Source organism: Maniola jurtina, chromosome 3, assembly GCF_905333055.1.
Source record: "Maniola jurtina chromosome 3, ilManJurt1.1, whole genome shotgun sequence".
Lineage (NCBI taxonomy): Eukaryota > Metazoa > Arthropoda > Insecta > Lepidoptera > Nymphalidae > Maniola > Maniola jurtina.
This window is the reverse complement of record NC_060031.1, coordinates 1,677,975-2,831,407: the sequence shown is the minus strand read 5'-3', so window position 1 is coordinate 2,831,407 and position 1,153,433 is coordinate 1,677,975. Positions and strand designations below refer to the sequence as shown.

General features: G+C 36.9%; 46 protein-coding genes, 7 long non-coding RNA genes and 6 other non-coding genes across 113 annotated transcripts in view; 25 read left to right on the top strand and 34 right to left on the bottom strand.

The window, feature by feature from the left end:
* LOC123880322 (leukocyte surface antigen CD53-like) overlaps positions 1–1,020 on the bottom strand; it is a 4,339-nt gene extending 3,319 nt beyond the window's left edge. Inside the window, exons 1-2 of the mRNA XM_045928385.1 lie at positions 758–1,020; positions 1–57 (exon numbers count right to left, since the gene is read on the bottom strand). The exon at positions 1–57 is cut by the window's left edge and continues 132 nt beyond it. Coding sequence (XP_045784341.1) covers positions 1–57; positions 758–898 — 198 coding nt within the window. The 5' untranslated portion in view covers positions 899–1,020. The remainder of the gene's footprint in view (positions 58–757) is intronic.
* Positions 1,021–3,627: 2,607 nt separating this feature from the next.
* On the bottom strand, positions 3,628–7,212 carry LOC123880361 (tetraspanin-9-like). The gene is made up of 5 exons (XM_045928466.1): positions 7,087–7,212; positions 5,913–6,101; positions 5,188–5,364; positions 4,621–4,836; positions 3,628–3,769 (listed from the first exon to the last, which is right to left on the bottom strand). Exons 1-5 carry the CDS (start codon positions 7,150–7,152, stop codon positions 3,698–3,700), a joined length of 720 nt encoding a protein of 239 aa, XP_045784422.1. The 5' UTR covers positions 7,153–7,212; the 3' UTR covers positions 3,628–3,697.
* A 1,103-nt stretch (positions 7,213–8,315) lies between these two features.
* LOC123880353 (CD63 antigen-like) lies at positions 8,316–21,416 on the top strand. The gene is made up of 6 exons (XM_045928453.1): positions 8,316–8,437; positions 8,684–8,791; positions 9,201–9,392; positions 18,360–18,530; positions 19,301–19,528; positions 19,969–21,416. Exons 2-6 carry the CDS (start codon positions 8,726–8,728, stop codon positions 20,032–20,034), a joined length of 723 nt encoding a protein of 240 aa, XP_045784409.1. The 5' UTR covers positions 8,316–8,437; positions 8,684–8,725; the 3' UTR covers positions 20,035–21,416.
* On the bottom strand, positions 19,317–19,741 carry LOC123880415. Its single transcript, XR_006799241.1, has 2 exons — positions 19,633–19,741; positions 19,317–19,422 (listed from the first exon to the last, which is right to left on the bottom strand). It is a non-coding gene; the product is annotated as an uncharacterized LOC123880415 (long non-coding RNA).
* A 7,169-nt stretch (positions 21,417–28,585) lies between the features above and the next one.
* Positions 28,586–34,519, bottom strand: LOC123880389 (ubiquitin-conjugating enzyme E2-24 kDa). 4 transcript variants are annotated; one of them, XM_045928501.1, is made up of 6 exons: positions 34,384–34,519; positions 34,155–34,265; positions 33,872–34,062; positions 32,407–32,724; positions 31,760–31,907; positions 28,586–30,363 (listed from the first exon to the last, which is right to left on the bottom strand). In XM_045928501.1, exons 4-6 carry the CDS (start codon positions 32,719–32,721, stop codon positions 30,266–30,268), a joined length of 561 nt encoding a protein of 186 aa, XP_045784457.1. In that variant the 5' UTR covers positions 32,722–32,724; positions 33,872–34,062; positions 34,155–34,265; positions 34,384–34,519; the 3' UTR covers positions 28,586–30,265. The 4 variants fall into 4 exon arrangements, with proteins under 4 accessions (XP_045784457.1, XP_045784475.1, XP_045784448.1 ...); XM_045928519.1 differs by having other exon boundaries at positions 32,407–32,704; XM_045928492.1 differs by lacking the exon at positions 33,872–34,062.
* Positions 34,520–36,140: 1,621 nt separating this feature from the next.
* Positions 36,141–42,698, top strand: LOC123880259 (RING-type E3 ubiquitin-protein ligase PPIL2). The gene is made up of 9 exons (XM_045928294.1): positions 36,141–36,324; positions 36,412–36,631; positions 37,419–37,728; positions 37,933–38,057; positions 38,492–38,636; positions 39,484–39,632; positions 40,295–40,446; positions 40,987–41,176; positions 42,072–42,698. The coding sequence occupies exons 1-9, from the start codon at positions 36,293–36,295 to the stop codon at positions 42,306–42,308; spliced, it is 1,560 nt and encodes a 519-aa protein (XP_045784250.1). The 5' UTR covers positions 36,141–36,292; the 3' UTR covers positions 42,309–42,698.
* Positions 42,699–43,632: 934 nt separating this feature from the next.
* On the bottom strand, positions 43,633–45,647 carry LOC123880377 (protein lin-7 homolog C). Its single transcript, XM_045928490.1, has 2 exons — positions 43,905–45,647; positions 43,633–43,814 (listed from the first exon to the last, which is right to left on the bottom strand). Exon 1 carries the CDS (start codon positions 45,533–45,535, stop codon positions 44,936–44,938), a length of 600 nt encoding a protein of 199 aa, XP_045784446.1. The 5' UTR covers positions 45,536–45,647; the 3' UTR covers positions 43,633–43,814; positions 43,905–44,935.
* Positions 45,648–45,924: 277 nt separating this feature from the next.
* Positions 45,925–112,439, top strand: LOC123880236 (leupaxin). 6 transcript variants are annotated; one of them, XM_045928265.1, is made up of 9 exons: positions 45,925–46,109; positions 93,035–93,279; positions 96,739–97,108; positions 102,064–102,160; positions 106,471–106,696; positions 107,814–108,032; positions 108,112–108,285; positions 108,357–108,587; positions 111,113–112,437. In XM_045928265.1, exons 1-9 carry the CDS (start codon positions 46,097–46,099, stop codon positions 111,377–111,379), a joined length of 1,842 nt encoding a protein of 613 aa, XP_045784221.1. In that variant the 5' UTR covers positions 45,925–46,096; the 3' UTR covers positions 111,380–112,437. The 6 variants fall into 6 exon arrangements, with proteins under 6 accessions (XP_045784221.1, XP_045784211.1, XP_045784227.1 ...); XM_045928255.1 differs by lacking the exon at positions 45,925–46,109 and adding an exon at positions 53,802–54,260 and having other exon boundaries at positions 111,113–112,438; XM_045928271.1 differs by lacking the exon at positions 45,925–46,109 and adding an exon at positions 71,437–71,552.
* On the top strand, positions 62,342–62,457 carry LOC123881271. The gene has a single exon (XR_006799452.1). It is a non-coding gene; the product is annotated as a U5 spliceosomal RNA (small nuclear RNA).
* Positions 112,440–117,540: 5,101 nt separating the features above from the next.
* On the bottom strand, positions 117,541–127,139 carry LOC123880266 (X-box-binding protein 1). 4 transcript variants are annotated; one of them, XM_045928306.1, is made up of 4 exons: positions 126,770–127,139; positions 120,219–120,458; positions 119,656–119,827; positions 117,541–118,511 (listed from the first exon to the last, which is right to left on the bottom strand). In XM_045928306.1, the coding sequence occupies exons 1-4, from the start codon at positions 126,937–126,939 to the stop codon at positions 117,921–117,923; spliced, it is 1,173 nt and encodes a 390-aa protein (XP_045784262.1). In that variant the 5' UTR covers positions 126,940–127,139; the 3' UTR covers positions 117,541–117,920. The 4 variants fall into 4 exon arrangements, with proteins under 4 accessions (XP_045784262.1, XP_045784271.1, XP_045784280.1 ...); XM_045928315.1 differs by having other exon boundaries at positions 120,219–120,440; positions 126,770–127,131; XM_045928324.1 differs by having other exon boundaries at positions 118,285–118,511; positions 119,656–119,825; positions 120,200–120,458; positions 126,770–127,133.
* A 586-nt stretch (positions 127,140–127,725) lies between these two features.
* Positions 127,726–130,766, top strand: LOC123880292 (COP9 signalosome complex subunit 5). The gene is made up of 6 exons (XM_045928335.1): positions 127,726–128,046; positions 128,135–128,238; positions 128,647–128,777; positions 129,079–129,273; positions 129,619–129,886; positions 130,445–130,766. The coding sequence occupies exons 1-6, from the start codon at positions 127,892–127,894 to the stop codon at positions 130,636–130,638; spliced, it is 1,047 nt and encodes a 348-aa protein (XP_045784291.1). The 5' UTR covers positions 127,726–127,891; the 3' UTR covers positions 130,639–130,766.
* A 1,673-nt stretch (positions 130,767–132,439) lies between these two features.
* LOC123880193 (AP-1 complex subunit gamma-1) lies at positions 132,440–165,136 on the bottom strand. Of its 7 annotated transcripts, none has more exons than XM_045928185.1 (20): positions 164,930–165,136; positions 161,714–161,775; positions 158,218–158,374; positions 157,649–157,837; positions 155,514–155,752; positions 154,598–154,674; positions 150,070–150,087; positions 146,506–146,601; positions 145,565–145,891; positions 144,304–144,522; positions 143,250–143,408; positions 142,472–142,559; positions 141,933–142,080; positions 141,222–141,308; positions 140,490–140,622; positions 139,967–140,065; positions 139,428–139,581; positions 138,931–139,079; positions 138,688–138,780; positions 132,440–138,320 (listed from the first exon to the last, which is right to left on the bottom strand). In XM_045928185.1, the coding sequence occupies exons 1-20, from the start codon at positions 164,986–164,988 to the stop codon at positions 138,219–138,221; spliced, it is 2,655 nt and encodes an 884-aa protein (XP_045784141.1). In that variant the 5' UTR covers positions 164,989–165,136; the 3' UTR covers positions 132,440–138,218. The 7 variants fall into 7 exon arrangements, with proteins under 7 accessions (XP_045784141.1, XP_045784148.1, XP_045784167.1 ...); XM_045928192.1 differs by having other exon boundaries at positions 158,218–158,359; XM_045928211.1 differs by lacking the exon at positions 164,930–165,136 and adding an exon at positions 163,614–164,092.
* On the top strand, positions 153,315–162,154 carry LOC123880419. The gene is made up of 3 exons (XR_006799243.1): positions 153,315–153,458; positions 155,668–155,672; positions 162,145–162,154. It is a non-coding gene; the product is annotated as an uncharacterized LOC123880419 (long non-coding RNA).
* A 58-nt stretch (positions 165,137–165,194) lies between the features above and the next one.
* On the bottom strand, positions 165,195–169,809 carry LOC123880369 (ADP-ribosylation factor-related protein 1). Its single transcript, XM_045928479.1, has 5 exons — positions 169,537–169,809; positions 168,607–168,777; positions 167,603–167,684; positions 166,418–166,589; positions 165,195–165,453 (listed from the first exon to the last, which is right to left on the bottom strand). Exons 1-5 carry the CDS (start codon positions 169,627–169,629, stop codon positions 165,360–165,362), a joined length of 612 nt encoding a protein of 203 aa, XP_045784435.1. The 5' UTR covers positions 169,630–169,809; the 3' UTR covers positions 165,195–165,359.
* A 736-nt stretch (positions 169,810–170,545) lies between these two features.
* LOC123878667 lies at positions 170,546–173,506 on the top strand. Its single transcript, XM_045925982.1, has one exon. The coding sequence runs from the start codon at positions 170,701–170,703 to the stop codon at positions 173,449–173,451; it is 2,751 nt and encodes a 916-aa protein (XP_045781938.1). The 5' UTR covers positions 170,546–170,700; the 3' UTR covers positions 173,452–173,506.
* A 1,211-nt stretch (positions 173,507–174,717) lies between these two features.
* On the top strand, positions 174,718–189,701 carry LOC123880896 (23 kDa integral membrane protein-like). The gene is made up of 5 exons (XM_045929279.1): positions 174,718–175,142; positions 175,703–175,891; positions 176,531–176,710; positions 177,645–177,863; positions 188,999–189,701. Exons 1-5 carry the CDS (start codon positions 175,083–175,085, stop codon positions 189,158–189,160), a joined length of 810 nt encoding a protein of 269 aa, XP_045785235.1. The 5' UTR covers positions 174,718–175,082; the 3' UTR covers positions 189,161–189,701.
* Positions 189,702–193,976: 4,275 nt separating this feature from the next.
* On the top strand, positions 193,977–232,560 carry LOC123880897 (23 kDa integral membrane protein-like). 2 transcript variants are annotated; one of them, XM_045929281.1, is made up of 6 exons: positions 193,977–194,168; positions 223,379–223,567; positions 225,887–226,057; positions 226,439–226,648; positions 227,084–227,142; positions 231,911–232,560. In XM_045929281.1, exons 1-6 carry the CDS (start codon positions 194,109–194,111, stop codon positions 231,918–231,920), a joined length of 699 nt encoding a protein of 232 aa, XP_045785237.1. In that variant the 5' UTR covers positions 193,977–194,108; the 3' UTR covers positions 231,921–232,560. The 2 variants fall into 2 exon arrangements, with proteins under 2 accessions (XP_045785237.1, XP_045785236.1); XM_045929280.1 differs by having other exon boundaries at positions 227,084–227,175.
* Positions 223,392–224,139, bottom strand: LOC123880898. Its single transcript, XR_006799364.1, has 2 exons — positions 223,661–224,139; positions 223,392–223,444 (listed from the first exon to the last, which is right to left on the bottom strand). It is a non-coding gene; the product is annotated as an uncharacterized LOC123880898 (long non-coding RNA).
* A 6,371-nt stretch (positions 232,561–238,931) lies between the features above and the next one.
* On the top strand, positions 238,932–258,512 carry LOC123880894 (ero1-like protein). Of its 4 annotated transcripts, none has more exons than XM_045929276.1 (3): positions 238,932–240,573; positions 255,663–255,735; positions 258,502–258,512. In XM_045929276.1, the coding sequence occupies exons 1-2, from the start codon at positions 239,114–239,116 to the stop codon at positions 255,709–255,711; spliced, it is 1,509 nt and encodes a 502-aa protein (XP_045785232.1). In that variant the 5' UTR covers positions 238,932–239,113; the 3' UTR covers positions 255,712–255,735; positions 258,502–258,512. The 4 variants fall into 4 exon arrangements, with proteins under 4 accessions (XP_045785232.1, XP_045785230.1, XP_045785231.1 ...); XM_045929274.1 differs by lacking the exons at positions 255,663–255,735; positions 258,502–258,512 and adding exons at positions 252,673–252,785; positions 252,926–255,511; XM_045929275.1 differs by lacking the exon at positions 258,502–258,512 and having other exon boundaries at positions 255,663–256,757.
* Positions 258,513–262,243: 3,731 nt separating this feature from the next.
* On the bottom strand, positions 262,244–765,712 carry LOC123880891. Of its 5 annotated transcripts, none has more exons than XM_045929266.1 (13): positions 765,238–765,712; positions 625,363–625,783; positions 602,016–602,126; positions 449,633–449,769; positions 291,868–291,958; positions 274,111–274,275; positions 271,110–271,275; positions 270,371–270,519; positions 269,956–270,085; positions 267,576–269,802; positions 267,346–267,496; positions 266,823–266,958; positions 262,244–263,585 (listed from the first exon to the last, which is right to left on the bottom strand). In XM_045929266.1, exons 1-13 carry the CDS (start codon positions 765,273–765,275, stop codon positions 263,383–263,385), a joined length of 4,125 nt encoding a protein of 1,374 aa, XP_045785222.1. In that variant the 5' UTR covers positions 765,276–765,712; the 3' UTR covers positions 262,244–263,382. The 5 variants fall into 5 exon arrangements, with proteins under 5 accessions (XP_045785222.1, XP_045785223.1, XP_045785226.1 ...); XM_045929267.1 differs by lacking the exon at positions 765,238–765,712 and adding an exon at positions 738,580–738,988; XM_045929268.1 differs by having other exon boundaries at positions 263,442–264,445.
* On the top strand, positions 301,059–320,387 carry LOC123880899. Of its 2 annotated transcripts, XR_006799365.1 has the most exons (3): positions 301,059–301,073; positions 312,940–312,944; positions 320,320–320,387. It is a non-coding gene; the product is annotated as an uncharacterized LOC123880899 (long non-coding RNA). The 2 variants fall into 2 exon arrangements; XR_006799366.1 differs by lacking the exon at positions 312,940–312,944.
* LOC123880893 (sodium-independent sulfate anion transporter-like) lies at positions 489,346–491,317 on the bottom strand. Its single transcript, XM_045929272.1, has one exon. It carries the CDS (start codon positions 491,148–491,150, stop codon positions 489,384–489,386), a length of 1,767 nt encoding a protein of 588 aa, XP_045785228.1. The 5' UTR covers positions 491,151–491,317; the 3' UTR covers positions 489,346–489,383.
* Trnag-gcc lies at positions 745,585–745,655 on the top strand. Its single transcript has one exon. It is a non-coding gene; the product is annotated as a tRNA-Gly (tRNA).
* Positions 747,176–747,247, top strand: Trnae-cuc. Its single transcript has one exon. It is a non-coding gene; the product is annotated as a tRNA-Glu (tRNA).
* LOC123880895 lies at positions 760,799–783,160 on the bottom strand. 2 transcript variants are annotated; one of them, XR_006799363.1, is made up of 9 exons: positions 783,006–783,160; positions 781,319–781,387; positions 780,668–780,843; positions 779,222–779,407; positions 777,740–777,913; positions 776,772–777,029; positions 775,288–775,899; positions 774,563–774,565; positions 760,799–760,809 (listed from the first exon to the last, which is right to left on the bottom strand). XR_006799363.1 is itself a non-coding variant. In XM_045929277.1 (7 exons), exons 1-7 carry the CDS (start codon positions 783,064–783,066, stop codon positions 775,780–775,782), a joined length of 1,044 nt encoding a protein of 347 aa, XP_045785233.1. In that variant the 5' UTR covers positions 783,067–783,160; the 3' UTR covers positions 775,273–775,779. The 2 variants fall into 2 exon arrangements, 1 of the variants encoding a protein (XP_045785233.1); XM_045929277.1 differs by lacking the exons at positions 760,799–760,809; positions 774,563–774,565 and having other exon boundaries at positions 775,273–775,899.
* Positions 770,679–770,749, bottom strand: Trnag-gcc. Its single transcript has one exon. It is a non-coding gene; the product is annotated as a tRNA-Gly (tRNA).
* Trnag-gcc lies at positions 774,240–774,310 on the bottom strand. Its single transcript has one exon. It is a non-coding gene; the product is annotated as a tRNA-Gly (tRNA).
* Positions 783,161–788,773: 5,613 nt separating the features above from the next.
* Positions 788,774–810,405, top strand: LOC123881134 (23 kDa integral membrane protein-like). The gene is made up of 5 exons (XM_045929741.1): positions 788,774–788,995; positions 807,217–807,402; positions 808,055–808,237; positions 808,635–808,871; positions 809,431–810,405. The coding sequence occupies exons 1-5, from the start codon at positions 788,933–788,935 to the stop codon at positions 809,503–809,505; spliced, it is 744 nt and encodes a 247-aa protein (XP_045785697.1). The 5' UTR covers positions 788,774–788,932; the 3' UTR covers positions 809,506–810,405.
* A 2,694-nt stretch (positions 810,406–813,099) lies between these two features.
* Positions 813,100–820,835, bottom strand: LOC123881133 (23 kDa integral membrane protein-like). The gene is made up of 6 exons (XM_045929740.1): positions 820,804–820,835; positions 818,533–818,675; positions 817,449–817,637; positions 816,090–816,266; positions 814,679–814,918; positions 813,100–814,018 (listed from the first exon to the last, which is right to left on the bottom strand). Exons 2-6 carry the CDS (start codon positions 818,593–818,595, stop codon positions 813,923–813,925), a joined length of 765 nt encoding a protein of 254 aa, XP_045785696.1. The 5' UTR covers positions 818,596–818,675; positions 820,804–820,835; the 3' UTR covers positions 813,100–813,922.
* Positions 820,836–822,232: 1,397 nt separating this feature from the next.
* LOC123881132 (23 kDa integral membrane protein-like) lies at positions 822,233–826,003 on the bottom strand. Its single transcript, XM_045929739.1, has 6 exons — positions 825,808–826,003; positions 825,509–825,697; positions 824,507–824,686; positions 823,613–823,746; positions 822,998–823,103; positions 822,233–822,339 (listed from the first exon to the last, which is right to left on the bottom strand). Exons 1-6 carry the CDS (start codon positions 825,880–825,882, stop codon positions 822,256–822,258), a joined length of 768 nt encoding a protein of 255 aa, XP_045785695.1. The 5' UTR covers positions 825,883–826,003; the 3' UTR covers positions 822,233–822,255.
* Positions 826,004–827,835: 1,832 nt separating this feature from the next.
* LOC123881140 (superoxide dismutase [Cu-Zn] 2-like) lies at positions 827,836–844,966 on the bottom strand. 2 transcript variants are annotated; one of them, XM_045929753.1, is made up of 5 exons: positions 844,851–844,966; positions 832,605–832,682; positions 831,540–831,782; positions 830,841–831,091; positions 827,836–828,011 (listed from the first exon to the last, which is right to left on the bottom strand). In XM_045929753.1, exons 2-5 carry the CDS (start codon positions 832,665–832,667, stop codon positions 827,906–827,908), a joined length of 663 nt encoding a protein of 220 aa, XP_045785709.1. In that variant the 5' UTR covers positions 832,668–832,682; positions 844,851–844,966; the 3' UTR covers positions 827,836–827,905. The 2 variants fall into 2 exon arrangements, with proteins under 2 accessions (XP_045785709.1, XP_045785708.1); XM_045929752.1 differs by lacking the exon at positions 844,851–844,966 and adding an exon at positions 839,921–840,028 and having other exon boundaries at positions 827,837–828,011.
* A 128-nt stretch (positions 844,967–845,094) lies between these two features.
* On the top strand, positions 845,095–867,264 carry LOC123881136 (superoxide dismutase [Cu-Zn]-like). 5 transcript variants are annotated; one of them, XM_045929746.1, is made up of 6 exons: positions 845,095–845,156; positions 851,178–851,385; positions 851,726–851,785; positions 864,763–864,990; positions 865,969–866,093; positions 866,960–867,264. In XM_045929746.1, the coding sequence occupies exons 2-6, from the start codon at positions 851,209–851,211 to the stop codon at positions 867,090–867,092; spliced, it is 723 nt and encodes a 240-aa protein (XP_045785702.1). In that variant the 5' UTR covers positions 845,095–845,156; positions 851,178–851,208; the 3' UTR covers positions 867,093–867,264. The 5 variants fall into 5 exon arrangements, with proteins under 5 accessions (XP_045785702.1, XP_045785704.1, XP_045785701.1 ...); XM_045929745.1 differs by lacking the exon at positions 845,095–845,156 and adding an exon at positions 850,435–850,651; XM_045929744.1 differs by lacking the exon at positions 845,095–845,156 and adding an exon at positions 850,435–850,724.
* On the bottom strand, positions 846,333–849,318 carry LOC123881145. Of its 2 annotated transcripts, XM_045929760.1 has the most exons (3): positions 848,875–849,318; positions 846,558–846,741; positions 846,333–846,516 (listed from the first exon to the last, which is right to left on the bottom strand). In XM_045929760.1, exons 1-2 carry the CDS (start codon positions 849,056–849,058, stop codon positions 846,560–846,562), a joined length of 366 nt encoding a protein of 121 aa, XP_045785716.1. In that variant the 5' UTR covers positions 849,059–849,318; the 3' UTR covers positions 846,333–846,516; positions 846,558–846,559. The 2 variants fall into 2 exon arrangements, with proteins under 2 accessions (XP_045785716.1, XP_045785715.1); XM_045929759.1 differs by having other exon boundaries at positions 846,333–846,741.
* An 828-nt stretch (positions 867,265–868,092) lies between the features above and the next one.
* Positions 868,093–876,359, bottom strand: LOC123881149 (acyl-CoA-binding protein homolog). Of its 2 annotated transcripts, XM_045929765.1 has the most exons (4): positions 876,089–876,359; positions 875,786–875,827; positions 871,334–871,451; positions 868,093–869,479 (listed from the first exon to the last, which is right to left on the bottom strand). In XM_045929765.1, exons 2-4 carry the CDS (start codon positions 875,798–875,800, stop codon positions 869,340–869,342), a joined length of 273 nt encoding a protein of 90 aa, XP_045785721.1. In that variant the 5' UTR covers positions 875,801–875,827; positions 876,089–876,359; the 3' UTR covers positions 868,093–869,339. The 2 variants fall into 2 exon arrangements, with proteins under 2 accessions (XP_045785721.1, XP_045785722.1); XM_045929766.1 differs by lacking the exons at positions 875,786–875,827; positions 876,089–876,359 and having other exon boundaries at positions 871,334–871,466.
* Positions 876,360–877,802: 1,443 nt separating this feature from the next.
* LOC123881150 (acyl-CoA-binding protein-like) lies at positions 877,803–888,960 on the bottom strand. The gene is made up of 4 exons (XM_045929767.1): positions 888,865–888,960; positions 887,899–887,932; positions 884,019–884,133; positions 877,803–878,116 (listed from the first exon to the last, which is right to left on the bottom strand). The coding sequence occupies exons 2-4, from the start codon at positions 887,911–887,913 to the stop codon at positions 877,989–877,991; spliced, it is 258 nt and encodes an 85-aa protein (XP_045785723.1). The 5' UTR covers positions 887,914–887,932; positions 888,865–888,960; the 3' UTR covers positions 877,803–877,988.
* A 6,429-nt stretch (positions 888,961–895,389) lies between these two features.
* Positions 895,390–902,958, bottom strand: LOC123881123 (Bardet-Biedl syndrome 1 protein homolog). Its single transcript, XM_045929722.1, has 11 exons — positions 902,676–902,958; positions 902,024–902,242; positions 901,258–901,560; positions 900,652–900,740; positions 899,442–899,595; positions 898,741–898,900; positions 897,996–898,064; positions 897,397–897,561; positions 896,705–896,838; positions 895,954–896,088; positions 895,390–895,666 (listed from the first exon to the last, which is right to left on the bottom strand). The coding sequence occupies exons 1-11, from the start codon at positions 902,835–902,837 to the stop codon at positions 895,403–895,405; spliced, it is 1,854 nt and encodes a 617-aa protein (XP_045785678.1). The 5' UTR covers positions 902,838–902,958; the 3' UTR covers positions 895,390–895,402.
* A 1,265-nt stretch (positions 902,959–904,223) lies between these two features.
* Positions 904,224–1,025,926, top strand: LOC123881112 (rho guanine nucleotide exchange factor 5). 11 transcript variants are annotated; one of them, XM_045929689.1, is made up of 20 exons: positions 904,224–904,495; positions 927,660–927,686; positions 969,773–972,558; positions 973,180–973,277; positions 997,120–997,265; positions 997,644–997,794; positions 998,737–999,082; positions 999,773–1,000,045; positions 1,000,751–1,000,911; positions 1,010,907–1,011,024; positions 1,014,235–1,014,379; positions 1,019,530–1,019,707; positions 1,020,117–1,020,299; positions 1,020,770–1,020,974; positions 1,021,273–1,021,441; positions 1,021,839–1,021,978; positions 1,022,623–1,022,772; positions 1,023,132–1,023,267; positions 1,023,556–1,023,757; positions 1,024,041–1,025,926. In XM_045929689.1, exons 3-20 carry the CDS (start codon positions 969,809–969,811, stop codon positions 1,024,205–1,024,207), a joined length of 5,718 nt encoding a protein of 1,905 aa, XP_045785645.1. In that variant the 5' UTR covers positions 904,224–904,495; positions 927,660–927,686; positions 969,773–969,808; the 3' UTR covers positions 1,024,208–1,025,926. The 11 variants fall into 11 exon arrangements, with proteins under 11 accessions (XP_045785645.1, XP_045785648.1, XP_045785649.1 ...); XM_045929693.1 differs by lacking the exon at positions 904,224–904,495 and adding an exon at positions 918,221–918,394 and having other exon boundaries at positions 1,000,754–1,000,911; XM_045929695.1 differs by lacking the exon at positions 904,224–904,495 and adding an exon at positions 918,222–918,394 and having other exon boundaries at positions 1,000,754–1,000,803.
* Trnae-cuc lies at positions 998,280–998,351 on the bottom strand. Its single transcript has one exon. It is a non-coding gene; the product is annotated as a tRNA-Glu (tRNA).
* LOC123881148 (anthrax toxin receptor-like) lies at positions 1,015,957–1,017,725 on the top strand. Its single transcript, XM_045929764.1, has 2 exons — positions 1,015,957–1,016,340; positions 1,017,253–1,017,725. The coding sequence occupies exons 1-2, from the start codon at positions 1,016,326–1,016,328 to the stop codon at positions 1,017,547–1,017,549; spliced, it is 312 nt and encodes a 103-aa protein (XP_045785720.1). The 5' UTR covers positions 1,015,957–1,016,325; the 3' UTR covers positions 1,017,550–1,017,725.
* Positions 1,025,927–1,027,405: 1,479 nt separating the features above from the next.
* On the top strand, positions 1,027,406–1,029,488 carry LOC123881153. The gene is made up of 2 exons (XR_006799420.1): positions 1,027,406–1,028,214; positions 1,028,652–1,029,488. It is a non-coding gene; the product is annotated as an uncharacterized LOC123881153 (long non-coding RNA).
* LOC123881138 (transmembrane emp24 domain-containing protein 5) lies at positions 1,028,775–1,032,073 on the bottom strand. The gene is made up of 4 exons (XM_045929750.1): positions 1,031,797–1,032,073; positions 1,031,395–1,031,658; positions 1,030,688–1,030,806; positions 1,028,775–1,029,706 (listed from the first exon to the last, which is right to left on the bottom strand). Exons 1-4 carry the CDS (start codon positions 1,032,007–1,032,009, stop codon positions 1,029,598–1,029,600), a joined length of 705 nt encoding a protein of 234 aa, XP_045785706.1. The 5' UTR covers positions 1,032,010–1,032,073; the 3' UTR covers positions 1,028,775–1,029,597.
* Positions 1,032,074–1,032,391: 318 nt separating this feature from the next.
* Positions 1,032,392–1,035,325, top strand: LOC123881131 (tRNA pseudouridine synthase-like 1). Of its 2 annotated transcripts, none has more exons than XM_045929737.1 (6): positions 1,032,392–1,032,527; positions 1,032,613–1,032,741; positions 1,032,930–1,033,139; positions 1,033,813–1,033,908; positions 1,034,367–1,034,607; positions 1,035,090–1,035,325. In XM_045929737.1, the coding sequence occupies exons 2-6, from the start codon at positions 1,032,680–1,032,682 to the stop codon at positions 1,035,318–1,035,320; spliced, it is 840 nt and encodes a 279-aa protein (XP_045785693.1). In that variant the 5' UTR covers positions 1,032,392–1,032,527; positions 1,032,613–1,032,679; the 3' UTR covers positions 1,035,321–1,035,325. The 2 variants fall into 2 exon arrangements, with proteins under 2 accessions (XP_045785693.1, XP_045785692.1); XM_045929736.1 differs by having other exon boundaries at positions 1,032,397–1,032,540.
* Positions 1,035,326–1,035,843: 518 nt separating this feature from the next.
* LOC123881144 (dual specificity protein phosphatase 19) lies at positions 1,035,844–1,036,471 on the top strand. Its single transcript, XM_045929758.1, has one exon. The coding sequence runs from the start codon at positions 1,035,871–1,035,873 to the stop codon at positions 1,036,447–1,036,449; it is 579 nt and encodes a 192-aa protein (XP_045785714.1). The 5' UTR covers positions 1,035,844–1,035,870; the 3' UTR covers positions 1,036,450–1,036,471.
* Positions 1,036,472–1,043,125: 6,654 nt separating this feature from the next.
* Positions 1,043,126–1,053,377, bottom strand: LOC123881117 (protein melted). Of its 2 annotated transcripts, none has more exons than XM_045929712.1 (13): positions 1,053,006–1,053,377; positions 1,050,110–1,050,364; positions 1,049,476–1,049,680; positions 1,048,747–1,049,006; positions 1,048,475–1,048,621; positions 1,048,067–1,048,224; positions 1,047,362–1,047,663; positions 1,047,033–1,047,119; positions 1,046,279–1,046,418; positions 1,045,635–1,046,097; positions 1,044,944–1,045,212; positions 1,044,165–1,044,446; positions 1,043,126–1,043,736 (listed from the first exon to the last, which is right to left on the bottom strand). In XM_045929712.1, the coding sequence occupies exons 1-13, from the start codon at positions 1,053,108–1,053,110 to the stop codon at positions 1,043,488–1,043,490; spliced, it is 2,922 nt and encodes a 973-aa protein (XP_045785668.1). In that variant the 5' UTR covers positions 1,053,111–1,053,377; the 3' UTR covers positions 1,043,126–1,043,487. The 2 variants fall into 2 exon arrangements, with proteins under 2 accessions (XP_045785668.1, XP_045785669.1); XM_045929713.1 differs by having other exon boundaries at positions 1,046,279–1,046,415.
* A 455-nt stretch (positions 1,053,378–1,053,832) lies between these two features.
* LOC123881128 (cytoplasmic tRNA 2-thiolation protein 1) lies at positions 1,053,833–1,057,784 on the top strand. The gene is made up of 5 exons (XM_045929731.1): positions 1,053,833–1,054,077; positions 1,054,695–1,054,917; positions 1,055,065–1,055,381; positions 1,055,935–1,056,139; positions 1,056,647–1,057,784. Exons 1-5 carry the CDS (start codon positions 1,054,030–1,054,032, stop codon positions 1,057,390–1,057,392), a joined length of 1,539 nt encoding a protein of 512 aa, XP_045785687.1. The 5' UTR covers positions 1,053,833–1,054,029; the 3' UTR covers positions 1,057,393–1,057,784.
* LOC123881130 (mitochondrial E3 ubiquitin protein ligase 1) lies at positions 1,056,519–1,062,854 on the bottom strand. 2 transcript variants are annotated; one of them, XM_045929735.1, is made up of 8 exons: positions 1,062,577–1,062,854; positions 1,062,015–1,062,172; positions 1,061,139–1,061,296; positions 1,060,424–1,060,694; positions 1,059,774–1,059,981; positions 1,059,201–1,059,320; positions 1,057,783–1,057,786; positions 1,056,519–1,056,529 (listed from the first exon to the last, which is right to left on the bottom strand). In XM_045929735.1, exons 1-6 carry the CDS (start codon positions 1,062,691–1,062,693, stop codon positions 1,059,201–1,059,203), a joined length of 1,032 nt encoding a protein of 343 aa, XP_045785691.1. In that variant the 5' UTR covers positions 1,062,694–1,062,854; the 3' UTR covers positions 1,056,519–1,056,529; positions 1,057,783–1,057,786. The 2 variants fall into 2 exon arrangements, with proteins under 2 accessions (XP_045785691.1, XP_045785690.1); XM_045929734.1 differs by lacking the exons at positions 1,056,519–1,056,529; positions 1,057,783–1,057,786 and having other exon boundaries at positions 1,058,910–1,059,320.
* Positions 1,062,855–1,063,731: 877 nt separating this feature from the next.
* Positions 1,063,732–1,072,522, bottom strand: LOC123881115 (ATP-dependent RNA helicase DHX8). 4 transcript variants are annotated; one of them, XM_045929704.1, is made up of 16 exons: positions 1,072,269–1,072,522; positions 1,071,398–1,072,163; positions 1,071,151–1,071,358; positions 1,070,787–1,070,948; positions 1,070,398–1,070,502; positions 1,069,975–1,070,121; positions 1,069,397–1,069,648; positions 1,068,707–1,068,967; positions 1,068,067–1,068,314; positions 1,067,314–1,067,980; positions 1,066,781–1,066,921; positions 1,066,063–1,066,215; positions 1,065,475–1,065,655; positions 1,064,681–1,064,825; positions 1,064,303–1,064,482; positions 1,063,732–1,063,992 (listed from the first exon to the last, which is right to left on the bottom strand). In XM_045929704.1, exons 1-16 carry the CDS (start codon positions 1,072,360–1,072,362, stop codon positions 1,063,770–1,063,772), a joined length of 3,933 nt encoding a protein of 1,310 aa, XP_045785660.1. In that variant the 5' UTR covers positions 1,072,363–1,072,522; the 3' UTR covers positions 1,063,732–1,063,769. The 4 variants fall into 4 exon arrangements, with proteins under 4 accessions (XP_045785660.1, XP_045785657.1, XP_045785659.1 ...); XM_045929701.1 differs by having other exon boundaries at positions 1,071,151–1,071,409; positions 1,071,449–1,072,163; XM_045929703.1 differs by having other exon boundaries at positions 1,071,151–1,071,469; positions 1,071,509–1,072,163.
* Positions 1,072,523–1,081,267: 8,745 nt separating this feature from the next.
* LOC123881152 lies at positions 1,081,268–1,082,978 on the bottom strand. The gene is made up of 2 exons (XR_006799419.1): positions 1,082,146–1,082,978; positions 1,081,268–1,081,405 (listed from the first exon to the last, which is right to left on the bottom strand). It is a non-coding gene; the product is annotated as an uncharacterized LOC123881152 (long non-coding RNA).
* Positions 1,082,979–1,083,227: 249 nt separating this feature from the next.
* On the top strand, positions 1,083,228–1,084,261 carry LOC123881146 (mediator of RNA polymerase II transcription subunit 9). Its single transcript, XM_045929761.1, has 3 exons — positions 1,083,228–1,083,492; positions 1,083,576–1,083,681; positions 1,083,878–1,084,261. The coding sequence occupies exons 1-3, from the start codon at positions 1,083,389–1,083,391 to the stop codon at positions 1,084,016–1,084,018; spliced, it is 351 nt and encodes a 116-aa protein (XP_045785717.1). The 5' UTR covers positions 1,083,228–1,083,388; the 3' UTR covers positions 1,084,019–1,084,261.
* A 389-nt stretch (positions 1,084,262–1,084,650) lies between these two features.
* On the bottom strand, positions 1,084,651–1,099,248 carry LOC123881122 (GTP-binding protein 1). 2 transcript variants are annotated; one of them, XM_045929720.1, is made up of 13 exons: positions 1,098,740–1,099,248; positions 1,096,735–1,096,846; positions 1,095,171–1,095,345; positions 1,094,554–1,094,732; positions 1,093,719–1,093,882; positions 1,092,944–1,093,066; positions 1,091,941–1,092,056; positions 1,091,367–1,091,511; positions 1,090,924–1,091,106; positions 1,089,178–1,089,313; positions 1,088,115–1,088,248; positions 1,087,581–1,087,721; positions 1,084,651–1,087,246 (listed from the first exon to the last, which is right to left on the bottom strand). In XM_045929720.1, the coding sequence occupies exons 1-13, from the start codon at positions 1,098,833–1,098,835 to the stop codon at positions 1,087,097–1,087,099; spliced, it is 1,854 nt and encodes a 617-aa protein (XP_045785676.1). In that variant the 5' UTR covers positions 1,098,836–1,099,248; the 3' UTR covers positions 1,084,651–1,087,096. The 2 variants fall into 2 exon arrangements, with proteins under 2 accessions (XP_045785676.1, XP_045785677.1); XM_045929721.1 differs by having other exon boundaries at positions 1,084,651–1,087,243.
* Positions 1,099,249–1,099,614: 366 nt separating this feature from the next.
* On the top strand, positions 1,099,615–1,101,812 carry LOC123881141. The gene has a single exon (XM_045929754.1). The coding sequence runs from the start codon at positions 1,099,784–1,099,786 to the stop codon at positions 1,100,444–1,100,446; it is 663 nt and encodes a 220-aa protein (XP_045785710.1). The 5' UTR covers positions 1,099,615–1,099,783; the 3' UTR covers positions 1,100,447–1,101,812.
* Positions 1,101,813–1,102,843: 1,031 nt separating this feature from the next.
* On the bottom strand, positions 1,102,844–1,115,913 carry LOC123881121 (probable E3 ubiquitin-protein ligase MGRN1). Of its 2 annotated transcripts, XM_045929719.1 has the most exons (15): positions 1,115,892–1,115,913; positions 1,114,203–1,114,358; positions 1,113,472–1,113,590; positions 1,112,923–1,113,191; positions 1,112,225–1,112,412; positions 1,111,246–1,111,400; positions 1,110,247–1,110,489; positions 1,109,717–1,109,854; positions 1,109,237–1,109,338; positions 1,108,191–1,108,304; positions 1,107,675–1,107,824; positions 1,106,802–1,106,907; positions 1,106,172–1,106,284; positions 1,104,894–1,104,966; positions 1,102,844–1,104,624 (listed from the first exon to the last, which is right to left on the bottom strand). In XM_045929719.1, the coding sequence occupies exons 2-15, from the start codon at positions 1,114,288–1,114,290 to the stop codon at positions 1,104,512–1,104,514; spliced, it is 1,971 nt and encodes a 656-aa protein (XP_045785675.1). In that variant the 5' UTR covers positions 1,114,291–1,114,358; positions 1,115,892–1,115,913; the 3' UTR covers positions 1,102,844–1,104,511. The 2 variants fall into 2 exon arrangements, 1 of the variants encoding a protein (XP_045785675.1); XR_006799417.1 differs by lacking the exons at positions 1,106,172–1,106,284; positions 1,115,892–1,115,913 and having other exon boundaries at positions 1,104,558–1,104,624; positions 1,114,203–1,114,402.
* LOC123881142 (60S ribosomal protein L10) lies at positions 1,114,882–1,118,340 on the top strand. Its single transcript, XM_045929756.1, has 5 exons — positions 1,114,882–1,114,999; positions 1,115,124–1,115,152; positions 1,115,235–1,115,540; positions 1,116,551–1,116,713; positions 1,118,137–1,118,340. Exons 2-5 carry the CDS (start codon positions 1,115,130–1,115,132, stop codon positions 1,118,302–1,118,304), a joined length of 660 nt encoding a protein of 219 aa, XP_045785712.1. The 5' UTR covers positions 1,114,882–1,114,999; positions 1,115,124–1,115,129; the 3' UTR covers positions 1,118,305–1,118,340.
* A 969-nt stretch (positions 1,118,341–1,119,309) lies between these two features.
* On the bottom strand, positions 1,119,310–1,125,291 carry LOC123881119 (DNApol-eta). The gene is made up of 8 exons (XM_045929714.1): positions 1,125,027–1,125,291; positions 1,124,497–1,124,631; positions 1,123,703–1,123,805; positions 1,122,970–1,123,186; positions 1,122,195–1,122,312; positions 1,121,706–1,121,846; positions 1,120,937–1,121,301; positions 1,119,310–1,120,596 (listed from the first exon to the last, which is right to left on the bottom strand). Exons 1-8 carry the CDS (start codon positions 1,125,158–1,125,160, stop codon positions 1,119,413–1,119,415), a joined length of 2,397 nt encoding a protein of 798 aa, XP_045785670.1. The 5' UTR covers positions 1,125,161–1,125,291; the 3' UTR covers positions 1,119,310–1,119,412.
* Positions 1,125,292–1,125,916: 625 nt separating this feature from the next.
* Positions 1,125,917–1,131,452, bottom strand: LOC123881124 (fidgetin-like protein 1). Of its 2 annotated transcripts, XM_045929723.1 has the most exons (10): positions 1,131,257–1,131,452; positions 1,131,011–1,131,175; positions 1,130,224–1,130,865; positions 1,129,801–1,129,913; positions 1,128,776–1,128,931; positions 1,128,270–1,128,403; positions 1,127,766–1,127,880; positions 1,127,290–1,127,402; positions 1,126,654–1,126,845; positions 1,125,917–1,126,061 (listed from the first exon to the last, which is right to left on the bottom strand). In XM_045929723.1, the coding sequence occupies exons 1-10, from the start codon at positions 1,131,343–1,131,345 to the stop codon at positions 1,125,942–1,125,944; spliced, it is 1,839 nt and encodes a 612-aa protein (XP_045785679.1). In that variant the 5' UTR covers positions 1,131,346–1,131,452; the 3' UTR covers positions 1,125,917–1,125,941. The 2 variants fall into 2 exon arrangements, with proteins under 2 accessions (XP_045785679.1, XP_045785680.1); XM_045929724.1 differs by lacking the exon at positions 1,131,011–1,131,175.
* Positions 1,131,453–1,131,805: 353 nt separating this feature from the next.
* On the top strand, positions 1,131,806–1,135,749 carry LOC123881139 (josephin-2). Its single transcript, XM_045929751.1, has 4 exons — positions 1,131,806–1,132,081; positions 1,132,547–1,132,719; positions 1,132,873–1,133,053; positions 1,133,266–1,135,749. The coding sequence occupies exons 1-4, from the start codon at positions 1,132,001–1,132,003 to the stop codon at positions 1,133,530–1,133,532; spliced, it is 702 nt and encodes a 233-aa protein (XP_045785707.1). The 5' UTR covers positions 1,131,806–1,132,000; the 3' UTR covers positions 1,133,533–1,135,749.
* A 7,090-nt stretch (positions 1,135,750–1,142,839) lies between these two features.
* LOC123881154 lies at positions 1,142,840–1,145,372 on the bottom strand. Its single transcript, XR_006799421.1, has 2 exons — positions 1,143,608–1,145,372; positions 1,142,840–1,143,400 (listed from the first exon to the last, which is right to left on the bottom strand). It is a non-coding gene; the product is annotated as an uncharacterized LOC123881154 (long non-coding RNA).
* Positions 1,145,373–1,145,707: 335 nt separating this feature from the next.
* Positions 1,145,708–1,150,014, bottom strand: LOC123881143 (apolipoprotein D-like). Its single transcript, XM_045929757.1, has 4 exons — positions 1,149,608–1,150,014; positions 1,147,819–1,147,949; positions 1,146,809–1,147,011; positions 1,145,708–1,145,908 (listed from the first exon to the last, which is right to left on the bottom strand). The coding sequence occupies exons 1-4, from the start codon at positions 1,149,740–1,149,742 to the stop codon at positions 1,145,727–1,145,729; spliced, it is 651 nt and encodes a 216-aa protein (XP_045785713.1). The 5' UTR covers positions 1,149,743–1,150,014; the 3' UTR covers positions 1,145,708–1,145,726.
* A 1,133-nt stretch (positions 1,150,015–1,151,147) lies between these two features.
* The window catches only part of LOC123881129 (probable cytosolic Fe-S cluster assembly factor GL21135), an 8,182-nt gene continuing 5,896 nt past the window's right edge, over positions 1,151,148–1,153,433 (bottom strand). The window contains exons 7-9 of one of the 2 annotated variants that reach the window (XM_045929733.1): positions 1,152,966–1,153,123; positions 1,152,368–1,152,602; positions 1,151,148–1,152,065 (exon numbers count right to left, since the gene is read on the bottom strand). In XM_045929733.1, coding sequence (XP_045785689.1) covers positions 1,152,062–1,152,065; positions 1,152,368–1,152,602; positions 1,152,966–1,153,123 — 397 coding nt within the window. In that variant the 3' untranslated portion in view covers positions 1,151,148–1,152,061. Of the gene's footprint in view, positions 1,152,066–1,152,214; positions 1,152,603–1,152,965; positions 1,153,124–1,153,433 lie in introns of those variants that run through there. The other variant, XM_045929732.1, reaches the window with a different exon arrangement.

The window sequence follows — 1,153,433 nt, the reverse complement described above, 5'->3', positions numbered from 1 at the left end:
ATTGTTGCACATTACTAACACGACGATGCCCACTATCAGAAGCGATAGTCCGGTTATCTGTAAAAGTTTAATTTAGTTATTAAAATTGTTTTGTTAAAACTGAAAATAGTAAGTTAGGTAGGTTTATTAAGTGAACGGGTCTGTCCGCGAAATTCAAATTGAATTTGGTTTTTCGCAATTTTTAAACTAATACGGCAACGTAGGCTTATGGCATTTTAATTACGCCAATGGCAGTATCATCCTCACAGGTTAAATAAAAAAATATCAATAAAAAAACCGGCACTAAGGGTTCCATACGCGGGGTCTGTTTTAGAATATACAGGTAAAGCCCTTACATATTGTTTGTACCCCATTGTACCCCACTTGGTATAGTTATCTTACTTTGAAAATTGAAACAATTTTTTTTTTTAATGATGTAACCACAAATTCGCGGTTTTCAGATTTATTCCTGTACTTGCGGTATAAGACCTACCCACCTACCAAATTTTATGATTCTAGGTCAACGGGAAATACCATATAGGTTTCTTGACAGACACGACGAACGGACAGACAGACAACAAAGTGATCCTATAAGGGTTCCGTTTTTCCTTTTGAGGTACGGAACCCTAAAAAACCAAGATAGCGCATTTCAAAATGGCCGCCATACAAATGACAAAGTGCATAATGTTATATCTTGTACGATGGTACGGAACCCTTCGTGTGTCAGACTCGCACTTGACCGGAACACGATATACAGTACACAAGGATAGGTACTTACAACAAATAATATTGTGATCGTCCATATCAACAATTTTATTGATGTCAAAACCGACCACAACTTTTTGAATTTATTTACTATCCACTGAAATGCTGAAGACAGGAATTCACAGGCCGCTTCAGAATTATAATTTAATGCCATCTTGCGTTTTTCCACGAAGGTACTGTACGGTATCAAGGATAAAATGTTATGCGAATAGCTGGCTAGGTGTATTGTGAATATACAAACACCGATAATAATTTTTTGCCAGCTGAATATAACGATTGCTGATATTTTAGATTAGATAGGTAGGTACTTACTACTTACCTATCTAATCTTATTTAATATGAATCATGCAGAATTTAGATTGTTGAATTGAATGCATTATAATAATTCAAACTAGCTTATGCCCGCGACTCTATTTTAGCCCTTAGGGGTTGAATTGTCATCCTCCTTCTTAGCGGATGTTTACGTCATAATAGGTATTTGCATGCTAAACAACCCAACCCGTCTATTATTATTGCTTTGAGCTGTTCGTTGATAGATCAGTCAGTCAGTCAGTCAACTTTTCCTGTTATATTACGTTTAGATAAAAATAATTTAGCTTCGTGGCCTTCTCCGTCCAAACCATTTTTCTCTTTTGCTTCGAGGAGACCATAAGTCTCCATGTCAGCTTTCAAGACATTCCAGCAACAGTTCCCGAACAGTTAGGGAACTTCTAACAAAACGTCGAGGCTTCGACATCACTGGCAGTACAAATGTTAGTACATTTGAGACAGGTAGCCTCAAAGTAACCCTATTTTTCTTTGACTTTACGTCATCGTAGCCTAATTTTTGACATATTATTATTGTCGATTTAGGATCAAACCGAGAGCTTCTTCACTCTAGTTCACTCTGCTCTAGCTGTGGCCTGTGATGACCTGAGAGATGCCGGCACGACTCCCACCATCTCAGAAAACTCTATACATAAGTATAGTACCTACCCATAAGTATATTAAATATGGATTTAAAACTTTTCAGTGAAGTTAATAAAAAACATTTAAAACTGGGTCCCAATTTTTTAATCGATATAAATTCTTATACAGTAATTAATAATATGTATTTAGGGCTAAAACTAACAGTCTAAATTAATAATAATAAACCTATAGCTACCATTAAATCTACATTAAAACAAGATTACAAAAAGTACATTAACATTTAAATAATATTAAGTATAGTAAATCTAAAACCTCATCGAGTCCAATTTACACTACAGCGAGGCATTGTACCTACTTGTTAAAACCCCCGACCCAAAAAGAGGGGTGTTCTGTGTCTGTGTGTCTGTGTATCTGTCTGTGGCATCGTAGCGCCTAAACGAATGAACCGATTTTAATTTACTTTTTTTTGTTTGAAAGGTGGCTTGATCGAGAGTGTTCTTAGTTATAGTCCAAAAAAATTGGTTCAGCCGTTTAAAAGTTATCAGCTCTTTTCTAGTTTTCTTGTAGAAAAGAAGGTTAGATAACCCTTAGGTTCATAATATTCAAGTGTCAATTGACAAATGTCAAGCTGTCAAGATGGACGTTGCCTAGATATACATAATTATTTATTTGAAAATGATGTTTTGGAAAACTCAGATACTTTGGATCGTAGGCGCGGAATAGTCCAAGAAAATCGGTTCAGCCGTTTGAAAGTTATCAGCTCTTTTCTAGTTACTGTAACCTTCACTTGTTGGGGGTGTTGAAAATTTTTAATTTACACTTGTAGGTACTCAAGATGCTGGCGACATAATAATATAGTCTCTTGCGATGACCAAACTTTGGCCAAGGTAGATATCACTTGGTAGCATTTTAACCCCCGACCCAAAAAGAGGGGTGCTATAAGTTTGACGTGTGTATCTGTGTATCTGTCTGTGGCACCGAAGCTCCTAAACTAATGAACCGATTTTAATTTAGTTTTTTTTAAAGGTGGCTTGATCGAGAGTGTTCTTAGCTATAATCCAAGAAAATCGGTTCAGCCGTTTGAAAGTTATCAGCTCTTTTCTAGTTACTGTAACCTTCACTTGTCGGGGGTGTTATAAATTTTTAATTTACACTTGTGATGATAGCTCTTCAATAAGCGCTCGAGCCGCCAAGCCTCACAGCCAGGGCCTTCAGAACACCCCAAAACGCATGAAAAATAATAATCAAGCTTCGGCGGACGCCCGTCAAAAGCGAAAACAGTATTATAATCGAGGAGAAGCCCAATGGGCATCGCGCAAGAGAGGCGCGGCGGCGGCGGCGCACGTTCTTAGAATTCCAGAAGCTTCTCGGATGGCCGCCGAGGTGGTTTTGGAAACCGTACATAAATAACCACGGATCTTAAGATCTTAAGACCTCCTTATCGACTTCTCGGGTTTAATTTCGGTGATTTATCGATTAACATATTTGGTGTTAAGAGAGCGGTGATAGACGTCGTTTATTCAGGAGGCCGGGGGTTCCTAATTCCTAATTTATGTCCACCAAAAGGAACACTCAGGTCTCTTTCTATCGAGCCAAACCAAAAAGTTCTAATAGGTCTCGCAAGGAAACCGTAGCAAGAGATATTCGGATGATGGCGATGTCGTAGACTCTACGACGTAGAGGGTAGGTACCTATCCATACTTACTAATATTATAAATGCGAAAGTGTGTCTGTCTGTTTGTCTGTCTGCTAGCTTTTCCTGGCTCTGCAGTTTAACCGATTTTGTTGAAATTTAGTACAGAGTTAGCTTACATCCCGGAGACGGTCATAGGCTACTTTTTATCCCGGAAAATCGAAAAGTTTCCACGGGATTCTCAATGACCCATCGGTTAAACCGATTTATATGTTTGGTACAGAGGTAGCTCGCGTCCCGGAAATTGACATAGACAATTTTTTATCCCGCATAAGCAAAGAGTTCCCACGGGATTTCAAAAATCGAACTCCACGCGGACGAAGTCGCGGGTATCATCTAGTTCAAAATATTTTATCGTTCTAGTTCAACTTCCTCATATTTGGATCTATATGCTAGCCAAGCAGCCGCAGCTATAATTAGAACCTGAAACAAAAAAAAAAACATAATTTAAAGTAAATTGTTTGCCATTTGCGGCAAAGTTGTGTGTTCAACTGTTCAGACAATAGAAGCAAAGAGCAAAATTGTCAGTGACTAGTGAGACGCAAGGATCGAATCCTGCTGGTTCCGCAATTTTCGATACGTAAGTATTTATAAAATACTGGATGATGCCCGTTACTTCGTCTGCGTGGATTTAGGTTTTTGAAAAATCCCATGGGAACTCTGTGCTTTTCTTGAATAAAAAGTTGGCGATGTCAATCTCATATGAGGCAAGCTATCTCTATACCTTTCAAAATCGGTTAAACTGTTGGGCCGGGAAAAGGTAGCAGACAGACAGACACACTTTCAAAGTCAAAGTCAAAGTCAAAATTATTTATATCTATTATAGAAGCAGGCGTTATTTTGCGGAAGTCCATGGTATACAAGGATGTTAAAAGTTAAAATTCTTTGCAATTAGCCATTACGTTCTGAGGTCTACATCTCCTGAGGATGCTCCGGTGTCGGGGCGAAACGCGCGTCGAGTGGTGTTGGAATTTGTGTGGTGCTGCGTACCTGCCATACAGATTTCGTTGGTTTGGCGGATTATAGCAAATTAAGCTTTTATATCATCCTTGTAAAATTATTTATTCAAAGTAGGTACAATTGTACTCCTTTTGATGGTCCTAATTGTTTTTGTACGATATAGTGGTAATAATTAATTATGTAACATAAAACTAAAGCTACGAGGGTTCCAAACGCGCCCAAGTCTGAGAAGATCCCACAACAAATTCAGCCGGGCATATTTCGCATTTAGAATATTAGTATGAAATGGATTTTGTTAAAAGTAACAGCCAAACCTGTAAACAAGTGACAAAAGCCGCCGTAACTCCGAGAGCGTACGCATTGTATCCGAGCCACTCGCTCAGTACAGCCTGACAACCGTCTTTATATGTAAGGGCAGTTGTACATTCGTAGGGAGATATAGTCCCGGGTTTCAAGTGACAACAGCTAACAGGCACCACTGCTCTGCTGAGGATCCAATCGGCTACCCCAGTCAATCCGCAGCATTGAAACTGGAAATGAAAACGATTTGTGATTAATATAATTTGTATTTGATAATACACGACTTCCTCCTTTTGAAGTTGGTTAATAAAGGGATAGATGCTCGCGAATTCGTTCGCGTGGATGTAGGTTTTTTAAAATCCCGTGGGAACTCTATGATTTTCCGGGATAAAAGAAGCCTATGTGCTAATCCAGGATGTAATCTATCTCCATTCCAAATTTCAGGCATTTCGTCCAGTAATTTTTACGTGAAGGAGTAACAAACACACACACACACACACACACACACAAACGCACACAAAGATACACACATCCATACACACAAACTTTCCCCTTTATAATAATATTATAGTGTGACTTACCCCCATTTGCAGGTTATCCCAAAACATATTGACTGTCATATGTCCCATTGGTCCATATTCTGTCATACTGTCAGACATCGGGCTTCGTATTTCATCGGAAGTTATGTTTTGCAGTTCGAATCCCAAAACGGTAATTGATATTTCAAATATTAACACCGTTACGAGTAACGCGACATACTACAAACAAACAAAATATTTAACTCTAAGATATGTAGCACTACATGAGATAAGTAACTAAGTATATTATACAAGTAGGTATGTAGGTACAGTCCGCGCAAAACAAATAGTCCTATCTGAACATGAGGCGTAGGTACATGACTGCGCATTGTGCGAAAACAGATCTTAGTCGGGCTTGTCCTAGGTATATTTTGATCTTTAATATATAAACTTCGCAATCCACCATGTTGCATCTTCAGATTGGATTGTACTTGTTTTACGGAAAACTCTAGGTAGAGCCTTTTGTAGCCTTTATGTCTATTAACTGTTTCTGTTCTTCATCATCATTATCAATCGATACACGTCGAATGCAAGACATAGGTCTCTTGTAGGGACTTCCACACCTTTTGCCGCCTGGATCCAGCGGCTCCCTGGGACTCGTTTGTCCATCTAGTTGGAGGTCTGAGGCGCGAGGTCGCCATTCTAGCATCGAGAAGCGCAGCGATCCCCAGGAAAAGAAAAGAGAAGAAATTCCTCATATTTATATATACCTAATAATAATAACTTACGCCAGCTATAAAATAAAATTGTTCCGATATCGCTCCATAGAATCCGAGTAAGGCCGTGAAGAAAATTATAGCTGCAGTCGCAATCGCAAAGTTAGGAACCGTGAAAAATATCTTCGTCACAAATAAATCGTAACTGTTAAATTTAGTTAGAACAATAAGGCCCACTGTGAGAAGAATTAGCCCTGTGACCTGTAATTATCAAAACATTTTTAGTGAATTTAAGAGGGCTCTCTCCGTCACTCGTTTCCACTCGTTTCATACAATCGTAGTTCCAATTTCATTTGAATATTAAGCAACCAAAGTCCATGAAATTTTGCACATATATTCTAGAAACTAATATCTATGTCTGTGGTTTTCCAGATTTTTGTTAAAATATTCGGTTTCAAAGTTACGCGGTCTTAAAATTTTCATACAAATCTTTGAGCCCCTGTAATTTTAAAACTACATATTTTTAGAAAAATCTTAAACACCACAGACACAGATATTAGTTTCTAGAATATGTCTGCAAAATTTCATGGACTTTGGTTGCTTAACATTCAAATGAAATTGGAACTACGATTGTATAAAACGAGTGGAAACGAGTGACGGAGAGAGCCCTGTTAAAACACAAAATAAAATAGCAGCAATCACAAAATCGGGAAGTTCTTAATTATATGGAAATAATGACATCTGAAGTTAAGTAAAACTAATATGGGTGAAGTTTTTCATTTATACCTACCTACCTACCTACCAAATGAATGAATCTAGATCAATGGGAATTACCCTATAGGTTTCCTTGACAGACACGACAGACATACAATAAAGTGATCTCATAAGGGTTCCGTTTTTTCTTTTGAGGTACGAAACCATAATAAGTAATTAATTTTACTACCGACTTGTTTAAGTCCTTCCTATTTTACACAATTCATAGGGCCCCCTACACGATGGAAATAAGTAGGTAATAATTCATGTTTAATATTTAATCAATCATTCAAACATTTTTGTGATTCGTGCATTTAGATACATCGCTGTTTGCGCATGAATTTATTTTATTTTATCTTTATCACAAAAAACAAAGACAACTTCATCTCATTGGATCTATACTTTGGTAGGTAGGTACTTCACTGTAATACTTGATAACTCTATGATCTACTATCTAAGTAGGTAGGTACATGGTTTAAAGCACTTTTCTTACCAAAAACAAACAATTGACTGCAGCCAGTGAGTACTTCACCGATTTCAACACTTTAGGTACTTTCATTATTAGTTTTATATAGGAGTTTGTAAAGACAAAATCAACAGTGGTCGGTTTAAGAAAAGTGTTTAAGATAACTGAAACTCGTAAGGTTTATCAATCTCGAACTGGCCAATATCTCAGGTTATCTTGACGCGTTCATCTAATCTTTATCTTACTCATTTTAGGGTTCTGTAACCCCAGGGCAAAATAGAGCCCTGTAATGATTCCTCTGCTGTCTGTCTGTCTGTCTCGCGTAGGGTTGGAAAAACAGTTTTTGTAAACGAAATGTTTTTGTTTGAAACATTTCACTCTATTATACTTGTAATACTTAGGTGACCGCCTAATTAATATAGGTACCTACGGATGATCAGTATTCAGTACAAAATAAGAAAAGATCCTGTTGCTAACTCAAGCTGCTCAAGCAGCTTGAGTTGGTAAGAGTTAGTAGTTCCTACATCAAGCTACTTGAGCAAGCAAACAAAATTACGGCTGCTTGACGTCTCGGCCCATTACCTGATATTTGAATTTTGCCACTGGCTTTCAAAAACGCGGATCACGCGTATTTAATAATATCTTCGACAATTGAATATACTAATGTTTGCATCTCCTTCTTCTATTTGACATGAATAAAATATCTAATTTCATTATTAATTAATTTTGTGGAAGGGCAGACTTTCATCTAATTTTGTGCAAGAGAGGAAGTTGAGTTGTTTCTAATGTTACCCGTTGCTACTGTTGTTTTTAATTTACGTTTCATTATTTTTTCTTTCCTTCTTAATTTTAATATAAAGTGTATAACTACGCACACAACTATTATAAAGACCATTGTTATTACAATTTGTTAAAAGTAAAATAATATTGCTGGTTTGTGTTTATTTACTCATGAAGATTAGTGTAGTAAAATCATTAGTAGGTACATTTTATTTATGCAGGTATGCGTCAAATGTGTTGTCATTCTAGTTAGCTGGCTGCAGCTGACGTTCAACGTTTTGGCGGCAATTTTCAAAATAAGCATTTTACAATAGGTATCATTGGAACATTAGAGCTTAGAGCTTAAATAAAATTGAATAAATATTATTAATACGATATAAAATAAAAAATACCTCATCTTATATCTAAAATAACGTTTTACTGCATATTTAACATAGCTGCATTTTTTTTGTTAATGGCAGCATTTAAATATTATGATTCATTTTACCGCTTGAATTTCGAAGTTGGCAACACAGCGAAATAAATTAATTTTGTTTCGGATCGCGGTGCTCGGCAGCCGTTTGTGCAATTATTTTATCAAGAAAGATAAAATTTGGCGGTAAGCTCTTGTTTTCTATACAAATTTGGCAGTGCGGTTTGTTAATGAAAGTGTTTTCGTTGCTGCAAAGGTGATTTAAATGATATAAATGGTGATAATCTTGGGAAAACTTTTCCTTATTGACTCAGCGCAACGCAAATCGATGTTTTGACTTTGTTGGCTTGCTAAGTGCGCAGCGAAAGGGAATACCCTGACCCTAAATAAAATACTTTTAATGGTTTTAATGCTTATAATACTTTGTTGCAGGTACAAATTTTAAAAATAGAATAGAAGAAAGAAACATTAAAAATGGCTATCGGTGCAGGGATGTCTTGTGTGAAATACCTTCTATTTTCCTTCAATCTTTTGTTTGCCGTGAGTAATTTTTTACAAGGTTTTTTTCCTTGAAGCTGGTTCGTCGGAAAGTTTCTGTAAGCTAAGTTGTCCTTTGCCATTTTAAAAACATGCAACTCGTTATCAAAGTTGCACTAAAACAGTTAGGATGTAGATTACCTACCTTTAATTTTATGACCAAGATGTGATTGCACAACATTACTAAAATTAAAATTAACAAGGTAAAAATTCCAAAGTCAATGGAGTCCTATTGTTAAGAAATTAACATAAAATATTGGAATATTTTATCTGTCAATTATTTTTATCACAATACCGCCTACTTATGATTTTATTGTTTTACGATTACTCGTAAATCATATAATAGCTACATACCTACTTAACTCTATTTGTACAATAAAGTTGAAAAAATTGACCAAAGTTTTATTTGCAGATAACGGGGTTGATAATCCTGGTAGTGGGTGCCAAATCGGAGATAAATGCACATCCCTATGTGGACCTTACGGATGAGAGCTTCTACACGTCAGCTCCTGTGATCCTGATCATAGTGGGCTTGATTGTGTTTGTGGTGGCATTCTTCGGGTGCTGCGGCGCTGTCAAAGAGAACCACTGCATGATTGTTACTGTAAGTTTATTTTTACCCAACTAATTATATTTTCAAAGTTATCTGCTAAATTATTATAGGTACTTCACTGACAAGCAGATATTTTGTTTGTATGAGAATCTGCTATCAGCACAATATTTAACGTAAATATCGTGTATGTCTATGTGCCATAATTAAAATAATTGAATCGTATACTGTTTAGCTGTAGCTAAACCACGAAATAATCCTACAGTGTTCTATCAGCTTGCTTGAATATAATTATTAATTAAATTATGTTTTGTTGGTAGCAAGATGCTTGCTATTTACAAAATATAAACAACTTAATAAACCAACTATGTCTATGAATAGCATTGGATACCCTACCCTGCCATACAAATAATTTTTTGCAGATGCAACTCACTTTAACTTGATGGCCAGTGTCGTTTTTGAATGGTTCATTAACATCTGTTAAGAAAGGATCTAGGGAGGAACCCCTAAAGGGATAAAATAGGGTTTTGTGGATGAAGTTACGGACATAAGCTTGTCTCCAATAAAGTAATTTAATATTATAGCTACTAATTGCAGATTTTAAGAAAAAGACAGTTTTTAATACAATTATTGATTTATGACATGCAAGTAGGTCAGTCTGTATTTTATCTCATTGTTTTTTATTGCGTCGCAATTGGTAAACAATGAATGATTATAGCATGACATTCCAATACTTGTTTATTTTCTTTCACTGATAGTGATAATAATAACTTGACATGGTCCGACCTCGCTAAGTCAGTGGTGTACGCTGTTGCCCTGTGGAGTGCTAGTACTAGCGTCCCGTTAGCAACATTCGAGTATGGAACCCTAAAAACGAAAATTCTATTGACTAACACAATAATTCATTAATTACATCAGGTTATCACCATTAATTAACATTAAATTGCATTCGAAGGTTATTATTAATGAATAATTAAGGGAAATATTTTAATTTTTAAATCTATGGATTTGTATATAATGAATTTAGGTAGGTAGATAGGTAGGCACATAGATGAATGAATCATTATCAGATATTACTTATAATAACCGGGACAGACAGCTGGACGTGCTCTCTGAGTCTTTCAGACAGCGAAAGTGTCAAATTCGGACCGCTAAAGTCGGTCACCCATCCAGTTACTGACTTGGGTCAACGTTGCTTAACAATCGCAATCGATTGATATGCGTTGTCTTTTTTTTAACCCTGATCAAGTTAGCCCTTGACTGCGATCTCACCTAATGGTAATTGATGATGCACTGGATGGAAGCGGGCTAACTTGGAAGGAGTACGGCAGTTTCATTAAATGTATACCTACCCCTGATCGGTTTCTATATCACTTGGTGGCACGGCATTGAATTAGAAAATATCAGTTCCCAAATTGCTCCTGCCGGGAATCGAACCTGGGAATCCCATTTATAAGACCACAGCGTACACAGTTGTGCCACAGAGGTCGTCACAACTCACAACTAAGCTACAGCCCACACGTCCCAAGATTTAAAAGTGAATCTATACTAATAAATAAAATTGGAGTGTCTGTCTGTAATTTCGAAATAACTACCGCATATATTAAGCTCATATGGTTATTTGAACGATACTATAACTGAATCACACGTTTTTAAAATTTTAGTCTGTCTGTCTGTCTGTTTGAAAAGGCTAATCTTGGGAACGGCTGAACCGATTTTGACGGGATTTTCACAGACAAGTAGAGAATTAACCAGGGAGTAACATAGGCTACTTTTTTAACCGACTTTCAAAAAGGGAGTTGTGTTTTTCTACCTATGTACACTGAAATCTCCGAGATTTCTGAACCGATTTGCGTCATTTCTTTTTTAATCGATAGAGGAACTTTGCGACATTGTTTCATAAAAAATTTGGAGTCCAACTCCTCAATCCTGATGCTGCAGGGGATCTGACCAATCCACGCGGGCGAAGCTGCGGGCATCAGCTAGTATGAGAATAAATTCTTTAAACACAACTTATCATAGGTAGGCAGTAGTCAGTACCACAGTTCATGATTGCTTTCAGCTGTTCAGTGTTCTGTTATCAACTATCATAGCGGAAAACAGATAATATTATGCTATGTTCGTTCAAGGTTCATTCAATTCCAGACGTACAAAGTTTAATAACAATGTTTTGACAATTTGGTGAGGACTACATTTTGTGTCAAACAATTATTACGATTGCCAAATAATTAAATATGTATTTACTATTAAGTCCTATTTATAGATATAAACTTACTGAAAAAACCGGCCAAGTGCGAGTCAGACTCACGCACTGAGGGTTCCGTACTCGGGTATTTTTTCGTCGACGGACGGACGGACATACAGACAGACAACAAAGTGATTCTATAAGGGTTCCGTTATTCCTTTTGAGGTATGGAACCCTAAAAAAGATTCGGTTCGGTTTTACGAGAGGAATTAACGGAGAATTTTTAAAGGCACGTTGCAGTATACTGACGTCGGTTGTAGGTACCATACCTGTATTTTCTTGCACTTTTCGGGCCGTAATTAAAGCGCTTATCACAAATCTAGTATAGTACGCGCAGGTTGAGAGGTCAATCGGAGTATGAGGCGAGGGGACGCTCCGCACACCCCCATGTCACCCATGACCATGTCAGCGGATTAGCGCGGAGGGCGTGCGGGGCGTCCCCATCCCGGTTGTCATTTCAACCTGTCGCGCACTATAGATATGTAGGTGTGTATATACTTTATTGCACCACAAAGCACAACACTACTAATTCTATATCTATCTATATCTATGACAATACATGTAGTAGGTACCTACTAGGTAGATAAATTAAGGTCGCTGCATACGCAACGTGTTTTTTTCCGTCCCGGACGGGACGGGACGATTTCTCGAAGAACTATTGGACAACTAGAAAACGGACGGGGCGGGGCGTTCCAGTTGTCCTATAGTAGTTCGAGAAAAACATGTTACGTATGCAGCGACCTTTAAAGACTTATTTTACGCCTTGGCAACACAGTGCGACATTATGGCATGCAGACAGACAGACACTCTCGCATTTATAATATTTAATATGAATTTCGTTTACGAAAGTTGTAAGCAGTTTTACCTACTTAAAATTTTTATTCTTTCTCAAGACCTTGCAAAAATGATTTGCTATCCTTGAAACAAAGTTTGAGTCAATCTTTCCTCATGACGATCGTAGGTAATACAAACTTATATTTTAATAAGTACCTGTAAAATAATATTATATGCATACATAAATACATAGATACTTAACTATAAAAATAAATAAAAAACCTTGAATTTACTTCATCAACCGTATAACTTCAGTCTTTAGTGTTACAAGTTGTAACTTACAACTCACACTCGAAACTCCATCCATGGAGGATATCCGATTAGTTTATTTAGCTTAATAGTTATTAAGGTTTCCGTCTTCCTAACCGCGGGATATCAAAGTACACTAGTTATAGTGGTACCCACCATACCCGATTTAAAATGTCGGATATTGTACTACTAGGGCTGCCGACTTAACCGAAAAAACGGTTACCTTCTCTGCAGTATATTAGACTAGCGTCATTATCATCAAGATCAACCCATTGCCGGCTCACTACAGAGGACGGATCTCCTCTCAGAGTGAGAAGGGTTTTGACCACGCTGGCCAAGTGCGGATTGGCACTTTGATTTTTTGGGATAAAAACAGCCTATATCACTCTCCAGGTCTTTATCTCTAACTATGCTCACTCACGTGTTTTAAATTTAAATTTAATTAAATTATTATAAGTGGTTATATTATATTGTGCTGTACACTATATTATGGGAAGACACTGCCTCCTGAAACACAGTTTTCACTTCATCAGGAGGCAGGGCCTCACACCAAAGTCTGTAAATAATGTTCTGCTCAGATAATAGAGATTTATTTATTTATTTATTTATGCAAAAATCACGTCTATTCATTGTTCCGTTGTGACGTGATTGAAGGACAAACCAATAAACCAACAAAAACACTTCCGCAATTACAATATTACTAGCTGATGCCCGCAACTTCGTCCGCATGGATTTAGGTTTTTTTTAAATCCCGTGAGAACTATTTGATTTTATGGGATAAAAATTAACCTATGTGTTAATCCAGTTTATAATATATCTCCATTCCCAGAGAAATCCGTTTAGTAGTTTTTGTGTGAAAGGTTAACAAACACGCCTACATTCAAACTTTCGCGTTTACAATATTATTGTGTAACAAGTGTAAATTAAAAATTTTCAACACCCCCGACAAATCATTTTCAAATAAATAATTATGTATATCTAGGCAACGTCCATCTTGACAGCTTGACATTTGTCAATTGACACTTGAATATTATGAACCTAAAGGTTATCTAACCTTCTTTTCTTCAAGAAAACTAGAAAATAGCTGATAACTTTTAAACGGCTGAACCAATTTTTTTGGATTATAGCTAAGGACACTCTCGATCAAGCCACCTTTCAAACAAAAAAAAGTAAATTAAAATCGGTTCATTCGTTTAGGCGCTACGATGCCACAGACAGATACACAGATTCACAGACACACAGATACACAGATACACACGTCAAACTTATAACACCCCCCTTTTTGGGTCGGGGGTTAAAAACGGGTACCTAGTGATATTATTGACGCAGCGGTGTGCACTGTGGAGGGTCATCACATCATCTGGTGGTGATACTGGTATAAAAAATCAACATCCACCGCCAGCCGATAGATCTTCACTTGAATAGTTTATGGAATCAGAGAAAGCTACACAGGAGTCCAATTCGCCAGAGTCAATTGACCGCGACCAGAATCCGTGACCTCTGACACGCTTCTGTCGTTCCATCTTATAAACGGTCACTTCCTTTCCCTTTAATTTACGACGTTAATAGGCCCATTCGAACTTGGTATATACGTGTAATAGCGTTTTTTTTTGTGATGTAATCACAAATTCACGGTTTTCGGATTTTTTTCCTTTACTTGTGCTATAAGAACTACCTACCTGCCAAATTTCATGATTCTAGGTCACGGGAAGTACCCTATAGGTTTTCTTGACAGACGGACAGACAGACAATAAAGTGGTCCTATAAGGGTTCCGTTTTTCCTTTTGAGGTATGGAACCGTAAAAAATAAAATTAAAATAACGATTTAGTTGTGATGTGATAGTGGGTCAATAAATTATTGTCTTTCTTTTAAAAGAATCGTCTTAGCAACATCGTGGTGAAATGGTGGGTTTATTTACGTGTTAAAAATATATAAGAATCAGAACAATTCGTTGGGGAAACGCTAGTCGTAGCATAGTTGGCACCATTCCACAGCTAAGTACATGATTTGTTTAATAATAAGGTTAGGGTTTGTTTTTCTTGAATGTAACATTATTATTGTAAATCGTAATGTCAATGACCTTTCTATTTAATAATGAATATTAAAATCTGTCCATATAAATATATAAAAGGAAAATCTGACTGATCTATCAACGCACAGCTCAAACTACTGGACAGATCGGGCTGAAATATGGAATGCAGATAGGCTATTATACCAGACACCTCAATATCTACATGAAAATAAAGTCCGCGTGATCAGAATGTTACATTTTCAGTAGGCACGTATATGTTATAACATGCACCGGTTAACTTACTAACGTATTGCAAACATAATTGATATAGAATAATTTTAACCTTGGACGTATAGTTTGTCTTTTATGTTGTGTAACCATCAGTATGTAATAATATTATCTAACTGGTTTTTTATTATAATCATAAAAAGTAGGTAGGTAGGTAGGTAGGCGTAGTCCATATACCTACTTAAAAACCTATACACCATACCTAAATCAGAACTGTTTCAAATCAAGAACTTGTCTGTTAATATAACCTCATTTTCTGACCCCTAACTTGATTATCTGTAAGGGAAACTAGACATTAAATCCTTCTCAATATTTTTAATTTTAATCAAATATATAAAAGAAAAAGCTGACTGACTGACTGATCTATCAACGCACAGCTTAAACTACTGGACGGATGGGGCTAAAATTTGGCATGTAGATAGCTATTATGACGTAGACATCCGCTAAGAAAGGTTGCTTGAAAATTCAACCCCTAAGGGTTTTGATCTAGGGGTGCGATATTACCCATATAATGTCTAAGATGCAGCGTTATACCAAATTATTTAATTATTTGCTGATCAATCGGGGAAAAGTCTGAACCCTCCGAAGAAATTCTGTGCATACAGCATATACTTATAGCGATCTGGTAAAAGTCTTGTCTATCGTAGAATAGCGAAAGTTGGAGCTAAGCACCACGCTTCTTTATAAGCTTTTTTTTTTTATTTGCTTGTCTCATGCATAATCAAAAAGGGCCTTTTTCTAACTGACCTAATCCAATCCGGGAACCGAATATGCTTTACTCATAAAAACACAGAAAACCGCATTAATAAATTATTTAAATCACTAATTACTAGTGTAGTCACTTATTGCACAAGGGAAAAATGTTTTGTTAGTAAAAAGTAGGTAAGCTGTGCCGTTGTCGGTCATGCCTCGTGACTCAATCTGTCCGATATGATTCATTTTATAGCATTCATTGACGCAATGTTAAATCCTGAAATGCACATTTTACGCTTTATGCAAATTATGTTTTAATATCTTCAGTGAAGTAGATAATAAATTAATTGAACTATTATGATTAAAGGTTAAATCTAAACCTGAACGTTACTCGATTTAAATTGTAATAAGTACCAATAAAATTGTTTACTTGTATATTATGCCCATGACTCACGACTGATATTTGCATAACAAGTATAGTACGCGATAGATTAAGATGGCAATCGGGGTATGAGGCGGGGGGAGGCCCCGCACACACGCGCCATCCCGCAGCTGGTTAGAGCGGGGGCTGTGCGGGGCGTTCCTCCCCGATTGCCATCTCGATCTGTCGCGTACTATACCTACCTGGATAATACTCCGCCCCATCAATTGAGAGTCAAGTGGTAAATGACTGTTCGCCACTATGATTACCGGAATAGACTGATGCAGAGCCTATCGTCTAATGGACCCCTTAAATTCTAATGTAATTAAATAAACTGTTTAAGGTCGTAAGTACCTATACCCTGATCAAAAAATACCCATGCAAAAATCACGTCGATCGTTTGGATCGTTTCCCCTTAACACCACAATAACTTAACCGATTTGACTATTTGGAACGAAAATAACTTATATCCAGAATGGGCTATTTTGTGAGTTCGCGGGAACTCAAAAAATAGCCCATTTGTTGAGTTTTTTTTATACTCTTTATTTTTAGGAGTTTTTTTTTTCCGTTTGGAATATGCCACTCCGTAAGGCCACATTATACAACCACTTACTTGCGTAAGGCCTTCTTGTACAGCCGTAACAGAGCCCTAGCCTCATTCGACAGAGGTTGGGATAGGGCTCCGTTACAGCCGCCGACCTGGCGAAGAATGGGAAATCCATTTGTTGAGTTCCCGCGTTCCATTTTTAAAAACCTATATCCATGTGTACTAAATCGCAGGCATCATCTTGTCTGATAAATAAATCTGCTAAACGAATAAACTAGCATTTGTCCATGATTTCGTCCGTGTCAATCAATCAATCGCCACCAATATTAACGTTATGTTAATGTGATTACTTGTAAGTAAAACTTGCTCAACGAAGGAATAATTACGTAACATCCAGAGCAACATACTGTATTATGTTAATGAGCTACACCGGACTACTTGTTATGGCGATATCGATGTCGACGACTTTCAATGTTTAATATTGATGTCAGATATTTGCCAATTAAGTCTTTAACAGGGCTCTCTCCGTCACTCGTTTCATACAATCGTAGTTCCAATTTCATTTGAATATTAAGCAACCAAAGTCCATGAAATTTTGCAGACATATTCTAGAAACTAATATCTGTGTCTGTGGTGTTTTAAATTTTTCTAAAAATATGTAGTTTTAAAATTACAGGGGCTCAAAGATTTGTATGTAAATTTGTAAGACCGAATATTTTAACAGAAATCTGGAAAACCACAGACATAGATATTAGTTTCTAGAATATGTCTGCAAAATGCTTGGGTTGCTTGATATTCAAATGAAATTGGAACTACGTTTGTATGAAGCGAGTGACGGAGAGACCCCTCTTAATTTTCTTACTAAAATAACCGATCGTGGTCAGGAAATAGCTTTTTGTTATAAATTCTAAAATCATCCACATTATTTACTTCAGTTTTTTACTGCAATAATGATTAAGGCTTGCACTCTACGAAAATCATGCTCGATCATTGATAAAAATTAATGAAGTCTAAGTTGGAGCATGCTCGCCTAGAAGATATCTATTTAGTTTTGCCTCAAACTTGAGCTACCATTGCCACCATCTTCAACCAATAGACGTTCACTGCTGGATATAGGTAGATCTCTTCCATGCGCCACAATCTTGGTCTTCGATTCATTGGTCTGTTACTAAGGTAACGAACCTCGAAGAAATTAATTCCAGTATCGACTAATTTGTGAGAATAGTCGATACTAGAATTAATTTCTTGAACGGGGCCCTTTCAAGTAAAGATTTTTATATGAACCTGTGAGAGTGATACTGACACTGTCGCAATTAAAATACCATAAGCCTACGTTGTCGTATTAGTTTACAATTTGAAATTCGCGGGTAGGCCCGTCGCTTCAACCTTAAGGAAGTTAATGCCTTGTTAGTGCATGGTGGAACACTCATTTCCTTTATCAGTCTGTTAAACCATTTAACAGTATATAAACAAACATAGTATGATGAAATCGGGCCACCATATCTCCACCTAACGGGGGATCTGCCCACTTTGCAGCACCTCGGGACGTCTATCGGTTTATAGGGTTCCATACCTCAAAAAGAAAAACGGAACCCTTATAGGACCACTTTGTTGTCTGTCTGTCTGTCCGTCCGTCGTCACTTCAGCTTCGCAACCCGCTAAGCTATGTCGGTTACTCTGGTTCTCCTGCAGATCTCCTCATTTGTGACTGTGGAAATGTTTGTATTTGCAGTTCTCGGTGTTCCTCCTGCTGATCTTCATCGCGGAGCTGGCGGTCGGCATCGCGGGCTACATGAAGCACCAGGACCTGGAGACGTCCATGATGCGCTCGCTCAACGACTCGCTCAAGCACTACAACGACGACCCCACCATTCGGCAGAACTTCGACATCATACAAACTGACGTGAGTATATGCTGACATTGCAAACTGAGGGCCATACTCATGTTGAGTATGGCCCTCCCCACTTGCCGGCATCGCGAAATTCTGCAATCAATTTTGGACTTGCCTTTACATAATAAATAAATGATTTGATTCGATTATGATTTAAGTTTAAAAAATCTATCTCCTAAACTATGCTCCTGAAAAAAAAGCATATATAATTATACAATCGAAGATTATGTAAATGGTAAAAGAGCGTGGATTTGACTTGCAGCTCGCTCCAGCAATGCGCGGGACTTCAATTATTACTTTTATATTTGGCATAATATTGTATATCGAATCTTTGAAAAGTGCAATCGCCGAGTTTTATGCTGGTTCTTCTCGGTAGGAAAGGCATTCCGATCCAGTGGTAGATGCATGGGACGATTCAAAAGTACTTGTAAAAGTTAATTTGAATAAAAATATTTTGAGTTTGAATCGAAGATTGATGTAAGTATAGCATAGCCTCCCACTTGCCGGTATCGTGAGCTACCGTAGATGTTGTGTCGCGGGCGCACGGGACCCAGGCGTGAGGTACCGGCCTATATTTTCGTCTATATAACCTTGCAATAGACAATACTAAACTCCTTTTGCCGTCACTCGACGCGCTCGGTCTTTCCTGGGCCTTAGTAGAATTTGAATGAACCATATTTTACTGTTCCATTCATATTTGTTATATGTTTATTTACACTATTGGCCATTGTTAATTTTTTATGTTGAGGGTAGTTTTAAAAAATATGTTATAAATTCTACAGCTGCAATGCTGTGGCATCAGCGGCCCTGGTGATTGGAAGAACAACACTCTGCCCATTCCCGATTCGTGCTGCGCCGCGCGCGAAGTGGTCGCTAACAAGACCATCGCCAGCTGCACCGCTACCTCGCCCACGCTGCACCAGAAGGGATGTTTGGGAGAAATCCTCAACAATTTGAAGGCACTATCTCTGTTGCTTGGTGGAGTTGGACTGGGCATAGCTTTTGTTCAGGTAAATAGCGCATATTCTCTGCAGTACCCTTTAGCTTGGGTATCAAGAAACAGGAAACGTTTCTAGCGAGAGCTAGACAAGACCATCGCTAACTGCACCGCTACCTCGCCCACGCTGCACCAGAAGGGATGTTTGGGAGAAATCTTCAACAATTTGAATGCATTGTCTCTGTTGCTTGGTGGAGTCGGACTGGGCATCGCTTTTGTTCAGGTAACTAGCGCAAACTCTTCTCTTCTTCAAAAACTTCTCGCGGGAGTTTGAACTACTCGTAGAATAGAACTCGATAAGCGCCTGAAGAAAGAAAGAAAGTTGTGTCAGCTGTGTTTGCCGCATACAGACAGGACCATGTTTATTCTTGACACTTCGTTAAAAATTTAATATTTTTAACTTTCTGCGCTTAAAAAAAAAAAAAATTAATATGTATTTATTTTTTGTTTCAGCTTCTGGGTGTCATATTCGCATGCTGTCTCGCTCGCTCCATCCGCAGCCAATACGAAACCGTTTAAACTTTAAACTCGTCTAACCATTTATAATAAAATTGCATCTGTTTAATTTAGCATAAGTACGATTTATTATTTTGTTGTACACTCACGAGCCAAAACATCGACTCAAAGTGTGAATAACACAAAAACAACGTATTGTGTTATTATTTTAAAGCTAAAACTTGGTAGTTTTTATAATTAGAGCAAAAATTTCATTCAAGTTTTAGTTCTGCAATACAAAATGTTATTGCAGCAATATTCTCAGGTGTCAATTTTTTTGCTCGTAAGTATAATTTTTTTTAAGCTAAAGTCGATTATTACTATATTTTGTTATTTTTTTACGATAGATCCTCATCCATATTCGAATTTAATTATAATTTCGTCCATTTTAATGATAATTTAATGTTATTTTTAAATAATATAAATATAGGTATAGAAATATATCTCACGTCACAGATTAATAATTTGTTATCGTATTTACTACATCATAGATTTTCTCATATATAGATTTCATTCATAGTTACATCCAGTGTGAGGGTATTATTGCCAGCAACCCAGATTTCTATTGAACAACCAAAACTATCTAACTTAAGGTCGTTACTTACTTTACCAACGACCCCACCGCCCAAGCACAGCATTTACCAAAAACATAATTTGTAAAAAGAATAAAGAACAAAAAAAGGCCAGCTCTTTTTCTGTATTTTGAATAAATATAGTTATGAATAATTTGAAAAATAAGACACATTCAGTTGAAGAGCTGTGTGGTAATGTGCTTGAGCGGTGCGGGGTAAGTCAGTGATGAGTGTGACCAATGTGCGTAGGTAGATTTAAAAAATAAAATCCAGGAAGTTGGCAACACTTGCGTGAAGGCACAATTCACAGATCACAGAAATGAGGTGTGCTCAGCCTAGAAGACTGATTTTTCGAATAGAATGGTTTCTTAGATGCCAAAATCATTTATCACCATTTGCACTTTTCTTATTGAAATACTTTATAGAGTTTAGGATATTTTGTCGAATATGTGTACCTATTTATAATTGTCTATTTATCTAGAATGGTGCACGTTTGTCTCCGTATTACTTGATACGTTGCAAAGTGGTATGTAAGCGTAAAAATTGTCATTAATTAAATTATTTATAGATGAGATTTTTGTCAACTGTGTTTACCGCATACAGACTGGGGCCATGTTTCTTCTTTGATTCTTTCTTAAAATTGAATATTTCGAACTTTCTGCTCTCACAAAATAAAACTTACCGTGTGCTGTGTAAGTCAATAGGTGACGACCTTTAGCCCGGTATGTATGCGGCAACCTATCAAACTACGATTTTATGGTATTAGTATTTTACGAAGTGTTTCTTGTAGTATTTATATTTACATTTCTAATAAATCTGTATATTATGGTGAAACCGTGTTTTTCTTTGCTTATCATGTTGATAGAGATTAGACGACCCATATTACTGTCGCTCTCCTGAAGCATCCCCACGCCTAAATAATATATTTACAGCATCAGCATTAGACTGCACTGGTTTTGATGATATCGGTCTGGTAATATTACTTATGGTCAATCGACAATGGAATCAATAATAGGCGCTACGCCCACCTCGAGACTTTGTAGGGCCGATGATCGGTCCGCCTACTAACGGGTTTTTAGACCGACTGTAGGATATACCTACTGCGTTTCAAATTTCAATACTGCAATCTGTACCTATGCTTAGTTACCTATCGATAGTTCTTTCGATAGTACAGATGGTATTGCTTTGCTAATAAACAATCGATACTATCAAACTATCGATTTCATCAATAGTATTGCTCTTTTACGCTATCGATATCCTGAATAGTTTTCGAGGTCAAACTAGTTTCTCTATCAAACTACGCTATAAAAATGAAGCAAAGATGCTTAACTTTTAGCCGACAAAAATCGACTACCGATTGTCGGACGTATGCAGAGCGCCTCAATATGATAATCCTTTCAGAAACTGCCAGTCCGCACTGGTTTTGATAAAATCGCTCTGGTATTTTTCCTACCTTTCCAATAATGGCATTCCGAACCAGTGGTAAATTATTTGACGATTCAAAAGCACTTGTAAAAGTTTATTTGAATAAAAATCTTTTCTATTCTATTCTATTCTATTCTAATGATAATGGTTTTCAATAAATAAAACAGCAGTTAGTGTTCTAGATACACACATTTTTATTTTCCTATTTTATACCATGATATAAATTTTAACAAAGGATGATTACAAGGGTTCACTTTATGAACATCGAGTTTAGAGGAACATCAGTCGCGTTGAGTTACAATACAGCTGTTGTCTTGCAAGCAACACATTTCGAGTCACAGTATAAAATAATTTAAAAAATCACATCCACAAAATATATCCCAGTCACAAACACGGGGCGTTTATACACTGTGGCATTCAAATTGACACTTCACAGCGCGCCAGAAATTGTAGCCAGAACCAAATTTTATGAAAATTCGTCGGTACAAGTTCAATGGCTGATCCGATTCGAATGTCACAGGGAATAAGGACCTAGATGCGGTATTCATACTCTTTCATAATTCGTTTTGTATGTCGCAAGCATTTGAATCTCACAGCACCAGTTTCACGTCCGTCGATATTATTTAATTTCTATTTTCTCACATTGGCATCACCAAAACATCCATATACGCGCGACATACACTAATATTACACAGCTAAGTTTTTATACTTTAATAACTAGGGTTAAGACATACATTATACAATACCTAAACAATAAAATAACTTACGCTCTAATAACTGTTTACATCCTAAACGGAATATTTTAGAAAGACGAGTAGGTAAAGGCTGAAACAAACATAACGCGGGACAGAAACTGCAGTGTCACATTGATTGCGCGCGTTTAAACTCGTGCCAATAACGAAACGAAACGAAAATCGTTGTGTTAATCATTCCATCTCTCTTACACACTATACCTGTGTATAGTGTGTGAACGAGACAATCATTTTGCGCTCTTTTCTTTATTGGCACGAATCAAAATACGATTTGTAACTAAAGGGACTGTAGCGTTAGTATGAGATTTTACATATCACCAACATTGATAGAATTCAGAGTAAAATAGACGTAAAGATCCTTGATTTAAAGTCATACATTCGATAATACGGATTTTTATTATATAGATTAGATAGGTACGGTTTCCGCTTGGAACGCTGGCTGGAGATGGACGAACTTGAGGATTAAAATGAGGCAGTTAAGGTCCTTTGACGTTATGCTCGATTTCCTTCAACGTTGGCGGGATGTAAAATCTGATATTGTATGCACGTTATATAGCAGCCGCGACTACGATGCTCCAACCAGCACTTTGCAATATAAACGCCTACAATTCCTTCCTAAAACCGCGTTGGACGCATTCCGTCACGCGTTGTGTGTTTATCAGGCCTAAGTCGGAGCGGAAGCCACCAGTGCCGAGTGAGGTTTGGCACGTGTACCGCGCACACGCAAACTCCGTATCACCAACAGATTGACAATTACTATGAACCGATGCACTTTGATATGTCAATTTCGTATATAACGTACTTTACCCACATCACTGCTATTTCGATTTGATGAATATTGTCAAGTCACTCGATACTAAATCAAATCACTGCAATCGAATTCGACAATCGATTCGGTTCACATTTCACAAGCACTATAAAAATAAATAAGTTTTTATAATATAAAATACTATACTTGGCGAAAATATTTTACATTAAGAAATTGCCACTGGTTGGTATATATCGACTGTGACCTGGCAACCGGGGCTATCTCAATTTTAACAACTTTACAGGATGAAGGAGAAAACTTGTCTCCTTCAGATAAAAAGTGATTGTATACACTTGCTACTGTAGGTGAAGCCTCGCTAGTGTATTTTTTTTTTTATGTTCAAAACTAGATAACTGTTTTGAATTGTGACACTGTGGAGTGGCATGAAGTGAATTCGCCAAAAATATGAAATAGGACATGTTGCCAGTTCACAGTCGAATTATTGTACAAGGCTAGGCACGTACGGTCAATTAAATAACATGGTGTAGTAGCCACCCCGATTTATCATACAAAATTGTACATTAAAATTGCTGCTTGTGCACGCATTCTAAGGCGCACTATAGAGCGCACTTTAACTTTGCTCAGACTTACACACTGTTAAAACGAGACAGCGTTATACGGCTGGTATAAATCTGTCTCGTTTTAACGGAAACTTAAGTCTAAGCAAAGTCAAAGTGGGCTCTATAGATTTCAATCTAAGGCCGTGTTCACGGTGTGCGTTTTCATACGAAATTTGGTCGTGCGAACATGTGCGAACCATCAAGAAATATGCGAGCGCTCACACTGTATTCGAGTAAGTCGTAACGTTTGATTAACTCACATTCAATGAGAGTTCCCCATACTACTCTTGGATCGCGATCATTCATGCCTTTTCGTGACAACGAACGAACGACAACCCATGCAAAGTGAGCGCAGCCTAATACATTAATGATAAGTTGAGGCGGTTAACCACCGTCATTTTAACCGCTCGTGCGCGCCCAGCCTCAACAATTGCATTCCTAAATGTAAGTTCCTTGGTACATATAATCGCAACGCATACACAACCAACACATTAAGGTTGAAATCAATTGAGCGCACTTTGACTTTGCTAAGACTTAAGTTTCCGTTAAAACGAGACAGATTTATGCCAGCGGGATAATGCTGTCTCGTTTTAACAGTGTGTAAGTCTGAGCAAAGTTAAAGTGCGCTCTATAGATTTTAGCCTTTATAGCGTCATACTAAACTCTGCATTTAGCGTACGTAGCGGCGTTCATACGCACTAAGGAATCCTTACCTTAGGGACTGCACAGACGAGGGACACTCAGCGAATGCCAAAGTTCATCTTCTTTTACCACGATTTGTCGACGTACCATTAGTACATCGAGTGCAATGCAATTCTTAGATGATCATTTTTTGTCCTCCGCGGTTCAAAAATTCGTCCAAGAAATAGTCCGTCGTCTGCGCAGACCTTTAAGACTCTTTTTTCATTGATCGATATCTCGGTCTATGATATCCCGCAGGCTAAATAACGTCTAATGGAATCAGCATTTTAGAAATCACTCGCACTCCGAATGCATTCTGTCATGCACTGTCTAATGAAATAGTTTCTCCTATATGGATGGATCTTATGACATGGCGTTTGAATAATCTTCAATCATTCAATTTTTATAGCTTGCAGTTCCGTTGGCTACCGATGTCCTATTTCACGAAGACCGTTTGGCTATGTTTTGTGTGAGTGCACACGTACACATTGTTATAGTGTGTACGTTTCGCACACTAATGCTTTAACGCACTACTACAGCCACACAGTACTACACTCACTACTACAACCAAGGCTGGTGAAATAGAACATCTATGTATTATACCAAACGGGTACAATTTGTTTCGCCAATAACGCGTAGAAACGAAGAGAAACGCCAGAGAATGATTGGTGACCACTGGGAATTTTTCTTATCGACCAATGAAAAATCAACCTTAATATAAAAAAAAAATTGAATTTTACAGTAGTTATACAATTGAAATATGCAGTTCTTTTTTAGAAATTTTAATAATTAATTACACTATCTAAATATGGACCAAAACATTAACTAAATCACAAATTCGACAGCTTAATAAAACAAAACTTGTGGTTTAAATTGTGGATTAAATGTTACATTATTCTGAAGTACCAGATATTGAGTTGAATCAACTTTTGCTTTGCCTGGGTTAAGGTTTAGTATTCACAAAGGAACATGGCATTCCATAAACAACAGCTAGAAGCTTTAAGATATGGGTTCTTTGGTGCGTATGAATCACGAGCAGGGACTGAACCGGTATTTTTTTCGTAACGTTACCAAAGTACCGTTATGTTAACGTGAAAAAGTAACGATACCCATATATCCATTAAGGTTACCTATCGTTACTTTTACCGGTATTAATAATAATGATTACACTGTGTTAAATTATGTTTAATTACCGGTAGAAGTAACAATATTTATACCTGTCATATAACTCCCTGTCTAGCATATTAAACACCTTGTACGCGTTTCGTTTACCAATGAACCCCTACCTTTATACATGTGGAAACTAGTATAAGAGCTTGTTCAATTAATCAGGCTTGACTTCTACAAATTTATCAAGTTCATGCATTGCTTTGTAACAAAAATATTAGAAATACTATAGAAATATTAGAAGTACTATTGAAATCTGATATGAAAATTATTTGATAAACATATAAACCAAAATATAATGTTAGAAACACAAACTTTATCTAAAAATTTCAATGAAAACAAAAACATTCAAAATAGACACTAAAACATAAGGCACAAAGCACATGGCGCAGTTTCAACGACTTTTCTAAAATGTTTCAATGTAAACTGTAATATATATAACTCGACTATGTACATTATGTATCTGTGTGGAACAAATTATCCGTGCATTCACTGTTTTTTTTTTAAATTAGATTCACTCAAAATACATTACATAGTGAGATAAAAGTTCAATACACTATGGAATATTGTAAAAAAGACGCATCGCTTATCTCTCCACCGATGTGCCTTCAACATAATATTAATGAATACAACATTGCATGAACTAAAAATTAAAGTCTAAATAAACAATTTAACATGAGTAGCTTAATACAAAATATATAGACCAAACATTGTGACTTGTAATTAATACTCTTAATATTTCTTTCGAATAGAATGCGATTCTAATAATAAATAGCTTATGTCAACCATTTCCAAGTTTTATTGTTTAAATATTATTAAACTAAAGGTCGAAATTTAGATTCAAAAAATTCCTTTGTACTGAGAAATATACCTAATATTGGTAATCCAATACTTTTCTTGAACACAAATATTGACTTACTATACCAAGCTTTAAAGTCAAAAGTTATTTTGACTGTTTTTTTGTAGTTAAGTTATAGTTTTGACTGGATAAGGATTTCTAACATATATACAAGCAAGACACATACATTTATTAAACAATTGATATACTGTAACAAAATAACGTCGAAATATTAGTGAATTTATTATAATGTAAATAACTGGTTTGTACCACAATTAATTCAATCCCATCAGACAATGGCCACTCAGTCAAAATATCGATAATTTAAAATCATCTTATTAATCGTGGTGTGTACCTGTTATTTACATTATAATATTGTTAAACCACGAAAAAAAACTAAAATCATTAATTCAGTGAATCTGTTATTTTTCTATCTTTGAAGATTTTTTCAGGAATTTCACTTAACTGAGTCTTGCTTGTAAACTAATTCAATGGACATAAAAAATAATCGCTTATCAAGTTGTGTTGTAACAAATTGAGAGACATATTATTGGCAGTCAAGTTTATTCAATAATATTCTTATATAACTAACCATCAAGATCACATCTCTATACGAACCAATCACAAGCAATTTAATACACCCTGCTATAGATGCTTTTACAGTAAGACCAATTGATAGACTTCTTTTTGACAGGTAATATTATCATAGTTCAAAGGCCAATATTTATAATCAACCTGTGTAACCTGTCAACAAGTAAGACAAGTAACAACTTTGCGAAATAACTTATCAACAGGTTAGAAATATGATTACATATTCATTTTGACAATAAGTTAATCAAATCAGTGTTATTAATAGTCTATAGAAACTATTAAATTGACTTAGCCCTTATAATTATTAGCATTTCAGCTACCATCCATGTTGATAACTGTCAAAAAAACAGATCACTCATTGGTCATACTATAATTTTTGATTACGTATGATATCTAAATAGTGATACAGTTTTGGACATTACCATAATAAACAAAAATCAAGTTGCATACACCTCTTTCATTCTAATTAAGTAAGGATATAGTATTTTTAACCCCCGACCCAAAAAGAGGGGTGTTATAAGTTTGACGTGTGTATCTGTCTGTGGCATCGTAGCGCCTAAACGAATGAACCGATTTTAATTTAGTTTTTTTTGTTTGAAAGTTGGGCTGATCGAGAGTGTTCTTAGCTATAATCCAAAAAAATTGGTTCAGCCGTTTAAAAAGGTATCAGCTCTTTTCTAGTTTTCTTGTAGAAAAGAAGGTTATATAACCCTTAGGTTCATAATATTCAAGTGTCAATTGACAAATGTCAATCTGTCAAGATGGACGTTGCCTAGATATACATTATTATTTATTTGAAAATGATGTTTTGGAAAACTCAGATATTTTGGATCGTAGGCGCGGAATAGTCCAAGAAAATCGGTTCAGCCGTTTGAAAGTTATCAGCTCTTTTCTAGTTACTGTAACCTTCACTGGTCGGGGGCGGGGGTGTTGAAAATTTTTAATTTACACTTGTCATATTTAAATATTAAAATACTTAGTACTATTGAATCAGGTTTAGTACTGTCAAATTAGTTTTCAGTTCAGGGAGACAGTTCAACTTAATGTATTTTACTTACTTGTAGTAATGCTAGTCCAATGGCCTGACCCTCAGGTGACACCAAAATAATAATGATACTAACTACTAATATACTAACTACTAGTATATATAGTAATATAAGACTAAAAAACTAAGTTTTGTCACTAAATTAGAAAGAAAAGATGTACTGAACTTAAATTTAGTTTATTTAGGAACACCTCAAAGTTAGTACCAGCACATTTAAGTGTTTGAGATCAACACAACAATTTTAAGTATTATTGTGGAAAAAAATTGACTCAATCACTTTTAGCCTACGTTGATAAATGTTTAATATTTGGGCGAGTCCACGTTAAGTAACATGTTATAAATCTTTTGTTGCATAACTCATACACAGTTTGACATTGTTATATACCATTGTGACAGAACAGTCAAGCCAGATTTCAATGGCAGTGCAATATAACAATGTTATATAACATGACTACAACTAGCTATCTTCTCCAATCTGTTATATAACCTTATAACATGTTAAATCATAGGGTTTGGACCCGCCTTACAATAACCTATCGCCGCGTTTCTATAATATGGCGAGAAACATCAACAGAAAAATTTATAACTAAAAAAACATGGCCTAAAAATTATAATAGTTGTTCTTCAAGCATTAAAGAAATTCACATTAATTGCAACTAAATATCGACAAGCCTGGTGAAAAGTATGCACTTTTGACTACAATTCAAATGGTAGTCTTTTTACTATTGACAGAAACTGTGTATTTAGTAGTAAAACAGAAAAGTATAAAATACATGAACATGTTAAATTGTAGAACAAAGGGCCTGTTTTCCAACTTCCAGATAAACTTTATTTAACTAGCAAAATCTGTTACATAAAGTTTATCTGGCTGTTGTGAAACAGGCCCTTAGAAACAAACAAAAATTTTCATCATCATGTTTGTAATTAAACATACATACTAAACGGTTGTTTAATGAATAAAACAAAAGATACTGTCCTATTCAAAGTTTAAGCAATATTCAAGTTAACGTTAGTATTACTTAATGCACCATTGCCTAGTACAAACTGAATTGTTTGAAGGAATTTAGGCACTCATAGATTGACCTGAGAGCTCTTTAGGTTTGGTTTTGGACTTTTGGACTAAGCATAAAGGACACTGCCGGGGTTCGCCTAGGCCAAACGCGATGTGCCGGCATTTTAGTTTTGGACTGTAACATACATGTATTGTAAAGTGGGAAGAAACTCAAAAAATACTCCTAATTTTTCTAAATTTTAATATCGTAAAGAAATTTTTCATACTCAATAAACAAAAATGTTATAATCTTAGCACTAAAAAGCCCAAATAATTGTAATTTATATGCTAACTCAAAAAATATTGAAAATTTTAGGAACTTGTCAATAATATTTGTAAACTCAATTTATTTATTAACACTTAGGCACATTGACTTTGGTCAGACTTAAGACATTGTTAAAACGAGACAGCGTTATACCATTGGCATAGATTTGTCTCATTTTAACTGAAACTTAAGTCTAAGCAAAAACAAAAAAAAGCTGTAGATTTCAACCAAATTCAAGCTACATATTGTACTATACTATTGTATCTATTTTGGTGAATTATAGAGAATGAAGCTTGGTCCATGTGTATAGAGCTTGTGTATCATGGACTTCCATAAAGTAACACCTGCCTATGCAACATGTTCCTTGTGTATGAGCTATGAACATAGTCAAAAGTGCATAGATTCAGCCGGAGTATACAAGTGTTAGCTTACATTAACGTGAACGGGATGGATTGGAAACAGAATGGTGTTGAGTATGACATTGGTGGGGCGCAGGGCAATCATGTCGCATAGCGCTTGGTCCAGAGGCGCGCGATGCGATCGTGCTCTTCCCTGTTTTGGAGATACTGTGTTGCGATGCTACCCACTAATGGGTCAGCTGGAATGACAAATACCCTCTGTGAATTCATTGCATTCCAATATTGATGTAGTTGTTTTTTTTTTAATTTATTCAGATACATGCCCTTGACCGCAATCTCACCTGGTGGTAAGTGATAATGCAGTCTAAGATGGAAGCAAACTAACCTGGCAGGGGTATGACAGTTTTTACCCATACCCCTTTTGTTTCTACATAGCATCATACCAGAATGCTAAATCGTTTGGTGGCACAGCTTCGCCGGTAGGGTGGTCACTAGCCACGGCCAAAGCCTCCCACCATACCAGACAAGAGATTTAGAAATTATAAAATTCCAAACCCCTGCCGGAAATCAAACCCGGGACCTCCCACTAATAAGACCACAGCGCTATCCACTGTACCAGGGAGGTAGTCAAAATTTTTAGGAGGTTATTTTATTACGCACACTATAACAATGTTTACGTGTGCACTCACACAAACATAACCAAATGGTCATTTTGAAATGGAACAACCTATACTCAATGTTGCAATGATATAATTGTTAGTGATTTGCCTATTTTTTTATTTTATACTTTTCTTGATACTATTTTATTAAATTTCATTCAATGTTACAACAATAATAAGTTAGTGATTTTTCGCTATTCTTGTATTTTTTACTTGTCTTGATACTATTTTATTAATTTTCATTAAGAAATCTTTATACATACATTATCATCATTCATAATCAATCAATTATTATCAGCGCATTACTAAGCATGGTTCTCTTCTCAGAATGAGAAGGGTTTTAGGCCATCCAACACACTGGTAAAGTGCGGATTCACACACCTTTAAGAACATTATGATGAACTCTCAGGCATGCAACTTTCCTCAGAATATTTTCCTTCACTGTTAAAGCAAGTCTCATAAAAAATTCTGGAGCTAACTCCTTAATTCCTGCAGGGTTCCACCCATCTAAGTTATGGAGATTCAACAACTGTTGGTGATAAATTGATAGAGGTACCAAGCAATGCCTCCATGATTGAACTGCAAGTCCCAACTTTTCAACCCTGATGATGCAGGTTACCACCCTCCTAAACCATTGTTGCAGGAACTACTAATGGTGATATTATAGATGCAGAGCAGACTTTATTAGATCACTAGCTAATGCCCGCGATTTTGTCCGCGTGCATTTAGATTTTTCAAAATCCCATGGGAACTCTGTGGTTTTCCAGGATAAAAGGTAGCCTATTCATCTCCAGTTCATTCTCCAGGTCTTTAACTATACCCATGCAAAAAATCACGTTGATCCATTACTCCGTTGCCACGTGATTGGAGGACAAACCAGCGAACTTACACACTTTCGCATTTATAATATGGGTCATGATGCAGCATTAGTGTGAAAAAGGAATTGAAGTCTATTAAAATAGTATATGATATTTACCTGGATTACAATCAGTCAAGAGTGAGCATATGGACAGTAAGACCTTTGAGATGGTCAGTGCGGGTGACCAGTTGTCTTTAAGTATATCCAGACATATCACACCCTGGCTGTTGATATTACAGTGGTATATTCTAGTTCGGAATGTTACCTGGAACATACAAAAATATAACTTTTGAAATATGTTGAATAAGACACCTTCACTTGTAACTTATTACACCACTTATTAACTTTTAACACAATAGTTAGAAAATCCTTTAAAATTTTGTAGAAAATTTTGTAGAAAGAACTTATTCTTAAGAACAGGTTGCCTGGAGAATCACTTTTGTGATAAGATTGCCTTTTGTTTTACAAAATTATTATATTATATGTAATTTTACTCTGTAATATATTATGTTATAGTGGTTTAAATAAATAAAAACAAATTTACAATTATCTGGCAAATAAATTAGATGTTTTGGCAGTTTTTGTACTAGGAGTCTGTCAAAAATTCACATTCATTCATCAGATACTTCATTTGGTGGTAGTGAAACAGGCCCCTAGTTTTAAAAAAGGCATGGTTGCAATGATTACTAAGACTAAAACTTCATAAGAGGCAATAAGGTTCAACAAAATAGAACAAATGAAAATGAAATGACAAAATTAATTACCTTAGGAGGTTTGAAAGGGTATTCTGGTGAAAAGTGTATGTCTAAGAAGAATACTCCACCCTCATACACTGAGCCGGGTGGGCCAAGTATCGTAGACACCCATTCATAGAGGTTATCTCCCTTTGGTCCTGCGCTGCAATTTGGGGGAGGATCCAATGTGATTTCCGCAAGCTCCTTTTGGATGCGTTTAGCTGACGTCCCAAGTGCTTTAGACATTTTTGGATTTGGTTTGTTTTCTTTTGTATCTGGTTTGTTTTCTACGTTTCCGCCTCTGCCTCGTCCCGTGCCGCTCCCTGAACTAGACGCACCGGACATTATCTAAAATGAATCACATAAACACATGCAGGCACTAAACCTAACAGCTAATTGTTAATAAGCTGAAAAAAGCTCATGAACAGATGATTGTTAAGTGATATTACATAAATTATAAATAGTTTCTGAAGCCTTGAGTCTTGTTCTTAAGGGATGGGATCTAAATAAAATATAAACAAACAATGAAATATGTGATGATGAAATGGTATTTAGAGTGAGTGAGACAATGTACAATTCTGCATCTATCAGGTAATCCCTCAACACCTTTCAACTTTTTTCTATTTATTATCAATATTGATTTTTTTTAAAGAATTTAGTGTGAAACTTTGGTAGGAGTGGATACAGCAATACTAGGTACATGATTATGAGTACAATGTTAGTTTGTGGGTAATCTACAACCTATGAGGTGATTATTGACATTTACATTGAGATTTTATGCTCAATATAATTCAGTGTACACTGCTAATGTGACGAGACTTGAGTGATGAGACTGAAAAGTGGATTACAATTTATAATTTTAACAATTGCATTATAAAGAGATTACAGTCTACTGTAATACCATTTAATTAATGAGGTGTAAGCAATAAAAACTAATCAACATCGTTTAGTTGTGTAAAAAGGTTATAATTTATGTAATCTCATGATGAGCATTCAAAAAATAACACAATGACAAGCCAAATTATAGTTTAGGGGAAAAGACACTTTACAGAGACTGGTATTGCTGTTTTATACAACAAAGCATTAACCTTGCAACTCAGAATACAACTCAATAAAAAATAAAATCAATAGGCAAAGGTTAAGCACCTTTTGAAAACACAACTAAAATAAATATAAGCTATGTCACATTGCACAGCAAACAAGGGCTTGGCGTGAATGAAACACTATAATATTCATGAAAACATTAATAGCCGAGTAAAACAAATTGTTTTGATTGGAATACACTACAGAAAGATCGTTTAAACAAAAAAAAAAACAAAGTCTTTCTGTGAAATTGGTCATGACATCTTCAGAACAAAGACTTTGTCACTCTTTACATAAAAATGACTTTGTAGCAGCATTTAAATAAAAATAGACTAAACAACTTTGCACAAACTCGCTAACATAATCAAATAATTACATAAACAGTTATTGAATGGAAAAAATGTATTTATACCTTACGAATAACAGTCGGCCATCTTGTGGGCTGGCGTTATCCGATTCTAAACAATTTTTTTTAGATCACCAAGTTGCGATTCTAAACAAGTATCCCAATATGCAATCAACAGATTGGACTAAGGAAGACATCCAGAATATGTACAATTTGTGTTATGATAAATGAAACTCCGTGTTAGATGCTCCGAAGAACTGCAAAGCGCAAATAGGCAGCCTGTTACTTTCCCATCGATGTAGACAAATATTTCTATCATTAGACGAGATATTACATAACTGTTTTATACCTTAGTAAAATCAAAACTTGATATTTGTTGTTTTCGTAAAATATCTCAGAGCTTCGATCCTCTTCTACCACATTTCGTCCATTTGTACATCACCCTCACTAGCAAAATTTACTGAAAGTCACAAACGCACACACGTTAAGCAAAACAGGATTCTAGTTCTAACTATATGTTTATATTACGGAGAAATAGCTAAACCGTATATAATTAATTAATCTTTAAAAGTTTGTACCTATTATTTGATGTAATATTGCTAGTAAGTTTGCAGTTTTTTTCAGAAATTCACAAAGCACAACCACTTTCCGACATGTTTTTAAAAAACCGGTAACTTGCCATAGTTAAAAAATAATTTATCTATAAATCAGTTTAGGCTGGACACAAACATTGCGATGCTTATGCAACTTTGGAAATTGGATCCTAGAATAGAGGTTTAATTTTTTTTAAGAGATATAAAATTACTTTTACTTCGGATATATAAAGAGAGCAAGCTGAATCAAACGTCTACATTTTTCTAAGAAAAAAGTATGTAATTTTACATGCCTTTCTGAGTCTGACCCACGTCTGACCATAGATATAGATTACGTCCATGACAGAGACATGCTACCTAAACAAGATTGTGCACTGAGACACCAAAAACGAGCCTATTGAGAAAGCGCTAAATTGGAGTGTGTCCCTTTCTATTAGGGTGACAACACGATTTGATAATGTAAGACATTTGACGGATTATATGAGAATAGGAGAGGATGAATCATCATGATAACCCATCGCCGCTCACTACTGAGCACGGGTCTCTTCTCAGAATGATAAAGGTTTAGGCCATAGTCTGCCGCGCTGTAGTTATAAAAGAAGAGAAATTCAATTTTTTTTTTGTTAAATTTCTGCGAAAAAGTACCAGTCATGTTAAGTATGGGTACCTATAATATAGGTAAGTAAACTTATTTTGTATAATCTGGTGCATGTGTTTAGGTCCTAAACAGTTTTAGGAAGTTCGTAAGCAAGGCATACTTTTGGGAAAATTGATGGTACGGCGTTTCTTTTTAAAAAAAGATCAGTGCACACAAATCGTAGCAAAATCTTCCGCTTTTAAATGCATTCCGCAAACTGCCGAATATTTGGTGATATTTCCTGGAACGACAGCGATCCATTTTTGCCTTAAGTCTTCATTTTTGAGAAATCTATCGATAAACAGAAAAAAACACTTCCATTAAACAATCAAATTATGGTTACCTTACTACTTCTGTATAGTATAGTACAGAATGTTCGCCATATTGTTTTGCTTGACACCCAGTGTTGTCATCCTAGTAATTTAAAAAAATATTTATAATACTTTTTAAACTAAATGATATTTTAATGACATTATAAAATAAAGATAACAGTATGAAAATTACTGCGAAAACAAAAGAAAGTAATCTTGTTGTTTGAAATTAAATAAACAATGAATAAGAACTTTGTGAGCTACATCATAATTCGTACCATAGAAAATATTTTTTTATGCTTGCAATCCATTAGACAGTGACACACTCCAATTTATAGACCTCTCGCTCGGCTCGTTTTTCCGCTTAGCATAATTGTATTAGAAATTGGACTTTATGCTAATGCAACAGAATTTATTTTTGCAGGGAATTAAAGCTGAAGTGCACAATCATGTTTAGGTAGCACGTCTCTGGTCCATGAGTCTGACGCCTTTCTGCCTCGCTTCGTATTTCGTCTGTGTTGGTGTTAGCTGGCGGGCGTGCTCTGCCTTTTTGGAGTGTTTTTTTGTTAAAACTGACTGGAAAGCGCTCTAAGGGGGTGCCGTGCGTATGTCGGCGGGCGCCAGCACAGACGGGGTCCATACTTGTATAGTTTAACTAACTTGTTACAAATAACTGCAAACTTGACATTGGCTAATCTTTGTAAAGCCAGACGAGAGAGAGAAAAAAATAAAAAAATATCTGTGTATTAATGTCAAAACATGGAATGTCACATGTCACCACCATGTCACTTTGACTGATATTTTAATTAAAAATAATAATAAATTCGTTTTCGGAATATAAACTTAGGTAAAAACATAAAAACTGTATAAAAAAGAATTACAGGCACTTTAATAAACACAACAAACATAAATTTATTATTTTCTAAGTTTATAATAACCAATAAAAATGGGGAAACGCCAGCACCAGAAAGATAAAATGTGAGTACAATATATTATGACTTGACCACATAAATACCCCTTTATTGGATGGATTTATATTACTCACTCAATGATTTTCATAATCAGGTACCTTACCTACACCGAATGGACTACGTTATACGGTGGAAAAAGATCAGGGACAGCGGTTGAGGAAGACACGTCCTTCAAGAGACTACCCTATGATCATTGTTGCTTATGTTTACAACCATTTGAAGATCCTTATTGCGACGCTGATGGGAATGTGTTTGAATTGCAAGCTTTGATTGAGTTTGTCAAGAAGTTTAAAATCAATCCTGTTACGGGAAAAGTAAGTATAAAATCATGTTCCTGTTGCATACTTTGAACCTAGAATCAAGATGATAACTTTCCTGGTGCAGTCGTCAGTGTTTTTTTTAAAAATAGGAAGTGTTGGGTCCGATTCTTGGCAGAGGCAATATGGAAAAACATTTTTCTAAATCAGCAGTGCCTGATTACCACCCTACTGACAAAAGATGTGGACCTGCCATAAGATAGAACAGAAAGAAGGGATAACTGTCAAGCTCAAATTATCCTGATTCTATCTTAGACTCTTACTGTATTTCTATAAGATTTAATACTATTTGAGATTTCATCCAATGGCTAACTTGTCATCAAATAAAAAATATTAGTGACAGGTACCACAGTCCATAACATAGTAGTGTGAGGTTAAGATTAATTTTAAAATATTTTTGCATTTGGTGATGGTTCTATGGTAAACTATTAATTATCCTTATGCATCATCATAATTTCTCAACCTGAGCATGGCTCTTTTCTCAGAATTAGAAAGTTTAAGGCCATAGTCCACCATACTGGCCTTGACACAGACTTCACACACCTTTGGGAACATTATGAAAAACTCTCAAGCATGGAGGTTTCCTTACAATATTTTCCTTCACTATTAAAACAAGTGACATTTAATTGATTAAAATAAAACAAAGATTGCACATAATTACACTCTGAAAAGTTAGAGATGCACACTGGGAATCAAACCCTGTACTCACCAAATAAGATGCCAAAGTTTTAGCAACTAAACTATCACTGTTCTGTAATATTTCTGTAATTTCTTATGCTTACAGAAAATTGATATCAAAGCTGTGATCAAATTGAACTTCTTCAAAAATGCCTCAGGAGACTACCACTGTCCTGTCTTATTCAAACCATTCACAAAAAACTCTCACATTGTGGCCATACGCACAAGTGGCAATGTCTTCTGCTATGAAGCTATTGAACAACTTAATATTAAAGGGAAGAACTGGAAGGATCTTATTAATGATACACCGTTTGTGAGAAGTGATATAATTACCATACAGGATCCTAACAACTTGGGGAAATTTAATATATCTGTGTTCCATCACATTAAAAATAATTTGAAAGTGGAAACTGAGGGTATGTAGTTTTTATTTGTTAAAGTTAAATAATGAATACATATGAACCTTATCCTCCACCATATTATTCCTATGGCGCTGATACTTTTCTTATTTAAGACTGCATTATCTTTAATTAATCTTAGTTAGTAATTTATAAGATTCCACAGTACTGTAACCCTAAAAATTGAAAAAAAATTAAAAACTTAATATGTTAACTTTGCAGAGGAAATAGCTCTAAGAAAAGATCCACATGCAAGACTAAAGACAGTGTCAGCTGAAACTAGAGACATTCTTAAAGAGCTTGAAAAGGAGTATAAAGCACCTGAAGCTAAAGAAGTTAAGAAAGAGGTTTGTATTCTGTATATGTACACATTCTTTTTTGCAACATTTTCTGTTGATGTTTTAGGGTTCCCAAAGGTTGCCAATGGGGACCCTATTACTACGCCTCTTTTGTTTGTCCTGCCGTTCATCCATCTGTCTGGCTGTCTGTTATCGAGCTGTATATTGTGAACCATAACAGGTAGAGATTCGAAATTTTCACAGAATGTGTATTTCTATTGCTGCTAAACCACAAATAATAAAAATTCAAAATGGCTGCCATGAAAATTAAAGTCTTATTTCTTGTAGGATGGTACAAATCCTACATGTGCGAGTCCGATTCACACTTGACCGATTTCTTGATATTTTTTCACTCTCCACGTTTTTTGGCGATAACACCTCTTTTTGGAGTTCATCACTTTTTGGATATAGGATGGCAGAAATAATAAAACTCTTTTTCACAGGTAGCAGACAAGTTCAATGCAGCACACTACTCAACAGGCATGGTGGCGGCCAGTTTCACTTCCACTGCCATGGTGCCCGAAACCATACATGAGGCAGCTATCATTTGTGAAGATGAAGTCAAATATGAGAGAGTTAAAAAGAAAGGTATGAATTTACATAGCTTCTGTCTGTATGGACTTGAGTTTTTGAGAGAATAATATTTTTTTTATAAGGATTACAAAAAATTACCCTAACCTTCTAGTAAGTCATATTAATGGTATACTGGTATTTTGTTCAGTCTTGGACTGAAATCTATTGAGCGCACTTTGACTTGCTCAGACTCAAGACACTGTTAAAAGGAGACAGATTTGTGCGAGCTATGTATTGCTGTCTCGTTTTAACAGTGTCTTAAGTGTGAGCAAAGTCAAAGTGTGTTTCTATAGATTTCATTCATAGTGTTCCATAAGACGAAGAGAGAATACATAATACGAGTATGATGCAAAATGTTAAACAGATGTAACAGACAGATCCAGACACTTATGTGTTTATAATATTAGTATCAATGAATCACTTATTACACATATTTTAATAATGTGAAAGTGTTTGGTTTATCCGTCAATCACGTCACAATAGAGTTACCGATCTACGTGATTTTTTACATGGGTATAGTTAAAGAAGGGTATCTGTGATGCCCATGTGGCAAGAAATAGAGAGCAATGGAAGAACATCGTAGCAAAGATTACATCTAAGGAGAGCCACTATCATCAAAATTGAGGGAACAACCCAGGGAAAAGTTAAAGACTGAGAGTGACATAATTTTCATGAAATTTTTTGGAGAAAAAATCAAAATCCTCGTGGACGAAATCGTGGTTACAAGGTTGTCTAAATATATATAGATAAAGGTGACTGACTGATTGACTGATCGTAAAATAGGGGTTTGAAATTTGTGTAATCCACGAGGATGAAGGCGCAGGCATAAGATAGTTGGTAATAAACTTTATTTTGGTCTCAGGCTATGTGAGGCTGGTGACGAACTTCGGTCAGCTGAACTTCGAGCTATACTGTGACGTGACGCCGAAGGCCTGTGACAATTTTATAAAGCTCTGCCTCAATGGATACTACAATGGCACCAAGTTCCATAGGTCTATCAGGAATTTTATGGTAAGTTTGATCTTCGTCAACCGATAGACGTCCCACTGCTGGACATAGGTCTCTTGTACAATCCTCGGCAACCTGGGCGGTCTACTTGGCTTCTGGAGCGAGCTTGGATGGCTGGAGTGACGACTTCGGCGGGGAGGGGCAACACACGCACAACAGACGGAAACGTTTAAGTGCGGAAACCAGCCCAGAGAGAAGAAGAAGAAGAAGAAGAAGATAGGTCTCTTGTAGGGTCTTGCATTGTGATTATCCAGCGGCTCCTTGGGAGTCAAAGTATTCTGTATCAAGTGGATACCGCGAGAAAATAATTTAGACCCACAGAAAAATTGTTGCTAGTGGCATATAAAACGAAACGGTAGTTTTTTTTTTCGAAAACTGCCTATCGAACCTCGTAACGATAGATTTAAGATACATTCAACTGTATCACTTGAGGAGGTAAATCAAATTTTTTTTTGGCTCTTGCTTTGTAAAGATTGAAAAAAAAATGCCTCTGTGTAGTGTGTAATGATTTCTATAATTACTATGCTGAATTCAAGTTCACACCACAATTTAGTTAATTTTTAATATGGCTTTGACACACAAACAGGTAGATGGACTGGACAGGTCTATAAAGATTTATTGATAATTTTACTATGGAATTCTAAAAAGTATTATGATTTTTATAGATCCAAGGCGGCGATCCAACAGGCACAGGTTTGGGGGGTGAGTCAATATGGAAGAAGCCATTTGAGGACGAGATCCGGCCAAACTTGCACCACACTGGGCGGGGAGTGTTATCCATGGCCAACTCTGGGCCCAACACCAATGGCTCACAGTTGTAAGTTATAACAGTTTTAAATTTTAATCATAAACATAGGGTAAAATGTAAGGCTGTTTTACGCCGAAACAACTACGGGAACATTAATTTTGCGGTCTTAAGCAGCATGCGGCAGATTTTATGCTGAGACAACATTGATTGTGCTGTAGAATTGGAATATTACAATATGACAGTTTACGAGTGTTTTTTTTTTAAATGATTGTGCCATGCACCTCTGTGGCCGCAATTTTGGATTTTTCCTGTGGCGTAAATGAAGTTTTACATAATAATTTATAACAGATATAGTTATGTATGATTTACCCAGAATCTTGAAAATCCCCATGAAAATAAAGCTGTAGAGACTACAGCTTTATTTTTAACATTTTCAACATTTGTAGATTACCAATCGCTTTTAACACCTCGATAAAAGATATTTAACAGCTGTTCTGTTTGGTGTTCCAATTTAAATACGATCGGAAGTAAAGTCGATGTTACTTTCGTCAGAAAAAAGATCAGAATTAATCTCAAGTTACTCTTAAAGAAGTTTATTTCAATTTCCAGTTTCGTAACATTCCGTTCGTGCAAGCAACTGGACGGCAAGCACACAATATTTGGCAAACTGGTTGGCGGACTCGACACATTGGGCGCCATGGAGCAGATTGAAGTTGACAATAAAGACAGGCCAATTCATGACATAGTTATAGAGGTTGCTCAGGTGTTCGTTGATCCGTTTGCAGAGGCGGAAGAACAAGTAAGTGAACTTGATTTTGAAAATTTGTCGAAAAAAAATCTCAGTGGATGATATTTTTGTTGTATGTTAGTATGACAAAGCTGGGCTCACATATAGTGCATGTACGGCAGGTTCCGTCCCCCTTATGAGTACCAGTATCACACTAATATTATAAAGGCGAAAGTTTGTGAGTATGTGTGTGTGTGTGTGTATGTTTGTTACTCCTTCACGCAAAAACTACTGGACGGATTTGGCTGAAATTTGGAATGGAGATAGATAATATCCAGAATTAGCGCATAGGCTACTTTTTATCCCGGAAAATCAAAGAGTTCCCATGGGATTTAGAAAAAACTAAATCCACGCGGATGAAGTCGCGGGCATCATCTAGTTATAAATGTAAATGAAATATTTGTTGGTTTGTCCTTCAATCAAGCCGCAATGGAGCAACGGATCGACGTTGCATGGATATAGTTAAAAATCTACAGGAGAGTGACATAGACTACTTCATCACAGTTCCCACTGGATTTCTAAAACCTAAATCCAAGTGGACGAAGTCGCGGGCATCAACTGGTGAGATAGAAGAGAGCGTTTACAGGATAGAAAGAAAGGCGCTTGTCTAGATTGCAATACTGCAAGCTGAATTGCACTTTATGACGTCGTGATGAAAGTCACTATTTAAATGCCCGTCTACGGAAATCTATATAGTACTATTAAGTATTCTGTGGTATTACAAACTATTCATGAAATATTTCTAAATTGAATAAGAGATATTACTTTTACTGTAAACCTAAGCATATTTCTTAAACAGGTCCAGTATTCTAAGAAATAACGTTTAAATGATTTTTTTTACCTATTTCAGAATTGGAATTGTATTTGAATATGCTACTTAATATTAATATTTTCAAATTATTTTCAGCTTGCTGTCGAGAGAGCCGAAGAATTAAAAAAGAAAGCTGAAGCAGAAGGGCCAGGTGTCAAACCTAAGAAAGCTTCCAAACAACCACTCAAAGTGTTCAGAGAGGGAGTGGGCAAATACCTCAACTTACAAGAGTTGACTACTAATAGCAAAATTACTAAAAATCAAGAAGTTGTCCCTACTAAGAAACCTAAAAAAGATAGCAACTATAATTTTGGTAGTTTTGATTCATGGTAAACTATTTAATATCATGGAATTACTTCTTGTGAATGGTCTGTTGTTGGTAAAGAATCTGCCACAGGTTTTACTAATAAAATTGTCCTACAGCAAAAGATATAAAAGATACTTGATAGATGTTCTTGTATTTGTACAGTAGATTTAATAAAATATTATGTAGGAAATTCTAAATGATAATATAAACATAATTAACTGTATGTAAAAAATAAAGGGTTACATGTACTACAATGAATACAAAGATTTAAAGCTATCCGTTGCGAGCTGCATGGATTGTGTTCACAATATCTCTTACTAGAGGATGCTCGCGGCTTCGCCCGCCTGGATTTCGGATTTTTAAATCCCGCAGGAACTCTTTGATTTTCCGGGATAAAAAGTAGCCTATGTCCTTCCCCGGGATGTAGCTCCTGTCTGTATCAAATTTCATCAAAATCGGTTCAGCGGTTGGGCCGTGAAATCGTAGCAGACAGACAGACAGACAGACAGACACACTTTCGCATTTATAATATTAGTATGGATTAATCATACCCGCTATTTATTTTGTTTAAACTACGAACTAAGTTTAAAATGAATAAAAACCATTATAAGATTATAGCTTTTTATTTTATACCCTTACCGATAATGAACAAAAAATTCATATCAGTTGCTCAAAGGGAAAAAGATGGAAAACACTACAAGTGAGGATGAACAGTAAAATTAACTAATGCCATAGCCAATAGCCATTTGTGTGGCAGGGATTGTTTTGCTACTGCATGTACTTATATTATATAAAAGATAACAAGGCTTAGTTTTACTAAAAAAGGCTTAGTTTTAGTGTTATGACTATAACTACTGTAAAACATTATTTGTTCATAAGGGGGCTATCTATTTTTACCAAGTCTAACCAAAGATTAATAAGCAATAACGCATAATCTCTTTCCATGTTCAACTGGCGACACTGGTCTCGCGAAAACATGCTTTTGTATTAAAACAAAATTCAACCAACCAGTGCTCAGCTCACATCAACTGAGCGGGCTTTTGTGATCAAGCAATGTTAAGAGGTTTTACAAAACTGCGCAATTGAATTGAAGATAACCTTTACTTTTCGTGAATGTCATCATATAAATATATACAATATACAAGTGTGATGTTTGTCTGTCTGTCATCTAGTAAAATTCCTTGCGACGTGGTACTATCCAACACTAGCACTTCTCTTTTCAGCAAAGGTTGCCTGGTAGAGATTGCTCCAAGCAATAAGGCCACCTTTGCACACAATTGTTTTTCTGTTTTCTTCTTTCTTTGTTGTGATCCTTTATATGTGTTTTTGTGTTCAATAAAGTGTTCTATCTATATAGTAATGTATAAGGGTCAAATGTAGCCGACAGTGAAATCTGATCACCCCAATTCCACACAGTCTTGTCTGTTAAACCTCTAGTGATTTTGTTTAGCGTGAAGCCAGAAGCTAATCTTCTGGTGTAGCCCATTTGAAAAATTCGACTTTTAGTCACTACGATTTATTCTGAACATCTTCTTCTTCTTCTCCTTCTCTCTGGGCTGGTTTCCGCACTTAAACGTTTCCGTCTGTTGTGCGTGCGTTGCCCCTTTATTCTGAACGTGTACGAACATGCTAAATCAGCACAGGTTTATTTAGAACAGACCAATTTAGAAACCGTGTTCAATTGATGCGAGCTGAGCACGGATTCGTTGAATTGTTTAGTAATACACAGTGCAGATTTCGCGACACGGATATTGCTAGTTGAACACAGAAAAGGAAATATGCAGCAATAACATCTAGATTTCTACAATCAATACTAAAAAGTATATCCTAATACAATATTTTATATTAATAGTGTAATACTTAATCAGTACAATATTAAATATACAAGTATTAAATGTATGTGCTGGAAGTATTAATTAACAATTATATTTGATTTTTATTTACATAACATGCATTTTTTATTCATATGATTCATAACCTTATTTTTAACACTAAAATGAATGTATAAATAACACTATTTCACAATTCCATCACATTAATAAAGTAAATGCTAAAGCACTATAATACAAAGTAGGTGTTTATAAACCCTAAAACCTCTTAACTCTTAACTAAGATTAAAATAAACTTTACACATAAATATCTTAAGTACAATAAAATAAAAGATGTGTATAGTTATTCCAATGCCCAATATGCATGTGGAAGGAAAAAAAGAAGAGGAAGACCAAAGAAAGATATGTAGGATACAAACAGGAAGAATTTCTTCCAGGGGTGGTCTGGCCTGTCAAAGGTTAAAGTATAGGATCATCATGTATATCTCTATATGTCTTAGTTATACTGTCTCACAGCTGGGTAGACCTCCTATCTCAAACAAATAAGGGACAAATCTAGTCTAACCCTGCGTCTCTAGTACCTACATTGATAATATTAAATATGAAAACAGAAATAGGTATCATGTAATAATAATTATCTGTGAAGACTTAAAACTATAACACTTGGGTCACATTTGTAGAGCCTTCTCTCTTCTACTTTCGTGCGTTATGTATCTTCTGTCTTTCTCATCACCAAACAGGAATTATATACACCACATAATATGAATGTAACATTTCTTTGTTATGTTACTGGGGTGTAGTAATGATATTATGTGCATATAAATTTAATTATAATTCGGGCGCCGCCTGGCAGTCCTCTGCTTGTCAAACCTCATTTCCATTTCCTCCAACACCTTAGGAGTGTATCGGACCACAAGTTTGACAGACCCAACAGCTTGCTTTAGCAATTCCACAGCCTTCTCGTGGTTCTCGCCTTCTACCGACACACCATTAACGGAAAGTAGCTGATCACCACGCTTTAAACCTCCGTGACGATCGGCGACTCCACCGGGGATTATTCTAGAAATGTAGATAGGAGAATTCTGTTCTTTACCACCCATTACGTTGAATCCGAGTCCTTCTTCCGTCTTAGGCAACTCTACCACTCGAGGATGTGCGTGCCCTTCCGCGGCAGCGAACGCAGCTACCGTTGCTTTAGCAGTCGCCGAAGCGCGGATATCTGCTGAACCCTGGATATCTACGGTCTCATAAACATGCTCGTACACCTCCCTAACAGCGTTTAAAAAATCACTTTGCAGTACTTTCTGTAAAGCAGCCAGTTTCGTAGCAGGAACTTCGCCACTTTGTTGCAGTTTCTCGAGGAGCTCAATAGCTCTTTTTATGTCTCTTGCCAATGTTAGTTGCTCGCCCGTATTGGTACTCATATTGGGATCGGAAATGAAATTTAATGCAAAATTGCAAAACTATTGAAGTAAATCGATACGAAAGCGAAACAATTTTTCACGATTTTTTTTCAAAACTGTCAATGTCAAGTATCTATCAAATGTCGTTTTTTTCCTAAAGGTTTTTAAATCTGAGATTCTAAGAATAAAACTGCATTCAATTTATTACTAGATTTCTGGACTATATTTTGGACTAAATTCCTGCGAAATCATGTTGTTTTTATAATGTTACTTAATTTTACTGTCTCTTAGTGCAATTTTTAAAAAGTTGCATAAAAATATTCAATAATCATGTCATCACAAACTTGAACGTATTAAATATCTAATATTTTGATTTATTGACATTTCGTCACATTTGACATTTAATCAGTTATGCCAACCTAGAGAATTTGCCTTTATTTGGCTAATATTTTCGTGTATATTTTTGGTGTTTTTAGATGCTTACAAGGAGTTTGCTTCTATTGTTAATTGTTTGTTTTATATGAGATTAGTCGAAAAAGTAACGATTTGTTAAATACTTGGTGTTGTGAGCAGTTTATCACTATGGACGACTTAGGTAAGTGAAGCTGTTATTGGTGTTATCATAACCTGTTTTGTTCTGAAACTTAATGACGTGTTTTATTAGTAAATTCAGTCATCTCTTAAAATAAAACATATCTGTGAATGCAACAATTGCACTTACGTAACTATACAACCCATAGCGATTTCATTCGACTGAACTTCGTGTGATTATATGGCACTAAGTCCAAAGCAATTTTAGAATTTAGCTATTTTCCTTAGTTATTGCTGTATTTATAGCTATTTGGAACATGCCCAATACTTTGTGTTCTACTTTAAGTTATAATATTGTCTCTTACAATTTGTTTTAGGCAAACAAAACATCCAATATTTGCTATCAACTTGGTGATAAAAATTATCTAGTACTGCTTGAGCGCATTGAACTTTAATACCTTTTTCTGACATGTTAGAACTTTATGTTAGATACTGATAGTACTGGTAACATAGCCTGATTCTTCCTAAGACCCAATGTGTTGTTAGTACAATCAATAAGATTTCAATTCAAGAGTGAATAGGCATATTCTAGAAAAGCATGGGCTGCATTATAACTTACCATCAGATGTGATTGCAGTCAAGTGCAAGTCTATATATTTAGTTTGTCAATTTAGCCCTTAGCCTGTGATCTCACCTGGTGATAGGTAACAATGCAATCTAGGATACAAGCAAGCTGGCCTAGAAAGGCCCTACATTTCTAAAAAGTTATAAGTTCCAAAACTGATCAAACTGGTAATCTTCAATTTCAAAAATCAGGTTCAAGATGAGAAAACATTTTGCTTCATCAAACTTGAACCTTGTTTTTAATTTCATGATTTTGGTACTCACATTTGGAACTAAGCTGCTGGTACAACAAATAGAAATATCTCCAAAACTTGCCGCAATAAGTGACAGTATTGTTTATAGTCCTTTCTGTTATACCAAAGTGTTATAGGAACAGGGCTGTAGCAGACAGCTGTCTATCTGTCTAGACTTTACTATAGAAACAGATAGTCAGATATAAAAATTACTTTTCCCTTGTCATGCTCATAAAATTCTTCTTCATGCCCAGTATAAGTGGTTGTATGGAAATTTCTATAGTGTCTACACCTAGCCTACCTAAGAAGATAATGGTATTGCTGTGAGACTTGTCGATATCGACGCGTGATCGTGTCCTTGACGGTTATACTCCTCGTATTGCCGCGATAGTATCACCCTGTGGAGATACTTGTAGGAAGATGGAGTTTGTATCAGATTTGGTGGTATGGCGAGACTATTAGATACCTTAGACATCCTTATATACACACTTCAATTGTAAAGATTTTATCACTATTTAAAAAAAATCACTATCTGTTCTCTAAAGTAGGCATCTAGGTAGTTCTGGAAAATAATTGTTTAAAAAATCATTTTCTTTAGATAACTATGCCCTCCTTTATTTTATTTCTTTTTTTTGCGATATAGCACTGCTTAATTTAAAGCCTTTCTATTTCTAAATTTAAAGATTATCCTCGCCTTTTCCATTTTACCATCAGTTAATGGGGCATTTGTAGCCATAAAAGCCCCTTATTAAACAAACAAAACACCCTAAACAGAAACTGAAAGCCATAGGCAAATGCTAGTCTCTTCAATTTTCATTTGGTTACCAAAACATTAATTGGTAGTTTTCTTATTTTTACGACGTTCATTAAAATATTTACGACGTTATCTTTACGCCCGGCGCCGGTCGATGTTGCGTATTTTCTGATTTCTGATCGCCATTACCTGATGGTGTCGGTTATATTGGCATGATTAATGACCACCATCGAGGTCAATCGGCCCACCTAGCAATCTCACAAAAAGCCCATTAGGCCCAACTTAGTCCAAGGACAAAGATGTAACACCACTATAAAATATGTGAAAATCAATAACAACCTATAAACTAGTCCATCTTCAACATATATTCTACTAAAATCTAGATGATCTCCGTGAGGATGTAGGTTATTTTAAAAATCCCTTGGGAACTCCGATTTTATAGGTAAAGTAGGTAGTAGTAGCTACATTCCTCTCTGGCATACAAAACGATACAGGTATAACATAGATGATAGTCGCGATTTTTTTCAATTTGGATTTAGGTTTTTAAATCCCCTGAAAACTAAAAGATTTTCCGGGATAAAAATTTGCGAAAATCAATTAAAATGTACCAGATAGACAGACACTTTCGCATACCTAGGTATAAATTTATATATTTAGCTATTATGGATTTTCATTTTTGTTCCCTTCCCTTCCCTTGGTGTTCCATTTTCAATTATCGTAGTAAGGATTTTCTTGAGATAATAACACGGTACGCTCCCCGATCTTTCCGCATTGTCATGAATATACAATCTAGAAATTGATCGATATAACTCCATCGGCCGTTTTTTAATTAAATAAAACGCATGAAATTACCATTAATGTAATCTAATTACTAACTACCCTATATTCCACAATAGGCCAGTGAATGTAGCATGGTAATGGCTAATTTGTTTGTCCCCCTTCCCTCACAATTAGCTTGATTATCCGCCGCGCGCCGTGGTTCGTTAGGCACGGTGTTGAAATATACGGACACTCCTTTCTCATGTACTGAGCTTTTTAGAAGTAGCTTATATCTTCGAGCTCGCTTGGCTAGGATATTCGTTCCTACCAAACTTCTGACGATCAGATAAATCCTATACATTAAACGCAATCTCTATTTCCAACAGCTTCTAATTCCATTCATTTTGTATTTGTAAATCGCGGCTGTTAGCATTTGCATAGAGCAATATTACTCTCAGCTTGCGATGGTCAACATGCCTCTGCCACCAGTTGCGTCATTCCACGTCACGGGCAATTTTAGGGTTCCATACCTCAAAAGGAAAAACGGAACCCTTATAGGATCACTTTGTTGTTTGTCTGTCCATCTATGTTCCGTCGTGTCTGTCAGAAAACTTATAGGGTACTTCCCGTTGACCTAGAATCATGAAAGGCAGGTAGGCAGGTCTTACATCGCAAGTAGAGGAAAAACTCCGAGAACCGTGAATTTGTGGTTATATCACACAAAAAAGAAATTAAAATGTGTTCACGAAAAATTTAATTCACTAAATCACATATAGATGGCGCAGACCGTTATTAACTTGCAGAGTTCTACATAAAGGTATTAATTAGGTATATTTACCATGGTACGGAACCCTTCGTGTGCGAGTCCGACTCGCACTTGGCCGGTTTGTTTTCGATGAATGGCGTCTTGCGTGCTAGGTCCTCGACGACCACGGCCCATCCGTAGTCAGTACGACGCGTGTCAAACTATCGGCTGTTTGGTCTTTGAATAATACTAGAAATATCACATAAAAGTTTATACCTGTAATCACAGTCTCCACTGACTCCTGCAATTTTAAAGTTTCTATATCTGTGGATGTGGTAAACACTTTTTTAAATTATAAGCAGTTAAGTTTAAAAGTTTTGGGAATCCTAGCAAAGCGCGCTTACGTTCAAACATTTTGTGAGGTCTTATTAATTCGCCGGTTAATAGATTTTTTGGTAGCTTCTATAAAAAAAATTATATACTAACTGATTGGTTCTTATTGTGAGGTTTAATCTTTTTAGGAATCAATATCTTAATTTTAAAATAAGGGACCTATAAGGTTAATTTAGATGAGCTAGTTTTGTAACATGTGCCGATTGTTGACAGTTCTACTATCCGACAGTGATTTCGGCGTCGTTTTACCCTTGGTCGTTGTTTTGGTAATTTCTGGCACAGGCTCAAAGACTAGCTGAAGTCTAGACCGGGTGTTTATTGCATCAATGATCTGTGAGCACCTCGTTAGTAATGTAGGCCAGTATATTTGTTTGTGACTTTATTGGCAATATCACTTTTCAATCGTTTTTATTTAAAAAAAAAAAATTTCGCCAGCACCATCGTAGCCTAAAATACTTACAATCAATTAAATCAACTAATTATAATTAAATATTATAATTAAATTATAAATTACATAATGGAATGAAACAGAAGAGATATTATTACTGCATATGCACTGCAGGAACACAGCTACACTTAGTTAAAATTGATTTAATCGCCTGCTTTTCGGTAGTTGTACCTACATCTCGCCAAACGCCAAGCAACGTTGGTAGAATCCGTGCGTCAAAATACTTTAACGTCAAAGCGAAATGGACCATAATTGCCTTGTTTTAAATTTTAAGTTCAACCATACATTAACAGTCAACGTTTTTAGCCAAAATTTGTAATAAAAATCGCTTGTACTTTAAATCAAAGACCTTTAGGGCCATCTCACTCTAATGTAATTTCATTTCGACGCGACGCTCGAATTGACCAACGTTGGCTAGACGTAACTAACTCGACTCGAATAAAAAAACTTTAACAGCGACTGAAAAGAATGCTTGACATGCTAAAGACATAGCTCGTATAAATAGACACCATGTCAAGTGCCCGACCTTTCTTGTTGACGCATACCTCGTCCGTATCTCGAAAAGGGCGCTTTTCACGGTAATTAACTTGCCATTACCCGAACTTTCCCTTGCCAGAAGTTGGCTGAAAATTTTACGCTTTTCGAAAGCTTTACGAAAAAATTGTAAATTGTGCTCAAAAACCTAAATTTGTCAATTAACTTAAGTGATAAATTCCTTTTAAAGTGGTTTTATGATACAAAATATAATAAAGTTAAGACAAATAAATTCCGCAGAAATAAAGATTAAAGCTCTGACCAACACAACGCGTGGTGGCAGTGATTTCAAAGCGGCTTCTAAAGTAATATCTACAAGAAACCGTATAAAGGCATCCACATTGCGTAACCACACGGTGAGCACTGCTGCTGCTTTTACTGTGCAATGTGAAGTCATGTCGTGCTTCATACATTTTATTGTATTACAAATACCTAGAAAGTTCATCACCCTCCACCATCCAACACCCTGTTGAATGCTCCAGGTATCGCTGGTTTGACGAAGCGAGCAAAGACCTGCAAGTCCTCAGAAGACCTGATTTGCGTGAAGCAGCATGGATATGCCTGGGTGGCGGCAGCGTCTAATGTCAGCAACCTAAATTTTCTTTGACCTGGCTGAACGTATGGCTCGTGTGGATGTTGTAGAGTTTAAAGTATCTACTGCGCCACAACCCGTCGATTTAAACTTCGCGGATTAACTGACCAGAGCTTAAATCCATAAAGAATACCACTTTCACGCAACAAAATTCAGAGAACGCGTAACTGATGAAAACATGTAAAACAACAGATAGAAAATTTACGACGAGGCCATTTTACGATGGCCATTGTTCACAGCACGAGGGCTCTAATAAGGAAGTCAATATTTGTTCTGGACTCGCTAACTCAACCCACAACCCACTTACCTACGTGGCGAATGGGTAAATTGCTACGTGAAAATTACAGACTACGAACATGTACCAGTACCTGTACAATTTTATGACTCTTTGACACCTTTAGACCCGGTCTCCATTTAAGCGGAGCGGAGTGGAGATGTGTCCAGTCAACCAATCAGATTCTTAATAGACGGCATGCAAAAATTATCGCGTCATGCTTTAAAACTCTAATTGTTGTTCAAACACATCTCCTTTCCGCTCTTCTTTCAGAATTCGTCAAGTGCATATCAAACAGGTAGACCCTAAAGTCAAAAAGTATCTTTAAGCATTTTAAAAATGTTTGAAGCCAAACCTACGATCAAAGGCCAACGTAACAGTTTCAGTCAACCAGTAAATAAAGCAATCGATCTTGAAAAGAATTCCAAAAACCAGAAGACACCGCACGCACGGCATACCAGGCAAAGCACTCGATCACAGATTCCCTAGCCGTAAATTCTAATTTAGATGTTTCTGGTATATTTTTAAGTTTGAAATCCGGTCGATGTTGTAATTTTGTCGTGATCGGAAACCTATTTGGCGGAGTGGTTTGGAAATTCACCTGGCAATCGTGAGATCGCAAATTTGGATCCAGCTGGCCTAGTACCAATGTTTGACAGTTGTAGTACAATTGTAGTAGCGGATTATAGCAAATTAAGCTTTTGGTTCCTTGTAGGATGGACTTCCGCAAAGTAACGCCTGCTTCTATACAACAATAATATTATGTAACGTCCTATATTTATTATGTTGTCTATTCAAAACATATCGTTCGGTAAGGCTCTTAATTTCACGGTTCTTTCCAAATGTTTCCATGTCGAACGCGTCCGGTAATACGATGCGCACGAGTCATAAAGCTTCCGCATGTCGCTGTCGCCATGCATTCCTCCGCGATCTCGCTATGCTCATTAGAAGGACCCCTCTTTGATCTATCGCGCGCCTAGATGACTTCTCATAAACGTTGTTAATTACTTCTTTAAGGTGATCGCACACTAGGAGCAAGTCGTCAGGCTCAAATCCAATACGGTTCCTTCCAAATGTTTCCGTGTCGCACGCGTCCGGTAATACTATGCGCACGAGTCATACAGCTTCTGTATGTCCGTGTCGCCATACATTCCTGTGCGATCTCGCTGTGCTCATTAGAAGCCAGAAGGTCCCATGCTACGACTTCTCATAAACGTTGTTAATTACTTCTTTAAGGTGATCAGTGATCACGCACAAAATTCGTGAGCAAAAGGTGCAAATACTTTACGCGCCAATGCAACGCTAGTTTCAACGCAACACTTTAACATGGAACCTCTGCTGACGTCATAATGCGTTGCATTTGCTTTTTGCTGTCCTGTCTTGCATGGGACCGTTGCTCAAGCAAGATTCGGTTTGCTCGAGATATTCCACACACACACACACGCAGGATTCCACACACTCAGACAAAGCACTCAATGGATTTATCTTAGCACTGGCCGATAAAAAGTCTGTTTGTGGGAGCCCTTAGTTTTGCCAGATGAAGTTGGAAACTTGGAACTGAATTAATTACGACCGTAAAATTTTCATATAAAATGTGGCGTTAAAAGTATTCATTAGCGAGATGTTTTGATATAAAATGTTTAACGGTTATAAGTTCAGGATTTTTATATAATTTATTATTAAAGCTGATTGCACATCTATTAGCACGCGCCGTATTTCTAGTGTGATCACAATCACTCGTGACATCATTCACGTTTTGTGTGTAGTATTAGTACTAAGAATTATTATTTTATACTTCCATGGCCTGGCATAATAGTTTGAGAAGCTGACCGCTCTACTAGGTATGTGATCATGAATGATTTGCGACACTCTCTTATTTAACCAATTAGGTACAACCATAAAGGTTATCGCAATATCATAAACACATTTTTGATGCTAGTCTCCCTGAATGACCTAAATATTATGGCCCATATATACCACAAGTACGAAGCCTGGCTCATTTTATGATAGAAAACAATATGTATAGTAGTGAATCTGATTACTGATCAGCTTAGGCAGATATCTTTCGGTGACCTTGGTTTTCAATAGGTTATAAAGTTTTTTTTTTGTTTTTAAAATGAAATAGCGAGCAGGCGGGTCACCAGATGATAAGTGATAACCGCCGCCCATGAGCATTTGCAGCACCAGAGGAACCGCCGATGCGTTGCCGGCCTTGCAGGAATTTGTTGGTCCGCCCCTTGAATAACCCCATGTTGTAAAGTATGAAACTTATTGATTAGTGGGTATAATTTGGTACAAAATAGTACAATCCAGCCATGCCGGCTGGAGTGGCACGCCGCATGCGCCGGCGCCGGCTACGCACACTCTACGACTTTAGTATAATAACAACTTTAGTTGTGACTGGGACGCGTTGACGAATACTCATCTCGTTGCACACCTCGCGACCTCGCCCTCTTGACACTGCGTCCTCGCTTATCACGTATCGCTTATCGATAAATATCGATATTATTACATGTAACGGTATATAAATAACGTTATCACTGATAATTGCGTCAGTCATGCTTGCGTCCTTGAGCTACACAAAAAGATTCTGGCTTATCAGTACCAATTGATAGGGACTTCGGAAGTATCCGTCAGCAGGTGTTAGTTTAGTACGTGTAGAATTGTTTTGTTTACTCGGATTCGGTGTGGGCTGTGATTATGGTGCGCTAACCGCGGTGTTGTTCTTGTGGGTGGATTAATTCAGAAGTCCGCCTCGCGATTGGCCCAACATGGATAGGACAATGTACGGCAAGGTGCTGCCAGGCACTTATTACCCGTTCCGCTGCGCTATGAAGGAGAACGGAATTTCGCCGGGCTGTGAGTACTAAAATTTTAATACTATTAAATTAATTGACGAGCTGGCGAGCAATACGCTCTAATGATCGCTTCTGATCGGAATACTTTTTTAAACCTGATTTTTTGGTCCACTGTAAATATATCAAAACAAAACGGCTTAAAACTGCGCTAAACTTGAGTCTAAAGTTTGTAATTTCGTTCAAATCAATAAAATTACAGTTTTCAACAGCTTTCATTCGGTTTTTTGTTCCTTATGTAATTTCGTGCAATTACACCGTGTTGTTCGTCTACTCCTCGATTTTTAAGCCCCTAGTTTGTGTCTTTAAAAAGCAAGCCAGCCATGTGTGTAAAACTGGTTCAAGGATCTTTGGGTGCTGTGGTCTAGCGTTAATAGGTTACCTAAGAAAAATGGTCCAGATTAATCTAATACTAAATACTAAATATGATAATTAAAAATTACTATGTATATTGCCATAAAGTTTTGCGCAGACCTTCTACCTAATTTTTTCTAAATATGTAATTCTTTGCGTGTTAGTACTATCCAACACTAGCTTCTCTTTTCAGCAAAGGTTGCCTGGTAGAGATTGCTCTAAGCAATAAGGCCGCCTTTCACACAATTGTTTTTTCTGTTTCTTCCTATGGTGTTGTGTTCCTTTTCATGTTTTTGGGTGCAATAAAAATTTCATCTATCTATCTATATTCATCAGGCTGTTTGATGTAGGCCTTCTCTAATGAACGCCAGAAGATCCGCTTCTCGACCACCCATATGTACCTATATCCAGTACCTTCCCTCTTTAATTTGTCGTACAGTAAAATCAAACAGCCTAAATCCAAAAACAAAAATTATAACTTAAAGTGTGCTCATAACGAGTGTTCAGGGGTATGACAAATACCTACCTATTCAATCTTCATATCTTTAATGTATCTTCAAGTCTTGGGCCATACCAAAGTTGGGCCAAAAGTATAGCTGCAGAGCTTAGCTATTTCAATAATATGTACTCTGGTGTTTGTTTACTATCACACCTTAGTGTAAGTAAAGCACATGTGCGTGTTTTAGTTACAAATGACTCCCATTCACTTACGATTTCATCCATCCATCCGGTATGTTACCGGTTTGTTTATTTTTATTTGCGGAAGAGAGCTTGCACTGCGAGCAATTTATCGAATATAGTGCATCGTTGTATTTATTTACTTTATAATCGAGTGGTACTGTAATGCTCTGTGAAGAAATTCTTAAGTGCATCAGTTTTGTATACCTATATGAAAAGGTCAGTGCCCAGTGGCATACCTATTTCACGTAAGCGGTCAAAATTACGCTAAACTTTGAAAGCGAAATGGATACCTAGCACAAATCAAAACCCCCCCCCAAATTCTGTAAGAAACACGTACTCATCTTTATCGTAATCGGTAGCAATTTCCGCCCCTTGATTGGCTGTGAAAAAAGATAAACAGCGAATCAACCAAAAATTCAGCAATTTCTGCGGGAAAACATTTTTTATGTTAAAAAAATTATGTTAATTTAAATGTGACGTTAATAATTTAATTATGTTAAAAATAACGAAAAATCTATTATTTTTTTAAATTATTCTCTTTAATAATTAATTCTTAGTTTAAGCCCCATAAACTACCACTGTACAAATACATCACATCATTTTATTACTACAGTCCAAGACCCTATTGGCCAATAATGAGTTCTCCTAAAGGTTTTTCTAAGATCTCTTGCCAGATCTGAGCATTCACTAGGAAAACCTAGGAGCAACTGAGTTGTGGTTACCACTAACGTATGTTTTACTATAGAATATAGTGCATCTTTGTGTTTATTTACTTCGTAATCGAGTGGTCTGAGAAGAAATACTTCACTTTTATATACAGTTTTGTATACATCGTGATGGTTGCCAGCTTATTTATAGATATTATGTTTTCTGCGAGATGTGATGTAATTGTGTTCCGACTTTGAGACACGGTTGATTTTGTCAGTTGTCAGGAATGTGAATAAATTACAATAACTTTAATTAAACTAATAAATATGTCCATATGTGTTACATATGGCTTTATACCTCCATTGATTCATTACTGCATACCTAACGTAGAAAACACATTTTGTACGTAAGTCCCTACTATAACGAAGATCCCTAAGGGATTTGAAAAATTCCAATGGGACCTTCAAAAACATACGAAGTTGCAGATAAAACCCAGTTTATAATACATTTCGTATACATTTGTTTTTAATTAAGGACCAAGAGCTATCTTAGAGCTATGTAGAGTCATCGCCATATTTGTAGAGTGGTTTAATTCGGATTCATTAGCATTGGTTAGGTAGAGACCGTGGTTTTGTTCTTTGTTTTACGATTCGATTCGTAATTTTTCTATTCTTTGTTAATTTCTACTAAAAATATTGCGATTTTGAATGTATCCTATTTTTAACCCCCGACCCAAAAAGAGGGGTGTTATAAGTTTATTGTGTGTATCTGTGTATCTGTCTGTGGCATCGTAGCTCCTAAACTAATGAACCGATTTTAATTTAGTTTTTTTTTTGTTTGAAAGGTGGCTTGATGAGAGTGTTCTTAGCTATAATCCAAGAAAATCGGTTCAGCCGTTTGAAAGTTATCAGCTCTTTTCTAGTTACTGTAACCTTCACTTGTCGGGGGTGTGATAAATTTTTAATTTAAACTTGCCTTAGTAATAGAAATGGTTGGTAAACTTTAATTTATAAACTGTTGTGTTGTGTGATAAGCTAAGCTAATTTCTTGTTCTATGTTTGTGTTCTATAAAAAGGAATATTATATACGTAGATGGAGAAAAAAAAAGTTTCATAGCTCCCTATCGTCTTTAATTCATTGATATATTACGAAGCGTTCGCTTGTAACATTATTTGTAAATAGCTAGTTACTTGAAGAACTATGATTTGACAAAATATTATATTCTACATTAAAGTTGGAGAATGTTTGGAAACCTCCATAAAATCCTGCAAGATAGGTTCCCTTTACGTTGCATAAAATTTAATAATGTATGGTTTGTTTTCTCAAGCTGTTAATAAGGCGCAGAGGTGAAGTCATCGCAATTGTTATGAGGCAGGTTAATTTGGTTTCATTAACATTAGTTAATGCTCGCGATTTTGTTTTGAGTCTTGGTTTTGTTTGTAGTACCTACTGTGAAATCAGAGGTTGATTTCATTTACTCTTATTACAACAATATTTAGAACGTTATTATATATCTACTTACGCTTTACATATATACATATGTTATACGTTATATATATTACTTATTTATTTCTCTCTATTACCTTATAAGTATGTATGTTTCATTTATTTCTTTTACCTCGTTCACCGCGACCGCGCTGTGCTATCGCCATATCCTCATTAGCAAAGGTTGACTGTCGGTTTACTAGGTAATTCTAGGTATTAAATTCGTCTATATACAGTCTATTTTTCTATTTTTAACCCCTGACTCAAAAAGAGGGGTGTTATAAGTTTGACGTGTGTATCTGTGTATCTGTCTGTGGCATCGTAGCTCCTAAAGTAATGAACCGATTTTAATTTAGTTCTTTTTGTTTAAAAGGTGGCTTGATCAAGAGTGTTCTTAGCTATAATCCAAGAAAATCGGTTTAGCCGTTTGAAAGTTATCAGCTCTTTTCTAGTTACTGTAACCTGCACTTGTCGGGGGTGTTATAAATTTTTAATTTACACTTGTTCTTATGTGCAATTATGTGCAATAAATGACCTGTCGCGAACTATGCGTCAGTTCCAGCAACCCTACCTCACGAGCCATCTCGGTGAAACGGTATACCTATAACCAACCCATCTACTGTTTGTTCATCATGTGCCAACAAGGTGCCAACTGGATGTCACATCATTATTCCGTTAGTCAAACAGATCTAAACACTTCTGTACTGTATTGTTTGCTATTCCACAGCAGTTTTGTTTATTATGTTAAAATAATGTGCTTATAACTGGACTCGTCCACGTATTATAGTTTTTGACGGGAGCAATTCTAAACACGTCTAAACTCTAAAGAACCGCATTACCTATTTGCTATTAAACTAGCGGCACGCTATGATGGCCGGTTTGACGTTTGTCCGCTCATGAAGTTCCGTATTAATTGATAACGACTTTGAAGGAAATAATTGTATTACTTTATTGACGATAGTGATGTGCAGAGATTCATAAATTTTATCGAATGTAGTTTTAGGTTTAGGACTCAAAATTTATTTATTAAATTGATTTCTTAAATGTATACAAGTGTATACATCTGATTAATTATGGCCTTTTGTGGCACCTTTTTTGGTATCTTTTGTATTCATATGTTTCTTGTGTGCATATAAAGTATGTATATTCATTTTCGTTCAAATATTCAGTTCGTTCAAATAAATTAAATAAACATATACATTTTTGTTTTATTAAACCTATTTAATCAGGTACAAAAACAAAACTTAATTGTTTTTTGTTCGAGAATAAATTGACATTCCACATCACTATTGTAATGTGTCAAACCGGCCATCATAGCGTGCCGCTAGTGTAGTAAATCTTGTTTACGTCCCAATAATCCCTTTTGTAATCGTTTTAGATTTTCATGATGCTTTATTTACTAACGTTTGGCAGTTGTTACTTCTGTCATACCTGAACATTTAAATATTTTGAACTATGTTGCTAACAAGTGTAAATTAAAAATTTATAACACCCCCGACGATCCAAAGTATTTGAGTTTTCCAAAACATCATTTTCAAATAAATAATTATGTATCTAGGCAACGTCCATCTTGACAGCTTGACATTTGTCAATTGACATAATATTATGAACCTAACGGTTATCTAACCTTCTTTTCTACAAGAAAACTAGAAAAGAGCTGATAACTCTTAAACGGCTGAACCAATTTTTTTAGATTATAGCTAAGAACACTCTCGATCAAGCCACCTTTCAAACAAAAAAAACTAAATTAAAATCGGTTCATTCGTTTAGGCGCTACGATGCCACAGACAGATACACAGATACACAGATACACAGATACACAGATACACAGATACACAGACACACAGATACACAGATACACACGTCAAACTTATAACACCCCTCTTTTTTGGTCGGGGGTTAAAAAACCATAGGTTCCCCATTCTCCATTAAATATAGCTGTTCTCGTTGCTCGTCTGTTGTCAGCAGATGTAGTAAAATTGTCGCGTAATTGTACGTTTAAGACCTACGATACTGATTACCACCACTTGTACTTTAAATGTAATCATGATTACCTGTCTAGCATCATGATCATCATCATACTTAATCAATCAGACCAATCGTGTAATGTACTTTTTTGCCTTGTCGTATCATTAGCTTAATTGCTAGTTGCTATAGCCAGTTGTTATAGATCGAGTTGATCCATCTGATCCTTTTGACTAGCGGCCGAAATTAATATCCATCTATCTGTAATTTTCGATAAGTCACTTAGAAACGTTTTATATTTTGTCAAAAAAGACTACTTATACAATTTTTGTCAAAATAACGATGTTGCTGAATAACTTGTCGACAGATTAGAGCTAAATTAATTTCGGCCGTAATCTGTCATGTTGTGTTTATTTGAATTAAATAATTATAATTATTAATATCATTTTAATTTTTTTTCATTCATCAAAGTCATTTTTTCTTTTTTTTTCAATGTTTTCATGTATGACGTATGTACCTTGTTATTGACCGTAATACAAGGTTTCCCTGGTTATGAATCATTACTATTTAAGGCCGCTTGCCATATTATGTGTCTTACGCACTTTTGTACTCAATGTTAAATTCTAGGAACTGTATTTTATTCATATTTAAGTATAGCATCTACAAACCAACTCCTAAGTTTAATTTAGAAGGACAGAAGGCTTTATTGCATGCCATTCGACATCTGACTACTATAGCCGACTTAGTTTGATTTACTTATTAATTTATTTTATTTACTTACTAGTTGGAAGTTGGAACGTGTCAGCAGCCAACTTGTTGGATCACTTGTAGAAGCTTTTATAGTTTTAATTCAAAGTATATTGGAGATACAATGTCCTCTCAAGGTTTTGCGGTTAAGACTTTTGTAAGAAAATTATTACTCAGTTCATTGATCATCATTTCGAAGAATATGTAAAGGGACAGGTATGAGATACTTTGTATTTTATTAGCTTTTAGTGAGAATTGTCCGTTTTGAATGTTGGGACTTGGGATTTAGACATGGTCACGGTAATATTATCTATTCAGTATTCTAACTCGGCCGTTTCTTTGAAATAAATACCTACAGCTGCGCGGTACGTAAACATGCGGTAGGGCTGCCCGCCTCCAGCAGTTTAATTACATTTGCCTACTTTGAGTTTCCATCTAATTTTGTGATTGTAAATATACTTTTTTTATATAAACAAATACTTTGTGAATTGCATAGGAAATGTTCAATAAAAATGTTATTGTTAGAAAAACAAAACACCGCCCGTTCGTCACTGCGGCACAGTCGCGACTGTCTGCATGTCGAGCGCCTGCCGACGTCGAGGTGCGTAGGTATAGCTCGCGTTTCGTCCGTTTGTATGAAGTTGGAATACTGTATACATACCATTACCGTGACATGGTGTTAAAACTTTATGGTGTATTTAAAAGTCCAAAAGTACCTATAAAATTAGATATCTGATAGTTTTATTGTTTCTTCGTCTTCACGTTAACGGGACGTTGACGTGCGGTTGTGCGGGGCGTCCCCCCGCCTCATACCCCGATTGCCAGCTTGACTTATCGCGAACTATACTTGAAGAGGTGATACTAGGGCGCCAGTACTTACTCATTGTTTTATGACTTAACTAATGGATTTGGTGTCGAATCCTGGACATGCCACGTGTCAATGGTCACGTTGATCAATTTTAAAAGTTTCAATGAGGCTTCAGTAATTAATAAGACTACACGAAACATTTTGCAATTTCTTTCGCTTGTTCTAATAAAACCGAAAACTTAATGGGCGCTAACCATTTTGATTCACCAACCAATCACAATAGAAACAAATTTTCGAATTGAGTTTCGAATGTTTTTTGAAAACATGTTTGTGATTGGATTTTGGTTTGTGAACGCCCCTGAGTCTTTTGGCTCCATCATTTGTATAGGATTACATAACAGAGAGAGCCCTATACTAACTTTTCTCCATGGATACAGTATAGTAAGTACATATTTTACTTCGATGTTACTTGCGATCACAGATGCTTTGCAAAAAGCTATCTCGTAGTAAAAAATGAAGCGCCGCCTTGACATAATAATCTCGTTCAAGAATGTATATAATTCACATTATTTAAAGGGAACCCGTTTGTATTGAGCCCGTACTCGGTCCAGCACGTTAAACACCACTATATGAGATAAACGGTGACCTTTGCAAGGTTGCGCGCGTGTCTCCGTGACATAATACTTGTATGTTTAAACACTTGCTACCATACAGATGGTTTTACGTTTTATCCTTTTGTGTACTTGTTAATTGTCCAGTGCGATATAGATTACATTACGTGATCTCTTAGATTACATGCTATTTTTAGCTTACCAACTGGGAATGTTTACAAAAAAATTGCTGCTAACTTTCCACAAAATTATATTGTTAAGAGCTTGAAAACGAATTTTTTTGGTGGTCCATGGTGAAAAATTATAAGCATAGCACTTCTTTTAGACCTGTGAAATGTCAATTTAGATTAACGTTACTATCACCAATTAAGTACTTAACATCATTTTCATCATCGTTTATTTGTACTTACCAGTAAGTTGTAACAATAAAGACAAAAAGAATGAAAAAGTGGACAGGGAAGCACTTATCTCTACCAGTGACCCTTGGCAGTGCGAGAGGTTGTAAAGGGAGTAGAATAGGTTCAGCAAAGATAGAAAATATTCAAGTACTTAAGATAAGTTACTTCACCAAAAAATTTAGATTTCTTTACGGCATAATGTTTAAATAATGAATCTCTTCGGCTCAAAAATACGTCTTTTAACTATTATTATCAACTCCATCTATTTGCGATTACACAAAGTAACAAAGCCACCGCTAGATGGCGTTGAACCAAAAACTGCGCATTCTATAATGCGCTAAGGAGATTGTTGGCCAGCACATGATTAGGACAGGAAAATTATGTGTCGTCACTCTGGTTTCCCTTCAAAACGTATAAATCTTTCGCCTTTTACTAAAGATTTCCGTGGAGGGGAACACTCAAATGAGTCTTTAATATTTTTGAAAGCCTTACTGTAGTAAGGCTATATAATCGAAAATAACTACTACAAAACAATATAATATAATTAATATTTAATATATTATATATCTAAAGTATGAACTACGTATAGAGTAGACATTAGACTCCAGTCCAGTCTCCGAGGCCTTATATACAGGGTGGTCAAAAAGTCGTGGATCAAACGAAATAGGGAGATAGAGGAGGTCATTTCCAGCAAAAAATATTTCTACAGCATGGCCTTATTTAAATTGCCCTAAGAGTTATGAATATTTTTGAGATTTTTAACAAAATACCAGATTCTCTTACAATTAGACTAATTTAAAAAAAATGAGATAAAAGATAATAAAACAAACGATGCTGTGTCATTACTAGATAATGTATCAGCACTACAAACCTTCTATTGAGGCTCTGGATGCCAAATTACAAGAGCAATTAATTTTTTTCCAAAACTTTTAAAGCGTTACCAAAAATTTAATGTCACTTTAAAAGCGCACTGTGAAAAAAAAATGTACTACGGAAAAGTGACCCTGTATCAGAAAAACTTGCTGATTTAATGCCAATTTAAATGAGGTATAACACATTACTCTTTGTTTCGTAATTCTGGTATTATAATTGTTTTTTCATATCAAGGTGCAAATTTCAGTAGATTAGTTTAATTCAAAATAATTTTGAAGATTATCATGCTGCTAGTTAAACTGCTAGTTTTTTGTACGTTGGAATGCTAGAAACATCACTGTGCTTGTCACACTTAAAATTTGTGAAAAGAATAGAAACTCTTCACTACCACCTCGTGCCAGAATCACCCAGAACTACCCAGAACGCCCGTCTTGCAAGTAGTTCATCTTTTCTAGGAAACAAAAGGATAAAGAAACTATGCCTCTCGTTCACACTAATCATCATTTCTATTTGCATTGTTAGAATAAGGAAGGATGTGAAAGAGAGGCATAGTTTTTTTATCCTTTTGTTTCCTAGAAAAGAGGGCGTTCTGGGTAGTTCTGGCACGTGGTGGTAGTGAACAGTTTCTGTTCTTTTCACAAATTTTAAGTGTGACAAGCACAGTGATGTTTCTAGCATTCCAACGTACAAAAAACTAGCAGTTTAACTAGCAACATGATAATCTTCAAAATTATTTTGAATTAAACTAATCTACTGAAATTTGCACCTTGATATGAAAAAACAATTATAATACCAGAATTACGAAACAAAGAGTAATGTGTTATACCTCATTTAAATTGGCATTAAATCAGCAAGTTTTTCTGATACAGGGTCACTTTTCCGTAGTACATTTTTTTTTTCACAGTGCGCTTTTAAAGTGACATTAAATTTTTGGTAACGCTTTAAAAGTTTTGGAAAAAAATTAATTGCTCTTGTAATTTGGCACCCAGAGCCTCAATAGAAGGTTTGTAGTGCTGATACATTATCTAGTAATGACACAGCATCGTTTGTTTTATTATCTTTTATCTCATTTTTTTTAAATTAGTCTAATTGTAAGAGAATCTGGTATTTTGTTAAAAATCTCAAAAATATTCATAACTCTTAGGGCAATTTAAATAAGGCCATGCTGTAGAAATATTTTTTGCTGGAAATGTCCTCCTCTATCTCCCTATTGCGTTTGATCCACGACTTTTTGACCACCCTGTATAAAGTTGACGGTTCCATTAATATTCTAGTTTAATTAAACATTCACAGAACATCACCAAGCTATGAGCAGTCGGTCCGTCTTTTGGGATTAGCTTATAATAATTAAATAAATAATAATTAATTCAGTCAATTTATTTATTTATTATTTTAGTAACGTTATAGATTATATATGTATAATGCATACTTATAACGGAGACATAATAACGATATGCCCCTAAAGTAGGACATGCATGAATAGTTACTGAAAGTAGAACATGATTTCCGATTAAAATAATGGGCACCGGAAATAGAAAAAAATCGGCTCTCAATAAATTGATATGAAATGTCTTCGGTTCTTAATTTGCTTTTAGTTCTGCTTTTTCAATAGTCTCAAAATCCTTATAGTTAATATTAGTAATAAAATATTATTCTTGTGTAAATCACATTTTTATCATAAGTAAGTAGGTAGGTACCTACTAGTTATGTAATTATTAAAAGTATTTTGTGTATTTGATGATAAAACTGTTTGGCCTCTCTTTTCTTGGGCTACTGAATTTGGCTCCGCCGTATTATTGGCACAAACTTAAGGTTTTAGAATATTATTTCGTCCTTATTATACCAAAAATCATAAAATAGACACTTATTATTATTTATTATATTTAAGATAACCTTAAGTCTTAACAAATGAATTCAGTAGGTACCTATTTGGCCGTATAGTGTATTAGTTAATGTTTGCTAATTTTCTCATCCTTTAAAATCCTTTGGACATATCGCATATATTACTTTGACAAATTCATTTTTATTGTGTAACTTAATTTAATTAATGTCATTGGACTTAAAAGGTCCGTTCTAATTAAATAATTAATTAAATTAAATTAAATAAATAAATCGCAAGGCGCAAACACATTACCCGTTTTTCTGTAGACTCTAGTGTCTCACACTTGACTTCCATATGCGAATGACAATGTGCCGTAATAAGTGATATCAGAAAAGGCCACGTGACTCACGCCAGAGCGGAAGGTCAGGCCAGTTGAAAGTTTTCCCTAATATGGTGCTCCACAGCCTCATCGCTGGTAAACAAGCTTTACACACCGATATCATATAACGTAGATTACATGTAACATACCGTCAAATAAAAAGCTCTGTCCTTGAACCTGCGCAGTGGGAGATTTATCGATCTATTTCGTCGTCGTTATTATCAACCGATAGACGTCCACTACTGGACACAGCGACTTTTGTAGCGACTTCCACACGCCACTCTATCATCCATCCATCCATCGCTCTATCCATCTTCGATTTGTTATCAACAAATGAGGTGAAGCACCACGAGATGAGGCGGTACCGCCTGATAGCGGCAAGGGTGTAAGTATTGCCACCTTGCCACCCATTGGTTCGTCACTGCAAACTAAGCAAAACTGCTTGGTAAGACTTTTTATCGGAACTTATAGAACTTATAGCTATCGCTTCGCGTTGTATGGTTGGTTGCCTTTAAGGCGATCGATGTCACCTTCATCCCAAGGGAATCATGTTTTATGCCGTTTATATCTGACCTTATTTACCTACTTCGTTTGAATTTGCCTTTAGTACAGTTATTTATCGTTTTATACACATAGGTACAATGCTATTATGCCACTGGTCATCCTTGGCGCTACTTGGAGTTTTCACCCAGTAGTTACCAGGTATATCCATGAGGTCATTATTCCAATTTTTGATGCTCTGTTTATTATGCCTACTAGCTTACCACAGTTCCATGTGGATACAGGTTGCTATGTAGATATTTTTATTTTTGCCATACTCCCATCTCCTGGTAGTCTTAGGAATTAGGAATGAATCAAAGACTTATACCCGAAATTAATAAAAGCAACCCTATCTGTAATCTGTCAATAGATTACGTCTTAGCGGCGTTATCATTTTTGTCAAAAATTGTATGGTCTTTTTTGACAATAATTAACAACGTTGCATAGTAACTTATAGTAAAGTAATATCAATAAAATCGAATAAATGTTTTGAATCGTTCCGGCTGACAATGCCTAGTCTCCTAAAATGTCTAGTATGCTAAAGTGATAAGTGTCCTATTACGTCCAGTCCTTCATGATGACTAGTTTCCACAATGTCTAGTCTCCTCAAATGTCTAGTGCCTAAGTTATGAAATAAAAAACTTAGATGCACTAACATTTAATGATGCACATAATTATCATCTAATGCTCTCAACTAGTTTGAATCTCATGGTTATGGTACCTAACCGGGCGCCTAAATACCAGACATATGTATAAGGTGTTGATTAACGTTTCCAGATAAAAAATTAATTGGCTACAACACACACTTACGAGTTAAGGTACAAGTTCAAATGGGCGATATTGGTATTGGCGACAATGGTACTGATTCTGAGCACAATTAGATTTCAGAGTATTCGCATCCTCTTCTTACTAATGTAATATGAAAACGACAGACACAGTTTGACAGTTTTTTTAAAGCTACCTGTCGCGAACTCGCGAGCCTATTGCTTTAAGTAGCGTGCACTAAAACTTACAGTCTAAAATGTAAAATTCGTTTTCCGTCCTTTTTTAACCCCCGACCCAAAAAGTGGGGGGTTATAAGTTTGACGTGTGTATCTGTGCATCTGTCTGTGACATCGTAGCTCCTAAACTAATGAACCGATTTTAATTAAGTTTTTTTTTTGAAAGGTGGCTTGATCGAGAGTGTTCTAAGCTATAATCCAAGAAAGTTATCAGCTCTTTTCTAGTTACTGTAACCTTCACTTGTCGGGGGTGTTATTTTTTAATTTACACTTGTTAGTAATATTAAGTAACATCTTGAGTAACACTGGCTATATATTTTTCGAAAAAAATACAGTATGGCATGGCAGTCGTGTTTTTATATAATAAGATAATAATTATAGTAATTATAATAAGATTTTTGTTAAAAATGCTGATAAAGTCATCGGAGTTAGTAAAAAGTGTGATTCTAATAAAATGTTTGCGGTTTTTGGCTAACATCCAATACCTACGCAAAAACTAGATGGTCTGTCCATATGACTCAGTGCCATTGACCGCTTTATAACGTACACTTATTATATTTAAAAACATTACCTGGGTCATAAAAATATTATGTAATCATATCGGATATTGAATGATATGTACTTTAAAAACATTACATTCAATTTTAGGCTTCCTACAAACGAAGGACAAGTCATGTCAAACTTATAAGTTGTTTTCATAATATGAGACATTGTTTTTAGTATATACATAGAAATAGTGATATTACATTCAATAATTTGTTGAGTGAATTTCCAGGGCACTTCAAATATTACTTTAAAATTGGAGAGATGCAACGTTTAAAGAAATAAAAAAGAATATGCAGAGTCAATTCTGTCATCATAGAAGTGAATAAAATCTGCTTAGAATATACAGAGACTAGTTAAATGCAGGAAAAAAACTAGTACATACAAAGAAGACAAAACAGGATGAAAATAGAGAAAATTTTCTTATTAACAGTTGTTATGAAATCAACCGGAAAATCAACTTGCTATGATACTAATATTATATCGACTATGCTATAATGATATAAAAAATGTTAACAAAATGACAGTTGCATTGTGTTAGCTTACGTGGGAGTTATAAATAATCTTTGATTTCCTGTTAGAAAGTGACAGAAATGAAACAAAGAAATAACAAGCAAATCATCTGCGACAATTAAGCTGTGAAAAAGATCCCTTTCTGCTATGCATCATCATTCAGCAAAAAGTCATTAGCACATTTATATCGACTATATCTATTGCTGATGCCCGCGACTTATTCCGAGTGGATTTAGGTTATTAGGGTTCCGTATCTCCAGAGAAAAAGGAATACCCTTATAGAATCATTTCGTTGTCTGTCTGTCTATCTGTCCGACTCACGCTTGACCGGTTTTTTTAAATATTCTATGGAAGCTCTATATAAGTTGCTTGGCAATGTTATTTTTGAAAAATGTATGGTCTTTTTGACAAATAACAATTTCGCTAAGTAACCCAGATGTACAGATAGATTGATTTACCTATTACTTTCGGCAGTAAGACAATATGTGTTTAATGATAATATTAAGTTTACTAGCTGATGCCCGCAGCTTCGCCCGCGTGGATTGGTCAGATGCCCTGCAGCATCAGGATTGAGGAGTTGGACTCCAAATTTTTTATGAAACAATGTCGCAAAGTTCCTCTATCGATTAAAAAAGAAATGACGCAAATCGGTTCAGAAATCTCGGAGATTTCGGTGTACATAGGTAGAAAAACACAACTCCCTTTTTGAAAGTCGGTTAAAAAAGTAGCCTATTTTACGCCCTGGTCAATCCTCTACTTGCCTGTGAAAGTCCCGTCAAAATCGGTTCAGCCGTTCCAAAGATTAGCCTTTTCAAACAGACAGACAGACAGACAGACAGACAGACAAAAATTTTAAAAACGTGTGATTCAGTTATGGTATCGTTCAAATAACCATATGAGCTTAATATGAGGTAGTTAATTCGAAATTACAGACAGACACTCCAATTTTATTTATTAGTATAGATTATAAAAGTTGTGGTTCGCGCGTGGTTTCAGCATGATATTGGAAGATAGCCAGACATATTCGAAAGAGTCCCAAGCCAGTGCGCAATGGAAATGTAGGAGAGTATGACAAAGAGACCTTTTAATAAAAACTAATAATAAACTGAGACAGAAATATAAAGGTCGAAAAATTGGTGGAAATAGATGTGTTTGGCGTGAGAGCAGCTCTAATGAGGACGTTCACCGTTGTTTGTGGGAGTAGGAGTAAAATCGCACTATGGATACGGCGAGCGACAAATTGTTGTATGTGTAATTAGACTAAAGTGCAACGCACCTCAACCGAGTAGAGTAGAGCACGCAAGACGCAGCGTCATTGTTGATATCAACTTATACTCGGCTTTAATTACTTTTGCACACGGTGGAAATCGGTACAATGCCAACAAGACACGGAGCAAACACGAAGTGCTTTGGTAGTTGCCGCCCGCACCGCTATACCAAAGCAAATAAGGCCGAGTTTGAGTTGCTATCAAAAAATACGCTGCTCGACGAGTGTTTGGGCCTGCTTTCGCTCCGTAGTGTGTGGGTGTATAGAAATTAGAAAGAGTTAGGTCCCCCTAATGTCCCTAAAATCATTGGATACATAACTATGGGTCTTGAGGTTAAGTCTTATCTCAGAGAACCTACTTTTCTCGTAGTTCATTTTTAACCTTGAAGTGCATTCATGGAATGAGGTCATTATATCATTTAGTGTAGTTATGCACTACCGGGACACGTTAATCCAACGACATAATATTCTACTCTCAATAGTATTGCCGCGACAAAAAGTCGTGTAGTAAGTAGATACCCTACTCTGATCCTATCTACACTAAAGCTGTATTTTCAGAAGATAACTCGTCAGCTAGCACTTCCTGTAGTAGTGGGTGCCAAATGATGGGTTCTTGAGAATCGGTCGGCAAACTTTTATATTATACTGTGAAAACATTGTGAAAATTGAGAATTATCACAATCGGTGGTTCAACTTGAAATTTGAAAGTGTATGAATTTGTTAGTGATTCTCTCAAATTGTTGTAGTTTTAGGTATATACCTAGTTTAATTTTAATATAGATTGTACCGATGGGGCTGGCATATAGGACACCTATAAAAGCCCCTTAAAAATATTAGAATAAAAAAAATAAAAATAAACTTGAAATTGGTTTGATTGATCTGTATTATATACTGTTGCTAATGCTGTAAACTTTTAGCAATATTTAGAAGTATTACATTGTCAAAGGTATTCATTTGTCTTTCAATTATTACGGTGTGACTGGTTTATTTAGAAAATAAATATTTTTTTGAAATAAAAATACCAAGCTGGCGCGTCACCTGATGCTAAGTGATTACCGCCACCCATGAACATTTGCAGCACCAAAGGAACAGTCAATGCGTTGCCGGCCTTTCAGGAATTTATTAGGGAAGGGAGTTGGTTCCACAGATTGCAATATGTAGAAAAAAGGATTTGGCACCCAGGTGGTGTGGGTGAAATTGCTTACAGTGAGTTATGTTAGATATTATTTTCCTGCAAGTGAAAATCGGAAAAGCTCCGCGAAAATGGAGCGTCATGATTGTATTTCGTATTTTGCACTCTCCCATAGCGCCATCTGTCATGAACTTTCCGCCATCACATGAACTTCGGTGCCGTTTAGTAAATAAAACCAGTTAATGAGTTTCTTATGTGGGCAACGTAGTTCCAATGTCAGCACTCGGCTTCATCTAGTTCATGGCATTTTCTTAAGATGGCGCTACCAACATTTTAAAATCTCATTTCAAAGCTGATATATATTTAATTAAAAAAATTATTCAGCTAATTTTAATTAACAGAAGTATTGTACTCAAATAATTTTACCCTCGGTTATTTAGATGGTGTTAAAACTCTAGTAAAGTAAGGTAGTAAGGTTTTGTTTTGTTTTTTAACGCATACCTGGTAACTACCCATAATTAGGTTTGTTCCTAGTATACACAGACATCACTGACCTATCCCAGACTGTGATGTCACAAGTTCATTAGCCTCTACCCTGCAAGGGTGCGCAGTGAAAACCCTGAGTTTTTCCCTCTGGAAAAACTGCGGGGTTTTCACTGCGCACCCTTGCGTCTAGTTTACGCGTCAGTGTTACTTGACAGGTTAGAAAAATAATTTCTAACATCAACCAATTAAGAGACCTTTTGCTACCTTTGGTAAACTGTATTTTAACATTTTTAGCCAATAGCCGAACAGTGCCTGGCAATAGATGAAGGATTTATACAGGTTGAGGTGTCAAATCAAGTTGTGTGTTTGCGTCAAAGTTTGGCAAAAGGCTCCAAACATTACAATTATTCGTTTAAGTCAAAATCAAAATGAATCAATAGAACTTAGGTACCTTATACTGAAATATGAAATACCATTTAATTCTTAAGGGCACCTTAAATATTAAATGAAACTTTTTGGCGTTTGCACTTTGCAGTTACCAAAAATAAAAATAAATTCTTTATTTCACTATTTCTTTATTTATTTAGTCTTTTATTAAATTAGTTAAGTAGGTACAGTGTTTTCTGAATTTTCTGATGTTTGCAGTAATTTGATTGACACCTCAAATATTTAATGCCCGTTTTTGACGGTTCAACTTTGATTAGTAGGAGTTTATTGACGTTAACGACTAACCCAATCCGACGACGATTAACGCAATCCCCAAAACAAAACACATAATTTATTTTATGATTTAAGTAACCTTTCAGTGTTTGGGAATTAGAATGCCAAGTGCCAAGTGCAGTGTAAACTAAAAACCAGATATAGATTTTCCAATCAGTTCGCGATAATCCGGCATGGGAATACAAAACATATGGCGGGAGAACGCATTCCAGTGCGAATGTTCTGGAAACTGGACTCATTCAGTGCTGTAATCCTTTAGGAGAGACTGGTGACTAGTGTTCTATATACAAAGTGATTTTGTAGTTAGAAAATGGCGAGAAATGGTAAGGATCAAACTTTACTTAGCCACAGAGTTCACACAAGATAAAGTTATAAAAATTCTGGTTTTTATTTTATGGTATACTTACAAGCAAATTTTCACTTGTATCATAATTCGTAATAGATGGGCCAAAACCCTTCTCACTCTGAGAGGAGACCCTATGATAAGTATTAACCCGGACTTAGGATGAGTTGAGATATATTATAAAGGTGGTTTCGACATCAATGGATGAAATACGTGATTGTGATGAAATCTGTGAATAACATGATGATGTAAACCTTTATATTCTATTCCATCAGCCTGTATGCATCCACCGCTAGACATAGGCATTTCCAAGAGCACGCCACCAAACACGGTCCTCCGTTTCCTCATCCACCCACTCCCCGCCACCTTCAGGTCTGGAGGTCGTCCCAATGCTTACTCGTACGCGGTCTCCACTCCAGAACACGTCTGCCCCATTGACCGTCGGTTGTGGGACAGACATGACCTGTCCAGACCTTTACAAATGCTTTGACACACAAACCTTTATAAGTGCCTTGCTTATGAAGTACACATTATTTATTTATTTTTCTCTCAAAGAGCATAATATTTACGTACTACCCACACATTACCAGACGCACTCTTACTGTGACTTACTAGTAAACAGGTGCGGCGTACATTCCAACGCGAGTACTATAAAGGAAATGATATAAAAAAGTTTGCGGTGCTTTAGAAAAAGCTGCCCAGACTCCGTGTCACTTGTTATTCCGCTTATTCTAATAAGAGGTTCTGCAAACCTTGCAACTCATTTCATCCTTTAGGCTTCTTGTACATGGAGCCGGAATCCAAATGTGTTTTAGGGATGAAAAAAATCGTTCAATGCGAGTACCGCCATTTCGTGTATATTGTGAGATCCCAGTGTCTGATTTCTAGCCAATATTATTTTCCCGAAAAATTTTGTTAATAATGGAAATACGACCCTCAACAATGAGTAATACGACACAATGAGAGAAATCTCTATTCAGTCTCTACCATCCCCTCTACCTACTCTATGATAAGAACTTCTTATCTTCATTATTATGAGTAAATCTAATAATACCTATTTAGTATTTATGTATACGGCCTAGCTTTTTTTTTTAAATTTGTAGGCTAGAGCTTGGCGCAATCAGACTTGCTGGCAACTGGCAAGACGTGATGAGGCAGCCTAAGACCGAGCGTTTTTGCCTAGAAGATGCCTATTCACTCTTGAAGGCACCCATATTAAAATTGGACCTAAAGCCTAGAACAAAAGACCTGGATTACCTACATCACTTACCATTTATCAGGTTAATTCATCGGCTAGCATTAATGTGACCTTAATGTCGTATTCCCGTTAATTGGAAACGAATTAAGGCCCAATTAGCATCTTCGGCGTATTCCTAAGGTTGCCTGCAATTTACGTACCTATGATAGAGTTAGATAGAGATGTCGTATTCCAACTTAAAATTGCACTAGATACCTGAAACAGTTTTAAAAATCTTTGAAAAGATTAAATAATGATGTAAGGTGTTCGGAAAGGGAGAGGACTAAAAATGTGATTTTATAGGACAAAGTGTTGAGATGTTTGTATGACTCCGCCACCATGGCCGTCCAAGTTCAAGACCAACAAACGAATCCGATCCCTATACGGAGAGATGTGAGGCAAGGAGATGTAATATCTCCCAAACTTTTCACCTGTGCTTTAGAAGACGTGTTTAAGGTATTGGACTGGAATGGTCGAGGCATAAACGTGAATGGCGAAAATATCTCACACTTGCGATTTGCGGATGACATAGTCATACTGGCTGAATCGCTGCAACACCTTGAGGAAATGCTTATCGAGCTTAGCTGTTCTTCCAGACGAGTAGGTCTTGAGATGAATATAGACAAAACGAAAGTCATGTTTAACGAACACGTTACCTCAAGACCCGTCACCGTCGGCAATGTCAGCATCGAAGTTGTTCAGGAATATAACTATCTCGGCCAGATTATAAAATTCGGTAGAAACAACTTCGACAAGGAGGCTGACAGAAGAATCCAGCTGGGCTGGGCAGCATTTTCAAAGTTACGTCAGGTCTTCGAATCGTCGATACCGCAAAGCCTTAAGACTAAGGTCTTTAATGAGTGTGCCCTACCTGTGATGACGTATGGAGCTGAAACGTGGACACTGACAGTTGGCCTCGTCCACAAACTAAAAGTCGCTCAGCGCGCTATGGAGCGAGCTATGTTGGGTATTACTCTCAGGGATAAAATCCGGAACGAGGAAATTCGCAGGAGAACAAAAGCGACCGACATAGCTCAAAGGATTAGCAAGCTGAAGTGGCAATGGGCAGGCCATGTCTGTCGCAGAACCGACGGCCGTTGGGGCAGACGTGTTCTGGAGTGGAGACCGCGTACCGGTAAGCGCAGTGTAGGACGACCTCCAGCCAGCTCCGGAGCGGGTGGATGAGGAAGGCGGAGGACCGTGTTTGGTGGCGCACTCTTGGAAAGGCCTATGTCCAGCAGTGGACGCTTACAGGCTAATGGATATAGGACAAATTAAAAAAAATTTAATCGTCGAATTAATTAGGCGTAGGAATATTAGAGAGAGAAGGTTGATTAATAGCCAGGGTAAGACTTCAGCCTCCTCTTTGGGGGTCTATATACCTACCAAGCAATTAAACAGTATGAAGTATCACATGTTTTAACGATGGAGGAAATCTGAGTTCTCCATAATATTCTCAAATGTGTGTGACGTCTTGGTATCTGCACTTGGCCAGCGTAGTTGGCTTAGTTCTAACCAATATTTAAAAACTTTGCAAAGGTATGGAAATCGATAGTGCAATTTGAAATACATATCTACAATACCTATAGGATTAGGTAATTTATTTAGATAATATCAATTTAAAAATAGGTCAGTATAAGCATCTATACGAAGCAATATCAGTCTTATTCATAAAAATCCCTTATTATAGGTTTAAAACGTTCGTTAGCTAAAATGCTCATTAGGCCTATTAAACGTTTCATAACTTTCTTTATTCATAAAGATTCAATAAACCTCTCACAACTAAATTCTCGCTATAGGCTAGTTTCGCTTTGTTAAGTTGTCGTTCTGATGAATTCATAGACAAAATTGCAAAAAAACTGGGTTCTACACAGAAAAGTGACGCAGGTGTGACATTTGTTTTCGGTCAATTGTCTGAGTTCTGTAGGATAGTTAGGTATTCGTTCGGAGTTTTGTTCCGATTTATTTAATTAAAAATGGAAACAGGATGGAATTTAGAAATTAGCGTTTGATTTTATTATACTATTTAAAAAAAACGTTTATTAGGTAAAAGTATGTATTAGATACAGTACCTGGACATTCATGGAATAAAATCCTTTTTTTTTTTAATTGAAAATATTACAATAAAACTTAAAGCTAGCCTTATCTAATTACTATAAAAATCATGCCCGCGTGGAATGGTGCCAAGAATACTGGCTGCATTTTCACGCTGGACAGCCAGGCTGATCCGTTGCGCAAAAAATGAGCCAGCCCTTTTTTTACCCAAATCCTTCTCGGTTTATGTAGTTAAGTAGGTACTGAGCTGCATCACCGCGCCGCCATATTTCTTACGTTAGAAGAAATCACATATGGTTTATAGTAGGGTTCAGCCTGTTATAAGTTATGGAGCCGTTATTGAACTCTTTTAGCACTATTGAACGTTTATGAATAATGTTTTTGAGAACTTTGCTTATAACAAGCTAATAAAGCTTCTACAAATTTTTATGAATAAGACTTTCATTTTACTATTTCCTCAGTAGGTGGGTGTCCTAATAACTGACTTTCAAGCCAATCTTTTAAATCTTGTAGAAACACATTTAATTAATACGAAATTGTCTTCTAATCAACTCGTCAATCATGACGACGCTAGAGGCACCGTTGGCTAAAAGTCAAGATTCCATAAATGGTCGTCGCCCACTAGCCGTTTATGACCCGGATAAAATTAATTAAATACCAACGCAACGTGTGAGTAGTGAGTACTCGACGACATCGACATAATAATTATTTCAAACATCTATTCTAACATCTATTCTAACATGACGCGTATCACTTTCTCACTTTATTAAGCTTCGTTCTTTCCATTAAATTTTATCGAATGAATGAGATGCTGAATTGAGGATTGGCAGACTTCATACACCTTTGAGAACATTATGGAGAATTCTGCGGTATGCAGGTTTACTCACTATGTTTTCCTTCGTCGTCAAAGATATTTAATAATACAAAATTCCTTTGAATTTTGAACTTTGTACTGCAAAGTTCAAAATTCTAAACTAGTCAAAGTATACGTTTATTTGAACACATCTTATTGTTAGGACGATAACCGCTAATACATTTAATATGCATTTTAGATATCCAAAGAAATATCTGAAATGCATATTTATATGCTCTTCTTTTTCGTAAACTGCTGCCTCATTAGTTGCTTTGAGTTTTGGACAAAGAATATCTACTGGCAAAAGTAGTAGTAGTAGCTAGGAGACAGGTCTACCTCTATTGTAATGTAACAAATGATTTGTATAATTTGGATTACTGATATAAATAAATGATAACGTCATTTTAACTTAACACAATTATTTATACAGTCCAACAAAAAATAACAACAAAAATAACTAAATATGGTAGGCAATAACTTTAAGACTAATCTTGTAGTATCTAACATAGTTAAATCCAAATGCGCCATGTCAGTGGGATGATGGATTAGATAGCAATAATGCTTATAAGTCGTAGATAATTGGTTTGATGTATTCCGCTGATCTCTAACGCAGCGGCAGGGTGAACTAGAGTGAGGAAACTCTCGGTTTGATCGAATGGCATCTTTCAAATATTAGGCACAGCTTCCGTGCTAACCCGGTGCGGGATAGCGCGGGTGACGTGCAGGTGTGCAGGGCATCCAACCACCTCATACTCCGATTGCCATCTCCACCTGTCGCGAACTATAACTTTGAAAAGATAGAGGTGTGTGGTTAAATCCCGGACATCCCCAATAGGAGGCCGAAGTTTTACCCACTAGGCTATCACCGCTTTTTAGATCTATGCCACTCATTCTCATCCATCATTTGAATCTATGCCACTTTTACTGTACTTCAGTAGGTACTTAGTGAACATACAAGTTATCACTTTCGTCACTGGTAGTAAGCAACACCGTGGCTTAGCGGTCAGAGCGTCGGGCACGAATTCAGAAGACGCAGGTTTGAATCCTGCCGGTTCCGCAATTTTTGACATGTATTTTTAAAAAATCTGTTAATTATGTTTGAGCATATATCTGAATTAAAAGCTTACCTTTAAGATTCAACGTTTTGGGAATTGAAATTCAACATTTTGCGAATCTAACATTTTGGGATTCAACATTTTGCAAATTCAAAATTATGAGAATTCAACATTTTAGGAATTCAACATTTTGGACCTGAAGGAGAAATTCCCATGAAGTGTAGGCAAAAACACAATCATAAGAAGTTAATCTATGTCATTTGCTTCTTAGATTAGACGCATTATCCAAAGGTTTCTCCACGCTCGGCTGAGCATGGGAGCGGCAATGACCATGATTCGTTACGGTCTGTTCTCAGTCGCTGTCATTACTACTTTGTTCATTAGTGCGCTTTGTTTTGCCTGTCCTTTTGGTTCCGCGAGCTAAGTGCCTACCTATTGTGGGAACACCTTTGTGACAGATGTTAGAAATTGAACGTTTTATTATTTTTAACCCCCGACCCAAAAAGAGGGGTGTTATAAGTTTGACGTGTGTATCTGTGTGTCTGTGTATCTGTGTATCTGTGTATCTGTCTATGGCATCGTAGCGCCTAAACGAATGAACCGATTTTAATTTGGTTTTTTTTGTTTGAATGGTGGCTTGTTCGAGAGTGTTCTTAGCTATAATCTAAAAAAATTGGTTCAGCCGTTCAAAAGTTATCAGCTCTTTTCTAGTTTTCTTTTAGAAAAGAAGGTTAGATAACCGTTAGGTTCATAATATTATGTCAATTGACAAATGTCAAGCTGTCAAGATGGACGTTGCCTAAATACATAATTATTTATTTGAAAATGATGTTTTGGAAAACTCAAATACCTTGTCAAATACTTTGGATCGTCGGGGGTGTTATAAATTTTTAATTTACACTTGTTGGTACTTTGGAGGTGTATTTGCTGAAGGTTTCAGTTCAACTTTGACATTGATATTTTACAGACTTTGTTTTATAATAGGTACATGATAGAACATAACATGGTACTAAAAAAGGATAGAGAATAGGCACTTTCTAGCGCACTCCATCTTAGGGCACATCATCACCTACTGTTTAGTGTGATTGTAATCAAGCGCAAGCCTATGTAGTTGAAATATCTATTGTCTGTGCGGCATTGGCCATTGTATGATGATGGTTGTAAAAGCTATAGCTTGGCAATTTTTTGTTCTCTGAGATATTTTGTATAAGTAATAATATAAGTGCAGGAAATTAGAAGGTATTTTTAATAACGAATTATACACAATTTTTACCACTATAAGGGACAGGATGATATGTGCATATAAAACCGAATTAGAATCTTTATACAGAGCAACTAGTAGTAAACATGAACTTTTCCACCCAGATAGGAAGCCAAGCATTCCTTGAACTGCACACCGCGTCCCGCATTCCCTTTCGCGATGCCTTCCGAGAATACTGGCTCAAGATCCGCTATTCACTAGGCTGTGACCTTCCTCCAGCCACCACTGTACTTTGTAGACAATATAGTCATATACCACATTCTACTTCAGCAATTGTTCTTATTTGACATTGGTTGGTATGAATTGCATTGTTCCGATTATTACCCATGGGATTTATTAGACTTCATAATAAATGATACTGTAGATAGAAAAGACTTGCCTGTTGCTTGCTCGGTAAAGTAGAAATACCATACGATTTATGTTCGTACATGGCAATTGGCAATTTAGCAACTAAACACTACTACTAATTTCTAGATCTGCACCACTAAATTGTGCTACAACTATGATGTCGATAGCGCAGGTCTCATTATAATTATGTAGCTACCCAAAATAGGCTAAAACTCTAGAATAATACCATACTTCATTGGAGGTTTTGATTTAGTAGATTAGTGACACACAGATCTCAAAACGTTGAAATCGAATAGGAACCCTAAAACGGCAACAAAATAAAAAATTGCACTAGATTTAAGTATCGTTAATCGCATGCTATTTGGAAGACCCTAAGCCTAAATCACTCTGTCAAATTAAAACTAGTACAATGGTCGCAGTATAGTCGCCCACACGTCCCAATTAAACGCAATTCCGTACCAAATCCGATCCGAAGCCCCCTTGAGGCTGTCATCACAGCATGCTGCGCGTGAACGCAGCCTCCGAGCCTTGTCAGTCGTACCGTACCCATCAATCTGCTAGCGCTCGTTGTACGCGCGTGCTACCATTTCCGCACGTTTTGACAGCAGACGTATTTTTTCCGTCAAATTTTAGTGTCATTATTGTGCCGTATTATGAGTTTCAACAATAAATAATCTGTGAGCGCTCACTGTAATGTACGCGCGTGCCATAATTTCCGCACAATTGACGCATGCATTGTTGTAAAATTTTAGTGACGTTTGTGTTCTATTATTGGGGAATTTCGATTATAAAACGTTCGTTCAAAAGTTTGTAAAAGTTGTGCCGTGTGAAACTTTAAATTATTATTTAACGTGAAAGTTTCAATTATTTGGACAGCTGACATTCGAAAAGATTTTGTGAAAAGTGTGCCGCGTAATTTGCGCTATTTTGACAGCTGTCATCCGTAAAAAAAGCGTGAAATCTTTGCGGTGTTATTTGAATACTTTGACAGTAGACGCATACGTCCGTTTACGTTTTAGTGCCGTGTAATTGGTAACACTAAATGGATGTGTGAGACGAATTCGGTAATCTATGTCCAATTCGCGTAAAGTCGAATCCGCAGTCAAGGGTCGAGAATTTTGAGAGAGTTCTTTATTCCATACTCACTGTAATGTATGGCTAATGTATCTTTACATAGACAAAAGACGTAGGTACTCTAAGTGGATGTATGAGAAGATTTGTTTCTTGACATCAGCAGTGAAAACGAAACGAAGAACTCTTCTTAGAACACTGGACCGTTGGCTGTGGGGTTGACGCTAAAATAACTCAAAGCTGAACACCTACGAAGCTGGATGACGACCTGACTAAAAAAGTGCATTAGAGCTGAAAGAGATATTATACGATCGTAAATATACCTAATGTTTTGTTTATAGTAGTGAAAATAGTCCCTTTCATTTTCATTTTATAAACTTTGACACCTAAAAAGTATCATTATTTGGCAGGTATATCAATCATCTTGTTACAATGTATTGCATAGGCTCGTTTAATTTTTCAAGTTAACGTTAATGCGTAAAATCTGTCATTTAACTATCCACGGGATAATCTAGTCGTCACTTCCCGCAGGAAACATTGTAAAAAGAAAAAGTGGAAAAGAAAGAAAATTCAGTTTGCTTTGGGATTTGCGGACAACGAAAAGCAACATAGTTTACAAAATGTGTTAGATACTTTTGAAATTCTAGTTTATTAAGACAACATCGACTTATTATGAAACCGTAACTGACTGCACCAGATAAGAAGGGTTAGGTTTTGTTTATTTAAAATTGTTTCATTTTTAAACGCCCGTGGCGGAACGATTGTTACGCTGGCATTTAAAACTAATTTGTCCTTTAAAAACGTTTAGAATGGACGTTTGCCACTTCGAGCTGCTTTCTTTGCAATTCAGAGTGCAACGTAGTACTTGATTCGTTATGAATGTCAGCAGTCAATCATAAAACTTTATAATGTCAAAGATATCTAAACGTTATATTAGTAACAGACAGGATAAATCCGACGAAAAGCCCAGGCGACATAAGAAGACTATCTTTGGCTCATGTCCTTGTAAAGTGAAAGCTTTAATAAGTGTACTGGAAAGGATTGAACCTTACTTATGAAAACCAAATATTTAAGTTCAAACACAACAACCTATCATATGTCACTAGAGAGTTTCATCGCCCACCTTCTATCTCCATCATCAGGCACTTGTCACAGACTTTTTTGAAAAGTACTCATACAAAAGCAAATAAGTCCAAATTCTACTGTCCTGCAATAACCTATAAGCAATCACAGAGTAACATTTCACAGGGAACTGGTAACAAACGCTTCGACGTCACTAGCAGGCGTCAAATGTTACCTAGGTTTGACGCTAGGTAATCACAGAGTAACATTTCATAGGAACTTGTAACAAAACGTCGAGGCTTCGACGTCACTAGCAGGCGTCAAATGTTACCTACATTTGACGCTAGGTAGCCTATGAAATGCGTACTTTTCTTTGGTCTAACGTCACCCATAGCCTAATATTTACATTTCGTCGATTCAGGATAAAACCGAGAGTTCTCTCAATCTAGTTCACCCTGATAGAGTTCCAATGTATACCTACCTCCCACGGCCCACCTCCATCATCAGAGTCGCTCAATGGAACCATAGTCATCTATTGCCATGTCAAATAACTCAATCGAACAAATGGAAGTAGCCGAAATATGAGTGACCGATTTACACGGAATGACAAAATACGGACAAAAAGACCTAAAAAAAGCTTTTTAAAAGCGCCTTTCACTTTTCAAACTTTTTCGAACAATCAAATATTTCAATATATCCGTACGTTTCAGTTTCTATCCTAGTACTTGTTTACTTATAAGTACGCATAGATCGTGCTAGATGTCTATTTCAATGCTTATCATTTATTAATAGGCACTGCTTGTGCGTTTGTTTATTTGCGGCCGTAACCTTCTCGATACGGTGTGAAACTTGACGCAGATCCCTACTGGCAGCTCCGATGCATAAATGCATTAGAGACGCTTCTTACTTTGAAACATTAAGAGAAGTGTCCTCGGAGCGTGCCCTATACAAACGTTGTTTGATTCTCATTTGAATATTCACCAATAAAACTCGAAATTTTGTAAACACGATTTGGAAATAAACATCTGTGTGTCTGTGGTTTGCCAAATATCCGTAAAAATTTTAGTTTAAAAGTTACACATGTTTAAAAATTCACATTTAAATCTGTGTAACTTCATTACATTTTTGCTGAAATCCGGTAAACTGTAGATACAATTATTTTCTAGAACTTGTCAACAAAATTTCATAGTTTGATTGGTTATACTTAATATTGAAACGAGAATCAGACTACGTTTGTATTCAGCATGTTCCGCAGCGCTCGAGATGTACAAAATTCTTCTTTCCTTCTTAGCTCTGGAGCATGCTGGAAGAATAGACTCTGTCAAGTTAAATATACTAAAATAAACTCTTCTTTGTTATCGTCCCCTCGAAGAGCGGCTGTGTCCTGGTATTCACTGCAATGTTGTTTTATGGTACCATCGGCATACATAATATAATGTTGTGGCACCCTTGGCTAATATTCTTTCTCCTCTCTGACAGCTGCCTTCCTTGTGCACTTATGTAATTCAACTTCCATCGCAACCCTCACTTAGTCTGTCCATCTCACATAGAAAATAAACTCTACCTTTTGCTAATTTGCAGACCAATATTTGAAAACCATTTTGATTTGAATTTTAGCCTAAATATAGGGTGTGCTAACAAAACCAGATGCTAATTCAATTAAAATCATGTTCAGTTTATCTATTTATGATTCTTATGTTTCTGTAGTGTTATGTTATGGACGCTACCATCGACATAGAATATTGTGGCACCCTTGACTAATATTCTTTCTCCTCTCTGAAAGTCTTCATTGTGCACCTATATAATGTAGCTTCTATCGCAACCCTCACTTGTCTGCCCATCTCTCATGGAAAATAAACTCTACCTTTTGCTAATTTGCAGGCCAATATTTGAAAACAATTTTGATTTGGATTTTAGCCTAAATATAGGTTGTGCTAACAAAACCAGATGCTAATTCAATTAAAATCATGTTCATTTTATCTATTTATGATTCTTATGTTTCTGTAGTGGCCTTGGCAGTACATAAAATGCCATAGTGCTGCCTACTTGAACGCCTACATCGGTTTATAATACATAGGCAAATTATAAATAATTAGTGCTATAAATATTTTTCATTGTTGTAGATAATAGTAGGTTGACAAAGAGGTCTGTAAAAAGCTAGATGTTTCTCCCTTACCTGTTTTTCTATTACATAGGATTATGGTATGAAATTGAAATCTAAGAGGTAGTTAAGGCTATGAGTTTAGTTAAAGTTAAGGGTTTTTCCTTTATCTAAACTCACGTCAAAGGGCCACAATTCAGCTACCGGCACCTGTTCAACTTAAATTTATCTTTGGACTACAAAAACGGTTCTAAAACAATCTTTTCTACAAAAAATAAATATATTTTTGCCTAACGACAATTTCCGCTGGGTTTTTAGGGCGCCGGTCGCCCGCCCACCACTCGCCGGAATAGTCTCCTCTCTTATGTAATCAGCGAACGTAAATTACAGGTGTGGGACCGAGCGTGAGCCCTTCACATTTAGCTGTGGTCCCGTATGTTGATAATTACATACAATTTGTATTATGACTTTCTAAACCACTGTTTCACGTAATCTATAATTTTCTGTGGGTATGTTGCACAAAATGGACGGAAGGAGGTAATTTCTAATTTTACAAGGGTAATGCCTAATTGCGATCGTTGGATCGAACTAAATGGTCTTCTTTGCCTCATAATATTTCTATTTTACAGTCGTTTTAAGGGGACTAGGTCTGACTGGTCTTTTCAGACTAGGTCTGCTAGAATTTCGCTTAGGTAACTATTTAATTTGAGCGTATTATCAGAATAAGTACCTTTTAAGCAAAGGAATCTTGTCTAGTAATTAGCATTTAGCAAGTTCCACTATAAGACAGCTTTACTATGTATGTAGTGTAGGTACGCGCGTTAGGTCCAGTATCCACCTAAGCGGAGAGGAGATGTGTTCAGTCGACCAATTATATTCCTAATTTTTAAATTTGATTGGTTGACTACACATATCTCCTCTCCGCTTCGCTTAGGTGGGTACCGGGCCTTACGCGCACCTAATTAAGCCGTTATGAAAACCCAAACACACTGATGAAGTCGGTCCCTTATGTTATGAAATATAACGTCGAAACCATCAATCTGACGGGAATAGAACGTCGCGTAACGCCGTCGTCGCCAGCTGAGTAGTGTGACCGTGCTATCATCCGGCATCGCCCGCGCCTCCGATAACCCTACGTCTCACACACCAAAATAACCAGTCTACTTCAAGCAGCAGTCGCAACACGACTGCAGGAAAATTCTGTTCTGCTCCGCCTTTTATACCCCACACGTGAGGGATGGCGTCCGTGCGCACGCGCTCCGCATCCCCTAAATCCGTCTCGTTTTCCCCCGTGTTGGAGAGGAAGTACAGTGCCGAACGTGCACCTAACGCACCCAAGGAAAACCAAGACCTGAGTGCAACGGATTGGCGAAGATATTTCAGCGATTTCAGTTCATATCTAGGTAAGTGCAGAGCAATCGTAACCTGGTATGAGTCAAGTCGCTTTTATTGTACGGCCTTGTTCTATATCGGTAGCGTGTTACTGGAGCGTTTGGGAGGCCACACCGTAAACAAACTGCGTAATCGCAAATTATATTATGATTATTGCAAATCTTTTGTCTCATTGGCTTGTGCAAACTATAGTAATTTATCTTCAGCACTATTCAAGCAATTAATATAATACAAGCAAATGTTTAACACCCCAGTATGACACATTTTATTTGAATACATATTCGTCTGTAAAGTAGTAAACAAATATGCTTGCAGAAGGTTATCGTTATGGTTCGTAGCAATTATTTAATTGCGGCCTTGTAATTGTTCTTATTGATTTATCTTCCAACAATTCTTTCAAAGTCTTAAATGAATATTGATAAATGTGGTTCGTCTAACATAAACATAAGAATTACCATCTAAAAATTAGAAGATAAAAATTCTTCCATCTTTCTTTAAATTTCTAACTCTACTCGTGGAATCCAACAACTCTTTGAAAGCCCAGTTTCAAATCTCAGATTTTCTCAGTTCTGACTCTTCAACAGGCTTGGACCATCGCTCGCGTCTAGAAAAAACCCAAAAGCAGACCCAAATGTATTATGTAATATGTAATCGAATGTTATATTCCGATTTTCCAAAACGTAAAATGAATTCTCAATTTTGCAGATTTTCCAAAACACTAAGATGTGGTCAAATAATAATAAAGGAAACATTTAAAGTCATCATCAGAAAGCTTGAACTAGATACACAACTGTTGTAACATTGTGATTGTCTCTATATATTGCTAAAGACATCAAACATACTGCAAGCTGCACATTGCATCCCGTTAATGGCATCTGAACTGGACACTTGTTCGATACACTTAAAGTAACTTAGACGCTTGGTAATTGGAAATGTAGGTTGACATCTGTGTTGATACTCGTACAATATACTAACGACTGGTAGCACAGACGCGGCATTGTGACATTTTGAAGTGCCCACGTGCTCTTGTTAATTGGACTACACTTTGTTACTAGTATGACTTGATTGGATATTTTGTAAAACAACTTCTTTTAAATCTTAAATCAGAAGTGGGATAACACTTGATTGTCAAGCAACTCCAAGCAAAAATTAACCACGTAGAGTCTAGAGAACTAGAATCTTTTGTGCCAAACCAAGTGAAATGGAGAAATCACAGACAAAAGTAATTGACTTAATAATTATAACTATTTAATATTATAAATACGAAAGTGTGTCTGTCTGTCTGTCTGTCTACTACCTTTTCACGGCCCAACCGTTTAACCGATTCTGACGAAATTTGGTACAGGGTTAGCTTATATCCCGGGAACGGACATAGGCTACTTTTTATCCCGGAAAATTAAAGAGTTTCCACGGGATTCCTAAAAAGTAAAAACCCATCCTCTTAACCAATTTGTATGAAAGGTACCGAGGTAGCTTGCGTCCGTGTAATTGACAAAGGCATTTTATCCCGGAAAATCATTCAGTGCCCACGGGATCTTTAAAAAAACTGAATCCACGCGAACGAAGTCGCGGGGATCCTCTAGTTAATTATAAAGAAAATATATGATCCTGATTATTACCTACCAATATAGGACATATTGGACATAATGGAGACAATATTAATTTTAAACTATAAAGTCCTCTTAAAGAAAAATATGTCCATATCAAATCGTTTATTTACTGTCGAAAATCCGCATAAAATCTAGCGAGAAGAAAGTTATAATAATTGCTAGTTAAATATTTCTCGCAATTTCTTACTATTTTGCCAATTTCTAAGTGAAATGAAGCCCGACACTAGGTATATCAGGGAGGCAGTGTCAACTTGCAGATAACCTTGCGGTTTGATATCATGCTGCGAAACGGTTCGGGTTTACTGCACTACTGCTCTGTCGGCTATCGATAGAACTATAATAATACTAGGTGATGCCCGCGACTTCGTCCGCCCAAATTCCGTTTTTTTAAATCCTGTGAAAACTTTTTGATTTTCCGGGATAAAAGTAGCCTATGTCCTTCCCCGGGATATAGGCTATCTCTGTACCACGGTTAAATGGATAGGTCGTGAAAACCTAGCAGACAGATGGACACACTTTCGCATTTATAATATTAGTATGGATTAATATGTATTTCCTCTTTTCGACTATTATGAATGTAGTTAGTTTTTAGTATTCCGTACCCAAAGGCTTCCCAAGTCAACGGGACCCTATTGTTAAGCCTCCGCTGTCCGTCCGTCTGTCTGTCAGTGGGCTGTATCTCGTGAACTGTACCTAATAGATAGGGACTAGGGAGTTGAAATTTTCACAGAAGGTGTAAATTGTAATTTTCACATTGCCGCTATAACAACAAATAATAAAAAAATTAAAATGGCCGCCATGAAAATTAAAAAGTGTTGTTTCTTGTACGATGGTACGGAACCCTTCGTATGCAAGTCTGACTCGCACTTGGTCGATTTTTATTAGTGGGTCTAAAACTGCATCCAATTATAGTAGGTATCTACTACTGGCGTAGCATAATTAATATTTTGGTGAATCCTTATTTTCATAAAATTGTGTTGTAAACCTAACATCTACCAAACAGATTTTGTCTCAGTTAGTTTATTGACAACGGTCAATTAAAATGTTTTCAGCGTTTATTTAATCTCGTGTTCGTCAAGTTCAGTTCCATACATTTACTTCATAGTACTGCGGAATATAGTTAGAAAACGCCTGAATTAATTCAATGATAAACTCCTTTGCTGTGTCAATGTAGCCTTTACTATTATCCACAGTGTTTACTCAATGCCGCGATCTTGCTCTCAGTTAGAAATCAGGCGCCAATCGTGTTACAAGTACATAGGTAGGTATATTTATACTTCCAGCCATGTGATCTGTATCATTTGTCATTACGTCGTGTGAATATGGTTTCTTATTACAGTACTCAGCATCAGCAATGAGATTGTATTCATTTCTTTGAATGAATCTTCATTAGGAATGTTTTGTTCGTTATTATAAAGTATTTTTAGACTCAGCTTCACTTGTAGAGTTAAGATTTTATTTTTACAATATCATGGTGTTAATTCATCATTATCTAAACACATCGCTGTCCCACTACTGAACACTTGTCTCAGAATGAAAACGTGTTAATCCGGTTATAGTACAATTTTTTTTCTCTTGGCCAAACTAAAATACTAGATAGCCTAACCTAATAACCCTATATCTACTAACCACATTACTTATTTTGTATTCACTTACTTTTTATTCCTATTTACCGTCCGAAACTTCTGGCTTCACGGAAGACCAGCGCTGTGCCTGCGTTCCCGACACAGGCGCAGCAAATGCTGAGTGGAGTCCATTTTGGCACCACACCACGCGTCCCATTTCATATTTTATTTATTTTAAGTTATATTTTTGTTGGTACCAAATAAACAGTTTTTCTTTATTTCTTTCTTTCTATATCTAAAATAATAAGCAACATTGCCATAATCGTATATATACGATTATGGCAATGTTTATATATAAACATCGTCTCTGAGACACATTTTATGGGTTCCAATTTACTGGGCTCCATTATCATATTAATTCGAGGAATTCCTTGCGCAAACTTAAGAAACTGGTTAGGTATCCTTGAAAAAAAAAAAAAAAAACTTGATACTTTTAATGCTTGGTTTGGGAATTTCGCACAATTCTTGATACAGAGTTTTGTTCAACATAAATAAAACGCCCGACATGCCTTCGACTTAGAATTTAGTCATAAAGACGTTTGAGTCATAGAAGTTGGTTTGTTTGAGGGGACAGAATACACAAGTAGGACCTAGGTACTTTTTGCAACATCCTTTTGATGTCGAAACATTTAGGTTTTTAGCATATTTTTGTCTTTGTCTTGTACCAACCGATACTCGACAAACATATTAATATTGTCGTTAAGAGAAGTCGGGACTGGTCGAGACAAATTCCGTAAAGCACGCGTCATCATATGACGCGTCATTATCAACGCGCTGTGGCGCTGGCTGGCGTCAGCGTGTCCATTGATCGACTTACATCTTTAATCGTATTAAGCGCTGGAATATTTTTTAGGGTTCCGTAACTCCAGAGAAAAAAAAGAGCCCTAATTGGATCACTTCGCTGTCTGTCTGTCGTGTCTGCCCTATAGGGTACTTTCTGTTGACCTAGAGTGAGGTTTGGCTAGTACCAATATTTTTTTAATTTATTTGACCGGTTTGAATTCAAGGCTTGCGTCTTGCGCCTGACTTCAACCATACAGAATGAAAAGCAATGAATTAAGGTTTAAGCTATAGATTTAAGTTGCCCAGATGATGCCCAAACTTCTTGCTTTAATGATACTCAAGTTATTTGTGGACCGATATAAAAACGTGTTTAACTCATTAACTGAAATTATCAGAAACGCGAAAAGGTTTCATACAGGCTGGGTATTCAGGACGGTTACACACATTTTTTGTTAGAATTTTGTAGAAATTGAAGCTAAAATCTTCAGATTGTTTTTGTGATTATTTGGTTTACAATTTACCATGATGGATATAGTCATCTTCTCAAGAGTGTTTCTAGTCTCGATCTGGAACTGGGATCCGATTTGATTGACTACAAATAATGCCATAAAACAATCAGTATTTCAGGGGAGGTTATGGGTAGTTATAATATGTAAGTAGGTATTAGGTTTCTTAGTCGTAAATTGCCTGAGGGAAAAATGAAGACAACTCTTTTCACTAGGACGCTAGTTTATAATTGAAAACACATATTTTATACTGTGACGAAATAGGCGTAAACCATTACCAGTAGCTGTTTGTATTCGTTTGTCTAAAAGAAAAAACCACGGAATCCCAAATATTTACGTGAACAATGTGTTAGACCGTGCGCGATTTTTGCGGTCTGCGCTTGAGGTGAATCAGTACTGCATTAGTCCATAAGACAGCCGCGCGCGCCTTAAACCGTCTAGAGGGCAAAGATATTTAAATTTAGAATCCTTCCGCCGCCCTTTTCGTGTAACTTTTTTTTTAACTTTATGAAAGTTCGCGAATTCTTTGCAACCAGTTTGGGAGATCGTTCTCCTTTAGAAACTGACTGGATAACCGAGCAATTTGAATTTGAATTTTCTTAAAAGCAGATTGAGTGGTGGTGATCGTTCGTAAACTGAGGAATAATTTAGAAAATTGAATTATAGTGACTTAAGAGCTATCATAATGTCCAAAGCGCATTATAATGTTAATGACGATGTTTACGGGAAAATATTGAAAACCCATACAAATCTTCAGCCTCAGACCGACTACGCGGATGTGTTCGAGGCAGTTGAAGGATTAGGTATTGTATCCCTTTTACAGTACATTGGTAGAAAATAGATAGAACAGAAGATATGGAATAATAACAGAAATAAACAAAGAAAGCCCTAAATGCTTCTTCTCTCTATTAATCTCTTACTAAGGTTAATGAAATGATGAATCATAGATAATACAATAGAATTTAAAAAAGGAATGTCGTTTTCTTCTCATATAGCTACAAAAACTATTTTCCCTTGGAATCCTATTATATATAATATCAGTGACTTATTGTTATCATATTCACATAGATAAGGGTCTTTAACCTGAACTTATAAATATTCAATTATTTTTCATTAGTCAAGACATTTGTTTAATATTGCTCAACCACTTTCTTTGCCGACTCTACACTCGATACAGAGACTGTAAATCGAAAATAGTTTTTTTTATTACCACGTTTTAGTGATAAACCCAAATTAACATTGCGTAAAAAGACGGCGATGTTTTAAGTGACGAAAACCATAAAACGTTAAGTATCTCATCTCAGAACTGTAGAGCTCTTTGTCGTATCTCAGTAACAATGCTTCTTTAAGCAATTTGACCGATAAGATAACGTACATTACATGAGTACTTATATGATGATACAGATAACGAATTTTTTGTACTAGCCGACTTAATGCTACTCTACTTAAACTACTTAGCTACTCTACATCATTTATCATCCATCTATCCATCCATTAGCCTGTATGCGTCCACTGCTGCACATAGGCCTTTCCAAGAGCGCGCCACCAAACACGGTCCTCCGCATATATCTCATATGTATACCTAATTAGTCGTGACATTAGGATTATTCCGAATGGATTTCTCGGATTTTTTCCCCCTAATGGCTGATGCAATCAGTGCAAATGAATCAATGTGGTAGTCGCAATACTTATTGGCTTGTATTTGTCCTACTAATGTGTCCCTTTCTTCTTTCCTTCGACATGATGATCATCAGGTCTGACCTAAAGCAGTTCTAGGTCGGTTCTTAGTACTACTTACGAAGTTTTCTCTGAGTGCAGTTTTGGCTAGACCTCAGTTTTGCCAAGAGTACCAATTCTACAAATAATGCTTGAGACGATCGCATCTACTGCCTCAATCAATAGTTAACAGGGCTCTCTCCGTCACTTGCTTCATACAATCGTAGTTCCAATTTCATTTGAATATTAAGCAACCAAAGTCCATGAAATTTTGCAGACATATTCTAGAAACTAATACCTGTGTCTTAGGAAAACCACAGACATAGATATTAGTTTCTAGAATATGTCTGCAAAATTTCATGGACTTTGGTTGCTTAATATTCAAATGAAATTGGAACTACATTTGTATGGAGCGAGTGACGGAGAGACCCCTCTTAAGTCTATCGGTCTATGTAATTATTTGTCTTTCTACCAGGAATGTGCGTGGATGTAACGAAGGACGTGTATGAAAACCTACATTATGATCGCTCCATTTGAATACCTAAGCGCATTGAACGCCTTTCTTCTAAACTTGAAATCGAAAAGAATACATGAATCACCTTTTAGTGCATGATTATCGTTAGTATTATTCATGGTCTATGATTATTTGTTAATTAATAAGTTAATTTTTTTGTCGATAATAATCTACAAAAGTGATTGTTCCTCCTCTGGTTTGTACTTTGTTGAATTTTATTTTGAAAGGGTTTGTGTTGCTAACTGTATTGAAAAAATTATGGGACCGTTGAACTCTCCCAAAATAAAACTCGTTTTTGATCACCATTACTTGAAGGCCGGAGAAGCTTTTTTGTAATGCAAAACAGGCGTATTCGCGAAAACAATAAAATCTTAACATTTTGTTATCTGTATTATATACCTACTGGCTGAAAAAAGTACCGCATAAAATAAAGTTTTGATCGATAGAATATGCGATACATGCATTTCAATTCCATATATATAGAACTTTTCTTTCTTTCTGGGCAGTTAAACGTGTCTGTCTGTTGTGCGTGGCACTTGGTAGACAGATTAGCAAAGAAAGATGGTGGTTCCTTGTAACCACAAATTTTTAAGATGCAACTCAATTATTCATAAGTTCACCTTGTGCTGTATAAGCGCCTCATTATACTTAAAGATTATTGATATTGGCACAAAAGGTTTCTTGTGATATTTACTGTTCACCTTCATATCTGTTGAATGTTAATTTTGTCGTGATTCAAAGTTGAGGATAAAATATTGCGTAAAGTTCACTGAAAGAACCTTCCTATTCTGATGTTCTCCTTCCAAATGTGTGGTCATTATACCTATATGTACATATATTACATAATATACGTGTCGACTTGAGATCCCCTTTTTTCGTCGCTTGAAAAGTTACCTAAATCGAAAGAAAAAGTTCTCCCTTTTGAAAGGAAATTCTTTTCAACTGATGAAAATGGAATTCACAGGTCGATGCGTAATTTTTTTTTATATACTCATGTCTTTTTACTCGCATAACTTTTTACATAATATGTAGTCTGATTTTGATGATGCTTTTTTCATTGGATAGGGTATAAAGTCTAAAGTGGTCTAAAGTAGATTTCGACTCAAAATTAGTTACATTAGTTCAGGAGCTTAGTTACTAAACCTGAGGGCCGATTTTTTCAATCGTCAAATGACTTTTAATAACTGAGGAATAAATATATCGTATTGTCAAATTTCCTATACAAAAACTGTCAAACCAATGTATCCCTCAGATAAAAATTATTCAGATTTATTTTATTTTTCGCTTTTCAGTTTCTAACTTCGTCGGTTTAATTTTTTGTTAAGGAGATAATCAATAAGAACGTCAGGAATTTTCTCTTAGCGTTACGATCCACGCAGGAACAGTTTATGGAGCTATAACTTTTGCCAACGACCAAGTTAATTTGTGAACGCGTCGCGTGTTCATTGGCGCCAATTAGAAGACCGTCGATTTATTTTAACCAACATGACATCACATCCAAATGACCTATTCCACTCGTTTATTTAACGTCTGAGTAAATATGTAAACTATGGATAAATCACGCGTTTACATGCAGTTATGTATTATTTATTTATTCTATTCTATTTTATTCAATACAAGTTAGCCCTAGACTGCAATCTCACCTGGTGGTAAGTGATGATGTAGTCTAAGATGGAAGCGGGCTAACCTGGAAGGAGTATGGCAGTTTTCATTAAACCCATATCCCTTTGGTTTCTACACGGTATCGTACCAGAACGCTAAATCGCTTGGTGGCACGGCTTTGCCGGTATGGTGGTATCTAGCCACGGCCGAAGCCATCAACCAGACCAACTATGCTTCACTACTACTTTTGTACGTAAATGTTTTGAAAAATCATCATTATCAGCCCATCGCCGGCTTACAACTGAGCACTGGTCTCCTCTCAGAAGGGCTTAGGCTTGGGGCATAGTCCACCACGCTGCTAGCCAAGTACGGATTGGAGGACTTCACACACCTTTGAGAACATTATGGAGAACTCTCGGACAGGTTTCCTCACGATGTTTTCTTTGTCTGAAAACATTAGTTTTTGAAAATTCCCATATTCTTAAAGCGGTACTTAACTCAAAAAATATTTTTTTGTACATAACGGCGTTTTAATTAAAGGACGGCAGAATATGTGACTAATATCTTGGTCTGTGATTCATAACTGCCCTTTTGTCTAAGTTATACTTAGGTTAGTTATAAATAGTGTCTTCGTTGCTCGTCAACTCAAAATTCCCTTTTATCAATTCCAGATGCCCTGCTAGCGGACCTCCAGAATTCTATAAATCCGGGACGAGTAAGCAGTCCGGTTGGCAGGACCAGTTCGCCGGGCGGCCGGACTAGTTCCCCGGGCCGGACCGGGTCACCACTCGGCCGGGGCAGCTCTCCTGGCCGGTTAAGTTCACCAGGAGGAAGTCTCAGCTCACCCACCTCGACTGGATACGGCTCCATCAATGGCTCGAGGAACATCAGCTCGGATTACGCTAAACCTTCATCGGTAAGTTCAAAAATTTAGTTGTGTTGAAAAACCTAGTTAAAACGCCATAATTCCCCCGCTTATCAAAACTGTTTCAACTCAAAAAACATTTTTTTTTTCAGAACTAACTAACTAACTAACAGATTTTTGTTAAATTACTGAAAATATTAAATTTCTGAAAAATAATCAAAAGGAATCATCATAATGCACTTCTATATCAAATCTGTTTCAACTTTTTTTTAAACTCCTTTTTTGGAACTAAAAAAACTGAATGTTGTTAATGTGCAGAAGACATTAAAATTCTAAAAAAAGACTTAGAAGGAATTATTGTGTTATGCATTAACACAATATTATTCACACATCGTCGATTTAGTATCAAACCGAGAGTTCCCTTACTCTACTTCACTCTGGTAAAACTAAATAGATCGATAAATAACCCACTTCTCAGGTTCAAGTTCAGAGTTCTTTTTAACTGATGCGAACTTTAAAAGTTCGTAGATCCATAGTCCATTTCTCTGAATCTGAGGTCTGATTTGTTTACGTTAGCAAATATGTGACTGACATGACCGTCACCATGTCACAAATGTGTGTCATGAACAGTCTTAATCTATCCAGTTTCCTCCATATAAATACTAGTATGCAGTCATCGTTTGTTTATCCTATCTATCGCTTAATGCCATGAATTACCTACATAATAATAAAGTTGCAATCAATAGACCTGATATAGTGCTAGTTGACCGATCAGCGCGTCGAGCAATGATTGTTGATGTCACTATTCCACATGATGATAATCTAGTGAAAGCAGAAAAGGAAAAAGTATCGAAATACTTGGACCTGGCCCACGAGATTACCGCCATGTGGAGTGTTGACTCAGCGATTATTGTACCGATAGTTGTATCAGTCCACGGTCTTATTGCGAACAGTTTCGACCAACATCTTAAGAAACTGTCGCTTAACTGTTGGATCAAGGGTAAGATACAGAAGGCAGTGGTTCTTGAGACGGCACGCATTGTGAGGAGGTTCCTCACTCTGGAGCCCTGACCACTGACGGCTTGGGTCCAACCCACCCTGTTGCCAGTGGGAGTCATTTTATCATATTTTTATTCAATGTTTTTTTTTTTTTTTTTTCCGTTTAGTTTTTTGTTGTTTATGTTATTTTATTTTTTGTTGTTTCTGTTATTTTTTCTGTTTCTGTTATTTTTTCTATGTTTCTGTTATTTTTTCTGTTTCTGTTATTTCTTCTGTTGTTTCTGTTATTTTTTCTGTTGTTTCTGTTATTTTTTCTGTGTTTATGTTATTTTTTCTGTTGTTTTTGTTATTTAATTGTTTGTTGTTTAAAAATAAGATAAAATGAGAAAAATAAATAAATGAGAGTAAAAAAGTTGCAATTATTTATATCATAAGTCAAGTTGCATCACCTTCTTTATCTTATATCTATTTATAATCTAGCTTATGCCCGCGACTTCGTCCGCGTGGACTACACATATCTTTAATATGCGCTATTTTACTCCCTTAGCGGGGTGAATTTTCAAAAATAGCTATCTGCATGCCCTCTTTCAGTCCAATCCGTCATGTAGTTTGAGCTGTATAGGTCAGTCACTCAGTCAGCTTTTCCTTTTGTATACCTATAAGATATACTCGTAAAACATTAAATTAACTAACTCACATATACACAGGATACATCGCTGGGTCTAGAGACTTGAGATTATGCAGGTATCTATAACGTAGACAACATTAACATTTTTATAAAAGTCTTTTAAACTAGTTAAAACAAAGCATTTCCAAGATAGAACCAAGAAAATGACTAATTAAATTATTGTAAACATTGCAATCAATGACCAAAGCATTTGTGGATCAATTACTTAGTCATCGGCGTAAGTAATACGGCGACAATATATTAGCTAGTTTCCTATTCATTTTCGTGATTTACTGTGATTGCATACGTATAATGCCAGTGGATGTCCACTGTTGGATATAAGCCTTCCCTAATGAGCGCCACCACGCCCAGTCCTCATTCTTCCTCATCCAGCCACTCCACCTTTATATCGTCGGACAATCATGGTATAGGGCGTCCCACACTATGCTTGTTTATACGCGGTCTCCACAGTAGCCTCTAGGTCTTTTCGGCTCCAACGGCCATTGCCCCTACGACAAGCATGGCTCGCCCACTGCCACTTGAGCTCGCTAATAGTTTAGGCTATTAGCAAGCTAAAATGGCAGTGACCTTAGTTCTCCTGCGGATCTTCTCATTTCCTTAAGATAAAAGGTATAAATAACCAGCCTCGACTCACAGCAAACTCAGGCTACTCAAATAAGATATCTGTTTCAACTCATCGCTCTGACTGAAGCTTCTTTGGGCGCGACAAAAACCCAGAGAAAAAATGCCCATAAAAATTTGCTCATGCTTAAGGCTCAGCAATGTTAACTTACCACTGCCTGCGGCTTCATTCCCGTTGGAATTTCCAGAAATTCGGTTTTGTTTTGTCTGTATTATAAGGGGAACCTCTATGCAAAATTTCAGCCTTCTATATCCAAGGGTTTTGTTTGCCGTTGATGACTCACCAGTAAATGAGTCAAGACATTTCTTTATATTATATTAGATTAGATTGATTAGAAACTTAATAAGCCCGATATGATAGTCAAGCATTATTTTGTTACGGCTGCGTCAGTAAGATATGAATGTTATGCTTATAATCTGCAAATAGCCTCTTCTCCCTAGGCGCAGATTCGCAGAATTCCGTTGCGATGCAATCATTACCATGACTAAAATTCTTAGTAATAAAAATTGGTACCTTTGTTTTTTTGCAGCCTATATGGCAAGTAGGTGGTCCTGACTTTAATATATTTTAGAGACACAAAATAGTACTGAAGTCCTACAAAATGTAGATGTTAGTGGGAGCATATTGCTCAATGCAGTATAGAATTTGTCTCTGGTCTTATCTGGTCTCTGCCTGGAGGCTTTAGCTGTGGCTAATGAACACCCTACCAGCAAAGCCGTGCCGCCAAGCGATTTAGCGTTCGAATGATGCCTCGTAGAAACCAATCAGGGGTATGGGTTAAATGAAATGTTATGCTATACCCCTTCCAAGTTAGGCCGCTTCCATCTTACACTGTATCATCACTTACCACCAGTGGAATCGCAGTCAAGAAAACTAAGTTGTATCGAAATAAAGAATGCTGTAAATTAGTTTTAGTCAGAATAAACTGGCAGGACTAACTCATTTAAAAAAGGATGCCATTAGTTTATTATAAATCTCACATAGCGCCATCTAGTTCATATGAGTTTATTTACCTAGCTGGAAATGATATTGGCGAGTGCTAAGAAAATCGTCTTGGATAAATCTTGGATAGCAGCCAATAAATATCTACGTAGCCCGTCATAAGAAATTAGATGTCGCTGCTTGAGACCTACCTGTTAAAAGTTTGCCGATAATAACTAATTTTCGAAGTTTTGAACACAATTATTTTCTTTGTCCACAGCCCACCTACCAGAACACAACGACAGTCCACGAAAAAATAGCACCAGCAAAATACACGACAAGCTATGGACACTCGCCTGGTTACACCAGCCAGTCACCTGGCTATAACAATCAGTCTCCTGGCTTCAACAACCAGTCCACTGGCTACACGACTAGGAGTGAATATACAAGTCACTCCCCTGGGAACACTAATCAAGGGACAACTCGGACTGAATATACGAGTCAGTCCCCTGGGTACACTAGTCAGTCCCCTGGCTACGGCAGGACCACCGGTCGAGGGAACCTGTCAGAATTAGACACGCTACTTGATGACCTCAGTAACGCTAGATACGGAAACTATGTGGAGAAGAATACGTATACGGATCGAAGTGGTAAGTTTCGTTTTTTTTTATCCTGCCAGGTTTGGGCTTTATGTGGCTCCCTCTGTCATTGGTTGGTGAATATTGCCGCACACAAGGGCTATAACAGACAAGTCAACTGGCTACACAACTCGGGTTGAATATACAAGTCAGTCCTCTGGCTAATTCTACAAAAAATTCAACTCTCTACCTATTATGGTTCACGAGATACAGCCTGCTGACAGACAGACGGACTGACGAACAGCGGAGGCTTAGTATTAGGGTCCCGTTGGCACCCTACGTGTACAGAACCCTATAAAGATCACCTGCACAAGGTCAGACGGAAACGTTTAAGTGAGGAAACCAGCTCAGAGAAAGAAGAAAGATCACCTGGCTCGCAAAGGAGTAACTAGTTCCATAGCTTATTAGGTTCCATGCTAAGTATAGTAAGTAAAATGTTGTCTTTGGCAAGGCCACGATTTCCCAACGAGTACTGAAATAGAGCGAACGTTACAGATTGTTTAGATTTCGGATTAATGAGCGAGCGATGTTTGTCTTTGCGTTGAACTACTTTCAAGTGTTCTATATTCCACTTCATATGGTACTTACCTACTATGTTCAGTAGCACTAGAAATTAGTTGCTTGTTGACTATAACTAGCTATGACTTGATATAAGTAGATCTTGGGCTGACCCTTACATTTGGCCCGTAGTTTTATATGGTCACGAAGCATAAAACTAGTGGAGTTCGGCCTTTTTACTTGAGTAAAAAGGCCGAAGCCTTTGTTGAATTGTAGACATATCGCAGGATGCTCCACATAAGCTGGACGGCTAAGGTGTCTAACGCTGAGGTTCTTACCCGAAAGCAGAAGAAGACCGAGTTAAAACCATCAAGCAGCGTAAGATCTTATACCTGGGCCATATTGTACGACACGATAGATACTGCCTGCTGCAGACAATAGTGATAGGTAGAATCGCAAGAAAAAGAGGAGAAGGAAGAAGTCATGGGTACGAAACATAAGGGCCACTTCATAATATTATGATGGACAAGGATGACTGCTGACCTTTAGTAAAAGAGGGCACATCAAGAAGAAAAGAAAGCAGGCTAATCCTAGGGGGGTTAGCGCGGTCGAGGGAAGTTGCGATTGTTGTATAGAAGTAGGCGATACTTTGCAGAAGTCCATGATATACCTTACCATAACGTCAGATCGACGTTAAGGACTAATTTGCCATTGACTAAAAAAAAAGGTGATTAATTTGATCTTTTGATGTAGTTCACTGTGGTTATGTCTTGAATAATTTTATGAGAACATCCATTAAATCCGATACAATATTTAACCTTTCCGCCACAAATATTATAATGTGGGAACCGTTACGACTCTTGGCACGGAGTTGACAGTGAAATTTCGACACATGACATTGAAAAGCCGTAGTGTTTCCGACGAAAACATGATTGTAGAAATCTATGTCTCAACACAAGAGATAATCTACGCAAAATGTCTGTATTTATATTATTAAGAAATCATATTTTCGGAAATTGCTAGATTTAATTGATACCTATATTTTTTTTAATTTTCACTTTGAATGCTTTTGTTGAAAAAATCGTATTCAATTTTCGAGTAAGTGTAAACTTTTACATTTTCTATTGCATCGTTAATTTTGACTGTCAATATTTAGTAGTAACTTGTGACTCTACCGCCCGATTCAATTTGAAGGTGGTTAAGATTGGATTTTTCTCAATTTGCATTTGCACTTAAAATCCTATATTGCACTAATCACTGCACATTATAAATGCGAAAGTGTGTTTGTTTGGTGTTTTGTTCTTCAATCACGTCGCAACGGATCGATGTGATTCTTTGTGCATCTCAAGCATTTGCTTTAGGTTTAGTTAAAGACCTGAAGAGTGACATAGGCTACTTTTGATCCCGAAACCATGAAAACCTGAACATAAATCTGAAGATTTGGTGATTTTTTCCAGCCACATCGGAAATATTATTTTATTATATCTAACTTGAATATAGAATGTAAGCCTCGTAGTTGGAATATGTTCGCTCAAGTCCGTGGTTTGATTTTTTGCATTTGGATTTCGTTGTCTGTTTCTATTATAATCCCTTTGAACCAAAAATTAACCCGTTCATCATCAGACTATATACACAAAGAACGTATTAATGGCTATTTTAGCGCTCTTGACATTTGGCAATGACTTCAAAAACTTATTTTTCGCTTTTACTAATTACCATTGAAGAACTAGGTAGGTAGACTAACGGTTTACAATCTGCTTTTGGCTCAAGTTCGCACTTCACGCTGAGAAACGATAGTCAAACCAGAGTACAAAAAAAGATCTGTAAAGTAACCCAAATTCGCAATAAAGAAAATTGAATTGAATTGAATACATTATAGAAAAACTCCATACATATTATTTTTCATCTTCATCATAATTACGTCCACTGCTGGACGTCTCTTGTAGGGACTTTCACATGGCACAATCTTGCGCCGCCCGAATCCAGTGGCTCCCTGCGACTTGCTTGATGTCATCCATCCACTTAGTGGAAGGTCTTCCGTCCAGTTTTCCGGTGCGAGGTCGCCATTGTAAAACCTTGGGACTCCAACGTCTATCGGTTTTTTGAGCAATGTGCCCTGCCCATTGCCACTTAAGCTTCGCAACTCGTTGCTATGTCGGTTACTAGTTCTCCAAGTGATTTCCTCATTTCTGATTTGATCACGTAGAGAAACTCCAAACATAGCTCTTCTACATCGCCCGCTGAGTAACTCTGAACTTTCTTATCCGGCCAATAGCTAGCGACCATGGTCTAATAACTCTAAGATTATGTAAAGAAAAATCCAGCAAGAAACTCTTATCGCCATATCTCGAGTGATAAGAGTTTAATAGTAGGTACCTACCTTGTTGTTTTGAAATATATCGAAGAGTTTTAAAGTGAAACGGAAGTTAATGACATGGTAGCGAGCGTGACTGAACGACACCTAAACGATGATATCAGCGATATTACAGTCAGTTCAGACGGACTTATAAATAGACTATTATAAAACTGTCTATACGCCTTATAGGAAATCTAGATATAGATGAATGTGATTAGGCTATCAGCAAGATTGTAGATTACGGCAATCTTAAAGTATGCCGAATTGTGCTATAAGAGTTAAGTAACTCACTACGTGCCTTTTATAACTAGGTCAACGGGAAGTACCTATTTACCCTATAGGTTTGATTCCCTTTTCTTGAAAGAAACGACAGACTTGGCAACGTAATTATCCTATAAGGGTTCCTTTTTCCTTTAGAGGTACAGAACCCTACAAATGAAAAATGTTCAGGTTCTGTAAGTTTGAACTGTACGTTGATTTATATTAGTCAGTCAGTCTTGCCTCAGTTTAGATAGATAGCGTAACTGCAAGAAAGGGACTTTGTCTGTGTTGGTGTTAGCTGGTGGGCATGCTCTGCCTTTTTGGTGTGTTTTTTTTGTTGTTAAAACTGACTGGAAAGCGTTCTAAGGGGGTGCCGTGCGTATTGTCGGCGAGCACCGGCACAGACGGGGTCCATACTTGTTTAGTTTTTAATTAACTTGTTACAAATTACTACAAACTTGACATTGGCTAATCGTTGTAAAGCCAGACGAGAGAGAAAACTGCGAGAAATACGCATTCCATGACGTCAAGAGCTATTCATACAAGAACAATCAAAGTTTACGTCATAAACTGCAGTACGCGAGTACATACGTACGACTTCAAATATGGGCCGAACTCTTAAACGGCACTAAACATATTATATTGATGATAATAAAAACCTACACACAAACTCTTATAGCTCTATACATGTTAAGCAATGTAGATATTAGTACCTACTTGAAATCCTACTAGACTAACCGTAAATTGTAATCCTCATTTTGAGACACATGTAGTACTCGTTAATACGTAATTCTTTAGGCCTCTTACAAATTCACTACAATACTAATAAACAAGTGTAAATTAAAAATTTATAACACCCCCGACGATCCAAAGTATCTGCGTTTTCAAAACATCATTTTCAAATAAATTAAAATCAGTTCGTTCGTTTAGGCGCTACGATGCTACAGACAGATACACAGATACACAGACACACAGATACACAGATACACACGTCAAACTTATAACACCCCTCTTTTTGGGTCGGGGGTTAAAAAATAAAAAATCTAATGAAACAATATTCGATCGAAACAGCTGTTTCAGTTCTCAAGAAGGTATGTTTCAAATGAAAACGTAAAGAATATCGAATGTTTGGTTTATTAATATAAAGCACTTGTGTATTTGATGCGGATTTTATAACGATTTGAAGCTAAAAATACTGGTATAAAATAACATTGTGAATAATGTAATGTTCCAACACCAATGAAAATGTTTAGTGCGAAAATATTTTAGAACATTACGAGGATTTCGGTCAATAATTCAAATTGATCTCACGAAGCGTTCAGACAGATTTACAAGAGGGTTTTCTTTTAAGTTTTTTGTTGGTCATCAATAATATGTTAGAAACAGTTGTTTAATTAATAATAATAAAATTATTATTTTGATTTAAGAAATTCTATTTGTAGGGTTCCGTGTTTCCAGAAAAAAAGGGACGCTTATAGGATAACTTCGTTTTCTGTGTATTTCGTGTCTGTCAAGACCCGTCAAGGGAATAGAAAACCTATAGGGTACTTCCCATTGATCTAGAATCATGAAATTTGGCAGGTAGCAATGTCTTATAGCACAAGTGAAGGGAAAAAACCGAAATTTTTGTGATTTCCTACATCACAAAAAAGTATACTTATATTTTTTGTACGGTGGTACGGAACTTTTCATGTGCAAGTCTGACTCGCACTTGACCGGTTTTTTTAAGGCCGGTATAGGCTTTCAATGCTCAAAATGTAATGGGACCATTTCAATATGATCATCAAATAATCATAATCTCTGTGTAAATAAAAAATACTATGTTCATTTACTAGTTTATCCTTTGCCTCAGATGGATACTCAAGAACAAACGGCGCCACGAGCCCAGCTTCCACGAGGCCCACTGTGGACTCCTTGCTTGACCAGCTTAGCACCGATATTCCTAATGGGTAAGTGATAGAAGAATTTAGACTCTTCTTTAGACTATGAATTTATTGAAAGCTACAAAACTGGATTAAGAGGGGTCTCTCCGTCACTCGCTCCATACAAACGTAGTTCGTCTCTCATTGGATTACTAACCAATCATACTCAATGGAATTTTGTAGAAACGTTCCGGGAACTAATATCTATGCCTGCGGTTTTCCAGATTTCCGTCAAAATATTCGATTTCAAAGTTACGCGGTCTTGAATATTCACATACAATTCTTTGAGCCCCTGTAATTTTAAAACTACATATTTTTAGAGAATCTAAAACACCACAGACACAGATATTAGTTTCTAGAATATGTCTGCAAATATTTCATGGACTTTGGTTGCTTAATATTCAAATGAAATTGGGACTACGATTGTATGGAGTAAGTGACGGAGAGAGCCCTGTTAATATAAATCAAAACAAAAATTTATGATTTCCATGAAGCGTTTGACAGTGTTGCGCAGTAATGAACTAAACTAATTTTAATAGTTCAATAACTGTTTTGACTGCAAACACCGAACGGATGCCAAGCGTTTTGTATGTAAATTAATTTTCATGCGATGTTCTCATTTTCCGTTACATGTATCGGGGACAGGGAAGTTATGAATAAAAACAGGAACACTGAATTTAGTTTCAAGTTCAGTCTGTCAACGGAAGCTGAAACGTACATTCCATATGATGAATGATAGTTTCTACTTATGATTTATTAAAATCGTAGTAGTAGTAGTGCAAGGTTCCGTAGAACTTGCCAACCTCTTAAAAACTATTTGTTAACTATATTTTGGAAATAGCTCGGTCGGTCTGTCGTGCATAATACATATTTCTGCATAAATCAATATTTCCAACGCATCTATAGCTACACACGGCGTTGGCATTACCAACAAGATAATCATTCTTTGGCGCTACTACCTTTCGTACAACTTGAGTTTCTAAAAGTTTTCATCCTTCTTCCAAGTTTTAACTTTCCTGTTTTCTTTTTCCATTATATCTTATCTTTCCCGAGTCTCTCCAGCCCGACTAGCATGGGCAGTAGATAAAAATTATATCCACTGATTTCTATGACATCAGTGGATATAATCGGGGGATACAATTCTTATCTACTTGCCCATGCTAGCCGGGCTGGTGTCTCCTTTCATTTGCTCTCCGCTCAGATTACATTTAATATTTGAAACTGTAGCAGAAACATATTTTTACTTCATTTCAAACATTAAACCACCATTGGTTGTGTGCCTGAAAAGAACTGCAGCTGTTGTATTATAAATTATTTACCCATATTACTTCAAAGTATATAAGTGGGTATAGTAAGTAGTAGTATAAGTATAGTTATTAAAGTATATTTATTACTTCAAAGTGAGAACCATCTTTACGATAACGATTTACTTATTCGTTTTGTTTAAATAATTCTCATGCACAAAATATTCAAGTTAAAAAATATACAACAATTCTTTAAAGGACAGTCTCAAGTATCATACTGTCTGACTCGCATCTCTGGTGCCCCGGCGAGTCAAAATAAAGACAACTACAACCAAAAGATCTAAAAGTCCAGAGACCCTATACCTTCCGGTCAATTACTTTAATCAGAGATAAATAGCTGGAGGAAGAATTACCCAGCTCGAGGAGTAGGTATAAGTACTACTCTTTAATCCAGATATTTGTCATACAAATACCTTGTTCAATCATGTGTTATCTGCATTAGCGAAGATTGACTTTTTTTATAATAATAGATATGTCGGATTACAGAGGGTTTCGGATTAGACTGGGGCCGGATTACCGGGGGTCCATTGTACCATCATTACATTAGGTACACCGTAGATTATGTTATAAGTAATATTGTCTCTGATTTCAACCCGTTATCATTTTCGCCCAAGTCCTATGTAATTATGGTTAAATATATTTTGGCGCATGCAGGGAGCCGTGTGGAAACGTATTTTCGCGTCGGCCACAAATAGATCGATACGTCACGACATCAGTTTGTTCATAGTTGTAATAATCGCTACTGGGTCCGTGTATCCAGGCAGTTGGTTTAACTAGAATTTCTGTATCAGCTTCGTGGTAGAGGGACTCTGTTAACTGCTCACTGCGTTTTCATTTTCTTTTATCGTCTATTAATACCTCCACTGTTCGATAATATAGCGTTGACATGAATTAAGAAAGCGCCAACTCTTCTTGGCCTTTCGAATCGGATCTCCTCTCGGTTGTCATCACTCCACGGTCAGCGAGTGTCCTACAGCGCACTCCGCTGGCCGAGAAGCGATCTCCACTTCGGATCCATTCAACTCCAACGTCCATAGAACCTTCGACAGCTGACGTAACCTGCCCACTGTCACTTCTACTTGCAAGCCTTGAGATCTATGTTAGTCTTGATAGTTTCACTGCCGTATATAAATATCTATAGTAGCATTCACATTTACCTCAACTTAGTTTTTTTTAATTTGAAAAAGTCTAAGAGCAGCATTCATAACATTTGTAATTTTATTCCGAGTTTTTTATGTAGATTAAGTTATTTCTTGTTGCCTCTTGTTTGTACATACGTAAGCCAGGATCCCCAGGCTTCTGGCTTCTTCAACAAGGCTTGAAACTTCACAATAGCGTTAAAGCAAAGTTTCGATATTCAATATTATTTGTATAATGAAGAGCTTCCCCAGCAGGTCTACTTCGCTTACTTAAAAACACTTTTAGCTCACCTTACAGTACTTCTTTCATAAGAGACTTCAGTTTTTTGTTCTGATTGCATGGTTATTTATCCAATGATTTCCATTACAATTACTACGTTATTTGAGTAAGTACAGACGTCAGTAACAATCATCCACTGCACGCTACATTAGCATTGTAATAATATAACAGTAATTGGTTTTGGCACCTCCAACTCCTGCGCACCTCTCTGTATAATTAGTGCTTACACACCGGTTACACCTGGCCCTACGTCTCTGAATGATTTATTGTTTATATCTTAAACTAAAACTGTCTAACTACTGACTATAAACTAAGCCTAAGGTAAAGCCCGACGCGCGGAATAAATAGTAGAATAGTGGAAAGTTCATTAACACGTATCTTTATCTCTTTCGCACTTAACATTTTTGATGATGAATGATTCTTTACAGTACTGGTAACTTTTTCCGTAAACCCATCAAAAAAGTGAAAAAATGGAAAAGATAAACTTAAAATTAATCTGTAAATCGTTTTTAGCGGACAGGTCTAATAATGGCTAGCCTTTCCACTACGTTCTCATCAGAAAAGGACAGTTCTGCCCTTTTAGAATTGTCAATTTATTTTGATTTAGAGAGTTATGCGCCTACAGAAAAAGTTGGCTGAAGGACTAAGGGTTGGTTTAATAAAAACTCAAAGCTGCAGTACCAAATTCCAAGTTGCTAATATGATCACCAACCTTCCATAGACGATGCACAAAAACAAGAAGAAATTAGTACTTACCAATTCAGTTTGTTGCAATTCCTACAAAGCATCTCCAAAATTCACTAGAATAAGACTTAAGAAGTAGGTACGCCTATATATGATACGGGACATTTGAAAGGAAATAAATCTAGACTAGGGAGTGTCTGGCTGTCTGAATAATGTGTAGAAGGTGGTTGCCAAATAGGTACACGTTCCAATTTGGCTTGTTTTGAACTGCTTTATGACTGCTCGCTGCAAACAACGATCTCTGTCTACAAATCAAAATCGTCTGCCTTTCTGTCGATTTGATTGATGTAAAACTATTAAAGATACCATATATAATATTATATAGAACTATAGACTTGATGTAGGAGGTAATCTCCGAAACTACTCATCCGATTTTAAAAATTCTTTCATTGACAGATAGTTACATTATCTCCGAGTGTCCATAGCCTATAAATTAGGTATACATTATGCGGGTATGTCTATGAAGTCGCTGGCAAAAGTTAGTTTTTAATAAAAATGATCTTTGCATCTTCTTTTATTATGCATGGTATGGTAGGTAAGTATTTATGGTATAATAAGTAATAATAAACGCGCCATATCCTTAAAACATGTATCACGCTGGTTCTATTCAGCACTGGATCATCATCAAAAAATACTGTCAACAAAATGTATTTCCAATGCACGCTATACGACTTTTTCTTTTGTAAAATTATACAGAAATATAACTTAGTTATTAGATAAATAATCCGTCCAAAAATATCTTATTTTAAACAACCTTTTACGTCTTGAAGAGTGCTCCATACGAGAAACTAGATTTTGCCGTTTGAACTTGATGTCGAAGTATTTCTTAATATTTCATGTATAGGTTTTATTTATTTCATTTGTCAACAGTCGGGCAGCATCAATATCGCCAGTGCCGCCGGCATCCACAGCCGGCACCCTACCACGGCCCGGGACGAAGCAAGTCACCGTCACCGTACAAGAGACGGTGGTAGAACCTGCGCAACAGCCCCTACCACCGCCGCCGGCCTCCGTGGTCACCACAGTGCGTCAACACCACGCGTCAAGCGCTACTAAGGAGTTGGACGATCTTATGGCGTCGCTATCTGACTTCAAGGTTAGTGTTATCGTCTTCGCCCGAAACGAAGCAAGGCATGCTCAGACTATAAGAAATGATCGTAGCATGTCTACCTCCGCTGTTAGTTACTGGACAGTACGTCAATACTAGGCGTCCATTGTCATTAAAGAGCTGTATGATCTTACGGCATTACTATCGTAGTTACTAGGCTTCAACGTTTTTATGAAATGCAAACAAGTAAATTCAGTGAAGGCTATAATAGGACCCAATCCCAAGTTAAGGCTAGTACATGCCTTACAAGTAAAATCTCTAATGCTAGTGCTACCTTTAGTGAGACTTTTCGTTGGTTTTCAATTTTAACGTTTAACGTTAAAAGGTCCTCGTATACGTGTAAACTTAATTGTATGTTTAAATCCGTAGAAACTAATTATATTATCAGCAATTACAAGAAAATCTTGAGATTTGAGGACAGTGCCAGCTGCCAGGTAGACACTTGACCTGGTATCAAGACTCAAGAGCTCACATGTATCTATGCACGCTATAAATTTGCGCTCCGCTCTATGCTAATCCAAATTTCATTCATGGTTTCAGCGAACAAGTAAACACGGCTTAATAATGATTGTTGTTACCCTACCCTCGATACGTTCGACAATATAAACAATGACGTGATTCATCCGAGAAAGGTTTAATATAGGGCGGCAGCTGTCACGGCCACCTCGGCACACTGCACTACACTTTTCCGTTTATTATAATATTTACTAGTCGCCTTTCTTGGTCCACCGCTATTTCCAGCCGTGCGAACGGCCGCACTCCAGAACTGCCGTCGTCTCCCTCGCGCTCGTCCAAAAGCTCACAGCTAAAGATAGCCCCGGCGTTACATCACAGGCGTAGTGGGGCCGCGAGCTTATAATATTAGAGTACATAGACAAAGATTTCACTCGGATCGCATTCACTCCAGTCCGCTTCGTTCGACCGGTTACCTTCTGTACGTTGCCACGCGAAATGTAAACTTCCACTTGGACGAATTTTAATTTTGACCAAATCGAAGTTTCATTGAAGTCGATTGATTTATTCACTGCTGTCTTTGAGTTACTAGATTTCTTCTTGAGTAACATTGGAGAAGCAGTGGGGAAATTAATTGATTTTAATTTCTTAGGTGAGCGGTGTAGGAGCAGCACCAGGAGGCGAAAGCGGGGTCCACGTCCACCGGGAGAAGCGAGCCTGGCAAGAGCACTACCGCAGCAACCCGCGACAGCCCGAGTCCGCCTCTCTGGAACATATGCTCGGATCCCTCCGAGCAGACATGAGCCGCCAAGGAGTACAAACCCCTCAAAAGGGATGCTGCAACGCTTGCGAGAAACCCATCGTCGGACAGGTGGAATATCCTTCAAGAAAATTTGTGCGTTTAGTGTTCATGTGGATTTTTGTGTGAGAACATGAAACCCTCTGTGCAGGTCATCACAGCTCTGGGCCGCACGTGGCACCCCGAGCACTTCACGTGCGCGCACTGCAACCAGGAATTGGGAACGAGGAATTTCTTCGAGCGCGACGGCCGGCCATACTGCGAGCCAGACTACCACAATCTTTTCTCGCCGAGATGTGCATACTGCAATGGACCAATTCTTGATGTTAGTCATCAAACCTGCTGCGTAAATTTGGACGACGCGTCTTATATCCTAAAGTTATGTTTCCTTTACAGAAATGCGTAACAGCGCTCGAAAAAACTTGGCATACGGAGCACTTCTTCTGTGCCCAATGCGGTCAGCAGTTTGGTGAAGAAGGGTTCCACGAGAGGGACGGCAAGCCATACTGCCGCGCGGACTATTTCGATATGTTCGCGCCAAAATGCGGCGGTTGCAACAAACCGATCATGGAAAACTACATTTCCGCCCTCAACACGCAATGGCATCCAGATTGCTTCGTATGCAAGGTCAGCATCTCTTTAGTAACATTTCTTATCTCCTACAATCAGGTCAAACATTGGAGCATGACAGGTAATGTATGCCTTAATTTGGAAAAAAATCCCCTACGCCAGGTTAAGTATGATACTCCTTAGCAGTTCAAAAATCGTTTGAATCGTTATGGAGTAAAGAGGTTTAAGACAATGTTTTGGTCTCACAGGATTGCCAAAATCCCGTAAAGGGTAAAACATTCTATGCCATGGAAGGAAAGCCGGTATGCCCCGACTGCGTCGGAGTTGATGAAGATGAATAAAGGATGATATCAGCTCTCTCTCTCTCAAATCGGATGCCCTCCCCCAAGTTTCTTTTCAGCTATGCTCGCCACAAGACATGATCTACCGCAAAGTATGACAACAACAAAAACACAGATGCTATACAAATAACACTCGCAAAACACTTCCTAGTCCTAGCGTACCTACTCGATAGGGAAATCTAATTTATGTAATATATTTTTATATAATGCTACTGTAATGTAATGTAATGTTAAGTTTTATAAAATAAATAAAAGAGAAAAAAAATTAAAAAAATATATATTAAAAAACAAAACAATAGCAATAAAAACAGATATAATATGACAGCGGACGTCACTCGCGCCTTGTCCGCAAGTGACCGTCCGTCAAGGTCACGTGCGTCGCCCACGCACGCACGCACGCACGCACGTACAATGGCAATGAACTCTTATCAATGTATTGTTACAATGAAGGACGTCGAAAAACGCAAAGAATCTGTAAAGGGGGTCAAGATCTAGGCGTGTAGGGTTTCCCGCGCTGAAACGGCTTAAAATACGCCGTGACGTCATAGCAGCCACTCGGACTATGTGGAGCAGATTGCTTTGTTTATGGGCCACCCGATGAAGCTATTAATAATTGGGTGCAGTCTATTAATGCACCGTCGCCACGCGGTAAACATGATGTCAAGATTCTCTCTTTATTACGTATTACAAATATTAAATTAGGTTGTACTGAGATTAATTAAGAGACGCCCAACCGTAAATCCCAAAGTTCCTTAAGAGGTATATTTTCCATTATTTCTATATGGATAAATTCTGCCCTTCAGACATCTTGGTGAGAGTTGTCTTATTTTTTGTAAAGAAACTTTCAACAACAAGCTGATTTCAACAGATAACATAACACCCTTAACATCTGGTGAAAGATGTCTTATTTTAGAAAAGAAAAGTTCAAATACAAATTGTGTATTTTTCTCTTGCTTGAAATTGACGGTTGAAACCAAGCATCTTGGGTGGTCATTAATCACTTTATCTATCTTCAGATAGTTTTAGACGGTTCTAAATCAATCCACTTGAATGCGATGGGAATTCTCTAAGCTCAATAAAGCTATTCTTTCTGCAGTAAATGTATAAAATCTTAAATATGGGCCGTGTATTATTTACTCCATGTATTGACTTTCTTTAACTCATACTTAGACTAATTATCAATTATGCTCTTACGCATTCCTCGAGCACACAATTTTGGGTGAACCTATTAACAGCCAAACAAAAGTGAATAAATAAAATCGATGAAATAAGGAGGCACCCATGTTTTCTTAAGAGATCCCGGTGCGTTCCAATATGCGCTGAAGGCGGCCACCGAAGAGATTTTAGTAGGTCAAAATCCTGCATGACCATGTCTTTCCCAGGATGTCGGGTATCTTGAGAACCCCCCCCCCCCCCCCCCGCTGAACACGAAACTGAAACGCTGGAACTGGGAAAGGCGTAAATCCAACAGTGGACGTCTACAGGCTGATGATGATGATGGTGATATTACTTCACTCTGAATAATGGTACTTAGTTTTAGGGTTCCGTGCCTTAAAAGAAAAAGGAACCCTTAAAGGATCACTTCATTTTCTGACCGTCTGTCGTGACATGTTAATATTAATCAAGGGAATCAAAACCTATAGGGTACTGCCCGTTAACCTAGAATCATAAGCAATGACACAAAAAAAACGTGCTATTTTTGTACGATGCTACGGAGCCCTTCGAGTGCGAGTCCGACTCGGACTTGACCTTTTTTTAAGCTGAAAGTCACTAAACGAACACTGGTGTAGGTAATCCAGTGGATTCGTGCCAATGCCGTGTTGAAGCGTTTATATCAAATGGAGTAATTTAACAACGTCGTAACGTTTCACAATAAAACAAATACATTAACGCTACATTATACAGACCGATATTTTTATTCTGGAATCGAGTAAATAGTTTTTTTTTGTCAGGCAAATTAGAAAAAAACGACTCCCACACTTGAGTCAATTTAAAAAGTGTTGTTTAACTAGTATCTCATACAGATATTTGCATGTCACCTGATGTTAAGTGATTACCGCCGCCCATGAACACTTGCTGCACCAGAAGTACTGCCGATGCGTTGCGGCCTTTCAAGAATTTGTTGGTCCGCCCCTTGTTTGTAATCTAGTGATTCCATAGTTAGTCGAAGTGCACCAGGCACCCTTTCCTTTAAACCTGTCCAACTAACTTACTTACCTATTTAATTTGATTTCATTACAGGAATGTCGCGAACCTTTCCATGGCGGATCATTCTTCGAGCACGAAGGTCAGCCATACTGCGAGACCCACTACCATGGAAAACGGGGCTCCTTATGCGCCGGCTGCCATAAACCCATCGCAGGCCGCTGCATAACCGCCATGTTCAGAAAGTTCCATCCCGAACATTTTGTTTGCGCGTTCTGCCTTAGACAACTGAATAAAGGAACTTTCAAGGAACAGAATGATAAGCCCTACTGCCACGCGTGTTTCGACAAACTCTTCGGATAAACGTCAATAGATGGCGCTAATGAATTCTTTATTATCTGTGGTTTTGAAGTTTTTGGACGATATTTCGTCATTCTATTTCTAACACCACGCAAGACACTTTTTTGGCGTTTTTAATATTTCGGAGCCATTATCGCTAGAAAATCGAGAGATTCGTCATTTCGACCAGCCAGAAACAAGAAAACGTCTAACAGAAACTCTTAGGCTAAAACTATCGGACGTGTCCGTAAGATGCAGCTGCTAACAGTGATAGATAGGTGTGCACAGTCGTTTGGGACGCGGCTTGCGAGATATCTATCGGGCGTCCGAGCGCTCAAGATTACGTCCGATAGTTGACATAGTTCAGTATACATTTTAATATCCACCTAGATAATTAGTTTGCGGCTTTAAAGGAATACAAAGCAACTACACAGTATCCATGACAACGACTCACCTCTGGAACCAGAATTTTTTTTCGCTCTCCTGTAAAGTTGCATTCTGACTTACGTGGTGTTAGAACTGTTGCAAGGCGCATGCCGATTTGCAAGAGCATAATTTTCAATTAAAAAATAGCCTTTATTGTAAATTATAAATATAGTTAGCCATTTACCGTCTAAGGAACATGAAACGTATTGTAATACAGCGATGCCTAAATAAAGGAATAATATTATGTAAGGACAATATTATTATAATAAAGCCACATGCTTTGAATATATTCAAGCAAATCTCTTGATAGTCACCAACAGATGGCGCTGCATTATTTGATTATCTATGTTCTGTGAATTAACTAAAATTCGAAAGTTAATCTTTCTTATTTATAAAACACAAAAAATGTGTCTAGCTACTGCCTGCCTATGTCCGTCGTATACTTTAAAACCATCCAATCGATGTGCCCCAAACTGGTTTCATTAGAAAGGCAATAATGCGAATAAGGGTTGAGACCACTAAACATTGCTTTAGGCACATTCTTTTTTAGAGTATCCGGCCGGGTATTCGCTAATAGCCTATAGGTCTCTTACTCTAAATATTAAATTCAAATTCAAATTCAAAATATTTTTATTCAATTAGACTTTTACAAGTTCTTTTGAATCGTCAAAAGCATCTACCACTGGTTCGGAATGCCTTATTATATTTCATTAATTTATATTATGATGTGCTGTTTAAGGAAATATATTTCTTTTTAATATAACTTTTTAAATGTCAACTGTTTAATTGATTTTGAATATTGTCTCTTTATTGAATGTAAATATAATTGTTTTTTTTTTATCAATGCTCACTTGTTATGACATAAATATACGATAAAGGTTATGGGCCCTCTGATGCCTCATTCTATTTCGTACGTTCTTTACATAATATGTATTTCACTGTGTAAAGTATTATAAATTAGTATGACGTTATTTGAATTGGCGGGCCCATATTTATCGGATTATGGTACCAACGCAAATCCTTTGTAATAATTCGACTAAAGTAATGTTGTCCCTTTCCGTCAGTCATAATGTGAAATGGAGTGCGCTACTTTTAGTTGAATAAAAGTTTATTTAAGGCATCTGAGTCGATTGATTATTATTATTAATTAATTATTATTATTAATTAATTATTATTATTAATTAATTATTATTATTAATTAATTATTATTATATAACTATTCCTTAAATAAACCTTGTTATTATGGTAAATATTTATAAGATGAAATTAAAGGTGTTCGTGAAAAAAGGTACTAATTCAAAATTTTATCTCGAGAATAGATTGTGATGTGTGTCTAAATTCTAATTCTAAAATGTCATAGACGTTGCAAATTAGGTAAATACTAAAAAAATATAGTTATTATTGTAAAAATAGATCCGTAAATATTTAGATTTAATTAATATTATACATGTGCCCGTGATTTTGAAGTGAAGCTTCTATAGCGTCAAGCCGGGGAGTAAACTGAGAAAATCTTCTGTGTCTATGTCTAACAGCTCGTGGCAACACTACTATCTTGGACACAGAGCTTTGCGCGTGCTCCTATCCGTGAATATTTTCATACCTATACTTACTTATAACGCTTCCACTGAAAAAGCTTAGCGTGGAAGCGACGGGCCTACCCGCGAAATTTAAATTTGATTTGGTTTTTTGCCATTTGTAAACTAATACGACAACGTAGGCTTATGGTATTTTAATTGCGACAATGGCAGTATCATCCTCACAGCTTTCTATAAAAATCTTTACTTGAAAAGGTCCAGTTTAAGCAATTAATTCTAGTATCGATTAATTTGTGAGAATAGTCGATACAAGAATTCTTAAACTGGACCCTTTCAAGTAAAGATTTTTATTGCTTAAAAGCTTCGCTTCTCTTGGACTTCCTCAGAGGCCATCCGTTTTTTTTTTAAATTTATACTACCACTTCAATACTATAAACTATAGATGGATTTGAGCTTTAATACAAAGTGGTTAAGGTCCATTTTATTTGACATTAAAGTGTTTCGATGTTCGAATCGTATTATTTAGGTAGCGTTAGCGATATGAAAAGTCACATACTTAACTCGACAGGATGGCTGCATTTAAGCATAGTCACTTTTAAAGCTTAAAAACAGTTTTCATATTGGTCTATACCTATTTTATGCGTTATTTTTATTAAGAATTGAAAATCCGTGGTTTTTTTAGACCGATAACACCTATAATCTAATTATAATGTTACGTTGAAAAAACTGTGTAAATTACGATTAAGATAAAAGTAATTTTTTGATTATTTATTATTTATTTACTCTAAGGGTTAGTACACACCAGCATTTAAAATATCTGTTAATAAATCAGCTCACTAATTCTACAATATAATTTCTATTATAGCACAAATTAAATTAGGACATGCTTTACTTATTATCATAGTTTCATGTATGTATTTGTTAAAAACTCAGTGGCATAGTGTGGATTAAATTGTAGGTGTTACTTAGCGCAAATTTTTGGTTCGCCAAATAATGTTTTCTGGAAATTTTCTGGTCATAAAGTGTCAAAATTAACCATGAGTATTAAATTTGTCGAAAATTGACGAAGTTCTGAATATTCTCTTATATTAGAATATAACAAAATACATCGAGAAGATTGTTTTTTTTTTCTAGAACTAATTTGATAAATTAAAAATAAATGCATCAATTTTTAAAAATACGTAAATTATCTACAAGAGAAACGGCGTTTCTCCATGTTATGCCGCAGAAACTGACTTCCGAATCTAAATATTTTCTACACCATCTTATATTTTAAAACATGCTGAATTTTGACAGTTATATTTTCATTTATTACGACTCAATGTGTTGTTAAGTTGACATAATCTTCCATTAGCTGTTAACGATAAGCTGTACAGTTACTTGCTACATTACTTTACTAGTTATTTTTTATTACCCAGATTACGTTATCGCTTGTAGGTTAATAGTTTAGGATTGAGTGCCAAACGTGAAACGTCGGACTGTAAGAGTATATCTCCACGGACCACAGTACGGCACATAATGCGGTAACGACTCACGCCAAATATTTCTATGAACCGTTTGACCTAGGACGAGGGTCCTAATCTCACCATAGATGCAGGCTTTGCGAAGAATATTTTGTATCATAACCAATAGGTGCCGTTATTAAACAAACAAGGTATTCGGTGGTGTAGCAAATGACAAAATGTGACGACGACAAGCCACCAGGTGCGACTATCGTGTCGTTGTCGCTGCTCGTAGAAAAACGTACGAATGACAGGCAGTGTCGCGTGGTGGGTATTGTGACCCAAATCGTGTCTTGTAGTGGCCCGTGTGAAAACGCCCTAATGTTCACGGTGTAACGATAACCTAATTTGATTTGCTGCGTAATATTGTTAAGTTTCTTATCAGTTATTTACAGCAAGATTAAATAAATTAGAAAAGTTGATAATGTACTGTTTTTCAGAAGAGCTCTTAATGAGATTACGCGGACGGTAGTTTTTAATTGTATGTTTTTTATTTGATAGAATTTGGGTAGATTTTGCTTATAAATCGTTAACTTTGCGTAGTAATTAGGTATTTATACCTACATTGAGTAATTTACTAAACAATCGGCCGATCAATTACTGAGGTTGCTAATCAGGCGGTAGTTTTTTGCAAGAACTCTGCATGATTTATCATAGTAATTTATAACTAAAATGCCACTAATTGGTACGAAATCAAGATTAAATAAATTTTAATCGTTAAGTTTGTTAACAAAAAATCAATAGTTAAAATAAAAAGTTACACCGTGAAAACACGTCCTTATTTGGTGGTCGGCTCGATAACATGTGTTGGGTTACGTTAACCAGGAGTCTAACTGATGGTTAGTTTTAATGTATTCGTGTAAGGAACGATTTTATTGAATCTGTAATATTTTAACAAATATATTTAATGTTTTTTGATGAACTTTGTCTTTATTAACGCCATCCCAACCGAAACCATTTCTTATTATACTTATCTTATTATACTTAAAAATCCCGTGGGAACTCTTTGATTTTACTGAACAATACGTACGCTATATCCATCCAACCCCGGAATGCAAACTATCTAGAAAATTTTGTCACAATCGATTAAACGGCTTGTCCGTGAAAAGGTAAGAGACAGGTACACTTTCTCGTTTATATTTATAATATTAGTAGGTATGGCTTAATATGGAGAGGAGAGGTCCCTGTGATTTCAAACAAATAAAATTATTCAATGTCTTTAAAAATCCATAATATACCTACCTGAGTACTTTTATCCAAGTAGGTAAGTATATCGGAAAACAGATAGGTAAGTACCTACCTATTTTTTTCTAAAACAATAATACTAGTAGGTAAATTAAGCTAAGTAGGTGTACTTATCAATTTCCTTTACACAAAATACTTTGTTCAGTTTGGTAAAACCCGATTATTAGTTATTTAAATTCATTGATAAGCTGTTTAATACCTATGTACCTAAGTATTAAATGTGTTCAGCTGCTAAATTATATCTTGACTGAACTATGTAGTAGATACATTGGTGTGAGGAAATCGAGGGAAATTTACTGTAGCATAGTTTACCAGTTACCTACACATCTGGGCGTAAGTAATTAGGTATTCCAAGCTGTATAAATAATAAAGTCATGGTCTTAAATATTAACATGTTAACAGTCCACGTGCCCCAGGTTCAGAGTACATTATATGTGCCACGCGCTTATCAATTACCGATGTACCTATTATAATATCAAATGCTAGTTACCTAGGGTATACCTACCTATTCAAGGCATTCCTGTATTTAATCATTCCGATTTAATAAGAAATCAATGTAATTTTTTTATTGAAAAGAACCTTGAAACTAACAGAGCTAAAGCATATTTGCCACATATTGCTCCAATCGATAACGCCCATCAATTATTCCTTATCGTGTAGCGAGAAAGTAGATACGTACCTACCTACCTAGTTAGTACTTACCTACGCAGTTTGACTAATAAGAGCGAATTGATAAATACGCTCTAATAAACTAAAATTTGATTTATAATTTAATCGAGAATCAATTAGAAAGACCGTATCATATTAAATAGAACACCGAAGAACAGAATAGAAGACCTATTATTTGCGACAGGTCGACATGGCAATCGGGATATGAGGTGAATCGTGCAGAGAACGGGCCCCGTCCTCCCGCCTCATACTCCGATTGCGCTGTCGACCTGTCAAGAACTATATGTTCGTCATTCTATTTTTAACCCCCGACCCAAAAAGAGGGGCGTTATAATTTTGACGTATCTGTCTGTGGCATTGTAGCTCCTAAACTAATGAACCGATTTTAATTTGGTTTTTTTGTTTGAAAGGTGGCTTGATCGAGAGTGTTCTTAGCTTTAATCGAAGAAAATCGGTTCAGCCGTTTGAAAGTTATCAGCTTTTTTCTAGTTACTGTAACCTTCACTTGTCGGGGGTGTTATAAATTTTTAATTTACACTTGTTTTACAAAATTCCAGCCACGAACATGCAAACTACTCACATTTAGACTCATCATCAAGTAACCCATTGTCGGCCCACTATAAACGGGTCACCTCTCCGAATGAGATGGGTTTAAACTATTCAAACACCTTTGGGAACATTGGAGAACTCTCAAACATACAGGTTTCCTCACGTAGGCATTTTACTTTACCGGTAAAGCAAGTGATGTACAAGTTCAATTGATTACTTACTGAACTTTGATGGTTAATAAATTGAAAACAACAAAATTCCAAAAAAAAAACCTTTTTATTTACAGCACTTAAAATATACATCCCTACACTTAACTACATCGTACAAATAACGTAACATTAACTTAAACACCTAATATAATGAACTTTTAAATATATTACCTAATTTGTCATTTAATTGTATTAACTTAAAATATAAATTACTATTTGTAGGTATAGTTTTCGTTACGAAAGATATCGTTATCTGAGGTATGGTGCGAGAGGCGACGCAAGCAAAATCAATTCGCTTCCCACACCCCATCTGCAGGATAACTATTAACTACCCACTTTTCCAACTCTTGTGACGAACATAATCTTACGAACTAGTCAGTCTTTGGTGAGAAAAAAATTCTAGAACATCAGATATGTTCTAGATTTTTCTTTAGGCAAGGCCTGGGAACAATTCTGAGAACGATTCGCACCAAAAATCTGACAAGTCCATAGATTCTGGTTCACTGAGCGGTGACGATAATGATTCATATCCTAGATCCGAACTGAAGTTTGTATGGGACGGTGACAGCCCTAAGAGATTTTCCTCCATAGACTTGGGTGATAGAGTCATAGGGGACAACAACTTCATGTCACATTCGAGAGTGACTTCAGAACAATTGTTGGTCAGTTCATTGAACTCTGTATCGAAATGTGTGTCAATGTTTAATGAAGGTAATGAAGAATCAATTTTGATTGAAGGTAAAGGTGTTTCTTCAACTACTTGGTCTTCACACGGTACTTCGATAGTGACACAGTCGTTTTCTTCGCAGCTCGCATAGAACATGTCACCCTTATCGCCATTTTCTTCTTTTATTTGTACTGTATCTATAGGGTAGGGATGTGCGTAAGAGTGCTGCGCTAGTATCCTCTTGATGTCATGTTTGTTGTCTATGACTCCACTTTGACCGGGTTCCAGTTGCTTTGTTGCGGTCCCCACCACTTCAGCTCCTTGAGGGCACTCTCCAGCGATCCCGACTTTGACCTGGTGACAAGATACCATTGTTTTAGCGGGTCGGTTTACCTGAGTCTAGCAGGTTTTGTTTTTTATAAAGAAAATATTAGCTTAATTTATTTGAGTTAATATTTTTTTCGAATGGTCAAGTGAATTCAACACTGGCTACTGGTTAATATCCCTGAAGTGATAGAAAGTGTTAAAATTTAAACATATTTTCCTATTAATCTAAAATTTTGTACAAGAGCAAGACAGTTTATATAAAATTAATTATTTTCCCTAAAATTGCACAAAAGCAAGAAAGCAATCTAGATTTAAAAAAAAAGAAGCTGTAAGTCTTGGTCAAGGTTACCCAACATCTGCTGATAAATAATATGTTTTAGGTGAATAAGTTATTGCCTTTGTTAATCTACTCAAATATGTAAATAATATGTAAACAACATAACCAGTTGTATAATTAATTGATTCATTCATTTTACATTAAAATTGATATGCAGATTCACTCTCATTATATTTGCATAACTAGTTTCAACTTTAATATTATGTGATGCAATACATGTAACATGGATGTAATTCAATTTAGAAAATAAGTTCAACCAAAAAGGTGACTCATAACAACATGAACTTTAGACGGACGACGTCATAAACCTTACTTGGCTGATGCAATAGCTAAGCTATTATGATGATGATTTAGCTATTGCATCAGCCAAGTACAAGTCAAAAAGTAAATTAAATGTTTAGTACTACTGACCATGTTAGCATTATGTGAGTAGGTTCATAAGTGCAAAATAAATGAAATGATGAATGATTTAAGATTTGTTTAGTTTTTAATCTTCATATTTTGTTTGTTGTTTTCATTTTTATTTGATTTATAGACTGGTAAAATCATAACCCTTCCTTTTGGCTTTGCCGCAGTGGGGTAACAAAAGATAATTTCAATTTGGCTTTTGTAATAAGCAAGTCATTTTAATCTTAGTCCAAGGCTGTCCAGTGTCCATATATCGCAACTTTACACGTATAATAGTAATTTTGATCTCAGTTCAGTTGTCATGACTATTTTATCTTAGTTGGGCTATTGAGGGCAAAATTGGTCTAGAGTAAAATTTTTCGGTAATCAGGGCTAGTTAACTTAAGGGGGTCAGGGGTAACTAATATGAAGTCAAGGGTGACTTACATCTGCAGTCTCTCCCGGAGCAGCTGCACTAATCTCCTTGAGGAGGGAGTCGGCGAGCTGATGCAGCTGGTCGAGGTAGTCGTCGGAGTCGAGGCTTGCGAGGAGGTCTGCGAGAGGAGACACATCGTCAGCAGCAGGCGCGCCGCGCGGATCGCCGTCGGAGGCCCCTCCTGAACCAAACACAAAACACATGAGCAACATGAACACATGAAAATATACAGAAGAGTTGTAAAGTAAAAATTATTTAGGCACAGTAGGAAACACTTTTTTTAACATTTTATCCCAGCTATCACAGACTATTCTCCAGCATGTCTCTTTCAGAACACACATTGGCTAAGTTAATTGTACTCTGGTACAACTGTGTGCCATAAAAACAAAAACTGAACATTCCACATTCATATACTGATATGGTGTCAAAGACATTTGCAAATGCATAATAAGCAGGAAACATCTTTCCCGGTCATTAAGAAACTTGGCATAATATGGGGTTTTCGTCCAGAATATGCTGTGATACAGCTAAAGTATCCTTAAGTAAGCTACTGACCTTCTGCTGAGGTTGAGACTCTGCCGGTCTCGGGGCCTCCGCGACGGTCCGCGCCGCGGCCTCGCTGCGCAGCGCTGCGTTCTCGCTGAGCAACCTTTCGTTCATCGCCTTCAAGTTCTCCACTTCTGCTATCAGCCGCTCGTTGGTCTCCATGAAGTGCTGGATTCGGCTCTCCATTTCATCCATCTTGGCCTTCTTCCTGTCCCGTGAGGTTTGCGCCGCCACACGGTTCTTCAGCTTCCTGCAGCAAAGATGGATGCTATAGAGACAACGTAATAAGGGGAAATCTGTTAACAGGGTAGTTTCTCTCATGAGCTAGGTAGGTAGGTGGGGTAGGGTAGTTGTGGGTGAGTAAATGCTTAAATTTTCTATTTTATCTTTATGATGCAGTCTTAAGATGGAAGCAGGCTAACTTGGAAGATCATAGGAATTTTACTAGCCCATAAAATTCAAAATGGGTATGGTTTTTAATTGTCAATTATTGAATTTGGAAGATAATGATGTAATAGTGATAATTAATTACTTAAACTTAAAGCTACAAGTATTCCAAATGCACCCTGGTCTGAGAAGAAGACACTTACTGCATTATACTGGGATACTAAATCGCTTGGTGATATCTTTACTTCCCACATGTAAGACATCAGAGCTCACCGCTGCACCAGGCTTGACTACATTAATTTTTAGCATGAATAACTACCTACTATAAATCTAGCCTAGTTTATAACAAGAATTATAAAGTAAAATAACAAGAGCAGAGCATCAATAGGGTCCTTGAGATACTGTACTATTATGAAATCCATAATTAGATATTTGGTTTGCAGAACACTTCTGGGTAAAACCAAAACACTATTTTATCTAACCAAGTATACAGGATTGACCTATTAATGGATTTTCCCTGCTGACCTCACAATATTGAATATTGATAGTAATAATACTTTTATCAGCAGTAGATATAGTAATAGATAACTTTATAGAATTAGCCTGTAACTTCATCGGCATGATATAATTTGATGTTGTTTTCTTTACTTACCTACCGGTTTAGAATGATGCAATACATGAAATATTAACATGATTGATTATTATGTTAAATAGATTGTACAGGTATATTTGTACAGGTATTTATTGTACAACGAATGTTGCTGTATATATAGTAGCGCCGTGTTCTCTACCAGGGTAGTAATAAAAACAAAAGAAATGAACACTAAAAAAAATATATATTATAATTCACAATTTTAAGTTACAATTTGTAAACGTCAACATGATACAACGGGCTAGATGCAACTAACGAATTACGCTACGTCGTGGCACGCGTAGCCTCTAAAATGATTACTCGCTAGTGCCTCTACATCACACCACCCCAAATTTTTATCTTAATAAAAATTAAACAAATACAAATTTCCGCAACCTTAATTTTATTTCACAATATTCGTTCTTTATTTTTCGACAACCCTAGCAATGTTTCCGATCCTCTTACCCAACAAATCATAATTTAAACACGTCACCCAGTTAAAGTGTTCCTTTGATTCGATGCATGGTACATCTCTTAACACATCATACTTGAGATGAATCACTACAACTTGAGCGGGTGGCGACGGGGTCGCTGTGGCAAGTCCACTTACAATTGTTGCTATGCCCGCGCCATCCAGCCTACGTTGCACTCAACACTTCGAATGTTGGTTACATTACATTTTACATTTACACACTATCCAATAAATTATAACAATCGTCAACCACTCTAACACTCTCAATAATAAGGTTTAGTTATGACTTCTAATAAAAAATAATACATGAATAAAATAAAAAAAACATATATGCGGATCGGGGCCATTTTACAATACTTATTTCGTAATACTTATTGCTTAATTGCTAGTTGATACTCAAATTATTCTACTGATACCTAACGGGCGTTTTGCTGACTCTCCCACTCCGAGTAGTACGGATTGTATGAGTCGGCAAAACATCATCGTCACTAAATCTACATTTTTTCTTACATGACGTTTCACCCGGCGTTTGTCGTGGATTTTCGATATCCAGGACAAAAGCCGGTTTCAACCTGTCAATAGAAATAAGGGTCTGTCTATTGGGTAACTGTACTAAGTATGCTTTTTCCAACCGCTTTATGACGTCATAGGGACCGTCATACGGTGGTTGTAGACACTTACGCATTACATCGTTTCTAACAAAAACTTTTTTACAGTCTTTTAAGGCAGGGTGCACAAAAATAGTCCGAGAGTCTCTCTGTGTCTCGGGTTTCGGTCTTAAATTACTAATTACCTGTTTCAACTGCTTTAGGTACTCCTCACCGTCCGTTATCTTACTATCCGATGGTTCGAAAAATTCTCCAGGGAGCCTCAGAGTTCGCCCAAAGGTTAATTCCGCGGCACTTACCCCTGTGTCACTGCGTGGTGCTGCACGCAGTCCCATCATAATGGTGTGCATTTCTTCAACCCACGATCTATTGTCCTTTAATCTCGCCATTAAGGCGGCCTTAAAACTACGATGCCATCGTTCGATCATGCCATTACTTTGTGGATGGTACGGAGTCGTCCTTAACTTATGAACCCCTAAATATTTCATTAACTGTCTAAAGAGACTGCTTTCAAATTGCTTTCCTTGATCTGAGCTCAAATTAATAAAACACCCATGTCTAGTAATCCATCCTTCATACACGAGTTTGGCTACTGTCTTCGCACAAATATCTTTAATTGGAAATGCTTCCGGCCAACCCGTTTCTCTATCTATCATTGTAAGACAATACCTGTAGCCTTCCTCTGAAATAGTGAATGGACCTGTAATGTCAATGTGTAAATGACACATTCTATCTACTTTTGCAAATTGCCCTAAAGGTGACATAGTGTGTCTGTGAACCTTTGCTTTTTGACACTCTATGCACGACCTAGCCCAAATACCTATATCTTTATTCATCCCAGGCCAAAAATAATTATTAGTTACCATTTTCCTTGTTGTTCTAATGCCAGGATGACTTAGGTTATGTATTGTTTCGTATGCGATACGCCTAAACTGTTTTGGTAAGTAAGGTCTAGCCTTATCGCCTCGCAAGTTACAAACAATCGGCTTATTTACACTCGGCAAGTCAATTTTTATTAGTCTCGTATTACCGTTTTTTGTTCCTAGCAATTCTGTGAGCTCTGTGTCGTTCGCTTGCGCAATAGCCACTTCTGTGAAGTCAAGTACAGACGGGCACGAAATTGTTTCAACGCGCGATAACGCGTCCGCGGGCGCGTTCTCTTCGCCTTTTGTATAGCGTATATCCGTCGTGAACTCACTAATAAATAATAACTGACGGGTCCTTCGCGGCGTTTCTTTACTACTACTTAGCTTTTTAAACGCAAACGTTAACGGCTTATGATCTGTATACAAAACGAGATCTCTACCTTCGAACATGTTCCTAAAATATTGCACTGACAAATAAAGCGAAAGTAACTCCCTGTCGTAGGTACTGTACTTTTGTTGCGTGTCAGTCAATTTTTTTGAAAAATAACCTAACGGAACCCATTCGTTATTTACTCTTTGTTGTAATGTGCCTCCAACACAACTATTTGACGCGTCTGCCATTATAGCAAGCACTTGACCTGTTATCGGATACGCTAACAAAGCAGCGTTCTGTAAATTCAACTTGCATTGTTCGAAAGCTTGAACAGCACTTTCTGTCCACACTATACTACTTTTATCACGTTTCTTTGCTCCGTGAAGATACTTATTTAATTCAGCTTGATATTCGGCTGCCTGACGCAAATGACTTCTATAGAAATTTACCATGCCTAGAAATCTACGAAGTTCCTCTACCGTTTTCGGTCTGGGAAAGTCTACAATGGCTTGGACCTTGCTTGGCAACGGTCTTAAGCCACTGGCTGAGACCTCATGACCCAGAAACTCAACTTTATCCTGCGAAAATGCACACTTTGCTAAATTAATAGTCAGCCCAACTTGTTGTAATCTTTCAAAAACGGCCTCTAAATGTTTTTCGTGGAGCGAACTATTTTCGCTAGCTATTATTAAATCATCTAAATATGAAAAAACAAATTCTGCTTTATAATTTGCGCAATCCGGGTTATTTTGTTGAAAATTTGCCTCTAAATCCTGTAAAACATAATTATTCATGAAACGTTGAAACGTTTGTGCTGCGTTTCTTAAACCGAAAGACATACATGGCCATTCAAATAAACCAAAAGGTGTAATGATTGCTGTTTTCTCCACGTCATCCTCTGCTATCGGAATAAAATGATACGCTCGGTTAATATCAATCCTGCTAAATACTTTCTTATCGGCTAAAATAAACGTAAAATCCTTTATGTGAGGAATTGGGTATCTATCAGGCTTCGTAATTGCATTCAGCGCTCTATAGTCTCCACACGGCCTTATATTACCATCTTTTTTAGGTACAACGTGTAGAGGACTCGCCCACGCACTCTTTGACGGGCGGCAAATACCCATTTCCTGCATAAGGCGAAATTCTTCTCTTACCTTTTTAAATCGGTCCGGCGGCAGCGGCCTTGGGCGCGCATGCACCGGAGGTCCTGAAGTCTCGATGTGGTGTCTTACGCTGTGACGTGGTGGTTCTTTGAACGTCGCTGGCATTGTCAATTCTGGAAACCTACTTAGAAGAGAATAACATGGATGCGATTCGGCTATAGTAAAAATAGATGAATGCTCCGAGTTTACTATAGTGGAAATTACATACATGTTAGTCTCTTGATCTAACAATCGTCTATTTCTTAAGTCTACTAACAAATTATACTTAGCTAAAAAATCCGCTCCTAAAATGGGTTGTTTAACGTCGGCTATTACAAAAGTCCACTTAAACGCACGACGCAATCTTAAATTTAACACTAGAGTCTTTGTTCCGAAAGTTTGTATTTCACTACCATTCGCGGCATAAAGTTTGTATTCATTATTCATTGCACTGTCACACACTGATTTATAACTTTTAGGCAACACTGAAATGTTCGCACCTGTGTCTATTAAATAACGTATGCCATTTTCCTTATCCGTAATACATAAACGGTGGTTCCCTAATTCGACGCAGGTACCCACCGGTTCCACCTGCATCTCCACTAGTTTTCCTGCTTCGTATTCCAGGTGCACGGCTGTTCGCAGCGATTAGCTCTCTGCCTATATTTAAAATGATGCACGCAGAGCCAGTCCGGGCTATCCGGGGTACGTCTGGACCTGCTGTCCTCTCGTCCTCGGGAACGCGAACGACCACGGAACCTTCCGCGACCTCGCCTACCTCTCCAACTGTGTCTGGACCTGTCCAGCTGGTCCAACCTCGCATGGATCCTGGCTATTTCAGCTGCCATCGACGAATTTCCGGGTACCGCCTCCTTTGCTGCCACTTCTGCTACCGGTTGGGACTTCATAGTTTCCATTACTTTGTCAGCAATCACGGCTAGTCTATCTAGATCTTTAGCTTCTGTCGCAGCCAGAACGCCTCGTGCTGCTGCTGGTAGCAGATTCTGCCATAAAACGCTTAGGGTATCATTACTAATTTTACCCCTGGCCAGATCCTGCATTTTCCGGAGGAGGTGGCTGGGTTTCTGATCACCCAGTTCCATCTCCCCGATGAGCTTCTGTATCTGGCGGTTCTCCGACTCTTCATATATGTTCAGCAACCTTTCTTTAAGTACCTCGTACTTACGCTCTTCCGGAGGATTGATGAGGATGTCCGTCACTTGTTGTATGACATCCTTACCCAGCTTGGATACCACTATATTATACCTGGATGCGTCTCCTTGTTTTTGTGGTGCCAGTATTGCTTCCAGCTGGATAAACCAGACCCTAGGTTGGTCGGTCCAAAACTCCGGGATCTTCGACGTGATAGATATCGACGCTAAATACGTGTCTTCATCCTTCACTACTGTCGTAGGTTGCGCCATTTTTAAAGTTTTTTAGTTTTTCACTTCCTTACACGTGTTAATTTGAGTTGCCCTAGCTTACGTTACGTTACTATTTAAATAAAATTAACACGCGCTACCCTGGTAGTTCAAAGTCCGAGTCACCAATGTACAGGTATATTTGTACAGGTATTTATTGTACAACGAATGTTGCTGTATATATAGTAGCGCCGTGTTCTCTACCAGGGTAGTAATAAAAACAAAAGAAATGAACACTAAAAAAAATATATATTATAATTCACAATTTTAAGTTACAATTTGTAAACGTCAACATGATACAACGGGCTAGATGCAACTAACGAATTACGCTACGTCGTGGCACGCGTAGCCTCTAAAATGATTACTCGCTAGTGCCTCTACATAGATCAAAATTAAAATATATGTACCTGTCTACCATTGTATTTAGAACTATTATCTCAGAAATGCTAGATTTGTCGAGTAGGTAGTTACCTATTACTAAACAGGTAATTTGCCAGAAACCAAGAAACATTGGTGTACTATCTTACATTTAATTACCTATTACAATGTTAATAACTTTATTAATTACGTCTTTGCGTCTTTGTTGCAAGTTTTAAATAACTATTATTAACAATCACATGATGACACGCTGGCACCTCGAGTAATGGACACAAAAAGCAGTAAAAATATGACTCACTTTCTTTGCATCTTCTCCTCCCATGTTAGATGATCCAACCTTCGCTTCCTGGACGGTGGAGCCGGAGCCACGTCGACAACGACCTGCGAGTCCTCGTCCACCGCCAGGTAATTATTAGGCACGGTGATAATTATCGGCGTACTCATCTTTTCCATTGAAACCATAACCATAATAACACAAACACTCCAAACTCTCACATTAAACTTTCAACTTGATCGCATAATCTTATACAGTATATTTCCATACATTTACTAGAAAAAGCTTCTATGATAAGGTTTTGTCCTTAAACTGCAAACACTTGCGTCGTACATACTCGAGCACTTCTTGTGAAATAATGCGGTTTTTTGATTCTCGAAAAACCATACGTGCCGTTTTGTGATTGGTGCTCGCGATCGAGTGGGCGTATCCGATTAATTCATCTTGCATTTTAGATAGAGAAAACTATGTGCAATTGGCCTGTAGAGTGAAGGAAATGACTATATGTGACACTCATTCGCCTACACATTTGCGAAAGGAACCTATGACAGCAATGATTTTTCCCATTTCCTTTTACTTTGAAATTCGTCAAAGTGATGAAAGATTCTGTAAAATATATTAATGTTTAATTCATTATTAGTAGATGTGTGATTCTTACAAATTCTATTAGCAAATATTATGCATAAAAATAGATCACAAAAAACCTTAAACCCTACCATTATGTTATTCATGGAACGGAGTTACAACAATCAGCGAAGACGAATAAGACGTAGAAAGATATGCTGATTATATTGTTAAACAATGAATTCATTATCTAACAATAACATTGGCACTCTACAACGTTTTGCACATTGTATAATTTGAATTATACAAAATATTTTGAACGTGTTTCTACTCTATGGTATATTTTCTGACTTGCTGTCAAGTGTTTCTAGGCTATCTGTGCTAGGCTATCTAGATCTAGTATCTGTGGTGTTAATTGTCAGCTGTCATTTCTGACAAAAAGATTTTAACCGAATCAAAAATAAAAATATAAAAAATCGCATCTTTTCTTTGTAGTTTGTTCTTTACTGCAGGAGGAGAATAAATACTTAATTTTCAAAAAAATTCATACTCTAAAAATAATTTGAAACTAATAGTTGAATTATGGCATCAACAAGTTCAGATCCGCAGTCAACTATAGCTCAGAAAACATGGGTAATGGCAAACAACATAGAATCCGTATCGAGCGTCGACGATATTTATCGCTACGATAAGAAACAACAACAAGACATCTTGGCAGCGAAGCCATGGGAAAAAGAGTATGCGTTTTAAAATGTTACTTTAAAAAGTGTTTGGTCTTGCATAGAATGTGGCAAGTATTTACCCAATCTATCTGTTTTGTTTCAGTCCACATTTCTTCAAAGACATCAAAATTTCAGCCCTTGCTTTGCTAAAAATGGTGATGCATGCAAGGTCTGGAGGCACCTTAGAAGTTATGGGACTGTTGCTAGGTATGTTATACTTCTCTGTTTCAACAAGCAGGAACTTTTTGAGACACTTTACCTACTTGTGTGCTTTCATAAGTTTAAGATTTCCTATTTCAACATTAGCCCCGGTTGTGTGGAAATTATTTTTGAAATCCTGTAAGAATTCTTTGTTTTATGGGATTTAAAGTGTCCTGTATTGTCTAAGCTATGTTATGTCTATCTGTCTGTCATCGGACTGTATCTCATAAACTGTAATAAGTAGAGAGTAGAATTTTTTACAGAGTGTGTATTAAAATCAAGATGGCAAGTTTCATAATGACTGCCATGCAAAAAGTACATAGTGTTATATCTTGAGTGATGGTACAGTACCCTTTATGTGGAGTTGCACCCCCTGCACTTGACCAGTTTTTATATAATGATAATAATTGCTAGGTAAGGTGGATGCAAACACAATGCTAGTGATGGACTCATTTGCACTGCCAGTGGAGGGAACGGAAACCAGAGTGAATGCTCAGGCGCAGGCCTACGAGTACATGACTGCTTACATTGAGGCTGCTAAACAGGTCAGTTTGAAAAGAAAATTTTGTGGAAATTAGCTTGCAGGTTTGCTCAGTGTTGTCTGAAATGACTTTGTTCAAAGCTTATTGCACTATAACTGCCCGGTGGCGCGGCACCTAAGGAAGACAGACTGTCTTAGACAGTTAGGTTTTAGGATTAGATTGTTTAAAATTACTAACATTAGACTAGTTTGTGTGTCTTAGAAAATTTGATTGAAATATGGGTTAAATAAATGTTTTTTTTTTTATAAATAAATAGTTGTTAAAAAATATCAACAATTTCTATAAATCATTTTCTTACCCTAAGGTTGGCAGACATGAGAACGCCATAGGCTGGTATCATAGTCATCCTGGCTACGGCTGCTGGCTGTCAGGTATTGATGTCTCCACTCAGATGCTCAACCAGAACTTCCAGGAGCCTTTTGTAGCTATCGTCATTGATCCGGTCAGAACGATCTCAGCTGGAAAAGTGTGCCTGGGAGCTTTCAGGACTTACCCCAAGGTATGTGTGTTGAAGACATCTGTTGAATTGAGTTTTTTGTGGTCTCTGTTCAGACTTTTCTGTGGTTGATCTAACTTTTTCTTTAAGGTATCAATCCGTACACCCATACATCCATACAAATATTTTCTGTCTGTCTGACTGTTACCTTTTCACGGTCCATCTGCTTAACCAATTTTGAATTTCAACGTTGCATGGTTCATTGATTGTAAAACAAGAATTTTCAAAAACTAATGCTTCTGATAAAGAATGCTTGAATTTTTGCAGTTAACCATTTTATAGAAATAGAATGCTAGTGTTTGTTTTCGTTCTTAGATTGACACAGTCTAATAGATTTTCTTCCCACAGGGCTACAAACCAGCTAATGAAGAACCCTCCGAATACCAAACCATACCTCTAAACAAAATAGAAGACTTCGGAGTACACTGCAAGCAATACTACTCTCTAGAAGTGTCTTACTTCAAATCCTCCCTCGACAGAAGGCTTCTAGACTCCCTGTGGAACAAGTACTGGGTCAACACACTGTCTAGTTCCAGTCTGATCACAAACGCGGAATACACCACCGGCCAGATATTCGATCTGTCAGACAAGTTGGAACAGAGTGAGGTGTGCTTAGGTGAGCAAAGGATGTTTATTAAGGAAATCAGAAATATTCTGCACGGTTAAGTAATATGACTTACTAATATAAGATTTTTTATGAATTTTTTTTTTTTTTTTTCTATTTAAATCACTTTAGGTGGGGTACTAAAGCGAATTTAGAATAATTTAATAAATTTTTTGAAAAATGACTTTTACATGTCCCCTATTTATATATTCCCTTTCCAAAAATTGTGTAATGTATATTTCTTCATTTTTAACCAACAATCTAAATGATAATTCTCATTAATTTACTTTGAAAAATCCCAGACTTTCAAGCTTTCGTCGCCTATTTTAGACCCTTCGGGGTGTCAGAAATCCTTTCTTATAGTACTTATTATAAGCCACGTTATAAAACCTACTTCTATAATTTCAAATTTCTGATCCCAGCTTTTTAGAATGTGAGTTGGTAGATCAGTCAGTCATGACTAGTTTTTTTAGTGTAGTATGTATTGTAGTAGTTTTCTAGTCTTATAGTATTAAGTATAGTCTAGTTTTATAAATGTAGATAGATGAAAGCATGTTAATGTGTTTGTAGGGCGCGGCGGTTTCATAGTGGCGGGGACGGACCACCACGAGAAGCGCACGGAGGACAAGCTCGGCAAAGCGACCAAGGACGCCTGCAAGACCACCATCGAGGTGATCCACGGCCTCATGGCGCAGATGATCAAGGACCGGCTCTTCAACAGCGTCAGCGGCCGCCCCGCGCCCCCCGCACCCATGATCGAGTGAACTAGATCTAGCAACAATTTTTTTCGAAAACGAAAATCTAGCCAGCACCGTCTTCGTGAAATAATCGCTAATACTAAATATAATGTGTATAGGCTTTAAATCAATTAAACGTAAAAAACTTTTTTAAAGAGAGCCTTTTATTTAAATTTCAAATTCCTATAATCATAAATTATTATCTACTAGCTGATGCCCGCGACTTCGTTCGCGTGGATGTAGTTTTTTAAAAATCCCGTGGGAACTCTTTGATTTTCCGGGATAAAAAGTAGCCTATGTGCTAATCCAGAGTATAATCTATCTCCATTCTAAATTTCAGCCCAATCCGTCCAGTAGTTTTTGCGTGAAGGAGTAACAAACACACACACACACACATACAAACTTTCGCCTTTATAATATTAGTGTGATGTGAAGTACATTTGAAAAAACTTGAGGTTGTTTCACATAATGAATAAAAGTTCCTCAACAAGTTTGTAACGTCTAGATTTTAGTAGACGCATGGAAGAACACCATCGCGGTTCAGCTGATTTAAATTCACGGATTTTACTCTTTAGTAGAACATTTGTCGTCAGTGCCCCTAGTTGAAAACCTCAAGTCCTGAATTATAAGCAGCTTTATCCTAAAATTTTAATAATTTCCTGCCTACTTGGTTTCGAGACCATTAGGTAGGTACTAGGTACCTACTCGACTGTTGATCAGTAGTTTCCTAAAAGCTGAACCGATTTTGTCAAAATCACTAATCTGGATTTCATCTTTGTAGAGGGTATATCTGATCATTGCTCAAAAAGGCTTGGAAGAGGTAAAAATAAGTTTAAAGAAAAACAACTCTTGATTATATAAACATTCTCAAATATTTATTAACCAATTTACATAAAATCATTAATCATTATGTACATCTTCATAGCATTAAGTTATACATAAAACCATAACATCTCACATCCTGGAGGGCCTTCTATTCAACCAGATACCACAGTTTGGCAAACATACAGTTCAGAAACAATCGTGCTCATTTCATTTTCATTTTTTCCTTCTTTACACAAAGTAAACGTCGCATGCGCTAATTATAATTGTATTGAGTCTCATAAGAGCTGTGAAGTTTGAAAATCGACCTAAATATCTATTTGTTATTGATCTGACAATTTGCAGTTAGGACCATTTGAATATCACAGCGAATAACCGATCTAGACAAGAACGTGTTTGTATTTTGTATGCAAGCAATAATGGCGCGGGCAGTGAATCGGGCTTTTGAATCACGGCCGTTTCCGAACTGTACGTTTGCTAACCTGTGTAAATACTAAGGTAAAACAAGCACCAAATTGCGATATAATCATTTTGCCAAGCTCTTTATTACATTATGAAAGATAAAGTCCATGATTTGTGAAAATAAAATTCTACGCTATGTAGGAATTCAAATTCAAAATATTTTTATTCAATAAGACTTTTACAAGAATTTATTGTAAATTGAATATGTACTTGAAAAGAGTAACCGCCGAGTTTCTTGCTGGTTCTTCAGTGGTAGATTTTTTTTGACGATTCAAAAGCACTTGTAAAAGTTTAATTGAATAATAACATTTTGAATTTGAATACAAAAGTCGACATTATTGTTTTGCATGTTCCTAAAGAGAAATAACTTCCTATACAATATTGTAAGGCGTTTCTTTATTTCATCTTTGTTTAATTTAAAACAATCGATTTTTAGGATTTTATTGGTTTATTCCTTTTTTATGACAAAGGAATAAAAATTAGATAATGGAACTTTTAAAACATTCTGATCGAATTTAATTTCGATACCTAATACTTTTTGTAAAAATCGATTTAACATACTTTTTTTCGAACGTGACAAACACTAAAATGTGTAAAAGCCTTTAAAATACAAAGAAAAAATAATAATCACACCTTCATGGATTTAACTTATTTCATTAATGTGTAATTTACAATAAGGTTATGTATATTTTTAAAACTGTGCTGGTTAATTATTAACATAAATAAGATTTAAAAATAATGAAAATTAACAGCCTAATTGATAAAACGTCCCAAACAATATTAACTTGGGAATAAAATAAAGTAGTAGTACACACTAAGAACTTCTTGTAAGACAATAGACAAGAAATACTTATGTATTAACAAGCTTATTAAATCGTAAAGACATTTTAAATGTCGCTCAAGTTTGAAGTCTTGAATCGAAGATGTTTTCAATGGACCAATCGCACTGTTAAAACATGACGTGTTAGGCCATCTACAAATAATCTGATTGGTCCGCTGAATATGTCCCACTTTACTCTGCTTCACATGACAAGCACAGTAAAGGCGCGTTTCCAATGAAGCCAAGTAGAGCGGAGACACGTGTTTACGACCAAACAGATTACTATAGTCAAAAGCAAGAGCTCGTTTCGCTCTGCTTCAGATTTTTGTCTTATAAAAAGTTCTTGTAATGTAAAGGAGCTATAATTATAGACTATATGCTTTCATTCTACATTATAATATTATGTTCTTTCACATTTCATATTGTATTTATTTACAATTGTCACTGAATAAAAAATTCTCATTATCTTAAAGGAAGGACTAACCTAAAATACAATATAAAATACCTATTTACCTAGCGTTTGAAGCAGTGAATTCGTAACAAAACTACATTTAACAAAACACCTAAATACTTGTATAATATTCGGGTTTATTTAGCTCAATTGATAACCAAAGACGGGGTTGAAAAAAAAAAATCGTAGACTTTATGAGCCTTTGCATCAGACGAAATTTTCGGCAAGCGTGTTTAAGTTGTGATAAGGCCCGGTATTTACCCAGAACCATCAGATTTATTGACAGATGACGTGATAATTTTTTCAGGATCAATTCAAAGCAATGTTATCGACTGATTCCAATCTTTGAGAGCTAAATATTGCCTTCATTTGTTAAACTATTAAACGGGTGAATAGTTACACATAGATTTCTCTCGTTCTGTCATCCAGCATTTGACACCCGAAAGAAGAAGACAACGCAATATGGCTTATTCTGTTTTACACAGTATCTTAACTAAACTAAAATGACACGTCTAAATCTAATGCTGTCCTTCTCCACAGGGAGAATTATAAAAGGGATAACAATATATATTTTAAACCTATCATTTTAGTTACTAAAATGTGTACAGCAGAATTAGCCACATTGTGTAACTATACAACGTTTATTAGAAAGGGGGTTAGTATTTAGGGTAAAATATCCACTTATTTTTTATAAACACAGTATAACGTATTAAACCAAGATCCAATACACTATTTCTTTACATAATCCAAACGATTCACGAATATACCTATTTAGTGTATCACACGCATTTACTTGATAATTATAGTTTCAAGGTCATTATTGCACACGCAACGGGAGCTTTAAACATTATGAACCTATTCACCTTCACAAGACAAAACGCCTCTAAGGGTGCCTATCCACTGAATCGGAGCAGAGCGGAGACTTGTTCAGCAAACCAATTTGTTAACACAATAATGTAGTGTCGTGAACAGTGTTGCTAGGCACCTTGCGAATGTAAAAGGTATACCACAGTTCACGACAGTTAGGGAACTTCTAACAAAACTTCGAGGCTTCGGCGTCACTGGCAGGCGTCAAATATTAATACATTTGACGCTAGTAGCCATATTTTTCTATGATTTTACGTCACCATAGCCTAATATTTAACATATCGTCGATTCAGGATCACACCGTTCCCTCACTCATTCATTCTGGCTATACTAAACAAGCTGTACCTATATACTACAGTACAGTTCAGTGGAACAGAATGAGTGTTTGAAACCTACATATTAGATCACTGTTTATCAAACCCTTATCCCATATGCCGTTGCGTGTGCAACGACCTTTATATTACATTGTTAATAATAAAATAATCTATTAAGTACATTCCCCACACAATCCAGCTCACTATACATAAGTATGTTACAATTTACCAGCCTACTGATTCGCTAACTCAGTGTCTAACACTGAATGATTACCACCGAACTCATCAGACGTTTATTTTTAATCCATTGAAGGTTTTCTATGAAAAATTGTTTTAATATCATCCAATGAACCAGCAATATAAAACTAACCAAAGTCAAATGAGCTCGGTGGCTATCATGTAGCGTTAGACACTGAGTTAGCGAATCACTTCGTTCAGTTTTATGTACAGCGCAAATCACGAGAATCAGAACGTTTTTATATAAACCGATCTGATATAATACCTCTACATAAGTTGTGCCAATAAAGCAACGAATCGAAAATGGCGGCGTTAATCATTCCATTTCATGTACACACTATGCCTGTGTATAGTGTGCGAGTGAGAGGTAGCGATTAGCGTCGCCATTTTAGATTTTTTTCTTCACTGGCACCAGTTTTATCTCTTTATTGCCTTCAATTGATTCATTCATAAAATATGTCGCCCAAAGCGTAAAATTAGCCGTTTTATATGTATAGAATAACAATGAATAAAAACCTGTATTTGACAAAAAAATTAAATCAATATCACGCATCGATGTATATGGATTAGCCTTTCCCATACAATTCCGTCCGCAAAAATATGCTTGAATCTTACGTCATCGTCATTGACAAAGTCAAGAGACTTTTGCAAATTCTCTTGACTTTTTGAGCGTGTTTTTTATCTTCGAAGGGCCCATCCATATACATCGATGATATCACGTCTCAAGTAGTAAGTAGGAGACACCAACTTGAATTCAAATATAGTGCATAAAATTTAATGTAATAATTTTAATATTACAATGACATAATGACGGTTGCACACAAACTAAACCTTTTGAAGTCTATAAATAGTGCTATCCTTTTTCGCAGGAAACATTGTGAGAGGGATGGCACTATGCTACTATAATTTATTATCGTTAAATCTGTCAATTTAGTTTATTTTAGAGATTGTATATGTTACAGATTAAATAAATGTTTTTCTTTTTCTTTCTTTCTTTTCGAAAGGAAAGACAAATTCGGTTAAAACTGTTTCTCTAAATAGACATTTTGTCCATATTTTTTATTATTAAAAATTTTACGTAACGTTTTTTAGCATGCGTCAATCAAGTAACATTGATTTTTTAAACTAAGATTGAACATAATATTTTGCATAAAATATTATAAATATGAATATATGTAATTACATATTTATATATGTGAGATTATTATTTATAATACAGAAATATTATGATTTCAAAAATATTTTTATTTGCAAAATATTAGAAAAATATTACAGCCGATTTTTTCAAATACAATTTTCCTATTCAATAATAAAAATTATTTATAATGCCAGCAAAGATTTAGAAATACGATTTTTCATGCACGTTACGGACCTTATCATTATAATTTCCCAAAAAAAAAGTAACTATTCTAAAAAGTGGAATGTTTTAAGTGACAGCTAATATTATTATCTCTACATTTCACACACACTAATAGGAAATTCAGTACTTTTAAGTGTTGCCCACAAATAGCGCGCCTATTATTTATTTTTATTAATATGTAATTATTATTAGAGATGAGCATTATTGCTACTTTAAAATCATTTTCATTTGGTAAACTTATTATTCTTCTTCACAGTGATTTCACAGAAGGTGAATTTTTAAATTTGCTCAATTATAATAATCATTTGCTACTTACATTTAAACAATAAAACAGTTTTTAATCTCTGTGAGATTTAAAATTTTACGAAGAATAAAATTCGTGATTTTTGACAGGCCAGAAGGGTAGCAAGGCTTGTTACATAATATGAAAAGGCTTTCCGCGTGATTTTTCACATACGACCTGTGAAATAGTTCATCAGCTATAGTAATTAATTTATGCATTTTAAGAAAAACACAACAATTTATCTTCTTACAAGTATCAAATAAGTATTTAATTATTCATTCATAATTTATAATATTCATTTTCAGTTTTATATTTTAAATTTCTTGACAGAATACATACTGTAAGAAGAGTAGCAAGTGTTACATATGAAAAGGCTTATCACATAATTTTTCACACTTTACCTGTGAAATGGTCCATCTCTAATAATTATGCATTTTCAAAAAAAACAACAATTTATCTTCTTATAAGTATTGCATATGTATATAATTATTCGGGTTTATATTTTAAAATTTTTCAAGGGTTTTTGCTAGATGGATTTTAGTAAATAAAAAGGTTGTAATAATTTTACACACACATACCTACTGTTTTACTAAAAACATCATATAGTCGTCAATCCCACAGCCAACAGTAGACCTTCGAAAAATTGACCGTTAGAACTATAGAGTTCTACGTCAGATACAATTTAGTTCTTGTAGGTAAATGAATAAAAAATTGAGATTGACGCCATTGTATAACTGTTAAAACTTTGTAATATATCATTAAGCAAATATAATAATAGCTGCCGTCGACGATAAAACTACATTTGACTACAACCTTTGAAAGTATTTTCTATGTACACAGGTTTGATAGAATTTATTTCTCCGCTGTCCTTTGTCAAAGTAACTGACTGACAGCATAGTTTAAATTATTGGTTCGTGATTTTATAGATTTCGACGCGCACTTTTTGATTTTTCACTTATCTTTGCCCCTAGATAGTAAAAAAAAAAAAAAAAACTATTTCCAAAAACTAATTTTGGTTTAATATAACTAATAATAAAACGCCGTAATTTGACTTTTTTTCGCCCGTCGCGGCCAACATTGCTTTATTGCCATCTCTTTCTCGGTACACTACAGCGAATAAATCTATCCTTCTCACATTTTTGTTTTGTTAGGCAGGTAATAATAGACTGCCCGTGGCTATGACCAAGATCAAGATCCATTTAACTGGGTCGAAATATCGACATTAATGGTTAACTATTGTGGTTTTAACCATGGTACCCGTTACTTACATGATACACAGTGACTTTATAGTTGTCTAGATAAACTCAACCAGTTAATAAAGTCTGTCTACATCTCAATCTTATACTTCCTCAGTTATCCTGAGGAAGCATCGGGATAACCAACTATTACTATAACTATAAGATATTATTAACTATAAGATGTAATGTGTGGCACAATTTAAGAAATAAACGTTTTATTTTTATTCCTAAACGTTTAGGAATAAAAAAGTTAAATAAAAACATTGTAATTTTAAATAAATTGTTAATTTTGTTCATAGCGAAAGAAACTGGTGGTGGAAACACGGTCCACCGATCATTTACTAAAGCAAAACTCGATTATGTAACATAAATAATACTTACGATCAAATTTTTTTTTGAATATTTTTACTAATGGATAGGTAGATATTGTGGATAATACTGTAATTCTGTTGTACACAATCTACAGAATGTACTAAACAATTGACAGGTTAAATCTAGTGCTATCATTTTCTAAGACAAGCATTATGAAAGGGATAGCAACATATTTAAACATGTCAATTTAGAGTTTGTGTACAACAAAGTTAGCCACACATTAGGTAGAATAAGTGGTCTGCTTTTGTAAGAAGACTAAAAAGTCACCATGTATTATGATTCATCTATGTGTGAATGGATCGGGTCGTAAGTCAGTACCTCTTATCTCAGTTAGTGTAATCATAGATCCGTGCAGCCGCGCGGGTGGTGGTGGCGGGGCCGTCAGTTGAACAGGTCCGGCGGGAAATTGTTCACTTCCGCTTGTTCTAAGATTGGGTTTCCGTCGATGCTGTATGACACTCTTATCCGAAGACGAAGAGGTGTCTGAAAAGAGAAAAAGAAGTTCACAAATTGGATTTGTCTCTATAATATAATAATAGTGACCACACCCACCCACACACACGCACGCACGCATGCACGCACACACACACACACACACACAAGATCTGATATTGGAGCAGGAATGTGGTGGCAACACGACGATAGGTTTTATGAGTATACAGTGTGGCAAATGTCAACTTCAACTGTCATTAATGTCAGTTCAGATCCACACACAAACACACACATTTGTCAAATTATGTAAATTACCTAGTCTAATATTTAATTATTTAAAATCCTTACTAAAAACAATACAAAATAGGTTAATCAAATGGAGAATCTTCACACTTATGCGGGAATAAGCGATTCTTACCTTGGACGGATTGGTAATTTTGAGAACTTGTGTGATTTCTCCCTGGGGCGTCAACACAGTTCCCGATGGTGACATCATGTCTAGCCGGAATGTCTGTGAAAAAACATTAAAAATATTATCACTTTTTCCTATCAAAAACATTATTATGCGGACAGGCCGGTGTTCTAGTGGTAGTAGTAGTAGTTAATTAAATCAATTTGCTTGTATGGAGCGTCTGAGACGTGGTAGTGTATTGACACTCACCCGTGGCACGGCGGCTTGGAACAGAAAGTCCGTGATGGTGTCGGCCGCGTGCGAGCGCGCGCGCATCGTCAGCGTGGCCGTGTCGCCGCCGCGCAGCGCGCACAGCTCCACCAGCACGCCGTTGCGCTCCAACGCGCGTACCACGCACTCTGCAACACACACAATGTCATCCACATACGCTAAAACTACAGATATAATACCCCGGTTTCACTCGAATGGAGTTTTGAAAATCGGTAAAAGGTGGAATTGTCATAAATCCTGACGAATAATACTTCCAATTTCAGAAATTTTCAAAATCGTGAAACCGAATGAGTATTTCACATATAATTTAAAAATACCAATTTATTTCATTGAACTTGTAAAATTTCCCACAAACTTATCTAACTTCATCACCGCGTTCGTTCGTGTTTTACTTTTTGCTGTTTATATCCCCATCCATAGTTTATCAATTATAGAAAAAAAAATCTACTAAGGTATCGAATAATTCAAATATGTACCCTGAGGCTCTGTGACCGTTGGCTCTGGTGCAAAAAGCCCGTCAAGCAGCAGAGAGGGCGACGTCAGATTGTTGTTGGCCACGCTCACCGCCACGCTGGGCGTGGGCATAGTGGGCGAGCTGAGGTCTAGCCCGCTTAGGAGGTCCAAGATATCCTGGAAATAGGAAAAATAACCAGGTTCTACACGATATCGGAGCGCTAAATAGCTTGCTTGCCCGGCGCTTGAGACCTTTAGGACTTAGGTTTTTTATTTGTCTCATGATTTATTTGTCAGTTTGCGATATAGTGCTCGGCAAACAACTTGGACCTGAAGCAGCGTAGTGGGAAAAAGTTGGCGAATCTGGGAAGTGAACGTCGACGTATCAACCAATCTCGTGCACTCGCGCCGGCTAATCAACCAATCGCGTGCACCTGCCATTCGCGTCAATACTCAAGTTGTTTGCCGGGCACTGTAACAAGGTCGTATGCTCTTACGCGTTGCAGCAAGAAGCTACTTATTTATCTTTTAAGTCAGTTAAGGGAAAATAGATTATAGTTACATTGGTATTGGAGTTGTTGTTGGTGGTTGTAGCGGGCGGGTGTTCTACGTCGCCGTTGGAAAGTAGTTCTGAGCCGTTGATCAAGTCCAGAAGAGGGTTCTAGAATACAAATTAATTTTATTTGCAACTAACATTGATAATTATAATAGATGGATAAACATTTTGTGTCGACGAAAAATTTTACATTATGACGCTTATAACTAGATAAATAAATCGTATAACTAATCAGCTTATTGTGAAACAAAGATTCCTACTTCGAATGAAGCTGCAGCATTGGTTTACAGGGGGATCCATTTTTGATAAATTCCTTACTGACAAAACAGGAAGCAACGTGGAAGCAACCGCCTGAGCTTTATGAACAGACTTAGCTTAGGAGATACTAGTTTGTTAATTAGTTAAATTTTATTTTGAACACTCTTACTCTGAGCTTTATACAGGTATTAAACTGGACCTACAAACTACAAGCCTACTTATAGCTTATAGTTTGTAGGTCCAGTTTATATATATACCTGAGACAATTTACCTGTTCAGTTTGTATGTTCGTCTGTGGCTGCTCGCTCTCCGTGTCGCTGTCGTCTCGTTCCCTGTCCGTCGCAGTCGCGGCTTCCATGGGCGGCATTCGCTCCAACAGCGCCGGTCGTAAGTGCGCATATTGCCTATAGCAAATCATGTTTAAATTATATAAGGCCTACCCATGGCCTACTTGTATAATAAGTCTTAGACCGAATTTCGGCAAAAATCTCAAAATCAAAATGAGGTCATTGTATTAATAGCGGTGTCGCGTATTTTCAAAATGCGGTATCAATGGTTTCGGCAAACACCACTTTTTTCATACGTAGAACAAAAATATAAGAATTTGCGTCAAGCAAAAATATAAGATTGCATCAATTATGCATCAAGCACGTAAATGCTTGACTCAAGCATCAAACAAATTTTGTAAACGATAAAAATGCTTGGCTCAAGCAAAAATCTTTTGACCGCAGTGGCAACAGTCCCTTTAGAAAATGAATTGAAAAAAAGTTTATGGGTGTACTAGCTTATGCTTGCGACTTCGTCCGCGTGGACTACACTAATTTGAAACCCCTATTTTATCCCCTTAATGGTTGGATTTTCAAAAATTCTTTCTTAGCGGATGTCTTCGTCATAATAGCTATCTGCGTGCCACATTTCAGCCCGATCTGTCCAGTAGTTTGAGCTGTGCGTTCAAAGATCAATCATCAGTCAACTTTCCTTTTATATATTTAGATGGACTTACTTATAAAGCTGTGATAGCTCCACCCCTCTCTGCTGCAGCTCGATGTGGATATGAGAACCGAACGTGTCAATTATTACGCGGATTTTGCTGAAACAAAACAATCCGTCATTAGAAAGATTTTTTTCTCTCTCTCGTCTGGCTTTACAGAGATTAGCCAATGCCAAGTTTGTAGTTATTTATAAGTTCGGGAAACTTTGTAAGTATGGATTTCGTCTGTGCGTCTTCGTCTGTTCGTCTTTAGAGCGCTTCCCAGTCAGTTCCACCACAAAAAACACCAGTAAAAGACAAAACTGGGCCACTTTTAACAAAAAAAAAAAAAAAAAACACTCCAAAAAGGCAGAGCACGCGCGCCAGCAAACACCAACACAGACGAAGTCCCATTAGAAAGATGCAAAGGCAAAGCTCATACATTCGTATGCTTCTGTGTGACACGCAATCGGTTAACGACATAGGCACTGAAACTTCGACTCCACTTTGGCACCTCATTGGCACTGTCTCCAAAAAACATTATTATAGAACTACATTAACTATAGAACTACATTAACTCTTGTTAGTGTAGTTCTATAACCTATTCTATAATGTAGTAACCTATACATGATATATTCGGTAATAAATGAATATATCTTTTACTTTTTAGCGTTTGTGGTTAATGTCGGTTTTTTTTTTCTTTTTTTTTTTTTTTAGTTTTTTGAACAGGTATTCTCTACTCACTCCTGGCTTGGTCGTGTGGTGAACCGTGTGGACAGTTTGGCCAGGGAAAGTAATAGATATTCCTTGGTGGTTATGGATAGCTGTGTGGACCACAGTAACTTCTGGTATATGTCTATCACATACTCTTCCGTCGGACGGGTGAAGTCATCTGAAACCAGAATATTAATTTCAAAATCAACAAGTTCAAATACCATACCATACCAATACAACCCCTTAGGGGTTGAATTTTCAATAATCCTTTCTTAGTGGATGTCTGCGTCCATAATAGCGGACTGATCCGTCTAGTAGTTTGAGCTGTGCGTTGTTAGATCAGTCAGTCAGTCAGTCAGTCAGTCAGTCAGTCAGTCACTTTTTCCTTTTATTTATTTAGAGAAGTAGTTAACTGCAAAAAAGATTTTGAGTTACAAAATCGGGACACAATTTTCAAAAATTGTGTCCCGATTTCATGGACTATTCTTTTGACATAATATAGTTGTTAACCACATGTCAGCCATTATTTTGTTAATTTTCTTAATAGATACTAATTTAAGTTGTCTCACCGACACCATCGTCATCGACCATGGATATTGCGTTGCTGGCCTCCGATACCAACATGTCCCCGTACTCTCCGATCGTCCACGCGGCCACCTGTAAACATAACAGTAGCCTTAGCACGAGTTCACACATAGAAAACGAAGATTAGACTTCGAGTATCGAAACACTATAACGTCAGAGTAAAATGAGCCTAAAGCTTTTTGTTTTAAAGTTGTATATTCAGTAATATAGTGCGTGCAAAACTACTCCAATACGAGGTGTATGACCTGCGAGATCACTGTCGGGCTTGCGTATTTTATCCTTATAAGATAACTATAGTTGAGCCATTATGAACGTGCGAACTGAGTCAATCAGACCTCTCGCTCGCACTTACAGGCCTTATGTGACGGGAACATGATACTCTGGTGTGATGTGTAACACTAAAAAAAGGATTTGTCGATTGTCAATAAGAAGTGATAAAGAGCGGGGGAGAGTTAGCTACTTGCGTCTGAACGGCATCCCTTTATCGATAACAACTTCTGCAGCATTTTCACAACCCTATGATCGTAATGAACTCACAAACTGTGTTTCCTACCAATTACAGTCCAATCATTAAAACAAGAGCGACTAGGCGCTAACATCATCACTTTCCATTAGGCGTGATTGTAGTCAATCGCTTGCCTACAATGAATTAAAAAAAGATTTATGAACCAGTTCGCATGTTCATAATGGCCCAACTATAGGACAGTTATACCTGCGCAAACCGCCATGTTGCAACTTCAGATCTACTTGTTCTACACTTGCCTGTATGAGCGGCTGCTTCTCAGTGGCATCGGCACACACGGCCGATCGTTCTAGAGACGTCCACAGCCGCATGGAAGCGTACGCCTGTCTCTCCCCCGGCGCCGCCGATACTATCTGTATAGTGTTGGATACTGTGTCGTCCCGCAGGTAGTTGCCTGCCTGAAATATATAAACTTTATTAAAGGTCTATAGTATTAGGCAATTAACAATAAAAGGTATCACACTAATATTATATAGGCGAAAATTTATGTGTATGTGTGTGTTTGTTACTTCTTCACGCAAAAACTATAGATGGATTTAGCTGAAATTTGGCATGGAGATAGAATATAATATCCTGAATACTAATATAGGCTACTTTTTATCCTGGAAAAATCAAAGAGTTCCCACGTGATTTCGAAAAACCTAAATCCACGCGGGCGAAGTCGCGGGCATCGGCTAGTAAACAATAACAAGCATAGCTCGAGATAACCGTGCTATCAAGGCGGCAAATATAAATTTAGAGCCTCGATAGCCTCAACGGTTGAGGAGCGGACTGAATTCCGAAAGGTCGGCGGTTAAAAAAAAAGGCGAGAGAAATCAATGAAGTGATGAACATCTCGCTTACTCTATGTACTTTGATTGGTTGTCAAAATATCCATTAATAAGTACTGGTTGTCATGAGTCTATTTGCAAGACAATAGGTCTGGGACCTTTTATGAGACCTATTTATTACAGCGTATCGCGAATTAACTTGCTCGAGGGTGCGTATACAGTCCGACAAGGCTATTTTGGCGCGTGGTCAAAATTGGAGCTAAAGCCGCCATCTAAGTGCACTTATTGATAGTTCGCTGTGTCGGCATAAAGCGACAACTGCGCCCTCACTCAAGTGCCAAAAGAGCCTTGTCGGACTGCATCTGCAGGTAGCATCATGGCACTGGAGCAGTGAGCTTGAATTCACTTCAGATACATCCAGGAACAAGAGCAGTTCTTATATCATGGTTTACACATTCATGTCGTTAATGAGTACAAGTCGCGAGACCTATTGCGGGACCTGGAGCGGATATCTATATCTTACCTTCAGCAAGACCTGGAACAGCGTATCGAGATGCCATTTGCTGGAGGGCGCGTATCTCTCTGCAGCCAACACCATGGCGCTCGAGCAGTGAGCCTTGAACTCCGCGTCAGATCTCTCTAGGAAGGCCAGCAGTTCCTTCATCATTGCTCGGATGTTCTGTCCGTTGATGAGTGCGAATGACAGTTCCATGGCTCTACGACGTATTGATACGTCTGGGTCCTGTAACAAAGGTGTTGTTGAACTTTTTATTTAGGGTATTTGGCTATAATATGCAAAAACTAGCCCATCTCTTTTGAAGAGATTTTCGTACAACCAACTGCCAAGTTTATGGACATAATTCTGAGTTAAAATTGATGGTCTCTAAGGCATGCATAGATATCTGTTATATTATTTAAGACAAGATTTGTTTTTTATGAGTGACCTATTAATTATGGGAGGCAGTTTTGGGGGCTAGAGGAGATGACAGAATCCTTTTTTTTTTTTGAGAGTATAAAGACTGGGTTATCATAGCAACAGAAACTTTCCAAAACCTGGCTGCCTGATATTTTTAACCAATAAAGATAATAGTTTAGGTATGGTTTTTGTAAATTTTCATAGAAATTAATAACACATTCATTATGTTTTAAACATAAAGATCAACCCAGCCTGTGAGGTTTCAATTTATGCGATATAAATTTATTACATTGGAATAAAATAACCTAAACAACGAAAGTGGAAGACAAGATTTTGTACAAAGCTATATGAAGGTTATCGTTAAGTACTAAGAAATCTAATATAGGTATGAGTCAGAGTAGAAAAGGATCAATTGGCAATGATTGAATTGACATATGATACCTAACGCAAGGTAGCATGTTTGTGCAGATAATATGGCTTTTACTGATCAGGTTTTGGATACCTTTGCTTTTACATAGCACATTTGACGAGAATTATTTATTATTCTACTAGAGTTCAAATATGCGTAAATCTAGAAAAACTCCACAAAGATGTTTAAATAAAAAGCGACTCTAGTTGCGACGCAATAAAGTTCAATTCAGCTCGCACAGCACTGCAGTCTTAAGTTAACAAACACCTCTTTCTATCGCACATATTCTTAGCTCTTATAATATATCTCTCTCACTCTCCCTTATGAAATCGAAAGGGATCGGTAACGCAGTCTGATGGAACTGCTAGCTTTTATATGTCTCTCACTCTCCCTTATGGGTTCGAAGAGGATAAGTAGCCCAGCCTAATGAAACTAAAGGAGATTATAATAGTTCCTTACCTTCAAGCACTCCAATATCGTGGTCCGATGTCTCTGCACGGCCGATGTGTCGACATGCACAGTTCTTAGCAACGTGTTCAAGGCCACGTATCGGATATTCTTGTCATTATTGAGCAGGAATCTTCCCAGGATATTAATAGCTAGTACTCTCAGACTGCTCTCGGATTTGATGTCCATGATGGATAGGACAGTCTCATAGAGGATGGTATTGCCTACATTCTTGCTGGTTTCCGTGTTAGTGGCGACTTGAGCGAGAATGTCGTTCATCGCTTCGGACGCTTCGGCGTCGTTTTTGCCGAGTATTCGCAGTAGACGGAGGATTTTAACCTGAAAAATTTTGTTCATTTATCTATAGCTGCCAGGTCTGTATATTTGGTTACCTATATACTTTTTACTTCAGGTCGCTGTATTTAAAACATAATACTTATAGTAAATTAAAATTACTACAGGTATAACGCATAAGTCAAGTCAAAGTCAAAGTCAAAATCATTTATTCAAAGTAGGTACAATTGTACTCTTTTTGATGGTCGAAATTGTTAAATTTGTACGATATAGTGGTGATAATTAATTACGTAACTTAAAACTAAAGCTACGAGGGTTCCAAACGCGCCCAAGTCTGAGAAGAGCCCACAACAAACTCAGCAAACTGCATAACTGAGTACGTTCCTGCGGTAGTGGAGCGGAGCGGGAGGGATGTGATGACGTGACGCGAGAGCTCAGTGATTCGTCAACTGGTGACAACTGTCATCCTTCCACTCCGCTCCGCTATGCGCTTCACCTATAGAATTCATATTAAAAATATCTAGTCTTATCTTGAAAGGTAAATACACACTTTAGACTAAAAGTTGCTGAATTGTGGGTTTTTGTAAGTCTTTAGTACATTTCAAAGAGTCTAATCTAGCTAGAATTTACATTTTCACGTATTGTATTAAAAATAGTACCTGAAGGAATGGATCCGATACCCCGCTGACGTCATGTTCGGGCGAGTAACCCGCCAAAATTAAGTTCTTCAATATTCTCACCAGATTCGGCACAATCTAGAATTTCACATCACAAGTTAGTCGTCTTATAAATCTTCTCAAGATTAACCCCAAATGCATACAAGACATGAAAAGCTTAAATAATTATAGTTATATTTACACAGGACCAAATACTTCAGGCAAATACGTAGACTAAATACGAAAGGAATAAGAAAATATTAAAGTTGAGGACCACCCATTAATAACGTCATACTAATATCAGTTTATAACCTTTCGCAAGTCTAAAGAACTAAATTTTGATTTGTAATAGCGGTTTGTATCAAAAACGCTCAGCGAAAACATTTTGTGAGAGACATTTGGGTGTCGACCATTTAAGGGTGCCAACGTTCACGGCTTCTTCTGTTCTGTGATAGAAAGGTGAAGAGGGACAAGTTTGTGAAGTTCCTGAGAGACCGACAAAATGGCGACATTGCGTCGATGCTGTAACCTAAGCAATTTCGTAATACAATAGACTTAATATAGCACGTGACATCACAAAGGTTGTTACTATCATACTATACCCCTTTCTTCCTATATAAACGTGAGACGTAATTAATGGATGGTCCACATACACAAAGGCCATACGTCCATCAAATATATACTGAGGGGAAAAACTAAATTACATCAACTTTATTCTATACATACGTATACTATACCCTCCTATATTCACAAATGCATATTAGTCACAACATGGTTTGTGCATATTCAAACTGTGATTTTATGGTTTCTATTTGGTACTAGAATCTGATCAAACAGGGGTTAAAGTGACAGTGTGTTAGTACTTGGTTAAAGTTTATAATAAATTAATATTATAGTAAATTCGAACTACCTAGCTTTATTTATGAAATAAAATACTAAATACGGTAAGAAAATTAAGTTTTAAAATCTAAGATACCTTTTACTTGTGTAATATTATTAGGCCACGGATACATCTATAAGTTTTACTCACGTAAATAGCTTACATGATTAACTTACGACAGAAAATAGTTTTGTTGTCAATTAAATACGGAAGCTTACGTAAGTAAAACTTACAGGTGTAATCGTGGCCTTATACATGTTGTAATACATCCTTAAATAAGATCCATTAAGCTATTTAAAATGCTTCCACCAGAGTTATAACATAACCGGAAAGTCTTACAGTCCATTTTATAACAGTCTATATTCCTGGAAGCCCTTATTCAGGAAAAAATAACTGAAAGGGAGGGACTCCTTTAAAATGTCCGCATTATGCTATCCATTACATTACGTTAAGGTCGCGCTATCAAGATGGTCGGAGGTCATTGTTACATAAAACATAGATATACCTAATGGCCTGAAGTGAAAATGTGCCCAAAGAAACTTTTTTAATCTAAACTTTGGCGCTGGTAATTAATTGATTTTGACAGCCACAATTTGATAGGTAGTAGGTCTGGTAGGTAGTAGTTTAGCTAAAACTCTTCTACATAAATTAAATAGTAATTAATGAATTCAGTCAACATAGCAATATAATAGTGTGTGATCATAATGGAATTTAATTTAGTAACAAACAAGAAAAATGTTTGGATTTTGCTTGCTCGTTTGGGCGATACAGACAGATAATGCTTGGAGTTTCTCTACAAGATCAAATCAGAAATGAGCAGATCTGTAAGAGAACTAGAGTAATCGACATAGCTCCACGGAGTTGCAAAACTGAATTGGTAGTGGGCAGGGCACATAGTTCGAAAAACCGAGAGACGTTGGAAATCCAAGGTGCTAGAATTCTAGTGCTACTCGCACCGGCAAGCGCAGCGCGAACAGAACAGAAGGCCGCTGGATTCAGGCGGCGCAAGTCCATGTCCTTAAGAGGATAGTGGGAAGTGGGTGGATGAGGAAGGCGGAGGATCGTGTGTGGTGGCGTGCTCTCGAGAAGGCTTATGTCGAGCAGTGGACGCAAACAGGCTGATTGATTGATTGATTGAAGTCCATGGCGTGTGTAAGTACCTACAAGCGACCTAGGCCCAGCGTGTACAATAATGCTACCAGTTGTCAATGATGATAGTGAAACAAAATGACTCAGTAAGTAGTAAGTACCTATATGAATACCGGAATCATATTGCATGTCTTTGAGTTTAGGTATATCAATGACGCAGGCTAGGTAGAAGAAAGGCCACGACTCAAAGTTCACCGTTAATGGACTGTAAGACTTCCGAACAGCCTACTGTACATATAATACCGAACATATCAAATATCCAGCACAATAGTTAGACATTCATGCGAGTTTTTGATTTAGCCTGTTGACAATAGTCTAGTATGAACAATGCTCCGCCCACTATACAAGCCTAAGGGTGACTTATCCTACTGAGCTATGCTGTGCTGTGCTGTGGTATGCTCTATCACTCCACTTAGGCAGAGATCTATAGAACGCACTTTGGCTTGGATCAGACTTAAGACACTGTTAAAACGAGACAGCGCTATACCACTGGCATAAATCTGTCTCGTTTTAACTGAAACTTAAGTCTAAGCAAAGTCAAAGTGCGCTCTATAGGTTTCAACCTTAGAGTATACTGAAGATACAAACAAGCCCCGGTATGCTACGCTTTGTACGTCTGTAGCCTTTGATGGGTTTAAACATAGCAAGGATCACACGATACGTGCTCGCTCGTCATCGCATTGCCCATCTCGCTCAGTCTTTTGTCTATCTCGCTTGCACTTGTGCGCATGCATGTCGCACTGTCGCAGTCGCACAGCACACTGCGCAGTTCAATGTTGTTTGTAGAAAAAACATAGCACCAGAAAGTTTAGCTGAGCACAGCATAGCTCAATGTTGATTGGTCACCCTAACAGTTTGACCTTTTGTTCTGATTCTATACTAAACAATGTGTAGCGGTTAATGCCCTGCAGATGCGGTATTACCAACTATAGAGTAGTCGAACCCAGGCAAGCGAAAAACTCTATTAGTGAGGAAAATAAGGCAAGTCTGGTCATTTTATTTTTTATATTTATTCCCTAAAGCCTCTCTAGTTAATTAACTCCCTTCATATCTACATAACATATTGAAATATTTGCAAGGAACTATATTATTATTACCTAACTTTTACTTTTAAATGGATCGAGGCATTTTGTGCCCTTAGACCTCAAACCTTCAAAATTTATGTGCCCATTATAATTTCATCACTGTATGCACTTATGATTTAACCCCACCTAATTGCTTCACATTACCCCCCAATAACTTGAGTTGCAGCCTTGCCTGTGTTACATTTGCCCCACAGCATTTTAGTTGAGGTTAGTTATCCCACATAATATTATCATTGGTTGACTTAGCATTACTATATAGTGGGCGGTGACTTTTATAGTAACCTAGACAAAGTGTTAGAATTCCTTTTAAACAAATATTAGAACTGTAATAGCAAACCTAATACACCACTGTTAAAAGTTATTCTAAAATAACCCTTCTATGTAGGGGATAGAGTTGTAATTTGACAGTCAACAGGCTAAATCATAGTGCAAGGGATCAGCGGTTGTGATTACCTCGCGCTGTCCGCTCTCCTACGGGACAACACAAACAAATAGCATTAGTATTTTTGTACACTATTTCTTACTTCACGGAATTTATGTACACAAAACAATAAAAATGTAACAGTTAATCGGCTTCAATCAACAAAATAAAATTCTTATTTCAAGTACGCAAATACCAAGAAGCTATAAATGCAAAGATTTATGGCTGAAATAATATAATCAATTTTTCTGTAATTTGTCGATAAGTTTCTTAACAACCAATGATATTATGTATATTATAATATATAGGGATATAAATATATTCTCTAAAGTTACATGATAACATCTAAAGTGAAGACTTGACACTTGGGACATATTTTGTAGAGCGCTATTTCTTCTACTCTGGTGAGTTATGTATCTTCTTTCTCATTCATCATCGAGCACGAGTTATATACGCCAAGTAATACATGTAACATAGTATTATAGTTAGCAAAGTTGTTATTTGTCATAAACGACGTTATCGACAGATTACAGATAGATTGATCATTAATTTCGGTCGATAGTGGCAAGCATCTATAGATCGCGACAGGTTGACATGGCAATCGGAGTGGGGACGCCCTGCACACCCGCACAGAGATAGCGCGGGTGTGTGGGGCGTCCCCCCGCTTCTTACCCGGTTGCCATGTCGACCTAGTACAATTTGTAGTTTCTCATAGTATAACTGTCAGCTTTTCGGATAGCGGTCCTGTCATAAAGCGACTATATAGTGACGGCTCCCCTAGAAAGTTTACTAGGAAAACCACGCTATCTTATTCTAATAGACTCTTAACTAGTGAGCTACGACCTCGATGTACTATATACACTGGACGGGTTATTCTGAATAAAATGTTTGCAGGCTGCAACTCACTTTTGCTTAGAGCTTGTCGGTGACATCTTAACTTTGACAGCAAAGAACACTACTTTTGTTCGGAATGGCCCGTCTAATGCGTTATTACAAAGAGGTTATTACTCATATTACTAATAGTAAGCAAACGTTTCCCTAAATTGTGATAGTAGTCCGATGATTTGCCGCATACGTTACGTTTTAAGTTAATTTAGCACCAGAAGTTGTCAAAAAGCCGGTTAACTTTGTTTTTTAACCAAATTTAAAAAACCGTTATAATTAAAACACCCTAAAAATCTTCAAAAGCTAGTTTTGTCTTAGGTACTAAATTGATTTGACTAATACTATGAGAAGGCAAAGGTCATAACACATTTTAGTAATTATAGGAAAGAAAGAGATGGACTTCGTCTGTGTTGGTGTTAGCTGGCGGGCGTGTTCTGTCTTTTTGGAGTGTTTTTTTTTTTTTTGTTAAAACTGACTGGAAAGCGCTCTAAGGGGGTGCCGTGCGTGTGTTGGCGAGCGCCGGCACAGACGGGGTCCATACTTGTATAGTTTAACTAACTTGTTACAAATAACTACAAACTTGACATTGACTAATCTTTGTAAAGCCAGACGCGAGAGAAAAAAAAAAGAAAGAAATAATTTTTCTCCAATAAAAGAAATCAAATCAAACAATGCGTTTCGATAAGCGATCGCTATCAAGCGTGCTCGGGCAAGATAACAACCACCGCGTGACGTACTCGTATTTAACATAGCGTGTTATATTTACATTATGTTATCTTTACCTTTTTTTATCGTACAGACCCTTATTATACGGACATTATCCATACTGATTCCATACTTAATATTATAAATGCGGAAATGTGTCTGTCTGCTAGCTTTTCACGGTCCAATAAAACCGATTTTGATGAAGTTTGGTACAGACTTAGCTTACATCCCAGGGACTACTTTATATCCCGGAAAATCAATGAGCTCCTATAGGATTCTTAAAGGCTTATCCGTTTAAGCGAATAATATGGCTACTAAAACAGCTTGCGTCCCGGAAATTGACAAAGGCAACTTTTTAGATTAGAAAAGCAGAGTTCCAACGGGATTTAAAAAAACTAAAATCCACGCAGACGAAGTCGCGGGTATTATCTAGTAAACAATATTTTATACAGTGACTTTAGTCTTTAGAAATTGTTTTAAAGAGGCAAGTCCATATTTATCAGTATTATCTTGTTCATCGGGGTAGATTTATTATTTTTAATGGTCCCATAGGATAAAAGTAATCTTATTTCCAACCATATTTTCTTTAGACCTCGTTCAAACTACCTCCTATACGGCGTCTACACGGAATGCGCCGTTAAAGCAAGTTATATTTAATTACTTACAAGTAAATATAGCAAGTAAATTATACCAAGTATCCCAAGGGGTCTATTCATTCATTAATTCAAAGGAGATTTATTTCTGCGCAGTGTTTGAGTATGCCAAGCACGCCTGCCTCCATTTAAAACTTGACTGGCAATTTCTTTTGATATAAACCCGTCTAACGAGATCGATCAATATTCGAGTGAGGTTCATTAATTTATTTTTATACGAACAGCTAGGTGCCTACTACATACTTGTTTACGTGTAAAGAACCCATAACTTATTTAACAAGACTGCTTTATGTAATCGTAATTAAACAAATACATATGCTATTAATTTTTTTTAACAGCTTTTGCCGTTTTAGTTTCGAATATTTGTTTTGTTTGTATAAAGTTCTGTTAATTCTGATCCAGATTTTTATAAAAAATTTGGATGATTTCTATAAACGTATGTCTAATTTTTATTATTTTGGTAAATTGGCAAATAAAAAATAAAAATATCCAGATTCCAGAGCTGATTGCATGTTATTCAAATGGGTTTTGATTTGCTTAATGTTAATGGTTAATGTTTGATTAATGATTAATGTTAATTAGGTATTGCCTTGTAGATTACGTCATTAGGTAATAGGTAGGTAGGATTATGTACCTAAAACCTACCTTGTTTAATATTTACATGCAATCAGTGATATTATTGTAAAAAGAAGTGAATTCGTTCCTTTGAAGTGAAGACTTGATACTATGAAACTTGAATCACATTTATAGAGCGTCCTCTCTTCTATTCTCGTGCGTTTCGAATCTTCTGTCTTATTCATCACCGAGCACGAATTCGGTTCCATATTCCAATGGAATGCAAAATGGAACCGAATGAGTAGGCACACTCTAATAATATTCTCGGTAAATTAACGAAAAAATAAAAGCTCTGACTGGACCTCAGATTTTTTACATTTTTAGTATTATTTTGCCTATACAATTCGATAAATCGCAATGTCAGTATGCGATCTAATAAGTGAATGGCGTCGATTCTCTGGTTTTTCTTTAAACTAATTTAGAGTATCTGCATCTAAAGTGAAAAGTCACGAGGTTTGACAGTTCTAAATTAAAAATGTCATACTGTGTCTGTCCTTTTCATATTACATTGGTAAGAAGGGGATGCGAATACTCTTTTAGTTGTAATCAGAATCAGTACCACTGTATATTATAAGCAGTTGATTATATAACAACGTAGCGATGAACTTGTAACTTGTAGCAGTTAACGTTATCATAAATATTCATTCGCGCGACAGGGAATGCGAACAACTAGGGTTTATGTAAAGAGGCCGCAACGACATAGGTACCCTACCGATGTACCTAACATATAACAACGTCAAGTATCTAATTAAATTGATTTTTGCGATACTAAAACGCACGGATTTTTAGTCATATAGCAATGTATAATGACAAAAGAGCACGAACTTCTATCTGCGCGGGTCTGCAATTGCTTGTATAGTATAGAATATTATTGTAAATTGAACAATTGAAAAGAGCAACCGCCCAGTTTCTTGCTGGTTCTTCTCGGTAGGAACGGCATTCCGAACCAGTGGTAAATTATTTGACGATTCAAAAGCACTTGTAAAAGTTTATTTGAATAAAAATCTATTCTATTCTATTCACACCGCTGCTGTACCGACTAATCAGAAAGCCTTACTCGCCTCGACTCTGCGGCAATTTTTTTTTTTTAACAGAATATGTATTAGCCATGTTAAATGACTAATATTCCCCTTTCCTCTCCAACTAAGCGTCAGGCTTGTGCTAGGAGTAGATACGACAATAGTGCAACGGGCGGGGTTTGAACCGTCGACCTTTCGGTTTTCAGTCCACTCCTTTACCGGTTGAGCTATTGAGGCATATAAATATGCCTAGTAGGTACACATTGACCCCAAAGCACTCGGCCAATACATTCGGCAAACGTGTTCAGGCCCACTAGGTGTACATTTGCCACGTGTGCTCAGCGTATGCCGATTTTCCGACATTTGTTAGTTTTCATAAAAACATCAAAGAATATTGGCGCAAGTCTGAAACAGTATTTATTTAAACGGCACTTGGCGAACTAATAAGGCTAATGTGTACTGGAGCCTTTAGCATAAAATGTATGGAAATGACATTTGCTTACGTTCTTCATACAGATTTCAAATTTTTACTATAAAACACGATGATATGATATTTAGCTTATTAATATTAGCTAATCAATCAACAAACACACTTTTATTCAAACATCGTTAATCTACTAACACACTAGTAGCAACACAAAATGAACCATATTACGAAGGTCATATAATTGAATTTGGCTTACCTTTTTGAAGTGGTTGAGCGTGTCGGGACTATTTTCGCACATCTCTGTGATGAGCGTCACCCCGGTGATAAGGACGCCTGTGGACAAGATAATGGAATGTGCTTAACCGGTTCTTGAAGGATTTAACTGCTAATCAAAACTGTAACTTACATATAGTATGCGACAGTAGTTTGTTGTGATAAAAGGTATGATTGTAAAAAAAAAAACTTCCATAGAAAGGATAGGTACTAAACAAAATGTATTTTTCATACAATTTTACTAAGTGAAAGTAAATAAAAATGCACTTCAAGCAAAAATTAGAACAGAGGGAACATACCGAAGTTTGACATAGTTACATGAGTCTCTTTCGAGGTCTGCCTCAAAGCCGTTGTTGGATGGTCGACCAGCGAGTTAATTCGCTAACTCAGTGTCTAACTTTGATTGACGGCCACCAAAGTCCTTTGACATTAGTTGTTTCTCTACATTGCTGCTTCACCGAGTGATATCAAAATAATTGTTCGTAGACACCTTCAATGGATTAAAAATAAATGTCAAATGAGCTCGGTGGCTAATTCATCGCTAGGCACTGGTCACGGACTTCTTTCAACCGACATTCTCATAGGTCTCTCATTCTCAACTGTGTTCCGCCAGATAATACGGAGAATAGCCCAGAGACATTTGCTTTGAAAAAGGAAAGACTGTTAGCTACTCTAAACATCCGCCTCTTTATACCGCTTCTATATTACATACTTCTATATTCTAGTTTAAGGCTGGAAAAAAACTAGAAAGAAAAGCTATCCTCAAACAGTAGAATATGACTGCATATTCTTGATCTTGTGAGAGACGGGAACATGTCTATTGGTCTTGGATCGCATACGTGACCTTATGTTGTATGACGCGGACGTGGGAGACGGGGAAACGCTATTATTGGACTTACCATGATTCTTCTCCGTCAGCAAGCTCCTGGTCGCTGGCAGGAACATCTCCATCAGATCGGGGACACGTCTGATAATCCTGAAGGCGCATAAGGCTGCCTTTTTCTTGATGTATGCGTTGGGGGATTTGATCAGTCTCTCGACCTCTGAGGCGAGGTCTCGTGCCATTTCTGGTGACGCGATCGCTCCGAGCGTACATAGTGCTAGTCCCACCACGAATTGTGTGTTACTGTTGAGGTCACTGTGAACAAATTGTAGATATAAGTAAAAAATACTTCAAATAATGTTTTTTAGGGTTCCCTATCTCCAGAGAAAGACCCTTATACTTTATAGGATCACTTCGTTGTCTGCCTGCCAAGACCCCTCAAGGCAATCATAACATAGGGTACTTTCTGTTGACCTAGAATCATAAAAAAATTCCATGCTACCAAAGGAAATCTCTTGCTCACGTCGCAAAGTGTCTTGCAGATGGGAGAGATAGAATCTATTTTGAGATAGAAATTATCTTATGCGATAGTATGAAAAAAGCGAATAAATTAAGTGTAGAAATAGAATATAGTGAAGATAAATGTTTTAAACCATGTTTATTAGATATCAGTTTTGAGATCAACTTGGGTGTCACCTTAATGCCAGGTAGATGAAACCCAAAGATCCCTTTCCATTGCTATGAGGCAGGTATCTTTATTATAATGAAAGACTATAGCCAACTAGCTGATGTCCGCGACTTCGTCCGCCTAGATTTAGGTTTTAGGTAAAAATCCCGTGGGAACTGTTTGATTTTCCGGGATAAAAAGTCTATGTTAATCTTTAGGTCTTTAACTATACCCATGCAAAACATCACGTCAATCTGGCGCTCAGTATATTTTTTTCACACACTTTCGCATATGGATAGTTAATAAGGCAAGGTAACTAAAGCAGATAGCCCATATAAAATCGAGATCGGATCACGTAATTAAGAGCGCTCAGTCAACAAGACCGCGCCATAACCTCGTTGGATTTAGTCAGAGGTTAATGTACTTAGGTGTCGTGAAGGCACCTCGTAAGTTATACATAATTATATGCGTGACTGTTCGTATTTATAAGGAAAAATATTAGTAACACTTATTAATATTATAAAGTGCGAAAGTTCTGTCTATTTGTTTGTTATCTTTTCACGGCACATCCGTTTAATCAATTTTCACGGGTGGAGAAATAGCTTGCATCCGAAAGCGGAAATAGACTACTTTCATCCCCAAAAAACAAAAGAGTTCCCACGGGATTAATTAATCTTATTCCACGTGGACAAAGTCGTTGACATCTTGTACAGAGATATCTTGCACCTCAGAGACGGGCATAGGCTATCGACGTTCTATCCTGGCAAAGCAAAGAGTTTTAAAAATCCTAAATTATGTATTTGAAACAGAGATATTTCTCATTCTAGAGACGAGAAAAGTCTCCGTTTTACACCGAAAAAAGAAATCAAAGATTTTCCACAAGAGTTTTAAAATATGAATCCACGTGAATGGTCTCGGGCATCATCTAGATGAAAACAATGATTGCGATGCCATATATCATAATAATTGTTAAGAAGTGTGTCAGTTCTTTATTAAATCAATGAATATTTATCTATTGTAATTTTTGTAAACAGATACTAATAAAATGTCAGTAATCCTACACGCAAGGCTTCTTTCCGCTTCGGACGTCCGCAACAAAATTAAGTTTATATACTGTAATGCTGAAAATCATAAACAAGACTTTTCATATAGTTATCACGGGTAAAATCTTATTTTCTGGAAATCCTATCATGTTTTTTCAAAGGCAAGCGATTCCTTGGGTGTGATAAGCTTTCTGCAACTTTTAGCCAAGTAAGTATATTAATTATCTAAGACCCATCAGGGAGTTTGTATGAAATAAATATAGATAGTCATAAACATTTGATGTAATTTGACGTACCTTTTTAGTTAAATCGATAATTTATAATGGTTAGCAAACTTAAAACTAACACCGGACGTGGATTTTACGAAGTTTGGAACACCCTCTATTTAATAACTCCTAAGAAATAATCTATTTTTGACATAAGCATCACGCGATACAATGCCTGTCATTATCCTTTTTAGAGAAATTCGGCTTAAAACTATTGCTGGTGATTACCACTTACTTTTTCAAACAGTTGGTGATGAGAAGGTGTACGTCCTGACGTTCGTCCAGGAGCAGCATGGCCCCTAAGTACCCCACCCGCTTGTCCGTGAACCGCGGACTTGCGATCAATTTCAGGCATTCCAACTGACCGAAGTGCGCTGGGTAGCCCAGCATGTGGATGTACAGGAGTTTCGCTATGTTCCGACATCTGGAAGATTGGGGCACTTTAGTCTGGATAAAAAATAAATTGTTATTGAGAAGAACGAGGTGGTTGGCAGCTGTGATACAGTTATCTCTGGATTCGGACTGCATCCAAAAGCAGTGTGTTTATACAAACACTTACACTGGAACTCATAGTAAAGATAGGGGCTTATGAAGACATGTGTCATATGACACCATGTCGTCTGAATGGTTCCCTTAAACAGTCTCTATCTTGCCTATGATTTCTTGTGTTAAGAGGACGCAGTACGCTCGACCGAAATAATGTAGTGATCACTCTCCTACGTTTGTATGAAGAAAGCGCCGGAATGCGTCACCTTAAACAACAGTTTTCACGTCATAGAACTATGGATTCAGTGTGATACTCGCCTCCAAACGCTGTCCTCCTCTCTGAACGTGGACCTAATGTACGCGCACTCCTTGTTCACAACGCTCCGCTCCTCGGCCGCGGTCCTGGCCGCGCGGATTTGTCGGATCAGATCCCGGAGGCGAGTCGGCGTCTGCATCCGCACTGAAACCGGCGCGACTGTTTACGGACGACACACACACAAAAAAGCGTTCATCAGTGCATTTGTTTTGTTAAATTATATTACAATTTATAGCTAATATAAAGCGTGGGTGGGTGCTTCGTGGAAAACAATAGATAACAATTATAACAACCAAGTATATCTAAAAAAACCCAGCCAAGTGCGAGTCGGACTCACACACCCAGGGTTCCGTATCTTGGAAGGATATGTGTACCTAATAATCTCTACCAGCAAATTTTAGTTTGCAATAGCAAAAATTTTTTTTTATTTGACATAACTACAAAGACCGTATTTTTACAGCTATAGACTAATGTTTGATTAACTTGAATTTGATACCTCCACGCGTTCCTGAGAAAAACAGGATAAACACAAACAGACAGACAGATAGACGGACATAGAAGTGATCCTATAAGGATTCCTATTTTCCTTTTGAGATACGGAACCCTATACATTAAACAATAATAATGAGAAGTTCAATACAAATCGGTGTTGCCAATTAACAACGCCGTAGCGCACATTATTATTTTCTCTCAATAAAAATACAATCAAAATCGTTTAAGGCGATAAGAGCTCAACTGTCTATGGTTTCCACGGAACATCCCAAGTTAGAATTATACAAATAAGAATAATAATTAAATTATGCTTCAAATTTGATTAGGGGCATCCATTAACCACGTCACACTTTATAATTTTTAAGTTTCATCCTTGATCTCATGTTGCATTATTTCGCGTCTTACTACTTAATTATATTACTACTTAATTAATTAAAAATTAAGAATTTTGCTACAAAAGTCCGAATTCTTTAAATCACCACAAACACACACACACACATCATGCACACAGTGACTTTTTCACGTGCAGTTGAATCGCGTCAAACGCAAGTCGTGACTAAGGCGTCATTTACACGAGCGTCAAAAAAGCGCTGTCGTGTGAACAGATACTTGGGAATGCATTTGTTCATTTGAACGCTTTTATAAAGGTCGTTAAAAAAGCTCTCGTATGAATGAGGCCTTAGTTAAACTTGTTTAAAGGTGTGTATGAACTGCGAACTGGCAACAAGTCCTATATCAAATTACCGATTTCACTTTACACAGTTTCACAGTAATTCGAGGCAGATCTAGCTTTCAACCAAAATTTTAAAAGCATGGAGCAAGGCTAGTGAGGTTTCTCCTACACTAGCAGGTTAATCCAATCACTATTTAACTCAAGGAAACAAGTTTTTTCCTTCATCCTGTAAAATTGAGATACATAGTAGTTAGTTTTGGTTGCCAGTCCACAGTTCACACTCGATATTTCGACTCGATAATCCTACTATAATAAGACAATGTTAAAAATGCTCGAAATGCAGTTTGCAGGTTGTTGACGTGCGTTCGTAAAACGCGCGTTAACTGCGCGTGTAAATGTCGCCTTGTGCGCTAAGCCAGCTTACACTTGGGATGCCTTAATTTTGCCGTATGACGTCATTAAAAGATGAACCCTCTAAGGGCCTGGGATGCCTTAATTTTGCCGTATGACGTCATTAAAAGATGAACCCTCTAAGGGCCTACGCAGACGAGGGATTATTGCCCACGGAGAACCAAAGTCCCTCATTTTTAGGGGTCCGTATTTTACTAGTGTTTTTACCGTACTATTAGTTTATCATGTGTGTTATGCGATGCAATTCCTAATAGTAACTCGTAATTTTTACTTCCGTGGATAAAATTCTCTCATCTGCGCAGGCCACTAGGCCAGGATCTATAAAGCGTTAAGTAAGTGTAAAAAAAGTAAAAAAATAGTGTGTGTAACCATAACGCGGAATTGAAGTAAAACTTCTTGAGTTTGCAGCAGATTTTACGATTAAATTATAAGATAAAAATAAATAATTCTTGTTAGACTTTAGTAGTTTGAAGTTGAGCTATAGTAAGTAAACAAGTGTAAATTAAAAATTTATAACACCCCGACAAGTGAAGGTTACAGTAACTAGAAAAGAGCTAATAATAACTTTCAAACGGCTGAACCGATTTTCTTAGATTATAGCTAAGAACACTCTCGATCAAGCCACCTTTCAAACAAAAAAAGGTAAATTAAAATCGGTTCATTAGTTTAGGAGCTACGATGCCACAGACAGATACACAGATACACAGATACACAGACACACAGATACACAGATACACACGTCAAACTTATAACACCCCTCTTTTTGGGTCGGGGGTTAAAAACAGAATGCATAATCTATGTCAGTAACTACTTGGTAGGTAAGTACTTTAAAATAATAATAAAAGAAGGCTACTATAAAATCACACTTAAAGAAGATTTACTTCAAATTAAAAGCTATAAAAGTTTAGAGAACATTAATAAGAGAGAAAATTGTTAGTTGTAAAAACTTGTTAAAAAGGTAACAATCTTTAAAACAAGAGTGAATAGGCACCTTCTAGGTAAACGCGTCCCATCTTAGACCACATCATCACTTTCCATCAGGTGTGATTGTGGTCAAGCGCTTACCTATAGTGAATTAAAAAAAAAATCATTAAGAAAATCTGAAATGCAGATTTATGATAATCTCAAGTCTAGAGCTTTGAGTGTAACTTTTTGCAAGAAAACGGTACAATTTAATTAGGGAGAAATTCAATGTTATGTATCGAAAAAGCGGTAATTCTAAAACTTGCTTGTTTTAAATTATTCTTACTCATTATAACTGAGAAGTTTTTGGAAGGAAGATAAAGCATGGACAATCTTAGTCCATCATCCATCCAGTTTCAGACTTAAGCTACTATACTCTATCCTTAGAAAGAAATTAGCATAGGGTTCTCTCTCCCTTGGCAACCTGGGCAGTCTGCTCGGCTTCTGGAGCGAGCTTGGATGGCTGGAGTGAACTCCGGCAGGGAGGGACAATGCACACACAACAGACGGAAACGTTTAAGTGCGGAAACCAGCCCAGAGAGAAGAAGAAGAAGGGTTCTCTCTGTTACGTAATCCCATACAAATGACAAAGACAAACAACCTTACTGGGGTTTAACAATTTTGAGTCACCAATGAATTACAAATGAAACTATGATTTTGAATTTGGAATGTTTTTAAAAAACATGTCTGTGATTGGTTGACCACTCAAAATGGTGAACACTCTCAGAGTTTTTCGTCTTTGTCATTTGTATGGAATTACTTAACAGAAAGAGCCCTATACTAACCTCTCCCATGGATAGAGTATAGCAGAGTTAATTTTTCCAAAAGCTTACACTCGAAGGATAAGATTTAAGGTCGTTAAAATTGTAAGCCGAGTGCTATTTTGGAAACAAAGTTACTGTTTACCTGACCAATTAGAATGTAAGTAAGTACTGTAAGTGAGCAAGAACTGTACTCACCTCTCTCAATGGCCTCATTTACCACTTGCTTTATGGTGGCAATGTTGAACGCTGGGTTAAACCTGCAACAAAATTAATGTTTAACAAAAGGGTTGGGGCATTTTTTTTTTTTGACTTTTTCTCGATTTTGAAACTTATGTTAGGGTATATGTTTCCAAAATGTCTGCAAGTGAAATTAATCACTGTTAAAGTTATAACCAGTTATAGAGGGTAATTTTCTCATTAGATTGCTAGTTTTATTTTAATCAAAGTCAGGCTATTTTCCAGTTATTAAGTAGTGTCCCACCAAACTTGTGACTTTGACATTGGCCACCTTTAGGCAAACCTTTAGAATCGGCCAAACTGGGCCAAAGTCTTAGTCAAAGCCAGAGGTGTCTAGTAAGAGCCAAAATTGAATGAACTGTTAAAGATGAATCTTTCCACAGTATCAGAAATCCAGTATATAAAGTATTTATCTTCAATAGTAAAACTTTAAAGCACACACAGTTCATTCCCAATTGAAATGAAATTTTGTACAGTTGTTGTTAGCACTTATGTGAAGGTTTCCCTCATAGTACCTCAACATACAATAGGTGGTGCATGAAAAGAAACGCAACACATGATGAACATCAGATAGTTGTAAATTGTAATGTATGAGACTTAATTTGCACAGTTGTTCATAGACACTTTTTATACATATCTACACAGACTTCCACAGAATAACAATATGTTGTTTACTATAATATCTACCTGCATTGTTTTCTTTCCATTAGTATATAAAGTTAGTAGTAGTTGCACAGTTATACCTAGTACTTATAACTATACTATATGTAATAACTTTAAAGTAGACTTTGAACTATACAACCACAACATATAACACTTAGAAGGCAACTCTTGCTCACTGCTTTGTATAGAAACATATAGAGAGCATTTGAAGTGAGCTACCATGATGAGCAACACTTTGTCGATTGGGGCACAATATCGCATGTCACTGTCGTGCATAGTGGTTGTGTCTTTAGATTTATAGACTACCTATGGTCTATGGTATGGTATGGTATTTAGGTCTATGAAAATCCCCAAGGAACTCTTTAATTTTTTATGTCTATATTATAAAGTAGCCTATTTCACTCTCCAAGACTTTAAATATGCCTGTCCAAAAAATCCCATTGATTGTTGTGGGGTGATTGCAAGACAAACTAACAAAGATACACATTTCACTTTTGTAATACTTGTAGCTATGTAACTTAAGTACTTAGTAAGTAGGAAATTAAGTTAATAATGCTATTAAATCTACTTATTGAACCTGATATACAATACATTGTATATACACTACCTCTCACTGTACACTTGTTTAATTTCTCCTTAGTTTTAAGTTGTCTGGAAAAATGTATGTCTTTTTAGCAATATGGGCCCTACTGCTATAGTTTGACATCTAGAGTGTGGCAATTGCAATAACCTTTGATTGGCCAACACTGCACAAACCAACATGCTACCTTAAAAGTTTTCTTTGATGTAATGTCCTTTTGTGTTTTTGTGGTATGCAATATAGTATATACTTACATATACGTAATAGAGGCTAGACCACAACAATTGCCACATTAAACCTTGCTGTCACTTGTATCATGTATCTTAACATAGTGAGGTCTCATTCCTTCTAAATAAGGGTGAAATATACTATAACTTACTTTAAAATGTAAATAGCACAAACAGTGCATGACTTTTTGACAGTCGTTATAGAAAAGTTTGTCTGGAAGTATTTTTACAGAAGAGTAAGCATAATTTCTTCTTAATGTTTCAATGACTAAGAATTGAGGTTAATGTAGGCTTTAGTACTTGTTATCCACAAAGTAAACCAAGTTAATATTTTACTTTAGCAAATTAACAACTTCCTATTTAATTATTATAAGGAAATAATAATTACCCAGAGTCAGAGCCGTTCATCTTGTAGTCTTCAATAAGGTTACTTAAAATAAATCAGATCTTCCTTCGAGATTGTGGGACAGGATAATAATCGTTCTTTGACTGACAGGTGCATTAACTTAGGACACGAAACTAATTTCACCGAAAGGTTATCACTTGTAATCACTTAAAACGATAATGTAAGAAAATGAAACAATAAACTACGAGACTTTAGTCAGGCCTAAAACCATTTTATCTTGTCACAAACCATAAAAATGCAAGAGAAATCGCATGCCACCTCTTATACAATAATATCATATTTTCACTTTAAAACCAAACTAAACCATTGTATCATCTATGAGATTTAACTTTAAAATTTATAGTAAATCACTGAAAACCGTTCAATTTAATCTTCTAGTATAGATTTTTAGAGAAATACTACGGCAAACCGCCAGCTGACATATCCTGCGTTGCAAGAAATTCAACATGGCCGACATGACAATATGACATGACTCGCGCAGTCGATGTTGCCAACTGGTTTCCATCAAAACGCACTCAGCAACTTTAAAAATGTTAGAAATAAACCTCGAAAATAATATTGTCGAAAATGTTTTTTGCATGTTTTTTGATACTTTGAAACCTAAAATATTTAAAAAGTGCAACTGCAGCTGGTCGCTTATATCAATGGCTTATATTATGCACTAAGGCTGCATCATTGCTTGGAGTCGCTGGTTCTTTCGTTCGTAAATCACATAAATATTATAGTCCGACATCGTCCGTTAATCGTAACTTGACGTGTGAGTAATATGTTGGCACCATTACAAATCACACAATAACAAACCCTAAGGTTTAGGAAATGAAGCAATGAAAGCAATAGTGCCAACATATTACTCACGCGTCAAGTTACGATGAACAGACAGTATAGGTACCTACCTATTTAACTTCTACGTTTGATGAATAGTCAAGTTGTTGACTTAATTCATCGATGTATTAATTAAATAAATAACTTATAATATTTTATTAATACGTAACATTTGTAACTTTTAAGCATAGCTTTGAAATGATTATAACTCGGCAGCTGGATAAGACAAAGAACTTGACAACACTTCTTTATTCTCCCATCATGCAAACCACATGAGTAGAATGCATACATCCTTCTCATCTAACGACGTGGAATAAAGTATTACTACTTAGGTATCTCTATTTGAATTCATGTATCCTAATCGTAACGTGGTCGTTTAACTAAATATTATGTTGGCCATGATCTTGACTGTCAGAAGCAAACCATAAACACTTGTAACTTTATAAGGTCGAAATCAAATTCAGTTAATCACCTACCTTCTATTTTGTTCGGGAGGTAGAACACTCCAATCAACTTCGTACATAGGATAAGCCATGGTTATTATAAATTAAATATTGGCACAAACAACAAAACAACCACTAGAACATTTCACAAGTATGTCACGTTAGTTTACGACGCCGCAAACTGTCCTTATCAGTATTTTATCAGGTACAGTACAGGTGCTCCTCAAATATCCAGTAATAACGTATCTCTTATCAAATGTACAATTTATCACTAAAAAAGGACAGCAATACACACACATCAGCACAGTTCGTATGTTTTATTTTCAAACGTCAATAATGTATGTACAAAACAATGGGACGAGTCACAACATTATCTTAATAGGAAAGCTAATTAATATTCATTGTGTTGGTATTGCAGTGGTATAATAAATATTGTGGATGTCGCAACCCGCAGATGTTTGGATTATAAATTGTCGTCGTGATTTCGCGGCGGTCTCTCCACACTGTTTCTCTTTATGCAGTCCACTAGCCACCGTATGCCTTCGTCCACACCATCTCTGGAAAAAAATAGAACAAATATATTGCATTTCCAAAATATTAAATGAAGACAAGTAAAACATTTAATATTACAAAACAGTAGATAACGTAAAGTGTAAATAAGTCTTTTAATACAAATTTAGTATAAACTAGCTGTGCCCGCGACTTCGTTCGCGTGGAATAGTGACTTTTCGGGCAGCATATACTCTACGTTAAAAATGTTCGCCGTGATTCTGATTCTTTAAATTGACATAACTTTTTTATTTATGCACCGATTGACATGAAATAAACACTAAATGTTAAGTGAAGCTTACTACAATATACATATTAGTGAAAACCGTATCTAAATCGAATAAGCCGTTTCTGATATTAGCGTGCACAAACACACAGACAAACAGACAAACAGACAAAAAAAAAATTAATTACAATTTCGGGTTCGGCATCGATATAATAACAACCCCTGCTACTTTTTTTTTAATATATTTCCATTGTACAGACACCACTTTTCTACAATTTTATTATATGTATAGATCACCTAGATCTACCAGATTTTATGATGGGTTAGACAATCTATCGTAATATTGCAAAGTTGTAAATTGCCGTAAGTTAGTAATAGATATAGGGCCGAAATTTATAACCTGTCGACAGGTTACTTAGCAAACTTGTTTTTAATAACGTCGTTAAGTAATTTAACGACAGATTACGGATTGATATATAATTAATTATTATTAGTTTCGGCAGTTAGACGGTATTAGTAGGTACCTAGGTGGATTGAAAGTTCACCGCCTCACGTAATAGTACATTACAGTCTAGGCCGGCGATTACTGGCTGATTAAATTTGGAAGGCCGAGGCGAGGCCCAAAAAACAAATTAAAAAATCAAAAAACAAATTAAAAAATCAAAAAATAATTAAAAAACGAAAAAATCTAAAATAATAATTTAAAGACAAATAAAAAAATATACAATTAGTATAGATAAATTTACCCAGTTAAGGCAGATGTAGCCATCAGCATAATGTCCCTAGCGCCTATCAAGTGTGCATTCTGGTTGAAGATTGGTTTGACTGTGTGCACACCCATGCAGTCTGGAATGTCTTGCTTATTCGCTAGCACCAACAGCGGGACCCCGGACAGGTGCTCTGACGCGATCATCCTGTCTACAACAGAGAAAAATAGTTTTTTTTTGGAAGTAATTTTCATTGCTGTGCGCGCAAAACAAGTGGTCCAATCTGAACATGGAGTGTTGACTGCGCATTGTACAAACAGATATCAGCCGGGCTTGTATATTTAATATCTATTGTTTGATTGGCACAAATATCTTGCTTTAAGTGCACGGGACGGCTCTGCCCGCGAAATTCAAAATAATTTGGGTTTTCGCAAATTTTAAACTAATACAACAACATAGGCTTATGGCATTCTAATTCCAACAATGGCAGTATCATCTTCACAGGATTACATAAAAATTAGTTGAAATAGTGAGTTTGACATGAGTTACTCACTAATTAGTCGATACTATAGCAATTTTTTTTAAACTGGACCGTTTCAAGTAAAGATTTTTATATAAACCTGTGAGGATGATAGCCGCAATTAAAATGCCCTAAGCCTATGTTGTCATATTAGTTTACAAATTGCGAAAAACCAAATTAAATTTGGATTTCGCGGGCAGACCCGTTTCATGCCCCTTAATGGTGACGGAAAACATCGAGCATGCCTGAGAGTTATCTATGTTCTCAAAGATATGTAAAGACTACCAATCTGCATGAGGCCAGTGTGGGAGACTATCACCCGTATTCACAAACGTTACTATGAGGTATCATAGTGCGCTCGAACGCACAGTGTCCGTTCCACCAATCAGATGACTGTATACGTCAATTTACAATGATCTGATTGGTGGAACCTACACTATGCGTTCAAGTGCACTGTCAGACCTCATAGTAACGTTTGTGAATACAGCCGTATGGCTCTTCTCATTCTAAGAGGAGACTCACATTCAGTAGTAGACCAGTAAATGGGTTAAGATCATCATCATTCCATCTTTAAGCTTTAAGTAAAACAAGTTATAATTTTGTCTAGTCCACTTATCACTGTGTCACCATCATTTTATTCAGAAACTGTTAAAACTGTAGAGTTGAAAGTTGAAGAGCAGTTATATAAACCTGTGTATACTTACCAAAAGTTTCTTTTGACTCGGACACCCTTTCTCTATCTGAAGAGTCTACAATATAAATAACACCATGGCATTCTGCATAGTACTGAAAAAAAAGAAAGTCACAAATGTTTTATATTACAGTGAAACTGGGTAACTTTAACATGCAATAAACATGTTAATGGATATAAAAAAATCCAATTACAGTGGACCCCCGGTAATCCGACCCCTGTCTAATCCGGCACCCCCTGTAATCCGACAAGTCTATTTTATTATTGAATGAACTAGCTCATGCCCGCGACTTCGTTCGCGTGGATGTAAGTTTTTTAAAAATCCCGTGGGAACACTTTCATTTTCTGGGATAAAAAGTAGCCTATGTGCTAATCCAGGGTATTATCCATCCCCAGTCTTAATTTCAGCCCAATCCGTTTAGTAGTTTTTGCGTGAAGGAGTAACCGACATACACTCATACACTCATACATATACACATACACACAAACTTTCCCCTTTATAGTTTTAGTGTGATGTGATATGATTTACTTTTGACATACATAGTGAAGTACCTATGACTAGTATTTCAGAGTATGTATGTATAACATATAGAATCTTATCGTTGGATCTTTAATTTGTCGGATTACAAGGTACTCTTATGTAAAAATCGCCAGTCTATAGGGGTACTTACGTAGTACTCTATAATCCGACAAAGGAGAATGATCATATACGGGCCACGCTTGTGTCAGAAGATAATTATTATCATAATTTATGTTTTATTTTATAATTCAGTCCGACACAGCCCTGCAAAACGTTTGTCGGATTACCGGGGGTCCACTGTATAATTGGATCAATTATGGATTTTAGCAGTGTGGCCTACTGTCCTTTCAGATTGTCCTGGCAGTCTACTGGCCTTTTAGCCCAAACTTTGTGAGTATTATGAAGAACTCTCAGGTTTTTCTCCCCATTAAAGCAAGTGATATTTACTTGCTTGGCTCCGACTCAAAACTTTACACGGCCTAAAATTATAAACTTACTTTATCCCATAGTGATTGCAACTCCTGTTGTCCACCAAGGTCCCAGAAATTAAGTCTAACTCCATCTACATCTATTTTACCTATATTTAACCCTACTGTGGTTGTGATTCGGCTGGGATTCATCGCTTTATACTTTTTGTTGTATTTTGTTTTAGCAGCCTCCAGATATGTCTGAAACAAACCATCAACTTTATTTGCTTTATTATAATAAAAATAGTTTATTTCAAATAGCTTAGGTTTGCAGGAACATAAAGAGGTTGATTGCAGCCTTTTTTTAGGATTTGGGAGTCCAGTGTCAGAAGACTCTGCTTTTTCAACAATATCAACATTAGCATGCATATGTGTGTGTTATCCATGTTTTTGTGTGTGTTTATTATATTATTTTATCTATTTTTTGGATCTGTATTGCACACACACATTATAGGAAAATGATTACAGATACAGAAGAAAATATACAAAGGGTGCAAGGGTGGCCTTATTGCTAAAGCAATCACATTTACATTATACAATTATTACAGGTAAACTTTGGTGAAAGCCTGATACCAGGGATGGATATAGGCTACTTTTTACCCAGAAAATCGAAGAGTTTCCACAGGGTTTTCGGTCAACCATTTCTTTGATGATGCCTGCGATTTTGTGTCAAATTCTGTGGATTTTTTTTGATTTTCCAAAATAAAAAGAAGCCTACTCTTCATAATCAAGGTCCTGCGCCAAATTTCGCTAAAATTGGTTAAGCAGATGGACCATGAAATGATAACAGATATAATATACACTTTCGCATACCTAATATACTAAGGATATCGAGATAACCTACATACAAAATCTCATTTCTGGAGTCAGCAGTTTTAGCTCTACGTTGTCAGTCAGTAAGCTTCTCCTTTTATCAGATATAATTGTCAGGATATACTACTTAAAAACTGTAATATTTACCGTTTTCCCCGCATTATCAAGTCCTAATATCAACACAAAGTATTCGTCTTTTTGAACAATATATTTATAAAAACCGTGGAGTAACGTATACATTGCTATACATTTTATTTTTTACAAAACGTGGAGCTACAACAAAGTTTACAGGAAACTTAATAACATTAATGGCTAGTAAATACCGATTACCGACAAAGTCGGAACTCGGAGTAAATAAAATCGAAATTTTCACAAATAAAAATAATAAAATCACAAATCACAATATATTCATTTGACAGATTGACAGATGACAACCGTCAATGATGACAACACAACAATGACATTTTTAGGGTTCCGTACCTCAAAAGGAAAACGGAACACTTTGTTGTCGGTCTGTTTGTCAGTCCGTCTATCCTGTCTGTCAAGAAAACCTATAGGGTACTTCCCGTTGACCTAGAATCATGAAATTTGGCGGGTAGGTAGGTCTTATAGCACAAGTAAAGGAAAAAATCCGAAAACCGTCAAATTGTGATTACATCACAAAAAAAATTAAAATGTTATTTTCAAAGTAAAATAACTATACCAAGTGGGGTATCATATGAAAGGGCTTTATTTGTATATTCTAAAGTAGATATTTATTTATTTTTATGCATAATAGTTTTTGATTTATCGTGCAAAATGTCGAAAAAATACAAATATAACAAAAAATACACAGTACAAAAACAAAATAAATAAAACAGAACTCTTAAATAAAAAATTATTAATAGAATAATTAAATTAATTAATTAATTATAAATAATTTATTATTAATTAATTATTAATAGAAATAGTACAGAACTCTTGGTGCGCGAGTCAGACTCGCACTTGGCCGGTTTTGCACTTTGACTTTGATATTTTTTTAACAAATCTGTGGTCTATGTTCAGTCTTTTGGATCTCTATGATACACAGAAATTGGCACGGGTAACATTGTAAATGGAGTAAAATAAATAATGGTATAAAAATTATGAAAAAAGAAAAAGCTAATACCTGCCTTGCGTCGCGTAGAGTCTTGGAGTTTTCGGCACATCTTCGGTCTTTGGGACGTTAAAAGTCAACGTATTTGACGTACCTTTAATGCTATGACATAAAACAAAAATAAATAATTAGCGTTCAAGAATGGTTCACGAACAATTTTATTTGAAAATCTAAAAATGCCTCCTAAAACACTGAAGCCCATTCCAGTTACAGAGAAATCGAGCGCTGCTAGCGAAAAAGAACTAAGTTTACCATGTTCCTTGAACCTGTCTTTCGTTTTAAAGGGAGATGGTCCTGGAGACTGGAATTTGTTGGTCATATTTAATGGTCAAATTATTCTTGAAACAAAATGGTATAAAAATCACACTCTTTACTATGATAGTCTGCCTGTGGATTTGAAACAATCGTATTATCAGAGCTTATTAGCTGAACAGCCTTTGATTTTTCTTGTTCGTATCGCTGGTGGTAAAGGAGCAAAAGATGCAGATCCTCTACTTAACCCTGACAATTGCGCTGGTGCAAACGTCGATTTGTTTCCATTGGTTTTGGGCGAGAAAGAAATATTTCTAAAAGTGCGGATTATTAATGCAATTACAGGCTTAGCCACAGGTTGTGCAGTAGAAGTGTCTGCTAAAATTCAGGATGAAGTAGAACTCGATAAAATCCCTCTGATGCTTACTATGATTTCCGGCCATTGTTTTCCAGTAGCGAGAGAAGGAACAGTTTATTTAAGTGCGATAGGATTAAATGGTATTTGTAGCTCACAAGCACCTTTTGGCATGTCCTTAAGTACTTCGAACGCCACAAAGGTAGTATGGGCATCTGCTTGTAATGCTGGTTTAATAGGCAATTCAGCATTTTATGTTCCACATGAAGATAAATTTGTACCAGAGGACCTGGAATTAATAGCTACCGATAATAATTGTACGTCAGTTTATTGGAATTCTATGACACGTGTGCTAGTTGACTCTGGAGATCTACGCGAAAGACTCGCGTCTCCGTTTCTAGTTGAAATCGCAGGCATACCTAAAACTGGAAAAATTGACGTAAGAGGTCGATATATGGCATTTGTGGATGCGGGTGTATTGTTGGAACCTGGACAATTTGGCGTTACCGTCTGCGCGAGACTACTATTTTATAATGAATCAAATTTACCAGAAGGCACTGGGGCTTTACTAGATCTACCTGTGACTAGTGCGAAAGTAGTCAGTGCTCGAGATACCGATTTTGTAATGGATGACTTTAGACATGCTGCATACATCGTAATGAGATTTGATTTGTTTGATCCCCTAACTCCTAAAACTAAAATGGTGCACCTTTTTGAAGTGTTAGGTTTTCCGCCTCCAGAAGCTAATGCTGCACCCACGAATGAGTTATATGTTGAGACCGCATCTGATGAAACCCCGCTCGATGTAAGACGTATAAGGAAAGAAGGTGCAGCTTTGGCTGTACATAAAGAATTAATTGGTCTACCTTATAGAGGAAAAGTTCAAACGAATCAAAACTTAAAGCGAACAGCGGCTAGCCGTCTTCTCTCCAGAATGCGGTCTCTAGTAAAACAATTTCCGCCAGGAGAGTGTTCATTCCTGGAATGGCAAGATACCGTCACTGCCCAGCACGCTGCTAGCCGACGTGCACTGACGTCTTCATTTGCACCACAACCGCCGCCGCCACGCACCTCTTCGCGCATTGCGGCCGCGCGAAGTCGTTTAGCTGGAGATATGAGAATCGCAGAGCATCATATTAAAAACAATTTAGCAGCTGCCTCACATCATCCGAGGGTTTTGCATTCAAAGGTTCTTCGTTGTTTGGAAGAAAAAAATAATTCCGAAGCCCGTGATTATCTGCTGCAAGCTTTAAGTGCGCAAACTAGAAATAGATACTTGTTATGGACATTTGGAGGCATACAGTATGACAAAGAAAAATCTTATGAAATTGCAGCTGCGGCTTTTCGCATTGCTATCAAGGGTGATACTTCAGATGGCACTATGGGAGCAGTAGGTTGGGCAGCTTTGCATGCATTGCACCATTACAATCTGAATGCTAGCGCAGCTTTTGTAGCGGCCCGAAATATGCGGAAAGCGTACGAGCTGCCAAGAGAGTGGAAAAAGTTCCTGAAACGATGGGTGGAAATGAGTGGTGAAGAGGAAACATTTTGGTTACCTGCCACACTGAACACGGAAAATCCCATATTGCTCGCTTCAGCATTTTTTCTTTGCTTAAGATGTTACAAATTCAGTGAAAGACTTCTTCAGTGCGTTGAAGAAGGCTGTGTTACCCGAGGATCTCGCTTTGGTCTCAAGAATAAACTTACCGTTGATGTTTTCTATATACGAGCTGCTTCGCTTATATTACAGCGTGAATCGGGAAAAGCATTAGAAGTTACAGAGCAAGGGATAAAGCTGTACGGTCCATCTGCAATAATGTCTCAAATGCGAGCAGTTGCTTTAACTTGCCTCCGAGGGTGGGATGATACATGTAACCGTGCGCTATTAGAAGCTGATCGCGTAGGAGCGGAACCTTGTCCATTATTACTTTATCGAGGTGCCTTAGGGGTGCTCAAAAGCGATCCATCAGAGGCGTTGCAACGGGCTGCACGAGCTCATAAAGTTGCCCCATCGCCTCATACAGCCTTAATCATCAGTCGCGTGTATGCGAAACTTGAGGAGGAGAAGTTAGCCGAGCGATGGGCTGCAGCAGCAGTGAAGACTGAACCACTGCTTGCAGATGGATGGGCCTTTTTAGCAATACTAGCAATGACTGATCGTAATGTTGATAAGGCTAGGACGATGCTCCGTACTGCGAAACAAGCTGGTCCAATTAGTCCGGACTTAGAAGAAGAGTTAAGGAAAATCATGAAGATTGTCCCGATTGAGACGTTGCCAGATGCACTGGTCAAAGATTTATGTCTTTGCGAGTATTATTAAGATGAGATACCTACTTGTTAGTGTGTATTTTTATCTGTAATATCTATCTATCTACTTTAAATATTAAAAAATGCCTAGGTTGTATCTAAATATTATTTTTTATTTCCGTAGATATACCTAATCAACAAAAAGATTTGCAGACGCATAATTGAATTGTCGTTATTATTAATTTTAATTAGCCTAGTTCATTTATGGGCTATCGCCTTGACCAATCGGTGTTTATGTTTATAAAGTTACGTAAGTAGGTATATAGGTAAGTATTTATAATTAGTAATTAGTAAAATTACCTATGTAACGTTTCTTATTGTTTTACGATGCGATTATAGGTAGTGCTGTAAATAAAGGAAATGGAAGAATATTATTATAATGTACCTAGCTACCTACCTACCTACAATTATTATCTACTTAGTTTCTATTGTACGTAAGCGTGGTACAAGAGCAAGCAGTCGGTATGTTAATTGGTTAAACGCTGGTTAAACGTCTTCAATTGCCGGATCAAGTAATTAAATAGAGTTTAAAGTGTTGTATTCCTTATGTATCTATTGTGTAGGTACTTTGTAGACGTACCGGCTAAGTGCGTAGTCCACAAAACTACTACTTTCTACAACAGAAGAGAAAATCGTTTTTTCTGTTACTGGACAGTCTAGAGATAGCTCCTAATTACCTTACCTACCTAAAATTGGAATTGAACCCGATAACTCAAGTACTTATAAAATCATACTCAAGCAATGCACGGGGTTGCGATCAGGTACTTTTATACATGGCATAATATTGTAAATCGAATCTTTGAACAGAGCAACCGCCGAGTTTCTTGCTGGCACTTCTCGGTAGGAAAGGCAATCCGAACTAGTGATAGATGCATTTGACGATTCAAAAGTATGAGCTAGGTTGTTCTAAATTTTTTTGAATAAAAAATTTGTATTTATTTTCTCATCTAGCTATTTTATGTAAGTATAGTGTTTAAATAGTAAGTATCAAGGTATCATCAAAATCAGTACAGTTAAAAGTATCAAAATTGAAACTATAAATTATGTACTACCTAATGTGTCTCCACTTCAGGTAGGTATATTAAGTACATCTACAGTGTTTTGAAAAAGCTTGACTATTCTCAAAGATAAGCTTAGTAGCGAGCGTAAGCAAAAATAGAAATGTCATTAGCTATTAATACATCTTCCGACGGAGAACGCAACTTCTGTCGTATGAAAACTGGGTTAGCTAACGTTGCGCCATACAGAGTACCTTCTATATCTTCTAGTTAACTACTACTAGGTACGTTTTGGTACCTAGCTTAGGTATATGCGGAACACTAATTTTATCAGCGCGATAAACTGATAAGGCACTGCACATATCAAAACGGATAAAACACTCATTTTCTAGGAACGACTGCCCTACATTGTGTTGATTTAAAAAAATATATTGGCAAAGATAAAAGATAGTAGCTATAGTTAAATGTTTAAATGTCGGTTTAATTCTGTTTCGGTATGTAGTTGCAACGTCATTGCGTTTGGAGCAAGCAGTCATACTTGCAAACACTCCCTGAGGTGGAACGAACGGCCGCGAACGCGTTGTTGTTTCATAGTTTCGGCTTGCATGCGATCTCTGACATGTGAACAAAGTGTGCAACCGAAACAATGGCTCTTTCGTCGAATTGCTGGAAATACCTGGTTCTGACCTTCAATATTCTATTCGGTGTAAGTTTCATTCACCTATTTTTATTTAATAATTTGTGTGTCCGGCTTTTATGTTTCCCGTTACACAAAAACACGCTGATAAAGCGTCTTTATACTCTTTGTGTTGTCATAACAACTCGGATTTACACAATATTATTGTTATACGATGCAGTAAACCGGTTATTCATATTAACTATTCGTATACTTAATAAATAGGTAAGCGACTTCCTAAATTTTTTTAAACCAATTCTACCTTAATTTTTTTAAAGCAGTCTTTTCAAATAGAGTTCTAAATGAAAACCCAACATACCTAGGTCCTAACTAATTTATACTTACAATACAATGTTCCCCCACATATTTTACTAGTAAAAGTTCCCAAGTCATCTAAAGTTTAATTAAAAACAATTTTAAACTTTTCACGCTGTTTTTTAATAAAGTTTTCATTATTATAACCTTGCTAATTTATATTGCGAGTTTTCCTCGAAGATTTCCCTTTACATTGGCGCTAGAAAGTTTTTTATACGAACTATAATATTTTAATTTGCCGTATTATACATGTTGTTTTCTTCATGTTTCGACAGATGTCAGCAGTGGTACTTTTCGGCATGAGTGGATATCTTTTATACCGTCTCTTCATATACCGACACTTCATAGGAGTCAGTGTGGAATATCCAGCTATATTGCTATTAATGATGGCAATCATCACTTGTTCTATAGCCTGGATTGGATGGAGAACGGCAAAGTCCATGCATCAGATACATGTCATAATAGTAAGTACCTACCTATCTATATATTTTATTATATTAACTATTATTAAATATTCTACTCGAGACTCAAGACAGAACTGCTGGATATAGAAATTAAAAACAATAAATCGTAATATTCGATGGGCTAGAGTTTTACGGCAGAGACTTTAACGCCATCTATCGAACAGTTTTGAATTAAGCTTTAGTAAGATTTCAAACACACAAGGGTAATCCCTTATGGTTGACTAGTCTGTGGATCCTAAACTATATCCTAAACCATAAAGTCTAGACGTTATAAGTCTCAGCTATAAAAATCTACGCAAATCTGGAACCAGCAGGTAGAAACACATGTTCTTGTCCTATTGGACAAGACGCCCATCAAACCCTTTGATGAGTTTCGATGGCATTTTGTTCTGTTATTTCGAGTTGACTCTCATATATAATTCTTATCCTCATCTGGGGACAGAAGAGCTGGGTCATTTTTTGCGCAACGGATCAGCGCGGCTGTCCAGCGCGGAAATGCAGCTAGTATTCTTGGCACCATTCCACGCAGCTGGGCATTAGTTGTACAGTAATTTATGCAGATAAGGCTAGCTTTAAGATTTATTGCAAAATTTTGCGATAAAAAAAATCTTATTAATTTTATTTTTTATTAACTTTCAGGCAGGCCTCCTTATAATTCTGGTAGTGGTGATCGAGTTCTCGTGTTTCGTGTGGGCCATGGTGGTGTGGGATAACATCGAGATCGACATCAAGACAACCATGACCTCATACTTCCTCCTCACCAAGGAAACCAAGGACGCCAGTGCTGACGTTATCAGATGGGACAGATTACATATGAAGGTACAAAAGATTTCATTCTAGTTCTGGAGACAGCTAGTTTAACACAGTTTAATACAGTACTCCCACAGTCTGGTGGGAGGCTTCGGCCGTGGCTAGTAATCACCCTACCGGCAAAGCCGTGGCGCCAAGCGATTCCGGTACGATGCCGTATACTAACCAAAGGGGTATGGGTTTAATGAAAACTCCTTCCAGGTTAGCCCGCTTGCATCTTAAACTGCATCACCACTTACCACCAGGTGCGATTGCAGTCAAGGGCTAACTTGCATCTGAATAAAAGATAGGACGAGACAACCTAGCTCGCAAAAACAAACGACAGAACGCGGTGATGAAACGCGGTATTGGCTGGGCAGTATTTTTGAACGCTTTATTAGCTTCCGTTACTGTATCTACCTAAGGAATATAAATTCCCCTCAGCTCTTTTAGTAAACAAACTTTTGTTCTTCATAGAAAATAAACACTTGTGATTCGAAAAGTTTGGTAAGCAGGTGTGCTTTAAATGAACATCATCATCATTATCCTCAACTTATCGCCAACTCACTACAAAGCAGGAGGCTCCTCTCAGAATGAAAAAGGTTTGGCCATAATCTACCACGCTGACCGAGTACGGATTGTCAGAATGTAGACCCTTTGAGAAAGAATGTTATGGTTCACTCTCAGGCATGCAGGTTTCCTTACGACGTTTTCCTTTACCTGAACATAACATTAACAACCTATAACTTTTTGACGTGACAACGTCTTATAATTCGATAGAGCCGGCTGCACGCACGAAAAAACATGACTCATGCGGCGTTACCTCGCTCTGAGGCATTCCATGTAAGGCTTGAAGTGCAAGCGAGAGCGCGGAACGAGCGACAAAGAAGCACAATCGGCCTTTGTTGTCACGTTCAACTATCGTCAGTAAACCGACTTTACAGACAACCAATTTTTTTTACAGTTCGAGTGTTGCGGTGTGAGCGGACCGAATGACTACAGCTCATCCGGTCATGTGCCCTTCTCTTGCTGCGGCCAGGGTCCCCTCGACTCCATCCAGAAGCCGTACACTTCAGATTGTACCACCCTCTACCAGAGAGGCTGCGGCAACTTGCTGCACGACTACGCTAAAGAACAGTTGCTGCTGATTGCGATGGTTGCCCTTGCAGCATCACTCTTGCAGGTCAGTATAATACACCTCCGACTGCACTGCCCTTTAACAGCAAGAATGCGGCAACCTGCTGCATGACTACGCTAAAGAACAGCTGCTGCTGATTGCGATGGTTGCCCTTGCAGCATCACTCTTGCAGGTCAGTATAATACACCTCTGACTGCACTGCCCTTTAACAGCAAGAATGCGGCAACCTGCTGCACGACTACGCTAAAGAACAGCTGCTGCTGATTGCGATGGTTGCCCTTGCAGCATCACTCTTGCAGGTCAGTATAATACACCTCTGACTGCACTGCCCTTTAACAGCAAGAATGCGGCAACCTGCTGCACGACTACGCTAAAGAACAGCTGCTGCTGATTGCGATGGTTGCCCTTGCAGCATCACTCTTGCAGGTCAGTATAATACACCTCTGACTGCACTGCCCTTTAACAGCAAGAATGCGGCAACCTGCTGCACGACTACGCTAAAAAACAGCTGCTGCTGATTGCGATGGTTGCCCTTGCAACATCACTCTTGCAGGTCAGTATAATACACCTCCGACTGCACTGCCCTTTAACAGCGAGAATGCGGCAACCTGCTGCATAACTATTCTAAATAACAGCTGCTGCTGATTGCGATGGTTGCCCTTGCAGCATCACTGTTGCAGGTCATTAGATATATCCAGAACAATCTCTTCCGACTGCACGGTGAAAATTTTGCTCGTGTTCCCGAAAATTGATAGTTTACTAAATCATATCAAGATGGCGCTGTCCGCTATATTTGCTTGAGATTTCCTGTACGATGGTGCGGAACCCGTCGTGTGCGAGTCCGGCTCGCACTTGACCGATTTTTTTCGTTTTAGACTAATCAGATTATTGAAAGATGACGTGATAAAATTATCACGACATTTACCAAGATTGGAATAGAACATATTACAATAATATAGTTTTGGAGTGTAGAGTATTATTTAGTGATTTTCAGTACGCTGCAAAGGCCCTATACTGGCCGCTACAGAGTCACCGAAGGAAGGGTAACATGAACGCGAAGGACCGCCTGAGGGTATGCCGTAGGGTTCTAAGAAATAATTCGGAAGATCGGGGATAAAGGTACCTAGCTAAGGGCACCTCCTTCGAGGGTCAGTCCACGTCAGGATGACGTTGGGACGAATGGGTTGGTTGGACTTACAGTACACCTGGCGCTTCCAAAATCAATGGTTGGACTGGATTAATCCGTATGTCCCGAGAACATGGCGTAAATCGGAAGGTGACGCGGACGTTAGAAATCGGGGACGTATTTTAGGGACACTAATTGTTCCCAAAATACGTCCCCGTCACTTTAATCTATGCGCTAACCTATTTAACGATTTTGATGTAACCTATTAGTAAGAATACGGGTCGCCTATCAAGCGAGCAATATATTACCGGCTATCTTGTATTACGTTCCAAACTAGCTCTGTCAAATTTTGCTCAACCAAAAATAAACATTATCCGTATCATTATTTTCGTACCTATAAAGTAGAGTGGCTATTGGCTAATAATAACAACAATGGCGTCATATTTGTCTGTCCCAGGGGCTCTTATTGCCTCGCCTGACGCGGACGTGATAATTATTGACCTACTAAGTAATGTAATTATCTTGATACACTTAGGTAGGTACTTACCTAGTACCAATATTAGTAACAGACGACGATCAATTTTGATAGATATATTATGTATACTAATATCCCGTCCTTTGTATAACATTATACAGCTGCTGGTTTCAGGTAGATAAAGCTGAAGTGAAATTTCAACTGTCTACCTATCTTCATCAAATAGGTTGTAAGTACAGTCCGCTGACGTACAAGCGGACGGACAGTGGAGGCTTAGTATAGTAATAGGGTTCCGTTGGCACCCTTCGGATACGGGACCCTAAAAAAGTTAAAAAACGATACCTACGCATAGGTAGGGATTTAACTTATAAGCGTTAGGCCCTAAAATGCTCAGTGCTGAAGTTAGTCGGTCATTTTGCCCTAAAAGCTGGACTTATCATTTAGGATTTTCTACTTCCCAAACCGGTGGTACCTACTTAGGGGCTTCTTTGAAAAATTCAACCTTTCTAGTTTGTGTTACTCGGCCACTATTAAGCAGAGCGAGAGAGAGAGAAGCAGGGCACATCTTTATTATTTTGTGTGTAGAAATATTTTCTCAGTTCTCGTGGGAGTTCTTTAGCTTATCTCCTAATAAACGTAGGAGAAAACACTTTCGATTGTACCTACCTACTCAAAAAGCAAACGCAGAAATTCGACAGTGTTAATTTCATATGCGACAGCATTTTAGTTCTCACTCGTATATTTACGTAGTGATTTCCGGTAGTACTTACTTACTGTAAACAATGTGATCATACTGCAGTGTGTTCTTAAAATTGGCCTGTTCCACTTGTCCCTACCAAGGTGTTCCCCCTGGTGGAAAAGAGTGGATTTTTTTCCACCTATCCAGCCCTAATTGTAGGGATGAGTGGAAAATTATTAATTTGATATAAAGATTCATCCCATTCGTTCATACGTTTGGTCTCGGAATATGAAAGAGTTCCCACGGGGTTTTATAAAACCTAAATCCACACGGATGAAGTTGCAGGCAGCCTAAACGGTTCGGCACCGCAGTTTGAGAACATTACGAAGAACTCTCAGGAGTGATCAGACAGGTTTCCTCACGATGTTTTCCCTCACCGTAAAAGCAAGTGATATTTAATGGCTTAAAACATACATAACTCCGAAAAGTTAGAGGTGCATATACGGAATCGAACCTCCAACCTTCCGAATACGAGGCGGACGTCTTAACCACTAGGCCATCACCGCTTTTTGATTTGTATGTAGATACAAATCAAAAAGCGGTGATTTGGATACCTACTTGGATATTTTGGATACCTACTTAGAATAGGTATCTAGGTATGCGCCAGAGTTGGGCATCAATCAATTAAAAATTCAATCAAATCGTTGATTGGTTAAAGAACTATTTAAGTTAACTAAGTTAATCTTTGATTTTGCCCAACACTGGTAAGCACTCGTGCAAAGCCGGGGTGAGTCAGCTATCATTTTTATTTCCGTGAAGCGTGATGACTATGATAATATCTATCGTGAACAAAACAATGAAATAGGTATGGCGTGACAACAGTACTTAACATCACCAGTAACCACCTACATCCATTGTTTGTTTATATGCTTATTAATAGGTATGTGACCTTAAAATAATGGTTTTATATTTTCCCGTAGAGGCAAGTACTTACTATATTTTTTAATGTACTAAGTATATTTGCAATATAATATCAGATTAAGCTAAAATGTATTGTAGGCATAAATAATATAATATTCATGCGAATTTTACCGTACCGTACCGTACACATACAGACATACTGCCAGACACCCAAGACATTAAGGGTGTCTGGCAGGGGGTTGCCACGATACGATGTCTGGCAATGCATGACGCGATTTCTATTAGGTACCCTTAGGTCTTACCTAGGTTTAAATTTCTAATAAGTAGAAAGAAAATATAAAAAAAAACCGGCCAAGTGCGAATTTGACTCGCGCACCTTACCTACTACGACTAACAAATTGCTCGTCATTACAAAGATTAAAGTTCTTTTAGTCATTGACTTTTCAGTACTTTGGTAAAATATGAAATTGGAACTACGTTTGTATGAAGCGAGTGACGGAGAGACCCCTCTTAAGTTTCATTTGCTTAGGATTTTTTTTAACAAATGTTTTAATTCCGATGAATTAACCAATCATGCGGAAAATGGGGATATTGCAAAACTCATGCGATTCCGTTAGGTACGTAGGTTCAAATAAAAAACCCAATAAATTATTATGAAAGTATGTGCTTACTTTACACAGTACTTACACAGGTTTTTGCGGTTCTGAATTGTTTTGAAGAAGACTAATAAATAATATTTAGTATCTACCAAATTGTCGAGTAGGTAATTGGTAAAATCACCACCAAAATATCACAGAGTAATAGTAGGTATGCCTAAGCACGGACTCCACACATACTCATATATACTAGTCGATCCGTACAAAATGCCTGTAATCTTGACAAAGCAATGCTACCCGACCTCGATATTTGTAAAAAAACAAGAACAATTGATTAGGTAACAGGAATCGCCGAAAAATTCGTAAATTGTCAACTACTTAATGCTAAAATCATCTGAAGGTCAGCATAAGTGGGTTTCCGTACTAAATTCTTCAGTTTTCCAAAAATCACGCCAATTTCCTATTCGACATTGCCTAGCAACCTTAGCTACCTATGAAGACATCTTCACATTTTGTCACCTTTTGGGTCTAACAGATTTTTAAGACATCCGTTCTTATATAGCTTTATCACAATCACTCACCTGTGACTGACGGATACTTAACCTACCGTTAATGCGGTGACTGTTGTTTGCATGACAAATATCCGGAAGATTCTCTGGTCCATCATTCATTCATCACATATGATGATTGACTGACTTGATTGATGCAAAACTTATCGTCTTGGACTTGGATGCCCAGCATAAACGCTAAGTCATTATACTTATGCTAAGGAGCCGCGAAAATTGACACAATGTCATCCATGACCTCATTGTCAATACTTAGTAGGATGCGACCTCACTATGTAGGTACAGTACAGTATGATGCGTTAATATGGCTCACTGTTCGCACCTGGCTATTTGCGCGTCATTCAAGGCCACTTAACACGAACAATGTCTTGTTTGATTCAATCAACGATCAATGTCATAATCGGATGTTCAAGGGGATACCTGTAGACTCTAAGCTCCATAGAACATTTATTTTCTTAGGTTACTATTTGGTTTTTGGTCCGATCCAAAACCTCTAAAGTGCCACCAGCTATGTGGCATCATAAATCTCCGTTTATTTGACACTGGCCATAATGATCATCTTACCAGATTCAGATCCCAGTGTGGACATTGGAAGATTCTTGCAGGTGTGAATACTGTTTAGGCCCGATTGGTGGCTATCAGGGGGTTGGATGAGACTACAAGCTCTGCTGGTCAAGTCCTAGGGCTCGAAGAGTGCACGTTTTCTTAAGGGCACCTCCTGTGAGGCTGGGACATCGGCTTAGGATGACGGAGGGACGATGGCATGGGTTGGACGTGGGCCTACGTACGCCTGCGAGGCCATGCTGTATCTACGTCTGGGTGACGTAAGAAAGCCCTACTGCCCAAACCCGGACTGTGTGGAAGCATTGTAGGTTGTTGTATGATCTTTTGGATCATGAAGCACGTGCTTCGGATATTGGAAGCGACGAAGAGGACGATGTAAGTAAAGCAATACTTCAGGAATTCATGGATAAGACTAGAGGTCATTTGCCATATATTATATAGCACATAGCTATACCGTACCGTATACGGTACAGTCCATAACTGAGAGGAAAACCGCGCGTAATGAGCTATGTCTCAGTCACGCAGCGATACTAATTATTATTGTCTCTTGCATCAAAATAGTCACTAAAGGAAGTCAGGAACATCTTAGTAACTTTTTATTGGATAGATTCTGTTTTATAATTTCCCGAAGGAGTTCTTGGTATCATTAGTGATTAGATACATACTCATAGGTAGAGATAATGAATGAGACACTTGTTTGTATAGACTTGTAACTGTTTATTTAAGAGGACTGATAAAACCTAACATTCAATATAATAATTAACTTAATAACTGTACCTATCTTTTACGATAACACCGTTTATGACCGAGATTTCCTGTAATGAGTTGATTCATTATTAACTGGGTTTTTTGCGCGCCATCATCATCATCTTTCTTTAATTAGATACCTAACTATCAAAAGGTTCTAAATTCAAATCACAATCTAGACTCTTCTCGAAGGTACATTACTCCTACTATAGTAGGAGAAAGCCACAGAAAGTTTTAAGTGTCAGTAGGTACTTTTGGGAAAAGGAAATTACTCTAAATATATAAAAAACCGGCCAAGTGCGAGTCAGATTCGCGCACTGAGAGTTCCGTTCTCGGGTATTTTTTTCAACATTTTGCACGATGTGTGCACGATAAATCAAAAACTATTATGCATAAAAATATATAAAAATCTGTTTTAGAATGTACAGGTAAAGCCCTTTTATATGATACCCCACTTGGTATAGTTATCTTATTTTGAAAATTGTTTAAATTTTTTAGAATCTGAAAATCGCGAATTTGTGGTTACATCAATTAAAACATGTTTCAATTTTCGAAGTAAGATAACTATACCAAGTGGGGTATCATATAAAAGGGCTTTACCTGTACATCCTAAAACAGATTTTTAATTATTTTTATGTATACTTAATAGTTTTTGATTTATTGTGCAAAATGTTGGAAAAATGCCCGAGTACGGAACCCTCGGTGCGCGAGTCTGACTGATTGTAAAAAACCAGCCAAGTGGTTTTTTTACAATCAAGGACACCTAAAAATTCCTAGCGCAAATCAAACTCAATAAATTGTAACAAAGTTATTTTTGGGATTTACAAACGATCGCCCACTTTTGTCTTTGGCGTTTATGATTTTCGTGGGATCTGTTATATTTTATGACTAAGTGGCAAAACCTTGCTCTGAATCGGCGCGCGCGCAGTGACCTCATCGCTTCCTCCGATGACGTCACAATGAAGCATGAACCCGTAACCTTTGTCCCTTATTAGGACTAAGCTCAACGAAATCTCCCATTTTGAACACCTCCTTGATGCATCATTGTGATATTTCTTGAATCCTTGCATATTATACAATTATTCAAGTTGCTATTGAAATAGAATTACTCAAATGAAAATACACACTTATTGTATTCAGCCCCCTATCCCGTATCATCATCATGAACCAATCAACGGGCCACTACTGAGTCCAGGTTTTCTCCCAGAATGTAAGAGTAATGGTAGAGTTTTGTGAGCAATGTGAAATAAAATAAACCCATGATCTTATGGATTTCAGTTCAGCAGTTAGGTAGGTACTAGGTACCTACTCATCGTGCTATTGAGGGTTAAATAGCTAGAGCAAAGGAAGTTATCAACTCATACTAGAAACAATATCACCTGGCATTCTGCGTGGGAGCAAATGCGTTTATCTCAATTTGTTGTGTCATCTCTGTCTTTGTACCGGTGTTAGACAGAGACGGGGGTTGATTAGAGCAATATAGATAATGGGCGAATGATTGCGGCGGCAAGGTCCTGATGAGTGAGGATGTCGGTTTAGAGAGATCATCTCCGTGGGGGATTGGGAGGACGAGTGATCGTGTATTTGATATGGAAGGGTTACCTATATTATAATATTATGTTCATTTGTATAAAGTGGTTCAATAAATTTTTTAAATAGGTAGGCGATTTATCTGATGGTTCCGTGGTTTTAGAATAATGAAGGACACGTTTTTATGATATAAAATGCTGAGCATATAGAGTGCCTAGTATTCCAAAACAGAACAGAAAAGGTCAATAAGTACGAATCTACCTTTTTTAAGTAAGGAAAATGATGTAGAAATCGAGTTTCTTTATCTTCCGAATTAATTTCCAATTTCCATATTGTTACGTACGTACAGGATTTATAAATAGTGAAAACCATAGAAATATTTTATTACTAGGGTGAAAAACCTCTCCTTGCAAAAGTGTTCTTCTTATACTCCTAAAACATTGTGATTTTGCCTGATCTTAGTAAAGATCAAATGTCCTAGGGTTGTCCCTACTCAGTCAGTTATTGGGTACATTGTCCATACTCCTATATTAGGCCTGCTTTCCACCTAAGCGCCCAGCGGAGCAGAGACGACAGTGCAGTCAACCGTTAGCTCGATTCCATAACACCTGCATCAATCATTATTACAATCGCAATTGTTGTGATTGGCTGAATTTATGCTCTTCTTGTTGCAACAATGCATTGTAGCCAATAGTAAGCGAGCGCCAACCAATCAGAGGTGAATGCGATCGAGCAATCGAGCAGCTGGCTCTGGTTTAGGACCTTGTGTCCAGGTTTTTAAAAGATGACGTTTTTCACGTCATCTTTACCTAATAAGAATGTGATTGGTCGACTGAACTATTTAGGTACATACTACTATTATTATTATAGGTATTAATTTATCTGAACACAGGTCCATGTCCAACCACCATGATATCTCCCACTGCGTTTATGGAAACCGAATAAGCAAACGATAGGGGAAGATCCCTAACTATCAGTAACAAAATTATTAAATTAATATCTAGAATGGACTAGACGTACCTTTACATCTAGAATATCTATTACGACTTACGAGTAGATTAGGCTTAGGCTATTGAATAGGTAATTGCTGTTGACCGGCGACTTGCCCTCGGGAGTCAGGAGGATGTCATTGGCAGTAATGAGATGATTGCCGCCACCAGGCCAAGTGATACACGTTGCGTGCCGTTTCTTATCTAAATAGGTTTAGTCAATAGTGTGGAAATATTATTAGAGATCCTCATTCCAATTTCCATAGGCAGTTTATAAAACCTACTAAGTATATTAAAATGCCTGCGATTTCGTTCGCGTGGATTTTTAAGTTATTTGAAACCCCGTGCGAATACTTTGATTTTCCGGGATAAAAAGTAGCTTATATCCTTCTGTAGCGTGCAAGCTATTTCTATAGCTGTATTTACCTACCAAAAAGAATGATGCCCGTAACTTTGTCCATCGTGGATTTAAGTTTCTTTAAAATTCCCTGAGAACTCTTTGTTTTTCCGCGATAAAATATAGCTAATAGTTTTGTTTACTTATGTAATCTTTTAAGGTCCAGTTGCAAGACAGGCGGTTAAGTTACTTTACGGTTAGTGTTAAACTTAAAATCAAAATTACCGTAATATTATGACTTAAGACTCAAAGTGTTTTTTAAGATCTTACACTATTATATTTTGCAACTTTAAACAACCTGTTGACGACCCCCTTGGCGCAGTAGTGAACACTATGGTCTCATGACTGAGAGGTACCAAGTTCGATTCCCTAAGGCTGAGATCTGTAGAGTGCACTTTGACTGTGCTCAGACTAAAGACACTGTTAAAACGAGACAGCGTTATACGGCTGGCATAAATCTGTCTCGTTTTAACTGAAACTTAAGACTAAGCAAAGTTAAAGTGCGCTCTATAGATTTTCACCTTAGCTATCAACATCCACTTAATTATTTCGGCTTAGTAGTAGCAAGTCACAGCTTATCGTACGGTCTTAGATGTCGTAACAAGAAGCCGCTCTGTTAGCGCTTGGCAGTAAATTATACCAAAGAGTGAGACCTCATTGTTCTTAACCAAGAGGTGACTCATCTGGGCGACGGGATTGCTTCCTCGTGGAGCAATTAACATAGTGCGTTCATAGTAACAATTACATTACAAGTGTTTATAAGTGACTGGTGACACGGTTTCTTTGATGATAAATAATAATCTACTACCTAGCTATGTATTGTGAGAGCGGTGATATAGCCATTGAATTATTATGTAACTAGAGGATGCCCGCGGCTTCGCTCGCGTGGATTTCGGTTCTTTAAAATCCCGTGGGAACTCTTTGATTTTCCGGGATAAAAAGTAGCCTATGTCCTTCCCCGGGATGTATCCCATGTCTGTACATAATTTCATTCAAATCGGTTCAGCGGTTTGGCCGTGAAAACGTAGCAGACAGACAGACAGACAGACACACTTTCGCATTTATAATATTAGTATGGATTAGTATGGATTACTAAGTAGGTACTAAATACTAATCTATTCCTCGAAGGTGATAGCCTAACTTTGATCTCCCATCACGCGCCACTCACTAATAAACTTTCCAAGTTATTTGCGTTTAAATATAATTTGCTGAAAAACATCACGAAGAAACCTGCATGCCTGAGTTTTCCATGTTCTCAAAGATGTGTGAAGTCTGTCAATCCACCTCCGTTGTGGTGCACTTGAACCTTTCTTTATTATGAGAGGAGATCCATCTTCAGTAGTGGGCCGACAATGGGTTAATGATGGGATAAAATCAATGTTTCGACTCGCGACCATTATAGGTACTATAGAACCAACCATATTCTATAATTTGTGATTGTAGTTGCATCTTGAGGTATAGGTAAATGACATCACAAGTTATTACGCTGTGGTTTCCCTTTTGTAAGCACCACTTGTTTGTCAAGCTTCTGATATAAAGGTATGTTCTGACTTCAGTTAAGGAAAATAACATTTTTGACGTCATAATTGAAATAATTTAAGTTTTAGTCATCCGTTACTCAATTAGTAATTCTAACTTGTCATATTCTGTTTTCATGGAAATTCAAGTAGGTACTTGCCAAAATGCTTTGCAATACGGAAGATGTAGGCACTGCAGGGCATATCACAGTGTGTCCCTGTAAAGGCCTGGGCGTATACAAAGCGTAACGGCATCAACGTGCGATCGATTTGTAGTATAAGCCACACAGATTTCTATAAGCCTTGAGCACCGCGCGTCACGAAACCCAGTCCTCAGGCTTCCTCATCTAGTCTTCCTGCCGCCACTTTTTTGTCGTCGGTCCATTTTACACTACGCTCCAACGGCCTTAGCTCCAACGACAAGCATGGCTTGCCCACTCTTACTTCAACTTCAGACGGTTTGGGTTATAAATAAATAAATAAGTAAATAAAATAAGATTTTATTTCAGACCCACATATTATGTTCTAAGATTGTATACAAATAGGCAAATTACGACCACGACAATCTTTCAACTTACTGCCCTGACTACGTTTAGGTAATGCCAGTTCGGGTAACTCCTTTGCCCGCACTTTACGTTATCTGTCTATTACGTCTGTACGTAATATCATAATATCCTTACCCTGGACCTTAGTTCTTTACGGATTTCTTTGTTTCAAATCGTATCCTTTATGAAAATTACATAACCCACCCAGATAAAGCTCTCTGACTTTAAGCGATGTCATTACCCACGTTTACCTACAAGTGAGGATATTATTGTCGTGAGGCGATGGCCGTTGGAGTCGGAAAGTCCTTGAGTGGAGACCGCGTTTAAGCAAGCGTAGTGTGGGACGCTCTCCAACACGATGGACCGACAATACAAAGCGGCTGGCGGGAAGTGGCTGGATGAGGAAGACTGATAACCGGGTGTGGTGGCGCTCTATAGGGAAGGCCTATGTCCAACAGTGGATATCCACAGGCTGATGATGGTGATGAGGATATTATTTGCTCGTATTTATTAGTTGTTTTATTCCAGAGTACGGGTATATTCTGCACCTTCTTCCTCGCCCACGCCATCAAGGAGAAGCGGCGGGCATCTCTCCGGCACTCGATATCAATCCGGGAGAACTTCGCGGCGCCTGACGACTCTCTGCTCTCATCGCCGACTGCTCCTGCCCCCACCTTGCCAAAGTATTGAATTCCTTTAGTTTGTAAGCGTGTATAGCCGAGCTGTCACTATAGCGAGCTGTTAAAAGAGGACTCTTCGTCACTAGCTTTATACAAACGTAGTTTAATTCTCCTTTGAATATTAAGCAACCAAAGTCAATCCGTCAATCCATAGCCGTTAACGCATATTATAGATAGCAGTAGCACCCTACAGCAGCGCACTGCAACGGGCGAACGTGACTGTCGTCGGGGTTCTCATGGCATGTTGCGAAAAAATCCAACTGCTTGTCGCAAATCTTTTTGGGCTCTGGCGAGTGACGTGACATACCTGCACAGTGACTTGGTTTTTGGATTCATAGACGGCGTGTATATTGTACTACGCAAATTTGTCACAGGTTCGTCAGAGCCCAAAAAAATTTGTAACTGTCGCGAGCGAATGTGGTGCATGCTGGTGCCAAGGCCAGGATTAAAAGGACAGGCTGGCTCAAACAATGTTACGATTTATTATATGTATTATAGAAGCAGGCGTTATTTTGCGGAAGTCCATGATATACAAGGATGATATAAAAGCTTAATTTGCTATAATCCGCCAAACCAACGAAATGCAAAGACTTTTGCAATTAGACATTGTGAGGTCTACATCTCCTGAGGATGCTCCGGTGTCGGGGCGAAACGCGCGTTGAGTGGTGTTGGAATTTGTGTGGTGCTGCGTATCATACAGATTTCGTTGGTTTGGCGGATTATAGCAAATTAAGCTTTTATATCATCCTTGAATGTTACGGTTGCCGTAATTGTCGATTTTGCAGTTTGCTTAGGTGCACACAAAAAGCTTGCCGACATTTTAGAATAGCGTAAGGCATAAATTCCTCTTATGGTTGTTATGTCGGTCAGCGCAGGAGGAATCCAGATCCATATGTAATAGTATCGGTTTTATCTCGAATCAAATGTTGCTAGGCCGCTTTTTGGGCCTGCGTCTGTTACATAAGATTACTGTTTATGTAATGAGTAACTTCTCGGCTTAACACAACTTTAACTTAATACATAACATGACTTAAAGTTAGTAAGTAGGTATACAAGAAAAAAAACCACTGTCCAATTAGGTTTAAGCAATAACAAGTATAGGTATTAAGTAAGCAATTTATTAAAAATTCGAATAGATAGGTAATTTATTTCATAAAAATATATTGGAACAAATTATTATAAGAAAATTGTGTAAAGGTGAGATGATAATTATTATCTTGCTAAGAAGATATGTAGACGAAATTGATTTTAAAAAGTCTGAAAGAAATGTCGTCAAAATGACGTCATACTTTTATTACCTTGTGTAACAATTTGTTGATAGACATTTTATTGTAAGGCAACTAAGGTATTAAACCTAAGCTAAATATTTTTGTACCCTGTGAGTGAGATAATATTATGTACCTATATTTTTATTTTCATCAGTATTTTTGTTGGAACCAAAAGAAACTTCTTCTATATAAACTTTGCATTTTCTATTGTATTTGTTAAACCTTATCTTTTTGGAAAATATTATAAGCAAAAACCTAATACTTTTATTTGTATTTGTCTTGCAAATGGTAGTATTATATAATATAGTAGGTATAGCCTATTGAAGTGTCTGGAACAAAAATAATAAACTTTTTACAATTTTTTTCTATTCTTTTATTTATCTACTACATTAGAAAGGTATTGAATATGATATATAAGGTTAAAGATTGCCTGAACAAGTATATAGGAAGGAATTATGTCGGCAATAAATAATGTACAATATAAGTATAGGACATAGGTAATAACTAATAGTCATTTTTCTTGGGCTCTGGAAAGTCACGTGACAATCCTTTGCAAAAGCTTTAAGAATTCTCAATCGAATTATTAATTCATGTAGTAGATACTTCCAGGAACCATTTTGGACAGTAATTAATATCTGCCATCTGTTCCACCGCGCGTTGTGTGTGTACACACCTTTATAATATTATAAAGCTTTAAAAAATTGTGAAAAAAAGTTTGCCTTTGGGAGTTTAATATTAGAACTATTTATTATATACCTTAGCACTAACGTAATGATCACGTATTAGTACCTACGAAATATTATTATGTAGTAAGGTTAAAGTATAATATTCCCTGAAAGCCTTTGGCATAGGTATATCACTCTCTAAAACAGTAAAGCACTACCTAAGTAGGCACTAGGTACCTAATTATAGAACTGCCGAAGTAATTTTAACTATCCAAGCTTCGCTCAATTAATTAGCTAAAATAGTATTACTATTTAGTTATATACTTGCTTATGTAGGAATCATAAAACACAACACAATAGACCATATAAAGAATAATCACAAGATATGGCAGTATTTTCGCAAAGCGTACAAAATCGTTCATTAGATTGTGCTACGGTCGTTGCCATCGAATCATCCAGATTAAGTTAAAAGTCATTAAAATACGTAAAATACAACTTTGTACAATAAAATTGTTCCTGTTGTACATCGATTATATTATCGCACTAGCTGATGCCCGCAGCTTCGCCCGCGTGGATTGGTCAGATCCCCTGCAGCATCAGGATTGAGGAGTTGGACTCCAAATTTTTTATGAAACAATGTCTCAAAGTTCCTCTATCGATTAAAAAAGAAATGACGCAAATCGGTTCAGAAATCTCGGAGATTTTGGTGTACATAGGTAGAAAAACACAACTCCCTTTTTGAAAGTCGGTTAAAAAAGTAGCTTATGTTACTCCCTGGTCAATTCTCTACTTGTCTGTGAAAATCCCGTCAAAATTGGTTCAGCCGTTCCCAAGATTAGCCTTTTCAAACAGACAGACAGACAGACAAAAATTTTATAAACGTGTGATTCAGTTATAGTATCGTTCAAATAACCATATAACCTATGCGGTAGTTATTTCGAAATTACAGACAGACACTCCAATTTTATTTATTAGTATAGATTCGCAGCTCTCATTTAGTTAAAGTAATTAAACAAGAACAAGAAACGAACTAATTAAGGTGTATAAGTAGGTACCTAGTAACAAACATCTGTCGAGACACTTAGGTTTTTTTAATAATAGAAAGTGGCAAATAACATGTGGATTGTAGCCTTCATAAGTCCATACGCGTAGGTAGGTAGGTACCTACCTATGGCTTAACTTTCTCTCGTGGTAAGTGCCTGCAAAGTTGGTTTACGGTAATAATAAGCTTGTTTCTTTTTCCAGTTACTTTACTTGCTTGAAAGTGAATCGGATGTGCTAAGAAAGTTTAGTAAATACAACATGATAAATAGGTATTTATGAGTATTGAGAACTCTGTGCCTTGCCGTCCAGGGTTCTTTTTATTTCAAAAGCCGTTAGTTAACTGCAATTATAATAATTTTTGAGTTATCGCCAAAAAACATGGAATTTTTCAATTTTTCACCACATACTTATAGGCATCAGCTTGACTGCAATTGTACAGTGGTACGGAGCAATAACTTATGCGCTTTGAGTTATCTCAGTTTCAATCAATCAATTTTTCAAATCAAATCAATTTTGATTTCAGGATTTTAGCCATAAAGAGGTAGCAAGTAGAGCATAAAAACTGACTTTTTGACGTGACAACGTCCTATAATTCGATAAAGCCGGTTGCACGCACGAAAAAACATGACTCATGCGGCGTTACCTCGCTCTGAGGCGTTCCATGTAAGGCTTGAAGTGCAAGCGAGAGCGCGGAACGAGCGACAAAGAAGCACAATCGGCTTTTGTTGTCACGTTCAACTATCGTCAGTAAACCGACTTTACAGACAACCAATTTTTTATTGTATTTAGAATATCACGTACAGAGTACAGCTACAGACATATCATAGTGTATTATAGGCATCATATTATACGTAATAGGTACCTAGTACCTACTTATATTTTAATATTAGCTGATTCCCGCGACTTCGTTCGCGTGGATGTAGGTTTTTTAAAATTCCCGTGGAAACTCTTTGATTTTCCGGGATAAAAAGTAGCCTATGTGCTAATCCAGGGTATAATCTATGTCTATTCTAAATTTCAGCCCAATCCGTCCAGTAGTTTTTGCGTGAAGGAGTAACAAACATACACACACACACACACACATACAAACTTTCGCCTTTATAATATTAGTGTGATAATATAGAAGTATGAATAGTCAATACAAGGGGCTTGGGGTGTCTCGACAGGGTCTCTCCTTCGAGAAACGTGCTGTGAGGCGACGCGACGACTCGGAAGCACAGAGTAAGAGGAATCTTTACTCATATCGTGTCTACCTATTAAGATATACCCTATACCTACCTATAGTGCCTATAGATTGGGGCTAATTCTGTTTTACACAATCTCTAAAATGTGGTCTGTATAAATATATTGCTATCCCTTTTATAATGCTTTCTGCAAAAAAGGATAGCACTTGATTTAGACCAATTTAGTCTAGTTTAGAGATTGTCTTCAATAGAATTGTCCACAATCTTTATAAGTATTAACTAAGTAGTTAGTAGGTAGAAGGCAGAAGCTGGCAAAAGCACTCTTTTCAATGATCCCTGCGGAAAAGGATAGCGTGAGCTTTAGACTTTAGTCTCACTGTGTATTAGTTTAGAGTTTGTGTAGGTACAATCATAGTACAATAGAATTAGCTTCCCTACTCAGTGGAATTAGCCAAATTGTATGTTTGTAATTTTATATTTTGTTTGGTTCTGTGATCTGTCGTATCGTATCGTTGAGATGAGTTAAAACGAGACGGGAACAACTTCAAGCACGTCCTTTGGGTCAAGTGTAAAAGAGACAGCGAATAGGTGAATGAGGGGTCACGATTCATGAGTAAACGATGCGGGTCGCGGGAGGGGTAAAGCGTCGCCATCACGATTGTCTCATTTATTTTCTTTTAGTCGCTTTCGATACTACGAGGTGGTCGGTTAGTGTCGCTCCGTGAACCGTAAACGAGAAATAAAACCGTGTGTGTTTGTGTAGTTTTGTGTGAGACTCCGTCAATTGTGAATTCAAAATGGGGTGTGGATCGAGTTTTGTGAAATATGTGCTGTTTTTCTTCAACCTGGTGGTTGCGGTGAGTCTTTATTTGTCGGGTAAAGGGCGGGAGAGCGAAGAACCGGTTTCGCCTTTGGCGGTGGTCAGCCAACAGTGAAACCCGTGCGGGGCGTTTTGTGATCTACAACGTGGCCTGGTGCCCGGTAGGTTGTGACCGGAATGTTATTTTAAACTTCTTTGTAAACGAGCTTTGAACTGTGGGTTTGTATGACCCCGGAAACTTAACACTTTGATTTACAGAGCAACCAAAATAATTTGTATATCGGTATTTTGAAAGAGTTATTCGTTCGTTGGACATAATAAGAAGTTGCTTACCTAGTTTTTTTTAGTATATTTCGGTTGCCAGTACAGTAGGTATGATGAAAATTACAGGCGACGCGCAAATCTTCATTTTAAGCCGCAGGCGAGGGTTTTCAATAGCGTCGAATTTTAAAATTGTTAGGCAAGTACAACTACCTAGTTAGTTGGTAGCAAGTAAAAGTATTTTTTTAATTGAGATACTCCGTAAGTAGTTCATTTTATACTAAGTATACCTTCTTGCTCCTATAGATAAGATGGCAGCGTCGATACAACCGTTCTATTTGGCGACCATTTTGAACATTAGCGCAGTATACTTTATAGACTAACATTGCGGTAATAGGTTTTTTATCGCCCAAAAGTCTACTTTGTCGACTTTTGATAGCGGTGAAATCAGATCTCCATTACGAGCAAAATAAATGTAGGTATTAAAAGATTGGTTTGAATTATTAATTCAAAAAATAAGTTACCTATCTAGTAAAAATTAGGAAAGGTCAAAAAGGAAAATTAGGAAAGTAGAAAAAATCTGCGATTGCACTCAATGCATAAAAACATTAGAAAAAATTGTTTATGCATTATCTTATTACTAAGTAAATGTAAGTAAACAATAAGCTCCTTTGAGAAAAGGGGAAGGTCACGACTTTTCTGAGTCTGACTAGACTTAGGTATAGATACGTTCCTAACTATAGATAAGTATGTATATCGTCCGTCTGCACTCAAGTAGGTAGATAGGTAGGTAGTAGGTACGTACCTCTACCCACCTACCTAGCCCTTTAAAGCCTTCGTTTAGTGTTTAGATACCTATTTGAGAAGTCTTGTAGATAAGTAGTTAGGTATCTATTCTAGAAAACTAGCTAGGTACTTAGGCAGGTATAGGTACCTACCTAGTACATAACAAGTATTTTCCACTCCTTAGTTATTATACATAATATGCATAGTACTTAAATATCTAGTCGTAGCTTACATTCCGAACCAGGCATAAATTCACTTGACGATTCTAAAGTAGGTACCTATACTTGTAAAAGTTTATTCTGAAGTCGAACTAACGCCTATCCCACTTCTGATTCCTACGTAATAGACGCAATTAATTAAATGAAATAAATTTAAATAGACGCGCATCAGAATTCGATATGCGGCAATGATTCAACACAAATATAGGACCAGAGCCATGAAAACATTTTTAATGCAATCGTAATTCGTTACTAACAATGACTCAATGCTGCTCAGCCACTATGAAACTATGACATCATTATGTTTAGTATAATATCTAAGTATAGCATGTTTCTCGCGAGAGGATTGCAATGATCACACGTCACACCTTGATTTGCATATTTGCATGAAACGCGCAAACTTATTGTATGCACGTACTTATTTACCCATGACTTCACTGACGACTTTTTGTTTTAAAGCTTTTTGTCCTTATAGCAAATTAGTTTTCCCGTCCGCGTGGAATTAAATTCTTAAAATCCCATGTGTCATTTTTTGTTTACCTTAACCTTCTAAGTTCTACCTGCCTGTCAAAATCCTTAAATAATAAGTAAAAAAAAGTAAAAAATAAGTACTTAAGTACCTATTTCTTTATTTTTAGTCGTACTACTAACCAATTTTCATAAATATAGCTTGAGAAATGATTTCATGCAAAATGATGGACTTTCATCCAAGCTTTCATTCCCTATTTGATCCCCTTGGGGGTAGAGTTTCCGAAAATCGGGAAACTTTCTTCATTTTCAACCGAAAGCCCGAATATCAATTTTTAGGAATAGGTATAATTACTTTAAAACGGACACACTTCGAAACAAGTTTCATACCCCTGGTTTACCTCCTTTAGGGCTTGAATTTTCAAAAATTCTTTATATTTCTTAAGTAATAGCTAACTATCTGCATGCCAAACAGCCCGATATGGAAAGAGAGGCGTTTGATAAATAGGCCGCAGTGCTGTGCAAGCTGAATTATTGCACTTTATTGCGTTCAATAATCGCTGTCGTGGATATGAACACTGAATAATCCTTCTCAGTTGTCATCCAATTTCAGAGCAAAAAGTATTATGTTGGTACGAGTATCTAGTGTGGTTTTACCCTTATTATAAGCTGTGTGGACGTGCCTTCGTGATGTTTTGCAATCTTTCCGTTCTGTTTAACAACTGTTCTAATTTGAGATTAAGTTTTTACTTTCAAAACTATGAAAAAAAAACTGTTTAGATATTTTACTAACTGCCCTAAGTAGTTATTATTTGCATATTTGTTCTGTTTACATAATATATTAGGAGTTGGGACCTACATAAGTAATTAATCAGAAATCTACAAAAAACAGTCGCTTATTAAGTAAATTGGTGGTGGTAAACATGGTCGCTAACTAAGGTCTTATGGTTCTTATGTGAGGAACTTATGGACCTCACACATTGATTAGCGGGAGATGTAGAGATCTATGCTTGGAGTTTCTCTACTTGATAAAATCAGAAATGAGGAGATCCGCAGGAGAACCAGAGTAACTGACATAGCTAAACAGGTTACGAAGCTAGAGTGGCAATGGGCGGGCACGTAGACAAGACGATTGACGTTGGGGTCCCAAAGTGCTAGATTAGTGACCTCGGACGCGAAAGCGCAGCGTTGGAAGACCCTCACGATGGACAGACAGACATCAAGAGAGTCGCAGGGTACCGCTGGATTCAGGCGGCGTAAGACCGTGGCGTGTGGAAGTCCCTCCAAGAGACCTTCGTCCCGATGTGGACAACTATCAGTTGATAATGATGTTGATGATTATGAGGTAGTTAGTTCTAGTTTAGTATTCCAGCCATAGTAAGTAAAAAATATAAACTTGGTGACAGTTATTTTTTGCTTGTCACCGAGAATTATTATCATATTGTGGTATTTCATCACCCCAAGGCATGAGAATCGATAGGACAATGGGCTTGCGTGTCAAAACCCCGTTATCCTTTGCTCATCGCCCTAAAAACCGGGCAACAGGTGTGTTTCATTGAATAATTAATGATTCAATGGTTTACGTGGCGGTAAAGCCCCGCTGATATCCTGCTATGACTTGAGCTTTGAATTCCTAACCAGTTCGCAGATACACCACATACTCGTACTTATCTACCTATACTGAGTTCTTATAACATAGCTTGCCGAGCCTTATTATAGCAGACAGACCAACGCGCGTCTTACCTGGCCATAACTAGTGATGCTAGTAATTTACTTTCTATTATGTTACTTGTTACTCTAATAGCTCTACTAGGTAGGTACTCAGAATTCAGAATATTTGGCTCATCATTCAGTGAATTCATGATTTTACACACTAGGTATCTTCAGCGTATGGCTTCCGATTCGCGAGCTAGACGCTCCAAAGCCGTGAAGTCATTCTCAGATAACCTATCCTATCTAGTATCTACCTTTTGTAAGTATGTACCAATGTTAAAAGATGGGCGGGTTACCTGGAAGGCTAGAACGAATGTCGGAGAGGTATGGTACAAAGCTGTAAAAATCATGAGGTGGATCCTTCAGCACAAAAGACCGAAGGGCTTCCAAAACAGCATCAGAGGGAATGCGTAGAAGACCTAAAGATAATGGTTAAATGCTCAAACTGGAGAAGCCAGAAGAAGAACCGAGATAAATGTAAGAGTTGAGAAGATTGGAGGAGGTCAGGACCCATAAAGGGTTGTAGTACAGGGTGATGATGATTCCCATTGTTAGTTATCACTTGCGCGGAGGGGAAGGAGTGATTTTACATGCAAAAGAAGATTGGGTGTCAAGTTCTCAACTAAAATACATGACATTGATCTTGTTTTCCATTTTTGTAACTATCAGGCTGTCAAATTACAATTGGCTATTCAATATTCAATATATTAACACACAAAAGAGCGGGTTTATGTCAACTTCAGTAGCGCTGCTCTCTAAATATTTATTACTAGCTGTGCCCGCGACTTCGTTCGCGTGGAATAGTGACTTTTCGCGCTTTATATAGCCACGGACGCTCAGGCGCGAGGCGCCGTGATTCTTTAAATTGACATAACTTTTTTATTTATGAACCGATTGACATGAAATAAACACTAAATCCTAAGTGAAGCTTACTACAATATATTAGTGAAAACCGTATCTAAATCGAATAAGCCGTTTCTGAGATTAGCGTGCACAAACACACAGACAAACAGACAAACAGACAAAAAAAAAATTAATTACAATTTTGGGTTCGGCATCGATATAATAACAACCCCTGCTACTTTTTTTTTATATATTTCCATTGTACAGACACCACTTTTGTACAATTTTATTATATGTATAGATATAGATTAGGTTTATAATACGTGACATCACATTATGTACTTAGTTATAGTTATGACGCTGGGTAGTTATGAGTCGTGACGAATCAAATGACACCTCATTTACCCAAATGTACCGAATGAGTAACTAGTTCCACACAAACGGCACATTAATTGACTATAATTATATTAATGTATGCACATTCATAGACAACTGAATTCATCCACAAACAAATGCAATAGTAGATGTTGCTAAAATAATGATCTCTTTACTTTAAGTATTTAAGAGATTCGAATGCCAAGCCAATGGGACAAAGGTTTTGGAAAAAAAAGTGTTTGGCAGTAGTTAAAATTGGTTTCTCTGCACCAGTAACTATTAGCTTGCAGGATATTAAGAGGACTTAAGTGTCGGCGCCGCCAAGGCGTCGGAGTAACACCGAGGGCTGAGGTCGGGAGACGATGATGTCATCGCCAATCGGTCACGTGTAAAACTAAAGTAGCGAAGCGAACTAGCGCGAGCTCCAACCACTTGAATAACCAGTTAATTTTAAAATTTACAAGTTTCGCGAACACCGAGGCGTATAATCATACTGCCTAGTGTTTGTACGCCCAAGGTCACGTCTTATAAAACATCTGTTACATCATAATTTAACTCAAACGAATCTTATCACACTATCACACTTCACACTAATCACACTATCATACTATCACACAAATAATATTATAAAGGAGAAAGTTTGTATGTGTGTGTGTGCGTGTGTATGTTTGTTACTCCTTCACGCAAAAACTACAGGACAGATTTGGCTGAAATTTGGAATGGAGATAGATAATATCCTGGATTAGCACATAGGCTACTTTTTATCCCGGAAAATCAAAGAGTTCTCACAGGATTTCGAAAAACCTAAATTGCGGGCATCGGCTAGTAATACATAATTTCTTCGATTAAAGATATTCAAATTCTTTCCATTCTAAGTGTTTGGAAAGAGCAATTCATTGCCTTTGCCAGCGACAGAAGCTTATTGTTCACGCAAAGAACCAGCCTAGCTGTGCAGTGCGAATATACAGCCAGTATTATTGGCACAATTTCACAGAACATGACTTCTAGTATATACACGTACTTATCTAGTTATTGAGGTTATATTTGAATTTAGAACGGAGGTACAACTGTCTAACACGGTTAGATAGTCACATAAGACGGTTATGTCTAAGTTATTTAAACTGAAGTAAAAATCTCTAAAAAGGGCCTTTTCCTATAATACTTTGACCTAGTTTATTCTTGGGGAATTTTCTTCATTAGGGAAATGTCCTTCCAATTACTTTAGTAAATGAATTGGGGAGTTGGGAGTATGACCTTTGTTTTGTTTCTATCTACGTTTTGGATGAGTTATATTTACTTAATTTAATCTGTAGATTTCGTGCATTATTATTATCGAAAAATCTCTAACCTGAAGTTAAGTACGTTTTTATCAATATATTTTTTTTAAACTAAGAACACCGATACTTTATCTCAAGTGTAACCAACAAAGAAAAGACACTGAAGTTTCCCCTTAAGCACCCTCGACTTTTCCGTCAGCGAATTCTTAATTGGAAGGAGGATAAAGCACACGAATATCCTGACACGTTTGATTGAGTCACGTATCAGCCATCTTGGATTTTCCTTCCTACTTATAAGGACCTTCCCTTGACCTACTGTATGTAGCAATAGGCGGGCATTTAGTATTGTATGGCTTACATGATAAGTTTGTTGGCCTTTCAATATAAAACTTGTTCCTTAGAAATGAAACTCTTAAGGTCCCCATTTCTATATGAGTAATTGTCTCACAACTTGGTTGAGTAGTTCTCAAACATGCTTCCGATCGAATTGAATTTGAAGAATTCGATCAAGTTGGAATTCCCCAAGGAACTGGTCGAAATGATTAAATAGTTTGTCTGGGTCCAATAACATAATAAACTGTCTCATATTAATTTAAATACAAATTGAGAAAACCTTTACTTCAGTCGAGATTTTTAAAATCAGTACCGAGAATTTGATCATGTTATAATTTCATAAGGGCCTGGTCTATTATGGACAGTCAGGCTGAAGCCAACAATATAGGCGGCAAACTCTCTCATAACTACAAAATGCAAATTGAAAATAGCCTTGAAGATAGTTATACTTGAATGATAGTAATTATAAAGGACAACTAACGAAAGAGGGTAACGTACCAAAACTTTATTGCGTAACTATTCGAAATGAGGAAAAACTAGAATTGCGTCGTCTACTATAAAAATTCAAGGCCTTTCTGTCTGAAGGAGCACTATTAACTCAAGGATCTTTCCTTCCTTACACTACTTCAGTTATGTCGTGACGTCGTGTCGTAATCTTTTAGTTTCTAAATACTTTTAAACCATCCATTACCAAAGATTTATGCTCCATGGGGTCTCTGAGGCAAAGACTGATGACCTCCCTTGGGGGATGCCTGTTTAGCTTTTCCTTAGGTGGTAATAAAACAGAATACCTATCAGTATTGTATTCTTTACCTTTGAAATAAAATTTCGTAACTTCCTCCTACTCGGTATGTGCCAAACCTGTTCTTTAATATTTCGACTAACCAGTTAATGTTCTCTTTTGCAATGCCATTTTTGCAATCGACAAACGTATACCTTCTGTATATACGGATGTTGCGTATGACTTTTGCCAATAATAATTTTCGCGTAGGACCGACAAGGATTTAATTACATGTTTAATCATCTTCACTCTTCAGCTCATCATTTTCTTTGCCAGCATTTTTTTTGCACTGTGTTTTACTAGCACACTTCTCTACATTAAATTTCAAGAAGCAAAGAGACGTGACATATACAGCAAGTTCAGAGAGAGAGCAGCCTAAGAATATTATTGCTTAGTTAGCCATAGAAGAAGTTTAGAAAACTGTTGCTGACTTTTGGTAATAATTAAGGGAGAGATGGGATTAATTATTACGGGCTCGCAAACTCTTCTTTGGTCACATATATCTAGACGCGACGATGTCTCCATTGAACATCTAGTTACTAGTAGTTCAACGAAGAGTAGAGGACACCAGGGCGCGTAGTAGATAGCCCATGAGATGGACAGAATAAGTAAGGGCTGCGATGGACGTCCCCTTACGACGTGGACTGGAATAAAAACAGTCTGCGAACTCTCACTTATTCATGGATAAAGAGAAGTTTAGAAAACTGATTACTGACCTTTGGTAATGGATACATGAAGAAGAAAATGATATAAGCTAAATGTCTGAACATGTTTTGGGTGTACTAGTATCATATAGCCTAATAAGTATTGCGTTATTTGGAAGTTTTAGTATCGGTAGGTATCATCTGATTTGCCCTCCGAAGCGGCGCGGAGGTCAGACTCAGATGGTATCGCTCCTTATAAAAACTAATAGCCTGTCAAATATGAGTTTAGAATAATAGTTAAAGAGACCTTGGTCGATTGCCGGGAACTTATCAGGACAAATAACCATTTGAATTATGAACCAGTTTTTGGTTTACTATCAAAGAACCACGTCGAGAGATGGGACGTCTCATAAATTCCATCGGTTACGATGTTAATTTAGGGCAGGACCTGTCACCGATAAAAGCCAATAAAAGATGTTTTCTATGGTGGATATAAAATTTTCCATAAGCACCGAATGAAGTCAGAACGCCGCCCCTGCGGCGCCAAACCACCCCAAAATGAATATTTACCGTTCGCATTATATTGGCCTTTATTTATGCTTGCAACGACCTTGGACTCGATTGTGTTTAAATAAAAGCGTATTCTTGGGTGAGTAGCGAAATCTTTGGAAATTGGCCTCGTGAAATAACAATGATGCTAATTCGGTCACAGAACTAAAAGTAGGGCTTTTTTTTGGTGTAACTGACTGCCAAGCATTCAAGGGGTGAATCCCAGAGAGGTGGAAGTACTGGTCCTGATTCAGCATTCAAGTTCAAATTCATTCTTCATGTACCTACTCATTATTTTACATTGTTAGAGATGTATTCTTTACTAGATGATGCCCGCGACTTCGTCCGCGTGGATTTAAGTTTTTTTAAATCCCGTGGGAACTCTTTAATTTTCCGAGATAAAAAGTAGCCTATGTGCTAATCCTGGATATTATCTATCTCCATTCCAAACAGCCAAATCCGTCCTGTAGTTTTTGCGTGAAGGAGTAACAAACACACACACACACACACACACACACACACACACACACACACACACACACACACACACACACACACACACACACACACACACACACACACACATACACACACACACACACACACACACACACACACACACACACACACACACACACAAACACACACACACACACAAACTTTCACCTTTATAATATTAGTGTGATGAAGAGCTAAATCAGTGTACCAGTCTCTATACTGATAACTATTGTGGTTCCATTATTCTAAGACTCTATCATCTCTAAGGACAAGGACAACCTTGTCAAAGTGAGTTGGCCCTCTGGCAGACTTGATCTTGAATATTTCTTACAAAGTTTACTGAGTGCAGGAAATGACTCAATGTTATTTAATGCTGGGAGACGAGAACTCAATCTGTTTTCAATTAAGTAAGTACAAAAACTTCCGGGTCTGTTCTTTTATTACATTATAGTTAGCCTGCGGTTTCATATTATATTTTCAATGTCGTAGCATGTACGTCGTAAGTATAAATTAGCCATTTACCAGCCAACCAAGGATATCTAAGTGTTAGAAGCCAACCAACCATTCAGTTTTGATAGGCTACCGGTTTTTATATCGTACCAAGTCAGCCGATATCGTCGCTATATCCGAGTTGATCATGTCCAGCAAGTTGTACAAGTCCATGGGTGACTGAGCATTAGTTTGGTTGTTTCCCCCCTTCATGCCTCTAAGAGCACATAAAAAAATGTTGTTAATACTAAACCCGTGTTTCGCCGTCGTCACCTTGATAACAGAGGTCAGTGCATTTGATAAATCAATTTTTTTTAGATAAAAATAGCGAGCAAACGAACAGGCGGGTCACCTGATGTTAAGTGATTACCGCCGCCCATGAACACTTACAGCACCAGAGGCACCGCCGAGGCGTTGACGGCCTTTCAGGAATTTGTTGGTCCGCCCCTTGAATAACCCAATATTAGCCTGCCAAAACAAAATAAGAGTATAATATGAACTCTGAATAGCAGCAGTTAAAAATGGATTTTAAACTGCTTAGTTACTAATTTCCGTTCCGCTAAATCTAGATACCTGAATGCAATTAGAATTTTCAAGGAAGTTAAATATCGCAATCATCAGCAGGTTTAAAAACATTCCGCCGCTAATCGGATTCGAAGTTTGAACCGAGCTTATTATATCTATTACTAGCTGATGCCCGCAGCTTCGCCCGCGTGGATTGGTCAGATCCCCTGCAGCATCAGGATTAAGGAGTTGGACTCCAAATTTTTTATGAAACAATGTCGCAAAGTTCCTCTATCGATTAAAAAAGAAATGACGCAAATCGGTCAGAAATCTCGGAGATTTCGCTGTACATAGGTAGAAAAACACAACTCCCTTTTTGAAAGTCGGTTAAAAAAGTAGCCTATGTTACTCCCTGGTCAATTCTCTACTTGTCTGTGAAAATCCCGTCAAAATCGGTTCAGCCGTTCCCAAGATTAGCCTTTTCAAACAGACAGACAGACAGACAGACAGACACAAATTTTAAAAACGTGTGATTCAGTTATAGTATCGTTCAAATAACCATATGACCTTAATATGCGGTAGTTATTTCGAAATTACAGACAGACACTCCAATTTTATTTATTAGTATAGATTATATCTACCTACGTCTGGAAGGTTCGGGATTTAAGAGGATCGTCTAGTTGTCTTACAAAAAGCGATAACTTTTTTCTCCCCGTAAATGTAGTCCAATTTTCAATTTTTTTAGAAATGTAGATATAATGAAGAACTATGCTCGTACGTTTTAATTTTAAAGAAATATTGCTTATTGCTAAAAGTTACTAAGCGTCTAAATATCCATATTTCTGACCTAAAATCTTTATTCAGTATTTTTTTTAACGTAACTAAGCTAAAATACTAAAAAAAAAACGTACGAGCCTAGATTAGGCAAGGTGTACTTAATCTAATGAGATCCAAATTTTTTAACGGCCGTTTTCACAATCATTATTAGGTCTCATTACGAGGTCTCACAGTGCGCTCGAACGCATTAGTGTAGGTTCCACCAATCAGATCATTGTAAATTGACGTGATACATCAATCTGATTGGTGGAGTCTACACTGTGTGTTCGAGCGCACTATGAGACCTCATAGTAACGTTGTTGAATACGGTGTAATTTTGTAAATGCTTAGGGGGGATAAAAACGTTGTCTTCCGAAACAATATTTCAAGAAACATACATACATAGACTGCTAAAATCATAACCCTTCCTTTCGGCTTTGCCGTAGTCGGGTAGTAAAATATAGGCCTAATAGACTATGAAAAAAAAAATTTGGAAAAATGTACAACTTAGACTATCCTCTTATGAGTTCCTCTTTGTCTATGATCCGCTCCCCCCTCCCACTAGCTTATTGTCAACCGGCCGTCGACCCATCCCGCAATACACGTGCGACATACACCGGTATGCCTACGTGGACTTGCATAGGAGTTAATTTAGGAAGTTGTTGCATTGTCGGAATTAAAACGAGTGTTTCAATTTATCTTCTTCCTATTGGGTATTGTATTGTTTTATTCTGGTTTGGAATATCTACCTACTTATGCTTCTAAACATCTTCTAAATTATGTTGAAGCTTTGAAACACGTACGAAAAAAATCGCAGTTTGAATAGCTGCGATTTCGATCGAAATGTGAACATTCGTCTATTTTAAGAGAATCTAGGTCGGGACAGGTTGCCGACCCCGTGTCGTAAAGGTTTTATCGCTGCGTCCAACGGGAGCAACCTGCGATTAGTTACTCGTTACTAGTTACCTTCCATTACGAAATTATGCAATTGAGACGAACGGAAAGTCGAAAATTACGTAACTAATAGTAAGCTGTGATAGCCTAGTCGTTAGAACGTCCGGCTTCTAATCGGAAGTCGGGTTCGATCCCGGGCACGCACCTCTAACTTTTCAGTTATGTGCGTTATAAACAAAACCTTGGTTCTCTAATCTCTACACTAAGGATTCAGTCCCTCCGGAAAAAAATTTTCGTCGTAACATGGATGAGTCTGATGACAAAAATATGCCTTCATGAGATTAAGATAACCTTTGCAAAGTCCATTGCTATGTATGTAGGTATCTACTGTTTAAGTATTTATTTAGCGATATAAGTATTAAGTAGGTACGTATATTGATATAATTGTGGGACATAATTAGGTCAACAGGTCAACTGCTGTGTCACGCCAATGAAATCAATCTGTGCTTATCAGCATATATAGAGCTTTATGGAAAATATTCTTATCAATGTATAAGGTAAGGTAGTGGATATTACATAACCTTGTACATTGTAGTTTTTTTCCTCTTTATAATAGCTTTTTTTTAATCCTGACTAACACTCCGTTTTCCCCTCCAATTAAGCGTAAAGCTTGTGCCAGGAGTGTGGGTACGACAATCCGAGAAAGCAAGCGTAGCGATACCGCCTATTCGTGCACTATATTTTATTAAATATCACAATGATGATGATAGATAGAGTTAGAAAGTTCATTGTACCGTCAATATCTATTTAAATTCTCATTCTTAGGGGGATACCTATTCTCAGTAGTGGGCCGGCGCTGGGTTGATCAAATGATGATAGAGTTAGACAGTTCATTGTACCGTCGATATCACTGATCTATTTAAAATCAGTCAATTCTCATTCTGAGAGGATACCTATTCTCAGTAGTGGACCGGCAATGGGTTGATTATGGTGATGATAGAGTTAGAAAGTTCATTGTACCGTCAATAGCTATTTAAAATCAGTAAATACCCTCATTCTGAGAGGAGACTTGTCCTCAGTAGTGGGCCGGCGCTGGGTTGATCAAATGATGATAGAGTTAGAAAGTTCATTGTACCGTCAATAGCTATTTAAAATCAGTAAATACCCTCATTCTGAGAGGAGACTTGTCCTCAGTAGTGGGCCGGCGCTGGGTTGATCAAATGATGATAGAGTTAGAAAGTTCATTGTACCGTCAATAGCTATTTAAAATCAGTAAATACCCTCATTCTGAGAGGAGACTTGTCCTCAGTAGTGGGCCGGCGCTGGGTTGATCAAATGATGATAGAGTTAGAAAGTTCATTGTACCGTCAAAATCTGTTTAAAATTAGTAAATACCCTCATTCTGAGAGGAGACTTATCCTCAGTAGTGGGCCGGCGCTGGGTTGATCAAATGATGATAGAGTTAGAAAGTTCATTGTACCGTCAATATCACTGATCTATTTAAAATCAGTCTGTACCAGTAGCAAGGCGGAAGTTATTAATTTCTTTTTCCTTTTTTTCCGACCTCGCCTTTCCGCTTCGCTCGCTCCACCTCTTGGGTGTCTTTGAACTCTTTATTGCATGTATGATGCACAAGATATGTAAGGTTCTTGACCAGTTTTTAGGGTTCCGTATCTCCAAGAAAAAAAGGAAACCCTTATAGTATAGGATCACTTCGTTCTCTGTCGTCTGGGTGTCTGCCAAGAGCCCGAACTCACCTCTCCGCTTTGCTCGCTGTACCTCTTGAGTGTCTGAACTCTTTATTGCATGTATGATGCACAAGATATGCCTGTCTGTCGAGTCTGTCAAGAGTCAAGACCTGTCAAGGGAATCAAAACGTATCTATGGTATCTAGTATCTACTTCACGTTAACCTAGAATCATTAAAGGCAGATAATAATCTTATGTAGAGGGGAAAAACCGGAAACCGTGAATTCGTAATTACAACATTCAAAAAATATATTAAAAAAGTGTTATTTCTCGTATGATGATACGGAACCCTTCTTGTGCGAGACCGACTCGCACTGGACTGGTTTATTTAATTTACTGAATTTAAAAATCACAAAGCTCCTCGGTTTTCCTTTAATTGTTTTCATAAAATGTTCTTAATGTAACGTTCAATGCCTTAGCAGACAGTTAAAGTTATATTTATGGTTAAACTTTGATCGCCAATGAAATACAATGTGACCCTGACGTGTTGTGCAGCCCGTTTTGTTTTTGATGACAGTTTAACCGAACTTTGGAACGCCTATTATGTATTCCGGACCTTGCGCCATATTCAAGATTACTAACTAAAAAGATAACAAACCTAAACCATAATTTACCTACTTTGTGAATACCAGGAATAATACTGGCGCTCTTTCACTATAAACAATAGCAAAAGCATTCCTAGGGCATATTGCATAACTGGCGGCTAAAATTACGTCAGCGTTACCGATAACTTGGGCAACCCACTTTGCTTTTTATTGGTGGTTAAAGTTTAACGCTTAACCGATAACCGTCCCTTAACTTTAACTATTATTCTTGCAACTGGACCTTAAACGCTATCGTGACGTAAGCACTGCAAAGTTATTGACTTCTCTTATAGTTTACTACAGAGTAGGTACTTTATCGGCGTGTAAAATTGTACTATCGTATACGAACGTGAAATATCGATACGGCTCTGAAGCTATTAAATACTATATGTACATATAGGTGGTAGAAAAATGAGGTATTCGCAAAAATTCGCAAACCTAGACGAAAATTAGAACACTACCGGATATGATAATAATAATTTGACACCCTCTCAAAACCGACAACCACTGAAAATGTTAAGTGACCATGGACAGACGAAGTATAGTTCGCGACAGGTCGAGATGGCAATCGGAGTATGAGAGGGGGGGACGCCTCGCGGGGGCCATCTCGACCTGTCTTGTACTATTGATTCTTTCTAAAGGTCTTTGAGAGTGACAAATCGTTAAGAATCTCGATAAAATTTGGAAAAAAAATTACACCAAGGTTTTGCTCCCTGAGAATTACTCTAGACGATCCTATTTAATTCATCGTCTTGTATAAAGTTTCATGCAGCTAGTGCACTACTTAACCAGATTTCTAGACGTAAACCCACCTACGGGCTACTCCTCGTATGAAAAAGATTAGGATATTATGAAAAGTGAACGTGGCGTGGGCGTCAATACAGTCAATTAAGCTCCATTGAGTGTAATTGTGCGAGTTAGCGAACGCAGTAAAAATAGTTATGGCTGTTGCGATCACATTTTTTGGGGCGATCCAACAGCACTCCAATATTCTTTTCAATAAAATGAAAATTTAAAAAACCCCCGACACAAAAACCTCTATAAGAAAACTAGAAAAGAGCTGATAACTATAGCTAAGAACACTCGATCAAGCCACCTTTCAAACAAAAAAAACTAAATTAAAATCGGTTCATTCGTTTAGGAGCTACGATGCCACAGACAGACACAGATACACACGTCAAACTTATAACACAAAAACAAAATGCTTTTTCTATACTTATTTTGATGAAATTTTGGTTATCATTATTTATTAATTAAACTAACTTGACACCTACCTTGACCTAATTGAACAAGGAACCTTAAGAACTCACAACCATCTTTTTGCTAAGTGCCAAAAAGCTTAGTGAGTAGGTATTATCAGAGCGCTGACATAATATTCTTTACTGGAAATTAGCTGGTAAGTGTGTAATAAGAATAACCTAATGTCTTTATCAGGATGAACTGTCATGAAACACAGCTCGTAAAATACTACATAGATCAAATAATAAAATAAGTGAATACAAACGCAAGAATAGATTCGGGGACTGAAAAATTAAACGTGTTTGAAAAGTTGAGGAAGAGGAAAAATTTAGTAGGTATTAAACAATTTGGGCGAGTAGCTAGATAGGTAGGTTCGTGGTATAAATAGTGTTCGATGTGCGAAACCGCGCACTAAAATGTATTAATACGCACCGATTGCCGACATGCTGAGCCTTTCGACGTGGGATAATAATAATTGGTTGGAAATCTTGACCAGGAGATTGCAATCTGATAGCTACAATGAAGTCTCTATCAAGGTAGTTCCTTTTTTCTCTCTCGTCTGGCTTTACAAAGATTAGCCAATGTCAAGTTTGTAGTTATTTGTAACAAGTTAGTTAAACTATACAAGTATGGACCCCGTCTGTGCCGGCGCTCGCCGACATACGCACGGCACCCCCTTAGAGCGCTTTCCAGTCAGTTTTAACAAAAAAAAAACACTCCAAAAAGGCAGAGCACGTCCGCCAGCTAACACCAATACAGACGAAGTCAGGTAGTTCCTATCAACGAACTATTTTCTCATCAGTCATCATCATCAACAGAAGTTCACTGCTGGACATAGCTCTCTTGTATACGGACTTCCATGCGTCACGGTCTTGCCCGGATTTCTGCGTCTATCCAACTAGTATTCTAGTTCTACTGTTCTCTAGTTCTACTTTGAGGCAATAGGTATATAAGGAACCTACCCAATCTACAAAAATTAATGTATTTGCATGCCAGCTTGGTGTGATACAGCTGGACTATTTCTATAATTACACCTGTAAAACCTGTATCAGCAAATAAATAAATTGATTGATTGATTCAAAAAAATATAGCAATAGTAATAAGACATGTATAAGTGTTTAGACTCAACGATACGATGCACGACAAAATCATGTACGTCCGTGTTGATAGTCCAAAACAAAAATTAAAAAAAAAACCATCATACCGTTTATGGTGTACTCAAGGCCATAATAATATTTAACATATTTATATTATAAGAACTAGAAGGGTGCATAAGAGAAAAAGAACCAAAAAAAATGAGAATGATGGAACTCAAACCGGGCGGTGGTCTCTGTGTAGTTCCAATACAATGTTTGTATCAATATTGGCTGCGGTCCAGGTGCTATTGACCCGTTTGGTCATCATCACAGATAGTGGGCTTAAGACCGTGTTTAACATTAGAACTTATAAACGAATACCTTTTTTTGGTTAACAGGGGTGAAATCTTCTGGAGATTTGACAGTGACAGGTTAATTAATTGCCTAAGTCTGTGAATCTAAGGCATCTTAGGCCCGGTTTCCACCTAAGCGGAGCGCAGAAATGTGTTGTCGGGCCACCTTAAAAAATATAGCAGTCTCCTAATCGCTATGGTACCTCCATATGAAAATACCTTCTATTCAAAGTTCAAATTAATCTCAATGACGCAACAGGTCTGCAAATATGCGCACGGCCTAAATATTATATTTTGAAGATGATTGAAGCTTCGTTTGGTAGTTGGTTACGAAATTGATAACTTCGATAACCTTTATGACTTTTTAATGCAGTAAATCGATTTTAAAATTAGGCAACGGTTAAAAGTATAGTTACTTTTGAATAACTATAGTAGCTGTGATAGCTTAGTGGTTAGGACGTCTGAGCCCTAATTGGAGGTAAGGGGTTCGATCCCGGGCAGCACCTCTAACTTTTCGAAGTTATGAGCGTTTTTAAGTAATTAAATATCACTTGATTTAACGGTGAAGAAAATATCGTGAGGAAACCTGCACCTGCAACCATAAAGGTTCTCAAAGGTATGTGAAGTCTGCAAATCCATATTTGGCCAGCGTGGTAGACTATGGCCAAAACCCTTCTCACTCTGAGAGGAGACCTGTTCTCTGTAGTGAGCCAGCGATGGGCGATGGGTTGATGTCTGATGATTAACAACTTTACTGAAATAATAAAAAATGAAATAATGTTGCCTAAATTATTTTTTAAATTGAACGTTACTATCACTGGGTGTTACAATGGTTAGGTTAACAAACTTGTTAGCATTCTGATAACGCGTCATTGCCATACAAAAATAGTTTTATTATGGTAATTTGTATCCACGAACTAACGACTAAAATATACTATGATGATATAATTAGGTAAAATCTAAATAGAAATCTATCGGCTCGTGAAATTGCGAATGAAAATCGTGAATCCAATCTTGGTCCTGAGGGGTGATTCGCTAGTGTCAGTGTCACACTGAATGATAGCCACCAAGAATAGAATAAGAATTGAAAGGACATTCAGAAATTCTACCAGAGCTCCACCGAACTCTTAGAATAGAAAGGTTAATCAGAAATTCTACCCGAGCTGTACCGAACTCTTAGAACAGAAAGGATAATCAGATAATCTACCAGAGCTCCACCGAACTCTTAGAACAGAAAGGGTAATCAGAAATTCTACCAGAGCTCCACCGAACTCTTAGAACAGAAAGGATAATCAGAAATTCTACCAGAGCTCCACCGAACTCTTAGAACAGAAAGGATAATCAGAACAAAGCCCAGTCAGCATAATGTGCATAATTTAACAAAAAATTATTAGGTATACTTTTTGCGAATAGTTTATGTAGATTGTAGATCATTTGCCTTATAATTTGCCACGTAGGATTAGGTACTCATTCTCATAGCATCAGGGGGTAGTTAAGGCGATAACGAAATTATTGAAATCCGTTAAGGGGACGGTATATTCCAGGTATAATTTCAAATCTAGAGATGGCGATACACATTGTATCGGCATCTCTCTTAGACGCCCCTGAACCGGTTGCGCATCGCCACAGTGTAGATTATTATTTTCACATCGCTCCTGCATTTAATCATTACGTCACCCCACTTCAGTGTTTACGATGGAGTAAAAAGTCAAGTTATGTATAAGTTTAAAATTCAAAGTTATAGTGATAAAAAATATTTATTATGAAATAATTAAAAATTTATTTAAAAAAATTAATCTGTAGGTATCATCAGAATCGATTACATTCGACTTCGCTGGGTTACTTTATTGTAATATATAACATCTATAAAAAATATGTGTACAAGTTAAATATTGTTTTATATACTACTAGAGGATCCCTGCGGCTTCGCCTGCGTTGATTTCGGTTTTTTTGAATCCCGTAGGAACTCTTCATTTTTCCGGGATAAAAAGTAGCCTATGTCCTTCTCCGGGATGTATTCCAAGTCTGTACCAAATTTCATTAAAATCGGTTCAGTGGTTGGGCCGTGAAAACGTAGCAGACAGACAGACACACTTTCGCATTTATAATATTTAATGCACACTGTTGCCAAGTTACTATCATTAGTTAGTAAACAGTCACTGATAAAAAAAAAACAACAATATTATAATGTACTTTTATTGTTTTGTCAACAACGAGAAATAATGAATGAGATCTATTTACAATCATGCTAATAGGTGTCTTTTTCAACCTGTATGCTTATTATAGTAGGAGATTTAACATTTCACCAACTTTCATAGAATAAGATCACACACACACAGTAACATTAAATTAAAATGGGCCTAAATAACCTTGACTTAAGGTCCTAAATTCAATTACACCGATTTTAATTTCTGGTTCTGTCTGACTGGCTATACATGAATGGATTAATTTGAGCTATAAAACAAGGCGGTTAAGGTCTATTTTACGTTAACGTTCTCATTATAAACCCCTATCTGCCAGTTTTGGTCATTACTATGGTGACCATTACATTTGGCCTTGAAAGAAGATACTTCACATGGATAAAAGATTATAGCATGGACAAGTCCAAGTTTCTGAAATTTTCACTTATTGATAATGATAATACTGTCATTCCTAATTACTTACATTTATAGGTAAATCTTATATTTTCTATATCTTATTGCTATTATAGATGCTGAGATTATAGAAATTACACTCAACTGAAATTCAATGAAAATATAGTTAGCACGGACATTACACAAGTAACTATTTATTGCATTTCACTAATTACCGAGATCGTAAAATCCTATTTTTTCATATTATCAAAACGTTTACAGTAAAAAAATATCACACGCGCTAGGCGTGCAAAAACACCTGAAAGAGATTATATGCACCTGCAGCCATAACAGGATAACATTATAATATATTTCGTGTTGTATAAAAAGCTGTTTTGTTTATAATCCTTGTTTTTGTTTATTCAATATGGTTACAGTCAAACCGGCCCGCTCGGAGCTAATAGCCATAAAAGTTAACTAATTAGGTGAAATATTCCAAAAGAGCATAAGTAGGTATGTACACATTCAATACGCTAACTTAACTGTTTACGTTAAGGTTCAAAGTCAAAGCGCTGGAGAAATGTTTTTATATGATACTGAACAAAGTCAAGACAGAGATTAAAATATTTTATAGCTTTTTTGTTATATTCAGATTCGGGCCATTGATTCAAATTTTAAATTTGTAGTAATTATTTTCTCTAATTCAGAAGCTGAGCTCTTTTTCTGGATGCCTCTCATTAGGCATCCAGAAAAAGAGGTCATTACCTTTTCGCTAAAAGACAATTTTACGTTGACTGACATGAAAGCAAAGTGCCTAGTAAGCCAATAGACAATTCAGCTAGATGACATCAAAGCAGATTACCCAGTCAGCAGAGAGTCAACTTAGCTGTACGCCATAAAAACAGAATGCACAAGTAGCAAAACGTCTGGAAATGTGAATAGTCTGTATGATTAGAACACCTCATTAGCCAGACGTCAAATTACATAGTTGGATGACATAAACGCTGAATGAGATAGTATCTAAAACGTCTGGAAAAGTAAATAGTCTAAATGGTCTGTTGCTTGCTCCTTTTTTAATTTTTAACCAACTTCCAAAAAGAAGGTGGTTCTCAATTCAGCCTGTTTTTTTACCCCATTGCGGCAAAGCCTAAAGGAAGAGTTATGATTTTAGCAGTCTGTATATGTATGTGTGTGTGTTTGTATCCAGATTCTGTGTGTTCCACCGTAGCGCCGAAACTACTGGGCTGATTTTGATGAATGAGGTGTAAATCCGGGTAACATAGGCTACATTTTATACGAAAAAAATTGACCTAACGGATGTAATATGAAAAAAAGTGGGGGTGAAAAGGTACTAGCACTAACTAACAATTGTGCCAGGACTGGTCCTGATGGGATTTTGAAGTTTGAAAAGGTGCAGTTGGTTCTCTATATAACGTAGACCCGCACTAAGACAGGATTTTGAGAAATTTGATCTGTAAATTGACCAAATTATCATACAACAATACTACTTCTCACGAACCTATAAAAGCTACAAACAAACGATTTCAGTAGTTACATTTTATTACTGTTCTTACCTTTCGATTCAAAACAAGAAAAATTGATACACTGATTTGGCATTCCAAAACGAAGCAACTCTCGTCCTAATAACAATTTAATGTATACTTTAAGAATAACTACATAAGGTAAGTTTTACAACGAATATTTTAACATCGATATTTTAATGTTAGTATACGTGAGTGAGAACACAAAAGCCACAAAGATCCTTTGTATTGACAAAGGCAAACACAATAGGATCTTTCATTTCTTGTAAATTGAACTAGTTTTATGAGAAAAAGTATTAAGTACGTATGAAATTTTGTTTTGCACATTTTCAACTTTTAAGCTGTGACAATAAGGTCTAAGTTGAAGGAATATTTAATAGTATGATTATTTTTTTGATCTATAAAACATTTATGACACTGCAATTTTTAGTCAAACTTATTATTGACTACTTAGTGACGTATATACATAAAAAAACCAGCCAAGTGCGAGTCAGACTCGCGCACCAAGTTTCCGTATCCGTACTCAGGTATTTTTCCGACATTTTGCAAGATAAATCAAAAACTATTATGCTTAAAAATAAATTAAAATCAGTTTTAGAATGTTCAGGTAAAACCCTTTTATATGATACCCCACTTGGTATAGTTATCTTACTTTGAAAATTGAAACACATTGTTTTTTAATGAACCCATAAATTCATGGTTTTTGCCAATTTTCATGATTCTAGGTCAACGGGAAGTACCCTATAGGTTTTCCTGACAGACACAACACACATGGACAAAACAGACTGACAGGCGGACAGATAGACAGACATACAGTTAGATAGACAGACAAACAGACAGCAAATTGATCCTATAAGCGTTCCGCTTTTCTTTTTGAGGTACGGAACCCTAATAAATGATATCATTGCATAGCAAGTGAAGAAACTAAAAATTATAACACCTTGGATAAACATCTCGGACTTGAAAGTGGATGTCATTTTCATAATAATCATGATCATCATCATCATCATTATGAGCCCGTGGATGTCCACTGTTGGACATGGGCCTTCCCTAAAGAGCGCCAGCCGCTTTATATCATCAGTCCATCGTGCTGGAGGACGTCCTACACTACGCTTGCTTATACGCGGTCTCCTCTCATCCTATTTTCATAATAATTAGTACTTTCCCCTAAAAACCTTTAAATTGATATCAATAAAGTTTTTTTTCCATCTTATCTTCTAATACTTATGCATTTTACAAGTTTGGTTTTTGATCTTTGAGCTACCGGGATAGAGCACTCAGATTAATTAATTTTTATTTTCAAATTATAAGTCCTGGTCTATAATGACCTAATATTAGCTTCACTACACTGCAATGTACTGTTTACTGCATTCTTTTTAAAATAATTACTTTTTTAATGTAATAAATGCACAATATAAACTTATCTTAAAATCTAGAAAAATCCTAAATAAAAATACTTTATAACATAGTACTGAATTTACTACTCTATGGCATTCTGTACAATTACAGTATGACAAAATGCTTATGAAACCCGAAACAGGTCCTGCCGCGCTGAGGCGACGGGTATGACTGACAAGATAACGTAATTACGGCCCATAAGACTCAACAATAGGGTCGAAAATTCTTTGTACTCGCTCTGTACGCGATTTGAAGAGAATAAGCGAGGAAGCGTGAAATCAAATAATTTAGAATATAATTTGAAATATAGCACTTACTGTGAAATGATCGGACCGAATTATTTATTTGATTGTTTTACACCTATGGTGAAAGTTACGTCTTTAAGAGCTTTGTCATTAAAGAGAAAAACCCAAAAGTCTAAGGTTTTAGACCAAACTTCTGATTTTTTTTCTATCGAGGAAAGTTTGTCCAATCATGTTTTAATCGGACCAAATCCAAGGGGATATAATGAAAAATATTATATATTAATTTCAAATTTTTCGATCCATGCGTTCCTAACTTAATTCCATTTTAGTAAACTTTAGTATCGACGAAAACGGAGACCGCCGCGTTAAGGCACTAGGGCGTAACCTCCGGAAATACAGCAGACTGATAAACACATTATCTGTGCCGCACGCTGCCCTATATATGGAAAATATGGCAAAACGATAGGTACTTTAGGTAGGTTAGGTTTGTCCTTATTATCTCATATAATTATTACTGCGTTCTGATTTCATGCTGTTATTAACTCGTCGAATGGCACGAGATCCTAACACTAGATACAATAATGTTGCACATACTAGTTAAACTATTATTATAACAAGCCCTAGATCGCCTCTTTTGCTCCTTACAGCGATCCCAAACCAACCATTAACTACGAATATGTATACCTTCTAATCAACAGTTCTAACCAATAGTAACGACACGTTAAATCACATTCATATCTATACAAATTGGAACGATACAAACTTACTAAATAAACAGCCAACCCACATAACTCCTACTTTAATTATTATTTATTTATGTAGATTACTTATTTATTTAATCCAATTTTAACTTAGTGACACCAATTCTTATTACATACTTATGAGACTGTCGCCATCTTTCTTTTATTTAATAACCCGCGATTAAAAGCAAATAACATACAAGTGTAAATTAAAAATTTATAACACCCCCGACAAGTGAAGGTTACAGTAACTAGAAAAGAGCTGATAACTTTCAAACGGCTGAACCGATTTTCTTGAATTATAGCTAAGAACACTCTCGATCAAGCCACCTTTCAAACAAAAAAAACTAAATTAAAATCGGTTCATGCGTTTAGGGGCGCTACGATGCCACAGACAGATACACAGATACACACGTCAAACTTATAACACCCCTCTTTTTGGGTCTGAGGTTAAAAATAGGATAACTTAAGCTAATACTTAAGTTATCGTCACGTAAAAATGACATTATCATTAATGGCAAAATATTTAAAAGTTGTATAAAAAAATTATAATAACGCCATAATAATAACTCATTCAAAGTTTGACCTCGTTGCCCAGACGCCGCGTTATGCAATGGTTTCCAAACATCTGCTGCTGCGATCCCTCGCAGATAATGTGTTATGTCAGTGATGCGAGTATGTCATGTATTGTCTTCTTACAAGGACGATAATAGTATGCGTTCGCTTTTAGGCCAAGTAATCGGCTGCTTTGTCGTCTAGCGACAGAGCAAATAAGCTCTTGTTGCTTTTGCCATAAAGGCTTCATTGTAATAGAGGTTATTTGCTTATAGTATACGATTTTAACACTTATTAACAAGGCGATAGCTATTACAAATTCTGTGGCGATAGGGTATGTTGCTTTTAGAACTTTTTAGGTAGGAGACGTAGGAGACAAAGACGCGCGCATTTGATTGAAGAATGCAAGCGTCTTTTATAGCTAACTGCGTAGGATTAGGAAGGTAGGTAAGATGTGGAGAAAATTTTAGATTAACCTTTACATATTTGTCTCGTCTATATTACCACGGTAATGGTATGTATACAGTATTCCAATTTCATACAAACGGGCGAAATGCAAGCTATACCTACGCACCTCGATGTCGGCAGGCGCTCGACACGCAGACAGTCGCGACTGTGCCGCAGTGACGAACGGGCGGTGTTTTGTTTTTCTAACAATAACCACGCGATTTTTTCGTTGTATGTGAAACCCGATCAAAGAAGCTACAATTTCAGCTCAGAATGTCGGTATTTAAGGTACCGGGACTACAATAAGATTAATTCGCAAACTTTTTTGATTGTACCCAGCGATGATTTTATGAAATATATGCAAAAAATGGAGAAAATATTCCGAACTTCATTTAAAACCAAATATATAAATTGTAAAGTAACTGCAGGTATCTATAACTAAGGAAAAGATATTCCATTTTCTCCATCTTGTCCATGTCACCCAAAACAATTTTTGATTAAAAGCTTTATACTAGAATGCGGATTTTTTAAACTTTAAAATTTAATAATTCGTAACGTTCGTTTAATTTCCTACATCTCAGTCGAGGCGCAAATATTTTTCGGTCTCGAATGTATAAGACCGATTTGTTATTCAATCATAAACATGATTTTTTAATTAAATCTACCAATCAAAAAACAACACGCATTTTTATTGGACATTTCCTATGCAGTTCACAAAGTATTTTATTTGTTTATATAAAAAAGTATATTTACAATCACAAAACTAGATGGAAACACAAAGTAGGCAAAAATTAAAATGCTGGCGGCAGGCAGCCCTATCGCATGTTTACGTACCGCGCAGCTGTAGGTATTTATTTCAAAGAAACGGCCGAGTTAGAATACTGTATAGATAATATTACCGTGATATTACGTTAGTAATTAGTGTAAACCGATTTTTAGAACTCACCCACTAAGGTCTTATCTGTTAGACGCACTTTAACAGTTATGGGCTACACTAGCGGCACGCTATGATGGCCGGTTTGACACATTACAATAGTGATGTGGAATGTCAATTTATTCTCGAACAAAAAACAATTAAGTTTTGTTTTTGTACCTGATTAAATAGGTTTAATAAAACAAAAATGTATATGTTTATTTAATTTATTTGAACGAACTGAATATTTGAACGAAAATGAATATACATACTTTATATGCACACAAGAAACATATGAATACAAAAGAAGGTGCCACAAAAGGCCATAATTAATCAGATTCGTCCATACTACTATTTTCACTGTCGTCACTGCTATCATCACATACATTAATAATTATATGTTCGTTTTCTATAATATTATCTATTTTCACATCTCTTTCATAATCTTCCCTTATTAATTTAACAGTTCTATTCACAACCTTTTCCCAGTCTCCTTTAGTCACATGTTCACAAGCTTCTTCTAATAATTTTAGCATTTTTTTTGTGGTAAATGGGGGTTCTGTATTGTGTCTTGCAGCATATCCCTTAATTTGAGCCCACACCAACTCAATCGCATTATACTCACAATGGTAAGGCGGTAACCGTATAACTCTGTGCCCATGTTCTAATGCTATTTCGTCAATGACGTATCGGATCTTGGTTGGTTTGTTTTCTTTTAAAAGACGTACTAATTCCGCTTTTAACATATTCATGTTTGCATCTACGCCATTTTTACGAAGCCATGCGACGATATCAGCTTTCTTTTGGGATTGGGCAGGTGGCTTGTCAATTTGCATCGAGTGGTATGGGGCGTTGTCCATAATTATAATAGATGGTTCAGGGAGGCTACACAACATTGAGGTAAACCATTCAGTAAACTTTTCTCCATTCATGTCTTCATGATAGTCTCCAGTGGTTTTTGACGCAAAAGCCATGAGAGAACCTTCGACAAACCCGTTGATGGTTCCGGCGTGACAAATTATAAGTCGCGATCCTTTTCCTACAGGAACTTTGGAAGTAGATGCTGCTGTGTCATCGTTCCAAGAACGGCCTACAGTATGGTTAGCATTAAGCCATGTTTCATCCAAGAACACAACATTTTGCCAATTTTTGATTTCTTTCACTTGCCGTAAAAAAGTATACCTTGCCATCGCTATATCAAATCTTTCCATCAATATTTTGCGTTTGTTACATTTTTTGTATCGAAATCCAATGGTCTTCAAAATCTTCGTTAAAGAACTTTCCCCACCGAAGAATAATCCAGCTTCCTTCAGTGAATGCACCAACTTTTTTCTTGTTGGATACTCCTTCTGTAAATAGTAGCCGTAAACATGTCTTCGGATAGCATCGGCATCAAAGCTATCGATGCCTACGACTGGTTTTGCTCGTTTTCTCTTTTTTGGTGTGTGAAGTTTATTTTCTTCTGTGCCAGTCTCGCCATATTTTTTTTTAGTTATCCGTCTAACAGTTCGTTGTCCAATATTAAGCGCATCAGCTACGCGTTCAACCACTGACGTTATAGGTAAAATTGGCCCTCCATTTTGAGCTTCACGATCGAAATAGTTACGAAGGCGTATTACGAACTCACGTGTCTGACTATTTAGAACAGTTCTCTGCGTACGTTCGGTCATATCGACGAAATCCACAACAAAGGGCTTGAACAGAGTCCAAATTAACGAGCAAGGGTCAACAGTAATGCAGTATCAATATTTGAAATCCAAAGCCAGGTCAAAACTATATCACAATCGCATTGCACTGACAGTTTATACTTTTCGAAGCAACGTCAATTCGAAACTGCTTTGTTTTGCATTGAGCATTGACGCGAGTTTGCCGGAGGTAGTAGTTGTGCTAGCCAGCGATCCTATGTGACGATCGTATTAGATTCCATTTTTAAAAATTTATTGATATTTTTTTGCGATTTCAGAGGTTTGTCCACATAGTGAAAATTGTTCATATTCACAAGTACATTCACCCCTTAAATGGTGCAAACTGATTTTTCTACACTTGTATACATTTAAGAAATCAATTTAATAAATAAATTTTGAGTCCTAAACCTAAAACTACATTCGATAAAATTTATGAATCTCTGCACATCACTATCGTCAATAAAGTAATACAATTATTTCCTTCAAAGTCGTTATCAATTAATACGGAACTTCATGAGCGGACAAACGTCAAACCGGCCATCATAGCGTGCCGCTAGTTTAGGGACTAGGCTTGTTGTGGAAAACACTTACTTTTTATAAATATCTGTGTAAGACGTAGGTACTTACAATTCTTGGTCTTTGCACTGAAATTATGACGTAAGAAGTCATAATTGTCAATTTATTTTATCAGCTAGATCAAGGAGTAAGCTGCCTGGCAGGCTGGCACTATCACAGACAGACCTCTTGATGACATATGACTTTGCTGAAGCAATTTTCTCGAGACAACCGCCCGCAATTTGTACGCGCCTTTATTGTAATTTAAAAATGAAGCCAAATTTTAAATTTCTATCGTGCCCAAATCTTTGCATCGCTTTATGCAACTTACTTTGAGTTAACGATTGCCATTAGATTCTTTTTAAAATCGCCTAAATTGCCTCGTTTAGGCCTGTATATTTTTTCTTATGTGTTCGCGAACCGTCTCAAACCTTGAATATTTTTTGCTCCTTGTAATTTGTTCTAAGAATGTCTATTCTCAACTTGAAGCACAGCTTGAAGTATTGAAATATTTTATTTTATTATAACAATTGACTACACATATCTAGTTTAGTTACCTACTTAACTTGAGGATTGTATTTCATTCACTATTACTAGCGTAGAGTTACTTAATTTATGTCGTCCATAAGTTAACAATAAAACAATGTTAGCTATAAAGCTTTCGAACCCTTTGATAAGTTATTGATTTCAAAGACGTCGCTCGTCAAAAGAATGAATAAAGGACCATTCTTTATTGTGCGTATACCAGGAACACTTAATGAGACTTCTAGCAAAGTGGCACAATAAGGACCTGATAGGTGGCCTATCGATAAAATACAATTAATATTCTAAGGCTGAGACACACAGTAGTTATGCTGAGATCTGCGCACTTTGGCTTTGCTCAGACTTAAGACACTGTTAAAAAGAGACAGCGTACCGCTGGCATAAATCTGTTTCGGTTTAGCTGAAACTTAAGTCTAAGCAAAGTTAAAGTGCGCTCTATAGATTTCAACCTTAGATATATTATACTTCATTGTGTTTTAAATAAATAGGGGGTCTCATAGCTAGGTACGTCCAACACGTTAGCAGAGCACGCCCGCCAGTTAACACCAACACAGACGAAGTCCATCATTATTATTATCAACCAATAGACGTCCACTGCTAAATACCTTACCTATAGCAATAGGTCTCTTGTAGGGACTTTTATACGCCACGGCTGCCTGCGACTCGTTTGATGTCTGTTCACCTAGTCACTAGGTTCAAGTGGGGGGCTCTTCCAACGCTGCGCTGTCCGGTGTGAGGTCCAGTCTAGCATCTTGGGACCCCAACGTCTATCGTTTTTTCGAACTAGTATGCACCCTAAGGTTCTACCCCATTCCTGCCCATTGCCATTCAGCTTAGCGAGCTTAGCAACCTGTTGAACTATGTCAGTTATTCTGGTTACAAAAATTGTAGTAATATGCTATATGTGCAAAGCCGGGGTGGGTAGCTAGTTTGAAAATAAACTAGAAAAACTAATTATTTTTGTTAGTAAGTACCAGCCTAATAACGTTATAACTAATAGAGCATATTATATTACTATGTTAGCTATCGTGCGTAGAACTCCCGAAGTGGAATTTGGGTTATTCTTTTATTAGATAATGTTATTGTATTACATTCACTTATATTCCATTTGAAATTAGGGGCATTACGTGCTCATATTTGGCGGAATCCCTGTGGAAAGCTTTTCGATAATATAACATGCAATCTTGTCTACCTGTAATTGTAATTATTGGACTACTTAGATACATGGCTAGTCTGTCAACAGTAAGCCTATCGAAGGCCGAGATCTACAGTTCCTAATTTTCCCAGAATTAGCTAAAAAATATAGTTAACAAAACTATATTTTATCTGTATCGTATACAGGGTGCATTTTTTTATTATCTTTGTTTATTTCTTTTCTTTATTTTCTTTTAATTATCAGAGAAAGTACAGAGATTATTCTCTTGGCGAATATACCTCCCTCTTTATTTCATAAACACCCAGACTCGATGCAGTGCAAATCGCAGTCGGGGGTTTTTTTGAAAGCTACTAGGAAGGTATGTCTAGCTATAAAAACTTTTACTACGGACTCGATAAGTGCGTCATAGTATAATTTGATTGCTTATGTTAATTTTTTTGGTTCCAGCTTTTCGGCCTGGCTGTGATCGGAGTCGGTGTGGCCGTGCTGCTCAAATGGTCGGTGCTGACTGACCTCCTGCGCGGACACCTGACCGTGGCGCCATGGGTGTTCATCGTGATCGGCGCGATCATGTTCGTGATCGCTTTCTTCGGCTGCTGCGGAGCGATACGCGAGAGCCATTGTATGGTTGTAACGGTTAGTGGTCTCCTATTGAATAAAGATAGGGAGCTGTGTGATTCTTCGTCACATGAGTAAGGGCCCTTTCACAAATGGTCGGTGCTGACTGACCTCCTGCGCGGACACCTGACCGTGGCGCCATGGGTGTTCATCGTGATCGGCGCGATCATGTTCGTGATCGCTTTCTTCGGCTGCTGCGGAGCGATACGCGAGAGCCATTGTATGGTTGTAACGGTTAGTGGTCTCCTATTGAATAAAGATAGGGAGCTGTGTGATTCTTCGTCACATGAGTAAGGGCCCTTTCACAAATGGTCGGTGCTGACTGACCTCCTGCGCGGACACCTGACCGTGGCGCCATGGGTGTTCATCGTGATCGGCGCGATCATGTTCGTGATCGCTTTCTTCGGCTGCTGCGGAGCGATACGCGAGAGCCATTGTATGGTTGTAACGGTTAGTGGTCTCCTATTGAATAAAGATAGGGAGCTGTGTGATTCTTCGTCACATGAGTAAGGGCCCTTTCACAAATGGTCGGTGCTGACTGACCTCCTGCGCGGACACCTGACCGTGGTGCCATGGGTGTTCATCGTGATCGGCGCGATCATGTTCGTGATCGCTTTCTTCGGCTGCTGCGGAGCGATACGCGAGAGCCATTGTATGGTTGTAACGGTTAGTGGTCTCCTATTGAATAAAGATAGGCAGCTGTGTGATTCTTCGTCACATGAGTAAGGGCCCTTTCACAAATGGTCGGTGCTGACTGACCAACTGCGCGGACGCCTGACCATATATTTTTTTTTTTTCCGCTGGTAAAAATGCAATTACGCATGCCGCTCAAAAGCGGGTATGTGGGGCTCACTGGCGGACGCCTGACCAAGGTGCCATGGGTGTTAGTTGTAAGTAACGGTTAAAGTTTGTACATGTAAATTTTTGAGACCGTGTAATTTTAAAACAATATTTTAACAGGAATCTGGAAAACAACAGACATACCTAGATTAGTTCCTAGAATGTAACCATCTACTCATTCAGTTTCATTGGTAGTATTCACATGAGAGCCAAACTACGTTTATTTAGGGTGCACTACGAATAACTCTCTCTTCAAGCGATTTCCATGTAAATTATTCAAGAGGCGGACCAACAAATTCCTGAAAGGCCGACAACGCATCGGTGGTACCTCTGGTGTTACTAATGTTCATAGGCGGCGATAATCACTTAACACCAGGTGACCCGTCTGCTCGTTTGCTAGCTATTTTTTAGAAAAAAAGGATGGTTGTGCGTTATCGTAGAATTTTACGATGCAACTTGCCACCTCGAATATTGTGAAAGGACCTTTAGAGAGAAGTATCAGAGCGTGAGTAGCTCTGGTGGACCGTAACTGTTCTAATTTCTTTAGAACTTGCTTCGAGGTGATACCCAAGAAGAGTGAAAAATCCAGTCAAGTGCGAGTCGGACTCGCACATGAAGGGTTCCGTACCATCTTATATTTTTAATTTGCAAAGCGGCCATTTTGAAATTATTATTTGTTGTTATAGCGGCAATAGAAATACACATTCTGTGAATATTTAGTTTTTCTATCTATTACGGATCATGAGATACAGAACCACATCAAAATTGATTTTGACTGAAATTGTTCTGACCGTTTAGTTAGACATTCTACGGCGGTATGTCATGGTGAAGATGGCACCATTAAATTAGCATGCCGTAACTGAAAGGGAGTCAGCTGTTAGTGGAACGAAAGTGGCTTTCCTTTGTAGAGAGCGGCGCGCCTTTGTTTGAATAACAATCGGATTCCACGTGAGCCTAGAAACGATTGTTAGGCTGTGGTTTGTTTGGAAATCTTTACCGCTGCGGGGAAGTTTTCACAGTAAAGTGATAGCCCTTGAACATAGCCCTTGAAGTATGTAAATTGAGGGGATTTTGCCTGCTAAAATGTTTGTCATTGTTATACCACAGTTCATGACAGGGAACTTCTAACAAAATGTCGAAGCATCGACGTCACTGGCAGGTGTCAAATTTTAGTACATATTTGACGCAGGTAGCCCTAAAGTAGCCCTATTTTTCTGTGATTTTACGTCATTATAGCTTAACACTTCTCATTATAGACTCGATCCCGACTACAATGCAATATTATGGTAACTTTGACCTATCGGAAATGATTTAAATTGATCTAGTACCTATACTTGATCGAATATTTTCATGTCTTGGCTCTTGACAGAACTTTTTCTCATAAATAACTTTAAAAAACTTTACTGGCTTACTGTAGTTATCTAAACTAAGGTTAAAATTATGTAATTTGTATAGCTGTTTGCTTTTCAAATAAAAAAATAAACTTTTTGTTTGCAGTACGCGATCTTCCTGCTGGTGATAATCATCGCGCAGGTGGTGCTGGCGGTGCTGATGTTCACGTACGGGGAGTCCATCAAGAACTCGCTCGTGCAGTCCGTCAACGCGCTGTTCGACAAGCGCGCCCACGACCCCAGCGTTGATGTCGTCTTCAACAACATTGAACAACAGGTAAGCTGACAATTCCTCGGCGCAATAGTGAGATCCTGTTGATTAGGGAAGCTACAGCGTCAGTCGAAGCTCCATCTGGGGGTGAGCTCTAGGACTAGAACAAATAATTGAAGAGATCGGGGGAAACGTCCTCCTAAGGCCGCCTCCTGTGAGGCTCAGACCACGGCTGAGGATGGACGTTGGGATGGATGGATTGGTTGGACTTGATTAGTCTGTTCGACGACTGGCCGTCCGTATTGCTTGGGCATATGCATTTTTCGGACAGCGCCCAAAGTTTCCTATCTTCGGCCTTTTGCATCTAACCAATACTAACCATATACCAACCATATAACCAACTAGTTTACTTTCCAGATGGCTCACTATGTTTTTTTTAATTCTCAGCTCAACTGCTGCGGCAAGAACGGTCCATTTGATTACGGTTTGGCTCTGCCCAAGTCGTGCTGCCCACAGATGGGCGTGGTCGGCTCCACGATTAACCAGTGCACGGCTATCGACGCTAACAAGGACGGATGCGCGGCGGTCGTGGGCAACCTGTACGAGACGTGGAACAAACCCATCGCCGGCATCGCTATTGGCGTCGCTTGCGTCGAGGTGAGTCTTGCTAGACCGGTCCATTCGTGCTGCCCACAAGTGGGCGAGAGCCATGCACGTTTAATTCGACACCAGCAATACAGTATTTTACGTAGGCGTCAATAAATGAAAGTCATGCTAGGCCTGATCAACGTATTTATGAACCAGGAAAAGCGAGAACCCTGGACAGCCAGCCAGCCGTTTACAACATTGCGCTTTAAAAATGGGGGGATTCTTTGAATTTCTGGGTTAAAAAGTAGTCCATATTCGTCCCCGAGATGCAAGTTTTGTTGTACTTTTCGTCAAAATCGATTGAACAGATGAGCGATGACAAGCTAGCAGACAGACAGACATTTAAGCGTTTATAATATTAGTATGGATTACATTACAATTTGGATATTTGGGGTATCCAGACGCTCTCGCTCCAATATTTAATAGTGACCTTTAACTTTCCAGATCGTGGGAGCCCTGTTCGCGCTGTGCCTGGCCAACTCCATAAGGAACATGGATAGAAGGTCTCGCTACTAATATTTTGTACATTAGAGCTGGTACCTATGACACAATTTTTTGGTTTTTTATGGCTATTTGACGGGCTGTGTTCTCACTGCATGGCGGCGGTTTTCATTTTGTCACGTGGTTTTTTGGTATTAATCAAATTTATACTTGCGCTTGCGTTGTTTTATCGTTCGATATGTAATCGATTGTGTTTGACTGTTTGACTGAGCCGCTTTTCAATTGTTGAATTAATTTTATCTTCTGAGGAATAAAGTTGTTTTGTTAAGTTTTTATAAATAAAAAGTTTTTTTCTCCTCATATAAATACAATTGAAACGTTAAAAACTAAATTTTAAAATAGATGAAAAAATATTTAAAAATCAAAGATATCTGAAATTCTAAACCACTGTAACGAGGCAAGGTGCCCAGAACGCTGGCTGCGTTACCTCCCTGATTGGCCAGACTAATATGCTGACCGAGGCAACTGCCAGCCTTATGGACACCCGTGGACTCCGTGAGACAAGATGACAGAGTGCTTTTGACAGTTTTGTATAGGAAATCTGTTAAAATCTCTTTGTTGTCAGTTAAAGTTTATCCGGCTATTGAAAAATTAATCCTAAAGCGGTCGCGTTTGCGTAGGATTCAAATGATTTTAGTTGCGACAACTTTACTGTTACAGATGAATATTTTTTTCAGTACTGCGCCAAAAAGAGCGTTAATTTATCTTAATAAGAAATTACTGCCATATGGTTATATTTCGTTTGATATTATTATATTTTCTGCGCAAGTATAAATTTTTGCTGTTGAATCTCACTAATCACTTTTCGATTGCAATATATTTTGGATGTTTGTATTTTTTAAGAATTTTAATCTGTGCTAATACTTATTTTTACGCCATTTTGTGGCGCATTTGTGGGTTAAAAGTAAGTGGCTTTTGGAAAAGTATTTAATATAGCTTTTAATGCAAATCATCCGTAAAATCAAAGTTACGGGAGAACTTTTATTTTTTAAAGATACCTAAATACCTATTAACTTTTTACAGAAGCATACATTCCACTGCCTAGTAAGTCTTTATTTTATGGCACTTTAAAAATTTTTACAAGATTAAAGTTCGACAAAATTTTGTAAATACAATGTTTTGCATTAAAAGTAATTTTATAATTATAAATGTTGTAATATTATATATAGTGGTATTTAAATATAAATAAGAGAGACAGTCGATATAATTATTTACGCCAAATAAGTAAAGTACGCCTTATATTATAATTTACAATAATTATCGAATATTAATAAAATATAATTATTTGTAGGTATGTTTTCTAAATTTCAATTTTAAAAGAATATGTCTCAGTTGATCCTTGTTAAAAACGCAACAGTTTGACACGCATTTTGTTGACTGTCTCTCAAATAAATGTATGAATCTAAAAAAAATGTTGATAAAATTGTGCTTGTGTGTATTTGGGTAAAGCTTTACTAACAAAATTTGTGGCGCAAAATAACACATTTAGGTGGGTAGCATGAGAATAATTTTATCGCTTTAAAAAATTTGGTATCAATTTTTCCATTAATAATAATTTAAATCATGAATATATAAAAATAAATTAAACTGGTACCAATACAGTTGTATAAAAATCTCTTAACCAATATTCAAATTACAGATCTATAAAAATAACCTTTTCTCAATTTTTCTGGCGAAAAAAGATAGTAACTGCTAATTTTAGTTAAGAGATTTCGAGAAACTGAGTAAGCCCCAAATATTACTTCAAAAAATTAAGTAGCATTTAAGAAAGTAAAGCCTGGCTAAACGGTAAAGTAAAGTAAAGCAAAATCTAATGGCGATAAAATTGTTCTGTAATTGTTGTTCTTATTTAGCATTTAAAATGTATAGTAAAGCAAACCTGCTGGGTTTGCTATTAAAAGTAAAAAAATACATTTCTTATATACTATTAAAAAAACTATTTTGGAATTGATATTCTACTTAATTTGATTCAGAATATTAATATTTAAAAAAATATTTTTTCAATAAGGAAACTAAATGATAAAGTTTTAGCATGTTTTGGAGTGTTATGCATTCCTAGAATTACTAACAGAAAAAGATATACAAGTTACGGTCTGTACTCTATTGAATCTAAATAATGTTTTTATAAATTTTTACAACTAAAACTAGATGTATAAGCAAATTCTGTTTGTATGGATCTGTAATTTTAACTTTACAAAAGAATTTTTTTTTTTTAGAATTACTTAATCAATTAGGATTTGTTTTTAATTACTTTGTAATCAATAAAATACCGTACAAGTTATACAAAATATTTAAGTTTTAAAAGTTTTTATTTTATTATGAAAATTAATTATTTTTTTGGCATAGCAGTAGTAGATATTATGGTAGATTTAAAAGCTATGCCATTAAACTGTAATGGTCATTGAAATAATTGAATTTTATATTATCTACGAAAAAGGAAGGAATCTTATTGCTTAATTATATGACTATAATGTTCGAAAATCGAAATATTAATAAGTAGTAGGTGTAGTTCGAAAAGAAACAAAAAAAAAAAATGAAAAATTATAAGAGATCACTGACTATAAAAATTTTAATGAGTGCCAAAAAGATGCTCATTTTAGTTGGTACATAGTTTTAAAAACTCAAAATTGACAAAGGATTTGTAATAATCTTAATAATAAATGTGCCCTGATAATGATTCAAATAAATCAATATATTTAAAGTTTTGTTATTTATTTTTTCCATTCACTAACCAATCATTACAGCTTATTTAACAAGGTAGCTGCTGCATATGGTAAGTTGATATTTTAATTTTTTTTTTCTAAAAGCATGTGTAATATTAGAATTATTATTTACTGTCAAAAGCTAAAACTAAGAAGAAAATCTGAAGTTTTATTCCAATGCATTTTTTGTCAAATAGCAGTTGACAAAATAACGTGATTAGTATTTCACTGAGATTAAAAAAAAAAAGAAATACTTAGGCGCTCGGTACAGACAATTTAATCTGCAATCTGCGATCAATATCCATTAAAATCAATGATTGTGATCCAGATTGGTCGTTTAAGAAGCAGATTAATGGTCAATCTAGATCGCGACCATTGCTTTTGATCGCAGATCACAGTTTCCTAAAGTTTTAGCTTTTGATCATTTGGGTTGATGTTTTTATGGGTATCCGTGGTAGATAACATAATTATTCGAATTGACTATCTCTATATCAATCATAGACATTTTTAGGGTCTGTTTCACGCCCGCCAGATAAATTTTATCTTACGGATAAAGTAATTTTGACAGATTTACAATACAAAAACTGTCATAACATCGTTTATCTGGATATTTTGAAACAGGACTTTAGTCTTGTAAGATCGGAACTTGTTCGAAGCATACTTATGAAACGTGTTGAGTCGCACTGCTAACACGCGATTGGATACGTTTCTCGACTATGGAGTAATTTTGTGTCGCTTTTTAATAGTATGCTTCCATCCTTCATAACCTTCAACTTACTAGAAAAATTCTGTTATCTACCACAAAAAGGAGTTAGTGTGTTTAGAATTAAAAATAACTTGTAATATCAATCGAACAAAGAAACAGTTTATTCAAGGTAAAGATAAGGATTTGGACTTGGTATTACTAAAAATTGTTCTACGTAATTTTGTGTTGTTAAAGGCATGCAATTGTCAATAATATTTTTTTCAATGGTACCAGTGAATATTGTTAATGGTATATTAGTTGATATGAAATGTTGTTTTATATGGGTTAGCAATATAAGGGGTGATAGTCTGGTGGTCAAATGTCGGTCTCCTATTTCAGGGGGTCCGAGGTTCAACCCGGGCACGTACCTAATATCACTTGCTTTGTCAGAGGTCAGCCTAAGGAAGCGGAGTGGAGCGGAAATGTGCTCAGTGGACTAACCAGACTAATCCTTATTGATTGACATGATAATTTTTTTGCGTCATCTCTGTGTAATTTAATTGAACATGTATCCGCTCCGCTCCGCTTCAATGGACAAGCACCTTTAAGCTGATACAAATTCCGCGAAGTGTTGTGTTTAATACCAAACTGCTGCTAATTTGGCTGAACACAATCTTTAAATTAAATTGATCTGGCTTTAAAATAGTGCAATCATTTTCATGATGTTCCCTGGGGATAAGGACAGCATTACTTTTCTTTTTCCTCCATTTAAGAGGGCTCTCTCCGTCACTCGTTTCATACAATCGTAGTTCCAATTTCATTTGAATATTAAGCAACCAAAGTCCATGAAATTTTGCAGACACATTCTAGAAACTAATATCTATGTCTGTGGTTTTCCAGATTTCTGTTAAAATATTCGGTTTCAAAGTTATGCGGTCTTAAAAAATTTCATACAAATCTTTGAGCCCCTGTAATTTTAAAACTACATATTTTTAGAAAAATATCAAACACCACAGACACAGATATTAGTTTCTAGAATTACGATTGTATGAAACGAGTGACGGAGAGAGCCCTGTTAAGCGTAAAGCTTGTGCTAGGAGTGGGTACGACAATAGTACAACGGGTGGGGTCTGAACCGCCGGCCTTTCGGAATTCAGTCCGCTCCTCGATTATTGAGCTATCGAGGCTCAACTTTAGACAGATTGTGTGACAATAAATCTAGCACTGTTCCTAAACTCTTATCACATATCGCTGAATAATGTAGCAGTCTTAGTTAGCCAAATGCCAACTGAGCTACAGTTTTAGTTGAATTTTTACTGAGACCAATTTTGGATCAAGGTAAATATGAGACCGTGTAATAATGACATTTTTATCAAATTTCAGGTACGCCTAAAACGAAAACATCACGAATATATACGAGAAAGAACAATCACATTGAAAAATAACGACACAACATACCATAATTTGTTTTTTTTTAATTATTATTATGTACCTACAAGTTAAGTTATTGTTAAGTCGATAAATGCAACCCCCACCTCAAATAATTTTGAATTTCGAACTGTTACCACGAAAATGTAGTAAAAGAGAGACGGCTGTACTATTTTTTTAAAAGTACCTTAAACAACTCTTAAAAGACTGAAAATAATTACCTAAATGGAAACATCACAAGATTTAATAAATAAATAAAAATATCAAATCATTTGCCTTTTCGATTAGTATTAAATAACAGATAAAATAAATTCTTGTTGACAGAAGGAAGCGGCCGTCTCTGAAATAGCGGTAACGAAGGATAGTTAAAAATTAACATATTATTATACATATATCGTACCTGAAGTGTTATATTTATTTTCTTTTGCCTTATCAAGCGTGCCCGTAATATTACAAAAAAAAGAAAGTAAAGTTATATATAATGAAAACATTTATAAAATCTTAGAATGTAATTACGCGCAAAGCTCGATTATGCGCACTTATTTTTACGTCATATCTATAATTCTTTTATGAAAAAATGTTATGTACGCCAATGTTTATGATTTTGAAAAAAAGATTTTTTTCAACTGAATTCTAATTTGGGTTCTTCCAAGTATATTTTTCAGATATTTTTCGTTTTAATCTACTTGTTCTCGATTAGTACCGTCCTGGTAAAATTTGCAGTTTTTTTTTATTCTATTAAATGTTAAGCATTATAATTTTGTAAATTTAATTATTTTAACTTTGACATCGCGTTGGCAAATAATAACGTGTTACACAATTTTAATTAACTAGTATTTTAATTAATTGTGCATACATTTTAAGATCGCACTCACCATTATAACTCTTGTGTCAACTGAAATGTCATAATTAAGTACTTGTTCCATACTTTTGATATGGCAGCTGTTGACACATAGCTAAGCTGGTGTTAAGCCAAATTAGTGAAAAAAAAAGAGCTAAGCTGGTGAGTGACATCTCAAAATGTATGCATTGATAATAATCATTTTTGTTACGCGTCATTTTGTGAAATTTATTAAAAATAGGTATTTGTTAAGTAAGTTAAGCGACTGTTTGTAATGTTACACTATATAATATTAACTGATGAAATTATATTAAAAAAAAGTATTTTCTTAATTCAACTTTGTAATTGTAATGGTTATACGTCCAATATTAAATAATTATATTATTAAAGTGTTAATTGAAATTATATTTTATGCATTTCTACTTATATTATATTTTGACATGATCTAATGGGCAAGGGACAAATGTAGCGGGGCGAGCGGAAAACCACGCATTATTCCGCACAAAGTACGTGACAAATCCAAGCGAAAATTCTTTGACTTTTTCACTTCGCTTACATTTAAGCTGAAGCGAGACAGATTTATGTTTCTCACATAAGTCTGTCTCGTTTTAAATCTGTAAGTCCGAGTCAAAGTAGGTACGATCTGTAGATCCGCCTAGTTTCAACCGGGCAGTGCCGCAGACGCAAGGGAAAAAGTGTGCTGACGCGTCTTTTCCGCCTAGATGATATAACATTCTTTGTTTTATGCCTGACCAACATGCGATATTGCGGCATACTACAAATCATCTTGCGTCCTCGAAAAATGCGGCAGTCTATTTTACCCTAAGACAAAGTCGTGTTGTAGAATTGGAATACCTACATATTAAGTACTATTAAACGGTATCACAATTACTATAGTATATGGTCCTGTGGAATGTCTCAATGGCCCTCTGGCGTAAACCAGCCTTAATATTTCCATTATAATTCACTATGGCACATTAAAATGGAATTTTGTGCGTTTTATTGCTCGCGGAATTCCCCTAGATTTGTTCCTGGCCCAAAGCGTTCACTCAATGTATATAGCTATAAATATATCGGGAGCAAATGTCTGTTTTAATGTAATTTGAATCTCTTGTGCATTTCCGATGATACTGCTTTTGTGAATGAATTTACATTGTATGAATAAAATTAATAAATATCTACAAACAATGCTGTTTTATTTCTTAATATTCATATTATTTTAGTACACTCCCTACTCAGGTAAAGATGAAATTGAAATTGAAACCAATAATTTTGCTAGATCGAAAATTGGTTCCATCCACTTTGGTAATTATTCTTGCATAACCAGCTACAAAATAAGATATTTTAATGAGATTAGGTACTCGTCTGTTCGTAACTGGTTATTAATCAAGAATATTTCATAACGGAATAAGATTATACGTCTTTATGTTCGGGGTTACTCATCAAGGGTTCGTAACTGACTATAAAATGAAAACTAGTTCTAATTAGTCAAAGTAATCGAGTTCGTAACTGATTATAAATTATTGAAAACTAGTTTTAATTTGTTAAATTGACGAATTAAGACTAGTTTTCATTAAACTTGATAGTCATTTACAAACCGATTACTATTGATTAATAAGTAGTAGCAAAATAACGTCCAACCAAAAAACCAATTTCATTTCATTTCTGCCGCCATTTTCCAAGAACATGATTGGTGCACGTCAATGTACGTTCGAAAACAAAAAATAAAGGGCTAAATAATTTTCACTCAGTAATTATATGAAAGAAAACAAATCATTCTTTAGTCACTGAACTTTTATTAAAAATACTGTTATATTTTAATATTAATATTATAGTAGTTTTACTCCTTGGATGAAAAATATTTCCGATCAGAAAACCAAAAATCAGTCTTGAAGTTATTTTTCTTTTCTAGAAATTGTCGTGATATTGTCAACATCAGCTGCAGTGTTACCACTCTTAGGAATTTTGCTCTATTTCAGGGTGAAACTACTAATATGCAGCTTAGGGTAGTTTTATACGTGAACAGGGATTCAATGAAATTAGAGCTAAAATTGAACTTCAGATGATAACCCAACTTTTATGCCTACCCAATGTATATTTTGCTGATATTTTGTATTTAAGATTAATATTACCCATGGGGATTAGCTTATAAAAAATTTATTTCTTTTATCATGGAATAATATTATTCGACGAATATCGATATTTTTTTTAGGGTATTTTAGGGCGAAGTCCTTCAGAAACCAAGGTACAACCAAATTCCTAAGTGGAAACACTGGTCGACTGTCAACTGGTGACTGGTGGTCAGCGTTGCCAGAATGTTACTTTTGTAACATTTTACGTTACTTTTGACCCCCTCATGTTTCCTCTATGTTACACGACTCAAAATGTTACTTTACGTTACTTTTAGGACTTCATAAAAATATTCAAATTTTTCCCAGCAAACCAAAAATAATCGTGAAACGGAACGCATCCAAAACAGTTTTCGTTTGTTAGTTTATTTGTTAGTTTATTGTTAGTTTATGTAGCCCATTTGTTAGTTTATTTCACTTTCTCTAAGTTATTGGTCTAAGTTCACTTTGTTTTGTAATTACTCTGTGATTAAAAAAGTGTTTTGTTTGTTTTTCTCTGTGACTCAACTTTGTTTTGGCCAAGTTTTGGCTAATAAAGTTATTCGTGGACTTCGTCTGTGGTGGCGTTTGCTGGCGCGCGTGTTGTGACTTTTTGGAGTGTTTTTTTGTTAGAAGTGGCGGTGTTGGTGGTGGAACTGACCAAGGAACTGACTGGGAAGCACTCTAAAGGGGCGCCGCGTGTATGTTGGCGGGCGCCGGTACAGACGAAGTCCATTCTTATACATATAGTTTTCCTAACTTGTAAATAACTACAAACTTGACATTGGCTAATCAGTATAAAGCCAGTCGAGAGAAAAAAAAAAAAGTTATTCGTTGCGGGGTAGTGATATTGTAGGTAGTTAGGTATCTAAGTACAAAAAAAAATTGTATCTTTATTTCGTCAAAATTCGAAAGTGATTGGTTTGTTCGTTATCCTTATCGACTGTGTATATGTGTTGCTAACACTACTTGCTTGGTAAGTAAATGTTGTATACAATGTAGTTTTAAGTAAATAAGTAAGTAGTTAACTAATTAGGGAATCAGTAATGCAAAAACAAAGTTATAGTATTTGCAACTGAAAGCAGTTCGTTTTTGTATTGACTGTCATCTTATTATTAAGTCACATTAGTTTCCAGAAGTTCATTTAGCTATTTACTACTTAGTTATTGTTGTAGGTAACTTCGGTTTTCTTTACAGGAATGAGAGCGAGCTGAGTAGATACCGGCCGGCGAACCTAAAATTTGAGTTTTGCTATCGAATCTATCGATCTCTTTGCTGAGACCAAGGTAAGTAGTTAGGTACCTACCTAGTATTGTTCAGTTAACAAAACGAATTTGAAATTCCCGCGTAATTTTCTTCACTTCACACACATTATGCAAATAAAGGATTATTATTATTATTATTATTATTATACTGCGTACCTACCTAGTGCGTTTTTTTTTATTCTCTCGTCTGGCTTTACAAAGATTAACCAATGTCAAGTTTGAAGATATTTTTAGGTTAGGGAAACTATATAAGTAAGGACATCGTCTGTGCCGGCGCTCGCCGACATACGCACGGCACCCCTTTAGAGCGCTTCCCAATTAGTTCCAGCATGGTTCTAGCACCAAAAACGCCAGTGAAACACAAAAACCAGCCACTTTTAACAAAAAAAAAAAAAAAAAAACGCTCCAAAAAGGCACCACACGCGCGCCATCAAACGCTACACAGACAAAGTCCACCTAGTGCGTAGCGTCTCAAACTCAAACAGTCCTGTGTTGCCAGATCGCCCGATATAAGACGATTTTAATCTTTTTAACCCCCGATCCAAAAAGAGGGGTGTTATAAGTTTGACGTGTGTATCTGTGTATGGCATCGTAGCTCTCAAACTAATGAACCGATTTTAATTTAGTTGTAATTTAGTGGCTTGATGGAGAGTGTTCTTAGCTATAATCAAAGAAAATCGGTTCAGCCGTTTGAAAGTTATCAGCTCTTTTCTAGTTAATGTAACCTTCACTTGTTGGGGTGATATAAATTTTTAATTTAAGTACACTTGTATTATAAATTGATTAACAAAATAAGTTATAGCTATTCAAAGACATTTCTAAATCCATTGGTATATTATTATTTTACATATTGATTTGTTTTTATTTTTCAGGATCAGCAGTCAATTTATTCAATCAACAATTATTATTACGATTCTTTTTAAGCTTAACTGATGGGACAAGAAAACTGTTTAAATTTTTGTATAATAAAGTGCCATATTAACCTGTGTACCTTATTACTTTTATTTTCCACGAAAAATAAGGAAATGTTACTTTTCTCGTGAAAATGTTACATTTTGAGATGTCTCGTGTTACAATTGACTATCTGCCACTGGCAACACTGATATTTTAGTCTTTAGTCCAGCGTTGCCAGAATGTTACTTTTGTAACATTTTACGTTACTTTTGACCCCCTCATGTTTCCTCCATGTTACACGACTCAAAATGTTACTTTACGTTACTTTTAGGACTTCATAAAAATATTCAAATTTTTCCCAGCAAACCAAAAATAATCGTGAAACGGAACGCATCCAAAACAGTTTTCGTTTGTCGTAATTGGCCCATTTGTTAGTTTATTTCACTTTCTCTAAGTTATTGGTCTAAGTTCACTTTGTTTTGTAATTACTCTGTGATTAAAAAAGTGTTTTGTTTGTTTTTCTCTGTGACTCAACTTTGTTTTGGCCAAGTTTTGGCTAATAAAGTTATTCGTGGACTTCGTCTGTGGTGGCGTTTGCTGGCGCGCGTGTTGTGACTTTTTGGAGTGTTTTTTTGTTAGAAGTGGCCGGTTTTTGTGTTCTGCTAGTGTTTATTGGTGGTGGAACTGACCAAGGAACTGACTGGGAAGCACTCTAAAGGGGCGCCGCGTGTATGTTGGCGGGCGCCGGTACAGACGAAGTCCATTCTTATACATATAGTTTTCCTAACTTGTAAATAACTACAAACTTGACATTGGCTAATCAGTATAAAGCCAGTCGAGAGAAGAAAAAAAAAAAAGTTATTCGTTGCGGGGTAGTGATATTGTAGGTAGTTAGGTATCTAAGTACAAAAAAAAATTTTATCTTTATTTCGTCAAAATTCGAAAGTGATTGGTTTGTTCGTTATCCTTATCGACTGTGTATATGTGTTGCTAACACTACTTGCTTGGTAAGTAAATGTTGTATACAATGTAGTTTTAAGTAAATAAGTAAGTAGTTAACTAATTAGGGAATCAGTAATGCAAAAACAAAGTCATAGTATTTGCAACTGAAAGCAGTTCGTTTTTGTATTGACTGTCATCTTATTATTAAGTCACATTAGTTTCCAGAAGTTCATTTAGCTATTTACTACTTAGTTATTGTTGTAGGTAACTTCGGTTTTCTTTACAGGAATGAGAGCGAGCTGAGTAGATACCGGCCGGCGTAACCTAAAATTTGAGTTTTGCTATCTAATCTATCGATCTCTTTGCTGAGACCAAGGTAAGTAGTTAGGTACCTACCTAGTATTGTTAAGTTAACAAAACGAATTTGAAATTCCCGCGTAATTTTCTTCACTGCGTACCTACCTAGTGCGTTTTTTTTATTCTCTCGTCTGGCTTTACAAAGATTAGCCAATGTCAAGTTTGTAGATATTTTCAAGTTAGGGAAACTATATAAGTAAGGACTTTGTCTGTACCGGCGCTCGCCGACATACGCACGGCGCCCCTTTAGAGCGCTTCCCAGTTAGTTCCAGCATGGTTCTAGCACCAAAAACGCCAGTGAAACACAAAAACCAGCCACTTTAAACAAAAAAAAAAACGCTCCAAAAAGGCACCACACGCGATTCTTTTTAAGCTTAACTAATGGGACAAGAAAATTGTTTAAATTTTTGTATAATAAAGTGCCATATTAACCTGTGTACCTTATTACTTTTATTTTCCACGAAAAATAAGGAAATGTTACTTTTCTCGTGAAAATGTTACATTTTGAGATGTCTCGTGTTACAATTGACTATCTGCCACTGGCAACACTGCTGGTGGTATTGTGTCAAGTGTCAAACAAATATGAGAACGAGATGTGTAGACGTTCGTCTATGCACGTAAATTAGTATTTTCCTATGTACTTTCCAATTTCGAAGTTTTATTTAAATTACACCTGTGTCTGATGTAGCACGAATAGGTTTTCAAATGAACGTTGCAGTGCCGCGAGAGATTTACTCTTTTAATTGATAAAATGCGTTGTAAAAATATTGAACTTTCGAAAATGTCATTTAGGAATTACTGTGTTGTGTTTATAATTTTCGCCCTCGCGATTGTCCAAGCTGTTGGCTACGACACGGAACTGTACGAAACTGCCGCCTGCGACAGCAACGCTTGCTTCGAGGAGCTGCACGGAGCTCTCGGAGATTGCTCCTGTAACGTAGACACGATCGACTATTTCAACAATGTCAAAATATTTCCCAGGATCCAGAGCGTAGTGGCGAAAGACTATTTTCGCTTTTACAAGGTCAATTTAAAAAAGGAATGCCCGTTTTGGGCAGACGACAGCAGATGCGCGATGAAACATTGCCACATAAAAACTTGTGCTAAAGAAAGCGTGCCCGGTTTCGAGAATGGCTATGAAAACGATTACGAGGAGATGTCACCTGCTCTTAAATACTCAGAACACGCTCAGTCACCCTGCAACTCCGATACAGATCACGATCCAGCTTTGGGCTATTTAAACATGACTTTAAGTGCTGCAAGTCAGTATGAAATCGCTAAATGGAAAGAATATGATGACTCAATAGGAAACTTCTGTGAATGTGACGATAAAGATGCAGACGCAGAGTATGTCGATTTGTCCCTAAACCCTGAAAGATACACAGGTTACAAAGGTCCTTCGGCTCACAGAATATGGAGAAGTATCTATCAAGAAAACTGTTTCCGTACTAAAACAAACCCATATGAATCATTCCCCTACGTGTTAAGCTCAGATTTAAGTAACATGTGCTTAGAAAAAAGGGTGTTCTACAGAGCTATATCAGGTCTACACACCAGTATTAATATCCATTTGTGTTCAAAGTATTTGCTGTCTGAAAAGAAATTAGGGTTTGCTGCCCCACCGGAAGGTGAATGGGGACCAAATTTGGAAGAGTTCCAACGCCGTTTTGATCCATCTCTAACATATGGTGAGGGTTCAAATTGGTTGAAGAATCTGTACTTTGTTTACTTGTTAGAAATGCGAGCGCTAGCTAAGGCTGGTCCTTATTTAGAACGTGAGGATTACTTTACTGGCAATCCTGTAGAAGATGAGGAAACGAGAGATGCCATACGTAATATGTTGGGAGTGATTTACAGTTTCCCTGATCACTTTAACGAATCGTCAATGTTCACGGGTGGGCATCAGGCTGCCATGTTGAAACAGGAGTTCCGTGATCACTTCTGGAATATATCACGGATAATGGATTGTGTTGGCTGTGATAAATGCAAGCTTTGGGGGAAGCTGCAGACTCAGGGGCTTGGAACTGCTCTAAAAATTCTCTTCTCAGGACAATGGGACAGTTTTGAAGGAGACTCGGAACAGGGCAAATTGATGTTGAGGCACAAATCCCACAAAAGATTGCAAAGGACAGAGATTGTAGCATTGTTTAATGCTTTTGCCAGATTGTCTAATAGTATACGAGAACTGGAGAACTTCAGAATTATGCTTAGGTAAGGCATTAATACTTATTCCTATAATTTAGTATAAAAAAAGGTAAAATGATAAGTAATTAGAGGTTCTTCCACTGAGTAAAAGGCTCAGCAACTTCTCTGATACAAGTTATGGTTTAGTTATTGAAGAAAATATTTTTTCTAATATGCTCTCGGGTCTGGTTTCAAAATTTGTGTATTTAAAAAAAAAATGAAATCCTTATGAACTTTTCAATTGAATTCAAAATTGTATTGCACCATTGGTAGTAGGAATATTTCAATAATTCCCATTTATCCTGAACTTCTTGAGATTTGCTTTTGTTAGTAAATTTTGTCATCTAGAAAGTATATTTGGTTGCCCAATGTTACATTGCCTATGTGTGCATGCTTGCTTGATGTTACTAACTTTCACTTTTACATCCTATATTAATTTTCTGATGTATGCTGCTTGGTGTGTTTGGCTGCTTTAACTCTAACTGGGAACTGACTAACATACCTACTTAGTAGTTCTGTATGATATTGAAAGTATGTTTATGCTTTGAAAGCTGGGTAGGCAATGTCTTTTTGTCGTATGGAGTGCACTGTGCATGCTACTGGTGATATGTGACATAGTTATATTAATTATGTGATATACCTATTATAGAATTTATAGCAGTTTTAATTTTATGTCATGGGATAAAAAGTAAAATTACATACACTGTGTAAGTAGCTTACAATGTATAAGTCTTAGGGTGAGATTTATAAAGCGCACTTTGACTTTGCTCAGACTTAAGATTGAGTTAAAACGAGACAGATTTATGTGAGAGATATACATCTGTCTCGTTTTAACTCTGGCTTAAGTCTAAGCAAAGTCTGAGTGCGGTTTATAGATCTCACCCTTAGTATGTGCTTATTATGACATAGTTACTTGAGTAACTAACATGGAGTAGAATATACTTATTATTTTACGCTCCAGCGCAAAATAAAGCTCCTTAATAACTAACTAAAATAATGTTGACCCGATCAGACTTCGGCCACAGCAGCCAATCTCCATAAGTCAACATAGCCTGGGCATTATAGTGCCCAATTTTGTGCGCAATACCCATGCATTCTCTATTTCCTTACTCTCACTGTCCGACGGGACGGCAATCCAACACGACCAGAGAGAGATCAGGTTTTAGGTGCTCTCCAAGGCATGATATGATGATGATGATGATAACTGTACTGAGAATTGCTTGACAGAAACACCCAATACCCAAATATTTTTTTGCCCGACCCTGGGATAGGGCCTAGGACGAAGTCCTGGGTATTCAATATCACAATATCGAATACACTATAATGTAATTGGCAAGGTGGGGTTTTAGTCTGGGTTTAAGTTTAGTTAGGGTTTTAGTGTTAGGTCAGAGCACAGAGTTAACAACCTGTTGCTGATAACAATAATAATTGAACGTTTTTTCTTATCACGCGATAAGAAAAAACGTTCAATTATTGTTGTAAAAAACACAGTTTAGATAAGATAATTGGAGCCCATTGAAGCTCTTAAACCATATCAATATCCTGCATTTCTTTCCTTCTTTCATTACTCCTTACTTTTATTTTTAATTCGTACGTTTAAGGAGTCCCACTAGGAAACCTTAAAACCCTTGACTAAAACAAGGAACGCTTAGGTTGAAAACTATAGAGCGCACTTTGACTTTGCTTAGAGACTTAGCTTTTCAGTTAAAACGAGACAGATTTTGCCGGCGGTATAACGCTGTCTCGTTAGATCTAGATCTGTCTCTATAGATCTCAGTCTAAGTCTGCGGCCAAGGTGGAAGCGGGTGCGTCTTGCGGGGCGGCCAGCGGACGCGATGCCATACTTTCCGACCCGCTCTCGATTAGGACGCGTCCGCGTCTTCCTTCCAATTTCTTGGAGCTTGACGCCCCGCTCCCAGACTGCGCTTCGGGGCGGCAGACTTCATAGTTTCACTATGACCGTATGTCTTCCGCCCATCCGTCCGCTGCTTAGGTTAGAGCCTTTTATCAGAAGAAAGCTGAAATTTGGCATGGGTATCATTAATCACGCAGACAAAATAGTAAACTCTTTAGAAAAAAATTTAGGGCACATCTCGTTCACGTAAAGTGGAAAGGTTTTTTTTTTACCCGACTACGGCAATTCCAAAATGAATGTTATGATTTCGGCAGTAGGTATATGTAATTATTATTAGGTTCGGGATAAAACTAGCTGCAGTAAATGATGAGGATTCGTAACTGTATCATGTAATTTGAAACGGATGAGATTTTCTATAGTTACTTATATATTTCTGTAGTTAGCTAAATATAGATGGTCTTAACAATAGGGAGACAAATAGGTCGTTTTATCATAGGGCTGGCAATCGATAGATGCACTACATTGTAGTCAAGTGCAAGTTTGGATGCTATTCAATTCCGCATTCTACCATCTATACATGTTAAAAGACTTGTTCTGTATATTACGACCTTCAATAATAGCATAATAGTATTTTTAAAACACTTGTTAAGGTTACGCTCCACGGCATGATTTTTCTAGATATGTGATGTAGATCCTTATCAGCTATGTCTTGTGTATTACAGATGCCTACCTAATTATTGTACAAAGTAGTTCAAGGGTTTTACCATGAGGGGCCCGTATATTAATTTATTATTAATTAGCTAAGTAGCAAAATTATACCAGTATAGTACCAAAGTAATTACACCTATGATTTTTTCTATAGCTAGTTTATACGAGTAGGTCTAAGAGCTAGTTATAATGATTTATTAATTCAAAAGGTAATTTTTCATTATTAAAAAAAGTTAAAGCAATTAGCGATACATAATTACGGCCGCCGCGCCGCCCGTCATTTTATAAAGCTACATTTTCACGCTATGATTTTTTTTAATGCAGACTTAACGTGCATACCTTAATTACCTACATATTTATTAATAACCATGCACTTTATTTACCTACTTACTAATTATTATTATGTAATGAGTTCTGTGACAAGTGACAACCCTATCAAGAAGAGCCACCCACAATTTAAGTATTTTTATCAATTTCAATAGCACAAAGCTAAAAGTCAAGGTGGATCACTCAGTATTATTCCTCCTCAAATACTAGGTACCTACCTACATAGTCATTAATTTCATATTCGTCTGCTTCTTCAAACAGTAAGCCTAAGAGTAAGAACTCACGGAGCGGTTTTCACCCGTGCCCGCCGCGGTGGCGGAATTATAAAAACTTTTCAAAACTCACGAGACCGGAGTTTTGTGCGGTAACGCAGCCGCCACGGTTGCGATTATCGCCCGCAAGCTTGGCGGGCTATAATCGCCAGACGGGCGGTTGCAAGACGGGCGGTATTTTAGTTGAGTTGGTAATTTAATTGAGTTTGAGTTTAGTTGAGTTGAGTATTCGTTTCTGATGTATTTAGACATACATCAGAAACGAATTTTTGCGTTATACTTACTTCATAGAAAAATGAAAAAAGAAGGCCTAAAAGGTTCTGGGTGCATCCACTGATTAAGGAAAGAGATGGATTATTTGTTACTCTTATTAGTGAGTTGAAGAAGGATGAAGAAAAATTCTTTAATTATTTTCGAATGTCCATATCCAGTTATCTAGAACTTTTGAGAAAAATAGAAAATGCTCCGCCGCCCACCGCGGTCGCCCGCCAAGCGATCGCAGAGTGCGCGGGAGCAAACCGCCGAGGCTGCGGCTACCGCGACCCGCGCGATTCTACAAGTTGCCCGCCAGCGCAGCGGGCGCCGCGAGTAACCGCGCCCGCCGCGGCCGTAAAGTTTACGGCACATTTCACGACGCGGTTTACGGCGTAAACCGCGTCGTGAAATGTGCCACTCAGTTTTACATACATATCAGCATTCTACAGGAGCTGCGGGCCCGCTACCGCGGCGGGCGCGGCTGAAAATCGCTCCGTGAGTTCTATCTCTTAGACTAGCTGATGCCCGCGACTTCGTTCGCGTGGATATAGGTTTTTAAAAATCCCATGGGAACTCTTTAATTTTCCGGGATAAAAGTAGCCTATGTGTTAATCCAGGGTATAATCTATCTCCATTCTAAACTTCAGCCAAATCCGTCCTTTTCGCGTCAAAGATTAAGGGGACGGTATATTCCAGGTATAATTTCAAATCTAGAGATGGCGATACACATTGTATCGGCATCTCTCTTAGACGCCCCTGAACCGGTTGCGCATCGCCACAGTGTAGATTATTATTTTCACATCGCTCCGGCATTTAATCATTACGTCACCCCACTTCAGTGTTTACGATGGAGTAAAAAGTCAAGTTATGTATAAGTTTAAAATTCAAAGTTATAGTGATAAAAAATATTTATTATGAAATAATTAAAAAATTATTTAAAAAAATTAATCTGTAGGTATCATCAGAATCGATTACATTCGACTTCGCTGGGTTACTTTATTGTAATATATAACATTGCGTATCTATAAAAAATATTTGTACAAGTTAAATATTGTTTTATATACTACTAGAGGATCCCTGCGGCTTCGCCTGCGTTGATTTCGGTTTTTTTGAATCCCGTAGGAACTCTTCATTTTTCCGGGCTAAAAAGTAGCCTATGTCCTTCTCCGGGATGTATCCCAAGTCTGTACCAAATTTCATTAAAATCGGTTCAGTGGTTGGGCCGTGAAAACGTAGCAGACAGACAGACACACTTTCGCATTTATAATATTAGTATGGATTTTAATGCACACTGTTGCCAAGTTACTATCATTAGTTAGTAAACAGTCACTGATAAAAAAAAAAACAATATTATAATGTACTTTTATTGTTTTGTCAACAACGAGAAATAATGAATGAGATCTATTTACAATCATGCTAATAGGTGTCTTTTTCAACCTGTATGCTTATTATAGTAGGAGATTTAACATTTCACCAACTTTCATAGAATGAGATCACACACACACAGTAACATTAAATTAAAATGGGCCTAAATAACCTTGACTTAAGGTCCTAAATTCAATTACACCGATTTTAATTTCTGGTTCTGTCTGACTGGCTATACATGAATGGATTAATTTGAGCTATAAAACAAGGCGGTTAAGGTCTATTTTACGTTAACGTTCTCATTATAAACCCCTATCTGCCAGTTTTGGTCATTACTGTGGTGACCATTACATTTGGCCTTGAAAGAAGATACTTCACAAGGATAAAAGATTATAGCATGGACAAGTCCAAGTTTCTGAAATTTTCACTTATTGATAATGATAATACTGTCATTCCTAATTACTTACATTTATAGGTAAATCTTATATTTTCTATATCTTATTGCTATTATAGATGCTGAGATTATAGAAATTACACTCAACTGAAATTAAATGAAAATATAGTTAGCACGGACATTACACAAGTAACTATTTATTGCATTTCACTAATTACCGAGATCGTAAAATCCTAGTTTTTCATATTATCAAAACGTTTACAGTAAAAAAATATCACACGCGCTAGGCGTGCAAAAACACCTGAAAGAGATTATATGCACCTGCAGCCATAACAGGATAACATTATAATATATTTCGTGTTGTATAAAAAGCTGTTTTGTTTATAATCCTTGTTTTTGTTTATTCAATATGGTTACAGTCAAACCGGCCCGCTCGGAGCTAATAGCCATAAAAGTTAACTAATTAGGTGAAATATTCCAAAAGAGCATAAGTAGGTATGTACACATTCAATAAGCTAACTTAACTGTTTACGTTAAGGTTCAAAGTCAAAGCGCTGGAGAAATGTTTTTATATGATACTGAACAAAGTCAAGACAGAGATTAAAATATTTTATAGCTTTTTTGTTAAATTCAGATTCGGGCCATTGATTCAAATTTTAAATTTGTAGTAATTATGTTCTCTAATTCAGAAGCTGAGCTCTTTTTCTGGATGCCTATCATTAGGCATCCAGAAAAAGAGGTCATTACCTTTTTGCTAAAAGACAATTTTACGTTGACTGACATGAAAGCAAAGTGCCTAGTAAGCCAATAGACAATTCAGCTAGATGACATCAAAGCAGATTACCCAGTCAGCAGAGAGTCAACTTAGCTGTACGCCATAAAAACAGAATGCACAAGTAGCAAAGCGTCTGGAATTGTGAATAGTCTGTATGATTAGAACACCTCATTAGCCAGACGTCAAATTACATAGTTGGATGACATAAACGCTGAATGAGATAGTATCTAAAACGTCTGGAAAAGTAAATAGTCTAAATGGTCTGTTGCTTGCTCCCTTTTTAATTTTTAACCAACTTCCAAAAAGAAGGTGGTTCTCAATTCAGCCTGTTTTTTTACCCCATTGCGGCAAAGCCTAAAGGAAGAGTTATGATTTTAGCAGTCTGTATATGTATGTGTGTGTGTTTGTATCCAGATTCTGTGTGTTCCACCGTAGCGCCGAAACTACTGGGCTGATTTTGATGAATGAGGTGTAAATCGATTTGTCGTAAAGATCCGGGTAACATAGGCTACATTTTATACGAAAAAAATTGACCTAACGGATGTAATATGAAAAAAGTGGGGGTGAAAAGGTACTACCACTAACTAACAATTGTGCCAGGACTGGTCCTGATGGGATTTTGAAGTTTGAAAAGGTGCAGTTGGTTCTCTATATAACGTAGACAAGACAGGATTTTGAGAAATTTGATCTGTAAATTGACCATGATAATTTGGTCAATTTACAGATCAAATTACAATACAACAACAATACTACTTCTCACGAACCTATAAAAGCTACGAACAAACGATTTCAGTAGTTACATTTTATTACTGTTCTTACCTTTCGATTCAAAACAAGAAAAATTGATACACTGATTTGGCATTCCAAAACGAAGCAACTCTCGTCCTAATAACAATTTAATGTATACTTTAAGAATAACTGCATAAGGTAAGTTTTACAACGAATATTTTAACATCGATATTTTAATGTTAGTATACGTGAGTGAGAACACAAAAGCCACAAAGATCCTTTGTATTGACAAAGGCAAACACAATAGGATCTTTCATTTCTTGTAAATTGAACTAGTTTTATGAGAAAAAGTATTAAGTACGTATGAAATTTTGTTTTGCACATTTTCAACTTTTAAGCTGTGACAATAAGGTCTAAGTTGAAGGAATATTTAATAGTATGATTATTTTTTTGATCTATAAAACATTTACGACACTGCAATTTTTGGTCAAACTTATTATTGACTACTTAGTGACGTATATACATAAAAAAACCAGCCAAGTGCGAGTCAGACTCGCGCACCAAGTTTCCGTATCCGTACTCAGGTATTTTTCCGACATTTTGCAAGATAAATCAAAAACTATTATGCTTAAAAATAAATTAAAATCAGTTTTAGAATGTTCAGGTAAAACCCTTTTATATGATACCCCACTTGGTAAACTTACTTTGAAAATTGAAACACATTGTTTTTTAATGAACCCATAAATTCATGGTTTTTGCCAAATTTCATGATTCTAGGTCAACGGGAAGTACCCTATAGGTTTTCCTGACAGACACAACACACACGGACAAAACAGACTGACAGGCGGACAGATAGACAGACATACAGTTAGATAGACAGACAAACAGACAACAAATTGATCCTATAAGCGTTCCGCTTTTCTTTTTGAGGTACGGAACCCTAATAAATGATATCATTGCATAGCAAGTGAAGAAACTAAAAATTATAACACCTTAAATAAACATCTCGGACTTGAAAGTGGATGTCATTTTCATAATAATCATGATCATCATCATCATCGTTATGAGCCCGTGGATGTCCACTGTTGGACATGGGCCTTCCCTAAAGAGCGCCAGCCGCTTTATATCATCAGTCCATCGTGCTGGAGGACGTCCTACACTACGCTTGCTTATACGCGGTCTCCTCTCATCCTATTTTCATAATAATTAGTACTTTCCCCTAAAAACCTTTAAATTGATATCAATAAAGTTTTTTTTCCATCTTATCTTCTAATACTTATGCATTTTACAAGTTTGGTTTTTGATCTTTGAGCTACCGGGATAGAGCACTCAGATTAATTAATTTTTATTTTCAAATTATAAGTCCTGGTCTATAATGACCTAATATTAGCTTCACTACACTGGAATGTACTGTTTACTGCATTCTTTTTAAAATAATTACTTTTTTAATGTAATAAATGCACAATATAAACTTATCTTAAAATCTAGAAAAATCCTAAATAAAAATACTTTATAACATAGTACTGAATTTACTACTCTATGGCATTCTGTACAATTACAGTATGACAAAATGCTTATGAAACCCGAAACAGGTCCTGCCGCGCTGAGGCGACGGGAATGACTGACAAGATAACGTAATTACGGCCCATAACACTCAACAATAGGGTCGAAAATTCTTTGTACTCGCTCTGTACGTGATTTGAAGAGAATAAGCGAGGAAGCGTGAAATCAAATAATTTAGAATATAATTTGAAATATAGCACTTACTGTGAAATGATCGGACCGAATTATTTATTTGATTGTTTTACACCTATGGTGAAAGTTACGTCTTTAAGAGCTTTGTCATTAAAGAGAAAAACCCAAAAGTCTAAGGTTTTAGACCAAACTTCTGATTTTTTTTCTATCGAGGAAAGTTTGTCCAATCATGTTTTTATCGGACCAAATCCAAGGGGATATAATGAAAAATATTATATATTAATTTCAAATTTTTCGATCCATGCGTTCCTAACTTATTTCCATTTTAGTAAACTTTAGTATCGACGAAAACGGAGACCGCCGCGTTAACATGCACACGTACACATAAATTTTCACCTTTATAATATACGTATTAGTGCGATGTGATGGAAAAATGATTTTGATAAGAATAAAATACAAAATTAAAGTAGGTATGAAAAGCTCTCAATAAACTTACAAAAAATTGGATTTATTTCTTATCGCCTTGCTATTTTGATAAAATAAATAAATACAAAGCAGTACCTGCAGTCAGTTACCAATAAAAACTAGTCCAACTTACCTTACCTATATGCATTCGTATATAGTTACCTTTACGCCGACATCACTCAGCGATATGCTAATACTAGCTGATGCCCGCGACTTTGTTCGCGTGGATGTGGGTTTTTAAAATTCCCGTGGGAACTCTGATTTTCCGGGATAAAAAGTAGCCTATGTGCTAATCCAGGGTATAATCTATCTCCATTCTAAATTTCAGCCCAATCCGTCCAGTAGTTTTTGCGTGAAGGAGTAACAAACATCCACACACACACACATACAAACTTTCTCCTTAGTAAACTTAACTAACTTAACTTAACTAACTTATAACTTAGTTTAGTTAAACTTTTTATATTAATTAGTGTGATGACAGGAAGCACGTACCAAGCTTAGTCGGTCATTACCACCATTTTATTACGCACTCTACAAGTGCCATCTTATGAAAATTGTTTTATTATGATGCAAATACGTATAATGTATAAATATTACGTCATCAGTTTTGAAAAGTCCACGTAAGTATCAAGCTCAACAATGGACAGATAAGTGGGTATGATTCAAGCCAAGTCTCACCACCTACGTGATATATGAAGCGTAGGCCTCCAACATGGATTTTGTATGGCAGTAGGAGTAATAATTTATTAAAGGTTAGCTTTTTCTTCAGCCCTGTAAAAACAAAAGAGATAAAAAGTGGACAGCGTAGCACTTTTCTCTATAAGAGATCTCTACCAGTGACCCTTGGCAATGAAAGAGGTTGTAATGTACAAAAAAATAAATAAAGGGCAATTTAGCCCAGTAATTTCTTGCTCAAAAAGGGGCTTATCAGGAATGATTTCCGGGAGTTATGCAGTTTTATAGATTTCGATGTGCTCTTTCCGAATTTTCATTTTGCACCTCGTATATGTGCCGCTCGCGCCGCCATATTGGAAAAATGGCGCCCAAAAACAGTTTTTTGACGATAACTTTTTTTCTATAACTATAAAACCACCAATTTGCATAACTCCCGGAAAACTTTCAATCTCAAATTACCAAATGACTGGGCTAATTTTAGTGGGGGTGTAGGTACATCGTTGAGAAAACCTTGATGTAAAATGTTAGTTGTTTGCAAGGGGGTTGATCTTTAGATACGTTGATGTGGCAGTAATTTTCTCGTTTTATTTTATTCGCTATGGGTGTAGCACCTGTGTAGGTTGTTCAATAATATTGTTTTGTGTTATTGACAAAATTCAAAAAATGACATTGATTCCGGGTTCGCAGAAAAAGCTTGGATAAACTAAATTTTCAACTATTTTTTTTTAATTTAGTGCTCGATTGCGATCTTGACTGATATCTTAACTCGAAACATGGTAACAAGCTTACATAGAAGTGGTGTAAGTACAGTGTTAAAATTGGTATATAAGTACTGAAAATGAGGTAAAAATATTTTTAAAGTAGGTAATAATTTTAAGAGTATATAGGGAAGGTACCCAATTTTTTTTTTAAACTTTTGTTTTACTACTTTGCCCACGTGATTGTGTATACCTACCCATGCCAAATTACAGCTATCTAGTAAGTAGGTACTAATAGTCTTTGACGTAAGCCGCGAACGGACGGATGGCGCAATAGGGGTTCCCTGTTTAGTACGGATCCCTAAAAAATTGGTCTCAAATTGAATAAATGAGAAATCGAATCCTCGTTTTTCGTATCGATGTATTAAGAATGAATCCCTTTGTGCTATATTAACAGGGCTCTCTCCGTCACTTACTCCATACAATCGTACTTCCAATTTCATTTGAATATTAAGCAACCAAAGTCCATGAAATTTTGCAGTATGTTATTTTTAGAAAAATCTAAAACACCACAGGCATAGATATTAGTTTCTAGAATATGTCTGCATTTCATGGACTTTGGTTGCTTAATATTCAAATGAAATTGGAACTACGTTTGTATGAAACGAGTGACGAAGAGAGCCCTCTTAAGAATGAATCTCTTTGTGCTATATTAAGAACGAAAGTGCAGTATCTTTAACGCGAATTTGTTAAAACATTGAAGTGCATTATGATTACCTATATTATTGTTAAATAATGTTAATGTTGTTAGTACTTAGAATGAAATTAATTGTTTTTTATTTATTATTGTGATACCGTTAACGACTTTGATAATGAAATTCGCGATAAGTTGATGGCATCATAATAACTCATAAACCGTTGAAGATTTTTTATTTTATTGCATTCCTCGTTAATCGTACTTATCACATACCTACTTCATTATGTTTGACCTAGAATTTCCTGTCGATACAATTTTCATTTTTCTCTCATTATCGGACGTACAATAAGGTAATGAAGGAAAAAATTCCTTCATGATCGGATTTACATTTTGTCAGTCCAATCATGAAGGTACTGACACTTGCTATATGAACTATGTTAATTTACCACTGATGAGTGTGTACAGTTGTTTGGGACGTGGCGTGGCTTGCGAAAAATCTTACGTACGACTGAGTACTTAACAGGGCTCTCTCCGTCACTCGTTTCATACAATCGTAGTTCCAATTTCATTTGAATATTAAGCAACCAAAGTCCATGAAATTTTGCAGACATATTCTAGAAACTAATATCTATGTCTGTGCTGTTTTAGATTTTTCTAAAAATATGTAGTTTTAAAATTACAGGGGCTCAAATATTTGTATGTAAATTTTTAAGACCGCATAACTTTGAAACCGAATATTTTAACAGAAATCTGGAAAACCACAGACATAGATATTAGTTTCTAGAATATGTCTGCAAAATTTCATGGACTTTGGTTGCTTAATATTCAAATGAAATTGGAACTACGTTTGTATGAAACGAGTGATGGAGAGAGCCCTCTTAAGGTTACGTCCGATGATTTGCACAGTTCAGTACCTACAAGTACTATGAGTATTATCCTGATACCTATAAGTTGCGGCTCCTAATTAGGTCTGCAGTTAAGGGTTCATTTTCAATTATGATTTTTATTTGATGGACATTAGACAGTCTACTAAAAATATTGACATACTTTAATGCTTAGTTTAGTGAAGAGTTTTGACGAAAAAAGGTTTATTCAAGACTTCTTCCTGCACGAAAACTTCAATCGGGACTATTCAGTCTTCGGGAATTCATTTTTTACATCAATATTTTGGGCAGATTGTATCGATGTGGTGACTAATTATTCAATATTCCAACAGCTCGCACACAGAATCACCACAGAAGAGCATATTTGGTGGGAGTCAAGACGTAGACCCGAAGAAAGTGCGGTGTTCATCTGCGGCTTCCAAAACAAAGATTTGGAGTTAATTCTCTTAGGGCCGAATTCACCAACGTAAAATAAGTCTTATCCGAGAGTAAATTTAATATTTTGGCAAGTTTTCAATACAAAAATTGTTATTACGCCTAATTTATTCCTAGGTTAAACGTCACTCGACGTTGGTGAAATGGACACTTAAAAGTAGTTCGGAAAGGACTTTTTTTAACTTATACTGAGTGTTCTATTTTGTAAGAAAACACCACAGATTATCGCAATAACTAATATTTCACCTTTTGAGGTGATTATCACACTAATATTATAAAGGCGTATAATATAAGATTTGGGTACCTTCAAGAGTAAATAGGCATATTCTAGGCAAGCGAGTTCCAATTAAGACCTAATGACTAATCACTGCTTTCTTTAAAGCATGATTGTCGTCAAGCGCAAGCCTATATCCTGCAATAAAAGGAAATCAATTTTATTTTTATTACTCAACTCGATTTCAAGTACTAGTAAAAAAATGTAAGTCTATTTAAAGTCTTTTTTCATATTATGCATTTACTATTATTTTAATGATTTTGTTTTCTTACAAAATAGAGTCACGATGTCTTAATTTTAGACCTCTTGATGTTAAGAATTTGACATAATTCTTTTCAATCCAATTTGTGTAAAGTGATATAGGTAGGTAGTTATTTATTTATTTCTTGAATTTTTAAGGTTTTTATTTTTCCTTTACAAATTGGATTAAAACTGAAAATATCTAAGATTTTCTAAAAATGTAAACAAATAAGCTCTTCGAATTTTTATTGATTCACTTTCGAGCATAATCTTTTTTGTAACATTTTTTCACGAAGAATCCAACAGAATTTAGTATTATTTTAGTCACAAATGTTTGTTCATAATGATCATGAAGCGGTGTTAATGCTCATTGCATAATATTATATTATTCTTCATATGTTTTTTTTAACTTTTGAGATTAAATCATGACATATAGGTACTTATACGTACCTCTACGATTCTTCAATCATGTGTGCATAATACTTAATAATATACAAAGTATATCTACCTGTATAACTCAAAATAATGATATGGTAAATACTTAGATAGAACATCACAAAAATTTTAAAAATTGCCCAGTGATTTTTGCGTTATAAACAGATTATATGTAAATGTAATTTTTACTTTACTTTTTCGATGTTGAGTTGTGAGAATTGTAATTTTATCTATCTACTGAAATTACCTTGCTATCTATATATGTTATCAGAATAATATACGCCCTCTTTTACAAAAAATGCTAATAGGTACTTAAAATTATGTGAGTACATATTGTTTGTTACCTATGTTTTCTATCCGATTTTAACTTATATGAACCTTCTTATACAATGGTTGTATTCAATTCTGCCCAATGAAGGTAGACAAAAAATTAAGTATGAAAATTCAGTTTTTATGTTCTGTGTACCTATGGTTTACGATTTTTATTTGACCTACTTATTTAGAATAATAAATAATAATTTATTATTGTTTAGATGTAAAAATTAAGCTTAAATATCAATATTATTTGTACTAGTAATTGTAGCTTTTCTATAGGTAAATTATTATCTTGTGGGAAACATCAAGTAATTTATTATAAATCACTTATTTTTTTAATCTGTCTGGATATTGGGTTTTCAAAAAAAAAAATACTTCTTTCTAGTCATGTAAGTACAATAATTTGAATACCACAAATGAACATTGAAATGCATTAATTTTAAAACTACGTGTTTTAATATTATTGAAACTCTATAGTTTTTACTATCCCACGCTTTTATTGGTTTTTCCAGATTTTTATTTAAAAAAAAAGGCGTAAATTCAATATAGGTACTTACATAAAATATAGGTGTATTACCTGTTTCCTAAAAAACATACAATATTAGAAGAACCAGTATTATCAGTTATGTATTTTAATAAGTAGTTCTGTTTCACAAATTGTACCTGGCGTTCCTATCTTGTTCTTTTTTTTTGTTCTATATTATGCTAGAAGATTCCGTAATTTATTCTTAATTTCTTTTAAAAACGACCTGTCAAAAGTTTTATTTAAAATTTTGATTTAACTTGTAATTATTTACAAAATATATTTAGATTATTTAAAATAGATGTTATTTTGGTCATAGGTACATTACATTACTTTAATCATAATAAGTACCTAATAATTTTTGTGAGATTTTACGAGTTTAGAAATGAAAATAATTAAGATAAGTTTTAAGTAATTACTTAAATGAAATTAAAATATCTGTCACAAAAATACTCTTTCAAATTATGGGATTATTATTCGGTTTCGTACTTTAATTGGTTAATTTTTATTAGCGCACTTGAATTATTAACTTTATTTACCTACTTATTTTTAATTTTTTACATGTCTTTTGTTAAATGTTTTTATTTGTATATATTTGAATGAAGTTAAGAAGTAAAAGTTTTATAAATAAATTTTATTTAAATAAAATTACTGTCATGTTAACATTTAATTACTTAATAAAAATTTACACACTGATTATTTATTATAGAAGACTTTACTATGCTTATTACATTTTAATGCATGTGTCTAAAATTCTGAACATCACTTAATTTACTTTTAAATAAATAAATTAAAAATATTTTAACGTTTATACAAGTGTACGCAGTGTGTAAATTTTTTAGTAAGTCTCTAGTATAATAATTTTATAAGAGTGACTGTGATTTTTTGAGGTCTACCATCATGACAAGATCCATGTTTTTAATTTTAATAAAAATAAAAGTTGTGTGTATTTATGAAGTTTCATTATGTGTGTGCGTGTGTCTTTTGTGTTTGTGTGCGTGTGTCGGTTCGCAGGTACCTACTAACAAATAACATTTTGTGCTGTCTACTTAGTTATGCAAAAAAATATACATTCCAAATAAATTGTTTCATGGTTTCAGGTCTCATGAAGAGAAACAAGCATTTCTTTACTGTGAGAAGTTGGTATAGAACATACTTACGAAGCTTTATTAGGTAAATTACTAATTGTACTATGTAGAACCGTATCGACATAGATCGACTGAGTGCCTAATTACTTATGGTATTATACTTTATCAAACTATACCTACTTAGGTATTTAATCTAGTCACTTTTCCAATCTGTGATTTTTGAATTTCTATGCCCGCTTTATTTTCGCGCGCGAGTCCCGGCGCAGTCCGCAGAAAGTCCGTTTACGCCCGTATTCACGAACGTTATATGAGGTCTTGTAGTGCGCTCGAAGACATAGTGTAGGTTCCACCAATCAGATGACAGTGTCACGTCAATTTACAATGACCTGATTGGTGGAACCTACATTATGTCTTCGAGCGCACTGTGAGACCTCATAGTGATGATTGTGAAAACGGCCACGGCCGTTAGAATTACAGATCATTGGGTCGTAAAACGAGCTTGGTTGACCAACTTCATCGATTCTTCAGAGGTTGAATGTGGCGTACTAAGTTACAAACTACCTAGTTACCAGTTATTTTTCGACATTTTTTGCCAAAAACATAGGTAGATTTTTATAGGCCTCTGATAAAAAAAGATTATAGTCCTATTTTTCTATGATTTCACGTCTCCATATCCTAATATTTGACAGAATCAAACCGAGAGTTCCTTCACTCTGGTACAGTGTCGATGATTGGAGTTCCCGCCGTTTATGGATGGTTCGGACCTTTGCGCGCGAGTGTAGATAAGTGCGTAAGGTCCATAGAGTAAAGTAATACACTCATAAGGTCACAACGAGGTTTCAATATAAATTAAAATGATGAATATAAATCCAGGATGAAGACCATAACATTTTTGCTCACGACAGATTAAAGATAGATTGAATATAGGAATCGGATGTTAGTCTATTTTATGTCGATACTACGTAGATGCTAACTTTTGTAGGCGATACTAAGTTTATTTAATTTATTTCGTTTATCAAAGTTATTTTGCATAGGCGTTTTAATTGTGATACTTTAAAATTCCTATAGTCACACAAAATGATCCATAAACAATTTTAGTCAAATCTATTGAGTGGTTTTATTTATTTTTACCCCAAGTTATATAGGTACCTACCTAAGTGGTAATAGCCTACTGGTTGTCTCCTGGATCCTATAAATTCGGGCGAACTTTTCGGAGTTTTAAGCACTCTTTTTAAAGATGAAGGAAAATATGGCAAGGAAACTTAGCATGCCTGAAAGTTCTCTAAAAAAAGGGAAAGGTATGTGAAGTCTTATAATCCGCACTTGACCAGCGTGATTGATTATGTCCTAGACATTTATCTTTCTGAGAGGAGTTTCGTACTCAATATTTGGGCAGACGACGGGTTGATCATGATGACCTATAAAATATCTCAATCACAAAATTCTTATAGATACCTACGAACTGACAACTCGGATTTATTTTATAACTAAGAAGGATTAAGGAGGGTACAGGTGAATAAGAGATTTAAACAGCTTCTTAAAAAATAAGTATTTTTACATTTTGCTATACCTACCTATCGAACACTAAAAATAATTGGCTTAATGATCCATTACTAATATTATATATGCGAAAGTGAGTCCGTCTGTTTGCTAGCTTTTTACGGCCCAACAGTTTGACCGATTTCGATGACATTTCGTACAGAATTAGCTTATCAAGAGAATTCCCACGGGATTCTTAAAAGTCCACGCGTTTAACCGATTTATATGAAAGGTACTGAGGTAGCTTGCATCCAGGAAATAGATATGGCCAACTTTTTATCCCGGTAAATTAAAAAGTTCCCACGGGATTTTTAAAAAAGCAAATCAACGCGGGTGAAGTCGCGGCCACATCTAGCTTTTAATATTAATATTTTAAGACGCTCTTAAGGATCTTAAGAAGGTTATTACTAAGTAAGTATGGTAGTGAAAATCAAACAAAACTTCATTTGGGAACGGAATCGTTTATTCAACCCATCTGCAATAGTAGACAATTAAAATTATACTGTTACTCTACATATCTTTGTACTGTTCAAAGTACCTACCTATCTCAAATATTTCTATGTCTTATGGTTAGTATGTACTAACAAATGCACCCAATACCGTGAAATACACTTTTTATCTTTTTTTTATAAATAGGGAAGACTACCGTCACTTTCAATTTAGATGGGGCGGGCGCCAAGTCCTTATTTAAATAATAAAAAATGATTAAGCCAATTTGATATTGAATTGAAATTAAAGATATACCTCAAGACTTATTGATATCTACTCTAAAAAAATCAAGTGTGTAAATTAATTGTTATTTACAAACCAAAAATAAAAAGTAAAAGCAAAAAATCGAAAATAAATTTTTATTTACAAAAGTCATGATTTCTGGATAGTTAAAGAAACAGCGCCCTCTACCGGTAAAGTTCTGGGTAGTCTTCCCCATTGCGCTCAGTTCTGCGGTAGTTACAAATCACAGTACTTTCTGGATCCTACATTATGAATACAATGTTTGATATTATAATTCATAGATTTATAAATTATCCACGATAATAACATGCCAATTATTATAGATAGTAGCCATGTTCAATAAAATATCTTAACTGATCAGGAATGAAAGATATTTTATAGGAACATTTTGTTATGAGAGATAATTAATGTAAAAAAAGAAATCAAAAATAAAGTCGCACCTTCATAGCTGTTTTAAATGATGAAGGAATCCAGAGTTTAAATTCTATTAAAAAAAATATTGCTTAGGTACGTTCAGAAACATGATTTTACAAACTTACAATGATTTCGAATACACGCAGTGATGCATCTATAAAAAGAGAGTACTTAATAATATAATAGTTAAATAGTGGAGAAATATAACTATGTTTTTTTAATATAATATAAATGTTATACCTAATAATTTACTTTAACAAGGGTCTACAAATTAATTATTACAAATCAATAACAGAACTTTGGCATGTTAAAAAAATAAAAGTCGTAGCGTGTATCCGAACATCCGAACCTAAGGGATGCACAATATATTTTCCAATAATTACATAAAACATAGATACTATTCATATATAAATACTATTAAGTTCTTTAAGATATCGATTCGAGTCGTTATTCGTTTATATTCATTAATAATAATATAGGTATAAATCTTCCTTATTGTCTTCAATATTTACCATTAAAACAAAGCTGGGTAAAAATAATATTGGTCAAGAAAAAATAGTGTCGCAGCATAACAAGTGGTGGCAAATTCTGTTTTTTATTGTAAAAATCGCTTTGGTTCCGCCATTAGATTAACTACACGTAATAATAAAAGCCGCAAATACCTACTAAATTCATAAGGTTCATAACCGTATTCAATGAAAACACATTATAAGCGAAATTTTAAATTAGTTTCAACAAGTATTGAGTGATACCTACATTAGTTACCTATGTACCTACTTCAGGAAGTACAGTAAAGATACACGCTTCAGGAATTACTGAAAAAAGTGGCAAATTGCATAGTTTTACTTAACAAACGTTAGTAAAACTGTCTACTATCTACTGTCCTGTTTCAACACTTACCACTGTCATTTTGATCGCAACGAAGTGGCATGAGCGTTGATGTCCGTTATCTGCGACCAATGATGCCGACATGCCGTTTTTTACTTCTCTAGTAGCTTGTCTCCATAAACAGGGTAGATGCTATTTATGCTTTTTACAAGGAACATAGTAAAAACGACCTCTACATTCAGACTCCTTAATTTAGTATAGAGGTGTGTGCACATAAAAATATTGAATGAAAGTTGTACCTAGTTATCAATCCTAGTACACAAATCATAAGTAGGTACTCTAAGTAAAACTTAGAGAGCTTTTGCAACACCCGTAGTAGGTAAGTATATTAGTCCAATTTATTGGCGGCTGAGAGGTTAGTCAAATAAGTCGCGTCGCATTACATAGGTCGCAGTGAGATATTTTTTATGACTTTTATATATTTTTCCGTCACTAGGTAGGTACGTTATCGCAGCTCATTCCTCACCTGACAAATAGATTGAATCGAAGCCATAGGTAAATCACTCAATATTTGCGCCTATCCACCGTAACATTATAAAAATAATACAGATTCATGATATGTACCTAAGTATACACAAATAATTGATACACCGCAAATGATACAACACAATAAATAGCATTCAATGACGTCATAACATAGTACCATAATAATAATATATACACTTACATCGTAAAATAGTTTAGTACCCTTCGATTGTATGGATTTTTTAAAGGTTAATCGATTGTTATAGAGTCACTATTCATTATAATTAAGTTATTACTACTCTAGTTCGATACCTAAGTAAATTATTAATATTTACATAAGTACCTAATAATTATTATAATTAACCGTTAAAGGCCGCAGTCGGGCGCCAAACATTGCTTTTCATTATATCATTATACATAGATCTTAACTATTAAACCATCAGCACGACTGGGTCACTAAATACAACTTCACTCTTATACCTAGCATTTCCACATATTCCGATCCGACTTATAGATAATATAAAATATATGAAAAAGGTAATTATATCATAACCAATAATAGTAGCTTGGCTAATACGCACATAATATGAGTTTCGCGCTATCGGATGATGGGATATAGTTACATAATATTAATATTACGAATTAAGTATAACGTTCCGGTACACAACTAATAAATTTAAATATTTAAAACATTAATTGGAAACCAAATAATTTTTTAAGCGATTCCAATGGTAAAGAAGTTGTAATTATTAAAAATAAAAAAAACATGATTGCCTTGCCAAAAAACGTACTAAAAAGTAAAAACTTACGCATTTAAAAATGGCGCCATATTGTTTTTTTTTTTCATAAAGTTCTTTATAGTCAGTGTCACTCGGGATGATGTGAAAATTCCAACGATACCCCATACATCCAAATCTGTTCAGGCATTTAGAAGTTAAAGTGAAATGAAGAAACTAGCGAACTTTGAAAACATTACACTCTTTTTTTGGGCAGTCGAGTCGTGTAAAAAGAAGTGCTGTAAGATCCTCTTAAGGTGGAAGCGACGGGCCTGCCCGCGAAATTCAAATGTAATTTGGTTTTTCGCATTTTTTAAACTAATACGACAACGTAGGCTTATGGCATTTTCAATTGCGAAAATGGCAGTATCATCCTCACAGGTTTATATAAAAATCTTTACTTGAAAGGGTCCAGTTTAAGAAATTAGCTGTAGTATCGAATAATGTGTCAGAATTAGTTAAAAAAATGCGAAAAACCAAATTAAATTTGAATTTCGCGGGCAAGGCCGGTCTCATGCCCCTTAGGAGATCACATGCAAATTGTTTAAGTATTGCAAAGTATAATCTACAGTACAGTAGGTACGTATTTTATTTAGTAATCGGATCGAATAATGTGGAAAAGCTCAATAAATCCAACGTTAACGCTCCGTACGGTTACAAAGGAATCCATTTAAATGTATACGAAAATAAGTGGGACTTACAGTATATACAAAAATATCACATTACTTCGAGGCCGCAGCTTTCATTTACTTAGTCATTACTTAAACCTGTCCTAGACATAGCTATTATTTACATATAAATTATAGCAAGACATACTTACTACTTTAAGTACCTACCTAAGTTTACTTTTTTCCGAATTGTTGCTGCGATTACTTTATCTTTTGAACAAAGTAAGAAAAACTTAAGTATAACTACCAGTATGGCGGTTAAGTCCGAGGCGCCATGGTCTATAATGAAAACATGACATAGATCAAAGACACAGGACGAGTTAGGAAAGTAAAAAAGTGGTCTTGTCGCTTAGTATAGTAGAACAGCGAACTCTCCCAGCTATAGTATATAGTTTATAGGTGGTACTTAACCTGTTAGATTATGATTTTTAGAGGTATTTATCGCGGTCTTTAAAATCAATCCCACTTCTGATGTTGAAGATTGATTATTTGTTATTTTTTCTTCTTAAAATAAGAAAATGCTCGACAAACTTAATAATTTATGTCTTGCTATATTAATATATTACGTTATAGCTTTGTCTACAACTGGCTTTATATCGTCTTCTTACCTAATTCGTAGTTAATGGCTCGAAGCGTAAGCTACACACCGCAGGAAGTAATCAACCGTTTATCGGGTTTGAGCTGTTTTCGCCGTTTCGCTTATCAAGCGCAAATGATGTTGCTTTAAAAACGCATTTTAAGACCCGCGCACACCTCGAATTTTGTCGTAAATTTTTTTTTCTACCTGCCTAGATTGTAATTACTGACAAACTGATTCAGATATTTAACGTACCTTCTACGTCTAAATTCGATATGTCTGGCGGCCATTTATATTTTAAGCATCAGGCAAGTATCTAGCTAGAATTGCCAACCATTTATTCTTGCATTTGCATGTTTAAAATAAAAGTATTCGGAAATTTAACCAATACAAATCATGGAACCAAATAATATTGATACCTAATAAATGGCAGAGATAATAAATTATTACGTTTATCCAATAAGTATTTCACTTTGAATTACAGTGAGTAGGTAATAAAAAAAAATTGTAAAACTTTAACATCTTTTTTTTTAAATTTCTCTAAAGTATATTTTTGGGCAAAAGTTGGCAACCCTAACTATAACGGCAGTAGAACTCGCATATTTCTTTCCAAAAATCGAACAAACAAATCAACCCGAGCGCCAACTCATAAAACCGCATCCACGCCTCAACACTATCTCTGTCCTTCTCCCACTACACGAATCTAAGAAGAACTTTAATACTAGGTGCTCGTAATTAGTACAAATCGATTTACGACTACACCTACGATCTAATCGAATCGAATAATCAAAGGGCGGACACTAAAAAGCTGCAGCCTTGCGCCACTGCCGCGCTACTAGTAACTATTTGGCTCACGTCACATCACTAAAGCAGAGTCGAACGCGGAACGACCGGATATCACAAGCGAGCGACGTAGAAAAATATTCTCTCTTTATCGATTAATTCTCATCCTTTGTGAGCGACACCATTCAACCTAGTACAACAAGACGCGATTCTTAATAATTTTCGTCTTTTAGATACAGTAGATAGGTTCCTTTTGAATAAATATGATTGATTTAATTCAAGATCTAAAATGTGTTTTATCTTACTCTAACTAATTCAAAATAACGCATACCAAAGCAAGACCAAACACATTTTGATACCAATTTTTTCCATGTAATAAGCGGCAGATTTTAATTTATGACACCGCATCTATCGTCGCGTTTTGCGTCTGTTGTGTTGGTTTAGAGGAGAGAACTCAAGAGTGCCCTCCATACAAACGGAGTTTGATTCCTATTTAAATACTAACAAATAAAACTCAATGAAATTTTGTAAACACATTCTACTAATTAATGTTTGTATCTGTGGTTTGTCATATTTCCGTAAAATATATAGGTACACAGTTTCAAAGTTACACTAAACTTGCTCAAAGATTTTCATACAAATATTTGAGCTTATCTGAGATATTTCGTGTAACTTGGAAACTACATATTTTTACGGAAATCTGACAAACTACAAAGAGCGATTTTAAATTATTAGAACATGTTTAAATTTTATTGAATTAGATCCGTTCATATTCAAATAGAAATCAAACTCCGTTCGAAATTAAAAAAACGCGCCTGTTGCACTTCATAACGTGTCAGTCGCGTTGCGCCATGCGTCTGTCGCGTCGCATCACGCGTCAGTCGCGTCGCCTAGGATGAGCGATCGGAACAGTGCCTGGAGGCTTGGTCGGGGGAGGATCCGGCGGAGAGGTCGTCGAGGAAGTCGAAGGTGGCGACGGCGGCGCGCTCCGGCTCGGCGTAGCGCACGAAGAAGCCGTCGCGGCCCAGGATGGAGGGGCGGCGGTGGCGCGGCTGGCGCAGCGCGCCCAGCCCGCGCACGCGCAGCGCCGCCGCTGCACCAACACACGTACAGCTACACGCGACCGCCTGGAGCACCCGCGCCCGCTGGACCGACCGCGCGCCTGAGCCCTGAGCCGAGCCCCGCCCGCTCGCACTCGCGCGCGACCACCGCTCCGTCATACCGAATACACCCAATACTTTGACCGTGTTTTACGAATTTTTCATACAAAGTTTTTGCATGATTCCAAAACCAAACGTATCGTTAAAACACTCTCAAAAGCAACCTTTATTTTAAATATTATATGATGGTTGTTGAAGTATGTCTAGCTAATTAGGCCGTCGTACATTTAATTAATATCACTCACGACAAGATAGTTTAATACACTAAAATAACCTCCATTTTAGGAGTCATTTGATAAGCCCCATGATTAAGGGGGGACTGAGCTGGTTGTTTGTAGAAAAGCTGCAGCAATCATTGCTACTATCCCAATAATTGTCATGATTGACTGAATTTATGGTTGTTACAACGAATCCATCGAATAGTGTCAGCTAATCAGGTGATTGCGACCGTCTCACTGTAGCTATCAAATGACGGCGTTAGCGCTTGACAGAGGGCCTTGATTAGTCTAGTAATCGATAGGAAATAATAAATTTAGCCACAATCTACTATCTACTATAGAGTAAGTAAAGATTGCGATTGAGAGTGATTTTAACGGCCAAAAATATTGTTTGAAACATGGTCAAAGAAATCGAGATTTAATATTTTAAAGTGAGATCTATTTTAATTTTATATCTTTCAATATATCCAATTTGTATTCCCATTTTTCGGAGTGGTGCGTCTTGTATGACATCTACTCGAAATGAGGCGAGAGTGAGATGGTGCGTGAGAGTGAGAGCGGAAACAGTGACGTGGCTTGTGACACAACAACAATTTGACATTTGACACAGATAAAATATAAATATTATGACACTATTTCGTATAAAAATTCAAATTCATGTAAAATTTGAATAAAGTAAGTATTAGTAAGTAAATACTAGGATTATTAATACATTTATTTTCGTTCATAATATTTATATGACACATAAAAGATAAAAAAAGACAATAATAAAAATCACTAGGCAAGCATCAGTATAATAACAATAACCTTCTAAGTAGGTCTACCACCAAACAAAGCCATGACAGAGGGGTCGCCTGTTGCATTAAACTAAGATAATGGTGAACAGTATGCTACTGAAAAAGTAAAAAGGGACCCATTCAATTCAAAGTGACATTATACTCCTAAACGCAATTCGGTCTGAAGACTAGAGGCGAATGTAAAAGATTCAAAGAAAGAAGAATATTTAAACCAGATGTCTGAATTGATGAAAAGAGAAGGAAAAATGTTTTAACTGTTGCAGTAGTATATCGCTGCCGTTACGAGAACTACTAACTATAAGTAGGCTATGAATTTACTACTATATTCGTAAATAGATCTATGCTTCTAACATCTATTTGATATATTTTGAAAAAATAGACTTATTTCAAGTTCTAACGATGTGGTAAATAATTTGGACGTATTTACATTTCTATTGTTTATCTTTAAAGATTAAAATTATGCTTCAAATTCTGATGTACAGATGAGTAAGTGTAGTAAAATCTACAAGATATTAGGAAAAAATATGATTTATTTAAGACGGTAGATTAAAAATATTTGTAACTCCAAATACTGTGCACAATCATGTGAGAATAGATCAAAATAATTTAAAAACGATCTTTCATGCATCAACGATGAAAGAGGGTACTCAGATAAAGGGATAGGAAAAGGTAAAGGTTTCATTTAGGAAGTAGACACCATTGCAATTATTTAATATAGAGAATTTTCAATTTTCCATAGACTAAAGATAATCGAGTTCGTAAGACGAACAGTAAGTAGTTGGAATATTCCGAATTAAGAAATAGATACCGTAAGTCCTAAAAATCCCGTTCCCCTACAAAAAAGTCTTGACAATGCAAAATGAGAACAGATAGTGGACAGATGAGGATACAACACCTATGGGACTAACTTTTGAAGAGACTGCGCTAGGAACTAGAAATAAATCAGATCATTATATTATGGCTACAATAATCTGATATTCAAGTCAGTAGTTGGATACTTTTTTCAATTAAGTAAAACACAAAGTTGGGTAATTTCAAAAGATAAGAAAACCTTACGTCACTGGCGCTGTCTCACAAAAGTGTAAACCTGGATACATAGATATTGCTATTCAGAACTTAAGAATTAACTTAGTTATCAGGGTGGACCAGCTAGATTTTATAGATCGGGTACTCCAGACGGTTATCATATTATTTTCGCTAACGATAGCTTACGGTAACGACCGGTTTAAATTAACTAATAAAATGCTTGTTAAGATACTAAAAATATTTTTTTGAGAGCCAACAGTTTAAGATTTTAATTGGTGAAAATAAAACAATCGTTACCGTGACGCTAATCCTAATTTTATTGACAGTCCACATCGAAGGATAATTTGGCGGTAGTTGAAATCTGACCTACAGAAATTTACCGAAAAAGTAAGTCAAAATACTCTGGAAATCTATTGAGACGTTATCCTTGAGGAGCCGGCTTAAGAGGGCTCTCTCCGTCACTCGCTTCATACAAACGTAGTTCCAATTTCATTTGAATATTAAGCAACCAAAGTCCATGAAATTTTGCAGACATATTCTAGAAACAAATATCTATGTCTGTGGTTTTCCAGATTTATGTTAAAATATTCGATTTCAAAGTTACGCGGTCTTAAAAATTTACATACGAATCTTTGAGCCCCTGTAATTTTAAAACTACATATTTTTAGAAAAATCTATAACACCACAGACACAGATATTAGTATCTAGAATATATCTGCAAAATTTCAATGTATGTTCAAGTATGAAGCGAGTGACGGAGAGAGCCCTGTTAACGGTCGTAGCTCCTCCATACCGAAACGACTGGTACAGTGGTAAGAAATATATTTAAAGTCTAATATACCGACTTCTGCCAGTCGATACATTTCTTCCCACATCTAATATGTTCTTGTTAAACCAACTACCGTCAAATTAGACTTAATTTAATGACGTAACAATACAGCACAATGAGATCCTCGTTCATAAAGAATTGGATGTAATGCAATAAAATGGATTTAACAATAAAAAATTCGGTGATTTTAGAGAAGTATGGGAGAACTTTGGTGTAAAGTTACGCCATTAACCACACAGCTTAGCTAATCCAGCTATGTCCATCACACTAAACACGTAGGTAGCTAAATCCAGTATTTACCGGTCTTCTGTCGCCTGGAGCGATGTAGTCGGTGCAAGCGTGAGTAGGGAGGCGGAGGCTCGGCGGGAGAAGAGCCACACGAAGAAGGCGAGGAATCGCTGGATGCAAGCATTACGTCTAGGAGGTTCGCTCGGGCCTGGAATATGGTTGAATTTTTTTTTAGCTTCTTAAAACATGTTTGGAGTAGAGAAGAAACCTACGACGACGAAGCGCGCCTTATTAGGTAACACGCCATATGAATGAGTGAAACAAGAGTAGGTACACAAGAGAGGATTTATATTCAATACGTCGCTTCTGTCGGTTGTTAAACGACACTTTACGATGTTCTTTAGGTAAACCGTTGAGAGATTTTCTCTTTGAAAACAATATGGGTCCTGCATAGGATTGCCAGTAAGTATAACTAATCTGCCCATTGATTACTTTAGCAAAATGGAAATTTTAAGAATATTTTATTAATATCAGTGTTAAAATTGCTTAACTATTATGGTACTTAGCTAATAAAACATTGAATTGGTTAACCTACCTTAGGATCACTGAAGTCAATATCTTTTTCAACATGCACCCATCCCGTCGGCGCCCATAACGCACTGTCTTTTTGCGTGTAAGGCTTTTCCTGTTGCTCTTCGGTCTTCACTTCCGCTACTGCTGCTCCGCCTTCACTTTGGCGAATCATTCTGCAAAAAATACACAGCACCAAGTAAGTATTATATAGTTAAAAAAAACCTTTTCATTTATTATTTCGTAATGTCATACCTATTAAGTTCTTCGATAACCTCTTTGGAAGTAGCAGCTTCGTGAAAACTTAGTGTGTTTTCTTGTTTAACAATTATTGCTTCTGCATTCTGCGCTACTTGCGCAGATCCAACCCGACCTTTTTCTGCAACTGGAATTTTAGACTTCGTCCTATGAGGTGATGACGGCGGCCTTTTACCTCCCATTAATGTCGGTATGCGACTCTTCTCGCTTCTACGTCTTACGTCTCTATGAGCTCCGTCATTCTTATTACTTATTATCACAGTTTCAGCCGTAGACGTACTTGTTGTATTTGATTCAGTCATTTGAGGAGAACTCGTTTCAGGCGACGAACTTTCCTCTTCCTCTGGTACAGTACCTAAAGCACCCGTTGGTCTTCTACAAGCACTTAACACCTCGTCCACGAGAGACATCTCGCTTTCCGTGGATAGTTGAAAGCTTGTAGATTTCACTAAACCAGTCTCAGTTTCCCTTTCAATTGGAGTTTGCATGTTTAACATAATATTCACAGTATTCTCCTTTAAAGCGGAATTGTGCTCTAAATTGCGACTAGATTCAATATCACCAGATCTATCTTCTTTCATCGAACTTGGCTGGTCTAAATCTGTTGAGTTGCTTATATCGATGTGTTTATTAATTTCGTTCTTTCGTTGCACTTTTAAGAGATGATGGTCATCTATTTCGTTTTCCGCATTTTCGACTCTCGATAGATCATAGTAATCCTCCGACTCTGTGTAGGGATCTTCTCTTTCGATAAATCTAGGAGTCGATCTTGGCTCGGATACACCATCACAATATGGGACTCGTGGTTTGTCAAGAGGAGTGACGTCACAAGAGTCATTTTCAGAAAAGCTACCGAAAGAATCAGGTCTTTGTCTATCTTCAGACACTTCACTACGTGGGTCGACCGAGTCGTCATCGAAATCGGCTGCAGCGTAAGGGGGAGGCAGTTCACGTATTTCAGACGTGGGACGGGATGACATAGAATCTGACTCCTCCCTGTCCCGACAGTATTTCTGCTGCTCTGCGATGAAATGAAGGACATTTTGGAGTGCCTGTTCGCGGTCTTGCAACGCCATATTTTGAACGTCATTAATTCTTAAATGATTGGCAGGATCCTGAGACGTTACTTTAGATGAGTTCGATGCTAAACTTTTTGTGCTTTCGTATTTGACGAGACGATAAAAATCTCGGGTAAAATCTAAACCCACATTAGTGCAGTCACCGTCTTCACTTAAAGCAGCTGAAGAATGTTTTTCGGGGGCATCGGATGCGCTAGACCACGAACCTCCAGGGGAATGTGTTCCAGTGTACTCCCATCTTTTTTCGGAATTATCTGCTTCATCTACTATTCTACACTCATCAATTTCAACCGTCGCAAAGCCACAATCATTCCATAAGCAATCACCCACATCTTCTTCTAATTCTAGCGCATCATCTTCTCTAATACTAGGTAGCGTTGAGAGGGATATTTGACCCGGCGTAGTTATTTCTGCAAAAGGGGATTGCCTATCTCTCAGATCCTCGCATGATAAGGATAAGCTCCAGTCTTCTAATTCGGCTCTGTCGTATTCTAAATCAGCCAGATCTCTATGCCTTTGTTGCAAAGCAGACCTTGCATCATCTAATTCTAACCAATGCTGAACATAATCAGCATCGTATTGTGAACCTTCACCGCGGTCATCAAGTGTACTACCCCACGAAACTCTCTCTGAACTTGTGGTTGAGGCTATGGCTGCTCTTCTCAAAGGTCTCTCTGGTGCCGGTTTTAGGTCTAAAACTAGGACTCCTGAGCTAGGCGTTGGAGTTTCGAGACAGCTAGTTGGACAAGTGGTGCTCGCTACTAGTTTTAAGCAAAGGTGAGAATCGGAGAAACTTCGCACGACGTGCTGAAACGGTAGCACTGGCCTAGAAGGGGGGTAACTGCCTCTAATACCAGCGAATGCTACACCTATAGGAAAATATATATAATCAGCTTCAGCGAGCAGTCGGGCATGGCGACGTGATTCTCTGGGGTTGATGGAGACTATGGTTTGGTTATCTGTTTCATCAGAGGCCTCGTTAAGGTCGGGAAGAGCCCTGTCTGCCGCATGGTCACTCTGTCGAGAGGCATCGGCTTGGACGTCACTTGACATGGTGGAGTAGCCTTCGTCTTTGGCCCCGCTTTCTGGAGATTCCGCCCCCGCTTCACCGTTTTCCTCTTCCGTCCCTTTTTCTTTAGTTGCACCTGGAATTAAACAACGATATTTTTATATTAAGATTTTTATCTATATTCATGGACTTGGACTTATGTCAGGCAAACGATTGCCTGAGTTGAGTCCAACGTAGTTGGAACTATGAATGGTAAAATATACAAAATTTCTTTAAAGAATCAACTTACCAGGTGGCTGATCAGGGCAAGGTTGCGGCACGCTAAGGCTAAGGGTAGCGGGACGTGCGGGGGGCGCCCACAGCGTCGGGTCCACGGCAGACAGTGCCCGCGCCAGGTTTGCTGGTGTTACTTCCAGACCCTGAAAGAGTTTCAGACATCCTTTAAGTGCATGGTAGTAGGTACTTTTAAATTTAATTTACTTGAGGTTGTTTTCGACTTAGAATATAACGGAGACAACAATTTGGACTTGTGCTTTTATTTTTCGGCAGTGAAATTTTTTAAGCTACTTTATGTTCCGGTCAGATACTGCACAGAAATCGATCAGTTCTACCTTTAGGTCAAATAAAAAGCCCTTGGCATTTAGATTATCTTCACTTCATTAGATCTTAAACTAGCGCAACCAAGAAAATAAAGAAAAGGTCACCTTTAGCTCAGTCCAGATGTCAGCCAGGATTTGATGTCGTCGCTTGTCGTCCTGGCTCAGAGGGTGCGGCTGCGGGAGCGGGGGCGCGGGCGGGGGCGAGTCTCGAAACGACACCAGGGAACCACACGACCCCACGTCTACCAGATGCACTGAAAATTCATACAAGCCATTTTCATTGAACTGGTGTCCGGTTAAAGTGATTAAGAACACATTTATACGTCTACTTTTGGTCAAATACTTTTTACTATTGAGATCAAAGTCAAAGTCAAAATCATTTATTCAAAGTAGGTACCATTGTAGGCTTTTGATGGTCGAAATGATTAAATTTGTACGATATAGTGGTGATAATTAATTACGTAACTTAAAATTAAAGCTACGAGGGTTCCAAACGCGCCCAAGTCTGAGATCTGAGTCTCCTTACAAACCCCAACATCGCTACGATTTATGACGGTGAAGGGCAGCAATGCGGACGCCACTTGAGAATTTCTGGTTGATATTAGCCTTTAATACATAACAGTTCAGTGGTACGCACATTGCTGCAGTGTGTTAAGTCCAAACTCTTATTCCTAGTATGAGAGAGGCTTATATTTGAGAGGTCCAGTAAGCAAAATTACAAATCAGACAAAAAGATTTCCTGTCTCATTCTACAGAGAACCAGTAGTTTGAAACTATAAAGCTGAGGAAAGAGCGTTTTCTTGAAAATTGGGTTATAGGTAAACATTTGAGTCAAATAGGTTACCTTGTAGATCCCGTGGTGTGTGCGGTGTGATCGGCGTATGGGGCGTGGCAGGCGACGGCCTCGGCTGTGGTCGGAGCTGTCTCACGAGCAAGGAACTCAACGCTCTGTTCTGTGCTTCCAGTTCGCGTATTCTGGCACGCGCGCATCCCAACTCTTCTCGGACACTCTGAAATGAGACATAAGAGTTTTTTTTTGTTGTTTTAGCTGCAATCAGCCGACAGACTATAAGCAGGTTTGTTGTGTTGTCGGTGACTTTACCAGACTGGAGGGCCACTGTCCTCAAGTCTGTATAGTATCGAGCACATTTGTCCGCTTCAGGCGCTTTAGTTTTTTAGCAGTTAATAGGCTGTTTATCAGTAAATTGGGGTGTCTTTGTCTTTCTTCGATCACAGTTGGCATCTCCAAATATTGGTGTATTTCCGCGTTGCGAGCAAATAAAAGAAATTAGACTAGTTTTACTATTGTTGGACTCAAGTACGTCTTGTCAGTGATAACTTATGGATCTAAAATGTGGTTGTTATTATGGACCTCATGATGAGATTAATTCTTGGAGAAAACTAAGCTTGAAGTCACGTGATTAAATCAGAAATGAGGAGATCCTTAGAAGCTTAGATCCTTAGAATTCTTGAGCCAATTGTTGAGCTATCAACGAGCCACGAAGCTAAAGTGACGATGGGCAGGGTGCATAGTTCGATAGATATGTTGATGTCCAAGATACTTGCATGGTAACCTCACACTGGACGGCGAAGTATTGGGGACCTCCCACTAGGCAGACGAACGATTTCAAGCCAATCTGAAAGCTGATGTTCTGTGACGTCCACTAGTGAAGGTCAATGGGTTGAGACGAAGTTAGCGACTACTTCGGTATACATAGGAGTATACCGAGTCCTTGGGGATCTGATCTGCTGAAGATCACAATCTGAAGATATTCATGGATTTACATGGGTTTCTTTATGAGGAAGGCTGTAAATGGTACATAAACTATATCTTAAATAATACGTTGGCTTACATTGTAAACGTAAGGAAGATGGGTACTTGTCATTTCCATTACTCCCTGTGAGCGTTTGAGCAACACCCCCGTCAGTCTTCGAAATAAACGCGTATATTTTAATTACGCTTCATTAGCCAAATTAAATTCGAGTAAGTAATTGACGGGAGGTAATTAAGGGGAGATGGGAGATACGCGAGACATCATTCTCAGTGATGCCAGAGCTTTTGGATTTTATCCCCAAAAATGATATGCGCTGCTGACGATATTGAGTTGATGAAGATGTTTTCCTTAATTTATTTTAGAATAATTTTCGAGAACTTCATATATTTGACTAGCTGATGCCTGCGACTTCGACCACCTGGCTATAGGTTTTTAAAATCCCGTGGGAACTCATTGATTTTCCGAAATAAAACGTAGCCTATGTGTTAATACGGAACCCTTCGTGTACGAGTCCGACTCGCACTTGACCTAATTTTTAAATTGAAGTCGTATTTTTTTGATAGACAAAATCTGTATCTCTCGCTCGCCAAAGTATTGTTCCATTTAGTAAGAACCAGTTCCGAAGACCAGTTTGTAAGAATGGTTTGGAAGTAAGATTTTCCAAATACATGTTTGGTGATATCGTTCAGTATTATTGTTTACCAAAATACTCCCACACAAATCAGCACACATTGAAATTGTCAAGAACCAGCCGCGCTAACTTTATTCGAAAAGTTTTCACTTTCCCAAACCTCCGGCGCGCGTTCTGACCGGATTTAAACACAAACGTTGCCATTATCGGACAGATTATGCCAAGATTATAGTGGCCCGGAGGCTTGGTGAAATTATTACGGCGCAGCTTAGCCTAAAGTGTCCCATTTCGTACGATTTATGTGCGAATGTGTTGTGCGTAATCCACGAGGCCAGCGACACTCCCATAATTATGAGAAAACAATTTTCGTTTTCCATCTTAATGCTTGGAGGGATTAAGAGATTCGGTAAGCGGCTGTTTTTTGTGGAGGGTATTAATTTATCGGCGTTTTTAAAAATACTTTTCGAAATACATCGCGCTTTGCAGCTTAGGCTGATACTAATGACATTTTTGAATTACCGTGATGAGATTCTGTTTGAGATGTCTAGAGATTTCTGTAATCTTAAAAACAGTCTAAGTTCCCAGAATAAACGTCTACGAAATTCAAATTCAGGCTAACTTTTACTCCTATGGGTGTTGTGAAAAATTCATACTTTAATTTCAAAAGTTGTTTAGTATTCTTCAGACTTTACAGACGATTCCACGACTTGTTGCACGACGTCTTCCAAAGTTTGTATTTTGTTGTTGAAGTCTGCAGTACTTTCGATGTTCAGATAGTAATCGATATTTATTAGACTTGTGCTATTGAATAATACAGTTTCAAGAAGAAAGTGTGTCGTCCTTTCCGCGTTTCTGTCACTTTATTTGTACTGTCTTCATATTATGAGATCAGAGAACAATTGTTTATATTTGGTCCTATAATATGAAAGTCTAGAAAATTTATTTGTAATGTTGTAGTCTCGAAACTTACCCATAACACTGGCTCTCTAACTCTCATTACACTCAAGCACCCTAAATTTGAATTTCACAGGTTACATGATACAGGTTGGATCGTCCGTAAGGTGGATATACAAGGAGAGCTGTACTCAGAATTCCCTAACAAGAGTGTACGGGGAAGACAGATTCTTGAATGTGTCAAATAGTCAAGATTTGAACCATGGTCATTGAGCCAAGAGTGTTGGCGTCGAGACATAGGAAATGAAAAAACATAGAAAAACATGATACAGAAAAAGTCTAACTAGATCTAGAAAATTTCTTTGAGAGCAGAACCGAACGACCTCTTGGTTAACATCGTCCAGACTCCAGTCACTTTCGCTTTGGTGTCGTAAATACAGACTCACAAGGTCGACAGCTCCATAACCCCTCGTTTTTCGCCCACAAGGCCGAAAATGCCAACAATTATAGTCCCTATTTCATTGAAAATGTAGCAAGCTAGTTACCTTCTGTGAGAGCAGGGCTCGAACGACCTGCTGCGCGACATCGTCCAGCCTCTTCTCGTGGTCGCTGTCTTGGACACCAGCCGATAAGGCTGTAAGCTCGCTTCGTAGCCTCTCGTTTTCCGCCGACAAGGCCGAAAGTTGGCTTTGGTAGTGCGCTGCTGATGCCTGCAACAACGGACAAGTAGGTATGTAATTCATCATCATCAGCATCAGCACAGGTCTCCTCTCAGAATGAGAAGGTAATAGTCCGCCACGCTGGCCAAGTGCACATTGGCAAACTTCACACATCTTTGAGAACATTATGGAGAACTCTTAGGCATTCAGGTTTTCAGACGATGTATTTCCTACAGCTCTTTATAATATTACCAGATGCAGTTAAAGATGGAAGCTATGAAAGATAAATATTTTATTTTAAATTGGGCTTACAGCTTTCTATTTGTCATAATATGAAATTTCTTATTATAATTTATAGTAAATTTTCCACGGAACACTAGTACTGGTATAGGTACCTAGTAGGTACAGAACAAAGAAGGATAGATTCGCCCGATTGGACGTCAATTCAATATCTTATATGATTAATTTGAAATAGATATCCTTTATTAGATTTGTGACTACGGATTTTTTGTAAGTGTACGTTTTTCGAACAAAATAAAGTAAATACCTACATCAAATCAGAACTACGAAAAGAATATTGATTCTACCAAAAACATTTCATCATTCACATTCATTTTGAATGCTTTTGTGAAGCTTTGTATCTGTCTACCTTTTCCACCCCTGTCCCACATTTTAAAGAGATCGGTATCAAAATTCAACACTCCTATCAAGATTGTTACATCCATTCATCAAAACATTATTTGTGTATTTTAAATAAAAAAAACCATTCTCTTGAAAAAGACCTATCATTCGCACTCTTAATTGAACGAACGTCCATGGACGGGGAAAATTAAAACAAACCATTTTAAATTGAACTACCTCAATGTTTGTCCTTCCCAATTAAAACTGTAAACCGGACACCTAAACCGTGGAGATCATTTGACATTGGTTGTAAATATGCAGTGTAAAATCAACCAGTCAAATAGGGAATGTCGGTAGTGGGTGTTAGGGTTCAAATTGTTGGGAAGATTCGGTCAAAACGAGCGGGCAGAAGAGGTTTTCATTAGTCATCAAGGGGGATACAAAGGGGTATGAATCTGTTTGTACGTCTGTCTGTAAAAACAGGCGGTTGATACGGCGCGGAAGGGCGACGCATCAATGTGTACGTGCATTTAATTTCGACGTAACCTTGGTTCAGGTGCAGGGACCGCTGAAAAAGCCTTTGTTTCATGTGTCCCTAGTAATTTTGCGCTTTTGCGTTGTTTTTTTAATAAGCAAACAGAGGCACTGGACTGTTGAAAAGGCCTGCTTTTTGATTGTTCTACTCGATGTATTTTTTGAACTTTATTTGAAAAATAAAACTTCGATTTACGAGAGTATAGGAGTAGCTAAGTATATTTTATACTTACACCTACTGTAATTTAAGATGAACGTTTTAGAATAGACACTTTTATTTCTGTATCTACCTATGTGAAGGTATTTTATTAAATTGTAGATTTAGCCTGAACAGTTAGACAATAGTTGATTTGAAAAAATTTACCTAGGTATAGAAGGGTATAGAGTATTATATATAGAATTTTTAAACTTAATTCATCTATTGAAGTCGGTTATAATAAGCGAGATGATTAGAAGAGAATAAAAAAATGGTTTGTATTACTTATATTATGATACCACTCAGAATATATGTGTTGTTGTACAGTGGTTAGTGGAAGGAGGTAGACATTCCCGGAACACCGTTAATTAAGTTTTCAAAGGTTCAAGTAAAGTTTCTTCACACCTAAACCAAACTCAATTATTTATAAACGCGTTGTAAACAAGGCAAAACCACAGATGTTCAAGTTTGCAATCAAATTGGCAATTGGCTTTCCAATAAGTTTCCCATCAAACGACTCAAACGAATCTATTTCATCTTTAAAATAGGTATAACAAGGTATAACACATCCATCGCCGCGCTGTAGCGTCTTGGAGTTTCTTAATTAATTTGGATAAATAATTGGCTGCGAATTATTAATTGCGGAACTCTGTCAATTTGTGTTTGAATAAATTGAATGTCGCTGGTATGCACTTGTAAAAGGAACTAGAAAACATTCGTTTAAGTAAATCGAAGAATATTGGATGAGAAGTTTGGTTGCTAAGTTATTTGACTATATTGTAATTTGTAACAATTTAATGATATCAAAATCATCAAAACTGTCAAAGATTAAAAAAAAAGAAATCTAAGCCAATAAATAAATAAAAATCACACTAATAATATAAAGGCGAAAGTTTGTGTGTATCTATGTGTGTGTGTATGTTTTTTACTCCTTCACGCAAAAACTACTAGACGGATTTGGCTGTTTGGAATGGGGATAGATTATTGCCTGGATTAGCTCATAGGCTACTTTTTTCCCGAAAAATCAAAGAGTTCCCACGAAATTTTTAAAAACTTACATCCACGCGAACGAAGTCGCGGGCAATAGCTAGTAAATAAATAAAAGTTTATTACAAGGAAGCAATAGAAAACACAGCTGTGCTTCCTCAAACAGATCTTAATCTGACCTCAAGACCTGTTTGTAAGGTTATAACCGGATTTCGTCTGTGTTGGTGTTAGCTGGCGGGCATGTTCTGTCTTTTTGGAGTGTTTTTTTTGTTAAAACTGACTGAAAAGCGCTCTAAGGGGGTGCCGTGCGTGTGTCGGCGGGCGCCGGTACAGACGGGGTCCATACTTGTATATTTTCCCTAACTTGTTACAAATAACTACAAACTTGGAGCGCTTGATGTTTCATGAATTACGTAACTTGTCCTACAGGGTGCAAAGAGGGTTCAAAATGATTCCATTTGAGGCAATAACTGGAATTAAACCGCGTGTGGGTTCACCATTAATCATGTAACGTGTACACGGCGCCTTTGCCTGGTGACGCGTGAACTGGGGGCGATCGGTTGGTTTTGTTAAGTCTACGTAAGGGCTGTATTTTGTGCGTAGTACAAATAGGATTCGCATGGAAAGCGCAGCGTTGACAGACCTCAACTAGGTGGACAGACGAGATCAATCGAGTCGCAGGAGCCGCTGAATTCGGGCGGCGCGGCGTAAGACCGTTGCGTTTGGAAGTCTACAAGAGACCTATGTCAAGTGGAGGATGTCTATCGATTGACGATGACGATGAATATCTGCATGCCGAACCGGTTGTAATGTTTTTGATGTAAGAGGCACTAGCTGTCCTACGTGTAACATATAGATAGATTTTTTTTTTAAATTGAAACTAACTGACCTGCAGAGTGATTCAGAACACTTCGATTCGGTAAGTTATCGTACGATAAGATGTAATTCGGCTTCGTTTTTTTTAGAAACTACACCCGATCGAAGTCGGGGTAAATTAGCTAGTCTATACTAATATTATAAACAGGAAACCTTTGTATTTTTGTATGTTTGTATTGAATAGGCTCAAAAACTACTGGACCGATTTTAAAATTTCTTTTACCATTACTTAGAGGGATTCTTCCGAATCCGTATAGGTTATATTTTATCCCGGAAAATAGAAAAAATAAATGTCCACCCGTGCGAAGCCGGGGCGGGTCGCTAGTGTTAAATAAAAAGGAGAAACTGACTGACTGTTGCTACAACGCGACGCGATAGAGCTTTACTAAGAGGATTTTCAAGAAAAAAATCGCAGGGGTGGGCCAGCTAGTTTTGTAATAATAAAACAGTAAAAAGAAACAGTACAAAATATGATAGTGAAAGTAACTCAATTAACCCCATAATGAAACGAGGAGCAAAAGGGATGGTAAAAGGTAACTACTCTGACATTTTCAATTCATTCGCTGTGGATGGCTTGTCTTATTAGAGCGATCACGATAATTGATTCATTATTAACAATGGCCACTGTATGCACGAGTAGCTGCATAAATCTTATCCGATCGACGCCGCCGGGCAGAGCTGCTAGCTTTGAATAATAGCTACGGAGCACGTCTCCATTTCTACATAGAACATAACTCAAAATTAAAAAACCCCCGACACAAAAACCTCTATAAGAAAACTAGAAAAGAGCTGACAACTTTCAAACGGCTGAACCGGTTTTCTTCGATTATAGCTAAGAACACTCTCGATCAAGCCACCTTTCACACAAAAAAATAACTAAATTAAAATCGGTTCATTAGTTTAGGAGCTACGATGCTACAGACAGATACACATATACACAGATACACATGTCAAACTTATAACACCCCTCTTTTTGGGTCGGGGGTTAAAAATGGTGTAGGAATTTAAGTTTCTTATTATTTTTGTAAATAAAAAGACTTTAGATTAATAATAAACTTGGAGTGTATTCACTATGAAAAAAAATACAATTTTTAAGATGACATTTGACACAATAGACAAGGTTGTCGTAGACAAGGTGCGTTCACTTTTTTTGGCTCTGGCTTCCAACATCCTGTCCTGAACGCACACCCATAGCTGAGGAGCAGAAGGTATGCTTGGTGAGAGGCAGCCCTTTGGTTAGTACATCAGCGACCATTGCATCAGTGCCCTTGTAGTTGATGGTAACCTCGCCACTGGACACCTTTTCCCTTATGAAGTGGTACTTCACATCAATATGCTTGCTCCTGGAGTGATAAACATCATTACCTGAAAGTCTAATGGTGCTTTGATTATCACAATAAATTATAAGAGGTTGAATTGCTATGAAGGACCGCAATTCAGCATCCAACTGTTTGAGCCATAGGCCTTCTTGAATGGCTGAGGTCAATGACATGTATTCAGCCTCTGTCGATGACAATGCAACGGTTAGTTGTCTTTTTGAGTTCCAAGTAATCGCTGAACCCTGAAATAAGAAGACATAGCCGGTACAAGATCTTCTGTCTTCTGGGTTCGATGCCCAGTCTGCATCACAGTACCCAGTGATATAATCTTCTTTTGATTTAATGTAATTTAACTTCATGTTTATAGAGCCTTTCAAATATCGCATCACTCTTTTAAGTGCTATCCAGTGTTCTTTAGTAGGCTTATTATTGAAACGACTCAGTGTGTTCACAGCATAACTTATATCTGGTCTTGTACCTTGAGATAAATACAATAAGCACCCCACTGCTTCATGATAAGGTATATTAGTGAGTATTTCACTGTCATCCTTTGCAGGTATCAATTTTGAGCTTGTATCACATGGGGTATTCACTGGTTTGCAGTCCGACATGCCAAATCTTTGTAACATTTTTTCAATGTATAAGGACTGATCTAATTGTAATTTTTGTTTATCTCTATGAATCCTTAAACCAATGCAATGTTTAGCCTCACCTATATCCTTCATGCTGAACGTTTCAGTTAATTTACTTCTTATAAAATGTAGAGTTTCTTCACAATTATAAAAACATAGCAGGTCATCTACATATACTGCTATGTAAAATATATCATTATCTCTTTTTACCAAATAGTAAATGCAAGGATCCACTTTGCTTCTTAAAAGTCCAATATCAATCAACACATTATTCAATTTTTTGTTCCATTGCCTGCTGGCTTGCTTGAGTCCATAAATTGATTTAATTAAATGACATACTTTGTTACCTTCTTGTTCATACAGAGGTGGCTGACACATATAAATTTCCTCTTCTACATCACCTTGCAAAAAGGCTGTAACAGCATCCATTTGATGAATTTTTAGCTCATATTTAACAGCCAGGCTCATTAAATATCGGAGGGAGGAATAGCGAATAACCGGAGCAAATACTTCTTGATAATCTATGTTTTTCCTCTGTTTATAGCCTTTTATAACAAGCCTTGCTTTATATCTTGTTATTTCCCCATTTTCATTAGTTTTAGTTTTAAAAATCCACTTACATGGTATGGCTTTCTTTCCCACTGGAAGGTCCACAAGTGCCCATGTATTATTCTTTATTAAAGATTCATATTCAACGTCCATGGCATTCTTCCATTGTGCAGCCTGGTTGCTCTGCAATGCTTCTTCAGAACTTTGTGGATCACTATCTAAAACACTCATAGCCATTTCATTATTAAAACACATAAGTGATAAGGGGCTGTCATCATTCTGCTTTTGCCTGCGAGTCCGGACTGTTACACGACTCATGGATGGGATGGGTGATATGCTACTATCAGACGTACAGTCAGTAAAGTCAGGGTTGTACTCATCATCTTTGGAGTCATCATAGCTAGTGGATAAGTTGGGCTCTGCAGCTTCTGAGGCAGTTGAAGTGGACGGTAAGTTTGGAGATTCAGATGTAAGTATGATATCAACCTTATTATAATTCTTTTCAATAGGTTTTACAGTCTCAGATACCTTAGCCAAGCTTTCAATAAACACAACATCTCTACTCATTATCACACGCTTAGCTTTAGGATTATATAACCTGTAACCTTTAGTTGTATTGCTGTAGCCGACAAAGATCATTTCACTGGATTTTGAATCCCATTTCAACCTGCGCTCCTTCGGTATATGTACCATTGCCTTGCAACCAAAGACCCGTAAATGGCTAATATCTGGCTTAAATCCTGTCCATTTTTCATAGGGAGTTATGCCTGCAAGTGCACGAGACGGAGAGCGATTTGTTATGTATGCTGCAGTTAAGATTGCTTCTGCCCAGTACTCCTTCTGTAAACATGCGTTAAACAACATACATTTAGCCCTTTCTATAAGTGTTCTATTCATTCGTTCTGCTCTCCCATTTTGCTCTGGTGTATACGGATTACTAGTTTGATGAGTAATACCAGAGTCCTTCAGAAATTTTTCAAATGAACGATTGACATATTCCCTGCCATTATCGGACCGGAGTATCTTAATAGATTTATTTAATTCATTTTCAACACTGTTTTTAAATTCTTGAAACTTTTCTAAGGCTTCGCTTTTGTTGGCTAAAGTATAAACAAACACTTTACCTGAATAATCATCGACAAAAGTTATGAAGTACCTGGCACCTCCCAGCGACAGTGTCTCCATCGGACCGCAAATGTCAGAATGGATCAGTTCTAGCAAATCATTTGCTCGGGAACCAACATGCTTGAAAGGTTGCCTGGTTTGCTTGCCTTGAAGGCACGGTGTACATAATACATCTTCTTTCTGCTTTGTCAAGTTAATACCAAGTGCACAGTCTTGTAATTTGTACAAGTCATTAAAATTCAAATGAGCCAATCTTTGATGCCAAAGAAAATTAGAATTATCTGTGACAGCAGAAAAACCTCTAGATTCACTTGTGTTGAGTTTATAAGTCCCATTAAAACAATTGGCTGTTGCAACAATTACTTCTTTGTTGTTCAAAATCCGGCAGCCATTATTAGAAAACTCAATTTTACAACCATTTTCAATTATTTTGCTCACTGATAATAAATTGGTTGCTAAATCAGGTACATAAAATACATTGTTTACCTTAATCTTGTTGGATGAACCATTAGTTCCCGGGATGGTTATAGTGGTACTTCCACACAATTCGACTTTGAGCACCTTGTCATCTGCTATACGTACATGAGATTGACTCGGCAAACATACATCTGATAGCCATTCCTTATGTTTGGTCATGTGTACCGATGCTCCGGAGTCTATGTACCAACTATGTTCATCATTGACTGAAACGGCTGAAAATGCAGCTACAAAACCACTGTTATTACTCTTATTTTCAGATTTTCTGTCCTTATTTCTACAAAATTTGCTAATATGACCAAATTTATTGCAATTATAGCACCGTGGACCCTTGGATTTGCCTTTATTACTATTGTTCTTAATATTCTGAGATTTAGAGGTATAAAATGCTGCAGATGATGATGGTTTTACATCTTGCAAAATTTTTGTTTTAACAGCATCAGCGGAGATAGCAATGCCTGAGCTTTCTAAGGCCATGAGCATAGGCTTATACGTGTCGGGTAGGCCCGCTAACAGAAGTGTGCCTAGCCATTCGTCATCGATTTTGAAATTAATGCTACGCAGCTTATGCGCAGTCGACATTATTTTATTGACATAATCTTCGATGCTGTTACTATTATCCAATGTAGTAGTTATAAGTGTTTTTAACAATCCAACTTTTCTCGTTAGGCCAGAATCACTAAAAGCTTTAGATAAATTGTCCCATACCTGCTTAGCGGACGTGCATTCTTCGATGTGCACGTAGTTTATGGGGTCGACGAGCAAAATTATTTTTGATCTTGCCTTTTTATCCTTTAATGGGTCCACTTGCTTGCCCGTGATACACTCCCAGAGTTCTTCATGTTCCAAGTAAGTTTGTACAGCGAACTTCCATGTCGAATAATTGTCTCTGCCGCTTAATTTCTCAATGCTAAATGAGTTATTACTTATCAACGACATTTCGAAAAATAATTACTTTGTGCCGTGTACAAAATCACGTTGGGAAAAATTTTTATCTTTTTTAATCTTTGGAATCTTTACACTTCGTGCTGAAAATAATATATATATACGCTCTGCTACCATGTAGGAATTTAAGTTTCTTATTATTTTTGTAAATAAAAAGACTTTAGATTAATAATAAACTTGGAGTGTATTCACTATGAAAAAAAATACAATTTTTAAGATGACATTTGACACAATAGACAAGGTTGTCGTAGACAAGGTGCGTTCACTTTTTTTGGCTCTGGCTTCCAACAAATGGCTTGGCAGATGCTAATATAGATGGCAACATTCCGAACACTTTTGTTCGGAAATGTTGCCATCTCAGTGCATGTTCAGTTTGCACCACGAAAACTAAAGCCAAGTGTAGGCATAACAAGCGCTGTTCATCCCGTGCTGTACATTCTGAACCTGTGTACTAACAACTTTGAGAACTCATACGCTTCTTCGAAAAGGAAACGAAACTGGATTGCCGTACCGTATAATACAATGGAGCCACGTTAATTGGTTTCGTTAGCGCAGTACCCAGTGCAGGCTACCTCGGGAGGGAACGCGGTAACTCAATTACCAAGATACCGCCGCTCGGCGCTCGGCCCGTCGCAAAGCGCAGCGCAAAAACTTACCCATCGAGCAAGTTTGCGGCTCACCATGCGGACAACAACGACTTTATACCACAGCCATGTTACGTAACGTTACATGTCTAAGGTATAAAGTAACATAAACGTAACGTAAGTTCATATTACATGGTTTATGAAATTGGGTAAAAAAGAGATACAAGAAGAAGACGAAAAAAAGAAATAGCGCTTAAGTTTCAAGCAATTAAATATCTTAACTTACGAGAGGATGTAGGTACTTTTAACATAACAGTCACATGAATTTAAAAAAAATTAAATGAGTAGTGCTACTAATTTCATAACTTAAAATTTAAAAACCCCCGACACAAAAACCTCTATAAGAAAACTAGAAAAGAGCTGATAACTTTCAAACGGCTGAACCGATTTTCTTTCAGACTTTTGAAAATTTGGCAACACTCTCGATCAAGCCACCTTTCGAGCAAAAAAAAAATAAATTAAAATCGGTCCATTCGTTTGGGAGCTACGATGCCACAGACAGATACACAGATACACACGTTAAACTTATAACACCCCTCTTTTTGGGTCGGGGGTTAATAAAGTTAAAATGGAGAAACCATCAAAAAAATGGAGAAACAAGTGGAGATTTCACTCAAAAATCTCATTTTGTACGTATTACACTCAGTTTTCAAATCGGTCAAAAAAATATAATCCAATCTCGATATTCAGTTTCAGCGGAAGAAGGTATTTTCAAACGTGCCATTCGGCGTTTCAATTCGAAATTCTATCGTTTAGTCGCCGGGAATTTCGGAGTTCTACGTGTACAAACGTTTGGCGAAATGAAACGAAATTCAGGCAATAAGTCCCTTCTAGTTGTCTACGCGAGCTTTTGTTAAGTGGAGGGAAAAATAGTGCCCACCTGTTTTTTTTTCGTTACCGCATTCAAAAAGCACTTAGGAAAGTCAGGTCTTTACCTTTTTTTTTTTTTGTTTAAATAAATACTTAAAATGAACGATTTTTGAAAAGAGGAAAGTTTTTGAATTAGTCGAGAAGAGATAAGTAATAATAAAATAACCTTTTACTTATTTCCTTCTATTTTTAATGTCACAACATTATTACTTAATTTTCGATTTTTGGTTCTGTTTTCTAACATTTTAGATTTAGGTTTAGTTTAGTTCTAAGGCCATAAGTTCATTATAATATGTATTATTACTGTACACACGTTTTTTGGAGAGTGACTAGTTTGTAGGGTTCCGTACCTTTAATAGGAAAAACGGAACCCTTATAGAATCACTTTGTTGTCTGTCTGTCTGTCTGTCTTTCTGTCTGTCCGTCCGTCCGTCTGTCGTGTCTGTCAAGAAACCTATATGGTACCTAGGTGACCTAGAATCATGAAATTTGGCAGGTAGGTAGGTCTTATAGCACAAGTAAAGGATTTGTGTGTGTCTAATAAACAAAATAAAATAACAACAAAATATCCAGAGTTGGAAGTTGAGTACTCTCTAAATAATAATCTCTAAATATCTGTTTACAAATAACGGAATATGCGGCGAACACAATTAGAGCGCGAGTGTAAATTTGAGTCGCAGCACGCCGCGGGGGCCTACGGACAAAACGATGCAACCCCATGTCCGGTGTAATAGTTACGAGCACCACAATATGTATCGATAAAACAGTATATTGTAGGCCGATATTTTAAGCCACGACCCAAAAATAGGGGTGTTTATAAGTTTGACGTGTGTATCTGTGTATCCGTCTGTGGCATCGTAGCTCTTAAACGAATGAACCGATTTTAATTTAGTTTTTTTGTTTGCAAGGTGGCATGATCGAGAGTGTTGCCAAATTTTACATGATTGCCTACCTACCTGCCAAATTTTATGATTCTAGGTCAACGGTAAGTACCCTATAGGTTTTCTTGACGACACGACGGACGGTCGGACGGACAGACAGACAGATAACGAAGTGATCCTATAAGGGTTCCGTTTTTCCTTTTGAGGTACGGAACCCTAAAAAGAATCATATCGATAAAAACTACAAGCTAGGCTTCCCATGCCTATCGTCGGTGCCCTCAGTGACTGCGCCCTTGCACTTAGGAAGGGTGAAGCTGAATTATTGTTTAGAGGAGGGGCTTTTAAACCGGGAAACCCCAGGCATTGTGCAGCCGATTTCCCGCTTTCCGCCGTTTTAATGTCCTTACATTGGTTATGGCCACTCTATCTGACTCTACGTGTTTAGGCATGGTATTTTTAGGGTTCCGTAAAAGGAAAAAAGGAATCCTCATAGGTACACTTCGTTGTCCGTCTGTCTGTAAAGACCCTTTTAGTAACGCGTGGAGGTATCACGTTATATTATTAGGTCTACGTTTCCTTGGAGCTGTAAAAAATCAAGCTTCTAAGTCAACGTAATCAACTGCGGTCATTTATGGCGTATATTTTGTCACTCTCAAATAAATCAAAACCTAAAGGGTACGTTTTGAACTATTACCGTTGACCTAGAATTAGTAAGTACAACACAAGAAAAGGAAAAAAAAAACGTCATTTTGTAGTTACCTATATCCCATAAAAAATACTTTTTGCGATTAAGAACCTTTATGGTTCGAAAATAAAACACTCCGGCTCATAAATCGGTTTCCAACGCAATATGGAAACGAATTTGTAACGTTCTCAACATCACTCTCCCTTCGCAACCAATCTGTCTGACACTCAATATTCCCTAATATAAGACGAAAACATTCTCGAAAAAAAAAAGAAAACCTCCCAAGCTGCACGAAAATGCTCTTCAAATATCTCATAAAAACTTTCATTCTGAAAATCCGAACCTTCAACGTTATGAAATATTAAGTCTCAAATTGTTCCCCAAATATTCCCGAAGCTGGCAAATTAAAAATTCACAGAGGACCCCGCTCTGGAAGCTTGTCCAGTATAAAATAACCTCCATAGAAATGGCAAAGACGGAGCCTTCCGGCGCTGATGTCTAGTGAAACATCAGCGCGTGTTAGGTATTGTGAAACAGAAGTACTGTTACAGTTTGACTTATGCTAGGATCGATGGAGCCGAAAAGTCCTAGAATGGAGACTATGAAGTAATGATTATAATATGTACATATTATATTGTTGCGAGGTATGATACTTATAATATAAAAACGCCGCTGGCAGGAAGTGGCTGAATGGGAAAGACTGATGACTGGGCGTTCACTAGGGAAGGTCTATGTAGATACCCTCTCAAAAAATCAGGCCGATCCCTTGCTGTATTGGGACATGATTGAATAACAAACCAATAAACAAAAACAGATTCATTTATTTGTAATATTAGATACCTACCATCCTATTTTATTTAAGCCTTTAACTTTGATACAAACATGCCCAATAAAAATACTGCATCAGTTTCCAATCATCGACTTATTGTAAAACTAAGTACAAAATAATAGTACACTTGTCTATAAAACTAAACTAAATCCGTGTGGATCCAAAGGCGGAAGCTAGATTTTAAATATTGGCTATTAAGTTTGTGAAGCTCATGTAAAATTGGCTGCGGGAAGCAGGAATCAAATACAAATATTCAAAATATTTCATTAAACTGGACTGTTTGTCCGCTCCCTCCGTTAAACCTACCCACTTCCTACATTTCCTATACTGTGTGATTGGCATGCAGAAACTTTACATCTCGAATACATTTTCAACTGTAGGTATGTTTTGCCCAAGTCTGAGAGCTTACTAAAGCTCCAGTATTACATTAGCGTCGCAATTTGAATTTCAACGAAAATAACGACGATTATTGTGCTTAGACGATTTCACGAAAAATATGACAAAAACAAATAGACTAAGTACCTAAATACAAACAAAAAAACAATTTCAAAGACAACAACATACAGAATGTGTTTAGGTAAATATCTAAATGGTTTTCACTTGGGCTTACAATTTTATTACCCAAAAAGAAAATCAATCAAAAATTATTTCCTTGTCAGTTACTTCTAAGATTTCTCTTGTGTAACCTAATAGTATTTTTTAACCCCCGACCCAAAAAGAGGGGTGTTATAAGTTTGACGTGTGTATCTGTGTATCTGTGTATCTGTCTGTGGCATCGTAGCGCCTAAACGAATGAACCGATTTTAATTTAGTTTTTTTTGTTTGAAAGGTGGCTTGATCGAGAGTGTTCTTAGCTATAATCTAAAAAAATTGGTTCAGCCGTTTAAGAGTTATGAGCTCTTTTCTAGTTTTCTTGTAGAAAAGAAGGTTAGATAACCGTTAGGTTCATAATATTATGTCAATAGACAAATGTCAAGCTGTCAAGATGGACGTTGCCTAAATACCATGCTAAATACATAATTATTTATTTGAAAATGATGTTTTGGAAAACTCAAATACTTTGGATCGTCGGGGGTTTTATAAATTTTTAATTTACACTTGTATAAACGCTTATATTATGGGGACCTACATGTAAAAAATATAATTAATTCGACGAGATATAACTTGGAAATGTAGAAAAGGTTTTATGATATCAATAACTTCAGTTTATTATAAACCTTAACACTTGAACATAAAGTTGAATAACAATTACAAAATATTTATATTATTTAAGACCTCTTGCCATCGACAGGTTTAAAGCGATTTGAATTTTTTTTAATGAGAACAAAAAGATTTATTCTAAAATAAAACTTAACACCTTAGCAATATAGTGATTTTTTTTTTAAATTAAAATAAGGTCTTTGTCTCAATTTTTCGGGCCGCATTTGAAGAACTTATTTCATACCTTGTACAGAGACTCATATCGCTGGTTGACGACGTACAAAACAATTTTATTGCGAAAAACCCTTTTGTTACAAGTTGGAACTGTATCGAGTGGTACACACCACAACGCGTTAGAAGAATAGACGAAAACGACAAAAAAATGGCATACTTCAATTTTCGTTACAGTGAGCATTTGGTCATTGTTGTTGAGCGAGTCCCACCAAACTCTGAAGAGTCACATTTATCTGTGAATTTCAATGGAATGGGAATGCGAATTTTGATTTTTCCATTTCCTGTCACTTAAACGATCCTACCTCTACCTTTTATTGTGTAGAGGCACCGAGATTCCCCTACTTTTAATATCTCTAGCTCTAAATATTTTCGTATTGTCAGCCATTTTATGTCAGGGGTGTACCGTACCTACTTTGGTTGTTGGAATGTTTGCTTTTTGATATGGACGTCGTGATTACATTTTTAATATCATACGACGTTGTTCAAGTACTCTTGAAAAAATTTTCTAACTTTTTATTACGATGAAATTATCCTACTGACGGAAGTTTAGTTTATTTTATTTATTTAGGAAAACCAACAGTTTTTATAATATTCATAACTAGATTACTAAATAAAGGTGCCTGATAAAATACAGTAAATTGCAGCAAACTATAATCAAATAAAATCCATGTTTTTACAATTACATCCTTACAATATCTTTTGAATCGTGAGAAGGATCCACAACAGTTGAGGGTGTGAAGAGCCCAGTAAGCACCTTCTTTAACCTAAACATAAAATGTACCAGGGAATGAATCATTTAAAACGTGAAAGTCAAAATGAAAGCGAAAGTTTGCAAAGGAGCACTTAATTTCCGAGATATATTAATCAGCTTTGTCGCCAACCAAACATTGCCAAAGCACCACTTACCACAAGAAAGGCCCTCGCGCCACTAATTACGCAAAAAACATCTCATCCCCCTTTCAAACACACTCCGCCGTTCATAATCCCTCAAAGAACGTCCAGTTTATGACCGAACCAAACTTAATAGACCCCCTCACCCCCGACTAAAGTACCTCAACTATTACAAATTGAGGGGTAATCTTGTATTCCCTTAGGTCTGGTTATTCTGGTCCGGGTGCGGTACTTTCGTAAATTAATTCCTCTATCTGCAGGGGCAGCTATAAGCCATAATCCAAAAATGATCGGCTGTCCCCTTGCAGTGCGATAAATGCTCTTTAATGTCGCTAAATGGCCGAAACGAGATGAACCTGATTATAACGATGTTTTTGTTGTATCACTTAATTGAGATCGAGTATATAAGTAAAATTACTAGATTAAATTAGATACTAGAGAAATTATTACAAAGTGGAGCGATGGCATCTGAAAAGACGTGGCTGGTACTGTTTGGATGCACAGTATTGAAGATATAAAGTTGCTTATAACTATGTATATAACTTTAAAGCAGCTTATATTTAACAGTGGTTTATGCATAATGGCTGATAACAATGGATAAAATACAAATCTTATCTTATCCCACTTACGTTTCTAGTTTGTGACGAGCATAAACGTTAAAGCGTAGATGTGTCGCAGTCTGATAAAAGACCGGTAACTTAGAAAGAAAAAGATGGATCTTGATCACTTATTAAAATGAATTGTATAGCGAATTAGCTTTTATACACGTTTATTCAATTGCTAAATCGCTTTGTGGAGTGACGTTGCTAGAAACTTGACCTAGGTTACCCAGAAACAATAAGGTTATAAACTGATCCAGCCTAGAAGCGGACCAGGGAAAGGTTACAGAGAACACCGGTGAGCTAGAGGTCGTCATAATACAAAAACTCTGTTATTTTTCTACTGTTGTACCTAGACCAGACAGATTTAATTCATTAACCGTAGACTGGTGGGGAACTCGGTCTACGTTTGAATCGAAATATTTGTCTTTTTGAACTTTTTCAACTTAAAAATAAATAAAAAGCGCGCAGATTGGCATATTACTTTATTTTCCTGAGAGCAAAAGTGCCGGATGCACAGTTTAGTTGCAATTTCAATTTAACCCGCGCCAGGATTGTGTACCAACCGTGAACAAAGTACCTGCTACACGCTTGCTTAACTAAATGCACAGAGTAGAGGAACAGTTAGACTAAACGGGCAGCTAATAAATGAAGCAGAAATGAAACGAGATAACATGATGAGAGGAAATGAAATCTAGTGTAGTAAAAGTAAGTTAAATCAAGGGATAAATTGTAAGCTGTGATAGCTTAGTGGTTAGAACGTCCGCCTCCTAATCGGAGATCGGGGGTTCGATCCCGGGCACTAACTAACTTTTCAGTTATGTGCGTTTTAAGCAATTAAATATCACTTGTTTTAACGGTGACGGAAAACATCGTAAGGAAACTTGCATGCCTGAGAGTTCTCCATGTTCTCAAAGGTATGTGAAGTCTGCCAATCCGCATTGGGCCAGCGTGGCAGACTATGGCCTCAACCCTTCTCATTCTGAGAAGGAGACCCGTACTCAATAGTGACGCCAAATAAGACGCCAATAACACCTCATTTATCACACTGTGTAGCTGATATAGCTATTTCATATTTTAGGAAGACGTTATAGAACGTTAGTGAAAAAGAAAATATCAAGATGCTGCATAGAAAATGTGGGTCTGATTATTTCATTGTAATTAATTCAAACTGCCATACCCCTTCCAAATTAGCCCACTTCCATCTGTGACTGTACCATCACTTAACAAACCCTGAGTGTTTCAAGTTAACCTTAACAGGGCTCTCTCCGTCACTCGTTTCATACAATCGTAGTTCCAATTTCATTTGAATATTAAGCAACCAAAGTCCATGAAATTTTGCAGACATATTCTTGAAACTAATGTCTGTGTCTGTGGTGTTTTAGATTTTCCTAAAAATATGTAGTTTTAAAATTACAGGGGCTCAAAGATTTGTATGTTTTTTAAGACCGCGTAACTTTGAAACCGAATATTTTAACAGAAATCTGGAAAACCACAGACATAGATATTAGTTTCTAGAATATGTCTGCAAAATTTCATGGACTTTGGTTGCTTAATATTCAAATGAAATTGGAACTACGATTGTATGAAACGAGTGACGGAGAGAGCCCTTTTAACTGTACGTCAGTCGTCAATCAGCTAAAAAATTTGTACTAGAGCCTCCGGATACGATGCTGTTCCTAGCTTGACAATAATATAAAAGTAGGTAATATAAACTTGACGCTGATGGAAGCAATAGTGCTAGGAATAGGTACCTACCTGCTGTTTAAAGTTAAACGAAATAGCAATTTTGTCGGGCGAGTGTTGTGTAGTGACCGTGAACCGTGGACGAGACACACGCTTGGACCGACTACCTACTGATAAAATTTTGCCTTGTAACAACATTTTTGAAGAAAGCAAAGCAAATACATCTGTTATACAAAATATCACATAAGTATTTTCCGACTGCAAAAATTGAGTAAAAATTCTTTTAAGTACTTTAATTCTATCTAATGGGAGGCTGCAGCCTTTACCATCCTACCGGCAAAGCCGTGCCGCCAAAAGCAATTTAGCGTTCCGATGCAATGCCACATACAAACATGAGGGGTATAGGTTTAATGACACTGCCAAACCCCTTCCAAGATAGCCCGCTTCCATCTTAGAATGTATCATCACTTACCACCAGGTGAAATCGCAGTCAAGGGCTAATTTGTAATGGAATAAAAAATCTATCTACTTTGATGAGTATTAGTACAGGAAGTACTTATTAAAACCCTTTGATGGGCTAAAGTTCAGATCGTGGAGGTTTGAACAGGTAGGTTTATTCAAACGACATTAGTTAACTTTTGAGCCACGATTTGAGGAGCGGACTGAATTCCGAAAGGTTGGCGGTTCAAACCCCACCCGTTGCACTATTGTCGTACCCACTCCTGGCACAAGCTTTACGCTTAATTGGAGGGGAAAGGGGAGTATTAGTCATGATTAGCATGGCTAATAGTCTTTTATAAAAAAAAAACTTACTCAAGTAAACTCAGTAAACGGAGAAAACTTGAAGATAGGTAAAAACGTACCTCCAACGCAGAGGAGAGCGAGGCCTTCTCCTGCTTCAGAGTTTCCACGCGGCTTTTGTGTTGTAGCAGCGAGCGCACCGTGTCCTCCATCCTGCAACAAACAGTAAACAGACTTACTGACAATTCACTAGCTTGCATCGTCATCATCATCATCATGATCAACCCATTACCGGCTCACTATTAAGCACGGGTCTCTTCTCACAGTTAGAAGGGTTTATGCCATAACTAGCTGATGCCCGCAGCTTCGCCCGCGTGGATTGGTCAGATCCCCTGCAGCATCAGGATTGAGGAGTTGGACTCCAAATTTTTTATGCAACAATGTCGCAGTTCCTCTATCGATTAAAAAAGAAATGACGCAAATCGGTTCAGAAATCTCGGAGATTTGGGTGTACATAGGGAGAAAAACACAACTCCCTTTTTGAAAGTCGGTTAAAAAAGTAGCCTTTGTTACTCCCTGGTCAATTCTCTACTTGTCTGTGAAAATCCCATCAAAATCGGTTCAGCCGTTCCCAAGATTAGCCTTTTCAAACAGACAGACAGACAGACAGACAAAAATTTTAAAAACGTGTGATTCAGTTATAGTATCGTTCAAATAGCCATATGACTTTAATATGCGGTAGTTATTTCGAAATTACAGACAGACACTCCAATTTTATTTATTAGTATAGATGTGCCACGCTGGCCAAGTGCGGATCGACATTTCACAGACCTTGGAAAACATTATAGACCAACTTTCAAGTATACAGGTTACTTCACGATGTTTTCCTTCATTGTTAAAGCAAGTGGTATTCCGTGGCTGAACTGATCTTGATAAAGTTGGGCACAGATACCTGCATTCAGCAGGCGGACATGCCCTTTAAATTTTGTGAAATCAAAGAGTCCCACGGGGTTTCAAAACATACGCTATTTAATTTACACAAAAGTCAAAAACGCGAATAAGTATGAATGTGTAAAGTAAAAACATTTATTTTTTATTTTGTTTATATTTTAGACAAGCGCTTGGCTATAATCAGACCTGCTGGCAAGTGATGATGCAGTATAAGGTGGGGCACGCTTTCCTAGAATCCTAGTCACAAGTTTCAACAATTTTCAAAAATTAAACAATTTTGCCACAATTTTCTGCCACACAGAACAAAAGCTTTTTATTGTGGCTTTCAGTAATTTTTTGCGAGTAGGTTCAATTCATAATACGTTGTTAATCCCAAGTGATAACAGTAAGCACCTCAAAACAAAACAAAAGGTGATCTCCTAAAGCGTAGTTCATTATGCGAATGGATCCAACTCGCGGCGTATAATCTCCGGAAAAGATTTGCATGGAGACTTTCAGACAGAGAAAGAGCGTTTGACAAAGTGATTTGAGGAAGTAAGACGATTAATAATAAGATTAATTGTTTTTCTTTAAAGTAAGAAAAAAACCGGCCAAGTGCTAGTCAGACTCGCGCACTGAAGGTTCCGTACTCGGGTATTTTTTCCAACATTTTGCACGATAAATCAAAAACTATTATACATAAAAATGTATAAAAATCCGTTTTAGAATGTACAGGTAAAGCCCTTTTATATGATACCACACTTGGTATAGTTATCTTACTTTGAAAATTGAAACACGTTTTATTTTATTTTTAATTATGTAAAAATAAATAAATATATTTATGTTCCACAATCGATTTAATACTCTAACACTTAATTTAATTTAGTATTTTAACGGTAAAGAAAACATCGCGAGGAAACCTGCACGCATAAGAGTTGTTTTATAATGTTCCAACGTGGTGGACTATCGGCTAACTACTGAAAACTGGTGCCCTTTCAGTATGAAAAGGGTTTAGGCCTTAATTCATTATATAAATACATATTTTCACTTCCGTTCTTAGAAAAGTTACGGCTACGCTAAAAGATATTATGTATATCTTTTAGCGTAGCTATAGATAGGTATAAGTAACAATGAAATCGTTATTTGATTGCATCAAGATTCACCATAAAAATTTCTCTTATTACTAAGAAGCTTTCCACTCCACTCTACAAAGGAAGATATTTCTCTGAAACAAAAGCTTCCGAATTATCATTCTACCCTCTTTTAATTATTAATACACCGTTGAAAGGAGATTAAAGTATTAAAGAAAATGTAACGGAGGTTCGAATGGCGGTCAGACGTACTTTGAAGCTGTTATTGCAATTTAGTCCGTAATGAAATGTGGTTTAAGTTAATAATTGCGTGTTTTTCCAACAATGAAGATATTAAATAAGTTAAACGGGTTATATTTCGGATGAGTGCGGGGAAATTACTTTAAAATTTATGAAGTAAAATAAGTCTACCAGTAAATCGTAATGCCAAAGCACGCCAGTACGAGAGTAGGTACATCAAATACGATGAAATGCCATAGATATGTGCGAGTAGAAGTTACGTAATATCTTCGATACGCCCCTTGCGGCTGACTTTTGCTACTGAAGTCTAGAAATGTCTTTTAAATACACTAGCACCTACCCCTCAAATAATTTAAAGTTTTTTTCTATTTTTAACCCCCGACCCAAAAAGAGGGGTGTTATAAGTTTGACGTGTGTATCTGTGTATCTGTGTATCTGTCTGTGGCATCGTAGCGCCTAAACGAATGAACCGATTTTAATTTACTTTTTTTTGTTTGAAAGGTGGCTTGATCGAGAGTGTTCTTAGCTATAATTCAAAAAAGTTGGTTCAGCCGTTTGAAAGTTATCAGCTTTTTTCTAGTTACTGTAACCTTCACTTGTCGGGGGTGTTATAAATTTTTAATTTACACTTGTCTCCAATAAGGCCCCTAATTAAGAACCAATTTACGGGTATTATGAACATCGAATATGTATAAAACCAGGGCAGGTCGAATATAATTTTAACACTTTTTTGATTTAGCCACGATAATATTATTGAAATTAACGCTAACTTTAGCAAGCGAGTGTTAACTTCAAATCTTACATTGGAGGCTTGAAATTGCGCCGCTCAGGCATTCGCACATCACCACGTATTTCCCTTGTGGAAAATCTAGAATAAAATGCTACTCCGGGTCGATCACCGGAGTTTTGGCGTCGGGGCTTATTACAATGTAATTTAATGTTTTTAGAGTTCCTTACCTTAAAAGGGGAAAAAGAACCCTTATATTCAAATTCAAAATATTTTTATTCAATGAGATTTTTACAAGTTCATTTGAATCAATGAAAAGCATCTACCACTGGTCCGGAATGCCTATATGATCACTTCGTTGTCTCTCTGTCTTTCTGTCGGTCTATCATGTCCAAGAAATAGGAATCAAAACCTATAGAGTACTTCCCGTTGACTTACAAATTTTGCAAGTAGGTAGGTCGTATACACGTAGCACAAGTGTCAAGTACAGGAAAAAATCCGAAACAGTGAATTGTGGTTACACCACAAAAAAAAACATGTGTTCACGAAAAAATAATTAGTTTACTAAATCACATTTAGATGGCTCTGTCTATAATTAACTTGCAGTGTTGCACATAAAAAAAAGATTCCGACGAATTGAGAACCTCCTCCTTTTTCGGAAGTCGGTTAAAAAGTTTATCTTGTGCGATAGTACGGAACTCTTCGTGTGCGAGTCGGACTCGCACTTGGCCGGTTTTTATACTAGGAGCGTTTTTTCTACTTTTCTACAGGCAGTGTTTTACGAGCTACAGTCACGGCAAGGTATCGACCGCGCCGCGTTTTTGTTTTGATGATCTGGATTGTTAGCTTATCATTTTCATAAATTAATATTTGAAGCGGAGTTGTTATCAAGTTTATGAATTAACAACTATGACTAAACAGTCTCGAGTTTGTTTGGTCAAAGTTGTTAATTCTTTAACTTTAGCTTTAAACCGTTCGATCCCGAGCACGCAACTAAAACTTTTCGGAGTTATGTGCATTTTAGGCAATTGAATATCACATGCAATTTATATTGTGAGGAATAGAATAGAATATATTTTTATTCAAGTAAATCTGCATGCCTAAGAGTTCTCCATAATGTTCTCAAAGGTGTGTGAAGATGATACTCGTAATATTATACACAGTGCACGATCATTAGGTAGGTATTGTACTTGAGTATGGATATTGAGTATGGATCTCCTCTTAAAATAAAAAACCACCCCGCAGATGTGACTAGAACTTTCAAAACTCATTGCTTGGTACAATGGGTATTCGTGTAAGTTTTCTGGTGCAATTTTCATACGGCCACAGTAATTGCCGGCAACAGTACATTTCCAAATTTCGGCGAACACACGCGAGTCCTTTCACGCAACCCGTAATGACTGCGCTTTGACAGCTCCAAATGAGCTTCCAACTTGCTGCCTGTTCGGTGATTCATGGCTTTATTGATTGCGAGGTACCTAAAAGTTGTTACGAGAACATATTATTATATTGCAAGCATAGTGTGGGACGTCCTCCAGCACCGTGCATGGACCGACGATATAAAGCGGCTGGCGGGAAGTGGCTGGATGAGGAAGGCTGAGGACCGGGTGTGGTGGCGCTCTTTAGGGAAGGCCTATGTCCAGCAGTGGACATCCACAGGCTGTTGATGATGATGATGATGATGATGATGATGATGATTTTAATTATTAGCTGAGGCCAGCAACTTAATTAGCATGGATTTAGTATTTTAAAAATCCCGTGGGAACTCTTTTATTTTCTGGGATAAAGAGTAGCTTATGTCACTTTCCAGATCTTTAACTATAGGTAAACTATGCAAAATATCACGGCAATCCGTTGCTCTATTGATGTGTTATTGAAGGATAAAAAGCTAACTGACAGACAAACTGCACTTTCACATTCATAACATGGGCAGTGATTTAATGAGCTTTAATTTTTTACGCGGAATCTTAATCCTTTTTCTGCAATAAAAGTAGCCTAAACTCCTCATGTAACATCAGCTATTTTCCAGTGAAAGTACCATCAAAATCGGTCTAGCCGTTGCGGAGATTAAGAGAACAAACAAAAATTTAAAAAAAATTGTTTTAAGTATATACATACTTTCTTTTATATGCATTCAGTAAAAAGTTGTTATTTTAACATTACAAACAGACATTTTAATTAAATTTATTTGTATAGATGTTACTTCAAAGTACAATACACCCCTAAAATATCACACTAATTGCACATGCTATTTCTCAAAATCACCGCCCCCTCGACCGTGCCTGTACAAAATGAGTAATGGATCCTAAATTAAGCCTGCCTGTTTATGTCAATGAGTGCACACACCTATCTAAATACGAAGGTAAGATTAGTAAATAACACTCACTATCATTTGGTCTAGAAATAACAGCAAAATACACGCGATCTTCTGTTTTGAAAACGTGAACAGTTCTAATTGAGTCCTAGTTACAAAAAAAGAGGTTTGGAACTATGGAGCATGAAGGTGCTATCTTATGGCGAATGCTACACACTCAATTTAGATCGGCGATATTTGGATCGAACCATAGTCTTACTAAACAGGCAGGCCTGATATGCTTACTTTTTACCGAGCAGAGCATTTGTTTATAGAGCATGAATTACCCACACCCAATAGCAATTAAGTGTAGGTAATGCACGGTAAAAAAGTAGGTATAACAGGTCTAGGTCCCTTTTGGATGCTTCCGAGGGGAAGAGCAGTGTTCGGGCCGGTGCGCCCCGGTAACATGGCTAATAATTTCTCTTCGGAGATATTGTTGGCTATGGCTATAATGACCTGGCAGGGAGGGAGGTTTCTCCGCGTGTCCCTCTGACTAGCAGAGGGCACAGTGGACGAAGCGTAGGATGGGACACGGACGACGTGCGCGTCCCAGGGTCGGGGGACGCACTTCGTTGGTGCATCCCGGAGGTGCGGTGGTGGGGACCGAGCAGGTCCCCGGTGGAGGGTCTGCCTCGGCAGACGTCGCTGGCTGGGTCGCGGTTGTTTGCTTCGGCCGTTCCCGTGACCCAGTCGCCAGGCGACGCGCAGTAGCGCCGCTGGGGTTTAGTGGGTATTCCTCAGCTGGCTGGCTGCCTCACAGCTGGTTGGCTAGCTTCCGGGGGGGATGCGTAAATGCATTCCCCAGCGTCAACAAAAAAAAAAAGCCTATAGTTCGATCCAAATATCGCTGATCTAGATCGAGTGTTTAGCATTCACCTGTAGTGATGCCTAAACCTTCAAATGACTTGACTATTTAAACCAACCTATGTAAGTAACGGGAGATCATTTTTTGAAGGATGCTCGTAGGTGTCAAAAGGTGCGTAAACCTCGCGCTACTAACTATGTAGTCTTTGCGTATCTAGAGCTTTACAATATCTTTGTTTTAAACATATCTAGATAATATTTTAGAGTTGCACGGCGATCGATGCAGGCTTATCACAAATGATCCTAAATCCAGACTGAGGCTCAATGGAGAAGATTTACGACGCTCATCTGGTCAAGGGTGCGCGGTAATTTGTCGCGGCAAAGGGGTATAGGGGTGGGGGGGAGGTGTGGAGGGGGTAACTGTGCCCGGTGTTGCCCGATTCACAATACACGTGTGGTGCAGGATTATGAATGCGAATTTAGATATAATTAATTCGCTTTTGAACGTTGGCAGACGTTGGGTAGTTACCAACTTTTAATAAGTTTTTCATTTTTGTGTTTGAAATGTTTGTATTAGGTATTTTTATTTTGTTTGAGCGTAGGGTGGGTCCAAAACTGAAAAATATATCAATAGTTTTTTTTTTTTTAATACAATGAAAGTTAAAGCTAGCCTTATTTGATTACTGTACAAATCATGCCCGCGTGGAACGGTGCAAAGAATACTGGCTGAATTTCTGCTCTGGACAGCCAGGTTGATCCGTTGCGCAAGAAATGAGCGAGCCAAAAATAAAAAGTTGTTCCCTCGAACAATCATGGACTACTACTACTACTATCATCTTCACAAATCTTTCTGCATCTTTAATAGAGATTAATAGAATTGAAGTAAAACAAATAATAATAAGCCTTTTAGCAAATACTAAGGTAAGCTTTTGCCCACTCTGGTTCCACTGTGTATATTTAACGTTTAACCTTTTAACACACAAGGTATAAACACACATGTTAAGCGGTTTACAACGAAGCTACGCGCGGATGTTATGCGCTTATGCTGTGGTTACTACATAATTTAGCGAAGAGGAAGTGGGTCAAACACAGCTGCGGCTTGCGGTCTAAGCTTTGTGGAATTTGTAAATATCTGCCTAAATTTTTATATTAAACTGGTGAAAATTTTTGGGAGACCGAGAATATCCCTACTACCAGGAAAAAACCGGCCAAGTGTGAGACGAATTCGCGCACCGAGGCTCCGTACCCGTGATTTTTATCCGACATTTTGCACGTTAAGGGGCATGAGACGGGTCTGCCCGCGAAATTCAAATTTAATTTGGTTTTTCGCAATTTGATAAATGATAACTAATACGACAACGTAGGCTTACGGCATTTTAATTGCGACAGTGGCAGTATCATCCTCACAGATAATATATATAAAAATCTTTACTTGAAAGGGTCCAGTTTAAGAAATGAGCTCTAATATCGACTAGTTCTCACAAATTACTAAAGCTAATTTCTTATACCACAAGTAAAGGAATAAATCCGAAAACAGTGAATTTGTGGTAACATCACAGAAAAAAAATATTAAAATGTGTTTCAATTTTCAAAGTAAGAACTATAGGAAGTGGGGTATCATATGAAAGGGTTTTACTTGTACACTCTTAAACAGATTTTTATTTATTTTTATGCATAATAGTATTTGATTTATCGTCCAAAATGTCGGAAAAGATACCCGAGTACGGAACCCTCAGTGCGCGAGTCTGACTCGCACTTGGCCGGTTTTTTTAAATAGTGGTAAGTAGAGTATAGGCATAGCTGCAAGGACAAATATGTAATTTTATATTTCACAAGGTAGTCTTCGCGTACATTTTTAATACTAACGAAGTGGGTCAGGCCACCTGCGTCACGGCACTGGAAAGCCTTCACAGCTAAATGAAGGGTAAGGATGAAATTTCTAATACGCTCAAAAAAGGTTCTTTGTAGATTGTAGAATATAATTTTATAAGCTTTTGCGGTTCGCGTGAGCTTTTGGGTAAAAAGATGAAAATGAATAATAAATTACTAGTCTTAAGCTAATTTTGATAATGAGGGTAGATACTTCTATACAGAATTTATAAGAAAGATGAAAAAAACTCTGACACAGAAAAAGCTAATAAGAAAGATGAAAAAACCTCTGACACAGAAAAAGCCCAATTTGTCATACGCCTTACGATTTATTAAAAAAAAATTGATTGGTTTTGTAAAATCTTTCAGTATCTGTTTTATTTGGCCAGTTTCTGAATTGTCAGACTAATATTATAAAGGAGAAAGTTTGTGTGTATGTCTGTACGTTTGTTACTCTTTCACACAAAAACTACTGGACGGATTTGGTTGAAATTTAGAATGAAGATTGATTATATCTTAGATTAATACATAGGCTACTTTTATCCCGGAAAATTAAAGAGATCCATCGGGATTTTTAAAAACCTATATCCACGCGAACGAAGTCGCGGGCATCAGCTAGTAACAAAATAAAGTTGAGTTTCCGGTAAAGTCTGGGATGGACAAAGGAAATCTTGTTTCGTCTAAATAGAAAACTGTTTTTGTAGTTTGTAGGCATAGACCTACAATACTCGGTATCGGTACAATACATTAAACTCATTTTTTCGAGGTACTTAACAAAAAGATAGCTCTTTTGACACAAAATGACGGCACTTACTCACTTGGGACATTTAGTAAAAGGACTTTCAAGATTTAATAATAAAAGGATCGTTTTAACCGAGTTACATTGTACCTCCTTCACCCAATTAGAGAGAGGGCCGGCGATAACGAGAGGTCAGAGGTCGGAGGGTCGGATTATAAGGACATGCATGCATAGCAGATTATTTAGATACTGTGGTAAGGGCCTAGAAGTAAAACTGGGTTTAATCTTAAGGAACTTGATGAGAATTTCTCGTTCCCAAACATATCTAAAAAAAAATGACTTCTTTACACCTAATTTTGAAATTAGAATGTGTGAATTATGTAAGGATGAATGTTTTTCAATAAACTACGCTTTCGATAGAATAATATGCCAAAATACAATGAAAATAACTTAAGTAATTACTATGTCTTCTTTAATAAACTATATGCGATGCCCGCGACTTAATCCGCGTGGATTTAGATTTTCTAAATATCCCGTGGGATCCGTGGGATCGTGGCTTTTCCGGGATAAAAGTTGCCTATCTCAATTTCTGCGACGCCATCTACCTCTGTACCAAATTTAATAAAAATCGGTTTAACTGATGGGTCTTTGAGAATCCCGTGGTTACTCTTCAATTTTACGTGATAAAAAATAGCCTATGTCCGTCCCCGGGATGTAAGCTAAGTCTGTACCTTTCATCTAAATCGGTTAAACTGTTGGGCCGCGAAAAGCTAGCAGGCAGATAGACAGACAGACACACTTTCGCATTTATAATATTACTAGCTGTGCCCGCGACTTCGTTCGCGTGGAATAGCTCTCAGCGCGCTTTATATAGCCACGGACGCTCAGGCGCGAGGCGTGTAGTACGTACTCTGTACGTTAAAAATGTTCGCCGTGATTCTTTAAATTGACATAACTTTTTTATTTATGAACCGATTGACATGAAATAAACACTAAATGTTAAGTGAAGCTTACTACAATATATTAGTGACAAGTGTAAATTAAAAATTTTCAACACCCCCGACAAATCATTTTCAAATAAATAATTATGTATATCTAGGCAACGTCCATCTTGACAGCTTGACATTTGTCAATTGACATAATATTATGAACCTAACGGTTATGTAACCTTCTTTTCTACAAGAAAACTAGAAAAGAGCTGATAACTCTTAAACGGCTGAACCAATTTTTTTGGATTATAGCTAAGAACACTCTCGATCAAGCCACCTTTCAAACAAAAAAAACTAAATTAAAATCGGTTCATTCGTTTAGGCGCTACGATGCCACAGACAGATACACAGATACACAGATACACAGATACACAGATACACAGACACACAGATACACAGACACACAGATACACACGTCAAACTTATAACACCCCTCTTTTTGGGTCGGGGGTTAAAAACCGTATCTAAATCGAATAAGCCGTTTCTGATATTAGCGTGCACAAACACACAGACAAATAGACAAAATAAAATTAATTACAATTTCGGGTTCGGCATCGATATAATAACAACCCCTGCTACTTTTTTTATATATTTCCACTGTACAGACACCACTTTTCTACAATTTTACTATATGTATGAAGTATGGAAGTATGGATTAATCGATCTCAACCACATTCCGAACTTAGCTGAGTGACCGTAAAAAATACTCATAAGCTGCACGTATATCGAACAACGCGAAGTTAGCTCAGGAATTTTTATGAAAACAGCACATAAAACAGCTATTAAAATGCCCGGACACATACCGCGAGAGCCCTACAGCCTACAGGGTACAGGCTAACAATGGGAGCGCAGCCCATTTTCTTGAGCAGCTTTTAGCCAAGCTATTGCGGGCCCCTTGAACACGGCGAGACCCTTCCCTGAATGGCGACAGGATTGCAGCTGGCAATTAATATCCTCATAGCGACTTTTTGAAGCTTGGGTTTTGGTTTTACAGCTGTATATCTAAAAGTACTAGTTATTACACAAATGTAGCTGTTAGTTTAGAATACATAATAGTTGTTGTTAGATAGTTGTTAGATAAACGGTATCAATTGTAGCTGGCGTTCAAATTATCTCTCTCTGAATCTTAGGTATTACTCATTGCTGAGGGTCGTGATCCTTTCCGATGAATGAATGAATAAACTTTTATTGTGTACACCACAAAGTTATACAGAAAACATTTGCAAAGCAATACAAAAATATAGGCAGGTACAATGTGGCGGCCTAGCGATTTATCTCATAATGGTAGTGGTTTTCTTGAGATAATAATGCGATGGGTTCCCAGGTCCTTCCGTATTTATTTCAACTCTTAAGTTTAACGCTTATTAACAGATCTTAGTGATAATAACCAGCAGTGACGGCTTAACGTGCTCACCGAGGCACGGATGAACCGAAAAGGCCAAATTAAGACTTCTAAATTCGGTCACCCATCCAGTTACCGACATGGGTCAACGTTGCTTAACAATCGCAATCGACTGATATATGTCACAACTGGGCATCACTTTCCTAGGTTTAAATGAATTATTTATAGACTGTTTAAAAATAGTATTTTTATTGAGTCATTTTCCCGTATTCCCTAATTGTAGTTTCCCATTATTATAAAGGAGTGAGTGAGTAAAAGTAGAGTTGTTGAGAATTCAGAACTTTAAAAGGCTGTATTATGTCCCATTAGCCCATTTTCTCTGAAAAATTTAATAATAATTTTGGTGGCGCCACCTTTTGGCTATTTATTGGTTAACGTAATGTGATAAGGTGTTTCACATTTATTTCCAAACTACCCTCCATTCTCCCTTCGTGCACTTTCGCCTATCTTCGTGGTGTTAACTGCAATGCCACGATGTTCGCGTCTTTATGACGCCAGTATGTCATGCACGCTCCGCGAGACGCACGTACGACAATTGAGTCGCGTCCTCGTGTTCATTCAACCCAAGATGGTGGATATGCGATCGCCGCTGTTTGTCTGAGATACGCCCCTGGAGTGTCCCGTGAAGTGAATTGTGCCTGTGCGAGGGACTGCGAGTGCTTGTGCGTGCCTGTTTCTGCCTTCAGACTATCGAGGTTAGTGCACGAGTCCTTGTATCCTTCATGTGCCCTTTGACCCGCGTGGACACCTTCCAAATTCTAAATTAACACCCAATACAGTCCACTAAGTCTCTCGCCGTCGAAGGTGGACAGTGGCCTCGGAATTGACACCATTCTTTTTGTGGTCCTTCGAACCGGATCTTTCGAACTTTGTTTCGTCAACTACGTGGCGACTGCGATCTAAATTGCTGATCCATCCCTCTAGTTTGGCCTAACAAACGCACCCGCTCTTATTAGAATTGCCTAATAAGTCTATTTTATATTATATTTCCTATATATGTATTTTATAGGGCGTGGCATAATATTTGTCACGCATTTACAACGATCATATATCGTATCTACGCCACGATAATTGAGTTGTAGGCATTCCCCATACGTATATAATTATAGATTTGTGTATTTAATAATATATTGCATATTTATTAAATAAATTATACGTAAATTCATAATATTTCGTCTCGCAAGTCGCAACCGACCTAGGTACCTACATCCTTTTGGGTAAGGTCTGACGAAATCACAAACACAATCTTTATGATAAATTATTACACTTTTATTTCATATTTAAATTTATTAACTTTTACATTTGTGTCAAATAAATGTTGTTCCTCTTACGTTAGTATATTTTCGAATGTCGTAGTTTTAAAAACCACTCTTACAGGTAACCTCTCCACGTTTATTAGCCACTCCCCTTTTTATCTTATTGTTATCGGCCAATCCAAATTGTACAATGAATAAACTTAGTGACTAATATACAAATCATCAAGCTCGTTTAACAAATCGTCTAAGTAATAAAGATGTTTTCATCTTATATATTGATTACAAATATTATCCTTTATTATGCTACAATTCATCAACTAAAAACTATAAGAATTTTATATACAGTACGTTTATCGATCAGATGTTGAACAACTTCAGCCAATCAATGACGCCTTCTAATATGATGTTATGATTTGTTATGATTTGAGTGGCGCCAAATATTTAATCAGTAGGTAACTTGTACACGTTTATAGATAATTAATATGGGCCAAGCTTACAGCTCGGCCATCCTGTTTTAAGCGAGTCTCATCGCTTTTAAAAAAAAATTAAAACTTAAGTAACATGTAAACTTCACAACCAAAATGACAAATACTTAGTTCAACAAAACAAAAAAAAATTAAGATAGTCATTAATTAAATTAATATTCTTGCTAACCTTAACTAGAAAGAATATACAGTTTTATTGTTACATTGGTATTGATTATGATTGCAACTTAATTTTAGAGCACTCGCAGCAACCCTTTCCATCCGATATAATTAGAAAATAGCAGACAAACTCAATTCAATTCCAAACTATTTACCCTCGCAACTTTACCTGCCAGTCTACAGTAGCACTCAAATTTAGCCTTTGATCTAAAATTCATTTTTCTGTTCTCTTCCGCTAATATTAAAATAAAAAGATGCAGACACTCTAAATTTATAAATAATTTTTCAAAAATCATAAAGATATCAAAAATTGCGAGACCAGTAGCAACTAAAGGAGGCCTCAATTTAATCAAAGAAGGTAGGTATATGCATAAAGTCCGAAGTATCAATTATAACTCACAAGCCAATATTTTACAGGAACACTCAATAGAGATTTGGGGATGAGCATGTAAAACTAATTACTAAAAACTACTTTAAAGGGTTTCAAGTATCTCAAAATAAATTGTTAAAAGTTCTGTTCCAACTAGACTCTCCTCCCCACTAAAGAATTATATAAGAAAACTGATGAACTATATTATATAAGTCAATTATACAAATTCAAAATATGTCTATTTGTTAGGAAAATACTATTAAAGTCCGTACATACACGCATCACTTTAAAGCTAAATCTCATAAATATGGTACACAAAACGAACATACCTATTATGCTACAATTACATAAAGCTAGGACTAATTATGGTATGAAAACTACCTAGCTCTACTACATAATGTACTTGCCGAAACTCATACTGGAGGAAAAATCTTTTACAAAGTTTAAAGTTTAATCAAACAGTGTCAAACACCATAGATATCTTAGCTAGATGTAGGTATAGTTTGTTAACGAATATAACGTGTTTTGACTTTTTATATTATTGTATAGTCACCATACCTTTAAAGATTATGTTTTCTTCTATATTTATATTTAGAATCGGGAGCGATTCTTAATATGAATACGTGTAAGTGAACTTCTTGTCCTTTTGATAAAATAAACTCTTTAAACTTAAAGTTAATCGCCGCCAGTTCTCGATTTAAATCACAAAACATTTTCATACACTTTCAACGCAATAGTTTTACGCACATATTTTCTTCTTCCCTTCTTATTGGAAAATCGCGGATTCCGAGCCCTGGCGCGTCTCTCTTCTACCGGGATACATATATGATTGTCCTTATTTCCCTCCAGATCCAAATTTTTAATGACCCTTATCCTAGGGTCCACCTCCTTCCTCCTATAGGACTTTTTGTCCATAGCCCGTAACCTCGGGGCTTACTTTTTCGTCCTTTCCTTCCTTGGGACTTTGTGTCCCTGACCCATACCTAGTTTTGGGTCATCCTTTCCCTCATTTGTTCATTTCCAACATCCTTGGATCCTGCAAACATAAAACACTTTGAGTAGACCGTTCATTTAATTTTGTTTCATAAGCATCCATCATAATACAATCCGACCTAAGAGAAGTAATTTTACTTGGTAACCTAAAAAACCTATTATCATTATTATAATTTAGTTTTCTCCAGTTCCGTACCCCTCGAAGGGTGCCTACGAGACCCTATTTTCTAAACCTCTGCTCTCCGTCCGTCTGTCCGTCTGCACGTGCGTCACGGCCTGAACCGTGAACGGCGTATCGTGAACCGTGATAGATAGAGAGTTGAAAGGAACGTGATTACGGATGTATGAAAATCCTATGCCTGGTTGCTTCCAATTCAAACTTTTTCTTTCAATGCAGATTACGCTTCCCATATTTCTTACAATTACCTATTGTTTTTTTTTTTTTTAGCAAAATCCACATTCTGAAGTAGTAATGGACAATGTTAAACAAACGCCAGGGTACAGTAGTTGCGTCACTTGTGCCTCTTAACCATATAATATCTACATGCAAAAAGAATCTTTGATTTATAATTTCACATGATACTTATATATTTTATTTTAGCCATAATATGCACCATATGGCGTACTTTGTCGTTTCGAGTAACATAAGCAGAACTACCAAATTCGACCCTGGGAACGACACAGTCGCGACTCGCCGCCGAATGATACCTATTAGTTTATCATTAATTCCTTTTCATAGAGAAAAGCGATATCAACATAATAGCAGGAAAAAAAATGAAATAAATATTCCGTTCGATACATCTCTATTCTCTACGACATCAAGATCTCTATCACAAGCTGATCGATCATAAAGATTAGAAGAAAGTAGGTACCTTATACATTATTTTATATGTTAACCGTAATGACCTGCATCTGTTCGATTTTCCTTTATTCGTTTCGTAAAAGATTCATCCTCGTACTGTACATAAGGTCACTGTTGAACATAAACCTTCCCTAGTAAGCACCACACGTACTGTCCTCAGCCTTCCTCATTCAACCCCTGGTTCCTATTGATACAAACCACTAAACCCCCCCCCCCATCAAATGTGTACCTATCTACATCCATCCATCATACCCAAATGCCGTGCTGGTTGATGTGGTGAGCGACAAAGTGTTAACCTCTTCAATACGTCATGGAACTGTAGGAATAGCCATGGAAGACTTCCAAACCGAACGTTGATATTTTGTGTAAGTGGTCCCACGAGTCAAAAAAAATATTCTTGTCCATAAAGGAACAAGCCACGATATAGATTCTTCTATCGGAACTTAAATATTCCAATCACTGCATGTATTCCAACTAATCAGTTTGCTACTGTATATTTGAAGTTGATAATAAATAAAAATGTTAGCTTAATTAAATTCCTATGATAATTCGATTTTTGGTGCATCAACCAGCTTCACCTATTATGTAAAATTAAATATATATATATATTTTTTTAAAATTACCGGCTGTACATTTTAAACTAACCTAAGCAAAATATACTTCCTTACTAATAACTTAATCTTAAAAAATTTCAAGAGGATCCTTCCGCCTCAAATTAACTCAATGATAAAAATGAACAGGAAACTTTAAATGTTGTAAAATCCAGCCAATGCTTCGTACCTTGCCTTATTAATCCAATAGGTACTTCTTTGGATTTTGTCAAAACAAAATACTTTTACTTGTTGAGTGTATAATAAATAAATAATGTAATAAATCAATTAACTGTTAAAGCTAATAACTTTTACAGAAAGCGAACCTCATGATATCTCTTATGAGTTTTAAGCGTAAAATTACCACGCCGAAAACAAAACATGAGCTGACAGTATTCTTATTTGATATACGTAATCCAGTAATACTATATCTATTTACATAATTCGTAAATATGTATGTATAGTTTGTAAGTTACTATTTCACTTTATGCTGTTTCAATGCTTTAAGTTATTATTTTTATCTTTGTCTCATTTTTTTTAGTTTAGCCTCATTCTATTTTTAAACTTACTATTTCGCTATAATATTTTCAAGTAACCTCATCGAAGACTACACGGTCTTCTGATAACCCAACAAGCATTTATCCAACAGCTATCGCTTTCACCCGAACGGAGGTTCCCTAAAATATACTGATAACAATACCTAGTTGACACATGGATGTACAAGAGCGGCAACAAGCTATGACCCCCTCTAGTCATAACTATATCTTTATGATTGTAACATTTCAAACAGTGAAAGTATGTATAAACGATTTCGTCCATAGGACATGCGCTCTAAAGAATGTTGATATAATTATCAGCAACTAAAAGCTTGAAGAAACTAATAGGTACAACTTGTCTTTGAAGTATGAAAATATGCACATTTATCAAGTATACCAGTTCATCAAACATTAAAGTACGCATTTATAAAATGATAAGTCACTTATTAATCAAGATAACTACCTGTTTATCAAACCTACCCTACCAAATATAAATAACTACTCACCAAATGTAATACTTTATAACTTAAGTAAAAATATGAAACAAATGTGCATCAACCACATACATACACTCTTCAAATTCATCCATTTATCAAAATGTTATATAATATAACCATTCACCAAATCCATTATATACTTAGTTCATTAAATAGTTTAGTCAAACTTTACTCCACTTGCCACGATTGCAAATTTTCCAAAATAATCAGCCGCAAACATTGCAGCTCATCTCACTTGATAATGCATCCCTCCCTCAGAAAAACAGGCATTAGGAATGTCTTTCCAAGACGCGCGAGAGACAGCCACCGTGGCTTTTCGCGAGATTTAATCCAAATTGAACTAATGCCTAAATAAATGATTTAATTAGAGGGCGATTGCTTTTGCAACCTCTAACCGTCCAATCAAACACCGAAAGTAGTCAATAATCCGAGACGTAAATAAAAACCCGTCAGAACACCGTATTTAAAAAAAAAGGAGACAAGAAAAAGATTCCTCCTCGCAATGAGATCGCGTGACATCCAACAAGTGAATTATCGACTTTATTACACAACTTATCCTCAACATGTTTTACATCATTTCCTACAATTGAAATCTTTCTATTTTAAATACCCTAACTACAACTTCATAATCCAACCAAAAATCACACTAGATTTATCCCTCGGTCCCACATCTTTAATGCTTTTTTTTTCTGTTTGGATAACTAAAACAAAAAAAAATATATACTCATGTTATAAAACGTTGTCAAAGCTTTCCTGAACGCGCTAAATAAGCAAAAACATAAAATCAGGCGAAATGCCAGACCAGCCGAAAAACCTTCAATGCTTAATCAGCCTAAAAAAAATTATGATCAATATTCATATTATTATCATGAGATACTACCGGCGCTCCTAAGCGAAATTTATAAGGCACCGCATTTCGATTTTATCAAATAGACTGATCAATTTCGAGAGCACAACAAACGTGGTTTCCTGAGAGTTTTGTTAACTAAATGCATATCGAAACTGAACTATCGCGAAGCGAGTCAAGCGAGCGTGAATTTTTTTTAAATATATTTCTGGGATAATGTCATGCCACAAACGCGAGCGTAGTGCAAAGATATTTGCCTAAAATTTCTTTCGTACAACAAAGAAAATAGTATTTTGGTAGTAGGTACTTATTATCGCGCCCTGCCCTAAGGGCAGTACTGTAGGTATATTACCATAAAAAAAAACTTACTCTAATTTTAATAGAACATTTGCCAGGAATTTAACCCGCCAAGCGATGTTAATCCAATAAAAACAAAATCATATTGCATTTAAATGCGGCAGTACACAGTTAATTGCGTGAATACAGGTAAAAAAAAAACCCCGCTGCCCATATACTATACCTACCTACTACTCGTAGTACTCAAATTATTGTGCCAGTATTAAAAGTAAATTAGCTGTTATCTAGCGTGGTAGACTACGGCCTAAACCCTTCTCATTCTGTGAGGAGACACTTGTTGCTCAGTAGTGGGCCGGCCATGGGTTGTTCATGGTGAGCTGTTATCAGCAAAGTTATGTTTGAAACTCAAACATTACGCATTTCAAGTGGTAAAAATAGATAAATAAAAACATTTCTCCTCACTTTTGTAAAAAAAAACACTTATTTATGCACCCCGTATTTGAAACTATCTGACTACCAACCTACCATAATTTTAAATTTAGTTAAAGAATAACCAGATAAGATAAACCTACTTTTACACCCATTTTAGGATTTATATTTCTCAAAATGCTCAATTTATTAACCCTGGTCACTATCACTTTATTACAACGGATCACCTTCATTTTTATCAATTAACATTTTATATCCCCAATCACTTAGTAACCATTACAAGTAGAGACGGATTATTTCACTGGCAGGTGTAAAACGAAAAGCTATTTCATGTAACTTTTTCTAACTTATCCCAAAGCGGTTTACAAAAAATAATAATTTCACAAAACAACATTCAAGATGCCCAATGAGTGCTGTGTGATAATATCGCGTCACTGTGTGCTAGAAAAAGGAAAACATCTATCTATACAATGAATGCAGCAAACGATTGAACCTAAATCCAGAAATTCACCTTCCGTAAAACAAAACCACTATGTGAAAATAAATCCCTATCGTAACTCTTAACCAAACTAATTCGGCACACGATTACAAGTGTGAAGATTGAAATACCACGTTCCGTGAGATATTCACCTGTGAAATCATTTAATGAGAAATAAAACCCCGCATACATAGTACAGGCAGGACATAGTAGATACATCCTGAAAACTATTTAAAAGTAACAATAACGCCCATCATTAAGTAAACCACACTTTTTATATTGTTTAACACTACGTTCACTATCTATTCCATTGTACCCACGATACAGGATAACCTAGTGCGGGTACCACCAGACACAGGAAAATTGTACAAGACTGTATTTTGTAAATAAACATTTTTCATTTTTCATTGTAAAATAAGCCTTCTAAATACCTCAATGTTATTTAAACCACAATTTGAAGGTCGATCGCATTTGTATAACCAATATACAAGATGAATTATAAACATGTGGGTAATTCTAGGTATCATAACGTTATATAATTTCCATTCCAACTCGGAGCAAAGCTTTTTAACAAAATGATAACTAAATGTAGAACAAACAAAACGAAAACCCACACAAATAAAAAAAAATTACCATTAATGGGTATCAATAAAAATAAAATCATGGAAAGATCCTACCCGTTTATCCAGAAATCCTTTGATGCCATGACTAGGTACTTTGATATATTGAGGCCCAAATATTGGCCTTGTGCTCCAAAATGTCTGTGGTCTACTAGACCTCCACTTCTTTCTCGTTCCTCTGTATATTTCCACTTGTTTCTCTGAGTCGTGAGCGTGACAAGAAAATATTATATTTTCTTGATATCCCACTTCTGACCTTTTGGGTAAGGTCTGACGAAATCACAAACACAATCTTTATGATAAATTATTACACTTTTATTTCATATTTAAATTTATTAACTTTTACATTTGTGTCAAATAAATGTTGTTCCTCTTACGTTAGTATATTTTCGAATGTCGTAGTTTTAAAAACCACTCTTACAGGTAACCTCTCCACGTTTATTAGCCACTCCCCTTTTTATCTTATTGTTATCGGCCAATCCAAATTGTACAATGAATAAACTTAGTGACTAATATACAAATCATCAAGCTCGTTTAACAAATCGTCTAAGTAATAAAGATGTTTTCATCTTATATATTGATTACAAATATTATCCTTTATTATGCTACAATTCATCAACTAAAAACTATAAGAATTTTATATACAGTACGTTTATCGATCAGATGTTGAACAACTTCAGCCAATCAATGACGCCTTCTAATATGATGTTATGATTTGTTATGATTTGAGTGGCGCCAAATATTTAATCAGTAGGTAACTTGTACACGTTTATAGATAATTAATATGGGCCAAGCTTACAGCTATTATTGGCGTCACTCAGAAAAGCAGGTATTATTTAAATATTTTTATCGAATTATTGGAATGTCCTCTCATTACCAACACAAAAAACACCAGGTTCAATGTGTAGAGGTTATCCGAGAGTTTTAATCTAAAAAAACTAATGCCAAAATAAATTATTTAATTAGAGCGTGATTGCTATCACAACATCTAATTATTCAGTTCACAATCCAAATACCGAAAATATGCGATATCGCTCCGAATCTCAGAAGGAGACTGAACTAAAACCTTCAAAACACCCGTATTTATGCAAGTTCAATCTTGTTGGCCTCCTAGCAACAGATTGTATGACATCGAATGAGCCAAATATCGATTTTATCAAACTACCTGCATTAGATAAATTAATAATTTTATATTATTGTTGACAATTCAAATCAACTTTTTTTAAAAATAACCTTACAGTTCGGCCGTCCTGAATTTAACACGCCCTCGTGTTTCTAATCAATCTTGTTATGTCAGTCGCGGGCTTCCCTGCCCTAAGTCAAATCCAAATCATGGGCTATCCTGCCCTCCGTCAAATCATGGGCGTTGCTGCCCTTAGTCATGTCATCAAAACCTATTCTTGAACAGCCGAACTCTCATTTTTAATAATCAATCAAAAATAAATCCAAACGACCATGCTCTCATTTGATGTACACGAAATCTGAATTACTTACTGCAAGTTACTTTCCACTTCACAAAAGACTAAATTCTTGAAAAAAAACTAAAAATTTTAATCACCAAATCAAACTCAATAAAAATTTTAATCAAATGTGGGTTGTTTACAAAAAGATACCAAAGCGAAATTAAGACAACGTGAGACACATCCCACTTCTGAATTATTGGCGTCACTCAGAAAAGCAGGTATTATTTAAATATTTTTATCGAATTATTGGAATGTCCTCTCATTACCAACACAAAAAACACCAGGTTCAATGTGTAGAGGTTATCCGAGAGTTTTAATCTAAAAAAACTAATGCCAAAATAAATTATTTAATTAGAGCGTGATTGCTATCACAACATCTAATTATTCAGTTCACAATCCAAATACCGAAAATATGCGATATCGCTCCGAATCTCAGAAGGAGACTGAACTAAAACCTTCAAAACACCCGTATTTATGCAAGTTCAATCTTGTTGGCCTCCTAGCAACAGATTGTATGACATCGAATGAGCCAAATATCGATTTTATCAAACTACCTGCATTAGATAAATTAATAATTTTATATTATTGTTGACAATTCAAATCAACTTTTTTTAAAAATAACCTTACAATACTTTACGGTCGGATCGTGCGACGTTGCATTACCGCTTAGTCATTAACAAGCGATATCAACCCGGTTTACGCGTTGAATTATTTTATTCGTGTAAACATGGCGGACAAGAATAAAGGTTTAGGAACCGCTTCCTCAATTCCAAAAGATAGGGAGTTAACATTGTTAGAGGCTAAACGAAACGTTATTTTCCAAAGAATCCAAAATATTTATGATTCTTCAAAAAACGTACATACAAACGCGGATGTAAAGGAAAGTTTTCTTAGCTCGGTTGTCACATTAGATACGCTTCGTACTGAGTTTCAAAAACTTGTAGATCAATATAATGACCGTTTATTAACGATTGATCCTGATGCGACACCTCAATATTATTGCTTAATTTCCTTTGACGAGTTGTATGGTCATATTAAATTAGTGAGTTCGCAGATTAGCCCTCAAACTCAAAGCAAAGAAGCGTCGTTACGCAAAAATAAGCCAACTTTGCCACCTATCGAATTGAGATCATTTGACGGTGATATTCTTTCATGGCCTTTATTTTATGCCAATTTTAAATCGACTATACACGATAATACAACTCTTACTGATTCGGAGAGGATGTATTATCTTCTCGGTAAACTGACGGGGAAGGCGCTTAGCGCATGCTCAGGAATAACACCCTGCGCCGAGAATTATTCTTTGTTGTTGCAAACTCTCATAGACAAATATGACGATAAACGAATGATAGCTGCTACTTATTTAGATCAGTTGTTAGAATTTAAATCTATAAGTGCCTCTGCTGATAACTTTGATTTATTTATAGAAAAGTTTGTGGCGGCCTATAGGGGCCTTAAAAATCTTAAGCTACCTGATTTGACAGATTTTATTGTTTTACATATCGCGCTTAAGAAAATAGATTCAGATTCTATACGTACTTTCGAACGGCTAGGTGATTCGTCTTCGATACCTACCTTCGAAGATTTAGTTAATTTTATTAAGAATCAATCTAAAATAATGCAGCGCTTGTCTCCGGCGTCTCCGAGCAGTGATACAAAGAAGGTTGTCGATCGTGGAAGCACAGCTAATAAGAAAAATGCTTCTACTCAAAAACTAGCCTTTGTAACCACAGTTAACAATAATAAACCCGCTGTTAAATGTTTGTGTGATAATATAACTCATCAACATTTATTCAAATGCCCGCGATTTGTGCAAGCATCTCCAGAAGAACGCTTCCAATTAGTTAAACAATATAACGCGTGCGTAAATTGTCTTTCCAATAAGCACAATCAGGTTTCGCGCTGCAATTCAAATACGAATTGTAAAAAGTGTAACCTAAGGCACTCGACCTGGCTCCACATTACTGCGTCAGATACGAACCCCACTACCTCCAGTGGCATACCCGACACTGTAACCACTGAGCCGCTAGGCACCGCGCCCGCCGCGTCGAGCGATGCGCAGGCGCCGCTGCCGGCCGTCATACAGCCCGTGCGCTCGGCCGCGGTCAATAGAACCGGTCCAACGGTTACTTTGAACGAGAGCGTCGTATTATGTACGAGATCCATTGCCGCGTCGCAAACATCGTGTAATGAAAGTTCCTCTGAACCTCGCGAGCAATGTAATATGCCTACTTCGGTTTTGCTCGCGACGGCTCAAGTGATAGTCTACTATAGTAAGGGAAACACTCATCTATTGCGTTGTTTGTTAGATACCGCGGCTGAAGCTAACTTTATTTCAGCTGATTGTTGTACGCGCTTGAATATTCGCCAAAACGATACCCTACACACAATTGTTAAGGGTTTCGGTGGTTCAGAAAAACCTATAAGTAAGTCGGTGTCCGTGCAATTACATTCTAAGTACAATACGAACATTAAATTCGATATTTCAGCACTGGTCGTAGATCATATAACCGAGAACTTGCCTTCGTCGCTTATCGATAAAGACGCGCTCGCGCATTTAAGTAACTTACACCTCGCCGACAATGCGTTCGCGAGTCCAAGCCCTATTGACATGTTAATAGGGTCTTCACTGTTTCCGCATTTATTGCTTCCAGGCGTCGTACTCGGAAAGCCTTCCGAGCCCTCGGCTATACATACCGTATTCGGCTATGTTCTCATGGGCTCGGCGCCTGCACTGAAGCCTACTAGTATTCAGTCAACTACGACTGCCTGCCTTGCCTTAGTGCGTAGTTCGTCGACTTCCGCTACTGGCAATCTAAATAATCTTCAGGAGCTTACCTGCACGTCCGTTCAAGGTTCCGTTGGCCATGAATGCGAAAGATTATCTAGCACTATCACTGCACGAGTTTCCGTCGGTGACAGTAATTCAGTTGCAATACCTTTCCGCAAAAATATATTTGCGATTCGTAATTCTGCTAAACCTGCTTATGAACACCTGTTGTGTCTACAGCGTAAACCTAAAGCCCCCTCCCAGCTGAGGCTGGCTTATAATGAGGTTTATCGCGAGTACTTACGGAATAATTACATTCCTCTGTCACCTCGCGTTGAGTCTGATCGTTCGCGTATACCTACTTATTTATTCACGCATCATGACGTCATTCGCGAGGACAAATCTAGCGCGACCAAGTTACAGGTCGTCGCCGATGTTGCCGGTATGCTTAGTAGCTCAGTTAACCGTTTCGTGTCGCTCCATGAGCCTCCGCGAGCATTGCTCGCACCATCCCAGCTGCCAATTGAGGAACTGGATGGTATCTCTGTTTCTGAAATACCAGAACAGAAACTTCTATCGGATAAGCTAGCGTCTAAGCATAAAAAACATTCGCACGCTAAACTAGAACTTATTTTGTCTGCTCTCAGACCTAGGTTCCAATTGTTAACCGACCGACGTTTAATATTAACTAGCGTCAAAAATAATTATAACACGCGCGTCAAATTAAAACCGCGTTCTTCTCTTCTAGCAGTTGATCTGCCGAGTAGTAAAGATTCGCGCGCTGTCAAGGTTTTTATGCAAACAAGCTGCAATTACGCAGACCATGTAACCCATAGACCAATAAAATGTCGCGGCGCTCGTAGGCATAAATCTTTCTCCTATAATTTTACCTATCTTACTACTCGCGCAGTTCACACTGGAATAGTTAGAGGTGTGAGTACGAACAGTCTTTGGAACGTTATAGGAACTCGTTCGTGTCGCAATAAACCTTTTAATTTTATATTTAAAAATTATCGCTCGCGCTTTAAGGAGAAGTCGACTGAAATTCATATTTCATACAAGTTGCAACCTCCTGCTTCCCAACGTTGCGTTGAATGTTGGGCAAGCTTAATCATAAAATTTAATTTTCGCCGTTCTTTTATAAAAAAGATTGCCCAATGCATTAAGAAGCGATGGACAGGTGTTGTAGACAGGGTCCATCGTTCTATTAGACGGCGCAGCTCATATAGCTTTCATCAGGCCAGCTAGGAACACTTTCCTACGTCTGGCAGCACTTATCTAATCGTCAAGCCGTTCTTTTACTTTAGTTTAGGTTAGATTAGGTAAGAATAATTAATTAATATTCCATGATTTCTATTTATAAATTTAATATTACCGCCATGTATATTTAGCATATATTTATGTACTATATATTGCCTATTTATACATACAATTTCTACTGCTTGCTGAAAGTAGTCCGCTATTAAAGTAGTAGTATTTCTCTTAAAGGCAACCCTTTAAGGGCGGGGGAATGGTGGCGCCACCTTTTGGCTATTTATTGGTTAACGTAATGTGATAAGGTGTTTCACATTTATTTCCAAACTACCCTCCATTCTCCCTTCGTGCACTTTCGCCTATCTTCGTGGTGTTAACTGCAATGCCACGATGTTCGCGTCTTTATGACGCCAGTATGTCATGCACGCTCCGCGAGACGCACGTACGACAATTGAGTCGCGTCCTCGTGTTCATTCAACCCAAGATGGTGGATATGCGATCGCCGCTGTTTGTCTGAGATACGCCCCTGGAGTGTCCCGTGAAGTGAATTGTGCCTGTGCGAGGGACTGCGAGTGCTTGTGCGTGCCTGTTTCTGCCTTCAGACTATCGAGGTTAGTGCACGAGTCCTTGTATCCTTCATGTGCCCTTTGACCCGCGTGGACACCTTCCAAATTCTAAATTAACACCCAATACAGTCCACTAAGTCTCTCGCCGTCGAAGGTGGACAGTGGCCTCGGAATTGACACCAAATTTTAAGCTGGGTAAAACTGTGAAAGCTTCTAACTTTGTATATAAAAGTGGGACAAAATCGCAAAAGTTTGTAACTTGGCCTCTTAAATCTACTTATGCTGAGTCGGCACCGGAAATTGACGTGACGGCTAAGTGTTTTACAGGCTGCGAACCTGGTTAAGGCTTGGGCAAACAGACCGCATTACTTCAGCATGGAAGGACTTTACACTGACTGGAAGGACTGTACACGGTTAGTGATTCAAGAAACTGTATGAATCACAACATATAAGGACGTAACAGGATGGCAGCAAAAATCGACGTTTCGATAAAGTGTTTTATAGGTTTTGAATCGGGTTAAAACTTGGATAACGTGCGAAAAAGTGCAAAGAGGCTTTTGCATTGCATTTTGATGTAGAAAGCATCTCAAGAACGTTTTTTTCTGATTTTCTCCTTTCAAAAACGTTCTCTTTAAAAAGAGAAAACTGTTCTGCTCTCCTCGAGCGAAAACTACGGAACTCCTATCAAAATTGTGACACATAAGTTCTCCCTTTTGAAAAAGAACGTTTTTGGAAGGTTAAAATCAGTAGCATTCGGAAATTTACGCGTAGCGCTGCAGCGACGATGCGAAAAACAAGACTCTTAAGTGTGTTGTCCAATATGAACGCCTTTATAAAGGTTATTATAGTACCTTGTCTTACAATTACTCTAAGGCCACGCTTCCCCCGCGCGTTTTGTTTGCCCAAACCCTAAGTATTTTACAGGCTGCGAACCCAGTTATGGCTGAACGGCTGAACCGACTTGATAAATCGATATACAATGAGATTTGAGTCTCGGCTGCCAAATGCCAGGTGGGAAGATTGACTTTAATAGATTTACGTCCACAATAAAATATTCTTGTTATATGTCTATGTGATTTTTGTAAGCAACTTTGTAAGGCACTAGTTTATTTCCATGATTTTTGGTTTTTTAATAATCTCATGTGAACCCTATTTTCTATTAGGTAGGTATCTAGGTACCTACTTAATGGGATTCTACGGTATAGAGAAAACCTGCCTGCAAAAGTTTTTCAACGATTTGAACTGAACGTTTATAGTACGTTATATCATTATGTATCCTTATTAATATTATGAATGCTAAAGTGTGTCTGTCTATCTGTCTGTTAACTTTTTACGGCCCATTTTTTAACCGATTTCGACGAGTGCAAAGATAGCTTGTATTCCGATGATAGACATAATAATATTCTACTTTTTATCCCGGAAAATCAAGTTCCCACGGTATTAAAAAAAACCTAAATCCACGCAGACGAAGTAGCGGGCATCGCCTAGTCATTAAACTATAGTCTACGTATAGAAAACACAAAAGAAGTTTTACACAATAAGCTGAGGCAGCGCCCCGTTCGGCCAAGATAGATGCTAAGCTAGTTTTAAGAAGTGGGTGCCTGGGTCTTGGGGAGCCAGGGAGCATGGACACTGGTCGGCTCCTTAGTTCCCCAGGGACTATGGCGCCCTACCTGTTTGTATTTGTAAATTTGGCTGAATAAAATGTTATTATTATTATTATTATTACACGACATTCCCGTCATGTAAACATCTTAACTATCAACCGCACACTATCTCAATAGAAAATACTGCTGGGGTCACACTTAACATTGGAGTTGCCACCACCTGCGCGCTATTACCCACGATCAGCCGCAACTGCCGGTACAAGGAGCTATTCCACTGACACTGCAGATAATTTATTGCACGACTAAGGGTCTTTACGCACTGCATATTCTTCTTTTTGAAGGGTCGTCTCCTACCGGAGGTTGGCAACCAGGCTATCTGCACCTTGGACGCTGCTGCGCGGAAAAGATCGGATACTCTTCCCGTACCATTGGCGTAAATTCTTGAGCTACGATGTTCTTTTTGAACCATGTGGTCTTCTGCCGGCTATTTACGCACTGCATCCAAGAATTGTAATACTATTTGTAGGAGTGACTCCACACTAGACCCGATTTTTTTTCCGAAGCCGAGAATATCTCCAATTCGAAACATTGTTCACGGACCGAATTAATCACAATCCGTTTTTTTACGATCTATATTTTTTTTTAACGAACGATTGCACGCTACGTCCGATCCGATTTGCATGGGATGCAGTGCGTAAAGAGCCTTAAGTCCAGTCGCAAAGGCAGCTAAAGCTATGTTTCCTGTTAATTTTTTATTTTATTAAGTTGGCCGTTCACTACGATCTCACCTGATGGTAAGTGACGATGCAGTCACTTATTGGGAACCCAACCCGGGACCTCCCACTTATAAAACCACAGGGCTAACCACAGTGCCAGGGAAGTCGATATCAATGTGACTCCTATAATTAAAATCCCTAGAGACCAATTAAACTTGACCTATTATCAACACGGGTGCCTTAGAAACCTCCACTGAATGGGAAACGCTGAATAGCGCGGCGGAGCTCAAAGGAGAATGGCCACCTGCGTAATCGGACTTCCTGGCTTCGGGCGATAAGTCTTTAAGTTATTTTAGTTAAGCGTGTTGACTGTGCGGTCGCGTAAAAGACTTCAAAGGTGTTTTGTGAGACATTTTTCAAAGGGACGATTTACTATCTCGCACAATTGAAAAGCAAAGAGATGTAAATTCAGCAATAATGCTTATCTGGAACTAGCAGGCGCTATTCACCTACATTTATAGTAATTATATTGTATTAGATTAATTATTATTGTATTATTTTTAAGACTTATATTGTCTTGTACTAGTAGGAGTTATTCACCTACATTTATAACCTACTAGATAAGATGAAAGCTACCCTATATGTTAACCCGGAGTATCAGCTACCACTGTATCAAATTTCATTTAAATCCGTTCAGTAGTTTTCACGTGACGCGCATAAAGACAGACAGACAGACAACAAAAATTCAAAAAAAAATTGTTTTGGGATCTATATTGATAACAAAATGTTTTCTCCGACAACAATTATTGTACTTATGTTTTCTAGTCTATGCGTCCTTATTTAAAACCTAGGTTTTTTAACCTAAAATTTTGTGAACGCTGTTGATTACGATTAAATAAATTAAAACGATCATCCAGTTACAGTTTTATTAAAGGTATAGATTGGCAGATATGGATAAAAACCAACTCGCACGTACAAAAAATATCGCTCGAGGTCACAGCTATCACAGAACAAGTAATTAACTTATTACTGGGTACATATACCTGGTTACCCCATCTGGTCGCAGATGGCCGCGATTAGTCGTAATCGCTGTACCAAGCTTTGTGTCCGGCACTTGGGATAATTTATTGTACCTCTATTATTGCTGATCGGCAGTGGTACTATACACCGGCGAACTATAAAGTATAAGATGTATACCTAATAGCTACACATTTTGTGGCTAGTAATTAGGTACCACGCCCTGAGCAACGAGGAAAGCCGTGCCACCAAGCGATATTTTAGCAGGTTTTTTTATTGAAAAGGGCTTAAGCCATAGTCCACCACACTGGCCAAGTGAAGATTAGAACTTTACACACCTTTGAGAACCTTATGGATAACTCTCAGGCATACAGGTTTCCTTACGATGTTTTCTGTTATCGTTAAAGCAAGTGATATTTAGGTACTGGTTTAATACCAGGATCGAACTCTGGTGCCCCCAATAGGAGGACGAAGTCTTCGCCACCAGAATATCACTGTTCTAATAAAGTAGAACTCTAAACTGCTAATACCTTTAACTGAAGTAGGTAAGCACAAAACTTAAAGAACCGCTTAAAATTCTGCACATTAGTAACAAGATTTGCGCCGTGCGTTGTCGCACGTACACCTTCGCTTAATATGTTTTATTACTAAATACAGAGTTATTTACGCGAATTAAAACAAAGACGCCATGTTCCCTCGAAAGTTCTCGAAGATTCTCATAATGAGAGCGACGTGTGATGGCGTGATTATACCCAAGCGCAGTCATTAGACAAGACGGGCTTAAGGCAATGAGATTTATTAAGTTTCTGATCCTAATATTCGTATGGTTTTATTACACGACTGCTAAAAAAAGGAGTGTATTTTTTTCAGGATTCAGGTATGTATGTGATTTTCTTTATTCCACCATAACTTCTAAACGTTCGAAAAGATTTGAATGTATCGTTAGAATTCTTACATCACCCCAAAAAGAAAATGACAATAAATTTTTTGAAAAATATTCAATATGTTTTTTTAACAATTTTTTTTACACTTACTATTTCCACCCTCTGCTAGAATGAGATTTTAAGTTCAAGCGCAATAGTTAGGTAAGTAATTTGAAACGGAATATTTAATGCAAACGAATTCAAAAATTCTAATAAAATTACTATTTATTTTATTATTGTATAGGATTTTGTTGAACTAATACTCGTTCGTTTACACTAATACTATCAGTAGAATTTCATGAAAATAAAAACATTTATTATTCTTTGATATTATTTAAGCATCATTTCTACTATGCACTACTAGAGTATGGAATCCCTTCCAACTTTCGTTTGCCCAGCCAACTTTAATATTGGTACCTTAAAAAAATAGTGATGAGGCATCAGATAAGCAGGTGAACTCTACCTTAGTCTGCATCATCACCTATTGTGATTTCAGTCAAGCGCAAGCAATACAGTCAAAGAAAACTTCTTTAAATTCTTTTAAGACCAACTCTATATTGAAATGAAACTTTCTCAGTAAATATGTCTAAAGTTTGCGCCACCCAAACTAAATACGTACCCATCCAAGAAAATTCTCTCACATACATCGTCGGGTACAAATGAACCTTTTAAGGTAAAGATTGTTTGAAACATTTCATTACACAGAGCGTTCAGTTCAAAGCTTAAAGTACTAATATGGTGGCTCAACCCACCTGAAAACGCCTTTTAAATTAAAATTGTGGCTCTTATGCTACGTGAAATCTCTAGTTTTTTAATTTATAGATTTGCCTTTGGCTGCAATCAAACCTGGTGACAAGTGATGGTGCAACCTAAGATGCACCTTTGACATGAAGGTATCCACATTAAAATTGGAGGCACTTGTGATATACCATAAACCAACCAACATTCTGGAGGTTCCCACGTTGATTTACTTTATACTGGCAGAAAAATAATGTACGTATGTATGGCTACGACACAATATATAGTAAACTAAAGCAACACATTAAAATTTTTAGATAAATAAAAATAAATCAAAAATGATTTATTTCACGAAGGTCTACTATTCTATAAGTTAATAAAGACTAAAAAGACTATTATACTGGTGTCTCTTATGCCCTTTCAGGCAAGAACCTCAGCAGTTGAAAAATACAATCATATTATCAATGCAGCAATACACTACACCATTTTGTGAACAACTGAAAGCTCAGCGTGTTGCTTTCACGCATCTTTGTCATTACTTGATCACTTGATCAATTGCGCTACGACTGGACTCGTTCTATAGAACGACCGTGTCGGTCTACGCGCGGAGCATTCAGTTCAAAGGGAAATTGAAGAATTCTATGAATATCCTCTCACGTGAAACGGCGCAATTTTGTTAAACACGCTTTGATGAAATGAGTTTAATGACGTTTTAAGTTAAATTACTGGGCACATCCCTTTGTATGGAGGATCATAGAATGTTATTCACCATGAACTTGCAAATGTATGGTTTGAATTGCATTAAGAAATTAAGAGACCGTGTTTTTTTGTTTAAAACGTTTATTTTGTAGACTTTCAAGGATATTAGTGTGCGTATTATAGACCAAGGTGCGAAATAATAGATTTTATTTTTATTTATAAATAAATTAATAATAAATAAAAAATTAAGTAAATTAAACTATTTAGGATAAATACTTAAAAAAGAATGAGTTTATTGAAATGTCTACATTTTCTCTTAGTACCTACTGTGACTCTACTACCAATTTTATCAATAGAAAACCTTTTTAAAACACCAATCTCTGGTTGAGTTTGACTGAAATTCAAAAGAAATGCAATACTTGTTTTAAAATTCAGCGTAAATAGGCGTAAACTGTTTAAACTCTTCATAACTTACCATCAAAATAGCATGATCTGTGTCGTAGCCAACTACGACACGTAGCTTATGTCACGTGTTCGTAGACTATCTACGCCGTAGTACATGCTACGTGGCTACAACGTAGCCTTTTCTTTAAAAATTCCAAGGATCGTGAGGTTTTTTTACCATCAGGCGAAGTTAACGCTCCTTCAGCTTGAAGTGAGGGAACAAAAGCCCGCATTGCTATTGTAAGGAAGCCTTTGACCTCGATCTATTGTGTCGAAGCTAAAAGACTTTATTATAAGGCGATATCTTTTGAAGGATGCTCTTTTAAAAGTAACTAGCCCGGACGATGATTGGTAGTTTTTATTGTGCTTAAGAAATAACAATGTAGACGTAAATTGGGGGAAAAAGTCTTTGCAATGGCACACGATTTTAAAAAGTCAGTGTTGTGTGATATATCTTCAAGATTAGCATTTTTTGTAAATGCGTATTTTTTAGAGACAAATCAACATTTAGTTTCTCTAAGGCTCAGCTCTAATCTGGGGAAGGCTTCGGGAGTGGCTAGTTATCATCGCACTTAATCCTGCCGCTAAGCGATTTAGTAGATTCCAGTAATATGACGTGTAGAAACCGTTTAGAGTAGGGATTTGATTTCTTCCGTTAATTTAAAAGAAATACAGTAATTTTAAAGAAATACAGAGAATGAAAAATCTCGCTACAAGATGGTATTAATAGTCGCTTACACTGGCTGAATATAATACATATGTGAAATTTCGACACTTAGGATAATTTTAAACCGTGGCCTAATGGTTAGGCGCACCGGGCGCATACCTAGAGAGGCTCGAACTCCGAAAGTTCTGTAATTTTTTCTATGTATTCAAAATTATTAAGAAATTTTCTTAAAGTGTAGGTAAAACAGATGGGTTGATAAATAAATAATATGTTACTGCGTCTATCTACAATATTTACATACTCGTATATGTAAAATTTCCATGTGAGCAATATTAATAGATAGTCTCCATGCAAGTTGAGACGTTTGATGGGCACGTGATAAATGGCATCTTCGAAGATGTTCAGTAGGTAAGAGGGGGAGAGGGGGGATACAATTTGCATAAACGACACTTAATGGGCCTCCGCGGTGCATTTACTATAAGGTAATCCAATCCTGTAGAACGATGAGCGATGGGCTTATAATTACTCGTGTCTTGGAGATTAAGGACTGCTTAATTGATGTAGAGTTTATTATAAGAGTAACATCTTAGAAGTTTCATCCGTCTAAAGAAGCAAGTAAAATTTTTACTGGTTGAATTTTTTAAAAGGAAAATAAATGTAATCACACTTACATTATAAAGGCGAAAGTTTGTATGTATGTTTGTTACTCCTTCACGCAAAAACTACTAAACGGATTCGGCTGAAATTTGAAATGAAGGTAGATATTTTCCTGGAGTAGCACATAAGCTATTTTTCATTTCGGAAAATCAAAGAGTTTCCACGGGATTTTGAAAAACCTAAATTCACGCGGACGAAGTCGCGGGCATCAACTAGTGATTACATAATTAGCTTCATGGCATCCTGGCCCCCAAACTAAAAAAGCCCGTACCTATGTTAAGGGTCAGTGCCTTCCGAAACATTGGATTTATTGGATTGTGGATGATGGAACATTGGTTGGTGACTTCCTTGTAAATCGCCCGTTATCTGGCTTAAACATGTATACATCTTTATCGCTATAAATACAGGTAAGATAATCAAAACATCATTTAGAAATCTCAAAAAGAACAACAGTAATTTTTCATCCGCAAAATCATCCGGCAATAAATCCTTGCCAATCATGCTGAGACATCAGTTTCCATCTGCCACCCCCCTCCGCTCCTGTGACTTAGATAATATATCACTGCCTTCAATAACCTGCGAACATGCCGTACGTGGATGTACCTACGGAGACGAGTTAAATGGATATGAAATTTTTTTCATTGGTTGGCTTACGCTTGATAATAACTTCATTTGATTGTACGGTCGGCCTCAGAATTTGAGTAGCAATTCCACGAAATTATTACATCAAAACATGTCGCACTTATGACCACACCTAACGGATGTGCGTAACCGTGCCACGCGAATTTGATCATTAAGGTGCAAAGCGACTCACGGTCTTTGACTGTACCTAGATTGCAATCTGAGATGCACATCCATTTTATGCAGATGATGCCCATGACTTAGGTATTACCCAGGACGATTAGGTATTCTAAGACGGTTAGCCTTAGAATACCTAATATTCTAAGACGGTTAGCCTTAGAATACCTAATATTCTAAGACGGTTAGCCTTAGAATACCGAATCGTCCGAGAAGGTTAGTCTCAACCAGCGGCAGATTCATTTGACGACTCAAAATCCCTTGAAAGTTTATTTAACTAAAGCATCTTTGGTCTTCATTTCTATGTGTCTCTCTACTAAATCCATTTTCGCTAACACCTGATCCTTGTTTAGTATATCCTCGTTGTAACAAATATACGCGCGTTGTGGGAGCTCGTAAACTTGTAGAAAGCGTCTCGCATCAGGTGAGACGTTTATTTCCGTAATGTATTATACTATTATATGACAGCGACTCTGTTTTTGTGCAAATCTATCTCAAAATAAGATGAAAATTGTTATTCGTGGGGTGAAAAGTACAAATATCTGTCAACAAAGCCTCGAAAGTTAGTTTAGTCAGTTTATTAATTGAAATTACACTTAAGTTTTCATGAGAGTTGACGTTAACTCTGTGAATATGTGAGCGTATTTTCCATAATTTTCCCACACAATATTCAATATTGTCATTTTTCACTAACTTAATTGAGATTTCACGCAAAAAGCTATGGATTTGAAGCAGAGCTTAAACGGCCGCTCAAATATTTGCGTGAATTTAGGTATCTAAAATCCTTTGATTTCCGGGATAAAAGTACCTAGCTATGTCACTCTCCGGGTCTTTGACTATATCCATACAAAAAATCACGCTGACGTTGTCCCACTTGCTACGTGATTGGAGGACAAATCAAACAAACACACTTTTGCATCTATAATATGGGTAGTGATTGCTAAGGGCGTAGATTTAGTTATGCGAACTGAGCGAGAAAGTTTTCTTTTAGCAATAACCTACAACCAAAGATCAAAAGCCTAGCTTAGAGCCTCAATAATTCCGAAAACGGAGTCCGGAGCGGACTGAATTCCGAAAGGTCGGCGGTTCAAACCCCACCCGTTGCACTATTGTCGTACCTACTCCTAACACAGCTTTGCGCTTAGTTGGAGGGGAAAGGCGAATATTAGTCATGATTAGCATGGCTGATAATCTTTTTAAAGAAAAAAAAAATAACGAAATACCACAATTGTTATTCGTAGCACAATATGTATTCTGACACGTAAACGCAAACGTTCAAACGTGACGAGTCAGCTTATTTTAATCAAAGTACAAAAAAAAACACGTCCATAAGTCCATAATCCACCAATAAAAACGAAAACAAAGGAGCTCTGCAGGCCGTAAATAATACGCCGGGATGGCGTGCCGAAGCCTCTTAACTGACTGTAATTCAGAGGGATGCAATATCCCAAACGAGTTTTATGAGTTAATCACAACGTTTGAAGTTTGACGAATGGGGGCATATTTATTGGTTCCATCACGATACTAGGCGTGCCTTCCTTTGATTTTGCAGGTTGGAAAGTTCTATTATACAAACCGACTAGGTGATGCCCGCGATTCCACCCGCGTGGATAAAGGTTTTCTTGAATCCCACGGGAACTCTTTGATTTTCGAAGATAAAAGTAGCCTATGTGTCAAATTCAGGGTATAAGTTATCTCCATTCCTCAGCCAAATCGGTTCAGTTAATGTGGCGAAAAGGAGTAACAAACATCCAAACTATTACATTTATTAGGATTTAAAATGAAGGATGTTATTGAATTAAACAAGTGTAAATTAAAAATTTATAACACTCCCGACAAGTGAAGGTTACAGTAACTAGAAAAGAGCTGATAACTTTCAAACGGCTGAACCGATTTTCTTAGATAATAGCTAAGAACACTCGATCAAGCCACCTTTCAAACAAAAAAAAAAAACAAAATTGAAATCGGTTCATAAGTTTAGGAGCAACGATGCCACAGACAGATACTCAAATACTGTGTGTATCTGCATACACAGACAGATACACACGTCAAACTTATATTTTTGGGTCAGGGGTTAAAAAAATATTATATCGACCCGACATATCTATTGTTTTTAACTTTATTCATACTGAATATAAAATCTGTAGAACCCTTCATACTATCTCATCGATCGAATCTTGGTACTTATACATAAAATAAATCTGTTCATACCTATAAAACCTTGCGAGATTTTATGTAGGTCCCTGTATAACCCTAAAAAGGGGCAGTTTAAGACAAAATGACTTACTTATTCGTCATAAAATTCAATATGACACCAAACGTCGCGTTTCAGTTTACGATCACATCGATCGTTAGGAATATCGTGCCGGGTGGCGACTGCAGGCGAAGGAGGAATAAAACGTGTAAAGGAACGCAACGCATTGTATGGAATCGTAAAGAATTTACATAAATGTCGGTGTTCCCTCTGGCGTTCTGTGAAAATAGGGTGAAGAAAGCATGAAGAAGGAAGCGATTTGAATTTGGCGATGTTCCATATTCGATTCCTTGACAGTCTTTTTGCATGAAAATTCGTCATTAGTATTAAGATGTTAGAAGACTTCGTCTGTGTTGGTGTTTGCTGGTGTGCGTGCTCTGCCTGTTTGGAAGTGGCCAGGTTTTGTGGTTTACTGGTGTTTTTGGTGGTGGAACTGACTGGGCTCTAAAGGGGCGCCGCGCGTGTATCGGCGAGCGCCGGCACAGACGAAGTCCATACTTATATAGTTTCCTTACCTTGTAAATAACTACAAACTTGAAATTGACTAATCTGTGTTAAGCCAGACGAGAGAAAAAAAAACTACAAACTTGATATGAGCACGCTAGGGAAACTTGGTGTAACTCTACTGCATTCTGTATTGTTAGCCCGCAAATATACCTGTAAGTTTTACTCTAGTAAGTAGATTAAATTACGACAAATTTACTAATGCAAACACTATAATAAGTACATTTCCTGTCAATTTATTACATAATCTACTTAGGTGAGTAAAACTTACAGGTGTAATCACAGCCTAAAAGTAACTTCTAAACCATGTACCTACCTATAGAAGTAGGCGTTGCTTTGCAGAAGTCAAAATATACAAGGACCCAAAAACTTAATTTGCTATAATCAGTTGAAACAGACAAATCTGTATAGTGCAACACGCAGCATGCGATATACACATCCTGTCCTTCCACTGCTAAACATGCAGGAAAAGCCAGCCACCAAGCAAAAATCTTTTAGCAAAAGTAAATTTAGCTACACTTCATCCAATTTTCTTCTTTTTTCAGTCTTCTTGTTTTAATGCTCACTGTTGTTATAAAAGTGATTTAAACTTCATTGAAACAATCTAAGTTAGTGCGTTTATCTTTATGAAGTAGGTACAAAGAGCGACAAAAGACGTCGCGATCTCTGGGGCACAGAAAAATTGCGTCGCTCCAGCTCTCCTAATTAACGTTATGTATCACGAGTAAAGGTCGTATCATATTGCATAGGAATTAGCGGGCTGGAGAGCGGAAATCATTATATATAATAAATGTGTGAAAGGTGATTCCAAAAAACAGGTACGACTTTGTTTATTTTTGGCAGCTGTCATAAATAACACTGATTTAAAAGTTAAAACAAAAAAAAAGGTATAATTATTTTATTTCATAAATTTTAACTATTTTGCGTAGTTTGTTTAATTTTGGTTTCAATTTAGATTTTACTGGTAGTTTATTTTATATATTAGCTTTAATTTAAATATAAAGGTAGTTTTGTTTAATATTATTTTACGGAAAAACTGTTTCTAATTTAATCGCCATTTTACCGACTTATTATAAATTTATTTTATTGAAAATCCTAACCATGCAGTTTAAAAAGTCAAACTGGATAGTACCAGTAATGTAACAAAACTTCTATCTATTAATATTACCATAATATGCCCAATATAAACTCAATTTTTTAACCCCCGACCCAAAAAGAGGGGTGTTATAAGTTTGACGTGTGTATCTGTGTGTCTGTGTATCTGTGTATCTGTCTGTGGCATCGTAGCGCCTAAACGAATGAACCGATTTTAATTTAGTTTTTTTTGTTTGAAAGGTGGCTTGATCGAGAGTGTTCTTAGCTATAATCTAAAAAAATTGGTTCAGCCGTTTAAGAGTTATCAGCTCTTTTCTAGTTTTCTTGTAGAAAAGAAGGTTAGATAACCGTTAGGTTCATAATATTATGTCAATAGACAAATGTCAAGCTGTCAAGATGGACGTTGCCTAAATACATAATTATTTATTTAAAAATGATGTTTTGGAAAACTCAAATACTTTGGATCGTCGGGGGTGTTATAAATTTTTAATTTACACTTGTTTTTAGAATAATTGTGACGGTATTTGAACGGAGGCTACCGCGTCCGCTGCCTCCGTGAACACGTCAAGTTTGAAACGAGACTTTACAGGGCGTAGTAATTCATTTACGTTGTACTTAGTTTAAGCTTATAAGTAAGTTACCTTTAAGTTGCCTCTAAGGAAGACGGAGCTGTCGAGAAGAGACCGGATTAAAGGTTGACAGTTGAAGTTAAGTTAGGTACCATGTTGAAACGTAAATACATCTTGCCTAGTGTGGGAGATGTATAAATACTTTTATAAGCCTATGAATCAAAATATGTTTTACTAGCTGACGCCCGCGACTTCGTCTGCATGGATTTAGGTTTTTCGAAATCCCGTGGGAACTCTTTGATTTTCCGGGATAAAAGTAGCCTATGTGCTAATCCAGGATATTATCTATCTCCATTCTGAATTTCAGCCAAATCCGTCCAGTGGTTTTTGCGTGAAGGAGTAACAAACATACACACACACACACACACACACACACACACACACACACACATACAAACTTTCGCCTTTATAATATTAGTGTGATGTTTTCGTATTAAAAATGTGTAAGTATAGACAAGAAATTACTCGAAGAGGTAATCCAAAATTTTTTCGCCTCCCGTTTTTCATGTTCAGGAGGTACTCTGAATTTTGTTTTTGAAAATTTTAATATGCCTCTACACATGTACTACATGTACTTTATGGTAAAAAGTTTCTAATTTTCTATGACTGTGTACTAAACTTAAAACCTACATGTCTTATAGTTTATTTTTAAATAGCTGTGATACACACAGACGGACTGGACGAATCTCTAAGGGTTCTTTGTTTTAGTACGGAACTCTAAAAAAAGGAAAATCTGCAATCTGATTTAATTACTGATTACAATGTAAAGGGCTATAAGTCGACGGTAACACTCGTCTAATCAGGAAACTAGTGAACCCGGAATATTTCCGGGAATAAAGGAAATATGCGCGACCCTATCGTAACCTGTGGTACGAGCTACGAGTGGAAGAAAATAACGTTCATAGCCTCCGTCAAATGATATTATTATTAACTAGCCGATGCCCGCGACTTCGCCCGCGTGGAATTAGGTTTTCGAAAACCCGTGGGAACTCTTTGATTTTCCGGGATAAAAAGTAGCCTATGTGCTAATCCAGGATATTATCTATCTCCATTCTAAATTTCAGTCAAATCCGTCAAGTAGTTTTTGCGTGAAGGAGTAACAAACATACACACACACACACACACACACACACACACACACACACACATACAAACTTTCGCCTTTATAATATTAGTGTGATACTAGCTTTTTTCTAAAAAAACATGTTGAAAACTCTGTGTTCTGTTAATGCATCGGACTTTATTTGGATTGTCATATAACTGGTTGAAGATGACATTCTTCAGTTCTTTTTGACGTCTGATAGCCTTTGAAAGAATTTTAAAATAAGTAACTGAAAAAAAAAATTGATCCAATTTTCTGTACTTAAACTCAACAGAATAAGTTAGGAGATTCGAGAGATTTTAATACGTCTATGTATTCGCTTTGAGCTTGTAACTTATGCCACATCAAAAGGGTTGAGCGTTTACTGACAGCCGCAACGCAGGTCCTAGTAATTAAATATTTTAACTGATTAACTACGCAAAGGACCGAAGAAAGTGGTTTAAGGTGCACGAGGGAAGTATTATTTTTAATTCACCCGTGACGGCCTAAGATTTAGGAGTGACGTTTGAGAGGGTAGAAAAAAGATTTAACTGCTGAAAGGGGTCGAAATGGATGTTCTTAGTTATTACCCTTTAATATTAATCGTATTATTTATAAGAAAGGGTAAAGTACGTTTTAAAACCTGTTATTATATAAGTTATATACCTGTTCATATATAAGGTATGAATAAGAATCATGCCCATGGTACACGATGTCTCATTTTTGTTTTTTTAATCCTTTATTCATAGGCTTTTACATTTGTGCATGTCAGCCTCACTGTACCCTATCTTATCCTACAAGTCTATCTATATATACAATTCCATCTCATCCTACAATCCTATCCTATCATACAAATTTCACAAGTTACTGTGCCCTGTAACCATCTAAACAGATTGCAAGGATGTCTCATTTATTGATAGTAAGTCGTATTCGTACTCGGAGTACCTAAATCGTTTTCTTTATTGTTGAAGGTGGTCTGGGAGCAACCGCACCACTACGTCATACTGGACGAGCCGTTAATGACGTAGTGGTGGCGTTGCTCCCAGATTCATTAGCATATAGCGATATAAATATGTCTTTGTTCGCATACCTATATATCTACTTAGAGTATACCTTTTTTTTCTTAGTTTCAACACTTAGGTTTTATTGATTATCATTGTATTTCGTGATAATAATAATCGAGACTGTGCTCTCCAATGCACTGGAGACAAAAAGTACCAATTTTGGACCTCTAAAATCAGCCAGTCATCTAGTTGCAATATCGGGCAAGTACCTGGGTATTACCTATGTGTCGACAAGAAAAACTCGCTGGAAGCTACTGAATTCAGGCAGCGCAAGACCGTGGCATGTGGAAGTCCCTACAAAAGACTATGTCCAGCTGTGGACGTGTACCAGTTGACGATGATGATGACGTAAAAGCTGTTGTGTTATAAATTACACTCTACAAAAATTATTCTTAAAGCTGCGATTCGCTCTGGCCAAGAAAAGAATTAACAAATTCACAGCATAAACATTCCCTTTACAAAGTTAGTTACACAGCCATTTATAGTTTTAAAATGAAAACTTCTTTGAAAGTTTTCCCTTTTAATTGTAGAGCAAAGAAACCAAAACAAAAGCTTGTAACAATACAAGAAACGGGCACTGAATTAATACAGTCCACCAACAGAACTAACTTTTGCTTGCAGAGAAACGTTTGTGCTTCAAGCCCCGAAGAGAAGTTTAATTACAGGACTTCTAGTGTAAAGGCTTGAAGACTTTATAGCGGTAACTATAAGGTTGAAGATGTAGCGAAATGATATCTTTGAGTTGGTGTTACTTAAAGGTAACGTCCCAATGAAATGGAAAAAATATATGAGGCTATATCTCTCTCCATAGAAAACTTATACGAAACTAGCCGATGCCCGCGACTTCGCCCGCGTGGATTTAGGTTTTTCGAAATCCCGTGGGAACTCTTTGATTTTCCGGGATAAAAAGTAGCCTATGTGCTAATCCAGGATATTATCTATCTTCATTCCAAATTTCAGCCAAATCCGTCCAGTAGTTTTTGCGTGAAGGAGTAACAAACATACACACACACACACACACACACACACACACACACACACATACAAACTTTCGCCTTTATAATATTAGTGTGATAAAACGTTGTATTATTTCGGTAGATAGATGCATTATTCAATTAAAATTATATGTAATAAAATAATAAAGTTAAAGTTTTTAGTTTCATTTATAATATTATTATTATAAAACCATAGGTCTTTTGCCTAATCTCTCTGCATTGCTTCGAATTGCCATCCTATCGGACTGTGAATGTGATGGAATAGAGAACATAGTGGCATAGTGGGCTAATTTCCGTTGAGATAGACTACCGTGGAGGAAATTCTTTCAGGAGAACATTTTATTATTAAAAACTAGAAAATGCCCACAACTTCATCTTACAAACAACTTCATCAACAAACTTATATTTCCGGAACAAAACCTAGCCTATGTCTGTCTCTTGGATGCAAGCTATCTCTGTACCAAATTTTATCGAAATCAGTTAAACGGCTGGACCGTGAAAAGGTAGCAGACAGACTTTCGTACTTATGACATTATTAGTACGAATTGCAACGCATTTTTATCGCTTGGACTATCTCATGAATTTGATGAGTGATCGGCCTAAGGTACTAGGTAGGGAAATTTCTTGGGCTATTTCAAGGGGCGGGATTTCTAATCATGGCGTCCGAATGCCCGATGAGGCTCGACTCATCAAAGTTCTCGGATTAAATTATTTTACGGGGAAATAAAGATTAATTGAACCGTTTCAAAGGATTTACGTCGGTGTAGTATTTCGAGATGGTTTCTGTGAAGATATTCATGTTTTGGTTTAGAGTATATAGGATTCTATCTTTTAATATAATATAAGTAGTTACTTACTTGTCGAAAGTTACAGTAGGTAAGAGTATAATCCTAGGCTAAAAAGATAACTTATGAAGCTTAGTTTACTTACGGAACATTTTGATACGAAGATTTTCATGGTTTAGAAAGATTTCATACCTGAAACAAAAATAAAAACAATAATATAAATGATTGCTCCGTATTTATTTAAGCAAATCAGTATTAGTAGTTAAGTAATATAAGCAAAAGAATTTTGCTATAGGTATACCTATTACCTACTTATGTGATTTCTCAAGGTACGAATAAGATTTCTGGATCAAATTAAAAACCTTAATCCTACGTAACATCATTTTTTAGAAACATCAGTTTTAGAAACTTCCAATTTATTTGGTGATAACTCAAAAACTACTTTTTGTAGTTAACCATTTTTAACCCCCGACCCAAAAAGAGGGGTGTTATAAGTTTGACGTGTGTATCTGTGTATCTGTCTGTGGTATCCTATTAGCTCCTAAACTAATGAACCGATTTTAATTTAGTTTTTTTTGTTTGAAAGGTGGCTTGATCGAGAGTGTTCCAGCTATAATCCAAGAAAATCTTTTCAGCCGTTTGAAAATTATCAGCCCTATTCTAGTAAATGTGACCTTCACTTGTCAGGGGTGTTATAAATTTTTAATTTACACTTGTTTAGAAATCGAACGAACTGTATAGTATAGATTGCATTGTATTACTCTTAGTGCCCAGTAAGCGTACTATACAATGTCTCTGGAATTTACGTACTAAAATTCTGTATTCTCGTATAACATTATGATAATCACTTCAAGATAATAATTTATTCATTCTAAAAGTACCAAAACTTATAACTTATCCAAGTTTGAAGAAGTGTCAACAAATCTTATAGTAATACTCTCCGAAGCTTCTCGATCAATACCCTAACTTCCGATGGCAAGTTATTCTTGGCTTTATAGAAAATTTAATTTCCTCTTTCATGAAATTCACACTGAATATCGGATGGGAGGAGTTTCAGTGGGGAAGGGGGGATGAGGTAGGAATCGAAATTATAATAACCGTGACGTTCAGTGAAAAGATTTGTAGCGTTGCGGTGATTAAGGAAGTCCTTTGTGTGTCAGAAACAGGGATTATTATTTTGATTCATTATTTTGTGTAAAGTTAGTTCTACTTTAAAGAAAATATAAACTTTATTATTTCTGTGATAAAAAGTAGTCCATATCTATTATATTTCCTGCAAAGTCTTCTACGTGGATTTAGATTTTAAAGAACCCAGTGGGATCCGTAAATTTTCCGGGGCAAAAAGTAGCCTATGACCTGCCCTTGGATGCAAGCTAACTTTGCACAGAATTTCGTGAAATCCAGTTAGTTTTACCATATTATAAGTATGGGTAGTATCAGATGTTGCATTTTCTTAGATTTAATATTACCCCTCTAAGTAATGAAGCATTTTATCCCATTTGAATTTAATAAAGCAAGAAGCCATTATGTGTATTTAAAAAATCCTCCTTAAAAAATTGGACCCTCCCGCTAATGTCCCACGGGAGGGAATAATCCCTCCATTTACTTTAAAATTCAGTTTATTTTGTCATTAAGTTGTTTGATACATAATTTTTGTTTAGCGAAATATTACGGCGGGTTTAAGGAGTATTTGATTTGTTGAGGGGTGGTCTAAATGATAACTGTATAGCGATTAATAGCAAGGGTTTTCGTTTAAATAAAAATACTCATACTCGGTTTAGTGTAGTGTCTCGTTTTCAATAAGATTGTTTGTGGTAAGCTGATAAAACACATTAAAATTGCGCAGAAGTTCACTCCAACTTGATATTTTTTCTATCTAGAGCCTCTACAGCAAGACGTTATTAATTTTGTTCCAGTTAAACATTTTAAAAGCTGTTTTTTTACTTGCAAGATAGGCTTGCGCTTAACGACAATCATGGTTAATAAAAAGTAGTGATGAGTCTAGGTTGGAGCACAATTGCCAAGAAGATGCCTATTCACTCTCACTTTGGTGATATTTAGACTGTAATTTTATTCAGTAAATAAAAATAAAATCTGAGAAAGAAAATGGGCCAGACTTTAAAATTGGCATAAAAATAAGTCAACGCTACACGCAAACTAAAACGTTGGAATACTATTGCTACAATAAAAGTAATGGTACAATTTTTCTTTATTTGTGTCTCATTTTTGGCAAATACTTCCTACATTAGATACTTCGAGATAACTGTATACAATTACATCACTCAAACAGATAGACATTATAAGGCATGGGAGCAATGACTTTGCCAAGATTTTTTGGCAATGCACTCTATTATAGCCTTCAACTTAATCTAGATCTATATTTACTACTCTCATTCAGTCTGACATAGAAATAGCTCCTCTAAAATTAAGCTGGTACACATTTAGAATTTAGACGTGAACTCTAAATTTAGAAATGTAAGGATAATTCTACACTGTAGTGTGACGATATGGCACAAGATTTTATTTTATTCAGAGTACAATTTTTGGTGGAAATTTGAAAAACTTGATTTGGAGTTTTTTATTCACTCTTGGGTAACGCTTGACCATAATCACACTTGATGGGAAGTGATTATGTGGACTAAGATAGGGCGCGTATGCAAAGAAGAGCGTGTTCTGGTAGGATATAGGGACAGGCAAAACCACAATCAACCAACTATAAATTACCGGTGCGCGGTGTTAAGATACTAATAAAATTAATTGATAAATACCTAAATATAATTCAATTGTTTTAAGAGAAGTAATTTAAATAAAAGGTGATTAAAAGGTCCTAAATATGTTCAAACAGATAATTTCGTATGACTTGGGGCACGCTCTACAGATTTCCATCGCCCCAAAAGATTAAGTTATTTAACTGGCTTTCAATATTCATGGTTTACTTAAGAAAAGTTTGCGAATTACGCTTCGTTAAGAAAATATAAAACTAAACTCTGGACTTAATCGAGACTTTGGAAAATTAAATACGACTTACACAAATGCTGTTTCGATCGAAGTTTTGTTAAGTACTACATATTTTTACTTAAATTAATTAAAAAAGTTATCGGTGCTTAGCGCTTTTATCTATAGAAAAGAATTTAGGAAAGAGTTCTAACACTATGATTGTTATAAATAACTAGCTGAAGCCCGCGACTTCGTTCGCGTGGATGTTGGTTTTTTAAAATTCCCGTGGGAACTCTTTGATTTTCCGGGATAAAAAGTAGCCTATGTGCTAATCCATGGTATAATCTATCTCCATTCTAAACAGCCCAATCCGTCCAGTAGTTTTTGCGTGAAGGAGTAACAAACATACACACACACACACACATACAAACTTTTTCCTTTATAATATTAGTGTAATAGTTCCACAGTCCTGCAATTCACATTGTTGTTACTTATTATTAATTTTTACTTATATCAAATAGTTAAAGACCTGGGCAGTCATTTATATGACTCTCCAGGTTTTATCGCGGAAACTAGAAGAGTTCCCATAGGATTTTTAAAATACAAAATCCACGTGGACGAAGTCGCAGGCATTAGCTAGTAATAATAACTTATCACTTTTTTTTGTTATCCATACTCAATATTATAAATTCGAAAGTGTGTCTGTCTGTCTGTCTGTCTGCTACGCTTTCACGGCCCAACCACTGAACCGATTTTAATGAAATTTGGTACAGACATGGGGTACATCCCGGGGAAGGACATAGGCTACTTTTTATCCCGGAAAATCAAAGAGTTCCTACGGGATTTTAAAAAACCGAAATCCACGCGGCCGAAGCCGCGGGCATCCTTTAGTAGTTAATAGTTTTGTATTGTTAATAGTTTATGTATTGTATCATAGTTTAGGGATTGAAACCATTGATGGGAGGAACATAAATAAACGTAACCAAAGTCATTTTTATGTTCACCTCCCAACAACTGGAATAATAAAGCCATTTCAATAGTGTTTTTCATTTTATTTTAACCAGCCGTCTTCCTAATAAATTCACCGCGCACGTCATGCAAGGGTTGTAACGTGGTTGTAATTATGACAGACAGACAGACGGACAGACAGACGGAAAGGGTTGCTAATTACATTAAACGTCATGGAATAATTAATCGAGCGACGTGTGGTTACGTGACTTGATTATTCATATTTTTTTCTATGGTTTGTATTCATTGAAATTATTACAACATTGAAAAGCTTGCATGGAACCTATATACACCTATTTTAGAGATATCGCAACGCTTGTTTTTTTAACGGACCTGATCAACAGCGTACGTTAAAAAGGGGTGTCCGATTTTAACTGACTTTTCATCGGATACACTTTGCGTCAGTTTATTTACAAGTGTAAATTAAAAATTTATAACACCCCCGACGATCCAAAGTATCTGAGTTTTCCAAAACATCATTTTCAAATAAATAATTATGTATTTAGGCAACGTCCATCTTGACAGCTTGACATTTGTCTATTGACATAATATTATGAACCTAACGGTTATCTAACCTTCTTTTCTACAAGAAAACTAGAAAAGAGCTGATAACTCTTAAACGGCTGAACCAATTTTTTTAGATTATAGCTAAGAACACTCTCGATCAAGCCACCTTTCAAACAAAAAAAACTAAATTAAAATCGGTTCATTCGTTTAGGCGCTACGATGCCACAGACAGATACACAGATACACAGATAAACAGATACACAGATACACAGACACACAGATACACAGATACACACATCAAACTTATAACACCCCTCTTTTTGGGTCGGGGGTTAAAAATCTTGTGTTCTCTTTTCGCCAATATATTTTGCCGGACCAATTATAATAGGTCCGTCAAAATTAATGAGGAATCCGTGTGTTTGTTAAGAAAATGATGTACCCATAATTTTCTTGTTGTTTATGCAGCAACAGTTACGAGTACCTAGCGAAAATTTAGAGTGCACAAGTAATTTGCTTGATGTAGATTGTAGATGTATCTATTTAAGTAGGTACTTATACAATCTACTCTTACATCTTTTCGGTGAGTTTACAAGATATAGTTTTTAAACCAGTTATTTTTTCTGTCTTGAAAAACCCATGTGTACGAAGCTTTGCTTTTCTTGAATGTTTAGCAGACTTTGGTACTAGTAGATCATAGGTAGTAGGATACCTACTTAGATACATCTACAATCTACTTACATCTTCTAGTGAGTTTGTGTAGTGAGTCGTACTTCCAGGTTAGTTTCGGCTAAGATGTAATTTTAAACCAGTTTTTTTCTATGTCTTTAAAAACCCATGTGTATAGAACGAGCTTTTCTTTGTTTTGCGGATTCTCATGAAAAAGTTTCTCTAAGCTTAAAACAGCTCGCAAATGAACCTCGCTTCAATGTTAGCTATTCATATACTTACTCTACATGGAAAAAAATAACAGTTTCTTGAAATACGCAATCAGCGTGTTTTGTGCGGGGTTCGTGATTGCCAGCATTGAGCCGGATCTGGAAATGTGTTTAGCCTTCTGACTTCTGTTGGTATATTTTGTGCTATAGGCACACCTTTTTAGGTCGTGACCTGGTATAGTTGAAATAACGTGATGGTTTGGTATAATAATTTAATTGATTGTATTTAAGATTTTCAGCTGGTAGCCAGTTAATAAGATTAACATTATGAAAATGCAATAATTAAGTATATTTAAGTACTAGAGGATGCCCGCGACTTCATCCGTGTGGATTTAGGTTTTTAAAGATCCCGTGGGAACTGTTTGATTTTCCGGCATAAAATTCCTATGTCAATAACACGGAAGCAAGCTACCTCGGTACCAAATTTCATACAAATCTGTTGAGCGGATGGGTCTTTAAGAATCCCGTGGGAACTCTTTGATTATCCGGGATAAAAGTAGCCTATGTCCGTAACCAGGATATAAGCTAACTCTGTACCAAATTTCGTCAAAATCGGTTAAACTGTTGGGCCGTGAAAAGGTAGCAGACAGACAGACAAACAGACAGACAGACACACTTTCGCATTTATAATATTAAGTATGGATTTTAGGCTGGTACTTAGTTAATAAAGATTAACATTATGAAAATGCAATAATTAAGTATATAAAAGCTTTTTGATGAACCCGTTAGAATTTCTCTATGAATATGCTGAGTTTGTATAATTATACCTACTTTAGTTTTTCATAGTTTGCTTAAAGATAAACACCCCGCAGAAATCTTTTCGGAGAAACGCGTACCAAAGCGATGCAATTTTCCCGGTACTTAAGACCTTTTGGAGTTAAGTTTTTTAGTTAGCAAATGCTTTCGATGTTTCTTCGGTACTTTTCTACGTACACCTATAACTGTATATATATCTCATAAATATTTTTTAAGGGAGAGCCAAAAAACATGTTTGTATACGTATTTCATGTCTGCTCTTAATTTTGAAATGGCATAAAAAATCGCATCTTTTCTACCGCTCCCTTCTAAATGATCCCTTAGGAGGCCCTTTCAAGATTCCCCTAAGCAGCCCTGTTATGTCATATTAAGGGCTAATTATGCTTGTATTCTTGTGCCCTGTTTGGTAAAGCTACCTCCAGTATAATAATATTACCTCGAACATCCCATAAGATATTCAAGAGAGAATATCCAAGTAGTCAACGGTTAAGGGGCGGACTGAATTCCGAAAGGTTGGCGGTTCAAATCCCAACCGTTGCCCAATTTTCGTACCTACTCCTAGCACAAGCTTTTCGCTTAGTTAATAATATTTAATTAATAATAATAATATTCTTATTTAAAAAAAAAAGAAAAAGAAAGTCAAGTCTCTCATGATTGAAGATCGATATCACATCTATGGTGTTTAACTTTTTTATTCAGATACAAGTAGATAAGTAGATACAAGTAGCTCTCACTAAAAACAATATTCTAGAACAATTTTCATCCATGATTACAGGACATAGTTTAGGCCACAGTCCACCACGCTGACCAAGTATAGATTAGCAGATTTCAAACTCTTTTGAGAAAAATAGGGAGAGGCAGGCAAGCAGGTTTGCTCACGATCATGCAACAGGCACGCACTCATAACGAAAATTTAGAGGCCCTTAACTAGTAAGTGATCACTTCTTAATCATCTTGTTATCAAGTAAAAGATTTTTAATCTTTTGTGTTGTCGATATTCTTCCATTTTCCAGCTTTAATTTATTGAAAATCTGCCTATACAATGCCTTAAATTTCATGAGTTTTATTTGAGCATTGCATAGTCTATAAGACAAAGTGATACAATAGTCAAACTGCTTCTCAAGTTGGCTCGTAAAAGTTTTCATATCGTCTACGCCATTTTTGGCCGGCTACCGCACAAACAATCTTGGTGGAGTAGTTTGTGAAACCATAAAAGTGGTCGTTCAACCCTTCCTCAGTGGAACGGATTAAACAGTTCTTACGTAATATTAGGTTATTGGACTTCGGTAATGTGAAAGTTTCAGTTGTTTGTTACAGTTTTGTTGTTAACGTAACTTTAGTTTTGTTCACGTGTTTGCGATAACGTGATATTCATATAGTCTAGCTGATGCCTGCGACTTAGTCAGCGTAGATTTAAGTTTTAAAATACCATGGGGAACTCTTTGATTTTCCAGGATAAAAGTAGCATATTATGTCACTCTTCAGTTTATGGCGGTCGCCACATTCACAAGCAGATAGCTTTTCTCACTCATACGAAGAAATCAATCAACGATCACTGGATACCGAACCAATGTCAAATGAGCTCGTTGGCTAATATTCATCACTAGATGATGCCCGCGACTCCGTCCGCGTGGATTTAGGTTTATTTCAAATTCTCGTGGGAACTCTGCTTTTCCGGGATAACAAGTTGCCGAAGTTAATTTCCGGGACATAAGCTACCTCTGTACCAAATTTCATATAAATCGGTTTAACGGATAGATTCTTAAGAGTCCCGTAGGAACTCTTTGATTTTCCGGGATAAAAGTAGCCTATGTCCGTCCCCGGGATGTAAGCTAACTCTGTACCAAACATTAAAATCGGTTCAGCGGTTGAGCCGTGAAAACATAGCAGACAGACAGACAGACACACTTTCGCATTTACAATATTAGTATGGATTGAACATTGAGTTAGCGAATCAGCATGTTGATTGTAACAGGAGACAGATCGATTTCAGAGGTCCGAAATTGATCTTTATCTTTTCTCCAGCACACTAAATAGTCGGTCTTGATTATTATCACGAAATAAAAGCAAAACTACGCGAAAGAAAGATTAAAATTAGACAAATACGTCGCGTTTGGTACGAAATAAAACCTATCTCTACCTACGATCGTGGGACGTACGTATGAACCTTACCGTATAATAACCAGACCCCTTTCAACAATCATACCGGTCCTTACCTATTTACCCAGTACGTAGAATAATCTTAACTAGATATAAAAGACGTGTATCAAAGACCGTCCTATGCATACAGCTTCTGCGAACCATTTAATTGGGTTCGTCTGTTTGTCTGTGTCTCTACAACTCTTTTAAAGCAAGTTTACAGTTTTACGTAACGATTTATTGTTACTACCAAGTTGGAATGATGCCTACCTTCGTAGATACCTAAAAAAACACGTTGTTTTAACGGTGAAAAAATCTTTAACAGCCGATACAAGTATTTTGGATATAGATAATTTCAGCTTTAGGTAAGTAATGTAGCACACTTACCTAAAGCTGAAATAGTTTGTAATTGTGTCTGTATAATTGTAATAATTGTATATTATACAATAGTTATTATTGCGTGTACCTATACCTACCTATTATATGTTAGTGGCCTCATAAATGTAATTAATTACGTATTAGTATAATTCGTAGAACTAAATCTCTATCGAACTCAAGCAAGCGCGTTTAATTGTATCTTATGAAACATAAACTTATATGAAAATAAAAGTTTTATCATTTTTGTACATAGTAGAATTTAAATTAAGGAAGTAAGGACAGATTTCTGGACACAAATAAGATTGAATGAGGTTGAATCTACGGCTTTCCGACGACAAAGTGTAAACGTGGCACATCGGAAGTATTACTATGGGCCGTGTTTGCCCGACCCTTCAAGCTACTGGTTTGCAGGCTCTTACTTTATTGATAAATTATATTTGCTTCATGTTGGCAAATATTTGAGGATATCGGAACTCACGGTGGGCCAGCGATTCATTCGATTATGCTTGTACGAATGCCAATGCGTTTTCCGAGCTTAAGAGGGGTCTCTCCGTCACTCGCTCCATACAAACGTAGTTCCAATTTCATTTGAATATTAAGCAACCAAAGTCTATGAAATTTTGCAGACATATTCTAGAAACTAATATCTGTGCCTGTGGTGTTTTAGATTTTTCTAAAAATATGTAGTTTTAAAATTACAAGGGCTCAAAGGTTTGTATGTGAATTTTTAAGACCTCGTAACTTTGAATCCGAATATTTTAACAGAAATCTGGAAAACCACAGGCATAGATATTAGTTTCTAGAATATGTCTGCATTTCATGGACTTTGCTAACTTAATATTCAAATGAAATTGGAACTACGTTTGTATGGAGCGAGTGACGAAGAGACCCCTCTTAAACCCGGAGTTTGCTCGACTAGAAATCCGTTGTACCAACATAATATCTTCAGATTTTGAAACGCAGAATCTGTATTTATTGGATTTACTAGAGTTTATACTATTGATAATATATATTAGGAAAGTAAATAAAATGAATTAAGATCTTAAACGTAACCGTACTACATATATAACTGTATAGTGACAATTCAAATACAAAAAATCATTTATTCAAATCTATACTAATAAATAAAATTGGAGTGTCTGTCTGTAATTTCGAAATAACTACCGCATATTAAGGTCATATGGTTATTTGAACGATACTATAACTGAATCACACGTTTTTAAAATTTTTGTCTGTCTGTCTGTCTGTCTGTCTGTCTGTCTGTTTGAAAAGGCTAATCTTGGGAACGGCTGAACCGATTTTGACGGGATTTTCACAGACAAGTAGAGAATTGACCAGGGAGTAACATAGGCTACTTTTTTAACCGACTTTCAAAAAGGGAGTTGTGTTTTTCTACCTATGTACACCGAAATCTCCGAGATTTCTGAACCGATTTGCGTCATTTCTTTTTTAATCGATAGAGGAACTTTGCGACATTGTTTCATAAAAAATTTGGAGTCCAACTCCTCAATCCTGATGCTGCAGGGGATCTGACCAATCCACGCGGGCGAAGCTGCGGGCATCAGCTAGTAGGTAATATAGGATGTAAGAATTCTAGATATTTTGTAAGAAATACGAACCGTAAAATTACGAATGAGTGCACATGTGTACGTGCGTTTTATATGGCGACCACTTTGAATCGTATTTTTACGGAATCTAGTACGAATTGAATACGAATGAGTGCACAAACGCCCTTAGACTGAATACGACAGTAAACAATATACTCAGTAGCCCAATCCGGGTGGGGATCAAATGTGGAAATATTTCAGATTAGGTATGTTTCGTTTCTTTCCGTTGAGTTTATTAATACTAAAATAAACTTCCAAAATTCTAATTAGCCGTTTAAAGCGAGTCTTGGCACATACATAAACATAAGGTTTACCTTCTGGCTATATGTGGCGATCCGTGCGACCATTCCTATGACCGTCATAAAATAAACATGGGATATCAAAGAACCGAAAACAGTTTGAGTGGGTGAATATCACCCGAACGTGCTTACTCAGTCCTAAAGGTAGCCCGTACATTTTATCTTTAATATTGCATTTAGAAGCAGACTCAGCTTATAGATAAGAATTAATTCATCCATTTTCTAACTTAACTTTATTCAAAATTCTGTATAACTCGAATAGATCAGTAAGTAGAATCCACATTAAATAGGTGATTCAATCAATCAATCATCCTGTTTAACAGGGCTCTCTCCGTCACTTACTCCATACAATCGTAGTCTCAATTTCATTTGTATACTAGGCTAAAATTTGGCATGCAGTTATTATGATGTAAACATCCTCTAAGGAAGGATTTTTGAAAATTCACTAAGAGGGTAAAATAGGGGTTTGTAATTTGTACCTATAGTCCACGTGGCCAAAGTCGTGGACATAAGCTAGTCCCGTGTGAAAGCGTAATAGATAGCCTAAACAAACATGCAGCACTGCACTGCGAGCAAAAAATACAAACGCGAGTAATTCTTGCGTCTTTGAGTAGCCGCCGGCGAGCAATATCCTGTGGCTGCACAAACACCGACCGAGCTACTCGTTAGCTACTAGATGCTACTAGACTGTCTCTCCATAGAATTTGTACTAATACAAGATGATTCCTACTGCTTCGCCCGTATATTTTCAAATATTCTGTGGGAATTTGTTATTTTTCGGGGATAAAAGTTGGCTATCTGTCTCCAGGATAGAAGCTGTTGTACCTGTTAAAATCGATTATTCAGGCGTTATCAGCATTTAGTTTGAAAAAAGTTTGACGTTTTGCCTGGCGGAGTAGTGAGCGCTGTGGTCATATAAGTGGGAAGTCCCGGGTTTGATTCTCGGCAGGGGCAATATAGTGACCACCCTACCCGCAAAGCCGTGCCGCCAAATGAATTAGCGTTAGGGTACGTTGTCGTGTAGAAACTGTTAAAGGGCATGGGTTTGATAAGACTTCCCTTTCAAGTTATCCCGCTTCCATCTTACATTGTATCATCTTTTACCACCAGGTGAGATCGCAGTCAAAGGCTAATAATTCTAAATAGGTTATTCGATGAAAGGCAACATACAAGCAATGCATAATATTAATAATGAAAGTTAGTTTAAGTTTCCATTAAAAATAAACTCGTCCATAAGTACCTCATTACGTCTCACCGAAAACTTCGCAGACAGAAAGGAAGTCTCAATATTATTTTAAAATATTCTTCCCAACTCGCAGGCTTCTGCAAAATTTATCATCCAAACTCTCATCCAGAGAGGTGTTCTATCACTAGAGCGAGCAATGTACGTTCGACTGGTTGGTGATATATTATGGAAGTCGCAAAGTCGACTAGTTCGACCGTTCCCCGCTTTTAATCTGTCAATCACACTAATATTATAAAGGCGAAAGTTTGTATGTGTGTGTGTGTGTGTGTGTGTGTGTGTATGTTACTCCTTCACGCAAAAACTACTGGACGGATTTGGCTGAAATTCGGAATGGAGATAGATAATATCCTGGATTAGCACATAGGCTACTTTTTATCCCGGAAAACCAAAGAGTTCCCACGGGATTTTGAAAAACCTAAATCCACGCGGGCGAAGTCGCGGGCATCGGCTAGTCAACCGTTCCCCGCTTTTAATCTGTCACTCAATAATATCGCTAGCTTTATAGAATTTATGTAGAAAGAGCGTAATTAGTCTTTCAAATGTTTATGAACACCCACAAAAATCGACCAGCGCTGGGCGACCACAGAAGATTTAGGTACGCTAAGTGGCCATTTGCTCAGTGTATTGCAACAAAAGAGTAAAAGAGGTAGATACATTCGCTTCAAGCAGAGTTTTTCTAAACATTAGGTGATGGGAGTTCCTTTTTTATGCCTAGTGTATAGGTATGTTTCTCTAGAAATACAACTCTCTGGTTTTATCACGTTACAGATGAAGACAAAAATTGCGATGACGTAAAACCTTTTTCGCCCGGATATTTTTTTTTTAATTTTCACAAAGTTTGAGCCCCGGATTTGATTATGCAGCCTAACGTTTTGCAGTTTTATTTCATGACGCACTATGAGTTTAAAATGTGGTGTATCCCAATATTTTTGAGTCATTTTTAGTCATAGAAATGGGAATTTTAAACTAACTTTTTGAGATTCCCATATCTATGGCTAAAAATGCCTGGAGATCAATGTAATCAAATTAGTTGGGTTAACATTTGTTTAAGTGAATATTTAAGGTTAGAGTAATTCAACGGGATTAACATGCTCATTGTCTACGTGGATAACACTCCCAAAAAAATCAAAATATTAAAACAAAAGATCGGTTTATAGTTGTGTAATTTTCAAATTTTGTTTGTACAGACTGCACCCAAATTAATATTTTTAACCCCCGACCCAAAAAGAGGGGTGTTATAAGTTTGACGTCTGTATCTGTGTATCTGTGTGTCTGTGTATCTGTGTATCTGTGTATCTGTGTATCTGTGTATCTGTCTGTGGCCTCGTAGCGCCTAAACGAATGAACCGATTTTAATTTAGTTTTTTTTGTTTGAAAGGTGGCTTGATCGAGAGTGTTCTTAGCTATAATCTAAAAAAATTGGTTCAGCCGTTTAAGAGTTATCAGCTCTTTTCTAGTTTTCTTGTAGAAAAGAAGGTTAGATAACCGTTAGGTTCATAATATTATGTCAATAGACAAATCTGTGGTCGGAAGGAAAAGGGGCACAAGTCGCATTTTTCACTAAAATTACAAAAACTCACAAATGAAATATATTATTTCAAGCTTCAAGGGAAAAAGGCATATTTTACGAAAACTTTGTTTATTCCAGAATAAAAACCAAACAAAAATTGGGCACAAGTCGATTATCGTCTGTCTTAACCACTTCTTAACAAAGAATAGGGGCACAACTTAAATGATGCCTACTTGTAACAAGGTTTCGCAAAATTTTTGGTTTGGAATATGGCATCATGTCTACTTAGCTCTCAAATCGTTGCCTTTTAGAACAAAAAAAGCTCATTATAAATGACCGAAGTTACACTGTTTAGTTGTTTTGGTGTTTTTTTGGACTAATTATTAGTTATTACTATCGAACCGTTAGGTAACCAATCCCATTATAGGACAACACTGTTTGTTAGGCACCTGGACCTTTGCACAAGATTCCACCACCATTGTTTCATTTAAGTCAGTTATGGATTCTTTTGTACCACTTCGGAAGTACCTAAGTAGGTAATAAGTTTTCTAATTTATTATTACTTAGTTAATGGTGTAGAACTTATTTGTTATTTTTTGTTGTTAAAACGGGTCCGTGGTCCTACGTCCTACTCCTATAATTTTGTTGTATAATTTGTATATTACCGGTAAATTCAGAAATATATTTCTTATTCTAGATTCATTTTACTCACAACGAAAGAAAGAGGAAGACCAACAATATAAGATCCATTATAAAACTTAAAAGAAACAAAGGGTACATTATATAAACCAAAAAGGAAGAATAGTTAGTGCAAGTAAAGTAAAATACATATCTATGAGTAAAACATTAATCAGATTGCAGGAAGAAATCTGCTTATAAAATTTACCTTTGAGCAACAAAGTCAGATATTTCAAGAATACTGAAACCATAGTGATTTCAATAAGAGAGTTTTATATTTAGCACAACTGATTTCACATGGTCCTAAAAAGATTGTAGGTCGGTTTAACGATCAGTGGACAAAATTTCTTTTTGGAAGAAATGTCAATTACATTGACCATGTATTTCGGGATTAGATTGTCTGGAGTTTAGAAGTCTTAGTTGAAATAAGAATCTTTCAAACAGACATTTTGTGAGACAGACAAATTTATGCGAACAGTTATTAAAAATTCTTCTTTGGAATATCCAGCATTATTACAAGTAACGACAAAACTAGATCTTACAACTCCACCTTCTAAAATTTCGGAAGAAAAGAATAACTAATTCTTGACCACATAAGCTTATACTTTATGACTTACCTAACCTAACTTATAGATCTCATTATTCACGACGACACACAGGCAAAACCTGTCTTCTATTAGGCTTGAACTTAACAATTTATGTGGGTACGAAATGTATAAAGAAGACATATCCAGTTTCCAGATTACACTTTGGCAAAATATTTAAGAACACTGGTCTTAAATTCAAAAGCCAGTTCTAGACACGTGTAATACCTATGACGCGCTACATGTGATAATTAAATTAGTAGAGCCAATGAAAAAGAGACACAAACTTGACAGTCATCAAATAAAAGCAGATTTTGCTAATCTAGAAAATTGAAGAAACAAAGAAACTTTCAGCAATGAAAGATTAACCTTTAGTTTGCAGCAATTCTTGTTAACATCACTTTTAAAAATAATTTACAAACGTACAAAAATTAAATATAATATAATATCAAAATCACATTTACATAAACATAGAATCATCTAAAAATCTGTGTTCATAACACAAATACTTCCAATTATTGAGATTTGAACCAGCTACATCCGGTGATCTAAGATTATAAGTATTTTTATCAAATAAATGAATAGTATAACAAACAAATTATCTTAATTTGTTCGTTTTTATTAATAACCACTTACTAAAAAAATGGCCTAAGTTAGTATGACGTAAGGTTGGCAGTCGGAGTTGGGTTTAGAAAAGAGGCACAAGTCACATTAATTTAAAATATATAATAATAAATTAAAAAAAAATTGGATTATATATTATATGAGCTCATTTACAAAAGAAAACTATAAATTAAATCACAATATAATGTATATTTCAAAGTGTATCTTGATTTTAAGAAATGGTGTCTCGACTAATTTCTTTCTTTAGTCCGTACTGGCGAAACAAGCTGTAGCCGCGTATCTGACTTATGCCCCTTTTCCTTACGACCACAGAAATGTCAAGCTGTCAAGATGGACGTTGCCTAAATACATAATTATTTATTTGAAAATGATGTTTTGGAAAACTCAAATACTTTGGATCGTCGGGGGTGTTATAAATTTTTAATTTACACTTGTAGTATCTGTTTTTCGGCTTTCATGACATCTATCTCATGTTCCATAGTTACATCTATTGCAAAACTCCGTGCAAAGATTCAACTGTGGAACAAATGAACAGCAAATAATATGCCCTCTAGCTATGCCTTTAATACGTTTGAATCATGTTTGAATAGTTCGTTTGAATGAGAAGCGCGAATGAATAGCTGACTCACTGAATAGCATCGCTGACACACTGACTGACTCTCATTACACTCATGATCTAGAATGAAGATAATCACAAAGGGAGGATAGAAAGGCTTTTTAGACATCGAACAAACGCATAGAATGCAAAGCAAGCTTTGATGTAAAGGACAAAAAATTCATTATTAATTCTTTAGAAAATATAAAAGTGTTCCAGTTTCCATGTATTTTTTCAAAACTCAAAAGGATATAATTTGCATTGTATTTGGAGTTTCGACCGACTAAAAAAGAATGCCATGAGTTTTAATTGTTATAAATAAGGTACTTTAATAAATAATAATGAACTTTTGCTACAAGCAAGTATTTTTTTCATGAGATATACCTACACAACAAGTCCTATGATTCTAGATTAGTGTGATTCTTTTAAAAAAAATTGAGCTGTTTTTAAATAGTTTTGTATACCAATTCGCAGTGGACAGGAAGTTCCATTCTTTTTCATGTCATTTTTTTGGTGTACAATCACATCACACTAATATTATAAAGGCGAAAGTTTGTATGTGTGTGTGTGTGTGTGTGTGTGTGTGTGTGTGTGTGTGTGTGTATGTTTGTTACTCCTTCACGCAAAAACTACAGAACGGATTTGGCTGAAATTTGGAATGGAGATAGATAATATCCTGGATTAGCACATAGGCTACTTTTTATCCCGGCTAGTATACTATTACTAGCCAATGCCCGCGACTTCGCGCGCGTGGATTTAGGTTTTTTGAAATCCCGTGGGAACTCTTTGATTTTCCGGGATAAAAAGTAGCCTATGTGCTAATCCAGGATATTATCTATCTCCATTCCAAATTTCAGCCAAATCCGTCCAGTAGATTTTGCGTGAAGGAGTAACAAACATACACACACACACACACACACACACACACACACACACACACACACACATACAAACTTTCGCCTTTATAATATTAGTGTGATTTTAATTTTAGTTTACTTACCCTGTTACCAATGATTTTTAGTTGTGCTGTACAGAATTATGAACACACTTCTGGACAAGTCGTAATTTAAAAAAAAAAATTACGACTGCCCTGTAAAAAACGAACTAAAGAATAAAAATAAAATTACATTTGAACATGGCGCCATATTGAATTTTTATCAAAAGCATTACTTACAAAACTTACATACGCACATGAAACCTGAACACATTGACATTAGGTACCTACATACTCCTTTTTTCTTGGGCCGTAGCGTTGTGTAAAAAGGATACTTTTCAATTCGATGCTTATTTTGTTTGAAATTGTTTTTACATTCGAATTAACACCATTGTTTAAGTATATCAATGAGAGTAATTTAACAAAGATGATTATTTCCTTCATGTTTTGAAATAATATAAAAATGAATACGTACCTCAGCCCTTCGTCAAATTTAAAACAATTTCGTCCAGAAGCTCGTCTCAACTCTCGTCAAGCTACGCTTTCGAATTCGTTATCCCCAAATTTTTCCCTCGTAAAGCGTAATCATGTTACAGAAAAAACTTATTTCATAAAGTCAAAAGGAAAAGGAATTAAGAGAAATGGAGCCGTTTCAATGCGGATGGTAGCGAATTTGTACAGACTATTTGGAAAAATATAGATGGAGCTTATAGACATGTTCATTAAAATGAAGCATAGTTTATGGCAATCGCGGACTGGCCGCAGAGGCGTCGGTTGACCTCATGCATGATAGCATGACTTCGAAAAATGAGCTGAAATTAACTATTATTGGATGCAAATGATCGAAAAAAGAAGGAATGGTGTGCAAACAAAGACGCCTTAGTCATGCAGTGGACTGCAAAAATCTATTGATGATGATAGTGATAATAGATAAGCACGCGGTAGTGGTTTTTACTTATCAGCTCAAATAAAAAGGATAGATTTCAGTGCATGTACATTGCACATTAAAATATGGGCTTAACCTGACTTTTCTATTCGACAGAGGAACATTCGAAACACTGACGCAATTTTTTTTATTAAATTTACATAAAAGTATATTAACCAGCTTCAAAGCTTGCATCCTTTATTTCAAGTCTGTATAGTGAAACTGGCACTATCGTCGGGTTTTAATAAAATGCTTATTTTTCATTTCTTTCTATTCAAATCATCTCCGAGTTACTTTAATATTTTAAAGTTCTGACTATCTACATTATTCTATTAGTCAAAGGGAATTTATTAATGTTTCTTGTTTTAATGCCCTGGTAACGGATTCTTTGTTTCAACAATTATTCGGTACAATTGCGGGGAGAGTCGGTAACAAAGCCTGTGTGTATTTTTACAAGGATTTTTGTACGCCGTTTGAATATTTACTGTTCGTTAGTTTTGTTTCGTTTCGTTTGTTTTGGACTTTATGAGATTAGTTTTCTTTTAGGTTTCGTTTTGCAAGTTGTTATTTTTCTAGAATTTCTAGTACAATCTTGTATACTATGCGTACTTATTCTTAAAATCTTTACTTGCAGACTTGTTCGAATGGTGTTTGTAAATTTTGTAGGTAGGCCATAAGCCTAGTGACAGGCCTCCATTTTGTAAACCACGCTCACAGGTGTCAAAGGTACGTAAACTCGGCGTCGATAAATGTATGTAGATTGTCGTCTGTGTGTCACACACACAAGCGTACGAATTTGTCTCCACTTTTCAAAATGCTAATTTATGAGCTTTGCATATCTTGGAGTTTAATTTAATATCTTTGGTAGGCTTCTTTACTTGCAGCTACTTGCGATAATTAAAGGTGTATGAAACCCAAAACCTATACCCAGAATATGGTGGTCTGAATTACATTCCTACGTATTGTAACGATACCAAATACATACAAAAATTATCCTCGTTAAATAGGGTCGAATAGGTTATACCTAAACGCTCTTTAGGTAAGAGGCGTCCCTCATATTTGGCAAACTCGCCAATTTGCGTAAACTACAGCCTCTGTCAAATATAATCTGTTGGGAGGGGGATTATCATATCGCATGAATATTTTATAAGAGTCAAATTCAATCAGAAGTTGTACGGAGAGTGGGGAATTAGCCGGTTTGGAGTTTTATTGAGTTTTATGCAATTATAAGCAAGTGCTCTTCAAGGAATATAGTTAGCGATGTTTCAAGTTTTGTGAAAATTTCGTGTCCCGAATATCCATAGTTAATTATTGCTGCATTTTTCAAATTTAATCAATTCAAAGAACACAAGTAATTTGAAAACTTTAAAGTCCAACTGCGGTTTGCACTGCCTTTTCAGCCCGCACATTTAAGCGCATAAGATGCGCCATTTTGATTTCTTACGAATTTTATGTACTTGCCTAATCTAATCACTTATCATTTATCAAAATCGGTTGAGCCGCAGACATAAGAAAGGGCATACATACAACATACGGACATACAAGTCAAACACATAACCATCCTTTTGGGCTTCGCTGTAGTTGGGTAAGAACAAAGTGTCTTCTAATAAAAACTGGTAGGTACATACTCGTAACTACAAATTAAGGTAAAATATTTTGGTAAGATTATAATGGTAGGAGTTGTCTTGTTATGATAATGCGTTTCTGACTCTTCACTTGTTTTACTAGGGTCATTTAGAGTCTTTAGTATTTTTTGTGATGAGATATCAAATCATAACTTTCTTATCACAAAATTCCGCAAGATATTATGCTTGTGGCTAATTATGTGATTTTATGCTGTTTGCGAAGAATATTCGTGCCCAATCTTTTTTACACAATAAAGTAGAGCGGTTTTAATTTCATCCTACCCCCGATTTCCACGTGGAAAAGGCTTAAGTGTACCACTTATTTAAATGTCGAGTAGCGCACGCTTAACCCAAATTCGAGGCGCGTACATGCAGTTACGTGGAGTACGCGTAGAGTACGCGCTGTGACATACATCAGCTGGAACGGTTCGTACAGTTCGCCACGGATTAAGCCCGGTTTTCAATTAAAAGCGGAGCGGCAAGGATGTGTTCAATGGACCAATAGGGTCTTGGACTGTAGTAATACAAGTGTAAATTAAAAATTTATAACACCCCCGACAAGTGAAGGTTACAGTAACTAGAAAATAGCTGATAACTTTCAAACGGCTGTACCGATTTTCTTGGATTATAGCTAAGAACACTCTCGATCAAGCCACCTTTCAAACAAAAAAAAACTAAATTAAAATAGGTTCATTAGTTTAGGAGCTACGATACCACAGACAGATACACAGATACACACGTCAAACTTATAACACCTCTCTTTTTGGGTCGGGGGTTTCTTTTTTTATTATAAAGAAGTTTTTACCTACTTCCAATATAAACATTCCAAGCAGACCATGGAGTGTAAAATCTAGTTTGTGATAATGACTAAAATCTAAAGCGCTTACTATTAGATTTCAGCGTAGACTTTGTTATATGTAGTCAATATTTGCAGCGCACTGTACACGGAAGGCAGTAAATCAGAGCCGCGAGCTCCGCTGCTGTTTTATTATGTTTATTATGTTTATTATGTTTATTCACGAAACGCCTCATCTACGGAAAGCGAGTCTTTGTTTACTTTCAGCACCATGATGTAACCTTCAGGGTTAAGGGCTTTTATGTTTGTCTAAGGGCTGATTTTTCAATCGTCAAACAACTAGAGCCTAATTTAGAGCCTCGATAGCTCAACGGTTGAGGAACGGACTGAATTCCGAAAGGTCGGCGGTTCAAACCCCACCCGTTGCACTATTGTCGTATCCACTCCTGGCACAAGCTTTACGCTTAATTGGAGGGGAAAGGGGAGTACCAGTCATGATTAGCATGGCTAATATTCTTTTTAAAAAAAAACTAAGGAATAAATTTGAGGTTTTGTTTGTAAAGTTCCGTTTCTCAAAAGAAAAAACGGAATCCTTATAGGATCACTTTGTTGTCTGTCTGTCTGTCTGTCTGTCCGTCTGTCGTGTCTGTCAAGAAAAGCTACAGCTCCCGTTGACCTAGAATCATGAAATTTGCCAGATAGGTAGGTCTTATAGCACAAGTAAAGGAAAAAATCCGAAAACCGTGAATTTGTGGTTACATCACAAAAAAAATATTGACAGACCTTCCAAGTAAAGAAGCCGATGATACTAACTACTTATTACCAACTACTAACCGACGACACTAAGATAATACATAATTCAACTGCTAACCCCACATTAGATATTATCACTAGATTTTTATTCAGAAAGCGTTTGAAATTCATATCTTTTTAAACTGTTTCGTCATAAACAAATACTTACGTAACTCTATTTTTGCAACTTTATCCTGGCGAAAGTAAAATTTGAATGTAAAATGCGGAGGCTCGGAAGGCGACAAAAAATGCTTATTCAAAGTGTTATTATTTTGGCGCGGCGCGGCCGCTAAGGCGTTTCAGAGCGGATGCGAAGTTAGGATTTTGTGCGTGGTCTCAGTGACAGCGTTGCTATAGCCCGTTTTCCTTAGTTTTTTTTTTTAAAATTTACCTACACCAACAACTTTCATACAAGTATGAAGTATGAAATAGACAAACTCACTACAGTATGGCTGTCCATTATCTACAGGTGCACTATAAGAAAACATGCACCAACTTATAGTTATTATAAGTACTAACTTAAAGTAATACAAAATGCAAAATAGCTAGTTACCACTTCATTGACAAGTGCAGCTGCCAAGGTATTTAGCGTGATATGCCGTGTAAAAAGCGATAAGGGGTATTTGGTTTAAATAAAACTGCCATACCCCTTCCAAGTTAGCCAGCTTCCACCTTAGACTGCATCATCACTTACCACCAAGTGAGATTGCAGTCAAGGGCTATCTTGAAATGGAATAAAAATTGTAATCATCTCCACTGTCACTACAGCCGCACCCTTCGCAAAAATGCGTAGCATTAGGCAGATTGAAAGGAAGTGGGTCAGGCCAGGATTTGGCTGCAGCAGACGGTTTAAATATAACGAAGGGAGATGAAGGCTGTAATAAGTGATTTCCCTCTTATACCACTTTTATACGAGACCTTTGTAGGCGTAGTGCGTGTGTATAAGTTGCGTGTGTGTGCGAATGTGAGATTTATGTGGTCTTATAAAGGTTTTATAACTAATTTTTGTTTTTATGATTTACCACCAGGGATGAACCCAGATGTGTGTTGAGGAAAGTGAGTGAATACCACTATAGGATCGTTTTACTTTTGCAAATGAGTAGGTAGCTTAGAAGAATTAGATTTTTTAAGAGTATTAGCCATGCTAATCATGACTAATACTCCCCTTTCCCCTCCAATTAATCGTAAAGCTTGTGCCAGGAGTGGGTACGACAATAGTGCAACAGGTGGGGTTTGAACCGCCGACCTTTCGGAATTGAGTCCACTCCTCAACCGTTGAGCTATCGAGGCTCTTTGATATTGAGCTATAAAAATAATTTTCTATTGGTAACATTATGAAGATGCTTCATTAGACATCCTGAGTACTAACCTTGTACTTAATTCATATTATTTTGGTTTTTTTTTGTACGAGAGCCAATGATATTATATACCTACTTATGTGTAAAAGACCTACGTGTGTTACATATACGTACCTAAAGTGAAGACATACAATACTTGGGTCACATTTGTAGAGTGCTGTCTTTTCTACTTTTGTGCGTTTTTATCTTCTGTCTTACTCATCGCCGAATACAAAATTTATCGCTTAGAGAAAGACCGTTGGTGTTTGCACCTTCTACGTATCGTCTTTTCGTATGTCGTCGTTCGTGTTCGCCAAGATAGTAAAGGATATGACAATGTTTATATGACAAATAACTCTAATCGGTTAAGCGTGAACGCTCGTGGGCGTAGTGATATTACAAGCAATAGAAATGATAAAACGCTCCCATTTAGTTGAAATATAATAAAACCACTCAGCGTCCGCAAATAAAAGATGGACCATTAAGAATCTGAACACTTGAAGTAGGAGTAAGTACTAGGGATGTTAGTTGTTACGGAGGTAAGTTTACCGGAAGCGGAGTCGGAAAAAATTAAAATTTGATTTGTCGGAGTCGGAGTAGGATGGAGATGTGTCAGTTAAGGGTGTCTAGAAATTTGCCGAAAAGTGCAGCGTGGAGGTAGCGCGGTTGCAACGCTGCAGCCGCGCTGCTTTGTAAATCCATATAAATGAAAACGCGCGACTGCAGCGCTACACCCACGCTGCGGTCGCGCGTCACTTCATCGATCAAAATTATATGGCTTTACAAAGCGCGGCCGCAGCGCTGCAGTCGCACGGCCACTTTGCGGCAAATGTGAAGGCGGCCTAACTCTATTAGATTCTGTAAAGGCATTCTTCAAGCTTGATGCGCGACGCGCGTCGACTAACACCGGCCTCACAGGGTGCGTGATATTGCATTGGACGCGGACCAGTCCGCACTGACGCACTGTGGGAAGAGTATCGTCCGTGGTAGCGCAGACATGCCGTCGTCTACGTCCGAGCCTTTCGCGCGGTGCGTGGCTATCCGTGGTCGTCGGCCGTGCGTGATAATCCGCACATCACGCACCATAGGAATCAGGTATAATACATAAATTAAAGACACAACAAAGAACTGGACAAAACAAGCCAGCGGGGATCCTCAAGGGATGGGCGGGAGACACGTCGAACTTGTACACCGAACTGCATTTCGATCTTCGTCATTCAGGTACTCCGATTCAAAAGTATCGGAGCCGAAGACGTAGTCGGAACCAATTGGAATTTCCGACCTTTTGGAGTCGAATGCCAAGATCCGTAACATCCCTAGTTTAGGTACCAGCGGAAACATCCAGATGAATATGCATTGTTCCACCAACTGAAGTGATTTATTATGTAAAACTGGGCGGACGACCGCCACGCTTCTCGCGCTGTTTACTTTAATTATAATAATGGAATTATTAAAATGATGCAAACAAAATGTATGGCGAAGTATTATCACACAGAATTTCCGCTCACTCGCTGTCAGCAAGAGCGTTTACTGAATGCCTAAGCCTTGCATAAGCTTTTTGGAAAAAACATTATACTTATATAACCATTCATTGCCAGATTTCGCCAATCCCAAACATAACTTCGTCGTATTTCGGCTATTCAAAAAAAAAAATGACCGCTAAAGTTTTTATCAACTAGTATGGCTACTGAAGTCTATATTATGTTTTTAAATAAATAGATAACTATTTTTATATATTCAAGTTTCTCAGATTCGCTAAAAGATCGAGCACAGTTTCAATGAATCCCTTCGACTCATTGGGCATTTCAGACGACTTCGTAAAGGATGGGATATCTCCGCTCTGTTCCTCGGAGACTCGGTGACAATTGTAATTTAGCGATTGTTATCGATCGCGATTGTCGCGTAACAATCGTCCAGAGGCCGATTTTTCCGAATGTCGGCAATGGGGACAATTTATGGAGGAATCCATTGCGATTCCACTTTTCAATCCGTTTTGCTTGTTTGCCTTCTTGTTGTGAAGTTAATTTGAATAACGTTTCTGGAATGTTTCATGTTTGGGAAAAGAGTAACAGATAAGTTTCTTGCCGGCATCATCTCATCTGAATCTGCTTTCGTATCTCTCTTCAATGAGGATCGTTAAACCAATTTTATTAATAAATATTTGAAAATTAATAAATGGAATGTAACGTTTATTGAGTCGAATATTTCGAATTTAATCTTGTTATTCCACGAATTGTCGTTCTAAAAGAACTTCTTTTTAACCCCTGACCCAAAAAGAGGGATGTTATAAGTTTGACGTGTTTATCTGTGTATCTGTCTATGGCATCGTAGCTCCTAAACTAATGAACCGATTTTAATTTAGTTTTTTTTGTTTAAAAAGTGGCTTGATCGAGTGTGTTCTTAGCTATCATCCAAGAAAATCGGTTCAGCCGTTTGAAAGTTATCAGCTCTTTTCTAGTAATACTGTACCCTTCACTTTTCGGGGGTGTTATAAATTTTTAATTTACACTTGTTCTTACATCATTTAATGGTTTAGTTCTAGTAAAATTCTAAATTGAAACTTAAATATAACCCAAATAGAAAATAAAATGCACTAGACAAACATGGGATTTCTTACAGTAATAATTTTGATCTATCGTCGTAAATTGTGGAAAAGTGTCCAGGATGCTACAAACTAGACTCCAAAATTTCCATCTCGATCCCGATTGTTCATTACCAATAGCTCGGCCGCTATGTTGGAAAGGGCGACAATTTATGAAGGGCTGGATTCTCATTAAAGGAGACTAAATGCGTACATTCACTTATTGAGACGGTTTTTTTCCCGCCATTTCTACGTTTCTCTTATTTTAAGGAATTTCTTTTTCGATGTTCCCTCTTTAGGATTTCCTTTTTTTGGGTGTCTATTTATTATGGATTTTGGAATTTTTTTTTAAACTATCTATTTATATAAAAGGAAAAACTAGATTCTAGTGACCCAGCAAGAAACCCAGCAGTTGCTCTTTTAAAAAAACAAAATTTTACAAATGTGCAGGTAAGATACATTACATAAGCAATGTAACTATTAGGTACCTTACCTTGTGGGCTATTGAATGCAAAGCCGACAGTTTCCTTGCAGAGTTGTCATTGTATTTTTAAGTTTAGTTTTGGTTTTGTAGTTTTTACATCTTTTGTATTATTTTTTTTGGGCTACAGAAATCTTTATTTACTTATGAGGGAACTATAGCTTACTCCCGCGACTTCGTCCGCGTGGACTGACTTGACAAACTTGAGACTTGACTGAACAAACTTCAAACCCCTATTTTACACCCTTAGGAGTTGAATTTTCTAAAATCCTTTCTTAGCTGATGTCTATAGATCAGTCCGTCAGTCAGTCAGCTCTCCTTTTATATATTTAGATTCATCGGTTGTACAATAACCGCGCTGGGTCTATAAACTTGAGATTTTGCTTGTAGATTTTGTCATATAACGTAGACAAGAAAAGAATTTCAGAAATTCCGCGAGAAAAGCCGGAGCGTATCAGCTAGTTGAGCATAATCCAATTACCACAAAAGGGCACATAAACGAAATAATTAACAAAAACAAACAATTGCACTATTCGACTTAATTCACACTTTATGACGCGGCCATAAAGGCGCGTGCACACGAAACGGTTCGACGCCAAAAGTCATTTACCCGCGCAGTCTATAAAGTTTACTCGCATGATCATTCGTAAGATAAATTCGTAAATTAAATTCCACGACACAAACAAAATTCCACTTTATGACTGTAGTGTCAAAGTTCAAATTTCATTGGCAGTGTGGCTTACAGGCGCGCCTTAAAATAATGTTAGCTTATTCAGAGGTCATTGCGCTTCGGGAAATGGGTCAGATAGTGACAATTCTGGGTCAGCATTGGATTTTGGAAATGTTTTTCCTACAAATGAATTATGTGGGAGTCCACATTTACGTAACAAGTTCGGTAATAAGTTCTTTTATTATTTACGGCGTCCATTTCTCTTAATTGCCCTGTAATTTTGAATGATAGCTGTATAAGTGGAATTAATGAAACGTTTCTGTTATTAAATAGGCGTTAGGTAAACAACCGTTGTTCGCGTTGTGAAATACTGTAGGTACGTAAATTTTACAACGGTTGTAAACTGTTATAGTGTGTGTGTGGTATTTAAGAATTGTAAATTATATAACAATGAGTGTACACCCTTAGGTATACGTGTATAATATAATCATTAATCATACATTGTGTTATCCATACTATCCACACTAATATTATAAATGCGAAAGTGTGTCTGTCCGTCTGTTTGTCTGCTACCTTTTCACGGCCCAACAGTTCAATCGATTCTGACGAAATTTGGTACAGAGTTAGCTTGTATCCCTGGGACAGACACAGGCTACTTTTTATCCCGGAAAATCAAAGAGTACCCATGGGATTCCTAAAGACCCATCCGCTTAACCAATTTGTATTAAATTTAGTACCGAGGTAGCTTGCGTCCATGTAATTGACTTAGGCAACTTTTTATCCCGGAAAATCAAACAGTTCCCATCCTACAGGATCTTTAAAAACCTAAATCCACGCGGACGAAGTCGCGGGCATCCTCTAGTTAAACATAATTTCACTATGAAATACTTAGAACTTTATATTTTTAATCTTCGCTTCGTGGTTTGTTAGTAAAATGGACACAGAAAGATTTTTTTATTTAAATAAACTTTAATACTTGAAGTATGTTTCTTCACTGGAAAAAGGTAAAGTAAAGGAAACCCCGAGTAAGCAAACAGTTTGGCAAAGATCCACGCACTTTGACTACTAGGTCTAGGTACCATAGACGCAAGTACGTGAGTGATACATTCAATCGACCAAGGTGGATCGATCGAGGTGGAAACTAGGCCTTAGGGAATGTGTTTTTTAAAAACAAGACTTAGAAGTTATAACGGGAGAGTGATTCGAATCAAAAGTATGGGAATTTAATTCAGTAGCCGCAAATATATACGTTTCAAGTAACAATCTCATTAAACGGAAGCGAACGCCGCTGGGTCGACGGACTGTAGCGACTGGCGACGGCTTTACTAAACTTTAATACTATGTGCTCTACATACAGTCGTAATGTTAGGCGGATACGGCTTTTTACTTGAACAAATATAATCATCGTTTATGTTCTAACCCCACGTATCTAAGTTTTTGGCATTTTGACGTGACAACGTCTTATAATTCGATAGAGCCGGCTGCACGCACGAAAAAACATGACTCATGCGGCGTTACCTCGCTCTGAGGCGTTCCATGTTAGGCTTGAAGTGCAAGCGAGAGCGCGGAACGAGCGACAAAGAAGCACAATCGGCTTTTGTTGTCACGTTCAACTATCGTCAGTAAACCGACTTTATAGACAACCAATTTTTTTTAATATTTCGATGCCATTCGAAAACGTCGCCACAAGAAAACGTTGCAATAATTTATGCTAAGCAACTAATGAGGTAAAGTATGTTTTAACGGTGAAGAAAAATAAAAGAAGTAAAGGGAACACACATGCCACAGGGTTTTCGAGATGTTTTAACGCCCGACCCAAAAAGAGGGGTGTTATAAGTTTGACGTGTGTATCTGTGTATCTATTGTGTACAGATTTTTTCGGATTATAGCTAAGAACACTCTCGATCAAGCCACCTTTCAAACAAAAAAAAAAAAACGAAATTAAAATCGGTTCATTAGTTTAGGACAGATACACACAGACAGATACACAGATACACAGACACACAGATACACACGTCAAACTTATAACACCCCTCTTTTTGGGTCGGGGGTTAAAAACACATTACGGCAAAAGTTATCTACCGTAATATTAACTACTATTTTGGATATGCCGTATAACTACATCCACGTACAAGTGGCGGAATATCCGCATGAGCGGATTTAAACTTGAATAGTTGCGCTGCGCAGAGTTGTGTAGGATATTGCAGCCCAACGCTCAGTGCTCCCACCGCATAGCACTAGATCAGATCTTGGACGCACTAACTTTAAATGCACTTGTATTTTACGGGCGCGATATTATTTACGACTACATAGGAGTACATACAGACTCTAACATTCTACATAATACTTCTATGCTAATATTATGAAGAGGCAAAGTTTGTAAGTTTGTTTGTAGGTGGTAATCTCTGGAACTACTGAACCGATTTTGAAAATTCTTTCACCAGTAGCAAGCTACGTTATTCCTGAGTAACATAGGCAATTGATTAGGCATACAATGTTTTAACGGCGACAGAAAAATCGTGGGGAAACCTGCACGCCTGAAAGTTTTCTAAACATTCCTCTTCTGAGAAGTCGTAGTCCATGAAAATATGACAATCATTTTATTCATACATACTAACCAGCAACTTTTTGTAACTATGTACCTAAGTATTTTATGCAACCTAAGGTGCGCCACGCCTGCCTAGAAGATGCATTTAACTGATATAAAAATAAAATAGTAACTGTGATTCTTTATCTAAGTAAATTTTGCTCATTCTATTCCACTTGTACAATGCACTTGTATTGCTAAAATTATTCGGATATTTGTAAAAATTAGGGGAATGCTATTTTTTTATATCAGGTTATAAGAATAATTTATTTCCCTCAAAGAATATAAAATTCACTTACAACATATTTACAATAGGTATTCGTTTGATGGCCGTACATCTAACTTAATCTATACAGAATAGATATATTAGAACATTATCAGTCTCATTTGCTACTGAGGTACTTTGGAACGTTTAAAAATCAGCACAAGTTTTAAATTAGTCGGCGCACAAAATTTTCTCACAGTAAAAATGTTAAACTAGCGAAAATTCTGGAAGCTGAACATTGTGCCAGACAAGTTGGCGCCGGCAATTTATGCGCATATCGGATAGCTATTAAACTTTCGTGCCTTGTTGTTGCGGAGTTTGGTTGATTTTTCGGCTTCTGGAAGATGTCGTTTTAAAACCACACTTCGCTTCGAAAATCCAATTAGCCGCCGGTCTGAAACACATTCTAGGTATCGTATTGGAAATTCGACTATTTTTATAACACACTTTGCTTCGAAACATATCCTGGGTACCTATCGGACTAATTTGTAACAAAATCCGCAATCTTGTCTAAGTTAAATTTAGTCAATGTAAACAGATTCAAGTTATTACTAAGTACTTAGTTTTGGCAAATGAATCCGTTTCGTTGTGTCGTATGAATTTTTTTGTGTTGAAGTGCAAATTTCGTTAGTGAAATTTCTGCAGCATATGGCTTTCAAATTATTGTTATGATGACGTGAATTAACTATTTGAATATTAATTTAGACTGCATGTACTTACTCATTTACTACTTATTAAGATCGTAGACAATTTTACTCTGAACAAGTGTAAATTAAAAATTTATAACACCCCCGACAAGTGAAAGTTACAGTAAGAAAAGAGCTGATAACTTTCAAACGGCTGAACCGATTTTCTTGGATTATAGCTAAGAACACTCTCGATCAAGCCACCTTTCAAACAAAAAAAACTAAATTGAAATCGGTTCATTAGTTTAAGAGCTACGATGCCACAGACAGATACACAGATACACACGTCAAACTTATAACACCCCTCTTTTTTGTCGGGGGTTAATAAAATATAAATATGAATGAGGTGATAATAATATGACGTTCCAATTTCCCACTGACTTACCTTTACTAAGTCGCCTGGTTACTAATTTATTCTGCGAGGGCTTCACAAATTAATACTCAAGTTACCTCAGTACTTTGCGTCCAAGAGCCTGGTTCAGCCATTGTAGAGCGTTTTTGCTCTCCGCATTTTAAACGAAGTGATTTTCTCCTTCACAGAACAGTCGCTGTTGCCATGGGAATCGCATCTGATTTTGCTATTTCCTTGAGTCTTGAACTTAGAAGTGCTATTATTTATTAGGTCATATTTTTTTACCGTTTCTAGGGTTCCGTAGTTAAAGAGGAAAAAGGGACCTTTATACTTCACTCTCAGATCACTTTGTTGTCTGTCTGTCTGTAACCTTTGATGTAGAGGATATACTATTGACCGTCAAAAAGTATTCGTGAAGAATAAGTGGTCATCAATCACGGTTAAAATAAATATAAATTCGATAGATCTATACAGTACCTACTGTACTATGGTTGAATCCAATAAAAATAGTTGCTGGTCAGATTAAATAAGAGCGTTCATAGATAATCCTATAGTTTGCACTATATGCAACCTTATTATGTTTCTCCTCCTTAAAGCTACGGTCACACTTGTGCGTCATGAACGCAGGATGTGGAAGCGTCCACGATTTCTTTACCTACGTGCACACTTGCGCGACTAATGTAGTGGCATAGGTGTGCAATGTGTATAGATGGCGCCATTAAATATCGTGGGATGCGACCGCCACGTGGCTGACGACGGCACGCAGGTTTGGATGATGCTTTTATTTAACGAATCTTTAAAAACAGAATGTAGTTACAAAGTACATGATATTACAAACATGCATACAAAAACCCCTAAATCCGACATCCCCTATTCCCACCATTACAAGCCCCCAATGGTCAGCGTACGTACCACCATACCACAGGCCATTTCCGGGGGTACGGCTGCAAAGCCTCACTTCCGGGAGACAATGGCGGCCCTCCCGTTTCCGATCAGCGATTTCCCGTCGCCATTTTGCTAAATCGGAGTTCGAAATTGATTTTGAATACACATTTTCAATAGATTGCAATTACCATGCACTAGATGATTTTGTTACAGTAATTTTACTCAGTAGTTATCAGTGTATCTAATTTCTGATTCAGAATAATGGAAGGTTAAAATAATCATACTATTCATACTAATATTATAAATGCGAAAGTGTGTCTGTCTGTCTGTCTGCTACCTTTTCACGGCCCAACAGTTTAACCGATTTTGACGTTTGGTACAGACTTAGCTTATATCCCGGGGGATGGACATAGGCTACTTTTTATCCCGAAAAATCAGAGTTCCCACGGGATTCCTAAATACCCATCCGTTTAACCGATTTGCATGAAATTTGGACCGAGGTAGCTTGCGTCCCTGTAATTGACATAGGCTACTTTTGATCCCGGAAAATCAAATAGTTCCCATGGGATCTTTGTAAACCGAAATCCACGCAGACAAAGTCGCGGGCATCCTCTTGTTCTTCATATTGTGAAAACGGAATCGCATGTTGTTTTCAGTAGCTACGTATTGCCTCCTAGGAAGCAATTAGCGGGTATTGCGTAACTTGGGGTAATAAAATACTTTCTTCATCAAGGTAATGGCGCCGATTCGTGTTCGTCATCGCTGCTGCTACGTCACTGTTGTTACACAAGCGCGTTAATGTGAAAACTTATGATAATGTGTGCTTCAGAATAGCGGGCTACAGTGGAAAACCACGCATCGTTATTTAGACATTCAAATTGCCTAAAGGTAAAGGTTGCCTGGTAGAGATTGCTCTAAGCAATGAGGCCGCCTTTGCACACAATTGTTTTTTTTCTGTTTTCTTCTTTCTGTGTTGTTATCCTTTACATGTGTTTTTGTGTGCAATAAAGAGTCTATCTATCTATCTAAAGTTCTGTCCCGCTGACTGTGCTTGGACTGCAGGTTTATGTGAAACACCTCTTTCAGCATGTTCCTTTACATGTGTTTTTGTGTGCAATAAAGACTTCTATCTATCTATCTCTATCAGGCTCTTTACTGGGTGCAATAAGGATTATGACTACTAGTCAAATCAGCGACTTTTTATCAAACGCCAAAACGCTCGCTTAGTATGATAGCTTGTATGAATACACAGATGTGACGTCACACGCATTTGACGTAATTTGCCTACTTTTTTAGTTAATCGATAATTTAAAATGGTTAGCAAACTTAAAACTAGCGGCGAATGTTGATTTTACAAAATTTAGGAGACCCTCTATTACTAAGAAATACTTTATTTATATTTCCCCATTTATTTTTGAATACAACTTGTTGAAGTCGAGTGTCATACGATTTTCGACCGCTTTATAGAACACAATTTTCGTTTAAAATAGCCAAAAATAGACCTTCTATAGGTAGGGGTCCTAATTTAGTTCAATATAAATACTGGAAGGTATGTATAAGAGAAGTCAAAGAATATTAGACCAAGCGAAAAGCTTTACACTTACCTATACCAAAGGGAAAAATCTTATGATTTCCACCCAAAGACATTTCGCGGATGAGATTTTTCCGAAAAACACATTCATTTGCGAGGCAACGAAGTGTTGGAATCGGCTATTATCTTCAGCCGGGGTTAATGGGGCAGACGCGGGGAGTTTAGATAAAGACGCGGGAGGAACGTTGCTTACACGTTAGAAATAAAAGGTATTATAAAATCTACGATCTGTTTTTCTGGCTCTCTCGGTTTCAAAGTTACGCGGTCTTAAAATTTTCATACAAATCTTGGAGCCCCTGTAATTTTAAAACTACATATTTTTAGAAAAATCTAAAACACCACAGACACAGATATTAGTTTCTAGAATATGTCTGCAAAATTTCATGGACTTTGCTTGCTTAATATTCAAATGAAATTGGAACTACGATTGTATGAAACGAGTGGAAACGAGTGACGGAGAGAGCCCTGTTAAAAAGTAAATTTTCGCTTATCACAGACATGTGTACCACGTTCTTACCGCGAGCCAGCGACTCTGCTTTCCAAACCGGTGCAGTGGTTAGAGTCTTGACATATCTAAAGTATTAAGAGAGGTCTCTCCGTCACTCGCTTCATACAAACGTAGTTCCAATTTCATTTGAATATTAAGCAACCAAAGTCCATTAAATTTTGCAACTATGCCTGTGGTTTTCCAGATTTCTGTTAAAATATTCGGTTTCAAAGTTACGCGGTCTTAAAAATTCACATACAAATCTTTGAGCCCCTGTAATTTTAAAACTACATATTTTTAGAAAAATCTTAAACACCACAGACACAGTTAATAGTTTCTAGAATATGTCTGCAAAATTTCATAAACTTTGGTTGCTTAATATTCAAATGAAATTGGAACTACGATTGTATGGAGTAAGTGACGGAGAGAGCCCTGTTAAATGGCACAGGCTATCCTTTAGGACAGCCGGTCTGAAATAAATAAATTAATTTCAGACCGGACTATTAACGGGGCGCCATTTTTAACCGACTTCCAAAAAAGGAGGAGGTTCTCAATTCGTCGGAATCTTTTTTTTTTTGAAGGATACTGAAGTGTCGTTTTACACCACACCAGTATCTGTTTTCATTAAAATGATAATAGGTATCATATTTATGTATTATCGTTTCATTATAAGAGTACAATTTCTTGAAGATTTTGACACAAGCTTGAGTTTGTTTATTGACTATTTTTAACCCCCGACCCAAAAAGGGGGTGTTATAAGTTTGACGTGTGTATCTGTGTATCTGTCTGTGGCATCGTAGCTCCTAAACTAATGAACCGATTTTAATTTAGTTTTTTTTTTGTTTGAAAGGTAGCTTGATCGAGAGTGTTCTTAGCTACAATCCAAGAAAATCGGTTCAACCGTTTGAAAGTTATCAGCTCTTTTCTAGTTCTTACTGTAACCTTCACTTGTCGGGGGTGTTATAAATTTTTAATTTACACTTGTAATTTGAGAATTTATACGTAATTTGTAATTGCCTCAGGCCTTGTCTAAATAAAATAATTCACCAATGGCAATGGTTAATTATTATCCTACTGGTGAAGCCGATAGAAGCTAATGAGGGTTTCAATAGCCCAGAAACAGATTTAAGGATGTTATAACAGGTATACTTGCTGAAAATCGTTCAGGATTGTGATGTAAATATTATAAGAACATGCGGTAACATTTGCAACACGGTAAAAATGCAAATTAAGTTTTGTAATTGTCGGCTCGAGGCTGCACCCTTGACTGACGAAATAACGTTTTTTGGGTTAATTGTACGGTGGAATAGTAATGAAAATTAGTAGGTATATAGTTAGATAATTTTGTACGGTAGTATAGATGTTTTAATTAACAGAATACGAAAGGGGCACGGTAAATAATTGTTAATTTACATGAAATGATTAGTAGACCCACCCTGGCCTCAGTTGGGTGGAGTTTCTCAATTTTTTTTCTTAGTAGGGTAGAGCCTACTTAAGCAGTGGTAGCATAGTCGTTAAGATGTCCGCCTTCTATTCCAGGGCTCGGGGGTTCCATCCCGGGCACGCACATCTAATTTTCAGAGTTATGGGCGTTTTGAACAATTAAATATCGCTTGCTTTAACGGTGAAGGAAAACATCGTGAGGCAACCGGCATGCTGAGTTCTCCATGATGTTTTTAATGGTGTGTTAAGTCTGCTAATTAATACAATTGGCCAGCGTGGTGGACTATGACCAAATACTTCTCTGAGAGGAGACCCGTGCTCAGTAGTGAGCCGGCGATGGATTGACGATGATGACGGTCTTCTTTAAAAATAAAGAAAACCATAGACCCAGAAGGTTGAGTTGTACTTTGATAAGCCATTCAGTATTACTTTTATTTAAACAGTCATGTTTTTACTTCACCTTAAAATAGTGCAAAGGTCCATTATTAAAATCAATAATGACTTACTGTTTTTAAGGTTTCATTGTTTTCACAAAGGTCATCACAGCATTTCTTACCTGAAATAAAGGAAAATAAATTATTAAATAATATTTGACCATTTTATTATAATAAATCAAAATATAAAAGAAAGAAAAGTATCTAATAAAGTCATTATCGTTATCATCTCAACCCATCGCCAGGCGTTTGTCGAAAACGTTTGTTTGCAATTTGGAATACCTATAATTGTACTATGTAGGTAATAGGTATGTACTAGGTACTAAGATTACAATTTGAAAAACCATCACCACAGCCAGTTATAATTGTTTATAGACTCACAAAAAATTCCAGGGTCACAACGTAGTTAAGGGAATTAATATATCTTGAAGTATATTCGTTTAGGAATACTTATATATCGTTAAAATACTTTGTCATATAAAATGAAAAATCAAAAATATTATTTTTCATACTCTTTCCTCAATTAAAGATAACAAACAAACAAAGTCCTCAGGCGGTTCCTGTTTAAACATCGAGAAAGTAGATAAAAAATGTAACAAAAAAAACCGGAAACTGTGAAACTTGAGGGCAGGGCCGCCACTTCAGGAAATTCGTAACAAGAATTTTTGGGACACATTGTTAAAAATACTTTTCGGAAATACAGGATGACAAAGGGGACTAAGAAATATAAATTACAAATTAAATTGAAATATTTTCACATTTTAATTTTTTTTTTTGGCTGGTCGACTGGTCTTTGTCACATTTTCTGTTGTTAAAAAGGCTCTGCCAAAACAAAGTCGTTATTAAGAGTAAAATCTTTATATCACTACAAACATAACATTTGTTTAAAATAATGTTATACTATTTACTCTAACCAAATAAAAATGCTTATTTTCTGGCTATTTTTGTAGAATAAATTCTAAAGGAGACAGAAATATAAATTATTTTCACATTTTAATTAATTTTTACTGTCCATTGTTTTTTACTGTCTCATTTTCTGTTGTTTATTTAAAAAAATCTATAGGTAAGCTACAAACGTAATAGTATTTATTTTAAATAATTAAAATACATACTATAGCCAAATCAAAATTATTATTTTTGTCAATTTTTTTTGTGCAATTTTTTTTTCTGTTTTCCAAGACAAAATGTTTCGCATATTACCTGTTTCATAGTGTATCTCTATCAATGTTCATTGTAACTCTATCTGTTTCTTTGGTTCTACAAATAATAAAAGATGGTTTCAAGTTTTCAAGTATTTTAATTTTAGTAAATATAACATTACCTACGTAAATTAGGTCAAAATCGACATAGGTTTAGTACAAAAAGTCACCTTTTTAGTGCAAAAAAAAAACAATGCTTTTCAATATTTTTTATTCTACTGCCTATTAGATACAAGGGGCAACCCTAACATAAGGGCTTCAAAATACGTAAGATAGATATACGTTATCCCATAATACTCGTTACATGTCAAACTTCTCCGATAGGGCGCATAATGGTTCACAACTCCCATGGCGATGTTTTTCTGCCGATTTCCTTGGAATGCTTGTTTTATGGAATTCTGAATTCATGGCTCGAGGCCATGGAATGTTCGCGATAAAACAAAGGCCCTTAAGTATGCTTATTTGGTTCTGTTTATACGAATATGCGGTTATTATAACCATTTTTCAGTTTCTGCGAATCAGCTAATCGGTGCATTTTTTTTCTAAGGCTTGACGCACATCGGTTAGGGTCATAGTTGGTCTAGGTTCTTCTTTAGTATATAATTAAACACATAACCTTCCTTTGGGCTTCACTGCAGTCGGGTAAAAAAGAAATTCTTTCTTTCTAATGGTGCTGGTCAACTAAAGAGGAGAGACCAATCATTAACCTTTATTTGTAAGATCCTCATCAACCTACTATACTTAACGTAAAACTCATGTATCTATTTTTATCAAATCTCTCTCAAAAGTCTGATTGGTCGATTAAACATTTTAAAACGGCGTGGTAAAATTATCACGTATTCAATTTTAAAAAAATTGTCTGCTTTACACATCTTGTTATCTTAATATCTGATTTGAACACATCTCCGCTTTGATCTGATTCAGTGGTAAGGCGTCCTAATGAAGGAAAACAGAAATCCGTTTGAAAATTATGATGATTGTAAAGTCTGTCGGGCTCACAGATAAAAGTATTTTTTAGTTTTTTATGTAGTCAAATGAAAAACCATTATTAAAAGTGAACACATACCTAGAATTAATTAGTTAAAATTTCACATAAAGTAACATTTTTGTCCCGTTTAACAAGCTTAAACATGTGAGACCAAGTCGGGTCTTTCAGCAAAAATGTATGAACATTGTTTCAGAATGCCCTGAAAGCACCGCTCCCGAAGCGAAGAATTTATTCAAAGGACGTTTAACTTTATATTGTGCAAGTTGGAACACGAAAATGTTCAATGAAATTGTATACTTTGACGAAAAGGCTTGGCTGTGATTTTATAATATACCTTGCTTAGGGCTGAAACAAACAACATTTGATGTCATCGAGGCACGACGGAAACCACTGCGGCTCATAATGAAATGATAGTGCAATTTCTTGTAATCATCATGATCAACTCATAGCCGAGCCACTACTGGCAACTCTCCTCTCAGAATGAGAAGGGTTTAGGCTACTGTCCGCCACGCTGGCCAAGTGCGGACTTCTCAAATATACAAATGTAGGAGGTATACCGCACCTATTCTAATATCATTATCTATTGTTCCACATATAATACGCGACAGGTCGAGATGGCAATCCGGGTACGAGGCGGGGGGACGCCCCGCACAGAGATTTGTTAACAATTGCAATTTATTTAACCCTTAACTTATTTTTACTTCTAAGTGACATCTCCTCTAATAAATATTGCTCTACCACTTTCTGGTATAAAATTAATGAAGAGTGGCGGGAACAAAGTGTAGGGAACAAAATGCTCTGGGAAGAGTATAATTAATGTGGCTGAGTTCTGCTTGTGACGTGATACTTTCATGCTCTAAAAAGCTTAGAATTTTCGAGAACACTGAGTTTGTCTTTTAGTTATTCTTTTACACTCGTATCTTTTCTTTGGACATACTTACCTAACATTTATTTATTTTGGAAGAAAAAAAATTGGAAAAATTTGTAAGAAGACAAGTGTAAATTAAAAATTTATAACATCCCCGACAAGTGAAGGTTACAGTAAGTAGAAAAGAGCTGATAACTTTCAAACGGCTGAACCGATTTTCTTAGATTATAGCTAAGAACACTCTCGATCAAGCCCACCTTTCAAACAAAAAAAAAAACTAAATTAAAATCGGTTCATTAGTTTAGGAGCTACGATGCCACAGACAGATACACAGATACACACGTCAAACTTATAACACCCCTCTTTTTGGGTCGGGGGTTAAAAACAGCTTTCTATCCGTGAAAGGTTTTTCATAATCGGTTGATTAGTTCCGGATATTATCCCCTACATACAAACTCACAAGCAATTTTATAATATTAATATAGATACTAGATGTAACATATCAAATTAATGAATTTAAAAGATACTAACACAAAAGCAACGTACGCTCGTGTACGAGTATGTAAACGTATAACTATTTAGCACAGTATATTTAACACCAATCTTAATTCTGACACTGTATGTGGGTAGGAAAATCTGCCCAATACCGCAATCCGGGTAGTATTAACGTCAGAGGAGAAATACATGGAAAAGGCGTGGTATTTATTTAGTTAGGTATTTGGGGAAAAATAGGGATTAGGGACGATCATAAGGGCGAAACGGTACTTTGGTACAAAGACTACTGCTTTGGTACTTAAGGAAGGTTTTATTTCACTGCTTACCAGTACAAAAGATTAAATGAGACTAGCTGATCCGCCGCGTCTTTACTTGGGTGGAAAAAAAGCTTTCCTATTGGGGTCTTCGTAATAGAGACAACCTTATGTGCAAAATCTCAAGTGATACACCCAGCCGTTTGAGTTGTATGATGATATTATGTTAGACAGTTTCTGCTTTTATATCTATAAATATATAAATTCAGCGCAGATAGGTAGGGAGGTTATATTTTTAACTCAACATAACCACGCGGCAGGACTTCGCACTGAAAGCGCGCGTAAGCGTGTAAGATTTGTAAATTAATTCACCTGTTCTAATACATGCCTATTTTCCTTCACTCCGCCTTAAAAAACCTCCATAGAAACATGGGGTATATTACAAGAAAAGCCCTATACTTGATACCACATCCCCCAAACGACTATCGTAAGCTCGATCGTTAAGAGCATCCAATTTATGTCAGTGTGTATGTCAGAGTACGCTAAGACGGGAGCTGCGGTCAAGGCGCGCCCTTCCAAGCTCCAAAAGAACCATTTAAACCAGACCCCACTCTTACTTCCAACCCTTTTTACTCTCATCAAAAAACAACGAACGCAAACTGCAAGAGCAGCTCTCGTTACACTGGCTAAGCCGACAGACATGACCACTCCAAGCCTTATTTGATGCTCAAGTGAAACCTCTTAGAAATCCTTCAAGAGGCTTAAATTAACAGGGAGGGAATATCTTTGCATAGCACTCATTTGGCCAATTATAAATGGCCCTAGATCTACACTAATTTGTACAGGCTAAAGGCTCAAGTTAAGTGGATGCTTGTAACGGATTAGAGTCAATAAATAAGGAGCATTAGAATCATTCTTGAATGATGTTTCTATCGTCATTTGAGCCGGTTTTGGTGGAATTTTGGTAACGGTGCAATTAATTATTTCTCTGTGCGAATTGAATTGGTTGTGTAATTAAAGCTGGTGTTTAATTAATATTATTTTACACGGAATTTACGAATGTACAATATTGTTCGAATACCTACACGTTTGCTCGGTGCAGAACTGATACAAGGTTCAACGATGTAGGTACCTATGCATTGCATAAGCAATTGATTTTTCAACAGAATAATAACCGCCACTTCGTCCGCAAGGATTTAGGTTTTCAAAATCCCGTAGGAACTCTTATTGTCCGGCCATTTCTGGGATGCAAGCTATCTCTGTACCCATCAAAATTGGTTAAATAGTGCACTCTGCAATGTGGTATGTTTTATGCAGTGTATTCAAGTTTCAAGTTACTAAATAAATAAATAACACAACTAAAAACGCATTACAATGAGTTTTATGGCATTGACTTCTAGTGACCTCTTTACGGAACGTTTCGTTGACCTCTAGCGTCAGTCAGATGTTTGATATGATGATTTGTTTGAATTTGGCTGTACTTTTTCATCTTTGTAACATCTCCACTGTTTACCCAAATTCGCAATAAAGAAATTTGATTTGATTTGATTTGATTTGATTTGATATGCAATATATTGTAAACTTTTAAAAATATAGGATTTTTTAATTTGCCTTTCGTAGTTTTTTTATAGTACCTTATCAGTTACCATCAGTACTATCAGCTGTTTTCATTATTGCTAGCGTTCTGGTTAAACCCTGTACATAGGTATAGTATAGTGTATAATGTATATGTCCTAATTGACTTCACTGGTTTGAATTTAGTTTGCCTGTCAAACTGGCAAGTCGGAGCGTAAACAGTTAATCACTGTTCAGTGAGTGTGTCACCTACAGTGTTTGTCGCCGTCTACGAATTCAATCAATACAACGTATTGTTTGTATGCCCTAACAAGCCTGCGGTTATCGTCTAATTTAACGGTTCGTTGCATATTATACCAGTTGAGTATAAAGTAATTGTAATATTAATTCTCAGTAAGTAATTTTATACGTACGCACGTTTGTACTCAAAACACAGAAAAGTGCGCTAGAAAAGTGAGGACCTGTGGAAGATGGACACGGGGTGGTCCGTCGTTCACAGTGTGGTCCTCGAGTTGGTTGGCGTGTTGTGCTTCCAGCATGCGTCTAACGGTGTTTGGGGGCACGTAGTGTCCCAGTGGTGGGTCTGCTGCGGCGGACATCCGCTGGCGGGGTAACGAGGCGTTGTCGGTCCCTTGTGCTCCGTCGTCAGCGATGGGATGGAACTTCGTGAGGTGTTCAGTTGGTAGGAGTCCGACATAACCACTGTGTTCCCCCGTGGCCGGTGGTATCCATGACGGATTTTCCTCAAAGCGGGAAGTCGTCAAAGATTTTCAGAGACTTTTAATTTTTATTATTATACTAGAAGATACCCGCGGCTTCGCCCGCGTGGATTTTGGTTTTTAAAATCCCATAGGAAATCTTTGATTTTCCGGGATAAAAAGTAGCTTATGAGCTAATCCAGGATATTATCTATCTCCATTCCGAATTTCAGCCAAATCCATCCAGTAGTTTTTGCGTAAAGGAGTAACAAACACACACACACACACACAGACACACACACATACTCACTAGCTTTCGGCTTTATAATATTAGTGTAATTCAGAGACACTTTTTCAGTGTGCGAACCTACGCACCCTTGGTCACATTAACAGCCCACAGTCCGGGCCAGTAGCGCCAACATTGAAAAAAAAATAGAAGAAAAAACCGATAAAAGCGTACAATGGTATCACAGTGGCAATATAAATCCACGCCGGTGCGGTGGTCGTATTAATTCATTTCCTCCCGAACATGCTGTGCGTACGTGACGTCCGATGCTGAAAGAGGTGTTTCACATAAACCTGCAGTCCAAGCACAGTCAGCGGGACAGAACTTTAGATAGATAGATAGAAACTCTTTATTGCACACAAAAACACATGTAAAGGATAACAACACAGTAAGAAGAAAACAGAAAAAAACAATTGTGTGCCAAGGCGGCCTTATTGCTTGGAGCAATCTCTACCAGGTAACCTTTGTAGAGCTATAAGCCACGAGAGATATATCTCGCAATTATTGTGCTCAGAAAGCTTATTTGAAAACATTAAAAAAAAGTGAGCATAGTTGTACTGGTTGCGGAAATTAGATTAAAATAACACCATGTCAAATGTTATCCTGTTAATTTCGTCACTGCTCCACTAAGAAAGTGCTAGCTGCGAGCTAGTATATGGATATGAATAGAGTATGAAAAGCACCAATAGAGTGGATCTAAACACTGGTGAAAACAGTTATGAAATTGAAGAAGTTTTGATTTTCAGTCCCCTTAGAGTAAAAATGAAAGGAAAAATGAATTATCTAACACTGCATAGTCTTTAGTTAAATTGCAGTTGCAAGTCTTTCTAAGGAAGCGTTGGTCAACGTTCTTATAAAATAAAGCAAAGAGAACTTTTATATTGGTACTACATGTACATTGTGGTGGTGTGCTTTCCAAAAGGCCTATGCCCTACAGCAGACCTATACAGGCCCATGGATGGATGGATATTAGATGGAGCTTCTCAATATAGGAACCCAGTAAAGTACTGATTGCAACTATCAACATTTTTTCCAGAAAATTTCTGCAGTTAAAATATACGAACAAAGCGCTTACTAGTAGTTTCATAAGTTTTACCCACAATTGCAATTTCACAATAAATCCACGCTCATAACGTAACAATAAGATGTCCCACCACAAAAATATACAATAGTGCTCAGAAGCTAAATTCATCCAGTCAATATGAAAAGCGCCTACCATGAATACATGGGGTCCTGAATATTGAGGAAGAAAAGAAAATGCTTTACCATCTTAACTGCTATTGTGTGATTTGAAGAAACTTGAAAAAAATGTCTGACTTGGATAGGTACGAATACTTTGCAAGAGTTTCGAGAGAAAATTGTTAAGATAACAATACTCGATTCATATTAACTGCAGTTAGTTCTGTTAATTGATCTCTCTTTCACTCTCCATTATTATTTAATTTGCTCATCTCACTCTCTATCTCTCCCCTTTATTAATTTTATTTGATCAAACTCTATCTGTCAGTTAGTAGGGCAAACACAAGCGAATTAGAACTTTTCCTATATTCTGGAGCTAGTTGGGTTTTTTTTCAGACAGTTAACGTAAAGGAAGTATTCTATAAATAAATACATGGTTAAATGTGAGCTTTTCAGATATTTCAGACCTTAAATATTACAGATACAGAGAAATGGTTTTACAACTAACTCTGCGACAGTTTTGAATTGTTGATTCAACTTAGAACAAGCCGGCAAGAAGTAAAACTTGTATGATGAACTTTATGTAAAGTTATGTAGGTAAGTTTGAAGACTGGTCCTGGAATCTTGGAAACGCAGTTAAGTGGTTCTCGAGAGATTCTATGAAAATTCATCCCTACCAGATTGAAAATGTGATGAGAGTTGTAATTTAGAAAAGAGCTGATAACTTTCAAACGGCTGAACCGATCTTCTTGGATTATGTCATACTCTAGATCAAACCACCTTTCAAACAAAAAAAACTAAATCAAAATCGGTTCATTAGTTTAGGAGCTACGATGCCACAGAAAAATACATAGATACACAGATACACACGTCAAACTTATAACACTCCTCTTTTTGGGTCGGGGGTTAAAAATGACTGATATTTTCCTTTTACGAAATACGATTACGATTGGAAATACGATTTATTTCCAATTATATATCGTGCCATTACTTGCAAATAGTAAAAAGATTGAAGTCCATTACATTCGTAACCATCAGCCTCAAAGCCAGATTTACGACGAGCAAGTTTATAGGCACTTTTAAACGGGAACAATAAAAAGTTTCACCGTAAACGAGCAACTCCGGGGGTCGGGGCTATAGCTTTATTTGTCTCAGTGTCTTTGTGAAAAAATTGCAAGTGGGTCGCGCTTCGGAAAGATTTTTTACCAATTTTTTATCCTGGACTTGTAAAAGACTTATTAAAGAAATACTAAAACCTAGGTTTATCCTGGGGTATCTCGACGGTCGACCTAGTTTGGAATTGTAAAAACGCGCGAAGTGCATTTTTGATGTTAATTTTGACTTCCATGTGACTTCAAAGAATTATTAAAATTAATTTAGGAATGTGACTGAAGTTTGATAACGATTTGAAATAATTATGATAGTGAAAGGAGTGAAAGAGACATTTTTACACGACTGCCTTTTCTAATTCCACCATGACTTCCACTAAATGCTGAACAGATTTGGATTAGCTATCGATAAATCCTTGCATCATACTGAGTGACACACTATAAATTTTTTAAAAATTAACATGACAGTATGGCGTTACTTTCAAATGAGATTTTTTTAACATTTTACTTCGTTTTTGGCATGGTAGTCATGTATTTAATTTTTAAATTACGACTTATGATCTCAAACATTGCTGTTAATTCGATTGTACTTACAAACAACTTAAAAAGACCGTATCTATACTAATATTATAAAGAGGAAACCTTTGTATTTTTGTATTTTTGTATGTTTGTATTGAATAGGCTCAAAAACTACTGGACCGATTTCAAAATTTCTTTTACCATTACTTAGAGGGATTCTTCCGAATCCGTATAGGCTATATTTTATCCCGGAAAATAGATAGGATTTTTCGTGGTAGTGAAAATTGTGGAGTAAGGCGTCGAAAAAACTGCCGGACGTTAACGATTCTCGCGAACGCTGCCTAAATGGTTAGAGATGTATGGTTGATTTCTATAGAAAAGTTGTAGAACTCAATAATGCCTACAAAAAAGTCCGCGATAGTATAAACCAAACATTTATATTTTAGCCATTATAACCACTTTTCCATAGAACACCCGTGCGAAGCCGGGGCGAGTCGCTAGTTGAAAATAAAATTATAAAGATTTTACTGGACTTCGTCTGTGGTGGCGTTTGCTGGCGCGCGTGTTGTGACTTTTTGGAGTGTTTTTTGTTAGAAGTGGCCGGTTTTTGTGTTCTGATGGTTTATTCGTGGTGGAACTGACTGGGAAGCGCTCTAAAGGGGCGCCGCATGTATGTCGGCGGGCGCCGGCACGGACGAAGCCCATACAGTTTATATATATAGTTTCCCTAAACTTGTAAATAACTGCAAACTTGACATTGGCTAATCAGTGTAAAGCCAGACGAGAGAATAAAAAAAAGATTTTACTAGGATTTTTACAAGAAAATTGATCGTATAATTCCAAAATATTCTTCAAATATTTTAAAGGATTTTCACGATTTTCACGTGTCGAATTGTTGAAACAAAGGAGCTCTAGCCAACATAATTCTGAAACTGTCAGTACCAGGAAGGCAGCATGTCATAGGAGATCGTTTGGTTTCCATAACGACGGCGCAGCGAACTGTGAACGTTCCATTATTTTTCATCCATTGTGATTCGGCAGCAGTTTTCAATATTCCGTGTTCGCTACATATTCACGATATTTGTTGAATATTAATCGTTTTATGTTTGTTAGTTTTAACTACAGAATTTCACGCGTTTCATATTACGAAAGTTCAAAAATTCAAACTGGAATCAACGACACAATTTTTTTTGTGTAGTATATTGTTTTAAGTCACAAGTCAAGTCAAATCATTTTTTCAAATTGCGTACCGTTGTACATTTTTTGATTGTCAATTGTTTAATTTGTAAGATAATGATGTAATAGTGATATAATTAATTACGTAAGCGTTAAAATAAAGGTACGAGGGTTCCAAACGCGCCCGGGTTTGAGAAGAGCCCTCAACAAACTCAATACGTCGAACACGATTTCCCTTAGTTTAGATGCATTATGTTACCCTTTTCGCACCATCTAAGCATAAAGTTTGAGGTAGGTTTGCGTCGACTTTTCGAATTTCCGTCCGCTTCTTTAGAACCGTTGAGCTATTGAGGCTCTTAAGTTAGAGATACGTGCCTCGGATCGAACCCCGAACCCCTGACTGTAAGTGGCCAACTTCTTTTTATCACAGCTTTTAAAATTCGATTCAATTTCAATATTTCAATTTTTATTGCGAATTTGGGTTAGTTTACAAGTTTGTACAAGTTACTTAGTTTAGCCTAATTTCATTATTCTAGCTAGGTCAACGGGAAATATCCCATAGGTTATGATTCCCTTTTTTTAACAGACATGACAGACAGACAACGAAGTGATCCTATAACGGTTGTTTTTTTAACCCCCGACCCAAAAAGAGGGGTGTTATAAGTTTGACGTGTGTATCTGTGTATCTGTCTGTGGCATCGTAGCTCCTAAACTAATGAACCGATTTTAATTTAGTTTTTTTGTTTGAAAGGTGGCTTGATCGAGAGTGTTCTTAGCTATAATCCAAGAAAATCAGTTCAGCCGTTTGAAAGTTATCAACTCTTTTCTAGTTAATGTGACCTTCGCTTGTCGGGGGTGTTATAAATTTTTAATTTACACTTGTTTATTTCCTTTTGAGGTACGGAACCAAGACGGAACCCTAAAAATGATTTGAAAGTAGCAATAATGCCCATTGCCCACCTCTATTAGCTAAATAGTTGCGTCAGTAAACGCCTTTACAACCAGTTCGCCGGTATTCGTATTTAAGCACGTATGATGTAACTACAATTAGGTTCTGCCAAATTCTAACTTACAATATTTTAAATATTTTTACATTCAATATATTGATAGTATCTGGGTTATCGCACATTTCACCAAACTACTCGTAAAATACATCGCAATGCGTATCAAAAAGTTCCCGTATCGCATCGGGACGGGAGTTACGAGGTCAGGGGTGTGGGACGTCCCGTAAATCCGTCCTACGTGGCCGTTCCACGTATCTCGGGATAGATAAGTAATCCCCTATGTTTATGTACGAACTACCAGCGTTCCACTAAAACGGACAATTAGATTCTAGTGGTTTTTAAATAGTAGAGCTAGCGAAACGAAATTTAGAAAGGGTTTTTACTTTTATTTTTTATTACTTTGATTTTTTTAAATGTTTTTGACGTGACAACGTCTTATAATTCGATAGAGCCGGCTGCACGCACGAAAAAACATGACTCATGCGGCGTTACCTCGCTCTGAGGCGTTCCATGCAAGGCTTGAAGTGCAAGTGAGAGCGCGGAACGAGCGACAAAGACGCACAATCGGCCTTTGTTGTCACGTTCAACTATCGTCAGTAAACCGACTTTACAGACAACCATTTTTTTAATTCCAAAAGAACTTTTTTAAAGTAAATCACATCAGAAAGATAATAGGTATATTAGATTATACCAAGTTATCTAGTTAAGTATATTAAAAGACTAGCGTATGCCCGCAACTTCGCGTGGACTACGCTTTCAAACTCCTATTACACCCATAAGGATTGAATTTTGAAAAAACCTTACTTAGCGTTAAGATAGCTATCTGCATGCCAAACGGCCCGATCCGCTCAGTACTATGAGCTGTGCGATGATAGATCAGTTAGTCAGTCGGGCCAAAGCCTTCTCAATCTGGGAGGATACTCGTCCTCAGTAGTGAGCCGTCGAAGAATTGATTATGATGACTATGTTTAATCGGCATGACTCGCCACAAGTGCCTATGTAGGTTCACAACATAACCTTGGCAGACGTGAGAATTCCCTAACCGCGCCACAGCAAACTCCGTCTATTTGCTGGGGCGTTGCACCACAACCACATTACTAATTAATGGCTAAGTTTCACTACATGATAATTATACCTATAGGAAATTTCAAAAACAATTATAAAAGCGAAAGTTTGTGTGAATGTATGTATGTTTGTTACTCTTTCAGGCAAAAACTACTGGACGGATTTGGCTGAGAATGGAGGTAGATTAAACAATAGATTAACACATATGCTACTTTTTATCCCGGGTAATCAATGAGTTCCCACGAGATTTCAAAAAACTATATCCACGCGAACGAAGTCGCGGATATCAGCTAGTAAATGTTATAAAGTTTTCTATAAAGCAGGCAGTCGTACATTTAAGGTTGAACGCGGGCAAATATTTATCCTCCACGAAATTGGCGACAGACAGACTGACGTATAGACTCCATCCGGCGCTGAGTTGTGCTTAAACGGAGTGCAATTACTGAAACAATTGAATGGAGACACTGTGCGCTTTCAAATTGTGATTGCTGGTGACTGAAGCTGAGTTTACATTACCAGATGTTGTACCTTTACGTACTTACTTGTATAATATACATTTTATAAATATGTTACATATTATACGAGTAAGTATATATATGTATGATTTTTTTTGGCTTAAATAAACAAGAAATTGTGATTACCTTACATAGGTACTTACTAGTATAATCTAGATTTTATAAGAATGTATAATGTATATTCAATGTAAAATGTAGGTAGAGTTTCATGGCTATTTTTTAGTTAGAATGTATGAATTTTACTTAAATAAATAAGAAATTGTGATTGTTGGAGACTGAAGCTGAGTTTACATTACCAGATGTTGTACCTTACGTACTTGACCGTATATACATTTATGCGTATGTATGTATGTTGAGTATACTGTATGTATTAACATAAATGTGTTTCCTTTAACTACCAAGACACGGGTCTCTTAGTCCGATAATCAAAGAGTTTGCAGAGGATTTTTTCCTAAATATCCAAGGTCCTAGGAGTAACTCCACGCAGACGAAGTCGCTGGTATCAGCAAGTATTATATAATTATGCTATCAGCTTTTTTACATTTCGTTGTGTGAATGTGTAACAATAAAGAAATCCTGTTAAAAGTTGATCTCAAGCTAAAAAGAAAAATTCACATGTACTGGTAAATTTCTCTTTAAATTAACGTCGCGAATAAGTCTGAAGTATCTCGAGCGTTCACGCCGCTCCAACATTGACTCCAGAGCTGTGTGATTAGTATGAGATTTTACACCACTCGATAGAAGTTAAGCATCGAAATACTTCAGTCTTAGTGTAAAATACACCTTAACGCTCTTGTTTTAAAGCTCAAGTTCGTCCATATATCTACAACCAGCGCTCGTAACGGAAACATTGCGAAATTAAAATAGGTATCAATGAATTTTTGACTTTAAATCAAGGACATTTACGTCCATTTTACTGTGACGTTATGTGTTTCAATCTCGATTTCTATTAACGCTGGGTGAGATGCACAATCTCATACTAAGCAAACTGAGTGGTCCTTTGTGTCCGGCAAAAAAACTACGTGAAACCTGCAAAATGAGAACCACAGCGAGTTGCAGGCGAAGCTGAAAAAGGAAGTTAGAAAATAAACTCAAAGAGGAAAATTAATTTATATGATTTAAATCCGCTTTCATGTTATTTTAATGATTGCTAACCAAACTTGTCTACAGACTTTTAAATTAATAATAAACATTATGTTAAAATGATGATAATCTAGTGAAAGCAGAAATGATGATAATCTAGAATACTTGGACATGGCGCCGAGACGCTTGACGAGATTACCGCCATGTGGAGTGTTGACTCAGCGATTATTGTACCGATAGTTGTTTCAGTCCATGGTCTTATTGCTAACAGTTTCAATCAACATCTTAAGAAACTGTCGCTTAACTGTTGGATTAAGGGTAAGATACAGAAGGCAATGGTTCTTGAGACGGCACGTATTGTGAGGAGGTTCCTCACTCTAGAGCCCTGACCACTGGCGGCTTGGGTCCAAACCACCCTGCTGCTAGTGGGACCCATTTTACCGTATTTTTATTCAATATTTTTTTCCGTTACTTTAGTTTTCTGTTATTTTATTTCTCTTTTGTTTCTGTTGTTTTTTTTTTGTTTCTGTTATTTAATTTTTTGTCGTTTCTGTAATTTTTACTGTTGTTTTTGTTATTTTATTGTTTGTTGTTTCTGTTATTTTATTTTTGTTGCGGTCAAAACTTTCGTCAAAACTGATTAAACTTAGTAGGTCTTGAAAAGGTAACAAGATAGAGTCACTTTCGCATAATAAAAATTATGCAAGTATGGATTTGTAATGGCAAATGCACACAGGCTTTTGACCACTCTCGAGTCCTCTCTCTAGTCGCGTGGAAACACTGAAAAGCTCTCATATCTAGTGCCTCTGCAACTCTGCTTCTGCGGCTACGGCCATGAAACCAACGATTTTTAGGAATAAATCTTTTCCATACCCAATAGTAAGGTAATCGAACTTAAAATGTTTTAGTGAACACCAAAACAAAGCTATTGGCTATACTTATTTAGTCTTAAAAAGCGGCGATATCCTAGTGGCTAACTTTGGCCGGGCCGGGGTTCGATCTCATATTTTCGGAGTTATGCTATAAGTTATTATAACGGTAAAGGAAAACATCGTGAGTTCTCCCTAATGTTCTCTAAGATGTGTGCAGTCTTGAGGTTTTTGGTTAAATCTAGCTCAAATCAATCAATCGATCAATTAATCGATCAATCATAAAAATAATTCATACATATTGAAACTTAATACGAGTAACTTTATAAATAAAAATAAGTCATATAAACTCTTAATTAACGTAATATTAATAACATGAATAACATTTGTTATGATTATTTATTGTTTAAATCTAGGGATATAAAAATTATATTTTTCTGTTGGAACAGAGAAATCCAATGTTTTCCACAGTTTATAGCTGCTCGACTCGCATTTTCAGTGGCCTGTAGTCACTATTGAAAACCAGTAGATCGGAATTGTAGCTCGCGGGGTTTTGTTAGCCAAGCGCTGTTGCCACGCGAGATTACGCGACCATCGATTTTGTAACTTTCAGTCAGTCTGGCTGGATCTAGGCGATCTCAGTATCTTGAGAGCTTTAGATGTCGTGTTACATGTTCACTTTCAACAAAAGAGATTGTTATTGATGGGCTTAACTTTCGAATACATCGTTCTAGAACTTTTTGATGAACGTTTAGATGTGTAGATGAATTAAATGTTTATTCGGGAATATCAGGACAAAATCATCATCATTTCAGGTGGCAGATGTCTACTGCTGAACATGGGCCTTTCCACCAAACCCGATCTTCAGCCTTCATCATCCAACCACATTCCACCACCCTCTTTATATCGTCGGTCCATTCTGCTGGAGGACGGCATTACGCTTTCTTGTTTACGGTCTCCACTCTAATATCCGAACAAAATAGTAACAAAAGATAATTCAACTAGTTTCTAATCGCATTAGTATTATTTACTTTCACGCAAAAACTACTAGGTGGATTTGGCTGAAAGGAATGGAGCTAGATTAGACCTAGACCTTGAATTAACTTTATTCCATGGTTCCTGGTGGATTTTTTTTAGACATAATATCCACACAGACGAAATCGCGGGCATCATCTAGTATATACGTACATATAATAATTAGGAAGGTGACTTAAAGAGTCTCGAAAATAAAATTTGGATTAATTGTGGTCGTAAAGCCAGTTTTGGAAAGTTTCGCTTTATCAGTACAGTGCAAAAATCAATATTCATTTACTGCTCTTTCAATCTTTTAGCTTCCACCTATAAAACGGTTTACATGCTCTTTTAATGGCCCCATCAACACCACCGAGAATCATTCGATTCGAATTGTATCTTCGCGTTTGCACACATGAGTGCTTGATCGAATGGAATTATTTGCTATTACGAGTATATTTTCTATCTTTGGTACAGTGTGTCTAGACTCGAGACGGATTTAAGGCTTTTGAGGTTTTCATTTCCGAAATACGAAACAATTTACACGCTCTTTTAATGGACGAATCCACATCGAGATTGAGAGAATTGTTCATTTCGTATTGTATCTTTTCCTGCGCTCGAACGAATTGAATTATCTTTTCTGCCATTCATGCAGTTTATCTAGACTACTTTAGTCATTTTTCGCATTCCAACTAATATTGTAAACGGCTAAGTTTGTATGTACTTATGTATGGATGTTTGTTACTCTTTCACGCAAATCTACTAGACGGATTTGGCTGAGAATGGAGATAGATTATACCCTGGATTAACATGTAGACTACTTTCCCGAAAATCAATGAATTCCCATGGGATTTTTAAAAAACTATATCCACAGGAACGAAGTCGCGGGCATTAGGCTAGTGTGAAATTATTTATAGAATGTTTTATTGCTCTGTCAATATTGATAACAATTTTTTCCATACAATCTTGGTTTACTATATTTACATTTTTTATGATAGTGTTTTAAATCATTGAAATTATCTTGGTTTTATACACAGAACGCATCATCTTTATATTGTTGGTTTATCATTGGTACAGCTTATTAAGATGAATTTCGGAAGACTTTTAACCGACTGCCAAAACGGAGGGGACTATCAATTCAGTGCGTTTTATAATAAAATCGCTCCAATTAAAATGATATCCAAATAATTCATACATTGAAAGCTCAATCATTAGTCAATCTGAATTGCATCTTGGCTTTTGTTAGCGAATTTAACGAACAAAACTACCTATCTCTCTGTTTCGTCACGATCCTGAAGTCTACCTAGAACTCAAGACGAGTTTTGAAAAATGAAACAAAACACGTTCTTAGAAATTTGTTTCCATCTAGATGGATTTTTTCAAAATATGAAACAATCCACACGCTCGTCTAATGGCCCAATCAGCACTATTGAGAGTCAGTCAATCGGAATTGTATCTTGGCTTTTGCCAGCTCACTGCTTCACCGAATGGAACTATGTGCCAATATGTTTCGTATCTTTCGTCCACTCCGTCTAGACGGGTTTAGGTCTTTATTTTCAGATGAAAAATACATCTTTTGGAAACTGCTACAATTTATACATAAAATATAAGATTTTTAAAACTATAGACTAGCTGCAGTCTGACTAGATGGTGCAGCCTAAGAAGGACTGCGTTTGCCTAGAAGATTCTTATTCACTTTTAACTTGTAGATACCTAGGAGAGGAAAACTGATGCCGGAAGGGTGTTCTATATCCTACCGGATCGAATCAGAAACGAAGAGGCAAATCGCTTCGTTCGTGTTCATGCCATTACGATTATGTACGGGTGCAGAACTTATTTATTTATTTATTTATTTATCTCATTGCTGTCAACCTTACTTGACGATGCCTTGCGGTACGGTAGTAGAAAGGTGAAGGATAAAATGACTGACTGACTGACATATAAACGTACTTACAGCTCTCCGCTGGATCTAGAGACTTGGGATAGATCAACCCCACTAACGACGGATTTTCAGAACCCGAGCGATGCCTGGGCGGTTTTTAATTTTGATATACCCGTTTCCAGGATACAAGCTACCGCTGTACTAATTTTCATCAAAACCAATTAAGTGAATAGGTCGTGAAAAGGAAACAGAGAGGCAGGCAGACATACTTTTGCATTTATTATATTAATATGGAAATATGGTTTAAAAATCCTCTCCACATTAGTGAACTGCGCACAATGGCTGCGGAGACCATTCCTAGAAATAAAAGTCGATTTCATTTGGCGCCAGAAGCCTTGGCAATAAAATCGCAGTTGTCGAATTACTGGGGGCATAAGCTGAATCGTAAATTCGGCGTTCGGCGCTTGGGCTCTGACGCCTCATTGGTCGCTTTGTTCGCCAAATGTCAAGCCCAACACTGCTCCATTGTTTTTGAATGACATAGGTCCATTTAAAAATAATAGACTGAATTCCAATTTCCAGCTCACAAACATTAACAAGCTAACCCGCTTCGGCTTTACTCGAGAGGAGTTTTTGAATATCGTTTAAGGAATTTCTAAAAATCCTGAAATTATACGTATTTCTTCATTTTTAATCAAAAAAAATAAGGAAATAAGTGTGTGTGTGTGTGTGTGTGTGTGTGTGTGTGTGTGTGTGTGTGTGTGTGTGTGTGTGTGTGTGTGTGTGTGTGTGTGTGTGTGTGTGTGTGTGTGTGTGTGTGTGTGTGTGTGTGTGTGTGTGTGTGTGTGTGTGTGTGTACGCTAATTTACAGAATTATTTCAGAATCTTTAAGAGACCTACATACAAGGGGTGGAATTTCCAAAATTCCTTTCTTAGTGAGTGTCTAAAATTCGCTCGTTTGGTCTTAATCCACGTTTAAAATTCTCGAATTTTTAGCAATGTCAACATCGTAGATACTCAGCAAAATATAAAGCAACGGTCATTATCAAGGTTTCGCTGGTATTATGCAAAAAGGGCGAAACGTGCCTGCGCATGGATTCAACATTTGCAAAGTTCACACTTCGCGTATTCGTTGATTGTTCTGTCAGCTTTTTCACCTGTTTAACTTTTTTAAATGTACCACACTTATTTGACGTGAAATTCTAATTCAACAGTTTTTTCGCTTGGTAAAAATTTGTTTTTGACTTTTCAGAGTTTAAGGCCCTTTTAAGTACTTGCTAGAAAGAATACCTACAGTGATCCTGCGGTTTTCGAAATTGCTTTTAAATAGAACTTAATACTTCTACTATTAAAATTACAAAATATCTGCATAAGTAGGTACCTATTCGCTGATTAAATAAATTAGGATATTTCATCCTGATACAACTTAACATGTGTTTAAATAGGTAATTTTTTTCACATTCAATAGCGAAACTATAAAGCAAAGCAAATAACTGATTTACTATACAAAGACATAGAAAGAAATATAAATATAAGAATGGAAAGTTCATAGAAATTGATACTCGCTGGGAAGCCACAGAAAGCATGTATTTCACAAAGTAAGCCAAACAAATGTTATCTATAACATTTCACCACTAGCTTAGCATAAAAAACGCACGCGGAATGTTCCATTCAATAACCATAAACACAAATTTTGCTTACACACCATCCAGGGAAAAACGATGTGCGACAAAGACCACAATTTCTTATTCCCTGCAGAGGGAAAGAGATAAAAAGCACATAATTTCTACAAGTCTTCCGGAGAAGTTATTTAGTGCGACCTTCGCGGTTTCATCGTCAAATATTTTTAGGAGTTTTCAAATATTCGGTTGAGTTTTTATGGAGTTTTTGTACTTTTTATTTTGTTTTGGATTGTTGCCATTCCAATGGATTGTTGTTTATAGTCACGCAACGTATTCTGGTTATTTCAACTTTATATACATACTAGCTCGTATCCGCGACTTCGTCCGCTTTTACCAATAAAGATCCCATTGGGTTGGGATTTCGCAAAATCCTTCAGGCAGCAAATGACGTTGATGAATTGGATTTGAGAAAAATCTTGACAGAATTTTAAACAATACCCACTAAGTACCAACTTTATAAGTTCCATAAGAAAACTCTCTGAATATTAAAAGTCTGAAACTAATCCGCGAGCATAAAGAGATTCCATCATCCAATTTCGACTCGCGCGATATGAAACAGACTTCAAAAGAACTCGGCTGAAGCGACCGGCGACTGGCAGGAATCAAAAGGACATAATCTCGATAAAATTCCCTTTATATTCTTGCACGGAGTTACAGGAAGTTGGATATGATATATTTTTAATAGATTCTGAATTATCCTGAATTTTAAAGATTTTGTTTGTCTTATTCTATAACAGATATCTCAAGGTGCTACAATGACGACCCCCCCAACTAGCTGGATAGATGACATCAAACGCAGGGAGCCGCTGGATCCAGGCGGCGTAAGATCGTGGTGTGTGAAATTTCACAATCATGATCAGGTTCTCAATACTATTATTTCCACAGCGAGCGTAATGACTACAATAACTAAGGATACGCTGAAGGCATTATAGTGGAAAGGCGTGTTTTAATAACTACAAAGTATAGCTAAACATTCAAGCTTATATTAGTCAGACTATATAATTCTTGTAGGTATGAACGTACAGACCTTTCTAAATCTTTTATTCTTGTCTCCTTTGCCAGCCCTCTCCTTAGATTGACGAGATTAAGCCTTTACCGTTTTCCATTCCCTTTTCAGTCAATCCTTCACGTTAACCCTATAAGTATTGAATTGGCACTTATAAAGTACTAAGTACCCTACATGTCCTATTGATACTACATACTTATTATACCAGGTACGTATGTAGTCTCACACCCTACATGGTCTACTCATAGTACATACTTGTATTACTAGGTACATACCTACATACAGTTACGATAGGTTTAATATAGGTACTATTTTGCCTCTCATCAACGTTGATAGAATTCGAGCGTTCGAAACAGTTAAGCGTTAAAGTAAAATGGATCTTAACACTCCTGTTTTAAAGCTCACAGTTATCTATAAATCTACAGCCAGCGCTCTAAACGGAAACGTTGCAAAACTAAAGACGAAAGAGGAAATTATAGACTTTAAATCAAGATAATATAGGTCCATTTTGCTCTAACATTATTTTGTTTCGACTCTCGAATGCTATCAACGGTGGTGAGATGTAAAATCTCATACTAAGCACACAGCCTCCCTCCACACACTAGGTGGCTGGACAAACAATGTTCTCTCGATTATCATCCCAATCTAACATGTCATTAACACTCACCTGCCCTGTTTACTGTGTAAACTGAATTTCTGTGACAATGGACAAGTGTTAACGGTGCAAATAATTAACAAATTATTTTGGAAATGTTTGGGGTATAACCCAATAACTGTTTTTAGGGTTTGGTGCATCAAAAGGAAAAACAGAACCCTTATACTCACTCTGTCATCACTTTGTTGTTTGTCTATCTGTCCGTCAGTCCGTCGTGTCTGTGAAAAAAAACTATAGGGTTGATTAGAATAATGAAATTTGATAGGTAGGTAGGTCTTATAACACAAGTAAAGGACTAAATCCTAAAACAGTGAATTTTGAAACAAAAACAAATTAAAATGTGTACCTACACGAAAAAATTAATTTACTAAATCACATATAGATGACGCTGTTGTCATTAGCTTGCAGTGTTGCACATAAAAATGTACGATGTACGGAACCCTTCGTATGCAAGTCCGACTCGCACCTTCCCGGTTTTTTCATTGTTTTTCTAACTTATTCAAAGGCCTCGGTTAGTTAGGCACTTATCACTGATATCTGCAAATGACGGTGCATAGTGCTAAGCTGTCATCGATAAAAAATATCCTGTAGGTACGAGCAAAAATTATGTAAAGGTGTCTCAGTAAACCGAGTCAACAAACTCATAAGTCCATTAAAACAGGATCAATATCGTTAACGTCTTATAGTATTAAGGGCAGTAGGCGAGTATTACATTTTACACTTACCTTTCTTAGTTAATAAGCAATGTTACATGTATTGCTTATCAACTAAAAAAAAAATTTTTTTTATTCAGTTATACTTTTACAAAATACTTTACAAGTTAGCACTTGACAGGAATCTCTTCTGGTGGTAAGTGGTGATGCAGGCTAAGATGGAAGCGGGATAACCTGGAAGGGGTTCGGTAATTTTTAAAAACCCATACCTTTGGTTTGTACTCTGTACACGGCATTGTGCCGGAACGAAGTTACCACCCTACCGGCAAAAGACGTCCAAGCGGCACGTCTTTTGCCGGTAGGGTGGTAACTAGCCACGGCCAAAATGGGAAGCTGTCCAGACCAGAGAAAATTTAGAAATTATCAAATTTCAAATTTCCCCTGCCAGGAATCGAATCCTTGACCTCCCGCTTATAAGACCTCAGCGTTCACTGCTCTAGGCAGATCGTCAAAGTACCTAACTATGTGTTGAATGTTGAGGACCATTTGCCAACTTTTGCGTCGGTATTATGAGAACAGTGGATTTAACAAACATAATTTATTTTTTTAATATTTATTAATAACTAGAGGCTGGATTTAGGTTTTTAAAGATCCCGTGGGAACTGTTTGATTTTCCGGGATAAAATGTAACCTATGTCCGTCCCCGGGATATAAGCTAACCCATAGCTGATATTTATTGGATTTCTGTGAGCTAACCCTGTACCAAATTTCGTCAGAATCGGTTACACTGTTGGGCCGTGAAAAAGTAGCAGACAGACAGACAGACACACTTTCGCATTTATAATATTAGTATGGATAATAAATTAAAAGTAGACAGGTATGGCTGCTTCTACAAACTCCTTATACATAGTTAATATCAATACGTCTTGCTTGATCATAATTCCCTCTACTTAGCATGTTAAGCTTATTACGCCACACAATGGGGACTGTTTACACAATTAAGCTGCTTAACTTGATCATTATACGAGTACACTATCCATGAGCAAGAATTGTTCCTTCGTCAACCCGTTTTTTAGAAGAAAACAAAGTTTTTCCATAACATAATCATTCTCCTAGGCCATTCTCCATACTAAAATATTCGAACCCCTAAAAAAACGTTCTCTGAATTTGAGAAGTCAACCATCAAAGACAAAACCATTCTTTTGCTTAAATTTGACATGAAAGTCGCCTCGGATCCTTTGGATCCCTAGGATCAAAATTCTCGACATCCAATCAACGTCAAATTCCCTAAAATTGATCAGAAACATAAAACGCGACGTTCAAAACGAGCAAAAAGGGAAACACTCGTAATTATTTGCCGTTTCTGTTTGTGACAGCACAGATTTGAGTATAAATCTAAGAAGGAGCATTAAAAATAAATAAGGGGAGATTGGGGCGAGCCGCGAGCGGATGTTTGTCCGGCTTTTAGTGGTGTTTGCTTCTGTTTTTGACGTAAACGCCAAATGTCGCGTGAACCATGGCGTGTCTAAGTTTGAGTTATAAGTTGTCACCAACGTTACAGTTTACGACAGTTATAGTTCGTTCACACAGGCTGCGTAAGCGTTGCGTAAGCGCAGACGTACCATTGCGTTGTAATGTAGTTGTATGAAACATGGCATACCGCTTGCGCGGCGTGAACGCTCACGTAGACGGAATGCGTGCAGTTATGACTACGGGTTCACGCGTGTCACGTGTACGTGTTGCATACGCAATTGGTGTGAATCGGCCTTTAGGGAACTTCTAACAGAACATGGTAATCGAATGTTAGTACATTTGACGCAGGTAGCCCTAAAGTAGTCCTATTTTTCTATGATTCCACGTCACCATAACCTAACATTTGGCACATCGTCGATTCATGATCAGATCGAGAGTTCCCTCGCTCTAGTTCACTCTGATACAGTTTTATTAGAGTTTTTTAACCAACTTCCAAAAAAGGAGGAGGTTCTCAATTCGTCGGGATCTTTTTTTTTTTTTTTTATGTGTGTTCCCCGATTACTCAAAGACCCCTGGACCGATTTGGATTTTTTTTTATTTGAAAGAGTATACTGTGCAGGTAGTCCCATATAAATTTGGTGAAGATCTGATGAATATCTTCGGAGATGGAGAACAGAACTCCTCAATGGATAAGAGCAAATTGCTCGCGATCACTGTAATAGCTTAGTAAACAGTAGGGTTTTAACTGGGCATAGCATATTATAGTACAGTGGGGCCACTAAAAATTGTGAAATAAAAAATTTTCAAAAGAAAAATAAAACCGACTTCAAAAACCAAAAACACTAAAAAGTAGAAAATAATTTTTGTTGAGCTACACATGTAATGTACCTAGGTATGAAGTCGGGCGAGCTTCACTCTTGGATTTCTAATTTTGTTTTAATATGCTCGCTCGACTTCATACCTAGGTACATTACATGTGTAGCTAAACAAAAATTATTTTCTACTTTTTAGTGTTTTTGGTTTTTGAAGTCGGTTTTATTTTTCTTTTTAGGGTTCCGTTCACGAAGGGTGCGCAAAACACAAATTACTAATTATGTTTAGTTAGGGTATAATATTCGCTTTCAAAACTTTCTAAAATATACTTTATAAACATACATTTTCATTATCATCATGTTAACGTGTAAACGACTACTGCTGAACATACCAAGGCTTTCCCTATTGAACGCCATCACACCCAATCCTATGCCTTCGACATCTAGCCCTATACACATGCCTCTTGGTAAACATACTCTGTATAAATTCATATAAGGTCATGAGAAAATATCACAGTGCCACGCAGCCACATCAAATGTCATTCCCTCCCAAATATCGCTACGAACTTCCCGAGACAATTTGCATGTAGATGGCGCCAAAACCCGGCCTAGTGATGAACGGTTGAGATTTTATTGAGTCGAGTGTTTTGAGTTGTAGCCTGAATTCATTCCACTACGATATAAGAAGCTTGATATTATTATTTTTTTTCGTTTTCAATAAAAAAATATATTATTAGGAATCACATCTTTGGATAGAGGAATTATAAAACGTTGTTTTCTATGTATCAACGTTAGGAAGGCTCGAGTAAAGATTTGTTCAAGATTTGTTATTTTATTGAATTATTGAATAAAATACCCAATACAGGAAATACCGTTCCCAAAATTCTACGTACTTATAAAATATTTAAAAAAAACCGCTAAAAGAAAAATATTGTTTTTATTTTCAATACAGTATAAACTGATGATTAGTACAAAAACATATACGTAGTGTACATATTATTATAAATTAAAATCCCGCGCCGCGCTGAGTTTGGTTAGTTCAGGTTAATCTCAAAAACTTTTGAACGGATTTTCAGATGGTCTCCATCAATGGCAGGAGGGACCATTTAAAAAGTTCATAGGCTATAATTTACGAACATTTTGCGAATATAAGCTGCCGGTGTTATGGTAATTGTGAATTAAGTTGGAAAAATCGTCCTATCTGAGACCATCGGTGAATTAGTTAAAACACGAAAGCAATGTATAGTGGATTAGTTTCTCTCAAGCCATTAATAAATAATAATTCAAGGTAAAACTCCACATTGTTCATCAAAGTCTGTATGTATAAATGCTACTAACACTTTGGATTCAATATTACAAAATATACGCTCGCTGGATTGCAGCAAAAGTTAGGATAGACATAACAGACGTTTAACATGATTACTCAGCTCGTACGTAAAACAATGTAGAAAAGTTTCACGCAGAGTTGAATCGAGTTACAGAAAATCGAACTAAGCATGGATTAAATGAGTTAAAACACTCGACTTGTTACTAGAGGGTACATCACTACGGCTCACGAAAGTCGGCTTAACTGATTTAAATACAGAACAGAATATACCAGCGTCCTTGTACCAACACAGATAATAATATTACGAGTACATCTGACATTTGCATTTTTAACTCTGTTGTCAAGGAATAAACAAGTTTATTTTAAACTGTGTCTCGTCGAATTAAAGAAGCCTCTCCTTAGTTATAATACGTCCATGCCTCTCCTTAATTAATTACTGTTTGCTATTTGATCCGCCCCGGCTTCGCTTGGTAGAGTATATGAAAATCCTTTTTATTCAAAAAAAAATCTACAGCCAAAATCTCAACAAATTCAAATTCAAATTATTTTTATTCAATTAAACTTTTACAAGTGCTTTTGAATCGTCAAAATAATCTACCACTGGTTCGGAATGCTGTTCCTACCGAGAAGAACCAGCAAGAAACTCGGCGGTTGCTCTTTTCAAATGTACAATTTACAATAATATGCCATACTGTACACAAACAATTGCAGCGCCGTGTATTGCTGGAGCGCATCAAATCCAAGTTTTTTTGTCATTTACGTAATCTTCGATTGTATAATAAGCTTTTTTCAGGAGCATACTTTTAATAGATTTTTTAAACTTGTGTAAAGGCAAGTCTAAAATTGATTGTGCAATTGATTGTACAACGATTGTATAATGTCAGTTAGTCAGTTTATTCTTTTACAATATAGGTAGCTGATACCCACGACTTTATCTACGTGGATTTAGGTCTCTTTGACTTTCGGGAATAAAAAGTAGCCTTAGATATTATCACTCTTTAGGTCTTTAACTACATACGTATGCAAAAAATCACGCCTAACCGTTAGTTCGTAGAGTCGTAAATCGCCTTTATAATAGGTTTGGGTATGTCTCTGTAGTATCCCCGTGAAATTATAATGACTCTAAAACCAGACCGTTAAATCGTAAGAAATGAAATCGATTGACAATTTACAGTTTAATTATAATATCACTAGTGAGATTGTTATATCACGGCTTTGACAATATACCTGCGAAGGGTATAGTAATGTAAGTAAACTGCCTGACTAACATATCAATAAACTTTCATTTTTGCATGTAGATTCTTTCTATAACGCAGACTCCCTGTAAGTAAGGGTATAAGGTAGTTAAATTATTATTAACCTGTATTAATTGCTTTGTTTTATTGTATCGTCAGTGATTTGTTATATGCATTGGCAGTGGCATTTACGGGGAGTTGGGGGCGGTTGGTGTACATCAAATATTTATTCTGCCGCCTTAATGGCGCATTAATCTTGCCCCAAGTGCTTCTCGGTTCTGACATGCCTCCCAGTAAGATGAGATTTGTGGGTCTCAGGCTTACTTGAATATAAAAAGTATGCATACAAATCGTTAAATAATATTTAACGTTTTCTCTTATAAAAGTAGGGAATATTCTAAATCATAAAAAAGAAAATTAACAATCTAAAGTTGTATAAAATCCGATATCAAAATTTTGGCTATTTCTGTAAAATATTGATGTATGGACGAAACGCCTAAATACTTCAAACAAAATCACTCTTAACTTAAAAAATGTTCTATTTTGCCTTTGCAGAATATAATAATTAACAGTCATTTTTTACCTGATATAGCCCATTGGTCATTGTTTGAGTAACAATCTGAATAATGTACCTGAAACAAAACAAATTACGGATTAAATTGGGTATTTCAAAACGTTTCACTAGCTATAATGGTTCCGTACCCGAAGGTGTAACAACCGGATCCTATTACTAAATCTCCGCTGTCCGTCCGTCCATCTGTCTGTGAGCGGGCTGTATCTCATGAACCGTAATAGGTGGAGAGTTGGGATTTTTTACAAAATGTGTACCTATTGCTGTTGCCGTGGTGTAAATTCGGAGGCCACTGTCTACGATGGCAAGAGGTAAAATGGACTGTATGCGGGTTGCCACTATAATAAGAAATATATATTTTTTTAATTACAAATTACACTAACACTTCTGATTCCGTGCCATCGTACAAGAAATATATGATGGTACAGAACCCTTCGTATGCGACTCGCACTTGACCAATTTTTTAAAGTTTAGTAGATATCTTAAATGATTAATCATCCCTACCTACCCTCGCCTACTCTAAGCGTAAGCATATTACACTTTCATCAAGACATTTTCTGGGCGTTCCAAGATTCCGTAGATATATGACAAAAGAAGTTATTACTAGTTCCAAACGGAATTACAATGAATTCACGTGCTAGAATCACACGGCTATACAAAAGCTATAAAATCAATGGCAATCATTTCAGTTTTATGCCCCGTCACACACCATGGATTTCATAAATCGGTGACGGGCCGTGCGATACCGTGTGATTTGTGGGCGTTGACATCCGTAAAACTAAAATATAATGGGTGTAATAAATATAGAAAGTTATCATTTATTCCACTGTTTATCAAGTCAAATAAAATCTTTTTTACCCGACTGCGGCAAAGCTAAAAGGAAAGGTTATTTTTTTTAATTTTTCTTTTAAAAGAATATAAGCCATGTTAAATGACTAATATTGCCATTTCCTCTCAATTAAGCGTCAGGCTTGTGCTAGGAGTAGGTACGACAATAGTGCAACGGGCGGGGTTTGAACCGTCGACCTTTCGGTTTTCAGTCCACTCCTTTACCGGTTGAGCTATTGAGGTTTTGCATGGTTATGTTTTTTACAAGTTATGTATATATGTATGTCTGTATGTGTGTATTTATGAAGTGTATTTGTATCCATAATATTGGAAGGTAGTGAAATGGATCCTCATATTATCTGAGAACTGATACAAAAATGCTATTTATGGATCGCAAATTATGGTTTCCAATAACCATCAGCTATTAATCGCTGTAAAACGCATTTCCGTGAAAGACAAAACGCATCGATGCGTAATTAAAAGCACCAATGACCAATGCGAATGTCCAATACACGACTACGCTCTTGTAGGCTTTAAATTATTAATTTCAGCCTCGGTCAAACAGAGGCGAATTCCGAATGCGGGAGGCAATTCTGCCGTGCAGGCTCTAAAACACAGTAACTGATTTTTTGATGATTTTTTTAGTTACGTACTGAACCTTGATGGGATATTAAAGGCAGGGGACATTATGTATGTATGACATAATATTTGTGGTGTTGCTCATTAGGGAAGATCTATTTGCAACAGTGGACATACACTGGCTGTCGATGATAATAATACATACCACGACATAGAACGATAAATCACACACTGCACAGGTTCAAGAACTGAGTTCTGTTTACCTGACGCTAATTCTATTATATATTATCAACGACTTGGGCATGTCTAATAGACGAGTAGTCGCATTCGCTATTCCAGTCTTGTATCTCGCAGGGTTTCTTTAACGGTGAAGAAAAATATCGTGGAGAAACCTGCATGCTTGAGAATTCTCCATAATATTCTCAATAAAAAAAGATACCGATTAATTGAGAACCTCCTCCTTTTTTTGAAGTCGGTTAAAAAGAGGATGTTGCCGTGGGAACGCACCGTCAGTTTGACCGTAGGCTTTAAATTATTAATTTATTCGTCGGTATCGTAGAATTATTCGCGGGCATGCACCCATGGCCCCATAATCGTTGGATTCACCCGATGCATCGATCATTTGTTTTGGGCAGGGAATATGAAAATATTTGTGTACAATGGCTTTAAATTAATGTAGGATTTAATATGCTTTACCAATACATATTTCATAACGGATGGGTGTTTACTATTAAGCTCAATTCCACTGCCTGAAATCAAGAGTTCAGAGTTCTGCATTCAGCGTAACCCACCCTAATATTAGGTATAAATGCGAAAGTGTGTATAAAAGAAGAAATAATATCCTCCCAGCTAAATTGAGTACTCTTGAAGAATTGAGAGAGTTGGCTCTGGGCTAGTATTGAGATTTCTTGTCAGAAATCCTAAACTTAAATGTTTGGGATTTTTGTCAAGGGAATAACGTATTCTCGACCCAGGAATTGAACTCAAGACCTCGTATTAGCAAGCTGAAACAGCACTGGGCCGGCCATGCCTGTCGTAGACGCGATGGCCATTGGAGCCGGAAAGTCTTTGAGTGGAGACCGCGTATAAGCAAGCGTAGTGTGGCACGTTCTCTAGCATGATGGACCGACGATATAAAGAGGTTGGCGGGAGGTAGCTGGATGAGGAAGGCCGAGGACCGTGTGTGGTGGCGCTCTTTAGGGAAGGGTCCAACAGTGGACGTCCACAGGCTGATGATGACACAAACAACTGAGCTAAACATGTCGCAAAGCTGAAGTGGCAATGGACAGAGCACATAGTTCAAAAAACTGATAGACATTAGTGTTCCAAGGTGCAAGAATTCCCGCTTCCATCTAAGACTGCATGATCACTCATCATCACCAGGTGAGATCGCAATCAAGGCTAATTGTCGGTACTATCAAGGCTAATTGTCGGTACTATAATAAATTAATAAAAAACCGGTCAAGTGCGAGTCAGACTCGCACACTGAGAGTTCCGTACTCGGGTATTTTTCCAACATTTTGCACGATAAATCAAAAACTATTATACATAAAAACAAATTAAAATCTGTTTTAGAATGTACAGGTAAAGCCCTTGGTATAGTATCTTTTTTGAAAATTGAAACACATTTAATTTTTTTTTTAAATGATGTAACTACAAATTCGCGGTTTTCAGATTTATTCCTGTATTTGTGCTATAAGACCTACTAAACTGCCAAATTTCATGATTCGAACAACGGGAAGTACCCTATAGGTTTCTTGACAGACAGACAGACGGACAAACAGACAAGCAGAAAACAAAGTGATCCTATAAGGGTTCCGTTTTTCTTTGGAGGTACGGAACCCTAAAAATAAGCTACTTTCGACAGTTGCTAACGTATGGAAAGCTGAAATATCGGCAGACATAAAATGATTATAAACTTTGGCAAAGTTGATCGACAATCTGTTTAATATCACAAAATCGGAATACATTTCAGCAGTTGCCAATCACGGGCGTCGATTTCGTCAAACTTTCCGAGCGCAAAGTTACACGTTAACTACATTTAAACTAACAAATTGGCTTCCTAACTAGATTGCACGTTTGATTGTACGACTACCTATCCAGTATCTAGGGATACAAATAGCTTTTAGCCTGGTAGGTACTTACTCGAATGTCAATCATCATCATCATCATTACTAACCAAGAGACGTCCTAAGTGGACCTAAGTCTCGTATGGAGCACAGTCTTGCGCCGCCTGAATCCAGCGGCTTTCTGTGACTATGAGTCGTCTGTCCATTTAGCGTGCTTTCGTATGCAAGGTCGCCATCCTAGCACCTTAAGAATCCAACGTCTATCGCTTTTTACCCGACTGCGGCAAAGCCAAAAGGAAGGGTTATGATTTTAGCATGTATGTATGTTTGTATCCAGATTCTGTGTATTCCACCGTAGCGCCTAAACTACTGGGCCGATTTAGATGAATGAGGTGTCAATTGATTCGTCGTAAAGGTCCAGCTGGCATAGGCTACATTTCATACGAAAAAATTTAACGGATGTTACATCAAAAAAAGTGGAGAGTTTCCAAAAAAATTTTTTTGCAATTGTATCGAGTGGGATACCAAATGAAAGTGGAGAAAATTCTGAGTTCATAAATATAAATGTAATACAACATTAAAATATACCAAGCGACAGAAAAACAAATTTACTATAATATTTCAGCGTTTATTAAGACGATCGCAGTCGGGTTTTAATTTTCAACTTCATTTGGTTCGAACTATACGCCTTGTCCATTGCCACTTCAGGTTCTCAATCCGTTGAGTTATGTCGGTTACTCTGGTTCTCCTACTTATCACCTCATTTCTGATTTGATCACGTGGAGTAACTCCAAGCATAGCAAGTCTATGATAAGCAGAATCGTGACTAGTACCAACTCCCTCCTCAGCGCATTGGCATGGAAGCTGGACGGCCTCTGGAGGACCTGGAACGCTGCACATGTTGAAACGAGGGCGCCTAAAAGGTGTGTTTGAAATGTAGTTAATTTATAGTTAGTAAGTACTAACATAGTTTTTAAGTTATCGTTACTAACACTTTGATTTAGGTTTAGCTACTAATATAGGATTAAGTAAATAATGTTACTAACACATAAATATGGACTATGTAATGGTCTGAAATAAACGTTATTATTATTATTATAGCTCTCATCGCCCGCTGAGTGACACTGAGTTTTCTCATGAGGCTTATCTTGTTCGATGGTTCGGAAGCCTACGTGTGCGTGTTCGACTCGTATTTGGCCGATTTTTCTGAAGTATTTTTAAACCCCCCACCCAAAAAGAGGGGTATAAGTTTGACGTGTGCATCTGTGTATCTGTCTGTGGCATCGTAGCTCCTAAACTAATGAACCGATTTTAATTTAGTTTTTTGAGGTGACAACGTCTTATAATTCGATAGAGCCGTCTGCACGCACGAAAAAACATGACTCATGCGGCGTTACCTCGCTCTGAGGCGTTCCATGTAAGGCTTGAAGTGCAAGCGAGAGCGCGGAACGAGCGACAAAGAAGCACAATCGGCCTTTTTTGTCACGTTCAACTATCGTCAGTAAACTGACTTTACAGACAACTAATTTTTTGTTTGAAAGGTGGCTTGATCGAGAGTGTTCTTAGCTACAATTCAAGGAAATCGATTCAGCCGTTTGAAAGTTATCAGCTCTTTTCTAGTTATTGTAACCTTCACTTGTCGGGGGTGTTATAAATTTTTATTTTACACTTGTAATACAGTTCAGTGGAGTTCAGAAACGAATGTATCTTTCGTAATAATAAATATATTGCTCCATAAAATACTTTTAGGGCGACAAAATGATTTCTATTTGATATTTAATGGCAATACGAAATGCTTAGTAGTCAAAGCTTCGCGGCGGCAACATGAAAGAGACCAATTAACGCGAAATTGCGAGCTCCGTTCGAGGCTACAGAAACATTTTCTTTATAGAGAAATACCTTAGTAACATAGCTGTGTAGAAAGTATACAGTTTTCGTTGGTGTTTTATTGTGATTCATTAAAAATAATTCGGATTTTATTCCAAAGTACTTTTGACCTTAAAACTACATCGTTACTACTTAAAATAAAATTAGGGTCGTTGTATTCACTTTAGTGATTAATATTCGCAAATAGAAATTACTTATCTATATTACGAAAAGCGAAAAAAAGGATATACTTATTAAATTTTGCAGCACAGAGTAAACTACAGCAAGTATTTGCTACTGACACTATTTAATTTCTATATAACAAGGTGCTTGAGTAACTTATTGATTTTTGCCATTTTAATCAATAATTAACTAGTATTATCTAGATCCTACGACATATTTTGTAGACTTAGTTTGTTATTTTACTGTACTATAACCAATCTGATTATCGTACGCGCTTTTATAAGTCTTAATCACACTAATATTATAAAGGCGAAAGTTTGTGTGTGTGTGTGTGTGTGTGTGTGTGTGTGTGTGTGTGTGTGTGTGTGTGTGTGTGTGTGTGTGTGTGTGTGTGTGTGTGTGTGTGTGTGTGTGTGTGTGTGTGTGTGTGTGTGTGTGTGTGTGTGTGTGTGTGTGTGTGTGTGTGTGTGTGTGTGTGTGTGTGTGTGTGTGTGTGTGTGTGTGTGTGTGTGTGTGTGTGTGTGTGTGTGTGTGTGTGTGTGTGTGTGTGTGTGTGTGTGTGTGTGTGTGTGTGTGTGTGTGTGTGTGTGTGTGTGTGTGTGTGTGTGTGTGTGTGTGTGTGTGTGTGTGTGTGTGTGTGTGTGTGTGTGTGTGTGTGTGTGTGTGTGTGTGTGTGTGTGTGTGTGTGTGTGTGTGTGTGTGTGTGTGTGTGTGTGTGTGTGTGTGTGTGTGTGTGTGTGTGTGTGTGTGTGTGTGTGTGTGTGTGTGTGTGTGTGTGTGTGTGTGTGTGTGTGTGTGTGTGTGTGTGTGTGTGTGTGTGTGTGTGTGTGTGTGTGTGTGTGTGTGTGTGTGTGTGTGTGTGTGTGTGTGTGTGTGTGTGTGTGTGTGTGTGTGTGTGTGTGTGTGTGTGTGTGTGTGTGTGTGTGTGTGTGTGTGTGTGTGTGTGTGTGTGTGTGTGTGTGTGTGTGTGTGTGTGTGTGTGTGTGTGTGTGTATATGTTTGTTACTCCTTCACGCAAAAACTACTTGACGGATTTGGCTGAAATTCGGAATGGAGATGGATAATATCCTGGATTAGCACATAGGCTACTTTTTATCCCGGAAAATCAAAGAGTTCCCACGGGATTTCAAACCTAAATCCACGCGGGCGAATTCGCGGGCATCGGCTAGTAGAAGAATAAATAACAAAAAAAATTGACACTAAATTTTTGCCGAATCCAACTTGGCTGGACTACGTTCGAGAAGCTTCGAAATGTCTTCTCGTCAATGCCTCAGTGCTTGAAGACCAAAGACTTCGAACAATGGGTGTTGTAGCTGTGATGACCTATCATTATGGATTCGAGACATGGTCACTAACTATGGAGAGCTCTCAAGACTTTGTCCCCGATTTGTAACACGAATTCCCCTTCCACCCACTGGTGGGAAAAATCAGTGGCTAACTTAAACATACAAAAATGTACAAAAATTCCCAAGTTTTTCCACCAGATCTCTTAGTATAATAATTACATCATCAATAGTCTATCCATACTAATATTATAAATGCGAAAGTGTGTCTGTCTGTCTGTCTGCTACCCTTTCTCGGCCCGACAGTTTAACCGATTCTGACGAAAGGTACGGGGTTAGCTTATATCCCGGGGACGGACATAGGCTACTTTTTATCCCGGAAAATCAAACAGTTCTCACGGGATCTTTAAAAATCTAAATCCACGCGGACAAAGTTGCGGGCATCCTGTAGTGAATGCTAAAAGTATTCTTAACCGAAAACTATACGCGATACCCGTATTTTGATATTCGCCTTATAAATTTTCTTTCTAAAATGAATTGGGAACAAAATGTGATTTATGGACGAAAGTTGATTTATGGGTCAGTAAATCACGTGCTCGCTTTGATGCATTCTGAACAATGGGCACAAAAGTGAAGTGAAATAAAAATGAAGTGAATAAAAAGTGAAGTGAAATAAAAATGTGGTTTCCATGCGCGGCCACGGCAGCGCGCCGCAGGCTAGCCGTGTCAAATGACTGCTGCAATATTAAATTTTATTAGAATTTTTAAAGGCCTCGCGTGTAGGCCATGTTTATTATATTTTTATGCCTATAACCTGCGATATGAGAGGTTCTAAAACGAATTTTGTTGATCATTTCAAATACTGTTTGCATATTGTCATCCCATCCTTTCTCAATCCTTTTTGTATTAAAGGCGCGTTTAAATTAACGGCTGAAATTAATTAAATCTATTATCCAGAATTCTTTATTGCACACTCAAGGCGCATATACATATACAGATATATAGTTCGCGGCAGGTCGACATGGCAATCGAGGTGGGGACGCCCCGTCCCGTAATGTGCGGGTATACGGGGCGTCCCGCCACCTCATACCCCGATTGGAGTACCCCCGCCAAGTCGAGCGAAGTAATGGTCAAAAAAGACCATACTATTTTTGACAATTATGAATAACGATATATCTATGACCTTCGCATACCGTCATATAGCAAGTTCAGATTGAACCACTTGTTTTGCGATTGCGATGCGACTGTCACCATCACGCTCGTCAACCCTTGGCAATGAAACGCTATGCCCTTATACAATCGAGTAGCACAGCCTTTAATATAAGCACAAAATACGAAAATAACTGCTTCGGAGAACTGGGAATTAATATTATGAAGTGTCCCCATTCACACAAAATAGACTAGACATGAGAATAGTAATAATTTCCATGAAGAATTTCTGTTAAACCCGCATGTTCCGAGTACAACGGATGTTATAATAATTGGTATTATTTACGGGAAAGTGGCAATATAAAGCACTTTGTTACTATGAAAGTGATATCTATTGCCTACTTAGTTTACATAATAAATGCTAACGTTTATTAGAGTGGTCTAATCTAAAACAACATATTATTGGCTGGTGAGACTCTCTATTTACAGGACTGCCCGAAACAAAATCATTTTTGTTGCAGCACAATTTTGTTGGTTGGGTGGTAACTAGCCACGACTGAAGCCTCCCAAGTCCCAACGGACTAGACCAGAGACAATACAGAACTTATAAATTCCCAAGTTGCTCCTGCCGGGACTTGAATCTGGGACCTCCAACTTACAATAGCTCACCACTGTGCCAGCGAGGTCTACTAAGACTCTTGGAAAATAGCTTGCTTTTCCAAAAAACCATTACGTAACAAGCAATCGTTAGTTTCAGTCCCTACAGGGCTTTCGTTGCTTTCACGAAAAAGCAATAAAGAACAAATATAAGACAGAGTGAGAGAGAAAAATAAATTGTCCTTTTTCTAATCTCAAGCACCAGCAAAAGGCCCCATTTTCCACTAATTGGGTTTGCTAAAAGCTTTCTCGAAAAACTTGTTATAAATGACCTCTGCGTTCCGTGGGTATGTTCAAGATAGAACAAATAATAGCACATAGTGGTTATTTTAGGTGAATAATAATATGGTGAACTTGTATGGTTTCCGTTGTTTTTCTATTATTTCGTTATTAGCTTTGGGTTCTTCTGTTGAATTAAAAAAATTGCTGAGCCAAAAATTGCATACTTAACATATTATATTAAGGGATAAATTTTGCAATTTATTATCTATACTTGATAGAATATGGATTTCATTTTAATATTTCCGTTTGAGTAAGAACGATTATTTAAGTTCAAGTCTGCCTCTACGATCATTATAATATTAGTCCGTCATTTCATATACCACTTTTTCTATTAAAAATATTGCACAAAACAACTTTTCAAGAGGTGGACCTTAATGAAAGAAAGAAAATCGTTCAAGTACCTATTCTTTGTTGTGCAAAACTGATGCTAGCATTAATATTATTCATTATTCATTCTTTACCACTCAACCATTGAGCTATTAATGCCAATCACAGACAACCAATAAAATAAATCAATCCGATTAAAGTTGTCAAAATAGATCAAAGGACATTTACTACTTACTTTGACGTGGCTCTAAATAAAACAGTACGAATATCGGAAAGTAAATAATATGACCAAGTCTCGTAAACCCGATCCGATTTTTGATAGAAAGAAGGATTATAGCAAACAAGTAAACACAGGCTAGTATAGATGAAAGTTTGCGTTAAGTCGTCATAAAATCGGGCACTGTCTAAAGTAAGATTCCTTTTACACTGCATCCGATCCGAATTCAAGAAAAATTTGACTTAGACTAGTTTCGACAGATGTTGCTGTCACCACCGCCTGCCTAATATGGCTTAGATTCGGATAGGACGCAGTGCGCAAGCGTTCACACAAGTAAAGTAATATTTCGCTAAATTCGGCCCATCAATAATGCTCTGAATTAGAGATACCTATTCTTAGATTCAGATCTCATGCGCAACTACTCATACTCAGATCGTTTGGATCCGATGCAGCGCCTAAGCCATGTTCTGAAAGTTGGTCCGACAAAAAGCGATCGTCTGCGTCAGCTCTAATCCTCTACTACTCAAAGTCATCCATTGGGCTTTTATAAAATAAAATACTTGGTACATGAACAAGCGAAGGCCGTATATAAACTAGATGGAGCGGGTCGCAATACTTTTCTAATTGTTTTTCACAAAGGCTTGCGCTAAACAAATTGATGCGGCGGCTTTTGCTGAATAATTGCCATAATTACCGAGCATTAAAGAGCGAAGGAATTTCTATATAATTGTGCCGGCCATGCCTGGCACGCTGCACTGATATTTTTCTTTGTTTCACCATTTTACTAGAATTTTTATCAAGTTTAGAGTTTTTTGGACAGGCAATGTAAAAGTCTACATTTATATTTCTGCCAAAAAATGGCACAAAATTTTATCCCTATCTACCCGAGAAATGTATTATTTGACGTATCGTTAAAAAGAAGAAACTAACTGACTGACGTAATAATTTCAACACAATATTAACTCAAATCACTGGGTCTTGAAGCTTGTGAGTTTGAATGCAGGATTTCTAACCTGATATCTGAATTCTAAAAAAAAGAAAAAAATTATTGACATTGCTACCATAGCGTTTGCTTGACCAAGCAAAGACACACCCGAGACTGAACTCAGGTTGCGTTTTGGTTTGATCAAACTTCTGCATTAGAGGCAATCAGTGGCAGGTCCTTTCTAGCTCTGAACGCTCAAAACCCTCATGTTCCACCGTCAATCCACCAACCTATCTTATATTGATAACAGCAATTCGTCATAATAATATAAGGACTCCAAGCAAAAGTCGAATCTTATATGAAAAAGATTTCGTCTCGTTTCGTAAGAAAGGTGGTTTAAATGCCTTCTTTATACCTACAGTATGTTTTCATTAAGTCTACAGTAATCGATGCACGTCTAGACGGTGTAATGTCTAAGAGGCGCACGTTACCTTCCCTGATTAACGCTAAATGGTATTAGATTGCGGTATTAATATGGAAATTCAGTATTAACTATGAATATGCTTTAGTGTCGATGCCATTTGGTATCTATTCTTCTTCTTCTTCTTCTTTATAGTCGTAACCCTCATTGCTGAGGGTCATGACCTTTATCCATTAATCATATAATCGTAGGAGTTCTTTTGGGATACTAATGCAGTGGGTTCCCATATCCTTTCTCATACCACTCGACTAAGAGAATAAGGGTGAGATCTTTATAGCGCACTCTGACTTTGCTTAGACTTAAGACAGAGTTAAAACGAGACAGAGGTATATCTCTCACATAAATCTGTCTCGTTTTAACTCAATCTTAAGTCTAAGCAAAGTCTAAGTGCGCTCTATTGATGTCAGCATAAGGTTTGATATCTCATCATCACCATCATGATCAACTCATTTCCGGCTCACTACTGAGCACGGGTCTCCTCTCAGAGTGAGAAGAGTTTGCCATAGTCTACCACGCTGGCCAAGCGTGGATTGGCAGACTCCACACACCTTTGAAAGGAGAACTCTCAAGCTTGCAGGGTAATCAATCAGAACTTTAGGAGTTTTGTGATCAGAACATACTATAGTATACGACAGGTCGAGATGGCAATCAGAGTGGGGACGCCCCGCACACCCGCACAGCTCCCGCGCTAACTTAGTGCGGGATCTTCTTCTTCTCTCTGGGCTGGTTTCCGCACTTAAACGTTTCCGCCCTAGTGCGGGATAGCGCGACTGACGTGCAGGTGTGCGGGGCGTCCCCTGCCTCATATCCCGATTGTCATCTCGACCTGTCGCGTACTATTACTTTTCATGTATTAATACAGTTAACTAGGGTTACATAGTGGTCACATAGAACCTTTGTGAAGATATTGTATAAGAGATATGGATCATCTTTGATTTTAGACCTCTCTTCGGAAACCTGAGTAGGTACAAACAGCTGATAGATATTAATGATTGTCTAGACAGGCTAATGTTTCAAAGGCGCGCTCCATCTATTCCGTTCATTACCGTTTACCTGTTAGTAGTTTCGATTTATAGGAATACTACTGATATGCTCTTGAGAAAAGCATATTATACTATCGAAGATTATGTAAATGATAAAAAAGCGTGGATTTGAACTTCGATTCGCTCCAGCAATGCGCAGGACTTCAATTGCTTTTATACATGGCATAATATTGTATATCAAATCTTTGAAAAGAGCAACCGCCGAGTTTCTTGCTGGTTCTTCTCGGTAGGAAAGGCATTCCGAACCAGTGGTAGATGCTTTTGACGATTCGAAAGAACTTGTAAAAGTCTAATTGAATAAAAACATTTTGAATTTGAATTTGAATTTGAATTTGACGCCCGCGACTTCGTTCGCGTGGATTTAGGTTTTTAAAAAACCCGTTTGATTTTCTGGGATAAAAAATTGCCAAAGTCAATTTTCGGGGCGTAAGCTACTTCTTGTACCTTTCATATAAATCGGTTAAACGGATAAATCCTTAAGAATCCCGCAGGAACTCTTGATTTTTATCAAAATCGGTTAAATGGCCTGCATCCCGGATGCAGATTTAACTTTTTATGCTGATACGTAATTTTTGAAAAACCTAAACCCACGCCATTACAGTAAAGGAAAAATAATTTATACCGAAACAGGTATTGCTGTTTCTATAACTAATTGAGGACAAGGATGATACCGAATGATAGATCGCCATACGAAATCCACTGTTTGTTAAAGTTATATTAAAATCGTCACGCAAAGTGTGGGGGGGAAATAGAGCTGGATAAAAAATTGATGGAGGAAAGTTAAAGTAAACAAAAGTCGATATAGGCAGGTATCTCTACCAGATAATATTATTTGGTATCTAAAGTGAGTGTGTTTTAAGGCTTTAAAAATTAAGTCATCGCACATAGGTATTTATTATCAGTATTCCTTTTTACAATGTTTCTGTTATTTTATCTTTACGTATAGCACAAACAACTGAACCACCAGACCAGACTAAAATTAAATTAGTCATCAAGCTACTACTAAGAACCCTACTATTACTAAGAAACCAGCGCATAAAGGACTGCTTTTAACAGAAAAAACCCCTTTACAGTATAAAAATCTTTAAATTGTACTTCAATAATAAATTCAAACGCACATTTAGTACGAGTAATGTCGCCTTTTGCAATAAAATTAATAAAACTACTACTTACTACTAGGAAATTTCAATCAAAGAAATTCCCCTGCTGTATAAAGTACAAAATTGTAAAAAAAATCCTGTAATAATAAAGCTGTACGTACATTTCCCAAATATTTTTCCCCTTTACACTTACCCCACGTAAAACCTCAGGAATTAACTACTACTAGGAAACCTTAAAAAATTACTTTCAATCAAAGAATTTCCCTTTATTGTGATAAAAAGTACAAAATTGTAGAAATTTTCCTATAATAATAAAGCCGTACGTACATTTATAACGTATAAGTACGTAGATTTCGGAAATATTTTCCCCCTTTACACTTACCCCACGTAAAACCTCAGGAACGTATTAACGTCGGATAATTATCGCGACCTCTAAAAACATTTCATAATTACACGGGCACCTAATTAAGATTGCGGCGATATTCGGGTGTACAAAAGTTAACGATTTCGGAAAACTTCGCCCTAGGGCCATAAACGTCATAACAGGTGATGAACGGTCACTTCATTTTGGGGGGAAATATGGGGGAAATGCATATTTTTTATTAGAAAATTATATTTTGGAATTTTGTGTTAATATTTTAAGTGATAGATTGGCCCCTTCTTTGATATTTAAATTAACTAATGTCCACCGATTTAAGAATCGATTTTAATTCTCGGATTTCCCGGGGTAAAATTTGTTAATCCAGGGTATAATCTATCCCTATTCCAAATAGCCAAGTCCGTCCAGTAGTTTTTGTGTGAAAGAGTAGCAAATATACACACATCCGTTGCTCTGTAGCTGCATAATTGAAGGACAAGGGCGTAAAAAATGGCATGCCATCTCACAGGAACCCTTTGTTTTGTAGGAAAAAGTATCTAGTTTTTGTCAGTGCCAGGTCGTTGAGTATAACGTAGTATAACCATGCAAAATATCACGTCAATCCGTTGCTCTTTTACGACGTGATTGAAGGAAAAATCAACAAAATGTACCTTTTCATGGATCAACCGTTAAACTGATCTTAGAGCACATAGACAGCTTATATCCCGGAGGACATAATATGATAATTTTCATCTTTAAAACCTATCCCAATAATATAGGGAACAGAGACGTCATACAAGGTAAAGGAAAAATGAATTAGTTGTTTGTATTATTAGTAAAGTTATTTATTGTTTAATATACAGAATTAGGTATATAGTAATTGACAATTCTATAAAATAAACTTAAATCTAAATTAAAACTTAAACAGAACAATAATTAAATGAAAAACTAAACATTGTTAGTTATTTTTGAACAAAAAATCAAACTTATAAAATAATTTTTGAATTTTTTAAGATATTTTTCAAAAGTCATTATCATCTGAAACTTTAGACCTTATTATATAGATCACAGGACTTCCCCAAGATTCAAACTAAAGTGGCAATTCGTGCGTGATCCACAACGAATTGGTTTCCTCCACGTGACCCGACTTGCTAAACGTCTCACAGCAAAAATGGATGTTTATGACTTTAAATTAAATGACTAGCTGATGCCCGCGACCTCGTCCACGTGGATTTAAATTTTAAAAAATCTCGTGGGAACTCTTTGATTTTCCGGGATAAAAAGTTGCCTAGGTAAAATACAGGGACGCAAGCTACCTCGGTACCGAATTTCATACAAATCGGTTAAGCGGATGGGTCTTTAGGAATCCCGTGGGAACTCCTTGATTTTCCGGGATAAAAAGTAGCCTATGTTTGTATATAGTCCGGATGGACGTTTACACTGCACCTAATTTCCTCAAAATTGGTTAAACTGTTGGGCAGTGAAAAGCTAGCAGACAGACAAACTTTCGCATTTATAATATACTAGCCGATGCCCGCGACTTCGCCCGCGTGGATTTAGGTTTTTTGAAATCCCGTGGGAACTCTTTGATTTTCCGGGATAAAAAGTAGCCTATGTGCTAATCCTGGATATTTTCCAAATTTCAGCCAAATCCGTCCATAAAATCGATTCATAGGTCTTTGAGATAATCATACCACAATACATACATAAGACATACGGGTAGAATACATCTTTTTCTACCATAAAGACCCATTATATGATGGCAGCTTTATTCCTACTGCCATCATATAATGGCCTAGCTTATGGGCTGATAAGCAATATTATTCTAGCTTAAAGTTTTACTTCGTAGAATACATAATATCCCTTTTTGAAGTCGATTAAATATCGCGAAAGACGCACTGAATTGAGAACTCTTTTTACATAATTAGGTTAGGTTTAAAGATATTTATTCTCATAAAGACATAGAAAAGTCATTCACATGAGAACTTAACTCTAAGAATACACTATTCGCCATTTTTTTGCTTAAATAAATAGTACTCATTCAATGCATTTATCGAAGTAACTTGAATTACTCATAATGTGAGCAGCTAACTCAGTTATATAATATAATTATTTAGTGTAGATGCGGAAATGAAGCAAGGTATCTGTTCTAACAAGCCAATTATTGAAACAAGCTGCCTGTCTATTTGCCAGACGGCCTCACGACAGCGGAGTAAGCTATGGATTACCTACATTACGCTGCGGGCTGTAATACTATACTTCTACAACGTTTCCCTGCACGATCCAGTCTACAATACGGGTAAATTGTAGAGTAATCTGTTGATATTGACAAGTAAAATCACCATAGCTTCGAGCTTTACGTAAAAGAGATATTCGGTTTCCATCACGGACTTGGAACAGCTAGATACCGCAAACTGTCTGTCCAGGCGTGCCTACAATTCTGCCCATTTTTTTTTCTCTCGTCTGGCTTTTACAATGATTAGCCAATGTCAAGTTTATTTTTATTTGTAGTTTAGTTTTATTTGTAACAAGTTAGCTAAACTATACAAGTATGGACCCCGTCTATGCCGGCGCTCGCCGACACACGCACGACACCCCCTTAGAGCGCTTTCCAGTCAGTTTTAACAAAAGAACCACTCCAAAAAGTCACAACACGCGAGCCAGCAAACGCCACCACAGACGAAGTCCAATTCTGCCCTTCATATTGAAAACGCAGCACTTGTAAAATAAAGGTGCCCACGCACTTGAACTGAACTGCAACTGAACTGCGCGCGAATATCGTGCGGGGCGCTGCCGCGACGCGCAGTTCAGCTGCAGTTCAGTTCGAGTGCGTGGGCACCTTAACGGTCCAGAGAAACTGCACTTTTCCTTAGCACAGCTAAAGTTTTCTGCAAGTACTGCCAAAATCCTAGGCAAAAAACATAATTCAAAAAAATGGAATAATCCATTTTTTTTTTACCCACAAGGCTATTAAAGCCTATTGCAAATATCCAAATCTGTGCAAAGAAATAGAGTAGTTTACGAAGGTTTCCAAGTAATCGGTTGCCCCAAAAATCGGACCGCAAACAATCGGTGGGTCGTTTTAAGTGATTGTTTAGGAAGTGTTATTTACCCCGACTTCAGTACAATCGCCGCGCGTGCCTTGAATACCAAACTGTTCAGTGTTCAACTCGGAAGGGAATAGGGAGGAAGCTTCATACATAACTACTTAGTGGAGTAGATTTTAGACCACATTTTTACGTTGAACTATAACACATATATGAACTATATACTTGATACTAACTAACTACATAATATAAACTGAGTTTAAAGAATTAGATAGCCTTCTTGGCGCCGCCGCGTCGTTAACATTGGCCCATTGAAAAGGGCAGGACGGATTCGAACATACTTAAAAGTCCCTTGAAAAGCCTTTTTATACGTAACAACTAGCTGACCCATCCCGGCTTCGCTTGAGTGGAATTTTTGAAAATCAGTGACGAGGTGGAATTCCCAAAAATCCTGAAATACGTAAGCACTTCTTCATTGTTGTCCGAAAACCCAGATACCAAATTTCATAGATATAACTGGAAAAATGACGGACTTTCGTACTCATACCCTATTTAATTCCTTTAGAGGTTGAATTTTCGAAAATCCGTTCCTAGTAGGTGCCAACGGTATAAAAGAAATCTACTGTCAAAATTTCACATTTTCAGTCAGTCGGTCAGTCAGAACTTTGAATTTTATATACGAACTTTGAATTTTACATATTGCTATCTCACTTAAAGTAGCCTGTGAATATTCACGAAGCAAAATCTTCCAATGCTTCCATTTAATTGATTTCCGCGTGCGCACGTGCTTAGAACATTCACATACATCCCTGAAAAATCCATGTGAAAAAAAAAACATAATTTCACCAAATTAAAATGATGACTAAGCAATTATAATTCATGCCCTTCGCTAATTTGGGTTTAGCTTTTAGAATGACCCATGTAGTACCTAATAGGTACATACTCTACAGTCTGCATATATAGGACTTTAGTCAGTCTGCTTTTACGAGCGACGAATATTAAATCAAATTTGCTAGACACGTATTAGGATTAATTTAAATACTACAATGTCTAATTACCTCTGAGTAAACTGCATAGCACTCACTACAAATATACACAGAGCAGTGGCTTGAAACAAAATTCAGTTCCCGTAACTTTTCCATGGCGCGAAACGTCACACGACACTCCGCTCCGGCGACGCGGTCCGCCAAACACAATTAGGGCTAAATTCGCTTAACAACGTCGCGCGAGCCAATTTGACGACTCCAGTCCACTCGTTAGCCCGTCAGCACTTGATGCAGACTAACCCTGAAATTCTAGTGCATTTTGTGACTGACGAATGCTGACGAAGGTGTAATTTTATTAGACGGCGACCGGTATTTTTCGCACAGTTTACTGAATTCTTTTGACGAGCTTTCTGAAAAACAGTGTTCTGAAAATTCGAACTCAAACTTGCCTTTGTTTTTGAAGTGAAACTTCTTTCTTTTTTAGTTTTCTTCTTTTTTCAATTACCTAAATAAATATTTTTTCGTTATTTATTCATCATATTTTGAAACCGAAATCCATGCGGATCCACGCAAGCAAAAAATTTACATTGATTTTGAACAAAACTTCGCTAAAAGTCTTTTATATTATAGACAATAATGTAAAGTCCCTAATATCGTTTAAAAATAATCCAAAGTGAGAAGAAGTTAAATAAAATGAAACGTGCCAAATGCCGGTTTATGCAAAACGCCGAAAACGGCATTCGTTAGAACTGCAAGTTAACAAGGGAGAGCCGATTACCGCGTAAGGGTTAATTTTAATGAGGTGTAGATATGTTACCTGACCTATGCTTAGTACGAGATTTTAATCTCCCGACGTCGATAGAATTCGAGCGTCGAAACATTTCAGCGTTAAAGTAAAATTGACCTTATATTACATATTTTGTCAAACTAATAAAATACTAATAAATATTATCACACTAATATTATAAAGGCGAAAGTTTGTATGTGTGTGTGTGTGTGTGTTTATGTTTGTTACTCTTTCACGCAATAACTCCTGAATGGATTTGGCTGAAATTTGGAATGGAGATAGATAATATCCTGGATTAGCACATAGGCTACTTTTTATCCCGGAAAATCGAAGGGTTCCTACGGGATTTTAAAAACCGAAATCTACGCGGGCGAAGCCGCGGGCATCGTCTAGTCTACTGTATTTCTAACAAGATTTAATAATTTAGTAAAAATTACGGTAAATAATAGTATAAGTATAACTGCAAAAAATCGAAAAAAGCGACTGTAAGGTGAAAGGATTATAACAATAATCCAATTAGCAAATTCCACAGGTTTGCAAGGGTTAATCCCGTATGCAAATGTTAGCTTGCATTTCTGCTGACTATTCAGATCAAAGTGGTAGACTTTGATGTTTCAACAGCTGCATTGTTGGGAGTAAATCTAGCCGTCTTGCAAATAATCTATACTTACTAATAAATAAAATTGGAGTGTCTGTCTGTAATTTCGAAATAACCACCGCATATTAAGGTCATATGGTTATTTGAACGATACTATAACTGAGTCACACGTTTTTAAAATTTTTGTCTGTCTGTCTGTCTGTCTGTCTGTCTGTTTGAAAAGGCTAATCTTGGGAACGGCTGAACCGATTTTGACGGGATTTTCAGAGACAAGTACAAAATTGACCAGGGAGTAACATAGGCTACTTTTTTAACCGACTTTCAAAAAGGGAGTTGTGTTTTTCTACCTATGTACACCGAAATCTTCGAGATTTCTGAACCGATTTGCGTCATTTCTTTCATTGCGACATTGTTTCATAAAAAATTTGGATGCGAACTCCTCAATCCTGATGCTGCAGGGGATCTGACCAATCCACGCGGGCGAAGCTGCGGGCATCAGCTAGTAATAAAATATAATAATTATATTATTTGTTTGTTGTTAACCGGCAAAATGTGTAAAAAATTAATTCGACTGTAATTTCGTGAACAATTTTAGACTTTGATATTTTAAATAATGGACTGGTATACATTAGGTACTAGCTGATGCCCGTGATTTCATTCCCGTGGGTTGAGATTTTAAAAAATCCCATGGGAACTCTTTGATTTTCCAGATTAAAAATTAGGCTATGTTAGACAAACAAGCTATCTCTATAAAAGTTGACAGACCGACAGACAAACAGTTACACTTGCTCATTTAGGGAATTTCTCAAAATCGTTGAAGGGAGAGCTATGACATTTCTTTTTAACCCTCGACCCAAAATGAGGGGTGTTATAAGTTTGACGTGTGTATCTGTGTATCTGTCTGTGACATCGTAGCGCCTAAACGATTTTAATTTAGTTTTTTTTGTTTGAAAGGTGGCTTGATCGAGAGTGTTCTTAGCTATCATCCAAGAAAATCGGTTCAGCCGTTTGAAAGTTATCAGCTTTTTTCTAGTTACTGTAACCTTCACTTGTCGGGGGTGTTATAAATTTTTAATTTATACTTGTTAGTATGTGTTCTACATATAGGTACCTATTAAATGATCAAGTGATGTTGGTTTTGCTATTCCTACACCATGTTTATAGTTGAGTTACCACGTCTAGAGACTTGAATACGTGTACCTACTATTGGTACAGACCAGTAGGCAACTAAAGCCTCACATTGTGACTTGGGCAAACAACGGGGATTTGTAGATAGGTAAGGTTAGTTAGCTGGTATTAACATACCGTCTCTTGTTTATTCAGGGAGGATTAATTCTGAGATTTGTGTTAATAAATTATTTATATACCTACCTGAGGGTGGAATCCTAATTACTATTTATTTATGGGCTACTTTATTGCTACATTCTGAGAGGACTTGTCTTGTAGCCATAAAGTTATGGGTTTAGCTGAAAATAATAATTTAGTACCTACCTACTGAAATTTTATGGCTATTAAGGATTGTTCTAAGATGAGGCAATAGACTTAGCTTTTCTTTAATTAGTAGGTAATACTTCCGAAATGGTTGATTTCATCAAAATTGGTACAGTAATTTTTAAGAAAGTAACAGTAATATTATAATGCTATTAGTAGTAGTAATATTATAATGCTATTGCCTCGAAGAAAGTCATTCATTTAGGACTTTTATTTATGAAGCCCTCCAGTTCGATGGACCAAATAGGTCCATCGAACTGGAGGGCAGGTGATAGAAAGTGGATGACTAACCACTTTCTGTTTAGATAGAATTTCTGGATAGAGGTCCAAGTTAAAAATTCTTATGTCCAGAGTCCCTGTGACCTGATCAATGGATTGTTATTCAATAAAGTATTCTCGTCTTTCATTACATTAGCGTTTATGCAGGCGGGCCACATTCATCAGTATTCGAAGTAAATGAGTCCAGGCCATAAAACGGGTCCCAAATGAAACCGTATATCTTTCCGTGTGTAATTCAATTATACGCGGCAATCACATCGCCTCTATATAACAGGTGCATTTTATACCGCCGCCTATGGAGCCCTTGTACCATAGTTTTGTTTGGGCCAAGTTATAAACGGTAGCGTTTCTTTACTCCTCGAATTTTCCAATAAACTTGTATGGGAAAATCTCAGTTTAAACGGATCGGATACATATTAATACAAAATCATTATTAAGTAGAATTGGAAATTCAATCCCGATTCCATACTATCCTTGTAAAACATATACTTTAGCAATCATTAGTGATTTCTATCGAGTATTTTAAACTACAGTCACAAAAATATATACCTGCCATCATAAAAGTATACGAACCAACATAATATAAACAATTAAACAAGCTTAAGTTTTCAAATTAAATTTTGCAGCATTTTCAACACTTTGCAATTTTTTAAATAGCGTAATTAAAATTACGTACACTCATTTCATAAAACAAGAAACGATGTTGAAATTCAGCGTTCATACATTCGTACTTTAATAAGGTAAAAAATATATTTAAAAAGAGTTAAGAGGCATGTTTCTGAGCAATGCATCAAAAATGAGACTTTACTATATAATAGCCAGATTATAGTACAGCTTAACGACCAAAACTATGACGCATTTGCTTACTTTAAGCTTTATTTTCCGCTCTCGCTTCTGCCCATGACTTTCATTCGGACACAAGCGGTCTATAAATCCTGGAACCCTCCAGACTTCACCGCGCCCATTAACACGGCCCAAGTTAGATTTTATGCGCGCCAAGAATAGAGAAAACAAACACAGGATTCCCTTACAACGGGGTTTTTTGGATATTGCCAGTATCATGACTTCATTCAGAGACACTGAAAATATTAGGCATAAGTGCTTACAAACTCTGTGCCATAAAAAGTGTGGCTATTGTTTTTAGGATTCCACTGTTGGAAAAAGACCAAGATCGTTTACAATTATCGAAATATAATTTAAAAAAAGTATAAATTAAAAAAAAGTATAATCCGATCTGTAAATTTTGTAACTGAATTTCTCTCACACTTCACTCACTTATTAACTCTTATCTAACTGGTAGAAGAGATTATCATCTCTCTAAGGTTAGGCAAGAAAAGACAGTAAATGACCTTAGACCTAAAATGGTGAACATCAGTCAAAATTACAATTTTACTGCGTTTTTGAAATCTCAATAGAAAGAACGAAGAGAATCACTACAAACAACTCTTAACGAGATACTATCTATGTGTATACTTGTAAATTTATCTAACGGCATGGTATACTCGTAAATCTAGGGGCACCTGATCTAAGATTTATAAGCCAAGGAAAATTATACAGCGCCGATGGGGCTTGACACCTGCCTCGCGCAACCACTGTATTAATTTGCTATAACATCTTCCGGAGTTGTTTGAACAAGTTTCAGTTTATATAAAAAGCCAAATTTTCGAAACGTGTCAAATTATTATTAGAGAATTGGTGATAAGTCTATAGCATAGTAGTTTAGGATTCGGAAGGATCTCGGAGCCCATCACATTACTATCCCAACGAAACCTACACAGAAAAGGGATCACAACCTTCGAGGACTTAGAAAAATAATATAGTACCACAAGTCATGTGGTTCACAAGAGACATACTATACTAAATTAATTATTGTGTTTCACTTTCAAAGACGTACGGTACGAGAGACCACTTCCGTACCGTATGAGAAACCTCAAGGTTATTTTCATAGAATTCAAATTTTTTTAGGGTGATGAAACATGAATTTGGATAAAATTGGATAACGAACATTGAATTTCTTATAAACCAGATGATATCGTAAATTTTTGTATGATTTTACCTAGAACATAATAGTAAATGTAACTAAAATATAAAATTAAAGGAAACCCACTCAGACCTTTCATACAACGGCAAAACTGTCAAGCACTTTGCGGTGCGATATTTCAAGATGGAGGCGTCAATAACGAACAAAAGTCGGACAGAACAATACTCTATAGAAAACGCCATCTTTTAACCGGAGCCGTCACTATAACTTCAATATATAGTGTTCATTCTATTGTTCCAGAAATGCGTAGTGGTGTAATAAAAAGCTGTAAAGTGTGGTGCAATTTATAAGCTAAGATCTTTATCACACAGCTAAGATATTTATCAGCTACACAGTATAAAGGAGAAAATGTTTTACATTTCTATTGACATTGACAGTATAATATCATACTGAAACATTTACATTAAATAATAATCTGCAAGTACCATAAAATGATATTGGTAATATTGTTTCTTATAATAATACAAGTTATACATATACTTTATGATTATAAGGGGTATTTTGACAGTGGTAATTTAATTTACAAAAAGTGAAATTTGATGGTAAAGTACTATCACAATTTTAAGTTGATACAAAATAGCACATGTAAAACTCTAATTCTTAACAATAAAACAGCACCAAGCGAAGCTAATTTTACTTTCGATACTTACTATAAGTACTTTACATTTATTTCTAGTTATATATTTCATAGAAACACTAATATAAAAATGCTGTATCTTACAAAATTATATTTATACAAAAACGCTAGCGCTTGTGACTTGTTTTCAACATTACCTTTGCATAGAATTGATGGCACGTGGTCTCGAATCCATGCTTCAAACACAACCTGATACCTATTAAGTTAAGGTCTACAAAAGGCTATAACCCTTTAAATGCTAATGGGATTGTATAGACCCACGATGAATAACGCTTACAAAACCTATAGCGATACATTTAGTTTGTTCAGGCGTGCGTAAAGGAAGAGATTATGGCGTATCTACGTATTAAAGACAATTTACAGTTTAATCTAAAACTCGAAGATATAATATAAGTAGGTGTATAGCCTGTTATTGACAATATATTTTAACGACTAACCATGCACAATAGCAGATTCTTCCCTATACAATTTGACTAAGAGAACGAATAAGGGCAGTTGACGTTTAGTAAAATGAATAAAAAAATTACATAAGTAATTATGTCAAACTAGCCGATGCCCGCGACTTCGCCCGCGTGGTAGGTTTTTCGAAATCCCGTGGGAACTCTTTGATTTTCCGGGATAAAAAGTAGCCTATGTGCTAATCCAGGATATTGTCTATCTCCATTCCAAATTTCAGCCAAATCCTTCTAGTAGTTTTTGCGTGAAGGAGTAACAAATATATACACACACACACACACACACACACACACGCGCACACACATATACACACAAACTTTCGCCTTTATAATATTAGTGTGATATGTCTGACCATTAGCTTGATGCTGAAGTATGTCCTCTTTTAAGGACAAATGCCAAAAAGTTTTTGATGACATTGCGAGGGTTAAAAAAAGTTTGTTGACCATAAAACTAATATGTCCGCTGAAAGTAATTAAAGTATCACACAAACGCGTGTGCTATTGAAATGGTAATTCCCGTTTTTATGCAAACTCAATGTTTATTCTATAGGGTTTACAGTGAAACTGTTTTCACCCAAAAAGGCTTTGACAATGGTCAATTAACACCCTTGGGTCAGCCTCAGCACGTTTGCATTTTGGTGTTAGCCGTTTTTACAAGGGATTTCCGAGAAAGGGTTGATTTTAATACGCGTGAAGGTAAATTCCGTTGATCAAAACGAGAAGTAGATACCTCCCTGGTGCAGTGACTTCATAAGAGGCTTGATTTCTAACAGGTGAAAGGTAATTTGGACCCGCCTGTACGAAAAGTTGCGGACATGAACCAAAATAGTTTTAAATCAAAACTAATATTGTAACCCTTCTGTATATATAGATATTTGATTCAAAATCGATGAGGGAAAAGTTATTAAACATTGAAAAGAGTATAAATCAACAGTTTTTCTTTCAAAATCTGGTTTAGGATGTACAAGCCCTTTCATATGATACCCCACTTGGTATAGTTATCTTATTTTGAAAATTGAAACATATTTTAATTTTTTTTTAAATGATGTAACTCCAAATTCGCGGTTTTCAGATTTATTCCTGTACTTGTGTTATAAGACCTACCTACCGACCTACCAAATTTCATGATTCTAGGTCAATGGGAAGTACCCTATAGGTTTTTTGACAGACACGACGGACGGACGGGCCGAACCAGCATTCCGAACCAGTGGTAGATTATTTTGACGATTCAAAAGCACTTGTAAAAGTTTAATTGAATAAAAATAATTTGAATTTGAATTTGCAGACAGACAGACAGACAACAAAGTGATCCTATAAGGGTTCCGTTTTTCATTTTAAGGTACGGAACCCTAAAAAAGGGGAACCGTAACTGCGATTGTCTTCACAAACAGCAATAAAATAAAATAAAACTAAAAGTTATGATTCTTTATGTGTATAACTTTTTTTTGTTAAAAATGAATTGTTAGTACTTAGGTATGCAGAAAGTGCTTAACGTAATGTCAAATTAGTTTACCAACACGTCCCATCAAGGCATCGAGCAAACATTATTATCCTTTATGAATATTTGACGCATAATCTAAACTTCTATCTTACAAGTTATGTGTTTTCAAATAATTCAGTTCTTGGCAGACCGTAATTCACACGCGATTTTACGCTTTACTACGCATAGTAATAGGGGTTGAATTAGGGTGCATTTTTCCTGTTCAAGACCAGGTGAAAAGCGCCTATTCATCATTTATTTAGGTGTACGGTAAACTCTCCCCTAATTTGGGTAATTATTTGCGAAGGGAATCCGCTATTCAAATATTAAAGCCACGGTCTGATATTTGAAACATTTTCGGAATATTATGTGTTGCATGGTTACGTCTGATGAGGGATTTTGCTTGCGGAGGAAACTTTTGAATTATTTTTTTGCAGTGAAATTAATTAATAGGTACTTTTTGTAACTTTTATTTATCTCTGGCTAGGTCAATAATAATGACTGAATAGTCCTAAAACCTGAGGTTCGTCCTTTTCTACGAACACAAACTTTTGTCGTCAAAATCACGTTAGCTATTGAGGGTTAGGTAATATGAGCTTCGAAAACAACACATCTTTACTAGATCGATAATAATTTATCTGATTTCCTAATTATTAAGTAGGTATGTAGATATAATTATTATTATTTATGTGAGAAAATATATAAAAAATATAAAAATGGGACGAATCATTTATAAATATAAAAAATGTATTTTGTCAATGCTTCGATTAAAATTTTCAAAATGTTATATTTAAAGTAGTTACTTACAGAAATCGTCCCGATACGGTTTTTAACCCCCGACCCAAAAAGAGGGGTGTTATAAGTTTGACGTGTGTATCTGTGTATCTGTCTGTGGCATCGTAGCTCCTAGACTATTGAACCGATTTTAATTTAGTTTTTTTTTTTGTTTGAAAGGTGGCTTGTTCGAGAGTGTTCTTAGCTATAATCCAAGAAAATCGGTTCAGCCGTTTGAAAGTTATCAGCTCTTTTCTAGTTACTGTAACCTTCACTTGTCGGGGGTGCTATAAATTTTTAATTTACACTTGTATTTTAAGTAGGTAAGTATACGTAAGTGTAGATTTTTCAAGAGACCAAAAAATATCGGTTTGCCTCAAGGGTATTCTAATTATTAAGATTTTGTTTCCATCGTTTTTTAGACTGCATTATTTATTGTCACTACTATCGTAAAACATCGTTCCACGTGTCAAAACAGAAATTACCATGTGTTTTTCAGAATAAAATTTAGAAAATATTGGCAAGGTACACTAAGGGGTGGGTTACCTAGTTACGGTATAAACATCGGCTTTTCCATTTTAATCTCCATACGATAATCGAAGGGTAGGGGCGACATCTGGGCGCGATCTGCATAAGTTTGAATCTCGCACAATTTGAGACGCGCCGGCCTTTGAATTTATATAAATTCGCACCGTTGCATACAGGACGTATCTATTATTTAATTTTTACTAATATTATAAAAGCGAAAGTGTGTCTGTCTATCTGTCTGTCTGTCGGCTACGTTTTCACGGCTCAACCGCTGAACCGATTTTAATGAAATATGGTACAGACTTGGGGGACATCCCGAGGAAGGACATAGACTACGTTTTATCTCGGAAAATCAAAGAGTTCCTACGGGATTTCAAAGAAACCGAAATCCACTCGGGCAAAGCCGCGGGCATCCTCTAAATAAATTTTATAAATAAGGATCTTTTAGTAGCATGTAAGATCAATTTGCTTCCATACGTTTTTCACAAAAAGTTCAAGTTTTCTTGAATTACCTGATTAGTAAAGCTTAATTAAATATTTCATATGTGGAATGCTATGAAAGAAAAATTACTATGATCCGATTTTAGGCACACATAATAATTTATCGGTGGTTCATATATTTTTAGGTTTTTAACGCGATTGGTTCTCATATGATTATAAACAATCAAACAGTAAAATTTTATAGACATGTTTTAGAAATTCAATTATAAACCTTTGATATATATTTTATAGAAATCTGGAAATCAGACACAGATTAATATGTAGAATGGGTTTATAAAACTTAATTGAGTGTGACTGATCAATATTCAAATAAGAAACAAACTACGTTTATACCGAGCGCGCAACAAGTAAACTCCTCCAATTTTTTTTTAGACTAACTAGCATGAAACATTTTTGTTTCGTTTGTGCTAGAAGGGAAAGATATACCTGAACGTAAAAACATTGTACGACAATTTTAAAATTAAACTAAATAAAGAGCACCCTCTAGGCAAACGAGGTGCAGTCCCCCCATTATTATGAGTTTTCCCGAATTTTCCCTCAGGTTTTCATTAGTGGGGTGCGTTTTAGTGAGTTACGCAAACAAAGGGAAGGGGTGCAAATGGCAACAAGCTGCAAGGTGCACCTCTGGTTTATATTAAATTTTTATATTTACCTAGTTTGAATAAATCAGGATTTGGCACGTGATGTTTACAATGTTTATATTTGACTAAGGATTTTTAAAAATATAGAAAAATGATGAAATTACACAAACAGATACGATTTAACTGGCGTGGTGACGAAAATGGCTGGGACGAGAGAAAAGCATACTTAGGGCGTCAAATGAAAAAATGGACGACCTAGGTCGATCTGAAAAGTATAACCTAACTTATTTAGATGACACCTATTTTACTTACCTATGATGGTACCTATTTTATAGGAAACTTAGAGGCACCAGGTAAAATATTCGATTGAAAACTACTCTGAGATTTGAACGCATTACAAAGTGGTAAAGGAAATGTCATTTAAACCACTATCGGCTGACATTAATAAAATTAATTTATTAATCTATCTGTATGTAACCTGTGGATAAATAAACAATGTGATTATTTGTCAAGATTTTAATTGAAGATATTTTTTTTGGGAAATAACAATATTGCCATGTAACTTATCCACAGATCATAGATAGATTGTAAGTCATAAACCATTAATTACCTTAGGTAAAACCTGTTATTTTTTTAAATTACGCTTTCAATATGAATTGTTCAATGTAAATTAGATACGGAGAGTTCAGAAGTAAACACGTTTAACAACTCCTTCGAGTTTCGCAAAGTATATTTAACTGTTATTGCTTTGTTAAACTGTTTTGTTTAGTTTTAATTGAGGGTTTTTTATTTATAAAAATTCGCTTTTATTTTTATTTGCATGCGAGTGTAAAACATTTGAGGCATAGACTTTGCGTTTCTAGTACTGAAATCTATGCCTACTGCTTAAAAAACTACAACTAGTTTTTTTTTTAATTTATTTTGTAGAGCATATTTTTAATGATCTGTTTAAAAGTTTACAATGGGGATGAATTTAAAAAAAAAGTTCTTCTTCTGTTTATTATTTCTAAATTCAAGGGCTAAATTATTATTGGAATAAAAATAAAGTCTCGTCTAAAGTGCGTGGGTCGTTTTGAACTTTCACTAAGTGGAATCTCTAAAAGTTCCAGGAGCAAAAGTTGGGACCTCAGGACACCTGCGAAAGGTGTGTCTAGACGAGCGAATGGGACAGTGTTACAACTTTTAAAGAGCTCGTTATTTGTTACAAAGTAATAAAGCGTTCAATTTGAATGACGAACTTTGCTAGACTTACTTCAGTGTCGCTGTAACTGGCTTTAATTAATGTTTTACCTGTAAAGAAAAGAAGAAATATGGTTAGCAAAACTTTACAAAGCAAAGTTAGAAGAATGGTGTTTGGAAGCAGGCGTTATTTTGCGGAAGTCCATGACATACAAGGAACCAAAAGCAACCAAACCTAATTGCAAAGACCTTTGCAATTAGGCATTGTAAGGTCTACATCTCCTGAGGATGCTCCGGTGTCGGGGCGAAACGTGCGTCGAGTGGTTTTGGGATTTGTGTGGTGCTGCGTGGTGGTGGTGCATGCGTGGCTGGCTTTTCCTGCATGTTTATCAGTGGGAGGGCGGGCGGTGCATGTCGCATACTGCATGTTGCTCCATACAGATTTCTTTGGTTTGGCGGATTATAGCAAATTAAGCTTTTGGTTCCTGGAAAGTTAGAAGATTTTCGTTGCAAATACCAAAAACTTTATACAATTGTTTTTAGTTTATTCGTTTTGTTTTGATTATTTCATGTTTTGTGTGCAATTAAATTTTTATCCATCTATCTAACTTCTGAAGAAACATATCGACAGTAAAAGCCACGTTAATAACATAGTAGGTATTCTGTGATAACAACATGCTTTTCTAAAAAAAATTTAAAACCAATCCGAACCCAGAAGACTTTAAGGAGGTCCGAATCCTGCCTGTTTTTAATATTTATTTTTTTTGAAATTTCCTTGAAGTGTAGTGTAGGTCTATCACTATCATAAGAATTATAAATAAAATGAGTTTTCCGTACCTTTAAAATACTCTGTGATACAGGTGTAGAATGCCCTTGTCCTAAGATACCCAACTCAGATTGTACTTAAATGGTAGGAAACACATCACGGAAGATTATTCCAAACCTCAGCCATGCGTATGAGGAGTGATGATGCAAAACGCTTCGTGCGTGTAGATGAATTTTTGCCAGCACGGACCCTAAAAGTGATATAATTGAGACAGGAAGCTTGGCCCCGGTCCACAGGAAAGGGATGATCAGTCAATGAGCGTTTAAGTGGTCAATTGATACCCACGGGTGGTCGATGAGTGTCCCCTAACTACTCGCACTCGATAACAACCAAATTATTATGACTTACATTGTGTTACGAATATCGGTTAATCTAACTCGTAATCTTGATCGTAACTCGTGATCTTTATTTATTTTCTTGACTCTTTGGTTACATTTTTACCGTGAACTTCCACTGACGAAACATTTACTTACCTGCATTAAAAAAAATGACAAGTGTAAATTAAAAATTTATAACACCCCCGACAAGTGAAATTTACAGTAACTAGAAAAGAGCTGATAATTTTCAAACGGCTGAACCGATTTTCTTGGACTATAGCTACGAACACTCTCGATACAGCCACCTTTCAAACAAAGAAACTAAATTAAAATCGGTTCATTAGTTTAGGAGCTACGATTCCACAGACAGATACACAGATACACACGTCAAACTTATAACGACCCTCTTTTTGGGTCGGGGGGTTAAAATTTTTGTTTTCGTTAGAGTATCGAACTGTGTTTCAAAATTCAAAATAACACAACAATTTGAAAATATGGTGTGTGTGTATTTGTTGAAGATGATCTTGATTTGTTTGACATTTCAAATGCATTTGAATCAAATTTGAAGTCTCTCAAAGGAAATTCAACAAAACAAGTTAAACAAGTAAGATTCGTCAAGCATCACATACGACAACCTGTAAAACTCACGATTAGGTCAGGTACAAATGCGTCTACGTTATATTTGAGATTTCCTTATTAACCCCCGACCCAAGAATGGGGGTGTTATAAGTTTGACGTGTGTATCTGTGTATCTTTCTGTGGCATCGTAGCTCCTAAACTAATGAACCGAGTTTAATTTAGTTTTTTTTGTTTGAAAGGTGGCTTGGCTTGATTGAGAGTGTTCTTAGCTATAATCCAAGAAAATCGGTTCAGTCGTTTGAAAGTTATCAGCTCTTTTCTAGTTACTGTAATTTTTACTCGTCGGGGGTGTTCGAGTGGGGTGTTAAATGAAAGAGGAAAAAATTCTGAGTTTTTAAATATAAATGTCCTACAACATTAAAATATACCAAGCGACAGAAAAACAATTTTACTATTATATTTAGCGTTATTAAGACGATCGCAGTCGTGTTTTAGTTTTCAACTTTATCTTGTTACTAGCTGATACCCGCGACTTCGTTCGCGTGGATGTAGGTTTTTTAAATTCCGTGGGAACTCTTTGATTTTCCGGGATAAAAAGTAGCCTATGTGCTAATCCAGGGTATAATCTATCTCCATTCAAAATTTCAGCCCAATCCGTCCAGTAGTTTTTGCGTGAAGGAGTAATAAACATACTCACACACACACACACACACACACACACACACACACACACACACACACACACACACACACACACACTCACATACAAACTTTCTCCTTTATAATATTAGTGATTTTGTAAGTAATGACAGACTGACACGGCAATCGGGTTGGGGACGCCCGCCTCATACTTCGATTGCCATCTCGACCTTTCACAACACAGCAAAAAACTTTCTTAAGATGAAAAATGTACTCATTTAAATAGTGCTTAACTTTGCAATTTGCCAATGCGGAAAAGCCGCATAGAAATCTCGAGCTAGTGCAGAAAGTGGTCGTTGCGTGAACTCGGCTCAAAGCATTGCGTGGTGCAGTGTGCTCGGCTACGGACTTTAGAAGTGTGTCATTAGTGTGAGTGTCTTGTACTGCTTACTTTTCTCTTTACTGTGATTGACGGCAATGTCCGGGTAAGAATGTGGATTGGTGCCTACTTGCTTTTTCCCCGCGTGAAATTCGTTACGAGTGTAAGTTTCCAGTATGGATCCGAGATATGGTCCTTTTGTGGCCTTTCTTATGTGGCCAATAGTTAGTATGGGCTACATAAGGAAGCTTAGAATCATTCAGCGGTCGATGAACTTTTCAAGTCAGTTGAGGAGATCCAAAGGACCAGAGTAACTGAGTAAACTGACTGAGTAAACGAGTTGCGAAGCTAAAGTTGCAATGGACTGGGCACATAGTCAGAGAACATATAGACGCTGGGGTCCCAAGGTGTTAGAGGTGACCTTGCGCCGGAAAGTACACTCTCCCGGACTCCGGGAACTTTGCTTCCTGCGACTTGAAACGAATCGCAGGAAGCCACTGGATTCATGAAAAGTTACAATGGGGTCAAATTCAAATTATTTTTATTCAATTAAACTTTTACAAGTGCTTTTGAATCGTCAAAATAATCTACCACTGGTTCGGAATGCCGTTCCTACCGAGAAGAACCAGCAATAAACTTGGCGGTTGCTCTTTTCAAATGTACAATTTACAATAATATGCCATACTGTATACAAGCAATTGCAGCGCCGTGTATTGCTGGAGCGAGTCAAATCCAAGCTTTTTTGCCATATATATAATCTTCGATTGTATAATAGGCTTTTTTCAGGAGCATACTTTTAATAGATTATTTAAACTTGTGTAAAAGCAAGTCTAAAATTGATTGTGGAATTTTATATCAGGTCAGGTCAGTATATTACAGTATCTAAATATCCTGTATTAAATACCTCTCACAATTTGACATCAAGCTCATAGACTATTAGGCAAATAAAATTAATCTGCATAAATATATCAGCGACAAATATCCAGCGCTGGGTACAGGCGTCGGATGCGTAAATTCTGAAAACGGACGTCCGGTTTGTTTCAACGCAATTGTCATGCAAATGTCTGAATTAATACGGGACGCTAAGTCTAACCCCCCACCCTTGCGTCTCGGATCACAATTAAATTAAAACGACTGTAACTTGTACAGTGTACAACTTTTAGACATAATTAATCCGGTTTAAATACTTGCGAGTTTTCAACGATACTTTTGGTATTGCTGTTTTTTGGCAAAATATATATGTAAAAGGAAAAGCCATTGATTTTGAAAGAGCCACCCCTGGAAAAGCTGACTGACTGACTAAACTACCAACGCACAGCTCAAACTACTAGACTGATCAGGCTGAAATTTAAAAAATTACAATGACGTAGACATCCCTTAAGAAAGGATTTTCGAAAATTCAACCCCTGGAGGGGTAAAACAGGGGTTTGAAATTGGTATAATCCACGCGTACGAAGTCGCGGGCATTAGCTAAACTACAACTAAGTACCAACTACTATTTATTTGTTAATACAACTTAGACTTTAATTTCAAGTTAGGGCAAAATCACCATTTCTATTACAAACTATGAACTTTAGTAGTAGAAGTTTAACAATCGGTATTTTTGAAGTCGATTTTTCAAGCACCGAATAGATTTTAAAGGAAAAATTTAGGCGTTTCTACAGTATCTAGTCATGACTAGGTTAATCGGCACTTAATTACAAATTATTATTATACAAAGTAAACGAAAACGGCTCAATTAATGCAAAATGACATGTTGAAAAGCGAATGGATAACGAGGGTGCACAAAAGAAATTAATAAACCCCCGACACGTAATAAAACCAAAAAGGTTCCATACCATATCCAATCTAGAAAAATCTATCAAAGTATGCCCTCAGGAGCTCAATTGCGAAATTCATCACGACACACGGGCTGAAATAGCCAAGGGCGACATCTACAAAGGTTGAAAAATGCTACCAATTAGGGTTCTTTTTTCAAAATTCCATTTTTCAATAATGGCTGCCGGTGCGCAATTAACTGTCAAATGAATCATGGCCGGCGACAGATTAAAAATTGTCATTTGTATTGAGACTTTCTTTTAAAAGGAATCGAAAGGATAATGCAAAATGAGTCCGTGTAATGGCAAAATAAATAAAAGAGTTTGGGACTTTAAAGGGCTCTGACGATTGAAAAACAGAATGGAAAATCTTTTATTTGGAGTGAATGGAGATTTATTTTACTGAGTTTAAGTTGGTACCAAAAACTTTGACGTAGTTTAACGGTCTTTTTACAATAACTATTGTATACTAGCTGATACCCGCGACTTCGTTCACGTGGATGTAGGTTTTTTAAAATTCCCGTGGGAACTCTTTGATTTTCCGGGATAAAAAGTAGCCAATGTGCTAATCCAGGGTATAATCTATCTCCATTCTAAATTTCAGCCCAATCCGTCCAGTAGTTTTTGCGTGAAGGAGTAACAAACATACACACACACACACACACACACACACACACAAATACAAACTTTCTCCTTTATAATATTAGTGTAATTTCTATTAGTTAGTGTAAGTAAAGAAAGAGTAAAAGGAGGGAACTCCTTGCCTATAATACGAACTTATATCGCGTTATCTTAGGTATCAGAGGCTCTACCTAATTTCTGTTGTTAATTTTATCAGACCAACAAATGATTAAATGGTACCAGACAGACAGACAAACTTTCGCATTTATAATATTTATCATAAAGTTAAGTAAACATAAGACGTACATAAAGCGTTCGAAAACTCAGTGTATTACTGAAAGTAGATGAATAGAGGGTGACCATAGCGTCAGGTGTTTTGAAGAGTCACAGCCCTGCTGATTATGGCCCTAATATTTCAGGAGGGCCGCCCCTGCTGATTTGCATTCGACAACGACTGCGACGCAATAAACGGCAGCCATCGAGGAGCCCCGATTTTTAAAGTTTAGGAATAAAAGACGTTAATAAGGTATTGGGGATTTTCTCTTATTTAAATCAGTTGAAAAGACTGAGTTCAATATAATAATATAAAAACTATATAATATTATAAAATGTACATTTTGGACTTAGATTGTCCCTAATGCGTTTGTAAACCATTCATCCGATTCTGAATAAAATTATTTATTTACCAGATGATGCCCGCAGCTTCGCCCGCGTGGATTGGTCAGATCCCCTGCAGCATCAGGATTGAGGAGTTGGAATCCAAATATTTTATGGAACAATGTCGCAAAGTTCCTTTATCGATTAAAAAAAAAAAACGTAAATCAGTTCAGAAATCTCGGAGTAAGGTATACATAGGCAGAAAAACACAACTCCTCCATTTTTCAAAGCCGGTTAAAAAAGTAGCCTATGTTACTCCTAGGTTAATCCTCTCCTTGTCTGTGAAAGGCCCGTCAAAATAGGTTTACCCATTCCGAAGATTAGCCCGTTCAAACAGACAGATACTTTAATTTTATTTATTAGTAGTATATAAGTATAGATCATACACAACATTAAACGGATTTACCATTTTATTTTATTTTGACCATAGAGTTCTAATAAGTTTTCTAACTATACAAACCTATACTAATAAAAACAAAACGGCACAGTTTGCAATTTAAAAAAAAACTTAATCCCACCACTACAGTTGTAATTGTTTCCTATGACAATAAAATCTCTTGAATCCACCATGCTTCAAGATTTACAGAAGTGTAATCACATCACATGCTCGCTGCAGTGGCAAAGTACAACAGGCGCCGCTAAACTAATTTATCCGTCTGTCTGTTCCCTTCCACGCGCTAATTTCATAACGCCATAACACTGCACGGCTTTGTGACCAGTCACATTTCAAAAGATACTGCTTATACAATATACATATAGCTAGTAGCTACCAGAGATCTTATTATCTTACTGCAATCTTCTATTATGACACAAAATAGAAATTATTGTTGCAGTAGAATAGATTATGACACTGCAAAGCTTTTGTCTAGGATTATCAAATAAAGTAATTTCCTCTATTCTACAAGTATTTACCCATCTTAAAGTGAGGAAGTACCTATGCTTTTCAACCGACTTCAAAAAAGGAGGTTATGTATTCGATCCATTTGTATGCATGTATGTAAAGGTCAAAGTTGTTCATTCTTCCAGTTAACTATGTATGTTGTGGAACCAGCACTATAAAGATAATGCGCTATTGCAATTAGACCACACTAGATCAAAATGATAGGATTCAAAAACAATAATAAAGATACTATGTGGTTCGCAAACCACTATTTATACGAAACAATCCAAAAAATCCCAACTAAACAGAATGCACCCTTAGAAATCAGGGTGCATACCCCACTTTGCCCATAAGATATATGATTTTAATAATCGCCAAGATTACTCTAAGAAGGGACCGGTAGATTCTTTCGAGTGTCCCTTGGAGGCTGTCTTGAGAAATTGTCCCTAGCTATTTCATTTGTAGGACCCTCTTGATGCATGTATTCAACGAGCCCTCTCTGCTTGAAGAATTTCTTTTATTTGCCCGTTTGATCTGTTGTTCAATATAAAATATAAACAGAATTAAACGCAAGAACGATTTGTTAAGTACATCTGTACTGAATAGAGCTTTATAAAACATTGGGTATAAAATGATGTTCTTGTAGGTACTTAATTTGATATACACACTAGGTAGCGTTCGTGATTTCATCTATAGATACGTACGTCGCTTTAGATTTTTTAAACTTTTTACGAGATAAATAATAAATATGGTTCCGTACTACACTCGTATTTTTTTGACATTTTTCGTGATAAATCTGGAACTATTATGCATAAAAATAAATATCTGTTTTAGAATGTACAGGTAAAGCCCTTTTATATGGTACCCCACTGGGTATACTAATCTTACTAAGTTGAAAATACTAATTTTATTTATTCATGACCATATTTTAATTATGTTATGATTTTATTTTATTTATTTACGTATTAGCCCCCAAAATGTATAAACAAACATTAAATTATTAATTAGTATTCAAATGAGAACATGAGACAACTTTTCTCACAAATTAGTCGATACTAGAATTAATTTCTTAAACTGGACCCTTTCAAGTAAAGATTTTTATATAAACCTGTGAGGATGATATTGCCAATGTCGCAATTAAAATACCTTATGCCTACGTTGTGGTATTAGTTTACAAATTGCGAAAAACCAAATTAAATTTGAATTTCGCGGGCAGGCCCGTCGCTTCCACCTTAAAGGCGTTGGAGTATTCACCCGTTAGTGACATACAATTAACTTTAAAAAAAAATCCAACTAAACGTACAAGATAACGCTGAAATAACTCCGCATACAAGTATGTACCTACACAATTTGTGCCGCACAGGAAGGAATGATAGCGGGCGAATTTCAAGACGTCTCCGACGAGAATTTTCGTACTTTTTCATAAGAAAGGAAAATATTCTGAGTGACAGACGGCACGAGAGCACTGCAATCTGCGCCGAGATGAAACTCTCCCTGCCTTATGAGAGCCTAGGTACCTAGTCGTAATATGTGACTGGATGCTTTTGCTACTATGCCTAGTTTATATATCCTCGACGTTTGAAATACGAGTCGTTTAAAAATAATACACGGTACACCAAAGGTAACTTAGGCTCTTTACGATCCAAAGTTTTTCGACGCCGAAATTCGGATTTAGTCCAGAAATTATGGGGAACCCTTCATAAAAATAGTTCTGTGGTTATTTCGGATCGAGAATAGGGATAATAATTATTGTAATATTATTCAATAACTTTTTATCAGACATCAAAACGCTCGCTTAGTAAGGGAGCTTGTATGGAATTCACAGATGTGATGTCAAACAAATTTGATGTACATTTTTAGGTAAATCAGTAATTTAAAATGGGTGGCAACACTTTAATCTAGCATCGACTGTGGATTTTACGAATTTTGGAAGACACTCTATTTAATAATTACTAAGAAACAATTTATTTTTTCATAGGCATCATCTCCATTCTCGGATTCGGATCGAATGCAACGCGAAAAAAGCCATAATGTTAAGGATATGTTTCTAAGAAGACGAAATAACAAACAAAAATCAATTTGAAAAAAAAAAAAACTTAGAAAGTTGTGCCAAGTGTAAGGTTGGAAAATGATTTAAAATGATCAAAATTACACAAGAGATATAAAAATCTAACGCCTGTGTGGCAGGCGCATCAATTTCTCTTTAAAAAATGTCATCAGTAATTTGACATTTGAAAGAAGAATACAAATTATTGTTTAACGATACAAATGCTATACAAGGGAGGGTTAAATGTATAAAAGCAGCAAATGACTGACTGACATTGTTGTGAAAAAGTTAGGCATAGAAACTTGAGATTTTTAGAGGGATTTTCAGAAATTCAACTCGAGTAGAGCCGGGGCGGGCTATAGCCTTTCTTATAAATAACGGCACTTGGTGATAATAGAGCCATTAAACAAAATGCTATTAGCATCAGGCTGTTACCCGTTCCTCTCAAAGACTAATATCCTACGACATTTATTAAGAAACCACTGCAGCATGGCAACGTTGCACTAATAAAGACTTGTCACTCTGCGGTGCCCGGCGTCTTAGGCCTGGTCTAGACAAGGGTAAAGCTGTATCTATACGAGCGTAACTGGTCATACACAATCAAGTTGACCATCAAGTTTGAAGCGGCCTTGAAGCGGCGTCCAGTAAAATGACGGCCACACACCGTCAAGTGCGTATGCCACGATGCACACCAATCTATACACCGCCACCGTCAAGTTTATTGAATGTTGAATTCAAATTCAAATTCAAATTCAAATTATTTTTATTCAATTAAACTTTTACAAGTGCTTTTGAATCGTCAAAATAATCTACCACTGGTTCGGAATGCTGTTCCTACCGAGAAGAACCAGCAAGAAACTCGGCGGTTGCTCTTTTCAAATGTACAATTTACAATAATATGCCATACTGTATACAAGCAATTGCAGCGCCGTATATTGCTGGAGCGAATCAAATCCAAGCTTTTTTGTCATTTACATAATCTTCGATTGTATAATAAGCTTTTTCCAGGAGCATACTTTTAATAGATTTTTTAAACTTGTGTAAAGGCAAGTCTAAAATTGATTGTGGAATTTTATTATAAAATATTACACTCATTCCCACAAACGATTTTCCCACTTTCCTGAGGCGGAGCGTAGGATATGCGAGCCTATTACGGTTTCTAGTTTGCCGGTCGTGGAAATCACCGATTTTTTTGTAACTATGAATGTTTTGTCGTACAAAAATTATATTAGCGTAAATATATTGAGAAGCTACTGTAAGAATACCTATTTCCTTAAATTTCTCTCGTAGGGAATCGCGCGGTTTTAAATTATAGATTGCGCGTATTGCCCTTTTTTGTAATACGAAATTTTTTCCAATATCTGCCGCTTTACCCCATAGTAAGATTCCGTAAGACATAATACTGTGAAAATAGGCAAAATATACAATTTTTGCAGTTTCCACATCAGTTATCTGTCGAATCCTTCTAACAGCGTAAGCAGCAGAGCTGAGTTTACCAGCAAGTGTTGATATATGGGCGTTCCATTGAAGCTTTGCATCTAAAGTTATCCCTAGGAACACGGTAGTTTCTTCTACTTTCAACATATCATTATTTACCATTAAATTAAAATCATTTGCCGTCTTAGTATTGGGCAATGCGAATTCGACACACTTAGTTTTCTTTGCATTTAAAAGCAAATTATTAACAGTAAACCAATGAGTAACCTGCGATATGGTTCTGTTTACATCGTCAAAATTATTATAATTTCTATCGACTTTAAAAATCAAAGACGTATCATCAGCAAATAGTACAATATCGCAATCATTTTGGACGAAATATGGTAAATCGTTTATATATACCAAAAACATGAAGGGACCTAAGATAGAGCCTTGTGGAACACCCATTAGTGAGGCTGATCCGGATGACTTCACATCATTTACACATACAGTTTGTATACGATCACTGAGGTAGGACGCAATGAGACTAAGCGCAGAGTCTTTGATTCCATAGTGGTTCAATTTAGCCAAGAGAGTCTCATGCGCAACGCAATCGAATGCTTTAGACAAATCACAGAAAATTCCAATAGCATTCTGTGAGTTCTCCCATGCATCGAATATATGCTTTAAAAGCATTGCGCCCGCATCGATTGTTGATCGACCTTTAGTAAAACCATACTGCTCCGAATGAAGTAATTTATTCAGATTAAAGTGCTGGAGCAGTTGGTTGAGCATAATTTTTTCAAATATCTTGCTAAAAGTCGGTAAAATTGAAATTGGCCTGTAATTATTTGGGTCAGTTTTACTACCCGATTTAAAAAGAGGAATTAATTTACTGTATTTCATAAGATCTGGAAAGGATCCTGAATCTACGGACTCATTAAAGATTAGAGCAAGATATGGAGCAACAATATCAATAATATTGCTGATTACTTTTACTGAAATTCCCCATAGGTCTCCGGTTTATTTGTACTGTAGCGATTTGAATACTTTAACAATATCATATGGGGTAACGTGTTCAAATTTAAATAATACACTGCACTCAGAAACATTGCTCCTTAGAAGAGTGTAGGCTTCCGTTGGCGACGAGTTAAGGGAACTGGTAGTGGTAACTGGAATGTTTCGAAAAAAGTCCTCAAATACGTTTGCTATTTCTAAGTCGGAGTCAGTAATATGGTTGTTAATTTTAAGTTCCAATTTATTATTTTCCACTTTACGTTTCCCAGTTTCATCTGTGATGATATCCCAAGCTGCTTAGATTTTATTATCAGAATTAATAATTTTCTGTTTTATGTGAATTGACTTAGCTTGTATGCAAACATTTCTAAATAATTTTGAATAATTTCTTACATACTGAACAAATGTTGGAGTATAATTATATTGCTTTTCTGCATACAAGTCAAACAGCTTGTTCCTACTTTTATAAATGCCAGCAGTAGCCCACTCACTAAATTTAAGATTTTTAAACAATCTTTTTTCTATGACTTTAAAAATACAATTAAATTGGGAGTTTATACAGCTAAAAAAAGCTTTATAGAGTTCATCCGGACCACCCTGTGTAAGGTCAATTGTAGGTAAAGTAGATAAAATATTGAGTTTGAATTGCCTTACTTTTTTGGTGGTGACTGGCCTATACTTTATAACTTTTGTTATATTTTGTTGAGAGCTGGGAACAGATATCATTTGTCCACAGTGGTCGGATCTAAGAGTGGTGATAATGGATTTTTTAACAATTTTACAATCACCAAAAATGTTATCAATACAAGTAGCTGAAGTTGCAGTTACACGTGTGGGCTCAACAAAAATATTTTCTAAATTAAAACTTTTAAATAAGTTAAGTAATCTGTCTGTAAAGGAGGTGTGAAGTAAAATATCAATATTAAAGTCTCCACAAATCAATATTTTTTTTGATGACCTACATATCCGCCTCAGTGCCTCCTCCATGACATCCTCAAACAGAGAAAAGTCACCCGAAGGAGGTCGGTATGCGCAAACTATAATATATCGCTCCAGCTCAACACAGGACAGCTCAATAGTGCGTTCAACCGAAAGATTAAGAATGTCTTTTCGTTCCTTGTAATTAATGTTGTTGCGGGTTATTATCATAGATCCTCCGCGAATAGCCTTCTTTCTTGTGAACGCACTTGACAATGAATAATTTCCAAGATTGACAATTAATTGATAACTATTGAGCCAATGCTCAGTAAGGCATAGAATATCGATATCTAATTTTTTTATAAAAAGTTCAATTTCATATTCTTTTCCAGACAAGCCCTGTATATTTTGGTGTACAAGATTAATCATAGATTAATCATACGTTGCTTCATGTTCGCTCCTTTGACGGTAAACTTGATCGTGTATAGACACTTGTAACATCGCCAACGAAGATGCTACCTATCGACTATTTCATCTATCACTCCGAGAACTATAAAAAAATACTATGTCTGTAATGCAACCTTGAAGTAATTACCCATCCCAAAATCACCCAACACTCGTAAAGAAGCTTTCACTTCAAAACTTACACCCAATGTACCATAAATGCAATGCAACCGTGATGTGCTTTACATATAAGTACCTATCTAATTATAAAGTCTTACTATTAATTGATAAGTAAAGCCAGGCGAAGAGTTCGCGTTATGTTACGTGTTACATGTTACATTTCTACAGTCTGGACGCAGCCTTATGAGCGACGCCATTTTGAGACGCGATGTGTGATTAACGCGCGCAGTTAATTACGACTTCTAAGTTGACGTGAATTTTCGTAACATCTGCGCCTATCTGAGATTCTATCATTAATTAAACAAAATTCGGGTAAGCAGTTGTTACTTACAAATAATACCTAATCCTACTAATATTATAAATGTGAACGTGTGGATGTTTGTATGTTTGTTACTCAATCACGCAAAAACGGCAGCACGGATTTGGAAGAAATTTGGAATAAGATAGATTATGACCTGGATTAACACATAGGCTACTTTTAATCCCGGAAAATCAAAGAGTTCCCACGGGATTTTTAAAAACCTAATTACACGCGGACGAAGTCGCGGGCATCAGCTAGTATCTACATAAATCTACAGGCACAATAGGGACTGTAGTAATAAAATGATATGATGTTTTGTATAGCGGCAGTTTATGGAGCTAGATTTCCTTATTAAAGAGAGTAATTTTAAAAAATTATGAGATTTATTTATATCTAACATAATTAATTTAACGTCAAACTCACGCATCGAGGGTTCTGTAGTTTAGAAAGAAACACAAATAGTTACTTGCTTAGATTAATCTAAACTCTAAAGTATCAAAAACAAATAACTTTTATTTAGAATCGCATTCAGCCTTAGCCTACCTAGGCTGCTCGAGCTAAGGCTCCTCAAATGTATACAAATCTTTACATAGTAGGTCTACTATTTAGATAAAAATTTTTTTTTTTTTTAAGAATATTATAGCTATTTTAATCATAACTAACATTCCCCGTTCCCCTCCAACTAAGCGTAAAGCTTGTGCTAGGAGTGCGTACGACAATAGTGCAACGGGTGGGGTTTGAACCGCCGACTTTTCGGAATTCAGTCCACTCCTATAACCTTTGAGCTATTGAGGCTTCGTTTTAATAGAATTCCTTGAGAAGGGAGACGTATTTCAATAGGTCTTCACGAATGCCAGTTAATAAAGAAACATCTGCCGTCTTAATCCTCTTAAGAGATATCAGAAAAATGTTCATACAGTGGAAAATTTATCCCTGAAAAGTGACAGATGCAGAAATTTTTTATTATCTCACCGTCGCTCGTCGTTGCATAATCACTGAATATGAGTATAATTATAGTTATTCATATGCAGCATGATGCAAATTATATCTAGTCGAGGAGCTAATTTTAGAGTTCCGTACCTCAAAAGGAAAAAGGAACCCTATAGGATTACTTCGTCTGTCTGTCAAGAAACCTATAGGGTACTTCCCATTGACCTGAAATAACAGGTAGGTAGGTATTATGCACATGTAAGGGGAAAAATCCGAAAACCGTGAATTTGTGGTCCATCACAAAAAAAGTTAAAATGTGAACAAATTTAATATTTTCAATTTTCAAAATAAGGTAACTACACTAAGTGGTGTATCATATGAAAGAGCTTTACCTGTACAGTATGATGTTTATGAATAATAGTTTTTGATTTATCGTGCAAAATGTCGAAAAAAATATCAAGTACAGAACCCTCGGTGCATGAATCTGATTCGAACTTGGCCGGTTTTTTACTTATGGGTACCGGGCACTAGTGAACAGACGACATCTAACGAAAAGGAACCAAAAGATTAACTTGCTATAATCCGCCAACCAACGAAATCTGTATGGTGCAACATGCAGCATGCGACAGCGCATGCGACATGCGCAGCACCACACAAATCCCAACACCACTCGATGCGCGTTGGGATTTGTGTGGTGCTGCGTGGTGGTGGTGCATGTGGCTTGCTTGGTGGCTGGCTTTTCCTGCATGTTTATCAGTGGGAGGGCGGGCGGTGCATGTCGCATACTGCATGTTGCACCATACAGATTTCGTTGGTTGACGGATTATAGCAAATTAAGCTTTTGATTTCTTGTATATCATGGACTTAGCAAAATAACGCCTGCTTCTATAAGATATCTAACGAGTCACAGACAGCCGCCCGCTGGATTTAGGCAGCGCAAGACCCTAGCGTATGGATGTCCATACAAGAGACAATGTACCGCAGTGGACCGCTATCAGTTTATGATGTTGATGATATTCGTAATGTAGAAGAACCAAGCCATTTCCATCTCCAATACAAAAGAATACATCCGCCCTACACAAGGTCATCTCGCGAATCGATAAGCTTTCAGCTATAAGAAGCGTAGGTCGCGGTGTACGGGCGGTGAATATAAATGAACCGTGTGATAGGTATCTATGATTTATATGTATTCTCTTACTCGAGGCATTTCGTAGGCAGATACGAGTAGGTGCTCGCTACTTTAAGAGCCGTTTCATGATTTGCAGTCGAGAAGCGGTGGGGCAAGGCTCTTAAAGGTCTTCGCACACTGCTTCTAGTATTTCAAGTATTTCAAGTATTTAGTTGCTCGAAAACATGATAACTGATGAACAATGTCTTACCCTCTAATAGGCATGCAAATATTTATAGCACATGGTTAACTCAAAACTTATGCTAAAAGTAATAATATTACTTCTAATCCAAATCCGATCCGAAAAATATATATAAGCATGTGTGCCATTATTGGGTTTTAACATTTTTAGGGTCTCGTATCTCCAGAGAAAAAAGAAACCCCTATAGGATCACTTTGTTGTCTGTCTGTCTGACTGTCTGTCGTGTCTGTCATGACCCGTCAAGGGAATCAAAACCTATAGTGTAGTCCACACCGACGAAGTCGCGGGCGTAAGCAAGTATGACATGCTCGTAAGAAGGAAAACTGGCGGGGAATTCGGCGACAATGCAGGTCCACCAACATTTCATGTAATAGTAGTAGGAAGTTAATTTAGCATGGGACTGGGTGTAGCCCAAAGACAGCCGTGATTTATGCTGCTAAGGGCTAAATCTGTTTAAATGTAAAATGTGAAATTACGTCGCATGCAAATGCGTGGGACCCCTGCAGTTTTGTGGATTGGGGGTTGTTTGTTTACACTCCTTGTTATACGGAACCACTGTAGTGGCGATGGTAGAACCATACCACAGTTGCCGGTAAGACTAGTTCCATTAAATACTTTAACGACCCTCTCGTAATAAAGAAACATTTCTACACCTTTTTATTTGTCAAAAAAAAGTTTTTTTTTTTTTTTTTCTTTAAATCTGGCTTTACTCTGATTAGCCAATGTCAAGTTTGTAGTTATTTTCAAGTTATTGAATCTATACAAGTATCCAAAAAAAAGTTTCCCCCACATTTGTTCAAGGTCCATAGCATCTTAATTATAACACACAGATAATAATTAAAACGCATTTCCATACACAGATAATAATATATAAAACATTCAAGCGTTCCTTTTCACGTAGCTAATTGCGATCCATATTAGAGCAAACAGTCAAATGAAAGGACTACAAGGAGCCGTCTAGACAACTTTAAATTAACAACTGGTAAACTGAAGTTTCAGGTTACATGAACTCTATTTTTACAACCATAAGGGTGTGAATTATGAGTAAGTTTCAAATTGAGATGCATAGGTATGTTGGTGGAGAGATGTGACAAAGATGAGGGGACGCGTTCCGTTTAATTTTCATTGACAAGTGTTGCCATTCTAAGGACTGTTTATACTGTGATATTTATTATCTGCTGGTTTTGGTGATTCAATTTTGGAACGGGAGACTTTGCGTTTTAGTCTAATTGAAAATATAAGTTATTTTTAGGAGTAAATCAAAGCCCTCTGCCAGAATTTTTCTAATTTTTGAAAAATTATAAAGAAGAAAGGGCGACAAAGTTTTTTGTCGACTGAAAGTTTCTTTTTTTTTTTCTTTAAATCTGGCTTTCCTCTGATTAGCCAATGTCAAGTTTGTGATATTTTCAAGTTATTGAATTTATACAAGTATGGACTCCGTCTGCGCCGGTGCCCGCCGACATACGCGCGGCGCCCCTTTAGAGCGCTTCCCAGTCAGTTCCACCACCAAAAAACACCAACTAACACAAAAACCAGCCACTCTTAACAAAAAAAAACACTCCAAACAAGCACAGCACGCGCGCCAGCAAATGCCATCGCAGACGAAGTCCCTGAAAGTTTATTTTAAGGTCTTTTTGGTAAGAAAATCATTTCAAACCATTCTCTATCTATGGAAAGATAGCGTAAGCATCTACGAGTATATTACGTAAGCAACAATGTTTTCGAATTGAATTTCGAATGTTGTTGAAAACATTTTCTCATTGAATATCGAAAGTTTTTAAAAACATGTTTGTGATTGGGTGGAGACTCAAAACGCTTAACGCCAATTGAGATTTTTGGCTCTGTCATTTGTATGGGATTGCGTAACAGAGAGAGCGTTACACTAACTTCTTTCCGTGGATGGAGTATAGTTTAATATACCGAATTAAAAAACAAAAGCAGCAAAAAACCATCTGCACCAGCCATTGTTCCTTACACCGTCATTTCTACTAACATAGGCGCGGCTTGCGTTGCATCAAAGAATGTGCATGCTACGCGATATGACTGTGATGTATTGTTACAAGGGGTATAAGCTACAAATACTTAATGTGCGTGTAGCTTTATACTAGCAACAATCACACTAATATTATAAAGGAGAAAGTTTGTATGTGTGTGTGTGTGTGTGTGTATGTTTGTTACTCCTTCACGCAAAAACTACTGGACGGATTGGGCTGAAATTTAGAATGGAGATAGATTATACCCTGGATTAGCACATAGGCTACTTTTTATCCCTGAAAATCAAAGAGTTCCCACGGGAATTTTAAAAAAGCTACATCCACGCGAATGAAGTCGCGGGTATCAGCTAGTAGTAAAATATACTTAGAATTTTCCTATTCTGATGCTCATCTAAATAATATACAAGTGTAAATTAATTTATAACACCCACGATAAGTGAAGGTTACAGTAACTAGAAAAGAGCTGATAATTTTCAAACGGCTGAACCGATTTTCTTGGATTATAGCTAAGAACACTCTCGATCAAGCCACCTTTCAAAACTAAATTAAATTCGGTTCATTATTTTAAGAGTTACGATGCCACAGACAGATACACAAATACACACGTCACACTTATAACACCCCTCTTTTTGGGTTGGGGGTTAATAAAAGGAAAAGTTCACTGACTGACTGACTGATCTATCAACAAAGCCCAAACTACTACGGGACGAATCGGGCTGTGAGATGCAGTAGTATTATACCGTAGATATACACTAAAAAATAATTTTTAGAAATTCAACCCCTGGGGATAAAATAGGCTTTGAAGTTTTTGTAATTAATTGCCTTAAAGTCTAATGATTCTTCACATCGCAGTACGAAACGAGCTATTGTGAAAATGATGTACCTACTGTGTTCCTGTTCAAACTATAATTCCTATCACAGGTCATTTTATACCTGGTCATTCACTGGTAACTCTATTTTAGTACAATCTACAAAGCACCAAGACAAATCCACTAGCTAGAGCAACTCTTTTTAAGGCTCTCTCTGTTACGTATTTTTTTTTACATTATTGTATTAGTATTTCGACTTTGGTCAGACTGACTCAAACTTCTTTCCATTACTTTAATTATGTACTTACCTAATTATTTCTACAGACTTTTTGTTAGAGATATGGGAATTAAGCCAAAGCACGCTCTGTTGATCTCGGCTTTCTTAAACTCTGGTTAGGTACTTTTAAAGCTTTATTAAAACCGTGAGCTAAGTCAATGCAAGTAAGAATAATAACATTAGAGAAGTATTTAAAAGTTCCTTCAAGAAATCTTCAACATTTTGTTACTCGCACATAAAATGGTCGTAAAATTTGTACAGCTGTAGAATATAAATTGTCCAATAAAAGTACCTACACTAACTAAAAACAGACTTCCAAGTGGTTTCGATTATGGCGGAATAATGAGCAACTTAATAGTAAGAGCTTTAATGAGGACGAACGAACAAATGATTTTAAAAATAGACGCATTCGCCCCTTCGCGTGTAGTGCGTACAGGCAAAGAAAATATATTTTAACTAGCAGACTCAACCCGGCTATGCTCGTGTGGAATATTTGAAAATCGGTGAAGGGGTGATTTTTCAAAAAAATCTGAAACAAATTCGTTATTCTTGCAAGAAAGTCCAAATACCAATTTTCATGGAAATAACTTGAAAACTGATGAACTTTCGTTCACTCTGCTCCACCTTTGGGGAGAGTTTTCAAAAATCCTGCAACACGTACCTTTATGCTTTTATTTTTACCCGAAAGCTCCAAAAATCGTAAAACACGTAGGTATTTCTTCACTTCTAACCAGCAGCCTAAATACTACAATTTTTTACGGATATAACTTGAAAATGACTTTCATTTTCATCCCCTATTTAACTAATTTAGGGGGGGAATTTCCAAAATGCACTATCTCTGTGTATTTTGACTACGCTTTCACGCGGTTTTATATCGATAAAACGTTTCAAAAACTGCCAAAGCAATTCACAAACTCACCACGAAAATTTAAAGAAAATACAGGAGTCTTTTCCCAGTTGCCAATGCCGGGTGTGACATAACAGCCGCCTTCACTCGCGCACTCCAAGGCCGGGTCGTGTTACAGAAATAATTTCAGTTCAGACCGTAAAATAAAAACAAGGGGACGGAATGCTTAGTTTCGACTTACAGACAAAACAGACAATTATTTGGGGGGAGCTTTATTACTGGAGAGTGTCGGGTGGCTGTGACATCTTAATTTTATTTACTTAAATTAATTGGTTCTATAAAGTATAAGTTGGCTTGAAGGTATTTACAGTACGCGGCAGGATATATTGCACACCGAACTTTAGAAAGAGATTTCGGCTTTGCAGAGGCGACGTCGTCTCAGTCATACCTGTGTTACGTTTCGTCGGTCTCCACGACAGACAATGCTCTATCTATCTATCAATCTATCTATCAATTTATCTATCTATCTATCTATTTATCTATCTATCTATCTATCTAATTTAGAAGTTATAAATTCCTAAATTGCCCCTGATGGGAATCAAGCCGCAATCCTCCCACTTATATTTTAATTTGTAATAATATCATGTAACCATTTTATATTTAACATCTACAAATTCTATGTCATCTTGTAATGATATAATGTATAATTAGGTAATATTGTGTAGGTACACAAGTTAGGGGTTGTTACTTAGATCCTAACCCATTGTTTTTATATTTAGTATTTTTTAGTTACAAGCTGTTTTGTGTACCTTTTTAATAAAATAAGAACCCAACAGCACTCACCAAGCCGGGGCATGGCATGGACGTCGTGGAAGAAAACAAAATATATTGTATTTGTGGTAAGTATTTTGTAATTTTATTGATTTTCTGGATAAATTGAAATCATTAGAAACTTCAAAAATTCCTCAAGGAAATTGTAAAAGTTTGTGCCTTCTTTGAAATTTGAGTACTGTAAAGAGGTGCATAGCAAATTATAAGGGTGTAGTGATTTTCTTTACCACTAGAAGGTATTAAATTCCGTCACCCTATTCGCAAAGTTGCAGGGGTGAACAGAGGTATCGGGTGTCTTATTACATTTAAAGGTAACACCCGCTTAAACCATACGAATACAAAAGTAAAACAAGTGTAAATTAAAAAATTTTGACACCCCCGACAAGTGAAGGTTATAGTAACTAGAAAAGAGCTGATTACTTTCGGCTGAACTGATTTTCTTAGATTATAGCTTAGAACACTCTCGATCAAGCCACCTTTCAAACAAAAAAACTAAGTTAAAATCGGTTCATTAGTTTAGGAACTAGGATGCCACAGACAGATACACAGATACACAGTCAAACTTATAACACCCCTCTTTTTGGGTCGGGGGTTAATGAAAACTAAACATCAAAATAATGGATTTGAAATCTATATACTAATAAATAAAATTGGAGTGTCTGTCTCTAATTTCGAAATAACTACCGCATATTAAGGTCATATGGTTATTTGAACGATACTATAACTGAATCACACGTTTTTAAAATTTTTGTCTGTCTGTCTGTCTGTTTGAAAAGGCTAATCTTGGGAACGGCTGAACCGATTTTAACGGGATTTTCACAGACAAGTAGAGAATTGACCAGGGAGTAACATAGGCTACTTTTTTAACCGACTTTCAAAAAGGGAGTTGTGTTTTTCTACCTATGTACACCGAAATCTCCGAGATTTCTGAACCGATTTGCGTCATTTATTTTTTAAGCGATAGAGGAACTTTGCGACATTGTTTCATAAAAAATAAAAAAACCAATCCACGCGGGCGAAGCTGCGGGCATCAGCTAGTAAAAAAATAAAAATCCACTTATTATTATTACCGTTTTAATTGAGTCATGTATAAAAATAGTTACATTAAATTAATTATCCCAATACGTTTACATGATATGATGCACATTATAATTTTCAAGTACACTGAACTACATTAAATTATCTTGCATCATGTGATAACACATCTCTTTCACCACATTTCATCCCATTTTCAACTATATTCCTAAGTAATAGAATTTAATTTACATTGGAACTTATTTGTGTCGTAAATTAAAAATACAAATGTTTTGAACTCTATTTCCTTCGAAATAAAGTTGGCATTAGATTGAACGTTTTGAACGTGCTGTTTTTAGCATCGGTCGTTTATTATTTATAAGTTTTACGATGAAGAGGGGCACCCTGTAAATAGAAATTATGGATTAGATTGGAATCGAAAACTGAAGTTCACGGTTAAGATGCAGGGAAATGTATTTTCTTATAATAGGTACAAGATTAGATCGCATAGAACCGAAAGACGTTGGGGTCTGATGTTTGAATGACAACTGCGCACTAGAAAATGCAGCTTCAATAGACCCCGGACGTGTGGTACCTATTGTAATAATATTAGTTAGTGAACGGACGGTCTCAAGCAGGAAAGCCGAACTGCACCAAATAGAGCCAATAGTAGTAGATTACTGATTTGACTAGTAGTCATCATCCAGTATTGTATGAGCTTTACCCATTAGTTTTAATAAATAATGTATCTTCGTATCGTGCCAACATATATTTACTTACTAAAAAGTTTTGGTCACTTAACTGAAAATACCTTACGGTCGCTGGCATAGCCTTGAGTTCGTTACTCCGTATAAAATTAAATTCTCCATAATACGGAATCACTTAACTAAATAGATGTGAAAATAGGCGAAAAAATTCAATTTCCGAACTCCACGAGCCCCAGCAAATTGGGTCAGATGTATAACGGTCCCCGGACCGTAAATCCCAAAGTTCGAATTTCGAACAGTTACGGCCCATCGACCAATCGGAAGAACGCTTATCGCTATCCAATGACACCGGCCTGATTACCGGCACCGTAAATTTGAAAATGGAACCAAACTTCGTTAATTACCGTACTGAGAAATTGTTCCGATATCGCACGGCAGACGCACGAATGCGATTCCAAAATCGATAATAACAGACGATTAGAAATGATTAGGTATATCTAAGAGTAATTTATAATTTTATAATTGGAGAACACAAACAATTAGGAAGAAGAAATATTCCAAACCTATTATGATAATGATAGATATTACCTACCATTATAATCTCGGTCAAATGTGAGTCTGACTCGTACACGAAGGATTCCGTACCATCGTATAAGAAATAGCACTTTTTTTTTTTAAATTTTCCAACACCAATTTTCGACCAATTTGTATGATTTACTGTTATAGCGACAATAGTAATACACATTTTATGCCAACTCTCTACCTATTACAGTTTACGAGATACAGCTTGCTGACAGACAGACGGACGGACAAACGGACAACGAGTACGGAACTTTAAATTTAACAAGTGTAGATAAGAGACAAAACCTCCGATAACGTAATCATGCGCCATTTAAACCGATTGCGAGCCGATTTTACGGCGTATTAAATTAAAGTGAACACACTCGGTTATTCCGATCACGTATCGATATCGCACTTTATCGATACATTAACGCGAGGGATGTTATTAATGCTTGACATGTAATAAAGGTGTGTACATACTTATTACACAAGTGAACGAACACGTTTTTTTTAAGCTTTTCGCTCTATATAAATATTTTTTTAGGTTCTTTTTTCGATGAAAAGTTTGTGGTTACTTTCTTTCTGGCAAAACTTTTCTCGCGCCGGAAAAATACAGCGTTGAAAGACCCCACTAGAACTAGATGGACCGACGAGTGTTTTTGTTTGTTGTTTTGTCCTTCAATCATGCCGCAACGGAGCAACGGATCGTCGTGATTTTTAGCATGGATATAGTTAAAGACCAGCCCGGCTAGCATGGGCAGTAGATAAAAATTATAGCCCCCGATTATATCCTCTGATGTCATAGAAATCAGTGGATATAATCGGGGATATAATTTTTATCTACTGTCCATGCTAGCCGGGCTGGAGATTGACATAGGCTGCTTTTTATCCCGGAAAATTAAAAACCTCCACGTGTCTTTTAACACCTAAATCTACGAGAACAAAGTTGCGAGCATTAGCTAGTATAGAATACATAGGTATGACCCTAAAAAACCAAAAAACAACTATAATGCTGAAGATTTTTTGCTATTGTTTACTTGAAACAAATTTGAAATGACAATATAAGGGCAAATTCATGTTGCTTATCGTTGAACCATGAAGCATGAACACCAATCAAAATGGGTTTAGTGTCACTCACCCTGTGAACTGCACATCTGCGACGGTAGGAAAAGAGGAAAACAAATTCAATCCGTCAAAATATCTCCCCGGGCGAGATAAAACGATTATTGCGGTCTAAAAAACATTGATAGCAGGCGCACCTCTGTTTTTACACGCTTTTGTGTCTGTAGTAAGCTTTTTAGCCTATGGAAAATGAAAGATTTTGTTGATTTTTCAGTTCCACTGTTGACAGGCATAAGGCATAACTGAGTACTGGTAACTGGTTAATTTTCGTCAACATGTGACAACTATCACCCTTCTCGCACCGCTCCACTCTTGCAGCCCGGCTAGCATGGGCAGTAGATAAAAATTATTATATCCCCCGATTATATCCACTGATGTCATAGAAATCAGTGGATATAATCGGGGGATATAATTTATTTTTGCTAGCCGGGCTGGAGTCTACTCAGCTATACTATGCGCTATACAATTATATTATGTATTTTTTCAAATGGGACAGTATGGGTAAATCCAAAACCATAGGAGATACCGGGACTATCTTAGGAACCTTTTAGGTCTTTTTTTGTGAAAATAATTTTGGCATAGTTAATTTTTTGGTCAAGCGTGTATTTTTTTAGTGCCGATCGACTCAGTTTCATGTAAGGATCATTTCAGTGTATTGAAAGAAAAAATCGGGGCAGCAGAAGTTGGTTAAAAAGTAAATGTTTTTTCAATTTAAAACTTTAGCTTAAAGTAAGATTACTTTAAGCTAAACTTTTTAAGCCAATTTAGGCTAGATCGCAAATCAATTGAGTACCTTATAGGAACAAACAATTCACTGCCAAAAATGCTTCATCCTTTCCAATTCATATGACTAGTCAACCTATAGTTTTGAAAAAAAGCAAAGTTACGCGGTATGACGAAAATAGGCAATTCTCAGTGCGCTCACGTAGCGTGCGGTAGGCCCGGGTTCTATTCCCTGTTGGGCTATATTTCGTACCTCGCCTTATTTGTATGCGCCGCGTCACGATAAAAAATGATGCCGTTTGATGGCGAGTGTGATGTGTTGTTTAGTTTATGTGGCTTACAATGAAATTGACTGCAATAAGGCAAGGAAAATTTTGCACAGTTTCAAATTTTTGCACGGTCATTTTTTGAGAGAGCACTAAGTCTATTTCTTCTAGACAAGTGCGCTTTGAAGCCACACTTATATTTTTTTTATTTATTTTTTATTTTCATATACTAAAATTGAAATGCATTATCTGAATCTCTAAACAGAGATTTCTTCCAGCTTCCCGTTCAAGGTTGTGAATGTAGTTTCGACCGCCGAGAGTCAGCGATTACGCACCTATAGCGGTTTTGGACTATGTATGGAAAAGCAATAAATTGGTAACGATCGCTCACAGTCGGCACCTGACAATACGACGTTAGGTGTGAACTTTGGTTGAGTCGCAATGCAGTTTGCAGCGCTGTCGACGAGCGTTCTTAACACGTTGGCCAGTGTCAAAATTTGATAATTTACATGGGCACTAAAGGGCAAGTTACCTGGCAATCTCCCGCTGTGCAGCGTGCAGCTTGCCGGCGAGCCGCGCCGCGTCGGCCTCGGCAGCGCGAGCGCGCGCCTCCCAGTCGCCGCGCGCGCGACGCTCGCGCTCCGCATCGTTGCGCGCCGCACCCTCGCGCTGCAACAAACAGAGAACTTCATTGTTAACAGGTTACACACAAAACATGTGACAGCAGTGCGGTACAATAGATACGCGTCCAACGCGGGTGGGTATACACTATGTTTGCGTTCCAGCAGTGTTTCGGCGCGGAGCACAATACCAATCGCGAAATTCGACACTGTGTGTAGAGTTCGGCGCATAGCATGCAACGTTGCACGCTCTTGGAACGTGAGCGTACCCACTACTTATTCGAGCAGTTGCAGATGCGTAGAGCATAATAATTATTGAAACACGAACATAGTGGATACTTCCCTTATATACAAGGAACTGTATGAAGGCGTTCACACTGGAGTGCGACACTGCGTACGTGTCGTACTGTCGCGATTGCATGCCGTTGTCGTTGCTCTATGCAGCTTAACGTGCTCTATGTAATTTCTTGCATAAAAAAAATTCCTCTCGTTTATTGCGGAATTTTGCGTTTATCAAATTCAAAGTTTGACAACAAACTTCCAACAGTGAAATTCCGTTTTCCCTTTTCCCAGGTTCAAAGTTAACCACCCGATCCATCGTTGCAAATGGAAATTATGGAATACACCATCACCTAAATCAAGTACACTCTTAGCTTTATCCATGAACCTATTACCAAAGGCATTATTCATTTTTCTGAAAACCAAATCAAAAATAAACCAGTATCTTGAATAGCATGACGTTACACAATGCCCGAAGACCGCCATCTCCGGGCGCGCATCCGGGCAAAGCCGTATTTTATCATTTTATCAGCGGATCCGATAAAAATCCAATTTCGCCACGTCGCCCACTTGTGACGTCACACGTGACACCAACTGCCGGCGACGTCACAATTTGATGGTCGCATTCGAAAAGGAGTTTTTCTATTGGATCTTTTCCGACTTTACCATCGGTGATTGCATACCTAACGTAGTTTTTAAGTCAGTAGAATTTAGATGAATTTTTCCTCCTTTTAAGTTAACCTGGCATTTGATCGCTTAGTACGAAGATCGCGATAAAACAGCCATCTGTGTTGCATTTACTTCAAAAGAAGTGGTTCTCTATTCGATGCAAATTCTTTCAAATTCAAAACAGAGAAAACTCAATCATTGCCAGTGAGACTTTGCCAGTAAAATGAATCGGCATAGCTGAAACTTTCTACAACTGTAAATAAGCAAAACTTTCAAAACTGACATTATAGGCTATAGAATCTTGGAAACGTATTAACGCGGAGACTGGATACGCTGGCGACTCGGCAACGCGTAGCCAACTCGCCAGTATTTTGTATACAAGTAGGAAGTTATGCCTTTCTCCCTCGGGCTGAGATCTATAGAGCGCACTTTGACTTAGCTCAGACTTAAGACGCTGTCAAAACGAGATAGCGCTATACCGCTGGCATAAATCTGTCTCGTTTTTACTGCATGGAACTTAAGTCTAAGCAAAGTAAAAGTGCGCTCTATAGATCTCAGCCCGAGGGAGAAAGGCATAACTTCCTACTTGTATACAAAATACAAAACTCAGTGGCCAATTGATCGCCAGGATGGACTCCCGCATGTTGTATTTTTATGCTACTTATTAGGCAACCTCCTTTAGCTACGATAGGTAGCCAGAGGTAACCATGACTACGTAGCCCGTGACGTCACCATGGCGTCCTAGTGTGTTCTGGCTCATATTCAATTCTTCCTGTATCACTTACGGCACAGTTAACGGGTAGCCCTAAAGTAGCCCTTATTTTATTGATTTCACCAAATATTTGACATACAGGATCAAACCGAGAGTTCCCTCACACTAGTTCACTCTGCTTACGGTATCTAATGTCATAGTATAAATCTCAGGGTATTGTAACTTCTATGTAATAAGTTTCATACGGTGTTTAGCAGTAATTGCCATTAGAAGCACGAGTTAAACATAATTATCATTCGCGCTAATGTCCTCGATTAATGGGCGAAATAAGCGTTTACATTCGCTACGAGCCCTATCTCGAACTTACCTGCAGTTTACTTGGTTTAGCGAAGATTTTATCTTATATTGTGGTCTAAGTTATAAGCCGTAATCTTCAACAGATAGGTAAACGTCCATAACTGGGCCTTAGGTCTTTTATATGGACGCCACGCCACGCCACGCCTTTTATACGCCACGGTCTTGTGCTGCGTAAATCTCGGCTCCCTGTGACTTGTTTGATGTTATCTATCCCCCAAGTGGGGTGACTGTTAACGCTACTCTTACCGGTGTGAAGTCGCTATATCCCATTACCTTTGAACCCTAACGTCTGCCTCTTCAGTTTCATAACCCGTTGAGCTACGGATATCCTCTTTACTGAATTCATCACGTAGAGTCACTCCGAGCATAGCTCTATGCAAGTGCTTTCCATCACCAGTTTGAGCATTTTTATGAAGCCCAGAGTTAGCGACCACCTTCTCCGGTAACACGCACCGTTCAAAGACTTAAGCCTTCAGGCAACGAGGAATTTTGAACGAAAAGTCATACCGATATACTTTTCTTTTTCAAAAATCTCCTAAAAAATCGCTTATTCTTAGATTATCGGGTAGGTAATTTTCGGAATGATCTTGATTTTCTCCGCTACCGCTTATGAATTATAAACCGCCTACTTAAGTGGGAGCCTAGCTTAAAGTTTGATGAAGTTTTAATTGAAAATTAGTCTTGGCCGTATCTTGGGTTCAGTTCATTTGGCCCCAGTAGACCGGGAAATTAAATATTATTTTGGCCTCAACTTATTAAAAGGTAAGCAATTAAGGATGAAGATGAGACGGCGCTTTATTAAGAAAAGTTATTCTGCATTAATAACGCTAAACTTATTTCTTCTTAACTTAATTCTGTGGTAATGCGATGGGGTATAATAGTAAGTTTTGTCATTAAATTACAAATATTCTAACAAAAACATGAAACTCACGCGCCCTTTATTGAATGTCAATAGTTTAATTTTACAAGAACGCATTTCGCGACTTCATCTTGTATCTGCCGAACTCTATGATTTTCCGGGATAAAAAGTAGCCTCTGTCACACTCCAGTTCTTCAACTATATCCGTGAACAAAATCGCGCCGATACGTTGCTTCGTTTCAGCGTGATTGAAGAACAAACCAACAAACAAGCACACTTTGACATTTTTAATATGGGTAGTGATGTTACTCAAAAATACTAGTATAATAAACATAAATATTATATTCATATGTTACTTAATAATAGACTAGAATAAAATCCATCCATAATTGTAAAAGTACAACATGTCTCTAAAGTTAAATAATACTGTTGTACCGAACGTTTACTTAAAGGGGAGACTTAATAGAAATGTTTTTTGTAACGGAAGTCTAATGAAGCGCTCCGTCGAATATCACCCAATGTTTCACACCTGTCAAATTGTCAGATGTCAAGTTGACATTGACAGGGGGAACCCCATCGCGCCTTCTAAAGAGCGGTTCGTACTAGGTGGGCATAGCGTTTATAAAATTGATGCTGGCCACATCACACTAATATTATAAAGGCGAAAGTTTGTATGTGTGTGTGTGTGTGTGTGTGTGTGTGTATGTTTGTTACTCCTTCACGCAAAAACTACTGGACGGATTTGGCTGAAATTTAGAATGGAGATAGATTATACCCTGGATTAGCACATAGGCTACTTTTTATCCCGGAAAATCAAAGAGTTCCCACGGGATTTTTAAAAAACCTTCATCCACGCGAACGAAGTCGCGGGCATCAGCTAGTACCAATATAAAATTATACCTACTCGTAATAATGTATGCATTCTAATAAAGACATATTGCACTTTTTCCCACTGTAATTTTAAGGTATAATTTAAAGGACTCTAAAACTTATCAGTGTAAGTTTCGGTTATACACGTTACAAGTGTAAATTAAAAAATTTCAACACCCCCGACAAATCATTTTCAAATAAATAATTATGTATATCTAGGCAACGTCCATCTTGACAGCTTGACATTTGTCAATTGACACTTGAATATTATGAACCTAAGGGTTATCTAACCTTCTTTTCTACAAGAAAACTAGAAAATAGCTGATAACTTTTAAACGGCTGAAACAATTTTTTTGGATTATAGCTAAGAACACTCTCGATCAAGCCACCTTTCAAACAAAAAAAAGTAAATTAAAATCGGTTCATTCGTTTAGGCGCTACGATGCCACAGACAGATACACAGATACACAGACACACAGATACACACGTCAAACTTATAACACCCCTCTTTTTGGGTCGGGGGTTAAAAAATAACATAAAAATATTCCCAAAGTCCAGCGGCGTCATCCCGTTGATTGATTACCTCATCTCGTCGAAAAAAACGCTGTTTTAATAAACAAAACGATTTATAAAGTCAGAAATTATACTCCTCCTTTCATTCGAGATGATTTATTTTCTCTTATATTACAGTTAATGTTCTCACAAGTCTGTAGAAAATGAAATGAACTTGAATATAATGATAAACAAAATAAAAAATGCGATTCATTGTCTTTTTCAGAGAAACGGGAAACAATTCGCACGTTCTTTTTTTTTAGAGTTCCGTACATGAAGGGTGCCAATGGGACCCTATCCTTCATATCAAGATGCGAACCAAAGTAACCAACATAGTTGAACAAGTTGCAAAGCTAAAGTACCAATTAATATAATATAGCGCTTGGCTGCAGTCCAACCTGCAAGCAAGTGTTGATGCAGCCTAAAATGAAGCGCGCTTGTCTAGAAGTTGCCTATCCACTTTTGACTTGAAGGTACCGAACTTCGAAGGAACGTTGGGGTCCAAATCTCTCGAAAGGTGACTTCGGTCCGGAAAGCTCAGTATTGGCCATCGGTAGACCCAATAGAAAGAAACTATTCTAAAATATTTATTAGAAAATCGGTTGGCAACGAAACAAATTTTTCGACTCCAAAAAATCACAAAGTAGTTTTTCAATAAGTTTACTTTGAAGAGTTTTTTTTTAAATCATTTATTTACAGGCTTTTGCATTTCTGTAGAGTTTGTTTTTATAGAGTTCTTGAATCCGAAGTCACTCTCACTTCACAAAGCTCCTCGCCCCTTGTAAACTCTTAACCAAATACATTTTATTGACAGCCTCTCTTTAAGTCCTAGTTTGTTTAGGCGTTAGGTATTAAACGTCCCCCTCAAGGGGCAAAGTGAGAAAGCAAACACGAGTTGCCAAATATTGTAAATCTTGCTTAGAACGTGTGCACTCCGGATGCTCATGAATAAACTGTAAATGTCTGAGTAGCAATATTTGTTCTAATTGTTAAGTGAGACCTGAACTCTCTACCATATCACACAGAACTATAAAACTTCTGCGTACAAGATTGTGCGGGAGATGTGTCAGTGTGCTTGACCGCAGGAATCACATCACATCACACTATCACACTAATATTATAAAGGCGAAAGTTTGTGTATGTGTGTGTGTTTGTTTGTTACTCCTTCACGCAAAACTACTGAACGGATTTGGCTGAACTTTGGAATGGAGATAGGTAATATCCTGGATTAGCACATAGGTTACTTTTCATCCCGGAAAATCAAAGAGTTCCCACGGGATTTCGATAAACCTAAATCCACGCGGACGGAAGTCGTGGGCGTCAGCTAATAGGGAAATATTTCCTCCGAGACGACGTTGTAGTGTGAAGCATCTAAGAGAGGAGGCGTTGTAGTGCATCCAAGGGGAATGGCGCCTGACCATCCAGAGAAGCGGCGTGCTATGCTGTCTGCTGATGGAGTGTAGACTCAATTTATCTTTTTGACCGTTCGCCTGTGGGTTGCGGAGGAGAGTGATGTGGTGATAGCCACAAGATCATCATGACCTACCCATCACCGGCCCGCTACTGAACACGGGTCTCCTCTCAACAAAATATCCTTCCTCAGTATTCAACGACAAACAACAGCTAATCTAAAAAGAATCTCAATCAGGTTGATAGGGAATAGTTATAATAAAGTGCGTGCAAAATAAGCAGTCCAATTTCTATCAGAGGTACTTGCATCCGGAAATTGACATAGACAACTTTTTATCCCGGATAATCAAAGAGTTCCTACGGGATTTTTAAAAACCTAAATCCACGCACACGAAGTCGCAGGCATCATCTAGTACTGAAATATTTCTCTGGCGGGGCTCTACCCTAAAACATACTAAAATTAAGTTAAAAGCTAATACATCTTAAAACGCGCTATTCAATCCATCATTCCCCATACCGTGCAAGGGATATGATGACGTCACAGTCCAAACAATGACTCGCGATTGGCCGAAACGCTGGCACGTGACCGACACGCGCTATCTTTAGGCGCCAAATTAGATAGGGGTCCTTTATAACGGACAAAAAAGGGAAATTTACATAATGTGCGAATAAAATGCACATGTTAATTGTGTGTTATCAAAGGATTCGCGACTATTACATGACCAATTTGGCATTTGTATGTGACCTGCAGGCTTGATTGGGAAGTATTAGATGTAACTCGTGATCAGTGGCGTGCGCAGAGTTTAAAGCTAGCATTAAGGTATGAGCTTATTTTCTGGCAAGCCATAATGGAAAATAAGTGTTGATTTAGTACAACTAGGGTAGGCAGTACTTTTATGCCTCTGTGAGCTGCAGGCTACTGATTATTATTAAAAACTGGTCAAGTCGGACTCGCTCACCATCGTATAAGATACGTCACTGTGTACTACCTTTTTTTTTAATTTGCTTAGCGGCCATTTTGAAATTTACCGTCTTGGTTTTTTATTATTTGTTATAGTGAAAATTTAAACTTTTTACTTATTACGATTCCTGAGATGCAGTCCGCTGACAGACAAATGGACGGATGGACATTCTGACGGGCAACGGAGGATTAATAATAAGGTTCCATTAGCGCCCTTCGGTTACGGAACCCTAATGAATATCACTTACGAATCACGACAGTTTAAACTCCAAAGTAGGTGTTCATTTTGATGAATAAGACATTATTCATTGTCCTTCTTTCATTGTATGGAGGTATGTCAATAAACTTGGCCGATAAAAAATCCAATTTTGTCGACAAATTCTAATTATATTCACTATCTCCTTAATCCTCGCCCCCTGGTACTGAAAGCAAAAAAAGGTGAGTCATCTACACACCCCCCGTGGATCATACTTTGCATTATAACCCTGCTATACATATAATATACACACTTGGTGTTTAGACGCCAACATTGGAACATATTATTTGCCAAATAATTTGAAACAAATCTGTGACCAGACATTGGTTTCTAATTGGAATTTAATGAGCTGCTAAAGTCTTGCTTACAAAACAAAATTAGCTTTGTTAATTGACAAAATTAATTTTTGTGGTTACACAAAATCTATTGTCTTTCGTGAGATCAATAATCTCTACATTAGGTACTCAAGTACAGTATTATAGTGATTATTCAATGGTCGATTCAAGACTTCAAGATTAAATTAGGTTAGATAATATTAGCTAGTTTAAGTTTTATCTGGTTTTCAATATATGTCATAAAACTAGGACAAAACTTTATTAAAATTACATAAAGGCTATACAAGTCCTTAAAGGACTTAAATAACTCTAATAAAGCTCAAAAATATGCTTTTCGTACCAGTGCATTATGCGGTACCTACTAGTCAAGTTATATGGCCAATATTGCTACCAATCTTGGCCCCAACTTTCAACCCCAATGTGTATAACTCTGTAGCAAACAAATCCCTTATTCCCTTAAGGATTATTCTATAAATAATTCAATAAACAATTATGTACGTTACCAACAGATTTGAACTAGTACTCGGTCGTAATCTACTTATTGTAATTTAATAACGCCGGCATATCTATGGGCATTGAGTTTTGTGGTGAAGAGGGATTAGAAACCGTATAAGACAGTGAGAATCGAAGCGTTTATTTTAATACTGTAAGGTTATTTTTAAAAAGTTGATTTGAGTTGTCAAAAATAATATAAAATTATTAATTTAGCTGATGAAGGTAGTTTGGTAAAATCGATATTTGGCTCATTCGATGTCATACAATCTGTTACTAGGAGGCCAACAAGATTGAACTTGCATAAATACGGGTGTTTTGAAGGTTTTAGTTCGGTCTCCTTCTGAGATTCGGAGCGATATCGCATATTTTCGGTTTTTGTATTGTGAACTGAATAATTAGATGTTGTGATAGCAATCACGCTCTAATTAAATTATTTATTTTGGCATTAGTTTGTTTAGATTAAAACTCTCGGATAACCTTGCACATTAAACTTGTGTTTTTTTGTGTTGGTTTTGGAGAGGACATTCCAATAATTCGATAAAAATATTTAAATAATACCTGCTTTTCTGAGTGACGCCAATAATACCTACCAAGATTGTAATAAAATAATTTAAGCTTTCACCCCTGCCAATATCCAAACCTCAGCGACGATGGAGGGACTAGGCTTGGAGTTTATCTACGTGATCAAACCCGCAATGAAGAGATCCTTATAGAAGAACCAAACTAACCGACATAGCCCAACGGCTATGTCGGTACTAGCCTACTAGCTAGTATACTACGCGTAGGTATGTCACTACCCGTAGGTATGTGTGACACACACAAGCGTAGGAATTTGTCTTCACTTTTACAAAAGTGTAAATTTATAACACCCCCGACAAGTGAAGGTTACAGTAACCAGAAAAGATCTAATAACTTCCCAACGGCTGAACCGATTTCCTTCGATTATAACTAAGAACACTCTCGATCAAGCCACCTTTCAAACAAACAAACTAAATTAAAACCGGTTCATTCGTTTAGGCGCTACAATGCCACAGATACACACGTCAAACTTATAACACCCCTCTTTTTGGGTCGGGGGTTAAAAATCTTTGATTTGAATAAAATAAAACTCAACAAACACAATAATTTATTCATTTAACTAACACCGACCGGAATCCTCTTTAAGTTGAATAGTGAATACCAAAGGTTTTAGTGGAGAGGACAGGAAAAACACTATTTACTAAGATCCGCGAGGGCCATAATCCCTAGGGAGAGTGTACTGTCAGCAAAAAAATTGCGGCCGTAAATAATGGTTCACTTTTACGAGCCACATTTATTATGCCGGCGGTGTATATTGACTGGGAATCGTTATAATTTATGTATTCGTTTATGTCTGTCCAAAGTTTCTGGATCATGCTAGCTGGTAACTTATTAATCACTCCAGCAATGCGTGGAACTGCAATTAATTGATCATCGTTATCATGATCATTATCATATCGACCCATAGCCGCCAGCCCTCTGCTGGAGGAAAGTCAGAAGTTCAGACACAGGTCCAGAGCGGATTGGCAGACCTCTGCACACACTTTTATTAAGATAAATATGTAGATTTCACAAACATGCCGGTTCCAAATATTTTAATGATTTGTTTCTATTTCTATTTACAGCTGTCATAAAATAATAATTGATTAATAAAAAAATTAGTTGAATAATATAAAGCTATGTTATATATCCATAAATTCATCCATGTGATTAATATGAATGAAAAAGTTACCAGGAGCTAATTTGTTACTTCACAACAAATTATTATACTTAATTTTTTTTAATTTTTTAATTCAGGTATAAGTTATCCCTTGACTGCAATCTCACCTGGTGGTAAGTGATGATGCAGTCTAAGATGGAAGCGGGCTAACCTGGAAGGGATATAGCATACCCCTATGCACTATGCAATATGTTTACTAATGTGTGAATAAAAGAGATTTATGTTAATTTTAATAAGTAATAGCGACTACTATACTGAAATAGTATAGTAGTCGCACGTACCTTGTCGTACCTACCTAGCGACTCAGAGCGAAACATTTACTTTAAGTAAATTCGAAAACCATTTGGATCCGGAAAAAAGTAGGCTTTAATTAATATTTTATCCCAGACAGTCGTATTAAAATAAATCTCTGTCCGAACGGAATTTGTAAAATTCGGATGAAGCCTATACATCAGGGCGTAATGCCATAAATCCAGCGGGAGAACATGGAAACTGCATTATGCAAACGCCATAACCGCATACACCGCGTAATGCATGAACTTTCAGGATTCCTGTCACGTGCATAAGTAATAGTTATCCTATCCTATGCACCCACTATGCTACGTATGCTAATTTTGGTATGATCATGTTGTAATACTTGGTAAATATTTCAGGATAAACTACGCGTACATAGTTCGGAAAACCGCTGCGGTGCAACTTATGTATCAGTATTTTAACTCAAATTATTATGCTAAATTATTATTATTCATAGCTTTAGTTTTAAGTTTACGTAATTAATTATCACTACTATATCAACTTACAAATCTAAAAATTCTGACCAAAAGGTGTGCGTACCCTACTTTGAATAAATGATTTTGGTTTTTTTCTTTTTGAGTTATGTATCCGTATTTTGGAAAAAGAATATTACTATCCTTTTTAATTCCTTAATAAAGAGTAATTTATAGTCCTCTTACACGTCTTATGACACATACTTTTTAAATTGAAATTCGTCAATATGTCGGCAATAGTTATCCTATTCTATGCACCCACTATGCTACGTATGCTAATTTTGGTATGATCATGTTGTAATACTTGGTAAATATTTCAGGCTAAACTACGCGTACATAATTCGGAAAACCAATGCAATGCAACTTATGTATCAGTATTTTAACTCAAATTATTATGCTAAATTATTATTCATAGCTTTAGTTTTAAGTTTACGTAATGAATTATCACTACTATATCAATTTACAAATCTAACAATTCTGACCACAAGGCGTGCGTACCTACTTTGAATAAATGATTTTGGTTTTTTTTTTGAGATATGTATCCGTATTTTGGTAACAGAATATTACAATCCTTTTTAATTCCTTAATAAAGAGTTACTTATAGTCCGTCTTATGACACATACTTTTTAAATTGAAATTCGTCAATATGTCGGCAATAGTTATCCTATTCTATGCACCCACTATGCTACGTATGCTAATTTTGGTATGATCATGTTGTAATACTTGGTAAATATTTCAGGCTAAACTACGCACAGGTACATAGTTTGGTAAACCAATGCGGTGCAACTTATGTACCGGTATTTGCTTTGCTGCAGAATTAGAGTTACCATATTTCAGGAGTGCGCCCAGGAACTTTACCTTTACAGCTTAGTTTAGATGGGTGCCAACAAGACCTTTTGCACTTTAGAATACAGAGTTGCGAAAGGATCGCTTTATTTATGCAAGTTCTTTCCAATCCCCATGTTTTCTTGTATTTGGGTGCTTGTTATGCAAACAGGTATCCAGTACCGACAGGTCGGTGCGGACAAAATAGCCTTTTGTTATCTTATACCAATCAGCCAGTCAGGGCGTCCCCCTGCCCCAAACCCCGATTGCCATCTCAACCAGTCGCGAACTATACTTATCTTCACTTTCTGTGGGAGCTCATAAGGAGCCTCTATAGCTCAGTGGTATAGGAGCGGACTGAATTCCGAAAGGTCGGCGGTTCAAACCCCACCCGTTGCACTGTTGTCGTACCCACTCCTGGCACAAGCTTTACGCTTAATTGGAGGGCAAAGGGGAATATTAGTCATGATTAGCATGGCTAATATTCTTTTAAAAAAGGTAATAATAATATGGTAGTACCGATCCGCACTAACTTGTTGGTTCCATAAACCTGCTTCTTTACACAAGCACCCAATTACAAGAGAATACAACAGAGGAATTGGAAGCTTGCCTAAAGAATTTCGCGCCTCTGTGTCTCAGTAAGGTATTTATATTACAAAGAACACCCTTAGTTTAACAAAATATTAGAGCATGAAAATTGGATCTACATTTTCTGTTATCTCATTCCGTCCAATTAATTTTTCGTCTCGTTTTGCTGACGCTACCGTATCCAAACTGTGCTGGCTTAAAACCAAGCAAGTTTGGATAGTCGCACAGCGCACGGTCCACTGCGCGTTTTTAACGAGTGTACTCTGATCAACAGAGACAATACGAGCTATCTAATTAAACTGGCGAATAATGTTTTTCTTTATAAAATGTTCGCAAATAACGAAAATGTTTACTGTATTACGATTGTTATTTCGGAATTTTATTCGTGAATTTTTTGCATCTGTCTCGCGCTTTCAGCTTTTTTATTAATATTAAATATTTGATTTTCGTTAACTGTAGCTGAAGTGAATGTACCTATATCTAGCATGTTGTATAATATTATAAAGGAAACCTATAATATGGTGATAATACTATATAATGCCGATATTTAAGCAGAAGGCTGTTTTTGAAAAGTTTTAATGGTATCTAGTAAAATATGAGTATGTACCTATACCTATTCTTCATTGCACACAACAATTTCAAGATGCCCGCCATGTAAATTAAATAAAATTAAAAAGTATCTGAATCAATCTTGTATAATAGTACGGAACCCTTTATGTGCAAATCCGACTCGCACTTGACTGGTTTTTTAACCCCTGATCCAAAAAGAGGGGTGTTATAAGTTTGACATGTGTGTCTGTGTATTTGTGTATCTGTCTGTGGCATCGTAGCTCCTAAACTAATAAACCGATTTTAATTTAGTATTTTTTTTGTTTGAAAGGTGGCTTGATCGAGAGTGTTCTTAGCTATAATCCAAGAAAATCGATTCAGCCGTTTGAAAGTTATCAGCTCTTTTCTAGTTAAGTGTAACCTTCACTTGACGGGGGTGTTATAAATTTTTAATTTACACTTGTTAAGAATTGGGTCACTTTAACGCCAAGGATTTCATGTTATCGTGACTTTTTTCAAAAGAACGGCGTATTTAAAAAAATAAAACCGACTTCAAAAACCAAAAACACTAAAAAGTAGAAAATAATTTTTGTTTAGCTACACATGTAATGTACCTAGGTATGAAGTCGAGCGAGCATATTAAAACAAAATTAGAAATCCAAGAGTGAAGCTCGCCCGACTTCATACCTAGGTACATTACATGTGTAGCTAAACAAAAATTATTTTCTACTTTTTAGTGTTTTTGGTTTTTGAAGTCGGTTTTATTTTTCTTTTGAAAATTTTTTATTTCACAATTTTTAGTGGCCCCACTGTACTATAATATGCTATGCCCAGTTAAAACCCTACTGTTTACTAAGCTATTACACTGATCGCGAGCAATTTGCTCTTATCCATTGAGGAGTTCTGTTCTCCATCTCCGAAGATATTCATCAGATCTTCACCAAATTTATATGGGACCACCTGCACAGTATACCCTTTCAAACAAAAAAAATCTTCCAAATCGGTCCAGGGGTCTTTGAGTGATCGGGGAACATACATAAAAAAAAAAAAAAAAGATCCCCACGAATTGAGAACCTCCTCCTTTTTTGGAAGTCGGTTAAAAATCATTCGCCTCAACTCTTCCATCTCACGCATGACGTCAAACGCCAATAAATCTCGGCATAGGGCAATACAGATAATAAAACTGTCGCCGATGTATCTGCTTAATGTGCTGCTGAGAGATATATTATGCGTTCTGCATTTAATATTTTGTTATGGCAGAGATAACGGATTTTGTCGCCGTTTTTTTCTATTTTAATCTGCCTAAGAGCCGATTAAAAGAATATTAGCCATGTTAAATGACTAATATTCCCCTTTCCTCTCCAACTAAGCGTCAGGCTTGTGCTAGGAGTAGGTACGACAATAGTGCAACGGGCGGGGTTTGAACCGTCGACCTTTCGGTCACTAAATAATATTTAATCATTAATTTATTTTTTAATTTTCAATCACTAAATAATATTTAATCTATTTATATCTTCTATACTGATTACTGATACTATACAAAGGTAATGTTTGTAAGTTTGTAAGTAATCTCTGAAACCACTGAAATGATGTTGAATTTTTTTTAACACCAGTAGAAAGCTATATTATTCCTGAGTAACATAGGCTATATTTTATTTTCAAAAAGTTAGAGATCTAGTTAATTTTAGGTAGGTAAGTAACTCTTAATTTCAATTGGCCAGGTGCCTCTACCGTGGCTTATCCAGCGCTGACTAGCAGCCATCCTTACATCAGACTCTACATTCTGAACTGGTAGTAGAAATCCTAGGAAAAGAGAGATTTTTTAAAGAAATTGTAAAGTGGCTCACCAATACAGAAAAAATGCAATGCAGTTTTCAATTTTTATATAACAAGTAGCACTATTAAAAAGAAAAAGATATACAGACACTAGGAGTTTACAGAAAAACATCGAAATCGACGGCATTTTTAACCCCCGATCCAAAAAGAGGGGTTTTATAAGTTTGACGTGTGTATCTGTGTATCTATCCGTGGCATCGTAGCTCCTTAACTAATGAACCGATTTTAATTTAGTTTGTTTTTGTTTGAAAGTTGCCTTGGTCGAGAGTGTTCTTAGCTATAATCCAAGAAAATCGGTTCAGCCGTTTGAAAGTTATGAGCTCTTTTCTAGTTACTGTAACTTTCACTTGTCGGGGGTGTTAAGTATAAATTTTTAATTTACACTTGTCTAACTATACTACATCATGTATCAGGCTTTGGTACTCTATTAGTTGCGCGTATATGTATTTAATAGAGGATCAAATAATAATTCAACGCATAATAAACATTTCAATTGCTGTCAAGTATTGATTTCCACTGCCCGCGAGGCGTCAATGGTGTAAGGGTAAAGCTGAAAGCGGTTTAAATATAAAAGCATTCGTGCTTGTTCTATACTAAAATTTACAGAAGATAATGGGAAAAGAAAGAAAGCAAGAAAAAACATTTATTTTGTACATTTAACATTTTGAGCCTGAAGGATAAAATTGAACTTAGAAGCGATTTCTCCATTTTTATTGGTTGTGGTACAATGTGCAAGAACTTTAAAAAAGTTCAATTTGAGTGAGTGGCTTTTATCTGAATAAGTATATTGATATAAGACGATTTGATATAGAGAAAATATAGTTTGTGTTACTGGGCACAACCTTACATCGAACGAATCGATTGTCGTGCTGTCGTAACTTGTGGCAAGCGTCAAAGCTACCCCACAAAACAACGCAAGGGTGGATTTGCAGAATTAAATAAAAAACACACCTAGCTGGACACAGAAATGGCGTCGACTCTGTTTTCGGGACGTTTCCTAATGGTATTGTTATGAAAGCGTATTGTTATTGCGACACTTGCGGGGGAAGCGGCGACGTTTGATTCCATTACAATAGCCAAAAAAATAATGTCACTTTCCCTACTCATTTTCCTATTATTTCTGAAATAATATGATTGTCAACTTTCCATCACATTATTTTACCGTTTATGGAAATGAAATAAATGATGGTTTCTGCGATGGTCAAGCAAAATCAGTAAGTAATCGATTGAAAATACATTCATTATTTTCTTAAAAGCATTTTTTTTTACCTTTTGTGATCAAATATGCTGGGTAGTTGTTGTTGAATTTTTAAATTGTGACCTTCGCAACCTGAAATCTGTGTTTCTTAAGACATCTTGTGTATCTTCTATATAGTTACATGAATATGAAAAAGCCAAGATTATTATTTACAGTGACTTATCTAAGTATCTATAATTATATTTTATATTAAAAAGAGGTATAGTTTATAAGTTTGGGATGTTTATGATGTCTCCGAATCCACTGATCCGATTTCAAACATTCTTTCCCTCTTCGATAGCTAAATTGTTCCCGAATGCTACAAATAGTCAGCTTTTGTCCTTGACTTCGTTCGCGACTCATGTAGGTATAATATGAATCGCGAACGAAGACGCGAGCAAAAGCTGGTGTCATATATAAAAGGATAAACTGACTTACAAACTATAATACCAGCGCAAAGCTGAGGTCTAGAACTTTGAGATTTTGTACGTAAGTAGGTATTATCTATTTACGAAATAACTTCCAAAAGGATGTTTGGAAGTTCCATTCAAGCAAAACCGGGATGGCAACTAGTAGGTATATAAGTACTTAAACTTACAGTATTGGTATTAAATCTATCAAAGATAAATCAATATTTGATATTACTAAAAGCACCCTTCTACAAACTACAAATGCAATTCATTATACAATACATGATGCATGTGCTGCCCAAACTCAATAGAAGCGATTTTCGATCGCCAACGACCAATGTCCCTTCACTTGGTTTGCACATGACTTAAAAGCGAAATACCCCCATGTTTTATTTATAGTTTACATAAAATATGCTCTGTGAATTCAGCAAACGTTCATCGCAATAGCTGTAAGCTGAATTTACGATAGTGTCTCTGAAACTGTGTATTTTTGCGATTTTAGCCAATAGTTATGGGAAGGATTAAGATTAGGTACTCCATTGCATCGATATTTTTTTATAACAAGACTCATGTATTTTTATTTAGCAGCAGATAAAGGTATTGAATCTAAGCGCAACTAAATAATAGAGTATTCGCATCTCTTCCTACCAATGTAATAAGAAAAGGACAGACAAACCTAATTTGGAACCGTCAAACCTCGTGAATTTAGGTAGAGTGCTCTAAAATTTGAGTCTCTAAATTATAATATTTCCCTCCATTTTTAGTAATACTTAAAAAAATCCAAACATCTAAACTAAGCAGGTACCTACTTAGTCATGTCCAGACAAAATCTAACTATCAAATGTTAATCCAATTCCACTTAAATACTAATTTATTAGCGCATTGATCACAAAAGCCGCCAGGGTAGAAGGCGGGCGGTAATGCAATTAAATGCGTTTGACATTAGTAATCTGCGAGTGACATCCATGATAGTCCGTGACGTTTTATTGGACGCGGAATACTTTGATCTTGCCGCTTCGCGTGTGTTATCGCCAATTAGGTGCGCCCGTGTTGTTTAGGGCTGTCGATTTTGATGGGTATTAAATATTTACGTCCCTTTGTGAGAATGTGAAAAATATTAGATTTAGTGGGGAAAAATAACTGACAGTCGACGCACCCAGAAAAAACTAATATGAAAATGTTAATAAAGCATGTTCTATCTTAATAGGTTATACATTTAGACATTAATGGGACGTAAACCATCGATTTGAATACTACATACTCGTATTACTGATTACTGAAGTCCGATAACTTATTGGTAGCTACCGATTTGGTCAATGTCGATTAGCCAGAATTTTGACAGGCAAAAAAAAATATGGCTGCGGAGAATCTAGTTGTGTATCTGTAACCAAAATATGGTCACCCATCGAGTTCTAACACGGGTCACCATTACTTAACCTGTGCAATTATTTGATTCACAATTCTTACCAACAGCTTTAGTTCTAACTAGCTGTGCCCGCGACTTCGTTCGCGTGGAATAGTGACTTTTCGGGCAGCGTGATTCTTTAAATTGACATAACTTTTTTATTTATCAACCGATTGACATGAAATAAATACTAAATGTTAAGTGAAGCTTACTACAATATATTAGTGAAAAACGTATCTAAGTCGAATAAGCCGTTTCTGATATTAGCATGCACAAACACACAGACAAACAGACAAACAGACAAAAAAAAATTAATTACAATTTCGGGTTCGGCATCGATATAATAACAACCCCTGCTACTTTTTTATATATTTCCATTGTACAGACATCACTTTTCTACAATTTTATTATATGTATAGATTGCGTAAGCTCACAGCTGAGTTAGACAGCTGATGACAATCACAATCACCTCTGATTGGCTGACACTCTCTCACTTTGGCTAAAATGCACTGTTGCAGAAAGACCATATATTCAGCCTATCACAGCAATTGAGATAAGACAATAATTTCGTAATCTTCGTACTAAATGAGCTGATGAGCTGGCTACACTCACCAAAGAGACACTATTGCTTGTCACAAACTAATAAGATGCTTTAAATCGAGTCTAGGGGAGGTTGGGGCAACGGGACACAGTGATCGAGTAATCGAATATCTCGTATTGAAGCGGATATTGAATTTTCCCGCGCTCAATCCGGAAGTCGTGGCGGCTCCTTACGATTGGTCGACGTGACGGCGCCGGTCTTTTTATCGTGTTTGCGTTAGTGTAAACAAACTATATTTTCTTTAACTGCCTCGCTTAGATGTTATTTGCTGATGTATGGAGTGGTAAGTTATTTTCATAAATACCAGCTGCTCTTAACATGTTTGAAAGTTCGTGATTGGGTGTGATTTTTTTTTTTTCAATTTCAAGGAGTACGTAGGTATGTACTTACGTAATTGCAAATGAATTGTCAAGGACTTTAAATTAATATTATTGAAAATACTTCCATTAATTTGTAGCATAAGCATCACACATTGGCTTAAACAAATCCAATTCATTTTCTTTTTAATTTTGAAAGATTTTTTATAACTAGGTTATCTAGGGATTTTATAGTAAGAAATAAATAAAAGCTGTATATAACACTCATACCTCTAAACTACCGCCTATGTGAACACTTTTTACGAGTATTCCGACAGTTTTTTGTTCAATCTATGTTTCAAAAAAAAATTTAGTCTTAGTGAATTTTATAGTTTCCTACTAAATCTAATACCTACTTACTATGTGAACATCATTATACCCTACTAAGCAATCCTGATCCAACTGTACGTAGGTTGTATATTGTATAATGTATATCTTATTTTTTTAAATTGCCTCAACCTATCCACAATCGATGACTCAAATTTTAATTACATTTTATCTTAAAACAAAATTTAAATTAGAAACCTAAAAGTACAACCGACACGTGCCTGATCGATCGTGATAGTGATTATCTCGTGATACACGCAGTGATGAATGATCATTGTGACGACGCACAATTTACCGGAGTGATTGCTGATAGTGATTATGAATGATTGCGTAACGCGTGATAGGTAATGCGTTAGGGAGATGAGTAATATTCCCCTGTCCCCTCCAACTAAGCGTAAAGCATGTGCTAGGAGTAGGTACGACAATAGTGCAACGGGTTGGGTTTGACTCGCCGGCCTTTCGCAGTTCAGCCCACTCCTCAACCGTTGAGCTATCGAGGCTCTAATTACATTTTTTCTTTAACATAAAATTTAAATTAGAAACCTAGAAGTACAACCGACACGTGCCTGATCGATCGTGATAGTGATTATCTCGTGATACACGCAGTGATGAATGATCATTGTGACGACGCGCAATTTACCGGAGTGATTGCTGATAGTGATTATGAATGATTGCGTAACGCGTGATAGGTAATGCGTTAGGGAGATGAGTAATATTCCCCTTTCCCCTCCAACTAAGCGTAAAGCATGTGCTAGGAGTAGGTACGACAATAGTGCAACGGGTGGGGTTTGACTCGCCGACCTTTCGCAGTTCAGCCCACTCCTCAACCGTTGAGCTATCGAGGCTCTAATTACATTTTTTCTTTAACATAAAATTTAAATTAGAAACCTAAAAGTACAACCGACACGTGCCTGATCGATCGTGATAGTGATTATCTCGTGATACACGCAGTGATGAATGATCATTGTGACGACGCACAATTTACCGGAGTGATCGCTGATAGTGATTATGAATGATTGCGTAACGCGTGATAGGTAATGCGTTAGGGAGATGAATTCGTTATAAGATTATCGGTATTAGTTGCGGGGATGCCATATGAGCCAATTGCGAAGGGAAACAATACAAACTCTACTCTTATTCTAAAGGCTATTTTACGCCACAGAAGCAACATGCGACGATGCGGCATGCTTGAGAGTTTGTGTAGTGATGAAGACACTTCTGACTAGGGATGGCTACTAAAGGCTAAAAACTAAAGGCTATTTTACGTCGAAGAAACAAAATGCGTCAATGCAGCATGCAAATTTTGCACGCATCAGTTTATTTTGCGCTAATTAGAATATTGTTACGCGTCTACCAACGATTCTTGCTACTTTTAATTTTTAAGCATGCGATCTGTGGCATACCTAGCCACTGTGTTGCTCTGGCGTAAAACAGTCTTAAGATTTAGCTTGATAGTACCACCATAGGTTAACAATTAACATATCATACTGTATAAAGTGGGCTGACTAAATGATAAACAGTTCTATTTTCAAAATTAGCCTACTGTTGTTCCTACCACTGGTATATACTTTAGCTTGCTTAGTTGGATGGAAAGTTCGGCTATTAGACTGTTGAAACACGTAATATTCTTTTTTACCATAGTTTTATGTAAAAGATCTTTCTAAAGAGTTGCGATTTCACCCACGCTTTTTTCTTCTTCCAAAGAGCTAGTCATGAATTCTAAACATTTGTCAGGCACGAAGGTTTTGATGTTTAAAGACTTCACTTTTTACCTCCATTAAATCTTGCCCTTGTGGCTTTTGTAAATATTTTTTGTAGCGGACGAAAGAGCACAGGGTCACTTTTTAGGGTCTTACTAAAGCATAATGTGAGAGACAATAATTATACGTATCGGACTGAAATTTGGCATGCTTTTATAACGTAGATATCCGCTGAGAAATTGATTCTGAAAATTCAACGCTTAAGAGCTAGGCAGTAAATATTTAAAAGCCATTTCTTAGGAGGTTTGAACTTTGTATAGTCCACACAGACGAAGGTGCGGTTATAAGTTAGTACAGTCATATACACATGCACTATAGATTTTCATTCCATTTATAACTAGTCATTATGTTTACATGGTTAATTCTTAAAAGCTACACATGTCAACAAGATTACCGGGCACAATGTTACCAGCGCATCCTAACTGAGTTACGACGCTTAATGGGCAGGAGGGAAACAATTTGATCTGGAGATATAGTCTAAGAGATACATCTTAACCCTCATAAGATATTCTGGGTAAAACATACATACATAGCGTTTTCAGGTACCATATATTATATTTTCTTCGAAATCTTAATTACCCGAATTCCCTGGTTTGAAAACCTCCCTACCACAATAAATTGTGAGCGCTGTGATCTATAAGTGGGAGGTCTCAGGTTTGAACGGAACCCTAAAAACGATTGGAATAGACACGCGCAGTGAAATTCAGACAACAAAGAAAATATTTTAGTATGAAATACGATGTCCCCAATGTTACTTTTTATATATATTAATGTGCTTATGAATGATAATATCTTTACCAAAAGAAATTCCCCTGTCGCTAAAAATTGTGAAATAGGTACTTATTGATGACATCTAAACTGCCAAAAAATACCTCAGACCTAGGCGCATTTCGAACCCTCGTAACTTTAGTTTTAAGTTCATGTGATTAATTGTCACCATCATCATTATCTTACAATTTTAAAAGAATATTAGCCATTTTAATCATGACTAACATTCCCCTGTCCCGTTCAACAAAGCGTAAAGCTTGTACTAGGAGTGGGTACGACAATAGTGCAACGGATGGGGTTTGAACCGCCGACCTTTCGGATTTCAGTCCGCTCCTATAACCATTGCACCGAGGCTTCAAATTAAAATTGTATACAAGTTTGAATAAATCAAACCAAAATATGATATTTCAATCAACTTGGTCTTTATGCAGCATTTACAATGCGCATCACACTATCACACTAATATTATAAAGGAGAAAGTTTGTATGTGTGTGTTTGTGTGTGTATGTTTGTTACTCCTTCACGCAAAAACTACTGGACGGATTGGGCTGAAATTTAGTATGGAGATAGATTATACCCTGGATTCGCACATAGGCTACTTTTCCCACGGGAATTTTAAAAAACCTACATCCACGCGAACGAAGTCGCGGGCATCAGCTAGTATTATTATATAGTAAATAAACACAATATACTTGATATGCTTGAGATGAAATTCTATAAAGATTTTGTAATCTTGCCACTGTCTCTTTGCCTGCACTTATATTCTCGTTTTAAGTGCCGTCATAATTCTGGTACACGAAAGCGTCTACTGATTATCTTCATACAAGTATATCATAATAAAGAACCATAACATTATTTCAACATGGTTATGGTTATGGAGAACATGTGCCACCGATATAATGATTGATTGTAGTGGATCGTAGTGCAGCGAGGAAGTTTGAACAATGAAGTAATTTATCATAATTATGATGATAAAAAGTTGTATCCATTTTCAACGTTGTTCCATGTCTGAGTTCTTTGTTAAGCTTCCAATTAGGTACTACTTAGTACTCATATAATTTTTATATTATCTACTGATTGGTTTATTAATGAAATTAATTATTATGAGAGCCAAATAAAAATCTGATTTTTTTATTATTTTCATTGTATACTAGTCCGCACTTGAGTGAGACATAAATCTCTCATTGATTTTCTCTTCTGGCCCCTAAGTTTAAGTTTAATTTTGAAGAGACAATTTTTCGATTTCCCTTACCGGAAATTAATTCTAGTATCTCCTTGATTGGTACCGCAAAGCCAAACGTGATGAAATAAATCGAGATTCTTTCATGTTTAAAACTCCAATTATAGAGCGTAATAATTATGTCAAAACCTTCATCCCTTCTTCAAATGAAAAAGATAATTCTGTCCATAACATTGTCACAACCTCAAATATATCACCGCATAAGCAGTTTGGAGGCAAAAAATATTTTCCTCGACAAATAACATTGATTTACAAGCGTTTTCGCGACAAAAATAACGCGTATGTATCATGGCGGAAACTCTTGCGATAAAACTTGGATTTATATCTTCAAATGGATTTTTGAGACGTTAAGTGGATACGGTTTATATTAACGCAATCACGTACTAAGAAGCTAATAAATTATTTCCCAAACTGGTATAATCAGTTCCAAACAATTTAGTTATGAACTTAAAAAAACCTAAAAATATGGTAATGTTCATTATTAATAATGCCCATTATTGTATATTTATTGAAAAGACCAATAATTTTGTATAACAAATAAATATAGTAGTTTAAAAGCTAAGCCAAATAAAAATGTGCAGCGGAAGCATTAAAATGTAAATTTTGGAAAATTTATACTAACATGGTTGACACCGGAGACCCTGGTCTTGTTCAATTTAGATAAGTTGGTGCCCATCCGTAGCCATTAATGCCAGTCCTTTTCAACAACCTCTATCCAAATGAAGGCTTTTAGAACGTTCACATAGAGTCAAAAGTTACACAAATCTTACAAAAGTTTGATCAAATATTTGGCACATCTAAGGACACATTTGCTTGGACTGTTTCATTCACTATCACAGCATTGTCTTTCTTAAGATTAGAATGAACACAATTTTCAAAAAGTCACTTTGTTATTGTTCGTATGGAGTAGAGCTGAAAAAAAAGTTTCGGAATTTTAATCGAATCAAATACCTGACGATGAAGATAAATCTGATTATAATAATATAAACAAAATAAAATAATTGTATAAGTAAACAATATCCTAATAAACGTCAATACTTAAATATTGAAACCATCTAGGTAACTTGTGAGAAAACATCTCAATCTTTAAGTGCGGAAGTGTATTGTGCAATCAACAGCAGTAATGTCGTTAAATCGAGAACAGCAAATATGTTTATTCTACGTTTACGAAAGCGTCCCAAAAAGGGCAAAGCAGACGATCTTGCTTTCATTCAAGTCTGAGCCGCCTACGTAAACGTGGGCGAACAAGTACATGAATCAATGCAATTGTATCAATGAACGCTGTTTGACTTTCAAATGAACTACTCTAACCGTTTTAATATCTTTATCTCTACTTTGATTATCTATTTCGCTCATTTAATCTACTCTACTTGGACTGCAATCAACTACATAACTGTACCAACACTAGTCATTAGCTAGCCTTCCTTTGAATTAATATTTTATTATAGAAATTCCGTTTTTTACGAGAAAGTTATTATCATTTTATATTATTACAGTAAAATTAATACCTTCACGTACAGATTCGATATTATCTGGAGGATTTATGTTAACTTCTGCAATAAATAAGGAAGAAACATGAATTACACCCTAATTAAAATCACTATCTACAATCGATGGGGAGTCCAGTAAAACCAGTGAGTCATCAAGGTAACCGTTGCAGTGGTTAACATTCATAGCTGTTACGTTTGAATTCTTCGTGCAATCGATAAAATAGCTGACGAGGGTGCAACGGATTTTTGCAGTCTAGCGTTTAAAAATAAAATAAAAAGACTAATGTAAATTTTAAGCGGGAGTTTTGCTATCAGATTTTATTAGTAATCAATGATCTTTTTTAAATCTGCAATTGAGAATTGGTACTATTAGCAATTTTATTTTACAATAGCGTAACCTATTTTCTACTTAGAATTTGTATTTCGTTTTTAAATATTTTCTGAATTTAATGATTTCAATAATTGTGTAGTATTATGAATATTGTACCTATGTTACTTTGAGCAAATAAAATTGATTCTTAATCTCAGTACCTTTACAGTTTCAAACCACATTATTGTTCAAAAACAGGAGTTAAGTTAACATTATTGATGGAGCTAAAATAAGCAAAATACTAGAACGCTTTAGATTATTGTAACTACATCAAAAATTCAATCTCTATTAATTATACAAGCCACATGTAGCAGTGGAGTGAATCTTATTTATAATGCGGTGCACTGGATCGATACTGATAGTTTTAAATGCGTTAAGCGAAGGGTTGTGGACCCCACAAATACAAATACAACGATTGAAACGTAGATTAGTCACTTGTTACGAGCTTCATGTTTGAAAATGTTAAATTTTAAATAGAATCTCATTCATTGCTATAAACATTTACAAGAAACTAAATATTATGAATAAGGTTGCTGAATAATAAAAAATCAACGGAAAAGGATTTTTGGAAACCAATTGATGAACAAGATTGAGATTTATTATGTAATATCTTGGGCATTGTAGTTTTTGTTGCAATTGATATCTTTAGTGAAGCTCTAATTATTAAATTATTTATTTATTTTAAAAGCTCACTTTTGCAGCTTTTTAGCTTTAAACAAGTAAACCAATATTTTCTCACAAATTATATCTTTGTTTAGGTAAGTTAGCCATAGAAGCAAGTTATTGTAACCAATTATTACACTCTCCAATAGGTATAATAGTGGACAAAAGCAAATTGATTTATCTGTGTAGATAAAAACCGCAAGTCTGATCTATCTGTATAAAAGCAAATCAATATTTTCTTACGACTAATATCTCTGATATCTTTGTTCATTTGTTATCTATAGCAGCAAAATTTTAACCAATTCTGCAATAGTGGACAAAAGCAAATTGATTTATCTGTGCAATGACCGTAAGTCTGATCAAGTTTAATGTGTTCCCATTTAGCATTACGATCTCATTTGCCCAGCGGCCACATTGAATCAGTTTCACCCTGGATTTAATTATTCTACCAAACTCCCGATTTCCATTACCTACTCTATAAACGTACTAATTATCGTTTCAATTCATGCGGGACACATTCATACGTGGTCGAGACAGTGTAAATACAGACTAAAATTACTAAACTCGATTTTTCTAAATGAAAACGAAATTACAACGAAACCCAAAAAAGGAAATAAATACAAATACGGGTAAAGGAAAAGAAATTCACCTTGAAAAACTGATACAAAATAATTTTTATTCCTTATCGGTCCTTTTTCACGACGAAACACGTGATTTCTTTTTAATACAAAAAGCACGCAATATTATAAATCACCAAACATTCTTCGTACTCATTTTTGAAATATACATTATAAACACTTGGTTCTTTGACCTTTTCAGGATCGTCAAGGTCTTTCGTATCACTAATGGGGATTGTGCTGTAGTTTCATGTAATTGTATGATTGTTTATTAGCGTCCCACACACGATCGAGCCAGCACTGTTCCGTCCCACACCGACACGTCCGCTCCGCACGGATGCCGACCTCGCACTGGCTCCTCCAGCCCACTCTCACCCTTATTTTCGGCGCTCAGAGGGCGCAACTTATTTGGCCTCTTTGTTGTATCCCTAAGAGGGGTAAATTATTACGGTTTTGCGATAACATAATAGAACGGTGCACTAAATAATCGAAAGGATAACGCATTTTACTGACCGTTGAAATATTGAATTTTCCTTAAAAGCTCGTAATCGGTGGGCAAACCCGAAAGAAATAGTTGTTTAATTTTTGACAGTGATATAGGGCGTTGAGATAAAGAGGATAACGAGGTAAAAGGTAAACTTACCTGAAACTGGTAAAATATCTTCAGTGCTGCTCTACAACATCTTCAGTGCTTACATCTACTCGCCGTGTACAATTCAAAGTAGGTAACTACTATTAGAAAGGTATTTCTTTTTATGACGTTATTTTTTCTTTAGTTTTATTGCCTTATCTAAGTTTTGGAATTTTGAAATTCAAATTCAAATTCAAAATTCAAAATATTTTTATTCAATTAGACTTTTACAAGTTCTTTTGAATCGTCAAAAACATCTACCACTGGTTCGGAATGCCTTTCCTACCGAGAAGAACTATGAACTATAACAAGAAATATGTAACTATTTTGAAATTCATCTCTACATTATCTTCTCTAACTTCTAAAATAGATTTCGACGCGACTTTTGCCATAATTATAATTAGAACCTTTTACGATGAAAGTTACAAATTTGTTCCTAGCTTATCACGGCTCGTCCGTTTACTCGATTTGACAAAGTGTGGTACAAAACTAACTTGCATCCCGTGGATGTACATGTAAATACAGGCATTTTTTGTCTCGGAAAATCAGAGTTTTTTTGAACTGATATTTCAAGGGGCTTTTATATGTAACTTATATGCCAGCTCCATCGTTAGAAACTAAATTCAAATCAAACTAGTTAACCTAAAACTATTCCTACCAAACAATTTCTGAGAATCAGTTACAAATTCATGCACTTAAATTGCCGAAATGCTCAAAGGCTTGTTTGACATACATTTGAAACTTGAAAATACCAATATTCATTAGTAGTGAGACCAAAATATACGCAAACGAAGCATCGAGCATCATCTTGCATACGGTATTATATGTAAGTATAAAATTATTGTAAAGCTCACCCGTACTAAGCCGGGGCAAATCAACTGTCGTAAGTTGAACCAGTGGATCGATATCAATCAACTTAATAAGTATATGAAAAATCAGCTATAACAAAGTATCGTGTGACATTACAAAACTTTCATGAATGGACTTAATTACAACAAACAGCTGTGGACAAAATGCACCCAACGAAAATAGATCTAAGATAATTTTATTCCGAAGCTTTAACAAAGCTAATTACAATAAGAGCACACGAAAATATCTCTTGAGTTTAAGACGATAGGAAATATTTTAGATTAACACAAATTGTGTAAGAGTAGATGACATTAATGATTGGTGTACACCAAGCGTGGGACCACCGCGTCGTGCTTACATTTACACGAGGATTTGTTACATTTTGTCAAGAAACAAATTACTGTGACAAAAGATAATAACAGAATAACTTCGAATGTCATCTAAATATAAAAGAACAAGTGTAAATTAAAAATTTATAACACCCCCGACGATCCAAAGTATTTGAGTTTTCCAAAACATCATTTTCAAATAAATAATTATGTATTTAGGCAACGTCCATCTTGACAGCTTGACATTTGTCTATTGACATAATACATATTATGAACCTAACGGTTATCTAACCTTCTTTTCTACAAGAAAACTAGAAAAGAGCTGATAACCCTTAAACGGCTGAACCAATTTTTTTAGATTATAGCTAAGAACACTCTCGATCAAGCCACCTTTCAAACAAAAAAAACTAAATTAAAATCGGTTCATTCGTTTAGGCGCTACGATGCCACAGACAGATACACAGATACACAGATACACAGATACACAGATACACAGATACACAGATACACAGATACACAGATACACAGACACACAGATACACAGATACACACGTCAAACTTATAACACCCCTCTTTTTGGGTCGGGGGTTAAAAAGGTGACTGACTGACTGATTTATCAGCGCACAGCTCAAACTACTGGACGGATCGGCTCGAAATTGAGCATGCAGATATCGCAGATAACTTTTAAGTATGACGGGAACATCCTATAAGAAAGGATTCCGATCAGAAGATGCGTCCACCGCACCCTTATTTTCGGCGGTTTTCGTTTTAAATCTTACAAGACGTATTCTCATACTATCGTACTTTTTAATTTATACTTTTATACCATTTCAAAAACGTGGTATTAATAAAAATACTTAGGTACCTATATACTTTATCACACTAATATTATAAAGGCGAAAGTGTGTGTGTATGTGTGTGTGTGTACGTTTGTTACTCCTTCACGCAAAAACTACATGACGGATTTGACTGAAATTTGGAATGGAGATAGATAATATCCTGGATTAGCACTTAGGCTATTTTTCATCCCGGAAAATCAAAGAGTTCCCACGGGAATTCTAAGAACCTAAATCCACGCGGGCGGAGTCGCGGGCATCGGCTAGTTGTAATTAAAATAACATCTTTATATGTACTTTCTCTGTCAAGCAACTGCACTGAGGTTCCGCATACGTACCGCATACGGACTACGGTGATGGTTCCAGATCTGCATAAGAGTAGGTAACACCGTAATACGGTACGCGCCGTGTAGTCATCACCATGATTGACCCATCGCCGCACCGGCCTACTACTGAGCACGGGTCTCCTCTCAGAATGAAAAGGGTTTAAGCCTTAATCCACCACGCTGGTCAAGTGCGGATTGACAAACTTCACACACCATTGAGAACATTATGGAAAACTCCTCCTCACGATGTTTTCCTTTTAAGCTATGTAGCTGTAGCTATGTCCTTTGCACCATTTTGGTTGCCTGGAAGAGATCGCTAGGTGGCGATAAGTCCGCCAAATTGTACCTATATTTTGTTGTGCTTTGTATGTGTTTTTCTGTACTAATTTTGTGGTGTACAATAAAAGTACTTATATTCATTCATTCATTCATTCAAGCGACTTCAAAAATTAGAGGTGCGTACCCGGGATTGAATCCCTGAACTTCCGCATAGAAGCCAGGCGTTCTAACCCCTAGGCTATAACCGACCTTGTCCTAAAAATGTGAGTGAAGCCATTTTCCCCACTGACGAGTTCATACAGCCGTGTAGATCTAGTCAATTTAGGTATACATTTAGAGGCAGCATCCGTCAAGCATGCAAGATAAAACCCGGCCCGATCACCGGCCTCATTACGGAGGGCAGTAAACCCGGCGATCCATCAAACTGCCTGCCTTCCTGACGAAAAAACAGCCTGATTTCGTGAGCGCCTCGACGTGGAAGCTCGATTTGAATGAAGTGAGAGTAATGATATTGCTGTAGTAAGTAGTTTTCGGTAATGAGTTAATGACGTTATCACTCTTTAGTAATTTCCCTTTTTAACCCTCGACCCAAAAAGAGGGGTGGTATAAGTTTCACGTGTGTATCTGTGTCTGTCTGTGGCATCGCAGCTCCTAAACTAATGAACCGATTTTAATTTAGTTTTTTTTTTGTTTGAAAGGTGGCTTGATCGAGAGTGTTCTTAGCTATAATCCAAGAAAATCGGTTCAGCCGTTTGAAAGTTATCAGCTCTTTTCTAGTCACTGTAACCTTCACTTGTCGGGGGTGTTATAAATTTTTAATTTACACTTGTGATCAAAAGAGAAATCACGGTCGAACTCCGGCCCCATAAAGAGGTCGGTTTCTTTTGTAATAAAATAAAAGATAAAATAGTCGTTTCTTTCATTTTATTAGAACCACCAACACATGAAAGTCTTAAGTGCTAGGTCAATAATATAATTAATAAATAATATATAATTCCACTTACAGGCGGCTACCAATTTAGATGCTAAGAATTAAAAGAATATAAAATACATAAGAAACACCAAAGTAAGAAAAAAAAAGATTAAGAAAACACAACACATACAACCTTAAAATATAAATAATTAATGCCGAGATCCACTTGAGTGTCAAGTGGAGAAGTTTTTTTTAAATCAAATTTATTACAGAACAAATCCGCTATTACCGCTTACAAAACTGTTTTAGAGATAAATAAATACACGTTTTATTGTAAGCTTTTTAGTAACATACTGCAAGTATAATATTATATAAATAAAACTTCATTTTTTTGTTCAGTAATAAAGGGCTTTATTATTATTATTATTATAAAGACACGTTTCAATTTAACGACTAACAAGAGAAGACCCATGAAAACAAATAGGCAAATGTATATACGTATAGTAGGTATAGTAAGAAGTCGAACTCATTTCCTAAACTCTGATTACGGGCTGGCAGTTGATCCGCGCGATCGATCCGGCCCGGATGTTAGCGCGAAGATACTATCACCCGCAGCTGAAAGCGCTTAATACTTCATGACTTTTAGATCACCATATTAAATGATCCATTATCGTTGGGACGATGACATAAAAAAAGTGGCGGGACCAAACTGGATGCTCAAAGCCAAAGACAGAGCAAAATGGATTCTGGAGGAGTACTTGACCTGGAAAGGGTTCTTCATAAAAAATATTATAGTATCTACTAAATTAAAGATATTCAACTATTTATTTTAATCATCTATTATTTAAGTTATATTTAATTAATCCTTATTATAAAATTAGAAGAAATAAAAGGCTGTTTTATTTTATTTTTATTTTTTATTTTATTTATTTATTAAATGATCCTTTTACTTTTCGATATGCACAAAGTATCTAATAAAATTACTAAACAACAAAGCTAATGAATGAAATACTCGTGCATTACGCGCATTATCTTTTCGTAGCTGAAAGCGTTTACTTCATGACTTTAGATCACCATATAAATGATCTCTACACTTTTTAGGGTTCATCGGCCAAGACTGCCTCGCAAGGCTGCTTGGTCAGTCAGAACGCGGGTAGTGAGCATTCGGCTCGAGAGTTTGTTGGTCTTTAGAATCGAAGAAGGCTTCGGCCGTGGCTAGTGACCACCCTACCGACAAAGCCGTGCCGCCAAGCGTTTCGCATTCCGGTAGGATGCCGTGTAGAAACCAAAGGAGTATGGGTTAAATGTAAACTGCCATACCTTACCAGGTTAACCCGCTTCCATCTTAGACTGCATCATCACTTACCACCAGGTGAGATTGCACAAGAGCTAAAAAGAATGACAACAACAACTCAAGGATTGAACCCGTGAACTTTTGTTAACAAAACTACAACAAGATGCGCTAAACATCTCCACAAGGCCCTTCTAAAAGTACCTACATATTATATTCAAATAAAGTATATTTTACCTGTTTGTTTGTAAATATGTACGTAAACTTTCTAAGTAAGCGGTGCGTATCATGAAGAGGGCTCGATTTACACTGTCACTCGGAGGCTCGGAGCACATGTCACTCCTATTTCTCGACAGCTCTTCACGGGACTTGAAATTTTACACTAAAAGTGTTAACCCTACTTCGGCACAATCTTGTACTTTCGTGTACCTAAGCCTAAAAGCTTTTGAAGTTCTACTTAAAACGTTTTTACTTTTGAAAATATTATGATAAACCGCTTGATAATAACTATGTCTTTACTCAGTTATGGAGAAATAAGACCAGTGGTGGCCGTCTTAACAATAACAGCAGCTAAATAGGCCAGTCATTTAAGCTTAAATTAGGTAAGAATCTCGGAATTCGAGATACCCAGCTGTAAGTCTTTAAATAGTTGTATATTGACACCATCGATGTATTGACACCCTAAAAGTTGTCTCAAAACCTACATATGGTAGGGTGTACGCAACTATTAAATTTCAAGGTAAAGGTCACAAATATCGTTTTTTTGCGCTTATAATAAATACAAATAGCAAAAAACCCATAGGAAATGAGATATTTACAAAAAATACACAGATACAAGCTTCCTCCTTTATAATATTAGTGTGATTAGTGTGATATAACCATCATATAATAATACTATACCTACCGGTACTTGATATTAGTATACATATATCTATGAGTAGCTACAATACCATAGCACATCAAAGCAAAATGTATTCGAAGTGGTAGGGACTGTCAAGTTTCAAATATCTGTCCAAAGTGACGCGAGGTATTTATGCTAGCACGAGAAATTCTCTCAACTGCGAAAGGTGGGCGACAGCCTTGGAAAACCCTTGTTTTATACCAATTTCACTCTTATTACTTAGGTCACAAGAATTTTGTCATTTTGATGACATGACATATACTTCAAGGATTTGTTATGGGTATACATTTATTCCATGTTTGTGAAGTTATTATGATAAACATGATATTTACCTAAGAACATTATTAGGGTTCCGTTTTTAACCTTTGGGTACGGAACCCTAACAATGTGACTCTGTCTGTCTGTCTGTGTGTCACAGGTCTCTAGGTAGTAGACGAAATGAGTTATAGAAGGTACTTAGCTGTAAAATTGTAAGAATATACCTACGCTATACTTACTGTTACTTAAGAATCACGTCTAACTAATTTTATTTACTTACTTTGTTTCACTTACGCGAGGCACTTCCTCGTCAAAACGTGTTCCATTGAGTAAGGGAAGTTTGTTAGCTAATTTTAAGTGCTGAGATTGCACAAAGCTACGAATAGTAGAAAATGTAATTACGTCACACTAAAATTAATGTAATTTGCAGCGTTATGTTAACGTAATTGTCCCTCATAATGTGTTCCCATACCTATATTAGGCACCTACGTACATTTATTATCAATTTCCAGGGATAGCAAACTTTTCAAGATATTAAAAAACTTAAAAATGCATCAAAGGCTCACTAAAAAGAAGTAAAAATAAACAAAACCTAAATAATATAATCGCTACGTCTCCAGTCTAGACTAGGCACAGACTGGAATGTTAAACAAGGGTTCCGCATAGATTGAAAAACATCCCTATTATATATCTCCATTATGAGAGTAGACGGGCAACGGCCGCGGGGTCCATGATATTCTATACAAGAGTCGTACAACTATGAAATAGATAGGTACCTACTTGAAAACTGTACGCTTTGTTGAAGAAAATTGGGTTGGTAATATAACAGTATCAAAATCTACATGATATAACTAACTCTTTTTAATTTTTTTTACTTTTCATGACGACAATTTTGAAATTAGAATTTTTTATTCTAGCGACAATAGAAATACACATTCTGTGAAAATTTCAGCATTCTACCTACTATGGTTCACGAGAAACAGCCCGCTGACACACAGCCGGACGGTCGGAGTCTTAGTTCTGGTTGTTCCGTTCCCTTCCACCCACCCCTTTCTCCACCCATTGGGTAGGGACCCTAAAAATGGACTATTCTACAACTAATATTAAACATTGTACCTACTAGAACGCGATCGCCGCTAAACGAAAACCGGCAATAAAAGTTGTGTAAACAATATCAGCTTGTGTCTGGCTATCTGGAAGCCAGTAACCTAACGATTGTATCAAGTATGTAGGATAGGTAGGGACCTGTGTCTATGTCTAATATTTTTATTGAAAGCTCAATAGCAGGGAGCGAGGCAATTTACGTCGAGACACATACATCCCAATTCCACAGGTTCTTTGGTCTCATAATGGTACAATAGAGAAAGGAAGACACGTTTATTTTGGTATACGAAATACTCGAAGAGACGGATCATTTCACAAGTAACATGTAAAAATCTCGTGAATTTTTTTTCATATGAAGTAGGTACTCTTGGCACATTATTTAATGTAGCCTGTGAAAAATCATGAAGGAAAATCTCACAAAGTTTACCTTATGTCCCTTGTGTGGGTAAGTCTTTGACCCGAGCTAAGACGCTAGAGAGCACGGAAGCGCTCGCAATACTGCGTGGTACAAAGGGAAAATTAATAATAAATAATAACAAATGGCGAAACTGTGAAAATTTACTTTCCATGAAAACCATATATGAAATATCAGCGCTATTGATGTTGATTCTTAGTCAAATTAATATAGCAGACGATTTTAAGGGCGAACATTGAAAAATAACATTTCGTGTTTTTCACGAAAAGTGATTTTTCACCTGTGAAATCACTGTGAAGAAAAATAATAATTTCACCAAATGAAAATGATTTTCAAATAGCGATAATGCCCATCTCTAGTGGAGAAGACAATGAGTATACAACAAACTAGAGTCTATGTCGCCCGTCAAAATATCTAGCTTATTCTCAGTGGTTACTGTAATTCAAAACAAAAGGGATACCAAACGGTTCCCTGTAAACCCCTGCAAGATATAAAAACACCATAAAATTTCCATTACTACCCATCCGGGCAAGCAATGCCCGCTTGGCTCCTTGTCAAAGGTTAAAAATGTCTACATAAATTGTAAAAAACGTGCAAAAAATGGCATACTCAGTAAACAAAACGGTATTATTGATGGACGTAGTTTATGGGTGTTATTTTTTTTTTGGTTAACCGTCATCTCGGGGAACTTGGGGGACCAGCAAACGAATTGTATGAGGAGCATAATATTTTATACCAATTTTATACATTGTGTAGTTAAAGGCACAGACGCATTGGCAAGGCGCATAAAAGGCTTTTTCATTTTTATTATTAATTTATAATTAAAGGCACTGAGGCACCAAGTGAATTCGTATCTGTAGAAGAGCTACTTCAATCACAAGTGTAAATTAAAAATTTATAACACCCCCGACAAGTGAAGGTTACAGTAACTAGGAAATAGCTGATAACTTTCAAATGGCTGAACCGATTTTCTTGGATTATAGCTAAGAACACTCTCGATCAAGCCACCTTTCAAACAAAAAAAACTAAATTAAAATCGGTTCATTCGTTTAGGCGCTACGATGCCACAGACAGATACACCGATCCACACGTAAAACTTATAATACCCCTCTTTTTGGGTCGGGGGTTAAAAATGTGTTTTATCAAGCTGTCAAAATTAGATGTTTAATACTATCATCATGATCATCATAATCAACCAATCGTCGGCCCACTACTGAGTTTCGCATTTAGAATTATTCATGCGCAGCGATGACATGTCTAAATTACTACTGAAGCACAGTTCAAACGATAAGCCTCGATTAAGCATTATAATATTAGCTCTTGATCAATATCTCTGTCATAAAGAACGCACTTTAGTTAAAATCCAAACACGTCCTTTCAAAAAACCCATCACGAGTTATTGTTTCTTTTAATATTCGCAATATTAGTAGGGAAATTGGTTGCAATGAAAAAGCAATTTGGCGGGATCCCGATCAAATAAAAGCAGTCTTGCAGGCACTCATAGTAAAACTGAGTTTAATGTTCTCGCCATTAAACTGCCTCCCATAAAATACCACTTATTGTCCCATGAATATTTTATGGTGTTTTTTTTTCGTTAGGTACTTTCATGTAACGTGTTTGCGTGTCGCAGTTAGGTAAAATTTACCGAATAACTGGCACTATTGCATAATAACGTTGTCTTGTCTACAAAATTACCTAATACCTACCACAGGAAGATAGCTAAACTAACTATTAAATTGACATAGATTGAATTTTTTTGTAAGTAGGCACGTAGGTATTAACTTCATCCTCTACAGAACTAAGTACTACAGAACTAAGTACTCCAAAATATTGTTTTTGTATCTTAATCATATACCTAGTTTCCTTCTAAGTTATTTTAAGCCAATCGACTTAGTGACAATCGACAAAATGATTTTTCTTAATAAAAACGTTTTCAAACATGTTTTAATCGTGTTTTAAAAATTTCATTTTAGTTTAGTCTATCTTAAATCTACCTTAGACAAATCAATAAACCTAATCAATACTTTAAAGTCCACATAAGTTTAATTAATATTACTGTCTTTGTCTCTTGAATAAACTTTTATGTCTATTAATATGATTTACTTATTTAATAGCTCACTTACAAATATCTGTAAATCTTTACTGATCCATATACTGTAAATCTTTTGTGTAACTTTCAATTCTAAATCAAATAAGTTCACATCCACGCCATCTGAAAGCGGTTCCAAAACAACACAAAGGGACAGTCCCAAAACTTATTACTGAATTGAGAAGTGAGAACTAAACGCTTTGTTAGATGTCGGGTAAGTTGGCAGCATTGTCATAGTAACTGTGAACAATGTTGTTAAGAGTTATGCCGCTGCTCTTTAGATGTTACCATAGACCAAAATACTATATACTTACTGACATATTCATAGATTTATATCCCTAACTATCTATCCCTATCTATCCCTATTATGGTAACTGAACCTAACAAAACTGCAAGTTTAATCTACAGTCAAACCATTCACTAGTCACCAAGGTAAGTACTGCTGCCATAGTATACCCAAATTCCAAACAATCCCATATCTCTCGCCAGCTCCCAAATGAAATACACCTTTGACAACTATGCATGGCTCATTTGCTCAGTATTTCATTACTTTTGTCTGCTCCAAGACTAACTTGACAAAGGCCAAGTGACCCTAAACTTTACCGCGATATTTTAAACCCGTAACATTGCAATCTGAACCCTAAATCTAATGCAATAGATATTGATGAAGATGAAGATCTACGTTTGCAACACGAGCATGAGATTTACAAATTAAACACACCGGTTGAACATGCTAATTTAAATTTTAACGCTAATGAAATAATGGTTAGTGGGAATGTAAATTAAAAGTGAACGGATCTGCTTGATAGATAACAGGTATTTGTTGTAGATGTGACCGCTATTATGCAGCTGTTTAACTTGTGTTTAACGTTAAGCTGAGATTAATGGTTGTTGATTGTTGTTTCTAATATTTAGTTTTGAAATTTCGAAACGATTACGGTTAAATTATTATTATTGTAGGATTATCTGACTGATAAGCTACGATCGTTAATTTAGCAAATCGCTAAAATATCTGTTGAATAAACAGAATGAACGAGTCTATTAATGATTATTTATATTTTTAAACATTTTCCTTATTTGTGTGTCAATTCAAGAGTTTCAAGAGTTTATGTATCAATTTCTTTGGACGTCAATCGGATAATAATATAAGATTACCAACCTATGAGACATGAAAATTCATCAATTGACGTCTTTGATAGAAAACATTTGCCTTCCGTATCAAATCTACATAATGTTATCTGTATTAGAACGAAAACATACGAGACAACATTTTGTTTTTGGAATAACGAACAATAGACGAGAAAACAAAGCAAATTTATAATATTTTCGTGCAAGAAAATTTATTATTAAATGGTATTTTATCGCGATTTCCTCTAAAAACGTTCAATCCTGCTTTCAGAATTTCCGAAAAAAACCTAAAATACAAACGGCCGATGAACAATATTTTTCCGCTAACAGATGACGTATTCCCATACAACAAATCAGTACATAACGCCGAAGGTAATCATCTGGAAACTATTCCCTATTCAGAACCTGAAATTTTACACAAAAAACGGTCCAGGGAGGTGTCTCCACTCGTGTCCTCGATGACCAGTAAAGCAAAACCTATACACTGTCACAAATATGATACTACGGTTATGGAAATAAGGAAGAAACTCAAGGGTGGAAAGGTCACGATTAGCTGGTTTTGGGACAATTATGGCGTGTTCATTCAACCATTATTTCCGCGTGATTTGACGTGTCATTGCCATACCTTGGCAGGGCAGATAAAGTTGAAAACGAATCAAGTGTATAAAATCAAAAGTAGGCTTTCCGTTTCTATACTAATAAATAAAATTGGAGTGTCTGTCTGTAATTTCGAAATAACTACCTCATATTAAGTTCATATGGTTATTTGAACGATACCATAACTGAATCACACGTTTTTAAAATTTTTGTCTGTCTGTCTGTCTGTCTGTCTGTCTGTCTGTCTGTCTGTTTGAAAAGGCTAATCTTTGGAACGGCTGAACCGATTTTGACGGGACTTTCACAGGCAAGTAGAGGATTGACCAGGGCGTAAAATAGGCTACTTTTTTAACCGACTTTTAAAAAGGGAGTTGTGTTTTTCTACCTATGTACACCGAAATCTCCGAGATTTCTGAACCGATTTGCGTCATTTCTTTTTTAATCGATAGAGGAACTTTGCGACATTGTTTCATAAAAAATTTGGAGTCCAACTCCTCAATCCTGATGCTGCAGGGGATCTGACCAATCCACGCGGGCGAAGCTGCGGGCATCAGCTAGTTAATAATAAACTGTGTGCAACAAAAAAAAAACTTCAGAAAACCCAAAAATTGGCAAATATTTTCGGCAAAATTTGGCATTGAAGTCTACTTGCATTTTTTTAACATTGCATAATATATGTTCATGCATCTGATAAATGCAATGTTATTTGCATCTTTCTTATAAGTGTACATAATAATATTACTTAGATAGATAGATATTTTATACAACGCATGATGAAGATAACAATGTTTTTATTATCATATATGTAATTAGGAAATGTGGTAAAAATAAACAAATTAAACTTTAATACTTAACAAATACCAGTTTTTAGTTTGTTTGAAAAAATATAAATGCGGTTTAAGTGTATAAACAAAACTAAGAGCGGCATATATTTCAAACAGAAATATAAGGATGTGTGTAGACGACAGTTAAGATAAACTTAAATATGCTGCAGGCACAAAGACGAATGCCGAAGATTTCTTTAAAAATCCCTATGTGAGAGAAATACTACCTATCAAATCCTTGATCATTTTGGGATAAGCGCTTGTAATTTTTGATTTAAGGAGTAATATCTAGTGATAGCTTTGCGTAGAGGTCCTGTCTCAATGATCTAGTAAACTACCATACTTGTATATTTAACTATAGTATAAATATAAATATTTAACTTTAGTACTACGATCTGAGAAGAATATGCTTTGATATCACTTGGGACCCTAGAAGAGTTAAAGCTAACATTGCGCGTTAATATGACATAATATAACAATTAATAATAGACGTGTAATAGATTTTTATGAATTATTTTTATTGAGAATCAAACGCAAAATAACAAAATATATTCCGTGTGGTAACAAAAAAAAACTAATCTCAAAATGAAATAAATGTGATAAAAAAATATGCTTCACGTAATAGAGCTCTCGACAAAATTATCAGAGAGCTGTCGCTAAACGAAAATCTATACACGCACTTAGTTGATGTGATAAGAACATAAATCTGCCGGTTCTGCCACCTTCAGAAGTGCTGAATCACGTTAATAAATTTCAGGAAACCGAATGACACCCCTCTTTGACGCGTTCAACGGCGCAATAGAAATATTGAGGGGATCACGAATTTACGATAAGCCTATCCCCAGTCTTTTGGGCTGAATCGATTATATTGGACGTTTTACGTGTAAGCGAGATTTGTCGCCAATTGCCCTTTTACCTACGAAATTATTGATTTTGAATCTAATTCTGGGGCTCGATTACGGTAAAATGATAGCTCTGATCGGCCGTCACTCTCTCGCTGTTGTCTCGCTGTTGTGTACACTGCTAAAGTAAAAATACTATTAATTCTGTTAATCACACCAATTGAAATTGTAGGAATGATTGATGCAACATTTTCGTACTCGACCTGTTGGCTTTTGTCTTTGGAAAATGGTTCATTATATGGCATGACCGAGTGTAGGTATTTGTCACAACGTTGACTTAAGTCAGTGACAATAAGTTCAATCAAACTTTCTGGTTCTGAAGCTGGTTGCTTCAGCTCAGTGGTCTAGAGAACCTAACCAGTAGTAGTAGTCGATTAAGCACTAATATCACTAAGAAATAGAAAAACTTCAGTAAAAGCAAAGTTTTATCCATTTAGTTGTTCACAAAAAAAAAAAACATTAACAATTCCTTAATTCCAATGAAATTACAAAAATAATAGCGGTTTTTAATCAAACAAATTTTATTACTTACTAAGTATTAAATGTAGAATTATCATACTCACAAAATAATAAAAAAATTATATGCATTTCGTAGTACTCTAGACATAAGGTAAAAAAAAAAAATTCATTACCAAGAAAAATCTGCTACGAAAAGCAATTATTCAATTTAAAGTCTATTTATTTCACTTTCAAACACTTCTAGTGGATACTTCCAACAAACTATCTGCACTAACTGCATTAAGAAATTTATCACTAATACTAGAATTAATGTCAATGCACATTTTTTTTAATAAACTATTGAAGTTAAGAAGTACAATACGTCGTGACTTCTTATCTAAGTCTTTGACAACTGTTATGATATTCGATGCCACTGTTGTATCCATATCTCTAAGATTACTTCCGTCAATGATCATCAAAGTATCTAATCCGCCCTCAAAAGATGCTTTCACTATCACTCGTCTCGTATGATCTGCTGAACAATACGGCAAACTCTCTGGCAAAACAAGTACAGTCATAATTCCTTTATCTTCCCTTAAGATATTTACTTCTATAGTTGGTTTAGCAGTTGTGTACAGCAAAATAAAAGCATCAATCAAAATGCCTGCTACTATTCCATATTCTAGACCTTTGAAAAGACATACCAATATTGTAGCAATTAATATGAATAGTTCCTTTTTACTACTCGTCCATAGTCTTCTGATTATCATAAAGTCAACCATGTAAAACATAGCTGTTATTATCAAACCAGCTAGTGAAGCTTTTGGTATGTAGTAGAACACTGAAGTCAGTAAACTTAATGCCAAAATTATTAACAGTCCTGTGAAAATACCTCCAGCTTGAGTTTGTACTCCTGAAGCATAATTTAGAGCGGTACGTGTAAATGATCCTGTAACTGGCATGCCTCGTACAAATGATCCAAAAATGTTACATAGGCCAAGAGCAATCATTTCTTGAGTAGCATTTATTGGTACTCCTCCAGCAAAGGCTTTAGCAATGGCGATTAATTCTAAAATTGCAACCAGTGGTAGAATAATAGCTTCAGGTCCTAATGTTTTGGCCATGTCACTAAAACTATACGTTTCGTTCCCAACTGTTGTACTAAATGGCGGAAGTTGAAATTTTGGCAAGCCACTGCCGATATCTCCTATCAATAATACAGGCTCGGAATCAGTCACTTGTTTCAAAATGTAAGCAACGATGATACCAAAGATGACAACAACGGCGTTTCGACCAAGAGATATAAACCATCTAGTTTGCTTCACAAATCCATCCGTCCGTCCACAGCCTTCACCGAGGCGTTTTAGTAACAGCAAAATTATTATGGTAGTAAATCCTAACAACGTATCCCAGAGTTTAATGGTCAGGAAATTGTTAAAGAAATTATACATGGATTGAGCAAAATAGTTACCCCCTGATCCAGTAAGACCGAACAATCCTTTAAGCTGTGCTGCTGCTATTTGAAGAGCGGCTGCAGTAGTGAATCCACTGATTACAGGTTGTGATATGAACTCCACTAAAAATCCAAGGTTGAATATGCCCATGGCTAGTATAAGTATTCCTGAGAGAAATGACGCTAATACGGCAAAGTCTGCTGAGAGGCCAAATACGTATTTCGAGGTCATCGCTGCCATAATTGCCGTAGGTCCAACTGTTATATCTTTGCAGCTCCCAACGAACAAGTATACGAATCCTCCCATAAGGCCAGCATAAAGCCCATATTCAGGCGAAAGTCCGGCTACAATAGCGTAGGCTATACCTTGAGGTATAGCTGTCAATCCAACTGTAACTCCTGCTATTAAGTCTTGAATAAATAAAGTGCCGTTGTACTTTGGCAGCCATTCTATTATTGGAAATCTTTTCTTAGCTGATTTCACACTGCAAGCATTTTTAAAGGACTTTTTTATTTTTTGTCGAATGACTCGACCACTTTGTTTCGTGTTGTCCAATGTTGTCATAACACGTGCTATTAAGAAATTTGCAAAAAGAAACTGAGACGTATAATCTTTAACGCACGTATCAAAACATTATCAATGACGTTAGCTTAAAATTATCATTTGATAAAAATGAAGATTTATCTCGAATACATTTTAATAGCTTATCTACACGTGTTACCACTCCATACTTGAGTTGTATATTTCCTCAAAATCGTGTTTTCTTCTCTTGTATTATAATACCGTCACCTCATCAAAATAATGATTTTTATTGAATTTAAATTATACTTACTTTATAATATTAAATGTCACAATTTTAGTTATCATAATAAAACAGAATAAATGAAAACAAAATATGAAAATACAGATAATAATCTTTTCCTAGTTGATAAGATCGTCATCTTTTAACCATGTGATTTACTTGTTCACATGATGCGTTTTATCTTAACCCAACCTAAATCTATTTCAATAAAGTGTTTCTTCAAAGTAGCTTATTCCCGCGACTTCATCCGCGAACTTTCTTAAAGATCCTATATAGGAATTTTTGAAAAGCCTTTCATCTTGGAGATGAAGGTTATCTTAAGAGATAAGGCACACCCACGACACTCCATACAAACAAACTGTTTAATTATCCATTACTACTACCGGAACACCGGCCTGTCCGCATACAATTTGTGTGCGTCAGTAACCGTTTTGGCTGAGGGCTGAGCAAAGTTGGCAACATAAGGTTCTTCTTCGTGTTTATAGAAATAATCTACATTTAAAACCGCCTGTGTTTTAAAAACTTTATTTCATCGTAATATGTCATCGGTATGGTTAATGGTATAAGAGCACGTAAGGGACATTCATTCATTTTTACAAGTATAAATTAAAAATTGATAACATCCCCAACAAGTGAAGGTTACAGTAACTAGAAAAGAGCTGATAACTTTCAAACGGCTGAACCGATTTTCTTGGATCATAGCTAAGAACATTCTCGATCAAGCTTTAAAACAAAAAAAAATATTAAAATCGCTTCATTAGTTTGGGAGTTACGATGCCACAGACAGATACACACATCAAACTTATTGGGTCGGGAGTTATAAATGCATAATTATGAAATAGATACATATAAATAAATTTAAAAAAGCTGAGGAAATTGCGCGAGAAACTCTTTTTAATTCAGCACACATGTAGCAATATGTCTTGATAATATCGACGTTGGCTGTGTTTGTGTGATAGGGCAGTGGGTTCGACCCCGAACAGCGAAGATAAGGGTGATGAAGGAGCGCGTGGCCATGCATATGGCCCAGGCATTACAGACGACAACTTTACAATCACAGAAAATTTCGCTAAACTGAACCCTATTGCTTCAGCTTTAGAGACATTTCAATGGAATGAAAATCATGGTATGTTACGTAGCAAAGCCGGTATAAAAGACTTTTTAGTTGATAGGGTTTGAACAAAAACTACGGTTCTGTTTGGACATTGTTCGCAAAACACATACGTTGAGAAGTAATTAGGAGTCGAGGTGGTGTTTGTTGAAAATTTTGGATTTTCAGCGTAGCAGGTTTCATGCTTAGAGACCTCGCTATCATCAAAGCCGTTCTAAACTTATATTATGGATCCTGGATGCATAAGCGATAACTAATCTACACGAGGCTATGTTAGTAGGCTTTTAAACTTTTTATTGCAGTTTTATTGGAAGCTTCGATGGAAGTACTTGGATCTTGTACCCTACCACCGTACACCGCCATGATTTTTTCCTTTTCACAGATCATCCGTTTAACCGGTTTTGATAAAAGGTACCTACCGAGTTAGCTTACATCCCGGAGAAGGACGGACTACTTTTATCGTAAAAAATCAAAAAGTTTCCACGGTATGTTTAAAGACCCATCCATTGAATAGATTTTGACATTTGATACAGACATAGCCTGCATCCCGGAGACGGACACAGGCCACTTACAAAATATCAAAGAGTTTTCATTAAAATTTATAAAATCGTAAATCTACGTAGACGAAGTCGCGGATATCACCTAGTCACTACCTATATCATAAATACGAAAGTGCGTTTGTTCGTTGCGGTCTATTTGCTTATTGATTTGCTGGTTGGTTGGTTTGTCCTTCAGTCACGCCGCAACGGAACAACGGATCAGCGTGTTTTTTTACATGGATATAATTTAAAACTTGGGAAGTGAGATTAGGCTTCTTATCCCGGAAAGTCTTGGGCATCATCTAGTAAACAATTTTTTTTTCCTTTCCCCTCCAATTAAGCGTAAAGCTTGTGCTAGGAATAGGTACGATAATAGTGCATCAGGTGGGGTTTGAACCACCGACCTTTCAGAATTCAGTCCGCTCCTCAACCGTTGAACTATTGAGGCTCTGAAACTATTTTACATATTCAGTACAATATTGTCGGTGTTTAACCCTTTGACTGCAGGGGGCGTTGCTAAGACCGAGTTGCGTGAACTATTATCTTATTTGATATATAGAGGAATTAGAAACCATTCAGAATAAAGCCGTGCCTTGAATCCATCGCTGTTCAAATGTTGAGAGTTTTGGGACTAAATGGAGTGACAAATACCGGGGTAACGAGGTCTAATAGCAATTTCAGGCTTCAGACTATTGTTTGTATAATATCCATACCAATACTAATATTATAAATGCGAAAGTGTGTCTGTTTGTCTGCTAGTTTTTTACGGCACATTCGTTTAACCAGTCCTGACGTTTGGTACACAGTTAGCGTGCACCCCAGGGACGGACGTAGACTCTCAAAAAATCAAAGAGTGCCCAAAAAATTAATAAAAAAAAACAAAACGCTTGGACGAAATTGCTGGCATCACCTTCTCGGAACTAATTAATACTAATACACATAATATTTGGATGCAAAAATTGTTTTAAAGAATTAAAATATTTAAAGCGTTAATTTGACTCATTTAAATCGCTTGTCTTATTATTTATTGACAACTTATCAAGAATATATTATATGAATAACATACCTGAAAAAAATAAAAGTTCAGATTATTACAAGTTTAGTATTCTGAGATAAGATGCTTGCTTACACATAATATTATCAAAGAAGAGCTATAACTAAAGACTAGGCGATCTTGCATTTTATTTGTATGTTTATAAATAAAGGCTTATTTATAACTTTATATATAAAAAAAATTGTGTTAAAATTTGAGATATGTAGTATGTTCACTTAGTACTGAATCGACTGTTTATGTCATCCAGTAGCGACACTTTGCAGTTATCAAAACTCCTTTCCAAGGCCAATATTACAATACAGTTCTTTGAACGAGAAATGTCATATTTGCTTTTTAGTAAGTATCGCTACTGCATGGCATGAACAGTCGCTTCAGTACTGAGAAAGCTGTGTTAGTTTTTCCGTGTAATATTTACGTAAATCTCTATTAACTGTCATTATTACAGATTTTAATGAACTTAACTTAGGATGCCTAAAAATATTTCATGATATAACTTGACAAAAGTCGGAGCAGATAAGTTACATTGTAAAATAACCATAGAAAGAAAGAGAAAAACATGATTTATAAGACATTCGAATAGGTTGCAGGTACCTTACATAATACTATGTAGTAAGTATATATATTACTAGCCGATGCCCGCGACTTCGCCCGCGTGGATTTAGGTTTTTCAAAATCCCGTGGGAACTCTTGGATTTTCCGGGATAAAAAGTAGCCTATGTGCTAATCCAGGATATTATCTATCTCCATTCCCAGCCAAATCCGTCTAGTAGTTTTTGCGTGAAGGAGTAACAAACATACACACACACAAAAACTTTCGCCCTTATAATATTAGTGTGATTTTGCACTTACAAGTACAGTAATTTACTCATACGCTGTCAATACGAAATAGGCCGTAGCTCATACACGATTCATTAAGCCGTCTACGCCAGGCCCGGCCGTAATTCCTTCGGCAATAATAACCAGGGAATTAATACGGTGTTTGTTTCATAAGCTGTGTGCGGTGGGCCGAAAGCACCACGGTTATTGGAGAAGGGTTACATTTACACTGTTATTAATACGTACTCATACTAAATATGCAATTGATTTTAACGCATGGGATAATGGCGTTTTACCATGATAGTTTATAGGAAAAGCTAACGAGTTCGTCCGATTGTTTGACACGTCTAATTAATTTTCTCAGGCCGCGATTACACATGTAAGCTTTGCTCACGTAAGTAAATTTTTCAAATTACGAAAGTTGTAAGAATATACAATAAGCTAAATATAAGAGTGTTTACATTAGTAAATTTGTCGTAAGTTAATTACGCAAGCTGCTTGCGTGTGTAAAACTTACAAGTAACTTACACGCAGACCGGACACGCGCACCGAGGATTCCGTTGAAACTATGTATATAATATATATGTATTATTTATTTTAATTGTATGACCATTACAAAAACAATTAATCAGGGTGATAAAAAGCTGACAAATAGTTCGGCTGCCTCGGAGTCATCATCACTATCATGATCAACCTATTGATGGCTCACTAATGAGTACGGGTCTCTTCTCAGAACTTCTCAATTGGAATGCATAGTATACTTACCAAAATCGATTGGTGGTAAGGCTTTTGCAGGCTTTTACTTAAGTAGCCACATCCAAAATCTTATGGAAAGACGATGGGACCGTCTCAGATGGAAAACCCTAACTTGGAAGACGGCAATGTAATGCCCTAACTTAGAGGTATGGCAGTTAAACGACCCCACACTTTTTGCGATCTATTTTCCTTCTACAGTGCATTTTATCGGATCGCTAAATCGGTTATTTCAATTTTATAAATGAAGGAAAAGTGTGAATAAATAAAATTGTGGACACGTAATTCTGTATTTCTAACCGACAGGCTAATAGTAATTTTCATCGTTAAGTATAATTTGAAAAATATTGTGTATTTTATATTACAAAGTTTTATGCCATATTTAACCCCCTCAGAGATGGAATTTTCAAAAAACCTTTCTTAGTGAGTAGATCATTATAAAAGAAACCTAATGTCTTTCGAGTTTCAAAACCCAGCGGTTTACGCTGTGCATTGACAAAGCAGTCAGTGAGACATGACAATTTTTTTAGACAAAACCTAGCGGTTTACGCTGTGCGTTGACAGAGTAGACAGTCAGTTAGTCAGAAATGACAAGTCTTTTTATATCATTGTGGGTCTCATTCATCAACCGTTTAACTTTACGAGGCCATGGGAAAAATAAAACGGCATCAAATTCAATTCTACGTAATGCGTAATCAGAGATTTGATGCGCGCTGAGATCCGAGCCGGGCTTATCCGGGATACAGTCGTAAAGTGTATGAAGCGTCCCCGGGAGTTCCTGCTATCGCTGAACTTATTTGAGATAAAGAAATATTACATCTTGGTGGATCTCTTGACTTCAAGGATATGATTTCCTTATAAACTACCTAAACAAATATGCCGCATTCTTTTTTTTTCTCTTTATTGGAACACAAACAGCTTTTACATTTTTACTTATCTACTTATTTCTAGTTAGTACATATGCCTATTAAGTGTTCACTTATTTACATTATATCTATTGAATTTTGTCCGGGAGTTAGTTCGGTTGGTAATTTTACATTGCTATGAGTTAGTTCGTTATGAAGTGGTTACAAATAAAGTATATAATAATAGAAGTATAGAATTATTCTAATCATGCTTCTAGCTAGAACTTTCACTGATTTCCATTGCTGATGGCCAAACATTTCATATTTAGTTACAGTTACAGTATAAATGTACAAAGGCTCATCAGACATTACTTCAACATATTGTACCTACATTTTATTGAATAAATCAATCATTCATTGATTTATTTATTTTTTCCCAGGTTCGTTTTTAGTACTTTTTTATTGCATAAGTAATTTATAAGACCTTCGAATAGGTTGCAGGTACCTTACGTAATACGACGTAGTAAATATATCTATTACTAGCCGATGCCCGCGACTTCGCGCGAGTGGATTTAGGTTTTTAAAATCCCGTGGGAACTCTTTTATTTTCTGGGATAAAAAGTAGCCTATGTGCTAATCCAGGATACTATCTATCTCCATTCCGAATTTCAGCCAAATCCGTCCAGTGGTTTTTACGTGAAGGAGTAACAAACATACACACACACACATACCACACACACACACACACACATAAACTTTCGCTTTTATAATCTAGGGTGACTAGATAATGTCCGCTACAACAAAAGGCTACTAGCTATAAAAGTACACAATCTGTGAAAACTTCAATTACTACGGTTCATGAAATACAGCCTACTGACTGACTGACAGATGGACAGCGGAGGATTAGTAATAGGGTCCCGTTGGCACCCATCACGTACGGAACCCTGAAAAAGGATTTATTTACGGAGGAATTTCATTACGATATGGTTATTTCACGTCTCCGTCGCGACTCTAGCGTCGGTTTTGATTTGTGATTTGGACGCGGACCAACCTCGAGTGTGCTGGTACGGGACCATTCCGTTCATTGGTACTGGCGACAGGAAAATTAAATTCTAATTCAAAATATTTTTATTCAATTAGACTTTTACAAGTACTCCATACTGAAAATCAAATTTCTTAGGCTTAGAATATACAAAACTAGCTGATGCCCGTGTTTCGTTCCCGTGGTAGTATATAGGTTTTTAAAAATCCCGTGGGAACTGATTGATTTTCCAGGATAAAAAGTAGCCTATGTGTTAATCCAGGAACGAGACGCACGGAGTGCGTCAGGGCACGCAGTAAGTATATTTACACGATTACCTATCTCCATACCAAACAGCCAAATCCTTCCAGTAGTTTTGCATGAAAGAGTAACAAGCATCCATACATCCATCCATACATACAAACTTTCGCGTTTATAATATTAGTAGGATTGGCGAGTTAAATACTGTATGCGGATGGTATTTGACCCAGACGAAGTCGCGAAAGGCTGCCAGATCCATCGTAACTATTACGCAACGCAAAACTACTCTGTACACGACAGTCCTCGTAGTAGCCTTGACTTTGCCAAAAATCAACGTCTAGACGAAGCAAACGACCACTCGTGTATAACTTGTCAAAATTATTATATGGATGCAAGCTTTTTGGCCTTTAAAGGCCAGTAAATGCATGTATATTGTGCTTGCAAAGTTATGTGCATGTAGAGTTGAATTTTATGAGCTTGATTTATCAGAGGAGTTGAGAAAAATACTGCATGAAAATTTAAATCAAGTATGTAAGTACTCTTGCTCACTCTATAATAATAGGTATGAAGTTTTAAACAGCACGGGCGGGGGTCTCTCAAATTTTTAATCTAAGGCCATACTGATTCCTCCATTAGTGCAAAGGACCAAAATGTAGAAATATTTGATAACTTATTGATTTGTTTGGCTTCCCTGTACAATTACAATATAGTCCTCAAGAAAGCTCAGTCACTCGATGAAGAGAGCTATGTTTGGAGTTTTTCTACGTGATCAAATTAGAAATGAGGAGATCCAAACCAAGTCATCATTATTATCATCAACTCATCACTGGTCTTCTACTAAGTACGAATCTCTCACAATAAGAAGGGTTTAGGCCATTGTTCGCCACGCTGGTTAAGTACGGATTGGCAGACTTCACACATTTTTGAGAACATTATTAAAAACTCTCAGCCATGCAGGTTTCTTTATGACGCTTTAATTCACCGTTAAATTACTTACCTTTACCTGCTTATCATTATAGGTGCTAGTTTTTACAGTTTTATTAAAACAGTGCACAGTGAAACCAACTGTGGTTTTTGAGGCACTGAATTTAAAAATAATATCATGTAAGACATTCTACAGGATTATAATTAACCAAAAAAAATGGAAGTGATATTTAATTCCTTAAAATGCGCATAACTCCGAAAAGTTAGAGGTGAGGCGAAACCTAGTACAGTGAAATATTTTCCAGTTTAAGAAAACAAAGCGCTCACGGTCGTAACTGCCCCGTATCAGGCTCTCGAGGTAACGGGCCACTAAATCATACTCCCTCCGGTTTGCTGGTGGCAGATAAAAATGATAGAAACAGTGTGTAATCATTTTGTTTTCAGCAACGTTAGCGCAAGGTTTCAGTGAAACTTTCTTTATCGTGTCCAAAGGTGCGTTGAACGTCGCTATGTCTGGCGCAGTTATGACCGAAACTTTGAGCGAGATATGTAGTAGCGATGAGCGATTGTGGTATAAAAACAATCGAATTAATCGAACAATTGAACTATCGATTGTCTATTTTTAACCCCCGACCCAAAAAGATAGGTGTTATAAGTTTGACGTGTGTATTTGTGTGTCTGTCTGTGGCATCGTAGCTCCTAAACTAATGAACCGATTTTAATTTAGTTTTTTTTTTTGTTAGAAAGGTGGCTTGATCGAGTGTGCTTAGCTATAATTGAAGAAAATCGATTCTGCCGTTTGAAAGTTATCAGCTCTTTTTTGGTTTTCTTATAGAGATTTTTGTGTCGGGGGTTTTTAAATTTTGAGTTATCGATTGTTTTTGTGAAGACTAATAAATCGACAATCGATAGTTCAATTGTTCGATTAATTCGATGGTTTTTTTTTAACTCTATTCGTTAGGAATGCGAAGCGTACGGTCTGGAACGAAGAAATCTAAAATTTAAATCTCATCTAAACGCATAACAATTAATTGATTGTTTATCGATTGTTTATTTTCAATTATTGTTGACAGCAATCGAATAATTCGATTGTTTTTCGGATGAATCGCCTAGCGCTAGTATAAGGGCATGTAAATGGGAATGGGTTTGATTCCCGTCAGGGGCTATTTGGTCAAAATCGCAGACTTTACATTGTAGAGTCAATATGCGGATGCTCCTCTGTCGGAGTGAAACATGCGTAGAGTGTGTCTTTAGTATAGAGTGAGTGTGATGATTTATATTAAGTAGGATTCACCATCGCACCAATGAAACTGTAAATAGAGTAGGTATTGGTATATCGATTGGTAGTGCGAACATGGTGCAGTGCGGGCGATCTCGTAAATGTGGACAGAACAATGCGACGCCGGGCGGCGCGCTTGTATCTCACGTCCATCAATGTATCCGGAGCCGATGTGAGAATTAATGGAAAAGGCAGTTTTGTGAATTTACGTTTAATGTTTATATCATTTACATACAATAATACCATTACCAATTGGACTTGCTTTTACACAGGTTCAAAAAATCTATTAAAAATATGCTCCTGAGAAAAGCATATTATACTATCGAAGATTATGTAAATGTTGAAAAAGCGTGGATTAGACCTGCAATTCGCTCCAGCAATGCGCAGGACTTCAATTGCTTTTATACATGGTATAATTTTGTATATCGAATCTTTGAAAAGAGCAACCGCCGAGTTTCTTGCTGGTTCTTCTCGGTAGGAAGGGCATTCCGAACCAATGGTAGATGCTTTTGACGATTCAAAAGAACTTGTAAAAGTCTAATTGAATAAAAATATTTTGAATTTTGAATTTTTTTTGAATTTTGAAAAAAAAAAGCTTTATCCTATAGCTAAAGGATAAAGCTTTACAAAAATGTGCATGCTTCCTGATTTGGATTGGAAAGTTACTTTGGAAATTAGGTACCTGCCAACCATAAAAACATCTATACTAATATAATTAACTATTATAAAGAGAAAAGATCTGTTCGTTTGTTTGTAAGCGATAAATGGAAGATCAAACACCCGAGCAAAGCCGATCGAATCAGCTAGTCTTAAATATAATAAATAACATGGGGGCCTCTTTTGAAACACAATCTGTTAATTAAATAGAACAAGATAAAGTAGGTACGAAAAATGCGAAACCTTGCAAAGTCTTAGTAACATGGAATTGGATAAAATTGTCTATTAAAAAACCGATCCATTGCGAGTCAGACTCGCACTCCAATAGGTTCCGTACCATCGTAAAAGAAATAACACTTTTTTTGTTACGCAACCATAATTTTAGGGTAGGAAGACATATATCGAATACCAATGACAACTGTAAATTAAAAATTTATAACACCCCCGACAAGTGAAGGCATCTTGACAGCTTGACATAAATTTGTCAATTGACGACATAATATTAAGAACCTAACGGTTATCTAACCTTCTTTTCTACAAGAAAACTAGAAAAGAGCTGATAACTCTTAAACGGCTGAACCAATTTTTTTGGATTATAGCTAAGAACACTCTCGATCGAGCCACCTTTCAAACAAAAAAAAGTAAATTAAAATCGGTTCATTCGTTTAGGCGCTACGATGCCACAGACAGATACACAGATACACACGTCAAACTTATAACACCCCTCTTTTTGGGTCGGGGGTTAAAAGGAAACGAACTGTGGAAAATTGGCTGTCATTTAAAAATTAAAACACCATCGAATAGTCAACAACGTTCACACAAAGTTACCAACTGTCGACGAACACGAAGGGCGGACTCAGGTGTCATGAGAACATGAGAACAAAGCGACGCCGGGCTATGAGTTTGTATCTCATTTCATAGCCAGTGTTTCGAAATTGATGTACTAATGTTTGGAGACGTTAAATTCACATTTTTATGAAGTCTTATTTAGTTTGTAAAATAACTATTTATTGACAAAGAAATTAAATAAATAACAGACCACGTACTTGGCTAGACAGTGATTTCTGTAGTTTAATTTTATACAGGGCAAAGAGGGCGAAATAGAAAACGATTTTTCGTTTTTTATTTGTCAACAACTAATTAAAAGTCGATTGAAGAAGATCGGACGCGTCATACGACCTATATTAATAATAAATCTATCTTCTTAGCAACATTTTTATTGTAATTTTTAATAAAGATCATACAATTTTTGATAAATTAGAAGAATTTTTATTCTTGGCCACATTGCAATTGTTATTTTTCAATAAAAATCAAACAATTTTAGCCAAATAAGAACAATATATTCTTGGCAACCTATTGTTGTTTTGAACAAATTACGATCAAAAGACCATACCATTTTTTAACAAATTGAACAAAAACGTTACCAAGTCACTTATCGACAGATTATAGATAAGATTATTAATATCACCTGTGAGAAAAACGAAAGATGTCATCACAGGGTGGCACATCCGACACTACATCCAACACTACAGATGCTGCCGAATCAGCACTGAAAAATGCTTTGTGTGCGGCACTTATGGCTTATACTTAGGTAATGTGCGAACAGTTTTGTGTAAAGATGTTCTTACCAAGTATAATCTTATACACGATACATATATTTTCTTTGACCTTGAAGTAAAGTTGTTTATCCCCATCCTAAGACTAACTGGCGCCGATGTCACTTTATTTTGCCATTAGGAAAATTAATGGCGGCGCTTTTTCCTTTCTACTAATCGTTGTCGTATTCATTAGACCATTTAAAAAGTCTTGATTTATTTTAAGACTAAGTTTTAAGTTATACCTGATTTATTGAAGTTCTAAAACATTTTTAAACTCACCTATTTGTTTTTTTACAGATTCACTTTTTTCTCAGCTTAAGGTAACGAAGTGGAAACTGATCTTACAGACCAGAGAGAAATATTTCAGATTTTATAGGCTTTATACCCCTAATCGATTTTCTTTAACAGATAACTTATCGTTGACCCAAAACAAAGTTTTCCAACTATTACACTGACAAACGGCCTCGCCCACCAATTTAAAGGTGATCAGTAAACCGTGGAGCGGGCTATGATAGTAGTTTCCCAGAGGGACAAGATCCAAAATTAGGAGATTCGCAGGAGAACCAAGGTCTCTGACATAGCCTAAACCATTAGCAAGTAGAGGTAGCAAGTAGTGGTGGAGCCGAAAAGTCCTAGAGACGAGACCACGTATAAGCAAGCATAAGTAGTGACAGACGCTCTCCAGTACAATGGACCGACGAGGTAAAGAGGCTGTAGAGGAAGTAGCTGAATGAAGAAAACTGAGAACCGGGTATGATGGCACTCATCAGACTTGGGCGCGTTTGGAACCCTCGTATCTTTAGTTTTAAGTTTACGTAATTAATTATCACCAATATATCATCTTTCAAATCTAAAAAATCGGACAAACGAAAGGTGTACAATAGTACCTATTTTGAATAAATGATTTTGATTTCATTTGATTTGAAGCTTATGTCCAGCAGTGGAGTCCACAGTGTGATGATGATGATGAAGTTATTAAGACCAACCGTAGCTTAAGGGCGCGCTTACACAAAAATCAAAAAATTTAGGATTTCAAGCGCAAAATTTACCACAATTCGAAAATCTTTCACATAATTGAATTGAAAAGTCTTTCCTATGATGGTTAATTTGGAGCTCGAAAACTTGCATTTTTTGGTTTAAATGTAAGCGCGCCCTTAAAGCCCAATCAATCTTACTCACAGACCGCTGCCAATCAAGAACCCATACCCAAAGTTGGCTTCAACTTGGAAACAATGCATTTTCACTCATTAATTACGAGTAGGTATATTATTCCTCCAACTCATTCGCACATCATCCCTCGTCAAAAAGTAAACCTGCGTGAAACGGACTGCGTTTAAATGACGGGTGATTGACGGAGGTATGAGCATTGTTTACAAATTTTTGTAAATTTGTAAACAATGTAAAAGTTTGTAAATTAAAAATTTATAACACCCCCGACAAGTGAAGTTTACAGTAACCAGAAAAGAGCTGATAACTTTCAAACGGCTAAACCGATTTTCTTGGATTATAGCTAAGAACACTCTCGATCAAGTCACCTTTCAAACAAAAAAAAACTAAATTAAAATCGATTCATTAGTTTAGGAGCTACGATGCCATAGACAGGTACACAGATACACACGTCAAACTTATAACACCCTTCTTTTTGGGTCGGGGGTTAAAAATTTCATTAAAACCTACTACCAATACCCTGATCAGCATTTGTGCAGGACATCCGAAAAAAATTTTAACACCATTCATTTTAGGGTTCCGTAGTTCAAGATAGGAAGCGTAGCATAGTGGTCAAGACGTCAGCCTCAGTCCCAGTCGAGGATCCAGGGTTCGATTCCAGGCATGTATCTACTTTTATTTTCCCCACGATGTTTCCCTTCACCGTTGAAGCAAGTGATACTTAATTGCTCAAAATGCTCCGAAAAGGAGAGAGGAAAAAAAATTATTTGGAATAAACGGTCTAGTATATTGAACTAGTTTATGCCTGCGACTTCGTCCGCGTGGATTACATAAATTTCAAACCCATATTTTACCTCCTGATATTACATAAATCCTTTTGTAGCGGATATGTAAGTCATAACACGAGTAGCTATTTGCAGCTAACCGTCCAGTAGTTTGAACTGTGCGTTGACTAGCTGATGCCCACGACTTCGTCCGCGTGGATTTAGATTTTTCAAAATCCCGAAGGAACTGTCTGATTTTTCGAGATAAAAATTAGCCTATGTATTAATCCAGGGTATAATCTTGGGGTATAATCTATCTCCATTCCGAATTTCAGCCAAATACGTTCAGTAGTTTTTGCGTGAAAGAGTAACAAATATACACACATATATACACACAAACTCTCACCTTTATAATATTTTTTTTCCTCTCTCGTTAGGTTTACCCAATTATCCAATAATTAGCCAATGTCAAGTTTGTAGTTATTTGTAACAAGTTAGTTAAACTATACAAGTGTGGACCCCGTCTGTGCCGGCGCTCGCCGACATACGCACGGCACCCCCTTAGAGCGCTTTCCAATCAGTTTTAACAAAAAAAAAACACTCCAAAAAGGCAGAGCACGCCCGCCAGCTAACACCAACACAGACGAAGTCCTTTTATAATATTAGTGTGATTAGCAAGGTTGGCTAATCTGGCAAATATAGTGAAATACAGTGACACATAAACTAAAAGCCCCTGAAATATGCGGTAAGTATAAAAATAGTGTGGAAAGGAAAAACAATGCAAGTGCAAAGCCATAAAGCGCAGGTAAACCCATTATCAGCGCGCCACGTGTGCCGGAAGTGCTACCATTTTTCATCGCGCCGGATGTGACGTGCACATCGCTCTTATTCGCATTTATCTGTCTGCAGTATATGCATTTACTATCAGTTTTTATATTGAATGCGGTGTCGGTTCTAACCACTAAGCTATCAAACCTTTCAAAGGTTTGGCGACTTTCTGCATCGATTTAAGTCGTTACTTTTTTTGGAAGGAAGATCGGACCTACCTATTTCATAATAAACTTTTTCAATTTATATAATAAGCACTTGCATTCTCCGGAAGTCAATCTGGATCAATCTACTTACTATACAAGGGGGTGCAAAAAAAGCTGCGGCGTCATATTGGCGCCATAGGAGGACAAAAAATCGGTCGGTGATCTGAACAGTATTTTATAAATTACACGAATCATAAATATAAACTTTTACAATATTTCATAAATTACACGAATCATAAATATAAACTTTTACAATATTTCATAAATTACACGAATCATAAATATAAAGTTTATCTATATCTCATAAAAAAGAAAAAGCTGACTGACTGACTGATTTATCTAGCTCAAACTATTGGACAGATTGGGCTGTTGGCATGCAGGTAGGAAAAGGATTTTGGAAAATTAATTCCTTAAAGAATCTGGATACAAACATACATCCATATTTACATATAATACATACATACAAAGACTGCTAAAATCATAACCCTTCCTTTCGGCTTTGCCGTAGTCGGGTAAAAAGGTAATAAAACAGGTCATTAATAAAACTAAAGAAACTTCTTTTTTTCTTTATTGTTACAACTTTCTGGTATAAATAAATAAAAATAAAAAGTTACATAACTTTTTGGTCCTGACTTATGATAGTACTTAATGGATTCTGTCTTTTAGATGTCCGTGCCTGGGATGAAGCTTTCTATGCTACGTCAAAATCAGTTAAACGGATGGGCCGTGAAAAACTAGCAGATAGACAGACAGAAAAAACATACTTTGCCATTTATAATATTAGTATGGATTTTGTTTGTAACACTATTTTTTCAGCTTAGTTTTTAGGCGAAGGAAATGGAAAATTAAATCACATTTTCCGTGCGAAGTCTGATCCGGTCTCCAGCGCCGGTATAAATTTTGTATTCTGTCATCAGAAGATTATACCCGGGCATGTCGGTGGCGTTCGGGTATCAATAACTCATACATCCACTCCTTTAGATTAAACGAGGCGCCGATGGGGCGGAAGCGTGTTTATCGACTGTCGGTCGTGTTGTGTATAACCTCGCAAATATTGTGTAACATTGTCTTGTAGATGTTTTGCTGTTATTTAAAGCGTAAGTGGTTTGTTTTCAAGAGGCTCAATCGATAATGGTTTGATACTGTCAAACCCTCAATAGCTGAAGTGTTTGAAGCCTCAATAGCTCAACGGTTATAGGAGCGGACTGAAATCCGAAAGGTCGGCGGTTCAAACCCCACCCGTTGCACTATTGTCGTACCCACTCCTAGCACAAGCTTTACGCTTAGTTGGAGGGCAAAGGGGAATGTTATTCATGATTCACATGGCTAATATTCTTTTTAAAAAAACCTTTAAGAAGATTGCCATTTTGATTCGTGATGACTCTCTAACACAAAAATCCTGCCGGCAAGCTGACAAGCTTTTCGGAGCTATGTACGTTTATCTTAATATCACTCGTTTGACTGTGAAGGAAAACATCGTGAGGAAACCTGCGTGTCTAAGAGCTCTTTTTCTGACTATTAAAGGTGTGTGAAGACTGCCAATTCGGACTTGGCCAGCGTGGTTGACTATGGACAAATCTTTCTCATTCTGAGAGGAGATCCATGCTCAGTAGTGCGCTGGCGATGGGTTGACCATGATGATGATAGTAAAAGGGAGAAGGGAAAAATTGAATCCGGAAGGTCTATATCCTAGCGGTTCGAATTAGAAGTGAGTGAGGAAGGAAAATGCTTCGTACATGCCCATGGAAGTACGACTAGGTACTTACGAAGCCTCAGAATTCGAGTAGCAATTCCTCAAAACTATTGTATCAAAAACCTGTCCTTTTTCTATAAACATGCCACACACACCGAACGCGCCACGTATAAGCGTATAAGCGTACCACGCGAATAAGATCATTAAGGTGCTAAACAACTTACGGCATTTGACTGTACAGGTGTAGAATTGTAGACCATGACGATAGTAGAAAGGTAAGAGAGGTAAATACGTTCTACTAGGTCAAAAAGATCATGCACTATTTTCAAAATGCATGACGTAGAATACTTACTGATAGAAGGTATATACAAGGTTTATCTTCTAAATTGAGGCTAATAAACATTCATTAATTTTCCTTTTCAAGCTCAAAATTCCCTTTCAATGCACAGCTCAAACTCAAAAGCGAAACTACATATTAGGCACCCGACAATTATGCCGAATCCTTTCACAGCTTTCACATTTCTGAAAGGCCATTATAACCTAATTGTCCATTGAGTTGGCCTTTTAAGACGGCCACAGCCTGAAAGGGCGACAAAGGGACACATGCAGGCACGGTCGAGTCATTTGCATATGCATGCAATATGACGGTTGGCAATTTGTCCACGTTTTGCCGGATTATGCTAATGCGGGGTAAATTTTATTGAACATATTAATTAGGGAGGTCCTTTTCTCTTCCTAGGGAGTATTTTTCATATTAAGTCTATGAATTTTTATGAATATTCAATGGCTATTCACATCGGATTATAATAAAGACTTGCTAATGCTTTTTTTATCCAAAGTCTTCGAACAGTGCGTGTTGCTTGCAATAACATATGGATCCCAGACAGTATGGGCCTCAGAAGAAAACCCAGAATCGCTTAGGAGGCGATGGAGAGAGCTCTAGGTATATTGTATTCAAATCAAATCATAAGTAAGGAGAACCAGAGTAACTACTATACTGTTTGTTAAACTAGTATGACAATCACTCCTTAACAGAGCTCTCTCCGTCACTTACTCCATACAATCGTAGTTCCAATTTCATTTGAATATTAAGCAACCAAAGTCCATGAAATTTTGCAGACATATTTTAGAAACTAATATCTGTGCCTGTAGTATAATACTTTAGATTTTTCTAAAAATATGTAGTTTCAAAATTACAGGAGCTCGAAGATTTGTATGTGAATTTTTAAGACCGCGTAACATTGAAACCGAATATTTTAACAGAAATCTAGAAAACCACAGGCATAGATATTAGTTTCTAGAATATGTCTGCAAAATTTCATGGACTTTGGTTGCTTAATATTCAAATGAAATTGGAACTACGTTTGTATGGAACGAGGGACCCCTCTTAACCCATTCACTTGTTTAAAATTACAAGTACCCTAGTTTCTGAATAAGTAACGGGAAACAGAAGAAAAAGAAGTTCCGACGGGATAATGTGAAAACACTGTAAGAGTTAAATATGCTTTCAAAAGTTAAGCGTCGAACAAAAGTTGAACTTGGGAGGAAGCGGGTCAAAGAATACATAATAGATGCCTGGTCTGGAGTAACCGAGTGGAAGAGATATGGCGTTAAATGGCTTAAGCATGACTTATGGGATGTCGTCGACGCCTGGTTTAACTACATTGTCTAGCTTTTATCGCTCGTCTTAATCTCAGAGTTGGAAAAGGCGAACGTAAGTGGATGTAGTGTGTGGATTTAAATGAGTCGCCCTTAGTTCAGCGGGTTGCAAAGCTGAACAGGCAATTGGCAGAGCACGTAGTTCAAAAAACTGATGACGTCGGGTCCCAAGTTGCTGGAATGGAGACTTCGCACCAGAATGCGTTGGAAGGTCCCACCAAAGGTTGGAAGGTCCCACCAAAGGTTGGAAGGTCTGGTTATAGCCACCAGTCCGAAAAGGCGTGGATTCGGATCCCACCGCTGTCACCAAAAAAAAAAGGTATTATATACGGTGTTCCATTTTGTAGTATTTTAGATCTCGTTTAGTTTTATTGTTTCTTAAATTGTTTGTTTTAGGGGAAAGATGTTGTATACGTATGTAAGTAACTACTTAAAATATTGTATCCAAGGTAGAAAAACTTTATGAATAAAGCAGTCACTATCGAGCAGCTGGTCGTTTCACTATAACTAGTGACTAGGTGGACAAACGAGTCGCATCGAGCCGCTGGATTCAGGCGGACGCACGACCGTAGCGTGAGCGTCCTTACAAGAGACTCATATCCAGTGGTGGACATCTATCAGTCGATAGTGATGATGATGTGTATAACTAAGCAATTAAATGTCACTTGCTTTACCTTGAAGGAAAATATCGTGAGGAAACCTGGATGCCTGAGAGTTGCCTTTAATGTTCTAAAAGATGTGTGAAGTCTGCCAATCCGCACTTGGCCAGCGCAGCTGACTATGGCCTAAAGTCTAAGCCCTTCTCATTCTGAGAGGATACCCGTGCTCAGTAGTGGGCCGGCGATGGGTTGATCATGTTGATGATGGATGATCTCTGTTTTTTACAAAACTGTCTCATCATCGTTTCCCATATCGGTCGGACTTCAGGCGCATGGACTGTACTAATTTCAAACCACTAATTTAGCCTCTTAGGGGTTGAATTTACAAAAATCCTATCTTATCGGATGTCTAAGTCATAATAGCTATCTTTATGCTAAATTTCAGCCCAATCCATCCAATAGTTTGAGCTGTGTGTTGATATCTATCAGCTCATATCTATCTGATCATATATATCTGATCTCAGTCAGTCAGTCAAAACTAGAGGCCACTTGCACAGCAGGTACTAGTCAATGACCTCCTCAGGCATGTTCTAATGCTAGTCAATGACCTTTTCATAACAGACGCGTACTCTGGAGTCTAGATAAAATAAACCACACACTTGCGATTAATTGCAGAGTAGCCAGCGCAGTATAAATTTTCCCAGGCTCAGACGATCGCAGTCGATTCGTTCTTTGTTGCCGCTAGATTGCCTGGCGACTAACAAAAGGTATCCTTTGTGGTTAATATAGAGCTGTTCCAATGCTAACTTAAGTTATTGAACAATTTTTCTTATTAGAAACTAGATGATGCCCGCGTGGATTTAGTTTTTTTTTTAATTCCGTGGGAACTACTTGTTTTTCTGGGATAAAAAGTTGCCTATGTCAATTTTTTGGAACACAAGCTATCTCTGTACCATATAAATAGGTTAAACGCATAGAACTTTAAGAGTCCCGTGGAAACGTAGGTATGGGATGGGATATACGGGGGAAAAGTCCCCTGACTGTTATAAGCTATCTCTGTGCCAAATATCAAAATCGGTTAAACTGTTGGGCCGTGACAAGCTAGCAGACAGACAGACACACTTTCGCATTTATAATATCTATGGATTCATAACAATATAGCAAAAGACAGATTGCTGGACTAAAACATAAGTTCAGGTTGGTATAAAATTACCAAACTGGGTCACCAGAATAAGGCCAGCAGGACGCCAACCTGGCTGGCATTTTGTGAGCTAAACTTCCTAACTGTGATGCGTCATCCGTGTCGCTGACTGACTTTTAAAAGTTGCCCAAAGCATAACGAATAGCGGATAATAATAGAAAAGTTCATTCTATATATTCCAGCATTTGAAAAATAAGAGCTTTTATCTGCGGATTTGCAAACTTGTACCATTTACCATTAGGTAGGTACTATCGGTTTATTTTCATAGCTGGGGTCAAATCTAGCAATTTAAATTAACCCCCTTCCTGCTAACTGATTTTTTATTTGTTTTTATTTCAGTCTGATCAATATTCTAGAATGATAAGAATGGTGTGTTGATTGGTATTCAATTTTTTTTAGCTTTTGGTATAATGTTACCTGCATCAATTTATAACTGTTTTACCGAACTCTTTCTCGGCACAAAAAGTAGCCTATGTCCATTCGTAGGATGCAAGCTACTAGTCCCAAAAGTCAAAATCAGTATATCGGCCCCTGAAAAGGTAGCAGACAGACATACAGAGTACAGGCACACTTTCGACTGATGCATTTATGAATATTAATTATTAATGAATATTGTATGTATTATGTGTGGGTTTTTGACTCTACCTCAGGATTTATACTTCACTTATTAAATCTGACACAGATTAATATATGCAAAATACTACGGAAAAACAACTCAAAAGATCTAGTTAGGTATTTATAGTATGAAGCTAAAGCGTAATTGGATTGGAGTTTGAATCACCAACAGTAATTAAAGCGACATGTTTGATGAAAGATACGGCACTACATTTAAAATGTACCCCTCACTTACCACTTTACCAGTTACCTGTTCAGTACCCAATTGGGGGTAGACCGTACGATTTTTGATACACGTTGCACAGGGTAATTTACTGGTAGAGAAAATAAGTGCAATTGTTTTTTGTTTTTGTTTTGTTTTTTAAAAAGAATATTAGCCGTGCTAATCATGACTAATACTCTCCTTTCCCCTCCAATTAAGCGTAAAGCTTGTGCCAGGACTGGGTACGACAATAGTGCAACGGGTGGGGGTTTGAACCGCCGACCTATCGGAATTCAGTCCGCTCCTCAACCGTTGAGTTATCGAGGCTCTACGAATTAAGAATAATATATTCGGTTTGTTAATAAACAATGTCAGTTACTCGTGGAACATGGGGGTAGAGTGGGTAAACACTCGTTTGCTCAGGAAATAAATAAAATATATACCTAAGTTATTGTGATAATGTCTAACAGCTCTTTGCATTGCGTCTGTTTAATGCAAGAACTCACTAATTATTTTGAATAATTATTCAAAATCATCGTGGACAATTTACAACAACTATCGTCTTGACGATTGATTGACCAAAAAACATAGATAAGTTATAGTTACATCTGTATATTATTATCTTTCACGTCTCTTTCGACGTCCACTGTTGGACAAAGGCCTTCCCTAAAGAGCGCCACCACACCCGGTCACCTCCCTCATCTAGCCACTTCCCGCCAGCCGCTTTATATCGTCGGTCCATCGTGCTGGAGGGCGTCCCACACTACGCTTGCTTAAACGCGGTCTCCGCTCAAGGACTTTCCGGCTCCGACGGCCATCGCCTCTACTACACGCCAGGCATGGCCTGCCCACTGCCACTTCAGCTTGCTAATAAATTGGGCTATTTGATTTTATTTGCAATTAATTCTTCATTATTTGCAACTATAAGGTCTTCGCTGTAAACCGACGATTGATTACTCTGTGCATTGTACACGTAACTTCAATTTCCTCGCCGCGTCACATTACAAATGAATGCGTTACCCTTGGCGGGCGTTAATACGCGCACCTTGCTTTAATCGCGTTTCGGTTTGTTAATAAACAATGACGGGGACTCGTCAAACATGAGGTAGTGGGGGTAAACACTCATTTGCTCGAGCAAATAATTAATTAACAGTGAACAATTTTTCGTGAAAATCTAATTAAACAGCTTATAGATTTCGGTGTTCTGTCTTACTCGGCAGCAAGCACGAATTTTACACATACGGAAAATGTCTAATGGTTCCTTCTGGTTATCTGTGGGTCCGAATAAGAATCTCCATAGTCCACCATGTTGACCAAGTACAAACAAAGACAGACTTTGTACATTTTTTAGATCATTCTGGAAAACTCTAAGGCCTGCAGTTCTCCTCACATTGTTTTCTTTCATCGTCTTAAGCAAGTACTCCTGATCACACCTGCGCCTGATATCTCTCCGGTCGTGTTGTGTTGCCGTTCCATCAGACTAGACTAAGAAATTAGAGAGTAAGTACACTTTGATTTGTGCACTATAATATCTTACGCGTAAGTGTCATTGGGAGGGAACCTTATTTTAAGCAAAGGTAGGTAAAATTTATTTCGAACATGAAATTCAACAAAAGCTTATACAAAGATTGAAAGCGCTTGAAAGGTTAGAATATCACAGAGACGATAAAAGTTTCCTATTTGAATAGCAAATGTACACAAAGTCGTACACGTCTCAGACATTTGTCTTGTCTGTGGTTCGTAGTTCTGCTTTCAAGTTAAATATCACTACACGTTTGCTTTTGGAAAACTAAATCTATCTTTTTAAACTCACGAACGCTTCTTAAAGTTAAAACATTTATTTCGTTTTATTAAGGCGCTGTGCTAAGCTAAGTTCCCTTCTCTTCCGCACATTGTAACATTTTCAATGTGATGTGGAAGAATCAATCACTACACTTACACAAAAAAAAAAAAAACTTTTAACAAATGTGGCTCGGTCAAATCTTAAACAATAAGCATTTTGAACATATTTCTATAGGTATAAGGGTATAGTCTACCACGCTGGTCAAGTGCGGATTGACAGATTTCATACACCTTTGAGAACATAATGGAGAACTTTCAGGCATACAGGTTTCCTCACAATGTTTTCCCTTCACCTTTTCCCTTAAGAATAATATTAATAATATACCTGTTATAGTTTTTTAGGGTTCCGTACCTCAAAAAGAAAAACGGAAACCTTATAGGATCACTTTGTTGTCTATCTGTTTGTCTGTCCGTCGTGTCTGTCAAAAAACCTACGGGGTACTTCCCGTTGACCTAGAATCATGAATTTTAGTAGGTAGGTAGGTCTTATAGCACAAGCACAGGAATAAATCTGAAAACGAATTTGTGATTACATCAATAAAAAAAATTAAAATGTGTTTCAATTTTCAATATAAGATAACTATACCAAGTGGGGTATCATAATATGAAAGGGCTTTACCAGTACATTCTAAAACTGATTTTATTTATTTTTATACATAATAGTTTTTGATGTATCGTGCATAATGTTGAAAAAATACCCGAGTACGGAGTCTGACTCGCACTTGGCCGGTATTTTTCTTTTCGAGTCGTTATGAGTAAAACTATGATTCAGAGGCCCTTATATAAAGGGAAAATTGTTTTCCTTGATCTACGGCCCTTCCGCCTGTGATTCACGTTTATTGAGATGATTTTGCGGAGAAACGAGTCATAAGTAAGTATTCAAGATACCCACTAAGTATATTGTTAGTGTATTGCATAAAAATAAATAAAAATCTGTTTTAGAATGTACAGGTAAAGCCCTTTGATATTATGATACCACTTGGTATAGTATATACCTACCACTAGATTGAAAATACTCATTATTTATTTGTGCATGAACACATTTTTTTTTTGTAATGTAACCACAAATTCACGGTTTTCGGATTTTTTCCTTTACTTGTGCTATAAGACCTACCTACCTGCCTTTCATGATTCTAGGTCAACGGGAAGTACACTATAGGTTTTCTTGACAGACATGACATGCGGACAAGCGGACAGACGGATAGACAGACAGACAGATATCCAGACAAATAGACAGACAACAAAGTGATTTTATAAGGGTTCCGTTTTTCCTTTTGAGGTACGGAACCCTAAAAATAGATTAAATACATATTATAGTGTTAGTGTCAAAATACTCTATAACAATCAAGTATTAAACTCGTGGCAACCAGTCGGGAACTAGTTACCAACTAGACGCTAATGCACAAGTTGGGAGCTGTCGTCTAATCCGACGTCCGACAACTTTAAGCCTGCCTCGTATTGACACCAGCTGTTGTTTATTAGGATTTAGATTCTAATGCGTTCAAGGGAAGTTCCTTAGATTTCTGGAATTGTCATCTACTAGAAGGCTGATCGGAAGAGCGGTGATATTCTATTCAGAAGCTCCGACTTCGATCCCGAGCACCACACCTATAAGTTCTAACTTTTAGAGTTAAACGATTAAATATTTATCACTAGCTTTAAAGGCAAAAGAAAAGATCTTAATCGATTGCTGAATTTGACAAATAAAAGATAAGGCAATTAACTATGTCTATAAAGCACTGACACTTTGTTTTTAGGGTACCGTACCTCAAAAGGAAAAATGGAGCCCTTATAGGATCACTTTGGTGTCTGTCAGTCAAGAAAGCCTATAGGGTACTTCCCGTTGACCTAGGTTGGAGCACGCATGCCTAGAAGATGCCTATTCACTCTTGCTTTGAAGATATTTAGATTATATATGGCAGGAAACACGGACGCTGAAGAGGAATTGGACACCTTAACAGGTTCGTATCAGAAACGTTGAGCAAAAACATTTCGTGAGAGTAGATTGGATGTCGACCATATAGGAATGTCAACGTTCACGATTTCTCACTGCTTAGTAATAGAATAGTTCACTTCCCCAAGTAGTGAAATAACTTACTTTTTGGACAACGCTATCTCCTATAACTTGTACCACACGCCATCTCAACTACACATACGTATACTAACACAAAGTGTTCTTTTGCAGTAACGATCGTGTAATTAGCACTGAAATATGTAACCGTTGCGTTTCAAGCGTTGCTTTAACGTGTATAAGTGAGGTTTAAACGTGGGTTTAACTGTGTGTAAGGCAAGTTTTAACTGTATAAGTATAAAGCATGGTTTATCCCCTCGCACTACGTATTACATATACCCACTTTATATATTTGCTTTAAAGAATACCCGGCTGAGTTTGTTGTGGGCTCTCCTCAGACTTGGGCGCGTTTGGAACCCTCGTAGCTTTAGTTTTAAGTTACGTAAAAAAATTATCACCACTATATCGTACAAATTTAACAATTTCGACCATCAAAAGGAGTACAATTGTACCTACTTTGAATAAATGATTTTGACTTTGACTTTGTTTCATATTATTTAGATACCAAGACCCGTGATATTGTAATGTTAAGACGTCCGCCTCTGATTCTAAGTTGAGGATTCAATCCCGGGAAAGTACCTCGAACTGTTCGAAGTGCGTTTTAAGTAATTAAATATCACTTGTTTTAACCGTAAAGGAAAACATCGCGAGGAAACCTGCCTGCCTGAGATTTCTTCCTTTCTCAAAGTTGTGTTTCTCAACTTGGCCAGAGTATCGCCAAACCCTTCTCTTTCTTAGAGGAAACTCGTGTTCAGTAGTGAGCGAACGATAAATTGATCATGATGATGAAATCCTGGGTGGATAGATTTCAGTCAGTCTAACTTTTTTATGTATAGATTGTGAAGCAATTAAGCAAATAAATATCACTTGCTTTAACGGTAAGGGAAAACATCGTGAGGAAACCTGCATGCCTGAGAGTACTCCAAGTTCTCAAAGGTGATAAGTCTGCCAATCCGCATTGGGCCAGCGTGGTAGACAATGGCCTCAACCCTTCTCACTCTGAGAAGAGACCCGTGCTCAGTAGTGGACCGGCAATGGTTTGATCATGAGACTGTGATGCTTTTAATTTTGATTATGGCTATGTAGAGAACTTGTCCAATCAAAAAGTGGTTAAAATTTTAATTTCACGCCCAAAATGGCTGCTGCTTTCCCTCGCTTGTCATTTCAGGCGGAAGGGTCATTTGTAAAGCATTATTCGCACCTGGGCCTCGGCAGACCGCAAGCAAGGTGGACAATACAAATTAATTTAGGGATAACGGATCCCAAACGGGGCTTCTAAAATATACCAGGCAGATATGAAATGCTACAGCTGAGCATGATCATCATTAATTATCATTAATAAATCATTATCTTCTAAAAAAAAATCTTGCTGATTCTTCTCAGTAGAATCTTTCCGAACCGGCGGTAGAGTCTTGACATATCATAAGTGACACATGCTGTTCTATCACACTTCACAATAACATTATAAATTGTGTATGTTTGTTACTTTCTCACGCAAAAACAACGGATCCAGCTGAAATTTGGCACTTCGTATCTTTTTTACCCGATTGCGGCAAAGCCAAAAGGAAGGGTTATGATTTTAGCAGTCTATGTATGTATGTATGTACGTATGTACGTTTGTATCCAGATTCTGTGTGTTCCACCGTAGCGCCTAAACTACTGGGCCGATTTTGATGAATGAGATGTCAATCGATTCGTCGTAAAGGTCCGGGTGACATAGGCTATATTTTATATGAAAAAAATTGACCTAATGGATGGTATATGAAAAAAAGTGGGGCTCTCCAAAATTTTTTTTTGCTATTGTATCCGAGTAGGGTATCAAAATATGAAAGAAGAGAAAATGCTGAGTTCATAAATGTAAATGTACCTACTACAACATTAAAATATTCCAAGAGACAGAAAAACAATTTTACTATAATATTTCAGCGTTTATTAAGACGATCGCAGTCGGGTTTTAGTTTTCAACTTGATCTTGTTCTATTTGATATTACTAATTTTTGATACAAATAACTACAAGAAAACAAACCATCTTCTCGTAGAACCTTCGTAGAACATATTCCTCAAGAGTCATATTAGCTTATTTTTTTGCTGTGAGCGCAATATGAATTGAAAAGCCTGGGAATGCAGTACCTTAGCGGCCCGCGACCGCCTGCCCGCTTGATCGGTCAATGACCGGTCCTCAGATGTACCCGCGGTCTCACCGCGCGTCGCAGTGAGCTATGACAGCTATGATTTACAAAATACCCTCATTTCATATTTTTAACCCCCGACCCAAAAATAGGGGTGTTATAAGTTTGACGTGTGTATCTGTGTATCTGTGTATCTGTGTGTCTGTCTGTGGCATCGTAGCGCCTAAACGAATGAACCGATTTTAATTTACTTTTTTTTGTTTGAAAGGTGGCTTGATCGAGAGTGTTCTTAGCTATAATCCAAAAAAATTGGTTCAGCCGTTTAAAAGTTATCAGCTATTTTCTAGTTTTCTTGTAGAAAAGAAGGTTAGATAACCCTTAGGTTCATAATATTCAAGTGTCAATTGACAAATGTCAAGTTGTCAAGATGGACGTTGCCTAGATATACATAATTATTTATTTGAAAATGATTTGTCGGGGTGTTGAAAATTTTTAATTTACACTTGTTATAAATTAATTTATATCATACTGGATGAGGAATTAGCTCCGAGGCGATGGCGATGGGTCGGACATATTCTGCGAAGAGAGGAAAGAAACGCTGCTCAGTGACGTTTCAATGGCAGCGTGGCGGTCGAAGGAGACCTGGTCGAAGAGGAGGTCCATTGAAGCAGACCTAAAAAGAGTGGGACTCTCGTGGAACCATGTCAAAGCCAAAGCGACATGGAAAACAACTGCTGGAGCCCTACTTATTACTAGCCCTTTCTTCGTCCGGGTGGATTTAGGTTTCTGAAAATCTTGCGGGAACTCTTCGATTTTTCAGGATAAAACATAGCCTATGTTCGTCTCCGGGATGCAAGCTACGTACTTTCAGCTCTGTAATAGATAGATTTCATCAAAATCAGTTGAACAGATGGGCCTTTAATGATCTCGAGGGAACTGTTCGAGTTTCTGAGATAAATAGTCGCCGGGTGTCAGTCCCCATGTCGTATAAGCTAAATCAAAATCGGCGTGAAAAGCTAGAAGAGTTTCAGATAGAGAATCGAGGTGGGAGAGTCTTCATTACAATAAATGTAGAGATTAATTCTATACAAAACATAAAATAAATGATTTGCGTAAAAGATTAGACTGATAAAAGATCAAACATAATCTACGCACGACTAACTCGCGTCGTATTTATAATTTTCCTATTTTAACGTTAATTAATACGCGCGGCAGTCGACATCATAATGATGGCTTAGCGTTAGAGACAAAGCAAAGCCAACCCCCTTAATTACAGGAATATACAAGGGGGAATAGGAGATATTCCGCGTGTGACCTCAGCCTTTAAGAAGTGTAGGTATTCGTAGTGAACAATACAAACAAACAAACGAACCAAACAACAACAATCGTTTGTATGGAGCAAACGGTACCATACAAACGAAGTTTGTTTCCTATTTGAATTTTTCCATTCTATTCAATTCTATTAGCCTGTATGCGTCCACTGCTGGACATAGGCGTTTCCAAGCGCGCCACCACACACCTCCGCCTTCCTCTTCCACCCGCTCACTGCCACCTTCTTCAGGTCATCGGTCCAGCAGGTTGGAGGTCGTCCCACACTGCGCTTACCTATTTGAATATTAACACCCAAAATATCATCATATTATTTTAAAAATCATTTGCCCACAATCAAACCACATGCATTTTATTATACTATATATAGCTCGATTACCACTCACTCACTGACTCATTGACATAATTGTTCTCCTAGAAAGAGAAGGAAAATGATATAGTGATGTAGGGGAAATGTGTTCGAGTGGGGGAGTCGACTGGGGAAAAATTATGACATTTCGGAAAAACAAGATGGCGGCCGACGTGATTTTTGCAGCTCCTTTGTTTTTTAAGGGACTCCGTTCAAACTCGCAACTATTGAAGAATGTAGTAAATGATTATCAGAAAATGTGGAAAAAATTGGAAAAACAAGATGGCGGCCGAGCCGTAGCGTTTTCAAATTTTTGATTTTTCGACCCCGAACCGCGGCGCCACAGATCCAAGACGTGGTAGTCTAGGATAGTTATTTTTTCGTGTTTCGCACACGATTATCCTGTATTTTGACAGAACGGGAGTGGTTTTTAAAAATTCAAGATGGCGGCTGTCATGGCGGCCGTTTTGTTCGAGGTACGAAAAAACGCAATTTTAAAAGTTAAATATCTCAAAGTTGGCAACATCGGAGCGATTCGGCTTCTATGAAGCGGTTGTACGTATAGACTCGAGGTATAGATCGGTGGGAAAAAATTACCCCATTTTTAGGGAAATTTCAAGATTTTCGGGAAATTGTAAAAAATCGAAATATGCACTTTTAGCAAAATCCGAGTATGAGCGATTACGTGTTTTGCTCGTGCAAATGATATTTTGGTACTTTTGTCGCCGGGGACTGGCAACACTAGAATTTATCAAAGTAAAAGTGATTTTCGACATGATCTTTTTTAGGGGCGATCGGTTCGCCTGGGTGCGAGCGAGATGAGAGATTGAAACGTCATCGGGAGCGGTATATCCTGTAATTAATAGGAAAATTATGAAACCGTGTAAAATCTTTCTGTGAAAAGAGTTGGCGGCCATTTTGTATTTTTTTTAATTTTTCGAAATTTTGATCACGTTTTTGAGGCAGTTGGCAACATTTTGGAAAGTCAATATGTATGAATCGATTGTGTATCTCGGCTGGCAGTATGGAGATATGCAACCGGTGTTGCCACTTTTGGGGAGATTTTCGAGATTTTCAACTAAGAAACTCCTGTAAAATTTTGTATGAAAAATTTTTTTTCCACTGATGGTGTCGTATAGAGAACAAAAACTTAGTAAGCCAAAATTATGGAGAGAGCTGATGATTGAGGGTTTTGGAGACGGGTGGAGGGCCCGCTTAAGGTATTGAAGATAGGCGGGGGGTGCTCGAGCAAATGTCATTCATGACGTCATCCAATTGCCAAAAAGCTGAAAAAAAATTCAAAATGGCGAAGAAAAGATGGCCGCCATACAAATTTCGCCGGTGTCCAGCTCGGAGGGTATAAAAGATGGAAGTGAGGCTTCTTGGCAAGAGATGATCAGGATCCGAAGGTCTACTCGATGAATAGAAAAAAAATCCAAAATGGCGGATTTTTTTTTCCATACATTTTGTATGGCGAATATTGAATGCCTCATTCTCCTAGAAAGAGACAGAAAACGATACATTGATGTATGGGAGATATGTTCGGATGCGCGATATGAGTAGGGGAAAATTATGACATTTCAGAAAAACAAGATGGCGGCCTATATGATTTTTGCAACTCTTTTGTTTTCCAACCGATTTCGTTGAAACTCGCAATCTTTGAAGAATATAGTAAACGATTAATATAAAAAGTGGAAAATTTTGGAAAAACAAGATGGCCGCCGTACAAATTTCGTCGGTGTCTATCTCGGAGGCTATAAAAGATGGAAGAGTGGTTTCTTGGCAAAAGATGATCAGGGTCCGAAGGTCTACTCGGTGAAACAAACTCTGCATGCTCGCGGACCACTTTAGTGGTCCGCGCACCCACGCACCCTACTAAATTATTATCCTAATTTACAAAAAATAATATGGACATCGTTTTCAGGGTTTTCCAGGGTGCTGATTTTGATAATGACATTTATTTTCAAATCCAAGATGGCGGACTTACATTTTCTACAAAAAATAGAAATGCCTGTCATTTTATGGGGTTTTTAGGGGTGAATTATGTATCTTATTAAATCAATTTGGTTTTATATAATAAAGTTTACCTTACCACGTCACGTGAGCTGCTTTAGCAGCTCGCGCACCGAGCAAAAACTAGTTATACTATATATAGCTCGATTACCACTCACTCACTGACTGACTCATTGACATAATTGTTCTCCTAGAAAGAAACGGAAAATGATATAGTGATGAATGGGAGTTGTGTTCGGATGGGGGAGTCAACTGGGGAAAAATTATGACATTTCGGAAAAACAAGATGGCGGCCGATGTGATTTTTGCAGCTCCGTTGTTTTCCAACCGATTTCATCGAATTTTACAATCTTTAAAGAAAGTAGTAAACGGTTAATAGAAAATGTGAAAAAAATTGGAAAAACAAGATGGCGGCCGAACCGTAGCGTTTTGAAAATTTTGAATTTTCGACCCCGAACCGCGGCGCCACAGATCCGAAACGGGAAATTGATAATAATTATTTTTTTCTGGTTTCGTCTAGGATTATCCTGAATTTTGACAGAACGGGAGTAGTTTTTAAAAATTCAAGATGGCGGCTGTCATGGCGGCCATTATGTTAGAGGTACGAAAAATCGCAATTTTAAAAGTTAAATATCTCAAAGTTGGCGACATCGGAGCGATTCGGCTTCTATGAAGCGGTTGTACGTATAGACTCGAGGTATAGATCGGTGGGAAAAAATTACCCCATTTTTAGGGAAATTTCAAGATTTTCGGGAAATTGTAAAAAATCGAAATACGCACTTTTAGCAAAATCCGAGTATGAGTGATTACGTGTTTTGCTCGTACAAATGACATTTGGGTATTTTTGTCACCGGAGACTGGCAACACTGGAATTTATCAAAGTAAAAGTGATTTTCGACACGGTCTTTTTCACGGTATCCCCTTTCGCGTGGGTGCGAGCGAGAGGAAAGATTGAAACGTCATCGGGCGCGGTATATCCTGTAGTTAATAGGAAAATTATGAAACCGTGTAAAATCTTTCTGTGAAACGAGTTGGCGGCCATTTTGTATTTTTTTTTATTTTTCGAAATTTTGACCACGTTTTTGAGGCAGTTGGCAACATTTTGGAAAGTCGACATATATCAATCGATTGTGTGACTCAACCAACTGTATCGAAATATGAAAACAGTGTTGCCACATTTGGGGAGGTTTTCGAGATTTTCAACTAAGAAACTCCTGTAAAATTTTGTATGAAAATTTTTTTTTTCACTGATGGTGTCGTATAGAAAACAAAAACTTAGTAAGCCAAAATTATGGAGAGAGCTGATGATTGAGGGTTTCGGAGACGGGTGGAGGGCCCGCTTGAGGTATTGAAGATAGGTGGGGGGTGCTCGAGCAAATGTCATTCATGACGTCATCCAATTGCCAAAAAGCTGAAAAAAAATTCAAAATGGCGAAGAAAAGATGGCCGCCATACAAATTTCGCTGGTGTCCAGCTCGGAAGGTATAAAAGATGGAAGTGAGGTTTCTTGGCAAGAGATGATCAGAATCCGAAGGTCTACTCGATGAATAGAAAAAAAATCCAAAATGGCGGAACTTTTTTTTTCCATACATTTTATATGGCGAATATTGAATGCCTCATTCTCTTAGAAAGAGACAGAAAACGATACATTGATGTATGGGAGATATGTCCGGGTGCAAGATGGGAGTCGGGAAAAATTATGATATTTCAGAAAAACAAGATGGCGGCCGACGTGATTTTTGCAACTCTTTTGTTTTCCAAGCGATTTCGTTGAAACTCGCAATCTTTGAAGAATGTAGTAAACGATTAATAGAAAAAGTGGAAAATTTCGAAAAAACAAGATGGCCGCCGTACAAATTTCGTCGGTGTCTATCTCGGAGGCTATAATAGATGGAAGAGTGTTTTCTTGGCAAAAGATGATCAGGATGCAAAGGTCTACTCGGTGGAACAAACCCTGCATGCTCGCGGACCACTTTAGTGGTCCGCGCATCCACGCAACCTACTAAATTATTATCCTAATTTACAAAAAAATAATATGGATATCGTTTTCAGGGTTTTCCAGGGTGCTGATTTTGACAATGACATTTATTTTCAAATCCAAGATGGCGGACTTACATTTCCTACTAAAAATAGAAATGCCTGTCATTTTATGGGGTTTTTCGGGGTGAATTATGTATCTTAACAAATCAATTTGGTTTTATATAATAAAATTAACCTTACCACGTCACGTGAGCTGCTTTAGCAGCTCGCGCACCGAGCAAAAACTAGTTATTATACTATATATAGCTCGATTACCACTCACTCACTGACTCATTGACATAATTGTTCTCCTAGAAAGAGACGGAAAATGATATAGTGATGAATGGGAGTTGTGTTCGGATGGGGGAGTCAACTGGGGAAAAATTATGACATTTCGGAAAAACAAGATGGCTGCCGATGTGATTTTTGCAGCTCCGTTGTTTTCCAACCGATTTCATCGAATTTTACAATCTTTAAAGAAAGTAGTAAACGGTTAATAGAAAATGTGAAAAAAATTGGAAAAACAAGATGGCGGCCGAACCGTAGCGTTTTGAAAATTTTCAATTTTCGACCCCGAACCGCGGCGCCACAGATCCGAGACGGGATAGTCGAGAATAATTATTTTTTCACGTTTCGCCCACGATTATCCTGTATTTTGACAGAACGGGAGTGGTTTTTAAAAATTCAAGATGGCGGCTGTCATGGCGGCCGTTTTGTTCGAGGTATGAAAAAACGCAATTTTAAAAGTTAAATATCTCAAAGTTGGCAACATCGGAGCGATTCGGCTTCTATGAAGCGGTTGTACGTATAGGCTCGAGGTATAGATCGGTGGGAAAAAATTACCCCATTTTTAGGGAAATTTCAAGATTTTCGGGAAATTGTAAAAAATCGAAATACGCACTTTTAGCAAAATCCGAGTATGAGTGATTACGTGTTTTGCTCGTACAAATGACATTTGGGTATTTTTGTCGCCGGAGACTGGCAACACTGGAATTTATCAAAGAAAAAGTGATTTTCGACGTGGTCTTTTTCACGGAATCCCCTTTCGCGTGGGTGCGAGCGAGAGGAAAGATTGAAACGTCATCGGGCGCGGTATATCCTGTAGTTAATAGGAAAATTATGAAACCGTGTAAAATCTTTCTGTGAAACGAGTTGGCGGCCATTTTGTATTTTTTTTTAATTTTTCGAAATTTTGATCACGTTTTTGAGGCAGTTGGCAACATTTTGGAAAGTCAGTATGTATGAATCGATTGTGTATCTCGGCCGGCAGTATGGAGATATGCAACCGGTGTTGCCAGTTTTGGGGAGATTTTCGAGATTTTCAACTAAGAAACTCCTGTAAAATTTTGTATGAAAAATTTTTTTTTCACTGATGGTGTTATATAGAAAACAAAAACTTAGTAAGCCAAAATTATGGAGAAAGCTGATGATTGAGGATGTCGGAGACGGGTGAAGGGTCCGCTCAAGGTATTGAAGATAGGTGGGGGGTGCTCGACCAAATGTCATTCATGACGTCATCCAATTGCCAAAAAGCTGAAAAAAAATTCAAAATGGCGAAGAAAAGATGGCCGCCATACGAATTTCGCCGGCGTCCAGCTCGGAGGGTATAAAAGATGGAGGTGTGGTATCGTGGCAAAAGAGGATCAGGATCCAAAGGTCTACTCGATGAATAGAAAAAAAATTCAAAATGGCGGAATTTATTTTCCCATAGAAAATGTATGGCGAATATTGAATGTCTCATTCTCCTAGAAAGAGACGGAAAACGATACATTGATGTATGGGAGATATGTTCGGATGCGCGATATGAGTACGGAAAAATTATGACATTTCAGAAAAACAAGATGGCGGCCTATATGATTTTTGCAACTCTTTTGTTTTCCAACCGATTTCGTTGAAACTCGCAATCTTTGAAGAAAGTAGTAAATGATTAATAGAAAAAGTGGAAAATTTTGGAAAAACAAGATGGCCGCCGTACAAATTTCGTCGGTGTCTATCTCGGAGGCTATAAAAGATGGAAGAGTGGTTTCTTGGCAAAATATGATCAGGATCCGGAGGTCTACTCAGTGAAACAAACTCTACATGCTCGCGGACCACTTTAGTGGTCCGCGCACCCACGCACCCTACTTTATTAACCTCAACTACCCCGTTTTTACAAAAAATGATATGGATGTCGTTTTCAGAGTTTTCCGGTGTGCTGACTTTGATAACGACATTTATTTTGAAATCCAAGATGGCGGACATGCACTTTTTAAGAAAAAAATTGATATGGGTGTCGTTTTGTGGGTTTTTGTGGTGAATTGTGTATCTTTAATAAATAAATTTGGTTAAATATAATAAACTTAACATAACCACGTCACGTGAGCTGCTTTAGCAGCTCGCGCACCGAGCAAAAACTAGTTATTATACTATATATAGCTCAATTACCACTCACTCACTCACTCACTCATTGACATAATTGTTCTCCTAGAAAGAGACGGAAAATGATATAGTGATGTAGGGGAGATGTGTTCGGTTTCGGGAACCCTCTGGGGAAAAATTATGACATTTCAGAAAAACAAGATGGCGGCCGAGGTGATTTTTGCAGCTCCGTTGTTTTCCAACCGATTTCGTAGAATTTTGCAAACTTTCAAGAAATTGGTTAAAAATTAATAAAAAAAGTAGAAAAAATTGAAAAAACAAAATGGCGGCCGAGCCGTAGCGTTTTGAAAATTTTGAATTTTCGACCCCGAACCGCGGTGCCACAGATCCAAGACGGGGTAGTCGAGGATAACTATTTTTTCGTGTTTCGCCCACGATTATCCTGTATTTTGATAGAACGGGAGTGGTTTTAAAAATTTCAAGATGGCGGCTGTCATGGCGGCCGTTTTGTTCGAGGTACGAAAAAACGCAATTTTAAAAGTTAAATATCTCAAAGTTGGCAACATCGGAGCGATTCGGATTCTATGAAGCGGTTGTACGTATAGACTGGAGGTATAGATCGGTGTGAAAAAATTACCCCATTTTTAGGGAAATTTCAAGATTTTCGGGAAATTGTAAAAAATCGAAATACGTACTTTTAGCAAAATCCGAGTATGAGTGATTACGTGTTTTACTCGTACAAATGACATTTGGGTATTTTTGTCACCGGAGACTGGCAACACTGGAATTTATCAAAGTAAAAGTGATTTTCGATACGGTCTTTTTCACGGTATCCCCTTTCGTGTTGGTGCGAGCGAGAGGAAAGATTGAAACGTCATCGGGCGCGGTATATCCTGTAGTTAATAGGAAAATTATGAAACCGTGTAAAATCTTTCTGTGAAACGAGTTGGCGGCCATTTTGTATTTTTTTTTATTTTTCGAAATTTTGACCACGTTTTTGAGGCAGTTGGCAACATTTTGGAAAGTCAGTATGTATGAATCGATTGTGTATCTCGGCTTGCAGTATGGAGATATGCAACCGGTGTTGCCACTTTTGGGGAGATTTTCGAGATTTTCCCCAAAAACTCCTCCTGTAAAAATTTTGTATGAAAATTTTTTTTTTCACTGATGGTGTCAGATAGAAAACAAAAACTTAGTAAGCCAAAATTATGGAGAGAGCTGATGATTGAGGATATCGGAAACGGGTGAAGGGCCCGCTTAAGGTATTGAAGATAGGTGGGGGGTGCTCGAGCAAATGTCATTCATGACGTCATCCAATTGCCAAAAAGCTGGAAAAAAATTCAAAATGGCGAAGAAAAGATGGCCGCCATACAAATTTCGCCGGTGTCCAGCTCGGAGGGTATAAAAGATGGAAGTGTGGTTTTTTGGCAAGAGATGATCAAGGTCCAAAGGTCTACTCGATGAATAGAAAAAAAATTCAAAATGGCGGATTTTTTTTCCCCATAGAAAATGTATGGCGAATATTGAATGTCTCATTCTCCTAGAAAGAGACGGAAAACGATACGATAATGTAGGACAGATGTGTTTGGCTGGTGAAAGCAAGTAGGGAAAAATTATGACATTTCAGAAAAACAAGATGGCGACCGACGTGATTTTTGCAACTCTTTTGTTTTCCAACCGATTTCGTTGAAACTCACAATCTTTGAAGAAAGTAGTAAACGATTGATAGAAAAAGTGGAATTTTTTGGAAAAACAAGATGGCCGCCGTATAAATTTCGTCGGTGTCTATCTCGGAGGCTATAAAAGATGGAAGAGTGGTTTCTTGGCAAAAGATGATCAGGGTCCGAAGGTCTACTCGGTGAAACAAACTCTGCATGCTCGCGGACCACTTTAGTGGTCCGCGCACCCACGCACCCTACTAAATTACTATCCTAATTTACAAAAAAATAATATGGATATCGTTTTCAGGGTTTTCCAGGGTGCTGATTTTGATAATGACATTTATTTTCAAATCCAAGATGGCGGACTTACATTTTCTACAATAAATAGAAATGCCTGTCATTTTATGGGGTTTTTCGGGGTGAATTATGTATCTTAATAAATCAATTTGGTTTTATATAATAAAGTTAACCTTACCACGTCACGTGAGCTGCTTTAGCAGCTCGCGCACCGAGCAAAAACTAGTTATTATACTATATATAGCTCGATTACCACTCACTGACTCACTGACTCATTGACATAATTGTTCTCCTAGAAAGAGACGGAAAATGATATAGTGATGTAGGGGAGATGTGTTCGGATTCGGGAACCCTCTGGGGAAAAATTATGACATTTCAGAAAAACAAGATGGCGGCCGATGTGATTTTTGCAGCTCCTTTGTTTTTTAAGGGACTCCGTTCAAATTCGCAACTATTAAAGAATGTAGTAAACGGTTAACAAAAAATGTGGAAAAAATTGGAAAAACAAGATGGCGGCCGAGCCGTAGCGTTTTAAAATTTTTGATTTTTCGACCCCGAACCGCGGCGCCACAGATCCGAAACGGGGTAATCGAGGATAATTATTTTTTCTGGTTTCGCCCACGATTATCCTGTATTTTGACAGAACGGGAGTGGTTTTTAAAAATTCAAGATGGCGGCTGTCATGGAGGCCGTTTTGTTCGAGGTACGAAAAAACGCAATTTTAAAAGTTAAATATCTCAAAGTTGGCAACATCGGAGCGATTCGGTTTCTATGAAGCGATTGTACGTATAGACTCGGGGTATAGATTGGAGGAAAAAAATTACCCCACTTTTAGGGAAATTTCAAGATTTTCGGGAAATTGTAAAAAATCGAAATACGCACTTTTAGCAAAATCCGAGTATGAGCGATTACGTGTTTTGCTCGTACAAATGACATTTGGGTATTTTTGTTGCCGGAGACTGGCAACACTGGAATTTATCAAAGTAAAAGTGATTTTCGACACGGTCTTTTTCACGGTATCCCCTTTCGCGTGGGTGCGAGCGAGAGGAAAGATTGAAACGTCATCGGGCGCGGTATATCCTGTAGTTAATAGGAAAATTATGAAACCGTGTAAAATCTTTCTGTGAAACGAGTTGGCGACCATTTTGTATTTTTTTTTATTTTTCGAAATTTTGACCAAGTTTTTGAGGCAGTTGGCAACATTTTGGAAAGTCAGTATGTATGAATCGATTGTGTGACTCAACCAGCAGTATCGAAATATGTAAACAGTGTTGCCACATTTGGGGAGATTTTCGAGATTCTCCCCAAAAACTCCTCCTGTAAAATTTTGTATGAAATTTTTTTTTCCACTGATGGTTTCGTATAGAAAACAAAAAAAAATCGAGGAAAAATTTGGAAATAGCTGATGATCGAGGATGTCGGAGACGGGTGGAGGGTCCGCTCAAGGTATTGAAGATAGGTGGGGGGTGCTCGACCAAATGTCATTCATGACATCATCCAATTGCCAAAAAGCTGAAAAAAAATTCAAAATGGCGAAGAAAAGATGGCCGCCATACAAATTTCGCCGGTGTCCAGCTCGGAGGGTATAAAAGATGGAGGTGCGGTTTCTTGGCAAAAGGTGATCAGGATCCGAAGGTCTACTCGATGAATAGAAAAAAAATTCAAAATGGCGGAATTTTTTTTCCCATACATTTTGTATGGCGAATATTGAATGTCACATTCTCCTAGAAAGAGACGGAAAACGATACGATAATGTAGGGGAGATGTGTTCGGGTGGGGGAGGCGAGTAGGGAAAAATTATGACATATCAGAAAAACAAGATGGCGGCCTATATGATTTTTGTGACTCTTTTGTTTTCCAACCGATTTCGTTGAAACTCGCAATCTTTGAAGAACGTAGTAAACGATTAATAGAAAAAGTGGAAAATTTTGGAAAAACAAGATGGCCGCCGTACAAATTTCGTCGGTGTCTATCTCGGAGGCTATAAAAGATGGAAGAGTGGTTTCTTCGCAAAAGATGATCAGGGTCCGGAGGTCTACTCAATGGAACAAACTCTGCATGCTCGCGGACCACTTTAGTGGTCCGCGCACCCACGCACCCTACTTTATTAACCTCAACTACCCCGTTTTTATAAAAAATGATATGGATGTCGTTTTCAGAGTTTCCCAGGGTGCTGATTTTGATAACGACATTTATTTTGAAATCCAAGATGGCGGTCATGCATTTTTTAAGAAAAAAATCGATATGGGTGTCGTTTTATGGTGTTTTTGGGGTGAATTTTGAATCTTAATAAATAAATTCGTTTAAATACTTATTAACCTAATCACGTCACGCGAGCTGCTTTAGCAGCTCGCGCACCGAGCAAAACACTAGTTATTATACTATATATAGCTCGATTACCACTCACTCACTGACTGACTCATTGACATAATTGTTCTCCTAGAAAGAGAAGGAAAATGATATAGTAATGTAGGGGAGATGTGTTTGGGTGGGGGAGTCCTCTGGGGAAAAATTATGACATTTCAGAAAAACAAGATGGCGGCCGAGGAGATTTTTGCAGCTCCGTTGTTTTCCAACCGATTTCGTTGAATTTTGCAATCTTTGAAGAAAATAGTAAACGATTAATGGGAAATGTGGAAAAAATTGGAAAAACAAGATGGCGGCCGAGCCGTAGCGTTTTGAAAATTTCGATTTTTCGACCCCGAACCGCGGCGCCACAGATCCAAAACGGGAAATTGAAACTAATAATTTTTTTCTGGTTTTGTCTACGATTATCCTGAATTTTGACGGAATGGGAGTGGTTTTTAAAAATTCAAGATGGCGGCTGTTGTGGCGGCCATTATGTTAGAGGTACGAAAAAACGCAATTTTAAAAGTTAAATATCTCAAAGTTGGCAACATCGGAGCGATTCGGCTTCTATGAAGCGATTGTACGTATAGTTTCGAGGTATAGATTGAAGGAAAAAAATTACCCCATTTTTTGGGGAAATTTCAAGATTTTCGGGAAATTATAAAAAATCGAAATACGCACTTTTAGCAAAATTCGAGTATGAGCGATTACGTGTTTTGCTCGTGCAAATGACATTTAGGTATTTTCGTCGCCGAGGACTGGCAACACTGGAATTTATCGAAGCAAAAGTGATTTTCGACATTGTCTTTTTTCAGGGACGATCATTTCGCGTGGGTGCGAGCGAGATGAAAGATTGAAACGTCATCGGGAGCGGTATATCCTGTAGTTAATGGGAAAGTTGTACAACGATGTAATTTATTTCTGCAAAACGAGTTGGCGGCCATTTTGTAATTTTTTGAATTTTTCGAAATTTTGATCACGTTTTTGAGGCAGTTGGCAACATTTTGGAAAGTCAATATGTATGAATCGATTGTGTGACTCAGCTGGCAATATCGAAATATAGAAACAGTGTTGCCACTTTTGGGGAGATTTTCGAGATTTTCAACTAAGAAACTCCTGTAAAATTTTGTATGAAAAATTTTTTTTTCACTGATGCTGTCGTATAGAAAACAAAAACTTAGTAAGCCAAAATTATGGAGAGAGCTGATGATTGAGGGTTTCGGAGACGGGTGGAGGGCCCGCTTAAGGTATTGAAGATAGATGGGGGGTGCTCGAGCAAATGTCATTCATGACGTCATCCAATTGCCAAAAAGCTGAAAAAAAATTCAAAATGGCGAAGGAAAGATGGCCGCCATACAAATTTCGCCGGTGTCCAGCTCGGAGGGTATAAAAGATGGAAGTGAGGTTTCTTGGCAAGAGATGATCAGGATCCGAAGGTCTACTCGATGAATAGAAAAAAAATCCAAAATGGCGGAATTTTTTTTTCCATACATTTTGTATGGCGAATATTGAATTCCTCATTCTCCTAGAAAGAGACAGAAAACGATACATTGATGTATGGAAGATATGTTCGGATGCGCGATATGAGTAGGGAAAAATTATGACATTTCAGAAAAACAAGATGGCGGCCGACGTGATTTTTGCAACTCTTTTGTTTTCCAACCGATTTTGTTGAAACTCGCAATCTTTGAAGAATGTAGTAAACGATTATTAGAAAAAGTGGAAAATTTTGAAAAAACAAGATGGCCGCCGTACAAATTTCGTCGGTGTCTATCTCGGAGGCTATAAAAGATGGAAGAGTGGTTCCTTGGCAAAAGATGATCAGGGTCCGAAGGTCTATTCGGTGGAACAAACTCTGCATGCTCGCGGACCACTTTAGTGGTCCGCGCACCCACGCACCCTACTTTATTAACCTCAACTACCCAGTTTTTACAAAAAATGATATGGATGTCGTTTTCAGAGTTTTCCAGCGTGCTGATTATAATAATGACATTTATTTTGAAATCCAAGATGGCTTTCATATAGCTACACCCATATCAATTCTTTTTAAGAAAAAAATTGATATGGGTGTCGTTTTGTGGGTTTTTGTGGTAAATTGTGTATCTTTAATAAATAAATTTGGTTTGGTATAATAAAGTTAACCCAACCACGTCACGCGAGCTGCTTTAGCAGCTCGCGCACCGAGCAAAACACTAGTTATACTATATATAGCTCGATTACCACTCACTCACTGACTCATTGACATAATTGTTCTCCTAGAAAGAGAAGGAAAATGATATAGTGATGTAGGGGAAATGTGTTCGAGTGGGGGAGTCGACTGGGGAAAAATTATGACATTTCGGAAAAACAAGATGGCGGCCGACGTGATTTTTGCAGCTCCTTTGTTTTTTAAGGGACTCCGTTCAAACTCGCAACTATTGAAGAATGTAGTAAATGATTATCAGAAAATGTGGAAAAAATTGGAAAAACAAGATGGCGGCCGAGCCGTAGCGTTTTCAAATTTTTGATTTTTCGACCCCGAACCGCGGCGCCACAGATCCAAGACGTGGTAGTCTAGGATAGTTATTTTTTCGTGTTTCGCACACGATTATCCTGTATTTTGACAGAACGGGAGTGGTTTTTAAAAATTCAAGATGGCGGCTGTCATGGCGGCCGTTTTGTTCGAGGTACGAAAAAACGCAATTTTAAAAGTTAAATATCTCAAAGTTGGCAACATCGGAGCGATTCGGCTTCTATGAAGCGGTTGTACGTATAGACTCGAGGTATAGATCGGTGGGAAAAAATTACCCCATTTTTAGGGAAATTTCAAGATTTTCGGGAAATTGTAAAAAATCGAAATATGCACTTTTAGCAAAATCCGAGTATGAGCGATTACGTGTTTTGCTCGTGCAAATGATATTTTGGTACTTTTGTCGCCGGGGACTGGCAACACTAGAATTTATCAAAGTAAAAGTGATTTTCGACATGATCTTTTTTAGGGGCGATCGGTTCGCCTGGGTGCGAGCGAGATGAGAGATTGAAACGTCATCGGGAGCGGTATATCCTGTAATTAATAGGAAAATTATGAAACCGTGTAAAATCTTTCTGTGAAAAGAGTTGGCGGCCATTTTGTATTTTTTTTAATTTTTCGAAATTTTGATCACGTTTTTGAGGCAGTTGGCAACATTTTGGAAAGTCAATATGTATGAATCGATTGTGTATCTCGGCTGGCAGTATGGAGATATGCAACCGGTGTTGCCACTTTTGGGGAGATTTTCGAGATTTTCAACTAAGAAACTCCTGTAAAATTTTGTATGAAAAATTTTTTTTCCACTGATGGTGTCGTATAGAGAACAAAAACTTAGTAAGCCAAAATTATGGAGAGAGCTGATGATTGAGGGTTTTGGAGACGGGTGGAGGGCCCGCTTAAGGTATTGAAGATAGGCGGGGGGTGCTCGAGCAAATGTCATTCATGACGTCATCCAATTGCCAAAAAGCTGAAAAAAAATTCAAAATGGCGAAGAAAAGATGGCCGCCATACAAATTTCGCCGGTGTCCAGCTCGGAGGGTATAAAAGATGGAAGTGAGGCTTCTTGGCAAGAGATGATCAGGATCCGAAGGTCTACTCGATGAATAGAAAAAAAATCCAAAATGGCGGATTTTTTTTTCCATACATTTTGTATGGCGAATATTGAATGCCTCATTCTCCTAGAAAGAGACAGAAAACGATACATTGATGTATGGGAGATATGTTCGGATGCGCGATATGAGTAGGGGAAAATTATGACATTTCAGAAAAACAAGATGGCGGCCTATATGATTTTTGCAACTCTTTTGTTTTCCAACCGATTTCGTTGAAACTCGCAATCTTTGAAGAATATAGTAAACGATTAATATAAAAAGTGGAAAATTTTGGAAAAACAAGATGGCCGCCGTACAAATTTCGTCGGTGTCTATCTCGGAGGCTATAAAAGATGGAAGAGTGGTTTCTTGGCAAAAGATGATCAGGGTCCGAAGGTCTACTCGGTGAAACAAACTCTGCATGCTCGCGGACCACTTTAGTGGTCCGCGCACCCACGCACCCTACTAAATTATTATCCTAATTTACAAAAAATAATATGGACATCGTTTTCAGGGTTTTCCAGGGTGCTGATTTTGATAATGACATTTATTTTCAAATCCAAGATGGCGGACTTACATTTTCTACAAAAAATAGAAATGCCTGTCATTTTATGGGGTTTTTAGGGGTGAATTATGTATCTTATTAAATCAATTTGGTTTTATATAATAAAGTTTACCTTACCACGTCACGTGAGCTGCTTTAGCAGCTCGCGCACCGAGCAAAAACTAGTATATATATATAGCTCGATTACCACTGACTCACTCATTGACATAATTGTTCTCCTAGAAAGAGACGGAAAATGAAATAATGATGTAGGGGAATTGTGTTTGGATGCGGGATTCGACTGGGGAAAAATTATGACATTTCAAAAAAACAAGATGGCGGCCGTCGTGATTTTTGCAGCTCCTTTGTTTTTAAAGGGACTCCGTTCAAATTCGCAACTATTAAAGAATGTAGTAAACGGTTAACAGAAAATGTGGAAAAATTTGGAAAAACAAAATGGCGGCCGAGCCGTAGCGTTTCAAAATTTTTGTTTTTTCGATCCCGAACCGCGGCGCCACAGATCCAAGACGGGGTAGTCGAGGATAATTATTTTTTCGTGTTTCGCCCACGATTATCCTGTATTTTGACAGAATGGGAGTGGTTTTTAAAAATTCAAGATGGCGGCTGTCATGGCGGCCGTTAAGTTAGACGTACAAAAAATCGCAATTTTAAAATTCAAATATCTCAAAGTTGGCAACATTGACGCGATTCGGCTTCTATGAAGCGATTGTACGTATAGGCTTGAGGTATAGATTGGAGGAAAAAAATTACCCCATTTTTAGGGAAAATTCAAGATTTTCGGGAAATTGTAAAAAATCGAAATACGCACTTTTAGCAAAATCCCAGTATAAGCAATTATGTGTTTTGCTTGTACAAATGACATTTGGGTATTTTTGTTGCCGGAGACTGGCAACACTGGAATTTATTAAAGAAAAAGTGATTTTTCGACATGGTCTTTTTCACGGAATCCCCTTTCGCGTGGGTGCGAGCGAGAGGAGAGATTGAAACGTGGTCGGGAGCAGTATATCCTGTAGTTAATAGGAAAATTATGAAACCGTGTAAAATCTTTCTGTGAAACGAGTTGGCAGCCTTTTTGTATTTTTTTTAATTTTTCGAAAGTTTGATCACGTTTTTGATCCCAGTCGACGACGTCGCACCGTTTCGGTTTCTATGAAGCGATTGTGCGTATTGACTTGAGGTATAGATTGGTGAAAAAAAATACCCCATTTTTTGGGGAAATTTCAAGATTTTCGGGAAATTGTAAAAAAACGAAATACGGTCTTTTCGCAAAATACGAGCATGAGCGATTATGTCTTTTGCTCGTACAAATGACATTTGGGTATTTTTGGCGCTGGAGACTGGCAACACTGGAATTTATCAAAGAAAAAGTGATTTTCGATATGGTCTTTTTCACGGAATCCCCTTTCGCGTGGGTGCGAGCGAGAGGAGAGATTGAAACGTGGTCGGGAGCAGTATATCCTGTAGTTAATAGGAAAATTATGAAACCGTGTAAAATCTTTCTGTGAAACGAGTTGGCGGCCATTTTGTATTTTTTTTAATTTTTCGAAAGTTTGATCACGTTATTGATCCCAGTCGACGACGTCGCACCGTTTCGGTTTCTATGAATTGATTGTGCGTATAGACTTGAGGAATAGATTGGTAAAAAAAATACCCCATTTTTGGGGAAATTTCAAGATTTTCGGGAAATTGTAAAAAAACGAAATACGGACTTTTCACAAAATACGAGTATGAGCGATTATGTGTTTTGCTTGTACAAATGACATTTGGGTATTTTTGGCGCTGGAGACTGGCAACACTGGAATTTATCAAAGAAAAAGTGATTTTCGATATGGTCTTTTTCACGGAATCCCCTTTCGCGTGGGTGCGAGCGAGAGGAGAGATTGAAACGACATCGGAAGCGGTATATCCTGTTATTAATAGGAAAATTTTGAAACCGTTTAAAATCTTTCTGTGAAACGAGTTGGCGGCCATTTTGTATTTTTTTTAATTTTTCGAAAGTTTGATCAAGTTTTTGAGGCAGTTGGCAACATTTTGGAAAGTTGACATGTGAGGATCGATTGTGTGACTTGGTTGGCAATATCGAAATATTCAAACGGTGTTGCCACATTTGGGGAGATTTTCGAGATTTTCCCCAAAAACTCCTCCTGTAAAATTTTGTATGAAAATTTTTTTTTTCACTGATGGTTTCGTATAGAGAACAAAAAAAAAATCGAGGGAGTATTTGGAAAGAGCTGATAATTGAGGATGTCGGAGACGGGTGAAGGCCCCGCTTAAGGTATTGAAGATAGATAGGGGTGCTCGAGCAAATGTCATTCATGACGTCATCCAATTGCCAAAAAGCTGATAAAAAATTCAAATTGGCGAAGAAAAGATGGCCGCCATACAAATTTCGCCGGTGTCCAGCTCGGAGGGTATAAAAGATGGAAGTGTGGTTTCTTTACAAGAGATGTTCAGGGTCCGAAGGTCTACTCGATGAATAGAAAAAAAATTCAAAATGGCGGAATTTATTTTTACATACATTTTGTATGGCGAATATTGAATGTCTCATTCTCCTAGAAGGAGACGGATAACGATACAATAATGTACGGGAGATATGTTTTGGTGCGCGATATGAGTAGGGAAAAATTATGACATTTCAGAAAAACAAGATGGCGGCCTATATGATTTTTGCAACTCTTTTGTTTTCCAACCGATTTCGTTCAAACTCGCAATCTTTAAAGAATGTAGTAAACGATTAATAGAAAAAGTGGAAAATTTTGGAAAAACAAGATGGCCGCCGTACAAATTTCGTCGGTGTCTATCTCGGAGAATATAAAAGATGGAAGAGTGGTTTCTTGGCAAAAGATGATTAGGGTCCGAAGGTCTACTCGGTGGAACAAACTCTGCATGCTCGTGGACCACTTTAATGGTCCGCGCACCCACGCACCCTACTTAATAACCTCAACTACCCCGTTTTTACAAAAAATGATATGGATGTCGTTTTCAGAGTTTTCCAGGTTGCTGATTTTGATAACGACATTTATTTTGAAATCCAAGATGGTGGACATGCATTTTTTAAGAAAAAAATCGATATGGGTGTCGTTTTATTGTGTTTTCGCGGTTAATTTTGTATCTTAATAAATACTATCGTTTTAATACTTGTCAACCCAACCACGTCACGCGAGCTGCTTCAGCAGCTCGTGCACCGAGCAAAACACTAGTATATATACTATACTATACATATATAGCTCGATTACCACTCACTCACTCACTCATTGACATAATTGTTCTCCTAGAAGGAGACGGAAAATGATATAATGATGTAGGAGAGATGTGTTCGGATTCGGGAACCCTCTGGGGAAAAATTATGATATTTCGGAAAAACAAGATGGCGGCCGATGTGATTTTTGCAGCTCCTTTGTTTTTTAAGGGACTCCGTTCAAACTCGCAATTGTCAAAGAATGTAGTAAACGGTTAAGAGAAAATGTGAAAAAAAATGGAAAAACAAGATGGCAGCCGAGCCGTAGCGTTTTAAAATTTTTGATTTTTCGACCCCGAACCGCGGGGTTTCGATCCGATACGGGGTGATCGAGGATAATTATTTTTTTTTGGTTTCGCCCACGATTATCCTGTATTTTGACAGAACGGGAGTGGTTTTTAAAAATTCAAGATGGCGACTGTCATGGCGGCCGTTTTGTTCGAGGTACGAAAAAACGCAATTTCAAAAGTTAAATATCTCAAAGTTGACAACATCGGAGCGATTCGGCTTCTATCAAGCGATTGTACGTATAGGCTCGAGGTATAGATTGGAGGAAAAAAATTACACCATTTTTAGGGAAATTTCAAGATTTTCGGGAAATTGTAAAAAATCGAAATACGGACTTTTCGCAAAATCCGAGTATGAGCGATTATGTGTTTTGCTTGTACAAATGACATTTGGGTATTTTTGTCGCCGGAGACTGGCAACACTAGAATTTATCAAAGAAAAAGTGATTTTCAACGTGGTCTTTTTCACGGTATCCCCTTTCGCGTGGGTGCGAGCGAGAGGAAAGATTGAAACGTCATCGGGAGCGGTATATCCTGTAGTTAATAGGAAAATTATGAAACCGTGTAAAATCTTTCAGTGAAACGAGTTGGCGTCCATTTTGCATTTTTTTTTTTAATTTTTCGAAATTTTGATCACGTTTTTGAGGCAGTTGGCAACATTTTGGAAAGCCAATATGTATGAATCGATTGTGTATCTCGGCTGGCAGTATGGAGATATGCAATCGGGGTTGCCACTTTTGGGGAGATTTTCGAGATTTTCAACTAAGAAACTCCTGTAAAATTTTGTATGAAAAATTTTTTTTTCACTGATGGTGTCGTATAGAAAACAAAAAGTTAGTAAGCCAAAATTATGGAAAGAGCTGATGATTGAGGGTTTCGGAGACGGGTGGAGGGCCCGCTTAAGGTATTGAAGATAGGTGGGGGGTGCTCGAGCAAATGTCATTCATGACGTCATCCAATTGCCAAAAAGCTGAAAAAAAATTCAAAATGGCGAAGAAATGATGGCCGCCATACAAATTTCACCGGTGTCCAGCTCGGAGGGTATAAAAGATGGAAGTGTGGTTTCTAGGCAAAAGAGGATCAAGATTCGAAGGTCTACTCGATGAATAGAAAAAAAAATCAAAATGGCGGAATTTATTTTTTCATACATTTTGTATGACGAATATTGTATGCCTCATTCTCCTAGAAAGAGACAAGAAACGATACAATGATGTTCGGAAGATATGTTTGGGTGCGGGATGGGAGTCGGGAAAAATTATGACATTTCAGAAAAACAAGATGGCGGCCGACGTGATTTTTGCAACTCTTTTGTTTTCCAACCGATTTCGTTGAAACTCGCAATCTTTGAAGAATGTAGTAAACGATTAATAGAAAAAGTGGAAAATTTAAAAAAAACAAGATGGCCGCCGTACAAATTTCGTCGGTGTCTATCTCGGAGGCTATAAAAGATGGAAGAGTGGTTTCTTGGCAAAAGATGATCAGGGTCCGAAGGTCTACTCGGTGGAACAAACTCTGCATGCTCGCGGACCACTTTAGTGGTCCGCGCACCCACGCACCCTACTTTATTAACCTCAACTACCCCGTTTTTACAAAAAAATGATATGGATGTCGTTTTCAGAGTTTTCCAGGGTGATGGTTTTGATAACGACATTCATTTTCAAATCCAAGATGGCAAACATGCACTTCTTAAGAAAAAAATGTTATGGATGTCGTTTTGTGGGTTTAAATAAATTTGGTTAAATATAATAAAGTAAACATAACCACGTCACGCGAGCTGCTTTAGCAGCTCGCGCACCGAGCAAAACACTAGTTATATTATACTATATATAGCTCGATTACCACTCACTCACTCACTGACTCATTGACATAATTGTTCTCCTAGAAAGAGACGGATAATGATATAATGATGTAGGGGAAATGTGTTCGGGTGGGGGATTCGACTGGGGAAAAATTATGACATTTCGGAAAAACAAGATGGCGGCCGAGGTGATTTTTGCAGCTCCTTTGATTTTTAAGGGATTCCGTTGAATTTTGCAATATTTGAAGAAAATAGTAAACGATTAATGGGAAATGTCGAAAAAATTGAAAAAACAAGATGGCGGCCGAACCGTAGCGTTTTCAAAATTTTGATTTTTCGACCCCGAACCGCGGCGCCACAGATCCAAGACGGGGTAATCGAGGATAATTATTTTTTTTGGTTTCGCCCACGATTATCCTTAATTTTGACAGAACGGGAGTGGTTTTTAAAAATTCAAGATGGCGGCTGTCATGGCGGCCGTTTTGTTCGAGGTACGAAAAAACGCAATTTTAAAACTCGAATATCTCAAAGTTGGCAACATCGGAGCGATTCGGTTTCTATGAAGCGATTGTACGTATAGGCTTGAGGTATAGATTGGAGGAAAAAAATTACCCCATTTTTAGGGAAATTTCAAGATTTTCGGGAAATTGTAAAAAATCGAAATACGGACTTTTCGCAAAATCCGAGTATGAGCGATTATGTGTTTTGCTCGTACAAATGACATTTGGGTATTTTTGTCTCCGGAGACTGGCAACACTGGAATTTATCAAAGAAAAAGTGATTTTCGACGTGGTGTTTTTTCAGGGGCGATCGTTTCACGTGGGTGCGAGCGAGAGGAGAGATTGCAACGTCATCGGGAGCGGTATATCCTGTAGTTATTGGAAAAGTTGTACAACGATGTAATTTATTTCTGTAAAACGAGTTGGAATTTTTCGAAATTTTGATCACGTTTTTGAGGCAGTTGGCAACATTTTGGAAAGTCAATATGTATGAATCGATTGTGTATCTTGGCTGGCAGTATGGAGATATGCAACCGGTGTTGCCACTTTTGGGGAGATTTTCGAGATTCGAGACTAAGAAACTCCTGTAAAATTTTGTATGAAAATTTTTTTTTTCACTGATGGTATCGTATAGAAAACAAAAACTTAGTAAGCCAAAATTTTGGAGAGAGCTGATGATCGAGGATATCGGAGACGGGTGGAGGGCCCGCTTAAGGTATTGAAGATAGGTGGGGGGTGCTCGAGCAAATGTCATTCATGACGTCATCCAATTGCCAAAAAGCTGAAAAAAAATTCAAAATGGCGAAGAAAAGATGGCCGCCATACAAATTTCGCCGGCGTCCAGCTCGGAGGGTATAAAAGATGGAGGTGCGGTTTCTTGGCAAAAGAGGATCAGGATCCAAAGGTCTACTCGATGAATAGAAAAAAAATTCAAAATGGCGGAATTTATTTTGCCATACATTTTGTATGGCGAATATTGAATGTCTCATTCTCCTAGAAAGAGACAGAAAACGATACATTGATGTATTGGAGATATGTTTGGATGCGCGATATGAGTAGGGGAAAATTATGACATTTCAAAAAAACAAGATGGCGGCCTATATGATTTTTGCAACTCTTTTGTTTTCCAACCGATTTCGTTGAAACTCGCAATTTTTGAAGAATGTAGTAAACGATTAATAGAAAAAGTGGAAAATTTTGGAAAAACAAGATGGCCGCCGTACAAAATTCGTCGGTGTCTATCTCGGAGGCTATAAAAGATGGAAGAGGGGTTTCTTGGCAAAAGATGATCAGGGTCCGAAGGTCTACTCGGTGGAACAAACTCTGCATGCTCGCGGACCACTTTAGTGGTCCGCGCACCCACGCACCCTACTTTATTAACCTCAACCACCCCATTTTTACAAAAAATGATATGGATGTCGTTTTCAGAGTTTTCCAGGGCGCTGATTTTGATAACGACATTTATTTTGAAATCCAAGATGGCGGACATGCACTTTTTAAGAAAAAAATTGATATGGGTGTCGTTTTATGGGTTTTCGTGGTGAATATCTTAATAAATAAATTTGGTTCAGTATAATAAAGTAAACATAACCACGTCACGCGAGCTGCTTTAGCAGCTCGCGCACCGAGCAAAACACTAGTTATATTATACTATATATAGCTCGATTACCACTCACTCACTGACTCACTCATTGACATAATTGTTCTCCTAGAAAGAGAAGGAAAATGATATAGTGATGTAGGGGAGTTGTGTTCGGTTTCAGGAACCCTCTGGGGAAAAATTATGACATTTCGGAAAAACAAGATGGCGGCCGAATGGATTTTTGCAGCTCCGTTGTTTTTCAACCGATTTTGTTGAATTTTGCAAACTTTGAAGAAAATAGTAAATGGTTAAAAGAAAATGTGGAAAAAATTGGAAAAACAAAATGGCGGCCGAGCCGTAGCGTTTTAAAATTTTTGATTTTTCGACCCCGAACCGCGGCGCCACAGATCCGAGACGGGGTAATCGAGGATAATTATTTTTTTTGGTTTCGCCCACAATTATCCTGTATTTTGACAAAACGGGAGTGGTTTTTAAAAATTCAAGATGGCGGCTGTCATGGCGGCCGTTTTGTTCGAGGTACGAAAAAACGCAATTTTAAAATTCGAATATCTCAAAGTTGGCAACATCGGAGCGATTCGGCTTCTATGAAGCGATTGTACGTATAGACTCGGGGTATAGATCGGTGGGAAAAAATTACCCCACTTTTAGGGAAACTTCAAGATTTTCGGGAAATTGTAAAAAATAGAAATACGCACTTTTAGCAAAATCCGAGTATGAGTGATTACGTGTTTTGCTCGTACAAATGACATTTGGGTATTTTTGTCACCGGACACTGGCAACACTGGAATTTATCAAAGTAAAAGTGATTTTCGACACGGTCTTTTTCACGGTATCCCCTTTCGCGTGGGTGCGAGCGAGAGGAAAGATTGAAACGTCATCGGGCGCGGTATATCCTGTAGTTAATAGGAAAATTATGAAACCGTGTAAAATCTTTCTGTGAAACGAGTTGGCGGCCATTTTGTATTTTTTTTCATTTTTCGAAATTTTGATCACGTTTTTGAGGCAGTTGGCAACATTTTGGAAAGTCGATATGTATGAATCGATTGTGTGACTCAGCCGGCAATATCGAAATATAGAAACGGTGTTGCCACTATTGGGGAGATTTTCGAGATTTTCAACTAAGAAACTCCTGTAAAATTTTGTATGAAAAATTTTTTTTTCACTGATGGTGTCGTATAGAAAACAAAAAGTTAGTAAGCCAAAATTATGGAGAGAGCTGATGATTGAGGGTTTCGGAGACGGGTGGAAGGCCCGCTTAAGGTATTGAAGATAGGTTGGGGGTGCTCGAGCAAATGTCATTCATGACGTCATCCAATTGCCAAATAGCTGGAAAAAAATTCAAAATGGCGAAGAAAAGATGGCCGCCATACAAATTTCGCCGGTGTCCAGCTCGGAGGGTATAAAAGATGGAAGTGTGGTTTCTTGGCAAGAGATGATCAGGGTCCGACGGTCTACTCGATGAATAGAAAAAAAATTCAAAATGGCGGAATTTATTTTTACATACATTTTGTATGGCGAATATTGAATGTCTCATTCTCCTAGAAAGAGACGGATAACGATACGATAATGTAAGGGAGATATGTTTTGGTGCGCGATATGAGTAGGGAAAAATTATGACATTTCAGAAAAACAAGATGGCGGCCTATATGATTTTTGCAACTCTTTTGTTTTCCAACCGATTTCGTTGAAACTCGCAATCTTTAAAGAATGTAGTAAACGATTAATAGAAAAAATGGAAAATTTTGGAAAAACAAGATGGCCGCCGTACAAATTTCGTCGGTGTCTATCTCGGAGAATATAAAAGATGGAAGACTGGTTTCTTGGCAAAAGATGATTAGGGTCCGAAGGTCTACTCGGTGGAACAAATCCTGCATGCTCGCGGACCACTTTAGTGGTCCGCGCACCCACGCACCCTACTTTATTAACCTCAACTACCCCGTTTTTACAAAAAATGATATGGATGTCGTTTTCAGAGTTTTCCAGGTTGCTCATTTTGATAACGACATTTATTTTGAAATCCAAGATGGCGGACATGCAGTTTTTAAGAAAAAAATCGATATGGGTGTCGTTTTATTGTGTTTTCGCGGTTAATTTTGTATCTTAATAAATACTATCGTTTTAATACTTGTCAACCCAACCACATCACGCGAGCTGCTTTAGCAGCTCGTGCTCGACCAAATGTCATTCATGACATCATCCAATTGCCAAAAAGCTGAAAAAAAATTCAAAATGGCGAAGAAAAGATGGCCGCCATACAAATTTCGCCGGCGTCCAGCTCGGAGGGTATAAAAGATGGAGGTGCGGTTTCTTGGCAAAAGAGGATCAGGATCCAAAGGTCTACTCGATGAATAGAAAAAAAATTCAAAATGGCGGAATTTATTTTCCCATACATTTTGTATGGCGAATATTGAATGTCTCATTCTCCTAGAAAGAGACGGAAAACGATACGATAATGTAGGGGAGATGTGTTCGGGTGGCGGAGGCGAGTAGGGAATAATTATGACATTTCAGAAAAACAAGATGGCGACCGACGTGATTTTTGCAACTCTTTTGTTTTCCAACCGATTTCGTTGAAACTCGCAATCTTTAAAGAATGTAGCAAGCGATTAATAGAAAAAGTGGAAAATTTTGGAAAAACAAGATGGCCGCCGTACAAATTTCGTCGGTGTCTATCTCGGAGGCTATAAAAGATGGACGAGTGGTTTCTTGGCAAAAGATGATCAGGGTCCGAAGGTCTACTCGGTGGAACAAACTCTGCATGCTCACGGACCACTTTAGTGGTCCGCGCACCCACGCACCTTACTTTATTAACCTCAACTACCCCGTTTTTACAAAAAATGATATGGATGTCGTTTTCAGAGTTTTCCAGGGTGCTGATTTTGATAACGACATTTATTTTGAAATCCAAGATGGCAGACATGCATTTTTTAAGAAAAAATCGATATGGGTGTCGTTTTACGGGTTTTTCGGGGTGAATTGTGCATCTTAATAAATAAATTCAACCGAACCACGTCACGCGAGCTGCTTTAGCAGCTCGCGCACCGAGCGAAACACTAGTTATTATACTATATATAGCTCGATTACCACTCACTGACTCACTCACTCATTGACATAATTGTTCTCCTAGAAAGAGACGGAAAATGATATAGTGATGTAAGGGAGATGTGTTCGGATTCGGGAACCCTCTGGGGAAAAATTATGACATTTCGGAAAAACAAGATGGCGGCCGACGTGATTTTTGCAACTCTTTTGTTTTCCAACCGATTTCGTTGAAACTCGCAATCTTTGAAGAATGTAGTAAACGGTTAACAGAAAATGTGGAAAAAATTGGAAAAACAAGATGGCGGCCGAGTCGTAGCGTTTCAAAATTTTTGATTTTTCGACCCCGAACCGCGGCGCCACAGATCCGAAACGGGGTAATCGAGGATAATTATTTTTTTTGGTTTCGCCCACGATTATCCTGTATTTTGACAGAACGGGAGTAGTTTTTAAAAATTCAAGATGGCGGCTGTCGTGGCGGCCATTATGTTAGAGGTACGAAAAATCGCAATTTTCAAAGTTAAATATCTCAAAGTTGGCAACATCGGAGCGATTCGGCTTCTATGAAGCGATTGTACGTACAGGCTCGAGGTATAGTTTGCAGGAAAAAAATTACCCAATTTTTAGGGAAATTTCAAGATTTTCGGGAAATTGTAAAAAATCGAAATACGCACTTTTAGCAAAATCCGAGTATGAACGATTATGTGTTTCGCTCGTGCAAATGACATTTAGGTACTTTTGTTACCAGAGACTGGCAACACTGGAATTTATCAAAGTAAAAGTGATTTTCGACACGGTCTTTTTCACGGTATCCCCTTTCGCGTGGGTGCGAGCGAGAGGCAAGATTGAAACGTCATCGGGAGCTGTATATCCTGTAGTTAATAGGAAAATTATGAAACCGTGTAAAATCTTTCTGTGAAACGAGCTGGCGGCCATTTTGTATTTTTTTTAACTTTTCGAAATTTTGATCAAGTTTTCGAGGCAGTTGGCAACATTTTGGAAAGTCAATATGTATGAATCGATTGTGTATCTCGGCTGGCAGTATAGAGATATGCAACCGGTGTTGCCAGTTTTGGGGAGATTTTCGAGATTTTCAACTAAGAAACTCCTGTAAAATTTTGTATGAAAATTTTTTTTTTCACTGATGGTGTCGTATAGAAAACAAAAAGTTAGTAAGCCAAAATTATGGAGAGAGCTGATGATTGAGGGTTTCGGAGACGGGTGGAGGGCCCGCTTAAGGTATTGAAGATAGGCGGGGGGTGCTCGAGCAAATGTCATTCATGACGTCATCCAATTGCCAAAAAGCTGAAAAAAAATTCAAAATGGCGAAGAAAAGATGGCCGCCATACAAATTTCGCTGGTGTCCAGCTCGGAGGGTATAAAAGATGGAAGTGAGGTTTCTTGGCAAAAGAGGATCAGGATCCAAAGGTCTACTCGATGAATAGAAAAAAAATTCAAAATGGCGGAATTTATTTTTCCATACATTTTGTATGGCGAATATTTTATGTTTTATTCTCCTAGAAAGAAACAATAAACGATACGATGATGTTCGGGAGATATGTTCGGGTGCACGATATGAGTAGGGAAAGATTATGATATTTCAGAAAAACAAGATGGCGGCCGACGTGATTTTTGCAACTCTTTTGTTTTCCAACCGATTTCGTTGAAACTCGCAATCTTTGAAGAATGTAGTAAACGATTAATAGGAAAAGTGGAAAATTTTGGAAAAACAAGATGGCCGCCGTATAAATTTCGTCGATGTCTATCTCGGAGGCTATAAAAGATGGAAGAGTGGTTTCTTGGCAAAAGATGATCAGGGTCCGAAGGTCTACTCGGTGGAACAAACTCTGCATGCTCGCGGACCACTTTAGTGGTCCGCGCACCCACGCACCCTACTTTATTAACCTCAACTACCCCGTTTTTACAAAAAATGATATGGATGTCGTTTTCAGAGTTTTCCAGGGTGCTGATTTTGATAACGACATTTATTTTTAAATCCAAGATGGCGGACTTACATTTTCTACAAAAAATAGAAATGCCTGTCGTTTTATGGGGTTTTTCGGGGTGAATTATCTTAATAAATCAATTTGGTTTTATATAATAAAAGTTAACCTTACCACGTCACGTGAGCTGCTTTAGCAGCTCGCGCACCGAGCAAAACACTAGTTATACTATATATAGCTCGATTACCACTGACTCACTCACTCATTGACATAATTGTTCTCCTAGAAGGAGACGGAAAATGATATAGTGATGTAGGGGAGATGTGTTTGGATTCGGGAACCCTCTGGGGAAAAATTATGACATTTCGGAAAAACAAGATGGCGGCCGACGTGATTTTTGCAGCTCCGTTGTTTTTCAACCGATTTTGTTGAATTTTGTAAACTTTAAAGAAAGTAGTAAACGATTAATAGGAAATGTCGAAAAAATTGAAAAAACAAGATGGCGGCCGAACCGTAGCGTTTTCAAAATTTTGATTTTTCGACCCCGAACCGCGGCGCCACAGATCCGAAACGGGGTAATCGAGGATAATTATTTTTTCTGGTTTCGCCCACGATTATCCTGTATTTTGACAGAACGGGAGTGGTTTTTAAAAATTCAAGATGGCGGCTGTCATGGCGGCCGTTATGTTAGAGGTACGAAAAAACGCAATTTTAAAAGTTAAATATCCCAAAGTTGGCAACATCGGAGCGATTTAGCTTCTATCAAGCGATTGTACGTATAGGCTCGAAGTATAGATTGGAGGAAAAAAATTACCCCATTTTTAGGGAAATTTCAAGATTTTCGGAAAATTGTAAAAAATCGAAATACGCACTTTTAGCAAAATCCGAGTATGAGCGATTATGTGTTTTGCTCGTGCAAATGACATTTAGGTACTTTTGTTACCAGAGACTGGCAACACTGGAATTTATCAAAGTAAAAGTGATTTTCGACACGGTCTTTTTCACGGTATCCCCTTTCGCGTGGGTGCGAGCGAGAGGAAAGATTGAAACGTCATCGGGAGCGGTATATCCTGTAGTTAATAGGAAAATTATGAAACCGTGTAAAATCTTTCTGTGAAACGAGCTGGCGGCCATTTTGTATTTTTTTTAACTTTTCGAAATTTTGATCAAGTTTTTGAGGCAGTTGGCAACATTTTGGAAAGTCAATATGTATGAATCGATTGTGTATCTCGGCTGGCAGTATCGAAATATGTAAACAGTGTTGCCACATTTGGGGAGATTTTCGAGATTTTCCCCAAAAACTCCTCCTGTAAAATTTTGTATGAAATTTTTTTTTTTCACTGATGGTTTCGTATAGAAAACAAAAAAAAAATCGAGGAAAAATTTGGAAATAGCTGATGATCGAGGATGTCGGAGACGGGTGAAGGGTCCGCTCAAGGTATTGAAGATAGGTAGGGGGTGCTCGACCAAATGTCATTCATGACGTCATCCAATTGCCAAAAAGCTGAAAAAAAATTCAAAATGGCGAAGAAAAGATGGCCGCCATACAAATTTCGCCGGTGTCCAGCTCGGAGGGTATAAAAGATGGAGGTGCGGTTTCTTGGCAAAAGGTGATCAGGATCCGAAGGTCTACTCGATGAATAGAAAAAAAATTCAAAATGGCGGATTTTTTTTCCCATACATTTTGTATGGCGAATATTGAATGTCTCATTCTCCTAGAAAGAGACGGAAAACGATACGATAATGTAGGGGAGATGTGTTCGGGTGGGGGAGGCGAGTAGGGAAAAATTATGACATTTCAGAAAAACAAGATGGCGACCGACGTGATTTTTGCAACTCTTTTGTTTTCCAACCGATTTCGTTGAAACTCACAATCTTTGAAGAATGTAGTAAACGATTAATAGAAAACGTGGAAAATTTTGAAAAAACAAGATGGCCGCCGTACAAATTTCGTCGGTGTCTATCTCGGAGGCTATAAAAGATGGAAGAGTAGTTTCTTGGCAAAAGATGATCAGGGTCCGAAGGTCTACTCGGTGGAACAAACTCTGCATGCTCGCGGACCACTTTAGTGGTCCGTGCACCCACGCACCCTACTAAATTATTATCCTAATTTACAAAAAATATTATGGATATCGTTTTCAGGGTTTTCCAGGGTGCTGATTTTGAAAATGACATTTATTTTGAAATCCAAGATGGCGGACATGCATTTTTGAGAAAAAAATCGATATGGGTGTCGTTTTATGGTGTTTTCGCGGTGAATTTTGTATCTTAATAATTCGATTCGGTTTAATACAATAAAGCTTAATATTACCACGTCACGCGAGCTGCTTTAGCAGCTCGCGCACCGAGCAAAACACTAGTACTATATATAGCTCAATTACCACTGACTCACTCATTGACATAATTGTTCTCCTAGAAAGAGACGGAAAATGATATAATGATGTAGGGGAGTTGTGTTCGGTTTCGGGAACCTTCTGGGGAAAAATTATGACATTTCGGAAAAACAAGATGGCGGCCGACGTGATTTTTGCAGCTCCTTTGTTTTTTAAGGGACTCCATTCAAACTCGCAACTATTAAAAAATGTAGTAAACGGTTAACAGAAAATGTGGAAAAAATTGGAAAAACAAGATGGCGGCCGAGCCGTAGCGTTTTCAAAATTTTCATTTTTCGACCCCGAACCGCGGCGCCACAGATCCGTAACGGGGTAATCGAGGATAATTATTTTTCTTGGTTTCTCCCACGATTATCCTGTATTTTGACAGAACGGGAGTGGTTTTTAAAAATTCAAGATGGCGGCTGTCATGGCGGCCGTTTTGTTCGAGGTACGAAAAAACGCAATTTTAAAAGTTAAATATCTCAAAGTTGGCAACATCGGAGCGATTCGGCTTCTATGAAGCGGTTGTACGTATAGGCTCGAGGTATAGATCGGTGGGAAAAAATTACCCCATTTTTAGGGAAATTTCAAGATTTTCGGGAAATTGTAAAAAATCGAAATACGCACTTTTAGCAAAATCCGAGTATGAGTGATTACGTGTTTTGCTCGTACAAATGACATTTGGGTATTTTTTTTGCCGAAGACTGGCAACACTGGAATTTATCAAAGTAAAAGTGATTTTCGACACGGTCTTTTTCACGGTATCCCCTTTCGTGTGGGTGCGAGCGAGAGGAGAGATTGAAACGTCATCGGGCGCGGTATATCCTGTAGTTAATAGGAAAATTATGAAACCGTGTAAAATCTTTCTGTGAAACGAGTTGGCGGCCATTTTGTATTTTTTTTTATTTTTCGAAATTTTGACCACGTTTTTGAAGCAGTTGGCAACATTTTGGAAAGTCGACATGTATCAATCGATTGTGTGACTCAACCAGCAGTATCGAAATATGTAAACGGTGTTGCCACATTTGGGGAGTTTTTCGAAATTTTCCCCAAAAACTCCTCCTGTAAAATTTTGTATGAAATTTTTTTTTCCACTGATGGTTTCGTATAGAAAATAAAAAAAAAATCGAGGAAAAATTTTGAAATAGCTGATGATCGAGGATGTCGGAGACGGGTGAAGGGTCCGCTCAAGGTATTGAAGATAGGTGGGGGGTGCTCGACCAAATGTCATTCATGACATCATCCAATTGCCAAAAAGCTGAAAAAAAATTCAAAATGGCGAAGAAAAGATGGCCGCCATACAAATTTCGCCGGCGTCCAGCTCGGAGGGTATAAAAGATGGAGGTGCGGTTTCTTGGCAAAAGAGGATCAGGATCCAAAGGTCTACTCGATGAATAGAAAAAAAATTCAAAATGGCGGAATTTATTTTCCCATACATTTTGTATGGCGAATATTGAATGTCTCATTCTCGTAGAAAGAGAGAGAAAACGATACAATGATATTCGGGAGATATGTTTTGGTGCGCGATATGAGTAGGGAAAAATTATGACATTTCAGAAAAACAAAATGGCGGCCTATATGATTTTTGCAACTCTTTTGTTTTCCAACCGATTTCGTTCAAACTCGCAATCTTTGAAGAATGTAGTAAACGATTAATAGAAAAAGTGGAAAATTTTGGAAAAACAAGATGGCCGCCGTACAAATTTCGTCGGTGTCTATCTCGGAGAATATAAAAGATGGAAGAGTGGTTTCTTGGCAAAAGATGATTAGGGTCCGAAGGTCTACTCAGTGGAACAAACTCTGCATGCTCGCGGACCACTTTAGTGGTCCGCGCACCCACGCACCCTACTAAATTATTATCCTAATCTACAAAAAATAATATGGATGTCGTTTTCAGGGTTTTCCAGGGTGCTGATTTTGATAATGACATTTATTTTCAAATCCAAGATGGCGGACTTACATTTTCTACAAAAAATAGAAATGCCTGTCATTTTATGGGTTTTTTCGGGGTGAATAATGTATCTTAATAAATCAATTTGATTTTATATAATAAAGTTAACCTTACCACGTCACGCGAGCTGCTTTAGCAGCTCGCGCACCGAGCAAAAGCTAGTTATTATACTATATATAGCTCGATTACCACTCACTGACTCACTCATTGGCATAATTGTTCTCCTAGAAAGAGAAGGAAAATGATATAGTGATGTGGGGGAGTTGTGTTCGGTTTCGGAAACCCTCTGGGGAAAAATTATGACATTTCAGAAAAACAAGATGGCGGCCGACGTGATTTTTGCAGCTCCGTTGTTTTCCAACCGATTTTATTTAAACTCGCAACTATTTAGGAAAGTAGTAAACGGTTAATAGAAAAGGTAGAAAAAATTGGAAAAACAAAATGGCGGCTGAGCTGGAGAGTTTTCAAAATTTTCATTTTTCGATCCCTAACCGCGGCGCCACTGATCCTAGACGGAGAAGTCGAGGATAATTATTTTTTCGTGTTTCGCCCACGATTATCCTGTATTTTGACAAAACGGGAGCGGTTTTTAAAAATTCAAGATGGCGGCTGTCATGGCGGTCGTTTTGTTCGAGGTACGAAAAAACGCAATTTTAAAATTCGAATATGTCAAAGTTGGCAACATCGGAGCGGTTCGGCTTCTATGAAGCGATTGTACGTATGAACTTGAGGTATAGATTGGTGGGGAAAAATTACCCCATTTTTCGGGAAATTTCAAGATTTTTGCGAAAATGTAAAAAATCGAAATACGGACTTTTCACAAAATCCGAGTATTAGCGATTACGTGTTTTGCTCGTACAAATGACATTTGGGTATTTTTGTCGCCGGAGACTAGCAACACTGGAATTTATCAAAAAAAAAGTGATTTTCGACATTGTCTTTTTTCAGGGACGATCATTTCGCGTGGGTGCGAGCGAGAGGAGAGATTGAAACGTCATCGGGAGTGGTATATCCTGTAGTTAATAGGAAAGTTGTAAAATTATCTAATTTGCTTCTGCAAAAAGAGTTGGTGGCCATTTTGTATTTTCTTCAAATTTTCCGAAATTTTGATCACGTTTTTGAGGCAGTTGGCAACATTTTGGAAAGTCGACATGTATCAATCGATTGTGTGACTCAACCAGCAGTATCGAAATATGTAAACAGTGTTACCACATTTGGGGAGATTTTCGAGATTTTCCCCAAAAACTCCTCCTGTAAAATTTTGTATGAAATTTTTTTTTTTCACTGATGGTTTCGTATAGAAAACAAAAAAAAAATCGAGGAAAAATTTGGAAATAGCTGATGATCGAGGATGTCGGAGACGGGTGAAGGGTCCGCTCAAGGTATTGAAGATAGGTGGGGGGTGCTCGACCAAATGTCATTCATGACATCATCCAATTGCCAAAAAGCTGAAAAAAAATTCAAAATGGCGAAGAAAAGATGGCCGCCATACAAATTTCGCCGGCGTCCAGCTCGGAGGGTATAAAAGATGGAGGTGCGGTTTCGTGGCAAAAGAGGATCAGGATCCAAAGGTCTACTCGATGAATAAAAAATAATTCAAAATGGCGGAATTTATTTTCCCATACATTTTGTATGGCGAATATTGAATGTCTCATTCTCCTAAAAACAGACGGAAAACGATACAATAATGTAGGGGAGATGTGTTCGGGTGGGGGAGGCGAGTAGGGAAAAATTATGACATTTCAGAAAAACAAAATGGCGACCGACGTGATTTTTGCAACTCTTTTGTTTTCCAACCGATTTCGTTGAAACTCGCAACCTTTGAAGAAAGTAGTAAACGATTAATAAAAAAAGTGGAAAATTTTGGATAAACAAGATGGCCGCCGTACAAATTTCGTCGTTGTCTATCTCGGATGCTATAAAAGATGGAAGAGTGGTTTCTTGGCAAAAGATAATCAGGGTCCGAAGGTCTACTCGGTGGGACAAACTCTGCATGCTCGCGGACCACTTTAGTGGTCCGCGCACCCACGCACCCTACTTTATTAACCTCAACTACCCCGTTTTTACAAAAAATGATATGGATGTCGTTTTCAGAGTTTTCCAGGGTGCTCATTTTGATAACGACATTTATTTTGAAATCCAAGATGGCGGACATGCATTTTTTAAGAAAAAAATCGATATGGGTGTCTTTTTATGGTGAATTTCGGGGTGAATTGTGTATTTTAATAACTTGATTCGGTTGAATACAATAAAGCTAAACATTACCACGTCACGCGAGCTGCTTTAGCAGCTCGCGCACCGAGCAAAATACTAGTTATACTATATATAGCTCGATTACCACTCACTGACTCATTGACATAATTGTTCTCCTAGAAAGAGACGGAAAATGATATAATGATGTTGGGGAGATGTGTTTGGATGCGGGATTCGACTGGGGAAAAATTATGACATTTCAGAAAAACAAGATGGCGGCCATCGTGATTTTTGCAGCTCCTTTGTTTTTTAAGGGACTCCGTTCAAATTCGCAACTATTAAAGAATGTAGTAAACGGTTAACAAAAAATGTGGAAAAAATTGGAAAAACAAGATGGCGGCCGAGCCGTAGCGTTTTAAAATTTTTGATTTTTCGACCCCGAACCGCGGCGCCACAGATCCGAAACGGGGTAATCGAGGATAATTATTTTTTCTGGTTTCGCCCACGATTATCCTGTATTTTGACAGAACGGGAGTGGTTTTTAAAAATTCAAGATGGCGGCTGTCATGGAGGCCGTTTTGTTCGAGGTACGAAAAAACGCAATTTTAAAAGTTAAATATCTCAAAGTTGGCAACATCGGAGCGATTCGGTTTCTATGAAGCGATTGTACGTATAGACTCGGGGTATAGATTGGAGGAAAAAAATTACCCCACTTTTAGGGAAATTTCAAGATTTTCGGGAAATTGTAAAAAATCGAAATACGCACTTTTAGCAAAATCCGAGTATGAGCGATTACGTGTTTTGCTCGTACAAATGACATTTGGGTATTTTTGTTGCCGGAGACTGGCAACACTGGAATTTATCAAAGTAAAAGTGATTTTCGACACGGTCTTTTTCACGGTATCCCCTTTCGCGTGGGTGCGAGCGAGAGGAAAGATTGAAACGTCATCGGGCGCGGTATATCCTGTAGTTAATAGGAAAATTATGAAACCGTGTAAAATCTTTCTGTGAAACGAGTTGGCGACCATTTTGTATTTTTTTTTATTTTTCGAAATTTTGACCAAGTTTTTGAGGCAGTTGGCAACATTTTGGAAAGTCAGTATGTATGAATCGATTGTGTGACTCAACCAGCAGTATCGAAATATGTAAACAGTGTTGCCACATTTGGGGAGATTTTCGAGATTCTCCCCAAAAACTCCTCCTGTAAAATTTTGTATGAAATTTTTTTTTCCACTGATGGTTTCGTATAGAAAACAAAAAAAAAATCGAGGAAAAATTTGGAAATAGCTGATGATCGAGGATGTCGGAGACGGGTGGAGGGTCCGCTCAAGGTATTGAAGATAGGTGGGGGGTGCTCGACCAAATGTCATTCATGACATCATCCAATTGCCAAAAAGCTGAAAAAAAATTCAAAATGGCGAAGAAAAGATGGCCGCCATACAAATTTCGCCGGTGTCCAGCTCGGAGGGTATAAAAGATGGAGGTGCGGTTTCTTGGCAAAAGGTGATCAGGATCCGAAGGTCTACTCGATGAATAGAAAAAAAATTCAAAATGGCGGAATTTTTTTTCCCATACATTTTGTATGGCGAATATTGAATGTCACATTCTCCTAGAAAGAGACGGAAAACGATACGATAATGTAGGGGAGATGTGTTCGGGTGGGGGAGGCGAGTAGGGAAAAATTATGACATTTCAGAAAAACAAGATGGCGGCCTATATGATTTTTGTGACTCTTTTGTTTTCCAACCGATTTCGTTGAAACTCGCAATCTTTGAAGAACGTAGTAAACGATTAATAGAAAAAGTGGAAAATTTTGGAAAAACAAGATGGCCGCCGTACAAATTTCGTCGGTGTCTATCTCGGAGGCTATAAAAGATGGAAGAGTGGTTTCTTCGCAAAAGATGATCAGGGTCCGGAGGTCTACTCAATGGAACAAACTCTGCATGCTCGCGGACCACTTTAGTGGTCCGCGCACCCACGCACCCTACTTTATTAACCTCAACTACCCCGTTTTTATAAAAAATGATATGGATGTCGTTTTCAGAGTTTCCCAGGGTGCTGATTTTGATAACGACATTTATTTTGAAATCCAAGATGGCGGTCATGCATTTTTTAAGAAAAAAATCGATATGGGTGTCGTTTTATGGTGTTTTTGGGGTGAATTTTGAATCTTAATAAATAAATTCGTTTAAATACTTATTAACCTAATCACGTCACGCGAGCTGCTTTAGCAGCTCGCGCACCGAGCAAAACACTAGTATATATATATAGCTCGATTACCACTGACTCACTCATTGACATAATTGTTCTCCTAGAAAGAGACGGAAAATGAAATAATGATGTAGGGGAATTGTGTTTGGATGCGGGATTCGACTGGGGAAAAATTATGACATTTCAAAAAAACAAGATGGCGGCCGTCGTGATTTTTGCAGCTCCTTTGTTTTTAAAGGGACTCCGTTCAAATTCGCAACTATTAAAGAATGTAGTAAACGGTTAACAGAAAATGTGGAAAAATTTGGAAAAACAAAATGGCGGCCGAGCCGTAGCGTTTCAAAATTTTTGTTTTTTCGATCCCGAACCGCGGCGCCACAGATCCAAGACGGGGTAGTCGAGGATAATTATTTTTTCGTGTTTCGCCCACGATTATCCTGTATTTTGACAGAATGGGAGTGGTTTTTAAAAATTCAAGATGGCGGCTGTCATGGCGGCCGTTAAGTTAGACGTACAAAAAATCGCAATTTTAAAATTCAAATATCTCAAAGTTGGCAACATTGACGCGATTCGGCTTCTATGAAGCGATTGTACGTATAGGCTTGAGGTATAGATTGGAGGAAAAAAATTACCCCATTTTTAGGGAAAATTCAAGATTTTCGGGAAATTGTAAAAAATCGAAATACGCACTTTTAGCAAAATCCCAGTATAAGCAATTATGTGTTTTGCTTGTACAAATGACATTTGGGTATTTTTGTTGCCGGAGACTGGCAACACTGGAATTTATTAAAGAAAAAGTGATTTTTCGACATGGTCTTTTTCACGGAATCCCCTTTCGCGTGGGTGCGAGCGAGAGGAGAGATTGAAACGTGGTCGGGAGCAGTATATCCTGTAGTTAATAGGAAAATTATGAAACCGTGTAAAATCTTTCTGTGAAACGAGTTGGCAGCCTTTTTGTATTTTTTTTAATTTTTCGAAAGTTTGATCACGTTTTTGATCCCAGTCGACGACGTCGCACCGTTTCGGTTTCTATGAAGCGATTGTGCGTATTGACTTGAGGTATAGATTGGTGAAAAAAAATACCCCATTTTTTGGGGAAATTTCAAGATTTTCGGGAAATTGTAAAAAAACGAAATACGGTCTTTTCGCAAAATACGAGCATGAGCGATTATGTGTTTTGCTCGTACAAATGACATTTGGGTATTTTTGGCGCTGGAGACTGGCAACACTGGAATTTATCAAAGAAAAAGTGATTTTCGATATGGTCTTTTTCACGGAATCCCCTTTCGCGTGGGTGCGAGCGAGAGGAGAGATTGAAACGTGGTCGGGAGCAGTATATCCTGTAGTTAATAGGAAAATTATGAAACCGTGTAAAATCTTTCTGTGAAACGAGTTGGCGGCCATTTTGTATTTTTTTTAATTTTTCGAAAGTTTGATCACGTTATTGATCCCAGTCGACGACGTCGCACCGTTTCGGTTTCTATGAATTGATTGTGCGTATAGACTTGAGGAATAGATTGGTAAAAAAAATACCCCATTTTTGGGGAAATTTCAAGATTTTCGGGAAATTGTAAAAAAACGAAATACGGACTTTTCACAAAATACGAGTATGAGCGATTATGTGTTTTGCTTGTACAAATGACATTTGGGTATTTTTGGCGCTGGAGACTGGCAACACTGGAATTTATCAAAGAAAAAGTGATTTTCGATATGGTCTTTTTCACGGAATCCCCTTTCGCGTGGGTGCGAGCGAGAGGAGAGATTGAAACGACATCGGAAGCGGTATATCCTGTTATTAATAGGAAAATTTTGAAACCGTTTAAAATCTTTCTGTGAAACGAGTTGGCGGCCATTTTGTATTTTTTTTAATTTTTCGAAAGTTTGATCAAGTTTTTGAGGCAGTTGGCAACATTTTGGAAAGTTGACATGTGAGGATCGATTGTGTGACTTGGTTGGCAATATCGAAATATTCAAACGGTGTTGCCACATTTGGGGAGATTTTCGAGATTTTCCCCAAAAACTCCTCCTGTAAAATTTTGTATGAAAATTTTTTTTTTCACTGATGGTTTCGTATAGAGAACAAAAAAAAAATCGAGGGAGTATTTGGAAAGAGCTGATAATTGAGGATGTCGGAGACGGGTGAAGGCCCCGCTTAAGGTATTGAAGATAGATAGGGGTGCTCGAGCAAATGTCATTCATGACGTCATCCAATTGCCAAAAAGCTGATAAAAAATTCAAATTGGCGAAGAAAAGATGGCCGCCATACAAATTTCGCCGGTGTCCAGCTCGGAGGGTATAAAAGATGGAAGTGTGGTTTCTTTACAAGAGATGTTCAGGGTCCGAAGGTCTACTCGATGAATAGAAAAAAAATTCAAAATGGCGGAATTTATTTTTACATACATTTTGTATGGCGAATATTGAATGTCTCATTCTCCTAGAAGGAGACGGATAACGATACAATAATGTACGGGAGATATGTTTTGGTGCGCGATATGAGTAGGGAAAAATTATGACATTTCAGAAAAACAAGATGGCGGCCTATATGATTTTTGCAACTCTTTTGTTTTCCAACCGATTTCGTTCAAACTCGCAATCTTTAAAGAATGTAGTAAACGATTAATAGAAAAAGTGGAAAATTTTGGAAAAACAAGATGGCCGCCGTACAAATTTCGTCGGTGTCTATCTCGGAGAATATAAAAGATGGAAGAGTGGTTTCTTGGCAAAAGATGATTAGGGTCCGAAGGTCTACTCGGTGGAACAAACTCTGCATGCTCGTGGACCACTTTAATGGTCCGCGCACCCACGCACCCTACTTAATAACCTCAACTACCCCGTTTTTACAAAAAATGATATGGATGTCGTTTTCAGAGTTTTCCAGGTTGCTGATTTTGATAACGACATTTATTTTGAAATCCAAGATGGTGGACATGCATTTTTTAAGAAAAAAATCGATATGGGTGTCGTTTTATTGTGTTTTCGCGGTTAATTTTGTATCTTAATAAATACTATCGTTTTAATACTTGTCAACCCAACCACGTCACGCGAGCTGCTTCAGCAGCTCGCGCACCGAGCAAAACACTAGTATATATACTATACTATACATATATAGCTCGATTACCACTCACTCACTCACTCATTGACATAATTGTTCTCCTAGAAGGAGACGGAAAATGATATAATGATGTAGGAGAGATGTGTTCGGATTCGGGAACCCTCTGGGGAAAAATTATGATATTTCGGAAAAACAAGATGGCGGCCGATGTGATTTTTGCAGCTCCTTTGTTTTTTAAGGGACTCCGTTCAAACTCGCAATTGTCAAAGAATGTAGTAAACGGTTAAGAGAAAATGTGAAAAAAAATGGAAAAACAAGATGGCAGCCGAGCCGTAGCGTTTTAAAATTTTTGATTTTTCGACCCCGAACCGCGGGGTTTCGATCCGATACGGGGTGATCGAGGATAATTATTTTTTTTTGGTTTCGCCCACGATTATCCTGTATTTTGACAGAACGGGAGTGGTTTTTAAAAATTCAAGATGGCGACTGTCATGGCGGCCGTTTTGTTCGAGGTACGAAAAAACGCAATTTCAAAAGTTAAATATCTCAAAGTTGACAACATCGGAGCGATTCGGCTTCTATCAAGCGATTGTACGTATAGGCTCGAGGTATAGATTGGAGGAAAAAAATTACACCATTTTTAGGGAAATTTCAAGATTTTCGGGAAATTGTAAAAAATCGAAATACGGACTTTTCGCAAAATCCGAGTATGAGCGATTATGTGTTTTGCTTGTACAAATGACATTTGGGTATTTTTGTCGCCGGAGACTGGCAACACTAGAATTTATCAAAGAAAAAGTGATTTTCAACGTGGTCTTTTTCACGGTATCCCCTTTCGCGTGGGTGCGAGCGAGAGGAAAGATTGAAACGTCATCGGGAGCGGTATATCCTGTAGTTAATAGGAAAATTATGAAACCGTGTAAAATCTTTCAGTGAAACGAGTTGGCGTCCATTTTGCATTTTTTTTTTAATTTTTCGAAATTTTGATCACGTTTTTGAGGCAGTTGGCAACATTTTGGAAAGCCAATATGTATGAATCGATTGTGTATCTCGGCTGGCAGTATGGAGATATGCAATCGGGGTTGCCACTTTTGGGGAGATTTTCGAGATTTTCAACTAAGAAACTCCTGTAAAATTTTGTATGAAAAATTTTTTTTTCACTGATGGTGTCGTATAGAAAACAAAAAGTTAGTAAGCCAAAATTATGGAAAGAGCTGATGATTGAGGGTTTCGGAGACGGGTGGAGGGCCCGCTTAAGGTATTGAAGATAGGTGGGGGGTGCTCGAGCAAATGTCATTCATGACGTCATCCAATTGCCAAAAAGCTGAAAAAAAATTCAAAATGGCGAAGAAATGATGGCCGCCATACAAATTTCACCGGTGTCCAGCTCGGAGGGTATAAAAGATGGAAGTGTGGTTTCTAGGCAAAAGAGGATCAAGATTCGAAGGTCTACTCGATGAATAGAAAAAAAAATCAAAATGGCGGAATTTATTTTTTCATACATTTTGTATGACGAATATTGTATGCCTCATTCTCCTAGAAAGAGACAAGAAACGATACAATGATGTTCGGAAGATATGTTTGGGTGCGGGATGGGAGTCGGGAAAAATTATGACATTTCAGAAAAACAAGATGGCGGCCGACGTGATTTTTGCAACTCTTTTGTTTTCCAACCGATTTCGTTGAAACTCGCAATCTTTGAAGAATGTAGTAAACGATTAATAGAAAAAGTGGAAAATTTAAAAAAAACAAGATGGCCGCCGTACAAATTTCGTCGGTGTCTATCTCGGAGGCTATAAAAGATGGAAGAGTGGTTTCTTGGCAAAAGATGATCAGGGTCCGAAGGTCTACTCGGTGGAACAAACTCTGCATGCTCGCGGACCACTTTAGTGGTCCGCGCACCCACGCACCCTACTTTATTAACCTCAACTACCCCGTTTTTACAAAAAAATGATATGGATGTCGTTTTCAGAGTTTTCCAGGGTGATGGTTTTGATAACGACATTCATTTTCAAATCCAAGATGGCAAACATGCACTTCTTAAGAAAAAAATGTTATGGATGTCGTTTTGTGGGTTTAAATAAATTTGGTTAAATATAATAAAGTAAACATAACCACGTCACGCGAGCTGCTTTAGCAGCTCGCGCACCGAGCAAAACACTAGTTATATTATACTATATATAGCTCAATTACCACTGACTGACTCACTCATTGACATAATTGTTCTCCTAGAAAGAGAAGGAAAATGATATAGTGATGTAGGGGAGATGTGTTCGGATTCGAGAACCCTCTGGGGAAAAATTATGACTTTTCGGAAAAACAAGATGGCGGCCGACGTGATTTTTGCAGCTCCGTTGTTTTCCAACCGATTTCGTTGAATTTTGCAAACTTTCAAGAAATTGGTTAAAAATTAATAAAAAAAGTAGAAAAAATTGAAAAAACAAAATGGCGGCCGAGCCGTAGCGTTTTCAAAATTTTGATTTTTCGACCCCGAACCGCGGCGCCACAGATCCGAAACGGGGTAATCGAGGATAATTATTTTTTTTGATTTCGCCCACGATTATCCTGTATTTTGACAGAACGGGAGTGATTTTAAAAAATTCAAGATGGCGGCTGTCGTGGCGGCCGTTTTGTTAGAGGTACGAAAAAACGCAATTTTAAAAGTTAAATATCTGAAAGTTGGCAACATCGGAGCGATTCGGCTTCTATGTAGCGATTGTACGTATAGGCTCGAGGTATAGATTGGAGGAAAAAAATTACCCCATTTTTCGGGAAATTTCAAGATTTTCGGGAAACTGTAAAAAATCGAAATACGGACTTTTCGCAAAATCCGAGTATGAGCGATTACGTGTTTTGCTCGTACAAATGACATTTGGGTATTTTTGTCACCGGAGACTGGCAACACTGGAATTTATCAAAGTAAAAGTGATTTTCGACACGGTCTTTTTCACGGTATCCCCTTTCGCGTGGGTGCGAGCGAGAGGAAAGATTGAAACGTCATCGGGAGCGGTATATTCTGTAGTTAATAGGAAAATTATGAAACCGTGTAAAATCTTTCTGTGAAACGAGTTGGCGGCCATTTTGTATTTTTTTTAATTTTTCGAAATTTTGATCACGTTTTTGAGGCAGTTGGCAACATTTTGGAAAGTCAATATGTATGAATCGATTGTGTATCTCGGCTGGCAGTATGGAGATATGCAACCGGTGTTGCCACTTTTGGGGAGATTTTCGAGATTTTCAACTAAGAAACTCCTGTAAAATTTTGTATGAAAATTTTTTTTTTCACTGATGGTGTCGTATAGAAAACAAAAAGTTAGTAAGCCAAAATTATGGAGAGAGCTGATGATTGAGGGTTTCGGAGACGGGTGGAGGGCCCGCTTAAGGTATTGAAGATAGGTGGGGGGTGCTCGAGCAAATGTCATTCATGACGTCATCCAATTGCCAAAAAGCTGAAAAAAAATTCAAAATGGCGAAGAAAAGATGGCCGCCATACAAATTTCGCCGGTGTCCAGCTCGAAAGGTATAAAAGATGGAAGTGTGGTTTCTTGGCAAAAGAGAATCAAGATCCGAAGGTCTACTCGATGAATAGAAAAAAAAATCAAAATGGCGGAATTTATTTTTCCATACATTTTGTATGGCGATTATGAATGTCTCATTCTCCTAGAAAGAGACGGAAAACGATACATTGATGTTTGGGAGATATGTTCGGATGCGCGATATGAGTAGGGGAAAATTATGAAATTTCAGAAAAACAAGATGGCGACCGACGTGATTTTTGCAACTCTTTTGTTTTCCAACCGATTTCGTTGAAACTCGCAATCTTTGAAGAATGTACTAAACGATTAATAGAAAAAGTGGAAAATTTTGGAAAAACAAAATGGCCGCCGTACAAATTTCGTCGGTGTCTATCTCGGAGGCTATAAAAGATGGAAGAGTGGTTTCTTGGCAAAAGATGATCAGAGTCCGAAGGTCTACTCGGTGGAACAAACGCTGCATGCTCGCGGACCACTTTAGTGGTCCGCGCACCCACGCACCCTACTAACTTATTATCCTAATTTACAAAAAATAATATGGATATCGTTTTCAGGGTTTCCAGGGTGCTGATTTTGATAATGACATTAATTTTCAAATCCAAGATGGCGGACTTACATTTTCTACAAAAAATAGAAATGCCTGTCATTTTATGGGGTTTTTCGGGGTGAATTATCTTAATAAATCAATTTGGTTTTATATAATAAAAGTTAACCTTACCACGTCACGTGAGCTGCTTTAGCAGCTCGCGCACCGAGCAAAACACTAGTTATATTATACTATATATAGCTCGATTACCACTCACTCACTGACTCACTCATTGACATAATTGTTCTCCTAGAAAGAGAAGGAAAATGATATAGTGATGTAGGGGAGTTGTGTTCGGTTTCAGGAACCCTCTGGGGAAAAATTATGACATTTCGGAAAAACAAGATGGCGGCCGAATGGATTTTTGCAGCTCCGTTGTTTTTCAACCGATTTTGTTGAATTTTGCAAACTTTGAAGAAAATAGTAAATGGTTAAAAGAAAATGTGGAAAAAATTGGAAAAACAAAATGGCGGCCGAGCCGTAGCGTTTTAAAATTTTTGATTTTTCGACCCCGAACCGCGGCGCCACAGATCCGAGACGGGGTAATCGAGGATAATTATTTTTTTTGGTTTCGCCCACAATTATCCTGTATTTTGACAAAACGGGAGTGGTTTTTAAAAATTCAAGATGGCGGCTGTCATGGCGGCCGTTTTGTTCGAGGTACGAAAAAACGCAATTTTAAAATTCGAATATCTCAAAGTTGGCAACATCGGAGCGATTCGGCTTCTATGAAGCGATTGTACGTATAGACTCGGGGTATAGATCGGTGGGAAAAAATTACCCCACTTTTAGGGAAACTTCAAGATTTTCGGGAAATTGTAAAAAATAGAAATACGCACTTTTAGCAAAATCCGAGTATGAGTGATTACGTGTTTTGCTCGTACAAATGACATTTGGGTATTTTTGTCACCGGACACTGGCAACACTGGAATTTATCAAAGTAAAAGTGATTTTCGACACGGTCTTTTTCACGGTATCCCCTTTCGCGTGGGTGCGAGCGAGAGGAAAGATTGAAACGTCATCGGGCGCGGTATATCCTGTAGTTAATAGGAAAATTATGAAACCGTGTAAAATCTTTCTGTGAAACGAGTTGGCGGCCATTTTGTATTTTTTTTCATTTTTCGAAATTTTGATCACGTTTTTGAGGCAGTTGGCAACATTTTGGAAAGTCGATATGTATGAATCGATTGTGTGACTCAGCCGGCAATATCGAAATATAGAAACGGTGTTGCCACTATTGGGGAGATTTTCGAGATTTTCAACTAAGAAACTCCTGTAAAATTTTGTATGAAAAATTTTTTTTTCACTGATGGTGTCGTATAGAAAACAAAAAGTTAGTAAGCCAAAATTATGGAGAGAGCTGATGATTGAGGGTTTCGGAGACGGGTGGAAGGCCCGCTTAAGGTATTGAAGATAGGTTGGGGGTGCTCGAGCAAATGTCATTCATGACGTCATCCAATTGCCAAATAGCTGGAAAAAAATTCAAAATGGCGAAGAAAAGATGGCCGCCATACAAATTTCGCCGGTGTCCAGCTCGGAGGGTATAAAAGATGGAAGTGTGGTTTCTTGGCAAGAGATGATCAGGGTCCGACGGTCTACTCGATGAATAGAAAAAAAATTCAAAATGGCGGAATTTATTTTTACATACATTTTGTATGGCGAATATTGAATGTCTCATTCTCCTAGAAAGAGACGGATAACGATACGATAATGTAAGGGAGATATGTTTTGGTGCGCGATATGAGTAGGGAAAAATTATGACATTTCAGAAAAACAAGATGGCGGCCTATATGATTTTTGCAACTCTTTTGTTTTCCAACCGATTTCGTTGAAACTCGCAATCTTTAAAGAATGTAGTAAACGATTAATAGAAAAAATGGAAAATTTTGGAAAAACAAGATGGCCGCCGTACAAATTTCGTCGGTGTCTATCTCGGAGAATATAAAAGATGGAAGACTGGTTTCTTGGCAAAAGATGATTAGGGTCCGAAGGTCTACTCGGTGGAACAAATCCTGCATGCTCGCGGACCACTTTAGTGGTCCGCGCACCCACGCACCCTACTTTATTAACCTCAACTACCCCGTTTTTACAAAAAATGATATGGATGTCGTTTTCAGAGTTTTCCAGGTTGCTCATTTTGATAACGACATTTATTTTGAAATCCAAGATGGCGGACATGCAGTTTTTAAGAAAAAAATCGATATGGGTGTCGTTTTATTGTGTTTTCGCGGTTAATTTTGTATCTTAATAAATACTATCGTTTTAATACTTGTCAACCCAACCACATCACGCGAGCTGCTTTAGCAGCTCGTGCTCGACCAAATGTCATTCATGACATCATCCAATTGCCAAAAAGCTGAAAAAAAATTCAAAATGGCGAAGAAAAGATGGCCGCCATACAAATTTCGCCGGCGTCCAGCTCGGAGGGTATAAAAGATGGAGGTGCGGTTTCTTGGCAAAAGAGGATCAGGATCCAAAGGTCTACTCGATGAATAGAAAAAAAATTCAAAATGGCGGAATTTATTTTCCCATACATTTTGTATGGCGAATATTGAATGTCTCATTCTCCTAGAAAGAGACGGAAAACGATACGATAATGTAGGGGAGATGTGTTCGGGTGGCGGAGGCGAGTAGGGAATAATTATGACATTTCAGAAAAACAAGATGGCGACCGACGTGATTTTTGCAACTCTTTTGTTTTCCAACCGATTTCGTTGAAACTCGCAATCTTTAAAGAATGTAGCAAGCGATTAATAGAAAAAGTGGAAAATTTTGGAAAAACAAGATGGCCGCCGTACAAATTTCGTCGGTGTCTATCTCGGAGGCTATAAAAGATGGACGAGTGGTTTCTTGGCAAAAGATGATCAGGGTCCGAAGGTCTACTCGGTGGAACAAACTCTGCATGCTCACGGACCACTTTAGTGGTCCGCGCACCCACGCACCCTACTTTATTAACCTCAACTACCCCGTTTTTACAAAAAATGATATGGATGTCGTTTTCAGAGTTTTCCAGGGTGCTGATTTTGATAACGACATTTATTTTGAAATCCAAGATGGCAGACATGCATTTTTTAAGAAAAAATCGATATGGGTGTCGTTTTACGGGTTTTTCGGGGTGAATTGTGCATCTTAATAAATAAATTCAACCGAACCACGTCACGCGAGCTGCTTTAGCAGCTCGCGCACCGAGCGAAACACTAGTTATACTATATATAGCTCGATTACCACTCACTGACTCACTCATTGACATAATTGTTCTCCTAGAAAGAGAAGGAAAATGATATAGTGATGTGGGGGAGTTGTGTTCGGTTTCGGAAACCCTCTGGGGAAAAATTATGACATTTCAGAAAAACAAGATGGCGGCCGACGTGATTTTTGCAGCTCCGTTGTTTTCCAACCGATTTTATTTAAACTCGCAACTATTTAGGAAAGTAGTAAACGGTTAATAGAAAAGGTAGAAAAAATTGGAAAAACAAAATGGCGGCTGAGCTGGAGAGTTTTCAAAATTTTCATTTTTCGATCCCTAACCGCGGCGCCACTGATCCTAGACGGAGAAGTCGAGGATAATTATTTTTTCGTGTTTCGCCCACGATTATCCTGTATTTTGACAAAACGGGAGCGGTTTTTAAAAATTCAAGATGGCGGCTGTCATGGCGGTCGTTTTGTTCGAGGTACGAAAAAACGCAATTTTAAAATTCGAATATGTCAAAGTTGGCAACATCGGAGCGGTTCGGCTTCTATGAAGCGATTGTACGTATGAACTTGAGGTATAGATTGGTGGGGAAAAATTACCCCATTTTTCGGGAAATTTCAAGATTTTTGCGAAAATGTAAAAAATCGAAATACGGACTTTTCACAAAATCCGAGTATTAGCGATTACGTGTTTTGCTCGTACAAATGACATTTGGGTATTTTTGTCGCCGGAGACTAGCAACACTGGAATTTATCAAAAAAAAAGTGATTTTCGACATTGTCTTTTTTCAGGGACGATCATTTCGCGTGGGTGCGAGCGAGAGGAGAGATTGAAACGTCATCGGGAGTGGTATATCCTGTAGTTAATAGGAAAGTTGTAAAATTATCTAATTTGCTTCTGCAAAAAGAGTTGGTGGCCATTTTGTATTTTCTTCAAATTTTCCGAAATTTTGATCACGTTTTTGAGGCAGTTGGCAACATTTTGGAAAGTCGACATGTATCAATCGATTGTGTGACTCAACCAGCAGTATCGAAATATGTAAACAGTGTTACCACATTTGGGGAGATTTTCGAGATTTTCCCCAAAAACTCCTCCTGTAAAATTTTGTATGAAATTTTTTTTTTTCACTGATGGTTTCGTATAGAAAACAAAAAAAAAATCGAGGAAAAATTTGGAAATAGCTGATGATCGAGGATGTCGGAGACGGGTGAAGGGTCCGCTCAAGGTATTGAAGATAGGTGGGGGGTGCTCGACCAAATGTCATTCATGACATCATCCAATTGCCAAAAAGCTGAAAAAAAATTCAAAATGGCGAAGAAAAGATGGCCGCCATACAAATTTCGCCGGCGTCCAGCTCGGAGGGTATAAAAGATGGAGGTGCGGTTTCGTGGCAAAAGAGGATCAGGATCCAAAGGTCTACTCGATGAATAAAAAATAATTCAAAATGGCGGAATTTATTTTCCCATACATTTTGTATGGCGAATATTGAATGTCTCATTCTCCTAAAAACAGACGGAAAACGATACAATAATGTAGGGGAGATGTGTTCGGGTGGGGGAGGCGAGTAGGGAAAAATTATGACATTTCAGAAAAACAAAATGGCGACCGACGTGATTTTTGCAACTCTTTTGTTTTCCAACCGATTTCGTTGAAACTCGCAACCTTTGAAGAAAGTAGTAAACGATTAATAAAAAAAGTGGAAAATTTTGGATAAACAAGATGGCCGCCGTACAAATTTCGTCGTTGTCTATCTCGGATGCTATAAAAGATGGAAGAGTGGTTTCTTGGCAAAAGATAATCAGGGTCCGAAGGTCTACTCGGTGGGACAAACTCTGCATGCTCGCGGACCACTTTAGTGGTCCGCGCACCCACGCACCCTACTTTATTAACCTCAACTACCCCGTTTTTACAAAAAATGATATGGATGTCGTTTTCAGAGTTTTCCAGGGTGCTCATTTTGATAACGACATTTATTTTGAAATCCAAGATGGCGGACATGCATTTTTTAAGAAAAAAATCGATATGGGTGTCTTTTTATGGTGAATTTCGGGGTGAATTGTGTATTTTAATAACTTGATTCGGTTGAATACAATAAAGCTAAACATTACCACGTCACGCGAGCTGCTTTAGCAGCTCGCGCACCGAGCAAAATACTAGTTATACTATATATAGCTCGATTACCACTCACTGACTCATTGACATAATTGTTCTCCTAGAAAGAGACGGAAAATGATATAATGATGTTGGGGAGATGTGTTTGGATGCGGGATTCGACTGGGGAAAAATTATGACATTTCAGAAAAACAAGATGGCGGCCATCGTGATTTTTGCAGCTCCTTTGTTTTTTAAGGGACTCCGTTCAAACTCGCAACTATTAAAGAATGTAGTAAACAATTAACAGAAAATGTAGAAAAAATTGGAAAAACAAGATGGCGACCGAGCCGTAGTGTTTTGAAAATTTTGATTTTTCGACCCCGAACCGCAGTGCCACAGATCCGAAACGGGAAATTGAAACTAATAATTTTTTTCTGGTTTCGTCTACGATTATCCTGAATTTTGACGGAACGGGAGTGGTTTTAAAAAATTCAAGATGGCGGCTGTCGTGGCGGCCATTATGTTAGAGGTACCAAAAATCCCAATTTTAAAATTCGAATATCTCAAAGTTGGCAACATTGGAGCGGTTCGGCTTCTATGAAGCGATTGTACGCATGAACTTGAGGTATAGATTGGTGGGGAAAAATTACCCCATTTTTCGGGAAATTTCTAGATTTTTGCGAAAATGTAAAAAATCGAAATACAGACTTTTCGCAAAATCCGAGTATGAGCGATTATGTGTTTTGCTCGTACAAATGACATTTGGGTATTTTTGTCGCCGGAGACTGGCAACACTGGAATTTATCAAAAAAAAAGTGATTTTCGACATTGTCTTTTTTCAGGGACGATCATTTCGCGTGGGTGCGAGCGAGAGGAGAGATTGAAACGTCATCGGGAGCGGTATATCCTGTAGTTAATAGGAAAGTTGTAAAATTATCTAATTTGCTTCTGCAAAAAGAGTTGGTGGCCATTTTGTATTTTCTTCAAATTTTCCGAAATTTTGATCACGTTTTTGAGGCAGTTGGCAACATTTTGGAAAGTCGACATGTATCAATCGATTGTGTGACTCAACCAGCAGTATCGAAATATGTACACAGTGTTGCCACATTTGGGGAGATTTTCGAGATTTTCCCCAAAAACTCCTCCTGTAAAATTTTGTATGAATTTTTTTTTTTCACTGATGGTTTCGTATATAATAATAATAATAATAATAATAAAGCCTTTATTCCAATGTATTACAATTATCATTTTATACACAATCACACGAATTACAATTATTAGATTTTATTATGACAATTAGAGGCATCTAAGTATATTAAGATTTACAATTCCCAAAGTTAAGAAAAAATAAATATGAAATAATCACATCATCATACATTTAAAATATTGTGTACATGTCAAAAAATTATGTCAAAAAAATTAAAATAAAATAGTAAAGTTAGATAAAAGTTATTGATTATTCATTATTATTAGTCAGCCATTTAAATTGTAGTGTCTACCTAATTTAGTTAGTTAATTAATCATGTAAAATAATGTCAATAGTGTCACTGTTAGTTATTACATTGTATTATGTCATTGGAACGCCCATTTTTGGGCATAGGCCTCCTCCATCCCTTTCCATACGTCTCTATCTCTCGCCAGCCTGGTCCAGGTGTTTCCCGCCAACTCTGCAATGTCATCGTGCCAGCGACGGCGCGGCCGGCCTCTGGGTCGGCGCGCGTCACGTGGATACCAATGCAGAATTTTTTCCGTCCAACGTCCATCGGTTGCTCTTGCTATGTGTCCGGCCCAGCGCCATTTAAGGAGACATGCTAGTTTTGCCGCGTCAATAATTTTTGTTTTCTTTCTTATTAACTTATTCCTAATTTTGTCTTTTAGTTTTAGGCCTAGCATACTTCTTTCCATAGCTCTCTGAGTAACCTGTATTTTATGTATTATGTCCATAGTAATTGGCCATGTTTGGCAACCGTATAGAAGTGTTGGAGTTACAACAGAGTCTAGAGCTACCTTCTTCAGTTTCATGTCTAAGTGTGACTTGAAAATGTGTTTTAAGGACCAGTATGCCACCCATGCTTTCTTGATTCTCCTTTCCACTTCTTCAGCATAGTGCCCCGTAAAGGATATGGTTTGGCCTAAGTACACATATTCCTCAACATATGTTATATTTTTTTCTTGTATTTGCACTAAATGCTTATCTCCGTTTGTCATTACGCAAGTTTTTTCGGGGTTCATTTCTAAGCCACACTCTCTGCTATGGAAATCTAGAGTTTTTAACATATATAAAAGTTGTTCATAGTTTTCTGCAACAATAACTATGTCATCTGCGAAGCGAAGATGGTTTAAATTTTCTCCGTTTATATTTATCCCTAGGCCATTCCAATCCAATTTTCTAAAGATATGTTCTAAGAGAGCTGTGAAGAGATTTGGAGAGATCGGGTCTCCTTGTTTTACTCCGCGCTCTACATTGAAAACTCTACCTTTTTTCTCGAGTTTTATAAGACCTTTACTTTTTGAGTAAATTTCCTTAAGGACGTTTATGTATTTTGTAGGTATGTTCTGATCTCTCAGGGCAGCCCATAGAGCCTCGTAAAAAATTGAATCAAACGCCTTAGTGTAGTCCACAAACGCTACATACAAAGTTTTTCTATACTCTACATATTTCTCTATAACTTGTTTTAAAGTGAAAATATGATCTAAGGTAGAGTAATTGCTCCGGAAGCCTGCCTGTTCTCGTGGTTGTTGGAAGTCGAGCTCTCTTTTTAGTCTGCCGAGTATGACTTTAGTAAATATCTTGTAGGTTGCCTGCAGAAGACTGATTGGTCTATAGTTATTAATATCTTGGGGGTTTCCCTTTTTATAGAGTAGTCTTATAATGGAAGTTTCCCACTGCTCCGGTATTTTTTCTTGAAGCATGATGTTGTTAAAAAGTTTGGTTAAGGTTGGAGTAATAGGCTCTATCATAGTTTTAATAGTGTCGTTTGTTACTCCGTCTTCTCCAGGGCTTTTCATTGACTTCAGGGAACTGATAACCTGTCGGATTTCGCTTTCTAAAAAAGTAGGAATCTCTACCAAGTCAGGCTCTCTAAATGTAGAGTCTATTTTATATGACTCTGGTAGTTTATATAAGTTTTGATAGAATTCAGTAGCTGTTGTTAAAATTGAGTTTCTATTCGTAGTTGATGTGCCTTTTTTAGTTTTAAGTATTGGTATCCATTCTTTAGTGTTTTGTAAACGTTTATTTCCCCGTTTGACAGATCTACGTTTCTCTAACTCTTCTTGCAATATTTTTATTCTATAGTTTTGTCTATTTTGTTTTAAACGTTTCTTTATTTTCTTATATAAATGTTTTAGTTGTTTCTTTTCCGAAGCTGTTTTAAGTGATTTTTCTCTGAGCTTTGTTCTTTCTGATATCAATTTTCTTATATCCTCTGTTAGCATATGTTCGGTCCTATTTTCATTCTTTACTTTTGGTAGTTCATTGACACTTTCTTGGATTGTGCATATCAGATTTGTGTAAGTTTTTTGAATATCATTTGAGACTTCATTTGCCTTTGATAGCTCTATAAAAGTATTTTTTAGATGCTCGCATTCAATGGGTAGGTATCCGGATTGCTTTTTTCGAAACGCTTTTCTTGATTTTTGTATTTTTACATAAACGGAAAATGTTGCTCTAATCATTCTATGGTCAGTTGGATGTGAGATGGTTTCGTATAGAAAACAAAAAAAAAATCGAGGAAAAATTTGGAAATAGCTGATGATCGAGGATGTCGGAGACGGATGAAGGGTCCGCTCAAGGTATTGAAGATAGGTGGGGGGTGCTCGACCAAATGTCATTCATGACATCATCCAATTGCCAAAAAGCTGAAAAAAAATTCAAAATGGCGAAGAAAAGATGGCCGCCATACAAATTTCGCCGGCGTCCAGCTCGGAGGGTATAAAAGATGGAGGTGCGGTTTCTTGGCAAAAGAGGATCAGGATCCAAAGGTCTACTCGATGATTAGAAAAAAAATTCAAAATGGCGGAATTTATTTTTCCATACATTTTGTATGGCGATTATGAATGTCTCATTCTCCTAGAAAGAGACGGAAAACGATACATTGATGTATGGGAGATATGTTCGGATGCGCGATATGAGTAGGGGAAAATTATGAAATTTCAGAAAAACAAGATGGCGACCGACGTGATTTTTGCAACTCTTTTGTTTTCCAACCGATTTCGTTAAAACTCGCAATCTTTGAAGTATGTAGAAAACCATTAATAGAAAAAGTGGAAAATTTTGAAAAAACAATATGGCCGCCGTACAAATTTCGTCGGTGTCTATCTCGGAGGATATAAAAGATGGAAGAGTGGTTTCTTGGCAAAAGATGATCAGGGTCCGAAAGTCTACTCGGTGAAACAAACACTGCATGCTCGCGGACCACTTTAGTGGTCCGCGCACCCACGCACCCTACTAAATTATTATCCTAATTTACAAAAAATAATATGGATATCGTTTTCAGGGTTTCCAGGGTGCTGACTTTGATAATGACATTTATTTTCAAATCCAAGATGGCGGACTTACATTTTCTACAAAAAATAGAAATGCCTGTCATTTTATGGGGTTTTTCGGGGTGAATTATGTATCTTAATAAATCAATTTGGTTTTATATAATAAAGTTAACCTTACCACGTCACGTGAGCTGCTTTAGCAGCTCGCGCACCGAGCAAAAACTAGTTATTATACTATACATAGCTCGATTACCACTCACTCACTGACTGACTCATTGACATAATTGTTCTCCTAGAAAGAGACGGAAAATGATATAATGATGCTGGGGAGTTGTGTTCGGATTCGGGAGTCCTCTGGGGAAAAATTATGACATTTCAGAAAAACAAGATGGCGGCTGAGGTGATTTTTGCAGCTCTGTTGTTTTCCAACCGATTTCATTGAATTTTGCAATATTTGAAGAAAATAGTAAACGATTAATGGGAAATGTGGAAAAAATTGGAAAAACAAGATGGCGGCCGAGCCGTAGCGTTTTCAAAATTTTCATTTTTCGACCCCGAACCGCGGCGCCACAGATCCGAAACGGGGTAATCGAGGATAATTATTTTTCTTGGTTTCTCCCACGACTATCCTGTATTTTGACAGAACGGGAGTGGTTTTTAAAAATTCAAGATGGCGGCTGTCATGGCGGCCGTTTTGTTCGAGGTACGAAAAAACGCAATTTTAAAAGTTAAATATCTCAAAGTTGGCAACATCGGAGCGATTCTGCTTCCATAAAGCGGTTGTACGTATAGGCTCGAGGTATAGATCGGTGGGAAAAAATTACCCCATTTTTAGGGAAATTTCAAGATTTTCGGGAAATTGTAAAAAATCGAAATACGCACTTTTAGCAAAATCCGAGTATGAGTGATTACGTGTTTTGCTCGTACAAATGACATTTGGGTATTTTTGTCACCGGAGACTGGCAACACTGGAATTTATCAAAGTAAAAGTGATTTTCGACGTGGTCTTTTTTTAGGGGCGATCGTTTCGCGTGGGTGTGAGCGAGAGGAGAGATTGAAACGTCATCGGGCGCGGTATATCCTGTAGTTATTGGAAAAGTTGTACAACGATGTAATTTATTTCTGCAAAACGAGTTGGCGGCCATTTTGTAATTTTTTGAATTTTTCGAAATTTTGATCACGTTTTTGAGGCAGTTGGCAACATTTTGGAAAGTCAATATGTATGAATCGATTGTGTATCTCGGCTTGCAGTATGGAGATATGCAACCGGTGTTGCCACTTTTGGGGAGATTTTCGAGATTTTCAACTAAGAAACTCCTGTAAAATTTTGTATGAAAAATTTTTTTTTCACTGATGGTGTCGTATAGAAAACAAAAAGTTAGTAAGCCAAAATTATGGAGAGAGCTGATGATTGAGGGTTTCGGAGACGGGTGGAGGGTCCGCTCAAGGTATTGAAGATAGGTGGGGGGTGCTCGACCAAATGTCATTCATGACGTCATCCAATTGCCAAAAAGCTGAAAAAAAATTCAAAATGGCGAAGAAAAGATGGCCGCCATACAAATTTCGCCGGCGTCCAGCTCGGAGGGTATAAAAGATGGAGGTGCGGTTTTTTGGCAAAAGAGGATCAGGATCCAAAGGTCTAATCGATGAATAGAAAAAAAATCCAAAATGGCGGAATTTATTTTCCCATACATTTTGTATGGCGAATATTGAATGTCTCATTCTCCTAGAAAGAGACGGAAAACGATACGATAATGTAGGGGAGATGTGTTCGGGTGCGCGATATGAGTAGGGGAAAATTATGACATTTTAGAAAAACAAGATGGCGGCCTATATGATTTTTGCAACTCTTTTGTTTTCCAACCGATTTCGTTGAAACTCGCAATCTTTGAAGAATATAGTAAACGATTAATAGAAAAAGTGGAAAATTTTGGAAAAACAAGATGGCCGCCGTATAAATTTCGTCGGTGTATATCTCGGAGGCTATAAAAGATGGAAGAGTGGTTTCTTGGCAAAAGATGATCAGGATCTGAAGGTCTAATTGTGAAACAATCTCTGCATGCTCGCGGACCACTTTAGTGGTCCGCGCACCCACGCACCCTACTAAATTATTATCCTCAACTACTCTGTTTTTAAAAATAATAATATGAAGGTCGCTTTCAGGGTTTTCAAGGGTGCTGATTTTGATAATGACATTCATTTTCAAATCCAAGATGGCGTACTTACATTTTTTTAGAAAAAATAGAAATGGGTGTCATTTTATGGGGTTTTCGGGGTGAATTGTGTATCTTAATAAATAAATTTGGTTTAATATAATAAAGTTAACCTAACCACGTCACGCGAGCTGCTTTAGCAGCTCGCGCACCGAGCAAAACACTAGTTATTATACTATATATAGCTCGATTACCACTCACTGACTGACTGACTCATTGACATAATTGTTCTCCTAGAAAGAGACGGAAAATGATATAGTGATGTAGGGGAGTTGTGTTTGGATTCGGGAACCCTCTGGGGAAAAATTATGACATTTCAGAAAAACAAGATGGCGGCCGATGTGATTTTTGCACCTCCGTTGTTTTCCAACCGATTTCGTTGAATTTTGCAAACTTTGAAGAAAGTAGTAAACGGTTAATGGAAAATGTAGAAAAAATTGGAAAAACAAGATGGCGGCCGAGCCGCAGCGTTTTGAAAATTTTGATTTTTCGACCCCGAACCGCGGCGCCACAGATCCGAGACGGGGTAGTCGAGGATAATTATTTTTTCGTGTTTCGCCCACAATTATCCTGTATTTTGACAGAATGGGAGTGATTTTTAAAAATTCAAGATGGCGGCTGTCGTGGCGGCCGTTATGTTAGAGGTATGAAAAAACGCAATTTTAAAAGTTAAATATCTCAAAGTTGGCAACATCGGAGCGATTCGGCTTCTATCAAGCGATTGTACGTATAGGCTCGAGGTATAGATTGGAGGAAAAAAATTACCCCATTTTTTGGGGAAATTTCAAGATTTTCGGGAAATTGTAAAAAATCGAAATACGGGCTTTTTGAAAAATCCGAGTATGAGCGATTACGTGTTTTGCTTGTGCAAATGACATTTAGGTACTTTTGTTACCAAGGACTGGCAACACTAGAATTTATCAAAGTAAAAGTGATTTTCGACACGGTCTTTTTAAGGGGCGATCGGTTCGCCTGGGTGCAAGCGAGATGAGAGATTGAAACGTCATCGGGAGCGATATATCCTGTAGTTAATAGGAAAATTATGAGACCGTGTAAAATCTTTCTGTGAAACGAGTTGGCGGCCATTTTGTATTTTTTTTAATTTTTCGAAATTTTGATTGCGTTTTTGAGGCAGTTGGCAACATTTTGGAAAGTTAACATGTATGAATCGATTGTGTATCTCTGCTGGCAGTATGGAGATATGCAACCGGTGTTGCCACTTTTGGGGAGATTTTCGAGATTTTCAACTAAGAAACTCCTGTAAAATTTTGTATGAAAATTTTTTTTTTCACTGATGGTGTCATATAGAAAACAAAAAGTTAGTAAGCCAAAATTATGGAGAGAGCTGATGATTGAGGGTTTCGGAGACGGGTGGAGGGCCCGCTTAAGGTATTGAAGATAGGTGGGGGGTGCTCGAGCAAATGTCATTCATGACGTCATCCAATTGCCAAAAAGCTGAAAAAAAATTCAAAATGGCGAAGAAAAGATGGCCGCCATACAAATTTCGCCGGTGCCCAGCTCGGAGGGTATAAAAGATGGAGGTATGGTTTCTTGGCAAGAGATGATCAGGGTCCGAAGGTCTACTCGATGAACAGAAAAAAAATTCAAAATGGCGGAATTTATTTTCCCATACATTTTGTTTAGCGATTATGAATGTCTTATTCTCCTAGAAAGAGACGGAAAACGATACGATAATGTAGGGAAGATGTGTTCGGATGGGGGAGGCGAGTAGGAGAAAATTATGACATTTCAGAAAAACAAGATGGCGGCCTATATGATTTTTGCAACTCTATTGTTTTTCGACCGATTTCGTTGAAACTCGCAATCTTTGAAGAAAGTAGTAAACGATTAATGGAAATAGTGGAAAAATTTGGAAAAACAACATGGCCGCCGTACAAATTTCGTCGGTGTCTATCTCGGAGGCTATAAAAGATGGAAGAGTGGTTTCTTGGCAAAAGATGATCAGGGTCCGAAGGTCTACTCGGTGGAACAAACTCTGCATGCTCGCGGACCACTTTAGTGGTCCGCGCACCCACGCACCCTACTAAATTATTATCCTAATCTACAAAAAATAATATGGATGTCGTTTTCAGGGTTTTCCAGGGTGCTGATTTTGATAATGACATTTATTTTCAAATCCAAGATGGCGGACTTACATTTTCTACAAAAAAATAGAAATGCCTGTCATTTTATGGGTTTTTTCGGGGTGAATTATGTACCTTAATAAATCAATTTGGTTTTATATAATAAAGTTAACCTTACCACGTCACGCGAGCTGCTTTAGCAGCTCGCGCACCGAGCAAAAGCTAGTTATTATACTATATATAGCTCGATTACCACTCACTCACTGACTCATTGACATAATTGTTCTCCTAGAAAGAGAAGGAAAATGATATAATGATGTAGGGGAGTTGTGTTCGGGTGGGGGAATCGACTGGGGAAAAATTATGACATTTCGGAAAAACAAGATGGCGGCCGACGTGATTTTTGCAGCTCCGTTGTTTTCCAACCGATTTCGTCGAATTTTGGAAACTTTGAAGAAAGTAGTAAACGATTAATGGGAAATGTCGAAAAAATTGAAAAAACAAAATGGCGGCTGAGATGGAACGTTTTCAAAATTTTCATTTTTCGACCCCGAACCGCGGCGCCACAGATCCAAGACGGGGTAGTCGAGGATAACTATTTTTGCGTGTTTCGCCCACGATTATCCTGTATTTTGACAGAACGGGAGTGGTTATAAAAAATTCAAGATGGCGGCTGTCATGGCGGCCGTTTTGTTCGAGGTACGAAAAAACGCAATTTTAAAAGTTAAATATCTCAAAGTTGGCCACATCGGAGCGATTCGGCTTCTATGAAGCGATTGTACGTATAGTTTCGAGGTATAGATTGAAGGAAAAAAATTACCCCATTTTTTGGGGAAATTTCAAGATTTTCGGGAAATTATAAAAAATCGAAATACGCACTTTTAGCAAAATTCGAGTATGAGCGATTACGTGTTTTGCTCGTGCAAATGACATTTAGGTATTTTCGTCGCCGAGGACTGGCAACACTGGAATTTATCGAAGCAAAAGTGATTTTCGACATTGTCTTTTTTCAGGGACGATCATTTCGCGTGGGTGCGAGCGAGATGAAAGATTGAAACGATGACGGGAGCGGTATATCCTGTAGTTAATGGGAAAGTTGTACAACGATGTAATTTATTTCTGCAAAACGAGTTGGCGGCCATTTTGTAATTTTTTGAATTTTTCGAAATTTTGATCACGTTTTTGAGGCAGTTGGCAACATTTTGGAAAGTCAATATGTACGAATCGATTGTGTATCTCGGCTGGCAATATGGAGATATGCAACCAGTGTTGCCACTTTTGGGGAGATTTTCGAGATTTTCAACTAAGAAACTCCTGTAAAATTTTGTATGAAAATTTTGTTTTTCACTGATGGTGTTATATAGAAAACAAAAACTTAGTAAGCCAAAATTATGGAGAGAGCTGATAATTGAGGATATCGGAGACGGGTGAAGGGCCCGCTTAAGGTATTGAAGATAGGTGGGGGGTGCTCGAGCAAATGTCATTCACGACGTCATCCAATTGCCAAAAAGCTGAAAAAAAATTCAAAATGGCGAAGAAAAGATGGCCGCCATACAAATTTTGCTGGTGTCCAGCTCGGAGGGTATAAAAGATGGAAGTGTGGTTTCTTGGCAAGAGATGATCAGGGTCCGAAGGTCTACTCGATGAATAGAAAAAAAATTCAAAATGGCGGATTTTTTTTCCCCATAGAAAATGTATGGCGAATATTGAATGTCTCATTCTCCTAGAAAGAGACGGAAAACGATACGATAATGTAGGACAGATGTGTTTGGCTGGTGGAAGCAAGTAGGGAAAAATTATGACATTTCAGAAAAACAAGATGGCGACCGACGTGATTTTTGCAACTCTTTTGTTTTCCAACCGATTTCGTTGAAACTCACAATCTTTGAAGAAAGTAGTAAACGATTGATAGAAAAAGTGGAATTTTTTGGAAAAACAAAATGGCCGCCGTACAAATTTCGTCGGTGTCTATCTCGGAGGCTATAAAAGATGGAAGAGTGGTTTGATGGCAAAAGATGATCAGGATCCGAAGGTCTACTCGGTGAAACAAACTCTGCATGCTCGCGGACCACTTTAGTGGTCCGCGCACCCACGCACTCTACTAAATTATTATCCTAATTTACAAAAAATAATATGGATATCGTTTTCAGGGTTTTTCAGGGTGCTGATTTTGATAATGACATTTATTTTCAAATCCAAGATGGCGGACTTACATTTTCTACAAAAAATAGAAATGCCTGTCATTTTATGGGGTTTTTCGGGGTGAATTATGTATCTTAATAAATCAATTTGGTTTTATATAATAAAGTTTACCTTACCACGTCACGTGAGCTGCTTTAGCAGCTCGCGCACCGAGCAAAAACTAGTTATACTATATATAGCTCAATTACCACTCACTCACTGACTCATTGACATAATAATTGTTCTCCTAGAAAGAGACGGAAAATGATATAGTGATGAAGGGGAGTTGTGTTCGGATGGGAGATTCGACTGGGGAAAAATTATGACATTTCAGAAAAACAAGATGGCGGCCGACGTGATTTTTGCAGCTCCGTTGTTTTCCAACCGATTTTGTTTAAACTCGCAACTATTTAGGAAAGTAGCAAACGGTTAATAGAAAATGTGGAAAAAATTGGAAAAACAAGATGGCGGCCGAGCCGTAGCGTTTTCAAAATTTTCATTTTTCGACCCCGAACCGCGGCGCCACAGATCCGAAACGGGGTAATCGAGGATAATTATTTTTCTTGGTTTCTCCCACGATTATCCTGTATTTTGACAGAACGGGAGTGGTTTTTAAAAATTCAAGATGGCGGCTGTCATGGCGGCCGTTTTGTTCGAGGTACGAAAAAACGCAATTTTAATAGTTAAATATCTCAAAGTTGGCAACATCGGAGCGATTCAGTTTCTATGAAGCGATTATACGCATAGGCTTGAGGTATAGATTGGAGGAAAAAAATTACCCCATTTTTCGGGAAATTTCGAGATTTTCGGGAAACTGTAAAAAATCGAAATACGCACTTTTCGCAAAATCCCAGTATGAGCGATTATGTGTTTTACTTGTACAAATGACATTTCGGTATTTTTGTCGCCAGAGACTGGCAACACTGGAATTTATCAAAGAAAAGGTGATTTTCGACATGGTCTTTTTTAGGGGCGATCGGGTCGCCTGGGTGCAAGCGAGAGGAAAGATTGAAACGTCATCGGGAGCGGTATATCCTGTAGTTAATAGGAAAATTATGAAACCGTGTAAAATCTTTCTGTGAAACGAGTTGGTGGCCATTTTGTATTTTTTTTAATTTTTCGAAATTTTGATCACGTTTTTGAGGCAGTTGGCAACATTTTGGAAAGTCAATATGTATGACTCGATTGTGTATCTCGGCTGGCAGTATCGAGATATGCAACCGGTGTTGCCACTTTTGGGGAGATTTTCGAGATTTTCAACTAAGAAACTCCTGTAAAATTTTGTATGAAAAATTTTTTTTCCACTCATAGTGTCGTATAGAAAATAAAAACTTAGTAAGCCAAAATTATGGAGAGAGCTGATGATTGAGGATATCGGAGACGGGTGAAGGGCCCGCTTAAGGTATTGAAGATAGGTGGGGGGTGCTCGAGCAAATGTCATTCATGACGTCATCCAATTGCCAAAAAGCTGAAAAAAAATTCAAAATGGCGAAGAAAAGATGGCCGCCATACATATTTCGCCGGTGTCCAGCTCGGAGGGTATAAAAGATGGAAGTGAGGTTTCTTGGCAAGAGATGATTAGGATCCGAAGGTCTACTCGATGAATAGAAAAAAAATTCAAAATGGCGGAATTTATTTTTCCATACATTTTGTATGGCGATTATGAATGTCTCATTCTCCTAGAAAGAGACGGATAACGATACGATAATGTAGGGGAGATATGTTTTGGTGCGCGATATGAGTAGGGAAAAATTATGACATTTCAGAAAAACAAGATGGCGGCCTATATGATTTTTGCAACTCTTTTGTTTTCCAACCGATTTCGTTGAAACTCGCAATCTTTGAAGAATGTATTAAATAATTAATAGAAAAAGTGGAAAATTTTGGAAAAACAAGATGGCCGCCGTACAAATTTCGTCGGTGTCTATCTCGGAGGCTATAAAAGATGGAAGAGTGGTTTCTTGGCAAAAGATGATCAGGGTCCGAAGGTCTACTCGGTGGAACAAACTCTGCATGCTCGCGGACCACTTTAGTGGTCCGCGCACCCACGCACCCTACTTTATTAACCTCAATATATAGGTGTCGTTTTATGGGGTTTTCGGGGTAATTTGTGTATCTTAATAAAAAAAATCGGTTTAACACAACTCATAAACCTAACCACGTCACGAGAGCTGCTTTAGCAGCTCGCGCACCGAGCAAAACACTAGTTATTATACTATATATAGCTCGATTACCACTCACTGACTGACTCACTCATTGACATAATTGTTCTCCTAGAAAGAGACGGAAAATGTTATAATGATGTAGGGGAGTTATGTTCGATTTCGGGAACCCTCTGGGGAAAAATTATGACATTTCGGAAAAACAAGATGGCGGCCGAGGTGATTTTTGCAGCTCCGTTGTTTTTTAAGGGACTCCGTTCAAACTCGCAACTATTAAAGAATGTAGTAAACGATTAATGGGAAATGTCGAAAAAATTGAAAAAACAAGATGGCGGCCGAACCGTAGCGTTTTCAAAATTTTGATTTTTCGACCCCGAACCGCGGCGCCACAGATCCAAGACGGGGTAGTCGAGGATAATTATTTTTTCCTATTTCGCCCACGATTATCCTGTATTTTGACAGAAAGGGAGTGGTTTTTAAAAATTCAAGATGGCGACTGTCATGGCGGCCGTTTTGTTCGAGGTACGAAAAAACGCAATTTTAAAATTCGAATATCTCAAAGTTGGCAACATCGGCGCGGTTTGGCTTCTATGAAGCGATTGTACGTATGAACTTGAGATATAGATTGGTGGGGAAAAATTACCCCATTTTTAGGGAAATTTCAAGATTTTCGGGAAATTGTAAAAAATCGAAATACGGACTTTTAGCAAAACTCAAGTATGAGCGATTACGTGTTTTGCTCGTACAAATGACATTTGAGTATTTTCGTCGCCGAGGGCTGGCAACACTGGAATTTATCGAAGCAAAAGTGATTTTTGACACGGTCTTTTTCACGGTATCCCCTTTCGCGTGGGTGCGAGCGAGAGGAAAGATTGAAACGTCATCGGGCGCGGTATATCCTGTAGTTAATAGGAAAATTATGAAACCGTGTAAAATCTTTCTGTGAAACGAGTTGGCGGCCATTTTGTATTTTTTTTTATTTTTCGAAATTTTGACCACGTTTTTGAGGCAGTTGGCAACATTTTGGAAAGTCAGTATGTATGAATCGATTGTGTATCTCGGCTGGCAGTATGGAGATATGCAACCGGTGTTGCCACTTTTGGGGAGATTTTCGAGATTTTCAACTAAGAAACTCCTGTAAAATTTTGTATGAAAATTTTTTTTTTCACTGATGGTGTCGTATAGAAAACAAAAAGTTAGTAAGCCAAAATTATGGAGAGAGCTGATGATTGAGGGTTTCGGAGACGGGTGAAGGGTCCGCTCAAGGTATTGAAGATAGGTGGGGGGTGCTCGACCAAATGTCATTCATGACGTCATTCAATTGCCAAAAAGCTTAAAAAAAATTCAAAATGGCGAAGAAAAGATGGCCGCCATACAAATTTCGCCGGTGTCCAGCTCGGAGGATATAAAAGATGGAAGTGGGGTTTTTGGCAAAAGAGAATCAGGATCCGAAGGTCTACTCGATGAATAGAAAAAAAATTCAAAATGGCGGAATTAATTTTTCCATACATTTTGTATGGCGAATATTGAATGTCTCATTCTCCTAGAAAGAGACAGAAAACGATACAATAATGTAGGGAAAATATGTTCGGGTGGGAGAGGCGAGTAGGGAAAAATTATGACATTTCAGAAAAACAAGATGGCGGCCTATATGATTTTTGTGACTCTTTTGTTTTCCAACCGATTTCGTTGAAACTCGCAATCTTTGAAGAATGTAGTAAACGATTAATAGAAAAAGTGGAAAATTTTGGAAAAACAAGATGGCCGCCGTACAAATTTCGTCGGTGTCTATCTCGGAGGCTATAAAAGATGGAAGAGTAGTTTCTTGGCAAAAGATAATCAGAGTCCGAAGGTCTACTCGGTGGAACAAACTCTGCATGCTCGCGGACCACTTTAGTGGTCCGCGCACCCACGCACCCTACTAAATTATTATCCTAATTTACAAAAAAATAATATGGATATCATTTTCAGGGTTTTCCAGGGTGCTGATTTTGATAATGACATTTATTTTCAAATCCAACATGGCGGACTTACATTTTCTACAAAAAATAGAAATGCCTGTCATTTTATGGGGTTTTTCGGGGTGAATTATGTATCTTAATAAATCAATTTGGTTTTATATAATAAAGTTTACCTTACCACGTCACGTGAGCTGCTTTAGCAGCTCGCGCACCGAGCAAAAACTAGTTATTATACTATATATAGCTCAATTACCACTGACTGACTCACTGACTCATTGACATAATTGTTCTCCTAGAAGGAGACGGAAAATGATATAATGATGTGGGGGAGTTGTGTTCGGTTTCGGGAACCCTCTGGGGAAAAATTATGACATTTCGGAAAAACAAGATGGCGGCCGACGTGATTTTTGCAGCTCCGTTGTTTTCCAACCGATTTCGTTGAATTTTGCAATATTTGAAGAAAATAGTAAACGATTAATGGGAAATGTCGAAAAAATTGAAAAAACAAGATGGCGGCCGAACCGTAGTGTTTTCAAAATTTTGATTTTTCGATCCCTAACCGCGGCGCCACTGATCCAAGACGGAGAAGTCGAGGATAATTATTTTTTCGTGTTTCGCCCACAATTATCCTGTATTTTGACAAAACGGGAGTGGTTTTTAAAAATTCAAGATGGCGGCTGTCATGGCGGCCGTTAAGTTAGAGGTACGAAAAATCGCAATTTTAAAAGTTAAATATCTCAAAGCTGGCAACATCGGAGCGATTCGGCTTCTATGAAGCGGTTGTACGTATAGACTCGGGGTAAAGATCGAAGGGAAAAAATTACCCCACTTTTAGGGAAATTTCAAGATTTTCGGGAAATTGTAAAAAATAGAAATACGCACTTTTAGCAAAATCCGAGTATGAGTGATTATGTGTTTTGCTCGTACAAATGACATTTGGGTATTTTTGTCACCGGAGACTGGCAACACTGGAATTTATCAAAGTAAAAGTGATTTTCGACACGGTCTTTTTCACGGTATCCCCTTTCGCGTGGGTGCGAGCGAGAGGAAAGATTGAAACGTCATCCGGAGCGGTATATCCTGTAGTTAATAGGAAAATTATGAAACCGTGTAAAATCTTTCTGTGAAACGAGTTGGCGGCCATTTTGTATTTTTTTTAATTTTTCGAAATTTTGATCACGTTTTTGAGGCAGTTGGCAACATTTTGGAAAGTCAATATGTATGAACCGATTGTGTATCTCGGCTGGCAGTACGGAGATATGCAACCGGTGTTGCCACTTTTGGGGAGATTTTCGAGATTTTCAACTAAGAAACTCCTGTAAAATTTTGTATGAAAATTTTTTTTTCCACTCATGGTGTCGTATAGAAAACAAAAACTTAGTAAGCCAAAATTATGGAGAGAGCTGATGATTGAGGGTTTCGGAGACGGGTGGAGGGCCCGCTTAAGGTATTGAAGATAGGTGGGGGGTGCTCGAGCAAATGTCATTCATGACGTCACCCAATTGCCAAAAAGCTGGAAAAAAATTCAAAATAGCGAAGAAAAGATGGCCGCCATACAAATTTCACCGGTGTCCAGCTTGGAGGGTATAAAAGATAGAAGTGTGGTTTCCTGGCAAAAGAGAATCAGGATCTGAAGGTCTACTCGATGCATAGAAAAAAAATTCAAAATGGCGGAATTTATTTTTCCATACATTTTGTATGGCGATTATGAATGTCTCATTCTCCTAGAAAGAGACGGAAAACGATACATTGATGTATGGGAGATATGTTTGGATGCGCAATATGAGTAGGGGAAAATTATGACATTTCAGAAAAACAAGATGGCGGCCGACGTGATTTTTGCAACTCTTTTGTTTTCCAACCGATTTCGTTGAAACTCGCAATCTTTGAAGAATGTAGTATACGATTAATAGAAAAAGTGGAAAATTTTGGAAAAACAAGATGGCCGCCGTACAAATTTCGTCGGTGTCTATCTCGGAGGCTATAAAAGATGGAAGAGTGGTTTCTTGGCAAAAGATGATCAGGGTCCGAAGGTCTACTTGGTGGAACAAACTCTGCATGCTCGCGGACCACTTTAGTGGTCCGCGCACCCACGCACCCTACTTTATTAACCTCAACTACCCCGTTTTTACAAAAATTGATATGGATGTCGTTTTCAGAGTTTTCCAGGCTGCTGATTTTGATAACGACATTTATTTTGAAATCCAAAATGGCGGGCGTGCACTTTTTAAGAAAAAAATTGATATAGGTGTCGTTTTATGGGGTTTTCGGGGTAATTTGTGTATCGTATATAAAAAAAATCGGTTTAATACAACTCATAAACCTAACCACGTCACACGAGCTGCTTTAGCAGCTCGCGCACCGAGCAAAATACTAGTTTTAATATATTACTACAAAACCGCACGCCACAGACTAACAAAGCGGGTCAGAAACGTCAAATTAACTTAACCATAACGACCGCCGGGTTTCGTGTGCAATAGTATATTTCATTACAAGTGCGGAAAGGCTGTCATTGCAAAGAGTTCCGACAAATGTCTACCCGAGCCGAGGCGTAGCTGAAGGCGAGGGTTGACAGTCGGAACGAGTTGCAATGACGGTTCCGCACGTGTACTGAACGACTATTTTTAATACAGTTGCGAAAAAATGAAGCAATTTAATAAAATAATAAAAACACAATAAACTCAACTAAATTTAATTTAATTTAAAACAACTTTATTGTTAATAGATATAAAAAACTAGGTCGAAATTACTCATTTTAGGAAACCAACAACTAAACTCGCAAAGAAAATTTCTGAAAAATGGCGCCAACCGTAGAATATAAGCAGAGTTTTATTTTTCTTCACCCATTCTGGTAGGCAAAGGGAACTATGCCCATACAGCCAAGTCTTCAGTAGAAGTTTTTTATTGATATGAAATGAAAATGAAATTTAATGAGATGAAATGAAATGAAACCTAATCAAACTCATTCAATCAAATCTTTAAATTTGATATTGAAACAAATTAGTAGCTTCTTATTAGAAATACGCATTTGCATGAATCATAAAAACTTCTATGAATTTTTTTAGTAAAAACTTCATGGTTGGTTTTTCTTTTTAATATTTTGACAGTTGGGAAAGAAAAAGCACGAGTGCGGGAAAGGTAAAGAAAAAGCACGAGTATGTAATAGCCCACATCCCGAACGCTATACGTCCCTGCAATACGCCACTTTTTGAGCAACTGTATTAAAAAATTAATTCCAGATTTGGGCTAAATGACAAAATATATGTGCGTGTAAACCGGGCAATTTGTTTTGTTTTGTTTTGGACCCGTGACGGACGCTTCACCTGTGTTTTATATGAAAATTCATCATAGAGTAGACAGATGGAAGATGCGCCTTTTCTATCATCTTATTACAAAAAAATTCTATTCGGTATGTTCATTTGGTTTACCCAACTTTGGCTTTTTCTCCTGGAAACTAGCAGAGATCTGTTTAAAAAACATATTGCTGGGTTTAAAGTATTAAGATGCAGAGGCTCTTGGTCACTGACTCATTTAGTAGAACCCAGGTTTTGTATACCCAAGTGGTAAGAGATGAGGAATACGGAACGACTGAAATTGAGCAGCTGACGAAAACAAACAGTGACAACACAAAACAATCCTGGTCAAAATACTTTTTTGGCCCACTGAATACAAATCTGGCCTCATTTCCAAACAGAACGGCCAAAAAACTATATTGAAATAGAATGCAAATTTGAAAAAATTGAGTCCAAAATATGTGATTTTGGTCAAAAGTTTGAACAGTTACATTCAGCTTTTTGCTCCTCCTGTAAAATTTTACGCAATTAACTAAAACAAAATTTTATTAAAAGTATGAACTACATGAATAATTTTGTTGATCTTTGATGTGTTATAAATTAACGGACACAACAGTAGCAAAGGCGTGGTTGTGTAATGCGTGGATTTATACTTCAATTATACAACCTTTACTTAAAATGTACCTTTCCACACGAAGTTTATATTATTTGTCGGCGAGGAACATTAGTCAAGTATTAAAACATGCCTTACTAGCTTTTTCCTGAGACTTTGTCTGCGCAGATTTACTTACGTGTTGTGATCCTTTTGGAATTTTCCAAAATTCTTCATTGGTTCACCCCTCTTCAAGTCCACCAATTTACGTTGTTCGTTGTCTGTCTGTCAGTGAGTCATGATACATGTTTTACGTATACGTTTAAAAATAAAATACAGACACGCAAAGTAACTCAAAGAAAACTAGTAACCATATCCTCAAAAAATAATATGTGATCCCTCGCCTAATAAATAGTTTAGGTAATAGAACATGACATGTCGAAGTTAATTTTAAATAAAAATTTTAATCCTATTTTACTAACGAATTGTAACGATCCCCATTTTTTAAAATCAAATACAAGTTAATCTCGTAATATTACCTAGTACCCTTTTGTACCCTATCGTAGACGGAATGCCACAAATTATTTAAACCAGTGGTTTTTCACTGTGTCACAAGTGTAAATTAAAAGTTTATAACTCCCCCGACAAGTGAAGGTTACGGTAACTAGAAAAGAGCTGATAACTTTCAAACGGCTGAACCGATTTTCTTGGATTATAGCTAAGAACACTCTCGATCAAGCCACCTTTCAAACAAAAAAAACTAAATTAAAATCGGTTCATTAGTTTAGGAGCTACGATGCCACAGACAGATACACAGATACACACGTCAAACTTATAACATCCCTCTTTTTGGGTCGGGGCTTAAAAAGCAGACTTGCTAAACATTTCCTATTTTGATAATTTAAAAAGAAAGTATAGATATACCTTCCGTGGCTAACGGCACGTCGCGTCTGGAAGGTTCATAGAAAACACATAGAAATTCATAGAAATCAGTAGGTAGTGTCGCGGCGACACGTCGTCGTAATTGATATTGTGATGGTCTGTAATCGGTTTTGAAACAATTTTCAGCTACACCCCTCTGTTGTTGCACAGTCAATGGCGCCCTGCATTACTCTAAACAAACTTCCGAATGTTTTGATTTCAAATGATGGGACATGTCTAATATTTTGGTGAAACCCCTTTAATTACCAACTTATTGTCCATAGAAAAACAATTTTGAGCTTTAACTTCTAGTTATTAAGGCGTACAGAAATGCAAAGTGTACTTTGTATGGTAAAATATGCCATTAAAGGTATTCCGGAGTTGTTTAAATTGTAAAGTTCTTTGACGTCGCCTCGAGTGGAAATGTAAATGTTTATTAATTAATTATTTCTTAATTTTAATTATAATTGATATGTTTTTCCATTACTGTGTAAAGACTAAAGAGTTTAGGGAAAATATATTCATTAAGAGTTCTTAAATCACAGTAACAAAAATGAAATAATATTTAATAATGGATGGAAGCATTTTATCACTTTCCTGGATGACCGTTTTGCATATAATTTATGTATATCACATAACTCTGTCTTGTTTTAACTGAAATTTAAGGCGTAAGGCATACCGCCAGAGCTAGGAAGCGACGTTTTCACGAGCGACGCTATGAACTTTCTTTAGTTGGGTTTTCCATGACAAATAAGTTCATCTTCATTTACTTGTTTTTAACCCCCGACCCAAAAAGAGGGGTGTTATAAGTTTGACGTGTGTATCTGTATATCTGTGTATCTGTCTGTGGCATCGTAGCTCCTAAAGTAATGAACCGATTTTAATTTAGTTTTTTTGTTTGAAAGGTGGCTTGATCGAGAGTGTTCTTAGCTACAATCCAAGAAAATCGGTTTAGCCGTTTGAAAGTTATCAGCTCTTTTCTAGTTACACACCTTCACTTGTCGGGGGTGTTATAAATTTTTAATTTACACTTGTTATAGAGTGCTTTTCATAAACCTTAAACTCAATTAGTAGTCTACCCAAGAAAATAATAAGATGAGGATCAACATGAAAAAAAAGCAAAACTTAGTTTGTCAACAACATAATGCTTTCGCATGCATTTTAATTCAAGACAATGCACCAATTTGCATGGTGTTTGCGCCGCGCACGCCAGACAGCCCGGCTTTGTCGGCTTGTTTGTTTGCATATTTAATACTATTTAGTAATGCCATTTACTTTCTTTTGCAAAACGTCCAACGAGCACCCAACTTTGCTCGAACGTAAACTACATACTACTTATTTTGTCTACAATAAAAAGCACACTAATATGTATTACTAGCCGATGCCCGCGACTTCGCCCGCGTGGATTTAGGTTTTTTTGAAATCTCGTGGGAACTCTTTGATTTTCCGGGATAAAAAGTAGCCTATGTGCTAATCCAGGATATTATTTATCTCCATTCCAAATTTCAGCCAAATCCGTCCAGTAGTTTTTGCGTGAAGGAGTAACAAACATACACACACACACACACACACACACACACACACACACACACACACACACACACACACATACAAACTTTCGCCTTTATAATATTAGTGTGAAGTGTGATAAAGGCAAAAATGTATGTGTAATTATATATGTGTGTGTGTGTGTGTGTGTTGTTACTCTTTCACGCGAAAACTACTGAACGGATTTGGTTGAAATTTGGAATGGAATATCCTGGATAACACTTAGGCTACTTTTATCCCGGAAAATCATAGAGTTTCCACGTGATTTTGAAATCCAAAATCCACGCGAACGAATTGGCTATGTTCTATGTTGTAATATACCACTCACAGGGCTATATCTATTCTAGATCAATATTATTTACTTCTAGCTATATTGTCTTGGATATCGCAGCACTAATGAATGACGTGTTAATTACGCCTAATAACTAATTGTGCATGTACCTAAAACAATTAAATTTAGTCGCCACTAACCATGAACTGTAGTAGATACCTAGATGTGTTTCTTCAGCTTCAACAACAAGTGAACCTTATTGTCAATCACCAGGTTACGTTTAAGAGGACTCTCTCCGTCACTCGTTTCATACAAACGTAGTTCCAATTTTATTTGAATATTAAGCAACCAAAGTCCATGAAATTTTGCAGACATATTTTAGAAACTAATATCTATGTCTGTGGTTTTCCAGATTTCTGTTAAAATATTCGGTTTCAAAGTTACGCGGTCTTAAAAATTTATATATAAATCTTTGAGCCCCTGTAATTTTAAAACTACATATTTTTAGAAAAATCTAAAACACCACAGACACAGATATTAGTTTCTAGAATATGTCTGCAAAATTTCATGGACTTTGGTTGCTTAATATTCAAATAAAATTGGAACTACGATTGTATGAAACGAGTGACGGAGAGAGCCCTGTTAAAAACACCTTCATGCCCAAAATTTTCAACATTCAACAATTCAACATTTAAGGAATTCAACATTTTGAGCAAAAATAAAGCTTTGCTAGAAATAAATCGATGCGTTATTATTTCAAGCGTCACAAATATTAATACCTATTTGCTCTTTGCCCTGTCTCATAAAGATTCCTTCACATAAAACAACCTTCTCTGACGTATGTCCGGTAAGGAGCAATAATCACTATGAAAAATGCCCGCCATTATTATCCGGAAGTGAATATCGAGGGCCGAATATGGAATATCGTATATTATAACTATTATTTATATTATAAGTACATATACAAGCAACTTATGATTGCGGTGTGTAATAAATGATGTAAGGGCTTTTAGAAGTGGTCATAAGATAGTCCTATTCTCGGTGTCTATGCTTTTTAACCCCCAACCCAAGAAGAGGAGTGTTATAAGTTTGACGTGTGTATCTGTGTATCTGTCTGTGGCATCGTAGCTCCTAAACTAATGAACCGATTTTAATTTAGTTTTTTTTTGTTTGAAAGATAACTTGATCGAGAGTGTTCTTAGCTATAATCCAAGAAAATCGGCCCTTTTCTAGTTACTGTAACCTTCTCTTGTAGGGGGTGTTATAAATTTTTAATTTACACTTGTATCGATCAACGTTACAGAAATATAAAATATAAATATATGAAATATATATTTATATTTTATATTTCTGTATAATGTAATATTAAATATAAATACCTACTCGTATTTACATCTCTTTACACTTCCAGAGCTGTGATAGCCTAGTGGCTAAGTTGTCAACCTCCTATTTGGGGGATCTGTGGTTCGATTCCGGGCACGCACCTCTCTTTTTGTTTTATAACTTGCCTTAACGGTGCAGAAAAAAAAATATAGTGAGGAAATCCGCTAAAAGTTCTTCATGCTATTCTCAAAGGTTAGTGAAGTCTGCCAATCCGCACTTACCCAGCGTGGTAGACTATGATCAAACCCTACTCATTCTGAGAGGATGTGCTCAGTAGTGAGCCGGCGATTGGGTTGAAGATGATGAGCATGGCATTTTGTCAATTCAGGTTCACTCTTTGCTGCGATTTCTTTGAAAATCTCCATCGGAGGTGGTTAGCAGGAGATTCCTTCCAGCTCCAAACTCACGAACCCTCATATCCTATCCTCGTCCGTCAATCCACCGTCTTCTAGGTCATCATTATCTTCAATCATTGCTATTTGTAAACAAATCGATATCATAGGCGACGCAAGCTCACCTGATGGAAAGTCAATAGGTAGTGAAACAATGGGAAAACTGGTTATTACTAAAAAGAAACAGCCCCAATTTATATAATATTTAATTTTATTCAAAATGTTCTTATGAATATTTACTGCCACTTTTCCTTTACTGAATACCTACGACTTAGGAGCAGAAATAAACAACATTTATCAGCAGAGAACCCGCAGAAAGAATGCTCTTGCATATTTTATTCAGACGCTGCATTCAAACAACAGAGGTAAGGAATGCAAATTCTGAGCAGTAAGCACCCTTTCGTCTTTACTCCTACACGACTTTTTTTTTTTAATTTATAGACGAGCGCTTGGCTGAATTCAGCCAAGCTAAGATGGAGCGAGCTTGCCTAGAAGATGCTTATTCACTCTTGACTTGAAGGTACCCATATTGAAAGCCTGACTAAACCGATATGGCTATGGAATGGAGATGAGTTTATACCTTGAACTAACGCGGCATAGCCTACTTTTTCCTGGATAATCAAAATTCCCACGGAATTTTAAAAACCAGAATACAGGCGGATGAAGTCAGGGCCATAAAAAATATGTATTTCAGAATTTTTGGAAATTCCGCTCTTACACGGCGTTTCAAAAATTCTATTCCAGCGAAACCAGGGCGGATGTCGGTTAGCAGTTTTAAAAAAATCTCGCCACCCAAAAACTAGTTTTTAAATAAGTTTCGTAGAACGGCCGCGAACCAGGTGCGTCCACACGCTCACTTTATTGTTCTCTACCGCTTCAGGCTTTGATGTCACAAATAAGCGCTGAATTTTATTGTCCGTGGTTACTTTACAAAACATGGGATGTTGGGATGGAGGGATAACAGCGTGGCGGCTTGTTGTGAAATATTTTAAATAGGTGACGCAATCAACCCTTACCTAACCTAAAAGTAAAAAAAGAAAAATAAAACCGACTTCAAAAACGACAAACACTAAAAAGTAAAAAATAACTTTTGTTTAGCTACACGTGTAATGCACCTAGGTATGAAGTCGAGCGAGCATATTAAAACAAAATTAGAAATCCAAGAGTGAAGCTCGCCCGACTTCATACCTAGGTGCATTACACGTGTAGCTAAACAAAAGTTATTTTTTACTTTTTAGTGTTTGTCGTTTTTGAAGTCGGTTTTATTTTTCTTTTGAAAATTTTTTATTTCACAATTTTTAGTGGCCCCACTGTACTATAATATGCTGTGCCCAGTTAAAACCCTACTGTTTACTAAGCTATTACACTGATCGCGAGCAATTTGCTCCTATCCATTGAGGAGTTCTGTTCTCCATCTCCGAAGATATTCATCAGATCTTCACCAAATTTATATGGGACCACCTGCATAGTATACCCTTTCAAACAAAAAAAAAATTCCAAATCGGTCCAGGGGTCTTTGAGTAATCGGGGAACATACATAAAAAAAAAAAAAAAGATCCCGACGAATTGAGAACCTCCTCCTTTTTTGGAAGTCGGTTAAAAACCGGCCAAGTGCGAGTCAGACTCGCATTTGGGTATTTTTCCAACACGATAAATCAAAAACTATCACACTAATATTATAAAGGCGAAAGTTTGTATGTGTGTGTGTGTGTGTGTATGTTTGTTACTCCTTCACGCAAAAACAACTGGACGGATTTGGCTGAAATTCGGAACGGAGATAGATAATATCCTGGATTAGCACATAGACTACTTTTTATCCCGGAAAACCAAAGAGTTCCCACGGGATTTCGAATAACCTAAATCCACGCGGACGAAGTCGCAGGCGTCAGCTAGTTATACATAAAAATAAATAAAAATCTGTTTTAGAATATACAGGTAAAGCCCTTTCATATTATGATACCCCACTTGGTAAAAATATCTTACTTTGAAAATTGAAATTCGCGGTTTTCAGATTTATTCCTGTACTTGTGCTATAAGACCTACCTACCTGCCAAACTTCATGATTCTAGGTCAACGGGAAGTACCCTATAGGTTTCTTGACAGACACGACGGACAGACAGACAACGAGGGGTTCCGTTTTTCCTTTTGAGGTACGGAACCCTAAAAATAAAATAAATAATTAAAACTAAAATAAAATAAATTAAATCTAAAACCTCTTCGAGACCACTGTACCCAAGATACTGGCAGGATTGCCCCTTTGGATGGCCAAACTAATTCTTTGTCCAAGGTAGCTGCCAGCTCTTGGGTCCCGGTTGATTCGATTACCCTTACCGAAATTTCCTCAAAAAGAGCTCGAGTTCCGGGCCCCACGGCCCCAAGGTCTCCACTCCAAAAGGCACAAAATATCCTTACCTATATTTTTACCCGACTACGGCCAATCCAAAAGGAAGCTGTCTGCCACGCTGGCCCAGTGCCGATTGGCAGATTTCACACACTTTTCAGCACTTTGAGAATGGAGAAATTATGGAGAATTATGGAGATTAATGGCATTATAGAGAACTTCCACCGTTAAAGCAAGTTATAGGGTATTTTATTGCTCAAAAGGCATATTTTTTTTTTTATTATTATTCACTATAGGTAAGCGCTTGACCACAATCACACCTGATGGAAAGTGATGATGTGGTCTAAGATGGGACGCGTTTACCTAGAAGGTGCCTATTCACTCTTGTTTAACTCCGAAAAGAGATATAATTAATCTCAATTATAGAGACAAAGACTGTATTGAATTCCTTTGCAAATATATTATATCTAATATGTCGTCCGTATATTAAATAGCTCATTAAGCGTGCGAGGATCAATAATAATTACAAGGCGAGAGATGGAAACTGAAGATTCAAAATTACGAAGGAGAGACACTTCTTATATCTTACGCACGGGCCGTTTTTTAACGCTCCGTTTTGAAAACCGCAAGTAAGAAGGCAGGTTTTATCTCATGAAGTAAAAATAAAGAAGCAAAATAAGGGTAATCCTACTAAAATGGTAAAAGCGAAAAATTGATTGTTTGTTAGTTTTTCCATCAAACACGCTACGACCAAACAAAGGACCGACGTAATTTTTTTGCATGGCTATAATTTAAGACCTGGATTATGACATAAGCTATTCTCAATCCCAGGAAATCAAAAAGTTTCCACGAAAATTTATTTTTAAAACCTAAACGATAAATTATTATTTAATAACGATAAATGCATGTTAAATTTAGGGTGAAATTACACTTCCCCAGGGAAGACTCAAAAATTTGAAGTCAGTTTTTTGAAAATAATTTTTATTTAGTTTGTTGTGAAAATGTTAATACTGGATATTATGACTAAAAACGCGGCGTTTATTTCAGCACAAGTGCGTACACTAGGAAGGGCCAAGCGCATAAAGATCTTGTCTCAAACAGGGACGGGTCATCTCGCTTACTAATTGAATCTACCAAGTTTGATTAGGAAGGGATGTTAACGATTATTACTACGTTTGATTGCTTTAGTCAAATTGTTGCCGTACTAATGACCGAGTCAAATTAGGTTTCACTGAACTTTTGACTAATTTCACAATTTTTAACGAAATGAGGAGATCTGTTGAAGAACCAAAGTATATAGTTCAACGGAATGTTTGATTGAAATTGAATTCATAATCACCATTATGACCATCAAAAACTGTACAATGGTACCCAATTTGGATAAATGATTTGACTTTGACTTTGAAGTGGCAATAGGCGAGGCAAATAGTTTGAATAACCGATATACATTGATGTCTCATTGTGCTGGAATGGCGACCACGTACCGAAATGCGTAGACAGACCCCTCAGTGGACATCAAACGAGTCGAAAAGGCCGGTTGGATTCAAGAAATGCAAGACCATAGCGTGTAAAAGTGGGACACATATTATATGTCAAGCAATGCAATGGGCATCTCCATCTTTGATGACGACGACCATTTAAATAGCTATCAAGACTCAGTAATATAGGTCACTAATTAATTGTAATCTATTTTATTAAGAAGAAACATAACACTGTGCAGAAAAGTAAAATAATCACCAATGATTATAACGGTAAACATAACTTGAACGCGAAACATTCAATTAAACTGACACAGGTGTGACATTGCTGCAATCAAAACAAATCAGATAAATATTTAGGTGAGGAGCGACAATCTGGACATCGTCCAACTGCACTATTTCTAAACCTGCAAACAAAAACATACCTTACTCAACTAGCTTAAGGTGTAAACTTGCTTAAGCAGAAATGATCCGTCTTCTAATTTTTAAATCCAAACTTAACAATTTAAAATATGTCTTATAGTTTAAATTATAAAGCACAAATTACGTTACGAGATATACAAGTACTTATGTCAGTAAAATAACTTGCATAGCACAGTCCACTCATTTCAAATTGCGGATGACGATCTGAATTAAACCTAATGTCTTAAAGTTTTAAGTTCAAATTAAACTAAGTAGATGGTTGCAGTTAAGCCAGTGAGATAGTAAAGGCGAAAGTAAAGAGAGCCGCAAAACATCCGGCTCGAAGGACCATCTAATCGCATTCGTCACGCGGATTCCTGCGCACGCGCCGCCTTTGACGCATACCGCGGGTAATTAGAGAGAGGGATTGATTCATTTCAGGGCTGTCATTTGTACTATTTTAATCATGTTCGTATGACTTTTTCACAATTATAGTGTAAGACCTAATCCTAACGCAATCGTAGAAAAACGTACAATTATTTGATTATTTTCATTATCCTGTAAACATTTAAGAATGTAAAGGTAAATTATGATAAAAAAATTAAAAATAGTGCGTTTTTGTTGAAATCAATAGGTACTCGTATGTTTACCACACTCAAGCGCTGATTTCGAAAGGCTATTCAGTGAATTAACGTTATTTAGTGATTTGAATGGGACACTATTGGCAAGCAATTTAATGAAATCAACAGCGGAAACTCTACTGATCTGAGATAGTAATTTTAAAAGCCAGAGACATCACAGTCGAGATGGTTTGACTCGAGAATAAACAGTAACATACAACAGACAAAAAAAAGAAGAAAATAATGCCTTTAGCTTTGAGTAATACATAAGTATTTTCCATTTAAAAGATAGATTTTAAAAGTGTGGTCCATAGATACAATTTTTTCTCATTTCTGGGCGTACAACTTTTTTTTTTTTTAAAGAATACTAGCCATGCTAATCCTGACTAATACTCCCCTTTCCCCTCCAATTAAGCGTAAAGCTTGTGCCAGGAGTGGGTACGACAATAGTGCAACTGGTGGGGGTTTGAACCGCCGACCTATCGGAATTCAGTCCGTTTCTCAACCGTTGAGCTATTGAGGCTCACTTTTTAGGGTTGGTGTAGTACGATTGCTGCATTTCTTACCTGGCAGCCCTGTTTCATTTCCAGTGGTATTTGTCACGGATATTTGCTATATCAAAGGGTAATAATATCCGTGTTATTATGGAGCCGTCTTCCTTGTTCATGGTACTGAAAGAGTCTTTTAAAAGGCTATAAGTATATCTTCAAGACGTTGAATGATCATATTACATTCATCAGTGAGTGCATAAATAGACTGATATACTAACATTGTCGGCTTGCAAAGTTAAATGATTCAATACTAGTTTTTATTGCAGAGATGGTCTATATTAGTTTGAGTATTGCATTAATGTTGTGAATGATGATAACAAATTAATGAACTTTGGGTTCACCATCCAATTATAATATTACTAGAGGATGCCCGCGACTTCATCCTCGTGGATGTAGGCTTTTGAAGATCCCGTGGGAACTGTTTGGTTTTCCGGGATAAAAAGTTGTCTATGTCAATAACATGGACCGTGAAAAGGTAGCAGACAGACAGACAGACAGACTTTCGCATTTATAATATTAGTATAGTATGGATTATAACCTTTCTGCGTGAAATTTGAAAGACATTTTCAAAAATTCCGTGGAAACTCTTCGATTTTTCGGGATAGAAGTAGTCTATATCCGTTTTAGGATGCAAGCATCTCTGTACCCAGTAGATAATGCACGTAACTTTGCCCATGTGGACTTAGGTTTTTGACAATCCCGTGGGAACTCTTTGATTTTCAAGAACATAAAATAGCCCATGTTCTTTCGTGGAATGCAAGCTATCTCTGTAGCTTTCGTCAAAACTGGTTAAATGGATGGGCCATGAAAAGATAGCAGAGAGACAGTTGGGTATCCATTTGACTGCAATCACACCAAATGGATGCAGCCTAAGATAGAACGAGACTGGCTAGAAGGCGCCAATTCACTCATCCTTTGAAGGTCCCAATATTGTAACTGGTAGGGAAAACGTAAGCTGAAAGGGCATACAATATTCTACCAGTAGGTACGTATTGGAAACGAGGAAGCGCATAACTTCGTACGAGCCCGTGAAATTCTAAAAATCTAAACGAAAGCAAAATGAGACTGGAATTAAACCGTTTAGGAACTGTTAATGAGCTGGATTGCGACGCACATACTGGTCGTCCATTTTTCGCATTCCCACTTCACATTTTCTTATTGAAGGACAAAGTGCGTCTAGACGGAGGGAGATCGGAATCTTAATTAGTTTGAGAACACCTTAAATAATTATGTTGGGTATAAACACTTGGACAATGAATTATACGTAACTGTTGCGCTGGGAATTGCGAGACTTGATGTTTTCCTACGAGATTTGTTGAATAGTTTTATCTTAATCCATACTAATATTATAAATGCGAAAGTGTGTTGGTCTGTCTGTCTGTTTATCTGTCTGTCTGTCTGTTACCTTTTCACGACCCAACAGTGTAACCGATTCTGACGAAATTTGGTACAGGATTAGCTTATATCGCGAGGAAGGACATAGGCAACTTTTCATCCCGGAAAATCAAACAGTTCCGACGGGATCTATAAAAATCTAAATCCACGCGGTCGAAGTCGCGGGCACCCTCTACCTCAGATATAAGTTAGCCCTTGAATGCAATCTCACCTAGTGGTAAGTGATGATGCAGTCTAAGATGTAAGCAGGCTACCATGGAAGGGGTATGGCAGTTTTAATTACACCCATACTCCTTTGGTTTCTACACGGCATGGCTTTGCTGGTGGTAACTAGCCATGGTTGTAGCCTCCCACCAGACAAAATACTTCAGTCAGCCGATGCAGCGCTGGTTTTTAGGCATGACCCCTGTAATATCACGGTCTTCAATCACCCAATCTTTATTACGAGCGTGGACACAGAGAGAGGCTAGTATGTATATTGTATAGGTATAGTTGTTGAACCGTCTGTCACGAAGTATTTGCTCGGACCCTCAGGCGCAAACGTCTCAACAAACATTACTCAGACCTCAGCAGACCACCCGCAAACGGCAGACTATTTGAGTTTTGCTTTGCCTGTCCAGTCCAAACTGTTCTAAGATTGAGTGAATTAGGTAAACTACTTGCTCTGCGTGGTGAACTATAATTATTAGATTTTTAATTCAGTGTAATTCTGACAGTTGTCATTTTATATATTGGGTGGATTATATACTTCCTGAAGCTGTGATAGCCTAGTGGTTAGAATGTCCAAGTCCTAATCGGAAGTCGGGGGTTCGATCCCGGGCACGCACTTCTAACTTTTCAGTTATGTGCGTTTTAAGCAATTACTTGCTTTAACGGTGAAGGAAACCTGCATGCCTGAGAGTTCTCCATGTACCTACTCAAAGGTGTGTGAAGTCTGCCAACCCGCATTGGGCCAGCGAGGCAGACTAAAACTCTGAGAAGAGACCCGTTTTCATTAGTGGGCCGGCCGTTGGGTTGATCATCATGTACTACCACACTGAAAATTAATTTGTCTTCAAAATTTAAATATGGCTCATTATCATATTTTAATGGTCATCATAGGTGACCACTGACCATATATGGTTTTTGGTATGTTATCTATGGTGTTTTCAATAACTAAAATGGCAACGACACTCAGACGTATTGGAAGAAACCTATAAGGGTTCCTTGTTTACTCCGAAACCCTAAAAATACGGCTCAAAATCCGTATTCGGCTAATAACCGGAAGACGTAGACAAAACAATGAAAACGTTTCCAATCAATTTCACGCCGCAGCCAACTCTCATCGGGGTTTGATGAGCCAAGCGAGAGCGGAAGATAAAAAAAAACATTTCGTCCTGCTTCATTTTTTAACCGAATTCAAAAAAAGGAGGAGGTTCTCAATTTGACGGTATGTTTTTTTTTGTATGTTTGCTACGCGATTACTCCGTCAAATATGAACCGATTATAAAAACTCTATGAAAAAGTTTGCAAAAATGCAGGTGGGGTGATCAAAAAATAAAGAGCTGAATAAAAAAAGAAAAAAAATTAAAAAAAAAGTTTAAATATCTCAATACATTCGAATAAAAATATTGCCAAGTCCATCCGGCTAATTTGGCTAATCAACAGACAAAACAACTGACAGAACAAACTGGTTCCGACATCAATGAGACGTATGCGATACAATGAAAACGCATCCAATCAATTTTGCGCCACAGCCATCTCCCATCGGGTTTGATCAGCCAGACGAGTTGGCAGATAAAAACAATTCGCGATGTTTTAAATTTTTTATTGTTGCGGCTTATTTTCGATTCAACACTCTCTGTTGGAAACGTTACGTACAAATAAATATGAACTTTTCGTACCCATTTTTTTTTTGGGGAAACGTATGAAAAAATTAAAAATTTATTATGCTGTGAATTTTTTTGATCAATTTCTATTTTATTTTTTTGACATTTAATATGAGAACATTTTTGAATTCATTCATTTTTAACCCCCGACCCAAAAAGAGGGGTGTTATAAGTTTGACGTGTGTATCTGTGTATCTGTGTATCTGTCTGTGGCATCGTAGCGCCTAAACGAATGAACCGATTTTAATTTACTTTTTTTTGTTTGAAAGGTGGCTCGGTCGAGAGTGTTCTTAGCTATAATCCAAAAAAATTGGTTCAGCCGTTTAAGAGTTATCAGCTATTTTCTAGTTTTCTTGTAGAAAAGAAGGTTAGATAACCGTTAGGTTCTTAATATTATGTCAATTGACAAATTTATGTCAAGCTGTCAAGATGCCTTCACTTGTCGGGGGTGTTATAAATTTTTAATTTACACTTGTTCCTAATCAACTGCTGAATTTTTGACCTGCGATATTGGGTCCTTCTCGACTAAGAGAACGAGATTTCGACTGTTAGGTTTTTACAGTTTATTATCAAATGTTAGTGATAATAACCGAAATCGAAGACTGAACGTGTTTTCCAAAAAATAGAGGAAACGAAAGGAACCCAAAGAAAACTCCTACCATTATGTGATTAATGGAAAGGGGGCACGACTCTCAGCGATGAGAAATACAACACAGAGTGGTACTTCTACACTTTTATGCCTATTATTTAAAATAAAAAAATCATGATTTAAAAAGTCTTGTTTTCCCAAATATCTCTTAATAGACACCCCCACAAATTGCATTTTATACGATTTTGTCTATGATGCATTATGTAATTTCTTAAATAAACGTTACGTTTGGTAGCTCTATTCCTTTTGACACGATATTCTTTGACTTCCTACGCCATTAGATAGGTACGTACATACTAACCTCTCCCTTGGCCCCAGAGGTATTAATTAATAGAAGCCTAATATTGACAAGTGCAAAACGTTCAATGTAGAGCGCTGTGTTGATAGAAATGTAGTAGGTATTTAGTAGCTACCACAGGTTGCTAATAACAGAAATAACCCCAAATCATAGGTACTCACTTTATTCCATGTATAAAATGCTTGATAAACTTCAGTTTTATTTCTAAGCTTCTAACTATTAACTTGTTGAAAACATAACCACCTTTGAGTTTTGACATAACATCTATATACTAATAAATAAAATTGGAGTGTCTGTCTGTGATTTCGAAATAACTACCACATATTAAGGTCATATGGTTATTTGAACGATACCATAACTGAATCACACGTTTTTAAAATTTTTGTCTGTCTGTCTGTCTGTCTGTTTGAAAAGGCTAATCTTCGGAACGGCTGATCCGATTTTAACGGGATTTTCACATACAAGTAGAGGATTGACCAGGGTGTAACATAGGCTACTTTTTTAACCGACTTTCAAGAAGGGAGTTGTGTTTTTGTACCTATGTACACCGAAATCTCCGAGATTTCTGAACCGATTTGCGTCATTTCTTTTTTAATCGATAGAGGAACTTTGCGACATTGTTTCATAAAAAATTTGGATTCCAACTCCTCAATCCTGGTGCTGCAAGGGATCTGACCAATCCACGCGGGCGAAGCTGCGGGCATCAGCTAGTAACTAATAATAGATGCCAATCAATCAAAGCAAATCAATAACCTTCACCTTGCCCGCCATTTTTCACCTTTCTTTTCAAATTCCAGATTCAAAAAAAAAGACTCCTCTCTTAAGCAGGCCTTTTCCGATATATTTCTTTTTTTAATTAAGTGATGTACTATTACGTATTAGTATTCTAGCATTTTGATCTACTTCTAATATAAGACTTATTTAATTGCACATAATTTGACTATTCCTAAGTAACTCTCATAAAATAACATTTTTATTAAACCAAAAAATTTGCTTACCCTTAAATCTTTTACAGGTAGGTCTACTATCTACCAATTCGGTAAACAAGCCGGCAAGTAATTGTTTCAATTTAAAAGGAAATATTAAACAATGGGGCAAGGATTTATACCCCCTCTCTTTTCCCTACCCCTAAGTTCAGTAAACAAAGAATCAATCAAGCTCTCATACTTTGAAATATCTCTCGTGGAAAATCCTATACCTAATGCAAACAATTTTAATACAGATACTCAATCCCTTTCAAATCTTAGGATTAATAAATTGCTGAGGAAAATTAGTTGCATCGTGGTGAGTTTGATATTATAAGAAGGGAATTTTGGATCCATAGCTACCAATGGGCTATAGAACCATAATATTAAAAATCTAGAAGTAGGTACTATTTTCCCCCCCCCCCCCCCAAGGGTAAAATTATCAAAATTCCCTTCTTAGCGGATGTCTACGGCATATTAGCTATTTGCATGCCTCAGCCCGATCCGTCCATAGTTTGAGCTGCGAATTGATAGATCAGTCAGTCAGTCAGTCAACTTTTCCTGTTATATATTTAGATTATTAAATAATATAAATTTTTACCTTTATCAATTTGTTCTGTAGCTTGGTGACGGCCATGCGCTCGCGTTGCGTGCGCCTTTTCTCTTCCTCTAATTGATCTTCTAACTGCTTGATGCGCTTTTCTAGAAGTTCCTGTAACAAAAATGGTTAATTAGTTATGATTTATAGAAAAGAAGATGATTTTTCTCAAACGGTGCGTCTTTGGTAAGTCAGTTGTAGGTGATTATTGTTAAACTCTGACCCATTTTTAGGGGTCCATACCCAATAGGTGCCAACGGGTTCCTATTACTAAGCCTCCGCTGTCCGTCCGACCATCCATTCGTCCTTCCGTCCGTTCGTCCGTCTGTCCCTCTGTCTGTCAGCAGTCTGTCTTGTGAATCGTAATAGCTAGGGAGGTGAAATTTTCACAGATTGTGTATTTCTATTGCCGTTATAAGCACAAATGATTAAAAATTCAAAATAGCTGCCAAGTACCTAAATCAGAAGATAAATAAAACAGCTGTCATATTATGATATCATAATATGCAAATATAAAGAATCGTTATTGATTACGGAACCCTAAAATAACTAAGACTACGCAAAACACCCTAGTTAAACTATTAGAGGTTAAAAATTACCTAATATCCGAAACAGTCCGGGTAAAGGGAAGCATTTCCGGCGAATGACGCTGGATAAATGACGTCACATCCGGATTGCGCTGATCAAACAATTTCCCCGTTATGTAAACTTGGACAAGTTAAACGATGATTGTTTCAAGTTGAAGATTAATTTTCTTATTTATCGTATAATTAAAATGTTGACTCTTCAGAGAATGGATTATCTAAGGGTGAGAATTACTGAGTGCACTTTGACTTTGCTCATACTTAAGACACTGTTAGGCCTAATTCGCACGAGCGTTAAAAAAGCGTTGCGTTAAAACCCGGCGTTGCGCTGACAATACAAAGTGCGCGTTAAAAAAGCGTTGACGTGTGAACAGATACTTGGGAATGCATTTGTTATATTTTGAACGTGTTCTTAACGGACGTTAAAAAAGCTCTCGTGCGAATGAGGCCTTAATACGAGACAGCGTTATACCGCTGAAACAAATCTGTCTCGTTTTAACTGAAACTTAAACCTGAGGAAAGTCAAAGTGCGGTCTATACATCTCAGCCTTAGTGTATACCTGTATGTCTTTGATAATTATTTTTGGGGCTCCGTAGGTACTCGAAGGGTGGCAACGGGACTATTACTAAGCATCCACTGTCCCTCCATCCGTACCTACGTCTGTCTGTCTGTCAACGAGCTGTATTTCGTGAACCATGATAGGTAAAGTAAAAAGTGAATGTTGAAATTTTTTCTTTTACTTTCTTATAAGTAGATAGTTGGTATGCACCATTTACAGATTTTGGGAAATATTAATCCATGATCATTAAAACCGTATTATAAATCCCATAAATTTTAATATTAATGCGAAATCCCTATTACCATACAAACAATGCCATATAAATAATAATAATTGTTGGCCCTACTTCCTAACGACTCATTACCAAAGGGCGACGATTCCGAACCAACTGTCTCGAACAAAGGCTAGATTTTCCCTTAAATATCTTTAAATAAGAAAAATAAGGGATTTTGAACCTTATGACATTGTAATAAATATATGGAGGCTTGACTGTTTTGTATAATGTTTGGATGAAGACAAAAGAGAGACGCGATAAATATTAGACATAGAGTAATGAATTAAAATAGATGTCTAACTTGTATAAGACTAATCAAACAAAATAACCAGCCCAGAAAAAGTAGATTATTTAGTTATCGTCTTTATTTAAGTCAGTGGAATTGGCGTTTTGAAGCGATGATAGAGCCAACTGAAAGATTTGGTCTTTCATAAAAGCTTGTAAAGAAGACCTTCTGGAAATAAACACTATACAAATTTTATCACTGAGCAGGACTTCGGTGAGCTAACATATGAAAAAGTTTAGGTTTAGGATTCGGAAAAGTTGCCGTAACAGGTATCTACCGTTTGCCATTACAAAGCTGTAATTCTCTTCTTCTTCTTCTTCTGTACTCAGTGACAGTTCTATATATTATATTATCAGTAAAAGAATTTTCAAAATGTAATTAAATACATCCAAACTTACAATCTTTACCGCTTTACAATATTAGCTTAGATGATTTCGCTAAGTAAACAAAAGGCGGTATTCATTTCAGAGTACATCTAAATGAAAATCCAACTTTATGAAAATTTTATTCTTTGCTACGATTTTCCGCGACCTCCGGCGGCGCAGGACGCATGCGTCATAAATAATAGCTCCTCGGTGCAGAGGGGGTGAAATCTTTTGGAAATATCGCCAAATTAATGGCTATACTTATTGGAAATTGATATACGAGATATTCTCACTTCCCTTTGTCATATTTCAGAAGATTGCCTCCGAGCATACTCGTATAATATCGCGAAAAAATCCCCCATATTCTATTGTCATCTCACTTTTTTTACTTTTTTCGTATCTTTCTACCAATGACTTCTATGTATTAATTCTTCTTCTTGTTAATTGTTAATAGTTAGTTTTTTATTTTATAGATATAATATATAACACATGTTTATGTAACTAGCAATAAGAAAACAATAAAGCCTATTTATTATTATACTTTTTATCATACGACAAGACATGCACTTAGTATGGGAGCTTGTATTGTATGATACATAGATGTAACGTCTTATCTACAGGATTTGTAAAAAGTGTTTCCAATTTAAGCGGTCCAAAAAATAAAAACAAAAATAATAATTTGACTTTATATCAAATTAGTATGAATTTAACTTTACGTCCAAGTGTTAAGGTTTATAATAAACTGAAGTTGTTGAGATTATAAAACTTTTTTTCTATATTTTGTAGGTTGAAACATAATAATAATATATGTTTACAAACGTAATGTATGTATATAAATGAGTTTAATCGATATAATTTAGGGTAAGCAAACTTAACACTCAAGGGAAAAAATATCCCTTATACTAACGCTTATTGATATATTTATACAAACGCCCACTGTCGCCACTTCCACGCCTCGTAACAAGAACTTTATATCTTTGTGTTGTATCTGTCAGTCTGTCCATTTGTCTTCTTTCCTGGCGAAGGCTGCCTATTGTAGCTCCTTGGCAAATTGGCTACGGTTTCAATGTGTCAATTATAGCCTGGAAAACTGGGGTTCCCCTGTATACAGAGGATATTGCAGGGTTTCAGTTTCAGGAAATATTGTAAACTATAGAACTAAATATCTAACGTATGAGAACAATCTAATTGATAACAATAAATAATTCAAACTTCCAAGAATAGAATAGAATATTTTTTTACTCAAATAACCTTTAAAAAGTGCTTTTGAATCGTCAGAATAATTATCACTAGTTCGGAATGCCGTTCATAAACCATAAGTTTAAAGGTTGATGGTTCTACACTTCTACACTTCTACACTACACAGTACACACTTTCGCATTTGGAATTTTATTAGTTTGAATACAAGAAATTAAGTACCTACCTAAATAATACAGTATCAAACTAGTTAAAATGTCTCATCAAATCATTCAATATTAATAAGTTATACAAAACCGCATACTGCACCAACCGAAAACAAATTCTACAACACCCCAGTGAGTACCTATACAAGTTTGTTTAGACCTGACGATTTAGTGGCCTGTTCTTAGGGTAATCCCACTTTGCATGAATTACCTTTAATATTTAAAGAGCCTACGGACTAACTTATACTTACGTACATTCACAATACACACTCTTAAAGTGCCCAATATCATCTATGTACGAGTAGGTATTATGTACACTACAGCGTATATAAAATTATTACATTCTCATTAAAGGAAACCTCGTGGTACCTTACCAAAACTGGGTATAGAAACTACTTTTCAGTGGGTAACTACTATCAGAAATACCTAATTTATGTACGCTCGCCGTGCCTCCAATTTACATAATAGGCAAACCTACGTGACCAAAGTATCAAAGCATCCGTTAACTTAACAAGATAAATTTGAAAACTAAAACCCGACTGCGATCGTCTTAATAAACACTGAAATATTACAGTAAAATTGTTTTCTGTGGCTTGGTATGTTTTAATGTTTTATTACATTTATGTTTATAAACTCAGAATTTTCTCCTCTTTCATTTGAAATCCCACTCGATACAATAGCAAAAAAAATTTTAGGAGACCCCAACTTTTTTTGATGTAACATCTGTTAGCTCAATGTTTTTCGTATAAAATGTAGCCTATGTCACCCGGACCTTTACGATGAATCAATTGGCACCTCAGTCACCAAAACTGGTCGAGTAGTTTAGGCGCTACGGTGGAACACACAGAATCTGGATACAAACATACATACACACATACATACATACATACATAAACTACTAAAATCATAACCCTTCCTTTTGGCTTTGCCGCAGTCGGGTAAAAACACTCGTTGATAAACACCACCTTGATCCTAGACCTCGCGTTGTATTATTTTTTTAATAAAAGAATATTAGCCATTTTTAATCATGACTAAGATTCTCCTTTCCCCTCCAACTAAGCGTTAAGAGTGGGTACGACAATAGTGCAACGGGTGGGGATTGAGCCGCCAAACTTTCGGATTTCAGTCCGCTCCTATAACCGTTGAGCTATTGAGGCTTATTTCTATCAAGGTAACACAATTCATACCTAACCAAATTATATCATCTATATTTTATACAGACAGTAGCTACGTCCTCATAGATTATACATAGTCAAACAATCAAACATCTCAAACACTCGCTAATTACTTGCCGTGTACGAATTAAAAGCACTCGTCCCACATCACCGTCCCATGAATGCTTGACAATACCCCACGGTACCTGACCACACTCCTACAGCGAGCAAGATTAACCCGGACGAATTAAACTGAGGCCCGTGAAACCTTACTGAAACTGTGTGTGGAACAAGTCAAAAGCTTTAGCGGGTAAATATTATGTAGAAAAAAACCCCTATTAATTAACAGAAAAAACTCTACAACTAAACTCGATAACAACTCGATACAACTAAAATCGAATACCCATACTGCATAAAATATGCGGCCAATGTCCCATCACATCGATGATCGACCACACTCGAACAGCGAGCAAGATTAACCCGGACGAATTAACCTGAGGCCCGTGAAATTTTAAATAGGATAATTCTATTAAGACACTGCAACTTAACGCATTGAAAATCTGATAGAGAAACCTAATCCAAGTGAATATAGCTGGTCATAACCCAAACTACATATTAATACACGGTGCCAAAGAATCAAGACTAGCTGAATTAAACGCTCTCGTCCACAGTCCACACTGTGAACTCCACAGTCACTGCCTTGTTCCTAGGACCCAAGACATTGTTTTAATTTACCTTGTTAATGATTAAATTGAGCATACGAGTTTACGGCCATAATATTAGCCAAATAAAAAATAAACTATTACAATCATATTTTGGATCATATTGTATGGAGACTCTTCAGGAATCAAGTCAATAGGGACAAAAACCACGACAATCATCCGCTATGGCCTATAACTTAAACGTGCACAAATTCGAAGTCACCCTCTTTCATCCATCATTAGCGGACAAAGGCTAATCTAACGTGGAGAGCACTTCATCACCGGAGATCGGCACGATAATTAACGCGAGATTACAACTCTACGGAATACACCCACAGCTTGCCAATTATTTTGGTAAATCACACTAATATTATAAAGGAGAAAGTTTGTATGTGTGTGTGTGTGTGTGTGTGTGTGTGTGTGTGTGTGTGTGTGTGTGTGTGTGTGTGTGTATGTTTGTTACTCCTTCACGCAAAAACTACTGGACGGATTGGGCTGCTTAGAATGGAGATAGATTATACCCTGGATTAGCACATAGGCTACTTTTTATCCCGAAAAATCAAAGAGTTCCCACGGGAATTTTTAAAAAACCTACATCCACGCGAACGAAGTCGCGGGCTTCAGCTAGTATGAGAATACTAGCCGATACCCGCGACTTTGCCCGCGTGGATTTAGGTTTTTCGAAAACCCGTGGGAACTCTTAGATTTTCCGGGATAAAAAGTAGCCTATGTGCTAATCCAGGATATTATCTACTCCATTCCAAATTTCAGCCAAATCCGTCTAGTGGTTTTTGCGTGAAGGAGTAACAAACACACACACACACACACACACACACATACACACAAACTTTCGCCTTTATAATATTAGTGTGAAGTGTGATTATGAAGGCTTTTTAGCTCCAAAACATATTTTACTAGCTGATGCCCGCGACTTCGTTCCCGTGGATATAGGTTTATAAAAATCCCGTGGGAATCATTGATTTTCTGGGATATAAAGTAGTTATATTTGTTAATCCAGGCTATAATCTATCTCCGTTCCAAATTTCCGCCAAATCCGTCGAGTAGTTTTTGAGTGAAAGAGTAACAAACATCCATACATCCATCCATCCATGCATACAAACTTTCGCGTTTATAATATTAGTAGAATATTCGGTGAAGATTGCTCCAATCTTTGAACTTTACAAAAGGTAGATAGGTAATATATGTAATTCGATTATTATTCATTACCATGTGTAAAACCTAGTATTCAATTGTAAATTAATGAAAATTATTATTTGAAAACTGAAAACTTGCACAGAGTCAATGTAATTTCAAAAGCTTGTAGTAAAGTCAGAGGTTGTAGTAGCAGGGTTAACAAGTGGAAAGTTAACTCATAGTATATACTAGCGCGATTCCTTTAGTCAAAAACTTGTGATCCAGGCTCTGAACAGGATGTGAGTGTCTAAGTCTACAGACAAGACGTGTATTTGCCTACGAATAAAGCGTAAATTGCTATAAGATCAGCACATTTTAACAAGGTATCTAATATGCTTGGATAGGAGCGTAGTATGTGAACTAATTTATAACAATGTGCCATCTACAAAGTAGAGACTTAACATATGATCATAAGTGGCACATGCTATCCTACATGATTAAAATCAACAGGTCTGATTGCATTCCAGCGCTAAACTATAAAATAAAAAAACATTTCACTTAATTCCCAATAAAATTTAGATCACACATCAAGACTAATTAAATGCTAACAAAATGGATGTTGTCAAAGGTTGTCAACTAATAAAATCAGCAACTCTTTAACATGAGCATAAACTCCCAGATTAGAAAAGGATTAGAACTGAATTTTAAAGGTCATTCCAAAAATACTATTACTCTACAATCTACATAATTATTAGGCTAGGTTGTCACCGCTTATTCATCTGACCCTAATAAAATCCGACAATTTCACTTAGTAAATTTCAATGGCTAAAAAAACTTTTTTCCATTTATTTCTTTGTAAGCAGTTCCCTTTGTCCCTTATTTTCCATTTGGCCATTGGGCGTGTCAGGGTCTGATTGATGTGTTTCTGCAACCCTTTCGATGGCTCTTCGGGGCTGACTCGATTGTTGTTAATAGCAAAATAAGGTCTAAAGGGAAATAATGATACAAACATTTTACTTTAGTTTTGCCTTAGAGTTTAGGCTTTACACTAATGAAAGATCTGTCTTTTATCTAAACTAGTTTGGTCAGATTTGTTTGCTTGATCTAACACTAAAGAACCCACGTATTTAAAAAAAATCTATTTCGTGAAACTCTTTTTCATGCTTTTTAATCTGGAACTGCCAATTTCTAAGTTCTTATTGAAGGTTGTAGTTGAGCTTGTTATGCGTCAATATTGATAGAGTTATAATAAACTAATACAAGTCGCAATCAAAAAAAATTAGGCATACCTATCGCCGTGTCTTACTCCATTCCATCGTTTGCTACCGTGAGATTGAGATACATTCGCCGAAGACCCACCTGTGCTAAGACAAACGATGCTGTTCCAACCAGTGCTCTGAGCCTACAATGCATTATGACCCTTATTCATTTGTCATAAGATCTACTTGTAGGTACATAGTTTGCATGATCTTTTCGAGATTTCTTTTCTAGTGAGATAAATCGAGAGATTGTAGACCAAAAGTACCTACTTAGGTGCCAAGACAAAATATTTTCATAATTCCTCTTTAACCGATAATAATTTATGTTTGTTGGTGATGACTCTACCAACTATGTATTCTGAAAGATTTACAAATACTGCTATGCCAGTTTTGATGATTTTGGCGATCATCATTTCCCAAGAACTGTCTAAGAAATCTCAATCGAGGAGTTAAACACATTTTTCAAAACTCACGCTTTTCACGTTCTGAAAAATTCCTTTTTTTCAAAATTCAAATATACTTTTGGGTAGCGTTCATAGGTTTTTTGTACTTAATTTCAACCCTACAGCTCTTAAACAGTCTATTGTTACAAGTGTAAATTAAAAATTTATAACACCCCCGACAAGTGAAGGTTACAGTAACTAGAAAAGAGCTGATAACTTTCAAACGGCTGAACCGATTTTCTTGAATTATAGCTAAGAACACTCGATCCAGCCACCTTTCAAACAAAATATAAACTAAATTACAATGGGTTCATTAATTTAGGAGTTACGATGCTACAGACAGATACACAAATACACACGTCAAACTTATAACATCCCTCTTTTTGGGTCGGGGTTTAAAAATGGCTGTGACAGACAGAAAGATAGACTGGACAAAACTGAGTAGGTATAAGGTTTCTTTGTTTTACTAAGGATTATAGAAACAGAATAGTTACAACATTTTTCTTGAATTGTTCTAATAACTGTTACGAGGATGAAGCGACGGGCATTTGATACTAACCTAGTTAATACTATAATTGAGTACATGCCCTGTAGGCTATCTGTAAGGATACTTTAACAATTCCTTGTAGACCAAATTAAACCCTATGACATGAGAATTAAAACTCTTTTTCTCGTGGACTTGTCTGAGCTTGTTGTGAAGAATGTAGTGAGCTTGTTTAGTAGACATCAATTTAGTTATTATGAAAACAAGGTCAACGGCACATAAACATGTACTAGGGATTACAGACAAAAAGACAATTTGTAACCCCCGGCCCAAAAAGAGGGGTGTTATAAGTTTAACGTGTGTATCTGTCTGTAGCATCGTAGCTCCTAAACTAATGAACCAATTTGAATTTAGTTTTATTTGTTTGAAAGGTGGCTTGATTGATCGTGTTTTTAGCTATAATCCAAGAAAATCGGTTCAGCCGTTTGAAAGTTATCAGCTCTTTTCTAGTTACTGTAACCTTCACTTGTCGGGGGTTTTGTAAATTTTTAATTTACACTTGTGTTTTAAATTTTAGTTTACCTTTGCATAGTACGAATTCCTGTCATTCTTATATGCGTAGGTTGGTCTGTTAAACATGTCTCACACAATTAACATAATACCACTGTTTACACCAATTTCATATAAAAATATTATGTATTTAGGTACATATCACTTTACAAATCAAAATCGAAATAACTCATCATTTAAAATCGGAACAACTTGTAATGTTTTGAAACGACTATGAACGCACTGATATTCACTGATCACAATCAATTATAAAGCGATAACTTTGATAGGTTAGGCGATATCAAACGAATGGCAGGGAGCCCCTGGATTAAGGCGGCTCGTTTAACGGTTGACGATGATAAGGATGGTTGCGATGATGATAAAAACACTTCTTAGTAAAATTATTATAAGATTCTGTGTTTACACAGAGATTCAATAGAAAAGATCTAACTCCCTATTTCGGTTTTTACGACACTGAACTCCTCAAGCAAGCAAGCTATTGAAATAACTGATACAATCAATCGCTCCTCATAAAAAGTTTATTGAGTAGAACAATAATGCCATGAATATTTGTTGTTTAAACACTCCGCTCGCGACGTATCACAAAATGGACTGGATGTCTTTCGTCAATTAGAATGGACAGAGCAATTGAGAGATGTAAAAGTAACCATCAATAAAAAACTTATAGAAAGATTTTCAATATTCAAATCAATTTTTAACCCCTGACCCAAAAAGAGAGGTGTTATAAGTTTGACGCGTGTATCTGTGTATCTGTCTGTGGCATCGTAGTTCCTAAACTAATGAACCGATTTGTTTGAAGTTTTTTTGTTTGAAAGGTGGCTTGATCGAGAGTGTTCTTAGCTATAATCCAAGAAAATCGGTTCAGCTGTTTGAAAGTTATCAGCTCTTTTCTAGTTACTGTAACCTTCACTTGTTGGGGATGTTATTTTCTAATTTATAGCCCAGTCATTGTGTACGCACTATGAAGACGAAATCCCTCTCTAAAGGTCGATGTACAATATTCCTGCGGTATGTAACCCCGAAAAGTTAGAGGTGCATGCTCGGGATTGATCCCCGGACCCCAGACTTGGAGGCTGACATGTTAACCACTAAGCTATCACCGCTTTTAAAGATCACGATATAGCTCTATGTAATAGTAGTCTGTACGTATTTGAATTTACAAAATGTCTCGTTGAGGCACTCAAGCAATGAGTGGGCTATTGTACACTGTTCATATAACAACGATTTATTCATACTAAACATCGCTACCAATCGTAACTGAGCTTTTGAAATTAGGCCAAATTAATTGCCTTTTAATATGATATTTTTCTACCTATTTAGAACATCATCATCATCATCATTTTAACGATGGCAATGCACAACCCATTACTGAGCACCTGTCTCCTATTAGCATCTAGTAGAACCAAAAAGATTTAAGTGATTGTCCACCACGCTGACCAAATGCGAATTCACAGACTTTACAAACTAGTTCTCCTCTCCACTTTTAATATAGGTCTCTCTTACCTACCTTCATAGGTACCTTACACTCAAGGCTGAATAGGAAGCTATTATGTTTATTTTATATATCTTTTATATATTCTAGATAAGCAATAAGCATGCTCCATCTGCGTCATTAATTCCATCACCCAATGGTCTAATTGCAGCCAAGCGCTAGTCTATAAATTAAAAAAAAACTTTGAGGACTCTCAGACATACAGGTTTTCTCACGACGATGTCCTTCGCCGTTAGAGGATGACCACACCGAAAAGGAAGTGATTACTCTTCCCCACTCAACAAACCATTGTTTCCATATATTATGTAGGGAAGTACTAAGTAGTCATTCTTCTCCTTTTCTTGTTTGGTGGATTTTTGTAGTGCCAGCCCATCACAACGCACTTCGCCAGTATCGAGTAGCTTGGTGGATTATACCCAAGTTCCTAAATTCTAAAAAAAGCCATCCAATAATTTCTGTCAAAACAATACGTCTTTAATCCGTCAACCAAAAAGAACTCCCCCAAATTCCGAAAGCAAAATTAGGGTCCCATAAAAAGATGCACAGAGATTAAAAAGCGCATCAGAGATCCAATTACAGCGAGGTTTGTTACACCAGTGTTACACACAAACGGATTATCCACAAGGCGGGCATCAAAGGGATCCATTTGCGAAATTTGTTTTTCCATTACTCTGATTGGTTCTGGTGACTTTTGGATGCGACTGACGACTCTGCAATCCACATGTCTCTATTATAACCACCTTTGTAGAAATTGGAGTGGTTATCTTTGGAAACACGCGAAAGTTAGCGATTTTTACTGTTAACATTGTAATATGAAGATCGAATATTTATTATACGTACTAATATTATAATTAATTCAAAAGTGTGTCTGTCTGCTACCTTTTCACAGCCCCCTCGATTAACCGATTTTGGTGAATTTTGGTATGTACAGGTGGCTTGCATCCTGGAGACGGACACAGGCAATTATAAATCGTTTAATAAACCACTAACCGTCTATCTAGATCTAAATATAATAAAAGAAAAAGACTACTGACGTACTACTAAAGTACTGACTGACTGATCTAACAGCGTACAGCTCAAACTATGGGACGGAGCAGGCTGAAAGTTAACGTAGAATTTTATGACGTAGACATCCGCTACACAAGGATTTTCGAAAATCCAACTCCTAAGGAAGTAAAATAGTTTTGTTTTTTTTTACATTAAAATTAATTTAGCAGAGACGGTCGGTCTATATAAATTTGGAAAACTGGCGTATCTACATAAATTGTTCCAGAATATTTTCAATGATGCTTTGACTATCACGCAAAATGCAGTCCCATCAAAAATCAATTTTTCCAAAAAAAAAAATGCATAAATCAAGACTGATCGCCCGACGCGTGTCCTTTATTACACATTCCTTTACTGGTTGAACTAAAAACCCGGTTAAGTGCGAGTCGGACTGGCACACGAAGTGTTCCATACCATCGTACAAGGCTTATATTATACTACCTAATACCTTTATGTAGAACTCTGCAAGTTAATAACGGTCTGCGCCATCTATATGTGATTTAGTGAATTCAATTTTCCGTGAAAACGTTTTAATTTTTTTTTTTGTGTGTGTGATATAACCACAAATTCACGGTTTTCGGTTTTTTTCTTTTACTTGTGTTATAAGACCTACCTATCAGATAAATTTCATGATTCTAGGTCAACGGGAAGTACCCTATAGGTTTTCTTGACAGGCACGACAGACGGACAGACGGACAGACGACAGACAGACAACAAAGTGCTCCTACAAGGGTTCCGTTTTTCCTTTTAAGGTACGGAACCATAAAAACGCACGTTGGCCGCTGGCTGTTGGCCCGTAGCCAACGGACATAGTCGTATTAATTACTACTTCACCAGATGGCGCTGGGCAGGTGCCGTATATATCACAGGCTATCCAAACCGGCTTTGGGCTATGAATATGGACGTTGACGCGCAAAACCTAAATTGGTTTAGATTTTGCTCTGGAATTTGCACTCTCGGACGGTAATGGGTAGGTAGGTACGTGTAGTAAAGTGTTGGTTATTTTTACAGAGATCTCATGAAAATCATTGTAAAATTGTTGACCAAAAATAATTATAAAAATATTATTATTCTGCCCTGCTTAACTTAAAAGTTCCATCTGTAAAATGTTATATAAAATTGACAAGTGTAAATTAAAAATTTATAACACCCCCGACAAGTGAAGGTTACAGTAACTAGAAAAGAGCTGATAACTTTCAAACGGCTTAACCGATTTTCTTGGATTATAGCTAAGAACACTCTCGATCAAGCCACCTTTCAAACAAAAAAAAACTAAATTAAAATCGGTTCATTACTTTGGAGCTACGATGCCACAGACAGATACACAGGTACACACGTCAAACTTATAACACCCCTCTTTTTGGGTCGGGGTTAAAAATGGCAGGTAGAGTTGTTTTAGCGTATTTAGCTTATAACAGATATGGTTGAAATTGTTTTGTGTACCTAGGTATGGAAATGCACAGAATATGACTTTTTCGCTTCGAAGAAACCTAAGTAGTAGTATTAACATGATGCCAAACATGTAAAAAAAGTCTAAATCGTCATCCAAGAAGTCTAAATACCCAAATATGTCGCATCATAACCAATGATATTACAATTTATTATAACATCATTGATCATAACACCTTTTCGTGTACCAAAAGACGCCATCTCCACGGACGAGAGAAACAAGACAAGAGAAACTCATACTAGAACTACTCGTATCTCCATAAGACAATACAATGGCCGACGATAGCTATAGGGTCAGACTCAATTTGCTCGCCCGTGAAAATGGCGCCAAAGTGATACACTTTTAAACTTTCAAAACTCTAAGTATTTAAAAAATATATCACTTTTACTTTTTCGTGATACATTTTTGAAAACGAATTTTAAAAATGTATGACTTTTATCAGGTCCAGTATTTCCACAGCATCCCGAAGTTCAAACTTCCAAATCCAATTACTCATAACACCAGCCTCCCTAAGCAATTAACCACTCGCACCCAAATCGATATTTTAATCTGTATTCCGAACGAACAATGCACAAACATCAGCTGAGGCCATCTATTAAATGACAGTTATCTGCATGATTGATTGCGAGCGTATGGAAAAACGCGGAGATCAGTCAGGCAGTTTATATTGACTGGTTATTGCCCGCGACTTTGAGCTGGCCAAACACGGTCAAGTTTGCAGTGCATTTGAGGCAGGCGTCTAGTAATGATAACCATACACCGTCAAGTGTGCACACTGATATAGCTACTTATACACCGTCAAGTTTACAGAAGCATCCGATCCGAATCCGTCAAAATACGTTCCGAAGTCCTACCTACCTAGTCATAGAGAGCTTGACCATAATCACACCTGATGGAAAATGATGTCAAGTTTACAGAACGCCGTCATAGCCTTTAGTATGTATTGTTTTAAAAAGAAAAGGAAGAGGACTTTCTACAAAATCCACTGCGGTTATTGACAAGTGCGTTCGAAGTCTCACAAGAAGTGTTCCGTAACATCGTACAAGCAATAACACTTATGGTTTTTAATTTTTATGGCGACAATAGAAATACACATTCAATGAAAATTTCAATTCTGTAAGTACCTATTTACGGTTCACAGGATACAGCTCGCTGACAAACAGACACCTCCTTTTTGGAACCTGGTTAAAAAGAAACAACTTTTTAGGGGTCCGTACCCGGAGGATGCCAACGGAATCGAACCCCGGGCCTCCCGTCTAGGGCGACGTTTAAACCACTAGGGTATCAGCGCTTCGCAGTTACAATAATAGTTAATTCAAACGACGGGCCAGACTGTAAGGAAATGTATTCAAATTATAAGGTAAGGCACCCCCGAGACGAGATCGAAATCTCTAATAATGTAGTCCGCTAGACTAATCTTCATTTAGTGTCTGTAAATCCCCAAAGTGGAGTTAGTAATTACAAACCTATCTTGCTTGTTAAGAATTGCATTTTCATGAAAAAGATTTAAAAATCGGCTCAGTCCGAGTCGGAGTCACACACGAAGGGTTCCATACTTGGACGAATTAAACATTTCCATAAAGTTCCATAGCATTGTAAAAGATTATGTACCTACCTTCCTTTACGGTGCTTTAATTTTTTTTTTTAATTTATCGACTTTTCAGTTTTTGATAGTTATTATTAGAAGTTAGAGATAATAATAAATTGGGAGTGACAGCTTAATATGCTCTTCGAGACACGGAAGAAACAAAAAGGCCAAATCATTGATAAAAGAATTTTATCTATAAACCAAATGAGGAATTCCGAAGTCGGTCACCCATCCAGTTACCGACTTGGGACAGTGTTACTTTACATTCTAAAAGTTCATAATTCTTGACAGTAATTCGTGTTGTGAATTAAGTAAATCTCCTCAGTAAAAGTAATAAAATTTACTAAAACATTGGATTCCGTGGTTTACATAAAGCGCATAGTTGAAACGTTTGTCCGTAGCTGAAGTCTAGCTCTAGGGGGATTTGTTAAAAGTTTCGCAACTGTTCAGGGTACCTCAGTGGGTCGCTTTGGCAATCCGCCATTATGGAGCTGTAAAGAACACGATCTCTCCAGTCGGTGCTTAATCCAACTGTGGTATTTGAAAGTTATTCGAATCCTGATGTAGCTCCTTAAGGCCAATTCACACCAATTGCGTACACGTGACACGTGCGTAGTGCAATTTGTCATTATTATCATCATTATGCCATACCCATCGTTGGAGACCAGTCGTCGCATTTAACTAGTCGCAGGGAGTCAGTCACTGGATTCAGGCAGCGCAATACAGTGGCATGTGGAAATCCAAACTAAAGAGTCAGCTACTATGTCCAGCAGTGCACTTCTATCGATTGATAATGATACCATACCATCCACCATGCCTTTTACCATATTATCCATACCTTTTTTTTATCATTCAGATACAAGTTAGCCCTTGAATGCAATATCACCTGGGGGTAAGTGATGATACAGTCTAAGATGGAAGTGGGCTAACCTGCAAGGGATATGGCAGTTTTTATTACACCCATACCCCTTAAAATTCTAAACCCCTGCCGGGAATCGATCCCGGGACCTTCCACTAATAAGACCACAGCGTTTACCACTGCGCCAGGGAGGAGCGCCATCTGGTGGTAAGTGATGATGCAGTCGAAGATGGAAGCGGTACAAATTTACCATAGCTATCGCGAGCCTTTGAGTAACAGTAAAACTAAAAGTATGTAGCAATTAGCAACCATCATCTTAACCGGGCCATTACCCCTACATATAGGTACTCATACTGAATCTTCACGGTACATTACTGCATCAAACGCAGAGGGCACGTAACGTATGGGCCACTTTAGCTAATGCCCTCCTGAATGGCGGCAGATAGACAAGCAACAAATGGGGAGCAGTCATTACCAATGTTATGGTTATGCGTACCATTGTATTTTGGTACTAGGGTGTCGCATTTTCATGCACTCACTGCAATAGCAATTTTTCGTGTAGGTATATGACTTTTCATAAGTAATTTTGGTAGTTTTTTAACCCCCAACCCATAATAAGTTTGACGTGTGTATCTGTCTGTGGCATCGTAGCTCCTAAACTAATGAACCGATTTTAATTTAGTTTCTTTTGTTTGAAAGATGGCTTGATCGAGAGTGTTCTTAGCTATAATCCAAGAAAATCGGTTCAGCCGTTTGAAAGTTATCAGCTCTTTTCTAGTTACTGTAACCTTCATGTCGGGGGTGTTATAAATTTTTAATTTACACTTGTTCCTGAAGTTGTAAGCAGTATGAGCATGCTGTTTAGTAGCCATTTGATTCGACGCCTTGCGACGCTTCTAAAATCAAATTCAAAATCAAAATATTTTTATTCAATTAGACTTTTACAAGTACTTTTGAATCGTCAAAAGCACCACTGGTTCGGAATGCCTTTCCTACCGAGAAGAATCAGCAAGAAACTTGGCGGTTGCTCTTTTCAAAGATTTGTTATACAATATTATGTCATGTATAAAAGTCATTGAAGTCCCGCGTATTGTCTTCTGTATCCAAACCATCATCGTGGTAGGTATTTTCTTTCGTAATACATACCTACTTACGTAATGCAATACGTAATGCATACTTTGGTAACGTATCTCCTTATTTCTGGTCGGATCCGTAGAAAAACAAAACGAAGAGAGTGGAGGAGAGTTCAGTTAGTAGCAACTTAAACTCAGCTGTATATACCTACTTTGTTTCCCTCCTATGATTTCCTTCACCGTCATAAGCGACATATAGCTTAAATTAAGATTAATCATCACAAAATAATAATTTTATACGCTTACTAAGTATCAAGCTTTTATTTATAATTATAACAATTAACAATCACAATATAGCCTCAGTCACCAGTGCAATACACTTTTTTCACTATTCCTAACAGACAGATTTACCATACTGGTCTCATGGCTAACGCAAATTGAAGGCAAACTCACACATAGAAATTCCTGTTCTCTTCTATTCATTACTATAAGTATTAGAAACATAGCTATAACAATCGTCCAAACAACATAACAGTTGTCTTCCAAAGTAGTCACCATGTATGACACGATATTCATCATCTTTTTTTCGTAGGTCTGGTCTTATGAACTTTTGTGATCCCGTTTCTTTCCCTGAAACTTTCTAGTTCCTGTTGGAACTTTTGGAAATTTTGGGATTCTGCTTTATGAAACTTCTGACTCTTCTGACTTATGGAAACTTGAAACTTTTTAAAAATCGCACAACTTTGAACACTTAAGTTTCTGATCTTGTAAATTTACTTTTCTTTTCCATTTATTTAAATTTTTTACGGTTGTTTCATGTAGTTTTTAGATATTTTTTATCAATGAAAATTTTCTTTGCCCGTTTTAGTTTGACGTCTAACTGACAATGATTATGTTTGATGTTTAAATCACAGATATGAACATTGAACACATAATAGATTTATTACAAGTACTAGATGCTAAGTGCTAGATAAGATGTGCATACAAAAGACAGTTAGTTATAACTGAGCGTAGCGAGAATCCAAATTATTTTTAACCGACTTCGAAAAAGGAGGAGGTTCTGTATTCGATTGTATGTTTTTTATTTTTTTGTATGTTTGTTACGCGGTTACTCCTCCAAAAAATGTTAACATAGAACTACATTAACTCTTGTATACTTAATAATATATTAAGTAATAAATTCAATCATTTTTTACTTTTTAGAGAATTTTCAAATTGCTTCTGAAACAGGTCGGCAATCGCAGGTCCAGCGTACCTACTTGTATTAATAGAGATCAGTTATAGTAAATGGATTAATGTTTGACGAGACACAGATAACGTAAGATTAAGGACAATAAACCATAAACACTGATAAGATTAAGGGCAATAAACACTGAAAAAGTGAAATGGATCGTAATGGCCTAGATTTCAAAATAAGTTTGTATCTATACTAGATTTTCTGGTCGTCTTGGTACAGGGATAGTTTGCATCCTGGAGACAGACATAGGCTACATTTTATCCCAGAAAATTAAGATTTTTTAACAAATGTAAATTAAAAATATATAACACCCCCGACAAGTGAAGGTTACATACAGTAACTAGAAAAGAGCTGATAACTTTCAAACGGCTGAACCGATTTTCTTGGATTATAGCTAAGAACACTCTCGATCAAGCCACCTTTCAAACAAAAAAAAAACTAAATTAAAATCGGTTCATTAGTTTAGGCGCTACGGTGCCACAGACAGATACACAGATACACAGACACACAGATACACAGATACACACGTCAAACTTATAACACCCCTCTTTTTGGGTCGGGGGTTAAAAAGAAGTCGCGGACATCAGTTTTCAATTTAATAAAAGAACAAAAAGATTTTGATAAGAATTTATATTAAACTGCAGTCCTGAAGATAAAAAAATCATGTGAATATTAAAAGCATATCGCTCTTACATAGTCCTTAATATAAAAGACCTTACATATTAAGATGCCATGGCGACGTCGCTGGCTACCTACCGCAGGCGTAGCCAAATGAGGTTGCCAAACACAATTGCCAAATAAAGAAGCACAACAACACAACAGTAGCAAACACAAACAGGCGGGAGTCAGTCCTGACGATCAGTTGGTCACTGAGTGAGAAAGGCGTAACTTACTTGTATACAAAATACTGGCGACTATCAGGCCAGAGTATCCAGTCTCCACGTAGGGGCTAGTCGGCCATGGCTACGCTGTCAAATTGGCGACGTCGCCAGACCGTAGTGAAGTATGTTGAGAATATTTAAATGCAGCAGTAGTGAAAGATATTTATTAAGTTCCGGCTTATGATCTACAAACTTATAGACTAACAATATCAATAAAGAAATCATACATCCTAATGTCTTCATTGTATTGCTTAACTACCTAACTTTGTATAATTTTGCATCACCTTTCTCCGATTCGAAGTGCAGGAAACCTACTTTGATATAGTCATTGAAAAGTTGTATTTTCATGTTACAGCTAATATGAATATGCTACGTTAAAACTTACAATTCATACATGTTACTATAGTGAAATGAGTTAACTATCAATTTCAATACGAATTGTTTGGATACGCATCCAGCGACGTCGCCGTGGCGTCCTAGTGTGTTAGCGCTCTAAGCCAGATACGGGCGTGGCGTCTACATTTTGTCTACAATTTTCCAGCCATGTAAGAGTAAAATCACGTCCAAAGTGCACATACCATTAATATTAATATTGGAATTATGCTTGTAACAAGATAGGAAGATGGGAAGACGAGACGGCCGGATTGGGGAGCCATTTGCATTGCTTACATCCTCTATACCTAATGCTTGCACTGATCCCTTGGCGTTATTATTTCCTAGTAAAAGGCTTCATTCGCCTGAAGGAAAATAGGTATCCTGGGATATCCCTTTTCTAGATTATTTAACAAGTGTAAATTAAAAATTTATAACACCCCCGACAAGTGAAGGTTACAGTAATTAGAAAAGACCGAAAAGACCTGGTAACTTTCAAACGGCTGAACTGATTTTCTTGGACTATTCCGCGCCTACGATCTAAAGTATCTGAGTTTTCCAAAACATCATTTTCAAATTAATAATTATGTATTTAGGCAACGTCCATCTCGACAGCTTGACATTTGTCAATTGACATAATATTATGAACCTAACGGTTATCTTCTTTTCTTCCTTACCTTCTTTTCTACAAGAAAACTAGAAAAGAGCTGATAACTCTTAAACGGCTGAACCAATTTTTTTGGATTATAGCTAAGAACACTCTCGATCAAGCCACCTTTCAAACAAAAAAAAGTAAATTAAAATCGGTTCATTCGTTTAGGCGCTACGATGCCACAGACAGATACACAGATACACAGATACACAGATACACAGACACACAGATACACAGATACACACGTCAAACTTATAACACCCCTCTTTTTGGGTCGGGGGTTAAAAATACTTACCTCTTGCAAGATGAATCTGTTGTTACTGGAATTACCTACCTACTTAGTTGAGGTCTTTATAAAATTTCAACTTCAACGTACCTACTTGCCTTTGCGTGTACCTCTACAAAAAATACCCAAAAGTGCAAGGGATGGGTTCCATAATCCATACCATCATCTAACACTATGTACTTTTTAATTTACATAAAGGCCATTTTAAAGTCGCCATCTCGGTTTTTATTGTTTGTCGTAATAGCGGCAATAGAATACACACTCTATGAAAATTTCAACCTACTTATTTTATTCATGAGTTACAGCTGTCAGACAGACGGACGGATGGACTAACGAACGGGCAGTAGGGGCCCGTTGGCCAGTACGGTTCCCTAAAAACGAACGTTTACGATTACTGATAATACCTCCAGACAGAATTCTCTGGGCATTTACGCTCGGTGTAATTCAGTTTTAGGGGTACAATTAATTCATTTTACGTTCCATCTCCTTTGAATTTCCACAAGACGCCTAAGCAGAGATTTGCATTCATTTAAGAGGGCTCTCTCATTCATTTAAGAGGGAGAGAGAAATAAAAATAAAAAAGATTCCGACGAATTGAGAACCTCCTGCTTTATTGAAGTCGGTTAAAAGTCTATTTTCTCCAAAAAGTACTTGACTGAATCTCTACCAGACAGTTTCTATCAATAATAAATCCCCTTGTCACAAAGTATGACATAGTAATCTCATACACAATCTTCCAAAGACAACCTTGATAGAGGCTTTCGAAATCAATTTTGGTGCGACTAAATACGCATTAAGGTGCATAAGGGCAATCATGTCTAACCCTCGCTCAGATCTGGGGATATAAGAAAATATTGTAAAGGAACATATTTTTAACCCCCGACCCAAAAAGAGGGGTGTTATAAGTTTGACGTGTGTATCTGTGTATTTGTCTGTGGCATTGTAGCTCCTAAACTAATGAACTTGTTATTTTGCCATTCGAAAATATGTCGTAGAGATGATGTCTAATGATCCAATCACTCTTCAATTCAATTCAATTTTCTTTACTGCGAATTTGGGTAAACAGTACAGATGTTACAATTATAATAACACAAGTGTAAATTAAAAATTTATAACACCCCCGACAAGTGAAGGTTACAGTAACTAGAAAAGAGCTGATAACTTTCAAACGGCTAGACCGATTTTTTTGGATTATAGCTAAGAACACTTTCCATCAAGCCACTTTTCAAACAAACAAAAAACTAAATTATAATCGGTTCATTAGTTTAGGAGCTACGATGCCACAGACAGATACACAGATACAGACGTCAAACTTATAACACCCCTCTTTTTGGGTCGGGGGTTAAAAATAAGTTCCTTTACAATATTTTCTTATATCCCCAGATCTGAGCGAGGGTTAGACATAATTGCCCTTATGCACCTTAATGCGTATTTAGTCGCACCAAAATTGATTTCGAAAGCTTCTATCAAGATTGTCTTTGGAATATTGTGTATGAAATTACTATGACACACGTCAAACTTATAACGCTCCACTTTTTGGGTCGGGGGCTAAAAAGAGTACAGCCAAAACCTGCCTATTAGCATGCAATAATGCGATATAACAACTAGTATAATACATGGTTTGGTTAATATTAATCACTTGCTTAAAGTATATTCTGTAAAACAGGCCATCAAACTACTTACAAACATCATATTTGGTTGGATTGTATTTGCTTGTGCATGTACAGATTCAGATGCAAAGGTATTCCAAAACCTAGCCATAAAGAAGTAGAAAATTCAAATTCAAATTCAAAATATTTTTATTCAATTAGACTTTTCAAAGTTCTTTTGAATCGTCAAAAGCATCTACCACTGGTTCGGAATGCCTTTCCTACCGAGAAGAACCAGCGAGAAACTCGGCGGTTGCTCTTTAGTACGTTGATAGATCAGACAGTCAGTCAGATTTTCCTTTTATATACAAACTAGCATTAATCCCGCGCCTTCGTTCGCGTGGACTATACAAATTTCAAACCCCTATTTTACCCCCTTGCTTGCAGGTGTTGACTTTTCAAAAATCCTTTCTTACTTAAATCCTTGCATACGTCATAATAGCTATCTTCATGCCTAATTTCAGCCTGATCAGTCAGTTCAATCAATCAGCTTTTCCTTATTTAGATTTCGAAAAAGAATAAGTACGATTTTAATTTGTAGATAACTAAGATTTTTCACAATAACGATGGATACCAGTGGCTTTTATAAAAATTATAAAACCGCCGACTTTCGTGTTACATTATACGAGAGAAAGGTCCAAATATCTTGGACAAACAAATTGGAGAACTTTAGAACCTTTTTGACGAGGGATGACAAAACGAGGCGCATTTTATTGAAATTGATGCTACCCTTAACTTTTGAGGGCCAAGTAATTGTTTAAAAGTTCTCTCTTCATTTGAAAAAAGAATAAGAAACTTGATCTTGCGCTTTGTATCGGTAGAAAATTCTTTAATATCATTTTAGGGTTCCGTACCTCAAAAGGAAAAACGAAACCCTTATAAGATCACTTTGTTGTCTGCCTGTCTGTCTGTCTGTCTGCACGTCTGTCTGTTTGTTTGTTTGTCTGTCCGTCCGTCGTGTCTGTCAAGAAAACCTATAGGGTACTTCCCGTTGACCTAGAATCATGAAATCTGGCAGGTAGGTAGGTCTTATAGCACAAGTAAAGGAATAAATCCGAAAACCGGGAATTTGTGGTCACATCCATTAATTACTACCATTTTAATTTTTGCCCTCAAGTTAAATTGTAATTTTTTTTATAAGTATAGTAAGTACATATATGAATAGCGAGCAAATGAGCTGATGGGTGAACCTCAATGAATGACCTATGAACATTTGCAGCACCAGAGGAACCGCCAACGCGTTGCAGGCTTTTCAGGAATTTGCTGATCCATCCTTTGAATAACCCTATATTGAAATCCATAGGGAACACCGCGCAAAGGAATGTGTATTTTGAAAAGTGATAGGATGTTTGGTAGCTGAGCTTTTCCATAATAAGTATTATTATGAATACGAACTCTCTTCCTACGAACCCTAAATTATGACATATTGAGTTGGCTTTTGACAACTCAAAATTTCTCATTACAAAACTTTATCAACAAAAAAGACAAAATTCTCTCGATTTGTTTAGTCTAGAATCTAGATCTTAAAAACATTAAGCGCCACCTACCTTATCACCGTCGAACTTCTCCGGTTCGTCGCTACAAGCCCTCAGTTCGCGTCTCTCCTTGGAACCACGTCGCACCAACAGCGGGGTTTGCGGCGGCGACGCTAGCGCCACGCTGTTCCTAGCACTCCCAGGCGGCGACTTTATGAACTCAATCTTCCCACCCTCCATACAAATATTCGGGGTCAAGGGATACATTGGTGACATAGCTACGTTCGCGTTCGCCAAGTGATTGTACATCTGGTTGTCTTCTAGGGGAAGCGACTTTGGTTTGTTCTTCTTACGGTAGGTGGAATCGTAGGCTAGAACCTGTGCTTTCGGTTCGGGATGAACCTGCCGGACCTTTCCAGGAGGCCGGTCGGGCGGTTCTGGAGAGACGTTGCCATCTGTACCGGGGATTTCATTTCTTTCATTGTTTGATATTCTGAAACAAAACAAAAACATACATAAGATAATAAAGAATATGAGACATATAAATTAATTTTCCAAAAATAAAAAAGGATTTTTTAAAAGTCGTAAAAGTCATATTATTTTATCATAGTTTCGGAAAAATCAATGCAAGAAAAATTTTACATAGCGTAGTCATATAAAAATACTTCTAAAGTTGGAACTAGATGGCGCTGTTCGGTTAAAAATATTTCGTTTCAGTTTTTATTTTATAATTTACAAAATAAACTTTCAAAAATATACAAAAGTATTATTCCAAGCTTAAATATGTAAACTAATGCTATTGGCGTCGAAAATATTAAGATTTTTAAATATCTTAAAATAAAAAAAGTGAAAGTCCTAACTCATAGTATCAGAGTTTTTTGTTATTTGAGATATATAAGCAAGCTAGTCGGCTGTACAGTTGGAAGTGTATTCTTTAGTGTGATGCCACTACTGTTTAGATCACTAGCGCTAGTTAGAAGGTCTATAGCACGTGACGTCACGCGCTCGTATTTGGCGACGCTTCTTGTAACGTGCGCCGCGGACGCTCGCCCGCGCGGCTGCGACGCCTGGCGGCGCACTTTCCTTGGGCGGCCTCTAAACCTTACGCGGTTTTAGTTAACTCGTTAGCTTAGCTCCGGTTTAATATTCGAGCACTTCTATACCATGGCGGCGAGAACACCCTCGATTGCCAGTTTTTTGAACAAATGAGGAAAAATATCAGTTAGTTACATCTTTCCTTCAATAACTAATTTTTTTAACTCCCGACCCAAAAAGAGAGATGTTATAATTTTGACGTGTGTATCTGTCTGTGGCGTCGTAGCGCCTAAATGAATGAACTGATTTTAATTTAGTTTTTTTTTTTGTTTGAAAGCTGGTTTGATCTAGAGTGTTCTTAGCTATAATCCAAGAAAATCGGTTCAGCCGTTTGAAAGTTATCAGCTCTTTTCTAGTTACTGCAACCTTCACTTGTCAGGGGTGTGATAAATTTTTAATTTACACTTGTTTTGTCTTGTCATATGGCTCTGGTTTAATATTCGAGCACTTCTACTATGGCGGCTATATGGTAAATGGTTAAGATTCATTTAAAAGATAAAGTTGAAAACTAATACGCGACTGCGATCGTCTTGATAAACGCTGCAAAAATTGTTTTTCTGTCGCTTGGTACCTTTTATACCCTTGGACCTTTGCGACGAATCAATTGACACCTCATTCATTAAAATGGGCTCAGTAGTTTAGGGTCTACGGTGCAACACACAGAATCTGGGTACAAACATACATACATAGACTGCTAAAATCATAACTCTTCTCTTTGGCTTTGCCGCAGTCGGGTAAAAATTTTAGAAAAAAATATTTAGGTATAAGTCGATACTAAACTTGTTCTGAGATATAGAGTGTTACATAAATCATTACAAATAACAACAAATACCTATTCACACAAGTCAAATTATTATTAAAGGCAATTTATTTTACAACTGTCAGTGTTCATATCAAACATGATTGCTTTATTAAAACATACGTCTAAAGCACCACAAAAATATATCTTATTACCTAAGTAATAGAGACTTCAATCGTATGAATGGCGTTAATATAAGTAACCAATTTATATAATTGATTGCAATCGGTTCCATATACCTATACGAGTGGATATTAATATTGGAATTGCTTTATGAAGGGCGTAATGTCATTTAATGAAAGGAAAAAATAACAATTGCGAGTGGGACTGGCGCCTCGCATGCCTCGAATACCCAAAGGGTCAATATGCCAGTTTTCAACTAGGTAGATAAAGTTTTAAAGAATTCCTCTCATACCAAACCTAAAGAAAAACTTTCTTTTCCTGCAAGAAGTTGAAAAACTTGAAACTATCTTGTGCTAAATCGGTTGTAAGTCCACATCTTTTAGGTTGTAGGTAAGGTAAGGGTCAGTTCCTATCGGCCATTACAAGTACTGATATCAAAAATTATAGTGAGAGGTCTTGTTTTATGCAATTTCAGACCTCTGTGAAATGGTATAACGTAAAAAACTACTGCAGCGGTAACCATAGGACTAAGGAAACTTCATTTCCTTAGATCGATTAATTTAAAAAACTTACTCATTTCCTTAGATCGATTAATTTAAAAAGCTTACAGCTAACATGAGCAATTAGATTTAAATATTAATCCTACAGATTAAAGATTAACGTCATAGCCTTTAAGTCTTTGGCTCTTGGTACACTGTAATTAATGTTTATCCGTTTATACTGGAATACTCTTATTAAGCTGTTGAACAAGCTGTCCTAACATAACAGCACTTGACACTATAATCCATGTTTACATGTATTACTTAACTATCTATCTATCTATACCTATCTGACTGGCTGATCTATCAACGCACAGCCTACACCGCTGTGGTTAGAGACTTGATTGTTTAACCCCCGACCCAAAAAGAGGGGTGTTATAAGTTTGACGTGTGTATCTGTGTGTCTGTGTATCTGTGTATCTGTCTGTGGCACCGTAGCTCCTAAACTAATAAACCGATTTTAATTTAGTTTTTTTGTTTGAAAGGTGGCTTGATCGAGAATGTTCTTAGCTTAGTTGCGCAAAAAAGTGAGCCAGCCGATGAGGCTCTTAATCTCGGTGAAATGTCTCGTAAATATTTTTGAGCGCTAAGCCTCAGGCCCCAGGGTCTTCACGGCAAACGGAACAAAAATGTAAGTCTCGATAAGAGAGGCATACTCGCGCCGCTTGCCGTTTTCAGCCATTTCTGTTGCGGCTCCCGTTCTTGATGCTGTACCCCTGATATGACACGGGGCCAATGTGTCAACGTACGTTGTGTCCCACATTAGCGCCCGTCCGCGTTCCCATGGAACCAGCGTCAATCCATCAGGCCTCAGGTTTTTTGTGTCGTTAACGCTATTTGAAAATTCCACCCCTAAGGTAGTCAAAAAGGGGATGAAAGATTTTAAGAAAGTCAAGTATTTTTAAGTTATATCTATGAATATAGTATTTGGAGTTTAGGTTAAACATGTGGGATTAGAAATTCCCCCACCAAGGGGATTAAGTAGGAGATAACAGTTTGCACGAAAGTCCGTCATTTTTTCGAGTCATATCAATAATGTTAGTTATAAAAAATAAAAATGTATTTGGCTTTTCAGACAAAAATGAAGAGGTACCTAGTACCTACCTAGAACGGTCTACGTATTTCAGGATTTATGAAAATTTCAACCTCTCAACGATTCTCAGCAAAACCGGAACAGGTCAGCTCATTGTTTTACAAGACAGTGTAAACCTCTCGCACTGCCAAGGGTCACTGGTAGAGATCTCTTATAGAGATAAGTGCTTCCCTGTCCACTTTTTCTTTCTTTTTATTTATATTGTTACAACTTTCTGGTACAAATAAATAAATAAATAAAAATAAATAAATTAAAAATTTATAACGCCCCCGACAAGTAAAGGTTACAGTAACTAGAAAAGAGCTGATAACTTTCAAACGGCTGAACCGATTTTCTTGGATTATAGCTAAGAACACTCGATCAAGCCACCTTTTAAACAAAAAAAAAACTAAATTAAAATCGGTTCATTAGTTTAGGAGCTACGATGCCACAGACAGATACACAGATACACACGTCAAACTTATAACACCTCTCTTTTTGGGTCGGGGGTTAATAAAATTAATTCCTGATACGTTTTATGTAATAAAGGCGTGAAAAACCTTCTGTCGAGTAATAAAGTAGAGGCTTAATAACCAGGTTTTTTTAAATGTCACGAAAACAGTGGCAAGTGTTGACACAAGATAAGTTGGAAGTGAAACAACAGTAGCCTAGATAAACGAGTCAACCTGCCTTTCGGGCGCACCTGGATTACTCTTGTGGATTCAGGTGGCAGTTTTTAGGGTTCCGTATTTGTTTGTTGGTTTAAAAATTGTTCTGAAATAAAATGTGAGGAATTTTAGGCTCAAATTCGCGCTTGGGGGCTACCATTCGTTAACAATTATGAGGTAACTTTACAACTTCAGTCCCGTACCCGAAGGGTGCCAACTGCCAACGGAACCGTATTACTAAGCCTCCACCGTCCGACCATCCGTCCATTCGTTTGTCCGTCAGTCTGTCTGTCAGCTGGCTGTATCTTATGAACCGTAATAGGTAGAGAGTTTGTTTTCAGTATGTGTATTTGCCGCTATAACAACAAGTAATAAAAATTTTAAAATGACCGCTATAAAAAAACGGTCAAGTGCGAGTCAGACTCGCGCACCGAGGGTTCTGTACTCGGGTATTTTTCCGACATTTTGCGCGATAAATCAAAAACTATTATGCATAAAATAAATAAAAATCTGTTTTAGAATGTACAGATAAAGCCCTTTCATAATATGATACCCCACTTGGTATACACGAAGTTATCTTACTTTGAAAATTGAAACATATTTTAATTTTTTTTTTCGTGATGTTCTGTCTGTATATCCATCTGTCTGTCTGTCCGTCTGTCGTGTCACAAAAAAATAATGTAAATGACTTCTAACATATCATAACATAATCATAACATTCTAACATAAAAAACTCGCATTTTTTAATGTTTATGTCATTGTAAAATGTATCAATATTGTGGTTTGGTTCCTCGAGAGTATGGTAACTCAAAAGGAATTGCAATTTGAGACAGTTAGATATGAGTATAGACTACTTTAGGCACGGCAAGCCTTTCAACAAGTGCCGAATTCGAGCCGCTCCTCAATTTGGCTCTTTGATGTCCCTCCTGACTGCTTTATCTGTCACCCGTGTCACGCGGACACTGACAATGCGGACTTGCGAACAGAAATACGAAATACACGTTTTTTGACAGCTTTTGACGTCCTGTGGCGATAAGTGACCGATGATGACTTTTTATTTGAGACTGATTTTTAGCTGACAACGGCTGACTTCAGACAGATTGGAGGTGCCCAATTTTAAGACGACTAATTTTAAACTATGAAAAATTAAAAAGTAAGTATTTTTTTTCTCTATAAGAGCCTTAAAATTAAGACACGCTGATCACTGCATTAGTATGTTACTGTATTGCAGTGGTTAAGCGCCAAACAGATAACTAAATTACATGAGAAATAATTAGAACTAATGAATTGTTGATGTCTAGTTTGCTTTTTTTGCTGGCATTATCTGGGCCAATATCGACAAAGTTCTTATGTCCGATATCGGTACAAACTTTAAAACGATAAGTCTTACTTATCAGTTTTGTTGGAAAAATATAATTCATAGTTGAATATATTTTTTTCATTTTTGAGCTTTTGGAAGTTATATTTCGTCTGTATAAAAATAAAAGTTTTTTAATTATTATTCATTTAAAATCTTATCAAACAAAATACTATCTACATTCTGACATTTTAAAGTTATTGGAGAGTTTAAGAAAATAATTTTAAAAACCATTGTAATTTTTTAAAGAATATTTTTAACACAGGTTCAAACTTTTAGCGTTGGCAAACGACACGTCAAAAAGAAATAAAGTGATGTGAGGTGACGAAAATATTACCGCAAAAGCGTACACATTCTAACCGTTAAAAATATTTCAGACCAATTTAACACTTATTATTTAAGAGTTTGGGTTGAATTTGCCTTGTATTGATGATGGATTTATGGTTTTTTGGAGTGAGAATGGGTGCTTCCTTCCCGTTCCCAGGGACATATTTAGAAATGGACTAAATAGACTGACTGCAAACAAACGATGCTTGATGAGCTACTTCTTGTTATTTAAAAAAAAATTGTGTTGTTTTATTTTATTTTTTTGTATTTTAAATCGCTTAAAAAAAATTGTGTAAATTTTTTTGGGTCCTACCCTTAGGTCCTACCTTGGATACCTGTATGTATCTCAAAAGGTAAAAAGTAACCCTTTGACGATCGCTCATTCGCGTTGTATTAGGACGACGCCTTATAGAATCACTTCATTGTCTGTCAGTCTGTCTGCCTGTCTGTCAGTCAAGTCAAACCCCTTTTTTCCAGGTACCGTGGAGGTAAGTATCATGTTGAATTTAATATGATATCCTTAAGACTATGGTCCTTCAAAAAATCGAAATCAACGTAATCAAAAATTACGGCATAAATACAGCCATTTCTTTTGATACTCGCAAATAAATGAAAACCTAAGGGATACACCATTTATGTAGAAGAGGTACCTACTACCTGCTACCCGTTGTTATAGAATTAAAGGAGTAAAGACTCACAGTAGTACAAAAGTAAAGGAAAATATTCGAAAAATCGTTAATTTGTAGTTTGCGATTAAGTACAAACTTATTTTTACAATCGGAGATAATAAATTTAAGCAACAAAATAATTGCACGTATCCTTCTAAGGTACGGAACCCTCAGTGCACTAGTCCGACTCGCACTAGCTTTTTAATATTCTATAATGCACCGAAAATATTATTTACTTTCCATGTCGCGTCAAGTCGTATCGCAACCGTAGCTAATTATAAAAACAAAAGGCATCCTGTATAAATGAGTATACATTATACAGGATGAGCGCGCTGAGCCGGCGGATAGTAAGCACCCTTGAATGTGAACATTTTAAAGAGGGATGCGCAGACATGCACACCCTGTGTGCTTACTTTTTAATGTACAGGGGGTTACAAAGATGGAAGCTAGGAGCTGATGGCTTACTTTGACGAGGTGCTTGTTAATGTCGTTATCGATAAATGCAAATAGAACTTTGTAATGTCATGTCCCGTGACAATATGAGGCCACGTGATGAAGAAACACTTGTAGGAATTACACCATAAATTGACAATTATAGTACCTAACACTCTCCTGAAACTTACTCTACGAGTACAGCTGCAAGTTTCAGTAATGATGTAGGTTAATCACACTAATATTATAAAGGCGAAAGTTTGTGTATGTGCGTATGTTTTAACAAACATACACATTACACACACACACACACACACACACACACACACGTGCGTTTTTACGTGAAAGAGTAAAACTACACGGATTTGGCTGAAGTTTGGAATGGAGATAGATAATATCCTGGATTAGCACATAGACTACTTTTTATCCTGGAAATTCTAAGAGTTACCACGGGATTCCGAATAACCTAAATTCACGCGGACGAAGTCGCGGGCATCAGCTAGTAAATAATACATTCAGCCAATCAAGATCGTAATGCAAGGGACCACCATACTTAGGCTTTTTTTAAAGCACTATCTCAAACTCATCGACCAGCTCTTGGACCTTATGTTAGTAAGTTATACTATATTGAGTCTGGTTTGAGAGTAATGGAGTTTTATGAAGTCGTATGCATGATTATGTGATATGTACCTATACCTCCACTATTCAGTTTCATGAGGTTAAAATTCAGTCCGGCCTTTTCGCTTAGGTACATGGACAACAAGCAAAAAGTTGAAAAATATGGTTTTCAACATTTTTAGGATCGGGTAACCATACTAATATTTTAAATTCTTATTAATCTGTTGGAAATAAATCAATAAGCGAATGGATGTCTGTCTGTCTGTCTACCTGTTTGCCTGTCTGTTAGCTTTTCACGGCCCACCTGTTTAACGGATTTTGATGAAAGGTACAGATAAACTCATAGCTTGCATCGCTGAGACGGATGGAGTTTGACTACTTTTTCCCGGAAGAAATAAAAATATTTCGTCTGCATGGATTGCAGACGAATTTAGAGAAGAAGAATGGCGATAGCGTTGTGGTTAAGATGTCGACCTCTGATTAGAGGGTCGGGGATTCAATACCTCAGACTTCGTTTTTTAGAGACGTGCTTTAAAACGGCTTCACCATTTTACCACCGAACCGTAAGACGTCGGGCGAGTTTCCATCCTTATGTTATCGACATTCCATTTATACGCACGAAACGTTTTGCGTCTTCATTCCTCATACGCATGGCCAAAGGTTTGGAATACTCTTCCGCGATCTGTGTTTCCTACCAATTACAATCCGGGTATCTTTAAAACAAGAGTGAATAGGCTTCTAGGTAAACGCGTCCCATCTTAGACCACATCATCACTTTCCATCAGGTGTGATTGTGGTCAAGCGCTTGCCTATAGTGAATAAAAAAAAAACAAAAATATTCACAGTTTTTTGGAGCAGTCCACGTTTAAAACAGCCACAAGGCGGGGCTTAACCTACTTTGTAATTAAGTTTAAATAATAGGTCGCGATTAACGGTGTTCTACCGTGTTCATTTATGTACAAGTATTTATTATCTAAGTACGTATAATTAATTGCACTAATGTTTAATTATGGACACAACAGTACACCGCGCCTAATAAGGCAATTCCCTCCTTGCGTGCCAATGTGGCATATTTGTCTAACATACAAACACAATAACCTGGATGTTAGTGCTACACCATGACGGTAGAGTAGTTACATAGTGATCTTACTAAAACAACTCCATAGTTTGTATAGCTTTTTTGAAAGCCGATTTTGATGAATGAGTTGTCAATCGATTCGTCATTATGGTCCGGGTGACACAGGCTACATTTTATACGAAAAAATCGACCTGACGAATGTTACATCCAAAAAAAAATTTTTTGCTATTGTATCGAGTGTGATATCAAATAAAAGAGGAAAAAATTTTGAGTTCATAAATATAAATATAGTGCAATGTTAAAATACACTGAGCGACAGAAAAAAAAAATTATACTATAGTCGCTATCTATCGGCAGTTTGCAGGTAGTAGTTGGGTTTTAAAGCTGTTTTTAGAGAACTTTATCTTGTACTAGCTGACGCCCGCGACTTCGTCCGCGTGGATTTAAGTTTTTTGAAATCCCGTGGGAACTCTTTGATTTTCCGGGATAAAAAGTAGCCTATGTGCTAATCCAGGATACTATCTATCTCCATTCCGAATTTCAGCCAAATCCGTCCAGTGGTTTTTGCGTGAAGGAGTAACAAACATACACACACACCCACACACACATACAAACTTTCGCTTTTATAATATTAGTGGATTATTAAAAAATGTCTCCGTTTTTCGTTTAGATCCTTGCATTGTTTTGAACGACATCTCAGAATGACGATGACGAAGATTGTTACTAAGGGCTATTTGTTGTCGAATGAACAAAATCGAAATCTAATCCATACGCACAGACAAAATAATATTACTATACCCATAGATATCGCTGCACAAAAACCGTTACAAAGAAAATACAATAATTTTGTTCGAAGTAAATTGTTTAGTGATTTCAAAGCTAGAAATTAACTCTATCTCCATAATCCAATAGTGCCAATAAAAAGCCTAGCGAATTAAACCACGGTATAATCTCTTTACTACTTGATGACTCAGTCACACACAAGTGGTTAGTAACTGGTATGTTTTACTTGTAATAATGCCATGGACAGACAAAGCGAGGTGGAAACGCGTTTAGTTCGCAAAAGATTCTAATAAATACACTAAAGTCTAACAAAGGCATTTCAAGGATCTTATAGCCAGACTCAGTTACTAATCGGGATCAGTGGAGACCGTATCACGAAGGTCTAATAGATTATAGACATCCAAATACGGTTTTGCAAATGTTCGTGGATTTGCAGTTGGCACCCTACACAGGGTACTAACACACTCACAGCCAGACTGGTCTCAAATTCATAAGAAAACCAATAATATGTATAGTTAAAACAAACTATGCAATGATATGATGCACAGTCATATAAGAAGCACAGCAGCACAAAACGATTTTACTTTAAAATACATAAATAAACTTATCGAGAATTATTTTTAGCAAAATATTACCACTAAATTAATTTTTTACACTAGTTGGTAGCTGTTGTGAATCTCCTTTCCATCATACTTTACCTTATGTTTGAAATGATAAAATACTTTCTTTCTTCTTTGTCCCTTTGCTCCCAAGGAAGATCATATAAGACCTAGTACTATGACAAGACAAATCTTACATACAGTACGTCCACACGTTCAATATAACGTTCTGGCGTTATTATTAAGCGTTCTGTCGAATCACCGCCGCCGTCGCGCATATTGTCTATTGAGGCCTTTACAATGGAATCGGAAAATAAATAAAATCGACTGGTAGCCGGCGCCCGTGCGTAATTATGGAGATAACATCTCATTCTTACGACTGCAATGATATGATCGGCGTTTGTGATTAAAACAAATAAATACATTTTTAAATCCTTTACGGATTTAGGTAGGTTATACAGTGTGTCTTTTTTAACTGGGACAGTATAAACGGTCTTCTAAAGGTTCCTAAGACAGGTTCCTTGTATCTTCTATGGTTTTTGATTTCCCAATGAGACCTAGCTAAAAAAACACGCTGTATATAGTGTTAGAGTTAAAAATATAATGCTTCCACGGATGCCACGGATCTTTTTTTCCACGCACATGCAAACTGTGGAATCAACTCCTTTCTACGGTGTTTCCATTAGATTACAACATGGGGTTATTTAAGAGGCGGACCAACAAATTCCTGAAAGGCCGGCAACGCATTGGCGGTTCCTCTGGTCTGGTCTGGTGGGAGGCTTCGGCCGTGGCTAGTTACTACCCAACCGGCAAAGCTGTGCCGCCAAGCAATTTTGCGTTCGAGTATGATGAAGGGTAGAAACCGATCAGGGGTATAGGTTTAATGAAACTGCCATACCCCTTCCAAGTTAGACCGTTCTATCTTAGACTGTATCATCATTTACCATCAGGTGTGATCGCCGACAAGTGCTCGCGTGTTATACCTGTTGCGGCTATGTGTGATCAACTCAAGAGATCTGATCATATAGTTTCTTTAAAGGGTATTGCTAACCTGTGGTGCAGCAAGCATTGCGCAATACAACAGTACTACAGGTAGGTGCAGTAATAAGGTACATTCCTCTGGATTGTGCCAGACCCTAGTAACGAAACACCATTGTGGTGGTTTGATTGACGTCCATTTACCGCTGATTGCCGCTTGTATTGCCTTGTATTTGATATGACTCAACTGAAACTGTGTTTATTAGTTTTGATATTGGATTGTTGTCATTAACATTTTTTTTACATGTCCACATACCTAGTAAAAGGGTCAATTTATTTGGAAGGTAAGGTTTAATGAGGTTTGTTGAATCATTCAAATTCTCTTCGCAGTTCGCACGGCATAGTTAAGTTTCAAAGAATATATAGTACCTACACGATACGACAGGACGAGATGCAAGTTACGCGAGAGATATGAGTGGCAGCGGGCACGCCATGCTTCCCGTAAGAGCGATGACTGCTAGAGCCGTAGATGCATATGGCTCCAGAATGGAGGCCACGAACAAGTGAGCGTACCGTAGTGTGGGGCAATTGGGGCATCCTTCAGCAAAATGCAGAGTGGCAGGTAGTAGCTGGATAAAGAAGGCTGAAACCCTGGTGTTGAGGCACTCTTTGAGAAGAGGACGTCCCCAAGCTGCATTAAGATTTTGCGCCTTCTAAGAGGTCGTCAGTGTCACGTAATATCCCTGGTTAACATACTAGGAACATATTACCACGAAGGAAGTTATACTAGTCCCTTGCCTAATTTTAGCCGAACGAGATCTATGAATCACAAATCAACATCTAGGCTACCTATTTTAGGTTTATGGCTGCCCTAACCGTAGCGTAAGCTTTTGAAGTGCCAATAAAGACGACGTTTACGTCGTAAACCTTCGAAATAATACCACAATTATTGTTATAAAATAGCCATTTTATATTATTACTTTTATGTTCATTGCCCCTAATTGGTAGTGCGGGCAGGTGAGATTAGGTAGGTACCCCCCAACTGAAATGGCAATGGGTAGTTTGATAACACGATAGACGTTGGGGTGCCAAGGTGAAAGAATGACGATCTTGCACCGAAAAGCGTAGCCTTGGAAGACCACCTGCTAGGTGGAAAGGCTAGACAAGACGCAGGGCGCCTCTGGATTGAGACGAACGCAAGACCGTGACGTTTTGAGGTCCCACACAAGAGACCAGGTTACAAGGTTACAAGAGACCTTTGCCGAATCTAAGAGAGAACAAGAGTAAATTAAAAATTTATAACACCCCCGACAAGTGAAGGTTACAGTTACTAGAAAAGAGCTGATAACTTTCAAACGGCTGAACCGATTTTCTTTTATTATACTTAGCTAAGAACACTTTCGATCAAGCCACCTTTCAAACAAAAAAAAAAACTAAGCTAAAATCGGTTCATTAGTTTAGGAGCTACGATGCCACAGACAGAATAGACAGATACACAGATACACACATGAAACTTATAACACCCCTCTTTTTAGGTCGGGGGTTAAAAATAGACATTGGACGTCTATGTAACTCCTAGTGCACACTTGGCTAAATAGGTGTAAATATGCGTATTGTCACATTTCGCGTTATCTGCTCAAGCCTTGAACGAATCAACGTTTTGATGCTGTTAAATAAGCTGTGTAAATGATAGCAAAACGTAAATTATTTATAAAAGCGTATACAAGTATTTGATATAATAAATGGCATTAGCTCCTCTAATATTGCAGTTCTTTGTAGAGTCGATGACTCTTGTATTTACAGAATAATTTACCTACAATATGAAGGGATTCTTTATCTTTATTCTTTATCTTCTTTATCTATCGGTTGTTGATGATAGTGATGATGATAAATAGTGTTCAGGACTTCAGGCACAGAATATACAAGTGTAAATTAAAAATTTATAACACCCCCGACAAGTGAATGTTACATACAGTAACTAGAAAAGAGCTGATAACTTTCAAACGGCTGAACCGATTTTCTTGGATTATAGCTAAGAACACTCTCGATCAAGCCACCTTTCAAACAAAAAAAAAAAAACTAAGCTAAAATCGGTTCATTAGTTTAGGAGCTACGATGCCACAGACAGATACACAGATACACGCGTCAAATACACCCCTCTTTTTGGGTCGGGGGTTAAAAATAGGACTCCGTTCAGGTATGGATACAGTTTAATGTGCGGACTAATTTCAAAATGGGTTGTCGTTAGGGAGTTACAAGGATGTAGTTTTATTTCTCTCGGAGCTGTATAACATATTTCCATACCGAACTTGCCGCAAGTATTTAGTCGGAAGAGCGTGTAAGCCGACTGTAGAGCAAGTGGGGTGACCACAAATTGACCATCCATACTAATATTATAAATGCGAAAGTGTGTCTGTCTGTCTGCTACGTTTTCACGGCCCAACCGCTGAACCGATTTTAATGAAATTTGGTACAGACTTGGGATACATCCTGGGAAGGACATAGGCTACTTTTTATCCCGGAAAATCAGTTTTTTTAATCCCGTAGGAACTCTACGTGATTATATGCCGCGGGCATCCCTTAGTAACAAATAGAGTCGAAAATCGTGAAACGAATGTAAATAACTATACGACTCGACGCTGTCTGCAATGAGACCAATTTCATCAGTGTACCCATATTATGCGTAAGCGAGACGGAATTCATACTAGCCATACTAATATTATAAATGCGAAAGTGTGTCTGTCTGTCTGTCTGCTACGTTTTCACGGCTGAACCGCTGGACCAATTTTAATGAAAGGTACAGACTTAGCATACATTGCGGGGAAGGACATAGGCTACTTTTTATCCCGGAAAACCAAACAGTTCCCGCAGGATAGCATGCAATCTTTTATGCATTTATCGTTCAATTAAAACTTAAAATATAATAGTAAATTAAAAATTTATAACACCCCCGACAAGTGAAGGTTACAGTAACTAGAAAAGAGCTGATCGGTTCAGCCGTTTGAAAGTTCAAACGGCTGAACCGATTTTCTTGGGTCATAGCTAAGAACACTCTCGATCAAGCCACCTTTCAAACAAAAAAAAAAACTAAATTAAAATCGGTTCATTAGTTTAGGAGCTACGATACCACAGACTGATACACAGACACACAGATACACACGTCAAACTTATAACACCCCTCTTTTTGGGTCGGGAGTTAAAAATAAAAGTGTATGCACCCCGGCTTTGCAAGGCTGTTTTTTGTATGTAGTTAGCTATTATAGGTACTTGATCTAATCAAATGAGAATCTATATTACGAAAACAGACGAGAAATCGTTTCAGTAAAAAAACATGGTCACATTAATTTACGTACGTAATTGCTTGCAACATTACGCAGTTCAGTGCACTTCGCGCACCGAGGTGTGTGTTTGTGTTATTTTTATTGAGTTGTAAGAGCCGGCCGGTTGATATCTTACTACGGACGTTTATTATGTAATTACCGCTATATATAGATGGTAACGAGAGTTCAACTCATCTTAATCTTTATATGGGCGGGCGTGCTTTATTTGGGTGACTTATCCGAAATACGGGTGAAGGAACTGTTATCGATCAACTACAAGTTACAACGATATGATTGTTATCAATCTTTTCGTAGGTATTATGTAGATATTATGAAATAGTGGGAATGAGTCTTAGGAGTGTAATATTTTATATTATAATTGCACCGTCTACTGCCTTGCTTTTGCAGAAGTATATGAAATCTATTCTAAACTCAAACAAATGTTGTAGACACGTTAAAGTTCAAAGATTTACATACAAATCTTAGAGCCTAGCCGGTGTAGCCTTACTATAGGTACATAAACTTACACATTTTTACTGAAAAGCAAAACACAGACAAATATTTGTTTCTACGTGTCTACATTTCATTGTGTTGTAAAATTACTTCTCATAACATTGTTTTATTAACCCCCGACCCAAAAAGAGGGGTGTTATAAGTTTGACGTGTGTATCTGTGTATCTGTGTGTCTGTGTATCTGTGTATCTGTGTATCTGTCTGTGGCATCGTAGCGCCTAAACGAATGAACCGATTTTAATTTAGTTTTTTTTGTTTGAAAGGTGGCTTGATCGAGAGTGTTCTTAGCTATAATCCAAAAAAATTGGTTCAGCCGTTGAAGAGTTATCAGCTCTTTTCTAGTTTTCTTGTAGAAAAGAAGGTTAGATAACCGTTAGGTTCTTAATATTAAGTCAATTGACAAATGTCAAGCTGTCAAGATGGACGTTGCCTAGATATACATTATTATTTATTTGAAAATGATGTTTTGGAAAACTCCAAGTTTTTGAAAGTTATCAGCTCTTTTCTAGTTACTGTAACCTTCATTGGTCGGGGGTGTTGAAAATTTTTAATTTACACTTGTTATAACTTGTTAGTTTGAAATTATCTTGTGATGGGTGTCACGTCCTAAATCGCAAACTTCTGTCATCTAAGGCAGAGTGAGCTAGAGTGAGCCCTAATTCGCACGAGCGTTAAAAAAGCGTTGCGTTAAAACCCGGCGTTGCGCTGACAATACAAAGTGCATAGATATAAAAAGTGTATAGACAAGATACTTGGGAATGCATTTGTTCTATTTTGAACGTCCGTTAAAAAAGCTCTCGTGCGAATGAGGCCTGAGGGAACTCTCGGCTTGATCCTGAATCGACGATATGTCAAATATTAGGTTATCAAAGAAAAATCGGCGATTCAAAGGCAACCTAGCGTCAAAAGTAGAAACAGTTGACGTCTGCCAGTGACAAAGCCTCAACGTTTTGTTACGAGGTAACTACCTAACTGTAGTGAACTGTGCTTCTGACATCTAAGGTGTTTAATCGTCAGAATTTCACGCTTCTGTCACGTTCATGTCACGCCCTTGTCACGGTGTCGTCACGTTCGATCACCGCAGTAGTGGTACCGTGAGAATCGCAGCCTTCCATTTGTTCCATTCCTCGCTCGCTCCGAACCCAGATCGAAGACAAGATAAGAGCACTATTCAACTGTCAAGGTTTTGTATTGTTTGTTTATGAAACAGTTACAGTGACAGTGAAATGGGCTTCTTTATTTTGTTTATGGCAACATTCAAATTAAGAGATCGGATATCTTATTTACCGATTTTGAAATTGAGGATGTTATTTAATAAAGACCTTAATTCTAAAGTCTCTTTGTAGTTTGTCTGTTTGTTCCTTTTCCCAATCTATTTAACTGTTTTAGGCGAATTAATATACTTACTACAGAGATAGCTGGCCTCCCGGAGTGCTTTTTATCCAAAGGATGTTTTTTATTCCGGAAAATCAAAGAGTTTCCACCAATTTCACCTAGATCCACGCGGACGAAGCGAAGTCGCGGGCAATCCATACTAATATTATAAATGCGAAAGTGTGTCTGTCTGTCAGTCTGTCTGTCTGTCTGCTACGTTTTCACGGCCCAACCACTGAACCGATTTTAATGAAATTTGGTACAGACGTGGGATACGTCCCGGGGAAGGCCAAGACTACTTTTTATCCCGGAAAATCAAAGAGTTCCTACGGGATTTAAAAAAAATCGAAATCCACGCAGGCGAAGCCGCGGGCATCCCCTAGTATCTAATATACAATACTATTACATCTACTGGATACTAGTGTCTCGTAACATTACTATAGAACACTCCTTTTTATTGTAATTTCAAGTGGATCTCACTAAATAAGAAAGTAGAAAATGGTAAGTATGACTATAATATTATTTTAATTGAACTGTATACATATAATCATTTAATTTGTATTCAAAGAAAGCATTACAGTTACAATCATCCTAGATTTTTGTGTCATAGAACAACAAAAACAGATGTACCTATTCAATGCAAATCAGAGTTCTCACAATCAAAGATGCGGAACAAAAGAGCACGGTAATTCTATTAAGACACCCGACACGACGACGACCCGACACGTAGGGTTGCCTGCCTACACTTTATAATAAATTTTCATGTTTTGCTTAGTTATTACAAAAACAAATATAACATTGACGAACCTACAACCTCCTTATATTTGTTTGTTACAAAAAAATACAACATTGCAAAATCTTTAAGCCAAGAAAAAAGTACATACCAAGTTACGTAAGATGAACTCTAAGAAATCAATTAAGAAGTTCTACTTATAAGTTTTCTTTGTAAACTCAAAATACACATCCTTAATACATTTATTTATTCTGCACTCTTAATAAATAATAACGAACTAAATAGCGCAAAAAGTAATATAGTTTTAGTTAATAACTATTGAGATAGTTAATTACTTAAATTAAAATGGCCTTAATAGAAAATGTTTGCCGATTTGAAGGTTAGAAATGACAACCCTAGAAAAGTCCCTGACCTACACGTAACGCGAGTGCATGCCCTGTAAATTGCCACGCTGAGCTTGTCAATCGTCAAAGATTATAACAGCTCAATATATTGCTAGAGTTATAAGTTAAGATTGATTCCTCACTGTATTTGGTGGTCATCACGCAAAAAGCTTCTTTTAATTTCGGGTAGCTGATTCTTGTCGCCCATGTTAACTCTAAGTAAGGATGGAAGTTAAAAAAACCGGCCAAGTGCGAGTCAGACTCGCGCACTGAGGGTTCCGTACTCGGGTATTTTTTCCAACATTTTGCACGATAAATCAAAAACTATTATACTTAAAAATAAATAAAAATCTGTTTTAGAATGTACAGGTAAAGCCCTTTCATATGATACCCCACTTGGTATAGTTATCTTATTTTGAAAATTGAAACACATTTTAATTTTTTTTCAATGATGTAACCACAAGTTCACCGTTTTCAGATTTATTCCTGTACTTGTGCTATAAGACCTACCTACCTATGATTCTAGATCAACGGGAAGTACCCTATAGGTTTCTTGATAGACACGACGGACAGACAGACAGACAGACAACAAAGTGATCCAATAAGGGTTCCGTTTTACCTTTTGAGGTACAGAACCCAAAAAAAATCTGTGTGCCTCGCGCATTGCCATTTCGGATTCGCAATCCGTTGAGCTACGTCAGTTACTTTGGATCTTCTATATTTCCTCATTTCTGATTGGATCACGCAGAGAAGCTCCAATTATAACAACTATGAGAGCAATAAATTAACCCACACTCAGCTTATACTTTTCAATACACAATATTTCAAGTGTGTGTGAAATGTAAATTCGCCCAGTTGCCGGGTTGCCTCAATTACAAGTTTACAACAAACGCAAATGCACTTCTGTTTACCCGTCGACTCTGTGTGTGGAACTAATTCCGTTGCAAACCAAACACTTTCCAATCAGCGTTTCACAGACCGAATACGGAATCAAAACAGTTTATGCGTATTACGTGAAAATATCGTTTGGCAATACACAGGAGAGGATTTAGATGGGCTGAGCAAGTGAAACGCATTAAATCATTTTTTTTTTGTTTTTTTTTCTCTCTCGTCTGGCTTTACAAAGATTAGCCAATGTCAAGTTTGTAGTTATTTGTAACAAGTTAAACTATACAAGTATGGATCCCGTCTGTGCCGGCGCTCGCCGACACATGCACGGCACCCCCTTAGAGCCCTTTTCAGTCAGTTTTAACAAAAAAAAAACTCCAAAAAAGCAGAGCACGCCCGCCAGCTCTAACACCAACACAGGCGAAGTCCTAAATCATTTTTAAAATTACTTTCAAACTTTTACTCTAAACCTTTAACAAAAAACTTAGATTATTATAGGCAGTTTTTGAAGTCCTATGACCCCCTTTTGCTACATCATAAGACCTTGGAAATGGTTGTAAGGTATTCATCAAAACATAACTAAGAGCTGTCTCGAATAAACCCGCCTACAAGTCCATTTAAAACAAGAGATTATAATTTAACAATGCATTTTCTTCTCCAAAATTACTCAGTAAGTTGTGCAAAGACTGTTTCAGGTTTTCACTCTATCCAGTCATTTTTAAGCCTGTAGACATATATTTTGTTAGTTAGATGGATTTTCTGAAAAGCTGTTCGTAGTAGAGAAAACCTATAATATGAATTTGCGTAAAGATTTCTGACATAGTACCACTTGAGTAGATCTATACTAATAAATAAAATTGGAGTGTCTGTCTGTAATTTCGAAATAACTATCTCATATTAAGCTCATATGGTTATTTGAACGATACCATAACTGAATCACACGTTTTTAAAATTTTTGTCTGTCTGTCTGTCTGTCTGTCTGTCTGTCTGTCTGTCTGTCTGTCTGTCTGTCTGTTTGAAAAGGCTAATCTTTGGAACGGCTGAACCGATTTTGACGGGACTTTCACAGGCAAGTAGAGGATTGACCAGGGCGTAAAATAGGCTACTTTTTTAACCGACTTTTAAAAAGGGAGTTGTGTTTTTCTACCTATGTACACCGAAATCTCCGAGATTTCTGAACCGATTTGCGTCATTTCTTTTTTAATCGATAGAGGAACTTTGCGACATTGTTTCATAAAAAATTTGGAGTCCAACTCCTCAATCCTGATGCTGCAGGGGATCTGACCAATCCACGCGGGCGAAGCTGCGGGCATCAGCTAGTACTAAATACGCAACAATAGTAAATCTTAGTGGTTTTTGTGTCAAAAGCAGACTTGTAAAACATTCAATATTAGATAGTTAATTAAAAAAAAAGATATAGGTACCTGAACGAACGCGGCATTAGTCACATAGCCAACGCATGCTGTGCATTAGCCAGTAATTTAAAAAAATCATAGTCCTAGCAGTTTAAGCTACACTGATGTTTTAGATACATAAGTAATTTCTATTAACAAGTTACTACTAATCCTTCATGCAACGGTATGGTACAAAGTTAGTCGCTATTCTGGTCCCCTGACTCAACAATTGTTCTGCGAAACTTATAAATAGTTTCCCAGCTCGAGAGCTGATTGACTTGAAAATTGAAATGCACATTAGAAGTTAAGTACAAGTTTAAAAGTAATTTCTGTACTGTACTGATTACTCTTAAGAAGCGTAAACTACTAGGTATTTCGAGCAATTTTTTATCAGATTCTATTCTTTGTGAATTCGTAACTTATACGGACCCATTGAACTAATAATACTACGTAGGGACCACATATTAACTATGCAAGTACTGTTAATATGTGATTACAGTAAACTATATATGCTGTGTGTAACTGTGTGTAACTCTTCAAGGCACGGAGGAAATAAACCCAAGGGTCAATAAAATTATGGATCTCTATAGTCGGTCATCCATCACCCAAAAAACTTCTCGATTTTGCACAAAAATGGAAAATAGGTAGTCTTATCTGGAGAGGTTTTTAATTTTACATTTTTAATACATAAGTAATTGCTTATATTATACGGTTATCAACAATAAAATAATCTTAGCTCTTCAGATCTCGGTACATTAAATACAATACTGAAGTACTTTTATCTGGTACTTATACTCGGGTATAAAATATGGCCGCCCCGTAATGGCGTCTTATCACCAGGGTTAAACCGAGATATTGCAAATGGGCACGCTTTACAAGATGATCGTAAAACTACTAATATACGTTTAAGAACACTTCGCCACCATCGATTTATGGGCGTTTGTCCCAACTGATGGATTGCCATTTTCCACTTCTGGACATTGGCACAGAGTAAGGATATTACTTACTAGCCGATGCCCGCGACTTCGCCCGCGTGGATTTAGGTTTTTCTATATCCTGTGGGAACTCTTTGATTTTCCGGGATAAAAAGTAGCCTATGTGCTAATCCTGGATATTATCTATCTCCATTCCAAATTTCAGCCAAATCCGTTCAGTAGCTTTTGCGTGAAGGAGTAACAAACATACACACACACACACACACATACATACACACACACACATACAAACTTTCGCCTTTATAATATTAGTGTGATGTCCTTCCCATTCTCACCTATGGTGCTGAAACGTGGACTGACAGACGGCCTTGTCCACAAATACAAACTTGCTCAGCCAGCTATGGATAAGATCCGAAATGAGTAGATCTGCAGGAGAACTAACAAACTAGCAAACTGAAATGGCAGTGGGCAAGCCATGCCTGTCATAGAGGCGATGGCCGTTGGAACTGGAAAGTCCTTGAGTGGAGACCGCGTATAAGCGAGCGTAGTGTGGGATGCCCCCCAGCACGATGGACCGACGATGTAAAGGGGCTGGCGGGAAGTGGCTGGATGAGGAAGGCTGAGGACCGGGTGTGGTGGCGCTCTTTGGGGAAGGCCTATGTCCAACAGTGGACATCCACAGGCTAATGATTATGATGATGTATGATATTATAATATTACAGAGTTTCGACGAAGTCGTCTAGGCAGAGCAATCATGCGGTAATAATATTTTGTTATTTTATCGCCGTTGATTGTTATTATTCGTATCGCCGTTATTTTATTTTCCCATTGTTTATTCGCTAACGAGCTTCAAAAGGCGTTTCAAATCGAGCCACAATTTAAATAAAATAGTCGAATAACAAGTTAATTAACACGTGAAACGAAACAAAACACCTACAAAACACAAATACAGGTAGTTAAAGAGATAAACGCATTTTTCTGAGTTCATTCTCGTCTTCATTTATTTTTAGATGGGTTTGTTTTGTTTGTTTTGTAACTCGATCTTGTATTAAAAGTAACAATTTACGTACAGTAACTTTAACTAGAATTTTTATCTGTTGTTTAAAGTAGAGATGGGAGAAAAAATATTTTCACCAAATGAAAATGATTTAAAAGTACCAATAATCATTTTCATTTGATGAAATTATTTTCATCAAATGAAAAACCATCTGTGAAATAATATCAGCGCTTGATAATAAGTATGAATTAATTGAGGAAAATCTTCTTGATCATACAAATTCCCAGTTAAATTATTATTAATTTAGCACAAGTGCGACGGAAAATTATTTTTCATTTTAAAAACTTATGCCTAAGTGCGAAAATTGAAAAATAAGTTTCCGTGAAAATTGCGTGCGAAAACACTACGAACCAGGCCACTTCTTATCCCAAAAAATTAAAGATTTATCACGGGATTTTAATAACTTAAATACACCAGCTAAATCAGAAAAAAAACAGCCAAGGCTGTTTTTTTTTTCTGATTTCTCTTCGGACATTCTGATAATAGCTTACAGGTACAAGTGTAAATTAAAAATTTATAACACCCCCGACTAGTGAAGGTTACAGTAACTAGTAAAGAGCTGATAACTTTCAAACGGCTGAGCCGATTTTCTTGGATAATAGCTAAGAATATACTCTCGATCAATCACTTTCAAACTAAAAAAACTAAATTAAAATCGGTTCAATAGTTTAAGAGCTACGATGCCACAGACAGGTACATACGTCAAACTTATAACACCCCTCTTTTTGGGTCGGGGGTTAATAAGAAATTAAATACAAAATATCTTATCTGAGAATACCCATATTATAAATGCGAAAGTGTGTTAATTTTTGTAGGTTTTTTGATTTGTCATTCAATCACGCCGCAATAGACCTACGAATGGGCTTGATTTTTTTGCATGGAAGACCTGGAAAGCAACATAGGCAACTTTTTCGTAAAATCAAAGATTACTCACGGGATTTTTAAAAACTTAAAACAGTCAAAGAGGACAATCTGATACCTATCAGCCTATTGCAGCCATAAGAAATTAATCACGAAATATATCTGAGAATAATAAAATAAATATTTCATATCTCGAAATGTGTTAAAACCTGACTTGGCGTTCTTCTTACGTGCCGATACAGACGAATCTTCACGATGCAATCTCTTCCATGAAATACCATACAAATAAGTACGACGACGACGGCGATACAAAATTGACTTCCCATTAAAATATTTTATTGAAGGAAGTCGCGATTTTATCTCTCATTTGGCATTTTGGAGCGAAAAAGGAACGTGATTCGAGTTCGTGTTCAAAGTGAAACGTTGATTTCGATTGGAGTGGTGTTACTATGTTTAAATGTTTTGTAGGACACGAAGTTAGAAAACAAGGACAGAAATTTTAACAGGACACACTATGCATGAATGCGCTAGACTGCACTTATTTATGTTTAAATTTTTGCACTTAATCGTAAATAAAAAGAATAAAAAAATTGTATGTAATATCGAAATGTATGTAAATGTAAATAAATCTGAATCTGAGATTTGTTATAAAAGAAAATTTTTATTATTTATCCAAAAAACGCACGCAAATAGGTATAATCCACGCATAAAACCAAGCCAATTATGAGCGCTATTCACTCAAGTTGTACTTTTTTTTGTAGCAAAGTTTGGATATAGATATCTAGTCTCCAGTAGGTATGTTATTACATGATTCAAACTGAATTCTTATACCCTCGTACTCCTACTACCTATAAAGCTGACCATACACGATCAAGTTTATCGGTCAAGTCTACAGCAGACTTGAAGCGGCGTCCAGTAAACTTGACGGTGTATGGCTAAGTGTGCATAATGTCATGCATACGTTATGACGGTGTATGGCTTTCAGTTGACAGGACGCCGGTTCAAGTCTGCTGCAAACTTGACGGTAAACTTGATCATGTATGGCCAGCGTAAACGAATGCCAGACGTTAGACTAAATTATGTAACCGTATCTATAAACTATGCTCTGAGCCAGATTATTCTAAAGCTTATATGAATAATAGTGGGACATATTCCACTAAAATGATATATAGCTGGCATCCCTGAATTGGGGCCAACGAAAAAAAATTAGCACGACACGTTTTGAATTTATGGCTAGTATATATATTTTCTAATCTAACCGATTTTTTAAAATCCCAATGGATTGTTTTATTTCGAGAATCGTATATTGCAAGCAAATGAGTGGTTAGATTGTACAAATAGAACATAATACTTTTTTTCCTATATTATTTTCGTAATACTTTGGAGTTAGTTTAATGATTTTGGGTTTTTGATTAATATTTATTTGTTATTAGTTTAGGTAGGATTTATGCCCAGCAGTGGACGTCGATTACTTGACGACTATACCAGTAACTACAGTTACAGCAGGGAAGTACTGTTTATTTTTTGTACAATTAAGAATGGAACCATCTTTACGACTTCCCTGAAGATTTTATCCTTGACAAAAAGCATTGTTGAATAAAACATCTTTCATTCAATTTTAATTAACTGGCAACTTAAAGACTTAATCGCTAGTTAATATTAACATCGGTTAATATATCGTACCTACAGGCGCACCTGTCGGCAACAGAAGTGCAATAGTTCCAACGAAGAGTTGTAAAAACTGGAATCTAGAACTAGGGTTTCCAGATCCAAATACCTATGGAAAACAAGCATAGGTACCTACATATTATTTGGAATTATGTATTATCTGGAAAATCAGGGAAAATATCAAGAAAATCATTTACATATTTTGCAGATTATAATTTCAGAGAAAAGAAGAAATTAAGTAGCAGTAGCATAAAGATGAGTTTATATTAGAAGGTTTTTTTTGGAAAATCGAAAACTGTGCATAGTATCCAAGAATACTAACTAGGTATTACCGCACTTACGCCTGTAACCTAGTAGTATTATTTAGTACTATTATAATGAGTTCTGTGGTATTATGCAAAGTGCTGTCCTTGTCCCACTCAATTTACGTATAGTTCTATCCTTGTCAATAGTAGATGAATAAAGCCAACCTCCAATAGTAGAGATGTGCAAGAAGAAGGTAGCCCTATCAGCAACTGACTGCACTTATCCAACGTATGTTCAAAAACAAAAAATCTAGATCGAGCAATTGAAAAGCAGTAATGGACGTATAATTTTAAAATGGGAACGCTTATAAAAACACTCCGTTAGGCATGCGCTGGCGCACGAGTCTGTAACATCTGTTCCTGATTGGTCGGCTTTTTGTTCCATATTCGAAATAAATTGAAGGCTCTGATGCAGTATGTGTGCAATTATCGTGATGGGCAAACGTGTCTCTCACCTGCAGGCATTGTTGGATAATAGAGTTTTTATCGACATACCTGCAACCCCCATCCAACATTTCCATTTCCACACTACACGTCATTTATTATAAGGATAAACTGGCTGACTGAACTATCAATATATAGCTTAAACCAATGGATGAAGTATGCTCAAGGACATATCTAACCTCTTTATCACTGGGAAATACCTTATCCCGCTGAAAGACTAAAAAGATATCGAAAATAGATAAAATACTAGGGATCGGCATTATTGCTACCTAAAAAAAATTTGGAGAAATTCTTTTTCTCTACACAGTGAACTCACAAGTAATTTATTAAGGACTAGCTGATGCCCGCAGCTTCGCCCGCGTGGATTGGTCAGATCCCCTGCAGCATCAGGATTGAGGAATTGGACTCCAAATTTTTTATGAAACAATGTCGCAAAGTTCCTCTATCGATTAAAAAAGAAATGACGCAAATCGGTTCAGAAATCTCGGAGATTTCGGTGTACATAGGTAGAAAAACACAACTCCCTTTTTGAAAGTCGGTTAAAAAAGTAGCCTATTTTACGCCCTGGTCAATCCTCTACTTGCCTGTGAAAGTCCCGTCAAAATCGGTTCAGCCGTTCCAAAGATTAGCCTTTTCAAACAGACAGACAGACAGACAGACAGACAGACAGACAGACAGACAGACAAAAATTTTAAAAACGTGTGATTCAGTTATGGTATCGTTCAAATAACCATATGAGCTTAATATGAGGTAGTTATTTCGAAATTACAGACAGACACTCCAATTTTATTTATTAGTATAGATTAACTAGGTCAACAATAGCTCTAATATTTCACAGGTGGTTTTTTACGAAAGGTAAATTTTCGCTCTTGCAATAGTTTGCTACTGTTATTTTAACCAGATTTTTCTGTTTCTAACACAAAACGATGCGAGTGTTCTCGCTCACACACTCTTTAGCTTCTTAGCTCAAGTCCATGACCTTCGCGCACGAAATTTAAAAAATAAAGCGGCACTAATGTGATTTCTAACTTTTATGAGATTTTGATTCGTGATTTTTCATAAGCTACTTTAAGTAAGATAGCGCGTTACATTTTAAAAGGCTTTTTACGTGATTTTTCACACGCTACCTGTGAAATGGTATATCTCAATGAAATATATACACTTTAGTACCTACATTTTAAGTTTTCTTTTTGTAACCTGTCATTTGTGCTTTGTGGTGCCATAAAGTATGTATTGCATATACATACATACATAATTACATACTCTTATAAATTATATGCGAATGAAACCGCAGTTAACAGTTAGCTGGATAAAAGTGTCTCTTTGCAACATTGTAATAAGCAAATTCACTTCGACCCATTTTACAAATTGCTTGCAATCACATTTTTCATACATTGAAATGTTATTTCCCTACAACAAAGTATAGTACTTTTTATGTGAAACGTTCCTATTTAAAAAGTCGTTATTAATTTTTATAGTTCGTTTTCCATGTTTATGTGGTAATGAAGAATCGAAATGAATTCAAAAGAAATGTTTACGTGCCACTCTTATTTTTATAGCTAAAGAAGCATAGAGTTGTCTACCATAGAGATTTTAACCTTATCAACAACAACTCAGCACGGGTCTCCTCTCAAAATGAGAAGGGATTGGCATAGTCCACGATGCCAGCCCAGTTTATTTCACACAGCTATGAGAGCATCATGGAGAAATCTCAGGCATGCAAGTTTCTCATGATGTTTTCTTTCACCGCTAGAGCAGGTGATATTGAATTGTTTAAAACGCACATAATGATTTCATGCATCAGCAACTCAAACAAACTCAAAACTCAAACAAAATCAATCTGACAGCGTTGCAAAAGCAGCCAAAAGTCTTTGTCGCACTAATTGTGCTTGGGCTGCAGCGTCAAAAGCAAACTGTACAATAACGTAATTTATTTAAGCATCACTCAGAAAAATAAGTACCTACCTACTTAGGCTATGATTGAAATATTGGAATGCCCTCCCAAAACATGCGCAAGGAACACCGGTCTTACCGATATCACCTCTAGTTCTTGACACCTCACTGGCTACAGACATTTTATGTGTAAGCGAGAGTAAAGAGTTTCAGAAATCGCGAAAATAAAATTTCACCCATTTCGGGTGGACTGAATTATATTTTTTTATCGCTGCTTAATATTTTTATCGCTACCACTAACAAATTGTCTCTGAAGGCTCCGTGACATAATTTAAAAGCATTTACTTATTTTATAAAAGAAAACTTAAATGTATTATTGACTAGCAGATGCCCGCGACTTCGTTCGCGTGGATATAGGTTTTTTAAAGGAACGATTTTGTCCTTATTTTAAAGATGAATCGTACTTACTTTTGTCATGACAGTTGACACATTGACTCGTACTTTTGTCATGACAGTTGACACATCGAATCGTACTTTTGTCAGAACAGTTGACACATTGACTCGTACTTTTGTCATGACAGTTGACACATTGAATCGTTCTTTTGTCAGAATAGTTGACACATAGACTCGTACTTTTGTCATGACAGTTGACACATTGAATCATATATTTGTCAGAACAGTTGATGACAGTTGACCCATTGAATCGTACTTTTGTCATGACAGTTGACACATTGACTCGTACTTTTATCATGACAGCTGACATATTGAATCGTACTTTTGTCGTGACAGTTGACACAAAGTTAAAATGGTGCGTGAAAACTCATTTTGTACGGACTGTACATGTTTCATCAATGCAAACTCACGGATAGAAAGAATACAATACCGTTACCAAAATAAAAGATAATCGCAATTCGCACAAAACCAGGTCGCGGCAAAGTCTTTGATCATATACTGAGTAGGTAGGCGTATAACTGGTAGGTAGACGGAATGTCTCAGGTTTCGGAGCTCAGACGGACGGACGGACAGGCCGCACCTGCCTGGCACTTCCTGTTCGATGCTTTTTATTCCTATGGCATTTCCTGGATCTTCTGCTGGCCACAGAGTACAGGTGGTTCTTATTAAATTGACGACATGACCATTAAAGTTATGATGTCTGAATACAATAATAAATACGAGTAAACCTAAATTGCTTGACGATTTATAATCACTACTGAGTGAGGTCACCCACGACGACTTTTTGCAGCGATTTAGTAGCGCGTTTCAATAACACGCGTCTGCATTGGAGCAAAGAAAGAAAGAAAGAAAAAACGTTTATTTTGAAAGCTGTGCCACACATTACCAGTTATACCTACGGGTTAGGTTATCTAATACTTAGCATTAAAGTCAAAAGACCTCAAAGCGACAACTCGTTCGTAGGTTGAGCCTATTTTTCCCAAAAGAAAACACTTGTTTACACAAACAAGAAACATTTGAAATTATTATAAAGTGTGACATAACGTAGTTTATTTACGCACGAAGTTGCCTCATTTTCCCTAAATAGAGATGTTTCAAGGGCCATAACTTTAACTAAATTTGTTATTTTAAGGCATAGATAATGGAGAAATAAATCGATATCTGGCTTAGTTTTAGATTCAATACTACAAATAATAAAATAATAGACGTAATATGGGAGAATCGCGTAAGAAGGCCCACCTTAAATTGTAAAATACGCCAAAAAAAAAAAGGAATCAAATAGTATTTACTTTCATTACATTTCTTAAATTATTTCAAACTGAAATTGGTTATAAAAGGCGTGTTTGTGGAATTCAGCATGAAAGCTATTAACATGTCCTTCTCCATGACCTAGGCTACGTGCCAAATATCTCAGAGACACGCTAATTTATACTCGTTGCTAATGATACTATGATGAGGTGTTTTGTTTGTTTAGATTTTCAACCAATACTGGCTAAATATTAAAATCTAGAAACAATGAGAATGTAGTTATGCACCTACATTATTATATCTATAAGTATGTGTATTTATTTATTTATTAGGACACCAGAAAATTATAATATTAATACATTCTTAAATATACACACACACACATTATTAAATATATAACTTATTTACGAGTAGATTTGCTAATGTTAGTTTCTTTAAAATCTGGCTTGACCAAAACGCCAAAAAGTGATTTTTGGCGTGTTTAATAGAAAGTGGGTGTTTTGTTAGGTATTAGGTAGGTAGTAGGTGAAGCACGGGTTTCTTCTCAGAATGAGATGGGTTTAGGCCATAATCCACTTTAGTGAACAATATGAAGAACTCTCAGGCATGCAGGTTTCACCACGAGGTTTTCCTTCGCCGTTGAAGCAAGTGATATACTTTATTTTCTTAAAATGATAGTTGAAAAGTTAGATTTGCGAGCTCAGGATTGAACTCTGGAACTCTGAAGTCTTTGACCAATTACATCCCAATAATGTTTGGCTTACTTTTAAAAATCAGGTCGGTATGAAAATTATTTTGGCAAAGACTTTAAACCAAATTGTTTAAAAGTAATAAAAACAAAATTTTAGTGCTCCAACAAAAATATCACTTAAAAATATTTACAATAATGTCGCGAAGATCTCTTATCTTTTTAATAAATCCCAAGTTCTCTGTATCCGCACATTGGTCTGTGGTAAAAATCTTTTTATTGTTTGCGTGGTGAAATGACTTACGCCCGGCTTAACAACTTTCTTAATTCTATTCATAAAGTTTTTTAATCACTGCAAACGTAGGGCCACGGCTGTAACCGCTACCGCGCACCCACGGGCCATGACTGAGTGATGCAGCGAGCGGAGTAGGATACGGGAAACTTTATGGGGACGAGGATCTGCAATAGCAGCGGACATCACGGTGCCGCGGTGGTATAGCGAGCTTCATACCTTTTACACGACTTCCCAAAAAAGAAGTGTAGTGTTTTCAGGGTTCATGTATGTAAGCATGCCTGAACTTTGGATATATGGCGTATCGCTAGAATCAACCTGAGTGACACTGGCAATAATTGTTTTGAAAAATTCAGTATGACAGTAGTGTTTTTAATTTTTTAATTAGGTATTAATTACTTGTTTTTGTCGCTCCACACGCTACACCACGTTAAATGCAAAAGCAACGGCTCATAGCAGCAAAATAAACGGCCGTAGATGCACCCCATAGGCCATTCGATTGCAGCTACTATCACGTGATCGATGGCTTATTTTTAGCAGTTAAAGCAGCTGGTTTCAATCTATTTAGACTTCCACTAATACGCTCTGAGCTGTTTTAGCGCCCGAATGGATCTTTCATAGCGAACTTTTATACTGGCATAGGGGAGCTAGAGTTTCTTTTTTAATCATTATGATAATATATTCATGCTATGAGTATCGCCACAAACTATCGCTCAAGTGACAAGGTCGTGGCCCAATGGTAAGTTTTTGTTTGGCCCACACATCCGACCGGGTAAGCGACATTTCATTCCCACCGACTACTGAGACAATGTGGATAAAATACTTTTCAATGAAATGATTGACAGTTTTTGGATTAATACCAGTTTTTGTCATTTTATTGAGTTGGAACTTGGATGGACATCCTTTGGTTTTAGGGTTTTTAATGCAACTTTCAATGTAAAATAGCATAGGTAGAGATTTTACGTAAATTAACCATGTAAGAAGCTACCAAATGGTAAAACTATTATTTAAGGCTGTCTTTACTCAATAACAATTTGTAGTCTTTAATTTATTATTTATTAATTTTATTAATTAGTTTGCAAAAAATTAACGTAGTACCAAACGTTGATTCGCGTTATTCACGCATCACCCATTTCGCTCTTATATATTTTTTACCCATAAATTTTGATTGCAATTATAGCATGCTTTCAACTCTCAAGCTCGACCGTGGAGAGCACTCTTAAATTTAAGAGAATACCAGTCCAATGCTCGCGTGCATACGCAATTAATATGTTATTGTCATTTCCACGGTACGCGGGTTCGACCACCGGAATAATAACAAGTAACACGGGCTGCGAGGTTGTTTCCATGCTATATTTAGCTCGTCTCTAACGAACGAGTGCTTTTATTGCTGAGGTTTGCCTTATTTCCATGATAAAGGATGTGAGGAACTCTTGTTCATCATGTTACTGCTCACTACACTGAGAAATAAGACTAGGTACCTAGTTGGATTCGTGAAATAATTTTTTTTTCTCACTCGTCTGGCTTTACAAAGATTAGCCAATGTCAAGTTTGTAGTTATTTGTAACAAGTTAGTGGAAACTATACAAGTATGGACCCCGTCTGTGCCGGCGCTCGCCGACACACGCACGGCACCCCCTTAGAGCGCTTTTCAGTCAGTTTTAACAAAAAAAAAAACACTCCAAAAAAGCAGAGCACGCCCGCCAGCCAACACCAACACAGACGAAGTCAAACTAAAATAATATTATGTAAGTAAAATTACAAAAGTTCGACGACATCCCTGGCGCATTGTGGTCTTATAAAGTTGGAGGTCCCGGGTTAGGGCAGTTTGGAAATGTATATTTTCTAAATTGTATTTGGTCAGGTCTGATGAGAGGTTCCGGCTGTGGCTAGTTACCACCCTACCGGTGAAACCGTGCCGCCAAGCGATTTAGCGTTCCGGTACGATGTCGTGTAGAAACCGATCAGGGGTACGGGTTTAATGAAGCCGCCATACGCCTTCCATCTTAGATTGCAACATCACTTACCATCAGCTGAGATTGTAGTCAAGGGCTAACTTGTATCAGAATTTAAAAAAAAGTTCTGCTGTATTATTAGGTAGTGATTTTATTATTAGCAAAAGTTTAGTATTTAGTAAGTTTTACTTTTTGGATGACTGCCCAAAAAAATTAAGTGTAATGTTTTCAGGGTTCTTGTATGTTCGTATTGTTTATCCACCATAACTTCTAAATGCCTGAACAGATTTGGATGTAGGTACGTATGGAATATCGCAGTAGCGTCCAAATTGCAGATAGCCGAGAGTCCTAACAGTTGACAACCTCTGACCTAGAGACGGAACTCAAGAAGATGAAAGAAGAGATTTTCTTAGATTTCCTAGTCATAATACTTCCTTCATTCTTTAAGACTCCATTGCAAAATCGATAGAGAAAAGAAACCACCAATGGTTCAATTGTAACTGCCAATAATAAATACGTCGAAGAAATTGCATCAGTAGACTAAACAAGTCAATCGTCTGTCTGAATGTAGTGATACCATAGTAGTAGGAAGTACTAATAGTGATACATCCATCATTGCACAGCTAATGTAGCTTATATTTAGACTAGCAACCCGCCCCCGGCTTCGCACGGGTGCAATGTAGATACTAATGTTATCAGTGTGGTTGTTTTTTTATATTTCAAAAGAATAAGGTCGCATTTTCGATTAACAGGGATCTCTCCGTCACTCGCTTCATACAGTCGTAGTTCCAATTTCATTTGAATATTAAGCAATCAAAGTCCATGAAATTTTGCATACATATTCTAGAAACTAATATCTGTGTCTGTTAAAATATTCGGTTTCAAAGTTACGCAGTCTTAAAAAATTTCATACAAATCTTTGGGCCCCTGTAATTTTAAAACTATATATTTTTAGAAAAATCTAAAACACCAAAGACACAAATATTAGTTTCTAGAATATGTCTGCAAAATTTCATGGACTTTGGTTGCTTAATATTCAAATGAAATTGGAACTACGATTGTATGAAACGAGTGACGGAGAGAGCCCTGTTAATATGTATGTGAACCGCGTGATCAGGTTAAACAATTGTATTACTAGTAAATAGCAATTATATTAGAAGGTAGAACTGTTTTCAGTGGAAGGTAGATATTTTATAGATTTTATATTTAGGTTCGTTCTTCGACCCTTCTGGTTCTGACGTACCTGTAACAAATAAAAAACAACGTTAAATATGTAATTATAAGTACGTACTTACTGTTTTATTAAAGAGGAGAAGAGGGGGATGTTACACTATCAATACCGTATCTCTAGTCTTTACCGTACTTATCGATTCTGGGATCGCAGTATTTCAAGAATATCCGGTTAATTTACGATCCTGTCGATATCGCGTATCGCGTGATAATAACATCGTAAAACTGTGATAATACCTCGGCTGAAACTAGTAAAATACCATCTAAAATACTATCCATACTTCCATACTATTATTATATATGCGAAAGTGTGTCCGCCTGTCTGATAGCTTTTCACGGACCAACATGTTCAACCGATTCTGATGAAATTTGGTACGTCAGCTTGGGAATCAGCATCCCTGGGATGGACATAGGCTACTTTTTATCCCGGAAAATCAAAGAACTCCCACGGGGTTCCTGAAACCACATCCGCTTAACCGATTTATATGAAATTTGGTAGCGAGGTAGTTTGCGTCCCTGTTGACAGGCAACTCTTAATCCCGGAAAATCAAACAGTTCTTAGGAGAACCTGAGGGTATCAACTAGGTTTTAATCATTTCGGTTGAATAAGTATTGATAGAGCCTCTTTATCAAGCCGAGGACGGGTGGATCGGCCGATTTCTAAGTATAATTTCGAAAATAGGTTTGATGATTTAAAATGGCTTTATAATGACTTATGTACAGTGGACTTTAGATTAATCATCTGCTGGGTATGGACTTAAATAATAATAACAGACTTATCGATAATAATTAAATTAAATTAATAATGAAACTACCAAGTTTTTGCCTCGCACGCAAACAATAAATAAAGAAACAATAATTAAATTTACATCGCATCAAGTTGATAAATTGTTTAACCACTTAATCGAAGACAGGTTAAAAAGGCATTTTTTATTATGCTTGTTGAGCAGAAAAAGCCCTTTGTCTGGCTGTCTCATAAACTGCTATTCCACGAATAGGGTTGACAAAACTCCACAATATTTTAATAGCCTCAATAGCTCAACGGGTATAGGAGCGGACTGAAATCCGAAAGGTCGGCGGTTCAAACCCCACCTGTTGCACTATTGTCGTACCCACTCCTAGCACAAGCTTAACGCTTAGTTGGAGGGTAAAAGAGGAATGTTCGTCATGATTAAAAATGACTAATATTCTTATTTTAAATAAATAAAAAAATACTTCCAGTTACTTTCATAAAAAATATGAAGGTATCATAAAAGTGTATATGGAATTCATCGACGTGGTTATGGAGAGTGATAAAAGCTAGCAACATTTTAAATCGGAAAATCAAAGAGGTCCCAAGAGATTCATAAAATCTAAATCCACGCGGTTGACGTCACGGGCATTAGCTAGTTTGCTAATAAATAAACTGTCGACTCTGTATGGCCAGTATGATCAATTATGTACACAATCGCTTAGCTAAACTAAACTGATAGGTCTAAATCTGGTGCTATCTTCTTCTGCTGTGAGTAAAAAAGAGATAGCTAATAATACATTTAGATCTGTCATTTTAGTTCAATTTAGATTTTTTTTTACTACAGAATAAGGCATGTTGAAATTGCTTTATTTACTTAGGTTTACTTATTTACTAGATAAATTTTGATGGTGAGATTAGATTACAAAAATAATAATGTAAATATATAGATACGCAATAAAACTATATTGCAGATATTTTTGCCAAATAAGGTTATTTATATCTAACAGTAGGTACGTATTTGACACAATTTTTTATCATTTTTAGTCAGTTAAGGTTTTTGGCAACCCTAGATATGGGAATATGAGCGTACATCATTGTTAAGGTCATCACCCGATACGCGAGACCGCACGTGAGCCGTGCTTTTAGTATTTTCTTTTTTTTTCATTTGTTTGTAGTTTGTACCTTGTTTCGTAAGCAAGCCAAGCTATCTTTCTTAAACTTTGTTTTGTTGACCCTATCTTTGTATCTTTGCCGACTCCAGAAAACCAACGAACACTAGGGCGCAATCTTCACCTGCAGAGTGGAGTCTACAGAGTGTTTGATTATTGCCTTAGCATAGCTACAGGGCGCGAGACTTTCGTCTCTTTCGTGTTTTGTTTTAATTTTACTAATTTCAGTAGTTGAAGAAGGCCTATACCACAAGGCACGCTGAATTGAAGGATATTTTATAAGTATATATAAAAAAATCTTTTTAGATCTGTTTTATTTACACGCATAGCTTTTTCCTTATGGTTAAAAAAATAGATTTAAGCAAATTATGTAATTCATAGTTCGGAAATAAATGGCTGTTATTATAATTACTTATAAATCTAAGTTGTTATCAAAAAAGACTCGCCTCCACTCCACTCCATTATAGGGATGCGTCAAACTTTCAAAGGCTTTGATGATAAAAAATACGCAAAGAAACTGTGTTGTTAGATTATACCTACCTAGGCACCGAAAGAAAACGAAAATGAAATTCGGAAGGTCATTTTTTGGATGCCTTTCCGAGTAACCGCTATTTGATACTCGACATCTTTCCAAAGTCATTCATAGTGACCTTTGCATTAAGTTACATGTTAAGACTTTTTGGTTTTTGTCATATGGTACATGGAATGGTGCCATATGGTACATGAGAAAAAATCTAAGATACCCATACGAAACCCTGATAAAGTGATGTTTTTGTATATACCAGGTTTAACCACCCTGCCCGATCGCATTGACTGGTGATCTGTTTATCATAGTAAACCTATTTTTACTGCATATTTTTTCCTTTGTGCCTCCTTCAAGTTACTTGAAATTGGCGAAGTGCATGGCGCTTATGTGGCACTTGGAAAAGCCATAAATCAAGAAAACATTATTATGCAGACGATTAATATAATAATTATTTTTGCAAAAGTCATATAGTAAGTAGCCGAAATTATTAATAATCTATCTTTAATCCGTCGATAGTTAATTTAATCCCAAATCGTTTCAAAACGATAAGGCTGCCAATTGTACAATTTTTTTTTTTTAATGTTTATTGTATCGTTTCTCTTTTGGTGTACAATAAAGTCAAAACAAAGCATATTTCATTTTTTCATTTCAATTAAAAACAAGTTTGTTATTTGTCAAAAATCAATTTTTGTATTTGTATTTGTATTTATTTATTCTTCGATTTAGACTTATAAAAGCGCTTACGAAAGTCAGATCAGTACAGTACAATGATTAAATAAGTCTACAAAATACGTTGTAGGATCTAAATAAAGTTAATAGAGTTAAAGTTAAAAGTTAATGATTAAAACGGCTAATAAGTTACCTAAGCACCTTGTCATTAGTTGTGGTTATTTGCAATGTCATGGCTATTTTGACAAACAACAACCGTTGCTAGTAATTTATTGATAGTTTACAGATAAACTGATTGTTTTCCTCGGCCCATAGGCTCCAGGCTCTATTACATAAGCCTCTATTTGCACTGCGATAGGATTTTCGCAATAAAAGCTTAGATACCGTAAGCACCTGTACAAGTTCTACAGCTTAACCGATACCTCGAATTGCCTAATCTCAAATTCATAGGCACGACACAAACATTACAGCGGTGTCGGAGGGCATTTCGATGTCTAGTTGAATGTCTTACTTGGAATGATAAATTGTAGCGAGGGAGTCGTGCGTTTGGTTACGACGGTTTATTGCTTAATGATTAGGTTAAAAGGTAAAGTTTAAACATGTAGGCCGATTATTATCCATACTAATATTATAAACTAGAGGATGCTCGCGACTTCGTCCGCGTGGATGTAGGTTTTTGAAGATCCCGTGGGAACTGTTTGGTTTTCCGGGATAAAAAGTTGTCTATGTCAATAACATGGACGCAAGCTACCTCTGTACTAAACGTCAGAACCGGTTAAACTGTTGGGCCGTGAAAAAGTAGCAGACAGACAGACAGACACACTTTCGCATTTATAATATTAGTATGGATGTCTGTCTGTCTGATAGCTTTTCACGGTTCAATCGTCAAGCCAATTTTGAGGGAATTTGGTACAGACTACAGAGACAGTTTTCGCACCGGTGCTGAAAAATCAAAGTGTTCCTAAATCCCACGGGATTAAAGAAATCCTATATCCCACTTGGATGTAGTCGCAGGCATCATCTGCGAAAGTGACGTGTCTATCTTCGGCTAGCTTTTCACGGCCCATCCGTTCAACCGATTTTGGCGAAAGGGTACTGTAATAGCTCTTACGCCCCGGGGACGTATATTGACTACTTTTTGTCCTGGAAAATTAAAGAGTTCCCACGAAAAAAAAATACAGTATAGGCATAGTATAATTATGTATTAATTTCATATTTTTAACAGTTACAGTGTGATATAATTAAATTTATATTGCACTAACATTATCTATTAACCACATTATTTGTACTTATATTCTATCTTAACTTTTATACCTACTGTCCGAAACTTTTGGCTCCATGGAAGACCGGCGCTGTGCCTGCGATCCCGACACAGGTAGGCGCAGCAATTGCTGAGTGGAGTCCTTTTTCGTATCATACACCACGCATCTTATTTCGAGGAATTATTATGACTTTTTCTTTCTTTCTTATATCAGATAGCGCTCGTGGAGTCAAATCAATAGTGCTACCTCCCTCAGATCAATACTTCGTTTCGCTATAAGATAGAGAGAGACTATCTACCAAGTGTGATATTAATAGATTGTATGTATACCAACCACAATTTAATTTACGTACACATTTCCCACGCTATTTTGCACTCTTAGCACAAATTGTCAATTACTACAACTAGGCCAGCGATCTGATTGATCTATGCTATGTAGAATTTGCAAGAGCTAACTGTACTCTGTATCGGTGAATGCAATTCATTTTATGTTAAATCACTTTTAATCAAAATATCGTCTTAATTAAAACCTTTCCAGCTCTAGTACTCGACTCGCTAGATAAGGCAGATACGAACTACGATTTATGGTTAGACAAAATATTTAGATTTTTTTTTAATTTCAACTTTTTTTACCTGTTGCTATTTAAATTGCAACATCCTTAACGACAGTTACTTATTACTTATATTAGTAATTTATAAAGAATTACTTATATTAATATTCTAATGTAATCTAAACTTAACCTATTTTTTTTATTAAAAGTCCCCAGCTCACAGACAGAAGAAGACTTCAAGACAAAATATTTAGGTTGGTTCGAGTCGGGTGGCGCATCTTTGTGTTCCTGGTGCGTCTCAGATAGACAACCTCTTTTGTAGAGACTTTATTGGTCTCAGAAGAGAGTTCTCAACAGACACTGCCGAGATGTTTGGTCCTGTAGCCCAGCCACCACGTGATGCGTGGAACCCCGTGGGGCTTAGTCAGTAAGAGTTCGACGTAACCTTCATACCTCATCTGGCGCGGTGGTATCCATAAGGATTTCTCCACGAAAAATGGGCTCGACCAGTCATTCGAGAAGCTCTGATACATAGAGCTACTAGCTGATACCCGCGACTTCGTCCGCGTTCAAGGTTTTTTAAAATTCCCGTGGGAACTCTTTGATTTTCCGGGATAAAAAGTAGCCTATGTGCTAATCCAGGGTATAATCTATCTCCATTCTAAATTTCAGCCCAATCCGTCCAGTAGTTTTTGCGTGAAGGAGTAATCAACATACACACACACACACACATACAAACTTTCTCCTTTATAATATTAGTGTGATAGGTACATAACAGACTAGGCTCAACACTTAAGTACATAAAAAACGGTCAAGTGCGAGTCGCACTCGTACTCGAAGAGTTCTGTACCATCATACAAGAAGTTTTCAATTTTCACTCATTGTCATGACGGCCATTTTTAAATTTTTGTTATATGCTGTCATAGCGGCAATACAATTACATATTCTGTGAAAATTTCAACTCTCTACCTACTTATTACGGTTCAAGAGATACAGCCCGCTGACAGACAGACGGACGGACGGACGGACAGCGGAGTCTTAGTAATAGGGTCCCATTGGTCACCCTTCGGGTACGGATTCCCAGAAAAGTCTCTTTCCCATTGCATTTGAAGAACAGTCCTCAAGCGAATTTCAGTACCTAGGTAATTTCGCTTCTATTTCCCCATTGGCACAAATAACGGCGTCAATTACCACATCTGGGGCGCAGATCGGATTGATCGATGTGGTATTTGCGAACATTTCACTGCACGATCTCCGCAGAATGGTACCTAGTGCGCTAAATCGCGTTAAATCACACAGCTATTTGGGTCATTCGAGAAGCTCTGATAGTATAGAGCTATCTAATCATGATAGGTACGGTCGGCCTCAGAATTCGAGTAGCATATTTTTATTCAAATAAACTTTTACAAGTGCTTTTGTATAGTCAAAATAATTTACCACTGGTTCGGAATGCCGTTCCTACCGAGAAGAACCCGCAAGAAACTCGGCGACTATAAACACCCAACGAACACCTAACGCATATGAATATTATGATCATTAAGGTGCTAAGCTTACGGCCTTTAACTGTAGGTACATAACAAGTTCAACGCCTACATGAAAACCAGTCAAGTGCGATAGTTTTAATTTGGATGCATTTTGAAATTTTTATTATTAGTTGTTATAAAGGCAATTGAAATAAACGCTCTGTGAAATCTTCAACTCTATACTTAACTATTATTTCATCATAATTTCAGGTTCATAAAATACAGCCCGCTGACAGACAGACGTACGGACAGACGGATGGACAGACGGACGGAGAGCGGAGACTTAGTACCCGATGGCACCCTGCCTGCGGTTACGAAACCCTGAAAATGATATTTTATACAACCACGTTCGAAGCTTTGGATTCTAGCGGTTTACTTAGGCTGTGCGTTGATTAATCGCAGCCCGCTTCCATCACTTACCACCAGGTGAAATTGCAGGCAAGGGTTAACTTACAAGTTATGTTTTGTAAAAAAAAACAAAAAAGTATGTGATACATTAGATAGATTTTATTTATACCATGTAAAATATGATACACATTAGTCATTATGTAGGCATGTACTATTTATATTGTGATGTACATGCAACACCCATGTGAAAGGAATTACTCGAACGCGTTTCCCATGGATGCGCTCCCACGGGTGTTAACCTGACTCTAACATACAAATGTGATTTGCTGCATTATCGGTTTCATCAAGAGAAACTACTGTTACCTACATTCACACTTGGTATGTTATATGTAAGTACTTTTTATAGTTAGATACAAGGAAGTTAGATACAAAAAGAAAGATTTTAGAAGAAAGACTAAAGAGCAAACGCCGAGTTTCTTGCTGGTTCTTCACAAGGGCATTTCGAACTCAATTTCAACAATTCAGATACAATGCAATCTCGAAGAGAAAAGAGTTTTTCAATTATCCCACCCACTGGCACTAAGTAGGTGCTCCCATTAGATTACACAACATGGGGTTATTCAAGAGGCAGACCAACAAATCCGATGAAAAGCCGGCAACGCATTGTCGATTCCTTTGGTGCGTAAATGTTCATGGGCATCGGTCATCACTTAACATCAGGTGACCCGCATGCTCGTTTGCACGCTATTTTTATTTAAAAAAACACTTCTAACTACTCTGAGCTTTCTTATGAGACTCAGCGGGCGCGCGATGCAAAGATGTTTGATTATAGCACCTTATAAAAAACTGAATTTTCGAATGAAAATCAAAGAAATCTTGGTCCATTTTACTCTGACATTATTTTATTTGATGAGATATAAAATCTAAGGTAAGTAAGTACCTAGTTACTTTTGTTTTTCCTCACACTCACTAAGTACCTAGTTTTTCCGCCGCGCGTCGCTGCCGTTGTTTGTATCCAAGCTTTAATTAATTATTGTCACGTAACTTGATTAGCTGTGAGTCATCGGCGACAGGCTTCAAGGGTAATAAGAGCTGGTACAGGAAGAGTGGCGTGCCATATAGGGCGACCCGTGTGACGAGAATCGCTTCACTCTCGCGTAGGTCAGTGCAACGTTGTACAAGTACCAACAAAATACGTTCACTACCACTTTGCCATAATAAAGGCTGTTTTTTCATTTTAATAGAGACCAAACTTATTTTCCAACGCGCCATGGTTCTTACAAAAATCCTCAAGTAGTTACCAACAAAAATTGGCTTTGGGTCGACGTCCTACATCAAATACCAAACTTTCAGGTTTGCGAGGTTCTACGAGCTAGATACCTGTGACACGTGAATGGACAGATAGACGGACGGACAGATAGACAGACAGACAGCAGAGTGACATTAATAGGGCTCCGTTTTTACTCTTTGAGTGCGGAACCCTAAAAACCGACTCCCAAAACCACTGCAAAGTAAAAAAATTTTTTTTTGTTTTTACACGTGTATGTGTAAAGTCGGGTTTCACGCTTTGATTTCTAGTTTCTTTTATTATGCTCGACCTGAAAAACTAAGCAGAAAAGCTAGCAGACAGACTTACACACTCGCATGTATAATATTAGCATGGAGGTATAGATGCAATTATTAATCACTGTTTATTCCCGCCAACCTAAAAGAGGGGTGTTATAAGTTTGACGTGTGTATCTGTGTATCTGTCTGTGGCATCGTAGCTCCTAAACTAATGAACCGATTTTAATTTAGTTTTTTGTTTGAAAGGTGGTTTGATCTAGAGTGTTCTTAGCTATAATCCAAGAAAATCGGTTCAGCCGTTTGAAAGTTATCAGCTCTTTTAGTTACTGTAACCTTCACTTGTCGGGGGTGTTATAAATTTTTAATTTACACTTGTTATTATCAAACACTCAACTTACACTGATACTCTGTTGTTCTATTTAAGAACCCCATTATAAAATTAGCGTAAATACCTCATTGCGGAGGCAGACATGTACTTACTCATATGCAAATTATTCAAGTTAGTCGAGGTCGACGGTAAAGGAACTGTCGGAACTCAGAGCTGGTCGCATGGCGCCACCGGCGTTGATTGAAAATAATAAAAAATATGTACCGATGAGATTATTAATGTACCGAAACCGGAATATACGTACGAGACGGGTTAACTGTTGTGGCTACACGTCGCATGGATTGTGGACAGATGATATTGTATAACAAGTGTAACCTAAAAATTTATAACACCCCCGACAAGTGAAGGTTACACTAACTAGAAAACTGATAACTTTCAAACGGCTGAACCGATTTTCTTGGATTATAGCTAAGGACACTCTTGATCAAGCCACCTTTTAAACAAAAACAAACTAAATTAAAATCGGTTCATTCTTTTAGGAGCTACGATGGCACAGACAGATACACAGCTACACAGATACAGAGATACACAATACACAAATACACACGTCAAACTTATAACACCCCTCTTTTTGGGTCGAGGATTAAAAAACCGACCAAGAGCGAATTGCACACGAAGAGTTCCGTACCATCGTACAAGATATAATATTATGTTTTTGTTTTTTTTTTAATTTGCATGGCGTTCATTTTAGGATTCGCCATCTTGGTTTTTATTCATTGGTATTATAACGGTAATCGATATACACACTCTGCGAAAATTTCAACCCTCTACGTATCGTTCATGAGATACAGCCATTGTTATAGCAAACTGACAATTAGCTCATGATGCGAGTGAAAACCCCAACTCCAGGAGTTCTAAAGCGACGAGCAAATGGCTTCGCTTACGCGTTTCTCCAAAGTTTCTGCGATTTGTTTATCTTTTAAGCTAACTAAGAAAAACTGAAGTATACGTTTCAGCTCTATAATATGGTATCAGTCATCATAGGTAAGATTCACTCACCAAAGACTTTTGAATCTTTAAGTATCGGAAGAGTGAACTAGGTGAGGGAATTTTCAGTTTTTTTAAAGAATATTAGCCATGCTAATCATGATTAATACTCCCCTTTCCCCTTCAATTAAGCGTAAAGCTTGTGCCAGGAGTGGGTACGACAATAGTGCAACGGGCGGGATTTGAACCGCGGACCTTTCGCAATTCAGACCGTTCATCAACCGTTGAGCTATCGAGGCTCTAAGTTTGATCCTGAATCGACGATATGTCAAATATTAGGCCATGGGTGACGTGAAATCAAAGAAAAATAGGGTATTCAAACCTAGCGTCAAATGTAGAAAATATTGACGCGTGCCAGTGACGCCTCGACGTTTGATTACAAGTTTGTGGCATTGGAATACCGACGAATAAAAGGTGACAAGTGAAGTGGCTGTCACCAAATTGCCCATAAACGAACCCGTATAAGCGACTATAAATTACAAAAATCTATGTGATAAAATTAATGTACAGAAACCGGAATAGGTACACGAGACGGGTTAACTGTTGTGACAACGCGTCACACGGATCGTGGACAGGTTTGTTAATGCATGATTAGGTTCTTATCATTATGAGTTCATTAAGTGCTATTGAGTTGCTGTCAAGTCTTATTAATTTATAGTCTGTTACATTCAACGCATGATTGTGAAGATTTTACCGTTATTGAGATTTATACACATAAGTAATTTTAAAGTACCGGTTATTTGAATGGCATCATGCCGCTAGATGAATCTTGTAATTGTGCATGATAAAGTCAAGTGAAATTGCTGCTTATTACAAATAACTGACCAAAAACATTAATGCAATTTTTCAGGCTTCAATACAGATTTTGTTCTTTTTTTTCAATAATAAAATAGCGAGCAATTGAACAGGCGGGTCACATGATGTTAACTGATTACCGCAGCCCATGAACTGTTGTAGCTCCAGAGGTACCTTTGATGCGTTGTCGGCCTTTCAGGAATTTGTTGTTCTGCCCCTTGAATACGTTGTAATCTAGTGTACAGCATGCAGTTTCTTTATTCCAATACTTCAAAATGTCTAAACAGATTTGGATATAACATGAGCTATCGTTGGAATCCTTTCATCATCCCATATAATATAAGGCTATACTTTTTTGAAAAAATCATCCATATGGCAGGGTAGTTGTGGTTTTTGATCTCTAATTATTAGGTACTTGTTTAAAGTGGCTATGAAGCTAAACTGCTAACAGGGGATATAATATAACTATTTAAAAAAATCACTAAGAATCTATGGCAACATAGGAAGTTGAAATTAATAAAATCACTAAGAAATAATCTATGGCAACATAACTTATACATACATATGGAAACTTATTCATTAAAATATATAAAATAAATTAAATAACTGTTTTATCAAGCATTAGCTTTTGTCTCAACTTTATACGCATTACATACAGTATGTTAGTCTAAATTGTTTGATGGTTTAGTATGAGGCTTTTACATACAAAACAGAACAATAATTTAACATTTAAAGTAAGTAAAGTTAAGTTTAACTTAGTACATCTCTTAAACCATTTAAAGTTGCTTCCTATGTCTACTGCACAATGTCATTCGGTAAACCGTTGCGGTTAGCAGCAAAAACTTAGCTTTCTGAAGTATAAGATTGCTAAGCTACGAAGAAATTGGAAAATCTAGATTTCAAAGGCATTATGGCCACCCTTGCATGAGTCACACACCCCTAGCTAATTTGTTATTACCGGCGCCTGTCGCGAACATCCTGCGGGCACACCACCACGGTGAGATTGACGGGTTACATGCTCTACATCGACAGCCCGCAACGAATGTGCGACAGCGCAACAAGTGCGAAACCAGCAATGTACTACTTTGTAACACGATACTTTGACATGTTGAACTTAAACGTACAATGCGCCACGCGTTTTAGTAATTACTTTCATTGGATTTTGACCCTTATGCATATGACATAGTGGTTAAATTTCTATCATGGCAACTAGGATAGGTTGTACATACGTATTAAGCAGTAGTTAGCTCAGAGAAGGTCGCGGTCGAAGGCATTTTCAATGCATTATCGTTTCTTGATTTATTGTTGCTAAGCTTTTTTTTTGAACCAAGATAAATAGTGTAAGATTTATATAGGTGTTCGTAATAAAGAGTGGATTTAATACGGTTTTTTGCATGTTTTTTAGGCTCGCCGATTTTCACGCTCGGTTGAAAATAGCTTTGGATTGGAATACAATTTTATAAGTCGCGCATAAAATAAAAATCTACCGACTGTTCAGTGTTTTATACTTCTTAGCCGACTTCTAAAAAGCAGGTTCTCATTTTTTTTTTATTTAAGTAAACTTTTACCTAACTTTGGGTAGGCTCGACAATACAATGTTAAATGCTAAGAGAAGTAACGAACGAACGGACGGACGGACGGATAGACAGACAGACAGACAACAAAGTGATCCTATAAGGGTTCCGTTTTTCCTTTTGAGGTACTTACGCAACCCTAAAAAGTGCAGGTAGTCCACCGGCTCAAACATTTGTACCTAGTAGGTATGTACCTAATACTTATGTACCTACCCTCAGAATAAGTAGTGGCGCTTCCAAAATCAATGTACTTACCTGAGTAAATCTTTCAATTTTCTTGATCTTAACATTTCAATCAAAATTACAATTGCAAATCTCGAATACAGATTAAAATTATTAAAATTGTTAGCCTCGCAGTTCGTACCGGAAAATTGACGTGAAATTAAGGAATTGGCAACGATTAATACAAATTAATTAAAAACCTTTCAATACAATTCAATAAAAACCTTTAGAAGGGCATTCAAGGCGTAAAAAACGTGTTAAATTAAACCCTACGTGTTGGCGCCGATACACGTTCGAGGGAACTTATAAATTGCGTTTTAAATCGTAATTAAAATCCCAATTCGGTACCTTATGCGGAAGCTGATATTCTGTATTGTAAAGTGATTTTGGTTTTTCCGAAAAGGGCACTCCGCCGATGAATCTGTTTGGTATAATAAGGTATTTTGACCTCCTTCCTAATCATGTATATAATAATGAAAATGGGCGCAAACGCCATTTTGAATATATGTATTGTATATGAAAAACAATAATGTGACAAAACTTAAACTTATTCAAGAATCTGTTTTTAACGCAATTTGTCTCAATTTGTTACTTGTTTGTCATTTCTTGTCACCATTACTAACCTGCCTAAGAATAATAACTTTCATACCCAGAGCCGTAATTCGCACGAGCGTTAAAAAAGCGTTGACTTGTGAACAGATACTTGGAAATGTATTGTTCTATTTGAACGCTTTTTTAACGGACGTTAAAAAAGCTCTCGTGCGAATGAGGCCTAACAGCCTTCGGTAGGCTTTGTTTGTCTTGTCCAAAGTAAACCATTTGCCAACGTCGCTTCATAATACACATGTCAAGTTACAGAGGCATATTGAGGACCATTTCAAACTGTCAGCAATAAAGCCAACATAAACACAGTGTATGTTTTTAGCCTGTTACTGGTGTCTAGTACATAATAATTGTAAATAGCAAGGGTCCCTACAGGCACACAGGCACTAGGGATATCTACTCGTGTTCTACAGGGTCCCCGAATTTCAAAAGGAGGAGGTCCTCAATTTGACGACTATTTTTAAAATTTCGTACCTCAAAGGAAAAGAAGAACCTTTATAATACTCGTATGATCATTGCGTTATCCGTCTAATTGTTTGTCTGTCTGTCAAGACCACTTTTCATCAATCCATTTTATCATCAGATTATTATTTCAACCCATTGTACACAATCTCTAAAGTAATAAGTATAAACTATGTGATGCCCGCGGTTTTGCCCTCGTGGATTTAGGTTTTTTAAAATCCCGTGTGAACTGGTCAGTTTTCCGGGATAAAAAGTAGCCTATGTCCTACCCCGAGAGCCATCTCTGTACCAAAACTTCGTCAAAATCGGTTCAACGGATGAGCCGTGAAAAGGTAGCAGACAGACAAAAAAAAGACAGACTCACTTTCGCATCTATAATATTTGAAGTATGGATTGACAGGTCTAAATCTAGTGCTATACTTTTGCACAGGGAGCTTTATGAAAGGGATAGCAACACATTTGGACCTGTGATTTATTTCAGAGAATGTGTTAAACAGAATAAAACCACAACACATACAGACCTAATTTTAGCAGCCAGCGTCATACTCGTAGAACCCTGTTTGTGTTCGGAATAACTCATCTAGCGCCTATAAAGGTCGTTGGAACTGTTGGTCACAGTATTTAAGTATGTAAAACCTGACCTATGTACTTACATGTAAATAAATAATATCTGAGTTCGTTCTTAACCAAATGCCGTTATTTCGTAACTTTTCCTGTATAATAAATATTATGTTTACAAACATACAATGTGTCAAAGGTGTTTGACCCCTGCCGTTGTCCTTTCAAGTATTTAATTTCTTCGATCGAGAGATAACGTATCTCGATTGCGGAATTCGAACAAGTGTGTAGTAAGCTTAAGAAACGTTTCAAATTACGATTGCGTCAACAACCAATGTAATTAGAACCTTGCGTGTGCTGTACAGAATAGGGCTGTTTCTTTCCTAAAGTAAAATCATTGTTTTATTTTCAAATACAATCGTGTGTTTTACGAAAATAACTAGGTATAGCAAAAATGCAAAAGTGTCTGTTTGTCTTTTAACTTTTCACGGCTCAGCAACTAAACATATCTCGAGAAAGGCATCCCAGGCACTTACTAAAAAGATACGGTTCTTTTTGTCACGGAAAATCAAAAAGTTCCCACGGGAATTTCAAAAAACGGAATTCACGCAGATGAAGTTGCGAATATCAACTAGTTATATCACTATTACTTACAAAATTCGAAAATAAAATATGCTTAAAGAGATACTTTATACAAAAAGTTAATGAAAATGATCTTATCTCTAAAATAGCGATCTCTTCCAGGCAATTTTAGGGCAGAAGATTTTCAAAAGTAAGCGGAAGGAGAGTATTAATTAATAGTAAATAAATAAATAAGTATACCGATTTAAATAGTGGCAACCCTAGCGGTACAGTTCATTCAGAGCGGATCACATTACGTTGGATGAAATTCGAATAAAACACAAAATTACTAAACAAAGCTTGGATTTTTAAATATTAACACAACGGATACATAGGTTTTAGGTATAGTTATATACACACTTATATACCGTACCGGGTGTACCGCTATACTGTGTTTGAAGTTATTTGAGTATGACAACAGGGTTTTTGACATTAGTAATAGTTATTCTCGCAGAATAATTAGTGGTATAAAAGGGTCTGCTTTTACTTTAACAGAGACCCGAGGTTCTAATCCTGCCGGTTCCATAATTTTTTATATGTATTTAAAAAATATCTAAATAGTCTATAATATTAAATATATTAAATTATTATATATTAATATTAAATTTTGACCAAATTCCTGATTTTTCAAGTTTTTTGGAGACACGGGGTGTAACACCGCCGACTTCCCAATTCCAGGCTGCTACTGAGTATTTTGAGACAGAAAATCCCATTGAAAATGCAATATTTTTAACGGGGCTCGAACCCAAGATCATCAATAGATCAGGCATCAAGCTAGTCACTAGATCAACGAGGGAAGCATTTGAAGTAGCATAATTTTTTGAACGCTGTATTTGGAAAAGTTTCTGAAAGCCATTGAACGCTTCAAAGGAGCTAATAAAATAGGCGAACTAGAATAAGCGATATTTTGATCACACTAATATTATAAAGGCGAAAGTTTGTATGTGTGTGTGTGTGTGTATGTTTGTTACTCCTTCACGCAAAAACTACTGGACGGATTGGGCTGAAATTTAGAATGGAGATAGATTGTACTCTGGATTAGCACATAGGCTACTTTTTATCCCGGAAAATTAAAGAGTTCCCACAGGATTTAAAAAAAACTACATCTACGCGAACGAAGTCGCGGGCATCAGCCAGTTTTGAATATACGTCCTATGTTGGAAACGGTAGCACAAATTATCTTTCTGTGTCATGCAAACCTTTGTCAGCGTGGCACAGAACCATAACTTCCAAGCAACAAGGGCATAGGGAAGCTATTCAAACACAAACATGTACATTTTTATTCAAATAAGCCCAGTTTTCTACATATCTTCAGTGTCTCTACTCTCTACCTTTAGAAATAAATACTTACTAACTATAGTAGGCGACAGGTCGACATGGCAATCGGTTTGGGGACGCCCGGCCTCATACCCCCATTGGAGTTATTTTCAAATGGAGTCATAAGAAAATATGAACAACCAGGCCTAAATCAATTTGAGTTATCTTGCTTTAACGGTAAATGGAAATCATCGTGATGAAACCTGCATGCCTGAGAGTTATCCATAACTAGATGATGCCCGCGACTTCGCCCGCGTGGATTTAGGTTTTTGAAATCCCGTGGGAACTCTTTGATTTTCCGGGATAAAAAGTAACCTATGTGCTAATCCAGGATATTATCTATCTCCATTCCGAATTTCAGCCAAATCCGTCCAGTAGTTTTTGCGTGAAGGAGTAACAAACATACACACACACACACACACACACACACAAACTTTCGCCTTTATAATCCAAAGGTGTGAAGTCTGCCGATCCGCACTTGGCAAGCGTGGTAGACTACGGCCAAAACCCTTCTGACTCTGAGAGTAGACCCATGCTCTGTAGTGAACCGGCGATGGGTTAATCATGATGATGATGATGGCGATGATACCGGAATATCAAAGAGTTCTCACGGGATTTTTAACCCCCGACCCAAAAAGAGGGGTGTTATAAGTGTGATGTGTGTATCTGTGGCATCGTAGCTTCTAATCGAATGAACCGATTTCAGATTAGGTTTTTTGTTTGAAAGGTGGCTTGATCGAATGTGTTCTTAGCTATAATCGAAGAAAATCGGTTCAGCCGTTTGAAAGTTATCAGCTCTTTTCTAGTTTTCTTATAGAGGTTTTTGTGTCGGGGGTTCTTTAAATTTTGAGTTAATAAAACTTAACCTACGCGGCCAAAGTCGCGAGCATTTTGTAAACAAAACTAATCACAAGTTTTAACACTTTACCAAGTTCTACAAATATTTGCACCAATCAACCAAGGCATTCGCCAAGCATCTCCTATGAGATCAAAGAAGGGGCTAATAAATAGTGTGGTGAACGCTTCTATCGGTACAAGAATTTCCCATAATCAAGGCAGCACCATTAATCAGTACACTTCTGGTAGAAAAAGTGATATACGATCCACGCAACCTGAATACAAAAACCCAACTAACTTACTGTGTGATGGGAAATTAAATAGATATAATATTATGTTACTATAAAAGCTATTCGAGCCTACGGTATATCCCATTGATGTTCGAAGAACCAGGTATATCCTGAGATTTTCCAGTAAAACCTAGGATTTAGCAAGTCTTAGTAAAAGTCTAGGTAAAAGTTCGAACTGTTCTGGGATCATAGTTACTTTCGGACTTTTAAAGCAAACAAAAGTAATTATGTTTTCAAAACTCAACAAAATTTTGTAGAAACGTTCTAAAAATTAATATCAATGTCGGGTTTCTAGATTTCTGTAAAAACATGTATTAGTTTTAAAGTTACATGGGCTCAAAGATTTACATAAAAAACTTTTCATAGCGGATATTTACGTTATAATAGCTATCTGGATCCAAATTTCAGTCTGATCCGTCCAGTAGTTTGAACTATGCGTTAATAGTCAGTCAGTCACCTTTTCCTTTTTAACCCCCGACCCAAAAAGAGGGGTGTTATAAGTTTGACGTGTATATCTGTGTATATGTCTGTGACATCGTAGCTCTTAAACTAATGAACCGATTTTAATTTAGTTTTTTTTCTTTGAAAGGTGGCTTGATCGAAAGTGTTCTTAGCTATAATCCAAGAAAATCGGTTCAGCCGTTTGAAAGTTATCAGCTCTTTTCTAGTTACACTTGTATATATTTAGACTAGTTATATAGTTATCTTCTCGTAATATGACCTTATTGCAATGCAAGCGACGTCCAAAAGTGCATTGTGACGGGTCACGTAGGTGGCCATAATACGAGGTACCTCACATAAACGCCCATCATACTCATATAACTATATTATACACTTGCTTAGTAGCTATCATACCTGCGCATTATCTCACGCATCACGTTACTGTCATATAATATACAAAGTTTTATTTGACAAGCGGAAGCGATTTTTGTTCAGAGATTGCTGGTTTGCAACTACATAAATGGGACTAGGTCTAAATACACTCGTACGCTTTGAACTTACGTTAGACGCATGCGCTAAGTAACCAGAACTATGTCTGTGTACATGTCTCATGTTGGCTGGCAATAGCGTATGCATCAAAACCTGTGGTGCACACAATAACGCACGACTCTCTTGCATCCTCTGCTTCGTTTGTGACGCACACGCAACAACCTACACTTCGTAGATGCTTGCGCTATTGTATGCATTGCTTTGGCAGCTTTCATGCCACATACCTTTATGCAATTTGAAAGCGCACTTGTGTACTTACACCAAATAGCCAATAATAATATAATCAGCCGGCTTGCAGTAACTACCACGACATACTTACAATTTAATCTTGGGACACGTTTTGAAGAGAATTTTTTTAATAAATTGTAAATTTGAAATTTACGTTGGTAAATATATTTTAAAAAACATAATTCTTTGTTTTAATATCGTTTTGTATTTTCAAGCTTTTACGCCAAGAAGAACGGACGTTAATTTCACTGAAAATAAATTTTAGACTTTTCTATTCTAAAGATCACCCAAAAGTTTACAACGTAGGAAGGGAATTGGTAGGAAACTATCTTCGGATCGTACGTATTGAATTTCTTGCAGCTCACTTTTTTCAGTTTTTTTTTTTTTTTACTTTTCAAACGCTCTCGCTTATATCCTAAGCCGCAAATAAACAAGACTTTCTCATGAAACATCACGTATCTAACATAAGCAGTTTCTTTTGCTGAGATGTGAAACGCAATGATTCCTCGCATTTCAAAGATATTTTAACGTTGGATCAGTGACAGATGGGATATAGCGATTTATCATGTAGTATATAAAAAGAAGACATCTGGCTCATTTTTTGAAGTGTCAACAGATGCCAATCAAAATCAAAAACTTGGCCTATTAGTACATGTGGACAGTCGGAGATCATTTAAGTAACAAAATAATTACACGTACCCTTCCAAGGTACGGAAACCTCAGCGCGCGGATCCGAGTCACAACTGACTTTTTTTCTTTTTAACCCCCGACCCAACAAGAGGGGTGTTATAAGTTTGACGTGTGTATCTGTGTATCTGTCTGTGGCATCGTAGCTCCTAAACGAATGAACCGATTTTAATTTAGTTTTTTTTTTGTTTGAAAGGTGGCTTAATCGAGAGTGTTCTTAGCTATAATCGAAGAAAATCAGTTCAACCGTTTGAAAGTTATCAGCTCTTTTCTGGTTTTCTTATAGAGGTTTTTGTGCCGGGGGTTTTTTATATTTTGAGTTATTCATCCTTTCAAAAATCGCTCTATGCTTCAGGTAAAGCTCTCGACCGTTCGTCTCGTTTAGCCGCAGCGACAAAAAGTAGTCTAAAGTAAAAGGGAAGGCTACTGCGTAATACAAAGAGCCTGTTCAGTGTAAGTACATCCTCGTTAGATCAGCGTCTTTGATTGGACTCTATGCAGACAAAGAGGCACTGCCTCTGTACCTACATTAAACCTACTCACGTATTATAAACTTTAAAGTCATCTCTTACTTAATGCCCAGCGACTTCGTCCCGTGGGAACTCTTTGATTATCCAGGATAAAAAATAAACTATGTCTCTCAAGAATCCTGCCGTAATTTTCGGCAATTCTTTGAAATTACTTGAAAATCAGGATTCCAGAGGCTTTAAACCCCCTAGTCTTCACTCCAGAACGCATATGCCCCAGTCATGGCCATCGGTTCTACCACAGACATGTCCTACCTACTGTGTCTTTAACTAGCTTATCCTTAAAATCCTTAAAAGCTCTCAATGCCATTACACGCTGTGCGTTTGTCCAGGCCTTTAGCCAATTTTAACGAGCGTTTCGAACTTCAGTTTACAATCAAGCATTTACGGGCTATTGAAAAGCGTAATGGTACAGTACTAAAGTGTCCGAAAGAAGGCATTCCTTGAGTTGAGACAGGCATCTTTTATAGCAACTTCTAATAAAACTTTTATCGTGTCTTATAAATCCCTTGAAACTTTGATGTGATGGTAAAGTAGTAAATACCTACTGCTGCATACGTATAGGACAGTGAGGGTTTGTATAGACTATAGTCGGTCTACATTTTTGGGCTGCAAACCAAATAACTGCAAAATTGCAATTCCGATGTGGTTTTAACAGGGCTCTCTCCGTCACTTACTCCATACAATCGTAGTTCCAATTTAATTTGAATACTAAGCAACCAAAGTCCATTAAATTTTTCAGACATATTCTAGAAACTAATATCTGTGCCTGTGGTGTTTTAGATTTTTCTAAAAATATGTAGTTTCAAAATTACAGGGGCTCAAAGATTTGTATGTGAATTTTTAAGACCGCGTAACTTTGAAACCGAATATTTTAACAGAATCTGGAAAACCTAGCCTCAATAGCTCAACGGTTATAGGAGCGAACTGAAAACCGAAAGGTTGCAGGTTCAAACCCCACCCGTTGCACTATTGTCGTACCTACTCCTAGCACAAGCTTAACGCTTAGTTGGAGGGGAAAGAGGAATGTTAGTCATGATTTAAAAAAAAAATGACTAATATTCTTTTAAAAAAAAAAATCTGGAAAACCACAGGCATAGATATTAGTTTCTAGAATATGTGTGCTAAATTTCATGGACTTTGGTTGCTTAATATTCAAATGAAATTGGAACTACGATTGTATGGAGCGAGTGACGGAGAAACCCCTCTTAATACAGATGCCATGACTATGAGTACCTTGTCATTATCATTGTCAACCGATAGACGTACATAGCTGGACATAAGTCTCCTGTAGCAGTGGACGTATACCAATTCATAATGATGTTGATGATGTTGGGGTGAAGGGTCATGACCCTCAACAATGAGAGAGGCAATTCAAACACGTTGACCCAGGAAACCAGCGCGGTGTGGCTGAAACTCAACACTCGCCGTTAGAAGTGTTACGCGCTAATGATTTACAACTGTATTAACATGCCGTGGATGTCGCCTCGGCAGCCTGACGGCCCGTGCGCCTTCCGTTATATTGTATGTAAGCATACCTAATGTTATGTAAGACCTAATCGCACCTAGCATGCATCTCTTATCTCTCTCGTTTGACCCTGAGGCCATGGAGTTTTAGTGCTAAAAAAAATTACGAGATAGCCTCATCGGATGACAGAAGGGCTGTTAGCGCTGGCTGTGAATATATGGACTAACTTGAGATTTGAAACGAGACAGCTAGCATTCATTTTACATAAACGCTGAAATTCTTCGGCGACGCTCGAATTCTATTAAAGTTGGTGTGATCTGAAATCTTATGCTAAGCAAACAGTCCATCTGTTTGAGAGCTACAGACAGACACACAGACACAAACCCTTTTGATTTCGATCGGTTTCGCCAAAGATCCTCCTGGTATAGAACCTGCAGTTTCATTTCCAAGATTTTGCATGAGATGAGATCGCAATCAAGCTCAAACTTGTCAAACATAAAAAATGTCCATTCCACACGACCATACATCATACATGTCATAGAAAATTACCATAATAATACACGGTCCGCAATACTTCAACTTTAACAGGGCTCTCTCCGTCACTCGTTTCATACAATCGTAGTTCCAATTTCATTTGAATATTAAGCAACCAAAGTCCATGAAATTTTGCAGACACATTCTAGAAACTAATATCTGTGTCTGTGGTGTTTTAGATTTTTCTAAAAATATGTAGTTTTAAAATTACAGGGGCTCAAAGATTTGTATGAAAATTTTTAAGAGCGCGTAACTTTGAAACCGAATATTTTAACAGAAATCTGGAAAACCACAGACATAGATATTAGTTTCTAGAATATGTTTGCAAAATTTCATGGACTTTGGTTGCTTAATATTCAAATGAAATTGGAACTACGATTGTATGAAACGAGTGACGGAGAGAGCCCTCTTAACGCACCAAGTTTCCCATTATAGAGTCCGTTATATCATTTAAAACAAAACCTAAGAAACGACTGCCATCCCAGAGCCTAGATGCAGGCATTATGAAACGCATTACCGATTCGCCTCACTCCGTACGAAGGCTAGGTGTACACGATGGGCAAATTATGCTTGATAAATTTTAAATTAAGTATATTAACCTACGTTGCGTTTTTAGAAATGCGTTGAAACTACACTTTGTCTGTCCTACTTACGGTCAAAGCCTATTACTCAAATATCTAATTAACAAGGCTAGGTGGAAACTAATGCTTGAATTTTTTTTTAATATTTGGTCGTGGACACGACAGACAGATAGATAGACAGACAACGAAGTGATCCTATAAGGAACGGAACCCTTAAAATGATAATTTTGTGCATCAATTTAATGCCACTCGATATATTATTATTAATATTTATGTCAAAGCCACAGCGTCTCAGGGTTCATAGTAGCCACAATATTTTCTTACCTTCTGTAGTGTATTGCGAAAAAAAAAAAACAGCCTTATACTATGGCGTAAACCTAGCGCACACGGGTTCTTACTATATAAGATAGCGCACACTAGGCCTCAAATCTGATATTTGATTGATTCCACTTACAAACACTTCTTGCGACACCGAGCGATAAAGCCTTCCAGATAATAATAGTCCAAATTAAATATTCAATACTTATGATAAGGATTTCTCTGTTTACTTTTGTTTCCCTTATTTTGTAAACAACAGTCACTTTTTGTCACTTTTTGTTTTTTTTTTGTTTTGTATAAACCACATTATATTATTAGTTGTTTATATTTTTAATTACTGTACAGTCCTTTGTTAATATTAGGTTAAGAAGTTTATTCACATTATATCGCCCTAGTTCTATTGTTAAGCTGTGGATAGTGTAGTTGATTACATATTTACTAATATTGAACGATAGATTTAAGTTATAGCTTTAATATATAATATGTAATTGTTTATTGTCCCAAATAAATAAAAATTAAAAATTAAAAATTAAATTGATTTACTGCTAATGGAATTAGGAACGAATATGGAATTGAGCCTTTAGAGTTTAGACTTTAGACTACGAGTATGACATACCTACCTATAGGCTATATCTGACATTCACGGCCTCTTACTCTGTAACTCAAAATTTAAAAAACCCCCGACACAAAAACCTCTATAAGAAAACTAGAAAAGAGCTGATAACTTTCAAACGGCTGAACCGATTTTCTTCCATTATAACCAAGAACACTCTCGATCAAGCCACCTTCAAACACAAAAACTAAATTCAAATCGGTTTCTTCGTTTAGAAGCTACGATGTCACAGACAGATACACAGATACACACGTCAAACTTATAACACCCCTCTTTTTGGGTCGAGGGTTAATAAAATAGTGTACACTAGGCCTGAATCCTATTTTTTGATTGATTCTCCTATAAATACTCCGTGAGACACCTCGCGATAGAGCCTTCCAGATAATAGTAATTGCCTTTATAGTCCAAATTGATTTACTGCTAATGGAATTAGGTACGAGTATGAACGCAGGGGGCTATAAATTACCCTACAAACTTCTCTTTAACTTCAAACAGTTTAATAAATTCACTAACTGGATTCAATGAGAACAAAACACTCTCGTCTGCTCTGTTTTGTTTTCATTTGATACAATTTCAACCATATCACACTAATATTATAAAGGCGAAAGTTTGTATGTGTGTGTGTGTGTGTGTGTGTGTATGTTTGTTACTCCTTCACGCATAAACTACTGGACGGATTTGGCTGAAATTCGGAATGGAGATAGATAATATCCTGAATTAGCACATAGGCTACTTTTTATCCCGGAAAACCAAAGAGTTCCTACGGGATTTCGAAAAACCTAAATCCACGCGGACGAAGTCGCGGGCGTCAGCTAGTGTTAAAGTAAATAAAGATAAGTTTCAGTTGTTATCATAATATATATCATCCTAGTTTACGACCTAGGTCTTAAGGACAGAAACTTCATTAAGTACAAGCCTTCAGATCCAAGGATGCAGTCTTCATTAACGTTTGGTATTCAAATCAAAGAGTTTTATCCAACTGTATTCCGCTTTTGCTAGGGGAAAAATAATGAGACGAGCTGACGCATCCTTTGACTGTATTTTTAACCGACTTTAAAGAACCAGTCAAGTCCTAGTAGGACTCGCACACAAAGTCCATACAATCGTACAACACAATAGGGTATTTTACTCTTTTTTGAAAAGTGTCTCAATTTAATCCTAAAGTGATAATTTACCACTAGAATTTTTTTTTAAATTTTATTCAATCGATAAGTACCAAAAAAATGCATTTAAATTTTGCATTTTAAATTTTCGCGCGCAAGTTGACCAAAACGGTAGCTATGCTACATAGGCGCCATGTTATGACGTCATCGGGATAGTAAACTAAACTCACAGAGTAGGCAGGAACTAGAGATCACAAAGTGGCACAGAGTAACTTTGTCTATAAACTAGATAGTAAGCTCACTAAGTATAAGTACCTCCTAGAGATGACAGATTGACACAGTAATTTTGTCTCTATACTAGATTGTAGTCTGTGATAATAATAATTCTAAAGTAAACAACAACAAGCTGACGCGGTGATAAATTATTAAAATAATACGATTTAAAATGAGTTATTTATCCATATCATTGGTGTTTCATTTTACGCATACAGTATAGAAAATTGTCTATGGTTCCCTTGTTTCCCATACATTAGGCATATCGTTCCATAACACGCTTGTTGATGAAAAATAAATGACTAATGTAAAGAAAAAAAACCATGTGCCTCACGCAAAGATGAAAAGTATTTTTAGATTGGGGAGCCTAAACTATTTAATCCCTGCATCAGTAATCCCAAATTCGTGCAGTTCGATTCTTAGGCCTTTTGTACTGTGGTCATGCAATTAGAAAGGGAAGGATTTACTGACATGATGACGTAGTAATATGGCGGGTACATAGGCGGCTAGCGGTTCGCATAATTGTTGCACAGATAAAAAAAAGTGAAAATTTCGAATTAAAATATAAAATTTATTTTATAATATTGTGAACTGATACTTACACTGCCCGTTTTCTTATTGCCTAAACTATCGTAAATAAATATTTTTAGATCATTTCTCACTAGGTGTAAAATACCCTATTACATAACACTATGTGAGTACCTACTTATAATTTTTTAATTGGCTTTGCGACCATTTTGAAATTCGCCATCTTGATTTTTTATTATTTGCTGTTATAGCGGCAATAGAAATACACACTCTGTGAAAATTTCAACTCTCTATCTGTTACGGTTTATAAGATACAGCCCGCTGACAGACAGACGGACGCGCGACTGACAGACGGACGGACAGCGAAGGCTTAGTTATAGGGTCTCATTGCTGGCACCCTTCAGCTAAGAAAATCTAAAAGTACCTACACAGTGCAGGGGTATCTACCCTTATGAATAAAAGGCTTTCTTTCACTTTGATTCGTGGAATAAAAAAAAAACCTACCCATCCTATTTGACTGATTCATCAACATAATGTATGAGAAAAAAAAATTCAAAAGAAAAATAAAACCGACTTCAAAAACGACGTGTTTGTGGTTTTTAAAGTCGGTTTTATTTTTCTTTTGAATTTTTTTTATTTCACAATTTTTAGTGGCCCCACTGTACTATAATATGCTATGCCCAGTTAAACTCCTACTGTTTTCTAAGCTATTACACTGATCGCGAGCAATTTGCTCTTATCCATTGAGGAGTTCTGTTCTCCATCTCCGAAGATATTCACCAGATCTTCACCAAATTTATATGGGACCACCTGCACAGTATACCCTTTCAGACGAAAAAAAAAATTCCAAAACGGTCTTTGAGTAATCGGTGCACATACATTAAAAAAAAAGATTCCGACGAATTGAGAACCTCCTCCTTTTTGGAAGTCTGTTAAAAATCGCAGAACATCAATTAATTAGTGCCACTATTCACAGCCTCTATACCAGATTTTCGCAAAATAGGATGCTCCAATTGCAACATTGTAGCAAAAAGCTGAACAATATTAGTTGTATCGAGCCATTCATAAGCCCACGTGCACACTACAGTATAACAATACAGCTTCCCTCTATAATCTCAGACCACCCCAGTATGAACACCACTTCATGGATATTTTGTAGGCAAGCCCTATTGTATAGATTCTTTTGTCTGGAATCATCGGGGATAGATATCGATTAAGAGGATACTTGTCAACAAGCCCCCGTCGATTTCCTACGTATGATATTATTGTTCTTATCTCTATCTGCCCTGGTTCGTGCATTCTCGGTTCCTAGATCGGTACATTTGTGATATCCAATTCAAATTGCTGTGATTGGTTGAATTTACCATGTTCTTGCTGCGACAGTGAGTTTGAGCCACTAGCGGAACAATGTTAGCCGGTCAGAAATGATTGCAATTAGTCAACCTGTTTGACGTCCGTGTTCTGTTTTCGATTACAAAAAAGCAAAAATTGTTGTTGCAATCATCAATTTTAGCAAATAGTGAAAGAGAGTCGGCCAATCAGAGGTCACAACTACCGCCACACTTTCTGTCAAACTTTGGCAGTAGGCCTGCCGAGTAATGAAAACAAATTTTTCATTCTGTCTAGGTGTAGGGTAGGTGTAGGGTTGCCACCTGCCTCTTTTAGATTTACAGGCTACCACCATCAAAAATACGGGGTTTAGATTTGTTTACGGGAGACATTGTTTCTTATATATTGTTGTATTATTGTATTGTTTATTATTGTATTTGAAGAAATAGGCGGTGGTTCTCTCTGAAAGCTTATTTAGATATTTCAGTTTATTTGTATGTTTTGTATTTTTTCTCTGTATGTTGCCGGGTCTTGATCGGTGAACTGTGTTTGCAATGTGGTTTTAAATAAAAGATTATTTATTTATTTCAATAGCTTTTAAAAACTCTTCATTTTGTAAAACAAAATGCATGTTAACTTAAAATTACATTTAACTTGTAATTCCACCTTCAAAGTATCAATACCATGGCCGTAGCCAGGAATTGATTTCGGGAGAGGTTTTATCAGGGCCGGAACTGAATCCTGTCATGAGGAAAAATACGTTCGCTCAACTTTATGGGCTAATTACCTGGTTAGTTGAATTTCGCCTTTCAATTGGATAGTGGAATAAAATACAACAATGAAAAAGCGCAGCGCAGTGAGCGTAAGTGTTTTTGGTTCAATACAGAAAAAAATAAGTGAAAGGGAAACGAGTTTAGCCATAGCAAGATACTTCTTTACCAAAATTTTGATACTTACTATTCAGAGGTAACTTGCACCCCAGAAACGAACATAAGCTTTTTATCCCGGAAAATCCCCCACGGAATTTTTAAAAACCTAAATTCATGCAGACGAAATTGCGGGGCATACACCAAGTAATACAAATTCAAAACGCGAGTGAAGCGAGCGCGAAATGTTTGATATATTTCCAAAAAAAAATGGTAAGCAAATGCAAGAAATAGTGTAAGTATTATTTTAGGTTTAGGTTTTTGACGGTCTCCCAGACGCAGTGGCCATTTCTAAATTTCTGGTCTGGTGGGAGGCTTGGGTCATGGCTAGTTATATGGTTAGTATGGCCCTACCGGCCAAGAAATGAGACTGCACTATTACCACTAGGAGAGATTAAAGTCAAGGGCTAACTTGTATAAAAAAAGGCTTAGATCCTAAAACCAACCTCCGCCTCTTTGGCTACGGCCATGATCAAAATCGAGTGGGTTTCGGCTACGCAGGTATTATTCTACGCATTGTCGCACAAGGAAAATATGTATTCTTTCTACTGGACATAACGTCAGCGTTTGGTTTCGCAAGCCAGCCCGGCTGAATTTGTAAAAAACCGGCCAAGTGCGAGTCAGACTCACGCACCGAGGGTTCCGTATTCGGGTATTTTTTTTCGACATTTTACACAAGAAATCAAAACTGTTATGCATTAAAAAAAATATGCATAAAAATAAATAAAAATCTGTCTTAGAATGTACTGGTAAAGTCCTTTCATATTTAATTTCATACTTAATTGACCCACTTGATTTAATATTTAGTTACTTTGAAAATTGAAAATACTAATATTTGTTCATGAACACATGACAGACGAAGAGACGGACAGACGGACAGATGGACAGACAGACAGACGGACAGACGGAAAGACAGACAGACGGACAGACAGACAGACAGCGAATTGATCCTATTTCCTTTTTGCTTTTGAGGTACGGAACCCTAAAAATATTTAGTTTTATTTGCCTCATATTTTATTTTCATAATTACGGGTTTCTGTATCCTGAAATACCAACCAGTAACCAGTAAAATACGGGGCCTCTGGCAACCCTACTCGGAAATCACTGTCACATTCAAGTTAATGTCAAATATTTTGTTTTCGATTACAGAAAGCTGCATCAATCATTATTAAAATATTTTATTTGTTGTGATTGGCTGAATTTTTGAGTTTCAGCCAATAAACAGACTGTTTGCCAATTAAACGTCATAACAATATAAATGCCAGAAAGTTTAACCAAATAAAACAAACTTAATGAGAACTTAGTGAGAATGCAAACGGCACACAATTTATAATACATATTATGTTAGTCGTATATAATAGATATTATAGTAGTCGTTCACTTTGGTAATAGTCAGATTGTCATCAGTAAAATTGATATTGGTTGATGTATCGTAAATTAGGTATTGTTTCGGTGACAAATATTTTTATAATCTATTTATCTTTGAACAGAATGGAATAGAATGAAATGGAATGGAATACAATGATTAATTTTTATTCCTGTAAACTTTTAGGTAAACTTCAAAGTGTTTTTGAATGGTCAGAAAAATTTACCACTGGTTCGGAATGCCGTTCCTACGTTTCTAGGGTTTCGTACCTCAAAACGAAAAACAGAACTCTTATAGGATCACTTTGTTGTCTATCTCTCTGTCTGTCGAGTGTGTCAAGAAAACCTCTAGGGTACTTCCCGTTGACTCAAAACCATGAAATTTGGCAGGTAACCTAACTGCGTAATTTTGGCTAGTTTTTTTAATCGATAAAGAAAGTTTGCGACATTGTTCAATAAAAAATTTGGATTCCAACTCTTCAATCCTGATGTTGCAGGGGACCTGACTACTAAAGCTAATGGGATTTAAAAAGTGTTGATTATTAATTGATATTGAAGGTATCTATACCAAGTAAATACTTTGTCGTTGACCTCAACCCTGATGCTGTAAGAAATTGCATTCCTAAATCCTGGTGATCCCTCGGGATTTGAAAAGGATCATCCGTTTAAATGTTCTTACGTGATACAGAAACAAGTTGCATCCCGGGGACGGGCTATTACGGAGAGGCAACTTTTGTTCTGGGAAATGAAAGGATCGGGATTTTCAAAAACCTAAATCCACGCGAGCAAAGCTGTGGGCATTAGCTAGTTGTAAATATATTTAAAAGCTACTATAAGATAATAAATAAGGTACTTATTTCCTTATATTTTTATTGTATGGCAGCGCGCGGTTTTAAATTATAAATTGCACGTCCTGTTCTGTAATACATTTTTTTCTCAATATCTATCGCTTTATCTCATAGCAAGAGTCCGTAAGACATAATACAGTGAATATAGGCAAAATATACAATTTTTGCAGTTTCCACGTCAGTACCTGTCGAATTTTTCTAACAGTGTAAGCAGCAGAGTTGAGTTTACCATCAAGTGTTGATATGTGGGTGTTCCATAGAAGCTTTGCATCTAACGTTATACCGAGAAACACGGGGTTCTCCTTTATTTTCAACATATGATTATTAATCAATGAATTTATGACATTTAAGGTCCTGGTATTGGGCAGTGTGAATTGAACACACTTAGATTTCTTTGCATTTGGAATTGATTTGGAAGTAAATTGTTAGCAATAAATCAGAGAGTGACCTGTGATATGGCATTACATATAGTATACATTGTCAAAAATTATAATATTAAAGCTGTGCGTATTGCGTGAGGAATTGCGTATTGCGTGAGGAATAGGTGCAACTTGCAGGGTTTGATGCATGCGCTATTGCCAGCAAACATGAGACATATTTTTATCTACAGGCAACGTCTGAGTAGGTAACGCATACGTCTAACGCAAGTTGAAATGTACCAGTGTATTTAGTTAGACCTATCGACAAGTTTAGAGTCGGGTGTAGTTTAAATGTGGCCCGTGTGTTTAGACCAGTTTAGACTGTCAGTTCCGCCCCCCGTCACCGTCGGGGGTTGGTCGTCCCCCGCACCTCACCACCCCTCTTGCAGAAATCGAGACAGCACGAAATTTTCAAGATTTCTGGGTGTAATTTCTGGTTTTCGTAGTTCCAACATAATTATAACAATATAAAATATATAACGATAATTTTTTACTGCATGATATTCATTAAATTTTCTAGGTCTGTGGTTTTTCCAAATTTCATTAAATTGCTTCGTTGTCTAGAAAAACGAGCACAAAGTTGGGCCTTTTTTTAAAGAAAAATACAAATCTTTGAACCCCTGTAATTTTAAAACTACATATTTTTAGAAAAATCTAAAACACCACAGACACAGATATTAGTTTCTAGACTATGTCTGCAAAATTTCATGGACTTTGGTTGCTTAATATTCAAATGAAATGGGAACTACGATTGTATGGAGTAAGTGACGGAGAGAGCTCTGTTAAGGGAACTGATATAATGCAATTGGTGCAGGATGCAGTAGGAATATGCCTGTAAGTGACAAGGGTGATTCCAAAATATCCTTGTCCCTCAATGGTCTTTTTTTGGTACTCAATAATCAGCTGCATTCAAAGCCACACATATACAAGTGTAAATTAAAAATTTATAATACCCCCGACAAGTGAAGGTTACAGTAAATAGAAAAGAGCTGATAACTTTCAAACGGCTGAACCGATTTTCTTGGGTTATAGCTAAGAACACTTCAAGCCGATCAAGCCACCTTTCAAACAAAAAAAAAACTAAATTAAAATCGGTTCATTAGTTTAGGAGCTAAGATCCCACAGACAGATGTGTATCTGTTGTATATCTGTCTGTGGGACATATTATATCAGTCAATTAGGTTTGACGACCTGATTGAGTGATATAATATCAACGCAATCTCTGAGGTTTAACACAATAAGAAAGGATTTTAGGAAATACCACCCCTATAGGGATTAAAATTTGGGGTGAATATTTGTACAAAAGTCCATCATTTTTGAAATTATATCTGCGATAATTTATATTTGAGCTTTCAATTAAAAAATAAAAAATGCGAGTTTCAGAATTTTTAGAAATTCCATACATCCATTCCATCCTTGAGACTTGAGAGGGTCAAACAAGAGGTTTGTATGAAAGTCCGTCATTTTTAGAGACATTATATCCATGAAAATTGGTTTTTGAGCTCTTTGAGTTTCCTTATAAAGTCATAAAACACAATACCCCTCTGTACTCCTGTTTACTCAACATACGCTTCCATTAAGGTCCCATACAGATTACGCTCCATCATTAAAAAAATTCTTACATAGAATATTCACCCCTACGACAAAGTTATACAAGCTAATATTCCTTGCACATTTTTTATGTTGCGTGGTGCATGGTGTAGAATTTTATAGGTGATATTATATGGTGACATTAGTGTTATCTGTCACTACGATTCCTGTTTCTCACTTTACAGGTCGTTGAACTATTATATAGGGCGATAAAAAAGTCATAGGAACATCTTTCAGACGATCCAAATTCATAAATCTAATGTCTACTACGCACGAGACGGTCATTCCATACAGTATAATAATATTAAATTTTATTTATTTTTCCGGGATAGAAAGTAGCATATGGCCGTCCCTGGGATGCAAGTTTCTTATCTCTGTGTCAAATGCGATGCGAAATAGATGATAGCCGCGACTTCATCCATGTGGACTTTGGTTTTTCAGCACAAAAAGTACCTAACCATGTTAGTCCCTGGGATGTATGTTTTCTCTGTACCTTTTGTCAAAATCGGTTAAACGGATGGGCTGTGAAAAGCTAGCAGACAGACAGATTCATTTTCGCATATTTTATGATATAGGTATGGGTTAAAGTTCCTCGCTGCGCTGAATTCGTGTTTGTCCAGAAAATACTGAGCGGATTTTCATACGACTTTCACCAATAGAGAAAAGCATTATCTAAGAAGGTATCTTCTTCAACTTTGTTAGCTTATTTATCCAGTGTTGGGCATATGCCTTCTCACATGCACGCCATTCTTATCGGTGTCGGGCGAGCCTCCTCCAAGTTATCTCCGCAATACCGTATAATTTATCATTTTGAGAAAATAAGCTACCGGTGTAATGGTCAATTAAATCGCAAAAAAACGTCGTCCTGTATGAGAGCTCCTGTGGCATTCACTGCTAAGTTAAATGTATCTACATGAAAAAAAAAATACAAAGAAGAAGAAAGCAAGAAAATCAGGGGGCACGGCAGTGCCCCCGCCAAGACGAGCCAAACGGCGGCCGGGGCGCTACGTACCTTTTTCTCGAAGTGTTTCGCCGTATTTTCGACCCGTCATAACTTCGGTCTGGATGACGCTAGAAAGCTGAAATTTTCAGTATAAGGTGTCCTTAACAAATTTACCAAATATACTAAGTATCAAATATCTAGCTTTTATGGTTACAGATTTATTGATACCTAAAATACGCCGTTTTCGTCCCTCACTGATGATCATCACAATTCATAGTCTGTAATTCTAGGGTACTTCCCGAAGTCCTAGAAAGCTGAAATTTGGTACGTAGAATAGAATATGCATACAAACTACAGGAAAATTGAGAAATTGGAATTGCCCCCCCTCTACGCCTCTTATGAGAAAAGCAAATCTGTAAATTCTGTCGCTAGAATGCTGATATTTTCAGGATAAGATGTCCTTGGCAGATTTATTAAACGCATTGAGTATCAATTGTCTAGCTTTTATAGTTTCAGATTTATTGACAGTCAAAACTTCTAGTCTGTAATTCTAGGGTACTTCCCGAAGTCCTAGAAGACTGAAATTTGGTATGTAGACTAGAAATTGCATACAAACTACAGGAAAATTGAGAAATTGGAATTGCCCCCCCTCTACGCCTCTTATGAGAAAAGCAAATCTGTAAATTCTGTCGCTAGAATGCTGATATTTTCAGGATAAGATGTCCTTGGCAGATTTATTAAACGCATTGAGTATCGATTATCTAGCTTTTATAGTTTCAGATTTATTGACAGTCAAAACTTCTAGTCTGTAATTCTAGGGTACTTCCCGAAGTCCTAGAAGACCGAAATTTGGTATGTAGACTAGAAATTGTATACAAACTACAGGAAAATTGAGAAATTGGAATTGCCCCCCCTCTACGCCTCTTATGAGAAAAGCAAATCTGTAAATTCTGTCGCTAGAATGCTGATATTTTCAGGATAAGATGTCCTTGGCAGATTTATTAAACGCACTGAGTATCAATTGTCTAGCTTTTATAGTTTCAGATTTATCGACATTCAAAACCTCTAGTCACAAATTCTAGGGTACTTTCTGAAGTCCTAGAAGACTGAAATTTGGCATTAAGTAGGAATTTCAAGAATTATGAACAACAGATAAATTAAGAAATCGGGTCCCCCTTCATCCTCTCGTATATGAGATGCATATCTGTAAAATCTGTTGCTCGAATTCTAAAGTTTTCAGGATAAGATGTCCGTGGCAGATTTATCAAACGTACCAAGTATCTGTGTTTCCTGAAGTCCTAAAAGACTGAAATTTGGTATATCTGCTTCAAAATTGAGTTGTAAGATTCCACCCGAACAAACATATTTACATACGAGTACATTGCAAGTTGAATAAAAGCTTTTAAAAAAAGAGGTAACGATAGAGAGTGGGCCATGAAAATGATGTACCTACAAAAAATAGATCCAAAAAAATCTAGGGCACCTGCCAAAAAGAAATGAAATCCCACCAAAAACATTTCATGTAAAAAGGTAGGCCAAGACTCACAAGTTCATAATGTTTTCACTGTTAAAAAGTTATGAGATCTCTAATAGAGCCAAGCCCCTAGCTGAGCTTAGATTTGTGCTGGCCATGGGACCTATCCGAAGTCCAAAGTAATATAGCTCTTAAATGTTCTTGACTGTATCACATTTATAACAATAAATAACAAATCCCTCTACTTACAAGCTCTGATTCTACAAACCCTATATCTTGGTAAAAAAAAGTACGGCTTGGCCGTTTACAGTTCGTGGATTTTTTATCTGAAATGACATTTAAGCCCGGAATAATTCTGCGACCATCACGAAGTACAATACAAATTAGTAATTGTCGAACAAACTATTCCTTAAGAGGAAAACCTATGCGAATGACATTGACGATTTCCCCTTCAAACTAGCAATTTCGACATGTCATGACCCTCTATTGACAATTAATCAAGCAGACATTTCAATCTGCGAAATTTACGCGGACTTTTAGTATTTTGACGTAGGAGGGTAAAAGATCCAGTAAATGAATGACTACCCTGACTTTGACCTAAAATTAAGATATATGAGAATCGTTCTATATATAATTTTTATATTTTTTTTTATCTGTGTCTATACACAGTAGGTATACACTCTTAAATTATTTAAATATCAAAAACGCAAAAAAATGCGTGGTATTAATTATTATAAATTATTTTATTTAACAAAAGGATAAATTGCCAGTAAATGAACTGGGAATTTCAGTGAATGAACAAACTCTATCTAGTGCATAAACTCTCGATTCCTATTAATAAATTCTTAAGTATATTTTCGGCTTGGAATTTAAAAAAAATGTCAGATTTTCAGTTTTTGACTTATTGTATATTTTTTTCTACATTTTGCGCGATAAATCAAAAACTCTTTTACATAATAATAATAAATAAAACCTGTTTTAGAATGTATAATAGAGCCCTTTCATATGATATTATCCCCTTTGGTATAGTTATCTTAGTTTGAAAGTCACCTAAATTTTCTGGAAAACAGTCCAAATGACTAAAGAGAAAATGAAACTTAACGCTCTTGTTGCATCCAAGTCGCTGGAAGTGCAACATCAGCTACTGAATGTGTTAAGAGTAGTGAGAATAATATACCGTAACACAAGTGTCTGATGTTATCAGATTTGTTCCTTTGAGCCACATGTTCTGATGCTTTTTAGACAATCTAAGATCTCTCATTAAGTGATCCAAATAATTTTGATTGAATGGTCTAAGTTGAGATGTAAAAAAGTCACTACATCGTCACTACCTTCTGAAAGTTCTTGAAATGGTAGATTAGAGGTACTGGGTTGGGGCTGAGGTACAGATTTATCACCAGAAGTCAGAATCGTTCAAATTGTAGACTGCAAGTTACAATAGAGCCGCTTGGAACAATTTTTTTTGCTGTTTCTTCTGGTAATATTCACAACGCAGAAATAATAATCATCATGGTGTTTAGATGGTTCGCGCCAAATTATAAAATTTTTTTTTAGTAAAAGTAGTTAACTATTCTTATTTGCTCATAAACGCAACGAGGAAATACAGCTTCCACATATAAAAATTGGAGTCCAGGCCTTGCTGTTAGCTGCTAATGGGTTCTCAAAGTAGCCCGAGTATGCTTGTTTTACTGGGCACAAAAGGAAAGAATGAAAGGAGCTTACCCAGTACATCTTAAAAGATCCGTTATAGATACATGCATCCTGCCATGCCTTACCTATGCCAGCCAAACATGGGTCCAGACAAAGAATATAAAAAGAAATAGTGACTTGCTAAAGGGCGATGGCAAGGTGCATAAATTAAGCAAAAAATATTCAAAGTGAGAATTGAAGACATAAGAAAAAAGACAAAGCCTACAGACACCTTGAGACATGCCCTAAAACTGAAATGCAAATGGTCATATTGTATCGATTTTTACAGATGAAAGAAGAACAGGTAGGTAGACCGAAGACGCGTTGGTCTAATGCTATTGTGCAAATCGCGAGAGAAAATTAGCTTGATAGTACCAAAGACAGAGAGAAATGGGGATACCCAAGAGGGATCCATATCCAAGAAAGAAGAATACCAGAATAAATATAAAAAAAATTCAAAAGAAAAATAAAACCGACTTCAAAATCACAAACACTAAAAAGTAAAAAATAATTTAAGTTATTGTGGTTTTTGAAGTCGGTTTTATTTTTCTTTTGAAAATTTTTTATTTCAAAATTTTTAGTGGCCCCACTGTACTATAATAATGTGCCATGCCCAGCTAAAACCCTACTGTTTACTAAGCAATTACACTGATCGCGAGCAATTTGCTCTTATCCATTGAGGAGTTCTGTTCTCCATGTCAGAAAATATTCATCAGAACTTCATCAAATTTATATGGGACCACCTGCAAAGTATACCTAGCTTTTCAAAAAAAAAATCCAAATCGGTCCAGGCGTCTTTGAGCAATCGGTGAACATACATTAAAAAAAAAATTGAATTTGCTCTTATCCATTGAGGAGTTCTGTTCTCCATCTTCAAAGATATTCATCAGATCTTTACCTTTATATGGGACCACTTGCAAAGTATACCCTATCAAACAAAAAAAAATCCAAATCGGTCCAGGCGTCTTTGAGTAATCGGGGAACATACATAAAAAAAAAGATACCGACGAATTCAGAACCTCTTCCTTTTTTTAAAGTCGGTTAAAAATATACTAAGATTTACTAACATGGTGTTATACCACAGAGTAGCAAACAGAGGCAAAATTTATAACTATTTTGGTAGGGTTGGCACTGGAGGATACAATTTAATTAACAATAGTTATTTGTTCAACAAGATGGTAAAGTTTGTTTTTGTTGTGATTGCCTAGTTTAAATATCGATCTTTAAATATCGATCGATAGATCTAAATATCGATTTTGAACGAAATCAGTCAATTTAGAAAGAATTATAAATGGTGCCAACTTTTTTAAATTTTGGTTACAGTTTCCTATTTTGTGATCCCAGGGAGCTCTAAATATCGATTTTGAACGAAATCGGTCAATTAACAAAGAATTTCAAAATGGCGTCGACTTTTTTAAATTTTGGTAACAGTTTCTTATTTCGTGATCCCAGGGAGCTCTAAATATCGATTTTGAACGAAATCGGTCAATTAACAAAGAATTTCAAAATGGCGTCAACTTTTTTAAATTTTGGTAACAGTTTCTTATTTCGTGATCCCAGGGAGCTCTAAATATCGATTTTGAACGAAATCGGTCAATTAACAAAGAATTTCAAAATGGCGTCGACTTTTTTAAATTTTGGTAACAGTTTCTTATTTTGTGATCCCAGGGAGCTCTAAATATCGATTTTGAACGAAATCGGTCAATTAACAAAGGATTTCAAAATGGCGTCGATTTTTTTAAATTTGGTAACAATATCCTGTTTTGTGATCCTAGGGATCCTCAGATATTGATTTTGAACAAAATCTATGACAGTTCAAGAAAATAGATTTTAAACACTATTTAAATTATTATCATTAACATTAAATTAAATGAAAACACGACGCGCGACGTGTACTGCAGCCCCTGAGCTTGAGCACAGGCCGAGCCGGTATAAACCGATTTCTCTCCGTACGCGACGTAGCGCCTGTGCTCACGCACACACGCGCCTCAAGCTTGTAGTAGTGTACCTATCGTAGCGCGCTTGTATGAAGCTTTGACTCTGTTCGCTACTCATGTGGTTATACAACGCAATACCACACTAACAAACACTCGTACAAACATACAGACAAGTATATACTCACACACACTCACACACACACATGGACGCACGCACACGCACTTTTGAACGGTTTGAACGGAACACGGTTTTGAAATTGAAATTGAAAAAAGTGTAAGAATTTGTAAGAAAATATTTAAAAAAGGTATATCAGCCGGTTTTTTATTCCAGCTCTTAATACATGTAATAACGTCCAATCTGTTCATTTACTTGAGCCTTTACCCTAGTACCTAATTATATCGACCGCCCCATATCAAAACAAAGTAAATGTCATTTTTCCGAAAATCGTTTTATGTCATAAGCCTAACTTTCATAGTATGTCCCGTTGTATTGTAAGGACACCCACATTAAAGTAAAATTAAAAGCTAGTAAGTCGCTTTGACCATTTTAAAACATAGTAAGTCTATGAACTGGCTAGGTTTTTTATAGATTAATGCGCCTTACTAAGTTTTTCAAAGGAATTAGATTAAATAAAATAAATATCACCCATTATCTAAATACCATGTCAAAACAGTAAATACTTAATGATGCATTAAAACTTAAAAGTAAGATAGGAAAAGTCAATGACCTCTACATGTCAACTGTTAAATATGGTTTGCAAGGGAAATACTTTGCATACTTACATAATGTTTTTAGGGTTGCATATCTCAAAAAGAAACACGGGACCCTTATAGGATCACTTTGTTGTCTGTCTTTCTGTCCGTCTGTCCGTCTGTCGTGTCTGTCAAGAAAACCGATAGGGTATTTCCCGTTAACCTAGAATTATGGGCAGGTAGATAGGTCTCAACTCTCATAGCCCAAGTAAAGGAATAAATCCGAGAACAAATTTCGTGATACTAGATCAACGGGAAGTACTGTATAGGTTTTCTTGACGGACGGACGGACAAATGGACAGACAACAAAGTGATCCTTTAAGAGCTCCGTTTTTCATTTTGAGGTACGGAACCCTAAAAAAGAAAGTGATGCACATCTAATGAATAAATGTGTAGGCCAGTCTTCACACTAAAATATTTAAACCCCTTTAATTTAAAAACTGTCATAGCCTAGTGGTTAGAACGTCCGCCTCCTAATCGAAGGTCGGGGGTTCGATCCTGGAATCACGCACTACTAACTTTTCAGTTATGTGCGTTTTAAGCAATTTAATATTGTATATCAAATCTTTGAAAAGAGCAACCGCCGAGTTTCTTGTTGAAGACTACGGCCTAAACTTCTCTTGAATTTAAACCACTTACTAGGTTTTGATCTGAGAAAGAAATTTGACATTAATTGACAAAATTGAGAGACCTAAGCTTGTATAAGAACACAGAAGTGTCATAATTCGTGTTCACTTTGCCTAACGTCTCTCGGAGAGCAGAGAGAGATTTAAACTGTTTCTTATAATCATTGGCCATATTTCAAATGCGAAAGTGTGTTTGTTGGTTTAATATTCAATCACGCTGCAACGGAGCAACCAGTCGACGTGGTTTTTTGCATGGATACATTTAAAGACCTTGAGAGTGACATCTCTCTCCGCATCGTATTCTTTATTGCTGAGGGTTGTGACCTCTTTCCATTATTCCTACATCTAATGGTAGGTTTTCTTGGGATGCGATGAGTTCAAAGAGCCTACGGAACTCGACTAGAAAAACGAGATTTTGACTCTTAGGTTTAACGGTTATGAATTAGTTATTATTATCAGTGATAAAATTGATTAGGGCTGCCAGGTAAAATGACATTTATCTCGGAAAATCAAAGAGTTTCCACGAGATTTTTTTTCGTTACTAAGTTTTCGCTACTAAGTACATATATTATGAAGAGGAAAGGTTTGTTTGTTTGTTATCGATAAACTCTGAAACTACTGAACTACTTGCACTAAAGACATAATCATCAACATCAACCGACAGACGTCCACAGTGAACATAGGTCTTTAATAGGGTCTTCCACATGCTACGGGTTTGCGCCGCCTGAATCTTTGCGCTTGCGCTTGACGACAATCATGCTTTAAAGAAAGCAATGATGAGATCCAAGTTGGAGCACGCTTACCTGGAAGATGCCTATTCACTCTTGGCTTGCAGGTATCTATGGTATATATGGCAGGAAACACGGCCGCAGAAATGGCGTTCCAACCTTTAGGCTCTCCCCATTGCCCGCAGCATGAATCTGAGCTTCCTTATGATGGTTATATTATGTACATATAATATCTCATAAGAAATCTCTAACACACAATCCAGCTAAGTAGGTCCAATTTCAAAAAAAGCTAGCTAGCCGACAAATCTAACTCAGTTAGGCAGCCTTCGGGAACCTTCGAGATGTCTCTCGTCCAAAATTCCTCAATGCTTGAAGACCAGTCTTTGAATAGTGCATGATGTCAGTGATGAAAAATGGATCCGAAATATAGGTCTTTTTTTGTACACAGGAAATGCCTGACGCATACCCCTCCGTCATGTGGGACTTACACCAAACTTGCACTACTACGAAATCCATTTCGGAACACGGCGCCCGAAACGAGGCGCGCTATCTCCTAAAAAACATAGGTATAATACCTATTTAGAACACTTACTATCTGTCATCATAATCTATGACAACCTCCGAGTATTTACCTGGTAAAACCGTAACTTTCGAATAAATTTTAGTATATAAGCAGGCTTCATTTAGAAATGAAAAAATCCCTATTTTATTTTTCAACGATTATAAACACAACTTTCATTCAAAAATAATAAGCTTAAATTCATTTTAAATAATATTTTGCGACGAAATGACGCGCACAGTCCTTCCGCCATGACAGTCCAGTGGACACTGAATTCCATAGAGCGCCTGCAAGAAAATAAATAGCACAGGAAGTTTTTTGGTTAGTTTTAGATTATTTAAGAAACGAAAAACATTTAGTATAAAACTAACAGTTAAAATTGATTGCTAAACCTAAACATATCATTTTCTGGAGGTTGGCTTCAAAGTATCAAGATGTTAAAGAAAACTTTTACAGAACAAGTTGCGAACAGCAATGTTTTCAACTTGGTTTTTTTTTTATTGGGATAATGTATACTAAATAAAAAGAGGCCCTTATAATCTTCACAGACTGAAGTTTTTAATTGCATGTATTTAGTAGCTGTTAATGCTTTAGAAAAATAAACAATTTACTTCAAAGTACAGCATTTTTGCGATTTGTCAAGTAGTAATTACCTTAAGGCCTTAAAATATGTAATGTCATGTAATAGTTTTACGAACATTAAACGGCCAAGCCGTCCTTTTTTTACCAAGATGTAGGGTTTGTAGAATCAGAGCTTGTAAGTAGAGTGATTTGTTATTTATTGTTATAAATGTGATACAGTCAAGAACATTTAAGAGCTATATTACTTTGGACTTTGGATAGGTCCCATGGCCAGCACAAATCTAAGCTCAGCTAGGGGCTTGGCTCTATTAGAGATCTCATAACTTTTTAACAGTGAAAACATTATGAACTTGTGAGTCTTGGCCTACCTTTTTACATGAAATGTTTTTGGTGGGATTAGTTTATTCATCTAGTGTGCGCATCAACAAGTATAGACAAGCTTAGGTTAGTAATGGGTTAGTACTAGATTTTAATAAGTACTTAATAATAACTAATTCTTGCACCCACATGGCACAAGATGAAAAGGCCCCGTGCTGCAGGTTTTAAAACAAAACCTGAGCGCTGGTATTCTGCCGGGACCAGGAGGAGTGACGCGCAGGAGTTCAAAAATTAAGAGTAAGATAAATAAGATATGTATACAATATACATATTATGTAGTGGAATAGTAGGTAGGTACTTACTTCTCAAGCTACCCGTGCGAAGTCGGGACGGGTTGCTACCTAGTAAATGATAAAATCTAAATGCAATTCCGCAGTCCTTGCATATAAATAGCAGCAAGAGAAGTGCAACGATAAACCATTCACTCATTCAATCGAATGAACCGTTATATATAATTATGCCAACATTTTCTACTGACCCGAGAGCTGAAGAACAACTATGTGGGGGTGCTTGAGAAAAGCTTTCGGAAAACTGGTAGAAAAAATACTTACTTATAATAGAAAACACACTGCCATCCCAAAAAAAGAAAAAAATATTTTAAAAAAACATTTGAAAATGGCGCCATTAATTACTTAACAATAACAGCGCTTGGCTGCAATCAGACTCACTGGCAAGTAATGATGCAGCCTAAGATGGATCGCGCTTGTCTAGAAAATGCCTATTCACTCTTGACCAGCTTTTCCACTCTTTTTCAGCTCCAGAGATGGTTCAACATCTCTGGAGCTGAAAAATAGTTCGAACTTCAAGCCCTAGTAAGGATTCTAACGATACCCGATACATCCAAATATATTCAGGCATTTTAGAGGTAATGGTGGTATAAAGATACTCACATACATACACCCTATGCATACACCCTGAAAACACTAGGTGCACTAGGGTTACACGGGCAAGACGTACTATTAAAGATTGATAATGATTATTATTATACCCAAATAGCTTTTAGGTCACAGACACAATATTGGTCTTAGTATTTTCTAGTTTTATGTTTAGTTGATAATTTGTATAAATTGTATTTTTATTTTTTTTATTTTTTTTGTGATTTTGTAGAGCTGAACAAACTTTTACATATTTATTTATTTACTTATTTAAATAAATACATATAATAATAACAACTAGGTTTTATCAAGCACTTGTTCTAAATTACCCATCAGCTCTCAGATACCATTCCCGCAGCAACAGCAATTACACACCTATAGCATATCCCGGAAAATAACAGAAATAGAGCATTTAATTTTAAACCTTGCTTTGATTAATTTAGGGTATATTTTGGCATGTGCAATAAATATTTACTATCAACTAACTGGTGAACACCCACGCGTGCTCTCAATGGGCTGTCGCAATCACACTGCATGTATGATGCTTGACAGATTTTGATACTTGAACAACTAATCTGATTTTGTTAGCCAAGTTTTCATTTTCTGAATTTGAAGTCCGTCGTCATCCACTAGCAATGAAACTTGCGAAGTCCACTGTGCAATGTCAATGTCTGAAAGTTTTGATTGCTAAAACTAAACTAATTTTGATTTTCTGAAGTGGCGTACTAGTGACTTGCCAGAGCTAAATCCTGCATATTTAATTGCCAGTAGACATTTTCATCAAAACAACAACATAAGTTTAGAGTAATATCCTATCTAGACTTACGATTAATTTGTACTAGATGATGCCCCTAACTTCGTCCACGTGGAAATGGATTTTTTTATCCCCAGGGAAATCTTTAATTTTCCGATATAAGAAGTAGCCAACGTCTAAGAGATGAAAGCTATTTTTGTGCCAAAATTCATCAAAATCAGTTAAAATTATGGGCCGTGAAAGGTAACACATAGACAGACAGACAAGCTTTCGCATTAATAACATTGTATTTTGAAAACATTAAGTAGGTTCAATTCCAAATTAGATCAAAATTGATCGAAATACCAACTGGCCCGAATTTCCTTTATTTTTATTAATATTTTCTAGATTTCTTATTTATTAGTTGAAAACATTGCTATCAAAATACAATAGAAAGTTGTACTTACTCGAGCAATAAGTACGTAATTCGATAAAAATAACTTTATACAACTTCATGCGGGCTTTGCCATGAATTACAAAAGATAGACTTGGTTCATTGTTTTGGTTACAAATATCTTTTGTGGGTAACCTTAAAACCCACCCGCATGTAATTCTTTTATCAAAATACCGATTGTAATTAAAAACATATTTCCGGTTACATGGTTCCTTATGAGTGATAAGAGTTCTGCGAAATGTCTAACCATTTATATTTATGTAACTAGGTTAACAAATACACCTTTTAGAATTCTTACAGGCTAGGCAGGAAACTTTTATGTATGTTTGCGACACTGTAGCTTTAAATTAAATGGAATATTGTTACCTTGTCTTGTAAGCATTTGTCTTAAAATACTTTGAAAGTCAATATATTATATTATTTTCTGTAAATTCATTTTGTTTACTGAAAATGTCAAACCAGCTTTTTAATATAATGTGGATTTAAAAAAGGCTACTATTCTTTGTCGGTTCCCTGCACAGTTGACAATTAGCGTATGGCTGTTAAAAACATATCTTATTCTGAGGAAACGAAGTCAATTTATTCCAGACAGTAGATAATATTATATGTATGTAGTTAATAAATTCTTTAGCTACATACTTAAGCAAATCATCTACGTTCAATTATCGCAGGTCAATAAGGGTCAACCGTCAATCGTCGTACGTCACATTATAACATGTATGTGCATATTGATTGGTAATGAACTGTAAACAGGATAGATTACTCATGTCATGACACTTGCGTTACCTATCATTGTCACAGATGTTGCATTTACATCAACATTTATAAAATTAGCACAAAAATAATCTATTTATTACCTAAATTGCTGAATCAATGTTGGTGAAATTTGACATATAGTTATAGAGTCGCAAGAAATAGACTTTCATAACACTTCAAAGGAACCATCTTAAAACAAAAATTATTTCATTCGATCAAAGAACAGTTCTTTAATAGCTAAATAAACTTTAACTGACAAGTAAATTTGTTTGGTTTGGTTTCGTATTTTGATAAATTTCCAACACAAAAACTGTCAAAATGACATTATCCCTCAGATGAAGTTTATTTACGGATTAAAATTCATTTTTTTTTTTTTTTTTTTTCTCTCTCGTCTGGCTTTTACAATGATTAGCCAATGTCAAGTTTGTAGTTATTTGTTACAAGTTAGCTAAATTATACAAGTATGGACCCCATCTGTGCCGGCGCTCGCCGACATACGCACGGCACCCCCTTAGAGCGCTTTCCAGTCAGTTTTAACAAAAAAAAACACTCCAAAAAGTCACAACACGCGCGCCAGCAAACGCCACCACAGACGAAGTCCTAAAATTCATTTTGTGACTTAAATTGTGAAAAGCATCAATATGCATAAAGCGCGCTACAACTCTCGCGCCACACAGTCTAGAAGTATCGCTTGCTTAATACATGAAGCGTAGGTGTTGGTACGAAACGTTTGGTATTACGATCTTATCCGTGTAGCAAGTTTATTCAGACTCCTTTATCATCAACATAGTATTACGTTTAAAAGTTCGCAAATATCAAGAATATTTGAGCGTAGTATAACTCGTGTTTATTTTTTATAAATCACTTTTTTTACTAGTTTATTCACAACTGCGTTCACGCTGAATGTACCTAGATGTATTTTATATGCAAAAATATAAACCTCGTGAAATAGTCTGAATAGTTCAAATAATACCAACATTGTCTTGCGACTTAGACCAGGTAGATTTCAGGTTTTCTAGAATCCCCGGTGGTATTTCTCAAAATTTTTAGGGCGAGTCTAATATCTAAATAGTTCCACTACCTATTTATATCGTACCTATAACATCGCAATCTAATATATTATTAGGGTTCCGTACCTCAAAAGGAAAAACGGAACCCATAAAGGATGACTTTGTTGTCTGTCTGTCTGTCGTGTCTGTCAAGAAACCTATACTTATAGGGTACTTCCCGTTGACCTAGAATCATGAAATTCGGCAGATAGGTAGGTCTTATAGTACAAGTAAAGGAATAAATCCGAAAACCGTGAATTCGTGGTTACAAAATGTAAAAAAAAAATTTAAATGTGTTAAATTTTCAAAGTAAGATAACTATACCAAGTGGGGTATCATATGAAAGGGCTGTGCCTGTACATTCTAAAACAGATTTTATTTTTATTTTTAAGCATAATAGTTTTCGATTTATCGTGCAAAATGTTGGAAAAATACCCGAGTACGGAACCCTCAGTGCGCGAGTCTGACTCGCACTTGGCCGGTTTTTATTTTTATTCTTGAATCCAGTGGTTTGAACTGTATACTCGTCGAAAGGAGAACCTCCTTCTTCTGAAATCGGTTAAAAAGAGAAATGTGCAAAACGAATAAGTAACTTACTGTTTACCCAAGTAATTAAGCGTGATGACTGTGTAATTCGCAAAATACTGGTTTCAAGTTAAATGTGGTTTTAACTCATTTTCACTTTCGCATTGTCTTGCTTAGTGTAGGTGTACGCCGACTGTTCAGAATGTGGGCTCTTGATTAACTTTCTAATGTTATGACATCTCTCTTTCAGCGTTGTTTTATTATAACCCGACTACGGCAAAGCCGTTATGAAGGGAGGAAGGGTTATGATTTTAGCGGTCTATGTATGTTTGTATCAATCAGATTGTGTGTGTTCCACCGTAGCGCCTAAATTACTGGGCCGATTTTGATGCATGAGGTGTCAAATGTCAATCAATTCGTGTAGGTATAAATACACTGACAGTTTGTTTTCAGAATGTGGGCTTTCTAATTTATGACATCTCTGTCTCAGCGTTGTTTTTAAGGTTCCGTAACCGAAAGTTGCTAAAGGAACCCTATTACGAAGTCCGCTCTCCGTCCATCTGTCCATCTGCCTGTCTTTCAGCAGGCTGTATCTCATGAATCGTGATAGAAAGAGTTTTAAAATTTTCACAGAGTGTGAATTTCTATTGCCGCCATAATAATAAACAATAAAAAAACCAAGATGGCGAATTCCAAAACGGTTCTGTTCGGGTACGGAACCCTAAAAACGAAGTCTCAATATGATTTGAACAGTTGGAACAATTCAGTTTTCAGTAAAGCAATTTTTGTGTTACCGCTATTGGATCGGTAGGATTCAATTTCCCAGCCATCAGAATCCAATCTAAAAACCTGCAAGACTGTGCCCGACGCCGACGTCAAATATGATTTTAGGTCGTTCCGATTTGATTGGTCTGCTGCAAGCTACGTACAAAACTGAATTTGGTTCGGAGCTACTTTGTATATTATGTAATTAGATAGCTACTTACTACTAACTATCTAACACTAGCTTCTCCTTTCAGCAAAGGTTGCCTGGTAGAGATTGCTCCAAGCAATAAGGCCGCCTTTGCACACAATTTTTTTTCTGTTTTCTTCTTTCTGTGTTGTGTTCCTTTACATGTGTTTTTGTGTGCAATAAAGTGTTCTATCTATCTATCTACTTAGTTACTAAGTTTTGTATACTTTTGTCTTCTCAAGGTAGTTTTTGCAATATCTTGAGGTGTATCCACACTTCCGACGAATCCACACGAACCGTACTTACTTATAACGCACAGTGCGCATCGAACATCTATGGATGCGTGAGTGTCTCTGTGCGCACGTGAATGTTGCAAATGCTTATATTATCATGTTTATAGTCACTCCCAAAAACTCACGAACATTTGCACGCTATGACTTGTACAACTACTTACATACACGCGAACCACTCGCAAACCTCTCGTGAATACGTCCATATTATGTTCTTTTGATACGCGTTGTGTGCACAATTCACGTGCGTTCATTGGTGTGGATTAGCCTTTACAGTGACGGCTAGTGCAATGCGCGAGATTTACTCTGGAATTCATTGTCGAGAGTTGAACAGTTTGTCAAAATTCATCATTCAGCATTCGCATAGGGGTTGAATGTTGAATCAACCTTCTTTGCCATTCATAAACAATCGCTTGAGATTCGCCCAGCTGAATAGAGTTTCACACAATACTGCCTATTATATTTAACGTGTTGTCTCTTTCGCGCATAGTAACAACGTTGTTTTATGTCCTTGTATCGCGCAATTGTATACAAAGTCTCACGCGTCGCAATCGCTCACCCCAAATGCATTTTGTATAAAAACAATTTTTTTATACAAAACAGTGCGCAGGTGCGACATACCGCATCCATGTCCATCTAATCACCGAATTGGGTTAACGCTGCTTACCCAGTACAATCGTTTGATAACTCTTTATTAACCATCCGTCATATTATCCGCAATAGGTACCTGTGGACAATAAAAAAACAATTATTATTTATTATCGAATTATTGTAATGTACAACATACTAATGTCGCTTCAGGCGTGTGAGAGAGACCGCTATGGTGTATTTCTCTTGTATTTCCATAACATGCGTTCATCAGCCGCCGTGCACGGCAGAATCACGCCGGGCACGGCCTGTGGCGTTTGCAAGGCTAAGATCTATCGACCATACTTTAACTTTACTCAGACTTGCAATTAAAACGAGACAGATTTATACCAGTAGGTAACATAACGCTGTCTCGTTTTAACAGGGTCTTAAGTCTGAGCAAAGTCAAAGTACGCTGTATAGATTTCAGCCTAAGTGTAATATAGTAGAACACGGCCATCTTGTGTTAAGGACCTTAATGACGTGTTTGGCCGCGGCTGAACCCGGCAGCATGTGTGGATTCACCATAATGTTTCACGAAGTTTGCAAAGTGACGCGAGTGTAGAGCGGGCATATTATTAGTACGCGTGGGTGTGTCAATGTGTGGGTTGTTTAGATCTTTAGATGTATGTAGTATTATGTTACGGTCGAACTTTTATAGGCATTTCGAACAATGCCACTAGGTCACACGCGCAATAAAAATTAAATTAATCTTTATCGCCAAGGCCAAAGGCGGAATTCTAGTGATTTATGCCCAATTCAGTCTTATTGGGCGACCAATTTATTGTTTTATTTTTATTATACTGTTGCTCGGCGTCAGATTTTTGAAATAAAAAGTTATTAGATTTATTTTGGTCTGGAGGGCCCATTGGCCCATTTACTGTCGAATTTAATAATAATAATTAATCAAAGTATCTGTTATCTGTCGATAAGTAACTTACTAACATTGTCATTTGTCACAAATTGAAAGTATGGTAATTTTTGATGAATAAGATTAGGTACCACTGGTTATTGTTAATGGCTTAGACATATTTGAAGAAAAATCACTAACAAAATGATAAATTTAAAAAAAAGCACAGTCAAACACAATAGTTTATTAACTTAGACGTTAGAACATAATGTATTTGACCTGCAGCTCACTCCAGCAATGCGCGGGACTTCAATTACTTTTATACACGGCATACCTAATATTATTGTATGTAATTTTTTGGAAAGAGCAACCACCGAGATTCTTGCTGGTTCTTCTCGGTAGGAAAGGCATTCCGAACTCGTGATAGATGCACTTGACGATTCAAAAGTTTAATTGAATAAAAATATTTTGAATTTTGAATTTTTTTTGAACTCGTGTGTTAATACCCTTAATGGCTTACTTGAGTGACAGTGGCCCCGCGACATACTATTGAATATTGTTTGAACAGCGATAAGGGCGTAATTATAATTAAGTGTATGCAAATAATATGTACCTACTTTTAGTTTAAATGTCATCGTACGAGAGAAAGTGGGACAATGTTTACTGTGGGACTAGAATGATATCAGTTTCATAGTAAATACAGTAATCAATTGACTGTTAGGCACAATACATACCGGTAGAGTGGAAAACTTGACCTGACCTGGAACAAATCACAAATTCCTAGACTCTGAATTTCCCCTAGGTGTGTCCTTAACTTTAGTGAAACAGATATTTTCACACCATCTTGTGTTAATTATCATCATTATCATCTCAATCAAATTGTGGAACCAACTCCCTTCGGCGGTGATCCCACTGGATTTAACATTCAAGGGGAGCATCAACAAATTCCTGAAAAGCCGGCAACGCATTGGCGGTTCCTTTGGTGCTGCAAATGGTCATGAGTGGAGTAATCACTTTACGTGAGGTGACCCGCCTGCTTGTTCGATCGCTAGATATATTACAAAAATATTCATCATCTCAACTACGAAATAATTAACAAACATGTAAAGCCTTGCCTCCACTAGCGCCTATTACCGTACCGTGAATTTGATCGGCGAACAAATATTATGTCATTCAAACTCCCAGACTAGTCATACTTTTGTTTCGCAGCGTTCATGGGATGTTGTCACATAAGTAAAGATTCCTGTCACAGCGCGTGTGAAGAAAGGGTGTCAATAGGAGAGATTTCTTATCGTCTCATCTGTTCATTTACAAAGTTAACATACAATCAATCAACCATCCATAATTTTGTATCGCGGCGCTCGTGGGCTTTCGCGAGTGAAGAACGGGCTTTAGTAAGAGAGATTTTGGGCTTTCGCGAGTGAAGAGCGAGCTATTGTAAGAGCAATTTCCTATCATCTCTGTTCAAGTACGAAATTAACAAACATGAAACAATCATTGGCCTTGATCTTGCGCAGCACAAGTGCAGTCGTAATCACATTCGTAATGGCTATAAATCAGCTACGTATCTCTGTTTACGTCCGACGATGTCTTGAAGCAGATAAATCGGTCATTATAAATACTATTTTAATTATACACGCGAATTGATAAGTGCGCATTTATCTGAAGAAAGAAAGAAAAACAAGTGCGTGTCAAAAGTCAGGACACGCATCCAAACTTAGCTCAAAACTTTGACGGTTATTATGTAGGAGTTTTTAACTCCCGACCCAAAAAAGGGGTGTTATGAGTTTGACGTGTGTATCTGTGTATCTATGTATCTGTGTATCTGTCTGTGGATCGCAGCTCCTAAAGTAATGAACCGATTTTAATTTAGTTTTTTTTGTTTGAAGAGTGGCTTGAGTGTTCTTAGCTATAATCCAAGAAAATCGGTTCAGCCGTTTGAAAGTTATCAGCTCTTTTCTAGAAAAGGTGAAGGTTACAATAACTAGTTATTGTAATCTTCACTTGTCGGGGGTGTTATAAATTATTAATTTACACTTGTTCTTCAAAAAACTATCTAAGGACCCTCAACCCTCATGTTAGTTTTAAAATACATATTTAACAAGGTATCACTCGAGGGGGTGAAGTAATGTTCATTGACTCACGCTTTTCATTTTCGAGAGGTAAGTACCTACCTACCTACAAGTACTTATCCTGAAGTTTTTTTTTCGAATATTTCCTATCACGGTCTCTGTTTCCATTTGACTAGGCGCCGCACCATATTATTTACTCTACAAGTGTAGTACATAATGACGTAACCTATGTGTATTACACCCACATTAAGAGGGCTCTCTCCGTCACTCGTTTCATACAATCGTAGTTCCAATTTCATTTGAATATTAAGCAACCAAAGTCCGTGAAATGCAGACATATTCTAGAAACTAATATCTATGTCTGTGGTTTTCCAGATTTCTGTTAAAATATTCGGTTTCAAAGTTATGCGGTCTTAAAAAATTTCATACAAATCTTTGAGCCCCTGTAATTTTAAAACTACTTACATATTTTTAGAAAAATCTAAAACACCACAGACACAAATATTAGTTTCTAGAATATGTCTGCTTTGACTTTGGTTGCTTAGTATTTAAATGAAATTGGATCTACGATTGTATGAAACGAGTGACGGACAGAGCCCTGTTAAGTGTGTCTTTCTACCTAAAAGAACCACTATATCCTTACACTCAAAACATTACTCATGTAATCGGTGTTATGTGTATGTCTCCAGCATTAAACTGGCACGTTACTTCTGAAAATATTCTATTTTCGTCAATATTTGCATGAAAATGTCGAATATTTCCAATCACGGTCCCTGTTTCCATTCGACTAGGCGCCGCGCCATATTTGCTCTACAAAGAGCGGTACATAATGACGTAACACGACAAACACTCGTCTGCTCTCTGATGTTCTGTTTATCGCCAGTAAATCACCTTGTGTAGGTATCCAATGGTATTTTAGGATGACGGGTGCGCGGTTCCTTTGTTGTAAGCGTTACGGCTTATTCTCGTAATATGTCGCTACTATACACACAAGAATCAATAAATAGTTTAAAACAATGCAATAATATACATTTTTCTCCGATTCATATTTCACGCTTTAAAATTATTGCACCATAATAAAATGAACCATTAAAATTGTTTTTTTATATTCTTTGCCTCTAGTAAAGACGACGAATTCATTGATCCAGCTATAATATCTAACTAGGTAACGCCCACGACTTTTTTCGCGCGGGTTTAAGTTTTCAAAATCCCATAGGAACTCTTTTATTTTCCGGGATAAAAAGTAGCCTATGTGTGAATTTAGGGTATAACTACCTCCATTCTGAATTTTAGCCAAATGCGTGCAGTAATTTTTGCGTGAAAGAGTAACAATCATACACACATACATACACACAAACTTTCGCCTTTATAATAATAGTATAATGTCCAGCAGATTTACATTAGATATACCTATCGCTCTTAGGAAGCCAGTGCCCCCAAATAAAGCAAATCACAATCATGTACGTTTTGGTAGTTCAATGGGAACAGACCAAAATGTTTGCATCCACGTGCCGTTTCGTTCTTTAATAATATAATATAATATAATAATATTTCTCCTTTATAATATTAGTGTGATGTTTATTTACGTTTTCATGACTTCATGTAATGTAGTCTAATTAGAACTGAGAAGGACTAAAGGCAAAGTCACGAACGGTTGCTAAAACGTTTAATTAGTGTTGCAATGCCAAAGTTAACGAGCTAGTAGACCAATCGTGATCGATTTCCCGTTTCTATCCGATCACGGCGGAGCCGAAGCACGGTCTTAGAATGGCTCAGGAATGGCCTGAGCACAGGTCTCCTTTCTGAAGGAGAAGAGTTTAGCCATAAAACCAGTATGTGTGTGCCAGAGCATCCGCCGAGTTTCTTGCTAGTTCTTCCAAACCAAAGCGACCATGATTATTTATCTTGGATGAATTATTATCATTCATGCATTTCAAGGTCTGAAAGCGATTCCCGTTGTCATTCACAATTACGCCGGCCTAGGGCACCGGGCGTATGTAAACGAGGTTAATATCTAGGCTAGATTATGTCCAACGTCCATTGCTTCACATCGGCTCGTTAGGTAATCGTCATCTCCATATACCTAGTTGATCACCATCAGTGTTTACTAATATAACCAATACGAAGGTGTTTATGCGAGAGCATCCGCCGAGTTTCTTGCTAGTTCTTCTCCCAAACAGACCATCATTATTCATTCATACATTTCAAGATCTGAAGGCGATTCCAGTTGTCATTCACAATTGCGCCGACCTAGCGCACCGGGCGTATGTAAACGAGGTTAATATCTAGGCTAGATTATGTCCAACGTCCATTGCTTCACATCGGCTCGTTAGGTAATCGTCATCTCCATATACCTAGTTGATCACTATCAGTATTTATATTTACTAATATAACCAATACGAAGGTGTCTATGCGAGAGCATCCGCCGAGTTCCTTGCTAGTTCTTCTCCCAAACAGACGATCATTATTCATTCATACATTTCAAGGTTTGATTTGAAGGCGATTACCGTTGTCATTCACAATTGCGCCGGCCTAGCGCACCGGGCGTATGTAAACGAGGTTAATATCTAGGCTAGATTATGTCCAACGTCCATTGCTTCACATCGGCTCGTTAGGTAATCGTCCTCTTGAAATACTCGATCGCCATCAGTATTCACACTAGAAAATAACGCTCAGAACTTGATAACTGCCAAATACCCATATTAACATTACTAGCCATTGCCCGCGACTTCGTCCACGTGGACTAAATAAAATTCAAACCCCTTTTTTACCCCATAGAGAATGAATTTTCAAAAATCCTTTCGTAGTAGATGTTTACGTCATAATAGCTCAGCCCGATCCGTCTAGTAGTTTGAGCTGTGTGTTGATATATCAGTCAGTCAGTTTGTATGTCTGTTGCCTTTTTTTATTTGGCAAAAAAGACCATACTTTTGACAACTATCAACTTATCCACAAAAGTACAGTTAAGACAGATTATATTATTATATATATCGCAAGTGTTGCGAATCAGCTTGGCTACCAATAGGTAAGTGCATCGCGTTTTAGCACGATTTTACCTAGAACTTAGTCCAAACTGGCATAAGGTCAACGGGAAGTACCCTATAGGTTTTCTTGACAGACACGACGGACGGACGGACAGACAGACAACAAAGTGATCCTATAGGGGTTCCGTTTTTCCTTTTGAGGAACGGAGCCCTAAAAATTATAAAACTGAAATGAAATGTTTTAACAGATAAATATCAAGTCGTTAAAATTAAGAATACTTTACAAAATGGTTATAAAATAAATTGTTTTTAGTGACAAAATGATACTTATAGCTTTAAAATATTGAGATATTTATTTTACTGCTGCAGGATACTAAAAACAGTATTTATTACTGATATCAGTCGTAATTTGCAAACATAATTTATTTATTCAGCTTTACTTTCTTCAGTTTGGCTTTAAATGGAGTAGTACTAACAGGTACTTTAACGAAATAATATGGATTTTACGGCCGATAAATTTATATTTATTTAATCAATCTATGCGGCTGAAAAGGCTAAAGTTTGCAAATACAGGGGTCTAGGCTCCGAATATGATTTTGTCCCATTCGGTGTCGAGACCCTTGGTCCGTGGGGTCCTAGCGCTATAAGCCTTTTTAGGGACATTTCAAAAAGGTTAGTCGACATCACAGGAGACCGAAGAGCTGGCAGCTACCTCGGACAAAGAATTAGTCTAGCCATCCAAAGGCGGAACGCTGCCAGTATCTTCGGAACCTTGCCTAAAGGGACTTCTTTTAATAATTTATTTTAGTTATTATATTATATTTTTTAAGGTTATTAGTTTTAGGTTCTCTGTTTTAATAATTTAGATTTTAGTTTTTAATTGAATTTAATTATTCTTAATGTGTGTTTAGAAATAACTTAATGTTTATATCTATGAGTAATATTATGTCAGTAAGTTACAAACAGACCATAATAATTGTTAAGGCATTTAACTACTTACATTTTTAGGGTTCCGTATCCAAAGGCTTAAAAACGGAGCCCTATTAATGTCACTCTGCTGTCTGTCTATGTGTCTGTCCGTGTGTCACAGGTCTCTAGCTAGTAGACTAAATGAGGTACAAATCTGAAATTTTGGTATTTGGTGGAGAACGGTGATCCAAAACCAAACATTGAATTAAAAATTCAATTATTAAAATATTATTCCCATATTACATGAAAATGGAGCCGAATAAAAAAAAAATATTTCTTACCCTATCATATCAAAATCTCTGTACCTACGAAATTTTGAGACAGAGGGTTTGCCATAAAAGGTTAACAAACGGACATACATACTTTATAATAGAAATATAATAGTGCGGGTGTCAGATACGGCGTCTAACGGATATTGTCACGCTCGAGATAAAACAAACTACGTGTGAAACGCTTATCTGGACCAACCACCCACGTATTTAATAGAATCTATCTGAGCACTTAGCACGGACAGAAATCGTTCCAGTAAATGATAAATTATATTATTATTATGCAAGCATACTGATACATTAGCATTTGAGAGCACTATTTTAAAAGCGTCCTCCATTTTTAATCTTTCGGGGTTTTTAATGAACACAATAGGATATTGGAACAGTCAAATACATAACGCTCGACAGTGTAACAATTTTATTTAATTCATTTATACTTATCTATTTTTCAAATTCAAATTCAAATTCAAAATGTTTTTATTCAATTAGACTTTTACAAGTTCTTTCGAATCGTCAAAAGCATCTACCACTGGTTCGGAATGCCTTTCCTACCGAGAAGAACCAGCAAGAAACTCGGCGGTTGCTCTTTTCAAAGATTTGATATACAATATTATGCCATGTATAAAAGCAATTGAAGTCCTGGAAATTATTGTACTAGTACTAGTATTGAAACTTAAATGATTCTTACGTACTTCTATCACTAACTTATCCTCTAATCTCTGTTCTATGCGTAATCTGTCGATAAATTACTTAGCGACGTGTTAATTGTCAAAAAGATCATACAATTTTGACAAGTAACAATGTTGCTATGTAACCTATCGACGGATTATAGATAAGATTAATTAATTTATTTATAGTTTCAGCCGTTAACAAAATTGTTATTTAAAAAAAAAGACTGGATACAACTTTTGACAAATAGGTACTTAATAACGTTGCTAGGAAACTTATCGAGAGATTACAGATAGGATTGAGTTTAATCTCGGCTTCAAAGACTTCAAAATTCTATAAAATTCAAAATATATTCAGCATGAGCAACGTGAATATAGAAAATGTAACCAGTTGATAAAAATATTCACTGTTTCTCCTAAATATCTTTATGGCCGCGATCAAAATATCTCAGACGATCCATCCAATATGTTAAGCATATTTGATATTTTTAATCACTGTATACCTAACTACTTGTACATATATCTACACCACGCGTAGCATGCATTTTATTTAGAAGTAAATATCCATTTACATAGACCTCCCCTGCCCTTCTCAATAAAGCTTAAAATAGGCCATCGCAGGGAAACAGGGTGAAAATGAAGGGTCTTCATAAATTTGACAGCGGCTCTCAAGTTTTACATCAGCTTGGCGCATTTCCAAAATGGCGGACGAACGCCATAATATTATTGTAATCTTTATTAATATAATATTACGTTCTGCGAACGGGATTATTATTAGGAATGTATTTAAGACTGTTTTACGATGTTTTGGGTTTAATTTACATTCATAAAATCGGTCCTCAATTAAGTATTGATTGGAGTAGTTTGCCATTTTGAGTCCCAACCAATTAGGTAGGTACCTACTTGGTTATTTTAGCCCGGCAAAACTGAATCGAAAGTTTGCTAATTGGTTTGGTTTGTATTTTGCTTGAAGTATAGCAAGTATTTCTCTTTTGTGTTCTCTCAGTTTACTAAGAACGTAGATAAGAATATTTTGCTGGAACTTCTCGATAGGAAAGGCATTCTGAAATCCAAACTAGGGGTAGATAGATGCATTTGACGATTCAAAAGTTCTTGTAAAAGATTAGTTAAAATAAATAAAAAGAACCGGCCAAGTGCGAGTCGGACTCGCGCACCGAGCGAGGGTTCTGTACTCGGGTATTTTTTTGACATTTTGTACGATAAATCAAGAACTAGTATGCATAAAAATAAATAAAAATCTGTTTTAGATTGTATGGGTAAAGCGCTTTCATATTATGATACCCCACTTGTATAGTTATCTAACTTTGAAAATTGAAACACATTTTAATTTTTTTTAATTATGTAAACACAAATTCACGGTTTTCAGATTTATTCCTTTACTTGTGCTATAGGACCTACCTACCTGCTAAATTTCATGATTCTAGGTTAACGGGAAGTACCCTATAGACTTTCTTGACAGACACGACGGACGGACGGACGGACGGACAGACAGACAGAAAGACAGACAGACAACAAAGTGATCATATAAGACTTCGTCCACTTCGTCTGTATCATTTCATCCACCGTTATAATGGTGGTCTACGTTAAAGAAATAAAGGATTTCTAGGCCGCTCCATCTTGAAATTTGGCCTATAATACTATCAGTCAGTCAGTCCTTTTATATTTAGAAGAAATTTATATGACAAACTGAACAGAAAGCCACTTCGTTACTTTGTTGCAGACGATTTGAAAGGCGCGAAATCTTTATTTTGTACAGTTATCATACAAAATAAAACGTCGACAATTTTTCGCAGCAATGCCAGTCAACTGGACTAAATTACTGCGGCAGTACCTTCTCACTTTGTTAACAGGGCTCTCTCCGTCACTCGCTTCATACAAACGTAGTTCCAATTTCATTTGAATATTAAGCAACCAAAGTCCATGAAATTTTGCAGACATATTCTAGAAACTAATATCTGTGTCTGTGGTTTTCCAGATTTCTGTTAAAATATTCGGTTTCAAAGTTACGCGGTCTTAAAAATTTACATACAAATCTTTGAGCCCCTGTAATTTTAAAACTACATATTTTTAGAAAAATCTAAAACACCACAGGCACAGATATTAGTTTCTTGAATATGTCTGCAAAATTTCATGGACTTGGGTTGCTTAATATTCAAATGAAATTGGAACTACGATTGTATGAAGCGAGTGACGGAGAGAGCCCTGTTAACATCCAATACCGTGAAACAAATAACTGTAAACGGTATTAAAATAAGAAAAAAATCGCTTTCACACTCACAGCTCTATAAAATAATGCACAAACAAACCGAATATGATCCACTTTGCTGGGCTAACTTTATTCATCACAATTTTATTATGAGCATAATATACTAACTACATAAGTTTTGAGCTACTTTTCTCAAATCAAGGTATTGCTCTTACTATTGGTATCCGTCCATGTAGCTGCGTACAAAACCGATACGACTACTAGGTACTAGCCGATGCCCGCGACTTCGCCCGCGTGGATTTCGGTTTTTCGAAATCCCGTGGAAACTCTTTGATTATCCGGGATAAAAAGTAGCCTATGTGCTAATCCAGGATATTATCTATCTTCATTCTAAATTTCAGCGAAATCCGTCCAGTAGTTTTTGCGTGAAGGAGTAACAAACATACACACGTACACACACACACACACACACACACACACACACACACACACACACACACACACGCACACACACACACACACACACACACACACACACACACACAAAACGCGCACACACACACTCACACACACACACATACAAACTTTCGCCTTTATAATATTAGTGTGAAGTGTGATAGTGTGATTCATGATGTAAAGGTGCGGAGGACGATGAGTCTATATTATGCACTATATCTATGCCTTTGGGAAAGCAAATACCTAACTCTATATTTAGAGCTTATTGCTCCACCTTTTATTTTACGTGCAGCGGAGTCACTACGCAAAATGCACACAGTGCATGCAATATTATGATGCCTTTAGCTTTCGAGCTTCGATGGAGGTGCCCCGCTTCTGTAGCGCATCGAAGTACTAAATACCTAGCAATTGCTCAATAATAGCATGCGTTCGTTCTACTAATTAGCATGTGTATCTATAGACCTACTAACTAACTAGATGATGCCGTTACTCATGTGGATTTAGGTTTTTCAATACCCCGTAGTCTTTGATTTCCGGGATAAAAAGTAGCCTATGTTTTATACCAGGGTATGATCTATCTCCATTCCCAAATCCGCTAGGTAGTTTTTGCATGAAAAAGTAACAAACACACTCACACACACTAACAAACAAATTTTCGCCTTTATAATTTATTAGTGTGATGCGATACTATGCGTATAGTTATTTTCAGGGATGTTCGCTAACGCTAGAATAGGTATACTTCTTCTTTGCAGACATGCGCAAATGATTGCACTTTCCTGTTACACTTGAACTTGACCAAGAACAGATCGACTTCATGTCTAATAAAAATTACAAAACTAACAAAAGAAATGTAGAGCCATCTTTTTTTTAGTCTTCAAAATCGACGAAGATATTCATGATGGGTAATACTGCAATGGCAAATTTAAAAACATTTATAAAGCATATTAACAAATAATAAATAACTGATTTATTGATGAACACTTTGTACACATCACATTTTGATGAATGCCTTATCTTAAAAGGTGTTCACAAAAAACCTTTTGAATACAAGTTGTACCTATCGATATAATAAGTTAATGACAGGAGCAAAAAATCCGCCATTCATATTGGCACCACGGTCCCCGACTAACCTACATTCGTACTACGGTCAAAGTTTAAATGGAAAAGGAAATTTGGACTCTATCGTAAAGTGGTAGAGATAGAATTCAAGAAACTGCATAAATGATTGTAGCCCGTATTTCTGAATATGCGAAAACGAGTAGAAAAAATGCCAATGATTCATCACGCGTTTTAGCACTAATGGATCTTGGAAGTGGATATGAAATTACCTTTCGGGTCAACAGTTTTTCCAAATGGGTTCAAAGATTTTGGTGGGCCAGAACTTATTTTAGCCAACGTAGCAAACGGTATTGAATGAAAAGATGTCTGTCAATTGTCAGTGGGCCGCTGAAAGAAGTGAAAGCAAAACTATGAAAATAAAGAGTGTTTTTTTTTGGATTTGAAATTAACAGCAGTATCAAAAGTTACACAATTTGTAAACGATAATTAAAACCATTAACATTAGTTTAATTTTACATCTATCGGCAAAATCTATTAAAGTTAACATGTTGGTGACGCGACCATGAGGTTTTTACATTTTTACCCATCCCATAATCTCCTAACGCGTCTAAAAAAGTTCTCAGTTCAAGTAACAAATTTTAAAATCTGCAAACAGTACACAGCGGGTCACATTGTGAAGCAACTATGAAAGCAGACCATCGAGGAGCTAAAATAAGTACCTATTTGGAAACCATTGCAAAAATTCTGAAGTAGTAAAATAAGTGAATGAATGAAATAGAGGTATCCTTTAAAAACTTCGTTAACATACAATAGACAGATTTAAAGCATATGTAAGAAGAAGAAAATCTTTATAAAACATTATCTAATGCCCGTAACATTGTTCATTTTGATTCGGGGTCGAAGTTTCTCAAAATCTTTAAAGGAGGTCGTTATAAAGGAAAAATTATAAAGGAAATGTACATGAAAAATCAGGAGTTTCTAGCCCCAGTAATTTAAGCAGAATGTTGAAATATCAATCAGCCAATATGTTCAATTTTATTGCACATACAATATCTAAACTAAAACGACAGGGATAAATATACTATTGGTAATTCTTTCAGAATACACCCTGTGAAGAAGGCTAGATTTACACCTGTCAAGTGTCAATTAAGTTTAGTTTAGAGATTGTGTACAAGAGAATTAGCCACATAGATAAACAATACTGCATTACATTCAAAAAGATGGTAAGTACTAGTCATAGAAAATTATTGCAAGTCTTCGTTGATATTTCACAATATTGGCGAAGACTTGCGACTTTCTTATCACTATAAAGTGAGTTCTAATTAACTGGAATGAATGATCTGTTCTTATAGAATGTAAACTTTCAATGATTTAAACAATCGAAAGCAATAGAAAGCTATCGAGAAACTGCGCATTGTTCGATCATTCGACAAAAAACATCGCCACATCTAGTAAGATTAAAAATGTGAATAAAATCAATACTACGAGTTAATATACATTTCTGATAAAACGTTATATGAAACGGAGCGTTGATAATGATTTGCTCACCTAGCAACACTTACAGATTTAATAAAGGAACTTATTGATCTGAAGTCATTCAACAACCCTAAAATAAATTAACTTTTACCAACGGATCAACGACCCAATCTGTTCTGAGCGATCTCTTGCCAATAACTCAAGGTCGTTCAAGACCGACTTAGTGTCTTAAACAAAATATTGAGAAAAAGCTTAGATGAAGATAATATAGCTACTTCAATATCTTTAAAAGAAATCACCCTAATTCGCTCCCCAGCGCTTTCTATACAATCGTAGTTTGGTTCTCATTTCGATTTTGAATGATACTCAGTGAACGCATACCTGCCCAGCTAGCATGGGCAGTAGATAAAAATGATATCCCCCGATTATATCCACTGATGTCATAGAAATCAGTGGATATAATCGGGAATATAATTTTTATCTACTGCCCATGCTAGCCGGGCTGGGTGGTGATTCTCTTACTCAGTGTCTAACACTGAATGATAGTCACCGAGCCCATTTGACATTGGTCGATTCTACATTGCTGCTTAATAGAGTGATATTGAAATAATTTTTCGTAGAAAACCTTCAATGGATAACAAATTTTAGAAAAAACTAGGCATCTGGGTCTGTAGTTTTACAGATTTCTGTTGAAAAGTGTAATTTTAAAGTTACACTGGCTTAAAGATTTGCATTCAAACCTTTGAACTGGTGCAACTTAGAAACTTTTCAGTTTTGGGTCTCAGCCAACTTATATGTAATTTCATAACGAGCTATGTCCCATTTATGCTTAATTTTTAAATCCTGAGATGCAGCATAATATAATAAAGAAGATGATATTAAAATTCTTTGCCTTAATATTTTTGTTTTATACTCGGAACAGTGGGCTAACGGAACTTAATTAATTTAGCGAGATCTTAACAAGTTTGTGTTGTAAAATTCGAAAACGCAAGTAAATGGGTCATGAGGACACGGGCATTATACTAAATGCGATTTATAAAGTTAATAAAGTTAACAGATTTGAGAGATGTAGCCATAATGTAGTTTTGCAAGTTTTGTTTTATGATGAAATTTTTGGATGCTCACAATATGTACAAAGAAGTCAAATTAAAACTCTTCATTAGACTAAACTATGAAGACACTTAGTTCATGATATACGAGTAGCTAGGTATGTACGAGATCGGCTTTGAAATAGGCTGTAGAGTATTGTTTGAATTTATTTTTTCTTCCTCTTTTTTATATTTAAGTATATTTTGTAGTTTCAAACTAAACCACGTTGCATACATATTTTTAAAAATTTCGAGACATTTGAATGAAAGCTGTATTGATTTTGTAAATTACATTCTAACGGCTGTTTCTATCTGTAAAATCTGTCGATAAATTACTTGGCAACATTGTAATTTTATCTAAAAAGGCCATACAATTTTAACAAATAACAACGTAGCTAAGTTACTTATCCACAAATTTTAGATAGGATTGATTTTATTTGGGCCGTAAATGAATAAGCTGGATAAAACAATCGAAAATTAATAAAATGCAACTTTTATTTAAACAATAAACAATAGACAAAAGATTACATTGAATCCATACAGCGTTATGGTTCCATACAATTAAGGATTCACGTCATACATTACTGGAAGAGCATCGACCTTTTGAATGGATTTTTTGTTGAACTTAATGTCTGAAGAAAGCATAATGAGAGCTTTCAAAGAGAATGATATACGCAATGAGACGGATCTTATCAGATCCATTCTCGAAAGTGAAGAAAGGAATAGGTATTTTACAAGAGAAAAAGAGAGCCAAAGGTAGATAGAGTTCATGGGAGTAAATTATTGTCAACTAGCTGATGCCCGCGACTTCGTTCGCGTGGATGTAGTTTTTTAAAAATCCTGTGTGAACTTTTTGATTTTCCGGGATAAAAAGTAGCCTATGTGCTAATCCAGAGTATAATATATCTCTATTCTAAATTTCAGCCCAATCCGTCCAGTAGTTTTTGCGTGAAGGAGTAACAAACATACACACACACACACACACACACACACATACAAACTTTCTCCTTTATAATATTAGTGTGACTAAACATAATGATGAATTATTATAGGCGTCTAAACTTCGTCGTCGTAAATTAGGTTTTATAAAAATCCCGTGGGAAAACTTAGATTATCTGAGATTAAAAGTATTATTTATCGAGTATTATTATATCAAACACATTTTAATTTGTTTTAATTTTCATGAGTACATTTCATGAATGGGTACATAGTAAATGTGCGGTCAGTTTTATCTTAGCCTTAAGAGGAAAACCAATGCGAATGACATAGACGATTTCACCTTCAAACTAGCAATTTTGACATGTCATGACCCTCTATTGACAATTAATCAAGCAGACATTTCAATCTGCGAAATTTACGCGGACTTTTAGTATTTTGACGTAGGAGGGTAAACGATCCAGTAAATGAACAAATAAGGACTACCCTGACATTGACCTAAAATTAAGGTATATGAGAATCGTTCTATATATAATTTTTATATTTTGTGTGTCTGTACACAGTAGGTATACACTCTTAAATTATTTAAATATCAAAAAATCAAATAAAATGCGTGGTATTAATTATTATAACTTATTTTATTTAACAAAAGGATAAATTGCCAGTAAATGAACTGGGAATTTCAGTGAATGAACGAACTCTATCTAGTGCATAAACTCTCGATTCCTATTAATAAATAAATTCTTAAATATATTTTCGGCTTGGAATTCAAAAAAAATTGTCAGATTTTCACAGTTTTTGACTTATTGTATATTTTTTTCTACATTTTGCGCGATAAATCAAAAACTATTTTACATAATAATAATAAATAAAACCTGTTTTAGAATGTATAATAGAGCCCTTTCTGTATAATAGAGAAAAACTTAATGCCCATGTTGCACCCAAGTCGCTGGAAGTTCAACATCAGCTGCTGAATGTTTTGAGAGTAGTGAGAACAATATACCGTAACACATGTTATCAGATTTGTTCCTTTGAGCCGAGAAGCCACATGTTCTGATGCTTTTTAGACAATCTAAGATCTCTCATTAAGTGGTCCAAATCATTTTGATTGAATAGTCTAAGTTGAGATGTAAAAGTCACTACATCGTCACTACCTTCTGAAAGTTCTTGAAGTAGATTGGAGGTACTGGGTTGGGGCTGAGGTACAGATTTATCACCAGAAGTCAGAATCGTTCTAATTGTAGACTGCAAGTTACAATAGAGTCGCTTGGAACAATTTTTTTGCTGTTTCTTCTGGTTATATTCACAATGCAGAAATAATAATCATCATGGTGTTTAGATGGTTCGCGCCAAATTATAATACTTTTTTTAGTAAAAGTAGGGTCTATTCTTATTTGCTCATAAACGCAATGAGGAAATACAGCTTTCACATATAAAAATTTGGAGTCCAGGCCTTGCTGTTAGCTGCTAATGGGTTCTCAATGAGCCCGAGTATGCTTGTTTTACAAAGTTAGACACACTTGCACGACATTCTTTAATACGTACTCGCCACCAAATGGTACAAAAATGATTGGAATAACTTGCAGATGTTCTTCTTGATGTTAACACCTCGATAAATTTTGGAAATTACTTGTGTGATCTTAATAAAGTGTGAACATACAAAGTGTGAGTATAGTGCAAAATATGGGGGTACCTACCTGTATCTCAAAAACTAGAGCTGCTGTGTAAAAAATTAAAGTAGATCTGAAATCAGCGACGTCAAATTAGTAAGAAACAGTTTCAAAACCTAATAAAACAAAAAAGTTGAATTTTGTATGCCAGTGAAATGATTCGGAATCGGAAGCCACTTTATATATCGCGAAATTTGGAAATGTGGTCAAATTTTCGAAATCCATATTTATCAATGAAAAGCGACATAATTTTGTAAGTAGTACTTACTTACTTCAGTTTACTATTTTCGAACAGTTTCGCAGAGGTACCTACAACAATCGGCCTCATTCAATCAGCCGCCATATTTATAGTAACAGGCAAATAAATACAATTAAGTATTGGAACTACAATACCTATGCTCCTAAATGTATCTTAAAAAACAAGTCTCATTCAGCGTTACAAGTGCAGAAGAGGAAGTAGACAGACGGATTAACATCAGTTCGAACAAGTACTGGGCACAAAAGGAAAGAATGAAAGGAGCTTACCCAGTACATCTTAAAAGATCCGTTACAGATACATGCATCCTGCCATGCCTCACCTATGCCAGCCAAACATGGGTCCAGACAAAGAATATAAAAAGAATAATAGTGACTTGCTAAAGGGCGATGGCAAGGAGCATAACTTAAGGAAAAAATATTCAAAGTGAGAATTGAAGACATAAGAAAAAAGACAAAGCCTACAGACACCTTGAGACATGCCCTAAAATTGAAATGCAAATGGTCATATTGTATCGATTTTTACAGATGAAAGAAGGACAGGAAAAATCTCCCCTTGGCCAGGTCCAGCAGGCAAAAGAAAAATAGGTAGACCGAAGACGCGTTGGTCTAATGCTATTGTGCAAATCGCGAGAGAAAATTAGCTTGATAGTACCAAAGACAGAGAGAAATGGGGATACCCAAGAGGGATCCTTATCCAAGAAAGAAGAATACCAGAATAAATATTTTAAAAAAAATCTAAAGAAAAATTAAACCGACTTCAAAAACCACAAACACTAAAAAGTAAAAATAATTTTAGTGATTGTGGTTTTTGAAGTCGGTTTTATTTTTCTTTTGAAAATTTTTTATTTCACAATTTTTAGTGGCCCCACTGTACTATAATATGCCATACCCAGTTAAAACCCTACTGTTTACTAAGATTAATATCTTAGTAAACAGTAGGGTTAGGGTACACTGATCGCGAGCAATTTGCTCTTATCCATTGAGGAGTTCCGTTCTCCATCTCGGAAGATATTCATCAGATCTTCATCAAATTTATATGGGACCACCTGCGAAGTATACCCTATCAAACAAAAAAAAAATCCAAATCGGTCCAGGCGTCTTTGAGTAATCGGGGAACATACGTTAAAAAAAAAAGATACCGAAGAATTCAGAACCTCTTCCTTTTTTTGAAGTCGGTTAAAAATATTTTTTAAATTTTGGTAACAGTTTCCTTTTTTGTGATGCCAGGGAGCTCTAAATATCGATTTTGAACGAAATCGGTCAATTAACAAAGAATTTCAAAATGGCGTCGACTTTTTTAAAGGTAACAGTTTCCTGTTTTGTGATGCCAGGGAGCTCTAAATATCGATTTTGAACGAAATCGGTCAATTAACAAAGAATTTCAAAATGGCGTCGAATTTTTTAAATTTTGGTAACAGTTTCTTATTTTGTGATCCCAGGGAGCTCTAAATATCGATTTTGAACGAAATCGGTCAATTAACAAAGAATTACAAAATGGTGCCAACTGTTTTAAGTTTTGGTAACAATTTCCTGTTTTGTGATCCTAGGGATCCTCAGATATTGATATTGAACAAAATCTATGACAGTTCAAGAAAATAGATTTTAAACACTATTTAAATTATTATCATTAACATTAAATTAAATGAAAACACGACGCGCGACGTGTACTGCAGCCCCTGAGCTTGAGCACAGGCCGAGCCGGTATAAACCGATTTCTCTCCGTACGCGACGTAGCGCCTGTGCTCACGCACACACGCGCCTCAAGCTTGTAGTAGTGTACCTATCGTAGCGCGCTTGTATGAAGCTTTGACTCTGTTCGCTACTCATGTGGTTATACAACGCAATACCACACTCACAAACACTCGTACAAACATACAGACAAGTATATACTCACACACACTCACACACACACACATGGACGCACACGCACTTTTGAACGGTTTGAACGGAACACGGTTTTGAAATTGAAATTGAAAAAAGTGTAAGAATTTGTAAGAAAATATTTAAAAAAGGTATATCAGCCGGTTTTTTATTCCAGCTCTTAATACATGTAAAAACGTCCAATCTGTTCATTTACTTGAGCCTTTACCCTAGTACCTAATTATATCGACCGCCCCATATCAAAACAAAGTAAATGTAATTTTTCCGAAAATCGTTTTATGTCATAAGCCTAACTTTCATAGTATGTCCCGTTGTATTGTAAGGACACCCACATTAAAGTAAAATTAAAAGCTAGTAAGTCGCTTTGACCATTTTAAAACATAGTAAGTCTATGAACTCGCTAGGTTTTTTATAGATTAATGCGCCTTACTAAGTTTTTCAAAGGAATTAGATTAAATAAAATAAATATCACCCATTATCTAAATACCATGTCAAAACAGTAAATACTTAATAATGCATTAAAACTTAAAAGTAAGATAGGAAAAGTCAAAAGGAGTTCTGACCTCTACATGTCAACTGTTAAATATGGTTTGCAAGGGAAATACTTTGCATACTTACATAATGTTTTTAGGGTTCCATATCTCAAAAGGAAACACGGGACCCTTACAGGATCACTTTGTTGTCTGTCTTTCTGTCCGTCTGTCCGTCTGTCGTGTCTGTCAAGAAAACCGATAGGGTATTTCCCGTTAACCTAGAATTATGGGCAGGTAGATAGGTCTCAACTCTCATAGCCCAAGTAAAGGAATAAATCCGAGAACAAATTTCGTGATTCTAGATCAACGGGAAGTACTGTATAGGTTTTCTTGACGGACGGACGGACAAATGGACAGACAACAAAGTGATCCTTTAAGAGCTCCGTTTTTCATTTTGAGGTACGGAACCCTAAAAAAGAAAATGATGCACATGTTATGAATAAATGTGTAGGCCAGTCTTCACACTAAAATATTTAAACCCCTTTAATTTAAAAACTGTCATAGCCTAGTGGTTAGAACGTCCGCCTCCTAATCGAAGGTCGGGGCTTCGATCCTGGAATCACGCACTACTAACTTTTCAGTTATGTGCGTTTTAAGCAATTTAATATCACTTGCTTTAACGGCGAAGGAAAACATCGTGAGGAAACCTGCATACCTGCAAGTTTTCCATGTTCTCAAAGGTGTGTTCCTAAACTTCTCTTGAATTTAAACCACTTACTAGGTTTTGATCTGAGAAAGAAATTTGACATTAATTGACAAAATTGAGAGACCTAAGCTTGTATAAGAACACAGAAGTGTCATAATTCGTGTTCACTTTGCCTAACGTCTCTCAGAGAGCAGAGAGAGATTTAAACTGTTTCTTATAATCATTGGCCATATTTCAAATGCGAAAGTGTGTTTGTTGGTTTAATATTCAATCACGCTGCAACGGAGCAACCAGTCGACGTGGTTTTTTGCATGGATACATTTAAAGACCTTGAGAGTGACATCTCTCTCCGCATCGTATTCTTTATTGCTGAGGGTTGTGACCTCTTTCCATTATTCCTACATCTAATGGTAGGTTTTCTTGGGATGCGGTGAGTTCAAAGAGCCTACGGAACTCGACTAGAAAAACGAGATTTTGACTCTTAGGTTTAACGGTTATGAATTAGTTATTATTATCAGTGATAAAATTGATTAGGGCTGCCAGGTAAAATGACATTTATCTCGGAAAATCAAAGAGTTTCCACGAGATTTTTTCCAAGTTTGCGCTACTAAGTACATATTATGAAGAGGAAAGGTTTGTTTGTTTGTTATCGATAAACTCTGAAACTACTGAACTACTTGCACTAAAGACATAATCATCAACATCAACCGACAGACGTCCACAGTGAACATAAGTCTTTAATAGGGTCTTCCACATGCTACGGGTTTGCGCCGCCTGAATCTTTGCGCTTGCGCTTGACGACAATCATGCTTTAAAGAAAGCAATGATGAGGTCCAAGTTGGAGCACGCTTACCTAGAAGATGCCTATTCACTCTTGGCTTGCAGGTATCTAAGGTATATATGGCAGGAAACACGGCCGCCGAAATGGCGTTCCAACCTTTAGGCTCTCCCCATTGCCCGCAGCATGAATCTGAGCTTTCTTATGATGGTTATATTATTATGTACATATAATATCTCATAAGAAATCTCTAACACACAATCCAGCTAAGTAGGTCCAATTTCAAAAAAAGCTAGCTAGCCGACAAATCTAACTCAGTTAGGCAGCCTTCGGGAACCTTCGAGATGTCTCTCGTCCAAAATTCCTCAATGCTTGAAGACCAGTCTTTGAATAGTGCATGATGTCAGTGATGAAAAATGGATCCGAAATATAGGTCTTTTTTGTACACAGGAAATGCCTGACGCATACCCCTCCGTCATGTGGGGCTTGCACCAAACTTGCACTACTACGAAATCCATTTCGGAACACGGCACCCGGAACGAGGCGCGCTATCTCCTAAAAAACATAGGTATAATACCTATTTAGAACACTTACTATCTGTCATCATAATCTATGACAACCTCCGAGTATTTACCTGGTAAAACCGTGACTTTAGAATAAATTTTAGTATATAAGGAGGCTTAATTTAGAAATGAAAAAATCCCTATTTTATTTTTCAACGATTATAAACACAACTTTCATTCAAAAATAATAAGCTTAAATTCATTTTAAATAATATTTTGCGACGAAATGACGCGCGCAGTCCGCCCGTCATGACAGTCCAGTGGACACTGAATTCCATAGAGCGCCTGCAAGAAAATAAATAGCACAGGAAGTTTTTTGGTTAGTTTTAGATTATTTAAGAAATGAAAAACATTTAGTATAAAACTAACAGTTCGAATTGATTGCTAAACCTAAACATATCATTTTCTGGAGGTTGGCTTCAAAGTATCAAGATGTTAAAGAAAATTTTTACAGAACAAGTTGCGAACAGCAATGTTTTCAACTTGTTTTTTTTTTTTATTGGGATAATGTATACTAAATTAAAAGAGGCCCTTATAATCTTCACAAACTGAAGTTTTTAATTGCATGTATTTAATAGCTGTTAATGCTTTAGAAAAATAAACAATTTACTTCAAAGTACAGCGTTTTTGCGATTTGTCAAATAGCCATAGTCTTAATAGTATTGACTTCCCTGCAAAGAACAATGTAACCTACAGCGTTCGTCAATATTTCGTCAACTACGTCAGAATTCAATAATTAAGTCTTAGTACCAGTTTTCAGATCGCGATAACGTTGATAGATTTCGTGTCGTGATATTATAAGAATTCAGTAATCAAGTCTTAGTATCAGTTTCCAGCTCGCGATAACGGTGATAGATTTCGTGTCGTAACATTATAACATCAAAGTGAAATGATCCCATAAACCATCGAATAAAAGGGTTTAGTTAAAGTAAAAGTGCGAAAAGTAAAAGAGCGATACTGACTGAATCTTTGCCTTTAAAATAAGGGGCATTATTTATTTATTTATTTAATTAAAACGGACCTTTTAAGTCCAATTACACTAATTAAATTAAGTTACACAATAAAAATAAATTTGTCAAAGTAATTAGAATTTGTAAGTTACACAATAAAGTCAATAATAATCAAATATGTCAACTACAAATTATCATAAAAGTGCAGGATCTGACCTATGAGGTCAGCCCATTTGTCAGCAAATATGTCACAGCGAGGGGACTCCTTCAGCAGCGCGTTCAGCGCTGCCAAAGTGCGCGGTATGGGAGACCTGGCGCGCGCTACCGTGCGACTAAACGGACTCACGAAAAACTTGCGGCGGCGGCGGAGGTAGCTATAATCAGTGGGTGCGTAAACGGAGCAGAGCTTGTTGTGCAGCTCAGAGCAGTCAATCACACTCCTAAGAATCTTGCAAATTGTACCAATTTGATCGCACTCTCGTCGGGTTTTAAGTGAGTTGAAACCCAAGTGCCCTTGGAGAAATTTTGTGGGGTACATAAATGGGTAATACCCGTACAATCTCTTAAGGCTTTTTGGACCTTTTCAAGAAGCAAGATGTAAGTGCTTTCGTATGGATTCCAAATACAGGCGCTGGTTTCTAGCTTGGCACGAACCAAAGCATCAAATACTAGTATTATGTCCATTCTACCTTATCGATATATTGTATTCATAGTCGAAATCTATGAACGTTGTCGTGATGAGCAAACTCTTACTAAAGGAACGGAACAATATTGTGCCAAAACTTTGAATCATGAAGGATTGAAGTAGGGATCGTGAATGAATATTTACACAGTTGGATGAGAGCCAAGGTAGACTGCATTGCATATTTACGACTAGTGAATATCCGCGATTTTGCCCGCGTAACAGATAAGTTATTGCTGAATCTCTTTTTTAACCCCCGACCCAAAAAGAGGGGTGTTATAAGTTTGACGTGTGTATCTGTGTATCTGTGTATCTGTGTGTCTGTGTGTCTGTGTATCTGTGTATCTGTGTATCTGTGTATCTGTGTATCTGTCTGTGGCATCGTAGCGCCTAAACGAATGAACCGATTTTAATTTAGTTTTTTTTGTTTGAAAGGTGGCTTGATCGAGAGTGTTCTTAGCTATAACCCAAAAAATTGGTGCAGCCGTTTAAGAGTTATCAGCTCTTTTCTAGTTTTCTTGTAGAAAAGAAGGTTACATAACCGTTAGGTTCTTAATATTATGTCAATTGACAAATGTCAAGCTGTCAAGATGGACGTTGCCTTGATACATAATTATTTATTTGAAAATGATGTTTTGGAAAACTCTGATACTTTGGATCGTAGGCGCGGAATAGTCCAAGAAAATCGGTTCAGCCGTTTGAAAGTTATCAGGTCTTTTCGGTCTTTTCTAGTTACTGTAACTTCACTTGTCGGGGGTGTTATAAATTTTTAATTTACACTTGTTATGAAAATACCTACTGAAAATCAGATTAGTAACACCAACAAAGACACAGAACATAATATTACGTCAAACTTAGATATTTTAAGAGGAGTTTATTCGTAGTGCGCTCCAAACAAATGTAGATTGGCTCTAATTAATCACACTAATATAGTAAAGGCGAAAGTTTGTGTATATGTATGTGTGTATGTTTATTACTCTTATAAAAACTACTGTATGATTGAGCTGAGATTTTGAATGGATGTAGATTATACCATGGATTAAACACATAGGCCACTTTTTATCCTGGAAAATCAAAGAGTTCCATGGGATTTTTAAAAACCTATATCCACGCGAACGAAGTCGCGGGCATCAGCTAGTTAACCAATGAACCTCAATGAAATTTTGTAGATACGTTCTAGGAACTAATACCTAGACCTGTGGTTCGCCAGATTTCCGTTACAAAAGATTTACACACAAATCTTTAAAACCCTTGTAACTTTATAACTAGATATTTTTACGGAAATCTGGACACAGATATTAGGTTCTAGGACGTGTCTACAAAATTTTATTGAGTTTGGGGTCCCAAAATGCTAGAGTGGGGACCTGCACCAAAAAACGCAACGTTGTGAGAACCTCCACTACAAATAAATGGACTGGATGGACGATCTCAAACAAGTAGCGTGGAATCGCTGACACAAGCAACGCAAACCGTCTTCTTTGGAGAATGGAGAACCTTTTAAGTTGCAAACCTTCGTCCAGAATAAACAAAGTTATTTTTGCAGGTGACTTGCTTCTTACCCTATAGGGACGAACTGCACATCGTCTTGGTCATTAATTCGTGACTTCGCAAGTTATTAGATCTTCATTCTGCGGTAATCACAATAATTCATTCTAGCTTTAATACACATCATAAAATTTCTTAATTTGTGACCTTCAGTCACAAATAGCAAGTTATGAAACACAAAAAACAAATAACTTGTATGATGAGCTGCTTGCTTCATCCTCAACAGCACCAGTGTTGACAATTGACCTGACCTGTGACAGCCCTTGTGCTGCTAATAATAAGCCACATTCAGAAACTATCCATTTAAATAGTCACAAAAAAATTAAAAAATACATTAAAATTGGTAAATTAATTAAAAAAACGAAAAAATTAATAAAATTTCAGAAATTATGTAATAAAAACATTAGGCTTAGAAAAGAACGTTCAGATTTATTAAATAAGCTCAATACATATTGTTCCTCACTGCAAGAGATGAGAGTTCAATATGAAACTGACGTTCGGAGTCTTAATGAGGAGATTCTAAAACTGGAAAACTCCTTGAAAACAGTTACTTCCCAGTACGAGCTGTCACAGAAACAGGTCGGTGAGCATATACTGGCCGCTGATGAGCTGTTAGCCTTAAGTAATTATAATATAGATCGTCTTGACTCCCTGATTCATAGATGTGAGTGCTCAAATAAGGTTCCGGACGAAATGCCAGTGGACAGTCAGTGTATAGGACAACAAAAAGGCTGTGAAAACAATGGTTCCTCGTTACATTGCCCTCAGCGGAAAACATTTGTTGTTTCAGATGGATTGGGAAAAGACTTTGGTCATTTAATAAGTAATAAATTACATCAAACAGTGATCAACATATGTAACCCAGGGGCACCATATGAATATATAATTGAAAATGTAAAAGGCTGCTGTTTAGATAAATATAGTACAGTTGTCTTGTTGATAGGTGACAGCATGCAAATAACAAAAAAACAAATTTTGAGAAGTTTTGCATACCTATTGGACCTACAAGAAAATACGGGTTGTAAATTCATATTGTGCACTTTTCCTTACTCTTGCACTTTAACCCCAGCACAAAATAGGTATGTCTATAAACTCAACATGCTTATTAATAATTTAAGTTTTGGCCATAGGGATTATATTCACATAATAGACACGAATAATTTTATAAAAAAATTTTCACTGACAAAGGATACAATGTACTTGCCCCTTAGTTATAAGAAACAAATAGCTACCTTGGTAGCTTGTAATATACAAGACACAGCTATTTTTAGCTTGAGTTCTTTTGAAAACGGTACATGTTGTACTAATAATATAGACCTAATTAGTAATACTACTAATTCCAGTTTTTTTACGTTGGATACAAACTATTATAATAGTTTGGATACAAATAGTTGCATGGACACTACTGTAAACAGTAATAAGATTTTAAACTAAGTAGTGCGACAACAGATAAGCTATGTAAAATCAATCTTGTACACCAAAATATTCAGGGCTTATCTGGCAAAGAACATGAGATAGAACTATTTATTAAAAAATTTGATATTGACATCTTATGCCTCACTGAGCATTGGCTCAATAGTTATCAATTAATAGTAAATTTAAAACATTATCAATTGTCAAGTGCGTTCTCTAGAAAGAAAGCTATACGCGGAGGGTCTTTAATATTAACCCGCAACAATATCAATTATAAAGAACGGAAAGACATTGTTAATCTTTCATTGGAACGCACTATTGAGCTGTCCTGTGTTGAGCTGGAGCGCTATATTGTCGTCTGCGTGTACCGACCCCCCTCAGGTGACTTTGTTCTGTTTGAGGACGTTATGGAAGAGGCCTTGAGGCGGATATGTAGGTCATCAAAAAAGATATTAGTTTGTGGAGACTTCAATATTGATATTTTGCTTCACACTTCTTTTACTGACAGATTACTCAATTTATTTAAAAGCTTTAATTTACAGAAAATTTTCAATGAACCAACACGGATAACTGCAAATTCAGCCACTTGTATAGATAACATTTTCTGTGACTGTAAGATTGTCGCAAAATCGATCATGACGAATCTAAGATCCGATCACTGTGGACAAATGATATCTGTTCCCAGTGATAATCAAGACATAACAAAGTTAATAAAGTATAGGCCAGTAACCACTAAAAAGGTAAAGCAGTTCAAACTAAAGGTTTTAACTGCTTTACCTAAACTTGACTTTACTCAGGGTGGTCCGGATGAACACTATAATGCTTTTTTTGATCTCATAAACTCTCAGTTTAATTCTACCTTTAAAATTGTAGAAAAAAAACTGTTTAAAAATCTTAAATTTAGTGACTGGGCTACTGTTGGCATCTATAAAAGTAGAAATAAGTTGTTCGACTTGTATGCAGAAAAACAATATAACTACACTCCCACATTTGTTGAATATGTAAAAAATTATTCAAAATTATTCAAAAAGGTTTGCATACAAGCAAAGTCACTCTGCATAAAGCAAAAAATTATTAATTCTGATAATAAAATTAAAGCAGCTTGGGATATCATCACGGATGAAACTGGGAAACAAAAAGTGCATAACAATAAATTGGAGCTAAAAATTAATAACCGTATTATTGACTCCAATATTGAAATTGCAAATACATTTGAGAATTTTTTCCAGAACATTCCAGTCATCACTACTAGTTCCCTTAGCTCTTCACCAACAGAAGCCTATGATCTTCTCAGGGCCAATGTCACTGAATGCGGTGTGTTGTTTAGGTTTGAATACGTTACTCCATATGACATTGTTAAAGTGTTCAAATCTTTACAAAGCAAAAAAACCGGAGATCTGTGGGGAATATCAGTAAAAATAATTAACAATATTATTGATATTATTGCGCCATATCTAGCCTTAATTTTTAATGAGTCTGTGGATACAGGCGCTTTTCCAGATCTCATGAAATGTAGTAAATTGATACCTCTTTTTAAATCGGGTAGCAAAAGTGACCCAAACAATTACAGGCCAATTTCAATTTTGCCAACACTGAGCAAGATATTTGAGAAAATCATGCTCAACCAACTGCTTCAGCATTTCAATTTAAATAAGCTACTCCATTCTGAACAGTATGGCTTCACTAAAGGTCGATCAACAACCGACGCGGCCGCAATGCTGTTAAAGCATATATTCAATGCGTGGGAGGGGTCACAGAATGCCATTGGTATTTTCTGTGATTTATCCAAGGCATTTGATTGCGTTGAGCACGAGACTCTTTTAGTTAAATTGAGCCACTATGGAATCAAAGACACTGCGCTTGGTCTCATTGCGTCCTATCTTAGTGATCGTATTCAAACAGTATGTGTGAATGATGTGAAGTCATCCGGATCAGCCTCACTAATGGGTGTTCCTCAAGGCTCTATTCTAGGTCCTTTCATGTTCTTAGTATACATAAACGATTTACCATATGTAGTCCAAAATATTTGCGATATCGTACTATTTGCTGACGATACGTCTTTGATTTTTAAAGTCGATAGAAATAAGGACAATTTTGACGATATAAATGGTGCCATATCTCAGGTAACTCACTGGTTTACTGTAAATAATCTACTTTTAAATGCAAAAAAAACTAAGTGTATTGAATTCGCACTGCCCAATACCAAGAACACAAGTAACATTAATTTAATGATAAATAATGATATTTTGAAAATGGAAGAGACTACTACATTTTTGGGGATAACCTTAGATGCGAAGCTGCAATGGGGCACCCATATATCAACTCTTGCTGGCAAACTAAGCTCTGCTGCTTACGCGGTTAGAAAGATTCGACAATTAACTGACGTGGAGACCGCAAAGATAGTATATTTTGCTTATTTTCATAGTATTATGTCTTATGGAATCTTAATATGGGGTAGAGCGGCAGATATTGGGAGAATTTTTGTATTACAGAAAAGGGCAATACGCGCAATTTATAACTTAAAACCACGCGATTCACTTCGAGAAAAATTTAAGGAAATAGGTATCCTTACCGTAGCCTCTCAATATATTTACAACAACATAATTTTTGTAAGACAAAATATTCTTAGTTACAAGAGGGTTGGCGATCTACACAACAGGCTGACTAGACACCGTAACAGGCTTGCGACTCCTACGCTCCGTCTCAGGAAGGTCCAAAAGTCATTTGTGGGAATGGGTATAATCTTCTATAACAAAATTCCTCAGTCAATTTTGGACTTGCCTTTACACAGGTTCAAAAAATCTATTAAAAATATGCTCCTGAGAAAAGCATATTATACTATCGAAGATTATGTAAATGATAAAAAAGCGTGGATTTGAACTTCGATTCGCTCCAGCAATGCGCAGGACTTCAATTGCTTTTATACATGGCATAATATTGTATATCAAATCTTTGAAAAGAGCAACCGCCGAGTTTCTTGCTGGTTCTTCTCGGTAGGAAAGGCATTCCGAACCAGTGGTAGATGCTTTTGACGATTCGAAAGAACTTGTAAAAGTCTAATTGAATAAAAACATTTTGAATTTGAATTTGAATTTGAATTTATTTGAGAAGTTCTTACGGAACTCTAAACAGATGTCTAGGTATTATTCTTTAGGTGCCTCAGGTTTTTTTTTTTTTTTTTTATTTATTATCAAAACAAAATTCATTCAAATAAAAGCTTAAACTAAACACACCGAAAAAACCACAGAGGTTTGTCCTCGGTGCCTAGCTGCAACGAAGGTAGGTACCTATTAACTAATTGAAGAAATAATCTACAGTAGGTATATAACGCGAAGAATCATGTAAGTAAGGTTTTATATTATGTGTAACCATTATGTAATCAGGACTCGCGTAATGTTTTTATAATGCTGTTTAAGAGCATTCGAAGCACTTGAGCAATCACACTAAGTGTTCTTCACATGTCGTATATAATTCTAGGTACATGGTCGCATAGGCATAACCTTTTTCGTCATAGGTAGCTAACAGGGTTACAACTTACAGATATGTCTGAAAGATTCCACTTATAGTTCCATCTGTAAGACACTTCAAATAATGTTTTATTTCAGACTGAAAGGCCATAAAATTATTGTTAATACGGCATTTCGTGAACAAGTCATTTCCTTATGATTCCATAAATACATTTATGGTACCCATAAATGTATTCAGCATCCCTGATTTATTTGAAAATAATATCAAACTTGGCCTAATAACACGAAATAACGAATAAAGAATGACCTTTATCAAAAATCTGGATGGATCCACTTCTTGAATCCTTCTATGGGCCCTAAGGAACTTACCAAAGAAAACCTCTGGTTCACAAAACGCCGTATTTTGCATTTTTTTCTATGGGACTATTCCGTTTATTTGCTCTTTGCTATTTACAAGGTCTCTGATATAAAAGATCATTAACACTTAATAGACAAGTTGTTTCCAATGTGACCCCGAGTTAGGTCGGCCCACGCACCAATTGTAGGACACATAATTTATCAGTAGGGCTGCCATTTTAATCAGATTGATTCTAATAAAAATACGAGTAGTATAAAATATGCTCCTGGCTGTACCATCACTCACGATAATTTAAACGCTGAAATAACCGACCGTTACGGCGTGGAATGGCAAAATAAACTAATTGATTCTCTACACGACTGTCCAAAAAGGGAGTGTAATGCTTTCAAGATTCATGTATAAATGTATATGAGTTTCTTTATTCCACCATAGCTTGTTAACTCTTGAACAGATTTGGATGTATAGGATGTCGTTAGAATCCTTACATTGTCCCGAGTGACACTGGCTATAATTTTTTGCAATAGGACTCACGCTTATTGACATTAGATAGTAGAAACAGAAATCATCCAACAGCAACTGTACAAAATAACTCAACAATTGAACTGTGCGCGAATGCGGTAACGAAAACACAATAAATAATAAACAAGGGATGAAAACATATAAGTAACTAATTTTACCGTAAGAAAGCACGCGACACGGTCGATACTCGATAAAAACTTGTTATATCTCATTATGTATGGAAAAACATGAAGGAACTTAGGAAAAACAGGCACTATGCTCCTCTTATCGCCACAAGAAAAAGTTAAGCGGCAGATGACAGATACAAATAGTACAGTTTATTTACCCGGCAAGTTTCTTGCTGGTTATTCTTGGTAGGAAGCTTCTTAGGGCAATCCGAACCAGTAGTAGATTCTCTTGACGATTCAGAAGAACTTGTAAAGGCTTAATTGAATAAAAATCTGTTTATTTCTATTACCTAATCAGTCTTCAGTGAGTCAGTAATTGATGGCACTTAAAACTTATGTTTTATCTGGAAATATAATGTATGTAGCTATTGAAGAATACACTGTAGAATTGTTGCGTGTCCAAATCATTGAATTGAATTATGGAAATCAAATCATTGCGGATTAAATCTAAAATAACTCATCATTTTATCTTAAATAGAACTTGAGGTTAGAATCAAACGAATGATTTGAAAATTGTTAGGTAAACATAATTATTACGTATTTCTTGAAAAATAAGTCTTTTGCGGATTTCGCATTTTAAAAAAAAGTATCGAATTCAAAGTGATGTCGTTCACTCTGGTAATGATTTCTGTAAATCCTGACAGCTTAAATTTTGAAAAGTGGGAGACGATCAGACGGGCTCTAAATATCAAAGCTAAGTAGGTACCGGTTAGATTCCGACCATAAACTAAATCCTGAAATGGCTGTGTTAAAAGGATTCAGCATTCATTTAGACGAAACTTTGTTTCTTGATTTAAAATATGAAATGAAGCGTGTGAAAATATACTTAGATCATAGACCACCCAAAGACGGACTGTATCAATATTTTGATATACCGTTATCGAGATAATTCACGTCATCTTATCGGTCAATCACATAGTCCAACTTGCTTTCGCAATCACAATATTATTATAGTCAATCACTCTTACACGTTTGTCGAAGGTTCTACAAAAAATTATTGAAGGTCACACAGTAATTATAGTTACTTAATTGGTTGCAATTAGCTTTGATAGTAAAATCAAGGAAACGCGCAGTAAATTTTTTTTTTGTAGAAAAACTGTTTTTCCTTGATTTAGGAGACAAAACCATTTAAACGACCCATTTGATATATTTGATATAATTAAAAGATTTGGAAGCAAATGAGCACAAACCAAATACTAAGGTGCCACTACATAAAATTACACATGAAAATTTGGATAAAATTAAAATAAAGATGTAGTAACTAGAGACAACCCTAGAATTCTAAATAGGTAAGTACATATTCAGTAAACAACATCTCAAAATGTGTCATTTATATGCCGTAGAATTTAAAATTAAAAACCTTATCCATTGTGATGAAGTTTTGGTAATGAATCTCTCCTCATTGAAGCAATCCATATATTCGGAGATTTCCTCTTTCCTCCCAGATAGTGTGAGCACCATCACAAGATATCCTCTCATGACTGAGGATCATGAGAGCGATGCCCTGGCAAGGCAACCTTTTGCAGTAAATAATGGCCTTCCATCGGGTCCTGTTTTTAGCCATTTTGTACAGTATTGTAAAGTTCAGCGTACCAGTTTCCTTCAGTTGGTCTGAGTTGACTGACCACCGGATTTTTCTCGTGGTCTCTTGCCTCCTTTGTTCCAAAACATTAAAATAAGCTAGTGACTAGTGGGCAGTTTTTCTTTTTATATTTTCCATTGCAGAAATTGAAAACATTTAAATTCTGACCATTTTCTGTTGTATTGTTACTCTATTTGCAATACGTTTGGGAGATATCTGATAAGGGTAAGGAGATACCGCGTTGTCTACCATCTTCATCCAAAATATGGCAACCTCATTCACACGCCTTCGTCGGATTATCTGACAGCGATGCCCAACATCATGGTGCACCTGTTAGAGAACTGACGAGCCACTAGCGACCGAGCAATGGTGGGATATCCAATTACCCTGTTGGACAAACAACTAAAGAGGCTTCAGAGTCCTTGGGGACTAAATAAACCCAAAATAGCTGGCGCAAAAGGCAATTTAAAACCACTGCCTTAATTTCCTAAGAAAATCATCAATGGCACATTAGAACTGGAAACATAAAATCGACCTTAGAGCCTGACAGGTTGATAGTTTTCTGGACTCATGAGAGATTAGCGCTGTGTGATGTGTCCTTACTCCTAACAGATACAGCATTATTCTGAGTGAAGACAATTTGAGTATCATATCTCAAGTAGTTGTTTACTTAGTTATATTTTAAAAGAGCACCTGTTTTATATAATATTGATTTTACCGCTAACGTTTCTTTCTGATGGAAAAGGATAGTTGCCCAGGCAGATTTCATTTGGGTCTATTGCTATAGAAGTATGATGTTAATGATCAAAACTAAAAATAATAACCCAAGAGGTTTAATCTAAGTAAACGTAGTGAAAGATCAGACACATGATTCGAAATTGATGCTTTTAATTTTAAAGCAGTAAAATCATCTAAAGTTACACTGTCCATTTGGAGTCCACAAATAAGGAAACTGGAGCGAAGAAAAATATCGTAAATCACCAACTCGGAAGTGACTTAATTTAGTATCAACTAACAGCGTAATAGGTCAACGTAATAAAAATCTGCATTCTGTAATCGAAACGAATAAACACAAAGAAAACCATGTTCCTTACCACACCCGTCATTTCCTACAAGCGGTCATTTCGCATTTATTATTCCGTATCGATATCTCAAATCAATAGTTAGCATTGTTCCAATAACTAGGGCACTCGTACCTTTTATTCCACCTCTTGATGAACACGCCGAACATGTTGATAAACTAATCCAATATTCAGTTATTCACATCACTACCACTCAAATCACAAACACAATAGTTAAGGTTACCACTGAAAACGAAAATAGCAACGGGAATGCGTTTTCGAAAAATAAAACTCTCCTATGAATCGAGCACGTCCAAAACGGTTCTAATTTTAATCACCCCATCACTGTTTACAAACAACCGATAAGATTCGTGACCGGAACACCTAGGGTTGTGGAACGTGTGGATTGATTGGATGATAACGATTTATCGAATGTTTTTAATTCGCATGACATTGGTGAACGTCAAAAGCTGAAACGTGTTGATAAAGTTGGCACACGAGCTCCGCACGCGACGGATGCAAGGCGACTGACTGGCTCAGGCCTCAGTTCACTTGCAGCATGCAGCTGGTATACCCCAGTGGCTTTGTATTAATAAATTTTAGTTGTCAACCGCTTACGAAGCTAGTTTAGGCTGAATGGAACGGCATCGCGTTCTTTGATTTGTTGCGGGGCATTTATTACGCCATGCGAACAGTTTATCATGTTTTAATCGTTGGATTTATTAGCGATTTCGACAATGGCTTCAGATCATGTTGAGAATGCCCAGAAATAAAAGCAAAAAAAGCATGAATGTTATCAGTAAATCACAGTCGTAACATATACATAGTATTTACAAACATAAGAAGGCATCACAGAGGCATATCAAGAAAAGGCAAGTAGTATTTAAAAACGATGAGATATATCTAAGCAAAATAAAATAAATATAGATGTAAAATATACAATAGTAACGAGCAACTGGACCAAGTCATGATAGAGTCATTTACACGAGAAGGCATCACAGAGGTATATCAAGAAAAGGTAAGTAGTATTTAAAAACGATGAGATATCTAAGCAAAATAAAATCTAATATGGATGTAAAATATGCAATAGTAATGAGCAACTGGACCAAGTCATGATAGAGTACTTTATAAACATGCCTAGAAAGCCTAAATATAAAGAAGAATAATAGGGATATACTCGTAGTTGTAAGAAAAATCGATGTCTTGTAAGAAAGTGATGAACTGGGTGACCCAATTTCGAGGATGGCTCCACGGGAATATCTACACGAATTACGTTTCCACCGCATTTTCTCGGTTTTTTCAAGCTCAATACTTTCACGGCCCGAAGCCATTTTTGTAATAGAGGAAAAACTGGAAGCTATAGGAACAATTCAAATCAAGAAACAATACAAGAGCCATTGTGTATTTCGCACAATAGAAACCGAATGGTACAATGGTATAGGCAAATGAATATTTTATTGAAATATAACTAGAACTACATACCTACTTGTAATTAGTGTACACTTGAAACACAAACTTGAAATATTCAAGTAATATTTTTCATAAGACATTCATGTATCTCTAATTTTTACTCTCTCATTCATCTCTTCATGATATTTTCAAATTAAAATGCACTTAAAACTATACTTTTAGTTAGTATCATCAATAAATAAGTATAATCTATGACTTTCTATTGCATTTATTTATTTTTACTCCCATGCGAAATACGGAAAGTTTTGATAACTCATTGATATTTATGTTAATTTTATTATTATTAGTACTTGCATGATGTCAAAGTGTTAACCACTTTACACATAGGTCAAAATAACGACACATCTTTGTTTTCCCTTCACTTCGCACCTTACCGTATCGCAATGTTTGTAAGATGGCAAAATAGAAACTCTATCATAACTGGTTTACATTTTTGCAATAGCATTTCAGTCTAGTGATCAATCTTATAACTCTTTATTCATATTAGAATCCATCAAATGGATTATAATATGAATAAAGAGTTATAGAAAAATTGACATTTTTAATTGACTTTCATAGAAATAATTTAACCATCAGTTAATGAAATTGAAGATATTGTAAATAGTGAAACAATTAGGTACATCTTAGTTGATTTTTTTGGTGGAAATGGCAGCTTAATTACTTTTTTGTACTATTTAAGTAGTCATCAGTAAATTCAACCTGAAAGTTCTGAAAACCTAAATCAATCCAGTCCGAACTCTAATCTCGATTCCGGGTCCGTCAACCTTTGTCGGATCCGGTAAATACGAAAAAAGTGCAAAAAAATATGCGTTTTTGTTCAAAAATGTTCAGTGTGTGTGAGATTAGCTGCTTAATTCTTCAATGCACCCCAGTACCTACCCATTCAGCCAAATCTCCCCGTTGACGTCATTCGCATGTTCAATATTTTCTCTCTCTCGTCTGGCTCACTGATTAGCCAATGTCAAGTTTGTAGTTATTTACAAGTTAGGGAAACTATATGTATAAGTATGGACTTCGTCTGTGCCGGCGCCCGCCGACATACGCGCGGCGCCCCTCTAGAGCGCTTCCCAGTCAGTTCCACCACCAATAAACACCAGAACACAAAAACCGGCCACTTCTAAACAAAAAAAACACTCCAAAAAGTCACAACACGCGCGCCAGCAAACGCCACCACAGACGAAGTCATGTTCAATATTGCTTTCGCTGCTTGCGGTTCATCTAGTATGCAACCACCTTTAAACCCCATCTTGAGAAAACTCTTCTATCAGCGTTTATTACGAAGGTTACCGTTATTCTAAAGACAAACTTGAAAAGCTGATATTAAAAAAGTGTTCAAACGGTCTCTGAAACTGGGTCGCGGCGTGGCCACCCCTCTTGGGAAATGTCAAGAGTGCTAGGGTTGGCACGTGTACCTTTTTATCTATGATTTATAATTCATGGTCTAATTTCATGTTATAATTACGGGTATAATCAAGATATAACAGTTTTTGTTTTATTCACACAGTTTATGTTATACCTAACTAAATATTTATTATTATTATTTTCTGATATTATTATTTTTCTATTCTTATGTATTTGTGATAGGTATTTGAAGACATTTTGTTATTTCTATTTCATGTGTTTCTATTTTATAGTAACCTGAATTAAATAAATAAAATAAAAAGTAGAGCATCGTACTGTAACACTTGTATCCTGGTCTTGTATTATTTCTGATCAATGAATTTTAGATCTTGTTTGAGAACTCTACCAAGACAATGAAGTCACATTTGCTGGATATTTTGACAACTTTAGATAACATTTTTATCATAGTACTTAATTTGATAATATTATAATGTTTAGATTTTTTAACTTAACGTGAAATACAAAACGTTAAATTGTTCGATTTCCATATGCCTAAGTAATGCCTAAAATGTATCTACTAAGAAATCATATTATAAATGCGAAACGTTTGTTGGTTTCTCCTTCAATCACGCTTCAACGAATGGACGTGATTTTGCATGGATATTGGATAGAGTTAACAGCTGGAAAGTGACATAGACAATTTTTTATCCTAAAGATTCAAAAAGTTCCAACAGGATTTTTAAAAGTATAAATCCACGCGGACAAAGTTACCTAGTAACATAAATCCAAATTCCACACAAAAACTATTTTATTTTTTAGCTTCATTAGTCAATATGAACACGGAGGCAACCCTAGATAGAATTTTGGAGTGGTTTCGCTTGGCTATTACGTTAATGCAGCCCCTGAAGGAAAGTCTCAGACGCTGCAGCCTGCATTTTCCGCAGAACATTAATATAACCTTATTAAATTCATAACTTGCTCACAACAATGTATAGAGCATGATTACTTTGGAAAGTAAGCTCATTTGTTATTCGAAGCCTAAAGCCTAGGGATGGGCCTTACCTAATTTTATCGTTGCTTATTTTATAACTCCCGACCCAAAAAGAGGGGTGTTATAAGTTTGACGAGTGTATCTGTGTTTAACCCCCGACCCAAAAAGAAGGGTGTTAAAAGTTTGACGTGTGTATCTGTGTATCTTTCTGTGGCTACATCGTAGCTCCTAAACTAATAAACCAATTTTAATTTAGTTTTTTGTTTGAAAGGTGGCTTGATTGAAAGTGTTCTTAGCTACAATCCAAGAAAATCGGTTCAGCCGTTTGAAAGTTATCAGCTCTTTTCTAGTAAACCCCCGACCCAAAAAGAGGGGTGTTTTCACATAGTGAAAAATCGACAGACGTTGGGGTCGCAAGAAGGGGATGTAAGATAACTTTACCAAGTGGGGTACCTATCATAATATGAAAGGGCTTTACCTACCTGTACCTGTGTGTGTTTATGCTAATATGTTACTACATACTAGGTGATGCCCGCGACTCTGTATTACTCGTATATACAAGCTGCTTAAGAGGGCTCTCTCCGTCACTCGTTTCATACAATCGTAGTTCCAATTTCATTTGAATACTAAGCAACCATAGTCCATGAAATTTTGCAGACATATTCTAGAAACTAATACCTATGTCTGTGGTTTTCCAGATTTCTGTTAAAATATTCGGTTTCAAAGTTACGCGGTCTTAAAAATTTTCATACAAATCTTTGAGCCCCTGTAATTTTAAAACTACATATTTTTAGAAAAATCTAAAACACCACAGACACAGATATTAGTTTCTAGAATATGTCTGCAAAATATCATGGACTTTGGTTGCTTAATAATCAAATGAAATTGGAACTACGATTGTATTAAACGAGTGACGGAGAGAGCCCTGTTAAATAGTGTCTTTTCGTTTAATAGTCACGAGGAAGGCTTTGGCCGGTTCCAATTAGCCGCGCTGCTTTGTACTTTCATACAAATTCATGACAGCGCTGCCGTCGCAAGGCATGACGCGCGGCACTACATAGTGCATGGTGGCTAATTTGAATGCACCCATAATGAATCTAAAAAAGTCCGTCAATTTACTTGGACTTCCATCCAGTAATAATATGCCGCGTGGAAAGTCATTAAGGATAGGGATTCACACTCGCGCAAAAGATTTCCGCATGCAATGTATTTAAATGATGTAGGTAACATAAATTAATTATTTATTAAAACATGAGGGGCAAACGCTGAAGAGAATTTTCACACAAGTAAAGCCTATTAAACAAGCGTGTGATTTTCAGCTATCATTCGCAACAAGTCGAGATGGCAATCGCCCGCGCTCGCCCGCACCGGGTTACCACGGGGGCTGTGCGGGTGCGGGGCGTCTCCACCCCGTCACTTACTATACATAGGATTTTTTTGGGACTATTTCGTGGTTATTGCCATGAAAACTTCTTTAGGAATTTGGGATGGGTTGGATGATGGGATTTAAAGTTCATTCTCTTCCAGCCCAGAATGTTGAATGCCTATTCTAATAATGTTGAATTTGCAAAATGCGAAATTTTTGAAAGGTATGTGCCTATTTATGAAATTATGAGTACCAAACATGATATAATACGTCCCGACACAATAAAGCACAGTTCAATGCACCGCTTGTGTACAATATGGGTAAATAATAAATGCAATGCAAACATGCAAGATTACGTAAAGGACTATGCACACTTGTATAGAAATGGTTGTAGCTTAGAATCAGACTTTTATTGAAGCGATCTGCTTCAAGAACCGACCTCATCAACTCATAGATGTCAGCTGGGCATAGGTCTCTTGTAGGGACTTTTACACGCCACGGTCTTGCCGTCTGAGTCGAGTGGCTCCCATTGACTCGTTTGATGTCGTCTGACCACCTAGTGGGGGTCTTCAATCGCTGCGCTACCCCCCGACCGTAGACTCCACCGTCTAATATGATTTTTAGGAGCATATTTTAGTAGTCTTTTTAACTTGTGTACAGGTTAAAAGATTGAAATTAGACTCCAGAATTTAAGTGGAAATGACTGCTTACGAAAATTAAATCAATATCGATTTCATAAGCATCGATACCAATTCGATATTTGAAAATCTTGGATTTCATGTCGTGCCTGTGAAGTGGCCCTTACCTGTAATCATTCTCAATTGCAATAAACGAGGCCTCGTGACCGGCCGAGCGTCGAACCTGCGACCGTCACGCCACGGGTTGAGTCTAGCCTGGGTTAATACTACTCTATTTGTTTATACCCTAGGGCTGACAGCTTGATGCTCCACAAAATCATACAGTTGAAAGCTTGTAAACAATATTATATTCATCATCATCACCATATTCACGATCAACCTACTTTACTACCTACTAAACTTTCTTCTTCTTCTTATTTTGTATAATGGCTTTTAGTAGTGCTACTAAACTTTAATAATATCATTGTACCTAAATCCTCTGTATTAGCCATTTATTATCGTTTATACTGTGTCTTTTAGTTGTTAATTAAAAAAAATTGTATAAAAGTTGGTTAGTCAAATAAAATAAAAATAAATAAAAGCCCCATCGCCGGCCCACTACTGAGCACGGATTTCCTCTAAAAAGAAAAACGCTGGCCCAGTACAGATTGGCAGACTTTACATGCCTTTGAGAGCATTATAGAGAACTCTCAGGCATGCAGGTTTCCTCTTAACTTAACTCCAAAAAGACAGACCATCAGGATTGAGTCTAGCCTAGGTATAATTGCGGTACAATGCTATGTACGCCATTTGCTATGTACGCTAGGCACTCTAGGGCTGACAGATTGATGCTTCTAAAATCATAGGCTTGAATGTAGAGATGGATCATACTTATTCGTATTCAATTCGTAAAAATACGGTTCGAAGTGGCCGTCATACAAAATGTAGGTATTTACACTTGTGCACTCTTTTGATTCATGTTTATACGAATCCGCCAAAATACGAATTTAATGAGTGCACAAGCGCACGTAAATTCTGTAAGAGGTCCACTTTGAGTCGTATTTTTACGAAAACGAATCGAATACGAACAAGTAGGTAATTATTTTTTTATATTCAGTTACAAACTTTTAGAATAAGTACACAAACGCGCATAGCATGCAAATAAAGTTTTTTTACATGAGGTAACACTTGCTACGTTACTCAAATAAAAAAAAAAAATATTAGTTGTGTTTCTACGCGTAATATTATGTTGACATCATCGGGCGAGCGTCGCGCGTCGTTTTCCGGTTTATTTTTTATGAAAGTAAAGATAGTGAATTATAACACATATCTAAAATTTGTTCTGTATATCGTGAGCATCGGTGGTTCAGTGGTAGAATGCTCGCCTGCCACGCGGGCGGCCCGGGTTCGATTCCCGGCCGATGCAAATCAATTTTAACTTTTTTAGCGATATAAAGGAAAAACCAAGGAAATGGCACGGCAAATCAATGAAAATGCCTATCTATCTACATTCTATTTATAATAAATATTGCAATTATTTTTTTTGGAAGAAAATTAGCCATTTTAATCATGGCTAACATTCGCCTTCCCCCTCCAACTAAGCGTAAAGCTTGTGCTAGGAGTGGGTACGACCATAGTGCAACGGGTGGGATTTGAACCGCCGACCTTTCGGATTTCAGTCCGCTCCTATAACCGTTGAGCTATTGAGGCTTAATATTTAGCACAGTTGTGCACACGATCGCCGGGATAAAATTAAAATAGCATGCAACATCATTGGGGTCACTACTCACTACTCACCAGTCAAAGCTACCAGTTAAAATAAACTAACCCACTTATTGCCTATTCATATCTCTTCAAAATGACATAATGAATAACAGGACTTTTTTTAAACATAAAAATATCATACGAATATTATAATATCAGTAAAATATACATAACAAATTGGACAGATTGATACTAGATAATGCCCGCGACTTTTGGATGTGGATTTTATTTATTTTTATCCCGTGGGAACTCTTTCATTTTCGGGATGAAAATAAAATATGCCCGTCTCCTGAATACAAGCTTTCCCTGTACTAAATACTTGATGCTCGCGCCTTCGTCCACATGGATTTAGGTTTTTAAACATCCCGCGGGAACTCTTTGATTTTCCGGGACAAAAGTATAGCCATGTTCGTCGAATGTAAGGTAGTTCTGTACCAAATACTAAAATCAGTTGAACGAATGGGTTGTGAAAAGCTAGCAGACAGACAGACAGACACACTTTCGTATTTATAATATGCAATATGGAAGTAAAACCCCGTTCACACGGCACACGTTTTGCAGGATAAATTAATATCTTACCGAATACGCAGTGGCGTACATTGAGTAGGTTAGAGAACCTGCAATTCGCTCCAGCAATGCGCGGGACTTCAATTGCTTTTATACATGGCATAATATTGTATATTAAATCTTTGAAAAGAGCAACCACCGAGTTTCTTGCTGGTTCTTCTCGGTAGTAAAGGCATTCCGAACCAGTGGTAGATGCTTTTGACGATTCAAAAGAACTTGTAAAAGTCTAATTGAATAAAAATATTTTGAATTTTGAATTTTGAACCATTCAAACGTTATTTGTACTTACTGCAAAAAAAACGTAAAAAGTAATAGGTTATACTTATAATTGTGTGAAAGGTCATGTACTCAGTGTATGCGCCACTACGTATTTGGTAAGATATCCTGCAAAAACGTGATGGGGCCAAAAATATATTTTCTGTCACTGAATTTTGATTTGGTATGCTCTAGAAGACCCAACTTAGGACCTAACTACATAATTGTAGCAAGAAAATGATATTTAAGATTGTTCCTGTAGGAACGTCTCATCTATTAGAAAAAGGACTACGTCTACGGACTCTTGGTTGATGATATCGTAGTTAGAACTAAACGAATCTTTTGACATTCTCAATAATATCCGATATGGTCTAGTGGCTAGGATACCTGGCTCTCACCCAGGAGGCTCGGGTTCGATTCCCGGTATCGGAATACTTTTTTTACTTTTTTTTAAATAAAATTGTTTTTTTTTTTTACCAATGTTTACGTAACTTTACTAAAGAAATTGCTGTACTTTGAAAGTTTAAAAAAAAGAAACCCGTGTTTCTAGTTTCTTGTGTGTTCAGTTTAATACTGCTATTACTGCTACTACTACTAATACTGCTATTGAAATAAGAATTCGCTCCTAAGTGCGATCTTTTGGATGCTTTTGGATTCGGGTGGAAAAATATTCCAAAAGTTTAACTCGATTGTTTGACTGGTTATAATACAAAGCTGAACCAAAAACAAACTCAGTAAATCAAAAAAAAATATTAAGACTGTACACATACATTCTTATACCTATTATATGCCAATATGGCTCCAGTAGTATGATCATTCCCCGACAAAGTAATTTAATAAACACGTAACCAAAACCCACACCGTTACTGATGTTGAGATAGGTCAGTTACCATGTTACTGCCTTGTTGCTAACGTTGCCACGCTTCCTGCAGTGCAGCGATGAGAAGCGAGCCGTGGTAACAGTACCGACTCAACCGAGACTGCACTTGCATGGATAGCTACCTCCCTGTCTTGCTTTCCATACGTTCGATGAATAATAAATTGTAACCATATTATAAAAATTAAGATAGATACAGATGAATTCTTTGTGATGATGTTGACTATGAGTTCTTTGAGTTAAACGACGACTAGCATGCTTCAAAATATGGAACCGTTACCATGAGTCTCTAGAAATTAGAAGTCATTGATTATAATAATAGGACAACGCTGTAGGTATACCAAGTCAAAACCTATCTAGTGCATGCCTATTTTTGGGTAAGGTCTGACGAAATCACAAACACAATCTTTATGATAAATTATTACACTTTTATTTCATATTTAAATTTATTAACTTTTACATTTGTGTCAAATAAATGTTGTTCCTCTTACGTTAGTATATTTTTGAATGTCGTCGTTTTAAAACCACTCTTACAGGTAACCTCTCCACGTTTATTAGCCACTCCCCTTTTTATCTTATCGTTATCGGCCAATCCAAATTGTACAATGAATAAACTTAGTGACTAATATACAAATCATCAAGCTCGTTTCACAAATCATCTAAGTAATAAAGATGTTTTCATCTTATATATTGATTACAAATATTATCCTTTATTATGCTACAATTCATCAACTAAAAACTATAAGAATTTTATATACAGTACGTTTATCGATCAGATGTTGAACAACTTCAGCCAATCAATGACGCCTTCTAATATGATGTTATGATTTGAGTGGCGCCAACTATGTTTTATAGATAATTAATATGGGCCAAGCTTACAGCTCGGCCATCCTGTTTTAAGCGAGTCTCATCGCTTTTAAAAAAAAATTAAAACTTAAGTAACATGTAAACTTCACAACCAAAATGACAAAGACTTAGTTCAACAAAACAAAAAAAAAATTAAGATAGTAATTAATTAAATTAATATTCTTGCTAACTTAACTAGAAGGAATATACAGTTTTATTGATACATTGGTATTGATTATGATTGCAACTTAATTTTAGAGCACTCGCAGCACCCCTTTCCATCCGATATAATTAGAAAATAGCAGATAAACTCAATTCAATTCCAAACTATTTACCCTCGCAACTTTACCTGCCAGTCTACAGTAGCACTCAAATTTAGCCTTTAATCTAAAATTCATTTTTCTGTTCTCTTCCGCTAATATTAAAATAAAAAGATGCAGACACTCTAAATTTATAAATAATTTTTCAAAAATCATAAAGATATCAAAAATTGCGAGACCAGTAGCAACTAAAGGAGGCCTCAATTTAATCAAAGAAGGTAGGTATATGCATAAAGTCCGAAGCATCAATTATAACTCACAAGCCAATATTTTACAGGAACACTCAATAGAGATTTGGGGATGAGCATGTAAAACTAATTACTAAAAACTACTTTAAAGGGTTTCAAGTATCTCAAAATAAATTGTTAAAAGTTCTGTTCCAACTAGACTCTCCTTCCCACTAAAGAATTATATAAGAAAACTGATGAACTATATTATATAAGTCAATTATACAAATTCAAAATATGTCTATTTGTTAGGAAAATACTATTAAAGTCCGTACATACACGCATCACTTTAAAGCTAAATCTCATAAATATGGTACACAAAACGAACATACCTATTATGCTACAATTACATAAAGCTAGGACTAATTATGGTATGTAAACTACCTAGCTCTACTACATAATGTACTTGCCGAAACTCATACTGGAGGAAAAAATCTTTTACAAAGTTTAAAGTTTAATCAAACAGTGTCAAACACCATAGATATCTTAGCTAGATGTAGGTATAGTTTGTTAACGAATATAACGTGTTTTGACTTTTTATATTATTGTATAGTCACCATACCTTTAAAGATTATGTTTTCTTCTATATTTATATTTAGAATCGGGAGCGATTCTTAATATGAATATGTGTAAGTGAACTTCTTGTCCTTTTGATAAAATAAACTCTCTAAACTTAAAGTTAATCGCCGCCAGTTCTCGATTTAAATCACAAAACATTTTCATACACTTTCAACGCAATAGTTTTACGCACATATTTTCTTCTTCCCTTCTTATTGGAAAATCGCGGATTCCGAGCCTTGGCGCGTCTCTCTTCTACCGGGATACATATGTGATTGTCCTTATTTCCCTCCAGATCCAAATTTTTAATGACCCTTATCCTAGGGTTCTTTCCCTCCAGATCCAAATTTTTAATGACCCTTATCCTAGGGTCTACCTCCTTCCTCCTATAGGACTTTTTGTCCATAGCCCGTAACCTCGGGGCTTTCCTTCCTTGGGACTTTGTGTCCCTGACCCATACCTAGTTTTGGGTCTTTCTTTTCCTCATTTATTCATTTCCAACATCCTTGGATCCTGCAAACATAAAACACTTTGAGTAGACCGTTCATTTAATTTTGTTTCATAAGCATCCATCATAATACAATCCGACCTAAGAGAAGTAATTTTACTTGGTAACCTAGAAAACCTATTATCATTATTATAATTTAGTTTTCTCCAGTTCCGTACCCCTCGAAGGGTGCCTACGAGACCCTATTTTCTAAACCTCTGCTCTCCGTCCGTCTGTCCGTCTGCACGTGCGTCACGGCCTGAACCGTGAACGGCGTATCGTGAACCGTGATAGTTAGAGAGTTGAAAGGAACGTGATTACGGATGTATGAAAATCCTATGCCTGGTTGCTTCCAATTCAAACTTTTTCTTTTAATGCAGATTACGCTTCCCATATTTCTTACAATTACCTATTGTTTTTTTTTTTTTTTTTTTCCTAGCAAAATCCACATTCTGAAGTACTAATGGACAATGTTAAACAAACGCCAGGGTACAGTAGTTGCGTCACTTGTGCCTCTTAACCATATAATATCTACATGCAAAAAGAATCTTTGATTTATAATTTCACATGATACTTATATATTTTATTTTAGCCATAATATGCACCATATGGCGTACTTTGTCGTTTCGAGTAACATAAGCAGAACTACCAAATTCGACCCTGGGAACGACACAGTCGCGACTCGCCGCCGAATGATACCTATTAGTTTATCATTAATTCCTTTTCATAGAGAAAAGCGATATCAACATAATAGCAGGAAAAAAAATGAAATAAATATTCCGTTCGATACATCTCTATTCTCTACGACATCAAGATCTCTATCACAAGCTGATCGATCATAAAGATTAGAAGAAAGTAGGTACCTTATACATTATTTTATATGTTAACCGTAATGACCCGCATCTGTTCGATTTTCCTTTATTCGTTTCGTAAAAGATTCGTCCTCGTACGTCCATCATCATCATCATCGTCATCTACATCGTCATCATCATAAGGTCACTGTTGAACATAAACCTTCCCTAGTAAGCACCACACGTACTGTCCTCAGCCTTCCTCATTCAACCCCTGGTTCCTATTGATACAAACCACTAAACCCCCCCCCCCATCAAATGTGTACCTATCTACATCCATCCATCATACCCAAATGCCGTGCTGGTTGATGTGATGAGCGACAAAGTGTTAACCTCTTCAATACCTCATGGAACTGTAGGAATAGCCATGGAAGACCTCCAAACCGAACGTTGATATTTTGTGTAAGTGGTCCCACGAGTCAAAAAAAAATATTCTTGTCCATAAAGGAACAAGCCACGATATAGATTCTTCTATCGGAACTTAAATATTCCAATCACTGCATGTATTCCAACTAATCAGTTTGCTACTGTATATTTGAAGTTGATAATAAATAAAAATGTTAGCTTAATTAAATTCCTATGATAATTCGATTTTTGGTGCATCAACCAGCTTCACCTATTATGTAAAATTAAATATATATATTTTTTTTAAATTACCGGCTGTACATTTTAAACTAACCTAATCAAAATATACTTTCTTACTAATAACTTAATCTTAAAAATTTTCCAGAGGATCCTTCCGCCTCAAATTAACTCAATGATAAAAATGAACAGGAAACTTTAAATGTTGTAAAATCCAGCCAATGCTTCGTACCTTGCCTTATTAATCCAATAGGTACTTCTTTGGATTTTGTCAAAACAAAATACTTTTACTTGTTGAGTGTATAATAAATAAATAATGTAATAAATCAATTAACTGTTAAAGCTAATAACTTTTACAGAAAGCGAACCTCATGATATCTCTTATGAGTTTTAAGCGTAAAATTACCACGCCGAAAACAAAACATGAGCTGACAGTATTCTTATTTGATATACATAATCCAGTAATACTATATCTATCTACATAATTCGTAAATATGTATGTATAGTTTGTAAGTTACTATTTCACTTTATGCTGTTTCAATGCTTTATTTTTATCTTTGTCTCATTTTTTTAGTTTAGCCTCATTCTATTTTTAAACTTACTATTTCGCTATAATATTTACAAGTAACCTCATCGAAGACTACACGGTCTTCTGATAACCCAACAAGCATTTATCCAACAGCTATCGCTTTCACCCGAACGGAGGTTCCCTGAAATATACTGAGATAACAATACCTAGTTGACACATGGATGTACAAGAGCGGCAACAAGCTATGACCCCCTCTAGTCATAACTATATCTTTATGATTGTAACATTTCAAACAGTGAAAGTATGTATAAACGATTTCGTCCATTGGACATGCGCTCTAAAGAATGTTAATATAATTATCAGCAACTAAAAGCTTGAAGAAACTAATAGGTACAACTTGTCTTTGAAGTATGAAAATATGCACATTTATCAAGTATACCAGTTCATCAAACATTAAAGTACGCATTTATAAAATGATAACTCACTTATTAATCAAGATAACTACCTGTTTATCAAACCTACCCTACCAAATATAAATAACTACTCACCAAATGTAATACTTTATAACTTAAGTAAAAATATGAAACAAATGTGCATCAACCACATACATACACTCTTCAAATTCATCCATTTATCAAAATGTTATATAATATAACCATTCACCAAATCCATTATATACTTTGTTCATTAAATAGCTTAGTCAAACTTTACTCCACTTGCCACGATTGCAAATTTTCCAAAATAGTCAGCCGCAAACATTGCAGCTCATCTCACTTGATAATGCATCCCTCCCTCAGAAAAACAGGCATTAGGAATGTCTTTCCAAGACGCGCGAGAGACAGCCACCGTGGCTTTTCGCGAGATTTAATCCAAATTGAACTAATGCCTAAATAAATGTTTTAATTAGAGGGCGATTGCTTTTGCAACCTCTAACCGTCCAATCAAACACCGAAAGTATTCAATAATCCGAGACGTAAATAAAAAACCCGTCAGAACACCGTATTTATAAAAACAGAGACAAGAAAAAGATTCCTCCTCGCAATGAGATCGCGTGACATCCAACAAGTGAATTATCGACTTTATTACACAACTTATCCTCAACATGTTTTACATCATTTCCTACAATTGAAATCTTTCTATTTTAAATACCCTAACTACAACTTCATAATCCAACCAAAAATCACACTAGATTTATCCCTCGGTCCCACATCTTTAATGCTTTTTTTTTCTGTTTCGGTAACTAAAACAAAAAAAATATATATATACTCATGTTATAAAACGTTGTCAAAGCTTTCCTGAACGCGCTAAATAAGCAAAAACATAAAATCAGGCGAAATGCCAGACCAGCCGAAAAACCTTCAATGCTTAATCAGCCTAAAAAAAAAATTATGATCACTATTCATATTATCATGAGATACTACCGGCGCTCCTAAGCGAAATTTATAAGGCACCGCATTTCGATTTTATCAAACAGACTGATCAATTTCGAGAGCACAACAAACGTGGTTTCCTGAGAGTTTCGTTAACTAAATGCATATCGAAACTGAACTATCGCGAAGCGAGTCAAGCGAGCGTGAAAATTTTTTTAAATATATTTCTGGGATAATGTCATGCCACAAACGCGAGCGTAGTGCAAAGATATTTGCCTAAAATTTCTTTCGTACAACAAAGAAAATAGTATTTTGGTAGTAGGTACTTATAATCGCGCCCTGCCCTAAGGGCAGTACTGTAGGTATATTACCATTAAAAAAAAACTTACTCTAATTTTAATAGAACATTTGCCAGGAATTTAACCCGCCAAGCGATGTTAATCCAATAAAAACAAAATCATATTGCATTTAAATGCGGCAGTACACAGTTAATTGCGTGAATACAGGTAAACAAAAAAAAAACCCCGCTGCCCATATACTATACCTACCTGCTACTCGTAGTACTCAAATTATTGTGCCAGTATTAAAAGTAAATTAGCTGTTATCTAGCGTGGTAGACTACGGCCTAAACCCTTCTCATTCTGTGAGGAGACACTTGTTGCTCAGTAGTGGGCCGGCCATGGGTTGTTCATGGTGAGCTGTTATCAGCAAAGTTATGTTTGAAACTCAAACATTACGCGTTTCAAGTGGTAAAAATAGATAAATGAAAACATTTCTCCTCACTTTTGTAAAAAAAAAAACACTTATTTATGCACCCCGTATTTTAAAACTATCTGACTACCTACCTACCATAATTTTAAATTTAGTTAAAGAATAACCAGATAAGATAAACCTACTTTTACACCCATTTTAGGATTTATATTTCTCAAAATGCTCAATTTATTAACCCTGGTCACTATTACTTTATTACAACGGATCACCTTCATTTTTATCAATTAACATTTTATATCCCCAATCACTTAGTAACCATTACAAGTAGAGACGGATTATTTCACTGGCAGGCGTAAAACGAAAAGCTATTTCATGTAACTTTTTCTACCTTATCCCAAAGCGGTTTACAAAAAATAATAATTTCACAAAACAACATTCAAGATGCCCAATGAGTGCTGTGTGATAATATCGCGTCACTGTGTGCTAGAAAAAGGAAAACATCTATCTATACAATGAGTGCAGCAAACGATTGAACCTAAATCCAGAACCTACCTTCCGTAAAACAAAACCACTATGTGAAAATAAATCCCTATCGTAACTCTTAACCAAACTAATTCGGCACACGATTACAAGTGTGAAGATTGAAATACCACGTTCCGTGAGATATTCACCTGTGAAATCATTTAATGAGAAATAAAACCCCGGCAGGACATAGTAGATACATCCTGAAAACTATTTAAAAGTAACAATAACGCCCATCATTAAGTAAACCACACTTTTTATATTGTTTAACACTATGTTCACTATCTATTCCATTGTACCCACGATACAGGATAACCTAGTGCGGGTACCACCACACAGACACAGGAAAATTGTACAAGACTGTATTTTGTAAATAAACATTTTTCATTTTTCATTGTAAAATAAGCCTTCTAAATACCTCAATGTTATTTAAACCACAATTTGAAGGTCGATCGCATTTGTATAACCAATATACAAGATGAATTATAAACATGTGGGTAATTCTAGGTATCATAACGTTATATAATTTCCATTCCAACTCGGAGCAAAGCTTTCTAACAAAATGATAACTAAATGTAGAACAAACAAAACGAAAACCCACACAAATAAAAAAAAAATTACCATTAATAGGTATCAATAAAAATAAAATCATGGAAAGATCCTACCCGTTTATCCAGAAATCCTTTGATGCCATGACTAGGTACTTTGATATATTGAGGCCCAAATATTGGCCTTGTGCTCCAAAATGTCTGTGGTCTACTAGACCTCCACTTCTTTCTCGTTCCTCTGTATATTTCCACTTGTTTCTCTGAGTCGTGAGCGTGACAAGAAAATATTATATTTTCTTGATATCCCACTTCTGACCTTTTGGGTAAGGTCTGACGAAATCACAAACACAATCTTTATGATAAATTATTACACTTTTATTTCATATTTAAATTTATTAACTTTTACATTTGTGTCAAATAAATGTTGTTCCTCTTACGTTAGTATATTTTTGAATGTCGTCGTTTTAAAACCACTCTTACAGGTAACCTCTCCACGTTTATTAGCCACTCCCCTTTTTATCTTATCGTTATCGGCCAATCCAAATTGTACAATGAATAAACTTAGTGACTAATATACAAATCATCAAGCTCGTTTCACAAATCATCTAAGTAATAAAGATGTTTTCATCTTATATATTGATTACAAATATTATCCTTTATTATGCTACAATTCATCAACTAAAAACTATAAGAATTTTATATACAGTACGTTTATCGATCAGATGTTGAACAACTTCAGCCAATCAATGACGCCTTCTAATATGATGTTATGATTTGAGTGGCGCCAACTATGTTTTATAGATAATTAATATGGGCCAAGCTTACACTATGAGTTCCCGATAATCTTCTCCAAGGATCAGTGTGAAGTCTACCAATGTACTAACGTGGTGGACTTCAGCCAAAACCCTTCCAATACCAGTGTCAATAGTGGGCTGGCGATGCACGATGGGTTGAGATGGTGAGTTGATAATGGTGACTAGTTGGTGTACATAAAATGAGAAATTGACCGATTATCCTAATATCCACGTGAAAATTAAACCTCAAGATCTAGAGACGTTAGATTTACCATGTCGGTTTAATTTAACCCACAATGAGGAAAAATATTGAACGGAATTTCAAAAAAAATGTAAAACCCATGAAGTGGCATATATTATTATTAGCTAGTAATTCATTATTGTTCAAGTAAAACGTAATCATGGAGTAGTGGTGCTTAGTGAGCCTGAGGTATCGTTATAGTTATCAAAGCAACAAAGTCGAAGCTATTTCAAGAATCCAAGCCGTGACTACCGTAATATTAGGCTATTTAAAGTTGATTAGTTGAAAATCAAATGTATCGAGTCATTCCGAGCATTATGGCTGTTATAAGGCATGAGCTGGTGGATTTTTCAATTATGTAAATAATATAAATAATCTGAAAAGGACAACATTAGTAGTCTTAAAATTACTAGAAATCAATATGGAGAATATAATATTATATCATATCTTTTTTACTCGTACATAGTTTCTACATGGAATTACCACGGGACGCTTTTGATTCAATTGGTGGTAGAGTGGGAACTATAGCCATTGCCGAAGCCATTCCTTATGTTCACAACACCTAAAACTAATACATCTTTAAAATTAATTCTTTTTTTTGGTTTGGGGAGGAAAAAATACTCATGGACGCCTCACAAGCTACGACCTCAGACATGCCCCTGCTATTTGGTATCATCCAATAGCCTACACCTTCCCTTCCTACTTCCTTCCCTTTTTCACTCTTCAGGTTTCACTTTTACATTTTATCTGAAAGATGGTTGTCCTTATCTTATTTCTGCCTGTCCCATTCATCATTCACTTTTCTTCTCATTAAGCACTCAACATATTTTTAGCGCATTCATTCCACTGTAGTTTGCACTGGACTTAGAGCATACGAGAAAATACAACACGTTAACAAAGCATTTTGGTAATTATATACCGTAACAGATACAGTTGTAACTAAAATTATTGGCATTTTGACAGTACCTTCTCGTATTAATTGAAAAGGCTAACTTCTGAAATGTACTCTTATTTCACACATCACCGTTTCTACGTCACAGAGAATAATTAAAGTCCGGTTTGCGCCTTAAACTGGCGATCTTTCAACCAAATCGACAAGATGAACTGTCGTGTCCCTTAAAAAGTCACCAGCTCTTACACTATTCCCTGTCCCACGCACATAAACCACTCAAAACGAATGCTGACGTAACGTTGGCTGAGAGACAAAATCACAAACTCGATAAAACCGTGGCCCGCCTTGAACTTTGCTTTTTGAGTGTTTACTTAAGCAATCAATATAATGTTGAAGGCCTCTAATCAAGTATTATTTGCTAATTCAATATACAAACCTCAACACTATGGACACGGAGTAGCTACATAAATACCTATCGCAAGTCCAGGCGTACTTGAAAGAGCCTTTGAACCAAACACCTCTGCCTATACTATCAGTGAAAATATAAACCGACAAACGAACATGCAAATCTCGTTTTATCACAATTTTTTTTCTCATGCTTGATTTGCGATTAGTCGACAAACTTTTAAGCAGATTATTTTCTAGGATAGTAATATGACTTTTTTAGAGTCATAGGGATCACTGACCAGTGTCTTTATTTCTTAGGATCTGCACCTCATCGGGTGACAGGCTATTAACCAGTATGTATGTATACTATATCGATCGATATTTAAAAGAAAAAATCGTTCCGAAGCGAGCGACGTCAATTAGGTAAGTATGTATAACTTAATTGAATATTATCATATATTAGTAATAAAAAAAAGATAAGCGTGTATAATAAAGAAATTGATGGCAACACACAAATCTACGACATTATAATATTGTAATAGACGAAAACAATTTTAATAACCGTGTCCCTTGGCTCAAACAAGGGAACTTAGACGATGCATGATTATTCCCAAAAAGAAAAAATCTAATCAGACAAGCGAAGATAGAGCTCGCCTTTTGACAAAGGTGTTCCGTACATATCTCATTAAAAAAATCACTGTTGTAAAGTAATCTCGAAAAGTAAGTTTGCATAAGGGTACTTTAATGATTATTCTGGCAGAGTATTTTTTTTATTTATGTCAGATTCCGGGTGAATAATATTAATTGTTTTAAGTGTTTTGATTTATTCTAACGTCCTACATCTCATTTTATAGGAATATGTCCGTTTGTCACGTTGGGAAATTGTATGGGACTAAAGATTTGCACTATAAACTAGGTGAAATAAAAAATCCATAGTTTAATCTTAGATAGTAATAAATAATTAACCGCCTGCTTACTCTACTTATTATAAAATTAAAAAATATCCAAAATATCCAAATTTTCAATATTTTTTTTATCTTTGCATGATGGCACGCACGAACACGAATTTCGACACTTTGGTAACTAGTGGTTTTTTATAATGTGATACGGAACTCTAGAAAATAGAAGGGTGGCCACACAGCGTGAATCCCTACAAGCCCCAAGGTTCAGAACCTCACAAATAGAGGGCCAATTGCCAATTAAAATCACGGTAGGTGGCCCGCCAGAGGGCAGCAGTAGTAATGAAATAGTTCGCCTCTGCATATGGGGGACAGCTTAGTCTAAGTGTTCATTATGAAATGGGAGTTAAGACCGCCTAAAGGTACAGAAGTAGGCCCTTTTGCTATTGTTTATTACGTTATTATACGTAGGTAATAGGTATCTACTTAATACGTGCATATCCTATGATATTGTAACGAGACAAGGTTAGCTAGGCTTGGACACGGCTTGGACCTCGTTTACACGGTATTTGTACCTCGCGTTTTTGCAGGAAAACCTTACCGAATGCGTAGTGGCGCATACATTAAGTTGGTATGTACTTATAAATTCTATAATAGAACCACTCACACTTTGTTTGCACTGCAAAAGAAACGTAAGTATACATTTTTAACCGTGTAAACGGTTCTATACAATTGATTGCGTCAATACGTATTTGGTAAGATTTATCCTGCAAACAAACGTGCGGTGTTAATGCCTTGTGAAGGGGGTCCTATTTTTTCCCCCCTTTTTATAATATACGTATAGTAGGTAACTAAAAGAATTTTTCAAATTGAGGTTTTGAATCCCGATGCGGGATAGCGCGAGTGACGTGCGGGTGTGCGGCGCGTCCCCCCGCCTCATACCCCGATTGCCATCTCGACCTGTCACGTACTATACCATAGAGATACCTACTTATACCTACTACGTCTATAGGCAACATGGTTGCGCAATACAAACAAGACGCTGACTGACACTAGAAAAACTTGTCTTCCATGTTGTAATGGTCTATTGTCCTTTCCGCATGCCTTGTAGGGTGTAAAAACTTATACACCGGCGGAGAATTAATGAGGAAATACCTTAGGTAGCTGCCCTTTGTTTTATACCTACCTGTAGGATTGCCAGATGCCCCGTATTTTATGGGTCACCCCGTATTTCAGGGTATGATAGTAAAGAAACCCGTACTCATCATCACAAATCATAAATCCTTTATTTTGCCAGAAAACATGTACCTAACAAGCAGGTGTAAACAATTTTAAAGGTATTTTGTATCAATGTGAAATTTCATTTTATTTCAATTGGCCATTTCTGCCATGCAAAATTATTCTTATTAAGTTTCATTTCATTAGAAATATATTAAATTATAATTATTCAATGAAATTACAGTAAAATAAAGGTCCCGTATTTTTAAAAAAATTCAGCCGAGTTGTACCTACTAAAATTATTTTAGTAAAATCCTAAAATGGCATGCAGAGTTTAGACATTTTATGACCATACTAGCCTTGCTCATTGAAATAAAACAAGTAATCTAACTACCTAGATTATTGATAAACACTGATAACAACAGATACTAGACATTCACGTGTGACTGGTTCCCTGATAGGACTGATAAGACAGCAACCGATAAATAAGCCGGAGTTTTTTAACCCATTTAAAAGATTATAGTGAGTCAATCAGGAAATTCCCATTTATACACGACTGCCCAAAAAACGAGTGTAATGATTTATGGGTTCATATTATATGTAATATTATGTAGCTATCTGAGTTTCTTCATTCCACCATAACTTCTAATGACTAAACAGATTCGGATATAATATAGGGCATCATTAGAATCCTTGGAGCATCCCAATTGCTTACTTACTTACTTACTTTTACTTTACTATTACTTAGCCATAAATAATTTATATATTAAAAAAACAATATGGCGGCTGTATGGCGCCATTTTTAATTGTTTTTTGATTTTTAGTTAAAAACTCAATTTATTACAAAATTTGCGAAGACGTGTGAAAATGTAAATTCAAATGTTTTGTACATTTGAATTTACATTTTCACATTGTTTACATTGTTTATGAAATGTTTTGATAGTTTACGGCTAGCCTCAAATTTTAATATTCATTCCTTTGTTTCACGGCATTCATTCACTCATTGTTTGGGTTTTTCGTGTCGCAAATCTTCCGCGCATTGTTTTGTTTTGAGGTTAAGCAATGAACGATCAATGAAACAATCACTCTGCACTTTCTCATCGATTGATACCTTATCTATGCCTATAGTTGTATTCTATTTTTAACCCCCGACCCAAACAGAGGGGTGTTATAAGTTTGACGTGTGTATCTGTGTATCAGTCTGTGGCATCGTAGCTCCTAAACTAATGAACCGATTTTAATTTAGATTTTTTATTTGAAAGGTGGCTTGATCGAGTGTTCTTAGCTATAATCGAAGAAAATCGGCTCAGCCGTTTAAAAGTTATCAGCTCTTTTCTAGTTACTGTAACCTTCACTTGTCGGAGGTGTTATAAATTTTAATTTACATTTGTTCTTTAACTGACTTAAAAGTTAAGCAAGTAGCTTCTCGCTGAAATGCGGAGACGCTCTACATCCGGCACATAGGACCTTGTCGGACTGACAATGAAATCATGATACGTGTGAAAAACCTAACTCCAGAAAGTCTAAAGCGCCGGGCAAATTCCTTCGCTTACGCGTCTCTCCGAAAAGATTTCTACGATTTGGTTATCAATAATTGTGAGCTAAGGAAGATTTTAACGACTACAAAGATGGTAACTTTAATACCAGAAAAAAATTTAGGGCATTTCTAGCTCATACCTTTCGTATGTCGTACGTCTGAGCCAGTGCACAGTGTAACTGTACATTTTTACTGGAAAAATCACAGACTCAGATATTCGTTTCTAAAACGTCTCTACAAAATTTTCAAAATAAATGTTTTCTCTAACTACGGTAAAGGAAAATATCGTAAACCTGCATGCCTTCATAATATTAAGTATCTCAAAAATGTGTGAAGTCTGCCAATCCGCACTTAGCCAGTGGTGGTGGACTATGGCCTAAGCTCTTCTACTTCTGAGTGGAGCCCCGTGCTCAGTAGTGGCCCAACAATGGGTGCAAGATGATAATAGCCATCCGGATACCGGAATATAATCTAGTTTAATTCGTTTAATTCCGATTTTCTTTATAATTTTCAGTTCTCACGCGACCATTTAAGAATTACCTCTAAAAAAACCTAGCTCACCTAGTAATCCGCCGCCCCCCCCTCCCCCAAATAGCGGACACGCATAAAACCTGTATTAATTAATAGCTGGCATCAATACAAACAAGTATGAGATATAATGAGAGACAAAACTTCCAAAGGGTCACGTTTCCGCGATATATTATAAGCTTTACAAAATATTAATAACTAGAGGATGCCCGCGACTTCGTCCGCGTGGATTTAGGTTTATGCCTATGTCAATTACAGGGACGCAAGCTACCTCGGTATCAAATTTCATACAAATCGGTTAAGCGGATGGGTTTTTAGGAATCCCGTGGGAACTCTTTAATTTTCCTCGATAAAAAGTAGCCATGTCCGATCCCGGGATATAAGCTAATCCTGTCAGAATCGTTTAAACTGTTGGGCCGTGAAAAGGTAACAGACAGACAAACAGACAGACAGACAGACACACTTTCGCATTTATAGTATTAGTATGGATATGGATTAAAATAGTTTTGCCCTAGTTTTGCTCTTGACTTTTATTCAGTCTTTATTTTAACAAAACAGTCAAAACACGTGCGTATATCATACCTGTATTCAACTGAAGTAAGACATACGATCTCGATGTTATTGTTACAAAGCAATGAGCATCAGCATTTTTCGAAATCGGATCACAGTAGCTGATTCAACTGTAAGGTAGCAGGAATATTGATAAGTAGGTATGTTATAATCTAACGACCTGCTTATAATATACCGTTTAGATTTTGCTATAAGCGAATTCTCGCAATACGAGAAATGTAAGATTCGATTTCCGGTTGCGTCAATTTGATAAACGTATATGGGTTTATTACTTGTAATATTATTAATACGAAAGTGGGTCTGTCTGTCTGTCTGGCTGCTACGTTGTCACGGCCTAACCACTGAACCGATTTTAATGAAATTTGATACGGACTTGGGATACATCCCGGGGAAGGACATAAGCTACCTTTTATCCGGGAAAATCAAAGAGTTCTCACGGGATTCTTAAAGGCTACTTAGACACATAGGCTACTTTTTATCCCGGAAAATTAAATGGTTCTGGGTAATAAACGGGGTTTTTAAAAAACCACGCGAATGAAGTCGCGGGCATCAGCTAGTTACAATATAAGTAGGTACATACTAGGAATGGAATATGGATATATACTCGTAATGGACCCGTGACAGAAGGCAGCTACATATTTTAGAAGCAGGTGTGGACGCATATGGCACACTAACACATCTACCTATTTGTACCTGTTCTTTAGTGTAACCTGATCACAATAATTTCTACACAGTTATGGGAGTGATACAATGTTGTATTATTAAATAGTTCTTTGACGAAAAATTGCAGAATAAGTAGACGTAAAAATTATCCATGAAAATATCAGCTCAACCACGATTGCCCGAGAAATCGTTCACGTAACCTACATGGCGATTTTTAGGGTTCCATATCCAAAGGGTCAAACGGAGCTCTATTAATTTCACTCTGCTGTCTGTCTATCTGTTTCTGTCTGTCTGTCTGTCCGCGTATCACAGGTCTCGTAGACGAAATGAGTTAGAAAGCTGAAATTCAGGTTGTTTTGCAATTGTGCGTTGTAAGATCTACTCTACATCTCTTGAGGATGCTCCAGTGTCGGGGCGAAACGTGCGTCGAGTGGTTTAGGGATTTGTATGGTGCTGCATGGTGGTGGTGCGTATTGCTTGCTTGGTGGCTGGCTTTTCCTGCATGTGTAGCAGTGGGAGGGCGGGCGGTGCATATCGCATGCTGCATGTTGCACCATACAGATTTGTCTGTTTCAGCGGACTATAGCAAATTAAGCTTTTGGTTGCTTGTGTATCATGAATTCCAACATACAAAGTACCTATACCTATTACCACATCGATGCTATTACCTTTTTGGGCGCGCAATCGACATCAAACTGCTGAGCAGTTCGGCGAAACATAAACTGCAATGTATTTGTTAGTGCATAATATAATAAATAAATAAAGAAACCACCAAAGCCAAGTGGTGATGTTTGTTTAATACAGATCGAATATTTAGACAAACAAGTTCGATTCTACCGACATAGATAGATGGAGCAGGCATAGATAGATAGAGCAGGTGGTGACAGCTACAAAATGTTCTATACGTTCTATAGCAGCCATAGAAACAGCTGTTACACGCTAAGCAGGTGATTGCAGACCTTTAGCCTAACTGCTTGCCTATTTTAAACACTTGGTAGGGTGGCCGCTCATTGGCGCCTATTTTAAACACTCGTTAGGGTGGCCGCCCGTTAGCCTGATACTATCGCTTGAACGAAGCAACGATTGTTTGAAATACTTTGCTGTTGCTATAGTATTTGCACATTTCTTCTTCTTCTTCTTCTAGTGCCATCTCCTACTAGAAGTTGCCAACATCATTAAGGCTAACTGGATTTTGTTCGCCGCTGCCCTAAACAGTGACCTTGTACTCATGTTGAACCACTGGCGAATGTTCTGAAGTCAGGATGTCCGTCTATTTGCATATTAAATAAAAAAAATATAATAAAAAAGTAGAATTTTAAGTAGCTGTAAGATCTGCTCCCGTACATAGCCCAAATTCCATAGAAGCCGTACAAAACGATTTGCTTCCTCATTTCTAATTCAAACCGCTAAAATATGGAATGCTCTTTGCTTCAGTTTTGCTCCTCCACTGTTAATATACCCGTAGATACTTTCTAATCAAGAGTAAATAGGAGAAATTTTCTAGACAAGTGTGGAGCACCCTAAGCTGCACCATCACTTGCCAGTATGTTTGATTGCAGCCAAACGGTATTCTATAATAATTTTTTAAAGAAACTTAGGCTATTAATTAGTTATTTTATGTAGTCTATGTTACCAACCAGTTGCATACAGGAAACAGCTGTTCAACAATTTAAACATGTCGTTATTAGTACCTTTGGAATGTAGTTGTTCGAATGTTAGTCGCCAATGTGCGGCCAGCCTTACTAATCCCAAAACACCTGCCTATTAATGGGCACAAGAATAATAGTTGCTAATCTAAATTAGGTATAGTGACATCTCGAATTAACTTCTTAGAAATATTTTCATACAAGGCTATAATATTGGGGCTATAATCTTTTTGGGGGAAAATCTTCTTAAGATACCTGACGTCTTGGGAAAGACGGTCATGTTACATCTTAGTGCATATTGAGAGGCTCCTGGATATCCAAGAATTTTAAGCAATTAAAATCATATGATGAAGGAAAGTCTAAGTTCTTGAAACCTTTTCTTTTAGCGGACTGAATCCCGACTCCCCATAGGAGATCGAGGTCTTAACCACTCAGCTATCACCGCTTTATTAAGTTAAATACATACTTACGAGTACTTTACACTACGTAGGTAATGTTTTAAGCACATTCTTATCTACCAATTAAATACAAAAAAAATCTACCAAAAATTGTAGAGTTCGAAACATTACAATTTTTGGAGATGTTTAGCTAAGCCAAAGCCGAAAAATCGTAGCCTTACCTTTTAGGCTTCCACTTCTTCATCAAAACTCCAAACATATCGACGATATTACGAAACCGAGATCCCAAAACAAACAGAGACCACTTCACAGAAACACCCACTCACAAAGCAATACCTAGTTTACTAACACCAAATACCTAAACATTTAGTTCACTGACTCCTACTAATACAGATCACAATAACTAATTGCACCTTTATCTCTTAAACTATATATTAAACTCTTTAGGTCAAACCAAAATACCCTTGTTCCTAGTGACCCAGAGAAAACCCTCCTACATCGATGTTATCATAATCGATAACTTTGTAAGACTCCGCTCAATGTCCATTTAAACGTCGCATTAAATGTCCATAATATAACAATCCACTCTTAATTAATCATACAATTAATAATAATTAATTTGTAATCGATCGATTGTTCGTAATCGATTTACAAATGCATTAGAATCGTTTACTGTAGCACATACGCTCTATTTCAGCGTCGCGAGCGGACTGATTCAAAATTCGAATCGAGTCGAATGGATCGAGCTAAAATCGAGGGTTTTCTCCGAGTTCTGCACCTAATCGGTAGATTTGTTGGTGGATGAGTTGGGTCTTGGTCTTCAGGTGCTCGGAAACGGATGCGGCAGTCCGTCAGCTGTTCGTTTGGCGCCATTTTGAGTCAGCGCCTCCTATAGGTGACCTTCAAAAGCTTTTGAATGCCCGGGAAATGGAAAATTGCAATGTTTTTTTGACTGACGTCCTTATGTAGAGTTGTTTGCATAGCCGCAAGAGCCGCAAGAACCGCAAGAATGCGACAGTATAGTATATTTCATTACAAGTGCGGAAAGGCTGTCATTGCAAAGAGTTCCGACAAATGTCTACCCGAGCCGAGGCGTAGCTGAAGGCGAGGGTTGACAGTCGGAACGAGTTGCAATGACGGTTCCGCACGTGTACTGAACGACTATTTTTAATACAGTTGCGAAAAAATGAAGCAATTTAATAAAATAATAAAAACACAATAAACTCAACTAACTTAATTTAATTTAATTTAAAACAACTTTATTGTTAATAGATATAAAAAACTAGGGTCGAAATTACTCATTTTAGGCAACCAACAACTAAACTCGCAAAGAAAATTTCTGAAAAATGGCGCCAACCGTAGAATATAAGCAGAGTTTTTTTTTCTTCACCCATTCTGGTAGGCAAAGGGCCCATACAGCCAAGTCTTCAGTAGAAGTTTTTTATTGATATGAAATGAAAATGAAATTTAATGAGATGAAATGAAATGAAACCTAACCAAACTCATTCAATCAAATCATTAAATCTGATATTGAAACAAATTAGTAGCTTCTTATTAGAAATACGTATTTGCATGAATCATAAAAACTTCTATGAATTTTTTTAGTAAAAACTTCATGGTTGGTTTTTCTTTTTAATATTTTGACAGTTGGAAAAGAAAAAGCACGAGTGCGGGAAAGGTAAAGAAAAAGCACGAGTATGTAATAGCCCACATCCCGAACGCTATACGTCCCTGCAATACGCCACTTTTTGAGCAACTGTATTAAAAATACATTTTCAGTACGCAAAATGGAAAAATAGGTACTCATTCTAAATAGATTTTTCACCGTTATCTAAATAATATTCTAAGTCCTGACTCAACAACGCGCAACGCCCAGCCCAAACCTTTAGACCTAGAAAGTTGAAATTTTGCACAAAGGTTCTCTTTATAATGTAGACAAGGAATAAGGCTGAATTTTCAGAAATTCCTACGGGATAGGGAATAAAGGGGATTTATATTTAGCTGCGTGCAGTTGCTAATACACCTACTCGTAAGTGAAAATATGTGACAATTTTTCTTATAGGTAGAGTTACGTTACTAGGTATGTAGTTATTCTTCTTTGAAAGAAAAGTATTAAACATCTACATCTACATCTAGATGTTACATATTACTTACTATAGTGGTACTTCAGTTTATAAATACACTAGCGCCCCGCCCCGGCTTCGCACGGGTAGCTTATTACAATTTTCGTAAAGATCTCTAATTCTTTTAAAATAAAATATAGCCTATATTACTCAGGGATATTGTAGCTTTCTACCGGTGAAAGAATTTTCAAAATCGGTTGAGTAGTTCCAGAGATTACCTCTGACAAACAAACTTACAAACTTTACCTCTTTATAATATTAGTATCGATAAGTACCTACAACAGTTATACCAAAAAACTATAATTTATAGTAAATTCCAACGAATTATAATAAAATTTTCATTATTAAAATACTCTGGGCCGCATAACTGCTTAGGTGCTGAATTAATTTGTAATAAAATTTTAATAAACCGCAGCCGTCCTTAATAGCCAGTCATTGGCACTAGAACATAGGATATTGACTCAAATAGATATCGCTCAGTTGCTAATAATCTAGAAATAAAAATTTTTCAAAAGAAAAATAAAACCGACTTCAAAACCACAAACACTAAAAAGTAAAAAATAACTTTTGTTTAGCTACACTTGTAATGTGCCTAGGTATGAAGTCGAGCGAGCATATTGAAACAAAATTAGAAATCCAAGAGTGAAGCTCGCCCGACTTCATACCTAGGCACATTACAAGTGTAGCTAAACAAAAGTTATTTTTTACTTTTTAGTGTTTGTGGTTTTGAAGTCGGTTTTATTTTTCTTTTGAAAAATTTTTATTTCACAATTTTTAGTGGCCCCACTGTACTATAATATGCTATGCCCAGTTAAAACCCTACTGTTTACTAAGCTATTACACTGATCGCGAGCTATTTGCTCCTATCCATTGAGGAGTTCTGTTCTCCATCTCCGAAGATATTCATCAGATCTTCACCAAATTTATATGGGACCACCTGCACAGTATACCCTTTCAAACAAAAAAAAAAATTCCAAATCGGTCTAGGGGTCTTTGAGTAATCGGGGAACATACATAAAAAATAAAAAAAAATAAAAAAATAAGATTCCGACGAATTGAGAACCTCCTCCTTTTTTGGAAGTCGGTTAAAAAACAGTTGTCTGTAAAGTCGGTTTACTGACGATAGTTGAACGTGACAACGCTCTCGCTTGCACTTCAAGCCTTACATGGAACGCCTCAGAGCGAGGTAACGCCGCATGAGTCATGTTTTTTCGTGCGTGCAGCCGGCTCTATCGAATTCTTGCTGGTTCTCTATCTTGCTGGTTCTTCTCGGTAGGAACAGCATTCCGAACCAGTGGTAGATTATTTTGACGATTCAAAAGCACTTGTAAAAGTTTAATTGAATAAAAAAAATAACTTGAATTTGAATTTGAATTTAATAACTATAAGACGTTGTCACGTCAAAAATATGAACATGAGTACCTAATAGCTTGAGACAAGGGAAAATCCTTTATAATAAGCAGGGAGCCCTGATAATAAGAAAATTAAAAAGTCCTGATAACATCGGAGACTATCAAACAGTTTTTTTATTCGTATACTTAATTAAACACTGTGATAGCCTAGTGGTTAAGACGTCGTTCCTATTCCGGGGGTTGGGAGTTCGATCCCGGGCAAGCACCCGGAACCTTTCGACCTTTCGTAGCTATACGCGGTAGGTATTACTTGCTTTACCGGTAAAGAAAATGTCGTGAGGGAACCAGCCTGAGAATTTGCCATAATGGTCTCAAAGAGTGTGATGTCAGCCAACCCACACTTGGCCAGCATGGTAGACAGCACTATGCTAAATTCAAATTCAAATTATTTTTATTCAATTAAACTTTCACAAGTGCTTTTGAATGGTCCAAATAATCTACCACTGGTTCGGAATGCTGTTCCTACCGAGAAGAACCAGCAAGAAACTCGGCGGTTGCTCTTTTCAAATGTACAATTTACAATAATATGCCATACTGTATACAAGCAATTGCAGCGCCGTGTATTGCTGGAGCGCATCAAATCCAACCTTTTTTGTCATTTACATAATCTTCGATTGTATAATAAGCTTTTTTTAGGAGCATACTTTTAATAGATTTTTTAAACTTGTATTGTGTAAATTTTTTTGTTTTGTGTTTGTGTGTAAATGCTTGTGTAAACCCTTCACATTCTGAGAGGAGACCCGTGTTCGGTCGTACCTTCGACGATGGGCTGATGAAGATGGTGATGAAGGAAATATGGATAACTAGCTGACGCACGCGACTTAGTCTGCGTGGAATTAGGGTTTTCAAAATCCCGTGGGAACTTTTGATTTTCCGGGATAAAAAGTAGCCTATGTGTTGTATGTGTATAATTTATCTCCATTTCGAATTTCAGCCAAATTCGTTCTCTAGTTTTAGCGCAATAGATTAACAAACATACACACACGCTCACAACTTTCGCATTTATATTATTATCAGTGTGATGTATCTATGGTATTTTAAATAAGGTACCTACACACAATGCAAGTAGCTAAGCACAGAAAGCTAGGAATTTCAACGTATTTACACAGATGTCATATCTTTTTGATAGATCAACGTAGCTATGCGAGAACAAACGCCTACAGAAAATAATGTGACCAGTAGGAACAATGGCCAGTAGATATCTTTTGTTGGCACAAATGCATTTAAAAGATCCTTCACACTAGTGTTTATTCGAACGCATACGCTTGCTCATCGAAGGTATGACGACGCGGCGACACTTGCGCCAATTATTCCATTCTTTAGTTATATCTCCTCAGGAGGACAGATAAAAATATAAAGTTTGATTTACTCCTCTTTTTTGTTAACGCGGGAAATATTCTTATATCTTAAGATCTCTTTGAGGAGAGATCAATTCAACGGTTCAACCGATTTTGATAAATGACACGTCATTAGATTCGTCTTGATGGCCCTGGATGTCCCTGGCAAACAAAATGCCAAAAATGCTGTTTAATGCGGACTGAAAAAAGTGCATTGCAGTGCAAATTGCAATTGGTGTATTTTTTTTACGTTTTAGATTACTTGTTAGCAGATTGAGAAATTATTATTTTTAATTTCAGTAGAAATGGGTCACCTTATAATACTCGTTATTAGGCATGCAAAATTATTTAAATGTTTATAATTTAAAAATTCATCTATGGTATAAAAACACCTTTCCGTAAGCAATCTTGATTTAATCAAGTTATATCGTGTCAATATTGCCACCGACAAAATAAATTTCGACGTCGAAACTTTACTGTTGATTATGCTAAGTAAACGAAAATTATTACGAAAATGAAAGAATTAAAAAGGCTAGGAAAGTGATTATTTTGTGCTAAGTTGTAGACATTCAAATAATAAGTGGTTTTTATGACGCTGCAATAGCCAACTTATACCTGAGCCTACGCTGGAGAAACGCTTGTGTGAAAGGTGTCTTAGAATATTTAGACTGTTTCAATACAGAGGTCGTTTACTTTTGTACTATTTAAAAAATTCCATTATTTATAAATTAGTTACCTAGCAGATTATTTTAAACACTTGTGGGTATCTTGGATATTAAAAAAAAAAAATTGCATCGGCCGGGAATCGAACCCGGGCCGCCCGCGTGGCAGGCGAGCATTCTACCACTGAACCACCGATGCTTATGTACTTATAATACAAATATAGAACCAAATTCCAAAGCAAACTACATTCTATTAGAAAATGCAGAGTAGGTATACGGTAGAGTTGTTTACACATATACATACAGACAAACATTCGCCTTATAATATTAACAGGGCTCTCTCCGTCACTTACTCCATACAGTCGTAGTCCCGATTTCATTTGAATATTAAGCAACCAAAGTCCATGAAATTTTGCAGACATATTCTAGAAACTAATATCTGTGCCTGTGGTGTTTTAGATTTTTCTAAAAATATGTAGTTTTAAAATTACAGGGGCTCAAAGATTTGTATGTGAATTTATAAGACCGGGTTACTTTGAAACCGAATATTTTAACGGAAATCTGGAAAACCACAGGCATATTAGTTCCCGGAACGTTTCTACAAAATTCCATTGAGTAAGATTGGTTAGTATTCAAATGAGAGACGAACTACCTTTTTATGGAGCGAGTGACGGAGAGAACCCTCATCACAACATTTTATTTTCGCACAATTAATAATTTGGATACAAACTACAAAGATAAAGGATTGGTCTCCGGTGCGTTTGGATAGTATGGATTAATTTTCCACCCTCCCTGCCAGGGTCGGCCATTAACCCTGACCTTGACTTGCTGATATAAAGGGTTGCCTTGATAACAACGTTAGCTTGGGCCCAGCGAGTAACAAAGCCAGCTTTCGTTTGATATTGTAATGAGAATTACTGCTTCATACATTTGGGAATACAGAATATAATATCAACTTCATGATTACTTTTGGTAGTACTTACTGACGGAAAATCTAATCACAATATCTCTCTAGTCTCTACTCTTCTATAATCTCTCTAAATCTCTATCTCCCTGTGCGTAGTATTCTTCATCACTGAGGGTATTGACTCCTTACATTAATCACGTCATATTTGTAGAATAGCTTAGATAAAAGTAGCCTATGTGTTAATCCAGGGTATAATCTATTTTCACTATAAACAGCCAAATCCGTCCACTAGTTTTTGCGTGAAATGGTAACAAACATACACACACACCTTTAGTGTGATTAATGTGATACCGTGAAGTGTGATGTGACAGTAACGCTTAAATTATTTCTCGGTTTTTTTTGAAGAATATTAGCCGAGTTTATTATGCTGACTTATATTCCCCTTTCCTCTACAATTAAGCGTTTAAAGCTTGTGCTAGGAGTAGGTACGACAATAGTGCAACGGGTGGGGTTTGAAACGGCAACCTTTCGGTTTTCAGTCCGCTCCTTTACCGTTGAGCTATCGAGGCAATATTTACAGTAATATGTTGTAACTTGTACCACCGTAGCTCCGTAACTCAGGTATTAGGTAAATGTTGTAACATTTGTAACCAAACCTTTGCCACGGCATTTGCGGCTTTTCGCAACACGTTTCCTTGTAAGTTGTACAAAACGATTTATTATCAATTTGTACACTTTCTATAAACTCCTAATTAATTATTACGCAGGCTACACGCTTCTTGCCAATTTGGAAACTGCATTGCGCCTGAAGCTCTAGGCAGACTTAATCACGACTTAACACTTTATTTATTTACTAGCTGTGCCCGCGACTTCGTTCGCGTGGAATAGTGACTTTTTGGGCATCATATACTCTGTACGTAAAAAATGTTCGCCGTGATTCTTTAAATTGACATAACTTTTTTATTTATGAACCGATTGACATGAAATAAACACTAAATGTTAAGTGAAGCTTACTACAATATATTAGTGAAAACAGTATCTAAATCGAATAAGCCGTTTCTGATATTAGCGTGCACAAACACACAGACAAACAGACAAAAAAATAATAATTACAATTTCGGGTTCGACATCGATATAATAACAACCCCTGCTACTTTTTTTTATATATTTCCTTTGTACAGACACCACTTTTCTACAGTTTTATTATATGTATAGATAAATTTTTTACTAGATGATGCCCGCAGCTTCGCCCGCGTGGATTGGGCAGATCCCCTGCAGCATCAGGATTGAGGAGTTGAAATCCAAATTGTTTAAGGAACAATGTCGCTAAGTTCCTCTATCGATTAAAAAAAAATTACGCAAATTAGGTCAGAAATCTCGGAGATATCAGTGTACATAGGTAGAAAAATAATTATAATAATAAGTTTCTTTATTAGGGTAAAAACCCAAAAAAAATATACAAAAATGAAATAATATTATATAATAATACATAATAATATTAATAAGTATAATAAAAAAAAAAAATTATATTATTATTAATATTATATAATAATAACAATAATATATTATTTAAATTAAATTCAAAATAGCACACTGGAGGTGAGCAATTTTGATCTAAAACACAACTCCTCGATTTTTTAAAGTCGGTTAAAAAGTAGCGTATGTTACTCCTTGGTTAATCTTCTACTTGTCTGTTGAGGTACGGAACTCTAAAAAATGAAAATTAGCAGTACCTATCAGTGTGGCGCCAGAGATCTCGTAAACACTAACATTACTGTAAGCCTAGAGTCTAGACTCAACCGTGAACTAAATGTTCGTCAGACCACTATGATGTATGAACGGTATGTGCACACGTCACGCTTTCATAACTATAACATAATGAAACTACTGCATATATGGTAGGTGTCTCGTCATGATATTGATATATACGAGATAAGTAATTCTTTAATAAGTATATACCTACGGCTATCACATACAGACCTGGTTTCTCCTTAATTTTTCTACAATCATACCGCGTGGCATCACCAAGGTCTGTACCTGTGCGTAAAAATTCCACGGTCACGTTCAAAGCGATTTGCCTCCTCGTTTCTAACTCAAACCGCTAGGACATAGGACACACTTCCGGTACCAGTTTCCGCTTCAATTTTAACTGTCCAGAAATAAAATTTCATACTTACTTACTTTTCTGGACAGAGCTGTTGTAATATTGTCCGGGAACTTTCGAACCAATCTACTTACAGGTTATGAAATGTGCAAATTTCTTAAAAATTTTTAGAAAAAGTATTTTAAATTCCTATAGAAAATAGAGTTAACATTGCAAATAGGTATACAAAAAATTTTACTTTATGCTCTTCATAACTATGATCTATAAGAATCCCAACACAATCCTCAATCCGATAATATTGATAAATCGATACTATCGATACTATCTCGATCGATTTATCGATAATTGACAGAATAATGGTAAACCCTAAGATCTATTTATCTGTTTGCCTCTAACTACGGGTAATGACTATAAATCTGTGGCACTATCTCTCCTTAGAACATTGACGGTAGTAAATTGTAATCCTTTAATGATGTCCGTGCAACGACGTCTATGTACTACGCACTAGATGCGACAACTTGAAACGCGCAAGCGTTGATTCTTCTTGTTTAAGATTGCTGCTTTGATCTACAGACAAGTTTTCATTGTAAGCAGAAAAATCATTGTAGATCGATATCAATAATCATAATAGTATTTATAGTTCAAAAATCATAAAATAAAGTCCAGTAAAAAGGATGCTGCATCGACCGGGAATCGAACCCGGGCCGCCCACGTGGCAGGCGAGCATTCTACCACTGAACCATCGATGCTATTAATTATAATAACAAATTTAAACTACTATTATTGTTGCAAAAGTATTCAGAACAGAAATAGTTTTAAAATTTAAATGCTAATTATCTTTAAATATGTTTAGTAAACAATTCAACATTCTAGTAAAATTAATTGCAAATTCTAAAGAAACTGTATATTTAATAAAATATTTTCGTTATTATGAACGCCATCTGTTAGAAACTTACAGAACTTCAACGTTACCTTTTAGCGTAGGACTCCTTTATGAAAACCTTCTTGTAATGTTGCTTGGCATAATTTTTGCAAAGCTACATAGATGGCGCTGAAGTTTAAAATTAAAGAATTAGAAATTTTCTGGCGTAATATTATAAAATCTAGTTTAGAAAAAATTACAAATTCTACAAAAAATTAAAGTATTCGATTTTTTACATAAATAATGAATTTTTTGATAACATTGTGATTTGTGTCCCAAAAGCTGATCCACGCGTCTGGTGACTCAAGAGCTGCTGGCGCTTATTTAGTTCAACCGACAACGACCAAGCCTGGCTAATCAGCGAGTTCATTTGGTGACCATTTAAACGGTGTATGATGTATATCCAAAGGTATTATATACCTATGTACTAATATTATAAAATGCGGATTTGTTATGTCTGTCTGTTTGTCTGCTACGCTTTCACGGCCCAATCGCTAAACCGATTGTAATGAAAGGTACAAAGTTAGCTTACATGCATCCCGGGGACGAACATAGGCTACTTTTTATCCCGGAAAATCATACCACGCGGACGGAGTCTAGTTTTATCTATCATCATGGGGCATCATCTAGTTTTCAGATAAATAATTATAGTGTACCTCTCATTATTTATGTGAGAAAATACACGGGCTGAAGAGTATTTATAGGTCCATTAGGTCCGAAATGAAAATCTACTCCTTTTTGAAAGTCGAAGTTCGGAAAATAGCTCTAAATCCAATAAAACAATTTTAATTTAGTCTCATTTACTTAACTTAAATTACGATTCCTACAAAAACATGCTTTACTTAAATAAATAACTTAAAAGCTATTATTTTCATTTTGTCAGCCATCTTTGTTCTTTGAGATCCTTATCGAAGTCTTACTCAGACAAAAGTCCAATTTTGTTCTCTGGAGATATGTTGGATGAATCTTAAAACTACCTTTGAAATGCCTTAATCTTTCAAAATTTTGAAGAGGTACTATGTCTATGACGTCACGCTTTACTTTGTACTCAATTTTAGATTTTTTTACAACAATATTAAAAAAATTAAATTAAGTCTTGGATTCTTAAAGCCTTTTTTATTCGAAAGTTAAGTGGTAAGATTTTTTTTTTTGTACCTACCTACATGAAAATTAAGAATAATGTTTTCGAGAACATTTTCATCGTTACAGCAAAAAGATGTACTTAACCGAACGATTTTTTTCTGAAATCATTTTTTTTAAACTAAACCACTTGGCACTTCAAAGATTATGTTGATGTCATACTTTGAGCGGTTTCGGAGACGCTTTGTTTTGCGGCGCTTGCGGCGGCGGCGGTGGGGAATCTGCTTGCGGTTTGCATTTCTTTGCCATAACCACACCTATTACTGCTAGTGCCACCTGAAATAACACATTTTGACATTTAAGACTCCAATCCAATCCACCAGCCTTTATGCGTCCACTGCTGGACATAGGCCTTTCCAAGAGCGCGCCACCAAACACGGTCATCCGCCTTCCTCACCCATCCGCTCCCAGCTACCTTTTTCAGGTCATCGGTCCAGCGGGCAGGAGGTCGTCCCACCAAATCCGCCCAGTAGTTTTTGCGTGAAAGAGTCTCAAACATACACACATACACACAAACTTTTGCCTTTATAATATTAGTGAGATTGCGTGCAATAGTCACGCCAAGCACAGTCTGCGTCGTATCTCAGTACAGTTCCATAATGGATTCCCTGCATCCTATATTATAGTACCTACTCTACCTATTGTTTCGTGCCTTGCAGGACCTTCTCTCCCTCAAAAACGCATGGAAGAATGGGATTTACCACCGAATTTCCAACTCCAATCACGCATTTGGTTGGTAACATGGATCAATCATACCCCATAGGTACTAAGATTAAGAGGGGTCTCTCCGTCACTCGCTCCATACAAACGTAGTTCCGATTTCAATTGAATATTAAGCAACCAAAGTCCATGAAATTTTGCAGACATATTTTTGAAACTAATATCTATGCCTGTGGTTTTCCAGATTTCGGTTAAAATATTCGGTTTCAAGTTACGCGGTCTTAAAAGTTCACATACAAATCTTTGAGCCCCTGTAATTTTAAAACTACATATTTTTAGAAAAATCTATAACACCACAGACACAGATATTAGTTTCTAGAATATGTCTGCAAAATTTCATAGAACTTGGTTGCTTAATATTCAAATGAAATTGGAACTACGATTGTGGAGTAAGTGACGGAGAGAGCCCTGTTAAGACCTCTACTCACCATAAATATAATGAGACCAATAGTAACTCCGAGCACAGTCTGCGCAGTATCCCGGTACAGTTGAATGACGGATTCCCTGCACCCCACATCGTAGTACTCCTTCTTAGCCTTGCAGGACTCCCTCTCCCTCTCTTGCACGAGGCTAGAGCGGTCGGGGTCGTATGTTGGGCAGCAGGAGATGGGCACGTCAGGGGAGAAGAAATCTGGGACGTTCAAGCTACGATAGTCATCTGGACCGTATACTCCACAGCAAGTTAACTGGAAGGAGTTAGAAATCATTTTTTTTATTTAAAAAAACTCGAGCCATTCGGGGTTCTCAGGCTGAGATCTATTAAAACGCATTTTACTTTACTCAGCTCATTCTAGATACAGTTTAAAGGATATCTTCTTGTATCTATTGTTATATCCACAGATCAGGGTTTTCCCTTAACTGTAGTCATATCGCTGGCAAAAATCTATCTCGTTTATCATACTTTCTCTTTGCTCAGATTTAAGTTTAATTTAAATAACTAAAACTTAAGTCTGAGCAAAGACAAAGTATGTTCTCTAGATCTCAGCGTAAACTGTGATCAAATGGGAGCGTAGGTACTTTGAGTTTGCATGGTAAAGTCCATGCAAATTCAAAAAGTAGAGTTAAAACGAGGTAGATTTATGTGTGAGACGTTACATTATTGTCTCGTTTAATATTTTGAGTTACAAAGTTGCCTTTGTAGTTAGTTGGCAACATACCTACTTATCAGTACTTAGCAAGAACCGAAGTACTTAACATTATGCTGTTTAATTTTTTACAGCTTGACATCCCTGGAGTCCCCCTGCGTTAGCCCGAAGAAGTATAACATAGCATTCAACTGAATGGCGATCTCCAACAGTACAGCTTGAATGATGTCATTAGTTGGCAACATCCCTCTTAGTTGCGAAATGGACTGTCTTTGGAAAATGGATGGACATTGGGCAAGCGTAGTACTTACATCATGCTGTATATTGTTCCACAGCTTGACATGCCTTGGGGAGTCCCCTCGAGCTAATGCGAAGGAGTCTGACAGAGCTCGGCTCAGATTAACTTCGTCTTCGTCATTCAACTGAGTGGCGATCCCCAATAGTACAGCTTGAATGATCGCCAGTATGAGCAATACTCCTGAAGCCTGAAAAAAAAAGAAATGAGATTGGTATTAAATTGTATTAGTTCTCTCTACATTATATTTTTGGAAATTGACACCACATACTCGTAATTCAAAAATTACACAAAAATTGCGTAGTTAGTTTTCCGATTAAACCAAATCTCTGTGAAATATCTAAAGCAGTTTTCGGATATTTTTTATTTAGAAAATTGTTGGATACAATTTCCTAATCCTCAAAAATCTTTTGAGGACTTTAGCTCCAATAATCACTTATTTTCAAATAAAAAAGTTTCAAATTAAGTAGCAAAAATTTGTACTTAGGAGTTTTATAATCAGTTCTGAAATCTTCAGATTTTATAACAAGTTTGATAAATTTACAAGCGGCAGTCTAGTCCACAAAGTGGTTAATGGTGGTGGTAGGTGGTAAGCAACACGCCACAGCTCGCGTGATTTGCCAGTACCTAGGTACCCCATAACCGTTGTTTAACTGAACTTGAATACATTAATTCTCAAGGTGAAGTGTTAAGTGTTATTTACCCTCTTTTTACTTGGAAATTTTGAGATAAGGGAGGAATAAAACCAGAGGTTTAATTCGATAAATAAAAAAAACGTGGTAGGTAACAGAACTAAAATTAAAACTAATAAAACTGCTGTTGACTAGCCAAGTTCTTTCTATGTATAATTATTTCTCAAAGAATTGGGTGAAATGACTTATGGGATGGCAAAATAAAGTCAGTCATTTTTACCCGACTGCGGCAAAGCCAAAAGGAAGGGTTACGATTTTAGCAATCTATGTATGTATGTATGTGGGTATATATGTACGTGTGTGATTATGTATGTTTGCGTCCAGATTCTGTGGGTTCCACCGTAGCGCCTAAACTACTGGGGCGATTTTGATGAATGAGGTGTCAATCGATTCCTCGTAAAGGTCCGGGTGACATAAAGGCTACACTTTATACGAAAAAAATTGATTTGTTTTCAAATTTATTTATTTATTTATTTTTATTTATTATTTTAAGGTATGCCCACAGCATGTTCACAAAACACTTAAAAATACAATAGTATAGTCTTATTCAGTGTGACACACCACTTACGGGCACACACAACTCATGCAGGTAACACAATGTAATATACATGACCGATCGCATAATATTAGTACATAATAAATTTGGAAAAATTATATAGCTCCGAAGTATAATAAAACAAAAACAAGATAATATTAACAAATATTACCTAAAAATAATGACTGAATATACTTATACTGATCTCTACTTATCTTGATGATCAATCTGATGCTGGAAGGTTGATATGGATTAATAAAAGATCACTTACTAGCATAAGCCTGTGTGTCTTATTCGTCATCACAGCGACTATAGAGTAGATAGATATAGAAAGTGTGATGGCCGCCGTGATGGCTATGATGATCATCGCCACCCTCCGGCCCGACTGCTCATCCGTGAAGATCTTTATCGCTATCGCCGTGGTTACTGACACTGCGATTAAAGCTATTGATTTCACCTGCAAAAGGATTTTATCAATATAATACGGAACCCTAAAAACCGGCCAAGTGCGAGTCAGATTCCCACACAAAGGGTTTTGTGCCATCGTACAAGATTTTTTTTGTAATGTCACAACAAATTCATAGTTTTCGGTTTTTTTCCTTTACTTGTGCTATTCGACAAATTTGGTCAACGGAAAGTACCCTTCAGGTTTTGATTCCCCCGATGGGTCTTGATAGATAGACAGACAACATAGTAATCCTATAAGGGTTCCTTTTTTTTCTGAGATGTGGAGCCCCAAAAATAGTCCTTGATTTATCATCATCTCAACAAAACAATCAATTAAACACAGATCTCTTCTTAAGGGGCATGAGACCGGCCTGCCCACGAAATTCAAATTTAATTTGGTTTTTCGCAATTTGTAAACTAATACGACAACGTAGGCTTATGGTTATTTTATTTGCGACAATGGCAATATCATCCTCACAGGTTTATATAAAAATCCATTACTTGAAAAGGTCCAGTTTAAGAAATAAATTAAAGTATCCACTAATCTCACAAATTAGTCGATACTTTAATTTTTTTCTTAAACAAATTAAAGTATTAAAAAGTAAAGTAGAAATAAATTAAAGTATCCACTAATCTCACAAATTAGTCGATACTTTAATTTATTTCTTAAACTGGACCTTTTCAAGTAATGACTTTTATATAAACCCGTGAGGATGATATTGCCATTGTCGCAAATAAAATAACCATAAGCCTACGTTGTCGTATTAGTTTACAAATTGCGAAAAACCAAATTAAATTTGAATTTCGCGGGCAGGCCGGTCTCATGACCCTTAAGAAGGGATTCCGCCATAGTCCAGTACGCAGGCCAATTGCGTATTAGCAGGCTTCACACACCTGACCATTATAGAGAACTGTCAGGCATGCAGAATACTTCACAATTATTTTCTTCGCCTTTAAAGCAAGTGATATATTTATGTAATTGATTAATGGTTTCTTTGCGTAATGTTTCCCATTACTGAGGGTCGTGATCCCTTCCATCAGAGATCTTTTTGTGAACGATGTCGCGCCGTGTGCCTCTTAGCGACATGCAGGACTTCGTGGAATTTGCGGTCGAAATGGTGCGGCTATGATTCGACCAACGCATCAGGCTACGTCCCCGACTTCCCTTTCTTTACAATTAGTAATCACAATCTTTCAAGAGTGTACCTCAAATCTTGGACTCAGCATGAGCTAATTCTAGTACTACTATAGAATTCCAGAATTTACTCACGATATTAATAGTTGCTAACACCAAGAAGACTATTTTGAGAGTTAAATGGCATTTTTTCCCCTTTTTCTTAACTTCTGGATCTTCCGTATGTGTCGGAGGTATTCCAAACAGCTTGCCGAGCCCCTCAGCTTGGGTCTGCGACGTTTTGGGTTGGGGGTCTAAGACCTGCCCCTTTTCTGTACAAATAGAATCAAAATTTCAAACAAGTTTGCTCAAAGTCCACCGACTGAACGCATACTAAGGCAACCCCTTAAAAAAAATTTAAAAAATCATGAAGGACAACAGTTAACCAGATTTTTCTGGTTAGGCTTCGGCCGTGGCTAGTTACCACCCTACCGGCAAAGCCGTGCCTCCAAGCGATTTGGCGTTGCGGTACGATGCCGTGTAGAAACCAATAGAATATGAGTTTAATGAAAGCTGCCATAGCCATTCCAGGTTAGCCCGCTTCCATCTTATACTGCATCATCACTTACCACCAGGTGAGATTGCAGTCAAAAGCACGTTTCCAATAATAAGACTACTGCGCTTGCCACAGCGTCAGGGAGGTCGTCCATCGGTTTTTCGAACTATGTGCCATTGCCACTTTAGCTTCGTTTATGGAGTAACTCCACCATAAAATACGTCTTTGAAGTTTATAAAAAAGGAACATACCTGGAGGCGTCACCGCGTTCCCCATGTCTGCAGGCCAATACGCTGGGACTGCGCACGCGTCATCTGGCCCTGTATTTATATGGAGAATATACTATACAGCATGCTCATACAATGGTCATGGCCATGGACCACTGCTTGACTGAATATAATGGGCTATGAAGTTATTCATGTGGTCTGCGTTACAATCGCATCGGAATTTTATGTTGATATCGAAGTACTTCAGAAGGTAATTCCTACTATTGTGATAATAATATGATAGACTAGCTTATGCCCGCTACTTCGTCCACGTAGACCACAAGATTTCAAACCCCTATTTACCCTCTTGGGGGCAGAATTTAAAAAAATCCTATCTTAGCGAATGTCCACATCATAATAGCTGCTCGCATGCCCGCATGGATTTCAGCCCGAATCCGTCCAGTAGTTTGATTTAACTTGAACTAAGAACTAGGTACATCTTAACTAGATGTAAGGAGATTATAATATAGACGATTACGTAAATTAAGTTAAATGCAGATTATGATTAAAAAGCATTTTCAAAAGAAAATTTTAATATACATTATCAGCTGTTTATCAGATAAATCTCAATTTGTATAGTGATTAAAGAAATGCAATAACAGGCATCCCGTGTCAACGATTACCTACTTAGATCTTGTGTAACATACTTACCTAAGTATATTTTTGCGTATCGAAGCACTTGTAACTTGACATTGGGCTTTATATTAGTGAACGATAATAATGTTTACTGATAATGAAACGAAATGAAACGAACAAAACGAAATGAAAAGTATTTATTTAGTATAAATGTATTTATTTCATACATAAATTAAATAAATTTTAATTTCTACCTACCTAATTGTTACCTACTTGACATTAGGCTATAAGAACTAGTGAACGATAATAATGTTCATAGATAATGAAACGAAATGAAATGTATTTATTTAGTATAAATGTATTTATTTCATACATAAATTAAATAAATTTTAATTTCTACCTACCTAATTGTTACCTATTTGACATTAGGCTATAAGAACTAGTGAACGATAATAATGTTCATTGATAATGAAACGAAATGAAATGTATTTATTTAGTAGAAATGTATTTATTTCATACTTGAATTAAATAAATTTTAACTTCTACCTACCTAATTGTTACTTGACATTGGGCTATAAGAACTAGTGAACAATGATAGTGTTCATTGATTTATGAATCGAAATAAAATGAATGAAATGTGTTTATTTTACACATTTCATTTCTTACTCTTCCATCTTTATAATAACAACTTAAGTATCGCAAAACACAATAATAAAATTAATCACTTACCATATGAATCGCATGGCAGAAGCAAGTGTAAATTAAAAAGAACACCCCCGAGAAGTGAAGGTTACAATAACTAGAAAAGAGCTGATAACTTTCAAACAGCTGAACAGATTTTGTTGGATTATAGCTAAGAACACTCTCGATCAAGCCACCTTTCAAACAAAAAAAACTAAATTAAAATCGGTTCATTAGTTTAGGAGCTACGATGCCACAGACAGATACACAGATACACACGTCAAACTTATAACACCCCTCTTTTTGGGTCGGGGGTTAAAAACTAGCACTGTAAATAAAGTCTCCTAGGAACATCAAAGAAAACTTTAACTAGCCCGAGTAGGTAATGAAAAAAAAAACCATAATTTTTACTTACTGTGTGAATTATAAATCACTGTTCTATTATTTTCTATGCTATGTTCAAAATGTTCTCGCATTTTTAAATTTTCGAATGTTTCTTAATTATTCACTGACTACAAAAAATCACAAACATTTCTTCAAATTTGAACATTTTTTAAACACTTCTAGCACGCGTGTTCTACATTTAAGGGGTTTTTGAGATGTGCAACTCCCAATAATATGTGATAATACTATGTTCTTTAACGATTCACAACAATAGGTATGCGTTCAAGATATATTAACACTTCTAATGTATGTTTTGCGTCAATGTGTACGCTAAATAATAAGATAACTCATATTATTATGTAACAATGGCGGATTTATAGCAATATAATAAAAAATACTTAGATTTCGCGAGTTTATTTTGTGAGCGGTTATCATCTGTTTATTTTTTAAATAAACAAATTTTGGCATCGTGACGTGGTATGTTATAAAAGCCTATTTTTATGAAAAATATCGGGTATTTTTAAGTAGGTAGGTACCTGTCACATATTTTTTTCCTACAGATTTTCCTTGTTAGCCTTTTCAACTTACTTTTTAAGCTTCCGTATCAATGCAATTGGACTTTATTACTAAGCCTCCGTTGTCCATACGTCCGTCCGTCAGCGGGCTGTTATCTCGTAAACGAAATTAGATAGAGTATAGAGAGGTAGAGTAAATTTTCATAAAGTATTTAGAGTGGCAACTGAAATTGGTTGCCACTCTAACAACAAATAATAAAAATTTCAAAATGGCCACCATACAAATTAAAAAAATAAGTAAATAATAACCTTTCGTGTGCGAGTCTGACTCGCACTGACTATGTTTACGGATGAAGGAAAGTTGTTCTTATTTTTTATCCTTTGAATTTTCTTTACAGGTTGTTAAAAGTAGGTACATTATACATATAAATTATTAAAGATACCTATTATTAGGTCTATACAAGCATTGGGAAGATTAATTTGTATCCTACATTTCCCATCTACACAAATAAATCAAGTTGTAAGGTCAACAAAAAAATGTTCGTAATATAATAGTTTTTTAAGAATCAGGCAATAGCTGGCTAATGAAACGAGTAAGCCAACCTAGTTAAGTTAACCAACCCTTATTTTATTTTATTTTTGTACCAAATTAGTAATAGAAAAAACATATTTCTAAATAAAATTATAAAAAACATGTGTAATAAAACTTTTTTTGCAGACCGTAGAATATGCTTGTAAAGGCTCACATTGGTTAACACCACTCATCGGCGTTGCCATGGCGATGGTACCACAAACACTACGCACAATTGGAAGGTACCAACTACCACATTACCTCCACCCTCAAGGCCTTTGTCCAAGGACGCGAAATTTGCGATTACCTAGATACCTATTCTGGAAGCACTAAAGAGCTATTTCAATATAATTGGAAGGTCGATAATCGATATAGAATTTCGGGAATTAGAATTCCTTAAACAAATAAATAATAAGCTAACCTTTCGGCAAAGACTAGAATTAATAAGAAATATGAGAGGGACATGGCTAACTCCCGGGAGATATTAAATCGATAACTCAATAAGACCATTTCACTACACAAATCTAGTGATTTCATAGAATACTGAGCATAGTTTATGAAATGTAACGACGCGACGGCCCGAACTAATAGTTTAAGGTAAGTATTGGGTAATAAAAGGAAAACTAAGTAAATTAGTATCTGTCCCACGGGAAAATGTCTTACACGCGAGTCCTTCATGAAGGTAGGATATAATATACTTATCTTCAATGTAGGACGTAGGACGCTAAAATAGCGCATTATATTAATTCACCAAAACAAACATTAATTTCCCTAAATCTGGATCACCTTCATTGACACGGTTTACTTTAATTCTTTATTCAGACATCCATCTAAAGAACTTTTTATAACCTCTTTTGGTAAGCCTATAAAAGGCTATAATAAAATCCATAAACGCTCAATTCGGTAACAGTACAAGTAGGTACCTTTAGAATAGGACCGGCTGATTCTGTAGGATTTTTGGTTGGTATTTAGAAACTAACAAGAAAATCTTACACAGTAAGATCCTCAAGGAACAGACAAATCACCCACTAAGTATATTTAAACGTGGGGTTTATTCCAGGGGCGGAGCAACAAATCCTGAAAATCAGACAAAGCTTTGGTAGTTCCTCTGGTGCTACGTTTGCTCGTTTGCTCAAAATATTGTAAAAATCCATTTCTTTCAAGTTGTTATTTGGAAAGTAGTCTCGAAGGCTTTATGTAATAAATTATCACTTGAGACATTATATTGTTTTCAAGACAAGATTGCTCTTTAGTATTAAAAGGCTATGCTTGTTTCTCTATGTGATCAAATCAGAAGTGAAGAAATTCGTAGAAGAACTGAACTAACCAACGTAGCGAAGCTGACGTGGCAATGGGCGGGGCATATAGCTCGAAGAACCGATGGAAATTTAGACCTCAAGGTAAGAAAACATTACAAAGAATTAGAAATTAAGATCGCAAAGTACACTCTGGTATAGCGTAGAAGAACATAAAATAGGGAAAATGCAGAGTCGAACAAATTACATTTAAATCTCTTCTTTTTAACCCCCGACCCAAAAAGAGGGGAGTTATAAGTTTGACGTGTGTATCTGTGTATCTGTGTGACTGTATATCTGTGTATCTGTGTATCTGTCTGTGGCATCGTAGCGCCTAAACGAATGAATCGATTTTAATTTAGTTTTTTTTGTTTGAAAGGTGGCTTGATCGAGAGTGTTCTTAGCTATTATAATCCAAAAAAATTGGTTCAGCCGTTTAAAAGTTATCAGCTCTTTTCTAGTTTTCTTGTAGAAAAGAAGGTCAGATAACCCTTAGGTTCATAATATTATGTCAATTGACAAATGTCAAGCTGTCAAGATGGACGTTGCCTACATAAATAATTATTTATTTGAAAATGATGTTTTGGAAAACTCAGATACTTTGGATCGTAGGCGCGGAATAGTCCAAGAAAATCGGTTCAGCCGTTTGAAAGTTATGAGCTCTTTTCTAGTTACTGTAACCTTCACTTGTCGGGGGTGTTATAAATTTTTAATTTACACTTGTTTTCTCTCTCGTCTGACTTTACAAAGATTAGCCAATGTCAAGTTTGTAGTCATTTGTAACAAGTTAGGAAAACTATACAAGTATGGACCCCGTCTGTGCCGGCGCTCGCCGACACCGCACGGCACCCCCTTAGAGCGCTTTCCAGTCAGTTTTAACAAAAAAAAAAAAACACTCCAAAAAGGCAGAGCACGCCCGCCAGCTAACACCAACACAGACGAAGTCCTATTTAAATCTTTGTATGTTATTTTTAATCTATAATCATAATTACATATACACTGTTGCTAGGTTCACAATATACCTTGTAATATTTCACCATGACTATTTTATTAATCGGCATAACAAGGTACGTACAACGAAATTTCATAGTTATTTTAATAAATCATCGAACGTAGATCGAAGAAAGTGTTAAGGCAGTGAGCTGTTGACCTCAGGGTGAGAGGACTCTACAGTGGTTACAATCCGTTGCCATGGCGATTTGTCGTAGTACTTTAGGGTTTCCAAACGTCCCGAGAAATGCGGGACGTCCCGATTATGAAGATAATTAGATTCTACTAAGATTTGAAAATATTACAATAAAACTTAAAGCTAGCCTTATCTAATTACTATACAAATCATGCCCGCGTCAAATGGTGCCATGAATACTGGTATCATTTCCACGTGGGACAGCCAGGTTGATCCGTTGCGCAAAAGATGAGTCAGCCCTAAGATTTTGATTATTATTATACCATTATATTACAACTAGCCGATGCCCGCGACTTCGTCCGCGTGGATTCAAGTTTTTCGAAATCCCGTGGGAACTCTTTGATTTTCCGGGATAAAAAGTAGCCTATGTGCTAATCCAGGATATTATCTATCTCCATTCTAAATCTCAGCCAAATCCGTTCAGTAGTTTTTGCGTGAAGGAGTAACAAACATACACACACACACACACACACACACACACATACAAACTTTCGCCTTTATAATATTAGTGTGATTTATCAAACGATAGAGATAGCTTAAGTTAGCCATTGACTCGCGTGTGTTTGTTTGTTGGTTTGCCTTTCACTCAAGTCATTGCATGGATATTACTAATTAAAAACCTGGAATGCGACACAGTCTATTATTATCTCGTAAAATCAAAGAGTTTCCATAATTTTTTTTTAAACCTTTATCCACGCGGATGAAGTTGCGAGCATCATCTAGTACTCACCTCATAAAATTATTCTTCATTAGAAAGTTGTCACTGTACAGTACTTAATTTATTTTGTCGTTTATAAGTTTTTCTTTATATTTGTGGTCAATAAAATTAATTGATTTATATTATTTCCTACCCCTATCCTACCTAATATCTATGTTTATAATATAAATGTTTAAAATATAATTTGTTTAAATATATTTTGTCTTAAGTTAGGGTTAGGGTAGCCAATCATCCCGGAAAACTTAGGACGTCCCGATTTCGTAAGTCACAAAAAATTAATCAAAAAAAATGAGAAATAAACCTAGCTCAGCAGGAATGAAATGAAATGAAATCAAATCAAAATAAAATGAAAATTTATTTATCAAATTTAAGTAGGTACATGCGTTTCGTGGAGTCCGTGGAGTTCGTGGAGTCGTGAATATTAGTGGTTTCTTCGCTTATGATAAGAAATGTAATTACTTTCATGAAAATTCTTAAATTAATTCTGTTTTTGTGTTTTGGGAAGGTGTTACCGGATTTCATGATTTTAGGGTTTAAGGATTTATTAAAGAGTATTTTGTGGCCTTGGGATATTACCATACCATATCGGAGTTCGTTGGTTTATGCCTTATGGTAAGCGCACGTTATTATACCACGCGGTGCAAACTTCGCATTTCTTCGTGGAATATTCAGCACTGATCTGTAATGTGCGCTATGAACTAAATTTTTCCATTTAAAATAAAAAAAATTACTGACTGACATAATATCAACGCACAGTTTTGTAAACCTTTGGGTAGATTATAATTTCAACATAAGATATATAGATATATTTTCTTTGTAACGTAGAGCCCCATAGAAAAAGGATTATGATAAATTCCGCCCGACATTCAAGCGCAGCGGGGCGGGCCAGCTACTCATTATATAAATTCAATATTTAAGTAAGTAATGAGTAGAGTTTGATCATATTATTATAGCTATAATAAGTTAACTCAGTGCCTGGTAAAACCAACTGTGGTTTTTGTGGCGCTGAATGTAACAAAAACTCTCTGTATATTTTTTAAATTTAATAAATATAAATTAAAAAATTAATAAATATAAATTAAAAAATATTTTTTTTTTTTAACATAAGTAAGTAATTGATAAATAATTTTACTAATTGCTAATGCTGTGTGATCTCCGATATTTGCCTATAACTACCCAAACGGAAAAGATTATAAAACAAACTTTTCAATTTTTATACCATAGTAATTTTTCGGTCATAGCTCGGAAAAGGTTAAAGTTTTCTAAACATAATAATGAATTTCCATTAACGCCTCAATAATTTGTAATACCGATAACTTAAGATCAGTAACCTATTGCTTGTTTCGGTACCAATTAATCTGATCCCTATCACTACTTTACGACAGTACAATTAGAGGTCAAAGTAATTTTGGGGGTGATTTCAGTGCGTGGTCTTACCCTCTCACGCGATACTAAAGCTCTAAACTACTAAATACCGAAGTAGCCGACAGCCGACAATATGCGGACAACTAGCCGACAAATAACTACATAGACGCGTGGCTGAAACCGCCATAAGTTCTTGAGTCGGTAGAGCGCGCGAACGCGTTTAAAAAAATAACGTTCGAATTTCAAATCGTGTTTTCATTTGTTTTAAATTATAATCTGTTGAGTGGTACGTGATTTAAACTTCGAAGATGGAGAGCTGCGGGATGAATTGCATAAAATACCTTCTGGTTGTTTTTAACGGTTTGTTTATGGTGAGTGTTTTGTCTCTGTTTTCTTTAATCTAATGTTGACATTGCTGTCTCTTTTCAGTGGAGATTTCAGTAGTATTTTCGTGGTTGTTATTTTCGTCCCGTTGTGAAAAGCGTGCCCTAGTCACTGAAGAAAATAATCGTACCTACTGCCCTAGTGCTCGGCTTATTTATATTTCACGGCCGGCTGCGAATTTTATTCCGTTTGTATTAATTAAATATATTATTTTGTAATAAAAATGTGAGTAGCTAACAATAAAATCAGACTTGGACAGCAGAAATATTAGAAATAATGTAACGAATAGTTAGGACTTGAAAATGAACAAAATAATACTAATAAACATTAAACAGCAGGCTTTATTTAACAATCGTTCGATTTTTGAATCGTGATCAGATTTTGTTCATACTAAATTAGGTACCTACTTAAAGTTAGTAATGATATGTCATTCTTATTCTTTTTACTAGCATTACGGCTCTGAGTTCTAGCCCTTTTTTGAGTCCATTACTTTTGAATAATATAATTTATATAGACTAAAAATATTAATACAGGGACATGCTGCTAAGATAGAGCAAAAAATAAATTAATCTTACCGAATTCATTAGTTGCGGTAAATACTATCACCATTTTGATTAACTTTATATCACATTATCACCGGGAAATTGTATTTAATAGTTTTCTGTTACATTTCTACGCAAAATATCTACTTATATTTAATACGACCTCTGTCTGATTTACTCTACTAGTAATAAAACCATATCGGAACGATACAGATCGAGGCCTCCATAATAAAAGTAGATTGCCTTAGAGAATACTGGCTTAGGAACATCAGGAACTAAATAAGTCATAACACTATTATATTTACTTTACTATACTTTACATCTACCAAAACAATACCTTCATAAGATATCGTGTTATGTTTTTTTTCCTTTTTTGTTTATAATTTTTAACTGCTGCTTTTTTTTACAATAATATGTATACTTTACTATCTGCTTATTGTCCTGCTCCTATACACTTTCTCTATGTTATGAAACTATGTATGTAATAAGTAGTTTCTATGTAATGACTGTTTTTGTCAAAATAAATATTTAAAAAAAACTACTAGGTACATACTAGTCTTTGGTCTGGTGGGAGGCTTCGGCCGTGGCTAGTTACCACCCTACTGGCAAAGCCGTGCCGCCAAGCGATTTAGCTTTCCGGCACGATTCCGTGAACCAAAGGGATATGGGTTTAATGAAAACTGCCATACCCCACTTCCATGTTAGCCCGCTTCCATCTTTGACTGCATCATCACTTACCACCAGGTGAGATTGCAGTCAAGGGCTAACTTGTATCTGAATAACAAAAACTTTATCTATACATACTTTGTAGCTGTATCAATGTTATTTTAGGCATTCATTAGGGTGCATCATCATCATCATCAGTCCATGGCTGGCTCACTACTGAGCATGGGTCTCCTTTCAGAATGAGAAGGGTTTGGCCATAGTCTACCACGCTGGTCAAGTGCGGATTTGCAGACTTTACACACATTTGAGAGTTTGAAAAACCCTCCAGGCATGTAGGTTTCTTCACGATAATTTCCTTCCGACCGAGAGAGAGGTCTAATAAAAATGGTTTATGAGTTTCGCACGTTCGTAATGGCTCAACTATTCGGTCTACGGAGCCCTAAAAAGAGGCCAGTTTTGTGTTTTGTGCAGAGGATCGGCGAATCGTCACGGAAATCGGTTGGACATCCTTGAGACACGTCTACGTGGACATGATTTACATAATCAGCTTGTTAGTAAACATTAAATATAACAAAATATATGGCAGAGATTCCGACACTAATAATTTTAGGCTTATTTCGTGATTTAACGACATAATATTGTAATATCGATAAATAATTTAAAGAAATATTTTTATATTTTGATAAGACTTACACAGTTAAATAATTATTTTAAATATTAGTCTAGTCGATATTGTTGTTTCTTATAGCTTCTTATGTTGGTTTAACTTTTTTCATAAGTTTATTCTATTGTTACCACACTAGAACAACGGCTTTTAAATGGTTAAATAGATCTTCCGGTCATTAAGCTGATCAAGTAATTCACATCTTGCAAATAACTTGAAAATGATTCATGCTAACTTTACTATTAAAGTAATGGGTGTGTTAAACAATTTCAATGTTATATTATTCATAGATGTGTTTATTTGCGCATCGATGATCTCAGATTGATGTAAATCTCATCTTTCCTTTATCTATGACTAGCTGATGCCCGCGACTTCGTTCGCGTGGATATAGGTTTTTTAAAAATCCCGTAGGAACTCATTGATTTTCCGGGATAAAAAGTAGCCTATGTGGTAATCCAGGGTATAATCTATCTCTATTCCAAATTTTAGCCCAATCCGTCCAATAGTAGTTTTTGCGTGAAAGGGTAACAAACATACCTACACACATACATACACACAAACTTTCTTTATAATACTAGTGTGATCTAAAAAGTCGTGTTCATTTGTTTTTTGTGCGCATGTACACGATTTGCACACGCGTAATTAATCAAATTTGAAAGATTTGCATATGGGCTATTAATCAAATTAATATGAAAGATTTGCACATGCACAATTAATCAAATTATTAAAATTTGAACGATTTTCATATGCGCTACTAATCGAATTAACATGAGTACTTATATAATTTGTTTATTTATTCATATTGACAAATCATAATCAACTTATAACTTGCTACGTCAACCACAATTATAGGCTGATTTCTTTCTTTATTCTTTTTAACACGTTTTTAGGGTTCTAAAATAAATCTAAAAACCGCGAATTTGTGGTCACATCATTAAAAAAAAATATGTTTCAATTTTCAAAGTAAGAGAACTATACCAAGTGGGGTATCATATGAAAGGGACCTGTACATTCTAAAACAGATTTTTATTTATTTTTATGCATAATAGTTTTTGATTTATCGTGCAAAATGTTGGAAAAAATACCCAAGTACGGAACCCACAGTGCGCGAGTCTGATTCGCACTTGGCCGGTTTTTAACTTTAACTTTACTATTAAACTATAGGTATGTCGAACAATTTCAATGTTATATTATTCATAGCTGTGTGTTTGCTTGCGCATCGATGACGTCAGATTGATGTAAATAAGTTAAATGAGTAAATGATTTGTTTTTTTATTAATATTGACTAAATCATCCACTGTAATTTGCTACTTACTCCAACCGCAATGAGCCGCAATGAGTCTTTATTTTTTATTTATTTTACTAGGACAGCGAAAAGTATAATAGTTAAGGAAAACATTGTGAGGAAACCTTCTTACATGAGAGTTAAGACACTGGGATCTTGGACTATATCCATCCATACTTACTTATACTTATCCATACTAATATTATAAAATAAAGTGTGTCTGTCTGTCTGCTACCTTTTACGGCCCAACAGTGTAATCGATTCTGACGAAAGGTACAGAGTTAGCTTATATCCTGGGGATGGACATATTATAGGCTAGGCATAGACAAATCAAAGAGTTCCCACGGGATTCCTAAAGATCCATCCTCTTATTCGACTGGTATGTAATTTGTTACCCAGGTAGCTTGCAACCCTGTAATTGACATAGACAATTTTTGATCCCGGAAAATTAAACCGTTCCTACGGGATCCTTAAAAACCTACATCCGCGCGGACGAAGTCGCGAGCATTCTCTAGTAATGAATAATTCTATTCACCTGCAGAGTACCGAATGCTGTAATACGGCCTATCCTTAATCAAAGGAACTCGGACACGTTCACGCTTATTCAATAGTATGCGTCATTCTCTACAATGGGTGACGTAGGTACACGTGGTTTCAGTGATTAGTGATTACCTACTGATGAATAAACTAATGTTGCTTATTATTACTTACATAGATATTTACCCCATCCAATACAAATGACAGGCACGCAAGATCCCAGGGGTGCCTTGATGGTATTTCCGATATAACTGTAAAATTCACGGGAAAAATATTTTGCGCTCGCTTCGCCCGCGCTTCATAGTAGTTCGTTTCGCACATAATCAGCAAAATTAAAAATCTGGAACCCTTCGCTCGTGATAGGATTTGCTATATAGATGCTGATTTCCTATATCTACGCTCTCACAATGAGTTGACCTAAGTTTATAAGCAAGAAGGACAAACCAACCAACAAACATACCTACCTTCACATTTATAATATTAGTAGTGATAAATTAATATACTATGGATGTGACATAACTCAATGGGTATGTATACCCCAAGGTTACAGGCTACTCGGATTTAACAGAGCTTTTCGTCGTCAGATCGAAATAGGACAGCAATTAGTTGATTAAAACAAGTTTAAATTTATTTATAACACCCCCGACAAGTGAAGGTTACAGTAACTAGAAAAGTGCTGATAACTTTCAAACGGCTGAACCGATTTTCTTGGATTATAAAATAAATTATAACGAAAAAACTAAATTAAAATCGGTTCATTAGTTTAGGAGCTACGATGCCACAGACAGATACACAGATACGCACGTCAAACTTATAACACCCCTCTTTTTGGGTCGGGGATTAATAAACTTGAATAGTAATACCCACTAAATGTAGTAGGTAACATAAGCTACTTAGTGCAAAATTCGTGCAAGAAATAAATAAAGCATCAAGGTGTGGACCACGATTGGGTCACGCGATAGCACAATCATGGCTAATTTATTCAAAAGCCCATGTTCAAGTTCCCGGCAATGAAAAATAAATCCACCCAAATACACTTTTAGATACCACAGTATCGTTAGCAATAATTAATTATAGCAAGTGTAAATTAAAAATTTATAACACCCCCGACAAGTGAAGATTATAGTAACTAGAAAAAAGCTGATAACTTTCAAACGGCTAAACCGATTTTCTTGGATTATAGCTAAGAACACTCTCGATCAAGCCACCTTTCAAACAAAAAAACTAAATTAAAATCTGTTCATTAGTTTAGGAGCTACGATGCCACAGACAGATACACAGATACACAGATACACCGATACACAGATACACCGATACACAGATACACCGATACACAGATACACACGTCAAACTTATAACACCCCTTTTTTTGGTCGGGGGTTAAAAAGTAAGCACTTAAGTGGCCAGAAAAGACAAAAATTAGGGTGCTCATCCGAATCCGTGAAAATACGTTCCGAAGTAGTCATAGAACTATGTGTATGGTAGCTTACGCACTAGATCCGACTTCCTAATGTGCCTGGGACAAATATTTTATTTATTTGAGCCTACAAACACTAGCACGCAGTGCTTAAAGATAATCCTACTAATATAATAAATACTAGCCGATGCCCGTGACTTCGCTCGCGTGGATTTAGGTTTTTTGAAATCCCGTGGGAACTCTTTGATTTTCCGGGATAAAAAGTAACCTATGTGCTAATCCAGGATATTATCTATCTCCTTTCCAAATTTCAGCCAAATCCGTCCAGCAGTTTTTGCATGAAGGAGTAACAAATATACACACACACACACACACACACACACACACACACACACACACACACACATACAAACTTTCGCCTTTATAATATTAAATAGTGTGATGAAAATGTGGATGTTTGGATGTTTGTTACTCAATCACGCAAAAACGACTGGACGGAACTGGCTGAAATTTGGAATGGAGATAGATTATACCCTGGATTACCACATTTTGGCTACTTTTTATCCCGGAAAATCAAAGAGTTCCCGCGGGATTTTGAAAAATGTAAATCCACGCAGACGTAGTCGCGGGCATCAGCTAGTAAAAAATAAAATGATTTTCTGGTAAGACTTATATGCTAGAGCCGTCGAAGGGACACGCCGCGTAGGTATATTTCACGGGTTACATAACCAAGTGAGCTCGGCCCGATTTCACTATATAAGGCTTCCTCTCTCATTAGTAGGTATACCTCGTCCACGGCGTTGTTCATCTTATAGAAGTCACGCACATCTTAAAAAAAAGAGCCAGCTGCGTGTTAGAACAGAACACGCATCGAGGTAGGGTTCCATAGGCATGTCTATAAAAACCACCTTACCACAAATCAAAAAGAACTATAAGTTGTTGACACAACCATAAATAACATTTTTTAATCTAAGACAATAACAAGTGTAAATTAAAAATTTATAACACCCCAGACAAGTGAACGTTACAGTAACTAGAAAAGAGCTGATAACTTTCAAACGGCTGAACCGATTTTCTTGAATTATAGCTAAGAACACTCTCGATCAAGCCACCTTTCAAACAAAAACAACTAAATTAAAATCGGTTCATTAGTTTAGGAGCTACGATCCCACAGACAGATACACAGATACACCGATACACAGATACACACGTCAAACTTATAACACCCCTCTTTTTGGGTCGGGGGTTAAAAAAATAAAGCCATGAATTTGTGGCTACATCACAAAAAAATATTAGAATGTGTTCACGGAAAACAGGTTAGTTTACTAAATCACATTAACACAGTGGTATGTAAATGGTACGGAACTCTTCGCGCGCGAGCCTGACTCGCACTTGACCGGTATTTTTTCTCTGTACATTATTTAACATGTACAGTTTGCTACTACAAATTATCTTGGGCGACTATAGTTTGTTCGTTATTGTTAGTCAATAAAGAGCAACTGCCGAGTTTCTTGCTGGATCTTTGTGGCGTCGTGTCGTGCTACGACGCGGTGTCGTGCCGTGCTACGGTGCAGCAGCGTACGCGGCGCTTATATTCACTGCAATATCAGAACTTTGTGAAATCCGCCAGAGTGAACTAAAATGATGGAACACTTGGTTTGGTCTTGAATCGGTAGGTAATTATGTCAAATAATAGGTTATGGTGACGTAAAATCAAAGAAAAATAGGTTTACTTCAGGTTTACCTGCGTCAAATGTGCAGTTAACATTTGACGCCTGCCAGTGACGTCGAAGCCTCGACGCGTTGTCAGAACTTTCCCAACTGACGTCAACAGTGACTCCGCAACGAGCAATCCAAATCCTCATTATCAAGCAATTCTTTCATATTGCTTTTGTCATGGCTAGGCAAATGAACAGGCTTAGGTAAATAGGTTTATTATTAATTCTAGACCTAGCCGATACAAAGGATATTGTTACGAGCACAATGTGTTTTGTTTCTGGCTAGACTAAACGGCGCGTGAAGGTTGATCCATTTTTTATCACAATACTGGTTAAAGTTATAAGTATTTGTTAGGGTTGACATGCTACCCGATTAGGTACAGAAAACAAAAAGAAATTTTGTTACTTTAGAGTCTTGCCTACATTAGGTATTTTCACTTTCGTAACTCCCAAGCTAGTAGATCCATACGAATGCCAAAGTGTGTCCATCTGTCCACATTTCTGTCTGATAACTTTTCACGACCCACCCTTAAGACATACGCTTTTGTCCTGGAAAATCGTTCCCATAGGATTTTTGAAAAACCACAGCGAAAAAGTCCTCTTTCGTGCAGAGAAAGTGCTTTTGTCCCAGAAAATCAAAGAGTTCCGGCGAGATTTTCAAAAACCGAAACTTACGCGGACGAAGTTGTGGGGTATCATCTAGTATGTAACCACAAATAGACATTTGGCTTGTAAATATAGATATTAAAACGAGCAAAGTTTTCTCGTCCGAGGTTCTATTTATCGTATGTTTCTGTACTACTATGTTTCTGTATATGATCACGTACTTACGTCATGGCCCTATACCGGACATAATATCTCAGGGGAACAAAACCATATCCAAACCTTTCTTTAACAACAGCGGAAGCTCTATTACTAAGTCTGGGATCCGACGCACACCTACGGAGTGGAGTGGAGTGGCTAGTAAGTTATTTTTGCTAATAACTTACTAAGATACAAAAACACGGAGGAGATTCAATAGGCACACTTAGTTTGAATTGCTATCAAAAAAGACGCTGTGACTCAGACTCTCAGAATAAAAAAAACTCAGGCGCTTTTAAAATCAATAGTTAAGACTCCATTCTGCAGGTGAGCGCTAACACATCTTACTTGTTGAATAAACATGTCTGACACTTCACCGAATTCTAAATTCTTAAGAGGGCTCTCTCCGTCACTCGCTTCTACTCGCTTCATACAATCGTAGTTCCAATTTCATTTGAATATTAAGCAACCAAAGTCCATGAAATTTTGCAGACATATTCTAGAAACTAATATCTATGTCTGTGGTTTTCCAGATTTCTATTAAAATATTCGGTTTCAAAGTTACGCGGTCTTAAAAATTTACATACAAATCTTTGAGCCCCTGTAATTTTAAAACTACATATTTTTAGAAAAATCTAAAACACCACAGACACAGATATTAGTTTCTAGAATATGTCTGCAAAATTTCATGGACTTTGGTTGCTTAATATTCAAATGAAATTGGAACTACGATTGTATGAAGCGAGTGGAAGCAAGTGACGGAGAGAGCCCTGTTAAGTAAAAAAAATATTGAACACATTATTAGACATTCCAAACATTGATTCTTCAACAATGCGGAAGTAGTTTAAAGTCTTGGTAATTTATTTAGTCAACCTTTGGCAACCTCTTGGTATTGAATTTCTCAATATTTGAACCATAGTGAAAAAAACTGCTTAAAACTGTGGTTAGATGGTAATTCGATAGTGTAAGGAAAGATTGTATCTAGGTTTTTTGTTTATTTTTTTTTAAATCTACAATCATCATATTATATTAATCTTTGTACACAATAATTATGTGTGATAGGTAACTGAGTAGTGAGTACAGGTATAGCTTGTCTATTTTGAAATGATGCGCCCCAATACCGCAAATCAACAAAATTATGTAGTGGGGCGCGTCATTTCAGCTTAGACAAGCTATACCATAATATTAAAAATCTCGTAAAAAGCCTTTTATAATATGTACCTAACACTTACTACTTGCTAGTTTGTTGTATATTGAAAATAGATCCCAATTCTAACGGTCAAGTGTTCTGGATTTTAAGAGTCGTTCGATCAGTTTAATTTATCTCTTTACACAAGCTTGCATAGGTCTCTTTTCTCTACACAAACACAAAATAGTCTCCTTAACTCTAACTCAGAACTAGAGATCATAAGTAGCCTCGGAGCCTCTTGTCTGGGATAAGAACTTTCATTCAAAGAATAAAAACTGTAAATCAGTACAGAACCCTCGCAACGAAAAGGTAACTTACCCTTGACTGTCTCTATTTATATTTATTCATACATATTCATGACATAGGCGCCTTTACTATGCCCAGTGACTCATCTATAAGCCATAAAAATTAAAAAGACTTCGTCACTATTCATCAATCATGCATGGCTAATCTCTTCAATTGTGTCGTGTGAAAGGAATTGTATGATGAAATGAAATAACATTGAATATGCGAGGTTGTAAAAACTGCCGCGTGGGCGTAGCTTTTACACTATAACTAGCGACCCGCCCCGGTTTCGCATGGATGCAATGTAGATAGATAAGTACTTATGTGGTGTAAGTATGGAGTGATTCTTTGCCTATTTCAAAAGAATAATACAGCATTTTCGATGAAAGCTTTCAGTCGGCTCGATTTCTTCTGACATTTTTAACAATTAATTATCGTAATAATCGTCATATTGTAACAATTTAAAAATCTTACAACCTTATCTAATTAATATACAAATCATGGCCGCGTGGAATGGTGCCAAGAAAGAAAGAAATAAATAATAAATTAATTAATTTAAAAAAAAGTTTATCAACATTCATTTTGCCTTTGGCCGGAAACTGTACTGTAATGATTACCCATAACATCGATAAATATAATAAGTCTATGATCCCTAAGTATCTACATAATCTTAAATACGACGGTACGGAACCCTTTTTGTGCGAGTGTTGACCAGTTGTGTTTGTTATTAGGAGGCTTACTACAGCGCATTCACCTATTAAGCCCCGAAAACTCATTTATAACCTGAAGGTATCCATTAAAAGCGGTGGAATTTTCCGGAAACACAAATCGAACTTCCACATTTGACTGATAGCTAGTAGTTACAACTTACATCAATTATTTACCTGTCCTGCCCTACATGGTACCTCCTCGTACATTCACTATACGACGTAGAAGGTGTTGTACCCAATTTGTTGATGGTTAATCGATGACCTGGTTAGCGTAGTAAAACCTTATAGAGTTTTTGTTTAGGTGAATCCACATCGTTATTATTTTACGATAGATTTGTGCATACTGATAAGCTTAGCGATGGCTGTTGGAGCCTTGTTGGGTAGGTATTCTGGGGAAGTACAAGTAATTACCTAGATTTTAATCTTATATATAAAAATCAATGTTTGTATGTTTGTGTTCTATAGGCGGCTAAACCGCTGATCAGATTGTTATGAAACTTTGGTAGGGTGTTCTGAGGGCGCCCGAGATGGTTCCTGCATAAAAAATTGGTTGTCTGTAAAGTCGGTTTACTGACGATAGTTGAACGTGACAACAAAGGCCGATTGTGCTTCTTTGTCGCTCGATCCGCGCTCTCGCTTGCACTTCAAGCCTTACATGGAACGCCTCAGAGCGAGGTAACGCCGCATGAGTCATGTTTTTTCGTGCGTGCAGCCGGCTCTATCGAATTATAAGACGTTGTCACGTCAAAAATACTATATACATATATATGAATAAAAAAAACATGTTTGTTTACGGCATTGCAACGCATGCCGGGTACAGCTAGTTTTATAACAACTATCATTCAAAACATAGTAATCAATCCACTGACTGAAAATAATATACGCTTGCCTAAGAAAATATAGGTAGAGATAATTTGCTTTTGTGACCAGTGAGACTAGGATGGACATCGAAAGGGGTTTTCACGGTTTTCACATATTTATTAAAGGACACTGTACTTAGGAAGCGTATAAATTCATCAAGAATGTTTACTTATTTTAGTATAGTTATTGTAGTCCCAAATAATTTAAAAAGAAAATAGATTATACTAGCTGACGCCCGCGACTTCGTCCGCGTGGATTTAGGTTTTTCGAAATCCCGTGGGAACTCTTTGGTTTTCCGGGATAAAAAGTAGCCTATGTGCTAAGCCAGGATATTATCTATCTCCATTCTGAATTTCAGCCAAATCCGTCCAGTAGTTTTTGCGTGAAGGAGTAACAAACATACACACACACACACACACACACACACATACAAACTTTCGCCTTTATAATATTAGTGTGATAGTGTGATTACATTAGTTTTCACTAATAACTACCTGACAATTTAGTGATAACAGGGTCAGGGAAGTAGAGTAGGTCAAATCAAATATTGATCGCACAGAAAATTACATACATTTTAATGAGCTTTAGGTCTTTTTTGTCTAAAAATAAACTAGGTGGCTGCTTATTAGAAGTAATTACCGTCCCACTAATGAATAAGGTCTGCTCTGATTAGCTGCTCTGCATATTTCTATGGTACTCGTTAGTATTAACAAAGTATTGTATAAATAAAAGGTGTGATAGCCTATTTATTAGAACGTCCGCCTCCTAATCGGATGTCGGGGGTTCAAACCCGGGCACGCACCACTAACTTTTCAGTTATGTGCGTTTTAAGCAATTAAATATTACTTGCTTCAACGGTGAAGGAAAACATCGTGAGGAAACCTGCATGCCTGAGAGTTCTCCATGTTCTCAAAGATGTGTGAAGTCTATCAATCCGCACTGGGCCAGCGTGGCAGACTATGGCCTAAACCCTTCTCATTCTGAAAGGAGACCCGTACTCAGTAGTGGGGCGGAAATGGGTTGATCATGATGATTGTATAAATAGATAAAATGACCCAACGCCTATAATTATTACGTGTCAGAGGTTGACAACAGCCATATTACTACTCCTAGTGAGGTGCTAAAAACTTTCGCGGTCATTATAATAAAAACCAGCCGATGGCGAGTCAAACTCGCGCATTGAGGGTTCCGTACTCGGGTATTTTTTTTTAGGTCAACGGGAAGTACCCTATAGGTTTCTTGACGGACACGACGGACGGACGGACGGACGATCGGACTGACGGCCGGACGGATAGACGGACAGACAGACAGACAACAAAATAATCCTATTAGGGTTCCGTTTTTCCTTTTGAGGTACGGAACCCTAATAACGTTGCTAAGTATATAGTTGCTGAATCTGATGTCTTCCCTGGCAAGTGGGAGGTCCTGGGTTCGATTCTAAACTGATCCGAGCGATTGTCATCGAGATTGTCTTATGCAATTAACCCTTGTCCGTGAATTTCTGAATGGACTTAATAGGACGCTTGCTCGTGTCTTTTAGTAAATTGACTAATTGACGCAATTCAAGTCTAAAGTGGGATTGATTTCATGGAATGATGATCGCAAAGGATGATAGTAACTAGTAGAAGCATTCGTTGTCACGTTAGGTTATACCTTGCCACTAATTGACCTACAGCCAATTACTACAATTGGCATGCAGATGTATAAAATGCATCCATTTTGTTTCAAAACAAGGAAAATATAGCCCACAATAATTACAAAGTCCATGTGTAAATTTTTTATTCTCGTCTAAGCGTATCATGGCCTTTTCACAAAATGCTCTTTGTCATAATGTCCTTTTATTATTTATCAGAATTTGCTTTCTTCTCTCATAAAGTCCTTTTCTCAAAAGGTTCTTTTGAAAATGTATTTTTTTAACCCCCGACCCAAAAAGAGGGGTGTTATAAGTTTGACGTGCGTATCTGTGTATCTGTCTGTGGCATCGTAGCTCCTAAACGAATCGATTTTAATTTAGTTTTTTTGATCGAGAGTGTTCTTAGCTATAATCGAACAAAATCGGTTCAGCCGTTTGAAAGTTATTAGCTCTTTTCTAGTTTTCTTATAGAGGTTTTTTTGTCGGAGGTTTTTAAATTTTGAGTTATTAGTCAGTCTGCTCAAAAAGCTCATCAAGCTCGCTTACAGCCAATGACAGACATTTTATTAAGTTTGGTTTTGAGGATCACAATGACTCACATAATTTAAGAAGTACATATTATGTTTTTGGAGTTAATGCTGATTCAGAAATTTAGGTATTAAGTAAAGTTGTTTTTATTAATAACATAATCAGGAGATTCCAAAAAATTATTGTAAAAAATTAAGTGGTTAAATTTGCACTCAAATTTTTAAACACCCAGAGAATTTAACAAAAGTTTAACGTATATTATTGAGCGTTGATTTCTTCACAAAGGGATCATAATAATCTGCCATACCAAAAAAGCTACATCTGCTTTAAAAAATTCTTTCCACTAAGCTGTATCAAAAGCTCTAATTTAACGGTGCATATTTATTTCCGCTTATTCACCATTATTACATCATTTGTGGAAGCCATTTTTAACTTTTAACCACTGCTTCTAATACGCGGAACAATTTATGCCGTCCCATATCACACGTTTGAGGCATAGACAAAAGAAAATTAAAGACGGCAACGACCGAGACTGATCCGGGAGCCGGCACTTTATATTTAGGACCGTATCACGTGTTGCAGAAGTATAGGGATAGGTTTGAATAATAGACACTTTCCAATTTCACTTCACTGTATTTTTGAGAATAGTTTTCGCTTACAATTATTATTTCTCAATACCCGTCTTTATTCGATTCCTTCGCTATTTATATCAGTTTGACAGATATATTTTTAAGGTAAGTAGGTACTAGTTTTCAGAAAGCTATTTGACAAATTACCACAGAGGTAAAACCATGGTGATGTAATAGACAATTAACGTAACAATTATATCAGCTAAATGTAAAATACGACACAATATGTATTGATCTAAATAGTTAATAACTAAATGTGATTTATAATCCATTCCCGCCAATTATTTATAAATAATAATAATTAATCTGATATAGGTCTAGATGTCTATGACTCATGATATAAGGCAGCATCTTGAGGTAGTTGTTAACACACGATATAGTGTATCGGAATTTAGTGGCTATAGGTATTACACGTGACAACTTTGATATGATTTTTCTTACACAATCATAAACAAGGTATTTTTAATTCTTAATCTTAAAACTACACCCAGAGTGACCTATGAACCTACAATATTAGGTCTTTTGCTTTTAGGTGATGCTTTTATGCAAGAAATCCTATTAAAATTGGTTGAGGGATCCAGCAGTTTTTAACACACAAATAATTTCTACCCTTAACACTTCAGAACGTCTCAATTTCTTCAGGAGTAAAAAATCTCGGACTGCCCGCACGGCAGCTACTTTGTGACTAGATAAACAAAGGACCAGCAGATAAATACAACCAGTTCGAAGAATCTGATCTTTCTACCAAATCAACGCTTGCTCGAAAACGCGGAATGCTAGTGCGTGTAACTCACAACTAACACTTATGAATATACGGTCGCGAGGACTTCGTCTACTTTATCCTTTAGTCTGTGGCTTATGGGGCAATAAAGTTCAGCACGCCATCAGCTGTCGTTGGAAGTAGGTCGCAGGAAATGAGGTCAGCGTGAAGGATGAACTATATCCCCACATACCGCCATCAAGTTACGAAGATTCATAAACAAATGCTAAATAGCCATAGATTTGATCAAAGTCAATGTAAATAGCCACGAAAAAGCTTATTTCCAAGACTATATCTTATGAAGTCGGGTAAAAGTGACATAATAATTAATTAGATAAATTACATTCACATACATAAAGCTCTTTTTGAGATAAATCCGAGGTCTTAACAGGGCTCTCTCCGTCACTCGTTTCATACCATTTCATACAATCGTAGTTCCAATTTCATTTGAATATTAAGCAACCAAAGTCCATGAAATTTTGCAGACATATTCTAGAAACTAATATCTGTGTCTGTGGTGTTTTAGATTTTTCTAAAAATATGTATTTTTAAAGTTACAGAGGCTCAAAATTTGTATGTAAATTTTTAAGACCGCGTAACTTTGAAACCGAATATTTTAACAGAAATCTGGAAAACCACAGACATGGATATTAGTTTCTAGAATATGTCTGCAAAATTTCATGGACTTTGGTTGCTTAATATTCAAATGAAATTTTAACTACGTTTGTATGAAGCGAGTGACGGAGAGACCCCTCTTAAGATTTCTAATAATTAAAAAAATAATTATATCATCCACCATGGTAATTTTAAAGTTGATTTATACGTAATTTTTCAACCTACAGTTCATAAACACATTGTCGTAATAGCCTTCGCAACTACATGTAACACTCACATGTGAATGCATCAATGGATTAACCAATATGTAAGTAGGTACGAGTATATCGGTGATCGGATGCGAACGCGTTGGCGCATAACATGATTGTGGGCTTTGAACTGCAAACTTTGGTGCTCCAAGGTCTTTTAAAAGGTGTTTCAACTTTAAAGATATGCCTACACTTGAAATTATGCTTGTAGCAACATTAGTATGTGCCAGGCCCGCAACGCATCGGCGGTACCTCTGGTGCTGCAAAAGTGCAAATGTTCATGGGCGGCGGTAATCACTTAACATCAGGTGACCGGTGACCCGTCTGCTCATTTGCTTACTATCGTCTGTCGTGTCCGTCTAGAAAACCTATAGGGTACTTCCCGTCAACCTAGAATCATGAAATATTGCAGGTAGGTAGATCTTATAAGCACAAGTAAAGGGTAATATCACAAAAAAAATTTAAATGTGTTCATGAATCTATACTAATAAATAAAATTGGAGTGTCTGTCTGTAATTTCGAAATAACTACCTCATATTAAGCTCATATGGTTATTTGAACGATACCAACACTGAATCACACATTTTTAAAATTTTTGTCTGTCTGTCTGTCTGTCTGTCTGTCTGTCTGTTTGAAAAGGCTAATCTTCGGAACGGCTGGACCGATTTTGACGGGGTTTTCACAGACAAGTAGAGAATTGACCAGGGAGTAACATAGGCTACTTTTTTAACCGACTTTCAAAAAGGGAGTTGTGTTTTCCTACCTATGTACACCGAAATCTCCGAGATTTCTGAACCAATTTGCGTCATTTCTTTTTTAATCGATAGAGGAACTTCGCGACATTGTTTCATAAAAAATTTGGAGTCCAACTCCTCAATCCTGATGCTGCAGGGGATCTGACCAATCCACGCGGGCGAAGCTGCGGGCATCAGCTAGTAAATAATATAATTAGTATGTTCAATTCTTAATGCAAGATAACTATACTAAGTTGGACATCATATGAAAGGGCTTTACCTGTATATTCTAAAACAGATTTTGATTTGTCGAGCATAATGTCAAATAAAATAACCGAGTACGGAACCTTCGGTGCGCGAGTCTGACTCGCACATGGCTGTTTTTTTTTTTTTTTAAAGGAACTATATACAATTTATGTCTAGCCCAAGTAATTCGTAACACTTGTCCACATGTTTACTGGTTCAATTAATACTGTTCGTCCTTGAGCGGCCGCTTCGTAACAATTGGTAACAGGCGTTCATTTAGGCTCGTCACTATTGCATTGTTGGTAACATCCACACTGATGAGTTAAGAGGAGTCTCTCCGTCACTCGCTTCATACAAACGTAGTTCCAATTTCATTTAAATATTAAGCAACCAAAGTCCATGAAATTTTGCAGACATATTCTAGAAACTAATATCTATGTCTGTGGTTTTCCAGATTTCTCTTAAAATATTCGGTTTCAAAGTTACGCGGTCTTAAAAATTTACATACAAATCTTCGAGCCCCTGTAATTTTAAAACTACATATTTTTAGAAAAATCTAAAATACCACAGACACAGATATTAGTTTCTAGAATATGTCTGCAAAATTTTATGGACTTTGGTTGCTTAATATTCAAATGAAATTGGAAATACGATTGTATGAAGCGAGTGACGGAGAGAGCCCTGTTAACATTGATGCTTTTAAATACATTAACAACAATGGAAAGTTTAAAAAACCCTGACGAAGATTCTGAAAACGGTTTTCAAAAGACAGCGGTGTGCAAAATCAAAGGATTTATTCAAAATGGGCACCATAATCCACTGTACACTTTTTGATTGCCAATTATTGAATTTGTAACATAGTTATATAATGGTTATAACTAATTACGTATCTAACACTACTTGGTTGATGAAGCTTGGTTTTGAATGACCTATTTAGTGATATGCCACTATTAAGTTTTGGTTCCGTGACGGCTATAATATTAATACTGCCCTATGACACTACCATCTTTACCATCTCTATCTTGTGAACAAATGCATTCGTCTCAAAATTTTTACTTGGTACTGGACTCTTCTTTACTGTAACTCTACTAACTCTAACTCTGTGGTAAGCAGTAAAATGTACTTAATAGAAGCATAAATGCACTGCTCACCTACCTTAGTTGAAATAACTCGATACTTCTTTTTCTATTGCGTCCTGAAAATATACTAAACTAAACCCTGGCTTAGAACCTTGTGCACGCCACTGGTAGTCAAACAGTTTTTAACTTCTGTTAGATTGTATGTATTTAAGCATATAGGTATACTATCTACTCTTTGTTAAGTATAAGAAAGTATCAAAATAAAGACCCTGACCATTTTCTTGCTTATATTCATAAATTGATTCGTACTAAAAGCAATATCGTGTTGCCTTTACAAGTACAAGGGCTTAGATTTAGTATAACTCATGTACATAAGGCACGCAATGGAAAAAGCTTAAACCATTTGTCACAAACAAAAGTATGTCGACTTAGCTTTGTGTTTTTTAAGGCATTTAATTATGTTAAAAGCTTTTATTATACAAACAAGTACCAATTGTAGTAGGGTTCCGTGCATGAAAATATTACATTGGAACCATGAAGCACAAATATATTTTTTAAGTTTGTCAGACTACCAATCGTTTTTGTTTGACAGCAGAAATTAATGTTATTGATCAATCATTGATCAATCGTATCTGTAATCCGTCGTTAATTGCCAAAAAAAATATTTTTTTGACAAATGCCATCATGAGTAGCAGTTTAAACTCTAAAGAAAAATATCTCTATGTGTTTATAGTAAACCAATCTTGACGATTTTTTTTTAAAGAATATTAGTCATTTTAATCATGACTAACATTCCCCTTTCCCATTCAACTAAGCGTTAAGTGGGTACGACAATAGTGCAACGGGTGGGGTTTGAACTGTCGACCTTTCGGATTTCAGCCGCTCCTATAACCGTTGAGCTATTGAAGCACAAAGGTAGCTCACATCCTGGAAATTTACTGCAAAATTAAAGATATCCTACATGATTAAAAAAATTAAATCCAGGTGGACGAAGTCGTGGGCTAGTAAAAACAAATTGTTTATTTGCCACAATTAGTCATAATTTTATTCTATTGTTCCAGATCTTCGGCATAGTGATCATAGCAGCAGCATGCGTGGACCTGGGCATGATCAAGGGGTTTGCTGGCATGGAGACAACGGGGCATGAGACTGACATCGTCCTCATTGTGGTTGGCGTGCTGATCCTTCTTGTTGCTGCCTTCGGATGCTTCGGCGCTTGGAAGGAGAGCCCGAAACTGCTTTACATCGTGAGTTCCATACATTTGACCATCATTATCATAATTAGCCCGTGAATATAGTCCGTCCCTAGTTAGTGCCCCCATGCCCTGTCCTCAGCCTTTCTCATCCAACCGCTTCCCAAAATAGTCTATGAGGCTCTACCATTTTATTTGTCCACAATTTTGATCAACTCTATATTCGGGGAAACCCGGTCACCAGGTGACGTCACATAGTCATAGTACAATTTTTTTATTTTTAAGAATATTAGCAAATCTAAATAATATTAGCTAATCGTGACTTATACTCCCCTTTTCAATTAAGCGTTAAGCTTGTGCCAGGAGTGGGTACGACAATAGTGCAACGGGTGGGGTTTGAACCGCCGACCTTTCGGAATTCAGTTCGCTCCTCAACCGTTGAGCTATCGAGGCTCTGATTTGTCTACTTACTATAATTGAAGAGATTATTTTGGCTGACGCAAACTTTTCAACATTTACAGATTGCTCCTCAAAATCAGACTAATTTTTAACATACCTGTAGGTATTTATTGTCTCATTGTTCATACATTCTAGTGCTTCTGGGAGGAATCTTTTCAGAGATAAATTGACCTTGTCTACGTCATTTCAATGTTTATACCTTTTTAGTTTTAAATTATTGGTTTTGAATGAAATTGTCCCCTTGCAGTTCGCCGGTTGTCTCATCTTAATCATTCTACTGGAGCTTTCTGTGGGCATCGCCGCAGCAGCTTTACGGCCACAACTCGAAGGCACCATGAAGACCCAGCTCCGAGCATCTTTCATCAAGAACAAGTCAAGCCGTGAGGAGGACTCCACTTACAAGGAGTTCTGGGATAACATCCAAACCAAAGTAAGTGTAATCATTAATATTAATTAGTCCCCTAACTGCTTGATTGCTAGAAAAAAATATTATTGATTTTTAGTAATTTAAAATGTGATAGATCATCATGCTTACCATGGACTGAACTGATCAGTCTTTTATGCGCTTATTGCTATATTTCATTTTAATCTCCAGTTTTCACATTTGAGTATTGTAATTTGATCAAGTATTCTTCTAGTTTCATCTTATCAGAAATTGGCAATCATTAAAGCTAACTAGATTTTATTCATTGCTACCCTAACAGTAACCTAGTACCTACTCATGATGAACCACTATTTCTATGGCGAAGGTTCTATAAGTATACTGTTTTAATTATTTTTTTATACCTTGCCCGTGGATTTACACATACATACATTTTTTTCCTTAGTTGGAATGCTGTGGTGTGACCGGCCCTGACAACTACATCGCTTCCGAGCCTCGCCTCAACCCCGCCTACAGCTGCTGCCCTCCCGACGACTCAGATCACTCCATGGAAACCAAGCGCTCTGACTGCATCTCCCTCACCAAGTATTACCAAGAAGGTTGCGAGGATAAAGTACTCGGCACAGTTCATAGTGCTGGCATGACTATTATTGTCTGTGGCATCCTCTTCTGCTTTTTGGAGGTAAGTTTCTCCTGTAATGGTGATGGTCAATTATCTTTCTCACTAAATACTACCAGGAAAATTGTGAGGATAAGGTACTCAGCAGTGGCGTGCATAGGGTTTAAAGTCAAGATAAGCATTAAGGTATGAAATTATTTTCTGGCGGGTCATATTGGAAAATAAGTATTGATTTATTACAACTAGGGTAGGCAGTACTTTTATACCTCTATGAGCTGCACGCTACTGGTACTCAGTATAGTTTACAGAGCCGGCATGATGATTATCGTCTATGGCAACCTGTTCTGATCTTCGAATATCTTTGGTTGCCGGGCAATCGATCTGACCGGATCTCTCACTAAATATTAATAAGAAGGTTGCGAGAATAAAGTGCTCAGTGCAGATCACAGTGCTGGCATGGTCGTTATTGTCTATGGCATCCTCTTCTGCTTTTAGAGGTAACGTCTGCTTGTATCCAAATACTGTAAAGGTCTTCCGGAGGTTGTCACGACTCAAACACATATGTAATGAAGATATTTTATGACATGATGAAGACGTATTAACCGAAAATAATCGTTTTCAGGTTGCTGGCATCGTTCTTGCTCTGTGGTTGGCCCATACCATCAAAACACAGGACAAGGGAAGAGAAACTGCTTAATCTGAAAAAGCGCTTTAAAAAGTTAATAAAAAACCGCTACAGTACTACCATTTTTATAAGTTATAATGATATACCTGCGCAGAAGTAGTCGATTTTTAGTCTTATTTTTAAATGTCACGAAAATATCTCAGCCAATCATAGCGCGCGTCCGTTCGCTATTGGTTGTTGCCTACGCGCCATGTTTTGTACGCGTGAAACATGAACGAGATGGCACAAGTCTCTATTGTTCTTGCGTTTAAAATCTTAATGTCAAGCAATAAGGTCTATATTTTATTGAGTCTACATTCGTTTTTAGCCGATACAACTTATAAGAGTGGTAGTAATGTACTATATTATTAAGGAGCACCGTTTTAAGAGATTTATTTTTACACAAAACTGTAAATTGAACGGTACCTACCTTCTACGTAAAATATACTTAGTATCAATAGATTTGTAGTTATTATTATTTATTTTAGAATAGAAGTAGTTGTTGTTGAACTAAGTGATTACTACTCAATAAGTTTATTATCATGAAATTGCAATAATGTATTTAAATATAAATAGGTGTTTTAGTTAAAATCAACCTGTGAGTTAATAATTATGACTTTTTTCTTAAATATTTGATTTTTTCAGTACCCAGCTAGTTTTTATATAACATCCTTATTGTAAACATTTGCTGTGTCTATTATCTGTTTTAGATAAAACTAGTAGTCCCGACGGTGTATCTAAGTTATTTGTTTTGCATCATTAATAGATTGTTATTATTTTTTTCCTAAGTCATTAATAAAATTATTGTAATAGGATCTTGGATTATAGTGATAATTCAATGATGTGGTATAGCGGTAGTTAATGGGGCTAGAATTTATTATTAAAAAAAAATTAAAAATTTAGATTTTCCGAAGTATTTAACATAATATATTATCTAGAAGTTGAAGTAAATTTTTTTTACAAAAAAATAGAGTAGTTTCTGCGGGAAAATATTTTTATGTTAAAAAAGTTAGAAAATCTAATTTTTTTTAAACCATTTTCTTTAATAATGAATTCTAGCCACAAACTACCGTTATATCATATCATTTTATTATTACAATCCAAGACCCTATTGTATCAAATACTAACGTAAATAAAGCCATCTTTTTATAAAACTTTTATGTAATAATAAATATTACTTAAGTGATTTCAAAAAAAGATCACATAATATGGCCTTTATATAATATTTGTATTTTTCTAAGTCCCTGCCGAAATAATTCATTTAATGAATAATTTTTGCAAGTATTTTTCGACATTTACCTACCTAGTTAAGGTAAGGGATGTCGCACTGAATTTGTTATGGGTGCTAAACTAATTTAGTTGTTTACATATTTTTACGTTAAATATTTCAGTCTTTATATTTTTATTATGTATTTGCAAATTCTAGTTAGGTACCAATATTTTTAAAGTATGACGTAAACTAGTATCTCTAGTGGTTAAAGTTTTTTTTTTTTTTCTTTTTTTTGCATTTTAATTTAATGCAACTAAAGTTGAGAACCTGGTGAACAAAACGGTGTAATTACACTTTAGGTGTATACTTGTATACTCATTTTTTTTTTAATTTGGTCCACTGAATAAAAACTGACTTCATATAGGTACTTAGCGGCTGAATACATTCTTTAACTCATTTTCAAGCAAAACGGCATAAAATGTCCAAAAAAACGGCATAAAATGTCCAAAGTTCATGATTTCGATGAAAACGATACACTTAATTACAGAAAATTCAACAATTTTTATACAATTTCCTGCTCCTTATGTAAAATTCGATTTCATAGATTTACACCATTTTTAAACTATCTTGAGTGAGTGGTATCCATTATAAATACAGTAAATTACAGCCAGCACCAGCTATTTACACCGTTTTGCTTGCCAACTCCTCAGTTTTTCAGCACGTAAGGAAAAGAAAAAGCGTTTTTATCTAGAACCTTGTAAAACAAAGACAATTCATGTCCTGTGTACCTACCTATTAAGTTGATTGCATTTTGGAACTATACTGACGATGTTAAAAAGGAAATTAGAATTAAGTTAACATAAAATAAGTGTGTGTGCTAAGCATTTACTAGTCAAATAAGCAACCAAAACTACGTACGAAAGTTTATGATTAAGTTTAATGTACAAATTATTAGATATTCTTCTTTCTTTTTATAATATTTTCTAGCCCATATATCTAGCAAACAATTTCGTATTTATTTTTTAAAGTATTCTGTAACAAAAGAATTATGTAAAACTCTAAGGTGGTTGCGAACTTTTTAAATATCCTGTAAAGTAAGTGCATAACATAAGTAATTGCAGTCACATTACTAGTGCAAGACAAACCCAAGCTCTTTATCATTTATATGTAATCTTCGATTGTTTTAATGCTTTTTGTATGACCATAAAATTATTTTCTTAAGTTCTTTAATAAGTTAATTTATCGTAACCCATTCCTTCCTAACTAAGATCCAGTCACATAACAGGTGATTAAAATTACGTTACAACTAGTTACTAACCTTGACCACCATTTCGGATATTTTTACCTTTTATTTACGATCGATATACGAATAATATTCATATTTTCATTAAGGTTAAAGGTAACAGGTCCAAAATTTAACAAAATATCCTGACATGTGCAAACCATTTTGGCTTTATTGACGGTCAAAATTTAACGCTAACCGTAACGAAATTTTAACCGCCTGTCATGTAATGTAAGAATTAATGTAATGTAAGAATTTAGACTTACGTAAATCATATTTATTTATTTTTACGTAAAGTAAGTGTATATTTAGGGTATTCACCACGTAACTACGGTTTAACCTGTACATCCGGTTAAAAAGTTTAACGTATATAAGTAAAACTTCCTTTTGTTTTTAAGATTTTTATTAGTGTGTAATACAAAAATGTTGATATAAGTGTCTTCTTTAATAAAATATCAGTGTTTGAACTCATATGACTTTGACTTATTTTACTGATGCAGTGCGTAAAGAGCCTACAACCTTATATAAATTACATAACAAAAAAAAAGGACTTAAACGACTACAATGAAAGTTAATGAAAAAAAAATCGAAATATTATTATTTATTGAGAATGTTTAATAAGTAAGTTTACACAAAAATATTACTTACTATTTAATTTACACACATGTTTGTGTCAACTACTTTTTATCACAGTTCTACTTCAAGTTATAGGATTATGACCCAGTAGATAATTAGGTACCTAGGTGCCCATTTTATTAAAATATTCAAAACAATTACAGTGATGCTTGACTATTGTTATTGTTAATAAGGGCCGATTTTTCAATCGCCAAAAAAACTTTCGTAGAGCACTCCAATCAAACAAAACAAGGGCTCAAAAATCTTTGAGACTTTATAACTTTAAAAGTAATTCTAAATAACTGCACATTTTTATTTGGCAAACCACACACACACAGGTATTTATTCTGAGAATGTGTCTAAAAAAATTTCATTGAGTTTGACTACCTAATATTCAAATGTGAACCAAAGCACGTTTTTATGTAGAGCTTTGCAGAGCGTACTAGGGAAACTCCTCTTAGCTGAGACTTCAGGGCGCTAAGAATACAATGTAAATAGAAAAAAAAAATAAAAAAAAATTGACCTTTTGACAGTTTTTGTAATCGTCAGTTAAACTTTATTTGGCGATTGAAAAGCCGGCCCGGTACTTATTCCATTATTCCTCTTCATTTTCATCCGATATTCACATTTGTGCTTAAGCTGTGTTCTGATAATAAGAATAGAATTTCTTACTTTAATAGTTTATTCATAAGTAGCTTAAGAATTAGGCCCAAAATATTATTGGTTACCTACAAGTAAGTTCTAAATACACAAAAAAAGGTCTTATTCTAATGAGTAAGTACAGTAAATAGATTCTTAATCTTTCAAGAATACTTTTCCGTGACATGAACACAATAGGTGAATATTTAAACATTGAAAATACCATTTATAAACTTCGCCAACATCAATCTAAGGTTAACAATTACATACATCATAAAATAATATTTATTACTTAATAAGTATATTTTAAAATTCCAGAATAGAAGCTATCGTGGGTTGTACCCATAATTATTTAGTATAACTACCTGTAAAATTGTAACAGGAAAACGGCATAGCTAATGTTTGTGTCAGTTTTTAACTCGTTCGTAATCCGTAGTCAATATATATTACTTAATATAGTCGTTATAAGATATGCAATAGATTCCCCATTCTTCGCCAGGTCGGCGGCTGTAACGGTGCCCTATCCCAACCTCTGTCGGATGAGGCTAGGGCACTGTTACGGCTGTACAAGAAGGCCTTACGCAAATAAGTTGTTAAGTATATAATATGGCCTTACGGAGTGGCATTTTCCAAATGGAAAAAACTCCCAAAAATCAAGATTTAAAAAAAAATCGTTATAGGGACAGGAGAAATTTAAAAAAAACTTAGGTTTCGAAGTGCGCCTGCAAGTTCTGTTGCAACTTCCGGCGTTCGTTCCTCACGGTCCTTGCCATCCACAGCGCTAGAATGATGCAGATGATCTGAAATCGTACGACAATTTTTTTTTTTTTATTCACTATAGGTAAGCGCTTGATCACAATCACACCTGATGGAAAGTGATGATGTGGTCTAAGATGGGACGCGTTTACTTAGAAGGTGCCTATTCACTCTTGTTCTAGTTTCTCGTTTATTTCTTATTAGTAGTAGTAGTAGTTGTTATTTCTAGTTTTTAGGTTTATTCTCTTAGATTAAGGATTGGAGACTAATCCCATCTAAGTTTGTTCTATACATCGATGGTTCTAGATGATGCCCGCGAGATTTCGTCCGCGAGGATATACATATATACTCGTAGGTTTTTCAAAATCCCATGAGAACTCTTTGATTTTCTGGAATAAAAAGCCTATGTAGGTACGTCTCCGGGATGGAAGCTAGTTCTGTATCAAACATGAAAATCTGGTTAACGTATGAGCCGTTATGGATCCCGTAGGAAGCTTTTGATTTTTCGGGATAAAAAATTCACTTTCCATGAAAAATCTCTTGTGAAACTAATTGATCATGATCGTGTCCTAGTTAAATTAACGTAGCAAACGATTGCAAGTGCGTACATTGAAAATTAAAAAAATAAAATCGAATGAGAATGTTCACAAGTACCTACCAATAGTACCCATCTGTTAATCTACCTATTCTAAAATCCACCTTACCTCAAGCAAAGTAAAAAGTACGCCAGTCGATATGAAAATGTTCCCCTTGAGTGCTTTCTTCTGCCTCAGTATCTCTTCGCAGCCCCTCATGTAGTAGGACTTGTTGTTAAGACAGGTGGAGTGGAAGTGGCGTCGCGCATCCCCCTCGCGCAGGGGGTGTGCGCGTGCGCAGCATGACGCGGGGATCTCGCGCTGCAGGATGGCGTAGTCTTGAGGACCGTCTACGCCACAGCATTGGTTCTGTGAGAAGGTTCTTATTAAGTACTAGATGATGCCTGCGACTTCGTCCACGTGGATTTAGGGTTTTTAAAAATCCCGTTGGAACCCTAACTTTCCGGGATAAAAAGTTGCCTATGTCCGTCCCCGAGATGTTAAACTAACTGTGTACCCATCAAAATTAGTTAAACTGTTGAGTCGTGAAAACCAATAGACAGACAGATAGACTATATCATTTATATCACCGATATAAAACCTAAGTTAAAAGTTGAAAGTCAAATACGTTCCCTGCTGCTGCCTGCAGTCGGCTAAGAACTTGTACCTTAGACCCACTATGCTTAGTCGACTAGTCGCCCGGCAATTCGGTCGACGGCGACCGTTAGAATCTATGATTTATATATCTGTAAGTTATATTATAAGTATTACAAGTAGTAGTAAGTACGAACGCAGTCGCCGCAACTTTGCGCGCATACACACAGCGTCTTCCATATAAATTACAGATTTTTAACCGACTTCCAAAAAAGGAGGAGGTTCTCAATCCGTCGGGATCTTTTTTTTTTTTATGTATGTTCCCCGATTACTCAAAGACCCCTGGACCGATTTGGAAATTTTTTTTTTTGTTTGAAAGGGTATACTGTGCAGGTGGTCCCATATAAATTTGGTGAAGATCTGATGAATATCTTCGGAGATGGAGAACAGAACTCCTCAATGGATAAGAGCAAATTGCTCGCGATCACTGTAATAGCTTAGTAAACAGTAGGGTTTTAACTGGGCATAGCATATTATAGTACAGTGGGGCCACTAAAAATTGTGAAATAAAAAATTTTCAAAAGAAAAATAAAACCGACTTCAAAAACCAAAAACACTAAAAAGTAGAAAATAATTTTTGTTTAGCTACACATGTAATGTACCTAGGTCTGAAGTCGGGCGAGCTTCACTCTTGGATTTCTAATTTTGTTTTAATATGCTCGCTCGACTTCATACCTAGGTACATTACATGTGTAGCTAAACAAAAATTATTTTCTACTTTTTAGTGTTTTTGGTTTTTGAAGTCGGTTTTATTTTTCTTTTGAAAATTTTAACGATCGCCGTCGACCGAGTTGCCGGGCGACTAGTCGACCGAGCGTAATGTGTCTTAACCCTGCTTTAAAAATCAGCTTAATAGGCATTTATTCAAAAGTATTTCCTCCCTTACCTCAGATTGCAAATCATCCCAGTACACGGTTTGGTTCGGACCCTCATCGTCAACCGTGGAATTCCTGTAGAACTCCACTCTGAGCTCACTAGAACCGCCGACCCAGGCGCTGAGCACCGCCCCACCAACACCCACCACTACTTCTATGGATACCAGGAATATCAGGAAACAGGCGTGCTGAAAGAAAGTTCAAAAAAGTCCGGTCAAGTGCAAGTTGGACTCCCATACGAAAGGTTCTATGCCATCGAATAAGATAATGTACTTTGAAACTTTTTTACATCTTTATTATTTGATGTTATAGTGGCAATAGAAATACACATTATGTGAAAATTTCAACTCTCTACCTATTGCGGTTCACGAGATACAGCCCGCTGACAGTCAAATAGACAGATGGACGGACAGCGGAGGCTTAATATTAGGGTCCCGTTGGCAGTTAGCATCCTTCGGGTACGGAACTCAAAAAAGTCAAATAAAAACGGGTTTTCATAAACGAAATTTTACAAACGTAATAATCATCACCACCATTTCAATCAACAAGTGTAAATTAAAAATTTATAACACCCCCGACAAGTGAAGGTTACAGTAACTAGAAAAGAGCTGATAACTTTCAAACGGCTAAACCGATTTTCTTGGGTTATAGCTAAGAACACTCTCGATTAAGCCACCTTTCAAACAAAAAAAACTAAATTAAAATCGGTTCATTAGTTTAGGCGCTACGGTGCCACAGACAGATACACAGATACACAGACACACAGATACACAGATACACACGTCAAACTTATAACACCCCTCTTTTTGGGTCGGGGGTTAAAAAGAATACAGTCGTAAATGACTTTGACTAAAGACTTAAAAGTGGAACAAAGTGTTAGCACCCGAGCAATCAATAAGGGCGAAAGGGCCACAATTTCTTGCATATTTTATAAGCAATGGACACTCGATTAATATTGATTTTCATGCCACATGATGTTCTCTTTGTTTAGAAATGTCGGTTACTGCGGAATATTATAGACCATCACAAACTTTGCCGTACTTACTGACTAACTGAAAACGTTTCCTTGCGTTTGAAAATTGCTCGTCGCGATTTAACTAGATAGATTTTTGTTCCTTTGAAAAGAGTAGAGTGGAAACAAATAAAAAATGTCGTTCCTAGAGTTAGCTCTAGGTACAACATTAATTTAATTAATTACGGATTTTTGTTCGACCTTAGGGTCGATTCCGGAAAACTTAATAATATGGTATTCTTGTTGCCAACAATGCATTGTATCCAATAGCGAGCAAATATCAGCCAATCATAATGTGACCCTCACACTGTAGCTATCATTTTCCCGTAATCGAGGGGCTGATTGCTGTTTTACTTACCACATAGAGAATCTTGACGTGCTCCCTCAAAGCGCCGATGCAACCCAGTATAGCTGTCAATACCAGGCCAAGAGCGAGGGTAATGAGGAAAGCCAGCACTCCTCGGGACAGAGCTGACTGCTGCTCAGGCCTGGACTTGCGCTCGCGCATGTTGATAACACAGATCGCCATGAGGACTAGGCCAAATAACTGTGTGGGAAAAGTAATCTTTTAATGCCCTAACAAAATGGAATAATAAAACATGGGGATGGTTAAGTTCGGGTTCCCACATTCATGTAAAAAGACTCCAGGCCTTGTACCAGTGCAGTAGACTAACTGATCGATAAATTGTTTGTCGGTCTGCTAGCTTTTCATGGCCCTATCCGTTGAACCGAATTCAACGAAATATACTTTTCGACTCGGAATTGCTCCCACAGGATTTTTATCAGATCTTATTCTACGCAGATCTTTGATGACGCAGATGAAGTTCGGGCATGATCTGTATTTGGTACAGACAGACAGAGTACAGTACAGATTTGTAACATCCTGTTTACGAATATTAGCTACTTTTAAGCGAAAAATTCTTTTGAGATTTTTAAAAAACCTAAATCTACGGACGAAGTTGCGAGCAATATGGTATGGTAGTGATATATTATGCTTGTATTTTCATTAATGCCGGAGGAATCTTCAGTATTTTTAACCCCCGAGCCAAAAAGAGGGGTGTTATAAGTTTGACGTGTGTATCTGTCTGTGGCATCGTAGCTCCTAAACTAATGAACCGATTTTAATTTAGATTTTTTTTTGAAAGGCGGCTTGATCGAATGTTCGAGTTATAATCCGAGAAAATCGGTTCAGCCGTTTGAAAGTAATTATCAGCTCTTTTCTAGTTACTGTAACCTTCACTTGTCGGGGGTGTTATAAATTTTTAATTTACACTTCTATACACTTCGTATATCATTTAGTATACGTAAGTACCTACAAAACACGCGTAACAATAGACCGGTTAAAAGCTGTAAGCTGCTTAATTAAAAAAATGTGCAAATTAAAATATAAAGCTCGTGATTACAGACCATAAAAATTAAAAAGGGTCGCTCGATAAACTCACAATGAAAACGATGTTGAACAGAGCCAGAAAGAACTTCATACAACGAATGCTTCTAGGCTTCATGGTACTGAACGCGTATTTCCAAACTTTGGTGTGATTATTATCTTTCAATTGACTGAGACTCTTGGTTCTCTCGTTGTTAGCTGAAATTCAGATGTAGGTAAACTGTAATTTTTTTTTTCTTTTTCATTGAAATGTTACAATAACACTTAAAGATAGATAGATATAAATTATACTGTACAAATCATGCGCGCGATGAATGGTGCCAAGTGGTGACTGCATTTCCGAGCTGGACAGCTAGGCTGACTCTTTGCGCGAAAAAACTGTAAGCCCCTAAATGTGGATTCTAAGCAACACTAAAATTGACAGTTATGCCAGATTCGCTAGAATAGTTTAGACACTATTGATAAAAATTGAGGGACATTAGTCATTATAGGATCTTATATGTAGAGTTGACATAAAGGATGTGCGTAGAAGAGCAATTAGCTGAAGAATGCGTAGAAGAGCAATTAGCTGAAGAATGAAGTTAAAAGAACGATTGAAATTGCTTCACATCTTTCGCCTAGGTAAACTGATAATGGCCCTTCTCCGTACTGTTGTTGTCACAACTCCATATCATATAAGGTCTTGTCTATCGGAAAACTAATCTTCATGGGCGTTTCGGAGGTATACGCTTGTTGGGTCCGGTGCAAGAGAAGTTTCGGTAAGTAGAACTTAGAAGAAGTTTTGCTACTTGGTGTTTGGGTCCACAGCTGGCACAAGTAGTGTCTATCCACTGTGGTGGATAGGTATAAACTATTGAAAACCAAGTTAAGCAAACCTTAACAAGAAGAATCCTCTGACCGATTTTCTCACCTTCCAAACTTCCCGTGGTTCCCCAGGGACTAAGGTGCTCTATCTGTTAGTCTTTTTTTTTCAGTTGTGGTTTTTGACTGACAGGTTGTTTATTTATTTAAACTAGTTGACTAAATTCTTCATAAAGAGGGCTCTCTCCGTCACTCGTTTCATACAATCGTAGTTCCAATTTCATTTGAATATTAAGCAACAAAAGTCCATGAAATATTGCAGACATATTCTAGAAACTAATATCTGTGTCTGTGGTTTTCCAGATTTCTGTTAAAATATTCGGTTTCAAAGTTACGCGGTCTAAAAAAATTTCATACAAATCTTAGAGCCCGTGTAATTTTAAAACTACATATTTTTAGAAAAATCTAAAATACCACAGACACAGATATTAGTTTCTAGAATATGTCTGCAAAATTTCATGGACTTTGGTTGGTTAATATTCAAATGAAATTGGAACTACGATTGTATGAAACGAGTGACGGAGAGGGCCCTGTTAATAGATGTTTCTTATCTCTAAGATGACAACCTCTCTTGGTTAGTCAATACGAATTGAGGAGCATAAAGAAGGGGATCTTGGTTGTGGCTAGTTACCAACCATCCGGTAAAAATGTGCCGCCAAACGATTCAGCGATCTGATTAAAGGGGTTTAAATAAACGGCCATACCCCTTCCAGACCGCTTCCAATTGCATCGTCACTACCATCAGGTGAGATCGTAGTCAAGAGAGAACTTGTAGTTTCAAAAAAAAGTTATTAATAAAGTGGCACCACTCACGCTAGTATAAACTGCGAAGCCACGATGACCACTGAAGAGATGTCCGGTGGCGGTGACGTGGGGACGTAGAGTGAGGAGGGGTGGTATCGATCATTGCATTCACCCGGTGGTCAAAACTGACCGTTAGAGTGATAAGCGGAGCGTGCTTTATTGTTTTTGTTTGGCTTTTAAGTTCTTACCACGATAACCACTGGATAATTATATTATGTCCGCTAACAATGATTTGGGGTTCGTTTCATTCATTGCATTCACCTTGTTGTACCTGACTGAGAATTTATAAGCTGAGCGTGCTTTTAAATTCTTACCACGATGTTTTTGTTTATTTTTTAAGTCCTTACCACGATGATCGCTGGAAAGATGACCGCTAACGGTGACGTGAAGACGTAGAATGAGGGGGGTGGTATCGATCATTGCATTTACCCGGTGGTCATTACTGACCGCGATGGAGTGATAATAAGCGGAGTTATTGTTTTTATTTAGCTTTTAAGTTCTTACCACGATGATCGCTGGAAAGATGACCGCTAACGGTGAAGTGAAGACTTAGAATGAGGAGGGTGGTATCGATCATTGCATTTACTCGGAGGTCATTACTGACCGCGATGGAGTGATAATAAGCGGAGTTATTGTTTTTATTTAGCTTTTAAGTTCTTACCACGATGATCGCTGTAGAGGTGACCGCTGGTGGTGACGTGCGGACACAGAATGAGATGGGGTGGTATCGATCATTGCATTCACTCGATGGTTATTACTGACAGATGGAGTAATAAGCGGAGCGTGCTTTATTGTTTTTGTGCAGCTTTTAAATTCTTACCACGAAATTTTTGTTTATTTTTTAAGTTCTTACCACAATGATCGCTGCAGAGGTGACCGCTGGTGGTGACGTGGGGGCACAGAATGAGGGGGGCGGTATCGATCATTGCATTCACCCGGTGGTCATTACTGACCGCGATGGAGTGATAAGCGGAGCGTGCTTTATTGTTTTTGTTTAGCTTTTAAATCGCGGGGTATAGTCGTTTAGTCATGGGTAATTTTTGCTTCCTGTTGGAAATGTAAATTACTCGTAAAATATTATATCAGACCTAGCGTTTATCAGACTCTAATTTAGGCGACTTCTGTATAAGGAATTAGCTTTTCCGCTTTTGGATGGTTATTAAATCCATTGAATTAAATAATATGGTTATTGCCTTTAGCCTGTGTTTCATATTTTCAGCTAGACAATATTTTGTTTAATCCTTCTGAACTGGAGTTTCTGTCTTGTTAAATTCCTGTTTTTGATGTGTATAATAAATGCATACAGACCTACCGCAATCATCTATTTCTTTGGAGCAACAAGAAAATGTAGAGCATGGGAAAACATATGTCTATTCCCATCCATTGTGACATACCTACCTTCTTTGTTTCGATACATATATTAAACGACTATTGATTTTATTGGATGAAGTTTTGTTTCGTAATCGTTCGTAACATAGAATGCCTACCTAGGTAAGTATATCACAAATGTAGGTATCTTACATTCATGTTACTCCTTGGCTAATCCTCTACTTGTCAGTGAAAGACTCGTCAAAATAGGTCTAGTCGTTCCGAAGATTAGCCCGTTTACACAGACAGACAGACAAAAAATTTAAAAACGTGTGATTCAGGGTATCGTTCAAATAACCATACGTGCTTAATATGAGGTAGTCATTTCGAAATTACAGACAGACACTCCAATTTTATTTATTAGTAGGTATAGATTAGTATAGATAAAATTGTATTTTAACATTGTACTATAGTAAGTATTTATATTTATTTATGAAAACTCAGAATTTGATATCCCACTCGATACAATAGAAAAAAAAAATTGTGGAGACCCCCACACTTTCGGATGTGACATCCGTCAGATCGATTAAAAATGAGACTACATCATCATTTATCCTCAGGTGAAATCTTTCAAAGGTCTAAACTTTCAGAGGCAGTTTGATTTACAATAAAAAACAGCAGTGTTTATACTATAACTAAATATAATTAACTAATTACTATTATAAATATTGCAATTTTTTACTAAAGCAAATATTTAGCAATTTTCTGACTTGTGCAGTTAGGTAAATTAATAAAATAATTTTCTCTAATATCTCGTCGATTTCTTATATTCTAATATTTCATTTCTGGCGTTTTTGGCCACCCATAGCGCCAGAAGCATCCCAGCTGCCTGAAATTAATACAAAAAATACAAGTGTAAATTAATTTATAACACCACCGACAAGTGAAGGTTACAGTAACTAGAAAAGAGCTGCTAACTTTCAAACGGCTGAACCGATTTTCTTGGATTATAGCTTAGAACACTCTCGATCAAGCCACCTTTCAAACAAAAAAACTAAATTTAAATCGGTTCATTAGTTTAGAAGCTACGATGCCACAGACAGATACACAGATACACACGTCAAACTTATAACACCCCTCTTTTTGTCGGGGGTTAAAAATATTAACTAGATGCTGAACTAGATTTAAAATTTTAAAAATCCCGTGGAAATTCTCTGATTTTCCGGGATAAAAAGTAGCCTATGTCCGTGTTCAGGATAAAAGTTATCTCTGCACCAAATATCCAGTATCCGCAACTTTGTATACAAGAATTAAGGTTTTTTAAAATCTCGTATGAACTTTTCGATTTTCTGGGACAAAAGGTAGCCTTTGTCCGTCTCCGGGATGTAAGTTAACTCAGTGCCTTCGTCAAAATCGACTTAACGGATTGGCCGTGATATATTTTATAATAGGTATTATATAAAGTATGGATGATAAATAAAATTACTAAATAATCAATAACTTACTTTTTTTTATTACTCACTAGGATAATATTTCAAGAATGATACCTCAAACCAGAAGCAGGTTACGGCAACCCCAATAAGCCAATCGGCATCGGATTTCAGCAATCGCAGAATTTGGTCTTCACACCCCACATTGTAGTAGCCAATGGCTCTAAAAATAAACAATTTACATATTTTTTATTCAATATCTCCTTTCAAAATGTTAGGGCAATGTCCACCACGCTGGCCAAGTGCAGATAGACAGACTTCAGAGAACATTATGGAAAACTCTATCCTCAAGATGTTTTCCTTCGCCGTCAAAGCAAAAAGTTTTTAATTTGTTTAATGCACATAATTCCAAAAAGTTAGAGTTGCGTGCCCGGGATCTAACCCCCGACCTTCCAAATAGGAGAAACTAGGCTATCCATTCCATCAGCCTGTATGCGTCCACTGCTGGACATAGGTCTTTCCAAGAGCGCGCCACCAAACACGGTCCTCCGCCTTCCTCATCCACCTCCCCGCCACCTTCTTCAGTTCCAGCGGGCTGGAGGTCGTCCCACACTACACTTACTGGTACGCGGTCTCCACTCCAGAACACGTCTGCCCCATCGGCCGCCGGTTCTACGAGAGACATGACCTGCCCATTGCCACAGGCTATCACGGCTCTGATATCATACTTACTGTATGCAAAACTGGTACAGCTGCTGTTTAGCATAAGCATTCTTAGCGCGGTGAGCTCTCGGACAGCAGGACACGCTGATTTTCTTCTGCACTGCCATGTAGTCTTCAGGGCCATTGAGACCGCAGCATTCGTACTGTGAATTAAGCTATTAGTGTGTCTACTACATCCTGGCATATTCATGGATCCTGATGCATTTGACAGTGAGCAATTGTGTTCGAGTTTTAAAATTTTTAGGTATGCTGTGCAAACCAATCAAAGGAGTGCTGGATACAAGCAATATACCGCGTTTGTGGAAGCCCCTACAAGAGAGCTTTATCCATCCTGTAGACATGCGACGTGTAATCACGATAGAATCAGCTTACAAAAACCATGTCATCATGATAGAATCAGCTTGCCTTTGCCGGGAATCGAACCCGGGACCTACCACTTAAAGACCACAGCGCTCGCCGCTGTATCAGTGGGTCGTCGTCTTTGATGTGGTGAAAAAATCCTCTCATAAGCTATCTATACTTCCAACACAAGGATATATATCTCAAAGATTTACTTGTACAGTTAAATTGAGATCTGGCTTTTTTTGACGTGACAACGTCTTATAATTCGATAGAGCCGGCTGCACGCACGAAAAAACATGACTCATGCGGCGTTACCTCGCTCTGAGGCGTTCCATGTAAGGCTTGAAGTGCAAGCGAGAGCGCGGAACGAGCGACAAAGAAGCACAATCGGCCTTTGTTGTCACGTTCAACTATCGTCAGTAAACCGACTTTACAGACAACCAATTTTTTTATTCAGATACAAGTTACTTGACTGCAATCTCACCTGGGGGTAAGTGATGATGCAGTCTAAAGTGGAAGCGGACTAGCCTGGAAGTGTGAAAACATACATTCGGTACTAACAGTTGTCTGCAGACTGTCCCACACATCAGTATGGGCATGGGCATCCAAGTCCGTGGTATTGCGGAAGAAGTCCTCTCGCAGCCACTCCGACAGCGTGAACTCAAGGCCGTAGCGCTGCACGGACACGTAGATCGCGATCAACGTCTCCAGCACCACCATTATCATCAGGAAACCGATGTACTGGAAAAATGAGAGGAATCACACTAATATTATAAAGGCGAAAGTTTGTATGTGTGTGTGTGTGTGTGTGTGTGTGTGTGTGTGTGTGTGTATGTTTGTTACTCCTTCACGCAAAAACTACTGAACGGATTTGGCTGAAATTTAGAATGGAGATAATATCCTGGATTAGCACATAGGCTACTTTTTATCCCGGAAAATCAAAGAGTTCCCACGGGATTTCAAAAAACCTAAATCTACGCGGGCGAAGTCGCGGGCATCGGCTAGTACTCTTATAAATAACAATTTGTATTTGAAGATTCAAAGGCGAAGAACAATTGATTGTTTGGAAAAATTGGTAACTTTCTTGGATTTTATTATTGCTCAAATTATTATTTGATTTTATAAAGATGCAGATAGATACTCGAAGGGCATATTTCACAGTTTTCGTGAAAAAAAGTTGAATGCATAAAAGTTTGTCAAGAAAGCTCAGACGTAGTAAATCCAAACTAACTAAGTCCCTTTCTAACTGCTATAATAGATCTTTTTAGTTCAGGTACCGCAGCATCTTTTGGGCTAGGTTTTTTTACCCAGAGCTTTATGTGTTTCCCTGAACGGATGTCACATTTATGTACGTATAAGGGCAAGGCCTCTGCCTCTTGATAAGGTTTGTATACTAAACCAATTCATCTACTTATCATGTTAAGTATCTTAACGGTTCTTTTGATAGCGCAAACGGAGCCAAAAGCAGCGATGGCTACCAGCATCAAGCAAAAGGATGTCACCCAAGCTTGACCATTGATTTCTCCTGCCCATATTTAAAAACTATAGCGCAAATTCATTTACCATGTAAAGAATCTTGACATTTCCCTTGACAGCGCCAACGGAGCCGAAAGCAGCGACGGCTACCAGCATCAAGCAAGCCGACATGATGATGACGTCACCCACGCTCGTGCCCATCGACTTCTCCTGCCCATATTGCTGCAGAGTGTTGATGTCTACCACCGCGAACACTAGGGCGCAAATCGCTGTGAGCTGAAACGGTTTAAAATAGTTTTTTACAAAAGCCTCAATAACCCAAAGGAATATTACTCATGGTTGTCAAGGCCATTTTTTTTTTTTTAAATAGTTAAGTACCTACTCACAATGCAACATCCGTTGAGCACGAGGAGCAGGATTTTGGCGCATCCTTTACCAATTTCAGAAAAATCAACTATCATTATTACAATTTATTTATAACCCTTTAGGTAAATAAAGATTCGAAACACTCTCCCCAGGGTCGGCCATGTGACTAAACCTCATATTCGATTTCTATGGTAAAAAGAACGCTATATTCGGTACACCACATGAGTTAACTTAAATAGGAAAATATTAGCATGCCATATAAGCCTTTATTGTTATAATACTTTCGAACTAAGTTTCCACAATCAGTATAAACCGATAATGTACCGCAGGTAATGTACACTTGAGACAATTCACATAATATGATTAATATTTTCTACCTATGGCGACACTCAAGATCGACTCTAAGTTTCCTCAATTTTGAAAATGATGTTCTAAGCTGTCTTTAAATTAAAAAAAATACAAAAGTGTAACTGTTTGTTTGTCTGTCTGACTGCTAGCTTTTCACGATCCATCCGTTCAAACAGATTTTGACGAAAGGTAGGTACAGACTACATAGATAATTTGCATCCTGAGAAATGACATAGTAGGCTACTTTTGGTACCGGAAAATCAAAGAGTTCCCACGGATTTTTAAAATCTAAATCCACATTGCGAATATCGTACTGCCTCTGTCGATAGGTACCTATAGTGCGCGACAGGTTGAGATGGCTACCGGGGTAGGGACACCCCGCACACCCTCACAGCTCCCGCGCTGACCCACTGCGAGCGAGTGCGGGTGAGTGCGGGTGAGTGCGGGTGAGTGCGGGTGAGTGCGGGTGAGTGCGAGTGAGTGCGGGTGAGTGCGGGGGTGCGGGACGTCCCCCATCTCATACCCCAATTGCCATCTCAACCTGTCGCGTACTGTACTTGCAAATGCCTTGAAGCACCTACCTATAATGGGAGAGGTCACACGGATCAATATACAAGCTACCTAGCTTTTGCATGTATTAACAATTTAATAAAACATCAGTTTATTGATTGCATATTATGTTTAATTTTTAATATAATTTTTAACATAAGTACCTATCAGTAATGTTTACTAAATTGTACTTACAATTACATAATGCATAACATTAAAAACATCTTTATTGATTTTATACATGAAATAAGAATAAATAAATAGTAGTCGGTACATACTTTAACACTTTACAATATGCGAGTAAGTAGATAAGTAACAAGCAAGGACGGGTAATTTTACTAATTTTTAATGTTATCAAAGTTACTAAGTTACCTTTAGTAACGTTAATAATACCTGTAAGTAATATCAATAGTAATATTCAACGTATTCAACCGTACATTTTCAGTATTCAACATTATATTTTCTATATAAGAGCTATAAGAGATAAATAACTATAGCTATCGTTATTCTTATTGTTACAAAAACACGCTTTCGTTAATACTTTATATCATGAACTGTCATCGAAAGTGTATTCTACGCATGTTTATGGATAAGCCCACTTTATAATTTACTTAGGACTTAGGAGTCCTAAAGGCATTTGATAATACATATACCTAATATCTAAATATTATAATAATACATTTAATAACATAATTAAATAATACCTTTCTCATAATCGAATAAACAGAAAACACTGGCTTAAATGACTAAAGTTAAACTAGATAGTAGGTAAATGTCTGTAGAAACATAAATTACCTATTGAAGTTTTAATTAAGAGAAGTTACTGTAGTAACTTTTAAGAGAAATTGAAGTTACTGCAGTATTATTTAAGAGCTACAATATTATTTTATGAAAAGCACATAGGTAGCATGATAGAATACAAAAATAATATAATCACTACGTTTATAACCGAATACAGAAACAAAATATCCCAAGCGTAGTGTTTTGAGTTGACATTAATTTGAATTGTCAAAAGCCAGATATTAATATCTACTATTAGATGCCCTTAAACGCATTAAGAGATGTCTCTGCATTCGACCGATAGAAGCATAGATTAGTAGAGTAACATTTAAGATAAACTTAAGTTACAGTAGGTAGTAATATTTAAGGGAAACTCAAGTTACTGTAGTAACATTTAAAAGAAACTTAAATTACTATGATAACATTTCAGAGAAACTTAAGTTACTGTAGTAACATAGTAGTAACAGAAAGAACTACAAACATGATAGAGGTAATCCAGTATTTGCTAGAAGAGGCAGCGTTCCGGTCCCAGCCATATACAGGACTCCTGAAAAGAAATTTTTAAATCAGGCTAGTATCAAACCTTCCGCACCGCTCCACTCCCAGGAACCTACTCATTTACACTATGCCTGTAGTTAAGCGCGCGTCCCATACTCTTTTAAACGTTCTTCGATAAGAAGGCAGTCTTAGGAGCAATTCCATATCAGGCGCTTAAAGTTACGTTACTTTGAACATCGATAAAAGCAAAATAAGTTGCACTTGTCAGGGCATGTTAGCTTTGGACGGAAATTTCACCTTTGATCTTAATTATGGAGGTATGAAATATGAATATTGATTTGTGCAACCCATTTCACTTTTATTGGTCGAGTTAAACATTAGTCAAGTAGTCAAAGCTTATCGGCAACAGTAATATAACTTTTAACCGCCGATTTAAACAGTAATCAATTAATCAAAGTTTATCGGCAACCGTAATATAAATTTTAACCGCCTGATATGCAGCTGGCCCTAAGTAAGAATGCACGGTGGAAGTATGTAAATAACCGGCGGTCAATTAGCCGCCACGATGTATCTGTTAAATAAGGCAAGGGCACACGGGCGGTTAAATGAACGACGCGCGGTCTTAAAGCCACCTAGATTTATGATTGAGGAGTTGACGAACAAAACGGTGTAATTTCACAAAGAAAAATTTTACGGGAGGAGCAAAAATTTGAATGAAAGCTTTAAAAGCTTTACTGTAATTATGCCGTTTTGATCGAAACCACAAACAGCAACTTCAAACAAACTTGAAACAGCTTCAAGTTTGTATTTAGTGTTCAGAATCATAGGCTTTGGATTCAAGACTGTTTGGTTTTCAGTGAGCCAGAAGATGTTCGATTGAAAAAAAATTGAAGAATTCGATTGAAGAATTTTGATCAGAAGTGTAATTACACCGTTTTGTTTATCACCGCTCTTCTATTTATCTACGCCTGACTTTCCGTCCGTGTTCCGTATGTGCGCGCACAGATACATTGCTGTATGATGAATCAACACACCTATTTGACCGCACCGGTCATTTAGCCTAAGATGGAGCGCGCTTGTCTAGAAGATGCCTATATTCACTCTTGACTTGAAGGTACTCATATTAAAATTAGGGAAAAACTGATGCTTGAAGGGCGTTCCATAACATAGCGGTTCGAATTAAAAATGAGAAGTAATAGTAGAGTTTGTACGTATCCGTGGAATTTTGACGACGTACCTACGGGTGCAGGGCAGATCTTGGCGATGCCCTGTGGAACTACAGTAAAAAGGTGAAGAAGGACCCAATAAATCATTACTCGCCAGCGAGCAAGAGATGCCAGGTTCGATTTCCGATTGGATTATTTAGGTTGTACAGTAGGTACTAGGTACATAATTACAAACTATCATATTCCTACCAACTTGAAGCGTTCCTGTTTACTTATATTACCAGCAGGTGAGAAAATCCTGCCTTAGAAAATTAAAAAAAGGCACTTTTAGGTTGGCCTGAAAACTCGTTAGGCAAAAGTTTTATCTTCGGGCTAAGCAGCATCTCTGAGCATTGCTTAGACCAATCGTGATTTCGGCATTTATTTGGACTATATAATACATAAAAAAATTGTTGTGGTCTTTATATTTTAGCTTCTTCGTTCAAAATGTATACAACCTAAGTACCTAACCTAAGTAAGTAAGAACACCTAAATGTGGTTATTATAAGAACACAGGGTTCAATATTTCCAAACGACATTTGCTTCTAATAAAAAACTACTGGATAAGTAGGTTTTTTATTGTGTGCTCTGCATATTTGATGAGGTTTATATATGGCTGAGTGATTCAAACGTTATTTTAATAGCAGGTATACCTACTTATCATAAAATTTATTTTACCTAATGCTACTAGTTTCGCTATCTAGCCTAGCTTTTCTGGTATCGTTTCGAGAATGTATGAATTTCTAAGCTTATCTGGGTACCTACCCCATTTCTCATGTTATAATATGATTTCTCTAACACGCTTTATAGATAAACCTGCTCAACTCAGTCCATAATTAATCAATTGAAATCAGAGGGAAAAGAGAAAAACAAACAAGTGTAATAAAAAAACTTTATCCAATTATAGTAAAAAAAAATAGCTGCTTTATTGACGACCTGTTTTATTACTTAAAAAGTAATGCGACACCAAAAATGATAATATTTTTGGTGTAAGTATATACTATATACCTATTATTCATAAAATTAGATCACAATGAGTCGAAACCAAGATCTTCAAACTATCTTAAAGAGCAATGAAACAAGTCTTAAAATATTAAAAACACTTCTGAATTCAATGGGATTGAATTCAGAAGTGTTATTAAAATATCTTCAAAGTTCAAATACGTGATTTACGACCGAATACTGAAACGGTATTTAATATTAGAGTGTGCCTCAAAATCGACGGTATTTTGCCCAAAGTTAAAGACAACCAAAAAAGTGATTTAAAATTTTAGTGTGCGTTTCAGTTTTCGGGAGTTACGGTAGGTCTTCACGAGGGTACATGTTTGACTTTACAAGCTGATTCAAATGAATGGAACATCTAGCATTGCTATGCTCTATAAGGTCGAAAAGGGAATCCAAAAAGTAACTCTACTTCTCATTATAAACAACTTTTAATATGGGACTAAATCTTAAATCATGACAGAATCAACTGTTTAACAAAAATGTCAATAATTCACTCGACAAATGTGTCCAAACGAACAGAAGGTTTAAGGCCTAAACAAAAATTGATTGTTTTGGTGAGTATTTTCAGGTTAGATACCCGTTTCCGAGTTATTTTGTACATGAATCTTGTTCGTCGAGCATGCATCCGCGTGGAGATCTATTTTTAAAGTTAACAAATAGGGAATTACTGGATGCCAATAACACCGCATGCGACGCGGCCTCCAGCGTTGCCAGTCTTCCTCGAATCGGGGTGGTCTGATCTTCCAAAGTCGTCAGCCATTGCGTGGAGGACGACAGCTCTGCCGAGGATGCTGTGGGGACCGTATAGAGCGATCACTTTGTCGTAGAAGTCAATATGACTCAGGCTATCATTGTCGAACTCAATGTTGCCAAGATCTCCAACGTGGCGCTCTGCATCTTCGGGATGGCCGTGTAATTTCTGCGTTAAGAGAAATGATAAGGATTTATTAGCTTATAACTTTTAAGGTGTTACGTACGTACTGGCATTATGGAGTAAATCGGATGGACAAGACTTTTTTTCATTTATAGACAAGTGCATTCTGGCAAGTAATAAAACAGCAAAAGGTGGAATGCTCTTGCCTAGAAGATGCCTATTCACTCTTGATTTGATGACAATTTTGGTAACCAAATTAAACTCATGAGATCTTGAAAAAATAGGATTGTGACAAAAATTTTCAAATAATTTGCCCTGAGTTGATCTACTTAATTAAGTAGACGTACAAAACAATCCCAAGTTCTCCGATTGTGCTGAGATTTTACGCTTTCTTTCCTTCCTTGATAAATAATACGAATGATTAGATCTTAAGCGAAATAAATGTAAGTGGCGATCGTTGTGATACATATAGTTAAAAGATATATCAATTTACGTTTTCAGGGTTGAAATGCGCTCCAGTAGAGAGGCACCCTCCAGTGATATCTCCACTCTCATGGACATGGAATCCGTATAGTCCCTTTGGCATGCCGTAGATGTGTCCAAGGATGTGGACCGTATCACCCTCTTGCGTAAAGGTCACATTGCCGTGGATGTCGTGGCCATCTGGGCTGGCCAGGCGAGCTACTGCGCGTAGAGTTGCTCCCTCCTTGCTTGTACTTGCTATGTGGGAATGGTCCTGAAGACATTGAAATGTTTTAAACTCAATAAGTATAAAAATTTACACAAATTTTCTCGATTTTATGTTACTGGTTGGTTATGTTACGTTCAAAAGATAACGTCAATGATAGCGGTATACAAATATTATTTAACGTTATACACGTATTTTTATCGTTACTTAATAATAAAATGCGCGTCATGTAAAGATGATGCTTTATACATGGCTAGAGATAGATGTATAATCACTGGTATAAGTATTGTTACTTTTACCGGTATTAATAATGGTATTGGTTTTTAGATCATTTTAATGGGTGTATCCGGGTATCGTTATTATTATCGTTTGTATACAGTAGAAACCTGCAGGACTGGTTATATTTTCTCTACTCTTCTGCTAAGACATTCCGTTGTGTTTATTAGCGAGTCTTTAAAATTCTTTAAAAACATTAAGTATCACCTATTACAAATCTTTATGACAAGTTTTGAAGGATTTTGAAAAGATACTACTAAGTACTAACGTGGTATCAATTTTATAACTATCGATGTAATATAAATAAAGGAGCTGGCGAACAAAACGGTGTAATTACACTTTTGATCAAAATAGTTTTTTTATCCAGACATTTTTGGTCCTCTGAATATCAAAATCTGAACTCATATCAAAGCAAAACGGCCTAAAAATGTGCTAAAATTGAGTTAAAAGTTCGTGATTTTGATCAAAACGGTATAATTACAAAATGGTTTCAGAATTTTTCGTTTAGTTTATTGTTCCATCTATAAAATTCTATTACGTGCAAATACACCATTTTGTTCGCCTCAATTATTATCATAACAAAATTATACTTACATGGCCGCCATGGCCGGCAACGAGCAGCGCCGCTGACGCCAAGAATAATAGCTGATACATCATCTTTTTTTTTTCTATCTGTAAAAAAGTAATCAGTCCAAATGAAACATGAATATTGAATATAGATCACGTCATTCCTATCTCGTTTTCTACATCCCTGTATAGTTTGCATGAGATTAGACTTGGTAAAATGGGAACAATTCATAAAAGAAATCAGGACGTTCTCCAACTAAAGACGTTTTTAACATGCTGTTAGCACTATCATATTATTTCATTATTCGTTATGTTCCAAACAAAGGTAGTGTGGGTCTCATTTGAATAGGTACTTAACTACTAACCAATCAAACTCAATGAATTTTTTTTTCTTTTTCGTCTGGCTTTACAAAGATTAGCCAATGTCAAGTTTGTAGTTATTTGTATATAACAAGTTAGTTAAACTATACAAGTATGGACCCCGTCTGTGCCTGACATACGCACGGCACCCCTTTAGAGCGCTTTCCAGTCAGTTTTAACAAAAAAAAAACACTGCATAAAGGCAGAGCACGCTCGCCAGCTAACACCAACACAGACGAAGTCCCAATGAAATTTTGTAGATAAGTTCTATTAATCTATTTATTTATGTCTGTGGTTTTCCAGATTTCTGTTACGACACGGTCTCACGATTTTTCAAGTTTAAAACTATGTAGTTATGTTTACAGAAATCTGGCAAATCATAGGCAAAGGTATTAGTTTTTTAAATGAATGTATCTAAAAAAATTACATCGAGTTTGATTAGTTAATATTCAAATGAGAACCATCCAAACTACGTTTGTATGGACCACTCTTAATATTTAGTTAACTCGTAAGCACCGTGGCTTCGTTAGCCAAAACAGAGTTGTAATTAAAAAATATATGTAAAGTAATAAAGAATCTGACAACAAGCAAAGATTTTCTGAGCTTTGACTAAGTATCTAAATAATTGTTCCTTGATAATCTCGGATTAAGATAAATAATACATGCCACACTCGGTTAATTTAGTACACATCGCATGTAACTAAATAGGTATGATTACCAATTAGCCAGTCAATAGGTGTAGTACATTAATTATTAACGTTTATTGTTTACGCTGCAAATCTTGTTGAACAGACAATGACTATTTATCTCACCTACCTAGTTAAGTAACTAATCATGCAAGAAGTCTCTTGTAAATTGCGATAGGTCTTAGGTAACTAAGGCAACCTACAGGTACAAGTAAGTATCTGGACCAGGGCAGGTATCCCTTGTTAAAATATTCATTTTTGTAAGTAAATCCACTTTAATATGCCTACCCACTTCATAAACATATTTCTCAATTGATATGCTAATATTTTACGGTTGTAATTAATAATAATTAATTAATCAATTAAGTTAAATTAATTAATAAGGTTAATTAGCAATGTTAGTTATTTGTCAAAAAAGACCATACCTTATTGAAAAATAACTAAGTTTCTGAGTAACTCATTGACAGATTACAAATAGAATAGGTTCGTATATTAGGAGGTTTAGTAGATAATAATAATTCAATGGTTAGAATGCAAAATGTGAGTAGGTTGCTTTATTTTACTACCGTCATAAATCTCAATAAAAAGTAAATGGGCAATATAGTACTCATATACGGTCTACTTATGACTAAGGAACAGTCAACACTGACACCTGATTTTAATTTAATACCTCTTATGGGGATTAAATTATTCGTGCTATAAATTATAATAAGGAAATAGTAATTTACCTATCACATTGTTAGCAACAACATTCTTTAAATTGCAATTGAGACATATTTTTCTTATTATGATCAGTTACTTTAAATGTGGAATAAAAATATTCGAAGGCTATATTTTTACAAAATACGTAGATACCTAACATAATGTTAATATTGACTTTTATGTTGAGAATTACATTGTAACTAGCCATTCTTGTTTCAAGTTACTTTTGCTTTAAATAAGGAAAAATGCAATAATAATAATTTGACTGCGTGACTGATTATATTCACGGTCAAGATAATTGTACAATATGGGTATTGGGTAGGTACCTATGTAAATACGCTCTAATTTTGCAACAGGTAGGTAAGTATGTCTACAATTACAAGTACGTAATTAAATCATGAAGATTATAATATTATTATTGTAAAGGTGAGTGACCGCTATAATGAAATAATACGACCTTTCCAGTGCAACCAGTGTGTACTCTGTGACCTTTTAAACCAATCAAACTCAATGAAATGGAGATACGTTCTAGAAGTACCTTTAAAGTACTTAAATCTTTACATAAATCTTTGAGTACGTGTAAGTAAATTACACGTACTCAAAGATTTATGTAAATGTTTGTGCTCGATTAACAGTACTTATAGTTAATCTATCTTTAATCTGTGGATATGTTACATAGCAACATTGTTATCTGTCCAAAATGTATAGTATTTTTTGACCAAAAACAATATGCCTATTGCTAAAAACTTACCTATCGACAAATTACAGTTAGTTACTTAGATTTATTTATTCATTCCGACCGTAAAACTGCACATTTTTACAGAAATCTGCAGGTCTTTCTCGCAAATTTGTCCATAAATTATTAGCCTATACTTAGCACTAGGAGATAATATAATAGATAGATAAAGCTATCTCTATCAGTGAAAGAATTTTCCGAATCGGGTCATGAGTCTCGGAGATTACCACTTAGTTAATCTAAATTTTTATTGAATTGAAACTTTGTACAGTTGTTATTGACACTTCCATGAAGGTTTCTGACACTATTACCTCATAATAAGTACAGTAGGAACATCAATGTACGAGTCATTCAAACAAAGAGGCATTACAGCCTTTAATAGCAACGCATTGTACCTACCTAGTGAGTGATAAAATCTCGTACCTATCTGTGCCTATACGATACAAGCACATGAGTAGATTACAAGTACGGTATACTTAATATCTCCGGAAAATGAATTGAGCGTGACTAACTGCGTAGCCTTGTGCATACATAAGTCTACTTATAGCAACAAACTTATTAGGACCTTCAATTACCTTGTTTACAAGTTTTTTTTAAAATAAATATTTCCATTAGTAATTTAAATTAAAATGATCTTATAAACCGGATGAGAAAGAGACAAAGCATAATATTGATAAATTATTCAGGATGTGTGATAAATTGAATATGAACTTGAAAAGAGCAACCGCCGAGTTTCTTGCTGGTTCTTCTCGGTAGGGACGGCATTCCGAACCAGTGGTAAATTTTTTTGACGATTCAAAAGCACTTGTAAAAGTTTAATTGAATAAAAACATTTTGAATTTTGATGAATAAATTGGCTGACGAACAAAACGGTGTAAGTACACTTCAGTTCAAAATACTTTTTCCGGATGTTCTTGTACAAATCTGAACTTATTTTCAAGCAAAACGGCCTAAAACTGTGTTGAAATCGAGTTCTAAGTTCATGATTTCCATCATTGAATAAAAAGTACATGAATTACTCATTTTCAAGCAAAACGGCCTAAACTCTGCTAAACTTTTAATGAGTCATTCAAAATCATAGACATACTCTTCAATTTTATTGTATTTGTACCTTTAAAACAATGTAATGTAATGACCTAATCATTCACTTATTAGATTCTACGTGGTTGCTACTGTGAAATCGTAGTCATCGAAAAAAAATATACGTAGAGAACTCACCACCACCTTCAACAATATAAACCCGAGTAAGATTTGATAGGCATTGCACTGAGTTTATATTGCATCAACTGTTACACTTAGATAAGCCATACTTACTTAATAAGAATGTAAGATGTATGTTATCACCCCCATAAAAAATTTAGAGATTTCTTTTATTTAACAGGGCTCTCTCCGTCACTCGTTTCCACTCGTTTCATACAATCGTAGTTCCAATTTCATTTGAATATTAAGCAACCAAAGTCCATGAAATTTTGCTGACATATTCTAGAAACTAATATCTGTGTCTGTGATGTTTTAGATTTTTCTAAAAATATGTAGTTTTAAAATTACAGGGGCTCCAAGATTTGTATGAAAATTTTAAGACCGCGTAACTTTGAAACCGAATATTTTAACAGAAATCTGGAAAACCACAGACATGATATTAGTTTCTAGAATATGTCTGCAAAATTTCATGGACTTAGGTTGCTTAATATTCAAATGAAATTGGAACTACGATTGTATGAAACGAGTGAAAACGAGTGACGGAGAGAGCCCTCTTAACAACAATTCAGGACATTCGTTTAGTGACGGCGAGCCTTTACCGTAAATATTGTGCTTAGCTGTTGACCTATTTTATTCAAATTTTCTTATTTTTACAGATAATTAAATTTCCTGAGTTTGCACATTCGTAAATCATGACCTAGGTACCTTCGTAGAGTATTATTGCATTTTTATGGTCAATCAGTAACAACTGCATCTTTCAGATATTTACTAGTTCATCTATGTTACCTATTCAATTACACTTCACACTAATATTATAAAGGCGAAAGTTTGTGTGTATGTGTGTGTGTGTGTATGTGTGTGTGTACGTGTGTATGTTTGTTACTCCTTCACGCAAAATCTACTAACGGATTGGGATGAAATTTAGAATGGAGATAGATTATACCCTGAATTAGCTCATAGTCTCCTTTTTTCCGGAAAATCAAAGAGTTCCCACGGGATTTTTAAAAACCTACGTCCACGCGAACGAAGTCGCGGGCATCAGCTAGTAAAATATTATTACGTAGGTAGCCAACATTTACACTTGGCCATTATCGTTGGACAATAGATGAGAATAATGTATTAGATGGATTTTAGTTTTTAAATTGCCGTGGAAATTCTTTGGTTTTCCGGAATGAAATGTGCCTACGTCCGTCTAGGGTTGCAAGCTTCGGATATGCCTTGAAAAAGTACCACACACACACAGATAGACAGTTTCGCATTTATTGTATTAGTATGGACAAAAAGTGAATATGGTGATAACGTGCAAAATATTTTCCTGGACACGTGATACTCAAATTAATTAATTTCATGAGAATTTTCCTTGAACAAAATTGACAGAGATCAAGATCTTATCGATTGTTTTTAACATCACAAAGGTAATCAGTAATCACAGTGTGATTGAAAGTCATTGTTCATATGCATACATAGGTACCTATAACGTACCTGTTGTTTTTGTTTACTTCTTTACCAAGTACGAATATATCTTACTGATAACTGAGTTTGACCCTATCTCAGTTGCAGAAATGTTTTCAGTTAAAGCTCAAGTAAACAAATTTTATTTAAGAAAATCACCAAAAGATAGAGCGCACCTAGAAAGTTAATCACTCAGTCAATACGAAATAGTTAAACAATGATTAATCAAAGATTAGTGTTCAAATTCATCAAATTTAATTTAGTACAATAGTTTTGTTTGTTTATTTACTTTAACACTGAAACAACATCGATGTGAAACAACAATTTGAACATCATTCAAATCCTAATAATATTATTGACGTGACAACGTCTTATAATTCGATAGAGCCGGCTGCACGCACGAAAAAACATGACTCATGCGGCGTTACCTCGCTCTGAGGCGTTCCATGTAAGGCTTGAAGTGCAAGCGAGAGCGCGGCCTTTGTTGTCACGTTCAACTATCGTCAGTAAACCGACTTTACAGACAACCAATTTTTTTTAATCGCGAAAGTGTGTTTGTTTGTTGGTTTGTCCTTCAATCACGCCGAAACGGAGCAACGACGTGATTCTTGCATGGACAATGGATATATAAATAAAGTCTTTGAGAGTACCTACCTAACATACCCTTCTGTTTATCCCAGATTTAAAGATTCAAGTGATATTAAAAGAGTTCTCACGGGACAAAGACCTATAAATCACGGGATTTTAAAAATCTAAATCTACACGTACGAAGTTGCTGGGGGTACCTAACTTACTTAGGTACCTATCAACAATTTCAAACTGAATAAAAATTACTATTTTAGCATCATCTTAGCATAAAAAAAGCAAATAAGCCGGAACAAAGGCTATTTTTAACCGACTTCCAAAAAAGGAGGAGGTTCTCAATTCGTCGGAATCTTTTTTTTTTTTTTTTTTTTTTTTTATTTTTTTTTTATATTTTTTATGTATGTTCCCCGATTACTCAAAAACCCCTGGACCGATTTGGAAAATTTTTTTTTTGTTTGAAAGGGTATACTGTGCAGGTGGTCCCATATAAATTTGGTGAAGATCTGATGAATATCTTCGGAGATGGAGAACAGAACTCCTCAATGGATAGGAGCAAATTGCTCGCGATCAGTGTAATAGCTTAGTAAACAGTAGGGTTTTAACTGGGCACAGGGTACAGTGGGGCCACTAAAAATTGTGAAATAAAAAATTTTCAAAAGAAAAATAAAACCGACTTCAAAAACGACAAACACTAAAAAGTAAAAAATAACTTTTGTTTAGCTACACGTGTAATGTACCTAGGTATGAAGTCGGGCGAGCTTCACTCTTGGATTTCTAATTTTGTTTTAATATGCTCGCTCGACTTCATACCTAGGTACATTACACGTGTAGCTAAACAAAAGTTATTTTTTACTTTTTAGTGTTTGTCGTTTTTGAAGTCGGTTTTATTTTTCTTTTGAAAATTTTTTTAGTAGGTAAACTTATATACTTTAGTTCATTAACATCAGGCAAACTTTTTGCATGATTTTTTTCAAATAAAATGTATCTAAATTCAAATTCAAATTCAATGATTTATTCAATAAAATGTAGGTACAATATGTTGGAATAATGTCTGATGAGCCTTATACATTTTACCACTATAACTGGTGTTTGAATATTATCTTAAATTCAATTAAATAAGTAGGTACTTAATTAAGGCATCAGCCTAACACTGTACCGCCACGGCCTAACTTACAAAGCAGTTTTTTTTTTAGTTCACTTATGTATTAAACCTGGGCATCTTTTCTTGCCTCACAAATCCTTTCACACGGAAATACCTACTTAATTTTATTATGACACCGAGTTAACTTAACGACAGGTTTAGTTCACATACCTGTCTACCTAAATACCGGGCATTTTCTTGCGTGAACTTGGCCTAATATTAAGGTAGTAAGTATATGACACAGGACAAAAGTTCACATAAATACCGGACAAATTTTCGTGATAAATGAATAAATGCAAACTATCACTTTTACTAAGTAGGTAGGTAGATATATAATGAAAGACGTTAGATACTCAAAGATATCTGATGCTTGTATCTATGCTTGTATCAACACAATTTTCGGAAGATTGACTGAAGTTATCAAAGTAATCTATAGGATAAAACAATATAATCTTTATCTCAGTACAAGAATACGACTTACCTTCGCGGGGTCCGGTCTTAATGTGTCTCAATGAAATCTAAAGGCATACTCATTTATTGCAAGTAACTGACCAGCATAACCTGATCTATTTTGCTCCAGCGCACAACAGACGCAGAATGTGATTCAAGACCTCGGGGCTAGTTGTGGGGGTCATAGTATTATGGTTTTACGGACCGGTTTAACAGATCCATACAACTAAGTGGCAAAAAGTTCGTGCAATAGGGATGTGCGATGCTCGATAGCGCAGTTAAGTGCGGATGTCCGCAACAGAATACATCCTGGTGATTTTGGTAACTTTCCAGTTCCTATTGTATTATAAAACTGGCGACCGCCCGCGTCTTAGCTCTCGTGAGAAATCTAAAAAAATCTTATTCTTTGTCTATCTACAGTAGGTATAAAAGTAACCTGTGTGCAAAATTTAAGCTTTCTAAGTTAAATGGTTTGGGCTAGACGTTAATAAGTCAGATGAGTGTGTCAGGACTTATCTTTTTATTGTATGATAAACTAAAATAATTAAAAGTACAACGTCAGGTGTACTAAATATCTCGCACTCAAATTCTTACATGAAATCATTTTGGTAAATAATTTTTATCAAAACTAAGATTTCAGATAAGAAAATATCTTGTTAGAGTTAAATATAATGTATCTAGTAATTAGTGAATGACGCACTGGATCATCCAAAAGAGAGATCTGTTCCAATTGGTTACATTTTGAATTAGATCACGTTTTTTACTACCGTAAATATTGTGGCGATCTCCACATTAGATAAAGATACCTATTCGAACTCGTTCGGATGACTCTACTCGCTGCGATGAAGCAACTTACACTGGAGACTAGATGTAGCCATAGTATTTTCAGTCTCCCTTCTCTCCCCATAAATTACTTATGTTATGAGTCAAATAAATAATCGATAAAAAATCCGCATCAAATATATCATTCCGCACAAAATTACCTACTCAATTCGATAAATAGGTAGGTAATTTATTATCGATGCATGCACATTGCACATCCCTAGAGCAATCGAAGACATACCTAATGCGATATAGTTTATTGCTTATGTAAATATGTGATAAATATAAATAAATAGAGAACAACATTCGAGAGATCGAAACGAAATGAAGAGTGAATCCAAACCCGTTTGGAACCAAGTGTAGTAAATTGTTGCACAATGAAATGTAACATCAATTATTTCCATACAACGATTTGCAAGTACTTTACTTATTGACACATGGAACATTATGTAAAGATAGCACTATTATTAGACCTGTCAAATGTCAATTTCGTTACACCTACTTCTCGTATACCTATCGAAGCGTCATCTTCTAAGAATCACTTTAGTTCTGGTATCAAGGGGAAAATCTAACAAAACAAACCTAATTAGTAAGTAGCTAGTAGCTAGGTAGGAATGCCTGGCTTATATTTTTATTAATTATCTCTAATCATTGATATATAATGTATTTAATTTGGTTTTTTGTCTAGGTAATGCACCCAATATCTACTCGAAATACATATCTATGCTAGAAAGGAAAAATAATAATAATTACAGTAATTCTGAAAAATAGCGTAAAAACCTTGCAGGAAAAGGTTATTTTTTTAGATAATTATTAGTACATCGAGGATATAAATACAGAAGAAAATCAGGAGTGCCAGTGTATCTGAAATACCGTGATAAGACACTCCTTTCGGTCGGTTTCTGTCATATTTTCGCGTGGGTCCCTTAATTTTGAAGATCGTGGCTACATCGAGATATCACCTTCTTCACGTTGCGCCATTTTTCCCTGTTAGAGGTCGTACGGAAGGCATTGCAGGCTGTGTCGACCGCTTCTCTTATCTGGTCGGACCAACATCTCGGGCAGCGTACGCGGTATCTCCTTCCGGCTTCCTCCGATCTTGCCAGTGACCAAGAATTCCTCTATGCTACTCCCGTTTTACCCATCAACGTGATCGAAGTAATCGAGCATCCACCGCAGACAGATGTATGATAGCCGCATCGTTATTTTCAATGTATTTAAGATCGGGTCGTTGGTCTTATGCTCCGTCCAAGAAATATATAAACAGTTGAAAAGATCTACCGCCGAGTCCCTTGCTGGTTCTTCTCGGTAGGAACGGCATTGCGAATCAGTGGTAAATTATTTGACGATTCAAAAGCACTTGTAAAAGTCTACTTGAATAAAAATCTACTTATTCTATTCTATTTCTATTCTATTGAGCATCCGTCTCCAGCACCCCCACATTTCGAATGCATCAATCCTTTTCACATCATACTCATGTGTGGTGTAAGATAGTCTACGAGTAAACCTCAACCAAAGAAGACGTGTTTTCCTTTCAATACTCCCCACTCTCTCTGACACTCTTCAATAATATCGTCTCTAATTAAACCTTGTATTTGTTTCTTTATTTGGTTGAGAGTCATCTGGAAATACTTCACTAATACTGTCTAATTGTTTTTCTGTGCCTTTGTTTTTATTATCATCAGTAATTTTGCTAACTTCATTTGAAGAGGTAAAACTATTGACTGGTGTTGTATCTTCATCATTCGATTCCAGAATGTTATCATCATAATCATTTAATTTGCCCCATGTTTCACGTAATCTTTTTAGATTTAGTAGGTCCTTTAGATAGAGATGAGGAAGGAAATGTCTACATACTCACACTCCAGTGTGAACTAAGTAAATTTGTAGAAGCTTATCCTATTAGAAATAAGGAAACGAAAACTGTAGCTAGAGCATTTGTAAATAACTTTATCTTAAGATTTGGAATCCCAAATTGCCTGGTAAGTGACAGGGGATCCGAATTTTTATCTTCAACGATGACGGAGGTATGTAAATTATTAGAAATTGAAAAACTAAATTCAACTGCTTACCACCACCAAAGTATAGGTTCATTAGAAAATACACATAAACACCTAGGTGCATTTCTGAGGATAATGTGTGATAAACAACCCGAAACTTGGAGTTATTGGCTACCCTTTTGGTGTTTTTCATATAACAATACCGTTCATACATCGACCAAATATGCCCCATATGAATTAGTATTTGGTAAAAGTTGTCGAATACCAAGTAGATTAAGTAGTGATGTAGAACCATTATATAATGTAGATAACTATAGTTTAGAATTAAGATATAGAATGCAAGTAGCGCAAAAGGACGCTCGTGAAAATTTAATACAATCAAAACTAGATAGGAAATGTAAGTACGATAAAAAAGTGAATACAGTGACATATAAAAAAGACGATAAAGTGCTAGTGAAAAATGAGTGCGGTGGAAAACTTGACTGTTTATTTGAGGGCCCTTATACAGTGATAAATGACGTCGGACCAAACGTAATAATTCTTAAAGATAACAAAAGTGAAGTAGTACATAAGAATAGAACTAAGCTTTTTGTTCCTAGTTTATAAGGTATAGAACCACCTGCGAGTGGAAGTAAAAAAAAAAAAAAAAAAAATGTAAATTATTTACGTTACATTTTTCTTTTTTTCTCCTGCCCCGGTGGTGTGGTGTAAGATAGTCTACGAGTAAACCTCAACCAAAGAAGACGTGTTTTCCTTTCAATACTCCCCGATCCCCGCACACCTCACATGCACCAGGTAGGTACCCATAAATACGAAAGCGTGTTTGTTGGTTATTGCAAGGATATACCTACTTAGTTAAAGTCGAGTGTGAAATAAGCTACTTTACCCTGGAAAAAGAAAGAGTTCCCACAGAATTTTTAAAAATATAAATCCATGCGAGCGAAGTCTCGGGCATTAGCTAGTTGGTAAGAATATAAGCAAGACCGATAGGTGTCGATAGCAAGGTGAGCATCCTCATCAAAACCAGAAATTGTAATTGCATTGCAATTGGTACGACAGTCGCTAGCAAAACTGAAAAAAAACGGACAAGTGCGAGTCGAACTCGCACACGATGGGGTCCGTACCATCGTACAAGATAGTCTATAAATTATCTAGATATATAGGTATCTACTTTTTAATTTGCATGAAGTTTGCCATCTTGGTTTTTTACTATTTGTTGTTATGGCGGTTTTAGAAAAACTCTCTAGTTTCTACCTACTACAGATCATGAGATACAACCCGCTGACAGACCAACAGATAGACAGACGTAGGGACAGAGGAGGCTTAGTAATAGAATCCCGTCTGTAGGGGTGACAGAACTCTAAAAAGCAATTATTATTGCAAGTAAAAGCCATTAGCAGTGTTTTGAAAAATGTATCAATATATCAATATAGCTCGAACGCCTTGATCTAATTAAACTCAATATCGAAACGACAAACAAGTTTTCAAAGCCCGACTGGCCTAAGGTAATGGTAGTACATACTACCTTATACCCGCGACTTCGTTAATTTGTAATACTAGAGGCCTTCCACGTCTCATTCTATATTTACTATATGCCCCACGTCTCATACCTATATTTCCTATAGGTAGATGTATTTTTTACATTTTACATTTATTTTACATTTTCCTTTAATTTTCAATTATAACCTTCCTGTTTATTTTAATTAAACGGAGCTTAAATGTACACGCTCTAAGTATTTGATAGAGAACCTATTTAAGATAAGTGTCTTGTTTAGCTTAGAGTTTACTTTACTGTTCCAACCTACGCTTTCCATTTATTTATTCACCCTAATATAGCTACCCTTCGTGCATACAGTATATAGTATAATGTAACTCCGAGTATACAATATACGTCCAAGGGTGACTGTTTTAGGGTGGATAAATAGAATAATGAAAAACGATATACCAACGCCTGTGGAAAATTCTATTGCAATCTCACAGGAAAAGCTATAAAGTAAATCGCGCTTGTAATTCAAAGAGAAGTTTCCCTTTCAGCTAAGTATCTAGAAACGATTAGATATAATATTTTCTGCTCCAATTAGGTATATTATCTTAAAACAAGTAGGCAAGTATCTATTTAGAAAATGTAAACAGACTTACATAGTTATAATTTTCCGAAGACGTAAACAAAGTTATCACGTCGCACTAAGTAATCACAACTATTACTTAACCTTGCACCTCACAGTCACTAAACAAAATATTATTTGTAGCCTAAGTATTATTAAAATATGGTTACATCAAAAACCACATCGGTCGCGAAAGAGCAAGCCCGCTCGCGCGTAACTGACTCACTGACTGTCAGTAGTGTGAACACTGAATTGTGAAACCGTTGATAAGAAGAAGCCTTCAACATCGGGACAGATAGCTGCGAGAAAGTAGCGCGAGTTGCGACGCGAAACTCGAAAGGTTATACTGTACTTAACTACCTAGGTATAGCAATATGTACGTACTACATGTAGCGTAGTACATGTTCCTACGTAGTATTTTGTACATATGAGTACAACGGCGTAGACCTTGACTACGCCTTAATGTTTTTTTAACCCCCGACCCAAAAAGAGGGGTGTTATAAGTTTGATGTGTGTATCTGTGTATCAGTCTGTGGCATCGTAGCTCCTAAACGAATGAACCGATTTTAATTTAGTTTTTTTGTTTGAAAGGTGGCTTGATCGAGAGTGTTCTTAGCTATAATCGAAGAAAATCGGTTCAGCCGTTTGAAAATTATCAGCTCTTTTCTGGTTTTCTTATAGATGTTTTTGCGTCGGGGGGTTTTTAAATTTTTAGTTATAAGTTATTTAGTATAGGTAGTTAAAACTAGCGTAAAATAAAACGCTTTCATAAACCTGAAGATATTTTACTAAAGTATAATATAAAGTTCTATGAAAATAATTAAATAATAACTCTGTACAACGATTGTTAAAAAGTACATTTAAATAGGTAACAAACCTCTTGTAAAAGAAGCAATCATTATTCGGCCACCAAAAAGACTTTAAAATATGTGGCAGACAAATTTATTGGGAATCTCTAAATGTCGAAATCTATACTAATAAATAAAATTGGAGTGTCTGTCTGTAATTTCGAAATAACTACCTCATATTAAGCTCAAATGGTTATTTGAACGATACCAACACTGAATCACACGTTTTAAAAATTTTTGTCTGTCTGTCTGTCTGTCTGTCTGTCTGTCTGTCTGTCTGTCTGTTTGAAAAGGCTAATCTTCGGAATGGCTGGACCGATTTTGACGGGGTTTTCACAGACAAGTAGAGGATTGATCAGGGAGTAAAATAGGCTACTTTTTTAACCGACTTTCAAAAAGGGAGTTGTGTTTTTCTTCCTATGTACACCGAAATCTCCGAGATTTCTGAACCGATTTGCGTAATTTTTTTTTTAATCGATAGAGGAACTTTGTGACAACTTTCCCACGGGATTTCAGACCCTAAATCCACGCGGGCGAAGCTGCGGGCATCAGCTATCGAAAATAAGACCAAGCAGATACCTGCAACGTACCAACAACGGATAATGCAAATTGTGGTACCCTAGGCTGAAACTGAAGTTGTGTGGTCAAAATTCAAACAAAGGAAGGTTGTTTTCACAATATAATTTGTGCAATATTTTCTTCTCATATAGTTCATCCTCTACAGGTAACCATGTTCTATCGGTTGACGATGAAGATGTTGATGATGAGGCGCTTGGTTCTTTGGCTCATAGGCACGCCTTAATGGAAGTTCTGCGGTATCTAGCTACTGCAAGTCCGTGGTTCTCCCTCTCTCCCTCTTTCCTGTTCTCCTACTGTTCTCTTCCTTTTTCTCTATTTAGCCTGGTTCTGGTGAATTCGGTGCAGACTGAGAGACTGTCGGTGGAACCGGGGCAGGTTCGCCCTGGAGCTGAGAGAGGGCGCAACGGACGGCCGACAACATCTCTGGTGTGGACTTCCTCCCTCGCGGCGCGTGCGGTCGATGTGGCCGGGACATCCTCTCTGCTGTCGCCGTTGCTTCTATGAACAAGGAGATGTAACGAATTTATACCCATTTTCTAAATATAAAATAGAAAAGTCTTGAGTCTCTATCTGACTTCAAGGCCCAGCCCAACCCTTTCTGTACACAGAGGTTCCCTTTATAATTTGAAAACAACGTAAAAGGGTGGATTTTCCCACGGAATAAGAAATAAAGAGGACTTAGGGTCGGACTTCCTTGTCAGTTCGTGGTAACAATTTGTAACGTCGTATGGACCGCGGCGCCTCTTACTCACATCAGTAAGAAGCTATTTGTTTACGTTTTCTTAAGATTTCTTCTAGATAAGGAAAAACGGGATTATAGATAGGTATAGCTGCTTTAGAATCATGTAAAGTGGTTCTATCCGGATCCCTACCAACTTGGTAGAGATAGAACCACTCTAATACCAATTTCTAATAGCACATACGCCTAAAAATTAAATTGCTAAACTATAACGTTAGGGGCATGGTTAGGATCTGTAGAGTTGTTACTCGAGATATACCGTTATTCTTAGGGGTTTTCGATATTCATCAACATACGGTTAACTTTCTGTACGCAACATCATCCATCATCTCGTAGCACTTGCAGAAGTAGCGTGGAATGTTCGACATGCCACAGCACAGCGCTCCCCACAAATGCTAGTTGATCGCTGCTCTAGACCAATTTGTACTAAAGTGGATGTATAGAGAAATACGAATAACTCTCGGCCGGTCTTTGCCTAAAATATCGTTCATCTTCCCGCAGTACTTGCAAAAGTAGTGAAATGGCCGGCATGATATTAGACAGCGCCACAACCCCTGTTCATCTTACTCCCCGCTCAATGACATGGACTAAATATTAAAAGACATGCGGTTAACTCTCGGTCGGTCTCTATCCGCAGCATCATCCATCTTTTCGCAACAAGTGCAGAAGTAGCACGGAATACTCGGCATGCTAATACGCAGCGCCATCCCTGTGCACCTGACTCCCCGCTCTAGACCACGCTCTATTTATAATAATGACATGATAAGACTAAATATTAAAAGACATACGGTTAACTCTTGGTCGGTCTCTATCCGCAGCGTCGTCCATCTTCTCACAGCATGTGCAGAAGTAGCATGGAATGCTCGGCATGCTAATACACAGGGCCACAACCCCTGTTCATCTTAACCCCCGCTCTAGACCACGCTCTATTTATAATAATGACATGATAAGACTAAATATTAAAAGACATACGGTTAACTCTCGGTCGGTCTCTATCCGCAGGATCATCCATCTTTTCGCAGCAAGTGCAGAAGTAGCATGGAATGCCCGGCATGCTAATACACAGCGCCACAACCCCTGTTCATCTTAATCCCCGCTCTAGACCACGCTCTATTTATAATAATGACATGATAAGACTAAATATTAAAAGACATACGGTTAACTCTCGGTCGGTCTCTATCCGCAGCGTCGTCCATCTTCTCACAGCACGTGCAGAAGTAGCACGGAATGCTCGGCATGCTAATACACAGCGCCACAACCCCTGTGTACCTTTCTCCCCGCTCTAGACCACGCTCTATTTATAATAATGACATGATAGGACTGAATATTATGATGCATACGGTTAACTCTCGGTCGGTCTCTATCCGCAGCGTCGTCCATCTTCTCACAACATGTGCAGAAGTAGCATGGAATGCTCGGCATGCTAATACACAGGGCCACAACCCCTGTTCATCTTAACCCCCGCTCTAGACCACGCTCTATTTATAATAATGACATGATAAGACTAAATATTAAAAGACATACGGTTAACTCTCGGTCGGTCTCTATCCGCAGGATCATCCATCTTTTCGCAGCAAGTGCAGAAGTAGCATGGAATGCCCGGCATGCTAATACACAGCGCCACAACCCCTGTTCATCTTAACCCCCGCTCTAGACCACGCTCTATTTATAATAATGACATGATAAGACTAAATATTAAAAGACATACGGTTAACTCTCGGTCGGTCTCTATCCGCAGCGTCGTCCATCTTCTCACAGCACGTGCAGAAGTAGCACGGAATGTTCGGCATGCTAATACACAGCGCCACAACCGCTGTGTACCTTTCTCCCCGCTCTAGACCACGCTCTATTTATAATAATGACATGATAGGACTGAATATTATGATGCATACGGTTAACTCTCGGTCGGTCTCTGTCCGCAGCGTCGTCCATCTTCTCACAGCACGTGCAGAAGTAGCATGGAAAGCCCGGCATGCCACAGCACAGCGCCCCCCACAACCACTTGTTGATTGTACTCCCCGCTCTGGACCAAACCGTCGGCCTATCCTCATGGTTGTATACGAAGTCGCGATTCATTACTTTGCAACTGTAGCTAAAACCATTTTTGACATGTAGGTACTGAAACCATGAAACTTTTCATAACAAAAGTTCTATCTTGAAGTGGTTTTTATTTTAGTCGCAAGCCATTGTGTTTGAAATAGTTATTGTTGTAGGAACACGTACGTTGAAAAGAGTTTAAGAACAGAAGATTGCTTAGTTTAATTTTATAAATTGTTTTTATATTTTACCAATTTGACAGACACTACACAATTTTGACGTCGGATGACATTTTAAGATGTCAATACGTACGATGGCAGTATTATGTTTAATATTTTTGATGAGTAGGAAGGTTTTAATTTTTAGCTTTGGTATAAGTTTTTAATAGCCTGGAAAACCTACAGGATAAGAAGTCCGCCTCCTATCCGGGAGGTGAGGCTTTCAATCCCGGGCACGCCTCTCTCATCCGGTTAACCTATGCATTTTAAGCAATTAAATAGCACTGCTATAACGGTGAAAGAAAATATCGTGAGGAAACAAGGAGGAAACCTGATTGCCTGAGAGTTCTCGTAGTGTTCTCAAATAGTGCATAATGTTCTCTATAATGTTGGCAAAGTCTGCCAATCCGCCCTTGGTCAAAGACACGTTAAAATTGTGACTTAGACTATACATAGATAGATCTTTCGAAATTCTAGTAGTACCTATTTAATACCCGCGTAAAACTTTATATTTGAGTACCTTTTATTAGTGCCTATCAAGTAGGGACAAGAAATAAAATTAACAGAGATTAATTGCAAAGCTATTATTTGCCGTGTTAAGAGCTAAAGCACCTGCACGAAATAACTGCCAACTTCCACTTCGACTATAGCGTATCTAAACGACAACCCTGGGCCACGACCTAGTTAAATACAACGACGCGGCCGGCAATCCAACACGACCGGAGAGCGATCAGGCGCCGGGCTGACGAATTTACGCGCTCTCCGAGGCATGAGATACTACTACAAGCAATTTCGGACCTACTGCTAAAGAATTGCGTGACAGAAAAACGCAACAACTTTTTTTTGACTGACCAGGAACGCGAACCCGGTATTCGCAGCTGAATATATTTACTATATTAAGGCATTTTTAGGGTTCCGTAAACCGTATCTCAAAAGGAAAAACGGAACCCTTATAGGATCACTTTGTTTTCTGTCTGTCTGTCTATCCGTCTGTCGTGTCTGTCAAGAAAACTTATAGGGTACTTCCCGTTGACCTAGAATCATGTTTGGCAGGTAGGTAGGTAGAGTCTTATTACTGGCCAATACTTTTAAAAATTAAAATGCATTGTTGTAGCGAGAATATCATAAATTCAGCCAAAAACAACAATGAGATTTCGATGTAGCGTTTCCATAATCGACGGTTAGGGCAACGTCGCTTAGCGCACCGCTTAGCTTGTTACATCGCGATAAGCCGTGGCCCTGGATTACGTAACGCCTCTCAATCAAGAACCTTGGCAACTCACGAAGACCTAATGACAACCATCCTCACGGATTCATTACACGAACTGAGAAAAAAAAGCTTAAACCACCTCTAGTCTAAATAACAACTCATTGTTCACTAAACCTTTGATAAGACAACGCGTATAACAAAAAAGTTACTTTGTACGTAATCGTCCAGTAGAATTTTTTAAACTCGATTTTTTTATCATTCGGATAGTCAAAATTTGGTTAAAAAACACTGTGCTTTCTCATAATTTTTTACGTATTTAACGTACCCATTGATTCAGACTTATTATAGCGACGTTAAATTTATTCTTACGAACTCAAACGACTTTTTATAGCATAAGCAAGTAAAGTCTCTGTATATTTTAAATGTAAATAATAATAAAGAAATAAAATAAATAATAAATAAGCGTTACTTTTTCATACATCTAACCACAATTAACTATTTTCAGTTGTTTTTAATATATTTCAGGATTCGCGATCATCTGTACTGCAACCATAGTGTAATTTTTTTTTTTACAGTTAAAAGCTCCAATTCGCGAATTATATATTCAATTTTCCAAGATTTTACACGTTTTATATACGTTTCAAAACTATCCAAATTTTCTATTATCCGAATGATTTACGACAACAATTAGTTATTAAATCTAATTAAGTTTACATTATTTACAATTTAGAACTGTTTTAAGTAACTGAAAAAGTTAAACAATGAATTTACGGCTGCACATATTTTTCGGCCAATTCGTTTGGTTAATATCGGTATTGAATGGTAAAAGCTTGCAAGGCATACCCGGGTATGGCAGGAATCTGGTGATAAAAGCGATACCGGCCGTCGAAGACTACCAGAGTGCTCTTTATGAAGTGTTTATGGAGCCATATTTATATGTAAGTACCTATTTACCTAACAAGTGTAAATTAAAAATTTATAACACCCCCGACAAGTGAAGGTTACAGTAACTAGAAAAGAGCTGATAACTTTCAAACGGCTGAACCGATTTTCTTGGATTATAGCTAAGAACACTCTCGATCAAGCCACCTTTCAAACAAAAAAATTAAATTAAAATCGGTTAATTAGTTTAGGAGCCGCGATGCCACAGACAGATACACAGATACACACGTCAAACTTGTAACACTCCTTTTTTGGGTCGGGGGTAAAAAGTAATAGGTAGGTACCTACTCTTTCAAATAATCACAAAGTTATAAAAATGTATCCGGATTGTTTCAGGAACTCGGCTCAGGCTATCCCGTGGGGGATCGATCACAAAAGCAAATAGAATTGGCCGAGGTAAGTTGTACTTATTTCTTGATGTCAAGGGTATCATCAAATCTCGTACTTCTTGCTTAACAAGTATGAAGATTGCGAAAAACTACCGATATCTCTAATGATATATTATCAGTATCTAATTACCAAGTTATGTAGGCTCAGGTAAACCAAGAATATGAAAAATATTAAAAATACGAATGCGTCATCCAGATAGAGGTCAACAGTTCTGAGTTCAGCTGATGGTTCAGAGTTCTGCGTTCCGCGTTCATCCCTATCCATATGGATTATGTTACCATAACACAACACCAAAACAGAACCGACACCTTAGTTTTGGGTAAGGTCTGACGAAATCACAAACACAATCTTTATGATAAATTATTATACTTTTATTTCATATTTAAATTTATTAACTTTTACATTTGTGTCAAATAAATGTTGTTCCTCTTACGTTAGTATATTTCCGAATGTCGTCGTTTTAAAACCACTCTTACAGGTAACCTCTCCACGTTTATTAGCCACTCCCCTTTTTATCTTATCGTTATCGGCCAATCCAAATTGTACAATGAATAAACTTAGTGACTAATATACAAATCATCAAGCTCGTTTAACAAATCATCTAAGTAATAAAGATGTTTTCATCTTATATATTGATTACAAATATTATCCTTTATTATGCTACAATTCATCAACTAAAAACTATAAGAATTTTATATACAGTACGTTTATCGATCAGATGTTGAACAACTTCAGCCAATCAATGACGCCTTCTAATATGATGTTATGATTTGTTATGATTTGAGTGGCGCCAACTATCTAATCAGTAACTTCTATACGTTTATAGATAATTAAGATGGGCCAAGCTTACAGCTCGGCCATCCTGTTTTAAGCGAGTCTCATCGCTTTTAAAAAAAAAAATTAAAACTTAAGTAACATGTAAACTTCACAACCAAAATGACAAAGACTTAGTTCAACAAAACAAAAAAAAATTAAGATAGTAATTAATTAAATTAATATTCTTGCTAACCTTAACTAGAAGGAATATACAGTTTTATTGATACATTGGTATTGATTATGATTGCAACTTAATTTTAGAGCACTCGCAGCAACCCTTTCCATCCGATATAATTAGAAAATAGCAGATAAACTCAATTCAATTCCAAACTATTTACCCTCGCAACTTTACCTGCCAGTCTACAGTAGCACTCAAATTTAGCCTTTAATCTAAAATTCATTTTTCTGTTCTCTTCCGCTAATATTAAAATAAAAAGATGCAGACACTCTAAATTTATAAATAATTTTTCAAAAATCATAAAGATATCAAAAATTGCGAGACCAGTAGCAACTAAAGGAGGCCTCCATTTAATCAAAGAAGGTAGGTACATGCATAAAGTCCGAAGTATCAATTATAACTCACAAGCCAATATTTTACAGGAACACTCAATAGAGATTTGGGGATGAGCATGTAAAACTAATTACTAAAAACTACTTTAAAGGGTTTCAAGTATCTCAAAATAAATTGTTAAAAGTTCTGTTCCAACTAGACTCTCCTTCCCACTAAAGAATTATATAAGAAAACTGATGAATTATATTATATAAGTCAATTATACAAATTCAAAATATGTCTATTTGTTAGGAAAATACTATTAAAGTCCGTACATACACGCATCACTTTAAAGCTAAATCTCATAAATATGGTACACAAAACGAACATACCTATTATGCTACAATTACATAAAGCTAGGACTAATTATGGTATGTAAACTACCTAGCTCTACTACATAATGTACTTGCCGAAACTCATACTGGAGGAAAAATCTTTTACAAAGTTTAAAGTTTAATCAAACAGTGTCAAACACCATAGATATCTTAGCTAGATGTAGGTATAGTTTGTTAACGAATATAACGTGTTTTGACTTTTTATATTATTGTATAGTCACCATACCTTTAAAGATTATGTTTGCTTCTATATTTATATTTAGAATCGGGAGCGATTCTTAATATGAATATGTGTAAGTGAACTTCTTGTCCTTTTGATAAAATAAACTCTCTAAACTTAAAGTTAATCGCCGCCAGTTCTCGATTTAAATCACAAAACATTTTCATACACTTTCAACGCAATAGTTTTACGCACATATTTTCTTCTTCCCTTCTTATTGGAAAATCGCGGATTCCGAGCCTTGGCGCGTCTCTCTTCTACCGGGATACATATATGATTGTCCTTATTTCCCTCCAGATCCAAATTTTTAATGACCCTTATCCTAGGGTCTTTTCCCTCCAGATCCAAATTTTTAATGACCCTTATCCTAGGGTCCACCTCCTTCCTCCTATAGGACTTTTTGTCCATAGCCCGTAACCTCGGGGCTTTTCCATCCTTTCCTTCCTTGGGACTTTGTGTCCCTGACCCATACCTAGTTTTGGGTCATCCTTTCCCTCATTTGTTCATTTCCAACATCCTTGGATCCTGCAAACATAAAACACTTTGAGTAGACCGTTCATTTAATTTTGTTTCATAAGCATCCATCATAATACAATCCGACCTAAGAGAAGTAATTTTACTTGGTAACCTAGAAAACCTATTATCATTATTATAATTTAGTTTTCTCCAGTTCCGTACCCCTCGAAGGGTGCCTACGAGACCCTATTTTCTAAACCTCTGCTCTCCGTCCGTCTGTCCGTCTGCACGTGCGTCACGGCCCGAACCGCGAACGGCGTATCGTGAACCGTGATAGATAGAGAGTTGAAAGGAACGTGATTACGGATGTATGAAAATCCTATGCCTGGTTGCTTCCAATTCAAACTTTTTCTTTTAATGCAGATTACGCTTCCCATATTTCTTACAATTACCTATTGTTTTTTTTTCTAGCAAAATCCACATTCTGAAGTACTAATGGACAATGTTAAACAAACGCCAGGGTACAGTAGTTGCGTCACTTGTGCCTCTTAACCATATAATATCTACATGCAAAAAGAATCTTTGATTTATAATTTCACATGATACTTATATATTTTATTTTAGCCATAATATGCACCATATGGCGTACTTTGTCGTTTCGAGTAACATAAGCAGAACTACCAAATTCGACCCTGGGAACGACACAGTCGCGACTCGCCGCCGAATGATACCTATTAGTTTATCATTAATTCCTTTTCATAGAGAAAAGCGATATCAACATAATAGCAGGAAAAAAATGAAATAAATATTCCGTTCGATACATCTCTATTCTCTACGACATCAAAATCTCTATCACGAGCTGATCGATCATAAAGATTAGAAGAAAGTAGGTACCTTATACATTATTTTATATGTTAACCGTAATGACCCGCATCTGTTCGATTTCCCTTTATTCGTTTCGTAAAAGATTCATCCTCGTACGTCCATCATCATCATCATCGTCATCTACATCGTCATCATCATAAGGTCACTGTTGAACATAAACCTTCCCTAGTAAGCACCACACGTACTGTCCTCAGCCTTCCTCATTCAACCCCTGGTTCCTATTGATACAAACCACTAAACCCCCCCCCCATCAAATGTGTACCTATCTACATCCATCCATCATACCCAAATGCCGTGCTGGTTGATGTGATGAGCGACAAAGTGTTAACCTCTTCAATACGTCATGGAACTGTAGGAATAGCCATGGAAGACCTCCAAACCGAACGTTGATATTTTGTGTAAGTGGTCCCACGAGTCAAAAAAAAAATATTCTTGTCCATAAAGGAACAAGCCACGATATAGATTCTTCTATCGGAACTTAAATATTCCAATCACTGCATGTATTCCAACTAATCAGTTTGCTACTGTATATTTGAAGTTGATAATAAATAAAAATGTTAGCTTAATTAAATTCCTATGATAATTCGATTTTTGGTGCATCAACCAGCTTCACCTATTATGTAAAATTAAATATATATATTTTTTTTTTAAATTACCGGCTGTACATTTTAAACTAACCTAAGCAAAATATACTTTCTTACTAATAACTTAATCTTAAAAATTTTCAAGAGGATCCTTCCGCCTCAAATTAACTCAATGATAAAAATGAACAGGAAACTTTAAATGTTGTAAAATCCAGCCAATGCTTCGTACCTTGCCTTATTAATCCAATAGGTACTTCTTTGGATTTTGTCAAAACAAAATACTTTTACTTGTTGAGTGTATAATAAATAAATAATGTAATAAATCAATTAACTGTTAAAGCTAATAACTTTTACAGAAAGCGAACCTCATGATATCTCTTATGAGTTTTAAGCGTAAAATTACCACGCCGAAAACAAAACATGAGCTGACAGTATTCTTATTTGATATACGTAATCCAGTAATACTATATCTATCTACATAATTCGTAAATATGTATGTATAGTTTGTAAGTTACTATTTCACTTTATGCTGTTTCAATGCTTTAAGTTATTATTTTTATCTTTGTCTCATTTTTTTAGTTTAGCCTCATTCTATTTTTAAACTTACTATTTCGCTATAATATTTACAAGTAACCTCATCGAAGACTACACGGTCTTCTGATAACCCAACAAGCATTTATCCAACAGCTATCGCTTTCACCCGAACGGAGGTTCCCTGAAATATACTGAGATAACAATACCTAGTTGACACATGGATGTACAAGAGCGGCAACAAGCTATGACCCCCTCTAGTCATAACTATATCTTTATGATTGTAACATTTCAAACAGTGAAAGTATGTATAAACGATTTCGTCCATAGGACATGCGCTCTAAAGAATGTTAATATAATTATCAGCAACTAAAAGCTTGAAGAAACTAATAGGTACAACTTGTCTTTGAAGTATGAAAATATGCACATTTATCAAGTATACCAGTCCATCAAACATTAAAGTACGCATTTATAAAATGATAACTCACTTATTAATCAAGATAACTACCTGTTTATCAAACCTACCCTACCAAATATAAATAACTACTCACCAAATGTAATACTTTATAACTTAAGTAAAAATATGAAACAAATGTGCATCAACCACATACATACACTCTTCAAATTCATCCATTTATCAAAATGTTATATAACATAACCATTCACCAAATCCATTATATACTTAGTTCATTAAATCGTTTAGTCAAACTTTACTCCACTTGCCACGATTGCAAATTTTCCAAAATAATCAGCCGCAAACATTGCAGCTCATCTCACTTGATAATGCATCCCTCCCTCAGAAAAACAGGCATTAGGAATGTCTTTCCAAGACGCGCGAGAGACAGCCACCGTGGCTTTTCGCGAGATTTAATCCAAATTGAACTAATGCCTAAATAAATGATTTAATTAGAGGGCGATTGCTTTTGCAACCTCTAACCGTCCAATCAAACACCGAAAGTATTCAATAATCCGAGACGTAAATAAAAACCCGTCAGAACACCGTATTTATAAAAACAGAGACAAGAAAAAGATTCCTCCTCGCAATAGATCGCGTGACATCCAACAAGTGAATTATCGACTTTATTACACAACTTATCCTCAACATGTTTTACATCATTTCCTACAATTGAAATCTTTCTATTTTAAATACCCTAACTACAACTTCATAATCCAACCAAAAATCAAACTAGATTTATCCCTCGGTCCCACATCTTTAATGCTTTTTTTTTTCTGTTTGGGTAACTAAAACAAAAAAAAATATATACTCATGTTATAAAACGTTGTCAAAGCTTTCCTGAACGCGCTAAATAAGCAAAAACATAAAATCAGGCGAAATGCCAGACCAGCCGAAAACCCTTCAATGCTTAATCATCCTAAAAAAAAAATTATGATCAATATTCATATTATTATCATGAGATACTACCGGCGCTCCTAAGCGAAATTTATAAGGCACCGCATTTCGATTTTATCAAATAGACTGATCAATTTCGAGAGCACAACAAACGTGGTTTCCTGAGAGTTTTGTTAACTAAATGCATATCGAAACTGAACTATCGCGAAGCGAGTCAAGCGAGCGTGAATTTTTTTTTAAATATATTTCTGGGATAATGTCATGCCACAAACGCGAGCGTAGTGCAAAGATATTTGCCTAAAATTTCTTGCGTACAACAAAGAAAATAGTATTTTGGTAGTAGGTACTTATTATCGCGCCCTGCCCTAAGGGCAGTACTGTAGGTATATTACCATTAAAAAAAAACTTACTCTAATTTTAATAGAACATTTGCCAGGAATTTAACCCGCCAAGCGATGTTATTCCAATAAAAACAAAATCATATTGCATTTAAATGCGGCAGTACACAGTTAATTGCGTGAATACAGGTAAAAAAAAAACCCCGCTGCCCATATACTATACCTACCTACTACTCGTAGTACTCAAATTATTGTGCCAGTATTAAAAGTAAATTAGCTGTTATCTAGCGTGGTAGACTACGGCCTAAACCCTTCTCATTCTGTGAGGAGACACTTGTTGCTCAGTAGTGGGCCGGCCATGGGTTGTTCATGGTGAGCTGTTATCAGCAAAGTTATGTTTGAAACTCAAACATTACGCGTTTCAAGTGGTAAAAATAGATAAATGAAAACATTTCTCCTCACTTTTGTAAAAAAAAACACTTATTTATGCACCCCGTATTTAAAACTATCTGACTACCTACCTACCATAATTTTAAATTTAGTTAAAGAATAACCAGATAAGATAAACCTACTTTTACACCCATTTTAGGATTTATATTTCTCAAAATGCTCAATTTATTAACCCTGGTCACTATTACTTTATTACAACGGATCACCTTCATTTTTATCAATTAACATTTTATATCCCCAATCACTCAGTAACCATTACAAGTAGAGGCGGATTATTTCACTGGCAAACCCAAAGCGGTTTACAAAAAATAATAATTTCACAAAACAACATTCAAGATGCCCAATGAGTGCTGTGTGATAATATCGCGTCACTGTGTGCTAGAAAAAGGAAAACATCTATCTATACAATGAATGCAGCAAACGATTGAACCTAAATCCAGAAATTCACCTTCCGTAAAACAAAACCACTAGGTATGTGAAAATAAATCCCTATCGTAACTCTTAACCAAACTAATTCGGCACACGATTACAAGTGTGAAGATTGAAATACCACGTTCCGTGAGATATTCACCTGTGAAATCATTTAATGAGAAATAAAACCCCGGCAGGACATAGTAGATACATCCTGAAAACTATTTAAAAGTAACAATAACGCCCATCATTAAGTAAACCACACTTTTTATATTGTTTAACACTATGTTCACTATCTATTCCATTGTACCCACGATACGGGATAACCTAGTGCGGGTACCACCAGAAACAGGAAAATTGTACAAGACTGTATTTTGTAAATAAACATTTTTCATTTTTCATTGTAAAATAAGCCTTCTAAATACCTCAATGTTATTTAAACCACAATTTGAAGGTCGATCGCATTTGTATAACCAATATACAAGATGAATTATAAACATGTGGGTAATTCTAGGTATCATAACGTTATATAATTTCCATTCCAACTCGGAGCAAAGCTTTTTAACAAAATGATAACTAAATGTAGAACAAACAAAACGAAAACCCACACAAATAAAAATAAAAAAAAAATTACCATTAATAGCTATCAATAAAAATAAAATCATGGAAAGATCCTACCCGTTTATCCAGAAATCCTTTGATGCCATGACTAGGTACTTTGATATATTGAGGCCCAAATATTGGCCTTGTGCTCCAAAATGTCTGTGGTCTACTAGACCTCCACTTCTTTCTCGTTCCTCTGTATATTTCCACTTGTTTCTCTGAGTCGTGAGCGTGACAAGAAAATATTATATTTTCTTGATGTCCCTCTTCTGACCTTTTGGGTAAGGTCTGACGAAATCACAAACACAATCTTTATGATAAATTATTATACTTTTATTTCATATTTAAATTTATTAACTTTTACATTTGTGTCAAATAAATGTTGTTCCTCTTACGTTAGTATATTTCCGAATGTCGTCGTTTTAAAACCACTCTTACAGGTAACCTCTCCACGTTTATTAGCCACTCCCCTTTTTATCTTATCGTTATCGGCCAATCCAAATTGTACAATGAATAAACTTAGTGACTAATATACAAATCATCAAGCTCGTTTAACAAATCATCTAAGTAATAAAGATGTTTTCATCTTATATATTGATTACAAATATTATCCTTTATTATGCTACAATTCATCAACTAAAAACTATAAGAATTTTATATACAGTACGTTTATCGATCAGATGTTGAACAACTTCAGCCAATCAATGACGCCTTCTAATATGATGTTATGATTTGTTATGATTTGAGTGGCGCCAACTATCTAATCAGTAACTTCTATACGTTTATAGATAATTAAGATGGGCCAAGCTTACATTAGTTAATCAACCATAACAAAAAAAAACAAACGTGACCAGTTAACAATATAACGATGGGTATAAAAATTGGATATTTATATCCTCAATGCCATTCGGAAAATCACGAAAAATCTTCCAAAAATGAAGGTCATATTCCATAAAATAATATTAAAAAGCATGTAGGTTGGTATACCTATTACCTGGCTAATTGCATTAATTTACTAGGAAACGGTTAAGTAATTATCTTATATCTATCAATTTGCATAATTTTGAGTTGTGTGTAGGCATCTATATTTTATGGTAACTTTTATACACTTTTCAGGATTCCGTAACCGAAGTGTGCCAACGAAACTCTATGACTACATAAAGCCTCCGCTGTTTTTCCGTCTGTCCGTCAACGGACTGTATCTCATGAACCTTAATAGGTAGAGAGTCGAAGTTTTCATAGAGTGTGTATTTCTATTGCCGCCAAATAAAAATTTCATTATGGCCGAAAGTGAAAATCTAGATAAAAAAGTAGGTTCATAATCTTGTATAATGGTACGGAATCCTTAGTGTGCGAGCCCTATTCGCACTTGACCGGGGTTTTTTTAATTGAAGATTTTGTTGCTTTAGATATTTAATATCAAATGCTCACTAAGACAGTCAATCTTGATAGACTAGTAAATAGATGTGTTACTGTTAGGACCCAGGGGTGTATTTACCCTCGGGGCAAAAGGGTCCAAGGAAGGTCATTCTATTCTACCGAGTAGGTAGGTATGACAGTTTTACTTGACGATTCAAAAGTAGGTAGGTACTTGTAAAACCTTATTTAAGGCCCGGGCGGCGTAGCCTCCCACCCAGACCCGAGACAATTTAAAAACTATATAAACTAAATAGTATGCCCGCGGCTTCGCCCGTGTGGATTTCGGTTTTTTTTTATCCCGTAGGAACTTTTAGATTTTCCTGGATTAAAAGTAGCCTATGTCCTTCTCCGGGATGTATCCCAATCAGTACCAAACATTAAAATCGGTTCAGCGGTTGGGCTGTGAAAACGTAGCAGACAGGCAGGTCCTCAAAAAATGGTTCATAAGTTTGCGTTTAATCTTTGACCTACAGAGTAACAGTCGAAACCTCTGGATTTCAAACTTGGAAGGCTTCCTTACCTCAAATAGGATTTAGAACCTAATTAACAGGAAACTTATTATTTAATTACGTTAATTATGAACTAAGCTAGACGTTAGTGCAGACTAATCGGATTTTAGGAAATCACGACAAAACGGGAGGTTAATTTACGTCGTTAGAAAAGATAGGTTGTACATTTATTGACAAGTGTGTTGACTGAAAAATTTACACTAGGTAAGACGAAGTCCATGAGGAGATTTCCTCATGGACTTCGTCTGTGTTGGTGTTAGCTGGCGGGCGTGCTTTGCCTTTTTGGAGTGTTTTTTTTTTTGTTAAAACTGGCTGGAAAGCGCACTAAGGGGGTGCCGTGCGTATGTCGGCGAGCGCTGGCACAGACGGGGTCCATACTTGTGTAGTTTAACTAACTTGTTACAAATAACTACAAACTTAACATTGGCTAATCTCTGTAAAGCCAGACGAGAGAAAAAAAAATCTCCTCATTGATAAAATACCTACTCTACCTATTTCAACTTTCATGCCGCGTAGGTACCTACCTAATTACTTTGTTAGGGATGACTCAGTGGGGATGACGTGAAATAAGGTCAAGGTTTAACTTAATGCTGGCTTTAAGTATACCAAGTATACCTACCATCCATTTTGCATGAGCCTGGATAATGCGACAAGTAAACATTGAAAACACTACACAATACAGATTGAATCTAACCTCAAGCCATCATTATGACTTAGGTACCTACGTACTTGACGGCGTGTGCATACTGCATAACACTAAAACGAGATGGTATCTATAAATAATTCAATAACACACCCTTTACTATGAAGAAAACCGGACATTACACGATTATGAAAATCAGTCAAGCCCGAGTCGGACTTGCACACGAAGGGTTCCGTGCGATCGTACAAGACATTTATTAATTTAGCACAGTCATTTTGAAAGTTTAATTATTTTTTTGTTATAGCGGCAATGCAAATACACATTCTGCGAAAATTTCAACTCTCTGACAGGCGACAGACGGGTGAACAGACAGATGGACGGATGGACGGACGGACGGACGGACAACGGAGGCTTAGTAATAGGTTCCCGTTGCGCTTTGGTACCCGTCGGGTTCGGAACCCTAAAAATAGCAATTTTTCGAAATAAGTAATTATATCCAGGATTACAGAGTATGTAAAACTGTGGGTCATTTTAATTATTCGCGGTTTCCTGTTTCAACTTACCTCAATACCATCTAAGCAATTACACAAGTAACCAATGTGAGATCATATCACTTATTCGTATTACCATAATACGGAAGCCACGATTGTTTGTGTTTATTAATCGAGGAAGTCGAGATTTTGATAGCACGTCTAAGCTTATAATTATATTATTACTAGAGGATGCCCGCGACTTCGTCCGCGTGGATTTAGGTTTTTAAAGATCCCATGGGAACTGTTTGATTTTCCGGGATAAAAAGTTGCCTAGGTCAATAACAGGAAGGCAAGCTACTTCAGTACCAAATTTTATACAAATCGGTTAAGCGGATGGGTTTTTAGGAATCCCGTGGGAACTGTTAAATTTTCCGGGATAAAAAGTAGCCTATATGTCCGTCCCCGGGATATATAAGCTAACCCTGTACCAAATTTCGTCAGAATCGGTTAAACTGTTGGGCCGTGAAAAGGTAGCAGACAGATAGACAGACAGATAGACAGACAGACAGACACACACTTTCGCATTTATAATATTAGTATGGATATGGATATAATATTAGTATGGATGGATATGGATAAGTAGGTATATAAGTAGTTGCACACTAATTTAATCATACCTACCCAAGGAACAAGCCTAATTCGCTATAATTTGCCATAACAGACAAATCTGTATTACAACGTGCATCATGCGATATGCACCGCCCGCTCTGTTACTGTCCACTACCAAATATGCAGGAAAAGCAAGCGATCAACCGAGCAACACGGACTACCACCACACAACACTATACAAATCTTCTAAAACACCTTTAGGTATAACCTCTCCCACTGCCAAGAGTAACTGGTAGAGATCTAAATAGAGGTAATTGTTGTCATAGCGGCAATAAAAATACAAATTAAATGTTCTTTAGCCTGTCACCTGGACCATAATCACGAATCGATTCATCAAAATCGACTCAGTACTTTAGGCGCTACGGTGGAACACACAAAATCTGATACAAACATACATACTGCTAAAATCATAACCCTTCCTTTTTGCTTTGCTGTAGTCGGGTAAAAAATAACATGAGCACCAGTGTGAACGAGGCTTTCTTAGGAACCTATTCCACCTATTCAGAGATTGATAAGTGCAAGGCTGATGCACAAAGATAGGCATAGCGTGTGATTGCGTGCGCGTAATGACTTTGTCTCCTCTTATAACATAGTGTCAAGGATTCTTAGCTATTCTTAAAATAGTATAGATATACCTACCCAAAGATGTCTGCATTCCTATGGCACGCCTCTGATGTAAAACCAGTCATGTTGCAAAGGTTTCTTCTTCTCTTTTGTCGTTATTCTCTTGATAGAGTGGTTGTGCTCGTCACTGCAGTGTTGTCTCTCTGATGGCTGCCTTCCTTGTGCACTCATGTAACCCCTCGTCCACACAACACACTGCTCTACTCGCGCAATTAATCGCGACGCCGGCGCACTAGGTCGCTTACCTTTGCAACGCGATGGACGTCGAAACTGTGGCAGCATACTTACTGACAAAATAGGGGCGATGGGCATGAACTAGGAACAACGAGTAACGCGTCCACGCTACGTCTCGGCCTCCGTTCCTCGCTCTTTCCCATGCCAAACGCGCAGTGTGTGGACGGGGTAAGGGAACGATCATCGCAGACCTCACTTGGTCTGCCTAAAGGTTTATTACTCCGGAAAAGCATGAAATATTGAGCAAAAGAAACTACACCTTTGTAAGTGTGTGTCCTGTAGTGGTTCACCCCGAGGCTTGAACTTACAAGTATGTAGTTCTGTAGCCTATCTTGGACATCATCATCATCATTATCGACATGCCACACAACATAATATGTCCATAGCTGCACCTAGTTGTAAGACTTCCATAGTTCAAACGTCACGGTCTCGCGCTGCCTGAATCCATCGTCTCCCTGCGATTCGTTTGATGACGCTTCTCCACCTAGTGGGGTACGAGGCTTGAACTTAGAAGTATAATAAAAACTGCCATAACTACTCCTTCCAGGCTAGCCCGCTTCCATCTTAGACTGCATCATCACTAACCACCAGGTAAGATTGCAGTCAAGGCCTAACTTGTATCTGAATAAAAAAATGTAGATCTCTAGCCTATCTTGCACGTATCATCATTATCAATCGATGGATTTCCACAGCTGCATCTAGTCTCTTGTAAAACTTCCACAGTTCAACGTCACACGACTCCTTGTTTGATAACTCGTTTGATATCGTTTGACCACTTAGTTTCAAAGAGGCACCTTGGAACCCCAACGTTTATCATGTTATCAAATACAAAAAAAATGGTTGCATAAAGAAACAATCCATAAAAATGCCTATTTCTTTCAGCACCGGCAACCCGGTCCAGGGCTCAAAGCGATAGTCCACTTAGAAGCCGACCAAGAATCAGGTGTAGAAGGCGAACTTATCTTCACACAAATCGTTCCTAACGGGCCGGTGCAGATCGAAGGCAATGTGACCGGCTTGCCTGCCGGTCTACATGGCTTGCATGTTCACCAGAGTGGCGATATTGATGGGAACTGTATGGAGATTGGTCCTCACTTTATAGCTTATTATGTAAGTACCTTTTTTTTTGTTAACGAGGGGGAAATCTTCATAAGATACCCGACGTCCAGGACTAATCATCGGGTGATATAGGATTTTACCTACTAAAACCCTCAGTGCGCATTGGGACTTGGGAGGCTCCGAGATATCTTACGACACATCGGTACCCCCTTCCAGGACGCCCATGAGCTCGTTCCAGAGAAAATAAACCCCCGGTCCCGCACCTCGATGTGGAGTATGACAACTAATGTGCCACAGCAAGTATAAAAAGTCTAGATCTGATCTTCTCACAAATCAAGGCAATATAACCGACTCGTCTATTTCACCAGAGTGGCAATATTAAGGGGAACTGTATGAAGATTGGTCCTCACTTCATAACTTATTATGTAAGTACCTATCAAGAGTAGAAAGTCTAAAAAGCGATCTGATGTTCACACAAATCCTGTGAGGAGGTAATGGATGTCCTACACTTCATACTGCTTGCAGTAGAGTTTATCAGAGGTATTGTACTCCTGTCACACTTGTCACATTATCCCTAGACGTCATAAAGCAACTGCAAGTAGATAGGTACCTGATGCTGCAAAGACCTATGAAATATACGTTGATAACTAAATTAGGGTAGGGTAAAGAAAGGTAGGGTAGGGCAAATCACACTAATATTATAAAGGCGAAAGTTTGTATGTGTGTGTGCATGTTTGTTACTCCTTCACGCAAAAACTACTGGACGGATTGGGCTGAAATTTAGAATGGAGATAGATTATACCCTGGATTAGCACATAGGCTACTTTTTATCCCGGAAAATCAAAGACTTCCCACGGGATTTATAAAAAACCACATCCACGCGAACGAAGTCGCGGGCATCAGCTAGTTCATTTATATGCCTAATGCAAGCGATACAAACTACCTACTTACTGTCTGCTTAAACCAAATTGGTGCCTTCGAAAGGCTATGCCTTTTTCGACGTCCGTTAATACTCAAAAATACTTTCAGGGACGACACGGTGGCCCGCGTGACCACATCCGCCACGTGGGCGACCTGGGCAACATAAAGGCTGAAGAGGGTACTCCGCTTAGTGTGAAAATCTTCGACCACCTCATCTCTTTGACGGGTCCCAGGTATGAATCTTTTTTATTAGTCTAACTTATTGAACAAGGCCTAGCTTATTAGCTGGTAAATAGTCCTAGGCAGGTATTTATTCAAAACCGCTAGGCCTAGTGTTGGGTTTGCGCTGTTACACCAGCAAAGTTCGAAGTTCAACCTAGCCTGCATTACTTTGTCTTGGTTAGTGGGAGCTTCGGCTGAATAATTTTGTTTCCGTCTGATTTAGCCGTTTTTGCGATAATCTTAGATATTCTTCATACCTAACCTGGAACTCTCCCCTAGGAGAGCAGATATATTTTGAAGATTGAAGATAATTGTTGCGCCAGCAACAAAAAGATATAGCGCAAAGTGTACAGTTTGTTCAACTGTACCTACCTAACTAGGAAACTAAATAGGTATTGTACCTACCTAGCACAGCTTAGGTACCTAAGTATGATACCTCAAGTATAACAAGTGAGACAGTCAAGCGCTATCTTGAAAAGTACTTAAGAGGGCTGTCTCCGTCACTCGTTTCCACTCGTTTCATACAATCGTAGTTCCAGTTTCATTTGAATATTAAGCAACCAAAGTCCATGAAATTTTGCAGACTATTTCTAGAAACTAATATCTATGTCTGTGGTTTTCCAGATTTCTGTTAAAATATTCGGTTTCATAGTTACGCGGTCTTAAAATTTTCATACAAATCTTTGAGCCCCTGTAATTTTAAAACTACATATTTTTAGAAAAATCTAAAACACCACAGACACAGATATTAGTTTCTAGAATATGTCTGCAAAATTTCATGAACTTTGGTTGCTTAATATTCAAATGAAATTGGAACTACGATTGTATGAAACGAGTGACGGAGAGAGCCCTGTTAATGTTGTTTTTTTATACCTAGGTCTATAGTGGGGCGGTCTATAGCTATAACGAAGAGTGAGGACGACTATGGCAGAGCTGGCACGGAAGACAGCGCGCTAACTGGAACATCAGGACCGGCCATCGCTTGTGGGGTTATAGGATATTTGAACTGAATGCTGAAGATCACGCTGGCTTCCCACGGTTGAACAAATATTACCGACTGTGATATCCCACTTTTAGCGTATCATATCTATGCTGAACGCAACATCCTCCATATTAATATTCTAATTAATGCAAAAGTGTGTCTGTCTGTCTGCTAGCTTTACACGGCCCAAATGTTTAACCGATTTTGACGGGTACAGAGTTAGCTTACATCCCGAGGACGGACATATGCTACTTTTTATCCCGGAAAATCGAAGAGTTCCCAAATTATTCTCGAAAGGCCCATCCGTTTAACCCATTTATATGAATTTTGGTTCAGAGGTAGCTTGCGTATTGGGAATTGACATAGGCAACTTTTTATCCCGGAAAGCAGAGTTCCCACGGGATTTCGAAAAAATCTAAATCTACGCGGACGAAGTCGCGGGTATCATGTATATAATACATATGTATTGTACTACTATCCTACTATGTGTATAGTATGTGTTACTATATGTAATGTGTATGTATGTATATAATAATAATAATGTCCTTCCCGACCGAATTTCGACCACGAGGCAGCCAATCAACCTAATAAAATAATCTGATTGATCGTAAATACGTCTCAACTTTTGTCCGCTTCAGTGGAAACGCACCTAAAGATGAGAATTTAGTAAGAGGTCGCATATTGGCGTAAGATACTGTGTAAAGCCACCGTCTACTTCTGAAAATTGTGATAGGGTTTTTAGCAATAAATTATTTATAAGGTCATAATAAATTGTTTTAATTTTTAACACCTTTCTGGAGCAATCCTTACTCGCCTATTTCCAAGAAGGTCCAGATTCGATTAGCAGTCGTGCCAGTAGGTAAAAAAACTTTTCTATATTGGTATTCCCTCTTATCAGACGCAACTATACAGTCGGAGGACTCTGTATTAAATACTTGTAATTTCCAAACAACTCAGGATATGCCTAAAATTAATTTGGCTTTTAAATTTTAAGAAGATAACTAAGTTTTTTAAATAAAAGACGAAAATTCTCCACACGATTTATTTCACGGAAATGTAAAAAAAGTTAACAAAATATGCGCGACCTGCGTTATAAGAGTAACAATGAAAAAAATTGCGAGCACCGTTTTTTTTTTTCAATAAATTGTAATTTATTTGTAGCACTTCCTGATTAAAAGTGACCTAAATCAAAACTAAATCCAGTAGTTGTAATCCAGTACAATGAAAAAAAAATGTTCATACTTATGACAATACAAATGTTTCGAAAAGGCACTGGGTATCCTTCTGTATATTTTAACATCTTATTCCAACCTGTATTTACTTATATCTCAAAAAAAATATAGTTAGGTCACTTTCATTCTGAAAAATTGTGATGTAGAAGACCATGAACCTTAGACAACCTATACCGTAGAAGTAAATAAATATATTAAATAGTGTTATTATTTAGTTATAAGTCTTTTTAGGTGTTAGTAACAAAAAAATATAAAAATTTGTAAATATTTGCGAAATATACTTAGTCGATATCATTTTGTGCGACTTTTTGACAGAGGTAGTCATGAAAATATGATATAAATATCACACAAAAAAAAACCCCGACGGGACAGCGTCTATGAATTTGATTTTTCACTCCTCAAATATTATGCTTATTAATAAAGTGCGTTTTTTCAGACACAATTTCCTTATGACATAGATGTTGCCACGTCGGAACGAGCCAAAAAATGTATAGTAAAATCACTCATATAAACATTTAAAGTATAGAAAATGCGCTTATTTATACTAAGTATAATAGGAAGCATACTGGTTTGTCCTTATAAATCCAATAATAACAAAAGAAAGTAAAAACAACTATGAAAAATAACTTATACCACTTATATATTTTTATAACACTAATATTGTCTGTTAGGTTAAAAGATTATAATGGCAACACAGTATTACGTCATCTACCAATATTAATCTAATTGGTCTGTTTTGTGCTTAACACATCTCCATTTCGCTCCGCTTTAAACTACCTGTCAATTGAAGCGGAGCGGAGTGGAGACGTTCAACAGACCAATCAGATTCCACAGAAATGACGCAAAAAAATTACCGTCACCTTTCAATCTGATTAGTCTATTAAACACATCTCCGCTCCGCTCCACTCCACTTCAGTGGGCGGGAATCCTTAATGACTGTGTCGCCAGAATATTTTTATCAGAAATCATAACGGATTTCGAAGTCATGACACGTTATTTCAACTCGAGACCTTATTAGTGTTATTCTGTGACTTAAATCTAGTTTATTGGAGGCCGATGGACGCGACTAAGCTCTCAGCTTTCGCGATGTAGGCCTTCTGTGCGTCTTCCTTGGACAGGCCCTTCTTGGCGCTCCACGCCTCGAATTTCGCCTTGCCCCTAAGGTCGAACATGCCGGGTTTGTCTGTAAACAAGGGAATATGCATTTTAATCAATAAAAAAATATATAAGGATTATCTATTTACAGTACAGTAAAGTACGTTAACAACTGCGCTGGTTAATAAACTGTGTTGATTAATTAAAATGCATATTAACTTTGCAACTGCACTGATGTAATCATCTTCATAATAATTATATTGAAGTATACCTACAGAGTTTCAGTACTTCTGAAGTTCTGACGCAATCGTAAGACCTTTGATAAAAGATTTGCATAACAATATTTACTTATTAATAAATATAATAGCTGGTGTTTTTACTTAAGCGGCTTCATTAAATGATAATAACTGAAATTTTAATAGCTCAAGATTCTTATCTGAAATCTTATGTACAAATAAATTATATTTTTAGAGTAAGTTTACAATTGACCACTAGTCAAATCAGCGACTTTTTATCAAACTTCAAAACGCTCGTTTAGTACTTTTTAATTGAATCGATAAGTACGATCAGCAAACTTAAACCTAACAGTGGACGTTTATTTAATGATTCCTAAGAAATAATATTATGCATCTCAACTAGGCTACCAAGCTCATGTGGTGTAATGTATTCTGTGGTGTAATGTATAGAATGACATTGAGCATCCTGTAGTGCAAGGCAAGGTGGAGGGTACCAGAGGGCGAGAAAGGTCGCCTACGCGATGGACCTACCAAATTAAGTCCGCTGTGGGCGGTCCCTTGTACGAGTGTACCAGACTATCGGCCTGCAGGGAGAAATGGCGAATGCTCGTGAGGCGTATAACATCTGCCCCCAAAAATGTCGCTTCGTGATGACCACGACCGCTCTGCCAAGAGTGTTACGAGGAAGAAGAAGAAAATTATGTAAACTAGAACTTAAGTAAATTATTTGACCTAAAACCAACTGCAAATACCACTATCGGTAACAAGTTGGTATGTAACAAACAGATAACCGAAGTAGATTAAACCCATATCGTAATCCTGCTATCGCAAACCTAAATTACTCGCGAAAATACCGATGTAGGTACCTATGCAACATAACTTCTGAATAAGCCGAAATGTTGCTTCAAGACCAAGTCATAAATAAAGACAAAAAAGAGTAGATTAATACAAAATAAGAGTTATTAACCTTGTTGTTAACGTCTTTTACAATGACTCATGTATTAAATAGTAATGAGGAGTTCTGACTGAATAAATATACATGGATTTCCCTGTATAATTTAAAGTAGCAAATAAACAGGAAAGACGCAACAAAGGATGAGATTAAATAATTACAATACCTAAAAAGTCCTTCCTACACCAGTAAATAATATTATAAAATCACATAGTATTATGTGCATAATGCCTGCGATTACGTCCGCGTGGATTTAGGTTTTGAAAAATACCATGGGAACTATTTGATTTTCCAGGATAAAAGTTGCCGATAGGGATAATTTTATAAGTTTTTTAGCAATCCCTTGATAACAACCTAACTTGTTATAGTTAGGGTTAATTTCAACGTGCGATTTTTCCGGAATTTTGTTTACTGTGAGTTAATTTGAATAGAATATGCGTCGAGTCTGTGTAATGTGCGAAGACCTTTATACCGCTTCGGGGTCTTTGCGATATGGTGCCGAAAGATAAATCGCTTGACAGCACGGTTTTGCTGGCAAGGTGGTAGCTAGTCGCGGCCGAAGCTTCCCGTCCCGGTCTAAACCCTCTGTTTCTGAGAGGAGACCCGTGCTCAGTAGTGGGCCAGCGATGGATTAAGATCAAGATAATTAAAACACGGCAAATGTAATTGCGGTATTGCGCCTTACCACTGACCTCTACTAACACAAGTACGCTGGACCTGCAATTGCCGAATATAATAAAACATATTAACTTACTAGCAGGGTCAGCATCACCAACTGTAGCCTGTTTGAAGTAAGCGTACAGTTCTAGCAGGTCAGCATCGCTTGGTACGGTCTTGAGGTTCTTGACATCGGCTGCTGCCTTGTCGAATTGCTGAAATTGTAACATTTTCTATTTAGACTAGTACATAATTTTTTATATTATATGTATCCCTTTTATATTATATGCAAGTAACTATATTGTCATATATAGCATATACATATATATTTATATATTATATATATATAATTACTTTTTTATGTTTATTAGTATATATATAAATCTTTGTAAAAAAATCCTTGCGACTTGGTACTATCCAACCTCCTTCCTAGAACTTCTCCTTTCAGCAAAGGTTGCCTGGTAGAGATTGCTCCAAGCAATAAGGCCGCCTTTGCACACAATTGTTTTTTTCTGATTTCTTCTTACTGTGTTGTTATCCTTATATGTGTTTTTGTGTGCAATAAAGAGTTTCTATCTATCTATCTATCTATCTATAATTTATTCGAATAGAAAGTATTGAAATCTTCTATGAAAACTACTACCCATAATCAAATCAAATCTTTAATCAAATTGTTTATCATTGTACACTTTTTGATTGTCGAATTGTGGAATGTAAGATAATAGTGTAATGGTGATAATTAATTACGTAAATTTAAAACTTAAGCTACCAGGGTTCAGGCCTAGGCTTACTTGTTTCAACCGAATTCGTTAAACTGGATAATATAATGTTCGTTCACATTAGTTGGCGACCTTAAAAGGATATAGTGAAGGAATACCATGGATCCATACTAATATTATAAATGCGAGAGTGTGTCTGTCTGCTACCTTTTCACGGCCCAACAGTTTAACCGATTCTGACGAAATTTGGTGCAGTGTTAGCTTACATCCCGGGGAAGGACATATGTTACTTTTTATCCCGGAAAATCAAAGAGTTCCCACGGGAGTCTTAAAGATCCATCCGTTATACTTTTAACTTGACGTCCACGTAACATTGTAATTAACATAGACAACTTTTTATCCCGGAATATCAAGCAGTTCCCACGGGATCTTAAAAAACCAAATTCCCCGCGGACGAAGTCGCGGGCATCCTTTAGTATCCAATAATTAATTATCATTTACTCAATTCAGTGAGGACATACGCTTGCGTATGTATCGCACCCATCAAAACTCAAAAAGTAACACTTTCTCAGAAACTAAGAAAAACATTTTTTTGGTTTTCCCCAGCAGCTATTAAAATTACATAGAAAATAGATTTACCTAGAAGGAATTATTGCGCCTTGAATTTCCTCGATTCTATAATCGTATTTAAAACAATTTTCCCGTACAAAATCGATTCAGGTAACAAATTAATGTTATTTGATATAACCATAATTTCTGATATCTGAATCGATTTTCCAAGCAAGGTTTTCGAGTTGAGCAGTTTAGATCTAGGAGTGCGCTGTATCATAATAAATAGGTACACAATAATGCAACCGGTGGGGTTTGAACCACGACCTTTCGGACTTCAGTTCGCTCCGTTGAGCTATTGAGGCTTCATAATTGCGACTAGTGTACGGAACATATTCGGTTAACGAATTCGGTCAAAACGAAAGTGGTTGACGAATTCGGCCAACGACCTAATGTTAACGAGGGAACATGCCTAATACATGTTCCCGAGACTTCATCCGCCTCAATTTTAGGGTTTTAAGGGTCCTCTCAAAGGAAAAAAAGAACTTCTTCATAATCATTCTTATGTCCCAGCCACATTAACGGGCAACAACACGAAGTTCAACGGCGTTTCCAACGGCATTCATAATGCCGTTTGGCGTTACACGATTTTAACACCAATTCAATTGCAGCATTAGATGTTAACGGTTTAAGTCCGACAAACTGCGAGGCAGTTTGGCAAGATATATTTTTATAAGGATTTTTTTGTGTCGGTAAATTAATAACAAAAAAATGTGTGGTCACTCAGTTTAACGCGTTGATTAACGCGATAACTATGGCGCTGTTGGGCATTGACGTTAACCTTTATTTTGCCCTAACATTAGTGCATGTTCAGTGTTCACATTACAAAGAGAACCTTCACACAAAATTTCAAGTTTCCAGATCCATTGATTCAGGCTTGTTGTTGTGGCGTTGTTTCTCAGTCAATCACAGTTCGCTCCTTTAACAGTTGAGCTATTGAGGCTTCATATTTGCGACTAGTATACCAACATATTCGGTTAACGAATTCGGTCAAAACGAAAGTGGTTGACGAATTCGGCCAACGACCTAATGTTAACGCGGGAACATGCCTAATACATGTTCCCGCGACTTCATCCGCCTCGATTTTAGGGTCTTAAGGGTCCTCTCAAAGGAAAAAAAGAACTTCTTAATAAACATTCTTATGTCCCAGCCACATTAACGGTCAACATCACGAAGTTCAACGGCGTTTCCAACCGCATCCACAATGCCGTTTGGCGTTAGACGATTTTAACACCAATTCAATTGCGGCATTAGATGTTAACGGTTCAAGTCCAACAAACTGCGAGTCAGTTTGGCAAGATATATTTTTATAAGGATTTTTTTGTGTCGGTAAATTAATAACAACAAAAAAAGTGTGGCCACTCAGTTTAACGCGTGATTAACGCGATAACTATGGCGTTGTTGGGCATTGACGTTAACCTTTATTTTGCCCTAACATTAGTGCATGTTCAGTGTTCACATTACAAAGAGAACCTTCACACAAAATTTCAAGTTTCCAGATCCATTGATTCAGGCTTGTTGTTGTGGCGTTGTTTCTCAGTCAATCACAGTACCAACATCATAAAAACATTGTCACCTACTTAGGGTGTTACATCTGATATCTGATAGGTATTATACCTATAAGTTACTGTATCATATCAGTAAAATCAATGATAAAAATTAAATCAAATTATACGATATAAGAAATATTCCACTTATTATATTATCTTTTGTAAGTATGTACATAAGAATTGACTACCTATTCAGAGTTTAAAGAAATACTTAGGACAGTAGGTAATTTATCCTATATTTTAGCTAAATAAGGGCAGATTTTTCAATCGATAAATATCTTTTATCTGAGGAATAAACTTGACATTTGATAGTTTTTGTAGGTATAGCAAATATGTCAAAATGTCAAATTTATTCCTCAAATAAAAGTTATTTCATTCTTGAAAAATCGGCCATAAATAAACCCAGAATAAGTTTTTCATACTGTAAAGTACTGGATTGCTAGCCTGCAACTATGCCGGTAAATAGCGATGTCCGAAACCTCCAATCAGACCATAAATTATAAAGACAGACTATAAATTCCCATAGACCAAGCTGGGAATCTAACCCAAGACCTCTCAAAACAGTGCCAAAGAGATTTTCAACACTTTCTATAAAGAAATCATTATTAAAGAAATGTGGTGTTATACTGATCCAGTTTGAGTCTCAGTATACGCCTGGCTGGTTATTGACCTAGTATGCTAACTTTCTCTGAACAATGTGGCGAATTCTGTTATACACAATCTCCAGTTAAAGTAAAATGACAGGTTTGAATGTATGGCTGTCCCTTTCCTAATGCTCCCTGCAGTAAAGGATAGCACTAGATCGGACCTAGGATAGTTTAAATGAAATAAAATGAATGAAACGAATTTATTTCTTTTTAACCATAACGTAATAGATGAAATTAATAATCAATCAATTTGTAATCTGATGATAAGATACTTAGAAGCATTGCTATTTATTGCCAGAATTAACCCACTTACACAGGTTATGGTCACATAAATGAAGACCATTAAATTAATTATGGTATGCACCCATTCATCTTATGACATATTACGTCTTAAACCACGAAATAAGCTTAAAATCATTAACATTGCTATTAGTTAAAAAATAGCATATAAATTTCAACAAATAACAATGTTACAAATGTGACTTATGGCCAGATTACAGTTAGGATTAATTATTTACTTTGGTCGTAGGTCACTAAAATTGAACCCCATATTAAAAATATGAATACATTACTCAAAATAATAGAAATAAATTATTATATATTCAATTTCCACAGACTTATCAGCATAAAACGAATGTTTTAAACATTCTCATTGAATAACTAACAGCACTATCATTGAAATAGTTACCTGCTATGCATTTCAATCAAGAAGACCACTAATATTCTGTATTTTACATATTTATTGTTACTACTTACCTGCTCTTTCCCAGGGACAGAAATTATCACTCAATTTAAATATCATTGTTATTTTAAAGAAAACCAACAAAAATATAAGTAGTAAGTACATAAAAAGTAAGCAAATCATTAAAAAGAAAATTCGGATAAGGATAAATTTTTCATATAAAATTTCACATAAATCGGTGCTCTTCTTAATTAAAATGCATAATAGTATGAAACTGCACCATCATTCTGAAGCAGTTAGCTACCTACTTAATCACTTATCTGTTTGACCTTCAAAACTTACCTCCTGTAGAGACATGACTGTGTGAATCAGCAATTAGGTAACCTAAAAAGAAAACACCAAAGTGTACTTAGTATGTTACAAAAACAAAATAATTATTACTTAGCGTTATACAAAAAAACCTACGTGACCGGTTAAATCTACATTTTAACCAATAAACTACATCAGACTACATTAGATCAAAATACATCCAATATTCTAATAGGTAGGTAACTAGTCAGTAGTTAAGAATGTAGGGGAGTGTATAGATTATTAGTTTTTTAGCAGGTCAGGGACCTAGCTGGCAAATATAATAGTTAAACTTACTTTTAAAACAGTGAACCGTGAACCGCTCACAGCAAGAGTCTTACACGAACTGAGGTATCAGGTACTGGAAAATTATACAAACTTTTCAACTCGCGTAAATTATGCCTCAAGCGTGATTCAAAACAGTTGACGTGCTAATTATCACTGTAATCGAACTAAACGTTATCAAAATACTGAAAATTAATCGTTAATTAGCGTTTGAACGATAATTTTTGGAAAGAATCTATGTAATTCCAATTCTAACCTAAAATTCTAGGTCATCAGCAAATGTGAAAACTGAAATGTCATTTTTGTTGTGACGTGTACAGTTGTCAAAACTCAAATGTCAGCATTCATAATTAGTGTACGAGGTGCAAAAAAATATTGGTTTTCAAAAATGTTCAAAATTTTAAAAGTAATAATAACCTATAATTTTACTCTGAAGGTATAGATGTGTATGGTGTTAGGTATATAGTTTAGACCTAGTCTAGAAAATATTACAATGCTTAATCTTCTCTCTGGGCTGGTTTCCGCACTTAAACGTTTCCGTCTGTTGTGCGTATTACAATGCTTAATAAACTTTTCAAATTATGGGTTTTTTTCTCGCTTAATTCGTTAAGTATTTAAGCTATATTCATTTATCAATAACGTGCTATGTATATCGTTTGATACTTCAATGCGATTTGGTTCGGGTGAATTAAATTAAATTGCACAATAAGATTAAATCCATAGGTAGGTACTTAGTTAGGTAGGTAGATACCGACTTAGTTATAACTAATTATTTTAATACAATGTACACAAATTGAAACTAAACAAACACTTTCAAACAATAAAAAGCTAAAGCATTTCTTATTAGAATGCTAAAATCTTCTACCTATTCATAATTATAATTCAATAGGACGTACAAAGAATGAAAAATACAGAATAGTAAAAAATGAAACTTATAAAACACTCTCCAAAACTAGAATCTAAAACTCCCCTTAAATAATAAAATATACCTACTATATCCTAGGTAGGTATTAGTAGCTCAATAGTAAAAACTTTCTGATAAGAGTAACTAATTTTAATTATAATAAGTTAAAAGCAGGAACTTATCAAGGAATCTTAAATAAGAAGTTTTAAATCAATTATTAGGTATGATTATTGGGTTTTTAACCTCATATAAAAAATGTACCTATATCTAAAACATAATATTCCTCAAATATTTTTTTACTTGACACAAAATTACATCAGCATTATACCTACTCAAATTCCACGTTTCCACAATCATTGTTTACCTGTACTGAAATATCAATATCAAGATTCAAGCTCTTTGCATGTACGTGCAACCTCGACACAACGACCTTGCTGACAATAGTGCGAAAAATTTTCGTCTCGCAATCCTGAGGTCAGAGGCTCTAATAGCGGATGGAAAGGGATATGATGTTTTAAGTAAAAACCTTCTTGGTTAATCAGATAAAGGCTTGTTGGATCGTTATTTAACGTCACTAACTCCTACTAAGGAGTTTAGAATATCATTTTAACTTTGATTTTCAAACCGAGACGCTTCTGAGACATTTAGTATGGGATAAGGATGTAACTCGCCAAAAGTGAAACTAATCAACCTGGTAATGAAACACATTTAATTGGCTGGGCAGTACGTACCTATTGGTTTGCGCATATGAGTGAGCCAGCCGATCGTTGTCCAACCGCCAACGTATCTCAACGGGGTTTTTTGATAAGTAAAACTCAATTCCAGGCTATTACAAAAGTATATTTATAAACTTACAAAATCAGAATAGTATTTTGCCAAATGCACTGTAAGATACCTAAAAACAAAGTTGAAGTTGAGAAAGAAAAGAATATGTATTTGAAATTTTTGATTTTAATTAAGTAAATTAATAATTTTAACTTAGGTAACTAACTTATTACTAAATCAGGCTTATGCATATTTGGATTGTAACTTTTCTGCCATCTCGATGTACTGTTTCTTGGCGTCGTCTTGTGAGATGCCCTTGCGACCGGTCCACGCCTTGAACTTTGCCTTGGAGACTAAATCGCTTGGCTCAGCTAAAAAAAATATTACAAGGTGTAGAGGCACTAGTAAATAGGCATTTTAGAGGCTACGCGTGCGACGGCGTAGCGAAATTGGTTAGTTGCCCCTAGCCTCTTGTAGCGTGTTGTTGTTTCCAAAGAAATTGTAACTTTAAATAGTGAATTATAATATATATTTTTTTAGTGTTCATTTCTTTTGTTTTTCTTTCTACCCTGGTAGAGAACACGGCACTATATATACATAAAATACCTGTACAAATATACTTGTACATTGGTGACTCGGACTTTGAACTACCAGGGTAGCGCGTGTTAATTTTCTTAATTAAAATAAAGTAAAGTAACGTAAGCTAGGGCAACTCAAATTAACACGTAGGAAGTGAAAAACTAAAAAACTTTAAAAATGGCGCAACCTACGACAGTAGTGAAGGATGAAGACACGTATCTAGCGTCGATATCTCTCACGTCGAAGATCCCGGAGTTTTGGACCGACCAACCTAGGGTCTGGTTTATCCAGCTGGAAGCAATACTGGCACCACAAAAACAAGGAGACGCATCCAAGTATAATATAGTGGTATCCAAGCTGGGTAAGGATGTCATTCAACAGGTGACGGACATCCTGATCAATCCTCCGGAGGTGCGTAAGTACGAGGTACTTAAAGAAAGGTTGCTGAACATATATGAAGAGTCGGAGAACCGCCAAATACAGAAGCTCATCGGGGAGATGGAACTGGGTGATCAGAAACCCAGCCACCTCCTCCGAAAGATGCAAGATCTGGCCAGGGGTAAAATTAATAATGAGACCCTAAGTGTTTTATGGCAGAATCTGCTACCAGCAGCAGCACGAGGCGTTCTGGCTGCGACAGAAGCTAAAGATCTAGACAGACTAGCCGTGATTGCTGACAAAGTAATGGAAACTCTGAAGTCCCAACCAGTAGCAGAAGTGGCAGCAAAGGAGACGGTACCCGGAAATTCGTCGATGGCAGCTGAAATAGCCAGGATCCATGCGAGGTTGGACCAGCTGGACAGGTCCAGACACAGTTGGCGAGGTAGGCGAGGTCGCGGAGGTTTCCGTGGTCGTTCGCGTTCCAGAGGACGAGAGGACAGCAGGTCCAGACGTACCCCGGATAGCCCGGACTGGCTCTGCGTGCATCATTTTAAATATAGGCAGAGAGCTAATCGCTGCGAACAGCCGTGCACCTGGAATACGAAGCAGGAAAACTAGTAAAGATGCAGGTGGAACCGGTGGGTACCTGCGTCGAATTAGGGAACCACCGTTTATGTATTACGGATAAGGAAAATGGCATACGTTATTTAATAGACACAGGTGCGAACATTTCAGTGTTGCCTAAAAGTTATAAATCAGTGTGTGACAGTGCAATAAATAATAAATACAAACTTTATGCCGCGAATGGTAGTGAAATACAAACTTTCGGAACAAAGACTCTAGTGTTAAATTTAAGATTGCGTCGTGCGTTTAAGTGGACTTTTGTAATAGCCGACGTTAAACAACCCATTTTAGGAGCGGATTTTTTAGCTAAGTATAATTCGTTAGTAGACTTAAGAAACAGACGATTGTTAGATCAGGAGACTAACATGTATGTAATTTCCACTATAGTAAACTCGGAGCATTCATCTATTTTTACTATAGCCGAGTCGCATCCATGTTATTCTCTTCTAAGTAGGTTTCCAGAATTGACAATGCCAGCGACGTTCAAAGAACCACCACGTCACAGCGTAAGACATCACATCGAGACTTCAGGTCCTCCGGTGCATGCGCGCCCAAGGCCACTGCCGCCGGACCGATTTAAAAAGGTAAGAGAAGAATTTCGCCTTATGCAGGAAATGGGTATTTGCCGCCCGTCAAAGAGTGCGTGGGCGAGTCCTCTACACGTTGTACCTAAAAAAGATGGTAATATAAGGCCGTGTGGAGACTATAGAGCGCTGAATGCAATTACGAAGCCTGATAGATACCCAATTCCTCACATAAAGGATTTTACGTTTATTTTAGCCGATAAGAAAGTATTTAGCAGGATTGATATTAACCGAGCGTATCATTTTATTCCGATAGCAGAGGATGACGTGGAGAAAACAGCAATCATTACACCTTTTGGTTTATTTGAATGGCCATGTATGTCTTTCGGTTTAAGAAACGCAGCACAAACATTTCAACGTTTCATGAATAATTATGTTTTACAGGATTTAGAGGCAAATTTTCAACAAAATAACCCGGATTGCGCAAATTATAAAGCAGAATTTGTTTTTTCATACTTAGATGATTTAATAATAGCTAGCGAAAATAGTTCGCTCCACGAAAAACATTTAGAGGCCGTTTTTGAAAGACTACAACAAGTTGGGTTAACTATTAATTTAGCAAAGTGTGCGTTTTCACAAGATAAAGTTGAGTTTCTGGGTCATGAGGTCTCAGCCAGTGGCTTAAGACCGTTGCCAAGCAAGGTCCAAGCCATTGTAGACTTTCCCAGACCGAAAACGGTAGAGGAACTTCGTAGATTTCTGGGCATGGTAAATTTCTATAGAAGTCATTTGCGTCAGGCAGCCGAATATCAAGCTGAATTAAATAAGTATCTTCACGGAGCAAAGAAACGTGACAAAAGTAGTATAGTGTGGACAGAAAGTGCTGTTCAAGCTTTCGAACAATGCAAGTTGAATTTACAGAACGCTGCTTTGTTAGCGTATCCGATAACAGGTCAAGTGCTTGCTATAATGGCAGACGCGTCAAATACTTGCGTTGGAGGCACATTGCAACAAAGAGTAAATAACGAATGGGTTCCGTTAGGTTATTTTTCGAAAAAATTGACTGACACGCAACAAAAGTACAGTACCTACGACAGGGAGTTACTTTCGCTTTATTTGTCAGTGCAATATTTTAGGAACATGTTCGAAGGTAGAGATCTCATTTTGTATACAGATCATAAGCCGTTAACGTTTGCGTTTAAAAAGCTAAGTAGTAGTAAAGAAACGCCGCGAAGGACCCGTCAGTTATTATTTATTAGTGAGTTCACGACGGATATACGCTATACAAAAGGCGAAGAGAACGCGCCCGCGGACGCGTTATCGCGCGTTGAAACAATTTCGTGCCCGTCAGTACTTGACTTCACAGAAGTGGCTATTGCGCAAGCCAACGACAAAGAGCTCACAGAATTGCTAGGAACAAAAAACGGTAATACGAGACTAATAAAAATTGACTTGCCGAGTGTAAATAAGCCGATTGTTTGTAACTTGCGAGGCGATAAGGCTAGACCTTACTTACCAAAACAGTTTAGGCGTATCGCATACGAAGCAATACATAACATCAGCCATCCTGGCATTAGAACAACAAGGAAAATGGTAACTAATAATTATTTTTGGCCTGGGATGAATAAAGATATAGGTATTTGGGCTAGGTCGTGCATAGAGTGTCAAAAAGCAAAGGTTCACAGACACACTATGTCACCTTTAGGGCAATTTGCAAAAGTAGATAGAATGTGTCATTTACACATTGACATTACAGGTCCATTCACTATTTCAGAGGAAGGCTACAGGTATTGTCTTACAATGATAGATAGAGAAACGGGTTGGCCGGAAGCATTTCCAATTAAAGATATTTGTGCGAAGACAGTAGCCAAACTCGTGTATGAAGGATGGATTACTAGACATGGGTGTTTTATTAATTTGAGCTCAGATCAGGGAAAGCAGTTTGAAAGCAGTCTCTTTAGACAGTTAATGAAATATTTAGGGATTCATAAGTTTAGGACGACACCGTACCATCCACAAAGTAATGGCATGATCGAACGATGGCATCGTAGTTTTAAGGCCGCCTTAATGGCGAGATTAAAGGACAATAGATCGTGGGTTGAAGAAAGGCACACCATTATGATGGGACTACGTGCAGCACCACGCAGTGACACAGGGGTAAGTGCCGCGGAATTAACCTTTGGGCGAACTCTGAGGCTCCCTGGAGAATTTTTCGAACCATCGGATAGTAAGATAACGGACGGTGAGGAGTACCTAAAGCAGTTGAAACAGGTAATTAGTAATTTAAGACCGAAACCCGAGACACAGAGAGACTCTCGAACTATTTTTGTGCACCCTGCTTTAAAAGACTGTAAAAAAGTTTTTGTTAGAAACGATGTAATGCGTAAGTGTCTACAACCACCGTATGACGGTCCCTATGACGTCATAAAGCGGTTGGAAAAAGCATACTTAGTACAGTTACCCAATAGACAGGCCCTTATTTCTATTGACAGGTTGAAACCGGCTTTTGTCCTGGATATCGAAAATCCACGACAAACGCCGGGTGAAACGACATGTAAGAAAAAATGTAGATTTAGCGACGATGACGTTTTGCCGACTCATACAATCCGTACTACTCGGAGTGGGAGAGTCAGCAAAACGCCCGTTAGGTATCAGTAGAATAATTTGAGTATCAACTAGCAATTAAGCAATAAGCATTACGAAATAAGTATTGTAAAATGGCCCCGATCCGCATATATTATTTTTTATTTTATTCATGTATTATTTTTTATTAGAAGTCATAACTAAACCTTATTATTGAGAGTGTTAGAGTGGTTGACGATTGTTATAATTTATTGGATAGTGTGTAAATGTAAAATGTAATGTAACCAACATTCGAAGCGTTGAGTGCAACGAAGGCTGGATGGCGTGGGAATAGCAACAATTGTAAGTGGACTTGCCACAGCGACCCCGTCGCCACCCGCTCAAGTTCTAGTGACCTCATCTCAAGTATAATGTGTTAAGAGATGTACCATGCATCGAATCAAAGGAACACTTTAACTGGGTGACGTGTTTAAATTATGATTTGTTGGGTAAGAGGATCGGAAACATTGCTAGGGTTGTCGAAAAATAAAGAACGAATATTGTGAAATAAAATTAAGGTTGCGGAAATTTGTATTTGTTTAATTTTTATTAAGATAAAAATTTGGGGTGGTGTGATGTAGAGGCACTAGTAAATAGGCATTTTAGAGGCTACGCGTGCGACGGCGTAGCGAAATTGGTTAGTTGCCCCTAGCCTCTTGTAGCGTGTTGTTGTTTCCAAAGAAATTGTAACTTTAAATAGTGAATTATAATATATATTTTTTTAGTGTTCATTTCTTTTGTTTTTATTACTACCCTGGTAGAGAACACGGCGCTACTATATATCCAGCAACATCAGTCGTACATTGAATATATATACATCAAATATCTGTACAAATATACCTGTACACAAGGTATTTTATAAGTTGGTAAGTATTAATAGTACCAAGGTTTAGTCTGCAAAGACGTTTAAGTAAAGAGTGACTTGTTACGATGCAATAAAATGCAATAAAGTGCAATTCAGCTGACAAAGCGCTGCGGTTTAGACCTCTCTTTCTATAACTTTAACTCTTATCTCCTAACTCTCTCCGTCTTATCGAGTACGTGACGTGGCTTAGTGAGCCCAACCTACTATAATTACTGATGAAAAATCCACTTTTCAAGACACGTTTTTGAGATTACCGCTTTCAATACAAAAAGAGGCAGCAGGAATTTATTTTGCTGATAGAATTGTTTTTCGTAATAATATTGAGTGTCTGTAGATTGAGAGACGAGTGGCCTAAAAGCGATGACAGCCTAGTTAAGACGTTATCGTCGTTGGCCTGTTAGGGTCCAGGGTTCAATTCCACAACCTCTAATTTTCGGAGTTATGTGCAGTTTAAGTGATTAATAGTTATCACTTGCTTTAACGGTGAGGAAAATATCGCGAGGAAACCTACATACCTAAGAGTTCTCAAAGGCACTGTCACTGGTCTCTACTCACTACTGAGCATGGGTCTTTTCTCAGAATCTGAAGAGTTTGGCCATAGTCCAACACGCAGAGGACAATGACCAAGCCTTTCACTGGTGATGGGTTGATCATGATAATGATGATTATTTTGCTTACCAATGTTTACATCACCAAGGGTCGCCTGTTTGAATAGAGAGTAGAGAGCGAGATTTTCATTATCACTGGGCTTCGTCTTCCAGTTTCTTACAGATTCGGCTACTTTTGTGAATTGCTGAAATGTAAAGAAGATCATAAGATTTCCCATTCTCATCTATCAATTGGATCTAAATATATAAAAGGAAAGCTGACTTTTAGCATAACTAATCTATCAACGCACTGCTCAAACTAGGTACTGGATGGATCGGGCTGAAATTTGGCATGCAGATAGCTATTATGAAGTTCAACGGCGGATCCAGGGGGGGGGTCATGGGGGTCATGACCCCCCCCTGAGCTGGTTCCAGGACTTAGGTGGACCACTAATTGAACATAATGATTTTATTTATATATTTTGTCACCATACAGATTTTATGTAACTACATACCTTCAATATTTAATTAATTTTTATATAATATAATAACTTTGTATGATGGTAAACGTTTGGGAACGAACGCATCGAAAATTTGAATTTTACCGCGCCACACTTGCGCGCGCTTGTCGACTACTTAGTACGTAACGTCTAGCTAGACCTAACCTCAATCGGAACGACTAAACTTCAACATAATATCATAACATAGTTAGTTCTAAGTTAAAAAACTAAAACTTTCTATCTATACCTAATGTGTTTATGAGTGTACTATGTAAATATACCGTAATTATAAATAAAATAAGTATTCTTAAAAATTGTTGCTGCAAATTCATTAATTATAAGAAATGGTAAGTAATCAGTTTCTCATTATTCCAGTGCGCGTGTTTTAACTTAAATGTTATTATTGTTAACATGGCCGTAGCCAAAATAAATTATTTTTCAAAATGCATAATATACTACCTAGTTAGTTCTCGAATTTACAAGTTTTTTGTAAATCTATCAATAAATTTGCGCTCGCTTCGCTCGCGCTTTTATATTATGTTAGTTATTACCGGAACTCCGTTCAAACCCCGTGGAAACTCAGTTTTTTTGGGATAAAATACCTAGGTATACAATGCAAGGTATCACTGAATAGTACCAAATTTTACCTAAAAAGATAAGCCCTGAAAAGTACTTTCGCTAATATTATTTCGTAAAAATTTCGCGCTCGCTTCGCTCGCGCTTTTATTCTATTAGTTGTTTTTGTAGTAGTTACCCAGAACTTCGTGCGCATGAGATTACATTTTTGAATATCCCTAGAAAATCTTTATTTTTCATGAGAAAAGTAGAGTGAGGTGCTTTAAAACATAACATATTTTATGGCTGAGCTCGTTCATCTCTCGCTTATTTATCTGTAACAGAAAAATTACGCTCGCTGCGCTCGCGCTCATGTTTCTTATTGCATTCTATCTTGTTCAAATCTTCAATCAATCTTGGTCAAATTGAAAGGTGAAATTCCACTAAGCAACTAGGTATTCACCCCGTAGAAGATTTTTTCTCCGGATAACCCCCCCCTCCCCCAAACAAATCCCATAGGTAGATATGTAGGTACCTACTCACTGAAAGAGTGCTGCGTGACTTATGTAGCTACATTTTACTTGTATCTAATGTTATCAAAATTAAATTATAAGTTCTTGATTTGACCACGACTATGTGACCCCCTCCTGGCGCCAAAGCTGGATCCGCCCTTGATGAAGTTGGCATCCCCTAAGGGGATAAAATAGGAGTTCAAGTTTGTGTAGTCCACGCGGACGAAGTCACGCGCTTTGGAGAATGTTAGATATGCCTAAGATGTATAAATAGATATTCGTTTATAATACTTGTTTATCGCTTTAAGTATATACGAGACTTAAAATAATCTTATCGAATTATCACTTAATTTACGAAAAATTGATGGATTGCTAACGACTCTTCATCAATACCGCGTATTATTAGGTACTATCTATCATAAAATATGATATTTTACTTTATCAATTAAATACGGGCTTATTATAAGTACAGGTGTAAATTAAAAAAAAAATGCGTAAATAAATGATTTTATATTTTCTTCTAAATTTTTTCTAGATTGTTCTAGAATTATTTGCTTAAAATACCTAGGTAGGTACTAAAGCTAACTAAAAATATTAGTTTTTGCCCGCGACTTTTTCCCCTTGATAAACCTATTAATTAAGCAGTAATCAGCTATCAGTGAAAGAATTTTCAGAATTGGATCTCTAGTTCCAATGACTAACCTCCAGCTTAAGTATATTCAAACTTACAAACTTTATCTCTTAATAATATAAGTGTAAAATGATCATGTCGTCGCTGGTTTGTAGGAAGGGCGAAGCCATTTGTCTATATTTAGAATTCAAATATAATATGCCCCCTTTCTGCAAATCAGATGCGATATAGGTATAAATATGTCTGTTTTTACTATAATAAAATATTTATTTGTATGTTGACGGTACTGTTACTTCAAAAAAATTACAGCTTTCTGAATTTCCGAACGAGTTGGAATGAAGGTTTAGGCTGGTTTAGGCAAAGAGTATGTAAACACTTGGGTTTAGGGTGCATGACACGGGTCTGCCCGCGAAATTCGAATTTAATTTGGTTTTTCATAATTTGTTAACTAATACGAAAAAGTAGGCTTATGGCATTTTAATTGCGCCAATGGCAGTTATCATCCTCACAGGTTTATATAAAAATCATTACTTGAAAGGGTCCAGTTCAAGAAATTAGCTATAGAATCGACTAATTTGTGAGTAACTCGTGTCAAACTCATTACTATTTTCTTAAACTGAACACTTTCAAGTAAAGATTTTTATGTAATCCTGTGAAGATGATACTGCCATTGACAGAATTAGAATAACATAAGCCTACTTTGTCGTATTAATATACAATTTGCGAAAAATCAAATTTTAGAATTTCGCGGTTAGACCCGTTTAGTGCGCCACCGTTCATACTCGAGGTGCTCGAGAGTTGGGGTCATAGAGGTATTATTTAAGACTAGCCGATGCCCGCGACTTCTTGGGAACTCTTTGATTTTCCAGGATAAAAAGTAGCCTTTGTGCTACTTCAGAATATTATCTATCTCCATTCCAAATTTCAGCCAAATCCGTCCAGTAGTTTTTGCGTGAAGGAGTAACAAACATACATACACACATACACATACACACAAACTTGCCTTTTTATTATTAGTGTGAAGTGTGATAATCTGGTCTTATCAGGTCCAGTCTGATTTTATAATTTACCTACCACACCTAATATAGTGTATTTTTAAATTCCTCTATAAATACCTACCACAGATTATTATTTGCCCGTGGGGTATGCCATAAGTAACATAACATAACATGACGTAAATCAATAACCCTACACTAATTTCCTTAACACGTATCCTTGAATGAAAACCCCGAGTTAAGTAGGTACTTAGTATATTTAGGTACGTAACCACTTAGAACCCCGCACGGTGGACTAGTTACAGCCTGGCAACTCAGTCGACGACGGCGGCCGTTAGAATTTTTAATTTTTAGGGAAATTGCCGTGCCTATGCTCACTGAGTTGCGGCGTCTTAGGCTGAGATCTATAGAGCGCACTTAGATTTTGCTCAGACTTAAGACACCGTTAAAACGAGACAGCGTTATTCCGCTGCCATAAATCTGTCTCGTTTTAACTGAAACTTAAGTCTAAGCAAAGTCAAAGTGCGGTCTATAGATTTCAACCTTAGTGCACATATAGACAAGGCGACTTCCTTAATATCTATATCTATACTAATAATAAAAGTGTCTGTATGTTTGAACGGGCTAATCTTCGGAATGGCTGAACCTATTTTGGCGGGACTTTCACAGACAAGTAGAACAGACAGACAGACAGACAACAAAATGATCCTATAAGGGTTGCGTTTTTCCTTTTGAGGTAGGGAACCCTAAAATTAATAAACTTCCATGTGAAACTTACCTCGTCGAGAGACATTTTGGAGTGTAATTGAGATCTGCAAAACGAAAGCGGGTTAGTTAACTAATTAGCATGTGCAACACTCACTTAAAAATGTACTGATTTAGCGTAAACTTTCAGGTCCAAAAAAGCAGAACCCAGAGCCATAAAGCCAGTTAAAAAAACACATAACTTTCAAACATTCTTAATTTCCCGCCAAACTTCGGAAAGTAGTACCTAGGTAAGGATTTAGCAATAGGGTCCCGTACGTTAGCACCTTTGGATACGGAACCATGCGGAGCAGATTCCGGAGTTTTTTTTTTAAAGAGATACCTATCAAGTAGTTAGGTTTCTATAGCTATTTAAATCGAAGTAATGTATATTAGGTTTTTGTTTAATATTAACACGGGACGTGTTTTTATGATTTGATTTTTTTATCTTGGACTGCTAAAATCATTTTTTTATAATTTGGTTTTTTTTTAAATCCTGGGCCGCTAAAATCACTTTATTGTCGCCTATTTCATAGAACAGTTATTTTAACAGAACTCTTTGACCTGGTTCCTCCTTCACCTTTCTATCATCGTACTGCTAGGCATCGTCAAGGTCTGCATCCGTACGTAGTCGAAATTCCTCGAACACGTACGAAACGATTTGCTTCCTCTTTCCTAATTCGAACCGCTAGGATATGGAACGCCCTTCCGGCGTCAGTTTTCCCTTCCACCTATAATATGGGTACCTTCAAGTCAAGAGTGAATAGGCAACTTCTAGGCAAGCGCGCTCCATCTTAGGCTGCATCATCACTTGCTAGCAGGTCTGATTGCAGCCAAGCGCTAGTCTATATAATTTAAAAAAAAAAAAAAAGGTAGAATAAATAAATCAATCTAACTCACACACTTGGTTCTAGATCGCTGGTTTTAGACTAAAAATATAGGTACGTATTTAGTTTACAGGTACAGATATTAGGTACAGGTAATATGATTATCAACTTACCGCGAGGGTGGAAGTAGTGCGGTATCAAACACCAAAGTGACTTATTTTGTGAACGCTCTCACATTAAATTTTCACGACCCGCTGCCCCTTATCAGATTGGCTGATTATTTATATTAGGGTTGTCAATAACAAACAAGAATAATCCATACTTATATTATAAATGCGAAAGTGTGTCTGTCTGTCTGTAAGTTTTCACGGTCCAACCGCTCAAACGATTTAATGAAATTTGGTACAGACTTGGGATACATCCCGGGGAAGGACATAGTCACGTCATTTCACTTTCATTTCATCCCCCTGGCGTAGTTGTGTGCTCTGGGGTTTTATAAGTGGGAGATCACTATTACTAGGTGAGATCGCAGTCATTAACCCCCGACCCAAAAAGAGGGGTGTTATAAGTTTGACGTGTGTATCTGTGTATCTGTCTGTGGCATCGTAGCTCCTAAACTAATGAACCGATTTTGATTTAGTTTTTTTTGTTTGAAAGGTGGCTTGATCGAGAGTGTTCTTAGCTATAATCCAAGAAAATCGGTTCTGCCGTTTGAAAGTTATCAGCTCTTTTCTAGTTCTTACTGTAACCGTCACTTGTCGGGGGTGCTATAAATTTTTAATTTACACTTGTTTTTCAACTGATTTTATTATTTGCACTCATAAAACAGCGTAGGTATTTTTTTGTGGTATTGACGCTTTAACATTGCGTTTTGTATTTTTCCTATTAACTAAAACCCAAAAATCTTGGTATCTAACAGTAAATAAGCGTTGCTGGAAAATTGTGTGTGACTTCAAAATCAACTTAATTAGTGAATAGATAAAAAGACTCTTTGCGTTGTGCAATCAGATTAAAGAGGATTGAGTAAGATGAATTTTATTTAAGTACGTGACAGCCCTAGCTTAGTACAGCGTTTCGAATAACATACCAGTTACCACAAGTGGATATAAAAAACTTTATCAATCTACTTTAACGTGAAAAGCGATGGTTTAAATACAACTTATTGATAAACTAGCCTATGCCCGCGACTCCATCCGCGTGGACTACATATACTTAAAAGCTGTTGTAATCCTCTATTTTTAGGCCCCTCAGGACTCAGGTGTTGAATTTTCAAAAATCCTTTCTTGGCTGATGTCTACCTACGTCATAATAGCTATCTGCATGCCCAATTCCAACCTATTCCGTCCAGTAGTTTGAACTGTGTGTTGATAGATCAGTCAGTCAGCTTTTCCTTTTAAAGTGTGTCTGTCTGTCTGTCTGCTACGTCTTCACGGCCCAACCGCTGAACCGATTTTAATGGGCACAGACTTAGGATACATCCCGGGTAAGCACATAGGCTACTTTTATTCCGGGAAATCAAAGAGATCCCACGGGATACTTAAATAGTTAAATAGCCATCCGTTTAAACGATTTATATGAAAATTGTTAGGTATAACTCAGGTAGCTTGCATCCCGGACATAGGCAACTTTTTATCCCGGAATATCAAAGAGTTCCCACGGGATTTTAAAAAACCTAAATCCACGCAGACTATGTCGCGGGCATCATCTAGTAGGTATATTATGTTTAAGTTATCCTGCATTTTATATTGAGTTACCAATGGATGATTCATAGCTTGGACCGATTTAAGATTCCCTGACTTTCATCGTCCAATGGAACGGCAATCCGACACGACCGGCAATAGTTCAACAGCAGAAACAATGGCTCTACGTACTCCCAGACTTCCGAGACACGGGGGTGTTACAGTGCCACCTTTCTAACTGTGGGCTTTTTCTAAATCACTTGGCGGTATGGCTTTGCGCCATAGATACTAGAGTGGCAACTAGCCACCCTCCAATAAATACAGAAATCAAAATTAATATGATTAAAAAAAAATTAAAACAGTAAAAGGCAGTTAAAAAACACCAAATTGATCGTGGTATGTACCCTTTATCTATACTAATAAATAAAATTGAAGTGTCGTGTCTGTTTGAACGGGCTAATCTTCGGAATGGCTAGACCTATTTTGACGGGACTTTCACAGACAAGTAGAGGATTAACCGAGGAGTAACATAGGCTACTTTTTTGACCGACTGTGAAAAATGGAGTTGTGTTTTTCTAACTCTGTACACTGATATTTCTGAGATATCTGAAACGATTTGCGTACCTACCTATATTTTTTTTAATTGTTAAGGTAACTTTGCGACATTGTTCCATAAAAAAGTTGAATTCCAACTCTTCAGTCCTGATGCTACAGGGGATCTGACCAATCCACGCGGGCGAAGCTGCGGGCATCAGCTAGTCTACAATATAAAAAGTCTTTAAACCACGAAATAAGCTTAAAATCATTAGATTATGAATTCTGTGGTACTTAGGTACCTAACCTATGGGTAATGTAATCGGCGCCAACATAAAATAGGTCATGTTAAGTGCGTTTATCGCTATGGGACTTATCTATGGAATATTTTGCTGGTCACACCCCACGGCGCACCTGTTTGCAGAATAGTTTATAGAGATTAGAATAGAATAGAATATATTTTTATTCAAATAAACTCTTACAAGTTCTTTTGAATCGTCAAAACAATTTACCACTGGTTCGGAATGCCGTTCCTATCGAGAAGAACCAGCAAGAAACTCGGCGGTTGCTCTTATGGGTATGATTATCCTGATTACCTACATAGATACTATAGGGCGATGGAGAGAGCTATGCTTGGAGTTTCTAGTGATTAAATCAGAATTGACGAGATCCTTTAGAGAACTTTTCGATCTTGTCCCCCCTTCACCATTTTACCACCGAACCGCAAGACGTCGGGCGAGTTTCCATCCTTATGTCGTTGACATTCCATCTACACGCACGAAACGTTTTGCGTCTTCATTCCTCATACGCATGGCTAAGGTTTGGAATACTCTTCCGCGATCTGTGTTTCCTACCAATTACAATCCGGGTATCTTTAAAACAAGAGTGAATAGGCACCTTCTAGGTAAACGCGTCCCATCTTAGACCACATCATCACTTTCCATCAGGTGTGATTGTGGTCAAGCGCTTACCTATAGTGAATAAAAAAAAAAAAAACTAGAGTAGGTATCTAACCCCATAGCTCAAGGGGTTATGAAGCTTAAATGGCAGTGGGCGGATAGTTCGAAAAAGCGATAGACGTTGGGGTCCCAAGGTGCTAGAATGACGACCTCTCACCGGAAAGCGCAGCGTTGGAAGACCCCCACTAAGAAGGTGGGCAGACGATGAAATAGATACTGACTGAATTTCGCGGATTTTCCTGCAGGAGCGTTGCAAATGACATAGTACTCCATCATCATCGTGGTCAACCGATACGAGATGTCCACCGGTGGACATAGGTGTCTTGTAAGGACTTCCGCATCCCACGGCCTGACACCGCCTGAATCCAGGCGGTTCGTTTCATGTCAACGTTTTTTTCTGAATAATAAGTAGCCTATACAAGGAACCAAAACCTTAATTTGCTATAATCCGCTAAACCATCAATAATGCGGTTTAGCGGATTATAGCAAACTAGAGGATGCCCGCGACTTCGTCCGCGTGGATTTAAGTTTTCAAAGATCCCGTGGGAACTGTTTGATTTTCCAGGATAAAAAGTTGCCTATGTCAATTACAGGGACGTAAGCTACCTCGGTACCAAATTTCATACAAATCCATCAAGCGGATGAGTACTTAGGAATCCCGCGGGAACTGTTTGTTTTTCCGGGATAAAAAGTAGCCTATGTCCTTCCCCGGAATGTATCCTAAGTCCGCACAAAATTTCATTAAAATCGGTTCAGCGGTTAAACCGTGAAAGCGTAGCAGACATACAGACAGACACACTTTCGCATTTATAATATTAGTATGGATTAAGGGGTTTAGTTCCTTGTGAGTATATCATGGACTTCCGCAAAATAACGCCTGCTTCTTTATGTACAACATATTTTAAAAAGTAGCCTATCTAAGTATGTCACGCTCCAGGTCAAAAATCACATCGATCCGTTCCGACGTGATTGAAATGCAAACCATCAAATCAACACTTTTGCCTTTAAACATTACTAGCAGTTGCCCGCGACTTCGTCCACGTACAATTTCAAAGCCATGAGATTAAGAAATTTTCTCACTGTAACTTTGCGGTCTAAGGCGTCATATCGCCACGGGCGAAAGTAGCGCAGCGATAGTCTCGCCGTGCCACCAAATCCGATACAAACTGTATGGGCCTATCTATCTCCACAGGGCGATACTATCGCGGCGATACGACGAGACTCTGGACAAGTATAACGTCGCGGTCGACGATATCGTCGAGTTTTGCGGCGACACCGCCACGTTACGCCACAGTTGAGAGGCGCAACGAGGCGTTGCGGGCAAGTCACGCGGCGATCTGTTGCGCTCTCGTAGCGTATTGTTGCGTGTCGCGACGACACGTTGGTGGAATTATCGTTGTACCGTGGAGAATGGTTATCCGACGATAGTAGGACGGACTCGTCGTGATACTCTCGCTCGTGGAGATGGCGCCTAAGTTCGAAAAAGAAACCCAGGACAAAAGAAGAAAAAGGATGCCATGCATAGGACCAAACAGGGATTCGGCTGGGTAGGTATCTTTCGCTTACGAAATCTACCTGTGAAATTGATAAAAATGATGGATATTTGGATTATGAAATTATGATATCAAATGGGAACCGCTTATCAGTTAGCGATTTTATAAAATAGCAAGCTTTGCAGAATGCATTTTTTATCAATAGGTATGCTAGTATCTTGCTTGAAACTACATAAAGACCAGCGAATGATAAAACATAGAAAAAGCGTTTCTGACAATAAATTGTCAATATTGGATAGAATCAGGCGTTACTTTGCGGAAGTTCATGTTTAGCAAGAAACAGTTAAAAATTATTTTGCTATAATCCGCCAACATAATAAATCCGCCGTTGGCGGATTATAGCAAAATAATTTTTAACTGTTTCTTGCTAATAAATTATCATTCGAAAATAGAGGCCACAAACTAACATTTGATAATTAATATGAAACTCAGCCAATTAAATTAGCGTAAATCGCTACAGGTTCATGATTGGTTCAAACTGTGTTATACGACACCGGCAGCTGACGTGATTGGCCAATGAAAATTGGCATTTACCGAGTTGCAATACTTATAAATAGTTTTGTGTATAACAAGATTAATAAATAAATTCAATTCAATTCAACTTTTTGTACCTACCTGACAGATTGTACCTACCTAGTTACCTAGGAATATTATGAAACGGATAACACTCCTGTAAATCTGTCGACTAAATAATATAGTAGAGTCCAGAGTTAGTTTAGCCCACAGATCAGGAAAAGCTTATCTGTGTTTTATTTAGCCCATGGATGTATGAAATAATAATTCTTATTAGTTACTACCTAGAACAGTTTATCTATACATACATTATAAATGCGAATGTGTGTCTGTCTGTCTGCTAGCTTTTCACGGCTCAACAGTTTAACCGATTGTGATAATAATTTGGTACAGATTTAGCTTAGGCATATCCCGCCGACAGACATAGGGTACTTATTATTCCGGAAAATAAGTTCCCAGGGGATTTTAAAAAACTTCAATCCGCGCGGACGAAGTCGCATCTCGTAGACATCATTTAGTTGTTTATAGTTTAGCCGCAACACAGATAATATTACTTACATAGAGTAAGTAGCAAAAAGTGGATTATTTATAAATTCGGAGGATTATTGTGATTGAGCTATCGTAAAGGACATTGTTATCGCTTATCGATTCGCTCCGTGACTTTGGTGAAGAGCATTCAAATTCAAATTTCTTTATTTGCATTAAATCATACTAATCATACTATTATTATAGAAGCGAAAGTTTGTATGTGTGTGTGTGTGTGTGTGTATATATTTGTTACTCCTTCACGCAAAAACCACTGGACGGATTTGACTGAAATTCGGAATGGAGATAGATAGTATCCTGGATTAGCACATAGGTTACTTTTTATCCCGGAAAATCAAACAGATCCCACGGGATTTCGAAAAACCTAAATCCACGCGGACGAAGTCGCGGGCATCAGCTAGTAAATAATAAAGCCTCAATTGCTCAACGGTTATAGGAGCGGACTGAAATCCGAAAGATCGGCGGTTCAAACCCCACCCTTTGCACTATTGTCGTACCCACTCCTAGCACAAGCTTTTTTTTTTTACTTTTTTAAAAACTATATCTTATCATTTTGCCCAAAATCCGTCATCTGTATCTTATTAAACAGTATCATCATAGGATCAGTGGGTGGCATCGAAACCGTTGCCACCAGTACGGGGTTCGATTTCTTCTCCTTCAGAACAAGTAGGTACTTCAATCAAAGACTCTTGAACAGCAAAGATAAATAAAAAAAAAACAAAGTTATTTCATTTATTTATTATCATTTTGCCCAAAATCCGTCGTCTGTATCTTATCATACGGTATCATCATAGGATCAGTGTGCGGCATCGTAACCGTTGCCACCAGTACGGGGTTCGATTTCTTCTCCTTCAGAACAAGTAGGTACTTCAATCAAAGACTCTTGAACAGCAAAGATAAATAAAAAAAAAAACAAAGTTATTTCATTTATTTATTATCATTTTGCCCAAAATCCGTCGTCTGTATCTTATCATACGGTATCATCATAGGATCAGTGGGTGGCATGGTGACCGTTGCCGCTAGTACGGGGTTCGGTTTCCCCTCCTTCAGGAGAAGCACTTTGATCAAGGACCCCTCCCCTGCTTGGCCGGTGACGTTGCGGAAAAATAGATCCGGGTTTACATTCTCGTTGAAGATCTCTTCGATTTTCGTGGGGAATTTTATTTGGTTGCCTGGTCCCAGAAGTGGTACCTATAAAAAAAGGATTTTTGGTTTTACTTTTTAGGCGTTTTCATTGTCAGTCTCAATACAGCAATAGGTCGTTGGCTTAGAAACTTGATTTTTTTATAGGTCTAAGGGACCGAGACCGTATTTCATATTAATTTCAACGATTTCCTGAGAAAGAGAAAATTGATAGACACAAACAGACGGACACCGAAGCGATTCTATAAGGGTTTTTTTCCATAGAGAACACTCAAAATCAATATGAGAACAGGTTAAAAAATGATAAAAATAAATTAACACAAAATATTGCGTACCTTAATATAAGGGTTGTAGACCTTGTAATTGGTAGAGTGGACGTAGAAAAGTATGGAGAGGCCGATCACCGCCTTTTCCGGGGACGTATTTTCAACTATCAGCGTCACACGGAAAACTGGGCCCAATCCTTCGACCTAAATAATATAAATAAATAAAGTTAAATATGCAAATGAAGTTCGATTATTATATATTCAAAATCTCGCACGAAGAGTTTCGTACCATCGTACAAGAAATCTCAACCAAGAATCTAACCAGTATAATAAAAATTTATCAATCCAACAGCTACAACAGTAACACTGCAAGTTAATTAGGGACAGCGCCATCTTGATGGGATTTAATAAACTGATTATTTGGTCGTAAATCACACAATTTTTTTTTATGTAACTACAAATTCACTTTTTCCCTTACTTATGCTATAAGACAATAGTCATTATCATCATAATCAACTCATTGCCAGCCTACTACCGAGCACGAGTCTCCTATCAGAATGAGAAGAGATTAGGCCATAGTGCGCCACGTTAGCCCAGTGCGAATTGGTAGATAGTTATGAGACATTGCTGCCTGGCAAATTTCATGATTCTAGGTCAATGGGAATGTATATTTTTTGATTCCCCCGAATTGATAGACACGACAGACAGATAACGAAGTGATCCTATACGGGTTCCTTTTTCCTTTTGAGGTACGGAACCCTAAAAATTAGACAAGCTGAGACAATCAAAGGCTAACTGTGGTAGAATGAAAGACACCTACCTCAGCAGATAGTGTTATAGGCTCCATCACTCCCGCGCCTACGAAGTTATCAGACTTGGTGTGTGCTTCTAACAATGTTTTAGCGGCAACCAGCCTCAATCTGTTCAGTTCGTGTTGGAAGCTTTCATGCATCGCTAGAAAACAAAAAATGAGTTAAAAAACTTTTCAAAGTCAAAGACTTTTAATGTAATAAAAAGGATTGTTGCATATGAAAATGAAATCATCAACCCATCACAGAAGTTGAATAGGGGATGAAAGTTTGTATGAAATTCCTGCAGTAACACTTTTTATACATTGAAAAATCTTAACAAATCATTGTCAACTATACAAAGAAAAATCAAAACCACCCGTTCTTAGGATTTCGTATCTACAAAGAAAAAAAAGAACCCTTATACGATCACTTTGTTGTCTGTCGTCTGTCTGTCTGTCGTGTCTGTCAAACATCATCAAGGGAATCAAAAGTTATAAGGTACCACTTCCCGTTGACCTAGAATCATATAATTTGGTAAGTAGCAACGTCCTAAAGATAGCACAAGTAAAGGAAAAATCTGAAAACCTGTACCTACAAATACACGGTGTATTTGTAGGTACATCATAAAAAAAAGTCGTTTTTTTTTTTATGATTGACCCATTCTTTTGCAAAGGGGTTTATTTTAAGCTCTAGAAGTTATTGCAACTCAGTTTATATTCACCTATAGGGTTTTCCCTTTCCCTCGCAGACTGTTCTAGAAACAACTTAGACTTCTTTGGTATGAGCCAGGGCTTCTGTGCGACGGTGGAACCAGTGGGTTCGATTCCCGCCGCATGCGCGTTGAAATCGGCAGTCCTTTTTAGGATCTTTAGCATCAGATTACCATCTGGAAAGGATTTATTTACAATGGATCACTAACCTCTATTAATATACCTAAATAATTACACGCTGGACCTGCTATTGCCGACCTCTTTTTGAAGCAACTTGATTTTCGCCATTTTGACGCTGATAGCAGCTTGCAGCCCTGAATCTTAAGATTCTACAAAATTAGGTCAGTCCGTTGCGGCGTGATTGAAGGACAAACCAACAAACAAACACACTTTCTTATATCCAATCTTTGAAAAGAGCAACCGCCGAGTTTTTTGCTCGTTCTTCTCGGTAGGAAAGGCATTCCGAACCAGTGGTAGATGCTTTTGACGATTCAAAAGAACTTGTAAAAGTCTATTTGAATAAAAATATTTTTGAATTTGAATTTGAATTTCTTATTTTAAAATACATATTAGTACATAATATTTAGTATTTATAAGTTTCAATACTCACTAGCTGTCACAATAATAAAAACGTGCTCTTCTTGACCAAGTTGTCCAAACTTCATCACGGACACCACATCTGAAACAAATATTGATCAACGGGTGACCAGAAAAAAGCTAATAGACAAACACACAAGGTCCAAGGTTCGATCTCGTGAGGTTTCTAATTCGAACCGCTAAGAAATGGTAAGCCTTTCAGGCATCAAATTTCCCCTCCACTTTTAAAATGAGTACTTTCAAGTCAAGAGTGAATAGGCATCTTCTAGTCAAGCGCGCTACATCTTGGGCTGCATCATTACTTGCCAGCAGACCTAATTGCAGTCAAGAATGAGCTTAATGGAGGTCGCATAAGAGACCCACCGGCGCACGTTCTTTCCGGAATTCCAGAATCTCTTAATATGGGCTGTGAATTGCCACCGAAGGGGTTTTAGTAGGTAGAAACCCCACCGAACTTGATATAAACTGAAGCTATTTGGAAGTTGAGGACTAGATATTTAAATAGAATAATTAATAAAAGAAACCTTTCCTGAAACAGACAGCCTTTTATTCGGGACGTAGCCACAGAGAGAAAGAGATTGGTACAATGTTGCCACAGAACATAAAATTTATACACAATGACATATCATAGGGTATGCGTTCACACTTCATCAGAACTTAAGAAGTCCCTGTCAACAAAAAACAGGCTTGATTGCAGCCAAGAGCTATTATCCCGTACTCAGTAGTGGACTGGCGATGGGTTGAGATGATGATCCTACCTCTTAAGAACATGGTGTCTCGAGTAGCCTTTCCATCGTATAGATGCAAATGTCCCGATGCGAGTGCGACGGCCACCAGCGTCACACCTAAGTGCAGGATCGGCACCAAAGTCATTGCAACTGGGCGGTGTTCTAGGCTCACCAACCATTGCCTTTTGCCCTGAAATAAACAATAAAAGCTTTTGAATCTCGATTGATTTGTTTAATTTTAGCGGGCTCGCACCTCTATCTTTTCGGAGTTATGTACATATCACTTGCCTTATCTGTGAAGGAAAACATCCTGAAGAAGGGTTATTATTTTAGCAGTCTATGTATGTATGTTTATATGTATGCATGTATGCATATTTGTATCCGATTCTGTGTGTCCCACCGTAGCGCCTGAATGACTGAGCCGATTTTGATAAATAAGTGTCAATCAATTCTTTATTATGGTTTGGGTGACATAGGCTATATTTAATTCGAAAAAAATTGACCTGAGGGATTTTACATGTGTTGAGTATCAAATGAAAGAGGAAAAATTACTGAGTTCATAAATATAGTACAATGTTAAAATACACTGAGCGATAGAAAGCCAAATTAACTATCGCTATCTATCGGCAGTTCGCGGGTAGTAGTCGGGTTTTAATGCTGTTTAACTTTATTGAGTTCATAATCAGGAATTTAAGACATGACCATAGATAAAGAATATTGAGATACCTTACCTTCTTGCTATAACAAGCGAGTGTGTTGTCGGTGCATATAACCATAACACTGCTGTCTGCAGTCAATACTTCTATGGCAACTATGTGTGCCTCCGTGCTGAAGAGCTGACGACCTTCCTTCCAATCCCTCTTGATCAGACAAACGTTTTTCTCTCTGGAAAGCGACATTTGTAGAAATTAGATTTCAGATCTGCTGAAGGTTTCGGCCAGGCCTTGTTACCAGTGGTAACTTACCACTCTACTAGCAAAGACGTGTATTATACGTAGTATACTTTGACATTACATGGCCCTTACCCTGGCTCAATGGTAAGCGCTATGGTCTTATCAGCGGGAGGTCCCGGGTTCGATTCCCGTATGAGTATGAAATTTTATAATTTCTAAATCTCTGGTCTGGTCTGGTGGGAGGTTTCAGCCGTGGCTAGTTACCACCCTACCGGCCAAGCCATGTCTGATGTCACCAAGCGATTTAGCGTTCTAGTACGATGCCGTGTAGAAACCAAAGGGGTATGGGTTTAATAGAAACTGCCATACCCCTTCCAGGTTAGCCTGTTTCCATCTTAGACTGCATCATCACTTAAAACCAGGTGAGATTGCAGCCAAGGGCTAACTTGTATCTCAATAAATTCCTAAAGGGCCGGCAACGCATCAGCAGTACCTCTGAAATATTAAACTTGTTGGTTGATATTAAAATGATGGAGACGAGAAATCTTAAATGCTATTGTTTTAATAATATTTCTCAATATAACCTAAATAATTTTGTATCACCTTTTGTTCTGATTCTACGCATAAGCAACCTACATATTACACCTCTGATGCTGCAAATGTTCATGGGCGGCGGTAATCACTTAACACCGGGTGACCCTGCCTGCTCGTTTTCATTGACTTTACATAAATGCAGTGATAGTTTGGTGATAGGCGAATATTTATTGTTCTGTGATAAAGTGCCGAGAACACGTGAATAGTGCAATATACTAGGTTCAACGCATACCTACCAAGTGGAATGAAGCCAAAGCGCGGTGTCTCTTTTACAGCATCTTAAAATCAGTTTTATTTACTCTGACCAACGACTTCTAAGACTGGCGGTTTTTGAATCATGATCGTAGTTGTCGTTTTACTCAAAGGTGCGTTAACATCACACAACTACCCATGCAGCATATGCTAGGTGTGTGTTGCACCTTAGTGCAAAAAGCAATAAATACAATCAGTTCACCTTGTGGCTACAGTAATCCTGTAGTCTACATTATAGAGTCCCGTAGCTACCATTTGGTATGGTGTCCTTTTAACTGTACACAGCTTTACCTGTATTTAATTATATATTTTTTTCATAGTAATATATTTGAATTTAAATAATGATGATTGTGAGTTTGTTTTAATAGCCTATCTTTCTGACCGAGTTTGACAAAACTTAGCTTACATCCTACAGACAGGCATAGGCCATATCCCTAAAAACCCCCCCAAAGAGTTCCCAAGGGATTTTGAGAAAAACTAAATTGACGTAGACAGCATGATCTAGTCACTGCCCAAATTATAAATGGGGTAGTGTGTTTGCTTCGTTGGTTCATACTTTATTCACGCCGAAACAAAGCAATGGATGGTTGTAATTTTTTGTATGAAATTAGTTAAAGACTTGGAGAGTGACGTAGGAACTTTTAATCCCACAAAATAAAGAGTTCCCGTGGGATTTTTAGAAACCTAAATCCACGTGGACGAAGTCGCGGGCATCTCCTAGTAGTTTAATAAATTAAAATAGGGTCTACTTAAGAATTTCCTTTGTTTAAAGTTCTTCAAAAATTAATTACAATTTAATGTTACTTACCAAACAAATCTGTGTAAATGTCTGTGGATCCAACACAATAATTTCCCCATCTTCAGTTCCCACTACCAAGCAGCTCACAGAGTACTTATCAACAGAGCTCATTCTCAAAGTTGTAATACATGCAATCTCTCTGTGTCGTTTCTTCGGCATATCTGTGGAATTTTCCAGAAACTCCATCTGCTGTTCTAGAGTTAAAGAGAGGAAATCTCGGGATTGTATGCTTAGAATCTTTTGTGGCATGTTGTGGAGGCTTTCTGTGAGTGTTAAGATGGTTTCTTCTTTACGGTTCGCTGGATTAGTTAACTGGAAAAGAAAGAAATCATGGCAATGTAAAATAATTTTCCAAAAACCAAAAATCCTTTCTTAGTGTTTGTGTATGCCTAATAAGGAACTTACTGACAAAATTTTGAATGCCCCAGCATTTAACTTTGAATTAATAGATCAGTCAGTCAGCCAGGGCAAGTCTTTTTATATGTATAAACTAGCTTATGCCTGCAACTTTGTCTGCGTAGACTACACAAATTTCAAACCTCTATTTTACTCCCTTAAGGGTTGAATTTTCTAACATCTGATGATCTACAGGATGTCTACATCATAATAGCTATTTGCATACCTCAGGCTAATCCATCCAGTAGGTGCTTTGTAATAGCTATCTGCATGCCCAAGCCAATCCATCCAGTTCTTTGAGCTGTGTGTTGATAGATCATTCAGTCAGTCTGTCAGTCAGTCACCTTTTTTTCTATTATATTTATATTCAAAACTTTACCTGTTTCCAAACCTCCATCTCACTGGCATTCAGCTCAACAGTGGGCAGGAAATACTTATAGAACAACTTCAAGTTCCTATAAATATACACACAAGTGCTGAACGCCACAGCTATCAGAGGCATGCTCCGAGGTGATGTCTCACTGGTGTACAGGCTCACCACACTTAACGGCAGATCTGGTAAAGCTATGTCCGATACTTGCATTGCACCTTTGAATATCTGTAAATATAAACAGCTATTTCAGACTAACCTGCTGGGTGATTCACTAACTCAGTGCCTAACAATGTATGATAGCCACCGACCTCATTTGATATTGGTTGGTTCTACAATGCTGCTTCATTGAGTGATATTAAAATATTTTTGGCAGAAAACCTTTAATGGATTAAAAATAAATGTCAAATGAGCTTGGTGGTTATTATTCAGTGTTAGACACTGAGTTAGCGAATCAGCCTACTGGTTGCTGTAGTCTGAAGCACCATAGGTAAGATCTCTTTGCATATTAGAAGTTTGATATTTTCACAACTCCAAGGGATTGTATACCGGAGTACCTTCACGCATTCCTGAGAAAATCGATCTTAACAGGAGACATTTTCGCATTGGAGGTACGGATTACGGAACTTTTGTCGGTCAGTACAAAACTAAGTAATTATACCTTAAGTCTAGTCCCCTCTTCTCGTCGTCCCAAATCGCCGACCACAAGTTTAAATTCATTGTCGTTTTGTAAATCGACAAGTGCTATGTTCGACGGTAGCGTATTGATGTCTATATCGTCATTTCCCGCCTCTACGTCTAGCCACCTGCTAATGCCCCCCATTTTTCTCTAATCACTAGATTTCAAATGCCCATATTTCAACACATTTTATTCAGTTAACAAATTATTGTGTGCACATTTTGTAAATAAAATTATCCGTATTTTGTTTACATTTTGTTCACATGACAACCATTGACAATTTGATTTGACATTTCTTTACGTCAGACGTCAAGTGACATCACTTAACTGACAGAAAGAGGCTTTGGTATTACCATTCTAGAAACACGGTTTCCCTATAAATAATTTCTGTACCAAAATTGTTTGTCTTTACTAGTTTTCAAAATTGTGTTTTAGGCACAACTACACGGAGTTTTGTACGCACAGTATCAATGAGAAAATATAATATCTGCAATAGCTTTTATAATCAGGTCTCGTCCAATCCTAGGCCCATATAAATTATTAGCTCGTATTTATCTCTAAAAAAACTTTGTTAGGTTAATATTAAGTATGTTAGGTTAGCATAAGTTAGTTTTACAACATGTGCGTATGGTGTATTACGTCTTATGATAAATTTAAATAACTCTGGCAGATTTTTTTTTTTTTTGTTTATATTATGATGTATGTGTTTTTATTCGCAGTATTCACAAATACTATAAAAACTTACATAAATATAAAAATTACAGAACAAAAATGTCATCCAAACCACTGTAACGAGGCAGGGTGTCTAGAACGCTGGCTGCGTTACCTCGTTGAATGGCCAGACTAATAAATATAATGTTTGCAGAAATAGTATATTTAAACTAAGCATCTGAGAGAGTGGAGAGATCAAACACATTTTAAATATTTTTTATAAACAAAAAATAATAATCAAAGCTAAATCTATACTCTATACTAATAAATAAAATTGGAGTGTCTGTCTGTAATTTCGAAATAACTATCGCATATTAAGGTCAAATGGTTATTTGAACGATACTATTTTTTGCTAATTTTTGTCTGTCTGTCTGTCTGTCTGTCTGTTTGAAAAGGCTAATCTTGGGAACGGCTGAACCGATTTTGACGGGATTTTCACAGACAAGTAGAGAATTGACCAGGGAGTAACATAGGCTACTTTTTAACCGACTTTCAAAAAGGGAGTTGTGTTTTTCTACCTATGTACACCGAAATCTCCGAGATTTCTGAACCAATTTGCGTCATTTCTTTTTTAATCGATAGAGGAATTTTGCGACATTGTTTCATAAAAAATTTGGAGTCCAACTCCTCAATCCTGATGCTGCAGGGGATCTGACAAATCCACGCGGGCGAAGCTGCGGGCATCAGCTAGTCTATAATAAAAACAAAAATATTATCCTCAAAAAGGGAAAATTTCTTTAACTGGTAATATACCTGCCAGCTGGTAGGTGTCTAAACGTCACACGAGTGGCCAATGGCCATAATATGCCAGATGCCATTCGTGGAAAAGTCAATTTGACAGCTTCTGTTCTGCGATTTCTGTCGTGTAACGTGTTGTTAGTGTGTTTTGGAGTGTTTGTTATTGTGATTTAGAACTTGTGAAAGATTTTAAAAATCGAACACCTGAAAAAAAAAGAAACTGCAAATCGCATGTTCTACTTTTTAATGGACAGTGTATATCAGCCGAGTAGACTCGCTCAAGTGTATTTTGTGTGTGACTAATAAAGTCGGAGACAGGATTTTCCCAATATTATGTGGAATATTTTAATAAGGTTGGTTTCTATTTATTTATTTATATAATGGTTAATATTGTTCTAAGTAATAATATTCGGTACCTAACTATGTCGCGAATGAAATTATGAATGAACGCCAATCCACATTGAAGCACGCAAGGTCTCAAAATACCAGGCACGGTCGGTGGTGGTAAATTTAACGCTGGGTATACACGATCAAGTTTACCGACATCTAAACCGATATCAGTATGCTGTCTCATTGGACTGTTTGGACTTGGGGGAACTTTACCTACTTACGCTGGCAATATACATACGTTCAAGTTTACCGTCAAGTTTGCAGCTGACTTGAAGTGTGTATGGCCTTGACATCATGCACACTGATAGCCAACACGGTCAAGTCACAGTTCAGAGGGAACTTCTAACTAAACATTGACGCTTTGACGTTACTGGCAGGCGTCAAATGCCTTTGACGCAGGTAACCCTAAAGTTTCCCTATTTTTCTTTGATTTTACGTCACGATAGCCTAAGCGTCACTCATGGCATCGATTCAGGATCAAACCGAGAGTTCCCTCACTGAAGTTCACTCTGGTCAAGTTTAATGGACGCCGCTTCAAGCCCGCTGCAAACTTGACGGTAAACTTGATCGTGTATGGCCAGCTGTAAGTAAAATCCTTCCAAATCCAAACAGCCCAATGAGACAGCAAGTGATGGCTTACTAGCGACAATGAGTTCATTGCCCATAAACTACTTCCAATCAAATGGCAACTATCTCGCTACTGGTGTACGTGTAAATAAGGCTTAAATAAAAAATTCGCGTGACGCGTGCTACTGCTATCAGGGTGTACATTCCAAATTTGAAAAATACTAAGCTTATAAAAAAAATTCCTTGATCTAGGATCGTAGATAGGTACATTGTTGGAAACTTCATAGTTATCTTGAAATGGGGATAAATAAAAAATGAAATTCCAATGTAAAAGTAATTACTTTAATAAGTAATGCGTCTGTGATGATTCACCACTGGAAAGGCGAGTAGCTAGCAAAGCAGTTTCGCTAGTTGGCTTTTATTTTATTTTCGTCTCCGGCCTCCACTCAGACGAAGAAACTGTTTTGTCCCATTTGAGTCACAAACCAGTTTTGCGCTATTCGTAAACCTCGAACTAGGTACGAACTGCGAAGGGTGTCATGCGTAGATAAATCAAAGCCATACAATACTTTTACCTATACGATACCTACAGCCATAGTTCATCGACTTTTAAAAGGACTGATCATAAGATAATCGGCTGATTAAATGGTTTTTAGTGTTCACCATAACCTAACCAAGGAAGCTAATCAAAAAGAAATGGTCGGTAATGAAACTTCCATCTTAGACTGCATCGTCACTTACCATCAGTTGAGATCGCAGCCAAGGGCTAACTTGTATCAGAATTTAAAAAAAAGAAAAACTACACTTCGCGTGTATGTATCAGTGAAAGAATTTTCGGAATCAGATCACTAGTTCCGGAGATAACCAGACAAAACCTCTACGCGCGGCTGACATCTAGCCGTAGGAGCAATTCTTAGTGCAATAAAAGTGTTATTTTATTACTATGGGACAAAATCTTCCACCTAAGGCAATTTACAGTCAACATCTTCATGATGAGTCCACGTTCCTACAAGATTCGCTACAGTCCATAATCCGCGACCGATGGGATCTCACGCTTGGATTTACTCGTACCGTTCCATTCCAAGCGACACTACTAATCAATTCGCTGTCTGATAGAATGAAAGTCCATAAGTACTAAATATGCATTTGGAAGAAAAAAACTAGTCAAGTGCGAGTCGGACTCGCACACGAAGGGTTCCGTTCCGTAAAATCGTACTAGAAATAACCCTTTTTAGGGTTCCGTACCTCAAAAGGAAAAAAGGAACCTTATAGGATCACTTTGTTGTCTGTTTGTCTGTCTGTCTGTCCGTCTGTCATGTCGGACTCGCACTTGGCCGGTTTTTTAAGTAACCACAAATTCACGGTTTTCGCATTATTCCTTTTACTTGTGCTATAGGTACTATTACGACTGTGTGTGTGTGTGTGTACTAAATCCATACTTCCATACTAATATTATAAATGCGAAAGTGTGTCTGTCTGTCTGTCTATCTGTCTATCTGTCTGTCTCTCTGTCTGTCTGTCTGTCTGTCTGTCTGTCTGTCTGTCTGTCTGTCTGTCTGTCTGTCTGTCTGTCTGTCTGTCTGTCTGTCTGTCTGTCTGTCTGTCTGTCTGTCTGTCTGTCTGTCTGTCTGTCTGTCTGTCTGCTACGCTTTCACTGCTCAACCGCTGAACCGATTTTAATGAAATTTTGTACAGACTTAGGATACATTCCGGGGAAGGACATAGGCTACTTTTTATCCCGGAAAAACAAACAGTTCCCGCGGGATTCCTAAGTACTCATCCGCTTGATTGATTCGTATGAAATTTGGTACCGAGGTAGCTTGCGTCCCCATGATTGACATAGGCAACTTTTCATCCCGGAAAATCAAACAGTTCCCACGGGATCTTTAAAAACCTAAATCCACGCGGACGAAGTCGCGGGCATCCTCTAGTTACTGTATAAAGTCAGAAGCTCTAACTAGTTTTATGTGCTCGAAAGTAATTTCCGTAATGTTGCATGATCTGACTGTTTGTTTGTAAGAGTGCCAAATCCTTTCATTACCTATTAATTAATATTCAAAATTCAAATAGCTGTATAATAGCTACTTACTTAAGTACCTACATTGTCATCACGCCTTCTGAACACACTTCTGAAATAAACACTTCTGATTCTGATTCTTAATACTTATTTGGATTTCTGTGATTGTCATATTTTGTACAGTGTAGATTTCTTATACCTTTTTCAATTGCTGATGAACTTATTAACCTGGTATAGGTACGATATAATTAGGTAGGTAGGTACCTACCATAATATGCAATACAAAATCCTGATTGAATAATCAGTAAACTAATTAACTAGCATAGTTAACTAACTACTTAGTTGTAGCACGTAGGTACTTAATTACATAAGTTTAACTATACCTCGATAGGTGTCCTAATATTATTTGCCCAAACTAATAGCCTAATTAGTTTACGAAATTATAATATTTGTTCTTGATGATTAGGTAAGTTGTTTCATTTGGGTTACTAAAGAACTCTAAGTTAATAAAATCGGAGAAGAAGATTGCAAGATTTGATGCAAGATAATATCTCTCTACCCTTGGACCTTAAAATGCCATAGGAAATCTTTGATTTTCCGGGCCAAAATAGCCTATTTTAACCAAATCGGTTTCACGGGTGTGGTGTGCCATGAAAAGGTAGCGGACAGACAGACAGACACATCTTCGAATTTATAAGAATTTTAGTATGGGTTACTATCTACTTAACTGCAAAAAATAACTTATAGTTAATAAGTACCTACGTACAGTTTCCCGGCAATTAACTCTCAAACTAACAGCAGCATCGTGATAAGAAATCGCACTAAACTAATCAAACAATCACTAAAGCGGCCAAGGCTCGGTTGCTCACAAAACACATAAATTTGCACTCGCCTATTGCTAATTTTTAACATGCAATCATTTAAACGATGCGATGTACCTACCTAATCTTTTACCGAAGACCGAAGCATTGAGGAATGTCACATTTGAATGAATTTGATACAAGTGTAAATTAAAAATTTATAACACCCACGTAACTTGAAAAGAGCTGATAACTTTCAAACGGCTGAGCCGATTTTATTGGATTATAGCTAAGAACACTCTCGATCAAGCCACTTTTCAAACAAAAACACTAAATTAAAATCGGTTCGTTAGTTTAGGAGCTACGATGCCGCAGACAGATACACAGATACACACGTCAAACTTATATAACACCCCTCTTTTTGGGTCGGGGGTTAAAAACCGATAAACCTTATAAGCTAGTAACATAATATTATAGGCATTTATGCAGTGTTTGCATTATGATAATGAATTTTACATTTTATAATGTGCTCAAAGATAACGTTACATAAACAAAGCCACTATATTGTAAAGATCTCTTATCGCAGCCTTGCGTTTTCATATTTTCAGTTATCGGCGAGCATCCGCGAAACGTATCCTGTATAATGGCGATAACATATTGGCGAATGACCTATTAATTGCCATAAAGGATCGATGCATAAAGGCAATTAATAGGTCCACTTAGTGGCCCGCGTTCTGGGCACGATGGGCATGCCCACAACCCTAAAAGACTTGTGACGTCACACTTTCACGAATCTCTGTCTGTCTGTCCGTCCGTCCGTCCGTCGGTCCGTCCGTCCGTCTGTCTGTCTGTCACCAACAAAACAAATGCAAAAAAATATTCTACTTATTATTATATGTTTAGTATAAAGGGTGTAACCAGAACACGAGTAAAAACTTAGCGTTATTATTAAACTACCTGAACACAATCAAATCCCAACAAACGATTTGCCTTATCTTGCAGTTTTAGTGATTAAGTATTTTTCGCGGTATTGACTTCGAATGACCTATTTACGGAACGTTCGTTGACCTCTAGCGTCAGTCAGTTTTATTTGCAATATATTGTAAACTTTAAAAAAATATAGGATTAAAAAAAATCTTAGTTTTTATGGTATCTTATCAGTTATAATCATCAGTACTATCACGTGTCTTCGTTTTTGGTAGCGTCCTGCCGGGCGATTCAGAACACTCGATTCGGTAAGTTATCGTTCGATAAGATGTAATTCACAATGAAAAATACATCTTAATCAAAGGATAACTTACCGAATCGAATGTTCTGAATCGCCCGGCTGGTTACACCCTGTATTTTATCCTTAGCAAAATTCTTCATGAAAATTTCACCAACAAATGCAAAAGAATCACTTCACATTATTCTTGTGTATTTATACCTACCCTTAACAATTAATTCTTTTTCATGGAAAGTCCACCATCTATTTATAACTGCAATCAGTCGCGTCTGCCTAATGAGCTGAATTAGTCTGTGTTATCTTCGCTTGTGGGTTAACGACCACGGCGATTGTTTGTACTAAGAATCCGGGACGTCGATATCTTGATTGATTTTATAAAATTCAGGTAAAGTTTGACTCTTTTTTTTTTTAACTGGCTTTATGGCTCTGGGTTCTAACCCTTTTGAGCTTACCAAAGTCTTGGAACAGTGCGTGTTAGGTACCAGTGATAACTGATTTGAGATATCGTCTCACTAACTATGGGCCTCATAAGAAAGCTCAGTCACTCAGTGGGCGATGGAGAGAGCTATGCTTGGACTCTCTCAGAAATCAGAAATGAGGAGTTCCGTAGGAGAACCAGGGTAGGTATCTAACATAGCTGAACGGGTTGCGAAGCTGAAGTGGCAATGAACAGGGCACAAAGTTCGAAAAACCAGACAAGTGCGAGTCAGACTCGTGATACCTAGTATTTCAAAAATAAAATAGCTAAGCACCAAAGTTTTCGATGAAATCGATATACCTAAATCATTAAGAAGTTACTCGTATCATTTTTCCTCAAGATGACCGAATATATTCTTATAATGATTCACGCACAATGGGACGACACGATGTTTGTTTTTATACGTCTCCTGGCACCTCTTGGCACGACGTGATCACAAACTTGATAACAAACGGTCTAGTATTTTGGGGACCGCTTTGGCATACTAATTCTGATTGGTCAGACCAAAATCGGGAACTAGAATTATTAAAAATACAACAATGCGTTTGTAGACAGTTCTTAAAGACAAGGTCATTGTGAACTACGAGCGGTGATGCAGAGTGGAGATTTTGAGCACTGTGATTGGCTAAATCACGGTCCGCTCCGCTCCACTCCGCCCCGTTCTGCGTTAGTGGAAACGCACGTTTATACGTACTAGACAGGGCATAATAATTACACCATGAATAACACCGCCTGTACAATTAGAGATTCTATCACAAATATGAAGCTTTCACTACTCACCCTTACAATCTCGAATAACAAATCAAAATATAAATATTGGAAAGCCTCTATGGAAAGTGATAGACATCAGACATCGCAAATGATACTCGAAAGGTGGTAATTAATATGATGTATTCAAAAATACTAACGTTTCTCACGGTGAACCGATGACTTACCGCGTACCAACCTGTAGTATGGGGTTATTAGGTACGCGTCAAACACTATTACTAGCTCCGTCTCAATCAAAGAAAAATAAGACACGACAGACGAACAGACGGACAGACAGACAAACAGACAGACAGACTGGCAGGCAGACAGACAGACAACGAAGTGATCCTATCCGGTTCCCTTTTTTTCCTTTTGATGAACGGATCCCAATTATTATGACATTAATTTCCTTAAATAGCATTTGTCCATAACCCGTCCGTTCATCTCTGCTTTGTAGAACAACAGGTCGACAGGAAAACCCGCATCAATCATTACTACAATCGCGATTGATATGATTGGCTGAATTTATGGTATTCTTGTTGCAACAATGCATTTTAGCCAATAGTGAGCGAGTATCGGCCAATCAGATGTGATTGCGATCGTCACACTGTAGCTGTTACTTATTTACCGTCCTGGAGCCGCTGCAGAAGGTCCAAACGGCACAGACGCTGTAAGAATCGTAAATCGATCACTTCGAAATGTCCTTGCGCGAGAGTCGAAAGCTAATGTTTAGGATTATTGTGCAAGACACAGCAGTGAGACGCGTTTGAGGAATATTGATGTTGAACATAAGTGAACAGGTTGTCATGTCAATGTGACGGTGCATGGTGACATTTTAATTGAACTTTCTTTCCATACGTTTCCAATTTAGATTATTAATTAGATGAAAGGGACAACTTTCGACTTTCGATGCTTTTTCTCGGTAGAGCACCGTTTAGATCTCACTCTTCTTCGTTGTGGTTTACGGTTTTTCACATGGCTTGTGGCTGGCTTGATAGTCGGTCTCTACTCTTCCTTGTTGACATCACCATTCCTATCCTTCTTGACAGTTGTCGGTTAGAATCCAAAATTATCCTGACAGACACAATTTATCAATAGGTATAACGTTTTAAAGAAAGAAAGAAAGAAAAAGGTTTATTTTTGAAAGCTTTGCCACACATTGCCTGTTATACCTAGGGGTTAGGTTATCCTTCTGATAATAATCTGCAAAAATATAAATATTTAATTTCGACAGAAACAGTTGTTAAATGATAATTCCACAACTTTCGATTGAATAATGCAATTTAAATCGATTTAATTTTAACGAATTTGTCCGTTTCACTTCTTAGAATCCGCATTTCGAAAACCGTTACTCTGCAGACAGCCCTGATTGGAACAGAGTCAACAAACCTTGAGGTGTTTAACCGCATAATGCTTTTCGCGAGCACGTCTCAAACAACATGTTTGCCATAAAACCATCGGGGCCTCGAGCCTTTAGGCCTCTCTATAAAGTCTAAACTTTGCAGACTTTGCTATGAAGCGTGAATTTATTTTATATGCAAGCTTAGACTTATAGGAAACTCATGTCAATCTTTTTTAAACCGGTCTCTCTTATGGCATTAACATCAGCAGTTAAATGCCACATTAAAATCTTCTGTTGAATTAAGTAACTTGTGATCTTTGTAATTTACGAAAAGTAATAACTTTCTCTGTTACTGTTAAAACTGACCAATGGACCTGGATATCTGATATTTTCGACAAATAATATCAATGGCAGCTGAATCAAGTCAGTGAAATCTAGAAGTCGATGTGAACTTTTTAGTTACGTATTTAGGATTCTAGGATTCCGTACCTCAAAAAAAAAGGAACCCTTATATGACCATTTCCTTGTGTGTCTGTCAAGACTCAAGACTTGTCAAAGGAATCAAAACGTATAGGGTACATTCCGTTGATCTAGAATCTTGAAAGTCAGGTAGTAATGTCTTAGAGCACAAGTATAGGGAAAAATCCGAATACCATGAATTTATGGTTAGGTAAATCACAAAAAAAATATTTTTGGTACGATGGTAGTGATGGTACCTTTCGTGTGCAAATCCGACGCACACTTGTCTGGTTTTTTTGGCACGGCAGTTACATTTTTTAATTTTTTTTTAATTATATAGGTAGTACGTAATTTAGCTGTCGGAGTTGGTTATGAAGTTATGATTGTATTTTCCAAGGAAAAGGTTTTAATAGTCCACACGGCGTAATTTCCGCCAGCAGTCGTAAAAATGCTGTTATGTTATTGATGCGCTTTTTGTCATTAGTACGCTTCCTCTTAACCATATTTACTGTATCGTGTAGGAGGAAATTATGCGGCCTTCTTATGAGGAAAGAAGCTTCATTTACCATTGTTGCTACCATAAAATATTGGCAGGTATCCAATATTTACTCCTGCGAACTTGCTTAAACTTTAAATTTTCAGTACGAACAGAACAGAATGTTAGTAGATACGACTTATAAGGATTTTGATGAAAATATGGCAGCTATATTAGTATAAAATTAGAATAAGCGAGCGGATATCCGGGTGTGCTCCTACTCTTCAAACACTCTAAACCATCTTCGCATTATTACCTTTCTACTGAAACGCGTTGGGTGGTTTCAAAATCCATAAGAGACACGGGTAGAAAAATTCTTTGTGTTTTATAGTGTGTGCTAGTTCAAGAGATAATATTTTTGTGATTATGGTTTTGATTTAGAAGTTAATATCACATTTTTTCAAAATCTTCTGAAAACTTGTGATTTTCCACATAGTGAAATTTTCGTTTGCAGCGACAATTTGCAACTTGCAAAAGGAAAACTCTTCATAACTAAAGTACTTAGATTACTCTGATGTAACGATGCAAATTGGCTTAGAACTGCATAGAAGCTGACGTCAATCCCCATATTTGTATTTTTATTTAGAAGTGCGATTATAGATTACCGACTCAGGTTTCCTTTACTACGGAATGCCATCGTGCCCATAGTAACATACTTAAATACCAAACATCGTACCCTGCCGCATTTTTGATGACGTTAATGATGTTATAACTGAATTTGGAATTACTAGTTTTTAACATTGTTTCTCTGGAGTTCTTTTTCTTTTCTATGTAATTATGTAATTTGTAGGTTCTTGCCCTTTTATTAACCAATTCAAATGCTAACCTGGTGCTGTCAGATGGAAGCGGGCTAACTTGAAGGAATGGGAAGCCCCCTGAAAACTGATAGATAGAAAGATAGAACACTTTATTGCACACAAAAACATAGGTATGTAAAGGAACACAACACAGAAAGAAGAAAACAGAAAAAACAATTGGGTGCAAAGGCGGACTTATGGCTTGGAGCAATCTCTACCAAGCAACCTTTGCTGAAAGATGAAATTTGATGAGCTAACTCGTAATGAAATAAAATAATCGCACAAGATCACTATAACTTGATCTACGTGTTGATTTTCTCTGTAATGTAGACACTCAAGAATTTTGTTTGGTATTCCATCCGAGTGTAGCCAGGGTGCTCAGCTAGTATCTTATCTTCGTATATGATATAATAACTGTAACATATAAATACTTATGATAATTTAAAGACCACGCCTGGTTGAACCTTGCAAGAACAACTTTTTGTAGTCCATACAAAATGTTACATAAGACTGATAGTGATCGCGCACCCAAGTGTAGGTTGCTATGTTCTCATACCCTACATTTAAAACATACCACATCAATCAATCGATAAAAAAATAAACTTTCTTTTACAAGCTGATCTGAATTATTGTCAAAGGTCTGTAATCTACAAGACAGAACTGATAGAAAAAGATTTGCTAATTTGTATAGTAGAGCTTGTATAAGCTTGTAAAATACACGTATAAGCCAGCAAAAACTCACCTTTTAGTCAGAGCTCTGACACCGAAACGTGCGTCGAGTAGTTATTGGATTTGTGTGTAATGGTGCGTTTTGCTTGCTTGGTGGCTGACTTTTCCTGCATGTTTAGCAGTGAGCGGGCGGTGCATATCGCATGCTGCATGTTGCACCATACAAAATTGTCTGGTTTAGCGGATTTTAACTAATTAAGCTTATAGTTCCTTGAATATCATGGACTTCCGCAAAGTAACGCCTGCTTCTATACAACTAGTTTCTGACGTATCTGGAGTCACCTATCCCCGGTCCCCATTGTTCATGGCTCTGTCCCAAGAATAAGGACCCGGTTCATGGTTGAGGTGATACTGATGTCGTTTGTCTATCACCTATGGCTATGGGTGGCATGGTCTGCCAACGCTGCGCTTTCGCCATTCGCCATTTTAATACCTTAGGAGCGCAACGTTTATGGGTTCTTTGAATTATGTGCCTCACCCATTACCACTTCAGCTTCACAACCCATTTTCTATACCGATTACTGATTACTCTAGTTTTCAGATTTCCTCATTAACAATTTTATACTTTTAATTGTGTTGGTTCAATGAATAAATTTAATTCTATTCTATTCTATTCTACACATTCGCATATTTTTTTAATAATTCATCCCTATAAGGTTTGACTTCCTCGTTTCCGTATAGTAGCTACATCATCATCGAGTTCCCAGTGTTGTTGCATCACCTATTACATTGTCACCTATTGTGCTATCACTCATTGTCTCTGTACTACCGAAATTAGATAACTACTATACTACTCATGACGCCTGGGAACATTTCTTTTCGCTTTCCATATAAAAGTGCTACGTAATTCATCTTTGTTTATATCTCCATTTTTGGAAATCCACGTATGTGTTCGAGTATAATACTATGTTTTTAACTAAGATTTCTAGACCAGAATCTCCAGCTTTCTAATCTCTAGAAAAATCTTGCTTGTGTGATATTTTAACTTAGAAATCTCTTTACATTTTGTTATCCTTTCAAAACTCAGAATTTTGCTTGTCTGTCTCGTCATCTCAATCCGTCGTCGGTCCACTACCGAGTACGGGTCACCTCTTAGAAATGAGAAAGCCTTAGGCAATCCACCCAAGTACGGATTGGCAGATTTCACACGCCTTTGAGAACTTTACGGGGAACACTTATAGATTTCCTTACGACGTTTGCCTTACCCCATACCTACTTAACTCCTGAATCTTACCAGGCCGACGTCTTAAAACTATAAGTTTTCACCGCTTGTCGGTCTACCTATTGGTATCTATCAAGGTACCTAAAAATGTAGTGTACATTGCCCTATTTGACATGATCGTTTGGTTTTTGTTTAAAATAAAAGAATTTTTAATCTTGTTCCACATACCGAGTTAGATGGAAACCATGTCAACACAAGTTTTCGCAAACACTCCACTGTTTACCAAGTGTCAATTACATCGCAAACGTCCATGGTATTATTTAACACCACTAAACACTGCCTATAGCATACAAATGTCCAAACTTGGCAATTGGCAGCACCCTCACGTGCTCGTAAGCTAGTAAACGCTGTTAACCCATTAATATTCGCGTTAACACCTTGCCGGGTTGTGCAAATGGGTTGAATTGGAAACTTTCTCTTTTGAGTGTCTGTTATGGCAATAGTTTGGTCGTGCTATCAGATTATTATAGGCCGCCTCTTATTGCCTTAACGTGAATGTATCCTCCGAAGAGTTTCATCACAGAGAGTCCAAATACTAGTTTCATAGTCTATTACCTTCCTTAAGTATTTTGTTAGTATTTTCCGTTCAAATCATATCAAAATCATTTATTCAAAGAAGTACTATTGTACACATCTTGATAGTCGGAATCGTTAGATTTGTAAGATGATAAAGTGGTGGTGAATAATTACGTAAACTTAAAACTAAAGCTACGAGGGTTTCAAGCGCGCCCAGGTCTGAGAAGAGCCCAACAAACTCAGCGGGTATTCTTTTTATATCATCAACACATCACAAAATTGTTACTATAATGACCTAGGTAAATGTGCAAAATTTAATTTGCAGCATGAGTATGAAAAATGTAATTGTCAACAAACCGTAAAGAATGCTGAAGATGGAACAAGATTAAGCAGGAAATCCGAAATCCAGAATGTAATAATATGTAGCCAAGAAATGTTAAGAAAGAATAGAAAACTTTGTAACTAAAATGATAGTACACTCAAAACTGAGGATATCGAAATATACTATTTATATTTCAATGTTGGAACAAAATTAAAGATGTCTTCGAGTAAATAATATAACGTTCCTTTCTGAACGATAAGTTAAATCCAATATAATTGAGACACCACCAAATGCAACGGATCACGTTACTTAATATCAGGTGTTTTGAAAGTAGTAACTTTAGTAACCGTGCACCTATTCTATATCAGTTTCCACAATTAACAACATAAATGAGTACCTACTGCGTACAAATCTGTTTTAATGTCAGAATCATAATACCTACGTAATTTTAGTACAATACGGTACGTTCCACAAAATCCGGCCAAATGCGAGTCAGACTCGCCCACCGCGGGTTCCGTACTCGGGTACTTTTTCTGACATTTTGCACGATAAATCAAAAACTTATCTATTTAAAAAAAAATCTGTTTTAGAATATACAGATAAAGTCCTTTCATATGATATCCCACTTGGCATAGTCACCTTGCTTTGAAAATTGAAAATACTAATATTTGTTAATGAACACATTTTAATATATTTTTTGTGATATAACACACGGTTTTCAAATTTTTTCCTTTACTTGTGCTATAAGATACGACCTACCTACGTGCCAAACTTCATGATTCTGTTTTTCCCTTTGAGGTACGGAACCCTAAAAAAATTTTGAGCTGCAACTTCTTTTTGCTTACAACTCGTCCAGTGTCAAATTCACAGTTTCACATAACACTACTTTTGTTTGAAATAGCTTTTCTTTAGGTATTAATTTACTTCAATGACTAAACGCCGTTATCTGTATTCAAATAATAATCGCATGCGTCGAATTAAATATTGTTTTGAATTCTTGATTACTGTCATAAGTTCTATTTTAAATCAGACATGTTATCGTTTGTAAATACCTAATCCACTAAAAACTAGTAATCAATGCTTCCATGAATCTTACCTAATGGAAAACAATACAGGTTTATATCGAGTTAACATGGAGTTAACTGACTGTTAACTGCTTAAATTTCGTACTTTTCAAAATAAGACTATAGGTAAAGAATCTCTAAGGTTTTATACAGCATCATACTGATTCCTGATTCACAAAGATAACTATGATACGAGTATTGCTGGTAGCGTCCTATCTTATAAGTCAGATAAACCATATACATATACCACCATATTATATGGTTTAATTTATTTAGCTATTACTATTTAGGTTTATTACACCACCTCTCACTGTCCATTTGTTCGTTTTCTCCCTAGCGTTAAGGTTGTCTGGAAGAGATCGCTATTTAGCGATACGACCTTTTTACCCGACTGCGGCAAAGCCAAAAAGAAGGGTTATGATTTTAGCAGTCTATGTATGTATGTAGGTATGTATGTATGTATGTGGGTATGTATGTTTGTATCCAGATTCTGTGTGTTCCACCGTAGCGTCTAAACTACTGGGCCGATCTTGATGAATGAGGTGTCAATCGATTCTTCGTAAAGGTCCGGGTGACATAGGCTAAACTTTATACGAAAAAATTGATCTAACGGATGTTACATGAAAAAAAAAGTGAGAGTTTCTGCTCAGGATCTCGCTGCACACCACATTTACGGCTATTTTAAGTATTTGTGCCATTACCAAACCTTATCTAACCTTATCTCTCCCATGCACCATTAAATCAAATCGACATTGGAGTGTGGCATTATCAAGGTTTTCAGATGTTTTCAAACTCATTATCGCCTAATTAAATTTTCTCGGTTACGTAAATAATCTGAATATCGCCTTCGAAGCCTCTTGGTTTTAGAGACGTGCCAGTCAACCGCGATCAGTGCGCAGGCGCAGTCGCATCGTCTCATGCGCACATTCACGTTTCTATAGTGATAGTGTAGTGTCTATGTGTGTGTTATCAACCCTTTATACTTTACGATACAGGGATTGATGGCTTTGCATATCGCTGGATTTTTCCTCGGTTTTCGTCGGTAAGTTATAACAAGAATCCATATTGAAGTTTTTAAAGAAATGTGCCGTGCACGTTTCCAATCAGGTTCTGCTAGGTCGTCTATTAGCTCAATTACGTCAATATTTTATTGGTAGAGGCTTCGTATTTTTTGTTTAACGATCTTTTCGACTCATGGTTATGTATGAAGTATTCAAACATTTTCTATTTTTAAGGCGCAAGATATAATGGCATGGTAGTGGAATCGATTATCTCTGTGAAGGTATTTACTATTATTTGTTTCAGTGAGTGGAATGCAATGATTAGGTGCGTAGTTGCATTGAGTATTGTTGTAGAAATATCCGCTAACTAACAATAGATCCCTGGTTTACTTTCCGGTTCGGTCAAGGAAAAAACTATTGACCAGATTTGATTATGTGCCTAATAGGCTCTACCGGCAAAATTGTAGCGTCAGCCGTATTGCACTCCAGTACACCTAAACCACGTTGATATCAATTTAGGTATAACCTAACCTAACTGCCTCTCCAGGTTACTAGTTCTTATCTTAAGACTGCATCATTACACGCCATGAGGTTGCAAGATAAAAATACGTAGATCTTAGAGTAGGTACGGTACAGTCTTCATATTTAATGAACCACTATCCGTATTATAAATAAATTTATGTTTGTTATTTGGTTTGTCCTTCAATCACACCGCAACGGAGCAACTGATCGGCGTGACTTTGCATGGATATATAATTAAAGACTTGTGTGTAGGTATCTGTCTGTGGCATCGTAGCTCCTAAACTAATGAATCGATTTTAGTTTTTTTTTGTTTAAAAGATGGCTTAATAGTTGATCGAGAGTGTTCTTAGCTGTAATCCAAGAAAATCGGTTCAGCCGTTTGAAAGTTATCAGCTCTTTCCTAGTTACTGTAACCTTCACTTGTCGGGGGTGTTATAAATTTTTAATTTACACTTGTTACCCCGAAAAATCAACGTGGATTTTAAAAACCTAAATCCATGCGGATGAAATCGCGGGCATCAGCGAGTTTGTCATTATTATCACACCAACTAATTTCAACATCTTCTATTAAATAATCACGTATAAAAAAGTGAAATTGGTATTTTGTAATTAACAGGGCTCTCTCCGTCACTCGTTTCATACCATTTCATACAATCGTAGTTCCAATTTCATTTGAATATTAAGCAACCTAAGTCCATGAAATTTTGCAGACATATTCTAGAAACTAATATCTGTGTCTGTGGTGTTTTAGATTTTTCTAAAAATATGTAGTTTTGAAATTACAGGGGCTCAAAGATTTGTATGAAAATTTTAAGACCGCGTAACTTTGAAACCGAATATTTTAACAAAAATCTGGAAAACCACAGACATAGATATTAGTCTCTAGAATATGTCTGCAAAATTTCATGGACTTTGGTTTCTTAATATTCAAATGAAATTGGAACTACGATTGTATGAAATGGTATGAAACGAGTGACGGAGAGAGCCCTCTTAAGGATTCTGGTTAAATGTCATGTATGAAATTAATTATTCGTGATATAACCTAGAAGATGCAATACTAATTAGTATGCATTTTTGGGTTAGTATTTTTGAAATTGCATTGCATTATTCAACTCAATGGCGAAATCTTGTTCGTCCATATATTATATCCATTTCCCGTCTTATCAGAGCGTGCGTGTAATCTAAATGACATATTATGTGAGAGATTATAGACTTTAGTGCAGGTCGATTCTGTAAAACCTGCATCAATCATGATTACAATCGCAATTATTGTGATTGGCTGAATTTATGGTATTCTTGTTGCAACAATGCATTGTAGCCAATAGTGAGCGAGCGTCAACCAATCAGAGGTGATAGCAATCGTGACATTGTAGCTGGCATTCTACCGTAATCGAGACCGTGGGTCTTAGCACCAAGAGGAGAATATCAAACTTTAGCCGTGCGTCAATTTATCATCGGTTAAGAGGGCTCTCTCCGTCACTCGTTTCATACAAACGTAGTTCCAATTTCATTTAAATATTAAGCAACCAAAGTCCATGAAATTTTGCAGACATATAAGAAACTAATATCTATATCTGTGGTTTTCCAGATTTCTGTTAAAATATTGGGTTTCAAAGTTACGCGGTCTTAAAAATTTTCATACAAATCTTTATCACAGATATTAGTTTGTAGAATATGTCTGCAAAATTTCATGGACTTTGGTTGCTTAATATTCAAATGAAATTGGAACTACGATTGTATGAAACGAGTGACGGAGAGAGCCTTGTTAAGACACAAAATAAATATCTAGTAATAGTACACGTATGTACAACCCGATACGAAATGCGATGACTAAACAGCGAAATATTTACTCAGTTGTTTTCTTAAACAGAGGAAACCTATATACATTATTAAGTTGAGGTATATAAGCACACCATAGCAAAACAATAGGTACTTATTCCTTTCTATTATAAATTGAAGCAATTCCTGAAAAGTTCTTCGTAATTTCATTTTTAACCCCCGACCCTAAAAGAGGGTTGTTATAAGTTTGACGTGTGTATCTGTGTATTTGTCTGTGGCATCGTAGCTCCTAAACTAATGAACCGATTTTAATTTAGTTTTTTTTGTTTGAAAGGTGGCTTGATCGAGAGTGTTGAATCTACTATCTGAATCAATAATAGAATCGTATAGCATAAGTGGAATAACATAACATATACATGATTTAATGATATTTGAATTCAAAAGATTAGCAGCGCCTTGATTTTATCAACCTTGATCTATCACAAAGCTGTTTTAAGTTGGAAAATCATGCAGGTGAAGCCGTTGTTATCGTCTTCGTAGTCCACATGGCTGTTTTGGGGGGGAATTAGTTCTTACAACATCCCGAGTTCTGAATCCTAACGTTTCGTGCCATTATAGACTGCATTATCTCGTACTACAAGTTAGCCCTTGACTGCAATCCAGGGGTATGGCAGTTTTTATTAAACAACCCATACCCCTTTGGTTTCCACACGGCATCGTACCGGAAAGCTAAATCTTTGGCGGCACGGCTTTGCCAGTAGGGTGGTAACTAGCCACGGCCGAAGCCTCCCACTAGAACAGACCACACATTTATAAAATTCCAATCACCTGCCGGGAAACAGATTGGCTTATAAATTTTTAGATAACGGAGAAGGGTGAAGAAAATCTACTAGTGCAGGCAAGAGTTCACAAAGAATCAGCATAATTCAATAACCAAATTGTGTGATTTGGTGAAAGTTTTGACAGTGGTTCCAAATAATATACCTAACGTGATTTGAGATGCTGGTTTGGTTCAAGTCATCCACCATTTTGATGCTGTGCATAGAAGCAATTACTTTCAATGTCCACCACCATATTGGTTGATGGTTTGATGCATTTCGATGGATCGGAGATAGGCTTTAGGTATCGACAATGGCTTCCTTTGGCTTATTGTTTCATAACAATAACACACCTTGACCTGTTGTCATAGTAAGGGAGGTCATATTGGAACAATGGTGTTTAAGACTTTTCATTTGAAACCTCCTCGTCCTCCTCGTCTTTCCCCGACGTCTGCCAAGAATCGCCTAAAAAGACGAAATTAACTTGTTTAAATTAAAGTCCATGGCCGGGCATAAAGTCTCTTGTAAGGACATTCACACCCCACGGTCTTGCGCTGCCTGCATCCAACGGCTTTTCCAGATCTTTTGATGTCGTCTGTACACATAGTGGTGATCTCCAACGCAACGCGTTTTTCGGTGTGAGGTCGCCATTCCAGGACCGTCTTCCAGATTTCATCAGACCCCAACGTTTATCGGTCCTATATTGTGTCTACCGATTATCACTTCATCTTCGCAACCCGTTGAGTTATATTGGTTACTCTGTTTCCTCTAAGGATCTCCTCATTTATGATTTCATCACGTAGGGAAACTCCGTGCATAGCTCATAGCATTTGAATGCTGGCCTTTTTGATCCGTTTCAATTCTATGCATTGCTCCATCAAAAATACCCAAAAACAATTTTAATAAATGTATTTTTTATCACATTTAAGGCGATTATAGTCGTAAATGTAAAAGTAAGGTAACACCATGATATTCATATTTGGTAAATGCGTTTTCGATGCAAATCCATATTTATATAATTCGTGATATCTTTACAGCTCACTCAATTTTTAGGGTTCCGTAGCTGAAGAGTGCCAACGGGACCCTATTTCTAAGCCTCCGCTGTCCGTCCGTCTGTCAGCGGGCTGTATCTCACGAACCGTAATAGGTAGAGAATTGACATATTCACAGAGTGTGAGACTATTGCTGTTATTACAACAACTTATAAAAAACCAAGATGGCTTATTTCGAAATGGCCGCCATGCATGCATGCAAATTAAAAAGTACATAGAGTTATATTTTGTTCATTGGTACTGAACCCTTTGTGAGCCAGTCCGACTCGCACTTGACCGATTTTTTGAGTGCGTGCTCACTGCTCAGTAATAATGTAACTTCCATTTGAAAATAAGTGGTTTACATATTTTCTGATTACAATTTTTGATTACATCGGTTTTGATTCAAATATTGTGTTTATACCAGAAAATAAACACGATGTCTGGCACTTATTTCCATATCTGGCATTTATTTGTATACTAGAGGATGCCCGCGTCTTCGTCCGCGTGGATTTAGGTTTTTAGTAATCCCGTGGGAACTCTGATTTTCCGGAATAAAAAGTAGTCTATGTGCGTCCCCGGGATATAAGCTAACTCTGTACCAAACGTCAGAATCGGTTAAACTGTTGGGCCGTGAAAAGGTAGCAGACAGAGAGACAGACAGACATACTTTCGCATTTATAATATTAGTATGGATATGGATTATAGACACGCGAGACTTTTAATTTTGAGCACAATCCCTCATGCGGGGCTTTTAATTTTGAGCTGAAAATCAAACGTCTGGCAACGCTGGCTAGTACTGAGTGAGGGGCATGAGCTTGTTTATGCCAGTCACGAGTGAACGGCCGGGTAAAATCACTGGATTGGCTGCAGAACCTATAGCGTGGCATATACGTGTATGTGTGAATACCTCGGTGTCTAGTGAACCTCGACATTCCAGGCGAGATTTCTTAGCAATAGCAATTTTTTTACGGTCGGAAATGTTACACTTTATGTGATACCAGATAAAGGCGATTCATTAAGAAAAGGAGACTTTGCGTGGATTGAAGTGTCCAATCGGAAGGTTTTTCTGGACTACTCATCCAAAAAATCGTGTGGATCAGTAATAATTTATCCATTAAAAAACCGGCCAAGTGCGAGTCTGACTCGCGCACTGGGTTCCGTACTCGGGTATTTTTTCCAACATTTTGCAATTTAATTAGCAATCGATAAAGTTTAAGCAGCTTCACCATTAATTTTCGCTTGTAAGCGTTTTCAAGCGGAAGCACATTCACTTTCCTTGCGAAATTAGTGATGTGCTACCTTGACTACTGATTTAAACATTGAATCGATAGGTTGTGTCATGTTTATTATTTAGGTACTTTGCCAAAATACGAATACTGCAAGTTTTAAGGGTGTTTTAGATTCTATGCTCAAAAAATTTGTTGATCGTTTAGGTTAGACAGTTTTTAAATCTGTTGTCACCTTTTCTTTCATATTGTAAAAGAGTGACAGCAACAGATTTATTTATACATTGTCTAATATAAAAGTTTTCTCCGTTTTCTAGTTAGAGGTACCGTATACCGTAAATAATTTATTTCAACTAATACATAATACATAATATATAGGATAGTCAAGTCAGTCTTTCATGGTAGCAGGTAGACTATTTATAGAGTGAATTAGATTAATCTCTAAAGAGTGATCTAGTTATCTGTGAATACTTTTCTACTACAGGTTCGACAAGTAGATTATTTAGAAAAGAAGCCAAAAACGAAGTGACAATTTAAATTTAAAAAAAAAAGAGCTTTTAGGACGATTTCGGGGTATGAGGCGAGGGAACGCGTACTATATATATGTACTTGTATTCGAGGAAAGGATTTACTGTTAGGAAATCGATAAATCGATAAAATACCGGAAACGAAAGAAGCACATCACTATCGTCGTTCTGATCGATGATAACGTGCGCCCGCGCAGATAACATCTCTAAATGTGCGTGTCTTGTCGATGTTCCGACGTAATTAACTATTTTGACAGCTCTTTACTGACTTGAGTGGTTTATCATGCTAAAGTAGATACTTTTATTAAGTGGTTTGTTTAAATTTGACATTTTGAAAAATACTTCTGTATGTCTTCAGGCGGAAACAAATTACTATCGGACGCTTCTGACTGACGTAGCTGACTGCCGCGAATTATAGATATCTGGATAACAGAATGTATATTGAACTTTGCAAATTATCGGACGTAAGTAGCGGATGTAAGCTGAGTTTGTTGCGGGCTCTTCTCAGACTTGGGCGCGTTTGGAACCCTCGTAGCTTTAGTTTTAAGTTACGTATTTAATTATCATCACTATATCGTACAAATTTAACAATTTCGACCATCAAAAAGAGTACAATTGTACCTACTTTGAATAAATGATTTCGACTTTAGACTAACCTAAGGCCGTCTGAGCGCTCGGACGTCCAATATATTATTATAATCTTTGCGTCCGATAGAATTCTGGCAAGCCGCGTCTCAAACGACTGTGCTCACCTATCTGTCGTGGATGTCAGCCGCAGCTCACGGACTCGTCCGATAGTGTGTTTCCGCCCTAATATATCATTAATAACATGCTTGTATGATAGCTAATAGGTTTTAAATATTCAAATTTATTATATCTATAAGAGAAAATATACTTTACTATTAATATTCATGAATATACGCTATCTGGCTGCTATTCTACTTACTATTACTTTATCTAGCTTCAATATTTTTTTTTATTAGTTTAATAGGCACCTAAATAAGTAACTGACTTATTCATAATACCTACCTGTCTTAATTTTGAACGCACAAAAACTTGATTATGTATCTGAGCGAGTTGTAATCGATATTTTTAACGAGAATAAAAAAAAAACACATAAATAATAATATAATCAATCCAATAACATAGCAATGATTCATTTTTGTAACAGATAATAATGGTGGTAACTTGTTAGTAATAATGTATTAGTAATTAATTTATTGTAATTAGAACCTTGTATCCATGTAGAGAGGTGTTGTTATACAAATATAATCGTCATTTGTCGTCTAATTGAGTCTTTTGGCATGATTCATAAAAATAGTTTCAAGTTCGCAGTTTAGTAGGTCAATGCATATACTATAAAGTCGAAATCCGTTTTGATGACATGCAAGTATCGATACAAACATACTTATCTACAACTTACTCCTACCTACTTTAGTATCATCTTAATTAAGTGTCCACCTACTGAATGTACAGTCGGCCTCAGAATTCGAGTAGCGATTCCGCGAAACTATTGCATCAAAAAGCGATCGCACTTCTTCTATGAACACTTGAACACTCTTCTATGAGCTTCTTCTATAAACACGTCACACACACCTAACGCATGTGCATGACCATACCATGCGAATATGATCATTAAGGTGCTAAACGATTTTCGGCCTTTGACTGTACTTATTTTCTTCGTTTTCTTGTGTGTGTCGGTGCAAACTATTCTTATATAAAACTGTGCCTTGAGTTTATCTTTGCGAATAAAACTAGTTTTATTAGGGACATTAAACAGGGCTCTGTTTTATCTTTGGGTAGGGAATCCTAAAAATTGAGAGCAATGAGTAATCGGGAGCTGGTGTGCACAGCTGCGCTTATCTGCTATAAATACACTGACTGGCCTTTGTTTCATAATTTGTGCGATTAACTTCCATGAAATCAACATTGTCAATTGTGCTTACAATGTTTACATACCCAGAATCTTAATCTATCTTCTTTGAAGAGAAACTGAAGCCTAGACTCTGAACATGGAGTCTAGGCTTAGTCTAGTAGACTAGAGTCTAGTCTAGTAGACTAGAGTCTAGTCTAGTAGACTAGAGTCTAGTCTAGTAGATTAGAGTCTTGGTCTAGAAATTATGTTTTTACATGCGGAGAAACCACGACGTAATATAAATATTATGAGCTTGCATTCATATCCAGTGTCACCAAAGCGAGCCCAGTAAATTTGCTTTACTTAAAAAAGATTTTTATACTTATTTCACAATTTTTAGTGGCCCCACTGTACTATATAATATGCTATGCTTAGTCAAAACCCTATGGTTTACTAAGCTATTACACTGATCGCGAGCAATTTGCTCTTATCCATTGAGGAGTTCTGTTCTTCATCTCCGAAGATATCAGATCTTCACCAAAATATGGCTCCACCTGCAAAGTATACCCTTTCAAACAAAAAAATAATCCAAACGTATGGATACCCCACACGTATGGGTTTGATGAAAAAAATAATTTGAGTTTCAGTTCTAAGTATTGAGAACCCCCAAAATTTATTGTTTTTTTCTATTTTTGTCTGAGAATACATCTACTTAACAAGTTTCAAAAGTATAGTTCTTATAGTTTCGGAAAAAAGTGGCTGTGACATATGGACGAACTGACAGACAGACAGACAGACATGACGAATCCATATGGGTTCCGTTTTTTGTCATCTGCCTACGGAACGCCAAAAAGATTCCGACGAATTGAGAACCTCCTCCTTTTTTTGAAGTCGGTTAAAAACTGCGGCATTTTGAGCTTGCGCGTCTATCACTCACTTTAGAGGGCATATATATTTTTGTCGCGAAAAGTTCACGCGATATAGCGAGTTAATTAACAGCCGCGATTAGCCCGCGAGTGTAGATTGGGCATAATGTATGAATAATTATTATGATTGCGATTGACATGGAATCATGTTAGTTCTCGCAAGGAAGTGTTGATGACATCTATTGTTACAACTTGCATTGTTCCTGCTTAGAGCGAAAGTCATTACGAATAGAATCGACTGACGTCCCTTTAGGCCACATTATAATAATAAAAATGCGGCCTAAAAGGCGATCTTCACAGGTTTATATAAAAATCTTTACTCGAAAGGGTCCAGTTTAAGAAATAAAATATAAACCTGACAGGTTTATATTTTTATATAAACCTGTGAGGATGACACTGCCGTTGGCGCAATTAAAGTACCATAAGTAAAAACTTCAACGTGGACGAAGTCGAGGGCATCAGCTAGTTATACAGCTAGTTATATAGGTATTTATAAAACAGCTACTTTCAGCCATGTAATTAATTGTACAGCGCAAAGAAATAAACCGATTGACGTAATAGCATGTGAAATGTATTGTAATTTGTATCGCTCGCTAAAGATATTCTGTTATTGTTTCAGATACCAACCGCATCGCTGCCGCATATGGTATGCGTGCTTTGTATTTATTTTATAACAATAGGAAAGGAAGAACACAGCATTTTTCATTATTTGAATTGAGTTACCAATCTATAGTAGTATTATAAAGAGGTAAAGTTTCTAAGTTTGTTTCTAGGAAGTAATCTCTGGAACCTGAACCGATATTAAAAATTCTTTCACTAGTAGAAAGGAAGATCTTGAAAATTCATTAGAAAGATAGAAAGTTACATTATTCCTGAGTAACATAGGCTATATTTTATTTTTTTTCAAAAAAATTAGGGATCCTTACAAAAATTGTAAAAGCTACCCGTGGGAAGCCAGGGCGCGTCGCTAGCAAAATATAAATTGAGGAGCTGGCGAAAAACACAGTTTAATTGCGCGGAATTGAAACAGTAGGAGCTAAAAACTGAAAAGAACTGAAAGTTTTTAAACTTTACTGTAATTGTAACGTTCTGTTTGAAACCACGAACTTTGGACTCGAGTTTAGCATATTTTTGGGCCGTTTTGTTCGGAAATTAGTTCAGATGTGCATGCAGTGAACGAAGTCACAAACTAGTAGGTACAGACAGTTTCAGGCCGTTTTGCGTGAAAATTAGTTCATATTTGTATTCAGTGATCAAAGTTAGCAACTTTGAACTCAATCAGCATAGTTTTAGGTGATTTTGTTTGGAAATTTGTTTTTATGTTTTTGTAATTAATTTTTATTAGCTTGATTTAGGCCTAGATTATGCACGAATTCGTATCAAATGTTTAGCTATAATTATATTAATGAATTTCTCCGATAATATTATGCAATCCGTATTGTGTAACCAACCTGTCTGGAAAGCGGTGCCATCATTTTTTAAAGGCAAGGTGTAAAACCAGAAAGCGCGGTATCGATCAAGAACCATAAATGTCAATAATAATTTGTAAGGTGCAACAATGCATTGTGCTAGTTTCAGTGAAGCTTATTTTTTAAGGGTCCGTGTCTCAAAAGGAAAAAAGGAACCCTTATAGGGTCACTTCGTTGTCTGTCCGTATGCCTGTCTGTCGTGTCTGTCAAGAAAAGGGAACCTTTAAGGTCCTACTTCCCGTTGACCTAGAATCGTGAACTTTGGCAGGTATCAATGTCTTTTTTAACCCCCTACCCAAAAAGGGTGTTATAAGTTTGATGTGTGTATCTGTGTATCTGTCTGTAACATCGTAGCTCCTAAACGAATGAACCGATTTTAATTTAGTTGTTTTTGTTTGAAAGGTGGTTTGATCGAGAGTGTTCTTAGCTATAATCGAAGAAAATCGGTTCAGCCGTTTGAAAGTTATCAGCTCTTTTCTAGTTTTCTTATAGAGGTTTTTATGTCGGGGGTTTTTTAAATTTTGAGTTATATTTTATTATTTTATTTATTACAGGAAAATCTACAGAGAAATATAACAATAAGTATCTTAAAAGCTAATTGCAGAAATATGACCAATTACAGACTTTCTCGAAAAAATTAACAATTGTCAGCACAAGTAGGAAGAAATCTAAAAATAATGAATTTGAGGTTACATCACCAAAAAAATTGAAATATGCTTAGTTAGTTTGTAGTATAGACCACTACTATAGACAATGGCTTAATAATAACAGGATTTGTCGACCATGTACCTATTTTATCTGAGAGCGCCTTTCAGTAGGTAGTAAAGATTTTAGGGAAAAATTTCTTTCCACTAACGCTAACAAAGAAAACAACTTTCAGAACTTTAACAGTGGGAGAGTTTCATAATGAGTAGGTGTTAAATAAACTTACATAACTGACTGACTAAATTATGATTCATCGAACTCTCGTATTTCGCTCTTACTCAGAAAGCATTGTCGAATTTTTCCCGGGTAAAGACAGGTTTAGGCTTAAATTGTTTGCACGAAGACGTTTCTACAAGCAAAATAAACTTGTTTAAATTGTCTACTTACGTGCATATGTATAGGAGTATGTAAATGAAGTCGGAATCACAATTCAAACATGCTAACGCTATGAAATCGCAACGTAAGCCAAATCGGGTAATTTCTATGATCGTAGTCCTCGTCAACTGATAGACGTCCGTTGCTGAACATATCCCTTCCAGGTTAGCCCGCTTCCATCTTAGCATCATCATTCATCACTTACCACCAGGTGGGATTGCAGTCAAGGGCTAACTTGTATCTGAATTAAAAAACATGTCTTAACAGATTTGGATCTTTATAATCTTTACGTCATTCCACATGACACTGACTATAAATAAATTTAAAAAACCGATCAAGTGCGAGTCGACTCGCGCACTGAGGGTTCCGTACTTGGGTATTTTTTCCAACATTTTGCACGATAAATCAAAAACTATTATACATAAAAATAAATGAGAATCTGTTTTAGAAGGTACAGGTAAAGCAGGTTCATATGATACCCCACTTGGTAGAGCTATCTTACTTTGAAAATTGAAACACATTTTAATATTTTTTAAATGATGTAACTACAAATTCACGGTTTTCAGATTTATTCCTGTACTTGTGCTATGGGACCTACCTACCTGCCTTTCATGATTCTAGGGCAACGGGAAGTACCCTATAGGTTTTCTTGACAGACACGATAGACGGACGGACGGATAGACAGACAACGAAGTGATCCTATAAGGTTTCCGTTTTTCCTTTTGAGGTAGGTACGTTACCCTAAAAATCAATATTGCGCTACTTTCAAATGTGTTTTTTTAACTTTTTAGTTCGTTTTTTGGATGGGAAGTCGTGTATTTAAATTTTTTAAATTACGATTTGTTCAAAGTAGTTCATGACCCAAACAAGTTTTGTGCTAACGTCTTCTTTAGAATTCTCTATGAATGCAAAGTACTATGCTTATTGCTTATGTATGAGTACCTACAACGACTAGTAAATAACCGACATGGGTAAAACCGAAATTGCTTTTGTTGTTTGTATTTTACACAGTAATAAACGCTTTTCCTTTCTTTCATTAGAAAATGCAATGAGTAGGCATAATGTGCTATTAGAAAACATCAAAGGAAATGTTACTTAGATGAAAAAGTTTGAAGAAATCTTTTATTCAAAGTTAATCAAACAACTTATAGACATAACACTATTACCGTTAGCCAACCATTAAATTAATATTGAATACTTACTCAATAATAATCAATCAAAATAATAATAATGAATCTCAATAATAATAGAGCCTCAATAGCTCAACCGGTAAAGGAGTGGACTGAAAACCGAAAGGTCGACGGTTCAAACCCCTCCCATTGCACTATTGTCGTATCTACTCCTAGCACAAGTCTGACGCTTAGTTGGAGAGGAAAGGGGAATATTAGTCATTTAACATGGCTAATATTCTTTAAAAAAAAAAAAAAAACAAAAAAAAATACAAATAGTACATATTAGATGTTTTCATTTCAGTTTTGCATTTGTAAAACATGGAAAAAAGATTTTACAGTGACGCAAATAAGAAATCTTTTAAGTACAGACAAATGTAAAGAAAGCTAGATAGGTACCTTAAACAAGTAACGTTAAGTTATTATATTAGTATCGAACAAGTATTTGTTATAGAAGGCAACGACTTTTTATCTGCATGCACTCCACCATCGATATGTTACCAAGTAAGATCGTTTTCAAGCGCAAAAAGTCGCACACTATCACTCGCGATCACGGCCAAACACCTTCCAATAAGTACACAAAAACCTAACAGGCATAATCATAACCAGTAAAGGTAACTTGAACGTTTAAGGTTAGTCAGGAAGAAGGGAAAGTGGGGTGAACGCACTTGAACAGTTGAGGCAACCTGTTGTACCACTTCCACTTAGCATCCAGTACTCTCGTTTTCATGAATAAGTTATCCCGTCTATGTAAAATTTGCTATTAATGCTACAAATAGTTTTAACTAGCTTAGGCCTGCGACTTCATCCGCATGGACTCCACTTTCAAAGCCCTCTTTCATCCCTTTAGGAATTGAATTTTCAATACTTTACTACAAGTAAGTTGAAATGTGATGGATCCTGGTACCTATATCTAAAACCACATTATAAATACAGCTTGACTCTCCATTCTGTTTAATCGAAGTTCCTCGATGAGTCACCGATTGAATAGTAACATTTTCCTCCTCGTCTCCTAAGAAGAAATGCGAGTGCAAAAAGTTTGGAATATTGCATTAATCACATACAAGAGATCGTGCTATGACGTCAGACTTTTGGAAGGTTTTTGCAATTTCTCTTATGTAAGTAATTTTAATCATGGTCTGGAATCATCGGGGAATGATATGGATAGATCGAATTCAAATCATGATTACAAAAATGCACGATGACTATAATTATAGTTGGAGAGTGGTGTGAGACTATAATTTCTATATTGTCCAAAATGGAAACATTTAGGAGTGGATCGTGCAATTAGGATTTAACAACCACACATTCTAGAATCAATTTAGGTACTATATTACATGGTGTGGACTAAAGCCTTAAAAATCGCACGCTACAAATTCAATTAAATCTCATTATCTCATTAGCCTATAATACAAGTAGGCGATATTTTGCAAGTGGCGGCGTTTCCACAGTAAACCTATCAAGTGTTGCTCAATACAACGAAACGAAACACGATATAGTTCAATGTACACTCAATCTAATTACATCGTATTTACTATTGACTAGACTTGCACAGATGATTATTTGAAGCCATCAAATAAATTATAGTAAACTAGCTGATGACCGTGACTTTCTCTGCTTGGATTTAGTTTTTTATAAATTCCCGTGGGAACTCTTTGATTTTCCGGGATAAAAGTAGGCAATTTTTCGGGAAAAAGGCATTCCGAACCAGTGGGTGCCAGTGGTAGATGTTTTTGACGATTCAAAAGTACTTATAAAAGTCTAATTCAATATTAATTAATAAGTCTAATTCAAAGTCTAATTGAATAAAAATATTTTGAATTTTGAATTTTATGTCACTCACCAGGTTTTGCACTATACTCATGCAAGAAGTCACGCCGATCCCTTGCTTCTTTGCAAAGTTATTGAAGGACAAACCAACAAATCAACAAAACATAAACTAACAAAACAATGAACCAAACAACCAAAAAACAAACACACTTTCACATTTTAACTATGGGTAAGTAGTTGGCGATCGCCCTGTATTGAAAACTATCTAAACTAGCTAAAAAAGTCAGACATCATCCAAGATAACCAACATAAATAAAAGACATAACCAAGATAAGATAAAGATCTAGATAATAATCAAATTAACAATACACAATCAATAATATTTAATTTAGTAAAAGATAACAATGTAATAATAACTTAACTCAGTAATAACATTAATTAAGTGATCAATGATCAAGTTACGGTAAATGATAAAAGAAAATTTAAAAATAATTTGTGAACGAATACTATAAAATAAAGAAAACTTGAAGAAATTATAGGTAAAGTGATAAGTAAGTGATTCGGAGTTAGATCCATATTCAAATTCAAATTCAAATTCAAATATACTTTTTTTACACTTTTGACCGACATTCTATCTTTTCGGTCGGCTTTAAAAAACATCACTTGTCCCAATATATTTATAGTACCTATATCTAAGCAGTTACATCTCGGATATTCTACTTATTTGATTATTTTATCATCGATGAAGCTAGTTTTACCTCCTTGTGTGAATGATTGGCATTCTTCACAGGTTAGGCCTGAGAAAGAATTCTAGTCAGTGCCGAGGTCGCCCAGTCTCACAGTACCTACTAAGCTATGGTCTCACATATGTTAATGCCTAAATTGCTTTGTTTACAACCTATTAAAAAACCGTTACATCAAACTAAAAATCATGCAACAAACTCATGATGACATTATTGTACATCATTTGAATGGTTCTTCTTTGCAAGGGGTTTTTAAGGGAAAGATCTGTTCTTATTTATTGATTTGTATAAACGAGTTTTCCGATGCTGACAATTTGTGTTGCAATTCTCAGATAAGAAGTCTCTTGTCTATTCTCTCTAGTCCACTATTCCAATTGTAATATGCTTAAACAATCTTTAGAATAGGATTGATTTAGTAAACAAACTCTTGCAAATCATTCTGTTTCTTTTAATGATTTGTCTTTCACAAGTTTTGACTTTCACTAGGATCCATGGATGTTCTACATGCTAGGATCACACAGTGTTGTTAGCATCACGGACTCAATTTACCCTTCCAATCTTTTTTATCTTTTCGTAGTTAACATCGTAATGTAGTCAAATTGAAGTCTACTTAATCACGTTATCTGAGGTCATACATATTTGGCTTATTATAGAAATGATCCCAAGATACCAAAGATACAGCTATCTACGGTTTGTACCGTTCACAACATTAAGAACCTCTATCTACCACATTAAAGTAATTGTATGTTATAGATGTTGCGTGAATCGTCTAAACAGACTTCGTTTATAGCACCATAAAATCGGTTGAGTGCGTAACGTTGTATTGCAACTTTGTTACAGTGAAGTTCCGTACATGCAAAAACCAGTAAGATACGATCCGTACTTAGTAATAAATATTGGAAAACCCGGAATCATTTCATTGTTTAATTAAGTAGTTTAATTGATGCTACAACAGCCTAATCTAATTACTGCATAAAACGTGCCCGTATGAAATGGTGCCAAGAATACTGGCTTCATTTCTGCACTAAAAATGAGCCAGCTCTTATGTCACCAGATGAGACAATTAGGCGCAGTGAACACGGTAAGATTTTCGAAAAGCACCTAAGAGTTTAGTTGAGTTGACGTTAATTTAAAGTATCCTCGGTGAAGAATAAAAAAATCTATATTTTAGACATTCCATATTTAAATTTTTAACGCCCGACCCAAAAAGAGGGGTGTTATAAGTTTGACGTGTGTATCTGTGTATCTGTGTATCTGTCTGTGGCATCGTAGCGCCTAAACGAATGAACCGATTTTAATTTAGTTTTTTTTGTTTGAAAGGTGGCTTGATCGAGAGTGTTCTTAGCTATAATCCAAAAAATTGGTTCAGCCGTTTAAGAGTTATCAGCTCTTTTCTAGTTTTCTTGTTGAAAAGAAGGTTAGATAACCGTTAGGTTCTTAATATTATGTCAATTGACAAATGTCAAGCTGTCAAGATGGACGTTGCCTAAATACATAATTATTTATTTGAAAATGATGTTTTGGAAAACTCAAATACTTTGGATCGTCGGGGGTGTTATAAATTTTTAATTTACACTTGTTTTATATAATCCAAATATAATCGCATATAATTCCAAAAAAACTAATCCTTAGCAAAATTCTGAACTAGAAGAATATTAGCTACAAGAACTGTTTTTGGTCCAAATGTAAAGTATTCATTTATCCAACGGATCCCCGAAAATTGGATAAGTCTAAAGTTATGGTGATTACTGACTACTTTTATATTGTAATCGAGATGCGTTTATCGATTACACAATAATCGATTCCAAGTAGGAAGGAAACCTTAGCAAATGTTTCCGGGGCTTCCTCGTAAACTTAGACGTGTAACTTAAACTTAAAGCTGAATTACACTTGCAAGTGATGATTCGATAAGCACGACTGATTTGTGTACTTTTCTCTCTACTGCTATTGATATATTAAAGTCTATCTATCCATACTTAATTTACTTAAACTTAATATTAATATATATTTTAATATATCCATTCTTTAATATTATAAATGCGAAAGAATATCATCTATATAATCTATTTTTTCCATTCTATCTTGTTCTTGTTTATTCTTGGGTAGAAAGTATCAATAGTTCCATAAGAAGTGGTGGAGCCAAAGTAATAGAAAAATTTAGTCATGTTTGCACAGGATTTTCAAAAAATAATATCGTAAAACTTAAAATGTGATGAATCGATTTGAAGATGGATGACAATTTAAAAAAAAAAAATTTAATGCCTTGACTATAAATCAAACGTATTTCTCTAATTCTTATTTCATGCATGAAGCACTTCACATTTCTAGCCATAAATACGGTAAACACAGTTATACAATGGTATGGTATAAAACCGCGGTTATCGATTCAATCATAATAATCGATTCGTTAGTGTCATCTAGGAATATCGATATCACAGTTATATTGCATTTGTTTGTCACGCACGAATAACCTTTCTCCTCGATTCAGGAAGGTGCAATTGATATACTCATAATTTGTACCCATTTAAGGAAGATCATTCATCTCTGTTGTGATGTCTGCTATAGTTGAACTCTCAGCGTAACTGATTCCATTTCCTGCTTTCATTTCTAAGAACTCCAGGTGTTTCCAGATATTATAAGAAAATGCCATTTATTTAGAGTAAGGAATAAGGATACATTACACGTAATATTATCGTAACCAATACCTGTGCTATAAAACCTACCTATCTGCTTTTCATGATTCTAGGTCAACGGGAAGGGGTACCTATAGGCTTTTCTTGACAGACACGATAGACAGACAAACAGACAGACAGACAACAAAGTACATAATCCAATAAGGGTTCCGTTTTTCCTTTTGAGGTACGGAACCTAAAAATAAAAATTATTAAAGAAAAGAAAGCCGTATTTTAAGCCCTTTTCCATGACCTTTGCCTGCGTGTTTCTTTATCTAATTCTAATCTTAAAAATATTTAGTTACATAACCCTACAAAACACGGTTCTGTATAAATATAATAAAAATATGTAAATTAAGTCGTTCAATAAATTATATCTATTATTTTTTGTTTGTTACGAAGAATTCTCATAAAAATTCAAGAATTTTTATTGGATGCATTCCAGTTTCTCATATAAAGCAAGAAAAAAGAGCTAGTAAAGCAAAATGTGTTTTATAAACTCATCTATAAATACATGTAGGTAATGTGCATTCTTGTTTTCATGACTTTAATGTCATGGTCATTTTCTTGAAGTTTCCTGAAGATTTTTTTACTTTTCTTCCATTAATGTTAGCAAAAAATCATACTTGACTACTTACTGTATTTACTGCCTGGTGCACTTCGACCACTCGTTGTGCCAAATCTTTTTCCACGCACATGCAAACTATGGAACCGGTGTTTCTACCAGATTTCTTCATTTATTCAACACATTCTTGAAAAGCTGGCATCGCATTAGAAGTCCTCTGGTGCTGCAAATGTTCATGGGCGGCGGTAATCGCTTAAAATCTGCTCCGCCTACTCGTTTTCTCACAATTTTTTTTTAAAACAAACACTATGTTTAAAAACCAGTAACTTTACTATTCTAATAATAATAATAGTTAGTACCTGTTCCATTTACCCAATTTATTTTTAAATGATCGGGAATCTGTTATAAAAACAGGAAGGAAACTCTCTCAAAGCAATCGTCGCGTCGGTGTAATCGTCACTGCAAGGTAAACGCTCGAGTACTATTGACATGAATTCCTAGACTAAGTGACTGACTCGTCTCAATTCAAGAATTCTAGGTCTTCTGGTCATTGGCTGTATCGAGCATTTAGTTAATTTGTTATAGTATATTATGTTTATGATTATACTTTTGAAAAGGGCTGATACGAGTATACTAGCTTAGGAGCCAGGACTCCATGAAAGCTATATGTAACCAAGTTTTAATTAATAAATATTCATTTCATATTCTTTTACTAACTACATAGAAGCCTACTTATAGTTTTTTAATCGTCATTATCAACCCATCGTCGGCTCACTACTGAACACGGGTCTAATCTCAGAATAAGAAGAGCTAAGGCCACCCTTCATCGTAACGATTCGATTTTTTTTGTATATATTAGACCACCATTACAGAAAAGCAGTGACATTTTGGCCTCTTAAACGGCGTCTTAGAAATGTAATCCTGTGTACCTCCAACTTTTCGGAGTTGGTGCGTTTTAAGCATGTTTTAATCAATTAAATATAACTTGCTTAAACGGCGTCGAAAGAAAAAATCGTGAGGAAACCTGGAATGCCTGAGAGTTCTCCATAACTGTTCTCGAAAAGCTGTGACTTGTGAAGTCTGGTATTCTCGACTTGGCCAGCCTGCTGGACTATGGTCAGTCCAGGGATAGCTTGCAGATGATGATAATTATGTTATTGGTTCCCATGGAATAAAGTCTATAGTAGTAATTAGTAGGGTAATTAGGAAATTGCATTTACTTTCACCATTTTTGCAACTCTAATGACCTAACTGTACTAAGATAATGAGACATTTTTGCGAAACCGCATTGTTCTCAATAATCCTTTTAACTCCTTAGTTTGTGTGTCTTTTTAAGTCCCACGTAAAATATTACTGAATTCAAAAGGATTATCGCTCTTACTGCCTCAGTGACTAAGGTTAAATTTCTTTACAGTTGGATAATTAGCGTCGATGAAGGCTTTAAAGAATTCAGGTATAATAATATGCCGTACATTTCACGCAGTTTCGACTGGGTCATGTTAGGCGGCGAGCGTGTTTTGACGCCACAGAGTTATATCGACCGTTGTAAAGACAACATGTGGACGGTTACGATCGATTTATTCGCGTTATAATATCCCCCGCTAAGAAGACACTATTAATAACAAAATACATCATCAGAGTACCGGAATGATGACTTTCTTTAGTGACTAGTGATTGTTCTCAATGATTTGTTGCTAAGTGAATGTGTAGTGCGTTGAAATGGATTTTGTTCTACCGGTAAGTTTATTGTTAACAGTTTTTCTTATTATGACATTTATTGTTTTGTTTTATGGGTTAAAGAAATCGTCTCACAAGTGTCGTTGAACTGTTTTATTTGATCTGTGATTACTAATTTATCTCGTTCCCTTTATGAGCTTTGAAAGTCTATTAACTATACAATATACATATTATTTATTATTGCTATAGTACACTGTAAAACTTAATCATTTAAACAGAAATAAATTAAACTACTTATGTTTAGAAATTTTAGTATTATAAGTAGAAATTATAATTTAAATCACTATGCTTTCGTACCAAGAGATTTGAAGTCGGTACATGAATCCAAAATTTGTACTTATGTAAAATCTTGAGCCTGTCTAACTTTAAAAAGAAATATTTTAATGGAAATCTGGTAAACAACAGATAAGATACAGATATTAGTTCTTAGAACGTGTCTACAAAATTTTATCGAGTTTGATTGGTTCACATTGAAAATATGAAAGAACTGATTACAACATAGGGTTATTCAAGGGGCGGACTAACAAATTCCTGAAAGGCCGGCAACGCATCAGTGGTACCTCTGGTGCTGCAAATGTTCATGGGCGGCAGTAGTCACATAACATCAGGTGACTGGTCTGCTCGTTGGCTCGCTATTTTTTATTTAAAAAGAAACTACGTTTGTTTGGGGCGCGATACGAATAAACTTCTCCTAATCTTAGTCATTTTCATTCTTATTTCTATCTATCGTGACTTAACATCGTCCTAAATTACTTGAAGTCCCACGTTGATTGACATTTAGATTGAAGGCACCGTAATCTGTTAGCAAAGGTCATGCCGTGCCACCGCCACTCCTTGGAACATTCCCTTTCTTTAACCAGGGAAAGTTATATCTCTTTCTAATATCCTTTCTGTGTTATATTTTTTATATCCTTTCACCAAATACATAAAATAGAATTGTATGTTAATGTGGTAACTCCACACTTTTTATTTTAAACCCTTCTAATCTTCTTTATTTGAGTTATAACAGTAAGTTCTTAAGTTCTTATACCTACGTTACATACTTTTGTGGTATTTCCCTATCTGTACTTTATGAATAACCCCAAGTAAAATGCAATTATAAAGCATTATCTAATGATCATCATTTACCTATAAATTTGTCATTCATTTATGGCTACACTGGCTCAAACCAGAAGCACAGGTTTACAATAATTTTCACTTAGGTGAGTACAATTATTGATAAAAGCGATCTAGCCCTTGTAGGAAAACTAGACATTATAAGGTTATTCCCCTCTTTCAAGGCACTAGATTGGGTCCAACATATAAATTTTTGTATGTATGATGGAGTGTATATTATTTCATCTTGCACCGTGGCGCCGAATCATGTTTTATATGTGTGTACGTGTGACTGTTTGTATGCCTATAAATATGTGTGTAAAATTGCAATCTCCCGCGCATGAAACTATGCCAGAACTTTTTGTATCAGCCGAGAGCGCTACGTCGATCAGTATTTTTTACTAGATTGAGTATACAGTGGCAAACAGTTCGCGTAGTAATCTTCTACTCAATTAGCCGCTAAGAATTTCATTAACTGTGTGCATGCATTTATACGCGCTTCTTGAACCGTGGCACATTACACATGGAATTGTATTGCTTTCGTAACTAATATACTATCTTTCTTAATCGCGCATTATGTAGTTAATATACAGTTGTCTGTGTTTCTAGAATCTAGATCATTATTCAAAGACATTCTTTATCTAAATTGACCTCCAGTCTAACCTATTTATTAACCCCCGACCCAAAAAGAGGGGTGTTATAAGTTTGACGTGTGTATCTGTGTATCTGTGTATCTGTCTGTGGCATCGTAGCGCCTAAACGAATGAACCGATTTTAATTTACTTTTTTTTGTTTGAAAGGTGGCTCGATCGAGAGTGTTCTTAGCTATAATCCAAAAAAATTGGTTCAGCCGTTTAAGAGTTATCAGCTCTTTTCTAGTTTTCTTGTAGAAAAGAAGGTTAGATAACCGTTAGGTTTTTAAATTATGTCAATTGACAAATTTATGTCAAGCTGTCAAGATGCCTTCACTTGTCGGGGGTGTAATAAATTTTTAATTTACACTTGTCAGATGTTATTGCAGTCAAAATGTTCAGCTTTCTGCTCTATGTTTAGTTGTGTCCATCTTTTTTCTCGAGGAAAATTTTCCTACAGACTTCTGGAAACTCATGGCAAGGTTCCTATATCCGACTAGCCTAGACTATGAAGTGATGTTGCAGCGCGTAGCTAAGGAGAAGCGCGCTTGCCTAAAATATGCCTTTTCACACTTGAATTGAATATCCTTTGACCTATATTTAAAGTGAAGGGGAAAACTGTAGCCGGAAGAGTTTCATATCCTAGTGGTTCAAATTCGAGTTAGAAACGAGGAAGCAAATCGTATAGTTGGAGTTCGTGGAATTTCGACTACACAGGTGCAGACATTGGCGATGCCTTGCGGTACGATAGTAGGAAATCGAATGAGGGACTAGGTCAAAAAGTTATTGAGCACACTCTCTAAAACTCTTTTATTTAGAACACCGATAGACAGGCAACTTTGCGCCAATGTCCTAAACTTTGCACTTTAGAATTGACTGTGCTTTGTCACTAATGAGTCTTCTAACGCGACGATCCACCGAATCGAATCTCAATCGGCTCTGTCGAAGGCATGCATTCCATATCCTTTGGAATGCAGCATGTCTAGCAAGACATTCCTATTGCTTGCCATGTTTCCAAAAATACTTGGTAGGTCGATACGTGTAATTTTACAGTTTGTTATGTCATCGGAAATGCCTTACATATTTGTAGACTTACTCAAAATTAGATTAGATTTCTAGAACAAGCCAAACCGGCAGACAGATTACATATTATTTATTGCCTATGATTAGTGTATGATACATTTAAATCTATAAATTGTTACAAAATGATCATCATAATTATTATGAAGTAAAATAATTAATTCAACGCAGTAAGTGACAAATAAGAATCGAGAACTGGTAATTAATTTTTATTGCAATTGCCTTGCAACTATATTTATTTTCAATATTCATATGCAATGTAAATGGTCCATAAGGCGCCAGACAAACAGTAATCTTCCTTCAAGAGTTTATTAAAGTTCAATGAATGCATAATAAGTATATTCTTTATAAAGACACATCTGTTCCTGATGCACAATATAAAATACAACTTGCATTTGATGGAAGGGATAACTTGCATATTCACATTGTTACTCCTGCTCATCAGACCAAAAAATTAGAAGAAGGCAGAATAGATATACTTAATTAAAATAATTATTATTACCAACTGCCTTAAAGGTTGTTAAGAAACTTGCTTTTAGTTAAATGCTAAGAACAGAGGGAAAATAAATAGGTCAAAGATTGAAAAAAATACTTCTTATTATATTATTCATGGATTTACAAAGGGGTCCATTTTCTGGACAAAACATATAATGTTGTTTTAGATCCTATGCTCCTTCAGTGCAGCAGAGGGTGATCCCAGTATTACACCGTCCCGAATGTTCTTGGGCTTTAACCTTTACTTCGTTCACGTCATCACCGCCAGCACCGTACGCCGAAAATGCGTTTGGCCTGGCCACGCTTTCTCCTGCCCTGAGGCTTCCACGGTTCCAGTAGAGTGCTTGTCTCGCGATACTCTTGGGTTCCCTGCGAAGAGTGTGGCCAGCGCAACCCTATGGCGACATTTGATCTGCTCGTCTTCTAGCATTTCTGTGCAACGCGCAAACGATTGATGTTACTGATCTTCTCAAGCACGTGGATACTGGATACCTACCAAAAACATATTATGTTTTTAAAAAACTGGAGTTGTTTTTATAAACGCGTTTCAGTCTTAATTATTATTTTTAATGCTATTTTTAGTGAGGGAAAGTAAAAGTGCTGTTCTTAAAATATGAATTATAATTGGTTAAGTTAATGGTCTCATAAAGCACTAGCAAGCTAAAATTAACCTATTAATTTTGAACAGAAAATTGCATAACATTAACTTTAGAAAGAGCTTGAGATTCTCATTTGTGAGTATTCTTACGAGTTTTTCTTGCAAACTTGCCGTCTTGTTTTACTTTTATCACCATTGTCACGAGATTTCAAAGTTTAATTTTCGAGGTTTATTATAAATGCCTGAGAGCTCTCAAGAATATGCTAAAAAGTATGTTAAAATCTAATGCTAAGTGCGATTGGTAAATTTTGTCAAAACACTAAAAAAATTCACGCTTGCGTCTCTCGCGCTTTTATTTAAAGTTTCATCTGGAGTGGAAAAAACTTGTGATGCTGACTTTTTCGTTTGGGTTTCCGTAAAATTTGGCGCTCGCGCTCCTATTTTCCGTTAAGTTTTATCTTACTGTCAAACAAATTGAAAGGAAACGTTTTACAGGAACTCTCGTCATGTCAGGCTAAAAAATTTTTTTCTCATTGGGTCTAACTTTGTGACCATCGATTTTGGAGCGCCACCCCTTTTGTGTATTTCTATGATAGTAACATTGTCTTTGTTATCTTACTACATGATTATCTAATCTGTGGGACTCGACGGTAAAGTGACTGGTAGAGTGTGATGATCGCAAATCGCAATCATCTCTGATTGGCCGACGCTCTCTTGCTATTGGCTAAAATGAAAAGTTGCAGCATAAAAAACCATAAATTCAACCAATCACAACGATTAAAATTCTATCAATGACTGATGCAGCTTTTACGTAATGGACCAGCAGGTTTCACAACGACGCGCTAGAAGATTTGAAAATTGTTTTATAGTTGCATTTGTTACCTCAGAGTATAACTTAAATAATTCGTTCTCGTTCGCGTGATCCATTACCCTCGATATGAGTTGCATGTGCTTCGACGTAAGAGGAATTCCGACTGCCATTGAAAAAGGAATATGAAATGATTGAGAACATGTATCTACCAGTAGGAACGGAAAGGGATATCCTATTGCGTTATATTACAGCTGTGAAATGTGTATCTATTGCGTTATGTGGATTAGATATAAAGTATAAACCCATTATTATGTTATTACTTTGGACTAGTTAGTGTTTTCATAATATATGTAATTGTGTAGTATTTATTTTTTGAAAACAATTTCTAGCCACATCATATACATGAGGCCGTAGTAGATGGGATATCTTCTATTAATAATTCTAATATACCGTAGTATACTGATTCAAAAAAAGCCTCGGAGAGATCATAAATAATCAGTGGCCACTCCAAGCGTTCGACGGCCTTCTAAAACAATGTGTATTATTGCATCAGTTACGCTATTATTATTTTATTGCAACATGAAGAATATTAAAACGATTGCTTACATCGATTGCGTTTTAAATATTTGCTGTATAAGTTAATAAAATAATTGACTGTCCTAGAACAGCGCAATAACACTAGTGTACCACTTAGACAGACAAAATTAAAAAAAAACTTTGGTGTCTAGCCCAAAACATTTGATAATGTTAACAATTAAACTCTCAGATAGTAAAATCAACCCGTATAATGCAATGTAAATCGGTCGGAGCGCAAACAGCAACTGCCGCTTGTCGTTCCACGCCACGTCCTCGCCCCAGCGCCATCTTTTTTGTCTCGATGGAGGGGGCTCTGACGTCACGACCACAGCATAACCACCAACACCAAGCAACACCGAACGTGAGAACGAGGTGTTGCCAACACGGCCATGCTGCATGGTGCCCGCCCCGGGCACCCCACGAGTCGGGATAAAATTACTGCAAAATAAACAACCGTTAACACCTGATTCACATTACCTACTTGTAAGGATCCTTCCTAACTTCCTAAGGAATATTGCCCATTCATTGTCACTTATCACTTCACAATCATACGACAGCTCGCAACTTAACAAGACACCTCCACTATGTACTCGTAAGATCCAGGAATATTGTCCATTCGTTATCACTCATCACAACAACAGCTTTCAATTTAAAGAACAAAACAACCGCATCTAAAGGGACTTTGCCACACTTAGGGGACCAGATTTGTCGTAGTTGAAAACCAACTGCACTTAAAGAGCGTTTCGCTCACTTAAATGCAGCAAGTTGGTCAAGACCACTTGCACTTAAAGAACATTTCGCTCACTTAAGCGTACCAAGTTGGTGAAGACCACTTGAAGATCACTTGCACTTAAAGAACATTTCGCTCACTTAAGTGTACCAAGTTCACCTTCAAGTTCCAAGCATCATAGAAGACCACTTGAAGACCACTTGCACTTAAAGAGCATTTCGCTCACTTAAGCGTACCAAGTTCGCCATCAAGTTCTAAGCATTATAGAAGACCACTTGAAGACTACTTGCACTTAAAGAGCATTTCACTCACTTAAGCGTACCAAGTTCGCCATCAAGGTCAAGCATCGTAGAAGATCACTTGAAGACCACTTGCACTTAAAGAGCATTTCACTCACTTAAGCGTACCAAGTTCGCCTTCAAGTTTAAGCATCGTATTCCAATGTGATATTTTATATTCTTGGTACAATATTCCCAATTATCTTTCGAATATTTTATCAAAGTTCAAGCTTCGTATCCCAGTGTGATATCTTATATCCATGGTGCAATATTCCAACTAATTAATCTTCCAAAATTTTATCACGGCTCGCTGTATCAATTATGTTGCTATACATACTTAATTTTAAATAGATTACTCAACATAATACACAAGGTAGCCTTGCCAACACGGTTTTTAATACTCCATGAATATTCTTTAAAGAAGCAATGCATTAGCACTCACGATTAAAATCAGATCATACCTCTTTACTAAATCTCAAAATTCTTTACTAAATTCTGAACACATACTCAATGCCATAGCATCGTGCACCCACACAGTGCTCCGACACTATTCATCCACGTATGCAATCACCACACTATCTTTATCTACCGCGCATCCACGCAAGGGATCACCGGTGCCTAGTTCACCATAATACAAGGTATTTGATCTCATAAGAATCATATTTGATCTCATCCATTTTATTTTAACTATCAATGCTTTATTATTATAAACGGATCATTTGATTGTAAAGCTGGTGCTATCAAAGTTAACTTTAAATAATTATTATCATACTAAAACTATCACTTTTTAAACTAATCAATATCTTAACTGCAGTTATATTAATGATTTCACTAGTTCACTGCATTATTAATTACGAGGGTTGGTCACCAAATATAATCTTATAACCCACAAGCTATTTTAATTCATGAATTACTCTAGTATCAAACAATAATAATAATTGGTATTTCATATTCCATATATGCAAATATTAATTACGCTATCTCAAATAATTATTAGGCTAATTAAAAATGATAAACAGAGAGTCATGGATTATGAGCGACACCGATGCATGCCACTGCCAAAACCAAGACTTTCTTTTAACTCATTCATCTGTCCATTCACGCAGGGAATTCATCTACTGCCACTGTATGCTATCTAATATTTCTATTCGCACAATATACTCTTACTGTCACTCTTTATTATTTTCGGCCTGTCCTGATTATAGCACAGAATTGCAGCTGAGAGCATAAAAATGTTGCATTTGTCTACCCTCTTATTGTAATCTTTTAAATGAGAATTTCTCAAGTTAATAATACCCACTTAGCTATCCGGACAAGAGTATTTCTTTGTTCAACGCAAATGTGAAGCTTTTACCCAAATTTGTAATGTTAGGTATTAACTACCAACATAAATCATAGTTATTTTTTTTTAAATATTATTCTAATTTGCATTATTAATGATATACTATGACTTTACAAACTAAATAAAGCTTCATTATCATATTATACACACCACAATCCGTAATTATTATTTGTTTTTGAAGCAGGTACCCAACAAATGCAACAAAACTTTTGAATTGAACAGACTACAGGCAATAGTTCTAACTCTGAAGAGAAATATTACTTTCATCGTTACTAGTCTGTCTGTGTCTATTTTATTAAAATATAATGTACAATCCTTTTACCTTCGTTCTAGTTCAATCTAATCGACTTGTACATGTATACAAAACGGTTCTCTGTTTGGATGGACAAAAAATAGCTAAAATGCTTTCAGAGGTCAATGTGTATACGAGTCTACTACTATTACATTACTTTTCTCGGCGATAAACCAAATCGGATCACTCTGTTACATTCCGTCCAAGCAAGTTACTACTCCCTAGTACCCAATAGGTACATACCTATAACGTAAAAATAAATTCGCTTAACGCAATTGAATCAAAAGGAATGTTAACACATTTCGTTTTTTATTACCTTTTGTAATTCTGCTAAAAACCCTTGTATCAACAAAAAAATTCAGCTTTATCTTTAAATAGAAACCTTACGTAAAATTATTCATCTTGTATGCCAAAAGTACGCCCTAATATTATAACGATCTAGTCAAACATCATATTGTAATGCATGGTAAATTATTTTGACGATTCAAAAGCATTTGTAAAAGTTTACTTGAATTATTATATCATATTCTATTCTAGTCTAGTCTATTCTATTCTATTGTATATTGAATAGTATATCGAAAAGGGGATGCCTATGTCGATGAGCACGCAGAATATAAAAAAATCAAACTAAAACTTCATATGTAAATAATCTTTACTGTAATAATTTAAAGTTATTATCTATCTAATTAATTATTTACTTAGGTGGCACTAAGGTAAACCTGTACAGTACTTATTTAAAACTGCAACAAAGGCTCTTTTTTAAATATTTACTGATTTAAATAACCTGTATAGCAATAATAATAGATGAAACAAAAGAAACAATATTTAAACAAAACTAAAAAAATGGCTAATCCAAAAATGTTACTACAGTGTGCATGAACTATTGAATGAATATACCTCAATAATATGATAATACGATATAAGAAGTTAAAGTCTGATTAGTTATAATAGGACATAATTTGAAAACTCCCATAATCTTTATTTATATGTGACCTTTTTATTTTATTTTTATTTAATGACCATATAATTAATTCATAATTTTTGCTATTCATATTTCATATTTCATAAGAATTGTAATATTACCTTTGATTATTTACATATGTTTTACTTTGCAACGCCCCAACGGGGCTTCATGTTGTAATATTATGATATTTTTTTTATTTATGATGTAAGACATGAATGCAAATAAAGAAAGAATAAAGAATTACCTCTATAAAGATACGAAAATTCTAAATATAAGTCACTCGTACGCGCTTCAAACTTGTATTCCTATCAGGAAAATAATAACAGGATATATACAATCCCAATTAAGCTTTAAAAGAAGAACAATTACGAAAACTTCCCTAAAAACTAGTATTATAAACGTATGGATGTTATTACTTACCCACACAATTATTCAATGTAGATAATATGAAGTACTAAAATGGATACTTGATTTCATGTGCGTAAGTACCTACCATTTTAAATGTAAATAGCTGTAATTCCTGATATCTAAAAGACTGTTATGCTCTTTATTGATAAATAAATGTTTTTAAACTGAAATCCCTTTACTAACGATTTTGATATGCCCGGACAACTACTTCCGGTATCTATAAACGCCTCGTGACATGTATCAAAAATATACACTTTTTAACCCCATATATTATGTAACATTTACTTACAATTAATATAATAACTTATTATTATAATATTAATATTGACATTTAATTAAGAGACATGTTACCATAGAAATTAATTCACTTTTTGGTCTCATCAGGATTATTTGTACGGATTATTCCTGATGAGTATTAAATATTTGCATGCTTATGAAGTAGAATATGAAGGTCGCTACTTAGTTATAATTTTGAACTCAACAACTGATATTCAGCAAATAAATAAATTTCATTTCATTTCAGTATACGAGTTCGGGATTGGTTATCATGATTTATATCTGAGCTAACATTTCACTTGTGAAGTTTGACTAACCTAAGACATTCTTCGATTACTTTTACCACTACCACTATAACATTTTAACTTGTTCGTCACGTATACTACCCACATGTTTAATATTTTTACTATAAAAACTTCTATGTAAATAACTAGCTCAATCGTCACACGTTTTTAAATTATTATCTTCTAAGGACGTATATTACTGATGCTACTATAATAATTGACCCACTATAATTTAAATAATATTTTGTTCGAAAAAAGTTGAGACAAACGTGAATTTAACATTTAGTTCCAAAATAAAATTCGAACAAACTAAAAATTAACCATTTTAAAAACATATTCCTTTGAATTTGGAACTAAAAGACAATTTCGTTTACCGATCACTATTCCCACGAGGACCACTTATAGACTGTACGCAATACTAAATCGTGCCAGACTTTTAGCTGATACCTTCAACTTAGTTTAGTAACGAATTATCTCACCTGACTATACAAAAGTTTGAGAATACGATTTAGTAATTTAAACCATATTCACTTAATCTTTAATAATTATTCAAAGTACTCACAGTTTCGGTATCTTTACGAGATACCTTATTGCGTTTCCATCGCGGCCGACGGTGTCCTGGCACTTGAAGACCTCTAGGTGGAAAAGTACGTTTGCGTTTCGACCGATTTTTCCTCAAAGCGTAAGTTACTACACACTTCTGATGTTAACAATTAAACTCTCAGATAGTAAAATCAACCCGTATAATGCAATGTAAATCGGTCGGAGCGCAAACAGCAACTGCCGCTTGTCGTTCCACGCCACGTCCTCGCCCCAGCGCCATCTTTTTTGTCTCGATGGAGGGGGCTCTGACGTCACGACCACAGCATAACCACCAACACCAAGCAACACCGAACGTGAGAACGAGGTGTTGCCAACAATAAATAGCTTCCTTGAATGAAAATTGGCAATATACATGTAGGTATTGTACAGAAATCATCCCATCATCATCAGGTTCGTTATAAGTATACTACCGAGGAACAATTGTGGGAACTCTGAGGTCTTGTACCTCAAACTTAATTCAGAGTTTCTGAGCTGTAACGATTGTACGCTATGTTACCAATTTTCAATTCATTATCGTCCTCATCTGCAGTTTGTAGTAGTTCCCGGTGTAGTAGGTAGTTTAATAAAATATAATATTATGTAGGTAGGCTTGTCAGTTATGAATAAAGTCAGTCGTCATCAAACAGTGGTGTGACACCCGGCAGGACGGCCTTTTTATTCCACCACTCGCTTCTGTTCTTAGTTGTATTGAAACATTAGCATCATCTAAAATAACTAACACCATTACCTTAATACTCTTCCTCTTTAATCTCATTCCTTAGTTATTCTATCTTTTCTAATGACAATCGGAATTCCTCTCGGTCATGCAACTCGCAACGAGGTCAGTGTTTCACGCGAGCGGCTCGCTAAGCTATTTACTGTGAAGTAATGTGTGCTTCAATCAATGCAAGCCTTCCTCTAATCTACTGTTCTTATGTGGGCCTAAGCTAATAAAGTGTTTCGTCTGTTAACTGTGAAGTAATGTGTGCTTCAATCAATGCAAGCCTTCCTCTAATCTCTCGTTCTTATGTGGGCCTAAGGTAATAAAGTGTTTCGTTATCCGTCGGTTTCAATACATATTTCGAAATTGACGCATTAATCTTATTGATCATTCCTTTCAACTTCAGACATTAATAAAAGTCTTTGTTTTCTTTTGTGATCAATTTATATTCCGATTATTATCAGATCCACGTAAATATTTTGATTATTAAATCATACCTCGTTTATTTTTCATTGTTATTCTCATCGGTCATCTGTTGTTTTTATAAACTAACTAGAGGACTAGAGGATGCCCGCGACTTCGTTCGCGTGGATTTAGGTTTTTAAAGATCCCGTGGGAACTGTTTGATTTTCCGGGATAAAAACTATGTCAATGACAGGGACGCAAGCTACCTCGGTTGATACAAATCGGTTAAGCGGATGTATTTTTGGGGATCCCGTGGGAACTCTTTGATTTTCCGGGATGTAAAATAACCTATGTCCGTTCCCGGGATATAAGCTAACCCTGTACCAAATTTCGTCAAAATCGGTTAAAAAAGTAGCAGACAGACAGACACACTTTCGCATTTATAATATTAATATGGACCAGTGTCTCGTCTAGATCGTCGACACTCGGCAGATGTCTCAACATTTTCAAGGGCTTCTTCACTTCTTAAACTGGTTTCTGAGGCACTAATGGTTTGGAACCTTTGCTTTTGCTGGCTCCACTCCGAAAACTAGTTTTAGGCATGTAGTCCACTTTTTTACACAATGGTATGATGCTATTATGTGAATAAAATGCGCATAATAGTAAATCTTACATTTAATGTTCTTTTGCACTATTTTCCTATCACATTAATCAAGCGAATTGTATCGAATGAATATTTACGGATTGGATGTAATCATATTTTGCATACGTTGCGTGTTGCTCAAATTTTTTCTTTTGTATATAAAACCAGGCCAGTTGAAGAGTAATAAAAGTTATGCTTAAGTTAAACTTAAGTGCATGAAATGGCGTTACAGGTCTAAATTGGGTTTCTCATTGTTTCTCAAGAAAAAACTAAATTGTCTTCTATGAGAAGGGTATGGGTTTTCTTTTTAACTCTCGACCCAAAAAGAGGGGTGTTATAAGTTTGACGTGTATATCTGTGTATCTGTCTTCTGTGGCATCGTAGCTGCCTAAACGAATGAACCGATTTTAATTTAGTTTTGTTTTGAAAGGTGGTTTAATCGAGAGTGTCCTTAGCTATAATCGGTTCAGCCGTTTGAAAGTTATCATAGCTCTTTTCTAGTTTTCTTATAGAGGTTTTTGTGTCGGGGATTTTTTAAATTTTGATAATTTCATTTTGTTAGATTTCGATCTAACACTAGTGCTATTTGTCTACAACGTTTGCCGAGGAATTAACGAGTACATAATCTCTTTGATAATAATATAATCCAGTTTTGCACTTATTATTGCAACTAATTAGCCTGCCTACATTTTTGAAGATTTTAGACTGACCAATTGAAGATTTTAGACTGAAGACCAGGATGTTCGGTACCTACGAGTATGTTGGAAATAACGGATTTTAATTCTAAATCAAATCGTAATTATCAATACAATGCAAGGATAACCTTCTCCTAATACTAATTAGGCAACCATAAAAGAAGAGCCATTAATATCTGGATTTTGATCATCATCTACCATAACATGTTCCTTCCCATACACGTTCAGTCCGTCGGTGTGCGAGGCATTGTTTCACCACACAATACTTATTATACAAACAGACACGTCCGGCCGTTACAACAGCCTTGAGGCTTCCATGTTAAGACTTGGGATTTTCTACTTATATCTAATGCCTTATTGGCCTTATTCAATTAGGCGTAGATACAAAAGATTTTATCTAATTTTGTTAATTTCGATCGTTTACTTTGGAGAACCATACCAAAATGTTTTTAGTGACACGAATATTTTTAGTCTGCAATATCTAATAGTACTATTAGAATGAACGAGTTAAATTTTTTATTAGGAACTAACGCCCAGTCAGAGAGTCTAGCATATATTCCTATTACAAGGAACAGACTATTCATTAGTATAGCAGTTAGCTAGACAAAAGGTGGTGATTGCATTGGATTAGAATGTACGTTTATCTCTATAAAAATACTAAAATTTCCTACTGTTAGGAAGGCCAACTTGTGGCGCTTATGTATTAAGACTCAGAAAGCAGATTCTACTAAGAACCAATGGCAAAAACTCAACAGTTACTTAAGTATTTTCAAAAGGAAACGTAATAAAGTTTCCATATCTGTAACGATTTTGTGTGCTGAATATAAAGCAGATTACCAAATTAATACAAAAAAAATTAATCCGCAATGGAGCTCGTGTCCTGCCAGAATAAGACCCATTGAATTGGAATTACAATTGGTACCCAAGAAGCTTAGCAACCAAAGGCGTTGCTAAGCTTCTTGGGAAATATTGGTCAAGACTCAAGAATAGTCCAACAAAGGATCAATACAGAATACCAACTAATGAAGAAAAAGATGCTATTGCTTTGGGCTTATTATTTCCTTTCTGTATAAAACTCCGATAGGATAACTCTTGGGTTGATTTTTGGCAATCAAGAGTAGGTCATTTCTGCCTGATAAAGCGAAATCTCTCACAGAATCCGGGGGGCTAGTCACGAATTATGCGGCTGATGCACGTAGAGAAAGTGATTGTCCAAATTTAGTACGATCAAAGCCGGTCCACATTGTTTAACCATAAAAATAAAGTGCAGGGTGCGTAACTGCGCAACGCTACGTAATGCCCTTCATACACGGAATTTGTACGTCACTCAAGTTGTGCATCCTAGTGCCCTCGAGTTTTAACCTTCTACCTGCTTGAGAATGCATAGAGTTCTGACCACAGTCAACCTACAATAATTTAGGGAATGAAAATCCAATGCCTTTTCATCCAAGTCAAGCACTTCACCCATTAATAATTCACTTATTTGGCTTCGAAGAAAAATAGATAATTTCATTTGAATTACAACAAGTACTTGAATTTATGACCATTCACTTGTATATAAGCCATACGTAATCATCCCTAATTTACTTCTTTGCTAAGAATAAGTCTTTTATCTCGACTACAATATTAATTGAATCGTTTGTACGGCTAACTATTTTCTTTTGAAGTTACCCATCATTATCAGCATTTACAGTCCGCAACACAATATTTACTGAAGGCCATACGACTTCAGTATTTACCATTAGATACCATTAGGTACTAAAACACCGCACAACACACCGATTATAATCACATACTCGTTAGTATTTCAACTTTATCATCCAAAATGTACACAGTTGCTACATTACCCACGTATATGGGCGCAAACCAAGTTAGTGAAACAATGAGCCCATATTATGTTATTATACCAATAATAATAGCTGTGTCGTCATTAGCGAGTGTCGTATCTTTTGTTTCAATCTGTGCGACATAGTATTCTATGGAAATAGTTGAAGTATTTAGTCATTTATAGTATACACCTTTCTGGCCTTTCAATTCAAACATGGCCTTATATTATACTGTCTACCTTATTCCAATATTTTAACGCTATCGCTATTGGAAATTCAAAATTGTGAACTGATTTATTAGTTTTATAGATTTAAGGGTCTGCAGGATGTGATGCCGAGCCAAATTAAGCTATGCTTCTAGTCGAGTTTGGTAAATTACCAATTATAGGGCAAATGTAACCCATATTTAAAGGCAACCCGATCCGATAGCTATCCGAACTCTGCCCTAACGTAACGACATTGGATTTAAAGAAAAAGAAGATACCTACTCAATGCTACAGAAGAATTCAAATCAAACTGTTTTAATGCATTACGTTCAAGGTAGCGGCCGCAACAATTACCTACGGAATATTTTACCAGCGGTATCAGAGCGTGAAATAGGTATTACTGGCTAATACATGCTTTGCGATAGTTTTTCTTACCCAACCAAAGATAATCATATTGTTTTGAAAACCTAATTAGGTATAGGGATATTTAATTATGCATACTAATTAAATTGATATGATTATTAAAAGATTCTTTAAGAAAAGGTAGCTTCTGGCACTAAATAATTAAGGTAATTGCTATTTGACAAATCGCAAAAATGCTGTACTTTGAAGTAAATTGTTTATTTTTCTAAAGCATTAACAGCTATTAAATACATGCAATTAAAAACTTCAGTTTGTGAAGATTATAAGGGCCTCTTTTTATTTTGTATACATTATCCCAATAAAAAAAAAAACCAAGTTGAAAACATTGCTGTTCGCAACTTGTTCTGTAAAAGTTTTCTTTAACATCTTGATACTTTGAAGCCAACCTCCAGAAAATGATATGTTTAGGTTTTGCAATCAATTTTAACTGTTAGTTTTATACTAAATGTTTTTCGTTTCTTAAATAATCTAAAACTAACCAAAAAACTTCCTGTGCTATTTATTTTCTTGCAGGCGCTCTATGGAATTCAGTGTCCACTGGACTGTCATGGCGGAAGGACTGTGCGCGTCATTTCGTCGCAAAATATTATTTAAAATGAATTTAAGCTTATTATTTTTGAATGAAAGTTGTGTTTATAATCGTTGAAAAATAAAATAGGGATTTTTTCATTTCTAAATGAAGCCTGCTTATATACTAAATTTTATTCTAAAGTTACGGTTTTACCAGGTAAATACTCGGAGGTTGTCATAGATTATGATGACAGATAGTAAGTGTTCTAAATAGGTATTATACCTATGTTAGGAGATAGCGCGCCTCGTTCCGGGTGCCGTGTTCCGAAATGGATTTCGTAGTAGTGCAAGTTTGGTGCAAGCCCCACATGACGGAGGGGTATGCGTCAGGCATTTCCTGTGTACAAAAAAAATACCTATATTTCGGATCCATATTTCATCACTGACAATATGCACTATTCAAAGACTGTTCTTCAAGCATTGAGGAATTTTGGACAGAGACATCTCGAAGGTTCCCGAAGGCTGCCTGAGTTAGATTTGTCGGCTAGCTAGCTTTTTTCGAAATTGGACTTACTTAGCTGGATTGTGTGTTAGAGCTTTCTTATGAGATATTATATGTACATAATATAACCATGGGTCTCATAAGAAAGCTCAGATTCATGCTGCGGGCAATGGGGAGAGCCTAAAGGTTGGAACGCCATTTCGGCGGCCGTGTTTCCTGCCATATATACCTTAGATACCTGCAAGCCAAGAGTGAATAGGCATCTTCTAGGTAAGCGTGCTCCAACTTGGACCTCATCATTGCTTTCTTTAAAGCATGATTGTCGTCAAGCGCAAGCGCAAAGATTCAGGCGGCGTAAACCCGTAGCATGTGGAAGACCCTATTAAAGACCTATGTTCACTGTGGACGTCTGTCGGTTGATATTGATGATTATGTCTTTAGTGCAAGTAGTTCAGTAGTTTCAGAGTTTATCGATAACAAACAAACAAACCTTTCCTCTTCATAATATATGTAGTTAGTAGCGCAAACTTGGAAAAAAATCTCGTGGACACTCTTTGATTTTCCGAGATAAATGTCATTTTACCTGACAGCCCTAATCAATTTTATCACTGATATTAATAACTAATTCATAACCGTTAAACCTAAGTGTCAAAATCTCGTTTTTCTAGTCGAGTTCCGTAGGCTCTTTGAACCCACCACATTATTATCCCAAGAAAACCTACCATTAGATGTAGGAATAATGGAAAGAGGTCACAACCCTCAGCAATAAAGAATACGATGCGGAGAGAGATGTCACTCTCAAGGTCTTTAAATGTATCCATGCAAAAAACCACGTCGACTGGTTGCTCCGTTGCAGCGTGATTGAATATTAAACCAACAAACACACTTTCGCATTTGAAATATGGCCAGTGATTATAAGAAACAGTTTAAATCTCTCTCTGCTCTCTGAGAGACGTTAGGCAAAGTGAACACGAATTATGACACTTCTGTGTTCTTATACAAGCTTAGGTCTCTCAATTTTGTCAATTAATGTCAAATTTCTTTCTCAGATCAAAACCTAGTAAGTGGTTTAAATTCAAAAGAAGTTTAGGCCGTAGTTCTTTCTGGTCCAATGCGGAATGGCATACTTCACACACCTTTGAGAACATGGAAAACTTGCAGGTATGCAGGTTTCCTCACGATGTTTTCCTTCGCCGTTAAAGCAAGTGATATTAAATTGCTTAAAACGCACATAACTGAAAAGTTAGTAGTGCGTGATTCCGGGATCGAACCCCCGACCTTCGATTAGGAGGCGGACGTTCTAACCACTAGGCTATGACAGTTTTTAAATTAAAGGGGTTTAAATATTTTAGTGTGAAGACTGGCCTACACATTTATTCATTACATGTGCATCATTTTCTTTTTTAGGGTTCCGTACCTCAAAATGAAAAACGGAGCTCTTAAAGGATCACTTTGTTGTCTGTCCATTTGTCCGTCCGTGCGTCAAGAAAACCTATACAGTACTTCCCGTTGATCTAGAATCACGAAATTTGTTCTCGGATTTATTCCTTTACTTGGGCTATGAGAGTTGAGACCTATCTACCTGCCCATAATTCTAGGTTAACGGGAAATACCCTATCGGTTTTCTTGACAGACACGACAGACGGACAGACGGACAGAAAGACAGACAACAAAGTGATCCTATAAGGGTCCCGTGTTTCCTTTTTAGATATGGAACCCTAAAAACATTATGTAAGTATGCAAAGTATTTCCCTTGCAAACCATATTTAACAGTTGACATGTAGAGGTCATTGACTTTTCCTATCTTACTTTTAAGTTTTAATGCATTATTAAGTATTTACTGTTTTGACATGGTATTTAGATAATGGGTGATATTTATTTTATTTAATCTAATTCCTTTTAAAAACTTAGTAAGGCGCATTAATCTATAAAAACCTAGCCAGTTCATAGACTTACTATGTTTTAAAATGGTCAAAGCGACTTACTAGCTTTTAATTTTACTTTAATGTGGGTGTCCTTACAATACAACGGGACATACTATGAAAGTTAGGCTTATGACATAAAACGATTTTCGGAAAAATGACATTTACTTTGTTTTGATATGGGGCGGTCGATATAATTAGGTACTAGGGTAAAGGCTCGAGTAAATGAACAGATTGGACGTTTTTACATGTATTAAGAGCTGGAATAAAAAACCGGCTGATATACCTTTTTTAAATATTTTCTTACAAATTCTTACACTTTTTTCAATTTCAATTTCAAAACCGTGTTCCGTTCAAACCGTTCAAAAGTGCGTGTGCGTGCGTCCATGTGTGTGTGTGAGTGTGTGTGAGTATATACTTGTCTGTATGTTTGTACGAGTGTTTGTGAGTGTGGTATTGCGTTGTATAACCACATGAGTAGCGAACAGAGTCAAAGCTTCATACAAGCGCGCTACGATAGGTACACTACTACAAGCTTGAGGCGCGTGTGTGCGTGAGCACAGGCGCTACGTCGCGTACGGAGAGAAATCGGTTTATACCGGCTCGGCCTGTGCTCAAGTTCAGGGGCTGTAGTACACGTCGCGCGTCGTGTTTTCATTTAATTTAATGTTAATGATAATAATTTAAATAGTGTTTAAAATCTATTTTCTTGAACTGTCATAGATTTCGTTCAAAATCAATATCTGAGGATCCCTAGGATCACAAAACAGGAAATTGTTACCAAAATGTAAAAAAAATCGACGCCATTTTGAAATTCTTTGTTAATTGACCGATTTCGTTCAAAATCGATATTTAGAGCTCCCTGGGATCACAAAATAAGAAACTGTTACCAAAATTTTAAAAAGTCGACGCCATTTTGAAATTCTTTGTTAATTGACCGATTTCGTTCAAAATCGATATTTAGAGCTCCCTGGGATCACGAAATAAGAAACTGTTACCAAAATTTAAAAAAATCGACGCCATTTTGAAATTCTTTGTTAATTGACCGATTTCGTTCAAAATCGATATTTAGAGCTCCCTGGGGATCACAAAATAAGAAACTGTTACCAAAATTTAAAAAAGTCGACGCCATTTTGAAATTCTTTGTTAATTGACCGATTTCGTTCAAAATCGATATTTAGAGCTCCCTGGGATCACAAAATAAGAAACTGTTACCAAAATTTAAAAAAGTCGACGCCATTTTGAAATTCTTTGTTAATTGACCGATTTCGTTCAAAATCGATATTTAGAGCTCCCTGGGATCACAAAATAAGAAACTGTTACCAAAATTTAAAAAAGTCGATGCCATTTTGAAATTCTTTGTTAATTGACCGATTTCGTTCAAAATCGATATTTAGAGCTCCCTGGGATCACGAAATAAGAAACTGTTACCAAAATTTAAAAAAGTCGACGCCATTTTGAAATTCTTTGTTAATTGACCGATTTCGTTCAAAATCGATATTTAGAGCTCCCTGGGATCACGAAATAAGAAACTGTTACCAAAATTTAAAAAAGTCGACGCCATTTTGAAATTCTTTGTTAATTGACCGATTTCGTTCAAAATCGATATTTAGAGCTCCCTGGGATCACGAAATAAGAAACTGTTACCAAAATTTAAAAAAGTCGACGCCATTTTGAAATTCTTTGTTAATTGACCGATTTCGTTCAAAATCGATATTTAGAGCTCCCTGGGATCACGAAATAAGAAACTGTTACCAAAATTTAAAAAAGTCGACGCCATTTTGAAATTCTTTGTTAATTGACCGATTTCGTTCAAAATCGATATTTAGAGCTCCCTGCGATCACAAAATAAGAAACTGTTACCAAAATTTAAAAAAGTCGACGCCATTTTGAAATTCTTTGTTAATTGACCGATTTCGTTCAAAATCGATATTTAGAGCTCCCTGGGATCACAAAATAAGAAACTGTTACCAAAATTTAAAAAAGTCGACGCCATTTTGAAATTCTTTGTTAATTGACCGATTTCGTTCAAAATCGATATTTAGAGCTCCCTGGGATCACAAAATAAGAAACTGTTACCAAAATTTAAAAAAGTCGACGCCATTTTGAAATTCTTTGTTAATTGACCGATTTCGTTCAAAATCGATATTTAGAGCTCCCTGGGATCACGAAATAAGAAACTGTTACCAAAATTTAAAAAAGTCGACGCCATTTTGAAATTCTTTGTTAATTGACCGATTTCGTTCAAAATCGATATTTAGAGCTCCCTGGGATCACGAAATAAGAAACTGTTACCAAAATTTAAAAAAGTCGACGCCATTTTGAAATTCTTTGTTAATTGACCGATTTCGTTCAAAATCGATATTTAGAGCTCCCTGGGATCACAAAATAAGAAACTGTTACCAAAATTTAAAAAAGTCGACGCCATTTTGAAATTCTTTGTTAATTGACCGATTTCGTTCAAAATCGATATTTAGAGCTCCCTGGGATCACGAAATAAGAAACTGTTACCAAAATTTAAAAAAGTCGACGCCATTTTGAAATTCTTTGTTAATTGACCGATTTCGTTCAAAATCGATATTTAGAGCTCCCTGGGATCACAAAATAAGAAACTGTTACCAAAATTTAAAAAAGTCGACGCCATTTTGAAATTCTTTGTTAATTGACCGATTTCGTTCAAAATCGATATTTAGAGCTCCCTGGGATCACGAAATAAGAAACTGTTACCAAAATTTAAAAAAGTCGACGCCATTTTGAAATTCTTTGTTAATTGACCGATTTCGTTCAAAATCGATATTTAGAGCTCCCTGGGATCACGAAATAAGAAACTGTTACCAAAATTTAAAAAAGTCGACGCCATTTTGAAATTCTTTGTTAATTGACCGATTTCGTTCAAAATCGATATTTAGAGCTCCCTGCGATCACAAAATAAGAAACTGTTACCAAAATTTAAAAAAGTCGACGCCATTTTGAAATTCTTTGTTAATTGACCGATTTCGTTCAAAATCGATATTTAGAGCTCCCTGGGATCACAAAATAGGAAACTGTAACCAAAATTTAAAAAAGTTGGCACCATTTATAATTCTTTCTAAATTGACTGATTTCGTTCAAAATCGATATTTAGATCTATTGATCGATATTTAAAGATCGATATTTAAACCAGGCAATCACAACAAAAACAAACTTTACCATCTTGTTGAACTATTGTTAATTAAATTGTATCCTCCAGTGCCAACCCTACCAAAATAGTTATAAAATTTGCTCGCTTCTTAGAAGCTTTGCCTCTGTTTGCTACTCTGTGGTATAACACCATGTTAGTAAAGCTTAGTATATTTTTAACCGACTTTAAAAAAAGGAAGAGGTTCTGAATTCGTCGGTATCTTTTTTTTTTATGTATGTTCCCCGATTACTCAAAGACGCCTGGACTGATTTGGATTTTTTTTTTTGTTTGATAGGGTATACTTTGCAAGTGGTCCCATATAAATTTAGTAAAGATCTGATGAATATCTTTGAAGATGGAGAACAGAACTCCTCAATGGATAAGAGCAAATTCAATTTTTTTTTTAATGTATGTTCACCGATTGCTCAAAGACGCCTGGACCGATTTGGAAATTATTTTTTTTTGAAAAGCTAGGTATACTTTGCAGGTGGTCCCATATAAATTTGATGAAGTTCTGATGAATATCTTCTGAGATGGAGAACAGAACTCCTCAATGGATAAGAGCAAATTGCTCGCGATCAGTGTAATTGCTTAGTAAACAGTAGGGTTTTAGCTGGGCATGGCATATTATTATAGTACAGTGGGGCCACTAAAAATTTTGAAATAAAAAATTTTCAAAAGAAAAATAAAACCGACTTCAAAAACCACAATAACTTAAATTATTTTTTACTTTTTAGTGTTTGTGATTTTGAAGTCGGTTTTATTTTTCTTTTGAATTTTTTTATATTTATTCTGGTATTCTTCTTTCTTGGATATGGATCCCTCTTGGGTATCCCCATTTCTCTCTGTCTTTGGTACGATCAAGCTAATTTTCTCTCGCGATTTGCACAATAGCATTAGACCAACGCGTCTTCGGTCTACCTACCTGTCCTTCTTTCATCTGTAAAAATTCGATACAATATGACCATTTGCATTTCAGTTTTAGGGCATGTCTCAAGGTGTCTGTAGGCTTTGTCTTTTTTCTTATGTCTTTAATTCTCACTTTGAATATTTTTTGCTTAATTTATGCAACTTGCCATCGCCCTTTAGCAAGTCACTATTTCTTTTTATATTCTTTGTCTGGACCCATGTTTGGCTGGCATAGGTAAGGCATGGCAGGATGCATGTATCTATAACGGATCTTTTAAGATGTACTGGGTAAGCTCCTTTCATTCTTTCCTTTTGTGCCCAGTAAAACAAGCATACTCGGGCTACTTTGAGAACCCATTAGCAGCTAACAGCAAGGCCTGGACTCCAATTTTTATATGTGGAAGCTGTATTTCCTCGTTGCGTTTATGAGCAAATAAGAATAGTTAACTACTTTTACTAAAAAAAATTTTTATAATTTGGCGCGAACCATCAAAACATCATGATGATTATTTATTTATTATTTCTGCGTTGTGAATATTACCAGAAGAAACAGCAAAAAAATTGTTCCAAGCGACTCTATTGTAACTTGCAGTCTGCAATTTGAACGATTCTGACTTCTGGTGATAAATCTGTACCTCAGCCCCAACCCAGTACCTCTAATCTACCATTTCAAGAACTTTCAGAAGGTAGTGACGATGTAGTGACTTTTTTACATCTCAACTTAGACCATTCAATCAAAATTATTTGGATCACTTAATGAGAGATCTTAGATTGTCTAAAAAGCATCAGAACATGTGGCTTCTCGGCTCAAAGGAACAAATCTGATAACATCAGACACTTGTGTTACGGTATATTATTCTCACTACTCTTAACACATTCAGTAGCTGATGTTGCACTTCCAGCGACTTGGATGCAACAAGGGCGTTAAGTTTCATTTTCTCTGTAGTCATTTGGACTGTTTTCCAGAAAATTTAGGTGACTTTCAAACTAAGATAACTATACCAAAGGGGATAATATCATATGAAAGGGCTCTATTATACATTCTAAAACAGGTTTTATTTATTATTATTATGTAAAAGAGTTTTTGATTTATCGCGCAAAATGTAGAAAAAATATACAATAAGTCAAAAACTGAAAATCTGACAATTTTTTTTAAATTCCAAGCCGAAAATATACTTAAGAATTTATTAATAGGAATCGAGAGTTTATGCACTAGATAGAGTTCGTTCATTCACTGAAATTCCCAGTTCATTTACTGGCAATTTATCCTTTTGTTAAATAAAATAATTTATGCGTTTTTTGATATTTAAATAATTTAAGAGTGTATACCTACTGTGTATAGACACAGATCAAAAAAAAATATAAAAATTATATATAGAACGATTCTCATTATCTTAATTTTAGGTCAAAGTCAGGGTAGTCCTTATTCGTTCATTTACTGGATCTTTTACCCTCCTACGTCAAAATACTAAAATTCCGCGTAAATTTCGCAGATTGAAATGTCTGCTTGATTAATTGTCAATAGAGGGTCATGACATGTCAAAATTGCTAGTTTGAAGGGGAAATCGTCAATGTCATTCGCATAGGTTTTCCTCTTAAGATAAATTACACAAAATCTTATGTTCTTTATTAAATCCAAAGGCAACTTACGAAAAACTATACTTAACATCAGAATGTATATGAACATGAGTAGAGAATAACGATCTTACCTATTATACCTTTTTAAAATATAGAGACGAGATAATAAGTATAAATATTCTGTGTAGTAGATATAAAATATGATTGGATTATTACATCATAGCAGATAGTGTAGATACTAGACACGTAGATAAGAGTTTCTTTGTAGAGATAATCTCTTACGTACAATGATGTCATGATCTAATGATCATAATATTGATCTATGTAATAAATCATCATCTCAACCCATCCCCGGTCCACTACTGAACGCAGGTCTCCTTTCAGATTGTGAAGGGTTTAAGCCATTGTCTACCATGCTTTCCAAGTGCGGATGGCAGACTTCACATACCTTTGAAAGTAATATGGGTAGAGCTCTCAGAAATCCGCATTTTCACGATGATTTCCTTTTTTGTCAAAGCAAAAAAATTAAAGATTTTAGTAATAAGTGCAACAATTCTATTGTTTTTTAACCCCCGACCCGAAAAGAGGGGTGTTATAAGTTTGACGTGTGTATCTGTGTATCTGTCTGTGGCATCGTAGCTCCTAAACTAATGAACCGATTTTGATTTAGTTTTTTTTGTTTGAAAGGTGGCTTGATCGAGAGTGTTCTTAGCTATAATAGAAGAAAATCGGTTCAGCCGTTTGAAAGTTATCAGCTCTTTTCTAGTTACTGTAACCTTCACTTGTCGGGGGTGTTATAAATTTTAATTTACACTTGTTCTCAAGTAGTATGTTCTAATATGTGATGTGTAAACAAAGATTGTTCTAAGATTTAATTTGATGTAGATACTGGGCGTATCTCTAATCCTTACTTGATGCAAATGGCTGCCCATATACGTCGATGCCCACACATTCTTGGCTGGTCTTTGAACTTGCTGTTTGATTTTGCTTTACTTTATCTAGTTAAAAGAAACGTTTATTCTTCAAATTGTACCACGCATCACATGTTATCTCGGCCAAGAGTTGAGAATTAAAGCCAAAATGCATCAAGCAGAAGAAGCGTCGGAATAAACTATGTCATGTGTGGCACAACCCAAAAAAAGGATTCGGGGATCGGTAACATGTTCATTTGTGGTCCATTTTCTTCTTACGTAGCTTACCGGCTCACTACTGATAGGTATGGGTCGTCTCGCAGAATGAGGAGGGTACAGGCCATGGTCTGGCATTCTGTCTCAGAGCGGATTGGCAGACTTCAAACACCTTCGAGAAAATTATCGAAAACTCTCAGGCATGTAGGTTCAGTGAGGGTACAAAAATATTTTTTCATGGAAAACTGTCAATGGATTGAAAATAAATGTAAGTGGTCAACCTCCTTTGTGTTTTCTCCAAACAACGCGTCTTTGGCGAAGTAAATTGTGCTGTGTGGCACAACAAAAAGCCACTAAAACAAACAGCAACAAACAACAACAAATGAGTTTGATGGCTTTCATTCAGTGATGATCACTGAGTTAGCGAATCACCCCGCTGGAAAATGTATATCAGATTTCTAAAGTAGCTTTTGTAGAGCATACAGTTGTAACAGTGAAGTGATTTTAAGTGTTTTATTTTCGATACATCGACCGTTAGTAATACAGTTACATTCATGTGTGGCACGGGATTAAATTAGTAACACAGGCTGCTTTGAGCTTTATTTTGTACAAAGTGTGTTTTGAATTGTCTTTAAAATTTCTCAAAAATTGCTGTGATATTCTCTTAATTTTTTTTAATTTCTTGAATCATTGACCTTGTAATGCGAATACCTACTTACTATTTCAAGGACAATCCATCCATCAGTATGTATACGTCCACTGCTGGACATAGGCCTTTTGGAGAGCACTCCACCACACAATCATCCTTCGCCTTCTAGGTACCATCACCAAAAACATGTTATTTATTAACTCCCGACCCAAAAAGAGGGGTGTTATAAGTTTGACGTGTGTATCTGTGTGTCTGTCTGTGGCATCGTAGCTCCTAAACTAATGAACCGATTTTAATTTAGTTTTTTTGTTTGAAAGGTGGCTTGATCGAGAGTGTTCTTAGCTATAATCCAAGAAAATCGATTCAGCCGTTTGAAAGTTATCAGCACTTTTCTAGTTACTGTAACCTTCAACTGTCGGGGGTGTAGCAAATTTTTAATTTACACTTATAGTAAGATGAAGTTAAACAACACTAAAACCCGACTACTATCCGCGAACTTCCGAGATAGATAGCTATAGATATAGTAAAATTGTTTTTCTGTCGCTCTGTATTTATTCTTTACAATAATATGTTGTTTTTTTTCATTTTTTAATATAAAAAACAATATTATTAATTCCACAGTTATTTATTAGTTTAGTATAGGTATTACCACTGTTCCATTATGTATTCTGAGCCTATATCAATATCAGTAGTTAACTACAAAATGATACGCGTCCAAACAGCGTCAATAAACGGCGAATTGTGTAACGAAAGTGACCTGTTAGAAATGTAATAGACGTTTCTATCACGTATCCGCTTTCTATGAGCTTTGTGCGCATGTCAAATTCCTAATTGGCATCGACGCACGCGCCGCTGTATTGTGCAATCCACCTGAGATTGCTCCGTGCGCTCTTCCGGAGGATACAGTTATCCACAAGTAAAAAGAGATCTAGATAACAGTAGAGGGGATGCGTCTACGCATAGGTATGTACCTACCGCAGGACAAGTTAACAGGGCTCTCTCCGTCACTCGCTTCATACAATCGTAGTTCCAATTTCATTTGAATATTAAGCAACCAAAGTCCATGAAATTTTGCAGACATATTCTAGACTAATATCTGTGTCTGGGGTGTTTTAGATTTTTCTAAAAATATGTAGTTTTAAAATTAGAGGGGGTCAAAGATTTGTATGTAAATTTTATTAAGACCGCGTAACTTTGAAACCGAATATTTTAACAGAAATCTGGAAAACCACAGACATAGATATATTTTCTAGAATATGTCTGACAAATTTCATGGACTTTGGTTGCTTAATATTCAAATGAAATTGGAACTACGTTTGTCTGAAGCGAGTAATGGAGAGACCCCTCTTAAGGGCTGGTGTCGACATCAATGGTATGTAGGTATACAGTGGCTGTGCGTGAAGTGAAAAATGGACTGATGAACCAATGTGTGGCGTAGATACACCACCGCTGTCCGTCACGCTTCATACCACCAAACAGATCGATCGATCGAGATCGATAAATCACCAGTTATTTTTATAAGTCGAGTCCTCGTGAAGAGAATTCGTAAGAAATGGAGTAAGAAAAAGGATTTCACATGGTTCATGTGATTAGTGGCCCTTTGTACGTGCCACATAGGTAAATGGTAACTTGAGCAAATGGCGTGGTGGGGGAAAGTTCATGCATCACGGGAAAAAAGAGGTGACTGATCAACCAATCTCGTGCTTCCTCGCGTTCCCTTCCGCCCGTAAAAGCCTACAGAAGAAAATCGATATATACTGCGCATTTGCTCAAATTGTCTTACAGACATTGTTGGTCGTCTAAGCAGTCATTGTATAAACAGTTTTAAAATTATTAAGTTTAGGTAAGTCTTGTATAGGACTTTAGTTTTCCTTAGATTGCATTAATGTTAAATCAAGTAGCTTCTCGCTTAAATGTGAGTGAAAACCTAACTCCAGAAGGTCTAAAACGCCCAGCAAATGGCATCGCTTACGCGTTTCTCTGCGCAGGTTTCTGTGATTTGTCTATCTTTTAAGCAAACTAGGGAAAATTAAGTGTACCTATTGCACTGTCATTACTACATTACCTTAGATATCTACTTAGGGTTGTTGACCTAAAAGGTCAGCCAGCAAAAGTGCTTGGGAGCTGGGACCGGCTTTCACTGAGCCTTGGGAAAAGTTCATCGATTATCAATTTTAATGGAACAAGTTAACGTTGGTTATTTATTAACTAAACTCTTGTTTTTACTGAAAACGAAACTGATAGAAGGATGACAATTTTCTGTATAGGTACCCACTTCAGCCATAATATGACAATACGCTAAATCGTTTTCCATCGATCTTGTTTGAACCGGTTGGCAATTCATTAGTTTAAGCTGAACTTACCGGGGAATTAAGTTGCCCACCAGATTAGACCTGAACCCATTCTAAATTGACTCTGTTGAAATTAGAGGTACGTGCCCAAAATTGAACCCTGGATCCCCCGTATGGAAGGCCAACGTCTTAACTAATAGGCCATCACCACCAAGAATAAAAAGTATGGCACTAGATAAAAAACTTATTATACGTACTTCATTGGCACCCCCCTCAGGGGGTAAATACCTACCTACCTAATTATTTGCAACTCTTTGTGTTGTATGGCACACGAACAGCACATTGTGATTCAAAATCATACCGTGGAAACCATGACATAGGTATTAGGTACAGACTATGAACTACCTGCCAATGATACACGCAAGAAGCAGATGGTTGATTCGTGGTGCTTTACCGTTCTGTTGCTAGCTATAGTTTTAATTAAAGAAAAGCAATAAAGCGACCTAATGGCTGACAGCTGAAATGCCTATTTAGGATCAGCTACCATTTCTTAACGAAAAAAGTAGTCTTGACTTTTGAGAAGAAAGATTCAAATAATAGCCGCTGTTGTAAAAAAATTAGTAATTAGTAGATATGCAATATTTCCCAACTACTGATACAATTATTTTCTAACTTCATCAAATCAATCGAAGCTACAAATCTTGTACTGACCAATAAAGTTTTTATTAGGTAAGTATAGAATTTAATGCGGTCACTGACCTTTTCCGGTTTTAGCCATCAAACCTCATTAGAATAACTGCTTGGATGAAGTGGGTAGCTCTATCAAGCCCAAGAGTTTATTAGAATTAAGTACAGGTTTTATACGTCAAATTGCTGTAGCTGTAAATTAGCTGTAGTTTTGATGATCAATATCCATTTCTTAGAAAAGCGTTACCGCCACATAGCGGGCGCAATGTAGCGTCATATGCTGTGTTACTGAAACCTTGTGTTTATCTTGTCGTTATCAAAAAATATTTTCTACTAGCCGCTGCCCGCGACTTCGTCCGCGTGGATTTGGGTTTTTTTAGGTGGGAACTCTTTGATTTTCCGGGATAAAAAATAGTCTATGTGCTAATCCAGGATATTATCTATCTCCATTCCAAATTTCAGCCAAATCCATCTAGTAGTTTTTGCGTAAAGGAACATCAGACATACACACAAACACACAAACTTTCACCTTTATAATATTAGTATGAAAACCGACTGTATATAGTGGCAAATAGTACACATTTTGTGAAAATTTCAACCCTCTTTACCTAGGGTATTTGGAGCCACCAAATGCTTGAGAAAAATAGCAAGCGTGTGGACAGGTGTTTGCATATGCTTGCCAAGGCTTTCGAGAGTTCCGATTGGCGGGCAAGCCATTTGCCGATGCTTGCTGTATGTTGCTTGCCACAAGCGTGAAGCATTACGGTTCATGAGGTATAGCCCGCTGACAGACAGACAGACGTACATCGAAGGCTTAGTAATAGGGTCTCGTTGGCATCCTTCGGGTACGGAGTCCTAAAAAAAGCATCCGAATTGAAAACCTGTACCTATTTGGAAGTCGAATAAAAATACCTTGTGCTCTACTTGCGTATAATTAAACTAGAGGATGCCCGCGACTTCGTTGGCGTGGATTTAGATTTTTGAAGATCCCGTGGGAACTGTTTGATTTTCCAGGATAAAAAGTTGCCTATGCCAATCACAGGGACGCAAGCTACCTCGGTACCAAACATACAAATCGATTAAGCGGATGGGCCTTTAGGAATCCCGTGGGAACTCTTTGATTTTCCGGGATAAAAAGTAGCCTATATCCGTCCCCGGGATATAAGCTAACTCTGTACCAAATTTCATCAGAATCAGTTAAACTGTTGGGCCGTGAAAAGGTAGCAGACAGACAGACAGACACACTTTCGCATTTATAATATAATATAGTAATAGTATGGATTAGTCTTATAATATAACTATAGGAACAGTATATTAAGCAACCCAGTTTTTTAGGACTCAGATGCAATCTCGTGGGAAACGTTAATACAACAATGGGCAATTCATTGCAGAAATGTGTGGAAAACTGTGGAAATGTATTGCGAACACTTTCATACACATTCATGATCTTACTTTTGCTTTCATGGTTCGAACAATGACACTAATAAATTGTTGTAAAGACAAATGAGTTGCCTTGTTACTTTGTAATAAAAACCTACGCTCAATGACCTCTCTATATATACCTAGTACATACTATACATACAAAAAGGAAAAATAACGAATAAAAAAAATTGTGGGCTGCAAGTTGTTTATGCCAAATTTTTTAACCCCCGACCCAAAAAGAGGGGTGTTATAAGTTTGAAGTGTTTAGGTATCTGTGTATCTGTCTGTGCATCGTAGCTCCTAAACTAATGAACCGATTTTAATTTTGATTTTTTTTTTGTTTGAAAGGTGGCTTGATCGAGAGTGTTCTTAATTATAATCCAAGAAAATCGGTTCAGCCGTTTGAAAGTTGTCAGCTCTTTTCTAGTTACTGTAACTTTCATTTGTCGGGGGTGTTATAAATTAATTTACACTTGTACAACTCGATGTTTAAATTGTTTGTAAATTGTACATTTGAAAAGAGCAACCGCCGAGTTTCTTCTCGGTAGGAACAACATTCCGAACCAGTGGTAGATTATTTTGACGATTCAAAAGCACTTGTAAAAGTTTAATTGAATAAAAATAATTTGAATTTGAATTTGAATAAGTACTAATTTTCACAGATTCATTGGACACCATTTTTGTGTGAACTTGCTTTTTGGTACAATTAAGTTCAATGCCACGCTCCTATACCTTTAGATCTTATTAAGTAAATAAATACGCTATACAAAGTCACATGCCAATTTTCATCTAGAATACTTAATTGATCTCGAGCTGAGATCGATAATAATATTGTCATATCGGCCCGACGTTCAACGCTTGTAATGCACAGTGTTTTTTTTTATACCATCTTGAACTTAGCTTTATTTACGGTAACATTCAGTTAAAATTTGATGAAATGAAAATAGAATACGAAGATCTAAAGGACGTGCTGCTATGCTAAAGTAAATTAAGCTTAATTTGACTTGTTATCAAATAAGATGATGCACATTGACTCCACTCCACTCACTCTGCAGGTGTGAAAGGTCCCTTAGTCTCTGATGTTATTTTCATTTTTTAACTACTTAGATAAAATCTTGTTGGCTGACTTGACTTGTTAGCACATCTGTAAAATTTGTAAATGCTATTATAGGTGCACGACATATTCCTAAATATATTCTTAAACCCAAAACTACTTTCGCCTTTGAATAATTTATTACCTACCACCCGCTCTCGTAATCTTATGAGTTCACTATGTTTGAAACAACATTATATAAATGATATAATACTATATCCATTTAGTTCAGTAGGTACTATACCGATGTATTATTTGATGATTGCGTACAATTAATTACTTCCTACACTCACTGTTCCGCTTTGATTGTTCCAGATGGCGTAGAAAACCGGTCGGAGACACCCAGCACAAATGATATTAGACAATCTAATGGAAGGAGAGTCGGTGACCACGAAAACTTTTTTATCTTCAATCAAAAAGTTCAATTCAGACGAAAGGGAGCACAGCGCTATAAAAGCCCTCCTGAAGAACTTCATCCTCCCCGACACAGACATGGCTATTAAACAGAAACAAAGCTTAAACGACAGATGCATTTACTCCGTTCCAATAAAACCTTCTATATCACCTGCAAGCGAAAGGAAACAAACAATCAACGAGGCTAAACAAGCTTTCCTGAACGCCACCGTCGACTCCACAATTTTACATGCGAAGCAAACGATTAAAGAACCTATATTGCATTACGCTCAAATAGCCACAGTCACAGAAAGTGACGACACAAGAAGCACTGGTGGAGGAGAGAAATCACAACCAATAGACAAAACTAAAACTAAATCAAACACACTTCCTATAGACATCCCAAAAAATAACAAAAAAAGAGTCGAGCAGCAACAAAGAAAAGTGAGTTTCAAAATAAAAAACGCCTCTGCATCATACCGACGGCCACCATTAGTTACAAAAACAACAATGACAATAACCAGTAGTAAAGTATCAGAATTAACAAAAAAGTTTAATAATTTAATGAATGAGGGATCAAACGGATCAATGAAGCAATCAAAGTTAGCAAAGACGATAGAACATCTACAAACAGCATCCCGATGTACTACCAGTAACAGTTCCACGCCTTCATCCACGCTCAGTTCCAGCCCAAATATCAAAATAGTTTTACGTCATAGAAGAAGTTCCAAAAGACGTGGGCATAAAAAACGGTGTTCAAGTGTAGATTCGGTAGATAAACTAATTTTATCTGAAGGATCTGCCGCCAAAATTCGTGTAATTCGTTCTAAGTCCGATGGTACCAAAATTCCTAAGTCTCCTAAAAAACGTTTAAAATATCAAGACTCGAGTGAACAACAAAGTGGATCTGATTCCGTTGATGGCAGTCCGGCAAAACCAAAAACAAATGAATCTCCTAGACAAACAGTGGATATTCCAGCGGAAACAAATGCTGTGAAAGACGCTATCAAAAAGTTTGAAAATGAAATTAGTGCCCAAGCTAGTACCATCATTGTTAAAAGACCAAACAATCAATCTTCAAATATAATACCCATAAAGGAAAAACCAAAAGTACCTGAAAAGAAATCTTCATTAGTGTTAACAAAAAATTTAGTTTTAAAAGATGGTGTCCCTAAAATTAAGAGCATTAAAGGTGTTTCTAATGACAGTAATATTAATCCAATAAAACAAGAAGAAAGCACGAATAAAGAACCAGATAGCCCAAAAAAGAAAGAGCCTATTTATGTTAGAAATAAATTTAAAACAAATTACATTCATTCCGAAAAACTGCCGCTACATCTAGTTGAAATTATACAAGAAGATGTAAATGAAAACTCTCATAGTATTTTTTTAGAACCAATAACAAGTGAATCGGTAGCTGTGACAAACTTAAAAGAAGATAACTTATACCAGGATCTGGACACGCCAGTGGCTCCAAACGATTCGTTTTTATGGCGAAGGAAAAGTTCACAGATTTATTCTGAAAATGATAGATCTACTTCCGAAAGTACTTATGGGTTTGTCACTGTGATAATGAATGAGACGACTGTTACTTGTAATGAATCTGATAATGAAACTAGTAAATCTACTCATATTGAGCAATCTCATGAAAAAGACATAGACGAATCTCAAGATAAATGTGAAGCCCCCATAGTTGACGTAGATCAAAACTCAGATTTTGAAAGTAATTTAATAGAAGCATGCAACAATGAAGTTCTTATTGGTTATACTTCAAAGACAAAGAGCAACCCGGTTGATGAAGACGATTATGAGCCTCTAGAACCTCGAGACACTGATAACGTTGTTGTAATATCAGTGAAGAGTGATAGAACTTCAAAAATTAATTGCCCCTTACCAGAAATTCCCAAAGAGGGGGTTGAACCAGTGAAAATAAATTCTGGAGAAAATATTTATCAGTGTCTTTTAGAAATGAGATCTCATCCTGAAGGAGATGAGAGTAGTCTCCATAACTATGAGCTCTGTGGGCAATTGGAGGAAAGAACGCGAGGCGATGGCGATAGTGATGATGGCTATGAATACTGCAAATCGCCGATCAAACCGTACTGCCTTACCTCCAGCTCCGGTATACAAATAGCTGAACACTACAACCCTTACAGTCCTGATGCTAATAGCAAAAATTACTCTATCTCAAAATCTGTAAGTGGAGCGTCCACAGTTAGTTACGAAAAAATAGGCTCCGATAGGATTTACGAAAAAATACCACCCAGACCGCCAAAATCTAAAGAAAGCAGTCCGAATTATAACAGACATTCTATTGCGTCTTCGGATTATACAGGCTACAATGATAGTGAGAATATCTATGATACTATCAAGCATGGTGATGGAACGTCGCTATCCCATTGCTATGAGAGTATACCCAATAGTCCAAGCATGGTTAAATTGAGGACTAATTTGAAGAAACAGTTAACGTCTGCAGTTCAAAAGAGATTGTCCTTCGATAATGTGTCGAACATAAGTCAATCGACACTCTCCAGTGAGCAGAAAACCAATAGCATTTATGGCCAAAGGTCAGTCATAAGTTACAACGGCCAAGAGATAGCGTTTCAAGTGCCGAGTAGCGAGACAAGTGTGAGCGACCGAAGTGATAGGAGCGACGATTGGGTTGACGTGTCTGATGAGGAAAAGACTGAAGAAAAGAAAATTATCATGTAAGTTCATATTGTTTAATATTTTAGCCAGTACTGAGGTCGAAATTAAAAAGAAAAATCTGATGGTAAAATAATGCAATCTAAGAAGGAAAGTGCTACCCTGGCAGGACTGTGGCATTATGTGTACATATACCCAGATTCCTTATCCTTCTTGGCATCGTACCGGCTAGATCGCTTGATAGCACTAGTCAGGTTCGATACCTCATAAATTGATTTTCTATCAGGATGACACGCTTTTTTCAATAAAATACCTTTGGCATAACTTTTCGTTATCAAGAATTTCCTTAACCAGAAGCCTAAATACTGAGTCCGTTTCATTTCAGTTAAATCACTTTCTCAAAAAATATTAACTTATTAAGTAGGTACTAACTTTTGAGTTTTAATACCGAACATCCACTACTTACACTATCTCCTATTAAATATTCTGGTGACCTATAAAATAACCATCGATATGAGTATCTGCCAATAACATTTTTCCAAAGAATCGAGTAAACAGCGTTATCTAACATCGATATTACCATCATATTTATGCGCTAATCAGTATGGAAAAGTTAGGGGAAAGTGCGCCACACCATTCGTTATAGTATTGCGAATTAATTAAATGAATATGTTAATTTTCAGAGTGCGCGAGAGAAGTCGAAAAAGTCCGGTCAGCTGGTCACAAAAAGTGAGGCACCAGTGGCAGAATTCTCCTAAACAAAGCGATGCTAAAGATAAAGGTAAGAAATCAATACTAATAACTAATAAGTACTTATTGTAAACTAACTGATGCCCGCGGATTCGTCTGTGTGGATTTAAGTTTTTAGAATCCTGTGGGAAATCTTTGATTTTCCATGGTAAAATGTGGCCTATGTCACTCTCCAGGTCTTTAAGTATATGCAGGCAAAAAATCACGTCGATCCGTTGCTCCGTTGCGACGTAATTGAAAGACAAATCAACAAACAAACACTTTTACATTTATAATATGGGTAGTGATGCAAAAGTGTGTCTGTCTTTCTGTGTGAACAAATTTTGACGATAGTCTTGCATCCCGGAGAATTATGACATAGGCTACTTGTTATCACAGAAGTCGCGAGCATTATCTAGTTACCATAAATATACAATAACTATGACTAATTAGTTAGGAATCATTATTTTTTATTAATTTTAGTGATAACAGAAAATCTATTCTGTCTGACATTTTTAAAATCTTACTAACTGCAAGCGCCATCTATGATCTGGGATGAACAATTCGATATGAAACTATGTATCGCGATGTAGTTTAGTGAAGTAGCGAAAGGTGGCGCTGCATTTCGTAAATGAAATGTCATCATCATCATTATCAAGTCTCTTGTAGGGTGGACTTCCACAGTCACGATCTTGCGCCTCTTGAATCCAGTGGCTTCCTGCGACCCGTTTGCCTGTCAACCTGGTGGTGGGTCTTCCAATGCTGCGCTTTCCGGTGCGAAACCACTTATTCTAGCACCTTAGCTTAGCTTAGGAACTCAACATCTATCGGTTTTTCCAACAAGCTCTGCCCAGAGGAGCTATGCCGGTTACTCTGGTTCACCTACAGATCTCCTCATTAATCATTTCGATTTAATCACGAAGAAATCCCCAATTAGATAACTATCTAAATAAAATGTCAGTTAAGCTTAAAAGGGTGTAGTTAGGTATGTAGGCGTACTTAACATTAAAATAAAATTATTTAAGTTACATAACTGCTCTACTTGGTTTAATAAATAATTAATTACATAAATAAACCATTACTTTTATCATATTATTATAATCGATTCCATAAACTAGTAAAAGTGCGTCCGTTTGACGAAGAGCGTGTCCGCAATTTACGTAACTCATGAATATGCAGGCGTTGTTTAATTATTACTATTTATTTATTAGAGTGTAAAAACTTATAGGAAATTAAACAAATAAGATACCACTAAACTAGTCTCTTATCTAGTTGCGTAAGATCATATAAAACCTGTGTCGGTTGCGTATGCGCATAATAGGCTTTGACAACTGACACGTGACAGACGTTATAGGTCTGTCTGTATGAGATTGGTCTGAGGACAGTGATCTCTACTAATAAAAGTAAGTACGCTGGACTTGCGATTGCCGACTTGTTTTTCTAGCAACTTGATTTTTGCCATTTTGACGCTAATAGTAGCACTGAGTGTCATGTGAGCGTACTCAGAACTAAATGCTAATGAACGTACATATCTGTGGCGAAAACTTTGCATTTTAGCCAATTTCAGAAAGTGTTAGAAATCAAAAGTGATTTTCATTGTCACATTGTACAAGCAGGGCTACAAGATATTGTTGCAACAAGAATACTTTAATTGAATTTTTAATTCAATATTCGGTTTTGGGTCAACGTTCTACATCAAATACCAAAATAAGTTTTTAACTCGTTTCGTCTACGAGCTACACGCGGACGGACAGACAGACAGCAGAGAAGCATTAGTAGGGTTCCGTTTTACCGTTTAGGTACAGAACTCTCAAAAGGTTCCAGGTCAGCATAATGCTGTAAGTATGCCTCGTAATAAAAAATACAAGGGCATAGAATCTGAATAATATGAATTATACAGCGCTGTACTATCCAGAAACTTAACTAAAGCACGCTTACGTAGTTAATGCCCACGTTAGTTTTAAATCATTAGAAGTCAAAACAATTCTACTAAGTTATAAGCCAAGAGTGCCTAAAACAATGGATATAATCTCAGCACAAATCTCGTTCGGACTGGAGTAGCTGCGCGGGCGCAGGAATCCGGCACTAGTCTCATAAACCGCCGCCCACCGCCTGTCGGTGCGTGTGTCTAGGCATTATTATAAGTTACAACCTATTCGAGCTTAACTGGGGGTCTATGAACTTGTTACACGACAATTGCTCAAAAAAGGATTATTATTTATTCAGAATGAGCATGGTTTGACCGTAGCTAACCACGCTAGCCAAAGTGCGGATAAGTAGGCTTGACACACCATTTTCAGAACACTAAGGCACGCAGGCTTCCTCACAATTTTTCCCTTCACCGTAAAGCAAGTGCTTAAAACGCATGTAGACACAGGACAAACTCAATACATAGACATTATTTCCCATCCAATTACAAAGGAAACTTTTTTCGCTCCAATATTTACAGAATTAACAATAAAACATAGCATATCGAATGGAATTATAAGCGTGAAGCTCACGATAATATCTACCCTTCATACCGCCATCCGCGTGCCAAGGCCGATGCGACATTCCACAGCACAAAAGATTTAATTAAAAAAAAAACAATAAGCATCGTCGCTACCACGTCGCTACAATCAAAACAAAACAGATTCGTTACTAAACCGTTGAAAAATTTATCCCCTCGATTTCACCCGCCTTAAATACATAGGTACCTACTTAGAATTTATGAAAAAAAATCTTTCTTACGTTTTAGATAGAATATTGATTCTTAAAGTCTCTTCTGTGATAAATATTTTATTCATAAATATCTATCCAAAATAAGCCTTTACTTGGTCTCTACTCTCTACCCATAATATTAGATAATCGTTATTGTAGAGAGAGAGAGCCAGCGCGTGCTAGGCCTTTCTCTGCTAAGCGTCCCCAGCCAAATTTTAATTAAAAATTTAGTTTAAACGATGTATACTTGACCGTAAAGAATTAATATACCTAGTTAAATTATTTAAACTAGGTAGTCACATTTTATAAATTGACGCATTGAGAAGGAATCCGGTTTGTTCACAAATAATTTCGGTTTATCATGATAATTGATGAAGAATGATGCTCTATCCTACTGCATAGAGCCCACTAAAGGCCCACCAACATACAACAAAGGAATTTAAAAAATCACCATTCCGATTCAAGTAAATATCGCCCACATAAGTCGATCTCACAAGACCTTCATGCTTCATCTCAGCAGTCATCACTGACCGTAAAAAATGGTCAAGTCATTCGAACGATGTATTGTTAATCTATACTAATATTATAAAGAGGAAACCTTTGCATTTTTGTATTTTTGTATGTTTGTATTGAATAGGATTTTATCCCGGAAAATAGATAGGATTTTTCGTGGTAGTGTCCACCCGTGCGAAGCCGGGGCGGGTCGCTAGTGGATTTATAAGTCGGACATCCGATTATTCAATGTCTCCTTCAAGTTGAAGAGACAAGATGTTTTTCGCCTATATAATAGTCTTTCTGTGGCTCTCAGGTCATTTTTCCACCTATTGGGAACTATTCGGAAATCCAAATCGTATTTTATTCGTTTCTACTGTACTTAGGTAGGTACTTACAAGTCATATAGTTACTAAATGCATGTTTCAAGGCCAACGCGACAGCCCGCCAAACAAAGGAAATAAAAAACAATATTCATCGCCGTTCCAACTGTCTTCACACGTAACCTATGCTATACTTCATCCTTGACCGTAAAAATATGGCCACGTAATGCAACCAAATTATAAAATGAACCGCTTATGTTTGATAACTATTTGGTCAGTCGGGTCAAACTGAACTGGTGGTATGAACATCTCAATGATTAGGTATATCTGCCCAATGATCCGATTCAACATAACTTGCTGTTGGTCAAGCCTCAAATGTTGGTAATAACTTACAATTATGTTTGATGTTATCAAGGAAATCATAATTGTTTGATGTTTGTAAATCTCTTTGAAATTGTATGAGAAATATTTTGAGAGCTAGTGCCTGCGTCTTGCGAAGTTTATGAGAAGAATTCAATGAATCGTATACAACAAAATGTAAAGGGATTATCAAAAGTATTAATAACTGGATGACCCAGATTATCCTAATGAAAAGATCACATACCTTTGGCCGTAAAAATGTATAACACCCCCGACAAGTGAAGGTTACAGTAACTAGAAAAGAGCTGATAACTTTCAAACGGCTGAACCGATTTTCTTGGATTATAGCTAACAACACTCTCGATCAAGCCACCTTTCAAACAAAAAAAACACTAAATTAAAATCGGATCATTAGTTTAGGAGCTACGATGCCACAGACAGATACACACGTCAAACTTATAACATCCCTCTTTTTGGGTCGGGGTTGATAAAATAATTGAGGAGTAAAAAATTCAACTAACGTTTTAGCCTATTAGCTGTACAAAGCTAAGCATACTTATTTAGGTACTACCTAGTCTAACTCCAAATAAAATTATTCAGGTAATTAATGATGCAAGCAGCCTTCAAACTTTCAGTTCATTACTTGCATCGACTTGGTATTGCTAAGTATTAACTTTATACGAGCAGTATTACCTTGGTGAAAATGAAAGTGCATAATGTTATTGTTTTACAATAAAAGTTCTGTGATTTCTTCGTTTAATGTCTCACGTTTAAATCGTGGAGTTACGTTTTCCAGCACTTCTTTTGCAATAATTTCACTACTATTCATTGATAATGTTGCACATGTCTTAAAACTTCTATTTGAAGTGCTTTTCATACAAACAAAGTTTACAATTATTAAACTCAATGAAATAATGTAGACGCGTTCTACATATTCATATTTTTCCTTCGTAGTTTGTGAGATTTTTATAAAAATATCTAGTTTCAAAGTTACACTCATAGTTACACATATAAACGCAAATTTTTTCAAAGTAATTTTTTTGATTAATATTCTTGCACAGTAAACTATCATATTACAATTGAATTTTAAATATGTTTAAAAAAAAAGGTAAGGTAAGAAATAACAATCTATAGAGGCATCTTTCTTATTACTTACATCAATTTAGTATAGGATTAGGAACTACAATCAATTAGAGACAATTGCAATTCTGTATACGGTATTGCAGAACTGTTCATTAGTATCCATTTCGGTTGAACGTTAGTCAAGATCTAGATCATAGGATGAGATAGTTTCGTTCATACTAATGAACTGTAACAAGACTACTGTTGCATTACGGCTGTGACATAATAACACAGCGTTTATATAGCTATTCGTATGTCTATTTCTCCCACTATTGATTACAATGCATGATTGCAACAAGATTATCATAAATTCAACCAATCACTCAATCGCGATTGTAATAATGATTGATGCAAGTTTTCCGGAATCGACCTACAGGTCATCATAAACTTGAATGAAGACGTTCCTTTTTACCCGACTGCGGCAAAGCCAAAAGAAAGGATTATGTTTTTGATGAATGAGGTGTCAATTGATTCGTTGTAAAGGTCCGGGTGACATGGGCTATATACGAAAAAAATTGACCTAACGGATGTTAGGTACATTAGAAAAAGTGGAGGTCTGCAAAATTTTTTTTTTGCTATTGTATCGAGTGGGATGTCAAATGAAAGAGGAAAAATTCTGAGCTTATGTGTTTAAATGTACAATAATCCATACTAATATTATAAATGCGAAAGTGTGTCTGTCTGTCTGTCTGTCTGTCTGCTACGTTATCACGGCCCAATCGCTGAACCGATCTTGATGAAATTTGGTACAGACATGGGCTACATCCAGGGGAAGGACATAGGCTACTTTTTATCCCGGAAAATAAAAGAGTGCCTGCAGGATTTAAAAAACCGAAATCCAGGCGGGCGAAGCCGCGGGCATCCTCTAGTATTAAAATATATCAAGCGACAGCAAAACAATTTTACTCTAATATTTCAGCGTTTATTACGATGATCGCAGTCGGGTTTTAGTTTTCAACCTTTTAAGCGTCTCATATTATCATTTATTCTATTAGCATTGTAGCTCGCATTATAGATATGCCATCTACAGCTTCAACTTCAAGAAATACTTATACGGCGACATCAACAGGGAAGTATAAAGTCATCGATTCGGTAACCTTCGTTGGGCAATACGGAATTTCCGCCGCTTAGCTGCCTGAAACGCGACTTGAATGAAAGCGGTTTAAAAAAACACGTATTTACTTTTGCCCGGTGAAAAAAGTAAGCACATTTTAGATGTTAGATAAAATATTTACATTGAAAGTCCGTCTTGGCCGATCATTAGCGTGTAATTGATTGATAAGTTGAAAATTGTTGCTCTATCTTATTCTAATCGGTCGTTTGCTGACTGCTATTTGCATAATTTAGAATTTTTTTACATACAATTTGAAAAAAGTCTTCTACAATCTCTGGATAAAATTCTCTAGATGTAGGAATTTGAACTATTCTCGATTAATTTTATTTATTCTTTCTGTTAGCGACTAGGTTTAATATAGTGTGAATTCTGCGCACGACGTACCTATAAGTTAGGCAAAGGGCCATGTTTCGCTGTTTGCCCACAAAAAAGGAACGTTTCAAGAACGGTTTAAATTATGACTCTTCGCGTCGTCTACCTGCTTGACTAAAGTGTTTTAAACTCATAGAATTTGGAACTCAAGTAGTGTAGTGTAGGTTAAAAGGCCCTTATGTTTTAGATTTATTAGGAGCCTAGCGAGAATAGAAATTAGAATAGAGGCCAATTGTGTTGTAGAGGCCAATTTAGGTTAAATTTATGTTACCTTGTCATTTTTGTGTTTAAATCAACCTATTTTATTGCTAAGAAATAAGTGTGTGAAACTTAACTTGAAATAAAGAGGGTCTCGAAGGGTTCACTCATTGGTGTGGGAATATTTTACTGGCTTCATGATATAAATACCACTCCATGAGCCGAGACCAATTAGTCAGCCCAAGTCAGCCCAGAGACTAGCATACGAAATAAGTATTTTATTTCAAGAAACCTCTCTTCGTCTATACCAATAAATTACATCTACCTGTCGCGGTAGAGGTGCACGACCGGGGTGCACGGGACGGGACGTTAGAACCAGCCTACGAGCCAACTGAGGGACACGGTGCAAAATAGTTACCTGACCACTCACTCGCGCCCCGTCAACTATAGTGGGACAAGTTCCCAGGCGTTGTTACGCATCATTTACAAGCGACGCGCCGCAACAAATGGTCCTTCGAGCCGGATCCCGGAAGACAGATTCTAGAACTGGAAGTTGAAGATTTTTGAAGGTGAAGCTACGAACAGGAACAAGAGATATGACTCTCACCAGGTTCCAGAAGGAAGAATGTGTGCCCTTACGCGCAAATACATCGCAACGAACAGAACAGGCGAATGTGCGCAGATCAGAAGGGACCACATTTATCGAAGCTATAGCCACGAACTTAAGATCTTCGAATATGGAATCTTCGGGATACACCGCGACAAAAGTTACGAAGATGTTCGAAAATGGGGCTAGACTCAAAGAACAGAAGACCACTGACGAGATGATGGCTGAGAGGATGAACCAGAACAGAACCTTGAAGACGATTGAATCAGGGGGTTTTATCCGCACGTCAGTTCGGTCTAAGAGAACTGCTGCCAGATTACGTGACTTAGAAGCAAGAGAAGAACTGGCGCTTTTAGAATTGCAGCGCGCTGAAGCAGCAGCTAATCTGGCCAGAATCAGATTCGAGAAACAACGAATCGAAGATAAAGTAGTTAGTCTGGATAAAGAACAAGAAGATAGAACATCTCACGTTCAGAACTGGATCCAGACCTCTACTTTAGAAGAAATAAAAGACGTCATTCCTGACAAACGAGGGAATCAGTCCCTGCTTCACTCGGAGCTTATAAGCTCAGAACAGTCGAGTGGAGCTGAGAATTCAGAAATGATAGCGAATACAACGATGCCAATCCACGCAGTGGAAACGACCAGAGTTTCAGAAGATGACCTGGATAAGGAACAAGGAGGAAGAACTTCACATGTTCAGAACTGGATCCAGACGTCATCTTTGAAAGAAATAAAAGATATAATTCCTGATAAACGAGGGAATCAGTCCCTGCTTCACTCGGAGATCATAGGCTCAGAACAGTTGAGTGGAGCTGCGAATTCAGCTTTAGAAGACGGTTTGGATGAGGAACAAGAAGACACAGCTTCGCATGTTCAGAACTGGATCCAGGCTTCATTTTTGGAAGAAACAAAGGATATCATTCCAGATAAACGAGGGAATCAGTCCCTGCTGCACTCGGAGCTTATAAGCTCAGAACAGTCGAGTGGAGCTGAGAATTTAGGAATGATAGTGAATACAATGTTGCCAGTCCACGCAGTGAGAACAACCAGGGCTTATCTGAAGATAATTCCGGTAGAAGTATTTGGACCAAAAGGATCCCAGAAGATACTAGTACTTTTGGATGAAGGATCAACGGTCTCTCTTCTTGATTCACGAATAGCTAAGAATATTGGGGCAAAGGGAACTGAAGAAGAATTGGTGCTAGAAACAGTTGAAGGAAAATTGATACGCAAGAGGGACTCTGAGAAGCTCAACTTAATAATACGAGGAGTCAACCAAGAAGAAAAGAAAAGCCTCGAACGTGTTCGCACCATCGAAGAACTGAATCTTGCTCCACAGTTCCTGGATAAAGCAAGAATAGAAAAATATCCACACCTGAAAGAAATGACAAGTGTTCTTTATTATGAGTTTGAGCCACCTCGGTTACTCATAGAACAAGACAACTGGAAACTGATCGTATCTCAAGAAATTAAGAGAGGAAAACCCGGTCGACCAGTCGCTTCACTGACGGAATTCGGAGAACTGTTGGGAGTGCAACCAAGAAGACCTACGACAGACTCAGATGGAAGAGCTCTCGCCATATTAGAAAAAACCTGTAAAAGGCGAGAAGATGGACGCTTTGAAGTCGGATTGCTGTGGAAAAACAAAGATGATGAAATGCCAAAAAGTTACAAATCAGCCGAAAAAAGACTGTTCACCATAGAAAAGAAAATGGATAAAGATCTTCACCTCAGATATGAATATATCAAGCAAATTCAGCATCTGCTTGATGAAGACTATGCAGAAGAGGCCCCAAACAAACGAGATTCTAAAAGAAAATGGTACCTTTCTCACTTCTCTGTCATACATCCATTTAAAAAGAAAGTAAGAATCGTCTTTGACGCTGCGGTTAGGTCCCAAGGGAGAAATTTGAATGACGCTCTTCTATTGAGACCAGATCTTCTGCAAAATCTCTTCGGGGTGCTAACAAGATTTCGTCAAGGCCCAACGGCAGTAGCAGCAGACATTAAAGAAATGGTCCTGCAGATAAAAATAAGACCTCAAGACAAGGATTATTTGAGATTTTTATGGCGAGAAGGTCGTCGAGACGCTCCACCGAAAGAATATAGAATGAACACCGTCATATTCGGCGCGACTTCATCACCAAGCACAGCTATCTTTGTGAAGAATAGAAACGCAGAAGACTTCAAAGAACGCTATCCAGATGCAGCAACAGCTATAGTACGTAACCATTACATGGATGATTATCTTCATAGCTTTCACTCCAAACAAGGACTTGTGAAAGTTGCGAAAGAAGTAGATTACATCCACAGAAAAGCAGGATTCGTACTAAGAAGATGGGCATCGAATCAACCGAATCTTCTTCAGCAAATCACAAAAGAAAATGTAGACAAGACTGAAATAGAGCTTGGAGAAAAAGAAGAGAAAACTCTAGGCTTACGGTGGTTCACCAAAGAAGACAGCATCGGGTTTCGTACTTGCCTACGGAACACACCACAAGACGTACTGCAAGAAAAAAGAATTCCAACGAAAAGAGAAGTCGCTAGTGCAGTCACGAGCACATTAGACCCGTTAGGGCTGGCATCACCAGTTTTGATACAAGGAAAAAAGCTACTGCAAAATATATGCAGAAGTGGAATAGGCTGGGATGAGCAAATAGAAAAACAAGCTGCACTGCTGGGAAGCCGACTAGTTGAATCACTTATACATGAGTCAGATCTGACAATCAAGAGAAAGACTTATTGGACAGACTCCAGCATTGTCCTGTCATGGATCAAGTCGGATCCCAGACACTTCGAGACATTTGTGGCACATAGACTTGCAGAAATCGAAAATGTCACCCAACCACATGAACGACACTGCATGAATCCATACGATGATGACACGCGTGATGTACCAGAAAACTTATCAAAGAGTCACATGTGGTTTACTGGTCCTGAGTATTTGAAACAAGAAGGAGTGCTACGTCGACCCAGTTCAGAATTCAGATTCATTCGTGATGCAGCAGACGAAGCATCGCCAGGTTCGAGGATTGGTGCTACGCACAAGGGGGAGGATGTTAGCGACTAGGTTTAATATAGTGTGAATTCTGCGCACGACGTACCTATAAGTTAGGCAAAGGGCCATGTTTCGCTGTTTGCCCACAAAAAAGGAACGTTTCAAGAACGGTTTAAATTATGACTCTTCGCGTCGTCTACCTGCTTGACTAAAGTGTTTTAAACTCATAGAATTTGGAACTCAAGTAGTGTAGTGTAGGTTAAAAGGCCCTTATGTTTTAGATTTATTAGGAGCCTAGTGAGAACAGAAATTAGAATAGAGGCCAATTGTATTGTAGAGGCCAATTAAGGTTAAATTTATGTTAACTTGTCATTTTTGTGTTTAAATCAACCTATTTTATTGCTAAGAAATAAGTGTGTTAAACTTAGCTTGAAATAAAGAGGGTCTCGAAGGGGTTCACTCATTGGTGTGGGAATATTTTACTGGCTTCATGATATAAATACCACTCCTTGATTCGAGACCAATTAGTCAGCCCAAGTCAGCCCAGAGACTAGCATACGAAATAAGTATTTTATTTCAAGAAACCTCTCTTCGTCCATACCAATAAATTACATCTGTCGCGGTAGAGGTGCACGACCGGGGTGCACGGGACGGGACGTTATAACCAGCCTACGAGCCAACTGAGGGACAGGGTGCAAAATAGTTACCTGACCACCCACTCACGCCCCGTCAACTATAGTGGGACAAGTTCCCAGGCGTTGTTACGCATTTACAAGCGACGCGCCGCAACACTTTCTGTTTTCTTCTGTTTTAATTTACTAAAAAGCAACAACTTATGCATGAAATATGCTTTATGCTTTATTAGATGATTTCTGTGACTTCTTCCGCGTGGGTATATAAGATTTTGAAAAATGTATAGAATGTGTAGAATGTATAGAAGATTTTGAAAAATCTTCTATACATTCTTTCATTTTCTGATATAAAAAGTAGCTATGTTAACCTATAAAGTATATATTATCTTTATTCCAAATTTCAGCCAAATCGGTTCTGTTAATGTGAAGTGAAGCAGTATCAAAATCTAAACTTTCACATTTATAACAATACTAGGATTAGGATTGTACACCAAAATATAAATGCCTAGAAACATATATAAAACATATAAACAAACATAAAAAAATATAAAACATAAAAGAAGGTTCAATGGGTGGCCCTATCTTATGTATGATGACAACAGCTAAGCTTGACCCTGAACATGAAAATCTAAATGTGAACCCCATACAGTCAATTAACACCATGCCAAACGATCGAATCATCCCAAATCACGTTTATACCTCGTTACCTTTATACGTTTCACGAATCACGATGCACTAAATCAGCTCAACAGCTTAAGATAATGAAACAAAACGTGAGATCAATACAATTACCTGTTCCACTTTTCAGTTATGTCATAGGCCTTCTTACACTTTTTGCTTTTGCGTTTATTGAGACTAATAGCAACATTAGTAATTGCACAAGACCTAGAATTTTCAGATCCACAAAGAAAGAGCATTGGCAAAACTTGGCAATTTTTAAACAGATAAATCTCAGTTATGAGCGTATTCCATTTCTATTGTAATGTTGAATGGTCCAATTTGTGCGGTGTGCAGTCAAGAAACTTGTTACTTAACAAAACCTCTATCTGATGACTGTCAATTTTGTAGTTTACGATTCTCTGAGTTTTCTTATTTAAAACTATCTGTTTCATAGTAATTTTGTAATTTATTTCTATAGAACCTACTCGTATTAAAAGGATCGGTTTGTGAAGCTCCGTGACACCTCATCATCACTATCATCTCCCACTACTTAGCACGGTTCTGCTCTCTGTGATACGTATATGAGAAAGCTATTATAATAATACAATCCACCACGCAAGCCAAGTGCAGATTGACAGATTTCATGCAGATTTCATGCAGAAAGTGAGATTTAATTATTTAAACACCTAGGAATAATAAGCTCAAATACTTTGCTCTGTCTGTATAATTTGCATTATCTTTCAATCATAGCAAACTCATGATTATCTTCATTATTTTCTCCTTCTTTGTTGCTACGCTCTTCACAGAGCGGCCGTGGTCATCACAGCAATGCTGTAGCATGTCTAATAATGCGTCTCAATTCCTCTCTGATAGCTATCTTCCTAATAAACTCATAAAAGGAGACGTCCATCGCAGCCCTCACTTGGTCTGTCCATCTCATGGGCGATCTTCCACGCGCTCTGGTGCCCTCTACACTTCTTTGAACTACTAGGTGTTCAAAGGCGACACCGTCGCTTCTAGATTTCTTACCAAAGCAAATGAGAATGCAAGCCCTTACAGTAGAAGATAGACGCTGCTTGATGCCGAGTTCATTGACTTATGATCCAATAATATTTTTACCATCACTATTTCAATAATCTCTACACAAATAGAGCTTACTAAATAGTCTCAATAATGTTAACAACTGGAGACTATTTAGCTCAGAGCAAGAATGTTTCACCAAAGACGTTTCAACCGTTCGATTGTCGAAATCAAAATTTATTGTCTCGTAGATACTCGTACATTGCCCTAGATTGTGTTAACCGTCGGGAACCAGTTCGCTAAAATGTGACTCTACTACAATATCATTTTCAGATTCAATTCGGCTTATCGAAATGAGAGCTGTGTAACCAAATCCTAATATATACCTAGTTTCGATTACTGTTGTTACAAGAGTTAATATCATTTATGTTAAAATTACATGTTTTTTTCGGAAAAGTGCTTACGTAGAGAAATTCGCTTAAAAATCCTTTTTCAATGTTGTAAACCATTTCTACACTAGACGATGCCCGCGACTTGGTCCGCGTGGGTATACCTAAGTTATTTAAAAATCCCGCGGAAACTTTCATTTTTCGGGAAAAAGTGTCATTTAGGATATTATGATCTATCTCCATTCCTTTCAGTCAAATCAGTATAGTAATAATTAATAGTACAATATAATATTAGTAAACTTTTACGTATTTTTTATTTGTTACAAGATAAAAGTCAGGATTCTCATTGGGTATCTCCAGATTAGAAATGTTTAAATACTCCGATTTGAAATGAAAATTTCAAAAACTGGAAGCTAAAATAATAAGGAAGCAGTTGGATTACCAGTATGTAAATCCTTAGAGAATTATTAATTACATTACCTGTATTATATTGCCGAGATCATAACAAACTAACAATGCTATCGTTGAGCATATTATTAAAATTATGGCCTTTAGGTATCTGTTAAAATAATCTCAAGTTATAATTCAAGATACCAAACACGGCGGTTATGATGACGTAGCCACATGCCATTTGTCCGTGCATTCTCACTAATGTTAAACAAGATCAAGTTGCTAAGCCTCTACATACTTACTAAACCGACCTTGTTTCAAACTTACGCTTCAACACTCTCTTGGTAATTATCTACTTTTAATGGGCGCAAACCTGATGTTACTCGTAAGATGCGCAGAGTGCAACTATCAACAGCTGTTTGTTGCTCTCAAAAATTATTGTATTTACTCATACTTACATATATTTATTATTTATTGGTTGCTTTAAGCTGGTAGAAACTATTATGTTATATTCTGTAGCATCAGCGAGATTACGCCTCTTTCTGGGAGGTTCAGTTGGCTACCAATTTTGCTTTATCATTATTTAGTCAGTAAATCGGTCCCGTCTGTAGAAGTTTATAGGGGGTGCTACGTAAATGGTTATTCAGGTGCGCCTGCGCAGCCGGCCACCACAGCCTACGCTCGCTGGTAGGTAGAGGGGAGTGCGCGCGAGTTCGCCCTCTGAACGCGCGAACGACGGACGCGCCGCGCGTTTTAGCAGTGAAAGTGCTTAAAAACTAGTGCAATCGTAAATCTCACGTAGATTTTGGATTTATTGTGTGTGCTTATTTGTAGAAAACGTCAGTATTTGTTTAGTTTCTTACAGACCGTTAAGAAACCGGTTCCGTTCATTCGTAGATCAGTGTTAAGAAACTTGAGCATCGTGAAGTAACGTTGCATTACTACTATTAATTACAAAGTTGTGGTTAGTTTTATCACTAGGCAGTAAAATACAATGTATTTTGTCTTTATCCAAAATGCTGTTATCAACTTTTATCGCAAAATTGTGCTTTACCTCGTCACGCTCCGTTTCGGTCCATTAAAGTTATGTTTGCTCTTGCCTCATTCCACTTATCTTGAACTCCTTTGTAAATAAGAACACGAAATTAAATTAGAATGTAGGTAATCGCTTATTTAGGCTTAAGGCCAAGATTATGTTGTTTAGCTTCTAAGTGTGAATGCCAAACTTAGACAATGCCGGTCGTAAAATTATCATATTCATACAGCTTTTGTATTTTTGGTTAAGTATCATTCATTAGATTTTATCATTTGATTTCGTAATATATTGATTTCTAAAGTGTATTTCTTTGATGAGACATACATTATAATAAATTATTCTGTTGATCCGATGAAACTGGAAATTCAACATAAACGCTTGTATTAACTGTTATTAATTCTAACAAGATTGTCGAATAAAAATCTGTAATTTTATCCTTGTGAGATTCTACAGTTAGACTACTAAAAATAATATTTTTGATCAGTCAAAATGGTAGGTACCTGTGCGTGTGAAGACAATTCAAGCAGGTTTTTTAGATGATCATAAGAGATCGATTAAAAGAACTAATCTTAAAAAAATTAAAAGGTCTTCAATCTTTTGTAGATTTCGGCTGCCTTTATTTAAAATTTTATACATTTCACTCTATCCTTTTTGTACTTAATTGTTTAATAGGCACATCACTTGGTAGTTTTTTCAAGGTCTTCCTTTTATTATCACGTTTAACCTTTAATTGAACGATTACTTTGTTTAATTAATCTATTAACTTTATCCCTTTCTATTTTATGTGATACCTACGAAGTAACTGATGAAAAAGCGTAATTTTAGCAATGTTTTCAAGTTATCCCATGTCATAAGTTCTTAGTTTAAGAATTTTCATACATCTAAACTTCATATAATCAATAAAGATTGGTCAATGAGTTTAATTTTAAAACATCGACCTGAGGATATTATAACAACATAAAACCATTACATCATAACTTACACAACCGGATTTATAGGATACATGCATTCCAGTCGACTTGTAACAAAGATTTATTTATAGTCTTAGCCACAAGCTATCTAAAAAATTGAAACAATATTTTAAAACTTTCACAAACGATTTGATTCGTATGAAAGTCAAAATTATACATAATCAAGCTATTACATCGAAATCACGACGAAATGACTAAAAGAAGGAAAAATAAATTACATAAATTAGAAAGAATCAAGACGAGAAACATTACTACTAAAAATTATTTAAATTTCAAAAGACATAAGGATGCCTTTGATCAAACATTACATTTTTATTCTGTTTGCTGTAGAGAGCTTAAATGCTTATGGAGTCAATAATGTTAAAAAATTCTTACAAAACGTTCCACCGCGGTTAATTGACTCAATGGAGACAGAAGGGCTGGCTCATTTTTTGCACAAAGGATCAGCCCGGCCGTTGTGCGCGGAAATGCAACCAGTTTTCTGGTTGCGGTTGGTTGGTTTTCTGGTTGAGCGCGGAAATGCAATTCTTGACACCATTTCACGAGGGCATGATTTGTATAGTTGTCAATGAATATGGCTAGCTTTAAGTTTTAGGGCTCTTACGCACTCATCCGATCCGAATCCGTGAAAATAAATTTCGAAGTAGTCATAGATCTATTTGTATGGTAGTTTACGCACTATATCCGACTTCCGTCTCGCCGCCGTCGTACTTTTGGGAAATCACTTGATTGAATATATAAAAGATCTGAAATCTATCGAACCCCTTAAAAAGGAAGAAACAAGGAGAACAGCTAACAAAGATCTAGGCTGGATTGACACGCATCCGGCAATCGGTCTCAGGCCACTAGCCTCCAACTGGCCGGAACGATGGAATTGCATTACGGAATATTTAATATAGAGCTTGGTTTGTTTGTGAATCTGATTACTAAAAAAACCGACTTCAAAAACCAAAAATACTAAAAAGTAGAAAATAATTTTTGTTTAGCTACACATGTAATGTACCTAGGTATGAAGTCGAGCGAGCATATTAAAACAAAATTAGAAATCCAAGAGTGAAGCTCGCCCGACTTCATACCTAGGTACATTACATGTGTAGCTAAACAAAAATTATTTTCTACTTTTTAGTATTTTTGGTTTTTGAAGTCGGTTTTATTTTTCTTTTGAAAATTTTTTATTTCACAATTTTTAGTGGCCCCACTGTACTATAATATGCTATGCCCAGTTAAAACCCTACTGTTTACTAAGCTATTACAGTGATCGCGAGCAATTTGCTCTTATCCATTGAGGAGTTCTGTTCTCCATCTTCGAAGATATTCATCAGATCTTCACCAAATTTATATGGGACCACCTGCACAGTATACCCTTTCAAACAAAAATAAATAAATTTTCCAAATCGGTCCAGGGGTCTTTGAGTAATCGGGGAACATACATAAAAAATAAAAAATAAAAAAAGATCCCGACGAATTGAGAACCTCCTCCTTTTTTGGAAGTCGGTTAAAGAGTGTATAAATGACATACAGATCCTTGTCTGATAAAGTGATACCACATTTTTCGTGAAACAAACATGAGTAAAGTAAAATATCTTTTGAATTAAGGAATACAGTATAAGGATAACTTCAAATGAAATATGCTATTTAAAAAACTAACATAATTAGATTTCAGGCAAAAATGAAATTAACCATCCAACATGACTGTCGCAACAAAATTCAATTCGGTCAGACAAAGGCTTTTGACCAACATTTTATACTTACATTAATATCAATTAAATAAACAGAGCATAAATGAATTATTAAGAGACGGTACATCGATTTAATGACTTTAGTTTTTAAATGGATTAAAAGCAAATAGTAGCTCATTATTCTTAACAGGGAAAACAGTCCATGAAATTTTGCAGACATATTCTAGAAACTAATATCTGTCTGTGGTTTTTAGATTTTTCTAAAAATATGTAGTTTTAAAATTACAGGGGCTGAGCCCCTGTAAATTTGTATGAAAAAAAAAATTTTATTTCAAAGATTTGTATGAAAATTTTTAAGACCGCGTAACTTTGAAACCGAATATTTTAACAGAAATCTGGAAAACCACAGACATAGATATTAGTTTCCAGAATATGTATGCAAAATTTCATGGACTTTGGTTGCTTAGTATTCAAATGAAATTGGAACTACGATTGTATGAAACGAGTGACGGAGAGAGCCCTCTTAAGAAGTTTAAGTAACTTTACTTTCATGGAAAAGGCGTGGTTACTTACCGAGAAAAATATGCTAAATCAGAAAAAAATGTTTTGATTCTTGAGGTTGTTGATGATAATTGTTTTCTACCTATTGCACAAACAAACCAGGGTAATTTCAATGATCTCATACTACTGTGTGCTATACTTAATATAGTCAATAGTGGAACAAAGCGAGTATTGTCTGCATTTTCCATCGCTGCCACTTAGAAAGTGCATTGCGTGTCGAACGCTAGATACATATCGAGATCGAAATAATAATGATCCTAGAACATCGTGCAATTTGAGACAATTGGTTTCATAGAACCCGAAATCACTATAAAGAAAATAGGTATTTGCAGTGAAACTTAAATCAAAAGTATGACTATGAGCCTGACCAATATGAGTTAAAAATAATATACAGACTTAGGTAAAAACCGACAGTGTCTCAGGAAAATCTAATCTTTATAGTCGTTTAATTCATCCCTCTCGGGAAAGGCAAACATTGTGATCTTTATAGAGATCAAAAACTTTAGTTCGTGATTTTATATTGTTCTGAAAACTTCTGAACGTGATTTTTATTGGTGCGTTATTTATTTACTTAAATATTGTTTTATTTTTGAAAATTAGCTTACTGACCTTCTTATTTTATTTACGATGTAGTGACGATAAAAATATAAACACACTGTGTCATAGATAACGTGCACCTTAAGAGGGCTTTCTCCGTCACTCGCTCCATACAATCGTAGTTCCAATTTCATTTGAATATTAAGCAACCAAAGTCCATGAAATTTTGCAGACATATTCTAGAAACTAATATCTATATCTGCGGTTTTCCAGATTTCTGTTAAAATATTCGGTTTCAAAGTTACGCGGTCTTAAAAATTTTCATACAAATCTTTGAGCCCCTGTAATTTTAAAACTACATATTTTTAGAAAAATCTAAAACACCACAGACACAGATATTAGTTTCTAGAATATGTCTGCAAAATTTCATGGACTTTGGTTGCTTAATATTCAAATGAAATTGGAACTACGATTGTATGAAACGAGTGACGGAGAGAGCCCTGTTAACAACTACTAAAACTTACCACAGGGGCTTTCCATTTTAACAGATGAATATACAACTAGATTCTAACTTACACCACAACAGTTAATGCTGATTAAATAGTAGGACGATTTGTGTTTGACTAGCATACAGAATGTGATATATCTCATTACCTACACATCTGCACAATTCAATGAAGAAATCAAGTTCCTATTTAAAGTTTTGGCCTATGAAATCAACAATACAATTGTCCTTATTGAAACATTACAAGTTCCAATATTTAGGGCAATTAAACGACATTCCAGTACCGTGCAATGCAATTAATTCACCATTTAGATTAAGTAAAATCTTTAGTTGCTAAGCTTCATTTGTTTTAACTAACTTTGACTTGACTTTGGTAATATTACATTTGATGATTGAACAGAACACTAACGCAAAACAGCTAATTTCAATCAAATAAATCAATATAAACGTAAATCCTGATTAAAGTATGACGAGACATAAATCAAAGATTTGGAAGATAAATTGTCGTATTGCGGAACTGAAAAACAGCAAGCAATTGGTTTAACAGTTCTTGAACGAAACAGATTATTCGCCAGCGCCATTGTGCTGCAATTCAATGCTCTGATTGCAAACATCGCCATAATATGAATATGTAGCGGTTAACACTGAATACAGATGGATAATATAGCTACGTAGTTTCGTAACTCCCGTCAATTTAGGCAATGTGGTTTTGGTAGTACAACCGGCTTTGATACCTACATTCAAACGCATACTTTCAGTTAAGTTCCATGAATGTTTGTAATGCTATTCCAATTATCATTAGAATTAAAATCAAAACTTTAAATCCTAATGAAATTTAAATTGACAAAGGAAATAGAGAACGCGCCAATACTAATAAAAGTAACTTTAATATAACACGTTTAGGACAAATTTCGCAATGCCTAGAACCAGTAAAGAACAAAGATTTTATTCGCAACGTGAGTTATTATGATTATGAAGGTAAATAGACTATTTTATTCACGAGTTTATTTTTAAACTTGAAATTAAGTGGAGCGTAGCAATATGTTTCATGTTTCGAAACCATAGTAATCTGAAACTTAACGTACCTAACTAAGATTGCGCTAATCTTAATACAAGGTTTAGCGATGAGAACATTAGGACAAGTCCAACACAAAACCATCATAAAATGATAAAATTGAACTGACAATGATCTTAAAGTCCGCGTTACTAAAACACAATAATATTTTTGTGCTTATAATACACAGTAAAATACTAAAATGAAAAAAATTAGCTCACGATCTGAAGTCGACCGGCACTGGTTGACCCTGAAACGGACACAGCTGCCGGTGTCTCATATAAATTTTTTCCCTGCATCGAGTAGTATCTGAAATCATTGCGAATCATTCGGACATGTCTTTTGAATAAGATTTTGTATCGAGGGATAAATACTGACGATTTCCACAGATAGACGCGCAAGTGCATTAGTTTACAGTGAAGTGAATAGTGATGTAGTGAAAAAATGATGAAAAATGGTATCGGACAGGCCCCCGCTGAACGGCGGTGTTGGTGCGCCGAGGCCGCGGACTTTTCGAAGGAATTGTGGCGATCAAGGTGCTATAGACTTTTCGATCCGCTTTATCGACATATTTCATTAGCATAAACATATACGGCAAACATGACGCGAGACCGGTATTGAGTCCCAAGTGACTCAGTTATTGTGACAACCAGTAAAATATGCTCATGCCCATTTCGATTTCACTTGCAAACCACACGTGCTAATTGAAACTAAAGTTGTCTTTGTTTGAACAATTTTGTGGCAAACGACATTCCGATACGATGTCTATGACCTGCCTTTCATTTATACATATCTTCAAAGTAGATTGTTCCCAAGCTTTTGCTTTAAAATGATTGGCCTTAATCCCTTCACACGTTGAATCGAGTCAAATGCCGCGATCATGTTTCATTTCTCGCTCAATTTATATATTTACCAAAGCGGAATCAACGTCTAAATCACCTTGACCGTTCTTTTAGTGTCTGTGACGTCACCATCAAAGGTTTACATAAATACAAGCGCAAAGTGCACGTTCTATAGCGAGAACGACGAGACGTCTAAAAGAGTTCGTAAAACCGTTGATGATAAAGTGAAGTTCATCGAAGTGCTCGAACAGACGTGGTGGCTGAGCGTGAGAACCGTTTTACGTGACGGGGAATTCGAGATACAGGACCTCGTTGCATTTATTGGTATGCATTGATTACATTACTTTGAACTCATTATGTTTTGGGAGTTAATATGCTTATTGTACTCTTAGTTGTGATAAGTTTTGATCTTTATTGACTAATAACAGTAACTGAAAACCACTGGTGCTTCCAGTTTCTTCCTAACAACCTTCGTTAAGAAAACGAAACATAATATCTTCAATATAATGCCTCGGTCTAAATTATTTCGCACCTACATGATATTATTCATTGTTACTCTAGGTACAAACCTCTCTTTTCCTATTTTGTAAATGTTCTTTAGTAGATATTGTGTGCAAATATAGATATTCGTCAAAGTTTTCACACTTTTGATTCTTCTTCGACCAATCAAACAGGGTTCAGGTCATCTTTCTTTATATGAAGAAAAAGTATAGCAAAACTAGATTAAATAACGATCAATATGTGCTAATGTTACTAGTAACTCGTAACTCGTACTCGTAGTTCGTAGTGTGGGTTTTATTCTAATAGCTAGGAAAATTACTTTCACTTGGATCGATACTTGTAGCCTAGTTAGAAAACAGTTGCATTAATTGGTATTGCTGACTATTACATCTTTTAAAATTTAATAATTGGGGTTCTACAAGGTACGTGACTAAGCCCAAAACTATTGCCCATATTTAATATTCATTGCATAAGAAGAAAGTGAAAACCAACCGTAGACGGCAGGTTACATTATGACAAGATTTTGATTATGGGCACTGCCATTGTGGTCAAAGCCGGATCCGAAATAGGCTTTATAGGCATTATGACGATGGTACTATTTCAAAATCTTTTGATTGCGACTTACAAGATATTCTTACAAATCTGAACAAGAATCAGGTCAGTAAAAATTAAGAAAATGTGGTGCTTGTTTACATTAACATGTACACACACTAGGTACTCGTAATATCTAGAAAAAACTTGTTTAGATTCTCTAAATCAGACATCGTTGTTATATTAACGTATATATTGCATTTCAGAGATGAGTGAGAGATCTATTGTAAAGAAGGTAGATTTATGAGTATTTTGTAAATAAGTCAGCAAGTTTTATGGACAGAGTAATTACTCATAAGAAATCCAGCAATTAGTACAATACTTAACACTCCCTAGTAAAAGCCATCTAATGATCGTATCATACTCGTAACTAGTATCTTTCAATGTTTTTGAATAATTATTCAACTTAGTACTTAAATGATGATTAACCAATATTGCCAAACTGATCACACTTCCACTTAGATTTTAATTACTAACTTTATTAGCTTTTTTATTACTAACCAGTTCAGTAGGTATCTTTATTGATTTTCCACTTGGTTATTATGTTATTAAGTAGATACATTAATTAATGCAGTTAATATGATGATGTTTATTTTTTAATAATTATTTTTATCATTTGTTTAAGCTAACTCGTCTGTAAATTGATACTTACTAGAAAAATTAAAATTGCTTTACTTTATTTTCGCTTGAGAAAAATATGTAAGAAATAAATATCGGCTGAATCGATTTATCTGGGACAGTACGGGGAAAGATTCTTTTTATCATTTTTTTCGTTGATCAAAGATGATTTTCTCTCGCTTTGGTAAAATCATAAGATGTCATAAGATATCATCATAAAATCATCTTGTAAGCTTACCACTTGGTGTCCATTGTCATCTACTAATTTTAGTAACCTATTTTTAACCCCCGACCTAAAAAGAGGGGTGTTATAAGTTTGACATGTGCAGTATCTGTGTATCTGTCTGTGGCATCGTAGCTCCTAAACTAATGAACCGATTTTAATTTAGTTTTTTTGTTTGAAAAGTGGCTTGATCGAGAGTGTTCTTAGCTATAATCGAAGAAAATCGATTCAGCCGTTTGAAAGTTATCAGCTCTTTTCTAGTTACTGTAACCTTCACTTGTCGGGGGTGTTATAAATTTTTAATTTGCACTTGTAGCTATACTAATTTATTTTTTATCGATGGGTATTAAACCTAGTTGTCCTAAAATGCAGCGCCAAAATATCAAGACTGTAGTCGGGTAAGTCCGTGCGCAGTCTTGCAGTTGCGTCTTAGGGTGAGATCTATAGAGCGCGCTCTGCCTTTGCTTAGACTTAAGACAGAGTTAAAACGAGACAGAGCTATATCTCTCACATAAATCTGTCTCGTTTTAACTCAATCTTAAGTCAGAGCAAAGTCAAAGTGCGCTTTATAGATTTCAGCCTTACATAACTCGCGGTTTCGTGAGGCAACCTCCATCACGCACGTCTGGTGGATTTTCGCAACTCGACTTCCAACTCCACAATAGCCTCTGCTTGCACTGTGTAAAGTTATACGTTTACATTGGTCATTTAGGCATTTATGTACCAACAGTGAACCATGTTTCGACTTTCGTCATAATTGTGCAGAAATTTTTCTTATCAGCAAGGAGGATTTTATGGTTTCCCGTAATAATCCGTCCATAATTACAATATTGCTAGTTAATACTTCATCCGCGAAAGTTTCGGTTTAAAGGTCTTTGATTCTCCGGGATTAGGTATCTACTAAATATGATACCATGCGCGGATTTAGGTTTTTCTAGGCAGAAATAGTATTTTTGTCCCGGAAAATCAAATTTCCCACGACAAACTTTGATTTTCCGGGACAAAAAATAGATTTGATTTGCTTTGACAGACGGACACACTTTCGCAATGTATTATTATGAACGTGTTACTCCTATAATAATAATTTGCGCTTGACAGAAGTCGAAAAGTCTCCATAAATAATATCAAATATGTAACCCTGAAATACATAGCTGCTTAGGATTTTTAAAGCGAATATGATAAAACCTTACCTCCAAGCGATTTAACGTTCCGGTACGATGACGTGTAGAAACCAAAGGGGTATGGTTTAATACCCCTACTGTCCTACCCCTTCCAGGTTAGCCCGCTTCCATCTAGGACTGCATCATCACTTACCATCAGGTGAGATTGCAGTCAAGGGCTAACTTGTAACCTGAATAAAACAAATTGGTTAACAGAACTGATCTTTTCGTTTCAGAATGCGACAGTAGCGACTCGGGCCACTTCTACGAGTCCTTAGAGCCAGCAGCACCACAGCTACCGCTGCCGCCCACGCCTCCCATACCTCTGGAAGATGACTTCGATTCCTTTGACAGCGATAGCGACACCGATGAACATGACAAGGTTAGTATCATTGAAACCTATTTTTTTTTTTTTCAAGTTAATTGATATTATATTTGCTTCCCACGGTGCGTGATTATCACGCACGGCCGACGCCCATGGAGAGCTACGCACCGTGCAAGACTCGGAGGACGACGACAAGGTGTCCGTGTATTAATCCTTCCGTCCTTCTGCAATATCACGCACCGTAGGAAGCCGGTGTTAAGGTTACACTTACGTTACGTGTTTCTCCAATCTAGCTCATCATTGCTCTGTTTTTCAGACATGATTGTCGTCAAGCGCTTAAAAGTTGATTGCATTTCTGCATGCTCTCACGCTCGACTTGGGGCGGCCATGGAGAGCACCTTTAAGTACTAAAAGGGATTTCATTCGCTATTGCAGACCCTACAACCGCAGTCGCCGCCTGCGTTGCCAGCGTCGCGGCTGCCCAACCCGCCCAACGCTGGAGGCCCCTACACGCTGACGAAGATCGCCAACGCTGCGCAGCGCAAGATGCGCCAGATCAAACGGAATCTCACCAAACGATACTCTGGTAAGCAAATGATAGATAGATAGAAGATTTTATTGCATACAAAACAGAAAACCAAGACAAAACAAGAAACTATACTATCTCTGTATTAAATAGATGATAGTCGCAATTTCGTCCACGTGGTTTTTTGAAAATCTCTTTAGAACTCTTTGATTTTGTGTGATAAAATGTACCTATTCTATAAATAGTAGCCTCCGGTATTAACCTAAAGTCTCCGGAAACGGGATGCAAGCTATCTTTGTACCAAATACTTAGATAGGTTTTTAAAGATCCCGTGGAGTTTCTTTTATTTTCCGGGATAAAACGCAACCTGTATCTATTCGTCTGAAGTATACAAACACTAGCTCTGTGGCAAATCTAGTGAAACGAAGAATAATGAAAAAAAACCTATTTCATTCATTTTTTTTTTTTTTGAAAAACATTAGAAGAAAAAAAGTATAAAATATGAAAAGTACTAACAGGAAAAAATGCAAAAAAAGTTAAAGCTTTTCCGATACCGGGAATCGAACCCGAGCCTCCTGGGTGAGAGCCAGGTATCCTAGCCACTAGACCATATCGGATCGTTGTTGAGACATTGAAAATATCGAACTGCTACTTTTATAACATTTTAAAAGATTCCGTACCCGGAAGGTGGCAACGGGACCCTATTACTAAACCTTCGCTGTCCATCCGACAGTCTGTAAACTGTAATAGGTAGAAAGTTTGAAATTTTCAGTGTATTGCCGCTTTAGTAACAAATAATAAAAAAAGAAAATGGCGAATTTCAATAATATGTTATTTTGAAATGATTACATTTAAAAAAACCTTGTATTAAACCCTATGTGTGCGAGTCCGACTCATACTAGACCGGTTTTTGTTTTTTCTATCTGTATACTATGGACAATCGAATATGGAGGCCCATATTTTTAAAAAACTTAACTGTTGGCATTTTTTTTTCTTTTTCAGTTGCAATGGACGGCAAACCCTTTACGAAATCATCGAACAACCAAAACGGGACTTACGATGTCCCGAAAAATCAACCTAAAACCAAATCACCCAATATCATCTACGCCAACTACGAAAAACCTGAAATCCAGCACGTTTATTCAAATGTCAACTTTAATGACACCAAAAATGCTTTGAATAAGACTGAGAATCCCTTGGCAAAGATCACTGGAACTTTCAAGGAAGAGCTGAAAACTGTGATAGGGGAAAAAGGCGTGAACAAGACTGGGGTAACGGACAAAGGGGTGAACAAAGCTGGGGTGGAAAAAGTTATGAATAAGACTGTACCAGAGAGAGGTGTTAATAGGTAATAACATTTTTTTAAAGATTATTAGCCATGCTAATCATGACTACTACTCCCCTTTCCCCTCCAATTAAGCGTAAAGCTTGTGCCAGGTGTGGGTACGACAATAGTGCAACGGGTGGGGTTTGAGCCGCCCTTCTTTCGGAATTCAGTCCGCTCCTCAACCGTTGAGCTATCGAGGCTCAAATTAATATGTACTTAACGTAGTTAAATCTTTTTAAATTCACCATGATTGGCTTATCGGTGGAGATGACATAGAGAAAACATGGCATTAGAGGATGACTAATTTTAAATTACACTAACTCATTTAATATTCAAACACATATAAATGACAACAAATGCACAAACACACATAAATGTCATCCGGTCTCTGGCGAACAGTACTGGACTAGTATTATAGACATGAAATAAAATTTTACAGGGCTGTTAAAAAACTGCGGCTAACGTAGAATTTTTAACATCTTTAGTATTATTGGACTTCTTAAATTAACTTTGTTTCAAAACTCATTTTTACTTTTACTCCACTTTCATTCAAAATAAATAAATGGGAGTAGAAATAACAGATCAAGACAAGATTTTTTAAAAAACACTTTGCCCAGTTCTGTTCGCCAGCTCCTTTCATTGTTAAAATAGACATGCGATTTTTGGGCTACACACATATTCCTAATCCCGACATTAATTTAATTTTAATAGGTCTAGTATAGGCGAAAAAAGAAATAGCAGTGGCGAAGTACCTCCACCGTTACCAGACAAGCTGCCTCCAGAAAAGCCCACGACTCCCACTAGTGATACCAAGAGCAGTGGGACGCTATCCCGCAAGGCGTACTTCTCCTTCAAGTCGAGGTTCAGGCGGGCGACGTCCATGGCCGTGGATATCAACTCGGATGTTCCCAGCGCGCTGAAGATTACCAACTCTACCTTCTATCTGACTGACTCTATGGATGGTGACTCTGGATTTAGCAACTGGTAAGTTTAGTTTTTACTTATTGTATTTGGAAGCGTTTTTTTTGTTTTTTTTTTTTTTTGAAAAGGGGGCTAGTTCAGTAGTTATTGCTATACAAATTGACAGTAGTTGTTTCACAAAGTCGCTCAGCGTGCTATGGAGCGGTCTATGTTGGGTGTCTCTCTGAGGGACAAAATCCGTAACGAGGAAATTCCTCGGAGAACCATAGTAACCGACATATCTCAACGAATTAGCAAGCTGAAGAGCAGGTCATATAAGTTACAGAACCGATGGGGAAGACGTTTTCCGGAGTGGAAACCGCGTACCATCAAGCTTTTTATGTGACGACCACCAACCCATTGGTCTGAGGACGAGAACTCGGGTAAAGTGGGTGGGTGAGAAAGGCGCAGGACCGTATGTGGTGGCGCGCTCTCGGGAAGACCTAATATGTCCAGCTGTGTAGTGCGTACGCAAACAATGTAATACATATATTTATAATATCAGTCTGTTTCTTGATTGTTAATATCCATTTTAAGGATACAATGTAACGGCTATACCCATGTATTTAGTCAATGTAAGCCCGACTAGTTTCGAACCCATCCGGCGTCCTTTTTCATAGAGACTCAGCTCGCTGCGCGTCGCGGTGGAGACTATGCGGTTGACGGAAATATTACGTGAGTATAGCCGTTACATTGTATGCTTATAACTCAATCATAATGTTGTTTCAGCAGCGACAACGGCGCGGCGGAGACGCTGTCCCCCTCCAACCGGCGGCGCGACGGTACGCTCCGTGCATGGTCCGAGTCCTCGCCGTGCCTGGCGCTCGAGCGGCCCGCGCTGCCGCCGCCGCCGCCGCCCATGCACACTGACCTTAGCGCTGTGAACGAAGGTCGGGATCCATTGCTTTTGGCTTGAAACGTGTTTGCGATAGACGTCCACTGAAGCTCGATAGATAGTGAAAGAAAAAACGTTTATAAATTGTGCCACACATGACACATCAAATAACCTAAAGGGTTTTATCCAGCATTTTCTTCACCTGGATATTTAAGCTAATACCTTAATAACCAAGCGAAGCTGTGGCACAACCTAAAAAAGATCCCAGCTCAGATAAATGGTCAGCTAATAGATAATCTAAGAATTAGCCAGCCAGCTGGGGGGGTTAGGCCTCCACGATCTCACACGCAAGCCAAATATTTTTTTAATGCGACTTCATCGGGGTGGATTTAGGTTTCTAAAATCTTGAAACCCTAGTCTACCTTTGACGAAAGGACCTGTGCACGATTTTACATAGGATAAATGGTAAAGAGGTTATACAGAATGAAGAAAGATTAGTCATATTATGATAAAGAGGAATGTAAATATTTTAGATGCGATAAAAAGCTAAATGTAGTCATCGGATACAACAAAAAGCTATAGATATTCTAGTTTCGAGAATATAGCATCTATGCCATACTCTCGAAACATCAATATAGCATCAATATACCTACATAGTTAGAATCTTGATCGTAACATAGAAGTCATGTTATTCCATAAAGGGATAGCACCAGATAGCACCGTTGATGTCGGAACTACTACTTTGTTCTGTGGATGGGATAGTCAAATATATTTTTGAACTAGCTGATGCCCGCGACTTCGTCCGCGTGGATTTAGATTCCATCAGTCTTGGTGGTCAGGTCAGGTGGGACAGGATTGAGGAGTCGGAATCCAATTTTTTTATGAAACAATGTCGCAAAGTTCTTCTATCGATTAAAAAAAAATTACGCAAATCGGTTCAGAAATCTCGAAGATTTCGGTGTAAATAGGTAGAAAAACACAACTCCCTTTTTGAAAGTCGATTAAAAAAGTAGCCTATGTTACGCCCTGGTCAATCCTCTACTTGTCTGGGAAAGTCCCGTCAAAATCAGTTCAGCCGTTCCGAAGATTAGCCTTTTCAAACAGACAGACAGACAAAAATTTTAAAAACGTGTGATCCAGTTAAGGTATCGTTCAAATAACCTTATGAGCTTAATATGAGGCAGTTATTTCGAAATTACAGACAGACACTTCAATTTTATTTATTAGTAAGTATAGATATTATAATATGGCAAAACAATTTCAGCTATTCTAGAACATATGGCGCAGTCTTTTGACATTCATGAATAGGCCAAATAACCATGGTTGTTCAGGTTAGGATAGGAAGTACTATAATAAAATTTTATTATGTCGGTTACTTTCAGTTTCAGTAGACGTCTCTCCGTTGTTAACACATAATGTTATAAATTATTTCCAATTAAAAGGGAACTTATCGGAAACGAAGACAGCGCTAAACAGAGGTCAGAACCTCTGTCCCTGTAAATAACTAATATCAAAATTAATGAACTAACTAACTAAAAGCATTAATTACGACTTTTATCTTAAAAATTGAAATACTTAGTATGTAGAAAGGGCGAAATTCTCAATTTTTCCGCGATTTTAAAAGTTAAATTACCTACTTGTAATTTTATCATATTATGATGCCGATCGTGGATATTATATTTTTCTCGTGAATTGTAGTTTTAAGTAGCCTCGATCTTTTTTATTAACCTGTACTAATAAATTATAGCAATAAATACTTACTTGAATTTAATCCTTTTCTTTTATTTTTCATGAACTTTGCCCTTAACTAATTTATTTTTACGTTTCTTTTCTAACCACGTGGAACTATCAACTATGTGGAAAATCATGCATTATAAAAAAATGTATCTTGATTTTTTTTAAGATTTTTGATTTGTTGTTTCTTTTTCCTCTTTTAACTTTTTCGCCCTTCTACGATCCAATGACGGGAAACTTTTTTATTATGAATGAGAACTCAGATTAACAGGGCTCTCCCTGTCACTTACTCCATACAGTCGTAGTTCCAATTTCATTTGAATATTAAGCAACCAAAGTCCATGAAATTTTGCAGACATTCTAGAAACTAATCTGTAACTGTGGTGTTTTAGATTTTTCTAAAAATATGTAGTTTTAAAATTACAGGGGCTCAAAGATTTGTATGTGAATTTTTAAGACCGCGTAACTTTGAAAGCGAATATTTTTACAGAAATCTGGAAAACCACAGGCATAGGTATTAGTTTCTAGAATATGTCTGCAAAATTTCATGGACTTTAGTTGCTTAATATTCAAATGAAATTGGAACTACGTTTGTGTGGGGCGAGTGACGGAGAGACCCCTCTTAACATAATCTGAGAATGTGAATAAGATATTAAAATATTAGTTATTTGCATCGGCATGAGGTGTGGTTGTGGTGTAACATTACACGGCTTCATGATTGTCTTATATATGTTTGCACTGTCTTTGTTATTTTCGTCTTATTTGCCTGCAACATACCTGCATTTACATGTTTCTTTCTACTTTTGGGTTGTGGTGTAACTTTAAGGGTCTTCGCACACTACACAGACACGCTGGCAATAGTGAAGGAAACCATTATGAGGGAACCTCCATGCCGACATGTCTATAAAGATGTGTGAAGTCTGTCAATTTGTACTTCGCCAGCGTAAAGCCTCATTCTAAAAGGAGATCCATGTTCAGTAGTGAGCCAGTGATGAGTTGATGATGAAAGAAGTATACGAAGCCTGGACTACCACGTGGTCTACGCGTCATACACTTCAGTCAGATACTTCAGTGTTGAAAATTCCACCGTAATCAACACGGTATAAAGCTCATTTTGCCATGCTATACTGTGAGTCGAGTCGGAATGGAGTCTGTGTAGAGTGCGAAGACCTTTAAACCTGGCTTTTGAGAAATAATCCAACACTATCAAAAAAAAATGTCGTCATCCTGTTTTGAATGAACGAACCTTTGAATCTGGATGAATATCCAGATTTTGTAAAATAAGCTTCCTTCCAAAGCCGCTTCTGATTTCATTTAAGTAATAATTTATACATAAGTAGATTGAGTAGTTAAGTAGTCTCCTATACTTTAGCATTTAAAACGTCGTTAACTATGGGTCCTCATAAGCAAATTCATAGTCACTCAGTGGGCGATGGAGAGAGCTATGCTTGGAGTTTCTCTGCGTGGTTAAATAAGGAATGAAGAGATCCATAGGAGAATAAGAGTGACTGCCATAGATCAGCGAGTTGCAAAGCTGAAGTGGCAATGGACAAGGCACATACTTAGTTCGAAAAATCGATAGATATACTTAGTGGTTTCAGCGTTGGAAGGTCTCCCACTAAATGGATAGACGACATCAAATTAGTCGCTGAGAGTCGCTTGATTAATATTAATGGCGTGTGAAAGTCCCTACAAGAGACTTAATATGTCCAGTGCAGTGGAAGTCTATCGGTTTTTGATGATGATGATGATGATGATGAAAAACGTTAGCTTACTATTTTATAAACAATCTATTTAAGTAGGTATTTATGATTTGAATGCGGCAGCTATCTGAATTCAAGCTTTTTCACCCAAGAGAACCTAAAGTTAATAAACACCGCCGAGGAATCGAAATCCACATTTGATGGGATAAAAAAATGAATATATTTCCTTTGATCCAAAATTAGTCCTCTCTACCATCAGCGATTTGTTTGAGCTACTATTTATTCTATTTTTCAAGTGGCTGCAAGATGATAAATAATATCATTTGGACCAACCTTGGCCTATATTATAATCTCAATGATTAATTCTGATTTTATTGAGCTTGAGCTATTTTCTTTATTAGACTTGATGGGGCCCGATTTGTTTGAGCTACACTTCTATTTGTCAAGTGAGTGCAAGATGATCAATACATTTGTACCAAGTTTGGACCATACTCAATGATTCATCCCTATTTTATTGAGCTTGAGCTATTTTCTTTATTAGACTTGATACCTTCTGTTTCCTTATTTGTTCCATCGAATTCGTAATCGTTTTATTGATTCCAAAGTGCCAAAATATTCAGTTATACTTACCATAATATTTATTACGCAAATTACATAAATTGACCTTGTAAACTGCCTTTCCAATTTACGACACCCATTTTGAGCATCGTTTCCAATTAAAATATTAAATGTTACCGAGTTTAGCGGGCGGACGAGTTTGCAATTTTATTTTTATAAAATTATCTAAAAAACCAAAGTAAAATATAAACAGTCCTAACTTTTAGTAGACCGGAATAAACGCAGTTTATTTCACAATTATTGGTGTTAATGTAAAACAAAATGCAATTTTTATCGATTTTTTAATACACTTCACGAATAAAAGTTTTAAAATCGGTGAGTGGATCTATATACAAGTATTTAACCCCCGTCCCAAAAAGAGGGGTGTTATAAGTTTGACGTGTGTATCTGTGTGTTTGTGTATCTGTCTGTGGCATCGTAGCTCCTAAACGAATTAAACGATTCTAATTTAGTTTTTTTTTTTGTTAAGGTGGCTTGATTGAGAGTATTCTTAGCTATAATCCAAAGAAATTGGTTCAGCCGTTTGAAAGTTATTTCCTTTTTAGAGAGTTTTGTGTCGGGGGTTTTAAATTTTGAATTTATGTTATATTATAAATAGTTAAGACGTACAAGATTTCATGTAGATGTACCTATCTGGATTATAGAGAGCATGTGACTAGGTGAGGGCCAAACCTCGCCTCTTACCCCAATTGTCATCTTGACCTGTCGCGTAACATGGATTAGTAGTTGAACAAGCAGCAAAAATAATAAGGCAATAACAAATTTTCCGCGCCAGATAATTGCTCCAACGTCCTTACTTCGCATCATTTTCGCAATCAGCGTGTAGGCAGGCCGTTAGCGGTTTCTTTATTATTAACCGATTCTCAGTCATCCTTCGCGGTTAATACGCGACACACGTTTATGTCTTTTATCTAATAATGGTGTTATTGTAATTGTTTTGCGCACACAACTTCCTTGTGTTTCAAGTTAAACGGTTTTAAATGGGACGTAAGTTATTCTTGTTTTTTAACCGACTTCCAAAAAAGGAGGAGGTTCTCAATTCGTCGGAATCTTTTTTTTTTTTTTTTTTATATGTATGTTCCCCGATTACTCAAAGACCCCTGGACCGATTTGGAAATTTTTTTTTTGTTTGAAAGGGTATACTGTGCAGGTGGTCCCATATAAATTTGGTAAAGATCTGATGAATATCTTCGGAGATGGAGAACAGAACTCCTCAATAGATAGGAGCAAATTGCTCGCGATCAGTGTAATAGCTTAGTAAACAGTAGGGTTTTAACTGGGCATAGCATATTATAGTACAGTGGGCCACTAAAAATTGTGAAATAAAAAATTTTCAAAAGAAAAATAAAACCGACTTCAAAAACCACAAACACTAAAAAGTAAATAATAACTTTTATTTAGCTACACGTGTATTAATGTACCTAGGTATGAAGTCGGGCGAGCTTCACTCTTGGATTTCTAATTTTGTTTTAATATGCTCGCTCGACTTCATACCTAGGTACATTACACGTGTAGCTAAATAAAAGTTATTTTTTACTTTTTAGTGTTTGTGGTTTTTGAAGTCGGTTTTATTTTTCTTTTTCTCATGTTGATATTGTATTTATATCTGTACTCAATCTTATTATAAGTTAATAATTTCTAGTTTATCTTCGAAATGCCCTTCAAGGCTTGCCCTTAAGAGATAGGCGATGTTCATTTGTATGTATATTCATCATCATCATTCCTTTGCAACCTCTCGCACTGTCAAGGGTCACTGGTAGAGATGCTGCCCTGTCCTTTTTCTTTCTTTTTAGGGTACCTCAAAAGGAAAATGGAACTCTCATAGGATCACTTTGTTGTCTGTCCTGTCAAGTAAACCTATAGGGTACCTACTTCTCGTTGACCTAGAATCATGAATTTTGGTAGGTAGGTCTTATAGCACCAGTAAAAAAATAAATCCGAAAACTGTGAATTTGTGGTTACATCATTTAAACAAAAATTAAAATGGGTTTAAATTTTCAAAGTAAGACTAAACTATACCAAGTGGGGTATCATATGAAAGGTCTTTACCTGTACAATCTAAAACAGATTTTTATTTATTTTTATGCAAAGTTTTTGATGTATCGTGCAAAATGTCGGAAAACCCGAGTACGGAACCCTCGGTGCGCGAGTCTGACTCGCACTTGGCTGGTTTTTCTCTTTATTGTTACAACTTTCTGGTACAAATTAAAAAAAAACATCGTTCAACCTATAGACATCCGCTTTTGAACATCTCTTGTAGGGACTTCCACATGTCGCGGTCTTGCGCCGCCTGAATCCAGCGGCGCCTTACGACACGTTTGATGGTTGTATCTCATAGCCTAGTAAATCCTAATGGTGTTAGGTAGAATAGAACTCCTCTCCACGCCCTTGAGTGCCCACATCTGTGTCACAGCATGACTTAATAGCAACTTGTAGATAATAATGATTATGCAAAGTATGCACGATGATACAATCTGTGCACGGAAGCGTACAAGCGAGCACAATGAACAAATGCTACACCCACACGAGGAATCGTCGTTTTGTTTATTTTGTGTACACTGAATGGCTTCGAATGTGGGTCGCGGTCTGATCATTGACTGGTTAGTTACTAGGCACAGTTTAAAAACTGATTGATCTTCAACTATAAGTACTTAGTTATATGGTTATATTTACTGGCAAGGAAGTGTCGGCAAGAGTCCCCGCTGGCAAGGGACATGCGGTCGCTAATATTGTTAGGTATATATTATATGGTTTGTGTTTTTTCGATTTTTTATGTGGCGTCTTCTGTTTTATGTATGTATTGTAAATTGTAATTGTTGAACCTACAGGGGTGACATAGTCATATTGGACTAAACCCCAACAAAAAAAAAAAGAGAAAAAAAAAGTGTCGGCAAGCTATTAAGTGTTCAGTAAGATGCCGCGTAGAATTGGTTAGGGATATACCTACCTAAGTACTTATATAGTTAGTCTATATTGTCGGGATTCGGCAAATGCCGACTCAACAATAATGGTGCGGCTACATTTAGGTAACAACGCCATAATTATCGCGATAATCAACGCTTTAAACTGAATGGCCACACTTGAACTGTTAACGTCTAATGCCAATGGAATTGAGGTTAAAATAGTCTAACGTCAAACAGCATTTTGAATGCCGTTGTACGTTGATCGTGGCTACATCTACGTTTAACGGGAAACGCCGTTGAACATCGCGTTGAACGCCGGGACACTAGCGCGCGGTACGATACGATTAACAACGGCCACACAATACGCGATTCTAATAATTACCCTAATACTACTAATCATTTCCCTAAACCAGATAGTGGGGCCGAACCAATAAGGGTTTATTAAAAACTGCCGCATCCATTCTAGGCTAGCTCACTTCCACCTTAGACTCCATATTCACTTACCACCAAATGAGATCGCAGTCTAGGATTTACTAGTAGAATTAAAAAAACACGTTAGGGATTGTAAAACAGGGATCTTTTTGGCACCTAGGCTAGCCACAAAAACTTACGTATATTCAAACTAACCACAATAACATTATACCTACCTGATACGTAGGCATTTCAAGGAACCAGTAGGTGTGACAAGATTTCCAAGTAGTACATATTAGGGATTGCAATCCAGCAGCATTTTCAATCCAGCTGGATTTTTGCTGGATTGAAGCAAATCCAGCTGGATCCAGCGCGGATCCAGCACTTATTGATTTTTCAAAGAAATTTAACATTTTTTTTCGTTTCAACCGTATAAACTGTAATAACTAACTACCTATATTTGTTTGTAGTTATAATATGAGGTTCTTATCTATGTAAAAAGCGTTTTATATGGCAAAAAAACTTTTTTTAATGAAATTAAGTATGTATATAATCAATCGAAGTATGTACCATTCATTATCTATACACTATCGCCATTTTATAGGTAATTCATTGATTCCATTGCTGAAAAAATTGTCGAAGCGAGAATCAATAACATCTTTGGAGGCAATAGAACCTTTGAACTGTATCGAAATTGAATTTTTTTCCTTGCCAGAAATTGTCTAAGTTCCGAAAAAGTGTTTGTTGGAGTAATGTTCGGGAAGTATGGAAGGTGTTTCCAATCACAGCTCCTTAATTTAGCGATCGTCTGTTGTGATATATAAGGTCTAGCGTTATCCTGAAGCAGCAATGGACTAGAGCAGTTATTGACCAGTCTCAGTTGTTTAGTGGCTAGCTTTTCTATCGAGATTTGCAATTGTTGACAATAGATATCTGTCCTAATGGTCTGGCTAGATCTTAGGAAGCTGTAGTGTATGATGTCAGTACTGGTCCACCAAACACTCAAAAATAGCTTTTTATGAGTCAACTTTCGCTTGGGACAGGATTTGGCCGGGTTCTGCTGGGTTCAACCACTGTGATGAGCGATTCTGATTGACGTACTTGCAGATCCATTTCACATTACAAGTAACAATACGATGCGAAATTCCCTCATTATTGTGACGATTGAGTAATGTAACGCAGCACCCAAAGCGTGTTTGTTGGTTTGTTGTGCTTCACTCAATTCATACAGTACCCATTTATCGAGCTTTTGCACTTTACCAATTTATCATTAGTGAATTAAAATCGTTTTATTACTCACAAATGCTAGCGCTAATGTTAGTGTACCGCTAACTCTGACGTGGTTTGCGATGGATCCGCTTCCACAATCATCTTTTAATACTTAGCTGTCAACTAGGATCTCCAAGGGGTTTATTTTGCAGGTCAAAATAATTTTCAGAACGAAAACATTGAACCCAAAAACGTACCTTGCTTTATTTTTACAGTAACTTCCCTTATACACATCATTAATCTGAAATAGCTATTCATAAGTACTTGTTTTACTAACTTTGTAGGGTTCTCAGTTTCTCAATCTCACTAATTTTCGAAATAAAATTGCGTAGCCTATCCCAATTCCCATATAAAAAATCTTTATAGAAGCTGAAGATGTAATATAATTTCAGACTTGACAATCCAATCATTTCTGTTACAGTTCTTTTATACTTTTCTGAAAGACATTCTATGGTTTTTGCGCGAAAAGATAGTTAGTTACTTGTTTCTAGCTGATTGCGGATCCGCACCGCTGGATCCAGCGTCAGATGCTGGATCCAGCAAGCCCAAAAAACGTGCTGGATCCAGCTGGATTGCTGGATTGCGGATCCAGCATTGCAATCCCTAGTACATATTGAATAATTTTATTCGGAAAGAAGTTTTTTCTGGAATTAGAGATAGTATTATTAATTTTCGTGCAATTTTTTTTTGTCATTCACTGTACACAGTTTATAAACTAAATTGACAGGATCTATTGAGTATAGTTCCATTGTAGTCTCAGTTTTCAAACCTAAAGACGAAACCTAGTCATCTCAACTTTGTTTTGTGCATGTTTCCACCACCAAAATTATGTAAAATAACAATAATATCTCGACTTACGCAAATTGAGACTTAAACATAGATTTTTATTTTATTCTATCAATAAAAATCTATTTTTAAGCCCGCGAGGCTCGTACAAAATTTAAATAGGTGCACCTATAATATATGTAAATTATGCAAGATTTCATTGAGCCCACTTTGACTGCTTTTCCACCAGAGATGTGTGAGGATACGTAGCGAGGGATGTGCCAACAGCATTGCCTATATTCAAACATGCGCGACCAAGGAACGTCAGCTGCGCGGGGATCGCCTCCCACGATAATTAATGGCGCCATACACACCTATACGACTACAACAGTCGCGTAGGCGTGCACGCTCCCGCATCCCGCGTTCATGATAGCGCAGCGCAGGTGTGGCCGTACCTTTAGCTTTAGTTGGTGCCAAATGATAAGACCCTGCTCGTATCTTATGAAAACAAGCAATCCTGTCGGTCCCTTGCTACTCGCCCTCGTTTAATCTTTGATGGAATTGCAGACTGAAAGCCTATCTTCGGGATATTACTGTATTTGCCTTTAATCATGAGCTCTTTGTAACATAAGTTTCGTAACAAACAGAACTAAAGCGGCTGCTGCCGACGCTCTCGCGCAAAGAGAAGGGCGCGCGCACGCGCACGTCGTGGTACGCCGAGTGCGGCGCGGACGCGGCGCCCGCGAACACCTCCACCTCATCCTGGTGAGTTCTTTACAATGACAAAAGTTTTTTAAAGATCCCGTGGGAACTGTTTGATTTTCCGGGATAAAATGTCCGCTTATGTCCGTCCCCGGGATATAAGCTAACCCTGTACCAAATTTCGTCAGAATCGGTTAAACTGTTGGGCCGTGAAAAGCTAGCAGACAGACAGACACACATTCGCATTTATAATATTAGTATGGATATGGATGGATAAGTGTAGTTCCCCCGAAACTCCCCCCGAAATTTAATATTTATAATACACTACTTCTTGAATGGAACCATTTTTTGTGTAAACATATCCAAAAACCTATTTACTTATACAAAAGCTTTGGTCCTATGAATTGATACGTGAGTATAGTTGGTATATCCAAAATTTAAATGTGGACATAACTTAAGAGAGTTTGAACATTAAAATTGATCCTATTGAATAGGTATATGTAAATAAACAACAGCAGCTTTTAATATACCTATCGTCCATTTACGCGGTAAGTGGTTGAAAATTTTCTGGGTGAATAATGAATTTGTTCAGACATAGGTACAGTACCCTCCATGGAATGTCTATCTAGAGTCTAGACTTTAGAGAAGTCACGATCGCCAATCTCCCAGATCCTCATTGAGCTCTCTAGAGCCAACTAATTGTTGCAAAGGATGTGAGTTGATTGAGGATTGCTATCTGGGAGCGCAGTGCGCCAGTGACGCGGGCCTGACTCACGAGCCTGTTTTGTACCACCGTTATGACTTGCCGCAACTCATGAGCGACTGCGTTTACGAAAAGTGATCATTCGATAGATGTGACGTCACAACATGTGGGAGAACTGAGGACGCACACCAATTAGTGGAATGTGTTCGTAACGAGGCGTAGAGATGGGAGGTGTTCACACGATTTCCCATGCTTCGTCAGATTGGCGGCTGTAACGGCGCCCTATCCCAACCTCTGTCGGATGAGGCTAAGACTCTGTTACAGTTTGTGATGATGAAGTGATGTTTTATTGATAGGTAAGAAACTTATTAGAAAGAAATTTAATAATCGTGCCAACGCCTTTTCATTTCTGTATAATATTATGCTTACCGATTTCTTTATTATTTGCGATGAAATTAACTGTATCATCATTTTTTTTTAACGTAACGGAAAAGACAAAAACTAACTTAATAACAATACTGTCCCATTTCATGTACTATATTGTATATAACACTAATGTTATTCGGCATTCGGCAATCACAAATCTTAAAGGTCTACTACCTAATTTAGGTACCTAGAAAAAACCGCTACCTCTTATTATTTGGGCCAAAAGCCGATTCAACTGGTACATTGAAGTATACCTACACCCATACCTACATGTTCGAATGGTCATCAGCCGGTTACGAATACTCTCAGTAATATTCGTCGGTCAGTTTCGCGAGAAAAGGGTTCCCTGATAACTGCTGAAGTTTTCCTGCGGTTAACTGTGCTAATTTAACTACTAAATAATGTCTACTGTCCAAAAATTTTAGAATTTTAAATTGAGGTGGTTAAGGTTATTGTTAAAGATTTTAAATTCAGTTTCGTTGGACTAGTGGCAGTTAGTTGGTTTTATGGAACACGTTTTTTGCTCGAGAGATTACGACGAAGACAAGGTCAGAACAGAATTATTCTTTTGTTATCTAAGTAAGTAGGTATACTATATTACTTAATGACTCTAAGTAAGAATTGTTTTTTCTTTTGCCCTACATAATTTTGTTAAAGAAAAACTTCTAGAAACGAGGGTTTGATGCATTCTCAACCAATAATGAAAGTGCAAATACATGCAACTGTTTTGCATTTGTGATTTGAGTGATGTTCAACTGCTTAAATGAATGAAATGCTTAAATGATTTATTTATTCAATAAACACACATAACTCCGAAAAGTTAGAAGTGCGTGCCCGGGATCGAACCCCCAACTTCCAGACTTGAAGACCGACGTCTTAACCAACAGGCTATCAACTCTTACGCACTTAGCACTAATTTTTGCAATAAATAATAATAATCTCGGACTTTCATTATTCTTTCACTTTTAAAAGTCTTTTAAGTCATATTGCATATTATTTAAATCATTAAATCTCTTTGCGGGTTATTAACTTAACGTTGCGTCGTAAGTATATTTTTATTGTCACATAATTTCTCATTAATTAATTCGACGAAACTGGTTTTGTCGAAACCGTTGCGTGCTTCGTAAAAAATCTTCAACAAGACCTGAAAATTCAACGTGAATTTTGCCTCATGTTTTAACTTATTAAGGCCTGTGAATTTAAAACATTATAAAGGCGTACCACAATAAAATAAGCTGGATCAGAGTTTCATGAGGCATAGGTAGCATAGGCATAGGTTCCTTTTGGCTTGGCCGCAGTCGGGTAACAATGATTCTGACTCTCTTATCAGGAATTATAAAGGACATATCGTTGATACTCCGACTTTCTCGGTGACTTTCTTTGACCCACAGCGGGATGTCATGGATGTCACACTGCCACTATAAACGCATAAATCAAACGCACCCAGCTCCGTGTGCGGTGAGTTCCGCTTCCGGATCGCACGTAAATTCGATAAACTTTGACCCTAGACTATTGAGTAAACTCAAATTCCGTTATATAAATCCAATCCGTTTATAAAAGCCCGCGACTTCGTCCGCGGGAACTACACTAATTTCAAACTCCTATTTTACCTCCTTCGGGATTGAACTTTCAAAAATCCTTTCTCAACAGATATCTACGTCATAATGGCTATCTGCGTGCCAAATTTCAGCCCGATCCGTGCAGTAGTTTGAGCTGTGCGTTGATAGATCAGTCAGTTAGTCAGTCAATGACCTTTTCCTTTTATATATTTACATGACATTATACCATAGACATGTTAGGCTCATAATATTACGTAGCGTATAAAATTCGTGTTCGTTGATATTATGTAAGACAGAAGATACAAAACACACGAGAGTAGAGGAGATAGCGCTCTACAAAAGTGATCTAACTCGAGCTAGTAGGTACATAAACCACTTGATTTCTGTACCCATGCATATCGCAAGTTAGGTTTTTTAAGGAATATTAGCTATTTTAATCATAACTAACACTCCCCTTTCTCCTCCAACTAAGCGTAGAGCTTGTGCTAGGAGTGGGTACGACAATTATAGTGCAACGGCTGGGGTTTGAACCGCTGACCTTTCCGCCTACCGATATAAGTATAAATAGGTGATCTTTTCCTTCAGGTACGCAGAAGCAGGTCTGTACCAAGCAGGGAACATCTCGTCATCGTCAGGCGCGTCCTCGGGCTCGCACCCCGCGTCGCCACTACCACACTCGCTCTTCACCCACGAGCCGCTCTACCAGTTCTACAACGCCGCTAAAGTTGAGGTAACTCATCATTTCCTTAACTACTTACCTAGAATCTAGGTCCTAAACGTTCGAATGGTCTACCACCGCAAAAAGTCAAGCATAAGACATAAAACAATGAACCTAAAACTAAAAAGCTTAAAAAATATAATATAATAACTAAAATAAATTATTAAAAGAAGTCCCTTTAGGCAAGGTTCCGAAGATACAAGACATTGAATGCTTCTAGTATTGATAGATAAGAAGCTCCTGTGAAGGCTCCATCACACTTTACAAGGTTACGTTTTCTCTTAGATTAAGGAACATACACGTTTTGTGGGGTGTAAATATGGACTGGAAAGGGATGGAAAAGGTTTTTCTGTCTTTCCTATCCAGGCAGGAAACCAGCATGCTATACTAGACAGCGGTCACGACTTTTTATTCAGTATCAGAAACCTATGCAGACAGTTCAAATACATTTTTCAACGATTATACCTACATAAACAACAATACCAGGGTGACCGATAAAACAACTTTCCTCGTATTAGAACCTTGACAGGTTGAGTTAAAGACAACAGAATAGTCCCTGACCTGTTGAATTTTGCGATATACAAAAAAGTACCTACGCTAAGGCCATATCCGATTCAATATAAATAAACAACAAATTTTTGTTGATTATAGATATGTCGCAGGTATATATTGTCAAAGCTATGATATTATAATTCTAGAAACTAGAATATATTAGAAACTTCTCATCGTCGTGCTTCACCTAATGATGATTGTTCAATGCCAAATTGCAGCTTTCTAGTACTAATAGTCTCTGAGTTAAGCCGCGGACGGACGGACAGACTGACATGGCGAAACTATAAGGGTTCCTTATTTACTACAGAACCCTAAGAATAGCAAAATGTTTACTGATCCATAGTGTACATAGAGCGAGGAAACATTGCCAAAATTAGCACATCAATGGCATTCCACTTCCACGTGGTAATTGAGTTAGTTTGGACAATTGTTCAAAACAAACAGTTTTATCTGCCCCGCTAATTGGTCGACTAATTACACCTGATAATTGGCGTTACCTTGACGGCGCGCTAAACTTGACCTTACGCCATATTTGTATTGTTGTGGCACAGTTCACGACAGTTAGGAAACTTCTAATAAATCGTCGAGGCTTTGACGTCACACGTAGGCGGGTAGCCCTAAAGTAGCCCTATTTTTCTATGATTTTACGTCAATATTTGGCATTAACATCGATTTGATCAAACCGAGAGTTCCCTCACTCTAGTTCACTCTGGTTATGGTTTATTAAAAGTTTTAGTTATCTAGACACTCCTGCGTGACGCTTTCTCGCGACTCGCTTGATGTCGTCCATCCACCTATTAGGGGGTCTCGAAGAAGGAAGATGGACTAGAAGGACGTTCTCAATTCTTCGGAATCTTTTTTTTATATGTATGTTCCCCAATTACTCAAAAACCCCTGGACGGATTTGGAAAGCTTAAAAAAGGTGTATAAGCTAAGTAAACAGTAGAGTTTTAACTGGGCATAGCATATTATAGTACTGTGGGGCCACTAAAACATACATAAAAAGTATATTTAAAAAAACCCGACGAATTGAGAACCTCCTCCTTTTTTTGAAGTCGGATAAAAAGTGGCAATGCTAGTGGTAGTATTGGATAAACTAAAAAAAAAGTGGTAAGTCGTAGTACCTTATTATTCGCGTACCTATAGTAAAAAATCGCGTTGATCGGTTGCGAGCTGCGACGTGTTCGAAGGATTAACCAACAAACAAACACTGAAATATTAGATAGGTAACAGAATACATATACCTATGGACTGAGTTAATAAAATTGAGGATATCCTGTGATACTGTTAAGAAAATGGGCTGTTATACAATGTATGCCGTTCTATAAACCGGTACCCTTATCAAAGCAAGATAGCCTTACAGCGTATATATAGCAGAAATTTCTTTCTACCTTTATAGAGTCAACATGAATAATTCAAAGGTAAGTTCAGCTCAAGTATTATTTTTTATTCAGTTTTTTTTCTTCTCTCGTCTGGTTTTACAAAGATTAGCCAATGTCAAGTTTGTAGTTATTTACAAGTTAGGGAAACTAAGTATATAAGTATGGACTTCGTCTGTGCTGGCGCTCGCCGACATACGCGCGGCGCCCCTCTAGAGCGCTTCCCAGTCAGTTCCAGCATGGTTTTCCAGCACCAAAAAACACCAGTGAAACACAAAAACCGGCCACTTTTAACGAAAAAAAACACTCCAAAAAGGCACAACACGCGCGCCAGCAAACGCTAACACAGACGAAGTCTTTTATTCAGTTAAGTACCTACTTGTTAAAAAAGGACTTTTATGGTTCTGTGTCTACTGAGAAAAAAAGGAACCTGTATAGGATCACTTCGTCCGTCTCTCTAGTGTCTTCTGACAAGACCCCGTCAAGGGAAGCTCTATATAATCCTTCATCCAAGCTCTATAGGGTAGGTACTTTGCCGTTGACCTTGAAACATGAAATCTGGCAGACCGTAGCGTTGTCATAAAGGACAAAGGGAAAAAACTGAAACTCGTGAATTTGTGGTGACATCACACAAAAAATTGAATTTGTAATTCAATATTTGTTTTCGGGTCAACGCCCTACACCAAATACCTAAATTTCAGGTTTGTAACTGATTTCGTCTACGAGCTAGAGACCTGTGACACGCGGACAGACAGAGACAGACAAACAGACAGCACTAATAGGGCTCCGTTTTTACCCTTCGGGTACCTCTGTCGGCACACCGAGCTCTGCATGTCGGTGACGCGACCTCGAAATTTCTATCCATCCTAAAATCAAAGCCCCTATAAGAAGTTTTAGCACAATAAGTTTGTTTAGTGTTTAGTAAATAATTAATAATGCTATAATTTTTTTAAGGTTATCTTCGGCGTTATTTTGCTTGTATGCATAATCCAGTCTCTCGACTGTGCTCGAGTGAGGAGAGGTGCTCCAGAAGAAGAACCTAAAAAAGAACCTAAACCTGTAAAAGAACCTGAACCTAAAGAACCTGAACCTAAAGAACCAGAACCTAAAGAACCTAATCCTCCTAAAGGCGGTGGCGGTGAAGATGGCGCCGGTGGGAGTTCTGGCATACCTTTGTTAGGCGCACTGAAACTCAAGGAATTATTCGGCAAATTGTCCCTAATATTTAAAAAAGTTGTTCCGCTTGAATAAACGTGTTCAATTTGCACAAATAAAATGACCTACTTTACCAGTTTATAATTGATGCGTCGATTTTTTGTGAAACACTTAAAAATATTGGAATTATTTTTGGAATAGGTATGCTTACATTAAATCGATATATACTTTACCTTACTTTTTATTTGATTTGATTGATAATTACAATGTTTGAAAAAATGGTCTTTTATTTTCACTGGTAGGTAGAGCCACCAAATACTGAAAAGTGTATTTCGAAATTTCAGGCATTTAGGTACTTAGGTACTTATTCTTTATGTTTGGAATTTTGTTCACACTGCAAAATGTCAAAACTACGAACTATGCCGTAAATGCGCAAGGCACACCGGCAAATGCGGCGTCTTTCTTGGCATAAAGGCGACACCCTCTGTATTTTGTTGCCAAGTTATATTTAAGTTTTTATCAAAAAGACTCAACTCTTCTCGACGCGTTTGCCAAATTGTGCAGTAAAAATTAAGTTAGTAGTAAAGCGCTACGCACACCACCAGAATGGATCGCAGTTGAGACGCAGCGTCTTTCTTGACAATAACTCGAACTTGGTATTTTTAGGGTTACGTACTTCCAAAAGAAAAAAGGAACCCTTATAGAATCGCTTCGTTGTCTGTCTGTCTGTATATCGTATCTGCTAAGAAACCTATAGGGTACTTCCCATTGACCTAGAATCATAAAATTTGGCAGGCGTTGTCGTCAAAGTGGTATGTATATCTACGATTTGGCTTCCGGCAGGTGTCATTCATAATTTCTAAATTGTCCCTGGCCTGGTGGGGTGGTAAGCTTCGGCTTTGGCTAGTTATTATTACCTTAATGGCAACGACATACCTACTGCCAAGAGGTTCAGCGTTCTAGTAGGTACAACACTCCATAGAAATTCATTTAGAGGTATGGTTTTAATCAAAATATGGCAGTTTCATTAACCGCCTAAATTAGTCTGTAGCTGTACGTACCTCGTCCTGGTTTGTCCATCACTTCAATAAACTTAAGCCTGCATGATCTACCAGGTAAAATTACAGTCTATCTTCTTTCCAATAGAAAATATTATAAATAAAAAACCCAATTGTGCTGTGTGAACTTAGGTACTTATATTATCTCCCCGTAATAATATAATCTCTATTGAGAATATCTGCAGCGGCCAAAACTCTCTTAGAACAACATGATTATGTCGTTTAAATAAAGAAATACAAGAACCAAAGTCAAGACATAGTTCAAACCAGCAAAAGGAATGACGTGACAGTGGGCAGGCCATGCCACGTACTTTCCGTAGAAGCGACGCCGACGTTGGAGCCCAAAAACCTACTTACAGTGAAGACCGCGTACTAGTAAGCGTAGCATAGGGCACCCTCCAATGCAATGGGTTGATGCTTTTAAGAATGACGGGAGCGGTTGGATGAGGGCGGCCTTCCTCATCCAACCGCTTTCCTTGCCTGAGGGTTGCCCTCAGCCTGAGGGCATCCCTTCACCTCCTGTCAACCTCTCGGTTATTTGATGGGCCGAATTGCCGGAGAGTGTCCCAGTACTTGCTCTTGGTGTGTTAAGGGAGATCTGTGGGGGGAGTGAGCGCACTCTGACTTTGCTTAGACTTAGGACAGTTAAAACTAGACAGATGTATATCTTTCACATAAATCTGTCTCTTAAGTCTGAGCAAAGTCACAGTGCCTCGATAGCTCAACAGTTGAGAAGCGGACTGAATTCCGAAAGGTCGGCGGTTCAAACCCCACCCGTTGCACTATTGTACCCACTCCTGGCACAACTTTTACGCTTAATTGGAGGGGAAAGGGGAGTATTAGTCATGATTAGCATGGCTAATATTCTTTTTTTTTTTTTAAAGTGTGCTCTATAAATCTGACCCTAAAACTGAGGACAGTGTGTGGTGGCGCCCACTAGGTTACCAGTAGACTTCCTCAGGCTGATATGGTGATGATGATGAACGATTATTTAGGCCGTATTGTTTGTTTATTGCAGTCAGCGTGTCGCGAGACAGGCGACTCGGACTCGGACGCGTACGAAGTAGGCGGGGGCTCCATCGGCGGCACCAGCACTACGTCGTCGCGGCCCTCCGCCATGGCCCTGGTCGCGCCGCGCGGACCCGCCCGGACCTTGTGGTGCGAGGTGCCTGAGGTCGTCAATTCTTCTGTACTCAGTAAGTCACATTCATCATCTAAATCATATTAAAACAAAATCTATTGCCATCATTTTATATCAATTTCTCCTATTAATTTACCAAAAATCCCACTAAACTCCACAATCAATTAAACTGTGTGGCATTCAGTTATGTTGCTGAAATTATTTGTCTGCTTTTTAGCTTGAAATACAATCAGAAAAAGTTTGCTAATAGATTTGCGTATACTTTAATGTTGATTTAGTTATCCATATTTTTTGTTCGCGGTACTAAATATTTTTCGAGGTTTGGCTGTCCAGCAAGCTTCAATAAAAATTACCGAAACATAGAATATCATTCTTCTTCAAACTATGATTCCTCTAAAAACCGCGCCACTCTGGGATAAAAAGTCCACTTTTAATTCCAATATAATCCTGTGGAAACTTTCCAGGTTCCTTAGCCCCTGCCCAGAAGAAACTTCAAGAGGCAAAGTTCGAGCTCCTAACGTCAGAAGCGTCGTACCTCAACTCGCTCAGCGTGCTGGAAGCGCACTTCATCTCACATCCCGCCTTCCGCGACCCGCACGTGTTGCCCCGCGAGGACTGGGAGACCCTGTTTTCTACCATACTACCAGGTAAGATATAGTTCCAAGAGGCAAAGTTCAATCTCACGTCAGAACGGCCGTATCAGAGGATTTGAGTAACTGCCGCAGTAGGGTGACTGGTGGTCTACGTTCTCCACTTTGCTACTAGGTCTAATATACTCTGATCAAAAAGCCTCTCTCCTGGAAGTAAACATGTGTGTATTTTCTTGTTAAGACGCATCTAAATAGTTGTCAACTCAGACCAGCTTGGCGACTGGTTTCCATTGAGGATGATACCAGAGTAAAATTATTGAAACCCATAAGATGCTCTAAAAGATCCTTGGAAATTGTACTCATGTGTAATTTCTTACTTCGTTGACTCAATGAGACAAAGTGGAACTTAGCTCGCGACCTTAGAAGTTGTCAGTCACTGTTTTATATGCTCCTATTACTCTCATCCTCTGTCGGTAGAAGAATGTTGATCAATATCTTTGTAATTGTTGTTCTAATTTTATTCGCAGTACGCAAATGCTCCCAACTCCTGATGACGGAGCTGGAGCGGTGCTGGCAGGACAACATCCTGCTGCACGGCATCTGCGACATCGTGCAGCGCCACGCGCAGGCGCGCTTCCACGCCTACGTCAAGTACTGCGAGAACCAGCCGCTCATGGTGAAGACGCTGCAGCGCTTGCGGGAGCGGCCAGCCTTCGCTGCAGCGCTGAAGAGGTGAGCTCATTTATGTATTTTTCTCTTTACTCCAGCCAATATTTGAAGCAATAAACTTGAAATATTGGCTCCAAGATCTTTGTGCCACTATCAGTTTGCCAGAAACTCTTTGTAAAGTCAACCTTACAAATTCTCGCTGATTCTTCGCGGTATTCCGAATCAGTGGCAGTGGTAGATTCACTTGCGATTCTATTCATTTATATTCTTCTAAAATATGTAGACTGCAATTTTGGTCCTGTGTTTTTGGACAAAAGACTTAAGTGAAAAGAGCGACTCAAGTGTCGATTGTTGTCTACAGGTTAGAGGGTCACCCAGCGTGCCAGAGCCTTTCGCTGCACTCGTTCCTGATGCTGCCGATGCAGCGCGTCACGCGTCTGCCGCTGCTGCTGGACGCCGTGCTTCGCAACCTGGCGGCAGAGGACCACGAGTACGACGGCTGTATGCACGCGCTGGCTACGCTCAACGACGTGAGAGACGTATTTTCTTAAAACAATATGCTGGGCTCACTTCATCACGCTTTGAAATTAAACGGCTTGGATCTAAGCAGGCGTAACATTGTAAAATGATACAAGGCAATGATTTCTCTCTTTAGTCGTTCCTTTATTTCTGAAGATCGTGGTCCTGGTGTTCTTGCAACTTCGTGCGAATTGTTTCCATCGCCTTCTATCGAAGGCTATTCTTGCTATTGTGTGGCACTTGGCAATGATACAATAAGCTTATTTCGTTATCCGCCGAAACGTTTTGGCAGATAATATCGAATTAAGTATGTTGCTTCTTGTGAAGATGTAAATCAAACGGGTGTCCCTAAATGCATATTAAAAAACCCAGATCATCCATTCCAATTATGTATATGTATTCTTTCAGTTCGTGTCGCAATGCAACGAGGGCGCTCGTAACACGGAACGAGTGGAGGAGCTGTGGCGAGTGGCCAGCGACATTCATGTGCCTCCCGCGCTCAGACACGCGCCTGATTTAGGACCCGCGCTGTCTAGACGAGATCGAAGGTAATTGATCCCATCCCATCCCAAAATGTGTCTTTCAATGTTTCTCAAAATATATATTACTTCATCATCATCATCGAGTCATCATCACCATCATTATCAACAAATAGACGACCACTGCTGGACATAAGTGTTTTGTGGAGGACTTCCACAAATCTAGCGCTGCTTGAATTCAGCGGCTTTTGTTTGACATCGTCTGTTCTCTTAGTGGAGGGTCTTCCAACGCTGCGTTTTCCGGTGCGATGTCGCCATTCGAGCACCTTGGGACTCAAACGTCTATTTTTAACCCCCGACCCAAAAAGAGGGGTGTTATAAGTTTAACGTGTGTGTCTGTGTATCGGTGTATCTGTGTATCTGTCTGTGGCATCGTAGCTCCTAACTAATAAACCGATTTTAATTTAGTTTTTTTTGTTTGAAAGGTGGCTTGATCGAGAGTGTTCTTAGCTATAATTCAAGAAAATCGGTTCAGCCGTTTGAAAGTTATCAGCTCTTTTTTAGTTACTGTAACCTTCACTTGTCGGGGTTTTATAAATTTTTAATTTACACTTGTTAAGTTACTCTTTTCTATGTGGATGTATTGGGAGTGAATTGCTTCTGTAAAAATTATTTTTCAAGGTGTAAGAGTTAATAAAAGTGACTTTTCGTAGGCCGATTCGCTGGCTAGTCCGCTCGGGCGAGATGACGCAACTGCTGTGGAAGACCGACGAGTTGAAGCTGACGTTTGGCAAAAAGTTCCACAAGGTTCCGCTGCATCTGTTCCTCTTCAACGACCACCTCGTCATCACCAAGAAAAAGGGGTGAGTTGATTGACCTTGGTTGAATTTATTTTTTATTCTTTAAAAGCAAGCAAACGAGCAGGTTGCTCGCCTGGTTTTAAGTGATTTTTTGCCGCCCATGTAATGCGTTACCGGCCTTTCAGGAATTTGTTGATTCGCCCCTTTAATAACCCCGTTGAAATCTAGTAGGAAAACCGCTAAAGGGAGTTGATTTCACAGTTTGCATGTACAAAAAGATCTAGCACAACGAAATGGTTTCTTTTGTGAAATATCTATGTTTTAAAAAAAAAATTGTTTGCATTATTATCGTCGTCATTGTAAATTTTAACATCAGTCTTATCATAAAGGATGCTGGTTCTTATAAAAAATGTAATTTTCAGGGAGGAATGCTACGTAGCAATAGATCACTGTCCGCGATCACTAGTGGAGGTCTGCTCCAGCGACGCGGCGGCGGGCGCCAAGCATGCGCTGTTGCTCACACTGTTGGAAAACCACGAGGGACGCACAGTGGAGATGGTACTTAATTGTTGTTTTAACTAAACTAAGATTAATCCGAAATAGACGTTTTTGCTAAAGTAAAATCATAAGAAAATAACTCTTTAACTTATACTTACTCATTGTACACTCATCACACATCAGCAATCATTCCCACATGAACACATCCACACTCTCTCTCCCGAGTCTCGAGAGAGAGCGATAGTTCGGCCGAAGTCGCCGCGTGGTTCAGATACTTAGATACCACTGGCTTTAAAAAAGTTTAGCTGGCAGGAGTGATAAATTGTAAGGTTATTTTCTTCATTTCAGCTAATGTCGTGCCCAACGGAGACGGACGCGCGGCGCTGGTCGGAGGCACTAGCGCCGCCGGCCGCCGACGCGGGCGAGACGCTGTACGCGGGCTGGGACTGCCCGCAGGTGGCCGCGCTCTACACCTACGCGCCCACGCAGCCCGATGAGCTGGCCCTGGCCGAGGGGGATATCGTAAACGTCACCAGGAAGACTAGCGAAGGTTTGTTGCTATTGAAATTGTATGAACAAGCCATACGCACTTGTGAAAAAAATACGCGCAAACACTTTAGTACAATTTCCATGTGACAGAATTCAGCAGGAAAAACCGTGCGGTGAAATTTGCAGTGTATGCGTATCTTAGGCAGTTTTTGATTTTAAATACGGCAAAAAATAACCAAAATTTGTCAAAAATTATCTGTAGTCGAATGCCTTGCGAGTGATTATTTCTACCACTGCACAGATCAGTTGGTGGCTCAGTAAGATTAATATTTTGTATGATCCAGGGTGGTATTACGGCGAGCGGACGCGGGACGGCGAGGCGGGCTGGTTCCCCGGCGCGTACACGGCGGAGATCGCATCGCCTCACGTGCGCGCGCGCAACCTGCGCCAGCGGTACCGCCTGCTGGCTCTCTCCGCCACCTACCTCGGACAACGACGCAAACCAGTCTGAAGCTACTCTCCACATTCCCTCGCGCATTACGCGGTCAAGAGTTCCTGGCTGTGGCAGCCCTCGATTGCACGGCAGCCAACTGACTGCGTGAGACATGGCGATTATTTGAATATCTTCAGTAACCGAACACTTGTAGCAGCTAGAAGTATATTGTGTTCCAGAAGATGAGGAACCCAGTCTTCTTGTTGCTTTGCGTTTCTTACGAGGCAAAAGACAAATAATCACGACATCGATTGGCTGATAAAACTGGTTGCTCAATATTTAGACTGCTGCAGCCAGGCTGCCTGTGCGCACCTTAGACACAATACTTAAATCGATATCTTAACAAACTTTGATTGACTCTCATGCTGAAATCTGTAGCATACTTTAGACTCTTTTATCTCCCTCTCAAATTCTGATATCCCACATTGCGCCCAATCCCTCGGTCAGTAAGGCAAACTCTTATGATACTCTATACTCTTCTCTCATAACACTCTGTCAGTCCAAATTCTAGTACATACCATTCGCCACCCTAATGTACTTATCGTAACTCTCAATTTCCAAATGCCTGATAATGACATTTCAAACTCGTTACGCCACTTTCTGCCCAAACTCTAGGTATCGGGAAAGACGTTTTACGAAAATACATTACGCTCCAAGCTCGAATACAGATCTTATTATATGGATATTTTTGGAGTACTGAAATTCAGTAAAAATGTCCGTCCAGACATTGCCTTTGTAGTTTGTAAGATTATGAATATTTTAGAAGTGTTTTGTCTCGAAAACCATCACTTGTTTTTAGACATAGCACCGGTGATCACGTATAGAAATTAAAATCGGTGCTTTGTGAAAATGTGTTTATTTCAATGTTTATTGTGTGCTAAGAATGTTTATCTGTATTCTGGATGTGTTGTCTAGATTTAATGTTTATTTACCCACGAAGAGTATTTTAAAATGTGCGTGATAAACGATGTGTGGAGAGAGGTGTGCGCAGTATGCTAACCAAATTTGGCCAAAAACGGCCAACCATTGGTCTATGTGGAGTTTAAAACGGTCTAACATGCACCAACAACATTCAGTGTTAGATGGCAAACGATTGACTTTCTTTTGACGATTGACCATTCAGGTTCAAAATGTTGAATTCTCATAATGTTGAATTTTCAAAATGTTGAATTTCTGAGTTGTGTTAAATATTCACAAAAAAATTTGATAAATGCAAGAACTATGCAAAATAATTTATCTTTGCCTGGGATTTGAGGGGGGGGGGGGGGGGGGGGTGATAGGCACCCCAAACTCCCCCCCCCCCCCCCTGCATATTCAGCTCTCGTTTAATTTTTGAGGTTTCCCCCGTTGACGGTGTCTTTTTTTAGGTCAACATTGTAGGACTCAACATTTTGCGAATTCAACATTTTGAACCTGAATGCGATTGACTTTTGAAAAGATTTTTAATTCACTGTATTAACTGTTTATAAATCGTCAAATAAATCTAGCACTGGTTCGGAATTACATCTATATAGTATGTTCGCTGGGCAAATGTGTACGCACTACTAGGTATATTTTTTTCTAGACATCTATTAAATCTGGAACCACAGCTATTAGAGTAGGTAGGTGCCTATTATGGTTTTGTAAGTATTATATTTTGTGAAATGTACAGTTACGTATGAGATTCACAGAAATTTATTGTACAGAAAAATTGTTATTGACAAAAGAGTATACCATTAAGTTGTAATTTTAAAATAACATTTTTAGGTTTATATTATTATTATTTTGTATTTAAATTTAAATAACATAGGCAACCGTGCATTAATGACTTAATAAATTATTGGACGGTCCTTAAATACATCACAGTTAAATTTTAATTTTATGATAACACAGAGATAAATGACGATAGATATAGATAAATTTATCTATTTTAAAGTTTTAATTGGAAGACTTGGCTGCTGTTAAAATTTACCTAGTCATTTAGCGGGCAAGTGTGTATAAAATACGAAATTTTCGGAAAATAAAATACAATCTGGTTGATTTTGGTGTATACAATCTCTGGAATAAGCTATACTCTAACAATTTGCCTAAATGTAATGCTATCCTTTTCATAATGCTCTCTGCGGAAAAGGATAGCACTAAATTTAGTAAATAATTTAAAGATTGTGTGTAACAGAGTAAGCCACAATATTTATTCCATTAACATTCCGTTTTTATTTTATTAAGTTAATATTTTGCATTGAAAGTTAGAAAAAATGATTGTTAAAGAAACTGAAGGTAGAAATTAAATTATTATTTCGTATGTAAACGCCTAGACATAATATTATTTAAGATTTTATTAAGAAATTTACCATCAAATATAATTTTCAATAATAATGAACAGTATTTTTTTTCTTAGCCCCAAAATTCAAAACCACAGAAGATAATGCTGTGTCAAATTAATAATGCTTAACTTAGTACAGGACAAATGCCTCATTAAAGTATATTTCGCGACAGGTCGAGATGGCAATCGGGGAGGGGACGCCTCGCACACCCGCACAGCCCTCGCGCTTACCCGGTGCGGGGTAGCGCAGGTGTAGCCTTAACATCGCTGTTTGATGTTTCCCTCCCGCAACCCACACCACACCACTCCACGCGTCTCAGTCTAGCGGTACACATCTATATAATATTGTAGAAAAGTGGTGCCTGTACAATGGAAATATATATAAAAAAAGTAGCAGGGGTTGTTATTATATCGATGCAGAACCCGAAATTGTAATTAATTTTTTTTTGTCTGTTTGTCTGTGTGTTTGTGCACGCTAATATCAGAAACGGCTTATTCGATTTAGATACGGTTTTCACTAATATATTGTAGTAAGCTTCACTTAATATTAAGTGTTTATTTCATGTCAATCGGTTCATAAATAAAAAAGTTATGTCAATTTAAAGAATCACGAAGTCGCGGGCACAGCTAGTATAATAATAAAATTGCACGCTTAAATGAAAGGTGTGTATAAAATCAAGGTTAAATCAATTGATTGATTAGTCTGTTAGTACCTACTACGTTAGATTCCCTTTATCTTATCGTTACCTAATAATCGAAAACTGATAAAGGCAATTCAACCTAACATCATAAAATCACAGAAAAAATCAAGGTAGTTAGATATTATATTTTATTAGTATTTTAATTTTACGGATCTAAGTTTTTTAAACTATAGAATCTTATTATATACTTACCTACCAGAAACATTTGTTTTTTCCTGTTTTAGTAAAATAAAAAACAGAGCTTTTATTCTATTATTTTAATAGTTCCTCGTCATTCTAAGGCAATTTCATATTTTAATAATTGTATAAAACTATGGAATATATCTCTTAAGTCGATATTCTTACATTTAGATTCAATACAAAAAATAATTAATAATTTCTTGAAAAATAATAATTACAACAGTTAAATAAAATACAATAATAAAGTTATCAAAAAACGTAAGAAATAGCGAAAATTCGTAATATAAATAGAAAGGTTTTGAACACAAAACTTTTAGGTGATAAATCACTATTAAGTAGCGGGAATAATGCATTACATTAGGTATGCTAAGCATGACTTAAAATTAAATTTAAGTAGAAAAAGCAATAATAATAAGAAATATAGGTATATTTTATGTAAAACCAGCATGTAAATAAAATATTGATGCAGTCCAATACTTGGACGCTCCAATGCAAAAGGGTCCAGGTCCATTTTTGTTCATGTTTTTGAGTGACCATGCAAGCTAAAAGCACCTTAGAAACATTTATAAACTTAAACATAAGTAATACTAAAACCCTATTAAAGACCTATCATGTAAATACAACTATTTGTTCAATATTGTACAATACCCAGAATGTAGGATAACACTTAAAGTCAACCATCTTGACATCAAGTACGTAGTTTTGTTTTGCTTGATCAAGCTGCTTCAAGAAGCTTGAGCTTGGATGAATTAAACACTTGAGTCAGTAAATGGCACTTCTGTTATTTCTCGAACACTATCCGATTGTCGCCTCAAGCAAAAATATAAAATCGCATCAAGCACGTCAAATGCTTTACTCAAGCATCAAGCACTTAAGAGGGCTCTCTCCATCACTCGTTTCATACAATCGTAGTTCCAATTTCATTTGAATATTAAGCAACCAAAGTCCATGAAATTTTGCAAACATATTCTAGAAACTAATATCTATGTCTGTCGTTTTCCAGATTTCTGTTAAAATATTCAGTTTCAAAGTTACACGGTCTTAAAAATTGTCATACAAATCTTTGAGCCCCTGTAATTTTAAAACTACATATTTTTAGAAAAATCTAAAACACCACAGACACAGATATTAGTTTCTAGAATATGTCTGCAAAATTTCACGGACTTTGGTTGCTTAATATTCAAATGAAATTGGAACTACGATTGTATGAAACGAGTGATGGAGAGAGCCCTGTTAAATGCTTGACTCAAGCATCAAGCACTTAAATGCTTGACTCAAGCATCAAGCACTTAAATGCTTGACTCAAGCATCAAGCAAATATTGTAAACGGTCAAAATTCTTGGCTCAAACAAAAACCTACGTGCTTGACGTCAAGCCGCTTGACCGTCTCGGTAGCCCAAGAAAGAGATTTCCATTTCGTAGGGCTTCGTCGGTGTCACTCAAACCTATGTGACGTTTTGTCGACGACTAAAAAAACCCTCTACGAAACCGTTATCCTCTTTCTCAAATTGATGTGCAATGTTTCATGTCCAGTACTGTAACATTATTATTGTCTTAAAGTAATGTTTATGACTAAATGACTTTTTGCATTAGAGCCCCCAATTATACAAAACCTTTACAAAACCAACAGCTTTTATTTATTTGCACTTGATACTTTTTTTAAAGAAAAATAGTTTAATACTAGTTATTTGAGCTTTAAAGACTAGGATATTTGTGTCTGATCTTATAAAAGAATCATGTTTATTAATTAATAACAATATCTAAATTTTGTGCATAAAATAATTTCAACAGAATGTATTACAAATAAAAATTAGGAATGAGTTTCCGCCATATTGTGACATCTTAACTGGAAAAAATATTCTTATACAATAATTTTAAATTTAATAGATTTTATAGTGCCAAGAATTAGAGAAAAAATCGTTGTATAGCTTTGCAAATCATTTTCCTTGAAAACTGTATTTTCAAGTAACAGTTTCCAGAACAGCTTTCCTATTCAAACTAAGATTTGGACGCATTTTATCTAAAGTTAGCAGATTGCAGATTTTAATAATATTAATTAAACAAGTTCATGCTGTTGTTTAAAAATATCTAGTCATAATTACGAGTTAAAAAAAGAGATCATATTAAAACAAAGACAAAACAAGTAACAGGGAATGAGTAATTCAGTCAAGAGCTAACAATGTGTACTTTATGTTACAACCGTCGACCATCTATCTACAGATACATTATATTCTTGTTTTGGAAGAGTTGTCCTTAACTTCAAAGAGTTTCTTTACAAAGTAGACTTGCAGTGTTCCTGTTGCAGCTATCGCTATTATTTGAATGAAGGACCACCTTGAAATAAAATGAATAAATGAATATACTTTGATTGTAGACCACAAAATCCATACTAATATTATAAATGCGAAAGTGTGTCTGTCTGTGTGTCTGTCTGTCTTCTACGTTTTCACGACCCAACCGCTGAACCGATTTTGATGAAATTTGGTACAGACATGGGCTACATCCCGGGGAAGGACATAGGCTACTTTTTATCCCGGAAAATCAAAGAGTTCTTGCGGGATTAAAAAAAACCGAAATCCACGCGGACCCGCGGGCATCCTCTAGTTAGTAATAAAATAAAATAATTAAAAGCAATACTAAATTTTTTTTAACCACATGTACACACATATAATTTCAAATTGTATTCAAATCTCAAAAGTATGTTAAGTGTGGACTATATTACAAGAAATTAATTCTTTGAAAAGCCTCAATGGGTAAAAATAAAAAACCATCATCACCATCCCACTCACGCCTTTGAGAACATTATGGAACACTCTCAGACATGTTTGCAGTATGTGCACTGTGACAATATGTGTTATGACGCTTTTTTTTCGGACCTCTGCATTTTATTCCAAAAACATCTAGATATAGGGCCGATTTCTCAACCGCCAAATAACTTTTATCTAAGGAATAAAGAAGGTTTGACAGTTTTTGTATAGTTTTTGTCCATATGTCAAAATGCCTCGTCTTGGTAGGGGCACTGCCTTGCTCCCTGATTTCTCAGATAAAAATTAATTGAGGGTTGAAAAATCGGTCATTAACCATATAAAATAATAGAACCCTTGTGTGACTTGCTTAAGTTATGAAAAAAAAAATGAAATTTTCGAAAAAAATCTGATGTCTGAAAAAGGGCCTTCATAACACAATATAGTTCAAATAGGAAGCCGACACTTGCACCTAGTGGTTAAACTTAAAAGCTTTAAACTAGGCTTTAAATTATGTCAACAATTTCTTTAAAATCAAGGTAAACAATATACATAAAAGAAGAATAATTACCTCAGTATATAGGTATTATTGTCCATCAATAAGTTATAGTCCCGAGATTCTCTTGCTCTCGAGTGATACTGGTATTGTAAGATGTCATTGACATTGCGCTCCACAAATTGAATGGAATGCTGGAATTATAAAACAATAGTTATAGATGATCATGAAAGTCTAATCCATACTAATATTATAAATGTGAAAGTAAAATTAATTATTATTAATGAATGTTTAAAGATGATTTTGATGTACAAAAATAGCTTGCGTTTCATCAATGGACATAGGCATCTCTTGATCCTGAAATATTGAAGAGTTCCCATAGCATTTTAAAAAAACTAGGCACACAAAATTGTAAGCATAAAAAAATTGTGAGTAGTAAAAATACTCTTATGTAATGACTAATGGGTAAAGGTAATGATCGGAAATGCTAATGCATTTATCAGCATAATTTAAAAATGCTTGTAAGTGGTTCATCAAAGTGGTTCACATTCATAGTTTTAAGATTTTGTAACAAAAACTTTGTGGAAGTGTGAAAGTGAAATTGGAAAGAAATTAAGAGCAATCAAGTAGAAAGTGACTTCTAGAAAGCTTTAAGCTTTTTGTGAAAAAATTTGAATGAAATAAAAAAAAATAAAGTCAACATGTTAAAATATCTGATAAAACAGGAATGAACCAGGAAGAAGTTAGTTGTGGTTAACTACTTAGATATATTATTAACTCACTGTGAAATTCTTGATATTCATATCGAGTTCCTCCACTTCCTTCGCATATTTCTCCCACATGTCGTATCTAATCACAGACAGGTATAAATTGACCAGCTTAGAGGCGAACCTCGAGAACTGGTTATCAATGCAAACGGCGTAGTAGCCCCCTGTGCTCGACTGGTCTGCGTACTCAGCGCTTTGCCGCCACTCATATGGATGCACCAGTTTACCATTTGGATGTCTTACTCCGAACCCACACATGCCATCACCACCTTTCAACACCTACGAAATATGTCAATTTTAAATTCATGATTAACTTTAAATATTGAATAAGTAACGCAACAAAAACCTCTGTATACACAGTTAATCGATGTCTCAGCTTGCAAAATAGGTTTTTATTAGAAGAAAAGGGTTAATTACTTGATAGCTTGCGTAAAATGTCGCACCCGGCTGGACGTATTGGTAATAACAATCTTCTTTGCCTGGGTCGATGTGCACTTTGTAGTCCATAGTGACTGCGGGTAGGTTCTCGTACCATGGTGCTGCTGTGGAAGAATTAGACTCGCCAACGATTGATAAGATGGTAAATATTAGTGTTATTATTGAAAGTGTGTGCCACGTCTTTTGAGCCATTTTTACAAAACTGAAAATTGAAATGACGTGTGCGACGGAGAAATCGCTGAATTGTCAGTTGGTTGTCAACTTTCCAAAGAACGTTCAGAAAAATATAAAAAACATAATATAACCAATAAATGATTCCTTTTCAAAAAGTCCAACTGCCGTATTACAAAAAGTAAGTGATTCCTTATCTTGATTACTAATTTTCAAATAATGGTAAATTCAAATAACTAAAATTGAGAAAATATTAATTTGAAAAAACTACATTATTTTAATTTATTTCTGAGCGAAAAACAGTGCTTTACAACTCTGACAGCTGGCACCATCATACCATCATACCCTAATATAATCCTACTCTATGCCATCATGGTTGCTGAGTGCTGATGACAGTGACAGAAGATAAATATCAGCTGTTGCCTGTTTATTGTTTTTTTTTTCAGATTCTCGCAAGCTTGTTTGAAATTGATTATGGAAACATTTATATTTTGAGCTAATAATGAAAGCAAGATATCTCACATTTTTTTCTTACATAGGTACGAAATTCAGGTCAGTTTACAACAAATAACCTCTACACCTTGTAATTTCTCTAAGTAATTGAATAAGTTCCTGTCCATACAGGTCTTCTGAGAAGCTCTGGCTTAAAGAAGGTCGCAACTATCCTGATCCTGAAAGCGTGCAAGGCTTAATGGAATTGGCTCTACTCAAAATAAGGCCTGTGAATTATCCTAACCTCACTCTTTCAAGCCGGTAAGTAACTTTTCGTGAATTGATTGTAAGGCATCGCAAATTTTTAACATTATTTTCAAACCGATTCTAACTACTACACGTCCACGGTACCTCGATGTACTATATAAAAAATATTTAATGGATACTTTTACTATCTACATTGAACATTCTACATACATTAATACACACAAATCTCTATTACTTAATAGCACAGATGGCGGAGTACATGCATTAAACTCAAGTGCCCACGTTGACTTGGAACGAAAGGGAGAAAATATATATGAAACGCACTATGTCACATATGAAATGAACAAGTTCTTCTTCAAAAATGACATCAGTATATTAGTGAGGAAATGCTTGAGGGTCAACGACAACTTCAGTGCTAGATTCAATGCTTTGTCTAGAACCTATCTCTACAGGTAACTAAGTACAAATGTTGTATAGAAGTGATTGTCACTTTGTGGAAGTCCATGATTCACAAATTTTTGAAGTTCTGAGTATACATGATGTGTATACTCAGATCTTTTTGTAGTTATCAATTAAATATTACTTGCTTGGTGAAGAAAAACATTATTTCTTGCTTGATGCTGGAACACCCTTCTGGCATCAGTTTTCCCTTCCACCTATAATATAGGTACCTTCAAGTCAGGAGTGAATAGACAACTTCTAGGCAAGCGTGTTCCATCTTAGGCTGCATCATCACTTGCTAACAGGTCTGATTGCAGCCAAGCACTAGTCTATATAATTAAAACAAAAAAAAAAGGTGTTCATAATATTCTCGGATGTGAGTGAAATCTGCCAATCTGCACTTGACTAGTATGCTTTTGTGAGCAGATCCTATCCTCAGAACGGCCAGTGATGGGTTAACGAATGATAAAATAAAATTAACCTACATGCCTGAGAGTTCTCTATAATGTAAAAAGGTCTAAAAGTGTGTAAAGTCTGCCAGTCTGCACTTCGCCCGTGTGATGGATTATTATCTAACCCCTTCTTAGTCTGAGAGACCCATTCTCAGTAGTGGGCTGGTGACGGGTTGATTTGGTGATGAAATATCAATAAATTAGTTAACTGTAAAATCTCTCATCCTTTCAGATTAGCAGTATTAAAACCTGACTTAGTTATAGAAGAGAACACTGCCCTATCATCTTTCGTACCAATAGAGGAATGGAAGAGATGCCACTTTCTAAGGTAGATGTAATTTGTTTTTTGGCTTATTCCATTTGGCTAGGTTTTAAGGTGAATACCCTAAAACCTAGCACCCAAAAGTGTATACTCGAAAATACGTGCGTCCATCTAACCAGGCCGAATAGGATGGATTATCGGAATTTGTGTATTTTAGTCTGGGAAGCATAGATGGACACATGTTTCCGAGCATACACCCTAGGGTGGTTATACAGGTTCAGCATGTTTTTTTGTACTCAAACTTATTTCTCCATTTTGTGACCCAAGAATCCACGGAATCAGGGATTTTTATTATCTTTATTTACCAGTAAACTTTAAACTTTAAATTACCAGTAAACCAGTAACATACCACTCACTTTTCAAAATTGCTTTATAAACTGTTTTTGGATCAAAAATGAGTTTTTATTTTTTTCCAACCACAAATTAATGAATAATTTAAAACAAAATGATGTTTTCTTCCATAGACACCAAGAGTTTGACATTGAACGATTCAAAGAAGGCGCTAAACACTTAGAAGGTTACCACGATTTCACAACCTTCAAGAAATTCGATAAGCTACTGCAGTACAAACACAATCGTAGAGAAATCAAATCCATAGTAGTAGCACCAGGCCGCCCTAGTACTACTGCCTACAGTACTGGGATAGAGAACTGTTTCAATTATTGGGATATTGAGATCAAAGGAAAGGCTTTTGTACATAATCAGGTATGACAACTGAAGAGCAACCGCCGAGTTTCTCGCTGGCTTTCGAAAAACTCATGTCATGCTCCTAACTGTTTTATTAAATTTCTAGTTCACTCTTGAGTTTCGCCCAGGATCGATAAAGGTCTTCCACCCCAACTCGACTCAGTTAACATCGTCAACCCATTACCGGCTCACTATTGAGCACGGGTTCTCCTCTCAGTATGATAAGGGGTTTCGCCATAAGCCACCACACTGGGCAAGTGCAGATTGGCATACTTCACACACCTTTGAGATTATTATGAGGAGCTCTTGCACATGCAGGTTTCCTTCCAATGTTTACCTTCACCGTTAAAGCAGGAGATATTTAACTAAATGCCACATAACAGTGAAAAGTTATAGGTGCGTGTCCGCTATCGAAGTCTCGACCCCCCTAATAGGATGTGGACATCTTAACCACTTGGCTATCACCACTTTTTAATCGCTACTTTTAAACAATATTTCAGATACGTCGTATGATAGGCACACTAATATCCGTAGCTATCGTAAAGCTGGAGCCAGATGATGTTAAAGTGATGCTACAAATACCCTCGAAGCACTCGTGGCACACGTTCATACAGAACTGTCCACCCGACGGTTTGTACCTGTGCAATGTAGAATACAACCCAGAAGACCTTGTTTATGATCCAGAGAAGAACCTAACCAACGTCAGTGAAGGCATTGAAAGTGAAGTTTGATTAATTACAATAAAAGTGAAAGTGAATTACTTTGATCACTAAAATTGAAAGTGAATTTGATTCACTGGGTCAACTGTGATCACTCTGAGCGAAAGTGAATTTGATTTACTGGGTTAAACTTTATCTTTTAGGGAAGGCTTTTAGTCACAACAAGTGAAACATAATTTATTAAAAAAATGCCAAATTTACTTTGCATAAAATTACTTAAAGTGATCCCAATAATATGGACACCTTGAGACAACTAAAAATTTGAAAAAGTTTAGTGCTTACTGCTTTATAATTTTGCATTTATTATGTAGGTACTTATACTCTTACTTTGCCGTAGCAGTTTACTCAAAAGGTTAATAAACATAGCTTCTTACTGGAATGCGTAAGAGGTCCACTATACGCGGCCCATAGGACGTTACCACAAATGACAATAAAATCATGATAGGAGTGAAAAACCTAGTGAACTCCAGAAAGTCTAAAGCGCCAGACAATACGCGTCGCTTATGCGTTGGTCCGAGGTCTTTACGATTTATAATAATAATTTTTTTATAACTATTTAAAAATGAGTTTCTTAAGTGAACTCAAGAAACAAAAAGACCGTCTCAAGGGCACCGAAACTGTGGTTACCCGTGCAGACGGAGTGAAATATGTAGAAGGTTCCGGAACATTTCTCGAACCAAACGCTTACGGCTTCATTGTAGATACTAAACCAGATGATACCCCAGCTTTGATTATAGACTATTTGTACATAGGCTCGCAAGATTGTGCTGTTAAAAGTGTTTTGGATAAGTATAACATAAGTTGCGTTGTAAGTTTAGGCATAGATGTTGATATATCTAATGTAGAACACAAGTTTATACCAGTTTTAGATTTACCAGAATCTGATATAACACCAGTTTTGGTTGATTGCTTGCCATTTATACGTAATTGTATAGACAATAAGAGGAATGTGTTAGTACATTGCAACGCGGGAGTTTCGCGAACGTCTATGGTTGCGATTGCTTATTTGATGCAATATGAGAGAATGAGTTTTAACGAAGCCTATGATTTGGTGAAGACGAAACGGCCAGCGATACAGCCAAATGCTGGGTTTAGGAAACAGTTACAATGTTTGGATCCTGGAAATGTTTTAAAACATTAATGTTAAGGTATTATACAGCTACAATAAACAATGTTGAACAATTGTTTTTTTTTACCTATCTGTTAGATACATGATACAGAACTTTAAAGAGAATAAATAATAACACCAGAATTTCAAAACAGAACTTTATTTCTAATAAATAAGGCATTAAGTACGATCTCAGTCGTGAACGCAAACTGCAATAACATCTTATTCTATATGATGAACACTCGGGAAGCGCTCCACAAAGGTACGGTCAAATTGATGCCACGGTCGTACAAAATTCTCTAAACTGACGCGGGAAATGAATATTAAATCTATCTGCAATCTGTCGAGAAGTTAGTTATCATCGTTGTTAGCTGCCAAAAAATCGCTCAAATGCAAGTTGGACTTGTTTGACATTTGTTGTACGATCGTACAACAAATTACAACACTTAAATTTTTTGGCGGCCATTTTGAAGTTTTTATACTACACTAGCTGTGCCCGCGACTTCGTTCGCGTGGAATAGTGACTTTTCGCGCTTTATATAGCCACGGACGCTCAGGCGCGAGGCGCCGTGATTCTTTAAATTGACATAACTTTTTTATTTATGAACCGATTGACATGAAATAAACACTAAATCCTAAGTGAAGCTTACTACAATATATTAGTGAAAACCGTATCTAAATCGAATAAGCCGTTTCTGATATTAGCGTGCACAAACACACAGACAAACAGACAAAAAAAAATTAATTACAATTTCGGGTCCGGCATCGATATAATAACAACCCCTGCTATTTTTTTTTATATATTTCCATTGTACAGACACCACTTTTCTACAATTTTATTGTATGTATAGATTATGTCCATCGCTATCTATCAGCAGTTCGCGGGTAGTAGTCAGGTTCTAATGTTTAACTTTTTTATTGCAAGGTAGGCTTGCGCTTAATGACAACAGCCTTGTTGAAAAACAATAATAAGATCCAGGTTGAAACTTGCAACGCGGGCATCATTAAAAAAAAATAACGTACCTTCAATGTAGTTTAGAGATTTATGCATTTATAATTCCGGCTGAATTAGCAACATTATAAAGAATATATAGCACCAACATCATAAGTAGTTACATTTGTTATGATATGAATAAAATATGGTATTTTGATCAAGACCGTATTCAGAGGTTTGCGTTATGGCATTAGTTTGCTAACCATGGACGAATAAAAAAGGGCGGACGGATTGTCGCTGGACCATAGATGATACACTAGTACTTGCTACGCTGGACACCATGACGACGCATTCCAATGAGCCAGCTCGCGCGTGTAAGTACAATGGGTCACGCACACATTTACACTAATAAGCCCATCGGCCGCCATTACTTGTGTTATTCCACTCACACATACTTGCACCGCCGCCATTGCAGTTCTTCAATAATTTTTCTTATACAGCTTTGATGTACAGGAAAAACGACGGTGCCGACTTTGACAAACCTCTAAATACGAATATAAGGTTTATAGAGTTGAAGCCCATGCGAATAAAAGCATGCACCCACTAAAATTGCTAAGCTGGAGATTACGGTGGGATAGAAATAACTGGTTTTATAATGGCTTCAATGGAATACAATATGAAGTGACTAATCAAAGGTTACTTTAAGGGCTAAAATACAGCTTAGAAGTGGGTTTGTTTTATCCAACAATGCTGCCATCTTTTAACTAAAAAGCTGTAAACTGCAAAACCTAAAAAGCCGTAAGCAGAAAAAATATTTAAGCCTCCAATTAGTTCTCAAAGTAGGAGTAGTCCAAGTAGGAGTTCTCAAAAATAATGACTATAAACCTATGTAACCTTCTTCAGGAACATCAGTTTTTGAAAGTTCTCAAGTTTTTTATGGATAACTCGAAAAATATTTATTTTTTGTAGTTAGCGGCTTTTTAGTTAAAGGGCGGTAGAATGTTAAATCGTCACAATATGTCAAATATTCGAATTATAAAAGTGAACCTGAAATTATTTCAGACTTTGCAAAAGGCATAATAAATTATTATACCATAATTTGAGGAGTCAGCGAACAAGCGGTGTAATTAAGCTACTGATCATACTTATTTTTAATATAGACGTTTTTGGCCACAAATCTGAAGTGATTTCCAAGAAAAAACTACTTAAACCTTGAGTCCAAAGTTCGTTACTTCGATTATAACTAAACTCATTTGCAAGCAAAAGGCCTATAACTGCTAATTCATTTTAATTTTCATTTAGATTTTATATCTTCCTGTAAAATTTAAATTGCGCAATTACGCCGTTTTAGTCGCTATCTTTTTATCTTACTATGCTGACTCACTTATGAAAGTACACACATGCAAATGACGTCAATCAAAGTCGATATAATGCATACATTTTGAGAACCCAATACTATAATAATAAAATTGGTCTATGTGTCAACGGATATGTCAAAAGTACAGTTTCTTTTCTCTCTCACTCTCATCTGACTTTACAAAGATTAGCCAATGTCAAGTTTGTAGTTATTTACAAGTTAGGGAAACTATATAAGTATGGACTTCGTCTGTGCCGGCGCTCGCCGACACACGCGCGGCGCCTCTTTAGAGCACTTCCCAGTCAGTTTTACAACCAAAACACCAGTAAAACACAAAACCAGGCCACTTTTAACAAAAAAAAAAAAAAACAAACAAAAAAAAACACTCCAAAAAGGCAGAGCACGCGCGCCAGCAAACGCCAACACAGACGAAGTCCAAAGTACAATTTACCCTTAGACTAAAATTGAACTTTGGACATGACAGTTGACACAATATAGAGCAAACATGGCGAACGTGTTTTCAAAATGTATGCACACATTATAATATGTGATTAGCTTAAATGTCCCAAATATTCGGTGTACGCTAACTTGACGGATGATATGAAAACAGTATATTTTTATAGCTATATTTTGTATAGCTTGGCACAGTCATTGGATTATAACTTAAATATTAAACTTAACCTATTTGTCATTTTAATAATACAAATATGTAAAAAAGTCTCGTATTAACAATATAAAGTGCTGCTGAAAAAGCTTGAATTATTATATCTAAAACCGTGTAAAGCAATTTTTCATTTAAAGCAATGATTCAGTTTCTATTGATTAATATAAAGTGGTAGTTACTTATAGACATCATTCAAATTTTTAAAACATTAAACATAGGTTAAGTACATTCAAAAGTTGCAATGATTTTTCAATAAAAAAATATATTTTACAGTCCAATATAAACCATAGCACGCCTGTATAGGGCCAAAACCAACATTAGTCAAAAAAAAGAAATTATAATTTATAACAACCATTTTGTTGATTTGAGACCACAATAGGTAATTTCATATTATCAACAACCGGAATGTCAATTTCGAATCACATAAACATAGTAATAATCGCCTTTGTTTCAATTTTGTCAATAGTTAATTAGAAAAATACATTAAAATAAAAGCAAGTACCTAAAACATTATACTTTTCGAAAAAAAATATGTTTAATTGGCCTAGTTACATTGGTGAGCTTTTGACTGTGTAGACTGTATGTAGAGGTATCTGTCATGTAAAATTCTGAAGCTATGCATGCAATAGATCACATCTATAGTGCGTTTCATCGAATAGTACCTATGGCGTTATGTTGGCTCCCCTGTCTGTTGGGTGGTCATTGGCACCATATTGGCATGAGAAGACGCAGATTTTGTTTATTTTCATTTGATTTTCATTTCATTCATTCAGGAAAATCAAATGAAAATAAACAAAATCTGCGTCTTCTTAAGCAAATATGGTGCCAATGACTTGGACAGACAGGGGAGCCAATATTACACCATAGGTACTATTCGATGAAACGCACTATACATTCTACAGGTGGTTCACTAAAACTTGCTGATGTCATGTTGGCACCATTGTAAATCACACAATAATAGACCCTAAGATCTAAGGAATAAAGCAAACAAAGCAATGGTGTCAACATGACGGCAGGGGACAAGTTATAGTAAACGGTCTGTATGCGTAGTATTAATTTATGTTGAAGTTGCGCGTGTTGCATGTGCGTCACAAACGAGGAAGAGAATGCGTGGGTGCGTGCACCACAGGGTTTGATGCATGCACACGCATACGTCTGGTAGTTAGCGCATGCATCTAAAGAAAGTTGAAAGCGCACCAGTGTAGTTAGACCATGAGTCTATACTATATACCTGGATTGGGCACTCGTAGTACCTACTTAGAAAAAAATCCTACTTATCGCTTTCCTACTTAGACTAGCAAATTAGAGCGAGAGATCGAATCCCAGTGGGGTACTCTCGCTTTCACTTTCGCTCGGCAGTCGAAATAGGATGGAAATAAGTAGGTCTTTGCTTCAAGTATGTACTTAGGTTTTACTTCTACTTCGTGAGTTAGACTTATGGGTCTGTGCTAAGTATCCAAAGTTTTTTAAGTACATCTATGACCAGCACTCATTCTTCGACCTTATAACACCTCAATATGTTCATAAAATCATCTAAATATACAGATAAACAATATGTATTATTCAATAAACAACTGTCAATTTCATAAATTGAATACTCAACAATATATTCATACAAGTAACCTACAAAAAAAAAACAATTATAAAAAATTATTGTACTTTTATCATACTAGGCTAAATTATGTTAAAAATATAATATGTGGTAAGTATATCATTTTGTCTTTTATATTATTTATCATTATCAATAATTATAATGACTATATATTAAGTAATATTCTTAAAATCTAAAATTCAGCTGTCATGTTATGGATGCGATCTAACTGTAGGAACAGTCCAACAAGGCTCTTTTGGCACTTGAGTAAGGGCGCAGTTGTCGCTTTATGCCGGTTGCCGACACAGCGAACTATCAACAAGTGCACTTCTCTAGATGGCGGCTTTAGTTTCGATTTTGGCCACGCGCCAAAAGAGCCTTGTCGAACCGTAGAATAAAATCGTCAATATACATATTTAAAGTAAAATGCCCGTATAATCGTAGTCGCTATAATATGCGATGTTTTCTCTATTAAAGATGTTTTATTTCGCGAAGACTGTTTGGCTATGTTTGTGTGAGTGCGCACGTACATATTATTATAGTGTGCGTGGCGCTCAGTTGCGATCGCGACGCGGTTAACGTTACGCACACAAATGCGTTAACGCTTATCGGTACACTCACTACTACAACCAAGACTGAGTGGTTACCGTGAAATGGAACATTCAACATCTACACCATCTGCAACCCTAAATAGGCGCACACCTGCGGCTAGCTTCACTCACATCTTCGCAAATTCGATTTTGATTGGTCTGTTTCAGATCCGGAAAGTTGCGACCACCTATCAGCAGTTGGGGAGGGTAGTTTTCTAATGTACACAAAAACCAAAATTAAATAAGCATTTGATATTACATTTTTATCAAAACCCAATCGGTGACAACGTGCACTGGTACTGATTCTGAGCGCAACAAAATTTTAGAGTAGTCGCATCTTTTTCTTACCAATGTGATAAAAAAAGGATAGACAAACCTAGTTTACTTTAGAACTGTCAAACCTCCTGATTTTAGGTGCCAGTCGTGAGCCTATTGTATGTAGAATGCACTAAGTCTTTCCGTCGTTTTTTAGCAATATTAAAAAGAAAAAGATACTCTAAATCTAGTTTAGAGGAAAACATTGGAATCGCTGCCATTGTCACTTCGCGCAAACTTTCAATTTTTTAATGTTGGTTGATAGATAATTGGGACCAACGATTGGATAGGTATCATTTGTACCCTATAAACAACTGATATATTATTTTTAAAATTAGCGATATTCTGTCAAAATGTGTCCTTAAAAAAGAATAGCTGTATATTCAGATTGTTGATTTTGAATAAAACATTTTGGGTGCAACTTCAAACTTGATAGTCATTATTGTTGTTTAGATCTACGGAAAAAAGTTTACTCGCTAGCTCGTAACTAGCTTTTGCCCGCGGTTTTTGCTATAATTTTATGATACAATTTACAGCGCTCGGAGACAATGCAGCTATTTAACAGTGAAAGAATTTTCAAAATCGATTCATTAATTGCGTAGTAACCTCTGCATACAAACTCATATACTTACTTCTTGATTAAAAGATCCCAAAAAATAAATCTGTATCTTAAAAAACCCCCTTAATAATACACACCCCTTAATAGTACAGTAAGATAGAACAGCGCTCGTGGCGGTAGAATGTGAAACTAGAATTTATCAAAGATGTTTAAATAATACAGAACTAAGCAAGTTTTTTGTACTACAAATTAAAAGCTTACTTGTACATTATTTTGGAGAGGATAATAATTGTTTATATAATTTTTGTAGTATTGGCAGGATGGCAAGTTTTTTATTTATTTATTTTTTATTAATAATAATTCGAAAAAGCTAATATTCTTCTCAAAATGGAATATCTATTATTGTATTTTTATTGTTTAAGATTAGTTACTTTGAGCAAACCACTCACTCTTCGGTTAGTATGACATTTAAAAGTACATAATAATATAGGTATATCCTAAATTCTAATATTAAGTACAACCAGTATTATACACAATATAATTTGCTATCCTAGTAATAAAATTAAGTAAATCATAAATGTCTTATGTTATCGTAAAATAACTTTTAAGTACATGGCGTTAAGTGCAACAATAATTTCACAACATTGTCCTTTCTTCAGAAAATAAGTGCAGTAAGTAATCATAGTGCAGGCGTGATCAAAATAGAGTATTTCAAAAACGTTTGGGATGCAGGGCTCCGCTTGCAAAAAGTGAAATGAACGAACGCGGCGATGAAACGCATATTGGCTGGGCAGCGCGTATTGTTGCTGGGCAGCCAATATGAATGAATGAGACAGAATAAATGCGTTCAAACTAAGGACATACTAAAGAGGTAATTTTCAATTGACATTTGATAAATAGAGGTTTTATATTATTAGTTTGAATGCGTTTTACAAGGCGTAAGAAGCTTTGCTTCCATCCACTGAATTTCACGGCTATTTCCCGCATTGGCCAAACTGGTCAAAGTTCAAAGGCCAGTCCAATTAGAATGAGGCCTAAAACTTGGCCTTGGGCAGCAGTCGTCAGAAGCTTTTGAGCGTGAGTCCCCGCGCGGGGAGACTGTTGGCCTTGGCCGGGGCGTCCCTGGCCTGGGAGTGGGCCACGGCTATACTGAGGCACTGGGCCCACTCCTCCGCGTTCTTACCGTCTTTGGGCTTGAGGATGAGGGTCTGGTCTCCCGTGAAGATTTCGAAGGCTTTTGGAATGTTGCGCGCTCCCCGAGACACTTTGACTGATCGGATCTGGTTGATGTCTATGCTCTCGCCTCCACTCTGAAAACGCAAATAGATAGCTTGTTAAGGAAGATAAACAGGAAATTCTCAGCAGGCCTAAGTCTATACATTTAAAATGACTTATTTATTGAAATAAGATTGAAATCTCTAAATAAGCAATCGTAGAGGCTTAATCAAAAAAGAGTAGGTATTTCAAAACTCAATGTTTCGGATAGGAGGAGACTTATCTTGCAAAAAGTGAAACTAACGAACGCAGCGATGAAACACACCAATCAAAGGTACTCGTAATGCGTACCCATAGGTATGTGTGAGCGAGAAAATTAAACAGACACTATGCTTGTTTCTTCAAAAGAATCCACCTGAATATCATATGGGATAGTCTGTCTGTCTGCTACGTTTCTGAATTTTTAAAAAACCTACATACAATCCACATCGGCGAAGTTACCTGCATCATCTAATAAACTTACCGCTCCTTTACACGACAGATGGGCACCTGACAGCGTAAAATATCTCGTACGCCATCGCCTAAACAATCTCCAGCGGCCCTTCTTCTCCTTCAGCTGCCCCTCTATCACGGGCTGCCCGTCCGCCGCCAGGAAGCCCACGGCCCGCTCGGGGTGGTTGCAGAGGAAACACCCCCAGGTGGCCTGGGTTGGAGGCAAGCTACCCCCATCCGTTCGGGTGGAATTGACTTCAAAAACGTCAAAGAAACCCGCTGCTCGGAGTTCGTTTAGTAACATTTCTTGCTCCTGTGGGGAAAACAAAGGACTAAAAAGATATTTCAGAGACAGAATTTTTATGTTTCCTCTGTATATATGCAAAAATTTGACCAGCTTGCATCACATAAAGGACATAAACTGATTAGCTTGTTAGTGTAAAAAGAAAAAATTTAAGGAAGATCCATTGATACGAAAGGTTGGACCCCAGTGGTGTTCAACCTGTCACTCTCGCTCTGCAGTCGAAGAGGGATAACGACAAGTAAGCATTTGCTTCAAGTGATATAAGGAGTGCTCTATCCATAGGTATATGCTATAGCGCGTTTTGTAATCGCATCTTATCTATCAAATCTTATATGGAATGAAAGTTAAGAACCCTATGACTTGGCTTAACCAAATCAGCAGGACAACTTGGATTTGGCAACTGTCGCTATTCTATAGATGAATATTTATGTATTACGCCATCTAAGCTAAAAAATTAATCCGTGAAATTAGAAAAAGATGAAGGTTACAAGGATGACGGTACATACCTTAAGTCCAGGAAATGCGCCAGTGACTAGTGTGAGAAAGGTCTTGTTCTCACACTTGAGGATGTCCCAGCAATGTTTCAAGCTGGCCACGGTAGGATCTCTGGAAGACAAGGCCGCGGCGTGACGCGCTTGTAACGCCAGGAACATAAGGTGTATCCACACCCGCGGCGCGCGCGTCCGCATCGAGAACGCCGCTCGCGCGTACAGGCAGTGCGGCCCGCGACGACCGCATGCGAAGGATAGCCGGGCTTGCTTCTTTGATCTCCGTTCTAAATGAAAGGAGGTACAGGGTAAATATACGAATTATACAAACAAAAAGCTACAATTGGTATGTATAAAAAGATACAGTTGCTTGTCAATCATAAATAAAAGATGATACTTTAAAAATTCCATCATAATACAATGCAGGCTGGCTTCACAGCTCTGGGTTCTAGCCTTGGCCGTACTGAACTGTAAATAAAATTATCATGGAATATACACATTGTCAGTGCATCGCCGTTCATATTAGAATTTCGAACATGGCGGGCACGAGTATTCGTATTCTATGCACCTGGGCACATGCATTTTTCGTAGGACTTTGACATAGTCATATGTTATACAATTATTTCAAATGTACGTTTTTATGATCACAAAATTCTATGTTTGAATGCCAAAATCTTCAAACACTCCTTAATAGTAAGTAGGTACTCACCTTCAATCGTGCATTTAGCTGGCGGTGGTATCCTCAGCGATACATTATCCATGTACGCCTTAATTTTATCCAAATGTTTCTCACAGAAGTGTTGCACCGTGTCTCTCATGGGATACGGCTCGAAAACGCTTATCCTGTGATTCGAGTTGGAGTTATTCGAGTTGCTAGAGTTGATCATCGTCACACTGGTGTTGTTCGCTCGTCGGGAGGTTACAGTGACGGGGCCGATCGGGATCGGGTTGGAGCCGACAGCGATTGGCCCCGACCCGCAGGTTTGGGTCAGGACGGGTCCGGTGCTAGGCGTCGAGGTGATCACTGAGACTTGTCCGAGAGCGGTGTTGGAATGTTGTATGGAGACTGACGTGGGTATGAGCGCGTCGGATGACTTGCCCGTTAGAGGGTTAACGGATATGGATTGTGTTGGGAGCGACGGCGGGCCGGGGATTACTGTGGGTCCGGAGTTCTGTAACAAAGAGGAGTTGCTTTGATTTTAATGTTTGGTGCAGAGTTAGCTTACATCCCGGGGAAGGACATGGGCAACATTTTATCCCAAAAAATCAAAGAGTCCCCATGGGATTTTAAAAGACGAAATCGTGGGCATCATCCATCTATAATATGATTTAAAAATCTACAACAGTGCTTACCGTGGCAGTGTTTGGTCCGATGATGATATTGTGGTGGTGGTGCCTGGAGGCCACGCGTGGGGCCAGCGGCGGGGAGATGGTGGTGACTGTGACCGCGCCGCCGCTGCCGGCCTTCGCCACCGTCGGCTTGCTGCCCACTACTAAAATATATAGACATTTTTAGGGTTCCGTCCCCGAATGGTGCCATCGGAACCCTTTTACTAAGGCTGAGATGTACAGAGCGCACTTTGACTTTGCCCAGACTTAAGACACTGTCAAAACGAGACAGCGTTATACCGCTGGCATAAGTTTGTCTCGTTTTAACTGAAACTTAAGTCTGAGCAAAGTCAAAGTGAGCGATAGGTAGAGTCGATAGATTTCAACCTAAAACTCTGCTGTCCGTCCGTGCGATCGTCTGTCTGTCAGTGGGCTGTGTCTCGTGAACCATAATAGGTAGAGACTTGAAATTTCCACAGAATGTTTCAAAAAAATTCAAAATTGTCGCCATGAAAAAAAAGTGTTATTTCTTGTATGATGGTAAGGAGCACTCCATATGCGTATCCAACTCGCACTTGACCGATTTTTACTATAAGTAGCTGCAATCAGTCGACAGCCTTATAAGCAGGTTAATGTTGCGTTTTCTATGACTTTACCAGACTGGAGGACTACAGCTGTCCTCAAGTTCGTACAGTATTGAGCACATTTGCCCATCAAAGAAAGACATTAGAATCGAGACTTGAAACATTAAGTGTATTTATGGTTTTCAAATACTCACTGGGTGGAGTCATGTTCTGCTGCGCGTTAATTTGCTGTGAAGATGACAATCGCGTCATGCTTTTGTGAAGACCTCCAACTGAACCACCTAAAAACAAGAAACAAGTCCTAAAAATATTAAATCATCCTAAAATATCCATAAGAATAGCAATAGTCAAAATATTGTTAGCGTCCAACGTGACGCGCAGAGTTGCCATGTAGTTTCGTTATTCCTAGTGTAGTATTTAGTGTGCCCAATCTGCCCATACTTATATACATATTTTCAAAACAAAGCAAACTTTATAAGTAGTCTTGTATAAACCACTAAACTTATATTTTTTAGTCACTAACCTGCAACATTCAACCTTGTCATGCTCCTATGTGAATTAGGCCCAGGATGCAATCGCCCCGTACTTCTCGAATCACCCAATTTCGCCCGCCTCGTGTACCCTGTGACCGGCGCCACGGATGTACTGACAGGGGTCACAGTTGACCCTAAGGACACCGGGGCTGTCGTCACTGTTGGGGACACGGTTGACCCCACGGACACTGGGGTGTTGGTGGTGGTTGTGGAGTTTTGACCCCCAAGTTTGACGATTGTGACTCCACCCGGTGTTCTATTGACTTCGCCGTGAGTCGATTTTGGTCTGTTGCTGTAATGGAAAACTCCCATTAATCAATTCTTAGATCCAAGTTCTACTAACGTTATAAAATGCAGTATACGCACGGTCCATCTGTTTAAATTTTTTTGGTATAGAGATATCTGATCTCTGAATATGAAAAAAAAATTAAATATGCCTCTTAGGAATGGACATATTATCATGCTATTTTTGTTTTGGGTATTCACAAGATTTTTAAAAACCTAAATTCATGTGGATGAATTATTATTATTAGACGCATACAATAGCATAACACAAGTGAAGTGATGTCTTTACTGTAGTTTTAGGTAATTTATACTCCACCAACTTTCCTGTGGTTGTCTCTCAGCGCTCGCCCGACAGTTGCTCTACAACAAAGGTCAACCAACGCTCCTGTAGTGGTCGCGTGGTGTGTTACCTGTGGTTAGCTCTCAGGGCGGCCAGGAGCCGGTCGGTGAAGAGAGCCGGGTATGCGGAACACAGCGCCGTGGCCTCCCGTATCAGCGCGGCCTGCTCCGGCCACTCCGCGCCCGACAGTCGCTCCACAACAAAGTTTAACGCTTCTTGAGCACGCTCCTGAAATAAACGATTAACTATAAAGGGCTGATTTTACATCTATCTGTGAGAAGCTTACATTGGCTTTCCAGCAACACTCCTCGAAATCCTTTGCGACCTGGCTGGTGTGCTTAGATTTTGGAGTGAGCTCGGCTAGCTTGAGTGACCAAGGAGGGACCTATCCCGAGATCTGGTATTGGCTTAAACCCACGAAGAAAGAAATTTATATTTTGTGCCTTCCTGCGTGTGCTACGTATATCTACACACTCACCCTGCTGGTGTAGCCAAGTGTAGCAAGTATGGTAGCCACGAGCTCGGTGACGCGCGGCGTGGCGTGCGGCGCGCGTGACGCGCGTCTGACGGCTGCCGTGTGCTCCGACACCAGCGCCGCGCGGCTGCGACTGACGCGGGCAACCACCTGCGACCAGCCACCAACATGGTTATAAAATAACTTCAAGAACGTAAAAGTCTGATGACTTATTATGCTGGAAACTTATCGCTCCTTTAGTTCTAACACCATGTAAACTGTGTTTAGTAACTCACCTGTAAGAGATCAATACACATACAGCCTGGGTCGTTCTGGTTGGCAGTATTAGGGCACAGATACGAAAGCAGCTGTGGTATCGCAGTTTTGAGCGCCTCCGGTCGCCTCGCGGCTATTTGTTCAAAGAGGGCGAAAAGTGAGCTCTTTTCCACCGGCTCAGCGTGCGGTAATAGCGACACTAGAGCCGTGACGTGGCCTTCCAGTGGCTCCGGGCAGACTTCGTACAGGTTGGTCAGAATACGGCAGAGCGGGTAGTTGCCTACAAACAGGGGTACATAACGTTACGAGGCTTACATCATATCGATATATGCACTGGCACGGATTTCAAGGCATAAAGCTTAAATAGCGAAAATTGCGCACATGTAATGTTCTCAAAGATGTGTGAAGTCTGCCAATCTGCACTGGGCCAGCATAGCAAACTATGACCTTTTTAATCTTCTCAATCGGAGAAGAGACGCGTGATCAGTAGTGGGCCGCCGATGGGTTGATGACGATGTATCGGTATATACAACGGTATGGATTTCGAGGCATGAGCTTCAATATTCAATTTAGAGGATTTCTACTTGCAAGAAGTACTTGGTTATCGAATGAACGTAAAATATTGAAACTAGTTCATAGGAGTAAGAAATTACTAGACTTAGTTGAGTCCATCATATCGCCGTAATCTTTTTCTGCTCCTGTTGACCAGGATCTGTTCCATGGCTCCTGTACTGTGAACTAGCATATACCTGACATAATAGAGTCCATGATAGTCTGCACGTGAGGCTTCAGCAAGACTGCGTGATGCACCGCGGCCAGGGACAGGTAGCGCGCCATGTGCCGCGATATCTCCCTGTTCCCTTTGTGCAGGAACTGGACCGCGACGGGCAGGAACAGTTCCATAACATCCGCGTTACCGCTCGTTTCCTTGTCGGCTTGCAATGGAAACGAGACCTGTATATTGAATTACGGACGTAAATACGAGATGTGATCATTGATGTAAGAAAATACAATAATTAATGACCCCAAGTTTTTAGGAAAAAAATTCGCGTGCGAAATGTTTTACACAATAGAATGGAATGTTTTTCATTGCGCAAAAAATAATCCACATCAAAATACTATTTCGGACTTCGTCTGTGTTGATGTTAGCTGGCGGGCGTGCTCTGCTTTTTTGGAGTGGTTTTTTTTTTGTTAAAACTGTCTGGAAAACGCTCTAAGGTGGTACCGTGCGTATGTCGGCGAGCGCCGACACAGATGGGGTCCATACTTGTATAGTTTAACAAACTTGTGTTACAAATAACTACAAACTTGACATTGGCTAATCTTTGTGAAGCCAGACAAGAAAAAAAAAAATTTCAACAAAACATAACAAGTTGTTCTTACCAGTACAATACAAGCTATAACATCTGAGGCTATTTTGGCATGGGGCGGGTCATCATCCCTCAGATGCCCCACCGGCATCAGGTTATGATGCAGGCAGGACTCCAGCAGAGCCACCAGGGCTCCACAGTACTTCTCCAGCGTCCCTGTCTCTTTGATACAGGAAGTTACTCTTGTCACACATATCTCTATCAGTGCTTGATCACGATCGTTCCTGATGTAGTCTGGTCGTGAAGATATGTCTGTTATCTGCTTAAGCTAGAAACAAAATAATATATCAAGTATATTAGACTATACTTTATTACACACTTTACACTTTATTACGACTTTATGACACAATAAATACAGCTTGTAACTCAATAAGGAATTATTAGGACCCTTGACTAGTGAAGTATAATTCAAATAAGGCAATTATACACAGGAGGTCCTTTCTGTAGCACTGGCTAGGGTCTTAGATAGACTACATGACAAATAGTGCTCTATTTATCATGTAGTCTAATTGGCAATTTAGTTATTCAAATACTTAATGTATGGTGAAAGAAATATAACTATGTTTAATAGCTTTAACCAGATTAACCAACACAGCTCAATGGTTTGTGAAGCAGAAGTGGCAATGGGTGGGGCATTTTTTTTTTTAGGTACATTAGGGGTACATGTTCACATTAGGGTGCCAAGATGGTTGATGACAACCTCACACCGAAAAGTGCAATGTGGGCAGATAACATCAAAAGAATCACAGGGAGCCACTGGATTCAGGTGGGGCAAGACTACATTTCTATTATATTTAACAACTGAAGACTTCGTCTGGGTTGGCGTTTGCTGGTGCGCGTGCTGTGCCTTTTTGGAGTGTTTTTTTTGTTGAAAGTGACTGGTTTTTGTGTTAGTTGGTGTTTTTTGGTGGGAAGCGCTCTAAAGAGGTGCCGCGCATGTGTCGGCGAGCGCCGGCAGAGATGAAGTCCATACTTATATAGTTTCCCTAACTTGTAAATAACTACAAACTTGACATTGGCTAATCTTTGTAAAGCCAGATGAGAGACAAAAAAAAAACAACTGAATGATGCCACGACTTTATCTATGTAGATTTAGATTCCAAGTCTTTATCTATATCCATGTAAAAAATCATGTTGATCTGGCATTCTGTTATACCAAGATTGATGAACAAACAAACACAATTTTAGTATTAAGTAGTAGATATATGTAATTTATATTTTTTATAGTATTTGTTCACCATTTAAACCTTGCAAGTAAGATCACACCATTTGTGTAAATTGCATAACAAACCAAATCATGACTTGTAATTTATTATCAAAAACAAGATAAAATGGCCAATTCTGTTGTAAACAATCTCTCAACTAAAATGACAGCTCTAAAAGTACTATCCTTTTCCACAAAGAGCATTAAGAAAGTGATAGCAATACATTTAGATCTGTCCTACTTGACTACATGATGCATCATCACTTATAAATTTCTTCACTACCATCAATGGTGTTTTGAAAGCTGTGTCAATAGTTATTAATAGAGAATTTAGTGCTATGTAATTTCAAGTTGTATACATCATTGTATCATCAGATGTGGGTGCACACATTTAAATACAAGTGTATAGTTATGTTAAGCCTCGATGACACGGGGCGAGTTTACAAGCTGCTAGCGAACTCGCTGCCTTGTAACTTGTAAACTCGCCACGTGTCATCGAGCTTTTTCACAATCTGCTTTTGATTATCAGATTGTAAAAACGCTGCTTGAAAAATAGAAAGCCGGGCTAATTTACTTGCTATTCGCTGGCGTGTTGGCCTGTAAGCTAGCTAGTAGCCACGTGTCATCATCACTGCTAGTAAACTAGTTGCGAGCATCTGCATTTTGGCAGTTAAAGCTAAAATGTCAACACGCTAGCTAGTTGGCTAGTGAGCGAGTGGAATGTTTTGTGTGTCATCGACACTCGCTTACTCGCTCACTCGCTAGCTTTTAAACTCGCCAACTAGCAGCTCGTAAATTAGCCCAGTGTCATCGAGCCTTTACAGTAGTACAAGCAGGTACAAAGATGATATTGGTGAACTGTGTATACTTGTTATAATACTAAGTGATGCCTGTGACTTCATCCTTGTGAATTTAGGTATTTTAAATCTCCTGTGGGATCTTTGATATTCCAGGACAAAAAGTATCCTATGACCCAATCTGGGATGCAAGCTAGTTCTGTACCAAAATCAGTTAAATGGATGGGAGAGTCATGAGAGCAAACAGATAGATGTACTTTTGCATTTACAATAATGGCAGTATAGATTAGTAATTATTATAATCTATGTTTCTATAATTTGTAATTTTGTTATGGGATAGTGCCTAATTTAAAAAAAAATCATTATATTCATTCAAAAGGGTCATTATTTATTTCTTTAACTAAGGCATCTTTATTAAGTACTTATTAAAATATTAGAAAGAATAAAAATACAGGATACACTTAAAATCAAAGGGAGACTTTATCACTACCATGATCTCTTCCTTAACATTCAGTCATTATTACATTAAATCCAACTTTGTTTTTAGATCAATAAATTAATATGTTATACCCTGTATGGTAACAGGAGATATACCTAAATAAACACAAGATCAGGAATAACTGTTAACTGGCAATAAGATGAATGAATGAAAATGTAAAAAATATGTTATAACAGTTTTTGACTAAGTTATAGACATAATATTACTTACTTACACCTTACCTATAGTGAAAGTATTTGTAACTTAGGCATAAAATAAAGACATCAGTTTACAAAAATAAAATTTTAATTTCTACGAAAACTATAATGTTTAGTCATAGTTTAAATAAATAACAGAGCTTTCACTAGATTTCTGAATGAGTATTGGAAATTAGAAACTATGGAAATCGTAAACAAGTCCTGTAACTTACCACTTCATTCAAATCATCTACGATATCAGAGTCTGGGATGGCGAAGATGTCTCCAGCTCTCGTCAGATCCCGTTCAGTTAACACGTGCTTGAGGAGTTCGTGCATTATGCTGGCAGAAATCTGGCTCCAAGATATCACCTAGCCCACTTAAAAACAACTCACAATACACACAACCTACACACTTCGGGTGGCCAACATTCGGTCTATCCCAACCATATTTGATTAAGTACACTTCTTTAAGCCGTTTCTAATGAAATGAAGCAAAAATAAAATAATATCGAAATTCCGCCAGTGAGCAGTGATAATTTATAGCGAAATTAGTTCTGAAAAATTGAGCAAAGAAAAGCGAATTTTGTGGACACTCGACTTGTCGCAAACGTCAATCTGTCAAGTGTCAATGAACTTAAATTCGGATACTCGTACAATATAATCAAGTAAGTGGCTGGATGAGGAAGGCTGAGGTGTGGAGGCGCTCATAAACTGAGAGGCCCATAAGGCCTATGTCCAACAGTGGAAATCCACAGGCTGATGATGATGATGATGATGATGAATCTTGCACGAATGAGGACAGATTAAGACGAACTCTGATTAGTTAGGTATATTTATCTAAACCACAACAAAAACAAGATCATGATTGATTGTTATATTTTTGATATTATGTTAAAGTAATAAAACAAAATAAATTGAAATTAAATTATCAGGTATAATATATCCAAAACGCATGACATCATCAGCTGTGTAATGTCAAACATAAATGTGAATTTTTTTTCACGCAACAAACAACCTTATCTCGCTGCATTTCGTCATAAATTGCAGTAACAAATTGCTTATTAATTTTTGAGGTTATAATGTGCTTTTTAGTTTGTTCAGAATTCAGATCGATTTCAGCAAAATCAAAGTAAAGCAAATTTTAGTAAATAACTATTGATCTGAAAGAAATAAATAATACCTAGTTGTGCTGTGCATGTAATCGACTATAGAACAATATCACAATCAAAGAATATACTACTCTCTAACCACAATTATGCCAATACCATGTACAACTGGATGTGGCAAAAATGCATCCCTGAAGGTAGTTAATCCTTTTTTTCATGAGTCAATAAACTGGTAACATCTCATCGGTCTCGTTAGTCTAGTGACTAGCTTTTTCGGCAGCGAATCATAGTATAAGTATTCTGTGCATATGGTTCAGTATTGCGCCATAAATGTTATTTGGGCTCTTTCTTCTCTCTGGGCAGGTTTTCGTACATAAACGTTTCCGTCAATTCACAATTGTGCGTGCAATGCCCCTTCCCGCTGGAGTCACTACACCAGGCAGCTAAGCTGGGTCCAGAAACCAAATAAGCTGTCCAGGCTACTGCGGGTTTCCCAGAGCAACAATGAGGATCTCAGTTAGCGCTTGCGTTGTTCTGTCACACCCGTGAACTCCACCAGCAAGTTTGTCAGTGTTTCATGTGCAGGCCCTGTACAGTCCTCTGTGCAGGGCCTGCATAATGTAACATCCATACTAAAAAGATGTTTTAGTGGGCTATGCTCTTTTTTTTGTTGTGTTTGTTATTTTCAGGGCAAGGTTTGTATGAAATAAATTTTTAGGAAAATCTATTAGTACATTGCACCTGTGTTAAGCACAGGCTAATCACTTAATGAACTAAGCGTAAGATTATTGTTGATGTATAATTTTATTTACAGCGTCCAAAAACTGGTGATGCACTTTGCAAGGAATGTTTCTTCTGGGCATTTGAAACAGAGATACACTTTACCATCACTAGAGGTGGATTATTCAACAGAGGTGACTATGTAGCTGTTGCCGCGTCTGGCGGGAAGGACTCCACTGTGCTGGCACATATTCTCAAACTATTGAACGAGAGATATGACTATGGATTAAATCTTACGCTTTTGTCAATTGATGAAGGTATGTATTAAAAGAGCATCTCTGAATTTTTTGCTGGTTCTAAGTGCCAGGAAAAGCATTCCCAATCAGTGGTGGATTCTTTTGAAGACTTAAAAGCACTTTTAAAAGATTAACACTTTTTATATTTCAATTTCTATTCCTATTCAGGAATTACAGGTTACAGAGATGACAGTCTTGAAACAGTAATGCAAAACAGTGTAGACTATGTGATGCCACTCAAGATTTTATCATACAAAGACTTATATGGCTGGACTATGGATGAAATTGTCGCTCAAATAGGAAGGAAGAATAACTGTACATTCTGTGGGGTATTCAGGCGGCAGGCGTTGGACAGAGGGGCTGCCTTGCTCAACGTGAAGTGTATAGCAACTGGCCATAATGCTGATGATATTGCGGAGACTGTGCTGATGAATGTACTTAGAGGAGACATTGCTAGGTTGAATAGGTGTACTGCTATATCTACTGTAAGTTTTTAAAAACGTTCTAGTTTGCTATGTAGCCAATTCTGTTAACTAAATTAAGTTGACAGGTCTAAATATAGTGCTATCCTTTACTACAGGGAGCATTAAGAAAGAGATAGCAATTTGTTTAGAGTTAATTTATTTCAGTTTATTACATATAGTTACAATTCCCTACATGAAAATTAAACCTTGGTTGATTTGAAGTACGCAGATTGCCCCAACATGCACAGACCCACCATACTTATGCATGCAATTTCTCTTCCTCTACATCATATTCCTCATTACTGAGGGTTATGACAGGACCCTGTACCATTATTCATAATATTATAATGCCCAGTTCATTTGCATACAATTCCACTAAGAGAATGAGATTTCAACTTTATTATCAGATGTTAATGATAAATTACTGGAACCAACAATTTAACATGGTCTCCAAGGCACAGGGACAGTGAAAAGAAAAGGCCACATTCGGAAATCCAGTTGTTCACCCATCCAGTTACCAATCAGGGTCAAAATTGCTTATCCAGCTAATATTTTTAATGTTTCATATTTACAGGGTAGTGAAGGGACAATCCCTCGAGTAAAACCACTGAAATATACCTACGAAAAAGAAATAGTAATGTATGCGCACTACAAGAAACTTGTCTACTTTTCAACGGAGTGTGTGTTTGCTCCAAATGCCTACAGAGGGCACGCGCGAGCTCTGCTCAAAGACATGGAAAAAATTAGACCCACCTGCATTATGGATATTATTTACTCAGGTAAGAAAAATTACATTTATAAAGTTCTCCTATATCAAAAAAACTTCCCTGGTGCCTGGGGGTTTGATTTTTGGTTGGTTCAATTTGAGAAATTTTTAATCATTAAAAACACAAGTTAAGTGTGAGTTTGCTTTGCACATTGAGGGTTCAGTACCTTGGAATTGAATTGGATGTGTATATTTTACTGTCTAAATTATCTTGCTGATGTCAAGTTTGTAATACGCAATTTTATTCTAATTTAATTATTCAACTAGAAATTTAAAAAAATCGGATTTTTCCTTTACTGGTGTGTTGTAAGTCACTTCTTGCCTTTTGTGATTCTAGGTCAGCGGATAACATCTAGCCTATCCTATAAATGAAAATATGACTTTATTGCAGAGTCTAATATAGGTTAAGTCTAACAAAGGTTTCTTATATAGTGTCATCAATGTAGAATAGGTGGCACGCGAATCACATTACAACGCATGCAGGGCTAGCTAGTAAAATATAAATTCCATTTCCTTTCAGGTGAAACAATGACTGTCAAAGAAAAAGTATCTCTACCAATACAAAGAATATGCTCTAGATGTAACTTTGTGTCTTCTCAAGAAGTTTGCAAAGCTTGCGTCCTGTTAGAAGGATTAAACAAAGGCCTACCGAAACTTGGTATAGGCAAAAGTTCTAAAGCTAAGAAAATGTTACAAGACTACAATGCAAAACAAAATAATAGCCTAGAGCAAGCTATAAATGAAATAAATGACGAATCTAAGAAAAATAATTGCATTTCCAAAGGAAAAATATGCATGAGTAAGAAAACACAGTGTAATGAAAATAAAGAATCAGATTCAAATACAGATAGTGAAAACACATGTAAGAGAGTACAGAGTAATGAACGAAATGGACTTACAAATAATGAAAATGCAGAATGTTGTGGTGAAAATACATGTAGTCGTAATAGAGCGAAAGAACCACGTGGGGCGAATTCAAAAGCCGAAAAACTTCTAGCGGAATATGGAATACCAGAATTTAGTAACAAAAATAATGCAACTGTTGAAACAAATTCAATACAAAACGAAAATGCTGATGAGAAGGAAATTAGTGTGAATAATTTGAGCAATGGAACAAATTCAACACAAGATTGTGAGAATGAAGTTGATAATGTTGAAGAATTTGAAGTAGATTTTCATGTAAATATTGAAAATATTGTAAAGGAAGAAGATGAGACCTGTGCGGGTGCATGTGGAAAGATTGATTCATTGCATATAGGTTTCTGACCATAGATATTGATTACATGAATTTGAAATTTTAATATAGTATAATGCGCGCAAAACTTCGGAGACATGGTTGCTAACTATAGGCCTCATATGAAAGCTAAGTCACTCAGCTCAGCAGATGATGAAGAGAGGTATGCTTGGAGTTTCTCTACATGATCAAATCAGGAATGAGGATCTGTAGGAGAACCACAGTAATCGACATATCTAAACGGGTTGCAAAGCCGAAGTGGCAATGGCCAGGCACACCTAGTTCGAAAAAAACGATAAACGTTTGGTGTTCAAAGGTACTAGAACGTGGGAAAATCCTCTATTAGAAGGACCAAACCGAGAGCCGCTGGATTCAGGCGGCGCAAGACCATGGCCTGTGGAAGTACAAAAGACTATGTCCAGCAGTAGACGTCTATTGGTTGGTAATGATGATGCCCGCAAGTCCTATTTGAACAGGTGTATGACTTCGCATTGTATAATAATGGTAAATATGTACAAAAACTAGTTAAATAATATCTATATTAGAAACAAGCAGACCCTATCAGAAAAAAAAATATATAGAAATGTTTTCAAAATAGTTTTTATTTCATTGAAACTACAATACATTCGTAGCCATTTTCTCTAGTCTTCCTTACAATCAGAAACAAATCAATTTTCTATTTACATACAATACAAGAAGTTACACAAAAACAACACAAAATTATGACAGTTTCAAATAGCATTTCAAACCCTAAGCCCTAATTCGCACTAGCGTTAAAAAAGCGTTAAACCCCGGCGTTGCGCTGAAAATGCGCGTTGAAAAAGCATTGACGTGTGAACAGATACTTGGCATTGCATTTGTTCTATTTGAACGCTTTTTTAACCGACGTTAAAAAAGCTCTCGTGCGAATGAGGCCTTATTTTATCCCTTTAGGGGTAGGATTTTAAAAAATCTGTCATCTATGTCATAATAATAAATAATTATCTGCATGCCAAATTTCAACCAGATCCGTCGAGTTCCAGACTCCATTAGTTTCAGCCCCCCCGATTGTGTAAGAAAAACGTACATTACACATGTTCAACATTTTTTACATTTATTTCACAGCCAATCAATCAAGGGGCAGAATTTGCTACCAATTACTATAATAACGCTGAATAAGTTTGTCTTGTCTTACACAATTGGGGGGGCAGCTGTGCGTTGAATAGATCAGTTAGTCAGTCAGTCACATTTTCTTACACTTACAGTACTGGCTAAAACGCAGTTTGACCAGGCAGAGCTCATTTGATCACGTGACTCAAAAAAATATCTACGGTACAACAAGTAGTCCAATCTGAATAGTAGCTGTATGACAGCTGCCTGTGCATTGTACAAAAACAACCCTAGGGCCGGCGCACATATGCATATGAGCGCAGCGCAGAGCATGCCTGCGAAGTTTTCTAAACGCGTGACACATTACGCGAATTTCTACCAGAGAATGCGCGAGCACGCGCGGGATGCGCGCGGATGCGCGAGTATCCGCACACATGCACAATTGATTTTAGATATTATTTCAATGAGGACAATGACGATAATGCTTTGACTGTGAAAAATGCTCTGCGCTGCGCTCCGCCATATGTGTGCCGGCCCTTAGATGGACTTGTATATTTTTAATCTTTACTTTATGACCCGCACAAACCACCACGTTGAGACTTCAGATTGGACCACTTATTTTGCACTGCGCTAGATTAGGGTGGTGCAAGACCATGGCATTTAGACCCTAAAAGGCATTGCAAGATACCTAGGTCCAGCAGTGTGCGTCTATCGTTTGATGAAGATGATAAGTTAGTTTTTGTGTTTAGTCCTAAGTGATGAAGGCGGGTGCTCGTGAGTCTATCCGCTCCCGGCAGATGGGGCACTTGTCCCGGATGTTCTCCGAGCAGTCCTCGCACAGACACACGTGACCGCACGGCAGCAGGATTATCTGAAATATCATATCAAATAAATACAAAGAAACCATTTGTTAGGAAACAAAGCAAATGAATGTAATAAGTAATAACCAATGTCAACGATGGTCCTACAGAAATAACAATTTTGGTGCAATGAGAGCTTTAAATATAAAAACAATCGAATTAAAAAATAAATATTTATTTAAAAATTATATCTTCAATAATCTTTCAATTCATAGTTTCAAGCAATGTTAGGATATAAGCATCTTTTTCATTTTACTTTTTTCGCTCATCTTCACAAAGCGCCAACAAAAGCAAAGCTGTGTCTTCCAACTCATTTGATGATATTATGAAGAGCGGGCAGCGAATGGCGCTCCAAGCCGCGACCGCGGCCACGGTGGTGTGTGTTTGTGGCGGCTAGAGCCGCGACCCGCGGTAGGCCGCCACCGCAGGCCGCGTCTGTGTGTGACAGGCCTAAAGCTACTCACCTCCTTAGGGTTCTCAGTGCACACCACACAGAGTTGAACTTCACTGAGGTTCTTGTCCCTCGTGTGTGCGCGTCTCTCTCTTCGACCTGCAGCCAGTTGCTTCTTCATGAGGTCTTCCGCCTCGCGTCGCTTTCTCTTCTTGAGGTATTTGTACACGATGCGGCCCGAGGCCAGCGCTGCTACTGTGCCGAATAGTACCATTAGGATTCTAGAAATAGAAGTATGTTTAACATTGGCAAAAAAATCAATGGTCATCATCAAATCCATCAAAGCACTTTCTGACCCAACAGAGTCGTTCATATATGGAATAAATTGCCCAAGGATGTGGCTATGTCATGCTCCATTAACCAGTTCAAGAATAGATTGGACAAACATTTGAAAAGCACAAAGCACTTATGATATAGATGCATCAGCGAAAGCTACTTAGTCATAAGTCACAAATATTAATGATAATAGCAATTACTTTTATACACAGATTAATATTGTGTATCTTTGGCAACCGCTGAGTTTCTTGCTGGTTCTTCTCGGTAGGAAAGGCATTTCGAAGCAGTGGCAGATGCTTAAATTGATTTAAAAAAAAGTACTTGTAAAATTTTATTTGAAAATAAATAAATTACATTCTACTATTCTAAAAACTATCAACTAATTACCTCAAGAAATCTCGTGAACTCGCAAGCCTCTTCAGTAAACTGGATTTAGTAGCTGTGGTCAAATACAGTGGCAACCCATCTCTGGGCGGCTGAATCTTCAGCCCTGCGCTGGTTCTGCTAAGCTCCCCTATTGCCGTGATATAGGACCCGTCTCGTAACATCTCCTCCATGGTTTGAAGGCCACGTTGTCGGACCCCAGAAAAGAATCCCCAAACATGGTCTATTACTCCTGGTGACATGGGCTCAAACTTGTCCGAGATTACATCCAGATCTGGTAATAAAAACCAAACAATGAACGAAGATGCGGGCATCATCTATCTAGCTATAATTAAGGTTATAAGAGCCAGAGGGCCTAGTTGATTTTTTTCAAAAGTGATATACATACATTAAAATTGCAACGTAATAGCTCGTTCACACAGGCTGCGTAAGCGTAGACGTAGCGCGTACCATTGCGTTGTATTATATGGAACTGTATGAAACATGGCACACCGCTTGCGTAAATCATGGATGTATGCGTAACCCAGTGTGTTAGGGGTTTATACGCGTCACTACGCACATGTCACGTGTACGCAATTGATGTGAATCGGCCTTTAACAGTTAGTTAAAGCATCATACTAGCCCTCTATGAAACCTTGCTTTTGAAAAAATCAGGCCATTTTGGCACTCATGGCCTCATTTACTAATAAGTCAAAAAAGTGACAGAAATTTAACAAACCCAACAATTCTGCAGCCAGTGCATCAACAACCTCAATGGTATATTTGCCATTGCTGAGGACAAATGGTGTGGAATTGTACACTTCATGGATTGTGCGAGTTTGATCTGACCAGAACCCTGCCGAGGTCCGAGCTATCACATGTTCTTTTATTGTTAATCTGAAACCAGTACCTACTTCATAAGTAGTAACCGCATAAAATTAAATTTAAAAAAAAATTACATCAAAATACACAGCCTATCCATACATAAAGTATAATTAGTAGTATAATTCTCTGTATATTGTATAACAGGAATTCTCTGTATACAATATAAGTTTAATAAATATAATTTTTTTTTTAAATGTCTCTTTTCGTAGTAGATGGTGTTTGATTTTGATGAAATTTTGTACAGATAAAGCATGCATCCCAGAAACTGACATAAGCTACTTTGTATACCAGAAAATTAAAGAAATTCTACGCTATAATATATCTGTGATCTTACAAGGCCCATCTGCTGAACAAATTATGAAAGGTACTAGATATAGGTTGATAGACTTAGTAGGCTACTATTCATCCTGGAAAAATGGAGTTTCCACATTTATGCCTAAATCCATGTCACAGGCATCTGTTAGAAATATTTTATTGGCAGAGAATTTGATCAGTAGTTTTAAAGAAAATAACAAATAAAAACTTAAAAAATGCTAGTTTTTACTTTTTTGTGACATGCCTAAAAAGAAACAATGTTATAATTTATAGGAATTACAGGATTTTACACATTTTACATTTAACTTACAAGGATGGGCCACAATGCTAAGTCTTTATAAGGATGCATACTTATTGGCTATCGCTTAATGAAGCTTGATATTTTTTTATTATTAATCACAATGAATAGAGATACCTCTGTATGACTCCAGTGACAGAGTGGTTATAATTACTGGTGATGGGGTTACCCAGGGGCTTCACCAGGCCTCGGATCACCACATATGGGATCACATGGCTGGGGTACTTGTTTATTTCCTTGTTCAGTGAGGAGTCTATATCTAATACTGGTGCAGACTGAAAATAAACAGTCATGTTTTAAAAAAATTCAAGTAACTTGTATTAAGTACTTAAAAATATAAGTTAAAATCTGGTAATCAGAGTTAGTACAATTCAAGTAGTATAAATAATGAATTTAGAAGAATTTTCAAAACTTTCCAGGAAAATCACAATGACAGGTTTCATTTAATTTTCTTACTAAGGGTAATATTGATTTATTTACTAAAGCCAGTCCACTCAAATTTAGCCTGACCCATATATTGGCCAAAAACCTCCCCTTTTCTTCACAAAGTCTAAGCGCGTTAAGTTGGTGACAGGTAAATACCCCGAATATAATATGGATCGCAGACCTGATAACCTTTCTGGAAATTATCAGATTCTTCGTAATTTAGCTTGTAAATTAACAAGTTTAGTCCACATACCTGTAAAGCATTCAGGATATGTTTACATTTGCTCAGCTGTTTCACACAAAATCCCAATATCAGGGAATCTATGCCAAGTATAACGGTTTCGCCGATTATCTCCGAAAAGAAATCCATGGTGGTTGTATATTAACTTCGCAGTACTATAAATTTTTAGAACAGCACTCGCCACAAATGGTGTGGTTTTCTGGTTAATTTAAATCATCTTTTGATCTAAGTTATCTAATAATTTTCGGTAAATAAAAATAGTGTATTTCAGAAAATGACTGTCAAGTCAAATTGAGTCAAATCACATGTAAAAGTCAATGTCATTGTCAAGTCAATCTTTCCACTGACAGCTGCTTTTTAGGGTTCCGTATCTTAAGAAAAAAACGGAATCTTTATAAGATCACTTCGTTCATCATTGCCTGTCTGTCTGACAAGATCTTCAAGGGAATCAAAATCTTACTACTACTTACAGTAGTAAGTAGTAAGTAAGAGTAATTACTAGGCTACTTATCAATTACCTAGAATCATTTAATTTCGCAGGCAGTAATGTCTTAGAGCACAAGTAGGTATGTATAAGGAAAAATCTGAAAACCGTGGAATTTGTGGTTAGGTACATCTCAGAAAAAGTTGAAAAGCATTCTTTCTTGTATGATGGTACAGAACTTTCGTGTGCAGATCCGACTCGCACTTGATCTGATCATTTTTTTTTTTCAACTGGCTTTACGGCTCTGGGTTCTAGCCTCTAAATTACTTTATTTTCACGTCACCCATAGCCTAATTAGTGATTACATACTCTGTATTGGACATAATCAGATTACTGGTCTGTGGACATAATCCTTGATTCAGGATCAAACCAAGAATTCCCTCACTCTAGTTCACTCATGGCTAATGGCTATTACAAATAATAATCTCAGGTGATTTTTAAATTCCAGTACTGAAGAGCTGATGAGAAAAGAGTTGGTACCTACTTCATAATATAATACCAATACTACATCTTTCTTCTACTCTACAGTTCGTTCAGGTTTCTTGAATATTCCCTGAATATTAAGATACTCTAGAGTCTAGAGGTCCCAATCTCATTGGTAGGTCTAGAGTCTAGACCTACCAATTTATTTCACATCATTCAAGTCTAAAGGCTCTAGGCAGCATTGAAATAAAACCCTTGCATCACTTAATCACATTTTTATTTAACCAATAAAATAACCCTAATTTCTACGTCTTCGGACTCTGGATATTCTCCAGGCGTTAGGTTCTTCGTACTTATTGTACAAAGGTTCTAATCTCTGGTTCTTCTTGAATTTGGACAGTTTGGTGGGGTCGGAGAACTTGAAAAAGGCGGGTGCGAACTCCACCAGCCATTTAGGGTCTATTGTGGTCACTTCTCGCATGTACTCCTTGGTGGTTTGCACCAACTCGTGGTAAATAACCCTAGAAACAACAAAATACAATTAGTGCTGTAACCTCATGTGGTTGAAGTAAAACCATAGAAAAATCAAACGCACGCCGTACAAGATTTTTGAAAAGTCAGCAAAAAGTTTTTATCGCGCTATTCTTGATACTATAAAACTATAAAACACATTGATAAAAGATGGCAGCCTCAAAACAGCTGGTCTGTTTCGCGGTCATTTTAAATATGGACGGAAGTAGCGTGGATGTTGTGTGATATGTTATTGAACAAAATAACAAACTAACTATGATATTAGTATGAAGTATGATTAGATAAGAAAAAAATGCATACCATTCCGGTTGCCTGTTGAACAGCGCGCTGGAGGGGTGTATGTAGACCACTTGGCTGTCGACGAGTGTGCGGTACCCCTCTTGCGGGTCCTTCTTGGCAGCATTGCGGAAGAAGCCCGAACAGATCGTTTTCTGGATGCGCACCGTATTCTTACCCGCTGACACCACGTCAAGTTTATGCCTGGAAGTATTTTAACATTATTGTAATAATATTATTGCTACTTCTATACTTTTAATGTAATGTTAAAAAAACTTATGTTTTATTTAAAGCTCACCCAACTTCAAACATACATACTGTGTAGTCGGTTTTTTTAATATCTTTTTTTCACCAGTGTAATCTGTATATTTCAAAGAAAGGCGTTTTAAAACAAGGCCTCACCTGTCCATAATGCCGAGCAGCTGTTTACGCACATCTTGCGCGCGCTTCAGAGTTCTGATCTGCACGAAGTTCTCGTAGCACCAGGCGTTGGAGAACTTGTTGTTCTTCCAGCTGTTGTACACGGCCAGTAGGGTCAGATGGTCACCTAGGAAAATTCAAAATTGAAAATGAAACGGTCAAGTTCGAGTCGGACTCGTACGGACGAAGAGTTCTGTACCATCGTACAAGATATAACACTTACACTGCAAGTTAATGATGGACAGCGCCATCTATGTATAGTCCGTGCCAAATGACTTCTCTCGTGTGATTTAACTCTATGGGTCAACAGTTATGTCAAAAGTACGGTTCATCTTTAAAATAAGGACTTTGGTGCAGCTCCGGGTCATAAAATAAAATTGAATTGAATTGAAAATGAATTTAAAATAAGGACTGACGTCGTACTTCGCGTAAGAAGTCATTTTAACGCATTATAGGTATGATTTAGTAATCTGAGTATTATTTTTTCACATATATTTTTTATATTATCACAAATTCACGGCTTTTGAATTTTTCCTTTTCTTCTATAAGACCTACCTGCCAAATTTCATGATTCTAAGTTAACGGGAAGTACCCTATAAGTTTTGAGTCCCTCTTCTTGACAGACACGACAGACCGACAACGAAGTGATCCTTTTTTGTTTTCGAGGTATGGAACCCCAAAACCCATTAAAAATATATTAATAGAGAACGGGCAGGCGCTTCACCTGACGTTATCATCGCCGCCCATGAACATTTGAAACATCAGAAAATATATACCTTCAGGTTGGTTGAACTTGGCCTTCTTCTGGTCGGCCAGAGCTTGCTTGTCCTTGGGCCGGTAGAACACGTTCTGCACGCTGAGCATCGACACGATGGTGAGGATCTCGTCGGAGCACTGCAACGCTACCGACATGATGAGGATCTTCGACAGGTTCGGCTCCAGGGGGAATTCCGCCATCTGAATTAAGTTGAGTCTATTAAGTTTAGTGGAACGCGTGTTTGGAACCCTCGTAGCTTTAGTTTTAAGTTTACATACTTAATTAATTAATTAATTATTATCACTTCAATATCATCTTACAAATCTAACAATTCTGACCATCAAAAGGTGTACAATAGTACCTACTTTGAATAAATGATTTTGAAAGCTGAGAGTGAGAAACAGCGATGAAAAAACTTGGGACGCGTATACTCATATATAACTAGGAATAAACGTATTTTCATATTTTGATAGTATGTAATTACAAAACATAAGATTTACAACAAAACAAAACTGCTTTTTTTCTCACGTTACTCCCCGGAAGCAGAGTTCAAACGCCTGTAAAAAAAAAGATAAAAAGCTTCTTTTCAAAAAGATAAAAAGCATACCCGTCGCCCCAGTCGTGTAAGCAGCCCCTCGGAATCCAGTGCAGAGAGCGAGTGCAGCTGTTCTAGTGCCATTATGAGGGACTCCACCGGCGGCGCGTCCATGAAGTCAAAGTGTAGCAGATCGTTGATGCCCATAGTTTTCAGTTGTAGCACCTGCACACAAACAAATTAATGAAATATGCTTTTTCGTGCACAGTCACTCAACGGACGATACTATATGAAGATGATGTACACCAAAAGAGGTAAAACAAACATTCCAACAAGTTAAAGTTAAACAGCACTAAAACTCGACTACTACCCGCGAACCGCCGATAGTTAGTGATAGATATAGTATTAAACTGTTTTTCTATCACTTCCATTTGATATCCCACTCGATACAATAGCAAAAAAAATTTTGGGGACCCCCATTTTTTCGATGTAACATCCGCCAGCTCGATTTTTTTCGTATAAAATGTAGCCTGATATCACCCGGACCGTAATAACGAATCGATTGACACATCAATCATTAAAATCGGCTCAGTAGTTTAGGCGCTAAGGTGGAACACACATAAATACAAACCTACATACATACATATTACATAGACTGCTAAAATCATAACCTTTCTTTTTGGCTTTGCCGTAGTTGGTAAAGAATAAAAGTAGATCAATTGGTGTCCTTATCGCTTTGAAGCGATATCTATAGTGTAGAAGTGGTAGCAGTAGTAGAGAGAACACTTACAGTAGTAGCGAGGTTGGTTCGCTGTATCTCGGGCACGGGTGTGGGCAGCATCTCGTCGCGGTACGCGCGCTCCGTGTACAGGCGGTACGTTTTGCCCGGCCCGGTGCGGCCCGCGCGACCAGCTCGCTGCTTTGCCGCTGCCTGCAATTATATTCATGTATATTCATTATATTCATGTATAATTCTTGGCAGAAGATGTGTAGTGGGAGAAAGTTGGCGAATCCGGGAAGCGAAAGTCGACGTATCAACCAATAGCGTGCGCCCGCGCCGACTGATCAACCAATCGCGTGCACCCGCCATTCGCCAGCCAATCGCGTCAATGCACAATACTCAAAAATGAAACTGACTAATTTAAAAGCTTGCGTTTGTTCAAAAGTCAAAACTAAAAATATTACTTCAACAATTTTAATTGAAACTAAGGGTAGATAAGAAATGCACAATGCGACAAAAAGAGAATTAAAAGTTGGTAACTGAGAAGGGATTTGAGAAAGAGACGAGACAGAAGAATTAAAAAAACACTATCCCATACTCACTTGTGATATCGGAGTGACAACCAACGAATCCATCCCAGTCTTTGAATTGTACACCTTCTGCTTCACGAACCCTGGATCCACCACGTAGTAGATTCCGTCTATCGTTAGCGACGTCTCTGCTATGTTAGTGGCTATCACCACCTTCCTAGACCCAGGCGGCGCCGGCTCGAAGATCCTTGTCTGCATTTCGGACGGCAACGCAGAATACACCGGCAGAATTATTAGTTCTGGTACATCAGGTCCTAAAGACTTCATTCTTTCGTACAAAATCTCGCACGCGGTATCGATCTCCTCTTGACCGGTCAAAAACAAGAGTATATCCCCCGGAGGTTCCCGCAAATGTATTTGCATCACCGTGATCAAAGACGCGTCCAAATAATCCGTCTCAGGTTCCTTAGTATACAAGACTTCTACAGGGAAAGTTCTACCAGGTATGGTAAAAATAGGCGCTTCAAAGAAGTATTGGGAGAATTTCACAGCGTCTAATGTAGCTGAGGTGACTATGAGTTTGAGCTCAGGCCTCTTTTGCACGGCTTGTTTGAGGAGGCCGAATAGCACGTCTGTGTGAATGGTTCTTTCGTGAGCTTCGTCCAACATGATGACGGAATAGCTTTTGAGATCTAGATCCATTAGGCATTCGCGAAGCAACATACCGTCTGTCATGTACCTGGAATAAGACAAAAACACATTTTACTAGCTGACGCACCCCGGCTTCCCTTGAGTGGAATGTTTGGAAATCAGTGAAAAACTTACTTGATAACAGTATCAGGTCCCGTGCAGTCCTCAAAACGAATGGTATACCCGACTTCCTGGCCCAATCTGCAGCCGAACTCCTCGGCGACTCGCTTGGCGACGGACATGGCGGCCACGCGGCGCGGCTGCGTGCACGCCACGCGCCCGCGCGCCGCCAGCCCGCACTCGCACACGTACTGCGTTATTTGAGTCGTCTTTCCGGATCCAGTCTCACCAATCACGATCAGGATTTGGTTGTCTGATATCGCCTGTGACCAAAAAAATTGCTTTTAAAAAGCCTACACTAGATTTTTAGCCTAGTTTCTGTAAGTTTAATGTATATGTAATATTTCAATGACTTTTTTGACGGCAGACATGTTGGCCAAGTGCTGAGTTTAGTTAGAAATCGGTTAATTGTGGCAAAAAATGGCACACGAAGGTTCCGTACTTTTTTTTTAAAATTTACATGGCAGCTGTTTTGAAACTTTTATTATTTCTTATCATAGTGGCAATAGTAATACTCACTCTGTGAAAATTTCAACTCTCTACCTATTAAATTTCATGAGATACAGCCCACCGACAGACAGACAGTAATACATATAGTGTAGGCTTGATATAGGGTCAAATTGGTACCCTTGTCAACTGACTATTGGTGACTTACCTTAGTCAACTCATCCCTCAACTTGTAAATAGGCAGCGATTGTCTCTGCTCCAACAAAGACAAGTTGGTCTTCTTGCCAAAGGATGACTTCTTGCCTCCAATCACATGCTTCTTCCACTCCGGCAGGTCCTGAGGAGCTATCCCGGTGCCCCTCATGTTGGCTGCGAGGGTCCTGCCATCTGCCTCGGGTAAGGGATCTATCCAGTTTTTGTTCAAGCCAGTTGGTAGACTCTCCATCTCTTGTTCCCTTTGCAGCATTTTCTGTTAAACAATTTTATTATGTTTAAATTATATGAAAAATATTAAATAATTATGGGAACATGCTTATTGAGCTAAGTACCAAACATGATAGTTCAACAATGATAGTAATTAATCTACCCGCTTGTATTATCATTTGTTACAAAAAGGAAAACAAACAAAAAGAGAACCAGAGTAACCGGTGTAGTTCAAGGGCACATATTTTGAAAAACCTATACTCGTTGGGGTCCTAAGGTGCAAGAATGGTGTCGGAAAGCGTAGCCACTAGGAGGACTACAACCTACACCACAACATCATATGAGTCGCAGAGTGCCGCTTGAAAGCAGCAGACCGTAGCATGTGGAAGACCCTGCAAGAAACGTCCATCCGTAGACATTTATCATTGATAATAATTATTATGATTTTCACATTCAATAAAAGCCTGTTTCGAACCTGTTCCCGCCTTTCCTTGGCTAAGGCAGACTGCATCATGGCCGCTTGTGCCAACGACCCATCAGGGTTCTTCACGATCCTCACAGGCGACAGGTCGTGTAACGCTCTCCCGTGGCCTTGCAGGAAGGGAGGTTCCTCTTCCACGAGTTCAATCTCAATATCCGCTTCGCCATCTTCGTCCTTGGGCAGGAGGCCGGTTTCTTCGTCGAAATCTGGTAGCTCACTCTTGTCGATCACCCCTGATGATATCATCTAATAACAACGATAAGATATACGAACTTTAAAGTAGCTATAACACGTACAAAGTAACAATGAGCACACCGAATTTGCTCTATCTTTATGTTACGTGAAAAGTATGGTTAGCAAGAAAAATATTTTGCATACCTACAAAATTTTTTCTGTAGTGCATTATTTAATCATGATTAAATATTGCATAAAAACCGAATTGTGGCCAATTTTGTTGAACATAATCTCTAAACTAAACTAATTTGAAAGTTCTAAATCTGGTGCTATCCTTTTCCACAGGGAGCATAATGAAAGAGCCACATTATTAATATTGATGTTGATGTTGACTGTACCTGTTTAATCTCCCATCTCTCGGGGCTGGAGATCCTCGTGACTCGCTTCCGGCTGGAGTCCTCGTCAGGGTCGATGCCGCTCTGCAGCCCCGCCAGCACCGTGGCCGCGGGCGGAGGCCTGTCCGGGTTGCGACCTTCACGTTCAGCCTGATAATTAAAAAGAAATTGTGCATTTAAAAGGGTTAGTTCAGTTAGACCGTCTTTGAATCATTACGCACGGTCGACCTAGTTACTATGGTCGGATGCCAGATAGTTCTAATGAGCTATGACCTTTATAGTTCAATATAGCATAGAACTGCATACAAAAAATGTACTCATGGCTTTTATTTGGTCACTGTGTACTACCTGGCATAAACGATAATAAAAGAGAAAAACCAGCACAATATAGCTAACTGCAAATTGCTTCAGTTTTAGAAAACTTACCTCCAAGTGTGCATGAGATGCTGGGTTCAAGTCCTTGCCAGTTTCTTGGCAAACATCCTTCATTGTAAGCGACACTTTTTGTCCAGTCACAGACAGAACTTTAACCTGAGACAAAAATAAGATACATAATTATCATTATCAGTCAAACACTAAAACATCATAACACTTAAAAGCTAAGTAACTTTTTCTGACATTTTTAGTGATTTTATAAATTAACTACTGATTTTATAAATGTGAAATGTTTGTTATTTATTGGTTTGTCCTTCAATCACGCCGTAAAGAAGCAATGGATGGACGTGATTTTTGCATGGATATATTTAAAGACCTGAAGAGGACAGGCTACTTTTTATCTTATAAATTATTATATAATTTATAGGTTTTTTTCTTACCTTGACCTTGTCTCCTCTAGAGACCACATCAGACACATTGGTGACCCTGCCCTCTGACCTGAGCTGTGAGATGTGGACCAGACCTTCCCATCTCTTCCTCAAGCCCTCCATTTGTACAAAACATCCAAACGGCACTATGTTGGCCACTCGTCCGCTGTATATCTGAAAATATAGATATTTCAATGATCATGGGACACTTTAATAGTAGCTTACAAACAACTCAATCCACAAAGACCTTTAAATAAATAGTGACTCTCCTTATGATGTGAAATGTCATATTTATACATAAATAGTGTGATGTATGCAGTGTGCTAGTATTATTCTGGTCATAAAGGTTTTACATAAATACTAAACAATGGCTCACCTTTCCTGGCTCTGGATCATCGCTGATCTCCACATCTGGACTCTTCTTCCTTAGAGGCTTCCTTTCATAATCATTATCCCTGTACCTATTCTTGACTTCTCTGTCCCGAGAATGAGACCTAGACTTCCTGTGCTTTGCCCTGCCTCCCTTATACCTGTCTCTTGACCGTGACCTTTTAGACCTGTCTCTTGACTGTGAATGCCTGGATCTGTCCTTTGACCGTCTAGACCTATCTCTTGACCTGGACCTGTCCTTTGACCTTCTGGACCTACCTCTGGACCTAGATCTGTCTTTTGACCTTCTAGACCTATCTTTAGACCTAGATCTGTCCTTAGACCTTCTAGACCTATCTCTTGACCTAGATCTGTGGCGCTGACGACTTCTAGATCTTTTTCTATCTCTGTCTCTACTCCGGCTCCTTTCTCTATCTCTGCTATGACTCCTAACTCTTTTTTTCTCCCTACTATGACTCCTTTTATCTCTTTCTCTGCTTTTACTTCTATCTTTACTCCTGCTTCGCCTTTTCTTATTTACTGTGCTATCTTTCTTACCGTCTTTTCTATCTTGACTGTGTTCTCTTTTCTTAACGTCATGCTTTGACTCATCTTTTGTACCACTTTTTGAAGGGGCTAAAGCCTCTAATGCAGCCATTGCATCATCAACCACACTACACAATTCTTTTGTTTTTGACTCATTTTTAAATATATCCTTTGATGTGATTCTTTTGTTTTTTTGATCATCCTTTGCCTCTTCTTCACCTTCATCATCTGAAGAGAATGTTGCAGGTTTGTCATTAGGTATGGCCAAGCCCGGAAACTTTGCAGCCAAAGGGTGCGATGATTTATTGTTCTGATCACTTTTCTCGCTTTCACTACCAATAGGCTTCATATGCTGAATTATACGAAGCAAATTCGTCATAAACGAGTCCGAGAATTCCGCTCCATTGTCGACTAAAGCCTTTTTAAAGTTGTCGAAGGTTGGATTTTTGTCTGCTAAGTCGATGATAAATTCAGCTGTAAATGAAGAAAATAGTTAACCCTAAAACAATGTTATAAATTATTTAATATTACAGATAAATAGGTTACAAACATTTACGAAATGCATTTAGATGAACTTACCTAGATCTTTGTCATTCAAGCCCAAGTGGTTATCCAATTCTGTACAAATCTTAGACACAAGAGAGAGGTGCTCTAATTTTGCAACCTCGTCCATATTTTAGACTAAAATATTTAACAATTAGTTAAGTCGATCACAGATTTTATTTTCACAGTGGTCTGCGATTTTCAAAAGAAAATAATAATTATTAAATTTTATTTTATTGTGTGGATGTGTTTAGTGTTATTCAAGTCAATTTTTTTTTTCTCTCTCGTCTGGCTTTACAAAGATTAGCCAATGTCAAGTTTGTAGTTAATTGTAACAAGTTAGGAAAACTATGTACAAGTATACAAGGACCCTGTCTGTGCTGAGTACGCTCGCCAGTCGCCGACATACGTGGACATACGCACGGCACCCGGCAGCCCCCTTAGAGCGCTTTCCAGTCAGTTTTAACAAAAAAAAAAAACACTCCAAAAAGGCAGAGCACGCCCGCCAGCTAACACCAACACAGACGAAGTCTCAAGTCAATTTTGACTTTTTTTTCTGTTGTCTGGCTTTACAAAGATTAGCCAATGTCAAATTTGTAGTTATTTACAAGTTAGGGAAACTATAATTATGAACTTCGTCTGTGCCGGCGCTCGGCGACATACGTGCGGCGCCCCTTTAGAGCGCTTCCCAGTCAGTTTTAACAACAAAAAAAACACAGAGCAAAAAAAAAAAAACGTATAATCAATGACGTAATATCTATGGTTTTATTACTCTTTGCTCTTTGTTCATCGGATCTCCGGATTTCTGGTCTGTGATTCCTGCCCTGTGTGGTCTGTGGTCTGTGCTGTGAGTGTCGCATGTCGCAATTCGCATTGATCACAGACCACAGACCACGAATCCGGAGATAGACGACGAAGTTCCATAGATCTGTTTATGATTAGTAGCGAGTACTATACATACCGATAATATCGGATTATATATATAGAAAAAATCAATATCTATCTATAATAAACTTTCTTTGTATCATGGTCTTTCTATTTCACCCTCTTATGGCAATTTAACACTATACATTACACGTCTCTTTCCCACAATATAATATAGATGTAAACGGTTGCGGCAAAACGTCACGATGACGTCATGACAGCCTAGTAATTTTAGGGATGAGCCTCGAAAATCGTAATGAATCGTAAATTAAATATAGTGTCGCACTTTATCGTAAAAATATCGGTTTTTCGGTTTTCATTTACCGATTTCCGGCAAATAACCGATTTATTCAACTTTTTTTGGTCAACAAAAATAAAACGAAATGAAATCATTAATTTTTTATTAACGATTTAAAAATCTTATTAACTATTTTTGGTTCAATGACGTGATGGTGATAAATATTAGCACGCTTAAAAATTAAGGTGGATGCGACGGGTCTGCCCGCGAAATTCAAATTTAATTTGGTTTTTCGCAATTTGTAAACTAATACGACAACGTAGGCTTATGGCATTCTATTTGCGACAATAACAGTATCATCCCCACCTATTTATTTAAAAATCTTCACTTGAAAGGGTCCAGTTTAAGAAATTAGCTCTAGTATCCACTATAACTCACAAATTAGTCGACGATACTAGAGCTAATTTCTTAAACTGAACCCTTTCAAGTAAAGGTTTTTATATAAACCTGTGAGGATGCTACTGCCATTGGAGCAATTAAAATGCCATAAGCCTAGGTTGTTGTATTAGTTTACAAATTGCGAAAAATCAAATTAAATTTGAATTTCGCGGGCAGACCCGTCTCATGCCCTTAAGGGCCGGCGCACACATGGCGGAGTGCGGCGGAGTTCAGCGCAGAGCATGCCCGCGCAGTTTTCTATTCGCGTGACACATTACGCGAATTTCTACCATAGAATGCGCGAGCACGCGCGGGACTGCGCAAGTATCCGCACGGATGCACAATTAAATTTAGATATTATTTCAATGAGGACAAAGTCGATAATACTTTGACTGTGAAAAATGCTCTGCGCTGCGCTCCGCCATATGTGCGCCAGCCCTTAAAGTACCTAAACTAAACCTTCGTAGGGTTCCAATGCACCACAACAAACTCAGCTGGGTATTTTTTTGTTATTACCATCTCACAATCACACTTAAAACTAGTCAGAGCAATTTATTCATACTATTTTTTTATCATTATCTTTTAGAAAATAAAAACTTTAGATTTCAAGATACATCTCCAAAACGTTGTTTTGAGAGATTATTATAAACTGTATAACAATTAAATATCATAAAATGAATTGCTATAAGTGTAATAATTGTAGTTTTCTGACCAGCGTTTTATGTTTAACACAATCGAACGTCTTGGACGAATTATACAAGACGCAAATGCCAAATTATCGCAGTCTTCATAAAGATATTATTCATTTAAAGTTACTGAGGTCAAGTATCAACCGATTTAAGTAATAAAATTTACATTGTCAGGAAATACAATACAAAACCAGATAATACAAGAATTTTGCATAACAACATGACTTATCTCACACTTATGACATACTTTTGTGTCTTATGACATACTTTTGTGTCTTATGACACAAAAGTATGTCATTATTATTCAGTTACTAGCTGATGCCCGCAGCTTCGCCCGCGTGGATTGGTCAGATCCCTTGCAGCATCAGGATTGAGGAGTTGGAATCCAAATTTTTTATGAAATAATGTTGCAAAGTTCCTCTATCGATTAAAAAAGAAATGACGCAAATCGGTTCAGAAATCTCGGAGATTTTGGTGTACATAGGTAAAAAACACAACTCTCTTCTTGAAAGTCGGTTAAAAAAGTAGCCTATGTTACACCCTGGTCAATTCTCTACTTGTATGTGAAAATCCCGTTAAAATCGGTTCAGCCGTTCCGAAGATTAGCCTTTTCAAACAGACAGACAGACAGACAAAAATTTTAAAAACGTGTGATTCAGTTATGGTATCGTTCAAATAACCATATGACCTTAATATGTGGTAGTTATTTCGAAATTACAGACAGACACTCCAATTTTATTTATTAGTATAGATAGTATAGATGTAGTCACGTTTTCAACAATAATAATTGTACTTGATTCTAAAAATACCATTCAAGTGCGAGTCGGATTCGCACAGAAGGGTTCCGCACGATCGTACAAGAAATCTCAAACCAGTGTAATAAAAATGTGCAAATTAATGACGAATGTGATTTAGTTAAACTAATTATTTGATTGGGAACACAAATCTTTAATTTTTTTGTGATGTAACCATAAGTTCACGGTTTTCAAATTTTTTCGTTCAATTGTGCTATAAGACATTGCCACCAGCCAAATGTCATGATTCCTATTTTGATTCCCCCAAAATGGCAGACACGGGGGGCAGACAGACAGACAACGAAGTGATCCTTTATAGGTTCCTGTTTTCCTTTTGAGGTATGAAACCCTCGACAAATGTAAATCTTTTCCATTAAACTACATTAACCAAAATATATTCTAGTAAAATGTATGAAACAAAAATTTTCAAAATCTATTTATGTGGGTTTAGAAAATCATGATCAGTTTACAAATTCACAAAAAAATTAAGTTTACTAAATCAGATATAGATGGCGCTGTTGCCATTAACTTGCATTGTGGCAACTGTGCCACAATGCACACTGGTTAAAATATCTTGTATAATGATATGGAAACCTTCGTGGGTGAGTCCAACTCGCACTTGACCGGATTTTTTATACCTAAAGCCTGACTAACTAAATTCGTCATCATTCCAAAACGCTAAATGGTTGCAATTTTCCGGACAATGCGTTCTTAAAACCACTTTTAGAATGACCACAACCGTTTAAGCTATCGAATAAATTATTTATAAATAAAATTATCTCTGTAATGAAAATGCCATCATCGATGTTTACAGGTATCGTACAATAATCGTCAATTGTTAAAATGTCCATGTATGTCTTCATCCGCATTGACACAGTGAGGGCCACCTCTCTGCTAAAGACTCTTACAGCAAGCTTGACCTGAAAGGTAAAATGAATTATCAATGAATTACACAAATTCGAGCAAATTGTTAGTTATAATATTATGAGACATAAATCACAACATTTCATGATAATCTTTGACTTTGATTAGATATGTGATGTAACCACAAATTCATGATTTCGGATTTTTCCCTTTATTAATTATTGTGCTATTAGGACATTGCTAGCTACCAAATGTCATGGATTATATACGGGAAGTATCTCAAGAGCTTTGATTCCCTTGTCTTGATAGAGACACAGATAGACAGACAGAAAACGAAGTGTAAGGATTCCTTTTTTCTTTGGAGATATGGAACCCTAAAAATAGAGAACCTAAATGAATTAAAATAAATGCATCCTTTACTTTATCCTTATATCAAGGACATAATTCAAGAATTTTTTGGGCTGGGCCTTAAAAATAGTGCCACTGGTGCCGCTATTTTATGCACCAATTGGTCAAACCAATAATTAGTGGGACAAATTGAACTTTAAAATGTTATACAATCTACTTTGTCCTACTTGGAGGGGCAAGGTGTAATAAGCCAAAATAAAAATCGGTCAAGTGTGAGTTGGACTCGCACACAAAAGGTTCCATACCATCGCACAAGATATAACACTATTTAGCACGCTGAAAAACAGACATACAGACAAACGGACGGACAGGTGGACGGACAGCGGAGGCTTAGTAATAGAGTCTCATTGGCACCCTTCACGTACGGAACCCTAAAAATTGATACGAGTCGTTGCAATGCTAAATACTTTTGGGTGCTCACACCTGTTTCTTCATAAAATGTTTGTAAAACTTCAGTTTGGTATGGTAAGATGTCTTTACTTGCCTTCATATTATCGACAGAATTTGGTTTCAAATGTCTATCTGTTAGTCGAGTATTCCTTACAGTGCCACCAATCCCACCTACCGCATATATTTTTTCAATGATCTGACACGCAAATAGCACGGCGATTACCGATGATTAGGTCCTTTTTCTGAAATTGTTTAAATGACATTTTAGTAGATGTGGAACATCACACATATTATGATATACTTTTTTGCCATTCATAATATAATAATAAACATTCAACCCATCATTGCCACTGCGAAGGAGACTGGTAAACTTTTTTTTAGAAAAAGTGCTATTACGAGGGCGGCACTGAAAATTTCGGGAATCAAGGAAGTGACACAACATTACTATTTAAAACATGTATTTATTGCTTTTCGAAGTATTCTCCGCGAAATTTGACACATTTTTCCATATCATGGAACCAATCATTGAAGCAACCATTCCATTCGGAAGTTGGGGTCTCCAAAATGGCCGTTTTGTAGGCGTCCACAGCTTCTTCAGGTGATGAAAATCTCTGACCACGCAATGTATTCTTTATTTTAGGGAAAGTACAGAAATCATTAGGGCTTAGGTCGGGGCTGTATGGCGGATGGTCTAAAGGGGCGTCTAAACGGGCTATATTTTACGACAATTTGTGGTTGCAATTATTGGCAAACATTGCCCAGCCATCAAAAAAACATTTTAGTGCATTTTATGGCTGAGCAATCAATTGCAGGTAACATGTTGCAATATGGCTACAATAGTATGGCCTTTGAATCAGAACCCTTTAATGAGCCACACAATCCAGCAACAATGGCCGACGAAATGACGCTCATCGCAGCCGCTTACATTGTTTTGGCAGAAAAACCAATGACTTCTATGTATACTACCATAGAAGTCATTGAGAAAAACGAAAAAAAAAGGACACGAATGTGAATTCGACCCTACCTAAGTAGGCGTGACACTTTGGATTCCGTAGACAAGGAATTAATGCTGGATAAATACTTATTTAAAAATGTACAAGAATGTCTAAGAGCGACTTCGAATTTCTTGTGAACAGAATTGGACCAAACATACAAAAGCAAGATACATACATACATGAGGAATGCAATACCTGTGACTACGCGCAGAAAGTGATACGCAAAGTACTTCACGTCGCAGGGAGAAAGGGACGCGCATATACAGTAAAACAGAACCACAACATAGATGGCCCAGGATATATTGCAGTATTTTCGATTGCGAGGCGATCGTTCGGCCACACGCCGGCTACACATAAAAATATTTTGACATACCAAAAAATATGTGGCTATAATGCCGGGCCATCCTTAAAATATTGCATAGTGTGGCTGGTATTGCTAGCAAAGTTGCCGGCCACAGTATTGCAGCCACAAATTGTCGTAAAATATATCCCGTTTAGACGCCCCTTAATAATTCTATGTTTTCTTGCTCTAAAAACTCTTTTGTTCTGTGCGCGGTGTGAGAACTCGCATTGTCGTGATGGAGGATGATGCGGCGGTTGCAGTTCTCTTTACGGAGTTCAGAAACGACCTGTGGCAAACAAATGCTAGCATACCATTCTGCATTAACCGTTCTTTGTCCCTCAAGAGGAATAGTCGCAACATGGCCGGTTTTGGAGACAAACGTGGCCACCATTTTTTTTGCAACACTTCGTGAACGAACGATTTTTGTTGCCTTTAACTCATTTTCGAACACCCAAACTCGTGACTGGTTTTTTGTTTCGGGTTCGTACGCGTATATCCAGGATTCGTCACCTAATACGATGTTGTACACAGCATCCTGCGTGGAATCTTTCGAGAGTTCTGACGCACCAAGTAACGCGAGCCGCTTTTTGCTCTTCACAGAGCAAATGCGGTATCCATCGGGAAAACAACTTTTTTACACCTAACTGTTCATGCAAGATTATTTATATTTGACTCATGCCAATGTCTAAAGTTGCCTGAATCTCGCGGTATGTCACATGTCGATCTTCCTCAATCAGCTTACGCACAGCATCAACGTTTTCTTGGGTGACTGCAGATTTTTGGACGACCTTAACGGGGATCATCACTGAGCTTGACACGTCCACGTTGACATTCAGCAAACCAGCGATAAATTGTGGTTTTAGATGGGGCTTCATCACCAAATGCAGAAATCATCCGGTCAACACACTGTTTTTGTGTTAAACCACTTCGAAAGTCGTAATAAATCATCGCTCTAGAATTTTCTCGAGTCAATTCCATTTTCTCAACGACTAGACAAGTTTGAAAAGACCTTGTGACAAGACCGAGAATCTTTTTTTAAATAAATAAATGGTATTCGATTTTTAAAACCAAGGAGTTTTCAATTAAAAAGATTTTAATATGACAGGGACGGTGGAAATATTCCATTCCCGATACTTTTAGTGCAGCCTATGTATGCCATAAATGATCTTCTTAGCGACTTAAATATAATAAAAATAAAAATATGGGTCTACCTGCTAGGGCCCGCTGCACAGACCAAATTGCAACACCCAAAACTGGGTATCTATAATACTACCATGTACAATCATAGTATTTTGTTCCAAACTAGAGGATGCCCGCGACTTCGTCCGCGTGGATTTAGGTTTTTAAAGATCCCGTGGGAACTGGTTGATTTTCCGGGATAAAAAGTTGCCTATGTCAATTACAGGGACGCAAGCTACCTTAGTACCAAATTTCATACAAATCGTACAGCGGATAGGTTTTTAAGAATCCCGTGGGAACTCTTTGATTTTCCGGGATAAAAAGTAGCCTGTGTCCGTCCCCGGGATATAAGCTAACCCTATACCAAATTTCGTCAGAATCGGTTTAACTGTTGGGCCGTGAAAAAGTAGCAGACAGACAGACAGACAGACAGACAGATAGACAGACAGACAGACACACTTTCGCAATTATAATATTAGTATGGATGTTAGATTTAAGGAAAGCATTTATGGAATTGCTATAAAAAACAAATAAATAAAAAAGATCTTCATGTGCATCTGACATCTGAAACTGCTGAACCGATTTTTAAAATTCTTAGACCAGTAGAAAGCTGAGCAATTCATGAGTGACATAGGCTATATTTTATTTTCAAAATGTTAGAGATCTTTACTAAAATTGTAATTAGCTACCTGTGCATGTCACTTTTTCATAGCTTAACAATAAAACCAATTTAGATGTTTACCAGAAAGATAGCTTGCATCCTGAAGATGGATACCATACTATATATACTGGAAAATTAAATAAAGTCTAAATAAAGCCATTATTGTTTTTCTACAGACAAAATGACGGGTGTAAGCTTGTATAGTGAATGTAAAATAAGTAGTACAGGTTCTTAATATGAGGTGTATGAATATAGTCTGCACATTGTATAACAAGTGTAAATTAAAAATTTATAACACCCCCGACAAGTGAAGGTTACAGTAACTAGAAAAGAGCTGATAACTTTCAAACGGCTGAACCGATTTTCTTGGACTATTCCGCGCCTACGATCCAAAGTATCTGAGTTTTCTAAAACATCATTTTCAAATAAATAATTATTTATGTATCTAGGCAACGTCCATCTTGACAGCTTGACATTTGTCAATTAACATATTAATATTATAAACCTAACGGTTATCTAATCTTCTTTTCTACAAGAAAACTAGAAAAGAGCTGATAACTTTTAAACGGCTGAACCAATTTTTTTGTATTATAGCTAAGAACACTCTCGATCAAGCCACCTTTCAAACAAAAATAACTAAATTAAAATCGGTTCATTTGTTTAGGCGCTACGATGCCACAGACAGATACACAGATACACAGATACACAGACACACAGATACACAGATACACACGTCAAACTTATAACACCCCTCTTTTTGGGTCGGGGGTTAAAAACAGAAATCAGCCAAGTTTGTGTATTTAATCCTTAGTCTATGACATTCAATTCCATCAGCCTGTATGCGTTCACTGCTGGGCATAGGCCTTTCCAAGAGTGGGCCACCAAACACGGTTCTCCACCTTCCGTGTGGACTATACAAATTTCAAACCCCTTATGGGTTGAATTTTCAAAAATCCCTTCTTAGCTACGTCTACCGTAATGACTATTTGCATACCAAAATTCAGCCCCATCCGTCAAGTAGTTTGAGCTGTGCATTGGTAAGTCAGTCAGTCAGTGATTTTTATATGTATAGATATATGGTATGATATTTAATAAACCACTGTTTTACTTGCCTCAATTTGTTCAGGAATGCCTGGTATAGTTCCAACATGTTTCTTTTTCAGTTTTGTAGCTTCTCACACAGCACCTCAGGTGCAGGATTTCACTGTGTTCCCAGTGTAAACACCAATTCAGATGACCAACTCCTTATTCTGGAAAGTTAAGGCAGAAACATAAAGTAAATGGTAAATTATATTATCATTCATTAATAGAGTAAATTTTCTTTTTTAGCTCAACAAAAGAACCAGATTTGGAGAAATCCCACAGAGAAACAGCTTGCATCTGGAGACACAGATAGGCATTTTAAGAGCCATGCTTTTTATCCTAGAAAATTAAAGAGTATCCATCTCATAGATAGGAATTTTGAAAAACCGAAACAAAGTCATGAGTATCAAAGTGTTTATTTTATAGGAAGCTTTGAAGTGTATTAAAGAGTTCACACTTCACAATGAACAACATAATGAACATTTTTAGCCACTCATCAGTGAGAATATCCCTGTTTATTTGGTATAATGGATATATTTGGATTTGGCATGTTTAATGAAGAAATTCATCTGAAATTAATCCATACCAATATTATGAACGTGAAAGTGTAACTGTAACTTTTCACAGCCTATCCATTTAACCAATTTTGACGAAATTTTGTGGTGATAGCTTGCATCTCTGAGATGGATGCAGGCTATTTCTTGTTCCATCAAATGAAAGAGTTCTTAAAAATCTAATTCCACGTGGATGAAGTCACAGGCATCATCTATTTGGCACTGAAATAGCTTGCATCCTGGAGGAGACATAGGATACTAATTTTCATCCCAGAAAATGAAAGAGTTCCCATGGGATTTAAAAAATCTAAGTCACGCGAACAAAGTCGCGGGCATCATCTAGTAATACTAACTCTGTGATGACAAAACTATGCTTTCCACCTCCGTAATTGCAGTCTTATATAGTTATCATACTGCATGCATGTATGAGAGTCCCTTTAGCCTTTTCCATCCAGTCGTTCTCGTCCAGCCACTCTCCTGAGGTAGTTTTTCCAGCAGCTTGCACTTGGAGGTTGTTTTACATGCCCTTATCGCCTTCACAGTAAGAACACCCCCAGAAGTCCCCAGAACCCCCAGAAGATGTTTGGTGCATCTTCGGCATTCGCTAGATGTGGGCCACCTTTCCTTTGATCTTCGTGAAAACGCAAAATGCAAGTCCAAACCAAGGAATACATTTCTCAATCGCGGTTATGGTTATTAGCGCTCACTGATTCTTTATACGAGTGTATACAAAACAAGTATACTCAATTTAAGAAAAAAAGACGATAAATTTCTAAGAAAAACATATGAAACAGTGATTTAAATTGGCTAAAAAGTTTTCGTATTTTATTGATTTCTACGTTACGCCATTTTTATTGATTTTTGTTTTATCAACAGTGTTGTCGACATTTGATTTTATTTCCCCCAAATTCAGATTTTTAATCGTACCTATTGAAATGAGAAATCCAATGAACGACATTGAACATTTTTATATTTTGTATGTTACTGCTACTCTGTTTTATATTACTTTATTCAAAAAATGGTTATCATGTTATATCACTGTAATTTCAAACCTAAATATATTATTTTACTTAAATTTGCTCTATGATTCTTAAAAACCTTTAATTTTGGCAACATGAAATTTAAAGTTAAATCCAATAAAATATTATACTTTTTTCTATAAAAATCTAAGCTCGTTTTTCTTCCACCTTTAGGGTAAAACCCTTAGCTGGTCACACTCTTCGTGCGACCATTCCATATAGCTATAACACATATAGTAATAAAAAATTTCAAACGTGTGCGTACAATATAGCTGTGGTAGTGAAGCGAGAAGCTTAATGTCTACCCATACTAATTATGTGAGATAGAAGACATGTACTTGCAATGTACCTAAGCATATTTGAAATACCGTAGGATAGCCGGCCCTGTCACAGACCACGAATCCCGGTCTGTGATTCGCATGTCGACTGTCGAGTGTGATGACTTGATGACTGATGAGTGATCGGAAATGTTAAATATCAAAATATTTCGAAAGTTGCATTTCTAAGGATTTTACATTTATGTTAAACGTAGGCAAGTTAATTTTGTGTTATTCATGCATCACCAAGATCATACAATATGGAAAACAATACCGATCATTCTGATCAAAACAATTTCAGTCCGCTTACTGTTCAAGAAGTAGATGTAGATTTTTTACCGATTGTTTACGAAATCATACGAAGGTATACTGTTTGTTCCATTTTATTTTTAGATTACTTTCTGTCGTATTTTGCCAATTGTTACAATAGTGCCTTTTCTGTTACAGCGTTGAACGAGATTTCCTCGACAACTCTGCAAAAGCAAGGGAGTCTCAAGATTGTAGTCTGAAAGTTTTAGAATTGCAAAAGAAATTCGATATCGCTCGTTCTCAGGTAACAATTTATTTACTAGAACTATACTTCCTAGTCCTTAGCCCACAGTCTTTTATTTTATAACATTGAAAGAAAAACCTTATGGGCTGGGAGGTTAAAACAGGTATGGTAGATGCTGGGGTCACAGGACAAATGGCAACTCTGATGTCAAATGTCAGTCTACCTGCACTTAAATGCTTGTTTTTGCTGTTTTCAGATCAAGCGTCTACCCGGCATAGAGTATAACAAACAGGATCAGTTAAAGCAGTTTGAGATATTAAGAACTCAACTGAGGCTGAAAAGAGAACTGCTCCAGAAGTACCGAAACATGTGCTCATTTGAAACATCATTCAAGTGATCATAATGCCACTACGAGCACTATTTAGGTATTTAGCAAATAATGAACGTCTAGTGCAAAAAATTGCAGAGTCCTACCCTGTGAGACGGGCGGCTCAACTAGCTGTATCCATATTTTTTAGAGGAAAGGAAAAACTGACAGAAATGAACCCGGAGAAGGTTAATAGGTTTGTGTCATTCTATAGAAAATTTAGTCAAAACCTTAGAGAAGGCATTGATGATGCAAAGAAACAGATAAAGAAATGATGTGCATCAATACAAATTATAGTTAATAATAATGGCATAAATATTCGAAACTCCTAGTTTAAGACTTGACTAAATTTTTTAATGTTATCAGCAATGTGCAGACTTCCTTTAGGTATTATTCTAGAAAATCAGGGTCATAGGCCTCATTTGGTATAGGTAATATGAAAAGAAACTGACTGACTGACATAATATTATAAATGTACAACTCAAACCACTGGGTCTAGAAGTTTGAGATTTTGTATATTGGTTCTCCTCACTAGAAAGGCTTCAGAGATTCAACCCAAGCAAAGCCAGAACAGGCTTCATTTTCAAGTAGTTGTAGCTAAGCTAAATAATACTTTAGTCTTTTGTTATGTAGTTTAGTTTATATAATAAAAATAAAAATCATTTTACACTTCCAGCTAGTTTTATTTCTCAAAAAACAATAAAAATATCCTCTTATACTAGAAATCACATTACAATGGTACCGAAAGTGAATACTGTAGATGATATGGACAATGAGCCAAGGGTAAGGATTAAGACACTAGCAACACTATGTGGAATATAGTACAAACCAATCAGATATACAGTAAACATACAATCTATGTACCAAAATGTTTTATCTTAATTTTATTACACTTTCATAGTAGGTACTTTCTCCTATCTTAGGCTCCTAACTATACAGCATACTTTGCTAAGACTTAATTTTCAGTCAAAAAGAGACAGATTTATGTCAGCGATATAACTCTGTCTCATTTTTAGTGTCTTAAGTCTGAACAAAGTCGAAGTGCGCTCTATAGATCTCAACCTTACACTTACTAAAAAAAAGAAAATTACTTTTTTAAACACTACTTACCATGTAGTGCACACAATAATTTTCAACACATTATAAAGATCAAAACCAAACAAAAACTTTTTTATCCTCTGATTCAATAAAATCTTTCAACCAAATAAAATTATAATTTTCTTCCCCAAAAAGTAATCTTATAGGTATACTGTTTCACTGATATTTTACCTATTATTTTTTGCTATATATCAATGGCTGACTTAGATTACTACTATTTTCCTGACTTCCATTTACAAAATTATATATGTAAGTATATTTTACATGTTTTTGGCTATCTGTAATGACATGTTCTTTTTATACATTATGCTGGTAGAAGATGATTAGTCTACAAACACTTATAACTTGAATTTGTACTTGTGTTTCAGTGAAAGACAAATTCCACTATAAGGTGAATTTAAAGCAAACCAAAGAATACATAATATTATAGTACCTTTCAGGACCAAACAAGTTAATCATTCACTCTATCCCCACTCTGTAAAACTCTCTTTGGAGAACCAGGAACCGAACATTGCTTGGTCTCTGTTTACCCAAAGAGAGTAGAGATCAAACAATGCCTTGTTTCTGTTTATCCAAGGAGAACAGAAACCAAGCAATGCTTTATCTCTATTTACTCAAAGAGAGTAGAGACCAAGTAATGCTCTGTCTCTGTTTACCCATAGAGAGTAGAGATTAAACAATGCTCGGTGTCTGTTTACCCAAAGAGAGTAGAGGCCAAGCAATGTTCGGTCTGTTCGAAGTATCTGAAGAGAATAGGGATGATGACTACTAGTCAAATCAGCGACTTTTTATCAAACGTCAAAACACTCGCTTAGTAAGGGAGCTTGTATGAAATTCACAGATGTGACGTCATAACATTTGACGTAATTTAACGTACTTTTTAAGTTAAATCGATAGTTTAAAATGATTAGCAAATTTATAACTAGCATTGAATGAGGATTTCACGAATTTTGGAAGACACTCTATTTAATAATTACCAAGAAATGATTTATTTTTGACATAGGCATTATCCCCATTTGACAGTGTGGGGAGCGTTAACTTGTTTGGTCTACTAATAAATCCACATTTCTGATACCAAGTCTTTGCACATAAAACTTTTAAAATGACAAGTATAAAAAGTAGCTATCCCTTTCTGTTAACTTATGTATGAAAATGATATGGCTTTATCTGTTGCTGTCAAATTAGTTTTATGTACAATAGAATTGTTATTAAGGTTTCCCTAGTCAGTGATTAAGGTATCCAACATCATAATATAGCTATGTTGAACCATTCCACCTAGTATGAAAAATATTCTATCACTAGGTTCCAATTGGACGAATAATCGTGAAATTTTTTATTTAAAAACTTAATTAATTTTTTTTTTACGTTTTAAGTCGAAATATTTTTATACAATTCAAAGTACAGAAGTTATAATTCTTTTAAATATTTAAAAAAAACCTATTTTTTAGGTTGAAAACGTCCTTTAAATATCATCATTGTTAAACTATTTAGAATATGTATTTAAATAGACATAGAATTTTACCAAATTTTTAAGATAAATAACCTACTTGACGCTCGGCTTTTACTTTTGTAAATGTCCTAATTCCCATACTAATCTGCGCCATGTCTCGAGAAAAAATTTGTCAGCGTTAATTTGTAAAAGTTTCGATTGAAAATTATTACAACTATACTCTTATTAAGTATTGTAATGTAACTAGGTACCTATAGTGATCTGCGTAATGTGTGTGTATGTCTAGTTGTGAGCACATTTTCAAGTTAATTTTCTCCTGCAATTTTGTCTACATATATATGCCTTTGTGTGTGCGTGTGAGTCTCAGTCCAATGTCTGTCTGTGTGTCTAAGCCGGTATGTATGATCTAGTGTTGGCGGTGAGCACGGGATGGTGTTGGGGCGGCGAATTGGTGTGGCGCTCGTTTAATGAAACGTGGAAACTTCTCTAGTTTCCTTGGGTCTGAGGTTGTGTATGTGTGTGTGTGTTTGTGTATGTTTGAGGGTGTGTGTGCTGTGTGTCTAGTTGGCGGCGAGCGCGGGCTGCGGCGCGGGCGGCGGCTTGTCGTGCCGCTTGCGGCGGCGCGCGGCGGCTCGCTTGTCGGCTTGCACCTCGAACGGGGAGTCCACTGCTGTGACGTCACTCTCTGTAGTTTGTTGCTGCTGTTGCTGCTATATAAAAGAAAGATTTCACGTGATGAACAGGAAATATTCGTTCAATAGCCTGCGACTTTATCCACGTGGATTTAAGTCTTTATCCTTAAGAAACTCCTTGGGAACTCTTAATTTTCCGGGATGAAAAGTAATCTATGTCATTATCCAGATTTTTAACTATATCCATGCAAAAAATCACGTCAATCCATTGCGACGTGAAGGACAAGACAATATGGGTAGTGAATAGTGATTCAACGATTATAAACACAATATCGAATGGGAATGGCTATTCGGAACAAATGTATCAACAGTTTTTTGCAAGGAAATCACTGCGCAATTCGACGCCGCATACCGTGTGTTGGGTGGAGCGGTGGTCGGCGGAGGAGTGCGCGGCGCGCGCGGTGTGGCGCGCGGGGGCGGCGCGCGCACCCGTGGCCGCGGGCTCGGGCCGCAGCACGTTGCCCACCGCCTTGGTGCGGCCCTCGCGGAACACCTGAGGATGACACCACAGGTTCAGTGCAGGATATACTTACGAAGCGATTTGCTTCCTCGTTTCTAAACCGATAGGTTATGCCCTTCCGGCATCACTTCCCCTTCCACTTTTATATGGGTCAAGTCAATAATAAATAAGTCAAGAGTGAATAGGCAACATCTTAGGCTGCATCATCACTTGCTAGCAGATCTGATTGCAGCCAAGCGCTAGTCTGTAAATAAAATAAAAAAAGTTCCTACTTAGAGAAAGATATCGTACACCCTGAGGAAGCTAATCGAATTCCAGAACTCTGATGTTCTTTAGTGTGCGTTAGTGTTTTACCCATCCCAAAATCGCCCAACGCGCCTAAAGAAACTTTCAGTCTAGTAAAATGTTAAAGCTGAAAGGAGTTACCATGCGCTGTCCTCGCTTGAGATACTCGGGGTGCTTGATGAAGCGGAACCGCACGAGCGCCTTGTCCCCCGTGCGCAGACACTCGCGCGACATCGACAGAATCGACGCCGTCTGCCGGATGCTGCCGCAGTGCACTGCACAAAATAATGAACTAGCAAAAACGAAGGCAGGTGATAGTACTGATGATTACTGATAAGATACCACAAAATAAAAACACAAAACAATTGATTAAAAAAATCCTGTGTTTTCCTGTAACTATTATAATCAATGTATTGCAAATAAAACATCTGACTCGTTAGTCGTTCGTTGTCCTCAAGCGTTCTTGAGGACAACGAACGTTGCATAGATAGGTGTTGCGAGGTATAGTGCCCGGCAAACAACTTGAGCATTGACGCGACTGGCTGGCTTGCACGCGATTGGTTGATTTTCGCTTTCCGGATTTGCCAACTTTCTTCCACTACGCTGCTTCAGGCTCAAGTTGTTTGCCGGGCACTATACGAGTATGTCAGACATTGATTTAGAGTTTTGCACGCTATACATTGCGGTTTTGAAAAATACTAAATCACTAAAACTACAAGTATAAGGCAAATGGTATTGGTACTTGGTAGGTACTGGATTGTGTATAGTAATATTGTATATCGTGGTATTGTAATAATAGCGCTAAGTTTTTGCTACTGTTCTAATTACCTGTATATTATCAAACGCGCATATCATACGCGTAACATGTCATATTTATAGTACAGACATGCTATTAAAATTAGCTGATTTCGAAATGAAAAATGAAGATATTTGCCTCCAATACGACTAATAAAGTTAGCCCAATGAACAAACAAATAAATTAAACTTCTGATTTTGCTACAAAAATTTTCAACTTTATTTCTCAATACTTAAGATTAACTTTCCATAGTCAATAAATTAGCACACAGTAGTTGTAGCAGATAGAAAGAATTGAATTTTATTGCAATTGTTTTAGAGTATAAAATTGTGTATGTGTAAAAATTAACATGTTTTTGGAAGTTTTTACCCAAGAAAAAGAAGTTTTCACTCGGAAAATGATACTCACCCATGGCCTGGTAGCGCGAGGAGATGGTGGTGGGGTGGTGCAGCACCAGGATCTCGCCCTCGAACTGCCAGCACGCCTGCGGGTTGAGCGCGGGCGACACCATCACCATGCCCTTGCGGATCTGCGACCGCTTGATCTGCCCACACATCGCACATTAAGGGTAAGATTTATAGAGCGCACTAACTTTGCCTAGACTTAAGATTGAGTTCAAACGAGATAGATTTAAGTGAGAGATAATTACATCTGTCTCGTTTTAACTGTCTTAAGTCGAAGCAAAAACAGCAACTCTTTAGATCTCACCCTAATAGCCTACAGAGATACAGTACCACTTTTATAAGCTAATCCGATGTACCTGCGCAAAAACTTTATTTTTGAATGGCGCGAAAATATTTTAGCCAATCGTCCGTAATTGATTGTTGCATACGCGCATGTTTTGTACGCCCGAAAGCACGAGTTCCTGTTGTTAGGAGTTAAAATCTTAACGTCAAACAATAAGGCCTGTATTTTCTGGGTGTGGTATAAGTCGCCGTTAGATTGCGCTTTTCTGCAAAAAGTCTACTAAACTTAATTTTTACTGAAGTTTTTGTAGAATTTTTGAGTGTCTCAGCCAGAAACAAAAGACGACAAACTGTCATATTCCCGCCGGAACTTTGATGAAGTTTTTCGCAGTCAAGTTTCTTTTTTATTCAACCTCCTAATGATTTTAAAAAAACCTATTCAACAAAGTCTTACTCAAAGGTTATCGACAAACAACATTAGATTTTATAAAACTAATCTAAAAAGTTTGCTACATGCTCTTAGGACCAAACAAAAAACGAAAACCTTGGTTCTACATAGCATACTTTATTAGAAACATTAGTTTTTTAAAATTCCCACCTTTTTTGCAATCATTTAAAAACAATTTTTTACAGTTAACGACTTTTTAGTTAAAGGACGACAGAAGAGAAAAGCAGCTACTAGTTATGCGTGCACATAATAATATTATTTATGATTTTACATCCAGGTTAACAAATTCGTCAACCCCTCATAACACATCCGCAGCGCAACAGGGTGGCCTATCACCACGATAGAAGGGTCAACAGGTTCAAACCCCGAAATATCGACGATCGATAAGAGATAAATAGGAGCAGAATGGCGAATTTTTTACCGAAATATTTTTTTAGATTTCAAAAAAAAAAATAGATGGGGCGATAAACGCCACAATTTTCAAAAAAAAAATTAGCGTAAATTCTGACTGTCTAAAGCGATAAATGGGAAATTATGTTGTTTTTTTATTTTAAAAAAATACATGGGGGCGGTAAACGCCACAATTTAAAAAAAAATTGTGTAAAATTATTCAATTCAACTTTATTTAATGTCTGGGAGTGATTTAAATTATCACATTACTGTACCAATTAGCGAACTAAATTGCACTTTATTGCTTTGTAACAAAAGTAGCTATTACAGAGTCATTATTAAGTCGCTATAGTCGTTTTGTGTGCAATAAAGTTTTTATCTATCAATCTATATATTTATTTAAACGTATTTGCGGAGTGACCTGGTAGGCACTAGTATTCTGTGCTATAATGCCAGACAAGCCTGTCAGTGGTGCCAGACACGCCTATCATTGCTACCAGGCACAACTGTCATTGGAGGTAGACACACCTATCAGTGTGCCAGACACTCTGTCCAGTGGTCCCAGACACGCCTGTCAGTGAAGCCATACATGCCTGCCAGTGGTGCCAGACACTACTGTGTATAACATACCTTCTTTAGCGCGAAGCTGGCAGTCTGGCCACCGCGCACTTCGGCCACGCTCATGCGCTTGCGATGGATGCTCTTGACGGTGATTGGCGTGAAGCGGCCCAGCGGGTCGGGGCCCAGTAGCAACGTGTCGTTGAGACGGATCACGCCTGCCAGGGTGGTGCCAGACACTACTGTTCCCACACCCTGGAAATTAATATTGCGATTAGAGTACTGATCTGAGTTTCTCATTCTATGATTAGAATTAGTCAATGTGATTAAATCATCCCAGAAACTGACATAGACAACTTTTTATCCCAGAATATCAAAGTGTTCCTACGGGATTTTTAAAAACCTAAATCCACATTGAAGAAGTCACAGGCATCCTGTAGTTTTTGGTATTTCATTAAATTTGAACAGTGTTTTACATCAATTTAATCCAGTCATAATGTTTTAGGTTTACTTACCGGCACAGAGTAGGTGTCATCTATCTGGAACTCAGCGGGCTTGTCGTCCTGCGATGGCATCCTCGTCTTCAGCAGGTTGAGGAACATCGTGAGCAGCTCCAGGTTGTCACCCGTCACGTTCGACACTTGGAAGATTGGACATAGCCTGCAACCAACATTCACGATGAACGAAGAAAGAAAGTTTCGTTTGAGTTTGAAAAAGATTACAGAACAAAAACAACTTTTTGGAATGTTTATAAGGTTTGAAAAATCTTTGTAAAAACTTCCCTGAAAATGCAGAACATGTTTGAAAGTTTTTTGTTTTATTTCACGAATACCGTTTGGCTATGTTTGTGTGAGTGCACATTGTAATTATAGTGTGCGTGGCGCTCAGTTTTGATCGCGACGCGGTTTACGTTACGCACACAGATGCATTAATGCTTATCAGGACACTCACTACTAGAATCAAGGCCGAGCGGTCATCGTGAAACAGAGCATCTATACCTTGCGTTAAAATTTCGTGCATAATATTTACGCATGATACAAACTCAGGCGCTTGGAAGTTATTTAATATATCAATTATATAGAGCGATACCTCTGAGAAACGAAGTTTGTAGCGCTCACGATGACGTCGTCCTTGGTCTTCACCATGACCGGCACCTTGCGACACCCGGACGACTTCAGGATCCTGATTAACAGCTTCAGGTTATCCTGCACACATACAATCACTTCTAGTCACAGAAAACTTTTATTAAAATATTACAAACTTGAAAATATTGCCACATATAGTTACAATCTGTAATTAATGTAGAGTAAATAGAGTTTGTAACAAGTGTAAATTAAAAATTTTCAACACCCCTGACAAATCATTTTCAAATAAATAATTATGTATATCTAGGCAACATCCATTTTGACAGCTTGACATTTGTCAATTGACACTTGAATATTATGAACCTAAGGGTTATCTAACCTTCTTTTCTACAAGAAAACTAGAAAATAGCTGATAACTTTTAAACGGCTGAACCAATTTTTTTGGATTATAGCTAAGAACACTCTCGATCAAGCCACCTTTCAAACAAAAAAAAAGTAAATTAAATCGGTTCATTCGTTTAGGCGCTACAATGCCACAGACAGATATACAGATACACAGATACACAGACACACAGATACACACGTCAAACTTAAAACTTATAACACCCCTCTTTTTGGGTCGGGGGTTAAAAATTATAACTAGCCCTAAACCCAATATCAAATAATAATAATCCTACCGACTGCGCCACACTAATGTATTAAAGAAAACGCCGAGTCGCAACAACGGTTTATTCCAGACTGTTTAATCCAAATGACAGACACACTGTATGTATATGTGAACTAATATCGAAAATACCTTACTATATTAGTAAGGTATTTTCGATATTAGTTCCTAGAATACCCACATATTTTGATATTATAATATACTATAATTATGCTACAAAAACTTTCCCACACTTACTATTTTTATGCTATATTTTCATTGAGTAGATGAGAAGTTGTCAAGCTCCTCTTACTATTCTTGCTGATACAGCCAACCAGCAAGTAAGTTTAAAAGGGGCTGTTACCTGCAGCACGTTGGGCGGGCACATGTCGATCTTGGTGACCACCACGAACACGGGCACGGCCAGCGCCAGCGCCAGGCCTAAGTGCTCCTTAGTCATGCCCACTATACCAGCATTGGCACCAATCTGACAACAAATTCAAGTTTTCAGCAGCTGTACAAGACTTCTTTTAGTTATCTTATCCCCTGACTTCATACTCTCTATGAAGGTAAAGGAATAAGAAGATCGATTTTGTATAACTTTTTCTAGAAAGATCTTTCCATAGCAGTAGGTATATGGTTTGTGGTAATCAAGGTATGACTATAACGTCAATTTTATCACCACTTAGAAAAAAGGAATTATGGATTTTAAAAAACTTGGTTTTTTAAAACTTTTAGTTCAAGAATTTCACAAAAAAATGTTAGTTTGAGAAGTTAAATTCATTGCATATGTAACATGCACAGGATGGCAAGGGAGGATTTCTTGAAATACAATTTTTTTTTTAAAGAATACTAGCCATGCTAATCATGACTAATACTCCCCTTTCCCCTGCAATTAAGGGTAAAGCTTGTGCCAGGAGTGGGTACGACAATAGTGCTACGTGTGGGGTTTGAACCGCCGACCTTTCGGAATTCAGTCCTCTCCTCAACCGTTGAGCTATCGAGGCTCTATTGTATAACTAGAACTATTGGATAACTAGAACGTCCCGTCCCGTCAGTTTTCTAGCTATCCAATTGTAGTTCAAGAAATCCTTCCGTGCTCGTTATGTATGTAATGACATTTAGTCTCATATTCTTACCATTAGCATGCCGAAGTCCGGCGCGTGGCCCGTCATGCCGAACACGGTGGTCTTGAGGTACCGCTCGTGGCCCGCCAGGTCTATGAACGTGATGACCTTGGACGACTTCTCGCAGATCTTCACCCAGTCCAGCGCGCCGTGCTCTGGCTTGTTTACCACGTTGCCTGCCAATAATCACTTTTTTTATCATCCTCGCTCTTATCCAACGAAACCAAATTATTCCGAGATATATCGAGAAGTGGTAGCTTTTATTTTTATGAACAAGAAGTATTTTTATGTACAAGTAGTACAATGTACGAAAAACTAAAACACTCAACAACTAAGCTAATTCTAAATGAGTAACTAGATGTCGCTGTTCTTAATTCAATCACGCTAACGAACATCCAAAACCTATCAAAACAACATTTAATGCAAATGCGTGAAGTGCGTGAAATGTATTTGCATACTTGCAAGCTCGTCAACACACCTCATAAAATGAACTAGTCCGCATCCCATACCTACTTTTGCGGTCTCCGCATACAAACACTAGACGATACTTCTTGTACTCATACGAAAAGTATTTATTGATCGATCACGCTATGCAAGTTTGTGACCATAGTAACTTACAATGATGTTTTTAGATGGCGCCACAGATGTTTTAAATCATTCGCTAAGAAATTTGAATCGTGGCAACGAAATATTAACCTCAGAAGTCACTGATACTAATATACACAAGATCCAACATACAATTGTTGGATCAGTGGGCCTGAGCATGACACCCGTTCGGAGATAGATCTTCGTATTGTTACGGTCAAGCCCACACACTACCGCAAGTCCCCCTCTCTCTATTACTCACCCATGCTGTCGAAGCCCAGGATGTCATTGCCCACGGAGCTGGTGCGGCCGCTCTCGGCCTCGTGCTTGTGTCGGAACAGCCTCTGCCGCGCGTAGCCGCGCCCGTTGTCCAGCTCGCCGTGAGTCAGCACGCCCAGCAGCGTGGACTTGCCCGCGTCCACGTTGCCTACTACTGCCACCCTGCAATCACAACATAATCCCTTGTTCAGATCGACTGCGTAACAGAAATATCGTAAAAGAATGAACTATTAGTTTTAGACTTTCTTTTAATTTATAGACTAGCGCTTGGCTGCATTCAGAACTGCTGGCGAGTGATAATGCAGATGTGATTCCTAAGATGGAATGCGCTTGCTTAAGTCAGCATTCTGAGTGACGGCGCACTGCGCAGGCTGAATGACGGCGTTATAGGGCCCTTTCTGGAGACGCGGCGCGTTGCGCATCTCCAGAAAAGAACCCTTAAACAAATGACCGACACGTTTGAACTTTCCGGAGTGCGAGCGGGCGTACTTCCCCGCGTGCACTTAGTACAATTACGATGTGTAAATCCACTCCGCAATCTGCCATAGTCAATTAGAAGATTTTAGGCTTATACATAACATCTTCTGTCAGAGCTCTCACCTGATCTCCATGAAGTCGTTATGGTCGAGCTCGGTCCGCAGCAAGTACTGGCCCGTGAGGCCGGTGCCGCAGTCCCAGCGGCGCAGCTCCACGCACGATATGCGCTCGCCGCTGACTAGCGACTGAAGCGTCGCCACTGACGCGCTGTACTCGTCCTCTGTCAGGCCTCTGCCATCTGCCCAAAACCAAATTAACCAATGAATGGACTGTTCTGGACTGGGACATCTTGGTTGGTCTTTTATCGGATATACTTTGAAAGTGTACTCAGCAACTTCAAAACCTTCTTCCTCCTTCACCATTCAACCATAGAACAGCGAGAAACCGTGAACATCCTTATGCAGTCGACACCCAATCTATTAGCACAAAATGGTTTTGCTCACCATTTCTGAGATAAACCCAGTAGGCTGTGGAAAGCCCTTCTAGCTAGCGTGATTTCTGCCACATATTGAATCTCATCTTCTACGCAAGTACGCTCCAAACTTAAACCTCATCATTGCTTTTTATTAAGCAAGCATGACTGTAGTTAAGCGCGAGCCTATCTTATAATAAAAAAGATAGAATGTTGAATGTTATAGGACTATTGGGGTAGGAGGTAAAAAACCATCACAATGACAATAATACATTAGATAATATGACTAAGTGTAGAAAATGTATTTGAAAACCTTTCATTTCTAGACATTTACTTGTCAAGGGTGCAATTAAATATTTTTCTGTGGCAAATAAATGATATCATAGTGACCATACTTAGGAGTAGTTAAATAATAGCTAAATTGTAAAAACTAAATTGCTTCCGATTAAAAAACAGAGATAGCATCATACATTAAAAATGGTTACAAAAATTTCGTGATAAGCATTGTGTAATATCTATTTCTTATCTACTTTCCACATATTGCAATTACTTTCTTTATAAGAAATAGATAATTACTAGGCAACAAGATTCTAGATAGATAATAATGAATGTAATAGGCTTTATTGTAAACCATCATAAAAAGAAACAGAACAAAAACATTACACAATTAGATAGATGAGTTTTTAAATTTGAAGCAATAGATTTAAGTGTTTGCATGTATAATTATGTGAGTTGAAACATTTCTAGTGGAAAATCATATGTAAATAAAATTTCATTGTCAAAATTATTCTGCAATTACAAAGAATTTAGTTGCAGTTTAGAGCTATTTAACACCTTTAACTGGGCACTAATATCTTACTATTCTGAGCATTTAAAATATCACTAGCTTTAACAGTGAAGGAAAACATCGTGAGGAAACCTGTATGCCCGAGAAAATTTTTATAATGTGAGTTCTCTATAATGTTTTCAAAGTTGTATGCTAATTTACACTAGGCCTGCATGGCAGACTATGGCTGAAACCCTTCTCAATCTGAGAGGGCAACGCAATGGGTTGAAACTTGAAACCATACTGCAGTTCTTTTATTTACAATCATCACTTCCCACCCGATGATGATGATCTTCTCCTTCTTACTGGTGTTGCGGCTATGCAGGGCCCTTCAGACCGTGTATCATGTTGACTGTTGCCGATCTATTGTGGATGATGAAGATACTTACCCTCTCCGTGTCCTATGTCATAGATGACCTCTCCATTGCCTGTGTCTAGCCTCTCCAGCAGGTGCTTGCGCAGCAGGTCATATTCATCCGCGGTGGGGCTCACCAATATCATCTTGAAATACAATATAAGATGAATTGGTAAAGTGTATCATACTAAAACCTCTTTCGTTTCGCAAATGCCCTGATGGGGTTACAATGTCATCCACACTCCATACTAATATCATAAATGTGAAAGTGTATATATCTGCCACATTTTCATGGCTCATCCGTTTAACCGATTTAGATAAAATATGGCACAGAGTTAGCTTACATCCTGGGGAATGACCTAGGCAACTTTTATTCCAGAACATAAAGAATTTGTCTCCAGGATGTAAGCCAAATAGATGATGCCATAGTCCAAGTGGTTTTAGGTCTTTTTAAAGATCCTGTGGGACTATTTGATTTTCCAGGATGAATAATAGAATATGTCTGTCCACAGGATGCAAGCTATTTTTGTGCTTTTTGTCAAAATCGCTTAAAGGGGTAGCTAGCAGAAACACATATAGACACATTTTCTCATTGATAATATTGAGTAGTATGGATTTATAACTGACATTCAGGACAATCAACACACTTTTTTTCATTATTGATTAAAAAACTCATAATCATAATTAATTTATTGCAAATACACGTTTTACAATAGGTGGTACAAAAATTTAAGGTTACAGTGTATTACTAATTCTACTAACTAATTCTACTAACTATTTGGTTAAACTTACTATCTTATAAAAAAATTATCATTCTAAAAAAGTGAATCATCTCCACAAATGTAATGGTTATGATATATTCCTTATTTTCATCATTTATAGCCCTAGTACATTGGTACAAGGTATTTGAACTCTGTATTAACCATGATGCAATATTGCAATAACCTGGATAGTGTCGTAACTAAGTACTAATGTGATTCATATCATATCAACTAATAATAATTAATTAGCTAAGAGCCGAAAAATATTTTGAATTACTTACAATAATTCTTGTAAAAAAATTATAAGCCTACATTTTATATCATTATGGGTTTTAATTTATTTAATGTTGTGTAGACCTATTATATTAAGGGTTGTCAGTTAGATCCTGATCTATTGCTTTTATATTTAGACACTTTAAAGTTACAACCAGTTTTGAAATAAATAAAATAAAACATACTTACTTCCATTTAGTGTGAAAATTTATTATTTAGTGTAAAAATTGAGAACCTGGGCCTAGAACCTTGAGATTTTGCATAAGTGCTCTCTTTAAACTAAGTTTAAAATCTATGGAGTGCACTTTGACTCAAGTTTCAGTTAAAATGAGACAGATTTATGCCAGCAGTATAACATTGTCTCATTTTAACAGTTCTCGCAGCTCATAGATCTCAGACTTAGACTGTGGTCTAAGTAAGAAAGTTAGAAACTTTCTAAATAGGGAAAGGATTTTGAGAAATTGTTAAGGTATATCCAGAAGGGCAAATTCACATAAGTGAGTTTGTGAAACTTAAAATATTTCACTTTTTTTTCTTCTATTTTTATTCAAGTGATTTTAAAGAGATATAATTTTCAGTTTTAAAGAAAGATACAAATTATAATGACTTAAGTAAATTCAAATTATTGCATCATAATATAAATTGCATCATTATAATTGTATGTAGCAGCATATCAATACAATGTAAGGTCATTAGCAAGTTCTATCTCATTGTTTTTATATTTCACGAAAGCATCCTAACAAATAAACAGTGAAAGTACTTGAATATTTAAGACAGCCTTTGGAAGAATGTTAAATTAGGTACAAATATTTATTGCATTTTTATTTCAGGTTGGTATACTTTTCAAGCACTGAAATCTGACCTTTCTTCCTTTTGTATTTACACTACTATACAGTAACAGTTTATTGAATATGCTAAAAATAAATTTATATAGGAAGTAAGCAGCTTCGCGCGAAAATGATGTAAACAATGAATAATCAAAATATTATTGTTTGAAACTCATACCTTCCCCCTGATGCTTGAGTAGTCAGTCTCATTCTCCTGACCCTCGGCCTCCGGCAGGGGGCTTGCAGCAGTCGGCGAATCCATATTCTGTTCCATTATCGTGAAGGTTGTCTAACGATTTTCACAATTAAAAAATCACACCATTATGTCATCACAATACCGCTGTTCTGGTACCGCTGTGCGCGTAGACCTTAGTGTTCTAGTCTTATGTTTTAAAACAAAATTGCCTTTCCTAATTACACAGTTTAACAAAAGAGAATGAAATTAAATTTGAGAAACCATTATCCTAGAGAATTGTAAGTATTAGAAATCACTATTATAGAACTAGTTCAATATTTGGGTGATGTTATGAATTGAAATTTTAAATCACAGTGAATATTATATTAATTCGCGTAGACAAGGTATGATTCGAGTTATGAAAATAGATTGAAACAAAATAAAACAGATGGACGATTTACCAAACCATTTGCCAACTTTTTGACAGCCTTGACAACTCAGCTCACAGACCATAAACTAACATACTCCTTTCATCTATCTACGACTCCTTTACTCTATGACAGACTAAGCTCTGCATACGTGCAAAAAAAACGTTCAAGTGTGAATCGAACTCGCACAGGAAGTGTTCCGTAGCATCGTACATGAAAACATTTTTTTGTTTGTAATCCAAATTCACAGTTTTCGGATTTTTCCCTTTACTCATGCTAGGTACGGAACTCTACAGAATGAGCAAATCAGAATTCTTTCTTTCTATGCCCAAAAAGCCCGACCAGAAAGGAGGAAAAATCGCAGATAAACCAACATAAACCTAGACTGAATTATGAATAGTCCGGGCTATAATAATTTTAATCTGTGTCTTTTTTTAAAGTTTGTTTTATTTTAGTCTATGATTTTTTATAAACAAAAAGGTGACAAAATTGATCGCATCAAATTTACTTGAAAATTTTGTACCATGTTTTAAAGTTATTTTACACACAAATAACGGATTTATAAATCATAATTTCAAAACAATGATTTTGTGGATCCCTTTGTCCGTAAATAATCAGTATGGGTGATCTTAGTGCGTCTGATTGTTCATGGAAGAAAATGGTCATAGCGAAATCAAACAACAAATGGTTTACCACGATTAAAACTGAACCTGCAGACTCTTTTTCCACAAATATGAATACGACAAATTTATCCATCGATGAAGATTCATATACATTCGTAATTAAAGAGGAAAACAATGCCGTGTGTGTTGAGAACAGCAGCGACGAAGACAGTGACGGTACGGCTCCGATGGAAATTGTTGATCCGCTTCTAGCGCCGATAAATAGAAAAAGGCGGATAAGTGTGGGGCCAAAGAACGAGACGCCCGAGGAGAGGGCAGCGAGGCTCGCAAAGATGTCGGCGTATGCGGCAAAGAGGCTCGCGAACGAGACTCCGGAACAGCGCGCCCTGCGCTTGAAGAGGATGTCCGAATATGCCGCCAAGCGCCTGTCGCAGGAGACGAGTGAGCAAAGAGCTAAACGCTTGGCGCGCATGTCGGCCTATGCTGCCAAAAGGCTGGCCAGTGAGACACCAGAGCAAAGACAAATAAGATTGTCCAGAATGTCCGCGTATGCTGCACGAAGACAAGCCATGAAGAAAGATATGTCCTCCGCGAGGTCTGAGAAGAATATAAATACTGATTATGTTGATATAAACAATTTAAAGTCTAACCAAAGTTGAGATTGGTCTGCCATAGTCATATGATCAGCTCGATTTGTATGTTTATGGATAATAATGCAGTAAAAATATTGATTTAATGTATTTTAGGTACCTTGTATACTAAGCTAACTACAATCTAAAACAGGTTTATTACTAAGCAAAACCTGCTTAATCACCTCATAGTATCATGGTATATTGTACATACTATCTTTAGTTTCCCTGAATCAGTCTGTGTGCTTCATTGAGGCTTTCAGGTTGCAAGCACAAAAAAATTTCTATTCAAGGAGAGGCAATTCTCAAAAAGACCATTCATCCATCTGCTTTTTAGCTCTAGCTAGTGAATTTCTATAAACCAGAATCCAGCATTGCCAGAAGAGCATGAAATGTACAAAATTTGTACTATGTATTTGGGTCATGGTCATATTTTCATATCTTTTTCAAAGAGACAGGATTAGGATTGGTTTGTCATTTGTGACCTCAAAAACTAGAAATGGTTATCCCAACTTTGTGTCCACAGTTTAAAATTCAGCAAATAACTGATTTTTTGGTATTTTTTACATAAATCAGGCAACTCTTCTCAGCAGCATCTTATCTTTTCATACATTTCAGGGTCTTGTTCATAGAATTTGCTGCACAATATTTGGCAACACTGCCAGAATCAGCTTATACTTAGCACAGGAATGTGAAACTATCTCATATTGAGTGATACTTTTGGGCCTTTTGTAGCCAGTTGGTACAGTGTAATAAGTGCTGTAGCCCATGTTTAACAGTTTTTAAACTGTACCATGTGAATTATTATGTGTTGGGAAGCATTTGACTAATATTATTATCTTAGTGATGGTAGTAGCCACATAATGTAGGCCTAAATATTAAGTCCAAGTGTGTGTACAGATATTTTACTATGTAAAAAATTATTATTTTTCCTATCAGAAATATACGATTAACTTACATATTAATTTTTTGGGGTTCTATATCTCCAGAGAAGAAAAGGGAACCATTATAGGATTATTTTGTTGTCTGTTTGTTGTGAGCCTTCAAAGGAAAACCTATGTATATAATACTTTCTGTTGACCTAGAATCATGGGCAGGTTGCAATGTCTTATAGCACAAGGGAAAAATCCGAAACTGAATTTGTCGTAACATCACAAAGAAAAAAATGAAAAGTATTACTTTTCGTATGATGGTATGGAACCCTTCGTGTGCAAGTCCGGCTCTAACTTGACCAGTGTTTTACATAATATGATAATACATATTATGTATATTGTATATGCATAAGTAGAAGTATTATGTGTGTGTAATAGGGCATGTATGATTAAGAGCTTGTGCATTTTTAAGCATCTAGTGATCTAAGCTTTTACTGAAACACTATAATAAAATCATTTTTATAATCACTTCATTTTCTTTTGAAAAATCCATTTTTTTTTTTTTTTTTCACTATAGGCAAGCGCTTGACCACAATCACACCTGATGGAAAGTGATGATGTGGTCTAAGATGGGACGCGTTTACCTAGAAGGTGCCTATTCACTCTTGTTTTAAAGATACCCGGATTGTAATTGGTAGGAAACACAGATCGCGGGAGAGTATTCCAAACCTTAGCCAAGCGTATGAGGAATGAAGACGCAAAACGTTTCGTGCGTGTAGATGGAATGTCGACGACATAAGGATGGAAACTCGCCCGACGTCTTGCGGTGCGGTGGTAAAATGGTGAAGGAGGGACAAGATCGAAAAGTTCCTGTGCACACTCTCCGAAATATATCCTATAAAACACCGATAAGCCGGCGACCTTACGGCGGTGATCGAGACTTTGAAGTTTCGCCAACAAAGGAGAGTCTTCGCCAATGAGTCTCCTAGCTCGACGGTCAACGGCATCCAGAGCTGCTAGTTGGTACTTAGCAGAGCCATCATAGAGGTGACTGCAGTACTCCATGCACGACCTGACTTGTGCTTGATCCATACCTCTTTCCACTAGAATAAACATATCTAAGTCATTTATATTATGATTTTGTGAATTAGCCTCACTAGGAATCAAGGTTGTAATATTTTTATTGAAGTCTGAACTTTTGTAACTAGCCATGATATATCTGTGATAGCTTAGTGGTTAAGACATTCTATTCTAGAGGTTGGGGGTTCCATTCTGGGCTCACTCTAACTTTTCTGAGTTATGTATGTGCATTTTAAGCAATTAAATATCACTTGCTTTAATGGTGACAGAACATATCTTCACCGTAAGGACACCTGTATGCCTGAGAGTTCTCTATAATGTGAAGGTGTTTGAGTCTTCCGATTTGCACTGGGCCAGCATGGCAGACTTTGGCCTAAACCCTTCTCATTCTAAGAGCGACCCATGCTCAGTAGTGGGCCGGCGACAGTAGATCATGATCAGATATGCTGGTTTCGTTAAATTGATACAATATTAAATAAACAATATATTTAATTGAAAGTAATTTTATACCTTTTTAATCATACAACATTTATAATTTATTCACACATTTGAGATTCAATAATACAGGAGGAATGCTTTATATCAGTCTAATACATAGTATAAACTATACAGAAACATGCTAATATATATTTTACTAAATTGTTGCAATATGATACAGTATGCAGCACGAAAGTAGAAAGAGCAGTTGGTTATCGTATTTTTTGTACTTAAACTTGCATTAAAAATTTGTAATATGCTATTGAAATTGGGCATAAGACACTTATAAAAATGTTACAATAGCCACTGTAAAACTTTTCACATTTTGATGGATCTTACTCTTATAGCATGACTATGAGAAACAAAATTAGTGCTGTACCAATTGATTTTTAAATATTGCTTACTCTCTAAACATCTCTTATCTATATCTTACAAATTATAATAACATAGATTGCCTACACCTATCGAAAACAATAATTACATGGTTATTTAAGTCAATTTAAAGTTATTATAATATTCCAACAAAATTAAGAATCAACTCAAAATTTTTATCTTCTAATTTGACAATTACATAAACTTTGATAGGGAATCGAAGCGAATTTCTAAATTTATTTTGTCACAATGTCAGGAACAAACCCAGAAAGATGCGAGCATTCGCGCGAATTTTCTATTTGGGCAAGAAATTTTTGGTTTACGTAGTGGAGATAAATATCAATACGCCAGGTAATATTCGCTCCGGTTCGCTATCAATGTAAATTGAGCCTAAGATCCATTTATGGAAATCAAATATTATTGTTATATGTATGCAAATAGTTACTCTAGTCAAACAAATGAAATACATTATTTACATAGGGCTACTTGACACTATATTATGTAATCATGTATGTTAGTAACTTATATAATATTGGTATACCGCTACTATTAACATAATCTTTTCAATGTAATCAAAATGTTTTGGTAGTTTTAAACGTTAATTTTGGTATTGGTAACCAACCCAGCTACCCAGGCAGTATACAGTGTCTATATTATGTTAGTACATCCCCTCAGTTTTCCAGAGGTATTTTAACTCGACGCCGAATGTAACTATAAACACAGAGTACAGATATGATATTACATTCAGAGACTCGACGAAGCCGTCACAGCAATCAATTTTTTTTTTGTGAGGAAAATCCGTCATGGATACCACATCATGGAGCAGTGGTTATGTCGGACTCGTACCGACTAAAAACGTCACGAAGTTTCATCCTACCACTATGGAGCTCTACTATGGACGACGGAGCACTAGGGACCGACCACGCCTCGTTACTCGTCGTTCTCACGAGGGTATGGTTAAGGCACACAGTAAGAATATGATATTACATCCAGACGTTCGACGAAGCTGTCTAAACAGTAATCCTGTGGTAACAAAGGAGTGACCCAAACTGGCCTACGTAGTCAGGGCCCTATGTTGAAGAATAGTAGCGGTCATCATATACCGAGGTCAAAGACGTCGAGCTACCGTGCCAATGTTATCCAGAAGCTCACAAGGGTAGGGCTAAAGTCAAGCGGGGTTTCATGTACACTGTACGCGATGTCGTCGCGCCCACGTCTAGAAGGTGCCCTCGAAGTGGCGGAGCGTGGGCTCGCGCAGCGCGAGGCGATGTGGGCGCGATGGGCGCGGTGGGCGCTAGCACGGCGTGTGGGCGGCGAGCGGCGCGGCGGCCAGCAGCTGGCGCGTGGAGGACGTGGAGCTGTACGAGTCGCCCGACGAGCGCACGCTCGACTGCGACAGCGGCGTGCCTGCACGTTGTTATTTCCATGTCAGTATTTTGTTCACGTGAAAAGCTCTAACTAGATTTAGATCTCATCGTTGCTTTTTATTAAACACATTTTCGTCAAGTGCAAGTTTATCTCACAATAAAGTAAAATTTTCGTGTTACAGATTGTAGTGAAATTTTTTTATCACAAAGTTCACGCGCAAATCGCGGGTATGTCTTAAGAGCGGGCTGTTAACGTGCACGGCTGGATGTAGGTCTCTTGCAAGGCCACAGTTTGCCGCCAACACTCACCAGGGAGAGACGTGACGTGGTGCGGCAGCGCCCAGCGCTGCGCGGCGCACTCGGCCGCTCCGCTCACCGCCTCCTGCAACAAACTCCGCGCTCAGCTCACTCTGTTCCCTCCACGAGGGTATATTTCCTAAATATCTAGTGGCTACACGACACAACATACGATCTATTCTATTACAATATCATAAGTAAGCAACCAAATAAAAACTAAAAAAAAAATAAAGTACAATGTAAATAATACGTATTTATGAGCAGTAGGAAAACACCATACAACACGAGTAAATTGAATAAGTCAAGTAGATATATTACATTATCAAATTCCCTTTTAATTAAAGAACCACATAACAAACTAAACTTATTAGAATTACTAACAAATGATTAAAAGTCGAGTAAATGATAAGTTATAATAAAATAACTAGATAAACAAATTACAATACCCGAACGTATGAATACAATGAGCAACACAAAATGTAACGAAAATTTAGTAGCAGCAAATGAACCACACCTAATATTCGCGCCGCGCCGGCCCTTGGGATGAAAACAGATGCATTATTTATGTTACGCCCACTCCTAACTCGCGTGCGAATCGCGACTTAGCGTTACAGTATTAACAATTTTATAAGTTACGTCGATGTACCTGCGCAGTGAATGGCGCGAAAATATCTCATGAGCCAATCATAGCGCGCGTCTGTCCGCTATTGGTTGTTGCCTAGGTTTTGTACACACGAATTATGAGCAAGATAGCACAAGACTGTTGTTTTTCTGTTTAAAATTTTAAGATCTAGAAGATCTGTCAGGTATTCCATTGGTGTACAATCGTTTTTAGTCGGCGTTAGGTTTCGCTTTTCAATGTAAACGAATTTTGTCGATGCGACATATTATAAAGTGGTATTTAATTTCTACTATTCGAGCAAATTTCGAAATTGGAAACTCATTGGAACTCAACGTGGTATCTCGTTATTTGTTGCGATCTGTACCCGTGAGTGTGAGTATAGATAGTGGGAGCGATAGGCGACAACACCCTTTACAGCCCGGTTCTTTATCTACACGGGTTATAAATGCTAGATCTTTAGAGTTCAGTTCGCAAAGGGTGCCCCTGTCCGTCCGTCTGTAATCTTTTCAACCGTCTCTCTACCTATTGGTAGAGAGTTGAAATTTGGACAAAGTGTGCTCTGTTGCCGCTGTAATAACAAATAATAAAAACCAAGATGGCGACTTTCAAAATGGCCGCTGGCAAAATGATTTCGATAAGGGCCGGCGCATGCCAAGACACAGACTCACGGATTGCTTGGGAACAGTCAGTATGGTGGTGGCGGTGTCTTCCGGCGTGAAGTAGTCCGAGTCGTCGGCCGGCGCGCCCTCCGCCACCGCGCCCTCCGCCCCCGCCCCCTCCGCTGCGTGCGCACCCACAAACACCCACGATGTAGTGCGCGCAAAACTTGTAGTCTAATCTGAACACGAAGCGTATGACTGCGCATTGTACAAAACATCTCAGTCGGCCATTAATCCAGTCTATGACCTGCGCACCCCACCGTGTTGCAACTTCAGACGAGACTACTTGCTTTGCACGCACTATATCACCCTAAGGAACTTACAAGATCTAGAAAAGCCGGAGTAAATATACATGTCATTACATCGTGGTTTCTTAGACACTGTATTTTGGAAACATTACTAAAGCCAACACCACTACATATAGTATGCGACAGGTCGACATGGCTATCGGGATATATCGAACCTACATCTAAAATCTTTGATAAAATTACCTATAGCTATATACATTGGATATCTAAGAAAATTAACAGTCACAAGTCGATGTAAATCTTTTGTCGTGTTGCCGACGTGTGCCAGCGGCGAGATCCCCCCCTCTCTCATTTCTCCGCGGCACCTGTCGGCAAAGAAAGGCTGACTCACACAGAGGCGGCTGGTCGGGCTCGTCGGTGTCGGTGTCGTCAATGTGCGCGAGCGGCGAGCCGCGCAGCGCCTCCGAAGCTCCTCCCACTCCGGCGCCCTTCGCCACCTGCCGGCAACACCACTCATCAGCGTGCGTGAGAATATCGAAGCGAGTAGGTAAGCGTAAAAGCTAAAAAAAATTGACAGTCACTGGGAACTGTCGACAGAAGTGAAAACTCAAACTATCAAATTAATTGTAGTATCAAAAACTGTAGTTTTCAATCAAGTTTTTCAATCAAGGCTGAACTTTCTTTATGTTTAGGTACAGCTGTCAATAGTATGCCACTCTTGAGTCTAGTAGGTCCCGACTCCTGATTGGTCAATCCACCGGTCATCCTGCGTCAATAGCGACAGAGCGACACATCAAAATTAGAAAATTATTGGTTTGCGTCAAGGAACAAATTTTAAAATCTAATAACAGCATGTCGCTGACGCACCTTGAAGTTTTTACCCATCACAAAATCATCCTACGCGCATTATGAAGTTTTACTTCAGAAAAACGTCTCAATTTACTGAATACACAATTTGCGCAAAAAATACTACGGTAAACGTCCTCGGTTGCTTGAAGTAAAGAAGGCCCCACGAGAAACACTTAACATACCAAGACTATATTCGTATTCACAATCTAATACTCTCACAGTGAGCTCGCACAGTAATCTGATTGGTGGAACCTACACTATGCGTTCGAGTGCACGATGAGACCTCATAGTAATGATTGTGAATACGGGTATAAGTACCGGGGGGCTCTCTCGCAATTCGACCCATATGACCGAGAGTTTCGTGGGGCAATGGGGGGTGGAGGATTGTCCTCGGTTGGATCTGCAGTGAACTTACACCGTTAGTGAGCTGGGTGAGCAGCGGCGAGCGTCGCTCCGCGTCGCTGTCGGGCTCGGCCTCCGCCTCGGGCGCCTCGCTCGCCTCCCCCGCCATCGGCGTGCTTTCCTCCTCCAGCTCCTCCGAGTGCGCGAGAGAGTTGAGCGAGCTCTGAAAACAAACTACGTCTTAGGGGCTTCCGAGACGGTCAGGCACATATATTTTTGCTTGAGTCAAGCATTTACGTGCTTGACGCGTGATTGATGCGATTTTATATTTTTGCTTGACGCGATATTCTGAGTGTTTGAGATATGAGAAAAGTGCCGTGGGCTTGGTCAAGCAGCTTGATCAACACAACTACGTGCTTTACGTCAAACCGCTTGACCTCGTTTTAACGAGTTGTACCCGTTGATTTTTAAGGTATTTCGCATGATTTATATTGAGATCAGCAGGATTCTGGATAACTTGTATATCAGTCATACTTGCCTGCTCGTTTGCTAGCTATTTTTTATTAAAATAAAAAGACTGTAAACGTACCTTCGAGGCACGTAGCGTGTCGCCGCCCTGGCTGCGCGTGCTGAGCAGCGGGCTGGCGGCCTTCTCCTCCGCGCGCTTCTCCTCCTCGCGCGCCAGCAGCACCGACATACGGAACTACAACACAAATAAAATCCACATGAGACGTATACAGAGCCATCATCAGCCTGTGGACGTCCACTGTTAGATATAGGCCTTCCCTAAATGGCGCCACCACACCTGGTCCTCAGCCTTCCTCATCCAGCCACTTCCCGCCAACCGCTTTATATCGTTCGTCCATCATACTGGAGGGCATTACACATTACGCTTGCTTATACACAGTCTCCACTCAAAAACTTTCCAGCTTTTGGGCATGGCCTGCCCACTGCCACTTCTGCTTGCTAACAGTTTGGGTTATGTCAGTGACTTTGGTTTTCCTGAGGATCTCCTCATTTCGGATCTTATCCCTCAGGGAAACTCCTAACATAGCCCTCATAGATACAGAGTATTAGGTAAAAGCAATTTCGACAAGGAAGCAAATAAAATAATTCAGCTAGGTTTGGCAGCTTTTAGAAAATTGAGTCGTCTTTTCATCGTCAATTCCTTAATGCTTAAAGACGAAACCAATCACCAGTATGTTCACATCCTCAAGTATTGTGTTTAAATAGCCTCAGCCCTCATGCACAAACACAAAGTCGCTCAGCAAGCTATGGAGAGGGCTGTTTTAGTTTTCATAAGGAATAAGAACCATAATGAGAAGATCACTTATAAGTATAGTATACTAGCTGATACCCGCGACTTCGTTCGCGTGGATGTAGGTTTTTTAAAATTCCCGTGGGAACTCTTTGATTTTCCGGGATAAAAAGTAGCCTATGTGCTAATCCAGGGTATAATCTATCTCCATTCTAAATTTCAGCCCAATCCGTCCAGTAGTTTTTGCGTGAAGGAGTAACAAACACACACACACACACACACACACACACATTCAAACTTTCTCCTGTATAATATTAGTGTGATAACCAATCAGTAACCCTTGCAATAAAATGATTGATTGTGGAGTTAGCTAGTACCTCAGGGGTGAGCGGGTGGTGCGGCGGCTTGCGGCTGCCGCTGCTGCCCAGGCTGGTGGACGAGCTGCGCTCCAGGTTGCAGCGGTTCAGCACCTCCGCTGCCTGCCCACACCGATCACACCATGTTATCGTTGGATTGACCAAAATTATTTCCGATTTTTCAATTGGTAAACTTCGGACACAAGAGGCGGGAAGGGTATTTTTTATGACATTTTGTACAATAAAGCAAAAGCTATTATATATAAAAATACATACCAATCTGTTTTAGAATATACAGGTAAAGCCCTTTTCTAAGATACCCCACTTGGTATTTTATCTTACTTTGGAAATTGAAAATACTAATTGTTATTATTATTTGTTCATGAACACGTTTTAACGGGAAGTACCCTTTATGTTTTCTTAACAGACACGACAGAAGAACAGGCAGACAGACAGACAAACAGACAATTACCCTATTGAGCCGAGTTTGGTGCAGTATACCTGTGAGGCGGTGTCGGTGTCGGGACTGGCGATGGCGGGCGCGGCGGGCGGCGGGCGCACGCGCGCGGGCGGCGGGCCGTTCAGCGCCTCGATCAGCGACACCGGCTCGTAGCCTGCGGGGATGTTCTCCATACTACCCTGCGAGCAAAACACTGTGGATTATATGCTGAAAGTTGATGGACGAATTACTATAAGTTATACCAGAATCGTTTACTGTACAGTCAGTTCAGTACCCTCAGTATACGATTTCACTTCTCACCAACGTTGATAGTATTTGAGAGTTGAAACATTTAGCGTTAATATAAAATGATAATCATAATCATAATTTATTTATTGCAAATACACATGTGAAACACCCAATGACCCTGAACTACCTTGCTCAAGTTTGTAAAGCCAGCGCTCCAAGCGGAAACGTTGCGAAATTAAAATCAATGGTGCTGAATTTTTGACTTTAGATCAAGACTATTTAGGTCCATTTTACTTTGACGTTATTTTGTTTCGATTCTCGAATACTATCGAAATATACTTACATCGGGCGGGCTGGCGGCGGCAGCCGCGGTGGGGTTGGTGATGCGCTGCAGGGCGCGTATCTGCAGCAGGGCGCGGAAGGGCGCGCGGCAGATGGGGCAGTTGTTGGCCTGGTACCGCAGCGAGTCCGCGCACGAGTTGCACAGGCACAGGTGGCGGCACGGCAGGATGAGCGTGTCGCGGACGTCGCACATGCAGATCACACACTCCGAACCGCCGTCTTCCGTTTCTTCGTCCGAACTCGGCTACAGAACAAAACTTCATTTAATTATCACACTAATATTATAAAGGCGAAAGTTTGTATGTATGTGTGTGTGTATGTGTGTGTGTGTGTGTGTGTGTGTGTGTATGTTTGTTACTCCTTCACGCAAAAACTACTGGACGGATTTGGCTGAAATTTGGAATGGAGATAGATAATATCCTGGATTAGCACATAGGCTACTTTTTATCCCGGAAAATCAAAGAGTTCCCACGGGATTTCAAAAAACCTAAATCCACGCGGGCGAAGTCGCGGGCATCGGCTAGTACAGCATATTTTTATGATACCCCAATGCTACGCTTTCCGGTGCGAGGTTGCCATTCTAGCACCTTGGGACCACAACACAGCGCAACATAAGCGCAGCGTCGGAAGACCCCCACTAGGTAGACAGACGACATCAAACGAGTCTATCATCAGAATCAGCAGGGAGCCGCCTTGTTTACTATGGAACCCCTAAAAATTCACTTTCTTCACGGTGGGTGCGACGGCAGTGTTGATCAAGATCAAACTTATTTGTAATGCCGGCACTTTGGCCTGTTGCAATCTTGGGCCGTGTTATAGCGGTCACTCCGAACTAATCGAAACATCAGCGTCGGCGCTTGGATGACAGACGTACGGTGGACACGCGCAGCCATAGTAAAATGTATGTATCGCTACTTTGGCGCCTCATATCGTTCTCGGTGACGGCGGTGGACAAACGCTCTAACTGCCGAAAGCAAACCCAGAAAAGAAGAATAAGTACCTTAGTGTCCAGGTTCTTGTTCTCGATGCCGTAGATCTCCTGCAGCAAGTAGCACAGGCCGTCCACAAACAGCTTCTGCTTGAGCGCCTTCAGCACGTACGTGCCGTCAGAGTGCTTCTCCACCACCGCTATAGTGGTGTGTGACTGCCTTATTTCTGAACAGAGGTTGTATTTTACGATACATTTTGCTCATGAAAATCTTATACAAAGGCAGTGGCGTGCAAGTCATAGAGTCACAGCTTACCATAATTGTAATAAATTAGTGCTTATTTTTTATGATGACCTGCCAGTAAATATGTTTCTACCGCTTACTGAGAAAATTCGATAGTACAGTAGTTGAGAAACCGAGCAACCTCCTTCGTGTTTTCTTCAATCTACGCGACATTTGCGAAGTAAATTGTGCCGTGTTGGTGCAAATAAAAACTACTAAACCAAGAAACAACAATTATGTTTCTACCTAAATGATTACCCTAGCTTCAAACCTTGTGTATGCCACTGTACGAAAGTCACTTTTACCACCCTTAGGGCCGATTTCTCAATCATCAGGTAATTTTTATCTGACGAATAATATGAGAGTTTAACAGTCTTTTGTATAGGAAATTTGTCAATACGTCAAATCTATTTCTCAAATAAAAGTTATTTGAAGGTTGGAAAATCGGCCAGTTATTAATTACTTGAAATTACTTCAATACTATAAAAACAAGACTGTAATTGGGTATTTATTGTGCACATGCCATTTCCCAACAGGACTGTAATAGAAATGCTGGAGAGTTCCATACTGCTGACGAGGTTATTATAGTGAATACTAACACAAATTAGGTTTTTAGGTACAATGTTTTTCTGGCTTTTTTAAAATGACTTCCATCTTGGTCTTGGACGAAATAGCAATTAACAACCAACAAACAACAATTGAGTTTTCAGTTCTTTATGTAGTGCATCTAATGTGATATTACATATAATATATCTAAGCAATTCATACCATCTTGTCCTTCATCCACAACACAATAGATGGCAATGGGTATTATCTCTCTGTCAGGGTTGTATGACAAGTCCTCATCAGCGAACTTGGAGGGGTCAAACACGTGTAAGATCTGACAGAACTGCTGGTTGGCGCCCTTCTTGTAGTGGTATGTCTGAGATGTCATAGATGGATCGCGAGGGTAGTATCTGCAAAAACAACTCATTTCAACTAATAGCTAGAGATCTGTGACACGCGAATTGACAGAGATAGCAGTCACATTAATAGGGCTCCATTTTAACCCTTTCGGTACAGAATCCTGAAAATTTACTTATTCTTATGATTGTAGTATGTACCAGATCATCATTATCATCACGATAAATCTGTCACAGGCCCACTACAGAGAACAGCTCTCCTCTCAGAATGAAAAGAGTTTAGGCCATAGTCTGACATGCATGCAGGCACATAGCTTTACTTACTATGCACTTCCTCACTTCACCGTTAAAGCAGTGTGATACTAGCTACTAGCTTTTTCCTGCAACTTCATCACTGATCACTGTGGATTTATGATTTATAAATATACATGACTGACATGACTGTATCAGAAAGAGTATTAAATATAAATTAGTTTACAGAAATGATTTTTAATTACAGACAATCATTTACAGAAATCAATGTACATAACGGATTGTAATATTATAGAAATAATATTAACTTACACTACCCCAGTGGGGGTAACCTCTTCTGTACAGAAGTAGAACACAGTGATAGCACATCTCGCATCACAGTCAAACGTGAACTCAATATTGTAATATGTGCCTTTGCCGTTACATTCCACCGACTTGAGGACTCCATCACCAATCTTGTTATCCGTTAACTTGCCTACGGGTTCGGGACATCGCACAAATCTCAAAGATTCCTTGCGAATGTTGATCAGACTCCTTAGTGTTTTTGTTGGCTCGTTAGACTGCGGTGGAGGATAGGGAAACTGCAAAAATAATAATGAATTAAATAAGCAACAACATTACCATTCAACAGGAAAGTAAAATATCATTTGAGTCAGTTAATAGATATAGTGCATAAGATAGTTTATAATTTATACATTTATTTACACTATCTCAATTTTAACTTGATCTTGGGTTGGAATATTTTTCAGACAATAAAATTTAAGGATCTATAAAACTGACATGCTTGTTTCATACCAGCTCCTCCAGTGTTCAATATATTATTATTTACAACAGATATCATCATAAAAATGGGTTACTAACTGGTGTAGGTCTGCTGCCAAGAAAGTTAAGATCTGCATTTTCACCAAACAAATAGGCTTCTGGCTGGGGAGTGTCAAATCTTTCTCCTCCCATTATGAAATGACTTCCAAAGTAGTTGCCTGGAAATTAAGAATACAGTTTTATTTCAAGTTGGGTAGTAAAAAGTATATTGAATTGATTATGAAGTTCTGTTAATTTCATTTATAAGTTGTAGATTCCTGCTTGTTGAAGCTGTGATAGCTGGGTGGTTAAGTTGTCTGCCTTCTATTTGGAAGTTCGAAGGGTTAATCCTCTTAACTTTTTGGAGTTGTGTGCATTTTAAGGGTTTAAATATCACTTGCTTTCGTGGTGAAGGAAAACGTCGCGATGAAACCTGCATAAAAGTTTTCCATAATGTTCTAAACTGTGTGTTAAGTCTGCTAATCCACACTTGGCCAGTGAGGTCAAATCCTTTCTCATTCTGAGAGTTGATCCATGCTCAGTTGTGAGCTGTTCAGGGTTTATCATACCTAATGCTGATGCATGTTTAATCATTAAGTGATGAATGATGATCGATATCATACTCGATATTGATGTCTAAACAAACTAAATATTTCATTTCATTCTTAGCTCAAATTTAGATTTTTTTTCAAAATAAAGGTAAGAATAATCATTCTTTTAGACTTGATCGTGATAGCAAGAGGAAACAAAACAAATTATTGGATAAAAATAGTCAATAAGGTCACACAAACCCGATCTCGGTGGGTACTTATAGGCATGATTGGAAACTACGTCAGCTTCCTCCACACCAGCGTGCTGCCTGCTGGCCAGAGCACCCATTTTTAGTCCAATTTCCTATTTATTTTGCAAAGTATTATAGTTTTTTCACGTTTCATGAATCGTTGCAAGTGCATTGAAGTGCATGCAAATCAAATTGCAAATTGTAATGTTGACGAACTGTCAGTGTCAATGTCAAAAATCAAAATGTAAAAATGGCTATGGAAATTGGACATTTGGACAAACACTATGGTAAAAAGAACCAGCCAATTATTGCGAGTCAGACTCGCGCACCGAGGGTTCTGTACTCAGGTATTTTTTCCGACATTTTGTACGATTAATCAAAGATTATTACATGCATAAAAATCTGTTTCAGGTAAAGCCCTTTCATATGATACCCCACATGGTATAGTTAAAATACTACCTACCTACTTAGTTATTTGTTCATGAACACATTTTGTTTTTTTTTAGATGTAACCAAAAATTCACGGTTTTCGGATTTTTACTTTCTTGTGGTATAAGACCAAGGACCTACTTACCTACCTGTCAAATTTCCTGATTCTAAGTCACCGGGAAGTAACCCTATAGCTTTTCTTGACAGTCACGACAGATAGACAGACTGACAAACAGACAGACAGACAGATACGGATCCCTATAAAACCATAGAGTACAAGAGAGGTAACGTCAATTTTGAATTCTGTCAAAACTCAAATTCGATTTGTCAAACTGTGTTGTCAAATTTCTTTCAAAGTCGGGGTGTCACTTTGTGAAGGTGCTTATTTAATTCTTGTGACTAAAATCTAAATAAATCGCTCGTTTTAGATAATATTTTGCTAATTTATTTCGTAATTTAACTTCTTGGCTATATACTAAGTGTGTTTTTATATTTATTTCAGTTCACAATGGGGCGCCGACCAGCGAGATGGTAAATATCGTGAACTGTCAAAAGACTTGAAATTTTTAATTTCGTTTATTGTGCCTAATTGTTGATAATTTGTGTGTTGTAGCTATCGGTACTGTAAAAACAAACCGTATCCAAAATCACGGTTTTGCCGTGGTGTGCCTGATCCTAAGATTCGCATCTTTGACTTGGGCAAAAAGAGGGCTGGCGTGGACGACTTCCCTCTATGCGTGCACCTTGTGTCGGACGAATATGAGCAGCTCAGTTCGGAGGCCCTGGAGGCGGGGCGAATTTGCTGCAACAAATACCTGGTGAAGAACTGTGGTAAAGACCAGTTCCACATCCGCATGAGGTTGCATCCATTCCACGTTATCCGCATCAACAAAATGTTATCGTGCGCTGGGGCTGATAGGTGAGTACTGAGTACACACATTCATTATTTACTTACCTACTGAGTTTGAAATGACATGTTACAAACTAGGTATCATAATTTTTATGAGACATTTTACTGTAATTGATCTGGTGACTGAAGGGCTGGCTCATTTATTAAAGGCACAGCTGGCTGACCAGTTCAGAAACAGCCAATATCCTTGGTTCTATTTCATATGGGCATGATATGTACAGTAATTAGATAAGGCTAGGTTTACTGTAAAATTTTCAAAAAAAAAAACTATCAACAATATTTTACATTTTGTACTTCTTATATTTTTGTAATTTTTCCATTACAGCAAAGGTAGAATTATCTTAATGTATTAAAAAATATTAATAATTATGTGAAAAAAAACATTGCTAGCAGTAAGTAATGATTAATGAATAAAAACTGCAAGTCATAACAATTCAGCAAAGTTTATAGTAAAAAACCCGGCCAAGTGCAAGTCACCTACTTACCAAATTTCATGGTTCTAGGTCAACGGGAAGTACCCCTTAGGTTTCTTGACAGACAGACAACAAAGTGATCCTATAACAGTTCCGTTTTTCCTTTTGAAGTACAGAACCCTAAAAAACAAACTATTGCACAATATTTTCTATGGAAAATTGATTTATCTTGTTAAACTTTTAGCTTGTCATGCACTATACTATATTTTCACTGGAGATTGCCTGAATTTAGTAGATAATTGCACTGTTGAAATGTTTTCATTCTTAAAAAGTTCATCTGACTAACTGAGCTATCCAAAACAATTTTATTACTATTGGTTAGTTACTGACTTGGCTGGCGCCTTGGCCTTTCAAAAGTCTGGAAGCCTTCAGCCTTCCAATCAGCCAGTAATCGCTTTATTTCAGGCCTGGACTGTTATGTACTATTAACTTCTCATGCTCTTAAAGTTCAAGTTCTTAAAGTGTAAGCGGATTAAACCTTAAACCTGCTTTTTATGCACTTGTTCATAACAACCTTATTAAAAAAAAAATATGAATGGCTTGCAGGCTCCAGACAGGGATGCGCGGCGCGTTCGGCAAGCCGCAGGGCACGGTGGCGCGCGTGCGCATCGGCCAGCCCATCATGTCGGTGCGCTCCACCGACAAGTGGAAGGCGCAGGTCATCGAGGCGCTGCGTCGTGCCAAGTTCAAGTACCCCGGCCGCCAGAAGGTTTGTATTCTGCATAAGGCACTATCTAATAGGACACCTGTGATAGTGCAACCAATCGCATTACCACCACAATGTATACAGCTCTGTGGAGGTAAGGAGTCTTTATAATCTAGACACTCCTTACCTAGAATCTAGAGTAATTGCTCAACCAATTTGATGATGGCAGTTGGTGGCGTAACCACTTATCTTGTGCTAGTAATAGTGGCCTTACTCACTCTGCAATGAGTTGCGCTACCAGGGACGTGATTTCCGCACACTGCTTGTGCATGATGTCTAACTCTTAAGGTGAGATCTATAGAGTGCACTTTGACTTTGCTTAGACTTAAGACAGTTAAAAGAAGACAAATGTATATCTCTCACATTCTCTCTCTAATCTGTCTCGTTTTAACTTAATCTTAAGTTTGAGTTAAGTCAAAGTGGGGTCTATAAATCTCACCCTTAGATAGAGTTTTAAACAAATTCTTTAAGTCGTCATATCTCCCATGGGCATAAAATTCTGGGCCTATAAATACATGCTCAAGTCAGATTTACCTCTCAATTTAAAAACAAAAATAATGGATTCATGCTTGCTACCTTGCCTTACTTATGCTAGCCAAACCTGGATATTCAACAAATATACAAAAAATAAAATCCAAACTGCTCAGAGGGCAATGGAACGGAGCATTCTTGGTCTGCGTAGAATACACAAAACTAGAAATGCAGCTATAAGAAAAAAAACGAAAGCTATTGATGCATTAAAACATGCCATGAAGTTAAAGTGGAAATGGGCTGGTCATGTTATTCGACTCACAGATAAAAGATGGACAAAGACTGTGACTGAATGGCGTGGCCCAGTTGGGAAACGAAAGAGAGGTAGACCTGTCGAAAGCTGGGAAAACGAAATCAAAGAAATGGGAGGCATAAATTGGAAAAAAAGGCCCTAGACAGGAAGACCTGGAGAAATCTGGAGGAGGCCTTTACTCAATGACAGGTCCTTAATATTAAAATGAAAATTATTTTTTTGTCAACCAATTCTTTGTTTAGAAATTTATTAAGGATAAATATAAGGCTTTTTTATTTTTATTTTTTATTTTATTCATTTTTATCTCCCATGGGTATCATCTATGAGGTAAATTTTTTTTTTTTTTGGTACAACTACTAATTGGATTTAAGTTTTAACCTCCGCTTACTGGGATGTTACAGACAGACAGATCTGACAGCTTTTAACAGATCTTGTCTAGTATAGGCTACGGCCATGGCTATACCACCCTACTGGCAAATCCGCCAAGCGATTCAGCATTGCCATTTACAAATCAATATGGGATATGGGTTTAATAAAGCCTGCTACCACCTTAGATTGTATCATATCACACACCAGATGAGATTGCAGTCAAGGGATAACTTATTTTCGAATAAAAAATAAAAAAAACTCTTCAATTTCCAGATCTACATCTCCAAGCGGTGGGGCTTCACGAAGTACGACCGGGACGAGTTTGAGAAGCTGCGCGAGGAGGGCCGCCTGGCCAACGACGGCGTCAACGTGCGCTACCGGCCCGAGCACGGCCCGCTCGACTCGTGGCGCAAGGTGCAGGTCGAGATACACAACATGTAGGCTCACTTTGTAACAAATACACTATGGTTTCATTATCATTATGACTTTTATTGTCCCTCTACTTCAAAATTCCAATTACAGGACTCCCGTTAATCCGGCAGGGCAGTATCGATCGAATTTGTCGGATTATAGAGCACTGCTTAAGGCTCCCTATAGTCGGGATTTTTTTCAAAAGAGTACCTTGTAATCCGACAAATTTACAGATCCAATGACAAGATTCTATATGTTTACATACTTTGAAGTACAAATCATACTTCATTATGTATGTCAAATTTAGTAAGTTCAATAATAATTGACATGTCGGATTACCGGGGGTTCACTGTACGGCCTGTGCAGACGAGGGACTAAAGTCCGCGGACTATAAAAATTACTAAGAACTGCATTAGTACGGCGAATCAATGAAGTTAAAGATGAAGCACTTTTGTTGTCCTTCGCGGACAATAGACCCTCGGTCTGCGCAGACCCTTCGCTTAGATTTTGAATAATCTATGGGATTAGGCTGTTGCGCACAAAAACGCACTCCGCATGGATGTAGGCTATTAAAAATCCCGTGGGAACTTTTCCGGGATAAAAAGTTCATAACACATGCAAAAAATTACTTCGATTCGTTGTGATATGGTTGAAGGACAAACCAACAAACACTTTTCCATTTAGAATATAAGTAGGGATCTAACTTCATTTCTTCTGTATGCGTTTGGCTTGGTCCTTTGGGCGTTTTTCGAATGTCGCATTAGATTGCGTTAGGGCCGGCGCACATATGGCGGAGCGCAGCGCAGGGCATATTTCACAGTGAAAATATTATCGACATTGTCCTCATTTAAATAATATCTAAAATCAATTGTGCATCCGTGCGGATACTCGCGTATTCGCGCGCAGTCCCGCTCATTGTCTGGTAGAAATTTGCGTAATGTGTCACGCGATTAGAAAACTTCGCGGGCATGCTCTGCGCTGCACTTCGCCATATGTGCGCCGGCCCTTACACAGGTATCTATTCAAAACAAAAACTTAAAAAAAAATAGGTATTTATTTACATATAACTTTATCTAATTATAACACAATTTTTGTACATTGCTTACATACTCGATATTTAGATTAGTTTATTTCCTGTCTATCTAAAGAACAGATCTATTGATTTGCACTGCATTTTAGGCTTCTTTGTGGGCGAGACAGATTTTCTCTTTCTTTTGATTTTGACACCACTTGTAATATTCGAAAAAGTTGACCTATTATTTAACTCCCTACTTAACTTTTGAGCTTCATGAAAATCTTGGTGTTCCGAAAACTTTTCAAGAACAACCCTCTCTCCACATTCTGGACAATTTTTTGTTGGAACTCCATTGTCAATTTTTGTTAGAAAATTAGTTATTGATGTTACTGTCTCAATTTTGTTGCTAAGTTCTTCGGGCTTCTTTTTCTTAGGATCCTTATTACTTATTGTGACTTCTTTTACTGATTTCCTTTCTCTTTCTTTTCGCACTTCTTGTCTCTCTTCTTCTCTTAACTTTAACGCTAAATGGTAATCCGCATGTTCCTCGAATTTATTTACTGGTATATTATTACCACATTCCGTGCAAGCTATAGACTCAATGTGTTGAGGTTTTGGTTTTATTATTGGTGATACCCGCGCGTCAGGTTCAACCTTTAAATCCTCAATGCCATTTTCTAATTTGTCTTTGTTGTTGTTCAATAATTCTCTCATGTTACTAACACGAGCGATATCAACAGGATCTTCCTCGAAAAGTGCAATACTTTTATTTATTTCCTCATTTATCGTCGATCCTGAATAATTTGTGTCATTGCTGTCATCTCCACAAGGAATAACATTACATTGTGGTGTATTAGAACGATTTACTTTAGTATTCGAGTTATTTACTTCAGTTTGAGATTCTTCAACTATCATTTCAGATTCTAGTATTCGATTTACGTTTGGGTTGACAGACCCATCGAGGTATTTAGCAAAAAACGATTCTTGTCTATCCAATGTTGCTTCTAAGACTTTTGTATCATTAATATTGTCTTCTGCACAACATTCCTTATTATCTGTATTTTGTTTGGCATTTTTACCCCTATTTAAAAATTTCTGAAGAACATAGTTTTTGCCTTCAGTATTTTTATGTTTATCTTTAACTTTTGCAGTATTTTCAGGTTTATGTGTAGTTTCTCTTGATGAACCAGCTGCAAAGTAGTCCATTATTCCTTTAGTTTTTTTGCTTTCAGTGTTGTCTTCAAACTTACCAACACTGATGCCTAGAAATTTTATCGGAGTCTTTAATCTTCTGTTAGTCTCGCCATCTGGAAAAGTAAACGAGTCCATTAATGAAGGGATTTTATTTTCTGACTTCTTCGCGGTCAGTGGCGAGCAAGTATACATTTGTTGCCAACATTTTCAACATTGGATATGCGTGTTATTTTTTATTTATATTACTACGTGATTTCAGCTGGAGTCAAAAATTGTAATGTGTTATTTGTAATTTGAATAATATCTAATAATTAAAAAAACTGTATTAATAAGGTTCGTCGTAAGCGATTTTCCAAAATTGAGTTGTATGTAAAATGATTCGAAAGCACACTACTAGTGTTCTAGAAGGGATCGATTGTTTGACAAACAATTTGTTTACAAATGGAAACTAACCTTTAGGCTTGCAACCTTCTGCGCTATCCAGGACCAACTCTAACGCTTTATTGGAAAACGTAACACCGCACAGATCATCGTCGGGCGAAAAGTTATACGACCTAGAACTGCCAGTGTCTCGGCCGTTCACTTGTAAGGAGAAACTGACGACCATCTGTTTCGGCGTCCTGTTACTCTCTAACGCATCCTTTTCCAGCCTGTCCTCGATCTCGTCGCCCAAGTCTTTGAGCCATTTCTTTAAGCTATCCAAGTCTACCAAAGCTGTTTTCCCTCGGAACTGTTTGCAGCAGCCGATGCTTTTGGGGTTGAACCTTGCTTGTACGGGCTCTAGGTCGGTCCCGCGCGCTATATTGTAGAGCCAAGTACTGGAAATAGAACAGAAAGTTACTTATTACGTAAAAATAGCCAATTTGACGGCACTCGCGTAACTTTTATCTTTTACTAGCTAATGATCGCGATTTCGTTCGCGTGGATTTAGGCTTTCTAAAAATCCCGTGGGGATTCTTTAATTATCGGGGATAAAGAGTAGCATTGCGTCTTTAATTATACCCGTGCAAAAAACCAAGAAACAAAACACACTTTGACTTTTATAAATGGGTAATGAGAGAGAGAGAGAAGAGATCAGTTTACGCAATAGAAAGAGATGCGTTTAGTAAATTATGATCGCTATTTAGTTACATATTTCTAGTGCGAGTGAGTGTGTGAGTGATACTTAATACTTTGGTGCCTGGAAGGTACTCTTAAGAATCTTGTAATGAATGTTGCTTACCCATTTTTTTCATCAAATTTAGTTTGAAGCTCCTTTTCTGTAAAATGTTGCAACTCCGCCATTGTTTTGATCTTCAGTACATCGCAGACCGCGTCGCCAAACTTTCCACCCAAATGCTTCACCTTCTTAACCGATAGAGTCCTGCAAAACAATAATTAATAGGTAGATTTTTGCCAGTTTTTAGGGATCCCTACCCGAAGGGCTGCCAACGGGAGTATTATTAAGTCTCCACTGTTCATCTGTCCGTCAGCGGGCTGTATCTCGTGAACCTTGTGAATGTGGTTGACATTCAATCTATTCATACGAAACGTTGTTGCTCAAAGTTTTTCATACGAACCGCCAAAGTATGGACTGCTGTTAAAAAAAACTTGAACCGGGAATCGGACGGACGCGCGCTATGATTGGCTGAGAAATTTTCACGCCAATCAAAAATAAGATTTCTGCGCAGGTACATCGGCGTAACTTATAAAATGGTAGTAGTGTACATACTTGTACAAAATGTTAATGCAATGCTTAGGCAGCACGGTCTGCTTGTTGGGCTTGTTCATGCCGCACACCAGCTTGGCGAGGATCTTGTTGTGCGCTATGCCGGCTGAACAGCTGTACCCTGGAAAATAACAACCAGGAAGAATCACTAAGGAGAATCCCAGTTTTTATGGTTTGATATTTCCAAAGAAAAAAGGAACTGTGGAATGTACACCCTCACAGAGTTCAAATTGAAATTCAAAATATTTTTATTCAATTAAACTTTTTACAAGTGCTTTTGAATCGTCAAAATAATCTACCACTGGTTCGGAATGCCGTTCCTACCGAGAAGAACCAGCAAGAAACTCGGCGGTTGCTCTTTTCAACTGTTCAATTTACAATAATATGCCATACTTTGTTCTTTTTTTTTCTATTCACAAATCTATACATATAATAAAATTGTAGAAAAGTGGTGTCTGTACAATGGTAATATATAAAAAAAAAGTAGCAGGGGTTGTTATTATGTCGATGCCGAACCCGAAATTGTATTTAATTTTTTTTGTCTGTTTGTCTGTGTGTTTGTGCACGCTAATATCAGAAACGGCTTATTCGATTTAGATACGGTTTTCACTAATATATTGTAGTAAGCTTCACTTAACATTTAGTGTTTATTTCATGAATAAAAAAGTTATGTCAATTTAAAGAATCACGGCGAACATTTTTAACGTACAGAGTATGTACTACTATTCCACGCGAACGAAGTCGCGGGCACAGCTAGTTCCAAATAAATAATGATTACCTGTTTGTTCATATACCGCCGCTCTGATCTCGCTAACAACCAAAGCCCCCACCAGCAGCCGCTTGGCGTGCTCGTAATCAAAGTCGATGGAGTCCGAGCCGCAGGCGTGCACCTCTGACATCAACTCCTCTATTCTGTCGTAGCCCAGCGCAAACGTGTTGGGCATCATTTCACTTGTTAGTGTGTTTACGTTTAGAGTCTCAAGTCTTTTTTGTACCTGAAACCAATGATTCATTACATAACATTAATTTTATTCAATTTATTTTAAGGGGAATTAACATTATGAAATTAGTGGCACAAAATTAGTTTCATAACATTAATTTCACGCGTAAACGTCTTAATATCATAATGCATGCATTCCGCCATGCCCATGGACGTGGAGAGGGACATAGGCTACCTTTTATCCCGGCAAATCGAAGAATTCCCAGAGAGATTTAAAAACCTAAGTCCATGTGAACGAAGTCGCGGGCATAAGCTAGTCACACTTCACATCACACTAATATTATAAAGGCGAAAGTTTGTATGTGTGTGTGTATGTTTGTTACTCCTTCACGCAAAAACTACTGGACGGATTTGGCTGAAATCCGGAATGGAGATAGATAATATCCTAGATTAGCACATAGGCTACTTTTTATTCCGGAAAACCAAAGAGTTCCCACGGGATTTCGAAAAACCTAAATCCACGCGGACGAAGTCGCGGGCGTCAGCTAGGATTATATAAATTGTAACTCACAGGAGCTGTAATGTCTAAATAAGCTTCATCAATGGACGCCCTTTCCAGCAGAGGCGTGAATTTCTGAAGTACTTTTGCAACATCCTTTCCTGCATCTCTGTACCTAAAATATATCGATTTTATACAGACAAAGGGATGTTTTAGACTGCCAACTAAAGATTTGGGAGGATGCATAGTAAAAGGTGTGCTGATATTGATAGATATTGTTATTTATCCATAGCTTAGCCTTGGTAGAAAAGAGTAAACTATGAAAACAAAGCAAACCTATTATAGTGAGTTTCACCACAACCCTATATTAGTTTCATGCTGGTTTTATTCTGTAGGTTCACTTGATGATGAAAAATTTATAAGAATTAAACAGTCAATTTTTATTGGAAGTAATTGTCTTTTCAATAGAAACAGTTCTAAATACTATCATAAGCTACTAGAAAAAGACAATTTATTTTTATAGTTTCTTCTTTTCCCATTTTGAATCAATATGAGAAAAAAAACTGGTGAAGTATGAGTCAGACTTACACAGGAAGAGGTCCAGCGTAAAAGAAACATGTACATTTTTTGTGATGTAACCACAGATACACAGTTTTCGGATTTTTCTCTTTACTTGTGCTTAAGGACATTGCTAGCTGCCTTTCATGATTCTAAGTCAACAGGAAGTACCCTATAGGTTTTCATTCCATTGACGGGTCTTGACACATAGACAGACAATGAAGTGATCCTATAAGAGTTCCTTTTGTCTCTGGAGATCTGGAACCCTAAAAATAAATACATACTAGATATTCTATTTGATTTCTCACTTAGTGATATCAGCCTTGCCTCTCGGACAAGGCACTGACGGCAGCTCAATCTCCGGGCACTTCTCCTTGGCCTCGTCACCTCTCATATGCCGCGTCACTCCCATGCCTCGCGCTACATAGTTCACTGCTATAATCCTTAAGTTACAATAACAATTAGTTCACCTAAAATATGATAGAATGGGTCCTACTAGCACCAGGTGGTACCCAAGATACTGTTATTTTATTTTTAGTTGTTTGTGTATTTTTTACAAACATTTTAAAATATGATATGAGTGAGATTGTAAATAATTGAGGGACAATTTAGTTTACATACTATAGAATAACTGCTTGGCTGCTTATGCATCACTTATTTACACACATTCACATTCATATCATAGATTTTTTTTTGGAAAATCATCATTAGTGAATTGCAATCATACAAAGCCAGGGTTGGTCGCTAATTTATTTTATATCAATGAACATTTTGCTACAGGTTGTCATTGTTCTTAACAATAGTTTCTGTAGTGAAAACTTAAACTCCATTTACTTACCCTCCTCCTTTCCAAGGATTATATTGCACCACAGCAATGGGTTTGCCTTTTAGTTCAGGGTTGAGTTTCTCTTCCACTTGGCAGTAGAAACAGTCCATGTCAATGAGTACCACAACTCTGTTCTCCGTATCCATTCTTATTGTGAGTGGGATTCTTACTGTGCAGATATTCTAGATTACATTTATGATTTTTTTTGTTGTGTTAAAATTATACCGCGAAGAACAACTTCCATAAAATTCATAACCTCAAACTTCAAAGTGTCAAACTCAGCTGATCACCTGTCAATTTCTTTTTTTATTTATCTTTGGCCCTGGATTCTAGTTTTTAAAAAGACTGAGGGCCGATTCGCATTTTATACTTGTCTGGTACAATACGCGAAAAGTTGAATAAATTCGACATTTCAAAGATATTTAAAACAATTATTCTTATACCATTTAAGTATTTTGTTTTAATGTCACGAAACTTCCTAACTATTATTGGAAGTAATCTTACGCCTGATATGGTAGCAGAATACGAAATTAAAACAACAGCATTTATTTAACAATAGTACTTTAATAAAGCAGGGACATATTTTGTTAAAACCAATAGAGTAGATAAAACCACTTTTATAAGTCGCATCATCAAAATACGCTTGCGTAGAAAAGCGCAACCTCGCCAACTAATGCCAATGAAAAACAGACTTTATTGCTTGATGTTAAGATTTCAGGCACAAGAACAAGAGAGATTCGTGCTATCTCAGTCATAAATACAAAACATGGCGCGTAGGCAACAACCAATAGCGGACGGACGCGCGCTATGATTGGCTGAAATATTATCGCGCCATTCAAAATTAAGATTTCTGCGCAGGTACATCGGCGTAACTTATAAAAGTGGTAGTATAGTACTGTAAATAATAATAAAGGAACATTTTATTAATTAAAATCCTTGGCCATAAGTGTTATTCCACTTGACGTACTGGCCCAGGTCGTCCTGCGACACACTCGGCCGCACACGATGGAGCGCAGCTTGGAAATCCTGGATGTTGACCGGACGAACCTAGAAAATGAAAATAATCATCATCATCATCAGCCTGTAGACGCCACTGTTGGACATAGGCCTTCCCTATAGAGCACCATGAAAATTAATAGGATAAAAATTTATTTCATGCAATCTGTGTCAGAGATAGAACTTTTAAATTAAAATAGTGTGTTACTCCACACTTTAATCAGTCTTAGCTCAGGCCACTACACATCGTAAAGCTATATCTATCATGATCAACCCATTGTCGGCTCACTACGGAGCACGAGTATTCTCTCAGGATGAGAAGGGTTTAGCTGTAAAACCTGCATGCCTGACAGGTCTTCATAATGTTCTGAAAGGTGTGTGAAATCTGCCAATCCGCTCTTGGCCAGCGTGGTTGAGTATGGCCAAAACCCTTCTCATTCGGCGAGGAGAGCCTGGCAATGATGGATTGATCGTAATGACTCTTTTAGGGTGGCTGTATTAGGGTAGTTTTTTTTTTGCTAACAACATTTTACCCGTTGCTATTTATATTGCAATATTTTTAGAGCTAAATAATAATATTCTAATCTAATCCTATCTTAACTTATAGCTAGTTTATTTTGTATTTAGATAGTAAAAGCTTTACCTTATCTCTATCAATGGTGACGATTTGCGACAGAGGCACGGAGCGTATGGGCCCCATGGCCGCTTCCGAGCACAGGGACTTCATGTCAGCCCCCGAGTAGCCATCCGTCAGCCCGGCTATCTCTGACATGTTTTGGTCGGTTAGGTCATGGTTCTCGTCCCTTAGTAGGTTTGATATTATCTGTTTTCGTGCCTGTGGGCAAAATGCAATAAAATAAATCAATATGCTGAAGGGAATATTTGCTATTCACTCCACTTAGTAGGTACTCATGAACCATGTTTACTAAATAAAAAATATAGCTTTTAATCTATGGCACTGATTACTTATCATGCCACCTCGTTAAAAGATGGTGGCCTCAAAATAGCTGTTTGGTTCGGCGGAAATACCATGTTTGAATGCTACTTACATGTTCCTTCGAAAAGTCCGAAAATAATTTTAATTTTAGTAAATATTATTACATAATGTTGTATCATTCTATTCTCTTTACAACCTCTCTCACTGCCAAGGGTTACTGATAGAGATCTCTTATAGAGATAAGTGCTTCCATGTCCACTTTTTCTTTCCTTTTCTCTTTATTGTTAAAACTTTCTGGTACAATTAAAAAAACAAATAAATATAAAAATATATACTACTCACGTCAATATCAGGCAGTGGTATATAAAGCCGCTTAACAAGGCGTCGCCTCGCGGCTTCGTCCAATTCTTGCGGGCGATTCGTCGCACCCACTATCAACAGACGGTCTTCATCATCTGTCAATAATTTATTAATAGTACCAAATATGTTTAGCAAAAATATTCGAAAGGAAGCAAGCTTTCGAAATGCTGGAGAGAGCTTAATACATCTCACTTTACATCTCATCTCATTTTACATATCACAAACGTTGATAGAATTCGAGAGTCAAAGCAAAAACTACCTAAAAGGCAGGAAGTAAAATAAAATTAAAATTGTAGGAAAATAAAATTAAGATTACTCTGACGTTATTGCGTTACGATGCTCGTGATTGTGGTTCTATGTGATTCGTATCACAGACTAACCTCATTGGAACTGCCTTATTTTTCCGAAAACAAGTCTAAAGGAAGGGGTCAGGACCCTAAGCAAATACATTTCCCTACCAGTAGCGGCTCCGTCGAACTGGACAAGGAACTCGGTCTTGATGCGCCTGGTGGCCTCGTGCTCCGAGTCGCTGCGCTGAGTCAACAGTGAGTCGATCTCGTCTATGAATATCACCTGCAATGGAGAAGTTCCATTTTAAATTACGAAGAATTCCGTGGCGCCACTCGAACTGGCGTTCCGGCTGAAAGCAGCGCTGTGTTTTTTGTACTTATATGTGCAAGGCATATAGCATCTATGTTCTCTTCATCTGAGTTGGGAACTTTTTTTTTCGGATTGTGCCACACATGACAGTTTATTCCGGCGCTTCGGTCTTTTGACTTTAATACTCAAGTATTAGAGGCACCGGGATAACCTAACCCGTAGGTACAATTGGTAATGTATGGCACAGCTTTCAAAAGCGAGAGCTCACGTGTGACTTAGGAACTATTGAGCAATTGAATGTTTTGCGGTGTGGCGTGACGTCGTGAAATGACGTCACGCTCGTTTGAGAGACCACAACGTACCGCGGGCTGATGGCACCTCGCGACGGCGAACAAGGCGCGCACCATCTTCTCCCCGTCGCCGATCCACTTGGAGGTCAGCGAAGACGCCGATATGCTGAAGAAAGTTGCGTGGCACTGCGTGGCGACGCATTTACCTGCAACAAGACAGACAGTTATGAAGAGAACTACATGAAGGAAGAAAGAAAAATTTTTATTTCTTAAATTGTGCCACACATTACATCTTCTAACTAAGAGCTGGTTATCCTGGTGCGGTTCCTCAACTTGGGCATTAAAGCCAACAAGTCTCGAGCAGAAGAAAGGCCTGAATAAACTGAGTCATGTGTGGCACAACCCGAAAGAAGGTTACAGCTCACATAATGCTGTACGCCTTCATATATAAGAGTGGCACAACTTTGCTGGAAGGGTGGTAACTTCCCACGGCCAAAGCCTCCGCCAGACCATTATAAAATTTAAAATTTTTCCTGCCAGGAATCGAACCCTGGACACCTATAAAGTACATTAATTACCAATGAGAGTTTTCCCAGTCCCCGGAGGTCCAAACAGTAGAATACCGCGCGGCGGTCGACGCAGCCCGGTGAAGATGTCAGGACGAAGTAGCGGCCACACCACTGCCTCTTGTATCACTGACTTGGCCATTTGCAGTCCTGCAATATCCTCCCAGCCTGGTGGAAACCCCCGTATTATTTGATAGGCGCTAGAACGGCAACCTCTCACCGAAAAGCGCAGCGTTGGAAGACCTTTTGCAAGGTGCACAGATAATATTAAAAGAAACGCCACGGGTTTCAGGCGGCGCAAAACCGTGGCGTGTGGAAATCCATACAAGGGACCTAAGCTATGTCCAGCATAGGACTCTATCGGTTGATAATATAGATAACTAGCTGATACCCGCGACTTCGTTCGCGTGGATGTAGGTTTTTAAATTCCCGTGGGAACTCTTTGATTTTCCGGGATAAAAAGTAGCCTATGTGGTAATCCACGGTATAATCTATTGCCATTCTAAATTTCAGCCCAATCCGTCCAGTAGTTTTTGCGTGAAGGAGTAACAAACACACACACACACACACACACACATACAAACTTTCTCCTTTATAATATTAGTGTGATGATTTATTTGAAACAAGAACTATAAGCTTAATTTACAGTCCACCAAAACAAAACAGACAAATGTGTATGGTAAGACGTCAGCATGCCATGTACACTGCCCAGTGCCCACCCTCCCATGTCTAAAGAAACCAGAATGTAAACAATGCCCACCACCAACAAACAAAATCACACAAATCTTCTAAAACACTAGTCTTTGCAATTGTACATTATGGAGTTGAAAACATGTTTTAAAACATGGAGAACTCTCATGCATGCAGGTTTCCTCAAGATGTTTTCCTTCACCTTTAAAGCAAGTGATATTTAATTTTTTTAAACACACATAGCTCCAAAAAGTTAGGTGTGTGCCTGGTATCAATTCCTTACTTTAGAATATTATGCGGAGGTCTTAACCACTAAGCTTTAAGCCTTTAAATATATGATACTTTACCAATAGGAGTTCCCTTATCAATGATTTCACTCTCAATCAATTCTATCATCTTTGGATCAATATGTTTTAGCCTTTCATCTGATATTTCAGATTCACTTGTCTCTTGTTTATCTCTGCAACCATACATTTAATGCATGAGATTATGAAAAATTCTACAAAAGTACATGTATTTGAAAATTAATGTATGTCCGTCTGTTGTTGTCTGAACAAACAATTGTTCATCCAAAAGAGCTGAAACTTTGTACATTTGTTGGTGATACTTGCTTTTTTTGCATTAGTGCCGTGAATGTACAATATGTGGCGCGCATATCGTATTGCAATGCTTGCGTGGCATTACGTATCAGACATTTTTATTAGAATTTAAATTTTTGTTTAGAATTATATTTTTCCAAAAGCAAAATACATAAAAAACAGAATTCTTACGTAGCTCCAAGCATTGGGCACACAAATTTTGCCTGGGCCTTCCTTGAAGCACCCAACACCCTCCGAGCAGCAGGGTTAGACGCCAGCAGCTGTTCTTTAGCAGTTTTAAATGTTATTTTAGCAACTTGGCTCTTATGCGCCTTTTCTTCCATATCAACATCCTTGCTTGTACTTAGGATTGCTTTGTCTGCATCTATATCATATTCTTGAACCATATCATTATTTTTAGAATATTTGGTCTTATTTGTAGTACAATCTTTAGTACCAAAATATTCCATACTTACACTAGACTTAAGTTTATCTACTTCTATGTTGTATTCTTGACTATTTCTATTACTTTGTGAATATTGTTTATTCTTATTTATTGCACAATCTCTCGTTTTATTAGAAATTGGTACAAATTTATTTGGCACAGACTTTTTGGGTCTCGAATTGGAGAATTTAGGTTTAAAAAGTTTCACATCTTCTTTAGATTCCTGACTGGAATTCTGTGAGGATTCTTTGCTAATTATTTCTGATTGTGAAACAGGAGGTTCACAGTGGCAATCTGCCTTCATAAAGTCTATGTTTATCTTTTTGGGTTCTGTGCATTTTTTACACTGGACAGATTTTTCAAACAGTGTGAGTGGATTAGGCATGTCGCTGTAAAATAAAGTTTATTTAAATTATTATGACGCAAGAATAATGTATTTTATAATATGTTATATTATAATATATTAGACTGTATGAATACTTATGTTTGTATAGGTACACAGAAATCCAGATAAGTAAAATAAATAGATTTTACCATATGGAACTTTTCCAAGAGGATTCTTTTCCATTTTGAGCGTTTGAATTCTTTAAGAGCTGCTTAGTTGAATCTAAGATATTACCAATTGCATTATCATTTAGAGCCTGGCTGTTAGCTGCCCAAGACTCTTGCAGCAGGAGTTGTGATGTGATGTTCGATGAACTAAAATAACGTTCTCACTTAGTATTGGGAAAAGATAAATAAAAGATTAAGTACAGTTAAAAAATTAAAAACACACGCAACCTTTGAAGAGAAGTTTTGTACTGATGAGCAGAGCTCTCATTTAATAAAGAAAAGTAACTTTTGTTACGCCAATCATTGGATTTTTGCATAGTTGTTTTAATAGTTATTTTTTTTGTAAGTAAGAACTTTGTTTAATATTGGTATTTTAACATTTGAAAAATATTTCATTTCTCCTGGCGCCAAAATAAAATTGAAACATTTTACTTTTTCAACTGGCTTTGTTTACAGCTCTGGCTTCTAGCTCATTTTTTTTTAATTTTTTTTTATGGCCCGGGATTAAGGTACGAGACAATCAATCAGTAATCGGAATAATCGAATAGTCCATCTCAGGAGACCAATATCCTGAACGTTTTTACGAGAATCAATCAACTTGATGCCTTGCATCCATCTTCCGCATCAAGCGTCATGTGGCCCCTTCAATGATGATTGAATAAAATAAAAAATATGAGTTATACGTACGAGGTTATTCGTCTGTGTTTCAGCTGTCACTTGTCAACAAGTAACCAGAGCCGTAGAAACCAGTTAAAAACAACCATGCAACCACTCAGGTAGGGTTATTCGTCTATGATTTGTCAAGTCGATAAAAATGCAAAGTAAATTTTATTAATTTTTAAACAAATCTGCAATAAAAACATATTTTTAAATTGTTTGTATGAAAACATAATCCTGTTCAAGTAAACGCTCGCTGAGAGCTTTGCATGAGAGTTGTTTACAAGTACAAATCATGGTGATTGTGTGATCGAGATGAGTTCAAAGCCACAAATTTATCATGAGAAGCAAGTAAAGGAGCTATGCGCTTTACACGCACTTAATAATCTATTCCAGGTAAGTTTCATCCTCGTATCGTAAGGCCTTTGTTGATAATATCACGTGAAAAGTAACCGTGACTGAAAATTTGCCGCGTCTCGTCAAAGTAAACAGTCGGCTCGATACGGTCATTAGTATTTAATTATCACATCTCCAGTGTAATTTTCGGCGTAAATTCGATTCTAAGAAGCTATTAAAAAGTTATTACGTGAGAAACAATCTAGAAATGGAAAAAAACGCATGTTTTTTCAAATAAACTTCTGTTGCTGCTAGATGTACTGTGGCTGTATAGCCTGTATAGACCAGAAACTTTGGGTTTGATGCCTATGACCAATGCGAACCGCCCTTCAGATTGAAATACTTGTTTTGTGATCACAGTAGTTACACCTACAGCAAAACAAACCTTTAACACTTTTCACTAGCAATACTTTGTACATATTAGCCATGCTATGCCTACTGTGATACATTTTGTTGAATTTCCAGACTCGTAACACATTTTCCAAGTCCGAACTGGACACAATATGCAGCCGCCTGTCCCCCAATGTGTGGATAAATCCTCATCGCTCCATGCTGGGTCTTGGCAACTATGACATCAATGTCATCATGGCAGCTCTGCAGAAGAAGGGCTGTGAAGCAGTGTGGTTTGACAAGAGGAAGTAAGTTATAGTATAGTATGCTAAGAAAATAAACAGTATTGATGGTTAGCATGTTATTTTTCAAGTATTTGTCCTTCAATCATGCCACAACAAAGCTACAGATTGACATCAGTTTTTGGATAGGCATTAATAATAATAATTATGTCTTTGCAGAGATCCCGGATGCTTAGATCTGTCTAATATCTGTGGGTTCATCCTGAACGTGCCATCGGACTACAAGCTGGGGTTTGTGATGCTGCCTCTGCGCCGTCGACACTGGATCACCATCCGGCAGATACAGGGGAATTTCTACAATTTGGACTCCAAGTTAGACGCCCCACAGTTAATAGGAAGGGTATGTATTCTTTTCAATAATCTAGAATTGAGTGTCGCTAATAGAGGGAGAAAATGAATTATAATCGTAAGCATGCTTAAAAGATGTGCATTATGTTTTTATGCAATAACTCAAAATCTTCTTTTTGTAGTTAGCTGCTTTTTAGATTTAAAACAGCAGCAATTAAAATGGGCATGCGATGAGCCTCTATCTTTCTGTCTCTGTCTTTTCAGAGTAGTGATCTAATAGCATATTTGAAAGAGCAGCTAGGAAGCAAAGAGAAGGAACTTTTTGTGGTTGTGAGCCGGGAGGTGGAGGAGAAACAACTATGGATGAACCAGTTCCTGAACAACAGAGGACATGAGCTCCCCAATCACAAGGACTCTGCCCCTCAGTGTGACAGCCCTGACTCCAGCCCCACGTGTGACTATAATAGTCGTGATGCCGAGTGCTTGAGGTTGAATGAAGTGAGGAACTGTGTTAATAGGGACAACTTTTAAGTGAATTTTTCAAAAAAACTTGTGTTACAATCTTAGACGCAACACCCACCTACAGAGTGGAGTGCAGCCAAGGTGTAGTCTTTTTTATAAAAATTGGATTTAATGCAAAAATTGACAAAGTCCATTTTATCAACTTTTAGAGTGGCAATGGCATCAATTCAGTTGTCTTTTTCTAAATTATATTTAGAGTATCTGCATCTTGTTTTTTTTCAATACTGCAAAAATGGGACAGAAAATAATTTTTATTTTATTTTAGATTTGAAGACTCTGAATGATAGTGTACTCTACAAATTTAAACAAAAGGCTCACAACTGGCGTGACTTTAGTCACGGGATTTGACATATCTAAATTAAGTATGTCTGTTCTTTTCTTATCACACCAGTACCATTGTAAGATAAAAGCACCTATGCAAAAAGCAGATACAACCCTTTTTGTACAGCATTGTATACTAATTATTGTTGTTCTGTTTTAAGCATTTTTGATATAACAACATTTTGCATTATATTCTCCAATTTAAGCTCAATTTTATTTACTTTGGTATATGGTAGAAATTCGTGTAATAATAAAAACAAAACATGGAGGACACTCAAGGCTGAGTTTGCTGAAAGTTATCAAAAATGACGCTGCGTTTTGGTTTTGGCTCCACTTCATTCGTGTGGTGGGCGTTGCGCCTTATTGAGTAGAACGACTAGGGACTCCAAAAGACTTTTGGTGTGTTTAGTCATTAAACTCGATTTGTGCTGACGATTCTCTATGTGTTCACTTGTATGACTGTTGTGTGTTGAGTGACTGATTGATGTAATAATAATAAATATTAATAATATAAATTATCATAATATAAGCTACTTATTGTAAGATTCGGACTGTCATTTTTTCCAATAACGAAGTTAAAATTTCTTTACTGATAGTATTGTCATTCGATTTTAAGGATTAATGAATGCTGTTCATAATACTAAAAACAATAATAGTATAAGCTTTGAGCTCATGATCTTTAATCTGGGATTTATTGAGCAACACAACAATGTACAATTGTCTTCATTATTAACTAAAACTTAGGCAGTCATTATTTCGTAAACGGTAGTTTTTTTCCAAGAACTTTCCAAGAAACATCATAATGATTTTAAAATAGGCACCTTTTTAACAAGGTATCAAAGCAGTAGCAAACTTTTGTAGAAATATGGTTTTACTAAATTCCATGTTTTTTAGGCGATAACTCACAAACTATTTTTGTGGTTTGCTGCTTTTTAAATAAAATTGATCAAGTGCGAGTCGGACTCGCATACGAAGGGTTCCGTAATTCCGTACCATCGTACAAGATATTTTAATATTTTTATGTGCAAGTTATTGACAACAGCACCATCTATGTGATTTAGTCTATTAATTTTTTTGTGATGTAACCACAAATTCTCTGTTTTCGTATTTATTCCTTTACTTGTGCTATAGGACCCACCTACCTACCGAATTTCGTGATTCTAGGTCAACGGGACTCTATAGGTTTTATTGACAGATACGACGGACGGACGGACAGACAGACAGACAATAAAGTGATCCTATGAGGGTTCCGTTTTTCCTTTTGAGGTACGGAACCCCAAAAAAAGCACAGCAGGATTACACGCTCCCGCTTTGGCATTCGGGTAGCAAAGTAAACTGATAGCGACTGTTGCTCAATACATCTCTTGATTCATATGCTCACATGACCTGTCTTGGTTTAAAAAATACATAAACATAGTATTGAGTTAACTCCTTGTTAGACTCCATTCACATGGCATTGCACCGTACATTTATGCAGGATAATAAATCTTACCAAATACGTAGTTATCAGTTATCACGATGTTTGTACTGCAATAAAACGTACCTACATAGTTTTAACCGTGTTTGGTAAGATTTATTCTGTGATGCAGTGTAAACGGGGTCTTATATTGCTTTATTTTTACATTTCAGAGAACTTTAAATATTTTATATTAAAAGCGCCACTTGATATACAATTGAGTTTTAACTTTTGCATTGTTTTTATGTACTTATTTGTGAACGTTATGTATTAATTTGTAAGTTGTATGTTTCTTGTTAGGTTTTGTTTTTTTTTGTTGGTAAAGTTGCATTTAGTATATGTATATTTACGTTGTTGAGTTTGAAGTATTTAGTAATTTGTTTTAAATTATCTCGTTGATGAGTCCTTGCTTCTGTTTCGAAGCAGCAATGGTACCTATTGATTCGGTTGTAACTAACAATAAACTAAAATTGATTGGCCTAGTTAAAGTTGTGCAATCTTTTTTGTTATACACCATTTGGAAAAAATAGCGCTACTTCATAATCGATTAAAAATAGGAGCGAAAGTTATATCAATCAAATTTTGTAAACATGCTTTAGAAACTAAAGTTTTCTAAGTTACTTGGGTTCAAAAATTTGTATGTAAATCTTTAAACCTGTGACTCGGAATCTAGGCTTATAAGAAATCTGATAAGCCATAGACACAGATATCAGTTTTTAGACTGTGTCAGCTTTGGTTGGTTAATATTTAAATAAGAAGCAAAGTTCGTTTGTATGGAGCGCGCTTGGTATATGCCCATTTGAAACGCCTGAGAAACGAGTTAAGAGGAAAACCATCTCGAATGACTTAGACGATTTCACCTTCAAACTAGCAATTTTGACATGTCATGACCCTCTATTGACAATTAATCAAGCAGACATTTCAATCTGCGAAATTTACGCGGACTTTTAGTATTTTGACGTAGGAGGGTAAAAGATCCAGTACATGAACGAATAAGGATTACCCTGACTTTCACCTAAAATTAAGATATATGAGAATTGTTCTATATATAATTTTTATTTTTTGTGTATCTGTACACAGTATATCAAAAAATCAAATAAAATGCGTGGTATTAATTATTATAAATTATTTTATTTAACAAAAGGATAAATTGCCAGTAAATGAACTGGAAATTTCAGTGAATGAACGAACTCTATCTAGTGCATAAACTCTCGATTCCTATTAATAAATTCTTAAGTATATTTTCGGCTTGGAATTTAAAAAAAAAATGTCAGATTTTCAGTTTTTGACTTATTGTATATTTTTTTCTACATTTTGCGCGATAAATCAAAAACTCTTTTACATAATAATAATAAATAAAACCTGTTTTAGAATGTATAATAGAGCCCTTTCATATGATATTATCCCCTTTGGTATAGTTATCTTAGTTTGAAAGTCACCTAAATTTTCTGGAAAACAGTCCAAATGACTACAGAGAAAATGAAACTTAACGCCCTTGTTGCATCCAAGTCGCTGGAAGTGCAACATCAGCTACTGAATGTGTTAAGAGTAGTGAGAATAATATACCGTAACACAAGTGTCTGATGTTATCAGATTTGTTCCTTTGAGCCGAGAAGCCACATGTTCTGATGCTTTTTAGACAATCTAAGATCTCTCATTAAGTGATCCAAATAATTTTGATTGAATGGTCTAAGTTGAGATGTAAAAAAGTCACTACATCGTCACTACCTTCTGAAAGTTCTTGAAATGGTAGATTAGAGGTACTGGGTTGGGGCTGAGGTACAGATTTATCACCAGAAGTCAGAATCGTTCAAATTGCAGACTGCAAGTTACAATAGAGCCGCTTGGAACAATTTTTTTGCTGTTTCTTCTGGTAATATTCACAACGCAGAAATAATAATCATCATGGTGTTTAGATGGTTCGCGCCAAATAATAAATTTTTTTTTTAGTAAAAGTAGTTAACTATTCTTATTTGCTCATAAACGCAACGAGGAAATACAGCTTCCACATATAAAAATTGGAGTCCAGGCCTTGCTGTTAGCTGCTAATGGGTTCTCAAAGTAGCCCGAGTATGCTTGTTTTACTGGGCACAAAAGGAAAGAATGAAAGGAGCTTACCCAGTACATCTTAAAAGATCCGTTATAGATACATGCATCCTGCCATGCCTTACCTATGCCAGCCAAACATGGGTCCAGACAAAGAATATAAAAAGAAATAGTAACTTGCTAAAGGGCGATGGCAAGTTGCATAAATTAAGCAAAAAATATTCAAAGTGAGAATTGAAGACATAAGAAAAAAGACAAAGCCTACAGACACCTTGAGACATGCCCTAAAACTGCAATGCAAATGGTCATATTGTATCGATTTTTACAGATGAAAGAAGGACAGGTAGGTAGACCGAAGACGCGTTGGTCTAATGCTATTGTGCAAATCGCGAGAGAAAATTAGCTTGATAGTACCAAAGACAGAGAGAAATGGGGATACCCAAGAGGGATCCATATCCAAGAAAGAAGAATACCAGAATAAATATAAAAAAAATTCAAAAGAAAAATAAAACCGATTTCAAAATCACAAACACTAAAAAGTAAAAAATAATTTAAGTTATTGTGGTGTTTGAAGTCGGTTTTATTTTTCTTTTGAAAATTTTTTATTTCAAAATTTTTAGTGGCCCCACTGTACTATAATAATATGCCATGCCCAGCTAAAACCCTACTGTTTACTAAGCAATTACACTGATCGCGAGCAATTTGCTCTTATCCATTGAGGAGTTCTGTTCTCCATCTCAGAAGATATTCATCAGAACTTCATCAAAATATGGGACCACCTGCAAAGTATACCTAGCTTTTCAAAAAAAAATAATTTCCAAATCGGTCCAGGCGTCTTTGAGCAATCGATGAACATACATTAAAAAAAAATTGAATTTGCTCTTATCCATTGAGGAGTTCTGTTCTCCATCTTCAAAGATATTCATCAGATCTTTACCAAATTTATATGGGACCACTTGCAAAGTATACCCTATCAAACAAAAAAAAATCCAAATCAGTCCAGGCGTCTTTGAGTAATCGGGGAACATACATAAAAAAAAAGATACCGACGAATTCAGAACCTCTTACTTTTTTTAAAGTCGGTTAAAAATATACTAAGATTTACTAACATGGTGTTATACCACAGAGTAGCAAACAGAGGCAAAGCTTCTAAGAAGCGAGCAAATTTTATAACTATTTTGGTAGGGTTGGCACTGGAGGATACAATTTAATTAACAATAGTTATTTGTTCAACAAGATGGTAAAGTTTGTTTTTGTTGTGATTGCCTAGTTTAAATATCGATCAATAGATCTAAATATCGATTTTGAACGAAATCAGTCAATTTAGAAAGAATTATAAATGGTGCCAACTTTTTAAAATTTTGGTTACAGTTTCCTATTTTGTGATCCCAGGGAGCTCTAAATATCGATTTTGAACGAAATCGGTCAATTAACAAAGAATTTCAAAATGGCGTCGACTTTTTAAATTTTGGTAACAGTTTCTTATTTTGTGATCCCAGGGAGCTCTAAATATCGATTTTGAACGAAATCGGTCAATTAACAAAGAATTTCAAAATGGCGTCGACTTTTTTAAATTTTGGTAACAGTTTCTTATTTTGTGATCCCCAGGGAGCTCTAAATATCGATTTTGAACGAAATCGGTCAATTAACAAAGAATTTCAAAATGGCGTCGACTTTTTAAATTTTGGTAACAGTTTCTTATTTCGTGATCCCAGGGAGCTCTAAATATCGATTTTGAACGAAATCGGTCAATTAACAAAGAATTTCAAAATGGCGTCGACTTTTTTAAATTTTGGTAACAGTTTCTTATTTTGTGATCCCAGGGAGCTCTAAATATCGATTTTGAACGAAATCGGTCAATTAACAAAGAATTTCAAAATGGCGTCGATTTTTTTAAATTTTGGTAACAATTTCCTGTTTTGTGATCCTAGGGATCCTCAGATATTGATTTTGAACAAAATCTATGACAGTTCAAGAAAATAGATTTTAAACACTATTTAAATTATTATCATTAACATTAAATTAAATGAAAACACGACGCGCGACGTGTACTGCAGCCCCTGAACTTGAGCACAGACCGAGTTGGTATAAACCGATTTCTCTCCGTACGCGACGTAGCGCCTGTGCTCACGCACACACGCGCCTCAAGCTTGTAGTAGTGTACCTATCGTAGCGCGCTTGTATGAAGCTTTGACTCTGTTCGCTACTCATGTGGTTATACAACGCAATACCACACTCACAAACACTCGTACAAACATACAACACACTCACACACACACATGGACGCACGCACACGCACTTTTGAACGGTTTGAACGGAACACGGTTTTGAAATTGAAATTGAAAAAAGTGTAAGAATTTGTAAGAAAATATTTAAAAAAGGTATATCAGCCGGTTTTTTATTCCAGCTCTTAATACATGTAAAAACGTCCAATCTGTTCATTTACTCGAGCCTTTACCCTAGTACCTAATTATATCGACCGCCCCATATCAAAACAAAGTAAATGTCATTTTTCCGAAAATCGTTTTATGTCATAAGCCTAACTTTCATAGTATGTCCCGTTGTATTGTAAGGACACCCACATTAAAGTAAAATTAAAAGCTAGTAAGTCGCTTTGACCATTTTAAAACATAGTAAGTCTTTGAACTGGCTAGGTTTTTATAGATTAATGCGCCTTACTAAGTTTTTAAAAGGAATTAGATTAAATAAAATAAATATCACCCATTATCTAAATACCATGTCAAAACAGTAAATACTTAATAATGCATTAAAACTTAAAAGTAAGATAGGAAAAGTCAATGACCTCTACATGTCAACTGTTAAAATATGGTTTGCAAGGGAAATACTTTGCATACTTACATAATGTTTTTAGGGTTCCATATCTCAAAAGGAAACACGGGACCCTTATAGGATCACTTTGTTGTCTGTCTTTCTGTCCGTCTGTCCGTCTGTCGTGTCTGTCAAGAAAACCGATAGGGTATTTCCCGTTAACCTAGAATTATGGGCAGGTAGATAGGTCTCAACTCTCATAGCCCAAGTAAAGGAATAAATCCGAGAACAAATTTCGTGATTCTAGATCAACGGGAAGTACTGTATAGGTTTTCTTGACGGACGGACGGACAAATGGACAGACAGCAAAGTGGTCCTTTAAGAGCTCCGTTTTTCATTTTGAGGTACAGAACCCTAAAAAAGAAAATGATGCACATGTAATGAATAAATGTGTTGGCCAGTCTTCACACTAAAATATTTAAACCCCTTTAATTTAAAAACTGTCATAGCCTAGTGGTTAGAACGTCCGCCTCCTAATCGAAGGTCGGGGGTTCGATCCCGGAATCACGCACTACTAACTTTTCAGTTATGTGCGTTTTAAGCAATTTAATATCACTTGCTTTAACGGCGAAGGAAAACGTCGTGAGGAAACCTGCATACCTGCAAGTTTTCCATGTTCTCAAAGGTGTGTGAAGTATGCCATTCCACATTGGACCAGAAAGAACTACGGCCTAAACTTCTTTTGAATTTAAACCACTTACTAGGTTTTGATCTGAGAAAGAAATTTGACATTAATTGACAAAATTGAGAGACCTAAGCTTGTATAAGAACACAGAAGTGTCATAATTCGTGTTCACTTTGCCTAACGTCTCTCAGAGAGCAGAGAGAGATTTAAACTGTTTCTTATAATCACTGGCCATATTTCAAATGCGAAAGTGTGTTTGTTGGTTTAATATTCAATCACGCTGCAACGGAGCAACCAGTCGACGTGGTTTTTTGCATGGATACATTTAAAGACCTTGAGAGTGACATCTCTCTCCGCATCGTATTCTTTATTGCTGAGGGTTGTGACCTCTTTCCATTATTCCTACATCTAATGGTAGGTTTTCTTGGGATAATAATGCAGTGGGTTCAAAGAGCCTACGGAACTCGACTAGAAAAACGAGATTTTGACACTTAGGTTTAACGGTTATGAATTAGTTATTAATATCAGTGATAAAATATATTAGGGCTGTCAGGTAAAATGACATTTATCTCGGCGGAAAATCAAAGAGTGTCCACGAGATTTTTTTCCAAGTTTGCGCTACTAACTACATATATTATGAAGAGGAAAGGTTTGTTTGTTTGTTATCGATAAACTCTGAAACTACTGAACTACTTGCACTAAAGACATAATCATCAACATCAACCGACAGACGTCCACAGTGAACATAGGTCTTTAATAGGGTCTTCCACATGCTACGGGTTTGCGCCGCCTGAATCTTTGCGCTTGCGCTTGACGACAATCATGCTTTAAAGAAAGCAATGATGAGGTCCAAGCTGGAGCACGCTTACCTAGAAGATGCCTATTCACTCTTGGCTTGCAGGTATCTAAGGTATATATGGCAGGAAACACGGCCGCCGAAATGGCGTTCCAACCTTTAGGCTCTCCCCATTGCCCGCAGCATGAATCTGAGCTTTCTTATGAGACCCATGGTTATATTATGTACATATAATATCTCATAAGAAAGCTCTAACACACAATCCAGCTAAGTAAGTCCAATTTCGAAAAAAGCTAGCTAGCCGACAAATCTAACTCAGGCAGCCTTCGGGAACCTTCGGGATGTCTCTGTCCAAAATTCCTCAATGCTTGAAGAACAGTCTTTGAATAGTGCATATTATCAGTGATGAAATATGGATCCGAAATATAGGTCTTTTTTTTGTACACAGGAAATGCCTGACGCATACCCCTTCGTCATGTGGGGCTTGCACCAAACTTGCACTACTACGAAATCCATTTCGGAACACGGCACCCGGAACGAGGCGCGCTATCTCCTAACATAGGTATAATACCTATTTAGAACACTTACTATCTGTCATCATAATCTATGACAACCTCCGAGTATTTACCTGGTAAAACCGTAACTTTAGAATAAAATTTAGTATATAAGCAGGCTTCATTTAGAAATGAAAAAATCCCTATTTTATTTTTCAACGATTATAAACACAACTTTCATTCAAAAATAATAAGCTTAAATTCATTTTAAATAATATTTTGCGACGAAATGACGCGCACAGTCCTTCCGCCATGACAGTCCAGTGGACACTGAATTCCATAGAGCGCCTGCAAGAAAATAAATAGCACAGGAAGTTTTTTGGTTAGTTTTAGATTATTTAAGAAACGAAAAACATTTAGTATAAAACTAACAGTTAAAATTGATTGCTAAACCTAAACATATCATTTTCTGGAGGTTGGCTTCAAAGTATCAAGATGTTAAAGAAAACTTTTACAGAACAAGTTGCGAACAGCAATGTTTTCAACTTGGTTTTTTTTTTTATTGGGATAATGTATACTAAATAAAAAGAGGCCCTTATAATCTTCACAAACTGAAGTTTTTAATTGCATGTATTTAATAGCTGTTAATGCTTTAGAAAAATAAACAATTTACTTCAAAGTACAGCATTTTTGCGATTTGTCAAATAGCAATTACCTTAAGTAAAAAGTCAAAAATATTGCCATAGGTCATCAGCTTGGGTTCAAATTGTTCTCAAATACCACTAGATCTAACTTAGCCTATCTGCCAATTTAGTTTAGGATTTGTGTACGACCGAATCAGCAGTTCGCACTAATATCGGCCTAACGATAAATTAGATGTGTAAGCGACTGGTTTTTGTATTTCTAATAAATAAATAGACTTTTACTAAAATAATACCAATATCTCTAGTAATAATTTTGAAAATAATAAACAAATATTTATATATTTATGTATGAAGTTATATACGGGTGTTTTATCGATACCTATTGTAGATATATGGGAATTGAAAAACTGCTCGCTAGTTCGCACCTACACACGTAAAACATAAATATCGATTTTATTTACGATTAGTATTAATATTATTTATTGAATACATTAGTTACCTTAAATATGTTTTAAACGGTTTTATTTAAAGGTATACTTTGCTTTTTAAACTTCGACAAAACACCTGTATGTATGTAAATGTTAGGAACAAATAGATTTGATATACACGAAAAAACGTATAACGCCAAATACTAACCAAAATGTATAATAGCCTGATCCAACTTACCTACAGTACAACCAAATTAATAATGCGCATGCAGATCTTCGCTAATTGTCGTATTCCGAATCATTGAATCGTAAGAGCCCTAAACAATGCACTTGCATTTTGCACCTTGTTACAAACAAATAGCAGTCAATATCATGTGTATCATACGACCGTTGCCGAACAGTGACGAAGATTTCTATGCGCATTATTAATTTGGTTGTACTGTACATAGATTAACTGCGACTGTCTTTTATGATCTTGAAGAGCACAAACTTTGCTAAGATGTTATAGGTTCTATTTTCCGGCATAAAACATTTTAGAACTTACCAAAATCGCCATATTCTGCTATCCAATTAAATATAATATCCTGTTGTTTTCCATGTGATTATGCCATTCCGTATATTTTCACTTCACAATAAGCTGCATTTACGACAGAGCACATTATTGCGGCATGCTACAAGATCGCATGGTTGAATAATATCAAAAGTAGCAAGAATCATTGGCAGCCTTTCGTACCGTAACATTTAAATCCCACAGCACGATGTTTACTTGGTATGAAATAAACTGCCATATGCTCTGCCGCCCTGTCTAAAAAACTGCTGCGTTATTGCCAAAAACCTGGGCGGTCTAATCGAATTCTGGAGCGAGCTTGGATGGCTGGAGTGAAGACTTCGGCGGGGAGGGACAACGCACGCACAACAGACGGAAACGTTTAAGTGCGGAAATCAGCCCAGAGAGAAGAAAGAAAGAAAGAAAGATTGTTAAAAACCACGAGAATTTTCTAAAACTAAAATAAAACTACGTACGGTAGGAGAGTTTTTAGTTTGGTTTTGGGTGGTAAACCTTTTTAGCAACATCGGTTTTTCTGAATTTCCATATTATTAGTGTTTACAATTTTTTTATTAAAGGCCAGCAGTACTGCTAATATAAGGCAGAAAAATTAATGTAGCATGCCGCATTGTTGCATGTGGTCGCTCTGGCGTAAAGCAGCCTTTTCTGTGTATATTGAAGGTGCAGAATAGAAGTACCTAGCAATAACTTATGTGAATGATAGTTAATTAATCGTAAACTAATTTATTTGTAAACTGTGAACGAAATATAATAAAAATTGTGCCTGTATTGCTTATACATAGGCAGTTGTATGTTACATTGGTATAGTTCGTAATTTTTATTTGCAGTACGCCGAATTTTTTTTATTTACATTTTTTTATTATATTTGTAGTATATATTTTTTAAATTATTATATGCAATTCCAAAAAGTGTACTGTATTGAAATTTTTTTTAAAAGATAAAAATACCATTTTACAGAAATTGAAATTACTGAGTATTTTATAAATTGCGATTAGGTACACATTTACAAAAATCATGAACCGTATGGCGTATTGCAAAAAAAAATGACGCTGTATTTTACTTATTCTGTATTTATCAGAGTAAGAAGTTATTTGGAGTCTTGTATCTTTTACTCTACTCGTATTGTTGTAAATAAATGATATTTTTCCAAAAATAGATAACGAATCAGACTTTTATTATAAGATACGTAATATGCAACTTTTATCTCCATTTTCAATGGAATTTGAAAACAGTTTACAAAAATAAATACTCTACACTTCTTATTTGATATTGAAGTCAAATGTAGATTTACTTTGACATGAATATCGAAATTAAAAAAAACAACCGGCCAAGTGCGAGTCGGGCTCGCGCACCGAGGGCACCTCCGGAATGTAGGTACCTTGGAAGAATCATCAACGTTATAGAGAACTCTCAGGCATGCAGTATTTATTCCTCACAATGTTTTTCTTCACCGTTAAAGCAAGTGATATTTAAATGGCTTAAAAAGCACGTACACGAGGTGTGTGCCGAAGCTAGGCTTTTTAAAGTTTAAATTGGCGATCAAAATTACATACAATCGTGTCGTAAGTCTGGTCTCACACGACAATAACACCGCACGTTTCTTGCGGGATAAATCTTACCGAATGCGTAGTGGCGCATACATTGACTACTCTTTCACCGGATACATTATATTGAAAAAGCCGTTTACCCCGTACATGCAACGTACATACTCAGATGATCAGTGTATGCGCCATTACGTATTCGGTAAGATTTAAGTATAGAGAGCTCGTTTACACATGCTGCGTAATGTATGAAACATGGCATACCACTTGCGTGGCGTGAACGTTCACGTAGACGAAATGCGTGCAGTTACGTCTATGGGTTCACGCGCGTCACTACGCACGTGTCACGTATACGTGCTGCACACGCAATTGGTGTGAATCGGCCATTAACCTAAGCGCCTGTCATACAACTGGAGTTTAGTAATGAGATAGTCGGTTTGTGAATAAATAAAAAGTTAGTTTATTTCAGTCGTTTGTTCGAGCTGCGAGTAGAGCTCGGTGTCGGTGACGCTGCAGTTGTGGTTCTTGGCCAGGATGAGGCGGTCGGGGTCCAGCCGCAGCGCCTGCAGGATGCCGTACACCTGCGCGCGCAGCGCCGCCTCCATGTCGCGCTGCCGGCCCAGCACCCACATGCGATCTGCAACCAAAACTATACATAGACAGATAGACAGATAGATAGATAGATAGATGAAATCTTTTTTGCACACAATAACATTAAAAGGAACACAACACAGAAGGAAGAAAACAGAAAAAACAATTGTGTGCAAAGGCGGCCTTATTGCTTAGAGCAATCTCTACCAGGAAACCTTTGCTGAAAGGAGAATCTAGTGTTGTAGTGAACTATGTATTTTTACGAGTCCTCACGCAATAACTTAAGATTAATCTACACATACGCATCACACACACGCAAGCGCGTGGTTTCACGACCGATCGGAGAGTAACGCAGGCCAACAGCTTTAGGTCTCCGAGGCACGGGGGCGTAAAATCTCTAAATCTAACTCTGAGCTACACACTGCTGACTTGCCAGAAACCCTCTAGGTAGGTAGGTACACACCTATTTTATTTTTGTTATATATAAAGAAACTAGCTTATGCCCGCAACTTTGTCTGCGTGGACTACACAAATTTAAAATTCCTGTTATCCCCCCTGGGGGTTGGATTTTCAAAAATCCTTAGCGGATGTCTACTCATAATAGACTGCGTGCCTTTCAGCCCAATCCGTCCAATAGCTGTATGAGCTGTGCGTTGATAGATCATTCAGTCAGTAAGCTTTTCCTTTTATATATTTGGACTAACTGACGCCCGTGACTTTGTCCGCGTGGATTTAGGTTTTTCGAAATCCCGTGGGAACTCTTTGGTTTTCCGGGATAAAAAGTAGCCTATGTGCTAATCCAGGATATTATCTATCTCCATTCTGAATTTCAGCCAAGTCCGTCCAGTAGTTTTTGCGTGAAGGAGTAACAAACATACACACACACACACACACACATACAAACTTTCGCCTTTATTAGTGGGATAATATTAGTGTGATAACCTACCGGAATGCGCGACACTAAAGTTGGTGCAGGACCACAGTATGGCGAAGTTGTCGTAGTCGGTAAACAGCACGTTGTACTGTCCGGCGCCGGGCAGCAGGCGCCCTATGATGTACGGCATGCGGTTGTTGAGCTTGTAGCGGAACGAGGACGAGCCCTCGTGACTCGGGATGCCAAGCCCGTGGCTCGTGCTGTGGCTACCTGTCCTGCAAAATAATGTACACCTTGCTTAAAGCATCTTCGTCTATTCCTCTCTATCTCTGTGTATCTATCTAATTGTTTTCATTGGTGAGAGCCGAGTCTTCAATCACATAATTGTTAAGTTCTTGTAGTAGGTAATAATGCGACCATTCAGACCATTGCGTATGCTCATTGAACAAAAGTAGATCTAGACGATTTCGAATCTTATGATCGATTTAAATGAATGATTAGGTCCTTAAGAACTCTAGAGCCGGGCAGTCCCACGTTCAAGTTACCAGCTTAAATCAACGTTACTTTATCTGCATAATATGCTGTTGCAACCGGGTCACATCCCACCTATAGTACTACATAGTAGTTACTATATAGCAATAAGTCAGGTTAGTACACAGAGCGTATCCTACAGGCTAGGTCGTTAATTTAGCCCCTGTCTTTTTTGCTATGCTACGAATATTGTCTCCTCATTTTAACTAAAAAATATTGTACATATAACTGGTTTATCCCTGATACCTAAATGGCAGGTTTATTTATTGCCAAACTTATATCACGTATCACATCACACTAATATTATAAAGGAGAAAGTTTGTATGTGTGTGTGTGTGTGTATGTTTGTTACTCCTTCACGCAAAAACTACTGGACGGATTGGGCTGTAGAATGGAGATAGATTATACCCTGGATTAGCACATAGGCTACTTTTTATCCCGGAAAATCAAAGAGTTCCCACGGGAATTTTAAAAACCTACATCCACGCGAACGAAGTCGTGGGTATCAGCTAGTAAAATATTATCAAAGTACTCGTAACTCGAACACTCACCATCTGTTGATAGTGTTGACGGTGATGATCAGATATCCTCTATCATTGAGCATCACATCTAGTTCCGTGCAGCTCGCGGCTATCTCCATCAGGTGGAACGAGCGCTCCACTTCGTACCACGTGCCCGTCATCTGAGGATAAGTTACAGCCAACAAAGTTTAAAAGCTAGAAAAGAGCTGATAATTCTCAAACGGCTGAACAGATTTTCTTGAATTCATAGCTAACACTCTCGATCAAGCCACCTTTCAAACAAAAAAACTAAATCAAAATTGGTTCATTCGTTTAGGAGCTACGGTGCGACAGACAGATACACAAACACATAGATACACACGTCAAACTTCATAACACCCCCCTTTTTGGGTCGGGGGTTAAAAATAGCTGGGAGAAACTGGGCTAGGAAGCCGAGTAGGTACCTATCTCAACGGCTCAGCCGATTTTGATAAAAGAAAATTCTTTAAAAAATCAAAATGGCGAATTTTATGAGCTTTCATATGCAGGCTGAAAAAGAAGCAAAGCACAGTCGGGGTTTTCTGAATTTTTTTTTAACTAAACCATTTTTCTTCATCCATCTACCTAGTTACTTACTTACTAATTGCACTTGCTTATCTATACTAATAAATAAAATTGAAGTGTCTGTCTGTGATTTCGAAATAACTGCCTCATATTAAGCTCATAGGGTTATTTGAACGATACCTTAACTGAATCACACGTTTTTAAAATTTTTGTCTGTCTGTCTGTCTGTCTGTTTGAAAAGGCTAATCTTCGGAACGGCTGAACCGATTTTGACGGGACTTTCACAGACAAGTAGAGGATTGACCAGGGCGTAACATAGGCTACTTTTTTAACCGACTTTCAAAAAGGGAGTTGTGTTTTTCTACCTATTCACACCGAAATCTCCGAGATTTCTGAACCGATTTGCGTAATTTTTTTTTAATCGATAGAAGAACTTTGCGACATTGTTTCATAAAAAAATTGGATTCCAACTCGTCAATCCTGTTGCTGCAGGGGACCTGAGCACCAAGACTGATGGGATGGAATCTAAATCCACGCGGACGAAGTCGCGGGCATCAGCTAGTTATTAATAACAAATTAAGGATTCTGTGGTTACGTACGCAGGTAATATTTTACTGATATTCTTCAGGATTGATATATCTAGGTATAGGTTGGTTACATGTTATAAAATAAATTCGTTTTACCAAGTAAGTAAGTAGTGACTCAATATTTCGTAAACAGTATTACAAAGTTAATTATACGAAACTACCAACCACCGAGTATGCCAAAGGGTTAAGGTCGACATTCTATGATCGTTGATGAAAAATGCAATAGGTGTTAATAGGTGTATGTACCTATACTTGAATTAGGTACCTACCTAGTTTTCAAAATGACTCCTATCGTTTAGTTTTTATCGATTATTGAGAATTATTTCACTGAATTTATTTTATCGATTATATACTATACTCTATGTACCTACCACTAAGTATTTGTAGTAAAAAAAATCCTGCAAAAAAGTTTGAAGTAGCGTTCAGCGCGTGTCATCGTTAAACACCGTTGCATTTTATGTGGATGTCTGGCACCATATTTATCAATGACTACTGGGCCGATTTTGATGTGGGTTTTATACATTACGTAGCCAGGTAGGCAAGACATTGCTTTACGGTTATTCGTCAAAAGGGAGCATAGGTCAATTTAAATATTTAAAACCTCGAACTGCAGTGAACTAGTCAATTTTCATTATTTTTCACTTGTAAAATTAGTGAATTGAAGAAAAAAAAACAATTAGGGTACTTACACGTGTTATATCGTAATCTGGGAGCTGTGGGTAGATTGGGCATCTCCCTAATCCGGTACTAATCACAACCCTGAACATCGTGCACAACAGTATGAAATGAATCCTGCTGGCTCCCATCACACGGAAGTCGCCCATGACATTGCACTATCGAACTTAATTCCAATCAAGTAAGGTTGTTTTTGCTGCGCACCCTGTCGGTTTGTAAACAGTGCAAGAGTTTGGAAATATGGGTGTGCGCAGTTTCACCGACGCTGCCACTCTTCACACTGACCCATTCCGTTCGATTTAATCGATTATTCACATTCATTATTTGACCCGAAAACGAATTACAGTAGACGATACGTTTACGCGACGAAAAATTCACGACTTCACACTCTGCGTTTGAGAAGTTTGAATCGTGGCGTTGGCATCCTTGTGTGTCCGACATCCAGTCTACTCGCACGAAACGTTTTCTGATACGAACCGCGAAGGTGTGGAATTGCCACCTAAATATTTTCTCCACCAACGTCTCTATACTCCAAGAACTCGGAATTAACAACGGCTTTCAGCGTTAGTACAGAGTCGCATATTGAAATTCTTTGGACACGTCTCCCGGCGTGAGAGTAACTCCATCGAGCGTCTTGTCGTGCAGGGCGAGGTGGGCACCAGAGGGCGAGGAATGTCGCCCATGCGATGGACCAAATTAAATCTGCTGTGGGCGGTCCCTTGCACCAGTGTACCAGGCTGTCGGCCAGCAGGGAGAAGTGCCGAATGTGAGGCGTATCACATCTGCCCTGAAAGACGTTGCTTTGTGATGACCACGACCGCTCTGCCAAGAGTGATACGACGAAAAAATAATATTACCTGCAAAGCAAGAGTGAATAGGCATCTTCTAGGCAAGCGCGCTCCAACCAAGACCTCTCATCTCAAGCTTTTCGTCAAGCGCAAGCCTATCACGCAATAAAAAAACGTGATCAAATGAGCCCGACCTTCTACTATGCAGTTTGTACCTACTTTGGTGACGCGAACGAAACAATAAAATGTCGTATCGTAACTTTTGACTCAAGATTCCCCACAAACACGTGTTGGTGAATCTACATAAACAGCCAGCGAGTGACGATGCATAAGTCGCCGTTATACAATGTCCACTATACTAACTTACGACTTATTACAAGGTAGGTATATACCTATCCTGTTCTGAAATTTTAATTAATTTCGCGAGAAAATCTCATTAATTACATACCTATATAACGGATATCTAACTGAGTAGGCTCCTGCGGTAGTGGAGCGGTGCGGGAGGGTGACAGTTGTCACAAGTTGGCGAATCACTTAGCTCTCGCGTCACGTCATCACACGCCTCCACTTTTTTTTACAGGCGGGTCACTTGATGTTAAGTGATTACCGCCGCCCATGAATATTTGCAGCATCAGCACCGCCGATGTGTTGCGGGCCTTTTAGAAAAGTCATATTGTAAGTTGCACGTCCGCAGGAACCTACTCAGTTATGCGTTATGCCTTTATACTGGGTATTTCTTATTTCTGTAATAAATAAAATGGTTAAGAAGTGAGTCAGTAAAATATATTTATAAATATGTAATTACTTACATTCTTACATACATAATACTTATTATTTACATCACAAAGCGATATTTACATAAACTTAGCTATAACAATTATTTTATTTCTTACAAAGTAGATAACAAAATGGAACAGGTATACATACAAAAATAAATCTTTAACTGCACAAATGCTGTTGCAATTCTGCTTATCCCGTTAAGACACCTTCATTTGACACACACGCCTGTGCAATGAAAATACTTGACAAAATACTAATACTTAAATTATACGTATACATATTATTATGTACGTTTACTTTTCAATTGCGAGAGTGTGTCTGTCTGTCTGTTTGTCAACTTATCTCAGCCCAACTTTTAACCGATTTCGACGGGTTCAGAGATAGCTTGCATCCCGGGGACTGAAATAATCAAATCAGAAAATCAAAGATCGGGAAATCAAAGAGTTCTCACGGGATTTGTCAAAATAAAAAGCCAAATCCAAAAAAATTAAAGGCATCATCTGCTCGGCACATTTTGTTTTGGTAAATTCCGATTTGGCCTATATAGGCTAAATCTAATTCCTAAAGGAATTTTATTAATCCTCAATCTAATAAGAACAACAACTAAACAAACTAATAGGAACAATCAATATTCCCCCTATTAATAATAATAGCTGTCCTATTTTATCATCCTTACACAATAAAAATTTTAGGTGAAATATTACAGCCCTTATCACAAAGCATTATGGTCTAAATCTGTTTACCATTCACTGTATAATATAAAGCTATTTATTTCTATTTTTCTAACGTGTTTTTCTTGTGTTGTTCACCATACTTTTATGTATATTATTGAATCATTGGCTAATATGAATTAAATATAAACTTTATCACAAGGTAATAAGATCTAAATTCGCCTATAGATCACCACTTGAAATTGAGCGCTATATTGCTCTTGTCTAGAGCATGGTAGGTAATGTGCAATACATCCCTGGACTTGTCCGACTCCCTGCCATAATATGAATTCAATATAGACTCTATCACAAGGTATTAAGGTCTAAATTCATCTATCAACACCACTCGATATTGAGCGCTATATCGTTCTTCTCTAGCGCATGGTAGGTAATGTGCAATACAGCCCTGGCCTTGTCCGACTCCCTGCTATAATATCAATTAAATATAGACTCTATCACAAGGTATTAAGGTCTAAATTCGCCTATAGATCACCATTTGATATTGAGCGCTATATCGCTCTTCTCTAGCGCGTGGTAGCTGGTGTGCAGTACCGCCCTGGCCTTGTCCGACTCCCTGCCGTCGAGCCACTCGCTGTAGAGCAGTTTAACCAACTTGTTCTGCGAGGGGTGCGACACGGGCAGTTGCGTGTACATCGCCTGGAGCTGGGAGACCAGGTCTCTGCCACTCTCGCCGTTGATTGGCCGCACTTGCGCGCCGCCGTTTAAACACCCTGTAGGCGTAAAAAAATTAAAGCTAAGTTTCTTTAACGAATTGGGATTGGGAACTAAATGGCAAAAAGAACCCGTAAGAGAGAGCGAGACGGAATACAACTAAGGATGCCTGTCCAATGAAGTGGAGCGGAGAGTGCTAAGCAGATTAGATTACCAATCAGATTTTTGAGGTATGACGTAATAAAATTAACTCAGTTTTGTCAATAAAATCGAAATGATTTTTTGATTGATTGATGTAGAACGTGTGTTTCTTATGCTACGTTTGTGACTCTACCATCGGTTCGGAACGCAGAATCTGCTGAAAAGCCGGCAATGAACGGGCCGGAAAAAATAATCTGATGTCCTGCTCTAAAGTCACTCACCGGAAGGGCACGCCATGACCTCCACGTAGTGGTAGGGCGACTTGCCGCGCTTGAGTTTCTGCACGAGATTCTGTATGTTGCGGAACCCGTTCGCGATCGCGAACCTCAGCACTTCTTTCCCGTCCTTTTCTAGGGTAACTTCTCGGAAGTCCGGGTTTCTGTTACAAAACGATTCAAAGTATTTTATTTTTATTTTATTTTAGTTCTATTTTGGAGACACACAGTATTTTAGTGTAGTGTAGTGTCATACGTAGCATAAAGCGGTCTTGTGCTGTCTGTATCTTACATTTTACGGCTTAGCCGCTAATACCCGCGATGTTGTCTGCATGGAATTAATTTAAAAAAAAATCTGGGAACTTTTTAATTTTAAAAGCCCATGCCACTTAGCATCGCAGGTCGATAATAACAGCTGCAGGCAGAGGTGCCGCTATGGTTGCACCTAGTTTTAGCCGGCTAGAACTAGCTACG

Coding starts and splice junctions, on each gene's coding strand:
- LOC123880389 (XM_045928501.1), bottom strand. CDS start 32,721: ATGTCCGGTGCGTCTAGTTCAGGGAGCGGCACGGGACGAGGCAGAGGC. Junction 31,908..32,406: donor ACCCTTTCAAACCTCCTAAG/GTAATTAATTTT, acceptor TGTATGTTCCAG/GTAACATTCCGAACTAGAAT. Junction 30,364..31,759: donor CTTGACTGATTGTAATCCAG/GTAAATATCATA, acceptor TTGTCATTCCAG/CTGACCCATTAGTGGGTAGC.
- LOC123881131 (XM_045929736.1), top strand. CDS start 1,032,491: ATGAAAGCAAGATATCTCACATTTTTTTCTTACATAGGTACGAAATTC. Junction 1,033,140..1,033,812: donor TCTAGAACCTATCTCTACAG/GTAACTAAGTAC, acceptor TCATCCTTTCAG/ATTAGCAGTATTAAAACCTG. Junction 1,033,909..1,034,366: donor AAGAGATGCCACTTTCTAAG/GTAGATGTAATT, acceptor TTTCTTCCATAG/ACACCAAGAGTTTGACATTG.
- LOC123880236 (XM_045928236.1), top strand. CDS start 83,853: ATGGCGTCCGTGCGCACGCGCTCCGCATCCCCTAAATCCGTCTCGTTT. Junction 93,280..96,738: donor ATTACGCTAAACCTTCATCG/GTAAGTTCAAAA, acceptor CTTTGTCCACAG/CCCACCTACCAGAACACAAC. Junction 108,286..108,356: donor GCAATGGACCAATTCTTGAT/GTTAGTCATCAA, acceptor TTTCCTTTACAG/AAATGCGTAACAGCGCTCGA.
- LOC123880895 (XM_045929277.1), bottom strand. CDS start 783,066: ATGCGAGAACATTTTGAACATAGCATAGAAAATAATAGAACAGTGATT. Junction 777,914..779,221: donor AGACACACAGGCTTATGCTA/GTAAGTGATCTT, acceptor TTTTTTTTTCAG/GCTTCAGGAGTATTGCTCAT. Junction 777,030..777,739: donor GGAACAATATACAGCATGAT/GTAAGTACTACG, acceptor AACTCCTTCCAG/TTAACTTGCTGTGGAGTATA.
- LOC123881140 (XM_045929753.1), bottom strand. CDS start 832,667: ATGATGTATCAGCTATTATTCTTGGCGTCAGCGGCGCTGCTCGTTGCC. Junction 831,783..832,604: donor TTGCCGGCCATGGCGGCCAT/GTAAGTATAATT, acceptor CAATGTCTTCAG/GACCATTCCCACATAGCAAG. Junction 831,092..831,539: donor CGCATTTCAACCCTGAAAAC/GTAAATTGATAT, acceptor CTCTTAACGCAG/AAATTACACGGCCATCCCGA.
- LOC123881134 (XM_045929741.1), top strand. CDS start 788,933: ATGGAGAGCTGCGGGATGAATTGCATAAAATACCTTCTGGTTGTTTTT. Junction 808,238..808,634: donor GGGATAACATCCAAACCAAA/GTAAGTGTAATC, acceptor TTTTTTCCTTAG/TTGGAATGCTGTGGTGTGAC. Junction 808,872..809,430: donor TCCTCTTCTGCTTTTTGGAG/GTAAGTTTCTCC, acceptor AATCGTTTTCAG/GTTGCTGGCATCGTTCTTGC.
- LOC123880292 (XM_045928335.1), top strand. CDS start 127,892: ATGGCATCAACAAGTTCAGATCCGCAGTCAACTATAGCTCAGAAAACA. Junction 128,047..128,134: donor GCGAAGCCATGGGAAAAAGA/GTATGCGTTTTA, acceptor GTTTTGTTTCAG/TCCACATTTCTTCAAAGACA. Junction 128,778..129,078: donor ACATTGAGGCTGCTAAACAG/GTCAGTTTGAAA, acceptor TCTTACCCTAAG/GTTGGCAGACATGAGAACGC.
- LOC123880891 (XM_045929266.1), bottom strand. CDS start 765,275: ATGTTTGGAGTTTTGATGAAGAAGTGGAAGCCTAAAAG. Junction 602,127..625,362: donor AGAAGTTCGACGGTGATAAG/GTAGGTGGCGCT, acceptor TTTTTGTTACAG/GAACTTCTAGAAAAGCGCAT. Junction 263,586..266,822: donor CTCCAGGCGACAGAAGACCG/GTAAATACTGGA, acceptor GTGTTGGTGCAG/CGGCGGCGCTGCGCGTGCGC.
- LOC123881146 (XM_045929761.1), top strand. CDS start 1,083,389: ATGGAAAACAATACCGATCATTCTGATCAAAACAATTTCAGTCCGCTT. Junction 1,083,493..1,083,575: donor GTTTACGAAATCATACGAAG/GTATACTGTTTG, acceptor TTTCTGTTACAG/CGTTGAACGAGATTTCCTCG. Junction 1,083,682..1,083,877: donor TCGATATCGCTCGTTCTCAG/GTAACAATTTAT, acceptor TGCTGTTTTCAG/ATCAAGCGTCTACCCGGCAT.
- LOC123880377 (XM_045928490.1), bottom strand. CDS start 45,535: ATGAGTACCAATACGGGCGAGCAACTAACATTGGCAAGAGACATAAAA.
- LOC123880353 (XM_045928453.1), top strand. CDS start 8,726: ATGGCTATCGGTGCAGGGATGTCTTGTGTGAAATACCTTCTATTTTCC. Junction 8,792..9,200: donor CCTTCAATCTTTTGTTTGCC/GTGAGTAATTTT, acceptor TTTTATTTGCAG/ATAACGGGGTTGATAATCCT. Junction 19,529..19,968: donor TGGGCATAGCTTTTGTTCAG/GTAAATAGCGCA, acceptor TTTTTGTTTCAG/CTTCTGGGTGTCATATTCGC.
- LOC123881136 (XM_045929746.1), top strand. CDS start 851,209: ATGAATTTACGGCTGCACATATTTTTCGGCCAATTCGTTTGGTTAATA. Junction 851,786..864,762: donor AGCAAATAGAATTGGCCGAG/GTAAGTTGTACT, acceptor TATTTCTTTCAG/CACCGGCAACCCGGTCCAGG. Junction 864,991..865,968: donor CTCACTTTATAGCTTATTAT/GTAAGTACCTTT, acceptor AAATACTTTCAG/GGACGACACGGTGGCCCGCG.
- LOC123881142 (XM_045929756.1), top strand. CDS start 1,115,130: ATGGGGCGCCGACCAGCGAGATG. Junction 1,115,153..1,115,234: donor GGGCGCCGACCAGCGAGATG/GTAAATATCGTG, acceptor TGTGTGTTGTAG/CTATCGGTACTGTAAAAACA. Junction 1,115,541..1,116,550: donor TCGTGCGCTGGGGCTGATAG/GTGAGTACTGAG, acceptor AATGGCTTGCAG/GCTCCAGACAGGGATGCGCG.
- LOC123881145 (XM_045929759.1), bottom strand. CDS start 849,058: ATGAATCGCGACTTCGTATACAACCATGAGGATAGGCCGACGGTTTGG. Junction 846,742..848,874: donor AGACCGACCGAGAGTTAACC/GTATGCATCATA, acceptor CCTTGTTCATAG/AAGCAACGGCGACAGCAGAG.
- LOC123881112 (XM_045929692.1), top strand. CDS start 969,809: ATGATATTAGACAATCTAATGGAAGGAGAGTCGGTGACCACGAAAACT. Junction 973,278..997,119: donor AAGCGATGCTAAAGATAAAG/GTAAGAAATCAA, acceptor TTTTCGTTTCAG/AATGCGACAGTAGCGACTCG. Junction 997,266..997,643: donor ACACCGATGAACATGACAAG/GTTAGTATCATT, acceptor TCGCTATTGCAG/ACCCTACAACCGCAGTCGCC.
- LOC123881130 (XM_045929735.1), bottom strand. CDS start 1,062,693: ATGGATTTCTTTTCGGAGATAATCGGCGAAACCGTTATACTTGGCATA. Junction 1,062,173..1,062,576: donor ATATCCTGAATGCTTTACAG/GTATGTGGACTA, acceptor GTTTATTTTCAG/TCTGCACCAGTATTAGATAT. Junction 1,060,695..1,061,138: donor ACTGGCTGCAGAATTGTTGG/GTTTGTTAAATT, acceptor TTTTATTACCAG/ATCTGGATGTAATCTCGGAC.
- LOC123878667 (XM_045925982.1), top strand. CDS start 170,701: ATGCCTCCTAAAACACTGAAGCCCATTCCAGTTACAGAGAAATCGAGC.
- LOC123880894 (XM_045929274.1), top strand. CDS start 239,114: ATGCGTTGTAAAAATATTGAACTTTCGAAAATGTCATTTAGGAATTAC. Junction 240,574..252,672: donor AACTTCAGAATTATGCTTAG/GTAAGGCATTAA, acceptor ATATTCCAACAG/CTCGCACACAGAATCACCAC.
- LOC123880893 (XM_045929272.1), bottom strand. CDS start 491,150: ATGACAACATTGGACAACACGAAACAAAGTGGTCGAGTCATTCGACAA.
- LOC123881122 (XM_045929720.1), bottom strand. CDS start 1,098,835: ATGGAACAGAATATGGATTCGCCGACTGCTGCAAGCCCCCTGCCGGAG. Junction 1,093,883..1,094,553: donor CCTGGGCTTCGACAGCATGG/GTGAGTAATAGA, acceptor GATTATTGGCAG/GCAACGTGGTAAACAAGCCA. Junction 1,087,722..1,088,114: donor TCAAGCGAGGACAGCGCATG/GTAACTCCTTTC, acceptor TGTCATCCTCAG/GTGTTCCGCGAGGGCCGCAC.
- LOC123880897 (XM_045929280.1), top strand. CDS start 194,109: ATGGGGTGTGGATCGAGTTTTGTGAAATATGTGCTGTTTTTCTTCAAC. Junction 226,058..226,438: donor TCAACAACATTGAACAACAG/GTAAGCTGACAA, acceptor TTTAATTCTCAG/CTCAACTGCTGCGGCAAGAA. Junction 226,649..227,083: donor TTGGCGTCGCTTGCGTCGAG/GTGAGTCTTGCT, acceptor TTAACTTTCCAG/ATCGTGGGAGCCCTGTTCGC.
- LOC123881150 (XM_045929767.1), bottom strand. Junction 878,117..884,018: donor CCTTGGTGATGTAAACATTG/GTAAGCAAAATA, acceptor TATTTTTTTTAG/CTGAGCCAAGCGATTTAGTC.
- LOC123880266 (XM_045928306.1), bottom strand. CDS start 126,939: ATGGTTATGGTTTCAATGGAAAAGATGAGTACGCCGATAATTATCACC. Junction 119,828..120,218: donor GAGGCCCCGAGACCGGCAGA/GTCTCAACCTCA, acceptor TGTGTTTGGTTC/AGGAGGGGCCTCCGACGGCG. Junction 118,512..119,655: donor CTCCGGGAGAGACTGCAGAT/GTAAGTCACCCT, acceptor TCTTGTCACCAG/GTCAAAGTCGGGATCGCTGG.
- LOC123881117 (XM_045929712.1), bottom strand. CDS start 1,053,110: ATGCACGAACTCCTCAAGCACGTGTTAACTGAACGGGATCTGACGAGA. Junction 1,050,365..1,053,005: donor TAGATGATTTGAATGAAGTG/GTAAGTTACAGG, acceptor TTTTGTTTCTAG/CTTAAGCAGATAACAGACAT. Junction 1,046,098..1,046,278: donor TCGGACCAAACACTGCCACG/GTAAGCACTGTT, acceptor TCTTTGTTACAG/AACTCCGGACCCACAGTAAT.
- LOC123881144 (XM_045929758.1), top strand. CDS start 1,035,871: ATGAGTTTCTTAAGTGAACTCAAGAAACAAAAAGACCGTCTCAAGGGC.
- LOC123880896 (XM_045929279.1), top strand. CDS start 175,083: ATGGCTCTTTCGTCGAATTGCTGGAAATACCTGGTTCTGACCTTCAAT. Junction 175,892..176,530: donor ATCAGATACATGTCATAATA/GTAAGTACCTAC, acceptor ATTAACTTTCAG/GCAGGCCTCCTTATAATTCT. Junction 177,864..188,998: donor TTGCAGCATCACTCTTGCAG/GTCAGTATAATA, acceptor GTTTTATTCCAG/AGTACGGGTATATTCTGCAC.
- LOC123881138 (XM_045929750.1), bottom strand. CDS start 1,032,009: ATGGCTCAAAAGACGTGGCACACACTTTCAATAATAACACTAATATTT. Junction 1,031,659..1,031,796: donor CATTTTACGCAAGCTATCAA/GTAATTAACCCT, acceptor CATATTTCGTAG/GTGTTGAAAGGTGGTGATGG. Junction 1,030,807..1,031,394: donor TGAATATCAAGAATTTCACA/GTGAGTTAATAA, acceptor TTATAATTCCAG/CATTCCATTCAATTTGTGGA.
- LOC123881132 (XM_045929739.1), bottom strand. CDS start 825,882: ATGATAGTTGATTTTTCTGAAATTGGTAAAGGATGCGCCAAAATCCTG. Junction 824,687..825,508: donor ATGTCAAGATTCTTTACATG/GTAAATGAATTT, acceptor TCATTTTTCCAG/TACATCGGTTTCCTGATGAT. Junction 823,747..824,506: donor GGGACAGTCTGCAGACAACT/GTTAGTACCGAA, acceptor CTTAATTCACAG/TACGAATGCTGCGGTCTCAA.
- LOC123881141 (XM_045929754.1), top strand. CDS start 1,099,784: ATGGGTGATCTTAGTGCGTCTGATTGTTCATGGAAGAAAATGGTCATA.
- LOC123881128 (XM_045929731.1), top strand. CDS start 1,054,030: ATGCCAATACCATGTACAACTGGATGTGGCAAAAATGCATCCCTGAAG. Junction 1,054,078..1,054,694: donor GCAAAAATGCATCCCTGAAG/GTAGTTAATCCT, acceptor TTTTATTTACAG/CGTCCAAAAACTGGTGATGC. Junction 1,056,140..1,056,646: donor TATGGATATTATTTACTCAG/GTAAGAAAAATT, acceptor ATTTCCTTTCAG/GTGAAACAATGACTGTCAAA.
- LOC123881149 (XM_045929765.1), bottom strand. Junction 869,480..871,333: donor TGGTGATGCTGACCCTGCTA/GTAAGTTAATAT, acceptor CCTTGTTTACAG/ACAAACCCGGCATGTTCGAC.
- LOC123880259 (XM_045928294.1), top strand. CDS start 36,293: ATGGGGAAACGCCAGCACCAGAAAGATAAAAT. Junction 38,637..39,483: donor TGAGAGAGTTAAAAAGAAAG/GTATGAATTTAC, acceptor TTTTGGTCTCAG/GCTATGTGAGGCTGGTGACG. Junction 41,177..42,071: donor TTGCAGAGGCGGAAGAACAA/GTAAGTGAACTT, acceptor AATTATTTTCAG/CTTGCTGTCGAGAGAGCCGA.
- LOC123881139 (XM_045929751.1), top strand. CDS start 1,132,001: ATGAGTTCAAAGCCACAAATTTATCATGAGAAGCAAGTAAAGGAGCTA. Junction 1,132,082..1,132,546: donor CACTTAATAATCTATTCCAG/GTAAGTTTCATC, acceptor TTGAATTTCCAG/ACTCGTAACACATTTTCCAA. Junction 1,133,054..1,133,265: donor CCCCACAGTTAATAGGAAGG/GTATGTATTCTT, acceptor CTGTCTTTTCAG/AGTAGTGATCTAATAGCATA.
- LOC123881124 (XM_045929723.1), bottom strand. CDS start 1,131,345: ATGCAAAAATCCAATGATTGGCGTAACAAAAGTTACTTTTCTTTATTA. Junction 1,131,176..1,131,256: donor TACAAAACTTCTCTTCAAAG/GTTGCGTGTGTT, acceptor ACGTTATTTTAG/TTCATCGAACATCACATCAC. Junction 1,128,404..1,128,775: donor GACTGGGAAAACTCTCATTG/GTAATTAATGTA, acceptor GTCTTGTTGCAG/GTAAATGCGTCGCCACGCAG.
- LOC123880361 (XM_045928466.1), bottom strand. CDS start 7,152: ATGAAAGTACCTAAAGTGTTGAAATCGGTGAAGTACTCACTGGCTGCA. Junction 5,365..5,912: donor AATTTTATTTTATAGCTGGC/GTAAGTTATTAT, acceptor GTTTGTTTGTAG/TATGTCGCGTTACTCGTAAC. Junction 4,837..5,187: donor GGGATAACCTGCAAATGGGG/GTAAGTCACACT, acceptor TTTCATTTCCAG/TTTCAATGCTGCGGATTGAC.
- LOC123881119 (XM_045929714.1), bottom strand. CDS start 1,125,160: ATGGATACGGAGAACAGAGTTGTGGTACTCATTGACATGGACTGTTTC. Junction 1,123,187..1,123,702: donor ATTTAGACATTACAGCTCCT/GTGAGTTACAAT, acceptor CATTGGTTTCAG/GTACAAAAAAGACTTGAGAC. Junction 1,120,597..1,120,936: donor AGAAGGTTGCAAGCCTAAAG/GTTAGTTTCCAT, acceptor TTACTTTTCCAG/ATGGCGAGACTAACAGAAGA.
- LOC123881115 (XM_045929700.1), bottom strand. CDS start 1,072,362: ATGGACGAGGTTGCAAAATTAGAGCACCTCTCTCTTGTGTCTAAGATT. Junction 1,072,164..1,072,268: donor CTTGAATGACAAAGATCTAG/GTAAGTTCATCT, acceptor CTTCATTTACAG/CTGAATTTATCATCGACTTA. Junction 1,068,315..1,068,706: donor TGAGGGATGAGTTGACTAAG/GTAAGTCACCAA, acceptor TTTTGGTCACAG/GCGATATCAGACAACCAAAT.
- LOC123881133 (XM_045929740.1), bottom strand. CDS start 818,595: ATGAAGCCTAGAAGCATTCGTTGTATGAAGTTCTTTCTGGCTCTGTTC. Junction 816,267..817,448: donor ACGTCAAGATTCTCTATGTG/GTAAGTAAAACA, acceptor ACTTTCTTTCAG/CACGCCTGTTTCCTGATATT. Junction 814,919..816,089: donor GGGATGATTTGCAATCTGAG/GTAAGGGAGGAA, acceptor ACCTTCTCACAG/AACCAATGCTGTGGCGTAGA.
- LOC123881143 (XM_045929757.1), bottom strand. CDS start 1,149,742: ATGGGCGACTTCCGTGTGATGGGAGCCAGCAGGATTCATTTCATACTG. Junction 1,147,950..1,149,607: donor CAGATTACGATATAACACGT/GTAAGTACCCTA, acceptor ACTTATCCTCAG/ATGACGGGCACGTGGTACGA. Junction 1,145,909..1,146,808: donor CTTTAGTGTCGCGCATTCCG/GTAGGTTATCAC, acceptor TTTTGGTTGCAG/ATCGCATGTGGGTGCTGGGC.
- LOC123880193 (XM_045928185.1), bottom strand. CDS start 164,988: ATGGCTTATCCTATGTACGAAGTTGATTGGAGTGTTCTACCTCCCGAA. Junction 158,375..161,713: donor AAATGAGGCCATTGAGAGAG/GTGAGTACAGTT, acceptor GTCCGTAAACAG/TCGCGCCGGTTTCAGTGCGG. Junction 145,892..146,505: donor TATCGGATCCATTCCTTCAG/GTACTATTTTTA, acceptor AAAATTTTTCAG/GTTAAAATCCTCCGTCTACT.
- LOC123881123 (XM_045929722.1), bottom strand. CDS start 902,837: ATGGGGGGCATTAGCAGGTGGCTAGACGTAGAGGCGGGAAATGACGAT. Junction 902,243..902,675: donor AAGAGGGGACTAGACTTAAG/GTATAATTACTT, acceptor TTATATTTACAG/ATATTCAAAGGTGCAATGCA. Junction 897,562..897,995: donor TTTTATTATTGTGACAGCTA/GTGAGTATTGAA, acceptor AATCCTTTCCAG/ATGGTAATCTGATGCTAAAG.
- LOC123881121 (XM_045929719.1), bottom strand. CDS start 1,114,290: ATGGGTGCTCTGGCCAGCAGGCAGCACGCTGGTGTGGAGGAAGCTGAC. Junction 1,112,413..1,112,922: donor GTTACCCCCACTGGGGTAGT/GTAAGTTAATAT, acceptor TTGTTTTTGCAG/ATACTACCCTCGCGATCCAT. Junction 1,104,967..1,106,171: donor TGACTGTTCCCAAGCAATCC/GTGAGTCTGTGT, acceptor AGTTTGTTGCAG/GAGGCGGTGAGCGGAGCGGC.
- LOC123880369 (XM_045928479.1), bottom strand. CDS start 169,629: ATGTATACGTTACTCCACGGTTTTTATAAATATATTGTTCAAAAAGAC. Junction 167,685..168,606: donor TGCAATCACTATGGGATAAA/GTAAGTTTATAA, acceptor CTTTTTTTTCAG/TACTATGCAGAATGCCATGG. Junction 166,590..167,602: donor CGAGTCAAAAGAAACTTTTG/GTAAGTATACAC, acceptor TCTCTGTTGTAG/ACAGGATGATCGCGTCAGAG.